This window comes from Papio anubis, chromosome 12 (genome assembly GCF_008728515.1).
Source record: "Papio anubis isolate 15944 chromosome 12, Panubis1.0, whole genome shotgun sequence".
In the NCBI taxonomy this organism is placed as follows: domain Eukaryota; kingdom Metazoa; phylum Chordata; class Mammalia; order Primates; family Cercopithecidae; genus Papio; species Papio anubis.
In genome coordinates this window covers 62,245,484-63,141,004 of record NC_044987.1, presented here as the reverse complement: position 1 = coordinate 63,141,004, position 895,521 = coordinate 62,245,484, and the positions used below count along the sequence as shown (strand labels likewise).

General features: G+C 44.7%; 22 protein-coding genes, 2 non-coding genes and 4 pseudogenes across 116 annotated transcripts; 16 read left to right on the top strand and 12 right to left on the bottom strand.

Moving 5' to 3' along the window:
• Positions 1–53,782: 53,782 nt before the first annotated feature.
• On the top strand, positions 53,783–54,923 carry LOC116269823 (annotated as a pseudogene).
• A 7,163-nt stretch (positions 54,924–62,086) lies between these two features.
• RRM1 (ribonucleotide reductase catalytic subunit M1) lies at positions 62,087–108,137 on the bottom strand. Of its 4 annotated transcripts, XM_021926209.2 has the most exons (19): positions 106,988–107,937; positions 99,831–99,919; positions 95,675–95,852; positions 93,475–93,575; positions 91,331–91,390; positions 89,371–89,410; positions 88,947–89,109; positions 81,611–81,752; positions 80,127–80,210; positions 78,321–78,482; positions 77,869–77,948; positions 76,685–76,886; positions 72,905–73,054; positions 72,482–72,703; positions 70,561–70,637; positions 67,267–67,402; positions 66,018–66,113; positions 64,407–64,595; positions 62,087–62,776 (listed from the first exon to the last, which is right to left on the bottom strand). In XM_021926209.2, exons 1-19 carry the CDS (start codon positions 107,004–107,006, stop codon positions 62,588–62,590), a joined length of 2,379 nt encoding a protein of 792 aa, XP_021781901.1. In that variant the 5' UTR covers positions 107,007–107,937; the 3' UTR covers positions 62,087–62,587. The 4 variants fall into 4 exon arrangements, 3 of the variants coding, with proteins under 3 accessions (XP_021781901.1, XP_021781903.1, XP_021781902.1); XM_021926211.2 differs by lacking the exon at positions 95,675–95,852 and having other exon boundaries at positions 106,988–107,933; XM_021926210.1 differs by lacking the exons at positions 99,831–99,919; positions 106,988–107,937 and adding an exon at positions 95,957–95,975.
• A 668-nt stretch (positions 108,138–108,805) lies between these two features.
• On the bottom strand, positions 108,806–325,932 carry STIM1 (stromal interaction molecule 1). Of its 5 annotated transcripts, none has more exons than XM_009186797.3 (13): positions 325,173–325,932; positions 217,983–218,113; positions 172,897–173,011; positions 143,624–143,735; positions 140,182–140,297; positions 132,273–132,450; positions 127,685–127,862; positions 119,676–119,843; positions 119,046–119,146; positions 118,528–118,763; positions 117,255–117,347; positions 115,484–115,550; positions 108,806–110,716 (listed from the first exon to the last, which is right to left on the bottom strand). In XM_009186797.3, the coding sequence occupies exons 1-13, from the start codon at positions 325,309–325,311 to the stop codon at positions 110,203–110,205; spliced, it is 2,148 nt and encodes a 715-aa protein (XP_009185061.1). In that variant the 5' UTR covers positions 325,312–325,932; the 3' UTR covers positions 108,806–110,202. The 5 variants fall into 5 exon arrangements, with proteins under 5 accessions (XP_009185061.1, XP_009185064.1, XP_003910388.1 ...); XM_009186800.3 differs by lacking the exon at positions 117,255–117,347 and adding an exon at positions 113,281–113,317 and having other exon boundaries at positions 325,173–325,416; XM_003910339.4 differs by lacking the exon at positions 117,255–117,347 and having other exon boundaries at positions 115,166–115,550; positions 325,173–325,874.
• On the top strand, positions 198,271–198,571 carry LOC108581977 (annotated as a pseudogene).
• LOC101026270 lies at positions 325,335–327,341 on the top strand. The gene is made up of 2 exons (XM_031653250.1): positions 325,335–326,229; positions 326,929–327,341. Exon 1 carries the CDS (start codon positions 325,341–325,343, stop codon positions 325,812–325,814), a length of 474 nt encoding a protein of 157 aa, XP_031509110.1. The 5' UTR covers positions 325,335–325,340; the 3' UTR covers positions 325,815–326,229; positions 326,929–327,341.
• Positions 327,342–341,911: 14,570 nt separating this feature from the next.
• On the top strand, positions 341,912–355,821 carry RHOG (ras homolog family member G). Its single transcript, XM_003910344.4, has 2 exons — positions 341,912–342,028; positions 354,594–355,821. Exon 2 carries the CDS (start codon positions 354,662–354,664, stop codon positions 355,235–355,237), a length of 576 nt encoding a protein of 191 aa, XP_003910393.1. The 5' UTR covers positions 341,912–342,028; positions 354,594–354,661; the 3' UTR covers positions 355,238–355,821.
• PGAP2 (post-GPI attachment to proteins 2) lies at positions 347,181–385,467 on the bottom strand. Of its 14 annotated transcripts, none has more exons than XR_004177456.1 (7): positions 365,575–367,423; positions 358,655–358,907; positions 358,336–358,520; positions 357,662–357,770; positions 356,815–357,462; positions 350,394–350,561; positions 347,181–347,301 (listed from the first exon to the last, which is right to left on the bottom strand). XR_004177456.1 is itself a non-coding variant. In XM_021926213.2 (7 exons), exons 3-7 carry the CDS (start codon positions 372,207–372,209, stop codon positions 357,332–357,334), a joined length of 753 nt encoding a protein of 250 aa, XP_021781905.1. In that variant the 5' UTR covers positions 372,210–372,219; positions 375,167–375,185; positions 385,338–385,467; the 3' UTR covers positions 356,441–357,331. The 14 variants fall into 14 exon arrangements, 11 of the variants coding, with proteins under 11 accessions (XP_021781905.1, XP_021781904.1, XP_031509100.1 ...); XM_021926213.2 differs by lacking the exons at positions 347,181–347,301; positions 350,394–350,561; positions 365,575–367,423 and adding exons at positions 372,045–372,219; positions 375,167–375,185; positions 385,338–385,467 and having other exon boundaries at positions 356,441–357,462; positions 358,426–358,520; XM_021926212.2 differs by lacking the exons at positions 347,181–347,301; positions 350,394–350,561; positions 365,575–367,423 and adding exons at positions 372,045–372,219; positions 375,167–375,185; positions 385,338–385,464 and having other exon boundaries at positions 356,441–357,462; positions 358,414–358,520.
• Positions 385,468–385,530: 63 nt separating this feature from the next.
• NUP98 (nucleoporin 98) lies at positions 385,531–516,508 on the top strand. 7 transcript variants are annotated; one of them, XM_031653235.1, is made up of 33 exons: positions 385,531–385,942; positions 403,386–403,489; positions 405,652–405,753; positions 405,860–406,036; positions 408,553–408,692; positions 410,838–410,945; positions 412,633–412,813; positions 415,813–415,976; positions 421,380–421,517; positions 423,697–423,760; positions 431,911–432,003; positions 440,981–441,121; positions 449,192–449,325; positions 453,203–453,390; positions 461,312–461,428; positions 463,701–463,999; positions 467,052–467,165; positions 468,327–468,465; positions 472,091–472,268; positions 473,367–473,531; positions 479,922–480,104; positions 481,179–481,335; positions 483,622–484,051; positions 486,903–487,132; positions 488,410–488,676; positions 491,792–491,949; positions 493,971–494,114; positions 496,287–496,429; positions 503,476–503,697; positions 506,825–507,066; positions 511,495–511,649; positions 514,896–515,007; positions 515,135–516,508. In XM_031653235.1, the coding sequence occupies exons 2-33, from the start codon at positions 403,414–403,416 to the stop codon at positions 515,350–515,352; spliced, it is 5,379 nt and encodes a 1,792-aa protein (XP_031509095.1). In that variant the 5' UTR covers positions 385,531–385,942; positions 403,386–403,413; the 3' UTR covers positions 515,353–516,508. The 7 variants fall into 7 exon arrangements, with proteins under 7 accessions (XP_031509095.1, XP_031509091.1, XP_031509094.1 ...); XM_031653231.1 differs by having other exon boundaries at positions 423,697–423,835; XM_031653234.1 differs by having other exon boundaries at positions 423,697–423,784; positions 515,135–516,499.
• Positions 397,893–398,612, top strand: LOC116269733 (60S ribosomal protein L29-like). Its single transcript, XM_031653247.1, has one exon. The coding sequence runs from the start codon at positions 397,941–397,943 to the stop codon at positions 398,463–398,465; it is 525 nt and encodes a 174-aa protein (XP_031509107.1). The 5' UTR covers positions 397,893–397,940; the 3' UTR covers positions 398,466–398,612.
• Positions 404,086–404,144, bottom strand: LOC116269870. The gene has a single exon (XR_004177683.1). It is a non-coding gene; the product is annotated as a U7 small nuclear RNA (small nuclear RNA).
• Positions 495,642–495,744, bottom strand: LOC116269927. Its single transcript, XR_004177735.1, has one exon. It is a non-coding gene; the product is annotated as a small nucleolar RNA U13 (small nucleolar RNA).
• Positions 516,509–525,084: 8,576 nt separating the features above from the next.
• CHRNA10 (cholinergic receptor nicotinic alpha 10 subunit) lies at positions 525,085–532,545 on the top strand. Of its 2 annotated transcripts, XM_017948715.3 has the most exons (5): positions 525,086–526,350; positions 527,619–527,764; positions 528,506–528,660; positions 530,074–530,606; positions 531,268–532,545. In XM_017948715.3, exons 1-5 carry the CDS (start codon positions 526,290–526,292, stop codon positions 531,723–531,725), a joined length of 1,353 nt encoding a protein of 450 aa, XP_017804204.1. In that variant the 5' UTR covers positions 525,086–526,289; the 3' UTR covers positions 531,726–532,545. The 2 variants fall into 2 exon arrangements, 1 of the variants encoding a protein (XP_017804204.1); XR_002517110.2 differs by lacking the exons at positions 530,074–530,606; positions 531,268–532,545 and having other exon boundaries at positions 525,085–526,350; positions 527,461–527,764; positions 528,506–529,263.
• Positions 530,852–545,839, bottom strand: ART1 (ADP-ribosyltransferase 1). 5 transcript variants are annotated; one of them, XM_017948713.3, is made up of 6 exons: positions 545,750–545,839; positions 542,000–542,151; positions 538,433–538,568; positions 537,354–538,134; positions 536,315–536,356; positions 530,852–533,754 (listed from the first exon to the last, which is right to left on the bottom strand). In XM_017948713.3, the coding sequence occupies exons 3-6, from the start codon at positions 538,493–538,495 to the stop codon at positions 533,657–533,659; spliced, it is 984 nt and encodes a 327-aa protein (XP_017804202.1). In that variant the 5' UTR covers positions 538,496–538,568; positions 542,000–542,151; positions 545,750–545,839; the 3' UTR covers positions 530,852–533,656. The 5 variants fall into 5 exon arrangements, with proteins under 5 accessions (XP_017804202.1, XP_017804201.1, XP_003910399.1 ...); XM_017948712.3 differs by having other exon boundaries at positions 538,433–538,547; XM_003910350.5 differs by lacking the exon at positions 542,000–542,151 and having other exon boundaries at positions 538,433–538,547; positions 545,750–545,837.
• A 1,739-nt stretch (positions 545,840–547,578) lies between these two features.
• ART5 (ADP-ribosyltransferase 5) lies at positions 547,579–551,994 on the top strand. 17 transcript variants are annotated; one of them, XM_021926224.2, is made up of 6 exons: positions 547,709–547,837; positions 548,239–548,314; positions 548,645–548,703; positions 550,137–550,866; positions 551,471–551,503; positions 551,711–551,994. In XM_021926224.2, the coding sequence occupies exons 1-6, from the start codon at positions 547,727–547,729 to the stop codon at positions 551,764–551,766; spliced, it is 1,065 nt and encodes a 354-aa protein (XP_021781916.1). In that variant the 5' UTR covers positions 547,709–547,726; the 3' UTR covers positions 551,767–551,994. The 17 variants fall into 17 exon arrangements, with proteins under 17 accessions (XP_021781918.1, XP_021781919.1, XP_021781917.1 ...); XM_021926226.2 differs by lacking the exon at positions 548,645–548,703 and having other exon boundaries at positions 547,579–547,837; positions 548,075–548,314; positions 550,137–550,662; positions 551,584–551,994; XM_021926227.2 differs by lacking the exon at positions 548,645–548,703 and having other exon boundaries at positions 547,580–547,837; positions 548,075–548,314; positions 550,137–550,662; positions 551,587–551,994.
• Positions 551,995–552,809: 815 nt separating this feature from the next.
• Positions 552,810–603,222, bottom strand: LOC103877722 (short transient receptor potential channel 2-like). Its single transcript, XM_031653962.1, has 24 exons — positions 602,938–603,222; positions 598,133–598,298; positions 593,957–594,098; positions 592,694–592,849; positions 590,833–591,011; positions 580,951–581,033; positions 580,537–580,709; positions 579,676–579,748; positions 576,554–576,681; positions 575,884–575,989; positions 574,931–574,976; positions 572,995–573,882; positions 572,341–572,381; positions 570,223–570,364; positions 569,124–569,288; positions 567,479–567,661; positions 563,556–563,619; positions 563,264–563,321; positions 560,884–561,004; positions 555,972–556,115; positions 555,307–555,662; positions 555,132–555,210; positions 554,237–554,366; positions 552,810–553,435 (listed from the first exon to the last, which is right to left on the bottom strand). The coding sequence occupies exons 2-24, from the start codon at positions 598,175–598,177 to the stop codon at positions 553,383–553,385; spliced, it is 3,555 nt and encodes a 1,184-aa protein (XP_031509822.1). The 5' UTR covers positions 598,178–598,298; positions 602,938–603,222; the 3' UTR covers positions 552,810–553,382.
• A 56-nt stretch (positions 603,223–603,278) lies between these two features.
• RNF121 (ring finger protein 121) lies at positions 603,279–671,679 on the top strand. Of its 2 annotated transcripts, XM_003910354.3 has the most exons (9): positions 603,279–603,697; positions 630,215–630,252; positions 633,711–633,852; positions 656,244–656,398; positions 660,737–660,844; positions 665,019–665,139; positions 668,865–668,998; positions 669,599–669,700; positions 670,250–671,679. In XM_003910354.3, exons 1-9 carry the CDS (start codon positions 603,635–603,637, stop codon positions 670,368–670,370), a joined length of 984 nt encoding a protein of 327 aa, XP_003910403.1. In that variant the 5' UTR covers positions 603,279–603,634; the 3' UTR covers positions 670,371–671,679. The 2 variants fall into 2 exon arrangements, with proteins under 2 accessions (XP_003910403.1, XP_031509085.1); XM_031653225.1 differs by lacking the exon at positions 630,215–630,252 and having other exon boundaries at positions 603,604–603,697.
• Positions 662,728–663,256, bottom strand: LOC103877721 (cytochrome c oxidase subunit 5B, mitochondrial). The gene has a single exon (XM_009186823.4). It carries the CDS (start codon positions 663,225–663,227, stop codon positions 662,838–662,840), a length of 390 nt encoding a protein of 129 aa, XP_009185087.2. The 5' UTR covers positions 663,228–663,256; the 3' UTR covers positions 662,728–662,837.
• A 348-nt stretch (positions 671,680–672,027) lies between the features above and the next one.
• On the top strand, positions 672,028–676,658 carry IL18BP (interleukin 18 binding protein). Of its 4 annotated transcripts, none has more exons than XM_009186821.2 (6): positions 672,028–673,100; positions 673,988–674,072; positions 674,457–674,660; positions 675,306–675,429; positions 675,512–675,659; positions 675,891–676,658. In XM_009186821.2, exons 2-6 carry the CDS (start codon positions 674,051–674,053, stop codon positions 676,014–676,016), a joined length of 624 nt encoding a protein of 207 aa, XP_009185085.1. In that variant the 5' UTR covers positions 672,028–673,100; positions 673,988–674,050; the 3' UTR covers positions 676,017–676,658. The 4 variants fall into 4 exon arrangements, with proteins under 4 accessions (XP_009185085.1, XP_031509086.1, XP_009185086.1 ...); XM_031653226.1 differs by having other exon boundaries at positions 672,028–673,450; XM_009186822.2 differs by having other exon boundaries at positions 672,028–673,739.
• A 667-nt stretch (positions 676,659–677,325) lies between these two features.
• Positions 677,326–758,054, bottom strand: NUMA1 (nuclear mitotic apparatus protein 1). Of its 12 annotated transcripts, none has more exons than XM_017948716.3 (27): positions 757,956–758,054; positions 747,086–747,149; positions 711,850–711,923; positions 703,917–704,002; positions 699,041–699,120; positions 697,833–697,915; positions 697,107–697,187; positions 695,650–695,737; positions 693,961–694,084; positions 693,294–693,451; positions 692,877–692,994; positions 692,660–692,777; positions 692,164–692,304; positions 690,707–690,829; positions 687,194–690,559; positions 686,701–686,742; positions 685,101–685,169; positions 683,754–683,873; positions 683,453–683,671; positions 683,174–683,331; positions 681,633–681,879; positions 680,496–680,724; positions 679,697–679,833; positions 679,115–679,291; positions 678,696–678,812; positions 678,349–678,570; positions 677,326–677,998 (listed from the first exon to the last, which is right to left on the bottom strand). In XM_017948716.3, exons 3-27 carry the CDS (start codon positions 711,889–711,891, stop codon positions 677,987–677,989), a joined length of 6,357 nt encoding a protein of 2,118 aa, XP_017804205.1. In that variant the 5' UTR covers positions 711,892–711,923; positions 747,086–747,149; positions 757,956–758,054; the 3' UTR covers positions 677,326–677,986. The 12 variants fall into 12 exon arrangements, with proteins under 12 accessions (XP_017804205.1, XP_009185105.1, XP_003910401.1 ...); XM_009186841.3 differs by lacking the exon at positions 757,956–758,054 and adding an exon at positions 757,840–757,942; XM_003910352.4 differs by lacking the exon at positions 757,956–758,054 and adding an exon at positions 757,805–757,894.
• Positions 724,121–724,220, bottom strand: LOC116269842 (annotated as a pseudogene).
• On the top strand, positions 757,679–772,980 carry LOC103877723 (leucine-rich repeat-containing protein 51). 7 transcript variants are annotated; one of them, XM_009186834.2, is made up of 6 exons: positions 758,007–758,246; positions 765,950–766,033; positions 766,664–766,801; positions 771,190–771,395; positions 772,316–772,464; positions 772,747–772,980. In XM_009186834.2, the coding sequence occupies exons 3-6, from the start codon at positions 766,720–766,722 to the stop codon at positions 772,886–772,888; spliced, it is 579 nt and encodes a 192-aa protein (XP_009185098.1). In that variant the 5' UTR covers positions 758,007–758,246; positions 765,950–766,033; positions 766,664–766,719; the 3' UTR covers positions 772,889–772,980. The 7 variants fall into 7 exon arrangements, with proteins under 7 accessions (XP_031509083.1, XP_009185098.1, XP_009185101.1 ...); XM_009186837.4 differs by having other exon boundaries at positions 758,013–758,123; XM_031653223.1 differs by lacking the exon at positions 772,747–772,980 and having other exon boundaries at positions 757,679–758,246; positions 772,316–772,468.
• Positions 766,696–787,088, top strand: LRTOMT (leucine rich transmembrane and O-methyltransferase domain containing). 3 transcript variants are annotated; one of them, NM_001136142.2, is given in 7 exon segments: positions 766,696–766,801; positions 772,316–772,464; positions 780,156–780,334; positions 782,368–782,433; positions 783,346–783,620; positions 785,373–785,569; positions 786,054–786,895. In NM_001136142.2, coding segments are annotated over 3 exon segments (777 nt in total). In that variant the 5' UTR covers positions 766,696–766,801; positions 772,316–772,464; positions 780,156–780,334; positions 782,368–782,433; positions 783,346–783,361; the 3' UTR covers positions 786,375–786,895.
• LAMTOR1 (late endosomal/lysosomal adaptor, MAPK and MTOR activator 1) lies at positions 774,393–780,798 on the bottom strand. Its single transcript, XM_009186833.3, has 5 exons — positions 780,594–780,798; positions 776,210–776,355; positions 775,880–775,957; positions 775,391–775,517; positions 774,393–775,016 (listed from the first exon to the last, which is right to left on the bottom strand). The coding sequence occupies exons 1-5, from the start codon at positions 780,633–780,635 to the stop codon at positions 774,924–774,926; spliced, it is 486 nt and encodes a 161-aa protein (XP_009185097.1). The 5' UTR covers positions 780,636–780,798; the 3' UTR covers positions 774,393–774,923.
• Positions 781,491–781,578, top strand: LOC116269934 (annotated as a pseudogene).
• On the bottom strand, positions 783,783–790,278 carry ANAPC15 (anaphase promoting complex subunit 15). 18 transcript variants are annotated; one of them, XM_021926235.2, is made up of 6 exons: positions 790,111–790,250; positions 788,877–788,961; positions 788,622–788,751; positions 788,009–788,068; positions 787,553–787,690; positions 787,042–787,405 (listed from the first exon to the last, which is right to left on the bottom strand). In XM_021926235.2, exons 3-6 carry the CDS (start codon positions 788,739–788,741, stop codon positions 787,346–787,348), a joined length of 378 nt encoding a protein of 125 aa, XP_021781927.1. In that variant the 5' UTR covers positions 788,742–788,751; positions 788,877–788,961; positions 790,111–790,250; the 3' UTR covers positions 787,042–787,345. The 18 variants fall into 18 exon arrangements, with proteins under 18 accessions (XP_031509080.1, XP_021781927.1, XP_021781930.1 ...); XM_021926238.2 differs by having other exon boundaries at positions 788,622–788,746; XM_009186826.4 differs by having other exon boundaries at positions 788,907–788,961; positions 790,111–790,249.
• Positions 790,279–821,780: 31,502 nt separating this feature from the next.
• FOLR3 (folate receptor gamma) lies at positions 821,781–846,283 on the top strand. Of its 6 annotated transcripts, XR_004177454.1 has the most exons (8): positions 821,781–821,911; positions 822,090–822,263; positions 825,393–825,581; positions 825,779–825,914; positions 826,020–826,120; positions 840,863–841,238; positions 841,390–841,526; positions 841,677–842,078. XR_004177454.1 is itself a non-coding variant. In XM_031653215.1 (7 exons), exons 2-7 carry the CDS (start codon positions 822,096–822,098, stop codon positions 829,345–829,347), a joined length of 726 nt encoding a protein of 241 aa, XP_031509075.1. In that variant the 5' UTR covers positions 821,781–821,911; positions 822,090–822,095; the 3' UTR covers positions 829,348–830,887. The 6 variants fall into 6 exon arrangements, 3 of the variants coding, with proteins under 3 accessions (XP_031509075.1, XP_003910408.1, XP_009185112.1); XR_004177455.1 differs by lacking the exon at positions 841,677–842,078 and adding an exon at positions 845,250–846,283 and having other exon boundaries at positions 840,863–841,526; XR_004177453.1 differs by having other exon boundaries at positions 840,863–841,526.
• Positions 846,284–869,165: 22,882 nt separating this feature from the next.
• Positions 869,166–870,419, top strand: LOC101000788 (folate receptor gamma-like). Its single transcript, XM_021926246.2, has 3 exons — positions 869,166–869,351; positions 869,879–870,014; positions 870,120–870,419. Exons 1-3 carry the CDS (start codon positions 869,193–869,195, stop codon positions 870,362–870,364), a joined length of 540 nt encoding a protein of 179 aa, XP_021781938.2. The 5' UTR covers positions 869,166–869,192; the 3' UTR covers positions 870,365–870,419.
• A 9,573-nt stretch (positions 870,420–879,992) lies between these two features.
• Positions 879,993–888,084, top strand: FOLR1 (folate receptor alpha). The gene is made up of 5 exons (XM_003910362.3): positions 879,993–881,518; positions 884,259–884,434; positions 887,054–887,242; positions 887,395–887,530; positions 887,680–888,084. Exons 2-5 carry the CDS (start codon positions 884,267–884,269, stop codon positions 887,958–887,960), a joined length of 774 nt encoding a protein of 257 aa, XP_003910411.1. The 5' UTR covers positions 879,993–881,518; positions 884,259–884,266; the 3' UTR covers positions 887,961–888,084.
• Positions 888,085–895,521: the final 7,437 nt, after the last annotated feature.

The window sequence follows — 895,521 nt, the reverse complement described above, 5'->3', positions numbered from 1 at the left end:
AAAAAAAAAAGAAAACATCATTAGGTTAATCACCTGATGTTCTCAATACTCAAATCAATGAACATTTTAAATTTAATACAGTTTGAATCGCTCAATATGAAAGATTGCTTATTTCAGTGTAATTTAAAAACCTTAAACAGAAATATGTGGCTTAGTGGTGTGAAATCCATCCCATCCCCCAAACATAAATAAGAATACACTTTTTATTAACATTTTTTATTTGATTTTATTTGGTGACCTATTATTTGAGTAGATAATTCCAAATTTTACAATAATCTGTGATTTATTATCCAACTTGGGTTTTACCTATTAAAGTGAGCATTAGTAAAATAGATATAATCTATGTTAAAACTTTGTCTCAAATATGTAATATCATATTCTCATTAAAGAAAAATATTTAAGTTAATATACTTCATTGATCTCAACATAATATTTTTAAATTTATATATAACTATATTTTTATATATATATATATATACCATTCAAAAAGAGAAAAGGGAATTTATTTAAAAGGCAATTTAAAATGGCTATACTTCCGCCATCATACAGATCAGTCAGTGTTTAAAATGATGGTAGTAGCACAGTGGACAGTCTTTGATCATTACGTAGTATATGCCTATGAATCAGGAAAGAGATTAGAATATTTAATAATGTATGTACAGCTGGTGGTTAGTTTTTTTAAATCCAAATTTAATTACCTTATTGGATATTTGATATTTGGTTATTTAATCACAGTCATCTTTAACAGCTACATTGATTGGTGTTTTATCTCCTGTAATCCTTTGATGGCTTTTTCTTGCCTACCATTTCACAGAGGTTCAGATAGCAGTAGTAGTTTCCTAAGAGAGTTTATTGATGAACCAGCTTTTGCAAGATTTTAAAAGTTTCATTCTTTTATAGACTGATTTTAAAAAACAAATGACTAATAAAAGAAAATATACATTTGTTGGTGACTGATTTTAATTATTTTTTAAAACCTGGACCTTTCTGGAAGGGCAACGTATAAAAACAGCAGTCTCGAGGAGGGGACAACAATACTACCTCACTACTACATCTGCAATGACTGTTTGTTCAAACACAGTGGAGTATGTAGCTATATGTTTTATAATTCATAATGATAGCCTCAATCATCAAGAAATACTTTTGATATTTTATTTTCCCTCAGAATATCTAGAGTGCTAAATTTTTAACTGCCTTTTTGTTGAGTCAAACTGTGGGATTCTGATTTGTATTAAAATTGTAAGCTCTTTCTATTGGTGGTGTATATTATCATCCTGGAGGGGTGTGCATGACTGGAGGAAGAGTGGAGAGAGAGAATCTAGAGAGGTGTGTGTGAGAGAGGCGCGTGAGCAAGAGTGAGAGAGAGTGAGAGAGGAGAGAACGAAAGATGCAAAGATCCGCATGATGATCCAGCGATGATATTTACGCGCGAACGACGCGCGCGCGCGATCAGCGCGCCGACGCGCGCCGATATTCTGCCGCCGATGACGATGATGCGCGCGATGATCGCCGCGATCGCCGATGATCGCGGAAAAAGCGCGGATGCGCGCGATTGATGATTTCGCCGATTATCCCAAGACGCGCGATGATATTGTCCGATATCCCGGCGATATCCAGCGATGCCGACGACGCGCGACGCGCGATCGCCGATGCGCGCCGATTATTTCGATCGCCGATGCGCGCGATGACGCGCGCGATATTTTCGCGCGATGACGCGCGGATGCTGCTGATTAACGCGATGATATCATTTTGCGCGCTATCAAAAAAGCGCCGATGATCACCGCGCCGATATTATCCGATGCGATATTATGATGATGCGCGATGATGCGCGCGCGATCACGCTGAAGCGATCCGAGCGATATCTCGCGATATTCTGATATCGCGCGATTACCCGCGCGACGCCGACGCGATATTCTGCGATATTCGCCGATTACCGCGGATGATACGCGCGAGATGCGCGCCGATCCCGATTATCGCCCTGATGACCGACGATGCCAATATCCGTTTATCGCGACATTAATTACGCCAGATATTTTCAGCGCGACACCGTGATGCTGTGCGCGCCGGATTGCGCGCGATCACCGCGCGCGATATCGCGCGATATCGCGCGCGATGACGCGCGCGCGATCCGATATCAGCGCGCGCGCCATGATGACGAGAGAGAGTGCAGCAGAGAGGAGTGTGTGTGGAGAGACAGAGTGTGTGTGTGTGAGGAGAGAGGTGAATGTAGGAGAGAGAGGAGTGTGTGTGGAGAGAGAGAGGTGTGGAGAGGAGTGAGAGAGAGGAGCAAGGAGAGAGAGCATGAGAGAGAGGAGAGAGATGCCAACCCTGTGGCATACAAGTGAAGAATGTCTGTACCCTGATATGATAGTTACATAATCAGTGTATTTGGTTTCTAGATCACTGTGCTTATTTTTTTTTTCAATCTTTAATTAAAGATGCTTAAATTTGGTTTGTTAATTCTATTTTAGAAATTATAACTTTAGATTATATTAATTTCATTTATATCTCACCGAAGAAATCTTTCCAGTTGGGAGGAGGTTCTAATATTCACATGTTCTAATACTTTGTTTATTGTAAAACAGCTAAATTTGGAGATACGTAAAGCCTTGTTTTCTCTGTGTGGTTCAGCTACTTTCCATTTGGTATTACACAGTCAAATTTACATTTTTCTATTAAAGTTGCCATTTGATTAAGCCTTTTTATGCACAGTAGATTCAACTTGTGTCTGAAAATATCTCTTGTGTTTTTTTTATTTTGCTGACTTTAAAAGGATTAATCTGGACAGACATTATGAAAAAGAAAGGTTGCGTTTAACATATTTTTTGAACATTATAGGACAAAACAGCTGATTAACCTTGAAGTGACTGTTGTACCATGTTTGTGCACATGCTTCAGGATCCTATAGAAGAGAATGTTCCTCCTACTTACAGTACATCAAAGGAATGGATGGTGGACGTACTATTCATGTTTTGAAACATAAATGTTCACTTTAAAGCAATTGCCATAACAGATAAAAACCTGAACTTTCATTGGATTTTTGTTAATTTTCCTCATTTTGAATTATGTGCACTACCATAGCTACATCAGTTTGATACAGTATTGAAAAATTATCAGTTATATTTTGCTGCTTATGATCTATTTGTAGATTAGGATTAAAATGGACTTAATCCATTTTTAAGGCTGTGTGAATTTTTCTAAACAAGAACCATTTGCAATATGGATTTTCATAGAGATCAAACCAGTTATAACTTATCATTAGGAGTCGCAAGCACATGTTCATATAGTCCAGGTAAAAATACACTAATGAGTATTTGGTAAATCCCAGTAGGCTTTTACCATTAGCATAATTTTGTGTTGTATAATTAAGTTACAATTATATCTCTAATTTTGGATAATATTCTAATATTCATTGGTTAACAATAAAGTGATGAAAGCTATAAAATAAAAAGTAAAAAAATAAAAAAATTTTTTAAAAACCTTATGTCCAGAACTTACAGGCTAGCTGGATTGTTTTTAACAAGATCAAAGTAATCAAAGCAAAAAATATGTAAGACTGATGAGCAAGGTCTGTTTTCTGGACAGTCTATTTTCTCTAACATACCTTTTTAGTAAGTGTAGTTTACTACTACAAATGTACATACAAGCTGTAAATCCTGAGATGAAGTGTTACATTTCACAACAATTATTTTTAAATTTAGTGAAATAGTTCAGAAAACTTCTTGCAGAAAAAATTAATCTTGGAATAAATTTTATGCTAACAAGAATGAGAATATGCATATATCTAATATAAATAGGGCCTTGCCTCATCTCAGGAATGTTGTAGTCATTGTTACAATTTTTTAATTAATCTGTAACTTCGTTATTGTCACAACAAAGGATAATGTTAGCCCAGAAGATTGCATTTCAAAGCTGCTTATATCAACTGCTCATTTTTAGGTTTTTCATTATCTTATTTTGTATGCTGTTTTCTTTTTTGTTTGTTTTTTGTTTTGAGACAGAGTCTCACTCTGTCGGCTAGGCTGGAGTGCAGTGTCACAATCTTGGCTCACTGAAACCTCTGCTTCCAGGGTTCAAGCGATTCTCCTGCCTCAGCCTCTCGAGTAGCTGAGATTACAGGTGCCCACCACCTTGCTGGGCTAATTTCTGTATTTTTAGTAGAGACAGGGTTTCGCCATGTTGCCCAGGCTGATCTTGAACTCCTGGCCTCAGATGATGCACCCACCTCGGCCTCCCAAAGTGCTGAGATTACAGGTGTGAGCCAGCCTGCCCGGCCGCATGCTGTGTTTTCAACTAAAATTCAAGGATGTATTAAAGTGTTTGGGGCTTATACATTTTGCAGCATCTGGTTGGTACCTTGATAGGGGGAAGCTCAAGAGGAATGAAAATGGGGGATGGTATGTGTCCGTCTCCCTCCGTGAGTGTAAGCCCCTCAAATGAGTGTGAGCCCCTCAGACATTGGGAAAGGCTGCACATGCAGCAGGTGCCTGTGCTTTGGTGAGGTGCTGACCGTCACAGCCATGGCCCTGGAACAAGAGAAGCCAGCAGTAGAGTCCTACCTGAGAGCCTGTTCTGAACAGTCCCTCTGCTCCTTCAAGGTGTTCTCATAAATATCCCTTTGAAGATAATGCTGTTACTGTCCCCCTTCTGGGACTGGAGGACTGCTTGAAGACAGGTCATCCCATGGATCGCCATGGGGGCTGCAGAAGTTACAGGGAGAGGCACAAGCAGGTGAACATGAGCACCCTATTTCTGCTCCACTTAGCTGGAAATGGTCTCTGTTTGTCTTTCTCTCTCTTTGCAACCTACAAAGCCCTTTCATCTCTAAATCTGATGATCTTCACAGTCAGTTTAGAGAAAGCACTGCAACATGGAAAGAGCCCTGAGCTGCAGTTTGTACTATCCGGGTGGCCTTACAAGGAATTAGGTCTGGCGGGGGGAACGGGGTGGTCCTTTGACCACATGATATGGACACCGTTTCTAAGAAATGGTGTTTATTGAGCCAAATAGGAACAGTGCCTTATATAGTTCTCATTTCACTCTCTCAACTTTGCAATGACATCTTAGTTCTATTATCACCATTTTGTAGAACTAGAGATTGAGGCTTACCAAGATGTGTTAAATTACCCCCAAATCATGGGGGCAAAGCCAGGACTTCATCCCCAGTCTGTGTTGAAAGCTCGTGTGCTTATCTCTGGTCAGATTGTACCTTTTGAACACTCCATTCTTTCCAGCAGGAAAAGGTTCAACATCACCAGGAGTAGGTTATCTCTTGTGGAGAGAAATGTGATTTTTTGTTATAATTCAAACATATCCTACTTCTGAAAGGTGTTTAAGGCAATAGCCAAAAGTAATAGAATGTATAGGACAAAAAAGTAAAATACAAATCTGGTACCACATATGGGAAGGCTGGAATCACAGAAATAATTGTTCTGTAACAGGAAATTGTCTTCTATGATTATATATAATATTGAACTCGGAGCTACCAGGTATCCATGACAACATTAGGAAAATAAAATAAATCTAAAAATGTTGCTTCTCAGGAGAAAGAGTTTTTTTTTTTTTCTTGGACGGAGTTTCGCTCGTTTTGCCCAGGCTAGAGTGCAATGGTGCGATCTCAGCTCACGGCAAGCTCTGCCTCCCAGGATCAAGCGGTTCTCCTGCCTCAGCCTCCCAAGTAGCTGAGATTACAGCGCCCGCCACCACACCCGGCTAATTTTGTATTTTTAGTAGAGACAGGGTTTCACTGTGTTGGCCAGGCTGGTCTCGAACACCTGACCTCAAGTGATCCGCCCACCTCGGCCTCCCAAAGTGCTGGGATTACAGGCATGAGCCACCACGCCTGGCCTGAGAGTGATCCTTAACAGATAATTCATTCTAACAGAAATAGGCCACATGGATCTATATGTAAAGTTAGAGAAGAAAACCCTCCACCGTTGCTTCTACAGTGCATCTGATTTTGAGGAGCTTGGACAGTGGTCAAGGCCCGAGCTTTGAGGCCTCATGGACAAATTTCTTACATTACACATTGTATCTGTTTAACAAACAATTTTATTTTTACCAGTAACTGTTCTAGTCCATTTATAAATATTGATTCATTATTCAACAAAAATTAATTCAGCCCACACTACAGTCGAAACACTGCTCTAGGCACTTACTTGGGAGGCATCGGTGCAAAGTGAACATTTTGAACAAAGATTCGGCCTTTGTGATGCTTATTAGTGGGGTGAAAGGACAGAGATAATAAACCATAAACACAATAAATAAGCACATGATGTCATATGTTAGAAGATGATAAGAGCTATGGAAATAGAAAAATGTAGAGGGTAAGGGGGTTGGTCATGACAGGTGCCTCAGTTTCTGTTTGTGGGAATTGGGGATAATAATATGAGGTTTTTATGAGGATTACATGAGTTCACAAATGTAAAATACTTAGAACAGCACTTGGTTTGAGTGTAATGCATAAGTGTTAGCTATTGTTGAGATCTGTCTTATTAGGGAACTCATTTTTATGGCCTCGTGTTTGGGGAATTATGTGTTATTTATGCTAATGGTCCAGGTCTTTGTTTCTCTTTCCTGTAGGCCAGTGTATGTTGAATTGGATGCTGATGCCTGAAAGGAGCTATTTTCTGTCCTCATGAAGCCAAACCTGATCAGCTTGACCTGTTTTACTATATGGACAGTTTCTCTATGAAAAAGTTTTATCAAGACTGCCCACCTAGGGCCGGGCATGGTGGCTCATGCCTGTAATCTCAGCACTTTGGGAAGCCGAGGTGGGAGGGTCATTCGAGGTCAGGAGTTCCAGACCAGCCTGGCCAACACGGTATCTCTACTAAAAAAATACAAAACTTAGCCCGGCATGGTGGCAGGCACCTGTAATCCCAGCTATTCAGGATGCTGAGGCAGGAGAATCACTTGAACCCAGGAGGCAGAGGCTGCAGTGAGCCAAGATTGCACCACTGCACTGCAGCCTGGGTGACAGAGAGAGACTCTGTCTCAAAAAAAAAAGACTGCCCACCTGGGAGTGAAATGTGAGTCTGAACTCATTCCTCGCCCTAACTGAAACTTTGTGTGGGATGAGAAAGACAAGTCAAATGATTGAGGGAAAAGTGGAGAGAAAGACAAAGAGAAAGACCAAAAATAAAGAGAGAGAAATAAAACAGCGGAAGAGTCTTAAAGGTTGAATTAAATAAACTAGAATTTAAAGCATCTTGTAAAGTCCAAATGATCAGTTGTTTTTAGTGTATTTGTAAAGGGATTCTCAGGTTATAATGTGCCTCCTTCTCCATGATCTGCTTTTACGACATCCCCATAAGATGCATTAGGAAATCCCCATTTTATAGTAAGTTAAAGGATATATTCAAATTTGAATCTTCTGGCCAATCACACAGTTAACAGTTGACAAAACTGTGACTAGAATGTAAGACTTCTGACTAAATTAAGGACTTCTGCCACTCCACCTCACCTGTTCAAGAAGCAGGGCCCTTCACTACTGCAATGGCAAGGAAGGAAGGAAAATGGGCTCTGAAGCATCTAAAGAAACTTGGGAACCTAGTGACGAAGGTGGTGTCTTAGCCTAGGCTCTCTAGAGAACAGAGTCTGAGGCAGAGGACTCATGTGCTCCTACTTTGTTAGGGAGCTAGACCCCGGGGAGCAGGCAAGCTGGACAAGAGGAATGAAGCAGGGAAGCAGAGAGCCAACAGGAGTCCACCTTACAGGCTGGCTCTCCCCAAGTGCACAATTCCACAGATGCAGCGTCTAATGAGCCATATAAATGGCATCCTCTGGACCACCCATGGAGGGAAATGGTAAAGAATGCACCCACTAGCCAGAGGCTTACCCAGTGGGATATGAATCCCTGCACTTACAGGCTGCTAACGTAAAAGCATCAAGGGCAGTTCAGCAACAGCCTCAACAGGGAACCCCAGGATGGGAGGCAAGAGGTTTGTAGGACAGGCTGGAGGAGAGGTGCTGAGATGGGTGAGACCAAGAGAATATGAATGGTGCATAAAAGTTATCTGATTCAGTCACCACAGATACTCATTTACAAGAAATTACATTTCTTGAACAACTCAGTGGCAGGCCTTCTAATTCTTTCATATTCCATGTTCTTTATTAACTGGTCATTACAAAGGTACCATGCAAATGCATGCTTTTTTTTTTTTTTTTTTTTTTTTTTTTGAGACAGAGTCTTGCTCTGTCTCCCAGGCTGGAGTGATCTCAGCTCACTGCAAGCTCCACCTCCCGGGTTCACGCCATTCTCCTGCCTCAGCCTCCTGAGTAGCTGGGACTACAGGCGCCCACCACCACGCCAAGCTAATTTTTTGTATTTTTAGTAGAGATGGGGTTTCACCGTGTTAGCCAGGATGGTCTGGATCTCCTGACCTCAGGTGATCTGCCCTCCTCGGCCTCCCAAAGTGCTGGGATTACAGGCGTGAGCCACCACACCAGGCCCCCATGCTTATTTTTTTAAGTCAGTGGTACAAGGGTATACAGAATAAAGCATGAAAGGCCCACTTCATCCTCCTCCATCACTCTCACTCCCCTTCGCAATGGAGTCCACTTCTACCTGCGTGGAGTGTGTCCTTCCAGAATCATTTGCAAACAGCACACACACACACACAGTTTTGTTTAGTTTTTATTTTAACTTAAATGTGAAGTTAGTTTCTGACTTCTACAAAGGCAGAGATGTCCAAAAATATTTTCCACTTCACGACTCTCTTACAGTTTGAAAAATGTTGAAGCCTGTTGTCAGAATCTTTCCTCTACTCTTAAGAACCTTTAGCTTCTGGAAGAGTTTAATCTAAGGTATCATCTCCTCAGAGAGGATGGAGTGAGGCATCTGTGTAAGGCCTTTGGACACCACTCCTGTAGCCTGATAAACTGAAGTAAGATTCTGTCATTATGTCATACCTTGAAATGTGGAACCTGAGGAATCAGCCTGAGAAATTGGACAGAAAGTGGAAACAGAGCATCTGAGTTGGTGTCAGGGGCCAGTCTCCTGCCCACATCCCTCCAGGACTGTGGGACAGGCTTTTGTGTTCCCTCTGTGTCATCCTGGATGCTGAGAGTGGGCTGCTCAGACGGATGCTGGTAGTCCCCCGCCTGCCCAGCGAGGCCTCCTTGCCCTCACTGGAGCCATTCACCAGTATTGACACATCTCTCCTACCTCACCCTCAGGGGGACAGATATTTCTGTAGTTGAGGCAGAGGCCATGGGACAGACAGGGCCATTTTATTTGGGAGGGAAGGAGAGTTTAGAGAAAATGTGGAAAGATTCTGCCTCCTTGAGGAGGTGGGGCTCTTTGCTCTGGCGTTCCCCTGCACTCAGGATGGTGCAGCTCAGAGTTCACTGTGTGGGAGACACTCACTCCATTCATCTCAGCCCTGCCGCCTCTGTGCCAGCCACTGCCTGTTCTCTGGGTTTCTCTCTCTGTCCTCTTGTTACTGTGTAAATTGAGTCCTTGTCCATTTCTCATAAGACACTTCCTCAGCCTCACTTTCTAGTTAACAGTTCTCTGATTCTCTGAAATTATTTCCCATTATTCACTGTGTCTGATGATAAGCTCCTCTTTTTCTCTTTCCACAGCCATGTTTGTATTGTGCCTTCTACAAGTGGCATAAACACAGGAACCCCCTTCCCTCTTCCTGGACTGTGGACCTTTCTGTGAGGCACGGGGTAGCAGGAGAGAACAACAATGACAACGCCCCTTCAGGCTCCCTCTTCTCATGAACAGCCCCCTCTACAGCACAGAGAACAGTCTCTCCAGGCCTCTCCAGAAAGCAGCATTTTAAATTGCCTCACTCCAGCTCCTGTCTAGAATCCAGCTGAATGACAGAAGGAAAGTTCACCTTTACCAGTAACCCAAGAATTTCTAACTAGGGAAAAAATGGCGCCATTTGTTCCCGCTGGATCACCTCCCGCTCCAGCGAAGATGAAAAGGCTAGCTAATTCCAGTGCAGGCATGGGCGTGAGCAAGATGACAATGGTAGGCTGTTGTTGGGATTATAGACCAACAAAACCTCACTGGATAATAGTTTAGCATTACAGATTTTTTTTAACCCTTTAACACATATGCTTACATTTCACCCATCAATCCAAATCTGTCAGCTTATTCTCAAGAAATAACCACACAAGTTGTAAAATGTGTATTAAAAGATAATGATCATACCTGTTTTAAAATGAATAAATTCAAAGAGCACATAAATAGAAAATTATATTTAAAACAGGCTAACTTCGTTTTAGTACATCTATCTAATGGGCTGCATGAATACATTAGCAGTGTATGAAAGGAATATTTATTGATGTGGAAACATCTACTTCCTATATTACAGCAGGCAGTGCAAGCCTGATGTCTGCTTTGGTAGCATCTTAGTGGGGCACAGATTGTATGCAAACAGAAAATTCATTTTAGCACAACAGCTCTGAGTCAGAATTTTTTGTGGGCTGTTCTTGAGTAGTGTTAAACAGTATTTGAGAAGTAAGCCAGAGTGTCTCTGAAGAGAACAGAGTGGTAGCTGTAGCAAGGATAGTCCCATATCAGTGCTCACTCATGACAGCCAGGTCGTGCTGAAAGGATTGTGATGACATTGGCAGAAGCATTCCATTGATGTGACATCAAGCTCCAGTTTTTACAGGACTGAAGGTTGGGATTTGTGGTGTAAGGCAAACTGAAGTACTAGAAAGGGCCTGTACTTCCTTCTGAAGTGTCTGAAGTGAAGTGATACCAGATTTTGTCAGTAATTAGTTAAATTCAGGGCAGTAGCTGTGGTTTGAAAAAGATGCACAAGGGAGTTTTGTTTTTTTCTTAAGTGGTAGAAGGAGACGACAGAGGTCAAAATTAATAAGACAAAGATCAAGTTGATCAGGTAAGCATTCTAGAGGGTGTTTTAATGTTTTAGAGGGTATCAAAGTGTGATAATGGAAAATAAAAAAGGTGCTGAAGAATACAAAAGTTAATCTTGTTCTGTCATCTTGAGTAGAAGCTACCAACTTCTGCAGTCAGCACTTTTGGAGGATTTCTAACATCTCTTGGTTTAGGAGCTCCTGGTGGGATGGATGCCCAGTGGTCAGGAAGGAGTGATGTGTGTCTCTGAAGTTGAAAAACATGAATCCAAGGATCAACACCTTGGAGTTCTACTGCTGTGTCAGTTAACAGGGGCTTAAGAGCAGTTTTTCTCTGGTGCCCTTTTCAGAAGACCAAATCCCCAAGTTACAGAGCATGCAGGGCCTGCACAGGTGGCTGTTGTAGAAATGCAGTGTTTACCTGTTGGTGATAAAGCTGGAGTGGCTGTGAGTACCCTTCAGCAATGAGTCATATCAGCTTGTACTCATAGTGTAGAATCTAGAATTGCAAGTAGTGAGGCAGCCTGTTATGAATTCCAAAGGTGGCCACCTGTCGGTCCTGAAAACTGGTCTTACTTCCATCAACACCAATAGCACTCCTCAAGTCTTAGGAGTTGGAGGGTTTTGAGAGCTTTGATAATTATACTTTTATAATTTTAGTCCTGTCTTTTCCCTGAAGTTTGTGGATGATAAAGATCAGTAGAGATTCTGAGTAACAGTACCAGTGATATGTGTGTTCCTCTTAACTACAAAATAAGTTAGGATTCTCCAGGTCAGAAATACAACAAAATTAAGCAAATTTGTTCCTACCACTACAGCCACTACTCTCCAGTAAGGTAAAACATCAATTAACCCTGAGAATAAACAACAATAACCAGAATGCACTCATAGCACATTTGGAGATGTTCACAGGGGCGGTGAGACTTCGGTTCCTGTCCATGACCTATCCTTAAAATCTTGCCAGGATTGTGTCATTGTCAGGTTGACATATTTTGGAAATGTCAATGAAACCTCCTAAAATTACCACTACCAATGTTGGTTCAATACCATGGCAAATAAAAAAGAACAAGGTCATGTCCTTTGCAGGAACATGGATGGAGCTGAAGGCCATTATCCTTAGCAAACTAACACAGGAACAGAAAACCAAATACCACATGTTCTCACTTGTAAATGGGAGCTAAATTATAAGAACACATGGACACAGAGAGGGGAACAATAGACACTGGAGCCTACCAGAAAGTGAAGGGTGGGAGGAGGGTGAGGATCAGAAAAAGTAACCAATGGATACTAGGCTTAATACCTGGGTGACAAAATAATCTGTACAACAACCCCCCGTGACATGAGTTCACCTACATAACAAACCTGCACATGTACCCCTGAACTTAAAATACAAGTTAAAAAATAAAAAATAAATAAAAATCATGGCAGACTTATCTCTTGTATTATGGGTAATATCATGAAGCACTTTTGCTAAATTCTACATTTATCATGGCCATTTCTTTAGGTAATGGAAAACTTCTCAGGATTCCTTAATTTGCTGTCCATTTTATAAGGATTCCTGTAACAGTCAGAAAATCTCCTTGTTTTTAAAGCATTTCAAAATCATGAGCCAACCCAAAATCATACCCACCATCAGGACAAGTATTTGTTTTTTACCTTTTGTTGGCTGGCACGTCTGGACGAAGGCAATTTAGCCTTCTGAACAGATTTTGTTTCTTTGAGAAGTTTAAAGGTAAATTCAAGTCTGTGATAGCATAACATAATTCGCAACTTTTAGTTTTTCTTTTTAGGTATGAACCATCTATAAACAATTAAATGAAGGGTATCCAAGAAATAAAATACTTCAGGAATATACCTAACCAAGGAGGTGAAAGATCTCTAAAAGGAAAACTACAAAACACTGCTGAAAGAAAATTATTGACAACACAAACAAACGGAAACACATCCCAAGATCATGGGTGGGTGGAATCAATATAGTGAAAATGACCATACTGCTGAAAGCAATCTACAGATTCAATGCAATTCCCATCAAAGTACCATCACCATTCTTCACAGAACTAGAAAAATAATCCTAAAATTCATATGGACCAAAAAAGATCCCGCATAGCGAAAGCAAGACTAAACAAAAAGAATAAATCTGCAGGCATATTACCAAACTTCAAACTCTACTATAAAGCTATAGTTACCAAGACAGCATGACACTGGAATAAAAATAGGCACGTAGACAATGCAACAGAATAGAAAACGCAGAAATAAACCCAATACTTAAAGCCAACTGATCCTTGACAAAGCAAACAAAAACATAAAGTGGGGAAAGAACACCATGTAGAAGAAAGAAACTGTATCCTCATCTCTCACCTTATACAAAAATCAACTCAAGATGGATCAAAGACTTAAATCTAAGACTTGAAACCATAAAAATTCTAAAAGAAAATATCAGTAAAATTATTCTAAACATTGGCTTAAGCAAAGAGTTCATGACCAAGAACCCAAAAGCAAATGCAATAAAGGCAAAAATAGATGGGACCTAATTAAACTAAAAAACTTCAGCACAGCAAAAGAAATGATCAGCAGAGTAAACAGACAACCCACAGGATGGGAGAAAATATTTGCAAACCATGCATGAGACAAAGGACTAATACCTGGAATCTACAAGGAATTCAAGCAAATCAGCGAGAAAAAAATAATAATCTTATCAAAAAGTGGGCAGAAGACATGAATAGACAATTCTCAAAAGAAGATATACAAATGGCCAACAAACATATGAAAAAATGCTCAACATCACTAATCATTAGGGAAATGGAAATTAAAACAACAATGAGATACCCCCTTACTCCTGCAAGAATGGCCATAATCAAAAAACAGTAGATGTTGGCGTGGATGCAGTGAACAGGGAACACTTCTACACTGCTGGTGGGAATGTAAACTAGTGCAACCACTATGGAAAATAGTGTGGAAATTCCTTAAAGAGCTAACAGTAGAACTACAATTTGATCCAGCAATCCCACTACTGAGTATCTACCCAAAGGAAAAGAAGTCATTTTATGAAAAAGACACTTGCACATACGTTTATAGCAACACAATTTGCAAAAACTGCAAAAATATGGGGCCAGCCTAAATGTCCATCAACCAAAAAACAAATAAAGAAAATGTGATACACACCATGAAATACTACTTAGCCATGAAAAGGAACAAAATAATAGCATTCGCAGCAACTTGGGTGGAGTTGAAGACCAAGTTCACTTCATTATTCTAAGTGAAGAAACTCGGGAATGGAAAAACCAAATATTGTAGTTCTCATTTATAAGTGAGAGCTAAGCTACAAGAACGTAAAAGTATAAGAATGATATAAGGGACTGTGAAGACGAGGGGGGATGTTGAGAAGGGGATGAGGGATAAAAGACTACACATTAGGTACAGTGTACACTGCTCAGGTAATGGGTATATCTCAGTAATTATCACTGAAGAACTTATCCACGTAACCAAAAATCACCTGTTCCCCAAAAAACTATCGAAATGTTAAAAAAGTTAAAACATAAAAATAAAAAAAAGATCTGAAGAGCATGGTAGTTCCTTAACAGAGGTAAAGCGATTATGGGGTTCTCCTCTTTTAAGTAAAAGAAGGAGGTGGCTGTGAGTAGAATATTGCCACACTGGACAGTGGTATGTGAAGGGGGAGTATGATATGTCACAGAGGGTAGACAACTAGCAAAAAGTGGTGAGGATATTCTGTGAATATAAGAGTCTGTAGAGCATAGGGAACCACTAAGTTTAGCGGACGCCTCAGAACTAAATCTATTAAGTTGAAGTTTTCCCATAGCTTGCTATCGTTATTGTAACTCTTAAGGAGGTGGATAACCAAGAAGTACTGACTGTTTTCTCTCAGTGAAATGGTGTACACTATGGCGAACCATTAAGTTTGGTGGAAACTCTAGAACTAAGTTGTTTGAGGCTTCCACAAACTTTGCTGCTGCTGTCATAGCTCTTGGACAGATATGTTTTGGCTACTGGCTCTAATGAAAGACTGAGATGGGCCATAGGCCTCTGCTCAGTGCTGCACTGACCCATACTGGAGACAGAGAGAAAAGGAAAAATGTGTGCCCCTGTGTACATGTATTCCTGTATTTGCTAGTGGCTATTTTTTCCAGAACATTAAAGAAATATTTAAAATACTGAAAAATTGAAAAGTAGGTTATTAAAACTCACATTAAGTTCACATATATAATTTCACTTTTCTGGATTTAATGGAAGTGAACTCATCGAAAACAATAAGAGACTGATAAATTTTATTATATAAAAATAAAATTATTTTATTCAAAAAAAAACAAGAAAAATCCCAGCCAGGCGTGGTGGCTCATGCCTGTAATCCCAGCACTTTGGGAGGTCGAGGCGAGTGGATCACTTGAGGTCAGGAGTTTGAGACCAGCCTGGCCAACATGGTGAAACCCCATCTCTACTAAAAACACAAAAATTAGCCGGGCGTGGTGGTGCATGCCTGTAATCCCAGCTACTCGGGAGGCTGAGGCAGGAGAATCGCTTGAACCTGGGAGAGGGAGGTTGCAGTGAGCCAAGACCGCACCACTGCCCTCCAGCCTAGATGACAGAATGAGACTCTGTCGGGAAAAAAAAAAATAAAAATCCCAAAATAAATTACACACTGAGAGAAAAGATCAGTAATATATAACACAGATATATGTGTAATATCTCTAATGTATAAATAACTTTTTTAACTTGCTGGAAGAAAGTGTCAAAAACCTGATAGAAAAATGGCCAAATGATCAAAGACATAAATAGACCATTGACTGAAAAAAAGAATTAAAATGTCCCTTAAACATGTGAAAAAACATTCAGCCTCAACTATAATAAGAGAAATGCAAATTAAAATAACACTGACATATTATCTCTCACCTAGCAGATTGGCAAAAATGTAGACATACACTAACACATTCTGTTAGCAAGACTTGAAGAAAATAGACACTGAAGCATTTCTGATGGGAATGGAAATTAGTATGACCCTAATGGGGGAGAATTTGACAATATCTAACAAAATGGCATAGGCTTTTCCTCCTTACTGTAATTTATCCTGGTAATACATATTCAAATATATACAAAAACACATATGTTTAAGGATTTTCATGGTAGCAGTATTTATAATTGAAAAATACTAGAAACAACCAAAATGACTTTACATAGGAAAATGGTTGAATGAACTATGGTACATCATTAAATGGGATAGTCTGCAGCTATAAAAATGAATGAGGATGACATCTATAAACTGATATAGAATGGCTTCCAAGATATGCTGTTAAATTTAAAAAGCAAAGTGTGAGTAAGTGTTTATGGTATGCCACATTTTGTGCAAGAAAGGAGGAATAAGAAAATATATATTTATCTGCACAACTATACAAAAAGAAACTTAGGAAAGGAAACCCAGAAATTAACGAATCTGGTTGCATACAGGTGTGGGTGGAAATGGAGTGACTAAAGTTGCAGATAGCAAGATAAAGTCACATTTGTCAGACCCAAGCAAACTGGAGCCAGGAACACACAAAGGAGCACAGTTTTGCTTGTTCATGCTTGCACGTCTGAGATAAGGACTATTTCAAGGACTTTCTAAAATAACTCCATGAGAAATTCCTTCATCTTCTATACATCTCATGCTTTTCATGATCTACATTTTACATGTATGCACATATTTCTATGACCAGGTTTATCACTACACATTCTTTAGGACTGTAGCAATTCTGATAAGATGCTCTCAAAAGAACACTTGCCTAGCAACGGCATCTCCACCAATGAACTCATGCTAATTCTAGCTTTGAGCCTCCAGAACAAATGAACTCTGTCTTCAAGCAGCTTACATAACTTCTCCTTGCCAGTAAAAATTTCCCTTTAACTTTTGGCTTGATGTACCTGTACCTATGGCTTGCTATAGCTGTGCTTCCCAGATTATAATCCTTTTTGTTTACTCCCAAATAAACTGAACATATTAGGATATATTTTTCTCTGATGTCTTTTTTTAGCCTAATGAGTGAAAAGAATAAGATGGTGGGAGCAGGGTAGAGATGATGGAGGGGAGTGACACTTCTCTGAGTTCATGTTTTTGTACAGATCTGTTCTGACTTTTAGAACCATGTTGATGTTTCATGTACTCAGTTTTTTTAGTAAATACAATCAACAAGGATAAAAAGAGGAAACTCTAGCATTGAATACATACGGAAGCAAATGAACCGAACTGTAGGTTAAGTGAATGACAAAACACGGTGTGGGTAGGGGTGATAATGGAAGTTTTGAACCAGTACTTTGCCTCTGTATTCTCAGGCTAGGGCAAAAAGACTGCAGCACATATCGAACTCTGTTTAACAGATTTGTTTGCCACACCAGCATGGGTTAACAATTCTGAAACTACATTCTGTATATTCTAGAATCAAGCAAATAAGTAAATATACTGTGGGTAACTGAAACCAGGTTTTTCACTGTTGGAGAAGGAAATTAGATATATGGAAAGGGAGAAGGTTAAAATGAACCCTAGAGCGTTGGATTGGAATTGGCAGTATCAGTATGAACTCATGGTTTTTAAGAAAGATAGGTAGGTAAGTAGGTAGTTAGACAGAAGAATGGATATGTGTGTGTGTCTGTGTGTGTGTTTATTTACATAATACATATACTACATCCACATGTGTATGTATGACAGGGCCTAGAAATAACAACACTCTGGCAATGAACAGACCTATTCCAGGTCTTGGTTTGTTTTTATACACAATTCTCTGCTAAAAGGAATCATGGTTTCTTAGAAAAATAACAGATACAGGGTTTGAGCTAGGAAAGTACAAGATGAGTCTAGAATATCTTGTAGTAACAGAAAGTAAGGAAACGCTCAAAGAGTGATAGCAGTGTGTCAAAAAGACACAGGAATCAACTTGGAGGAGCTCTCACAGGACTAATCTGGGACTAATTTTGATCATCAAAATCACTAATGCTAGTAACAAAGCATAACTCATTAAATAAAATAAATATCTATGAATCCAGACTGACTGAATGGAAGATGGGTGGGTGGGTAGATGGATAAATGGATGGATGGATGGATGGATGGATGAATGGATGGATGGATGGATGGATGGATGGATGGATGGATGGATGGATGAATGGATGGATGGATGGATGGATGAATGGATTGGGAGGGAGGGAGGAAAACTCTTCTTCCTTACAGTAGAGTAACAACTAATAAATGTAGGAGAAATAATGGAAGCCGAAAATTCACCATTTTACAACCATTATACCTCAAACACTAATCATCAAAGGATGCTAAAATTTAGTGGGTAAAGTCTGATGAGAAACAGAATATTTATATCATCTCAAAGTATTTCTGCAAGTTTAATTACCAAGTGAAAATATTAACTTTGCAATGGCAGACAAAGCCTGGCAGACACCACCTTATCCAAGTGACCAAAGTTATTACCTCCAGGAGTGAGACAAATCAACATCATGTGCCTCCTGATAACTATGCACTGAGGAGGACACAATATCACCTCTGTGGCATTTCTGCCAAAAATACATAACTGGAATCTAATCATGAGGAAACATCAGACAAACCCAAATAAGTTCATTCTACAAAATAATTGCCCTGTACCCCTCAAAAAAGAAAAGTGAAAGAAAGACCAAGAAAAACTGGCTTAAAGAAGACTAGAAATGACTAAATATAACATGTGATTCTAGATTAAATCCTGGGCAAGAAAAATATGTATTTTTTCCTTCTCTGGTTATAAAGACATAACTAAGACATTTGGTGAAATTTGAATAAGGTTTGTAAATTAGATTATAGCATTGTATCTTCTTAATTACCTGCTTTAGATTAATTGTGTGATAATTTTATAAGAGAATATTTTTATTTCTTAGGAAATACACAAGAATATATTTAGGGGTAACACAGCACATATATGTAGATCAGTCTCAAATAGTTCAGAAAAAAAATGATGCTGGTGGAGGGAAGGAATTATAAGGTATATGTAGTTAAATATTAATATATATGGAACTTCAGAGGGGATATATAGAAATACTGTATACCAACTCTTACAAATTTTCTATAACTCTGAAATTGTAAATAAAATTAAGTTTTTAGAAGAAAATCATGTAAGGCAGGAGGAAAGTAAAGTTAAAATAACCCAAGTTCCTTGAATGGTTCAGGAAAATGAGTAAAGATTTTACTTATTTAAGTCAAAGAAAAATGTGGGAAATTGTAGGATAACCACTAAAGGAGTGGAATAAGGCAGTAAATCTTCCAAAGAATGGAGAAGAGAACTAGCTAGAGAATCTCTGGAAACCTGGGCAGAAGGGCAGCTTTGGCACCAGCTTGAGGATGGCCGTCAGCTGCAGCCATGGTCTAGCCTGTGGCCAGACACACTCCAGTTGTTGCCAGCCCCTCCCTCACCCCACCCACTATTCCTTGTCCTCAGGACTGACCCAAGAGTTTGTCCCTTTGAGTCAGCCAAGGAAGACTGGCTCTGACGTAAGTCCTGCTCAAGGGGCCCAGAATAAAACAGAGGAGGGAGGCCTCCAAATACAGTGGGCAGCGCTGTTCCATTTTTCCCATGTTGTGCTGGGCCCTGAATCAGGGAGGAGCCAGCTTCCAGGAGGTGAGGTTTTCAGGACAGCAGAGGGGCTGGTATGCCGGAAGTGTCCTCAGGCTCAGGAGTAAATGCTGGGTAGGTCGTTGTGGGGGTCGGAGGGGAGGTTCCTGGCCAATCAAATGTGACATTTTTTTTAAATTGCCTGAGGCAAGAGGATCACTTGAGCCCAGGAGCTGTGATCACACCAATGCACTCCAGCATGGGTGTGGGTGACAGAGTAAGACCCTGTCTCAAATAAAATAAAAATAAAAGTAAATTGCCCACCCCATCTCATTTTTCCACTATTGGTAGTAATGCTTCTGCAAGCGAGTACCTATGCAACCATTTAGAGGGAGCACAAATGGGAGAGGAGCCTGCCTTCTCTGCCTCGAGGCTGGCAGTGGTGAGAAGCAGCCCCAGATTCAGACTAGGGGTGTGTGCATTGAAAGCAAAAATAATATTATAATCCTAAGAATCAAAACAATAAGCAGGAAGTCTTTGTAGTCAGAAAGTTCTGGTAAATCTAACGGACTCCCAGCTCTGGGGCAGCTGGACACAGTGATTTCCCTAACACCTGGCAGAAGCTCACAGCAAAGAAGCATCCCCGCACCTGCTGGCCCGCACCAGTCTGCCCATATGTCTTCCTGGATGCCGGTGTGGGGGTGAAGAGGTGGAACCAGAGTTTCTCCAAATGTCTGCATGAGCAGCAAACTGCCTCCTACACACATACCCCTAAGAGTCCTCTGAATCATGGACCTGGGAGAGGAACTTTCATTCCTTTGTTTGAGTATCATAGTAAGGGCAGTGCACAGACTTCAAGTCCTGGAAAGCACAGAGTTTTAATTATGCTCCTCCACAGCCACAATAGGGCCTGGCACAGACTTGGCTTGAGAAGAATCACCAGCCTCTACCCGGTCTGGATCTCACCTCCCTACAGAGGCGTTAGATCCAAAAACAGCCACGACTCCTTTGTACCCCATCCCCCAATTCAGGTCTCAAACCTCCCTGTCATCTCACTGACCTGCCAAACAAGTCTGACTTAAAGATCTAACCTTTTGCTAGAGGGTTTTAGGCTTTCAGTGTAAATAATTCTGTGGCACGACCAGACTGAATTCAACTGCCCATGGCCCCCGCAGTCGCAGACCAAGCCTACCTCAAACCTGCACACACAGAAGTGTGCACGCACACAGACGGGGAAGACGAGGGGAATGGGAGGATCTGTAGCTGAAGGATGTCCCACAGCTGCTGTGGGACAGCAGTGGCTGCAGCATGAGGACAGCTCTGGAAGAAGTGACTCAGGTCAGCCAAGCCAAAGGCCAATCAGACTTCCTTACCATGAAAAAGGACGCTAGGAGTCAGTGGGGTGAACCTTTAGGATAATCTCAATGGAAGGGAGGATTCTGCCCAGGGGGAGGAACCAAGGTCTCACTTGGACTCACCACCCCATGGAAGGGAAGTCTCTTCCAGCAAAGAACTGCGTCCTGACAATCCCGTCTTCCTCTCTGAGCTGTCACCCCCACTACAATCTGCTCCCAGTCACCTCATGAGAGTCCTCTGGGCATTGGAGTCTTCCTCGAACCCTGGACACCAGCACCTGCCAGAGCCACAGCCCTCAGCCTCTGGGCTACTAACTTCAGGCCACACCATGTTATTCCCCTCTCTCAAATTGAGAACATCAGTAGCTTCAGAAGAAATTATTCCCACGCCCCCTGCTTAAAGGAACACAGGGAGGCTGAGGGAGGAGCAGAGGTGACAGGAGGAAGAGAGGTTGTCTCCCGGAAGTATGCTCCAGACCCCCAAAGGACACACCAGCCCTCAGGTGAAGGACTCCCACACCACCAAGCCCTCCGCAGCCCTGAAGCTCCCCAGACCCACTGACAGCAACAGGCAGCCAAGCTGGGAGAGCCAAGGTGATCCCAAATTACCACTGAGTCTTGATGAAATGGCCTGCATGGAAAATGGCTTGCACCAAACCACCAAGAAGGCATGGCTTGTTCACTAGCTCTTACAAACTTCAATTTGCCTCCATTTTTTGAAAACAGTTTTTCTCCAAATTTAACAACACAACTTACGGACCAGGTAGCTGATTCCAGCCCCATCCCCTGTACCCAGATTCCTCCCTAGGGGCCTCCCCTTCATCACATAGCTTCCTGTGCCCACTCTAAGCCAAGATCGCATCCACGTGGCCCAGCTGTGCTGGGGCCCCAACCTCCCCAACCCTTTCTCACTGCCCCTACAGATTAACCCAAAAGCTGCTTCTCTTCTAAGAGACTTTTCCTACTGGTTTTTGATCAGGGGACCAGGGGCCACAAGAGGCTACATAGTCTCATGACCCCTCTCTGACAGCTTCCCCAGAAGAGGAGTCCCGAGGCCACCTCCTACTGAACTGCCACCTGCCCCACTGAGAACCTAAAGACTCACAAAGGCCTCTCCACTGGCCCAAAGGCAGAGTCAGAGCACATGGTTCAGGAAATCTGCCCACTCCAGGGCCCTGCAGGCTCAAGGGCACCACTTGCTGTTTGAGGGGCTGCTGGGCATCCAATGAGATAAAATATGAAAGTGCTTTGTGAGCTGAAAAGCACCCTGCAGACACCGGAGGAGTTCCGGGGAATCCGGGACCATGATCAGGTGCCGAACCAGCAAGGGAGGCACTCAGGAACCTCTCAGGAGAATTCTGCCCGGGATTGTGCCACCCAAAAAGGATTCTTGGGAAATGGGGTCCATGCCAGCGATGGAAGCAGGCCTGCCTGGCAGAGACATCCACGTGCAGCCACTGCCAGGAACAGGCCGCAGGGAGATTAGCTTTGGCAGGAACTGGCAGAGGGAAGCAGGGACTTCAGCCTGCCAAGTGCCCACAGAGGGGAGAGGAGGAACTGGATCCCAGCCTTGGCAGGAGCGAGCTCCCAGTAGGACTCGGCTCCCAGGAGTGAGGCGGGCAGCTGTGCCAGGTCTGGTGAAGGAAGGAGGGTAAGAAACTGTACTCATGGGCCTGCCCTCTGGCATAGGGGTCGCCAGAGTCTCCTCTGGGATCTCCTATGGGCTGGATTTGGCACTCACGACCCTCTTCACTATAGCTGAGGAAGACTGCAGGCCTGCCAGATTTTGCCCTCTGTCCCCACTGTGAAGAGGCGCCCAGAGCAGAAATCTTCACCCTACTGCCCCTTCCTTTACAGGGGTGATTGTCAACATGCATAACGACTAATATCATTCACAGTGCAGGCAGGGTTCCCACAAGCCACCACGGGACAGTGATGCTGGGAGGCACCGTCCAGCAGACACAGCCTTGGGCCAGAAGTGTATATGGGGATTCCAGCACTGTCCCTGGGAAAGTGAGTTCCCACCAAGGTCCAGGTGCACACCCTGGTCAAGAGGACACATAGGGACCAGGGTCAGAGCCCAGGGAATACACTGGGCAGACAGTGTATGGGCCAGTGAGCACCAGCAGGGTTCCAGGGCCAAGGTGGCTGGGGGCCTCAGGGAGCCTGGGGCCTCAGCCATTTCCAAATGACACCTAGTGTTTCAGTATTTTAGTAACTGGCCCTGCTCTACCTGACACATAGTCTATCAAGCCTGCCCTTCCCACCTGGAGCTCTTCCTGACATCTACCACCTGTCTCCCACATGAGGGGCTCCCAGGGCACAGGATTGTAGAATGAGCCATCCAACCATCCTGTGGCCGGCTTCCTCAACTGCCACACATTAACGACACTCCAGCCTTGGCCATGACCAAGTGCCTGTCCCTTCTTCGTATTTCTACCCTACTTACACTTTCATGGCCACAAGTTCATATGAGCCTTGCCACAAGAGCTGAGTTTGTAGCAACAAGTATTCCCTTTTGGCAGGGACACTGTAGCCAACCCACCCATGGCCCTGCTCCCACCTCTGTAAAGCCTTGAGAGAACCTGAGGTTCATCAGGTCATCTTCCCACCCAAACCTCACTCTGTTCTGTCCTACCCCCTGGTATATCACTCAGCCTTTCTTATCCAAGGCCTTCCTGCAGGCTGTAGTGTGAGGCATACTACACACTCTGTACCTAGACTTTCTTTTCTTCCTTCCTGCCTCACCTAGGCCTGGTTGCAGAAGGTGGTGGGGGTGTAGGGGCACTCAATACTTGAAAGATTCCCTAAGGATTATTCCACCCAAGATACTAATAAGGATGGAGAACAGATCCTCCCAAGGCCACGGTGAATTTGAGACTGAGCAAGAAGGTACAGCCCACATCTGACTCCTGTCTAGTTTGTTTTCTTCAGCAGGATAGACAAGAAGCCTACCTCTGCAAACCCAGGACACACCCTCCTCCCCTGAGCAAGAGAAAAGCCTCTCTTTTCAGCTCCTGCCAAGGTGTGGGCCCTTAGCATGCAATAGGCCAGCTGAAGGCCTTGGAAACAATGTAGGCTAAAGAGAGGGTCACCACGAGCAGACCTGCAAGTCTGTCTACGTGGAGAAGTGGTTTTGTTTGCTCTATTTGTCTTGATTTTTTTTGTGGGGGGCAGCGGGGGAGGTGGTGTTGGAAGGGCAGTTCCACCAAAGTGGCTGACATTTTCCAGACAGCAACCTGGCCCCAGTGCCACCTCTGTACCTTCAGGAACACAGCGGCCATGATTGGCGCTCAATGTGCCCAAGTTTACTGCATTGTAATGTATAAGAAGACACAATGATGGTTGCAATCTTAGAGGGTAGACTAGGTGCAGAGAGGGACAGGGGACTTGGGAACTGCCTCCCACTCCCCCTATAAAAATATCTGCCTGCTAACAATTTGGGCTGGGTGACTTATAAAGGAAAAAAGAAAGGACAATCTCTGCCTGACAGCCACAAAAGTGCTGCTGCTCATACGAATACACCTGATTCCCTAATTCCAAAATGGCTAGCAAGGTCCCAAAACCAGACTTTCCTAAGAACAGTCTCTTTCAGAGTTATCATCCTAGTACAGGGTTCAGAAGAGGTCCTCAAAAGCAGCCAATCTTGGCTTCAGATGATGTTAATGATACTTTAAACAAAAACATGAAAGAATTCAAGTTCCTTTGTAATGCAAGCAACCCACACCTTGAGGTTGGCCTGCACATCTGAAAGGGAAATTGAAAACACTTTATAAAATACAGCATTTTAAAGAGTCAGGGAGGTACCAGAAACTTGGGACCAGAAACTTCCCTTTTAGCTAAGTTTTCTTGCCTTTTTCTAAACAGTGGTGAAGTCTTCTCTATACCACTCCAGTCTAACGTGACCCTGACTATGAGCACTCAGGGGTTGATGCGGAGTGGTTACTATTGTCAGGAATCCATCTTTTGTGGATTAAAAGTTTCTGTGGCCGGGCGCGGTGGCTCAAGCCTGTAATCCCAGCACTTTGGGAGGCCGAGGCGGGTGGATCATGAGGTCAGGAGATCGAGACCATCCTGGCTAACATGGTGAAACCCCGTCTCTACTAAAAATACAAAAAACTAGCCGGGCGTGGTGGCGGGCGCCTGTAGTCCCAGCTACTCAGAGGCTGAGGCAGGAGAATGGCGTGAACCTGGGAGGCGGAGCTTGCAGTGAGCCGAGATCGCGCCACTGCACTCCAGCCTGGGTGACACAGCGAGACTCCGTCTCAAAAAAAAAAAAAAAAAAAAGTTTCTGTGCCCCCAAAATTCCTATGCTGAAGCCAGAATCCCCAATGTAGTATTACAAGGTGGGGCCTTTGGGAGGTAATTAGGTTTAGACTGGGTCAAGAGGGTGGGACCTTCATGATGGGATTAGTGCCCTTATAAGACAAGGAAGAGATCTCTTGCCAATGCAGTCTGACCACACAAGCATCAGGCATCACAGTCCAGAGGCAGCACAGTATAAAAGGGGTGAGGACTCGGGTATTGAGTAAAGATGAGCTATTTGCAGGCAGGTAGCATCATAGCTTTCTGGGCTAAGGCAATAACGATACAACAAAAAGGAAAAGCAGGCAGCAGATCCTGGACAGTTTAGGCCAAAGGGACCTCACAAGCACAGCCCCGCTCTATTAAGCAGTGAGCGCACGCTCCCACCAGGCCTGGTCCGCACAGCAGCTGAGGCTCCCTTTCTCAGGAAAGAGAGGCTATTCAGAGAGCTACTGCACTACCTGAGACCCTCAGCTACTTCCACAGACGCAGCTAACAAGTGAAAGTAGACTTTAGGATGGTGCTTTCATAGTCAAGGATTAACTGGGTTTAAGGCTAGAACTGGAATTGGTCATTGAGTTTTAAAGACTGTTGCCAGATAATAAAGTTGAAAAATACAAAGCATTCAAAAATCTGAAGGCCCAAGACCTTTTCCTACAGCTGTATCAGCCTCAGAGCACTCCTTCAAGATTTCGTTGCTATTAAAATAGCTGAGTGAGGAAGAATCAGGACTAGCGCGGCCCCGCGGTCCCTCCCTACTGACTCCCCGCCCACTAACTTGCAGATCAACTGTGCTTTCCTTGATGGCACCCACTCCAGCTCCAGCTCAGGCCCGGGCGGTGAGATCAGCCAGCGACGGTCAGAGTCGCGCTGCAGCGCTCGACTACTGCAGGCTGCCCCGCTGGGCTCATTCTGTGGACTCGGGCGCCCCCGCGAGGCCGCGGATGGGCGGCGCACCTGGCTGGGGCGCCCTCGGTCTCTGCGGCAAGTCCCCGCGGCCTGGCACTCCCTCTTGCGCCATCCGGTCTGCCCCCTCTTCCCCCGGGCCTCGTCAGCGCGCGGCGGCTGTTTGCTAGGTCGCCGGAGCCCCTGGGGCCAAGTCGGCGGTGGCTGACCGAACAGAGCTAACGAGACCCTAGGGAGGGCAGCTGCGGCAGCCGGGCCATGGCAACCTGTCGCGCTGCCGCCGCCGCCGCCGCCGCCGCCGCCGCAGCGCAGGCTCGGCCGTGCCCTCAGGCCCCACACCAGCCCGCTGCCTGCTCCGCCGCCGCCCTTCTCCCGGTCCCTGCCAGCCTGTCAGCGGAGGCCCCCACGAGCTGTACACGGGGTGCCTCCCCGCACTGCCCCGCGGCGAAGTCGCCATAGAGGACCGGGCTGGGCACAGAGGGGCGTCAGCCCAGCCCATTCCCAGTGCCCTCCCCAAACGCGCCCTTCCCCGCCCCTCCAAAAACCCGGGTGTGGCCGCCTCCTGCCTGGGGCCCTCAGTGAACGGAGGCCTCATCCATCTAAAAGGGAATGCGGAGGGGAGGGAAAGAGCCAGTCGCCCCCTGGCGCCCAGCCTGGGATGTGAGGGTGCTCCACTGACACACTAAAGTGAAGGGCCCCGGAGCTACCCACTGAGCTCCCCATCCGGATGGGAAGAATAATAGTGTTATTTCATAGGGGTGTCGCGGCGATAATAATCTAACGTTTACTGTCCATTTGCCAGGAATTAGGCTGTGTACATTACTCCAGTGACCTCATTTAGTTCTTATAACACTGTGATGGCCCCATCATGAGTGTACTTTTATTCCCATTTTACGTATGGGAAAACTGAGGCCTAGGTTCATATGACTTGACCTGAAGGCACACAGCCAGTGACAAAGCCAAAGCTCTTTACCCCAGTGTTTTCTCTTTTTAAATTATTTCTGGTACAGACAAGGTCTCTCTGTGTTGCCCAGGCTGGTCTCAAAGTCCTGGCCTCAAGTGATCCTCCCACCTTAGCCCCCCAAAGCACTAGGATTACAGGCATGAGCCACCACGCCCGGCCTACCCCTGTGTTTGAGGAAGTGTCTTCCAGGAGTCACAACTCCTCAGAACAAGGGATTCCATGGCCAAATAATTTGGGGAAACACTGCATGTTGTACTTCCCTCTGCTTTTGTGGGGTCTGACAACTGAGTTTAGTGAGTTTGAGTCTCTCCGAGAAGAAAACTATTTAACTTGGTTTGATTCAGTGTTTTCCAAACTTATTTGAACAGAGAACACTTTTTAAAAAGACATCCCACAGGATCTAATAAGAATGTCTTTATAAAAAGTGTTCTCTGTGTACACTTTTAGATACACTTGTCTCCTCAGTCTCAGATGAAACAATAGCTGTGGAAGTCTTTGTACCCTAAAAAGTGCTGTAAAACTATGAGGGTATGTTTATTGTTGCTAGTGTTATCATAATCGTCTTCATTATTTTTAGGAATTCTGTCCGTAGCCTCCTGGGACTCCACTCCGTGGTGCTGAATAAGAATAACTAACATTTACTGAGCATTGCCTATGTGCCAAACACTGTTCTAAGTGCCTTCCGTATATTAATTAATTTATTCCTTAAAACTACCCAGGTATTATGGCCACCTGAGGAAAAAAGACATAGAATCTGAGGATCCTATGAGTAATAGATGTAAAATCCTTGAAAGAAAGCCCTTACAAGTGCTACACAAGTACTTGCCATTATCTTTATCCCCATTGTACAGAGGAGGAAACTGAGGCACAGAGCAGTTAAGTGACTTGCTCTAGACCACACTGATAGTAAGCGAGTTGGAACCCAGGCAGCCAGAGGCAGGGCCTGTACTGGTACCCACTGTGGTATCCGGCCTCTGTACTAGCCATGGAAAGAAAACCCCAGGTTTGCACCCTCATCAGCAAAGCCAGAATTTCCTGTGAGTGCCTCCTGTCTGTGTAAGACCTCCTCCCCCATCTGTCCATCATAACCACCACCACAAACACCCCCATAGGAAAAGAAAAGGGACAAAATATGGGGTTAGACAACCCTGGATTGGATCCTGACCCAATAATTTACTGGCTGACTGACCTTAGACAAGTAACTTAACCATCGGTTTCCTCTTCAGTAAAAAGAGAGCCTCATCTACCTCACAGGTTTGTGTGAGGATAGACTAACATTGTGGATATAAAGCACTTAACACAGGGCCCAATGCCTACCTCCACTTCTGCCTCCTCTGAGAAGCCTTCCTTGACTGTGCCTCCCTCCCCCTAGACAGGATCAAGGCCCCTCCGCTGTATTCCCCTGCTTATCCCCCACCTGAGCCTACCAAATCCTTGGTCTTGAAATTATGGCTTGATGTGTCTGTCTCCCTCACCTTCACAAAACTGAGCTTCAAAGATCGGTCTTCTTCACTGCTATATCCCCAGGTTCTAGCACTACCAAGCTCAGCACACAGTAGGAGCTCAATAAATGTTTGCTGACTGAATGACTGAATGATAACCAGAAGGATAGCTGATATTAATTATTGAGAGCCTGCACTAGGCCCAGTTCAAAACATTTCACATGAATTCTAACTCATTTAATACAACAATCATATGATGTAATTACTAGTGTTTTCCCATTTGAGGAAACTGAGGCACAGAGATATGCCTAGTAAACAGTGGAGACAGAATGTCGGCCCAGTCAGTCTGGGTTTAGAATCTGCAAGCTTAGGCATAATAAGTGAGTGGACAGATGGGTGCCAGCCTACCGACACTCACAGGGCTGCCGAGAAGGCCAGACGACGCTAAAGTACTGCATACACATGAAGCCTTCTTGTGACTAAGCCCTGGGAAAGGAAGGAGTTGCAGCTCAGGCCCTGCTTCTCCCTGGGCTTTTGTTTCCCATCTATGCAGTAAGGACTGGACTTGATAATATCAGGGCTTTTAACACTGTCAGTGGTGCCCGTCTGTAGGCCTAGGGTGTTAACAGAGCAAGAGAAAAAAAAAAGGTAGTTGAGCCGAGAGAGACCTATAAACAGTGTGGTTGCTAGGCCATCCTAGCCTGGAGCAGAGGGCAGGCCAGTGGCCAGCAGAGCCAGGAGGGGCCATGCAGCTTCCTCTGAGCACCCGGGTCAGAGCTGGCTGTCATTCACCAGGAGTGAGGGTGAGAGTCAAGGTCCTGGCCAGGCTAATACGATGCAATAATTAAGGACAATAATGATCATTTGAAAGGAACCAGCACTTTACAGTTTGTGTTATTTTCATCTGGGCCTCACGCCAAGCCTGTGATTATTATCGCTGAGAACTAAGGCCAAGAGAGGCCTGGGACTCAGTCCAGGGTCGCACAGTGGGGCAGCGTCTAGACCCCACGTAACCTGTTGATTGGCTGATCACTTAAACTACAGCAAGTCATATTTTAGAAATTGCTGGTTCTTTAAGGAGTGAGCAGGCAGGACCCAGGTGGCATGCCTGGGCTACTAGCAAGTAAGAGAAGTAGCCATTTCTACTCATTAAAAGTTCAGCCATGCGAGCAAAGTGGGCACGTGGGGCAGGCCCATCTCCTTGGGGCTCAGGCTGCAGCTGGACCTGGCATCAGCCCAGGCTGCTGTAATTGGGCCCCAGGTGTCCTGCTGAGTCCAAGTACCTCTGGGAGGCTCTCAGGCTCCTGAGGTCCAGCTCATTATGGCCTAATTGTTGGCAAATCACTCAACTGACCTGAGGGACAGAGAGCCATGAGCTCACAGTGAGAAAAGTTTGAGGAGCTACAACTTTTTCCCATGTGGCCCACAACTTTCTCCACAGTGGCCCAAACTTTTCCAGCCCTTTGCGGGGCACAGAGCTTTCTCCAGGTTGCCCAGGCCCAGGTACACCATGGATACGCTGCTGTCACCTCTGGGACTGGCACAACCCTCAGCTGCAGCCTGGCGGTCTGAGGTACAACTGGGCTCCCCAGAGCCTCAATGATGCTCTCAACCTGGCAGGGGGTGCCCTAGCCCTGTCCTCTACTCCTCCCAGCCCATCCTGGGACACTAGGTGGGACTTAGTCACAGCCAGGGCTGAGCATTGCATGCCTGAAGGTGCAGAGATGTCTAGTTGTCAATAAGATGATGGGCCCCCAGCCCCACTAAAGTTCACAGAGGCAGTTCACCCACCTGAGCCCATCTTCAGGCATGCAGTGCTCGGCCCTGGCTGTGACTAAGTCCCACCTAGTGTCCCAGGATGGGCTGGGAGGAGTGGAGGATACGGCTAGGGCAGCCCCTGCCAGGTTGAGAGCATCATTGAGGCTCTGGGGAGCCCAGTTGTGCCTCAGCAGAAACAGAGAGCTTGCTATGGAAACTCAACTTCAAGATGCATCCCACAACTCCCTTCCAATCAGATGGGGGCCCACAATCTCTCTGAGAGAGAAATTCTCAAATGCTCTCCCCTCTCCCCCTCACAGACCCTTAGGAAAGGCCTGAGTTCAGTGGTCCCAGCTAAGTGTGATGGACATTCATGATGGGACCAGGGCCAGGTGGCTCTGGCCTCCATTTCCTGGTGGGTCTCAACCCCAGGTGGTAGCAGGAGGGAGCTGGGCCTGGGGCCTTCTTACGGCCCTGAGTCACTGGTGGCTTCCTGATGACCACTGACTTTCCCAGCCAGTCCCTGCCAGAACCAAACCTGCAGGAGTCGGGGACTCTGGAGGGCAGGAGGCTAAGCATTCAGATGGGGAAGGCCTGAGGAAGTGATCCAAGTTGATCCAAGGTCCCCTGGAGAATATTAAAGGAAGCTCAGAGGAGCCACACACAGCCCCAAATTAAATGTGGGAACCAGCAGAGTGGGGTTTAGAGTCAGGCAGTCCAGATTCAATCCCAGCTCTGCTACTTCCTGGCTGTGTGGCCGTGAGCAATACCTTTACCTGTTTCCTCTTCCCGAAAATGGGGATAATCATAGGACTAACCACAAAAATTAGACATAAGGTTTTAGCTAATATTTATAGAGAGTTCATAATGTATGTTAGTAAATGTGCTAAATAAATTATAGGTATCACCTCATTTAATCCTCTGAACACCCCTGCGAGGCTTCACTTGTTTGGAGCTGTGTGTTACACCCTAGCCTAGTAAGTGCTCAATAAACATGTGCTGAGTGACTGAATCAATGAATTAAGATGTCAGTGCTATTTTTATGCCCATTTTTCAGAAGAGCACTCTGAGGCTCAAAGACAGGAAGCAACTTGCCAGGACCACACAGGGCCAGAACCAGATCCCAGGTCTCTTGCCTTGGGCCCTGACACCAGCATGGCCCCACAGACAGTCCTATGGCCAGAGCAGAGGGGTGCACCAGTGATATCTGAGGATGAGGCACCTCAAACTGCCTACGGACAGGCACAGGCTGCACCTTCCTCAGGCACAGTCCCTCCAGCAAGACATGAGCCCCAGTGGCCTTGGACACATGTGGTGCTTGGGTGCCATCTGGTGGCTCTGAGCAGTGCAGGCGGAACCTGGCCAGACCAAGCAGCCTCAAGCTGCTGAGAAAGGCCAGTCCCATTGCCAGGAGAGGTCAGAGAGCCACCAGTCCACAGATCCTGTGCAGGGCCCCAGCCTAGTCATGGATGGAGAAGGACAGATTTCTCCAAAAGCTTCATTCAAAGACCGAAGAGGCCCCGGAAGCCAATAATTTGTGTATGGGTGGGAGAGGGGCTAGGGTTGTACAGCTGGGTTGCTTCAGTGTCCAACAGCGGCCTGAGGCCTCCCAGCTTTCTGGGGTGCTAAACCCTGAGGGCCTCTCATCTGCCCTTCCCATACAACACACACGCAGGAGCCGCATCATGCCTCTTGCGAGATTTCCCAGTGCCCGCAGCCTGAGGTCGTTGGGTCTGCAGCCTAGTTTCTTAGGGCCAGGATGCCCAGCCTGAAGGCCGATCTAGCGAATAGTTTCTACCTCTCCTTCCTGTACATTAGACCCATAAATAGGTAGGCCCTGACCAAGATCACACAGCAAGGCCCTGGAGGGTGGGCTCCACGCCAAGGCCTTCAGACTCTCAGGCCAGTGGATTCTCAGTAAGGCCTCTTCTTCTCTTAAAATTAAACAGCACAGCAAGTGCTGTAATTCAGTCATGCATTCATTCAACCTGATCCCTGCCCCCATGGACTCGGAATAGAGTGCCCCTTCCCATGTCACAGTCCTGCAGGGGTCTAGGGACTACCACCCACTTGTGCCCAGGCCAAGCATCTTACAGGAAAAAGAGTGTAGGGATCAGAACCACGCTTGATTTCAAGTCCCAAACCTGCCACTTACTAGTACTGAGCCTTGACTAAGGACAACCTCTCTGAGCCTCAGTTTCTTCTTCTTCACCTGGGCTTGATATTCACTACCTTGCACGGGGTTGTGAGGTTTAAGCAAGATATGGCATATAACACCCCAAATGAGGGAACTGGCCAGGGCAGGAGCTGGTGAAATGGGCTTTTCCTTCCCTGTAGCCCCTGGCCTGCCAGAGGTGGGGCCAACTGAAGGAGACTAGAGGAGGCTGAAGCCCTCCAGCCACAACTTATAACAGGGACCTGATGCCCAGACTTCCCAAAGTCAGATTCCAGGCTCAGGCAGATCAGGGCAGACTCCAGAATCAGGCAGTTGGTGGCCCTCTTCCTCAGGGCCCTGACTTTTCTTCTTTGGGGCGTAAAGAATGGATCCCCAGGTGAGTCTGCTAAGGAGGAGAAGGCGCCTGGTGCAGGGAGGCAACCTGACTACAGGCAGGGGTCAGGGGCCAGCCTGGCTCCACTCACCACCTCTCACTGAAAGACCTCTAATCAGACCCCTTCCCCCAGCTGAGGCAAGGCCAAGGCCCTGAAGCTTGTCTGGAAGAATTCACCCCCTAGCTGCATGGGAGATTTGAGAGCTGCCCCACTAAGAAAAGGAAGCCTCCTCATCTGGGCCAGAGGCCTACTTACCTGCCACCTCATGGAAGGTATTTAGTGTTTTGTGCAGCTAACAGAATACCTGAGACTGGGCAATGTATAAAGAAATGTATTTGGCTCACAGTTCTGGGGGCTGGGAAGTCCACAGGCATGGTGCCAGCATCTGCTCAGCATCTGGTGAGGGCCTTCCTGCTGTGTCATCCTGCAGTAGAAGTGGAGGGATAAGAGAGCATGAGAGAGGAAGGGAAAAGGGACCAAATTCATCATTGTATCAGGAATCCACTCCGTGATCATGGCATTAATCCATTCATGAGGGCAGAGTCTTCATTACGTAATCACCTCTTAAAGGTCCCACCTCCCAACATTGTTTCATTGGAGATAAAGTTGCCAGTACATGAACTTTGGGGGACACATGCAAACCAAACCAGAAAGTTTCTTTGGCCCCTTCCCTAGAAGAGCAGCTAAGGTTGGAGAGGCCAGAGGATCCCCCTGAGGGGACAGAGACCCATTTTTAAGACTAGATACAGCAGGATAGGAGGTATTAGCCTGAGTGAGTAAGGTGGGCAAGAGTAGAGGAGACCTGGTCCCATGCCTGCCTCATTTGGAGAAAACAGTCTGCCCCAATGTTCCCAGTACTGAAAGCTCCTCCAGCTCCCAGCAATCAGGGTGAGCTCGGGAGATAGGAGTCAGGGGGCCAGCTCCAGATCTGGTTCTGTTACCAATTGGCTATGAGATTGCTCACTCCAAACCTCAGTTCCCTTGTCTGTAAAGTGAGGTGGTACCACCTACCTCCCAAGTGTTGGAAAAATCAAGCCAATTGGGGAACATGAAAGACCTTTCTAAACTATAATCACAGAAAATTCACTAGAAACATCACAAGTTTGATGCAGGAAGGCAAAGGCCATGAGAGGCCACCAGTCCAACATCTACCTTCTTTGGAAGAGGAAATAAGAGTCCCTGGCCCAAGGGCACTTGCCAGAACCTATGTCAGATCTCAAGCTTCTTGACTCACTTCTCCTCTCTGCTTCATTTCGGTATGAGGCCTTGTGCACTCAGCTTCCCAAGCCTGGGTGGTTGGGGTAGAGGTAGAAACAGAGTTACAGGTTAGAAGATCTTAGGAGTCCTGCCCAGAGTCAGAGTGGATTATGCAGCCTGCAGACCAGTGGTTAGCAGAGGAAGGGGCTGACTGAGAGCATCAGCTCTCGACAGAGGGGTGACAGTACATTTTCATATGGCCTGAGGAAAGGCTACCCAACCTCCAGCCTCTGCAGCTGCTGGATGATCCCAGGGTCAAAACAGAAGCCATTGACAGGGATTCCAGTGCCCCTAGCAGCAGTTGTTGTGCATTTCACAAGCCCTGAGGACAGACTTCCCTGCCCCACAGCCACTGCCACTGCCAAAGCACAAGAAAAGTGCATGCTCCCCAGCTCCCTGCCTCCTGCTGCTGCCACTGAAAGCAACCCTGTGCTCCCCAGTAGCAGGGTGGCAGTGGCACCTCCACCCCAACATACCACCAGGAGCCTAGGGATCACCCTGCCTCTGCCTAACACAACCAGTGCCTACACACACTACTAAGGGGCCTGAGGAGCCAGGCCTGGCTCCACTCCTCCTTCCTAGTGCCTAAGCACTTTGGGTGTGGGAATCACCCAACCCAGTTCATCACCTTTGGCACCCAAACACTTTTCCAGGGGCCTGAGATCAGGCCCATCCAACCTGCCTCTACCACCACAGCTGGCACCCACACACATGTACCCACTATAGGCCTAGCGACTGGCCTACCAAGCCCAATGCAGCCACCAGAAATTATTTAATAAAATCATGTATCAATAATAACTTTGAATAAAAATAGACTAAACTTTGCAAATAAAAGACAAGGACTGGCTGAATGAATTAAAAAATGTGACCCAACTATACGCTTCCTAAAAGAAACTCATCTCGTGTATAAAGACACGTATAGACTTAAACTAAAGGGATGAAAAAAATCCATGCAAATGAAAAACAAAAGCAAGCAGGAATAGCTATACTTATAAGAGATAAAACAGACTTTAAGTCAAAAACAACAAAAAGAGATAAAGACAATCATTATATAATGATAAAGGGATCAATTTGGCAAAAGAATATAACAATTCTAAACACACATGCACCCAACATCAGAGCACTCAGATATATAAAGCAAATATTATTAGATGTAAAGAAAGAGGTAGACTACAGTACAATAAGAGTTGGGAACTTCAACACCCATCTCTCAACATTAAACAGATCATCTAGACCAAGCATTCAACCAATGGCCTGCAGGCCACATGCAGCCCAGGATAGCTTTGAATGCAGCTCAACACAAAATCATAAATTTTCTTAAAACATTATTAGCTTTTTGCAATTTATTTTAAACTCATCAGCTGTTCATTGGTGTTAGTATATTTTATGTGTGGCTCAAGACAAATCTTTCAATGTGCCTTAGGGAAGCCAAGAAATTGGACACCCCTGATCTAGACAGAAAATTAACAAAGAAACATTGAATTAAAACTGCACATTATACTAAATACACCTAACAAAAATTTACAGAACATTTCATCCAACAGCTACAGAACATATATTCTTCCCATCAGCTTATGGAGCATGCTCCAGGATAAACCATATGTTAGGACACAAAACAAGTCTCCACAAATTTTTAAATATCAAAATCATATGAAGTATCTTCTCAGACCACAATAAAATAAAACCAGAAGTGAATAACAAGAGGAATGTTGGAAACTGCACAACTGTATGGAAATTAAACAACATGTCTCTGAATGACCACTGGATCAAGAAAGAAATTTAAAAGGAAATCAAAAAATTTATTGAAACAAATGAAAATTAACATACCAAAATCTATTAGGATACAGCAAAAGCAGTGCTAAATGGTAGTATATAGCAATAAATGCCTACATCAAAAAAGTAGAAAGAATTCAAATAATCTAACAATGCACCTCAAGGAATGAGAAAAGCAAGAGAAAACCAAAACCAAAATTAGTGGAAGAAAAAGTCTACATTGTATGTATCAAACCATTACTATGGACTCCATAAATAGGTACTATTATTACATGCCAATTAAAAAAGAAAATAACCTTTTAAAAATAAAACACCTAGGAATAAATTTAATCATGAGGCAAAAGACAAGGAAAACTACAAAACGCTGATGAAACAAAGAGGACACAAACAAATGGAAAGACAGCCCATGCTCTTAAATCAAAAGAATTGATGTCATTAAGATGACCATACTGGCTGGGCACAGTGGCTCACACCTGTAATCCTAGCATTTTGGGAGGCTGAGGCAGGTGGATCACCTGAGATCAGGAGTTCAAGACCAGCCTGGCCAACATGGTAAAACCCCGTCTCTACTAAAAATACAAAATTAGCCAGGTGTGGTGGCACACACCTGTAATACCAGCTACTCAGGAGGCTGAGGAAGGAGAATCGCTTGAACCTGGGAAGTGGAGGTTGAAGTGAGCCGAGATCATGCCACTGCACTCCAGCCTGAGCAACGGGAGCGAGACTCCATCTCAAAAAAAAAAATGATCATACTGCCCAAAGAAATCTACAGATTCGATGCAATCACTATCAAAATAGCAATGTCAGTTTTGACAGAAAAAGAAAAAACAGCCCTAAAATTATACTGGAACCAAAAAAGAGCCTAAATAGCCAAAGTAATCCTGAGGAAAAACAACAAAGCTGAAAGTTTCACACTAGCTGACTTCAGAATATATCACAAAGCTATAGTAACCAAATCAGCATGCTACTAGAATAAAAACAGACACCGAACAATAAAACAGAATAGAGAATTCAGAAATACATGCATGTGTTTACAGCCAATAATTTCCAACAAAAGTGCCAAGAATATACCTTGAAGGACAGTCTTTTGAATAAATAGTGCTGGGAAAGTTGTATATCCATATGTGAAAGAATGAAACTAGACCCTATCTCTCACTATACACAAGAATCAACTCAGGACGGATTAAAGACTTAAATGTAACACCCAAAATTATAAAACCAATAGAAGAAAGCACAAAGCACAGGGAAACACTTTAGGACTTTGGTGTAGGCAAAGATATTATGGCTAAGACCTCAAAAGCATAGGCAACAAAAACAAAACTAGACAAATGGGACTATATTAAACTAAAAAGTTTCTGCGCAGCAAAGGAAACAATCAATAAAGTGAAGAGATGACCTCCTGATTGGGATAAAATATTTACAAACTATTCGTCCAACAAAGAACTAATATCCCCTGAATATCCAAGGAATTCAAACAACTCAGCAGTAAGAAAATACATAATCTCATTTAAAAGTGGGCAAAGAACATCAGTAAACATTAAAAAAAAAAAAAAAAAAAAGACCTACAAATGGCCCACAGACATGAAAAAATCCTCAACATTGCTAATCATCCAAGAAATGCAAATTAAAACACAAGAGATCATGTTACACCACTCAGAATGCTATCATAAAAAAGATTTTTAAAAAAACAGATGTTGGTGAGAATGTGGAGGAAAGGGAACTCATACACTGTTGGTGAGGATGTAAGTTAGTATAACCTCTATGGAAAACACTATGGAGATTTCTCAAAGAACTAAAAATAGGAACACCATTTAGTCTAGCTATCACACTACTGAGTATCTACCCAAAGGAAAAGAAATCAAATCAAAAAAATACCTGCCCTTGCATGTTTATTGCAGCACTATTCACAAAAGCAAAGCTACAGATTCAACTTAAGTGTCCATCAACGGATGATTGGATGAAGAAAATGTGGTGTGTATATATACACAGCGGAATAGTATTGGGCCATAAAAAATAATGAGATCATGTCTCTTGTGGCAACATGGATGGAACTGAAGGTCATTAAGTTAAGTAAAATAAGCCAGGCATAGAAAGGCAAATATCACATGTTCTCACTCATACATGAGAGCTAAAAAAGTTGATCTCATGAAAGTAAAGAGTAGAATGATGATTACCAGAGGCTGGTAAGTATAGGGCAGTGAGATAAAGAAAGGGTGGTTATTGGGTATAAACATACAGTTAGATAGAAGAAATTAGATCTAATATTCCATAGCAAACTAGAGTGGTTATAATTAGCACAATGTATCGTATATATCAAAATTACTAGAAGAAAGAACTTGAAATGTTTCCAACATGTGAAAATGATAAATTCTCAAGATAATGGATACCCCAAATACCCTGACTTGATCATTACACATCCTATGCATGTAACAAAATATCATGTGTACCTCATAAATATATACAAATATTATGTATCAATTTAAATATATATATATTTTTTGAGACAGAGACTCATTCTGTCACCCAGGCTGGAGTGCAGTGACACGATCTTGGCTCACTGCAACCTCTGCCTCCAAAGTTTAAGCAATTCTCCTGCCTCAGCCTCTTGAGTATCTGTAATTACAGATGTGCACCATTACATCCAGCTAATTTTTGTATTTTTAGTAGAGACAGTGTTTCACCATGTTGGCCAGGCAGATCTTGAACTCCTGACCTTAGATGATCTGCCCACCTCTGCCTCCCAAAGTTTTGGGATTACAGGCATGTGCCACCACACCCGGCCTTCAATTAAAAGTTTTTAATTAAAAAATAAAGAATAGATGATGCACCCAAGACAGATTTCAGGGACTTCAAGAAGACAAGAAGACTCCTGTGCCCAAAAAACCACCCCACCTACTCCATGTGCCAGAATAACCACCACTGTTCCTCCAAGAATCAACTATAGCCATTATCAGGCTTTTGTGCATAAGTGTGGGGAAGCTTCAGATCCCACTGGAGAGCAGGTTTTGACATAAAGGACAGAGAATATGAGGCCCCTGACCATCTTGATACAGAAAGAAAAATCTGAGGAGGAAAAGTTAGGGCAGGGATGCCTTGGGAGCCAGGAAGGAGAAGCGAAGGAGAGACAGTAGACAAGTGGGCTGCCCCATAGTGCTGGGGTGGGAGTGGGGACTGCTAAGGCGGTTGCAGGCCAGTTAGGCTGCCCAGAGTGTCCTCCACAGTGGGATGCAGTGTGAGTCCCAAACTCAAGATACTCCTCATGCTGCAGCTACTTGGAGTGGGCAAGAGCTATCAGGGAGGGCTTCCTGGAGTTGGTGGCAGCTGAGGTCCTAGAGCAAGCACAAGCAGTATCATGTGAAGCTAAGAGAGGAAAAATAGGTCAGACAGAAGGGTGGGCAGCAGAGTACAAGCAGTTTGGCCTTGCTGGAGAGTAGAGGCCCCTAGGAGGGGTGGCAGATGAGAGCCTCGAATGCCCAGTGAGAGAGCCTGGACTTTATCTGGTGGGCAGTGGGGAGCTTCTGCAGGGTCTTAATAGGGTGACAAGGTCAGATTTGCTTTCTTGAAAGATCCTTCTGGCAGCAGAGATAGACAGGGGCTGGAGGGAGTGGTGAGTCCTGGCCCAGCATGAGGCCTGGAGATGACCTGAGACAAAGGCCTTAGGAGTTAGACAAGAGAGGAACTTGGCAGTGGGATGGGCAAGGCTTGGTGTCCAACCAGATGAGGGCATGAGGGAGACGGGCAAGCACGGTGGTGTCCTGGAACCTGGCTTGGTACATGGGGTGGACTCACTTGACAGGAGATGGAGAAGAGGAGTTGACAAGCCATGGGACAGTGTGAGCAAGGCTAATGGTGGCCACATTGCCCTTGAGACGTGTGTGCTGCCTCACGTCTCCCCTCCCTGGCTGTCCCTGCTATGGGGTCCTGGTGAGGACCTTTGGTGCCTCCCCTCTGTGCTCTGCAGCCACAACCTTACCGTGGCCCTAGATGTTGCCTCTGTGAAAGGGTCTCCCCGGCTGAAGGGGGAGGCCCATCCTTGCCCTAAAAAGCCCCAGACCCGACAAGGGGCACAGCTGGGATCTCCCAGCATGAAAAAAGGCATGAATAGCGTATCTTCAGCCTATACGCACTCTCTGCAGCCCTCAGCTGGTCTTTCCTCAGGCAAGACTACCCCAGGGAGCCTTTCTGGCTTAGCCCAGCCCACAGGCAGAGCTGAGTTCCCACCCTTCTGAGCTGAACCGTTGGAGTCAAGGATGTTATGACCAGACCACACAGGTCTCCTGAGAACAGCATCCTTGCTTCCCCCATTGTGACTGTCACATACCCACCTCTATTACAGCCCTCTGCACACTGGCCTGCCAAGGCCAAGGCCGCCCTCACTGCCCCTTTCTCTCTCTCTCTCTCATTCCTTCACAATCCACATATGGAGGCTGTGGTAGGCAGAGGGATGGCCCCTACAAAGATAGTCCATGTCACATCCCTTGGAGACTGTGAACATGCCCTTACTTAGAAAAAGGTCTTTGCAGATGTAATTAAGGATCTTCAGATCAGATCACCCTCGGTTATGCAGATGACCCCCAAATTCAATGGCAAATGTCCCTATGAGAGATGGAAAAGAGGCCATGGGAAGATGCAGGCAGAGACTGGATGCAATCCAAGGAATGCCAGAGCCACCAGAAGCTGGGAGCAGCCAGGCGCGGATTCTCCCCTAGAGCCTCCGGAAGGAGTGTGACCCTGAAAACACCTTAATGTTGGACTTCCAGCCACCAGAACCATGGGAGAAGGCATTTCTGTTGTTTTAAGCACCCAGTTTGTGACAATTTGTGATGGCAGCCCTAAGTAACTAATACAGAGCCTTAAGAAGAGAAGGTAAACAATTCTTGGAGGTCTGAGTTGGCCTTGGTCTGAGGTGACCAAGTGCTGTGTCCAGTGAGAGCCACCACGATTCTGGGGCAGCAGTGGGGTCCAGGAGGTGAGAAGCCACCTTTGCATGGGTGTCTGTGCCCTGGTCAGGCCCCTGCTGACAGAAGGATCATGGGAGACCTGAAGGGGACCACAGAGCCCAGTGAGAAGGGCACAGGCCAGGCCCAGGGAAGAGGAGAGAGTAGAGTCACAGAGGGTCACCTGAGGCCTCACCCAGCATGAGGGGTCCCTCCTCTTGGCAAACTTCATAGCTGAGCCCAGGGGTGAGCAGTCCCTGGTGTGCTCTACATGCTTCTGGGGCCCTCCATCCCTGGTTGCCTGCTGGACCCTTCGGACCACCCTGCTGCCACCTCAGCCACAAAGCTGAAGCATACCCGTCCGGTGCCCTTGGGGGATCTCCAAGGATCCAGACTTCACAGTCTTATTTGGCTCCTGCCCTCCCCAACTTTCAAGACTTCAGAACCAACCTCACCAGCCCCACACCTGCCGGCATCACAGTCCCTACCCCACATGTTGAGCTCAGCCTCAGCCATTACAGGCCCTCCTCCTTTCTGCTTGGGTGTCTGCTTCCAGACCTTCCAGGCCTGGCCCAAATGTCCTCTCCTCCATGAAGCCATCATTGAATCCCATCTGTCCGTCCCCTGGGCGTAGAGCAGAGGTGAGTCAGAGGTGTGAGTAGACAGAGCCAGATTTGGAATTAGATGACCATCCCAGCATTGCCACAGATCTGCTAAGTGACCTTGAACAAGTCACCCAAATTCTCTAACCCTCAATGCCTACTTCTAAAATGGGATGATAACATCCTCACTTCAACAGGTTCTCTCAAGCCTCATCCTCCTTCTTCCAGCTCCTTGCCTTCTACCACAAACATCATAGAAGTACCACTGATCCTTCAAAAATCCCCACATAGTAAGTGCTCAAAGTTGCACTTCCTTGGAACTCTTGGCTCCTCATTTCTGATATTTAGAACCCACCTGCTGGATTAACTGAGATCCCACAGTCCACTCCCTGATCCTGCTTTGGGCAGAGCTGCCCCCTAGGTGGGCTGCAGGTTTGGGGTCTGAGGTGTGAATTCTCCGTCTTTGTTGAATCTTCAGCTCCAGAGCAGAGACTTAGGCAGCACAGACCAGTAGGAAGGGCCTGGCCTGGCTGTTGGGAGATCAAGCTCCAGGCTGGTCCTGTGGAGTTCCTAGGAGACTGAGTTAGGCGGCCAGCTCTTGTGCAACGGCATTGCCCATTGGCTGAGGTGGAGCCTGTGCTCCCCTGGGGAAAAGTAGGGGTGCACTTAACCACAGTTAGGGAGTCCCATTGGTTCTCTGTGTTCCTGCTTGATGTTGCTAGGGTGAGTATCAGCTCTGGAGGTCAGCCCAGGAGAGAAGTGAGGGCCCCTAGGGTGGAGGCTCTTACTAGGCAGGTGATGGCAGGAGTAGGGGATAAGCAGGGAAAGCCCAAAGAAAGAGGGTGACTCACACCCCGAGCTGGTCAGCCTCTTTCTCTGGACAGTCCCGCCACTATCCCCAGTCCACACCAGGGTCCCTTCCTCCCCAATTCCTGGTCTTCTCAGGAGAAAATCTTTTCCTAAGCCTAACCTCTAGCCCTCCTTTTTGAACCTGAGCCATCCACAGTGAAAAATGAGCAGGAATATGAGTTCATCCCCTCACTTCGACTCTCCTATCTTGTTTCTTTCTATAATTTGTTTATGGGACTTACCCAAGCCCAGGTACCTCCCTTGAGGTGAGGTGACAGTGAGAGGGGACTTGGCTTTGGAGTTCTAATCCCATCCCCACCGATTCTCAGCTTGATGTCATTGAGCTCTTTGTACTGCACTTGCCCTGGCTGACTTGAATATTGATTCTCAAATTAGAGATCCCCTCCTCTGAAGACTGCCTTGTCTCTGGAGACTGAATTAGAGACCTCCACTGGTCTCCCACTGCACTCTAGTTCTTCTCCACTGGACTCTAAGTAACTTGGGCACAGAAACCACATCTAGTGCACCCATTAAGCCCCAGTGCCTTAACAGACTGCCTGGTACATAGCAAATGTCAAAAACGATGGTGAATGAACAAATAAATGGAAGAATAAAAGATGACCTCATGTGCCTGATGCTCAGTTCTAATGCCTGCCTAATGATAGAGGGGTTGGGGCTGCTGAATGAGGGGGAAATTGTAGTGGTGAAAGTACTTCACAGGGCCCAGAAATGGTAGGCCCTCAAAAAAATGTTACTTCTCCTCTGCTCCTTCCTACCAAAACAACCCCAAGAAGCTCTTGGGGACAGACCTAGAACCAAGGAGATGACACCACACGAAGAGAGATTCAGCCCTCAGTGAGGAAAGACATCTGGTTAAAGTCACCCACCCACAGAACTGATGGCCTCAACACACAGTAGTGAGCAACTCATCTCTAGAGACATGCAAGCTGAGGGAGCTCATATCCAGGCAGGAGCTGAGCAAGGTGACCTTTACAGACCTCTGCTGTACGTGGCTGTGAATATGTTGCTGTTCTTGGTTCCTGTGAATTCATGATTCTGGATGTTCTACATTGTCCTAGAGGCCCCAAAAAGGATGGGAAGAGGAGCCCATCTGCCCTGGTGCTGAGTATGTAGGGATCGTGGCTACCACCACCTTCAGCTAGTAGCAGATTGGCAGTTCCTCTCTTTCTTAAATTCCTTGTGTGCAGACAAAAATAAAATCTTCTTCCCCTGATGGCCTATGTTTCTGAGATCCTAACCCTTCATCATCTGAGTTTTTAATAAGTCAGTGAGGCAAATGACAAGCAAGAGTCGGGTATGAGCAGTGAGGACAGAAACAATATTTTTGTTATGGGATTCAGTCTGTGGTAGAACCACTTCTCCAGAAGATGGTGTGTTTATGGAGTGTGTGTCTCCGAGTATTTTAGTGAGTGTGTATATGGTATTTTCATACATACTGTAAAGAAATACCTTTTACACACAGAGTGATTTGAGATGAGCTAGGTGGAGCATGACTCAAAATATTACCAGTATTATGGATTTATTCTTTGGGTTAAGGTATTTAATTGCCTGGTTGCAATGCAAATCACCCCATAGGAGTCTATGCTGATAAATTTGTAATTCTTTATGAAACAGACAAATCTCCAGAAGGATATAATTTTTCAAATTTACTTAAGAAAAGATTAAAAACCTGAGTAGATTAATTACCAAGAAAGAAATCAAAAAGCACTGATAAATAACTATTACCTGAAAAACACCCAGACCCAGGTTTTATAAGTTTTTCCCAAATTTTCAAAAGATGAAAAATTTCTGTGCTATAAAAAGCTATCCTAGAACATGATATTTTATTAGTAAATTGAGTGAATTTATTATGAAACTAGCATAACTGCTCTTCCAAAACTTTATAACAATAGTTCCAAAAGAGGCCAGGCACAGTGGCTCACACCTATAATACCAGCACTTTGGGAGGCCAAGGTGGGTGGACCACTTGAGCCCAGGAGTTTGAGACCAGCCTGGGCAACATGGCAAAACCTCCTCTCTACAAAAAATACAAAAGTTAGCAGGGGGTGTGGTGTGCACCTGTAGTCCCAGTTCCTCAGGAGGCTGAGGTGGGAGGCTCTATTGAGCCCAGGAGATTGAGGCTGCAATCTAGCCTGGGTGACAGACCAAGACCTTGTCTCAAAAAATAATTTAAAAAAAATTTTTTTTAAATAACAGATGCTGGCAAGCTTCTGCAGAAAAGGGAACACTTATATACTGCTGGTGGGAATGTAAATTAGTTCAGCCACTGTGGAAAGCAGTTTGGAGATTTTTCAAAGAACTTACAACTACCATTTAGTCCAGCAACCCCATTATTGGGTATATACCCAAATGAATAAAAATTTGTTCTACCATAAACACACATACACACATATGTTCATTGCTGCATGATTCACAATAGTAAAGACATGGAATCAACCTAGATGCCCATCAACATTATACTGGATAAAGAAAACGTGGTGAGGGTGGCACCAAGATGGCCGAATAGGAAAAGCTCCAGCCTTCAGCTCCCAGCGTGAGCAACACAGAAGACGGGTGATTTCTGCATTTCCAACTGAGGTACCAGGTTCATCTCACTGGGGCATATCGGACCGTGGGTGCAGGACAGTGGGTGTAGCCCAACAAGCGAGAGCCAAAGCAGGGCGAGGCATCACCTCACCCAGGAAGCACAAGGGGGAAGGGAATTCCCTTTCCTAGCCAAGGGAAACCATGACACACAACACCTGGAAAATCAGGTCACTCCCACCCTAATACTGCGCTTTACCAAGGGTCTTAACAAATGGCACACCAGGAGATTATATCCCACACCTGGCTTGGAGGGTACCACGCCCATTGAGCCTCCCTCATTGCTATCACAGCAGTCTGAGATCTAACTGCAAGGTGACAGAGAGGCTGGGGGAGGGGCGCCCGCCATTGCTGAGGCTTAAGTAGGTAAACAAAGTGGTGGGAAGCTTGAACTAGGTGGAGCCCACTGCAGCTCAAGGAGGCCTGCCTGCCTTGTAGACTCCACCTCTGGGGACAGGGCATAGCCAAACAAGAGGCAGCAGAAACCTCTGCAGATGTAAATGTCCCTGTCTGACAGCTTTGAAGAGAGTATATTTCTCCCAGCAGAGTTTGAGATCTGAGAACAGACAGACTGCCTGCTCAAGTGGGTCCCTGACCCCCGAGTAGCCTAACTAGGAGACATCCCACACTAGGGGCAGACTGACACCTCACACCTCACACGGCCAGGTACACCTCTGAGACGAAGCTTCCAGAGGAATGATCAGACAGAACATTTGCTATTCAGCAATATTCACTCTTCTGCAACCTCCACTGCTGATACGCAGGCAAACAGGTTCGGAGTGGACCTCCAGCAAACTCCAACAGACCTGCAGCTGATGGTTCTGACTGTTAGAAGGAAAACTAACAAACAGAAAGGACATCCACACCAAAACCCCATCTGTACGTCACCATCATCAAAGACCAAAGGTAGACAAAACCACAAAGATGGGGAAAAAGCAGTGCAGAAAAGCTGAAAATTCTAAAAATCAGAGTGCCTCTCCCCCTCCAAAGGAACATAGCTCCTCACCAGCAATGGAACAAAGCTGGACAGAGAATGACTTTGATGAGTTGAGAGAAGAAGGCTTCAGTGATCAAACTTCTCCAAGCTAAAGGGGGAAATACGAACCCAGCACAAAAAAACTAAAAACCTTGAAAAAAGATTTGACGAATGGCTAACTAGAATAACTAATGTAGAGAAGTCCTTAAATGATCTGATAGAGATGAAAACCATGACACAAGAAATACATGACAAATGCACAAGCTTCAGTAACCGACTCGATCAACTGGAAGAAAGGGTATCAGTGATTGAAGATCAAATGAATGAAATGAAGCGAGAAGAGAAGTTTAGAGAAAAAAGAGTACAAAGAAATGAACAAAACCTCCAAGAAACACGGGACTATGTGAAAAGACCAAATTTACATCTGATTGTTGTACCTGAAAGTGACGCGGAGAATGGAACCAAGTTGGAAAACACTCTGCAGGATATTATCCAGGAGAACTTCCCCAACCTAGCAAGGCAGGCCAACATTCAAATTCAGGAAATACAGAGAACCCCACAAAGATACTCCTCGAGAAGAGCAACTCCATGACACATAATTGTTAGATTCACCAAAGTTGAAATGAAGGAAAAAACGTTAAGGGCAGCCAGAGAGAAAGGTCGGGTTACCCACAAAGGGAAGCCCATCAGACTAACAGCAGATCTCTCGGCAGAAACTCTATAAGCCAGAAGAGAGTGGGGGCCAATATTCAACATTCTTAAAGAAAAGAATTTCAACTCAGAATTTCATATCCAGCCAAACCAAGTTTCATAAGTGAAGGAGAAAAAAAATCTTTTACAGACAAGTAAATGCTGAGAGATTTTGTCACCACCAGGCCTGCTCTACAAGAGCTCCTGAAGAAAGCACTAAACATGGAAAGGAACAACCAGTACCAGCCACTGCAAAAACATGCCAAAATGTAAAGACCATTGATGCTAGGAAGAAGCTGCATCAACTAATGAGCAAAATAACCAGCTAACATCATAATGACAGGATCAAGTTCACACATAACAATATTAACCTTAAATGTAAACGGGCTAAATGCTCCAATTAAAAGACACAGACTGGCAAATTGGATAAAGAGTCAAGACTCATCAGTTTGCTGTATTCAGGAGACCCATCTCATGTGCAGAGACACACATAGGCTCAAAATAAAGGGATGGAGGAAGATCTACCAAGAAAATGGATAACAAAAAAAGGCAGGGGTTGCAATCCTAGTCTCCGATAAAACAGACTTTAAACCAACAAATATCAAAAGAGACAAGAAGGCCATTACATTATGGTAAAAGGATCAATTAAACAAGAAGAGCTAACTATCCTAAATATATATGCACCCAATACAGGAGCACCCAGATTCATAAAGCAAGTCCTTAGAGACTTACAAAGAGACTTAGACTCCCACACAGTAATTATGGGAGACATTAACACCCCACTGTCAACAGTAGACAGATCAACAAGACAGAAAGTTAACAAGGATATCCAGGAATTGAACTCAACTCTGCACCAAGCAGACCTAATAGACATCTACAGAACTCTCCACCCCAAATCAACAGAATATACATTCTTCTCAGCACCACATTGCACTTATTCCAAAATTGACCACATAGTTGGAAGTAAAGCACTCCTCAGCAAATGTACAAGAACAGAAATTATAACAAACTGTCTCTCAGACCACAATGCAATCAAACTAGAACTCAGGATTAAGAAACTCAATCAAAACGCTCAACTACATGGAAACTGAACAACCTGCTCCTGAATGATTACTGGGTCCATAACAAAACGAAGGCAGAAATAAAGATGTTCTTTGAAACCAATGAGAACAAAGATACAATATACCAGAATCTCTGGGACACATTTAAAGCAATGTGTAGACGGAAATTTATAGCACTAAATGCCCACAAGAGAAAGCAGGAAAGATCCAAAATTGACACCCTAACATCACAATTAAAAGAACTAGAGAAGCAAGAGCAAACACATTCAAAAGCTAGCAGAAGGCAAGAAATAACTAAGATCAGAGCAGAACTGAAGGAGATAGAGACACAAAAAACCCTTCAAAAAATCAATGAATCCAGGAGCTGGTTTTTTTAAAAGATCAACAAAACTGATAAATCACTAGCAATACTAATAAAGAAGAGAAGAGAGAAGAATCAAATAGATGCAATAAAAATGATAAAGGGGATATCACCACTGATCCCACAGAAATACAAACTACCATCAGAGAATACTATAAACACCTCTATGCAAATAAACTAGAAAACCTAGAAGAAATGGATAAATTCCTGGACACATACACTCTCCTAAGACTAAACCAGGAAGAAGTTGAATCCCTGAATAGACCAATAGTAGGCTCTGAAATTGAGGCAATAATTAATAACCTACCAACCAAAAAAAAGTCCCAGACCAGACGAATTCACAGCCGAATTCTACAGGAGGTACAAGGAGGAGATGGTACCATTCCTTCCGAAATTATTCCAATCAATAGAAAAAGAGGGAATCCTCCCTAACTCATTTTATGAGGCCAACATCATCCTGATACCAAAGCCTGGCAGAGACACAACAAAAAGGGAATTTTAGACCAATATCCCTGATGAACATTGATGCAAAAATCCTCAATAAAATACTGGCAAATCGAATCCAGCAGCACATCAAAAAGCTTATCCACCATGATCAAGTGGGCTTCATCCCACTTGATCATGGTGGATAAGCTTTTTGATGTGCTGCTGGATCATCCTGGGATGCAAGGTTGGTTCAACATATGCAAATCAATAAACGTAATCCAACATATAAACAAAACCAAAGATAAAAACCACATAATTATCTCAATAGATGCAGAAAAGGCCTTTGACAAAATTCAACAGCCCTTCATGCCAAAAATTCTCAATAAATTTGGTATTGATGGAACATATCTCAAAATAATAAGAGCTATTTATGACAAACCCACAGCCAATATCATACTGAATGGGCAAAAACTGGAAGCGTTCCCCTTGAAAACTGGCACAAGACAGGGATGCCCTCTCTCACCACTCCTATTCAACATAGTGTTGGAAGTTCTGGCCAGGGAAATCAGGCAAGAGAAAGAAATAAAGGGTATTCAGTTAGGAAAAGAGGAAGTCAAATTCCCTGTTTGCAGATGACATGATTGTACATTTGGAAAACCCCATCATCTCAGCCCAAAATCTCCATAAGCTGATAAGCAACTTCAGCAAAGTCTCAGGATACAAAATCGATGTGCAAAAATCGCAATCATTCTTACATACCAATAACAGACAAACAGAGAGCCAAATCATGAGTGAACTCTCATTCACAATTGCTTCAAAGAGAAAAAAATACCTAGGAATCCAACTTACAAGGGATGTAAAGGACCTCTTCAAGGAGAACTACAAACCATTGCTCAACAAAATAAAAGAAGACACAAACAAATGGAAGAACATTCCATGCTCATGGATAGGAAGAATCAATATCTTGAAAATGACCATACCTCCCAAGGTAATTTATAGATTCAATGCCATCTCCATTAAGCTACCAATGACTTTCTTCACAGAATTGGGGAAAAAACTACTTTAAAGTTCATATGGAACCAAAAAAGAGCCCATATTGCCAAGACAATCCTAAGCCAAAAGAACAAAACTGGAGGCATCACTCTACCTGACTTCAAACTGTACTACAAGGCTACAGTAACCAAAACAGCAAGGTACTGGTACCGAAACAGACATATAGACCAACGGAACAGAACAGAGAACTCAGAAATAATACCACACATCTACAACCATCTGATCCTTGACAAACCTGACAAAAACAAGAAATGGGGAAAGGATTTCCTATTTAATAAATGGTGCCAAGAAAACTGGCTAGCCATAAGCAGAAAGCTGAAACTGGATCCCTTCCTTACACCTTACACAAAAATTAATTCAAGATGGATTAGAGACTTAAATGTTAGACCTAAAACCATAAAAACCCTAGAAGAAAACCTAGGCAATAACATTCAGGACACAGGCATGTGCAAGGACTTCATGACTGAAACACCAAAAGCAATGGCAACAGAAGCCAAAATTGACAAATGGGATCTAATTAAACTAAAGAGCTTCTGCACAGCAAAAGAAACTACTATCAGAGTGAACAGGCAACCTAAGGAATGGGAGAAAATTTTTGCAATCTAGTCATCTGACAAAGGGCTAATATCCAGAACCTACAAAGAACTCAAACAAATTTATAAGAAACAAACAAACAACCCCATCAAAAAGTGGGCAAAGGATATGAACAGACACTTCTCAAAAGAAGACATTTATGCAGCCAACAGACACATGAAAAACTGCTCACCATCACTAGCCATCAGAGAAATGCAAATCAAAACCACAATGAGATACCATCTCACACAAGTTAGAATGGCCATCATTAAAAAGTCAGGAAACAACAGGATGTGGAGAAATAGGAACACTTTTACACTGTTGGTAGGACTGTAAACTAGTTCAACCATTGTGGAAGACAGTGTGGCAATTCCTTAAGGATCTAGAACTAGAAATACCATTTGACCCAGCCATCCCATTACTGGGTATATACCCAAAGGATTATAAATCATGCTGCTATAAAGACACATGCACACGTATGTTTACTGCAGCACTATTCACAATAGTAAAGACTTGGAACCAACCCAAATGTCCATCAATGACAGACTGGATAAAGAAAATGTGGCACATATACACCATGGAATACTATGCAGCCATAAAAAAGGATGAGTTCATGTCCTTTGTAGGGACATGGATGCAGCTGGAAACCATCATTCTCAGCAAACTATGGCAAGAACAGAAAACCAAACACCACATGTTCTCACTCATAGGTGGGAATTGAACAATGAGAACACTTGGACACAGGAAGGGGAACATCATACACTGGGGCCTGTTGTGGGGTGGGGGGAGGAGGGAGGGATAGCATTAGGAGATATACCTAATGTAAATGACGAGTTAATGGGTGCAGCACACCAACATGGCACATGCATACATATGTAATAACAAACCTGCACATTGTGCACATGTACCCTAGAACATAAAGTATAATAAAGAAAAGTCAAAAAGAAATTTAAAAATCAAGAACAATACAATTTTAAAAATACAAAATTTAAAATACAGTATAACAACTATTTACATAGCATTTACATTGTACCAGGTGTTACAAGTAATCTGAAGACAATTTAAAATATATGGGAGGATGTGCATAGATTATATGTAAACTCCATGTAATTTGTAAACATTTTTAGTGACACAGATGATTGTACATATTTATGGGGTACATGGTGATGTTTTGATACATACAATGTACAGTGATTAGATCAGAGTAATTAGAAATATCCATCATCTCAAATACATCATTTCTTTGTCCTGAGAACATTTACTATCCTAGCTATTTGAAACTATATATTGTTAACTGTAGTCATCCTACAGTGTATAGAACACTAGAATTTATCCCTACTATCTAGCTATCATGTTGTATCCTTTAATAAATCCCTCCCTATCCTTCATTTTCCCCTACCTTCCCCAGCCTCAAGTCCTCAATGCTACTTTTTACTTCTACAAGACCAAGACCAACTATTTTTTAGCTTGTGCATATGAGTAAGAACATGCAGTATTTAACTTTCTGTTCCTGGCTTATTTCACTTAACATAATGTGCTCCACTTCCACTCATATTGCTGTCAATGACAAGATTGCATTCCTTTTTATAGCTGAATAACATTCCATTGTGTATATGTGCCATTCATCTGTTGTTAGACACCTAGGTTGATTCCATATTTTGGCTATTGTGAATAGTGCTGCAATAAACACGGTAAAATAGATGTCTCTTCAATATATTGATTTCCTTTCCTTTAGATAAATGCTCAGTAGTGGATTACTGGATCATATAGTAGTTCTAGTTGTAGTTTTTTGGGGTTGTTTTTTGCTTGTTTTTAGAGATAGGATCTCACTCCGTTACCCAAGCTAGAGAGCAGTGGCATGATCATAGCTCACTGAAGCCTCAACCTCCTGGGCTCAAGCAATCTTCCCGCCTCAGCCTCCTGAGTAGTCAAGGTGACAGGTGCACACCACCAGGTTCAGATTTTTTTTTTTACGTTTTGTAGAGATGGGGTCTTGCTATGTTGCCCAGGCTGGTCTCAAACTCCTGGATTCAAGTGATCCTCCCATCTCAGCCTCCCAAAGTGCCTGGGATTACAGGCATAAGGCACAGTACCTAGGTATATTTGTAGTTTTTGAGGAACTTCCATACTGTTCTCCAGAGTGGCTTATTAATAGTTTATAGTATTATTCATAGTTTACAGCTCCAACAACAGTGTATATGAGTTCCCTTTTCTTTGCATCCTCTCCAGCATTTTTTTTTTTTTTTTTGTCTTTTTGATAATAGCCATCCTAACTGGGGTGAGATCCTACCTCATTGTGGTTTTGATTTGTATTTCCTAATGATTAGGGATGTTGAGCATTTTTTCATATTTGCCCTTTTATGTCTTCTTTTGAGAAATTTCTGTTCAGATCATTTGCTCATTTTTAATCCATTGCTTTGTGGGGGGTTGCTATTGAAATATTTGAGTTCCTAATATATTCTGGATATTAATCCTCTGTCAGATAGCTAGCAAATATTTTCTCCCATTCTGTAGGTTGTCTTTTCAATCTGTTGATTATTTGCTTTGCTGTGCAGAAGCTTTTTAATTTGATATAATCCCATTTGCTTCTTTTTGTTTTCTTTGCCTGTGCTTTTGAGGTTATTCATAGTCTTTTCCCAGACCAATGTCTAAATCATTTCCCTGATCTATATTTTCTCTAGTAGTTTTATAGTTTTGGGTCCTACATTCAGGTTTTTAATCCATCTTGACTTGATTTTTGTATAGGATGAGAGGTAGGGCATCTAGTTTCATTCTTCTGCATATGTATATCCAGTTTTCCCAGCACCATTTTATATAAGGGACTTGAGCATCTGCAGATTTTGGTATCCACAGCAGGTCCTGGAATTAATCTACCACAGATACGAAGGGACAACTAAAGTTGTCTCTTAGGGTTTCTGTGAGTATTAAAGAGATACCACATGGAAAACACTTGGAACCATGTCTGGCATGTAGCAAGTACTCAATAAATGCTAACTCTTCATATTGCTGCTGAGATTAAGAATGCTTGAAGTGACCAGGCACGATGGCTCATGCCTGGGAGGCTGAGGCAAGAGGGTTACTTGAGCCCAGGAGTTTAAAAACAGCCTGGGCAAAAAGTGAGACCCTATCTCTTTAAAAAAAAAAAAAAAAAGCTTGCAGCCTGTTGAATGCTGCCTTGTTTGTGGAGTATCAGGTATGTAGAAGAAGAGTCCTGGCCAAAGCTTTGAAACGACTGCTGTAAGATCCCAATTAAATGTTCAGCCTCCTACTGTCTTCTTCCTTTCCTCATGCACCTACTCAACAAGCAATTCTCAAGCCTGTCCTGCGCCTCTATGGTGGCTCTGTGCTTGAAGCTCCAGTGAACCCACCAGAAGCTTGCTATTATCCCTGCCCTCCTGGAACTTACATTCTGAAAGGAAAGCAAACTCATCATCCATGACACTGAGGACAAGGCCAGGCAGGAGGCACCACAGCCAATCTGCAAGGACTTAGGAAGGAAGCAGTCTCTGCAGCCTGTTTCTTGTGATCCAGGAAGACCAGAATTCTTCCTCAGCAACTTCCATCTCTCCTTGCCACAGTGTGTCCCAAGCACACAAGTGATGCCATCATTCCCAGCTGGTTCTTCTCTCCCTGTTAAGCCCCACTTGGGCTTTCCCAGTCTCCTTGGGTCAAAGATTCTTCAAATACTTCCTCTGAATCAAGAATCTTTTCTCTTAACCTTTCTTGTTTTGTCTCTGGCTGTCACTTTTTCCCCTGTATATACTACACCTACTTCTCCTCTTAATCTTTTACTCAGTAAATATCTGGAACATCACAAGTAAACAAGTATCTTGTAAGTTTACATTTCACACACATAAGGCCAAGAGCTCCCTGGGGACAAGGATCGTCTTGTTCAACTGTGTAGTTCCCACAATACCTGGCTTAGTACTTCTCTGTGCCCCAAAGGAATACATACATGAAGAAGTGGGCTTTCATCACAAATTCCTCAGGGTCTACAACAGAAATAGGCTTTTTAAACTGACCATTTTGTTCTAACAGTCTCTGATCCCCACTCCAGCTAAAGGTACTTGTATTTCCATCCTCACCCATTAGCTGGCCAGCCCAGGGCCAAAGCTAATGGGTGAGGATGGAAATACAAGCACCTTCAACATCTGCTACACCAATTTCTTCCTGGTGGGTTTCTCTGGACTACGAGAGTGGTGGCCCCTCCTGGTCCTGCCTCTTGTCTTCCTCTATGTGACCATCATCTCTGTCAATGCCCTGGTCATCCACATGGTGGTTGCCCAGCAACATCTGCATCAGCCTATGTATATGCTCATCACTCTGCTCCTGGCTGTCAACATTTGTGCTGCCACAGCCATGATGCCTAAAATGCTGGAGGGCTTTGTGCATTATGCTAACCCCATATCGCTGCATGGCTGCCTGGCCCAGGTGTTCTTTATCTACTTCACCTTCCTCCTGGACTACAACCTCCTCTGGCCATGGCCCTGAACTGCTACGTGGCCATCTGCCACCCACTCTGCTATTCTGACCTGATGACCTCCCAGCTGCTGGGACTGCTGGCCATTCTTGCCTTGACATAGAGCCTGGGAGTGGCAGTACCCTTGGTGGTGCTAACTGCAAAAGACCAATTCTGCTGGACAGCAGTGATTCGACACTTCACCTGTGAGTACATTGCACTGCTAAGCATAGCTTGTGGAGACCTGACCTTCAACTGGCTGGGGCTGGCTATGTGGTTGGTCACTGTAACCTCTGATCTGGCCCTGCTGGGGACCTCCTACACCTACATCATCTATGCTGCCTTCCGGATCTCTTCTTGGGGAGCCCAAGCCAAGGCCTTACACATGTGTGGCTCCCACTTATTGGTCATCCTCACCATCTACCTCTCTGGTCTTTCCACTTCCATCATCTTCTGAGTAGCCAAGACTGTGTCCCAGGATGTCCAGAATCTACTCAGTGCCATATACTTGCTGCTTCCAGGGGCCTTGAATCCTGTCATTTACATCGTGAGTACTAGGGAGATCCAGCAACATGGAGGAAAGATGCTCTGTGGAAAGGAAACAGCTTAGAAGGCTGGGGAGAAGCCAAAGAGGCTGCAGAACATGAGAGTGGAAACTGCCAGGGTGAGAGGACTTTACTAACTTGGGAAGTTGAGGCTATGATCTCTGAGAAGAGATAAGCAGGCAGTACTCAGGGACAGGCTCAAATTTCCTCAGCAGATTATGGGCTCAACAATAGGTTCCCTCTTGGTCAACTGTTGCTTGTTAAATTCTTAGAATGTTCTTTGTTTTCACACCCAGTAATAAAATTGCATTTACCTATGTATCCTTCTTAGTTTATTTTCTCTGTCCTCTTTCTCCCAAATCCTGAGAAAGTCCCAACTAATATCTAGATGTATGGGACTTCACTAAGGGAGTCTTATAGAGCAAGTCATACACAGACCACAACCTGCCTGCCCTAAACATCTAGTCTGAAACAAATAAACAGACAGGCACTTCCCTAGGGCCCAGTCTCTCCCAAACATAGCCTAAGCTTGACATGAAGTTTATTCTGACCTAATACACAGGTCAGCCTGAGGCTTCCAGTCTAATTCAAGTAGCAGGCTGGGTTCTAGAGTCCAGTCAGTCCCAAACACAGGTTTCCTGAGATCCCACAGCTGTACAGGCACACAGGTCAGGTTTACCCTGTGATGTCCAGTCTAACCCACACAAATAGGTCAGGTCCTGCCCAAGGGTCCCCAGTCTGTTATACACCCAGAACACCTTCTTCAGGGTCCCAGTCTGACCCAAAGACCAGAGTAGACTCTACCCTGGGGAATCCAAACTCAGCCAAACACACAGATCAGATTTTGAGGCCTCCATGCTGACCTCAGGCACACAGATAGGGTCCTGCACTGGAGCCCAAGTCTGACCCAAAGACCAGACTAAGCCCTGATCTGGGATCCAGATCCAAGTTGGAACCAAAGCTATAGTTAGGCCATTCTTCCCTTGACAGCCAATGTGATCTACCTAAAAGCTAACTCCTGCTTAAAAGACTTCTACAGCTCTGGCTGGACACAGTGGCTCACACCTGTAATCCCAGCACTTTGGGAGGCCAAGGCAGGCAGATCACTTGAGGCCAGGAGTTTGAGATCAGCTTGGCCAACATGGCGAAAGCCCGTCTCTACCAAAAATACAAAAATTAACCCGGTGTGGTAGCGTGTGCCTGTAGTCCTGGCTACTTGGAAGGCTGAGGCAGGAGAATCACTTGAACCCAGGAGGCAGAGGCTGCAGTGAGCCAAGATCGAGCCACTGCACTCCAGCCTGGGCAACAGAGCGAGACTCTGTCTCAAAATTAAAAAACAACAATAACAAAAAAGCAACTCCCACAGCTCCTTATCATCTACGGAAGGGAAGTGTTCAGGTAATGTTCCAGAAAAGGGCTGTGGTGCCTGCACACTGCACAGAATCATCTACTAAACAAGCCTGAGTTTTCTCTTCCTCTGTCAGTTGATCATAGGGAACTCCCCATGAGGCCATAGGTGTAGGCTGAGGAAGAAAAGGCAGTGTAGCAGAATTGGAGACCTCAGGCTTTTGGGTCACTTCTTCATGGTCACTTGTGCCTTCAGGGTTTGCTTGATATTGATTTTGTATATATCACTTCCATTTGATGATGGACTGCTGCTGTGCATGCTCAGCTTTATGGCAAGTTGAATCAGACAACAGCCAGCTCAAGTCACATGGTAATGTTGTGGCTCATGGTTAAGTGTTCAGTCTCTACTGAGGCAAACCAAAAGCTGTTTCTCAAAAGGAGAGTAGTTATGCACAGGGGATGATGGCAGGGCTTTGATCCAAAATCCTAAGCACCTGTCCTGTGATTCACTTACAGGGGTCTGCCAAAGGCTCCAATAAGCATCTCTATCTGCCATGGCCACTTCAAGCACCATTGGATCTGAGGGATCAGATGGCCCAAGTAGCAGAGAAACTTCCCTGGCAGCCTGGACCTGTGGCAGTGCTATCTCTTGTTCTGGGCCCCAGAACTAGCAGCTTTTGGTAAACAGGATGGAGTAGCATGCCCCAGTGTGCTGCTCCAAATGAAACCTAAATTCAATGGGAGTAATTAGATTTCAGAGTGGCATATGGAGGCACTCAATTGCCATAACCAAGCTGGAAATGGTTACCATTTTTTACCTCCAAGACTCAAAGAGGTACACTAAGTATCATGCCTCTTTCTTGCTTGTAGGAGGGTCAGATGCAACAACTTATCCTTCACCTTAGAAAGGGTATCTCGAAATGCCTCACACTAGATGCCTAGAAATTGTCCTATGTAGAAGGTGGTCCTGAATTTTAGTGAGATTTCCCACCTTCTGACATGCAAGTATTCTACCAATGAGTCTAGAGTAGTCACTACTTCTTGCTCACAGGTCCAATTGATATAATGTCACCAATGTATTGGACCAGAGTGATCTCTTGTGGAACAGAAAGCTGATCAAAATCCTGTAAACTAAACTATGATGTAGGTTTGGAGAGTTTATATACCCATGAGGCAGGACAGTGAAGGTGTATTGCTGGCCTTGCTGGCTGAAAACAAACTTGTTTCAGGTGGTCTTTACTAAGGGGTATGAAGAAAAAAGCATTTGCCAGATCAATAGCTGCATACCAGGTACGAGGATATGTGTTAACTTGCTCAAGCAATAGAACTGCCTCTGGTTGGAGTCATCACCCAGTTAAGCTTATGATAATCTATTCTTTCTCCAAAATCCATATCTTCTGCAAAGGCCAGACAGGTGAGTTGAATGGGGATGGAGTGGAAATTATTTCTGCATACTTTAAGACCTTGATGGTGGCACTAATTTCTGGCATCCTTCCAGGAATGCAATATTGATTTTGGTTTATCATTTTCCTAGGTAGAGGCAGTTCTAGTGGCTTCCACTTGAACTTTCCCACTATTATAGCCCTCACTCAAGTCAGAGAACCAATATGGTTGGTTCTCTGTGTCCGTTGCTGAGTGTATCTATTTCAATTATGCATTCCCGAACTGCATAGTGAAATAACCACAGGATGGTTTCAGGGATCCCTGGAGCCACTGTGAGACAGACTGGAGCTAAAACTCCATTGATCACCTGATCTCCATAAGCTCCTACTCCAATTGGAAGACCACAGTGACATTTTAGTTACCTGGAACTAGTGTCAGCTTAGAGTCTGTGTCCAGTAATCTTCAAAAGGTTTGATTATCTTTTTCCCAATGTAGTTACTAGTAAAAGGCCATAGATCCTTCTGGGAAAGGCTGGGAGAAAGATTTAACAGTATATATCTTTGACAGTGCAGTGGGATCCTTCCTCAAGGGGACTTGGTCTCCCTTTCATTTGAGGGGTTCTGGGTCTGTAAACCAGTTCAAATCTGGGAATTGACAGAGGGGCCATAATTCTGGTTTTATTATTCAAATTAGATTTGTTCACTTAACCTAAAACTCTTCTGCTTATATAGATCAAGTTAGAATTTAATAGATTCCCCACGTATTTCACCTCGAGGAACTCCATGATCACCTAGCCAAACCATATCTCTGTGAGTCAGACTTGTTTTTTTGGTTTTGTTTGTTTGTTTGTTTGTTTTTGGAGACAGAGTCTTGCTCTGTCACCTAGGCTGGAGTGCAGTGGCACCATCTCAGCTCACTGAAGCCTCTGCCTCCTGGGTTCAAGCAATTCTCCTGCCTCAGCCTCCCAAGTAGCTGGGACTACAGATGCACACCACCACACCAGGTTAATTTTTGTATTTTTGGTAGAGACAGGCTTTCACCATGTTGGCCAGGCTGATTTCAAACTCTTGGCCTCAAGTGATCTGCCCACCTCGGCTTCCCAAAGTGCTGGGATTACAGGTGTGAGCCACTGCGTCTGGCCTAGTCAGACAATTCTGATTGCTGCTTTAACTCTGCTGTCCATTACAGTAACCATTTGAACTACTTCCTCTATAGTATACCAAGGCAGGACTGGCATTTCAATTTCATTTAGGGCAAATTTTGGTTCATGTTTCAACCAAGCAACCAACCAGCTAGAGCAGGATCTTTTTGATCCCCCATGCTGCAATATTAAATCCAAAATCTCTGCTTTGTGGGCCCCTATCAATAAACACTGCCTGATCCAACTTTATGTTCCTTCCACCATTATTACGTACCCTACTATCCATTTCCACACATATTCTCAAATGGGAAGAGTCATGTAGTTCTTTTTGAGTGTAGCACACCTCCTATATCTCACTTAGTACCTCACCTTTGGGGCCTGCTGGGACTTGGATCTAGTTACAGGTTTAGAAGGAAAGAGGGGTGGTCAGGGTGGGTCCTGAGGACAATCAGCAGAGTCCTGTAAGGCAATTATCTCAGAGGAAGACATTAGTTTCCTCAGGGAAAGCAGTTAATGTCAATTAGATATAATCAGATTGGGTAAATCAGTTATCTCTGCTTCTACTGGCAATGCAGACGCATCAGAATTTAGAGATTCAATATTACCAGCTTCATCAGGATCTTCCCATGAGTCATCATTCCAATTTTCATGATCCCATTCATTCCCAGTCAATATCCTCACTTTAGTAGCAAAGGTACCCTGCAAGGCTGGGAATTCAATTTGCATTGTAACTCAGGCACTTGCAAAATGAGATTCTGGGTTTGGTTTCAGAAATCTCAACTCTGCAGCTACAGAAGGTAAAGTTTCTTTCAAACCCGACAGACAAATGTTCAGGTCTAGTACTTAAGTTGAGAATTCAAATCCCTGAAGTCATCCTTTTCTTTCTCCAATTTATCCAGTGCAATTAAGAGCAAGCAGCCAATCTTATTAGTTTGACAAAAAGGTTTGAAGGTATACATATATCTCTGTCAAAACATTAACTGAACACGCACTAAAGGAACAAAGACTTTGGCGATCATACGTGATAAAGAATAGTCTCTGCAAAATTAGTTTGGGCTGGGCACTGTGGCTCACACTTGTAATGCCAGCTCTTTAGGGGGCTGAGGTGGGTGGATCAGTTGAGGCCAGGAGTTCGACACCAGCCTGGCCAACATAGCGAAACCCCATTTCTACTAAAAACACAACAAATAGCCAGACATGGTGGTGCACACCTGTAATCTCAGCTACTCAGGGGACTAAGGCATGAGAATTGCCTGAATCCAGAGGCAGAGGATGCGGTTAGCCGAGATCACACCACTGCATTCTGGCCTGGGTGACACAGCGAGACACTGTCTTAAAAAAAAAGTTTGGAAATGTCTCAAATGGAATACTACAGTCTTCAACATAGCAATGAAACAAAAAACAGTAAGCTCTGGAGTAGAAGAATCTGATTACTGGAGTTACCTCATTATAATAGTCAATTTCAACAACAAAAATCACAAGGCATACAAAATAAAAGAAAGAAAACATGGCCCATTCAAAGTAACAAGAAAAAATGACAGACACCATCCCTGAGAAAGCCAAGACATTGGATTTACTCAACAAAGACATTAAAACAACTGTATTAAATATACTCAAAGAGCTAAAGGAAAAGATGAACAAATAAATAAAGGAAATCAGAAAAACAATTATTAACAAAATCAGAATATCAACAGAGACAAAAATTACAAAGAAGAATAAAAATTCTGGAGTTGAAAATAACTGAAATGAAAAATTCACTAGAGGAGCACAATAGATTTGGGCAGGAAGAAGAGAGAATCAGAAAACTGGAAGATAGGACACTGAAATTATCAAGTCTGGGAATAGAAAAAATAAAGAAAAGTAAATAACGCCTAACAGACCTATGGAAGACCATGAAGTCGACCAATAGATGCACTATGGAAGTCCCTATAAGGAGAGAGAAAAGGGAAGAAAAATTATCTAAATAATGGCCAAAAACAACCCAAATTTAACAAAAGACGTGAATCTACAAATCCAGTAAGCCCAGTAAGTCCCAAGTAGGATAAAGATAAACTCAGAGACCCACACCAAGACACATTATAATGAAATTGTCAAGTCACTAAGATGGCTATTATAAAAAATATGAGCTGGGTGTGGTGACTCACACCTGTAACCCCAAGACTTTGAGAGGCTGAGATGGGAGGATTGTTTGAGCCCAGGAGATTGAGGCTGCAGTGAGCTATGATGGTACCACTGCACTCCAGCCTGGGCAACAGAGCAAGACCTTGTATCGAAAAACGAAACAAAACAAAAACAAAAATATAAAAAATAAGTGTTGGTGAAGATGTGGAGAAAATGGTACCCTATTGTATTGCTGGTGGAAATGTAAAATAATGTAGCTGCTATGGAAAAGTTTGGTAGTTCCTCAAAAAGTTAAAGATAGAATTACCATAATTTCCAGCAACTGTATACATAACCACACATACCCATGTATACCCCTGTACACATACCCAAACGAATTGAAAGCAGGAACTCAATACTTTTAAGCCAGTGTTCACAACAGCATTAGTCAAAATTCCTTAAAAGGAGGAAAGAACCCAAATGTCCATCAAAAGATAAGTGGATTAACAAAGTGTGGTAGCCTAGGTGTGGAGACTCATGCATGTAATTCCAGCACTTTGGGAGGCTAAGGCAAGTAGATCCTCTGAGACCAGCCTGGCCAACATGGTGAAACCCTGTCTCTACCAAAAATACAAAAATTATCCTGGCATGGTGGCATGCACCTATAGTCCCAGCTACTTGGGAAGCTGAGACACAAGAATCACTTATCACTTGAACCCAGGATGTAGACACTGTAGTGAGCCAAGCCAAGATCGTACAGCCTGGATGACAGAGCAAGACTCTGTCTCAAAAAAAAAAAAAAAAGTGTGGCATACATAAAGAATGAAATTTGGATACATGCTATAAACTGTGAAAACATTATGCTAAATGAAATAAGCCAGACATGTATTCCATTTATACGAGGTACCTAGAATAGGCATATTCATAGAGACAGAAAGTAGAATAGAAGTCACCAGGGACTTAGGGGCAGGGAAATGAGGAGTTAAGGTTCTTATTGATACAGAGTTTCTGTTTGGGATGATGAAGTTCGGGAAACAAATAGTGGTGATGGTAGTATAACACTGTGAATGTGCTTAAGTCACTGAATTGTATGTTTAAACATAGGTAAAATGGTAAATTGTATGTTATGTATATTTCACTACAAGAAAAAGATAAAGAAAAAGGCATAATTTCCTCCCCGAATTCTCAAAGAACAGAAAATTTTTTTTCAAATTTGACTTTTTTATGAAAGTAAACGACAAAATTAATCTCATACAATCACTTAGAAATGTTTAGCTTTATTTCAGAATAACCTATAGGACCATATCCAAATAAAGGTCCTATCAGTACTTCTCAAGAGTTATCACTCAGTTTTGCTTCTAGAGACCCACCAGTCAAAGCAGTAAAACTAAATCTCCTTAACAAAACTGAAGTCATCAGAAAATCAGTGCTAAAGGGGTGATGAAACTTTACTTAATCACTCCCTGTATGCAAGAAGACTTATTGCATTCCTAAAACTTCTACTTTGATTCCCAATATATCTGTGTTTTTTTTTTTTTTTTCTTTTTTTCAAAAGCATCATTTTGGTGAAAATTCCAATATATGAGTTTAAAAAAAAAAAATCATTATCATCGTAACAGTACTTTAAATCAATTATTCCTTTTGCCTGCAACAGGGTCCAGCAAAGCCTTACCACCTCAAGCAAAATCCACTACACCTATCTATGCTCAAGAAGTAGTTTGGCTACTGAAGACATGCTGGTCTCTTCCAAGCCTTTCCTCAGGATCCACACATCAGACATTCATCTCTATTCTCCAAAGAGCACACCATGGCTGCTGTGTTCCTCTCCTTCTCTTCTTCCTCCTTTGATACCTTTTCCTTATCTTTTAGCTTCTCCTTATTTAGAGTGAACTGGATTGGATTAGCCGCTGGTCTTGTCCTTAAATAATACATCCCAGTCTTCAAACCCTATAAGGAAAGTAAAGACAATGATTAGGAGAAACTCTGTGAGAATACTAGACATTCCTGGCTGGGCGCTGTGGCTCACACCTGTAATCCCAGCACTTTGGGAGGCCAATGTGGGTGGATCACTTGAGGTCAGGAGTTTGAGACCAGCCTGGCCAATATGGTGAAACCCCGTCTCTACTAAAAATAAAAAATTACCCAAGAGGGGTATTGCATGCCTGTAAATTTCAGCTACTTAGGAGGCTGAGGTTGCAGTGAGCCAAGATTGTACCACTGTACTCCAGCCTGGGCAACAGAGCAAGACTCTGTCTAAAAAAATATAAAATAAAATAAAATAATAACATTAAAATAAAATAAAATAAAATGCATTCCTGGCCAGGCACAGTGACTAACACCTGTAATCCTAGCACTTTGGGAGGCCGAGGCAGGTGAATTGCTTGAGACCACCCTGGCCAATATGGCAAAACCCCATCTCTATTAAAAATACAAAAATTAGCCGGGCGTGGTAGCACACGCTTGTGATCCCAGCTACTCAGGAGGCTAAGACACGAGAATCGCTTGAATCCAGGACAGAGGTTGCAGTGAGCCGAGATCACGCCACTGTACACCAGCCTGGGCAACAGAGTGAGTCTCTGTCTCAAAATACATACATACATACATACATACTTACAGACAGACAGACATAAAATAAAACACATTCCCATGAACCAGATCAAACTTTTTTTAAACTTGGAATTCTATCTCCTCTAGGAGTACTCTCAAAAATGCTTTGCGAGTCAGATAGAAATACCCTGTTCTTTTCACCCCCAAAAACAGGCTTATCTCTTTGGAAAGGTCAAACATTTTTATTCTTTTGTCTTTGTTTTTATGTATATGACTTCCAAGTTTGCCCAAGACAACATGTCTGCCTTAGGTTATAACTATTTAGAGAGCTAGACTGTGTCTCTGTATAACAACAGACTAAAAGACTTCAAAGATAAAGATCATCATCTTCTATTCAGTATCCTCAGTGCTGGCACCTACTGGATGTTCAATAAATGTTAAATTAAAAAACAAATTTATAATTCTACTTAAATACCCAATACATTATCAGGGAATAAGAACATAATCTAAAATTACCGACTTTACAGCTGGCAATGACTAGGCTAAGTAATCTGGCTTTCACTTTATAAAGTGAGAAAACAATGGATGTTTTCGAATAGTGGGTTGAGGTGCGCAAAGTTTTATTTGAGGAATGGTGGTAATGCACACAAAATGGCTGGGAGCAGAGATATTAGAAGGAATAAGGTCAGTTTAGAGTAACAGCAGCAGAAAAGGAAGGAAGATATTTAAGAAATAATACAAAGGAACAGTCAACATAACTTGGTAATTATACAGAGAGTAAAGGAAGGAAAGGATCACAGGTAACTCCAAGTTTTCAAACCTAAGAAGGAAATAAACCTAACAGAAACAAGAAAATCCAAGGCAAGACCTTGATCTGGTACAAAAACCATCGGTTGGTTTTAATATTCTGGATTTGAACTTAAAGAACTTCTAGGTGATAATATTTAATGGGTGGCTAGAACATAAAATCATTCCAATGCCAAAATATCTCAAGCTGGCAATTAAGTCCTCCTTGATATTCTCTACCAACCTGCTTCCAGCCGTAGAAGTGCATACTAGTGAGTTTGCCATAGTTAGGCTCAGCAATGTGGATATTCAAAGATTGGCTTTGATCAATGAAAGCACCTCTCTCAGCTGCCATCTTGAGAACGGTTTTCTGAGAGATTTCCCACACAGTTTTATAAAGTTGCTTCAGGTCATCAGGAATTTCTGGTATGCTCTAAAGAAGGAAAACCAAATGTTTACTTTACTCCAGTTAAAGAAAGCAGTGTGTAATTAATAGAATAGTGACACAAGGTTTGACCCTGGTTTTACTTCCTTCCAGATCTGACCTTACTATTCAGTATCATATGATATGATCCTTATCAAGTTTACCAAGACTATTTAGGAAGTTGAACAAAACCCCATCTAACCAACCAAATATCAATCTGGTGACAGTAATTTCAGCATCCCTTTTTTGTTGATTTTTGATTTCCAATATATCTGTTTTTGAGAATTAAAAATTGGTTTATGACCCAAACATTCATTCTTCTAGAGGCACTTAAAGAAAGGAAAAGTCAGAGCTAAGCAGCAATAAATGACCCTTGAGTTTTGCAGAAAACACAAAAACCAAGGGCTGTAATTCACAGGGATCAAGGTAAGCAATGAGATAAAACCCTTTAAATAAGCTAGGATTCCAAACTCCCTTTGGAATCCAAATAAATCAGGTTTTCTTAGGTCTAGGGTTAACTTTCATTAAAACACACAGACTAGCTACTGCTAATTTCTGTCATCAAATATGGAACTGTTATAGGACTCATCATCTGTGTTGCTAAGCAGACCAACATTTAGCCAGACACCCCTATCTGCAAATAAATGCCTCTTGACTCTTAGTTGCAAATATTTACACTATTTGTGACTCTGTCTTTTGGACTATCAGTCCTCAACCATGATTTTTAATTAAGCTTGACTCTCTTAATTTCAGTCTATCGATGATCCCCCAAATTTTGATGTACTTTGGAATCACCAAAAGAATCTTTAAAAAGTATTAATGTCTGAGACCAGGCACGGTGGCTCATGCATGTAATCCTAGCACTCTGGGAGGCCAAGGCAGGTGGATCACCTGAGGTCAGGAGCCTGGCCAACATGGTGAAACCCCGTCTCTACTAAAAATATAAAAATCAGCCGGACATGGTGGCAGGCACCTGTAATCCCAGCTACTTGGGAGGCTGAGGCAGGAGAATCGTTTGAACCCAGGAAGCAGAGGTTGTAGTGAGCCATGATCCCACCACTGCACTCCAGCCTGGGCAACAGAGACTTTGTCTCAAAAAAAAAAAAAAATTGATGTCTGGCTCCTGCTCCTAAACATTTAATTGGTAAAGAATGCAACCTAAGCTTCAGAATTTTAAAAGTTTCCCAATTGATTCTAAGATGCAGAAAAATTGAGTACTACTATTTTATATTATTGCATAAAAATAAGATGGTAAGGGCTATGTAAAGATGTGTACAATCCTAGCACAACAATGAAGAGGTGAACACAGCTACATAAGCAAAGCCTTGATGAACACAATGAAGTTATTTTCTCCATTGTCTGGCATGAGTGAGGAGGTACCACAATGTCCAACTCAGCCCCTGCAGAGCACATTTCATTTTCATTCTATACCTGAATAGAGCCATTGCATGCAATAATCTGGTTTTTCATCTCTTCATGCCATAGGCCCCGCTCAGTAAGATCTTTCAGTAAGTGAGGATTTACAATCTGAATGGAAAAGCAGAAAATATATGAAGAAATAAACAACAGTGACAGCTTAGAAAAGACTACAGCTTTGAAGCTTAAACTAAAATCACTTAAGAATTATTTAATGCTAGATTGCTTGGTAAATTCTATTTTTATAAAAATGAGACATCAATGCCACCACACAAAAGCTATATTCCTTTAAGATCTTGACATCTGTTATTCAAGAAACAATATAATTAGCCAGGCATGGTGGCGTAGCACACCTGTAATCCCAGCTACTTGGGAGGCTGAGGCATGGGAATTGCTTGAACCCAGGAGGCAGAGGTTGCAGTGAGCCAAGATCACACCACTGCACTCCAGCCTGGGTGACAAAGTGAGACACTTTCTCAAAAACAACATCAACAACAACAAAAACATTGTGGTGTGGTAATCATTATATAATATATATACATATCAAATCATTATACTGTATACCTTGGATTTATACACAATTTTTATTGTCAATTATACCTTAATAAAGCCGAAAAAATATTTTAGTTAAAAAAGAAACATACAGCATTTGCAAAAGTGAAAAGAATAGCGTCTAAGATGGGTAAATCTATAAATACTTAGGTTAAAAAAATTAGAAACGTATCCTTCTCAAACTTTACAGAACTTTATTTCAAGATATCTGGAAATTCACAAATAGTCTTTTAAATTGAGGTTCTCAAACCCTAGCTACACATAAGAATTACCTGGGAACCTTAAAAACAAAGAAACAAAAAACCACTGGTCTCACCCACCATAAATTCTAATTGGTAACCAAGTCTGAAAACCACTGCCTTAAATGATACTTCTTTACATATTTTGAGTATCCTAACTGAAGCATCTGGGGGAAGTTATAGAATACATCACTATGATTACATAATGATTAAACATTATGTTAACTCTACTATCAACAACTTACTTTCATACTTGACCCTCAGTAATTCATTTTTTCAACAGATTATTTATTAAATGCCTATTGTGCTGAAATATTAATAACAAATAATAATATTGGAGATGAAGATGACTCTCTTTATCAAAGCTTTGCACCCAAACTAAGAAAATGGGCAAATTAAACACGAGTGAGCATTTACTCCCAACATCAGGCTTTCAAAAAGTCTCCCTGTAGGGCTGGTTGTGAACTGCTCACCTGAAATTCTCCTGACAAGACTCTGCGAGTATAGATGTTGCTGGTGTAAGGTTCAATGGACTCATTATTCCCCAGGATCTGAGCAGTGGAAGCTGTAGGCATCGGGGCAATAAGTAAACTGTTTCTTATACCATACCTACAGAAAAGGAGATTATCAGGTACTAGTCCCAAAGCTACAATCTGCCAGGAAAGTAGTTACTTTAAGTCACTGTAGTAAATATAGATAAATGTAGTAAATGTAAATGTAACATCATACATGCATTGAACTCACATGTTGACTTTCAAATTAAACTACTACAGGCAGGCAATTCCACAGTATGGGTGCTATTATAGCTCCCTCTCCTCTTAAATGTCTGACTCCTAAACTGAATTAGTATAATTTTTATTGTTGGCAATCCTTATCATGCCATGATTTATGCCACTTGGACTGTGGCACTCAGGAATCATAACACTTGATACACTATCTTGCCTAGGGAAACATTCAAAGTGCTGTTGAAGCGCTCCCCACCTGTATTAGGGTATGCTCATCCAACCCTCATTCTTTTCTAAGTGCCTATAAAATCACTGTGCTAGGCCCCTTCTGGAAAAATAATAATGAGAAAGTGGTCAGAATCAGGCAAATATCACTGTAATTCTCCATTATCCTGTAAACAGGAAGAAATTATGCTCAAAGTATATTCTTCAATTATAAGTTCCTGGAAGAAGGTTAACATCTTTTGACAAATCAATGCCCAAGAGTACTTAAGAGAGAATATACTATCTGACACACTGAGAAATCTCCCAACTGCCCCTAGCTCACCTTCAAAGCTCAGCCTAACTGATACCAATTTTAAAACATCTTTCCTGATCAGGCAGGCACAAATACAAATGTCAAATACAAATATCTGCTCTGCAAACATTTTCTCTGACTTGTACCTTTCCATACACCTTAACTACTTGTCTTCTTAGTCTCAAGTTTTTAAAACACAAAGAGCCTGTATTTCCTACATTCTATACCTATGGATTCATAAGACGCTTAGCATACAGCCTCATATCCTGATGGAGTCTGTACAACTGGATATAGTTTGGCTGTGTCCCCACCCAAATCTCATCTTGAATTGTAGCTCCCATAATCCCCACGTGCTATGGGAGGGACCTGGTGGGAGGTAATTTAATCATGGAGGAGGTTACCCTCATGCTGTTCTCATGATAGTGAGTTCTCACAAGATCTGGTTTTATAGGGGGCTTTTCTCCCTTTATTCAGTACTTCACTTGCCGCCATATTAAAGAAGGACCTGTTTGCCTTCCCTTCTGCTATGATTGTAAGTTTCCTGAGGCCTCCCCAACCCTGCAGAACTGTGAGTCAATTAAACCTCTTTCCTTTATAAATTACCCAGTCTCAGGCAGTTCTTTATAACAGTGTGAGAACTGACTAATACAACTGGGTTCTCTACTTTTTAGTTTTTATTATCTTTTCATTTACTTTTTTTGGGGGGTGTTTCTCCACCTTACTCTGTCACTTTGTAGTGAGGTATCAAGCAAACCACCAACTATCTTCATGTCTTTACTGCCTCATCTGTAAAATAGCAACACCATCTGTCTATAGACAGGAAACTGTTGTGAAAAGTCATACATATATGATATATTCAAACTATGGAATTGTCTGTAATAATTAAAAACATTAGGTAGATCTACATGTACTAAAAGAGAAAGAGCTCCAAAATAAATCACTAAATAACAAGTCTCAAAATACATCAAGTCTTTTTTTTTGAGACAGAGTCTCAGTCACCTAGGCTGGACTACAGTGCACAATGTCGGCTCCCTGTAATCTCCACCTCCTAGGTTCAAGTGATTCTCATGCCTCAGCCTCCCGAGTAGCTGGGATTACAGGCACGCGCCACCATGCCCAGCTAATTTTTGTATTTTTAGTAGAGACGAAGTTTCGCCATGTTGCCCAAGCTGGTCTTGAACTTCTGATCTCAAGTGATCCGACCACCTCAGCCTCTCAAAGTGCTGGGATTACAGATGTGAGCCACGGTGCCCAGCCCAGAATACAAGTTTCATCACATTTATGTGACAAAACCGTGTGTGTGTACCTATCCGCAAATGTACTGAAGAAGATCTAGAAAAATACACTCCATTAACAAGGCTTATCTCTGGGAAAAAGAATAAGTTACCTTTTTGGTTTGTTTTCTGAGACAAATGGTTGGCAGAAGTATGAAGAAGGGCTTTTACTTTCTATTTTATTTCTGCATTTGAGCTTTATTAATAATAAATTTGTGTTCATATACTAATTTTGAAATTAGAAAAAAAAAGTCATGTATATAAAAAACTAGGCCATAGTATTTTGAGGGGGAAAATATATATAGAGAGAGAGTACAGGTCCATTTTCTTAAAAGTTGAATTTCCCATGTAAATACACTCTTGGAAGTGTGTGTGTACTCTTGGAAGAAAACCGAAAGGATGATAAGATACACACAGGGTTTCTGGGGGAGGCAGTATTAGTATAATTTTCATTTTCTCTTTCTAAATCTATGTTTTCCTAAATTTTCTAACATGTATTATTTGACTAGGAAAACAATTTTAATTTAACAATTTTAAGGCAAACAGTTATTTTTTTTAAAGAGCATTTTAAAGCTACTGCTTCATTCTCCAAATATTAATCACTTTGCATATGCATTAACCCATAAATGACAAAGTCATCACGATAGAAAACAAAAACAATTTGCTTTGTTATTCACTCTGCAAAACATTCTGCCTGCCTTCGAATCCATTATGCTTATTAATTTGAAAGGTCTACAAAAACTCAATTTTAAAACTTTTCTTTCCTATAGTTAAAACACATTACCCTCCAAAAACTCTTCCAAAATCCCTTATTCCTATGACAAAATCCCTTATTCCTATGACAATCAATTCAAACAAAAGCCATTTATATGGCCGATGTAACTAAATTGGGAAATAAATAAGAATCAAAAACATTTAAAAAAAAAAAAAAAAGCATAGTTGGAAAAAAGCCTTAATGAGAAAGAAAATTACCTAATCTAGGTGTGTTAAGTTCCTAAAATAAGATCAACTAATAATACCAATTCCTACCATGTACTGAAATGCTTTCATTGTGCCAAGCAACTTGCAGGTTGCTATATATAGATTATCTTACAAAGTTTTTTCCCAAATAGTTATGTGAGATAGGCCATTTTAGCCCCATTTGTAATAAATGAGTTTAAGAAGTTAAAATGACATATCTAACTTCTGAAGATCCAGAAGGTGAACCTAAACCCTTCTGCCTTCAAAGCTACTTTACATCTCTTCACTTACTTTGCAATGTTCTCCTTGAGAAGGTTCCAGTCCCATAGGTCTGTAGGAGTAACATTCCACATATCATACTGAAGAATCTAAGGAATACACAACTCAAATTTATTCTACAGCAAGTTAAAACTATGAAAAAAAAAAAAAGACTAGCTGCCATGTCACCACATCCCAACAAATGCTGTCTTCTAATCGACCTCTATGAGGAATACAAGCTCCAGAGATTTTCCTGTACCAAATTCCATGTAGTCATATTGATCAGAAGCAGGCTAAGAAAACTGATTATCCCACATCATATCTACAAACCAGAAAACCCTAAAATTCATAAAAGCATGTGGCTGATACATTCTGTTTTTTTACAGTAAAAATGTTACTTTAACCTTGTCTTTCTTCAGTGCCTTCATCTGTCCCTTGATCTGTTTACTTAGCTAAAAACACCTATTTTCCTCTAATACCAGCAGGAATGTCAGAAATAAAATTAACATTTTATATAGAAAAGAATCATAGTACTGATAATAAAGGCAGTGAAGGCAGAATTCTAACACAGCTCCTCAGATTCCCACACCTTGGTGCACAGGCTATTTATAATCTCCACTTGAGTATGGACATGACTTGAGAATAGGATGGATGTCACTCCAGTGATTATGGCAAAGGTGAAAGGTTTCTGCAGATGTAATTAAGGTTGCAAATCAGCTGATTCTGAGTTAAATAAAAGGAAGATTATGCCAGGAGCAGTGACTCATACCTGTAATCCCAGCATTCTGGGAGGCCAAGGCAGGTAGATCACTTGAGGTCAAGAGTTCAAGACCAGCCTGGCCAACATGGCAAAACCCCGTCTCTACTAAAAATACAAAAATTAGCCAGGCGTGGTGCCATACACCTGTAATCCCAGCTACTCGGGAGACTTGAGACAGCAGAATCGCTTCAACCTGGGAAGCAGAGGTTGCAGTGATCTGAGATCACAGCACGCACTCCATCCTGGGTAACAAAGTGAAACTCTGTCTCAAAAAAAAAAAAGTGGGGGGGTGGTGGAGGGGTGGCGGGGAGATTATCCTATGTGGACCTGATTTATTAGGCGAAACACTCAAAAGAGACTAGAGTATGCCCCTTTTGAAATGAGAGATGGTCTCTCCCACTGGCCTTAAAGAAGCAAGATGCCATGAATCCTTGAAATATATTTTGCCAACAACGAGGTGAGCTTGGAAGAGAACTCTGTGTCTCAGATGAGACCACAGCCCTTACCAACATCTTGAACACAGACCCAGAAAAGAAGGCCCAGCTAAGCTAAGTCTGGACTCCTGACGTCTGGAAACTGTGAAATAACGAATGCATGTTTTAATCCACAGAAAATAAACACTGGCAGCATCCCTCTTATATTATTTTAGCAATGACTAGTTCTAAATAAGAGATTAAAACAGAGTATCCTTTTTACTCCAGAGGACAAAGGTACTGAAGTTTCCTATGGCTGGTGCAACAAATTACTAAAAACTTGATAACTTAAAATAACAAAAATGTATTCTCTCATAGTTCTGAAGACCAGAAGCCCAAAATCAACATGTTGGGAGGGCCACACTCCCTCCAGAGGCACTAGAAGAGATTCTGTTCCTTGCCTCTTATAACTTCTAGTGGCTATCAGCATTCCAAGGCTTGTGGTTGTAACACTCCAATTTCTGCCTCCATAGTCATGTTGCTTCCCTTTCTGTGTCTCTTGCAGGACAACTGTCATTAGATTTAGGGCCCACCTGGATAATCCAGGTAAATCTCCTTATCTCAAGGTTCTTCATTACATCTGCAAAAACCCTTTTTTGAACCAAATAAAATGAAATTCACAGGTTCCAGGAATTAGGAGGTGGACATATCCTTTTGTGGGGTCACCATTCAGCCCACTACAGGTACTCACAGGCAAAAACAATTTCATCCATATACTTACTCCTTTGCTAACTGGAGAGCCCTCATAGGTTTCGTATGGGCCCTGCTCCTTGGCAAGGTCACAGCTGGCTTCCAGGGCGCCATAATAAATAGTTTCAAAGATCTGCTTATTTAGTAATTGGGCTTCTGCACTCTCAAAAGGGTATCTCATCAGGATAAAAGCATCTGCCAGACCTTGTACCCCAATTCCAATGGGGCGATGACGTTTATTTGATAGGCATGCCTTTGTGTCAACAGATTTTAAAGAAAAGGAGAAAATATTACTGAACAGGAAAATCATCATTCTGTACTAAATGAGACAGACTACCTCTTTTTCTCAAACCACTTTACTGACAACCATTTAAATAATGACTTGAAGATCATGATTGATTCCTTTCAATTTGGATTTCAATAATTACCAATAAGCAGAGAAATATATTCATACCTCTGGTACAGGATAGTAGTTTATATCAATAATTTTATTCAAGTTTCGGACAACGACTTTAGTGACTTCAGCCAACTTCTTAAAGTCATATGTGTGTTCTGATGTGACATACATATTCAGGGCCAGGGAAGCCAAATTACAAACAGCAACCTGGAATGCAAAAAACAGGTCAAGAATCACACAATTTTTATTTCTACTTCCTATGTCAACTACACCACCATGTGAGCCTCTAATACTCTCAAGACAATAAAATGTTAAATTTTTATATTTGACTTCTCCCTCTTCATCATTCATCAGTCCATTTCTAAATCCCACTGATTCTATTTCTTCAATACCTAGTCATATGTGTTAGTGATAACATGCATCAGCAAAATAAGATAGAGAATCCTGTGTTCCACAGTACACAGCTCTATTACCAGACATATATCACACTATGTTATAATTAGCTTTTTACATATACCTATCTCATTATTCAGTAGATAAGTGCCCCTACAATATGGTAGCCACTGGCTACATGTATCTATTTAAAATGAAATAAAATTTGAGTTTCTCAGTTGCACTAGTCATATTTCAAGTGCTTAATAGCCATCAGATACAGAACAATTCCATCACTGCAGAAAGTTCTTCAAAGCACACATGTCCACCTCACCTTCACTGATATTCTGATAAGCCCTTAGCAACAAAAGATTCCAATTTGTGATTTCTGAAAAAGCTCTTCCACTACACTAGTGTAGTGTTCCTCCACTACACTAGGCAGTGAGCTTCACACAAGGATCATTTTATTTATATCTTTAGCACTAGCAACACATCTGGCACACAGTAAGTCTTGATAATGCTGAATGAATACACTTTCTTTTCCATTTTGGTTATGACTATCCCAAGCCAAAGTCTTAACTTCTCTCACCTGGACTACTGAAAGTTTCCCAATTGAACTCTTGATGCCCTTCACATCTACTCCATTCTACACATGTTGCCAAATACCCATTTTTAAAATACAGCTTGAATCACAAAAGTCTAATAAATACCAGGAAGAAAAATAGGCAGGAAAAGAAGACAGAGAGTACTTGGGATAAAGATGAAGGGGGTGTAATTTTTAAACAGAGTTGTTAAGAAAGACCTCACTGAAAATGTTGCATATGAACAAAGAACTGAACAGGTTAGAAAGCAAACCATGTGGCTATGGGAAGAGGGGGTGCATTTTAACATTCAAGAGGGAAGAAAGAGCAAAAATTCTGAGGCAGGCGCACGCTTGACATGTTTGAGAAAAAGCAAGAAAATCAATAAGGTTGGAGCAGAGTGAACAAAGGAGAAAGTAACCGCAGATGAGGTGGGTTATCCAGTTGTGTAGGACCTTGTAGGGCATTCTAAGAACTCTGGATGGAAAGGAATGAAGTACTGATACATGCTACAACACGAATAAAAGAATATGTTTAGTGAAAGAAGCCTGACACAAAAGGCCACATATTATATGATTCCATTCCTATGGAATGTCCACAAATCTAGAGACAGAAAATATATTAGTGGTTGTCAAGGGCTGAGGGAAGAAGGGAACAGGGAGTGACTGCTAATGGGTAAAGTGTTTCATTATCTAGAGTGATAAAAATGTACTACAGGCTGGTCACGGTGGCTCATGCCTGTAATCCCAACACTTTGGGAGGCCGAGGGGGGTGGATCACGAAGTCAAGAGATTGAGACCATCCTGGCCAACACGGTGAAACCTCGTCCCTACTAAAAATACAAAAATTAGCTGGGCGTAGTGGCGCGCGCCTGTAGTCCCAGCTACTTGGGAGGCTGAGGCAGGAGAATTGCTTGAACCCAGGAGGTGGAAATTGCAGTGAGCCGAGATCGAGCCACTACACTCCAGCCTGGTGACAAAGACTGTCTCAAAAAAAAAACTACAATTAGATAGTGGTAATGGTTGCACAGACTTGCAGATACACCCAAAAAATAAACACACACACACACACACACAACAACATGAATTGTACATTTTAAAAAGAATGAATTATAGCTCAATTTACAAAAAGAAAGAACTCTGTTGACGTTGCAATGAGCCACACTCCAGCCTGGGCAACGGAGTGAAATCTTGACTCCCTCAAAAAAAGGAATTCTGCGTGGGTTAGCAAGCCAAAGAGTAGTTTTGTGCAGACAAATGATATTATCTGATTTTTATTTTTAAAATGTCAGTCTAGCCTCTATAATATAATTTATCTTGCATAATAGTTACTTCAATATATGTCGATTTCTTCCAACTAAATTAGAAGTTTCCAGAGGACAGCATATTTATTTATATTCTCAGAGTACTTAACACAGTGTTTTATATATAGCTGGTGCACAATAAATTTTGAATTAAAATGTACCTTAGCAGTATATTTAACTCAATTTCCATTTACTTCCTGACTTTTCATTTGTCTTTTTAAGGTCCTAGAATTGAGGATCTATTCCTTCCTCATTTCCATAGTTTACACCCAATATCAAAGCAGCCTGTCATCCTATTACTGCAACCATCTCCCTAGGCTAACCTCTAACCTCTTCTCACAGCAAGACACTCTGTAACCAGACACAAGAACCATCATTTTCTTTTTTTTTTTTTTTTTTTTTTTTGAGACGGAGTCTCGCTCTGTCACCCAGGCTGGAGTGCAGTGGCCGGATCTCTGCTCACTGCAAGCTCCGCCTCCCGGGTTTACGCCATTCTCCTGGCTCAGCCTCCCGAGTAGCTGGGACTACAGGCGCTCGCCACCTCGCCCAGCTAGTTTTTTGTACTTTTTAGTAGAGACGGGGTTTCACCGTGTTAGCCAGGATGGTCTCGATCTCCTGACCTTGTGATCCGCCCGTCTCGGCCTCCCAAAGTGCTAGGATTACAGGCTTGAGCCACCGCACCCGGCCAAGAACCATCATTTTCATCTTAACATTTTGATACTATTTTCCTGTCAGAAACCTACAAGGGCTTCTTATCTCTGGGACATGTCAGTTTCTACCTTCTATCTCCCTTCTCCCAGCCATAGCCATTTCTCCATATTCCAATAATTAATCTACTTGCACCATCAAAACAGACTTACTTGCCACACTGCACAAAACCCAGCCCTGTCTCTGGCATATCATACAGACCACTCTTTCCAAATGGAAAGCTCCTCTCTAAAACTTTTTTTTAAAACATCAAATCCATGTCCCATTTCTAGCCTTGATTCTTCTGTGAAGTCTCTTTACAGGCTTTGAGATTAGAATTGGATCTCACCATTCACTGAAAGGACTCTCTTTATAAGCTTACATACTTTTTTTGTTGCTGTTTTTGGTTTTTGTTTTTCTTTTTGTTTGTTTTGAGACAGGGTCTCACTTTGTCACCCAGGATGGAGTACAGTGGCACAATCTCAGCCCACTGCAGCCTCCACTTTCCAGGCTCAAGGCTTACGTACTTTAAACTGAATGTACATCCTAACACATTTTTGTGTGTGTCCTAAACCAACATAACTGTATATTTCTATTTTTCTTGAGTAAATGTTATTACAATGATGTGTGTATAAGAAAAAACTGTGTCTTTCCCACACGGCTTAGACTAAAAAACATTTATAGGCACAGATCATACCCTTTCCTTCCTTTGCTCTCTGCCTTTAACAGTATTCTTCTGCTTACCACTATGCAAACTCCCTTCACTTATCTCAAGTGAGGAATTCACAAATTCCTAATGTTCTTTTCTTAGTACTCTAGAAAAGTACTCTTAGTACTCTAGGAAATGCCTAAGGTTCTTTTCTTAGTACTCTAGGAAGAATTTTTTCTACCTACCTCATCTTTGCTGGTGTACTCCACTATTTCTGTGCACAGGTTGCTGCATTTGATGGTTCCCAGGTTCTGCTGGTTGCTCTTTCGATTACAAGAATCTTTGTAGAGCATATACGGGGTGCCTGTTTCTGTTTGAGACTCAATGATGGCATACCAAAGCTGCTGAGCTTTTACAACTTTGCGGACACGACCTTGTTTCTCATAACTGAAAGGCACAGATATTATTTAATATACATTCTCTATATTTATTGTATATTTATTTACAATGTCTACGATATATATTTATTATAGACAACTTGAAGACATTAAAATATAAAGTTATGAAAGCTCTTAAATTTTTTCTAAGTTTTGCTAAAGCAAAAAAGGAATATGATACTTATTTTACTCTGGCTAAAGCCAGAGGAAAATGAGGCTGTTTTAGGCTCCTTCAAATGATCCCAATCCCACTAAACCAATAATATCTTTCATAATAAAAAGGAGTAAAAACTAAGGAAACCAAATCTCTTAATATTGTGCTAATTTTTTTTTCTTTTTTGAGACAGAGTTTCGCTCTGTCGCCCAGGCTGGCTTGCAGTGGCACTATCTCAGCTCACTGCAACCTCCACCTCCGGGGTTCAAGCGATTCTCCTACCTCAGCCTCCCAAGTAGCTGGGACTACAGGTGTGCACCAGCACGCCCAGCTAATTTTTGTATTTTTACTAGAGATGGGGTTTCACCATGTTGGCCAGGCTGGTCTTGAACTCCTGACCTCAAATGATCCACCTGCCTCATCCTCCCAAAGTACTGAGATTACAGATATGAGCCACTGCACCTGGCCTATTTAATTTTAATAAACTATTGACATATGTATCCTAGTCACTCATGATTCCTTTATGCAATATAAAGCATAGCTTATCAAAAGTACTATATGACAGAGCAAAATAATAACCCTGCTAGTCATCTTAATTTTTATAAGGATCAATTAAAAATCCCAAGAACCTATTTATACATTCCAAAGTTTTAAGAAAGAAGAAGACGCAACTCAATTTTGGTGAAGAGTTAGGAAGCAAATATGACCAAAATTATTAGTCACTTTTTCTCTTAGATGCTTCAAAAGATTCTTGACAAGTACTTTTGATATTTGGACCCCCAAAATAAGAGAAACCATGATTAAAACATTATTGTTTTCTTTTATATTTTTCCCATACCTTTCATATAGTTTCTCAAATTCTTCTCCCCAAACCTCATCCAGACCAGGACACTCATTTGGACACATCAAAGACCAGTCCTATAAAGGAAAGGACAAAATCACTCATAAGAAACGTAAAATAGCCAAGCATAATCCATTAGAAACACTGCAAGCATAAGGTGACTTTTACAAGTTCTCTTGGAAATTTGCTGTAGAAATAATCATTTTCAGATTCAGGCCCAAACATCTAGGTCTGCCTGTTTATACATGACCTTTCAAGCATTTAGGTCACAAAGCATCTACTTTAGAGAACAGAAATATAAGACAAGCACAGCATCTCTTAACTTGTTCAGAATGCCTTCTGTGGCATCACACATAGATGGGCTCTTCCTAAGCATGACTTAAGATGACTAAAAAAGAGAAAGCTCACGTGAATCAAGTTGCCATTACCAACAAGTACCTATCTCTCACCTGATTAGTCTCTACTCGTTTCATGAAGAGATCCGGAATCCAAAGAGCAAAGAAAAGATCTCTGGCACGCTGCTCTTCCTTTCCTGTGTTCTTCTTTAAATCAAGGAATTCAAAGATGTCTAAATGCCAAGGCTCCAGGTAAATAGCAAATGCCCCAGGACGCTAGTGGTAAATAAATCATAATTCTCTTCAGAATAAAAATGAAACAAAGAAACATCATGTCTCCCAAAGCACTTTTATAGTATCTCCTTTGATCTTCACTACAATGAATTAAATAACATAAAAGTATTATAAAAGTGTACAATTTTACAATTGTAAAAGTAATATTTTACAATTCTATGAGTAAAAACGAATGAATGATATAAACAAAATGTGAAACAAGAAAGGTTAACTTTTCTAAAGTGACATGATGAACTACAAATGGAGCCTCCTCTTCAGCAATAGCCCAGTTGTCTTTACACAACATGACATGTACATAAAGCCCAAAGGAAGCTGCTTTTACAAAATAAGCCGTGCTCTTATTGAAGGTCAAAAAGTTGATCTGTCTTATCAAGGTCCCCAAAGTCCATCAGAGAGAAATTCATAAACTAACAGGTGATTAGTGTGCCTACAGTCACAAAAGGCAGACTCTAGTTGCAAACCATCCTGTTGATAAAACCAGGTAAACAACCCAATTCTTTCAACTTTACTGTTTCTTCTAGAATTAGGGAGAGTTTTTGTTTGTTTGTTCTGTTTTGTTTGAGACAAGGTCTAGCTCTATTGTCCAGGCTGGAGTACAGTGGTATAATCTCGGCTCACTGCAACCTCCTGCCTACCGGGCTCTAGCCATCCTCCCACGTCAGCCTCCCAAGTAGCTGAAACTACACCATACCTGGTTAATTTTTGTATTTTTTGTGGAGATGGGGTTGCATCAGGGTGGTCTTGAACTCATGAGCTTAAGCGATCAGCCCATCTCAGCCTCCCAAAGTGCTGGGATTACTGGCAGGAGCCACCACACCCAGCCAATTAGGGAGAGTTTTGTTATTCCAGTTTGTTTTTGTTTTAAGAACAACCAAGGCCAGGTGCAGTGGCTAACACCCGTAATCCCAACACTTTGGGAGGCCAAGGCAGGTAGATTGCTTGGGTCTAGGAGTTTGAGATCAGCCTAGGCAAGAAAGTGCGACCCCCGTCTCTACAAAAAATATAAAAATTAGCTGGGTGTGGTGGCACAGGCCTATGGTCTGAGCTACATGGGAGGGCTGAGGCAGAAGGATTGCTTAAGTCCAGGAGGTCAAGGCTACGGTGAGCCAAGGTTGTGCCATTGCACTCCAGCCTGGGTGATAAGAGAGAGACAAAAAACAAAAACAAAAAAAAAAAAAACAAAGAAAAACGTAGAGCACATGTTACAACCCCATTTCAAATGACATATTTATATGAGTTACAACTTGAGAAATTCTTTGCAAATAAACTATTATGTAAGAAAGCTGAATAGATCAGTGGTTGTCTAGAGCCAGGGATAAAGTATGTGTGGGTAGGGGTGACAGGGGTGACTGAATGTAAAGGTATATGAGGGAGAAAAGATTTTGGGGTAATGGAAATGTTCTACCTCTTTATCAATGTGGGGATTACACAAGTGTAACATTTGTCAAAACCCATCAAACTGTACATTTAAAGTATATGCATATTAAAATAATTATACCTCCTCAAATTGATTTTACAAGTAAAAAATAAGTAATTAGAAACCACACATAAATGAGCCATCTTAAGTGTATATGACTAAAGCACCTTTAGTTCTGATTTCTAGTACTTTCAAGTCATGGAGCATACCTTGTTCCCACCTTGATCCACATATCGAGCTGTGTTGTTATATACTCTCAGCATCGGTACAAGGCCATTGGAATTGCCGTTAGTCTAAAAGAGAGAACATGATAGAAAAGACAGAGGGCACTCAGCAAAGAAAAGAACAAAATGGCCCCATTCTTTTATCAAAAAAGATGACTAATTTCTAGGTAGCAATCTATGAAGTTTACCTGCTCTCCATCTCTGCTTCTGCTTTGGAAAAATAATGCCCAAATAAAATCAACAAAATGCTGAATAAATTACAATTATGTACTAAGTTACCTCATGGCATTTCTAATTTACAATGAGATGTAGCAATTACAAGTCAAAGGGATCGAAAATCAAGGTAGCTAAATTTAAACTCTACATCTTCTAAAGGTCATTATATAGAGATACACTTTGGGTAGAGTAAAAAAGAATATAAATACTACTACAATGCCTTTTTCCCAAAAGAAATCAAGGCAATTTATAATAAGAATTACATGCAGTAGCTATATCAGGGCAATAAATAAGGTAAAAGGAGATTCTCAGCAATAAGTGGACTCTAGAATGATGTTAAGAAAATAGAGACTCCTATGACTAGAAGACACTTCATCAAATTCTTTAAATAACCCTTCTGATCCCAACACAAGCCTTTAAACAGTCTAGAAAGATAAGTGAGCAATGGCTCACTCTACCATTGTGTAAAGTGCTGTATATATCACAGTACCTCCAAAACACAACATAATGGAATAATTTCCTTCTGGAACTTTATTCTACAGGGTTAGATATTTTCTTCATCTTACAGAAAAGGAAACAAACTCAGACATAAAATAACTAACTCCAGGCCACATTACTAGTTAAGTAGTGGAGCTAGGATTTAAATCCAGGTCTAAGTCAAAACCATTATCTTTACTCCCAATGAATAGTAAATTAACAAAGGGCTGAAGTTTACATCATAAAGTGTCAATGCATAAATCTTGTAACCTGGCTCTACCACATATTAAGTGATTGATCTCAGAAAGTAGCAACTTTCTAAGTCTCAATTTCCTCACTTGTAAAATTAGACAATGGCACCTTTATTCACAAGGTTATTTTAAGGAATAAAATTCCTGGCATGAGTCTATAATCACAGCTACCTCATAGGGTTGTAGTAAGGGTCAAATGAGTACTTCATGTAAAACATTTATAACAGACTTAACATACAGTAAGCAATCAATAAATGATAACTGCTCTTATTACTGCTAAAATAAGCCAGAATTCTAAAACCTGAGCTAAAAAGGATTCTAGAAATTATCTAATCAAATCTAAACGTCTAATAACATAGATAAAAATGAAGCCAGAAGTGAAATGACTCACTCCAAGTCACATAGGCATTTAGTAATTAACAGAGACCCAGGACTCCCAAAAAAATAGCATATGCCCTCTCAACCATAAATCTGGTTGCTTTTAGACTTGAATCCCCTTTTAAAAGCCAAATGGCAGAAACTTACCCCAGCAATGTAGCTGCCAGTAGCCCGAATACAACTCACAGCAACACCAATTCCTCCAGCAGACTTAGAAATCAATGCACACTGCTTTAGAGTATCATAAATGCCTTCAATGCTGTCATCTTTCATACTCAGAAGAAAACAGCTACGGGGAAAAAAAAGTCTCAACTTAGAGCAGGGAAATGAAGCAGAGTCACAAAAATGATTACTCAACACGAAGACACTAAGGCAAAAAAAAAAACGGTTGAAGTTTAGAAAGTTCCTAAGTGAAGGGGTGGCCTGCCCCTCCACACTTGTGGGTGTTTCTCGTTAGGTGGAACGAGAGACTTGAGAAAAGAAATAAGACACAGAGATAAAGTATAGAGAAAGAAAAGTGGGGGCCCAGGGGACCAGCGCTCAGCTTACAGAGGACCCACGCAGGCACCGGTCTCTGAGTTCCCTTAGTATTTATAGATAATTATCTTTACCATCTTAAAGATAAGGGAGTGGCAGGACAACAGGATCGTTTTTAGGGAGGAAATCAGCAGTAAGACATAAGAACAAGGATCAGCAGTAAGACATAAGAACAAGGATCTCTGCGACATGAATAAGTTTAAAGGAAAATCCTGTGCCTTGAGATAAACCTTTTAGCAGCATTGTTTCATCCTATCACATGGGGATAAACCTTGGACAATACCTAGCTTTTCTAGGAACAAAGACACACCCTGCACACCCAAAATCCATTAAACCTTGAGTTACCACAGCACATGTCTCTTGCAAGGACAAGGCTGGGGGTAGGGTCACAGATTAACAGCATCTCAAATACAGAACAAAATGGAGTCTCTTATGTCTACTTCTTTCTATATAGACACAGTAACAGGCTGATCTCTTTCTTTTCCCCACACCAAAGTATTTTTCCAAGAAGAAAACCCACTTTACTGTACATGACACAATAAAACATATCGAAATACCATTTTAAAATCATCTTGCTGCCTCCTCTAGATAGTAAGTAAATAAGCCTAGGAGGAAGTCTTATAGATAAGTCTATAATATTAGCTTACATTTTCACCAGACTGCAAACGTGCCATTTTCACATTTTCTCATGCATATTCATAAACATGCGTCACAGTCTTTTCAGGTTGTTAGTAAGCCAAAAAAAATTAACGTTTATGAAAATAATCTATCCAATGGTCAACCAATTCTTTGATATGTCTACCAAAATTATAGCTCCTTTACAGTCTTCTTAAAGACAACCCCTTTACCTTCACTTTGGATCTCATCCTACTCCTCACCTTAGGAACCTTACCCTATCAATAATCTCTTCACTTCCCTGAATATTCAATCATGCAAATGGATTCTATCTATTGACTAGGTGTTTAATATTCAGACATTCAGAAAAATATAGAGAATGATGTAACAAATACTCTGTACTTGCCATCTACCTCAAAAAATTAGACACCACAAATACAGCCTCACTGCAATCCTCTAACATTTTTAAGAATTTCTATTATGACATTTTTACATGTTCTACACTTAGAATTTTTCTGGTTGCATATCTATTTATCATTCCACAACTTGTTTTAATTCAACATTGTTTTACAGAAATTAATCCTTTTGATACATGTAAACAAACTTTATTTTCATTGCCATAAGGTATTCTATTGTATAAATATACCAATACATTTGTCCCATGCGCCTGTTGATGAACATCTGGATTATTTCCAATTCATCTGCAATTCCAAACAATGCTGCTATAAAAATTCTTGAACACATCCCCTTGTGTTTATCTCTAAGGATTTCTGTAGAATATAAACCTAGGAGACAAACTGCTGGGTCAAAAGATATATACATGTTTCACTTTACTAAAGATTCTCCAAAGTGGATGGACAAATCTATTTCTAGCAATGTATGAGATTTCCTTGTGCTCCACATTCTTGTCAATACTTGGAATTGTCAGCCTTTTCATTTTTATCAAAAAAAAAAAAATATATATATATATATACACACACACACACACACATAATTTTCATTTTCCTATTGCACAGTGTAACATCTCAGATGTTTATTAGCCAATCAAGTTTCTTCTTCCAGGCATTATTTGTTTATAGCCCTTGCCCATGTTTCTATTTGGCTTTCTGTTTTTCTTTTCTTTCTTCCTTTTTTTTTTTTTTTTTTTTCTGAGAAAGGGTCTAACTCTATTACCCAGGCTGGAGTGCAGTGGCATGATCACAGATCACAGCAACCTGGACCTCCTGGGCTGGAGCGATCCTCCCACCTCAGCCTTTCAAGTAGCTAGAACTATAGGTGTGCACCACCATGCCTGGCTAATTTTCTACTTTTGCAGAGAGAGGCTCTCACTATGTTGCCCAGGCTGGTTTCAAATTTCTGCCCTCAAGCCAGCCTTTGCTTTGGTCTCCCAGAGTGTTGTAATTATAGGCAGGAGCCACTGCACCTGGCCTTGTTTTTCTTATAATCTCTCAATAGTTAACACATTGCAAATATCTTCTCTCAGTCTGAAACTTGTTTTTGGGGGTTTTTGTTGTTGTTGTTGTTGTCGTTTTCAAGACGGAGTCTCACTCTTTTGCCCAGGCTGCAGGCATGATCTTGGCTCACTGCAAGCTCTGTCTCCCAGGTTCAAATGATTCTCATGCCTCAGCCTCCCGAGTAGCTGGGATTACGGGCATACACCACCACGCCGGGCTAATAGTTGTATTTTTAGTAAAGACGGGGTTTCACCACGTTGGCTAGGCTGGTCTCAAACTCCTAACCTCAGGTAATCCACTCACCTTGGCCTCCCAAAGTGTGAAACTTGTTATTTGACTTTGTTTTAGGTTCGCAGAAGTTTTTAATTTTAATGTAGTCAATTTTTCCAATGTTTTGCTCTATAGTGTTTTGCTCTGAGGTCATACTATATATTTTCCTATTGAGATGTAAGTGGAAGTAGGCCAGGCTCAGTGGCTCATGCCTGTAATCCCAGCACTTGGGAAGCCCAGGTGGGTGGATTACCTGAGGTCAGGAGTTCGAGACCAGCCTGACCAACATGGAGAAACCCCGTCTCTACTAAAATTACAAAAATTATCTGGTTAGGTAAGCATGCAATCCCAGCTACTCAGGGAGGCTGAGTGCAGGTTCTGCTGAACCTCGAGGCAGAGGCAGGTTGCAGTAAGTCAAATCATGCCATCACCCGAGCCAAAACAAGAGCAAAACTCCAACTCAAAAAAGGTTAAAAGTGGGCCGGGCTGTAGCTCAAGCCTGTAATCCAGCACTTTGGGAGGCCGAGACAGGCGGATCACCAGGTCGGTGACGGCAGGACTTCATCTTATGGCTAACACACGGTGAAAACCCGCCTCCCTATTGGGTAAAAATACAAAACTAGCCGGGCGAGGTGTCGGACGCCTCCGTAGTCCCAGCTACTCGGGAGGCTGAGGCAGGAGAATGGCGTAAACCCGGGAGGCAGAGCTTGCAGTAAGCTGAGATCCGGCCACTGCACTCCAGCCTGGGCGACGGAGCAAGGCTCCGTCTCAAAAAAAAAAAAAAAAAAAAGGTAAAAAGGTAAGTGGAGATATTAAGAGTCACAATGTCTACAACTCACTTTTTTTTTTTTTTTTTTTTGGAGGAATCCCTCCAGAGGTTTTGAGGGAGAATCTGTTCCTTGCTTTGTACAGCTTTTGGTGGCTAATTGCTCTCCTTTGTGGCCACATGACTCCAATTTCTCCCTCCATCTTTACATCACTTTCTCCTCTTCTGTACGTTGTTATCTCCCTCAGCCTCTCTCTTATAAGGATACTTTTGATTGGATTAAGGGCCCACCCACATAATTCAAGAAAATCTCCCCATGCATGTCAAAATCCTTATCATACCTGCAAAGACCACTTTCCTTATCAGGTAACGTTTACAGGTTCCAGGAATTTGGACCTGATATTTTTGGGCAGTCTTTTGCTCTTTCACATGAATTTTAGAATCAGTATGTTGAGATTTTGACTAGAATTACTTTGAATCTATATTTTAACTTGGGAAAAACTGACATTTTTATAAAATTGAATCTATTCCATTCATTTATTATTTAATATCCTTTAATCATGTCTTAGAGAAATTTCTAAAAAACTTAAAAAACCAGGAATAGTAGCTCACACCTGTAATCCCAGCACTTTGGGAGGCCAAAGAAGACAGATCACTTGAGGTCAGAAGTTTGAGATCAGTCTGGCCAACTTGGTGAAACCCCGTCTGTATTAAAAATACAAAAATTAGCTGGGTGCGATGGCACACGCCTGTAATCCCAGCTATTTGGAAGGCTGAGGCAGGAGAATCACTTGGACCTGGGAGGTGGAGGCTGCAGTGAGCCAAGATCACGCAGCTGCAGTCCAGCCTGGGCAACAGAGTGAGACTCTGTCTTAAAAACAAACAAAAGGCCAGGCGCGGTGGCTCACGCCTTTAATCTCAGCACTTTGGGAGGTCGAGGCGGGTGGATCACGAGGTCAGGAGATTGAGACCATCATGACTAACATGGTGAAACCTCGTCTCTACTAAAAAAATACAAAAAAATTAGCCGGGCGTGGTGGCAGGCGCCTGTAGTCCCAGCTACTGGGGAGGGTGAGGCAGGAGAATGGTGTGAACGCGGGAGGTGGAGCTTGCAGTGAGCTGAGATTGCGCCACTGCACTCCAGCCTGGGTGACAGAGCAAGACTCCGTCTCAAAAACAAAGAAAAACAAAACAAAAACAAAAACAAAAAGTCAATGATGGACCGCATATACGACAGTGATCATCCAATAATCTAAGGTTAATTTATTATTGAAGAAAATATTTTTAAAATAAATTTAGTGTGCACAATGTTTATACAGTCTACAGTCGTCAGCAATGTACTAGGTCTCATACTCTCTTTTTTTTTTTTTTTTTTGAGATAGCGTTTCACTCTTGTTGCCCAGGCTGGAGTGTAGTGGTGTGATGTTGGCTCACTGCAACCTCCACCCTCCAGGTTCAAGCAATTCTGCCTCAGCCTTCCAAGTAGCTGGGATTGCAAGCGCCCGTCACCATACCTAGCTAATTTCTGCATTTTTAGTAGAGACAGGGTTTCACCATGTTGGCCCTGTGGTCTTGAACTCCTGACCTTGTGATCTACCTGCCTCAGCCCCCTCAAAGTGCTGGGATTACATGCGTAAGTCACCGTGCTCAGCCAGGCCTTCATATTCATTCACCACTCACTCACTAACTCAACCAAAGCAATTTTCAGTCCTACAAGCTCTATTCATAACTGTCCTATACAGATGTATCTTTTTTTCATCTTTTTTTTTTGGAGATGGAGTCTCGCTCTGTTGCCCAGGCTGGAGTGCAGTGGCGCAATCCTGGCTCACTGCAACCTCTGCCTCCCAGGTTCAAGCAATTCTCCTGCCTCAGCCTCCCGAGTAGCTGGGACTATAGACACACACTGCCATGACTGGCTAATTTTTTAATATATATTTTTTAGTAGAGACAGGGTTTCACCGTGTTGGCCAGGCTGGTTTCGAACTCCTGACCTCAGGCAATTCGCCCGCCTTGGCCTCCCAAAGTGCTAGGATTACAGGCATGAGCCACCGTGCTCGGCCCATTTTTTATCTTTTATAGAGTACTTTAACTGTGATATGTTTGGATACACGAATACTTACCATTGTATTACAAAGGCCTACAGTATTCAGTACAGTAACATGCTACACAGGTTTATAGCCTACAAGCAGCAACAGGCTATGCCATATATCCTATGTGTGTAGTAGGCTATACCATCTAGGCTTATATAAGTACACTGTATAATGTCTGCACAAGAAAATCACCTTACAACACATTTCTCAGAATACATCCCCATCGTTAAGTAATGCATGACTGTAGGTTAAGACTTAATTTTCTAACAGCTAAAGTACAGAAACTTAACTGATTGATGTATATTGAACTTATATCCAGATATTTTGCTGAAATCTTTTATTTCTAATAATGTGTCTGCAGATACTCTTGAGTTTCCTATGTAAAAGTCATTTCTTTCAATCATTACAGTTTTGTTCCCTGATTTCCAATCTTTTCTTTTTCTTATTTTACTGTGCTGGCTCAGCCTCCACTAACATGCTGAAAAAAGGGATGATACATCTAGGTTTTTATTGGATATCTTTTGCCAAATTAAGGAAGTTATTTTCTGTATCAATTTTGTTAAAGTGTTTATTATGAAAGAGCATTAAACTGCATAAAATGTTAATGCAATGAATTACATTATTTTTGACATTACCATGTTCTTGAATTCCTGAAACAAACCAACTTGATAATGGGTATTTTTTTTTTTAATGTATTACCAGACTGTTAGTGTTCCCTTTCTCAACAAATGGCATCATGATTAATCCTGTTACTTACTGTATCCATAAATGCAAGAACCACTGTTGACCCATATTCTGTCAATTTGACACCCTAAATATCTTTTATATATATTTTTATCTTAATCAAGGTATCACTTTGTTGCCCAGGCTAGAGTGCAGTGGCATAATCATGGCTCATGGCAGCCTTGAACTCCTGACCTCAAGTGATCTTCCCACCTCAGCCTTCCAAAGTGTTGGAATTACAGATGTGAGCCACCATGCCTGGCCCTAAATATCTTTTGATCTATCTGCTTCTGTCAATTTCTACTTTCACCTCCCTAATCTAAACTACCACAGTTTCTTATATAAACTGCTATGAGAGTCCCCTAACTAGTTATTGGCACTTACTTTCTTTTTAAAACAACCTTATTGAAATGTAATTCACACCAGGCATGGTGGCTCATGCCTGTAATCCCAGCACTTTGGGAGGCCGAGGTGGGTGGATCACCTGAGGTCAGGAGTTCAAGACCAGCCTGACCAACATGGTGAAACCCCATCTCTACCAAAAATACAAAAATTAGCCGGGTGTGGTGGCAGGCACCTGTAATCCCAGCTACTCAAGAGGCTGAGGCAGGAGAATTGCTTGTACCCAGAGGGGGCCAAACCCCCCCACCCTGGGTGACAGAGTGAGACTCTGTCTCAAAAAAAAAAAAAAAAAAAAAAGAAATATAATTCACAAATAATATAATTCCCCATTTAAAGTGTACTACTCAATGGCTTTTAATAGACTCAGAGTTTTGTAACCATCACCACAATCCAATCAATTTTAGAACATTTTTGTTTTAAGCATTTGCCTTTTCTCCAAATCATTTACCACATTACAGTCAGAGATCTTTCCAGAATCTAAATCTCATTTAATCAGAGCAGGCAGCGATTAAAAGTTCATTAAATTATTTTTTATGTGATGAACTGCCCAGTTTCTTCAGGTCAAGGTTTATTTCCCTACTCAAAACACATAACTAGAAAGTTGTGGGTGTACTCAAAACACCTACCTAGAAAGTTGTGGGCGATTGGTACCAGCATTGAAGAGAGTGGGAGAAGCATGAGTAAACCACCTCTCAGAAAGAAGATTATATGTTTCAATTGCTGCATCAATGTCTTCTTTGTGGATCCCAACAGATACTCTCATCAACATATGTTGTGGTCTTTCAGCCACTATAGACAAAAGAGGAGTTTTCACATGATGAGACATGTCAGAAAAAGTAGGTTGAGATACATACTTGAATTTTAGAAAAGGATACCAAAAGGAAACTAGAAAAACTTTATACTAATAAGCAGGACAATTATCCACAAACTAAACCTAAAGTCAAAAATGTTATCTGGAGTCTAAGTAGGAATATTAAGACTTATAGCTCAAAGCTATATATTCAATATAATCAGTAGAAAATGTAACACACAAACACGTTCATTTCTCACCTTTTCCATTGATCTTCAACAAATAAGACCGCTCTAGCGTCTAGAAAGAAACAACAAAAAAATTTCAGAGCACCGTTTTTAAGACGCAGTGGATATATCATCCACTATAAGACAATCTCTTTAAATCTTGGCCGTTTCTATAAAATTTCAAATGAAAAGAATAGCACATTTACTCTTCCTAGCTTCATCTGGAACATTATCATTGGCACTTTTTTTTTTTTTTTTTTGAGACGGAGTCTTGTTCTGTTGCCCAGGCTGGAGTGCAGTGGCGCGATCTTGGCTCACTGCAAGCTCTGCCTCCTAGGTTCGTGCCATTCTCCTGCCTTGGCCTCCCGAGCAGCTGGGACTACAGGCGCCCGCCACCATGCCTGGCTAATTTTTTTTTTCTATTTTTAGTACAGACCATGTTAGCCAGGATTATCACTGGCACTTTTTTAAAAAAAAACTTTTTAAAACATTCTGTAGACACATGGTCTCCCTGTATTGCCCAGGCTGGTCTCGAACTCCTGAGCTCAAGGAATCCTCCCATCTCGGCCTCCTCACTGGCACTTTTGTTTCGGCAGAGACTGCATGAAAATTTCTGGAAAAAGTCAGCTCTGTACACATTAACAGCAGAAGTTGTAGTATTCATCGTCATCATCATCAACATCAAAACAGCTAACACTTAAAAAGTGCCTGTAACAGACTAGGCACTAATCTAAGCAACATCTACACTCGTTTAACCCCCTGAAGACTCCTCATGGGGATTAAATGAGCAACATATACATCAGGGATTCTTCAGGGGATTAAATGAGTATATATGTTGTTTAGAGCAGTGCCTAGTCTGTGACGGGCACCTTTTTTTTTTGAGACAGAGTCTCACTCTGTCACCCAGGCTGGAATGCAGTGGCGCGATCTTGGCTCACTGCAACCTCCGTCTCCTAAGTATAAGCAGTATCCTGCCTCAGCCTCCCAAGTAGCTGGACTTACAGGCATGCACCACCATGCCCAGCTAATTTTTGTATTTTTTAGTAGAGAGGGCACTTCACCCCGTGGTCCAGGCTGGTCTCCAACTCCTGACCTCGGGTGTTCAGCCCGCCTTGGCCTTCCAAAGTGCTGGGATTACAGGCGTAAGCCACCACGCCCAGCCTGTTATAGGCACTTTAAGTTGAAATTTAAACTAAATTGGCCGCAGTGGCTAATGCCTGTAATCCCAGCACTTTGGAAGGCCAAGGCAGGTGGATTACCTGAGGTCAGGAGTTCAAGACCAGCCTGGCCAATATGGCGAAACTCTGTCTCTACTAAAAATACAAAAATTAGCTGGGCGTGGTGGTGTGCGCCTGTAGTCCCAGCTACTCAGGAGGCTGAGGCAGGAGAACTGCTTATACTCGGCAGACAGAGGTTGCAGTCAGCCAAGATCGCGCCACTGCACTCCAGGCTAGGTGAAACAGTGAGACTCAGTCCCAAAAAAAAAATTTTTTTAATTAAATTTGTTGTTGAAATTTTATATTCTCCCCATTCTAAAAAGGAGGAAACAAGCACAGAGAGATTAAATAACTTGCTAATAAGAAATAGAGCAGACTGGAATTCAGGTGGACACTGACATTCATGTTCTCAGTCACTACACTATACTATATACTATACTATACTATACTATACTATACTATACTATACTATACTATACTGCCTATCAACGCAAAAATACTTAGAACGTTATGAAACACTTATGGTAATTTATCTGCATAACTCCTCAGGTAATCCAGAAGTAATATGTGGAAAATTCAAAAATTGCAAATAGAGTGTTTCACCACTTTAGAATTTCTAAACCAAGCACCACTGTTACCTTAACCCCACTAACTCCCCAGGTCCACCCCAACTCCAAACAACTTATGGCCTTGATAATTGTCATCAAAACATAAATAAAATCCTGTATTTCATGATTTAAGTACAAGTCCCCAAATACTTGAAACCCGTTATTTACCTTAAAGCCAAAGTAATTGTAAGAGAAATCTCGGTCATAGATAATGGCAGAATTCAGGCGCTGATACGGGTGAAAAAGAACGCACAATTAAATTAAAATAATTACTTATTTTCACAAAATCTGTTGTCTCTCAGCCCTGACTCCAGAACTAAAATCAACACAGATAACACTAAGCATTATTACTGTAGAAGTCCATCTAACATTCTAAAAAAAAGAAACAATATATATAAATTAAGTATCCTAATTAGGTTTAAAAATATGTATATTACAACACTAGAAGATAACACATAAATATATGTTGTGAGATTACATTTAATTTTCCAAACTTTCACTATTATGTTTATAGTATGTTTTGAAAGGGGGAAAAAACATGAGCATAAATGGGACTATATTGTCATCCTTAAACATGTTTTTAGATTACTATTAATCCAAAAGTATTGTTACTACATATTTACTAATATATATATATATTTACTTCAAAAACTAGCCTACCTCAAACTGCATATAACAGTATATGTAATAAACAATGACAAGAAGCAGGCTTACGTTAATTCTGAGGCTCTTCAAAATCTATGGTCCTTTAACAAGTCTCAGACAAACCACTATTGTAACAGTAAGATTTTATAGCGTAACTGGTCATTATTACAGAGTTTTAGTAGGCTATAAAGCCATTCAGAGGAAAACAAAAGCAATTAACGTACAAATAATCATTTTTGATAGAAAAAAACGGAGCCAGGTTTTCAAAATACTAACAGTGTTTCTACATAATGATCTATATCTAAGGACTAGAAAAACCTATACGAAAGCTTGCTTTCCTTCTCTCTTAAAATTTTAAGGCCATCTTTGTTGCCAAAGGCAGGTATGGGCTCAGTATGAATATTACAGAACTGAAACACTTGACTATCAATAGACATATTTTTAGACACATGTTTGATGCTGCTGCTGTATTTTTGTCTTCACCTTGTCTTCAAGATTACACAAATTAACAACACACAAACAACTCAGTTTTCTCCTAGTCTCTTTAACATCAGATACATGTTTAGAGAGACAGTCAATTAATCATTCTTTTTTTTTTTTTTTTTTGAGACTGAGTCTTGCTCTGTTGCCCAGGCTGGAGTGCAGTGGCATGATCTCGGCTCACTGCAAGCTCCGCCTCCCGGGTTCACACCATTCTCTTGCCTCAGCCTCCTGAGTACCTGGGACTATAGGCGCGTGCCACCACGCCTGGCTAATTTTTTGTATTTTTAGTAGAGACGGGGTTTCACCCAGTTAGCCAGGATGGTCTCGATCTCCTGACTTTGTGATCCACCCACCTTGGCCTCCCAAAGTGCTGGGTTTACAGGCGTGAGCCCCCTCACCCAGCCTAATCATTCTATTACCCAAAGTTAAAACTGGTCTCTAACCTGTCCAGATATACATGGTAAATAAATCCTGTGTGTAAAAGGGCTGGTTAGGCTACATCTTTTCCCTTCTGTCCTCTGGCATCTAGTTAAGAAAGCAGTTCAAACACAAGTGGATAATTTTTAAGCTGCTGAGCATGAGCTTGTAAAATTTTACCTGAGCAACCTTTTTGGGAGTCAGTTTGGCAATGCCTATCAAAATTTTGAATTCACATACACATTGGCTCAGCAATTCAACTGAAGGGATTTATCTTACAGATATATTCATCTATGGGCAAAACACCTACCATACAAGAATATTCACTGCAGTGAAAAGATGAAAACCAAATATTGATCACTAAAGGAATCTTACACATACATACAATGACAATATATCTATAAAATGGAACATTATACAACTATTATAAAAAAATGAGTAAATTCATAAAGGCTGATAGAGAACAAACAAGATATACTTACAAGTGAAAAAAGTATCAGTGAAAATAGTATGCACAGTACAGTACCACCGAAAATAAAAATATATATGTACACACATGTATGCACACACATGTACGTACAAAATAGCTCCGGAAAAATACATTTTAAAATGATAAAGTTGTTTCTAAAGAGGAAAATCAGGAATCAGGGCAGGAAAAAACAGAATTGTATTTACCTGTATCTTTTGTAGTGTTTAAATTTTCTAAAATGTGTGCAATATTAAAAAAGACTATCAAAAAATTTCCACCAGAAAAGTGTTATACATACATCTTTATTAGCCAAAACAATATCCAATGTTGACTTGGCCACCATAGGAGAGTGTTTGCCATTATGTGGATTTATGTAGTTATAGAGGTCTTCCATCACATCTAAAAAAATACAACAAAAAAAGAAAATATATCAAGACCACTTCACAGCTAATTCAATCTTTAGGTAACAGTTGAAAACAGTAGTTCTCAACCCTTTTTTTCATCTCAACCCACCTCAATATCTAGCATGTAAAGTGCTCAATAAACACATACATGTTGAAGAAATATGTAATGCCTCATTTAAGGAAACAATCTTCTAGAGTTAAAGTGATTATAAGCTCTTGTAATTTAAAATAAGATTCCTGGGCCGGGCACCATGGCTCACGCCTGTAATCCTAGCACTTTGGGAGGCTGAGGCAGGCGAGTCACGAGGTCAGGAGATAGAAACCATCCTGGCTAACACGGTGAAACCTCGTCTCTACTAAAAATACAAAAAATTAGCCGGGCATGGTGGCACGTGCCTGTAGTCCCAGCTACTCGGGAGGCTGAGGCAGGAGAATGGCATGAACCCGGGAGGTGGTGCTTGCAGTGAGCCGAGATTGCACCACTGCACTCCAGCCTGGGTGACAGAGTGAGACTCTGTCTCAAAAATATAAAAATAAAAATAAAAATAAAAATAAAATAAAATATAAATAAATAAATAAAACAGATTCCTAAGGCTGGACAGTGGCTCACATCTGTAATCCCAGCTCTTTGGGAAGCTAGCCACCCACCTCAGCCTCCTGAGTAGCTGGAATGACAGGCACACACTACTATACCTTGTTAACGTTTTTAATTTTGGAGAGAAAGGGTCTCACTATGTTACCCTGGCTAGTCTTGAACTCCTGGGCTCAAGTAATCCTCCTGCCTTGGCCTCCCAAAGTGCTGGGATTAGGCCCACCATGCCTGGCATAAAATTTTTAAAAACTTTTTTTTCCTTTTTGGCTCCCGATAGGAAACAATAAAGATTTTTTAATCTCAGTCTACCAGCTGGCTTCTTATATATTGAACAAATTATTTAACCTTCCCTTTCCCACATTCCCTGAGCTGTAAAATGGTAGTGATGAAATGAAGAGTTCGCATCTAGTGAGAAAGGAGCAACTATAACATTTTGTTTAACCCAAAACTTGTCAATAAATATTATTCATTTTTCCAACCATATCACCACCAAGTGCCTAACAATGGGCTTTAAAAAAAAGAGAGAGAGGCCAGGTGCGGTGACTCACGCCTGTAAACCCAGCACGTCGGGAGACCAAGGAGGGCAGATCACCTCAGGTCAGGAGTTTGAGACCAGCCTGGGCAACACGGTGAAACCCCATCTCTACTAAAAATACAAAAATTAGCTGGGCGTGGTGGCAACTGCCTGTAATCCCAAGCTACTCGGGAGGCTGAGGCAGGAGAATCGCTTGAACCCGGGAGGCGGAGGTTTCAGTGAGCCGAATCATACCATTGCACTCCAGCCTGGGTGATAAGAGCAAAACTTTATCTCAAAAAAAATAAAAAAATTTAAAAAGAGAGAGAATAAAAAACTTAAAGAACAAAGATACATCAACTCTTTTATACAGCAGATAGGCAGCATGGAGAAATAGGAAACTGTAGTCCACTCTTTCCCACTAATTTACATATTTGCCATTTATTTATTTATTTATTTATTTATTTATGAGACAGAGTCTCACTCTGTCGCCCAGGCCGGAGTGCAGTGACATAGGCTCGGCTCACTGCAATCTCCGCCTCCCAGGTTCAAGCAATTCTCCTGCCTCAGCCTCCCAAGTAGCCGAGATTATAGGCCCCCGCCACCATGCCCAGCTAATTTTTTGTATTTTTAGTAGAGATGGGGTTTCACCATGTTGGCCAGGCTGGTCTCAAACTCCTGACCTAAGCGATCAACCTGCTTGGCTTCCCAAAGCACTGGGATTACAGGTGTGAGCCACTGCACCCGGTCTATTTTATAATTTTAGATTTTTCTTAAAATGCAGAGATGGGGTTTCGCCACATTGCCCAAGCTGTTCTCAAACTCCTGGACTCAAGCAATTTGCCTGCCTTGACTTCCCAAATTGCTGGGATTTGAGGTGTAAGCCACCCCACCTAGCCATATTTGCTTCTTTAAACAGTCAAGATTTCTACTACCCTTATTACTTTTCTGAGAATACTGAATTTTTACTTTTTCACCCAAGACTTACCACTGAACACTTTCTTTGTTTCTTTGTGTAAGTTAGAGACAGCAATCCTGGCTGCCAGGATAGCATAGTCAGGGTGCTTAGTAGTCAAGGTTGCAGCTGTTTCAGCAGCCAAAGTATCTAGTTCCACTGTGGTGACCCCACTGTACAAGCCTTGGATTACTTTCATGGTGATCTGAGCCTACAAAAATAAAACCAAGAATTACTTGAGCTTTCCCAAGAAACAATAGCTTCCTTAAAAGAGTAATTAAGAAAACCATCATGGCCAGGTGTGGTAGTACATACCTATAGTCCTAGCTACTCAGCAGTTGAGGTGAGGGGATCACTTAACCTTAGCAGTTCATGACCCTATTTAAAAAAAAAAAAAAAAAAAAAAAAGCCAGGCGTTGTGGCTCACACCCATAATCACAGAGCACTTTGGGAAGCCAATGTGGGAGAATGGCTTAAGTACAGGAGTTCGAGACCAGCCTGGGCAAGCTAGGAAGACCCCCCCCCCCCCCGCCACCATCTCCACAAATAATAAAAAAATTAGCTGGGTGTGGTGGTACACACCTGTGATCCCAGCTACTCAGGAAGCTGAGGCTGCAAGGAGCTGTGATTATGCCACTGCACTCCAGCCTGGGCGACAGAGTGAGACCCTGTCTCAAAAAAAAAAAAAAAGGAAAGAAAAAAAGAAAACAATCAAATTCACATCACAATATAAACGACAGGTTGGGCACAGTGGCTCACACCTGTAATCCCAACACTTTGGAAGGCCGAGGTAGGAGGCTCACTTGAGCGCAGGAGTTTGGGACAAACCTGAGCAATATAATGAGACCATATCCCTACTAAAAATTAAAAAATTAGCCAGTCAAGGTGGTAAGTGCCTGTGGTTGCAGCTACAGGGTAAGCTGAGGTGGGAGGAATGCTTGTACTGGGGAAGTCAAGGCTGCACTGAGCTATCTATGATCATGGCACTGTACTCCAGCCTGGGCAACACAGTGAGACCCTGTCTGAAACAAAGAACAAGACAATTTACTTATCTGAAAAATTATCTTTCGGAATGGTGGGCAGTGGGAAACTTAGTAATGAGAATGCACAACCCAGCAGAACTACAGAAAATGTATACTACATATAAAATGAAGGTGTTATTAAAAAAAACCTAAATATAGCCTTTAAATCAATTAGTCTCACAGGGAAATAGCTGAAAACATACTAATGATTCTATATTTCCCTATTTTCATTCAAATTCTCCCAACAGACTAATGATTCTATATGAGTGTTTCCCCATTTTTCATTCAGATCCTCCCTAAGTGATCAGGGCTCCAGCTTCATACTTACTTTTCCCAAATTCCATATAAGGATAAGTACAGAAAAGCAAATGAATCAAACTTTAATCATGCCAATTAAAGGAGAAAGAAGTATAAATTAGGTTTGGGGCTGAGTCATGATAATTTAATGACTACTCTTTCTTTAGCACTTCACAAATTACAAAGTGCAACCTCCACCCCTGGGGTTCAAATGATTCTCAACCAAAGTTGATCAAAAATTATCAACTTTCATAATCTCTGACATTTCATAATCACTTTGTGAGATGATTATTACTATACCTATTTTACATTAAGAACCTGAGGCTCAGGTTATTGGGACTTGCCCAAGGTTATATCATTATACAAGTCTTCTGGCCCCAACCCCATTAAACTTCACTGTATTTCACTGTTTTCAAGGCCACATTGTAAGTTCATTTTTAAGACACGTAATGCACAAGGTATTAGCATACATTTTTAAGAAAAACAAATTCTAAGTTGTGAGTGTGTGTGTTTATTGAATCTTTAAGAAACCACTTAATCCAACAGAAAATAAATGTATTTCCCAGCTGAACAATGCATACCCCCCTCAAAAAAAAGACACATACATGTGTAACTATTTTTAACAGTCTGCAATCTATTCTAATTATAATATAGCTAAACCCAAGTTGCTCCCGATCACTTTCTTCCCAGATCCAGTAGATAAGGTGTGTTCAGTATAAGAGCAGTGAAGTCTTCTAAATAGTTTCTAGAGTAATATGGCAAACAATTAGAACTCAGAATAAAATACCATCTGTGTGCTAACTGTGCTGTGCCAGATCTAACAGCATACACAGTTTTTCTTTTTTTCTTTTTGAGACAGGGTCTCATTCTGTGGCCTATGCTAGAGTACAGTGGCACAGTCTCAGCTCACAGAAACCTCAACCTCCAGGACTCAAGCAATCCTCCCACCACCAAGTAGCTGGGACTACAGGCATGCGCCACCATGCCCAGCTAATTTTTGTTTTGTTTTTGTTTTTGTTTTGTTTTGTTTTGTTTTGTTTTTGTAGAAACAGGGTTGAGGGAAGGCACGGTGTGGCTCATACCTGTAATCCCAGCACTTTGGGAGGCCAAGCCGGGCAGATCACTTGAGGCCAGGAGTTCATGCTTGGCCAACATGGCAAAATCCTGTCTCTACTAAAAATACAAAAAAAATAGCCAGGCATGGTGGCACATGCCTGTAATCCCAGCGGAGGGAGGCTGAGGCACAAGAATCATTTGAACCCCAGGGGCGGAGGCTGCAGTGGGCCAAGATTGTGCCACTGCACCTGGGCAGTTTCACCACGTTGCCCAGGCTGGTCTCAAACTCCTGAGCCCAAGCAATCTGCCTACCTTGGTCTCCCAAAGTGCTCGGATTACAGACGTGCACCGACAGTTTTTCAACAGAATCTACCTTAGGAAGTTTGAGGATGCTGCAACACTCCTGCGCTCTAAAATGTACTACTGCATGAGGCAATAGAACATGTGGGAGTGAAGAGACCTAGGTGCTTCTCCCTATACTCCCACTAACTTAAGTCACCTCCCTCTCTCTTTGGAACTTTCTTACCTATAAAACAAAGATGAAATGGGATGGGCTCTCAAGGTTCATTCCAACTCTAACATTCTACTGTTCTAATTATTGTCTTAAGTCCTCAATGTAAAAGAGAATTTACAATAAACATATTTTCAAGATGCATAAAATCATTTTCTCTTGACCAAACTTACTTTGGTCAAGTGGCTAAATAGATATATGTCAAGCACTGAGAATATCACAACAATAAGATACACAGCCCATCCTCAATTCTAGGGTAGGATAAAGACCTATAATTAATTTCCATGTTATATGATTAAAGCTATGAGATGAGCACAGGTTTTACAGCAGTACAGATAAGATACCTAAATAAGGAGATGGAAATATGGGTGGATTTGAAGAAAAGAGTTCTTAGAGATTCTCATTTAAGGAAGATCATTTTAGAAGTCAGGTAGAAGACGAGTTTGAAGAGGGCAAGATTAGAGGAAGTCCAGGACACTGCAGAGACCACAGAAAACAGTCCAGATAACTGATGAGAGTCTAGAATATAGAAGTTATAAAGGATAAGGAAAAAAGCAGAGCAACTCGTTTATGAATAGTTTGTTCTTGACTTAAATATTGTCCATGAAATCTACTTTATATTACTTAAATCTTTTTACATAAACAACAAAAAGCAAATTTTAAACCAGTTCCTACCTAAATAACCACAATTCCAAAACAAACTTTAGGCTTCCCTTTTTTTTTTTTTTGAGAGGGAGTTTCGCTCTGTCGCCCAGGCTGGACTGCAGTGGCACGATCTCGGCTCACTGCAACTTCTGCCTCCCAGGTTCAAGTGATTCTCCTGCCTCAGCCTCCCAAGTAGCTGGGATTACAAGCACCCACCACCAGGCCCAGCTAATTTTTGTATTTTTAGTAGAGACAGGGTTTCATCATGTTGGCCAGGCTGTTCTTGAACTCCTGACCTCAGGTGATCCGCCCACCTCAGCCTCTCAAAGTGCTGGGATTACAGGCGTGAGCCACCGCGCCTGGCCTAGGCTTTTCCACTAATGAATAAAACAATTTACTCAAGGAAATATCTGATATTAAATGTTAATATCAAATTTTCCTCTTTACTCACATTCATAGTTCTCTGAAAAGTGAGAACTCACAGGACAGAACCAAAATTAAGGAAAAAAAATGTTTTAAGCAATGAATTCAAATTTTATATCAAAGGGCATAGCCAGAATACCAAAGTATATCAGGTGAGTGAAGGTCCAGGAATAAGAGACAAACGGAAAGAAACACATGAAACAAGGAACCCAAGATAAAAACCATATTTACTTACAGGATCAACAAAATCCATATTGAGTCCATAACAAAGCTTCTGGATTCGAGATGTAATTTTGTCAAACATGACTCGCTCTTGGCGGCCATCTAAAGAATCAAATCATGTTAGCAATTATTAAATTCTGTTAGCAATTATTAAGACTACAATGTCAAAGAATCAAATGTAATTAACATGTAAATTGACCAACATGAAATGCTATTTCACAGATAAGATTCAGGCCCCCTCAAAAGATTCATGACGAGATTGTCTTCTCTGATGTCACCTTCAAAGAGTATGAATTCTATACATACAGATATTTACAGATAACTTCCTAAATTCCCCCCCATCCCACACTGCAGCCAAAATTACCCTTTAAAAGTTAAACTCAGAATCATATCATTACCTCCCTCAAAACTCCTAATAGTGGCTTCTTATCTCCAGAATAAAAGTCAAAATTGTTAAAAAACAATCCACAGGCCAGGCGTGGTGGCTCACACCTGTAAGCCCAGCACTTTGGGAGGCCAAGGCGGGTGGATCACCTGAGGTCAGGAGGAGTTCTAGATCAGCCTGACCAATATGGTGAAACCCCATCTCTACTAAAAATACAAAAAATTAGCCAGGCGTGGTGGCAGGAGCCTGTAATCCCAACTACTCAGGAGGCTGAGGCATGAGAATTGCTTGAATCCGGGAGGCGGAGGTTGCAGTGAGCTGAGATCACGCCACTGCATTCCAGCCTGGACAAGAAGAGTGAAACTCCATCTCAAAAAAAAAAAACAAAAAACAAAAAATCGGCCGGGCGTGGTGGCTCAAGCCTGTAATCCCAGCACTTTGGGAGGCCGAGACGGGCGGATCACGAGGTCAGGAGATCGAGACCATCCTGGCTAACCCGGTGAAACCCCGTCTCTACAAAAAATACAAAAAAACTAGCCGGGCGAGGTGGCAGGCGCCTGTAGTCCCAGCTACTCGGGAGGCTGAGGCAGGAGAATGGCGTAAACCCGGGAGGCGGAGCTTGCAGTGAGCGGAGATCCGGCCACTGCACTCCAGCCCGGGCAACAGAGCAAGACTCCGTCTCAAAAAAAAAACAAAAAACAAAAAACAAAAAATCCACAGAATCCTATACAACCGGTCCTGTGCACCCACCTCCCAATTTCACCTCCAACTCTCCCACCTTCCTTCCTATTCTACCTTGACAACCTGGCCTTCTTGCTATAGATCTCCTTTAGGTCTTTTGCTCAATGTCATCACCTTCTCAATGAGGCTTTCCCTGATGATTCCATTTTAAATTGCAATGCCCCAAATAGGGCCCTTGCTCTTCTTATCTCCCTTCCCCTTCTGTGCTTTTTCTCCATAGCGCTTATCCCATCTGACATACTATATATTTTACCTAATATTTTTCATGATTTTGGACTTAGATTATATCTTTGTCCTTCTAGACAAAAGTCTTACTACTCTTAGTTTAACCTCAAATAGTAGCTCATCCGACCTTTATTTATTCTTACCAGGAATAGTGAATATATCAAACCACCAAACAGCCTTAACCCTAGGCAAGCCACAAAACATAATCAGTCATTTCACAGATCTTCATTTGTAGAAAGGGGTTAATTATTATATCTATTCTACTTGCCTCACCAGTTTACTGTGACGATAAAATGAGATAAGGTAAAAAGTGCTTTTGTTGTAACAACTTTGGCATAGTCACAACTATGATACCTCATTATAAAATAAAGCTGCTCCTATGGGGAAAAAAATCACAGTATGTGATACACAATAGGCACTCAATAAATATTAGTGTCTCACACTGATTTAGTTTTTGTCTCCTTTGTGCACCCACAATCCATTGTAACTATAGGCTGAGTATCCTTAATCCAAAATTCCAAAATCCAAAACACTCCAAAATCCAAAACTTTTTCAATGCCAACACAATGTTCAAAGAAAATGTTCCTTGGACCATTTCAGATTTTGGATTTTCTGATTAGGGATGCCCAACTGGTAAGTATAATGCAAATATTCCAAAATCTGAAACAAATCCAAAATCTGAAACACTTCTGGGCCCAAGCATTTTGGATAAGGGATACTCCAAAATGAGTATCCAATGGTTACTCAAAAATGAGTATTGGTAACCAATAAGAAACATGTTAAATATATTTACATTTGGCCCTCTCATTCACATCTGTATTCTCAAATTTAGTGCCTAGAACAAGGCAAGTTCTCAAACATTTGATGAAGAATAAATGAACAATAAGACATCACTATTAAACCATTATCACTAGAACAAGTTGCTTTTTCTTCTACACTGATATATTAGCCCTTCTCTTTCTGATCACCATTGTGATAATTTTCTGATTAGGCTCACATTTGCAGCATTTAACTCTGGAACAGGGTAAATTAACTGGCTGGCACTGGGACTGAAACCTCAGTGCTCTGGCAATTGGAAAACTAAGCAGGCAGGTAACCACAAAGCAACATTAGCGTTCTGCAATTATACATGGAGTGGCGGGGGAAAGCAACTTAGCAAAAAGAAAATTCTGCAACTGCCAGAAGTTCTGAAGTCAATCAGGAAACTGACACAAAAAAAAGTGCATTGGTAATTAATCTTAACTCACACGTGAGAATAGGAGGCAGACTAAAGATCTAAAGGTCCAATGACACGCGGTTCTCTATTCTGTCATTCCACTTGGTTAGTTTTTCAAGCCAGATGTCGATTTTATCACATCAGTAATCCCTGCTTCTCACTGCCTACATTATCCTCTTCTCTCAAGCAAAGTCTTTCTTAGTTTGGCCTCAGATCTCTTCTACTGTTCCCTGTGAAATGTAAGTCCCAAGAAGGCTTCCCATTCCCATATCCACATCATTGCTTATACCGTACTCTGCCTAAAAGTTCCTCTTCCACATTTCCATACATCTAACTCCTAAGGCAGGCGGATCACCTGAGGTCAGGAGTTCGAGACCAGTCTAGCCAACATGGTGAAACCCCATCTCTACTAAAAATACAAAAAAAAAACACAATGAGCTGGGTATGCTGGCAGGTGCCTGTAATCCCAGCTACTCGGGAGACTGAGGCAGGAAAATTGCCTGAACCCGGGAAGCAGAGGTGGCAGTAAGCTGAGATCACACCACTGCACTCCAGCCTGGGCGACAGAGCGAGACTCCATCTCAAAAAATAAAAAATAAAACAAAAAATCCTCTAGCATACTAGTGTGATTTCCTCTTGACTATAAACTGTCTTTCATTCTTCTCTCTTCAGGAAGATGTCCCTAATCCTGTAAGACCAAGGATGCGTGCCTTTTCCACAAGATACAAACTTTGTAATTTCCTCTGCCGAGAATGTTTAGGCCACAGATCTCACATTACTAGCTCTTAGTACTATTTAGGGTTCAGCTCAAATGTTGGCTTCTCAGAGAAGCCTTTCCTGGCTACCTAATACAAGGTTATTTTCTCATTCATCTTTATCACATGATCCTGTTTTACTATCATCTCATTAATCAGTATCTGAAATTAACTGATTATTATGTTTACTTATTTCTTATATACACTTACCACTCCCACCCACACCAAGTTGTAAACTCAATGAGAAATGTAATTTAGCTTTGTTCACTGCAGAATCTCTAATGCCTACAACAGCTCCTAGCACAAAGAGATGCTGAATAAATGCTTTATGAATAACTGAATGAATGGCCTCTACTGCCTATACTTTACCTCTCAGAGTATTTATCATATCTTATCATATTACTTCTTTATTTGTCTATCTTTCTCAATTGATTGTAGGATCTTTGGAAGCTGGAACCATGTCTGCCTACTCATCACAGGAATCCCAGTACACAGCACAGTATCCACACACAGAGTTGTAAAATAATATAGCAGGCTGTGAATGGAATAGGAAGGAAGGAAGGAAGGAAGGAAGGAAGGAAGGAAGGAAGGAAGGGGGGAGGAAGGGAGGGATAGGGAAATAATCTGGAATAAAAGAAAGATTAGAGTGCAAATGGATGCTTTCGAAGACATTATTTCGTAAACTTTTGTATCATTTTATGTGTATCCACATATATACACGTATGTCTGTAAAACGTTTTGTTTTTTACTGCGAGTTACAATCCAAAGTTTTGAAAATACTACACTAAATTCCAAAACAGTTTACAACTCAGTCAGCTACTTTGTCATTTACTGCAATGGTTCTCAGTGTTTATTTTTTTAACCATAATCTCCTTGAGGAATGATATTCTCCCATTAGGAAAAACAGCTCAAGATAGCAGATGAAAAAAACTCATCTACTATTCTCTTCTAACAATTTTCATATGGATTGTTCCTAAATCCCTAACAATTTTAAGTTCTTTAAAGACAGAGCTGCCTTCTCCATTACTGCCCTCACAGTGTTTAGCAAGACATTAGCACATTCAGTAGGTACTTGAAAGTCAACTTCCAGTTGCCCTTCTGAATAATTATATTAAAAATAACAAACCCTAGCTGGGCATGATGGTGCATATCTGTAGTCCCAGCTACTGAGGAGGCTGAGGCAGGAGAATCTCTTGAACCCAGGAGGCAGAGACTGCAGTTGAGTTGAGATCATGCCACTGCACTCCAGCCTGGGTGACAGAGCAAGACCCCATCTCAAAAAAAAAAAAAAGAAAAAATTAACAAAAACTATAGGAGTTAGTCTGATATTTCACTGACATGCCAAAAATAAGAGGGGACAAAAAAAGTCCAGAAAACCAAAAACCCTATGCATATTAAAAAAACATAAAAATAAAATATAGAAACATAGAAATATAAAAAAATAAAGAAAGAAATCTAAGTACATGTTGTACATTAACAAGTGTTGCTGAATGCTACAACGGCAGAATCTACAGCATGAACCATCTGGATCAAATTATGCTCTATGAAGGAATGAGAAACAAAATAAGCTCTGCTTTTTAGTTAGTTGTAGCTAGCACTTTTTTTTTTTTGAGACAGGGTGTCACTCTGTCGCCCAGACTGGAGTGCAATGGCACAATTTCAGCAACCTCTGCCTCCCAGGCTCAAGCAATTCTCCTGCCTCGGCCTCCTGAATAGCTGGGATTACAGGCGCAAACCACTACCCTCCAGCTAACTTTTGTATTTTTAGTAGAGACGGTTCCACCATGTTGGCCAGGCTGGTCTCAAACTCCATACCTCAAATGATCCACCGGCCTTGGCCTCCCGAAGTGCTGGGATTACAGGTGTGAGCCACCACTCCCGGCCAAAGTAGCACTTTTTAAACAGTATTTAGAAGTAGACTCAAAATGTTAAAAATTCAACACAAAGTTGAATTTTATCCATTCTGGTCATCTAAGTCCATACATTTTCAATTTATCTTTGTTACTAACTTATCATAAACCATCCTAAACATCTCTCCCATATCTAATGATTTAAAAAATAGATGCTCAAGCCAGGTGCGGTGGCTCCCAGCACTGTAATCCAAGCACTTTGGGAGGCTGAAGTGGGAGGATTGCTTGAGCCCAGGAGTTCAAGACCAGCCTGGGCAGCATAGCGAGACTTCGTCTCTAAAAAAAAACTAATAAATAATAATGTAAAAAAATAAAAATACAAAAATAGATGCTTAGCTCTCACTCTTAGGAATGGATCAATAAAAGATTTTGCTCTTTGGTCAGCTAAAATGGGAGCTAGGAAAATTCAGAGAATGATGTTCTCAAGATACCAAAAACAAGAAGGGCCACTACTGTCCACCCTTCCAACTCTTGTCTGTAGTTAAACCAATCTGGACATTGGCTGTAGTTAAACCAAATCAACTACCTGCTTATTCGCAGCACTCATCATGTCCTACATTTTGATACAATTATTTTCTTTCATTCTTTAAGAATCTATTCACGTCAGGTCCTGTGCTAAATGTGAGCAGAAAAGTCTCCATCTTGCTTGTATTCCCAGCACTTTGGGAAGCCAAGGAAGGGAGGATGGCTTGAGGCCAGCAGTTCAAAGCCAGCCTGGGAAACACAGCAAGACTCCTTCACTACCAGAAATTTTTAAAAATTAGCCACCCATGGTGGTGCATGCCTATAGTCCTAGCTACTTGAGAGGCTGAGGCAAGAGCATCACTTGAGCCCAGGACTTCAAGGTTACAGTGAGCTATGAATACACCACTGCACTCCATCCTGGGTGACAGAGCAAAACTCTGTCTCAAACAAATCTCCATCTTTGATATGTTCACAGCCTAGAGGACAAAACAGAAACAACCAGTCGATCAACCAGTATTTACCAAGTGCCTACAATTTCGAAATAACTGTATTGCTTTAACAAAGGCAAGTAGGTTCAACTCAAAACTTGTTCATACATATCTCATGTGGCTGTTAAAAGTATGTTGCTCTTGTTTTTCCAACCCGATTAAGCCTATTCCCAAGGCAGGGACTGTCTCCTCTTATAATCTCACAAAGCCAAGCAAAGGACTGGGCACAAAGCAGGGACTCGGCAAGTCTAATGAAAAGGAACTGTTGAGAAAGAATACAAGTTCCTGACTCTTCCCAGTCCCCATCTTGTCAGAAGATGTCTCAACCAACCTTCTCTGACTCAGTATCTCTTGCCATGAAGGGAAAGGAACTCCAGGATGCTGTCTGTCTGGGATCTGTTTTTTCCACCCCACACTCCTATCCTCACTCCACACTCCTATCCTCACCCCACAAAAGAGATCAGTAAACTGACAAGTGGCTATGTAGGGTAAAGAGTCCCCCTCCTTCTTTCCTAGCTGCCCCCCCACCCGGTGCCTAAGACAGCTCACCAACCCCACGGTTTTCCAAATCAAACTGTGTTGTCAGCTATGGGTGACTTTGGGTCAGTCGCCGAAACCTCGCTCTGAGCTTCAGTTTCCTCATCTGTAAAGTGGAGCTAATAATCTCTCTCTCGGAGGCTTGTAGAGAGGAATAAAATAGTGCCTGGAAAGTGCTCGGCAGTCACTACTCGATACAGGGCGTTATCCTTTTGAAAGGCGGCAGGATGACAAAGCCGAGGGGGCGCAGCCTGAAGGCCCGAAGGAGGTTCGGGGCAGGCTGACTGAAGACAGAAGGCCGAGCGAGCTGACAGGGCGGAAGGCCGCGGCGGGAAAGGCGGGAAAGGCGGGAAGCAGCGGAGGCGGGCGGGCGGGTTGGGCATCAGCTCCGGCGGCGGCAGCCCGCGTCCCCTCACCTCCCTTCTCGCCCACGTCGTTGCCCCCTCACCTCGCTTGATCACATGCATCGCAGCTAGTGGATGAGGCTCTGAAGGATCGGAGACTGGACTGCGGCTCTAAAGCGCCGGCGGGATCAAGAAGGTGACAGAGTAGGAAGGGTTAGGTTGCAGGCGCTGGTCAAGGACAGAAACTGGAGTTGGAGCCAGACAGCACTTTCTCCAGAGCAGAGGCGCAACAATCCAAATCCCCTTCCCGCGCCCGCCACCCGTGACGCACAAAGGGGTGCGACGCGGTTCGAATGACGTTAGTCGACGCTGCGGCCCACGCCTGGGGTAGGCTTCGCAGACTAGTTCAGGCGCCTTGTAGCCGCCATGTTGAGTCTGGGCAAGACACAGAAGACTACGCCTCTCCCATGGGCCCCGTTGGATGTGGACATGCCCGGCGGAAACGCTGCTCTCCTGCCGCCATGTTTTGTGTGGGCAAGCCGAATTTGGACGCCTTGGGGCCCTGGCGTAACACCTAGAGCCTGCTAGGTCAGGCGCCGCCCTTGTCGCCTGCGTGTCTCCGCCGGAGGAAAGGCGGTTCACTTATTTTGTTGCTTTTGAAATAACAAAACCTAACTGGCCGGAACGTTTTTCTTGCTTTGACATTTATTGTAATAATCCTAACACTGCCGTCCGCTGTGGGCTCAAGCCTAGACTCCACAGCCGTGGGCAGCTTGGAGCCCCAGGGCTTTCAGATCGGCCAGAAGACTGGCACTCAGGAACTGGAAGAAAACCGCGCAAGGCCAATGGCGTTTGGATTTTATCCTGACGCAAATCAGATCCCTGAGAGAATTTTAAGCAGGGCAGGGTCAGTACACATTTGCTTCTGGGGTTCTTCAGTGGATGGTAGCAGAGAAAGGGTATTTGCCTTGTGGAGGTAGGATGGACTTGGTGACTTAAAGTGGAGAATAAGAATAGATGAGAACCCTAATATGCAAGGCTGGTGTAGAAGCTTCTGATTTGGGCTACCCAAAGCGATCTTTATGAAATTTCATCTGTGGCATCTTTTCCCTAAAAAGATGGTTTCTCACTACCCTCCAGAAGCTGCCCAAGCTTCCTGTGAAGTAATTTGAAAAATCATGGAAAGTCATAAGTGAGCCTGTAATCGCAGCATCTTGGGAGGCTAAGGCGGGAGTATCATGTGAGACCAGGGGTTGAGATAAGCCTGGGCAACATAGCGAGACCCCCATCTCTACAAAAAATAGAAAAATTAGGACAGCGCAGTGCCTCACTTCTGTAATCCCAGCACTTTGGGAGGCTGAGGTAGGCAGATCACGAGGTCAGGAGTTCGAGACCAGCCTAACCAACATGGTGAAACCCTGTCTCTACTAAAAATACAAAAAGTAGCCAGGCATGGTGGCACGCACCTGTAATCCCAGCTACTCAGGAGGCTGAGGCAGGAGAATCGCTTGAACCCAGGAGGCAGAGGTTGCAGTGAGCCAAGATCACACCATTGCACTCTAGCCTGGGCAAGAGAGCAAGACTCCGTCTCAAAAAAAACGAAAAAGAAAAATTAAATAGATGTTTTTTAAAAGTCATAAATGAAGTTATAGGATAGATAGGGTCAAGTTTACCCAGACATAGGGTTTCCCAATTTAGCAAATAAAAATGTGTCCCAGACACTCCATGAGAGAAAATTATACTTTAAAAACTGTTTATCTGAAGTTCACATTTAACTGGTCGCCCTGCATGTATCTGGTAACCCTGCCCACAGAGCTTCTGGGTATGTGCATTCAAGTTTCATTTTCCCTGGGCAAAGGAAAGATAGTCTCTTCATCCCGTCATGCCACAGCACAGAGAACACAATGAGAGTCAAAGCCAGCAGGGGTTAAAATCTCCTACATGCTTTATTGGAGTCTTATGAAATAACACAGAAAACCCCATTTGAGGGTGTCCAGGGGGTACAAGGCAGTCTGCAACCTAGCACCCTCCTAAGACCAGCCCCAGGTGCACCCACCCTAGGCCCAAAATAGGATCCCAGGATAAAGGCATGGCAGGGAGTGGGGCAGAGGGAAAACACCTTTACAGCCATAGCAAAAACAGGTAAGGGAGAGAGTTGTATAGAGGGTGGGAAGGGTGGGGGGAAGTGGTCACACAGCCACCTTCACCTATACCATCTTCCTTAGCCACCCCTCCCCCAAACTGGTTGTGTCCTTTTTGAGCCTCTGGCCAAGGCTACAAAGTAACATGAAAATGGGATCTAACAAGGGGAATATGCAGCGTAGGCACTTGGGAAATTCAGGAGATTTTTTTCCTTTTAACTTGTCTTTTGGTTCAAAAATATGACAGCATCCTTGCCCAACAACTCCAGGGCTCCATAAGAGCCCTGTATCATGGCTGTGGCTCCCCGGGCCAGGGGAGCCACTTGTCCTGAGCCCCAGGAGTATTGATGCTTGGGGAGCTTTGGGGCAGCACCTCTTAGAGACAAACCCTCCTGCAGTGTGGGGGAGCAGGGGTAAGAGGGAGGCAGGTGTGGGTGGGAGAAGAGAGAAAAAGTGACTGCCTTATAACCTACAGTTCTGGCATCCACTCATGCTCCAATGAAGAGAGGCCTCTTCCAACCCATCCCCAAGCCTCTCTTTAAAAGTCTCTGGTGGGTTGTTCTCTGAGAATTGGTTTCACTCCCCCATGGACTCCTGGAAGCCTGAGTGAGATCTAGGATGAGGTTCCTTCTGACCCACAACAATACCAAAGAACAAATCCCAAAGATTAGGCCCTGGCCCCAGTCTGGAGCAAACAGAACCACTGTGAGTGGGGTGGAACGGATCTGAGGCAAACATGTCAGAAGTTACTCCTCCTATCTTCCCTGTAACTGCTAGGGGAAGCTGGGGAGTGGTGGGAGGGAGGAGCCTGAAAGCAAGAGACAGAAACAAGAAACCAAACCTCAAAACTGGGACAGCAGAGACAGAAGCTGAACCCCAGAGGTGGAGCTGGGAGCTGAGGGAACAGCAACTAAGACATGCACTGAAGTGGAGAGGGAGTGACAACAGCAGCCCATGGTTGGGAGGGAGGCAGGGCAGGCAGGCCATGGTGGTCAGTTAATAAATAATAATGAAGGACCCAAGGATGTACAGTGCAGGTATATACAGTGCCCAGACCCCTGGACCAGCCCTTCCCATGCCCCACTCTTGGGGCCAGTTATCTTGAAGGGAGGGAGGGAAGGAGAGGCAGAAGACCCAGGGAAGGACAAGCTGTCCCATTACTGCCACCCCCATCCTGCCTACTTCTTAAGAGGCTTCTTAAAGATTTTGAGGGGAAACTTCTTCCGGCCTGGGCTGGAGTCTGTCTCCTCGCCAATAGAGCCATTATCCTCCTCAGCCACAGCCTTCTTGCCAGCCAGGTGGGGAATGCGTGTGTTTCGGCTGGCTTGCAGGGCTCGGCTGTCCCCAACTGGAGATGGCGTGTCTGGGTCTGGGGAACTGGGGCTGTGAGAACGGGAAGAATCCAAATGTGGAGAGCCACCAGGTGGGGCTGAGGGGCTCAGCTCCATTAGGCTGTGGGCCTTGTCCAGCCCATGGTTCAGCGCCAGTAATGCCTTGGCCAGGGCAGGGCTGTCAGGCAGTTTCTCCATCAGAGACCCTGGGTGGACCCCCTCGATCAGCCGGTGGCTGCCATTGGAAGTCATGGCATTGAGAGCCTCGTCTGCGGCACGGCTCATCTGAGGAGGTTTGGGGGCCACACGCTGGCGGTCACTCATGTGGAGGGAGGACTCCGAATCGGAATGGGTCAAATCCCTGCAAGACATGGGGCAGAGAGGAAGAAAGGGACATATATTGGATGGGGTGATGGTGGAAAGGTGAAGAGGAGAAAGGGACAACACAAGAAGACAAGGACAGGGTAGGAAAATGGGGATAGAGCGGCAGGAGAGAGAAATAGGATGAACAGGCAGGTGGGAAGGAGAGAGGAAAGAGGAATAGACAGAAGTTGAGCAGCCGTAAGTATAGGATAAAAGAGGAGGCAGGAGGAGGGAATGAGGATAGATTGGAAAAGAGACAGGGAAAGGAGAGTAGAATTGTAGAGGAAGAAAAGCAAAAGGATAAGCAGGTAGAAAGAAGGGCCAAGAGAGAAAGACAAGAAAGGGAAAAGTGATGGGGAGAGAAGAGAGACAAGAAACAAAAACAAAAAATGCCATCATCTGTCTGGCAAATGGTTTTCCAATACCTGGGCTCCACAACTGGTGAATGCTCTGGCTCTGAACTGGTGCAACCATAGGCTTAAATTCCACAGGTATCCTCCTCAATAAAATCTCTGCCTTCTCATAGCTGGCTAGATTTCCTGGGACTCAATCTTAAGCTAACACAGAACCCACATACTGCTCCGGGTCACCATTTTCCATGCCTTCCTCCCCCACTTACTCCTGTCACACCTTAGGATATTATCCAGTCTGGGTCAGGCCCCAAGGAACAGGGCACATGCAGTCAGTGGACCTGACCCAGGCTGGAGATGAGAAGGTTAGAACAGCCTTGCAAAAAATCCTTCAGTCACCCCAAAAGGCCAGGATGCTGCCTCTTCTAACCATCTCACAGGATTCAAAGGAGGTCATAGATAGGTATTGCAGAGTTCAAACCAAAGTCTGTGGTGCGGCAGGAAGGGTGGGGTCTCTTACAGACCTCTGCTGACAGGGAGAACGTAGGGAGGCATAGAAAGACAGGATGTTGGCCTTTAAAGAGCAATGGTTCAGAAGAGTTCTGGACTCTTCTGTGCGATCTTGGACAAGTCATCTAAACTTGCTAGTTCTTAACTTTGGCCCAGTGAAGATAATACCAATTCAATTTATCTTACAAGACTGTTTGGAGGATCAAATATGCTGGCAAAGCACTTGGAAATGTAGAAATTATTGTGGGAATGAAGATGATGAGGCCTGCCAAGCTGAAAGGCCTATGTAAGGGCCGGTCACAAGAGGCTTCTTTGCAAGGCTGAGTTATGGAGACATGCCACCACACACTGGACATGCACACACACAGGCTAGTCTAGGAACTTGAGACCCTTTAAGGAGCTGGTGGTTCCTAAGCCATGAATCAATTCCAGATGCCACTCCTCCTGCTCTACAGACAAAAAGGTAGATATGGAGGTGCTCTCTCTGCCAATCCTGAATCCTCCTTCTGCCTTCCTAGAGGCCTGAGAACTTCAGCAAAAGCAGAGAAGAGAGCTAAGGGAAATGTTTAAACATCTGCTAGCCAAAAGGGAAGAGTCATGAGTGGGAAAGGAGACCACCATAGGACCTAGAAAGAAAGAGGCTGAGGGTCAGAAGTTAGGGAGGGTACCAGGCCCCTGAAACAGGCAAAAGCAGGGGGTTGACTCATAGCTATTGTAGACTTAATTCTCAGTAGGAAGCAAATAACTAAGTAGCCACCCCATGGGCCAGTACCTTCCTGGACTCAGCAGGCAGCAGAGAACAAGTCCAGCTCAGCTTCCATTCTACAAATATTGTTTTAGCCACATATTCTAGTATTTACAAATATTCAGTCTCATATTTGGTTTCATATATCTGACACCGTCCTTGCTTCTTGTTTGGTTTCATATATCTGACACTGTCCTTGTTTCCCGAAGCCCCAAGATGATCCTCTCCATATGTTGCCTTCTCCAAACACTATTATAAACCAAGGAGCAAGGTGCCAAGGAAGTTTTGGGGAGCAATCACACTGAGAAAAGGTGTCCTCTAAGCTGAGGAAGTGAAGATCCTGGGATCCTACCCTCTCTAACACCAAGGAGGAGAAATCAGGAGGTTAGGGCCTTCCCAGCCTCACTTCTCCTGGACCACACCCCTATTTGGTCTTGATTCCTATCCATCTTTTTATTTACTTATTGACAGGGTCTTGCTCTGTCACCCAGGCTGGAGTGCAACGGCGTGATCTTGGCTCACTGCAGCCTCGACCTCCCAGGCTCAAGTGATCCTTCTGCCTGAGCCTCCCGTGTAGCTGGGACCACAGGCATCTGCCACCATGCCCAACTAAATTTTTTATTTTGTAGAGACAGGGTCTCACTTTGTTTCCAAGGCTGGTCTGAAACTCCTGGGCTTAAACAGTCCTCCCCTCTTGGCCTTCCAAAGTGCTAGGATTACAGGCGTGAGCCACTGCACCCAGCCTGATTCCTGTCCTTCTATGCCTCCCTCATCAACTAAAAGTTTAGACTGCCAAAGCAAGATAAGAACCTGGGAGGAAGCCCAGGGAGATATAGGAGGGAAAAGGCCCAGCATGAGGCAGGCTCACCTTCCCTCCCTGAATCACTGAGAACAATCAGGCCAGGGGTCCCTCCCCAAAGGCTGGGCTGCCTCGGACTCCCATCCCAAGCTACTGACCTTACTAGAGAGCCTGTTTGCCTTTAGAGATGATCCTCTGGTGCATGGTGCAAAAGAAAATTAAGTAGTGAACAGGCCAGGTGGATACAGGTACCTCTCCGCCCTTCCTCCCCACTGCCCTCAGCTTAAACCTTAGAGCATGGAATTCACAGCATCCCCTAGTTTCCCCAACCCAATTTGATCCTCTCCATCTGTATTGGAAGGAGCAGTCTCCCTTCCTAGGCTTTTGGATGAAAATGAGAATGAGAATGGATATGAGTGGCTCTGCTGAGTAATAATCCTAGTAAGGGCAATCCCTTTGTGCAAGAGAAAGGAACAGCCCTCGAGCATAACTATCCAGAGGTTTAAGGGGCAGAGTTGAATAAATGGGTATCCAGAGTGAGATAGAACTAAAAAAAAGCAACAGAGTAAACAGACTGCCGCCCAGAGGCCAGGACTGGGCTGTGGTCACCACTTCAGAGATGAGAAGTACTTCCAGAGGGGAAGGACTTTCTGAGTGTCTCCTAAGCTTGTTCCAGGCAAGGTCAAGGCTACTACCTCTGATCCTAGTCTACCATCTTAGGTATTAGCAAGAAAAGTCCCTGCAGCTGCCAGACAAAGCTGTGGAAGAAAAAACTTTCACCAATTATTTTCCAGTATACTTTTTGAGACCTTGTAAAAAGACAAAAATACCCAACGGAGTATTCTGGAATGGAAAGCCAAGTTCTAATCTGTCTCTGCTCTCAACTAGCTGTGAGACCTGGAGGGAATTACCCTTTTAGAACCTGAACTTACTATTCTAAAAATGTATATTTTAATTCCTGCCCCACCTATAAACTCTTCTTGTCCAAAACCCCAAAACCTATGTCCCCTGTCTTGGTTCCCTAATTTCATGAAGGATGCTATGCCCATTCAGTCACTCAAGCTATAAACCTGAGTGTCATACTAGATCCTCCCTTTCCTTCACCACTGTAGCCAGTTACCAAATTCATCATGTCTTTTTATCCCAAGGTCTCATTACCTCCCCTAGTGGTCTACTGGAATGTGTTCCAAATTCCTGTAGTCTTCCGCTTCCTTCCTTCACACAGCCACTAAACTGTTATTTCTAAAATGCAAATGTGACTGATTCATATTCTCTTAGAAACCCTTTTGTAGTTTTCCATCTCCTAAAGCCTTTTCCATCTCCTAAAGGCCAAAACCCTTTCCTTTCAGAGCCTTCATCATTTTAGCCTCAGCTGTTTCTCCTTCCCACCAACACATATCCAGTGTTCTAACCACAAATATACCGTATTCTCTTGAATCTCCATGTCTCTGCACACAGTGTTTCCTCTGCCTAGAATACTCTTTCTCCTTTCCCTTCACACAGGATGTTAGCACAAATTCATCTCTTTGGTGAAGCATTCCACCCAGGTACACACTGTTAGTCACTCCTTCCTCAACACCCCCATAGCACTTAATAAATTTCCCCATAATTATTTATATATCTCTCTCAAACAAGATTGTAGTTCTTGATGGCGGGGATTGTGTCTTATCACCAGTGAACCCCTATGCCCGGCAGAGCCTGGCACAGAGTAGGCATTAGTAAATGCTTGTTGAAGGAGTGAAGGAAGTGAGGGCCCAAGTGAGAACTAATGTGAAAGTGCATAGTTTAGGCAAAAGTGCTATAGGGTCATGAGGGAAGAAAGTCGTTACTCATTTTTAGAGTCAGCAAACCCCAAACACAGAAGGGGAGAAAGTAGGCTGACCTTAAAAAGGAATCCCAGAGCTGGGAACAAACAGGATAAGAAGAAGATTCCCCACTGCACACACCCCCTGAGTTGATCAAGCAGCAGCTGGCAGGCAGAAACCAAGGTAAAAGCAGCAGAAAGGGAAGGAAGGGAAGAAAGAGAAGAGAGACAGCTGATACCCCAAGCTCTCTGAATGCCCAGGCATCACAGCGGTGCTGTCAGAAGGGGGTGTGTCAGGGTAGGGCTCCGTCTGGAGGAAATAGGAAGTGCTGTGGTGGTAATAAACAGGGTGGACATGGACGGTGGTGATGGTGGTGGTGGTGGTGGTGGTAGTGGTGATGGTGGTGGTAGAAGAGGAGCAAGAAGCAGCAGCAGAGGCAGATGGAGAGCTCGTCCCGTAGCCTTCAGAACTGAAAGACTGTCCAGATGAAAGGCTGCGCATTCGCCGCAGAGACACCCGGCTTGTCAAGAAGTGGCCAGCCTCGCCCTCTACCAACCTCTGAGATCCCAGGCCATGCTGTGGCTCCGTCAGGCGCTGCCGAACACTGCTCTGCAGGCTAGGGGCTGCAAGAAGAATGAAGAAAGTGTCAGGAGGGGCCAGCCCACTTTGGGCTGGCAGGTAAAGAGGTGCCCATGAATAAATGCTTGCTGGAGACCACCCTGGGCCTCTAATGCCAATTGGGAGGATGGGGCACCTCCTCCCAGAAACCTCCCACCAGGGGTCCTAAAAGGCTGGGAAATTGAAGATGAGGTGCCCGGGTCAGTTTTAGTGGCAATTCCAATAGAAGGAGACCTATGGCCAATGTCACTATAAAGGGAAGTGGCAAGGCAGTTAGTGAGTAGACACAGGCAAGGAAGGGTAGGATAGGGGCTTGGGACAAGGTCCGGGAGAGTACTAAGAACCAGCCTTTTCAGAAAGCCAACCTCAGGAAATAATTCACAGCATAGACAAGGACTTATACATAAACATGTTCACCATTAATAATTGAATGAGAAGTAAACATAATTGTTTACTTTTTATTAATAGCTGTATGAAAGTAAACATAAAGAATGAACAATGGGAAAATGATAATATATCCAGTTTCTGGGATACTATAGAGCTATTAAAAATGATGCTTATAAAAAGACTTTAAGAAAATAGGAAAAATGCCTATTAAAATGTTCAGGGGGAAAAAGGATACAGAATTATATGTACTAGCCTTGAGCTTTGGAATACCAAACACTAGAGTTTGAAACCAGGACTTTCACTTCTAGTTGTGACCTTGAGCAGCTGACTTCCCCATTTTAACTCCTAATTTCTAAAATCCTGCAGGGTTCTTCTGAGACTTCACAATAATGTCTTTAAGGCACCTGTTTCAGGTTATGGCACTCAATAAATGGTAGTGGCTATCATTATCTTAACCACATAAAAAGTTTCACAGACAAAAGAGTGACAGAGAAGGTGCTCAAATATGGTGGGACTATGGATGCTTTTTATGCTAATGTTCACTCTTTTTCACTTTCCAATAAGCACATAAACAACAAAGAACCAGCTCTTGGATCAGGCTGCAAATCAGGGTCCTGGAGATAATGGCCACCATGCCCAGTGAAGGGACACATGGGCACCAAGTAACTTAGGAATATGCTAGTGCATCCCCCCCTTGGGCTCACTCCCAGCTAAAAGAGAGTACAGACCTTTCTTCTTTCTCCCCTACCCTGATAGATAGGCTTCTCTGCTTTCTCCCTAAAGATGAGAGAAAGGGCCTCTTACAAGGGTGAGAGAAGCCTTGGAAGGGCCATCAGGGAGAGAGCATAGTTCCATAGTGATAGAGAGTTCAGGAGAGTTCTATGCTGGTAGCTTTCAAGGTATGAAAGAGAGGCTGAAGAGGATGACGAAGTCTGGAATAGGAGGGGAAGGGGGAGAAAGAAGGGGGAAACTGGGAAGAAAAGGGAGAAACAAGAAAAAGAGAAAAGAAAGGGATGATTTTTCCTTCCCTCTTTCCCTCCCAGCCCAGCTGGAAGAAGGGCTACCAGGTTATCTGCATAGCTGAGCTAAAGGGAGAAGCCTAAGGCTTCCATTACCAGGGGTGTTCTCTAACCAGCTCTTGCCAAGCAGGCTGATTCTTCTTACCCCCGAACTCCTCCCTGTAGTTAGTAGGGACAGTGCTGAGGGGATAGAGGGAACAGGCAGGGGCATGAAGCAGGCAGGAGAAGGGACCCATGGGGTAGGAGTGTTGATTTAGTCCCAAAAGTTGGAAAAACAAAATGCCCCAAAGGGGCTCCTCAAACCAGGGTATTTCCAGAGGGACTGATCATCTGAGCCGGCGGATGTAGAGCAGAGAGAGCGGTCACTGAACCTACGCCCCATCAGCCAGGCAGCATCTAGGGTCAATAGCCAGGCCAAAAAGGAGAATAGAATCTGATTTATGGAGGGCTTTGGCCTGCCATCAATGTAATAAAGGAAGGACTGGGGGCAGGGATTGGGTAGCTCAGAGCTAATTAAGGTCCCTCCCAGCCTGGAGAACACAGAAGACTTCAGATCAACAAGTCAGGATCAAGCTCTGCCTGTCAGTGATCCTGTCCTTGTTAAGCCTTTGATTAAAGGCCTAACAAGTTATCAGATCAGAAGAACCAAGAGGCTTGGCCAGGGGCAAAGTATTATTGACAAAATTACAAATAAATTCTGTCTGGAGTGGGAATCCAGCCTTATTGAAGAATGTGAAAGTAAGCCCCTAACCCTGCCCCAGACTTCTGCCCTCCCCCGTACTGGCAGAATATGGGCCTAGGGCAATAGCTTTACCATAAGGGCTATTCTACTTACTTAAAATAGCATCTGATCCAAAGAAAAATTCAGTTGTGGGCCAGTAAGGGAAAACTCCCTTCATTCACTGAAGAAGTCCAGTGTTATTCCATTTGGTTCTGCTCTACTCAACTCTCATCACTTGCAGGGGAGAAAAGGGAGAGGGAAGACCCAGGACAGAGGAAGAGAGGGTGGGATCCAAGAGTCCAGGTGGAAAGTCAGACATGCTTGTGCAGGAGATCCCTCCTGGGCAAGAATGCCTTTCCAACTTAGAGGATTTAGGACTATATCACTTTAAGGGACTACTGCTTTATAGGGCCTCTCACAAAAAGACAAAGAGAAACATCATTCCATTCATCTACTTTAGCAATTAAGAATAATGAACAAAAATCAAAATAAATAAGTTCAATAAATAGTCAAAATGAATGCCATTTTTACATTGAAATTCACTAAAGGGCATTATTTTTTATAAAGGTAGATAGAATGGTAGTTAGGAACAATAAAGTGAAAAAGACTGAAGGGACTCACACTTAGCATAATAGACCCAAAGGGGCATACAGAGCATACAACAAGGAAAGAACACCAAAAGGACAACTATAAAGAAATAACCTGAGCAAACTGTGCTTTATTGACCAAGGTCATGAGTTGAACTATCTTCCTGGGTATCTGCCCCATCTGCTGTTTAAGCACAACAGAGGCCACAGACTTCTCAACCTGTGCATCAAAAGCTCCTTCCTTCATCCCCCCAAAGAGGTCACCTACACTGCATGGACAAGGGAGACACAATCTCCTCATCCATGTCATCCACGTCGTCAGTCATGATGAAGTGGGCAGGGTTGGGGCGTGTACTGCCCATCCAGCTGGGGTCTATGTTGAGGGCAGCCACCAGTGAGTGGATGCCAGGGTTATTGACAATCTGGAAGCCACAGAGGATCTCGATCTGTTGCCAGCGGTGCAGGCGCTCCCGCAATGCTGCTGTCACCTCGCTCAGTGCTTGCCTGAAGACAGAGGAAAGAGAACGGCAGGCATGGACTTGGTGTGAACCCCAATAGGAATGAAGCCTCTTCTCAGAGGAACAAGTTTTGAGAATATGTGTGAATAAAACACACAATAAACTCATAAATTTAAGAGCAAGGCGAGAGATAAATAAAGGCTGAAGGAGGAGACCAGAGCTGTCCCTCCACCAATGAGGAAATGGAATTGGTGTTGGAGGCCCTGTATGCCCTCAAATTCTGAGGATGATATGGACATTGCCAAAGTAGATAACTGGTGTTACTTACTTAGCTGTTAGAATTTTATGATCTACATCATCCAGGGAAGAGCTGTGGGCCACATGGAAGGTGCCAAAGAGTGTGTTTCTCTTCTTTTTTATCTTCTCAGCCTGCAAAGATGAGGCCCCCAGTTCAAAAAGAGCAGGGATTCAAGGTTGGAAGAAATAAGACAGGCCTTCCCCTATGGCTGGGGCCCACTCCCCCTAGCCCAACTTAGACTGCACAAGGAAAAGGAAGAGAAAGAGGAAAAAGAGAAAGGCAGGCAAGGTAGAAGAAAAAGGAGGGGACAAAATAGAGAAAGCAAGGGGAGAAGCAAAGGGGTCCTTGATAGCCTTTTTGCCCCAGGAGGACCTCTGTCCCCATGGCAGCCTGAGGCTGGCAGAGATTTCCCTCTGCCTGCCTCCAGTTATTTCATCTTTTCCAGAAGACAGGCGGGAATGCCCCTACACCCTCATTCCCTCCTCCAGAAGCCTAAGGACACTGTCAGGAGCTGAACATTAGGAAAGAAACAGAACCCACCACCAGGATATCTCTTCACCCAATGGGAGGAACAGGGAGAGGGAGAGAAGAGGAAGATATGCAGGTAAAAGGGAGAAGGGCAAAAAGGAGAAAAGAGGGCAATAGAAGGGCAGTTCTCACCCCCTCCTTGGCCACCAGCAGCTGCTTCTCAGCATTTTGCTTCTTGATGTTGTAATATTGCACCTCCACCTCATGTGTCAGCTGCAGCCACTTCTGAAGGGCCTCTGGAGCATACCATGAGCTGTGTGATTCTAGCTCCTTCTCTGCTTTCCTCAAGGCCTCCCGAACCTGTGCAGCCAAAAGGATGTGAGTTCATTTACTGCTATTAATACTCTCCAACACCTCTGTATGATGCTTCAGAACTCAGACTTCTTATCTGCTTTACAACTCTCCCAGGAAGGAGAAAGGGTAAGGATTATTTTCCATATTTTATATAGAAGAAAGCAAGCTCAGAGAAGAAAATTAACCTATTCAAGGTCCACAGTGTCAACCAGAACCCAAATTGAGATGTTTTTGTTCCCAGATGAAGGCATTCTTTTCTATCACATCAGCTTACTTTCCTGGTCATGCAGCAAGTTCCAGCAATCTTCCCTGATCTCTTCAGGAACAGGTTAGCTAATGAATCATCTTCTTACCAAGAGTCAGGGTCTCTGCTTAGACTTCAAGACATCACAACGTGACAGAAAAAGCACTGGTCAGGAATCTGAAAATCTGGTTCTTGTCCCTGGTCTGTCACTTAACTGGCTGTGTGACCCTGTGCTTCCTAAACCAGTTCTTAATTCGGTGTGAGGCAGGACTTTCTCCCATGCAAATCCAAACTATCAGTGAAGGGGTGATCTCAGGAGAGAGTGAGTTCCCTGTTATGGGAGGCATGTGAAGAGCTCATGTCAGAGAGACCTGAAAAATGATTGGTACTTCAGAAGGGTATTGTCCTGAATGCTCTCCAGAGTCTCCTCTAGCCCTGGGACTGTGTCTATGATTCTCTCAGGGAGTAGAGCAAGTGGGCTTTGAAAAGAACTCTGTACAAGGTGGGAAGACAATGAGCATGCCCACACCTAACAGAGGCATTGCCAACAGAAGCCAAGACATGAGAGGACCAATGTATAAGTAGAAATAACCAACTTCTCTGCAGGGAGCACGCAATGAGGCAGTCCAAAGCACTAAAGTGTAAAAGACTTGAAAGTACATACAGACATTATGTACACAGGGTTTCTTGCTGTCTCATCCAAGCTACCAGCATAAGTGATCTCCAACTCTCCTACCTGAACAGAATCCCAGAGAAGATGCTTGAAAGCAGTCTTATTATCCCCAGCTTCAGCCAATGAGGTAAGCATCCCATAGCAAGCCTGAGGTCCTCTCCACAGCCTAAGATAGGCCAGGAGGGCCTCAGCTAGGGACAGAACACCTTTATTCCTTTGAGAGGCAATGAGAGTGCCAATCTTCACTTGGTTTCTGTTCCCTGAAAAAAAACTAAAAATAGCCCACTCCTGTTTATGTAGCTTCTAAATGAAGACTAAATACTTTAGAAACTAATATACCAAGTCTGAAAATTTATGATCAAGTACTAAATTAAAAGCAGTTTAAGGAATGGGATAAGCTAAGCAGGGAATAATGGATGAAGAAGAAAAAAAAAGAGAGCAAATAGAGGGAAGCATGACAGTCAGGGAGGCATACAAAGGGGCTGGCCTACAAGGCTCAAAACCTGTTGGGAGCCAGGCACAGTGGCTCACACCTATAATCCCAGTACTTTGGAAGGCCGAAGAGGAGGATCACTTGAGCCCAGGAATTCGAGAGCAGCCTGGGCAACACAGTGAGACCTCATCTTACAAAAAATTGTGAAACTAGGCCGGGCGCGGTGGCTCAAGCCTGTAATCCCAGCACTTTGGGAGGCCGAGACGGGTGGATCACAAGGTCAGGAGATCGAGACCATCCTGGCTAACACGGTGAAACCCCATCTCTACTGAAAAATACAAAAAACTAGCCGGGCGAGGTGGCGGGCGCCTGTGGTCCCAGCTACTCGGGAGGCTGAGGCAGGAGAATGGCGGGAACGTGGGAGGCGGAGCTTGCAGTGAGCTGAGATCCGGCCACTACACTCCAGCCTGGGCGACAGAGTGAGACTCCGTCTCAAAAAAAAAAAAAAAAAAAAAATTGTAAAACTAGCCAGGTGGGATGGTGTGCACCTGTGGTCCCAGCTACTCAGGAGGCTGAGATGGGAGGATCGCTTGAGTCCAGGAGGTCAAGACTGCAGTGAGCCAAGATCATTCTACCACACTCCAGCCTGGGCAACAGAGTGAGACACTGCCAAAAAAAAAAAAAAAAAAAAAAAGCTGTTTGGTTAATGAGAGAAGTAACTACAAAATAAGGAATGGGGGAGATGGAAGACAGACAGACAGAGACAGACATATCATGCCGTGCACAGTAACAAATGTCTGATGGGAAGACAACATATGGGCAAGTCAGAGTTCTTGTCCTTTTATTTTGTAGCTGTGGTTCTTAACCTTGTAACATACTGTAACCACATGGGGAACTTTTTTACTTTATTTTATTTTGAGACAGGGTCTTGTTGTGTCGGCCAGGCTGGAGTGCAGTGGTGAATCTCAGCTCACTGCAACCTCTGCCTCCCAGGCTCAAGTGATCCTCCCTCCTCAGCCTCCTGAATAGCTTTGGGACCACAGGCGTGCACCACCACACCCAGTAAATTTTTTTGTTGTTGTTGTTAGAGATGGGATTTTGCCATGTTGCCCAAGCTGGTTTCAAACTCCTGGGTTCAAGCGATCTGCCCGCCCTTTGCCTCCCAAAGTGTAAGGATTACAGGCGTGAGCTACCATGCCTGGCCAGGAACTTAAAAAATACAGATATCTGGGCCCCAACCTAGAGATACTGATTTCATTGATCTGGGGTGTTTGCCTGGGCATTAAAGTAGGCTCTCCAAGTCATTCTAATATGCAGCCAAAGTTAATAAACACTTATCTATATGTTTTAAATAAAGTGTTATCACCTGACTTCCACTTCCCAGTAAGATATAGTAGGTCATAGGAGAAAAACAATTCTGATCCAACACAACATCTGGAAAAAGCTGTATACATTTTATGAAAATTGTGTTTTCAAAATTGTTTTTATTTTGAAAAATTTAGAAAATATGTTATTTGTGTAAACATCTAAGGGGTTTGATGTAGTTATTATTATTTTTATTTTTATTTTTGAGATGGAGTCTTGCTCTGTCACCCAGGCTGGAGTGCAGTGATGTGATCTTGGCTCACTGCAACCTCAGCCTCTCGGGTTCAAGTGATTCTCCTGCCTCAGCCTCCTGAATAGCTGGGATTACAGGTGCCTACCACCATGCCTGGCTAATTCTTGTATTTTTAGTAGAGATGGGGTTTCGCTATGTTGGCCAGCCTGGTCTCGAACTCCTGACCTCAAGTGATCTGCACGCCCCGGCCTCCCAAAGTGCTGGGATTACAGGTGTGAGCCACTGTGCCCAGCCTGATATAGTTATTTTAAATGAATTAATAAATATTTTTTAATTTTCTGTTTTAATTTCTAATAGGTTAAATATTAACAGTATTATCACCTATCAAAATGTTCTTTGAGGTCTTAAATAGTTTTTAAGAGTAAAGGGTCCTGGCTGGGTGTTGTGGCTCATGCCTGTAATCCCAGCACTTTGGGACGCCAAGGCGGGTGGATCGCCTGAGGTCAGGAGTTTGAGACCAGCCTGACCAATATGGTGAAATCCCTTCTCTACTAAAAATACAAAATTAGCCATGTGTAGTGGCAGGCACCTATAATCCCAGCTACTCAGAAGGCTGAGGCAGGAGGAGAATTGCTTGAACCTGGGAGGTGGAGGTTGTAGTGAGCCGAGATTGTGCCATTGCACTCCAGCCTGGGTGACAAAAGCGAGACTCCATCTTAAAAAAAAAAAAAAAAGAGTAAAGAGTCCTAAGAACAAAAAGTGTGAGAACCACTAGACTAGATAAACTAAAAGTCAGAGAGAAAAAGCCTTTCTAAGATGAGTTGTCAATTGTCAGTCATTTTCTTCCTGGAAGACACTGATGATTTTAGGTGAGAGCTGAAAATTGCACTGGACCCATGTAGAAGATCTCCACTGGGGCACCAAGAAAACAGCCTATGATGTGGCAGAACTGCATCTCTCATAGTTTTTCAGGGTTGAAGAGAAAGAAACTAACAGCTTTCCATTTAAAAGTCAGGGAGGGACATATCTGAGAAACTGGGACAAATGAAAGCTACACCAAGTTTTACTAAAACTACAACCTAGTTCAAATGCAGCTCGATCTCTGATTGGCTTGAGGTGATCAGTTCCTTAATATACTCCACGAAAGAAAGGGGGAAAACTACCTGATGGAAGAGAAAATCATCTGGAGCCTCTATTTTTTTAAATACACACTGTCCAGCATGTCATAAAAATAAATTACTAGACATAAATGGCAAAAAAAATGACTAATAATCAAGAGGAAAAATAAGCAGTCCCATAAATGATCCAGATGTAAGAATTACCAGACAAGGACTTTAAAATAATTACGATTGCTATGTTAAGGGAAATACAGGAAAAGATGGATACAGTAGATAAAAGATAGAAATTCTGGACAGGGAACTGGAACCTATAAAAGAGTAAAGTGGATATTCTAGAATTGAAAAATACATTGTCTGAGAGTAGGAACCCACTGGATGGGTTAAACAGCAGAATGCTTACAGTAGAATGCAGAATTAAAGAACTTAAAAGATAGATCAATAGAAAATAACCAAATCAAAACACAGAGAGAAAAAAGAACAGAACTGAGCATAAGAGACATGTGGAATAGAGTTAAAAGATCTAACATAAATATTACATTCTCAGAAGGAGAGGAGAGAATGGAGCAGAAGTAATATTTTAAGAGATATATAAGTGCTAAAAAGAATGTATTTTCTAGAGTTAGGCAGAGTGTTCCATATGTGTCAAGGAATTCAAACTTATTAACCATGTTTTTAAATTTTTTATATCCTTATGGATGCTATTGGTGACTTATTATTGAGAGAAGTATATTAAAATCTCTAACTTTGATTATAAAATTTGTCTAGTATCATTTTAGTTTAGTCAATATTTGCTTTATATTATTTTAGACTATATCATTAGATGTATCCAAATTAAGGGCTATTATATATTAAATTGAATTCATCTACTTATCATTATGAAATATCTATTTTTGGGGTCTAGTAATACTTCTTGACCTAAAGTTTACTTTATATTAATGTAAATATTACATTTATATTAACATACAGCTACCTTTGCTTTATTTCACTTAGCAATTGCTTTAGGTCAATACTTCATGACCTAAATCGTATTTTATATTAATATAAATATTATATTTATATCAATATATAGCTACCCCTGCTTCATTTTGCTGCTTTATTTTGTAACATATCTTTTCTCATCCTTTTCCTTTAAGCTTTTTTTGTGTTCTTATATTTAAAGTGTGTCTCTTATAAACAGCATATAATTGAGTTTTGGCATTAATCCAATCTGACAATCTCTGACTTTTAACTGAATTGCTTAGTTTTTTTTCATATAAATCAAGTCTCAACAAGTTTCAAAGGACTACACCCACACAGCATATGTTCTCTGACCATAGTGAAATTAAACTAGAAACCAGTAAAAGAAAGATAAGTAAAAAAGTCCTCAAGTGTTTGAAAATCAAGCAATATACTAGATAACCATGTGCCAAAAAAGGAGCCACAATAAAAATTAGAAAACTTTTGACCTGAATGATAATAAAAATATAAAATAGAGATTCTTGAATGATCACCTTACTTGAGGGAAAAAAAAAGATCCTTGACAGCCTACTTCATATCACATACAAAAGTTAATTTGAAATAATATCCCTAAATGTGAAAAGACAAACAATAAAGATTCAGAAGAAAATTTAGGGAAATATCTTGGGGATAGGGAAGGATTTCTTAAACAAGAAACAAAAAGCAAAAAGTATCAATTTTTTTTTTTTTTTTGAGATGGAGTCTCGCTCTGCTGCCCAGGCTGGAGTGCAGTGGCACTATCTTGGCTCACTGCAACCTTCACCTCCCAGGCTCAAGCAATCCTCCTGCCTCAGCCTCCCAAGGAGCTGGGACTACAGGTGTGTGCCACCACACCCAGCTAATTTTTGTATTTTTAGTATGGATGGGCTTTTGCCATGTTGGCCAGGCTGGTCTCGAACTTCTGATCTCAAGTAATCTGCCCGCCTCAGCCTCCCAAAGTGCTGTGATTACTGGCATGAGCCACAACGCCTGGCCGCATCAGTCATTTAAAAAACTGATTAAATTAGAAGCCCTTAAAATCAAGGACTTCTGTTTATCAAAAGACAGTATTAAGAGAGCAAAAAAACAAGTCAAGGCTGAGAGAAAATATTTTCTGTACATGTGTGTATTTATACTGACAAAACACTAATATCCAAAATATATAAATAATGCTTACAAATCAATAAGAAAAAGACAATCCAATTTTTAAAATGAGAAGAGATTCCCAAATCAAATGGCCAATAAATTTATTAAAAGGTATTTAATAATATTAGGGAAATGAAAATTAAAATCACAAGATACTACTATACATTTACCAGAATGTTTAAAATTAAAATGCCTAAAAATACTGAGGTTATGGATCAACTAGAATTCTCTTACATTGTTGTGGCAGTATAGATTGGTACAATCATTTTGGAAAACTGTTTGACAGTTTCTAAAAAAGCTAAATACATGAATACTCTATTATATGTCCAACAGAAATGAGTGCTTATGCCCACACCAAGAGACATATGCAAGAAGATTCATAGCAATATTATTCATAAAAGTCAACAAAGCTACAGACAACCCAAATATTTATCAACGGAAGAGTGGATAAATTATAGTATACTCATACAATAGATGAGTAACTCAGCAATGGAAATAAACCAACTATCACTACATGCAACTTTGATGACTCTCATAGACATACTGTTGAGTGAAAGAAACAAAACACAAAAGAGTATATACTGTATAATGCCATTTATATGAAGTTCAAAATTAGACAAAACTAACTGGTTGGGGCTGGGTGTCGTGGCTCAAGCCTGTAATCCCAGCACTTTGGGAGGCCGAGACGGGTGGATCACGAGGTCAGGAGATTGAGACCATCCTGGCTAACACAGTGAAACCCCGTCTCTACTAAAAAATACGAAAAAAACTAGCCGGGCAAAGTGGCGGGCGCTTGTAGTCCCAGCTACGGGAGGCTGAGACAGGAGAACGGCGTGAACCCGGGAGGCGGAGCTTGCAGTGAGCTGAGATCCGGCCACTGCACTCCAGCCTGGGCCACAGAGCGAGACTCCGTCTCAAAAAAAAAAAAACAAACCAAAAAAAACTAACTGGTTTACAAGTTGTGACAGTAGTTAACTTTTGGATGAAATATTAACTGGGGGAGCAAAAGTGAGTTTTCTGGGGTGCTGAGAAGGTTCTGTATTTTGATCTGGGTGGTGGTAACACAGGTACATGCATATGCAAAAGCTTGCCAGCTGTATACTTATGACTTGTACACTTTATGTAAATCCCTCAAAAAAAGAAACAAAATAACTGTTATCACCGATTATCCACTGTTCTTTGAAAATCATAGTGACTATTTTTATAATTTTCTTTTTTTTGGTTTTTTTTTTTTTTTTTTTTTTTTTTGAGACAGAGATTTACTCTTGTTGCCCAGGCTGGAGTGCAATGGCACGATCTCGACTCACTGCAACCTCCGCCTCCAGGGTTCAAGCAATTCTCCTGCCTCAGCCTCCTAAGTAGCTGGGATTACAGGTGCCTGCCGCCACACCCAGCTAATTTTTTTGTATTTTTAATAGAGATGGGCTTTCACCATGTTGGCCAGGCTGATCTCGAACTCCTGAACTCAAGTGATGCACCTGCCTCGGCCTCTCGAAGTGCTGAATTACAGGCATGAGCCACTGTGCCCACAGTGACTATTTTTTACAACTTGAACTCTTATTGGTAAGAGTCCAGTGACTCTAGAGCATAGTCTTTGGATCACATTTCAAATTCCTCACACATGAAACTTCCAGCCAGACCCTGGGCCCCTGCCCTTTGCCCACCCGTCAAGGTGTCCAGGAATTTGTGGACTCTCCTACCTGCTCCAACTCCTCCTCAGCATATTTTTGGCGGCTCCGCTCATTCTCAGTACCCTCCCGCAGCTCCTTCAGCCGCTGGGCTTCCTGCTTAGCAAGGTTGATCTCATCGCGCAGCTTCTTCTCCAGATGGACCTTCTCCACCTCCACTGTGCGGTGCTCCTCCTGGGCCTTGTGCAGCCTGGGGGGCAATGCAGGGAGCTGGAGGAGGCCAGGCAAGGGGGTGCCAGCCAACATGCCATGAGTCATGGCACCAAAGAGGAAAATGACGGCTCCAACTCTCAGCATATATTCTCCCTGCTCTGCTGACTGTCTGGCTCTGAGCTAACTCAGGGCCAATAGAAACCACAGTTATTACCTAATTCACACCTTGACCATCATTTTGCTGCCAGTAATCAAGGCTGTGGAGCCAGGTTCTCAGGCATCTGAATCCCTCCTCTAAACTGTCTCATACAAAAATCATAACAAGTACCAGTTTACAAGGTATTTCCCATTTGTCCTCCCAGCAGATAATGATTATATTGGTACCATTATCAGCCTGGGACAGGCAGATATGGAGCCTTAGAGAGGGAAAGCAACTTGCAGGAAGAACTGAGGCTAGAATTCCAATCTGTGTAACTTCAAATGCCACAATTAATCCCCTTATGTAGTGGTATCTAGAAAGTTCAATAAATGTAGAATACCCTGCAAGCTAGACAAAAAGATCCAGGAAAAACCTAATGGCCGAGAAGTGACTGGGGTGGTAGCAGAGGGGTGGATTAAGGAAGATGAGGAAGGAACTATTGAGCTAGACCTCTTGGATTCCTGAGCTTCTGTTCCCATAAGCAAAAAACAAACTAAATTTATGCCAGAGGGGCTGGGCAGGGCTCAGGAGAGTCCCCTGCTGCCCCCAGGCCCTGAGTTCCTTTCCCAAGTATCTTCCTTAGTGGATAAGATCTCAAGGGCATGAGTTATAATGTAAGTCTACCCTTGCACCGTCACACACATTCCCTCAGTTCACTGACAAAACCTTCCATCCAGCTAAACAAGCCTTCTCCCTTCCTCACTTCTTTCCTCCACATGGCTATCTATGTTAATACACTCATTCATTCATCTATTCATTCACCAAGTTCTTTCAAGTGCCTACTAAGTGCCAAGCCCTGTGCTAAGCCCTAAACGTATGGCAATAAATCAGAAAGCTGTCCCTGCCACTGAGGAGCTCATGATTTACTCCAACAAAGACAAGTAAACAGGTAACTGTATACAGTGTGACAAATTCCATAATAAAATTATCATATATATGATAAGATATATATATATCTTTTCATTATAGAATTTATTTTATATACATATATATAAAAAAAAATATATATATATATATATATATATATATGATGTTGAGTGCACCCAAAAGATGGAGTAATCAGCTCTGCCTGACAGGAGTGAGGGAAGGAAAGGGAGACTTGGGCTACACCCAGAACAAAGACTGAGAATTTGCTAATCCCTTTGGAAGAGAGAACGGACTTTACTGTCTGGTCTTCCTTTCTAAGTAAAAACCACCAGATTACCAGGGGACCAGATTAGGAAGGGGAAAGGATGGTGAAGAAGAGATAAGATAAATAGTTTAGACTTGAGGTATGGAAAAGAAAGGATAGACTACAGAACAAGAAGGACCCTGAGAGAACACTGATCACTGAGATAATTAAGTAGATGAAACAGATGAAACAAACAGAACTCAATCTGTTAAAAACAAAACTCTAAGTCCAGAGCTATCAGTGGCGGAGACCTCAAAAGGTATAGTGGAACAAGCAAGGAGGTAAGAGGAGGAAATGTTAGGCTGCAAGCTCCCGCGAATTGTAATCTGCCTACTTGGTCCCTGAAGAGAAAGGGAGTTGAACCTCCTGAAAATGAACACCAGATGGCAATACATGCATAGGTAAAGACAAACCAGAGGCGCCATTTCCTGCCATCTCCTTCCCTTGCTGAATGTCCTTCTTTATTGTACTCTTCCATGACCCAACTGTATAAAGTTACACCACTAAGGATTCACTTCTTCACTGAAATACTGTCCTCTATGAAAGCAGCCTCTTGAGAAAAGCCAATACTACGATAAGTCTGTCCTTTATAATAGTGAGCTCCTTTATAGTAGAATCAAGACTGACCCCCTTTCATAGTGCCAATAAGGTCTGTTAGAGATGGAGATCAATAATTATTGTTGGGTGCAGAAATGAGCAAATAAATATACAATTAAGCACTGCCCCACTCCAAGGCAACAACCATTAGCATTGCAATTAGTCCTGCCTCTAAGCAGTTGTGTGACGATGAGCAAGTTTTGCCTGCTTTGGGAATCAAAATTCCTGCCTGCCTCAAATAATTATCTTGAAACTCAATGAAATCCTAACTGGAATGTACATGTAGAATTATATTTATTCACACAAATTATCAGGAACTCTGTAATAAAGCTCTGTAAAAGCTGGCATTGCAGGTCTGTTAATACAGGGAGGAACAAGGTGGCAGTGGGCTCTGGACACTCAGAGGAGGATATATGTGTGCATGTGTGCAAGCCTATCTCTAGAGGGGAAAGGGGAGGGGTGTCTTTGTCTCTTTCTAAGTGCCGCAGTGGTCACTTAGCTCTGGAGGTCTTAGGGAGCAGGGAGTGCTGGGAGCTTAGTTTTATCCCCAAACTTGGAATGTCTCCTGCCTAGATTCTTTTGCCTTTGGAATGGAAACAGTACACGTTTTTCAAACAAATGAGGTATGGGGACTGCTCAGACAGCAGCAGTTAGCCCCTAATTGGCAAAGGGCCCAAGAACAAGGGGTCCAGCAGAGTAGCCAGGATTTAGCTTAGAGATCAGACCCCTCTCACTCCCTAGAAGCCCAGCCCATGGAAATAAACACAGTAAGTCTGCTACCTCAGTAAAAGCAGCACCCTGGAGTGTCAAAATTCCTAGTTCACTACTTACTGATATATGACCCTGAGCAAAGCACTTACCCTCTCTCTGAGCCTTCATTTCCTCAACTCTAATAGTACCTACTTCAAAGGGCTATAATGATTAAAAGCAATAATGCATTTAATTATTTAACAATACCTGGCTCACTAGAAGTCTTTTCCCCACCCCTCCAAAGAAAATAGTGTTTACCATTTAAAAATAACACAATGGCTGGGCACAGTGGCTCAGGCCTGTAATCCCAGCACTTTGGGAGGCTGAGGTAGACCTCTTGAGTCCAGAGTTCAGGAAAAGCCTGGGCAACACAGCAAGACCCCTGTCTCTACAAAAAATCAAAACAATCAGCCTGGCATGGTGGCATGCACCCAGCTACACAGGAGGCTGAAGCAGGAGGATCTCTTGAGCCCAGGGGGTGGAGGCTGCAGTGAGCCATGTTCATGCAATTCAACTTCAGCCTGGGCAACAGACCAAGACCCAGAGTCAAAAAATAATAATAATAAATAGAAATAAATGAAAAGACAAGACTTCATTTCCTTTTACATGAATTCCTGCAAAGACTTCCCAACTAGAGTCCCTAGGCTTCCAGAATCATTTTCTAAAAGACAGTCCTGAATAGGCCTCTCCTCTTCTCGAAAATAAAACCACCAAAAAAACCTGATTTCACTCTCTATTGCCTTCTGCATCCTACTAACTTCCCCACATGCATCTTAAGGTCCCAGGGATCTGGCCCCACCCTATACACTCAACCTTAACACCCAGGACCTCTCTACCCATCTTTCAAGGCTGCCTCCTCAGAGTCCCGCATCCACTCATTCACTTCTTTGTCTTTCTAGTCATTAGCATTCTTATCCTATAAGCTGAGTCTGGAACTAAGTCTGCATTAAGTGTGCTCTCACTGCTGCTTCTTGTGGGTGTGTAAGTTTTGTTTCCTCAGGAACAGTGAATTTCTTACAACTGCCATCACAGAACTGGTTACTATATGTTAGGAAATACACAGGCTGACTGACCGACTGACTAACGGGCACTCTCTTTTCACAGCTAAATCTTCTGCCATAGTTTTGAAGTCATATTTTATTTTAACAGAATCCCACACCATATGAGTTGGAAGTGTTCTAGGAGAGTTTAGCATTCTCCTAGGTCAATCCCTTCATATTACCAATGAGGAAATAAGTCCTGGGAGGGAAAGAGATTTATCCAAAGTCATACAGCAAGTCAGCGTTTATGAGATTTAGATTCCTTATAAGAAAGAACTAAGGACAGTAAGAAGGAAGGTTTGTGAGGTTTCTTTGGGGAACAGTAAAGAACAGTTCATTATATCTATTTATATGCTAAGAGAAGCAGTCCAGAGACGGATGAAGGAAGAATGACCCCCTAACAAGCAATGGGAAGCTCAAGACCTCTGGCAGCTACACATTTCTCCCTCTGAAGCTAAGAGGCAAAAAAGATAGAAACAAGTTTCTCCCCAGGAGGAATAACTGCCCAGGGCACTTGGAATATCGGCAACCTAAACTTGCAGTGCAGTTTTGGAAGGATGATGCAGCCTGGGCTGCCATGTTAACAAGGTCTCAGGGGCCAAGTGGCTCACACTCAGGTGGAAATAGGAGGTTCCCAGGAGCCAAAGGTAATGGCAGGGCCTTACCTTTCCTGAAGGGGCAGGGCCTTACCTTTCCTGAAGGTCATGCAGACTCTGCTCAGCTCGGTGTAACCCCTCCAAGTCCTTCATCATCTTCTTCATGTGCTCCTTGGAGTAACGGTTCTGGATATAGGCAAACCAGCAGCCGCCCACACCAATAACGATAGACACCACCAGCATGAAGTCCTTGAGGTGATTATGGCGGGTCACTGCCAAAGAGGGGAGGGCATGGTGAGTTAGGGTGCCTACTGCACACTTAGCCTTGCAGACTCCACTGCACACTCTCCCACTCTCCCACTGAGAAGGAATTAGTTTCTCTTCTTAGATACACAATTCCCATACACTATTATAGTAAGCTCTATGTCTATCTCTCTGCTAGCCAAGGCTTTGTTTTGAAATGAGAGGCCTTACAGCAATACAGGAAGCTTATTAAATCACACTTCCTTAAGATGCAGTGAAGAGGAGAGAACTAGTGCCTTCTCAATATACCCTAGCCATCTTTGGGCTAGGATGAGCCCATATGCCCAGATGTAGTGGCTTCTGTCCTACAGGGTAAGCAATTCTAAAGTTCCACAGTAGGTAAATGGAGATGACTGGTATAAAAAGATATAAAGCAATGTCACCAGAAGCCTTAGTTCTGGCTGTAGGACTGAAGTCACTGTAGGAACTAGGTCTCCTGGACTACCAGGCCATTCTTGGCACAGATCAGGGAAAGGTCCAGAAGTCTCAATCTACGGTGAACATTTCTAGGCTACTGTGAAATCCAGAGACTCTAGAACAGGATAGCATCAAGAAATTGATATTGATGAGACATTACACCTACCAGAAACTGAGGGGCAGAGCTATTTCCAGAAAACACCTGGTAGCAATTCAGTGAAGCATGAGGGCCCCAACCACCAACTGGGGTTCAAAGAATGCCCACTGTCCAGAGCAAAATTTAAATGTTAAACAAGAAATGACACCAAAAGATAAAAAGCAAAAGCCACATCCTAAACACTTAGCTAATCAGGAGAGAGGCACTTCTGGAACTAACATTGTTCCTGGTATACCAGATCTGGGCTCTGTGCCACAGCACAAAAGACTTGAAAGGGGCACTATAAGGAGACGGCTGCTCCTGCATCCTCTGTCTAGGTTGTGCTGTGGGCTCAGAGGAGCCCTGGATGTGGGAGTCAGAGAAAGAGGGAAAAAAGGGAGTTATGCCAGGGCTAATGACCCTCTGTGCACAGCAAGTTGCCCTTAGACGGTGGAGGAGGAGGTAGGACTGGCATGATCCTTGGACACAGTAAGGACGTGAGGCTGGTGGAAATCCAAAAGGACCCGGGTCGAGCCACCAAGTTAAGGGAGGGTCAAGACACCAGAAAAAGAAACCATATGATACTGATGCCCATAGTTTGACAAAAGGAGTTACCATCATAGCTGCTCACAGAAAGGCTGAGCAGCAGGACATGGGGATGAGATGGGATCAAAGACAAATTAACACATCCTATTTCCACCCAAGGGAGGGGGGTTACTAGGTCAGGGTGGTGGCCATGTCCTTCATACGTTTATTCTAGGCTCTCTGAAAGAAAACCGAGGGTCCTCTCATGGCCATCCCCTAGCCTCCAGGCAGGCTACAAGTCTAGGCATACTTAAGCCCTCACTCTCCTACCTTTTGGGTTCCAAGAGGAGCTATTTCTGCAGCACAGTGAGTTGTCTTTCTTCCTGGAACACACCTGCCTCCTCCAGAGCCACTACCAGAGCCTGGGGTATTCTTTGTCTCCCCTGTTTGTTAAGGACTTTTAATCTTGGTTTCCTAGAGTTTCTCAACTTCAATATCCCCTTTATATTCTTACCAAAAATCAAAGGTACCCTTGTTCAGACAAGACTCCATGCAACGAGTGCTTCCAATACTTCAAATACTTAAGGTGGGTATGCAGATTGAGCCTAGTTATTTCATTTGGTTTCTTATTCTACGTTATGCAGTTCAATTTGCCAGAAAAGCAACCACTCCTGCTCACTGAGGACTTTCCCCTATTTTCTGAGCCAATGAAGAAGGAAGATAAGGCATAGTCTTTTCTTTTCCTATCTCCAACTGCCCCTGACCTGCAACAATTATTCTGTCAGCCTCCCTGCACTTTTCTCAATATTCCTGCTGAAAGCACAAAGGGCACACTAGCCCCTAGCCCAAAACTAAGCACACTGTAGGCACACGTTAAAAATTGAAAATAGTAGCTACCATTTATTTAGGGGAAATTGGGGCACAGAGAACCTTAGAAATGTGTCCAAGGTCACAAAGCTACTGAGTGATAGAGCTAGTCAGCTTGATTTCAAAGCTGGAACTCTTTATTGTATCTTGTTTCCTCTAACGGAAGTAGAAGATGGATAACATCTCCTAACATCTCCAAACACCCCTAACATCTGCAAACTGGTACTATTTGGAGAGCCCTAGATGGGCCTGTAAGCCCAGAGCCAACTCTGCAGAGTGAAAAAGACTGTAAAGGGTGGTGTGTAAAGGGCTGTGGTCACATGGGGAGGACTGAGCATGCCTTCTACTGTCAGAAAATGGACCTTGAGGTGGCCCTCTGCTGAGCCAATCTGATCCCTCTTCCCTTTTCCCAAGTTCTGAGGCTGCTGTGGACAGATGGCACCTGTTCCCTCGGCATGCCCTCTTGGCTACTGCATGACAAACCTTTTATGTGAGATATGTCAAGCCTCAGACCAATAGCAGAATTTTTATTATGGCTCGGTGAGGTGGCCATAGCTCACAGCTGTACCAAGTCTAGGCTCTCTGGGGTGTTTGTGTGCTAAATGACTGATGATGAGGTCTAAGTGTCTGCTCATTCAGCCTTAAGAACTCATCCTAACTTCAGAACACAGGTCAGACCCAGTACAGGCCTCTAGGTCCTAAATGGGTGTTAAAGAATAGCACTGAAATAGGGATTTTTAGTCCATGCTCAGAGGGAAAATAAAGTCTAGAGGGGCACAGATCAAGGGACTATTTGTAAACATCCAGCAGGCACGCCCCCACCCCTTTCAGAAGTTTCCTGGCAAAGAGCTCCTTAGTATTTTCCTCAGACTCCAGCTGGCAATTTTCAAAAGTTTCATTAGACAAGCATCAGTAGAAAAATATAAAAACAATATTTGCCATCAGGACAGCTGCTGATTTCTAAAATCTTAGCTTCCAGGAGTATACCCAGTTCTATCAGAATCCTTGAATGAGAGAGCCACTAAGAACCTTTAATGACCAAACCCATTTTACACAAAAGGAAACCCAAATCCAGGCAGAACTGAATTGCCAAAGGTCACTTAATAAGGCAAGGACCAAGCACAGAAGTCCTAAAAATACAGGAGGCAGACACCAGGAAGGAACAGACCTCCTGTCTTTTATACAGAACCCTTATTAAGCAAGGAGTTCCTCCCAAAAATCATAAAATGTCACAGCTGAAAGAAACCGTAGGGAGGAATCTCATAATACAAATCATAAAACACACCTGAGAAAAGTGACCTACCCAAGGTCACACAGTGAGTGGCAATTTTGAAAAGGGACCCAGGTCACCTGCCAATCCAGGGTTCTTTCCCAAACTTCAAAGAAGTCGTCTGAATAAAACTCCAGGAGCTACAAAAAAATCAAGCTGTACAGGCATACACTGCAAGTTCAGTTTGAGGCCACTGCAATAAAGCTAATAAAGCAATAAAGTGAGTCACACAAATTTTTTGGTTTCCCAGTGATAAAAGTTATGTTTACGCTATACTATAGTCTATTAAGTGTATAATAGCATTATGTCTAAAAATACAGTGTGTGTGCCTTAATTTAAAAATAACTTATTGCTTAAAAATTCCGACACAGACACTCAAAAGTGAGCACACGCTCTAGGAAATATGGTACCAACAGCTTGATCAACACAGGATTGCCACAAACCTTCAACTTGTAAAAAATGCAATTATCTGCAAAGTGCAATAAAGCAAAGCACAATAAAATAAGGTATGCATGTATATATTTATTAAGACATAATTCACAGAGCCTAAAATTCTAAGTCTCTCTCTTAAAATGTGCAATTCAATGGTTGCAGTATATTCACAAGGTTGTGCAACCACTGACAAAATTAATGTTAGAATACTATCATTATCCCAAAAAGAAATGCCATATCTATTAGCAGTCACTTCCTATTTCCCACTGCCCCCACTCCCAGCCCCAGAAACCACTAATCTATTTTCTGTCTCTATGGATTTGTGTATTCTGGGTATTTTATGTAAGTGAAATCACAAAATTATATAATATGTGGCCTGTTGTGACTGGCTTCTTTTACTTGGCATGTTTTCAAGGTTCATCCACACTGTAGCATATATCAGTACTTCATACCTTTTAGTGGCTGATTAATATTCTACTGTATGTATATACCATTTATTTTTCCATTCATCAACTGACAGACACTTGAGTTGTTTCCACTTTTTGGCTATTATTCTAATTTCAACACATCCTTACCAACACTTGTTACTGTCTTTTTTATTATATCCTAGTGAATAAAAAGTGTTACCTCATTGTGATTTTAATTTGCATTGCCCTGATAATGATGTCGAGCACTGTTTCACGTGTATATTGGCCATTGAACTGTGGACATATAAATATATGTTCAAATCCTTTGTCCATTTTTTGTTTGTTCGTTCGTTTTGAGAGAGGGTGTCACTCTGTCACCCAGGCTGGAGTGCAGTGGCATGATCTTGGCTTACTGTAACCTCTGCCTCCCAGGTTTCAGTAATTCTCATGCCTCAGCCTCCTGAGTAGCTGGGATTACAGGCATGTGCCACCACACCTGGCTAATTTTTGCATTTTTTTAGTAGAGACGGGGTTTTGCCATGTTGGTCAGACTGTTCTTGAACTCCTGTCCTCAGGTGATCCACCCACCTCAGCCTCCCAAAGTGCTGGGATTACTGGCATGAGCCACCGTCCCTAGCAAGAATTTTTTATGTATTCTGGATAGTAGAGCCTTGTCAGAAAAATGTTTGCCAATACTTTCTCCATTTTGTGGGTTGTCTTTTCACTTTCTTGGTACATTCTTTGAAGTATGAAACTTTTTTATTTTGGTGAAGTCCAGTTTATCTATTCTTTCTTTTGTTGCATACGCTCTTTAAAAAATAATTTGAGGTAAAATTCACATAATATAAAAGTAACCATTTTAAAGTAAGCAATTCAGTGGCATATAGTACATTCATGATGTTATGCAACCACCACCTCTATCTAGTTCCAAAACATTTCTATCACTCTACAGTAAAATTTTTTACCCAGTAAGTGGTTTCTCCCCATTCCCTCCTCCCACCAATCCCTGCCAACCATCAGTCTACATTCTGTCTCTGTGGATTTATCTATTCTAATCATTTCATATTAACAGAATCATACAATATGTGATCTTTTGTGTCTGGCTTCTTTCATTTAGCGTAATGCTTTCCAGGTTCATCCACATTGTAACATGTATCAGAACTTCATTCCATTTGTAGGTGAATAATATTCTATTGCACCACAATGTATTTATCTATTCATCTATTAATAGACATTTGGGTTGTTTTATTTTTTGGCTCTTGTGGCATGTGCTGCTATGAACATGCATGTACGTGTACTTGTTTGAGTACTTGTCTTCAATTCTTTGCATGTATACCTAAGTGTGGAATTGCTAGGTTCTATGGTAACTCTGTGTCTAATTTTTGAGAAACCACCAGACTATTTTACATAGTAGCGGAACCATTTTACCTTCTCATCAGCAATGTACGGGGGTTCCAATTTCTCTACACCCTTGCCAAAACTTGTTTTCCATTTTTAAAAACTATTTTTATTATAACTGTCCCAGTCAGTGTGAAGTATATTCTTAGCTTCAGTACCTGTGCTCTGCCTATCTCAGGAAGATAGTTTTCCTGCTGATCTCTGGCCTTCCTTAAGTTAGATCACATGCAGCATATGGGCTACATGCAATAAGCCTCAGAGAAAAATACCCCAGTCCTGGTATCAGTCCAACCTGCTCCACCAGGGCCCCTCTCGTTGGCTCTGATATCCTGGACCCTGTACCATGTCCCCAGCATTCTGGTTCCCATAGCTGATTTTTCCAGATAAAATCCTTGACTGCTTTAACCTGCAGTTTCTACTGTACCCTTTCAGACATGGTAAATCTGATTTTGATACAGATATAGCTTGATAATATATATTACAAGGCTAAGGAAGACTTTCAGGCTGCTGAAAACCTCCCCTTGCTGGGTGGTGACAGAGGAGAACCTTTGCAAAAGTAGTCTAGCTTTTATAGTTGGGCATGAGTGTTCTTGGTGTGTACAAAGAGATGTGTAAGTTGTTAACAGGGAGAGTTTAATAAGGCCACTTCCACTTCTCATCTTTCAAGACTCAGCTCAAGAATTACTTTCTCCATAAAGTTTCCTGGACTCCAATAGGAAACTCCTCCCTAGTATGTGCCCCCAGTTGAACTCTGGAAAGACTTACATAATAGCTATAACACTTACTATATTTGTTGACACTTTACTATATTTGCTGACATAGCTATCTCCATTTAGATAGAAGTACTTGAGAGCAGGTATCCTGCCATTTATGCTGGTACTTAGAATGTGCTCAATAAAGGTTAGTGAATGATGAAAGGCCACTGCTCAATACAGAGACTAGGCCTTACATAAAGAGTAGAACCAGTTACTGTGTCATTATTCAAAACCTACCAATGAAGGTGAGCAAAATGTGTCCTAGAACCCTCCACTCCCCCAAAAAAAGGTGGCAAAGGAAGTGGAAACAGTAGTCTTCGCCCAGGTTGCTCTGTTTCATACTTTCAAAAAGCATAGATCCACTTGTATTGAGACATCAGCTTGCATATTTGCCAAGCCATATTCACAGACAGGGAAATGTTATATTGCCTCTGACCTTGCCTGCCAGCTGCTTCTCTGGACTGGTTCCTGATTCAATACCTTTCTGCTGCTGGCACCCTAAATCGAGGCAAGCCATTCCCAAAGGGCAGGAAGCGGGCCCTAAGAGGCTGTTTAGTTGAAAATAGTTTTCCAAGAAATCTCACTACTTTTTGCTCCCCTTTGGTTCACTTAGAATTAGAAAAAGGATGGCAGGCTGGCTGTTCCCACAACATAGCTCTGTGGAGACTGAACAACCCAATTCTCTCAACTAGCCTCCTTGGCTGAAGAGACCACCCTTTCTTAGGCCCAAGTGTGTCTACTGCTTCAGTGAAAACCCACTTAGTCCTCCTTGGTCATTCAATGATACAAAGATATTCACTAATCAGTTCATACACTCTAAATGTCTACAATAACCCACTGTCATTATATATATATATATATATATATATACACACACACACACATATATATACACACACACACACATACACACACACACACACATATATATAGCTGCTGATGTGCTATTGAAATGAAATATGGAAGTAGGTAACAGCTAACAAGCTTTCAGTCCATAGGTGGTTACTTCTATCCCTGAGCATACTTTCCATATTTTAGCTTTTGTATTCTTGCTCAGGTTGTTTACTCTGCCTAGAATGTCCTATTCTGCCACCTCCATAGAATAAAGCTCTATTCACCCTTAAAGGCAGAGGTCACATGTCACCTTGTCTATAGGATACCTTCACTAGGCCTCCTCTGGGCCTCAGAAGCACTGTGTACCTCTATAGAACACTCATGTTATACCTTCAGGGCAGAATATGATTCATTCCAGGTCTTCCTACAGGGTCCAGCACAGCACTGGCACAATGCAGATATTTCCTTAAAGTATTTAATGAATGCATGTTGCTATATATCTGGACTAAAATGTAAGACTCTTTCAAACTTAATACCAGTGGAAAGAGTATAGGTGCTATCTTGCAGGTGTGCCTAGCAGACCCAGAGCCTTAGCCTATCCACTACAATAGCTTTGGTTTCCATGGCACAGCAGTAGCCCTTCTCAACACGAGACTCACAGAGAGGAGGCCCGAAGAGCACTGTATCCAGGGCCTTCAACTGCAGCTTCTGCCGATGACTCCGGTCTGTCATCTTCAGCACAGTCCCTGTCATTGTGGTGTTGGTGACAGCTAGCCTGTTGAGGCAAAGAGTAGCAGATCAGTTCGCTGCCAGTAAAGCCAGGAAGGATCCTGGTAGGATTACCCACCTCCTCCAGGAACACTTCTAGCTCTTGGTGATTGCTCCCCTCTGCACTCTAGAACAGAGTCTATACCAGTTGGGTCTCAACAGAGTGTATGGAGGGACACATAACATTTACCAAGAACTTGTTCAGCCCTCTCCCCATATCCACCAACTTCTAAGCACGCTATCCTCTAAGGATTACCTGTCTGTAACCATTCCCACACCCAACGAAATTTTCTGTTGTGCTTCTCCTTCCAGGGTTTATCTTCTATATATTGTCCCCACCTCCCACCACTTATAAATGCATTTCCTGTGCAGCCCAGGTCAAACTGTCATGTCATATGACCCAGTGATTCCAGGACTTATGAATTATCCTAAACTCACTGTCATTATATATAAACCTGCTGATGTGCTATTGAAATGAAATACAGAAAAGGAAAAAAAATTTTTTATTAATCACTGGTGACAAAAATGGAATTAGTCCTGTTAGCTTGTATTTGAGTCACTGCAATACAAGTTACCTCCAATAAAATTACTGTAACTTTTTATGACCTCCACCCATACTGTCAGTGATAACTATAATAAGAGAAAGCCTGTAAACAAGAAAATGACCTAGGAAAAATGGAACTTTGTTTCTCTTCTGCTGGAACACAGTGGATATAAAAGGAGAGGGGTAAAGGATATGAAAGGTTGAAAACCACTGGTCTAAGTCCCACAAGTAAGCACTTAATTCTATACTACTCTATAAGGTTTGTGCTCTTTTCTGATGCATATGTTTATTTCCCCAGCTAGAAAAGAAGCTTCTGACAGCACAGTGTGATTATACTCCTGTCGGAGCACGCAGGAACAGCTACTTCCTTCTCTGGCCTTGGAAAGCAATCAAGCCCACCAATAAGAGAGGCAGTGAGGCACTGTGATGGGGAGTGGGAGTGGTCAGGAGATCTGTCTTCTCATTTCAGCTCTACTAGTGACTCACTTGTCTGATCATAAGTTGCTTTGTTCCTCCCCCAGGACCTCAGTTTCCTACTGTGTAAACTTATATAAAATCAGATGCTTCCTACAAGCCTGGGAGTTCTTGGGGTTCCTCTTTAAAACACTTCTGCCAGATGTGCTGCAGTTTGTCTGACTAATGAGAATAAACATTGTCATCTTTTCTACAGTCTATTTCTCAAAGACACCTATGAACTGGAATGCTATCTATTTGTAAGCAATGAAAGAAATGAGAAAGGAGGTAACATTGACTAAGCAACTACTGTGTGTCTGATACTTTACATACAATACCTCATTCAGTCCTCACAACAACCTTAAGAACTCAGTTCCATTATTAGTGCCACTTTCTAGATAAGAAAACGGAGACTTAGAGTTGAGTAACTTGCCCAAAGTCACAAACAAGTAAGTGGCAAAGCCAGAGAATGAACTCAAATCTGCTAGATTATTCTCATTATACCATGTGAGCTAATGATGGGCCTAGAACCACCCTCACTCCACCCCAAGCACTGAAGGCCCCATGCTTCCTGCTATCACTAAGGTGCCACAGCTTGGCATCCCCTACATCTGTGCCCAGCCTGGCTGGACCTGGTCTTGGCTCTAATTCTAGCCACAAAAAAGCTACGTGAACCGATGACCTGAGAACTGACTTCTTATTCTATGTTTTGCAGTTTTAATCCAAGCCAAAGATACCCCCCATGAGGAAAATGGTACAGGGATCCACAAAGCAATATTGCTATTTCTATGGGTAGCAAGAAAGACACCTAAATCCTGGATCTTAGTGGCCAATCATCTACTTCTCCATTAAACATGGAGTTCCTCAAGTCAGGGGTCTGGTCTAATGCATCTCTTTGTCCTCTGGGCCCACCAAAGAGCATGGCACATGATAGGTGCTTAGTGAAGTTTTGTAAAATAGAACTAAACTGAATATTGAAAGGAAACCTATCTTTAACCACATGGCACAAGAGGAAGATGCAGTGGAAAAAAACAAGGCATTTAGAACAAGACAGACCTGGGTTCAAATCCCAGCTCTGCCACTTACCAGCTTGGATAAATTATAAAATATTTGAGATTCAGTTTGCTCACCCAAAAGTTGGGATACTCTTCCTCCCAGAGTTGTGACAATCAACTGAAATAATAGGTAGGAAAGCACTCTATAAAGGGAGGTACAAACATTAAGATTATTACTCTCTCCAGAGTAGGGAGAAGCTGTGAAGAAGAGGCTGCAGGCAGCAGAGGAGGGAACAGCCAGCTCAGCTAGGCCTGGACAGCAGTGCTCGGTAGCTCTGTGGCTGGAGACTGCAAAGTGTGGGCATTCCAAGAGCTTCACCTTCCCCTTTCCCCTTTGCTGAAGCTGAAAACCAGATGCACCTACATAATAAGATGACAGATTATACATAATCAGCACTTACCAGATAGTAAGCCCTTTGAGGGCAAGGGCAGGTTGTTGTCATCTTTATCCCCAGCACCCAGCACAAGTGCTTGGCACAGAGCAGGTACCCAGTAAATATTTGTTGGATGAATAAGTAAATGGATTAATGACTGAATGACATATGGCACTAGTTTGACATTACAAGAAGTCCAAGCAATACTCCATTCCTCCCCCCATTCCCAGCCCAAGCCTTACCATATTGAGTGTGTAAAGGAGGCAAAGAGTCATGAAACAACAGCTGTTGGAGTCATCCCAGAGATGAGGCTGGGGCCAATGGCAATCAACCTCTCCTCTGTACCATTTTTATTATAAATAAGCTGCATATGGATAACCCAGGGAAGGCTAAAAGAGCCCTGAGGCTCCCAGGTGATAAAAGAGGCAGCTGCTTGGAGCATGGGGGAAAAAAAAAAAAAAAAGAAACACCAACAGGGTTTGATGTATACCAAGATTCAAATCTCAGTTTTGCCCCTAACTAGTCATGTTTGTGACCTTAGAAAAGTTACTTAACCAGTTTCATCATCTATATACAATAATACCCACCTTACAGGACTGATGTAAGAATTAAATGAGATACTGTATATAGTGTTGAGTAGAATGTCTGGCATGTCCTAAGCACTCAGTAAATGGCAGCTATTAGTACTATTCCCAGGATTGACAGGACTATTAAAGAATAGAGTGGATGCAAAGTGCCCATCATACTTTATAGCAAGTGCACAACAGATGTGAGAAGAGGCAAGATCTATAGACGCTGCCCTGAAAAGGGTAGAACCTCACTTAACTGGCCAGAGCAATCTGAAGGCAGGCCCACTCCAGCCCATTCCTCATACCCTCAAGAGATAAAAACCCAGTCCCCTCCTGACCTTGGCATGGCATGGCCACTGAGCTGCAGCTTCCGGAAGGTCTCCTCATACTGAGGCAGCTCCACATATGTGATCAGCCACTGTACCACCTCATCCACAGTCCAATTGTATACTGTGAAAAGAGACAAGCAAAGTCATGACTCTAGAATGCCAAGCACTGCTTGCATTTATTGTCATATTGACCTTAATATTTACCACATTTGTGTGTGTTTAATATCTCTCTGTCCCATAAAATACTAAGTATGAAAGGAGTATACACTCTGAGTTTACTTATATGAAATCCTAGAAAAGACAAATCTATAGTGATAGAAAGCAGATAAACGGTTAGCTGGAGCCAGGAAGGGAGCTCCAGGGAAAAATCATAAATGCAATTTTATAAGGTGATGGATATATTCTATATTTTGAATGTGGTGGTGGTTACACAAATGATAACACCTGTCAAAATGCATCAAACTGTACATTTAAAATAGGTGTATCTTCTTTTATATAAATTATAACTCAATAAATTTGATTTTGGTATATTTTTAAACTGTTGTGACCAGGGTTGAGAATCAACTATCCATCCATTCATCTATCCAGCTATTCAACTGACCATTCATAAGTGGACTAGTTAGTGCCAAGCCTGGAGGAAGTTAGTTCCCAATCCAGTGGAAGAGATCAAAAGCTAAACAGCATAAGTGAAGCACAGATTCTGATAAAGAAAAATACATAGAGCACAGAGAAGAAAGGAAATAACTGCCTAGGGGATCAGGTACAGCCTCAGAGAAGATGATGTATTGCAACATAAAGGATTAGTAGAAGCTTATCTGAAATATTTCATGAGTGTGAGGGGAGGAAGGCACTCAATACAGAATGAAGACAGGTGCAAAAGAAAAGATGTGAAATTTGATGTGCGTGAAACAGCAGTCCCCAACCTTTTTGGCATGAGGGACTGGTTTCATGGAAGATGATTTTTCCACAGACCTGGGCAGGGAGATGGTTTCAGGATGAAACTGTTCCACCTAGATCATCAGACATTAGTTAGATTCTCATAAGAAGCATGTAACCTAGATCCCTCACACATGCAGTTCACAATAGGGTTCGCAGTCCTATGAGGATCTAATGCCACTGCTGATCTGACAAAAGGTGGAGTTCAGGCAGTAATGCTCCCTCACCCACCACTCATCTCCTGCTGTGCAGCCCAGTCCCTAACGGGCCATGGACTGATACGGATCCGTGGTCCAGGGGTTGGAGACCCCTGGTCTAGAATATAGAATATATGGCAGGTAGTAGCAGAAGAAAGTTGAAGCCATGTCACAAAGGGTCTTGACTACCATGCTAAGATAGCTACTAGTATTGTCCTGGGATAAGCCTAACTCAGGTTGCTCTGGCCAGTTAGGTGAGGCCCAACCCTTTTCAAGACAGAATCTATAGACTTCTCCTCCTCTCACATCTATTGTGTGCTTAGTATAGAGCACACTGGGCACTTTATACCATTCTCTTATTTGATGCTATTTAGAGTTGCACTGTCCAAGCAGTAGTAGCCAGCAGCCACAGTGGATATTTAAATTTAAATTTATTAAAATTAAATAAATTAAGAATTCAGTTCCTCAATGGCACTAGCCACACTTCAAGTGCCCAATAGCTAGATGTGGCTAATGGCTACCATATTGGACAGCATAAACTATAGAACATTTCCATCACTGTAGAAAGTTCTATTAGACAGCACTGGTAAAGATAATTTAATATAGGCTGGGAGCGGTAGCTTATGCCTGTAATCCCAGCACTTTGAGAGGCCAAGGTGGGAGATCGCTTGAACTCCAGAATTCAAGACCAGCCTGGGCAATACAGTGTGACCCTGTCTCTATTAAATTTTTTTTTTTAATTAGCCAGGTGTGGTGGTGCACACCTAGAGTCCCAGCTACTCAGGAGGCTGAGGTGGGAGGATCACTTGAGCCTGGGAGATTGAGGCTGCAGTGAGCCATGATCATGCCACTGCACTCTAGCCTGGGTGACAGAGTGAGACTGTTGCAAAACAAATTTAAAAAAGATAATTTATGGCCAGGCAGTGGTTCACAATTGTAATCCCAGCACTTTGGGAGGCCAAGGCAGGTGGATCATCTGAGCTCAACATGGCGAAACCTCATCTCTGTTAAAAATACAAAAATTAGCCAGGCATGGTGGCGCATGCCTGTAGTCCCAGCTACTCAGGAGGCTGAGGCAGGAAAATCGCTTGAACTTGGGAAGCAGAGGTTGCAGTGAGCCGAGATCGCATCACTGCACTTCAGCCTGAGTGACAGAGCAAGACTCCATCTCAAAAAAAAAAAAAAAAAGGTAATTTACTATTGAAGTGTTTTGATTCTATATTTATATTTTGGAAATAAGCTAAAAGTAAAGAACACAAGTATATTCTGGATCATCTAGATATATAAGAATACAGGCTCTCAACTTCAGTGCTCATGTTGCATTTGTGTTTATAAGTGTGTTGATGCAAAATAGTTATTACAATGACACAGTTCACCTTTAAACAATGCAGGTTTTAACTGCCTGGGTCCATTTATACATGAATTTTATACATGGATTTTTTTTCAATAAAAGGTATACTGAGTGTGTCTACTTCTCCTGCCTCCCTTCCTACCTTCTCTATCTTTTCTGCTTCTGCCACCCCTGAGACAGCAAAACTAACCTCTCTTCTTCGTCCTCCTCCTCAGCCCACTCAATATGAAGATGAGGATGAAAACCTTTATGATGATCCACTTCCACTTAATAAACTGTAAATATGTTTTCTCTTCCTTATGATTATCTTAATAACATTTCCTTTTCTGTTACTTTGTTGCAAGAATACAGTATATAATGCATATAACATATAAAATATGTGCTAATAGGCTGTTTATGTTATTGGTAAGGCTCTGGTCAACAGTAGGCTATTAATAGTTCAATTTTGAGGGAGTCAAAAGTTACAAGTGGATTTCTGACTATATGGGGGAAAAGGGACAGTCAGCACCCCTAAGCCCGGTGTTGTTAAGGCTCAACTGTATTTCCCTGGAATTTTAGGACATAATGTACTTCATAACAATAAAATATCTCAAATTTAAATTTTAATACAAAAGAACCCAGAGGTCAAACTGATGTTTTTACACAAAATATACATTCATAATTACAATTCAAATTTTTAAGACAAATATTACCCACTAAAAGATATAAACCACCAAGAACTGTCCCAATTGGTGCATCCCCAGAGAGACTAATGTAGTATCACAGGATCACCTATTATGATCTATCTGATAGCACTATAATGAACATGGGTCACTTTTGCCACCAAGCATCCACTTCCCTTTTTGGTGACAACAGTATTCTGAATTTGTATTAACAGAACCACTCCTCCCTTGCTCTCAGCTAATATGCTTCAAGTAAAGCTAAATCAACCTCTAAAAATAGAGTATGTAACCCAAGCTAAACCAATCAATATCTTCCATCTTTCTGCCCATACTGCTTAGTTCAGGGATGAGTACATAACTCAAGTCAAGGCTGAAGAAACTGAATTCTAAAATTTTTGTTTAGCCTATAAGGGATATGCTTGCTCTTCCACTATACTGGTGTCTGGGATAAAATGATCCTGCACTATAATGTTAATAACAACAATAATAATAATAATAGTAATACAAGCCATCTCTTATATAGCTTACTCTATGAGAGTATTGTTCTAAGTACCTCACATATATTAACTCACTAATCTTCATCATTTTCATATGAAGTAGATATCCCATTTTATCCCCATTTTAAGGATGAAGAAACTAAAGCACAGAAAGGTTATATAACTTTCCCAAAGTTACCCAGCTAGGAATTGGGAAAGCCAAGATTTGGTCTAAGGCAGTCTGGCTCCATCATTCATGTTCTAAGCATGTATGTGTGTGTGTGTGTTTGGGGGGAGGTTGTATGATGCTGCTGGAAGCCTTCATACAGAGGAAAAGCTGAGTCAAGATCCAGATGACAGGTCATGCACAGTGACTCACACCTGTCATCCCAGCACTTTGGGAGACTGAGGCGGGAGGATCACTTGAGCTCAGGGGTTTGAGATCAGCCTGGGCAACACAGAGAGACCACATATCTACAAAAATTAAAAAAAATAAATTAGCCAGGTGTGGTGATGCGAGTCTGTGGTCCCAGCTATTCAGGAGGCTGAGGTGGGAGGATGGCTTGAGCCTGGAAGGTCAAGGTTGCAATAAGCTGCGATCATGCCATTGCACTCCAGCTTGGGCAACAGAGTGAGACCCTGTCTCAAAAAAAAAAAAAAAGAAAAAAAAATCCAGCTGATATAATTTAAGCCCTGAGTCAGATCATGCCTGTAGAAATCCCTATTCATAGATATTTCAGTTTTGTGCAACAAGTACATTTTCCCTTTTGCTTGTATCAGATTGAAAGGATTTTCTGTCAAAACAGGAACCAACTCTAACTGAAACAACTGAGTGGTCATTTGCAACATGGCAAATTGCATCATCACCATACATGCAGCACTAGAACTACTGATTCCTCAATATTATAATGTGATGTTTTTAATGAATAGTCATAAAAAGTAGCCTTTTAAAACAATTTTTAGGCCGGGTATGGTGGCTCATGCCTGTAATCCCAGCACTTTGGAAGGCCGAGGTGGGTGGATCACCTGAGATCAGGAGTTCGAGACCAGCCTGACCAACATGGTGAAACCCCTTCTCTACTAAAAGTACAAAAATTAACTGAGCGTGGTGGCGGGCGCCTATAATCCCAGCTACTCAGGAGGCTGAGGTAGGAGAATTGCTTGAACTCAGGAGGTGGAGGTTGCAGTGAGCCAAGATCATGCCATTGCACTCCAGCATGGGCAACAGAACGAGACTCTGTCTCAAAAAAAATAATAATAATAACAATAATAATAATTTTTTATATCTGTATTGTGTTTAAACATACGGAAAGCAAATTTATGTCTATACTTTGTTAAAAGTCAATTATGAAGGAATAGAAGTGACTTAATACAAAATACACAAGGAATACATTCCAGCCCAGTGAAGGTCAAATGAGATCATGAATCAAAGTTTCATGTAGCTTAAATAAAGAAAAATGGTGGGAGAAATGAGTCATCACATGGTACCCAGCAATACAGACATGCTGAACTTAAAAGAGCCTGGAAACAACTGATTTTCAGCCAAAAAGCATAATTTTATTGGATCTGAGGTTTATTTTTACTTAAAGTATAAACCTGTTTTTGTTTACACTTATATACAAATTTTATACAGTGACTTAAACTTTCTTTTATGTTTGTATATACTTAAATAACATTATAATAAAAAGTAATTTAAGTCAGCACTGCTGGTCCAAGATGAATTATTTACCTTAAAAGGAATTTGTACATTCTTCAAGTTTGAAAACTACTGCTGTAAGCAGCAAGAAGCCAAAAAAGTTTTGAAGTTGAATGATATGCTGAGATTCATCACTGTCCTCTCGTAAGATCCGTATCTTTTTTCTTTGAAGAGACAGGTCTTGGTCAGGGGCAGTGGCTCAACACCTGTAATCCCAACACTTTGGGAGGCTGAGGTGGGCAGATGATGAGGTCAGGAGATAGAGACCATCCTGGCCAACATGGTGAAACCCCGTCTCTACTAAAAATACAAAAAAATTAGCTGGGCCTGGTGGTGCGCACCTGTAGTCCCAGCTACTTGGGAGGCTGAGGTAGGAGAATCGCTTGAACCCAGGAGGTGGAGGTTGCAGTGAGCTGAGATCACACCATCACACTCCAGCCTGGGTGACAGAGTAAGACTCCATCTCAAAAAAAAAAAAAAAAAAAAGACAGAGACAGGTCTTGCTCTGCCACCGAGGCTTGAGTGCAGTGGCATGGTCACAACTCACTGCAGCCTTGAACTCCTGGGCTCAAGAGATCCTCCTGCCTCAGCCCCCTGAGTAGCTAAGACTACAGGCATGTACTACTACCATGCCAGGCTAACTCTTTCTTTGTTTTTGTTTTTGTCTTTGTCTTTGTTTTGTTTTGTTTTTTTGAAAAAGAGTCTTGCTCTGTCACCTAGGCTGGAGTGCAGTGGTGTGATCTCAGCTCACTGCAGCCTCTGCCTCCCAGGTTCATGTGATTCTCCTGCCTCACTATCTGGAGTAGCTGGAATTACAGACACATGCCACCACACCCAGCTAATTTCTGTATTTTCAGTACAGATAGGGTTTCACCATGTTATCCAGGTTAGTCTCAGACTCCTGACCTCAAGCGATCCTCCCACCTCAGCCTCACAATTGTGAAGTGCTGGGATTACAGATGTGAGCCACTGTGCCTGGTCAAATTATTTTACTTGTTGTAGAGATAGGGTCTCCCTATGTTGCCAAGGCTGGTCTAGAACTCCTGGTCTCTGGCAATCCTCCAGCCTCAGCCTCCCAAAGTGATAAGATTATAGGCATGAGCCACCAGACCTGGTCTAATTTCCCTTTAATAGGCAGAAAACATTGAAGGCATGGAATATGTCCTATTCATTTTGCTCATCCATTGTTTCTGAACTAAGAGCTTCATATACAGTGGCATCAATAAGAACTACTCTAAATGAGGGGTTCCAAACATGATTTGATATGGGCCTCAAAACAACAACAAAACCTCCTTAGAAAAATATACAGCTCACATGGATAAGTAACTTCTGAAATGCTTGTCAAAAAACAGGCATTTGGTCAGACATGGTGGCTCACGCCTATAATCCCAGCACTTTGGGAGGCTGAGGCAGGAGGATCACGTGAGGCCAGGAATTTGAGATGAACCTAAGCAACACAGCAAGACCCCAACTCTACAAAAGAAAAATGAAAAAATTAGCCAGGCATAACGGCAAATGCCTGTGGTCCCAGCTACTTAGGAGGCTGAAGTGGGAGGATAACTTGAGCCCAGGAGTTCAAGGTTGCAGTGAGCCATGACTGCACCACTGCACTCCAGCCTGGGCAGCAGAACGAGACCCTGTCTCAAAAACAAACAAAACAAAACAAAACAAACAAAATCAGGCATTCCTCTCAGCCCAGCATGGGATGCAAAGCAGATAATCAGAAAGACAACCTGAATAAAATAAAGTTCAAGGCAAAAATGCTCCAATTTCTTAATGTCCTCAAGAAGATGCTGGAGTTCAGAAGGAAAGCTCTGAAGCTGAGTGCCTTTGGGGGAAGATTAGACTATTTGCAGAGGCATGGCAGGTGAGAAGGGAAAGGTGGCAGGGGAAGGAAATGAGGCAGACACAGTGTGTCCAGGAATGCATCCTAGAAGACAAGATACTAGAAGCTTAAGTGAAGGGTGCTTAGTCAGTGCTTGGTTAAATTTCTAATTCCCAGACTAGAATATGTTGGAAGAAAAAGATAAATTAATTTCCAAGACATACCGTTGAGAAAAGAAGGATGACAGAGCTGGGATTAAATTAGTGTTGAGGGGTGGCGCGTGACTGTGATCCCAACTACTTGGGAAGCTAAGGCATGAGAATCACTTGAACCCAGGAGGCAGAGTTTGCAGTGAGCTAAGACCGTGCCACTGCACTCCAGCCTGGCGACAGACTGAGGTTGTCTCAAAAAAAAAAAAAAAGGTAGCTCACACCTGTAATCCCAGTACTTTGGGAGGCCGAGGTGGATGGATCACTTTGAGGTCAGGAGAGTTTGAGACCACCCTGGCCAACATGGTGAAACCCTGTCTCTACTAAAAATACAAAAATTAGCCAGGCATGGTGTCACATGCCTGTAATCCCAGCTACTTGGGAGGCTGAGGTGGAAGGATCACTTGAACCTAGGAGGCGGAGGTTGCAGTGAGCCGAGATCTCACCACTGCACTCCAGCCTGGGCAACAGAGCAAAACTCCGCCTCAAAAAAAAAAAAAAGGTGTTGAGGGATGGACTTGGTGGCTCATGCCTATAATCCCAGCACACAGGGAGGCTGAGACAGGTAGATTGCTTGAGCCCAGGAATTCAAGGCCAACCTGGGAAACAAGACAAAACCCATCTCTAAAAAAAAATACCAAAAAATTAGGCAGGTGTGGTAGTACATGCTATAGTCCTAGCTACTCAGGAGGCTGAGGTGAGAGGATCACTTAAGCCTGGAAGACAGAGGTTGCAGTAAGCCGAGATTGCAACACTGTACTCCAGCCTGGGTGACAGAGCAAGACCTTGACACACACACACACACAAAAAAAAGAAAAAAAAAAAAAAATGCTGAGGGAAGTTAAACGGACTAGAATGTATTATTCCTAAAAATGAATATATATCCTAATGCATTGCAGATGTTATCATTTACTATGGTCTGGAGTGTCAGGTAATGAAGGCATAAGAGAGTGACACACAGATATGAGGCAGACAGACAAGTGCTAGCCTGTAAAGTGCAGAGAACAACATATTCCTGCCACTGCTGCCAAGAGAACTCGACCTCATCCAGCACAAAGGGGCCTTTCTGCCTGGAGTATAGTGGAAAGAAGGCTACTTTTTTATTGCTAGAAGGCCTGAGGCCAGCAGTGCATCAAGGGCCTTTTGTCTACTGGGAGGATGCCTTGATACAAGTCTGGGCATAGAATCTTGGCATGCAGAAACTCCCCTATCAGCACCCTACACCACAGTGGTGACAGGCAGAAGTCACTCTAGACGAGGGTTTCTGAGCCTCTGCACCAATGACATTTGAGATGAGATAATTCTTCATTGTGGAGGCTGTCCTATGCATTGCAGGATGTTTAACGACATAGATGCCAGTAACATGCTGCCAATCATGACAATTAAAAAATGTCTCCAGATATTGTTCAATGTCCCATGGAAGGGAAAAACTGCCCCTAGCTGAGAACCACTGCTCTAAGCACTGCATTAAGTGAGGCACACGGTCTCTAAGGGGGCCAATACACTCCACTGAAGATGGACTCTAGAATAATCAGCTCCTATATAGCTAAGTTGTAGGGGAAAAGGATAATAACTTCAGCATGTCAGACCAAACCTTAAGATGGTTTTGGTTTGTTTGTTGTTGTTGTTGTTTTTATCTGTATATATCATTCTGTTACCTAGGCAGATGCCCTATCTAGGTAGCGTTTGGCAGTATGGTGTCCACCTGGAGTCACTATAGTCTGAACAAAACGAGCCAGGATGAGCTGCATCCTCTATAACATCTGTATCTCAGATAGCAACCCTGAGTTCCAGCATGAAGATCTCATTCAAAAGACCAGCTGATATATCAGGGCTTCCTGTCCACAAGGTTCAAGCACCTAAAAGTTAAAAGTCTTGTTCTGTTTTCTCATTCCAAAAGAGAAAATGGGAAGAATCCCTGGGCCAGAGTGAGGAAGAAGGCAACAGCAAGTACAGAGAGCTGTGGCTATCAGTGACAGGCTGCAGAATTTGGCAAAGAGAGCTTACTACAGATACAGACTCCAAATGACTCATATGTCCAAATCCCAGTAGGACATGCAAGCGAGAGCCAATGTCCTAACGTCATAAGTCTCCCATTCCCTGAGCCTGTCCATGTGGCCCCTAGCCAGATCAAAGACTACATCTCTGGGCAAAATGACAAACAATGCTACACCCAATCAGAGAAGGCTAACCCCTGGAGTTCTACACAACAAACCATCCTTCATAAGAGAGACATACAGGGTCACTTAACTCTAATCTTTTTTTTTTTTTTTTTTTGAGATGTACTCTCACTATGTCGCCAGACTGGAGTGCAATGGTACAATCTCAGCTCACTGCAACCTCTGCCTCCCAGGTTCAAGCAATTCTCCTGCCTCAGCCTCCCGAGTAGCTGGGATTACAGGCAAGTGCCACCATGTCTAGCTAATTTTTGTATTTTTAGTAGAAACAACGTTTCACCATGTTGGCCAGGATGGTCTCGATCTCCCGACCTCGTGATCCGCCCACTTCGGCCTCCCAAAGTGCTGGGATTACAGGCATGAGCCACCAGGCCTGGCCATCTCCAATCTTTTTAATGACATAATCTACCTGTAAAAAAGCTTTGTACACACATTGCCAATATATGTATATGTGTTTATAAATTAGATTCATTTACTAACATTAGATAGACTGTAAAACATACATAAAAATTAAACAATGAGTTAAAAATAAGTACAATATAATTACAACCTCTAGTATCTTCTTCAAATGAACAAATGATGGCAATCTGTGGGTCCTGGATCACTTCTTGTCCATCTTATCAGTATTTATGTTTTCTCACTAAAAGTATCACTTACCCCCACAGACTTCTTATGGAGGTAAAGGGGGAAGGTATAAAAAAATTAAAAAGTACTTATGACACATATCCACAAAGAATCCCAGAAACTGATGTCCAGTTAGCATCTTGGGTAGCAAAGATATTCTCTGGTCTCCACCCTATGTTTTATAGATAGGAACGGACCTTTTATGTTTGAGAACAATTTTCATGTAAAAATCAATAAAACCTCCTGTTTTATTCTGAGGTAGCTACAAAAACTAAAGTTATTAAAGACTGCCAAACCACTGGCATTTTAGAACACTGATTTTTTATTTTAGGATATATTACAAAAAACACTAATTTGAACCTGGAAGACCTTGCCTATCCTATCTGCCATGAACTAGCTTGTGTAAATCACTTAACCATTATAAACCTCAATTTCCCCTTCTGTAAAGTATTCATTTTGCTATTCAACAAGCATTTATTTCATTCTATTCTGAGACCACGCACTGGGAATAGAGCAATGATCAAGAGGGAGATCCCTACTCCCATGTAGCTTACAATTTAGCAATATCTGTCTCCCAGAGTTGTTGAATTAAGTGAGTTAATGTGTTTGAAGATGCCTAGGATTTAATACAAACTCAGTAGTAATTTTTTCTTCATATGTACCTTCATTCAAAAAGGGGTAAATATTAAGGACTGGTCAGAATCTGGATGGACAGAGATGCAGATCTGCCAGAAGAAAGAATCATGAACAAAGACAAAGAGCTGTAAGATATGAAGCATGCTCAGAGAACACTGACTCTAGTTTGTCTGGAGTTCAAGAGTTATATATACGGTCAAGGAGAATGAGGTATTGCTGACACCAAATGACAAAGGTCCTTGAAAACAAGTGGTCTCAAACGCCAAAATAATATATTCATTAGGGGGAAAAAACGTTTATTGAGCAGCTACTACTTGCCAGGCACCACTCTAGAAGGTAAAGATACAACAACACACAAAACAGAGTCACAGATCCCACGGTGCTTATATTCTGGTGGAGAGAGACAATGTAAAACACTATAAACAAATAATTATATGTCAGGTGGTGAAAAGTATAATGAAAAACAATTAAGCCATAAGGGGTTAAGGGGATAAAAAATAGTCCTATATTGTATGAGGTCAGATCAGGGAAGGCCTCTCCGATGAAGTGATATTTGAGCAGAAAATGAAATAAAAGGTGCGACCCATGTGGACATTTAGGGGAAGGGCATACCAGGCAGAAGGAACAGTATTACTCCCTAGCACTTGAGCTATAGCAATACATCCAGGGATGTGCCAAGGCAAACACTTGGCCTTGGCCAATCTTTTCTCTTGCCAGGAAAGGAATAAGTAATAGTAAATTGATTCCTGAATCAGTATCTTTTCCCATAGTGGACCTGTGGTGCCTCCAGAGGAAGCCCTCATCTACTTTTGTGGTTTCAAATCCACATCTCAAGAGAATGAGGTCTGGCAGGAAGGTTGCCAGTACTTTCTTTGCCCCTGCTTCACACAGCTGTTAGTTGGTCACTTAGCCTTTAGTCAGCCAGTCAGATATAGCACAGTGGTTAAGAATGTGAGCTTTGGCCAAGCACGGTGGCTCACACCTATAATCCTAATACTTTGGGAGGCCAAGGCAGGAGGATCATTTGAGGCTAGGAGTTCAAGACCAGCCTGGGCAACAAAGTGAGACCTCGTCTTTACAAAAAAAAAAAACAAAATTAGCTGTGTGTGATGGCACGCACCTGTAGTCCCAGCTACTTGGGAGGTTGAGGTGGGAGGATCACCTGGAGTTGAGGCTAGAATGAGCCAAGATTGTGCCACTGTACTCCACCCTAAGTGATAGAGAAGATCCCATCTCAAAAAACAAAAAAAAAGAAAGTGAACTTTGAAACCAGGTGTCTTGATTTGAATTTGCAATTTGCCACTTACTAGATGTAAGACCATGGGCAAATTACTTAATCTTTTGTGCCTCATTTTTTTCACCACCAAAATGATGAAAATCAGAGTTTTCACATCACAAAAATGTAGTGAAGGGAAGCTCCTAGCATACTGTAATTGTAAAAAAAATTATCTATGATTATTATCACCATTCATTTATTCATTCATTCACTAAGCTTGTATTGGCTTCTACTCTAGCAGGTAAAGGATGAGTTAACCAGCACAGAGGTGAATCTGCATGAACTCCATCCTCAAGGGCTCTCTTCTAGAGAGGGGAATATACAAGGAAACAAATGAATATAATATAGTGTGATAAATGCTAGGTCACAGGGATATATAAGGTAATGTGGTAGCACATAGAAAGGAGTGACTGACAGAATCAGAAAAGGCATCACAAAACCCAGCTTCTTATTTGTCTACTCTGGATAACAGCACTCCAAGGCAGCTATGAAATCCTTCCAAAGTGGCCCTTCCTAAAGATAGTGTGTGACCTGGAACTGTGAATTGTCTCTTTAAGTAGCTTCCTTCGGGTTCCCACTAGCACTTATCTGGAACTACAGTGAGGTAGAGGTCTTCATTTTCTAATCTGATGTCATTATCAAACCCTGAGCCATTGCTGCAAAAATAATCTGGCCGAGGCTTCATGTGATACGCTCACTAGGCTACTAGGCAAAAACCAGGTCTCCCAGGGCCTAACAGGACATGCTATTAAAGACCACCTATAGAGCAGCTACAAGGTTAGTAGAGCCAGGTTAGAGAAGTCTGACAGCATGGCTGCAGAGTAGTAAGAGAACCTAGGAGCTCTGAAATGCTGGGTAGGCCAAACAACTTATCTAAGATCACACAATCAAACAGCCAAGGACACATTTTTGTGTGCTGCATTCCTACTCTGGGCCAGGCCCTGTGCTAAGTATTAAGAGATAAAATCATATAAAATGCTGCACTCCAGCAGTCTGATGGGAAAACAGACAGTGGAACAGATCTTTGCATTTAGTGTGCTAATGGCTGTGAAGAGATAGGGGCTGTGGGAACACAGAAGAAGATACCTAACTTAGCCTGCGGTTTTCAGGGAAGATGTCTTTTTGTTTGTTTGTTTGTTTGTTTTTTGTTTTATTTATTTATTATTATTATTATACTTTAAGTTCTAGGGAGGAAGATGTCTTAAAGAAATGATCAACTGAGTTTCAAACAGATCAACAAAGGAGAAAGATGAACAGAGAAAACAGCATATATGAAAGCACCATGGGATGAAAAAGAATAACATTTCCTAAGAGATGCCAATATAGCATTGCACTTCCAGAGGAGATGTGGTGTGGAATGATGGAAAACAAGTAGATCAGAGAAATAAGCATGGACCTTGTATGCTCAACTCATCTAGCACAATGCCTGGTATATAGAAGGTACTCAGTAAATTTTTAACACAGAAATGTTTACATAAATTATAGGAGAAAAACACTACCTTCTGGGGCCAATACCACAAAGGTAGATAAGGAATAACAGACAACTACAGCATTAAAATATAAATAAACTCTCAAGATATAAAATATAATCAGGGCCGGGCACAGTGGCTTACACCTGTAATCCCAGCACTTTGGGAGGTCGAGGCAGGCAGATCATATGAGGTCAGGAGTTCAAGACCAGCCTGGCCAACATGATGAAACCCTATCTCTACTAAAAATACAAAAAATTAGCTGGGCTTCATGGTGTGTACCTGTAGTCCCAGCTACTCGAGAGCCTGAGGCAGGAGAATCACTTGAACCTGGGAGGCAGAGGTTGCAGTGAGCCAAGATCATGCCACTGCACTCCAGTCTGGGCAAGAGAGTGAGACTCCATCGAAAAATACAATACAATAAAATAAAATATCATCAGATTTTTATTTATGTGTACATATTACTCTTTTCTCCCAGATAAGGTAATTCATTTTGAGATTACAGATGGACATTTAATTTCAATGCATCTGACTAACATCTCACAGATAAACATGAAAAAAAAAATCATTGAGATTTTCTTTCTTTTTTTTAGAGATAGGGTTTCGTTCTGTCACCCAGGCTGAAGTACAGTGGCATGATCATAGCTCACTGTAGCCTCAACCTCTGGGGCTTAAGTGATCCTCCCACCTCAGCCTCCCAAAGGGCTGGAATTGCAGGCATGAGTCACCACGCAGAGCCAACATTTTCTATAATATTTTTTTCACCAGAAATTACTAAGCTTTTGGTATCTTATTTTGTTGAATCTCAAATGAGACAGCAGTTGTGATGTAAGCTTATTGCTACTCCTACACAAACTGAAGGGTTATCTGACCAATAGGAAAGCCAGTATTTATTCTTTCAAATTAACATATGATTACAATTTATTGCTATACAGGTATTTACTTGTAACATTTTTAACAGTATCTTTATTTCTCCAGCTTCCATTTAAGAATATTTCTTACACCCAGAAATCTAATGTCCTAAACTTGTTTGTTTCATATATGGGGGAAAAATGGGAAACCACTGAAAAATATAAGCAGAGACCTCATCAGATCTGGAACTAAGTGAAAGATACATAGCAGCAGAGCTAGGCTGGGCCAAGAATAACAGTATATGAAGAACAACAGCCCAAGCAAAAGATGATTCAGCTGACACTTCTGTTTCAGGGTAAGCTGAAGTACCAGAGATGGAATTTACCCTCCCTCCTGAATTAAAATTACCCCTCCAAAAAACACAACATATATGAAATAATGGTCTCATCAGACACTGGACATCAGCCTACAGAGGACGATGTTTCTTTAGAGATGCAAAACAAATGAGGGAAATTCTACAATTGCCCCAGCTTATGGACTTGAATTTCCAAGCCACAGTGCAAGGAGTAAAATCTAAGATTGAGAGAGGGAAATGAAAATACACTACTGGAAGCTTCTTATACTACATGTGACATGGTATAAAATCTCTTGAAAGTAGGCCCAGTGCAGTGGCTCACATCTGTAACAACAGCACTTTGGGAAGCTGAGGTAGGTGGATCACCTGAGGTCAGGAGTTCGAGACAAGCCTGACCAACATGGCAAAACCCCGTCTCTATTAAAAATACAAAAATGAGCTGGGCCTAGTGGCATGCACCTGTAATTCCAGCTACCCAGGAGGCTGGGGCACGAGAATCTCTTGAACCCAAGACGCAGAGGTTGTAGTGAGCCAAGATCGCACCACTGCACACCAGCCTGGGTTACAGAGCAAGACTCTGTCTCAAAAAAAAAAAAAAGACTGTGATGAGTTAAAGATACATATTTTTATCTCCTAACGCAACCACTAAAATACCAGATATAGCTAATAAGCCAACAAAGAAGATATAATTGAATTATTAAAAATGCTCAATTAATCCAAAAGAAAGCAGAAAAGGTAGGAAAAGGAATTAAAGAACAGATGGGACAAACAGAAAACAAATAGCAAGATAATGGACTAACCTAAATTATCTTATATTAACAATCATATCAATCATATTTGATTAATCATATTAATAATCACACCAAACATAAATGGTCTAAATAATGCAATTAACAGATATTGTCACATTGCAAAATATACATATATAGATAGAACCCAACTATATGTGCCTATAGGAAATGCACTTTAAATATAAAAATACAAATAGATTAAATGTAGAGGGATGGAAAAAGACATTCCAAACTAACAACAGTCAAAAGACAGCTATATTTTTATCAAAATAGATTTCAGAGCAAAGACTACCACCAAGGATAAAGCAGGTCATTTCATAATGTTGAAGAGGTCAGTTAATCACTAAGAAATAATCATCCTAAATCTTTATGCACCTAGTAACAGAGCTTCAAAACACATGAAGCAGAAACTACAAGGAAAAATAGGTAAATCCACAGTTACAACTGGACACTTAAATACTCCTCTCTAACAATTGATAGAACAAGTGGGCAGGCCGGGTGCACTGGCTCATGCCTGTAATTCCAGCACTTTGTGAGGTTGAGGAGGGCAGATCACTTGAGGTCAGGAGTTCAAGACCAGTCAACATGGTGAAACCCTGTCTCTACTAAAAATCCAAAAACTAGCCAGGCATGGTGGCACACACCTGTAATCCCAGCTACTCAGGAGGCTGAGGCAGGAGAATTGCCTGAACCCAGGAGGAGGAGGTTGCAGTGAGCCGAGATCATGCCATTGCACTCCAGCCTAGGCAACAGAGCGAGACTCCATCTCAAAAAAAAGAAAAAAAGAAAAAGAAAAAAAAAGATAGAACAAGTAGGCAGAAAATCGACAAAGATATGTAGACTTGAACAATACCATCAACAACATGACCTGATTTTCTCCCATTCTGTAGGTTGCCTGTTCACTCTGATGATAGTTACTTTTGCTATACAGAGGCTCTTTAATTATACCCCATTTGTCAATTTTTGCTTTAGTTGCATTTGCTTTTGGCATTTTTATCATGAAACCTTTGCCTGTGCCTATGTCCTGAATGGTACAGAATGGGAGAAGATGTTTGCAATCTATCCGTCTGACAAAGGTCTAATATCCAGAGTCCTCAAGGAACTTAAACAAATTTACAAAGAAAAAATAAACAACCCCATTAAAAAGTGGGCAAAGGGCGTGAACAGATACTTCTCAAAAGAAGATATTCATGCAACCAACAAACATATGAAAAAAAGCTCAACATCACTGATCATTAGAGAAATGCAAATCAAAACCACAATGAGACACCATCTCATACCAGTCAGAATGGCAATTACTAAAAAGTCAAGAAACAACAGATGCTGGCAAGGTTGCAGAGAAAAAGGAACACTTTTACACTGCTGGTGGGAATATAAATTAGTTCACCATTGTGGAAAACACTGTGGCGATTCCTCAAAGATCAAGAAGCAGAAATACCATTTGACCCAGCAATCTCATTACTGGGTATATACCCAAAGGAATATAAACCATTCTATTATAAGATAAATGCACATGTATGTTCATTGCAGCACTATTCACAATAGCAAAGACATGGAATCAACCCAAATGCCCATCAATGAAAGACTGGATAAAGAAAATGTGGTACATATATACCATGGAATACTATGCAGCCATAAAAAGGAATGAGATCATGCCCTTTGCGGGGACATGAATAGAGCTGGAAGCTGTTATCCTCAGAAAACTCACACAAGAACGGAAAACCAAACAGTGCACGTTCTCACATGTAAGCGAGAGCTCAATGATGAGAACACATAGACACATCGGGGGGAACAACACACATTGTCAGGGGAGTGGGAGGAGGGAAAGCATCAGGAAGAACAGCTAATGGCTGCAGGGCTAAACACCTAGGTGACGGGATATCTGTGCAGAAAACCACCATGGCACACATTTACCTATATAACAAACCTGCACATCCTGCACATGTACCTCGGAACTTAAAAGTTGAAGAAAAAAAAAATGCAAAACAACAAAAACAGACCTGATTTACATTTATAGAAATCTCCACCCAACAGAACAGTTACAAGTGCACATGGAATATTTAACATGATAGACCATGTTGTAGGACACAAAAGAAAAAAATCTTAAAATTTTTTAAAGGATTCAAGTCACATAAGTATGATCTCAGATCACAAGGGAATTAAATTAGAGATCAATAACCAAAAAAGTCTAAAAAAATCTCCAAATATTTGGAAACTAAATAACTTGCTTCTAAATAACTTGTGGAACTAAAGATGTCAAAAAGGAAATATAAAATATTCTGAGCTAAGTGAAAATAGAAGCACAACATTTCATCCAATATAATGATAAACCAATACTGGATGGATCTAAGATCTAAAACAGATTTTAAAGGTATGCATTTCCAGGGCAAAAAGAATCTCTCAAATTAGAACATATTATTAAGGGATACTAAGTTATTGAAGATTGTATCAGGAAAAAAAGTAATAGAACATTTGCCATTAATTGTGTCTTCATTCTAGGTATTTTTATTCTGTCTGTGCTACTAATAAATCAGTTGGAAAAGAGAGAAAAAAAAAACACAATACACCAGAATTTGGGAAATGCCTCTAAAGCAGTAGTTAAGGGAGATTTACAGCACTAAATTCTGTATTAGAAAAGAAGAAAGGTCTCATATTGGTGACCTTAGTTTTCACCTTACCAAACTAAAAAATAAAAGAGCAAATTATACCCAAAGTAGCAGATGAAAGAAAATAATCAAATCAAAGTGGAAATCAATGAAATAGAAACCAGAGAAAAATCAATAAAACCAAACACTGGTTCTGTAAAATTAACAAAGATCTAACATGACCAATCAGTAAAAAAAAAAGAAGACACAAATTATTAAGATCAGTAATGAGACATTATTACGGATTTTACAGACATTAGAATAAGGGAATTTTATTGACATATACCAGTAAATTTGACAACACAGGTGAAATAGACAAATTTCTTGAAAGACACAAAGTACCCAAGCTCACTCAAGAAATAGATAGCCTGAACAGCCTTATACCTATTAAAGAAATTGACACTATAATTAAAAACCTTCCCACAAAGAAAACTCTAAGCTCAGTTAGCTTCACTGCTGAATTCTATCAAATATTTAAGAAAAAATAATACCAATTCTACATGAACTCTTCAAAAAAACTTCAGAGGAATATTTCATAATTCATCCTATGAGACAAACATTATCCTCATATCAAAAACAAAGACATTTTAAGAAAACTACAAACCAGTATCTTTCATGAACAAAGACATAAAAATTTAAAACAAAATTTTAGCAAATCTAATCCAACAATATAGTGAAAGAATAATACATTATGACCAAGGGGACTTATCCCAAGAAAGCAGGGTTAGCTTTACACTCAAAACTCAGTCACTGTAATTTATCAAATTAACAAACAAACAGAAAAACCATGCAATCATCTCAATAAACACAGAAAACGCATTTGAAAAAAACCAAGCATCTATGCCTGATAAAGACTCTCAGCAAACTAGGAGTAGAGAGGCACTACAAAAACCCCACAGCCAACATTTTATATATTTTTATATATATATAATTTTTAACATTTATTTTTATTTTATTTATTTATTTATTTTTCTGAGACAGTGTCTCACTCTATCGCCCAGACTGGAGTGCAATGGCACGATCTTGTCTCACTGCAACCTCCACCTCCCGGGTTCAAGCGATTCTCCTGCCTCAGCCTCCTGAGTAGCTGGGATTACAGGCGCCCACCACCACGCCCAGCTAATTTTTGTATTTTTAGTAGAGATCGGGTTTCACAACGCTGGCCAGGCTGATCTCGAACTCCTGACCTCATGATCCACCCGCCTTGGCCTCCCAAAGTGCTGGGATTACAGGCATGAGCCACCACACCTGGCCCACCATTATATTTAATGGTGAAAGACTGAATGTTTTCTAAGATCAGAAATGGCCGGGCGTGGTGGCTCACGCCTGTAATCCCAGCACTTTGGGAGGCCAAGGCGGGCGGATCACGAGGTCAGGAGATTGAGACCATCCTGGCTAACACAGTGAAACCCCGTCTCTATTAAAAATACAAAAAAAATTAGCCAGGCGTGGTGGTGGGCACCTGTAGTCCCAGCTAATTGGGAGGCTGAGGCAGGAGAATGGCATGAATCCAGGAGGCAGAGCTTGCAGTGAGCCAAGATCGTGCCACTGCACTCCAGCTGGGTGACAGGGCAAGACTCCGTATCAAAAAAAAAAAAAAAAAAAAGATTAGAAATGAAACATGGATAGCTGCTCACCTCATTTCTCTTCAACACTGTACTAGAAATACTATCCAAGGCAATCAGGCAAGAAAAAGGAAAAAAAAAGCATCAGATTCGAAAAGAAGTAAAACTGTCTTTATTGGCAGACAAACATTATTGTCTATGGAAAAGTGATGAAATCTACTAAGTGAGTTTAGCACTTCATAGAATATAGATTTTTAGTTTAGAATATAAAATCAATATATAAAAATCAATTACATTTCTGTATGTAAGCAACAATCAGAAATTATTTTAAAATACCACTTGCACAGTAAATTTTGTTATATGTATTTTACCATAATTTTTTTAAAAAATATCATATACAACAGCATAAAAAACTATGAACTACTTAGTGATAAATCTGACAAAAGATGGGAAAGTTCTATACACTGAAGACTAAAAAATAATACTCAGAGAAACTGTATCTCCTAAATAAATGGAGAGATGTACTTTGTTTATGGGTTGAAAGAACATCAGTATTTTGAAGATGTCAGCTCTCTCAAACTCATCTACAGATTCAATGCAATCCTATTCAAAGTCTCACCAGGCATTTTTGTAGAGATTGACAAGTTTATTCAAGGACCTGAAACAGCCAAAACAACTTGAAAAAGAAGAAATAAGTTGGAGGGCTAACACTACCTGACTGAAATAATTATTATAATTTTATGGTAATCAAAATAGCATGGTACTGGCATAAAGACAAATAGATCAGTGTATCATAATAGAGAGTCCAAAAGTAAACTCACACTTATACAAACAACTTGAGGCGTTTTTTGTTTGTTTGTTTTTTAGAAACAGGTTCTTGCTATGCTGCCCCGGCTGGACTCTAACTCCTGGGCTCAAGCAGTTTTCACCCACCCCCAACCTCAGCCACCTGAATAGCTGGGACTACAGTGTGTGCTACTGCACTCAGCTTTAACAACTGATTTTTGGCAAAAGATGAGAGGTGAGGCAATGCAATGGAGAAAAGAATAGCATTTCAACAAACAGTTCTAGAACAATTGGGACCATGTGTAAGCACAATAAAGAACTAAGTTCCATACTTCACACCACATATAAAAATTAATACAAAATGAATTATAGACATAAATGTAAAACATAAAACTACAAAACTTCTAGAAAGAAACAGAAAGAATCTTTGTGTGATCCTGGGTTAGGCAAAGATTTATTAGATACAATACCAAAAGCATGATCTATTAAAAAACAAATTGATAAACTGGACTTCATCAAAATTACAACTTTCTGCTCTTCAAAAGACACTGTGAAAAGAATGATAGAAAAAGCCACAGATTTGGAGAAAATCTTAGCAAAGTATATATTTGATAAAAGACTTAAACGGAGAATATATAAAGAATTCTCAAAACTCGATTTAAAAAAAACAGTAAAAAGCAGACAAAAGATTTAACAGATACTCTACCAAAAAGAGATATGAATGGAAACATGTACATAAAAAGATGCTCAACATTATTAGTCATTAGGCAAATACAAAATAAAACCATGATCATTATACTATCAAAATGGCTAAAATTAAGTAGACCGACCATACCAAGTGTTTGCAAAGATGTGGAAGAACTGAAAATGTCATATACTGCTGATGGGAACATAAAAAATACAACTATTTTAGAAAACAGTTTGACAGTTTCTTAAAAACATATACCTACCATATGATCTAGTCATTCCACTCCTAGATATTTACCTAAGAGAAAAGAAAATATATGTCCATACAGACTTGCATGTGAATGTTCATAGCAGCTTTATTTGTAATAGCCAAAAACTAAAAGCAGCTCAATGTCTCCCAATAGGCAAATAGGTAAATAAATTGTGGTATGTCTCTACAATGGACTACTACTAAGCAATAAAAAGGAGTTAACTATTTACACATGCAAAACATAAATGAACCTCAAAATAGTTACACTGAGTGAACGTGGCCAGATTATTTTTTAAAAGTACATATTATATAATTCCATTTACATAAAACTGTAGTAAATGCAAACTAATCTATGGCAGAAAGCAGATCAGTGGTTGCTGGGGGAGCAGAGACTACAAAGGGCTATGAGAAAACTTTTAGGGGTGATGAGTATATTCACTATCTTTAATGCAGTGATGGTTTCACAATTGTATACATGTATCAAAATCTTAAAAATAGTAAACTTTAGAGATTTACACCTTTTTGTATGTCAGTTGCAACTCAATAAATATCTTTTTAAAAAGGTAATGAAGTTGAGCTAAGGCAGTATCATAGGAGATGCACATAAGATATATTAAACAGGTAGAACCCTCAGGTGAGAGATACTCAGTTTTGTTATTTATTAAATGGGAATACAAGTAAAACCTTTTATCCTCAAGTGTCTGTTTAAAATAAATATAAAACAACTGTGATAAATGTCACTACATGGATGCTAGTTGTTTTTATTATCAGGGAAAAAAAATTATCTGAAAGAATGTAAGGGGAAAGAAAAAGCCAACTGTATGATTCTTCCAAAAAATACAGCAGCAAACAACTAATGTCTTAGGTTTTTGACTAAATGACTTGATGATTCACTTGGAAAAATAATTTTTAAATGACTAAAAGAAAATAATAAACATATCTCTCATTGGGTTTATGTAAAAGCAAAAACGGGCTGCCAACTCTTTCATATGGATCTGACTTTTGAAATGGTTTAGACAGAAGTCTGATGCCACCTGACCTCCCTGTGTTGTGTCAACAGAGAGGAGAGGTCAGCAGCTCTGCTGGGTGTTTTTTTTATTTTTTATTTTATTTTATTTTTTATTTTTTGAGATGGAGTTTTGCTCTTTTACCTAGGCGGGAGTGAAGTTGCGATCTCAGCTTACTGCAACCTCCGTCCCCTGGGTTCAAGCGATTCTCCTGCCTCAGCCTCCCGAGTACCTGGGATTATAGATGCCCACCACCACACCTGGCTAATTTTTGTATTTTTAGTAGAGACAGGGTTTCACCATGTTGGCCAGGTGGGTCTTGAACTCCTGACCTCAAGTGATCCACCCGCCTCAGCCTCTCAAAGTGCTAGGATTACAGGTGTGAGCCACCACACCCAGCCTGGATGTTCTTTCTAAAGGCTTCCTAGCTCTCCAGTACAGTAAGTCCTCAATGAATGTCATCAATGGGTTGTTGGAAACTGCAACTTTAAGCAAAACCATGTATAACAAAACCAATTTTACCAGAAGCTAACTGATATAATCAAGGGTGAAGTTCCTATGGCATATTTCTGGTCACAAAAACATCACCAAACTTACAAATAAAGACCAAAACATTTCTAATATTACACAATGAAATAAATGTCACCTGTACATACATTTAAGGAAGATTAAAACAAGTAAGATAATTATTTACCTTCTTATTTCAGTTCAAGGTTGAGAGTGGCTGGAGCCTATCCTGGGCAGCTCAGGGTGCCAGGTGGGAACCAACCCTGAATCAGATGCCATTCCATTGCAGGGCGCACACACACATACACCACATACACACACACATACTCATTCTCTCTCTCTCTCTCTCTCTCTATCTCTCTCTCTCTCCCCCTCCCTCTCTCTCTCCCTCCCTCTCTCTCTCTCCTCTCTCTCCCTCTCCCTCACTCAGACGGGACCATTTATACATGCCAATTCACCTAAAGTGCATATCTTCGAGATGTGGAAGGAAACTGATGTACCTGCAGAAAGCCCATGCAGACATGGAGAGAATGTGCAAACTCCACACAGAGACAGTGGCCCCAGTCAGGAAGCAATTTTTTATTTTCATCAGCATTATAATCAAACAAGGTTGAATGAAGTGACATTATTCAGGAACCTGCTGTACTACTCCACTGCTTCCTGCAGAGAAATTCTGTCATCCAAAGAATAGCACAGACAAAAAAGGAGATCTGTGAACTTATTTACTGTAATGTTTATTTTCTTTCTTTCTTTCTTTTTTGAGATGGAGTTTCGTTCTTGTTGCCCAGGCTGGGGTGCCGTGGCACGATCTCGGCTCACTGCAACCCCCGCTTTCCAGTTTCAAGCGATTCTCCTGCCTCAGCCTCCCGAGTAGCTGGGATTACAGGTGCTCACCACCATGCCCAGCTAATCTTTTTTGTATTTTTAGTAGAGATGGGGTTTCACCATGTTGGCCAGGCTGATCTTGAACTCCTGACCTCATGATCTGCCCACCTCAGCCTCCCAAAATCCCTCAGCTGGGATTACAGGCATGAGCCACCGTGCCTGGCCTGCAATGTTTATTTTCTACCAGGCTTTTGGAAACAAAAACTTGTAAACAACTACTGTGGCAAAGTCCACAGGCACACTAGACTACCAGGTTCTTTTGCTTTTAGCTGCAATCATATTTCATAGAATCAAAGATTGATAGTTAGGAACTCTTGATTCACAAAAATGAGGAAATAAATTATTACTTAAGAAGTATTGGTCAGGTGTGGTGGCTACCGCCTGTAACCCCAGAACTTTGGGAGACTGAGACGGGAGGATCACCTGAGGTCAGGAGTTCGAGACCAGCCTGGTCCAACATGGTGAAACCCCGTCTCCACTAAAAATACAAAAATTAGCCAAGCATGGTGGTTCACACCTGTAATCCCAGCTACTCTGGAGGCTGATGCAGGAGAATCTCTTGAACTTGAGAGGCAGAGGTTGCAGTGAACCGAGATCATTCCACTGCACTCCAACCTGGGCAACAGAGTGAGACTCCATCTCAAAAGAAAAAGAAAGAAAAAGCAAAAAAGAAATTTTCATCAGGCACAGTGGCTTATGCTTGTAATCCCAGCATTTTGGGAGGCTGAGGCAGGTGGATCACTTGAGATCAGGAGTTTGAGACCAGCCTAGCCAACATGGCAAAACCCCATCTCTATTAAAAATACAAAAATTAGCTGGATATGATGGTGCACGCTTGTAATCCCAGCTACTCGGGAGGCTGAGGCAAAAGAATCCTTGAACCCGGGAGTCAGAGGCTGCAGTGAGCCAAGATCATGACACTGCACTCCAGCCTGGGCTACAGAGTGAGACTCTGTCTCAAAAAAAGAAATATACTTTGTTTGGCAGATAGCATCATTTAAAATATAGTGTCCAGGAAAGGAAAAGAGAAGCAGTAATGATGCACTTTGGTTAGAAAAAATGAAAGCCATGCTCTAGAGGAGAATTCCCTTAGGTCAGTGCCTCCCATCATTCCTCTCTAAAAATGACACTGTTATTGTTTCCAATGGCTCAAATATGCAAACAGTAATTCTATTTCTCAAGGATTCTACAAAATCTACCCAGCCACCCTTCCTTTAAAGAACTGCCACTCCTCTAACCTCATATGATCCTGCAGGGGCTGGAAATCGCAGCTCTCTCCAAACCCTACACACACACTCCCACTATCACCACCCTATTTAAATCTGTAATCCACACTATGCCAATCTGATTCTTCTCTTGTCATATGTGACTCTTGAGCAAAGACACTTAGAAATAAAAAGTGAATAAAGCTGAGTCATATGCAAGTAGCTAATTAGAAAAGGCCAATCCCCCAGGCACGGTGGTTCACGCCTGTAACCCCAGCAGTTTGGGAGGCCGAGGTGGGTGGATAACAAGGTCAAGAGATTGAGACCATCCTGGCCAACCAACATGGTGACACCCCATCTCTACTAAAAATACAAAAATTAGTTGGGCATAGTGGCGCACGCCTCTAGTCCCAGCTGCTCAGGAGGCGAGGCAGGAGAATTGCTTGAACCTGGGAGGCGGAGGTTGCAGTGAGCTGAGATTGCGCCACCGCACTCCAGCCCAGGTGACAGAGTGAAACTCGGTCTCAAATGAAAAAAAAGAAAAGAAAGAAAAGGCCAATCCCCTAGTCTCTGCTGCTGGATTTCCTGGAGTGGCCCTCATTCTTGGTCCTTCTTCAACCCTGCTTTACCAGTTCTTCCATACTTAATTATTCAACGTTGTATAATAAAGAATTTGGCAGATCTTTGTCCTGTGTTACTAGGAGGTACCCAATGAACTTTTGGAATATTCCCAGTGATAGGAATGTCTTTATTTGGGTCCCTTGGATTACATATGAGTTCAGGCTAATAAGATGACTCAGGACGGGGGTTGGTCACTAAAAAAATCAACCACGTGACTAGAGCATTGCGGGCCCTGAGCCAGGTGATACCAATCCAACCTTTATGGAGAAAAAGGGAGCTGGAAATTAAGTTCAATCATGTGCCTAATAATTTAATCAAACTTGCCTATGTAATGAAACCCTAAGAAAAATACTGAACACCAAAGTTCAGTTGAGTTTCCTGACTGGCAAACACTCCAATGTGCTGGAAAAGGAGATGTGTCCTGATTCCACAAGGAGAGGACACAAAAGTGCCACATTCAGGCCTCTCCCAGATCTTGCCCTATAAATTTCTTCTTTTGGCTGGTTCTGATTTGTAACTTTTATAATAAAATTGTGATCATACGTATAGGGCTTTCCTGAATTCTCGGAGTAGTCCTAGTTAATTATCAAACCTGAGAAGGCCATGGTAATACATGAATTGTAGCCAGCTGGTCAGAAGTGCAGGTGACCTGGGAACAGCTTGAAATTGTGGCTGATGTCTGAAGTGAGAGTAATCTTATTGCGGGCTGTGAACTTGTGAAGTCTGTGCTAACTCTATATAATCATAATATCTATACTTCATATGGTTTCTGTGAGAAATAAATAAGTTAATATATGTAAAACATTCAGAAACAGTGCCTAGCACATGTTAAATACTATATAAATGTTAAAGTAGTTTTTCAGTTGTTGTTGTTGCTGCTGCTGTTTTTATTACTAAAGTCCAGAGTTGGCTAAGATAGAGATTAGAAAACTTTTCTGCTAAGATCTATATAACACAGAGAAAAGATTGGCTCCCAACATTAGTCAGAAAAATGTTAACAATGCTAATCACACAAATGGCACTGACACTAGCCAGCTAATGTTCTGAACACAAATGACCACTGCTGACATCTACATCATCTAGCTAAACTCAGAACAGCTAGTTTGAGCCAGTACCAGAATATTACATGCTTTTTGTAGCCCTGGAAATCATCACTCCAGAGAGATTAGGGGCCTTTCTCTGAATAATGAAGCAAATTATTGGGAGGAAGAGGACATATAAAAATTCTCACTTTTAGTCTGTCAAACCACCAAGTATAACACACACTGAGCAAATTCTTTATTTTTTTAATTATTTTTTTTTTTTTTAAGACGGAGTCTCGCTCTGTCGCCCAGGCTGGAGTGCAGTGGCACAATCTCGGCTCACTGCAAGCTCTGCCTCCCAGGTTCACGCCATTCTCCTGCCTCAGCCTCCCGAGCAGCTGGGACTACAGGTGCATGCCACCACGCCCAGCTTTTTTTGTATTTTTTCAGTAGAGACTGGGTTTCACCGTGTTAGCCAGAATGGTCTCAATCTCCTGACCTCGTGGTCCACCCACCTTGGCCTCCCAAAGTGCTGGGATTACAGGCGTGAGCCACAGCGCCCAGTCACACTGAGCAAATTCTGAAAGGGTACATATATATCATTTCTCATCTTAGCTGTGAACTACATCACTGTGCACTGAAATGCTTTTCTCCACTTGTGGTTAATGAGGACTCTCCCCTAAAAAACCTCACTCCATTGTCTTTCATTTTCCTGTAATTTAGAATACACTGGAAGTGTTCCAAATAGTTGCTAAGTCCAAAAATAAAGTCCTTACGAGAAAACTGCCTGGAGCTGTTTTCTAGCATTATGATTTAGTCCCTCTGTTTCTGCCCTCTCACTTTCCTTTCCTAGATACTTCTACGTGAGCTTTCAGAGAAGGCCAGAATGCTCTCCCTGCCATCTTTAATTCTAAGTTCCTACTTTTGAAACCCACTCTTAAAAACCAGCCACCCCGTCCTCACATTATTAGAGAAAAATAAGAAATCCAAAACTAAATGATGCTAATGGAAGATTTTTTTCCTGGTACTGCTGGTGAAGTTCTAAAGCTCATGTCACTGCTTGACCTTCATCAGTAGACAGCCTGCGTTGCTCAAGAGCTATTAAAGAAAAGCCCCCAGAAGGAACTCAGCTTCCAAAGATATCCAGGAAGCTCTCTCCCACAGCTGCTTAATTTTTCTTCTACACTGATAAAACATAGAGTTAACAGGAAGTATCAGCCTGTCCATCCCATAATCAGGATTAGAATCCAGGTCTTCCTGCTTCACATTTAATGCTCTCCCTCTACAATATAGATTACCCCTTTCAGATCTCAAACTCTATAAGCCTAAATTAAAATGTAAATAAAAATAGAAACTGCCTCATTCCTGCCAAAACTAGTCTTCTCTACCCTAGACTAATGCTTTCAACCAAGAGGGTATTGAAAAGCATCGGCTACAGAGCTGAAGTTCTAGGCCAAAGTTCTGGCTCCACTAAATGCATGATAATGACAAGTAACTTTATACAAATAGGCCTAAGGTTCCTCAAATAAAAACCAGGGATCCTGATAGTTACTTACATTTAACCCTGTTAGCATCAGAACCTGCCCTAAGAGATCCTGAGAAGAGAGATTGCTTCTAGTCTTATAATGTTATCTGTGCCCTAGCCATAATATAAATGGAGAGGAAGCTAAAGCCCTGGTTTCCCCTTCCCTGTCAAGTCTCGCACAATTAGACATGCTCTTTCACTAAGAACTCTGAAGGAAATGCTCCAGAAAAAAAAATGGTAATCATGGTTTAGCAGTTTTACACAAATCTGAAGTTTTCATTAAGCTCAACATGTGTCAGTAGAGTGGTATGACTAGTGAGGCACCAGTATCTAATCAGACTGCATTAACGGATGCACAGGATTCAGAAACAAGAAGGTGACAGTCCTGCTCAACTCTGTGATGATAAAATCACACTTGGAGGTCTGCAGCCAACTATAGGATCTAAGAAACACATTAACAAAAGTGCTTATAGGCAGGAAATCAAGATGAGAAGGAGACTGAGAAAATGTTTTCTTCAAGAAGTAGGGCTACTTAACCTGGGAAAAAAGACAGACTCTACACTAGTGCTTTCAACCAAAATGATATAGGAAAGCTTTCAATCAAGATAGTATACAAAAGGAGAGAGTCTGTCTGTACCCTCACCCAATCTTTGAATTGTCTAGGACGCAGCAGAGCTGGGACTAAGTGGGAAGCTAGAGAAGAAAGGGGCTGCCTCAAGAGACCAGCAAGCTCCCTATCTCTGGAGATGAAGCAGCAGAACCTGGAAGATTCCTATGCCAGGGTCAGGTGGGTGAGGAAGGGGGTAGGAATAGGATAGAATTCAAAAAGTATTCTAATAAAGAAAAACTCCAACTCTGGAGAACCTTCCCCCATGCCCAGCAGAGTGACTATATTCAGTCGTATTTAGTGACTGTATGTAGAATCATTTCAATAATTTGCCCTTTACTAAGCATTTTATATACATGTTCTTTTAAGGCCAAGTTGCTGCTTCTCTCTTCTCTAAACCTTCCCGCAACTAGGATTGATGACCAGGCTGCCTATTACCTTCTGATGACTTCCATGCCTTCCACAGGTCCTCCACGCTGATGAGCTTATCCTCACCATGGAAGGTGCTGTGTTTCACTGTTGGGTCATGGTAATTGAGGTCTTCCCTCAGGAACTGCAAGGGAAAAATACACAAATCACAAGAGATACCTAGTAGTCAGCCGGTCAAGATCTCCATACAGGTCACCTGCCTCTAGCTAGCCATAACACATTCCATCTACCCAACATACAAGTGTATCACATCACTCATGTATCCTTCCTTATGCACATGTCTTAGTTGCCAACTAAACTATCACTTCCTCTTTGTTACATGTCTCACTTGAAAAATATATATAAATTAGAAATTCCTTCCTCATATTTTTTAGTTATGAAAAGACAAAAATGACAGTTAACTGAAAATCAATAAGCTAAAAGGGGAAAGAAAAAGGAAGGAAGAATTTAAAATGTTTGAGTACTTGCTTATATATTAAGCAATATTCTAATTTCCACAATATTTTTTCATCAAATCTTCACAACCAATGAATTATCACTCTTAATTTATAAATGAGAACAGTAATACTCTTGAAGATAATGCCATTTGCCCCAAATTACATTAGGTTTAGACAGGTTAATTTACTGTGATGGTTGTTTGTTTGTTTGTTTGTCTTGACACAGAGTCTCGCTCGTCGCCCAGGCTGGAATGCAGTGGCGTGATTTCGGTTCAATGCAACCTCCACCTCCCAAGTTCAAGTGATTCTCTTGTCTCAGCCTCCTGAGTAGCTGGGATCACAGGCATGTGCCACCCAACCCAGCTAACTTTTTGTATTTTAGTAAAGATGGGGTTTCACCATTGCCCAGGCTGGTCTCAAACTCCTGAGCTCAGGCAATCCACCCGCCTCAGCCTCCCAAAGTGCTAGGATTACAGGCATGAGCCACTGCGCCCGGCCAACTGTGATGGTTTTAAAATATGTCCACAAATTGTTTGACAATCCTCCCATTAAAGGTGGATTTCCCTCCCCTTTAATATAGGCTGACATTAGTGACTCATCTTCTTACAAATAGAATGTAGCAGCAATGATGTTGCATGACACCAAAGTCTAGGTTAGAAAAAGCAATACAAATTTCACCTGGCTCTCTCTCTTTTGGGACACATGCCTGAGGGGCCCTGAGCCAACATGTAAGAAACCTGGCTACCCTGAAGTCACCCTGCTGGAGACATCATGTGGAAGTCTATGTAGAGATACACATGCGTGAGAAGCCCCAGCTGTTTTGAGTCTTCAAGTTCAGGAGTCAGGTATGTGAATGACTGAGACTTAGTTGATTCCAGTCCCCAGCTCTGCAATCAAATTGGATATAGAAGGAATATACCTCAACACAATAAAGGCCATATATGACAAATCCACATCTAATATATTGAACAGGGAAAAGTTGAAAGCTTTCCCTCTAAAATCTGGAACAAGACAAGGATGCCCTCATTCACCACTATTTTCAACATAGTAATGAAAGTTCTAGCCAGAGCAATTAGGCAAGAGGAAAGAAAGAAAGGAAAGGAAGGCAAGGAAAGGAAGGAAAGGAAGGAAGGGAAGGAAGGAAAGAAGGAAGGCATCCAAATTGGAAAGGAGGAAGTCAAACAGCCCCTGCAAGCAGACAACACGAGCTTATCCTTTTTTTTTTTTTTTTTAGACAGGCTCTTATTCTGTCACCCAGGCTGTAGCGCAGTGGCACAATCTCAGCTGACTGCAACCTCCGCCTCCTGGGCCTCAAGAGATCCTCCCATCTCTGCCTTTCAAGTAGCTGGGACTACAGGTGTGCATGCCACCCAACCTGGCTAATTTTTTGTATTTTTGGTAGAGATGGGATTTTACCACGTTACCTAGGCTGGTCTCAAACTCCTGATCTCAAGGGATCCACCTACGTCTGCTTCCCAAAGTGCTGGAATTACAGGTGTGAGCCACTGTGCCCAGCCAATAACATGATATTAAATCTAGAAAAACCTACAGACACCACCAAAAAACTGTTAGAACTAGTAAACAAATCTGAAAAAGAAATCAAAAAAGCAATCCCATTTACAATAGCTACAAAAAATAATAAAATACCTTCAAGAATAAATTTAACCAAGGAAGTAAAAGATCTCTACAATGAAAACTGTAAAATACTGATGAACTAAATTGAAGAAGACACAAATAAATGAAAAGATATCCCATGTACATGGGTTGGAAGAATTAATATTGTTAAAACATTCATACTACCCAAAGCAATCTACAGATTCAATGTAATCCCTATCTAAATTTCAATGACATTCTTCAGAGAAATAGAAAAAAAAAATCCTAAAATTCATATGGAACCATAAAGAACCCTGAATAGTCAAAGCCATCTTGAGCGAAAAGAATAAAGCTAGAGGAATCACACCATCTGAGTTTAAAATATTCTCCAAAACAATAGTAACCGAAACAGCATGATGTTGGCATAAAAACAGACATATAGACCAATGGAAAAGAATACAGAACACAGGAATAAAATCCACATATGTATAGCCAATTGATTTTAGACAAATGCATGAACGAACATTCAGGAAAGGACAATCTCTTCAATAAATGGTACTGGGGGCCGGGCGCGGACTCATGCCTGTAATCCCAGCACTTTGGGAGGCCAAGGCAGATGGATCGCCTGAAGTCGGGAGTTGGAGACCAGCCTGGCCAACATGGTGAAACCCCGTCTCTACTAAAAATATAAAAATTAGCCGGGCGTGGTGGCAGGCGCCTGTAATTCCAGCTACTCGGGAAGCTGAAGAAGAAGAATCACTTGAACCCAGGAGGCAAAGGTTGCAGTGAGTTGAGATCATGCCATTGACCGCAAGCCTGGGCAACACAGTGAGATTCCATCTCAAAAAAAAAAAAAGGGTACTGGGAAAACTGGCTATCTACATGCAGAAGAATAAAACTGGACCCTATCTCTTACTACTTGCAAAAGTCAACTCAAAATGGATTAAAGACTTAAATGTGGGCCAGGCATGGTGGCTCATGCCTGTAATCCCAGCACTTTGGGAGTCCAAGGCAGGTGGATTGCCTGAGCCCAGGAGTTACAGACCAGCCTGGGCAACATAGTGAGACCTTGTCTCTACAAAAAAAAAAAAAAAAAAAATATATATATATATATATATATATATATTAAAAACTATAAATGACTTAAACGTAAGACCTGAAACCATGAAACTACTAGAAGAAAACATAGGGGAAATACTTCATGATATTGGTCTGGGCAAGGATTTTTAAGACCTCCAAAGCATGGGCAACGGTCAGGCACGGTGGCTCATGCCTGTAATCCCAACACTTTGAGAGGCCAAGGTGGGAGGATCACCCGAAGTCAGGAGTTCGAGACCGGCCTGGCCAACATGGCAAAACCCCATCTCTACTAAAAATATAAAAATTAGCCGGGTGTGGTGGCGCATGCCTGTAATCCCAGTTACTTGGGAGGCTGAAGCAGGAGAATCACTTGAACCCAGGAAGCAGAGGCTGCAGTGAGCTAATATCATGCCACTGCACTCCAGCCTAGGCAACAGAGAGAGACACTGCCAAAAAAAAAAAAAAAAGCAACAACCCACAGGCAACAAAATACAAAAATAGATAAATGGGATTAAATCAAAATAAAATGGAAACAATGAAGTGAACAGACAACCTACAGAATGGGAGAAAACATCTGCAAATTATATATCTGACAAGTTAACATCTAGAATATATAAGGTACTTGAACAACTCAATAGAAAAAAAAATCAGATTAAAAAATGGGTGAAAGATCTAACTAGACATTTCTCAAAAGAAGACAAACAAGACTGAGCACAGTGGTTCATGCCTGTAATCACAGCACTTTGGGAAGCCAAAGTGGGAGGATCACTTGAGCTCAGGATTTTGAGACCAGCCTGGGCAGCATAGGAGACTCCATCTGTACAAAAAAAAAAAATTAGCCAGGTGCGGTGGTTTATGCCTGTGGTTCCAGTTATAGGCTGAAGCTGGAGTCTGAGGTCAGAGGATCCCTTGAGCCTTGGAGATCAAGGTTGTAGTGAGTTGTGATCATGCCACTGTACTGCAGCCTGGGTGACAGAGTGAGACTTTGTCTCAGAGAAAATAAAAACAAAGGCCAAAAGATATGTGAAATATACGCTCAATATCACCAAGGAGTGCAACAAGGCAAAAGATAAGAAGGTTACTTTAAAGCAAATATTTAAAGGAGGTGTGGGAGAAAGGCATGCAGAATAACTGGGAGAAGAGTATCCCAAGAATGGAGAAGGGCAGATGCAAAGTCCCTGAGGTGACAGAACATACTTAGTATGTTCAAGGAATAACAAGAAGGCCAGTATGGCTAGAGAGAAATAAGTAAGGTGGTGACTAGCAGGAGATGAACTCAAAGAAGCCACAGGGTTCCAGAATACACAGAGTCCCCTTTTTAGGCTTTTTTTTTTTTTTTTTAGACGGAGTTTCGTTCTTATTGCCCAGAGTGGAGTGCAGGGGCACAATCTTGGCTCACTGCAACCTCCACCTCCCAGATTCAAGCAATTCTCCTGCCTCAGCCTCCTGAGTAGCTGGGATTACAGGCATGCACTACCACGCCCGGCTAACTTTGTATTTTTTAATAGGGACGGGGTTTCTCCATGTTGATCAGGCTGGTCTTGAACTCCAGACCTCAGGTAATCCACCTGCCTTGGGCTCCCAAAGTGCTGGGATTACAGGCGTGAGCCACTGCACCCAGCTGCCTTTTTAGGCTATTATCAAGACTTTGATATTTCACTCTGAGATGGGAGCTGTTACAGGGATTTGAACAGAGGTATAACATGAACACATTTATATTTTTAAAACAATTTCTCTGGATACTGTGTTAAAAAGTAGACCACAAAAGGGAAAGGGCAGATACAGAGAAATTACTCAGGTGGCTGTTGCAACAATGAGAGCTAATGGTGGCTTGAAACAAGGTGGTAGCTGTGGAAGTGATGAGAATTTGTCAGAACTGGGATATATTTTACAGATCAAATCTGCTGTTCTCATGATTTTTTAGTTTTGATTAATCAAGTTCTTCAAGATATACCCTTCTTTGGTCCTCATAGGCTCCAACCTAGAACCTCTTAATCTAAGACTAGAGAGACAGTTATCACAAGCAGGCCTTGGGAGCAGAAATGCCAAAATCTCCAAGGAAGGGGATTTTTTGCCATTATCAGATAACTCATGGAAACCATCTGACATGAGATACCAGCTGCTTATAGGAAACCAACAAGAAATACACTCATTTTTATAGTCAAGTCTGATCACCGAGGTAAGTGGAGAGCAGAGAAACTCAGAAAAAAAGTACAAGGAAGATCTGCACAGGGACTCACATACAGACCCTACTGGTGCCACAAAGCACACAAAAAACAAGTAGGGTCAGAAAACAAGGTCAGAGAGAAGATGATGCCAAAAGAGGAACTGGCAAATAGAAGCTCTACCTGAAGGAAGGTACTTATGCTGAATGGGACCTCTTCAGAAAATAAAGAAATGAAGCTGCAACAATCAGGCCTTAAGAGTCAGAAAGGCAGAACTTGGTGCACTTTCAAGATGGCCAAATAGGAACAGCTCCAGTCTACAGCTCCCAGTGAGATCAACACAGAAGTCAGGTGATTTCTGCATTTCCAACTGAGGTACCTGGTTCATCTCATTGGGACTGGTTGGACAGTGGGTGCAGCCCATGGAGGGTGAGCCGAAGCAGGGCGGGGCCTCGCCTCACCCGGGAAGTGCAAGGGGTCAGGGGATTTCCCTTTCCTAGCCAAGGGAAGCCGTGAGTGACTGTACCTGGTAGAACGGTACACTCCTGCCCAAATACTGCACTTTTCCCATAGTCTTCGCAACCGGCAGACCCAGGAGATTCCCTCCTGTGCCTGCCTCAGCAGGTCCCATGCACACAGAGCCTTGCTTGCTGCTAGTGCAACAGTCTGAGATTGACCTGGGATGCTGGAGCTTGGTGGGGGGAGGGGCATCCGCCATTGCTGAGGCTTGAGTAGGCAGTTCTATGCCTACAGTGTAAATAAAGTGGCAAGGAGCTCAAACTGGGTGGAGCCCACCATAGCTCAGCAAGGCCTACTGCCTCTCTAGATTCCACCTCTGGGGGCAGGGCATATCTGAACAAAAGGCAGCAGACAGCTTCTGCAGACTTAAACGTCCCTGCCTGACAGCTCTGAAGAGAGCAGTAGTTCTACAGCACAGAGTTTGAGCTCCGATAATGGACAGACTGCCTCCTCAAGTAGGTCTCTGACCCCTGTGTAGTCTGACTGGAAGACACCTCCCAGTAGGGACCAACAGATACTTCATACAGGCGGGTGCCTCTCTGGGACAAAGATTCCAGAGGAAGGATCAGGCAGCAATATTTGCTGTTCTGCAGCCTCCACTGGTGATACCCAGGCAAACAGGGTCTGGAGTGGACCTCCAGCAACTCCAACAGATGTGCAGCTGAGGGGCCTGTTAGAAGGAAAACTAACAAACAGAAAGGAATAGCATCAACATCAACAAAAAGGACATCCACACCAAAACCCCATCGTAGGTCACCAACATCAAAGACCAAAGGTAGATAAAAACCACAAAGATGGGGAGAAACCAGAGCAGAAAGGCTGATAATTCCAAAAACCAGAATGCCCCTTCTCCTCCAAAGGAACACAACTTCTTGCCAGCAAGGGAAGAAAACTAGAAAGCAATAAAAAGCAGGGGTTGCAATCCTGGTCTCTGATAAAACAGACTTTAAACCAACAAAGATCAAAAGAGACAAAGAAGGCCATTACATAATGGTAAAGAGATCAATTCAACAAGAAGAGCTAACTATCCTAAATATATATGTACCCAATACAAGAGCACCCAGACTCATAAAGCAAGTTCTTAGAGACCTACAAAGAGACTTAGACTCCCACACAATAATAATGGGAGACTTTAACACCCCACTGTCAATATCAGACAGATAAACAAGACAGAAAATTAACAAGGATATCCAGGACATGAACTCAGCTCTGGACCAAGCAGACCTAATAGACATCTACAGAACTCTCCACCCTAAATCAACAGAATATACATTCTTCTCAGCATCACATCACACTTATTCTAAAATTGACCACATAGGTGGAAGTAAAACACTCGTCAGCAAATGTAAAAGAACAGAAATCACAACAAACTGTCTCTCAGACCACAGTGCAATCAAATTAGAACTCAGGATTAAGAGGTTCACTCAAAACCACACAACTACGTGGAAACTGAACAACCTGCTCCTGAATGACTACTGGGTAAATAACGAAATTAAGGCAGAAATAAAGATGTTCTTTGAAACCAATGAGAACAAAGACACAAAATACCAGAATCTCTGGGACACATGAAAAACAGTGTGTAGAGGGAAATTTACAGTACTAAATGCCCACAAGAGAAAGCAGGAAAGATCTAAAATCAACACCCTAACATCACAATTAAAAGAACTAGAGAAGCAAGAGCAAACAAATCGAAAAGCTAGCAGAAGACAACAAATAACTAAGATCAGAGCAGAACTGAAGCAGACAGAGACACAAAAAACCCTTCAAAAAAGATCAATGAATCCGCTAGGCGCGGTGGCTCATGCCTGTAATTCAGCACTTTGGGAGGCCAAGGCGGGTGGATCACGAGGTCAGGAGATCGAGACCATCCTGGCTAACACAGTGAAACCCCGTCTCTACTAAAAAAAATACAAAAAATTAGCCGGGCATGGTGGTGGGCACCTGTAGTCCCAGCTACTTGGGAGGCAGAGGTAGGAGAATGGCGTGAACCCGGGAGGCGGAGCTTGCAGTAAGCCAAGATCGTGCCACTGACTCCAGCCTGGGCAAAGGAGAGAGACTCTGTCTCAAAAAAAAAAAAAAAAAAATCAATGAATCCAGGGGCTGGTTTTTGAAAACATCAACAAAATAGATAGACCGCTAGCAAGACTAATAAAGAAGAAAAGAGAGAAGAATCAAACAGATGCAATAAAAAATGATAAAGGGAATATCACCACCGATCCCACAGAAATACAAACTACCATCAGAGAATACTATAGACACCTCTACACAAAGAGAATAAAATAATGTAAAATATAAAATAAATAAACTAGAAAATCTAGAAGAAACAGATACATTCCTGGACACATATCCCCTCCCAAGACTAAACCAGGAAAAAGTTGTATCTTTGAAAAGACCCATAACAGGTTCTGAAATTGAGGCAATAATTAATAGCCTACCAACGAAGAAAAGTCCAGGACCAGATGGATTCACAGCCAAATTATACCAGAGGTACAAAGAGGAGCTGGTAACATTCCTTCTGAAACTATTCCAAACAATAGAAAAAGAGGGAATCCTCCCCATCTCATTTTATGAGGCCAGCATCATCCTGATACCAAAGCCTGGCAGAGGCACAACAAGAAAAGAGTATTTTAGGCCAGTATCCCTGATGAACGTCAGTGTGAAAATCCTCAGTGAAATACTGGCAAACCAAATCCAGCCGCGCATCAAAAAGCTTACCCACCACGATCAAGCTGGCTTCATCCCTGGGATGCAAGGCTGGTTCAACATACACAGATCAATAAACGTAATCCATCACATAAACAGAACCAACGACAAAAGTCACACGATTATCTCAGTAGATGCAGAAAAAGCCTTTGACAAAATTCAACAGCCTTTCATGCTAAAAACTCTCAATAAACTAGGTATCAATGGAACATATCTCAAAATAGTAAGAGCTATTTATGACAAACCCACAGCCAATATCATACTGAATGGGCAAAAACTGGAAGCATTCCCTTTGAAAATCAGCACAAGACAAGGATGCCCTCTCTCACCACTCCTATTCAACATAGTATTGGAAGTTCTGGACAGGGCAATCAGGCAAAAGAAAGAAATAAAGGGTATTCAACTAGGAAAAGAGGAAGTCAAATTGTCTCTGTTTGCAGATGACATGGCTGTATATTTAGAAAACTCCAACGTCTCAGCCCAAAATCTCCTTAAACTGATAAGCAACTTCAGCAAAGTCTCAGGGTACACAATCAATGTGCAAAAATCACAAGCATTCCTATTCACCAAGAACAGACAAACAGAGAGCCAATCATGAGTGAACTCTCATTCACAATTACTACAAAGAGAATAAAATACCTAGGAATCCAACTTACAAGGGATGTGAAGGACGTCTTCAAGGAGAACTACAAATCACTGCTTAATGAAATAAAAGAGAACACAAACAAAGAGAAGAACATTCCATGCTCATGGATAGGAAGAATCAATATCATGAAAATGGCCACACTGCCCAAGGTAATTTATAGATTCAATGCTATCCCCATCAAACTACCACTGACTTTCTTCACAGAATTGGAAAAAAACTACTTTAAAGTTCATATGGAACCAAAAAAGAGCCCACATAGCCAAGACAATCCTAAGCCAAAAGAACAAAGCTGGAGGCATCACACTACCTGACTTCAAACAAAACTAGCATGGCTACTGGTAACCAAAACAGAGATATAGACCAATGGTACAGAACAGAGGCCTCAGAAATAACATCACACATCTACAACCATCTAATCTTTGACAAATCTGACAAAAACAAGCAATGGAGAAGGGATTCCCTATTTAATAAATGGAGCTGGGAAAACTGGCTAGCCATATGTAGAAAGCTGAAACTGGATCCCTTCCTTACTCCTTATAGAAAAATTAACTGAAGATGGATTAAAGACTTAAGTGTCAGACCTAAAACCATAAAAACCCTAGAAGAAAACCTAGGCAAACCATTCAGGACATAGGCATGGGCAAAGACTTCATGACTTACGCACCAAAAGCAATGGCAACGAAAGCCAAAATAGACAAATGGGATCTAATTAAACTAAAGAGCTTCTGCACAGCAAAAGAGACTATCAGCAGAATGAACAGGCAACCTATAGAATGGAAGAAAATTTTTGCAATCTATCCATCTGACAAAGGGCTAATATCCAGAATCTACAAAGAACTTAAACAAATTTACAACAAAAAAACAACTCCATCAAAAAGTAGGCAAAGGATATGAACAGACACTTCTCAAAAGAAGACATTTATGCAGCCAACAGACACATAAAAAAATGCTCATCATCACTCGCCATCAGAGAAATGCAAATCAAAACCACAATGAGATATCATCTCACGCCAGTTAGAATGGTGATCATTAAAAAGTCAGGAAACAACAGACGCTGGACAGGATGTGGAGAAATAGGAACGCTTTTACACTGTTGGTGGGAGTGTAAATTAGTTCAACCATTGTGGAAGACAGTGTGGCGATTCCTCAAGGATTTAGAACTAGAAATACCACTTGACCCAGCAATCCCATTACTGGGTATATACCCAAAGGATTATAAATCATGCTACTATAGACACATGCACACATATGTTTATTGTGGCACTATTCACAATAGCAAAGACTTGGAACCAACCCAAATGTCCATCAATGATAGACAGGATAAAGAAAATGTGGCACGTATACACCATGGAATACTATGCAGCCATAAAAAAGGATGAGTTCATATCCTTTGCAGGGACTTGGATGAAGTTGGAAACCATCATTCTCAGCAAAATATTGCAAGGACAGAAAACCAAACACCACATGTTCTCACTTATAAGTGAGAGTTGAACAATGAGAATATATGGACACAGAGAGGGGAGCATCATACACCGGGGCCTGCTGGAGGGTAGGGGGCTGGGGGAGGGATAGCATTAGAAGAAATACCTAATGTAAATGACAAGTTGATGGGTGCAGTAAACCAACATGGCACATGTATACCTATGTAACAAACCTGCACATTGTGCACATGTACCCTAGAACTTCAAGTATACAATAATAATTTTTTTTAAAAAAAAGAAAGAAAGGCAGAACCCATAGAAACTGGCTACTTACTTGCGGTGTGACTTTTGGGCAAGCTACTTTGCCTTTCTGAGCCTATTTTCCTCTCAAAATTAGGGTTAATAATGCCCCTCATTCGGGTATAGTAAGGATTAAATGAGACATGTTTGCAGAAGTCATAAATTGCCTTTGCATGTGTCTTTTACTGGCCTGCACTTTAAACAGCATTTTAACCAGCTGAACCTAAATTTAAAAATCAGAAAATTTTGGCCAGGAGCAGTGGCTCATGCCTGTAATCCCAGCACATTGGGAGGCTGAGGCAGGTGGATCACCTGAGGTCAGGAGTTTGAGACCAGCCAGGTCAACATGGTGAAACCCTGTCTCCACTAAAAATACAAAAATTAGCTGGGCGGGGTGGCGCATGCTTGCAATCCCAGCTACTTGGGAGGCTGAGGCAGGACAATTGCTTAAACCTGGAAGGCGGAGGTTGCAGTGAGGCAAGATCGTGCCATTGCACTCCAGCCTGGATGACAAGGCCAGACTCTGTCTCAAAAAAAAAAAAAAAAAAAAAATCAGAAAATTTCATTAAAAGTCCACCTTCTCAGGCTATCTTTTAAACAAATCAAAAGAGGTTGGGCTCCATGGCTCATGCCTTAAATCCTAGCACTTTGGGAGGCCGAGGTGGGAGAAAATTGCTTGAGCCCAGCAGTTCAAGACTAGTGTGGGCAACATAGTGAAACCCCATCTCTACAAAAAATTTTAAAATTAGCCACATGTGGTGGTGTGCGCTTGTGGTCCCAACTACTTGGGAGGCTGAGGTGGGAGGATTACTTGAACCCAAGAGGTTAAGGCTGCAGTGAGCCATGATCGTACCACTACACTCCAGCCTGGGAAACAGAGCAAGACCCTGTCTCAAAAAAATAAAAAATAAAAATGTCTAGCCACAGTAAGCTCCAATGACTTTAGAATTTTATACAGGAGTGGCTTAAGGACTAACAATTTAATTGGAAAAGGAGAGTGATAGCTAAGGGACTTGTCATGAGGTTGCATTTGCATAGCAAGCACACTATTTTTATGAAGATTGTTCATTACAAATTAATTTTATTTTTTATTATTATTATTTTGAGATGGAGTCTCACTCTGTCCACCCGAGCTGGAGTACAGTGGCATGATCTCAGCTCACTGTAACCTCTGACCCCCGGGTTCAAGCAATTCTTCTGCCTCAGCCTCCTGAGTAGCTGGGATTACAGGCACCCACCATCATGCTAATTTTTGTGTTTTTAGTGGAGGCAGGGTTTCACCATGTTGGCCAGGCAGGTCTCAAACCCCTGATCTCAAGTGATCTGCCTGCCTCGGCCTCCCAAAGTGCTGGGATTACAGGCATGATCCACCACACCCGGCCACAAATTAATATTAAAATGCAACTTTTTATGAAGATGTTTTTATTAACTTTTACTTAAACCTAAGGAAAAAATCAATTGTCCATATCAAAGAATAAATATATACAGCAGCTCCTCAAATAATACCATTTATTTCAAGTCATTTCTTTATAATGTTGATGAAAAAAATAAATCAATTCCCAGCTGGGGCTACTGTCTGTGTGAAGTTTCCATGCTCTCCCCATGTGTGCATGGGTTTTCTCTGTGTTCTCTGATTTCCTCCCACGTCCCAAACATGTGCATTTTAGGTGAACGGGCATGTCTCCATGGTCCTAGCCTGAGTGAGTGTGGGTGTGTGTGTGGGTATGCTCTGCAATGGAATGGTGTCCTGTCCAGAGTTGGTGCCCACCTTGCACCCTGAGCTGCTAGGATAAGCTCTGGACACTCTAACCCTGCACTGAAATAAGTAGGTAAATAATTATCTTACTTGTTTTTATTAATCTTTCTTAAATGTACATATAGCTCACATTTATTTCAGTGTTTCATATTGTAAGTGTTTTGGTCTATATTTGTAAGTTTGGTGATGTTTTTGTGACCAGAAATATGACATAGGAACTTAACTCTTGTTTATATCAATTAGCCTCTGGTAAAATTGTCATCTCACTTATGACATATGATGGGGATACATTCTAAGAAATGCATCACTGTGTCAACATCATAGAGTGTGCTAGATGTGTATAGCCTACTACATACCTAGGTTATATGAAATAGCCTATTGCTCCTAGGCTACAAACCCATACAACATGTTACTGTACTGAATATTGTAGGGAGTTGTAATACAGTAGTATTTGTGTATCTAAACATATCTAAACATAAAAAAGATATTGTAAAATATGATATTACAATCTTATGGAACCACATTGTATATGTGGCCCATTGTTGACTGAATGCCCTTATGTGGCATATGACTATATATAAAATATATTTATATATGTATAATTTATATTATATATATGTATGAATATATATATGTTATACAATTTGGGGTATCATAAAGGTCGGGAAGTTGGTGCTAAAGGAGCTAATGGAGGCCTCAATCCCCTATCTCTTAGAACTGCTCTTGGATTACATAACTACATGGCAACAATCAGCCAGAGCTATTCCTTCCGAAGAGGTGTGTGCTCTCCATTTTCCCACAGCTCTCACCATTCACAGACTTATGCATATGCATTTATACAGCCCACATTACTCAGTTACAATGCCCTCTGGTCCCTCAGGGGTATAGTTTGTAATTCCTATTGTACACTAAAGTACTATGAGTTTGAAAGCACAATTCAGATATTAATTGAGATTATTATTAGAAGGAGAGTGAGATAAGGAGAGGAAAGTAACAGAAAAAGATTATTGATCAAAGGTGGCCTCTTCTGTGCTCCCATAATGCCTGTGAATACCTTTATCAGTCTTATTAGATGTCTATCTCCCCTGCCAAACCATATACTCCCAACAGAAGTTCCCAGTTACCCAGCCATAAGCATAGCACCCAAGAATATAATACTGAGTATATTGACATCAAATATACTTTGATGTCCAGTATACTTGAAGTAGGCATTACCACATCTTACTCTGAACACTGTCCCACATCCAGCTAATAGCTAACGTCTGATTTAAGACAAAGTTTAAAAGTAACAAAAGGTAATAACAAAGCTAAAGAGGCAGCTTTTGGATCCCACTAAAGGGATTTACTATTTCACACTTAGATCAAGCAGCTCTTCTCTCAGGAAGACGTAAGGAGGCTCCCCAAGAGTCCTGCCTTACCATGGAGAATGTAGCATTGGCTAGAACTATACAGCTCAATAGCTCTCCAAAGAGCCAAGGCACCAGCTGTCAGTGAGTATATTTAGTTCCATGCGCCCAGAAAACTGATCTCCCAGGAGGTGGCACAAGGCATAAACCCATCCCAAGTGTTAAGCAGTAGTGAAGTAGTGAGAGTGGGAGCAGAGAAGAGGGGAGACATCTCTCTATAATACAAAACAGGCCCAGCCAGCTTGATTCACCAGAGAACAGAATTCACTGACATAAAGCCAGAAGAAGAGCAGCACACCTTTGGGTACAGCAATCTGGATGGCTTTCCTGGGATCTTCCTTAGAATCAATAACTCTTCTCTCCCCTTTCCAACCTCGTTCCCTAATACTTACCTTCCACATTTCCCAAACCAAATCGTACCACCTCCATTCCCACTTTCTCTGCTGCTCTCCAACCTCCCCCACTCACCAGCCCACAAGATTTGGAACCCTACATTAGTCCATTCTTACACTGCTATAAAGAAATACCTGTGGCCAGGCACAGTGGCTCACACCTGTAATCCCAGCACTTTGGGAGCCAGATGTGGGCAGATCACTTGAAGTCAGGAATTCAAGACCAGCTTGGCCAACATGGTGAAACCCCATCTCTACTAAAAACATAAAAAATAGCTGGCATCATGGCTTGTGCCTGTAGTCCCAGCTACCTGGGAGGCTGAGGCAAGAGAATCGCTTGAATACAGGAAACAGAGGTTGCAGTGAGCCGAGATTGTGCCACTGCACTCCAGCCTGGGTGACGGTGTGAGACTCCACCAAAAAAAAAATTTAAAAAGGAAGAAAAAAAGAAATACCTGAGACTGGGTAATTTATAAGGAAAAGAGGTTTAATTGGCTCACAGTTCTACAGGCTGTACAGGAAGCATAGCAGCTCCTGCTTCTGGAGAGGCCTTGGGAAACTTACAATCAAGGTAGAAGGTGAAAGCGAAACAGACACACTTTACACAGCCAGAGCAGGAGGAAGAGAGAGCGAGGGGGCAGGTGCTACCACACTTTTAAAGGACCAGATCTCATGAGAACTCACTCACTATACAACACTAAGAGGGGATGGTGCTAAATGATTCATGAGAACACCACCCCGATAATCCAATCACTCCTACCAGGCCCCATCTCCAGCACTGGGGATTACAATTCAACATGAGATTTGGTAGGTACAGAGAACCAAGCCATATCAAACCCATAAGTCACATGTTCCAGATCTCAAAAGTTTACCAACTCTTATTCACCTCTTGAACATCTAGCAAGGAATCATACCATATTTCAGGTACAATAGCTCTAAATGTCATTTACAGAGTTCTAGGACATGGATGTTTCATGGGTGAAATATCTGTCTCCGCTGAGATCAGAAGTTGTTGCTCATGGGCAGGGATAGGGCAGTCATTTCTCACTTATCTTTGTACATCTAGTCTCTTTTCTGTCAGTCTATCTACCATATTGGACACCAGAACGATCTTAAAGTAAATATCTATCCCAATTCCCCTACTTAACATCTCATGGCTCCCCATTACCTACAAGATAAAGCCTTAGCTTCTTGGCCTGACATTCAAGGCCTTTTACAATATTAACTTCCTAGGGACCTTCCTGGCCACTCTCCCTCCCTACCAGACACCTTACACACCAGATATTGGTCAGAAAACTATGTCCATAAGCCAAATCCAGTTTGCTGTTTGTTGGTTTTGAAACTGAGTCTCCCTCTATTGCCCATGCTGAAGTGCAGTGGCGTGAACATGGCTCACTGCAGCCTCCTGGGCTTAAACAATCCTCCTGCCTCAGCCTCCCGAGTAGCTTGGACTACAAGCACAGGGGCTAATTTTTTCTTTATTTTTTGTAGAGACAGAGTCTTACCATATTGTCCAGGCTGGTCTTAAACTCATAGACTCAAGCAATCCTCCTGCCTTAGCTTCCCAAAGTGATGGGATTACAGACATAAGCCACCATGCCCAGCCAGTTTTCATAAAGTTTTACTGAAACATAGCCAGGCTCATGCACTGATGTATATTTTCTGTGGCTGCTTTCATGCTACAAAGGCAGAGTTGAGTATTTGTAACAGAGACTCTATGGCTATCAAAGTCTAAAATAATTACTATCTAATCCTTTACAGAAAAAGTTGCCTGCTCTAGACACATCAAGCCATTTCCTGCTCCTTGACCAAACCATGATCTTTTATACCCCCAAGATTTTGCACAAGGTGCTCCATTTAAAATGCTTTCTCCCACTCTTTGTCTATTAAAGAAAAAGTCACTGCCTTCTGTGAAGTTTTCTAGATCTCTCCCATGTGAGTTCATTGCCCTATCCTATTTGTTCCCATAGTTCTCAGGGTATATATACATCAATGACAGTACTTATCCCAATATTCTACAATTACTATTTAATTATCCCCCTCTTACTCTCCCTAAGCAACTCAAAAATAGAGACTATATTTTATTTATCATTTATTCTTCACCCAGCATCTTGCAAATTTTCTGCAATACATAAATGAATAATTAATTTAGCTCCATAAACCCATCTCCAAGCCTAGGGTCTGGCACAGAGCAGGGTGTGTGGTTATTAAATAACTAAAGGAGTGTCTCTGGAGTTTGTCCTGTAACATGTAGCAGAGAGCTTAGCTTACAATAGCTAGTCAAGACATAATTGTCTATTGAATAGAAGAAAGAAAAAGGTCCCCAAATTGTCAGCCTATCTAAAACAAAGATATTTAGCCAGGAGCCAGAGAGTTACACTAGCTTGGATTCAATGTAGCATGATACTTTAGAGTTTGATTCTAGACCCCATGGCCTGGGTTTGAATCCTCGTTCCACCACTTAGTTTCAGTGTGTAACTTGAATCATTTGTAAAATGAAGATAGTAGCACAAAAACCTAACAACCCTCATGTTGAGGGAAGCATAAATGAGTAAATTCAACTAAATACCTTAGAATAGTGCCTGGCACAAAAATAAGCTCTCCTGTTTGTGTGTGTGTGTGTGTGTATGTAATATGTTTTAAGAAGGATTAAAGATACTAAGAATGTACAATCCTAGGGCCCACTATTACAGTGATACATGATCCCCCATATGTAAGGAAGACCTACAGAGGGGATAGAAAATGAATATTTTCTGAGTGCTTGCTATATAAAGTCCATGTGTCAAGAGGTCAGAAATGGAGACAGTAAAGACAAGACATTGTAGTCTACTAACCTCTAAGGTCCTTTCTGTTCTACTCTATGATTCTTTGAAAGCTTTTAAAGCTTTAACTCCATTTAAAATCAAAACTTTACAACTTTATGCAAGACCCTCCCTCTTCTATGGGCTGGCCTTCCTCAATGCATCAATTGCCACTTCCTCCCATTCCCAATGATAATGAATTCCCAATTCCCAATGATAATGAATTACTTAAAACTCTCTGAAAGTACCAGGCTTTTTACCAGTACAATATCTTTGTACATGCTATTCCCTCACTTAAAACATTCTCCTTATCACTCCTAGTCATCTGTTGAGATCCAGATTATGTGTCAGTGACTGTAACATGGGAAAAGCTGACTTAGGGCATCCTCTTCTGCAACTGTATCACAGTGTTCACTCTTAAAATTTGATTTATTTTTTTTTTACAGACAGGGTTTTGATATATTGCTAAGGCTGGTCTTGAATTCTGGGCTCAAGAAATTCTCCCACCTCAGCCTCCCAAGTAGCTGGTACTACAAGTGCAAGCCATTGTGCCTCACCGTATCCACTTAATAAATTATAGTGTCCTTATCTGTTTTATGGCTATCTCCACCACTAGGGGAACTTCTTCAAAGGCAGCAACATTACCTTTCCTTTTACTCCTTTATTGCCAGCACCTGGCACATACACAGATACAGAGAATCCCTCTGAGGTCAATGAGAAAGCTCAGTGCTTGTCATGGAATCATCATTGATGCCTCACTAAAACACTGGGCACATGACACAGGTCAAATCCTAGAGGCAGCATTAAAAGTTTCAGCTTGCCAGGTACCTGGTCAGAATGGCAAATACAGGGAAACTCTAACATCTCCAGTCTTACAAACTGTCAGAACCAAAGTATCCAAGTAGCCAAGGACTACTGTCTGGGGAACCTTTGTTTTATGAAAGGAGGACAGAAATAGATCACTAATTAGAAAATATTTCCCCAAAGGGAAGAGGTTATCTTCTTAATTGGGGTCAATACTGCCACATTTATATAGGATGAATGCACAGCACTGGAGAAAATGCATTATGAGAAAGGACAGTTACAAAATTGATGGGTTAGAAGGGACTTCTAGTTTGACAGCATGAGAAGCTCCACAGACCCACTCTCCAGTAAAACTAGTGAAACTTATTTTTCAAAAGCAACCATTTAAAGTTTCTGGAAATGGTCTTAAAGGCACACAGCCAATGAAGAAACATATGCTCAAGAAAATCTAAGAACAGCGAGAGTCCACAATATTTAACCTGTTCCCTGCCTTGCCTCTCCCAACTCAAGGACACAGAAACTCCACTCCACGCTGAGGCAGCTAAAAACACAGACCTTCTCTCTCAAGCTCCCTGTTGAAGGGTTAGCTGCCTGGAATGTTCTGAGCAGGATATTAGCATTTCTGATCCTTCCCCCAGCTACATGTTACTGAGGCTAAGTTGTAAGTGAGTGCAGCTAAAAGGTGGGCCTCTTTTGTCCCGTTTAACCCCTACTCATATGACGGGAGCTTTACCTTGGATGCAGTGCCACTGAGAATACTGGAGCCACAACTGGCATTGCCCTGGCTCATAAGATTGTTATTACACTCTGGGAGAGGCAAATCAAAAAGATCTGAGGCTACTGCCACCCCTCCACCAAGTCCTCAGCTCCTAAAGTGGTGGTGTCACTCAGAAGCATGTCATTGTCCCCAACCCCAGCTCCAGAACCATGACTCAAAGATTTTGCCTGGCAGAGGAAGCAGGCTATAAAACAAAGAGCTCTGAATCTCTTCCCAGGGAAAATGACCTCATCTGCAACAGAGTGTAGAGAAGTTCAAGACTAAGGGTAGGATACTCTCAAAAAAGTAGAAGTTGTGGTGAAAGGAAAAGATTAGTAGATTCATTGGAGATACAGGATAAACTGTAGACTAGAGAATTTGCTGGAGATAACTAGGGAAAAAGACAGCTGGGAGGAGTCTCTTGGGGTAAGAACAAATTTCATCAGCCTGGGCAACATAGGGAGACCCCATCTTTACAAAAAAATTTAAAAATTAGCCAGGCCACCTGCACATCCTGCACATATATACCAGAACTTAAAAAAAAAAAAAAAAAGCCAGGTGCAGTGGCACACACCTGTGGTCCCAATTACTCACGAGGCTGAGGTAGGAGGATCAATGGAGTCCAGGAGTTTGAGGCTGCAGTGAGCCATCATTATGCCACTGCACTTTAGCCCGGGTGAAAGACTGGGACTCTATCTCCAAAAACAAACCAACAAAGAACAAATTTCAAACAATGACCTCAGGAACTTTCCCTTCAAAGGAACCCTAATGTAATTGGATTAGTCTAGGAAGCAATTTATGCCTCAGGGCATTGTTGAAAAGAGCAGAGCAATCAGATGGCAATTAGTGAACCCAAAAAGCTGGGTGTGGCCAGGGAAAGAGACAAAGTTCTGCCCAAACCATTATCATCCAAATATGACTGTGGGCATACCAAAGTCCTCTGAGGAGCAACATCAGAGGATTTACACTGTGGGAGGAGGGGGATCAACCACTTAAACAATCTAGCCAGTCATTAAATAAATAAACAAGCAACTAATCATAAGCCCCAGAGGAATCAGACAAGTACCCAAAGTTGCTACAATATATTATCAAAAATGTTCAGCTTCAAATAAACAAACAAAAAACAAAACAAAAAAAAAACCAAAGAAACAGGAAAGTGTTACCCACATACCAGAAAAAAAGGAGGCAACAGAAACTCTCAGTAAGAGGGACCAGATGTCAGATTTAACAGAAAAAGACTACAAGTTAGCCATTATAAATATGTCCAAAGACAAAAAAAAAAAAAAGAAAATCATGATCTTTAAAGAGGTAAAGGAATGCATGATGTCAATGTTGCATTAAATAAAGAATGTCAATAAAGAGAAATTATTGTTTTAAAAAAGAACCAAATGGATGTTCTGGAGTTGAAAAGTACAGTAACTGAAGTGGATTAGGAGAGGGGCTAAATAGTAGATCTGAACTGGCAGAAGAAAGAATAAGCACACTTCCAGAGAGACTGATAAGAGATTATACAATCCTAAAAACATAGAGAAAAAGGAATGAAGAAAAATGAACTGAGCCTCAGAGAAATGTAGAACACCATTAATCACACCAATGTATGTATAATACGAATAGCAGAAAGGGAAGATAAAGAAAAAGGAGCAGGAAGACTCACACCTGTGAGAGGCCAAGGTGAGTGGACTGCTTGAGGCCAGGAGTTAAAGACCAGCCTGGACAACATGGCAAAACCACATCTCTACTAATGTAGGTGTGGTGGTATATGCCTGTGATCCCAGCTACTTGGGGGGGGCTGAGACACGAGAATCGCTTGAACCCAGGAGGAAGAGGTTGGAGTGAGCTTAGATTGTGCCACTGTACTCCAGCCTGGGTGACAGAGTGAGACTATGTCTCAAAAAAAAAAAAAAGAAAAGAAAGAAAGAAAGAAAAAGGAGAAGGAAAAATATTCAAAGAAATAATGGCTGAAAAACCTCCCAAAGTGTTTTTAAAAACATTAATCTACCCATAACGAAAATCTAATAAACTCCAAATATGATAAATGCAAAGAGATCCACAAATAGACACATTAAGTAAAATGCTAAAAGTCAAAAGCAGTGAGAAAACTCTGAAAGCAGCAAGAGAAAAATGACTCATCACACACATGTGAACCCCAGTAAGATTAACAGTTAACTTCTCACCAAAAATAATGGATGCCAGAAGACAAAGGGATAACATAGTCAAAGGGCTCACTGAAGTGAGGGGGATGTCAACCAAGAATTGTATATCCGGCAAAACTCTCGTGAAAAAATGAAGGTAAAAAATAAAGACAATTCCGGAATAAAAAAACACTGAGAAAATTCATTGCTAACTGACATACCTTACAAAAAAATACTAAAGGAAGCTCTTGAGGCTAGTAAGTGACCCCAGATAGTACTTTGAATCTGTACAAAAAAGTACCAACACTGAGCCAGGTACTGTTCTAGGTACTGGAGATATAGCAGTGAAAAAAGCAGATCCCTTTCCCTTATAAACTTTATATTACAGGCAATAAATAATAAAACAATAAGTGATTAAATAATAAAATCCAGATGATAAGTTCTTAAAAATTATTTTAAAAAGTGATTCATAATGAAGATCTAGGTGCCAGGAATGGCGTAGAGGTGCAGATTTCATTATTAAATAGGGTGGTCTGAGAAAGGTCTCTTTGATAAGGTGAAGTATGACAAATGACAAAGAATATTTGGGGGGAGTTTTGTTTTGTTTTTTTGTTTTTTTGAGACAGAGTGTCCCTCCATCGCCCAGGCTGGAGTTCAGTGGCACAATCTCTGCTTACCACAACCTCCACCTCCTTGGTTCAAGCATTTCTCCTGCCTCAGCCTGTCGAGTAGCTGGGACTACAGGCATATGCCACCACGCCCGGCTAATTTTGTATTTTTAGTAGAGACAGGGTTTTACCATGTTGGCCAGGCTGGTCTCAAACTCCTGACCTCAAGTGATCTGCCTGCCTCGGCCTCCCAAAGTGCTGGGATTACAGGCGTGAACCATCATGCCCAGCCACAAAGTACATTTCATATGGAAATATGAGGGCATAAACTAAATATCTAAGGAAACGATAGTCCAGGCAGGGGCAAGAGCTAGAACCAAGGCCCTAAAGCAGGGATACAAAAGAGTATGAAGGAACACCAAAGAGTGTGGCTACAGTGAGTCACAAGGGGAATATAAGTCAGAGAGGAGATCAGAGTAAGTGGGGACCAGATCACAGAGGGCCTTGCTAACTTTTGTGGAGACTGTGGCTTTCACATCAAACAAAAAATGAAGTTATCACAAGTTTTGAGCAGAGCAAAATGATCTGGTTTACGTTTTTTTGTTTTGTTTTGTTTTGTTTTTCGAAAAAGCTCTTTGGCTGCTACACTGAGAGTAAATGTAGATAAGGCTATCTGCTCGGAGACTACTGAGCCTTGGTGCCTGCAGTGGAATGATAGTGAGAAATGATTCTATTTTGGATATATTTTAAAGGGAGAACCCACAGGATTTACCAATAGATGTGGAGTTGACAAAATTATGAATTATTTAGAATATTTTTTGCCCAGGCAATTGAAACAATGGACTTGTCTTCAACTGAGATGAGGAAGGCAGTGTATACAGCAGGTTTTGGATGAGATAATATTTAGAATCCAGCTTGGTGCACATTAAGCTTCAGATGCCTTTAAAACTCTTAGAAGAAAACACAGGGGTAAGTCATCACAACCTTGGATTTGACAATGGTTTCTTAGACATGACCTCAAAAGCATGAGCAGCAACAACAGCAAAAAAATAAATAAACTGGACTTCATCAAAATTAAAAACTTCTGTGCTTCAAAGGACATGATCAAGAAAGTAAAAAAGCAACCCACAGAATGGGAGAAAATATTTTCAAATCACATATCTCATAAGGGATTTGTATCTAAAATATATAAAGAACTTTAACAACTCAATACCAAAAAGACAACCCAATTTAAAAATGAGCAAAGGTTTTTAATTTTATTTAAAAAATTTTTTGAGACAGAGTCTCACTCTGTCACCCAGGCTAAAGTGCAGTGGCCCAATCTCAGCTCACTGCAACCCCCGCATCCTGGGTTCAAGCCATTCTCATGTCTCAGCCTCCTGAGTAGCTGGGATTATAGGCACACACCACCATGCCTAGCTAATTTTTGTATTTTTTTGTAGAGACCAAGTTTTGCCACGTTGGCCCAGCTGGTCTCAAACTGCTGGCTTCAAGCAATCCGCCTGCCACCCAAAGCACTGGGATTACAGGTGTGAGCCACCGTACCAGGACACAAAGTTATTATTAAAAACTAAAAAAAAAAAAAAAAAAAAAAAAAAAGATGTTGGTAAGGCTGCAGAGAAAAGAGAACACTTATATACAGTTGATGGAAATGTAAATAGTCCAGCCACTGTGGAAAGCAGTTTGGAGATTTCTAAGAGTACTAAAAATAGAACTACCATTCGATCCAGCAATTCCATTACTGTATACATACCCAAAGGAAAATAAATTATTCTACTAAAAAGATATGTGCACTTATATGTTCACTGCAGCACTATTCACAATAGTAAAGACATGAAATCAACCTAGATGCCATTAATTAATGTGGTACAGGCCAGGCACTTTGGGAGGCCAAGGTGGGAAGAGAGCTTGAGCCCAGGAGTTCAAGACCAGCCTGGGCAACATGGCAAAACCCTGTATCCACAAAACAGTACAAAGAAATTAGCCAGGCAGTGGTGCATGCCTGTAGCTCCAGCTACTCAGAAGCTGAGGTGGGAGGATCACTTGAACCCAGGAGACTGAGGCTGCAATGAGCCAGAATCATGCCACTGCACTCCAGCCTGGGTTACAGAGCAAGACTCTGACTCAAAAAAAAAAAAAAAAAAAAAGAAAGAAAATGTGGTACATATTGACCATGAAAAGCAATGAAAATCCTTTGCAGCAACATGAATGCAGCCGGATGCCATTATCTTAAGTGAATTAGTGCAGACACAGAAAACCAGATATTGTATGTTCTCACTTACAAGTGGGAGCTAAATCTTGGGTACACATAAACACAAAGATGTGAACAATAGATACTGGGGCCTCCAAAAGGAGTGGGGATAGGGAGAAGGACTGAAAAAATTTCCATTGGATGCTACGGTCACTATCTGCATAAGAAAATCAATAGAAGCCCAAACCTCAGTATCACGCAATATACCCTTGTAACAAACCTGCACATGTACCCCATGAATATAAAATTAAGATGGAAATTTTAAAAAATAATATTAAAAAAATAAATTAGCAAAGGATCTGAGAAAATATTTCTCTAAAGAAGATATACAAATAACCATTAAGCACATGAAAAGATGTTCAATACCGTTAGTCATCAGAGAAATGTAAATCAAAATCATAATGAGATATTACTTTATACCAACTAGGATGACTATAATCAAAAAGTCAGACAATAACAAGTGTTGATGAGCATGTGCAGAGATCAGATCCCTCACACACTGCTGGCAGGAATGTAAAAATGGTTTAGCCACTTGAACCATTTTTATATGGAAAATACTCTGGCAGTTCCTAAAACAGGTAAACACAGTTACCATATGACCCAGCAATTCTATTCATATGTATGTACCCAAGAGAAATAAAAGTATACATCCAAACAAAACATAAAACACATGTCCACACAAAAACTTACACATGTCTATAGCAGCAGTATTCATAATAGCCAAAAGGTGAAACAAACCAGATGTCTATAAATTGATGAATGGCTAAACAAAACTGGTATGTGCATGCAATAGAATATTATTTGGCCATGAAAAGAAATAAAATACAGATATATATACATGAACATGTACAGGCAGTACTGATACAACATGAATGCACCTTGAAAACACGCTAAGTGAAAAAAGCCAGTTACAATGGACCACATATTATATGACTGTATTTACATGAAATGTCCATAATAGGCAAATTACAGAAAGAGAAAGTACATGCGTGGTTGCTTAGGGCTGGGGGAAATGAGGGGAGAGAACAATAGCTAATGTGTATGTGGTTTATTTTTGAGGTGACAAAAATGTTTTTAAATTGACTGAGGTGATAGTTGCACATATCTGTGAATATACTAAAACCCATTGAATTGTATACTATATGGGAGAACTGCACAGTATGTGAATTCTTCCTCCAAGAAGCTGTTTTTTTTTTTTTTTAAATTGATAGGTTACACTAGGCCAGATAAACTTTTTCTGTAAAGAGCCAGACAGTAAATATTTTATGCTTGGTGGTCGCAACTACTCAACTCTGCTGTTCTTGCGTAAAAGCAGCAACAGACAATATGTAAACAAATGAGAGTGGCTGTATGCCAATAAAACTTTACGGACTCTGAAATTTCAATTTCATATAAATTTCACATCTTGAAATTCTTCTTTAGTTTTCCCCCTAAACTATTTTAAAATGTAAAAATCAGGGTTCTCCCATCCCCTTGCTGTGGGTCTCAGCAGCCGGGCGGCGGGAGGAGCGGCAGTGACCAGGCAGCCCAGCTTCGCCAAGCCCAGCTTCGCTGAGGCTCTCCCTGCCCCACGGCTCGCAGACATCCCGCAGGCGCCCTCCACGCCGCCAGGATGACTAAGAGGAAGGTCAGCTCCGCCAAAGGGGCCGCCAAGGAAGAGCCCGAGAGAAGATAGGCGCGGTTGTCTGCTAAACCTGCTCCTGCAAAAGTGGAAGCGAAGCAGAAAAAGGTAGCAGCAAAGGATAAATCTTCAGACAAAAAAGTGCAAACAAAAGGGAAAACGGGAGCAAAGAGAAAACAGGCCAAAGTGGCTAACCAAGAAACTAAAGAACATTCGCCTGCAGAAAACAGGGAAAAGAAAACTGAGTCCAGCCTCTGATGAAGCAGGAGAGAAAGAAACGAAGTCTGATTAATACCACACATCATGTGTTATCAGTGGTCCCTGTCTCCCTTCTTTTACAATCCAGAGGAATATTTTTATCAACTATTTTGTAAATACAAGTTTTTTAGTAGTTCTAGAAACATTTTTTAGAAGGAGGGAATCCCACCTCATCCCAATTTTTAAGTGTAAATGCTTTAAGAGGTGCAATCATTCACTGGTTGTTTATTTTTTGGTACAACCAGAAAATAGTGTGGGATATTGAATTAAGGGAGGCTTTAACTATCTTTGGTGTCAGCTTAACACTCGATAGATGGGGGGTTAGTTTTTATATCCTATAATACAATGAATATTAAATGACAATATGGAGTCAGTCCTGCATTTAATGTCTTGAACATTTTAAATTACTTCTATGTTGTTTTTTGGTAGATTTGTTTCCTAAAGAAAACCACTCCTTGATCATGGCTCTCCCTGTCAGAACTGTGTGTACTTTGTAACATCTTTGGTTGTGGTAGTCCTGTTTTCCTAATAACTTGGTTACTGTGCTGTGAAAGATTAAAAATTTGAATATGTAGTGTACATGCTATTCAGTTGTGAATTGGTGGGACGTATGTAACAGCTTATCAACATGTGAGGATGCCGGTACTTGATAGCCTCTTAAGGACAATTTGCTTCCAAATTCTAAGCTGGAAAGTCACTGGAATAACTTTTAAAAAAGAATTACAATACATGGCTTTTTAGATTTTCGGTATGTATATTAATAATCGTGTACAAATTGAAATGTCTGTACTGATCCTCAACCAATAAAATCTCAATTATGAAAGAAAAAAATTTAAAAATCATTTTTAGTTTGCAGGCTATACAAAAAAACAGTTTGCTAATCCCTGGACTAGATATAATAAATCCACCCTCTGCTCTGGCTTCAGGTGCTAGGGAAATCTCTCTCCCTGACAATCCCCACGAACAAAAGGCAACTTCAATTCCACGCTCAGTTTTCCCTCATGCTACCATCCCTATACACGGCTTTCCAACACCCTGAAAGGATCACAAACCCAGCCAAACACTCAACAGCAGGAAAACCTCTAGGACTCCATTTCCAAAATAGAACACCCACTTCAACTGACTTGGCAAAAAGAGTTAGAGCTCACCATGTGTTTCTTATAAATGACACTCACCTTTGGGCAGTAGTATGGGAAGAAGCTTAGGACAAAGAATATAAGAATAAAACGAACTCATGCCTCTCCCAAGAAGCTTCTGGCATCTAATCAACTCTAAGAGGGAGGATTTAGGCTTATGCGTCAATGAGCAATACAAAATATATATACACACTGTGTGTGTGTGTGTGTGTGTGTGTGTGTCCTTAAGGACAAAATATCCTATTAGAGTACTGTACTACACAAGAGAAGGCAGAAGAATAGTGCAGGCATTAGGAGTTCCAGAAGACTTTGTTAAGCAGCATTTGTTCTTTCATTTGCCTAACCAATTATTTACTGAATAGTTACTATGTGACAGGTCTTGTGTTGAGATCCAAGGACACACAGATTAATCAGACATATTGAAAGCATCTGGGTGAGACAGATATATAGAAGAGAGTCTGTCCTTGAAGGAAAGAACCACTGTTCTATGTGGAGGAAAGTGTTATCACTCAATCCCAAAGACAGAGCCCAGCAACTTTCTCTCCAGCCCCATACTGCCTGAGACTGCACAAAGTTTTACACTCTCAACTGATCACACAGCTTGGTCAACATTCAGAGAAATCACAAAGCTTATGAAGTGTCATATAGGAAAAAGAATTTCACAGATAATGTCTTGAATCACATTTCTGACACTGACCACTATGTCACCTAGAACCTGTAAAATGCAAACTACCTCATAGTTACAATGTGGAGAAAAGGAGATAATTTAAGGCACAGTCCCCCATAGTGCCTATATGTAGAAGATGCTTCATATGTGTTTGACTATTCTGAACCTAGGTCCCCTTGACAAGGGGGCTCATACTATTTATACCAGTTTATCTGAAGAGAAACCTAGTGTCTGAGGATAAACAAGAATAAATAGTATGATCCCGCTTGTCAAGGGACCCAGCAAGTTCTGATCTTACCAGTGACTTCCCAGAGACTTCTAATCTTACCTCTGCCTCCTCAAGACACCAAGTGGCTAGATAAAAGAGGGCATGGCTCTCATCCAGCCAGTGCCAAAGTGCTGAGGTATATGCCTATGTGGATCTATACCTGAGAAGGCCTGATGCCTGTTGGGTACTGACAAAAAATTACAAGAAACTGGATAACACAACAACTGTAGAAATTTGCACACAGCTCTATGGTTTACAAAAAAAGGATCTTTTTCAAGCCTCACATCAGCCATTGAAGGTATATGTTACTGGTGTCCCTATCTTATAGATGAAGTAACTATTCTCTAAATACCTCCCTACTTGATGTCTCCCAGAGTTGCCATATTTTTTGTCTCCTGCCTTTACTCGTTAAGTTCCCCTCTCCTGGAATGTTCTTCTTCCTTTCTTCATCTAGTAAACTCCTGCTCATCTTTAAAAACCAAGTTCCAACTTCACCTCCTCTGCAAAACCTGCTCCTGACATACCTTCAGTCAGAATTAGGACCAGCTCTGTTTACTTCTAGCTTTTCAACTTTAAATCCAAGTTCCTCAGTATGGCACACAAATCTGGCTAGAGCCTGCCTTTCTAATCTTATTCCCAACCTCTCCCTCTCTGCCCCATTATTACATTTGCTCAAGTTAAAAGAACCACTGAACCACAGTTTCCCAAGGACATCATACTTGTTACTCCACATGATGTATCATGCTCAGCCCCCTCCCCATGTAAACCCCTATTCACTTCCAAAAATTCATCTCAGGCAATACCTTTTCTGGGAAGTGTTTTCTGTCTCCTCAGATGGGTTAACTCTTTTCTGTACTTCCAGAGCATGCAGGGCTCATCTCTTGTTACAATCTCTATGGGGATAGAATATGTATGTTTTTCTCTCTCAGTAAGTGAAGTGAGATCTTTGTAGGTAGGAAATTCATCTTAATAGTCTTTAAATGGGTATGCAAAGCATATCCAGCATCCATCACAAACCACACACTAAATATGTTTGAAGAAAAAAGAGAGAAAGAAGGCAAGCAGCACATCAAAAAGAAAGATTTCAAAGGAGGTATTTATAAGTGAGGAGAAGAATACAAGAATGAATGAAAGGAAACTCGCTGGACTTAAGTGAATCAGACAATTCTTCTTAATGCTATGAAGTACAAGTACACTGAATGTGAGGCATATGCAGACACAGACATGCACAGAAGGACTTGAAAAAATACATATATAGTCAGACAAACACAAACACCAGTTAGGTCTGAAGGGAAGCAGGGCCTTGGGAGCCAGCTGCCAATTCCTCCTTGGACAGGAAGAGTCAGAAGTTTTTAATTCCTGAAACATGGCTTTTCTCTCTCTGCTAGCTTGACTACTCCTGGCTGCTAGACGATACCTGCATTCTGCCTACCACTTTGTGGGACCCAGATTCTGTCTAGACTAACAGCATCTTTGGGCTGCTAATTACATTTCTGGCTCTGCTTTTTCTTCCAGGTCCTGTGTCCTATACCTCAGGCCAAACCCTTTGTCCCTAACCTCCTTGATCCTCAACCTCATTTATGGGCTTTCTTTCAGCCCCTACTTCCTTGGCTCAGTGTTCCTCTTCTCCTTCCACTTCTTGTCATACACAGACACATCTAAATGCAGAAAGACATATACCCACACAAGCACAAAATGATGTATACACACATACAAAAAAAACCGCACACAAAGGCACATATAGATATATACACATATATAGACATATACACAAACAAGTCTTACAAATATATCTCATCCCTGTCATCGACAGGATTATCATCCAGAATAGACAAAGCAGACTCAACAACAAAGAGAGGGGGAAGGAAAACAACAGTCTGCTTAGTGAGAAAGAATTTCCCTATCTGTCAAAGCAAGCCACCATCAGGTTTTCCTGGAAACATGAGGGGTACCATCTGGGGGAGCTGCTGCCTCATCTTGTGTCTGGCTAAGGTACTGGGACAGATTGCAAACTATGCCTACTCTCACTGATATGTAGCTCAGCTTGTCTGGAAACTGGTACCTTTGCCTGCATGCTGGCTGACAATGTGATTTCTGCTATACCAGTACATATAAGATCACTGCACCCTGATTCATCTCCCACAGGTCCTGTGCATACTACCATTACAGCCCTTAAAATGTGCTATTGTCACTGCCTGTTTATATATTTGTCTCTCTCACTAGCCTAGGGCTTGTTAATGGCAAAGAGTATCCTATTTTCATCTCTACTTTACACATGAGCAAAGTGAGTCTCCAAATCACTTAGCCATACACTTAGTACATTGCAAGGTTTGGATTTGAACCCAGGTTGGACTCCAAAGCTCATGCTTAGACTTTTAAAAAGTCAAAGTCCAAACAGTTTATTCTAAAGTTATTCTAAGAAACTCACAAAAGTTAGGACTGAATGTATGAGCTAGGCCAAAGAACTTGAACTCAGTGGAAGTTGTAGCCTATAAACTGATGAGCCACTCCTGGTAGGTGAATGCTACAGCCACCCTATAAGTACTTACAAGGAAGAATGGGAACAGGACATTTCTTTAGCCTAAGGAGCAGGTTTCACCTGAAAAATGATGTCATTCATGGTGTCAGCTGTCTCTGTTCTGTGCAAAGGCCCTGAGCTGACTTCAGTCTGTGCTTTGCCTGAATTAAGAACAGGGGGTCAGAATGTTCCATGAAGTAGGAGACAAGATGATGACTGCACCAGGATACAGGCAGAGAACTAGAAAGAAAAAAAGTAGAGAGGTGCCTCCAAACTTAAGTCAAAGAAGAATTACTATAGCAACAAAATGTATATATTGGAAACCAATGCTGAAGTTAATCTGCATATAGTAAATTTTTTTAAGAAAGGAGAAAGGCTGGACGCGGTTGCTCATGCCTGCAGTGCCAGCACTTTGGGAGACCAAGGCGGGCGGATCAGTTGAGGTCAGGAGTTTGAGACCAGCCTGACCAACATGCGAAACCCCGTATCTACTAAAAATACAAAAATTAGCCAGGCATGGTGGCATATGCCTGTAATCCCAGCTACTCAGGAGGCTGAGACAGGAGAATCGCTTGAATCCAGGAGGCGGAGGTTGCAGTGAGCCGAGACTGCGCCACTGTACTCCAGCCTGGGCTACAAGAGGAAACTCTGTCTAAAAAAAAAAAAAAAAGAAAAAGAAAGAAAGGAGAAAGAGGAGGAGGAGCAGGAAAAGAAAAAGCAGCAGTAGCAGTAGCTCCAGGCTGTCAAAGCTGTGTGCAGGGAAAGCAAAGAAAAGTTATGTTCAGAATTGGGTCCAGGGACCAAAAGGAAAGCACTGCTTCCCAGGTGCCAGTATGGCCTCTTGGAGTGATATAGCGGCCATGGGAATCAGAGAGAGGCCCTGAGCACAAGGTGAATCAAGGAAAAATAAAACTACAGTCACTTGGTTAGCTGTCTTTGACAACTCCTCACATGGAACGTCACATAGTAGGGGTCAAGAAATTGATTCAGGCGCCTAATATATAGGTAAGAGGGAATTGCCACCAGAGTTGCCCCACAGATTCTTTGACATCTTAACTTCCCCAGAAGCAGTACTAACTACAAAAAATAAAAAGGAAGGAATAAAAAGAGGGAGAGAGGGAGAAATTATCCAAAAAAGAATGCTCCAGGACTCTTCAGTCTGACGTTTTCAAAAGTCATCTATACCTGCCCAGGAACTGAGGCAACCTCGCTGTCAGTTAGCTAATCAGGGATCTGCTTCCAGCAACCATGGTACTTCAGACTTCAAAGCACCACTGTATCTCTATCAAAGTTGGAAGTAAGGGAAATGGAGATAGAGGCTGGGCACAGTGGCTCACACTTGTAATCCCAACACTTTGGGAGGCCAAGGCAGGCCAATTACTGGAGGCCAGGAGTTCAAGACCAGCCTGGCCAACATAACAAAACCCCTTCTCTACTAAAAACACAAAAACATTAGCCGGCCATGGCGGCGCATGCCTGTAGTCCTGGCTACCCTGGAGGCTGAGGCATGAGAATCACTTGACCCTAGAAGGTGGAGGTTGCAGTGAGCAGAGACCGCGCCACTGCACTCCAGCCTGGGCGACACAGCGAGACTCTGTCTCATAAAAAAGAAATGGAAATAGAAATCAACATGACTTTCAAAGTGCTTTCTTTTTTTTTTTTGAGACGGAGTCTTGCTCTGTCGCCCGGGCTGGAGTGCAGTGGCCGGATCTCAGCTCACTGCAAGCTCCGCCTCCTGGGTTTACGCCATTCTCCTGCCTCAGCGTCCCGAGTAGCTGGGACTACAGGCGCCCGCCAACCCATCCGGCTAGTTTTTTGTATTTTTTAGTAGAGACGGGATTTCACCGTGTTAGCCAGGATGGTCTCGATCTCCTGACCTCGTGATCCACCCGTCTCGGCCTCCCAAAGTGCTGGGATTACAGGCTTGATCAAAGTGCTTTCTACAGGGCCCTAAGGATGGTTACGGGCTGAGCTACAGAAAGGCAAGTGAAAGGTGACCACCACTCCAAACAATGCAGTGACACTTTAAAAAACATCTTTATTGAGATCCAATTCACATACGAATTGTAGTATAAAACCTAATAGTTTTTAGTATATTCACAGAAGTATACAACTATCACCACAATCTAATTTTAGAATATTATCATCAACCTGAGGTACATCTGAGTTACAATAACCTCAAAAATGGTTAACTATGAGCTAACTCAGTCTCTTTCCTTATTGGTTATATGGGAAAAAATTAATGTCTATCTCAGAGATTTCTTGTAAGGATTATATGAAAGAGTGTATGCAAGAGTACACAGCACAAGCCTAGCACATCATAGCAATGGTAGTAGGAGTAAAAGAAGTAGAAATACTGCTACTATAAACTAGACCACAGGCTGGGTACTTGATATACCTGATTTCATTTCATCTTTGCCATAATCTTTCAAGGTAGGAATTACTGACTAATTTGAGGGTAAGGAAATGAAAGTTCACAGAGTTTAAGAAAATTTTCCAGGCTGGGTGCAGTGGCTCATGTTTACAATCCCAGTACTTTGGAAGGCTGAGGTGGGCAGAGATTGCTTGAGCCCAGGAGTTTGAGACCAGCCTGGGTAACATGGTGACACCTCCGTCTCTACAAAAAATACAAAAATTATCTGGGCATGGTGGCGTGCACCTGTAGTCCCAGCTACTCAGGAGGCTGTAATGGGAAGATTGCTTGAACCCAGGAGTTTGAGGCTGCAGTAAGCTGTGAGCATGCCACTACACTCCAGGCTGGATGACAGAGCAAGACTCTATTTCAAAAAAAGAAAAGAAAAGAGAAATGAAAAGAAAAGAAAAAGAGAGAGAGAAAAAACTTTTCCCAAAGCCAAACAACTAATAATTGGCAAAAGTATACCTGAAACCATCATCTTTCTTGCTCTAAAAGTACATACTTCTGCTCTACTACATAACCTTTCGGCATTCTCAGTGTTTTCCTTTTCTTCTTCACTTGTGACCCTATAGTATGTGTTATTCTCAAAGTCTTTCCTATCATTTTAAGTACAGTAATCTTACCTCCATCCAGATTCTGCACATGATTCATAACATAGGACAGAAGGGTAGGGAAGAGGGTCACAGAGGAGATCAGACATATAGGTCATATACTAACATGTCTAGAGGCCAGACTCTAGCAACTCCAGAAAAACAACCCAACACTGACTTCAGCTGTTATCCTGACAGGGAACTCACAAGTCCAAAGCACTCTGTTCCCAGTACCAATGACCAGCTCACTCTGTACTCCTCCTTTGCACTAGAGAAACAATTTAAAGGGCATAAAATAATAAGATAGTATCTTTGTTTTCAAATTCAAAATTAAAAAAACCTCAACTCAGCACCCTTATGAGAAAGGCCCTGAACCAAACACAATGTTATGAGAAACAGCAATCAATAAAACCTAGTTCGTGACCCCTAAGGAACCCACAATCTGGTAGGATAGTTAAGCATGGACCCAATTACAATACAGAACAGAGCAACATGACAAACATAAGGTTCATTCCAAGTACTCTTGAACATGAGAAAGGATTACTTCCCACTGTAGGAGAACAAACAAGATTTCTTGGACTGGCCGGGCATGGTGGCTCACGCCTATAATCCCAGCACTTTGGGACCCCGAGGCGGGTGGATCACAAGGTCAGGAGTTCAAGACCAGCTTGGCCAACACGATGTAACCCCGCTTCTACTAAAAGTAAAAAAAATTAGCCAGTCGTGGTGGCGCGCACCTGTAATCCCAGCTACTCGGGAGCCTGAGGCAGGAGAATCGTTGGAACCCAGGAAGCAGAGGTTGCAGTGAGCCAAGATCACACCACTGCACTCCAGCCTGGGCAAAAGAACAAGACTCCATCTCAAAAAAAAAAAAAAATTTCTTGGATGAGGCAACATTTAATCTAGGCCAGTAGTTCTCAACAAGGGGCAGTTTGAAAATTGACAACTGACAATAGTAACTGGCAATATTTTTGGTTGTCAAACTGGAAGGGGGAAGGGGAAAGGTTTGCTACTGGCATCCAGTATATAGAGGCTAGGAATGCTACTAAACATCCTACAATGTACAAGACAGCTCCTCACAACAAAGAACTATCTGGCCCAAAATATCAATAATGCTGAGGTTCAGAAACCCTGATCTAGGCCTTGGAGGACAAATGAAATTTCTCTTTCCTTTTGTTTTTATTTGTTTTTTAGGTTTTGTGTGTGTGTGTGTTGTTGTTGTTGTTGTTGTTGTTTTATTCCAGGCATTGCACTGAAACGTGTGGGTTTTTTGTTTTTTGTTTTTTGTTTTTTTTAAGAGACGGGGTCTTGTTATGTTGCCCAGCCTGGTCTAGAACTCCTGGCCTCAAGCAATCCTCTTGTCTCAACCAAGTAGCTGAGATTATAGGCATGAACCACCAAACCTGGCCTGAGTGAAATTTTTACAGGCAAAGTGGGAAGCAGAGAAATGCCAGGATAAGGATTTATCTGGAACAGGGGCACAGTGATAAGATATGAAGAGCAGGTTTGGGGTGGCTATAGCATAGAGTAAAAAAATGCAGTATAACATGAACTAGTAGCATGAGTTAAATCCAAATGATGGGAGCGTTGAAGGACAGACAAGAGTTTAGATTAGTTAAAGAAGCAAAAGTAAGCCACTCATTTATAGTTTTATCATCTCTAAAATAAGGCTAACAACACCTAGTTCACAGAGTGGTTAAGGATTAAACAAAACTTTATATGTAATCAGCTCGGCTTGGCACATGGTAGAAGTAATCTGATGAGTTGTGCTTTAATAATGCCAGTATTAGTGCAGGAAGACAAATTTATAGACAAAATAATACAATCAAAATCATTAGGGCACAAAGCAAGGCAATTTCTAATTAAGTGCTAAATTGAGCTATAGAGACTATGTGCTATGGGAGTTAGTACTGAGATGAGGAAGATCACTGGGAATGGGAAAGTCAGGGAAGGTTCACATAAAATGAAGCTGGCACATTCCAGAAGACAACTAAGATTGATACAGACAGGGCCAGGGCTGCAGGGAGGGGCACAAGAGGTTAATTCCAGGTAAGGAGAACTACCTGAGCAAAGAAAGGGGACTGGAAGTAACATAAAATGTTTATAAGACAAAGAAGATTGGAGCCAGACCAAAGTGGTAGGAGGTATGTCTGGAGAATTAACAAAGGTAGCCAGGGTGCAGTGGCTCTCACTTGTAATCCCCAGCAAATCGGGAGGCTGAGGTGAGGGGACTGCTTGAGACCAGGAGTTCAAGACCAGATTTGGCAACATAGCAAGACCCTGTCTCCACAAAAATAGTTAGCCTAGTGTGGTGGTGCACACCTGTAGCCCTACCTAGTTGGGAGGCTGACGTAGGAGGATCATTTGAGCCTAGGAGCTGAAGGCTACAGTGAGCCACGATTGTGCCACTGCACTCCAGCCTAGATGACAGAGTGAGACCCCAACTCTTTAAAAAATATGTTTCAATGAGAAACAAAGAAAAGAAAGGTTGAAGTCAGATTTAAAGAGATGGAGTGGTAGGTACAGGAAGTTAAAGGAAACAGGAAAAGGAAATCATGCAGGAGACACGGAACCCAAATGTAGGTTAGGAAGATCACTCACAGCATGTGCGACATGGGCTTTCCAGGAGAGACTAGAGGCAGAACACTTAAGGGTTGTCTACAGCTATCTGAATATAAGAAAGTGAGGCCCAGAGCATGAAACGGAATACAATTATTAATAATTATGGTAATAACGTCTATAAATAACCCAGCTACTTATCTTCATCTAATTTGGCCCATATTAGCCACAGCACTGGGCTTCCTACTCTCTCCCTATATACTACTACCTATCAAGTCCAAGTTCCTACTGGCATTTTAGATATTGCAAGTGAACCTGCTGACTGCTCCCCTCAGAGTTTAGCTCCCTTAGCTCTGATTCCACCTGATGCCAGCTTCCTGAACTCCCACAGCCTCCCAGGACCTAGCATGCCTCTCGGTGGGACAATGAAAAACATAGAAAACAAGTCTATTTCTACCCCCACTAAACTCTAAACAGTTCTCATGACACTTCTACTCTGTCGCTCAGGCTGGAGTACAGTGGCATGATCTCGGCTCACTGCAACCTCCGCCTCTCTGGGGTTCAAGTGATTCTCATGCCTCAGCCTCCCGAGTAGCTGGGATTACAGGCACTTGCTACCAAGCCCAGCTAATTTTTGTATTTTTAGTAGAGACGGGGTTTCACCATGTTGGTCAGGCTGGTCTCGAACTCCCGACCTCAAGTGATCCACCCGCCTCGACCTCCCAAAGTGCTGGGATTACAGGCATGAGCCACTGTGCCTGGCCCAAAAGCCAGATCTTTTTAAAAGTACACAGGTGCAGGGCGTGGTAATCCCAGCACTTTGGGAGGCCAAGGCGGGCAGATCACCTGAGGTCAGAAGTTTGAGACCAGCCTGACCAACATGGAGAAACCCCGTCTCTACTAAAAATACAAAATTTTGCCGGGCGTGGTGGTGCATGCCTGTAATCTCAGCTACTCGGGAGGCTGAGGAAGGAGAATCGCTTGAACCTGGGAGGCGGAGGTTGCGGTGAGCTGAGATTGCACCATTGCACTCCATCCTGGGCAACAAGAGCGAAACTCCATCTCAAAAAAAAAAAAAAATGTAAGCATATGTAGGAGGCTGGGTGAGCTGCCAGAAAAGTTGTAGTCCCTGTAAATGTGTGATCCTGCTTTATCATGCCCTCCCTCTTAATATCAACCACTTAGGCAAAAACAGAACTACCTCAACCTCCTACAGTGTCCTGGCCCTAGTCAAGTCAGGCACACCGCTGGGAGTGGCTCCCATGGCTGAATGCTGTGGTGCCATGGGATGGTGATAGAGCTGATGTGGAATTTTGCTATACAGGCCAGCCCTCACTATTGTACCCTCATGTTGAGAGAGAAAAAATCATGGCTTTAGCACCTATGTTTTAGCACCTATATACCAGGCATTGTGCTAGGGGCTTTGCAAACATTAATTTCTCATAATATCCCTGCAACATCCCTCCTCAAATAGCTTAAAAAAAAAATTGAGGCTCAGAAAGGTAAGGTTATTTGCCTAAAGTTGTATAGCCAGTAAATGGCAAAGCCAAGTTTTGAATACAGGCTTGTTTGCATCAAAATATATGTTCTTTCTGATGATAATAATAATAAACATAAAAACTTTCATTGAGCCTCTATGTGCCAGGCATTGTATTAAGTGCTTTATATGCATTATTCATTTAATATTCGCAACAACTTCATGAAAGGCCTACCACTATTATTACTTCAATTTCTAATGGAGAAACTGAGGTGGAAAGGGATTATGTAACTTCCCCAAGTTTCCACAGCTGGAAGAGGCAGAATGGAGTCTGTATGATTCCAGAGCATAAGCTTATAACCCTGTGTTATACTTCTACATCAGACACCACAGGCACTAACAGAAGTCGTAAGTAGATCTTGTAGCTTCCTGGATTCAAACTGCTACCTACTCATCCTTATCCCCTAAAATGTGTGATCACACCCTTGCTAAGACTCCCATAGCAGAATGATAGCATTCTGCTATAGCAATATTGGTCAGTCATTCAACACAGTGATTAAGCACATATTCTATAACAGGCTTTGTTGGGCACTGGGGAGAACGGAGACAAACCAGATAAGAGCAGTGATCTGCCCACCTCGGCCTCCCAAAGTGTTGGGATTACAGGCATGAGTCATCGGCACCTGGCCTGGCTTATTTTCTGTCGTCGAGTTTTGAGAGTTCTTTATTTGTGTTGGGAGCATTAAATAGCACTTTTCTCACTGAATCCTGACAACAACCCTGAAACGGTAGGAATCATTAACTACCACTTCACCCTGAGAAAACCAAAGGAAAAGTCACTAGACTACTATAATCTGATCACCGTTCTGCCTAATTTCAAAGTTTTCTTATCACTTAATCACCTGTGACATATAGATCACTAGAATGCAAGTTCCATAAAAGCAGGGATCTTATCTGTTTTGTACACTGTGGAATCCCTAGCCTTCAAATAGTGTCTGCCTTTAATATGTATTAAATAAGAATTTGTTTAATGGCTGAATAAATACCCTGATTTGCCATGTAGGCTGCAGAAAAGAAAATAGCACTGCTCTCAAAAAGTCTGGTCCAGTCAAGGGGACAATGGTCTTAGGTAGGCCCTTGTCTGCCCACCTCATACTGTTAAGCACAACCTAACAGTACCATTCCACTGCAACAAACATTTTGCCCATGGAGCAAACTCCACCACAGGTTTGAATAGAACACAGGTCACGAATTCTCATACTGCCAGCCTGGTAGAACTCCCTGCCAGCTCTGCAAGAAGGGCACCATCACCAATAGAGCCATCTTGCACATCTGAAAGGCCCACAATACATAGCCTCTGCTATCCAGAAGAGAAGCAAGCAAAGAAGGCACCTAACCAAACTAGCTGCCCCTACACAAATGATTATATGTTTTTCTTTTATTTTAAGGACTCTTAAAAAGTCTTTTTTTTTTTTTTTTTGGTAGACATAGAGTCTCCCTATGTTGTCCAGGCTGGTCTTGAACTGCTGGGCTCAAGCAATCCTCCTGCCTCAGCCTCCCAAGGTGCTCAGATTACAGGAGTGAGCCACCACAACTGGCCTGATTATATATTTTTCTATGACATGCCTACTGAGTCTCAGTTTGCCCTAAGTCTAATTTCACAGCAGAGTATATTCAGCAATTAGAAACGAGAATGGCTTTTTCTGCCCATGGATGCCACTGAAAACATCATCAAAGTCTCTCTTCCCACTGCTATCAAGTCTAAGTCATAGTCTCTTAAGGAGTCCCAACAGGTGTAGAAGTTCGTCATCAGAGTTAAGCTTTGAAATGACCAATGAGGGTCCAATGAGCCATTCTGAGCAACAGGGAGCACTCACAGACTGTGGTAATGAGAGATTCAAATACCAAGTGCTCAAGGGGCTTTGTCACATATGCCACTGTGGAGGAGGTGGATGCAGCTGTGAATGCAAGGCTACACAAGGTGAACGGAAGAGCTGTATCAAGAGAAGATTCTCAAAGATCAGGTGCCCACTTAACTATGAAAAGGATATTTGTTGGGGGCTTAAAAAAAGATACATTTTAAATTTTTAAAAAAATTTTGAAAATTAGCTGGGTGTGGTGGCATGTGCCTGTAGTCCCAGCCACTCAAGAGGCTGAGACAGGAAGACTGTTTGAGCCTGGGAGGTAAAGGCTACAGTGAGCCATGCTCACACCACTGAACTCCGGCCTGGCCGACAGTGTGAGACTTTGTCTCAAAATAAATAAACAAATCTTTTTAAAAGGAATACTGGCTGGGTGCAGTGGCTCATGCCTGTGATTCTAGCACTTTGGGAGGCCGAGGCAGGGGATCACTTGCCCAGGAGTTCAAGACCAGCCTAGGCAGCATGGCAAGACCTCATCTCTACAAAAAAATATAAAAATTAGCCGAGTGCAGTGGTGCATGCCTGTAGTCCCAGCTACTCGGGAGGCTGAGACGGGAGGATCACTTGAGCCCAGGAGGTCCAGGCTGCAGTGAGCTGTGTTCACACCTGGGCAACAGAGCAAGACCTTGTCTCCAGAAAAAAAAAAAAAGAAATACCATACTGTGAATGGCCACAACTATGAAGTTAGGGATGCTCTGTCAAAGCAAGAGATGGCTAGTGTTTCATCTAGCCAAAGAGGTCAAAGTGGTTCTGGAAACTCTGGTGGTGGTCGTGGAGGTGGTTTTGGTGGGAATGACAACTTTGGTCATGGAGGAGAAACTTCAGTGGTTGTGGTGACTTTGGTAGCAGCCATGGTGGTGGTGGATCTGGTGGCAACGGGGATGGCTATAATGGATTTGGTAACAACAGTGCTTATAAAGGGGCAGCCCTGGGGTTACTCTGGAGGAAGCAGAGGCTATGGAAGTGGAGGCAGGATTATGGAAATCAGGGCAGTGGCTACAGCAGGAGTGTCAGCTCTCACAGCTATAACAACAGTGGACGCAGAAGCAGCTTTGTTGGTAGTAGCGAAAGCAATTTTGGAGGTGGTGGAAGCTACAATAATTTTGGCAATTATAACAATCAGTCCTCAAATTTTGGATGCATGAAGGGAGGAAACTTTGGAGGCAGAAGCTCTGGATTCTACACTGGTCAAAACACAAAACCAAGGGAGCTATGGTGGTTCCAGTAGCAGCAGTAGCTATGGCAGTGGCAAAAGATTTTAATTACTGCTAGAAAAATGCTTAGCAGGAGAAGAAAGCCAGAGAAGTGACAAGGAAGCTACAGGTTACAACAGATTTGTGAACTCAGCCAAGCACAGTAGTGGCAGGGCCTAGCTGCTACAAAGAAGACATGTTTTAGACAAATACTCATGTGTATAGGCAAAATAAAGTAGGACTGTATTTGTGACTAATTGTATAAAAGGTTATTTTAGTTTCTTTTCTGTGGAAAATATAAAGCATGCCAACAAAAAGTTTTAGTGTAGATAATTTTTTTTACTCATGCTGTTGATTGCTAAATGTAATAGTTTGATTGTGATGTTGAATAAACGTGTCTATAAAAAAGAAATGAGAATGAATCAAAGAAGAGATAAAACTATAAGAAGAAAACTATAATCGTACGAATTATGTAATCGTACGAATGTATGTAGGAATCTAGGTACTGGGGTAATAGTACAAGAGGCCTTGAAGATATGCTTTGATTCATACAAAGAAAAGTTAACACTCTAGTCACAATAACCTGAAGGAAGAAAGACTTACTTCAGAAATGGCTAAAATTTTAAAAGATCTAGCACTGGGGTTACAGTCCAGTTATGCAAAAAAGTTACTAGTAGGAGGCTGAATACATGAGGACTCAATAGAGCACCCCTTCAGACTTCTACTAAGGCTCTTGAGTAATCAGCAAGGCTTTTAGATGTCTTATAAAAACCTCAGGTCCTTCATCGGATACCCAAGGAAATGAAGCTGAAGCAGGATAATGAGGGGAAAATTAACCAGCCTTCTAACTTTGTCTGCCTCATTCTAAAATTTACACAGTAGACCATTGGTCATCCATGCTGTCCCACAAAGAGTTTTTTGTTTATGATTTATGACAGGTTTATGCTACTTCTATTTGAGTATCTATATTTCCCATGTAGTTTTTATGTTTAATATTAGGAGAGTAGAGCCAGTTAACATTCAGGGAGTTATCTGTTTCCATCTTGAGGTGGCCAAAATGGGAATGTAGAATTTTTATAAAGGTTATAAATGTTTGGCATAGTATTTGGTACACTGTGGCTTCACAAGGGCCAGTGTTAAAACTGCTTCATGTCTAAGCAAAGAAAACTGCCTACACATTGGTTTGTCCTGGTAGGGAGTGAAAGGGATCATTGGTTCCAGTCACAGGTGTAGTTACTGTAGGTACTTTAAGGTTTGGAGCACTTAACAGGCTGTGGCAGAAACAGACATCCCATGGATATCACATGTTACATCTTGTATATCTATGGAATATTCAATCTCACTGTGCACACCTTTGACTACGGCTGCAGAAGTGTTCCTTTAGACAAAGTTGTGACCCATTTTACTCTGAATAAGGGCAGAAACAGTTCACATTCCATCATTTATAAAGTTACCTGATGTTGGCTTTCATTATTTTTGCTACACTCATTTTATTTGTATTTAAATGTTTTAGGCAACCTGAAAACAAATGTAAAAGTAAAGATGCAGTAAAAATGAATTGCTTGATATTCATTACTTCATGTATATCAAGCACAGCAGTAAAACAAAAAAAGAAAAACCCATGTATTTAATTTCTTTTTTTTTTTTTTAGGTTTTTTGCTTTCGTGATTTTTTTTTGATACTTGCCTAGCATGCATGTGCTGTAAAAATAGTTAACAAGGAAATAACTTGAGATGATGGCTAGCTTTGATTAACATTTTATGAAATTCTCATGAACAATCCAAGCATAATTGTTAAGAACACGTGTACTAAATTCATGTAAGTGGAATAAAAGTTTTATTAATTAAAAAAAAAACAAACCTTCAGGTCCTTGATGGCCAAAAGAACCACGGTTTCTGGTACCCCACTATCCATTACACAATATTCTAAACCCTGAGATATCTACCCAACTTTCTAGTTAGATCCTGAACTCTAAGGCTATCTTATACATGTTTAAAGTGACTTAGGCACACACATTTTCGTACTTTCTCTCTCAGGAAGGTAGCTTGTGATTGATCATGCAAACCTAGACCAGCAGGCCTCTCTAACCACGTGAAGCCTGAGACTGCAGGGAGAGTAGTGGAAACCAAGGCAAGGCAAAAACTATACTGAAAAAGAACAGCTCACCACTGGCGCAGGGAAGAGCAGGGTAACAGCTTTTGTGTTATTTCGGAACAGTTTGTGCTGATGAGCTTTTTGTTGTGGTAACATTCCTCTAAAAAGAACATTTTATTCCTCCCCTCATTGACAAAGCAACTCAGCAGAATATGACCAAAAAAAAAAAAAAAAAGAACGAGGAGCAGATAACAAAGATTTCCAAGAATTTATAGATCTTGGGTTATATCACCTTCTTCGTCCATTCCCCAGTTTTGTGGCCAGGCCCTGGGACAGTGATCAGGATGTCACTAGTCCTCATTCACCCCCAGGAACATGGCTCTATTCTCAGGATAGACAAATAAAATTTTGATCCTTTACAGGTCAGTGACACTTCTGGATGTAACCAAATTTCAGACACTTACATCATAGTCATTGTCTTTGCTCAAGAACTTACAGTTGCCTGGTTCAACAGGTATACATATCTCAGCCTGGTCCCCACCTTCCTTTCCAACTTTTTGTTCTGTGGTTTTCTACCACAGTCCCTATCTAACCAAACCAACCCACTATATTTCTTACTACTTCTACAGCTTTGCTCACACTGACTCTCCACTACTGAGTAAGCCCAACCCTTTCCATTCTATTAAATTTTACTTTTTCTCCAGGAAGCCTATTTTTCTCTTCCTTTAAATTCCTTAAACATTATCTGGTTCATCCTTACAGACAAATCCCCTCTGTTGACCAATCAGTGAATTCTGTGTTTTGTTTTTGTTTTTGTTTTTTGTAGAGACAGGGTCTTGCTCTGTTGCCCAGGCTGGAGTGCAATGGCATGATTATAGCTCACCACAGCCTCAACCTCCTAGGTTCAAGCAATCCTCCAGCTTCAGCCTCCAGAGTAGCTGAGACTACAGGTGTATGACACCACGCCTAGCCAATTTTTTTTTTTTTTAGAGACAGGGTCTCGCTGTGTTGTCCAGGCTAGTCTCGAATTCTTGGCCTCAAGCTGTCCTTCTGCCTTGGCCTCCCGAAGTGCTGGGATTACAGGCATGAGCCACCACACCCAGATTCAGTGGAGTTCTGTATGCTACTTGCCCATCTTCAGTGATAGGGAGTTCACTGTCTACCAAGGAACCCTCTTCTATGGCAAGATAGCTCTCACTGTTAGTCAATTCTTTATTCTAAAAGAAAATGCCTACTTTTTACTTTCCCCACTTTACTTTGGACCTGGTTCTGCTCTTAGAATAGAAGAAACAATACAGCAGTACTTAAGAGCATGGGCTTTGAAATCAGATCTGCACTGATACCCACTGTGTCCCTGAACAAAATGCTTAACCTTCCTAAGGCTCCATACCCTGGTAATAATACCAACTTCATAAATCTGTTGAAGTTAAAAGAGTAACTATGCAAAAAGCTTAACACTGTCACTGGCATAAAGTAAGAGTTCAATCAATGATAGCTAGTATCATGGTTTTCACTTTACTATCATCATTACTTAAGTCTGATTTCTTTACTTCTTATGTATTTAAAGATAGAAATTATATTACCTGAGTCTCCTCTTCTCCAGGCTAAAGTCTCTTCACTAGACTTTAAGTTATATAAAGACAGACTGTATCTGTTTTATTTACAGTCCCATCTCCGTGCCTAGCACAGTGCATGGTACATACATGCTTAATAAACATAATTGTGTTGAATGCTCTTTGTTTTGTACTTTCCATACTCTTCATCACTCATGTCACTCCTCTCTGTATAGGCCCTCACTGTTTCAAATCCTTCTGACAATGTGGGATCCAAAATTGAACTCAAAACTCAAAGGTAGTTTGGCAGGAAAGAGAGAGTAGGGTTATCTCCCCCATCATGATATAACTACATCACTATTGAAGATTTGGCATAACTTGGTAGCTTCACCAAACTACTGGTATATGTTGAGCTTTAAATGAAGAAACTTTTAAATCTTTTCACAAATAATGACCTTACACTCTGGGATCTGCTGAGCTACAGGCACAACAATGCCAAAAGATGAAACAATAGAGCTTTTTTCCATTTAGAGACTCCTCTAACTCTTCCTATCTAGACCACGCAACTGGCTCCCAAAAACTTCAGCCTGGAATTCAGAATGATCTTTCTAAAACAATTTGTTTCTTCTTCCCAAATAGAGTATAAACTCTCAGAGGGCAGGATCTGGGTGTCTTATCTTCTATCCCACATGCCAACACAGGGCTGAGAACAGACTGATGCCCTCCATCTATAGCAGGATTGCAATAAGGATCCAAGGAAACCATAGAGACCAGCCTCAGGGATCCCTCTCCCTCCCAAACAACACAGTTTAGTCAGTGTTATGCAACTAGCCAGTAAGCAGGCGGTAGCCAGCCAGCATAAAGCCTACACTCTGACAGGCTGACTCCTGGAGGGCTGCTCTGCTGGGAGCCACCTTCCCCACTGGGGATGAGTTCCTAAAAAACAAGCCAGCAGAGAACATCTCTCCACAGGGAATAGCCTGTCTAAGCAGCTTTCAAAGACTAATTCACACAGGGAGAAAAGAGAGCCATAGCAGGATGAGAGAGCTCACCTCATCACTTTCTTCCACATCCACATCACCATTGGCATCATCGTCCATCAGCTTGTGGATGTTACGAACTGCCTCGAAGCTGAGTTTCTCATCCTCACTGTGACACAAGGGCTTGTCGATTCGGCAAAACTCTGTGTAAGAAAAGCAAGAGACAACATTACTCAGAGCTGTCACCCAGAACCTATCACCCACCTGTGTCAGCATCCTTAGCTTCTAGATCTGACTCCTCATGTAGGCACGTAACTGGCTACTTGTACAGTGACAGAGGTGTTTCATCTAGCCTTTAACTGTCTCCCCAAGAAAATGCTGAGCTCCCCCACAGGGACAATGCTTTATCACCCTAATAATTTCTTGGCAGGGAAGTCTCGCATAGGACTAGGAGTATACTGGGATCTAGACAAGAACGTGAATCAGTAACTCACAAATGAGAGAAAACATAAATAGCCAATGAACACAGGAAAAAGTTTGGCCTCATTAGTAATCAAAGAAATACATATTCAATTGAGTTATTATTTTTAATCAGCCAAATACACAAATGTAAATCAATATAATCTTTCTGGAAACAGAACAACAGCCAATTAGTCCCATTGCCCAAATAATGTGTAATTTTCCTTTTTGCTCATTTTGTCAGTGCTGATACATATAAGGTCAGCCATAGGCTGACTGGGGAAACCTCTCATATCTCATGCCTTCCCATAGACAGTTACATCAGGCAAATATTTTTTAGATATCTGAAGGTCCTGAGCTCATCTGATACAACACCTTAGGTGGTCTGGGATACGGTTTCTTCTGCCTACCATTATATGTCCACGCAGCAGTAAAACCAGTACAAGAGCCTAGGCCACCTTAACTTGTTCTGTGACACCTAGTCCTCTCTTACAAGCCTGGAAAACACCTAGTCTGAATGATGCACACAATAGAAAGAGCCTGAAATCTAGGCTTAGCTCTACCATGTGATCTAGGGAGGACATTTCTCTTCTCCAGGCCTCAAGGTCACTATTTGAAAAAGGTATTTTGACTGAAGTTTCTAGTATTTCTTCCAATTCCTAGACGCTAAAATTTCTCTTTCCTTTTGATCTGGATCTTGACAACTACTTCCTTGGCAAAATACTCTTCAGATGACCCTCAAAGAAGATAGATCTTGACTTCCTAAGCAATAGAAGAAGCTGTCACAGGACAGAAAGTAAGGACAGGATGAAGAGGCTGTGGTTGTGACGCCTTTTAGAAGGCACTAATCAAAGACCTAAAATACCCTAATCCATTTAATCAGCTACTTGTCTGCCAGCCAAAGACAGTGATAAGACCAGACAGGTCACCTCTCTACCTCTTGCTAGTTATTCAAATCCTTTTCAAAATAAGGGAGGAGTATAAATATTAAATTTTAAAGTGTTCCAGATGTGATTCAATAAAAGTATGTTGAACATTGAAGTTCACCAATGTTAAATGATGTGCCAAAGTCAAAGGCAGCTGAAGAGCCACAGTCAGAGCCCAAGTCTGCTGACTCCCAGGCCAGCACTTCAAAATCCCATCTTCACCACTGCCTTTTTGCTAGGGTGACCAGATAGCTGGCCTTGGGTTGCTTTCATCTTTTAGAAGCTACAGGTGATAATATGGGCAAGAAGAACACTGAAGCAATGGGGGCTTTTTTGGTTGTTTTTTTGTTTGTTTTTTGAGACAGAGTCTCAACCTGTTGCTAAGGTTGTAGCGCAGTGATGTGATCTCTGCTCACTGCAACCTCCACTCCCTGGGCTCATGCAATTCTCCTGCCTCAGCCTCCCAAGTAGCTGGGATTACAGGCATGCGCCACCACGCCCGGCTAACTTTTTCTATTTTTAGTAGAGATGGGGTTTCACCATGTTGGCCAGGCCAGTCTCGAACTCCTGACCTCAAGTGATCAGCCCACCTCGGCCTCCCAAATTGCTGGGATTACAAGCATGGGTCACCATGCCCAGTCTGCAATGGTTTGATAAAAGAAAAAAAGTATGATGAACAGTATGCATACAAAAAGAAATATCTCTGCATAAACTTATTTCTTTCTACATTTGTTCTGCTAAATTGGGGAATGGGATGAAGGGGTGGTGGGAACTTAGGGAGAGAGCAGAATACACTCAAAGATTAAGGCATTGTTTCTCAACTACCTCACCAACAAAAACATATATAATTAAATATTAGAGCTTTTTTATCAGCCCGTGATATGCCCATTTAAACATTTATTGAATGTTCTTCATATATTAGGCCCTATGATCAGCATGGGGCATAAAAATATGAATCATATCTCATTTTTCTCTCAGAAGGTTAATTACAAAAGTGGGAGAGCCAGGCAATTAAAACACTGTGTGCTAAGTGCCATGACAGAAAGAATCATAATTAAGTATCAGCAAATTTTTTCTGTAAAGGGCCAAATAGTAAACAACTTAGAAATTGTCGGCCATATAGTCTCTGTTGCACAACTTAACTGCCATTGTAGCACAAAAGCATCCATAGACAAAATATAAGTGAATGAACTTGAATGTGTTCTAATAAAACTTTATTTATAAAAGCAGGCAGTAAACTGGATTTGGCCCACAGGCCATAGTTTGCAGAACTCTGTTATAGAATATCATATGTAGCACACCTAAATCATATTGGATTGACCTAAAAGAAGAAATCCAAGGCTGGGTGTGGTGGCTCACACCTGTAATCCCAGCACTTCAGGAGGCTGAGGTGGGAGTTCCCTTGAGCCTAGGAGTTAAAGACTAGCCTGGGCAACATGGTGAAACCCTGTCTTTACAAAAATTCTTAAAATTAGCCAGGTATCATGGTGCACACCTGTAGTCCCAGCTACTCAGGAGGCTGAGGTAGGAGGATCGCTTGAGCCCACGAGGTTGAGGCTGCAGTGATCTATGTTTGTGCCACTGAACTCCAGCCTGGGCAACAGAGAGAGACCCTATCTCAAAAAAAAAAAAAAAGAATTAAAGAAAGATAGAAATCCAATCTTTTCATTAGCCTGTATCCACACACAGGCTTATCCTATGTAAAGCATAACTTCTAACAGGCATTTTAAAATAATGGAAATCGTTTACCAACTCTAGGGTTTGGGGCCTCCAGGCTGCACCACTGGCCTGAGGTCAATTAACCAGCACCTTTCCCAAAGACCTACAAGATCCAAGAAGTTTGGGCTTCAAATACCCAGTCTCTGGTTTGTAACCTGATCAGACAGACAGGTGACCTTTGCTGCTAGCATCAGCTGACACACAGAAGGATTAAAGGGATTGAGGGTTAGGGAGTACAAAAGCTTGATTCCCCTATGGCTGTTGAATCCTGTACAGAAAAACCATGTCAGCCAAAACTCACAAATAACTCCTTCAACCAAGCATGTCCTGAGCTGTCTCTCTGTTCTTCCTGAGAGAGACACAACCATCTGGAAATACCTTCAAAGAGCCATCCATTTAGCAACACATAACTACAGTGAAAAAGCCTGGACTTAAGAGTCACAACACTATCAAAATCCCATCTTCACCAGTTACAAACCATAAGATACTGGACAAGTTAATTTATCTGAGCCCCCAATTTCTCATTTGCAAAATAAGGATAATAATCTGCTGCACAAACTTTTTAAAAATGAAATCACGTTTGTTAAAACATCCAGCATACGGCCTGGCATAGGCTGATATTTAATACATTTGTAGTATCCTTCTTTACCCCCAGAGCAGCAAGTAAACAGTTCCCATCTTCTGTTAACTTTGGCCACTTTCCCTATGAAGAATCAAATATAGGAGGTATAATCCAATCAACCTGACCAGTCATATGTTCCAGGTGAGTGGGAAAGTGGTTCTTTGCGAGACTCTGACAGCAGCCTGTACTCCCACAACATTTATATGCTATCACTGGTAACATTCATCATACCGGGTTTAATGTGTCTTCCCCACCAGACTGTGATCTCCATGAGGGATTGGTACCATGTCCCCAACAGCAACAAAAACCCAGGTATTGACAAGATGCTCAGTAAATTTTTTTTTTTTAAAGAGTACCTAAATATTAACTCTACAATTATGTGTAGGATTTCTCTAGAGAAAAAAGAGAAGAGTTCTAGGCAAAGAAAATAGCATAGCCATATGTTTTTAAACTTTTTGGTCTCAGGACCCTTTTATATGCGTAACATCTTTTAATTCCAAAGAACTGTTTAATATTTACCATATTAGAAAGTAAAACAGATGCAGCCATAAAAAAGAACGAGATCATGTCCTTTGCAGGGGCATGAATGAAGACGGAGGCCATTATCCTCAGCAAACTAACACAGAAACAGAAAACCAAATACCACATGTTCTCACTTCTAAGTAGGAGCTAAATGATGAGAACACATGGACACACAGAGGGAAACAACACACATTGGGGCCTTTCAGAGGGTGGAGGGTGGGAGGAGGAAGAGGATGAGGAAAAATAACTAATGGGTACTAGGATTAATACCTGGGTGACAAAATAATCTGTACAACAAACCCCATGTCATAAGCTTACTTATGTAGCAAACCTATACTTGTACCCCTAAGCTCAAAATAAAAGCTAAAATTTAATTACCTACATTGCCTTAATGAATATTTAGCAACATAAAACTTTTGCAAACTGCCTCAGTAAGATTTTTTTGTAGATTGATAATATGTTTCATAAGGTATAAATCAGAGCATTTCAAATAAAATTTCCATAAAATTTTGAATTAAAAAAGGAAAGTAAAACACAAATGTTTATATTTCGTTATTAATTCATTCTATTTTTTCTTAATAATCAAAACAGATTAACACTAAATGAGTAACACTAAACTCATTGTAGAACAGATAAGCCAAAAGAACAAACAATTGTTAAAGTCTTTGTATACATACTCCCAGAGCAAGACTTTTCTAAAACGTAAAAAAACAACAGATGTTAGTGAGGATGCAGAGAAAAGGGAATACTCATACATTGTTGGGGGAATGCAAACCAGTACAACCTCTATGGAAAACAGTATGGCAATCTCCCAAAGAATCAAAATTAGGCAGCTAGCCAAAGGATAAAAAATCATTATATAAAGAGATAGCTACCACTCATGTCTGTTGTGGCACTATTCACAATAGCAAGACATAGAATCAACTTTAGTGTCCATCAATGGATGATTGTATAAAGAAAATATTTATTTACACACACACACACACACACACACACACACACACACAATACTACTCAGCCATAAAAGAAGAATGAAATCATGTCTTTTGCAGCAACGTGGATGGAACTGGAGGCCACTATCTCAAGTGAAACAACTGAGAAACAGAAAATCAAACACCACATATTCCCACCTACAAGTAGAAGCCAAACAATGTGTATCAGGGGACATGGAGAGTCCCTGGAGTCAGTGGAGACTTGGAAAAGTTGACGGGAGTGGGGGAGGACGGTAAGGGACAAGAAAATACCTTTTGGGTACAATGTACCCTATTTGGGTGATGGGTACACTAGGTACACTAAAAGTCCAGGCTTCACCAATATACAATATATCCATGTAACAAAACTGCATTTGTACCCCCTAAATCTATAAAAATAAAAAATAAGACACTTTTCTAAAAGAACTTTTACAGACACCTAGTTTAAGTAACCACAGTTTAGTTAACTAGGTAGTTTCAATACACTCCTAATTAAGTATTACAATTCATGCTAATAGGAAAAATGTAGATGATACATAGAGTTAAAAGTGCATTTCCACCTCTAAATGTTAGGTCATGATACCATTAAGAAGGCTTCCAAAGGACAATTTTCTCATATGCTTTATCCTAAATTCAATCTTTTTCTATCAGCTCCTTTGCTTAGAAATATAGGTACTTGGCCGGGTGCAGTGGCACACGCCTGTAATCTCAGCATTTTGGGAGGCCGAGGCGGGTGCATCACAAGGTCAGGGGTTCAAGACCAGCATGACCAACATGGAGAAACCCCGTCTCTACTAACAAATACAAAAATTAGCCAGGCATGGTGAGGCGCACCTGAAATCCCAGCTACTTGGGAGGCTGATGCAGGAGAATCGCTTGAACCCAGGAGGCAGAGCTTGCAGAGAGCAGAGATCACACCATTGCACTCCAGTCTGAGCGACAGAGCAAGACTCTGCCTCAAAAAAAAAAAAAATTTATATATATATATATATATGCGCACTCATCACATTGTCCTTTGATGTCCCATTTTGGAAATTCAATGCTTCCCATTTGGCCTTGCCTTTTAAATCTAGCATTCCTGGACACTCAATATTAATGTCCACAATTATAGCTTGTTTCTAAAGCCCATAGAGTTGTTTCAGTTCTTCCTCATCTGGTCTTGTTTTCACCTTCCTCACATCTTCTGCAACACTGTCAAAATCAGCCTGCAGGACCAGGCATAGTGGTTCACTACCTGTAATCCTAGCACTTGGGGAGGCCGAGGCATTGCTTGAGCCCAGGAGTTCAAAATCTGGGCAACATAGTGAGACCCCATCTCTATAAAAGCTGAGCATGGTAGTGCATACCTGTAGTCCCAGTTACTCAGGAGGCTGAAGTAGGAGGATCACTTGAGTGCAGTATGTTGAGGCTGCAGTAAGCTGTGATTGTACCACTGCACTACAGCCTGGGCAACAGTGAGATCCTGTCTCCAAAAACAAAAAATCACCTTTCAGAGACATGGTGATGACAGCCAGGCTGCTACTGCTCTCCATGTTCTCATTTATTCATTTTAGAACAATAATAAATCTCTTACATATTAATGTAAATAATATTTTTATGGAAAATAATTGTTTTCTGAAAAAAATCACAAGAAGGGTAGAATTGTTTTACATTTTTGCAAATCTTTTAAATGTCTACCTTAATAGAAGACAGATATAATCTTATAGCTACATTCAACCTATTGTGATGTGTTGTTTTGACTGAAGATCAAAACATAGATATGCAGATGGAAGAGAGAGGAGTATTTTACTAGTCAGACTATTGTGGATATTATATGAGACTATACCCAAACTCAACAAGTGGTAGGTTTCTTAAAGGTTAGTTGCAATGTGAAATCCCAAACTATACAAATAAACTTTTCGTACTCTCTAACATTAAAATCCATTGGTCTATCTTACACTTTGAATGGATCTTTTATACACGCATGACTTTGTAACATGACGCACTTGTCATTTGGAAACTATTGGTTAGGAGTTAGTGCAGAGCTTCCAAATGTTGACACTTCCATTTATACAATATCAAAATAGTCACAATTATTAATATAACCACTGATTTCATCAGAAAAGCTTTTAATCTAGGAAAACTGTCAATTTCACAGTGACAGATACAAGTTTTCTAAAATCCAGTTTTCACTTAAAAGCTGGAATTTTATCATTGGCAACAAATACTACCAGTTGTTTTCCTTAAGGCAGAAGACACATTTCATTTATTTTCAAGAAAATGTCCGCCAAATACTGAATAACCATAGTTATCTATCACCTATTACTTCCAGTAATGATAGTGCTGCCTGAAAAAAGAGAGGTATGTCAGCTTACACCTCAATTGCACAAGTGCTTTCCTTGAGATAACCATCAAACTTCTATGTGCAGCAGAAATGCTTTATGCATACTTATATTTCATCACACAGAATATTAAAAGGCATGAACTCATGGGATACAATTCAATAAAATTAATGATTTCTACTTCTTTGTTGAAAACTTTTATTTTTTTTAACTGACAGTGTGTGGAGGTGAGGAATACAGCCATTACTAGTAGTTTAGTGCCACTGCTTTGATTTGTGTTAAGGTGCCAGCAGTTTTAACTACCACTGTTTTTGCAACAACAGTACAAAGGTATACATCGTTTTTTTAAGGCAAATAATATATTATTATGAAATGGCTTTGATCTTCTGGATGTCCTGACAAGGCCTCGCTCACATCCGCCATGGTCTGAAGACTACACTTTGATAGCTATTGGCAGACAAAACCACAAAGTCCTTTCCCTCATGTCCAGATCTCCTCACCTTTCTCTAGGCAGAGCTAATCATTCACTGTTCACTGTTCTATGCTCCAAAGCACTTTGTGCATAGCTCTGTTATATTAATTCTCATGTTATGAGCTGTTCACATGCCACAGCCAAGTAGTAAGAACCAAGCTTGACTCATTCCATCCCCCAGGGCCCATTATAATACTACCACTAACATCTACCCTGTCAAGTATGAAATCAGTATGTGCTGGCTAAATGAATGAATGAATGAAGAATGTGTGAATTAATTAATTAAAAAACCATATCTCCCCAAAAGGCAAGGGAATTCTTGAATACAACCCACCAATTCCCACCACCAATATCCACTGTCCATCTGATGCCTCGACTTTCCCAACCACTTTCTATTTCTCGTCACTAAACAGTAACTCATCCCTGGAGGATGAATTGGAAATTGCCAAGTTTTACCAGCGGGGGCCCCATCAGTAAGAAAAATTTCTCCCACTTCACCTCTTACTCCTCAGCCAGGACTAGCAAATTCTGCAGCTACTCTTGATGGGATTAGAATACACCCTCACTCTTGGAAAGGGATCAAAAGACTAAGACTTGAGAGCACTGGCCCTGGGAAGATTTTCAAATTTGGCCAAGGACCATAAAGTTCAAGAGATAAAATAGCATGGGGCCTAGAATGGGGATGAGGTGAGGGAGGAGTGAGGGATGGACACTCTGGCCAGAAATGTAAAGTCTTCTTTTTTTAGACGGAGTTTTGCTCCTCTTGCCCAGGCCCAGGCTGGAGTGCAAGAGCTTGATCTTGACTCACTGCAACCTCCGCCTCCTGGGTTTAAGCAATTCTCCAGCTTAGCCTCTGCTGCCACGCCTGGCTAATTTTTGTATTTTTAGTAGAGACAGAGTTTCATCATGTTAGCCAGGCTGGTCTCAAACTCCTGACCTGAGGTGATCCACCCACCTCAGTCTCCCAAAGTGCTGGAATTACAGGTGTGAGCCACCGTGCCTGACTATGGAAATGTGAAGCCTTAAAAAAGGAACAGGTTTGAGACCTGGAGTTATCCAAGAAAGGTCCCCAGTGAAATATAACATCTCAGCTGAGGCACACAGCAGGCCTAGCCACAGGGAGAGGAGTCATATCCCTAGGCTGGGCAAAACTCAGCCTATCTGAGAGACATTCCTGTACCTGTTAGAACAGCTTGTCCTCATATCCAAGAAGAGGACCAGCTCTTCTCAGCAGGGGGCAGGAATTCAAAAGATCTTTTCTTCTGGACAAAACTGGCACTGGTTTCAGCTGCCTAGGCAACACTAACACAAATCACTACAGATTCTAAGCTCTGACTTCCTTTTTATTTTTGAGAGGGGGTCTTGTTATGTTGCCCAGGCTGGTTTGAAACTCCTGGCTCAAGCAATCCTCCGGTCTCAGCCTCCCAAATAGCTAGGATTACAGGCTTTTGCCACTGCACCCAGCTTCTGAGGTCTGAATTTTGACCAAGCTCACTTCTCTCCCTGAGGTCACTCATCAAAAATTAATCAGCTCAGAGCAGTGGCTCAAGCGTGTAATTTCAGCACCCTGGGAGGCCGAGATGGGCGGATCATGAGGTCAAGAGATCGAGAACATCCTGGCCAACATGGTGAAACCCCGTCTCTACTAAAAATACAAAAATTAGCTGGGCATAGTGGCACACGCCTGTAGTCCCAGCTACTTGGGAGGCTGAGGCAGAAGAATCGCTTGAACCCAGGAGGCAGAGGTTGCAGTGAGTCAAGACTGTGCCACTGCACTCCAGCCTGGTGACAGAGCAAGACTTCGTCTAAAAAAAAAAAAAAAAAAAAATTAATCCATTGGCCAGGCTTGGTGGCTCATGCCTGTAATTTCAGCACTTTGGGGGCCAAGGTAGGAAGATCACATGAGGCCAAGAGTTCAAAATCAGCCTGGTCCACATAGTGAGATCTCATCTCTACAAAGGAAGAAAACAATTTAAAAATTAGCCCAGTGTATTGGTGAGCACCTGTAGTCCCAGCCACTTGGGAGGCTGAAATGGAGGACTGCTCGAGTCCAGGAGTTTTAGGCTGTGTGAGCCATGCTCATGACACTGCACTCCAGCCTTGGTGACAAAGCAAGACCCTGTCTCAAAATTAATAACAGGCCAGGCGCAGTGGCTCACCCTTGTAATCCCAGCACTTTGGGAGGCTGAGGCGGGCAGATCATGACGTCAGGAGTTTGAGACCAGTCTGGCCAACATGGTGAAGCCCTATCTCTACTAAAAATACAAAAAAATTAGCTGGGTGTGGTGATGGGCATCTGTAATCCCAATTACTCAGGAGGCTGAGGCAGGAGAATCGCTTGAACCCGGGAGGCGGAGATTGCAGTGAGCCAAGACCGCACCACTGCACTCCAGCCTGGGCAACAGAGTGAGAATCCGTCTCAAAATAAATAAATAAATAAATAAATAATAATAATAATAATAATAATAATAATCCACAGCATCAACTATATATACAGCTCCATGTTGAGTACAATGAGATATACTTCTGAGTTCAACCAGCATTTCTGACTTTGCACCTCATATGGCCTTACCTCAGTCAGTTCATAACTATAGTTATTTGAAGATATCTGAGGACACAGCTTGTGATTCTCATTTTTCATAGCATTTGATTCCACCTGGCACATGATATATTTATTTCTTGGTTTGTTTGTCATCTATCTCCCTCCACTAAAAGTAAGGTTCACGAGAGCAGTTGCTTTTTCGTTCACTGCAGTATCCCAAGGGACTCGTACAGTGCCTGACACATACTAGGTATTCAATAGAGAATTTGCTGAATGAATGAATAAAATGAATAAATCTTCACTTTCCCTAATTTGCAAGGTAGGTTTCTCCTCTTTTTTTTTTTTTTTTTTTTTTTTTTTTTTGAGACAGGGTCTTGCTCTGTCACCTAGATTGAAGTGCAGTTGCATGATCATGGTTCACTACAGCCTCTACCTTTCGAGTTCAAGCAATCACTGCCAACCCCTCATTCTCCCTCCCCACACAACCACTGATCCAATTTCTATCACAATAAACTAGTTTTGCCTGTTCTAGAATTTCAAATTAAGGGAATCATCAGTATGTACTCTTTTGTGCCTAGCTTCCTTCCACCACCCCAGAATATTCCTACTTGGTCCTTCACTGCCAACCCTCATTCTCCCTCCCCACACAACCACTGATCCAATTTCTATCACTATAAACTAGTTTTGCCTGTTCTAGAATTTCAAATTAAATGGAATCATCAGTATGTACTCTTTGGTGCCTAGCTTCTTTTACTCAGCAAGATTTGAGATTCAGCCATGTTGTCACATGAATCAGTATTTGTTCCATTTTGTTGCTAAGTAGTATTCCATTGAATGGCTATACCACCACTTGTTTATCCATTCATCAGTTTTTGGCTATTTTACAAATAAAGCTACTATGAGTATTCATGTACAAGTCTTTGTGTGAACATATGTTTTCATTTTTCTTGAGCAAATAGCTAGGGTGGAACTGATATATTATACAATAAAAATATGTTTAACATTTCAAGTTAACTACCAAACTGTTTTCTAAAGTAGGCCTATCACTTTATACTCCCACCAGTCATGCATGATATGTCCAGGTGCTCCATATACTCCCTTATACATGGTGACGCTAGACTGAAGCCCAGGTCAAGAACCACTCAGAATTCTTTCTATATGGAAGGCTCTTACTTACTTCTTTCTTAACCTGCAAACTCTGACTCATGCTGTTGATCTCCATTTAAATATCTTTTCTTCAAAGATCCTGACTCATTCTCCCGCCCAAACTGGCTTAGGCCCACATTATACATTCTCAAAACAAACTACATTTTCATTTATAGCACTTTTCGCAACAGTAATTATTTCTGTGATAATGTGCTAAATGTCTGTCTTCTCCACTAAATTAAATTGTAAGCTCCATAATGGCAGGAACCATGGCTGTCTTGTTCATGGCTGAATCCTGGCTGCTAGCACCTAGCTTAGTCCCTAGCACAATAGTTAGACTTCAATGAACATGTGTTGAATGAACAAACAAATGCCCAGAAAAATTTGTTGAATGAACAAATTCTAAAAGAGATGAATAAACACCATCCTTTGCTCACAAAAAGTACTAGGAGAATGAGCACAGTATATGAATTACAAGGTAAAATATAGCAAGGGGCAAGAGACCACAGCAGCAGGAGATACCACTGAAAAACAGGTAGAAGAGAATAGGAGAAGAAGGAAGAGCAACCCAAACAAAGAAAGCCCAACGGCAAGGAGTACAGCATCTCACACAACTTGACTTATTAAAAGATCAGGAAGTCAGGCCAGGCATGGCAGCTTATGCCTGTAATCCCAGCACTTTGGGAGGCCAAGGATCACCTGAGCCTGGGAGCTCAAGACCAGCCTTGGCAACATAGGAAAACTCCATCTCTACAAAAAATACAAAAATTAGCTGGGAGTAGTGGCACACATCTATGGTGCCAGCTACTAGGGAGGCTTGGATGAGAGGATTTCTTGGGCCTGGGAGGTCAAGGCTGCAGTGAGCTGTGAGCATGTCACTGTACTCCAGCCTCGGCAACAGAGCAAGACCCTATCTCAAAAAAAAAAAAAAGGAAGAAGAAAGAAGAAGAAGAAAAGAGAAGAAGAAGAAGGAGGAAGAAAGGAAGAAGAAGAAGAAAGAAGAAGAAAGAAGAAGAAGAAAGGAAGAAGGAGGAGGAGGAGGAGGAGGAGGAGAGGGAGGAGAAGGAGGAGGAGGAGAAGGAGGATGGTTATACATGATGGCGAGGAAGGAGGAGGAGGAGGCTGAGAGGAGGAGAAGGAGGAGGAGGAGAAGGAGGAGGAGTGAGAAGGATGTGATGATGATGAGAAGGAGGAGAGTGAGAAGGAGGAGGAGTGAGCATGGAGGAGAGAGCATGAGGAGGAGGACATGAGGAGAGGAGAAGGAAGAGGATATATGAGGAGGATATGAGGAGGAGATAGTTAAGAAATAGCTGAGAAGAAGAAGAAATAAAGGAGAAGGAGTATTAGCTGAGCATGAGAAGGAGAAGGAGAAGGAGAATGAGAAGGAGAAGGAGAAGGAGAAGGAGAAGGAGAAGGAGAAGGAGAAGGAGAAGGAGAAGGAGAAGGAGAAGGAGAAGAAGAAGAAGACGACGACCAAGAAGTCAAAGCATTCTTCTTACTAATCTTGCAAAAACTCCTGGCATAGAATGGGAATAATGGATGTTGAGATCACATATTATACTCAGACTCGAAATGGCAGAATTGAAGGGGATTTGGAGGGCCTCAAGGGCCACTGCTCTTTTAACACCTGGAGAAGAAAATTGAGGTCATAAAATGGGTTGTTTTGCCCTAGGTCGGCCAGCGAAGAAGTGGCAGAACCAGATTAGAAACCACACTAACTTTCTATACCACGTCCTGTGGCAAGGCTATAGTTGGGTGATCTGAATGAGCCTATGCAACAGGGCTCCCTGGCATTACTAAGTCTTACTTTCCAAGGCAACAAAGCAAGGGCTGTGGGGTGAGGAAGCAGGGGTTCCATCAGGGATTTTTGGTCTATTAATGGCAAATACAAGAAACTCTATCTGGGCTTGTACCATTCCCCAAACAGGGTAAAAGAGAACAACCTTGCTTTGCCTTAAATTCTTTAGTGTTCAACCCTCTGAAACAAACTAGCCAAAGACCTCTTTCTCATTAGAACTTAAATATAAAGTTTAAGAATCACTAGAGAAGGAAAACTGAGTCTCTGGTACACCATGCTGGGAGGAGCAAAAAGAGCAAAAGAATATGCTTCTGTTAAACCTAATCGTCTGCTAGAATAGAAGTCTCTGGCTATCTTTCCTCCAGGGTACACTCAGCGACTCCTTCTTGTGTCCCATTTCTACCTTCCTCCTCCTGTAAGCATTCTTTTCTTCAAATTTTGATCTCACATGAAGCCTCCTTCCAGAAGAAAATGGCTAATCCCTACAGCTAGTCACCAACAAGCAGGACTTGACCTCAATAACATGGGCTTCTGGTGCAGGAGCCATCCCCAACTGTTATGACACCCTTTGCCTACTCCTTGGTTTCCCATAGGGCTTCAGACTCCTGGTAGACAGCCTATTTGGCCGCCCTTTTGTTTCTATGACCTCTCTGACTGAACTGAAAGTGTCTGACTGACTCCCAGTTCAGCGTTCACATGCTGGAATACCCATTTCAACACTTATTTAACACTTTCAAGCAGCTTTTGCTGATGACTGAACTAGCTGAACTAGGCAAAGACACTGGGAACTCAAACAGTAACACACACTTCTCTGGACTCCAGGATCCCCTTTTTCCCCAATCCCCAATTATTGAAATATATACTGAATTGCAGAGGTAGCAAATATGGGTCTTTGAATTCCAACTTTCCTATGCATTGACTAATCCTAAGGATTAATGTTCTTACCTGAAAAATCAGTCAAGTCTTTTGAAAAATAGTAAAGCTCTATACAAATGTTAGTTGTTCATCTGTCAGTTTCTAGTCTCCGCTTAACCCGGAAGACTTTATTTTATTACATATTTATTTATTTATGAGACAGGGTCTCACTCTGTCGCCCAGGCTGGACTGCAGTGGCAAGATCATGGCTCACTGCAGCTTCTACCTCCCAGGCTCAGCCTCCCAAATAGCTGAGACCACAGGCATGCACCACTGTGCTTGGCTAATTTTTGTATTTTTTGAAGAGATGAGGTTTCACTATGTTGCCCAGTCTGGTCTTGAACCCCTGGGCTCAAGCAATCCACCGCCTCAGCCTCCCAAAGTGCTGGGATTACAGGCATGAGCCACTGAGCCTGGCCCTGAAGTCTTATCTTTCCAACAATAGCAAAGAGAGTCTTTTATTCTTCTGGTGTTCCCCTGTGTCTAGCCCAGTGCTGGGTAGCACAGTATCTGGTCTAGAGACAATTGAAAGCTGTGTACTGATTTTGAAGGTTTGCTATCCCAGGTTTGGTATCCCACATACCATAGGTCTTTACATATACTAAAACTTCCAAGAAGCAAGACAGCCCCGGAAGAATTAAATCAACACACACTTGTTCAAAACCTACCCAAAATTATCTGACTGGTGCCTGACCCAAACGTTCTTGTGCCCTAGCCAGCACTCATCAGGGTCTGAGATAGCCAAAAAAATAATTACAGACAACTCAAATGGCTTTCTGCTGCAAAAAATTTTCTGAAAGTGTTGGAGTGGGCACCCAAGGACTTGCCCAGATAAAGGACAATCCCTAGGAGACATGTCCAACCTATCAGTGGACCCTCTAAGATTATACCCTTCTGGGTTCAATCAGTAAGGTTGGTTCCCAACAATCAGTCCCAATCACAGCAGCTATAAGAGCACGGTGATAAAAGCCTTGAAAATATAAACACTGAGGAACCAGGCACACCACTGCAGGGGGTAAAAACAATGTGGATTCCAGTTTCCATAGTAATAAGAGGACAGACTCAAACCTCCCAGGCCTCTTGCTGGCTGGTTAGAAAAGAACACATTCCTGGGCTCCAAAAGATACATGAACTAGGAGAGAGCTTCTCATTATCTTTCTGCCCCATATAAGCCTCCACTCAGACAATAAAAGAAAGATAACTGGCCCCTCTTTGTCTCTTCTTGGGAGAAGATAACCAATAGCATCTACTAAACAACGTTGCAGTCAAGATGATCATTCTAGGAACCAGGTTCTGACTCTCTTCCTGCTGCTGAAGAGCAGCCCTTCCTTACAGGATGCCTTTCTCAGCTGGGGTAGCAGAGTGTCCTCCCTGAAAGGAGACTATCCAGAATGAAGTCTGCCTGAGCCTTCTGGCAGCCCAGGCTCCATAGCCCTGCTCCCTCCTCTGCACAAGCCTGATCTGATTTCTGAGGACGATACATCTATGACAGTGCAGTTCAGGCTTCTACATCTCTTGCCTGGGTTACAACAGTTTCCTCACTATTCTCCCTGTCTCTGTTCTAGCTTCTTTCAGACTCGTCCTCTACCAAGCAGTGAGTACAATTTTCCTAAAATTCAAATCTGGGCCAGGCACAGTGGCTTATGCCTGTAATCCCAATACTTTGAGAGACTGAGGCGGGAGGATCACTTAAGCCAGGAGTTCAAGATCAGCCTGAGCAACAAAGCAAGACCCTGTCTCTACAAAATAAAAATTTAAAAATTATCTGGGTATGGTGTCATGCACTTGTAGTCCCAGCTGCTTGGGAGGCTAAGGCAGGAGGATCCCTTGAGCCCAGGAGTTTGAAGTTGCGGTAAACTATGATCACGCCACTGCACTCCAGCCCAGGTGACAGAGCAAGACGTTGTCTCAAAAAAATAAAATAAAATTCAGATCTGACTAGATAGCCCTCCTGAATAAAATCCTTCACAGACCCACAAAAAAACCTGTACATAAATGTTCACAGAAGCTTTATTTGTAATACCCAAAACTGGAAGCAGCCCATATATTCTTCAACAAGTGAATGGTTAAACTCCAGGACTTATGTACAATGGTACATGACTCAGCAATAAAAAGGAATGACCGGCTGGGCGTGGTGGCTCATGCCTGTAATCCCAGCACTTTGGGAGGCCGAGGTGGACAGATCTTGAGGTCAGGAGTTCGAGACCAGCCTGACCAACATGGTGAAACCCCATCTCTACTAAAAATACAAAACTTAGCCGGGTGTAGTGGTGCATGTCTATAATCCCAGCTACTCAGGAGGCTGAGGCAGGAAAATCGCTTGAACCCAGGAGGTGGAGGTTGCAGTGAGCCGAGATCGCACCACTCCACTCCAGCCTGGGCAACAGAGCAAGACTTCGTCTCAAAAAAAACAAAAAAACAAAAATGACCTATTGATACACACAACTTGGATGACTTTCCAAGGAATTGAACTGAGCAAAGAAAAAAAAGAAGCCAATTCCAAAAGGTTATATACTCTGTGATTCCATTTATGTAACATTTTTGAAAGGATAAAATTCTAGAAATGGAAGACAGAGAGAGGTTAGGAATGAGGAAGGGGCTTGAAAGGAGATGGGAGTGGTTATAAAAGAACAGGAAGGATCTTTGTGGTGGTGGAATAGAACTTTATACACATAGATGAGTACAAGTAAAACTGGGAAATCTGAACAAGATTGGTGGATTTTATCAATGTCAGTGTCAATATCCTGGCCATGATATACAAAAGCTTGTCCAAAATGTTACCATGGAGGAAACTGAAAAGTTTTCCAGTGATCTCTCCATATTATTTCTTAGAACTCCATGTAAATCTACAATCATGTCAATAAAAACTTTAATTTAAAAAATCCTTCACAGGGTCCCAAACTCCCTTAACAGTGATGCTTGACTTTTTTTCAGTAAGGAATTCCAAAGAGCTCCACGTAATGATAGTTGTGCTTTTACTAACCACTGGTTGAAAAATGACTGAGGAAATAATATGGATTCATGAGACACCCCTCAAAGACCCCTTTCAGGGATTCAAATCCCCAAGACTGGGAATGCTTGGCCTTTGTAATGAATATAAGTTAGAAAAGCATACAAGACTTTTTCAAGAGGCTATCTCTATAGCGTTTTCTAGCCTTATCTCCTGCCACTCACCAGCTCACATATACCCTACGCTCCCACCATACTAAATACTGTCAGTTCCATAAATATGCAAGGCTCACTTTGTGGCTTTGTACATGATGTTCCCTCTGCCCGCAATATCCTTGCCCCATTCTACACCTGACTAATTCATACTCAGGTTTCAAGATTCTACTCAGGCTTTTTCTAATTTCTCTGGAAGCCATCTCTATACTGACCCCTGGGGTTTGAGTAGGAGTCCCTCTTCTGTGCTCCTATAGTCCCTGTGCTTCTCTTTATCACAATTTGGACCAATTACTTAAATTTTCTATGCCTACATGTCTACCTGTAAAATAAGGAGAAAACAGTATCTACCTCATAGGGTTGTGAGAATTAAATGAGTTAATACATATAAAGTACTTCAAATAGTGCATGGCACATAGTAAGTGTTCAATTATTACCATGTTATTTTTGTTGTAATTGTCTAACTAGTACACTGAAATATCTAAGCAGAAATTGGTATTTGCATTCATGTCTAGTATAGCATATAGTAGATGCTTGGTAAATATTTGAGAAGAGAATTAAAGGATCTAAGGTTAGGGCAGGAAGGTAGAATCTAAATTAATGGTAGAACCAGAGATTTAGAGGACTTGGAATAACTGCTAAGAGCAGGAGGTGAGTACAGGTTGGAACTAGGAATAAGATAGACATATTTAGAAGATAAGTGTAAAAAGACCCAGACTATTATAGATTGAGAACTTGGATGAATAAGCACAACTGAGACCTGCTAAATCATACATATCTTCTAAACTGGCTCATGTAGGGCTCCTTTGGTTTGTCTTCATAATTTGTTCATGTAGAGCTAGAAAAGTTGACTAACATTTTGGAGGCACGATTTTTTCATCTGTAAAATATGGCACAATAATGTATTTTTCTAAATATATAAGATTATGCAAGCAAACTACATAGTCTACAGATTCAAGTAAAACTAGCTTGTTCTTAGTAAATATTAGGTTCTCCTCATCCCTTAATTATTTTTCTCTTATATATTAAAAAAAGAAAAGATAAGCCCCTTGGATAATAACCACCTAGAAGAAGAGAAAGGGAGATATGGGAAACTGACCTATACAAAACAAAGCACCAGAGCTTAAGAAAGGGTGGATAGGTACCTAGAATTATTCTCTCTCTAGCTTTTCATGTCTAATACTTTCTGACCCTTCAAGCCCAGGGAAGGTCCTGGGATGCCTTCTTTAACTACTCCGGGCCCTATAAGTCTCCCATTTTGAGGTCAGAGTACTGAGCCTACACTGGCCAACGGACCACCTCATAAGAGCTCTTCTAAACCTAACTGAATTCTGTTCTCATGTGGCCTGTTAGCTCCTCTAGAATGGAACTTGAGTGTCTTTTTGCTTTCTCCACAAGAACAGAATTAAGAATACTATAACTCTCTAAGGGAGAAAGGGAGGATGAACATGTCAGGAACTAAGTTGAGCACTTCTATATATGTTGTCTCTGAAACTTTGTAAAGTCAGTACTTTTATTATCCCCAATACAATATGAGGAAACTGAAGCCCAGATACAATAAGTAACTTTCCCAAGGTCACATATATGGTGAAAGTAGGGCTGGAAGTGGGATACAGTCTGTCTCCAGAGCCTTGATAAGAATAAATGCATACAGGTGCCTACCTGGTAACTAACCACACGGCTGATTTACTGGGCAATTCAGTGACATCAGCTCCCCACCTCAACTCCTCTCTGCTGCCAATCTGAGCCTGGGAGAGCTGTTTGGCTTCCTTTCTTCCTCTTATTTTGTCCAACATAGGAAATACGAAGGTAGCCCACCGTGTCCCTTGTAGGATGGAGTATGTGGAAAAAACATGTGAAACAGAAGGCCCCCATCAGGGGTAATAAACGAGAGCCAAATATTCAACATCAGAGCCAGAAAGCCCTCCCTAGTTAAAACTTTCTGGCTTCAGAAAGGAGGAAATTGAACCCTGAGAGGAAAGGTCATTTGCATAAGGTCATACAGCCGAGTAGAATCTAAAACTCTGTCTTCTGACACTCAAATTGGTGCCCACTTTGGTCTACCCTGTACCAGGCTATGGAGACAGAACTACAATATGACCTGTCAGGCCTGTCACTAAGTGCAAAACCCAAAAGCTGTAAACACAGGAAATGGGTTGGGATGAGGTTCAGAGGAGCAGCAACATTTGCCAAGTTAAAAGTGTTCGAGGGTTTCCTGTCCACAGCTGTTAACTGTCAAAGAAATGTTCCAGAAAGCAATACAAGGCAGAAAGAAAAAAAAAAAAAAAAAAAAAAAAAAAACCCCACTAAGAATGAGGAGAAAATATTCAGGCTTAGATATGCCTTTGTAAATTATTTAGTCCAACATAATTAGTTTTACAGATGAGGAAACTAAGACCCCCCTCCCTGCAAAAGAGAAGTGATTTGTCCCAACACAAAGACAGAACTTAAGGACTCTTACAAAGCACTGAGTTGGTTCAAATCATTCATTTTAATGATGAGAGCCTGAGACACAGAGGGAAAGGGCCATGCCCAATGTCACACAGTCATACAGTGGCAGAGCCAGCACTAGAACTCAAGGCTTCTACTTCACAGACCAGGGTGCTTCCCACTGGTTAGAGTGAGCCAAATAAAGTTATTTACCTGGAGTGATGTGGGTAGTGTTTTGGCCCTGGAAAAAGTATAGCAGGTCAGGAGACATAAAATAAGCAGGATATGGTAATGGCTAACAAAGAATGACAGGACCCAGGGCCAGCCTAAAGGAGCCAAAATAAAAATGCTTCTGATTGCTTAAGACACTTGGAAAACTAAGAGGCAGAAAAATATTCTGGCTATTTTAGGAACCTAGAATCCAACGAAGAACAAGCAGGGCAGGCAGAGAGAAAAGGCCAGAAATGCTAAGAACAATCCCAAAGTATGCTACTTTCTTTGTCCTAGGCCAAATATCCAGAAAACATCACCTCAGAAGCAGCTCTGGGTTCAGCTCACTATAGGGGTACTATAGTAACCAGCAGATTCTTGGGTTCCACACACACACAGCCAACAGGTATGGAGGGGAATGACATTTACACACTTCCTGGCATTTCATATTAACTTAATTCTCACATCAGGCCTACAGGACAAATATTTTGATTCCCATTTAACAGATATGAAAACTGGGGTGTAGAGAGGGCAAGTCTCTTGCTCATGATCATAAAATTAGTATTGTGTATAGCAAATTCAGTATTCAAATGTATACTATTATTCAATAAATTCCTACCCAGTGCCTGCTGTTCCAACCCCATTGATATAGTTTGGATATTCATCCCTACCCAAATTTCATGTTGAATTGTACTCTCCTATGTTGGAGGTGGAGCCTAGCGGGAGGTGTGTGGGTCATGGGGGCAGATCCCTCCTGGCTTGATGCTGTCTTTGTGACAGTTCTCACAAGATCTGGTTTAGAGTGTATGGCACCTCTGCCCACCCACTCTCTATCTTGCTCCTGCTTTTACCATGTTAAGTGTCTGCTCCGTCTTAGTCTTTCACCATGATTGTAAGCTTCCTGAGGCTTCCCTAGAAGCTAAGCAGTTGCCAGCCCCATGCTTCCTGTAAAGCCTGCAGAACTGTGAGCCAATTAAGCCTCTTTTCTTTATAAATTACCCAGCCTCAGGTATTTCTTTATAACAATGCAAGAATGGCTAATGTACCTATGCTAAGGACTATAGATATAATAATAAAATAGACATGGTCCCTGGCCTAACAGAGTCTCAATCAGGGAAGAAGCAGTTAAGCAATAATGATTAATATAATAATACACAACTTTTTTTTTTTGAGACAGAGTCTTTCTGTGTCACCCAGGCTGGAGTGCAGTGGTGCAATCTCAGCTCACTGCAACCACTGCCTCATGGGTTCAAGCAATTCTCCTGCCTCAGTCTCCCAAGTAGCTGGAATTACAGGCATGCACCACCACACCCAGCTAATTTTTTTTTGTCTTTTTTTTTGTATTTTTAGTAGAGACGGTGTTTCACCACATTGGCCAGGCTGATCTCAAACTCCTGACCACAGGTGATCCGCCCGCCCCAGCCTCCCAAAGTGCTGGGATTACAGGCATGAGCCAGCACACCCAGCCTACACAACATTTTTGAATGCTTACCATACATCAGGCACTAGTCTACATTCTCCAAATATCCTGCCTTATTTAAATTCTCACAATAACTGCCAGTGAGGCAGTTGCCATTATTCTCTTCATTTTACAGACAGGAAACTAAGGCACAGAGAGATAAGTAACTTGCTCAAGAGCACATAGCCAGTGAGTTGTAAAAGTAAGGATTCAAACCCAGGCAACTTGACTTCAAAGCCTATACTCCTAATAGCTACCTCCAAACAAGCAATGGTAAGACAGCCTAGTGAGTACTCCGATAGAGGGAAGTCAGAATATGGAGGGCCTTGCTGGGACAACTGGGTCACCCATATTATACAATGAGGAGTCATTAGATAAAGACTGGAAAGAACAGAAAGACGAAATTGAGCATCAAGGACTAGGTTATAGTAGCTGATTCCTCCAGAGATAGGAAAACCCTAGCAAGAAATGATGGGATGGTGACCAGAGTCACTACACTCCTGCTCTGATTAGGGTACCATCACCTCTACTGTGCAGAGCTCTCTCATCCAACATCTCACCGATGCTCACTACAATTCAATGAGTCAGGCAGAGCAGAAGTTCCTGATCCCACTTGACAAATGAGGCCCACACAGCGGTAGTGATTTGTCCTAGGTGGCACAGTGAGTTGGTGACAGAAGAAAGTCTCTTACTTAACTTGTGCTCTTTCTAGTAGACTACTCTGTCACAAAAGGAAAATCCAAAACATAGTATTGAGGAAGAGTTAAAAACTGTAGATTTCTCTGACCATTCTCTTTTCATCTTATCATCACTCCCATCCCACTCCCCCCTCCACTCCCACTACACAGGCACAGAGAGTTCTGGCTGCTTAAATATACTCATGCTCCCTCCCTTGGTGTCTCCAGAGGCCAGTGATTCAATCAGTGAGTTAATCAGGCACAAAAACTTGGCTGCCATGAGAAGCCATGTCCTCAGGGAAACATTCCCCTCCATCAGCTCATCCACAGCATGCAAATCTTTAAATGGCAGTTAAAGAATTGAGAAGAATGCTGAAAAGAAAAGCCAGAGGAAACACCCTGTAAAAGGAAAGCATTTCATATTATCTCAAGTCTGCACAGAAGACATAGAATTTGGCCCCAGCCTAAGGCCCCTTCCTCCAATCAACTCAGTTGGGATCTTAAGTTCCTAAAAAAGAGAGAAAATGTGCTAAAAATCCATCATTAACTCATTAATTAATTCATCCGTTCATTCATTATTGATGTCTATTCTGTACATAACCTATGTTAGGTGGTAGAGCCAAACAACTTTAAAAAAAAATCTCTGCCTTCAAAAAGTTTACTTTCTAGCTTATACTTCATTATAAATGAAGATATCTTTTGACTAATACATTTGCTTCTATCACTTATGTGAATCTGTGTATATAAGTGATAATTTGTTTTCTTTAAGTCATAGTGATATGACTGTGTAAGATACACAAAGGAAAAATGAAAGGAAAGTTGTCTTTGTTCCTTAGTATAATTTTCCATCTATTCTAGCATAACTTTTTGTTTGGTTGGTTTTTGTCTTTTGCAGAGACAGAGTCTCTCCTGTTGCCCAGGCTAGCCTCAAACTCCTGGGCTCAAATGATCCTCCCACCTCGGCCTCCCAACATGCTGGGGTTACAGGCATGAGCCACTGCACCCAGCCTAGAAGATGTTTTTTTTAACTGTGAATTGGCCTGTGGCTCTCTTGGGAAAACCTATATTGAGTAATAATCTTTTTTTTATTAAAGCACATATAGCTTTAGAAGAAAAAAAAAAAAAAACAAAAGGCTTACCAGCTTACAGTCTGTATTGTCTGGTGAAGAAGACAGGTAATCAAGAGGCGTTGCGTGGAGGTAAGAATGGGTATGGTGTGTGATCAAGTTACCAGCCAAACCAGGACTTCAACCCAGTTTCTCTATTGCAGTTAACGATGCAGAAAAGCACTCCTTAAATGGCCATGTAATGTTTAGACAGTATGTGGCAATCTCACCATGTGAGTAGTCCCCATTTTCTACTAGGAAATATCTACAATCACAGGATATACCAGGTTCTGTGGAAGCAAGTTGACTAATTCTTTCCTAGGAGTCAGGGAAAGGCTTCCCAAAGAAGATGCCCTCAGAGCTTGGCCTTAGGAAATACAAAACATCTAGATGACAGAAGGCTGAGCATGCACAGACACAGCTGGCAAGGTCTCAGAGAAGACTAGAGGGTCCCAGGCTCCCAGCAGAAGAGTTGCCTTGAGGTAAAAGAAATGATATAACCCTGGTTGCTTTAGCAATGATAACATCTTTCTGGGGTGTCTGTTCCAGGCAAAGTCCATCAGACTCTGTACAGGACCTAACTACTCTGCACTCAAAAAGCTCTAAGCATTAGCTTGAGACTCTATGAGAGGTTTCTCTATCTTGCTCTCAAACACTTCCTGCCTTGCACACTAGCCCCCAAAGCAGCCAGGAACACATTACCTCATAAAGAGCTCTGCTGGTACCACAAATGGTCTTATGACATGAGACTTAAAGCCAGCCAAAATGAGAAATGATCCAGTTCAAATGCAACCTTTGGAGGTTTTTAACCTTCAGCTGGCCAAAGATGAAGATAAAAGTCCTTTAATGCTGCATAAACAGGGAGCAAAGCAAACTGCCCATACCAAATCACAGTTCACTGAGAGGAAACCCAGAATCCAGTAGTCCCTGCCACCCTACTGATCCATCACCAAACCCATGTTCCAGCTAGGCCCACTCTAGGCCCACAGCACAGGCAACACTACAAAGAAGGATGGGGTAAGTTCTCAGGAACTCTCCTGAGGCACATCCAAATGGAAGAGGGCAACTGTCTATGGTTCTTTCCCACCATCAACACTACCCTGAATACCAGATCAGCCTGGCCCTTATGGGACTTAGAAGTCTACAAAGAAGCTGAAAATGTGTCATCCAGGCACCTCAGACCACTCTGCCCAGGAAATGGAGGCTACTTATGCCACTCGCATAGTGAGACTGCCTTCTATGCGTGGTCTAGATATTACATGGCCATTAGTGCTTGTCTGCACAGCTCACTGCAATAGACAGACCAGGTTGAAGTCCTGGTTTGGCTACTAACTTGATCACACACCATATCCATTCTTACCTCCATGCAGTGCCCACCGATGATCAAATTCTACCCTACCTTCAAACCCAATCCAAATACTGCCTCCTCTAATGAGATCTTCCTGCCTTTTACGTCATCAGTGACCACTCTATTTGTATTTGAACATTTTTTAATTGACATGTAATTAAAGCCTATTTTTTATCATTTTAAATACTCAAAAATATGTATAGACAGGGCTTTGTGGCTCCTGACTATAATCCTAGAACTTTGGGAGACAGAGGCAGGAGGGCTGCTTGACTCCAGGAGTTCGAGACCAGTCTGTACAACAACATAAGACCCTCTCTCTACAAAAATTAAAAATTAGCTGGGTGTGATGGTTCAAACCTGTAGTCCCAGGTACTCAGGAGGCTGAGGTGGGAAGATTGCTTTAGCCCAGGAGGTCAAGACTGCAGTGAGCCATGATCCTACCATTGCACTACAGCCTGGGCAACACAGTGACACTGAGACTCTCTCTCTTTCTCTCTCTCTCTCTCTCTCTCTATATATATATATATATATGTATACTGTTTGCTACAACATTGCTGCATTCCTTTCACCAGAACTCAAGTTATTTAACAAGGCTGCCCAAGTCCTACACATCTACTGCTTAACCCTACCAGAAATTACTTTCAAATATAACAAATGTTTTGTACTGCTAGATGATTTAACATGGACACACCCTATCTCAAGAACCCATTGCCAACTCTCCTCCCTCTAATTATTCATCCTGCACCTCCCAGTCAGATCTGTTTTGTTTAATATCACTTTATGCAGGCCTCACCTTGCTTACCACTTTCATGGATCTTCATTACCTACAGCAGAAGTCTTCGAACTGTAGATATCAATCCCTCAGTCAGTGGATCATTTTTGTTTTGCTTAATTATCAGAGTTCATCAGTAGAGGAATGTACTCTTTTGTAAAAGTTTTGTTTCATTTAAATAATAACAACATCTCTTTTATATAAAGTCCAAACTTCTCTGTCTCTTTAATTTTACTCCACTGCTCCTTCTATGTATCCTCCACTCCCCCAAGATTGACATTCTCTGTGGGACCTGTTCCTCCATTCATGGCTTGCCATCCCCTCTTTTCTCTTTCTCCAAATGCAAACCAGCCTCTCCGGTTTAGGTCCTCCAGGACAGCTCCTTGAAAGGGTCGTGGGGGAGGCAGTCAGTGCATGGGGGTATGCTGCTTCCCAATAGCCTACCATGATGCATCAGCCACTATGCTGGTGCTTTACACATATCACCTCATTATTCCTCACAACCCTGTGAGTCTGCTGTTATTATCCCCATTTTACAGAAAAGGAAAAAGTCGTTCAGGGAATTATGTTAACTTGCCAATGGCCTACAGTTCTAAAGCATACACTCTCTCCACTATACCTTCTCAGCCCCTTATGATCTATTCCCCACATTTAAATATTTACATGTATACAATTTGATTTTGCATTTTATTTAAACTGCCTCAAACTATTTTCCTATTTATGTATGTGTCTTATCTCCCCAACTGGACCCTCAGCCCCTCTCCTCCCCTCACACCAACGGCTTCCGCTATACCCCCTAACAGAGCTAGGCACACAGAGTTTTGGCCAAAACAAATTGATAAGTCTGGGCTCACTAGAAGACAGACTGTTGTGTTCTGGGTAAAGCTGCTAAATAGCTGGGCTTTAAGCATACAAAACTATTAATTAATTTCTTCTGGAGTTAAGAAAAAAGGTCTCTTAACCAAGAAAATCACACAGTGAAGTCTATGAGTCACTCTTGTCAGCAATGATATGAAGATCCCAGAAAACAAGTAACAAAAAAAGAGTTACAGTGGGTGGAGTGTTTTTTCTCTTCCCACTCCTTAGGGAACACAACTGGGATGATGATCTCTAACGAGTGCACACAGCTTCAGCTACAGAACAAGGGAATCCCAAAGAGAAGGTCGGCCAAAAACAGCCAACCCAAAAGGTGCCCGGAGAAAGCCTCCAGGTGGCTCAGAAGAATAGGGAAAGAAAAATACTGGCCAAGGAAACAAAGAATCTTCCTTGTTCCTAGTTCTATGTTCTGATTCATTCACTTATTTAACAAATATTTATTAAGAGCACTGAGGATACCAGTTGATCTAGTGTGTAATCTGGACAGGTAAATTATTTAACTTCTCTGAATCTCAATTTCTTCATATCTAAAATGACTTAATAAGCACTTTCTTGCCTATATCACAAGGTATTGAGAGGATCAAATGAGAAAGGATAGACTAACATTGTGGACAAATAATAAAGCTGTATTTTTTTAATTGTGGTAAAACATACATTTAAAAGGCTGTATTTTACATCTGTGTTTCTCTGGCCTAAGTGGAATGCAGTGGTTGGGAGAAATGCAGACAGGAGATCAGCGGTAACCTCAACTATGTCATAGTCACCTACTTTCCTGACCCCACTGTTGGGCCTGTAAGATTTGCAAGAATCACCGAACAAAGTCAGTTCTAGAATTTTCACTTTGGAAAAGCTTAGAAGAATCACAGAATCTCAGAGCCAGAAGGTTCTTTAGAAGTCAACTCAACCTAACTCATACCTCTCTCCTGTCTCTTCCATCATAACCAGATAATCATGATGGCACTGCCTAAGTGTACATCCTCTGATAGCCCAGAGATCAAGCAGCATTTTATAAGCTAGTCTATCTAGTCTCAATTCTATTGCGATCCCTTAGTTTTTAGAAAATTCTTGTCTAAATATTTTATGAAGGGCTCAGTTATATGTAATACAGGAAAATTCTTTGCCCAACTTGGGGCCAAACATAAAGGGAGAACAGTACCTTGCTAAGCTAGTATGGCAGTAGTGGAGAAAATTAGTAAGAGTCCCTCCTAGGAAAAGGGGTTTCAAGATACTGGTTCAGACTGCATAGCCACTTGCCCCTTCTCATGTCTTCTAATGTTAACCCTGCTCATTCTAGATGATGGTCTTAAACTGTCTTTTTTGAGTTTTTTTGGGACAGTCTTGCTCTGTCACCCAGACTGGAGCGTAGTGGTGCTATCTCGGCTCACTGCAACCTCTACCTCCCGGGTTCAAGCGATTCTCCTGCCTCAATCTCCTGAGTAGCTGGGATTACAGGTCTGTGCCACCACACCTGGCTCATTTTTATATTTTTAGTAGAGACAGGGTTTCTCCATGTTGGCCAGGCTGGTCTCAAACTCCTGACCTCAGGTGATGCACCCATCTCAGCCTCCCAAAGCGCTGGGATTACAGGCGTGAACCACGTGCCCAGCCTTAAGCTGTCATTTTAAAACTGTCAGTCCTTCCTGTCAGCCCCTTTCAATGTTTAGAAACATTAAATCATTCTGGGACAGATCCTCACTCTTAAGGGGCCCTGTGTTAATGATAAAACATAAAGCAAAAGAGCACACATTGCCCTTGGGGAAAAGGATACAATAGGATATTTTGTGACTTGGCAGACTGTTCTCAACACCCCGTGATATGCAAAGCTGAAGAAAATGAAAACAAATATGTATGGGGTCTAAAGCCCTCCTAGGGAGAGACTGAAACTTTGACCCCCCTTACTTCTGAAGTACAATGCTATTAGAATTTCTCTAACAGGCCGGGCGCGGTGGCTCATGCCTGTAATCTCAGAACTTTGGGAGGCCGAGGCAGGTGGATCACTTGAGGTCAGGAATTCGAGACCGGCCTGACCAACATGGCAAAACCCTGTCTCTACTAAAAATACAAAAACAAATTAGCTGGGTGTGGTGGTGGGCACCTGTAATTCCAGCTACTCGGGAGGCTGAAGCAAGAGAATCGCTTGAACCCAGGAGGCAGAGGTAGCAGTGAGCCGAGATCGCACCACTGCATTGTAGCCTGGGCAACAAAGCAACACTCCATCTCAAAAAAAAAAGGAATTTCTCTAACAAACTCAACATCCCAGGTGAAGTTAAAGGTAGGGAAGGACACTAATAGCCAACAGTAAGTGCTCATGCTGAAGGGATGTCCCAAGCTGGATATTTTAACCAAAATGATAATATGATCATGAGAGAAGGCTGGTTGGCTGGTTCTAGAGCTAGAATGTGGTGGAAGCTAGAAACACTTCTAGACTTAGCCAACTGGAAGATTGTGGGGGTTTCCTCCTCCAGTGGATGAGTTTATATACATATAAACTTGAGCATTCACCTTGAGAGCTCAAGCAGAGTGAACCCTAGGACCAAGAGTGACATTGAAGGACTGCCATCATCCTCCCTCAATGAACCACTGTGACTTATGCAGAATCAAGTTCTTGTGGCTACAGTAAATAAGGAAACCACATTCTGTGAAAGATCCATTTTAAAAAGCCATACTGTGCAGCACCAACAGAAGCTAAAAATGGGGCCCGCTAGCAGGCCAATAAGATTATTTAGTTCTCTGCTTGGAACTAAGCCTGACCCCTTTGGATTGAATAAGCCCTTAGAGTTTTTGAATACTTCATAAAGAGAAAGAGGGAAGAAGAATGGCCCTAAGGGAAACATATTAAATTTCCAGATAATTTCACACTCATTCTAGAGATTTTTTTATTATTATTATCGAGATGGAGTCTCGCTCTGTTGCCCAGGATAGAGTGCAGTGGTGTTATCTCGGCTCACTGCAACCTACCCCTCCTGGGCTCAGGTGGTCCTCCCACCTCAGCGCCCCAAGTAGCGAGGACTACAGATGCGTGCCACCACACCCAGCTAAATTTTGTATTTTTTGTAGAGATGGGGTTTTGCCATGTCACCCAGGCTGGTCTCGAACTCCTGGACTCAAGTGATCCACCTGCCTCGGCCTCCCGAAGTGATGGGATTACAGGCATGGTCCACAGCACCCAGCTGCAGAGATTAATTTTAATATTGAAAAAAGACCTGATCTTATTTGTACTTCAAGCTAATGAGATATGAGATATGTCATATTCACTGTACTTTAATTTTTCCAAAATACACCATCCCACCCATTGGATTCTAATTACCCCTTCTGAAGCCACAAAGAAAAACAAGTTGATTTTCTCTGCCAGTGAATAGCCTTTCAAGGATATGAAGCCAATGATTACATTTTCTCTTCAGGGCATCCAATCTTGGCTCCTTCAACCTCTCCTCAAAGGATTGGATTTCAACGCCACTCTCCATCTTCGGACTGTGTATGTTGCCTCTATAGTGCCAAGTCCAGAATGGGCAGCAGCCACTACTAAGATCACTCTCAGAACGTATGAGACTATCATCTCTTCTCATTTTCTATATTTCTACTCCAGTTATGTGAGCCTAGGAGCCAGTCCTTTTTTCAGATACTACATCAAACTGGTAACCTTATTATAAGACTCCCTAGTCTACCCTATTCTTTGAAGGCCTGGAGAAGCAAAGGCTGGGCAAAAGGCACATTGTTCTGCCTTCTTTGGGTCTTGGAACTGTAGGGGTACTGAGATAGCTATCTCATTCCTCCCTACTGCCTATCTCTGGGCCTCTTGCTCCCAACACCCCTCTTTAGTGCTTAGACTGCAAGCCTATGTCATCTTAGTCCTTAATGCGCTTGTCCACCAGGAGAAGAAGGGCAATGGCTTGACTACAAATTAAGAGATGAAAGGTAGTACAGCACAGAAGAATATGGACTCTGGAGTCACAAAGCATGGATTCAAATGCTGGTTCTATTACCATGAGGCCCTGCACAAGTCACTTAACTTCTCTGTACTTCAGTTTTCCTCTTTGTAGAATGAGGATAACAAAAGTACCTACTGATGAAAATGTTCTATATCTTGATTGTAGGGGAGAGGTTACACAGGCATATACTACATTTGTCAGAACTCAAACTGAGCACTTAAAATGAGTATATTACATGTAAATTATATCTCAATAAAGTCCATTTGAAAAGTTAAAAGAATTATAGTAACTACTCATGGATGATTGTGAAGATTAAAAGAATTGTAAATACCTAAAAAAACATAGTGAGCATTCAATAAATGTTAGCTATGTATAATGATGCACACAATCTCTCTGTCTTGTGATTGCTGCTAGGGAATAAGGGAGGCATCTGAAGACTCAAAGCCATCCTCAGTTAGCCCAGGTGTGGTATTTTCACAGACATTTAATTATAGACCTGGTTTTCACCAGATAAAATACCATGGTTACAATCTGTATTTCTTCCACGCTCCAGTCAAGGTTGCATTTAACACTGGGAAAACTGAACCACAGGAATCATCATCAAAACCAAAGACGTCCAGAGAAACTGGGAGGGATCTGCTTTCATCAGTCGTCTTCTGGTTTAGACCATGAGGTTTTCCTGGGCCAACTTTGTTTTTTATTTACTCCTTCACTAAGTCTTTCCAGAATGTCTCCTGTGCCCTGATGTCCAGAAACTAGGAAGGTGACAGAAGGAAAGGAAACCAGGTTTCCTGGTTACTTCAGCCTCACCAGCTTCACAATCTACAGGCATTACAAACATAAAAAAGAAACTGACATCAGAGACAGCAGGGTATAATGAAGAGAGCACCTTGCAGGGAGTTGGAAGACCAGTGTCTAGCCTCACCTGACACTAGTCAGCCAACCTTGAACTAGTCCTGTGCCCATGGTGGGCCTGTTTCCCCATGTATAAAATGAAGGGTTAAGGGTACACAATCTCACAGTCTGTGGCCTTACAATGGTAGAAAAACAAGGGTAAGATGACTTGTTTCAGGCTCTCAGCCCTAGGGGAAATCTCAGGACAAGCCAAGAGAGCCAATTTAAAAGATGAATTGATTTTGTCTTAGATGCAGAATGCAATGAGGGGAGTGTCTCATTGCTGCAGCTGCAGCTGCAGCTGTGAAAAGATGACAGTAATAATCTGAGGAGAATCCTTTCAGCTGCTGTTACAGGGAACAGGTTCTTTTCCATTTTCTCACCTTGCACTGCCCCACAGGGCCAAACCTGCAAACCAAGGAGTCAGGATGCCAAGGGTGGCTCATTTTTGGCATTTCCTCCCTACTCATTCCTTGGGTCAAGCCCAGGGGCTTAGAAGAGCACTGTGAGGTGAAGGGTAAAGCAGGCAAAGATAACATCTGTGCTCTGTTCTCTCTCAAAGTCAGCTACTGCAATGCATGTTTGAAGGGCTATGGGGCCTGGGAGATACACAAAACAGTGAATTATGGAAGAGAAACTTTTTTAGTTTATGGAGGCACACAAGACAGTTGTACACAATTATCTATTTTTGGTTTGGGCATCAGTGTCCCAAGGTACTGATGTAATGAATTGAATTGTTTACTTCTACGATTATTGAGACTCTAGTCTCCCTCATACCCTGTGCTTGCTAAAGAGACTCAGCCTCTTGCTCTTAAGAGGTTCAAGATGTGGAGAGTGAAGCAGACAGTTAAGTGAATAAGACTATATGAAAGGCCTATACAAAGTGCTATGGAAGCACAAAAGTGGGCATGACGACCTCCAGAGAGAAGAGATCAAATTGGGCCTTCAAGGATGAGTAGATACACACGGGGCAAAGAAGATGGGAAGGATATTCCTGACAGAGGGAACAGAAGGCACAAAGACTCAAGATATGAAAAAGCCTGTCAGCCATCAGGAAAAGGAAGCAGAGTTGGAACACAGTGAGAATAGCAGCCTTATTTTATTTAGGACCCTACTTCTCCAATGAGACTGCAAAGTCTCCAGAAGAAGACATGAAGAGGAAAAAAAAAAAAAAAAAGAGTGCTGAAAAGCTACTGAAGACACAAATACGTATTACACTTCCTCTCCCACCATTCCCCGGATTCTGCCTTACACACAGACCCCTCTCCCACCCCATACACAACCCTGACAACTCTGTGAAAGAAAAAAGTCTCTCCCACTCTAATGTCAGTACCTCCAGAATCTCCAGATGATGAGGCTTCTACGGGAAAGAGAGAAAAGAGAACCTTAGGTCCCTGGAAAAGGGACATTAAGTATTAACTTACAAAGACCCAACCAACTTCAGTAGCCATGCAATTTAGAAAGGCTGAGGGAAGCTCTTCCTACCACTCAAGTGAAGCCCCAATGCCTTTTTCATCCAAACTCATTTCTAGTGAGCCATCCCCATCTTCTGTCTTCCTGAGAATGCTGTGGGAACTGGATTAAGAAAAGCAGCCCAACAAATTTAGAGCTAACTTACTCTTTAAAAATGACTCCAATTATAGTTACAATGTTGCCTCACATTAGACACACAAATACAGTGTAGATGAAAAAAAAAAAAAAGAGAAACTCTAGGTTATCTGCCAAACAGGATTATTCTGAGCCTCAGCCATGTTGAGAATCCTTAGATTACTGACACAGGGAGGCAAGGCAAGTGAAGTCAAGGTAGACAACGCCAAAGAGGACATGGAAACAAGATGACATGCAAGATCTGAAGTCTGTAACTATGTTGGGAAGTTGGATGAGAGAGGGAAACATGGACTTTAGAGTTGAACCTAAACTTTAACCCCAAACCACTACTTACTAGTTTACTTAGTTCACTAAACTTCAGTCTCCTCATCTGTAAATTAGAATAATAGTACTTACTTCAGAGCACCATAGGGAGTATTAAATGAAGTAAAGAATACAAATCACACAGCGTGAGGCACACAGTCCATGTTTCAATAACTTAACTTCCCTTCCCTTTAACCAGGGCCACGATGTTGCACTGTTGTACAATTGGGGAAACGTGGTCCCATTCAAACCACAGCCTATGTGAACAACACACCCAGGACTTAGGCAATTTACAGTCCAAGATAGCCAGCCACTAAGACTTCTGTCTATAAGCAGTATCAGAACCCAGAAAAACAGAGTTAAAATACCACCTTAAGTGTACTCAAGACAATGGATGGGTCTGAGAACACACGATCAATTGTAATAAATATGAGACACCAAGGACACAAAGCTCTGAAAACAAAGGTAACTTCACCTCAGCCAAAAAGCTCCTTCTATGATTTCTACTGCGTCAAAAGCCAATCTCTGGACCCCATTAACCTCAACTCTGTAGAGGAGCCTGTCTTAGTCCATTCAAGCTGCTATAATAAAAATACCATAGACAGGGCAGCTTAAACAACAAACTCATTTTTCATCATTCTAGAGGCTAGGAAGTCCAAGACCAAGGCGCCAGCAGATTCAGTGTCTGGTGAGGGCCCGCTTACTGGTTCATAGATAGCCATCTCCTTTCTGTGTCCTCCCACTGCAGAAGGGGCAAGAGAGATCTCTGGAGTCTCTTTTCTTTTTTTATTATTATTATTATTATTATTATACTTTAAGTTCTAGGGTACATGTGCATAACGTGCAGGTTTGTTACATATGTATACTTGTGTCATGTTGCTGTGCTGTACCCATCAACTCGTCAGCACCCAATAACTCGTCATTTACATCAGGTATAACTCCGAATGCAATTCCTCCCCCCTCCCCCCTCCCCATGATAGGCCCCGGTGTGTGATGTCCCCCTTCCCGAGTCCAAGTGACCTCATTGTTCAGTTCCCACCTATGAGTGAGAACATGCGGTGTTTGGTTTTCTGTTCTTGTGATAGTTTGCTAAGAATGATGGTTTCCAGCTGCATCCATGTCCCTACAAAGGACACAAACTCATCCTTTTTTATGGCTGCATAGTATTCCATGGTGTATATGTGCCACATTTTCTTAATCCAGTCTGTCACTGATGGACATTTGGGTTGATTCCAAGTCTTTGCTATTGTGAATAGTGCCGCAATGAACATACGTGTGCATGGGTACTAATCCCATTCAAGAGGGCTCTGTCCTCATGACCTAATCATCCACCAAAGGCCCTACGTCTGTTGTACCAAACCCCTGTTAACTTCCATAGGGAAAGCAGCAGGTTTAAGTGGCCAAAGAAGAAACCTAGAGCCAGCAAACAAGACATGGGATTTTATTAGGGGCTTACATACAGGGGAGAGAGTCCAATGGTGGCAGGTTGGACACGAGAACTGCCTTATGTACAGATATAGTCCAGTAGTGGCAGGCTGAACAAGAGATCTGCCTTACATACAGTCCAGTCGCAGCAGGCTGGACAGGAAAACCACACAGCCCAGGAGCAGCAGGCTGGGTAGGAAAATCGCAGCCACTTGCAAATAGCATGCAATTTACATAGCATTTTCACTTAACACCTTCCTCTTAACGACCTCACCTGGCAGCCTTCATTCAACTCAAAACCCAGGACTTCAATCCCCTGTATGGCCCGTGTTCCATGGGATAGACTGGGGCTCAGATATTACTTATAGACAAGGAACGAAATCTCTGGATTGGCCACTCCCAGATTCCCTATCTTGGAACACACATTCAGGTGTGTCTGCCATACCGGGTCATTCTAAGGGAATGCTTGTTATTGCTCTCAGATCCATTTACCCCACAACCTCCTAATACCATCACATTAGGGGTTAGGATTTTAATGTATGAAATGTAGAGGGACACAAACATTCAATCTATAGCAGATCCCTTACTAATCATGGATCTGGTAAGTGTGAAGCCAAGGATAAGAACAAATGCTGCAAGTTTTCATCAGAGGTCCATGTCCTCTCGGCTTGACAGATGGACCAAACACTCAAGGGCAGGTAGTTTTCCTAAAGGTGTTAAGTCCTATCACATGGGACCCAAAAAACTGAGTCCAAGATCTAGGGTGACCTTAGCACCCTGGTTACCAAGGAGTGACATCACTACTCCTTACTGAGTTTATCCAGGGCAGATAGGGACCTTGTCTTATTGTTTTTTATATTCCTAGAACCTAGCACATTGCATGATATAACCCACCAGTTGTAAATGATTGCTGAATAAATGAACTGACATGGACATGGCTTTAACCTTATTACCTGGCCTTTAAGCCTTTACATACTCTTCTAGCTGCCTAGCATTACCTTTCTTAACCCTTACTTATTTTCTCTCGATTTTCAAGTCCAACTTAAATGTCACCTCCTCAGGTAATGTCAGGTCTTTCCTAACACCCTAAACAATATTAAGTTCCTCTGATACATGTACCCTCTCATCACATCCCTTATTTGCACTTCATGACATTCATCAGACTTCATTATGATTATTTTGTTCATTTTTGCCCTCCTTACTACACTGTAAGCTCTAGGAGAGCAGGAACCATGTCTATCTTGTTCATTATTCTGATTACCAGGGCCTAGTACAGTACCTGGCAGAAAGGCAGTGTCCTATACGTTAAAAGAATGATTGAATACACGAATGAATAACAAAGCTCCAGCCTAAAGTGATTCTGGAGTAAATGGAGATTCAAAACTGTCTGCTCGGCCCTAAGGTAGCCACAGTTACTCTTTTACTAGAACTTTAAGAGAGCCTACAAATGCCCATGCATGGAATATGACAGCAGACCTGGCAAACAATAGAATGAAGAATAGTTGGTATGATAGGAAGTAAGAAGAGATAAAGTGGGATGAAACAGGAACCCTAATTCTGAATGCCTTGTATGCCAAGCTAAGAAATACGGTTTATTAACTTGCAGGCCAGCCACTATCTGACTTGAGTTCACTAAGGTCACATGGACCTGTAGTAGGTACTATCCTGCTACACCCACTGAGTTCCCTTTGTTGCCCACAGCCTGATAGGCCTTATTCCCCTCCCTTCATGTTTGCCCCCATTTTCCTGAGCTATATGAGATAATTCAATAATACAAGTGTCCCCAAAGACAGCATGGCCAAATTATCCTAGCCGAATTTTACTACAGAAAGTTATAACCAGGGAAACTCATTTTTGAAGAACAAAGTCAGAAGGCCTGGATTTTAGTCTTGCCAGCAGTGTAACATTAGGTTACTAAGTCAATCTTTCTGAGTTTTAGACATCTCCTCTGTAAAACGAGAATATCTGTCTCACAAGGTTCAGGGAAGATTGTGGTAAACACATGCAAAGTGCCTAGTACAGTGCCTTACATATAGTGAAGGTCAAATACATGTTTGGGTTTTCATTCAATCCCATCCAGGGCAAAATGGAATTATTTCCTCCTTAATACTAAGCATTTCCACTTGACCTGATGCAGCACAAACACCCATGAGGCCAGAGGGTACTCATATACACCTGGGCCTGCATTACCTCCTAAAAGGGGATGGGCAGATTGCCCTGTTTCCATTCTCCGTCCAGTTGTCTGGGCACTGAAGAAATTACCAGCAAGTAGGCTGCTGGAAGTAGAAAGGTGGGGGAAAAGCTGAGGCTCTCCCAGAACTTTAGATCTATTAATAGACCAGTCACGTGTCCAGAGAGGCACAGAACTGTTGTCTGTAAACTTGGTAACCTGTGGCCCAAGACATGCAATTTAGGACTGGGTTGAATTTCAGACCAATGATTGCAGAACGGGGTCCACTCTGAACAAAAAATGCAGGAGTAAAGTAAAGTGATCAGAGGTAAGGTGTTGACCCTTCCTTTGCCCTCCTCAACCCTTCTAGCTTTGTGTTACAGTAAGCCTCAGATGGGGCTTAGCCTTTTTAGGGACTTCAATTTGGCTTGGGAAGTATCTTCAGAGACTCATGCTACTCATGACTGTGCCACCTTGAACAAGTTACTGTTCTCTAGGCTTGTTTGTACATGTGAAACTCAAGAAGACTAGGCCAGATGACCCCAATATCTTGATGAACTTGCTCACAAATCTTCATCTCAAAGTCCCAGCTCTGATTTATAAGTCAAGTCTAAAGCACTGTGTTCTAGAGTCAAAAAGACAGGGATCCCAGGTGTACTACCCTTGGCACTAGCTTCAGCCATTCCACCAGGAGAGAGGCAATAATAAACTGGCAACAAGCCATTCCAATCTCTCAAAATCCTGGCACCTCCAGCCTCAGAATGCCATTATCTCATAGCATACAGCAAGGGGCTCAGTAAATGCAAGCAAATGACTCCATGGAATCAGAATGTAGGGTGCTAACTGCCAGTTCCCACACAGTTCCTTAACACACAAATCTAGAGCAGAAGTTCACCTGCTTTAACATAAAAAAGAAAGAAGAAAAAAAGGACCTGTGTTTCCTGCCTTTCCCAATCTTAGCATACCATCATAGGAAAACCAAAGCAGGCTGTCTGTAGAAAATTTAACAAGAATCATCAGCCGGATGCATGCCTGTAATCCCAGCACTTTGGGAGGCTGAGGCGAGCAGATCACTTGAAGTCAAGAGTTCAAGATCAGCCTGGCCAACACGGTGAAACCTGGTCCTTACTAAAAATACAAAAATTAGCTGGGCATTGTGGCACGCACCTGTAATCCCAGCTACTTGGGAGGCTGAGGCAGGAGAATTGCTTGAACCCAGTAGGCGGAGGCTGCAGTGAGCCGAGATCGCGCCACTGCACTCCAGCCTGGGCTACAGAGTGAGTGAGAGTCTGTCTCAAGGAAAAATAAAAAAAACAAAAGAAAAGAAAAGAAAATTTAACAAGAATCATAAAGTTATTAGGTGGCAGATATGAGATTTAAATACAGTTCTGTATTTGTGTATGAATGTATGAAATTTTCTGTGGGTGTATGGTCTTTTCTTTACTCCATCAACAAGCCCCTTGAGAAAGACTCAAGAGACGCCTTCCAGAATCCCAGGAAAGATGTTAGACTGCCTTGTGACACCAGGAAGGGATTCCTGTCAGCACTCTGGGGCTCTATAAGATGCGCGCATGCACACACATACACACATACACACACATCCCCGGGCTAAACTACAAAATCCACAGAATAAAGATACGCCAAGTGAGTTTAAAAAACAGAATAGTGGCCGAGCATTGTGGCTCACATCTGTAATCCCAGCACTTTGGGAGGCCAAGGTGGGTGGATCACCTGAGGTCAGGAGTTCAAGACCAGCCTGGCCAACACGGTGAAACTTCGTCTCCACTAAAAATGCAAAAAAATTAACTGGGTATGGTGGCGCACACCTGTAGTCCCAGCTACCCGGGAGGCTGAGGCAGGAGAATCACGTGAACCTGGGTGGCAGAGGTTGCAGTGAGCCAAGATCGTACCACTGCACTCCAGTCTGGGTGACAAAGTGAGACTCCGTCTCAAAAAAAAAAAAAAAAATTGGACCGTTACGCAGGATTACATCTGTATTAACATATCTAAAGAAAAAATATGTGCTTCCTTAAGGAGATCAGTCAACCATGAAAGCTGAGAAAAAGCAGAGTAATGGATATATATTGGCAGTACCCATCATTCATCCATTCCACAAAGGTTTACTAAGCACTTACTATATGATAGGCACAAATCTAGGCCCTGGGAATAGGGTGATCTTAATACCCTTAAGGGGAGAAGAAGCCAACAAAGTTTAAATACTTCATTTGCTTTCCCATGACCTTTCTATCTGTATTGCAAGACAAATGCGTCAGGCTATTGTAGCTGCGGTATCAGCAGGGTTCTTAGTTGCAAGAACAACTTAGATTGCAAATTTAGCAACCCAAGTGATTCTGGCTAGTTTGAGGAGAAAAAGAACTTATCAAAAGAGTAACTCAGACTTACAAGGAGAAGTGAAAAACCAGGGATCGATGCCAAGAACAATGCCTAAAACCAGGTAGCAGAACTAGTCTGATCAGGACACTTCTGCTTCCACCGCCGACCTCCACTATCGCTAGCCACTGTAATATAACTGGCACTGCTGCCCCAGGAACTCAATTTGCTACCTGCACCACCATCACTGCACCCTGCTTTTTTGCATCACAAGCTCTTCAGAGTCAAAGTCCATGGTGAGTGGCTAAGACCAAAAGAGCCTAGGGCAAACTGCGAAAAAGGTTACAAGTAAATAGCTGGCATTTTAGGTAAATAAATTCCTTAAACACAGGAAAGGGTAATAAATATTCACTTTAGCCGCTTTGGCATTATACACAAAACACTGGATTCATCTAATAAATGTCCCAATTCAGACCCTTTGTTCAACATAACCTTCATGATTAGGATGTTTGTGTTCCATGGTGCCATCCAGAGGTAGAAAATGTACAGGTCATTAACAACACAGGACGTCCAGTATACTTGACAGTTCTACTTCCTGAGGTAGACTTAAAAATTGGCATTGTAGTTTTACCACATCCGCCTCAAGAACTTAACATGAGTCTGCTCAAAGATAAATAAAGGTTAATATGAGTCTGCTCAAAGATAAATGTTCTCAGTGAACTGTGAACTGACCAAATCTGAACTGCCAGAAAGTTAACTAAAAATAAACATTCACTGAGCTCTTCATATGTGCTAGATAGTATGCCAAGCACTTAATATGGATTAACTAATTTTTCATAACATCCTTAAAAGTTAGATGCCTTCTCCCTATTTAACATAAGAGGAAACTGAGACACAAAGTGTTTAAATGAACTTGCCTCGGAATGCACAGCTTATAACAAGAGGAGTGCAGAATTTGAGCCCAGACTGTATGACTCCATATTTAAGCATCTGTCAACTCCCTAAAGTAAATCCCTACCTATTGAGGCCTCTAAGGTGGTAGCCTTCCTCACTGGAGTGGTTCTGGTGGGTTACATATTGGCAGGAAGACACAGTCCTCTATCCTCCACCTAAGGTTAAATTCTTGATTTAATTAGCTGCAGATACAAAATTTTATTGGAAGAGAGATGACTGTCCACACAGGACAAAAACAGATAAAGCATCTGAGTAAGGCTTTGCTTAGCCCACAGATTCTCTAATTGCAGCTGCTGGCAGTACCATCCACATAAAGTATTTGCTGGACTTAAAGCTCAATTATTATGATACTACAAACTTTTATTTATATTCAGGGATTATGCCTACATTCAGAGTTTGGAAAGAATTTACACAAACAGTATGTATTAAGACAGTGGTCTCCAAAGTGGAATGCATAAGACTTTCCAATGAAGTACAGAAAGAAAAATTAAAACTCTTACTTTATAATTGTTTTTAATCTTAAAATATAAGAATTATCCTTTACCAATGTTAACTGTACAGACTAACAATGGTGTCCTCTCTGAGTCTGTATGTAATGTATTTCAGTATTGCTTACTACATATGAGTTATCCTGAGAACAGAGATGGGAGCTCCACAGTGTGCAAGGAAGAACATCAGTGTCTGCAGTCATTCATTTGCTTTCAGGGTACTTATAAACTATAGTTTATATTTTTTCTCAACTAAATCTTTTTTTTTCTTTCTTTCTTTTTTTTTTTTTTTGAGACGGAGTCTCGCTCTGTCGCCCAGGCTGGAGTGCAGTGGCCGGATCTCAGCTCACTGCAAGCTCCGCCTCCCGGGTTCCCGCCATTCTCCTGCCTCAGCCTCCCGAGTAGCTGGGACTACAGGCACCCGCCACCGCGCCCGGCTAGTTTTTTGTATTTTTTAGTAGAGACGGGGTTTCACCGTATTGGCCAGGATGGTCTCGATCTCCTGACCTCGTGATCCACCCGTCTCGGCCTCCCAAAGTGCTGGGATTACAGGCTTGAGCCACCGCGCCCGGCCTAACTAAATCTAACTTTACCACATAAACGATCTTAAAGGATGTTTGCGAATAAGTAAATGAATATGAAAAACAACCCCCACAGGTTAAAGATAATATTAAAATTACAAACAAAAATAAATACTAAATAACAAAGCTGACCCTTCTACATCTAATATGAGCTCTCTGTGAGCTATATTACAGGGTGAAAACAATCTAATTGGTTCAAACAATAAGTTGGCAGAAAAATTCAAAATTATCAAAAGATACTTAGAATACTGTATGGATTTAAATTTATTATTAACAATAAACTAAATCCATACTGGGCCTTGATATATTAAGTCAGATGTCAGCAAAACATTTTCTGTAAAGGGCCAGATAGTTAATATTTTACAGCCTCTATTATAACTAATTAACTCTACTACCGTAGTATAAAAGTAGCCACAGACAAATACATTACATTGTTATTGATTACATTAATCAAATGAATGTGGCTGTGTTCCAATAAAACTTTATTTATGCAAGCAGGCATAATTTGTTGACCATTACATTAAGTAATGATAAAATAAAGCTATCATGATTTTAAAAATCTAAAAATTATATCTGAAGCTAACTTTTATAATTTTTCTGTAGTGTTTAAAGTCCAAAGACACTCAATCCAGTGCTAAGAAGTCTCTTTATACATATCCTGCTTAATAATGAAAAACAAAACGCACATATTATTGGTAAAACATTTATTCTTTCTTATTGCAGTATTAAGTGGATTAAATAGTACAAAGAAAGCAATATTTTGTTTGTTTTGTTTGTTTGTTTGTTTGTTTTGAGATGGAGTCTCACTCTGTCGCCAGGCTGGAGTGCAGTGGTGCAATCTCATTGCAACCTCTGCCTCCCAGGTTTAAGCAATTCTCCTGCCTCAGCCTCCCGAGTAGCTGGGACTACAGGCACACGCCACCATGCCCAGCTAATTTTTATACTTTTAGTAGAGACAGGTTTTACCATGTTGGCCAGGATGGTTTCGATCTCTTGACCTCATGATCCACCTGTCTCGGCCTCCCAAAGTGCTGGGATTACAGGCATGAGCCACCGCACCCGGCTGGAATGCAATATTTTTGTGGGTTTTTCTGTTTGTTTGTGTTTTTTTTTGAGACGGAGTCTCGCTCTGTCGCCCGGGCTGGAGTGCAGTGGCCGGATCTCAGCTCACTGCAAGCTCCGCCTCCCGGGTTTACGCCATTCTCCTGCCTCAGCCTCCGGAGTAGCTGGGACTAGAGGCGCCCGCCACCACGCCCGGCTAGTTTTTTTGTATTATTTTTTTAGTAGAGACGGGGTTTCACCGTGTTAGCTAGGATGGTCTCGATCTCCTGACCTCGTGATCCGCCCGTCTCGGCCTCCCAAAGTGCTGGGATTACAGGCTTGAGCCACTGCTCCCGGCCGGAAAGCAATATTTTTTAAACTGCATTCCTTTGTCAGCAAAATACTGTTAGAAAACATATATTAAATATTGTTTAAGTTTTGAATAACAAATATTATTATAAATTATGGAGCATGAGATATTTTCTAAAAAGTAAGATACAAGTTTTCTTTCATGTGCCAGTTAAGGGTATCTGCTACATTCTGTTAAATACTGCAATAAAAAAGGAACTGTCTTTCAAGGGACACTAAAGGAAAAATGTACAAGAGAAGAAATATCCTCTATAGCATAAGACTTCCTTAGTTGAAATAAGATTTATTTTTTAAATAATAGAAAATAAAGTTTTATTTTAAAAATACTTAAGTGTAACCACGACAAAACAGCTGCTTCAACTAGAATTTTAAAAGGATTATGGGTAAGATTAAAGAAATAGAACTACACATGAAATTCTTTCCTGAATTATTCATAAGCAAGCTATTACAGCAAAGAAATTAAAGCTGGAAGTGCTGAGTACTATGAGGCTTCATTGAAATTGTTTATTTTATAAAAATAAGACCTTTAAAATATAGTAATACAATTGACTATTGCATCAAAAATATATCAAATACTTAGGAGGAAAAAAACTAATAAAAGATACATAAAGCCAGGTGCAATGGCTCACTCCTGTAATCCCAGCACTTTGGGAGGCTGAGGAGGGCAGATCACGAGGTCAGGAGATCGAGACCATCCTGGCTAACACGGTGAAACCCCGTCTCTACTAAAAATACAAAAAATTAGCCAGGCGTGGTGGCGGGCACCTGTAGTCCCAGTTACTCAGGAGGCTGAGGCAGGAGAATGGTGTGAACCCAGGAGGCAGAGCTTGCAGTGAGCCAAGATTGCGCCACTGTACTCCAGCCTGGGTGACAGAGCGAGACTCCATCCAAAAAACAAACAAACAAACAAAAATTGCAAAGATATATAAGACCACTACAAGAAAACCTACAGACTTACAGAAAAAAAATAATTTTAAAGATCTAAATAGGCCAGGCATGGTGGCTCAAGACTGTAATCCTAGCACTTTGGGAGAATGTGGCGGGAAAATCACTTGAGCCCAGAAGTTCAAGACCAGCCTGGGCAACATAGTGAGACCTTGACTCTAATTTTAAAAATAAATAAACTAAATAAATGAAAGAACATATCATGTTCATGAGGTGAAAGACTACATATAGTTTGTCAATTCTCCTAATCTATAGATTCAATGCAAAGCCAATCAAAATCCCAACAGGGGTTTTTCTTAGCAGAAGTTAACAAACCGATTCTAAAATTCATATAGAAATACAAAGGACCAAGGACAGCCAAGCAGTCCTGAAGAACAAGTTGATAAACTTAAACTTCTAAATATCAAGAATAATCACAATAAAAATTAGCACAGTGTGGTACTAGCACAGGATACAAAAATGACAAATAGAATAGAGAGTGTGGAAACAGACCCACAAATATCTGCCTTATGAGAAAGGTAACACTTATGGTACGGTAGGAAAGAATGACCTTTTTTTTGGGGGGGGGGATGGGGTCTCACTCTGTCACCCGGGCTGGAGTACAGTGGCGCAATCTCAGCCCACTGCAACCTCCGCCTCCCGGCTTCATTCTCATGCCTCAGCCTCCCAAGTAGCTGCGATTACAGGTGTGCACCACCATGCATGGCTGATTTTTGTATTTTCAGTAGAGACAGAGTTTCATCATGTTGCCCAGACTGGTCTCAAACTCCTGGCCTCAAGTGATCCACCTGCTTCAACCTCCCATAGTGCTGGGATTACAGGCATGAGCCACTGCGACCACCCCAAGAATGATCTTTTCAATAAATGGTGGTGGATCAATTGATTATTCACAGAAGGAAAAAAATGTAGCTAGAATCATTACTTCACACCATAAACAAAAACATCAATTTCAGATGGATTGCAGATCTAACGGGAAAGGTGAAACAATAAAGCTTTTAGATAAAAAATTATGGGGAAATCGTTATGAACTTGGAATAGGCAAGAGTTGTGTTTTTTTAATTACTCTTTCTTTTTTTCTTTAGGAAAGAAGCAGACTCAGTTAAAGAACAATCCTTAAAGGAGGGTTTTCCTGCCCAGGGACTGAACGCTGTCACAGAGTGTCTTCCAATCACCAGCCACTGAGCTGGGAATGGAAAAGGTGCCTCGCCAGGTTTACTTTCCCTCCTTTCACGAAGCTGATAGAATACTAAGCACTTTCCAGATGGGATCCCAGGAAGCCAGATTTCTTACAGGGCACAAAAAGGGCTAAGGACACTTGAAGGAAAAGGTTGATAAACCGAGAAAAGATATTCACAATACACATATAAGACAAAGGACTTATATCCAGCATACATAAAGAACCCCTAAAAATCAGTAAGAAAAAGATAACCCAAAGGAAAATTGGGCAAAAAAGCTTAAACAAATACTTCACAAAATAATAAATTCAGATATTAAACACACATATACATATCTATATGTCCATATAGATATTCACATGTATATCAAAAGATGCTCTATACATTAGTCACTGGAGAGAAACAAATTAATCCACAGTATGATAACAGCAGTATTAGCACTCACCAGAATGGCTGAAATAAAAAAGATAGGGAAATACTAGACATTGAAAAGGAGGTCAGACAACTAGAATTCTCATACTCTGCTTGTAGGAATGTATATTAGTATCTATCATTGCATAACAAATTACCCCCAAAATTTAGTTGCTTAAAACAATAAACATTATTTCATACAGTTTCTGAGGGTTAGGAATCAAGGAAGTGGCTTAACTGAGTGGCTGTGGCTCTGGTCTCAGGTTTTAAAAGGGCAATAGCCATTTGATGGCTTGACTGGGGCTGGAGAATTTGCTTTCATGGTGGCTCACTCACATTCCCAGCAAGTCCATACTGATTGTTGTAAGGAAACACCAGTTCTCCACATGGCCTTTTCCATAGGCTTCTTGAGTGTCCTCACAATATTTTCATGGACTTCCCCAGAGTGAATAATCCAAGAGACAGGGAGAAAGCAATAAGGAAACTGTAGTGCCTTTTATGACCTGATTTCTGAAGTTGTACCCTATCATTTTCACTTTTTTTTTTTTTTTTTTGAGACGGAGTTTCGCTCTATCGCCCAGGCTGGAGTGCAGTGGCCAGATCTCAGCTCACTACAAGCTCTGCCTCCCGGGTTCACGCCATTCTCCTGCCTCAGCCTCCCAAGTAGCTGGGACTACAGGCGCCCGCCACCTTGCCCGGCTAGTTTTTTTTTTTGTACTTTTTAGTAGAGACGGGGTTTCACCATATTAACCAGGATGGTCTCGATCTCCTGACCTCGTGATCCGCCCGTCTCGGCCTCCCAAAGTGCTGGGATTACAGGCTTGAGCCACCGCGCCCGGCCCATTTTCACTTTATTATATTTGTTAGAATAGAAAGTGAGGTCCAGCTCAAGGGGAGCACAATTAGACTCCACCCCTTGATGGAAGGAGTATCAAAGAATTTGTGGACATATTTTAAAACCAAGTATATCCAGTTTGGCAAAGAATGTAACAGTATCCACTGTGGAGCACACACATCTTACCAAGGCCTCCGGTGTGCTAATGCTGTCTGGTTAGCATGATGTTGTCAATGTAATATAGCATGGTGATGTTCTATGGCCGGATGGTCCAGGTATCTTATGACAAACAGTAGAAGAGTAGAAGTGTTTACATATCCCTGGGCAAAACTATAAAGGAATACTGATATGTTCCCTATGATTACAAATAGTTTTTAATCATTTTTTCTGACTGAAACAGAAAATAATGTGTTTGCTAAATCGATGCCCAAATATCATAGCATAGCCTGCTCTAGCAAAGATATCAAATCCATAATGGCAGCCACATTTGGGGATGCTAAGTTAAAATTAGTGAAGTCCAGTCATTCTCTGATCAATCCAGTTTTACAGGGGCAGACTAATTAATTAAATATAAGTAGGATAGAGACCACCACCCTGCATCTTAAGATACTTAAGGGTAGGTCAGGGGCAGTGGCTCATGCCTGTAATCCCAGCACTTTGGAAGGCCAAGGCGGGCAGATTACCTGAGGTCAGGAGTTCAAAACCAGCCTGGTTAACATGTTGAAACCTGTCTCTACTAAAAATACAAAAATTAGCCGGGCATGGTGGCGGGCACCTATAATCCCAGCTACTTGGGAGGCTGAGGCAGGAGAATCGCTTGAACCCAGAAGGCAGAGGTTGTAGTGAGCCAAGACTGCGCCATTTCACTCCACCTTGGAAAACAGAATGAGGCTCCATCTCAAAAAAAAAAAAAAGATACTTAAGGGTAGCACTACTCTCCACCATCTGTCCCAGAAGGTGTTATTGGGTTTGGTTCACTGTCTTGGCCAGGAGAGCAGGAGGTAGTTTCCAAGGCTTCCAGTTAGCCTTCCCCACTATGACACCTCTTATTCAACAGGTCAAGTATCCGATATGGGTGCTACTCTTTAACTGCTGAGTTTGTCAATCCGTTATACACTTGGGGATAGAGAAAATGACAAGTTGGTAGGTCTGTGGGATAATTCCACTTCAAAAAAAGTATCATAGAAAAGCAACAAGATAAATATATATATTAAAATCATACTAAGTGAAAGAAACCACACATGAATCCATTTATATGAAATGTCCAGAATAGGCAAACTCATAGAGACAGAAAGTAGACTAATGATTGCCAGAAGATAGAGAATAGGGAGTGTGACTGCTTAATGGGTGCAGCGTTTCTTTTTAGGGTGATGAAAATGTTCTAAAATTAGATAGTAGTGATGGTTACACAAAATCGTTGAAAACCACCAAATTAGGCGGGGCACAATGACTCATGTCTGTAATCACAGCACTTTGGGAGGCTGAGGCAGGAAGACTGCTTGAAGGCAGGACTTTGAGACCAGCCTGGGTAATATGGCAAGACCCCATCTCTACCAAAAAAAAAAAAAAGTGTACACTTCAAAATAATAAGTTTTATGCAATGTGAATTTTTTTTAAGAGACAGGGTTCTTGCTCTGTTACTCAGGCTGGAGTACACTGGCACAATCATAGCTTACTGCAGCCTGAAACTCCTGGGTTCAAGCAATCCTCTCACCTTAGCTTCCTGAGTAAAAAGGGCTAAAGGGGAGTGCCACCATGCCTGACTGATTTTTTAATTTTTTATGCAGACTGATTCTTGCTATGTTGTCCAGGTTGGTCTTGAACCCCTGGACTCAAGGGATCCTCCCACCTCAGCCTCCGAAGTAGCAGGAATTACAGGCCTGTGCCACCACCAAACTGTTATGTGATTTTCACTTCGATTTTTTAAAAAATCGAATGGTTGTTGGCTGCCTGGTAAACTGGACAGTATGTGAGGGCAGCTTTAATCCTCACTCAATTTACAATACAGAATCTATCCAGCTCACAGCTTTATACACTGTACCATATCGAGCCCTTGCCAAATGTTTAGGATACGAATATATTTCATCACTTACATTAACCAACACATTATAAAGCAACTTCTTCCTGTTCTCTATGAGTCCCTATTTAAATTTGAAAGACTCATGGTTTCTTAAAAAAAAAAAAAACCCACAATTTCAGGTTGGGCACGGTGGCTCACGCCTATAATCCCAGCACTTTGGGAGGCAGAGGCAGGCAGATCACCTGAGGTCAGGAGTTCAAGACTAGCCTGACCAATAAGGAGAAATCCTGTCTCTACTAAAAATACAAAATTAGCTAGGCATGGTGGCACATGCCTGTAATCCCAGCTACCCAGGAGGCTGAGGCAGGAGAATCACTTGAACCTGGGAGGCGAAGGTTGCGGTAAGCTGAGATTGCACCATTGCACTCCAGCCTGGGCAATAAGAGCAAAACTCCGTCTCAAAAAAACACAGTTTGGTGCTGGGGCTAAGAAAAGTCCTTGGCATCTTCAACCCCAGACAATGACTGGCTCTGCTACTTACCTCTCTCTCCCTGATTAGAAGGAAAATACAATCTCTATTATAAAATGTCAGAAAGATGGGAAGAAAGGATTCAAGCACTATCCCACCTCAAGCAAATATTTAGTGGATAAACTGTCTAGCAGTTTTCAAATTATGCTCTGTAGACTCCTTCTCTCCTTCCATCCCCTGTCCAAGTCTCCTGGCAATATCTACTTCAAGTAGAACTCTACATTTGATGAGTTTTAAATATTGGAAACACACTTCCTTTTTTTAATAAAAACGGCTTAATTATGAAGTAAACATCTATGAATTTTGTTGACTTAAAACTATTTCCTTACCTCCCAAACCTACCTTTCTGTAAATGTACCTTGATTTTCTTCCCTTAAGGAATCACCTCTTTCCTGCTCTCGATCCACATGGTTCCAGGGAAGCTGACCCTAACCCCTGGGTTCCATGAGTAGAATGAAACTCTGTTGGCCAATTAAAGGTCAGTATTCTCCTGGCCACAGTGATTAATTTAGGATGGGCATAGGACCCAAGCCAAAATCACACCCAGGACCACCAGCACCATCAGGGAAGAGGTATTATGTTGTATCTTTTTTGTTGTTGTTTTTGGGTTGTTTTGTTTTGTTTGAGACAGTGTCTAACTGTCTCCCAGGCTGGAGTGCAGTGGTGCAGTCTTGGCTCACTGCAGGCTTGACCTCCCAGGCTCAAGTAATCCTCCCACTTCAGTCTCCTGAGTAGCTAGGACTACAGATACAAGCCACCATGCCCGGCTAATTTTTGTATTTTTTGTAGAGATGTGATTTCCTCATGTTGCCCAGGCTGTTCTCAAACTCCTGGGCTCAAGTGATCCACCTACCCTGGACTCCCAAAATGCTAGGATTATAGGCTTGAACTAACATGCCAGGCCTGTTGTGTCTTTCAATAAGCTGGTAGGATGCATACCCAAATCTGATATCTTTCTTTGCCACTACATGGGAGAAAGTCTGCCTAAGAATGACACCAGTACAAAGAAAAGCAGAGCCAAAGAGGGAGAGAGTGAGTCCTAATGACATAATTTAACTCCCTGTATCTAGCTGTGTCTAAAAGTAGAACTACTTCTAGGCTTTTTAGCTACTCAGTCAATAAAGTCCCTCTCTTGGTTAAGTCAGTCTGAATTGTATTTGCATCACCTGCAAAAGAGTCACAACAAATGCAAAATTATTTGAATAAAAAATTGAAAATCAACCATTTAGTCAATAAGCCTCAAACCTTTTCTGAGAATCACAGTCATGAGAATAGTCTTTTTAAAAAACTCCCAGAAAACTTAGTCTTCTCCTTGATTCTCCATTATATTCCCAAATCTCATTTTATGGTTTCCAAATCGCTTTTCCACGGATAACCTCAGCTCATCTTCAAAAACAAAACAAGGCTGGGTACGGTAGCTCACACCTGCAGTCCCAACACTTTGAGAGGCCAAGGCAGGTGATTGTTTGAGTCCAGGAGTTCAACACCAACCTGGCAACATGACAAAATCCTGTCTCTACAAAAAATGCAAAAATTATCCAGACATGGTGGCATGCGCCTGTAGTCCCAGCTACTTGAGAGGCTGAGGTGGGAGGATCGTTTGAGCCCAGGAGGTAAAGGTTGCAGTGAACCAAGATCGTGTCACTGCACTCCAGCCTGGGTGACAGAGCCAGACCCTGTCTCAAAAAAAATAAAAATAAATAAAAAAAACAGAAACCCTGTGAAGTAAGGCCTCTGTCTCCAAATGATCTTCTCACTAATCATTACTGTTTTTGCACAATTCTCAGGAAGCCATACCCAGGGCTGGCAACCTGACTGGGCTCAGTACAGACTTGCTACCTGACTACATTGGTCCCCTCACCCCTGCCAGCTGTGCCTTGTTTCAATTAGGCCTCACCCTGCTCCTCACAGGCTGAGATACAGATAAGCCAATGGCAGAGCACGTATATAAGGGTGTGTCACTCAACTGACTGGCATCCCTGAAAGTCAGTGGCCTTACTCTCAAAGTTGCCCCTAACCTATCAAATGCACATTAGTGGATCAGATCCGAGGAGGAGGAAATGTCTTCTAAATGCCCCATTGAAAGAAACTTCAGCCAACAGCCACTAAAACATTGCCAAACTACCTTTCCATATCTATTGGGATTTAAAGATTTAAAAATCATTACTGGCCGGGCATGGTGGCTCATGCCTGTAATCCCAGCACTTTCAGGAGGCCGAGGTGGACGGATCACCTGAAGTCAGGAGTTCGAGAACAGCCTGGCCAACATGGCAAAACCGCATCTCTACTAAAACTACAAAAAAATGGCCAGGCTCAGTGGCTCACGCCTGTAATCCTAGCACTTTGGGAGGCCGAGGCAGGCAGATCACCTGAGGTCAGGAGTTCAAGACCAGCCTGACCAGCAGTGAAACCCCATCTCTACAAAAAATACAAAAATTAGCCAGGCGTGGTGGCAGGCGCCTGTAATCCCAGCTACTCGGGAGGCTGAGGCAGGAGAATCGCTGGAACCCCGGAGGCGGAGGTTGCAGTGAGCCGAGATCACGCCATTTGCACTCCAGCCTGGGGAACAGAGCGAGACCCTGTCTCAATTAAAAAAAAAAAAAATCATTACTGACTGGATTGGCATACACTCAAGGGTTTAAAGTTCAAGAAATTCATACTACACCCAAAAGTTAACTCAAAGTGGATCAATGACCTAAATATAAGTGCTAAACCATAAAACTCTTAGAGGTAAAACACAGGAGCAAACCCATAAAATAGAGGAGTAAATATTCATAACCTTGGCTTTGACAACAGATTTTTTTATTTTTTTAATCTTACTTATTTACTTATTTACTTTGAGATGTATCACTCTGTTGCCCAGGCTGGAGTGCAGTGGTGCAATCTTAGCTCACCGCAACCTCTGCTTCCTGGGTTCAAGTGCTCCTGCCTCAGCCTCCTGAGTAGCTGGGATTACAGGCGTGCAGCACAAAACTTGGCTAATTCTTTTTGTATTTTTAGTAGAGACAGGGTTTCACCATGTTAGCCAGGTCGGTCTCGAACTCCTGACCTCAGGTGATCTGCCCACCTCGGCCTCCCAAAGTGCTGAGATTACAGGTGTGAGACACCATGCCTGGCCAAATTTTTTTAGATACAACACAAAAGCACAAACAACAACAACAACAAAAGATAAATAAATTAAAATCCATAAAATCTAAAAACTAGACCAGGCACAGTGGCTCACACCTATTAATCCCAACACTTTGCAAGGCTGAAGCAGGTGGATCGCTCGAGACCAGGAATTCCAGGTGAGCCTGGGCAACATAGCAAAATCTCACCTCTAAAAAATATAAATAAATTTAAAGCTACGGTGTTTCAAAGGACATTATCAAAAAAGTGAAAAATCAACCTACAGAATGGGAGAGAATATTTGCAAATCATACATCTCATTAAGGGTCTAGTATCCAGAATACATAAGGAATTTTAATAACTCAACAACAAAAACAAATAACCTAATTTTAAATGGACAAAGGACTTGAAAAGGAATTTTAATAACTCAACAACAAAAACAAATAACCTAATTTTAAATGGACAAAGGACTTGAAAAGGAATTTTAATAACTCAACAACAAAAACAAATAACCTAATTTTAAATGGACAAAGGACTTGAATACACATTCTCCAGAGAAGACATACAAATGGCCAACAAGCACATGAAAAGATGATCAACATCATTAGTCATTAGGGAAACACGAATCAAACCACAATGAGATACCATGTCACACCCACTAGGATGGTTGTAATTAAAAACAAAACCAAAAAGAAAAAAAAAAGAAGTACTGGCAAAGATGTGGAGAAATTGGAACCCCTGGCCGGGCGCAGTGGCTCACGCCTGTAATCCCAGCACTTTGGGAGGCTGAGGCGGGTGGATCCCGAGGTCAGGAGATCGAGATCATCCTGGCTAACACAGTGAAACCCAGTCCCTACTAAAAAAATACAAAAAAATTAGCCGGGCGCAGTGGCAGGTGCCTGTAGTCCCAGCTACTCGGGAGGCTGAGACAGGAGAATGGCGTGAACCCGGGAGGCGGAGCTTGCAGTGAGCAGAGGTCGCGCCACTGCACTCCGGCCTGGGCGACAGAGCGAGACGCTGTCTCAAAAAAAAAAAAAAAAAAGAAACTGCAACCCCTTATACACTGCTGATGGGAATGTAAAATGGTATAGCTGTTGTGGAAAACAGTTTGGTGGTTCCTCAAAAACTTAAACATAAAGCTACCATACAATTCTACATTTCCACTCCTATGATACACCCCCAAAAATTGAAAACAGGCCAGGTGCAGTGGCTCACGCCTATAATCCCAGCACTTTGGGAGGCTGAGGTGGGTGGATCACGAGGTCAGGAGATCGAGACCATCCTGGCCAACATGGGAAATCCCATCTCCACTAAAAATACAAAAATCAGCGGGACGTGGTGGTGCACACCTGTAATCCCAACTACTCAGGAGGCTGAGGCAGGAGAATTGTTTGAACCCAGGAGGCAGAGATTGCAGTGAGCTGAGATTGTGCCACTGTACTCCAACCCAGGTGACAGAGTGAGACTCCGTCTCAAACAAACAAACAAAAAAATTAAAAACAGGTACTGGAACAAGTAAATGTAACTATCATGTCCATAGCATAGCAAACAGTCTAAATATTCATCAATAGATGAATAAACAAATTGTGGTATGTATATATACACCTAATTCCACCAGTAAAAAAAAAAAAAAAAAAAATGAAGTTTTCTGATGCATGTTGCAACATAGATGGAATTGAAAAAATTATGCTAAGTGAAATAAGCCAGACATAAAAAGACAAACATTATATGATTCCACTTAAATGAAATATCTAGAATAGGCAAATTCATGAAGACAAAAAGTAGACTGGAAGTTAACAAAGGCTAACAGGAGGGAGGAATGGGGAGTTATTGCTTAGTAAGTACAGAGTTTCTGTTTGGGATGATGAAAAAATTTTTTAAATAGTGGTAAAAGGTGCACAATACTGTGAGTGTAATTACTGCAATTAAATTGTATACTTATCAATGAATAAAATGACAAAATTTGCTTACATATATTTTACCACCAAAAAAAGATAATAAAAAAAGAAATAAAATACCAACACATTGCAATGTAGATTAAGCTCCAAAATATTATTCTAAGAAGCCAGATACAAAAGGTCACATATAGTATGATTTCATTTATACGAAATATCCAAAATAGGTAAATCCTATTGGTGGCTGCCAGCGGGAGCGGAAAATGAGAAGAAACTGCTTAATAGGTAAGGGGTTTTCCTTTGGAATGATAGAAATGTTTTGGTGCTAGATAGAAGTGGTAGCTGTACAACATTCTGAATGTACTAAATGCTACTCACTTGTTTAATTCGAAATAGTTAATGTTATATGAATTTCACCTCAATAAAATTTGTTTAAGTATATGAGAGAGTTCAGGGAATCATCCAGGCATCAAGAATTAAGGCTCAGAAGTAAGGCAAGGCAAGAAACAGTCAGGAACCCAGTGTATGGTGTGACTAAGAGATACCCATGAACAGCCCAAGAAGCAGCTTATACTGGGCACAGTGGTTGACTCCTGTAACCCCAGCACTTTGAAAGGCTGAAGCGGGAGGGTCACTTGAGCCCAAGAGTTCAAGACTGGCCTGGGTAACATCATGAGACCTCATTTCTAGAAAAAAAAAAATAGCCAGGCATGCTAATGCACATCTGTGGTCCCAGCTACTCAGGAGGCTGAGGTAGGAGGATCACTAGAGTCCCAGGGATCAAGGCTGCAGTGAGTGGTGATGACACCACTGCACTGCAGCCTGGGCGACAGCAAGATCCTGACTTAAGAGAAAAAAAAAGCAACTTGATACTGCAGCAATTTGATGCCTCATTGTACTGGTCAGGATACAGATAAAGCTGCTGTAACTAAGAGACCCTCAAATATAGTGGATTAAACAAAAAGTTTATTTCTCTCTCATAATAGTTAAGCAGTGAGCAGTCTCAAATGAGAGTGAACTCTGCCATTCTCACTCAAAATGAGGCTTCCATCTCTGGGATCAAAAAAGGTGCTGTAGATCTCACCATATTCCAGCTAGCAGGAAGGGAAAAAGGAAAAGAGAAGCACCACATATTGTTCTTAAGTACATAATATAGAAGTGGTACACATAACATTTCCACTTGGATCCCCACTGGATAGAACTAACACACGTGGCCACACTTAGTTGTAAAGGAAGCTGAGCAGCTATGCATCCTGCTAAAACGCAAGTGTTCTAGCATTAAGGAAAGAATGAGAGAGCCCACATTGGCAAAGACATCTAAGAATCTCTTTCATTTTACCTCAGTTTTTTTAATATTTTGTCTTATTAAACAATTTGGCCACACATGGTGGGGCTCATGCCTGTAATTCCAACAGTTTGGGAGGCCAAGGCGGGTGGATCCCTTGAGGTCAGGAGTTCAAGAACAGCCTGGCCAACATGGCGAAACCCCATCTCTACTAAAAATACAAAAAATTAGTTGGACGTCGTGGCGGGTACCTGAATCCCAACTACTCGGGAGGCTGAGGTAGGAGAATCGCTTGAACCTGGGAGGCAGAGGTTGCAGTGAGCCAAGATCGCACCATTGCACTACAGCCTGGGCAACAAGAGTGAAACTCTGTCTCTAAAAAAAAAATTTATTCCCAAGCCCAGCTAACACTGAAGCTTGCAGTTATTGTTCAGTGAAACCTGCTGGCTAGCTTGGAAAAAAAGAAAGGGAGAAGAGAGGGGAAGAGAGGAGAGGGGAGGGGAGGGGAAGGGAGGGGAGAAGGGAGAGGAGGAGAGGGGAAGGGAGGGGAGAGAAGGGAGGGGAGAAGTGTAGGGAGAAGGGAAGGGAGAAGGGAAGGGAAATGGGAAGGGAGAAAGGAAGGGAAGGACAGTTATAGATAGATACCCCCAGTTAGCCTCACTAGACTGAACAGTACCAACAAAGCCTACTTATTTAACTTTTGTGACCAGTATTTATGGTGGAAATAAAAGTTGCTCTAAAAAACAAATTAGTAAGTGCTATCTCTGTGCAATACTAGGCCAAGTAGTCTAGAAAAACAACAACAACAACAACAACAACAACAAAGCAGTGTTTCTGTCTTTAAAAAACTTCCAATCTTGTGTGGTAATCACATACAAAGCAACCACAATGCAGCAAGATAACTGAGGCATATAAAGTATGATAGGAGAATAACAGTAGAATAGACTGCCAACCTACAGGCAAAGAGGACAGAGAAAGCTTAAAAAGTGGTGACACTGGAGCTATGTACTAAAAGATGAGGAGTTTACTAGATAGAAAAGAGTAAGCAAGCCAGGGGTGGTGGCTCACACCCAACACTGTGGGAGGCCAAGACAGGAGGATCACTTGATCCCAGGAGTTTGAGACCAGCTTGAGCAACAGAAGGAGACCCCATCTCTACAAAAAAATTTTAAAGTTAGCCGGGCATGGTGGTACATGCCTGTAGTCACAGCTACTCAAGAGGGTTAGATAGGAGGATCACTCGAGCTCAGGAAGTTGAGCTCTGCAGCCTGGGCAACAGAGTGAGACCCTGACTCAAAAAAAAAAAAAAAAACAATTTTAAAAAGATAGTAAGGAAGCATTCCAAGCAAAATGGAAAACATGAATAAAAGCATAGAAAAATGTTTGCTGAAAAGACAATATGCAGAACCCAGATCATAGAATGCCAGGAACACCAGATTGAGAAGCTTGGATTTTAGAATCTCTGAGAAATAGGAAAGCAATAGACTTCTGAGCAGGGGTGGGCCACAGTTAGATTGACTTGTTAGAAAGATTCTGGCAGCCAAGTGGAAGGATGGACAAGGAGACATGCTTTGGAGTCTCATTCTTGCTACTATGTCTAGTCCTATCCTTATCTCCCCAATGCTACCACTAATAAGCCAAGTCCTTACAGAAGGAAGGCAAATCCAGGACAAATCCCACAGACTCAGGCAGGATCAGATTTGTAGATTTGTTAGTTTGTTTTCTGTTTTTTGTTTGTTTGTTTGTCTCGCTGTGTCACCCAGGTGGGAGTGCAATGGTGCAATCTCAACTCATTGCATTCTCCGCCTCCCGGGTTCAAGTGATTCTCCTGCTTCAACCTCCTCAGTAGCTGGGATTATAGGCAGGCGCCACCATGCTCACCTAATTTTTTTTCTTGTTTTTTTTTTTTTTTGTTGTTGTTGTTGTTGTTGTTTTGTATTTTTAGTAGAGATGGGGGTTTTACCATGTTGCTAGGCTGGTCTCAAACTCCTGACCTTGTGACCCACCGGCCTCAGCCTCCCAAAGTGCTGGGATTACAGGCATGAGCCACCGCGTCTGGCCTGTTTTTAGTTTTAATCTGTCTTTTATTGAGGTGAAATTCACATAACATTCACCATTTTTAAGTGAACAATTCAGTGGCATTTAGTACATTTACAGTGTTGTGCATCCACAGAGGTTTTCAGTTCTACTTTTTTTTTTTTTAAGAGACAGGGTGTCATATGTTGCCTAGGCTGGCCTTGAACTCCTGAACTCAAGCAATCTTCCCACCTCAGCCTCCTGAGTAGCTGGGACTGCAAGCATGTGCCACCATGCCCAGCTGGACCTTAGGTTTCGATGAGGTCCAGGAAAGCCTCTGCTGACTTCACTCAGATCAGGCTTCATACAGTCCTCTGGCATCTCTGCTCAGATGGATATGCCAGATACTTTTGGCTTTCAACAAACATCTGCCTAGAGTCCCTAGACTGCCATGCTATTTTCTAACCTTTCCTGACCTCAGCTCCCCTAGGAACACAGGTCATTATGACCAGGAGGAAATTTGACCATGTCTATCCCTTATTTTAAATTTTTCAGTGGTTCTGAATTGCCCAAAGAATAAAGTCTCAAATCCTTAACAGATAGACAAGGTTCTCTATAATCTGGCATCTGCTTGTTTCCCTAGCCTTATCTCCTAAACATGTTGCCCTAAAATTCTTCGCTCTCATTATGCTTCCCTTCCTACTCATGGCTGCTCAAACATATTTTTTTTCTTTAACCCTGGAAATGACTTTGTCACCTCATACACATTTCCCACAGACTTATCTCACCCTAGGGAAAGTTCTCATATCTTCATTATTTCCTGGGAACAGCTCTGATTCCAGTCTCATTTCACTGTGGGTGCTACTGTAATCCATGCCTCATTATTCATTCTTCTTTACATATGTTATTGACCATATAATACCACAAGATGACTTTTTTCCCACCTCCTACTATTCTACTTCTGTCATATTACTGAGAATAACCCTACCGAATACATCTGCTTCTGTTCCCTCTGCCTGAGTCTCTCATAAGCCCAGGACTTCACCAGGCCCCTCACTCCGAAGTTACTGGTACCTGGGACTTATGAGGGAGATATATTATACCCACACAGAGATATACTATACCCATACCCCCAGTCAGCCGGGGAGTTGGAGCCAGATCTTATTCTCTCTCACCTTCTTTCTGACAAAATTCTTGAAATGACAAAGCTCTATTAGGACAGCACTTGAACCCACCCTCATTTTACCATGGAGATATCACTGACCCCAGTTTCATCTTACTTTGAGATCAGCTCTGGCCTTGGCCTCCCCAATCACCATGCCAAAGAGAAAATCATACCCCAGTATACCTTGGGAATGAATGATTTGCACTCTGGCCTTGGCTGGCACTCAACTCAGGAAAGAAAAGTGACATGAAGCAACTGGCCCAAAGTAACACTAATACTATTCCAAACTAGGGAAAGAAGGTCTCTCTCTGGGGTGGTAGGGGAGAAAAACTTCCAAATCATCATAAAACCCCCCTCACTTTCTGTGTATGCAAGCCGAATATGTGTCAAATGGTGCACAGGAAGAACTCACACAAAGGCCTTTTTCCAGGTGTATTTTAGACTTCCAGGTATATCACAGTCACAAATAACAGTTTGCTCCCTTACAAACTCCATTCAGCAGCAAAGCAACAATATTTATAAGTCATTCTTTCTATAACATTTTATTTGAGCTTGACAATGTATTAAACAGAATAAACCTAGGCTTTAAACTTTCTAGCCACGCAATCTTGGCAAATAACTTTCTTTTCTTTTTCTTTCTTTTTTTTTTTTTTTTGAGAGAGCCTCGCTTTGTGGTCCAGGCTGGAGTGCATTGGCGCGATCTCTGCAAGCTCCGCCTCCCGGATTCACGCCATTCTCCTGCCTCCTGCCCAGTAGCTGGGACTACAAGCGCCCGCCACTAGGCCCAGCTAATTTTTTGTGTTTTTAGTAGAGACGGGGTTTCACCGTGTTAGCCAGGATGGTCTCGATTTCCTGACCTCGTGATCCGCCCACCTCGGCCTCCCAAAGTGCTGGGATTACAGGCGTGAGCCACCGCGCCCGGCCAGCAAATAACTTTCCCCATTCATAAAATGGGAATAATAGTAGTATCCTGTAAGACTGTTGTGCAGAAAAGTAAACAAATATATATAAAGCATCTAGAAATATACCAGGCCCAAAAAGGTTTTTCAATCATTCATTCAATCAACAAATATTTACTAAGTATATGCTACGTGCCAGTCAGTATTTTAGCATTGAGGATTTTGCCATTAACCAAAACCCCTGCTCTTGTGGAACTAACGGGGGCGGGGGGCGGATGGTGAAAGGCCTGACCAATAAATATGCCAGATGGTGATAAATGCTGTGATGAAAAATAGAGAAACGGGTTGTAGTGTGCGGTGGGGGAGGGATTGCTTTTTTTTCTGCTTTTTTTTTTTCTGAGACGGAGTCTGGCTCTGCCGCCCAGGCTTGAGATGCAGGGGCGCTATCTCAGCTCACTGCAAGCTCCGCCTCCCTGGTTCAAGCCATTCTCCTGCCTCAGCTGGGACTACAGGCGCCCGCCACCATGCCCGGCTAATTTTTGTATTTTTAGTAGAGACGGGGTTTCACCATGTTGGCCAGGATGGTCTCGATCTCCTGACCTTGTGATCTGCCCGCCTCGGCCTCCCAAAGTGCTGGGATTACAGGCGTGAGCCACTGCCCCCGGCCTAGATTGCTATTTTTAAATAGAATGATTGGATAAGGCCTCACTGAGTTGACATTTAACCAAAAGATCTGAAGGAAATAAGTCATGAGCCATGCAGAAAGTTAGGAAAAGAAGGAAGAACCAATGCAAAGGCCCTGAGGCAAGAGTATGTCTGTCTCTATTGTTCAAAGAATGGCAAGAAAGCCAATGGGGCAGGGTCAGCAGGTAGAGAGGAAATGAGGCTAAGACAGGTAACTGGGAGCCAAGTCACATGTGATCTTGTGGGCCACTCTAAGGACTTTGGCTTTTTCCCTGAGAGATATGTAAAGCCACTGAACAATTTTGAACAGAAGAGTTAAATGATTTGGATTTACGTTTTGAAAGGATCACTCTGGCTTCCTGTTTAGAATAAACTGTAGACAGGCAAGGGCAAAAGCAGGGCAACCAGTTAGGCTATTATTTCACCAGGCAAGAGACGATGGTAACTTGGATCAGGGTGGTAAGTGCAGAGGTAATGAAAAGTATCTGATTTTTGGATTTGAATTTTAAAGGTAGAACCAACAGGATATGCTGACAGATTCCATGTAAGTGAAATGTTGTTAAATTTTAAATGCCTATTAGATATCTAAAATGTTAATTAAGAGGTTAGATATACAAGTCTAAAATTCAGGGAGAAATCTAAGCTGGAAACACAAATTTGAGTTGTCAATAAATAGATGGTAGTTAAAATTATATAAATGGACTTTTAATGCCATGAGATATTCAATAAACAAAGTTCCCAGTGAATAGTAACTGCCATTATAACCCCTTTGTATTCTTTTTTTTCCCCCAGCTTCCCAAGCTTATAAACCTCTTTTTATTCTTAAGGTATTAGAGATACTTGCCAGGTATGAGAGATACTTGCCAACTTCTAAACTTCAGTGCCCAACCTCTAACCGTGTCCCCACCCCTCAAGAAAAATTTGATTTTCTGATCTTGTATCTTTCTTTACTGTCATCCTTCTTTTCAAATTTGCAATTAAAACATCAGATAAGTGAAGGCACGCTGGTGTTAAGTGGTAAAGGTACCAATTTTAGAGTTAGATTTGGTTTGAATCTTCTCTCTCTCAGCCATTTACTAGTTCTGTGACCTTTTAGCCTCAACTTTCTTACCTATACAATGGGACTAATAGTGCTTATCTTAAAGGGTTGTTATCTTATGGATGGTAAGACACCTACTTATTGCTTTGTTCAACAAAAACTTACTGAGCATCCATTACATGCCTAGCACTGTGTCCAGCATTAGAGCTACAGCAGTGAATAGGCACTGGTACTGTCCTCATGGAGCTTATAGCCTAAGGGACCATAGTATTTCTAAAGCACCTAGATAAAATTTAAATTTTTTTAAATCACCTAAATAAAATAAATATGTAAAGAACCTCACACAATGCCTAGCAAATAGTAGGTGCTAAGTGACAGTATATATTATTTTATAATTAAAACATAAGCCCTCACAGAACAACATGCTTTAGAATTGGCAAATTTTTGGAAATCAAAAGGTCCAATTATCTCATTTAATAGAAGAGCGGATTAACTAGCTTCATAATAAACTTATTCAGGACACCTATTCAGTCAGGGCATGTGCCAGTTGCTCAAGATACAAGGATGAGTAAAACACAGTCCCTACCTTACATCAAGTAAATATGCAAAGGGAGAATGACTCGCCTGAGGTAACCTAGTTCATCACTTAGACTGGAAATCGTGTCTTCTAATTCTCAGTGTTTTGCTCTTTGCACTGAATCAAAATTATTCAACTCAAATAAAAATACTTAGGAAGAAGCCTACCACTGTGCCAAAGAGAGTGCCATCCTACACCTCAGCAATTCCTCATGAGTAGCTTGTCAAAAAGGGTAAGCCCCTCTGGGTTTGGAGGCTGATTCCTTTTTTCCTCTATAACAGTCCATAGCACACAGCAGCTAGGGCCTCAGAGGCCCTGGTAAGAAGTTACAGAAAGATGCAGAAAAATAGAGTAAAAGCCTGAAACCACCAGAGCCACTGGCTAAGTAAAGAAAAAATAGAGCAAGGCCAGACCAAGACCCTCCTCCCTCATTAAGAGGGAGATTAGGTCATGTTCCCTCCGGGCTAGCACTAGCTCCAGAACTCTACCTTTGCCCCTTTGGGCCACCCACCCTGCCCACTGCAAGGGCCCTCTTTAGAGTTTCAACACTGAGCTCCATTTAATGGAAAAAAATAGCACTGGGAAGCGGAAAGAATACATCATGGAGTTCCAAAAACCTGGCTGAAACTGGCTCCACCACTAACTAGCTGAATGTTTCTTAACTCATCTGTTTCTGCATTTGGAAAACAGCAACAATACTCACTTCTGGGAACTGTGGTGAGCATCAGAGATGTGTCTAATGTATCTAGGAAAATGCCTGGCATGCAAAGGTTACTCAATAAATGGTGCTATGATTACTTATGAATGACAAGGTATCCCTTGTCTGTCCCATGCTCTAGTGACTGCAGGCTTCAGCAGAGCAGCACAGTTTAAGACTCCCACAATAATATGGAGTATTCAGGGAGATGTGGTACCTTCACTGGCTACATTTCTCAAGCTCTTCTCCCCTCAACCTATACCAGCTCAGGTCTCCACTCCACCCCTCCACCTTTTAAAAAAATAAAATCTTTGAACCTGTCTCCTCTGCTGCCTCTTCAAAATACCACCCTCTTTCCTTCCTTCCCTCGCAACTATATTTCTCAAAAAAGTCTTTTGTTCTACATGTTCACCTCATACTCACTCCCTAAGCCACAGCAGTCTAGCTTCCATCCCCACCCCTCCACTGAAACTGCTGTCACCATGGTCACCAATGACTCAGTAGCCTCATTTCAGGCTCACCCTACTTGTTCTCTGCTGCAATAGACACTATTGCTTTCTTTCAGAAACTCTTCTCATTCCTGGCTTCCCAGACAATATTTTCTCTTACCTCTCTGATTGCCCCTCCTCAGGCTCCCTCCCTAACTTTTCTGTGTACACATATCAGAGTTCCTCTGTGCTCTATTCTCAACCCCCTTTCTTTCCCCATTTTATAAATTTTACTCAGGTGATCTCATCTACTTCTACAGTCTCCACTATTTCTTAGAGGTCATGATTCCAAAGGCTATTCCTACCTCTCTCAAGAACTCCAAAACTCATGTCTTCTCCCCCAACTACCAGATATTTTCTCATGGATATCACCCATAATCATCTCAAAACCAACGTTAACTTCCCCAGCTCTCTCTCTTGTATTCCATGTGCTAACAGCATCACAGTAATGCCCGGTCACCTAACACTGCCTCCTTCATCCTTCCGTCACACAATTTAAATCAACCCCCATGACCACTACCCTTGTTTTAGCCTCATCATCTGCTACTGCAAATCTTCTGGCTGCCTTCTCTGCCTCTAGTTCTAATCTATCCATTCTAAGCACAGGCATATAAGAGGTCTTCCTGTAAAAACACTCTGGTCACGTCACAGCCATCTTAAATATCGACAGTAAATCTCAGCTCCAAAGGGATTTAAGCTCTTTACCATAAAATACAAAGTCATTCAGGATCTGGCCCTTCGCACACACCCAGCTTCATCTCGTGCCACTCCCTCCAAGTAGTCCAACACTCCAGTTCAGGGAACAACTCGTCATTCACTGAATATGCCATGCACTTTCACAGTCACACTGCCCAGAATACACTCCAGGGCACTCTGGCACAACCCTGGTCATCCTTAGAGGGTAGCATCTTTGATCTTGCTAAGTATTTAGACCCTCCTCCCTTTCTCTCCCACTACTTTTTTTTTTTTTTTGAGACGGAGTCTCACTCTGTCACCCAGGCTGGAGTACAGTGGAGTGATCTCGGCTCACTGCAACCTCTGCCTCCTGGGTTCAAGCAATTCTCCTGCCTCAGCCTCCTGAGTAGCTGAGATTACAGGCACGCACCACCACGCCCAGCTAATTTTTGTATTTGTAGTAGAAATGGGGTTTCACCATGTTGGTCAGGCTGGTCTCAAACTGCTGACCTCGTGATCCACCCGCCTCGGCCTCCCAAAGTGCTGGGATTACAGGCGTGAGCGACCACGCCCAGCTTTTCCCAGTATATTTTCTATGTACCTCTATTGTAGCACTTGTGACACCGTATAGAGTGCACTTGTTTATGGGTGTCTCAGTAACCTGCAGGTTGTTCATGGACACAGACTATGTCTTTCACATCTCTGCACCCCAGTCCACTTGCCCAGCCGCTCAAGATAAGCAACCAGACTATCAGTCCTAACAGGGGATACTCCCCCTATAGCAGGAGAGCAAATTCTAATGACAACAGGAAATCTCAATAGGTTCAACTTCCCTCTTGCAAATGCTTCCAGATGGACTGACCCCACAAGAGCTATTTCCTACCTGATTCCTGGGGCCCCTATGCCTGGCACAGCCTGTTCAATAGAAAGAGGAGAGCTTCCTTAAGATTAAAATTATTTGGAAAATGATTTCTAAAATGGGCTGAGCTGATAGATAGGACTGCCAACTGCCAGAGCCATCTCAGGAAGTAATTTGTGAAATAACTGCAAGACCTTTATACATTTTCCAAAGCAACTGGAATGGTTGCTACAACACCCTGTGGCAGGTCTTCCTGCCTTCAATCAAACCTTGGGAAATTGCCCTGCATCACAACACTTACAAACAATTGCTTCACTAGGCAGAAATCTATAAGGACTTCTCACTGCTTAAAACTGTATACCACAGTGATTAGGAACAAGGACACTAAAAACATAGTACCTGAGCCTGAATCCTACCTCTACCACTTATTAGCCATGTGAGTTTGGGCAAATCATTTAAGTTCTCTAGGCCTCAGTTTTCCCATCTTTAAAACAATAAAATAATAGTACCTACTCTCATAGGGTTGGTACAAAGATTAAATAAGCTAATCTAAATAAACTACTAATAAAAATTAAGCTTAGCATTAAAAATGCAAAGAATAGTACCTGGCACATGGTAAGAACTTAACAAATTATATATAAACATATTCAGATTCCAAGTCCCTCTGTCATTCATAGCCTGAGATGTGAAATGTTGCCCTGTCCCATTTCACATTCCATAATCCACCAGCTCCCAGTCCTTTTAACTTCTGACGATCATTTATGATCCTTTGCCTCTATCCACAACACCAACTGCAATCTGCCCAGCTCCTCCCTCTGGCAATGCTACCTTCAGCTGGCCAGAAATTAACGCCTTTAGCAGAGTCTCACAGGTGGTGTCATGCCTAAGAGCAGTACAGGATACCACCTTCTCCTGAGCATTCTATTCCCTATGCCAGGGGTCCCCAACCCCCAGGCTGCAGATCGTACCAGTCAGTGGCTTGTTAGGAACTAGGCCACACAGCAGGAGGTGAACGGCAGGCAAGCGAACATTACTGCCTGAGCTCCGCCTCCCGTCATATCAGTGGCAGCATTAGGTTCTCACAGGAGCGCAAAGCCTACTGTGAACTGCACATGTGAGGAATCTAGGTTGCGTGCTCCTTATGAGAATCTAATGCCTGATGATCTGAAGTGAAACAGTTTCAACCCAAAATCATCCCCACCCCCCACCCTGGTCTGTGGAAAAATTGTCTTGCATGAAACCGATCCCTGGTGCCAAAAAGGTTGGGGATCGCTGCTCTCTGCTCACTCCTATCTTCACTCAGGTCATTTTAACAATCTAAATGCCTCCCTGAGCTTCTGCAGTATATAAACTTAAACAGTTTTAGGAATTAGTTAAGTCACACCATCCCAGGAAGCCACAGTAACTCATAAAAATATCTGCCTTCCCTTAACCTCTAAAGTCCCAATTTGTAACTTACATTTCCACACTCATATCTAATCATCTCTATTAGATTAAGTTCCATGAGGCAGTGCCTGGTTTTCCATCACTACATCCCCATTACCCCAGAACAATAAATGTTTAAGAGTCGTTGGGGGTCAGCCACAGTGGCTCATGGCTGTAATCCCAGCACTTTGCAGGGCTGAGGCGGGAAGACTGCTTGAGCTCACAAGTTCGAGACCAGCCTGAGCAATATGGTGAAACCCCATCTCTACAAAAAAATACAAAAATTAGCTGGGCATCATGGCACGTGCCTGTAGTTCCAGTTTCTCAGGATGCTGGAGCCTGGGGCAGGAGGATCACCTGAGCCCAGGAAGTCAAGGGTGCAGTGAGCTGTGACTACACTGCTGGAGTGTACTCCAGCCTGGGCAACAGAGAGAGACGCTGTCTCAAAAGAAAAAATGAAGAAGGCTTAGGCAAACAATAAAAGCTCAGTTAGCTAAATCTCCTACCACTGAATCTGAGACATAACTAGAGACTGGTGGATTAACCAAGATCTCTAGCTTTCTACAACAACAACACGGAGAAAACTATATTAGCAATCTCATAGAGCTGTTGTGAACATAAAGATGTAATCTATGTCGAACACTTAGGAGATTTTCTGACACATAAGCTCTCATTAAGTATTTCATTTTCTCTTTGAAAAGGAGTCATGGAGGTACCTTATCAACTAAAGGACGGCTGGCTATACTACTTCTCCAAGTCACGCTAATAGAAAAGCAGGGGGCCACACTGTGTTCATTTACCTAATTGTGTTCTGTGGAACACTGGTATCTAACAAAATGTCAATAGGTGGTTTTTGAGGATAAAAAAAGATTAGATGTTCAGAAAAACGTAGGAAACCCTGCATACCTTTCCTTATCATATTAAAGTCCCCTAGCTTTTCCTAACTTGATCTCAAAGGTCTTTTACTGAGTAATAATAATAATGCCATTTCCTGTGATACTGACATTCTGAAGAACACTTATTTATTTTTTTGAGTCTCACTCTGTCACCCAGGCTGGAGTGCAGTGGTGTGACCACAGCCTCCGCCTCCTGGGTTCAAGCAATTCTCCTGCCTCAACCTCCCGAGTAGCTGGGATTACAGGTGCACACCACCATGTCCAGCTAATTTTTGTATTTTTAATAGAGACAGGGTTTCGCCATGTTGGCCAGGCTGGTCTTGAACTCCTGACCTCAAGTAATCCAACTGCCTCATCCTCCCAAAGTGCTGGGATTACAGGTGTGAGCCACCGTGCCTAGCCAGAACACTTATTATATTTTAAAACAATGCATTGGGCCAGCCACAGTGGCTCATGCTTGTAATCCCAACACTTTGGGAAGCCAAGGTGGGAAGACTGCTTGAGTCCAGGAGTTCAAGATCAGCTTAGGCAACATAGTGAGAACCCATCTCTACAAAAAATAAAAATATTAGCCAGGCATGGTGGGGTATGCCTATAGTCCCAGATACTTGGGAGGCTAAGGTGGGAGGATCATTTGAGCCCAGGAGGCTACAGTGATCACATCCCTGCACTCTAGCCTGGGCAACAGAGGGAAAGACCCTGTCTCCAAAAAACAAACAAACAAACAAACAGTACTGTACAAATATATAAAGGTACCGCTATTCCACAGTTACCCAGAATAGACAGGACCCTAAAGTAGTAGAGAATACCTGGACTACTAAAATTACATTATCTTCTCCATCACAATAAACCTGGAGGAAGAGAAGAGAAATAGACCAGTATTTCAAGAGGCCAGCTTTCAGTCAATCTAATGAAGAGTCAGCAAAGGAAAGAGAAGCTTTTATCAGGTAGTATTTTCAGCAACTCACCAGAGCGGCTTTAAAAGGGAACTCAAGCCAGATTTGGTTGCCATGAGATACAAAGTAACTTGACAGCTGCCCTCCTGGAAACAGTTAACTTAGTAACTTTTACTTTGACAGAATCTTGGGCGTGAAAGAAATATTTTGAAATCACTCTAGACAAAACCTCTACTTTATTGACAATAACAGGCCCTAAGAGAGCCTACCTAGCTTCATTTGTCCCCACTTGAGCAGGACATGGGAAAAAAACAGATTAGACAGTGATAATTATAATGGTTAACACTTAATGAGAGCTTACTACGTGTCAAGCAAGTTGCTAGATATTCAACATAGATTATCTCATCTTAATCTTCGCACAGTTCTATGAGATTGATTTTATAATAATTTACATGTTATAGATGAGGAAGCAGGCTCAGAGAGATTAAGTAACTTGCCCAAAGCACTACAGCTAGCATATAGTATTACAGTGATGAGACCCAGGCAAGCTGACCCCAAGGGCCCATGCTCATTATTGCTAGAGAAACTAAGGTACCAACTTTTCTGAGAAGCCTTCTCTGACAATTTCCCCCACCACCAATTATTAGGGTTGCCCCCTAAGCTCCCATTGCCCCATGTCTCTATCTATCCCTATACACTATTGTCTCTGTCATAGCAGTATCACCAAATTACGTACTCCATGAGGGAAGAAATTACTAAATCTTATGCTTCCTTGCATCCCTTGTGACACTACCTAGTGTTGCATCGGCAGCTCAATCAAGATGTTTCAGAATAAACAACTATCAAGGAATATAGTATAATGATGAAAACACATGGGTTCTGAAGTCAAATAGACTTAGATCTGAATCCAGGTTCAGCCACTTCTTAGCTCTGTGATCGTGAGTAAGTCAACCACTCTGAAGCTCAGCTTCCCTAACATTAAAATAGAGATTAAAAAATAAATTACCACAAAATGTGAGAAAACTAAACTAAGCACCTTACACATTGCCTAGTACATAAAATAATTGTATTTACCATTCTCCTCCTTTCCCCTTGTCCCACATATAACGATAGAGAGAGTACTATTTCAGCCGAGTGCCGTGGCTCACGGCTGTAATCCCAGCACTTTGGGAGGCCGAGACGGGCGGATCATGAGGTCAGGAGATCAAGACCATCCTGGCTAACATGGTGAAACCCCGTCTCTACTAAAAATACAAAAAATTAGCCGGGTGTGGTGGCGGGTGCCTGTAGTCCCAGCTACTCGGGAGGCTGAGGCAGGAGAATGGCGTGAACCTGGGAGGCGGAGCTTGCAGAGAGCCGAGATCCCGCCACTGCATTCCAGCCTGGGAGAAAAGGGAGTGAGACTCCATCTCGAAAGAAAGAGGCCAGGCGCGGTGGCTCAAGCCTGTAATCCCAGCACTTTGGGAGGCCGAGACGAGCGGATCACGAGTTCAGGAGATCGAGACCATCCTGGCTAACACGGTGAAACCCCGTCTCTACTAAAATACAAAAAAAATTAGCCGGGTGAGGTGGCGGGCGCCTGTACTCCCAGCTACTCGGGAGGCTGAGGCAGGAGAATGGCGTGAACCTGGGAGGCGGGGCTTGCAGGGAGCTGAGATCCGGCCACTGCACTCCAGCCTGGGCAACAGAGCCAGACTCCGTCTCAAAAAAAAAAAAAAAAAAAAAAAAAAAAAGAAAGAAAGAAAGAAGAGAAGGAAAAGAAAGAAAGAGCGCTGTTCCAGGAACCCAGAGTCGAATTAGCTATACAAACTTGGTTAAGTGCATCTCCTTTCTGAGCTTTAATTTCTTCATTTACAACTCGCAGGACGGTTGGTTTGAAACTAAAAAAAATGTGGATAAGTGACCAAAAAGTACTACACAGATGGAAGGAATTTTTGTCATTCCACCTATCCGGCTTTTAAAATCAGCCCTGAACCACACTGTATAGAAATATCTTGAAGCTCAAGGAAGAAGACCAATCTCTTGGAGGTTTAAAGGCTATAAAGGGAAGGAGTATTTGCACTGTCACTAGGAGAATGAGCCAGTCCCACCAAGAAGCTGAGACACTGCCAAGTGGCTTTGCTCCAGGAGTCCCTAACTAATTAAGGCCTTGCTCCCCTGCCCTGTTTGCCTGTGACCTCCACAAAGGCTAGAGAACACCAAGTGCTCCACAGCAGCTCTTCTCTTGGCCAGAGTGACATACGGTATTGCTGGCCAAGGATCAGCCAAAGCTATTGCTAAGAGCTTCCTGCCCTTGGCCTTCCTTAGAACAGGGTTGGCCAGGCACAGTGGCTCACGCCCATAATCCCAGCACTTTGGGAGGCCGAAGCGGGTGGATCACCTGAGGTCAGGAGTTTGAGACCAGCCTGGCCAACATGGCGAAACTCTGCTCCTACTTCAAAAAAAACAAACAAAAAAAAATGAGCCAGGCATGGTGGCACATGCCTGTAATCCCAGATACTTGGGAGGCTGAGGCAGAAGAATTGCTTGAACCCAGAAGGCGGAGGTGGCAATGAGCCGAGATCATGCCACTGCACTCCAGCCTGGGCAACAAATCGAGACCCTGTCTCAAAAAAAAAAAAAAAAAAAAAAAACACAGTCAAAAACAAGGTGCCCTTCATTCTTTGTCATGATTCCTAGGAATCAGCCCTAAACACAGCTACCAGGACCCTGGGCCTGGAACATGTCAGATGTGACTCAAGTAAAGCCTGACCAGCCAGGTCCTTTGGACAACTGAAAGAGACCCTGTAGGCTGTGGAATAAGGGGTAAGGAAAAGGGACCCATGCTCTGCTAAGAGCGTCTAGTCTTTGATGGTCCCAAGGTCACTTTTTGGGCTCTTTTTCAGGCTGCATAGGCCCCAGGGACTTAACCACTTCCTTTTCTCATTAAAGCAGAACCCCTACTCCAGCCCTTGGGACTCCCTCCCCCAAGCCTGAAGCCTGGCTCTAAGGTAAGACAGTCCACCCATCTCTCCCTTCAAAAGTTAAAACATATGGGCCGTTTTTGTTGTAAGAGTTTAACTGTTGAGTTGAGAAAGAACATAAGCCAAAAACAACAAATATGAGGAAGTTAAAAAAAGTTTAAAACATATTACAAGTTAGTCACAGTCACAACCACTTCATAGTTCCTGGTTCCTGTCATAATTGGTGCTGTCAGAGAACAACTACAATACAATAGTTTTCAAGACTTACTTTTAAACAATGGAACCCTCTTTTTCAAATATAGTTCAAATTGGCCTGGCGTAGTGGCTCACACCTGTAATCCCAGCACTTTGGGAGGTGGGCAGATCACCTGAGCTACAGAGTTTAAGACCTTCCTAGGCAACATGCAAAACCCCATCTCTATAAAAAATACAAAAGTTAGCTAGGCATGGTGGCACATGCCTGTAGTCCCAGAAAAGACTCAAGATTTAGATCAATCGACATGATGTAGACCTTACTTGGATATTGACCCCATCTCTACAAAAAATGAAAATATTAGCCAGGCGTGGTGGTACATGCCTGTAAACCCAGTTACTTGGGAAGCTGAGGCAGGAGAGTCACTTGAACCTGGGAGGCAGAGGTTGCAGTGAGCTGAGATTGCGCCACTGTACTCCAGCCTGGGCGACTGGGCTACAGAGTGAGACTTTGTCTCAAAAAAAAAAAAAAAATGTTGCCCCAGATTTTAACCAACCATATACCATTATCAACCATATACAAATAATATTGCTAATGAGCAAGAAAGTGGAAGTAAACATGTAGACATTCATGTATCAGGCTCTGCTACCAGTTGCTTATTTTGGCTGTGTACTTGTGTCCAAGGTCATTCACTCACTGGGTAGGTTTATGTCCTATGATGCCATCAACTGCCAGTCAAAGAACTAATCAGCATGAGCAAACTAGTGTTCACACAAAACTGGTACAATTGAAACCAAAATCAAAGACACTTTTATTGTAGATAAATGTACAATTTCCATTAGGCTTGTTAAAATACTGAAAGCAATTTAAATTCATTTATTCATTCAAAAACAAATATTTACTGAGCATCCCTGTCCATCCATGCTGGCTAGGCACCAAGGACAAAATAAATAACACCTAATAGCCTCAGGGGATTCAAACAAACATACCCCTATATTATTTTCATGGATCCCAAAGATTCTGAAGATGTTGCACCAATAAAATTGGGAGAGTGCTGGAAGGGATGACATTTTTATTCCCTTATGAACACAAACAACTTATCAAAAGGCAGCCTGTTCCACAAAGAACCTCTCAACATTACAGCCCTAGCATTTCGGGAGGACGAAGTGGGTGGATTGCGTGAGCTCAGGAGTTCAAGACCAGCCTGGGCAACATGGCAAAACCTCATCTCTATTAAAAATAAAACATAAAAGGCTTTGCAGATGCTGCCACCACCGGGAGCCCTGTACTCTCAGACATGGTTAACCCCACCATGACATCGCCTTCGACAATGAGCTCTTGGGCCATGTCTCCTTTGAGCTATTTGCAGACAAGTTTCCAAAGACAGCAGAAAACGTTCATGTTCTGAGCACTGGAGAGAAAGGATTTGGTTATAAGGGTTCCCGCTTTCACAGAATTATTATTCCAGGGTTTATGTGTCAGGGTGGTGACTTCACACACCATAATAGCACTGGCAGCAAGTCCATCTACGAGGAGAAATTTGATGATGAGAACTTCATCCTAAAGCATACAGGTCCTGGCATCTTGTCCATGGCAAATGCTGGACCCAACACAAACAGTTCCCAGTTTTTCATCTGCACTGCCAAGACTGAGTGGTTGGATGGCAAGCCTGTGGTCTTTGGCAAGGTGAAAGAAGGCATGAATATTGTGAAGGCCACAGAGCACTTTGAGTCCCGGAATGGCAAGATCAGCAAGAAGATCACCACTGCTAACTGTGGACAACTTGACTTGTGTTTTATCTTAACCACCAGATCATTCCTTCTGTAGCTCAGGAGAGCACCCCTGCACCCCATTTGCTCGCAGTATCCTAGAATCTTTACGCTCTCGCTGCAGTTCCCTTTGGGTTCCATGTTTTCTTTGTTCCCTTCCATGCCTAGCTGGATTGCAGAGTTAAGTTTATGATTATGAAATAAAAACTAAATAACAAAAATAAATAAATAAAACATAAAAAATAAAAACAAAGTACAGCCCTACTGTGGAGATACAAGCTGCCCCACTGCTAGAAAATCAAGAAGAGATTTCTGAAATCAAGGACTTTGTCCACAATTCAACAAACATTTACTGAATTTCTGTTTTGTCCTTAGACACTCTGCTAGATCAGCAAACTGAGGCTCTCAGGCCAAATCTAGCCCAAACACCTTGTTTTTGTAAACAAAGTTTTATTAGACACAGCTACACATGTCCATTTAAATATTATCTATGGCTGTTTTCCTGTTACAACTTACAGTATAGCCCATCAAGCCTAAAATATTTACTCTCTGGCCCTCCACAGAAAATGTTTGCTCATCTCTATGCTACACTCTAGAAAGATGCAGAAATGTATCTTGATCTAGGTGGTAGTTGCATAGATAAATACATTGGTAAAAATTCATCAAGCATTTAATTCATTTTATTGGATATATGCCATAACTCAATACTTCTTTTTTTAATGAAATAAAGAGTAATCAGTCCCTGCCTTCTAGCAATTTAAAATCTGGTAGGAGGATATCGAAGTAAATAATTAAAATACAATAGTGAGCCTGCACAGTGGCTAACACCTGTAATCCTAGCACTTTGGGTGGCCAAGGCGGGCAGATCACCTGAAGTCAGGAGTTTGAGAGCAGCCTGGCCAACATGGCAAAACCCTGTCTCCACTAAAAATACAAAAATTAGCCAGGTGTGGTGGCATGCGCCTGTAGTAGCCCCAGTTACTGGGGAGGCTGAGGCAGGAGAATCACTTGAACCCAGGAGGCAGAGGTTGCAGTGGGCCAAGATCGTGCCACTGCACTCCAGCCTGGGCAACAGAGCGAGACTCTGTCTCAAAAAAAAAAAAAAAAAAAAAAAAAAATGAAAAATAAAATTTTTTTTTTATTTTAAAAAATAAAAGAACATAGGGTTTGGAATTAGAACATGAAATTTCTAATTAGGCTTAAGTCCTACTTGCACCAATTACTAGACACGTGACTTTAGATTCTTCATCTACAAAATGAGAATAATAACAATATCTATATCATTGGCTGCTGTGAGAATTAAATAAATATGTAATTGTACCTGACATATAAGTATTCAACATACATTTTTTATCATAATAATTAGCATTATTAACTGTCTAATTAGTGGTGGACTTTGCTGTAGCTCAGAGTTCCTGTGATTTCCTGGTAGGTCCCATGGGACCCCAAGTCATATCAAAGTTGATTCTTTTACAAGTTTAGAGCTCAAGCTAGAATTGTACATAAACAGTATTTCATGGAGCTTTAGACTTCTGGCCCAATACCTGGAGAGGTGAAAGTCCTAAGGGTGGGGTCCTATCTCACTGCTCAAAGAACGCCTTCCAGAAGCAAAATCAGGAAAGCACTACCTCTAGTTGACCTAGCTGATGATGAAAGAAGCCATACTAGAAAATACACTTAAATACAATACGCTTTGTGTGTGCGTGTGTGTGTGTGTGTGTGATGGAGTCTTGCTCCGTCACCCAGGCTGGAGTGCACTGGTGTGATCTCGGCTCACTGCAACCTCCATCTCCCAGATTCTTGCCTCAGACTCCTGAGTAGCTGGGATTACAGGCGTGTGTCACCATGCCTGGCCATGATATCCTTTTGAGTTTAAAATTTCAGTCAAATCTTCCCTACCAGGCTGAGAAAACTGGTTCGGTCCAAGGGACTGGCCAGGAGAAGCCATGAGTCTCTGTCAGTGCTGCTGGGTATGTAGCTCTAACAGGGTGATACAGAAAAGTTCTTAAGACTTCTGGGGTACCAGAAAATACCTTCAACAATCTCTGTGACAAACTTAAAGCCTCCTGGATATCCAGCTCTATATAAGGACCAAAAGAGGATGATCACAGAAATCACAGATTTGACAAAAACTAGATGAACCTCCAGAGATCACCACCTGGACTGGCCCCGGCTCTCAGATTGCAAAACACCTATCATTAGCCTTGTTTTACAGATAATGCCACTAAGGTCCAGAGAAGGTAAGCGTGATGGCCTAGGTCAGATATCTAAGAGGCAGTAAGAAAAAAAAAGAATATCTAGTCTCAAGGAGTAAGCAATCTTGATGAAAAAGTAACACTCATGAAACTGTCAAAACACATGGTCAGGTAATAAGGGATATCCCAATGAGGAGCTACAGGTACAGAAAGGACAAGAGTTGAAGCCTCAGAGTAAAAGTCCCTGCCCAATGTACCTCTCACAAAGTAAAAAGGCCTGTCTTTGCTTAATATTTACTACCCTGTAATGCCTGTTTACCTGTCTCCCCACTCAATAGTAATTTTTCCAGGTTATGTACCTTATATTATCCTTATCTATATCATCAGCACCAAGCCTAGACAACTGCATCTCCTGTGACTTTGAAAAGACTCAGACTAGCCCTACTCACCCAACAATACTAAAAACAAGATTACCCTGTTAGGTATCTACCAAACCAAGAGGCCAGACCCTCAAAAAAGAGCCTAGATAAGGCTAATAGAAAGTGACTTTGACAAGTAATTTAACCTCTTATTTTGTCCATCTCAAAGATACTGATAACATTAACAATCTCAGAAGACTGTATTAAAAATTAAGTATCCATGGTGAAACCCCATCTCTACTAAAAAGAAAAAAATACAAAAAATTAGCCAGATGTGGTGGCGCACGCCTGTAATCCCAGCTACTCCGGAGGCTGAGGTGAGAGAACCGCTTGAACTCAGAAGGTAAAGGTTGCAGTGAGCCAAAATCGCACCATTGCACTCCAGCCTGGGCAACAGAGCGAGACTCTGTCTCAAAAAAATTAATAATTTAAAAAAAAATTAAATATCTGTGAAAGCACTTAACACAGTACTTGGCACATAGTAAGCATTCAATGACTGCTAGCTTCCTTCTCACACCCCCTGTATCTGGGTTCCTTTAAAAAATAGTTTATTCCTTGGACCAACATTTATTAAACAACAAATATTTATTTATTTGTTGGGCCTTAGGGATCAGATAACGATCTGCCTTAGGTATCTCTGATAAAACTTCAGCACCTAGTATGATGCCCACTGTTGCCACAACTGCCTGGCACATAGTAAGCACTCACTAGATAGGGAACTCCCAAGAACACTCTTGGATATGGACCACCAATGCATCACCTCTTAGTACAGCCCACTCCATCTGCTTTGTTAGCCCTAGAGGTGTGCAAGCACAAAAGAGATCAAGTCTCTGGCCAGCGGCAGATCTATACATTTATAGAGCTCCCCCCATAGTAAAGCCTGGCAGTCAAGATAACAAGAAAAACACAAGAACAATTCAGATGAGTCCCTCAAAACTGCATTAAAGACTATATGGCAGCCGGGCACGGTGGCTCACACCTATAATCCCAGCACTGTGGGAAGCCGATGCAGGTGGATCACTTGAGGTCACGAGTTCAAGACCAGCCTGGCCAACATGGTGAAACTCCATCTCTACTAAAAATGCAAAAATTCAGCTGGGCATGGTGGTGCACACCTGTAATCCCAGGTGTGGAGCACCTGTAATCTCCAAGCTTAGGCAGGAAAATCCCTTGAATCTGGGAGATGGAGGCTGCAGTGAGCAGAAAGCACACCACTGTACTCCAGCCTGGGCAACAGAGTGAGACTCTGTCTCAAAAATTTAAAAAAAAAAAAAAAAAAACTATATGGCAATGTTCCAAACTATACAGCATCTCTACTTAAAACCTGGGTTGTAATATTAAACTGACCACCCACTCTCACGTTTCCTATACTGCCCACTGAGAGAAAAGGGAAGTGCTTCTTCCTTTCAGTGCTGCTTGTTCAGAAAACCTGATGTCCTGGAAAACTGCTGGGCACCTATCCTGGCAAATAGGATCTAGCAAAAGCTTGAACCCCATAAAAGCATCTCAGTCATTCACCTTGCTGGCCTCTGAGGCTGAAAATAGCCCCAAATGAAAAACAAGCTACGTGAACTACTTATCCAGTTTCATAGCAAAGACCTTAATTAAGCTAGCTGAAGAGGACAAACCCCTCACTCCTTAACTCAAGCAGACCTAAAAGCCTCACCTGTTTCTGGCCCCATAGCAGCTGGCATAGCTCTGACACCTCTCAGGCTTCATCTTTCAAAAACAGAAATGGAACAGAAGTGCAGGATGGAAGAGGCAGCTAGCAGTCCCAGCTTCTTCACTTGAGGGGGTGGTGGGAGATAAATTCCTGGACTAGATCTGTCCCTTTCTTTTTTTCTTTTTTTTTTTTTTTGGCTGGGAGTCCCAGCTCTGTCACCCAGGCTGGAGTGCAGTGGCCGGGATCTCCAGCTCCTAAGTTTCTACCTCCAAGTTTCACATGCATTCTCCTACCTCAGCCCTCAGTAGCTTCCAGGAGTTCCCTGGCGCCGCCACCTGTGGCTACTTTTACATTTTAAGTAGGAGATAGAGTTTCTGGTATGAGCCAGGATGGTCTCGATCACCTGATCTCGTGATCCTTCCATTCTTTGGCCTCCCCAAAGTACAGGATTTGAGCGAGCCACGATGTGACCCAGATATCCTATTTTCTTTCTTTTTTTTTTTTTTTTTTTGAGACAGAATCTCACTCTGTCACCCAGGCTGGGTACAATAGGAATCTCTGACTCAGCCACGGCCTCCGCCTCCGGGTTCAGCGATTCCTCACCGCCTCAGCCTCCCCAGTAGCTGGGACTACAGGTGTGTGCCACCGCCCAGCTAATTTTGGGTACCCAAGTAAAGGCGGGGTTTCACCAGGTTAGCCAGGATGGTCTCAATCTCCTGAGCTCGTGATCTGCCCGCCTCATCCTCCCAAAGTGCTAGGATTACAGGCATGAGCCACCGCGCCTGGCCACAGATGCCCTATTATTTCATCAAATCTGAAAATGAAATGAAAGGCCCTAAAGCAGCCATACCCCAAAAGTAGCATTCTGTACCTCTGCTTCATCTTCTGGCAATAACCTTAACAGGTTTCTCTAACCAGGCCCTGTCTCAATGCCTTTTTAAAGGTAAATTTACCTAATCCCAAGTCAGAGTCAGTGGGTCAGCACTCTCACACATCAAATCCATCTCTGTCTATTACATACCTTGACCCATGCAATTATAGTCCATTGTTTCCAGGTTCACCTCTCGCAATATATTAAGTACTTCTAGATATATGGCCCAGGTTGCATAATGCCCATGTTTCCAGTTTTGCCCAGTGCAAGGCCAGGCTCAGAACAGATGCTTAAAGGCCTATTTGTTGTAGAGCAAAAGTTAGCAGGTACAAAAACAGGGAAGGAAGTATAAGGACGAGAATGTATCCTGCCTTACTCTCCCTAGAGGTCCTCACCCAGTGCATGCTGCCCTCTGGACCTACACTCAGGCTGGGTTTCCCAAGCCTCCTCTCTTATTACCAAGCTCACAGCCCTCTCTGCCTCCTCTGACTGTGTACAATACTAGTCCCTGGAACCTTTTCATCCGAGATGTTTGTTTCACCTCCTTGAAACTCTTTGAGTATATGGCCCGTCTCTCTTCTTTTTTTTTTTTTTTTTCTTTGAGATGTAGTCTTGCTCTGTCGCCAGGCTGGAGTGCAGTGGTGCAATCTCGGCTCATTGCTACCTCCGCCTCCCAAGTTCAAGCAATTCTCCTGCCTCAGCCTCCTGAGTAGCTGGGATTACAGGCACCCACCACCACGCCTGGCTAATTTTTTGTATTTTAGTAGAGACGGGGTTTCACCATGTTGTCCAGGACGATCTTGATCTCCTGACCTCGCGATCTGCCCGTCTCAGCTTCCCAAAGTGCTGGGATTACAGGAATGAGACGCCGTGCCTGGCCAAATAAGACTTTTTTTTTTTTTTTTTTTTTTTTGAGACGGAGTCTCGCTGTGTCGCCCAGGCTGGAGTGAGGTGGCGCAATCTCCGCTCACTGCAAGCCCCACCTCCCAGGTTCACACCATTCTCCTGCCTCAGCCTCCCAAGTAGCTGGGACTACAGGCGCCCACCACCACACCCAGCTAATTTCTTGTATTTTTAGTAGAGACGGGGTTTCACCAGGTTAGCCAGGATGGTCTCGATCTCCTGACCTCATGATCCGCCCACCTCGCCCTCCCAAAATGCTGGGATTACAGGCATAAGCCACCACGCCCAGCCAAGTCTCTCTTCTTATAGCACAAAATACAATAGCAGCCTAAAGGAAGTATACCAGTAGCTATTTACAGAGTTTAAAAAAAAAAAAAAAAATCAACTTCCCTTAAGTTTTTAATTGCTCATGTGTGAAAAGGTGAAAAGAATGTCTCTCACCAGATTGCTCCTCCCTCTTAGGTTATCCCTCTTTCTCTTTCTCTATTTTATCATGGGGTTCCCAGGGAATTTTCTATAAAGAATTCAAGCCAAATGGTTTAGCACCTATATTTGGCCTACAATGTGTGATATTCAAGATATCATCAGACATAACAATTCACTCTTTATATCCCACATCCCTCAGACTATGGGAAATGACTCACCCACACCAATCCTTAATCAAAGGCAGAAAAAGCCCCCTTGAGTCAAAGCAGGACGATGCTGTATCCTCAACACATTCATTAATGGGCCCTTGTCTAAGATCATGCTCAAACTCACATCTAAAACTGGAATGGGGCCATGAACAGCGGCTCACACCTGTAATCTCAGCACTTAGGGAGGCTGAGGTGGGAGAACTGCTTGAGCCCAGGAGTTGGAGACCAGCATGGGCAACACAGTGAGACTTTGTCTACACAAAAAAAATAGAAAAATTGGCCGGCCGCGGTGGCTCAAGCCTGTAATCCCAACTTGGGGAGGCGGGAGGCAGGCGGATGCCGAGGTCCAGGAGATCGAGACCATCCTGGCTAACACAGTGAAACCCGTCTCTACTAAAAATACAAAAAGCGAGGCCGAGGGTGCGCCTGTAGTCAGCTCGGGAGGCTGAGGCAGGAGAATGGCCATTAAACAGGGAGGCCCGGAGCTTTACAGTGAGCTGAGATCCAAGCCCTGCACTCCAGCCTGGGTGACAGAGAGACTCAGATCTCAAAAAAAAAAAAAAAAAAAAAAAAAGAAAAATTAACCAGGTGTGGTTCCTCATGCCTGCAGTCCCAGCTACTCAGCAGGCTGCGGTGGGAGAATCACTTGAGCCCAGGAGGTAGAGGCTACAGTGAGCCATGATTGTGCCACCATATTTCAGCCTCCTGTACAACAGAGCGAGTCCTTGTTTCAAAAATCAAATGATAAAATAAATAAAATAAAACTGGAATGTGTCTACCTTTGTGAGCTGAAGTACTGGGATAAGACTTCCAATCAGAAAAGAAAATTATAATTATCTACAACTGTGTTAAACCAATAGTTCTCAGCAAACTCAAATTATGTATGTGTGGCAGAGCACTGTGACTCATGCCTGTAATCCCAAACATTGGGAGGCCAAGGCAGGAAGATCACGTGAGCCCAGGGGTTCAAGACCAGCCTAGGCAACACGGCAAAACCCTGTCTCTACAAAAATAATAATAATACAAAAATTGGCCAGGCTAGCATGTGTCTATAGCCCCAGCTACTTGGGAGGCTGAAGTAGAAGGATTGCTTGAGCCCGGGAGGTCAAGGCTGCAGTGAGCCATGATTGCACCATTGCACTCCAGCCCGGATGATAGAGTGAGATACTGTCTCAAAAAAAGAAAATTATCTATGTTTATATTGAAATATATTCACGTCATACAATTATTCCTTTTAGATTTTATAATTCAGTGATTTTTTAATATAAGGTTGTACCACCGTCACCACAATCTAATTTTTCAGAATATTTTCATTACCTCAAAAAGAAACCCCATATCCATTAGCAGTAACTTCTCATTACCCTCTCCCCCCACACTCTGGCAAACACTAATCTACTTTCTCTATAGATTTCCCTATTCTGGACATTTCACGTAAATGGAATCATACAATATGTAGCCTTTTCACTTAGCATGTTTTCAAGGTTTATCCATGTTGTGGCATCTATCAATACCTAACTCCATTTAATGGCTAAATAAGATTCCATTATACGAACATATCACCTTTTTTTTTTTTTTTTTTTTTTTTTTTTTTGAGGGGGGTCTGGCTCTGTCGCCCAGGGTGGAGTGCAGTGATGCAATCTCAGCTCACTGCAACCTCCACCTCCCAGGTTTCTTGGGGACTGCTGATTATTACTGCCTTGGGTTAGGTTCAGATGTAGCAAGAAATAAGGCTGAACGGAGAGAAACAGTCCTCTCCACATTCTACCTCCTGGGAGGCTAAGCAGAATAGGCCCCAAGTTCCCAAGGCTATTCCCTTTTGCCAATTTACATGGAGAACCACCTGGGGCATGGGTTTTACTCTCAGCCCCTGGATCAGCACTGCATAAGTCAGTGTTCCAGGCAAGCTGGCATGACAGCTCCCAGCAGAAACCAGTTCCTTTTGTCTTCAAAGTGCTGAAAACATCTGGCTGGCTCCCACACTGCTCACGCATCCTCTCAACTTGGGAAAGAGAAAGCCAAACATCATGTGATTCACCATATAACAAAGCACTTTCAATGTCCATTAACTCACTGAATCCTTACAACACTCCCACAATACCAGGGCAGGTATTCTTGCACCCATTTTATAGACAAAGAAACTCCAACCTTGAAATGTTAAGTAATTTTGCTAAGTAACAAAGCACAGAGACATAAGAAGAACCCAAGTCTTCTGATTCCTGGTCCAGACCCTTGTGAGTTGATTTTAAGGGCCATCCAGTGAGAGGCCTTCCCCACCACTCTACCTAAAATAGCACCCCCATCACTCTCTAATCCTTTGCCCTGCTTTACTTTGTTTTTTAGCACTTATGATTACCAGGCATTATATTACTTATCTCCTTGTTTATGGCCTATCTTCCTACCTGAATATAAAACAATAGGGACTATTATTCTTTTTTTTTTTTTTTTTTTTTTTTTGAAACAGAGTCTTACTCTGTCACCCAGGCTGGTATGCAGTAGCGTGATCTTGGTTCGCTGCAACCTCTGCCTCCCTGGTTCAAGCGATTCTCCTGCCTCAGCCTCCTGAATAGCTGGGATTACAGGCGTGCGCCACCATGCCCAGCTAATTTTTGTATTTTTAGTAGAGATGGGGTTTCATCATGTTGGTCAGGCTGGTCTTGAACTCCTGACCTCGTGATCCGCCCGCCTCGGCCTTCCAAAGTGCTGGGATTACAGGTGTGAGCCACCGTGCCCGGCGGGACTATTATTCTTTATTGCATACCAAGCAGAGTTTCTGGCACACAGTAGGGTCTTAAATATTTATTATATGAATACATCTAGTACAGCCCACAACTGATCCCTCCTACAGTGATGGTGTCATTACTGTCAAGTAAGTCTTCAGTCTATACTCAAGTTTCATTCAGCATTTATTAGCATCCACTCATCCACTAAATGCCAGTTCCTATGCTAAATGCTAAAGACAGAAATGAATCAAATACAATCACTGACTCTAGAAAATACAACTTAGTGGTTTGAAGCAGACAATAAAAAAGTGTCCCATTGGCTGGGTGTGGTGCCTCATAGATCATATGATTCCATTTATATGAAATATCCAGAATAGGTAAATATATACAGACAAAACACAGATAGACAGATTGATGGCTGCCAGGGGAAAGGGAGAGGGGGGAATTAGGAACAACTGCTTAACAGGTATGGATTTCCTCAGGGTTGATGAAATAGTTTTGAACTAGATTTGTGACAGTACTAAATCCCACTGAATTGTAAAAATGATTAATCTTATGTGATTTTCCTTTTTTTTTTTTTTTTTAAATAAACAGCCTACGTCACCATACTCTAAAAGGAAAACCTCAAAAGTCACCGTTTTCTCATTCAGCTGCCCCTTCCTGCCTCTTCAGGGAGCCTACTCTGCCATCCTGCAGCCGTCCAAACCTGCCATTTTAGCAATGAGTTATGCTCCACTGGTCAGATTTTCTAGTCATTTCCTGTGTGTCAGGCAGTCTAAAGTCCCTAGTGAGAAAGCAAGCTCCCTTTTAAATAGGATGTATTGGTCCATGTATCTCATCCTCTTTCCAGACAGACCAGGTCATGGGTGGGGAGTAAGGGAAAGGGGCTGACTGACCTCTCTTGAAGTGGCAATTTGGAGCGGTGCTAGCAGAGAGCTAGAGCCTGGGTGACCAGGGAGGCCAAAGATATAACCATCACACAATGGTCTGAATATGATTTATTTTTCTTTTGGGGAGGGGCAGGGGTTTAGGAAGAGTAGGGAAGTATTTAACAAACAGCTTTGGAGCAATATCTGGTTTCAGAAATAACTAAAATCTCTCAGTAACAACTGTGTTCTTGACTTTCCAGAACCAACAATTCTAATGCCAAAGTTCTTCAGAAAAAACAAGAAAGATTTTACTTCCAAAGTTTGACACTGAAACCATCCCCTAGCTGTCCACAAACTATTTTCATTGCCCTGAGAAGGCACTGGAAACCTGGAGACTGGAGACTTGGGGAACAGCATTCAAGTTCATCCCCTATCAGCCAATAGTCTCCAAGGTAGTCATCACTAATGCTTAGAAATCAAGACACAAGAAGTAACCTGCAAGGGTCACAGGTGCTAGCGGGCTTCTAATGCCCTTCGGGCACCTTAAACTTAAAGTAGTATTGGCAATAAAAACCAACAACAAATACTGTTTTTACAGGCCATTATGTGGCCCTTAAATACATTCTCTCAGTAGCCCTAAGGCTCAGAGAGATTAATGATTTACTAAGGGTCATGAGGCCAACAAACAACAGCAAAGCCAGATTTCACACTCTGGTCTGACTGCTTGCAAAGCTCATGCCATTGCCACAACACAAAAGTGCCGGGCACCACACATCCTGTCCTGCTTCCTGGATCTCCATGAGAGTGTGTTCTGACCATCCATAATAATCTAATGCTTCTTAGTTCCACATTAATCCTGGCAGCCACAGAAAGAGAACTCTCACAGGCAATAGCAACCCAGAACACTGATGCCACTGAGAAGTACCTAAGACTGCTATCTGGGCTACTCTACCATTCACTGGGTCACCAACCAAACCTCCTAAAAACCCACAAGGTAGATGTTCTACCTTGAGTGACCCTTGAAGGTAAGAGGGGAAATGGTAGGGAAAAAAACAAATGTAGAAGAGACTGCAGATAAAATTCTAAGCTAGAAATCAGTAAACCTGAGATGCAGTCTTTGTTCTGCCCCTAAATACATATATGACATTGGGAAGTCACCTGCCCTCTTTGCATTTGTTTACTATAATATAGAGATGACAATCCCCTCCTGTCACACCTCATAGCGCAGCTGTGGGCATGGTAAGCAAAAAGACAGGTCTTAAATAGGGGAGTGATTTGTAAACTGCAGAGCACAAACCAATCTGGGGAGTTATTATAATATGACTACCATCAGCTGGCTGGGGAGAAGATTAATGTCCACGAAACCAACAGAAAGTGAAACAGTAGATAATTAGCTGACAAATTATATGGTACGGACTAAGAAGATTATAGCCTAGAAAGGGAAGTCCCTGGAATAAGTCAGAAAAACTACAGAGAAAAGAATGAAGAGGATTGGAGGGTTTTGGAAAGCCACAGCCGGAGGGAAATGTATAGCTAGGGAAAAGAGGTATGAAGGGCCGGGCGCGGTGGCTCACGCCTGTAATCCCAGCACTTTGGGAGGCTGAGGCATGTGGATCACCTGAGGTCAGGAGTTCGAGACCAGCCTGGCCAACATGGTGAAACCCCGTCTCTACTAAAAATACAAAAATTAGCTGGGTGTGGCAGTGCGCATCTGTAGTCCCAGCTACTCAGGAGGCTGAGACAGGAGAATCGCTTGAACCCGGGAGGTAGAGGTTGCAGTGAGCCAAGATCACACACCACTGCACTCTAGCCTGGGTGACAGGGCGAGACTCCATCTCAAAAAAAAAAAAAAAAAAAAAAAAGGTATGAAGAAGAGGAAAGCAACAGTGCTAGAGGAGATGCTGTGTGTGTTGGGAAGTCAGGGAGGCCACAATGGGTAGGCAGGATAAAGCCAAACTGTCAGGGGAAGATAGGCAGCCGAGCAGCTGGGGCAGGATGCAGCTAGAAATTGGAACCCGATGCAGCTAGAAATTGGAACCCACTGCAGCTAACATGAGCTATGGAGAGGGCAGAGCTAGATTTTACAGCAAGCATTTATTGGGCACTAATAACATGGTAAGCACTGTCACAGGGAATGGTGACACAAAGATAGGTAACACATAAGCCCTGCTCTCATGACTCTGCATTTGAATCCCAGCTCTTCCATTTGCAGAGCAACATGGACATCAAGGGAACACATTCTGTAATGAGACAGACCTGGTTTCAAATCCCTGCACTGACACTGCCAGATGAGTGACCTTCCACAAGTAACCAAAGCTCTTTAATCCCTAGTTTCCTCATTTGTATTGAAGAAGTAATAATTATCGTTCACAGGATTAAAAAAAAAAGAAACTTCATATGTGCTTTTCAGGCACATGATAAATAATAACTTATTATCATTAACTAGCTTTGTGACCTTGGGTAAGTTGCTTAACCTCTCTGGGCCTCAGTTTCATCATATGTAAAACAAGACTAATTACAGCTACCTCACAAAGTAGTTGTGAAGATTAAAGAAAATTATTGGTGTAAAGCACCTAGCCTAGAGAAACAGCTCAGCAAAAGTTCCCTTTTCTTCCCTTTGTCTCTTGTTTCCTCAACCCTCCTCCTTTCCCTTCTCCCCAGCCCATATGTGAGATCTCCCCTGTGGCAATGCCCAGCTCCTGGAGGGCAATGAAGACATAACCAGGATCCGTACTGATTCCACTCCTCGAGAGCACCAGGCCCATTTAACCCCCAAACCACCTCTAACTTATCAACGCTTGACCACTCCTATTCAGGAACATGTTCTTTACCCACTTCTCGCCTAGTGACTTCAATTCACAAGCAAGAAGTCTTTTCTACCTGAAAACCAAACAATTCCTCCCTGCTTACACATTCTCCCAAGAAACAAACCAGAGGAGAAAGCATCAGAGTCTAAAATGCTGATCAGAGAAAGGAGACTGGTATTCCCAGTGCTTTAGAATGATCCAGTGCTTTAGAATGATAGGATAAAAGGAGAGGTCCTGGGCACCCTTGCTGGGAGACAGATGAATCCTACTGGCCCTCGTGCATATATGACAAGAGCAGGCAAACCTGCTGCAACTCCCAACAGTTCTGGGAATGCCTGAGAACAAGGCCCTCAGCCTGCTAGAGTTACTCAGACATGAGGGAAAAATTAAGTTTTCACCAGTAAAGGTCAACTTATAAATACCTGATTAACCCAAGCAATCACACTCTGCTCTACCTTCTATGAGAATTTACAACTGACCCGGAACAGGAGTCAAGCTGAGTACACGTTTTCAAAGGTATAACTAACAATTATTGAGGTATTTGGCAGGGTGGGGATAGGGGATTGACGGCCGGCTACAAAAAGCCCATGCAAATCAGCTAAGTCCAGAGTCTCCACTGGAAGCTGCTTCTGGAACAACCACCTCTGCACAAACCTGCAGTGTAAATGTGACCTTGCTAGAAAAACAAGAGCCAGTTCTCCAATGAAGACCATGGGAAATGCAGAGAAGCAAGGCATACCAAGTCCAAGATGCTTGCTTAATCCCAGGGAGTTCCTTTTGTAAGAAAATAATAATAATAATAATAATAATCTTGTTCTGTAGGAAGACACTATCAGATCAAGCCTGTGAAGCCACCGTCTAGACTCCCCCAGGTAGCTCTAACTGCTTCTTCCTCTGCACTCCCATCACACTTTGCAAACCAGAAACGGGAAATAAAAGAAACTATCTTTCATTAAGCATTTACTGTAAGTCTTATAGAAAAGGTTTTAATCTTTTTTTTTAAAAAAACCCTCCCAATAACCAGCTAATCCTAGTCCCATTTTATTTATAAATGAAGAAACTGAGCAACTCACTCAGGAAAGGGGCTGGGCAGAACCCAAATATGAACCTGCTCTGTCTGATTCCAAATCGTAACCTTTCTTTCAACATATATTTATTGAGAGCCTACTACATGTCAGGTACTACTCCTGGTGAATATATAGCAGTGCATGAGACAGACAAGAACCTCATCTTTATGAGGTTTTCATTCTAAACAAAACTGCCTCCATATTTTAGCACATCACATGTTTAGTAGGTAGATATCAGTATTTCTTTATCTTCAAGCAGGCAGGACTCAATAAATACGTATGGAAGGCCAGACCCAGTGGCCCATAATTCCATCACTTTGGGAGATGGAGGTGGGAGGATCACTTGAGCCCAGGAGTTCGAGACCAGCCTGGGCAACACAGTGAAACCCTGCCTCTACAAAAAATAAAAATAAAATCAGTCAGGTGTAGTGGGATGTGCCTGTAGTCCCAACTAATCAGGAGGCTGAAGCAGGAGGATTGCTTGAGCCCAAGAGTTCAAGGTTGCAGTGAACCACGATCACACCACAGCACTCTAGCTGAGGTAACAGAGTGAGACCCAAAAACAAAGGAAATGAACGCAGTCCTTTCCCTCAACTCACAGGAATTCCTCTCAGCTGCTACCCAAACAGCATTCAACTGTTTATCCATCAATTTTGCATCCTTCTTCCTACCTAGGATGCCATATCTTAAACCAAAAGCTTCCTTACAGTGCTAGCAATTTGGCTCCAGTCACCCACTAAGTATGACATAACAGTATTTCATAGTTTACAAAAGACTTTCACATACATTATCTTACTTAACCCTCATAAAATTAAACAAGATAGGTATTATTCCCTTTAACACATAGGGGAACAGACAACCAGAAAGCTTAGTTTCACCACTGTGTAGAGGAACTGAGCCACAGCACAGTTCTTCCTAGTCCCCGAATGCATTCTTTGCCCCTTCTCCTAAGAACATTTCATATCTATTCTCCATAGCAGAGAAACCACAAGGAATGTTGTGTCCTTATTTAGTTCAATCCATTTGACTAAGCTATTTCAGATTGCCTATGTTATCAAAACAATACAAAGCAAAAATTCATGTTTCGTCCTATTGCAGTATTTATTTTGATTATTAATTTTTTTTGTTACTTAGTTTTTATTTCATAATCATAAACTTAACTCTGCAATCCAGCTAGGCATGGGAGAGAACAAGGAAAACATGGAACCCAAAGGGAACTGCAGTGAGAGCACAAAGATTCTAGGATACTGCGAGCAAATGGGGTGGAGGGGTGCTCTCCTGAGCTACAGAAGGAATGGTCTGGTGGTTAAGATAAAACACAAGTCAAACTTATTCGAGTTGTCCACAGGAGGCAATGGTGATCTTCTTGCTGGTCTTGCCATTCCTGGACCCAAAGCGCTCCATGGCCTCCACAATATTCATGCCTTCTTTCACTTTGCCAAAGACCACGTGCTTGCCATCCAACCACTCAGTCTTGGCAGTGCAGATGAAAAACTGGGAACCATTTGTGTTGGGTCCAGCATTTGCCATGGACAAGATGCCAGGACCTGTATGCTTTAGGATGAAGTTCTCATCTTCAAATTTCTCCCCATAGATGGACTTGCCACCAGTGCCATTATGGCGCGTGAAGTCACCACCCTGACACATAAACCCTGGAATAATTCTGTGAAAGCAGGAACCCTTATAACCAAATCCTTTCTCTCCAGTGCTCAGAGCACGAAAATTTTCTGCTGTCTTTGGAACCTTGTCTGCAAACAGCTCGAAGGAGACGCGGCCCAAGGGCTCGCTGTCAACGGCAATGTCGAAGAACACGGTAGGGTTGACCATGGCTAGTAGTACAGGACTTTCCTCGGCGGCAGCGTCTGCAAAGCCGATTATTAATATTTTATCACTTCTCCCACTAAAGGTGTTTTAGCTATATTTTGTTTTTGGGTTTGATGTTTTTGTTGTTGTTTTTAGGGTTTGTTTTTTTTTTTTTTTTTTTTTTTTGAGACAGGGTCTCACTTTATCACCCAGGCTGGAGTGCAGTGGCATGACCTTGGCTCACTTTAGCCTCAGCCTCCTAGGCTCAAGCAATCCTCCTGCCTCTGCTCCCTCAAGTAGGTGGGATTACAAGCACACACTACCACTCCTGGCTAATTTTTTGTATTTTTTGTAGAGACAGGGTTTCGCCATGTGGCCCAGGCTGGTCTCAAGCTCCTGAGCTCAAGCGATCTGCCTGCCTCGGCCTCCCAAAGTGCTGGGATTACAGGCGTGAGTCACCGTGCCTGGCCTATATTTCGTTATGTTCCAATTTGCCATTTATTCCCAAAGGAACTTTTTATGTTAAACACCAAGTATATACTATATGCATAGAAAAAGGTCTGAGATAGTTTTATAATTGTTTTCAAGTCAGTGAGAAAAATAATTCAACTTATAGGGATGCTTTTACATATGTTTGTCTTTGCCAGGAAAGAAAGCCTTTATCCTGTGAAGTGACATACACCGGTAGGCAGAGGTTGCAGAAAGTATAAGCCCCAAATGCAAGGTTAATATCTTGGCATGCTATTTGCAAAAAACCAACCAAACAAACAAAATCCAAGCACCATGGTCAACAGGCATATTCCAGCAACCAAGGCCAAGTTGAGGGTTTGTCCTATCACTCCACTCCAGGGAGCATTAAGCCTAGCTCTATAGGTTGCAAGCCTATAGAAAATACAAACAAACAAACAATAAAAGAAGAGGTAGGGGAGGAGAAAATAAAAATTAAAAAAAAAAAAAAAGATACAAACTCTAAAGCCAGATGTCAAGGAAAATAACAGCACATTCTGGGCAAATCAGAAAGACACAGAGGGGCCTTATTTGAAAAACTAGCCAAGGCTTTGCCCAAAACCCTTACCCTTGCCAGTCTGTCCTAACACCTGAAATTTCAGCACTATAACTTCATTCTGTTCTTTAACAAATACACTCTGAGTACCAAATCTTGCAGGAGCAGGAATAGTCAGAATAGGGAGGTAGATTCATGCCTCACTGACTTAAATAGACAGATTAGCGAGAGGCAGAGTAGTCCGAAAAAGCAGGACAAGAAGTCATTCTGGCTGAAGGAACTGAAGAAGACTCTCTGGATATGAGAACTTAGGTAGGCTTAAAAGGATAAGAGGACATGAAATCATTTGTGCTACCTTAGGAAAGTAACCTGAAGCTAGGGAAAGACCTGGATTTGAATTCTGATTCAGTTGCCTACAGCCTGTAATGACAATCAAGCAAGTTATTTTCCTTTGCTGAATCTATTTCTTCATCTGCAAAATGGGTATTATAAAGCATACCTCAAAGATAGGTGTGTAAATACTAGCCCTGATCTGGCAAATGGTAGGACTTAAATATCTTTTCCTTATCCCTTTTTCTGGTTGGAAGAGGAACACATACCAGGGAAGGATACTCCAGGACAATAGAAATGACTTGCCAGCTCACAGAGCAAGGCCATTTGAGGGCTACTAGAACAGACAATCAACCTGAAAAGGCACCTGAAGAAGTGCAGCAAATCCAGGCCACATCTAGGTCCCAGCCTAAATTTCTCCCCACCATAAGATGTTTCGCAGTCCATTCTGGACAAACATTACATCACTGTAGATTTAGCAGATCAGGAAATGGAAACCCACTCCTCAGCTCCCCAGGAAAAATAGCTCTGTGCCAACTTCTGGTACTCTAGGAGGCTGGAGCAGGACCTAGTGCAAGGAAAGTAGTGAGTCCAACTGCCAACACATTTTAATTAGTCCAACCTTAAAAGACTGTAACCACATGAGATTAAAAGGAGCCCCCAGGGAAAGCCTCTGCCCTTCACACAGTTCAGCCAATTAGATATGCTCAAGTGGCCTAATTTTCATCACTGAATTCTTTGGGGAATCAAGCCTCACCAAGCTCTGACTTCTGTCTAAGAGTACAAGCATATGCTCAGCTCAGGAGGAGCAGTTAGGTGTCAGCTATAACAGAAGCAGCATAAGTATGCCTGGAGGTCCTAACACCCTTCCTGCATAGGTAAACTGAGCTAATAGAACTGCCCTCTTGCCAGGCTCCACCCCTCACCCCAGAATGCAATCCATTCCCCAGTGGCTATACCTAACCTAATCCATACTAAAAAGCTAGTTTTGGTCCTCAGTTCAGACATAATGTAAACACCTGGCCAGACACAGTAGCTCACACCTGTAATCCCAGCACTTTGGGAGGCCAAGGTGCGAGGATCACTTCAGGCCAGGAGTTCAAGACCAGCCTGGGCAACTCCATCTCCACATAAAAAAAAAGGTTTTAATTTTTTTTTTTTTTTTTTTTTTTTTTTTGAGACAGAGCTTCGCTCTTGTTGCCCAGGCTGGAGTGCAATGGTACAATCTCGGCTCACTGCAACCTCCGCCTCCTGGGTTCAAGCGATTCTCTTGCCTCAGCCTCCCAAGTAGCTGGGATTACAAGCTACCACGCCCAGCTAATTTTTTTGTATTTTTAGTAGAGAGGGGGTTTCTCCATGTTGGTCAGGCTGCTCTCGAACTCCCTACCTCAAGTGACCCACCCGCCTCGGCCTCCCAAAGTGCTGGGATTACAGATGTGAGCCACCGTGCCCGGCCAAGTTTTTGAATTTTCAAAAATTAGTGGAGTGTGGTGGCACCCGCATATAGTCCCAGTTTGGGAGGCTGAGGTAGGAGGATCACTTAAGCCCAGGAGTTGGAGGTTACAGTGAACTATGATCACGCCACTGCACTCCTGCCTGGGCAACACAGTGAGAATCTGTCTCAAAAAAAAAAAAAAAAAAAAAAAAAGTGGGAGTAACATAAACACAGTAATACTTGTGCATTAAAGGGGGGTTTTCAGAAATGGAAGTGACTTCGATATTCAAAAGAATTGAGCTATAATGGTAAACCAGATGGCAGATATGAAAATGGAGGTAAAGAGCCAGGTGCAGTGGCTCACGCCTATAATCCTAGCACTTTGGGAGGCTGAGGTGGGAGAATCACGAGGTCAGGAGATGGAGATCATCCTGGCTGACACGGTGAAACCCCGTCTCTACTAAAAATACAAAAAATTAGCCCGGTGTGGTGGCAGGCACCTGTAGCCCCAGCTACTCGGGAGGCTGAGGCAGGAGAATGGCATGAACCTGGGAGGCGGAGCTTGCAGTAAGCCAAGATCGTGCCACTGCACTCCAGCCTGGGCGACAGAGCAAGACTCCGTCTCAAAAAAAAAAAAAAAGAAAAAAAGAAAAGGGAGATAAAGAAACTTTACTCAAAAGCCAATGAACTTTACTCAAAAGCCAATGAACTTTACATTTCCCCAAGAGCTCAGTGCCACTCCCTTGCAACTGGACCAGGTGTAATGCCAGTGTAGCCACACTTTTCCTGTTGTCATTAAGAGTTAGAAAACAAGGCCGGGTGCAGTGGCTCACGTCTGTAATCCCAGCACTTTGGGAGGCCGAGGCAGGCAGATCACCTGAGGTCAGGAGTTGAAGATCAGCCTGGCCAACATGGTGAAACCGTCTCTACTAAAAATACAAAACTTAGCCGGGCGTGGTGGCACACACCTATAGTCCCAGCTACTCAGGAGGCTGAGGTACGGCAATCGCTTGAACCCAGGAGGTGGAGGTTGCAGTGAGCCAAAATCGTACCAAGGCGCTTCAGCCTAGGCGACAGAGGTAGACTCTGTTTCAAAAAAAAAGAGAGTTAGTAAACAAGATTATAGGGAAGAGTGAGAACCTAGGAGCACAGAGTACTAAAGAGAGAGGATAAACCAAAGAATTGCAAAGAATAGATCATCAGACAATTCGGAGGAGAAAAACTAATACAGTAATGATAAATCACTCAAATTTGTGTAAGAATAAATGCCTATTACATTATTTCATAAGATCTGCACACATCAACCTTGTAAGATAGATTCTGTTATCCCCACAATAGCCGGGATGAAGAAATTTAAGCCCAGAAAAGTCAAGAGTATCAGATCCCAGGCTAAATTAAGCCTACCCAATTCTTAGTCTTGTGGTCTTTTTATTAAACTAGATTTTCCATAAAGAAAGCTGTGAACACTCAAGAGAACCAACCTAGGAAGAGGGAAGAAAATGAAAAAAGTTTCAAGAAAACAATGGAAAGAAAAGGCATTAAGACAGAAGCTACAAAATAGTACACAGTTGTTTTTTAAAACTAGAAAACCTTGTATTCCTCCTCTACTCACTCAGAGTATGTGACTAGATATTGGACAAAACAGCTAGTTTCAGGCCTGCCCTAGTGACACAGAGCTGACACAACCACAGCCCTACTACCTAACAATACCCCTATTAGAGCAGCTTACTCCCCCTCTGAGGAGAACTTAGTACTAAACCAAAGAGATGACCAGATAAGGACTCCAAGCACTCTAACCAGCAAGTCCACCCTAGTTCCTCTGTCCCAAGCCAGGACTTACCTTAGTCTAGAAGAAGTTCCCCCCAAGCATAGCCTAAATTCAGCTACCACTTTGCTTCCACCTTGAGCCCACATGAAGGTTGGCAGAAGACGCTGGGGGAAAGGGATATTAATCATCTTCTCTCTGGTTAAAGTAGCTGATAGGAGGCCAGGCATGGTGGCTCATGCCTGTAATCCCAGCACTTTGGGAGGCCAAAGCGAGCAGATCACGAAGTCAAGAGATACCATCCTAGCCAACATGGTGAAACCCCGTCTCTACTAAAAATACAAAAATTAGTCAGGCGTGGTGGCAGGCGCCTGTAATCCCAGCTACTTGGGAGGCTGAGGCAGGAGAATCATTTGAACCCAGGAGGCAGAGGTTGCAGTGAGCCGAGATCGCACCACTGCACTCCAGCCTGGCAACAGAGCAAGACTCCATCTCAAAAAAAAAAAAAAAAAAAGAGTACCTGATAGGATATGGTCACTCAGTGTTCTGTCAGCCACTCCATAACCCACTAGAAAACCAGAGATGTAGCCAGGCGCGGTGGCTCATGCCTATAATCCCAGCACTTTGGGAGGCTGAGGTGGGTGGAATGCTTGAGCTCAGGAGTTCCAGATCAGCCTGGGCAACATGGTGAGACCACCCCATCTCTACAAAAAATGTAAAAACTGGCCAGGTATGGTGGTACACACCTGTAGTACCAGCTACTTGTTGGGCCTAGATGGGAGGATCACCTGAGCCCGGGAGGTGGAGGCTGCAGTGGGCTGTGATGGTGCCACTGCACTCCAGTGTGGGTGACACAATGAGACCCTATCTCAGAACAAAACCAAAAAAAAGGAAAAAGAGTATTACAGAAAGCATCTTTACTTCCAATGCCTCCATGAGGTAAAAATTAATATTCCCTTTTTTGCAAATGTGGACAAAAGGGAATATGAGGCTCAGAGAGGAAAAGCAATCTTGTTGAGATCTCACAAACAGAAAAATGGCAAGATCTGGAATTGAAGTCAGGTTTGTCTGTCTCCAAGACTCTGTCTGATTTTCCTAGAGTCAAGGCTCAGCTTTGTTAGGAAGTTTAATAGCTAAAAAGCAAAGAGATGTGGGTTCTCAGACTTAGATTCCACCATGGAGTTACTGTATGACTTTAGGCAAATCATTTCATTTCTTTGGACCCCAGAAAACTCATCTATAAAATGTAGCAATGTGAAATAAGCATAGGAAGAATTATTTGGTTCCTGAAGTCCTGTGGGTGTAGCCCCTTGCCCAGCACTTCAAATAAGGTCAGCTACTCCATCACTCATCATCCCTTAGCACTGACCCTCCTTCTGACTGCAATATATTTTCTGTTAATGGCACCACCAGTCTCTTCATGACCCACACTCAAAACACTGGTGTATCTTTGACTCTTTTCTTTCTTTCCTTCCCTTCCTACATTTAAACTCTGAGTCCTACTGATTTTACCTCCACAATGCAGACCCTGATCTCTTCTGCTCATGAACAGTTGCAAAGTCTCCTATCTAGGCTGATTGCCTCCAATCTCACCTTTACCAATGTACTGTGCATATTCTGTGAGATTAACCTTGCTAAAGCAGAACTCAGGTCATGTCTCTCCCCTTGTCAAAACCTGCAAGGACTATTTATTCCCTAAAGAATCAAGTAGCCTGACAATTTAGGCCCTCCTTGGTCTTTCCTTGATCTTTTTATGGTACTCTCCTGAAGAGCTACCACTCTCCAGCCAATCTAAACTACTGCCCCACAAAGACTCTTTACTTTTTCCCACTCCAGACCTTTACTCATAACATTTCCTATGACTAGAATACTTTCCTCAAATTCCCTTATATTTCTACATGAAGTATCTGAAGACCCACTACGCTGCTACCTCCTCTACAAAGCTTCTCTGATCTCCCCCAGCACAGAAGATCACAACTGCCAACAAGACTATCAGTATCAATCACAGGGCACTGAACCAAGATTGCCTTGTACAATAAGCTAGTGAGAGACCTGATGTGAGGATTAACTAAAATAATGCATGTGAAAGTACCTAGCCCAGTCCTGATAAAGAATAGGTACTCAGGCCGGGCGCAGTGGCTCACGCCTGTAATCCTAACACTTCAGGAGGTGGAGGCGGGCAGATCATGAGGTCAAGAGATCGAGACCATCCTAGCTAACATGGTGAAACCCCACCTCTACTAAAAATACAAAAAAATTAGCCGGGCGCAGTGGCTGGCGCCTGTAGTCCCACCTACTCGGGAGGCTGAGGCAGGAGAATGGCGTGAACCCGGGAGGCAGAGCTTACAGTGAGCCGAGATCACGCCACTGCACTCTAGCCTGGGCAACAGAGCAAGACTCTGTCTAAAAAAAAAAAAAAAAAAGAAGAATAGGTACCCAATAAATAGAAGCTCTTATTATAATATAAAATGTGAGCATACATCTTAATTCTCCTACTATATTGAGTCCTTCTATTGGGCAGAGATTGTCTTATAACGTATAATAAACATGCTAAATGTTGACTAAAGAGATAAGAACACTAACTACAAAGACACAGCCCCTACCCCAAGGCTTAAATTCAGAATAGTTCAACCAGGGTGATAGTTTTGGAAAATATAAACTGAATATACACCACCCTGTAGCTAACTACTATCTATTCAGAATTTATAAGTAAAATGCAGTCTCTCTTTCCATCTCCCACCCCACCTCTAATCCTAGTTTCCCAGCCACTTGGGTGATAGAATAAACTAACACCACCTAACAGTCCTATAAATTGTAGAATTTTTAAACAAAATGCCTATCTCTACCTAAATTCTAAACTCAAATAGCTGTTTCTTCCCCCCGCCGGCCACCCCACACCAAGTTATTAAACAAAAATAAAAACAATTTTGGTCTCGGGATCAGATAAAGCTAATTTCAAATCCTGGCTCTGCCACCTTCAGAAAATGACCTTAAGTTCTCAGAGTTACAGTTTCTTCATTGGTAAAATGAAAGCAATATCCACCTTTAAGGGTTGTTTTGCAGATGTAAAGCACCTACAAAGGTGCTAAATAAATAGCAGCTATCATCCAGGCTGGAGTGCAGTGGCATGATCTTGGCTCACTGCAAGCTCCACCTCCCTGGTTCACGCCATTCTCCCGCCTCAGCCTCCTGAATAGCTGGGACTACAGGTGCCCGCTACTATACCCGGCTAACTTTTTTTTTGTATTTTTAGTAGAGATGGGGTTACACCGTGTTAGCCAAGATGGTCTCGATCTCTTGACCTCATGATCGACCTGACTAAGTCTCCAAAGTGCTGGGATTACAGGCATGAGTCACCATGCCCGGCCACTGTCATCATCATTCTTACCATTGAAGTGATTTCAGTTGTCTTAATTACATATTTATCTCTTCCTAGACATGAAGTGTGAGTTCCAGTGACCTTTGCTCTTGTCAGCAAAAGTTTCTCGAAACAAGACCTCCACAAATTTGACCACCCAGCAACAAATACACACACAGACACACACTGCTTTCTAACCTGTGTGTGTATTACATCTGAAGTCCACCCATCTCCCCTGGCTGCTATATTTCAGAAGCCAGCTCTGGGAACTTGGCAAGCACAGACACATTTGTTCGAACATACACTGTAGTGACGAGAGTTCTGAGAGCTTCCTGAGAGGCCTGAGATAACCCAGAGAGGCCCAACAGGAGCAGAGCTACTGAATCACAATGAGAAAATTAGAGGCACATGAGATTTGAAAGGCTGCCTGCTTGCCTGCCTGCCTGCCTGCCTGCCAGTGAGATTTCTGGTCATTACCCAGGCCAGAGATCAACATAAGGCAGCCAGGAGCTCTGTGTATATGGCCAAGAGAGGAAAGGGTCAGATAAGCCCTCACTGGGCCGTGCTGGCAGCACAGTTGCTCTTATTCTTTTGTCTTCTCCATCACGTCTCCCAAGAGGCCCCTCCCCAATGTCTTGAAGGAAAGCTGATGCGATGCCTGCTCAGGCTGGAGTTCTCAGCATCAGAGATAACATTTAAAAAGCCAACAATCTTCACAGGACTATCCTATCTCTCTGCTGCACAACAAGCCTAGGAGTGGGAACCATGAAAGGTTTCCTCCTCCGTTCCACAAGCTAGTCTCAGCAAAGTACTGAAAGTTCATTCTGTTCATTCAGCTGCCTCAAATTGGACCTGAGGTAAACCCATGTGGGCCATGGAACCAAAGACAGGGAGCAGGAAGACCCAAAGAGGCCTTGCCTACCAGTCTCATGTCCTCTTCAAGCACAGTTCTTCTCCACTCCTACTGCAGCCACCTGCTCAGGGTAGTCATTGCTGTGGCAAACAAAAACTGCCAACTAAAGTCAATAGCCAAACCATCCCTCAGTATGATGGATAACTGTCACTGAGCACAGCTTCAGTAGGTGCTTAGTAAATAGGGATGAAGTACTAGGTCAGGCAGAAAAATAATCCCTACAGAACTCCTCAGAAAACCCACCATGTGAATTCTATCCCAATCCCAGGGCATGCTTGTCTAAGTGTTTTACAGGAACTGATGTCAAGTACTTGGTACTCTCCCCCCCTACCTACTAAATCCAAAGATCAATTCATTGTTATTCATTCATTTATTCAACAAATTTCTATTAGGCACATACTCTCTGACCAGCACTCTCATAGGTACTGAGGATATGTACTACAGCCAATAAACCAGACATGGCTCTTGCCCTTAAGAGACAAGGAAATATGCAAAAAAAAAATAATAAATAAAACACAGTTTTAATTTATTTTTACTTTTCTTTCTTTCTTTACCCTCTCTTATGGTGCTGATAACTCCATTTTTCAAGTGAGGAAACTGTCGTTTGAGAGCTTGGGTCATACTGTCAGCAAGAACTCAAACTAATGCCCAGTGCTCTTGGGTACTAGCTTACTATAAAAGACATATCTTGAGAGGCTGAGGCGGGTGGATTACGAGGTCAGGAGTTCAAGACCAGACTGATCAACATGGTGAAACCCTGTCTCTACTAAAAATACAAAAATTAGCTGGGTGTGGTGGCACGCGCCTGTAATCCCAGCTACTCAGGAGGCTGATACAGGAGAATCACTTGAACCCGGGAGGCGAAGGTTGCAGTGAGCCAAGATTGCGCCACTGCACTCCAGCCAGGGGACTGAGCGAGAACCTGTCTCAAAAAAAATAAAAATAAAAAAAAGACATATCAAGTTGCCTCTTGTTGTAAGTGGCATAAGCAGGGTATGAAGTGTACAGAGAGCACTGTAGATAGTAAGTGCTACCAGAGTTTGTTCAGAGGTCAGCAGTATCTCACAGCTAGTATTAGTGTCAGAAAAGACTTAATAGAGGACTGGAAGTAGGAATAAAGAAGGACAGGTAAAGACATTCTGAAGGAAAGTTAAATGACATAAGTGAAAACAAAAGTGAAGCAGTATAAATAAAAGTTTGTTCTGCAGATCAGAACAAAGAAAAAAGCCTGGCTTGGCCAAGAATGCAGCAAGGGGAGCAGAGGGAGATGGAGTGAGCAAAGTGGTCTGGGGCTGGAACTCTTGAGTCAGGAAAGCAACCACCACCCATAGAGAAATTTTAGAACCTGCACCTTCTCTATTCCATGCTCCCCAGCAGAAAACAGAAGTGTAAGTGCTATTGGCTCATTTCCGGATTTTTCTTGCATGACTTCTCACACAAAAGAAATCTACTCCATTCTGATAAACATGACAGGACCACAGCCATCCCTCTTCAAGTCTCGCCTGCCCTAGCAAGTTGTGTGAACATAGGTAAACTTGTCAAATTCTCAGTGCCCAGAGAGCTTCCCATTGGCACCTTCCAGGTGGCCAACAGTAACCCCACAAAGTTTTTAATACATTTACCCTGCCTGTGGAGGCCCAAATCCATAATGGAGCCAGCTGAATGGCTCAATGGTGAGACATACACCATAAGGCTCTGACCCATCTCCTTCAGATGCCTATTCTATACATCCCAGCAAACAGATTCCTCATTGCTCTGAACAGATATTCTCAAAAGAGTGGTACAGGGTGCATATATTAAGCACCATATAAAACAGATATTTCTGGGCTTCTTTTTCTGTGCCTAATATAAAAACCTCTCTAGCTGGATAGGTGCAAAGAAGCAGCACTTGACATTTGACTTTGTATATCCCTAATTCTGCCCAGACCAATTTCTATGAACATAATATAAAACTGTGAACTGCTTCCTGGTTCTCCTCTGTATAGGTCCCAGACCTCCTAACAATCCAAACAGGCTCCATTAGGGTAGACAGCTCCACAGCAGAGTAAGAACAACATATGAATGAGAATCAGAGAAAATTATATTCTAGCCCTGGCTTACCAAAACCTTGGGGAAGTTTGTTCTTCTGATATGTAAATAAGAAGTTTGGGAGAGATGGTCTCTAAAACCCCTTCCAGCTTTCACATACTAGGATTTAAGTCCTAGCACCTAACACCAATGGCCTAAAAAGTCAGAATAAAGTTTTTCGTCTGTCATTGTGAGTCCCAATGCAATGCCATCTACAAATCTAACTCTCAGAAGCCAAGTTGGAGTAGTAAAGGCTCCAAAGTCAGTGGCTGTAAAATGGGCTCCAAAATAAAAGGTATCAAACAAAAAAGGTTGGGAGGCAGGACTACAGTCTAGGATAAAAAGCTAGTTTCACATTGGAGCCCAGGAGTCCAGGGAGAAGGAAAAAAGGATACGTCATATCAAAGCAATGAAGTAATGCATGAACCAAGAGACACAATATAAAAGGGAGTATAAAAAGACTCAACGAGACTCTAGGTCATAAGCAAAGGAAGTCAAAGAAAAACTAAAAGGCCGCAGCACCTAGAAGTGATTGTTCCCCAGAGCATGGCCCTGGGGCAATGTCAGAGGCATCCTTTAAGATGACCCCTAGTGGTCCTTGCCCTCCTAGTATTCATGCCCTTATGTAATTCCCTCACCTTGAGGATGGGCTGGACTTACTAATGAACAGAATATAGAAGAAGTGATGGCCTATCAATTCCAAGATTAGATGATAAAAAGATGGAGGTGTCCATCTTAGGCACTCTCTCTTTCACTCTCTTGGACCACTTGTTCTAGGGGAAACCAATCATCATGTCCAGTATAGCCCACTGTAGAGACCCATATGGCAAGGGACCAAGGCCTGCCAACAACCATGTAAATTAGCTTAAAAGCAAATACTCTCCCCCAAACAGAGTCTTCAGCCCCAGCCAACAGCTTGACTGCAATCTCACGAGAGACTCTGAGCCAGAGGCACCCAGTTAAGCAATATACAGACTCTCGATGCACAGAATCTATGAGATAATAAATGTTTATTATTTTAACCCTCTCTGTTTTGCATAATTTGTTATACCCCAATAAGTAACCAATGCAGTGGACCAGGCCCTTTTGCTCAGCCATTTCAAGACTGCAGGTGAAGTTAGGGAGGGTGGATATACTCAATAAGAGAGTACAGCTGGAGCTAAGGTCAAATATTAGCACCCAGACTTTATTAACAGTCTCCCCACTTGGCCTACAGTAAGCCTTGAATAAAAGCCTGGTTTGCCGCACCAGAGTTATGCATGTTGTCTGGGTATAGCTAAAGTAAGACAGTGAAACTACAGTAGTCCTCCTTTATTCTCAGGGGATACATGCTAAGACCCCCAGTGGATAGCACCAAACCTATACCTACTATGTTTTCCTACACATACATACCTATGATAAAGTTTAACTTATAAATCAGTAAGATATGAACAACAATAACTAATAATAAAGTAGAATAATTATAACAATATGTCAGCAATCACTCTTGCACTTTGGGGCCATGATTAAGTAAAATAAGGATTACTTGAACATAAGCACTGCGACACCAAGACAGTTGATCTGATCCCTAAGATGGCTACTAAGTGACTAAAGCACAGGTAGCTTATGGTACATGAATATGCTGGACAAAGGGTTGATTCACGTCCTGGGCAGGATGGAGCAGGACAGCATGAGATTTCATCATGCTACTCAGAATGGTGTGCAATTTAAAACTTATGAATTATTTCTGGAATTTTCCACTTAATATTTTCAGATTTGGCTGGGCACAGTGGCTAATACCTGTAATCCCAGCACTTTGGGAATCCAAGCTGGGAAGATCCCTTAAGTCCAACAGTTCAAGACCAACCTGGGCAACATGGAGAAACCTCATCTTTTCAAAAAATAGAAAAATTAGCTGGGCAGGGTGGCACATGCCTGCAGTCCCAGCTACTTGGGAGGCTGAGGTGGGAGGATCACCTGAGCCCAGGAAGGTCGAGACAACAGCATGTATCTTATACATGTATATATACTTTTTTTACCCCCAGACCTCAGTTGACCTCAAGTAACTGAAACCACAGATAAAAGGGGACTACTTGGCTGGGCACAGTGGCTAACATCTGTAATCCTAACACTTTGGGAGGCCAAGGCACACAAATTAGGAGGTCAGGAGATCGAGACCATCCTGGCTAACACAGTGAAACCCTGTCTCTACTAAAAATACAAAAAATTAGCTGGGTGTGGTGGCCAATATGCAGTACTTAAAGGAACCTGCTCAGTCATTCGGATGCATATGCAACTCCGGAGTACAGAAGAGGTAGCACCTCCTGGGATAACCCTTGGCCAGTGAAGGTGAGGTGGTGGATAAATACTCCCCCCCTCTATCACCTGTAGAATGCAATGTTTCTATCTCTTAACCTTTGAATTAGGCAGCAGCTTTCTATAAGGCTTCTCAGAGGGTCTCTAAGTGGCACTGAGCCTCAGATGCTCACAGTGGTGTTAGCTCCATAGTGCACCTGTCCATTCCCTGTTTCATTCTTCACAATTCCCATCCCTCATTTCTTGAAGTCACTTCTCCAAAATAAACTCTCTGCAAGGCCCTATCCCAGGTCTTACTTTTTAGGGGGAATTTAGGATAAGACAAGGTCTTGGGATGATTTCCTGCTTTTAGACCACAATTTTTTTCAAAGTCATTTGAAAGTATTCAATGTATTATTATTTATACTTTGTTGTATATCTTAGTATTTCATGATTTTTTTAATCAACTGTAACAACAACAGCAACAACAAAGCTCTGGAGGCCCAGTTTGGTCTCTTTGTTTCTCCCTAAAAGCCTGACAGCAACCAGACCTGCTGAGTTTCCTAAAGAATCATTTCCCACAAAGGGAAGTGTACCACAGCATGCCCACGAAGCCACTCAGCAATGTATATCAAAGGCTACCCAGCAGGAAACCAGAGGGGCCCCTCGGGGCTGAAACCCAAGTCCTGTAGAGACCTAGGAAACTACTCCCCTCAACAAGATCTCATCACTTCCTTGCCAAAGAGCTGTTCTTAACACGAAGGTCCCATATCCCTAAGGGGCCCGTAGATAGAATTCAGGAGGCCTGTGAATTTGGATGGGAAAGAAATTACATCTTTGTTTTCAATATTCTCTTACTGAAAGTTAGCATTTCCTTCAATTGCATATGGAGCAACCAACCACAATAATATTAGCAATACCTGTGATTTTGTCATCAATAGAAATCAACAGATGTTTTCATATCACATTACATTGCTACAGATATCTCAAAGTATTATTTACACTCATCATTACTTCTAAATTACAGTAAAAAAATAGAGGCCAGGCGCGGTGGCTCATGCCTATAATCCCAGCACTTTGGGAGGCCGAGATGGGAGATCACGAGTTCAGGAGATCAAGACCATCCTGGCTAACAAGGTGAAACCCCATCTCTACTAAAAATACAAAATAATTAGCCGGGCATGGTGGCGGGCGCCTGTAGTCCCAGCTACTCGGGAGGCTGAGGCAGGAGAATGGCATGAACCCGGGAGGCAGAGCTTGCAGTGAGCAGAGATCGCGCCACTGCACTCCAGCCTGGGCAACAGAGCGAGATTCTGTCTCAAAAAAAAAAAATAGAACCACTACTAGATCAAACATGACTGCAATCTTCCTACCTATGGGCGCTCATGTGAGGTGGCTGGGCAACAATGAAGCAACTCTGCCTAATTATCATCCAGCTACCAAACAGTGAAACCAGATATTTACAATGCCCCCTTTCCTCCAACCTCCCCAAGTCAGACTACTCTCTCCTGTTCTCTTCTGCCTCCACCCAACCCCTCCTTTCCAGGAAGCCCTCTGCAGCCACCTTAGTCTAGCCCAGCCCACACAGATCTCTTTTAACCCTTAGCCTACAATGTCTATACTGCCTGATTTTGCACATCATTAAGCCTGTACATTATGTTGTATTTAATATTCCCTAAATATATGTGGCCTTACAAAACGTTGACTTCTTCAGTAGCCCTAAGTTCCTTCCATAGTGAAAAGCAAGCAGTGAGCACCCATTATTTTGACTTATAAATTGAAAAACTGATTAAGTTAAGGTCCCTGACTCAAATTTCCTAGTCTAGTTCTACTAATAACCCACCATGAAACCTCTAATGCCTATCTGGATGCCAGTTTCCTCATATGTAAAAATAGGTGGGGTGAACTAACTGATGTTTCTATCTCTTAACCTTTGAATTAGGCAGCTGCTTTTCATCTCAAGATCTGAGAAAAATTACAAAGAAACTGTAAAGCCTCCCCCAGCTCTCCCAGGCAGGGTTAGTCACTTACTCCTCTGGGCTTCCCACAGCTTTCTGCATGTATATACAAAACCTCTATTGCAGTATTTATCAGAAAGTTTTGAGAGTGGCTAAAGTAGAGGTAGAGAGAAGAATCAGACTGCCTGGATTCAAATTCTGGCTTCCTTATTATTTGTGTAAACATGGGCAAGTTATTTAACCTCTCTATGATTTAATTTTCTCACCTATAAAATGGGGATAACATAACATAGGATGGTAATAAGAATTTAATAAAACAAAATGTTTAAATAGTGCCTGACATGTAGCAAGCTCTAAAAAAGTTAGGTGCTATTATTATCATTGATGTTATTGTATTAATCTGTCCTACAATTAGGTTCAGGCTTTAACTAAATCTCTGTTCCCCTCTCATTCTCCATGATAGCATCCTGTTTTATGTTTTCTTCCATGCCACTTTCCACAAGATAATATATTTATTTATGTGTTTATTATCTGTCTCATCAACAAGACTGTAACTTCCATGAAGGAAGGAACATGTCTGTTTTGTTCATCCTTAAATCCCCACAGGAACATATTACCTGGCCCAGAGAAGGCACTCAAATATTAATACTTGTTTAATAAATACCATATTAGCTGGCATTGTTCAATGTTTGCTGAATCAATTAACCTAGCTAAGGGTGATTGTCAAAACTGAGGCCTGGGAGCAGATTATATCCTGGCTACCCCAGGCTTAGTGTGTCCCTCTCCCCAGGCCCCAGTATTAGCTTCAGCCAAGCCCCACCTACCTGCTCTTGGCCCTAGCCCAGTTCCGGGAGCCAACCTCAGCTAAAATTAGCATAGCTACCAAGATGGCCAGGCCATTTATAGCCTTGGAGGCAGCAGCAACTAGCTGGGGATAGGAGGCAGGGTTCTGGCCTGCCACTCCATCAGAGGTTGATTGAGAAGCCAGCCTGCACTCTGCACACTGCCTAAATGCCTATCCTCCAAGGTCCTGTCCTAGCTACACTGAACCAAACCACAGTTCCTGATTAGAGGCCCTCGATACCTCCAACACTGGCAGCCACAACTCCAGACTCCACCTGAGGTCCCTCATGCACATTCTACAGAAACCATTATCGTTTTCTAGAGTCTAAGGGTGGTTCCAAGCATCTGTATTAGGCCAGCTTCAGAAACGCAAGCCCCAGAGTTGCACAGGCAGGCAGAGATCTTTACTGAGAGAGTGACTTAGCATGGCTGGGTGTACAGGTATTAAGGAGCGAGAAGGTGACAGGAATGGCCTCTCCACGGCCCAGTGAGAGATCCTCCTTGCAGAGCACCTGCCTTCACTCCAGGATCAGGCTTTCGTAGTGTTTATTGTATGCATGCTAAAGCCATAAGCATTTTAACTAAATCATTCTTAGAATCAAATATTTTAACTAACTAAAAAGAGACAGATGGGTATATACATCCAAAAGATAAAAAATCAAATTATCTGGGCCCCTGCAAAACACTCTCCAGAGCAGAAAAAAGTGCAGCTCTTTTCTTGGCTCTCAGCTACAGAGTCACTAGGGCCTGCCTAATTGTCAGAAGGAAAGCAACATTCTCTGGCCCTGCCTACCACTCCTTTAACAGGGCAGGACCTGAGAAGATGGAAGAAATCCAAGACGTAAGCATCAGAAGATCTGCCTATAAGAAAGACCAAGCACAGGACCAGGTTTCTTCACTCATAAAAGTGGGAACAATACCACCTGCCCTGCATTGTAACAGGGCTATTGTGAGACTGTTGGAAAAACAGCTGTGTAATTGTAAAATACAAACTGTAGAAAACACACAAATTGACTGGGTATGCTGAATCTGATTTTTAATAGTAGTAGTTTTAAGAGCAAGTAAACCTCCTCCTGTGTTCTGGGGATACAGAGAGGCTGGAAAGGATGCAAGAGTTCCTAGTTGCATAGAAAGTTTCTCTCCAAACTCTTTTGAAGATCCCAGCCTATATGAACCACCTCTTTGCAAAAATAAGTCCCTTTCTGAGTCAGAGACAAAACCCCAGGCAGACCCAAGGGGAAAAGCTACCATAACAATAGTGTTGGAACCTCCAGGTTTCCACAAACCTTAGACATTCACAGCACCTAAGGTCTCTCTGAGACTTTCCTCCCTGGAATTCACTATTATTGTGACAACATAAACCAGTTTCTAAACTGCGCAAGAATAGGTCTAAGTGGTATAATCAGCATAGCCAGGCCTCTGAAATATATGCTGTGTGAAGAATTGTCTCCAAAAACTCAAGTCATAGGGTGGTCCTGAGGAAGGCTAGAATGCCTTTTACTTCAAGCAAAACAAACAAACAACAACAAAAACAACAACAACAAAAACAACCTTCCTAATAGCCAATGTCTAAAATTCAAAATTTCATCCCTTTAGTTTATGTCTAAAATATAGAACAGCCACTCCCCAAAAAATATTCATTTTATGTCAGGCACTCACATTTTGGAGTGAAAAAAGACATATTATCAGTTATAAATAGGAATGTCACAGGGATAGCAAGAGATGATAATTAGGTCTACTTCACAGTTCAGTCTACATTTGCCCACTAGTCTTTCCCTTCATAGCCCAAAGAGAACCAAGCTTTGAGTCAGGTGTCAAGGGTCAAGGAGACTCTCTATGGAGAGACAGGATTAATAGGCGAGAAGAACCTATCTAGAAAGCAACAGCCAGGTATCCTACTTACAATATGGGCAACCCTGGCCTCATTTGGAAACTAGCCCCCTTGGAACATCTGGAACTTAAAAAGGTATTGCCCAATAAAGGGTCTACCACCAAAGCCAGCTTCTGGATCCATCCATGAAACTCCCCAGCCACCATGACCTATTATTTCCTTTTCTTACTTGTATCAGCAGGTGCCCACTGAGACATCCCCTCATTTGAACTTGCTTATGCTCAGAAACAACTCATCTATAAACTCTCCCCAACTCTGCAGGTCACAGCTTTGGGCAGATCACAGCCAAACGGTGAGAGAAATGAGAAAAGAGAACTGATCTTCTAAGCCTTATGTAAAATGACTGGATTTTAACAGAGTTCCTTGATGGGTACAGTGGCTCACATCTGTAATCCCAGCACTTTGGGAGGGATCCCTGCACAACACAGACAGACCCTGTCTGTACAAAAAATTAAAAATAGAAAGAAAAAAAAAGTTAGCCAGGCCCAGTGGCTCTTGTGTTTAGTCCCAGCTACTGGGAGGCTGACACAGGAGGATGACCTGAACCCAGGAGTTTGAGACTGTAGTGAGCTGTGATCACACTACTGCATTCCAGCTTGAACGACAGATCAAGACCCTGTCTCAAAAAAAAACAAAACAAAACATAAAAGTGTTCCTTTCTACTGCAAAAGTATACCAGGGTTCCTGCTGCCTGATATGCCTTCACAACTGCATAGGAAAAACCACGACAGATCAAAAGTAGCATGGTTTCCCTAGCAAGCAGACTTGGGGGGGGGGGCGCGGTGAAGGCGAGGGGAACTGTAGCTGGAATTCCCACCCTCATCAGTCAGAAGAAACAGAATAAGCAACAAGTGGTCCCAGGAATTATATCATGTCTATGTCAAGAAAAGGCCATTTAACACCCTAGTGGTAAATAGGATTCCATCTAAGGAACTGTCTGGATATTTCAAATGCACACAGCAAAGAGACAAGACTACCTAAGGGAAGGGTGGGACTAGGGTTCCCACAGTTGTTGGAATAGGTACACCTGAACACCAGGCTATCAGGCAACAGAGTTGGCGCAGCCTTAACTTTCCCTTTCCAACATAAGTGGCCCCAACTTCCCCCATGCTGCTCAGTACTAAAACTGACTAGGAGCAATGAACTTATCATCTCACCAGGCCATTCTTCCAGACAAGTAGGCCTAAGATGGGGTCTTTCCTTGCTGATCTAAAAGGTCAAGTTGCCCCAAAGGCTTCTTATTACTGTCAAGAAAAAAAAAAAATCCTGAGGGGGTGATGAGGAAAGTTGTTCAGGAAAGATAGAGACATTTGCCATGACTACTGACCAGAAAGAACTTCTTGGACTACCTGGAACAGGCAGTGCCATGTGTGGATCCTCCATGAACCTCACATGTACAAACCTGATTTCAACTTGCCCACTTCGGGCCACTCAGTTCTGAGCCAAAGCCTACAGCCCAGTCCAGCCCACAGCAAGGCCTTACCTGCTGCAGTGGACTCCTCAGAGTTGGCCCCCGAGCTGGTTCCTGTCGCCTTCTCACTGTGAATATGGCTGAGGCTCTGACCCTGGTGCAGGAGGAGTCCCCAGAGGAGCCACAGGGCAAGACGGACGCATACATCCATGACTCTAGGTCTCAGTCAACATGCGTCTGATGTGGACACCTCGGGATCCCAAAGGCAAAGCCAGGAGCCCGCGAGTGCAGCCGACGGTCTCCAGGCAAGACGCCCTCGCGGCTCCGCAGCTGTCCAGCCACCCGCAGGCCTGCCCCCTCCAACAGCCAAAGGTCAAATGCTCCAAGTTTGAGTGCGGGAGGAGGGCTGGCTCCTCAGGTCCAATAGTGGGTCCGCCGGGGCTGCGGCGGCCTGAGCTCGTGCGGCTTCCGGAGACTTTGGGCAGAGTGGCTGCGGGGCTGCTGTCAGCTCCGCAGCTTACTACACCCCTGCGGGAGGGGGCGGCAGGAGTCCCCGCGGGCACAGGAGGGGGGGAGGAAGAGCAGAGAAAAGAGGCAAGAAGGGGGCACCTGACCTCGCCCTGCCGAAGAGCGGCTAGCAGCAGAAGCTGGGGAGGGCGTGCGACCCGCAGGGTCCTGAGGGCGCGGGCGTCTCCAGGATCCTGGGCCTCCTAGGCCGAGGTCAGCGCCCCCGTCCAGTCCCGTGCCCAGGCGGCTGGCGGTGCCCAGGTCCAGCAGGCGGACGCACACCGGCCAGGCCCAGGACAGCTGCTCCCAGGCGGGCGGGCGGCGCGGGGCGGGCCCGGGGCGAGCGGGGGCGTGCTCTCCCGCCTGCCCGCCCCGCGCCGCCCGGCCCCCAGCGAAGCCCGGGCCCGCCCCAGCGCCCGGCTGGATCCCGGAATAACCGGTGAAGACGGCTCCCCGGAGCCCCCAGCCCCCAGCGGGCTCTCCCGGACCCCCAGCCCGTGCTAGTCTTTGCCAGGACGCCCCTCCCGCGCAAAGGATCAAGTCCCAGCTTCCCTTTCCCCCTCCAGAGTCTCCAGCGCCAACTGCCGGCCCGCAGGCGAGTCCCTGACCCGCAGTTACTCAGGTAACTCAGGCCTGCGGCGGCGGCGACAACACCTGCCCTGCCCCGATCTCCGGGCCGTGGTGCTGCTCCACTCGCCTCAGTTGTAGAGGCGGTCTAAACAGAGGCCCAGGACACAACGTTAGCCTCCCAGGAGCCGCCTGAGGCGACAACAGCCCAGCCCGGCTCGGCCAGGGGGCGAGCTCCCAGCCCCCAACTCCCTGCCAGTTCCCAGGCTCCGCCCTCCCGCCTCGCCTGACAACCAATCGACTTCCGCCTCTCTGCGGCTCAGGAACCCGCGCGCTTCGTCGCCCGTGCGCAGCGGCCCCTGGTGGAAACATCGGCGAACTGCAGACAGGACTTGCGATCCTGGGAGGGCCTGCTCTTTTGCAGAGGGTTGGGGAGTAAAGCTAAGACCCGCCCCGGGGGAGGCCCACTAGGGCCACTGGGGCCTGCGAGTGTTTTCAGAGGAAATGATGATGCCAGAAAGCAAAATGAAATGTCCAAACCACTCTAGCTAAAATTCCCCTACACATTCCTTGAGTCTGGGCTAAAGGGTGCCATCTGCCTTCCTGACCCCACCTCCCCTCCCCTCCAAGCTAAGTGTGATGCCCTCCCTTAGCTCTCACAGCCCGTTTTCCTACCTGCCCCTCAAGCTCCCAGCCCTTTAAGGTTTTTCGGTGGGGCCCGTAAATGATTCCTCCCTGCATCTCATTTTCCCAGCTACCTCTCTGGTGGAGGAGGTGTCAGCGACTTGAGAGTGAGTGCGCCAAAGAAGAAAGAGCCACGCCTGAGCCTCCTTCAACAAAGCCTGCACTTCCTGTTCTTTTCTCAAGCGTGCTGTCAGCAGATCTTGACTGAAACCTCTGTGCCCTACCCTGTCCTTGGCACCAGAAGCAGGGGAAGGGATTAGGCCCAGTCCCTCCTCTAACTGACAGTGCTAAACCAGCTACCTGTTCTGAGCAAGCCCTTTGAAGACTGGGAACATGGATTTGCCCAACAGCTGCCTGGCTTAAGGGTTAGGCCGTTGATATAAAAATACGTAGCTAACGTCACCTACTACCACTCCCCCGGCTCTATTAAGCTCCTGTCACACTAGCCTTCATTAAGTTCCTAAACACGTCAAACTCAGCCACCTCACGGCCTTTGTATCTGCTGTTGCTTCTGCCTGAAACACTCTCCCCTGCTCCAAAGTTCCTCATGTAGCTGTTCTCTCATTCTTACAGATACAGCTCAATGTGTCTCCTTAGAAACTTTTACTCTGCCCACCCCTTCAAAATCAGTCTGTGGCCAAAATTGGACCATACACCTGTCTGCCCCTCCCCCAATAGGTAGTGATTGCCACTCTTCAGGTCAGAGGCTGTGCCTCATTCATCTCTGCTACACTAGGACCCAGCCATAGACCCTGAACAAAGTAAGTGCTCTGTAAAAGCTGGATGACATGAGTTAATTCACTTGAACACTCAGATACTAAAAACTAACACTCAATACTGGAATATTGGAAAATTGACCAGAACAGTTGAACCCTGACCTAGGTTCTCCTAGACCTATTCCCTGAGCCAGGGGTCTTAAATTCAAATGGCAAAGTGGGCAGGTAGGTAATACAATTAAGAAAAGTAGGTAGGAGGCCGGGTGTGGTGGCTCACACCTGTAATCCCAGCACTTTGGGAGGCTGAGGCGGGTGGATCACGAGGTCAGGAGATCAAAACCATCCTGGCTAACACGGTGAAACCCCGTCTCTACTAAAAATACAAAAAAATTAGCTGGGCGTGGTGGCGGTCGCCTGTAGTCCCAGCCATACGGGAGGCTGAGGCAGGAGAATGGCATGAACCCGGGAGGCAGAGCTTGCAGTGAGTCGAGATCGCGCCACTGCACTCCAGTCTGAGGGACAGTATAGACTCCATCTCAAAAAAAAAAAAAAAAAAGAAAAGAAGAGAAAAGAAAAGAAAAGAAACGTTGATAGGAGTAATAGGGAATGGTGGGGATTATGGAGAGCAGGCAGAAAGGTGAGCCTAGTATTGCTAGAATGTCATTAAGAGAAGATGGGCTGGATGCAGTGACTGATACCTCTAATTCCAGCACTCTGGGAGGCCAAAGTGGGAGGATTACTTGAGCCCATGAGTTCACGACCAGCCTGGGAAACATAGTGGGACCCCCATCTCTACAAAAAAAAAGTTTTTTAATTAGCCATGAGTGGTATCTGGCATCTGTGGTCCCAGCTACTGAGGAAGCTGAGGTGGGATGATCGCTTAAATCCAGGATCTCAAGGCTGGAGTGAGCCATGATCACACCACTGCACTCCAGCCTGGGCAACGAGCAAGACCCTGTCTCAATTTAGAAAAAAAAGAGAGAGAGAGAGAAGATGGAAATCTGGACTTTCATATGACATATCCTTTTTAAAAAAATATCAGCAATGCATGTAAAAGAATAAAACCTTATATAGGCCACAGAAAACATGTCTGTAGCCCACATTAATCACTCAGACTGACAGTTCATCATTTCTACCTAAGCCAGCTCTCCTGCCTATGCACTCATTTGCCTAAGAGAACATGAAAGAAATGAGCAAAGTAAAGCATGTTTAACACAATTTCCTTCAAACTCGACTACAGCATTTCTTTTCACCACCACATGATTTCTTCGGGGTTATGGGTGCTTATCTATTTGGTACAACAAACAGGTCTTGCAGGCAGGAAGCCATGGTCTGTTACCAATTTACACCAAGATCTTAAACCTCGTGGAGCCTGTCGAATTTCCTGTGATGCTAAAATGGTGTCTAAGAACTAAAAATAGTTACTGTGATGCACCAATTTCAATTCTGGGTGTACACCCAAAAAATTAAAGCAGGGTCTTAAAGAAAATTATACACCCATGTTCATAACAGCATTAGTCACAACAGCCACAAGGTGAAAGCAACCCAGGTGTTCATGGATGGATGAATGGATAAACAAAATATGGTGCATAGGTACAATGAAATACTACACCGCCTTAAGAAAGAAGGAAATCCTGACAATGCTCCAACATGGATGAACCTTGAGGATAGCCAGCTAAGTGAAATAAGCCAGTCACAAAGGATAAATACTGTTATTTCATTTATATGAATGTACCTAAAACAGCCAAATTCATAGAGACAGAAAGTAGAGTAGTGGTTGCCAGAGACTGGGGAGAGGGGAGAGCTGGAAATAGTTTCAGTTTTACAAGTTAAAAAAGTTTTGGAGATTGGCTGCACAATAATGTAAATGTACTTAACATGACTAAATTGTACACTTAAAAATGATTAAGATGAGGCTGGGCGCAGTGGCTCACGCCTGTAATCCCAGCACTTTGGGAGGCCAATGTGGGCGGATCACAAGGTCAGGAGATCGAGACCATCCTGGCTAACACGGTGAAACCCCGTCTCTACTAAAAACACAAAAAATTAGCCAGGCGTGGTGGTGGGCGCCTGTCGTCCCAGCTACTCGGGAGGCTGAGGCAGGAGAATGGTGTGAACCCAGCAGGTGGAGCTTGCAGTGAGCTAAGATCACACCACTGCCCTCCTGCCTGGGCAACAGAGCAAGACTCTGTCTCAAAAAAAAAAAAAAAAAAAAATTAAGATGGTAAAATGTATGTTATATATTTTTTAACCACAATTAAAAATAAAAATAAATAACTGGGCACCATAGCTCACACCTGTAATCCAAGCACTTTGGGAGGCCAAGGCCAGCAGATCACTTGAAGTCAGTGATTTGAAAACAGCCTGGCCAACATGATGAAATCCCATCTCTACTAAAAATACAAAAATTAGCTGGGCATGGTGGCGGGCGCCTGTAACCCCAGTTACTCAGCAGGCTGAGGCAGGAGAATCACCTGAACCTGGGAGGCAGACAGCCGAGATCACGCCACTGGACTCCAGCGTTGGTGACAGAGTGAGACTCCATCTCAAAACTAAAACAAAATAACAAATAAATGGTACCTGGGAGCCAAAGCCACAGCCTAGGCAACAGGAAGAACATTCTGGTGTCTTCTCTGCCTCCAAGATCACAATGTGACACTAGAAAAGTCAGTTCCCCTCTGAATTTCAGTCTCTCCAACTATAAATTGGTCAGCTACCAGATTATTGACCCTGTACAGCCTTAATATTCTACAAAATAAAAAGATTCTGAAACCTGATGGATCTTCCTGGATCAGAAACTGTGACCCTCATCTCTATAGCCCCTATGCTTCATCCTTCTAAAAATGTGACCCTTGCAAGAACCCAGGTATGTACTAGGGCTTGCACCTAAAATCCTAACACTTTGGGAGGCTGAGATGGGAGGATCACTATAGCCCAGGAGTTTGAGACCAGCCTAGGCAACATAGTGAGACTCTGTCTCTACAAAAAAAATACAAACATTAACTTGGCATGGTGGTGTGTCCCTGTAGTCCCTGCTACTCAGGAGGCTGAGCCAGGAGGATGGCTTGAGCCCAGGAGGTCAAGGCTGCAGTGAGCTATGATTGCCACTGCACTCCAGTCTGGGTAATAGAGCAAGAATCTGTAGAAAAAAAGAAAGAAAGAAAGAAAGAAAAAAAAAAGGACCCCTCACCATATTGTAAGCCTTAGGAGGAAACAGAGAGCTTTCTCCCATCTCTCTTTTTATACCTATGCAGTATATCTCCCTTGCATTAATCTTAGGGCCTTGCTTAGATGTTCTGAAGTTGTTGGCTAAATCAAATTGGATTAACTAATTCTTATGCCTCTATTCCACTATTTGCAAGAGTTTTCACATGTATTATCTCATCTCTTCCTCAAAGAAGCTCTGCTAGATAAAACAGGGGCTACACGGTGGTCCCCAGGTTGACCTGAGGTCAACTTCTGTCCAAAAGTAAGTGAGTATGGGGTCGGGTGCAGTGGCTGAAGCCTGTAATCCCAGCACTTTAGGAGACCAAGGTGGGTGGATCACCTGAGGTCAGGAGTTCAAGACCAGCCTGGCCAACATGGTGAAACCCGGTCTCTACTAAAAATATAAAAATCCGCAGGGTGTGGTGGCACGCGCCTGTAATTGCAGCTACTCAGGAGGCTGAGGCAGGAGAATCGCTTGAGCCCAGGAGGCAGAGGTTGCAGAGAGCCAAGATTGCACCACTGCATTCCAGCCTGGGTGACAGAGCGAGACTCCACCTCAAAAAAAAAAAAAAAAAAAAAGTGAGTATAGTACAATAAGATATTTTGACAGAGAGAGGCAGGAAAGAGAGAGACCACAATTGATCTATTTTATTATTAACTATTTTTGTTCATCTCTTACTGTGTGCAATTTATAAATTAAGCTTTATCATAGGTATGTGTATAGGAAAACAATATATATAGAGTTTGATACTATCTGCAGTTTCACGCATCCACTGGAGGTCTTGGAATATATTCTCCATGGATAAGAGGGGACTACTTTACTCATTTTATAGATTAAGAAACTGGGCCGGGCGCGGTGGCTCAAGCCTGTAATCCCAGCACTTTGGGAGGCCGAGACGGTGGATCACGAGGTCAGGAGATCGAGACCATCCTGGCTAACACGGTGAAACCCCGTCTCTACTAAAAAATACAAAAAAATCTAGCCGGGCGAGGTGGCGGGCGCCTGTAGTCCCAGCTACTCCGGAGGCTGAGGCAGGAGAATGGCGTGAACCCGGGAGGCGGAGCTTGCAGTGAGCTGAGATCTGGCCACTGCACTCCAGCCTGGGGGACAGAGTGAGACTCCGTCTCAAAAAAAAATAAATAAAAATAAAAAATAAAATAAAGAAACTGAGGCTGAGGAGATAAAGTGGCAGGTGAGAGCCAAGCTTGCTTTCTTCTTTGGGATTCCTTCCCCATCCTTCAAGTCTCAGCTCAAGTTAAATAAAAGCATCCATGCCCTGACCAATGATGATACCTTATCATAAATCAAAGGTTATGATTTTTAGAAAAACTCAAAAGCTCCACCCCGCTTTAGCACCTTGCCTGACTTGCCCTGTCTCTTCAGTCTTCCTCTATACCTTAGAGTAAACTTATGTAACTGGGTTATGATTTTTTTTTTTTTTTTTTTTTTTTGAGATAGGGTCTTTGTTACCCAGGCTGGAGTGCAGTGGTACGATCATGGCTTACTGCAGCCTTAACCTCCTGGGCTCAAGTGAGTTTTATTTTTTGAATAGGAATATTATTTTTTTTAATTTATTTATTTTTAGAGACAGGTTCTCACTCTGTTGCCCAGGCTAAAGTGCAGTGGTGCAACTATAGTTCACTGCAACTTTGAACTCCCGGGCTCAAGCGATCCTCCCACCTCAGTCTCCCGAGTAGCTGCGACTACAGGCACATGCCACCATGCGCAGCTGAATTATGATTATTTAATAAGTATGTATCTTCTACATTAGCCTCTGAGCTCATCAAGGGTTGCATTTTATTCATCTTTGTATTTTCACAGTCTAGGTTGCCCATTACATAGCTGGTACTCAATAAACGTTTTGCTAAGTGAATATATTAATGATGTGTGTTCTGTACAGCAGCCTAACTATCCTTTCTTCACACCACAGGGTTTCTGGTTACCAACAGCTTTCATTCGGAGAATGAGGGAGACTTTGCTAGAAATAATAATTGAGAGTCCAAAATCTGCTCAGAAAAGTTTAGGAATCCCCTAGTTTGCGTTGCGTTATTAGTAGCGCTCCCTGGTGTCCAAAAATGGAAAGTATCGCTATCGCTGAGAAATTGCCCAAGGTCTGGCTGGGTAGAAAATAAGAGACCTTAGCTTCTAGCAACAACTCTTCCTAAGCTAGTTTCACACAGAGAATCATCTCCTTATCCACAGTCAGTTCTGGAATCTTGCTTGCAATGTTCATTCATTCATTTAACACCTACTGAGCACCTATTTGTAACAACTTAGTTGCTACTCTCAAAAAGCTCCATTTTTATGGGGAAAAAAATGGGGTGAGTGTGTGTGTGTGTGTAGATAATTAGCACATGTCAATATGTTTTGAGAGGGATTGGTACAGGAATAGGTGAGGGAGCACAGAGGAAGGACAAGTAACAGTCTAAAGCAGTCAGGAAGGCTGTGCAGACTCACAGATTGGGGAGTGTGGGTGAGAAGTGGGGTTCTGGGATCAGACTGCCTAGATTCACATCCAAGCAATGCTGTGTGACTCTGGGCCAGTTACTCAATCTCTCTGCCCTCCGATTCCTCCATCTGAAAAAAAATAGGATTTTGTAAGGCTTAGATGAGTTAATAAGTAAAACAATTAGCACAGTCCTTCTCGTAATGTGCTCAAAAACTGCTGGCTCTTATTCTGCAAGGAATTTCAGAGCCATTAAAGCATTATGCCAAGATCAGGTAACTGTGATTTGCAGAAATTATTCTGGCAATAGTGTTGAGAAAGGATTGGAGAAGGTAGAAGCTAGAAACAAGTGACATGGTCTGACAGACCTGTGCTGATAACCCAGCTCACCTTCATGTTAGCTGTGTGACCTTGGGCAAGACCTGAATTCTAATTTGGACAATAATGATGGGAATAGAAAAGGGTTCAGATTTGAGAAATATGTGGTGATTAATTAGATGGCCAGGTGAGGAGGCAAGAGAGATCAAGGTTAAACAATAGCTGTGGTTTTAGAAGGTACTATTGTGTGCCAGGTATTATGCTAAACATGCTACATTCAATCATTCATTCAACCAATATTTACTAAGCAAAGTATTTCCATACCAGGCACTGTTCTAAGCACTAGGAATATAGCACTAAATAAAATAAACAACCCTTGTTGCCCTCATGGAGCTTACATGTTATCTCCTATAATGAATATCCACAGCAATCCTGAGGTGTAACACAATTTAGATTCATCTTACAAAGGAAATTAAATCTGACACGTTCAATTTTCCTATCTGTGAGAATTCTTTTTTTTTTTTTTTTTTTTTTTTAGACAGAGTCTTGCTCTGTCACCCGGGCTGGAGTGAAGTGGTGTGATCTCGGCTCATTGCAACCTCCACCTCCGTGGTTTAAGTGGATTCTCCTGCCTCAGCCTCCAAGTCACTGGAATTACAGGTGCACACCACCATGCCTGGCTAATTTTTGTATTTTTTTTTTTTTTTTTTTTTTAGTAGAGACAAGATGTCACCATATTGGTCAGGCTGGTCTCGAACTCCTGACCTCAGGTGATCTGCCTGTCTCGGCCTCCCAAAGTGCTGGGATTACAGGCGTGAGCCACCTCACCCAGGCTATCTGTGAGTATTCTTATCTGTAAAATGGAAATAATATTACCTGCCTTATAGACTTGTTATATTTATTGAGTTAATACATGTAAAGCATATGTAAAACATATCTAAGTTGTTTTCTTAACATTATTTCTTATTATTCAGCAACTTCCCTAGGATCACACAGCAAGTAAATGGCAAAAATGAGAATTGGGGAGAAAGAAGGGAGGCAACAGGGAATCCCGAATCAACTGGGCATGTATAGTTGGGTTGCTCTTAGAATACCAGGACTGAGGATGGAGAACTTTCCCGGGGTGGGGGGGAATTATCTCAGATGATTGGGTACCACCACCTGGCTTGGAAAACCTCAAAGATGCAAAGCTGTCCTGAAGGCAAACAGGACAACTATTGTCCTGCCTGCCTGGGAGAAGGGACCCTCTTGGAAGATAGGGCATGGCCATTGTCCCCACTCCTTTCATCCATTTAGTTCCTTGAGGGAGTCAAGAACAAAGGTTCGGCCAGGCGTGGTGGCTCATGCCTGTAATCCCAGCACTTTTGGAGACTGAGGCAGGCAGATCACTTGAGGTCAGGAGTTCGAGACCAGCCTGGCGAACATGGTGAAACCCCCGTCTCTACTAAAAATACAAAAATTAGCCGGGCGTGGTGGTGCTTGCCTGTAGTCCCAGCTACTTGGGAGACTGAGGCAGGAGAATGGCTTGAACCTGGGGGGTGGAGGTTTCAGTGAGCCGAGATTGTGCCACTGCACTCCAGCCTGGGAGACAGAGCATGACTCCATTTCCAAAAAAAAAGAAGAAAGAAAAAAAGATCGGAGATTGTGACTCTAGAACTTTGTTTAATTTGTAACCTCATTTTAGTTCTTTCTGCTGTCTCCTTTCTGGCCCATCAAAGCCCACGAAATGGGATATTGGACTTGTTTTGGGGGGCAGCAATAAAGAGGAGTAATGAAAAGGAGGCCAGTTGCAGGGGCTCACCCCTGTAATCCCAGCACTTTGGGAGGCCGAAGCAGGTGGATCACTTGAGGTTAGGAGTTCAAGACCAGCCTTGCCAACATGGTGAAACCCCATCTCTACTAAAATACAAAAAATTAGCCAGGCGCAGTGGCAGGCAAGTGTAATCTCAGCTTCTCAGGAGGTTGAGGTAGGAGGATCATTGGAACCCCAGGAGGCGGAGCCTGCAGTGAGCTGAGATCGTGCCATTGCACTCACTCCAACCTGGGCTACAGGCCAAAACTCCATCTCAAAAAATAAAAAATAAAATAAAGGCCACGCACCATGGCTCACGCCTGTAATCCCAGCACTTTGGGAGGCCGAGGTGGGCAGATCACCTGAGGTCAGGAGTTCGAAACTGGCCTGGCCAACATGGTGAAACCCCATCTCTACTAAAAATAGAAAAAGTTAGCTGGCCATGGTGGTGTATGCCTGTAATTCCAGCTACTCAGGAGGCTGAGGCAGGGGAATTGCTTCAACCCAGGAGGCGGAGGTTGCAGTGAGCAGAGATCGTGCCACTGCACTCCAGCCTGGTGACTCTGTCTCAAAAAAAAAAAAAAAGGAGTAATGAAGAGGAAACTGTGTTCTACTCCTGAGGCCAGCTGAGAGAGGGAAGACCAAAGGATCAAGAGGAGCCCCAAGAAGCCTGAGTGCCTTGGAGCCACAGCAGAGACAAAAGAGAATTCAGATTTAAGGGTAACCTAAAGGGGCTGGGACTGGAGCTAAGCCAAGACCCCTGTGGATCACTGGTGAACTCCAGGAGCTGGAGTTCAGTGAGGAATAGGCTGGGAAGACCCCTTTGGAATCCTCAGGGCACTGGTGAGATTAGTTCAGGTCCTTTCTCCTCTCACTCTCTGTCCCCTCCTCTCTCTTTCAGGGAAACTAGTCAGCTTCAGCACTTTGACATTGAGAGGGAAGAATTAACCAAGGTGGGGGATACCTGAAAACATCAAGGGAGTGTAGAGAAATTAACTAATGTTTATTTGCTCTACCCTCGGGCAATTTACGAGGGCTCCACATGCATTATGTCATTTAATCCTCACAATCTCATGCAGCACTTGCCAGTCCCATTTTATTGTTTTTTATTTGTTGGTTTTTAGAGGCAGGATCTCACTCTGTCACCCAGACTGGAGTACAGTGGCACGATCATAGCTCTCTGCAACCTCAAACACCTAGGCTCAAGTGATCCGCCCACCTCAGCCTAGCAAGTAACTGGGACTACAGGCATGTGCCACTATGCCCAGCTAATTTGTGTGTGTGTGTGGAGATGAGGTTTGCTATGATTGCCTAGGCTGGTTACAAATTCCTGGGATCAAGTGATCGTCCCACCTTGGCCTCTCAAAGTGTTAGGAATACAGGCATGAGCAACCACGCCCAACCATTCTCATTTTAAAATGAAACTAAGACTGAGAAGTTGTCTCTGTTATATGCTCTTACAGCACTCTGTACTTTTTTTTCTGGAGAAAGGATCTTGCTATGTTGCCCAGGCCGGTCTGAAATTCTTGGGCTCAAGCAATCTTCTGGCCTTATCCCCCTGAGTAACTAGAACTGGAGACAAACACCACCATGCCCAGCAGCAAGCTGTACTTTTGTATGATTACCTGTTTAAGGTCTATCTCCCTTGCCAGTTATATCAGGGCAGTTTTCTCTACTTCATCATTGGCATGTAACACTATGTCTGGCACCAAGAAGATTTTCAATAAAAATGCATTGAATATTTATGCATATGGGAGATCTCATGTGACTAATCAAAGGCCATACTGTGTTACAACCATCCTAATCTGTCTCCAAAACCTGTCTGTGATCTCTATTCTACCCCACCAAGTGCTTTCATGTTATCTCACTTCTAAATGTCCAGGTTCAATGTCCTTGTCCCTCAGTTGCTTGTAAGCATACATGCACCCCACCGACCAAGAACTCACTTATTCAGGGAAAGCTAGTGAGACAGTAGAAAAAAGAAACAGCCCATTTGGGATTGTGCCCTCTTCCTACCCTCTTCAAGTCAGCATTTCTCCTCCTTCAAGAAGCCTTTACAGACAGCTCCACCTGTCCATCTGCTTCCCTTTCCTCTGGCCCTTCCTATACCTGTGCCACAAAAGTGTTTCCAAGTTACCTGGAGTCTGATCGTTCTACACATATTAGTACTTTATTAAAGCAATTTAACTCTATGGATGTTTAGTGAAGGCAAATGTGTGCTCAGGCCTGCCTCTGTCAGGCCTAGTGGGTCGACACAGAAATGAATCAGACGAAACCTCAAAGGACTTATAGTCAGTGGGGAAGACAGATATTAGGCACAGATGCAATTTACTAGAGCACAAAGCATGATGACCTAAATGGTATTAAAGAAGTAGGAACAACATGCTATATGCATAAACCTTAATTATTATTGTGAAGAGTGTATCATAGAAGATCAGACCTCAAAGGTGTCATCTAGTTCAACCTCTGTTTTCCAGTGGAAGAGTTTGAGACACAGAGAAGGGTGGGGCCTAGCCTAAAATCTCAGCCTGTCTGTCTGAGCCAAGACAGACTTCAAGTTGTTTTTTGTTGTTGTTTTTGTTGTTGTTGTTTCTGTTTTGTTTTTTTTTTTTTAAACGGAGTCTCGCTCTGTCGCCCAGGCTGGACTGCAGTGGCCAGATCTCAGCTCACTGCAACCTCCGCCTCCCGGGTTCACGCCATTCTCCTGCCTCAGCCTCCCGAGTAGCTGGGACTACAGGCGCCCGCCACCTCGCCCGGCTAGTTTTTTGTATTTTTTAGTAGAGATGGGGTTTCACCGTGTTAGCCAGGATGGTCTCGATCTCCTGACCTCGTGATCCGCCCGTCTCGGCCTCCCAAAGTGCTAGGATTACAGGCTTGAGCCACCGCGCCCGGCCTTGTTTTTTTTTTGTTTTTTTGTTTTTTTTGAGACAGAGTCTCGCTTTGTTGCCAGGCTGAAGTGCAGTGGCATGATTTTGGCTCACTGCAACCTCTGCCTCCTAGTTCAAGTGATTCTCCTGCCTCAGCCTCCCAAGTAGCTGGGGTTACAGCCATGCACCATCACACCCAGCTAATTTTTGTATTTTTAGTGGAGACGGGGTTTCACCGTGTTGGCCAGGATAGTCTCGATCTCCTGACCCCGTGATCTGCCTGCATCAGCCTCCCAAAGTGCTGGGATTACAGGCGTGAGCCACTGCACCAGGACAGACTTAAAGTTTTCTAAAGCCCAGCCTTGGGCTCTTTCCTCCTCCTCTGATAGCTTCATATGCAAAGTCCTGTACTTCATCAGACCATGAGATCTTTGAGGCTGGGTCAGGTTCTCCTTCCTAAACCAGGACTAGACAAGCCCAAGACACTTACAGGCTCAGGAAATGCAGTCTGATCCCAGGCTGCCAATCCAGTCTTTCAATCTGCTGCACCTAATGTGCTCCCTACTCTTACCATATGTCCTTAAATTGATTTTCAAATATTTTTTGCAGGAAACTTAAAAACAAAATTAAACTCTTTATGCAGAATACCAGCAAATAAATCAGATAAAAGTGAACCTTTTCTGGTTGAAGGGGAGAGAGTCCATAGCTCCATTATTTTTCCTGCTCTTAAGTCCTGGGAAGGGAATTCTAGGAACACATGTCAAAAACATTTGCTCTGGAGCTGGATGTGGTGGTGTGTGCCTGTAGTCCTAGCTACTTGAAAGGCTGAGGTGGGAGGATGACTCGAGTCCAGGAGTTCCAGGACAGCCTAGGCAACATAGTGAGATTCCCATCTAAAAAAAAAAAGAACAATAAACAACAACAAAAAAAACTTTTGTTCTGGGACATAATTTTTAATGGTGTCATAGAGGCTGCTTTAGCGTATGGTCTTCCTCTGAATCCTGTCATATATGGGGCTCACAATCCTTTCTTTATTCATGAAATGCCAAGCACCCCAATGCCAAGTGGTCCCAATGGAGTATGGATGGGAATGAGATTTTCCCATTGTCCCTCCTGCTCTCACGTCCTCCACAGAGAGAAATTTGTCTGAAGGGCTACAGGGACCGGACCAAAGAGGAGGAGAGACCCAAACACTGCCTGGCAGGTCAGGGGAGGCTTCTAGAGAAGGATCTTTGAGAAAGACTTCATCCACATACTCATTCACCAGCCTGAATCTGATAAAGCCTCTGTTTTCGAAGGTGATACAGTAGCCACCAGCTACACATGCTATTGACCACTTGAAATGTGTCCAGTCAAATTGAGATATATTGTAAGTATAAAATACACACCACATTTCAAAGACTTGGTACAAGAAAAGAATGTAAAATATCCAGTCAATTTTTATAACCAATAATTTTTTATGTTGATTACCATGCTAAAAGATAATATTTTGAGGCCAGGCGCGGAGGCTCATGCCTGTAATCCCGGCACTTTGGGCGGCCGAGGCGGCCAGACCACGAGGTCAGGAGTTCAAGACTAGCCTGGCCAACATGGTGAAACCCATCTCCACTAAAAATACAAAAATTAGCCGGGCATGGTGGCGCGTGCCTGTAATCCCGCTTACTTGGGAGGCTGAGGCAGGAGAATCACTTGAACCCAGGAGGTGGAGGTTGCAGTGAGCCCAGACTGTGCCACTGCACTCCAGCCTGGTGACAGAGCGAGACTCCATCTCCAAAAAAAAGATAATATTTTGGCTATGTTGAGCCAAGCCAAATATTGTTAAAATTCATTTCATTTGTTTCTTTTCACTTTTTTTGAAATGTCATTACTAGACAGTTTTAAATTACTTATGTGGTTCCTATTAAATTTCTTTTTTAAAAAATATAAGTAGGCTGGGCATGGTGGCTCACACCTGTAATCCCAGCACTTTGGGAGGCCGAGGCGGGCGGAACAACTGAGATCAGTAGTTCGAGACCAGCCTGGCCAACAAGGTGAAACCCCGTGGCTACTAAAAATACGAAAATTAGCCGGGTGTGGTGGCATGCACCTGTAACCCCAGCTACTCGAGAGACTGAAGCAGGAGAATTGTATGAAACTGGGAAGCGGAGGTTACAGTGAGCCAAAATGGCACCACTGCACTCCAGTCTGGGCGACAGAGCAAGACTCCATGTCAAAAAAAAAAAATAATATGTATACACACACACACACACACACACACACACACACACATATATATATATGCAGCTGGCCAGGTACAGTGGCTCACGCCTATAATCCTAGCACTTCGGGAGGCCAAGGTGGGAGGATCACTTGAGGTCAGGAGTTTGAGACCAGCCTGGCCAACATGGTGAAACCCCATCTCTACTAAAAATACAAAAATTAGCCTGGTGTGGTGATGCACGCCTGTAATTCCAGCTACTCGGAAGGCTGAGGCAGGAGAATCGCTTGAACCTGGGAGGCAGCATTTGCAGTGAGCCGAGATCATGCCACTGCACCCCAGCCTGGGTGACATCGTGAGACTCTGTCAAAAAATATGTTTGTGTTTATAGAGACAGGGTTTCACCATCTCTGTGATTACAGGCAGATGCCACGTGCCAGGTTCTCAGAGTATATTTTTAAAAGATACTTGTTTAGTGTTTGAGATGTGCATTGACAACAGGTCTTTTACACCCATTCTCATGTTATCTTCAAAATTATGGGGTGAAATATAATTATTCTATTTTACCAAAGACAGATTTGAGGCTCAGGTTAAGCTATTTATTCCTGGAATCAATCCTCTTATTTGAAAAGCTTCTGGAAGACAGGGATCCTGTCTTAAACGTGTTTCTTCACAGCACCTAGCACGGAGCTCTGTCCATGTGGTAGGCGTTCAGACAGTTTGCGCTGAACGAAGGATATGGATTCTCAAGTCAAAGCTCCGGGCGTTGACTCTCAAGTCAAAACTCCAGGGAATTGAAGCACCAGAGGGCGCCCATGAGCCCGCCCACCCGCGGGTCCCCAGGGCCCAAGCCGGACCTCAGGCCTGGGTGCGCCCCAGCAGAACAGGGGGCGCGGGGGCGAGGGAAGCCCCAAGTCCTCCGTTCGCCCCGCCCCCTCTACAGAGCCACGCCGCGCAGAGCTGCACGGTGCTGAACGACGACTCGACATCCTGTTTTTGGGCCCCGCGGCTCCGCCTGCGCCTCTGCTGATCTTGTCTTTCCCTTGGGTGCTGACGCCAGCGCCTCTTCCCCTACGAGTCTCCCCACCTTCCCCAGGGGTCTGGGGCCTTCCCACTGCTGAATCACCACCACCTCGCACTCCCCCAGCGCTCAGGGCAGGGGTGGGGACTGCCCCAGCCTCGGCCACCACTCTATCCCTGGGGCTGGCTGAAGGCACCAGGCCCAGGGGCGCCTTTCTCAGCATCTTCCCGCGGAGGCTGGTGAGGTCAGGATGGGGGGAAGAGGAGGAACGCCTACCGCCTAGAGTAGGGCCTCCAGGGGTGGGGTGGCCAGGAGGAGGCAGAGAGACCTAGACCTTCGGAGGCCTGACTTACTGGCCGCAGGGGCAGCGAGTTGGGAGGGGGAAAGTGGCGAGCCCGGGACTAGGTCGGGGGCGAGGCTGGGGGCGGGCCGGGGCTGAAGAGGGGGAGACCTGCCCTCAGACTTCCTGGTCGGGCCCCGCCCCACCCCGCCCCGCCCCGCCGGTCCGCCCCCCCCACTTCCTCCGGCCTCCCGCTCTCACTTCCTTCTCGAGCCCGGAGCCGCTGCCGCCGCCCCCAGCTCCCCCGCCTTGGGGAGGGCACCAGGTGAGGCCCGGCCGGGGCTGGTGGGTAGGGGTCCGGGGAACGGGAGCCCGGCCGGCCCAGGACTCGGCGCGGGCGCGGGCGCGGGCGCCGGCCCATGAGTTTGCTGGCGGGGGCCGCGGGCGGGAGCTTCTAGGCTCAGTCCAAGTAGGGCGGGCGCGGCCGGCCGGGCGGGGCGCGGACGGGGCCACTGCGAGCCGGTGGAGGCTCGGCGAGGGTGGCTTCCCGGCGGCTGTACCGCCTCTCGGGAGCCGAGAGGGACCCCTGAGGTCAGAGGGCCCCGGGCTCCAAGAGAAGTGTCTCTAAAGTGGAAAAGCTCAGAGCTGGGAGATAGGACTCAGGTGGGGTGTCCTCAGAAGTTGCGGGGGGTGTTGAGAAGTGCATGAGGGGAGAGGGCTTCTGAGCTGGAAAAGGCACTCCCTCTGCTCTGGCAGTTGTGACACTTGTCGGGGTTAGAGGGGCGGTGTCTGGGGCCTCCGAAAGCTCTCTCCCTGGAAGATCCATGCTAATCCAGACTCACACTCGGGCTGCAGCCCGAAGGCCCTCTGCACTCAGGAGGACCGGGGTTAGGGTTGGGGGAGCCCCGCCGATCCCAGTTGTTCTCTATATGCCTGTTTTCCTGAGTCCCAACCTTACCTGGAGCCAAGCAGTAGGTATTTAGTGAGCGAACGCTGTTCCTACCTGACCAGAGCCTGGCCTTGCTCTTTTGGGAGTAACTTGGTCTTGCCCTGTGACTGGAGGTGGAAGGACTCTCATTCAGAGGTACTGATAGTCCCTGACAAGTTTTTGTTGTGTCTTTTGGGGCCGATTGAGAACCATCTCCTAGTGTTCCTCTTCATTCTTAGTCCCTGAATTATACACATGCTCCTATCGTCTCCCTCCACGCCTTTAGTTTCTACCCAGAAATCCGCCATCACTCTCTTCTCATCCCTTTCAGTCTCTTTTCCTCCAAATATGCAGTCATACCTAGGCCTTGACCTCTCTTCACCTACCCGGCCCCATGTTCATCTCAGTCCTCTGCAACCTGCCCCATCCCTTCCCTTCCCAGCTCTGGCACCCACACACTTACACCTCCTTGCGTTTTCCATCACCCCTCATTCCTCTTGAACCTTCAGCCTGTCACCCTCTCTGTATCCTTCTCTCTCACCCACTTATCTCCAGCTTTGGAATCAGGATCTGTTGTTGAAGACTTAGTGAGTTCCAGAGTCTTTTCAAACCTCCCTAGCTTGGAGAGGCAGACTGCAGCCTCCCGGTGATAGAGATGGATTAAAGAGCTGGAAAGCGTGTGTGTGTGTGTGCGCGCGCGCGCGCGAGAGAGAGAAAGAGTGTCTGTGTGTCTACATCTTTATCTCTTACAGACAAAATAACTGCCCTCAGCCTTGAGAGGGCCCAAGGGGAAACCAGCAAAATGAAGGGAACCTGCAGTGAGTGAGGTTGTGGTTAGGCAGGAGGAAGCAGTCTCTAGCAGTCAGGGTAGGGTAACACAGGAATAAGACTGGTAAGAGAGGCCCTGGGAAATCAAAATCACCCCAACCTGTGGTGCTTGACCAAGGGGCCAGGCCTGGAAGCCGGGAGACAGCCTGAAGGTCCCTGACTCCATTACCTACTAGTTCCAGCATCACCTGGTGGAAAGAATGGGACCAACTTGGGTGTGATGGAAATAAAGGGAGGAGGCAAAGGCAGGATTCTGGAGGAAAGACTGCAGCTGGTCTAACTTCGAACTTAACTGTTTTAGTTTTGAATTAAGAAGCGGTTGAGGCAAAGGTGTCTGCTCCTTTCCTGCTGCCTTCCGGGGCCTGCCTAGGCCGGGTACCCAGATGCCCTGGTCTGCATCAGGGCCTTAGTGACCAGGAAGCCCTCTGGAGTTGTACTGACCCCTCTGCCTTCAGGCATCCTTAATATTCCCCATCTCACCTAGGACCCTATTCCTTCTCCGGAATTCTTCCCAAATTTAACTTCAGTCCATCCTGGCTATGGAAGCTCTTGTTGTTTCCACTCTAGAGCTCCTTCCTCAAGCTTTTGGGGTGCATGCTGAGGATCTTGCTTCTATCTACCTCCTCCAGTCATCTGTATTCATTTCTCTCCACTAGAAAAAAAAGAGAAGTAGAGGGGAGTTAAGTGCTACAGCTAAATTTAAGGGCTCTCCCTGTTCCCCATTCTGTCATCTTCCCATGGCACAGTCGTCCCTCTCCCATGAATTGTTCTTCTTCCCGTCCTTCCCTTCCACCCACCTGTCTTTCTTTGCATTTCTTGGAGGTACAGAAGTGTGGCTGCGGGAAGAAATCCCAGGGACCTACATAAAAGCCCAGTTTAGAGAAGGATGTGCATACAAGGCACTTTCCCAGCATCACAGCTTGATAAAAACCCCAGGAGTCCCAATTTCTAGGCTGGCAAACCAGTAGTCACTTTAGTATTCTGCGTAACTGAGCAAACCCACAGGGCTCTGATGGTAAAGACAAGATGGGTGAGACAGGGATTCTCCGAGGTGAGATCTGGTCCCATTGGAAGTTTGAGCTAATTGCAAAAAAGGCATTGTTGGAAAAAATGTGACCAGGGCGGGAGAGATTTTAATGGGAAAATATTGGGGGGTGAAGGGAGGTGGTGGCTACAACCTAGGAGGCTGCCACTAAAGTCTTGGCTAAACATGTCAAGGTTGTGACGTGAAGAAGGGGGCTCAGGCCCACACTGAAGACTCCTTCTATATATTGTAGACCCATTAGCAGTGAGGTCAGTAGGGGTCCGTGAGAAGAGCTGAGGAGGGAAACCAAAGACAAAGCCTGGGCCACCTCCCCAGATCAGACTGGTTTTCCTGTCCAGGGTCCAGCTTCCTCTTTTGTCCTCATTTCATATGGGGGGAGGGCATCTCTCCAGGAGCTAGAGGCCAGAGGAGGAGCTTCTCAGTTAGGGCAGGGCCAGAGTGGCTGACTGTTGAGTAATGTCAGTTCTAAATCATAAATGCACCAGGATGGGCTAGGCATGAGGGCCTGGGAACTTAGAAGCAAAAAGGGCTCAGATGTAAGTCAACCCACCCTTTGGTCCATTTTCTGAAGGAATAAACTATGGTGGGGTTGTCCTGAATGAGGTTAAAGAGATGGTTGGTCCATTCTCAGGCTGGAGTTAGAATCCTCACCTTCTCTCCTTTGTAGAAGTAGCATAAGGATGGAGGTTAGAAGACCCGATCCTTGTCCTAGATTTGCTACCAACTGTATATAATCCTTGTCAACTTGGTTTCTCTTGGCTCCATTTCATCATTAAGGAGTTGCATATCAGTACCTCCAAAGGGGACAGTGAACATCATGGCTCTGACTCTTCCTCCCCCAAGAGACTCATAGCAGTGCCCCTCACTCTGGGCCCTCATGTCTTATCAGCCTCAATTTGACAGGTCTGAGTAGTCTCTACATATATATCTGTCCAGGGATAGAACTGTGGCCCTTTCTCCAAGCACAAGGATTGTTAGAGCTTGAGAGATAAGAAGGCAAAGAATGTTGGGGATTTTGCCAGGGGGTAGTAAGATGGAGTACCCTGTCTCCTGCTCCGGCTCTGCCTCACTGACGGTGGAAAATAGATGCCGGAGTTTCCTCCCTGATGTTATTTTCCCTTGTGGAAACCCCCTCAAACCTTGGGCGGGGCTAAAGGGACTGGGTAGCCCTGGGTCTCTCTGTGGGTATTTTCAGGTGGGGGTGCCAGGATTGGGAGGATGGCACTTCTGTACAGCCTCATGTGAAATTAGCAAAGGCAAAGGAAGTGCCACTTCACAGGCCTTTGGTGGGGCCCAGGGACTGCTGAGCTGCTGCTAGGCGGGGAGGAGGAAGCCAGTGTGCACCCTTCCTCTGTGCTGTGTGGGGGAGGGGGCAGCTTCCTTGGCTCCCCCAGCCAGAGCCGTCCTGGTCCTGAGGCTCACCTTTTTTTTTTTTTTTTTTGAGATGGAGTCTTGCCCTGTCACCCAGGCTGGAGTGCAATGGCACGATCTCGGCTCACTGCAACCTCCACCTCCTAGGTTCAAGTCGTTCTCCTGCATCAGCCTCCCAGGTAGCTGGAACTGCAGGCATGTGCCACTAGGCCCGGCAAATTTTTTTTGTATTTTTAGTAGAGATGGGGTTTCACCATGCTGGCCAGGCTGGTCTCAAATTCCTGACCTCAAGTGATCCGCCAGCCTCAGCCTCCCAAAGTGCTGGGATTACAGACGTGAGCCACATGCCCAGCTGAGGCTCACCTTTTATGGAACACTTGGGGTGCTGGGACAATGAAGGAAGAAAGTTGGGAACTAGGACTTAGTGAAAGGGTCCTGGACTGCCCCTCAGACTTCCCAGCTACCACTGTCTCATTTCCTAGTGGGTGGCATCAACTCTTCTTTCCTTCCCTGCTGCAGTGTAGGATCCCCTCCAGGGGCTGAAGGATGAATGGCAAGAGGTGGAGAGTCCTCCAGCATGGATTTTTTTTTTCTTTTTTTTTTTTTTTTGAGACAGAGTCTTGCTCTGTTGCCCAGGCTGGAATGCAGTGGCATGATCTCTGCTCACTGCAACCTCTGCCTCCTGGGTTCAAGTGATTCTCCCTCAGCCTTCCGAGTAGCTGGGATTACAGTCACCCACCACCACACCCGGCTAATTTTTGTATTTTTAGTAGAGATGGGGTTCCACCATGTTGGGCAGGCTGGTTTCGAACTCCTGATCTCAAGTGATCTGCCTGCCTTGACTCCCAAAGTACTGGGATTACAGGCGTGAGCCACAGCACCCAGGGGAATTTTTTTTTTTTTTTTTTTAAGGCTAGGAACTGGGCTCTCTTGGGTTCTTCCCTGCTGATGGGGAGAAAGGGAAGAAAGAGACTCAGCCCTTGGCCTGGTCCCAGCCCCACACTGACCTCATGTCCCCCCAGCTTCCTCCTCCCAGCCCAGCTGCAGCCAGCTGCAGCCCCTTTGAGCCTCTTTATATCACCTCTCCTCTATTCCTCCCTTCAAAACAAACAAACTAACTAACTTGTAGAGCTTCAGAAGTCTTTCCAACAGTGCCCCTGCCCCTTGCCTTGTCTTTGACCAAGGGTCCTCAGATATTCCCAGTCTGTAGCCTGTCAGGACCACTCTTCCTTCCCATCTTTCTCATCATCTCTGAGCTAGATCTGCCAGCTTCACCTCTCACCCTTCCAGTTGAAGACAAGACAGTATAGCTTATGTGTTTATTATCCCAACTTGGAGCTCTTCAGGGTGAGTGAGAAAGAAGTTGGTTACTTTTGTCTTGTGTCTTCTGGTCATAGAGGTTCTTCCTTGTTCCCAGCATCAGAGTCTGTGGATTGATGGGGGAGAAGGGGTATGTCATTCTACAGCTTTTGCTCAGCCCTTCCCTGGGTTTCTGGAAATAAACAGAAGGTCAGACTACCCTCCCCCTGAAGCATCCAGTTAGTTCAGCACGATGAAGAGTACAGTCAGTGCTGGGAAAGGTAAGGCAGGAGAGGGGGTTGCTGTGATGTCCTGGAGAAGCTGGGGAACAGTACTGGGCCTGAAGGACAGGAAGGATCTGAAGGGGGGTGAGTTGCATTCCAGGAAGAGGAACTCCCACATGCAAAGACATGATTGCATCGAGTTCATTCAGTTATTTACTGACAGCTACTACATGCTGTGCTCAGCTTAGGGTGCTCAGCAAGGTCCAGTCAACCAGGACCTTGCCCTCTAGACACTCCCAGTCTAATAACAAGAGATAAGATTCACATCAGCCTCTCCATGCCTGTGAGAGAGACAGCCAGACTTTGGATAGGATAAGTCACTTCTGACTTGGATAATTTACGCTTTCCTCGAAGAGGCGGCAATGGTGCATGGTTCCATATTACTACTTGATGTATTTTAGGGAAGAGAATATGGAGGCCCCTTTGTAGAGGATCAGGATTGGAATGGCCAGAGATGGATTGTAGTTATAATGAGGTTCAGGGAGGGCTGCAGAAAGGGAGCCCCATGTTAGGGAGGCAGGTTATAGAAGGCTGAGGTAAGTTCCCATCACCTCCATACTCGCCTATCTCTTAAGAGCCCGTTCCTCCCCTCCCCCACTCCCAGTTGGGACACTTCCCCTGCTGTAACAGCCACAGAGATCTGGCAATCAAGCTACTTCCTTTCCCTCCCCCATTCTGGGCCTGCCTGGGCCACACCCCAAGCCGGGCTCCAGGGACCACACTCAGACAGGGTTAGACCCCCATGGGCTATACTTCCTGCCAGAGCCAGGTCAAGCTGGTACTGGGAAGAGAGGTTTTTGCCTATTTCAGGCATAGCTTTTGCCTGTCATTGCTGTCCGATAAGATTCAGCATTGCAGTCTTGTCTGTTGTGGGGTGGGCAGGGAATGTCCGATACTGGGCTTCAGAGAGGTGTCTCCATATCTCAGTAATGAGTGCTGGCACAAGCAGATCAAAAGGCAATGGTTGTACAGTCCTGTGTGCCTAGCCCTATACTTAGAGGGTTTTTTTTGTCATTTAGTCCAGAGAAGCCAAGACTTCAGACTGAAGGGCATCCACAGCTGGGAAACTTACGTATGACTGTTGGAAAAGGAGAATCACACAGAGCCAAAGCAGGATTAAAAGGGAGGCCATGGGTGTGGTGGCTCACTCCTGTAATCCCAGCACTTTCAGAGGCCAAGGCAGGTGGATCACTTGAGGCCAGGTGTTCAAGACCAGCCTGGCCAACATGATGAAACCCTGTCTCTACTAAAAATACAAAAATTAGCTGGGCATGATGGCACGTGCATGTAATCCCAGTTACTCAGGAGGCTGAGGCAGGAGAATCGCTTGAACCTGGGAGGTGGAGGTTGCAGTGAGCTGAGATCGCGACACTGCACTCCAGCCTGGGTGACAGGTGGCCATGCAACGGATAGCCAAAGAAGAATTCAGTAACCTTATGGAACTATGAAACTTAAGTTAGGCTTTAAGGAATAAGGAAGATTAGAGAAGGGAGAGGGAATAGTAGCGGAGGGAAAAACAAGAGTAAAAGTTCAGAGGCAAGAATGATCCTGACTTGTTTGCAGAGGACATTGAAAATCCCTCTGGAACAGGGAACTGGGAACTCACACTTGCAAAGTACCTAGATTGTGTACATATTATACATTAATGCACTTAGTCCTTGTAACACTGCTATGTGGTAGGTACCATACGTTGCTGCTGCATTTGAAAGATAAGGAGATTGAAGCTTAGAGAGGCAAATCATCATAAGCTCAGGGTCACAGAACTGGTAAGAGGCAGAACTAGGATTCAAACCCAAGTCTATATAACTCTAATACCCCTTACCAAATTGTGAAGAACTCTAAATGACAATATGAGGGACCAGGCATGATCTGAATTGGGACTAAAAAGCCAGAATAAGTCATTGTAATTTGTCTAATAACATACAGATCTGGCCAGGCGTGGTGACCCACACCTGTAATCCCAGCACTTTGGGAGGCCTAGTCAGGAGGATCACTTGAGATCAGGAGTTCAAGACCAGCCTGGGCAACATAGCAAGACCCTGTCTCTACAAACAAACAAAAAATAAATAAAAAATACAAAAATTAGCCAGGTGTGGTGGTGCCTGCCTGTAGTCCCAGCTACTCAGGAGGCTGAGGTAGGATGCCTTGAGCCTGGGAGGTTGAGACTAAAGTGAACTGTGATGGCACCACTGTATTCCAGCCTGGGCAACAGGCTTTTGTCTCCAAAAGAAAAAACAAATCAAAACAGATCGGCAACCACTGATTTACTAAATAACTTTTTTTTTTTTTTGAGACATGGGGTCTTGCTGCGTTGCTCAGGCTGGAGTGCAGTGGCTACTCACAAGGACAATAACCTTGACTAGTGTAGCACACTACAACCCTTCACTCCTGGGCTCAGCCTCCCTAGTAGCTGGGACTGCAGGTGCACCACTGAGCTAGGCTTAATGATTTTTTTTGAAAAAGCCACTTAGTGAATAAGTCATCGTTGAACCCCGCTCCAGGTAGGTCACACTCCTGGTTTGGCCACCTGCAGCGCTGACATCCCTTCTTCCTATTTGGCGCAGTTTAGACTCTACCTTTTAGCATATGCCCTCCTGAAATGGGCTATGGGAACTTAATTCAACCCAGTTCAGGCCAAAGGATTTCAGAAAGTAGAGTTGTTTTGGGAGAGAGGATAAAGGTCTGAACTAGACCTGAGTAGGGAGGACTGGGCTGATCCCCCACCACAGACACAGGCATACTCAGTGCTTCCTCCCTTCTGGGATGAAATGCTTTGCTCCTGTCACCTCCTGTGTGCACAACACTTCAGTTTACAAAGCGTATTCATTCCCATGGTCAGGTTCCTTGATGCTGCCCGTGAGGCTGGGAGGGCTACTATTATTACTTCTACTGTATAGATGAAGAAACGGAGGCTCCAAGAAGGGCAGTAACTTACCTGATCAAGGTCACACAGTTAGCTGGTAAGGGGTAACTTGAAGACTGTAAGATGCACCGTGGAAAACACAGGGCTTTGGGTCACAAAACTGGGTTTGTGTTCTGGCTGCCATACTAACTAGCTGTGTGATGTAGAGTTACTTTTACTGCTCTGAATTTGTTTCCTCATCTGTAAAATAGGAATAGTACTGACAGGTTGTTATAAAGGTCAAATGACATAATAACATGCAATCTATAAAGGCTTATACCATATGGGGTTTTTTTTTTTTTAAATCAAGGGTCAAGGTCAGCAGATAAACTCAAGACATCAGAGTCAGGTATCCAGTACTCTTGGCCCTATTCCACACTGCCTTTGCTCTGCTTGTTTCTGGACAGTACCATACTCATCCTCCTTTTCCAGTGTCAGTCCCTGTTCCCTTCCCAGCCCAGAAGCTACCCTGTCCTTTCCCCTCTCCTTTGAGAGCTAATTTACTGATTGCTAGTTGATAACCACCTCCTTAGAGAGCTGTACTTCGAGTTTCTTGGGCCTTGTGACAGCCAGCCAGAGTTCCCTCCTTGTCTTCCTGCCTGGGCCAGCCCAGCGCTGGGCTTTTCAGTCAGACTGTCAACACCCACTCCCCTGCTCTGTGTGGAACTGAAGATTGCAGGCCCAGGAGTTCTGCTTTGAATGTGAGGGCTTCCCACATAATCCATTGGGCACATGTAATGCCACCTGCCTCCAAGGAGCTTTAAAGTCTTAGTTCATCTACCTAGTGCTCTTGTAACAACCATTGTAATCTCCAATTCCTGGATAGGAAAACTGAGGCCCAGCAAGCGTAAATGCCTCAAGCTTGGTTGTAGTGAGTCAGCACAACTGGGGTTAGAACTTAGGTCTCTCAACTTCCAGTCTGAAGTCTCTATTCGACTCTCCACTGACCTAGAGGGTCCTTATGCCCTTCCCTGACCCACACTCTGAGAGTCTCTAGCTGAATGTCCTGAGGTTACATGCACATACATGTGCACACGCACACACACACACTCACTCATTCATGCAAATAGGATGGAAATATTTTTTAATATGAACCAGAGACACAACTTCATAAAGTGAAATCATTTCTTTCCCAGCTGATTCCAAGGGAAACTGTACCCTGGGAGGGAGCTGGGACCAAGCCCTGGGTCCTTTGCATCCCCCATACCACGAAAGTTTCTTTTCCACTTCCCAGTGGGGATTTTCTTCTCCACTTGTCATTGATTTTTGAAGCTTCTGAACCAGTGGTGAGAGCTCAGGCTGCAGGGGTAAGGGGTTCCCAGACCAGGGTGCAGCCTTGCAGTATAGCAAGTGAAATGGAGAAAATGGGCTAGTGGTGATGGTGCTTGGGTGGAGCCAGGGATAAGGAATACTCAGGGATTTGGTTGTGTTTAAAACAGGGCTGCCCCCTCTCAGGGAGCAGGCCCTGGTTGTGGGAGACAGTCAGGGAAAGGAAGTCACATATTGACGACCAAGAGTCCCCCATGGCCAAAAAGTAGCTGATGAGAGAAGGACCCTTGCCATAGCAGTGTAAATAATCGCAGGGTTTCTGGAAGCTTTGCTTCAGAACTCAGAAAAGCAGTTCCTCACCCCAAGGCCCTATGACCTGCAGAGGTGACCAGATGTTGGCTGGAGCCGGGACTCCTCATACTTACCCATTTATTGGGCACTTGCTATGTGCCATACCTCATGCTGGACACCTTCTATACGTTATTAACTCTTACTTTTTTTTTTTTTCTTTTTGAGACAGGGTCTTGCTCTGTCGCACAGGCTGGAGTGCAGTGGTATGAACATAGCCCACTGCAGGCTTGACCACCCTGCAATCAAGTGATGCTCCCACCTCAGCCTCCCAAGTAGCTGGGACAACAGGCGTGTACCACCACACCCTGATAATTTTTTCATTTTTTGTAGAGTCACGGTTTTGCGATGTTGCCCAGGCTAGTCTCAAACTCCTGGGCTCAATTGATCTACCTGCCTCGTTCTCCCAAAGTGCTAGGATTACACTGTGCCTGGCCTCATTTCATATTCTGAGCAATTGTAGTGCAATAGGCAAGATTATCCCCATTTTACAGATGAGAAAATTGAGGCTTGGGGAACAAATATATTGCCAAGATCACATATAACTAGTTGGTGGAACTGTGATTAGAATCCCTGCCAGTCTTAATCTAGCATCTATGTTCTTAATGATGGTATTTTCTACCCAAGAGTCTGGAAGGCTCTAAAATCTTTCAGAGGCACATGCCAGGGTCTCAGGAAATGGACAGAAGATTGAGGGGAAAGTCAAGTTTTTGTCTTACTCTTGACTTCATCCTTCCTAGTTGGGCTTGAAAGATTTGCTCCAGGCCGGGCATGGTAGCTCATGCCTGTAATCCCAGCACTTTAGGAGGCCAAGGCGGGCGGATCACAAGGTCAGGAGTTCAAGACCAACCTGACCAACATGGTGAAACCCCATCTCTGCTAAAAATACAAAAATTAGCCAGGCGTGGTGGCAGGTGCCTATAATCCCAGCTACTCAGGAAGGTGAGGCAGGAGAATCACTTGAACCCCGGAGGCAGAGGTTGCAGTGAGCCAAGATTGTGCCACTGCACTCCAGCCTAGGCAACAGAGCGAGACTCCATCTCCAAAAAAAAAAAAGATTTGCTCCACCCCACCAAGGACCTTGAGAGAAGATACTAACGTCTGGGAGCCCCAGCCTCTACCTCATTCATCATAACATACCCAGACCCTAGTCCAAATCCCAGGTTCAACTGAATCTCCAGTAATCCCTTGCATTGAATTTGCTGTACTGAATTGGCAACCAGAGTGTGCACGGCCAGATAGGGTTTTCAGTACTTATAAGAATGATGGGGTGGCCAGGTGTGGTGGCTCACGCCTGTAATCCCACCATTTTGGGATCCCGAGGCAGGTGGATCACCTGAAGTCAGGAGCTTGAGACCAGCATGGCTAACATGGCGAAACTCCATTTCTACTAAAAATATAAAAATTAGCCGGATGCAGTGGCGTGTGCCTGTAGTCCCGGCCACTCGGGAGGCTGAGGCAGGAGACACTTGAACCTGGGAGGTGAAGGTTGCAGTGAGCTGAGATCGCGCCACTGCACTCCAGCCTGGGTGACAGAGTGAAACTCCATCTCAAAAAAAAAAAAAAAAAAAAAAAAAAACAGATTTCCCCCTTGCCACAATACCCTGGATTGGGATAGGGCAGCTCTCTGAAGAATTGAGCCCCTTACTCAGCAGGTTTCTTACTGTGCCTTTTGGTTTGTACTCAGTAGCCAAGATACTAGGTTTGGAGAGGGCAGGGTGGGCCCTGAGTTGAGAGAGGTTCTACCTATGGCTGCATCACAGAGTGACCTGGAACAGCTGTCCTGTGCCAGGACCCTTTCCAGTCTCCTGGTGGAAAGTGTCCATATTTAGTAGAGGATCTAGTGGATCCCTAAATTTGTGCACTCTCCTTTTGTGTCTGTATAGCCTGGAAAATAGCTAATACTGGCCAGGCGTGGTGGCTCACACCTGTAATCCCAGCACTTTGGGAGACCAAGGCGGGCGGATCATAAGGTCAGGAGATCAAGACCATCCTGGCTAACTCGGTAAAACCCCGTCTCTACTAAAAATACAAAAAATTAGCTGGGTGTGGTGGTGGGCGCCTGTAGTCCCAGCTACTCGAGAGGCTGAGGCAGAATGGCGTGAACCCAGGTGGCGGAGGTTGCAGTGAGCAGACATCGCACCACTGTACTCCAGCCTGGGTGACAGAGCGAGACTCCGTCTAAAAAAAAAAAAAAAGAAAAGCTAATACTTATGGATGAGGCACTGTTTTAAATGCTTTACATGTATTATATAATCCTTATAATGACTCAATGAGGTAGATATTATTTTATCCTCATTTTACTGGTAAGAAAACTTAGGCATAGAGAGGTTAAGCAGTTTGTTCAGGGTTACACAGCTAGGAAATGCAAAACCAAGATTTGACCTTAGTTTATCTGGCGCCAGAGCTTATGTGCTTTCTACCACATTATACTGCATCTTTGCTCGGTCTCAGGGCCTTTCGTTGTGTATCTTTCTGATGACTGTCTTGATGGGACTTTGGGATATTGTCAGGTTAAGGGAACAGGAGCTGGTTTCCCTTTGTGTGCCCTTATCTTTTCTTCCCAGTAGGCAGAGGCCTCCCTAACCAAGAATGTCCCCTTTCATCCGTCCACAGGTCACTGCAGCCAGAGAGGTCCAGAAGAGAGAGGAGGCACTGCCTCCACTACAGCAACTGCACCCACGATGCAGAGCATCAAGTGCGTGGTGGTGGGTGATGGGGCTGTGGGCAAGACGTGCCTGCTCATCTGCTACACAACTAACGCTTTCCCCAAAGAGTACATCCCCACCGTGTTCGACAATTACAGCGCGCAGAGCGCAGTTGACGGGCGCACAGTGAACCTGAACCTGTGGGACACTGCGGGCCAGGAGGAGTATGACCGCCTCCGTACACTCTCCTACCCTCAGACCAACGTCTTTGTCATCTGTTTCTCCATTGCCAGTCCGCCTTCCTATGAGAACGTGCGACACAAGTGGCATCCAGAGGTGTGCCACCACTGCCCTGATGTGCCCATCCTGCTGGTGGGCACCAAGAAGGACCTGAGAGCCCAGCCTGACACTCTACGGCGCCTCAAGGAGCAGGGCCAGGCGCCCATCACACCGCAGCAGGGCCAGGCACTGGCCAAGCAGATCCACGCTGTGCGCTACCTCGAATGCTCAGCCCTGCAACAGGATGGTGTCAAGGAAGTGTTCGCCGAGGCTGTCCGGGCTGTGCTCAACCCCACTCCGATCAAGCGGGGACGGTCCTGCGTCCTCTTGTGACCCTGGCACTCGGCTTGGAGGCTGCCCCTGCCCTCCCCCACCAGTTGTGCCTTGGTGCCTTGTCCGCCCCAGCTGTGCCTTAAGGACTAATTCTGGCACCCCTTTCCAGGGGGCTCCCTGGATGCCTTTTTCTCTGAGTGCCTTTTTCTCCTTAAGGAGGCCTGCAGAGAAAGGGGCTTTGGGCTCTGCCCCGCTCTGCTTGGGAACACCGGGTATTCTCATGAGCTCATCCAAGCCAAGGTTGGACCCCTCCCCAAGAGGCCAACCCAGTGCCCCCTCCCATTTTCCGCTACTGACCAGTTCATCTAGCTTTCCACACAGTTTTTGCTGCCTATTGTGGTGCCTCCTCAGGTTAGGGGCTCTCAGCCATCTCTAACCTCTGCCCTCGCTGTTCTTGGAATTGCACACCCAAGATGCTCTCTCCCTTCTCCAGTGAGGGAGCCACAGAATCCTGAGAAGGTGAATGTGCCCTAACCTGCTCCTCTGTGCCCAGGCCTTACGCATTTGCTGACTGACTCAGCCCCCATGCTTCTGGGGGCCTTTCCTACCCCCATCAGCATCAATAAAACCTCCTGTCTCCAGTAGCCCCGGCTCCTCCCTGTGTGCTGGGCATTAGCGGGTGGGCATGGGCTAGGACTCCCCAGAGACTGGGAGCCTTTTGTTTCTTCTAGTAGACAATAGGCTTCATTGTGGTCCCCTCACCCCCCAATTTCTCTAACAAAGCTCTAGGCTCCCTTGGAGGGGGCAGTCTTGCTCTGGGGCCCAGTCACAGATGCTATAGTGGACTCAGACACAAAACTTGAGGAAAGACTTCCTGATCTTAGGACTCAGAAAGGGAGAGGTTGAGAGCCATTAGCCTAAAGGCAGATGCTCTCACAGTCATGCATCTGAGAGCTGTACCTCACATCACCAAGAGGACAGTGCTTTAACAGGAGTTGGAGTTTGAACCCAGGTCTCTGCCTCAACTGAAGACTTCCAGGTATCCTAGCTTGCAGTCCTAGAATCATTACAGATAGCTCAGTCACTCCTGCTCACCAAAACAGAGGCTTAGACCAGCCTTAGGAGACTCCAGACCTAAGGGGGATTGGGGGGATGCTGCTAGGAGTCATACCCTGCCATGGACTTACTCCCTCCCCACTCGAGCCTGTTTCTCTCCCAGTTCCTATCAAACAAGATGAGCCCCAAGACTGGCAAGCCTAAGCGACTGTTGGCCCCCCAAAAAAATTTATTTTCCTTTAAAACAAAACGTACAACCAAAATTTAGGGTTTGGAGCAGTAGGGAAGACAGGAGATACCAGAGAGCCCATTTTACAGTAGAAATCTGCATCTGACCCCTCTATCCCATACCTTTGCAAAGGAGGGGAGGGGTCTATAAGCCAGAACTTTCAGAAGAGAGAAGAAAATACATGGTGTGCTGGTGCTGTTTCTGGAGCAGGTCATCCTTTAGGTACAAAACACCACCTCCACCCAATGACATCAGAACCACTGACTGGTAGAGCCCTTGGAAATCATACAGCCCACCCATCCCCCATCAGACACATGGACACACTGAGGCTCAGATAGGGAAGGGTACATACCATAGGGCGCACACCACATCAAAAAGGTGAAGTCAGGACTAGAACACCTGAGCAGCTTTAGCAGGGGACAGTGGCCACAGGCCTGGATGTGCACAGTAGATCATGAAATACATTAATCCTGTGAATGACCCCGTGGAGAGAAATGGCTGTGGTTGTCAGGGAGCAGCAACTGCTCAGGGGCTCCTGACCTCAGTGAAAGATGACTATGTAAAGGCCAGAAAGTGGGTGGTGGTCATGAACCTCAGGATGTTTTTTTAGCACCAAATGGTGGAGCTCTCTGCCAGCTCAGCTTCTTGGGGCCTCTCAGGTAAAGGTGATGTTGCTTGAAGACCCCATGCCCATATGAGGGGTGGAGAGGAGAAGCCAGCAGCACTGGGGTGAGCCTTGGCCTATGCCCTTCCTTCTTACCCTTCCCCCATCTTCAGTAAGGCCAAGAGAGGATGTAGGGTGGGGAAGGCCAGAATGGTATCTTGTTTCTGGGCAGTGGGCTTCCTCCTCCCAAGCAGGACTGAAGGGTTCAGAATCGCTTTTCCTCAGGCTGAGAGGTTATGAGCAGCTCCTTGTTCCCGAAGTCCCACCAGGCCGTCATGTGGAACGCCATGTTGGTTAGGACAACAGTGTACTCCAGGATGGCAAAGATGGTGTACACTGTTGTGAGGACACAAGGAACAGGGCATGATGAACTTCCTGCTACCCCCTCAGGGGCCTCTTGATAAATCACACCACCATTAGTCTGCCACAGAGAACACAATGGCAGTCAGTCCCCAAGACCATTGCCCATTATCAAAAACATCACTGCTGCCCCGTAGCCACTCATGACTGCCTGTGGATCCTATCCTGACCTCACCTCCAGCCTCACAATACATGTTGTGCCGAAAGTAGACAGCCAGCGCCGAGAAGAAGGAGACGAAGTTGATGACGAAGAGCCGCTGTTTCCAGCTGTAGGACTTCCGATCCTAGAGAATGGGCTGTCTGATCACTCTGCAGCTTGCTGGGATGAGAGCTAGGGCTCCCCTCTCAGCCCTAGCTCCTAAGGGCTGGGCCTTATCTCCCTTGGCTCCCACTAGTGGTCATGGAAGGGAGCACAGGCAGGGGCAGCAAGAATGAGGAACATGTTGACGTCCCTGCCTCTGGGGGAGTGATGGGCCAAGGAGCAGTGTGGTATTCCTGCCCCTCCCACTTCAGGGGGATGGAGTATGAAAGTTACATGGAGTCACCCACCAACCCCACCTCCAAATACTGTGCGGGGAAAGAAACCCATATACACATGTGGGGCGCTGAAATTATGACAGACCACAGTCCCCTGACACTGTTCCTAACTCACTGCCGCCTAGATGCGACTCCTCATTCTATCCCCATTTGCAGCCTCCATCTCTTCTATTCTCCAGTCTCCCACACTACCCAAACACAGTGCTATAGTCCTAGATTCTGACCAACCACCCTCAGTTTGTCACCAAGCCCCAGCCCCAACCCCAGCACCCCTCTGCCAGGGTTCCCATTAGAACTTAGTTCCCACCTCACCATTACCCAAATCCTGAGGACAGATGTCCTTGATTTTCTTCTGGGTTGCTTGGAGCCCCCGCTAGGGATAGACCGTACCTCCTGACTTACTGTGTGCTTCTTGGTCAACCGCCAGAGAATACAGGTGAGGAGCATATGCCCGAGGGATGAGGCGATGAACACAATGAAAGCATTTTCGTGGATGGCTAGAGGGAAAGAGGATTGGGAGCCACATTGCAGGGAGTGCCCACACCACTAAGTAGGAGGGTCCGAATGTGGTAGGGGCAGGCCCCTCCCCTCAGGGAACCCTTCCCCACTCCTCCCTCATCCGGGCACCCACTGAAGTCCTCGGAGGAGGAGACGTAAGTGAGCACTAGCAATGCAAGGTTCTCCACGACATTGAGGCCGAAGTTGAGGCGGCAGAGCGGGCGATAGCAGGAACACGGGGAGGCGCAGCTGAGGTAGTGGTTCCAGTAGGCGAAGGCCACCAAGAAGCGAGGCGCCGAGTGCAGGCCGATGCAGAAACGCCACACGTAGCGCTGGGGCACCTCCCCGCCGATGGCCGAGCTCACCGAGGGCAGGTAATTGGGCACCTAGAGAGTTGTGACCTGTCTGGGCATCTGCCTCTGCCAGCCCCGCCCATGTGGAGAACCTTCTCTCCATCTAACAAAATCATTCTGGCCTCTGCTCCAGTCCCTCCCCTTCCAGGAAGTCCTCCTTCAGATGTCCCCACACCTCTCCCAAGGGACCTCTCCTTCTAGGTCCTAGGCCCAAAGTGCTGGATTCTCATTCCCCAGCTATCCTGGGATTTGTGCAGGAGCATGGTGGGACCTTCTCCATCTCCCCTGCAGACTGGAACCTGCCTGTGTTTGGTCAGTGTGAAGATGGGTTCAGATGCCCTACACCCATAGCTCAGAGCTGTGCCTCCACTAAGACCCTGGGTGAGTTCCAAGACCTCAGATTCATTCTAGAGGACAGGGATGAGTCGCAGACTATCTGAGCTTCCTTAGAAAAGTGCTGGATTCACTGGTCAGCTAAGATGTTGCTCAGTCTGCTCCCAGCGCCATTGATTCCTCTAGGCAGGTGTGCCAAGGTGGTAGAATGGCAGCCCTGCTCTGATCATGATTAAGAAAGTGGGTGGGCTGGGCATGATGGCTCACACCTGTAATCCCAGCACTTTGGGAGGCCAAGATGGGTGGATCACCTGAGGTCAGGAGTTAAAGACCAGCCTGGCCAACACGGCGACACCCTATCCCTACTAAAAAAAAAAAAAAAAAAAGGCCGGGCGCGGTGGCTCACGCCGTAATCCCAACACTTTGGGAGGCCGAGGCGGGCGGATCACGAGGTCAGGAGATCGAGACCATCTTGGCTAACACGGTGAAACCCCGTCTCTACTAAAAATACAAAAAATTAGCCGGGCGTGGTGGTGGGCACCTGTAGTCCCAGCTACTCGGAGACAGAGGCAGGAGAATGGCGTGAACCCGGGAGCTGGAGCTTGCAGTGAACCGAGATCACGCCACTGTACTCCAGCCTGGGTGAGAAAGCGAGACTCTGTCTCGAAAGGAAAGAAAGGAAAGAGAGAAAGGAAAGAGAGAAAGGAAAGAGAGAAAGGAAGAGAGAAAGAAAAGACAGGAAAGAAAGGAAGGAAAAAAAGGAAAGAAAGGAAAGAAAAGAAAAGAAAGAAAGGAAAGAAAAGAAAGGAATGAAAGAAAAGAAAGGAAAGAAAGGAAAGGAAAGAAGGAAAGGAAAGAAAAGAAAAAAAGAAAAGAAAGAAAGAAAGAGAGAGAAAGAAAGAAGAAAGAAAGAAAAAAGAAAATGGGTGCTCCTAACCTGGAGTAGTCTAAGGAAATGACCATGTTCTCGTGCATCTCCACCATCCATCTTTCTCAATGCCTGGAACTCCTATTGAAGCCTCAGTCCTTAAAGCTGAGGAAAAAGGAGGAGATAATACACAGCTGCAGGGACTGGCGTCTTCCTTGTTTGAGAGGTGAAAGGATGGAGGATGACTGAACAATGGTTTAGACAGGGACAGGAAAGCCAAAGATGGGAAGAGGCTTTCTTAGACTTCAGGGCCTAAAGCAGTGCTTCACAAACTTTAATTACCCATACACCTCACTGGGGGAATTGTTTGAAATTGCAGAAGGCTTGGAACCTGAGGATCAGCATTTTTAAATTTTTTCACTTTGTTTTCCCCCTTTTTGAGTCAGGGTCTCACTCTGTCACCCAGGCTGGAGTGCAGTAGCATGATCATGACTCACTGCAGCCTTGACCTCCTGGGCTCAGGTGATCCTCTCACTTCAGCCTCCTGAGTAGCAGGCTAATTTTTGTAGAGACAGGGTTTCGTCATGTGTCCCATGATGGTCTCAAACTCCTGGGTTTAAGCTATCCATCTGCCTTGGCCTCCCAAAGTGCTGGGACTACAGGCATGAGGCACCTCACCTGGCCAGAATCTGTTTTTTGTTTTGTTTTGTTTTGAGACGGAGTCTCGCACTGTCACCCAGACTGCAGTGCAGTGGCGTGATCTCAGCTCACTGCAACCTCCGCCTCCCGGGTTCACGCCATTCTCCTGCCTCAGCCTCCGGAGTAGCTGGGACTACAGGCGCCCGCCACCACGCCCGGCTAATTTTTTGTATTTTTAGTAGAGATGAGGTTTCACCGTGTTAGCCAGGATGGTCTCGATCTCCTGACCTCGTGATCTGCCCTCCTCAGCCTCCCTAAGTGCTGGGATTACAGGCGTTTTGTTTTTGTTTTTGTTTTGGACACAGGGTCTCACTTCGGTTGCCCAGGCTGGAGTGCCATAGCATGATCTCAGCTCACTATAGCCTCTACTTCCTGGGCTCAGGTAATTCTCCCACCTTAGCCTCCCAAGTAGCCACCACCATGCCTGGCTAATTTTTTGAGTTTTTTTGTTTTGTTTTGTTTTGTTTTGTTTTTTAGTAGCAACAGGGTTTTGCCATGTTGCCCAGGCTGGTCTAGAACTCCTGGACTCAAACAATCCACCGCTCTCGGCCTCTCAAAGTGTTGGGATTACAGGCATGAGCTAACACGCCAGGCCAGAATATACTTTTTTTTTTTTTGAGATGGAGTCTCGCTCTCTTGCTCAGGTTGGAGTGCAGTGGCATGATCTTGGCTCACTGCAACCTCTGCCTCCTGCGGTTAAGCAATTATCCTGCCTCAGCCTCCTGAGTAGCTGGGATTACAGGCAGCTGCTGCCACGCCCAGGTAATGTTGTGTTTTTAGTAGAGATGGGGTTTCACCATGTTGGGCAGCCTGGTCTCGAACTCCTGACCGGTGATCCGCCTGCCTCGGCCTCCCAAAGTGCTGGGATTACAGGCGTGAGCTACCATGCCCAGCAAGAATATGCATTTTTAAAAGATTCCCAAACTGTGGAAATGTCTAGTCCATTGCCCACACTTTCTGTGCACTTTTGCAGACCTCCAAAGAGGGCCAGCACAGTGCCAGAGCCCAGTAACACAGCAAGGGAATGAACTTGCTCTAACTATGGAGGGACAGTCTTTGGAAGTGGAGTTCTGAAGGACCATCATTCCTTTCTTTCAACGAGATGCTAGACTGCTGAGAAGGTGAGCAATGCTGCAGGCAGCTCACAGGGCAACCCACAGGTAGGCCTGGGGCAAGACTAGACAGGGGGCTTCACAGCCTCCACAGAAAAGGAGATGGATTCCCCTCTGCAGTGTCAGAGGAAGCTAAATGCAGAGCTCTGGGAGAGAAGATGCTGGCCTGAAAGCCATAGCTTAAGATATCATAGCTTGAGACCAGGCTCAGACATGCACTCTGAGTAATGTGAGGGGGCAGCGTAGAGGCTCAGGAACTGCACAAAGCTGAGTCTGCACCCCAGCTCTGCCTTTATTAGCTGGGTGACCTTGAGCAAGTCACTTCACCTCTCTGAGCTCCAATTTCCTCATTGGTAAAATGGATATAACACCACCTACCTTGCAGGGTGTTTATGAATTCTCTTTATTTATTTATTTTTTTGAGACAGGGTCTCGCTCTGTTGCCCAGGCTGGAGTACATTGGCGTAATCTCGGCTCATTGCAACCTCCACCTCCCAGGTTCAAGCGATTCTCGTGCCTCAGCCTGCCAAGTAGCTGGGACTAGAGGTGCCACCACTCCCAGCTAACTTTTTTTTTTTTGACATGGAGTTTCACTCTTGTTGCCCAGGCTGGAGTGCAGTGGTGTGGCCTCAACTCACTGCAAACTCCACCTCCCAGGTTCAAGCAATTCTCCTGCCTCAGCCTCCCGAGTAGCTGGGATTACAGGCACTCGGCCTCTAATTTTTGTATTTTTAGTAGAGATGGGGTTTCACCATGTTGGCTAGGCTGGTCTTGATCTCCTGACTTTAAGTGATTCGCCTGCCAAGGTGCTGGGATTACAGGTGTGAGCCAACATGCCCAGCCATATGAATTCTAAATATAACATGTATAAAACATCTGCAGTATCTGGCATGCAGTAAGTACAATAAGTGATGGTTTTCAGAAGACAAAATTTCCTGTAAAGAATGTAAAAACACTGTGACCTACATGGCCACAGAGCATGGGAAGGTCTGCTTATGGGTGAGAGGCAGGAACCTCCAAGTTTCCTTACCAGATTTTTCTGTGTTGAGTTACTCTGAGTTGGGTTAGTCAGAGTGTTGCCTCTGCTTCCTGGAATATTCATTCTGAAAACTACTCCCCAATCTCAACTATAAGGAAAACAGGACCACCATTTAAAGCTTGACTGGGAGAGCCTAAAGGATTCAAGGGCCCTGAACCCTGACCACTGTTGGGAATGGGTACTGGGGAGAAACAATACAGGGTTTGGGGAAGGCCTCAGAAGGAAATGAGAGTTAGGGCATTGTGGCTGCTGGTCCTGTCTTAATGAGCTTCTCTCAGATTAGGGATGGGGGTGGGATTCTAAGAGCCAGGACTGTCTCTTCCATCACATACACACACACGCACACATACACACAGACACATACATATAATCAGGTACATGTACTCCTACCCCCAGCCCCATTCCCAGCACACAAGTTCCCCACTCACCGATTGCACCAGCAACAAGCAACATCAGGAGCTATGAAAAACCAGGTACACAGCTCACCCCAAACTTCCCCATGTGCCCAGAGCTAAGAGTACTGAGAGACAGGAGGATAAGCCCTTTCTGATAGGACAGTAGATCAGAAACTCATATGGTATAAAGACAGGGTTCCCCAAAATCCCCTTTCACAGCACCTCACATTTCACCATGAGATTCATTCCTTTGGCCTCAGGTAAAAGTCCCCCCACATTATAGATGCCTTCTCTAGCTACCCTACTGTCCCCCGCCCCATGCCAACTGCACAAAAACTCCAATTGCTGTCAATTCCACTTTCTACACCTCTCTGGACTCCATCCCTCCTCTCTATCCTCACAGTATGCATCTTAGCTCTGGTTCCCCCAGTAGCATGAGCTACTGCACTAGCCTCCTTATACCCTAGTCTTGCCCCTGCCCTTAAAGCTGTTCTCCACTCAGAAGCTAGAATGGTCTTCTAAAGCACAAACCTCCAGCCTACATAACATGGCAAAACCGCATCTCTACAAAAAATATAAAAATTAGCCAGGCATGGTGGCATGCACCTGTAGTCCCAGCTACCCAAGGCTGAGGCTGAGGTGAGGAATCACCTGAGCCCAGGAGGTCAAGGCTGCAATAAGTCAAGATCAGGTCACTATAATCCAGCCTGGGAGACAGAGTGAGATCCTGTCTCTAAATAATTAAATACATAAAGCACAAATCTGATCATGTCCCTTTCCTGCCTAAGATCCTTCCAAAGCTCTTGATAAAAATTGCCCTCTGGATAATATCAAAAGTTGTCAGCCTGGCATTCACAAAAAGCCTTCTTTACCACAGAGCAACAATGTCCCCTCCTCCAAGAAGAAAGTGATCCCCAGTTTCCAAGCTGGGTGAAGTGCCTCCTCTGAGCCCCACAGTCATTGTACTCTTTTTTATCATAATAGGAACCCCAGGTCACTGTGTTGTGACAGTCTGTGTCTAAGGACTGACTCTCGTAACAATGAGATGTTAAGGGCAAGTCCATATCTAATTCCATGCCCCTAGCACAGAACCTTTATCCCTGGGCCCCCAGGAAAGGCCTAGTGGACTGATTCTGGGAGAGAGAAGTCCATCCAGGTTTCTGGCTGGCAGATCCTGTGTGGACACAGGTTGTGGGGCCCGGGGCTGCCAGTCGGAAAAACAAAGCTTAAGGATCCAGATCAGAGCTGAGGATGGATCCTCCAAGGTCAGTCCCTGAGTCTGGGCCAAAGCCACTTGTTACATCTCCCATCTTCTGGTCTCACTTTACCTCCTCAGTCCTGGCTTCCTTTCCAATCTGTCTCCTTCCTCTCATGATCTCTCCTGCCCACTCCAAACCCTTCCCTTCCCCCATCACCTCCCTCTAACCCCCCACTCCCTTGCACTGTTATTGTTTTTTGTTTTTTTGGCACAATCTCGGCTCACTGCAACCTCCGCCTCCAGGGTTCAAGCAATTCTCTTGCCTCAAGCCTCCTGAGTAGCTGGGATTACAGGCACACATCACCATGCCCAGCTAATTTTTTTGTATTTTTTTAGTAGAGACAGGGTTTCACCATGTTGGCCACACTGGTCTCAAACTCCTGACCTCAGGTGATCCTCCTGCCTTGGCCTCCCCAAAGTGCTGGGATTATAGGCATGAGCCACGGTGTAGAGCCTGCTGGGTTTTTTTATTTTGTTTTGTTTTTGAGACAGGGTTTTACTGCTGTCACCCAGGCTGGACTGTAATGGCGTGATCTCAGCTCACTGAAACATCCACTTCCCAGCCTCAAGCAATTCTCCTGCCTTAGCCTCCCAAGTAGCTGGGACTACAGGGGCATGCCAGGGCACCCAGCTAATTTTTTTGCATTTTTTTATACAGATGGGGTTTCACCATGTTGCCCAGGCTGGTCTCGAACTGAACTCAAGCGATCCACTGGCTTCGCCCTCCCAAGGTGCTGAGATTACAGGTGTGAGCCACTGCGCCCGGCATCTCCCTTGTATTTCTATCATCATCTTCCAACTCAGGGAGGACTGTGATTCTATTCTGTCTGAGTCTCCCCCCATGAATTCTCTCTGACTCTGACTTACCTACCCTTCCCCATCCCCTTGTCCTTTTCCCTCTCTCTGACCCTCCACTTGCTCTCCACTATCTAATTCTACCCTAACTGCCACCTCCTGACCTGGTCCTGACCCAGGGGCTGGGGAGCTGGCACTCACCCCACAGTCAGTGGCCACTGTGTACTCAAAGTGGAACACCAGGGACCAGATGATGCAGAAGAAGAAGCCGAACACAGGAAAAGTGATGACCCACCAGACCATGGCCGTGAAGCGAAGCCGGAACAAGGTCCCATCGGGGTCCAAAGGCTGGGAGGCCGCAGAGAACATCCTGTAGGGCGTGGCCTAAGCAGCACGAGGGATACAACTTGGGGCCTGGTGGGATACCTGGGCCTAGGAAAGTGGGGCCTTTTCCAGAGATGGCTCCTTAGAGTATAAGGAAAAGCCAGAGCAGAAAGGGTAGAAAAGGCCTAAGGGAAAAAGGAAGACAGTGCAGAGGAGAAGAAACAGAGGGAGATGGGACAGGAGCAGCAGAGACAGGCAGGGTCAGAGCTTAGGAATCCCCTTGGCACACTGATACTCTAGGTCCACCTCTTGAAGAGCCTACAGAAGAGAGGCTCCCGGTGGCTTGGACAGGGCGCTCTGGTGGCCCACTTCACTCTCACAACCCTCATAGCCACTCAGGAGAAGGGTCAGAGGTAGAAAGGTTATTATTCCCATTCCACAGAAGGGGAGACTGAGGCCCAGAACTATGCCAGGATCAAACACCAGGACTAAGGCCTCTTGCCACCTGACAGCTTCAGGTTCTAAGTCAAGACTTCTTTCAGGCCAGCTAACAAAGGGCCGTTGGCTCAGAAAAGCCAAAGCCCTCCTACTGACCCTGTCTGACCACATTCCTGCTCCTTGCCCAAGTTCAACTAGGAACAGAGGGAGTGCCCCAGAACCTATTTCAATGGGGACACAGGCTGCCAGCCATCCCACCCCCAGGCTCTGAATGATCCAAGCCTCAGGCCAGTGGTACCCTGAACCTAAAATACCAGGTCCCTGTGGAGGCCCAGACCTACATCTCCTCCCTATCTGAGGAGACACAATGTCACCCAATCCAAGATTTGGGGGAATCTGAGGGTCATGGAAACCTTCTCTGCTGAGCTTCAGCCTGAAGTCCTGGGCCAGACCCAGGAGGCCTCTGTCCAGATCAGACCCAGACCCAGGGAACTGAGCTTCTTCCAATCCCTTCCCCCTCCTGGCAGACAACTCCCCCTCACAACCCCACTACCCAACCACTTTGACCCCTCAAGCTGGGCTTCCCTCTGGATCAAGCTGGGGCAGACGGAGATGGCTTAATTTTAAAAGGCCTAGGACCCTATCTCCCCTTGGGACTCATACTTCCCTCCACTAAAGAGACCCAGGAATGGGGTCGGGGTGGGGGCCTCACGAAGCAACACTCACACTCGGTGCTGAAGAATCTGGGTCTTGGATTGAAGGTTGTAGCCAGACTGGGACTATTCTAAGACTGGAGGGTCCCACCCCCTGCTCCTCAGGGCCTGCCCTCCTGCCCACAGTACTCAATTCTCCACGCCTGCCCAGGCACACATCCTTCCCAGGATCAACAAGCATATGTCATAAATCCTAGAACACTGTGCAAAGGTAAGATGTGATAGTGGCTGAGGTCAGCTGGCAGTAGCTTCTTTGCCAGTGATGGGGGCAGGGACCTTTCCGAGAGTTGTGTCCAGGGACGCAGGCAGGTTTCCAATAAGGTAAAGAGAGAAAGCAAAGAGGGATCTGGCCCTTTTCTGTTAGAGCAGGACTGAGAAGGCTTGTTGGGCCTCACTGGAGAAATGGCTAAATCCTATGATGATAGAAGCAGGATACAAAAGAGATCTCGACAAGCCTAAATATGAGATAGAAATGTTCAGCCTGCACCTGTGCAGAAACAGCTAATGGCAGCTCAGACTGCATCAACAGAGATCTAACAGAAAGGAATAAGAATGAATAGTCCTGAGGCCGGGCGAGTGGCCTGCCCAAGGTAATCCCTGACCTCGGGAGGCCGAGACGGAAGGATCAAGGGGTCAGAGGATCGAGACTGGTCCGCATAACCGGTGAAACCCCGGCTCTAAAAATACAAAAAACTAGGCCGGGCGAAAAAGCGGGTCTCAACTACTCGGGAGGCTGAGGCAGGAGAATGATGTAAACCCGGGAGTAATGGAGCCAGGTGAGCTTGAGATCCGCCACTGCACTCCAGCCTCGGCTTACAGAGAGCAAGACTCCGGCCCCAAAAAAAAAGAGCCACAGCGTGGCTCAAGCCTGTAATCCCAGCACTTTGGGAGGCCGAGACGGGTGGATCACGAGGCCAGAAGATCGAGACCATCCCATGCATCACGGTGAAACCTCTGCCCCTACTAAAAAAAATACAAAAAAACCAGCCGGGCGAGATGCATGGCCTGTAGTCCCAGTTACTTGGGAGGCTGAGGCAGGAGAATGGCGTGAACCCGAGTGCTGCTTAGAGCTTGCAGAGCTGAGATCCGCCACTGCACTCCAGCCCGGCTTGTCAGAGCCAGACCCGGCCTCCAAAAAAAAAAAAAGAATTAATAGTCCTGCTTTGCCTCATGTACTCTGCCCAGGCTACCTAGAGTCCTACACCCAAATCAAGGCCCGGCAGAGAATAGTGACGAACTGGGTCAAGCTCAAGGGTACATTCAGGATAGGGAAGAGCCTAGAAACCATGTCCTGGGAAGGTTGCCTGAAGGAACTGGATTGCCTGAGCTCAGGAGTCGCCACAGACCACTGGCACAGGAAAGGAGTCCTGCCCCTACTAAAATACAAAAAGTTAGCTATATGTGGTGGCATGCACCTGTAATCCCAGCTACTCGGGAGCCTGAAACAGGAGAATCTCTTGAACCTGGGAGGAGAAGGTTGCAGTGAGCCGAGATCACGCATTGCCTAGCCTGGAAGTGACAGAGCAAGAGACTCTGTCTGGAGGAAAAAAAAAAAAAAAAAAAAGAAGATAGACTCGAGGCCCCTCATTACTGTCTTCTTGTCTCTGCAGGGCTGACCTAAAGCCATGAGGAGAGAATAGTTCTACAGCTATCAGCAGTCATGCAGAGACTCATCACGGTGCTAGGCATAATTAATTATAAAGTAAAAGCCCAGCTCACAAGAGGTGAAACCCCGCCTCTTTACTAAAAAATACAAAAAATGAGCCGGGTGTGGTGGTGACACCTGTAATCCTGCTTTACCTGGGAGGCTGGATGGCTGTCTGTATTTTGAACCCAGGAGGCAGAGGTTGCAGTGAGCTGGAGATCTGCACACTGTGACCCAGCCTGGGCAACAGAGCAAGACTCCTGCCTCCCAAAAAAAAAAAAAAAAAAAAAAGAAAGAAAGAAAGAAAGAAAAGCCAGGCTAGGCAGTACCCAAGCCTGTAACTCTAGCACCTGAAGGCTGAGGCAGGAGGATCACTTGAGCCAGGAGTTCAAGACCAGCCTGGGCAACATAGTGAGACCCTATCTCTATTTAAAAAAAGAAAGAAAGAAAAGAAAAGAAAAAATAAAAAAAAGAGGCTGATGAATGGTGGTCACTTTAATCCCAGCACTTGAGGCTACAGCAGGTGGACCTGAGGTCAGGAGTTTGAGACCAGCCTGGCCAACACAGGAAACCCCATCATCACCAAAATACAAAAAATAGCTAGGTGTGTGGTGGCGCAGCCTGTAATCCCAGCTACCCGGGAGGCTGAGACAGGAGAATCACTGGAACCCAAGAGGCGGAGGCTGCAGTGAGCCGAAATCATGCCACTGCACTCAAGCCTGGGCAACAGAGTGAGACTCTGTCTCAGTTAAAAAAAAAAAGAAAAGAAAAAGGCTAATTATTAGTTATTCAGCTTCCTTAGAACAGGCTACCTGGGGAGGAAGGAAGCTCCCCATCACTGGGGATCTGTGAGCAGAGGCAAAGTAATCAATTATAGATATGATGGCCTGGCTTGCTTCTTTTATTCCTAGGGCTGGCCATTTCTGAGATACTCTGAGTAGGAAATGCAGAGCAAATATAAAAATTCCAAGGTGGAACCAACACCCTAGTCTCAGGGAGTGGGGACAACATACCCTCAGGGTCACAGACCTAGTACTGCTCCAGAGGGACCAAGTACTCCAGCAACTATCTATGTCTTAATTCCCTAACTGGTATACCAAGAACAGGTAATAGGCATGCAAGGTATGCAGTAACCTAGCTAATAAACCAAGGCTATTGATGCCATTAGCCCTTGGAGTCAGCCACAAGGGGCAGAGCAAATAGCCTAGACTGTTTAACTCCATATGCCATACAAATACTATAATTTTGCTTGGACCATGATTGACTTATACCATGCCTTCCTTTCCCCAGGGCACTGGGCTAGAGAGTCCTAATCATTTATTCAACTAACACTTTCTGGCCAGGCACAGTGGCTCATGCCTATAATCTCAGTGCTTTGGGAGGATTGCTTGAGGTCAGGAGTTCAAGACCAGCCTGGGCAACAGTGTGAGACCCCATCTCCACACACATACACAAAAATTAGCTGAGCATGGTTGTGCATACCTATTGTCCTACTCAGGAGGCTGAGGCAGGAGGATTACTTGTGCCCTGGTGGTTGAGGCTGCAGTGAGCTATGATCATGCCACTGCACTCCAGCCTAGGCAACATGGCGAGACCCCATCTCCACAATTTTTTTTTTTTTTTATTAAGCTGGGTGTGGTGGCTCACACCTGTAGTCCTAGCTACTCAGGAGGCTGAGGTTAGGAAGACTGCTTGATCCCAGGAGTTTGAGGCTGCAGTGAGCTATGATATGCCACTGCACTCTGGCCTGGGCGACAGAATGAGACCCTGCCTCTAAAACAAACCAAAAAAAACCCCAAATACTTTCTCACTCAAATGCAGTGCCCACCCTCAAGGAGATTCCCATCTGGTGGGGAAGACAGATACAAATATTATGTGATAGATAACACAGGGAACTGTGGGTACCCAGAGGAGACAGTGATTAAGTTAGCCACAAGTAGGATAGGGAAGACATTTTAGAGCTAGCTGGGCAGGGTTTTGCAGGATGATCAGGAGTGGCTAGCGTAACAGGAACATCTGATGCATTATCTGAGATAAGCACTAGGTCAGGAAAGGGTAATCCTTCCCTTCAGATTACCTGTTCGCCCTTTTCTTTCAGTTCTTTCTAATAGCTCCCAGCCCCGGGTCTCATCAGATTGGGTGTCCATACCTCAACACCCATGTCTACCCACTGACAAATCAGGAGGAGCAGAAACTCCAGTCACATAAAGAAAAGAAGTGAGGCTCCACCCCATACTCGCAGCTAGACCACACTGCTAATCCTAGTCATTTCTCTGAAGCAGATGCTCTTTACATGAAGGGGAGATCCAGCTGGCTGGGGCCTTCAGAACTCTGAGGGACCCCAAAGATGCATATGCAGAACCTGCCTCTTCTCCACCTACTGCCCCTAGGCTAAGTTCATTTCCTGCCCTGCCTTCCAACCTGACAGTCTCTTCTGCCTCCTCCTTCTTCTGCTCCTCACACTTCATCATCCTCCCTAAACTACCTTCCCATCCTTCTTTACCTAGAGCTCTACACTAGACCTGGGAAGGAGCAGGACAGGAATTATCAACCCTATTTTATTTTTTGGAGATGGGAGTCTCACTGTCACCAGGCTGAAGTACAGTCAGACAACCATAGCTCGCTGCAGCCTCAGACTTCTAGGCTCAAGCAATCCTCCCACCTCAGGCTCCCAAGGAGCTAGGACTACAGGTGCACACCCCCATGCCCAGCTAATCCATTATATTTCAGACATGAGGAAACTGAGGCTGGGTCTCTGTCTCAGGTAATAAAGAGTCAGTAAATGAATTACAAGTATAACAGAGTTTGACACATGTCCCACCCCATTTACTTTGATATCCTAGAGAAAGTAGTCTTACATCTTTCTTCCTGGCCCCACGCCCCATATCCCTGTCCAGAGGGTACACAGACATCTATGGAACCTTAGAGGCCATGGGACTCACCCCAAGACACATACACATTTACATAATCAGATCTCCATACAGACAGGCACAGATATAGTCTCTCTCACATACAACCCACTCAAACAGTCATGACCCTCACAATCACACACACGTATACTGAATTACATTCCTACAGACAGGCAGAAGCCCATAGTGGTACATTAAGAGGCCCAAAATACTCGCTAGCCCAATCCTGTTCTCTCTCCACTTCTCAGAAAACCCTGGGGTTCCAGAATCTGCTCTTCTATGAAGTAAGGATTTGATTCTAGGTCTGCCCTCTGGACAGGGATATGGGGCGTGGGGCAGGAAGAAAGATGTGAGACTACTTTCTCTAGGATATCAAAGTAAATGGGGTGGCACATGTGTCAAACTCTGTTATAATTCATTTACTGACTCTATATTACACTTCAGTGACTCCAGCCTCCAGAATCTCACAGAAGGCAGAGGGAGACTAACCCTTGAGATTTCAATTTGCAGGCAGCCCCCCAGCAGCCCCATATGTTTGATGGGCCCCAATGGAGAGCTGGCTAATCTTGTTAAAAGATATTCAAGATCTAAAGAAGATCCAGATCGGCCTGAATATGAGGTATCAGTGTCCCCATGCCCTACCCCACAGTGTGTGGCCGTTGTCTCCTTGAAGTGGAAGAGCAGGGACCAGAGGATGCAGAAGAGGAAGGCGACAAGTGGACAGCAGACTGTGACCAGGGCCACCACGGTGAAGCGGAGCCGTACCAAGGTCCCATCCCGATCCAGTGGCAGTGGGACCTGGTACATCTTGTCAGACCTGGGGATGGAGTGGCATGCTGTCAGGGCCCCAGGCAGCAAGGCTGGGACTCAGTGATGAAGTCAGCCCTTGTGCTCAGTCCTAAAATTAGCTGTGTGCCATGGGGTGGGGAGTATGAGGAGGAAGTTGCCTAAACTTGGATAGCTCCTGCCCTGGATGAGGAAGACTGACTCAGAATTGAAAGACAACATTCCACCTCAATTTCAGCGGGAAGACAATGAACCAAATCTGTGCTAGGATAAAGCTTGAATGGATTGGGAGAGCTTCTCCTCACTCCTCTCTGCCTAGCTTGACAGGCCTAGGACTAGAGAAGTTGCTTTAAGTATCTCTACTTATTTCAAGAACCAACCCTAAAACCTACCAGTGGATGGAATGGCCCATCTCCTCCCCCAGGCCTTTGAGCCTCAGGCCCAGCCTCCAGGCTTCAAGGCCTCTCATCAGCTCTCATTGCTTCCCCACTGGCCCAGGGCCCTCCCACACCTTCAGTCCCTTCCCAGGCTCTGTGTGCTCTGTGTGCCTGCACCGCAGTCCACAGCAGCAGGGATTCCATGGAAGCTGACAGAACCCCGAGCCCTCTGCTTGTCCCAACCTGCTCTCTCACGTGCCCCTAGAATGAAAGGCTTTGCAGAATCAGGTCTGGTGCTAGCCTGGGCTTGCTGTTTGCTGGAGAGAGCTGCTTGGTCAGCTTCTGGAGGCTCCCCAGTGCCCAGGAGGCTGTCCACACCACCCTCCTGTGAACAGATGAGGGTTCCTGGGGACTGTGATTTCCCCCTTAGATAAGGGTAGCTAAGGTCAGGAACTATAACAAATAAGTGTATACCAACAATCCTAGCTCAGCTCCCCACAGTGTACAGAAGGGAAAGTTAGGGCAGGAATCTTCTCAGGATCACATAACAAAGAGATACATGTGGGACCCACAAAAAGTTACACACTGCAACTCTGGCCGTCCTTGACCCCTTCCTCTCTGGGTCTGAGCTTGAGACAGAAAGGTCAGGTTAGGACTGGAGTGAGAGAGGCAGAAGAGGCGCCTGTTCACAGGAGGAAAAAAAGGAAAAACCAAATTCTACATAGATGAGGCAGTTAGCCCTATTCCCATTGTAAAGGTAGAGAAACCAAGACACTCAGAGAGAGAGAAAGGTTCTTCTTCAAAGCCCTATGCTGAGTTGGAGAGAAAGCCATCCCTGGAACGCTGGCTGCTTGTTGCCAAGCTAGGGCTGGCTCCAGACACATAAAGAATATACCCTTCTGGGCTCAAAGGCCTTGTCAAATCAAGTCCCAACTCTTCCTGGCCCCACCCACAAGACTCTCCCTTTAGTCCCACCCTCAAAAAGAACCTTGATCTCAGTTAGGTTGGCATCCTGGCATTCCAGAACGAGCCAGGTGGCTACGCCTCCACATTCTCACCCATTTTCCCCCAGCTGCCAGGCCTGATCAGGCAGCCTGCTCCAATTGCTCAAGTTCCTCTCTCCCTTTTAGGAGCATCAGGGATCTCCCCAGGGAGCTGGAAGTGGCTCTGGTGACCCTCCCAGGAAAAAAAAAAAAACATTCCCTGGATCATCCCTAAATGGACTCTGAGTCCCTTAAGGCCCTAGATAGGGAACATCTTGCTCACTCAGCCCAAAACTAGACTCTGAAGTTGCAGTAGCACTAGTCTTCCCTCCCAACATCCATCCCTGAAGCTTGCAGCTCTAGATCTCTGAGGAACCACTAGGATTCCCAAATTGAAAACTAGATCTTCAGGGAATGAAGAGGCACTGCCCAAATCAGGAGTTGATGAGGAGGTTCAAGGGACAGTCCATTCCAATTCTTGGAGGTATGCCTGGCCTCCCATTTAGCTGTGTGACCTTTGGCAAGCCACTTAACCACTCTAGATCTGTTTCCACAGTTCGGCAACATGGGAATCACAGGGTTTAGATTACCTCTAAGGTCCTTCCAACTTGGTCATTCTACTCCACACCTCACGGTGGAGCTGAAGGGCAATTGTTCAGTCTGCAGACAGCTCTACATTCCTCACAGGTACTACTTAGCTGAAAATCGCTTTCTTTGGAGCTACCTCAGCTCCAAAGTCCCTAGAGATGTTCTCAGCCTGGAGTCTGAACCCACATTTACTGAGTGCCTATGGAATACTACGCTCCCTGCTCTGTACTTGATACACATTGTCTCTTTTAATCCTCACCATAATTCTATGAGGTAGGTGCTACAGCCTGTATATTTCCATTTTACAGATGAGGAAACTGAGGCTCAGGGAGGTTCAAAACACTCAAGGCCAAGGCTAATAAATGGCAGAGCTGCCATTCAAAACTAGTCTATGGGGTTCCAACCCTGGGGCCCCATCCTCCCCACCTAGGGCTCCTGACCAGGAGGCCCCATGGAATAAAGAAGGGAAAGCTCAACCCCTGCACACCCGGCCCCATGCTGGGGAGGGAGAAGAAGGGGGCCAGCTCGGCAAGTCCAGACAGCAGCAGTTCCTGGGAAACAGAGTGTGTGCGATAGCAGGGCAGGCACCAGGACTCCCAGAGCGTGGGGCCCGGCCCTGCAGAGGCCGGACCGCGCGGCCAAGCTCCCCTGAGTGGGGCTGCCCGGCAGCCCAGCACACCCATGCGCATACTCACCCACGAGGTGGTGGCCAGATTGCCGGCGGAACCCTGGGGCCCGGGCGGCCCGGGGTCGGGGGCTGACTCTGCGGGCTGGTCAGAGCGCGAACGGCGGGGGCGGGGCCGGCGCTCTCGGGGCGGAACTTAGAGAGGAAACTGCGCCCAGATCCTCCGGTGGCTCCTCCCCGCTTCTGGAGACCCCGACCCGTGGCTCTGCCCCTCAATCTGGTGTATCCTCAAACTATGCTTTACAGCCCGGGACTGCCCCCACTAATTTCGGCTGCGTGCGGGCAGCCGTAAGAGCTCTGGATACCTGAGTTTAGCATGTTAGATAAGCCACCTTGTCGCCTTACCTCAGCTGCGTTCCATCACCTGTTGAAAGAACACAAAATTAATTCAACAGGGGCCAGATTTCTTTCTCATCCGCCCGTCTCTCCTGCCCCGCACCTCCATTCTAACCGAATAATCCAGCCTCGCCCTTCTGAAACATTAAGCCAGTTTCCTCCCAGCCTTAGCGCCCCTCCCCCAAACTTTGCTCGCCAGGATGGTTGGGGACATTTCAGCAATGGTCATAGCACCTTTGCAGGCAATGAGAGCCGGTAAGGCACATCCCAGAAAGTCTGGCCTAGTGCTGTTCCCGCCTTTGTTCAGGAGAGGGCGCCCTGTCCTGTGTACAGCGCAGAAAGAGGATCTCCGGCCACCAGCCTTAGGTCTCTCCACAATGAGAGGACTGATCCCCAAAAACCAACTGCCAGAGTTCCCTCCCTACCCTGACCATGACTGACCCATAAAAGAACTTGAGGGGGACCCCTGGCTCCCTTTGCAAAGACCATCTACCCCAACGGGAAAGGAGGGTGAAGAGACCAAGCATCTCTCCTGCAAGGGCACGGGGGTAGTCAGGGCATCTGCAGCGGGTGGAGGACCTCTAAGCTAGTCACAGCTAACATCGCACTTTTCCACTTAAATCCTTAGCAATAACACATTCTGAGCACGCAGTATGTCCCAGGCACTCTTACTTTTTATGTTATCTCATTTATTTAATCCTCATAAAACCCCTGTGAGGGCCGGGTGGCTCACGCCTGTAATCCCAGCACTTTAGGAGGCCGAGGAGGGTGGATCACCTAGGGTCAGGGGTTTGACACCAGCCTGGCCAACATGGCGAAACCCCGTCTCTACTGAAAATACAAAAATTAGCCGGGCGCGGTGGCGGGCGCCTGTAATCCCAGCTACTTGGGAGGGTGAGGCAGGAGAATCGCTTGAACCTGAACCCGGGAGGCGGAGGTTGCAGGAAGCCGAGATCGCGCCACTGCACTCAAGCCTGGGCGACAAGAGCGAAACTCCGTCTAAAAAAAAAAACACCGCCGGGCGCGGTGGCTCAAGCCTGTAATCCCAGCACTTTGGGAGGCTGAGACGGGCGGATCACAAGGTCAGGAGATCGAGACCATCCTGGCTAACACGGTGAAACCCCGTCTCTACTAAAAAATACAAAAAACGAGCCGGGCGAGGTGGCGGGCGCCTGTAGTCCCAGCTACTCCGGAGGCTGAGGCAGAAGAATGGCGTAAACCCGGGAGGCGGAGCTTGCAGTGAGCTGAGATCCGGCCACTGCACTCCAGCCTGGGCGACAGAGCCAGACTCAGTCTCAAAAAAAAAAAAAAAACAAACAAAAAAAAAAAAAAACACCACCACCACTAAAAAACAAACCTGTGAAAATAGATACGATCTCGGCTCACCGCATCCTCCGCCTCCAGGGTTCAAGCGATTCTCCTGCCTCAGCCTCCCGAGTAGCTGGGATTACAGGCGCCTGCTACCGCGCCCGGCTAATTTTTGTAGTTTTTAGTAGAGACGGGGTTTTGCCTTCTTGGCCAGGCTGGTGACCTGACCTCGTGATCTGCCCCCACCTCGGCTTCCGAGTGTTGGAATTACAGGCGTTAGCCACCGTGCCTGGTCTTGTCTTTTTCTTTTTTTTTTTTTTTTTGAGACAGAGCCTCACTCTGTCACCCAGGCTGGAGTGCAGTGCCACAATCTCGGCTCACTGCAACCTCCACCTCCCGGGTTCAAGCGATTCTCCTATCTCAGCCTCCCAGGTAGCTGGGACTACAGGCGGCACCACCATGCCCAGCTAATTTTTGTACTTTTAGTAGACATGGGGTTTCACCACATTGGTCAGGCTGGTCACAAATTCCTGACCTCAGGTGATCCACCCGCTTTGGCCTCCCAAAGTGCTGGGATTACAGGCGAGGGCCCCCGCCGGTAGATACTATTTAATATCCTCATTTTACCAATGGAAAACAGGGAAACCAAGTTACCTACTTACACAGCTAATAAATGCTAGAACCAGGACTCAAGTCTGGTACCTGAGATAATTCCCATAATCCACTATATGCTGTTAATGCCACTTAGCATTTGGTGGTTAATTTGCCAGAGCTCTTTTTCGTGCGTTCACTTTGGTTCATTCACCCAGCCTAGGCCCTCTCTTTGACAGGCCTCATGTGGAGCAATGCTGGAGGACCCAGAGATACCTCAGACACACTCTGAGGGACTCTGAAGTCTGGAGAGAGTGCACACTCAGAGTGTCTTATTCTAAAAACTACTTTTCTTGATTTTGAATTCTCCCCTATCCTGTTCTTTAAGGTGCCAGGACAAATGGACTAGTAAAACTTTACAAAAAGAACCACCTCCCTCCAATTTTGGCAACTAGATTCAGGTTTTCTGCCTTGGGGCTTCACGTCATCTTCTTCCTCTAGCTCCAACCAGGGGTGTCTGCTCCCGGCCATTGTTCCCTTTCTTGACACCTTGTCTGTTCTCTTGGCCCTAAGTACCATTCCCTGAGCTGGGTCCCCTTTTCCTGCCTCTAGACTACCCCCAATGCCCAAACCTTGAGGTGGTCTAATTTAGATTAATTCTTTAATTTTCTGGTGATTTGGGAAATATGGGCAATTCACCATACAGCCCTGAGCCTCTGTTTCCTTGTCTTTAAAATGATTTTATTTATTTAAAACAAGCTCTCGCCGGGCACGGTGGCTCAGGCCTGTAATCCCAGCATTTTGGGAGGCCAAAGTGGGTGGATCACAAGGTCAAGAGATTGAGTCCATCCTGGCCAACATGATGAAACCCTGTCTCTACTAAAAATATAAAAATTAGCTGGACGTTTTGGTGTGTGCCTGTAGTACCAGCTACTCGGGAGGCTGAGGCAGGAGAATCACCTGAACCCAGGAGGCAGAGGTTACAGTGAGCCGAGATCGCGCCGCTGCGACAGAGCAAGACTGTGTCTCAAAAAAAAAAAAAGGTTTCACTGTCTTCACTGTCTTGTCTAGGCTGTTCTTGAACTCATAGGCTCAAGCGATCCTCCTTCCTTGGCCTCCCAAAGTGCTGGTATTACAGGCGTAAGCCACTGTGCCCAGCCTGTAAAACTGATTTAGGAATATCCACACTGGGTGTGGTGGTTTACAGCAATTTAGGAGACCAAGGCAGGAGGATCACTTGAGCCCAGGAGTTCAAGATCAGCCTAGGCAACATGGTGAATCCGTCTCTACCAAAAGATACAAAAAATTAGCCGCGTGTGGTGGCACATACTTGTACTCCCAGCTACTCAGGAAACTGAGGTGGGAGGATTGCTTGAACTCTGGAGGCAGAGGTTGCAGTCAACTGAGATCATAACACTCCACAATAGCCTGAGTGACAGAGCAAGACCCTGTCTCAAAAAAAAAAAAAAAAAAGGAATATCTACATCATAGGGTTGTTGTATTAAAGGTAATTTAGCAGTGTGCCAGGCATGTAGAAGGTACTCAATACATGATGGTCATTATGATTAGACAGGTCAGCTACAGTCTGAACTTGTCCTGAGCTTTTTCTGTATTGTCTGACCTTGGCTGTCATGGACCATCTCTGAATCTCTTTATTTCACTGTCAATTTGAAAGACCTTGTCTACCTTGATTTACATGAGGGAAGATAAAAGAAATAAAAGGAGTTCTTGGGCCAGATGCCGTGGCTCACGCCTGTAATCCCAGCACTTTGGGAGGCTGAGGTGAGCAGATCACCTGAGGTCAGGAGTTCGAGACCAGCCTGGTCAACATGGCAAAACCACATCTCTACTAAAAATACAAAATTTAGCCAGGCCTGGTGGCGGGTGCCTGTAATCCCAGCTACTTGGGAGGCTAAGGCAGGAGAATCGCTTGAACCCAGGAGGCAGAGGTTGCAGTAAGCCAAGATTGTGCCACTGCACTCCAGCCTGGGCGATAGAGTGAGACTCCACCTCAAAAAAATAAATAAATACAAATTAAAAATAAAAATACAAAAAGAAAAAGAAAAAATATTCGTTGGATTGATTTAATAGAACTGGGTTCTGAAGAATGGGCAGTATTTAGACAGGTAAGCAGAGATTGAGGAAGAGAAAGGAGACAAAGTAAGCATGGCTGGGGTAGGTATAGAGGCAGGGACACAGACTGCTAAAGACATCCAGCTTTAGACCAAGCTCTGCCACTGCTTTCTGGGAAGCCTCAGGAAAATTAGTGTTCTTCGTGGTTTAAGGAGGAGTTATTCTTGTTCTTCTCAAAGATCTTTTTCATGACCAAGACATCCTTCCTGGATGGCTTTACACCACCCACCCCCAGCTCACTCATCTTGCTCTAGCCTCACTCTGACTCAAAAAAGAATTAAATCTTCCCCTGTTCATCTGCTTGCTTCCCTGTTCATTTAGCTTGCAATGTTTTCTCTTCCTGCCTCCATCTCAGGAAACTCTATCCTTCCTGTAAAGGTATTTATTAGCATGACACTTTGGTAAGTTAAGAATGCATGTGGTAATTTCTAGGGAGATCACTAAAATAATACTAATAGGAAAAGAGAATTTAACTTTCAAACTGGTATAGTGGGAAAAATGGGCCGGGCATAGTGGCTCACGCCTGTAATCCCAGCACTTTGGGAGGCTGAGGCAGGTGGGTCACCTGAGGTCTGGAGTTTGAGACCAGCCTGGCCAACATGATAAAACCTTATTTCTACTAAAAATGCAAAAATTAGCCAGGTGTGGTGGCACACACCTATAATCCCAGCTACTAGGAAGGCTGAGACACGAGAATCACTTGAATCTGGGAGGCGGAGGCTGCAGTGAGTCATGATCACGCCACTGTACTCCAGCCTGGGCGACAAAGTGAGACTTAAAAAAAAAAAAGATGAATATAGCAGTAAATTCATTAAATGCATTAGACTAAATGCTATGGTTAAAAGCCAAAGTATTGGCTGGACACAGTGGCTCGGGCCCGTAATCCCAACACTTTGGGAGGCCAAGGCAGGTGGAATATTGAACGTCAGGAGCTTGAGACCAGCCTGGCCAACATGGTGAAACTCCATCTCTACTAAAAATACAAAAATTAGCCGGGTGTGGTGGCAGAAGCCTGTAATCCTAGCTACTTGGGAGGCTGAGGAATGAGAATTGCTTGAACCCGGGAGGCGGAGGTTGCAGTGAGCCGAGATTGCGCCACTGCACTCCAGTCTGGGTGACAGAGTGAGACTCCACCTCAAAAAAAAAAAAAAAAAAAAAATACAAAGTATTGCTCCCATGTCATAGACAAGGAATTGGGGCAGAGAAGAGTTAAATAACTTAGGCAAGACATAAAAAGTAGCAGATCTACAACTTAAGCTTAGCTCTGACTCCAACTTTGCTGCTTCTCTGGAAGGAAGTCTCATCCTTCCACAATTCTGCATTCCTTACAGGTCTGTCTCCTCCCTAACCACCAATCCTTCACAGCTGCATACAGTGAGTTCTCAAGTCATGTGTATGAGATTGGGGCTCCTAGGACAAAGCTGGACTTTCCTTGGCCAGAATAGTGTTGAGCTGTGGACATCTTTGGGCTCATGATGTCCAGACAGGGCTTGGCTCCAAAAGGGTTTGTAAGCATGCATCAAACTCCTTGTCTTCAGAATGGAAGAAGGAAGATAATGATACCTAAAAGAGGTGTTATCAGAATTTAGACAGAGTAGGAGCGTGGGAAGGAACCCCTGGCTTCACAAAGATGTTCTTCCCCAGCCAGGAATCCTGGGAATGATGAGCCATGGGCCACTTGCCTACCAAAGCACCCAACAATGTATCTTTAGAAATCACCAAAGTCACAGGAAATTCTTCCCTGCAGTATTCCTCATCCAGTATGTATTCCTCCAGTCTTTCCACAAGTATGCACTATTTTCCTGCACACCTATTTGTACTTTGGACTGAATGTACTCATTTGCTCACTCATTCAAGACATTTCTTTCAGAACCATTTTATAGCAAAAAAAAAAAAAAAAGAAAAGAAAAGAAAGAAGACATTTCTGAGTCCTCTTTCTTTTTTTTTTTTTTTTTTGAGACGGAGTCTCGCTCTGTAGCCCAGGCTGGAGTGCAGTGGCCGCATCTCAGCTCACTGCAAGCTCCGCCTCCCGGGTTCACGCCATTCTCCAGCCTCAGCCTCCCGAGTAGCTGGGACTACAGGCGCCTGCCACCTCGCCCGGCTAGTTTTTTGTATTTCTTAGTAGAGACGGGGTTTCACCGTGTTAGCCAGGATGGTCTCGATCTCCTGACCTCGTGATCCACCCATCTCGGCCTCCCAAAGTGCTGGGATTACAGGCTTGAGCCACCGCGCCCGGCCCTGAGTCCTCTTTCAGTATCAGAATCCATATCTTAGAATATTTAGAATGGGAACTCAACATTTTTATTTATTAATTTAGAGACAGAGTCTCCCTCTGTCACACAGGCTGAGGCTGGGAGTGTGGTGGCGCAATCTTGACTCACTGCAACCTCCACCTCCCAGGTTCAAGTGATTCTCCTGCCTCACTCTCCCTAGTAGCTGGGATTACAGGCGTGTGCTACTATGCCTGCTAATTTTTTTTTTTTTTTTTTTAGTAGAGATGGGGTTTCACTATGTTGGCCAGGCTGGTCTCGAACTCCTGATCTCAGGTGATCTGCCCGCCTCAGCCTCCCAAAGTGCTGGGATTACAGGAGTGAGCCACCGTGCCCGGCAACATTTTTTTTTTTTTTTTTTGAGATGGAGTCTCACTCTGTCGCCCGGGGTGGAGTGCAGTGGTGCAACCTCGGCTCACTGCAAGCTCCACCTCCCGGGTTCACACCATTCTCCTGCCTCAGCCTCCCGAGTAGCTGGGACTATAGGCGCCCACCACCATGCCCAGCTAATTTTTTTGTATTTTATTAGTAAAGACAGGGTTTCACCGTGTTAGCCAGGATGGTCTCAATCTCCTGACCTCGTGATCCACCCACCTCGGCTTCCCAAAGTGCTGGGATTACAGGCCTGAGCCACCGTGCCCAGCCGGCAACATTTTTAAACAATGCAAACAATACCATTTATTGAGGCCGTATGTGTGCCAGGTAGTATGCTAAGTGCTTTAAATGTATTCTCTCGTTTAATTCTCACTATGACCCTGTAAGGCAAATATGGTTGTTATCCCCATTTTATACAAAAGAAAATTGAGGTTCAGAGGGATTAGGAAATCTGCCCACGTTTTTTGCTTTTCTTTCCTCTCTTTTCTTTTCTTTTTTTTTTTTTTTTTGGAGATAGACTTTCACTCTTGTTGCCCAGGCTGGAGTGCAATGGCTTGATCTTAGTTCACTGCAACCTCCGCCTCCCAGGTTCAAGCAATTCTCCTGCCTCAACCTCCCGAGTAGCTGGGACTACAGGTGTCCACCACCACACCTGGCTAATTTTTTCTATTTTTAGTAGAGACGGGTTTTACCACGTTAGCCAGGCTGGTCTTGATCTCCTGACCTCGTGATCCGCCTGCCTTGGCCTCCCAAAATGCTGGGATTACAGGCATGAGCCATCCTGCCTGGCCCAAATTTCTTAATTAAATTAAATTAATTAAACAGAATTAAATTAAATCTGCATCCAGATTTAAACCAGGTTCTCTGACTCAAAGTCCAACACTTCTACTACTAATCCCCAACTGAAGAAAATAATTCACTCATTCGTGCATCAACTATCTAATGTGTAACTACTATGTGCCTTGCCTTAGGGAATACCAAAATAAGTCGGTAGAGGAGAGGCTTAAAAATAATTGGGCTTAGAGATTAAAGGGCAAGAAATTCAAGGTTCTAGAGGGCAGTTATGAAGCCACTGTAACTATCTAGGGAGAGTTAGTGACTTTCTAAAGTCCAGCAAAGGCAAGGGAGTGTGGTTGTAAAGGAGGGGTGTTTTGGATGGAGGAGATGGGGGAAGATGGCTGCAGTCAGATGTTTAAAGTAACTTTACTATTTGGCCAACCGTATATTGATTTTCTTCCTTCAAGTATCTACTGAGCACCTACAATCTACCATGTTTCTTTCATCCACTATCTTATTCCATCTTTACAACCCAGCACTTTTTTTTTCTTTTTCCCAGACGGAGTCTCCCTCTGTTGCGCAGGCGGGAGTGGCGTGGCTATAATCACAGCTCACTGCAGCTTTAACCTCTCAGGCTCAAATGATCCTCCTACTTCAGCCTCCCAAGTAGCTGGGACTACAGGCACGTGCCACCACACCTGGCCTTGGCTAATGTTTTGTATAGGTGGGGACTCACTATGTTGTCCGAGCTGGTCTCGAACTCCTGGGTTCAAGTGATCCTCCTGCCTTGAACTCCCAAGTGCTGGGATTACAGGCGTGAGCCACCATTCCCAGCCTCCCATTTTTTAAACAAATAAATCAATTACCTCTAACCCCTTGCCATCACCAAAAACCCAGATGTATTTAAACACGTTTACATTTGAGGTAAAGCCCATTTCAATTTTGCATTGATGTCCCACAAAGAGGTGGTGGTGGAGGTTTTTTTGTTTTGTTTTTTTCTTTTTTTTGGAGATCACTCTGGAGTGCCTGGCAGGATCCTTGCTCACTGCAATCTCCGCCTCCCAGGTTCAAGCGATTCTCATGCGTCAGGAATCCGAGAAGCAGCTGGGATTATAGGTGCCCACCATCATGCCTAGCTAATTTTTCTTTCTTTTTTTTTTTTTGAGACGGAGTCTCGCTGTGTCGCCCAGGCTGGGGTGCAGTGGTGCGATCTCGGCTCACTGCAAGCTCCGCCTCCTGGGTTCACGCCATTCTCCTGCCTCAGCCTCCGAGTAGCTGGGATTACAGGCTTGAGCCACCGCGCCCGGCCTAATTTTTCTATTTTTAGTAGAAACAGGGTTTCATCATGTTGGCCAGGCTGGTCTCGAACTCCTGGCCTCAAGTGATCTGCCCACCTCAGCCTCCCAAAGTGCTGGGATTACAGGCGTGAGCCACCACTCTGGCCAGTATATGCTTTGCTTTCTGAGCACAGCTCCTGCTGTGAGACTCAGTCACTAAAGAGGTCTAGTTTCTAGAAAATGCCCACCTTTCACTCTTGTAGTATCAGTCTTCTGCTCTGGGCTAGGCCCCAGGAGGACTTTCAAGAGCCCAAGGCACAGAAAACCGAGGGTAAATAATAGGATACAAAGTGACAACACTTCAACAGAGGCCTGCCTAAGCATTAGCTCAACTCGCTGGGAAAGCCTGGCAAATGTATCACTGAGAAGATGGGAACATTTGAAATACCCGTCCTTTTTTAAGAATAAGTAGGGGTTCGGCTGGGAGCAGTGACTCACGCCTGTAAGGCCAGCACTGTGGGAGGCCGAGGCGGGCGGATCACCTGAGTTCTGGAGTCCGAGACCAGCCTGGCCAACCTGGCCAAACCCAGTCTCTACTAAAAATACAAAAATTAGCCGCGCGCCACGGCGAGTGCCTGTTATCCCAGCTACTCGGGAGGGTAAGGCAGGAGAATCTCTTGTACCCGGGAGGTGGAGATTGCAGTGAGCCGAGGTCGCGCCACTGCACTCCAGCCTGGAAGACAGAGGGGGCAGGGCAAGACTCCATCTAAAAAAAAAAAAAAAAAAAAGTAGGAGTTCACGGGGGAGGTGGCTCACGCCTGTAATCCCAGCACTTTGGGAGGCCGAGGCGGGTGGATCACTTGAGGTCAGGAGTTCGGGAGACCAGCCTGACCAAAACGGTGAAACCCCCGTCTCTACTATAAATACAAAAATTAGCTGGGCCTGGTGGCGGGCGCCTGTTATCCCAGCTACTTGGGAGGCTAAGGCAGGAGAACCGCTTGAACCCGGGAGGCGGAGGTTGCAGTGAGCCAAGATTGCGCCAACGGACTCCAGCCTAGGCGACAACGGGAGACTCCATCTTAAAATTTAAAAAAAAAAAAAAAAAAGGTAGGGGTTCTCCAAGTGCAACCAGGAAAGACGTTCCAACAAACCTCATTTGTACCAGGCCTTTTGGTGGGCCAGGCCCTTAGGGCATCTCTAATGCTCCTAATGTCTATCCTAGAAATTCAGGGAGGGAAAGAATGTGCTGGGGCAAGCATGAGTCAGGAGAGAATAGGGTCAGCATCTAGGGCCCTGAAGCAGCCTCAGGCAAACTCTTTGGACAGACAGACCTCCCAAGAGGGCCCTCAGGCTCCGCACGTGGTCTGGGCAGGAAGTGCGGGCAGACAGATTAGGAAGCCTTCCCAGCAGCGCCCGCGGATCGGGGCAAGGAAGGGGTCGAATAGTTACCATGCCATTCTGGGGCCGTCCCTCTGATTGGCCCGAGCTCCCTCAGCCCAAGTCGCTGCACTCCAAGAAGGGGGCGGAGTCTCTATGTTGCGTCACCACTCTTCCCGATACCCCGCCCGTGCTTCCCAATCTAGCCATTCACAAGCCCACATCGAGAGGCCTGTGTGACGTCACGACTCGCTCCCGCCAACCGCGGCGGCGAGGGGCGGGACTCCACGGCCCTCTCACCGCCCCACCCCTGTGCCTCCCCGAACTCCTTGTGCCCCTCCTCTTCCCTCTCGCCCCTTCCCCCCCGAAGACCGCCCCCACGTTCGGATTCAAAAGACGCGTTGCCCAATGAATAACAGGGTCGACCCAGAGTGGCGGCAGCAACCACCAATGTGCGGACGGCGAGGGCGGAGCGCCCGCAACGAGCCTCTGACGCCGGGCGGCGTGTGACGCAGTCGGGCCTTCTGCGCGCTGCGCCCAAAGCGGCGGTCGGTAGTAGTGGTGGTAGCGGCGGCGGCGACGGTTTCGTGGGGGGCCGCGCGCTGCTCTGTGAGCGGCGGGTGGCAGACGGGCCTGGGCCGGGACTCCTGACACTTCCCCTTCCCCACCGACCCGCGGTAAGTCGGGAGCCCGAGCTGCAGCGGCCGAGACCGCCAGGCTTCTACTCTCTTCCGGGCGGGCGGACGCGCGGGGCGTCCCAGGGCCTCTCCGCGCCGAAGTCTCGCGCTGCGGCGCGCACCTTCTGGCCTGAGAGAGGGGCGGGGCCCAGGACCCGGAGCCCGGGAGGTCCGGCTTTGGAGGCCCTGGGAGAGAATGAACATCAGTGGGGTCTAGGCTTGGAGGTCTCCGGTTGCTGCCCCCGAGAGTCTGGTTGTACTCATTCATTCGGTGGTGTAAGGACCCCACGGTGGGCTGGCCTTTCCGGAGTCAGCGCCTTGAGACCCTGAATACTGTCTGCCCGCACTTCCTTGACTGTCGTGTGGGACTGGGCTTTATTTTGCCTTGGCTTCTCCATAAGGAAAATGGGCACCCCGAGGATTAGGGTGAGTCTGAAGTTTGTGAGATTTTTAAGATAATATCTGAGAATAGGAGTCGGTTCGGTGGAGCAAAAGGTTCTTTTATTTTCCCACGTGTTCAGTGTAAAGCCAGATGAGAAAGATTGAGTTTCTGGATTACTGTAGCCATAAGGACTTTAGAAATTGAGTCAATCCCCCTACCTTACCTCAGTTTTGTAGATAGGGGAAATCGAGGCCCGGAGTAACAGGTAGGAGTAGTCAATGCCGGATCTTTGACAGTCTAAAAATTTTTCTTTTTTTTTTTTTTTTTTTTTTTTTTTTTTGAGACGGAGTCTCGCTCTGTCACCCAGGCTGGAGTGCAGTGGCCGGATCTCAGCTCACTGCAAGCTCCGCCTCCCGGGTTCACGCCATTCTCCTGCCTCAGCCTCCCAAGTAGCTGGGACTACAGGCGCCCGCCGCCACGCCCGGCTAAGTTTTTGTATTTTTAGTAGAGACGGGGTTTCACCGTGTTAGCCAGGATGGTCTCGATCTCCTGACCTCGTGATCCGCCCGTCTCGGCCTCCCAAAGTGCTGGGATTACAGGCTTGAGCCACCGCGCCCGGCCGACAGTCTAAAAATTTTTCTACTACCTCACCCTCCCTGGATGTTTCAGTCTCCCATTATTAAGAATTCCCTATGGGAGGTCGGTGCGGCACGGACGTTAGGTAGCTAGACGTAGATGTAGTCTTCATAGCGTTTTCCATTTAGTTGCTACCAGCTGTGTTCACGGGTAAGGTGGAAGCTTTGTTAGTGGTACCCTAACCTGGACCTCGAGAACTAAACTTAGAAGATGGTTAAAGAATGTCATCGTTGTTATGTATTGGAAACAAATCGATAAAACTACAAGCCATTATTTCCCTTTCTAAATCTGAATTTTTTGACGTGTCAGCTGATGAGGACTCGGAGTCAGTTAGGGATTTATAACTACTGGAGTAGAAAGCAGGAAATTTTCATTGACAAGACTTAGAAAGCCAGGCAGGAGTCCGTTTGTAGTAGTTGTACCTTGGAATTCATGGCTCCTTTCAGGTACAGAATTCAAAGTGAAGTATTATAGTAGAATAAGGTGAGGAAATAAAACTCCGTTTTGGAGGAAGAAGCTAACTGGAATAAAGAAAGAAAAGAGCCGTGATCATTCCCTGTGACGGTCTTATAAATTCAAGAAGAAACAAAATTCAAGAAGAAACTCGAGTTAACTGGGTTACAGTATGTTTACCTGGTGAAGGAAGTTAGGGTATTTAAAAACCAAAACTAGAGGTTGGACAGGATAAAGGTACTGGGAAATACTTGGGTAAAATTATTATTTTTGACTTCAGATTTGATGAAATTGAATTAGTTGACACTTGGTTCTGTTCGTATCAGTAAGATTGTTATTTTGCTCTTGTTTAGATGACAAAGCATAAACTCAAAACTAGTAGTGCAGAAGAGAACCGTAGTCTAAATAGTAAAGTGTGAACAGGGTATGTTTTCCGTGACATTTTCTCAGTTCAAGCATCACCCTTTTCTGGGAAGCTGTTCTTGGCATTCTCTCCTCTGCAAGCTTCCATAACACTTATTTGATACTTGTATTTATAGAACATATTTTTATATTAGCTGTTCTTTTATTAGGCTGATAAATATTTTCATCTTATCTTTGTTGTCCAGTTGCTTGCCATGTAGTAGGCCCTCAGTAAGTGTGTTTACTTGAATGAATAGACAAATATGGAGGAGTTATACCTAGCAGTAGTCAATAGAGAGAGGCTCCTGAAATATGGGGCCCAGATAAGATGGTTTCTGCTGTTTATGTGTTATAGGATACTTTGGTACCTGACATTTATTTGTTTATTTAATGAGATAGGGTCTCACTCTATCACCCAGGCTGGAGTGCAGTGGTGCAGTCTCGGTTCACAGCAGCCTCAACCTCCTGGGCTCAAGCAGTCCTCCCACCTCAGCCTCCCAAGTAGCTGGGACCTCAGGTGTGCACCACCATACCCAGCTAATTTTTTTTGTATTTTTTTGGTTGAGATGGGGTTTTGCTATGTTGCCCAGGCTGGTATTGAATCCTGGGCTCAAGCCACCCCCCACCTCAGCCTCCCAAAGTGCTGAGATTACAGGCGTGAGCCACTGCGTCTAGCTGGTACCTGACTTTGTTTATGTCTACTAGGTTCTAGATAGAGCAAGCAGAATTTTTAAGGAACTAAATTTACAGCTTTGAAAAAATTAGTTATTATTTTCTTGTAATATGATTTATGTGGTGGTAGTTAACCTGGAAAGTAAAGAATGATGGTACTAATGTTTAATTTCCAATAATGAGACTATATGCAGTTATGCAATTTGTTGAAAGGTTAGGGGAATAAGAAATTCAGAGATTTGACGATAAGTATTGGCCGAGCATGGTGACTCACCCTTGTAATCCCAGCACCTTGAAGGTCGAGGCAGGTGGATTGCTTGAGCCCAGAAGTTGAAGACTAGCCTGGGCAACATGGGGAAACCCTGTCTCTATGAAAAATACAAAAATTATCCAGGTGTGGTGGCTTGCACCTGTACTCGAACTACTCGGTAGGCTGAAATCAGAGAATCGCCAGAGCCCAGGAGATTGAGGCTGCAGTGCTGTGATTGCAGTTCCAACCTGGGAAACCGTGTGAGGCCCTGTCTCAAAACAAAACAAAGGCCCGGTGCGGTGGCTCACACCTGTAATCCTAGCACTTTGGGAGGCCGAGTCGGGTGGATTGCCTGAGCTCAGGAGTTCGAGACCCGCCTGGGCAACATGGTGAAACCCCGTCTCTACTTAAAAAAAAAAACAAAAAAAAATTCGCTGGGCTTGGCGTCATGCGTCTGTAGTCCCAGCTACTCGGTAGGCTGAGGGAGGAGAATTGCTTGAACTCGGGAGGCGGAGGTTGCAGTGAGCATCTGTTGCAGTGAGCTGAGATGTGCCACTGCACTCCAGCCTAGGTGACAGCGAGACTCTGACTCAAGAAAAAAGAAAACGAAACAAAAAACAGTACATATTAGAGGCAAGGTAGGTAAACATTTCCTGAGAACTTGGTGCATTCTTTTTGTTTGAAATTGACCCTAAGTATTTGGCACAGTATGGCTCTAGAGAAAGGTTTCTCAGCTTTGGAACTTTTGAGACTTTGGGCCAGATAATTATCGTGGGGCCTCTGTTGTATATTGTAGGATATTTAGCGACATTCCTACCTCTACCCATTAGATACCCATAACACATCCTCTGCAGGTTTTAACAATCGGGAATGTCTGAAGAAATTGTCACAATTGCCCTTTATTGAGACTACTACTCTAGTGAAAACTTTTCAAATGTATTATTAAAGTAACACTTTGGCTTGGCATTTGTTTGCATTACATTTTGTTAAAATATCGTGAAGAACTTTTTTTTTTTTTTTTTTGAGACAGAGTCTCGCTCTGTCGCCCAGGATGGAGTGCAGTGGCGCAATCTCAGCTCACTGCAAGCTCTGCCTTCCGGGTTCACGGCAGTCTCCTGCCTCAGCCTCCCACCTAGCTGGGACTACAGGCGCCCGCCACCACGCCTGGCTAATTTTTTGTATTTTTAGTAGAGACGGGTTTTCACTGTGTTACCCAGGATGGTCTTGATTTCCTGACCTCGTGGTCAGCCCGCCTCGACCTCCCAAAGTGCTGGGATTACAGGCATGAGCCACCACAGCTGACTCCATGAAAAACTCTTTAACTTTCTTTCTTTTTTTTTTTTTTTTCTTGAGATGGAGTTTCGCTCTTGTCATCCATGCTGGAGTGCAATGGTACAATTTCGTGATCTTGGCACACTGCAACCTCTGCCTTCTGGGTTCAAGCAATTCTCTTGCCTCAGCCTCCCAAGTAGCTGGATTACAGGTGCGTGCCACCACGCCCAGCTAATTTTGTATTTTTAGTAGAGACAGGGTTTCACCATGTTGGCCAGGCTGATCTGAAACTCCCGACCTCAAGCAATCCACCCGCTTCAGCCTCCCAAAGTGCTGGGATTACAGACGTAAGCCACCATGCCCAGCCATAATTACCACATTGGAGAATTTGTACTTAATTCAGTGTAATGGGAAATACTTGCAGTTTTTTTTTTAGTAAGGAAAGAAAAATTCTTAAAAATACAGTGATAGCTGGCCGGGCGTGGTGGCTCACCACCTGTAGTCCCAGCACTTTGGGAGGCTGAAGCGGGTGGATCACAAGGTTAGGAGTTTGAAACCAGCCTCACCAACACGGTGAAACCCCATCTCTACTGAAAATACAAAAATTAGTTGGGCACAGTGATACGCACCTGTAGTCCCAGCTACTTGGGAGGCTGAGGCAGAGAATCGCTTGAACCCGGGAGGCAGAGGTTGCAGTGAGCCCAGATTACACCACTGTGCTCCATCCTAGGCAACAGAGCAGGACTCCATTTCATTAAAAAAAAAAAAAAAAAAAAACACTAGATGTAACAATCTTTGCATTCTGACACATGATATGTTGTTTTGGTTGAAGTATATGAAGAAAATCTAGCCTCATACAGATGCATAATTGGAAAAGGGAGGAGTATTTTGATAGCCTTTTCAAATAATTCTAACTGTTCTTTGACACTGCACTCAAACCTTTTTATTTGTTTTTTTGGGACGGAGTCTTGCTCTGTTGCCCAAGCTGGAGTGCGGTAGCACTATCTCAGCCTACTCCAACCTCCGCCTCCCAGGTTTAAGCGATTCTCCTGCCTCAGCCTCCTGAGTAGCTGGGACTACAGGCACACATCACCACGCCAGGCTAGTTTTTTGTATTTTTAGTAGAGACGAGGTTTTGCCATGTTGGGTTTGAACTCCTGGCCTCAAGTGATCCGCCCACCTTGGCCTCCCAAAGTGCTAGGATTTCAGACGTGAGCCACAGCGCCTGGCCTCATACCTTTTTGAAGGGTCATTGTAGTATGGAATCTGAAACTGTGTCGTTGAACTTTTGTACTCTGTTGTATTAAAAACCATTGGTCTGTATTGTACTTTGAATGGATCTTTACACTTCTATGATTTTATAACATGATGCATTGGTCATTTGGAAATACTGATTTACTGAGTTACGCAGATCTTCCTTTTTTTATTATTTTTTATTTTTTTGTTTTTCAGACAGAGTCTCACTTTGTCACCTGGGCTGGAGTGTCGTGGCACAATCTTAACTCACTGTAACCTCTGCATTCCAGGTTCAAGCAGTTCTCATGCCTCAGCCTCCTGAGTAGCTGGGACTACAGGTGTGCACCACCACCCCCAGCTAATTTTTGTATTTTTTGTAGAGACGGGGTTTCAACATGTTGGCCATGGCTGGTCTGGAACTCCTGACCTCAAGTGATCTTCCCGTCTCAGCCTCCTAAAGAGCTGGGATTACAGGCGTGAGCCTCATTGGCCCAGCCCAGATCTTCCAAATGTTGACAAATTGTTTCTGTTTCCACCCATCTCATCAAATAAGTCGTTTTAAGAATTGAGAAGCTTACAACCTGATAGTGGTGAATACCTGTTTTTAGAAATCTAATTTTTGTATCAACTCTTTTTTTATTTTTTTAGATGGAGTCTCACTCTGTCACCTAGGCTGGAGTGCAGTGGCATGATCTCGGCTCACTGCAACCTCGCCTCCTGGGTTCAAGCAGTTCTCCTGCCTCAGCCTCCTGAGTAGTTGGGATTACAGGCGGGTGCCGCCACACATGGCTAATTTTTGTATTTTTAGTAGAGGCAGGGTTTCATCATGTTGGTCAAGCTGGTCTTGAACTCCTGACCTCGTGATCTGCCCGCCTCGGCCTCCCAAAGTGCTGGGATTATAGGCTTGAGCCACCGTGCCCGGCCTGTCTTTTTCTTTTTTTTTTTTTTTTTTTGAGACGAAGTCTTGCTCTTTCCCCCAGCCTGGAGTACAATGGTGGGATCTCAGCTCACTGCAACCTCCGCCTCCTGGGTTCCAGTGATTCTCCTGTCTCCGCCTCCCAAGTAGCTGGGATTACAGGCATTCACCACCATGCCTGGCTAATTCTTTGTATTTTTAGTAGAGACGAGGTTTCATCATGTTGGCCAGGCTGGTTGTGAACTCCTAACCTCAAGTGATCCACCCCCGCCTTGGCCTCCCAAAGTGCTAGGATTACAGGTGTTAGCCACCATGCCCGGCCAGTACCAAATCTTAATAGCCATAGTTTGTCAATCATTCTTTGAAGTTAAAATGGTGGGCTGGGCGCGGTGGCTCACACCTGTAATCCCAGCGCTTGGGAGGCTGAGGCGGGCGGATCACAAGGTCAGGAGATCAAGACCATCCTGGCTAACACGGTGAAAACCCGTCTTTACTAAAAATACAGAAAGTTAGCCGGGCGTGGTGGCGGGTGCCTGTAATCCCAGCTACTCGGGAGGTCAAGGCAGGAGAATGGCGTGAACCCGGGAGGCAGATGTTGCAGTGAGCCAAGATCGCGCCACTACACTCCAGCCTGGGTGACAGAGCGAGACTGTGTCTCAGAAAGAAAGAAAGAAAGTGGGGGGGGATTAAAATGGTGTTCCATGAGAAAAACAACTTCATTTAGCTTTCAGAAGTAATTACAGGTGGTTTGCCCCTTGATATCCTTTGTATTTGAGTATGCAGAAGTTTTTGAGTATTTTCCAGTACCGAATTAAAAGAAGTGTGCTGTAGTGTTGAGAAATAATACAACTAATAATTTTTACTGCTTCATTAAGGACCCTCTTAAGTGAAAGTGGAATTTTTTGTATTGTAAATTGTAGGGTCCAGCCCCACAGGGTCGGTGGGTTTTTCTCCCTGTGTGTGGAGATGAGAGACTGTAGGAATAAAGACACAAGACAAGGAGATGAAAAACAGCTGGGCCTGGGGGACCACTACCACCAAGACGTGGAGACTGGTAGTGGCTCCGAATGCCAGACTGCACTGATATTTATTGGATACAAGACAAAGGGGCAGGGTAAGGAGTGAGAGCCACCTCCAATGATAGGTAGGGTCACATGGGTCACGTGTCCACTGGACGGTGAGGGGGGTTCCTTCCCTGCCTGGCAGCCGAGGCAGAGAGGAGAGAGAGAGAGAGACACAGCTTACGCCATTATTTCTGCATGTCAGAGACTTTCAGTACTTTCACTAATTCGCTACTGTTATCTAAAAGGCAGAGCCGGGTGTACAGGATGGAACATGAAGGCGAACTAGGAGCCTGACCACTGAAGCACAGCATCACAGGGAGATGGGTAGGCCTCCGGGTAACTGCGGACGGGCCTGACTGATGTCAGGCCCGCCACAAGAGGTGGAGGAGTAAAGTCTTCTCTGAACTCCTGGCCAAAGGGAGACTCCCTTTCCTGGTCTGCTAAGTAGCGGATGTTTTTCCTTGACACTGACGCTACCGCTGGACCACGGGCCGCCTGGCAGCAGGCATCTTCCCAGACGCTGGCGTTACCGCTAGACCCAAGGAGCCCTCTGGTGGCCCTGTCCGGGCTTGACAGAAGGCTCTCTTGTCTTCTGGTCACTTCTCACTATGTCCCATCAGCTCTTATGGCCTGGTTTTTCTTCAGTTATAATTGTAGAGCAAGGACTAGTATAATATTGGAGTAAAGAATAATTGCTATAAGCTAATGATTAATGATATTCATACATAATCATATCTATTACCTGTATCTAACTATTCTTATTTTATATATTTTATTATACTGGAACAGCTCATGCCCTCAGTCTCTTGCCTCGGCACCTAGGTGGCTTGCGGCCCACAGTAAATAGGTAACAGTGAAGAATTCCGTGTTAGTTCAGCACCATTTGGGTTGCTGCTTTGATTCATGCTGAGTTTCCAGCATTTTTACACACCATTGATATTGCACCTCAGCACAGAGGTCAGAACAGTAAAGAAGAAAGGCAAAGTGTCTTAGTTTTATTGCGAAAATGTTTTGATTTCATGGAACCCCTGGAAGAAGTGTTGGAGACTTTTAGGCGTCTTTGGATCACACTTTGAGAGCCACTAATCTCGAACAATATTTCACATTGGTTCATAGAGGCCTAAGCTGCTTCATGGGGCAGAGCTGATGGTGTTCTACTGTACCTACTCCCTCTTCACTTCAGCCAGAGCAGTTTCTGCTTATGTCTGTTTTATATGTCGGGTTTCATAGCTAAAACATATTTAAAAATCATTGGTCAAGGGGAGAAGAATTGAGCACCTGAATTAGGGCTGGTCTGTTCACGAAGGGACCAGTTCATCCTCCATAAATGTTATAGTCACTCATCACTTCACATCTTTGTTTAATTTTACTTCCTTTGACACAGAGCTTACTAGTATTTGCACGCTTAACCTTCTTGATAGGTAAATGGGGCCAGGTGCGATGGCTCACGCCTGTAATCCCAGCACTTTGGGAGGCTGAGGCAGGCAGATCACGAGATCAGGAGATAGAGACCATCCTGGCCAATGTGGTGAAACCCCATCTCTACTAAAATACAAAAAATTAACCAGGTGTGGTGGTGGGTGCCTGTAGTCCCATCTTTTCGGGAGGCTGAGGCAGGGAAATCACTTGAACCCAGGAGGCAGAGGTTGCAGTGAGCCGAGATCACGCCACTGCACTCCAGCCTGTCAACAGAGCAAGACTGTGTCTCAAAAAAAAAAAAAGAAAGAAAAAGAGGTAAATGGGCCTGGCACAGGGCTCACCTATAATCCCTGCTCTTTAGGAGGCCAAAGCAGGAAGATGGCTTGAGTCCAGCAGTTAGAGACAAGCCTGGGCAACAGTGGCACATACCTGTGGTCTCAGCTACTTGGGAGACTAAAGTGGGAGGATCACTTAAACCCAGGAGGTCCAGGCTGCAGTGAGCCATGATCATGCCACTGCATTCCAGCCTGGGCAACAGAGTGAGACCTCGTCTCAAAACAAAAACCAAAAAGAAAACAGAAATAGGTAAATGAATTTGTAAATTAAAAAGATGGATGGTTGAGAATAAAGATGTGAGATCGATGGAAGAGATTGAGTGATCATAGTAATCTCAATATATTGTGTTTATACAGGGATGGGATTTGTTTTTGTTTGCAGTGGTGCTTTATACTTGTGCTAAGTGATCAGTGGATGACACTTAAGCATGGAGAAATAAGAAATTATGGCATTCTAGCTAGCCATTGATGAACCAAAGTTTAAAGTGAGGGGACATTTATTACACTTTTTAAATTATAAATACCTGTAAAATATCAGTTGAAAAACTAAACCAAATGCTGCTTTTGAGGAGCTCTAGTATGAGGCAACTTTGTGCTCCTACCAGTCTTTTGGTGTAGGCTGTACAATCCCTATTGTTCAGATGTAGAAATTGAGGTCCGAGAGATTGAATATTATGACTTACACAGTAGCAAGTGGCAGAGGAATTTTTTATTTTTTTAACTTTTTAATTTGAATTAACTTTAGATTTTAAGAGTCACAAAAATGGTAACTGACAGGATTTTTCACTCTTGTTACCTCACTGCAATCTCTGTCTCCTGGGTTCAAGCGATTCTCCTGCCTCAGCCTCCTGAATAGCTGGGATGAAGGCATGCGCCACCACAACCGGCTAATTATGTATTTCTAGTAGAGATGGGGGTTTCTCCATGTTCCTCAGGCTGGTCTTGAACTCCCGACCTCAGGTAATCCGCCCACTTTGGGCCTCCCAAAGTGGTGGGATTACATGCGTGAGCCACTGTGCCCAGCCTTATACAGTGATTCTTAATAGTTAGGTATATATTCTTTTATTTTATACATTTATTTATTTGTTTTTGGAAACAGTTTCACTCTTGTCACCCAGGTTGGAGTGCAGTTGCATCATCTGGGCTCAACAGCAACCTCCGCCTCCCAGGTTCAAGTAATTCTCCTGCCTCAGCCTCTTGAGTAGTGTGCAGGCTAATTTTTGTATTATTAGTAGAGACGGGGTTTCACCATGTTGGCCAGGCTGGTCTCGAACTCCTGAACTCAGGTGATCCACCAGCCTTGGCCTCCCAAAGTGCTGCGATTACAGGCATGAGCCACCGCACCTAGCCGAGTGACAGAGATTTAAACACAGATGTCTCACACCAAAGCTAATACACTCTTCACTCTAAAATGATTAGGGTTATGTTAAGGGAATGGAAAAAATGCTGCTCAGTGCTGTTAGGAAGGAGCTATGTAAGATACTATGGACTATTTAAAATTAATTTACACCCAGTGAGCAAAGTCAAGACGTTTTTTTTAACCCAGAGCAGCAAACAGGTAAAACACTCAGGTGGCAGGTATAATAACAAATATATTGCATAACTAAAAGCAGCTGAGTGATACTAATTTACGTAATCAGTGTTGGAAAGGAGGAGGGGAAGTAAAGTAGTTTTATTTTTTTTGAGATGGAGTCTGACTCTGTCGCCAAGCTGAAGTGCAGTGGCCCGATCTCAGCTCACTGCAACCTCTGCCTCCTGGATTCAAGTGATTCTCCTGCCTCAGCCTCCCAAGTAGCTGGGACTAGAGGCACACACCGCCATGCCCAGCTAATTTTTGTATTTTCAGTAGAGATGGGGTTTGGCTAGGATGGTCTCAATCTCTTGACCTCGTGATCTGCCCGCCTGAGCCTCCCAGAGTGCTAGGATCACAGACATGAGCCACTGCGCCTGGCCTTTGAAGTGTTTTTATAGTAATAAAGAGTTTAAGGGTGTGCGACAGTCTTGTGAAAGCAGGTGAGGCTTGAGCAACAATTTTTAGGAAGAAAAGGAGATGATTTTTAGAGAGGGTATGATGTTCTTTTTTTGTTTGAGACAGAGTGTTGCTCTGTTATCCAGGCTGGAATGCAGTGGCGTGATCTTGACTCACTGCAACCTCCGCCTCCCGGGTTCAAGCGACTCTTGCCTCAGTCTCCCGAGTTGCTGGGATTACAGGCATGCACCACCGCTTCTGGCTAATTTTTGTATTTTTAGTAGAGACAGAGTTTCTCCATGTTGGCCAGGCTGGTCTCGAACCCCTGACCTCAGGTGATCCACCCACCTCGGCCTCCCAAAGTGCTGGGATTACAGACGTGAGCCACCGTGCCCAGCCTTATAGAGGATATGATGTTCTAACCAAGGGAATGGCTTGATCAAAGATCTATCCTAGGGAGGATACCGTAAAACAGAAGGTTCCAGATAGTTTTGTTAGGATATGTTATTAGGTTACATTAGGCTAATTAATCTCTTCTTCCTGGAATTCCACCCAGCCTCCTTTCCCAGCCCTCTTGTCTAGGGCAAAAATTTTCATTCAGTTTGACTGTGTGTGATAATCCCTGCCTCTTGGTATTTTCGTGAAGATTAGATAAGAGGACGTATGAAAAAATGCTTTGTCAAGTGGGAAGTACTATACTAATCCATTCATCTAACACATATTTATTGTTTTTGCTCTTTGCTGGCTTTGATACAAAGGAGCTTAATGAAGTGGAGAGGAAAAACTACTTATCATTTGTGTCTGGAGTTAGCAGCAAATTGGAAATGTCTTGGAAAGCGTGCATATATGCGTCTTTCAGATAGTCTTAAAGTTGACAGTTGCCTGGAGTTGTTTGTTTTGTTTTGACCACATTTCAGGATATCCACCACTTTTCTGGGTAGAAAACTGAATTTTGTTATTGTACCCAGAGTTACAGAGATCATAAAAGTTAGATGTGGCTTCCGGTTCTAGGCGCTTCGGGAGCCGCGGCTAAAGGTGCAGACATGGCCAAGTCCAAGAACCACACCACACACAACCAGTCCCGAAAATGGCACAGAAATGGTATCAAGAAACCCCGATCACAAAGATACGAATCTCTTAAGGGGGTGGACCCCAAGTTCCTGAGGAACATGCGCTTTGCCAAGAAGCACAACAAGAAGGGCCTAAAGAAGATGCAGGCCAACAATGCCAAGGCCATGAGTGCACGTGCCGAGGCTGTCAAGGCTCTCGTAAAGCCCAAGGAGGTTAAGCCCAAGATCCCAAAGGGTGTCAGCCGCAAGCTTGATCGACTTGCCTACATTGCCCACCCCAAGCTTGGGAAGCGTGCTCGTGCTCGCATTGCCAAGGGGCTCCGGCTGTGCCGGCCAAAGGCCAAGGCCAAGGCCAAGGATCAAACCAAGGCCCAGGCTGCAGCTCCAGCTTCAATTCCAGCTCAGGTTCCCAAAGGTGCCCAGGCCACTACAAAGGCTACAGAGTAGGTATCTCTGTCTGCCAACGTGAGGACAGAAGGACTGGTGCGACCCCCCACCCCCACCTCTGGGCTGCCATCTGCATGGGGCTGGGGTCCTCCTGTGCTTTTTGTACAAATAAACCTGAGGCAGGATTTGTTAGCCTCTATGATCCTGGGGAAAAAAAAAAAAAGTTAGATGTGTAAAGCAGTATATCAGTTTATAGAACTTCACTTTGGAATGTCAGAATATTTGTGTCAGAATATTTGTCCATTGATTGGACTACTGATGTGTATTATAAGGCATACTTCTTGTATCTGAGAATCTGAATTAGGAGATTTTTGAGCATAGAGAACAGAGTAAAATTAAGGGTAAAGTTAAAGTTCTCTTTTCTATGTAACACAATTTCATTTTTCTTTTTTCTTTTTAAATATACCAAAAAGAAAAAACTGCAACGGGTATAAGTCCGTTCATAAAGAAAAAAAGGAGAAAAGTTAATCTTTGTTGTAAATTTCATCTTTGCCATGGGTATGCCTTATACATTATCCTTACTCCATGAAAGAGATTATTTCTGGTGACTAGAACTCACATATTTGCCAGAGAAGTGTCTTTTCCTGATAGTGCTGGATCTGTGGTGCCAAATGTTGGTTTTGTAGGTTCCTCGTTTATAGTGAATGCAAGGTCATTTCCCTTTAATTAGCAGTGTTCTTTAGGAGCTGTAGGCTCTAGATTCTAGAAGCATCGGCCACGCTGGGGTCAACAATAGCTTTGTCTTGGGCAAATAGATTCTTGTGCCTTAATTTCATCCTTGTAAAATAGAGATAAAAATACCTACATCATTGGATTCTTGGGAAGTTTACATGAGATAATTCATAAACAGCATTTAGAACAGTGCCTGGGACATTGTAAGAACTCAAATGTTATCTTGTATTTCTTCCTGGGGGAGGTTTCAGCTTGGGCCAGTTTAACATATTTGAAAGGATAAAGGCTTAAATGTGATATGCCTTTAAACTTTAATGGGTTTATTTCTGTCTCTAGGATTACTTTTTTTTTTAATGGATTTTACTACATTTTTGGAGTAAAATCTAAATGGAGTGGAAAATAGTTAATGCAAATATCTGTATTATCCAGTTCTTCTGTTATTTGTTTGTTGAGACAGAGTCTCACTGTGTTGCCTAGACTGTACTGCAGTGGCGTGATCTCAACTAACTGCAACCTCCACTTCCTGAGTTCAAGCGATTCTCCTGCCTCAGCCACCCGAGTAGCTGGGATTACAGGTGTGCACCACTGCTATCAGCTGAGTTGTGTATTTTTAGTAGAGATGGGGTTTTGCCATGTTGGCCAAGCTGGTCTCAAACTCTTGGCCTCAAGTGATCTGCCCACCTTGGCCTCCCAAAGCGCTGGAATTACAGGCGTGAGCCACTGTATCCAGCCTTATTGTTAATAGAGGAAGTAAAATGCTACATGTTCTTCCTCTGATTGTGTCAGTAGTCACAAACTGAAAACCCACGGGAACCAGGCAGTTGATGTAAATGAGTGATATTGGGTGGGTATTGTGGCACTTTGGAGAGTGCATGCTCTCACAGAAGAGAGGTAAATAGAGGGAATTGCTACTAAGCTCCAGCCTGTCATTGACATGAAGTGATTTTAGTCATAGTTTGGTTAATTATCAGGTTTTTCATGAGAAGCCAAAAATCCATCGTTTTTTGCCATAACCTTATTTTATTTTTTTATTTTGTTCATTTGTATTTTTTGAGATGGAGGCTCACTCTGTTGCCCAGGCTGGAGTGCGGTGGCACGGTCTCAGCTCATTGCAAGCTCTACCTCCAGGGTTCAAGCAATTCTCCTGTCTCAGCCTCCTGAGTAGCTGGGACTACAGGTGCCACCACCACGCCCGACTAGTTTTTGTATTTTCAGTAGAGACAGAGTTTCACCATGTTGGCCAGGCTGGTCTCAAACTCCTGGCCTCAGGTGACCCACCTGCCTCTGCCTCCCAGAGTGTTGGAATTACAGGCATGAGCCACTGCACCCGGCCAAGGGTGTGCTTTAGAGTAACTTGAACTTTTTCTGAATGCAAATGTCTATACCCCAGCCCTAGACATTTTGGTTCAGTATTTCTAGAATGGAGCCTGGCAATTTGTATTTTTGTTTGTTTGCTTGCTTGCTGGAGTGCAGTGGCACCATTCGTAGCTTGCTGCAGGCCTGAACTCCTGGGCTAAAGTGATTTTCTAGCTTCAACCTCACTAGTAGCTGGTGCTGCATACAGGTATGCACCACCATGCCTCGTTTGCATTTTATTTTATTTTTTTAATAGAGACGTGTTGTCCAAGCTGGTCTGTTGTCCAAGCTGGTCTGGCTTTAAACAGACCTTCCTGCCTCAATTTCCCAAAGCATTGGGATCTACAGATGTGAGCCACTGTAACCGGCCAGAGTTTGTATTTTGAAAAGCTTGCCACCTAATTCTGATGTGGCCCTCTGGAACCACTGGTTTTAGTGAGCTTTGTTTAATCAAAGGAGTTACTCAATTTTTGGATATTGAGATAAATAACTATTTAATTTTTTTTCCTAGGGAATTTTAGGAGAGAGAATATTTCTGTAAAGCATCATTTATTTAAGGAACAGCCTTATCTTTTTCAATGTTGCACAAAATGTTTGGGTATTAGAGCGACTAGAAGTGTTAGTGGGACACTAGAATTTGGGGAAGACCTCAAAATGTAATATTTAATTCTATTATGTGAACACGGCGTGAGTTTCCTAGAAGAAAAGATTACTCTACATACATTGTGTGGCTATAATAGAAAAATCATCATACCTGTCACAAAATCCAGATAAGCATGATTGGCTGTTTTCAGAGTTTTTATACTGAAAGTAGTTTACTTATTAACCTATTGTCTACTGGCAGATAAGAGGTAGCAGGCATCTAAATTTAAGGAAAATTTATGGAGGGGGGAAGCTCTTTTGAGTAAACTATACAGTTATTTTTATTCAGATGGGGGGTAACCAAACTTTTCTTTGTAGTCGTTCTTGGAACAGTTTGGTCCAGTTCATTAAATAACCAGGTGCATAGTTTGGATACAGGAGTGAAATAATTTATATGAGGTGAGGATTTTTGTTTGTTTTTGAGACAGAGTTTCGCTCTTGTCACCCATGCTGGAGTACAGTGGTGCAATCTCAGCTAACTGCAACATCTGCCTTCCAGGTTCAAGCAGTTCTCCTGCCTCAGCCTCCCAAGTAGCTGGGATTACAGGCATGCACCACCACATCTGGCTAATTTTTGTACTATTAGTAGAGACCGGCTTTCACTGTGTTGACCAGGCTGGTCTCGAACTCCTGAGCTCAGGTGATCCACCCGCCTTGGCCTCCCAAAGTGCTGGGATTACAGGTGTGAGCCACTGCGCCTGGCCAAGGTAAGGGTTTTTTTGTTTGTTTTTGAGACAGGGTCTCACCCTATCACCTTTGCTGGAGGGAAGTGGCAGGATCATGGCTCACGGCAACCTCCATCTCCTGGGCTCAAGCAATCCTCCCACCTCAGCCAACCAAGTAATTGGGACTGCAGTCCTCTGTCACCACACCAGTCCAACTTTGATTTTTTGTAGACAGGGCTCCACCATGTTGCCCAGGCTAGTCTCGAATTCCTGAACTCAAGCAATCAGCCAGCTTCAGCCCCCCGAGCTGCCGGGATTAGAGGTTGAGCCACTGTGCCTGGCCAGAGGTGAGGGATTTTCATCAAAGGTTTTCTGTAATCTTAGAAGTAGAAGATAGATAAGTAGGGGACCATAGAGAATAGTCTTAAAACGTAATCTCAAAGAGAATATCAGGGCACCAGAATCTCTGGGATTTAGAGATGGAAGGCAGGGCATGCATAATTTGAAAAACATTTACTATTATCATGTTTTATATCCCTCGAAGATAGGGGAAAAATAAACTTTGTAATGCAAACTGTGGAAAATAAAGTCTTGTCCAGGTGCGGTGGCTCATGCCTGTAATCCCAGCACTTTGGGAGGCCCAGGTTGGTGGACCACTTGAGATGAGGAGTTTAAGACCAGCCTGGCCAACATGGTGAAACCCTGTCTCTACTAAAAATACAAATAATTAGACACATGCCTGTAATCCCAGTTACTCTGAGACTGAGGCTGGAGAATAACTTGAACCCAGGAGGAGGAGGTTGTAGTGAGCCACTGCATACCATTCCATTTCAAAAAAAGAAAAAAGAAAACCTGACAAAAATGTTAGCTTTTTAGGTGGTTGGGGTAACAGACTGTGGTTATAATTTTTTTTTTTTTTTTTTTTTTGAGACAGAGTCTCGCTCTGTCGCCCAGGCTGGAGTGCAGTGGCGCGATCTCGGCTCACTGCAAGCTCCGCCTCCCGGGTTCACGCCATTCTCCTGCCTCAGCCTCCCGAGTAGCTGGGACTACAGGCGCCCGCCACCGCGCCCGGCTATTTTTTTGTATTTTTTAGTAGAGACGGGGTTTCACCGTGTTAGCCAGAATGGTCTCGATCTCCTGACCTCGTGATCCGCCCGTCTCGGCCTCCCAAAGTGCTGGGATTACAGGCTTGATGTGGTTATAATTTTTGATGGGTATGATTCATAACCTCCTAGGTGGATCATATAAACACCTTGCCTTGTACATCTAAAATACTTACTGATTAAAAAGGGGACTTAGGTAAAAAAAAAAAAAAAAGATTGAAAACATTATTTTAAATGGATGGTTAATGTTGGGATCTAAAGTTTTACCTCAAATTATGAAGTTTAACCTTACTGTTCGGCTCGAACATTGTAGATTAAGGATCATTTTACAAGGTTTATTTTATCATACAGTTTGAGGATATTGAATGAAAGTATATACGATAGTTTGAATAGGCCTAAGTTTGTGGAATGATAGATTTTCTAAAACAATTACATTCCATTTTGTGGTCTTTAAGAGAGTGATAATGTTTTCTTTTTCCCAGCTTTCTGAAACAAAGACTCATTTTGAAGATGTTTAACAAATCATTTGGAATACCCTTTGGGGGTGGCACAGGTGGCTTTGGCACAACTTCAACATTTGGACAGAGTAAGTTTTTAAAAAGGATAAAAGGGGGAAACCTTAATTACTCTCTTACTAAGAACAACTCCACTCTGATAAGCTTTAGGTGGGAATTTTATTTATACTTTCATATTTATAGCAAAGTCATCTTGAAAAAATAACTAGGATAAGATCTCTTTAACAGTGTTTAAGAAAGTAGAAATAAATTCTAAGTTTTCATGGCCTTCTTCTGATCATCAGTAGAAGATACTTAAAATATTTGCATTATTTTGTTTAACAGAAAGTTATAATTTGTTACTGATTTTCAGACCAGAAAATAATTCTTTTAATGTTGAAGTCTAAAATGCAATTATGAAATAACTGCCCTGGAATTTACCCTGTGAACATGATGTGACATTCAAATGTCACAGAAATGTTAAAATGTGGAAGTGTCTAATCCCCATCAACCCTCCTGAGATCTAACTCCCTCCCTATCCAGTATTGTATATGACTAATGTCTTATACAATATCGTATATGACTCATTGCCTGTAGCAATCCTTATTTACATTTAAACTTTTTTTTGGAGATTTTGTTTGTTTGTTTGTTTTTTTACCAGAAAGCCCCCCCCCAAAAAAATTTTTTTTTTTTTCCAGTAAAAACTGGGAACCCTGCTAGACAAATTCTAAAAGAACTGTGACACTTTGTTAAAAATGTTTATACTCATCCAAGGCTGGAAAGAATGGTATAATGAACTCTTGTGTACTTATATCCCAACTTTAACAATGAGCATTTTCCCAGTCTTGTTTTTATCTCTTTCTTTCCAGGGGGAGGAGAGCATCTTAACAGAATATTTTAAATCCCAGAAACTTTCTCTAATTGATGAAATTTATTTATTTATTTTTTGAGATAGGATCCTGCACTTTCACTGAGGCTGGAGTACATTGGCAGTATCATGGTTCACTACAGCCTCAACCTCCCAGACCCAAGCAATCCTCATACCTCAGCCTCCTAAGTAGCTGGGACCACAGTTGCACACCACCATGCCTGGCTCATTTTTCTCAGCTCGCTGTAACCTCCACCTCCTGGGTTCAAGCAGTTCTCCTGCTTAAGCCTGCTAAAGCGAGGGGATTACAAGCATAAGCCATGGCACTGGGCTAAGGATTCTTTAAGAAGCATAACTAACAAGCCTCTATCATACCTAATAAAATTAATAATAGAGGAAGTTTGTTTTTTTTTTTTTGAGGTGGAGTCTCACTCGGTCACCCAGGATGGAGTGCAGTGGCGCGATCTCGGCTCACTGCAACTTCTGCCTCCTGGGTTCAAGCAGTTCTCCTGCCTCAGCCTCCCGAGTAGCTGGGACTATAGGCGCCCACCACCAGGCCCGGCTAATTTTTTTTTTTTTTTGTATTTTAAGTAGAGATGGGGTTTCACCGTGTTAACCAGCATGGTCTCGATCTCCTGACCTCGTGATCCGCTCACCTCGGCCTCCCAAAGTACTAGGATTACAGGCGTGAGCCACCGCGCCTGGCAAGGAAGTTTTCTTAAGTGGTCCTGACCTCGTTTTTAGAGAACTCTGGATCCATGTCTGTGGTTTTTAACTAAAAGTGCCCGTCACAGTCACCTTTGGAAGTTTTATTCAAAATACATATCTCATCAAAAATTATAGAATTAGAATTTCTGGAGTTGAAACCTGGACGTGCGTATTTTGAAAAAGCTTCCCAGGTTGTTCTGATGTGTTCCCCTGATGAAAGACCATTTATCTCAGTGACTATGGAGTGTCACTAATTTTTTTGAATTTTTAGTAGAGGCAGAATTTCACCATGTTGGTCAGGCTGGTCTTGAACTCCTGACCTCAAATGATTCGTCCGCTTTGGCCTCCCAGAATGCTGGGATTACAGATGTGAGCCACTGCGCCCGGCCAGCACTTTTCTTTTTATTTTTTTAATCTATGAACATCTGTAACTTTTATTGAAAAGTCACTCATTTTGACTTCAAATTTTCATACTTACCCTGGGGACAATGAATAAAATGTCTGTGTCTTGGTTTTTACTCTGTAATTCATACTCTGATGGGAGTTTGAAAAAATGTTTTCAATTAGACTAGTAGTTCAAATTCAGAAGTTTAAGAAATATTAAAACGCCTTTTCATTTGGTCATCTTATGCAGATTTTATTCTAAATTCTAATTTAATCTGGATTTTGCTTTTGCAGATACTGGCTTTGGCACTACCAGTGGAGGGGCATTTGGAACATCTGCATTTGGTTCTAGCAACAATACTGGAGGCCTGTTTGGAAATTCACAGACTAAACCAGGTAGGGTCTTCATTTGTGATATAACTGGTTTGTTTGTAGCTGGTATAGGCATTGACTTAGCGGCTCTGATCTACTTAACTTTTTCCCTCCTTCTCCATCTCCTCAGGAGGATTATTTGGAACCAGTTCATTTAGCCAGCCAGCTACCTCCACAAGCACTGGCTTTGGGTTTGGTACATCAACAGGAACAGCAAATACCTTGTTTGGAACTGCAAGCACAGGGACCAGTCTTTTCTCATCCCAAAACAATGCCTTTGCACAAAATAAACCAACTGGCTTTGGGAGTAAGTAGGATATTGCTAGAGCTCTGCATCTAATAATTTGGTTTGCTTATTGAATGTGTTGTCTTTTCTCCTTTTTTCTATGTTCATCTACCCTCTTTTCCCGCTAATTGGCAAAAATATGGGAAGAGGAAAACTTCAATATGTACTGAAAAGGTTAATAGGCTGAAAAGGAAGACAGCATGTACATCTCTATAAGGATGGAAATTTGAAGTACTGTTACTTAAGGGATATGCAGAGGAAGAGCTTTCTGATGTAGAATGGCCAGAGAAAGGGTGAAAAGCCAGGTCAGAGTAGTGTAGTTCATGTTAAGATGGGAGAATTTCAAGGAGGAATATGTTATAGTCAGCCATATTGTGCTGCAGAGGCACCTTCTTGTCTCTGTTTTATATTTGGCATGAAGAGACTAGAGCAGGAATGACATATTGGACATGACATGGTTACTCCTCCATTCTTTGTCCATGCAGATGTTTTTATTTGATGGCTTTTTTCACTTTAAGTCCAAACATGTCTTGGGGATACTTCTCCACACAGCGCTATACTTTGAGGCAACCACTGCTAGTTCATCAGGTATGCCTTATCAAATGATGCCATTCCTGGCACAAGAGTATAGAAGAATGAATAGTTAGCCAGCCGTCAGTATTTTCCAGAGGGAAAGTTGTTTGTATAACATTGAAATATTTAACCATAACAATATATAATACAGTCTAAAGTAGTAATTCAAAAGAAATGTGCCTATTTGCTTTAAACTATATATTAAGACATGTTTTAGAAAGAAGAAGTAACAGTTTGCCAGTGAGAAATCGTAGGACTCTTTAACGTGGTAACTAGGATGTTACTAATTCTAAATATTGGCAATACATTTCTATTGCTTAGTAAATTGGCACCATATATATAACCTCTTTTTTTTTGAGATGGAGTCTCGATCTTTTACCCAGACTGGAGTGCAGTGGCGTGATCTCTGCTCACCACTGCAACCTCTGCCTCCCCCGTTCAAGCGAGTCTCCTGCCTCAGCTTCCCGAGTAGTTGGGACTTACAGGCACCCGCTGTCATGCCTAGCTAATTTTTATATTTTTAGTAGAGATGGGGTTTCACCATATTGACCAGGGTGGTCTCAAACTCCTGACCCTCGTGTTCCATCTGCCTTGGCCTCCCAAAGTGCTGGGATTACAGGCGTGAGCCACCGCACCTGGCATAACTTCTTTAGAAGTAGTGTCTCTGATACTTTCAGCAATATATTCCTTAGCAACAATTAAATTCATTTATGTGTAATTTTTTTTAAGTCAGCTTTTTGGAAACGTAAAGTAATCCAAGGATTTTCTATTTCTTTATTAGTTTCTGTAAAGTAATTGACAGTGACTGCTAATTTTTCTGAAATTTTAGGGTGTGAAATTTTCCATTAACCTATATTTGATTTCTCTAATAGGATCACTTGTATATTCTAAAGTTTTCGGTTGTGTGTAGGTATATGTCATAATGTATGTAAATAAAATGTACTGTGACCACTCTTGAAGTCTGTGCCAAGATGTTTTCAGAAAGACAAGTTCATTCAGCATCTAGTTAAACGAGAAAAGGAGAAATGAGATAAAATTTATGATGAAACAAGGTATTTCTTTTAAGTTGTCTTCCAAGTGTGACCTTAGGTCTTTATGGACACTTACCTGACCAAAGGATTCAGACTTTGTTTCACTTGAAAGTTGTGAGCTTGGAAGTATGTATTTTTCTGTATGAAATTTCTGTTTGGGCCAGGCGCGGTGGCTCATGCGTGTAATCCCAGCACTTTGGGAGGCAAAGGTGGGTGGATCACGAGGTCAGGAAATCAAGACCATCCTGGCTAACAACAGTGAAACCTTGTCTCTACTGAAAAAAAAAAAAAATACAAAAAATTAGCCGGGTGTGGTGGCGGGCTAACCAGTAGTAGTCCCAGCTACTCAGGTGGCTGAGGCAGGAGAATGGCGTCAACCCGGGAGGCGGAGGTTGCAGTGAGCTGAGATCGCGCCACTGCACTCCAGCCTGGGCTACACAGCGAGACTCGGTCTCGGAAAAAAAAAAATTTCTATTTGAATATATTTGCTTGGGAGACTTGAAAGGTAAAAAATTTCAGGATGTGACACCAGGTGCAGTGACTCACACCTGTAATCCCAGCACTTTAGGAGGCCGAAGTGGGAGGATTGTTTGAGCCCAGCAATTTGAGACTAGCCTGAGCAGCATGGCAAGAGGCACTCTCTACAAAAATTAAAAAAAAAAAATTAGCTGAGTGTGGCGGCACATGCCTGTGGTCCCGGCTACTTGGGAGACTGAGGCAGGAGTATTGCTTGAGCCTGTGAGGTCAAGGCTGCAGTGAGCTGTGATTGTACCACTGCACTCCATCCTAGGAGACAGAGCAAGACCCTGTCTTAAAAAAAAAAAATTGAGAATGTGAAAAAGTACTGTGGCGCTAGTGCCATAGCCCAATTCCAAGGCATCTTATAGATTCTTAAATTTCTTACTGTTATCATCTCATTTTTCTTATTTTTAGATTTTGGAACCAGTACTAGCAGTGGAGGACTCTTTGGAACCACAAATACCACCTCTAATCCTTTTGGCAGCACATCTGGCTCCCTCTTTGGGCCAAGTAGTTTTACAGCTGCTCCTACTGGGACTACTATTAAATTTAACGTATGTATTTTCTTCCAATCTTTGTGGAATGTTTTTTCCCGCATGTATATTTCTTTGCAGGATGAATAGTAAAATTGCTTCTCATCCAGCTTAGCTTGACACTTCCTGAACAATGTGTTAAAAACAAGTTGTATAGTAGACAGGGAAACTTGTGAAATGCAAATCTAGATTATGATGTATATTTGAATTAGGCTCATCCCAATCAAATGTGTATTCATAAAATTTTATAATAAGCTGGTATAAGGTAGAATTTGAATTTACTGTGTTAAAAATTTGCTTCTGAATGGTCAGCTGTTGGTTTGGTTTGGTTTAGTTTGGTTTGTTTTGTTTTAAGACGGAGTTTCACTCTTGTTGCCCAGGCTGGAGGGCGGTGGTGTGATCTCAGCTCACTGCAGCCTCCACCTCTTGGGTTCAAGTGATTCTCCTGCCTCTGCCTCCCGAGTAGCTGGGATTACAGGAGTCCACCTCCACACCTAGCTAATTTTTTTGTAGTTTTAGTAGAGATGGTGTTTCACCGTGGTGGCCAGGCTGGTCTTGAACTCCTGACCTCGGGTGATCTGCCCACCTCTGCCTCCCAAAGTGTTGGGATTACAGGCGTGAGCCACCATGCCCGGCCTGGTCAACTATTCTTTATGGAAATAAAGAATAGGGGGCAAATAAGAGTAACTCATCAACATTCTGTACCAGATTAAAAATACAGGTTTTGTTGATGAAATGGCTAAATGGGGCCATAAAGTTTTTTTGTGTGTGTGTGTGTGTGTGTGTGTGTTTTTGAGAGGGGTTGAGTGGCGGGCTAGAGTGGAGGATTTTGTTTACAGAAACATACGGAATACCACTTGATGTAAATATTTGGGGGATTCTTAGGGTACGCTGGAAGTGCAGTTAGCCTAATGGAAATCTTTGGCAGAAATAAAACTTGTTAAAATATACTCCAGAAAATGAAGAATTTCTCAGGTAAATTGGTTAATTCATAGTACTAAATTTACAACCCCGAATTTAAAGTTAAAATATAAACGATAGTGAAAAATACTGTGTGATGCCTTTTGTAAAGCACAATAGTTGAGAAAACTGGCAGTACAAGCAGGAATCATTAGTTTTACTTATTGTGCCTTTTTCCTTTTAAGGTTATCGGGGAAAAACAGGTTTCCATATTTCTTTTTTTTTTTTCTCTGAAGATAGACTGGAGTGCAGCGGTGCAATCTTGGCTCACTGCAACCTCCGCCTCTTCGGTTCAAGTGATTCTTCTGCCTCAGCCTCCCAAGTAGCTGGGATTACAGGCACCCACCCAAGCTAATTTTTGTATTTTTAGTACAGATAGGGTTTCACCATGTTGGCCAGGCTGGTCTTGAACTCCTGACCTCAAGCGATCCACCCACCTCGGCCTCCCAAAGTGCTGGGACTACAGGCGTGAGCCACTGTGCCTGGTCGGTTTCCATATTTTTGTTGTTGTTGTTGTTGTTGTTGTTGCTGTTTTTTGAGATGGAGTCTCACTCTGTTGCCCAGGCCAGAGTGCAGTGGCGCAATCTTGACCCACTGCAACCTCCACTTCCCGAATTCAAGCGATTCTCCTGCCTCAGCCTCCTGAGTAGCTGGGACTACAGGTGCGTGCCACCATGCCTGGCTAATTTATTGTTGTTTTTTTTTTATTTTTTAGTAGAGACAGGGTTTCACCATATTGGCCAGGCTGGTCGCAAACTCCTGACCCTGTGATCCACCCGCCTCGGCCTCCCTGAGTGCTAGGATTACAGGCGTGAGCCACCGTGCCCGGCCCTCTGTATTTTTTTAATGCAACATTACAGGGCAGAATAGAAAGGAGAACTTAGATATAGAGGTTTAAATGTATATATTGGGTAAAACTTTCCTTGTGCATAGTATTACATGTATTTTAGCATGTAATTGGATGGCTTGGGTTATGGGATTAATCCTTGGGTTTGTGATTACTTTGTTACTAAGATTGATTTATTCAGATAATCTTGATGTGGGGAGAGATCAGAAATGCAGTATATTTAATCAAACACCCTTGAAACCATCTCAGTATAAAAGACCTGGGAGGACTAGTTTTAGAGTTCAGTGGTTGAGAAATTGTGTCTGAGAGAGCAGCAATATAAAACTCGGACCTACAAATTTGCCTTTATTTCTTTGTAGCCTCCAACTGGTACAGATACTATGGTCAAGGCTGGAGTTAGCACTAACATAAGTACCAAGCACCAGTGTATTACTGCTATGAAAGAATATGAAAGCAAGTCACTAGAGGTCAGTAAAATACAATACAGAATGTCAGTCTAACCTTTTTGATTCTATTGGAATGTAGCTTTTAAAAATGGTTTTGATTATCTTTAGGATAGAGGGGTTCAGTTTGGGTTTATGTAAAAAATTAACCGAATTATTTTTAAAAATCAAGTATTATTTCTAGATATCTACTTGTTTAGGCAGGGATAATATTCAGGGATATGTGAAGGTATAGCACCCCAATGGTCTTTTTTTTTTTTTTTTTTTTTTTTTTTTTAGCTTTTTTGCCCAGGTTGGAATGCAGTGACACAATCACAGCTCATTGCAGTCTCAGCTTCCCAGGCTTCATGTCCTTAGCCTCTCAAATAGCTGGGACTGCTGGCATGTGCCCCATGCCCAGCTAATGTTTAAAAATTTTTTTGTAGAGATGAGGTCTTACTACGTTGCTCAGGCCGGTCTCAAACTCCTGAGCTCAAGTGATCTTTCTTCCTCGGCCTCCCAGTGTGCTGGGATAACAGGCATGAGCCCCTGAGCCCAGTCTAATCGTCTGTTCTGATTGGATGTTGCTTCTGTTACGCTGGGCAGTGTGTATGCATGCATATGAAGGTGTTTTTAGTAAAACTATGCAAAGTCATACAGCTTAATAAAAGTTTTTCTTTTTTTTTTTTTGAGCCAGTGTCTCTGTCACCCAGGCTGGAGTGCAGTGGCGCATCTTGGCTCACTATGACCTCTGCGTCCCAGGTTCAAGCAATTCTTGCACCTCAGCCTCCCTGGTAGCTTGGATTACAGGTGTGGGCCACCACACCCAGCTAAATTTTTTTTTTTTTGAGATGGAGTCTTGCTCTGTTGCCTAGGCTGGAGTGCAGTGGCGTGATCTCAGCTCACTATAAACGCTGCCTCCTGGATTTAAGCAGTCTCCTGCCTCAGTCTCCGGAGTAGCTGGGATTGCAGCTGCACGCCCCTATGCCCAGCTAATTTTTGATTTTTTGTAGAGACAGGATTTTGCTGTGTTCGCCAGGCTGTTCTTGAACTCTGGCTTTGTGATCCATCCGCCTTGGCCTCCCAAAGTGCCGGGGTTACAGGCATGAGCTGCAGCGCCCAGCCACATTATGTACTTCTTAATGGCTGTCTTTCAACATTGAGATACTCATCCATGTTGTTGAATGAAGTTAGTTTCTTCATTCTTATTGCTTATGTAGTAGGTTGTTGTACATTGTGATAGTCGTTCCCAATTGTAGTGATTGCTTCTTTCTGCATACCAAACTATGCTTGCTTTATTGAGCTGTGCCAGGAACATACTGACTTGAGACAAAATTGGTAAACTTTATTCTTTTTGTAAATTTTTTGCCCCACAGAATCTGCATCTTTTAATTCACTATAATTTTTATTTTATTTTTATATTTTAGGGCTAGGGAGAGTTAGGATTATTTTATGACATTTTACCAGAAGAGTGTATTGTTTGTAAAAGAAAACTGAGATTAAGATATGATTGACTCTTTGGCTTGTAGTTTTACAATAATTGTGGTATGAATTTTAGTGTTTGTTGGAAATGTTTTTCTTTAATGATATAATGTCATTCCTTAGTTTTCTCTCTTTTAGTCATGGTTCCTATGTGAAAGTAGAACTTGAATACTAAATTCAAGTATTTGCCTCCTAAATAATTATTTTTAGCTACATGTTAAGATTAGAAATATGTTTTCCCCCCCTTCAGGAACTTCGTTTAGAGGATTATCAGGCTAACAGGAAAGGCCCACAGAACCAGGTGGGAGCAGGTACCACAACTGGCTTGTTTGGGTCTTCTCCAGCCACTTCCAGTGCAACAGGACTCTTCAGTTCCTCCACCACTAATTCAGGCTTTGCATATGGTCAGAACAAAACTGCCTTTGGAACTAGTAAGCACTTGATATCATATTAGATTATATTAAGGAGAGACAGATAACTAAAACTAAAACATAATTGCCATTTTGGATTAAGTGCTATGGAGAAAAATAATAATTCAGGGATACCATAGGAATAGGAAGGAATGCCTGGATATATGTGGGGAAAGGGAGAAAGACAGTTTAAGATGAAGATGACTAAGGAATGCTTCACATGAGAAGGTGATGTTTGAGCAGTGACGTATCTGAAGAAGATGAAAGAGCAAGTTGTACAGATTGCTGGGAGAAGAACATTCCAGCTAGTGGAAACTGAGTCTAAAAACTCTTGAGTTTTGGCCATTTGAAGAGAGGGCAAGGGAAAATACTGGGGGATGTGGGGGCCATATTTTATACAACTTTGTAGACTAATATCAAGACTTGAATTTTTACTTGATTTAGGAAATCCTGAGAGTTGTTTAGACAGAGAAGTCATGTGATTGTGAGTGAAGGGTGATTCTGAAGTCTCCTATATTGAGAGTAGGTGGTAAGAAAGAGGAGAAACAAATTACTTAGAAAGCTATTACCAGCATGAGAGGTGTTAGTGGCTTGGGCAAGGATGGAAAAGAGGCCAAGTGTGGTGGCTTATGCCTGCAATCCTAGCACTTTGGAAGGCCAAGGCAGGTGGGTTGCTTGAGGTCAGGAGTTCAAGACTAGCCTGGCCAACATGGTAAAACCCTGCCTCTACTAAAAATATGAAAATTAGTTGGACATGGTGGCAAGTGCCTGTAATCCCAGCTACTTGGGAGGCTGAGGCAGGAGAATCCCTTGAACCTGGGGGGCAGAGGTTGCAGTGATCTGAGATCACACCATTGCACTCTAGCCTGGGTGACAGAGCAAGACTCTGTCTCAAAATAATAAGGATGGAAAAGAAAAAAGATGAGGTTCTGGACCCAGTTTGATTATAGAACTGATGGGATTTGCTGATGGATTGGTTTAATGTGGGATGTGAAAGAGGAGTTAAAGATGATGACTAATTTACTTTACAAAAATACTACTTTTGCAAAAGTAATGCACATATATGATACAAAGTTCACAAAATATAGAAAACTAACCAGAGGTTATATACTTTGCTTCTACACTTTCTCCATCCACCAGTTTGCCTCTGTATAGAAAAGCAAAAATTAGAGCTTTTCATAGCCTTCTGAAGAGATGTATATACACATACACACACAAAAATACATACTTAAGTGATATTTAACCTACTTTTTCTTTTCTCTTTTTGAGACAGGGTCTTAGGTTCTTACTCCTATTGCCCATGCTGGAGTGCAGTGGTGTGATCACAGCTCACTGCAGCCCCGACTTCCTGGGCTTAGGTGATTCTCCTACCTCAGCCACTCTATAGGCATGTGCCACCACACCCAGCTAATTTTATTTTATTTATTTATTTATTTTTTGAGTTGGAGTCTCACTGTTGCTCAAGCTGCAGTGCAGTGCAACCTCCAACTCCCAGGTTCAAGTGATTCTCCTGCCTCAGCCTCCTGAGGAGCTGGGGTTACAGGCGCCCACCACCATGCCTGGCTAGTTTTTTATATTTTTAATAGAGTTGGGGTTTCACTACGTTGGCTAGGCTGGTCTCAAACCCCTGACATCAGGCGATTAACCAGCCTCGGCCTCCCAGAGTGCTGGGATTATAGGTGTGAGCTATGGTGCCAAGCCCTAATTGTTTTGTTTTTTCAGACGGAGTTTCGCTCTGTCGCCCAGGCTGGAGTGCAGTGGTGTGATCTCAGCTCACTGCATCCTCCACCTCCCAGGTTCAAGCAATTCTCTGCCTCAGCCTCTGAAGTAGCTGGGATTACAGACGCCCACCACCATGCCTGGCTGATTTTTTTGTATTTTTAGTACAGATGGGGTTTTATCATCTTGGCCAGGCTGATCGGAACTCCTGACCTCAGGTGATCGCCCATCTCAGCCTCCCAGCTTGCTGGAATTATAGGCATGAGCCACCGTGCCTGCCAGCATTGGCTAATTTTTGTATTTTTAGTAGAGACGGGGTTTTGCCATGTTGACCAGGCTGATCTCGAACTCCTGGCCTCAAGCAATCTGTCTGCTTCAGCCTCCCAAAGTACTGAGATTACCAGTGTGAACCACCATGTCCATCCTAATGTACTTTTCAATCTTGATATTCCATGATTTAGTTAGTATGCGTTTTGTTTGTTTGTTTGTTTTTGAGACACAGTCCCACCTTGTTGACCGGGCTAGAGTGCAGTGGAGCAATCATAGCTCACTGCAGCCTTGAACTCTTGGGCCCAAGTAATATTCCCACCGTTCTGCCTGGCTAATGTTTCTTAATTTTTTCTGTTTTTTGGTGGGAGTTGGAGGACACTGTCTAGCTCTGTCACCCAGGCTGTCGTGCAGTGGCTCCATCACAGCTCCCCACAGCCTCAAACTCCCAGGCTCAAGCCATACTCCCACCTCAGTCTCCCTAGTAGCTAAAACCACAGGCACAAGTCATTATGCCTGACTAATTTTTACAATTTTTTTGTAGAGATGGGGTCCCATTGTGTTGCCTATGCTGTTCAGGAACTCCTGTCCTCAAGTGATCCTCCTGCCTTGGCCTCCCAAAGTGTTGTTATTACAGATGTGAGCCACTGTGCCTGGCCCATATTCATTATTGAATATTACATATCAGACTCTGGGCTGGATATATTCATGTAAAGAAGAGGCCTTTGTTCTCAGTAACTTAGACTAGCAAGTTTAAAATACACATGCTGACTTCTAGTGTATTATCTTGTAAAATAGAAGGAAGCTGTGGACTTACAAGGGAAGATCATTTAGCCTAGTTAGACTTCTTGGGGTCAGGGTGTTATTACGAAGTTAAAGTTTAAATCTAGAGTTAGGTGAAGGATGGAAAATGAAAAGGTTATCAAGTAGTGAATGAAGGGTAGTAGATAACATAAGGACTTGAAATAACTGGATAATGGAAGGTTTTGTATTTTTGGGTGTTTACATTTTTTTTCTTTTCTTTTTCCTAAAAGGTACAACTGGATTTGGAACAAATCCAGGTGGTCTCTTTGGCCAACAGAATCAGCAGACTACCAGCCTCTTCAGCAAACCATTTGGCCAGGCCACAACCACCCAGAACACTGGCTTTTCCTTTGGTAATACCAGCACTCTAGGACAGCCAAGCACCAACACCATGGTAAGGAAACAGACCGTTATTTACCTCCAAGTCTTACTTGTAGAGTTAAATAATCATGTCTAACTAGCAAATTCTACCTCTACTGCAGATCTTAAGAGTTGAGGGTATTTAATGAAGGGAAGAGAACAAAGTCTTAGAATAATTAAGACCTAGATTCTAGCCTGGGCTCTACTCTTTACTTGTTGAGATGCTGTTGAGGTGGTCACTTATCTTTTCTGAAAGTATTTTTCTCATCACTAAGTAGGAACTACTTAGTGGGCTGGACTTGGCCCTCTTGAAGCTATGCCTTGGAAGATTGACTATAGCCATTCTATAGGGGATAGGAGAAAATACTTACTACTGACTATATTTTGGAATATAGCCAACAACAGGAACTAAGGGAGCTTTCATCTAGTTCCCTTAGGGGGAATCGTACAAAGAAATTTTTTGTTTTTTTTGTTTTTTTTAAAGGGAGACCTACAACTTAGAGCCATACTGTGTCCAAAGAGAAGGTCCTTATGGTCATTACTAGTTTATTTCTAGGGACCTTTTTTAGGGAAGTATGAAATTAAAGAATGAAGTGATATGTGAGTAATTGATCCGAACTTGGAATTTGCCTTGTCTTAAAATTAGAGATACTTTTACTGATTAAAAAACAAGTATGGGCTGGGCACAGTAGTTTATGCCTGTAATCCCATCACTGCCGAGGTGGGCAGATCACTTGAATCAGGAGTTCGAGACCAGCCTGGCCAACATGGTAAAACCCCGTTTCTGCTAAAAGTACAAAACTTAGCCAGGCACAGTGGTTGGTGCCTGTAATCCTGACTACTTGGGAGGCTGAGGCACAAGAATAGCTTGAACCCAGGGGGAGGCAGAGGTTGCAGTGAGCTAGGATCGCTCCGTGGCACTCCAACCTGGGCAACAAAGCGAGACTTAATCTCAAGGAAAAAAAAGTATGCTTGTACCCCCAGGTCTTCAAAATACTAGATGACTGCTTTCAGTACATATGAAAAAGATCAGCCGGGCATGCTGGCTCATGCCTGTCATCCTAGCACTTTGGGAGGCTGAGGTGGGGTGGATCATGAGGTCAGGAGTTCAAGACCAGCCTGGCCAACATGGTGAAACCCTATCTCTACCAAAAATACAAAAATTAGCTGGGCATGGTGGCAGGTGCCTGTAATCGAAGCTACGCAGGAGGCTGAGGCAGGAGAATTGCTTAAACCCAGGAGGCAGAAGTTGCAGTTGAGCCGAGATTGTGCCACTGCACTCCAGCCTGGGCGACAGAGCGGGACTCCATCTCAAAACAAACACACAAACAAACAAACAAAAAAGGATCGTAATCCATGACTAAATGGGATTTATCCAAGGAAGATTGGTTCAACATATCATCATTAATCATTGTAATACACTGTGGTAATATAATTTAAAAAACAACCACATGATCACCTCAGTAGATATAGATAAAACATTTGACACTTTTACATGATAAAAACACTGAAGGAAGAACAAGAAGGAACCCAGAATAGCCAAAACAATTTTGAAAAACAACAAGTTGGAGGACCCTCAGGCTTCTCTCTCTCTTTTTTTTTTTTTTTTTTTGAGACGGATTTTTCGCTCTTGTTGCCCAGGCTGGAGTGCAATGGCACGATCTCAGCTCACTGCAGCCTCTGCCTCCCAGGTTCAAGAGATTCTCCTTTCTCAGCCTCCCACATAGCTGGGATTGCAGGCGTGCGCCACCATACCCAGCTAATTTTGTATTTTTAGTAGAGCCGGGGCTTCACCATGTTGGTCAGGCTGGTCTCGAACTCCTGACCTCAAGTGATTCACCTGCCTCGGCCTCCCAAAGTGCTGGGATTACAGGCATGAGCCACCGTGCCCGGCCTTCATGTTTCTCAATTTTATTTATTTTTCTAAGACAGGCTTCGCTGCAGTTACCCATGCTGGAGTGCAGTGGCGTGAACTCAGCTCACTTCATCCTCCGCCTCCTGGGCTAAGCGATCCTCCCACCTCACCTCCCAAGTAGCTGGGACTACAGGCAGGCACCACCATGTCCAGCTAATTTTTGTAGTTTTTGTAGAGATGGGTTTTCATTGAGTTATCCAGGCTGGTCTCGAGCTTCTGGGCTCAAACAATCTGCTCTCCTTGCACTCCCAAAGTGCTGAGATTACCTTTTAGCCAGGCCTTTTAGCACATGATTGTCGTCCCAGCTACTCAGGAGGCTGAGGTCGGGGAATCACTGAGGTCAGGTGTGAGCAGCTATATCTGGCTTTACTTCTCAATTTTAAAACTTACTATAAAGCAATAGTAATTGTGTTACTGGCATAAGGAGAGACATAGACCAATTGAATAGAAGTGAGAGTCCAGAAATAAACCCTCACATTTGTAGACAATTGATTTTCAACAAGGATACCAAAACAATTCAGTGAAGAAGAATGGTCTTTTCAACATGTGGTGCTGAGACAACTGATTATTCACATGCAAAATAATGAGGTTGGATTCTTTCTTCACAGCACTGAGTTAACTACAAAAGTTAAAATTGATCAGTTTTTTGTTGTTTGTTTTTTGTTTGAGATAGTCTTGCTCTGTTGCCCAGACTGGAGTGCAGTAGCACGATCTTGGCTCACTGCAACCTCTGCCTCCTGGGTTCAAGCGGTTCTCTTGCCTTGGTCTCCCAAGTAACTGGAATTACATGTGCGCACCACCGTGCCTGGCTAATTTTTTTGTATTAAGTGGAGACAGGGTTTCACCTGTTGGCCAGGCTGGTCTCGAACACCTGACCTCAAGTGATCCGACTGCCTTGGCCTCCCAAAGTGCTGGGATTACAGGTGTGAGCCACTATGCCTGGCCAAAAATTGACCAAATTTCTTTTTTTTTTTTTTTGAGACGGAGTCTCGCTCTGTCGCCCAGGCTGGACTGCAGTGGCCGGATCTCAGCTCACTGCAAGCTCTGCCTCCCGGGTTTACGCCATTCTCCTGCCTCAGCCTCTGGAGTAGCTGGGACTACAGTCGCCTGCCGCCTCGCCCGGCTAATTTTTTGTATTTTTAGTAGAGACGGGGTTTCACTGGGTTAGCCAGGATGGTCTCGATCTCCTGACCTCGTGATCCACCCGTCTCGGCCTCCCAAAGTGCTGGGATTACAGGCTTGAGCCACTGCGCCCGGCCCAAATTGATCAAATTTCTAAATGCAAGGCTAAAATTATAAAATTGTTAGAAGAAACCTAGTTAGACAATAATATCTTAGATACAACACCAAAAGCAAAAGCAGAAAAAGAAAAAATAGATAAATTGGGCTTTTTCAAAATTAAAACCTTTTAGCCAGGCCTTTTAGCACATATTTGTCGTCCCAGCTACTCAGGAGGCTGAGGTTGGGGAATCACTGAGATCAGGAGTTAGAAGCTGCAGTGCACTATCATCGTGCTATGAATAGGCCACTGCACTCTAGCCTGAGTAAGGTAATGATACCCTATCTCTAAAAAAAAAAAAAGATGGCAGAAAAACATTTATGTATCAAGGGGATATCATCAAAATGAAAAGAAGACCTGTAAATGGAAGAAAATATTTGAAAATCGTATATGTGATATAGGACTTGTATCCAGGGTATATAAATAACTCTTATAATTCAGTAGTAAGACAATAACTTATTTAAAAAGGGCCCAGGATTTGAATTGACATTTCTCCAAAGAAGATACGTAAGTGGTGTGATAATATGCTTAACGTCCTAAGTCATCAGGGAAAGGCAAATGAAAACCAAAATGAAATACCACTTTGCACCTACTTGAAAGATATAATAAAGACAGTAATAGGCCAGGCATGGTGGCTCACGCCTTTAATCCCAGCACTTTGGGAGGCCAAGGTGGGCAGATCACAAGGTCAGGAGTTCGAGACTAGCCTGGACAACATGGTGAAACCCCGTCTCTACTAAAAATAACAAAAAATTATCCAGGCATAGTGGTGCCCGCCTGTTGTCCCAGCTACTCGGGGGGCTGAGGCAGGAGAATCTCTTGAACCTGGGAGGCGGAGGTTGTGGTGAGCCGAGATCGCGCTACTACACTCCAGCCTCGGTGACAGTGTGAGACCCAACAAAAACAAAAAAAAGCCAGTAGTAAGTATTGAACCTGGAGAAGTTGGAACCGTTATACATTGATGGTAGGAATGTAAAATGGTGCCACCCCGTTAAGAAAACAGTTTGGTGGTTCCTCAAAATGTTAAACAGAGTTATGATATGAACCAGCAGTTGCACATCTTGGGATTTACCAAAGAAAAATAAGACACAGACTTGTACACAAATGAACATGACAGCATTATTCATAATGACTAAAATGTAGAAATTACCTAAAGATCTATTAACAATGAATGGGTAACCAATTGTGGTATATGCATATAATGGAATATTGTTTAACCATAAATTGGAATGAAGTACTGATACATACTACAACACAGGTGAACCTTGAAAACGTGCTAATGAAACAAGTCTGTCACAAAAGACCACATTTTTAATGACTCCATTCATATTAAATGTTCAGAATTTTTAAAAAATCCACAGAAAAAGATTAATGGTTCCCTAGGGATGGGGAGTAATTGCTGATGGGTCTGGGATTTCTTTTGGGGGTAGTGAGAATTTAGATAGTAGGGATGGTTGCACAACTGTGAACACGCAAAACATCACTGAATAGTCCACTATAAATGAGTGAATTTTGTGGTGTGTGAATTGTGTCTCAATAAAACTTTAAAAAACAGCACAGTGAATTCCCTCTTCAGCAAGTCTATTAGCACAATATTTTTCCTTTATTAATGCATAAGTAAAATACATTGTTAAACATAGGATGATGCAGATTGCTCATTGGAAATGAGTATAGGAGTATAGTGTCTCATTTAGAATTAAGGCTTTTGGCTGGGTGCAGTGGCTCACGCCAGCGTTTTGGGAGGCCAAGGCAGATGGATCACCTGAGGTCAGGAGTTTGAGACCAGCCTGGGCACATTGTGAAACCCCATCTCTACTAAAAATGCAAAAATTAGCTGGATGTGGTGGTGTGCCCTTGTAGTCCCAGCTACTTGGGAGGCTGAGGCAACAGAATCACTTGAACCTAGGAGGCGGAGGCTGCAGTGAGCTGAGATTGTGCCACTGCACTTCAGCCTGGGCAACAGAACGAAACTCCATTATCAGAAAAAGGAATAAGGCTCTTTAACATAACACTACTACCTCAGTCCGTGTTGATTTATTTTCGCTGATTATTTTTGGTTACTTGATTTTAAGTCCACTCCCCAGCTTGATAGTGATTAGTTCTTTTCACCTAAATCTAAGTTATTTAGCCTAGTATTTGTCATTATAAGTTTGAAAAAATGGTAACTTTTTTTTTTGTTAATCTGAGACTCGATGCGGAAACTATTGTAGGGTATCTTTTAATCTATATAAACTTCTTTGCAGGGTTTATTTGGAGTAACCCAAGCCTCACAGCCTGGAGGTCTTTTTGGGACAGCTACAAACACCAGCACTGGGACAGCATTTGGAACAGGAACAGGTCTCTTTGGGCAGACCAATACTGGATTTGGTGCTGTTGGTTCGGTAGGTTTCTACAGTTGACTGTAATTTGAAGATGTCTGTAGATTTGTTAAAGGAATTTTCTTCTAAGGATTTGACTTTCTTGCAAGTATTTTTTTATTGGGTATATTATTGTACCAGCCTAATATGATTTGATTTTGAGAACAAAAGGCAATTTGATATAAGATGTAATTTCAGGTTAACTTCAGGTTTGTTTTCCATTAGTAAATTCTTTCCTTTTTAAAATTTCTTTGCCTCAGTGCTTATGTGCATAATGCTTCTGATAGCATTGGTTAAACTGTTGAGTCTAAATTCAAGTTCTTTTGCTTTGTTTGAATCAGATGATTTTTAACTCCTAGTTCTTCCCTCCTTTGTAGGTGATAAATTGGTATGATATTTGGGAATGAAATGTTTTTGGGGTTGATCAGGTTGTTGAAATTGTTGAGATACTCATGGAAGAAGCTTTGAACTTGCTGTTGTGAGTTGGTTAAAAAAAGAAAAAAGGGCCAGGTGCGGTGGCTCACGCCTGTAATCCTAGCATTCTGGGAGGCCGAGGCGGGTGGATCACCTGAGGTCTGAGTTCGAGACCAACCTGGCCAACATGGTGAAACCCCGTCTCTCCTGAAAATACAAAAAAACACTAGCCGGGTGTGGTGGTGGGTGCCTATAATCCCAGCTACTTGAGATGCTGAGGCAGGAGAATCACTTGAACCCAGGAAATGGAGGTTGCAGTGACCCAAGATCTCCCCATTACACTCTAGCCTGGGCAACAAGAGCAAAACTCCATCTTATAAAAAAGGAGCACAAAGTTCCTAAAACATATGGTCCTGTTTTCATGGAGATTGAAATTTCTCTTTTCTTTTTTTAAACTTTGGACAGATAATTGAGGTGAGAAATTGAGAAAATTAGATAATGCTTCAAGACATTCTAATACTTTTGTTGTGGTGGTGGTGGTGGTTGTTTTTGAAACTGAGTCTCGTTCTGTTGTCCAGGCTGTACTGCAGTGGCATGATCTTGGCTCACTGCAACCTCTCCCTCCCAGGCTCAAGTGATTCTCGTGCCTCAGCCTCCCAAGTAGCTGGGATTACAGGCATGTGACACCATACCAGGCTAATTTTTTTTTTTTCTTTTTTTTGGGACGGAGTCTCGCTGTGTTGACCAGGCTGTAGTACAGTGGCACACGATCTCGGCTCACTGCAGTCTCTGCCTCAGCCTCCTGAGTAGCTGGGATTACAAGGTGTCCGCCACCATGCCCAGCTAATTTTTGTATTTTTAGTAGAGATGGGGTTTCACCATGGTGGCCAGGACCTCATGACCCACCTGCCTTGGCCTCCCAAAGTGCTAGGAATACAGGCGTGAGCCACCACGCCTGGCCTTAATTTCTGTATTTTTTAGTAGAGGTGGGATTTTGCCATGTTGGCCAGGCTGGTAACTCATGGCCTCAAGTGATCCTCCCACGTTGGCCTTTCAAAGTGCTGGCATTACAGGCGTGAGCTACTGTGCCTGGCTTCCAGTACTTTCTAGTGACAGATTTATTGATGTATAGTCCACATGCCTTACAATTTGTCTCTTTAAAGTGTACAGCTAGGTGGTTTTTAGTATATCGACAAAATGTGCAACTATCGGTAGTTTCAGAACATACTCATTGTGCCAAAAAGAAATGCCATAGTCATTGGCAGTCACTCCCGATTTTCCTCTGATCATCTTAAGCCTGCTTTCTCTCTATGGATTTGACTATTTTGAACACTTCATGTAAATGGAATCATAATATATGGTCTTTTGTGATTGGTGTCTTTCACTTAGCGTAGCGTTTTCAAGGTTCGTCCATGTTGTAGCATGTTCAAAGTTTTTCTTGTAATGATTTCTTCTGGCAAAGTAAATATTTGCTACATGTCTCTTAACAGGTAAAAAGATATTTGATGGCCTTGTTATTTTTTTCTTTGCCTCACTGAAATCCGGTTTCATTGGATTCCTTGTGTTTCAGTGGTAATCCTTAGGGGTCACCATTAACTTTTCAGGCCAGAAGCATTCTGTGTTTATATTTTTTGATAGCCTTTATTCATCTTTCTTCTACCTTTTTTATAAATGTTGGGACATCTTTCCCCCACCCCGTACCCAATCCAATATACCTGAGGTAACCTGTATTTAGTTTGGTGTGTGTCTTAATATTATTTTAAATTTTCCTGTATTCTATTCTTTTTAGACCCTGTTTGGCAATAACAAGCTTACTACATTTGGAAGCAGCACAACCAGTGCACCTTCATTTGGTACAACCAGTGGCGGGCTCTTTGGTAACAAACCAACCCTGACTTTAGGAACCAATACAAACACTTCTAATTTTGGTACATATAAAAAGCAGGTTTGGCTCTCTTAAAGTTACACTGACTATACCACACATTATTCTCCTGATTCGTATGATTGGAAATATTTAAAAGTTCTCAGGTAAGCCATAGCTTGATGTGAAGTACCAGAGGGAAAGGTTTAAAGTCCTGGATATGGCTTGAGATAATTAGTAGGCATGTAAATTGCTTTTCATTTACTTTGGATTACCTCAGCAATAGCTGAGAAACCATAAAGGAAACACATTTGGTTAAGTGACACATTGTATGAGGCCAGGTTTCAAACCTGTGGTGGTATACAGGAGATACTTGGTTGTTCTTATTTTTGTTGTTGGTTTGTTGTGTTGTCTTGTTTTTGCTTTTTGTTTTTTGTTCTTTTTTTTTTTTGGTGGAGAACAGGGTCTTTATATCGCTTCAGCCTCCCAAAGTGCTGAGATTAGGTGTGAGCCACTGCAACTGGCCTGGTTATTCTTTTTTTTTTCTTTTTTTTTTGAGACGGAGTCTCGCTCTGTTGCCCAGGCTGGAGTGCAGTGGCCGGATCTCAGCTCACTGCAAGCTCCGCCTCCTGGGTTTACGCCGTTCTCCTGCCTCAGCCTCCGAGTAGCTGGGATTACAGGCGCCCGCCACCTCGCCCGGCTAGTTTTTTTTTTGTATTTTTTAGTAGAGATGGGGTTTTACCGGGTTAGCCAGGATGGTCTCGATCTCCTGACCTTGTGATCCACCCGTCTTGGCCTCCCAAAGTGCTGGGATTACAGGCTTGAGCCACCGCGCCCAGCCGGCCTGGTTATTCTTAGTGAAAGTCGAAATGTGCCAGGTATTGTGGTAAGCACCTGTAATCCCAGCCATTATGGAGGCTGAGTCAGGAGTATCACTTAGGAGTTCAAGGCTGCGGTGTGCTGTGATCACACTTGTGAATTGCCACTGCATTCCAGCCTAGGCAACATAGTGGACGCAGGTCTCTAAAAAACTAAAATAAAATAAGAAAAATAATATAAGAAAGTTGAAACCTTTCTGATTTGGGGGATTATTCAGTAGTTTATTTTTTACCGTTTCAAAAATTTGGAATGCATGTTCATTGTATACATATTCGTTGTTAAAAATCTGGAAAATACAGAGAAGATTGAACAATAATTTTAAAAACCTTAACCTACTGTCTTGGAGATATGCTGTAAAAATTTAAACCAGTTTTATGGAACATGATATTCTTACTATTATTTTATTTTTTACTTTTTATTTTATTTTGAGGTGTAGTCTAACTGTGGAGTGCAGTGGCATGATCTCGATCTCGGCTCACTGCAACCTCCGCCCTCCCGGTTTCAAGTGATTCTCCTGCTTCAGCCTCCCGAGTCACTGGGATTACAGGCACGCACCACTGTGCCTGGCTAATTTTTGTATTTTTAGTAGAGACAAGGTTTCACCATGTTGGCCAGGCTGGTCTGAACTCCTGAGTTCAAGTGATCTACCTGCCTTGGCTTCCCAAAGTGCTGGGATTATAGGTGTGAGCCACCATGTCCAGTCAGTATTTTCAATATGTCTTATAACTACCTAATTATGTTTTCAAAATTCAGTATGTCTTATAACTACCTAATTATGTTTTCAAAAGTCAGATCAGATATAGGAAGTTTATTTTGTTTGTCGAGGGAAATAGTGGTTCAAATATTTTTTGAGGATTTTGTGTGCCAGAGACATCACTAGGCACTGATAGGTTCTATTTGGGAGATGAGTACAAAGACATGGTTATTTGGTATAGGTCAGCAGTTAACTCAGTTTTTTAATGAGCCTTTGAACGATCTTGTAATGTACTGGAGAAAGAGATCATATTGAACATCCGTTGGAAGATTAATATGTTTTATCTGACTGTCAACTACATGAGGAAGGTAGATAGGTCATTGATAGGTACCAGTTCCTAAATTGATGTATGTTTCATTTTTATAATCCCTTTTAGTCATTTTGCTCATTCACTGCCAGAAATGATTATAGTTCCTATAATTCCTTTTGGTCATACTCTGTTTGAAACAACCGTTTTGAGACAGTGGACTTGGTTACCATGGATGAGATACTTGGCATCTGTCTCCCTGTCTCTGTCTCTGTCTCTGTCTCTGTCTCTCTCTCTCTCTCCACCTCTCTCTCCCTCCCTCCCTCTCCCTCCCTCTCCCTCCCTCTCTCTCCCTCTCTCTCCCCCTCTCTCCCCCCTCCCCTCCCCTCCTCTTCCTCCCTCCCTCCGTCTCTCCCCCTCTCTCTCCCTCTGCTCCTCCCCCCCTCCCTTCCCTCCCCTCCTCCTCTCCCTCCTCTCCCCTCTCTCCCCACTCCCATCTCCCTCTCTCCCCTCTCACCTCCCTCCCTTCCTCCCTCCCTCCCAGGCTGTAGTGCAATGGCACAATCTTGGCTCACTGCAACCTCCACCACCTGTGTTTGAGTGATTTTCCTGCCTCAGCCTCCCGAGTAGCTGGGATTACAGGTGCCTGCCACCACAATCAGCTAATTTTTGTATTTAAAGTAGAGATGGGGTTTCCTGCGTTAGCGAGGCTGGTCTGGAACTCCTAACCTCAGGCGATCCGCTTTCCTCGGCCTCCCAAAGTGCTGGGATTACAGGTGTGAGCCACCGCACCCATCCCTACTTATTTCTTACCTATAAAATTAAAATGGAAAGATGGTTAAGGGTCAGTTAGCGTTTCTCAACCTTTTCTGTTATCTGATACACCCTTCCCCATGGTTGCTTGCCTTATTATTAGACTATTTTTGTTTTTAAGTTTTACCTGCTGTAATGGGACTGTTTTTTCTTTCATTTATTTATTTATTTATATTTTTGAGACAGAGTCTGGCTCACCATTTGCCAGGCTGGAGTGCAGTGGCCTGAAGTCTGGGCTCCTGACAGCTCCACCTCCTGGCCCGTGCCATTCTGCTTCAACCTCGAGTAACTGGGGCGACGGAGTTACGCCCGCCATGCCCTGACTAATTTTTTGCATTTTAGTGAGGCGAGTTTCACGTGTTAGGCAGGATGGTCTCGATCTCCTGATCTCATGATCCACCCTCCTTGGCCTCCCAAAGTGCTGGGATTACAGGTGTGAGCCACTGCGCTCGGCCTGTATTTTCTTAATCATCTTCTCCCTGAAGTTTCATACCCACACATATACTGTGTGTGTCTGTTTTATGTTGTGTGACTCTTTGGAGGGCCATAAACTATCATAATCTGTGGTATTGTGACCTCAGAACCAATTCCAGGCAGGCTTGTGATGGCTCCGCCTGTAATCCCTGCTGGGGAGGCGGCGGATCGAGGTCAGAAGCCAGAGACCATCCTGGCTAGCTACGGTGAAACCCCGTCTCTACTAAAATACAAAAAAATTAGCCAGTGGCGGAGTGCCTGCAGTCCCAGCTACTGGGAGGCTGAGGCAGGAGAATGGCGAACCGGAGGCCGGAGCTTACAGTGAACGAGGTCAGCCACTGCACTCCAGCCTGGGCGACAGAGTGAAGACTCACCAAAAAAAAAAAAAAAAAAAAGAACCAATTTCCACTCCCTTTGAAAATGTGTGTGTTGGCCGGGCGCGGTGGCTCAAGCCTGTAATCCCAGCACTTTGGGAGGCGGCCCGAGGTGGATCACAAAGTCAGGAGATCCGAGACTATCCTGGCTAACATGGTGAAACCCGGTCTCTACTAAAATACAAAACTAGCCGGTGTGTGGGCCTGTAGTCCAGCTACTTGGGAGGCTGGCGGAGAATGGCCACGTGAACCAGGCCCGGGCTGCAGTGAGCGAGATGGGCATGCACTCCAGCCTGGGAGACACAGTGAGACTCAGTCTCCAAAAAAAAAAAAGAAATGTGTGTGTTTAATAAAAGCTCTTTTTTTTTTGTGACATGCTTCATGTTCAAAATTAAATGCTATTTTTCTTTTTCTTTTTCTTTTCTTTCTTCCAAGAAACTTTTTTTTTGAGGCCAGTCTCCCATCACCAGGCTGGAGTCTGGCCGGATCAGCTCACTGCAAGCTCCACCTCCAGTTCACGCTCGATCTCACCTCCCAGCTCCAACCAACAGGACCAAGCACTCCACTCCCTCTCCCAGCTAAATTTTATGTTTGATAGAAACGATTTCTGTTCCTTTCAAGGATAATCTCCCGTCTCCATTCCATCCGTCCACCCGTCTCCGGCTCCCAAACTTATTCCCATTCTCAGCTGAGGCGGGTGTCTTGTTGCCCAGGCTGGAGTGCAGTGTGTCAACACCGCACAACCTCTGCCTCCCTGGGTTCAGCGTTCTTCTGCCACCTCCCAGCCTCCCAAGTAGCTGGGATTACAGGCATGCACCTGCGCCCAGCTAATTTTGTATTTTTTAGTGAGAGAACAGGGGTTTACGCCATGTTGGCCAGTCTAGTCTTGAACTCCTGACCTCAGGTGATCTGCCCGCCTCAGTCTCCCAAAGTGCTGGGATTACCGGTGTGAACCACCACCACACTCGGCCCTTCCTTCCTTCCTTCCCTCCCTCCCTCCCTTCCTTCCTTCCCTCCCTCCCTCCCTCCCTCCCTTCCTTCCTTCCTTCCTTCGTCTTTCTTTCTTTTTTCCTTCCTTCCTTCCTTCCTTCCTTCCTTCCTTCTTTCCTTCCTTCCCTTTCTTTCCTTTCTTTCCTTCCATTTTTTTCTTTTCTTTCCTTCTCTTCTCTCTTCTCTCTTCTCTCCTCTCTCTTCTCTTCTCTCTTCTCTCACTCTGTCTCCTAGGCTAGAGTGTACTGGTGTGATCTCAGCTCACTGCAACCTCCGCCTCCTGGGCTCAAGTGATCCTCCCACCTCAGCCTCCTGAGTAGCTGGGACTACAGGCATGTGCTACTATATCTGGCTAATATTTGTATTTTTATAGAGACAGGATTTACCATGTCACCCAGGCTGGCCTCAAACTCCTGAGCTCAGGTGATCCGCCTGCCTTGACCTTACAAAGTGCTGGGATTACAGGCGTGAGCCACTGTGCCTGGCCGATAAAATTTTTTTTTAAGATATATATGATGTTAATCTATGGTTGCAGATTTCTGATTTGCTTAGAGTTCTTTTTTTTTTTTGGTGTGTGAATATATTTACCGTCATGTTCAGTGATAGGAAAATGAAAGGTGTCATCTTTATCTGAGTTGCCTTACTAACTTGTGTGCTGAATTTGAATTGTCTTTTTAATTGTTATTTTTAAAATTGAATTTTACAAGTCAATAAACTTGTCCGTGAGAATCGGAGGAAATGTGTGGTATAAACAGTGTAAGTTGGGATTTATTTCCCTCCTGTGGGTTTGAGGTAGTTCACGAGTATCTTGTTTTCTGCTACTTATGGGGCTGTAAGATCCCTTTTGATTAAATTTTTATTCAAAAGAAAAGTCTCCAAGTACATTTTCTATTTTTTCATCAGGGAAAATTGATGATGCTTGAGTAGGCAGCACTCCATTTTTGTGGCATAGCTATTAGAACAATTCAAAAAGAGATTCAATGAATGTCTGAGTCAAATATATAGCAATTAAGTCAATTTACTTGTTTGGATTTTATTTTATGTATTTATTTTTTTTTGAGATGGATTCTCGCTCTGTCACCCAGGCTGGAGTGCAGTGGCATGATTTTGGCTCACTGCAACCATCACCTCCCGGGTTCAAGCAGTTCTCTGCCTTAGTCTCCCGAGTAGCTGGGATTATAGGCACCCGCCACCACGCCCTGCTAATTTTTGTATTTTTGGTAGATATGGGATTTCACCATCTTGGCCAGGCTGGTCTTGAACTCCTGACCTTGTGATCCACCCGCCTAGGCCTCCCAAAGTGATGGGATTACAGGTGTGAGTCACTGTGCCCGGCCTATTTGCTTGGATTTTAAAATGACATGAAATACTATTGTTTTTGAACTTTTACATTCTTCAGCTTTTTTCTTGATTTTTTTTTCGTTGAGATAATAATCCAAGTACTGACACGACAAACTATGATATTAGTGATACTTTTTCGTCTGTTCCAAAATAGTCTCTTTACTGTGTTTGTTATCTTTTTGGACTGGTTTCCCTCCATGATTTTTTTTTTCTTTTGGAGACAGAGTCTTGCTCCATTGCCCAGGCTGGAGTGCAGTGGTGTGATCTCAGCTCACTGCAACCCTCTGTCTCCTTGGTTCAAGCGATCTTCCTGCTTCAGCCTCCCAAGTCGCTGGAATTACAAGCGTGCACCACCACAGCCAGCTTTTTTTTTTTTTTTTTTTTTTTTTTTGTGGTAGTAAAGAAGAGGTTTCACATGTTGGCCAGGCTAGTCTTAAACTCCTGACCTCAAGTAATCTACCTGCCTCTGCCTCCCAACGTGTTGGGATTACAGGTGTGAGCCATCGTGCCCAGTACTTTATGACTTTTAAATGACTTCATATGTTTTACAAACAGGGTTTTCTGACTAGTTATTTTTTTCTCTTACTAGAAATTAATGACATATTCATTAATTGTTTCATTGATATTTAGTTCCAAAAGGAATAATGAAACTTTATGAACATAGGTGAACAAAGGAAAAGTAATGGCAGCAGTACAGAATAGGATCTTTGTTTGATACCTATGGTTTTTTGTTTTTGTTTTTGTTTTTGTTTTTGTTTTTTTTTGAGCTAGTGTCTCGCTATGTCACCTAGGCTGGAGTGCAATGGCGTGATCTCGACTTACTGCAGCCTCTGCCTCCTGGATTCAAGTGATTCTCCTGCTTCAGCCTCCCAAGTAGTTAGGATTCTGGGTGTGCACCACCATGCCAGCTAATTTGTGTATTTTTAGTAGAGATGGCGTTTCTCCATGTTGGCCAGACTGGTCTTGAACTTGTAACCTCCAGTGACCTGCCCACCTTGGCCTCCCAAAGTGCTGGGATTACAGTTGCCAGCCACCGTGCCCGGCTGATACCTGTGGATTTTAAAGGGGAATTATAGGATTTTGTCTAAATGGTGGCTCATAGTGAAGGAGACTTCTCATGTGTAATCAGTTACACCTTACTATCCAGGCCTGGTTCGTCTGTTCAAAATAAAAGCTACTATAGAGAGTTTTGTAGGTAATTTTTTTGTTAGCAAGGACCTTTAGGTTCAGTTAAAGTGTCTTTGTTGATTGTTTTATTTTTATTTTATCGTATTGCATTTTTTTTTGAAACAGAGTCTCACTCTATCCAAGCTGGAGTGCAGTGGCGCGATCTTGGCTCACTGCAACTGCCGTCTCCCGGGTTCAAGTGATTCTCCTGCCTCAGCCTCCCAAGTAGCTGGGATTATAGGCATGCACCACCATGCCTGGCTAATTTTGTATTTTTTGTAGAGACGGGTTTTCACCATGTTCCCCAGGCTGTTCTCGAACTCCTGACCTCATGATCCGCCCACCTTGGCCTCCCAAAGTGTTGGGGTTACAGGTGTGAGCCAGCACGCCTGGCCAATTGTTTTATTTTTTTAGTACAACTTAGGAGGAGTGAATTTTTCTTCTAAATAAACCTGAATCATGCATTGAAAGCTTTGGGCCTCACAAAGGCAATGTTCCCAAAGCTCAAACACATTCACTTTGCTTGAATATTGATATTATCCTGTATTGAATTGATACTTCTTTTTTTTATTTACTTATTTTTATTTGTTTTTGAGACAGAGTCCTGCTCTGTCGCCCAGGCTGGAGTGCAGTGGCGCGATCTAGGCTCACTGCAACCTCTCTCTCCTGGGTTCAAACGATTTTCCCACGTCAGCCTCCTGAGTAGCTGGGATTACAGGCACCCACCATCATGCCTGGCCAATTTTTTTTGTATTTTTGTAGCGACGGGGTTTCACCATGTTGGCCAGGCTCCTCTTGAACTCCTGACTTCAGGTGATCCTTCTGCCTCGGCCTCCCAAAGTAGTGGGGGATTGCAGGCGTGAGCCACCACGCCTGGCCTCTGAATTGATATTTCAAGGCTGAAATGTAATTAAGTAAATATGAAGACTTGTTAGCATATGTGAAAATGTTTTTTTTTTAAAGTTACCCTACAAGTTAGGAGTCCTAAATATTAACTGAAAGGTTCACAACTTAGAGTCAGACTGCTTTGTGTTAAACACCCTTATAGAGGAAATTGAGAGTTACATTAAAAGTACAGTCCACTCATTCTTTTGTTTTCCTAGGTTTTGGCACAAATACCAGTGGGAATAGTATTTTTGGAAGTAAACCAGCACCTGGGACTCTTGGAACTGGGCTTGGTGCAGGATTTGGAACAGGTAAGAAACTGCTACCATGAGATCTAGGAAGTGACACAACTTGACTTTCTAGTTTCTGGAACATGAGAGATCTATTTGATTATATTACTGGAATTAAGAAGTCTACCTTTTCATTTTTCTAGTTGGGTTTATAAAACATTCCCAGCAGTTATGCTTTACCAGGCTTTAAAATATTGGCACATTTGTCTTAGAAGCTGTATGCTCCCTTTTCTACAAAGTATCCTCTGATAGTCCTGGTCTATTTGAGATTGTTAGTGTTTAATATGAGAATTGTCATGAGGACATTAACTTTCAGTTTCCCCATGTTACTTTTGTAACAGGGATTTAAGGCCTTAAACTGTTTATCAAAGTAAGCCCTAATAGAAAGGCAGAGCAATAAGAGCACATGCTGATGTAATTCTCCTTTGCAAGGAGAATTTCATTTAGTTCGATTGTCATATAGACCAGTGTCACCCCTTTTCCCTGATTCCTACTGTTAACAACTATATTTCAGTGCCTTTGAAGATACCAGCCCTTCTACCTGCCTAGTTGTTTTTAAACAGTTGGAGGGCAATGATGGTCATAAGATATAAAATGTTTTCGCATGTACAGTAAAACGAGGTTGTTTAAACAGAGTTTAGCCTACTTTTTCAGTTCATTTGCCTGCAGGTGTGGTCAGTTAGTGTTAAACCATTTCCATAGTCTCTGCTTCCACTGTCCAGTTAATCTGTTTTTTTCCCTTCTATCATCTGAGCATTCATCTGTCATTTCCTTCTTTTTTTTTTGTTTGTTTTTTGTTTTTTGTTTTGGAGACGGAGTCTTGCTCTGTAGTTTAGGCTGGAGTGCAGTGGTGCAGTCGCAGCTCACTGCAATCTCCACCTCCCAGGTTGAAGCAATTCTCCTCCCTCAGCCTTCCTAGTAGCTGGGATTACAGGTGTACACCACCATGCTTCGCTAATCATTGTATTTTTAGTAGAGACGGGGTTTCACTATGTTGGTCAGGCTGCTCTTGAACTCCTGACCTCAGGTGGTCCTCCCTCTTCGGCCTCCAAAGTGCTGGGATTACAGGTGCAAGCCACTGTGCCTGGCTGTCATTTCCTTCTTAATGGAACCTCATTTTATACTATGAGCTGCTTTTGTGGTTTTTATTTTTATTTTTTTCAATTTTCCTTTTTTTTTTTTTCCAGATGGAGTCTTGCTCTGTCCCCCAGGCTGGAGTGCAGTGGCGTAATCCCGGCTCACTGCAACCTCCACCTCCCAAATAGCTGGGACTACTGTTGCACGCCACCACGCCCAGCTAATTTTTGTGTTTTTAGTAGGGACAGGGTTTCACTGTGTTGGCCAGGCTGGTCTTGAACTCCTGAGTTCGTGATCCTCTTGCTTCAGCCTCCTTCAGTGCTGGGATTACAGGCATGAGCCACTGCGCCCAGCCTTCAGTTTTCTTTTTAAGATAAAAGGTGTTTTGCTTTGAGACAGGTTCTTGCTCTGTTGCCCAGGCTGGAGTGCATTGGCATGATCACAGCTCACTGCAGCCTCTACCTCCCGGGCTCAAACCATCCTGCCACCTCAGCCTCCCTAGTAATTGGGACAACAGATGCAAGCCACCATGCTCGGCTAATTTTTTAATATTTTGGAGAGATGAGGTTGGCCTGTTTTGCCCAGTCTGGTCTCGAACCCCTGGGCTGAAGCCATCCTCCTGCCTTGAGCTCTTAAAGTGCTGGAAATACAGGCATGAGTCAATGCTCCCTGCTTAAGATAAAAGATGTAAGTGCTGGTAAAAAGTTTTTAACAATTCAGAAGTTTCATGAAAAGCCCCGTCTTTTTCCACTGTGAAGTGATGAGGTTTGTTGGGCATGTATCTTGTCAGACCCCTTTCTGTGCATTTTTCGGACATGTTTACACACACACACACGTCTATACATACATGTCTTATATTTAGGGGTTAGGATTATATTCTTGTTTGTTTTTTGAGATGGAGTTTCGCTCTTGTTCCCCAGGCTGGAGTGCAGTGGTGCGATCTTGGCTCACCACAACCTCCGCCTCCCGGGTTCAAGTGATTCTCCTGCCTCAGCCTCCCGAGTAGCTGGGATTACAGGCATGCGCCCCCATGCCCAGCTAATTTTGTATTTTTAGTAGAGACGGGGTTTCTCCATGTTGGTCAGGCTGGTCTCAAACTCCTGACCTCAGGTGACCTCCCCCTGCCTTGGCCTCCCAAAGTGTTAGGATTACGGGTGTGAGCCACCATGCCCAGCCTAGGATTATATTTTTAAATGGAAACTATACCCTGTATGAGTGACTTTTAAGCCAAAGGCTGAGATGCATGAGTTGGTTATAATTAATATAGTTGCCTGCAATCAGCATTTTAAGAAAATGAAGTAGAATTAAAAATCAGTAGGCTGGGCCTAATGGGTTATGCTTGTAATCCCAGCACTTTGGGAGGCCTAGGCAGGATTGCTTGAGGTCAGGAGTTTAACATCATCTTGAGCAACATAGTAAGATACTATAAAAATAAATAAATAAAATAGATATGCATGGTGACATGTGCCTGTAGTCCTAGCTACTCAAGCAGCTGAATGAGATATGCTGTGGGAGGATCACTTGAGCCTGGGAGGTAGATGCTGCAGTGGGTTATAATCGTACCACTGTACCCCAGCCTGAGTAACAGAATGAGACTCTGTCTTTAAAAAAAAAAAAAATCATTTGAAATATTAAGGTTAATATTCTTTTATGAAACTTTCAGTTGTGTTTGTGTTTATGTGTTTTGGATCTCAGTGTTTTTCATAGCATGTGCTGTAGTCGAAAATGTTTGAAAGCACTGTCTTACATAGTGTTCTGTGACTTGTATTTTCATTTCACATAATACCAGTTTTTCTTTTGGTCAGTACATACAGATCAATCTCATTTTTAAAAACTCTATTTAGAGCTGGATGAGGTGGCTCATGCTTGTAATCCCAGGTCTTTAGGAGACTGAGGTGGGCGGATTGCTTGGGTAACATAGGGAGACCCTGTCTGTACTAAAAATGCAAAAAGTTAGCTGGGCTTGGTGGCTTGTCCCTGTAGTCCGAGCTATTCGGGAGGCTGAGGTGGGAGAATCACCTGAGCTTTGGAAGTCGAGACTGCAGTGAGCAGTGATCATTCCACTGCTCTCCACACAGGTTGATGGGAATGAGACTTTTTTCTCATTCCCCCCAAAATTTTTTAGTATTCCATTAAATACACACAATTTATACATATCATACATATACCTTTACTTATTTAACATTTCATCTATTGATGGACATTTGAGTTACTTAATAATGTTGGCAAAGCCCTCAGTGAAGATTTTTTGTTACATAATTTTCCATGTGTTAGTTTATTGTAGGATTGCTACATCAACTTGGAATTGCAGTGTTGGAAGATACGCATATTTCAGATTTTTTGGTTGGATTTACTAATTTGCCTTTCAAAAATAATACCAGTTTGTGTTGCTCACATTATATAAAATGTCCATGTTTCTGTATTTTCCATATTGTTGGGCTTTTTTGTCTTTGCATACGTGATAGTAGAAATTGGTGAATTCCAATTTGTACTTCACTGATTACTGGCAAAGGTGAATATCTTTGTTTTTTTATTTACCATTTGAGTCAGTTCTCTGTTCAAAGTGTTGGATTACTGTTTCTTTTTTTCTGCACCTACTACTAACTTGAGATTCTTGTTAATTTACATTTATTTATTTGTTTGTTTGTTTATTTATTTATTTATTTATTTATTTTGAGACTGAGTTTCTCTCGTTGCCCAGGCTGGAGTACAGTGGTGTGATCTCAGCTCACAGCAACCTCCACCTCGCAGGTTCAAGTGATTCTCCTGCCTCAGCCTCCTAAGTAGCTGGGATTATAGGCATGCGCCACTGCACCCGGCTCATTTTGCATTTTTTTAGTTAGAGATGAGGTTTCACCATGTTGGTCAGGCTGGTCTCGAACTCCTGGCCTCAAGTGATCCACCAGCCTCGGCCTCCCAAAGTGCTGGGATTACAGGCGTGAGCCACTGTGCCTGGCCTCTTAATTTATTTTTAAGGATGCTTTGCGTATCGTGGATATTAACTCTTTTTGGTTATATAATAGGTGTTTTTTTTTTTAATGAAAATTCCCCATTATACCCCAGAAAGAATTTCATTTGAGCTTTTCAACTTATCCAACTTCTGCCACATAAATTTTGCAAGAATTTTAAAACTTAAAAGCTCTCGGCCGGGCGCGGTGGCTCAAGCCTGTAATCCCAGCACTTTGGGAGGCCGAGACGGGCGGATCACGAGTTCAGGAGATCGAGACCATCCTGGCTAACACGGTGAAACCCCGTCTCTACTAAAATACAAAAAAAATTAGCCGGGCGAGGTGGCGGGCGCCTGTAGTCCCAGCTACTCGGGAGGCTGAGGCAGGAGAATGGCGTGAACCCGGGAGGCGGAGCTTGCAGTGAGCCGAGATCCGGCCACTGCACTCCAGCCTGGGCAACAGAGCCAGACTCCGTCTCAAAAAAAAAAAAAAAAAAAAACTTAAAAGCTCTCATTTCGTTGTACCGTGTGATCCCTAAACATATGCAGAATGTATCATTTGAAATCACATGTTTTCTTCCAACCCTGTAGGAAAAAGTAGCTTTGGTACGGGCAAATTAAGGAAGGCTTTTCTTTTCTTTTTTGCTCAAATTCAAATTAACGAAGGCTTTTCTTTTTTTTAAATATTTTTTGTAATTTTAGTAGAGACGGAATTTCACCATGTTGGCCAGGCTAGTCTTGAACTACTGACCTCAGGTGATCCACCTGCCTCAGCCTCCCAGAGTGCTGGGTTTAGAGGTTTGAGCCACTGCACTGGGCTACAAGTTGTTTTGTGATTTTTGTTTTGTTTTAATTATTATACTTTATGTTCTAGGTTACATGTGCACAATGTGCAGGTTTGTTATATATGTATACATGTGCCATGTTGGTGTGCTGCACCCATTAACTCGTCATTTACATTAGGTGTATCTCCTAATGCTATCCCTCCCCCCCTGCCTACCGCAAGTTTTATTTTATTTTTTTCCAAGATGGACTCTTGCTCTTGCCTAGGCTGGAGTGCGGTGACGTGATCTCGGCTCACTGCAACCTCTGCCTCCCGGGTTCAAGCAATTCTTCTACCTCAGCCTAATTTTTGTATTTTTAGTAGAAATGGAGTTTCACCATTTTGGCCAGGCTAGTCTGGAACTCTTGACCTCGTGATACCCCTGCTTCAGCCTCCCAAAGTACTGGGATTACAGTCATGAGCCACTGCACCCAGCCACAAGTTTTATTTTTATGTGATCAGAATTACTTTCTCTTTGGCTCCTGAATCTTGTAGGTTTTGATTAGCAATGTCTTCCCCCATATTCCAAGACTTTGTAACTCCTTTTCTGATGCTTTTGTCTCTTATTCCACAATAATGTAATATCCTAACATTTTATTTTAATATACTCTGTTTTCCTCCGACAGTTCTCTCTCACAACAAACAAACTGCATTTGTGTCGCTGTTGTATATTCCTTATACATGCCTCTCCTATAAACTAAAAGATGGATACAATCAATTAAGAATTTTACACCCACAACCTTAGCAGCAGTGTATCATGTAGGGAAATGAGAATTGTGAGTCACCAGGCACACACACTGTTGCAATTCCCTAATTATCACATCTGCTGAAGCAGGCCCTTGGCTTTGAGAGGAACATTTCCTGAGACTTGCATATAAACACCCACATTCCTGAACTCTGCATTTCATGGTTTAACAAACACCCACATTCCTGAACTCTGCATTTCATTGTTTAACAGGTAGACTAGCGCTGTAGCTTTCAGCTGTATTTTTGGGAGGCATTAGCTAAATGGGTGTTTCTCTGCAACTTCTTATTTTCAGTGATGGAGATTCAAACTCAAGCCTCCTGTAACATGGGCATTTGGGTACTTAATGATTAGTTGTAATATACAAATGTTAAATGTACAGATACATAAGATTTTTTTGTATGCTTAGATTTAAGAAACCAATCTTAGTATAAAAGGTTTTATACTGTCCCTTGGCATGTGATTTTCTCCTGCACTATGTGTTCAGACTAAGAAACATCCATTAATTCATGGACATAATCATTTCTTGTTTTATAGTGATACTAACTATCATTAGCACTATCAATTGCACACCATTGCCTTGGTTACTTATTAATAATAGTAAACCTTCGTTCTACAGATTTTCCTTGAAGTAATGGCTACATATAGTAAGGTTGATTGTAATACTAAGAGACACATAGAAAAATCTTTCTGGTGCTAATAGATGCCTCAGATCAATTTAATAAATTCTAACAATTTTGGAATGTCTCAAAAGGAAAATAACCATTTTCAATTTTTTCTTGATTTTCTGTGGAGTTTCTAAGGCCGCTATTACCATTTTGCCCCCCATATAGCTTCTTTATAACTGCTACAGCTAATCATAAATATAGCACATTTTTCCTATCTTGACAAATTACCAAAACTTTATTATATCACACAACATCGCACTCAGAATGTCTCTCATATTCTGGACCATTAGTTCTTTCATTAAACAAAAAGCCGTTTGTGCATAAAACAAGGCAAATCTGGATAAAAATACCTATTTTTCCATTGATAAATTGCAATAGTCAGTAGTCATTTTATGATAATTCCTTTACAGACAACCCAAACCTCACAGTGCCTTGTTTTTTTTTGTTGTTGTTGTTGTTTTTTGAGATGGAGTTTTGCTCTTGTTGCCCAGGCTGGAGTGCAATGGCGTGATCTCGGCTCACTGCAACCTCCACCTCCTGGGTTCAAGCGATTCTCCTGCTTCAGCCTTCCCGAGTAGATGGGATTATAGGCATGTGCCGCCACGCCCAGCTAATTTTGTATTTTTAGTAGAGACAGGGTTTCTCCATGTTTGTCAAGCTGGTCTCGAACTCCTGACCTTAGGTGATCTGCCCTCCTTGGCTTCCCAAAGTGCTAGGATTACAGGCGTGAGCCACCGCGCCTGGCCCACAGTGCCTTTTTTTATTCTTCTGTGGATTATTGAAATATAGTACAGTGATTTTAGACTGATTCGTCGGTCATCATCCAGGGATGCTGTAAAGGTGAGGGCAATACACATTTAGAGTAGAATTTTTCATCTATTTTATATATTTGAGTTTTACCTAAGTTTTTGTTTGGAGGCAAGGAGGTATTAGACTACCAGAAAATAAAAAATTCTGTAATTGGTGCTGTAAACTATTTCCTTTGATGAAGAAATATAATTTTAGTATTTCTTGGAGCTTACGTTAATTACTAATGGTTTAGAACTTTAATATTGTTATTGCTACAATGTTGTCCTTTTTTTTTTTTTTTTTTTTTTTTTTTTGAGACTAAGTTTCACTCTTGTTGCCCAGGCTGGAGGGCAATGGTGTGATCTCAGCTCACCACAACCTCCGCCTGCTGGGTTCAAGTGATTCTCCTGCCTCAGCCTCCCAAGTAGTTGGGATTACAGGCATGCGCTGCCACACCCAGCTAATTTTTGTATTTTTAGTAGAGACGGGGTTTCTCCATGTTGGTCAGGCTGGTCTTGAACTCTTGACTTCAGGTGATCCACCTTTCTCGGCCTCCCAAAGTGTGGGATTACAGGTGTGAGGCACTGCGCCCGGCCCTGTTGTCTTAGTTTTAATGAGGTTGGACAGTCAGAGTAATTTGTTCAGTAGTCATCCTTACTGATTTATATTGTGTGCATTGTCTTGGTATAAACTTCCTGTTCTTTTTTGATTGTGATCTCAAAGCAGTTCCCATACAATATTTTTGACCTGCAAGTATTATAACTTTAAAGTGATTTTCCTGGTAAGTGATACTTGTTTCAAGGTGCAGTTGATATGTTAAAAAGAACTTCAGAAGCCATGCCTAGTGATGCATGCCTGTAGTCCCAGCTACTCTGGAGGCTGAGGTGGGAGGATTACTTGCGCCCAGGGCTCAGCCTGGGTGACATAATGAGATCCGGTCTCTTTCTCTCTCTTTTTTTTAAAGGAACCTTAAATCTTATAAATTGCCAATAATTTTGGGGAAACATGTTGGGAAATTGAATGGATTTTTTTTTTTCGATAATGCCAGTAACTTGTATTCACCATATTCTCCCCTATTTTACACTTCTAAAATCACCGCTGACAACAAGGATTCCCTAAGCAAAATTCAGCAATACAAGTTTCTGCAATGGGTTCCCTCTGACGAAAATGAGTTCTTAGTCCAGCCACTCTGGTTCGTGCTGAAATTTGAGTCTGTTTAGTAATCTCACCAGGAGATATTGAGCTTTTTGTAAAACAAGTTTGTCTAGATAAAGCAGTTTTCATGAGATGGTAAAATTGAAAGTGTTACATTGTATTAGTGAAAGACAATATGTTGGATTTAGTTTTTCTATAGTTCAGTCTCTAAGAAAGATGACATGATTGTGTTGAGTATTTTGATTTGCAAGTATTGAATTTTAAGAATAATTTTAAAAAATTCTTTGGAAATCTGTTCTGCTGTAGAGAGGCAGTTAAGAGGCCTGGTTGTCAAGTACACCTAGGTTTGAACCCCATTTCTATCATTTATAACATTGTGGCATCATGCTAATTACTAAACCCTAAGTTTTCTCCTCTGTTAAATGGGAATAATAGTTTCTACATCAGACATACCAGCTAATTTTGATGAGCATATAGTATGTACCTGATCTCTTCTAAATGCTTTATGAATGTTTATTCATTTTAATTTTAAGATAAATGTCTAAGCTATATGTTGCTTCATGTTATAGTTGAGGAAACTGAAGCACAGAGAGATTTTAGTATTTTACCTGTGATGTGTATAACGTACTGACCCAGTGCTTGACCTGAAGTAGCACTTACCATATTCACCCCTTTGTTGAAATGAGTGGTCATTATGAAGTTTCCAAATGTATTGTATTTTTAAGTAACTGACCTCTGGCACAACACTGAAAGGATCTTCTGTGGTGCTTTTTTCTTTCCTCTTGTCTCCGTAGCTCTTGGTGCTGGACAGGCATCTTTGTTTGGGAACAACCAACCTAAGATTGGAGGGCCTCTTGGTACAGGAGCCTTTGGGGCCCCTGGATTTAATACTACGACAGCCACTTTGGGCTTTGGAGCCCCCCAGGCCCCAGTAGGTAAGTGTCAGTCACTTTAGAAGGCTTTTCTTAATTTTTTGCTAATACTTGCTGACCTGATTTTCCATCCTACCCCGTCCCATTCCTAGCAAGGCATTACATACATGCATGTCATTAAACAATTGTGTAATAAAGAAGGGCTTATTAATAGATCCTGGCCTACTCTGCTTTCCCTGCTCCTAGGCCTCCTCTCTCAAAGAAACCACTTTGTTAGCTCTTTTTAATTCATCTGATATATAATTTAATTAATATCTCTAAATGTGCTTATATTGCTGTGTTTTGGTTTATTAAATCTAAGTAAATTTAACCTGTTATGGTAAATGAGAATTTAGCTCATGTATCACCTCTGCTTTATTTACTTCTTCCAATATAATTATGTTTACTAAATTTACTATATTTCCTAAATTTAGTTTTATCTATTGAAGTGTTTTTCTTTCATTTTTTTGAAAAGGAATCTTGCACTGTTGCCCAAGCTAGAGTGCAATGGCGTGATCTCAGCTCACTGCAACCTCCACCTCCTGGGTTCAAGCGATTCTTCTGCCTCAGCTTCCCAAGTAGCTGGGATTACAGGTGCACACCACCACGCCCAGCTAATTTTTTTTTTTTGTATCTTGAGCAGATACGAGGTTTCACCATGTTGGCCAGGCTGGCCTCGAATTCCTGACCTCGTGATTCACCCACCTTGGCCTCCCAGTGTGCTAGGATTACAGGTGTAAGCCACCGCGCCCAGCCTGAGGTGTTTTTCATACTTCATTCATTTGAATACTCCTTCCGAACTTTGGAAGTGTCCACTTACCACTTTAGTATTTATTTTGAACTTAAGGAAATTAACTTACTTTTTTTTTTTTGAGATGGAGTTTTGCTCTGTCGCCCAGGCTGGAATGCAGTGGCTCGATCTTGGCTCACTGCAAGCTCCACCTCCTGGATTCACGCCATTCTCCTGCCTCAGCCTCTTGAGTAGCTGGGACTACAGGCGCCCGCCACCATGCCCGGCTAATTTTTTTGTATTTTTAATAGAGACAGGATTTCACCATGTTAGCCAGGATGGTCTTGATCTCCTGACCTCGTGATCTGCCCACCTCGGCCTCCCAAAGTGCTGGGATTACAGGCATGAGTCACTGCGCTTGGCTGAAATTAACTTACTTTTTTTTTTTTTTTTTGAGACGGAGTCTCGCTCTGTCGCCCAGGCTGGAGTGCAGTGGCCGGATCTCAGCTCACTGCAAGCTCCGCCTCCCGGGTTTATGCCATTCTCCTGCTTCAGCCTCCCGAGTAGCTGGGACCACAGGCGCCTGCCACCTCGCCCAGCTAGTTTTTTTTTTCGTATTTTTTAGTAGAGACGGGGTTTCACCATGTTAGCCAGGATGGTCTCGATCTCCTGACCTCGTGATCCGCCCGTCTCGGCCTCCTAAAGTGCTGGGATTACAGGCTTGAGCCACCGCGCCCGGCCTAACTTACTTTTTAATTCAAATAGCTTTTTAAGGAAAATTATGGGTCAGATACGGTGGCTCACGCCTGTAATCCCAACACTTCGGGAGGCCGAGGCGGGTGGATCACGAGGTCAGGAGTTTGAGACCAGCCTGGCCAACATGGTGAAATCTCGTATCTACTAAAAATTCAAAAATCAACCGGGCATGGTGGTGCCTGCCTGTAATCCCAGATACTCAGGAGGCTGAGACAGGAGAATCGCTTGAACCCGGGAGGTGGAGGTTGCAGTGAGCCGAGATCGTGCCACTACATTCCAGCCTGCGTGATAGAGTGGGAGTCCGTCTCAACAAAAAGAAAAAGGGAAAGAAAATTATGTTCTACAGGAAGTGAAAAACTGGTTGTCACCTGGCATAAATAGAGTAACTGAGATAAATAGAATAGATAGCTGTTTCTGTACCACTAAATTATCTCCCATACTGTCGTGATACATGTGTCACGTTTTGAGACCTTTGCAAATTTAAGCTACATACTTACATATTTTTCTTATTCTGTCAACAAGGTGCTAGTGTTTTTTGAGTCTTCTTTGTCAAATGAGGATATTAGTACCCTTCCCTTTGCTTTTATTACCCTTATTTGTTTTCTTATCTTTTTTTTTTTTTTTTGGAGACAGAGTCTCTGTCCCCTAGGCTGGAGTGCAGTTGTATAATCTCGGTTCACTGCAACCTCTGCCTCCCAGATTCAAGCAATTCTCCTGCCTCAGCTTCCTGAGTAGCTGGGATTACAGGTGCCTGCCACCAATCTTTAATGCTTGGTAGTCCTTTTCATTCCTATTTAAGATTAAAAATAGGCTGGACACGGTGGCTCATGACTGTAATCCCAGCACTTTGGGAGGCTGAGGTGGGCAGATTGCTTGAGGTCAAGCGTTTGAGACCAGCCGGCCAACATGGTAAAACCCCATGTCAACCACAAATAGAAAAACTGACTGGGCATGGTGGCACATGCATGTAATCTCAGCTGCTCTGGAGGCTGAGGCGGGAGAATCACTTGAACCTGGGAGGCAGAAGTTGCACTAAGCTGACATCATGCCACTACACTCCAGCCTGGGCGACAGTGTGAAACTCTGTCTACAAAAAAATATATATATATATATTTTTTATATATATATATGTATTTATATTTAAAAGCTCACTGGCAACTTTTTGTATGTGAGTAGGGCTCGTTTACCAGTAGGTTTTACTTTAGAGTGAGTAATCTAGAAACCAACTATGATCAGACACAGGGTCCTCTAAATGTTAGAATGTCAAATTCTTAGCTCTGGGATGGTATCAGTAACCACAGTAGTTGCCCTTCTCCTTTTTGTGTGTTTACTTAGAGAGAGGCATACTTTGACCTGTGTATTGAGCACCAGTGATTAGGAGGATGGCAATATGTAGTTTTCTATATAAACTTCATTTATCTTTTTTTTTTTAGACAGAGTCTTGCTCTCTGTCCCAGACTGGAGTGTAGTGGTGTGATCTCGATCTTGGCTCACTGTAACCTTCGCCTCCCAGGTTCAATTGATTCTGTTTCCTCAGCCTCCTGAGTAGCTGGGATTGCAGGCCCATGTCACCACACCTGGCTATTTTTTGTATTTTCAGTAGAGATTGGGTTTCACCATATTGGCTACGCTGGTCTTGAACTCCTGACCTCCAGCAATCCTCTCGCCTCAGCCTCCCAATTTGCTGGGATTACAGGTGTGAGCCACCACGTCTGGCTTAGACTTTCCATTAATTCTTTCCTCTTCCTGGTTTCAATTTTACTTCATCAAACCTGGTATTCCCAAGTCCCTAGACATCTGGGATTCTCCAAGGTAGATATGCATCATTTGATCATACTGGTAGACCCTTGGACAATATGAGGGTTAGGGGTGCTGACCCCCACACAGTTGAAAATTTGCAAATAATCTTTGATTCCCAGGCTTTACTGACAGCATAAACAGTTAATACACATTATGTATATTATGTATATTATATGTAGTACGTACTATATTCTTACTATAAAGTAAGCTAAAGAAAGAATATATTATTAAAGAAAATCATGAGGGGGAGGAACGGGTTGGTCTTGCTCTCTCAGGGATGGCAGAGGAGGAAATCCACACGTAAGTGGATCAACACAGTTCAAACTTGTGTTGTTCAAGGGTCAGCTGTAATTGCTGTTGAGTGTACTCTAAACTATAGGTTTCTGTATCCTGCTTGATCAGTCCTCTGTCCACATCTTTCCCCTAGAAATTTGTCAGATTTTCTCATGTGTTCATTTGCCACCTTCCCATTTTCTGTCATTATGGGTTTATATATATACATTTTAATATTTTTTAGCCATAGATTTTAATAAGGTCTTTGGAGAGAGAGGAGGTGACTTCGAGTTTTCATTGATCTCTGTGCAAACTTTATACTTAGCTTTATCATTAAAAATAGGCTGGGCGCGGTGCCTCACGCCTGTAATCCCAGCACTTTGGGAGGCCAAGGCGGGTGGATCACCTGAGGTCAGGAGTTCGACCAGACTGGCCAACATGGTGAAACCCCATCTCTACTAAAAATACAAAAATCAGCCTGACGTGGCGGCAGGCACCTATAATCCCAGCTACTTGCAAGGCCGAGGCAGGAGAATTGCCTTATCCGGGAGATGGAGGTTGCAGTGAGCCAAGATTGCGCCACTGCACTCCAGCCTGGGTGACACAGCGAGACTCCGTCTCAAAAAAATAATTACGTTTTAATTTTATTTTTTTCTCATTTTTCATTGGTTTTAGTAGAAGGAAGTAGTATAAATTATTGTTAATAGTGCCATTTTTACTTATATAGCTTTCTGACTAGTTTTTAATGATCCATCTCTTTTTCCAAAGTTCCTGACACAATAATTTAGTTAGTATTAAAGTTGTGTGTCTTAACATTACTGCCCATTTAAAGGTAATTGTATTTACTTTTAGAATGTACATCTTTGTACCACGGAATCTTAGTTGAAAGTACTTTAGAACTATGTGAGTCTAGCTTGTCTTAAAAAAACCTCAGGTATGGTGGCTTCCTTATAGGCGGTACAGTCTGTTGTTCTGTTCTGGTTGTTTAGAAACCAAATCCTGCCTCCATAGGGTTTCCACCCAGTGGTTCTACTGTTATTTCTTAAAGCTAAGCAAAACCAGTCTAGTATAATGTCTTTTCTTTCTTTCTTTCTTTTTTTTTTTTTTTTTGAGAGGAGTCTCACTCTGTCACCCAGGCTGGAGTGCAGTGGCGCGATCTTGGCTCACTGCAGCCTCCACCTCCGGGTTCAGGCAATTCTCCTATCTCAGCCTCCTGAGTAGCTGAGACTACAGGTACGCATCACCATGCCCGGCTAATTCTTGTATTTTTAGTAGAGATCCCATTTGGCGAGGCTATTCATGAACTCCTGACCTGAAGTAATCTGCTCACCTCAACTTCCCAAAGTGCTGGGATTATAGGTGTGAGCCACCATGCCTTGCCCTAGTATAATTTATTTGTGGTAACCCACTGGCATTTTTCTGGATAAAGTATCATCAGATTCTTGTGTTTCATCAGAAGACTTGGTTTGTATACTTTTCCCAATCCCTTTAATTATTTGGTTATGATTTAGTTTTTTGTAATCTTTTCTTTCGAAATTTTTCAGAATTTGTTCTTTGGAAAATTTTCAAATTATTTTGACCAAGCTTGAATGCAATACCAGTAGTTGCTTAAGTAGTGCTTGTTTGTTTTCTTGTTTTAGCTAATCTATCAAGATACTCTCTTACCTGTGTCTTTAAATACTACAGTTAACACAAAATTTGTATTTATTCATACAAATACACACTCATATACTTTCTTGTGTTTGGATTTGTTAAAGGAAGTTTTTGGTTTTTGTTTTTTTTTTTTTTTTTGAGCACACCCAGGTAGAGTGATTTGTATTTGTTAAATGATGAGATCAACTAAGACAGGTCAGTTTCCTATATGAGTAATTGCCTGTCCAGTAACAAAATGACCAGTGAGGTTTGCAGTTCTATAAAATGTTTCTTGAGTCTGTTTGCATAGTCCCCAAAATAACAGTATGCTGTTAATCTGTAGTACTGTGTACCCCTAAAAAAAATGCTTTTCTTTATTTTTTGGTCTTAAATTGGATTTAGGAACTTTCTCAATATAGATGATTTACTTTGTGCTCTTAAAATTGACATCTCTTGGTTTGAAATCCTGAGCAAACTTGTCCTGTCTGATTAGATATCAACATGAACTTATGATATTTTAGTATTTATTGAATACATCAATTTTAAGAAACCTTTGACTAATGTGGATATACTTCGTTTTCATTAATTTAGCTATAGCAGCCCATTCTGGGTTTTTTTGTTTTGTTTTTTTGTTTTGTTTTGTTTTTTAACTGCTTTTGTTCTCCATACTGCCTCTCCCCACTCCCTACAACCTTGTGAGACTTTTCAGAATGTTTTATGTCACTCCTTTACTGTGGATTATTGTATTATATTTTGGCAGTAACTTTATTTGTAAATGTTTATAAGGGAAAAAGGTAGCATTTTTGCCTGTAAAATGACTTTAGTATGATTTGAGTTTTGAGCAGTATTTTTGGAAAGAGATTTTTATCTTGCAAAAAGATTTCTCCTTCAGTCGGGGTATACTGTAGTGGTTTTGCTTTTTTTCTTATTGTTTTACTTGTTACAATGGTAGATCGTGAATAGTCTTCTTTGTTACTTATGTCTGTTCCCTACATTCTCTGCAATTGATAACAGAAGTTCTTATACTTTGAGAGAAAATTAGACTTAGTGATTTCTTTTTTCTTTCAGTTTATATTATTTGAATGTTAAATAAATGTAAATAATAAACTTAGAAGGATAACCTAACCGTTTTCTTCAGGAAGACACCTAGATTGGGGGGCGGGGGAAACCACATTTTTTTTTGTATGCTGCCTTCCTCTGTAGCCTTAATGTACATAATATTTTTATTCTGGAAATTTTACTTAATGAATCAAAGGTAATTATTATTTTTAATAACTACATAACCTATGATGATGTGTCCTGATCTTTACAACTTTTTTTGTTTGTTTGAGACAAAGTCTCACTCTTTCACCCAGGCTGGAGTGCAGTGGCGCAATCTCGGCTCACTGCAACCTCCACTTCCTGGGTTCCAGCTGGGATTATAGGTGTGCACCCCCATGCCCAGCTAATTTTTTGTGTTTTTAGTAGAGGTGGGGTTTCCCTGTATTGGCCAGGTTGGTCTCGAACTCCTGACCTCAGGTGATCTGCTCGCCACGGCCTCCCAAAGTGCTGGGATTACAAACGTGAGCTACCGCACCCAGCCTACAACTATTAATGTTGGATACATAGGTTGTTTCCATATCTTGACTGTTATATGTAATATGCACTGAATGCTTAGGAATTTTTTTTAATTTTCTTTCTAGTTTAATTAAGTCCTTGAGTTAAATTTTCATGATTAAAAGTATGAGGTTAAAAAATAGAGGCCAGGTGTGGTGGCTGACGCCTGTAATCCCAGCACTTTGGGAGGCTGAGACGGGCGGATCACAAGGTCAGGAGATCGAGACCATCCTGGCTAACACGGTGAAACCCCGTCTCTACTAAAAAATACAAAAAACTAGCCGGGCGAGGTGGCGGGCGCCTGTGGTCCCAGCTACTCCGGAGGCTGAGGCAGGAGAATGGCGTAAACCCGGGAGGCGGAGCTTGCAGTGAGCTGATATCCGGCCACTGCACTCCAGCCTGGGCGACAGACCCAGACTCCATATTCAAGAAAAAAAAAAAGAAAAAAAAAAATAGAGGCCAGGTGTGGTGGCTGACGCCTGTAATCCCAGCATTTTGGGAGGCCAAGGTGGGCAGATAGCTCAAGTTCAGGAGTTCAAGACTAGCCAAGGCAACACAGCAAAACCTCATCTCTTAAAAAAAAACCCACTCCCGCCCCCCCCCCCCCCCCCCCACACACACAGAAAATTCGCTGTTGTTGGCATGGTGACTCACCCCTGTAGTCCCAGCTACTCGGGAGTCTGAGGTTAGAGGATCACTGGAGCCCAGAGGCAGAGGTTGCAGCAAGCCAAGATCATGCCACTACACTCCAGCCTGGGTGTGTGTGTGTGTGTGCGCGCGCGCACACACACACACACACACACAGTACTTGCCCTGTTGTATATTGTCATATTATTTCCTTTAGACAATTACATACACATACACATGCATGCACACACACGCGCACACACACACACAGTACTTGCCCTGTATACTGTCATATTATTGCCTTTAGACAAACCCGTCTATATGTCTCTAGAAGTCAAAGACTATGGCTTTTTATGCAGCTATTTCAGTGATAGGTATGCATAAAATATTTCATCAGGGTTTAAATTTTCCTTTCTTTGATTAGTAGTGACAGTGAACACTGTGTAAGTGAATTTATGTGAGTACTGTATCTTATGAAATACCTCTTCCTAAATTTTACCTATTAGCTTATTTGATTCTTGATTTTCTTTACAGTTTGCTCTACACACATTCTGCCCCAATGATACCATTGATCTGAACATTTTGAAGACCATTTCTTCAAAAAGAATACTGAACTCTGTGTTACAAGTGCATCGTATCCTTGCATTTATATATAATTTTGTTTTCTTTTTTTAAAAAAGCTTTGACAGATCCAAATGCTTCTGCTGCCCAGCAGGCTGTTCTCCAGCAGCACATCAATAGTCTAACATACTCACCTTTTGGAGACTCTCCTCTCTTCCGGAATCCCATGTCAGACCCTAAGAAGAAGGAAGAGGTAAATTTAAGGATACTTCTGCAAAATATCGTATCAAAGAAAGAGAAACTGAATGTGCAGAATGTAATTTTTTGCATGTATATATTAAGGGATTAAGCAAAGCTAGGCATAATTAATTTTTTAAGACATTATTTCACTCAGCCGGTGGTAAATTATTTTTGCTGTATCTGGACGGTGTTGTAACAGTGAAATGACCACTACACTGAAGATCAGGCCCTGAAATAAGGCAGATATTAATACTCTCATTTTTAATTAAAACAATTTTAAGTTTTTTTCTTTCTGAGATGATGTCTTGCTGGTGTCGAACTCCTAGAAGCAAACCTCCTGCCTCAGTCTCCCAACATGCTGGGATTACAGGTATAAGACACCATGCCCAGCCCTATTGTCATTTTATAAATAAGCAAACTAAGGCTTAGAGAGGCTGACTTTCCTCAAATCATAATGCTCTTAAGTGGCATAACCAAAATCTTAACCTCTTGATTTTTACATAGTTTTGTGTTTAATCTCTTAAAACTCTAGTGTAAAAACATGATCTTTTACTCACATGGTGTTAAAAGTGTAGTCTTTGGTCTGTTTGGTCCTTGTTTTACCACTAATCATCTGTGAGACATTGGAAAATGAGAAAGTCATTTTGCCTCCGTAAATTTGTTTCTTCTGTAAAATGGGGACAGTAATAGTGTTCAATGTTGAGAGCCAAATGAGATAATGCACACCAGGATCATAGTAAATTGCTCAATATACAGAAACTATTTTTCAATCACTTATATCATTACATGTATCCCTCAGCTTTTTATTTTCTGTTTTTTTGTTTTGTTTGGTTTGGTTTGGTTTTTGGTTTGTTTTTTTTTTTAAGAAATGGGATCTACCCAGCGCCGTGGCTCATGCCTGTAATCCCAGCTCTTTGGGAGTCTGAGGCGGGTGGATCCCCTGAGTTCAGAAGTTCTAGACCAGCCTGGTCAACACGGTGAAACCCCGTCTCCACTAAATATGCAAAAATTATCTGGGCATGGTGGTGGGCACCTGTAATCGCAGCTACTTGGGAGGCGGGATAATTGCTTGAACCTGGGAGGCAGAGGTTGCAGTGAGCCAAGATTGTGCCATTGCACTCCAGCCTGGGCAACAAGAGCAAAACTTGGTTTCAAAAAAAAGAAATGGGATCTTACTATGTTCTTAAATTTTATCCTGTAAACTAGATATGAGAAGCAAGATAAGAATATGAAAGTACCTTTTAAAGTGACATGTAAATGATTAGACGAAAATTATTTATGCAGCCTAATTTTAGGTGGCTGAATATGTGTAAGGCATTGTGTTATTAAGTGCTGAGGATACAAAATGAAAATAAACAAGAATTTATTAAGGTTGCTAACCAGTGACAAAGATCAGACAGACAAGCACTTAAATTTACACTGGTTCAGTAGAGTATATGTGATAATAGAAGAGTGTCTGTGGGCCGGGCGCGGTGGCTCAAGCCTGTAATCCCAGCACTTTGGGAGGCCGAGACGGGCGGATCACGAGGTCAGGAGATCGAGACCATCCTGGCTAACACGGTGAAACCCCGTCTCTACTAAAAAATACAAAAAACTAGCCGGGCGAGGTGGTGGGCGCCTGTAGTCCCAGCTACTCGGGAGGCTGAGGCAGGAGAATGGCGGGAACCCGGGAGGCGGAGCTTGCAGTGAGCTGAGATCTGGCCACAGTACTCCAGCCTGGGCGACAGAGCGAGATTCCGTCTCAAAAAAAAAAAAAAAAAGAGTGTCTGTCAATGACGAATGGATAAACAAAATGTTTTATATCTATATGATGGAATATTCAGCCATAAATAGGAGTAAAGTACTGATACATGTTATAACATAAATGAACCTTGAAAACGTAAGTGAAGGCCGGGCACGATGGGCATGGTAGCTCATGTCTTTAATCCCAGCACTTTGGAAGGCTGAGGTGGGCAGATCACCTGAGGTCAGGAGTTCGAGACCAGCCTGACCAACATGGTGAAGCCCCATCTCTACTAAAAAGAAAAATACAAAATTAGCCAGGCATGGTGGCACACGCCCATAATCCCAGCTACTTGTGTGGCTGAGGCAGGAGAATCACTTGAACCTGGGAGGTGGAGATTGCAGTGAGCCGAGATTGCACCATTGCACTCCAGCCGGGACAACAAGAGGGAAACTCCATCTCAAAACAAAAAGAAAGAAAATGTTAAGTGAAAGGAGCCAAGCACAAAAAGTCATATGATTTGATTTATATGCTATACCCAGAATAGGCAAATCCATAGAGAAAGAAAGCAGATTCATAGTTGCAAAGGAAAAGGGAAGAAATTGAGAGGAACTGAGTTTCTTTTTGAAGTCATCAAAGTTTTCAGGAATCAAATAGTGGTGATGGTTGTACAACCTTGTAAATATATTAAAAACTATTGAAGTAGATGCGTTAAAATGCTGAATTCTGTGTCACATGAGTTTTAAGATAAAATTTAAAATATAATAGTGAAAAGATCATAGATGCTTGGATGAATTTGATAAGGCTTTGTTTTCAGAAGAGGAACATTTAACTTTTTTGTGTGGGTATGTAGGACTTGGCAAGTCTAGGTCAAGCATTCCAAACAAAGACAGAATTGTGAAAGATCACAACAATCTGGGAATAACAAAGATTCATTGTTAAGTGTAAACAGGTTGCACTGGGAAGAGAAGAATAAATTGTGACAGGCGAGATATGCTAGACGTTGTTATTTGAAGTGGTTATGTAATCTCATTTATACTGTTAGGAAAACAAATGTAGAACATCCTCAGGATGCTGTATGATATTGTAGAGATGCCATTTGAAGCACCCTGAAATTTAGTTGTGTGTCCTCCACTAACTTGTAGTTTCCTCAGTAATCAGAGGAAGTAACTTTATTTTTATTTCTGGTACCCAGAGTTTGACTTAATGTTTAATTATTAATCTTTACTAAAAGATGAATAAATACAAGCTAGTATCTGTCCTTTTTTTCCCAGAGCGATTTGGATTTCACAGAAGTTGAATATTAATTCATGACAGAGTCTCAGTTTTTCTTGAAGCATAAGATTTTTGGTTTAATTGAAAAGTAATGACTGTGGCTTAGGATTTTTTTGATACCGTGTTTTCATCAAATGAACATACTGTTTTTCAAAGCAGAATAATTGCAAGATGAACTATAGAACGAAGAGAATATTAATATGTTGTATTAGTACATTTTAATTTACAAAACTTTTTTTCAGATTCGTTATCTTTGGTTTTTTTTGGAGAAAGAATCTCGCTCTGTCACCCAGGCTGGAGTGCAGTGGTGTGATCTCAGCTTACTGCAACCTCCACCTCCTGGGTTCAAGCGATTCCCAAGCCTCAGCCTCCCCAGTAGCTGGGATTACAGGTGCACACCACCACTGTCTGGCTAACAGATTCATTATCTTGATTAGATTTTTTAAAATGTCAGACGAATCATTTTAATTAGGGGCTGGAAAGATGAGTACAAATCAGTTCTAGAACGATAAAGACAGTTCTGTTAGCATTCACACATACATACAGATAGTGCATCCCAAATCCAAAATGCTCCAAAATCCAAAACTTTGAGCACTGACGTGACATTCAAAGGAAATGCTCATTGGGACATTTTGGATTTTCACATTTGGGATACTCAACTGGTAAGTGTAATGCAAATATTTCAAAATACAAAAAAATCCAAAATACTTCTAGTCCCAAGCATTTTGGATGAGGGATACTCAACATGTACAAAGTTAGGTGTTAACATCCTTGTTTTATGGGAGCAAGTGAATGGCAAAGATGAGGGTTGAAATCTGGTCTTGTGATTTTTAAGGCCAGTGCAATACATTTAAAGTAAAGTAAAAATTTCCTTGATGCTTTTGTTTTTCAGAGATTGAAACCAACAAATCCAGCAGCCCAGAAGGCTCTTACTACACCTACTCATTATAAATTGACGCCCCGCCCTGCCACTAGAGTCCGGCCAAAGGCTTTACAAACAACAGGCACAGCAAAGTCACATCTTTTTGATGGGCTGGATGACGATGAACCATCCCTAGCCAATGGAGCATTCATGCCCAAGTGAGTTTATTTTTGTTAACAGAAATTAAGTATGAAATACTGATATAAACTAAGTATGAAACAATATACAATTATTTATTTAAATATATTACAGATGTAATACAGTCCACTTTGTTTGTTTTTGTTTTTGAGACAGAGTCTTACTCTCTCGCCCAGGCTGGAGTGCAATGGCATGATCTTTGCTTATTGCAACCTTTGGCTCCTAGGTTCAAATGATTTTCCTGCCTCAGCCTCCTGAGTAACTGGGATTACAGGCGTGTGCCATTACGCCTGGCTAATTTTGTATTTTTAGTAGAAGCGGGGTTTCACCATGTTGGCCAGGCTGGTCTTGAAACCCTGACCTCATGTGATCTGCCAGCTGGCCTCCCAAAGTGCTGGGATTATAGTGCCGAGCCACTGTGCCCAGCCAGTCCACTTTTTTATAATTTGAAAAATACAGAACATCACAGAGAAGAATAAGAGTCCCCCGATCATTCCCAGGGATAACTCATAGTTAGCATAAAAATATTTTGATAAATATGCCTCTTATTTTACATATTCATGATTTTGTTTTGGTTTTGAATAACTAGGGTTTTTTTGGTTGTTGTTTTTAAAAGTTCAGGTCTCCCAGGCTGGAATGCAGTGACTGCAGCCTCAGTCTCCACAGCTCAAGTGATCCTTCCACCTCAGCCTCCCACGTAACTGGAACTATAGGCTTGTGCCACCATGGCTAGCTAATTTTTTTATTTTTGTAGAGATAGGATCTTCCTATGTTGTTCAGTCTGGTGTTGAACTTGGGGGCTCAAGTGATCCAGCCGTCTCAGCCTCCCAAAAGTGTTGGGAATTAGAGGTGTGAGCCACCACATCTGGCCATGTTTTTTGTTTTTTGTTTTTTAAGAGACAGGGTCTCTCTTTTTTGCCCAGGCTAGAATAAAGTGGCATGATCATGGCTTACTGGGCTCAAGCAGTCCTCCCACATGAGCCTCCCAAGTAGCTAGGACTGCAGGTATGCACCACCAGGCCTGGCTATTTGAAAAAAAATTCTTTTGTAGAGATGGTGTCTTGCGTATGTTGCCTAGGCTGGTCTCAAACTGGTGTCAAGCAGTCCTCCCACCTTGGCCTCCCAAATTGCTGGGATTACAGGTGTGAGCCACTGTGCTAAGACTACTTTTTCTTTTTTCTTACAACTCACAATGGTCAAATAGATTAAGAAGAATTTGGCTTTTATTGTTTGTTTGTTTTTTGAGATGGAGTTTTGTTGTTATTGCCCATGTTTGAGTACAATGGCACGATCTTGGCTCACCACAACCTCTCCTTTCCGGGTGCAAGTGATTCTCCTGTATCAGCCTCTCGAGTAGCTGAGATTACAGGCATGCGCCACCATGCCTGGCTAATTTTTTTTTTGTATTTTTAGTAGAGAGGGTTTCTCCATGTTTGTCAGGCTGGTCTCGAACTCCTGACTTTAGGTGATTCCCCTGCCTCGGCCTCCCAAAGTGCTAGGTGTGAGCCACCGTGCCCAGTGTATTTTTTTAAAATACATTATAATTTTATACAAATATAGAACCAAAAATAATTACACAGAAAAAATACAGAAGAGTATGTAGAAAAGTCATTGGTAAACACAGAAAACTACACTTAAATGATGCTTTAGAGCAAATATACCTCAAAGTGTTGATACATGCATGGAACAAAAACCTGAGGAAAATTAAAAATCAGACTATTAACATTTAACATCAGGAGAGAGAATGTCATGGCATGTCATTTCTTGGTTATTTTTCTAGATACACACACACACACACACACACACACACACACAGGCTTTTTTACCAAGTACTTTTCTAGTCAGAAAAAAAGAGGTGGGTTTTTTTGGGTGGAACATTTTGTAAGCTTTGGAGAACAAACAATTTTTTTCACTCCCAATTCTTTGTCTATGAAGGTTAATAAGTTAAAAACATTACATGCAACTTTTTTTTTTTTTTTTTTGAGACGGAGTCTCGCTCTGTCGCCCAGGCTGGAGTGCAGTGGCCGGATCTCAGCTCACTGCAAGCTCCACCTCCCGGGTTTGCGCCATTCTCCTGCCTCAGCCTCCTGAGTAGCTGGGACTACAGGCGCCCGCCACTTCGCCCGGCTAAGTTTTTGTATTTTTTAGTAGAGACGGGGTTTCACCGTGTGAGCCAGGATGGTCTTGATCTCCTGACCTCGTGATCCGCCCGTCTCGGCCTCCCAAAGTGCTGGGATTACAGGCTTGAGCCACCGCGCCCGGCCTGCAACTTTCTTTCCCTAAAAACGTGGTAATCCAGCCGGGCGTGGTGTCTCACGCCTGTAATCCCAGCACTTTGGATGGCCGAGGTGGGCAGATCACCAGAGGTCAGGAGTTCAAGATCAGCCTGGCTAACATGGTGAAACCCCATCTCTACTGAATATACAAAATTAGCTGGGCATAGTTGCGTGCGCCTGTAATCCGAGCTGCTTGGGAGGCTGAGGCAGGAGAACCGCTTGAACTAGGGAGGCAAGGTTGCAGTGAGCTGGGATTGCACCCCCGGACTCTAGCCTGGGTGACAGGGTGAGACTCGGCCTCCAAACAAAAAAGAAAATACGGTAATCTGCTTCACAAAAGGTGGAAAGTCGAATTTTATGTGTTCCTTAGAATATCAGTAAATTATTTTGAAGGCAGGGACTGTGTATTATTTATGTCTGTCCTAGCATTTTATTTATTTATTTTTGAGACAGTCTTGCTCTGTCACGCAGGCTGGAGTGCAGTGGCACGATCTTGGCTCACTGGGTTCAAGTGATTCTCCTGCCTCAACCTCCCAAGTAGCTGGGACTACAGGCGCGTGCCACCACACCCAGCTAATTTTTGTATAGAGACGGGGTTTCGCCATGTTGGCCAGGCTGATCTTGAACTCCTCACCTCAGATAATTCACCCACCTCAGACCCCCAAAGTGCTGGGATTTCAGGTGTGAGCTACCGTGCCCGGTCTTGTCCTAGCATTTTATACACTGTTTTTGCGCAGAGTAGGTAAAAAGGTTTATAGTAGTCTTATCATCAGGTCAGTAGCTCGAGATCAGTTTCACCAGGCCTTAGGATTTTCAGACACACAAGTAGAAAGAAAGGATTAGAGTGGGAGGACATGTATTTTGCTGGTAGTACCATCTGACCTCCTTGGCTTCACTTCTGTGGTGTTGCTGTCAAACGTCATCTTTTTTCTTTCTTTTTTGAGACAAGAGTCTCATGCCGTTGCCCAGCCTGGAGTGCAGTGGTGCAATCACACGTCATTGCACCTTTAACCCTGGGCTCAAGAGATCCTCCCACCTCAGCTCCCAAATAGCTGAGACCACAGGCCCACACCACCATCCCCAGTTAATTTTTTTCTTTTTTCTTTTTTTCTTTTTTTTTTGTAGATATGGGGTCTGCCTTTGTTGCCCAGGGTGGTCTCCAACTCCTGGGCTCAAGCCTCAGCCTCCCGAAGTGTTAGGATTACAGGCATGAGCTACCGTACCCAGCTACCTATCAACGGTCTTAATGTAACAGAAGCATTTTACACAGTTGATCTTGTCCCTCCTCCTTGATTCACTTTCATAATTGTCTTCCAGGACCCCACAATTTCCTAGTTTTCTTCCTGCCTCACTAGTTGCTGCTTCTCAGTCCCCTTTACTGGTTCCTGTTCATTCCACCATCTGTAAATTAGAATACCCTTGGCTCAGTTGTTGATCACATTTTATCTATGCTTATTTCCAAAGTGCTTCAATTTATTCTCGTGGCTTTAAATATCATCTGTAGTCTGATGATTCCCAAATTCTTATCTCCAGCCCAGACCTCTTTCCCAAACTCAAGATTCTTATATCTTACCCTACTCTACATCTTCACTTTGATGTCTAAAAGACATTTATTTAAAATTAACATGTTCATGTCTTCTTTCTCAAACCTGTTCTACCCAAAACCTGTCTCAGATGATTGCATTTCTGTCATTCTAGTTGCTCAGGTCAGAAATTTTGGAATCTTCCTTGACTTTGTCACACATTCCTCATCTAAGTTATCAGCAAATCCTCTTGGTTCTACCCTGTAGATTACTTAGAATCTGTATAGTTCTCACTGCATTCATTGCTATTACCCTAGTGCAAGCCACCACTGTCTCTTGCCTGAATTACCACGATACACTCTTCTGTTTTTATTGTTTTTATTTTTATTTATGTATTTATTTATTTATTTATTTTTGAGACGGAGTCTCTTTCTCGCCCAGGCTGGAGCGCAGCGCAGTGGCCCAATCTCAGCTCACTGCAAGCTCCGCCTCCTGGGTTCACGCCATTCTCCTCCTGCCTCAGCCTCCCGAGTAGCTGGGATTTCAAGCGCCCACCACCACGCCCAGCTTATTTTTTTTTTTTCAGTAGGGACAGGGTTTCACTGTGTTACCCAGGATAGTCTTGATCTCCTGACCTCAAGATCTGCCCACCTCGGCCTCCCAAAGTGCTGGAATTACAGGCGTGAGCCACCGCACCCAGCCCCACTCTTCTGTTTTTACTCTTTTTTGCATCTGATTCTAAACATTGCTACGACAGTGGTCATTTTGAAGCATAAGTCAGATCATTTCCCTTTTCTGCTCAAAACCCTGAAGTGGTTCACATTTTTTTACTCAAATAGCGACCAAAGTGCTTACTTTGGCATATAAAAGTCCTCGAAGGTAGGATTTCCCATTACTGCTCTGAACACATCTACCATTCTCTTCATTGCCTACTCCACTCTAAACTTACTGCTTCCTTGCTCTTATTAGGACAGGATGGGCATGCTATTTATTTGGGCCTTTGCCCCAATTGTTCCCTTTGAAACACTTCTCCTCATATATCCATTTAGCTAACCCTGTCACTCTTTTTTATTTTATTTATTTATTTTTTTTGAGATGGAGTCTTGCTCTGTTGCCCAGGCTGGAGTGCAGTGGTGCAGTCTTGGCTCACTGCAAGCTCTGCCTCCGAGGTTCACGCCATTCTCCTGCCTCAGCCTCCTGAGTAGCTGGAACTACAGACACCCACCACCACGCCTGGCTAATTTTTGTGTTTTTAGTAGAGACGGGGTTTCACCACGTTAGCCAGGATGGTCTCGATCTCCTGACCTGGTGAACCACCCGTCTCAGCTTCCCAAAGTGCTGGGATTACAAGCATGAGCCCCCGTGCCTGGCCAGAATCTCGTCACTCTTTACTCACATGTCACATCAATGAAGACTACTCTGACGACCCTATTTTTGGTTTATTTTTTTGTTTTTGAGACACGGTCTTACTGTGTCACCCTGGCTGGAGTGCAGTGGCGCTGTCATAGCTCACTGCACCCTTGAATTCCTGGGCTCAAGGAATTCTTCTGACTTGGCCTCCTGAGTAGCTGGGACTACAGGTGCGTGCCACCACACCTGGCTAATTTTTGTTATTTTGTAGAGACAGGGTCTTGCTGTGTTGCCCAGGCTGGTCTCAAACTCCTAGCTTCAAGTGATCCTCCCACCTCAGTTTCCTGAGTAGCTGGGACTGTAAGTGCATGCCATTGTCCCTGGCTGATTTTTAAAAAATTTTTTTGTAGAGTAATGTTCCTACTTTTTAGTAGAGATGGTGTTTCACTATGTTACCCAGGCTTGTCTTGAACTCCTGGGCTCACACAATCCTCCCACCTCGGCCTCCTGAAATGCTGAAATTACAGCGCAATCCACCATGCTACCTTTATTTGAAATGTTTATTTACTCTCTCTTCCTACCCCCAACCCCAGTTGCTATGTTTCAGAGCATTGCAGTTATTGTTTTCTGTGATGTTCAAATTTTCTCTCATTTGGCCATTAAGGAGCCCTTTCAGATTGGCTCCTAAGTCCTTTCCACATGCCTCAGTAGTGTTTGGCAACTTTCTTGCTTGTAGGATTAACTGTGTAAAATTTTGTTCAAGAGTTTTGCCCTCTGTGTTCATTAAATTCCACATACTGCCCGCTCCCGCCACCCCCCCCCCCCCCCCACTAGGGCTTTTTTTTTGAGATGATGTCTTCCTGTGTTGGTATAAAGATTATGCTGACCTCATGAACAAACTGGAGAGTATTTCCTCTTTCTATTTTCTAGAGATGTTTGTATAAGGTAATAATTTCTAGCTGGGTACAATGGCTCACATCTGTAATCTCAGCACTTTGAGAGACCAAAGCAGGAGGATCACTAGAGGCCAGTGAGACCAACCTTGGCAACAAAATGAGACCCTGTCTCTGAAAGCAAATTTTTTAAAAAATTAGCCAGACATGATGGCACACGCCGATAGTCCCAGCTATTTGGGAGGCTGAGGTGGGAGCATCACAGGAGCCCAGAAGTTCAAGGTTGCGGTGAGCTATGATACCACCACTGCACTCCAGCCTGTCTCAAAAAGAAAAGTTGGTAATAAAATCTGATGGTAACATCAGATGTTTGGTACTGGTAATGATACATGGGTCTGAAGTAGTATTTATAAGACTATTTGGGAAAAAAGTATTTAAGAGTTAGAGTAGTAGTCAGCTTTTTCTTTTATATTTTGAGTCACTTTTGATAAGTTATAGTTTTATAATATATATTCATTTCAATAACTAAAATTTCAAATTTATTGGCATAAAGTTGTTTAAAGATACCCTTGTCTTTTTTTTTTTTTTTTTTTAATCTCAGTGGCATCTATAGGGACACTCACTTTTTCATTCCTAACATTGATTTTTATTGTGCCGTCTCTTTTTCTGTTTGACCAGGGATCTCCCAATATTACTGGTAATTTCAAATAACTCACTTGTGACGTTACTGATGTTCTCACGCCTGTGATTGTTTCCTGTTTCATCAGTTTTTAATTTATTATATTTTATTAATATTTAATCTTTATCTTGTTCCTTTCTCCTTTCCGCTTTGATTTTCAGCTTTCCTTCTTTCAAATATATGCATTTAAATATGTAATTTTTCCTTTTAGTTCAACTCTGGTTTTTTACGTTTTTGTTATTAATTTCTAGATGAAAAGTAAAAAAGGATGATAGCAGTAGCAATTCTTAGAAATTTGAGAGTTCCTTTAATGGCCCAGTATATTGTTAGTTTGTAAATGTTCCATGTGTACTTGAAAAGAGTGTGTACTCTGTAGTGCACGAATACAGTGCTCTTACATTAGGCTAAGTTAGACCAGCCTGGGCAACCTGGCGAAACCTTGTTTCAACAAAATATTGGCCAGGCATGGTGGTGGGCGCCTATAGTCACCAGCTACTCTGGAAGTTGAGGTGGGAAAATCACCTGAGTCTGGGAAATAAGTCAAGGCTGTAGTGAGCCATAATCAGTGATTGTACCACTACACACCAGCCTGGGTGACATAGCAAGACTCTGTCTAAAAGAAAAAAGAAAGAAACCTGAACTTTTTAGGTGTTTGTGATCGATCATTTACATCATTTGATATCCAGGATTTTTTTGCATCAATACTTTCTTGTCATGTTTTTAAAAAATCTCTCTTTGGGCAAACTGAGGAAAGTAAAAAAAAAACTTTTTAGTCAGCAAATATCCATTTACCTTTTTCATTCAAGACAGCATAATGAGTTCTGTGGTGAGACCGCCATACATTTGCACTGCCAAAAGAGAGAGAGCATTTAGAGAGTATACAGATGATTGAAATACAAACATAGTGTGATGAGTGAGCGAAGTGTCTGGATAAGGTGCTCGGGGCTGGGAGGAGGACAGTTTTCAAGGGGATTTTCCACTGTGACTTGAAGGTGTTTAGCTTTATTCTTCTAAAGACGATAGTGCAGTGTATTTGATGCCTTGTGTTTTGGCTATACAATCCTAGGAAGCGTTTATAAATGAAACTTGTTAGGTTATTCTTAGGTGTACAAGAGTTGAGCAAAAGTACACCATTGGACTCCAGTTTTTAAGATAATGTCTGGGACACATCTGTATGCCTGAGTAATTTTTTTCTTTTTCCTTTGGTTTCTTGTTTATAGGAAGAGCATTAAGAAGTTGGTTTTGAAGAACCTTAATAATAGCAATCTCTTTTCTCCCGTTAATCGTGATTCAGAAAATCTAGCTTCACCATCTGAATATCCAGAAAATGGAGAGAGGTACACTGAATTCTGTTTTGAGTTGTTCTTAGTAGAGAGTCAATCTCATTTTTAAGACATTCTTAGGAGTGTATGAAAATTTTTGAAGTTTGGTGAATATTGCAGAGAAGTATTACAGCTTATGAGCACATAGAAATCAAATCATATTTTTGTGTTTTGAATTCATTAAACCTTAAAATTATTGGAGTTCTGATTCAGTGCTTCAGAACTATTTTGGTATTTGTGTATCTTGTTTTGGACAGGGTTAGCATGTATTTGACACCCTTCAGCCCTTTAAAATAAGGAATATTTTGTCTGATGATTTTCTTTCTTTCTTTTTTTTTTTTTTTTGAGACGGAGTCTCACTCTGTCGCCTAGGCTGGAGTGCAGTGGCATGAGCCAAGATAGCCTCCCATGCTCAGGCGATTCTCCTGCCTCAGCCTCCCATGTAGCTGGAAATACAGGCACCTGCCACCATGCCTGATTAATTTTTGTATTTTCAGTAGAGACAGGGTTTCTTTTTTTTTTTTTTTTAGACGGAGTCTCGCGCTGTGTCACCCAGGCTGGAGTGCAGTGGCGCGATCTCGGCTCACTGCAAGCTCCGCCTCCCAGGTTCACGCCATTCTCCTGCCTCAGCCTCCGAGTAGCTGGGACTACAGGCGCCCGCCACCTCGCCCGGCTAGTTTTTTGTATTTTTAGTAGAGACGGGGTTTCACCATGTTAGCCAGGATGGTCTCGATCTCCTGATCTCGTGATCCACCCGCCTCGGCCTCCCAAAGTGCTGGGATTACAGGCTTGAGCCACCGCGCCCGGCCTAAGACAGGGTTTCACAATGTTAGCCAAGGATGGTCTCGAACTCCTGACCTCAAGTGATCTGTCTGCTTTGGCCTCCTAAAATGTTAGTATTACATGTGTGAGCCACCGTGCCCAGTCTTATACAGTGATTCTTAATAGTTAGGTATATGTTCTTTCATTTTAGAAATTTATTTATTTATTTATTTTGAGGCGGAGTTTTGCTCTTGTTACTCAGGCTGGAGTGCAATGGCACGATCTCGGCTCACTGCATCCTCTGCCTCCCAGGTTTAAGCAATTCTCCTCCCTCAGTCTGCTGAGTAGCTGGGATTACAGGCATGCACCTCCACTTCCGGCTAATTTTTTTTTTTTTTTTGTATTTTTAGTAGAAATGGGGTTTCATCATGTTGGTCAGGCTGTTCTTGAACTCCTGACTCAGGTGATCCACCCACCTCGGCCTCACAAAGTGCTGGGATTACAAATGTGATCTACCACACCCAGCCGAAATTTATTTTTTTTTATAAATACATTTTATAATATAAAGATTATGCATGGGCCGGGCGCGGTGGCTCACACCTGTAATCCCAGCACTTTGGGAGGCCGAGGCAGGCTGCTCACCTGAGGTCGGGAGTTTGAGACCAGCCTGACCAACACGGAGAAACCCCATCTCTACTAAAAATACAAAATTAGCCAGGCATGGTGGCGCTTGCCTGTAATCCCAGCTATTCGGGAGGCTGAGGCAGGAGAATCGCTTGAACCTGGGAGTTGGAGGTTGCAGTGAGCCGAAATCACGCCATTGCACCCAGCCTGGGTGACAAGAGTGAAAACTCTGTCTCACAAAAAAAAAAAAAAAAAAGATTATGCATGAAAGATGTATTCTGTAAACTGCTTATTTCCATTTATTTTGTTAGAAATGCCTTTCCATTATCTGTATGAATATATGTGTCTTTTCTTTTTTAAATGATTGCATAAGTCATTATTGTGAATGTAAGATAACTTGACCAATTCCTTATTAGTGGTCGTTTAGATTATCTGGTATCCCTCTACTCAAAACAGTGCTTCAGTAAAAATCCTCATATGCTGGCACATGTTCTCAGGGCCTCCCGAGGGCTGTATCACGAAAAAGAAAAATAAAGAAACTCGTTGTATAGACACCTTTGCACTCCTATTTTTTTTCTTTTGGATAAAATTCTAGTGTGTTTTTTTAAATTATTATTTACAAAGCATTTTCTAACATTTTGTTGATTGTAATTTTAAAAATCTAACTTTTTTTTGTTAATCTTAAAATTAACCAGTTATTTGATTCCACAAAGGAGAGTATACAATAGAGACAGTAATTATCTGTTTCACAGTACTGCTATAGTAAGTATTAAGTGAATTTTTAATACATGGAACTATCCAGAACAGTGCCAGGCACTTAGTAAAGGCTCAGTATTAGTTAGCTGTTATCATTGTTATTACTACTACAAGAGGTTAAAGTATTATTTCTTTTCCTTTTCAGATTTAGTTTCCTAAGCAAACCTGTTGATGAGAATCACCAGCAGGACGGAGATGAAGATTCCCTAGTGTCACGTTTTTATACTAATCCTATTGCCAAACCTATTCCTCAAACCCCAGAAAGTGCTGGAAATAAACACAACAACAGCAACAGTGTGGATGATACCATTGTTGCATTAAACATGCGTGCTGCTTTGCGAAATGGGCTGGAAGGAAGCAGTGAAGAAACCTCTTTTCATGATGAGTCACTTCAAGATGAACGAGAAGAAATAGAAAATAATTCTTACCATATGCATCCGGCAGGTCAGGTTCAGATTGGTGTTTAATCTCTTACCAGTCATTTGAGATGACTTGCTTGTTGCAGATACTCAACATATGGAAGTCAGCTGTTTGTCATTTTAAGTATTATTTTATGTGATCCCACATAGGAGAGCTTAAATATTTAAACAGTTTTATGCTTCAGTTGATTCCGAGTTCGCATACTCTTTGGACCTTAGAGTATTAAAACTGATACATCTTCAATTATCCTGGTGTAGCCAAAGAACCCAAATTTTATAGCCAAAGAGACTATCCTGATATTTTCCCTAGCCTTGTAAACTCAGGTAGATTGCTTATTGTGATACATCTTCAATTATCCTGGTGTAGCCTAAAGAACCCAAATGTTATAGCCAAAGAGACTATCCTGATATTTCCCATAGCTTTGTAAACTCAGGTAGATTGCTTATTGTTTTTTGTTTGTTTTTTCTTGAGACAGAGTATCACTCTGTCACCCAGGCTGGAGTGCAGTGTCGCAGTCTTGGCTCACTGCAACCTCAACCTCCAGGGATCAGGACCTCTCATCTCAGCCACCCGAGCACCTGGGACTACAAGCACATGATACCACACCCTGTTAATTTTTGCATCTTTTGTTTTGCCATGTTGCCCAGGCTGGTCTCAAACTCCTAGGCTCAAGCGATCCTCCTATCTTGGCCTCCCAAAGTGCTAGAATTACAGGCACGATCCACCATGCCCAGTCCATTTTGGGTGTTTTGTGGTATTCTTGAAGTGTCTGCAAAATTTATATTTAGTTTTCTTATTGCCATTATATATATATTTGGTCACTTAGTATCATAAGGAAAGAACTTTGTACTTTGACATTAAGAATCCCAGGTATCTGGGTGTGGTGGCTCAGCACTTTGGCAGGCTTAGGTGGGAGGATTGTTTGAACCCAGAAGTTTGAAATCAGTCTGGGCAACATAGCAAGACCTGATCTCTACAAATAATTTAAAAGTAATTAGCCAGGTGTGGTGGCACGTACCTGTAGTCACAGCTACTACAGAAGCTGAGGTGGGAGGATTGCTTGAACCCAGGATTCAAGGTTGCAGTGAGCTATGATTATGCCACTGCACTCCAGCCTGGCTGACAGAACAAGATCCTGAAAAAAGAAAAAAAAAAAAAAATCCAGGTGCTTAATCTGTATTTGTGTATGTATATCTACATGAATTTATTATGCTACTATATATCTTTTTAACATGAAGTTTTATATTAGTTCTAGTTTTCTTATTGCTGCCACCCAATTTAGAGTTCCCTTCCAAGAAGCAAGCATACAAGTGGGTGTTGCTGGAGACTGGAATTTGATCTGATGTTGGCCTGAAATACTTTTCTCTCAGAGAGCAAGTTAGCCTTATATCTAACTGCAAGTAGGACAAGGAGTGAATAGAACAAGCAAGCATACCAGTGTTCCACTACTTTCTTTGAGTTTTTCAGTGCTCTGCTTTTTTTTATTTCGTTCTTTTTTTTTTCTATTTTAATTTTTCCTTTCTTCCTTCCTCCCTCCCCTCCTCCCTCCCTCCCGAGTTTCGCTCTTTGTTGCCCAGGCTGGAGTGCAGTGGTGCGACCTCAGCTCACTGCATTCTTCGCCTCCCAGGTTCAAGCGATTCTTCTTCCTCAACCTCCCGAGTAGCTGGGGTTACAACCACCCACCACCACACCCAGCTAATTTTTGTATTTTTAGTAGAGACGGGGTTTCACCATGTTGGCCAGGCAGGTCTCGAACTCCTGACCTCAGGTGATCCGCCTGCCTCGGCCTCCCAAAGTGTTGGGATTACAGGCGTGAACCACAGCGCCTGGCGTAATAGTTCTTTTCCTTTGGCCATCAAATATCACTTACTTTTTTTTGTTTGTTTGTTTTTTTCAGCCAGAGTTTCGCTCTTGTTTCCCAGGCTGGAGTGCAATGGCACAATCTTGGCTCACTGCATCCTCCGCCTCCCGGATTCAAGTGATTCTCCTGCCTCAGCCTCCCAAGTAGCAGGGATTACAGGCCACTGCCACCACACCCGGCTAATTTTTTGTATTTTTAGTAGAGACAGGGTTTCATTATGTTGGCCAGGCTGGTCTCGAGCGCCTGACCTCAGGAAATCCACCTACCTCCGGCTTTCAAACTGCTGGGATTACAGGCATATGAGCCACTGCGCCCAGCCATCACTTACTTTTTTGAGACAGTCTTGCTCTGTTACCTAGTCTGTAGTACAGTGGCACTATCTCGGTTCACTGCAACCTCTGCCTCCTGGGTTTAAGCAATTCTTTTGTGCTTCAGTCTCTTGAGTAGCTGGGACTACAAGCATGTGCCACCACACCCAGCTAATTTTTGTATTTTTGGTAAATAATAGATTTTTGCCATGTTGGCCAGGCTTGTCTTGGACTCCTGACCTCAAGTCATCTACTCACCCCAGCCTCCCAAAGTCCTTGGATTACAGGCGTGAGCCACCTTGCCTGGCTGGATTTTTCATTTTTCTTTTAGCTTTCTATTTGGGAGTGTAAATTTGAAAGATACAAGAGGTTTATGGGAAACAGGCAATGAAACAAGAAGTACTGGGTTTGGAGTTTTATATCTTCTTCTACTGTTAAATTACATTTTAAGCCAACGCAAGTTATTTCCACTGTAGGTTTTGGTATCCTTGTGTGTCAAATAAAAGAAAAAGCAGATTAAGCCTTTCTCAGAGTGTTTTATGGGATACCTTTTACAGTCTGGGATGTTAATGGATATTCTTTGAAAAGAATGTTCTGTGGTTAAGTCTGGAAAAACACGAGGCTAAGCAGAGTTTAATAGGCTATTTACTGTAAGATTTAGACTCTTTGTTGTATCATATGTATGTTCTTCAAACCTATTTGACCATGAAGCTTTTTACACACACACACACACACACACACACACACACACACACACACCCCTTCTCCTAGGAATCATGTTTGGTAGAAAATTAGTTTGGAAAAATTGTGCATTCTGATATATTTTATCTTTATACGATGATTTAGTTGCTGATTATTTCAGGTTATTTATTTATTTTTTCTGTTATTATTATTTTTTTTGTCACAGGTATTGTTCTCACTAAGGTTGGTTACTATACTATTCCATCTATGGATGACCTTGCTAAAATTACCAATGAAAAAGGAGAGTGCATTGTCTCTGACTTCACTATTGGTCGGAAAGGTAAGTGTGAGTTTAGCATTTAGTGATTAAGCCAGAGAGTAGCACCTTATTTTTGTAATTAGGGGAAGCTTTTGGTAGCTGAATCTGTGTTTTCCTACATTTGGGCCCACCTTGGCCTGAATCTTAGATACTTTGATTGATAAGTAATAAAACAACAAAGACTGGAACCATGTAAAATTTTTTTTTTTTTTTTTTTTTTTTTTTTTTTCTGTTGAGATGGGTTCTTGCTACATTACCTGGCAGATCTCAACTGCTGGGCTCAAGCATTTCTCCTGCCTCAGCCTCCTGAGAAGCGCAGAGCCATATGATATTCTTTGGGCTTAGATATACCTGTTTGGTGCTAGTAACTATTTGGGTCATTTTAATCTTCTGTAATTAAAGAAAATACTGGAAATACCAAGAACTACTGAGAAAATTGAATAGTAGGCAAGAGATGTGTAACACTTAGCATCAACTTCATGTTATTAAGTTATTACTGATAATTTTCTTATAGGGAATGTCACTGTGCTATATTGTATTAAAAAGAGCTCAGGCATTTTAAGCCATATGCCAGGCCAAGTACAAAGGTTTGTTTATGTAACAGCATTGTAGATAGATGGGAAGAGATTTAAGAAGGTTGTTTTGAGGTTAATGGAAGTTTTATAAAAATGCAGATGTTAGGCCTGTCGCAGTGACTCACGCCTGTAATCCTAGCGCTTTGGGAGGCCGAGGTAAGAGGATCACTTGAGCTCAGGAGTTCCAGACCAGCCTGGGCAACATAGTGAGACCTCACCTTTACCAAAAAGTAAAGAAAATTAGCCAGGCATGGTGATAAGTGCTTGTAGTCTCAGCTACTTGGGAGGCTGAGGTGGGAGGATTGCTTTAGTTTAGGAGGTTCAGGCTGCAGTGAGCCAGGACCACTGCACTCCAGTCTGGTCAACAGAACAAGACCTCACCAAAAAAAGAAAAAAGAAAAGAGAAATACAGATGTTAAATCAGGTAACAACATAATTGAAGTTACTCCCTAAGTCCCCATTCTTACCAGTCTAGGAATTGCTGGATGATTTAAAATACTAATATTTAAAACTGTCTTCTCCTTGTGATTGTTTAATCACTATAGTTGTAAAGTAGGTATTTGCCTTTATACAGAATGAATTTTTAACTATTTGCTCTGATTTATAGGTTATGGTTCAATCTATTTTGAAGGAGATGTGAATTTGACAAATCTAAATTTGGATGATATTGTGCATATCCGAAGGAAAGAAGTAATTGTCTACTTAGATGATAACCAAAAACCGCCTGTGGGTGAAGGGCTAAATAGGTAAGAGTTTATGTATATCAGAAAATTATCAGCTAAATCATAGTTTTTTTTTCTGTCAACATAAATGTGTTTAGATGTATGCTTCTGTAGCTTGCTTTCCTTACTAGAGTACATATATTGTCTCTGACTTAAAAGTATAAATGGCAAAGAAATGCTATGTTATGATTTTGAACTCCTTTTCCCTGATTTTATTTTTCTAATTTTTTTTTTTTTAACATCCCTTGGATTCTATTTTATTTTATTTTATTTCATTTCTTTTTTTTTTTGAGACGGAGTTTCGCTCTTGTTGCCCAGACTGTAGTATAGCAGAATAACATCAGTTTACTGCAATCTCCAACTCCCAGGTTCAAGCGATTCTCCTACCTCAGCCTCCCAAGTAGCTGGGATTGTAGGCGCCCACCACCGTGCCTGGCTAATTTTTGTATTTTCAGTAGAGACAGGGTTTTACCATGTTGGCCAGGCTGGTCTTGAGCTCCTGACCTCAAGTGATCCTCCCACCTCAGCCTCCCAAAGTGCTGGGATTACAGGTGTGAGCCACTGTGCCCAGCCTCCCTGATTTTATTGGGTCCAACTGCTAATTTCAAAAACTCTTTTTAATAGTGTTTTGCTTTATTCCTGTTTCTGCTGTGGCTATACTTAACTCTCTATTTTAGTGTGAGAGCCTAGCTTCTAATATAATATCTCTTTAGTCAAGTGAAAGGTCTGTAGTTAAAAATCATTTATCTTTATAACCTACCAACCCTGAATCAGGAAGAGATAGAAAATCTGAGCAGATCGATCGATCCTTTGCTTTGCTTTACTTTGCTCTACTGTGCTGTGCTCTGCTTTCCCTTCCTTTTTTGTTTTCCTTTTCCTTTCCTTTCCCCTCCTTTCCCTTTCCTCTTCCCCTTCCCCTTCTTTTCTTTTCCCTTTCTCCTCTTTCTTTCTTTTCTTTCTTTCTTCTTTCGTGACAGGGTTTCACTCTTTTGCCCAAGCTGGAGTTCAGTCTTAGCTCACTGCAACCTCTGCCTCCTGGGTTCAAGTGATTTCCTGCCTCAGCCTCCAGAGTGGCTAGGATTATAGGTGCCCGCCACCATGTGCAGCTAATATTTGTATTTTTAGTAGAAACAGGGTTTCGCCATGTTGCCCAGGCTGGTCTCAAACTCCTGACCTCAGGTGATCCACCCACTTCGCCTCCTGAATAGCTGTGACCACAGGGATGCACCACCATGCCCGGCTAGTTTTTGTATTTTTTGTAGAGATGAGGTTTTGCCATGTTGCCTGCCCAGGCCGGTCTCAGACTCCTGAGCTGAAGTTTTTGGCCTGCCTTGGCCTCCCAAATTGTTGGGATCATAGGTGTAAGCCACCTTGCCCACCCTTAAATGATTTTCAGTAAGGTATAAAAATTACTTGGGGGTAGAGTGGTGTGGGGCACACATAAAAAAACTAAAAAAAAGAAAAATATTTGATCGGGAGAAGACAATCTCTGCAACAAAGGATGCTGGCAAACTGGATATCCACATACAAAAGAGTGAAGTTACATCATATACAAAGATTAACCCAAAATGGATAAAATACCTAAGTGTAGGATCCAAAAATGTACAACTCTCAAAAGAAAACACAGAGGAAAAGCTTCATAACATTGGTTTTGGCAATGATTTCTCAGATACAACATCAAAAAGTGCAAGCAACAAAAGCAAAAATAGACAAATGATACTCTATCAAACTGGAAACCTTCTGCACAGCAAAAGACAAGTGAAAAGGCAACCTATAAGAATAGGAGAAAATATGTGCCAGTCATATTTGATAAGAAGTTAATAGCCAGAATGTAAAGAATCCTGCGATTCAACAGCAACAACAAAATAATAACCCATTTAAAAAAAGAGCAAAGAAAATGGGTGCAGTGGCTTATGCCTGTAATCCCGGCACTTTGGGAGGCGGAGAAGTGAGGATTGCTTGAGGCCAGGCTGGTCTCGAACAGAGGTTACAGCGAACTGTGATCATGCCACTTCATTCCTCCCTGGGCGAGAGAGGGAGACCATGTCTCTGAAAACAAAAAACAAGAAAATATTGGCAAAGGACTTGAATTGACATTTCTCCAAAGATACACAAATGACCAAGAAGTACATGAAAAGATGCCCAACATCACTAATCATTAGAGAAATGCAAATCAAACCACAATGAGGTACCATACCCATTAGGACGGTTACCAGAAAAAAAGATGGCCAGACGCGGTGGCTCATGCCTATAATCCCAATACTTTGGGAGGCCGAGGCAGGTGGATCACTTGAGCCCAGTCTGGCCAACATGGCAAAACCCTGTCTCTATGAAAAGTACAAAAATTAGCCAGGTGTGGTGGTGGGCGCCTGTAGTCTCAGCTACTTGGGAGGCTGAGGTACGAGACTCACTTGAACTTGGGAGGCAGAGGTTGCAGTGAGCTAAGAATGTGCCACTGCACTCCAACCTGGGTGACAGAGCGAGACTCAGTCTAACAAGAAATTAACATGTGTCTGCCAATGTGGAGAAATTGGAACCTTTGTGCGCCATTGGCTGGAATGTATAACAGTGCAGCCACTGTAGAAGACAGTATGGTGGTTCCCGTAAGAGTTAAAAAGAGAGTTACTGTCTGTCCAGCAGCTCCACTTCTGGGTATATATGCAAAATTGAAAGCAGGATTTCAAGCATTTGTATGCCCGTGTTCATAGCAACACTATTCACAACAGCCAGTAGGTAAAAGTCGCCCAAATGTTCACTAATAAGTGAATGGGTAAACAATGTGATATATACATGCAATAAAACACTATTCAGTCTCCAGAGAAGATTAACATGGCCCCACAGAAGGATAACACACAAATTCGTGAAGTGTTCTGTATTTTTTATTTTAAAAATTTAAAAATATATGTTATTCAGCCTCAGGAAGCAAATTGTGATATATGCTACAACATGGATGAACCTTGAGGACACACTAAGTGAAGTAAGCCAGTCACAAAAAGTCAAATAGTATATTGTAATGTATCTGGGATAAGTCAACTTCATAGAAACAAAGTAGAGTGGTATTTGCCAGGGGATCCAGGAAGCAGGAAATGGAGAGCAGCATCTGCCTATTACATCCTAGTCACTGTGTTTAGGTGTAAGGCATACAAAATGAATAGGATACAGCACTTGAACTCTGGTGTTAATATTAGAAGTGGTACACTACCACTCTTGTAGTCATCTTCACACCAATATTCCTCATACTTCATTTTTGAAGCATTTGTTTTTAGTAAATAGGTAGTAGCTGTTTTTTATTATTACATAGTACAGTAACCCTTTAAGACCTACATAAGACTTGGTTCGTACCACTGGACTTTAACTTAAGTTAGTGATTCCTAGCTGAAGTGTGAAAATTAGATTGGAAATAATTGATGTACTGTGGTAATTTAAATAAATGTGATCTGACTCTAGAACCAGATACTGAGTTAGTCAGTGTAGGAGTGACTCCTTGCTCTTAGGCTTATGGGGCAAAATTCACTTTATGACGCATGCAGAATAATTCCAAGGCAACATAGTTACCATTATTCACTATTTATGTGTTAGGTGGCTTTCTGGTCTTATATATGAAGCGTTTTTACTTTAACTGGTTACTTTAATTGGTTATGTTTTACAGGAAGGCTGAAGTTACATTGGATGGAGTTTGGCCAACAGATAAAACATCTCGTTGTTTAATAAAGAGCCCAGATCGCCTTGCTGATATCAACTATGAAGGAAGATTGGAAGCAGTTTCAAGGAAACAGGGAGCTCAATTCAAAGAATACCGGCCTGAAACTGGTTCTTGGGTGTTTAAGGTATAGTCATTTAACCCAGTTCAGACTTTATAATTATAAACTATATTTGGGGTCATAAAACATTTATGTTGGAAGAGATCCTTTCCTAAATTCTATTGATTGATTGATGGGGGTCTTGCTTTGTTGCTCAGGCTGGAGTACAATGGTAGGATCATAGCTCCCTGCAGCCTCAAACTCCTGGGCTAAAGCAATCCTTCTGCCTCAGCCTCCCAAGTAGCTGGGACTGCAGGCATGAACTACCATGCCTGGCTACTTTTTAAAAATTTTTGTAAAGATGGGATTTCTCAGTGTTGACAAGGCTGGTCTCCAACTCCTGGGATCAAGCAATCTTCCCTCCTTGGCCTCCCAGAAGTACTGTGATTACAGGTGTAAGCCACTGCACCCAGCCAAATTCTCTAAATTTATTTTTTTTAATTTGGAAAGAGATGTACAGATACATTATGATTCGCTCCAAGCTACAAACCTAGTTAAAATTCAGCGGTAATGAGCTCTTGTAAACTCTGTGGGCTCATGATTGAAGTCCTCTACCCACCTCCTATGAGGATTTATAAATACATTTCTAAGGTATAGTTTTTCTAATGTTTGTTATCATTAGGGACTTCAGTAATTCATCAGGCAGTTTTCTGTTGGATCAACTCTTCCTATGTAATTGTCATTCTTACTTTTAAAGATTTTTGGAGATGAAGAGGTTGACTGTCCTTAGTAGTTTAACCCAATGATTTCCTCCCATTCTGGGCTGGTTGAATTTAACTTGTTAAAGGCCCTTGTGTAGATAGAGGATAACAGACAATATTTGTCTGTGAAAATCATAAGTCTTTGGATTAAGTTTCCTATATTAATGATTACAGTTTTAAGTGACATTTTAATGTATATTATGTAATATTTATTAATTTACTAGTGTGAGCAACTAGTACATACATCAGACGTCTTCTAAATCTTACACAGAAGTGTGATAGGTGACATATTTTGCTTCAAATACTTTGATATTTCTCCCTTTTTCTTTCTTTTTTCTTAAGGTAATGCTGCAAGATTGCAAATGGCAGGTATTGTGAAAGCATAATGTTTAAGTTGATTTTGTGGGGTTCCTCTCTTCCTTAGGTCTCCCATTTTTCTAAATATGGCCTTCAGGATTCTGATGAAGAGGAGGAGGAGCATCCATCTAAAACTAGTACAAAGAAGTTGAAGACTGCTCCTTTGCCTCCTGCAGGCCAGACTACCCCCTTGCAGATGGCTCTTAATGGCAAACCTGCACCTCCACCTCAGGTAGAGAAAGGACAGTGAATTTGAATGGAATCCATGATACCGAAGTTGAAAGCAAGTCATTCAGCTAATACAAAGCTGTTTTATGACCCTTGGAACTTTGAAGAGTACAAACATTGGCAGTCACGTTGAAACAAGTACAAGGGAGGGCGTGAGGTCGTGCAGGCGTCTGTCTTTTTCCTTGAGAGATTTAAATAATTATCTTGCTGTTTGGATTATTCCTCTACACATTGTCATTTTTAAACCCTTCATTCTCTCATTTGGATTTGCTGAATTCTCTGCTCAGTGATTAACTTAAGATTTGCTCATGTGGGTTCATGCACAGTAAATTCTGCTTTTATGGAATACCTGATGTGCAGTTTAATCTTTTTCTTTACCTCCATGTTTTTTAAAAGTTAAATTAGCTTTCTGAAAGGGTTTTTGATCTCCATTTTTTTCAAATTGTTTACGTATACTTGGGTAACCTTGTTATTTGTATTTTAATAGTACATAATCTTTATGAAAAATAGTTTTGGAATGTAAATGAATTATTTGGCTTGGGGAGATTAGGGCCTACATTATTTATCACAATTACTTGTATCATTGATACGGGATTTCTTTGTAAAGCATCCTCTACCTCTCAGCTGCTGAAAGCTAGACCTTTGGGATTTTCCATGCTATAATTCTTATGGCTGCTGAAATGTGTGTTTTTTATGATTTATTAAATAATCTCTTGGGAGGCATTTCTGGAGAATGTGTGTATATACATGTTTGCGCGTACAGGGTGAGGGGAGGGTATGATAAATATGGGAAACTGAAAATATATTGACTTTTATGTTTATAATCTTTGTAGCATTTAGAATGCCCCTAAGAAATCTCCATTGACAAATGAAATGCTATAAGTAGACTTGGTTTTCCAGTTATCCATATTCATTTTGTCTCATATGCTTTGTATCATCTCCTTCTTTCCTAATTTTTTATAATCTTACATATATATATATTTCTTATAAATATATATATTTCTGAGGGAAAGAGTCAGATGGCCTTATTTTCTGTAATAAAAGTAATATGTAGGATCTTAAAGATACCTCTTTACAGTTGGCCCAACTGAAAAAGAAAAGCTTCATTTATGGACAGACAGGAAAATGTTTGTAATGTTGACAATGAGTAGTTTCCAGGTTCTTTAATTGCCAGAATAGAAATAGTAGAAAAATAACTATAAACTCCTATATTGACACTTGTGTATGTAAGAGCTCTTTGAAAAATTGAGCACCCAAAAATATCAGATCAAGGTTCTAGCAAAAAGAGGTAGTAAGGATTTAAAATGGGCAAGTAGCTTTTTTTTTTTTTTTTTCACTTTTTTTTTCCTTCAGAAAGAGTCTCACTCTGTTGCCCAGGCTGGAGTGCACTGGAGCAGTCTCGGCTCACTGTGGCCTCTGCCTCCCAGGTTCAAGCAGTCTCATTCCTCAGCTTCCCAAGCATCTGGGACTACAGGGCCGCACCACCATGCTCATTTAATTTTTTGTTTTTAGTAGAGATTGGATTTTGCCATGTTGGCCTCAACTCATGTTGTCTTGAGCTCCTGGCCTCAAGTGATCCTCCCACCTTGGCCTCCCAAAGTGCTGGGATTACAGGCGTGAATTACCACACCTAGCCTGAAATGGGCAAGTAGCTTTGACTGAGGAAGTGGAAATGGGCTTTGACCTTTTGGTTGGGAAGAGCAGAAATGAGAGAAATGGATAGAGGTATTTAGATATCCAGACTTTAGGTTTTGTTTACTTGTATTATTTTCGAAGGCCTTGAGCTTGGTATGTTGGAGCAGAAATGTAGGACTCTAGAGAATTCTTTCATATTTATTGCTCTCTGACCCAAGTGAGGCAGATGGGAAATGCCAGTGGGTTTGTTATTAGCACCAAAGACCCTACATTTTACTTGGCATGGGGAAACTACTTGTGCCATTTGAGTAAACTAGAAACAGCAGTCTTCTCTGTGTCAAAATGACTGCATACTGTCACCCCTTAAAGAGGTTGATTGCACAACTTCATCTTATTTTTTTCCATGGGGCAGAAAGGCCTGTTTCTTTAGGTATTTAGGAAGATGTGTATTTTTCTTTAATAGTCACATTTATTCCATTACCTTTTATATAATACCGTCAGTCCCTGTTTCCAGTTGGTTCTTAAGCCTCACTTTTGCTCTTAAAAAAAGCAAGTAAGTCTAAGCAACCAGAAAACATAAAGGTAACTAAATTTTCATGTGATCTTCTCTCCTGTACCTTTTAGGTTAGAGAAAATGTTGGTTGGCAGATAAACCTTAGTCACACAGATGAATTAAGGTAGTTGCAGAGTGTTTTGTTCTGTGGTTAGAACATTAGTTTCAAAATCCTGGTCTGGGATCCAATTTCCACCTGGCTGCATCAATGCCCTGGTAAGCTTAACTTAGATTCCACAGATTTGGCATGGGGCTCAGGCATATTTATATTTTAATGCTTCTCCCCAGGTGGTTGAAATGTGCAATCAGGTTTCAAAACTGTGTTGAAAGACCTCAGGCCTTTGGCACTCAGATACTACGTGTAGGTTTTTACCTCAGCCTTCTAACTGAAGAGTGACTTGTGTTCAGTAACATCAAGGCAGGCTAATTGGCTTGCTCAGGAGCAGTATTGTTAACTAAGTGAATCCATTCAAATAAGTTAATAACTTTTTTTTTTCCCTGAGGCAAAGTTTTCCTGTGTTAGGCTGGTTGAACTCTTGGGGATCAAGCAATCCTTCCCACCTCAGCCTCCCAACTAGCTGGGACTGCAGGTGCATGCCATCATGCCAGCTAATTTATTTATTTATTTTTTTAGAGACAGGATCTTGCTATGTTGCCAAGGCTGATCTCGGATTCTTGGCCAAATGAGTATCCTGCCTTGGCCTCCCAATATGATGGGATTATAGATCCGGGAGCCACAGTGCCCTGCCTAAATAAGTTTTAAACTTTTTTAAAGGAAAAAGTGATTATTTTTTGTGGAGATGGGGTCTCAGTATGTTGCCTGTGCTGGTCTTGAACTTCTAGGCTCAAGTGATCTGCCTCAGCCTTGCAAAGTGCTGGGATTACAAGTATAGGCCACCACGTCCAGCCAAAAACATTCTTTACAGTTAGAAAACTAGTTCTTTTTGAGACAGGCAACAATAGTAGTTATATTGGATCAAACTGTTTACCTGAGAGGACAGTATGAATTATTTAAATGCCTGTTTGACCTGGGACTTGTCATTCACTCTGTTGAATGAGGGTGTCTTGATATATCTTACTTTTCCTACTGAATTAAGCAATGCTGTATCTTTAGGTATTGGCAGCCTTGTTTGAATGAGGAACAGTCTTTGAGATATCTCAAGTCATTAAAGGTTTCAGTTTTGAAACCTTACCCTCCATATATTTAGAGAATCATTTTACATATATAATCTGTGCAGTTAGTATTTGTAATGGGCCATGGCATTATTTGGTAATAAATGTGATGCTGTCTTCAAGAGATTAACTGTAGGAAAGGGAGAGTTAAAATGGTGTCCTAGTTGACTGCTTCTTCCTGTACATGCCTTCCTTTTCCATAGACCTCCCAGTAGGCTTTCTCTTCCCTTTCCTCAGTTACTTCTGAGCCATCTTTTTTTTTTTTTTTTTAAGTACACTTTTCTTTTCAGGACTGGCCTAAAAAGGGTACCTGATCTGCCAAGATATCCAGGAAAATAAGTACATAGACAACTTTGGGGGATTTTGTTGCAATTACTTAGATATACTTTAACAAAATTTACCTAGAAGGTATTCTAGGCACTTAACCATAGTTTCATAGTAATTCGCTTCCCCCTTGCCCACTTACTAGATATCTTGTAGCTTTGAAGTCTGTTTGTGTGAATAGAGTAAATAAAAACTTGATCTTTAGCATTCTTCATAAACATACGATAAGTCCCTTAGGTCTCTAATCTAGTTATTTAATGAAATCCTCTCATTTTATCTGAAACAGTGTTCACGGTGAGCATCTCTTGATATTACCAGTATTTGGTGAATAGTGTAGTAAATTGGAACCACTCTCCCCCTCCCCATTTTTTCTTTCCTCCCACTCACTCTTCTTCTTATCTTTTTATAGTTTACTGCTTTCTCTACCATGTGCCAAGCACTGCATTAGGTAGTAGAAATAAGTAAATAAGTGTTGAACTTAGTGATGTGCTAGACACAGAAAACAGTAAGCCATAGCCGGGCGCGGTGGCTCACGCCTGTAATCCCAGCACTTTGGGAGGCCGAGGCGGGCGGATCACAAGGTCAGGAGATCGAGACCACGGTGAAACCTCGTCTCTACTAAAAATACAAAAAATTAGCCGGGCGCGGTTGTGGGCGCCTGTAGTCCCAGCTACTCGGGAGGCTGAGGCAGGAGAATGGCGGGAACCCGGGAGGCGGAGCTTGCAGTGAGCTGAGATCCGGCCACTGCACTCCAGCCTGGGCGACAGAGCAAGACTCCGTCTCAAAAAAAAAAAAACAAAAAAACAAAAAAAAAAAACAGTAAGCCATAAACCATTTTATCAAGCCTTCACAATCTGTTGAGCCAAATATATATATACTTACGAAGTAGGAGTTTTCCCAGAGTTCTTAAAATTTATTTATTTTTTATATATATGTTTTGAGACAGAGTCTCACCTTGTTGCCCAGGCTGGAGTGCAGTGGCATGATCTTGGCTCACTGCAACCTCCACCTACTGGCTTCAAGCAGTTTTCCTGCCTCAGCCTCCCGAGTAGCGGGGATTACAGGCATGCGCCACCATGCCCAGCTAATTTTTGTATTTTGAGTAGAGACGAGGTTTCACCATGTTGGCCAGGCTTGTCTCAAACTCCTGACCTCAGTTGATCCACCTGCTCTGGCCTCCCAAAGTGCTAGGACTACAGACGTGCGCCACCGCACCCAGCCTTTTTTTTTTTTTTTTTTGAGATGAGGTTTCACTCTCATCCAGGCTGAAGTGCAATGGCACAATCTCGGCTCACTGCAGCCTCCACCTCTCAGGTTCAAGCAATTCTCCTGCCTCAGCCTCCTAAGTAAATGGGAGTACAAGCACCCGCCACCACACCTGGCTAATTTTTGTATTTTTAGTAGAGACAGGGTTTCTTCATGTTGGCCAGGCTGGTCTCAAACTCCTGACCTCAGGCGATCCACTTGCCTCAGCCTCCCAAGGTGCTGGGATTACAGGCGTGAGCCACTGTGCCCAGCCACCGTTCTTAAAATTTAAATGGGAGCCCTGGGTTTTATCATCAGGGCTTTTCCTCCTTCGGGATTTTTTTTTTTTTTTTTTTTTTTTGAGACAGAGTCTCATTCTGTTGTCCAGGCTGGAGTGCAGTGGCACAATCTTTGCTCATTACAACCTCCGCTGCCTCCCGAGTAGCTGGAATTACAGGCATGTACCACTACATCGGCTAATTTTTGTATTTTTAGTAGTGACAGTTTCACCACCATGTTGGCCAGACTGGTCTTGAACTCCTGACCTCAAGTGATCTGCCCATCTTGGCCTCCCAAAGTGCTGGGATTACAAGCCTGAGCTATCACACCCGGTCTAGAATTTTTTTTGGTTTGAAAATATTTCAAATATTGGCTTAGTCATTTGCTAACATTTAGGATATAAGTAGTTGAATTTGTATTGTACCAATTAATTTACAGTGTGTTTCAGCTTTGAGTGTTTACCCTTTTAAATCATAGACTGTCATAGTTGTCTTTGAAACTGCTTACTAAATGTAAATATAACTCTTGACATTTTTAAACATAAAGGGATTCTTCCCAGATTAAAATTGTTCCTAATATTATTACTTTGTTTTTTGGAAGAGTAGATAGTGCTCGTGTCTTACGTGGTACTGCACAAGTAGAGCCCAGCTAACCTTAGGATTCAGTAACCCAAAAGTTAAGTTCCAGACCCAAGATTGTGTTGACTAGAAATTTATTTCTAAATGTTTTTAAGAAAAACCAAAGTTACTGGCGACTTTGATATTTGTACCTTTTGTTCTCTTTTTCTAGTGGCTTCTGGCTACAAGGCAGTGTTAGGAAAAGGTGACCCTGTGTAAATCAGAAAATTGTAGTTGCTAGCTAGATCAAGTAAAGCATAATCTTTGTCTCTGAAGACCACCATTTGTTTCACTGTGGGTGCTGGTTTAGGTCCCAGACACCAGGTCATAATATTAGAATGGGATGATTACATGAATCCTTATTTGGATCAAAGTACTTTTATAAGGGTTATTTTGGGGCAATTGATTTTAAATCACTCTAGGAAATCTGCTACTTTACCTCACTATAGAATGGGCTGAATCTAATAATTGCTATATCATATTCTGAATAAAGTAAATCTGATTTAGAATCTCTTTGTCTGTTTGGTGTAATTTAATGCTGCTTTCCTGATCTTTCTGCTGTCTACAGAGCCAGAGCCCAGAGGTGGAGCAGTTAGGGAGGGTTGTGGAACTGGACAGTGACATGGTAGATATCACCCAGGAGCCAGTTTTGGATACCATGTTAGAAGAGAGCATGCCTGAGGATCAGGAACCTGTGTCTGCCTCGACACATATTGCATCTTCACTGGGAATTAATCCACATGTCTTACAGGTGACGTCCTAACCCACCTTTTTTACGACAGAAAGCCAAACTAATATTTTATCTCCATTGCATAGGATCAGGTATCTTCCTTGGTTATTAAGACCATTAAGTGCTCACTGTAATGGGAAAAAAAAAATACAAGAATATGGCCAATATCTGGGCCTCATTCTCTTATTCAAGGAGAGAAGGCTATACTGAGAACTAGTAGATAGGGCTTCTGGTTTTAACTGCATTAGAATCCAGAGTCCTAGTTCCAATCCCAATTTTGTTGTGTTTTGTTTTTGAGACAGTTTCTTCACTCTGTCACCCAGGCTGGAGTGGAGTGGTGCAATATTGGTTTACTGCAGCCTGCACCTCCTGGGTTCAAGTGATTCCCCTCTCCCAGCCTCCCGAGTAGCTGAGATTACAGGCATGTACCACCACCACACCTGGCTAATTTTGTGTGTGTGTGTGTGTATTTTTAGTAGAGACGGGGTTTCACCATGTTGGTCAGTGTGGTCTCAAACTCCTGACCTCAGGTGATCTGACCACGTTGGCCTTCCAGAGTGCTAGGATTACAGGCATGAGCCACTGAACCCCGCCCCAATCTCAATTTTGTAACAATTACTTTGTGACTTTAGGCAAGTCATTTAACATCTGTGAGTACTGATTTTTCTCTGTAAAATATTTGTCTACATCACAGGGTACTTTTAAGACTCTGTATGTGCTCCACAAAATTTAAAAATTTTAATACCTGGCAGCACAGGTTTTTTAAACTATGTCTTTACTTCCCTTTATCCCAATGTCTTTTGGCATGTTATGTGTTTAACCTTTGGCTTATGTTTGACTTTAAAATTATTTTATCAGCAAACATAGCAGCTGTTGTGTGCCAGGCTCTGGTGAGACGCTATAGATAGAAGTATTGTATGAATTCTGCCTTTCAAGCACATACAGTGTAATGGGGTCCATCCATCACACAAATACACTAGCTCTGTACACAGCCTTGAGGAGGAGCAATATTTTTGGTTGTTGTAAACTGCATTTTTTTGGTACTGCCTTTCGATTCTGGGAAGCACATTCATTCTATAGATATTGCCTTTTTAGATCATGAAAGCATCATTGCTTACTGATGAAGAAGATGTAGATATGGCACTGGATCAACGCTTCAGTCGCCTTCCTTCCAAAGCAGATACTTCTCAAGAAATCTGTTCTCCGAGACTTCCCATTTCAGCATCCCACTCATCGAAAACTCGTTCATTAGGTACAGTATAAAAGATGCTATTTTACAAGAAAGCTATACAGTCATCAAATTCTGCTTTTCACTTTTCTTCTTCTCACCCAAGTGGACTTCTCTAGCAAATACCTGCCAGACAGCTATACCTGTGACATAAGGATGCTAAGAGAAATTGTACTCATAAGTATTAAGAGTAGCCAGGTTTTTTGTTTTTAGAGACAGGGTCTCTCTCTCTGTTGCACAGACTGAGAGTGCAGTTATGCAGTCGCGCTCACTACAGCCTTGAGCTCTTGGGCTCAAGCAGTCTTCCTGTCTCCGGCTCCTGAGTAGCTAGGACTACAGGCATATACCACCACTGAACTAATTGTTTTTTTAAATGTTTGTAGAGATGGATCTTGCTATCTTGCCCAGGCTGGTCTTGAACTTCCGGCCTCAAGTGATCATCCTGCCTCAGCCTCCCAAAGTGCTGAGATTACAGGTATGCGTCATTGCACCTGGCAGGAGTGGCTGGTTTTTAAGAACTGTAATTACCTCTGTTTGTGCAGATGCAGAAGTGTATGGAGAAAAAAAGCATTTGTGCTTTGTTTAGGTTCAAGTTTTTGTTTGCTTATGATTGTGAATTAGATAGTAAGTTCTGACTTCCCAATTTTTATAACATTACTTAGAGAGTTCAGCAAGTTGTCCTGCACTGTACTCTTGTTGTGCAGTCCCAACAGCACTGTCCTACTGTCTTCTAGGACAAGTATTGCTTCTCATAATGCACAGAGCACATCAGATTTTTACGTTTTGCTAAACCTTTTTAAATTCCCAGGGAAGTGGTTACGTATTTGATTTTAAAGTTTTTTCTTTTCTAGTGGCCTTGTAACTATGTGGGATTGGAAATAAAGTTTTAATATCAGCAAAAAACTGAAGCAGATGTAGTTTCAACATATTTTGAAAGCCAGAGGAACTGGCAGAAAAACATTTGTTTATATTACCATAAAAACTAAATATTTTTCAATTCTTTTGAGTTCCCTTATTATCAACTTTGCTTTTTAAACGTATTTTTAACTTCCCTTTGGTATAGAGGAAAGAAAGAAAATATTTTAACCAATAAAGTATCAAACATTGTTAATAACCTTTTCCATAATGGATACTAAATCTGATACTTTAGTAACTGTTAACTCCATGCTTTAGACAAAAGCCATGTAAAATTGGGAAACAGGCACTGGTAATAAGAACTGTCCTTCAGCAAGGCACAGTGACTCATGCCTATAATCCTAGCGCTTTAGGAGGCTGAGGAAGGAGTATGACTTGTGGCTAGGATTTGGAGAGCAGCCTGGGCAACACAGCAAGACTCCATCCCTATAATAGCTAGCTAGCTAGATAAAAATTTAAATGTTAAAAAAAATTTTTTTCAAGAACTGTCCTTCAGAAGGTCACATGTGCAATTGTAAGATACCTAGTGTGTTCTTATTTCATTGACTGTAGCTAAGAGTAGAATAGGAATTTGAGTTTTGATCATACTTTTATATGTCCTAAGAAATCGTTACCTTTAGGATTCTGATAAGGGCATGAGCAGTGGTACGAGATTTAACCTTGGCTTATCTCCTAGTCCTGTCACTTTGTGAATTTGGACAAGTTACTTCTCTGAGCTCAGTTTTCTCATATATACAATAGGAATGATAGTAATGCTAATCATTTAAAAGTTTTTGAGGCCAAGCGCAGTGACTCATGCCTGTAATCCCAGCACTCTGGGAGGCTGAGGCAGGTGGATCACGAGGTCAGGAGTTCAAGACCAGCCTGGCCTAGACGGTGAAACTCAGTCTCTACTAAAAATACTGAAAAATTAGCCAGGTGTGGTGGTGGGTGCCTGTAATCCCAGCTGCTCAGGAGGCTGAGGCAGAGAATTGCTTGAACCCAGGAGGCAGAGGTTGCAATGAGCCGAGATCATGCCACTGCACTCCAGCCAGGGCTACAGGGTGAGATTCTGTCTCCTAAAAAAAAGTTTTTGAAGAGTGTAATGAAATAACCTACACAAATGGCTTATACAGAGTCTGCTGCATATTTTTAAACAGTATTAATAGTGTTGTTGCTTTTATTATTGTTGTAGATGTCATTATCATCATCATTAGAATCTTGTCCTGATTTCCTAGTTCAAAGAGTAATTTTTGCAAAATCTGACTTAGCCTGCTTCTGGTCATCCACATCTGATATAAGTAATTTGATAAAACGTTGAATGATTTCAGCCTTACTGATTTTTGTTATTGTTCAGGAAACAATAGCTTGTGTTTTGTAATAGTCTTTCTCCCCTTCATTCCCTCTTCATTTCAGTTGGTGGGTTACTACAATCAAAATTTACAAGTGGAGCTTTTCTTTCACCAAGTGCCTCTGTGCAAGAATGTCGTACTCCCAGAACAGCATCTTTAATGAATATCACATCCACATCCTGTTGGTCTGTTCCTCCACCCCTGACTTCTGTGTTCACAATACCCAGCCCAGCCCCTGAGGTTCCGTTGAAAACAGTGGGTACACGCAGGCAACTAGGCCTAGTCCCTCGTGAAAAGTCTGTCACCTATGGCAAGGGAAAACTCTTGATGGACATGGCCCTGTTCATGGGACGCTCATTTCGTGTTGGTTGGGGTCCCAACTGGACTCTTGCTAATAGTGGAGAACAGCTGAATGGCTCTCATGAACTAGAAAATCATCAGATTGCTGATTCTATGGAGTTTGGATTCCTGCCCAATCCAGTAGCTCTTAAATCGTGAGTCACATTTCATGATGCTTTTTGAGAAAGACAACATGATAGGTGAAAAAAACTATTCATTATCAGGAGGTTAGGGCCCTGCTTTGTCATCTTTCTAGATACAGTCTTAGAGAGTGTGTGTATTTTTTTTGGTTTTTTTTTTGAGACGGAGTTTCGCTCTATTGCCCAGGCTGGAGCGCAGTGGTACAATCTCAGCTCGCTGCAACCTCTGCCTCCCAATCTCAAGCTCTTCTCCTGCCTCAGCCTCCTGATAAGCTGGGATTACAGGTACATGCCACCACACCCAGCTAATTTTTGTATTTTTAGTAGAGACGCAGTTTCACCATATTGGCCAGGCTGGCCTGTTGAACTCCTGACCTCAGGTAATCCAACCACCTTAGCCTCCCAAAGTGCTGGGATTACAGGCGAGAGCCACTGCACCTGGCCCAGTTTTAAATAGTAGAAGATAATTGTGTAATTATAAATAAATGATTAATAAGATGACTGTTTTGCACCATCAGATTATGAAGAGTATATAATACTTACCTAATGGCTAAACTTTAGTTGGAAAAGTAACAGACCCAAAGCTAATACTGCAGCATTCCTTTGGTTTTCAGCCTTTTTATTGAATTAGCTGTTTTTTCCCTGATTTTTTGCTTAAAAATTAGTGATTTCTTCATATACAAATGATATTCTCGGCCGGGCGCGGTGGCTCAAGCCTGTAATCCCAGCACTTTGGGAGGCCGAGATGGGCGGATCACGAGTTCAGGAGATCGAGACCATCCTGGCTAACACGGTGAAACCCCGTCTCTACTAAAATACAAAAAAAAAATTAGCCAGGCGAGGTGGCGGGCGCCTGTACTCCCAGCTACTCGGGAGGCTGAGGCAGGAGAATGGCGTGAACCCGGGAGGCGGGGCTTGCAGTGAGCTGAGATCCGGCCACTGCACTCCAGCCTGGGCAACAGAGCCAGACTCCGTCTCAAAAAAAAAAAAAAAAAAAAAAAACAAATGATATTCTCAACTAAGCACATTTCCTGTGTCTTTCATAAAGTAGGTGTATGAACCGTGGAGAATCCAGGTATAAGTATTTGGACATTCTGTATATATATATATGTATGTTATAGTCTATTCATATATAGTTATATGTTTCTCTGCCTTCCTGATTAACAAATGCATATATGTGGGTATAGTTCTGCCTATACTTTATATATATATAATAAATATATATGCCTTACAGATAATATATAAATTTTTCTGGTAGCTGTCAGGCAGTATGTATGCAGTGTCCTATGTAAAATATGTGACATTTTCATATTTACTTTTTATAATTATAACAAATTATGTCATCTTTGCAACAGATTAAATTAAGGTGATCACCTTTTTTTTTTTTTTTTTTTTTTTTTGAGACGGAGTCTCGCTCTGTCGCCCAGGCTGGAGTGCAGTGGCTGGATCTCAGCTCACTGCAAGCTCCGCCTCCCGGGTTTACTCCATTCTCCTGCCTCAGCCTCCCTAGTAGCTGGGACTACAGGCGCCCGCCACCTCGCCCGGCTAGTTTTTTGTATTTTTTAGTAGAGACGGGGTTTCACCGTGTTAGCCAGGATGGACTCGATCTCCTGACCTCGTGATCCGCCCGTCTCAGCCTCCCAAAGTGCTGGGATTACAGGCTTGAGCCACCGCGCCCAGCCGGTGATCACCTATTATCCTTCATATTTATGTATTTTTGAGACAGTGTCTCACTTGTCACCTAGGCTGGAGTGCAGGTGCGTAAGTCTCCACTTCCTGGGCTTAAGTGATCTTCCCACCTCAGCTCCCCAAGTAACTGGGACTACAGGTGCACACCACCATGCTTGACTAATTTTTTGTATTTTTTGTAGGGATGGGGTTTCACCATGTTTCCTGAGCTCAAGTGTTGCTCTACCTTGGCCTCCCAAAGTGCTGAGATTACAGGCGTGAGCCACCCTGCCCAGACTATCCTTCATTTTTAAAGTTGACTTTGAAAAAATAAAAAACAACAATGTCTCTTGAACCTCACAATTAAGAATGTTGATCCTAAATTTAGTTGTTCTAGGTTAAGCATTATCTTGTAAATTTTGAAGGTTATTAATATCAGTCTTGAAAATTGGATCAAGGGACCAGGTACAGTGGCTCACACCTGTCATCCCAGCACTTTGGGAGACCAAGGTTAGGGCAGGGTAGACCAAGGTAGGTCACTTGAGGTCAGGAGTTCAAGACCAGCCTGGCCAACATGGTGAAACTCCGTCTCTACTAAAATTACAAAAAGTAGCCGGGCATGATGGTGCACATTTGTAATCCCAGCTACTAGGGAGGCTGAGGCAGAAGAATCGCTTGAAGCCAGGAGGCGGAGGTTGCAGTAGCCAAGATCATGCCACTGCATTCTAGCCTCGGTGACAGTGTGAGACTCCATCTCAAAAAAAAAAAAAAAAAAAATTGGAACAAGCCCAGCTTAGCTATATATATGCCCATTGTAATTTAGAATCAGTTCTTTAGTATCTATAAGCTTAGCCTCATGACTTTTGATACCCAAGTATAATTTGAGAAACAGGTATCCCACAATAACTTTTGACCCTTGAGTTTTACCCAGTTGAAAATCTAACTGTTAGGATTCGCATGCTTGTTATAACCTGGCCTAAGAAGCCTTTGTATTCTGAATGCGTTAATCAGATTTTTTTTTCCCCAATATATAGCAGATAAGTTCAGTATAGTTTAAGGAACAAAATTTCTTTAAAACCACAGTGAAATGTTTGCCTTCTGTTTGTAACCACAAAAAGAAACAGTGGTTTGGTTGAAGTGAAATCTTAGCTTCTGTCTTAGGTTCATTTTCTATTCTATTCTTCATTTGCTCTTGTAGCCTAACTGAGTCCCCATTCAAAGTTCACTTAGAAAAACTCAGTTTGAGACAAAGGAAGCCAGATGAAGACATGAAATTATATCAGACACCTCTGGAGCTCAAATTAAAACACAGCACTGTCCATGTGGATGAACTGTGCCCTCTTATTGTCCCCAATCCGGGAGTTGCTGTCATTCATGACTATGCAGATTGGGTTAAAGAAACATCAGGAGACTTACCAGAAGCACAAAGTGAGTATACATTATGTTTTTAATCTTTGATGTCCCGGTAATAGGGGTGGTAGTGTACACAGGAGTTCTTGATACCAGTCTAGTAGGTAAATGCCTGTGCTTGTCATTTTCTGAGGATGAGTTTAAGCAGATTCCCAAGCAAGAAGAAATTGTCACTATATTCTTGTCACTTTGTTCTTTTACCCATTAATGTGCAAATTCTTCCACAAAGAATTGTAGCCAGTCAAATCCTTGGATTTATAAAATTGCGTTTCTTACCCAATCCAGAGAACATAGGGAGAGAGATACAGTCCTTCTTGTTTTTCTTTTCTTTTTTTTTTTTTTTTTTGTTTGAGACAGAGTCTCACTCTGTCACTGTAGCTGGGACAACAGGCACGCGCCACCACGCCCAGCTGATTTTTGTTTTCTCAGTAGAGATGAGGTTTCACCATGTTGGCCAGGATTGTCTCCATCTCTTGACCTCATGATCTGCCCGCCTCGGCCTCCCAAAGTGCTGGGATTACAGGCGTGAGCACCCGGCCCCTTCTTGCTTTTCTAAATCCTGTCCATTGTTCCATGTCCAGCTCCAGTACTATTGGTCTTCCCAGCAACTTTGTTGTATTTCCTCTTCTTGGCTTCTCTCATGATTACCGTTCTCCCCTATCATGACCATGTTTTTCTGAATCAATACTTTGATAAAGGGGTTCTCTAATTTGTTAATATTTCAAACAATAGAAAAATCATTCTGTTAATATTTCAAACAGTAGAAAAATCATTTTGTTTTGCACATCACCTTTATTGAAAATGGGCTGTTTTAGAATGTCCTGTGCCACACATTTTGGGATTTGTTTATGTTCCTTCAGTTCTTTGTATTTACTTAATTGTCTCATTGTCTTTTCAAATGTGTAAGTTATTTTACCAGTGCATACTTGTAAGTGGCTTAAATGATAAACAGTGCTTTTGTAGATTGATTTTTGTAGATAGAATTTGATCAAAGTAGACATCATCTGAGATGACATTAGCCATAATTAGGCTTGGGGAACCTATTTAACGGTTACATTTGTTACTTAAGTACCACAGAAACATGATGTGAGCAAGCATTTATTTATACCATATACTTCTGGAAATTATAAGATGAAGCTGAGTGAGGTAGAGACAGATTCAGGGTAATCAACTTGAGTGGTTGTTCGAGATGTTTATTAATTTATGTATTTTTAACATCACAGTTAGAAGGATGCCCTCTGCGAAGTTGTTGTAAGGCTTTGTCTCATAACATTGTTTTTCTCTTCCTGCCTTAGTTGTGAAGCACTGGAGCCTGACATGGACACTATGTGAAGCCCTATGGGGCCACCTGAAGGAGCTTGACAGCCAGCTAAATGAACCCTGTGAATACATTCAAATTCTAGAGCGAAGAAGAGCTTTCTCCCGCTGGCTATCCTGTACTGCCACACCTCAGATTGAAGAGGAAGTCTCCTTAACCCATAAAAGCAGCCCTGTGGAAGCTGTATTCAGCTACCTTACAGGCAAAAGGATCAGTGAGGCCTGCTCTCTGGCCCAGCAGTCAGGTGGGAAAGGATTATGGTCCTTCTCTGCGCCCCTGTCGCCTTCCTACTCATTGCCTCCTTCCTGTCCCCCCGACTGTGCATTTCCCTTTGACTTCTAGTCTGTGAGTGTTAATTGTGGACTTCCCAGGAAGATTGCTGGTTCCTGTGGAATATGTAATGTAACATAAAATTTAAATGTTAATCAAGTAAACAATGTTTAAGGTCCTAAACAGAGAATTAGAAGACATACTTCAGGTGCGCGCAGTGGCTCATGCCTGTAATTCCAGCACTGTGGTAGGCCAAGTGGGGTGGATCACACCCACCTATTCCTGTAGAATAGGAACCATGACGGGTTTGGTTTTTTTGTTTTGTTTTGTTTTGAGAGAGTTTCTTGTTGCCCACGCTAGAGTACAATGGTGCCATCTCGGCTCACTGCAACCTCCTCCTCCCGGGTTCAAGTGATTCTCCTGCCTCAGCCTCCCAAGTAACTGAGATTACAGGTGCCTGCTATCACGCCTGGCTAATTTTTGTATTTTAGTAGAGACAGGGTTTCACCATGTTGGTCAGGCTGGTCTCGAACTCCTGACCTCAGGTGATCCACCCACGTTTGCCTTCCAAAGGGCTGGAATTACAGGTGTGAGGCACTGTGCCCAGCCGAACTGTGTCTTCTAATTCTTTTTTTTAGGACCTTAAACATTGTTTACTTGATTAAAATTTAAATTTTATGTTACATTACATTTGTAATAAAACTGGAAAGCATAGATAAGCTATAAATCAAAATCAACTATAAGCAGTACTCTGAATTGCTATAAAATATGTTCTGTATCAATTCACTTCATTCAAATAAATACATAGAAGTTGAATTTCTGGATTGAGGTACTCACTGGCTTTTTAAAAGGAATTTGTATGCATATATTTACTTTTTAAAGTTCCGTTTCACTAATGAGGCAATTCAGCAGGTGCTTAATGACTGCCTAGATATAAATCTTTTTTTTTTTTTTTTCTTTTTTCTTTTTTTTAAGACAGAATCTGTCTCTGTGTTGGAGTGTAGTGGAGTGCAGTGGAATGATCTCAGCTCACTGCAACCTCCATCTCCTGGGTTCAAGCAATTCTTCTGCCTCAGCCTCCTGAGTAGCTGGGATTACAGGTGCCTGCCATCGTGCCCAGCTAGTTTTTTGTTTTTTGTTTTTTTTGGTAGAGACACGGTTTCACCATGTTGGCCAGGCTGGTCTCAAACTCCTGACTTCCAGTGATCTACCCACTTTGGCCTCCCTACTGCTGGGATTACAGGTGTGAGCCACTGTGTCTGGCCATAAGTCTTGATAAGAATACAGGATGGCATAGCTCAGCTTAATCTAATATGATTAGATCGTTATTCAAACCTTGATTGTTGGAACCTCATTTATCCAAAGCCAACTCATTGGAGCCATTGACTGGATTTATTTTGAAGGGTTTGGCTAGTTTTGGGATTATAAAGAACAAATCACAGGAAAAGCCAGAATCAGTAAGCTATATAAAGGGCTTGTTGCATTCCACTATCACTACACATTTAACCTTGTAGCTTTCTTTTTTTTCTTTTATTTTTTAAATAGAGATGGGGTCTATTTGTTGACCAGGCTGGTCTCAAACTCCTGGCCTCCTTCCTCAGCCTCCCAAAGTGCTGGGATTAGAGGCATGAGCCACCACATCCAGCTTCAGTCTGGTACTTTTATGGTCTTTCTGCATTTCTACAGTGAGAATTTATCTTTGGGATTGATCTTCTATGAACTTAGAATGATTATGAATCATTTAAAAAAGGTTATGCTCACCAGGACACCAACATGTAATAGGAAGGAAAATGCCAAAAGTCAGATTCTTAGGTCTATTCATTCATAAACTCCACTTTCTTCCTTTTTATTTTGACTCAAAGGCTAAACCTCTGGTAAAGGTACTGCCTTTTAGGTTACTAAAGCTTTTGCTTTACTACTCCCCCCTCCGTTTTTTGGGGGGTGTTTTTTTGTTGTTGTTTTGCAAGACAGAGTCTTGCTGTGTCCCCCAGGATGGAGTGTGGTGGCATAATCTCAGCTCACTACAACCTTCGCCTCCTGGGTTCAAGCGGTTCTCCTGCCTCAGCCTCCTGAGTAGCTGGGATTAACAGGTATGTGCCACCACACCCGGCTAATTTTTATATTTTTAGTAGAGATGCCATTTCGTCATGTTGGCCAGGCTGGTCTCGAACTCCTGACCTCAGGTGATCTGCCTGCCTCAGCCTCCCAAAGTGCTGGGATTACAGGCGTGAACCACTGCTTCCAGCCTTTTTTTTTTTCCTTTCCCCCCCACCCCACCCCCAGACAGAGTCTTGGTATCACCCAGGCTGGAGTGCAGTGGTGCAGTCTCTGCTTACTGCACTTTCTGCCTTCTGGGTTCAAGTGATTCTCATGTCTCAGCCTCTTGAGTAGCAGGAACTCCAGTCAGGTGCCACCACACCAGGCTGATTTTTGTATTTTTAGTAGAGACAAGGTTTCACTATGTTGGCCAGGTTGGTCTCGAACTCCTGACCCCAAGTAATCTGCCCGCCTTGGCTTCCCAGAGCTCTGGGATTACAGGTGTGAGCCACCGTGCCCAGTGTTTTCCTCCATTTTTCCTTTTTATGTTTAAGATGGAGTCTCGCTCTTGTTGCCCAGGTTGGAGTGCAGTGGTGCAATTTTGGCTCACTGCAACCTCCACCTCATGGGTTCAAGCAATTCTCTCACCATGTTGGTCAGGCTGGTCTCAGACTCCTGACCTCAAGCGATCCACCTACCTTGGCCTTCCAAAGTGCTGGGATTACAAGCATGAGCCACCATGTCGGGCTCTTTTCTTCCATTTTGTAGCTGAGGTGTCTTGCCTAGTATCACAGAAGTAGTGGTAGATCTGTTGTTGATTTCTATATGTTACTCAGTCTATATGTAATTTAGGTTAAACTACTTTGCAAATTTTCTATCCAAGCAGAAAATGGTAAGTTTTTGATCAATATTTTGGCACTACTGTAGAAAGCAGTTACCGATTTTAAGTCCTCCCTTCTGAAGCCTGGAAGAAATAAAGATGATGCCCCCAAGTGTTTGACCAAGTCCGTAAACCCTTAGTAATAACCAAAAAACTTCCATTTCTCTTATAGGTGATCATCGTCTGGCTCTTCTTTTATCTCAGTTTGTGGGTAGCCAGTCAGTCCGGGAGCTGCTCACCATGCAGTTGGTGGATTGGCATCAGCTCCAGGCCGACTGCTTCATCCAGGATGAAAGACTGCGCATCTTTGCTCTGTTGGCTGGAAAACCGGTATCTTCTACTTTTACCATAATATCTCACATCAGCTTTTTCATAAATCGAAGCTGGTTTGAGGTTGAGGCAAGGAGTGATCTTTGTAAATTGTGCACAGTTACACAAAATGTGTTACACATTGGCCAATTTGTTTTCAAATTATAAAGACAGGCATGCACACTATTTTAAAATTCTAGTTGTATAGAAATTAAAATGTTAAAATATATCATATCCCATATCATATAGCAGTAAACAATATAAATAATTTATCTTCCCAGAAATATTCTATTTTTGTTAATTAATTTTTTTGAGACAGGGTCTGGCTCTGTTGCCTAGGCAGGAGTACAGTGGGGTGATCTTGGCTCACTGCATCCTCCATCTCCTAAGTCCAAGTGATCCTCTCACCTGAGCTTCCCAAGTAGCTGGGACTACAGGCATATGCCACCATACATAGCTAATTTTTAAGTCTACATCCGCATATATGTTGTTCCTATTTACATGTTTGTAATATACAGATGAAATATACAAAGCATTCTGTGATTATTTTTATTTTTTTCATTTAAAAAAGAATTTATAGCGATAGGGTCTCAATATGTTGCCTAGGCTCGTCTTGAACTCCTGGCCTAAAGGGATCCTGCCACCTAGGTCTCCCAAAGTGTTGAGATTACAGGGATGAGCCACCACACCAGCCCTGCAGCTTTTTTTTGAGACAGAGTCTCGCTCTGTTGCCCAGGTTGGAGTGCAGTGGTGCTATCTGAGCTCACTGCAAGCTCCACCTCCCAGGTTCACATCATTCTCCTGCCTCAACCTCCTGAGTAGCTAGGACTACAGGCACCTGCCACCATGCCTGGCTAATTTTTTATATTTTAAGTAGAGATGGGGTTTCGTCGTCTTAGCCAGGATGGTCTCGATCTCCTGATCTCCTGATCTCCTCATCAGCCTCCTGAAGTGCTGGGATTACAAGCATGAGCCACCACGCCTGGCCCCATGTCATGAATCATTATTCTTTTTTTTTTTCTTTTGAGATGGAGTTTCACTTTTGTTGGCTAGGCCGGAGTGCAGTGGCACAATCGTGGCTCACTGCAACCTTTGTGTCCTGGGATCAGGCGATTCTCCTGCCTCCCCAGTAGTTGGGATTACAGGCGCCTGCCACCAAGCCTGGCTAATTTTTGTATTTTTAGTAGAGACAGGATTTCACCATGTTGGCCAGGCCAGTCCCAAATTCCCGACCTCAGGTGATCTACCCACCTCTGCCTCCCAAAGTGCTGGGATTACAGGCGTGATCCACTGCACCCGGCATTTTTTTTTTTTTTTTTTGTATTTTTAATAGAAATGGGGTTTCACTGTGTTGACCAGGCTGGTCTGGAACTCCTGACCTCAGGTAATCCAACCACCTCGGCCTCCCAAAGTGCTGGGATTACAGGCATGAGCCACAGCGCCTGGCTGGCATTATTCTTTTTTATAGCCACTTATGTTCCATTTTATGACTGTTGGGTTGTAATTATTTTAAGTCATTTCTCTTATCACTGCCTACCTCTTACATTATTATCTTAAAGTATTATAAATTAAATTTTCAGAAATAAAAATGTAACTGGTCAGAATTTATGCTCATTTTAAAGCTTTATACATTGACAACCTTAGACAGTGAGAAGATCTCCTCTCTGCTCTCAGTGGCTCTCATCTCATTTGAGTATTGATTGATTATTTGTTTAAATTCTGGGGCCAGGCACGGTGGCTGATTCCTGTAATCACAGTGCTTTGGGAGGCTGAGGAGGGAGGATTGCTCGAAACCAGGAATTCAAGGCCAGCCTGGGCCACATAGTGCAACTGTGTATCAATCGATCGATCAGTTGGCCAATAAAAATAAGTAAATAATCAATATTCCCTCTCACTTCCTGAGATTTTATTATATTTGTATATTTTATATCTGAATCATTTAAAATGTTCCTTGAATAAGTGAATATTCACTTCAGTGTTATTGCACACACAGGTAATGACAAGGTAGAATATAGCCGTGGTGATGATTTTGTTTCCCACAGGTGTGGCAGCTCTCAGAAAAGAAGCAAATAAACGTGTGCTCCCAATTGGATTGGAAACGCTCCCTGGCTATCCATCTTTGGTATTTGCTTCCACCAACAGCCTCCATTTCTAGGGCGCTCAGCATGTATGAAGAAGCATTTCAGGTATATGTGGCCAGTAGAGCCAAGCAAAAATCTTGCTGGGTGTTATGTTTTTGCCAGGGAAATCCTGCAGAGAAAAAAAACCCTATCAAATTACATTTCATAATACTTTTAAGTAACTGCCTTTTTTTAAAGTATTGTAAAATTGAAGTGGAGCCAGGAAATCTGATGAGAAACTATCCTTTACTCCTTCCTCTGGACAAGGCTACTTCCCCAAGTGTCTGTTTTTATTTTATTTAATATCATGAGATTCCACAGTTGACTCTCTGACTGCTGGTTTCCTGCCTCTAAATCAGAGGGTTCTTCTTCATTTCTGATGCTGTCTTATTTCTTTGGGAATTCCCTGTTATACAGCCTGACCTCAGATTTGGTTTATCTTCAAACTTAGTTCTGAAATTTGCCTCTAATTATAATATTTTATATTCCTTGTGAGTTTTGAGGTTAAAAGTATTGTTACTTTTAACATCAGTTCTTGAATTATCTTACTGTTCATATTTCATGCTTGTCTTTCATATTGTTCTCTCAGAATTACTTGTCAGGAGTAAGAGAACACTAAAGAAACTTGAGTATCTTAAGAATTGTGGCAAGATAAGTATGGGGGGTTAGTGATAACTACTTGAAATCTTTACCAGTCCATCGAAGACAAATGAAATCCATCATTGACCAAAAAATGTTTAAACTCCCTGATAGATCCTTTGGGTTGTCTATTCACTTTTCTTTTTTTTTTTTTTTTTTGAAACGGAGTCTCGCTCTGTCGCCCGGCCTGGAGTGCAGTGGCCGGATCTCAGCTCACTGCAAGCTCCGCCTCCCGGGTTCCTGCCATTCTCCTGGCTCAGCCTCCTGAGTAGCTGGGACTACAGGCGCCCGCCACCGCGCCCGGCTAGTTTTTTGTATTTTTTAGTAGAGACGGGGTTTCACCGTGTTAGCCAGGATGGTCTCGATCTCCTGACCTCGTGATCCGCCCGTCTCGGCCTCCCAAAGTGCTGGGATTACAGGCTTGAGCCACCGCGCCCGGCCTATTCACTTTTCTTTTGAGATGTAGTCTCGCTGTGTAGCCCAGGCTGGAGTGCAATGGCATGATCTCGGCTTACTGTAACCTCTGCCTCCCGGGTTCAAGTGATTCTCCTGCCTCAGCCTCCTGAGGAACTGCAGGCACGTGCCACTATGCCTGGCTAATTTTTTGTATTTCTAGTAGAGGTGGGGTTTCACCATGTTAGCCAGGATGGTCTCGATCTCCTGACCTTGTGATCTGCCCGCCTCGGCCTCCTAAAGTGCTAGGATTACAGGTGTGAGCCACTGTGCCTAGCTTTTTTTTTTTTTTTTTTTTTTTAATCGAGATCAGATCTCATTCTGTCACCCAAAACTTGAGTGAAGTGCGGTGGGGCAATTACAGCTTACTGCAGCCTTGACCTCCTGGACTCTAGTCTCAGGTGACCCTCCTGCCTCAGCCTCCTGAGTAGCTGGGACTACAGGTGCATGCCACCATACCTGGCTAATTCAAACAAACAAAAAAAAAATGTTATCTTTTTATGTCAGATGGGTAATATGCCAGTGTTATCACAAGGTTCGAGGGTGGCACATCTCACACATGCATGCATGAACACCCAATCATGCTTATGAACTACAAAAAAATACAATTTTATTTTTTTATTTGTAGAGATGGGGTCTTGCTATGTTGCCCTGGCAGGTCTTGAACTACTTGGCTCAAGCAGTCCTCCCACTTTCAAAGTGCTGGGATTATAGGCTCAAGCCACTGCATATGGCTGTCTATGCATGCTTAATACAGGTGTCTTAAGTATTTGAAACATAATGGCATCTAGGGCGGGTGCGGTCATTCACACCTCTAATCCTAGCACTTTGGGAGGCCAAGGCAGGTGTATTAGCTGAGGTCAGGAGTTCCAGACCAGCCTGGCCGACTTGGCAAAACACTGTCACTACTAAAAATACAAAACAGCCAAGTGTGGTGGTGTGCAGCTGTAATCCCAGCTACTCGGGAGGCAGAGGCAGAAGAATTGCTTGAACCTGGGAAGCGGAGGTTGCAGTGAGTCGAGATTGCCCCAGTGCACTCCAGCCTCGGTGACAAAGTAAGACTCCATCTCAAAAAAAAGAAACATGATGGCATCTAGTAAAACTGATTAGGAGCTAATGTATTGTTTTATCAAATTATTCCTTCAGAATACCTCTGACAGCGACAGATACGCCTGCTCCCCACTTCCTTCATATCTGGAGGGTTCTGGCTGTGTGATAGCGGAGGAGCAAAACTCACAGGCACAACTTCAAGATGTCTGCTTTCACCTTCTAAAACTCTACAGTGACAGGTAAACCAGAGCCAGGCTTTATTGTCACTTGCGTGCTCCATGAGCCCCAGAGGAGTCCTTTGCTGTGTCCTTTCCCTTTTATATGCCCCCAAATTACTGTAAGTCCATATAAACTTCCAAATATGACTTATAGTAGTTGAATGGAAACAGCATTACAACTAGAATTAGAAGTCTAAAAATTATTTTAATCAACTTTAATGAGTATAGTTTACATATAGTAAAGTATGCAGTGTGATAAGTTTTATAGTGATTATTGCATTGTAAGTAGCATCACAGCTAAGCTGATATTTCCACTGCCATTGAAAAACAACTGTGTGCCCCTTTGCATTCAGTCAGATACTTATTGACTAGTTTTTTGTTACTATAAATTAGTTTTGCTGGTCTAGAATTTTATGTGGAGATCATACTGTATGTTTCTTGCGCCTAGCTTTTTTGATTCTGCATAATAATTTTGAGATTTTTTTTCATGTTTATATGTATCAAAAGTTAGTTTGGGTTTTTTTTTGGGGGGGAATACATGATTTATATATCTATTCATTTGTTGATGGACAGTTAGGTTTTCTTATTTTTGGCCATTATTGATAAATCTGCTGTGAACATACCCAGAAGTTATTGTATCATTTTATATTCCCACGAATAATGTGTAATATCTCTAGTTGTTCCAAATACTCTTTAAAATTTGGTATTATTAGTTGTTTAAATTTTACCATTTTATTGGACATGTAGTATCTTGGTTTGTGTGTGTATATGTGTATCTGTGTGTACATGTTTATTAAAAAATGCAGGTGGCAGGATGCAGAGGCTCATGCCTGTAATCCTAGCACTTTTGGAGGCCGAGGTGGGTGGATCACGAGGTCAGGAGATTGAGACCATCCTGGCTGACACAGTGAAACCCTGTCTTTACTAAAAATGCAAAATTATCTGGGTGTGGTGGCGGGCACCTGTAGTCCCAGCTACTCTGGAGGTTGAGGCAGGAGAATGGCGTGAACCTGGGAGGCAGAGCTTGCAGTGAGTGGAGATCACGCCACTGCACTCCAGCCTGGGCGACACAGTGAGACTCCGTCTCAAAAAAAAAAAAAAAAAAATGCAGGCAGCCGGGCCCGGTGGCTCACGCCTATAATCCCAGCACTTTGGGAGGCTGAGGCGGGTGGATCACTTGATGTCAGGGAGTCTGAGACCAACCTGGCCAACATGGTGAAACCCTGTCTCTACTAAAAATATGAAAATTAGCCGGGTGTTGTGGTAGGCACCTGTAATCTCAGCTACGTAGGAGGCTGAGGCAGGAGAATCACTTGAACCTGGGAGTTGGAGGTTGCAGTGAGCCAAGATCGCGCCACTACAGTCCAGCCTGGGTGATGAAACAAGACTCTGTCTCAAAAAAAAAAAAAAAAATATTGCAGGCCAGGCATGGTGGCTCATGCTTGTAATCCCAACACTTTGGAAGGCCAAGGCCAGCAGATCATTTGAGCCCAGGAGTTCTAGGCCAGCCTGGGCAATATGGCAAATCCCTGTTTCTACTTAAAAAAAAAAAAAAAAAAAAATTAACAGCATGTGGTGGTGTGTAGTCCCAGCTACTCAGGAGGCTGAGGTGGGAGGATCACCTGAGCATGGGAAGTCAAACCTGCAGTGAGACATGATTGCATCACTGTACTCCAGCCTGGGCAATAGGAGTAAGACCCTGTCTCCAAAAAAGAAAGAAATGCAAGGTGGTTTATGTGTCCAACAATAATATATTAACACATGCTATTATTATTTCTAACCATGTAATTAGAACTATCTCAGAGTTGGTGTTTGGTTTTTTGTTTTTTGGGGGTTTTTTTTGAATCGGATTCTTGCTCAGTTGCCCAGGCTGGAATGCAGTGGTGCGATCTCAGCTCACTACAAGCTCCGCCTCCCGGGTTCACGCCATTCTCCTTCCTTAGCCTCCCGAGTAGCTGGGACTAGAGGCACCCGCCCCCACGCCTAGCTAATTTTTTTGTATTTTTAGTAGAGACAGGGTTTCACCGTGTTAGCCAAGATGGTCTCGATCTCCTGACCTCGTGATCTGCCTGCCTCAACCTCCCAAAGTGCTGGGATTACAGGCATGAGCCACTGCACCCAGCCTTGTTTTGTTTTTAAGACAGGGTTTTGCTCTGTCACCCAGGCTGGTGTGCAGTGGAATGATCATGGCTCACTGCAGTCTCAACCGCCCGGGTTCAGGTGATCCTCTCATCTCAGCCTCACGAGTAGCTGGGGGCTGCAGGAGTGCACTACCATACTCAGCTAATTCTTGTATTTTTTGTAGAGACAAGATTTTGCCACATCGCCCAGGCTGGTCTCAAGCGCCTGGGCTCAAGCGATCCACCTGCCCTGGCCTCCTAAAGTACTGGGATTACAGGTGTCAGCCACTGCATGCAGCAGAGATGTCTTCTTACATTACCTTAGAAATACTTAAAGTTTTTGGGGTTGTTTTTCTCTAGTCACACAAATAGCTCATCTCATTTCAAATCTTTAATGTGATTTATTTTAAATACACGATATTTAAATATATATATAATTCTTTTTTTTTTTTTTTTTTTTGAGACAGAGTCTCTCTCTGTCGCCCAGTCTAGAGTGCAGTGGCGCAATCTTGCCTCACTGCAACCTCTGCCTTCCAGGTTCAAGCGATTCTCCTGCCTCAGCCTCCTGAGTAGCTGGGGTTACAGGCATGCGCCACAAAGCCCAGCTAATTTTTGTATTTTTAGTAGAAACGGGATTTTGCCATGTTGGCCAGGCTGGTCTTGAACTCCTGACCTCAAGTGATCCTCCCGCCTCAGCCTCCCAAAGTGCTGGGATTACAGGTGTGAGCCATTGCACCTGACCAGTATTTAACTGTATTAATCATCTAGTAGTAAAATGTAACTAAAATTTACTATTTTAACCATTTTAAGCATACCGTTCAGTGGTATTAAGTACATTCACGTTGTTATACAATCATCACCACTCTCTCCAGAACTTTTTTCATCTTCCCATACTGGAAATTCTCATTGTTTCAGTTGCATTTCCCTAATGTCTAATGATGTTGAGCACTTTGTCATGTGCTTATTTACCGTCTGTACATCTTTGCTAAAATGTCTATTACAGGCATGAGCCACTGCACCCAGCCTTGTTTTGTTAGCCAAGGTGGTCTCGATCTCCTGACCTCGTGATCCACCCGCCTTGGCCTCCCAAAGCGCTTGAGATTACAGGCGTGAGCCACCGCACCTGGCCTAAAGTCACAAAATTTATTAGCATCAAGTTATTAATAACATTTCCTTGTTAACCATTTTAAATATCTGTAGGATCTTTAACAACATCTCTTTCCTTTTGATACTGGTAATTTGTATTCAATAATTGTGTCCTCTTTCTTTCTTGGTTGGTCTACCTAGAGTTTAGCAATCATATTGACCTTTTCAAAGAACCACCTTCTGGCTTCATTGGTTATCTCTATTGTTTATCCAGCTCGTAATGGATTACAAACCTAAATTTCAACTTAACTATAAACCTTCTAGAAGAAAACAAAGCAGAAAATTTTTGCAACTGTAGGTTAGGCAGAAGATTTCTTAAGTGGACACTAAATACACAATTCATAAGAGAAAAAGATTGGTAAATTGGACTTCAACAAAATTTCAGAACTGCTTCTTATAGAAAGACTATTAAGAGAATGAAAAGGTAAACCATTGATTGGGAGAAAATACTTACAATTTGTAGATCTGACAGAAAACTTGTATCCAAGAATACATCAAGAACTCTGAAAATTCAGTAATAAGAAAGGCCAGGTATGGTGTGTCATGCCTGTATTATCCCAGCAGTTTGTGAGGCTGAAGTGGGATGATCACTTGAGCCCAGGAGTTCAAGACCAGCCTGGGCAATATAATGAGATCCCATGTCTATGAAAAAAAATTTCTTATGTCGGGTGGGCATGGTGGCATGCACTTGTAGTCCTAGCTACTTAGGAGGCTGAAGTGAGAGGATCGCTTGAGCCCAGGAGGTTGAGGTTACAATTGAGTCATTATTATTATTATTATTATTATTATTATTATTATTATTATTATTTTGAGATGGAGTCTCACTCTGTCAGAGTGCAGTGGTGTGATCTCACCTCACCACAACCTCTGCTTCCTGGGTTCAAGCAATTCTTGTGCCTCAGCCTCCTGAGTAGCCAGGAATACAGGCATACACTACCAATTTTTGTAGTTTTAGTAGAGACAAGAGTTTCACCATCTTGGCCAGGCTGGTCTCGAACTCCTGACCTCAAGTGATCCGCCCACCTCAGCCTTCCAGTGTGTTGGGATTACAGGCGTGAGCCACTGCACCCTGCTGTGTTTATTTTCTTGATCGTGATGGTGCCTTTACAGGTGTCTACGTTTTTTTTTTTTTTTTTTGAGACGGAGTCTTGCTCTGTCGCCCAGGCTGGAGTGCAGTGGCCGGATCTCAGCTCACTGCAAGCTCCGCCTCCCGGGTTTACGCCATTCTCCTGCCTCAGCCTCCCGAGTAGCTGGGACTACAGGCGCCTGCCACCTCGCCCGGCTAAGTTTTTGTATTTTTAGTAGAGACGGGGTTTCACTGTGTTAGCCAGGATGGTCTCAATCTCCTGACCTCGTGATCCGCCCGTCTCGGCCTCCCAAAGTGCTGGGATTACAGGCTTGAGCCACCGTGCCCGGCCTACATATGTTAAAGCTCATCAAAATTGTGTACTCTAGATATGTGCAGTTTTAAATATGTCAAAGAGAGAAAGAAAAGGATACTTCAAAATATCAGAAATGGATAGAGAAACCAAAGCCAGAATGGGATAGTAAATGTATTCTTGGTCTCTTGAAATGTATAATTAGTATGACTAAAACCTTTAGATAAAATTTGCACCTTCTCTTTCAAAAATTTTCCAGAATTCTGGATTTGGTTGAAAAGGTCGTGCTGTTGGTGATATTCCTGGAGTCTGCTTTAAGGTTGTCAAAGTGGCCAGTGCCTCTCTTTTGGCCCTGTACAAAGGCAAGAAGGAAAGACCAAGATCATAAATTTTAATGGTGAAAACACTGTAGTAACAGTGCTGGGATTACAGACGTGAGCCACCGCGCCCAGCCCAGCCAATTAATTTAAATAAAATTTAAAATTTATTTACTCATTGACTGTAGCTACATCTTGGTAAAGATGGAGTTTCACCATGTTGGCCAGGCTGGTCTCAAACTCCTGCCCTCAGGTGAGCCACTGGGCCAGGCCTTAGTTTTCTTTTTTAGACAGAGTTTTCCTCTAGTCACCTAGACTGGAGTGCAGTGGCATGATCTTGGCTCACTGCAACCTCTGCCTCCTGGGTTCAAGCGATTCTCCTGCCTCAGCCTCCCTAGTAGCTGGGATTGTAGGTGCCTGTCACCATGCCCAGCTAATTTTTGTATTTTTAGTAGAGATGGTGTTTCACCATATAGGCCATGCTGGTCTCAAGCTCCTGACCTTAGGTGATCCACCTGCCTCGGGTTCCTGAAGTGCTGGGTTTACAGGTGTGAGCCACCACGCCCGGTCCTGTTGCTACATTTTAAATATTTACTAGCCACAGGTAGCTAGTGGCTTTCAAATTGGTCAAGGCACAATGTTTTGTTCAATAGCACTGATGTAGGAAACCTTTACTCATTACATAGGGAGGTGTAAGGCAGTTGTAAGATGTCTGAGATCTTGGGTGATCTCAGTTAGTTTACTGCTTTGTAATCCAATCCTCAGATCTATAAAACTTTCAGGTGTGGGATCTAACTAAGTTTATACTTGGTAGTATAAACTACATATGTGAATTGCAAGCTAGTATGTGAATTAATAGTAGTATAAACTACATATGTGAATTGCAAGCTAATAACTTTTTATATCAACTGGTTTGGGACCATTGAAATCCCTGGGCTCTGGCGGGCGTGATGGCTCAAGCCTGTAATCCCAACACTTTGGGAGGCGAGGCGGGCGGATCAGTCAGGAGGTCCCGAGACCATCCTGGCTGACAGGTGAAACCCGTCTCTACTAAAATACAAAAAACTAGCGAGGCGAGGTGGCCGAGGCCCTGTAGTCCCAGCTCCGGAGGCTGAGGCAGGAGGGCCAGGGAACCGGGGAGGAGCTTGCAGTGAAGCCAAGATCCTGCTGCACTCCAGCCTGGGCGGCAGGCGAGACTCTGTCTCAAAAAAAAAAATCCCTGGGCTCCCAGCAGAAGAAAAATACAAAATTATCTGCAGGACACTTTGAAAACCATGAGACACCTGAAAGGACCTGCTATATAAAAAATAATAGGTATCTACTGGAAGCCAAAAGGTAAAATATGCAGCTCTAGAGGCTAATTGTTAATGAAGACTAATTAGCTGTTCAAACAGGAAAATTAGCATCCAGTAACTGCAGATTATACAGCAATCTGAAAGATAATAAGTAGTTGTATTTTTTACATGGTTAAGAAAAGTAGAGGCCGAGCGTGGCTTCTGCTTGTAATCAAGCACTTTGGGAGGCTAGGGCGGTGAATCCACGAGGTCAGGAGATAGAAACCATCCTGGCTAACACGGTGAAACCCAGTCTCTATTAAAATATAAAAAAATTAGCCAGGCATGGTGGCAGGTGCCTGTAGTCCCAGCTACTCGGGAGGCTGAGGCAGGAGAATGGCATGAACCCAGGAGGCAGAGCTTGCAGTGAGCAGAGATCTTGCCCCTGCACTCCAACCTGGGCAACAGAGCAAGACTCCATCTCAAAAAAAAAAAAAAAAAAGGTAATGACATTATAATGAAGGAATGGAAGGGTGAGAACTGTGAAGACTCCCTATATCAGGATGGTAAAATGCATACGCCAAACCATTACCAGCAAACCTGTTAGATCACACAGCCTTAGAAGAGAAGGTGCCTTGTTTCTTTGTAGGATCTAAAGTCTGGCTGAACCCAGAGATAGATTGATAAAACATAGGCTTGGAGGGAGAGAAGGCCTATAATGCCTTTTACCCTCAGATTCTTTTATTGTCTTAGACATAAGCAGAACAGTTGACATATCAATACAGGCCGTCTCCTGGCTGTGTATTTTGACTCTCAACACATTCTTTGCAGACATTATGATCTCAACCAGCTGCTGGAGCCTCGAAGCATAACAGCAGATCCTTTGGACTACCGCCTAAGCTGGCACTTGTGGGAAGTGCTGAGGGCTCTTAACTACACCCATCTCTCAGCGCAGTGTGAAGGTGTGCTACAGGCCAGTTATGCTGGCCAGCTGGAAAGTGAGGGACTCTGGGAGTGGGCCATCTTTGTCCTCCTGCACATTGACAACTCATGGTGAGTGAGAAGCCATTGAACCCACTGGGTACATCTAGCACTACAGGGCAATTCCAAAGGAATGACAGTCTTTTACGGTTCAGTTTAGCAAGTAATTGTGTAGAATGTGTGTTAGATCCAGCATTGTGATAAACCTCAAGATAGTTAAACCCTTAGCCCAGACTGTTTCTGTATTCATGTAAACCAGTTAAAACTGAGACTTCCTTTGATTAAGTGCCAAATTGTAATATTTATCACAAAGTCTCTCAGCAGACTGAGAAAAAAAGATCTCTGTGAACTGCATTGATCAGAGAAATTCTTTCTAGAGGTGTAAGAGTCAAAGAACCTGTAAAATTGGAATAGGAAATAATGAAGTGGAAATGAGAGGATATGCCCAGATGGAACAATAGCATTATGCCTGGGCCAAAGAACTAGTCATTTAATTTCAGATCAGAACTATTCTCCTCATTGTGGACTCTTTTCTGAATCCCAGATTCAGGTGAATGTGGCATTTTTAGGAATTACACAGAAATAGTGTTGGCTGAGCTGCCTCAGTGACTCCATGGCAGTGATGTAATGGGTTAGCAAAAAGGTCCCTGCTTTTTCTCCATCCACTGGCTTGCTTTTTCTCTGGTCATCCCTTGTCACCAACCTACCCCTTAAGCTTGATAGTATTGTGTTTATTCACACAGCCTTGTGCTGAGGTATATATGTTTTAGTTCTCTGTCCTTAAAAAAAGTGGAGAAGTGCCTCTTCACTACAGTTTGAACAAGATAAGTGGAGATTTTTGTTAATGACAGCAGTATGGTATTATAGTAATTACAAAAAATGAACATTTATGTAGTACTTGAAGTGCTTTTACACGTTTATATTCTACACCATATATATTAACTGTTTTATGTTCATTGTGACTTATAAGATAGACACTCTTATTATCTCTGTTTTACAGATCAGTAACCCAAGACACAGAGCTTAACTTTTGTCCAAGGTCACACAGCTAGTAAATGACAGAGTGAGGTTTCCAACTTTCATCCAGAGTCTGTACTCTTATCACTATGCTACACTATTGTGTTACGTGGTGTGGAGGGAAATTGGGTCTAAATTCTAGATCTACCACGTACTTACTTTGACATAGGGTAAAGCTGACTTTTGACTTGGGATAAAGATACTCTCTAACTCTCTAAGCCTTTTTTTTTTTTTTTGGCCTGTAGAAGCATAACATTAGTTTCTATTTAAAGGTGATTGTGAAATTAAAAGAGTAAAAGTATAAAGCATCTGGGATTGTCTTCTCATTAAGCAATTTCTCTTTCTTCTTCCCCCTTAACAGGCAATGAAATGACCCCAGGCTATTTTTTTAAGTTTATTTAAACACAGTCATAAAGGATTTCACATGGTAAAAGACTGGCTGATAGGATGACTAATGTTTCAGAGTTGACTGTGAAGAAGCAGATTTTGTTTCCTGAAAAAGAATATAAAAAAGGAGGCAGTTGTGATGACAGTGGAAGTCATTGAAAAGCCTAGGAATTCAGAAGAGAGTTCACAATGAGGAGAATAGTTTTGATCTGAAATTAAATGACTAGTTATTTGGCCCAGATATAAAAGGACTCTCCTTAAAGGGGCTTTGATGTAGAGGTAGAGAAAGAATGAATTAGGAAGGCTGACGGCTTGAGAGAAGAAACAAAGACCTAGGAGAGACATTACCTTTTTTTTTGTTTTGTTTTGTTTTTTTTTTTGAGACGGAGTCTCGCTCTGTCGCCCAGGCTGGATTGCAGTGGCCGGATCTCGGCTCACTGCAAGCTCCGCCTCCCGGGTTCACGCCATTCTCCTGCCTCAGCCTCCGGAGTAGCTGGGACTACAGGCGCCCGCCACCACGCCCGGCTAGTTTTTTGTATCTTTTAGTAGAGACGGGGTTTCATCGTGTTAGCCAGGATGGTCTCGATCTCCTGACCTCGTGATCCGCCCGTCTCGGCCTCCCAAAGTGCTGGGATTACAGGCTTGAGCCACCGCGCCCGACCCGACATTACCTTTTAAAGCTACTTTTGTATGCTTGTACTGACCATGTGGGAGAAAGGGAGGGGAGAAGTTTGGGAACTAACTTAAGAGGATTGCTCTATGGAACATAATTCTCCCATTCTAGTCCTAGTCTAGATCTTCTAGGTGGTGGCAAGGAAATGTTGTTACTAGATGGGAAATAAGAAATCCCAGTTGGGGGAAGCATTTTCTGGGGAGTGGGAAGCCACCCCTAGATTTGGATTTTTTTATTTTTTATTTATTTATTTTTCTCACCCAGGCATGAGCCACTGCACCCGGCCGAGCCCCAACTTTTTGAACATGAAAATACTTTAGTTTATTTTTTAAAATTAATGCTATGTTTTTTGTTTGTTTGTTTTTGAGACGAAGTTTCGCTCTTGTCATCCAGGCTGCAGTGCAATGGCGAGATCTCAGCTCACTGCAACCTCTGCCTCCCTGGTTCAAGCGATTCTCCTGCCTCAGCTTCCCGAGTAGCTGGGATTACAGACGCCCACCATCATGCCTAGCTAATTTTTTTTTTTTTTTTTTTTTAAATCAGAGACAGGATTTCACCATGTTGGCCAGGCTGGTCTTGAACTCCTGACCTCATGTGATCCACCTACCTCGACCTCCCAAAGTGTGGGGATTACAGACGTGAGGTACCGTGCCTGGCCAATGCTGTTATTTTTAAAAATTAATACTTGTGTGATCACTTTTGATTTTTTTAGTGAAGCTTAAAGCGACCAACACCCATAGTTTAGGCCAGGTGTGGTGGCTTATGCCTGTAATCCTAGCACTTTGGGATCACCTGAGGTTGGGAGTTCCAGATCAGCCTGACCAACATGGAGAAACCCTGCCTCTACTGAAAATACAAAATTAGCCGAGTGTGGTGGCACATGCCTGTAGTCCCAGCTACTTTGGAGGCTGAGGCAGGAGAATCACTTGAACCTGGGAGGCGGAATTTGCGGTGAGCCAAGATCAGCCGTTGCACTCCAGCCTAGGCAACAAGAGTGAAACTCCATCAAAAAAAAAACGACCTGCAGTTGAAGAGACTGCCCCAAGGGCCACTCTAAGCTGCCTGGGGCAGCCTTCTCCATGAATGAGGATGGGATTTATTCTAGCTTATCTCTCCCTATAGCGTACGTGAGAAGGCTGTTCGAGAGCTGCTTACCCGGCACTGCCAGCTTTTGGAGACCCCTGAATCTTGGGCTAAAGAGACTTTCCTTACCCAGAAGCTCTGTGTACCTGCCGAATGGATTCATGAGGCCAAAGCTGTACGAGCACACATGGAATCTGACAAGCACTTAGAGGCCCTCTGTTTATTTAAGGCTGGGCACTGGAACCGCTGCCACAAGCTCATCATCCGACACTTAGCTTCTGGTGAGTGCTGGGTCCCTCCCACATCTCCTGGAATCACCTCAAATTCTACCAGCCTCTGAACCTCCATAATGGGGTAAGACTGGAAATAAGACTCAACATAGGACATGGCCATCTTGAATCAAATCACACTTTGCAAGAGCTCTCTGCAGAAGAGGCTTAGCCAGGATAAGGCGCTAGAGGAGCAGGAGTAGATAGCAATACTGTTATCATTTCCCAGAAATACCCTTGATGTGTGCTAATATTATTAAGCTCTTTGTTTACTTATGAGAATTTTCTCCAACAACACCAGAAATAATCTTCTTAAGGACCTGAAACTAGAAATTCTTCACATTTTCCATTGGAGAATTTCAGAATACAGGCATACCTCATTTTGTTGTACTTTGCGGATACTACATTTTTTACAAATTAAAGGTTTGGAAAACTCTGCACAGAGCAAGTATATTAGCACCATTTTTCCAACATATGCTTGCTTCATGTCTATCTCTGTTTCACGTTTTGGTGGTTCTCACATTATTTCAGACTTTTTCTTTGTTTTTTTTTTCTTTTTTTTTTTTTTGAGACAGAGTCTTGCTCTGTCGCCCAGGCTGGAGTGCAGTGGCACGATCTCAGCTCATTGCAACCTCTGCTTCCCAGATTCAAGCAATTCTCCTGCCTCAGCCTCCCAAGTAGCTGGGATTACAGGTGCCCGCCACCACATCCGGCTAATTTTTTTGTATTTTTAGTAGAGACAGCGTTTCACCATGTTAGCAAGGGTGGTCTCGATCTCCTGACCTCGTGATCTGCCCACCTCAGCCTCCCAAAGTGCTGGGATTACAGGCGTGAACCACCACGCCCAGCCCCTTTTTCATTGTTATATCTGTTACGGTGATCTGTGATTAGCAGTCTTTGATGTTGCTGTTTTGTTTTCGTTGCCACCAACTGCTTCCATTTAAGATGGTCAGCTGATGAATATGCATTTTCTGGCTGCTCCATCAACTGGCCATCCCCATCTCTTTCCCTCTGTTCGGGCCTTCCTATTTCCTAAGACCCAACAATAGTGAAATTAGGCCAGTTAATAACCCTACAATGGCCTCTAAATGTTCAAATGAAAGGAAGAGTGGCACAACTCTAACTTTAAACAAAAGCTTGAAGTGAGAAGCATGTTGAAAGCCAAGATAGGCCAAAAGATAAGCCTCTTTGCCAAACAGCCAAGTTGTGTTAAAGGAAAGTTCTTAAACGAAATTCAAAGTGTACTCCAGTGAACACACAAATGATATGAAAGTGAAACAGCTTTCTGGCTGATGTGGAGAAAGTTTCTGTGGTCTGGATAGATGCAACCAGCCCCAACATTCCCTTAAGCAAAAGCCTAATCTCCCTTCAGTTCCGTGAAGGCTGAGAGAGATGAGGAAGCTGCAGAAGAAAAGTTTGAAGCTAGCAGAAGTTGCTTCATGGAATTTAAGGAAAGAAGCTGTCTTTCCATCGTATTAAAGTGCAAGGTGAAGCAGCAAGTGCTGATGGAGAGCAAATTATCCAGAAGATCTAGCTAAGATCATTGATGAAGATGGCTACACTAAACAACGGATTTTCAGTGTAGATGAAACTGCCATCTGTTGAAAGAAGATGCCACCAAGGATTTTCATAGCTAGAGAAGAGAAGTCAATGCCTGGCTTCAAAGCTTCAAAGGACAAGTTAACTCTCTCTTTAGGGCTAATTCAGCTGGTGATGTTAAGTAGAAGCCAATGCTCATTTACCATTCTAAAAATCCTAGGGCTTTTAAGAATTATGCTGAATCTACTCTGCCTGTGCTCTATAAATGGAAAAACAAAGCCTGGATGACAGCACATCTGTTTTTTTTGTGTGTGTGTGTGTTTTGTTTTGTTTTTTTTCTTGAGACAGAGTCTTGCTCAGTCGCCCAGGCTGGAGTGCAGTGGTACAATCTCGGCTCACTGCAAGCTCCGCCTCCTGGGTTCACGCCATTCTCCTGCCTCAGCCTCCCTAGTAACTGGGACCACAGGCACCCACCACCACGCCCGGCTAATTTTTTTTGTATTTTTAGTAGAGACGGGGTTTCACCATGCTAGCCAGGATGGTCTCGATCTCCTGACCTCGTGATCCACCCGCCTTGGCCTCCCAAAGTGCTGGGATTACAGGTGTGAGCCACCACGCCTGGCCAGCAAATCTATTTCTAGCTCAGTTTACTGAATACTTTAAGCCCATTGTTGAAACCTGCTCAGAAAGAGAAAAATATTTCTTTCAAAATATTACTGCTCATTGATGATGTACCTAGTCAGCCAAGAGCTCTGATGGAGATGTAAAAGGAGGATTAATGTTGTTTTCATGCCTGCTAACACATCTACTGTGCAACTCATGGGCCAAGGAGTAATTCAACTTTCAAGCCTTATATTTAAGAAATACATTTCATAAGACTATAGCTGCCATGTAGATAGTGATTCCTCTGATGGATCTGGGAAAGTAAATGAAAACCTTCTGGAAAGGATTCACCATTGTAGATGTATTTGTGGGTCAGGTATGGTGGCTCATACCTGTAATCCCTGCACTTTGGGAGGCAAAGGCAGGCAGATTGCTTGAGCTCCAGGAGTTCGAGACCAGCCTGGGCAACGTAGTGAAACCCAATCTCTACAAAAAATACAAAAATTAGCTGAGCATGGTGGCGTGTGCCTATATTCCCAGCTGTTTGGGAGGCTGAGATTGGAGGATCACCTGAGCCTAGGGAGGTTGAATCTGCAGTGAGCCATGACCATGCCAGTGTACTCCTGCCTGGACAACACCGTGAGACCCTGTCTGGGGTGGATGGTGGGAGAGGAACATTTGTGATTGGCCAGGCATGGTGTTATATGCCTGTAATTTCAGCTACTGAGGCAGGAGTACTGCTTGAGCCCAGGAGGTTGAGGCTGCAGTGAGCCATGATCACACCACTGTACTCCAGCCTGGGTGACAGGGAGATCCTGTCTTAAAAGAAAAATAAAAAAAAAAAGAACATTTGGGGCCAGGTATGGTGGCTCACACCTGTAATTCCAGCACTTTGTGGGGTCAAGATGAGCAGATCTCTTGAGATCAGTAGTTCGAGATCAGGTTGGGCAACATGGTGAAACCCCATCTACACCAAAAATAGAAAAAATCGTCCGGGCCTGGTGGCACATACCTGTGGTCCCAGCTATTCAGGAGGCTGAGGTGGGAGGGAGGATCACTTGAGCCTGTGAGGCAGAGGTTGCAGTGAGCCAAGATCGCACCACAGTACTCCAGCCTGAGTGAGAGAGCGAGACTGCAACTAAAAAACACAAAAAACAGGCCGGGCGCGGTGGCTCAAGCCTGTAATCCCAGCACTTTGGGAGGCCGAGACGGGCGGATCACGAGGTCAGGAGATCGAGACCATCCTGGCTAACACGGTGAAACCCCGTCTCTATTAAGAAATACAAAAAACTAGCCGGGCGAGGTGGCGGGCGCCTGTAGTCCCAGCTACTCGGGAGGCTGAGGCCGGAGAATGGCGTGAACCCGGGAGGCGGAGCTTGCAGGGACGGGGGGACCCAGCAACTAGCACACCAAAATGGGTGAAAGAGAGAGGCCCCGAAAAAAAAAAAAAAAAAAAAAAAAAAAAAAACACAAAAAACATTTGTGATTCGTGGAAGGAGATCACAATATCAACATTAAATAACAGGAGTATGGAAGACATTGAATCCAGCGCTCATGGATGAGTTTGAAGGGTTCAAGACTTTAGTGGGGGAAGTACCTGCAGATGTGATGGAAACAGCAGGATAACTAGAATTAGAAATAGAGCATTAAGATGTGACTGAACTGGTGTCACTCATGAGGAGTTTGCTTTGTAGACAAAGTGGTTTCTTGAGATGGAATCTACTCCTAGTGAAGATACTGTGAACATTGTTGAAATGCCAGCAAAGGATTTGGAATATTACTTAAGCTTAGTTGATGAAGCAGCAGCTGGGTTTGAGAGAAGTGACTTCAGTTATCTTATTTTAAGAAATTAGCATAGCCATCCCAACCTTCAGCAGCCAACACCCTGATCATTCAGCAGCCATCAGCATCAAGGAAACACCCTCCGCCAGCAGAAAGATGACTTGCTGAAGGCTCAAGTGATTAACATTTTTAGCAATAAAAGATTTTTAAATTAAGGTATGTATATTGGTTTTTTAGACATAATGCTGTTGCACAGTTAATAAGTGACAATAGTATAGTGTAAACATAACTTTTATATGCACTGGAAAACCAAAAAATTTGTGATTTTATTGTGATACTTGCTTTATTGTGGTGGTCTGAAATGGAACCCACAGTATCTCTGAGGTATGCCTGCTTTTAATTCTGAAGTCCAGCCAACATTATTTCTCCTTCCTTTATGTCTTCCTGCCATGTCTTCTGTACTTTTGGAAACTATGCACTTGTGCAGACGTTGTGCTTAATATTTTGTTTCTTCAGATGCCATCATTAATGAGAACTATGACTACCTGAAGGGGTTCTTGGAAGACCTCGCACCTCCAGAGCGCAGCAGCCTAATTCAGGATTGGGAAACATCTGGGCTTGTTTACCTGGACTATATTAGAGTAATTGAAATGCTCCACCATATACAGCAGGTACCTGAGATCCTCAAACTGCTGTCTGATTTTCCTTTTCTCAGGCCCTTAAATCTTTAGAGACCTCACAAGGCTTTAGTATACATTTGAGAACACATTGACAGAGATAGCACTGTCAAAGCAGGCATCTTGCTGAGGCTCATTTGATATAACCGTTTGAGAGCTGTTTCGAAACTTAAAAACACTTCTTTATGTTGATTACCAACTAGTATGTTCAATAGACATTCCTGAGACTTGTCTATAGACAGTCCCTTCCCCTTGTTCAGCTCTAGTTTGAGTGAGAAGCCCAAAGATGAAAGATAAAGTAAGAATGGAGATTTGGTGAGGATTGCTGTTTCACACATCATTTGGCATGTTTTAAAATTGCAAATACGGACCGGGCACGGTGGCTCAAGCCTGTAATCCCAGCACTTTGGGAGGCCAAGACGGGCGGATCACGAGGTCAGGAGATCGAGACCATCCTGGCTAACACAGTGAAACCCTGTCTCTACTAAAAAATACAAAAAAACTAGCCGGGCGAGGTGGCGGGCACCTGTAGTCCCAGCTACTCAGGAGGCTGAAGCAGGAGAATGGCGTAAACCCGGGAGGCGGAGCTTGCAGTGAGCCAAGAGCCGGCCACTGCACTCCAGCCTGGAGGACAGAGTGAGACTCTGTCTCAAAAAAAAAAAAAAAATTGCAAATATGGTTTTTAAAGTCTTCATTAAAATGTCTTGGGGTCAATCTTTTTTTTTTTTTTTTTTTTTTTTTTTTTTTTTTAAAGGAGTCTTGCTGTGTCATCCAGGCTGGAGTGCAGTGGTGTGATCGTGGCTCACTGCAATGTCTGCCTCCCGGTCTCAAGTGATGTTCATGCCTCAGCCTCCCAAATAGCTGGGACTATAGGGTGTGTGTCACCACACCCAGATAATTTTTATATTTTTAGTAGAGATGGTGTTTCACCACACTGGCCAGGCTGGTCTTAAATTCCTGGCCTCAAGTGATTGGCCCACCTTGGCCTCCCAAGGTGCTGGGATTACAGGCATGAGCTACTGCACCCAGTCTTAAGGTCAGTCTTTGTAGTTGTAAAATGAGTCTCCACTGCTTGCTTATGGTGCAGAAACCAAACTCATTATAATAAATACAGGATTCAAGTCCTTTTAGAGGCTTTTACGTTTCTTGCCTTACTCCTACCAATCTTATTCCACATTCCAGCCTTGCTGGCCTGCTGTGCTCACACTAAATTACTTCTGGTGTTTCTGACAAACCATATTATGTTCCACACTTTACCTAGCACACTGAAACTCATCCTTTAAGATCTAGATTGCTGTTACCCCTACTTCTCCCTGCTTTTCCCCCAGAGATATAATTGCACTTTCTTACTACCAGGATACTTAGTACATTATTCTACTAGTGCACCTGTCAGACCATGTTGTATTTACTTATTCGTATTTCAAGGTTGCTATAAGCCCCTTTTGGGAAGGTCTTTTAAGGTTACAGGCAATAGAGTATAGAGGTTAACAGCTCAAGTTCTGGAATCAGACTCATAGATTCGATTTGTGGCTTCCAAATTCAATGGCTATGTAATCTTGAACAAGTTAACTACCTCCTTTGTCTCCATCTGAAAGAGAAAGGTGAGTGGGGTAGACAGTAGTACAAATTACAGCTCATATCTGACAGATTTTCACAAAGATTAAACCAAATCTACATAAAGTGTTTAACGTAGTACCTTTCATGTACTCAATGCTTTTTTTTTTTTTTTCTTTTTTTTGAGGCAGAGTTTTGCTCTGTCACCCAGGCTGGAGGGCAGTGGCACAATCTCAGCTCACTGCATCGTCCATCTCCCAGCTTCAAACAATTCTGCCTCAGCCTCCCCAGTAGCTGGGATTACAGGCTACAGGCGTGTGCCACCATGCCCAGCCTTTTTTTTTTTTTTTAGTAGAGACAGGGTTTCACCATGTTGGCCAGTCTGGTCTCAAACTCCTGACCTTAGCCTCCACTAAATGCTTAATAATTGTTACCTGTTATTATCCTCATCAAAGTTCCAACTCCTAGTACAGCACCTGACACATAATAGGCGTAATTCAATGTTTGCTGTACTTTTCATATGAATCAAGAGCATCATTTCTAAATAATCACTTGAAGAAACCACTTTCTCATTGAATATTCAGTAATTCACACAACTATTATGGAGAACTCACTGTGTGCCAAGCACTGTAGTGGGTTTGGGGAATATAAAAGTAAACAGTATGTGTTCTGCCCTTACCAAAATAATGATTTTGTGGGGGGGATATATACAAGTAAAGCAGCAGTTACTGTAGCTTCATAAGTATAGGGGTTAAGCAAAGAGAACTATCAATGTGCCAGCACATAGCTGGATGTGGTGGTGCGTGACTGTAATCCTAGCATTTTGGGAGGCTGAGGCAGGAGGGTTGCTTGAGACCAGCCTGAGCAACATAGCGAGACCCCCCTTTAAAAAAAAAAAAAGCCTGTGTTACATAAAACCTCTCTAGTATTGGCTTGTTCTGCTTTTCCCCCTTACCCCACATGTCACCATGTAAATCTCCTTTGAATTCTCACCTTTGGGAGTTTTAGCTGTCTTCTCTTTGCCTGGAAAGCTAAGCTCTCTCCTTGTAATTCAGGTCTCGACTTAAATATGACCTCCTTGAAGAAGCCTCTCTTGGTCCTCCAGTCTCAAGTAGCTATCCAGTTTCTCTCTGCAACATCCACCTGTTTAAATTATCTACATGGCTTGTGATTTTTCAGGATGTATTACTGTTTCATGTTTTCTTATTTAGTTTCTGTCAGTTTCATGAGAGCAAATAATTTGTCTTGCTCTTGATCCTCCTGCCGCCTGCACCCAGCTTTTTTGGTGTTTTAGAAAAGGCTATAAACTTGGAGTCAGGGGACCTAAATTAAATGTTGGTTCAGGCTGCATTTTTTACTTCCTGTGTGCTCTTAAGAAGTCATACCAACTCTCTGAACCCAGTTTATCTTGATTTTTGGTGCTGTATTATTAAAGCTTGCTGTATCGTTCGGGATCTCAAGACTTTCCTAGTCCAAGGCTGTGTACACTATGTTACCTTCCTCTTGTCTATTACTGCATAATTAGTGCCTTGTCCTCCACTAGATGGTGGTGGCTTGACCCTGTGTCATCTTGGATTTTCCCCTCCCTCACCTCACTGTTGTTTCGAGGTTTTGTATAGAGTCTTTAGGTGGTATTGAGTGATAGGAACTCCCCTTGGATTAATTGACTTCTCTGCTTCTTTGTAGGTGGATTGCTCAGGTTATGACCTGGAGCAGTTACACATCAAAGTGACTTCACTGTGCAGTCGCATAGAGCAGATTCAGTGTTACAATGCTAAAGATCGCCTAGCTCAGTCAGGTAAGCCTCTAATCTCCTCACTTTTTCTGCCTTCTTGCTTCCTGTTTTTATCTTACACCCCACCCTCAGTGCCTGCCACCGTTCTCTAGACCCATGCTCAGTGCTTAACTCTAGTTTTTCTCTCTAGACATGGCCAAACGTGTAGCCAACCTGCTGCGGGTGGTGCTGAGTCTGCATCATGCTCCTGATAGAACCTCCGACTCAACACCAGACCCTCAGCGAGTCCCTTTGCGCCTCTTGGCTCCCCACATTGGCCGGCTCCCCATGCCTGAGGACTATGCCATGGACGAACTGCGCAGCCTTACCCAGTCCTATCTGCGAGAACTCGCTGTTGGGAGCCTGTGAGCCCCAGACTCTTTGCATCACACTCACATGCCCGTTCACACTCACCACACAGAGGTTCCCTGCCTTGTTTGGATTGGCACTGTTTGCCATTCTCTGGGTTGGCTATGGCATCTACCCTCCTTCCCTGCTGCCACAAGCAGCATCCTCCAGTTGTTCAGGGCTTTTCTTAATACTAAACATAGCATAAGGGCTTCTGGAACCCAGAAGAGGAGACAATTCTCTTTTTACCATCCTCAAGACCAGTGTTTTTCCTTTTAATAAATGGTCAATAAAGCTCCTTTGGCAGAATCCCCCAAAGAACCAGGGAATCCTTTTTCACCCCTAGCCATTCTGGATCTTGTGACCCTCCATGCCAACCAGCTACCCTACTCCTACCCTGGCCCTTTTATACTAGGACTCCTTAGGAGGAGTGAGACAGGTGGTAATGGATCCTTAACAGGTGAACTATCCACAGAAGGAAGAGGGATCCGTCTCTTAAGTAATTGGTTAGTTAACACTGAATTTTGGAGGCAGAGGAGGGTTGGCCTGAGTTAGGAAACAGAATGGGATCTTTCTGACACACTTAGGGCAGAAGTGAATGCCTGCCATGGAGGGATTGATCTTCAGAGCTTCTTTTGTTCCTGCCTTTAGTGTTCCATGAACACCATACCTTTGCTACTACTATGTGCAGGAGCCCTTGGTCATATGTGACATGTCTATGGGAAGCTCCCAGAATTTGTTTTGGTCCCTGGTTTTCAGTCATCTTGCTGAGAGTCTGTCTGGATTTGCCTGAAGAGTTTGGATAAAAAATGGCAGGTTGGGTAACCCTCCCTGTTCATCCCATGTTAGCTCTAAAGCATTTTCCACCCTCCATCATCCCTTCCAGAAGCAAACCATGACTGAGGCAGGCATGGAGTTGGGCGTTAGGGGCAGGCAGAGGGCCTTTGCTACACTGCTGACAGCTATAGGGAGCCCCAGGTAATGGCATGAGATAGCTGGTGTTAGGGCTGTCTCAGGCAATATGGCCACACCTGGGTCTTTATGCATGAAGATTATGTAAAGGTTTTTATTAAAAATATATATATATGTATAAATAAATGATCTAGATATTTTCCTCTTTTTCTGAAGTTACTTTCTTAAAAAATAAATAAATAAAATGTTTATAGCATTCCTGGTATTGGTTTTCCCTTTGTATTTTTGAGCCTTCTTGCCCTGAGGATCTTTATGATGGCCTTGTTTGATTTAGCCTGTTTTTGAATTTGCCTTCTAAATGGAGACAGGCCTTGGGTTAAAGAGAGAACAATTTGGTGCTAAACTGAGAGATAGATTAGCCCAAAGGCTAGATTTATAAGGGGAGATTTAGGGGCAAGGGAGTTGATTATTGATTAATACTGATTGCTATACATATATTTATACACATAGATTTCCAGGTCTCAAATTGCCCAATAGAATATACCATTCAAAGCCTCCTCACTCTTCTACTGTAGTGGTGTTGTTTTTAAACCTTGAGTGACGCTTCACCTTTCTAAGTCGGATTCCCTTTTGTAAAGGGGATAATGATCCCTGATGTTTCTTCACATAGGGCTGTTTTCAAGAGGAATCAATTGAGTAGCATGAGTACTATTCCAGATCTTATTTTGATTTGTCAAGCTGAAGATATGAGCAAATTCCCATTAAGATTAGAACAAAGACTTCTGAGACTTTGAGGAATTCAGGGATGAGAAAGCATAGTGGGTCAGCTCTGTGGCTGAAACTTCCATTTAACTTAGACACCTCAGAAGAAGGGTTACTCAGCTGGAATCCCCTCCACTACTGACTCAATATGTGATCCTGAGTGAGTCACAGAACTTAGTTGGACTTTCCGACCTGGTTTCCTTACCAGAGGAATGTTTCAAAAAGTGAGTATGCTGTAGAAATGGTTAGCTCTTAGCAGTGTTAGGAATTGTGGGCCAAGAGTGTTCGCTGACACCTGTAATCCACTTTGGGAGACCAAGGTGGGAGGATTGCTTGAGGCCAGGAGTTCAAGACCACACCAGGTAACATGAAAAGACTCTCTCTAAAATAGTTGAGTATGGTGGTGTGTGTGCATAGTCCCAGCTACTCAAGAGGCTATGGCAAGAGGATCGCATGAGCCCAGGAGTTGAAGGCTGCAGCGAGCCATGATTGTGCCACTGCACTCCAGCCTGGGCAACAGAGCAAGAAAAAAAGGTTCTAAATCAAAGGTTTATCATAGAAGCCATGTTGCATAAAAGAGAATATCAACTTCCAGTTCAAGATAAGGGTGATGAACAATGAACAATCTCCTTTTTTTTTTTTTTGAGATGGAGTCTCGATCTGTCCTCCAGGCTGGAGTGCAGTGGCGCAATCTTGGCTCTCTGCAAGCTCCACCTCCCGGGTTCACGCCATTCTCCTGCCTCAGCCTCCCGAGTAGCGAGGACCACAGGTGCCCGCCACCACGCCCGGCTAATTTTTTTTTTTTTTTTTTTTGTATTTTTAGTAGAGACGGGGTTTCACTATGTTAGCCAGGATGATCTCGATCTCCTGACCTCGTGATCCGTCCACCTCAGCCTCCCAAAGTGCTGGGATTACAGATGTGAGCCACTGCACCCGGCCTGAACAATCTTAATCTTTTTTTTTTTTTTTTTTGAGACGGAGTCTCGCTGTGTCGCCCAGGCTGGAGTGCAGTGGCTGGATCTCAGCTCACTGCAAGCTCCGCCTCCTGGGTTCACGCCATTCTCCTGCCTCAGCCTCCCGAGTAACTGGGACTACAGGTGCCCGCCACCTCGCCCGGCTAGTTTTTTGTATTTTTTAGTAGAGACGGGGTTTCACCGGGTTAGCCAGGATGGTCTCGATCTCCTGACCTCGTGATCCGCCCATCTCGGCCTCCCAAAGTGCTGGGATTACAGGCTTGAGCCACCGTGCCCGGCCTAACAATCTTAATCTTCTACATCCCAAAATCCTGTTGAAATAGTAAAAAAAAGTTTTAATTTCAAAAAAAGTTCTCAAAAACATAAAACAGGAACCAGTTACCTCAACATTCGATAGATCTGTGGAGTCTACAACATTCAAATAACTTATTTTCTCAACAGAACCCTGAAATAATTCCAAAATCAAAGTTAACAGAGGTCTGGAGAATTAAATTTTGGAATAGTTGAGCAAAGGCCTGCAGAGTATCTGCTCTTTTTAGATGTTTCATCTTTAGCTCAGTTTTGTTAATTTGTAATTCCAGAAAATTGTTCCAGATTTTTTTGTTATTCAAATAACCAGTCCTTAGACTTATTAATCAATTTTACTGGAGTTCTGTATGGTAATCTATTAATTTCTGCTTTAAATGTTCATTTCTTAGACTTCTTAAGGATTTGTTTAAACCTTGGTTGGGCACGATGGCTCACGCCTGTAATCCCAGCACCTTGGGAGGGTGAGGAGGGAGAATCCCTTGAGCCCAGGAGTTTAAGACCAGCCTGGGCAACATAGGGAGACCTCGTCTCTTAAAAAATGAACAAAAATTACCTGGGTGGTGTGCACCTTTAGTTCCAGCTACTCAGGAGGCTGAGGTGGGAGGATGGCTTGAGCTCTGGAGGCAGAGGTTGCAGTGAACTGTGATTGCATCACTGCACTCCAACCTGGGCAACAGAGCCAGACCTTGTCTTTTTTTAACCTCTCTATGCCTAGTGTTTCATTTCATTATTAAGCTAGTGGGAGTAACCTATATCCTACTACTCAAGATCATTGCCAAGGTCTGATTTTTCACACACAAAAAATTTGCAACCTCTGGCACAAATGGGTTTAAACAATGGTTTATTATAGTTGAGTTTTGTGAGGATTCTTTATAGATTCTGTATTTGAGTCCTTTGTTGAATATGATTTTGAAATATTTTCTCCCAATCTCTAGCTTGTCTTTTCATTCTGTTACAGTGCCTTTGCAATCTGGGTCTCGCTCTGTCACCTAAGATGGGCTGTAATAGCACGATGATCATAGCTCACTGAAGCCTCAAACTCTTGGGCTCAAGGGATCCTCCTGCCTCAGCCTACCAAATAGCTACAGATGTACACCACCATGCCTGGCTCACTTTTTATGTTTTTGTAGAGACAGGGTGTCCCTATGTTCTGTGTTGCCCTGCCCAGGCTGGTCTCCAACTCCTAGGCTCAAGCAATTCTCCCTCCTTGGCCTCCCAAAGTACTGGAATTACAGATCTGAGCCACTGCGCCTGGCCTGTTTCCTAATCTCTTTATTTTTGTCTCCTTGGTTTGTATTCTAGGTAATTTTTTCAGATCTATCTTGGAATTCATTGGTTATCTCTCTTCAGCTATGTCTAATCTGCTGTTTTAATTTTTATATTATTAATTTTAGTAAGGTAGTATTAAATCACATTACACATACACTTTGTTGTTTTTTGTTTTTTTTTTTTTTTTTTGAGACAAGGTCTCACTCTGTCACCCAGGCTGCAGTGCAGTCTCACGATCACTATTTTGTTTTTAAAAGAGGCAGTGTAGTTTAGAAAGGAATGGTCTCCTTAACCCAGCTATATGTTCAAATGCCAGGTCCACTGTTCTATGCTATGGGATCTTAGGTAAATTATTCCTGTGTCTCAGTTACCTCATTTGTAAAATAGAAACAATAATATCTTCCTTGGCCAGGTGCGGTGGCTCAACACCTGTAATCCTAGCACTTTGGGAGGCCGGGGCGGCCTTATCATGAGGTCAGGAGATCAAGATGATCCTGGCTAACACGGTGAAACCCCATCTCTACTAAAAATACAAAAACAAAATTAGCCAGGCATGGTGGCAGTCACCTGTAGTCCCAGCTCCTCGGGAGGCTGAGTCAGGAGAATGGCGTGAACCCGGGAAGTGGAGCTTGCAGTGAGCTGAGATCATGCCACTGCACTCCAGCCTGGGTGACAGAGCGAGACTCCGTCTCAAAATAATAATAATAATAATAATATCTTCCTTAAAGGGTGTTGTGAAAATCATGAATTAACTATTCAAATTATCATTATCTAACATTCCAGTGCCTGTGATCTCTCTCTTATTTCTTTTTTTTTTTTTTTTTTTTTTTTGAGACTGAGTCTGGCTCTGTCGCCCAGGCTGGAGTGCGGTGGCCGGGTCTCAGCTCACTGCAAGCTCCGCCTCCCGGGTTCCCGCCATTCTCCTGCCTCAGCCTCCCGAGTAGCTGGGACCACAGGCGCCCGCCACTTCGCCCGGCTAGTTTTTTGTATTTTTTAGTAGAGACGGGGTTTCACCGTGTTAGCCAGGATGGTCTCGATCTCCTGACCTCGTGATCCGCCCGTCTCGGCCTCCCAAAGTGCTGGGATTACAGGCTTGAGCCACCGCGCCCGGCCCTCTTTCTTATTTCTGCAGTTGTTTTCTTTTTTCCGCTAACTCTAACTCATGATGGATTATGAACTTTTGTTAACAGGTTTATTGAGATATAATTCACATATCATACATTTACCCATTTAATGTATGCAATTATTTTTGCTATATTCTCAGAGTTGTGCAATAATCACAGTTGGTTTTAGAACATTTTCGTCATTGTCCCAGAAAAACCCTGAAGGCTTTAGCCGTCATCTGTCAATCTTCCTAGCCCTAGATAACCACTAATCTACTTCCTGTTTCTATAGATTTGCCAATTCTGGACATTTCATATAAAGGGAATCATACAATATGTGGTCTTGTGACTGACTGACTTTAACTTAGCATAATATTTCAAGGTTCTTCCATGTTGTAGCATGTGTCAGTACTGTGTTACTTTAAATGGCCATAAATTCCATTTTATGGATATATGACGTATGACTTTTTTTTTTCTTTTAGAAATGGGATATTTCCATGTTGCCCAGGATGGAGTACAGTGGCTATTTCTCAGGCATGATCATAGTGCAGTATAGCCTGAAACTCTTGGGCTCAAGCAGTCCTCCTCTCTCAGCCTCCTGAGTAGCTGGGACTACAGGTATACACCACTGCACCTGGCTTAACATGTTTTTTTATACATTCATCAGTTGAATGACATTTTTATTGTTTCCATTTCGTGTCCACTATGAATAATGCTGGTATGAACATTCATATACAAGTTTTTGTGTAGACACATGTTTTTATTTGTCTGGGGTATACACCTAGAAGTGAAACTGCTGGAACATATGGTAACTCTAAGCAAAACTTTTCCAAAGTGGTTGCACAATATTACATTCTCACCATCAATGTATGAGGATTCTGATTTCTCCAAATCTTCACCAACACTCATTATGTACTATTTTGATTGCAGCCATCCTAGTGGATCTGAAGAAGTATCTAATTGTTTTAATTTGCATTTCTCTGATGCTATGGTCTGAATGTTTGTACCCCACACCATGCCTCCAAATTCATATATTGAAACCAAATCACAAATGTGATGGTGTTAGGAGGTGGGACCTTTGGGAGATGATTAGTCATGAGGGTGGACTTCATGAATGAAATTTTTTCCTTATGAAAGAGACTCCAGAGAGCTGCCTTGCCCCTCCCACCACGAGAGGACACAGCAAGAAGGTGCCATCTATGAATTGAGAAACCAGCTGTCACTGGAAACTGATCTTGGACTTTTCAGCCTTCAAAAAAATGGTATTTTGTTATAGCCGACAGAATGGACTAAGACACCTGATGACGAATGATGTTAAACATCTCTTTTTATTCTCATTGGCTACTTATGTATCTTCTTTTGAGGAACACGTATTCAAATTATTTACCAATTTAAAACATTTGTAGCATTTTAAAAATGGAGATATAGGCTGGGTGTGGTGACTCATGCCTGTAATCCCAGCACTTTTGGGAGGCCAAAGTGGGCAGATCACTTGAGGCCAGGAGTTCGAGACCAGCCTGGCCAACAAGGTAAATCCCTGTCTCTACTAAAAATACAAAAACTAGCCGGATGTGGTGGCACATGCCTGTAATCCCAGCTACTCAGGAAGCTGAGGCAGGAGAATCACTTGAACCTGGGAGGCAGAGGTTGCAGTAAGCCGAGACCGTGCCTTTGTACTCCAGCCTGGGAGACACAGTGAGGCTCTGTATCAAAAAAAAAAAAAAAAAAAAAAAAAAAGATATTTCACATAACATAAAGTTCACCATTTTACAATGTACTTACACTACCATGGTTTTTCGTATATTCATTATTGTGCAACCAACACCAGTAATTTCAAGAGATTTTTGGCCAGGTGTGGTGGCTCACACCTGTAATCCCAACACTTTGGGAGGCTGAGGCAGGTGGATCTCTTGAGCCCAGCAGTTCGAGAGCTGCCTAGGTGAAACCCCGTCCCTACAAAAAATAAAATAATTTTAAAAAAATTAGCTGGGCATGGCAGTGTGTGCCTGTAGTCCCAGCTACTCGGGAGGCTGAGGAGGAGGAGGATTGCTTGAGCTTGGGAGGCGGAGGTTACAGTGAGCTGAGATTGCACCACTGCACTCCAGCCTGGGTGACAGAGTGAGATCCTGTCTCAAAAAAAAAGACATTTTCATTCCCACCCAAACTCCGTATCGGCAATTATTCCCAATTCCCCTCCACCCCCATTCCCTGGGAACCAATAACCTATGTGCTTTCTCTATGAGTTTGCCTATTCTGGACATTTCATATAAGTGAAATCACAGTATGTGGACTTCTGTATCTGGCTTATTCACTTAGTATGTTTTCAAGATTCATCCATGTTGTATCATGTCAAAGTACTTCAATAGATTTTTTATGGCTGAAGAATACTCCATTGTAGCAGTAATCTACATTTTGTTTATCCATTAATCAGCTGATGCTATCTTCTTTGCTGTGTATCTTTTGTCCATATTTTTAGTCGGATTATTTCTTATTGTTGAGGTTTGCTTTGCTTTTTTAGAGACAGGGTCTCACTATGTTGCCCAAGCTGGACTCAAACTCCTGGGCTCAAGCGATCCTCCTGCCTCACCCTCTTCAGTAGCTGGGACTAAAGGGGACACCACTGCATCTGGCTTATTGTTGAATTTTAAGGGTTCTTTAATATTTTGGATACAAGATGTTTTATTGCATATGTGTTGTATAAATATTTTATTACAATATGTGGCTTGTCTTTTCATCATCTTAACAGTGTCTTTTGCAGAGCAGAAGTTTTAAATTTTAATAAAGTCCAACTTACCAATTTTTTCTTTCATGGATTGTGCTTTTACTGTTGTATCTAAAACGTCATTGCCAAAGCCAAGGTCACCTAGATTTTCTCCTATATCATCTTCTAGAAGTTTTGTAGTTTTGCATTTTATGTTTATATCTATGATTCATTTTGAGTCAATTTTTGTGAAAATGTAAAATCTATGTCTAGTTCCAATTTCTTTTCTTTTTTTTTTTTTTTTTGGCTTATGGATATCTAGTTGTTCCAACACCACTTGTTGAAAAGACCATCCTTTCTCCATTGAATTGCCTTTGGTCCTTCGTCAAAGATCAGTTGAGATCTGTTTCCAAGCTCTCTATTCTGTTCCATTGATCCGTGTGTTAATTCTTTTGCCAATACCACACTGTCTTGATTACCGTAGCTTTATAGTAATTTTTGAAGTTGGGTAGTGTAGTGTCAGTTCTCCAATTTTCCTCCTCTTCAGTGTTACTATTCCAGGTCTTTTCATTTTCCTTGTAAACTTTAGAATTAGTTTGTTGATAACCACAAAATAATTTGCTGTGATTTTGATTAAGATTGCATTGAGACTGGGTGCAGTGGCTCATGCCTGTAATCCCAGCACTTTGGGAGGCCAAGGCAGGAAGATCATGAGGTCAGGAGTTTGAGACCAGCCTGGCCAACATAGTGAAAAAGATAGTTTTATTTCTTCCTTCCCAACCTTTTATTTCCTTGTCTTGTCTTATTGGACTAGCTAGGGCTTCAATATGATGTTGAATAGGAGTGGCGAGAGGGGGACATCTTTACCTTATTCTAATCTTAGGGAGAAAACTTCTAGTTTCTCACCATTAAGTATACCCTAGCTGTAGGGTTTTTTTGGTAGTTGTTCTTTAACAAGTTAAGGACAGTTCCCCTCTACTAGCTTGAGTAAGTGAAGGCTGGATTTCTGAAGCTTCAATGTGAAATGATGTGAAATGCTGTGTGACATCCAGAGGGGGATGTTGGAGTTAAGCAGAGTACCTAGGAGAGGGGACTGGGATGGAGAAAGAGCAGGGAATCACTGGCATATCCATGATGCCCAAAGTCATGGCTATGGATGTGATTGCCAGGGAAGTATGTGCTGCTGTTGGTCAGGCAACTGGTCACCTTGAACAAAAATAATCACAACTCTGTGCATGATAAATACCTGTGACTCTAAATGTGTGTTCCTGAGGATAGCCTGGCTACCTCACTAGGACCACAGTGTAAATATTGTTGATGGCCTGCTGTACCTTAGGCACCGTGCTAGACAGTGCCTTGCATTATCAGGTTATCTCATTTAATCCTTGCAATTTTCAAGATGAGTACTGTTAATCCAATTACCAGATTGAGAAAACAGAAACCCAGAGGGTTTCAATATCTTACCCAGGTGAGAGCGCTCATAAGACAGGGCCGAAGCCGGGCGCGGTGGCTCAAGCCTGTAATCCCAGCACTTTGGGAGGCCGAGACGGGCGGATCACGAGGTCAGGAGATCGAGACCATCCTGGCTAACACAGTGAAACCCCGTCTCTACTAAAAAATACAAAAAACTAGCTGGGCGAGGTGGCGGGCGCCTGTAGTCCCAGCTACTTGGGAGGCTGAGGCAGGAGAATGGCGTGAACCCAGGAGGCGGAGCTTGCAGTGAGCTGAGATCCGGCCACTGCACTCCAGCCTGGGCAAGAGAGCCAGACTCTGCCTCAAAAAAAAAAAAAAAGACAGAGCCGAAAGTGACTCTGAAGCCTATGCTTGCCCTGCTCTCCCACACTACCCACAGAGTTTGGGCAAGGAGAAAAAACAGGCTCAGATGGGAATGACTGCAGGGAGTCTGAGGAGAGGACCCACGTCCATTGGGTCATCTGGAGTGGCCTGAGGCTCAGCACCACTCTCACCAGGAGGGAAGGGCTTGCTTGACCCAAAGTGCCTAGCCTGGAGTGTCTAGTCCCACACTGCAAGGAGAGCTGCAAGTCTAAGGGGAACCTCCACCTCCAGAATTCAGGCAATGGTGGCTAAGATGAGAGGACAGTTATCCATCCACTGACCCTGGCACCTCACACTCTTAAACCCTGGTCTTCCACATACACTGACCCAGCATACCTGTACTCTCCAACCCCCGAGGATGGGCCTGCGCTGAGTCTGTGTGCTGCTTTACAGAGTTTGAATAATTCAAGCCCCAGAGGCCTGAGGTATCAGTTTCCTTTGCTCTGTTGTCATGGGGACAGGTGTCTTAACACCTGTGTAATGCACAGGAATAATTAAGCTAATGAAAGGGCAAAGAGGGAAGGGCTGCTGTCCTGTGCCTCAGATGACTCTGGGCTGATCAAGGGAGTCCCTGGTCCCTGTTCTGCTGAGAGAGCAGCAGGCCCATCTAGAGTCCAGGTGTGGGGAATAGAAGAAGGAAGAAAGGAATGAGGGATGAAACAGAAGTAGGAGAAAGGGAGAGAGAGTGGAAAGAGGCAGGCAGGGGGCGATCAGAGTCAGGGAGGCAGAGAGACCAAGAAAGTTATTACAGAGGGAAAGAGAAGGAAACAGAGACAGAGTGAAAGGCAAAGCGGGTGGGGAGCATAGGAAAGGGCAGAGGCAGAGGGAGAGGCCAGAAGAGGCAAGGACCAGCAGAGAAGAAGAAAGACCAAGTACTAAACTCCAGGGGCAGGCACAAATTGGAGGGTCAGAAGACTGGAGGGGCTGCAGGGCCCGCTGGAGGGTGGTTGGACCCGCCAGAGATCTCAGTCTTACTTCTGACTTCTAGGTACTGTCCATACCATCCTTGCCAGCTGGGCCTAATTTTGCCCTAGGTCTGGCCAGGAGGCGTCACACCCAGAGACCTGCCCCACCTCTTGCAGTGCCAGGACCATGGGGCTCCGGAGCCACCACCTCAGCCTGGGCCTTCTGCTTCTGTTTCTACTCCCTGCAGGTATGAAGCTCGTGGTGCTGCTATTCCTGTTCTCCCAAAATCCCTTTCCATGTAGTCTCTCTTGTGTTTCTCCTCAGTACCTGTTTTGAGAACAAGCTCTGTATTCGGGGAGTGTGGAGAAGAGGGGTGCTGAAGTGGGTGAGAGGAGACTTGCCTGGCTAAGGTGGGAACAATGAGTGGGGAGCTTCCAGAGACAGGGTTGGGAAAATCAGAGGGGCCAGATGCTGAAGGGCCTGCCGGCCAGGCCAGGTCTTTCTCCTGCAGACGATGGGGGCAGCACTGAAAGGTTTCAGCAGCATACTAGCCTGGTCAGATGTACATGCTTAAAAGCATGGTCTATGGGCATGGGAGGGGTAGGAGGTGAGCCTCAGGGGAGGGGGTGACAGTGAAGGGAAGGGCCTGGCCTGGAGGGGAGAGGGCAGACTCAAGATCATGTTTAACGAAATCTGGAGGATTTGAATGATCTGACAGGATCTGGAGATTAACTGGATTCCAAGAGGAGGAGGCAGGAGAGGGAGAAGGGAGGGATAATTCCCAGATTTCCAGCTGAGGTCACTATTGCAGCTGAGGGCATGCTATTTGCTGAGATAGGAAACATGGGATAGGAAGTAGGTTTCAGAGCATGGAGGGAGGAAGCGAGTTCAGTTGAAAGTGCCTGTGGGAAACTCAGCAGTGGACTGTACTCTATTTGGGTCTGGAGCTCAGGAGAAAAATCTGGGATGAAGAAAAAGAAGGGAGCCAAGGACAGTATTCATGGGAACAATATTTAGGTCAGGGATTGAGGAAAATGTGTGTCAGGAAAGCCTGGGGAAGAGTGTGTTTTCAGAAGGAAGGAATGTTCCATCGCATCAGAAGTTTTGAAGAAACCAGCTTGAGATGGAGAAGTGGAAACAGGTTTGAGAGAGACAGGAGGGGGCAGAGCAGTGGGGTTCAGAATCCCTAGGTGAAAGTCTGGACTCTTGTGGCTTGTTTGGATCCCTCTAGCATTTGTGGAGAGGCAGGCAGACTCCAGGTCCTTGAAAAGGGAGGGGTGGAGGAGAAATTTGTCAGCCTAGTGCCAAAAGATAGTAACAATTCACTCCATGGCCTTTATCTTGTGTGTCCCTGCAGGCAAGCCAGGGAGAAACTAGAGCCACAGCTAGAGCAAGAAAGGGCAGACACAGGAGGACACTCATAAGAACAGGGCCTCAGCCCTGGGAGTGGAGGGTGTGAGCAAAGGCCCTGAGACTAGGGCCTAGGATGGACAACCCTCCTTACTGACCCTCCAGAGTGCCTGGGAGCTGAGGGCCGGCTGGCTCTCAAGCTGTTCCGTGACCTCTTCGCCAACTACACAAGTGCCCTGAGACCTGTGGCAGACACAGACCAGACTCTGAATGTGACCCTGGAGGTGACACTGTCCCAGATCATCGACATGGTGCGTTGTGGTAGTGGTACAGCTGTGGAGTCTTACCTGTCACAGTGTCAAGAAATGAAGGGGTGAGAGACTGGGATTTCTCTCCACAGAAATTCCTTTTCTGTAAATGTTTTTTTTTTTTTTTTTTTTTTGGGGGGGGGTCCCCCTTTGCCCCCGGGGGGGGGGCGGTGGGGCGGTCTCGGGGCCCTCCAAGCTCCGCCTCCCGGGTTTACGCCATTCTCCTGCCTCAGCCTCCCGAGTAGCTGGGACTACAGGCGCCGCCACCACGCCCGGCTAATTTTTTGTATTTTTAGTAGAGACGGGGTTTCACTGTGTTAGCCAGGATGGTCTCGATCTCCTGACCTCGTGATCCGCCCGTCTCAGCCTCCCAAAGTGCTGGGATTACAGGCTTGAGCCACCGCGCCCGGCTCTGTAAATGTTAATATTAACAAAGATAGCAGTTACCAACTGTTGGATACTGACTGTTGGGTGCCTACCTTGTGCCCAACATTTTGCACTCCTGAACTTATTGAATCCCTGCTAAGCGGGGATTCTCACCTCATATAACTGCTGAGGAAATGGGCCCAGAAAAGAGAAGAGCCCACTAAGGTCACATGGCAAGGTCAGGTCTGGGTGGGAACTGGACAGTATGGACAAGTCAGGTTTGTGGGTGCTGACCAGAGCCCTGCAGGGGAGTGTGCACAGACGGGGCAGGATATGCATATACATGTCCACATCTCTGCCATCCCCTGCCCCCACTAGGATGAACGGAACCAGGTGCTGACCCTGTATCTGTGGATACGGCAGGAGTGGACAGATGCCTACCTACAATGGGACCCCAATGCCTATGGCGGCCTGGATGCCATCCGCATCCCCAGCAGTCTTGTGTGGCGGCCAGACATCGTACTCTATAACAAGTACTGCCTATCTGGGCTCTTCCCCTCTCCTACCCCTCTCTAGACTTGCCCTTAGCCATGGGTGTGCACTGATCCCCTCTCCCTACCACACAACCCGGTTGCCATGCTGCCCTGGAAACTTTTCCCCAGGACCCTTCTAAGCTGCCAGGCATTCACAGCCCCTCCATGGCACCCCCACTTTAGGCTATCCCAGGCCAGCCCAGGCTGAACGTCTCCTGGGAACCTACTGTGTGGTCCAGGGCAGATGCCTGGATCACAAGGGCCTCTCTAGGGCACATTTTTAGCCCTAAGTCTCTCAGAGCTCCCCCAAGAGCCTGTCTAAGGTTCTCTTTCCTCCAGGACATCTGGAACACTGCTTTATTTTCTCTGGGGCCCCTCTGCATATTTTCTCTGGGGCCCCTCTATAAGTTTTGCAGATGTCCCCCAAGGGAAGTCATTGTGTGTCCCGGAGTTGCCTCTGGGTTCTGCAGAGGCCTGTTTATACGTCCTCTGGCTACCTCTGTGTCCCTTCTGGGCCCTTCAGGCGCCACCCCTTCCAAGCAGCAGGTCTCTCTAGGTGCACTCCACCCTCTGTGTTGCTTTGTTCTGAAAACGAGAGTCAAATTAATGAAAGAAAAACAAGCAGAAGTTTATTTATTTATTTATTTATTTATTTATTTATTTATTTGAGACGCAGTCTCCCAGGCTGGAGTGCAGTGGTGCCATCTCCGCTCACTATAAGCTCCGCCTTCCGGGTTCACGCCATTCTCCTGCCTTAGCCCCCCAAGTAACTGGGACTACAGGCGCCCACCACCACGCCTGGCTAATTTTTTTGTATTTTCAGTAGAGACGGGGTTTCACCGTGTTAGCCAGGTTGGTCTCGATCTCCTGACCTCGTGATCCACCCGCCTCGGCCTCCCAAAGTGCTGGGATTACAGGCGTAAGCCACCGTGCCCGGCCACAAGCAGAAGTTTATTAACCTGCTGTACCCATCACGGGAGAGGCCTTAGTTCAAAAGTATTTCTCTCTGAAGGCAGTGGCTTAGAGGCCTTGCTTAAATAGAAATTGAAGAAAGATCCAGTAAGTTGTAAATAGTGGCAAGACAAAGGAGAGCAGTTCCAGCCTTTAAAAGGCGGGAAAACGTGGGAAGAGGGTAAATTCTGTTCCCAGATTCCTGTGGCACCTACTGGTGCCCTTTGGAAAAGCAAGTGCTGTCTCCAGCAAGGAAGGGCTGGTGTCTTGCCATCAGGCCAGCAGCTGCTGGGGCCAGGTGCTCCCCTGCGTCGTGTCTCGAACTTAATGAGCCTCAATATTCTGGGGAGAAGTTTTGGTTTCTTTCAGACCCTGGGGGTCTGCCCTGGGCTCCTGGCCTCCAGGGCTGCTTCTCGGGCTGGACAGCCTGGGTGAGCTAAGCCCCGCCCCGCCTGCCCGCAGAGCGGACGCGCAGCGGCCAGGCTCGGCCAGCACCAACGTGGTCCTACGCCACGATGGCACCGTGCGCTGGGACGCACCGGCCATCACGCGCAGCTCGTGCCCCGTGGACGTGGCGGCCTTCCCGTTCGACGCCCAGCGCTGCGGCCTGACGTTTGGCTCCTGGACTCACGGCGGGCACCAACTGGATGTGCGGCCGCGCGGCGCTGCCGCCAGCCTGGCGGACTTCGTGGAGAACGTGGAGTGGCGCGTGCTGGGTATGCCGGCGCAGCGGCGCGTGCTCACCTACGGCTGCTGCTCAGAGCCCTACCCCGACGTCACCTTCACGCTGCTGCTGCACCGCCGCGCCGCCGCCTACGTGTGCAACCTGCTGCTGCCCTGCGTGCTCATCTCGCTGCTTGCGCCGCTCGCCTTCCACCTGCCCGCCGACTCGGGCGAGAAGGTGTCGTTGGGCGTCACGGTGCTGCTGGCGCTCACCGTCTTCCAGCTGCTGCTGGCCGAGAGCATGCCGCCGGCCGAGAGCGTGCCGCTCATCGGTGAGCAGCGGAGGTGCGGGGGAACCTGACGATGCGCCGGGGCCCCCCAGGGCGGGGCCGCGACAGGGCCTGGGTCTGCCGAACGGCCCGCTTCAGAGAATGAGGCGGGGGCGTCCTGGGAACGTCCCCTAATTTTGAGGGGAAAGGATTAGCTCCTTCCAGGGAGAACACCCCTCACGACTGGGTCTTGATGGTGGAACATCAGTATCCCCAGATCCTAGTAATAGGCAAAATCCATCGACTGCTCACTGTGTGCCAGGCACTCCCCTAAGCACTTGACCTTTATTAACTCAGGTAAACATCACCACAAACCTAGGAAGTAGGTCCTCTGGTTATCCCATTTGTACAAAAAAGATTCGTATCTTGCCCCAGCTCATGCCCATCGTTATTTGAGAGTGGGACTGTCCTGGATTGTGTATGAGTGCAGCTTCCAGCAGTGAGGGGAGCAATTAGGGAGCAGTAGCTTCTGATGACCCACGTGTAGGAATGAAGGATGGGGAGAACTTGGCCCTTACCTCCTTCCTGCTTCCATCCATGGGGCTTGGAGGGTCTGGAGAGCCTCATGGTGGGCTTATTTCCATTTGTGTAGAGGTGACTGGGAAGCTCAGGATCCACAGGCTTTTTGTTTTGAGTCCCAATTGGCTTTCTCTCTCTCTTGCAGGGAAGTACTACATGGCCACTATGACCATGGTCACATTCTCAACAGCACTCACTATCCTTATCATGAACCTGCATTACTGTGGTCCCAGTGCCCGCCCAGTGCCAGCCTGGGCTAGGGCCCTCCTGCTGGGACACCTGGCACAGAGCCTGTGCGTGCAGGAAAGAGGGGAGCCCTGTGGGCAGTCCAGGTCACCTGAGTTATCCCCTAGCCCCCAGTCTCCCGAAGGAGGGGCTGGCCCCCCAGCGGGCCCTTGCCACGAGCCACGATGTCTGTGCCACCAGGAAGCCCTACTGCACCATGTAGCCACCATTGCCAATACCTTCCGCAGCCACCGAGCTGCACAGCGCTGCCATGAGGACTGGAAGCGCCTGGCCCGTGTGATGGACCGCTTCTTCCTGGGCATCTTCTTCTCCATGGCCCTGGTCATGAGCCTCCTGGTGCTGGTGCAGGCCCTGTGAAGGGTAGGACTAAGTCACAGGGATCTGCTGCAGCCACAGCTCCTCCAGAAAAGGACAGCCATGGCCAAGTGGTTGCTGGTCTTTAAGCCAGCCAGTCTCTCCCCACTGCTCCTAAGACCCTGGGACACTTGACTTCACAATCCACAAGGGAGCACTCATTGTCTACACACCCTAACTAACGGAAATCCAGAGCCTGCCACTCCCTTAATTCCAAAAAAAAAGAAGAACTCTACAAAGGCCAAGGTCACAGAGTACAGTCTTGGAGGGACAGAATTGTTTGTGCTGGGTACTAGAGCTCTCAGTGGAGAGCGTGCGGGTTATTATGAGAAACTGAACTGAACTGCTCCGTTTCCTGTCTTCCTTCCTAGGTGGCTTCTTTGCAGGGCCTTGGCTCTTACCTTTCCCTGCCGAGGGGCTCAGGGAAAAGGATTGGGGATTCTCAGTTGAGTTTCCAGAGCAGGAGGCCCTACAGACATTTGGCCCCAAATCCCCGACTCAATAAAGTAAGCATGTACCTAGCACCTCCTCGATGCCCTGTATTACCCTTGAGGTCTGTGGTAGTGGAAGCTGGGGGTCCAGGTCTGTCTGTACTTCAGGTCTGTCTCATGGCCACTGGTGCAAGTCCAAGTCCAAGTTCAAAGCCTGAGAACCTGAAGTTCTAATGTCCAATGGTAAGAGAAGGATGTCCCAGCTCCAGGAAAGAGCATGAATTTGCCTTTCTCCTACTTTTTTGTCTTCTCCATGCCCTCCCACATTGAGAGTGGAACTTGCCACTTAGTCCATCAACTCACACGCCAGTCTCCTGCTGAAAACCCTCACAGACACATCCAGAAATAACGCTTTCCCAGCTGTCCATGTATCGCTGGTGTCCATGGTGGTGGATTATCAGAACTTATTAATGTCACTGTCACTAAAGTTGGTATATAACCCCCCACTGCTAAATATGATGAGCTTAAAAAAAAAAAAAAAGAACTTAGGCAACCTAGGGAGACCCTATCGCTACAAAAAACACAAAAGTTAGTCAGGTGTGGTGGCACGTATCTGTAGTCCCAGCTACTTGGGAGGCTGAGGTGGGAGGATCTCTTGAGCCCAGGAGTTTGAGGCTACAGTGAGCCATGATGAGAGGAGCCTCAGGACTCATGGATTAGAGCAGAAGTTACATCTGTGCTGACAAAAGAATGGGATTTGGCTGAGGTGCTGATGGAGGACTAGAGCTCTCTCTTCCATCTCTCCTTCTCTCTGTGTACTGGAGTTAGGCACCGTCCACCCCATTCTCACACTCGGACACTGAGAGCTTGACAGTGTCCAAGGCAGGGGCAGTGCAGGGACCAGCCATTCACAGGTATTTGTTCCTTTCTGAGTTTCACACATTTCCTGGCACTACCTCTGTGCCTCTGACCCAGTCCCTTCCCTCAGGAAGCTCACAGTTTGACATGGCAGACAGACATGGACATGTGGTATACAGAAGCATTCAGGGCTCTGTGGAAGCACAGAGGCAGGGTCACTACCCCAGCTGGGTGGGAGAGGTCACAGAAGGCTTCCTGGAGGAGTGAACAAGAGCTTTCCAGATGGACATGTGAGGCATCTGAGTAACACCAACAGGTATCACTGCAAAGTGCTTTCCTCTCCAGTCACCCCCCAAATCAACTGAAGTCTTTCTATCTCCAAGTGAGTTGCTGCCTGTCTTGAAGTACTCCCCACACCGCCGGCCCAACCCTTTATTCAGAGTCTCACTCCTAGAGCCCTGGGTAAGGTTCAGTCCCCAAATTGTCTCCTGTTTCTCCACCAGCAGGTCTGGCAGCTACCAGAGAAGGTCCCAGAGTTCCCTGCAGATGGAGTTGCCAGGAATCTTGGTTACACTGAAAGCACACATTGCCAACATCCTCAGGATGGGCAGAGGCAGCAGGTGAGGCTGTCCCGTGTCTCATGCATCAAAGGAGGCCTGGACTGTCTGGAAAGGCCCTCACTGCGAGGAACCAGAGCAGCAGCAGCAGAGACGAAACTGCAGAGAGGGGGCTCTGACCCATGGCTGCAGAGAAAACAGGCAGAGAGGTTTTGGGAGAGAGAGAGAGAAAAAGAGGTATTTAGGAGCACAGGAGCAAAGTGGGGACACACAGATTCAAGGTGGAGAGATTGGCAGGGTGAGCTGGACAGACTGATATACAAAATTGCCACAGGCAACAGAGATAAAGATCAAGTTTAGGGAGGCGCTGGTCCAATGGTAATGTGTTATCAGAACTTACACTAGTGTCACTAAAGTTGATGTACAATGCCCCCACTGCTAAATTTGACTGCTTTAAACAATTTTAGGCAACCCGGGCAACATAGGGAGACCCCTTCTCTACAAAAAATACAAAAAGTAGCCAGGCATGGTGGCATATATCTGTAGTCCAAGCTACTTGGGAGACTGAGGTGGGGGGATCACTTGAGCCCAAGAGTTTGAGGCTACAGTGAGCCGTAGTGGTGCCACTGCACTCCAACCTGGGTGACAGAGTGAAAAAAAATTTTTTTTAAATAAAGAATTTAGGAAGGTAGACAGAGACGAGGAGACCAATTAGAGTCCCAGTTTCTCTTCCAGAGGTCATTGTGTCTAACTTAACTGCTTTCTATTGCCACAAATAAGGTGCTTCAGAGTGGGATGTAACGTGGATTTAAGATCAGAGTGGGATCTACTGTGGCTGAACTTGGCTCCTTTGCCCAAACCCTGGTAGGAGAGGTGTGGGGTGGACTAGGAGGAGAAATCCTAAACTTTTCCAGTTACTGGAATTATATCATCCAAACTCAAAGATGCCTGGGAGGCTGGAAACTTGGCTTCTGATCCTGGCTCTGCCATGAACTCACTGTCACCTTGAGCAAATAATTTGTCTCTGGGTCTCACTTGACCATATGAAATGGGTAATGCCTCCTGTTCCGCCTCCTTCCCATAGATTACTGTGCAATAAAGATGGGATGGGACGGGACGGGACGGGATGGGATGGGATGGGATGGGATGATGTCTGGGGAGGGATGGAAACCATCCTGGTGTGGTGGTTCAGAGTTTGGCTCTAGAGCCAGGCTCTCTGGACTCCACTTCTTAGTAGCTGGGTGGCACAGGGCTGCTTGCTTCTCCTCTTTGCACCTTTGATGTTTTTGTTTTGTTTTGTTTTGGGACAGAGGTTCACTCTTGTTGCCCAGGCTGGAGTGCAATGGCACAATCTTGGCTCACAGCAACCTCCGCCTCCTAGGTTCAAGAGATTCTCCTGCCTCAGCCTCCCAAGTAGCTAGGATTACAGGCATGCACCCCCACGCCCAGCTAATTTTGTATTTTTAGTAGAGACGGGGTTTCTCCATGTTGGTCAGGCTGGTCTCGAACTCCTGACCGCAGGTGATCCGCCCATCTTGGCCTCCCAAAGTGCTGGGATTACAGGCGTGAGCCACCGCGCCTGGCTTCTCTTTGCGCCTTTGTACCTTGGTACTGTCATCTGCAGAACAGAGGTGATGACAGTACCATTGGGGCGTGGTGAGAATGAATGGCATGATGTGCCTGGAGTGGATCAGAGGAAGCTGGGGGGTCCTTCCTGCCCACTTACAGAGTTCTGAAGGACAGAGGAGTTCTAAAGGCTTGGGGAGGAGCTGCTGTTTCTTCCCTGGAAATGGCCCATTCCCACCTAGAGACATGGTGACCTGGGTAGGCCTTGGCACACCAAGTGTCTGAGGGAAGAGAAGAGTCACAGCTGGAGATCATCTGGTCCAATTTGCTTATTATACACACCGAGAAACTGAGGCACAGAGAAAGAATGGGTTGGTCATAGAGAAAGAGCAGAGCCTGGACTAGAGCCCAGGCCTCCAGCACCCAAAGCTGGCCTTCAAAGGTGGGTTTGAGGGAGCCCTGAGGGCAGTAACAGAGACAGTGGGTTCTGCACTGGGAGGCAGAGAAGGACCAAAGGAGGACGTTGCGGGGAGCAGCCCTTCCATCCCTCACTTCACTGCAGCCTGAATCTCTCAGGGGCCTGATCAGTGGCCTTTTCCTGCAAAGGACAGGCAGACCCAGGCTGGAGAGCAGGTGTCTCTGCTCCCCCAACCATCTGCTCTCCCACACACTCATCTCCTGGCTAAGGCTGGCAACCCCCAAGGTGCCACTTCAGTGAGTGCACTTTTTAAATTATTATTATTAATGAGGTTGTTTCCTTATAAAAGATCCAGGTGGGCCGGGCACGGTGGTTCACGTCTGTAATCCCAGCACTTTGGGAGGCCAAGGTGGATGGATCCCCTGAGGTCAGGAGTTCGAGGCCAGCCTGGCCAACATGGTGGGCAGGGAGACAGCAGTTGGGTGCTGTGCCCCTAAGGTCCAGCTCAGGCTGTGGTCTCTACTAAAAATACAAAAAATTAGCCAGGCGTGGTGGCATGCGCCTGTAATCCCAGCTGTAATCAAGAGGCTGAGGCAGGAGAATGGCTTGAACCTGGGAAGCGGAGGTTGCAGTGAGCTGAGATCGTGCCATTGCACTCCAGCCTGGGCAACAAGAGTGAAAACTCCGTCTTAAAAAAAAAAAAAAGATCCAGGTGATGGGGTCAGGGATGAACTGAGTCCCATAGGTGCCTGCAGCCCTTACCTGAATTGTCCAGATGGCAAGGCCCAGACTTGCACTTCTTGTCTATAGAAAAGAAACAGTAAAGAATGAAAGGCTCAGGAGCTCTCAGGATGGAAAGGGACCTCAGAGCCCTGGTGGTCCATTCCTGACTTGTTCTAGGAGAAGTTGGTACATTTCCCCCTATTCTGCTCTTTCATGGTGGAACTTCCTTGACTAGGTTTGCCTCAACCCATGAGAAGCAGGGCCAGAAGGGAGTGGGCCATCAAAGCCAGGGTCGACTCTGGGGCACTCCTGCTCCCTGGGCCTGTAACTTTGCCTCCCTGCCACACTCACCTCTCCCTCTTCCATGCCTCGCCCCAGCCTGGTTTGTGTTCTTTGCATGCCCTCCTCACCTTATGTCAACTCATGCATGCTCCTGTTGTTGTCCAAGATAGGAAGTGAAGTCCTTAGCCCTTCAGAAATTAAGAACCTGGGCCCATTCCCGTGGTTCTTCTTCTGGCCTGTGCTGGGGACATGGACAGGAGGAGCGTCCACCACTTCCCGACCACAGCCTGAGTGTGACCTTAGGGGCACAGCACCCAGCTGCTGTCTCCCTGCACCCACCACCCCACCCAGCACAGAATTCTTCTTCCAGCTCATAAATGCACTCTTCTCAGAAACTGAGGTTGGGGCTCCTACTCATTTCTGGCAACAGCTATTTAGGTATCAATAATCTGGCTGGAAAATAATTCCCTTCCAGCCTCTGACCAGGAGAAAAGCCCGACCAGGCCTGCTTGCCCGCCCAAATGGTCAGAGACCCCTCCCTTGGCCAGGAAACCTTTCCAGCCACCCAGCAGGCAAGTGGCCAACTATGGCTTAGATCCCTTCAAGGGCAGTAAGTGCACCCCTCAAAAGGTTATGTCTCCCCTTAGATGGAAGGGGTTGGGAGCTGGTGGATATGACTGGTTGTATTTATGTATCCCTGGGACACAGGAGATAGGGGCTTGGGTTTGCCGAAGTCCCTGGTGGATGTGGAAGGCCCACCTTCTGCACAGGTGCTGACTGGCGCTTGCCCTCCTACCTTTGATGTACTCGCAGTTGTAGGTGCTGCGCTTGCCCAGGGCCTGGAGGTAGATGCGGGCGGGGCCCTGGGCCGGTCTGCTGGCATTGATCACTTGGAAGGTCTCAAAGGGGGGGATCAGCACCTCTTCCTCTCCAGGGAAGAAGGAGTAGCCCTTGATAGGGGCCCCGAGGCAGGTCCAGATGCCAAAGAAGGTGTCCTCACCAAACTGCTGGGCCGCAACATTCTTCAGGGAGGCGGAAGCAAAGCCCCCCAGCCTCACAGTGGCCCCGGGCCCTGCTGGCCGGAAGTGCAGGCCATGCACACCTCGGAACACCTGGTGGCACCGGGGTGGACGCTGGCCCCTGCCCAGGAGCTGCAGGGCCTCGGTCAGCAGGAAATGGAGTGTCTTGAAGGAGAAGTGATGGAGGTAGTGGGCCCGGGAGCGACCTGCCTCACGCACGGCTGCATTGAACTCCTTGTGCAGGGGGCTGTTGGCTGTGTAGGCCAGGAGGGCCACCCCATGCTCATCGCGGAAGCCCAGGGGTGGCGGGGGTGGACGGGTAGGGCTGAGACTCCACTCTGGCCCCCAGGCCTGGCGCTCCTGCCATTGGCTGCTTGCCAGTGTCCAGCCGTCTGCATACACCTTGTTGGCCTGGAACTCCGTGTGGTTGAGATCTGGAAGAGCAGCTGTCATAGCAGCAGCACAGCCAGCGTACTGGTCATCAAAGGAAGCCAGGGCCATGTCCAGCGGCATCTCTTGAGAGAAGAGGTCTCGTCGTGTGATGGGGTGGCTCTGGGCCTGAGAGGGCAGGAGCAGCAGGGACTGAGAGGATAGGCCCCTGAGAGAATGAGTCCCCTGCCATCCAGCTCTCCCCTCCACTGAGAAAGGCAGGAAGGGCCCCAAACACACCTGGTGGGGAAGGGGATTGGGAACCTCTGGCTGTAATTTCCCCAAGACTAGCATCTGGGGCTGTCCCCTTGGGCTGAGTGATCCCCAAGGGAAGCGTCAGGCATTCTTTCCTCTCTCCTTCCAGGGTTCAGAAGAAGCTGATGGCTCAGTTCCCTGCTGGGGTGGGAACAGTGGGGGATGCCCGTACCTGAAGTGCTTCCATGAGGCCCACAGACACAAGAAGCAGAGACATCATAGCAGGCATCTGCATGCTGGTGACCCTGGGCCAGTTGCTGTCTCTCTTTGAGTCTCAGTTTCCTCATCTGGAAAATTGCAGTGTTAATCTGTATAGTTTAATAAACATGAATCGACACTTAGTCTGTGCCATTCCTAGTGCTTGGCACTGAGAGTCACAAGACAGACATGGAGGCTCAGAAGAGAGAGGACCTTTCTTGCTGGAAGGAACATGCATGACTTCCTGGAGGAGTGACGTGAACAGGGTCTTGCAGGATGAACAAGAGACTAAAATGTCAGCAAGTGGAGACTGGGAGATATTGTGCAGCAGGAATGGAAAAAGCAAATGTATTGGAGGTGGGAACTGAGGATGTAAAGAGGGAAAGACATGTCTTCTAGGCTGGCAGAGCTCGCAGGGTAGGAACGTTGGGAAGATGGGCCAGTCATGAAGGGACTTGACAGCCACGGTGAGAGAGCTGGGCTTCACCTCACAGGGGTTATAGGGTTGGGATGGGGGCAGATCCAGGAGTGTGCAGCTGGTGGGGCCTTAGCAGGACTCCAGGAACAGACTTAGAGCAGGGCTTGGTCCACCAGTTGCCCCCACTCCCTGCAGTCCTCTTGTGGAATGAGCCTTCCATGCTTCCAGGGAGGGACAGATATAAACCCCAGGTGCTGGGGAAAGAGGGGATCAGAAAAGCAGGAGAAGACAGAGGATAATGGTTTCCCCAAAGCAAGCAGCATGAACCACAAGCATTCCACACCCTCCCTGTTGGGGGACAGGTGGAGTGCCTGAAGTGTCTCCAAGAAGAGGGTGTCCAGGCATTGGGTCTGGATTGAAACTGGCAGTTTCCTTTTTTTTTCTTTTCTTTTCTTTTTTCTTTTCTTTTTTTTTTTTTTTCTGAGACCAAGTCTCACTCTGTTGCCCGGGCTGGAGTGCAGTGGCGTGATCTTGGCTCACTGCAACCTCCACCTCCTGAGTCCAAGTGATTCTTTTGCCTCAGCCTCTGGAGTAGCTGGGACTGCAGGTGCCTGCCTCCACGCCCAGCTAATTTTGGTATTCTTAGTAGAGACAGGGTTTCACCATGCTGGCCAGGATGGTCTCGAACTCCTGACCTCAGGTGATCCGCCCACCTCGGCCTCCCAAAGTGTTGGGATCACAGGCATAAGCCACCGCGCCGACCCTATTGTCATTTTTTTAAGAACTAAAAGGAAACATGCTTACACATACACACTTTATTACCTTTTTTCCTCAGGAAAAAAATATCATGAACTTCCTTCCATGTCAGTACATACATACCTCCCTTGCTCACATAATGGCAGCTTGGTTTATCTCACGGTATAAACCATAATTAACCATTTCATACTTATGAACACTTAGATTTTTTTCCTAATTTTAAAATATTATACATAATACTACAGTGAATATTTAGGTATATAAATCCTTGTCTACTTGTGTGCATGTTTTTATAGGAAAGATTTTGAGAAGTAAAATGAGATCTAAAGAATATGAATACTTTTTATTTTGATAGAAACTACCACCCCACCAACAATGGATGAGAGTGCCCTTTATTCCACATCTTTGCCATTGCTGAATATGATCTCTTTTTAATTTCCATTTAACTGGTAGGCAAAATGGTATCTACTTTTTTTGTTTGTTTGAGGCAGGGTCTTGCTCTGTTGCCCAGGCTGGAGTACAGTGGCATGATCATAGCTCACTTCAGCCTTGACCTTCTGAGCTCAATCGATCCTCCTGCCTCAGCCTCCCGAGTAGCTGGGACTACAGGCACACAACACGATGCCTGGCTTATTTTTATATTTTTTGTAGAGATGGGTTTTGCCATGTTGCCCAGGCTGATCTCGAATTCCTGGGCTCAAGCAATCCACCCACCTTGGCCTCCCAGCATGCTGGGATTACAGGTATGAGTCAAAGCTTCCAGCCTCTGTTTTCTTTCTGTACACAAATGGTAATATAGTCAATGGGCCTTTATCTTTTGGAATCTGATAAAAGCTGAAACCTCCCTTTAGAAAATGAATATATGCGCCTTCAAACAAATGTTACATAAATATCAGGGTGGTTATGCTTCTGCCCCCAATCTCATTTAGGTTAAGCGTCGCTGCTTTATCATCTCTGGCTCTGGGGAGACCTAAGTTTGGATAGTTCAGTGACTCTAAGACACTGGGATTCTATGTGTCTATAATTAATCTTCAAATCTAAGACCTGTAATTGCCAATACACAATTTAAATGTGAAGTATGAGCTTCTCTGGGCAATGGAGTTAGCAGTAGTTTTTACCAAATTCCACATGTCCAAAATGGAGCTCATTATCTTCTCCCCCTCAAAAGCTGCTTACTCATTTATCCAACAATTTTTTTTTTTTTTTTTTTTTTGTCTAGCATCTGTAGCATGTCAGGTACTAAGGATAAAATTATGAACAATAGCCAGGCATGGTGGCTCCAGCCTGTAATCCCAGCACTTTGGGAGACTGAGGTGGGAGGATTACTTGAGCCCAGGAGTTTGAAACCAGCCTGGGCAACATAGTGAGACACCATCGCTACTAAAAATAAAAAAATATGTCCGGTCAACTTTGGGAGGCCGAGGCGGGTGGATCACCTGAGGTCAGGAGTTCAAGACCAGCCTGGCCAACGTGGTGAAACCCCATCTCTACAAAAATACAAAAATTAACTGGGCATAATGGCAGGTGCCCGTAATCCCAGCTACTCGGGAGGCTGAGGCAGGAGAATAGCTTGAATCCAGGAGGCGAAGGTTGCAGTGAGCCAAGATCGCGCCATTGCACTCTAGCCTGGGCGACAGAGTGAGACTCCGTCTCAAAAATTAAAATACATACATACGTACATACATACATACGCCAGGCTACAGGGTGTGGTGGTGCATATCTGTAGTCCCAACAACTCGGCAGGCTGAAGGTAGGAGGATTGCTTGAGTCCAGGAGGTTAAGGCTGCAGTTGAGCTATGAAAACCCACTTCCCTGGGCGGGTGCGGTGGCTCACCCCTCTAATCCCAGCACTTTGGGAGGCCAAGGCGGGTGGATCACCTGAGGTCAGGAGTTTGAAACCAGACTGGCCAACATAGTGAAACCCCGTCTCTACTAAAAAGGCAAAAAATTAGTTGGGCATGGTGTTGTGCGGAAGCTGAGGCCGGAGAATCTCTTGAACTTGGGAGGCGGAGATCGCAGTGAGCCGAGATGGCACCATTGCTCTCCAGCCTGGGCGACAAGAGTGATACTCCGTCTCAAAAAAAAAAAAAAGACTTGAGTTCTTGTCTGTGGTCTCTTGAAGTTCACCAAGGAGGCTAGAGCTGCTGTTACTAGTTGCTCACTTTCCTGTGTGTAGAATCCAGTCATGGGCTCAGGTGAGGCTTTTTCTCACTCTATGCACCCCAAGAGAGGAACACATGCCCCAGGACTGGTGCCCTAAGGCCTTGACCATTGTGATTGGCTCATGGATGGACACATGACCCAAGAAGGCCAATCAGAGGCCTTCCTGCCAGTTGATCTAAGGATTCAGGGTAAAAGAGAGTGTACCTGACTGTGTGGTTTCCTCAGCCCATATTCCCGGACACCGTCTTCGAGTCCACATGCAGGTGCAGTGGATAGTTCTCACGCAGGCTGTCAGCCTCCCACTTCTAGGGCTCACATTTTTCTGTGTCTGAGGCGTTCTTCATCACCCTGGGAGCCTGTTTTTTTGCAAGCACAGGGCAGGCCAAAAGTGTAGGGGATTTAATGTTCCCAAGGACAGCCTTCAACCTATGAGGTCTGGAAGTCAGACTTCCTGTCCCATAGAGGGTCCCCAGTGGGACTAGTTGATCACAGTGGTAATAGGCTTTTAATTGGCTGCTTTTCTCTTCTCTATCTGACTTTGCCACTCCCTGACTTGTATTTCTTGGGATCACTTTATAAAGAAGTTCACTGCACCCATGTACTTGTCTATGGGTCTGCTTTTGGGGGAAGGAAACTGAGAGTCTTTTCTTCGGAAGATTCTTCTTTAGTCTGGACCCCCAGAATGAACACATGAGAAACAGGCCTGAGCCCAGCCCAGAGCGAGGAAGACCCCAGCTGAGCCAGACCAGTGGCCTGAGCAGAGCTGCCCAACCAAGTCCAGTTTAGATAAGCCACTTGCTGTCAACCCGAAGACCATGAGCCTGGGAGTAAATGTTTGTTTGCCACTGAGATTTTGTGGCACACGGCAAAATGGTTATGCAGCAAAAGCCCACTGGGCCAGCTGTATCTCTCATTGTGTCTCTGCAACTCAGTTTCTGTCTGCATCTGCTCTACAGTAAACAAGATAGATCAGAGGCTTGGGGGGAGGAGAGGCTTGAAGGCAGACTGAGGACATGGAATCAGAGGACCTAAGAGAATGGCAGTGAGGACAGACAGAGTTAGGAGATAGAATTTACAAGACTTGATGTCTGATGGGCTATAGGGGACGTGAGAGAGGGAAAAATCAAGGATGACACCCAGGTTTCCATTCTTTAAACTAGAAACACAGAGGAGAAGTGGAGTAGACTTTAAAAAAAAAAATGAAGCCCCTCTTTTATTGCACATCTTCTTCCACCATTCTTACATGACTGCAGAGTGTCCTGCTCCAACACAGCCCTGTGAAACTTTACTTTTTTTGTTTCAGCCTCATTGAAGTATAATTGGTATACAAAAAACTGCACATAATTAATATATACAATTTGGTGATTTTGGAACTAAGTATACACTCATGTTACCATTACCACAATCAAGGGAATAAACATGTTCGTCACCTCCAAGTTTCTGTGTATCCCTTTATTTTCATTTTATTTTTATTTTTATTTATATATATATATTTATTTATTTTGAGACAGAGTCTCACTCTGTTGCCCAGGCTGGAGTGCAGTGGCACGATCTCATCTCACTTCAACCTCTGCCTCCTGAGAATCAAGCGATTCTCCCACCTCAGCTTGCCGAGTAGCTGGTACTACAGGTGCCCACAACCACGCCCAGCTGATTTTTGTATTTAGTTGAGAAGGGATTTCGCCATATTGACCAGGCCAGGCTGGTCTCGAACTCCTGACCTCAGGTGATCCATCCGCCTAGGCCTTTCAAAGTGCTGGGATTACAGGCGTGAGCCACCGCACCCAGCCTTGTGTTTTTTGTTTTGTTTTGTTTTTTGAGACAGTTTTGCTCTCGTTGCCTGGGCTGGAGTGCAATGGCGCGATCTCGGCTCACTGCAAACTTTGCCTTCCGGGTTCAAGCGATTCTCCTGTCTCAGTCTCCCAAGTAGTTGCAATTACGGGCGCGCGCCATCACGCCTGGCTAATTTTACATTTTTAGTAGAAATGGGGTTTCTCCATGTTGGTCAGGCTGGTATTGAACGCCCAACCTCAGGTGATCCACCCACCTCAGCCTCCCAAAGTGCTGGGATTACAGGCATGAGCCACCGCGCCTGGCCTGTTTTTAGTTTTATTTACTTTTGTTTTGGTTTTGGCTTTCATGTAGCAAGAACATTTAATGTGAGATGTACCCTCTTCACACATGTTTAAGTTCACAATGCCTTATTATTACTGTAGGCACAATGTTATACCAGAGGAGACTTGAAAAGCTCATTTTGCTCATTATTGTAGTCCCATTACAAAGCAGATGCTCAATAAAAATGTATTGAATTAATGATCAGGTTTGGAGGGGAAATGGTGAGTTCACTTTGGGAAATGTGAACTCCCCGAAGCAGATGTCCAAGAGGTAGCAGAATGGACAATGAACGAGACATGAGAGTCACAGGCAATTGAAATCAGGGAAGAGATGAGATCCCCAGAGCAAGGAAAAGAGAAGGCTGAAAGGCAGAGGGCGAGCTGCTTGATGGTTGAAGCCAGAGGTCAGGTGGAGCCGCACTCCTCCTTGGCTTTCTAGAGTCTCTTTGCATCTGGTCCTTGGGTTCCATGAGATACCATGGTATCCTTGTGATAAAATCCTCTTTAGGCTTAATCTAGCTCAGGGTGGCTCCTGTTAATTTGCCATGGCAAGTCTCACGTGATAAACCATCCCCATTATTCACCCAGTCATCCGTGATGGTCCCCTGGGTGTCCATTCAGTCAATCATTCGTCAAACATTCACATAGTTGCCAACTAACGCTGGGTGAGATAGGGGTCCATCCTAGATTCTCCTTCCCTTCAACATCCGCACTCCCTGCCCCGGCTCAGGCTTGCCCGTGCCTCCTCACTGATCTCCCCCTCCACAGTCAGCCCCACTAACCTGCCTGCCCAGGGAGGGCGATGTTTCTAAACTGGTCATGTTCCTTATGTGCTTAAAAGCCCTCTGTGCCAAAACTGACTGGAAGAAATATCTCAAAGTATAGAGGAAAAATGCAGAGACGAAAATTATGAGGGAAGAGATAAGAACACATCTCGGAAAAAAAAAGCAAACAAACAGACAAACAAACAAAACATCCCTCCATACCCTCAAAACAGAGGCCAACATCCTTATCCTGGCCCTCTACGCCCTCTGCAGCTCGCACCTGCCACTCCTGCTTGGCTTCTGTAGTGCAGAACAAAGTCACAGGTGGGACTCCATGGTTACCCTCCCTGTGGTTCTGCACACATTGTCCCCTCTCCTTGGGACACCCTTCTCCTGGCTACCCACTCTTCAAGGCTTAACCCGGGGGGGTCACCTCCTCCAGGAAGCCCTCTGACTCCTCTGGGCTCCCATATCACCCTGTGCTGTCCTCTGTCACTGTCCTTATCACACTGTGCTGCCCTTATATGTGCCTGGCTCCTCTCCTGGCCGGTGAATTCCTTGAGGGCAGGGAGCATGTATGCCAAGACCAGGCACTGGGTAGGCCTCAGCATGTTTGCTGAGAGTCTGAGGAACTTTCTCAGCTCAGCTAACAGCGGAGACCACTGCAGAGCAGGTGGGTGGCTGGCCTTGGTGACCAGTGTCAGGGGAGATGTAGTGGGAGCCGGAGGGATGGGGTGGGCATGGGCCAAATTGCTGGGGATGCTGAGTAACTCCTTTTCTAGCCCAAGGGAGTTGCCGTTCTGTCCTCCCTCTCATCCCGCTTGGGGCCATTCTTTCATCAGTTCCTCATCCAGGCCCTTGCTGAACATACCCTCCTGGGAATGTGAACCCAGATCTCCCCACAGGAATCTCAAACTTCCCATGGACCCCAACCTTCCTAAGTATCCCAAACTTCATCAAAGTTTCCTGGAAACTTGTTCTCATGACTCCTAAAATTCCACCATTCATCTCCCAAACTTCACCTCAACACCACTTTTCCTGCTCAACACCCCGGAGGAGAGTGGTGCGCTCCTTACCTAGGCCTTGTCCTGCGTGGGGAAGCTGCTGCTGGTCTCCACCATGGCCACCAGGAGAGGGGAGGACAAGTTTCTTTTTGATATTGTCAATCCCCACCCCTTGCACCTCCCCCACACAGCTGCTCAGAAACACGACACTCCCCCATCTATTTCTGGATGTCTCCTCAGGGCTCAGGAACACCAGCCTCTGCTCAGTCTGACCTGCCCAGTGTTCGTCCTACAAAAAAAAGAATCCCTGAAGCCAGATAGGAGGTGGACTGAAGCACTAGGGATCCAGGTTGGGACAACTGCCTCCTCACTGGCTATGGTCCTGTACTCTGGTCAGTCAAGGAGGAGGAAGAGAGGAGGAAGCTTCAGCACCTCAGCTTCAGAGAGCATCTCCTTAGATTTTGTACCTTTCACGTGAACACTGAGACTTAGCAAGGTGCCAGGAGAGATTCAAACTAAGGAGGCTGGATTCTGGGTCCCAGTTCCAGCTCTGACTCGCCAGGTGATCTTGGAGGACTTCTTTCTGCTACACTTAGGATCCCTGCCAATGACTAGATTTTTGTTGTTATTGTTGTTTTGTTTTTTGTTTTTTATTTTTTGAGATGGAGTCTTGCTCTGTCGCCAGGCTGGAGTGCAGTGGTGCAATCTCGGCTCACTGCAACCTCTGCCTTCCGGGTTCAAGCGATTCTCCTGCCTCAGCCTCCCGAGTAGCTGGCACTACAAGCGCCCGCCACCATGCCAGGCTAATTTTTGTATTTTTAATAGAGATGGGGTTTCACCATGTTGGCCAGGATGGTCTCAATCTCTTGACCTCGGGATCTGCCCGCCTCAGCCTCCAAAGTGCTGGGATTACAGGTGTGAGCCACCGTGCCTGGCCCCCAATGACTAGATTTGAGTCCATCTCTTGGGGCCTTATTTTGGGTTCCAGGTCCTGGGATGGGAGAAGCAATCCCCCAAAGCCAGAGAGTGGAGAGGGACAAAGCAGTGATCCCAGTAGATCTGGTCTCAGGGGCTGTCCCAGCAGGCCAAGCTGTCCCCAGGTGGTATCTTCTCTTCAAGCAACTGCAAACACTCAGCTTCCTCCAGAGAGCGGGGCAGGCAGGATATGTAGGCAACTTCTCTTTCTTTCTCTTTCTCTCTCTCTCTCTCTTTCTCATTTTGCCTTTAGCCCAGGCAACTTCTTTCTCTTTCTTTTTCTCTCTCTCTGTCTTTCTTTCTGGCATTTCGCCCAGGCTGGAGTGCAGTGGCTCCATCTCAGCTCATTGCCATCTCCACCTTCTGGTTTTATGCAATTCTCCTGACTCAGCCTTCTGAGTAGCTGGGATTACAGGTACCCGCCACCATGCCCGGCTAATTTTTGTATTTTTAGTAGAGACGGGGTTTCAACATGTTGGCCAGGCTGGTCTCGAACTCCTAACCTCGTGATCCTCCCGCCTCAGCCTTCCAAAGTGCTAGGATTACAGGACTGAGCAACCGCGCCCTGCCCTGGAGCTGTTTTTCTAACAAGCACTCAGAAGCACCTCCCTCCCCACCCTCCTCCAAGACTGGACCCACAGTATGTCTTCCCGTTTGGTCTACAGAAAGGATTCTGGGAGACAGCAGGATTCTAGGTGGAGGAAACTTTTTATTTGACAGTCTGAGGGGATGAGGGGACAGGGATGGGGGAAATTAATGAGCCAGACCAGGCTGGAGTCCTTTGGGTAGCTCTAATCTTTCGTGCCTACCTCAGCTCCAGCAGGCAGCATTTCCAAATCCTAGCTTTCGGAACCCTCAGAAATCCTAGCTTTCAGCGACCCTCCGGCCGCTGGGGGAAGGAAGGGTGACATCCCCCCTCCTCCTGGCTCAGGCTGCTGGGAAGCTCTTCTCTGAGCTACGAATTCCTCCGCTGGTCCCTTCCCCCATGGCCTCTGACGCGGCATCCAAAACTCAGAGCCAGGTTATTTATAGATAAGCCCAGAGGAGGTGGGGGAAAGGCCAGTGTTTACAAACATGGGTCACCTGAGTCTGAGCGGTACCGAAAGCGGTCTGGGGGAGGGGCGAGCCTGGATCCTGTGGATTTGCGACCAAGGGCTCTGTCTCTGGCCCAACCCCACTGAAGGGGTATGGGGAGAGGGCCCAGAGAAGGGAGGGAGTGGGCGCTGCTCAGATGCTGGAGCACGTGGCCCAAGGTGTGGGCCAAATGCAAACTCTGCAATTCAGAGTGCTCCAGGGGCGACCTTTTGGCTGGCGGGACCTCCGCAGGGCCCCCTGGCCTGGTCGTCTGGGGGCCAGGGGCCGACCGGGTCAGGGACCGCCTGAGGGAGAGACCAAGTCTCACAAGTTCCTTCCCCCTCACAGCCAAGGAGGGTCCCGCAGAAAGACCCCGCAGTCCTGGAGAAGGGGAGTTGCCCCTCAGCCCCTGCCCTGCCGCGGCCGCTCCCGGCCCCGCGTGCGGCGCTGGGAAAGGGGTGTCGGGTTACCAGCGCGGGGGCTCTAGTTAGCCTCGGGAACCTTGCTTTCAGCCGGACTCCGGGGACAGCGCAGCGCCCGCCAGAGCCCTCGGCGCTACCTCCCGCTCGCGGCCTCCGCAACCTTCAGGTGGGTCCCCTGCCCCCGGCCCTCTCCTCTCTGGCGGAGCCAAACTGCGGCCCCGCCTTTACCGTCTCAGAAAAGTCCCCGGACTGGAGACTCTGAGGAAGGGGCGTCGGGAGTCTGGAGCGGAGACTTGGAGCGGGGGGCGGACAATAAACTCCAGGCCCCGCCCACGCCCCCGGCCCCGCCCACGCCCCGCCAGGGCCCTAATCCTGGACCCCGGATCCCGCGCGCCTGGAGACAGGGTCCAGATCTCCCTCGAGCCCCTCGAAACCAGGACTCCAGCGCCACTGGTCCCGCCCTCACCCGGACTCCTGGCCCTCACGTCTCCTCCAGGGATGGCACTGGCGTCATTGATGATGGCCCTCGGCTGCCTTGGCCTCCACACCTGGAAGGTAACTCCAGGAACCATCTCCAGTCCCCAAGGGGGACATTGGGGGGCAGACCCTGAGGAAGTGGACTGGGGGCTGACTCCTCACAGCCCTCTCCCAGGGACTCTTCCCTAGGATTCCACTCTTAACTCTCTTCCTCTCAGGAACCTCCATCTCTGCAGGGAGCCCTAGGTTCCCATTCTGTCTCCTAGAACCCCCACCTCCATTCCTCTCTGGATGCCTCCAACATTCTCCTCCCCACCTCTCATCTCCCAGCGCAGGCACAGTCCCGCAAAGCCTCCTTGAGTTACCTGTGTGCTGCAGTCCTGGCAGCCTCTCCCAGCCAAGGCTTGTCCTCCCCACCACCCCTACCCCAAATGTGGGTACAGAGCAGGGGAGGACGCAGGCGTCTCAGAGCTGACAGTGATTTGGTGTGGTGGCTGAGCACCTACCTGCAAGGGCTTCCTGCTGGATGAGAGGGAAAGAGAGCCTGAGGAGACTGGGGCTGGGGGTCAGGTAGCTGGACACTTGCTGTGTGTAGTATTTGCACATCACCTGCCTGCTAGATCTTACAGCCAGAAAAGTGCTTGGTAGTCATCTAGTCCCACCTCCCACCGACCGCAGGAACCTTTCTAATGACAGGATGATCCCTTTTAGGTTGTACAGAAGTAATGCTCTTTATGCTGTCTTCATAATAACTGTGAGGTTGGAAGTATCCTCAAGTCCAGAAAAGTTATGACACTTGCCCAAGATCTCACAGCTAATAGGTGGTAAAGTCAAGATTTCAGGCTGGGCGTGGTGGCTTATGCCTGTAATCCCAGCACTTTGGGAGGCTGAGGCTGGTGGATCACTTGAGGTCAGGAGTTCGAGACCAGCCTGACCTACTTGGTGAAACCCTGTCTCTACTAAAAATACGAAAAATTAGCTGGGTGTGGTATTGCACACCTGTAATCCCAGCTACTCAGGAGGCTGAGACAGGAGAATTGCTTGAACCCAGGAGGCAGGGTTGCAGTGAGCCAAGATCGTGCCATTGTACTCCAGCCTAGGCAACAGAGTGAGACTTCGTCTCAAAAAAACAAAAAGAAAAGAACAAATTAGCCAACCATGGTGGCATGCACAGGTAATCCCAGTTACTTGGGAGGCTGAGGTGGGAGAATCACTCCAACCTGGGAGGCGGAGCTTGCAGTGAGCAGAGATCTCACCACTGAACTCCAGCCTGGGCAACAGAGCAAGACTCTGTCTCAAAAAAAAAAAAAAGATTTCAGCCCATGTCTGTCTGACTCCAGTGCCTGTGCTATTTAAGCCTCTTATTGGGTCCTTGCCAAATTGCATATACCTGATATTTGGGGATAGAAATGAGATTCTGTGTTTCCGGATGGGTTTGCCCCCAGGACCCGTGTCCAGTGCTCTGAACTTACGCTCTTTTCGGTGTGGCACCTCTCTTCCTTCCTCCACAGGCCCAGGCTGTTCCCATCCTGCCCCTGGGACTGGCTCCAGACACCTTTGACGATGCCTATGTGGGTTGTGCAGAGGAGATGGAGGAGAAGGCAGCCCCCCTGCTAAAGGCGGAAATGGCCCACCATGCCCTGCTGCGGGAATCCTGGGAGGCAGCCCAGGAGGCCTGGGAGGACAGGCATCGAGGGCTCACCTTACCCCCCGGCTTCAAAGCCCAGAATGGAATAGCCATTATGGTCTACACCAACTCATCTAACACCTTGTACTGGAAGTTGAATCAGGCCGTGCGGACAGGCGGAGGCTCCCGGGAGCTCTACATGAGGCACTTTCCCTTCAAGGCCCTGCATTTCTACCTGATCCGGGCCCTGCAGCTGCTGCGAGGCGGTGGGGGCTGCAGCACAGGGCCTGGGGAGGTGGTGTTCCGAGGTGTGGGCAGCCTTCGCTTTGAACCCAAAAGGCTGGGAGACTCTGTCCGCTTAGGCCAGTTTGCCTCCAGCTCCCTGGATAAGGCAGTGGCCTGCAGATTTGGTAATGCCACCCTGTTTTCTCTAACGACTTGCTTTGGGGCCCCTATCCAGGCCTTCTCTGTCTTTCCCAAGGAGCACGAGGTGCTGATTCCCCCCCATGAAGTCTTCTTGGTCACCAGATTCTCTCAGGATGGAGCCCAGAGCCTGGTGACTCTCTGGAGCTATAATCAGACCTGCAGCCACTTTAACTGCGCCTATCTGGGTGGTGAGCTGTGCATGGAGGAAGCAGGACTGGCAGTGTGGGTGAAATAAGCCAGAATGTTCCTACACAATAATCCCTAGGGCCTTCGGGAGACCCACTTGGTTAAAGGGGAATTGAGGGCTGGAAGTCAGCTGGAGTTAATGTCATCTGTGACTCGGGTTTTTTTGGGTCCTATAAGTGTTTTCCAGATTTGTGAACATTCTCAGATGATTCTATATGTCCTCAAAAGGGTCCATCTGCTACACAGTCTAATAGACCAAAAGAACCTGGTTAAGGAGATTAGTAAGCAGCAGAAAGAGCCAGGGGGACTGCTTCAGGTCTCAGGGGGCCCTGGGCTTGATGAGGCTGATAGAGCAGGTATGTGCCACTCCCAAGTGCTAAGGCAGGGACAGATGGAAGAGTGACTGGGTCTTGGGTGGGAAGAGGGACGGAAACGCAATCTGGAAAAACTTCCTGGAGGACCGAGGAGGAAAGGAAGTCAGAAGTTTCCCTTTAGGTGAAGGGAAAATAGATTGAGAGGGGAAATGGCCCTGCCAAGGCCTGATGGGCCGGGCAGTTTGGGTGTGAGTCTGTCCACATGGAGGCCTCACTCTGCTGTCTGTTGCAGGGGAGAAGAGGCGGGGCTGTGTGTCTGCACCAGGTGAGTCGCTCTTCCATCCTCCCTTAGCTGCTTTGACTCCCCCTCACCCTGCTGACCCCTTCCTTTTCTTCTCCCTCCAGCAGGGGTGCAGCCAGTCACAATCTAAGGGGGCCTCCTCTCTGCCCCCCTGGAAGACCCTGCTCTTGGCCCCTGGGGAGTTCCAGCTCTCAGGGATTGGGCCCTGAAACTCCAACATCTGCCACTTAGGAGCCCTGGGAACGGGTGACCTTCATATGAAGAAGAGGCGCCTCCAACAGCCTTGAGAAGCAAGAACGTGGTTCCAGACCCAGCCCTAGCAGCCTTCTCCCCAACCAGGATGTGGGGCTGGGGAGGCCACAGCAGGGCTAAGGGAACTCTGCTATGTGGTGGGGACTTCCCGGGACAAGCAAGGGACGTACTGAGGCAGCCACTTGATTGAACGGTGTTGCAGTGTGGAGACATGGAATTTTATTGAGGCAGCCACTTGATTAAAAGGTATTGCAGTGTGGAGACATGGAATTTTATGATTGGTTTATTCCATGAGACTAGACCATCTGCCCCACTCTGGCCTTGCTAGGCTGAGGGACTGAAAAAATAACTTCCTGGGGCCGGGCGTGGTGGCTCACACTTGTAATCCCAGCACTTTGGGAGGCTGAGGCAGGCGGATCACGAGGTCAGGAGATTGAGACCAGTCTGGCTAACACGGTGAAACCCTGTCTCTACTAAAAATACAAAAAAATTAGCTGGGCGTGGTGGCGGGCACCTGTAGTCCCAGCTACTCCGGAGGCTGAGGCAGGAGAATGGAGTGAACCCATGAGACGGAGCTTGCAGTGAGCGGAAATCTCGCCACTGCACTCCAGCCTGGGTGACAGAGCAAGACTCCGTCTCAAAAATAATAATAGTAACTTCTTGGTCACTCCTAGACACAATCTCCTGTGCAGACCCGTGTCACACTCTAACTTGCAAATCCAGAAGCTAGAACAGCTAGGGGGTCCTCACGACAACCATGAAGGCAGGAAAGCAGGCAGGTGATTCCTCAGCCCCACTTGTGAGGTGAGGAGTGCAAAGACAAGGAAGGAAGCAACTGGTCAGAGGGTTCCCATGGAACCCCGACCTCCCATCTCTCTGGCCTCCTGCCTCCTGGTCGGGAACTGTCCATGAAAGATCTGAGGAAACTCAAAGTAGGATCCTAAGCCCAAGACACTTGGGACCACAGAGCAAGTCATTTCTCTCTGTCCTACTCCCACAAGGGTCCATTTCAGGGGAAAGAAGGGCGAGGACCTCAAAACATCAGGAGACAGAGATTCTCACACAGCCCGGAGGCCTCTCACATCCAGAACAGAAACTTTATTGAAGCAAGAAAAGCAGCACAGGCTCCTCCCAAGGGGCCCCCCACCCTTACCCTCCTAGGCTACCACCCTCAGCAGCAGAAGAAGGGAGCCTTCCACTGTATCAGGACCTCCCCTCAGTCCCCGAATCCTCCCCCTGGGGCAGGTCCGCAGCCCCCTCTGCTTCCTGCTCCCTATGTACTAGCACATGAGCTGGGGAGCGCAGGCCGGAATCTCCAGAAGCCAGAGTCCTCGCCCCTCCACTGTCCGGAAGCCCGGTTCCTGATGATTCCTGGGTCCCCACAATCCCAGGCCCTGTCAGCTCTGGGGTCTCAGGGATGGGAGGCCCCAGGTTCTGGAAGCTGTTGTGCACTCAGGTGATGCAGTGACAGGATGCTGGCACTGTCAGGAGGCCGGGGTGTACCTCCCTCCGCCAGAGTTCACTGCACACAGGCTACCTCGCTTTGCAGTCGAGATACGGTCTTGGTCAGCTCTGTGAGTCTGTTGCCCAGGTCTGGAGGAGATGGAGTGCTGAGGGGCCTTTCAGAGGATGAGCCTGCCCTGTACCCCTTTTACCCTTTACAGAATCCCAGGGGTTGCCGTATCCAGAGTTCCTGAGGGAGAACTGGAAGAAGTGAGGAACGGGTGTGTGGGCTAGGGGTCAGGTGGGTGGGTGAAACTGGGACAGGTGAATCCGATCGGGTGGGGAGGGAGGAGCTGAGGAGCTGGAAAGAAGGGAAGTCTGGGGGCCAGAGAAGGATGACAAGCCATGGGGAAAGCTGTTACTGGGTAGACGTTCATGCGTCCCGCCCCCCGCCCTCTCCCCAGTCTATGGCCAGCCAGCTCACCGCATCCTTCAGGGCCCAGTTCACATCCCTCCCCGCTTTGTCCTTTCTGCTACTCTATCCTTCTGCCTTCTTATGAGCCTCTGAAAATGACGGGCTCCTTCTCCCTTCAGGCACTGATAGCAATTTGCGTCTGTCTTAGCTGCACTTAATGCCCAGTGTGATGGTTTCTCTTCCTCACCAGACTGAAAGCTTCCCATGTGTCCCTGCCCCGTCCCTCCCTCCAAGACAGGGCCTGGAACGAAAGAGGCCATAGTGATGAATGTTGGTGGAATGAGTCAGTAAGTGAGTGAATGAAAGAGGTGAATGAGTGACTGGGTAAGGGAGTAAATGGGAGAATAACTGAACACACCTAAAGGCAGGAATGAGCAGTTACATGAAATGAGTGGGATAAATGCCCGGATGGGTCAGAGGGTGATGGAGTGCAAGGGGCCATGCTGTGCAGGTTGCCCTTCCAAGGGCAGGGCAGGATGGGGCCCCATATTATGCAGGCTGAATGAGGATGTGACTCTGGGAATGGGGCCTTTATCCCAGCTGAGCAAGGAACAGGAATGGGGAGGGCTTGGAGGTGGGCGACGAACCTTTCTGCTGGGTCTCCTCGAATTTACACCGGGCGGTCTCTATGTAGCGCTGCACCAGGGCGTTGATGATGTGAAGGCAGTAGGATCCATGCTGTTCCTTCCCAGGCACAGCCCCTGCCCCAAGATTGGCCTGGAATGGGAAGACAAGAGGGTGGGGGAGATTCTCTACCTCCAACCTTCCTCTGATCACTGCCCATGCCCCCCGACCCCCAGGCAAAAAAGGCCCAAGCAAAGTCTGTGTAGACTTTTCTGTCCCTGACCCACCTAGCCCCTGGCCTCCACCCCACAGTGTGGACCTGGAAGGTAGAAGGACAGGGGCCAGAAGCTGGGCAAGGGCTGACGGTGAGAGGACCAGGAAGGGGTGGGTGAGGGCTGGGAGGCTGATGGTGAGGAGGGGAGAGCCCCCTACAGACCTGGCAGTACCTGAATTAGGAAGGCACCTTCATGCCAGGCCAGACTGGGCTGGGGAGCTCCTTGGATGTCTGGCCTCTTGGCCTCCTCTCTCAGGCCACTGTCAGCCATCTAACTGCCCTGTTTGTGGGACATTTCTTTGACTTCTTAACATGTTTTTTTAAAAAAATGTTCAAGTATGTCTCGGACCAGTTTAAGAGAAAAAGTTCTGTCTGGAGCTTAGTGAGTATTTCTAGCTTGGGAGGAGGGTGGCAAGGACTTCTGTTTAGGCTGCATGACACAGGGTTGGAAATTCAGGAAATGGCCAGAGCCAGGAAGAGGGAAAGGGAAGCCACGTGAGAGAGTAGAAATTGAGACAGGCTTTCTGGGGAACATACCTGGAAAGATAGATAAGCCCGGGGTATGCAGACAGGTGGATGGTATAGACAATACAGGTGAAGGCCTGACACCAGGGCGACCAGCAACAAGCTGAGGAGGTACTCACAAAAGTAGGGATGAGGGGATAGTCTGGCTTCTTGGTTTTGCAGCAGGAACAGCAACAGCAAATGAACTGGCAAATTCTCCTGAGAGATTTCAATGGTGGGAAGAAGTTGGTTAGAGGACAGGGAAATGGGGGCAGGGGCTGGGGATTTGGGGAGTGGGAGCTCTGAGGTCATCACCTGAGAAGGTAGAAGACAGCCTTTGGGGAGGGCAGGATGTTGAAGGGCACAGGCAGTGTCAGGCCCTCTCGGAAGTAGGACAGACAGATCTTGGAGCGAGCAAACTTCCACTCCACGTCAGCATCATCCCGGGAGCCAGGCAGCAGGGGGTGGTGCAAGGACCTCGTTAGCACATGGCCCCCCTGCCCACTCAGACTTTCTTTTCCCCACTCCTCACATCTTTGATTCTCCAGTGTGTCTATAATCCTAGCCAGCCTCTTTCTTCTCCCCATACTTATCTCCGACCTCCACTGTCCCCCATTTCCTCTCTCCCCACTATTGTCTTTCATCTTTCTGACATCCAGTTCCTGCCCAGCCTATTCTCCAGCCTGCAGACCCTAACCCATCCGTTTCCTTCCCTCTCCCTCTCATGTTCCCGTTTTCTTCTCTACAACACACTCCTCTGCCCAACCCTAAAGGGGAATCAGCACTAGACTTTGGTGTCTGGAGATACTAATAGCATCACTAAGACCCTCATTTTACAGAGGAAAACTTGTCCAAAGCCACAAGCAAGACAACAGTGGAGGCAGAGCACAATGCCACATGTCTTGCCCCTTTGCACCCTATTCCTCTCCATTCCTTTTTCCCTTCTGCTCCCTGGCCTAAACTGGCCTCTGTTTACACACCTCAATCTTCTGGAAGGAGTTGGTGATCATAGCAATGAGCATATTGAGCAGCACAATGACCATGACGATGGTAAAGATGCCATAGAGGGCCCGGCCCACAAACTCAGGCACCAGAAACTGTCCACCATGCTGTGCTCTTCCATGCTGAACATGGTCCAGAACAGAAACTGGAACGTCTCATTGAAACTGGCATGCCAGGCCAAGTAAGGAACAAAAAATGAGGGGTGGGAGAAGAGCCTGAGCTCACCCACACATACTCCTTCCCACCCCCAGGATGCGGCCAAGAGTGCCCACTTCTGTGCAGCCCTTTGGACCACCTTGGCCAGTACAGACACTTGCTGTTTCTGAGCTCCAAATCTTATTCTTTCAGTCAACCAGTATTTACTGAGCACACGGTAGTGTCACAGGTGCTAAGTTTTTTTTTTTTTTTTTTTTGAGACGGAGTCTCACTCTGTCGCCCAGGCGGGAGTGCAGTGGCCGGATCTCAGCTCACTGCAAGCTCCGCCTCCCGGGTTTACGCTATTCTCCTGCCTCAGCCTCTCAAGTAGCTGGGACTACAGGCGCCCGCCGCCTCGCCCGGCTAGTTTTTTGTATTTTTTTAGTAGAGACGGGGTTTCACTGGGTTAGCCAGGATGGTCTCGATCTCCTGACCTCGTGATCCGCCCGTCTCGGCCTCCCAAAGTGCTGGGATTACAGGCTTGAGCCACTGCGCCCGGCCGCACGCTCCTGTCTTCATGGCCTTATGTTCTGGGGTGCGGGGGGTGAGATGGATATTACTTATACCAACAATTTAAATTTGTGGCTGGGTGTGGTGGCTCACGCCTATAATCCTAGCACTTTGGGAGGCCGAGGTGGAAGGAGAGCATGAGCCCAGGAGTTCAAGGCTGCAGTGAGTTGTGACTGTGCCACTGCACTCTGGCCTGAGTGGCACAGTGTGACCCTGTCTCAAAAAACAACAGCAAAAAACTTTTGACTTACTTAGCAGTCACTCATGAATGAATAGCCCAGGAGGGCTTGGCCTTCCCTTGCCACTGTGAAGTGATGTCACCAGGAGCCACAAAGCAGGCTGGTATGAGTAGTTCCTGTGCCTGGCACTAAGAGTCACAGTAAGCTCATTTCCTTTAAGCTAACAGCCTGAAGGCAGGCTATGGACAAGAATTCTTTGTAAGAGCATAGGTCTGAATACAGCTTCCATATACACTGGAACCATGAGAGAGCCTTGACCAAGTGTGGGTCCTTTAGCATCATCGATAAAACTATCAGGCAGTTGCACTCACAAAGAATTTATGATTGGGCAGCTGCTCAGGAGGCCACCTAGAGCTCCCTGGCCTCCTGGAGAAAGCCCAAGCCTCTCACCAAGACCTCCCTGAGCTTCTGATGTGGGCCCAGCTACCCTCTGTCACTTCCTTTCACAAAATTCTCTCCATGTGCCAACCATGGGAGGCATCTTGCTATTCTCCAAACATACCTCCCTGCTTTGGCCCACGCCCCCTCTCTGCTCCGAATGCCCTATGTCTTCTCTGAAGTCTGTAACCTTTCTAGGTGAAGTCCAGATTCTCTCTTCCTGCCTTCCCTGGTCATCTAAGACAGAGGAAGGTGCTTCCTCCCCTGGGCACCCTCAGTATACACTCTCCTTTCTCACAGCATTTGTTGTCACAAATCGAGCTCATTTGTGCACATGGCTATCTTCTCTATGACAAAGGGTCTGGTTTATTTCTCCTGCCTGTGCTTCCAGTACCAGGAAACAGAACCTTACTGACACAGAAAGTGTCAGTAAATAGGTATGAACTCAGCAACAGCAAAAAACCTACCACAACTGAATGACTAGGAAAGTGAATGAATTTTAAAAGTGAGTGAGACTGGGTGTGGTGGCTCACGATGACATCGTGAAATGCTGTCATCTCAGCATTTTGGGAGGTTGAGGCCAGAGGATCGCTTAAGGTCAGGAGTTCGAGAACAGCCTGGGCAACATGGCAAGACCCTATCTCAACAAAAAGATAAAAAATTAGCTGAGTGTGGTGGTGCATGCCTGTAGTCCTAGCTAATAGGAAGGCTGAGGTGGGAGGATGGCTTGAGGCTAGGAAGTCGAGGCTTCAATGAGCCATGATCATACCATTGCACCCTAGCCTGGGTGACAGAGCAAGACCTTGTCTCTAAAAAAAAGAAAAAAATTTTTTTAAAAGTGAATGAGTGGGCTGGGCACGGTGGCTCACGCCTATAATCCCAGCACTTTGAGAAGCCGAAGAGGGTGGATGACCTGAGGTCAAGAGTTCAGGACCAGCCCAGCCAACATGGTGAAACCCCGTCTCTGCTAAAAATACAAAAATTAGCCAGGTGTGGTGGTGTGCCTGTAATCCCAGCTACTCAGGAGGCTGAGGTGGGAGAATTGCTTGAACCTGGGAGGCAGAGACTACAATGAACCGAGATCGCGCCGCTGCACTCTAGCCTAGGCAACAGAGCAAGACCCCATCTTAAATAAATAAATAAATAAATAAATAAATAAAGGGAGTGAATGAACAATACATGAGTGAATACACAAATATACCAATTAATTATTAGCCACATTTAGAAAGAATCGAACACCCAAAAGAATAATGACTGTAATGGATTATCATATTGAGTCCATAGTGATATTCAAAAAAAGAGGAAAGGCTGGATGCAGTGGCTCATGCCTGTAATCCCAGCACTTTGGGAGGCCAAGGTGGGCGGATCATCTGAGGGCAGTAGTTCAAGACCATCCTGGCTAACATGGTGAAACCCCGTCTCCACTAAAAATACAAAAATTAGCCAGGTATGGCGGCACAGGCCTGTAATCCCAGCTACTCAAGAGGTTGAGGCAGGAGAATTGCTTGAACCTGGCAGGACGTGGAGGTTGCAGTGAACCAAGATCACACCACTGCATTCCAGCCAGGGTGACAGAGTGAGACTCTGACTCAAAAAAAAAAAAAAAAAAGAAAGTAGGTGAAAGCACTTCTTTACAGAAGAATGCCAGTGAATAAATGTAGAAGAAATGACAGAGGCAGAAAATCACGATCTTGAAACCACTGTTATAATAGCCAGTTCAGGTAAAAATCATCTATGGATGCTAAATCCACTGGGTGAAAGCTTTTGAGGGAGCAGTGTTGTCACACCGTCTCAACATAGCTTCCTGTTACTAAAAGGGCTTCCCTGGTACCATTACAATGAAGACTTCGCTAGAGCAATGGGCCTCACCAATGGGCCACACTGACATCATGCACCTTCTGCTGTGATGCAGTGGAAAGTACACACAATCAGCTAGGTCATGTTCTTGCCAAAACTGCTTAACTTGAATCTAATTATGATCAATAATTTTTTTTTTTTTTGAGACGGGAGTCTTGCTCTGTTGCCCAAGCTGGAGTGCAGTGGCACAATCTCGGCTCACTGCAAGCTCCGCCTCCCAGGTTCATGCCATTCTCCTGCCTCAACCTCCCGAGTAGCTACACCTGCAGGCCTCACCACAGCTGGTCAATTTTTGTATTTTTTTTTTTTTTTTTTTTTTTGAGACGGAGTCTTGCTCTGTCGCCCAGGCTGGAGTGCAGTGCCGGGATCTCAGCTCACTGCAAGCTCCGCCTCCGGCTTACTTTATTCTCCTGCCCTCAGCCTCCCAGTTGGGACCACAGGCTCGCCACTGGCCTCGGGCTAGTTTCGTATTTTAGTAGAGACGGGTTTCACTGTGTTAGCCAGGATGGTCTGATTCTCCTGACCTCGCGATCCACCTCGCCTCGCCTCCCAAAGTGCTGGGATTACAGGTTTGAGCCAACGCTACCGCCATTTTTTGTATTTTTAGTAGAGACGGGTTTCACCATGTTAGCCAGGGATGGTCTCATCTCCTGACCTCATGATCCGCCTTCTGCCTCGCCTCCCAAAGTGCTGGGATTACAGGCGCAGCCACCGGCGCCTGGCCATGATCAATAATAATAGATAAATCCAATTTGGTCTACACTCTTCATGCGAGACAAAGAGAAGGTTGGGGTGTGTTCGAGATTAAAGGAGGCCAAAGGGATATCACAACAAAATGTAACATATGATCCTAGATTGGATATCTGATTTTTAAAACTAGAGAGTCTTTTTTCCAGGCAACTGGGGAAATATCAATAAGGACTGTATAGTAAATAATATAAGGGCATGAAGCCGGGCGCGGTGGCTCATGCCTATAATCCTAGCACTTTGGGAGGCCGAGGCGTGCGGATCATAAGGTCAGGAGTTCAAGACTAGCCTGGCCAACATGGTGAAACTCCGTCTCTACTAAAAATACAAAAATTAGCCAGGCATGGTGGTGTGCCTGTAATCCCAGCTACTCAGGAAGGTGAGGCAGGAGAATCACTTGAACCCGGGAGGCAGAGGTTGCAGTGAGCTGAGATTGAGCCACTGCACTCCAGCTGGGCAACAGAGTGAGACTCTGTCTCAAAAAATATACATATTTATATATTTAATATATATAAATATAAATATATACATATATATAATGGTATGATGTTAAATTTTTTGAGTATGATAATGCTTTTGTGGTTATGTTCTTAAAACACATCCTGAACTGTTTAGGGATGAAGTGTCATTGTATTTACAATTTCCTTTTAAGTGTTTCAGGAAAAAAAAAAGAATAAAGGGAGCAACATATCAAGCAGGTGTGGTAAAACATTAACAATTGGTGAAGCTGGGTGAAAGGTTTAGGGGTATCCACTGTAGTTTTCATAGGATTGACATTTTTCAAAATAAAAAGTTTGAGGAGAAAATTAGTAAATTAATGAATGTATAAACGAACAAAAGAAAGAGTGACAGAATCAAAGAGGGAGTGAGCAAACAAGAGAATTAGTTGAGTGAATAAATGAGGGAGGGAGGGAAAAAGGAGAGATCACTAGGGCTCCAAGCTGCAAGGTCCCAGGCTCTCCACCTCCCATCCTGCCTCTGCCCCTGCATACTTGCCCAGCTGCTCCGTCTCCTGGTAGGACATATAGATGTTGTTGAGGCCACAGAGGAAGGTGGTCAGGATGATCATGAGAATGAACATAAACCTGCAGGGGGTAGGACAGGGGAGGGTCAGAGCAGGTCTCTGCCTTGAGAGAAGTCAGGCTCCGGGAAGAGGGATGAAGTCCTCCCTGGCTCTTTGCTCAACAAATATTCAATTCGGTTATTTATTTATTTATTGAGACAGAGTCTTGCTCTGTCGTGTCAGGCTGGAGTGCAGTGGCACCATCTCGCTCACTGCAACCTCCGGACTCGGCCTGCTAATTCTCCTCTAGCCTTTTAGCCTCCCCTGAGTATCTGGGATTACAGGTGTGTGCCACCATGTCTGGCTAATTTTTTTTTTTTTTTTTTTGAGACGAGTCTCGCTGTGTCACCCAGGCTGGAGTGCAGTGGCGCTTATCTCGCCTGCCACTGCAAGCTCCGCCTCCCAGGAAATCAGGCCATTCTCCTGCCTCAGCCTCCGGTAGCTGGGACTACAGGCTCGGGCCACCACGCCTGCTGGGTTTTTGTATTTTAGTAGAGACGGGTTTCACCATGTTAGCCAGGATGGTCTCGATCTCCTGACTGCGGGATCCGCCCCGCCTCCCAAAGTGCTGGATTACAGGCTTGGAGCCATCACACCGGCCGTGCTAATTTTTATATTTTTAGTAGAGACAAGGTCTCACCTCATGTTGGCCAGGCTGGTCTTGAACTACTGACCTCAGGTGATCCGGGCTCAGCTGGCCTCAAAGTTGGGATTTGCATGAGGCACCGCTGGGCCCAGCAGGTTATTTATTTATTTATTTATTTTGAGATGGAGTCTCGGCCTGTCACCAGGCTGTAGTGCAGTGGGTGCCATCTGGCTCACCTTCAATCTCGGGTTCAAGCGAGCCTCCTGCCTCGCCTTCCTGGGTGGTGCAGCTGGTACTACAGGCATGTGCCACACTCCAGCTACTTGTACTCCTTTAGTAAAGACTGGGTTTCACTCACTGCCGGGCTTACCAGAGCCCTAACCTCATGATTCGCCCACCTCAGCCCTCCCAAAAGTGCCAGGATTACAGGTGTGAGCCACTGTGCCTGGCTACCCTGGTTATTATTAACACAGGCTGTGCCTAGTGGCTCAATGCCTTAATCCCAGCACTTTGAGAGTCGAGGCTGGCTGGATCAAGGAGTTATTAGGAGATCGAGACCATCCTGGCTATCATGGTGAAACCCCATCTCTACTAAAAATACAAAAAAATTAGCCGGGCATGGTGGCTGGCCTGTGTTCCAGCTACTCAGGAGGTTGAGGCAGGAGAACATGTGAACCCGGGAGTAGCGGAGCTGCAGGCCGAGATTGCTCACTGCACGCCAGCCTGGGCGATGACTAAGACTCCGCCTCAGGAAAAAAAAAAAAAAAAAAAAGAAGGGTACTAAGTCCAAGCAGTCAAAGCTGGGAGGGGATGGAGGACTTCAGGGAGGGAATGAGATGCTGAGATTCTAAAGGAATGACATTAGGACAGCTGGGAGTCGGAATCCCACTGAACAGGAGAGTTATCATCAGAAGAGTCAGAGCTAATGCAGGAGAATGAGTTGGCCTGCCACGGGAGGCCAGAAGAATCCTGGGTGGGGTGGGAGGTTCTACCCCAAGCCAAGCTGAGCTAAAGTTGTTAATATTAATAGATGCAGCTAAGGGTTTTTCCCACCAAGGACATTCACTGTAGTCCTGCTTCAGGCTGGGGACCCCAGGAGGCAGGCATTAACTACAGGCCCTGATTAGGTGAGAGGCCATGCTGGACATGATTAGGTGATAAGGACCAAGAAGGCCATGTGATAAGGTCAGGGGTTCAAAAGAGCTGCCCAGTGGAAAGGACCCAAAGGGACCCCTAAGCCGCGCCATCGCTTCCTTAATGATGGGAAAAACTGAGCGCCCCACAGAGGGGGTCATGGAACTGACAGAACTGGGACTGGAACTCCCAACCAAGGGCTCTTTCTCACATTCATGGTTCAGAATCTTTCTGGGGGTCAGTGGGGCCTGTTTGAGAATTAGATGTAAGTTGTAGACCCTCTCTGCAGAAAAATATACATTTACCCTCCAAATTCTGCCTGTAATTTTCAGGGGTCTTTGGAGTGCATGCCTCTGGAGGAACGCAGGTCAAGGATTCCCTGTGTTACCCAAGAGCTGGGGAGTTTTGAAGGAAGTCAAATGGAGTCTTCAGAGCAGAGCTCAGAGCAGAGCCGGTATGCACGGATCATGTCATCGATCATCTTGCCGATGGAATCTGCAGAGTGCCCAGCGACTCATGGGCCGGTGAATGCAGGGGCCAGGTGGGTGAAGCTGAGCATACCAGACAGCGAAGAGCACCTCAGCCAAGAACTGGGGACTGGTGTGCCACTTGCTTCGTTCTGTGCGGGTGGAATGGGGGCTGTGGCTGGGAAGCCAAGAGCCAAGAAAGAAGAACTGAGGATTCAGGGCTGAGTTGAAGGGACACTCACCAGCCGTGGTGAAATAGTGGCAGGCAGTTGCTGGGGAGGTGGTCCTGGCAGTGCATGTGGGCAAGCCCAGCCAGGGAAAAGAGGCGCAGTGTGAAGGCAGCCAGGTACAGTGGACAGGATGACATCATATCCAGGAAGTTTCACCAGTCCAGGAGGTAACTGCAGGCTCCTCAATCCACACTTCCTTGCACTCAAACCACAGGAAAGCCTGAAGTGGGGTGGCAGGGAGCCCAGGACAGGATCGGACTGAACTTCTCCTTCTATGTCAGAGCCAGATTACGAGGCAGGGGAACCTATGAATGGCAGTGGGGTGCTAAACATTATGGGTGGTCAATGACATGTAAACATGTAATCTATTCCTGAACAAGTGATCTTATGTGAACATAAAAAAGACTTCCTTGCTGATGCAGACACTGCTGGCGGACTGCACCAATGATCTCAGTCAGCAGACACTCAGAAAGTGAGTATCACCTGGGACAGCCTGTTTCATTAGGACAGAATGACTGAAATTTGTTTCTCCGTGCCCTCCACCAAGTACTGGACAACACTGAAGAATATTGATTTGAGCTGGGTGCGGTGGCTCACTCGTAACCCCAGCACTTGAAGGCCGAGGCAGGAGGATTGCTTGAGCCCAGGAGTTTGAGACCAGCCTGGGCAACATGGTGAAACCCCATCTCTACAAACTTTTTTTTTTTTTTGAGACGGAGTCTGCTCTGTCGCCCAGACTGGAGTGCAGTGGCCAGATCTCAGCTCACTGCAGCCCATCTCCGGGTTTACGCTATATTCTCCCTGCCTCAGCCTCCGAAAGTAGCTGGGACTACAGGCCAGCCACCTCACCGGCTAGTTTTTGTATTTTTGTGAGACGGGTTTCACCGCGGTTAGCCAGGATGGTCTCGATCTCCTGACCCCGACCCATCTCGGCCTCCCAAAGTGCTAGGATTACAGGCTTGAGCCACCGCCCAGCCTCTGTTAAACTATTTTTAAAAAGTTAAAAAAAATACAGAGTATCGACTCTATACAGGCTCTTAAATTCTCAGGTTGTTCTGTGCTACTCACAGGTTCCAGTGAGGCCCTAGTACTGTCTTGGGTTGGGGTCTTGGGAGCTGGACCCCATTAGCTAGGCGGCCCTGCCCAAGTTGCACCCTTCTCATTCCCTGGGTACAATCATGTGCTTTTCCACTCACTGTTTGTTTCCTCTGCCTAGAATGTCCTTCCACATCCTCTGGAAGCCCAGCTCACCTTCGTGGCCTAGGTCACATGTTTTCTCCTCCAAGTAGCCTTCCCTAAGCAGGTGGAGTGAATTTCTCGGGGTTTTGTGTTCTCACAGCTCATATCTCTGTGATCCCATCATTACGGGGCACTGCAGGATATCGCTCCACAGGTCTGTCTCTACCCTGCCTCCCCCTGAACTTGGAGCCCCTCAAGGGCAGGGACTATGTCCACTCATCTCTGTCCCTGGTGTCCAGAACAAATTAAACAAATACGTCAAAAAAAAAAAAAAATATATATATATATAGAGAGAGAGAGAGAGAGAGAGACAGAGTCTTGCTCTCCGTCCCCCAGGCTGGAGTGCAGTGGCGCTATCTTGGCTCACTGCAACCTCCACCTCCTGGGTTCAAGCAATTCTCCTGCCTTAGTCTCCCGAGTAGCTGGGATTACAGGCACATGCCACCATACTTGACTAATTTTTGTATTTTTTAGTAGAGACAGGGTTTCACCATGTTGGCCAGGTTGGTCTCGAACTCCTGACCTCAGGAGATACACCCGCCTCGGCCTCCCCAAGTCTTGGGATTACAGGCGTGAGCCACTGCGCCCGGCCTAAACAAACATTTAGTAAGCTCCTACCATGTGCCAGTGGGAACCTCTGGTGAATAAGACAGTCCCTGCCCTCCCAGGGCTTACAGTCAGTGAGGAACACAGTGGGTAACCCAAGTGGGTCTCATACAGTGTGGTAAATGCTAAGACTAAGGAGCAGGGGGACAGAGGGACTGTTATGGGTGTTTAGGAATGGACCCTAACCCTGATTTAGGGGCCAGGGAAACCTTCTCCAAAAGTGGCATTTAAGCTGAGACCTGAAGGAGGAGTGGGAGCCAGCCAGGTGAAGGGGCAGTGCAGGAAGGGGCGAGTGCTCTAGAAAAAGTGAATGAGCAAAGGCCTAGACAGATGTGAATATCATGTGGTCGGGAACTGAAATCAGTTCTGTAGAGCAGGAATGCCTCGTGAGGGTGGGGTGCACGCTCAGTGAATATGTGTTGGATGGATGGGGCCATGTTGAACTTTTCCATGTACTCTTAGGGTTTCACTCATGATAGGGCATCAAGAAACATTTATTACATGAATAAATAGGTTTGTTTCATATGTTTCTAAGACTTTTCTTCTCCCATGGGTAGGAATTCTATTGGTTTCCTCTCCACTCAGCATAGGTCAATCCACGTTTAGTAAATAGGATGAGAAACTTTCCCTCTTGGGCTGCTCTTAGTTTCTTTCCCTAAAGTTTCTGCACCAGATTTCCTTTCTGGCATCACTGACTGGCCTGGTACAGGGTGGAGCAGTGGACTTGGTATACTGGTGGCTCTGGAGTTCACTAACCAAGCCAGAGCTAAATGAGAGGAGGACAGCCGAGGAAGGCGCCACCAATTTGGCCTGCTGAGCTGACGGGCCAGAGGCTGGCTGAAGCTCTGGGGATTCTTATAAACTGCATTTGCTAAATTGTTTGTGAATACTCAGTTCTGCTATAGAAGAAAAGAAAACAAATGGAATGGATGAGACTTATGTGTTAAGTATAGGCTAGTTACTTTGGTGACATGTTGAACAAATAAAGTTAGTAGAGTATGTGTGTGTGAACATACATAGAAAGAGATGGACAGACTCTAAATATTCATGATACACTGAATATGCTTGAAGCATATGAGGCCCTCAGTATTCATGAGATCTTAAATCAGCTACCCACTGGCACCAGCCGTTCTCTTTCCACATGTCCTCTGCCCAAATAATGCATATAAAAGTAATAGCAGCTCATCAGGATAACTGGCAAGCTACAGCTGTGGCCAAACATAACTGTCACTGTGTTTCTCCCATAGATCAAGTCTTGGGCCAAGGTATCTTCTTTTATTACTATTATCTTATTTTATTTTATTTTATTTAGTTTGGAGACAGAGTCTTGCTCTGTCTCCAGGTTGGAGCAATCTCGGCTCACTGCAATCTCCGCTTCCTGGGTTCAAGCAGTTCTCCTGCCTCAACCTCCTGAGTAGCTGGGATTACAGACGCATGCTGCCATGCCTGGCTAATTTTTTGTATTTTAGTACAGACGGGGTTTCACCATGTTCCCTGGGCTGGTCTCGAACTCCTGAGGTCAGGCAATTCGAGTGCCTCGGCCTCCCAAACTGCTAGGATTACAGGCGTGAGCCACTGCACCCGGCCAATCTTCTTTTATTTTTAAGGGATAGAGTCTCTCTATGTTGCCCAGGCTGGTCTTGAATTTCTGGCCTCAAGCAATCCTCCCACCTCAACCTCTTGAGTAGCTGAGATTACAGGCATGAGCCACCATGCCTGGCTCCAGGTACCTTCTGTCCATTGCACCACCCCCCTAACCCCAGCCACTCAAACCTCAACTCTGATCCTCATTACAACACCATCATAATTACACCACTTACGGATTTAACTCGCTGTATGATTTGAGTCTTTTCATTTGGTCTGTGAGACTTTCTGCTCCATGACCTCCAGGAGAGCCTGTCTTGCAGTACCTGGGGGCTGCCATGACACCAAGGTATGTTCCCACCTCGCACTGTGGACCAGGGTCTTATTTGTGAGAGGACAGAAACCTCCAGGCTAGGTAGTGACTGATGCCAGGGAGGGGGAAGAAGGGGTCCTTGCTCAGGGAGTCTACCACAGGGCTAGGTCCCCGACTAGGCATGAGGGAAAGGGTCCTGTACTGTGTTACAGCCCAGAGGGGTCTGGTTATATGTTCAGGGGTCATCTACAAAGCAGGATCCCCCTGTTGGGGTGCTTATTGTGAAGGACAGGAAGGGGGGCCCCTAAGGGACACTGCCACAAATAAAGGGTCCTACACTTATACCTGTGACCCAAATCATGTGTAGTGAAGTCTCCCAGACACTCTGGCTGCGGCCACGGAAGGTGCTCAGCTGTGTCTCCACGACCAGGGACTCTCCCAGCAGGAAGATGAGGAACCACAGACAGGAGGCGGAGTGCAGCAGGAACTTCAGTACTGGGATCTTTAGCAGGCGGCCCAGCTTCCAAGGGAAGGAATGGGAGTAGGGCTCTCAGTCCTGGGTGTCTCTCGCTCCTGCAAGCCCTTCTAGACTGCTCCACCCACGTGACTCCCCTTTCTCAGATTCAGTCACGCACTATTCAGACATACATTGAGAATGTGTTACATATCAGGCCGTAGACTCATATCTGTCATCTCCTTTCCAACCATATGAGGTAGACATTATTCCCGGCTTTTTTTTTTTTTCTCCCAAGAACTGAAGATCACAGAGGTAAAGTAACTTTCCCTTGGAGGCCCCACAGGCTCTTCAAACTCAACCATGTTAAAAAATAAATTCATGGGCCGGGCGCGGTGGCTTATGCCTGTAATCCCAGCACTTTGGGAGGCCGAGGTGGGCGGATCACGAGGTCAGGAGTTCAAGACCAGCCTGACCAACATAGTGAAACCCTATCTCTACCAAAAATACAAAAAATTAGCTGGGCATAGTGGTGGGCACCTGTAATCTCAGCTACTCGAGAGGCTGAGGCAGAATTGCTTGAACCTGGGAGGCAGAGGTTGCAGTGAGCCGAGATCCTGCCACTGCACTTCAGCCTGGGCGACAATGCAAGACTCCATCTCAAAAATAAATAGATAAATAAATAAAAAATAAAGAAATTCATCATCTTCTATCCTATCTTGCTCTTCCATCTTCTTCTGTGTCCCCACCTCATAAAATGACCCGGTCACCCAGGCCGGGAATATGAGACATCTCTATGTGCTTGTCCTCTCACACCAGTCTCTCTAACTCCTGCCCTGCATCCCCAGCCCACCTTTCACACCCCTAGTAGAAGGCACTTTCTGAAACACAAGACTGATGGGGGACTCGCCTCATTAATCCTACAATGGCTGCTATCCTCTGTGGCTTATAAGGCTCTGTGAGATCTGGCCCCTGAGTGCTTCTCCACCACTCCTGATCTAACTCCTTTCAGTTTCTCTAACACTTTGGGTTCTCCCTCTCCCAGGCCTTCACACATACTGCTCCTGCTTCCTGGAACATCCCTCTCCCTATTCCTCACCTGCTCAGCAGGAACAGGGCTTTTCTTCATAACCCCAGTGCCAGGCACCATGCTTGGCTCACAGTTGGGTCTCAAGGACATATTGGTTGGATGAAGGGCTCCCATGGAATTTGTAGTCGGGGTGGGCCTGTCTTTAGGGGAATATAGGGCTGTTAATAGGATTAAGGTTTTGGAGGCAGAGACACTTCAGTTTAAATCCTGACTCCACTATTTCCTGTGTACTTTTGACAAAAAGAGCATTGCCCTTCCCTGTGCCTCAGGTTGCTACCCTATACCCCTGAAGCAGAACGTCTGCCTTCCTCAGGGCTGCACTTCCAGCTACTTAATGGAAACATTCACACAAAGTTATATTCACCAAGTGTCTAGCCCAGGGCCTCATAAAACAAGTGCTCAATAAGTGACAGTTGTCATTAATCTTATTCTTAGTACCCGGGACTTTGGTGCCAGCCAGTAGCCAAGGCAGAGGAAGGGCATGGTGAGGAAGATGAGGAAGGCAACAAAGAGCTTCCAGATGGTGGTGTTTCCACGCCAGCCAGCCAGGTTCCCACACCAGATGGAGGACAGGACTTGCTGGCAGATGGGGTGTGCTACAAACTAAGCAGAGATGGGGCATAAGCAGAGGGGGAGGCCACCAGGCAAGGAGGAGGATGGGGGAGCCAGTTGGGTACACAGCACTTCCTTCCTTGCCACAGAGATCGAACAATCCTTCTTTTCTCCCCACATCAGTCAACTTGCTTGTCATGTGACCATGGGCAGACCCATCACTCTCTAGGCTTTGGTTGATGGAGGGGAAACTGAACTCAAAGATTTTCCTGAACTCTCTGGACCCTACATTCTTGAGTCTAAGTTAGACAGTGGTGGGTAGAACTGGGGACCCAAGACCCAGAACCCCCAGGGTCCCTGGCCTTCTTAGAGATATGGGACATTAGCCTAGATGGTCTTGAGGAAGGCAAAAGAGGGAAACCAGGGTTTGCTGTATTGGGAGACAGGGCCAGGGGAGCCATTATGAAAGAAGGTTTTTGGTTAAGTTCCTGGTGGATGTTGAGGGTGGATGAGATGAGAAGCAAGGGGTTGGGGGAGGCTAAACAAGGAGTCTGTCTTTAGCTTAGAGGGGAAGATGTCTGAGGAGACAGGCAATAATGGAATCTTTTGGGGGATATTTAAGGCCTGAGAGACCTAGTCTTATCTTGCTTTATAGAGTGATGTACTGGAATTGAACAGAAAGACTGGATTCAAGTAACTCAGGTCAAAGATAAAGCTGTCTAAGACCAGATGTCCTGGTCTGAGGTGAGGTCTTGGTGGGTAATGGGTCTTTCAAGGGCTGGGGAGAGGTTACAGGCTTATATTGAAGGTAAGAAGGGAGGGGACCCACAGGGCCAAGGGTCTAGACAGAAGGGTGCTCAGGACCAAGGCCTGAGAGGGTCTTGAGGGCAGGAAAAGGAGTTGCTTAGGGCTGGGTCAGGGAGACCTAGAGGTGGCAGGGCAAGAGAAAAGGACAGGGAGGGGATATAGCTATGGCCCAGCTGACCCGCTTCTGGTTGTAGTTGACGGCCAGTTGCAGCCTCGCCAGGTTGGGGATGCCTTCCTCAAAGGCTAGGCCCAGGCCCTCAGCCTTGGGCTCCGTCTCGCTGTCCTCGGCCGGGTGGTTGAGCCGGGTCAGTGACCTCGTTCTGGTTCCGGCACATGCCCAGCAGCTCAAAGCCATAGTCCTGGCTCGGTGACTCCAGGGCAATGTACTCAGGCTTAGGGAAGCAGGTCCGTGTGTGCCTACCACCCTGTGGACCCAACCCCATTAAATCAGCCTACTCCTCCCTACCCCCCACGCCCACCAATAGTGGGCCTAGGCCACCTCTGTCCTGCCCTTGCACCATCATTTCCTACATCTGGTGTCACTAGGGCATTGATTTCTTTCTTCTTTGCCACCTCGCCCATCCTTCTTGCTCTAATGAGGTACCTCCAGGGTCACTTTGCTTATCTAGCGCTATTGCTACCTCATCACTAAGTCACTTCAACCCAAACCCCTCTGTCATTTTTTCTGTCTCTTTTCCTTCCTCTTCTAATCTGTTTCTTGTCCCATTTTTACACCTACTCCTTACACCCTTCATGTGCTCATTTAATTTATTGGAACACCTACCTTATAAGAGAACTCGCGTTGGCAATTTTAGGAGATGCAGAAATGAATAAGGCAGTTCTTATTTATTAATTATTATTATTATTATTTTTGAGACAGAGTTTCACTCTTGTCACCCAGGCTGGAGTGCAATGGCACGATCTCAAGTGCAATGGCATGATCTCGGCTCACTGCAACCTCTGCCTCCCAGGTTCAAGTGATTCTCCTGCCTCAGCCTCCCGAGTAGTTGAGACTACAGGCATGTGCCACCACGCTAGCTGATTTTTTTTTCCCCCTTTGAGACGGAGTCTCGCTCTATTGCCCAGGCTGGAGTGCAGTGGTGCGATCTCGGCTCACTGCAAGCTCTGCCTCCTGGGTTCACGCCATTCTCCTGCCTCAGCCTCCCGAGTAGCTGGGACTACAGGCGCCCACCACCACGCCCAGCTAATTTTTTGTATTTTTAGTAGAGACGGGGTTTCACCGTGTTAGCCAGGATGGTCTCCATCTTCTGACCTCATGATCCGCCCCCCTCAGCCTCCCAAAGTGCTGGGATTACAGGAGTGAGCCACCGTGCCCGGCCTACTCAGCTGATTTTTTTGTGTTATTAGTAGAGATGGGGTTTCACCATGTTGGCCAGGCTAGTCTCGAACTCCTGACCTCAGGTGATCCACCTGCCTTGGCCTCCCAAAGTGCTGGGATTATATAGGCATGAGCCACCATGCCTGGCTAGTTATTATTTTTAAAAAATAGGTGGGCGTGGTGGCTCACACCCGTAATCCCAGCACTTTGGGAGGCTGAAGCGGGCAGATCACCTGAGGTCAGGAGTTCAAGACCAGCCTGGCCAACATGGTGAAACCTCATCTCTACTAATAACACAAAAATTAGCTGGGCGTGGTGGCAGGCACATAATCCCAGCTACTCGGGAGGCTGAGACAGGAGAATCGTTTGAACCCCGGAGGTGGAGGTTGCAGTGAGCTGAGATTGCGCCACTGCACTCCAGCCTGGGTGACAAGAGTGAAACTGTCTCCAAAAAAATTAAAAAAAAAAAAAAATAGGGATGAGATCTTGCTATGTTGCCCAGGCTGGTCTTGAACTCCTGGCCTCCTCATCCTCCTGTCTCAGCCTCCCAAAGCGCTGGGGTTAGAGGCATGAGTCACCGTGCCTGGCCTAAGGCAGTCCTTGGCTCCAATTTATCCATTATCTCCTGGGTTTTACTTGAGGCTCTTACCCTAGAGAGCATCCGGGGATGGCTTTCAGGAGGTGAGGTCTGAATCCCAGCACTGTCCTCAGGTGGTATCACATTGGGCAAGGTACTTCCCCTTCCCAGGCCTCAGCTTCTCTGCTATAAAGTGGGGATGATACTTCCTGCTATGACTGTCTCTTAGGCTGCTATGAGAATGGAGGGAAAGTCCTTTGGAAAGGACTGCCCTTTCCTGCTAGCTGTGCAGTGGGGGCTTTTCATTCTCCTATCCTTCCACCACCCCGGGTCACAACCTCCTTAGCCCTGTATTTTAACATTCGTGTTGGTTTCCCCACCTAATGGTCATCTTGGGGATGGGGATGGGGATCGAGTCTAGCTTGACACACAGGATCCGTCAGGGGATGAGGGATGGACATACTGGACTGGCGGCATTCCAGGACCCTTACTAGTCCCTGCCTCCAGGCTCCTCTTCATGCATTCTCAGTCCTTCCTGCAGTGTCTCCCCTTCACTCATCACCATGTATACTTTCACTACCTGAGAGCCGTTGCGTGGACTGTAGCCCTATCTCAAATACCCTCCCTGCTCCTCTTCACTTGTATGTAACCACCCACTTCCGTAGCTCAGCTTAATGCTACTTATTCCAAGGAGTCCTCCCTGAACACAACAGCTGTGGCTTTCCTGACCTGTTTTCTGGGCTTTGGAAGCCCTGTTAGCACCATTCACAGCGGCACTGAATGAAGACAAGCATACTGGGAGCACCTTGTCCCCTCTCTCTGACTTTTCCCTGCTGTGATCATACGCTTGAGAGCCGCAACACACCATGCTCCGGGTGGGAACACCTAGCAGGTATTCAGACGTGATGTATTCTACTGAACATCATCTCCAAGTCTGTCCAGCTGTTTTTCTAGTTGTTTCTGTTCTCTCTTCTCCCTCAGACAGACCCAGGGCTCCCCTGGAGTAGGGTTGTGCCTCCCCCATAAGACTAGGCCCCTCTGGAGTGGCTGTTCTCTGCCATTAGAATGAAATTCTCTTGGGGGGATTCTTGACTCCCCATCAAACTAGAGGTTTCCTGAGAACAGAGGCCAGGCCTCGTCCTCTTTTTGTGACTTCCAAACTTCCCAGAACACCCACCACAGGCCCAACCATGCTCCTTGCGTGCAAGGTGCCTGAGCTCACGGCTAAGCCTGAAGGTAGCCAGTGTGGCATCCTCACTGGCCAGTGAGAGGTGGGCCTTGTTGGCAATGCCACGGTAGGTGTTGATGCAGGACAGAGAGAATTTAAACAGGTCATAGCGGCGGGCGTTGCTGCACTTGAGGCAGGCACAGGAGACCAGGTGGGGCCAGGCAATGGTGTGGCCCTGGTCCATGAGCAGCTGTGCTATCTCGTACAGGTCCTTCTGGCAGGCCAGGGTGAGAGGAGTCACACCAGGTGCAAAGCGGGAGCCATCAATTAATGAGTCAAAGAAAGCCAGTGAGAAAGACCTGGTGTCTACTTTGCGACCCTTCTCCCGTTCCAGGTGGGCCAGCAGGCGATGCACCACTGCTGGTTGCTTTGTGTCCACTACCACTAGCAGGGCCTCATGGGTCTGGCGGAAGTCAATCTTGACACTGGCCAACAGCACATCAGTGATGGCCTCATGGCCCAGGTGGATGGCCAAGTTGAGTGCTTCCCTCCAGGAGTGCTCCTTGGCCTCTTCCACATTGTGCAGGGGCCCACCTGGCCCACTGCTTGTGGCCTTAACCTCTGACTCCAGCAGCTGCTGCACAAGGCCCAGTTGGCCCTCCTGGATGGCAGCCAGGAGTGGAGGTGGGAACCTGAGCTTCCTGTTCATGATCTCAGTCCAGTTAGGCTGTTGGTGGATGAAGGAGTGGAGAGGCTAGGACCCTGAGTTTCAACCCCCTTTGTGATGGGGCCTCTTTCACCCTTCCATGTTCTAGCACTTAACCCTCTATATCCAGCCACCATTATATTCTTCCTTGTCCCAAATACACACTGGCAAATATTGTCTTATTCATCATTTTATTGTGTAGATTCTCAGGTTAGGAAAATCAAGACTGTACAGTGGGGGCTTTCTTTTCTTCCCCCACTGGGGAGAGAATGGGGGCCCCTTCCTCAGCTGAGTTTGACTGGGGGCCCCTTCCCCAGCTTGACTTCCACCCTCACAGGAGCCCCCCAACAGCAGGGCTACCTGTGGGTACCTTGAGCAGGGGTAGGTTAAAGCAGGGGTGGGCTGCCCTGGCAGCCTAACCCCACATACAGGTGCACAGGATCTGTTCAGACCCAGCTCCCCTCTTGCTGACTTCATCTCCCAGATGCTCCTTCCTCTCAAAGTCCCAGAGCCTCTCCCAAGGGCAGGCCCGGACATGTCCACACAGGAGGGTTTTGTGTGAGTTTTGAACTGGGTTTTTGTCAAGCCCCTCAGTTCTGACCAGGACCCCAGCAGAATCCCAATATCCTCTTTCTTCACCAATCCTCCCGCTTTGCCCTCCCCTGCTTTGGGGGACCTTTCTCCCCCTTGGCACTGCCTCGTCCCTGTCTTCTACTAGGCCTGGCCCCATCCTCACTGCTCTTCTCTTCTGGGTCCAAGATCAGGGTTCCAGGGGCTCTTCTCCCACCTACATAGTGATGTCTGCCACCTGCTTGGCAGCTAGGATGCCCCTGCAGTGCCTCTGGGCCAATCTTTTGTTTTATTCATGGGTAGAAACGGGAGCAGAATAGGAGAAGGTAGGGGAGCAGGCTTCTTACGGTGATGGGGTCTGTGGTTGTGCCTACTTATGCAGGCACCTGTGCTGGCAGGGACCGAAGGACTGAACTCCTGCTCAGTCTTTTCCTTGACTGTGCCTAGCATCCTCTTTCCTATCTATTCAAAACCCTGCCCTGGGCCCTCTCTTTGCAGGACCAGCTGCTCCCCCTCTGCTCTATACCCTGGGGACCAGGGGAACGGGTGTTAGTACCACAGAGTGAAATCTTCTGGGAAAGGGGAGAGAAGACATATTTGCTCAAGGAGGTGGGAACAGAATTTGGAATATCACAGCTTGAGGGAACCTTTGACATCCTCTGGTCCAACCACCTCCTTGTGTAGATGAGGAATGGGATCTGCCCAAGGTTCTACAGCCAAGCCTAGAACTACTCCTTACTCATTAACCAATCTGGTCCCTATCACAGTTCTGTGAGCGGGAGGTTGGGAGATTTTTTTCTCTGTTAATTCTGGATGCTAAAATAAATAACTTGCTTAGTGTCACATAGCATCACCATTACCTGATTATACCCAGGACAGGAGCCCACAAAGGAGACTGAGAGCTCAATTCATGAGATGCTGGATGTCAGCCTCGTGCTCAAAACCCATATGCACATTCCCAGCACACCACAGGATTTTATCTGTCCGGCAGCATTTGCTCTTCACTAGGCCTCGGTTTTCCTTTCAGGAAAATGGGCATGAGAATGTGCACCACTCACAGAGGGAAAGACATTCTGGATGGTGTCCCAAGGCCCAAAAGTTCCAAGGAGACTTCCAAGGGGGAAAAGAACAGAGCTGGCCTTAGGAGAATCAGATGCCATGGTCACAGAAGCCTTGACAACTGGGAATGAGGATCAGGCTAGGCACAGAGGTGCCCTCAGGCAGAGTCCTGAGGGAATGAGTGGAGGGGAGGAGAGAGGGAGCTTCGGCCTCATCAGCCTTTCTTAGCTCTCAAGCTATTCAGTCCCCATCTCAGTCTTAGAGGGTGGGGTAAAACCACAGGACCTCATGGCTCATGCCTGAGAGAAGTCCCCACATATACTGGCATGCTCTTCTATTTCTCTTGCTGAGAACTGCAACTGGCAGATAGGGCACTGAACCCAGGAGACAGGGGGTGAACTTTCTGGGGAGGACACCCACAGTACAGACTGGGACGAAGATGATGAGGAGGGAGAAGCTGGGTGAGGTGGGGAGGTCTCTCCACAAGTGGCAGCATGCTGGGGAAGAATCTCAATCCTGAAGGAGCCTATTTGGGGAGAGAAGGAGGTAAACAAAATGGCCTGCTCCCAGGCAGGATGTCACCCCAAGAAGTCTGGATAAGCTATGAAGACAAATAACATTGATACACAGCAGACAGTGAGAAGTGCTAAGTCCAAGGGAATCAGAGAATCCTGCAGAAGCTTAGTTGGGAAAGATGATCTGGGCAGATAAGAGAACACTTGGCCAAGAAGAACCATTTGAACAGAGACTGAAACAGCAACCAGCATTTGGACATATAGGAAAAAGTTACGAAGGAAGTTCTAGGCCCTCTCCGATTGTGTTTTACATTGTTTGGTTTCATGCTTCGCCAGAGGGCAGGGCCCATGTCCCTTCCTCAGCTTAGCCGGCACAGTGTGAACAGGTGCTCAGTACACACTTGTCTTGAATTACACTTGACTAAAAATACAGTTCCACACCTGAGAGCTGCAGAGATGACAGAAGCCAGCACTCCAAATTCAAATGTTTCTTGGCAGTACTCTCAGATCTCCCATTCCTCCCTCAAGGAATGCCTAGTTGTCATACAACAACTCCCTGTGCACAAGCATCTTACCTGCACAAATCGGGCACAGTCCACTATCCTGGTCACCACTGCTTTGGGCCTGGGGTCGGTGCTGTTTTTTTTGCCTTGCTCTTGCTGTCTCCCTCCTGTTTGGCCGAGAATTAGAGTTGGATACAGGCCTGTGAGAAAGAACAGTTAAAGACCAGCTATTAGTAAGAGGCCATAAGGGCTGAAGGAGCCTGGAATCAGAGCAAAAATAATGCAGAAGAGTTAATGTAGACCTAGAAACCCTGGGCTGGGGTCCTGGTTTTCCCACCTGATGTACCAGACTTGAGGGAAGACATTTAACCTTTGAACATCTGAGAACAGAGATTCCATTATCGCCCTTGCGTTATTATTTTTTAATTGAAATATAGTACACATACCGTAAAACTCACTCTTTAAAAATATAAATTCAAGGCCAGGTGTGGTGGCTCACACCTGTAATCCCAGCACTCTGGGAGGCCAAGGCAGGCGGATAACCTGAGGTCAGGAGTTTGAGACCAGCCTGGCCAACATTTGCCTGTCTCTACTAAAAATACAAAAATTAGGCCGGACGCAGTGGCTTACGCCTGTAATCCCACCACTCTGGGAGGCCGAGGTGGGGGGATCACCTGAGGTTGGGAGTTTGAGACCAGTCTGACCAAGACGGAGAAACCCTGTCTCTAATAAAAATACAAAAATTAGCTGGGAGTGGTGGCGGGCGCCTGTAATCCCAGCTACCCAAGAGGCTGAGGCAGGAGAATCGCTTGAACCCGGGAGACAGAGGTTGTGGTGAGCTGAGATTGCCTCGTTGCACTCCAGTCTGGGCAACAAGAGCAAAACTCCATCTCAAACAAACAAACAAAAAACAAAAATTAGCTGGGTGTGGTGACGTGCACCTGTAGACCCAGCTTGGGAGGCTGCGGCAGGAGAACAGCTTGAACCTGGGAGGCTGAGGTTGCAGTGAGCTGAGATCACGCCACTGCACTCCAGACTGAGTGAGAAAGCACAACTCCGTCAATTTTCAATTGTTTATATATATATAAATTCAATTCAAAACCCTGTATTGACAGAGTTCTGTAACCACAACCATGTAATTCCAGAACATTTTCACTACTCCCAAAAGAAACCCAGAACCCAGGCTGGGCGCAGTGGCTCATGCCTGTAATCCCAGAATTTTGGGAGGCCGAGGCAGATGGATCACCTGAGGTCAGGAGTTCAAGACCACCCTGGCCAACATGGCAAAACCCCATCTCTACTGAAAACACAAAAATTACCTGGGTGTGGTGGTGTACACCTGTAGTCCCTGCTACTTGGGTGGCTGAGGCAGGAGAATGGCTTGAACTAGAAGGTGGAGGTTGCAGTGAGCCGAGATTGTGCCACTGCACTCCAGCCTGGGTGCTAGAACAACACTTTGTCTCAAAAAAAAAAAGAAAGAAAAGAAAAGAAAGCCTGAACCAGACTCTGGTAACTGCTAATCTACTTTAGTGGTTTGAATTGCCTATTCTGGACATGAAATCATATACTATATGGTTTTTTGTGACTGACTTCTTACACTTAGTATGGTTTCAAGGTTCATCCATGTTGGAGCAGGTATCAGTACTATATTCCTTTTTTATGGCAGAGTAATACTCCACAGCATAGATATACCACATTTTATTTATCAGCTGATAGACACTTGGGTTGTTTCGATTTCTGGGCTATTATTAATAATGTTGCTCTGAACATTTGCCTGTAAGTTTCTGTGTGAACACCTGTTATCAATTCTTTGGAAGTATACACCTAGGAGCTGAACTGCTAGGTCATATGGTAACTCCATATAAACATTTTGAAAAACTGCTAAACTGTTTTCCAATCAGCTGCACTAATTTACATTCCCACTGGCAATATGTATGAGAGTTTCAATTTCTCCATATCTTTGCCAACACTTGTTATTGTCCATCTTTTTTATTACATCATCCTAGCAGGTGTGAAATAATCATTGTGGGGTTTTGATTGGCATTTCTCTGATGGCTAATGATGTTGAGCATCTTCTATGTGCTTAATAGCCATTTATATATCTTCTTTGGAGAAAATTCTATTCAGATTATTTGTCCATTCTAAAAATTAGGGTATCTTTCTACTGTTGACTTGTAAAGGTTCTTTATATATTTTAGATAAAAGAGCCTTACTGGGCCAGGCGCGGTGGCTCAAGCCTGTAATCCCAGCACTTTGGGAGGCCGAGACGGGCGGATCACAAGGTCAGGAGATCGAGACCATCCTGGCTAACCCGGTGAAACCCCATCTCTACTAAAAAAAAAAAAAAATACAAAAAACTAGCCGGGCGAGGTGGCGTTCGCTTGTAGTCCCAGCTACTCGGGAGGCTGAGGCAGGAGAATGGCGTAAACCCGGGAGGCGGAGCTTGCAGTGAGCTGAGATCTGACCACTGCACTCCAGCCTGGGCAACAGAGCGAGACTCTGTCTCAAAAAAAAAAAAAAAGAGCCTTACTGAATATATGATATGCAAATACTTTCCTCCATATTCTATGGGTTGTCTTTTACTTTCTTGACAGTGTCCTTTGAAGCAGAAAAGATTCAGATTTTTTTTTTTTTTTTTTGAGACAGTTTCACTCTTGTTGCCCAGGCTGGAGTGCAATGGTGTGATCTCAGCTCACTGCAACCTCCGCCTCCTGGGTTCAAGCGATTCTCCTGCCTCAGCCTCCTGAGTAGCTGGGATTATAGGAACGTACCACCACACTCGACTAATTTTTGTATTTTTAGTAGAAACAGGGTTTCGCCGTGTTGGCCAGGCTGGTCTTGAACTCCTGACCTCAGGTGATCCACCCACCTTGGCCTCCCAAAGTATTGGGATTACAGGCGTGAGCCACTGTGCCCAGCCAAAGATTTAGATTTTGATGAAGCCCATGAAATACAGCATACTCATCTTCAGATTCTGGTTCACTACAGGACTGCCTCTTTGCCTAGTTCCAAACCTGACAACATGTGGACAAGGATATCTTTTCTTCAATGCCCTTAGGTCTAGACCCACAGGTTAAACCCAGACACAAGGATACTCTCTGACCTTAATGAAACAAGACTGGGGGTAAGGACAGCTGCAAAAGGGCAATAAGGTTTGGGGAGGTGATTTGGGTCTTTCATGTTGATCTACTTACCTTTGGTGCTGCACTTTCCTTCTTTTCATTCTGCCCACATCATTCTCAGAGTTTTGCTCCTCTGCTCTGGGCTCTGTATTAGAAATGCTCATTAAATATAGCTCTTAAACAAAACAGTCTTCACATGTGATGTTACTTCTTCTAAGAATATTCTTTCTACCCTCTTTGCCTGGAGGCAAAGAGTGTGCCTTTCTCACTCTTCCAAGTCTTAGATGAAATGCTAATTCCTATGCGGCACTTTCCCTGGATTCTCTAATCTACATCCAGTCATCCAATTATGCTTTTCCTTGACAGTACTCATCACAGTTTGAAGATTTAAATTTATTTGTGTGACACTGACATGTGTTTCTCCACTAGGGAAGGAGCATTGCTATTTTATTTACTGCGGTATCCCTGATGTCTAGCACAGAGCCTGGCACAAACGATGCTTAATAAATATCTGTCAAATGAGTGACAATAAAAACTATCAACTTCCATTCGTCTGGTTATCCTGAATTTATGAAACACTTTGTATAGCATTTAATATATTTTAAAGTGCTTTCATAGCTCCAGGGCCCAGCCTATAGTAGGTGCCCAAAAATTATGAGTTCCCTTCTAGTCTCTTTCTCTTAAAATAATAAACTACATCTTTCCTTCTGTGGTAGACAGCTGAGGCCCAAAGAGATAAGGATTGCTGATTCCTAGGCCAGTGCTCTTTCAATTACCATACAATATTTGATTTGTCTTTTGGTAACAAGACACCAACAATTATCTTTTCTATCACATGAAGTTCCACTAGTGAGCCATCCCTGTATAGCAATGGTAGATTCAGGGAGGAAGGGCATTGCTAGGGACAGGAAGGAACAGGTCATGTGGACTCACCTGCCCTGTCTGGAGGACTGGAACCTGATTCTGCATGGTTGTTCTTTGGACTTGCCACACTGACTGGAGGCACCCTGCGGGCAGCAGAAAGCACCATGTGGGCTGAACGCCCCAGAGTCCCTGGCTGCATCTGTGTTAGGATATTCCTGAGCTCTGAAATTTCCTTGGTATCCCTGCAGGGAAAGAGAGTACTTGGTTCCACTTGAAATATAGGTCTTATTCTGTTCACTCATGTCAATGGCATTTAAGCAAGAAAGCTAGTTTAATATACAGATAGGGTTAGGCCTAGAGTATGTGATTAATTTGGTGAACCCAGGCTGGTCTTGTGTGCTTGTCAGTGACTTGATAGCATTTCTTTTCCAGGAGAAAGACCTGAGAGGTGGCTGGGAGACTTCCACTCTGTCAAGTACATACGTATGGGGATGTGGGAAGAATGTCCTCCGGATGGAAGGATTAGCTAGCCAGGGGCTAGGACCAGACTCCTGAGCATCAGAACCCTGAGGAAAAAAAATTGAGAGATATGAAATACCAAGATTCACCACCAGGGGACACTGCTACCTAGTGCCAGGGCCTACTCAAACTGTCAAACTACTCAAATGACTGAACTTTTTGGGGACGTTTATTTCATTATTTCCTTCTAAATATTATCAAATAATATTGTTTAGTTTTTAGTATGATTTATTTTGTGAACAATTTTGTTAACTTGCAACTAAAAACCTACCAATTTTAAGCCACAATTTCTAGCCATCTATAAAGAGATGTGTGTGTATGTATGCATATAGATGTGTCTCTAGCATTAGCCACCATACCTATCACAGGCATTTTATAACCTCCTTGCTCCAGAAATGTCTATGTGCAATAATCTCCCAAATAATTTCTGCATAGAGATTTTATTTATATCGTAGTATGCTGGTTTCTTAATTCTTTGCCAAAATTCAATTTATCTGTGATTATACCCCTACTTTTTAAAAAAGAGACGGGATCTCAGCCTCGGTACAGTGATTCGTGGCTGTAATCTCAGCACTTTAGGAGGCCAAGGTGGGAGGACTGCTAGAGCCCAGGAGTTTCAGACCAGCCTGAGCAACATAGTAAGACCCTGTCTATAAAAAAATAAAAAAATTAGCCAGGCATGGTGGTACATGTCTGTGGTCCTAGCTACTTGGGAGGCTGAGGTGCTGAGGTGGGAGGACTTCTTGGGCTTCAGAAGCCAAGGCTGCAGTGAGCTGTGACTGCACCACTGCACTCCAGCAAGGTGACAAGAGTGAGACCCTGTCTCAAATAAAAAGAAGAAAAAAAAAAATTGGGTCTTGCTCTACCCAGGCTGGGATGCAGTGGCAGGATCATGGCTCACTGTAGCCTTGAACTCTGGAGCTCAAGCAATTCTCTCACCTCAGCCTCTCGAGCAGCTGGGACCACAGGCTCACACCACCATGCCCAGCTAATTAAAAAAATTTTTTTGTAGAGACAAGGTCTCACTATGTTGCACAGGCTGGTCTCAAACTCTTGGGCTCAAGCGATCGTCCCTCCTCGGCCTCCCAAACCACTGAGATTACAGGCATGTGCCATTGCACCTGGCCCCTAATTATTTTTTCTTTTTTGAGACACAGTCATACTCTGCCATCTAGGATGGCGTGCAGTGGCGTGATCTCAGCTCACTACAACCTCCGCCTCTCAGGTTCAAGTGATTCTTGTGCCTCAGCCTCCTGAGTAGCTAGGATTACAGGCGTGCACCACCACAGCCAGCTAATTTTTGTATTTTTAGTAGAAACAGGGTTTTGCCATGTTGACCAGGATGGTCTTGAACTCCTGGCCTCAAGTCATCTGCCTGCCTCGGCCTCCAAAAGTGCTGGGATTACAGGTGTGAGCCACTGCTCCCGGCCTCCTAATTCCTTTTTCCTTTTTTATTTATAGAAATTTCCTTTTTCCCTTACCGTAAAAAAATTTTTGTCTTTAATTTTCAACTCTGATTCTTCTATCACAGGTTATTTTAAAGGTAAATGTCTTTCTTGTAAAGCATGGCTTTGGCTTCATTCTACAAGCTTGAGTAGTATTTTCATTCTCATTAACTCTTTAATATTTTCTAATTACCATTACAATCTTTTCTTGGACCTAGCAATAATCCTGAAATTTTTTCTTTAATTTTCCGGGGTTTTCATTTTTTCTTTACCTTGTCTCATGAATGTTACAGTGAATGCTACTAGAAAGGGTAACTAGATAGGTGTGTAGAAATAGTTTATTTTAACCTTAACTCTAAGTGAGATTATCAGGAAATTAATTATTATAAAATGATTAATTATTAGCTTCTGAGCAAAGATTAGTTGGAATCAAGTGGCCCGGGTTCAAATCCACTTCAAGACTTATTTGGCAGTGTGACCTGGGTCACCCCACTAAATTTCTCTGTGCTTTTCTTACGAGAAAACTGGTGATCATAATAACCCCGTTTCACAGAGTTAAAAGCCCTATGTTTTGCTTTCACTATAACATACCAATTAAAATGATTCATTAGGAAAAAAGTCTATGACGTTTTAGGCATCCTAAATTATAAAACTGAGTGCCATCAATCTGTAATCCCAGCTTACATGTAGCATCTGTCTCTTGCTGAAATGTTTCAGGTCATTCCTTCGCTACAGTTTCACGAAGTACCTGCATGTATGTTTCACCCTGCTGCTGATGTTCAATACCCTTCTGACAAGGCTCTGCAGTTGCTGACTCCCTTTGACCTCCATCCCACCATGGTCCTAGAAGTGCAGGGTAATGTAGATGGCCAAAATGGAAAAGAACCCTGAGAAACTTTTGTTTATCCTAAAACTGGGGTGAACATAGGTACTGGTTTGCCTGGAATAGTCCTACCTTGTATCTGTTGTCTCCGTATAAAAATAATAATGATAATTATTATTATTATGTTTTGAGACAGGGCCTCACTCTGTCACTCAGGCTGGAATGTAGTGGTATGATTATGGCTCACTGCAACCTTGACCTCCTGGGCTCAAGTGATCCTCCTACGTCAGCCTCCTAAGTATCTAGGACGACAGGCATGGGCCACCATGCCTGGCTAATTTTTATTTATTTTTTTCTTCAGACAGGGTCTAGCTCTGTTGCCTAGGCTGGAGTGCAATGGAACAATCACAGCTCACTGAAGCCTTGAACTCCCAGGCTCAAGTGATCCTACCACTTCAGCCTCCTGAGTAGCTGGGACTACAGGCGTACACCACCATGCCTTATTTGTTATTTTTTGTAGAGATGGGGTTTTGCTATGTTGCACAGTCTGGTCTCAAACTCCAGGGCTCAAGCGATCCATTCGCCTTGGCCTCCCAAAGTGTTGGGATTACAGGCATGAGTCACTGCACCTAATTTTTAAATTTTTTGTAGAGGCTGGGTGTGGTGGTACACGCCTGTAATCCCAGCACAGTGGGAGGCTGAGACAAGAGGACTGCTTGAGCTCAGGAGTTTGAGACCAGCCTGGGCAACATAGTGAGACCTTGGTCTCTATAAAAAATAGAGGTGGAAGGTTGCAGTGAGCTGAGATCATGCCACTGTGCTCCAGCCCGGGCGACAGAGCGAGACTTTGTCTTTTTTTTTTTTTTGAGACGGAGTCTCGCTCTGTCGCTCAGGCTGGAGTGCAGTGGCGCAATCTCCGCTCACTGCAAGCTCCGCCTCCCGGGTTCACGCCATTCTCTTGCCTCAGCCTCCTGTGTAGCTGGGACTACAGGTGCCCGCCACCGCACCCGGCTAATTTTTTGTATTTTTAGTAGAGACGCGGTTTCACCAAGTTAGCCAGGATGGTCTCGATCTCCTGACCTCGTGATCCGCCTGTCTTGGCCTCCCAAAGTGCTGGGATTACAGGCTTGAGCCACTGTGCCCTCCCCGACTTTGTCTTTAAAAAAAAAAAAATTATTTGGGCCTGGTAGTATGCACTTGTAGTTCCAGCTACTGGGAGGTTGAGGCGGGAGGATTGTTTGAACCCAGGAGGTGGAGGTCGTAGTGAGTGATCACGCCACTGCACTCCTGTAATCCCACCTGTAATCCCAGTACTTTGGGAGACTGAAGTGGGCAGATCACACGGTCAGGGGATGGAGACCATCTTGGCTGACATGGTGAAACCCCGTCTCTACTAAAAGTACAAAAAATTATCTGGGCGTAGTGGCATGTGCCTATAGTCCCAGCTGCTGGGGAGGGTGAGGCAGGAGAATGGCATGAACCTGGGAGAAGGAGCTTGCAGTGAGCCAAGATCGCACCACTGCACTCCAGCCTGGGTGACAGAGTGAGACTCCATCTCAAAAACATAAAAAAATAAAAATAAAAAAATAAATAAATACTTTTTTTGTGGAGACAGCATCTCGCTATGTTGCCCAGGCTGGTCCTGAATTTCTGGGCTCAAATGATCCTCCCACTTTGGTCTCTGCAAGTGCTAGAATTAAAGGCATGAGCCACTGTGCCTGGACTTAGTGTAATTATTAATAGCATTCTCTTTTGCCCTTAAAGTGTCCTGGTTTGGATGATAAGTTTTATGGTGACTCTATCTACAACTCCCCTTTAAAAGGTCACTTATATAATGAACATTTACACTAAAAGGCTACTTTGCTCTGGGCAATGTTCTAGGTGCCAGGAATGCATTACAGAACGAGACAGACAGGTTCCTAATCTCATGGAGCTTCATTTTATTGACTAGGCAGGATCACAGAGATCGAGCTCCACTCATGTCAGCTGTGGAACCTGGTAGGGCACACCGAACTGCCACTGTCGGTGCTTTTACATTTTTTAGCCCTTTCCACAATGGAAGAGTAGTCTCAGACCAAATTTGACTTTGTCTTAGCTCTCTGGATCTCTCCTAAAACTGCACGACAAAAGGATCTACTCTTGTTCTTTCTGCTCTAACTTCATTTTCTCTTCCCAGTGCTGCCTCTTCTTCTTCTCAGGAACCTCAAAAGGATTGACTCTTGTGAAGTTTGCTCATGTGAACTGGGATTCTTTTGGTTGTGAAAGGTTTGAAACTTCTAAGAAAGTTTCTTGTGTGCACAAGAGGCAGAGTGTGTAGTGTAGGCAGAGTGTAGGGACAGGAGACCTAGTCCTTATGCTGTTCTGACTCACTGTAGGACTCTGAACATATAGAAGTTTTCCTATCTGAGATGGAAAATGAGATGGTGGGGGTTGGATGATCTCTAAAATTCCATGACTCTAGCTTTGTATGATAAAACACTCATTTTTTATGAATGAAATATGATGGAGGGTACTGGCTTAGAAAGATAAACAAGTGTAACAACAAAGCAAGAGGAGTCAGAATAGGCTTAAGAAAAAAACTAGAAGCCTGGTTGAGCAAATCGAAGTAAATTGATATAACCTCAGGGCTAGAAATCCATATATCTTATCTTAGGAGTACAGGCGTACTTCATTTTATTGTGCTTCATAGATACTGTGTGCTTAAAAAAAAAGGCAGGTTTGTGACAACGCTGCAAGTCTATCGGCACCGTTTTGCTAACAGTATGTGCTCACTTCCTGTGGCTGCGTCACATTTTGGTAATTCTCACATTTCGGTATTTCTCACATTTCAAATCTTCTCATTATCACTACATTTGTTACAGTGATCTGTGATCAGTGATCTTTTTTTTTTTTTTTTTTTTTGAGACGGAGTCTGGCTCTGTCGCCCAGGCTAGAGTGCTGTGGCCGGATCTCAGCTCACTGCAAGCTCCGCCTCCCGGGTTTAGGCCATTCTCCTGCCTCAGCCTCCGGAGTAGCTGGGACTACAGGCGCCCGTCACCTCGCCCGGCTAATTTTTTGTATTTTTTTAGTAGAGACGGGGTTTCACCGTGTTAGCCAGGATAGTCTCGATCTCCTGACCTCGTGATCCGCCCGTCTCGGCCTCCCAAAGTGCTGGGATTACAAGCTTGAGCCACCGTGCCCGGCCGATCAGTGATCTTTAATGTTACTATTGTAACTGTTTTGGGGGTGCCACGAATTGTGCTCACGTAAGATGGTAAACTTTTTTTTGGTTTTGAGACAGGGTATCGCTCTGTCACCCAGGCAGGAATGCAGCTGCACTAATCATAGCTCACTGCAGCCTCAAACTCCTGGTCTCAGGTGATCTTCCTGCCTCAGTCTCAAGTAGCTGGGACTACAGATGTGTGCCACCATGCCTGTTTCTTTCTTTTTTTTTTTTAAGAGACAAGGTCTTTTTTTTTCAGAGACACCTGACCTCAAATGATTCTCCCATCTCAGCCTTACAGGTATGAGATACTGTGCCTAGCCTAAGATGGCAAACTTAATTGATAAACATTGTATGTGTGCTCCACTGACTGGTCATTCCCCTGTCTCTCTCCCTCTTCAGGCTTCCCAACTCCCTGAGATACAACAGCATCAAAATTAGACCATTTAATAATCCTAAAATGGCCTCTAACTATTCAAATGAAGTGAAGAGTGGCATGTCTCTCACTTTGTGGTTGCAGGGAGCAGGGTGATGAAAGGTCTGTCCAGGGGCCAGGAAGAACGGCCCACATCAATCTGCAGGAAAGCACAGCCACGAGAGAAAGATAAGAGGGATGAGATGACTGCTTTAGTAAGAAAGGAATAGCAAAGGCTAAAGAAGGCTAAGGTAGGCTGAAAGCTAGGCCTCCTGTGGCAAACAGTTAGCCAAGTGGTAAATGCAAAGAAAAAATTCTTTTTTTTGAGACAGGGTCTCACTGTCACCCAGGCTGGAGTACAGTGGTGCAATCTCACCTCACTGCAACCTCTGCCTCCCAGGCTCAAGTGATCCTCCCACCTTGGCTTCCCAAGTAGCTGGGACTACAGGCATGTGCCACCATGCCCAGATAATTTTTTTTTTTTTTTTTAGACGGAGTCTCGCTCTGTTGCACAAGCTGGAGTGCAGCGGCACGATCTTGGCTCACTGCAACCTCTGCCTCCCGGGTTCAAGCAATTCTCCTGCCTCAGCCTCCCAAGTAGCCGGGACAACAGGTGCACGCCGCCACACTCGGCTAATTTTTTGTATTTTAGTAGAGACGTGATTTCACCGTATTGCCCAAACTGGTCTTGAACTCCAGAGCTCAGGCAATCCACCTGCCTCGGCCTCCCAAAGTGCTAGGATTATAGGCATGAGCCACTGGGCCCGGTCAATTTTTGTATTTTATGTAGAGACAGGGTTTTGCCATGTTGCCCAGGCTGGTCTTGAACTCCTGAGCTCAAGGGATCTGCCTGCTTTGGTCTTACACAGTGCTAGGATTACAGGCGTGAGCCACCACATCCAGCTGAAAAAATTCTTGAAGAAAATTAAAAGTGCTACTCTAGTGAAAACATGTATGATAAGAAAGCAAAACAGCCTTATTGCTGACATGGATAAAGTTTTAACAGCATGGATAGATCAAATCAGCCACGATACACACTGATCCCAAGCCTAATCCAGAGCAAGGCCCTAACCCTCTTCAATTCTATGAAGGCTGAGAGAGGTGAAGAAGCTGCAGAAGAGAAGACTGAAGCTAGCAGAGATTGGTTCATGAAGTTTAAGGAAGAAAAATCCATCTCCTTAACATTAAAATGCAAGACGAAGCAGCAAGTGCTGATGGACAAGCTATAGCAAGTTACCCAGAAGATCTAGCTAAGATCACTGATGAAGGTGGCTACACTAAACAACAGATTTTCAATGTAGATGAAACTGCCTTCTATTGAAAGAAGATGCCGGGCAGGGGTGGTGGCTCATGCCTGTAATCCCAGCACTTTGGAAGTCTGAGGCGGGTGGATTACAAGGTCAGGAGTTCGAGACCAGCCTGGCCAATATGGTGAAACTCCATCTCTACTACTAATACAAAAATTAGCCGGGTGTGGTGGTGTGCGCCTATAGTCCCAGCTACTCGGGAGGCTGAGGCAGGAGAATTGCTTGAACCTGGGAGGTGGAGGTTGTGGTGAGCCAAGATTGCGCCACTGCACTCCAGCCTGGGCCACAGAGCAAGACTCAGTCTCAAAAGAAAAAAAAAAAAAAAAAAAAAGATGCCGCCTAGGACTTTCATAGCCAGAGAAGAGAAGTCAATGCCTGGCTTCAAAGGACAAGCTAACTCTCTCTTTAGGGCTAATGCAGCTGGTGACTTTAAGTTGAAGCCAATGCTCATTTACCATTCTAAAAATCCTAGGGCCCTTAAGAATTATGCTGAATCTACTCTGCCTGTGCTCTATAAATGGAACAACAAAGCCTAGATGACAGTACATCGGTTTACAGCATGGTTTCCTGAATATTTTAAACCCACTGTTGAAATCTAGTACTCAGAATGAAAGATTCCTTTTCAAAACATTTCTGCTCACTGGTAATGCATCTAAGCCAAGAGCTCTGATGGAGATGAACAAGGAGCTTAATGTTGTTTTCATGCCTACTAACATAACATCCATTTTGCAGCCCACAGATCAAGAAGTAATTCAACTTTCAAGCATTGCTATTTAAGAAATATATTCTGTAAGGCTATAGCTGTCATATAGATAGTGATTCCTCTAATGGATCTAGGAAAGCAAATGAAAACCTCCTGGAAATAATTTACCATCTTGGATGCCATTAAGAATACTGGTGATTCATGGGAGGAGGTCAAAATATCAACATTAACATGAGTTTGGAAGAAGTTGATTCCCCTCTTGTGGGCTTTCAAGACTTCAAGGGAGGAAGTAACTGCAAATGCGACACAAAATAGTATGAGAAGCAGGCCGGGCGCGGTGGCTCACGCCTGTAATCCCAGAACTTTGGGTGGCTGAGGCGGGTGGATCACTTGAGGCCAGGAGTTTGAGACTAGCCTGGTCAACATGGTGAAACCCATCTTTACTAAAATACAAAAAATTAGCCAGGCGTGGTGCTGTGTGACTGTAATCCCAGCTACTCTGGAGGCCGAGGTGGGAGAATTGCTTGAATCCGGGAGGCAGAGGTTGCAGTGAGCCGAGATCATGCCATTGCACTCCAGCCCTGGGTAACAGAGCGAGACTTTGTCTCAGAAAAAAAAAAAAAAAAGAAATAGTAAGAGAACTAGAAATAGAAATGGAACATGAGGATGCGACAGAATTACTGCAATCTCAAGATAAAACCTGAACAGATGAGGAGTTGCTTCTTATAGATGAGCAAAGTGGTTTCTTGAGATGAAATCTACTCCTGGTGAAGATGCTGTGAACATTATTGAAATGATAAAAAAAGATTTAGACTATGACATAAACTTAGTTGATAAAGCAGTGGCTGGATTCGGGAGAATTGACTCAAATTTTGAAAGAAGTTGTACTGTGGTTAAAATGCTATCAAACAGCATCACATGTTACAGAGAACTCTTTCATGAAAGGAAGAGTAGATTGATGTGGCAAACTTAACGGTCTTATTTTACAAAATTGCCATGGCCAGCCCAACCTTCAGCAATAACCACCCTGATCTGTCAGCAGCTATCAACACTGAGGCAAGATTCTCCACTAGCAAAAAGATTACGACTCGCTGGCCGGGCGCGGTGGCTCAAGTGTATAATCCCAGCACTTTGGGAGGCCGAGGCAGGCGGATCACGAGGTCAGGAGATCGAAACCATCCTGGTTAACATGGTGAAACCTTGTCTCTACTAAAAATACAAAAAATTAGCCGGGCATGGTGGCAGGCACCTGTAGTCCCAGCCATTCGGGAGGCTGAGGTAGGAGAGTAGCATGAACCCAGGAGGCGGAGCTTGCAGTGAGCCAAGATCGCACCACTGCACTCCAGCCTGGGCAACAGTGTGAGACTCGCTGAAGGTTCAGATAATTGTTGGCTTATATACACTGAAAAACCAAAAAATGTGTGTGACTTGCTTTATTGTCATGATCTGGAACCAAATCTGGAACATCTTCAAGGTATGCCTATATTGTGTTGTACAGGGAGAAAAGCAGGGGAACAAATGAAACTGCAGAACACACATGTAAAGATATAACTTTGTTTAAGGGAATAATGACAGAGAAACTACACGGGAGCTTTGGGGCTTACAGTGCTCAAAGGAAAAGTCTGATAAAAGCTACAGTCACCCAATAACTTAGAAATAAAGTACGAAGTTAAGTTTGGATCCAAGAATAATTTATTTATGGCTAAAGAGCAAATGGTCCAAAAGTTTTGTGTATACTGTATCCAAGGCTCACTCATTTCCTTATTCCTTGTGTGAGAGAGAGGAGTTCACTCTTACCTGTAAGAAAGGGTATCAAGCCCACTGATACTTGTATTTGTGTGTGTGTGTGTATGTGTGGGTGTGTCTATGCCTCAAACAAGCACCAGCTTCTTAACCAGAAACCTGCAAAGGAAGGGCAAACATTAAATCCTCACTCCACCATCATACATACCTTGTTCAGCACAGAGCTCACAAGGGCTGAGGGACCCAACACAGAGTCATCTAAGGAGTCCAGAGAAGAACGCACCCGTAGAAAGGCCAGGCCAAAGGACTGATGACGCGTGAAGGGTTGGGAGCAGGTCAGGCGAAGTCGATCCCATAACTCTCCTGAGGCTGGAGCCAGGAAATCAACTCAAGGGAAAAAGAGAAAGAAAATAAGTGGGGAATGGAAATGCATAAATGGGAGAAAAAGAGGACGAAAAGGTCAATACTAAGGAAAGGAGCTATAGAGAGTAACCTCCAACAAAAGGAAGAAGGAGGTCATCAGTAAATGTCCCCTTAGGCTCAGGTGCTCAGGGTATGGTAATGCCAAGCAGGCCAGTCAGGGCATTCTCATATCCAGTCCCTCGCCTTCTCGTCATCATTCCTCTGTCACAGTTCCACACCATTCTCAGCATGAATTCTATTCCTTCTCCAGGGACCTCATCAATATCTCATTTTAAGAAGTTACCTGCAGAGTAAGGGCCCAGTGGATTACCTGAGATATATATCAACCCTTCCTGGATCATAAGACTTCAACCTCCCTCACACCACCACCACGTGCTCTACATGCTCACAGTATCACATTCCGATATCACAAACCCTCCACATCTTTAGTTCCTAACACTGTCCAGTCAGTACTTCACTTCCTCCAAATCATATGCCCCTCCAATGTCACTCTTCCTTTACAACATTACAAATACTTCCAACTTAAAAACAGACAAATCCTTATGAGACCGTACATTCCTAGAGGATAGGAATCAGATCTTATGTTTTTTCTGTAGTGCCTAGTGAACAGAGATTTGTATAAACAGAATTCAGTAAACATTATATACTATATAACTATAACCACTATGTAGCCTTCCATCACTTACATAAACATCTATCCGCCGGGCGTGGTGGCTCACACCTGTAATCCCAGCACTCTGGGAGGCCGAGGCGGGCGGATCACAAGGTCAGGAGATCGAGACCATCCTGGCTAACAGGGTGAAACCCCGTCTCTACTAAAAATACAAAAAAAAAGCCAGGCGTGGTGGTGGGCGCCTGTAGTCCCAGCTACTTGGGAGGCTGAGGCAGGAGAATGGTGTGAACCCGGAAGGCGGAGCTTGCAGTGAGCCGAGATCACGCCACTGCACTCCAGCCTGGGTGACACAGCAAGACTCCGTCTCAAAAAAACAAAACAAAACAAAAAACATCTATACTACATCCACACTTATACCCACAAAAACTTATTATTGTTATTATTTTTTGAGACAGAGTTTCATTCTTTTCGCCCAGGCTGGAGTGCAATGGCACAATCTTGGCTCACTGCAACCTTTGCCTCCCAGGTTCGAGCAATTCTTCTGCCTCAGCCTCCTCAATAGCTGGGATTACAGGCGCTTACCACCATGCCCGGCTAATTTTTGTATTTTTAGTAGAGATGGGATTTCACCATGTTGGCCAGGCTGGTCTCGAACTCCTGACCTCAGATGATCCACCCGCCCCGATCTCCCAAAGTGCTGGGATTACAGGCGTGAGCCACCGCGTCCGGCCACAAAAATAATCAACAAGTGTGTGTGTGCTATATATTGGGCCCTACTGAACCACAAGTTATGTATAAATATAAATAGTTCATAAATCTCCATCTCTCCAGCTAGCATGCATCCTCAGCACACAGATCTCACACACAAGCACACCATTCCTTAACCACCCTTTGCCCCCAACAGATATAACTAAGCCCCTGCACAGGCTCCCTCTCACAGTCTACACCTAATAGCACTCACAGCCCTCTTTAGTACTGCATCTCTGTTTCTCATAAAGACCACCCCCATCTTTTCTGCTTTTGCCCTCTTTACCATCTTTAAACATGCGGACCCCAGAGCGGTTCTTCCCCTGCTTTGAATCAGTTAGAGACATTAGCATGGTTGCAGGGAGCAGGGTGACGAAAGGTCTGTCTAGGGGCCAGGAAGAACGGCCCACATCAATTTGCAGGAATGCACAGCCACAGTTACCTGGGGACAAAAGGTTGAGAGAAGGTTAAGAGGGATGAGACATCTGAAGACAAAGGAATAGGGTGGAAGGAGGTCACTTCTCTACTTCACAGCTAGTTGAAAGCCAGAAAGGTTTATCGATATGTGGAGTCCCACAGGGAGCCAGTAACTGGAGTGGAATGAGACTCCAGTCCACTAAATACCAATGTCACACATTCACCATGTTCCTTCCAGCCAGAACCCTTCCCCTGATTAAAGAGACTTGTTGCTTCTCTGTCCTCTGGCCCTGGTAGAGAGCGCTAAATTCTGTCTCTTTTAATTCCTTGCTAGGGAGCCTGACATCTCTCTGTCCTGACGAAACAGACCAGTGGACTTGACAGTTCCAGATTCCAGAGAATTCTAAGGTCAATCTTCTCAATCCCTAAACTCCTATTCAGCCTTCTTGGATTATCCTTGCACAGTTCATCTCTCCAGCATCCTCCTGACACTGACATTTACAGGTGTATGCAGGTTCTATTTGTTGTGATTTATTTTTATTTTTTGTGAGACAGGGTCTCACTGTTGCCCAGGCTGGAGTGCAGTGGCATTATCCCAGCTCACTGCAGCCTCAAACTCCTGGGCTCAGATGATCCTTCTACCTCAGCTTCTCATGTAACTGGGACTACAGGTGTGCACGATCACACCTGGCTAATTTTTGAACTTTTAGTAGAGACGGCATTTTGCCATGTTGCCCAGGCTGATCTCAAACTCCTGGGTTCAAGGGATCCTCCCGCCTTGGCCTCCCAAAGTGTTGGGATTACAGGCATGAGCCATTGTGCCTGGCCGGGATTTATAATTACCTCAGTGTCCTAAGGTTTTACCCAAACCACTAAGATCAAAGCATGGTAGTTATGTTGCATAATTTGAGGAGCACCATTCACATTGTATTCTACGTGAATAGAGCCCTTGGAGTTCTCCACACAGATCTGCTCCAAGGGCAAGGGCCACATTTCCGTTTGACACCCAGGTAAAACTTATTCCATAAAGGCTGCTCAGCCAGAATGAACTGAGACACGCTAGTGGAGTAGTTAGAGGGGACTATCATTCCTGTATTCTTCCTCAGAGGTTCCTAGGCCACAGAGAACTCACCCACATCAATGTAGCCAATGGGCACTGCCCTCTCCAGCTGTAGTTCTACTTTCAGTTGCCCACTCTTGTCCTGAGGGCAGCTGAGCCAAGGTCTCCTTGGATTATCTGGGTTTAGCAAGTTCTCTACAGGATACCTGGGATCCTAAGTAAGAGAGGAGGAGAAAATCAGGAATCTCACTGAGCCCAAGGGAAAAAGGATGCCCACAAATGAGGGGTCCCTAAAACTCCAAACCGTCCCAGTCATCCTAACATGATAGACAAGGCACTAGATGGGAGGCCATAGGAATTCTGTTATCATGTGCCAAGTGGTTTACAGGTATCATTCTTCTCTATCTCATTTACCAAATGACCTCCTTTAATCTTCACAACAATTCTTAGGTGGTTACTATTATTACTTCCAAGTTAACAGATCAGTACTGAAGCTGAGAGGTTCAGAAACTTACTGAAGGCCATAGGCTCAATAACCAAGCAAAGCAGAATTCCCAGGTTTCTGAAAGCAGGGCTCTTTTTTTTTTTTTTTTTTTTCCGAGACAAGAGTCTCACTCTGTCACCCAGGCTGGAGTGCAGTGACACAATCTCAGCTCAATGCAACCTCTGCCTCCCGAATTTAAGCAATTCTCTGCCTCAGCCACCTGAGTAGCTGGGATTACAGGTGCTCACCACCATGACTGGCTAATTTTTTGTGTTTTTAGTAGAGACGGGGTTTCACCATTTTGGCCAGGCTGTTCTTGAACTCCTGACCTCGTGATCCACCCACCACGGCCTCCCAAAGTGCTGGGATTATAGGTGTGAGCCACCGCGCCCAGCCAAAAGCAGAGCTTTTTTTTTTTTTTTTTGAGACAGTCTCACTCTGTTGCCCAGGCTGGAGTGCAGCAGCGTGATCTCAGCTCACTGCAAGCTCCACCTCCCGGGTTCATGCCATTCTCCTGCCTCAGTCTCCCCAGTAGCTGGGACTACAGGCGCCCGCCACCACACCTGGCTAATTTTTTTTGGTACTTTTAGTAGAGATGAGGTTTCACATGTTAGCCAGGATGATCTCAATCTCCTGACCTTGTGATCTGCCCGCCTAGGCCTCCGAAAGTGCTGGGATTACGGGTGTGAGACACTGCGCCCGGCCTAAAAGCAGAGCTCTTAACCACCATGATACGCTATTTCATTTATAAGATTTTTTTTTTTTTGAGATGGAATTTTGCTCTTGTTGCCTAGGCTGGAGTGCAATGGCGTGATCTCCGCTCACTGCAACCTCTGCCTCCCGGGTTCAAGCAATTCTCCCGCTTCAGCCTCCCGAGTAGCTGCGATTACAGGCATGTACCACCACCCCTGGCTAATTTTGTATTTTTAGTAGAGATGGGGTTTCTCCATGTTGGTCAGGCTGGTCTCGAACTCCCGACCTCAGGTGATCTGCCCACCTCGGACTCCCAAAGTGCTGGGATTACAGGCGTGAGCCACCGAGCCCAGCCAAGATGTTTTCAAGGACATTTATTTATCTTTATAGTTATTCTGTGGGATAAGAAAGTCAAATATTTTTATTCTAAGTTTATAACTGATGCTTAGATATAAAGTGATTAATCAAAATCAATAATAATGATATTGAGATATAAATTATGAGTTCTAACCTAAAGTCAGATATTTTTTGGTTGACAGATCTTGAGTAAACTACTTTCTCTCTCTGGGTCTAAGTTTCTTTCCTTCTGTAATCCCAGCTACTTGGGGGCCAAGGCAGGAGAATCGCTTGAGACTGGGAGGCGGAAGTTGCAGTCAGCCGAGACTGGGCCACTGTATTCCAGCCTGGGCGACAGAGTGAGACCCTATATCAAACAAACAAACAAACAAACAAACAAATTTCTTCTTTTTTTTTTTTTTTTTAAGAGACAGGGTCTTGCCCAGGGTGGAGTATAGTGATACAATCATGGCTCGCTGCAGCCTCAAATCCCTGCAAAGATCACTTGAGTGATCCCCCTGCCTCTGCCTCCTAAGTGAGTAGCTGGGACTACAGGTGTATGCCACTGCACCTAGTTAATTTGTATTTTTAATTGAGACAGGGTCTTGCTCATTGCCCAGGGTACAGTGCAGTGGCACAATCGCAGCTCACTGTAGCCTTAACTTCCCAGGCTCAGGAACCTCCCACCTCAGTCTCCTGAGGAGGTGGGCTACAGGTGCATGCCACCACACCCGACTAACTTTTGTATTTTTTGTAGAGATGGGGCTTCACCATGTTTCCCAGGCTGGTCTTGAACTCCTGGGCTCAAGCAATCTGCTCACCTCAGCCTCCCAAAGTGCTGGGATTACAGCTGTGAGCCACCGCACCTGGCTATTTAAAATTTTTTTGTAGAGATGGGATCTTGTTACATTGCTCAGGTTGGTCTCCAACCCCGACCTCAAGCTATCCTTCCACCTCAACCTCCCAAAGTGTTGGGATTACAGGTATGAGCCCTCTAATCTAAATGTGTTCATCCATAAGTGAAAGAGAGAGACCAGACTCATGGTTTTCAACCTTTTCTGTTTTAGCAATAAAACCCTTTTAACTGAAATCTTACACTGGTGTGTGTGTGTGTGTGCACACGCACATGTGCATATTTTTTTGATAAATAAAAGGAGAGCTCTGGTTAGAGCACAGGTAGGGAGGACTAAGGACATACTTGTCCCCTTCTCCCTTTCAACTTCCAGAAGTGGGTCTCTCTACAGAGTACAGCTGAAAACACAAAGTTTGAAACTAGCTAATGTTCTCTAGCATTTTATAAGGCTAAGAGTCTATGAAGCAGTCGGGCGTGGTGGCTCACGCCTGTAATCTCAGCACTCTGGGAGGCCAAGGCAGGAAGATCATGAGGTCAGGAGTTTGAGACCAGCCTGGCCAACATAGTGAAACCCTATCTCTACTAAAAACACAAAAATTAGCTGGGCATGGTGGCATGTGCCTATAGTCCCAGCTACTCAGGAGACTGAGGCAGGAGAATCACTTGAACTCAGGAGGCAGAGGTTGTGAAGAGCCAAGATCACACCACTGCAGTCCAGCCTGGGCAACAGAGCGAGATTCTGTCTAAAAAAAATAAAAAGTCTATGAAGCAAATTGTTTAGCCTGACCATGCAGGTAAGGAGGGTAAGTGTAATACTATTTTTCTTAGAATAGGGGTTAATATATTAGTTCCTAAAGATCCTCTAAGGGTCTTTTCTTTTTCTTTTTTTTTGATACAAGGTCTTGCTCTGTCACCCAGGCAGGAGTGCAGTGGCACAATCATGGCTCACTGTTAGCCTCAACCTCCTGGGCTCAAGTAATTCTCCCACCATAGCTTCCTGAGTAGCCGGGTCCACAAGCACATGCTCTCACACAGGGCTAATTTTTAATTTTTTGTGGAAATGGGATCTCCCTGTGTTGCTCAGGCTGGTCTTGAAGTCTTGGGCTCAAGAGATCCTCCTGCCTTACGCTCCCAAAGTGCTGGAATTACAGGCATGAGTCCCATGCCTGGTCTAAGGATCTCCCTGAAACGTGTGGGGATGTTTTTGACTGTCACAATGACTAAGACACCTGGGGGCCAGGGATGCTAAATATCTCATCATGGAAAAGATATTGCTACAAAATACAGACTTATGGCCCCAAATGCCAATGGCACCCCTTGAGAAAGACCAGGATAACAGAAGAGGAAGAGGGCGAGTAGGAGTAAATAGAGCAGTGACAGGAGAGGAAAGGGTGGGAAGTCCCTAAGAATCACCACATCAGATCAGGCCTGGTCTCAGGGCCTAGAATCTAGCCCTAATTGGGATATTGTAGAACTTTCAGGAAGGAGGCTGAGATCACACTTGATGGTGGTGGTGATATCCTCACAAGTCTGGGATTACCTCAAGTGCCCTGCCCTGTTCTCAATGATAGAATGATCGAACTCCCCTTCTAAGGATCCTGGTGCAGTTTCTGGTCTTACAGCTTTGCCAGAGCCCTACAAACTGGCTGGAATCCTGAGGGTGCTGCTTTGTGTACTTTCAACTTCTGAGAATACTTCTTTTGCGCTTCCTGCACTTCTGTGGGAACAACCTGAGGGCAAGAGCTGTTTCTTCTCTTAGACTCTGAACTCACAATGTCTCTTCTGTTAGATTGGGAGTTTCCTGAAAGTGGAGCCAAGACTCCTGTTTTTTCACTCCTTTCAGTTTATCAAGAAAACAAATCATGCCTGCTGATTAATATACCTGAGAAGAAAATGATACCACATGGCTGATCTTCACAGGAGCCATGGTGGCCCAGCAGCTGTTTCAAGTACAAGGCAAAAATGCTTCCTCCCAAGATTTCTTCTGTCACTACTTTGGCACTGACTATGTGTTAGCTTCCAGAAAAGCAAGAATCCTCATATCACTCCTGAAAAAGAGAACAGAAGAAAAACAAACTAGCCGTGCCTGTGATAACAGGAGTTATTTGCAGCAGTCAGTTCATTTCTTTCTTTATTTTTTTTTTTGGGGACAGAGTCTCACTCTGTCACCCAGGCTGGAGTGCAGTGGTGCGATCTTGGCTCACTGCAAGTGTTGCCTCCCAGGTTTATGCCATTCTCCTGCCTCAGCCTCTCAAGTAGCCAGGATTACAGGCACATGCCACCACGCCCGGCTAATTTTTTATACTTTAAGTAGAGACGGAGTTTCACTGTGTTAGCCAGGATGGTCTCGATTTCCTGACCTCGTGATCCACCAGCCTCGGCCTCCCGAAGTGTTGGGATTACAGGTGTGAGCCACTGCACCCGGCCAAGTTAGTCCATGACCAACATGGGCCTGGTGGGAGTGGTGGCAGGGAGTAGGTTTGGATCAGCTGATGAGGCTCCAAAAAACACAAAATAACTCGAATGCAACCAGAAGGCAACACAGCAGCAAGTGCAAAATAATATATTAAGATGTTAATGTTGGATTTGTATATACGTGAGCTCTCAAGGGCATGAATTGTGCCTTAAATTATACACCTTTATATCACTAGAGCCTAGTACATGGTAAGGATAGGCAACAAATGTTCAACAAAATATATGACACAACTTTTTTTCTTCTTCTCCTAAAATGAATCTTCCTACATTTAGCTTTTCATGAAGTTATTCCTCTACTAGACATCTTCAAAGACTTGCTGATTTATGCAAAACCCTTGGTAAGCTGGGTGTGGTGACATGTGCCTGTATTCCTAACTACTCAGGAGACTGAGGCAGGAAGATCACTTGAGCCCAGGAGTTGGAGGCTGCAGTGAGCCATGATGGTGCCACTGTATTCCAGCCTGGGTGACAGAGTGAGACCCTAACTCTAAAAAAAAAAGTTCACATGGGTATTTGTACTTCGTGTTTTGCTAAACATTTTAGGTAAACTTTTAAATATATGCAAAAACACACATATTAGTATAATGAACTCATGCATCCATCACCTTGCTTCAACAATTCCTTGCTGAGAGGAGTTTTAAAGTTGTCTGAATGTCTTTAGGTGGAATATCTTCAAATATTTAACCCTGTCTATTTTATTCATGTTTATTACCCATCTGGCTCCTGAAAATATGAGTCCATGACTCTTGATATACTCCTGGCCATAATGGTCTTTTTGCTTACCCTCCCCACCAAAAGTTTTTTTCCCTTTTCTCCAAGATTTTGCTCATGCCATTGCCTATGATTGGAATGTTCTTTCTCTTTCCCATTTACCAAATCTAATGCATCTTTGGTGCTCAAATGTCACCTCTCCTCTGCTGAAACACCTTAAGGTGACAGCTCCATCCTGTCAATCCTCACTTAGCCTTTAACAGAGTGCCTCATATTACAATTATATGGGATATGTCTTCTTTGTCCCTTGACAAATTGTAAGCTCTTGGGGGACAGGTTTCATGTCTGATTCATTTCTGTGTACCCAATGTAAAAGGGAGAATATAGTTCCTGATTTGCAAATGTCTGTTGAATGAATGACCATAAAAATTGTGCTCCAAAGGGCTCACAGTCATAAAGGATTCAAAGTGGGGTAGATTGTAGCAATAGCAGTAACAAACTCTTAGTGAATGCCATTCAAACATCAAGCACTCCTCACAGGCCACAGCCAATATGGGGCTAAGGCTTCAAAGACAGAAGAATGAAAAATGAGTCCTGAGTCTCCTCTCTAGGGCTCAGATTAATTAAAGCTCACTATTCCCACTACGGGAACTCACTGGGCACACAAATATCTTTCCTTCTTTCTGCTAGATTTTGGAGATATAAAAATAATAAAAATAAGTAAGATATAGCCTCTGTTTTGAAGAAACTCACAGTATATTTTTGTGATTTGATGCAAAAAACTCCACCATCTCTCATCGTCAATGAACACTCAGGCCAGGCATGGTGGCTCACGCCTGTAATCCCCGCACATTGAGAAGCTGAGGACGGTGGATATCTTAAGCCCAGGAGTTCAAGATCAGCCTGGACAACATGGCGAAATCCCATCTCTACAAAAAAAAAAAAAAAAAAAAAATTAGCCAGATATGGTGGCGTGTGCCTGGAGCCCAAGCTACTAAGGAGACCGAGGCAGGAGGATTGCTTGAGCTTGGGAGGCAGAGGTTACAGTGAGCTGAGATCGCACCATCATACTCCAGCCTAGGAGACAGTGAAACCCTATCTCAAAAATAAATAAATACATAAATAGGCCGGGCGCGGTGGCTCAAGCCTGTAATCCCAGCACTTTGGGAGGCCGAGATGGGCGGATCACGAGGTCAGGAGATCGAGACCATCCTGGCGAACACAGTGAAACCCCGTCTCTACTAAGAAATACAAAGAATAGCCGGGCGAGATGGCGGGCGCCTGTAGTCCCAGCTACTCGGGAGGCTGAGGCCGGAGAATGGCGTGAACCCGGGAGGCGGAGCTTGCAGTGAGCTGAGATCTGGCCACTGCACTCCAGCCTGGGCTACAGAGCGAGACTCCGTCTCAAAAAAAAAAAACATAAATAAATAAACACTCTTGGTTTGGCAATTCCGACAATCAAACTGCTTGTAGTTCTCACAAGATTAAGTTCTTTGAGAACTCCTTCCCTTACAAAAACTGTTGCTGCCATTTTTGGTAATTACTTGTTTACCCTGTGTGCCTCCTTACTAAGTAGTAAGCTCTTTGAGGATGTGGATTTTTGTCATGTTCATGATCTCCCACACTTCAGAGCAGCATCATGATTCTGTCAGAAGCAATAAAGTAATGAATGATGCTCAGGAAATTGGTTGACAATGAGAAGAAAAACAAAAGTAGATCCCTACCTCACAACATATTTAAAAAATTATACCTAGGCTGGGCATGGTGGCTCACACCTGTAATCCCAGCATTTTGGGAGGTCGAGGTGGGTGGATCACTTGAGGTCAGGAGTTTGACACCAGCCTGGCCAACACGGTGAAACCCTATTTCTACTCAAAATACAAAAATTAGCTGGGTGTGATGGCACATGCCTGTAATCCCAGCTACTAGGGAGGCTGAAGCAGGAGAATTGCTTGAACCTGGGAGGCAAAGGTTGTAGTGAGCCAAGATCACCCCTCTGCATTCCAGCGTGGGTGACAAAGTGAGATTCTGTCTCAAAAAATGAAATAAAATAAAACAAAATAAAATAAAGACAAATAATTATACCTAAAAGGCTGGGTACAGTGGCTCACACCTGTAATCTCATCACTTTGGGAGGCAGAGGCTCAGGAGGATTGCTTGAACCCAGGAGTTCAAGACCAGCAACATAGTGGGACCCGATCTCTACAAAATATTTAAAATATTAGCCAGGTGTGGTGGCACATGCCTATAGTCCCAGGTACTCAGAAGGCTGAGGTGGGAGAATTGCTTGAGCCTGGGAGATGGAGGCTACAGTGAGCAGTTATCACGCCACTGCAGTCCACCTGGGTGACAGAGCCAGACCCTGTATCACTCAGGTTGGGCACAGTGGTTCACACCTGTAATCCCAGCACTTTGGGAGGCCGAGGCAGGTGGATCACTTGAGGTCAGGAGTTCGAGACCATGGCCAATATGGCGAAACCCCGTGTCTACTAAAAATACAAAAATTATCCGGGCGTGGTGGCGTGTCCGTAGTCCCAGTTACTCGGGAGACTGAGACACGAGAATCATCTGAACCCAGGAGGCGGAGGCTGCAGGGAGCCCAGATTGAACCACTGCATTCCAGCCTTGGTAACAGAGCAAGACACCGTCTCAAAGAAAAAAAAAGCACTTGGATTAAAAAACAAAATGAAACACAATACAATACTGTATAATCATGGCTACGTATAATTTTTAAAAATGGATTGGGAGAACACAAGCTAATTCTAATCCATAATAGTTGCTTCTGGAGAAGATGAGAGGGTAATGGGCTTGAGAGTAGAAAAAACAGGTAAGTTTAACTTTTATTGTATTACCTAGCTTTTAAAAAATGAGTAAGCAAATAAATCATAAGGCCAATAGTCAATTTAGGGTGATGGGTGTACGGTGTTTATAACATTCTCCGTATTAAGTTTCACAAAATGAAAATAATTATTTTTATTTTAAGTACATGAGATGCCTGTAGATGATGTAAATAATTCCCTGTAATTTTCTGTTGGTCCCAATATAAAGCTGACTTTTCTAGACGTTCTGTGGACTCACAAGCCATCCTAGTTCCATTCACCAGACAGATCCAGGCGGACGCCCAGAGGCGTGTGCACTGGGGCTACAGGCTTGCAAGGTATCGAGTTCACATGCTGCTGAAAAATCAGTTACGAAGGCATACGTAGGGGTGGGGCAGTATGGTGTACAAAAACGAGGGTACGGCAGAAGCGGGGGCCACAGGATGTGGGTTAGAAAAGTGTGCAGGAATGTATGAATTGGCATGACAGCCTAACTAAGACGCGGAATGTAGGGGCCGTGGAGGTCCCGCAAGGCTCTTCAGCTCTCAGTTTCTGGAGCTTAAGCCGTACCTCTGCTTTTACTGTTCATCGGGAACAGGCTGCTCTGTTCATTTCCTTGATGGCCACCCCTCCTCCCTCTCGGCCACTCCCCTCCCCATCAACAAATCCCAAAGCCCCTCACCCGGGACCGTGGACCTCGCGGAGCCACCGTTGCCTCAGATCGTGGACCACCAACCTATTCTCCCGCCAATTCGGCCCTCTAACCTTCGCCTTCTGACCCCGAGAGCTACTCTTCCGCTTTCCGTAGCACAGGAATGCGTTCTGGGCCTCAAGAAGCTGCTGTTTTTGAAAATGACTCCTACCGAGGCAAGACGGCAGGTGCTGCAGCCAGGAAAATACATTTGCGTGTGTTTTAATGTTTATTTTCACTCCCTACAACTCTTTCTCGTGGAGGGAGCGGAATTTAAACTTCCGGGTCAGCCTCAGTGCAGTTTGGGAAACGTAGTTCCTAGTCCCCACGTCTCGCTCCTTGGAGGCCACACTGAGGGAGCGTCGCGAAAGTTGCCCGTTTAGGAACTCTCCCATTTGGCTCTGCAAAGGGAAGAATTGGTTAAATAGTTCCACTGAAAATAATGCGATTCAAATTTCTCATTTTCCAAGAACGCTCCCTTCCTGAAGCTTGGAAGGGCACGGGACTCCTCTCTCCTTGATCCTGAAACGTGCATCAGGTAGATAACCTCCTGATGCCTGACAGTCTCCGCCTGTTTTGATGCCCCGCCCCCTCTGCTGGAGTCCGAGCCGCCGATTGGCTAGGAGCACTTGAACGGCGGAAGCAGCTGGCTCGCGCGGGGACTGCGGTGAGGGGGCGAGCCGTGAAGATGGCGGCGGTGGTGGAGGTGGAGGTTGGAGGTGGTGCTGCTGGGGAACGGGAGCTGGATGAGGTAAGCGGAGTTGAGAGACGAGGAGAGACTCAGCCTGAGACTGAGAGGAGGGGCAGTGAGGTATCGGGAGGTGGGGGTCTTAGGAGAGACGGGAAAGATCCTGAGAGGGAAGGAGCTGACTAGGGGGCGGGTGCGTGGAGAGGGAAGTCAGAGGCACTCCTGACTTGGGGACTCCGAGGCGGCCTTGGGAGTAGAAGACTTGCATTAGCTTCAAGGTTGGAGATAGAGGACAGAGAGAGAGGTCGGAGGAGTGGGGGTGTTAAGATTTTGTGATTACTAGCTGGGGGTCTTAGGGTAGGACCGAAGGGCTAAGAGGTAGTTTGAGTTGGAGAGGCGTGAATTTCTTCAAGGGCTTCCTCTGTGGGAGAGGACTCTGTCTAAGCCTAGGATGGGGGTTGGGGACACAGACCTGGAAAGAGTGCTAATCCACTAGTAGTATAGCTTTGAGTTATCTTAAAGTTGGATATGTTTTGTTTATCCTTACATTCTAAGACTTTGTATCTAATGTACGCTCAGTAAAGTTTTCGTCAACGAATGAAGGAACAAGTGGATGAATAAATGATTGTATGCCGGAGTTCATACATTTATTCACTTAATAAACATTATGACTTTTGCTCCGGATCCTGGGCCAGGTGCTAGGGAGACAAGGGGCTCCTCTGTTGAAGAGCCCACAATCTAGTGGTGGGAGACAGACAAGAATAGTCATTGCATTAAAGATATAATGGTGGCACTGAGAAGTGTGTAACAGTTCAGCTTGGGATAGGGAAGGCTTCCCGGAGTTGCTGAGTTTTAAACGATAAATAAGTGTCCCTCTCTCTCCCTCTAGACTTACGAGTTCCTTGAAGGTGAGCTCCTTGAGATTGTATGTTCCCTTTACCTATCTAATAGGCATTTAAAGACTGGGATATTAAATTACCAGTGGTCCTTGAAGGAATCACTAGGAGAAAGGAGATGTTGAGTGTGAAAGGAGTGAAGGGACAGGGCAGAGAAGCAGAGAGAGAGGTGAAAAAGGAAAATGAAAAGATTTTGAAGCCAGAGGCATTGAGATCTAGTGGTGTTTGTGATCCTGCACATGCCAGCATACGGACAGAGACATCACAGGAGTAGGAGGAAGGGGATTGGTTGTCAGAGATAGAACCAGGGAGATCTCTGAGGGATCAGAATCTTAGCGGCCCCTTGCTGTGTGTTGGGTGTGGGAAGAGTGGGGAGGATTGGGGATGATTGAAGATGAGGTTCAGAGAAAGGGAGAAGTGGACTTGGGAAGCACTGAGACTTGTCTGGTAGTGGGATGAGTTGGAGGAGTTGGGTTACCTGATTGAGATCATTAAGATGGGAGGAAGGGACTGAGAAATTGGCAGGTGATCACAGCAGGGGAATTTTTAAAGAAGTGTTGTAGTCTTCTGCCTCCCAATCACTAGAGACTATAGGTGTTTGGATATCGGTTGGTTGGTTAGGTGAAGTGGTTGTGGAAATGACCTCTAAGACCCCTTCTGGCTTTTACGTTTCTATGATTACAGTTGGCTGTGGTTCAATGAGATATATTTGAAGACACTTTGGAAAGGGTAGATACTGCATTGAAGTTCTTATTTATGGTTTGTTAGTCATGGGCTCTCCCTTGAGACAATTATGTATATCTCAAAGCTTTAGTTGTGTATGTCAGGGTTCATTGAGATAAAGAGCAGTTTTGGCAGGGGAGAAAATAACATTTTCTTTCTTTTCTTTTCTTTTCATTTGAGATGGAGTTTTGCTCTTGTTGCCCAGGCTGGAGTGCAGTGGTGCAATCTTGGCTCACCACAACCTCTGCCTTCTGGGTTCAAACGATTCTCCTGCCTCAGCCTCCTCAGTAGCTGGAATTACAGGCATGCACCACCATGCCCGGCTAATTTTTTGTATTTTTAGTAGAGACAGGGTTTTTCCATGTTGGTCAGGCTGGCCTTGAACTCCCAACCTCAGGTGATCCGCCCACCTCGGCCTCCCAGATGTGCTCAGATTACGGGTGTGAGCCACTGTGTCAGTCTACTCCTGGAGCTAGTGATTTCCTCCTCAAAGGGGAGGCTAACCAACCTCTGAAAGGAATTAGATGCACCCTTTGGGCACAGAAAGCTAACTTGGGAATTAAGGTAGAAAAGCACTTCAATACCCAATAGGGCCAGCCAGGGCATTGCCTGGCTAGTGACTGTGAATCTGGATGTGTCCACTCCCAAGTCCTATTTATTTACCAAAATGATATGAAATCATGCAGATTCAGTGAGGAGTTTCTAGCTCAAGCCAGAGTTCAAAGCAGGTATCCCAGCCTGCAGCTAACTTGAGGTATTAATATTATTGCCTCAGGTGAATAATTTCTCTCTCTTTGGCCCTGTTTTACTCTTGTTAAAAGAGGAGATTGGACTAGGTTGGGGTTTTTTTTTTTTTTTTTGAGACGGAGTCTTGCTCTGTCGCCCAGGCTGGAGTGCAGTGGCCGGATCTCAGCTCACTGCAAGCTCCGCCTCCCGGGTTTACACCATTCTCCTGCCTCAGCCTCCCGAGTAGCTGGGACTACAGGCGCCCGCTACCTCGCCTGGCTAGTTTTTTTGTATTTTTTAGTAGGGACGGGGTTTCACCGTATTAGCCAGGATGGTCTCTATCTCCTGACCTCGTGATCCACCCGTCTCGGCCTCCCAAAGTGCTGGGATTACAGGCGTGAGCCCCCGCACCCGGCCTAGATTGGTGGTTTTTAAACCTTTATTTAGTCATGAATCCTTTTATTCAAACAAAATCTCACTCTGAAGCCTTGTGAACCTTGAATGGATTCAACAGAACCCCTAAGGTGCTTGAAGCCACCCTTTGAAAACCAAGGATTTTTCTGTTATAGTCCACTGATTGGGTAACCCCACTTTTTAAATTTTTAAAAAAATTTTTTTATTTTTTTGAGATGGAGTCTTGCTCTGTTGCCCAGGTTGGAGTGCGGTGGCGCGATCTCGGCTCACTGCAAGCTCCGCCTCCCGGGTTTACGCCATTCTCCTGCCTCAGCCTTCCTAGCAGCTGGGACTACAGGTGCCCGCCACCACGCCCAGCTAATTTTTTGTATTTTTAGTAGAGACGGGGTTTCACCATGTTAGCCAGGATGGTCTCGATCTCCTGACCTCGTGATTCACCCACCTCGGCCTCCCAAAGTGCTGAGATTACAGGTGTGAGCCCCCGTGCCCAGCCTGGGTGACCCCACTTTATGTTCCTTCAGCCTACTTGTACTTTGCCTAGGCCAGCCCCACCAAGCATTATAAAATTGTCTGCCTTCCCCACTAGACTGTAAGCTTCGTGAGAGAGCAGAGTCCAAGTGTATCTTGCTCACCATTGTATTCTCTTCACTCAGTATGTTCCTGGCATAGAGTAGGCACCCAATAAGTATTTGATAATCATTATTTTTGATTAGTAGTATGATAGCTACCATTTAGTGGATGTTTGTGATATGCCAGCTCTTCTGCCTAATGGTATATGCTTTTTTATTAAATGTTTATGACATCCCCATGAGAATTGAATTATTGGATGAAATCGTCTCTAGCTCTTTCTGGCTATAGCACTCTATGTACTGTTTCTAATTACTGCCAGGCTTTGTTGGTGCTGTCCAGTCTGCCTGGAATGCCTTTCTTTTCCCTTATTGCCTTTTGAAATTCCACCTGCCCCTTAAAGTTCTAGCTCCCTTGGCTTCTTGGACTATTCTGATCTACACTAATACCTTTTCCCCTTGCCTTTTATTGTTTTCTCTGTTTAAGTTTGTTCCCTCATTTCTCAACTTAGTCCTCAAACTTCTGAAACATTTGTGTGCCAGGCACTTTGGTGTGCCTGATAATACCAAGATGGATAAAGTGTGATAATTGCCCTCAGAGAGTTCACAGACTGGTATGAGTAGAGAAAGAGTGATAAGTACATGCAAAATATGTCACAGATACTGTGATAGTGAGGGGGGTGCGGTAGGTACATCAAGGAGGAAGTGGCAGTCAGTGTTACATCTCCTTTTCCCAGATAAGTTGGTAAACCCCCAGCGGGCAGACTGTGGAAGTTCCCATCCCTTGCTTCTTCAAGCAGTAATCACTGGGTTTTTGTTTGTTCTTTCACCTGTGGTTCTCTCCCTATAGACATTTAGTAAATATACCTTGTTGCCAGGGATTTTCTTCTCTAGAGATTTTTGGTCCAAGCCAATATCTTACTGAGGGATCAAGGAATATGTGATTGAAGTTTAGTCTGGATATCTGACTACCTCTGGATTTTTTTAGGCATGTAAAGTGAGTGGTGGCAAGTGTAGTGGGGAAAAAGCCATAAAGTAGTAAACAGTGGACTCATATTCTAGACTAGGAATAGCAGATTTGTTTTATCTCAGTGACAGCACCTGATCATAGATACTTAGAAGCCTGTGTTGAGAAGGGTTCTGAAGCCAGGGCTTAGCAGAAAAGAGTGCTGAGGGTGAAATAATACAGATTACTTATTCTGTGCCTAGTCCTGTGCCAAGTGTTTTAAATGCATTCTTTTTTTTTTTTTAGACAGTCTCACTCTGTCACTCAGGCTGGAGTGCAGTAGAGTGATCTTTGCTCACTGCAACCTCGGCCTCCCAGGCTCAAGTGATTCTCCCACCTCAGCCTGCCAAGTAGCTAGGACCACAGGTGTGCACCACCATGCCTGGCTAACTTTTTGTAGCGACAGGGCTTCACCATGTTGCTCAGACTGGTCTCAAACTCCCATACTCAAGCAATTTGCCCGCCTCGGCCTCCCAAAGTGTTGGGATTACAGGCATGAGCCACTGCACCCAGCCCTTAGATTCATGATCTAATTTAATACCATAACCTTATAAGATATGTACTATTATTACTATCTCATTCTATAGATGTGGAAGCTGAGGCATAGAGAATTTAAGTAACTTGCCCAATGTTATACAGCCAGGTAGGTGACAGAACTGGGGTTCAAATCCAAGACTACTTCAGTGCTTGTGCTGTTAACCACGACGGGCAATATGAGTACTCTATACTGCCCATCCTGTTCTACGCTAGACATTTCCATTTTGTACATTTGGGTCTTCCTTTCCGGAGGTGATTTAACTGGAGTCATGGTATTTGTCTTTCCCACCAGACTGTGTTCTCCTCGAAAGGAAGGCCTTTTCATTCCTTTATCCTTTGTGCCTGGCATAGAGTATGACTCAATAAATATATAAATATGTGAACTCAGGAAAGATTCCAGTCTCTCTGTACCTCAGTTTTTTGTCTGTGAAATGGTGGGTTTGGACTAGGTGACCTTTGAGATCTTTTGCAGCTTTGAAAGACTTGGATCCCAGAGTTTTATTTTGGCCATGTTTCTTATAACTCTCATCAGGTACTCAGTAAATACTAGTGAATGACTGAATGAATGAATGAATGAAGATATAATTCTTCTTCTCCTTTTTTTTTTTTTTCTGAGACGGAGTCTCTCTGTTGTCCAGGCTGGAGTGCGGTGGCGCGACCTTGGCTCACTGCAACCTCTGCCTCCTGGGTTCAAGTGATTCTCCTTCCTCAGCCTCCTGAGTAGCTGGGACTACAGGTGCGTGCCACCACGCCTGGCTATTTTTTTGTATTTTTAGTACAGACAGGGTTTCACCGTGTTAGCCAGGATAGTCTCCATCTCCTGACCTCGTGATCCGCCCGCCTTGGCCTCCCAAAGTGCTGGGATTATAGGTGTGAGATTATAGGCGTAAGCCACCACGCCTGGCCTATAATTATTCTTAATAATCTGTGCTCATAATTAACATTGGGATGACAGAATTAAAAATGGTGATGGGGAAGGAGTAGACAAAAGGGCTTATATATAACCTCTTATTCCATCACCTTTGACTTTGGAATTCAGTCAAAACCTCATGCTGTGGCAGATACCCTGGCAGATTCCCATTTAAATTCCCATTCCAATACCTGCCACCCCCAGCTCACCCTTGCTTTTTTTTCAGGTCACTTTTTTTTTTTTTTTTTTTTAAAGAGACGGAGTCTTGTTCTGTTGCCCAGGCTGGAATGCAGTCGTGCGATCTTGGCTCACTGCAAGCTCCGCCACCTGGGTTCACACCATTCTCTTGCCTCAGCCTCCCGAGTAGCTGGGACTACAGGTGCCCGCCACCACGCCCGGCTAATTTTTTTTTTGTATTTTTAGTAGAAACGGGGTTTCACTGTGTTAGCCAGGATGGTCTCGATCTCCTGACCTCGTGATCCACTGCCTCGGCCTCCCAAAGTGCTGGGATTACAGGCGTGAGCCACTGGGCCTGGCCTTTTTCAGGTCACTTTTTTATTATGGCTTAATAACACATCTACTTCCAGAAGGAATTTAATATGTCAGTCGATCAGTAAGGGGGTTAGGAGAAGAGGGGAAGGAAAGATGAAGATGAAGAGGAATGTTTTAATTCTTTGAGTGCAAGGACTATTTTTCTCATCTTTGTACGTTCCTCAGTGCCTTGCGCAGTGCTTGGCGCATAGTCCATATCAATATATTTATTGAGTAAATAAGAATGCTTGTAGGTGTGGATTCTGTCAAGGATAAAGGGAATGTTGACTAAATCGCAAAGTGTGACTGGCATGCGTACTATTTGACCATATCAGTATTTGTGTTTAAACTGCCTATGAAATATTTTCATTGAATTCATTTAGATTAATGCCAAATTGGTCCTTACCAATGAGTCATCGGCACTGCTTTCTGCTCCCATAGCTCCCTGTACAGATTTCCGTCAGCACTTACCATATCGTATTGTCTCTTCCATTAGGCAGGGAACTCCTTGAGGGGACTGCACCTTATCATTTTTTTCATCATTGTATTTTCAGCACCTAATCTTGCACAGTGGCTAGCATGGAGTAGTTATTCAAATATTTTTGGAACTTGAATTTTTATTTTTTATTTTTTCGAGACAGAGTCTCGCTCTGTTTGCCCAGGCTGGAGTGCTATCTTGGCTCACTGCAACCTCCGCCTCCTGGGTTCAAGTGATTCCTGCCTCAGCTTCTAGAGTAGCTGGGATTACAGACACTGCCACCACGCCCAGCTAATTTTTGTGTTGGAAAATGAATCTTAAATCTAGTCCATCCACCCATGTTGAACATCCCCAGAAAATGGACACCAGTGTGTATGTGAACCCGTCTAATGATAGCGAGCTAATCATTCCATGGTCAGACTATTGCTTCTTTGAATGCCTCTGTCGGAGTGTCCCTCAGATTGGATTAGATTCTTATTTCTGTATTGCTTCAACTTTTTAGTCCTCGTCATACTTTGTCCCAGATTCTGCTTCTTTGCATCTCTGACTTGCCATGGCACAAACACTGCCAGAGAATGCCTCTGGGGGATGTAGGCCCCAGTACTCCTGGCTTTATTTGGTCTGAAATCTTACTCAGTGGAAGGCAATCCAATATAATCCATCTTGTGTCATTTCTCATCTCTGTGTTATTTGTGTTTTCCCTTGAAGTCATTTGTTACCTTTATTCCTCAGAGAAAAATTTGTAGGTGAACATAAACTCATTAGTTCCCTCTAAAGTGCAACTTTCCCAAGAGGATGCTGGATCATGGCCATGGGGTTTTTGGCCCCGGGCAGCTAGCGAGAGACTGGAGAAAGGGGAGGCAGAGAGCATAACCCCTGCCAAGGTTTCTGTTCATTTTGTCCTCCTTTTTCACAGGGTGTTATCAGTAACTCAATGCATTCTGTTACTTAGAAGCCTCATGTGACATTTTACTCCCTGTTGCCCATAGGATTGAGCCTAATTACCTCTGAGCTTGTCATTTAGTGCCCTGCAAAAAGTCTTTTCTCCTATTTTAATGATAACAGGAATAGCTAACTTTTTTAGTGCATACTATGTGCCAGGCAGTAAAGTAAGCATTTCACAAGTGTAATCTCTTAATTCTTTTTTTTTTTCTTTTGAGACAGAGTTTTGCTCTTGTTGCCCAGGCTGGAGTGCAGTGGTGGATCTCTGCTCACCACAACCTCCGCCTCCTGGGTTCAAGCGATTCTTCTGCCTCAGCCTCCTGAGTGGCTGGGATTACAGACATGCGTCCCCATGCCTGGCTGATTTTGTGTTTTTAGTAGAGATGGAGTTTCTCCATGTTGGTCAGACTGGTCTCGAACTCCCGACCTCAGGTGATCCGCCCGCTTCGGCCTCCCAAAGTGCTGGGATTACAGGCATGAGCTACTGCTCCTGGCCTTAATTCTTTTAAAAAACCTTTTATTTGAATTTATTTTATCCTGAATTTATTCTCCTACCGTACGTTTTTGTTTGATCCATTTCTTCTGGGATCTTTTTTTTCTGTGCAACCACCTCTTTTGGTTAAGTAATGATTTTCTCCTTTTTGGTAGGATCATCTCAGTGTGGCAGGGGAGCTCATGTATAGATTAATTTGGTCTTGAGCTCTGTAAATATGGCAGTGCATCTTGGGTGCTTCATGCACCTGGATATGTTCGATGACCAGATAATCTATTAATACATCTTAACTCTTTATTTTAACCTTTGAGATGGAGTCTCGCTCTTTCGCCCAGGCTAGAGTGCAATGGTGCGATCTCGGCTCACTGCAACCTTTGCCTCCCGAGTTCAAGCGATTTTCCCACCTCAGCCTCCCCAGTAGCTGGGATTACAGGCACCCGCCACCATGCCTGGCTAATGTTTGTATTTTTGTAGGATGGAGTTTCACCATGTTGGCCAGGCTGATCTTGAACTCCTGACCTCAGGCGGTCTGCCCACCTTGGCCTCCCAAAGTGCTGGGATTACAGGTGTGAGCCACTGCACCTAGCTCATCTAAACTGTTAAGTTCAGCATTACTCTGCATTTTTCAGTGTGTGCAGCAAAAACTCACTCTTTTTGGGCCATGAACCCTGTGCCCAGCCTCACTGACTTAGGCACACTTACTGATGCCACATTGCTTCTATAAAGTGACATCTTTCAGATACTTTGTGGCTTTTTGGATTTGCATCGCCCCCCCAACTTCCCTCCACCCCCATGGCCTGGGCAGTTTCTTGCGTCTCCTTATATGAAGATTTTCATGTCTTGATTTGCATGATTTTGTGGGATGTTCTGGGTCAAATTAATAGGCAACCATTTTCACAGCTCATCTTAGGCTGCTTACTGGAAGAGGAAGAGCTGATTCTGTTTTAATACTGTTATGATCTTAATTTTCCAGATGAGAAAAACTGAGACACAGAAAAGTAATTTATTCAGGGTCACATAGCTTATAAGTGGAGGTGGTATTTGAACCTGGTGATATAACCTCATGTCTTCATGTTATAATGTACACTATTGCTGGTATACACTATGACATGGATTCACTATTTTCAAAAGTCACTATATATTTATTGTGCACTTAATTATGCCAGGTACTCTTTTTAGTCTTGGGAATTAATAAATGGATAAAGAGACTATCTCTGCTCTAAAGAGGTTATGGTCTAGTTGGGAGAGGAACCCATCAAGTGATAATGACAATATAGTATGATGAGTAGAGTTTTAAATTATGTACAAGATACCACAGGTGTGCAGAAGAAGGAGTACTTAAGTCTATTTGGGAGCATTAAAGAAGACTTCCGATAGGGTATGGCATTTAGGCTGATTCTTAAAAGTTTACCGTGTGGATAGGAGGCCTCTTTAGGCCAAGGTAAAAGCACATGTATAAAGGAATAAAGGCATGAAATCTCTAATCCTTAAGTATATGATTCCTCACTAATGACATATTTACTGATAACTGCATGCTTTGTGCAAGTCACTGTGTTAGGAATTTGGATTGAGAGAAAGCCATGTTTCTTGTATTTAGAGAATTTACAGTCTAGTTAGAAAAGTAAGACTTGTAGTCCAGTTGGAAAGATAGTGGCCATAATTTTAAAATAGGAAGTACTAAATGTTTTTTTCTAGTAGAAAGAAACAAAGTATTATAGGTGAAGTAAGTCCCTCTCATTGGTATGGCTAGGGAAGACTTCGTGGAGTTCGGCCTTCCTGGATGATTTGAATTTCATTAGAGCATTAGGAATGAACGCTCGAGGTAAATGTTGAGAAATGAGGATGTATTTGTGATTAGCAAGTAAGAGAAGAGTAAGAGCTAAATTAGAAAAGGTAGGTTGGGGCCAACATGAGGTTGATTTTTGAATGCCAGACTGAGGAGTTTGGATACATTTATTCATTCCTTCAGTCACCAATTATTGAGTGCTGATATATGCTAGATACTGTGCTGGGGACACAAAGATGAAAACTCTCTCAGGAGATTAATAGTCTCATGAGGTAAACCAGACATGGGAACAGATGATTGTAGTATAGTGTCAGCATGTGTTAAGTACTGTGCTGACACAAAAGAGGGAGTGATTAACTCTGCTTCAGGAATCCTTGAAGACTTAATGGAGAAGATGTTTGAGTTTGTTCTTGAGGATTAAGTTTGAGTTCAATAGATAGTCAAAATCAGTGAGGTAAGGAAGAGTGAGTGGTCCAGCAAAATGAAAAGATATGCAAGGCTTGGAGACATTAAACAGCGTGGAATATTCTAGAAACTATACGAAGTTCTGTATGACTGGAATTTAGGTTAAACATAAGGGGATAGCAGTGAGTGACTGTGCTAAAAAGCCTGGGCTGTAGAGAGCCACTGAAGAGTCTTGAGCAGAGGAGTAACATGTTAGATCTGTGTCTCAATGACCAAGTCTAGTTGAAGTTTGGAAGTTACTTTTGGAGGGATCAGGTTGGAAAAAGGAGAATAAATCAGTTAGGAGATATTGCAGTACTTGAGGAGCGAGATGATGGGGACCTGAGCTTGAGCAAAGACAATAGGGTGGAGAAAAGTGAGCAGCTATAAAAGTGTTAAATAGCAGTGCTTTCACTTATTTGCGTTTTGCCCTTTATTTATCTCCCTAATTCATTCACTCATGTATTCAGTAAACATTTATTAAGTTTGTGGTCTGTATTAATTATTCATTATTTCCTTCTTCAAATACTTGTGACTTCAGTGTCAAACATTTTTCTAGGTCCCGGTAATTCAGCAGTGAACAAGACAACCGAGGTCCTTGCTCATATTAGGTTTAGTTTCTAACGTGGTAAAGCAGATAACAAATAAACAGGATAACTCCAGATGGTGACAAGTGCTTTGAGAAAAGTAACATAATGTGATAAAGATGACTGGAAGAGAAGGGCTACTTTAAATAGGGTGGTTATGGGAAAGCCTCGGAGGAAATGCTATTTGAACCAAGACCTGAATGGTGAAGACCTAGCAATTTCCAGATGTGGAAGCACATATGTTTCAGGTGAAGGTTCTAAGTACAAATTAATGGGAATGAGCAAGGTATGTCCTGGGACCAAAAAGAATGCCAGTGCGAGGCCGGGCGCGGTGGCTCAAGCCTGTAATCCCAGCACTTTGGGAGGCCGAGACGGGCGGATCACGAGGTCAGGAGATCGAGACCATCCTGGCTAATACGGTGAAACCCCGTCTCTACTAAAAAATACAAAAATCTAGCCGGGCGAGGTGGCAGGCGCCTGTAATCCCAGCTACTCGGAGGCTGAGGCAGGAGAAAGGCGTAAACCCGGGAGGCGGAGCTTGCAGTGAGCTGAGATCCGGCCACTGCACTCCAGCCTGGGCGACAGAGCGAGACTGTGTCTTAAAAAAAAACAAAAAAACACAAAAAACTAGCCGGGCAACGAGGCGGGCGCCTGTAGTCCCAGCTACTTGGGAGGCTGAGGCAGGAGAATGGCGTAAACCCGGGAGGCGGAGCTTGCAGTGAGCTGAGATCCTGCCACTGCATTCCAGCCTGGGCGACAGAGCCAGATTCCATCTCAAAAAAAAAAAAAAAAGAATGCCAGTGCGACAGATCATAGTTAGCAAAGGAAAAATGGTGTTGTATGAGGTCAGGGAGTCTGGCAAGGTCAGATTTATAAGGCCTTGTAGCTGCTGCAGTACATGTTGAATTTTGTTGAGAGTATAATGAGAAGACTTTGATTGGGTTTCAAAATGGGAGTGATGTGAGCTGATTTACATTTTTAAAAAGATCTTTCTGGCTGCTTTGAGAAGAATGGATTGTAGGAGGTGACTCAGTGAGAGGGTTAGGAGGTTATTGTAATAGTCCAGATGGGAGATGATAGTGTTTCAGAGTTGAGGGTGTGTGTTAGTCCTTTTGGGCTGCTATAGTAAAATACCTTAGACTGGGTAATTTATAAACAGCAGAAATTTGGCCGGGCACAGTGGCAAGGCTGTAATCCCAGCACTTTGGGAGGCTGAGGCAGGCGGATTACTTGAAACCAGAAGTTTGAGACTAGCCTGGCCAACATGTTGGAACCCTGTTTCTATTAAAAATACAAAAAAATTAGCTGGGCATGGTAGCAGGCACTGGTAATCCCTGCTACTCAGGAGGCTGAGGCAGGAGAATCACTTGAACCTGGGAGGCGGAGGTTGCAGTGAGCCAAGATCATGCCACTGCACTCCAGCAAGACTCTGTCTGAAAAAAAAGAAAAAAAAAAAAATATATATATATATATATATATATATATGTACACATACACAGAAAAATATATTACAGTTCTGGAGGCTGGGAAGTCTAAAGTCAAAGTTCTAGCAGATTTGATGTCTGGCAAGGGCTCTGTGCTTCAAAGGGGGCTCCTTGTTGCTATGTCCTCACATGGCAGAAGGGACACATAGCCTCCCTAAAGCCACTTTTGTAAGGGCACTAATCCCATTCATGAGGTCTCCACCTTCACGACCTAATCACCTCCTAAAGGTTCCCTCCACCTCTGAATACTATTGCATTGGAGATTAGATTTCAACATATGAATTTTGGGGAACACAAACATTCAAACCATAGCAGGGATAGCAGAGATGATGGAGAAAAGTGGATAAATTTAGAATATGTTTTGAAATAGAGCCTACAGGACTTGCTGGTGGATTGGATATGTAATGTAAGGGAAAGAAAATAATCAAGCTTGACTTTTATATTTTTTGGAATTTTTTGCTTTGACTTAAATAAATGGCATCACCATGGTACCATTTAATGTTAATTAGGTACCATTTAGTGTTAATTAGGACGTTTGGACATTGTTCTGGTACTCTGAAGATCTGGCTTTTTATCTTAGCTCTGCTATGCAGCTGTTATCTGTGACATGTCAATAGATAATGCTGTCAGCTTTAAAATAATAATGAAGTCATTTGTTCTGCCAGCCTCATGTGTGTGTTGGGAGAATCCTGTTCACTTGTTTATTGATTGGTCACACACTGCGAATTTACCAGGGTACTGCATTAGATGTGAAAGATAACAAAGACACAGGCCTTGCTCTCAGGCTCTCATGATGTAGTACAAAAGTTAGTAAACAGATGTAATAATTGCTATAATACGAAGAAGCAGAGATTTCAGGGAGCACCAGAAATGGCAGGCAAGGGATCAGAAAAGGTATCCCTAGAAGTGATACCATAGCTGAGTGTGAAAGTGACTAGAAATTAACCAGCTAAAGAAAGACTAGAAGAGCCCTCTAGGCAGGAGGAGCAGCATGTGCAAGGTGGGAGGTGAGAAAGGGAATGGCACCTTCAGGGAACTGTATGCAGTTTAGTATTACTGGAACCTCAGAGTAGAAGGTGGGGAGTAATGATAAAGTAGGGAGACTGGAAAGGGAGGCAGATCTGATGACACATAAGGCCTTATATGCTGTGCTGAGGAGTTTGGATTTTTTATCTGTAGCTGATGATTAGCTATAGAAGAGCTTTAAGAATTTAGGTTGGCCAGGCGCAGTAGCTCATGTCTGTAATCCTAGCACTTTGGGAGGCTGAGGTGGCAGGATCACTTGAGGTCAGGAGTTCCAGACCAGCTTGGGCAACATGATGAAACCCCGTCTCTACTAAAAATACAAAAAATTAGCCAGGCATAGTGCTGTGCACCTGTAATCCCAGCCACCTGGGAGACTGAGGCAGGAGAATGACTTGAAGCTGGGAGGTGGAGGTTGCAGTGAGCCGAGATTGTGCCAGTGCACTCCTGCCTGGGCAAAAGAGCGAGACTCCGTCTCAAAAAAAAGGAACTTAGGTGAATGACATGGATCAGATGTGCATTATAGAAAGATCATTCTTGGGGCAGAAATGGAGGAGGGATTAAGGGACAGGAAAAATTTGCCTTAATCTCGGCAAGTAGGGCTTCCAGATTTATCTAATTCTAAAATGCACATGATTTCTGATGTATTATATATACTGCAGAAGAGCATATGTTAAGTCCCAAAGGAGCTGGGAGCAGAGGAAGGTAAAACTGGAAAGACAGCTAGGGGTCAGGTCATGGCCTTGTGTGGTCCTGAGAGCTCACTCTCAGTGCTCCCGTGGAGGGCATTGTGTAGTCTACTAAGGAGTTCTTACTTTCACAGACAGCATTAGGACACCAGAAGATTTGAACTTGGGTGACACAGTGACTCATGAAGTACATGAGGTTGAAGAACCTGGATTAAGTTTGTAGATTGAGTAATAGGAAGGAAGGAAAAGATAGTAGATATATTTCTTATCCCACTGACCTAGGCCTTCTGATACTACCAGCCGTGAACTTTGGTTTTCCCTTCTCCCTAAAGCTTCCTTCAGTCCTAGCTGTATGCTATGTTAAGTTTGGAAAGTATTTACTGCTGGCTATTAAAGATCAAATAGGATTATGTTAGTATTTCCCTTATTAGGAAGAGTCACTTTTTTTTTTTTTTTTTTGACAGGGTCTCGTTCTGTCACCCAGGCTGGAGTTCAGTGGTGTGATCATGGCTCACTGTAGTCTGAACCTCCTGGGCTCAAGTGATCCTCCTGCCTCAGCCTCCTGAGTAGCTGGGACTACAGGTGTGTGCCACTACACCTGGCTAATTTTTAAATTTTTTGTAGAGATGGAGTCTTGCTATGTTACCCAGGCAGATCTCCCAACTCCTGGCCTCAAGTGATCCTCCTGCCTCGGCCTCCCAAAGTGTTGAGATTACAGGCATGAGCCACCATGCCTGGCCAAGATTCACTTTTATTTATTTATTTTTAAGATTTTTAATTTTTTTCACATGGCCACTGTGTCAAAAGGAGTCACTTTTAAACTTAGCAGCCATTGGCTGTTTCAGATGGCTTTCCCAGTTCCTCTGGATTCTTCTGCAATATCATCCCTACTGTTTGTTCAAGAGAGAGTTACTCAGTGTCTGAGTATTTTCCAAGCATTTGCTTTGTGTCTAGTACTAAGTGTGAAGGGGATGCTGAACAAGTAAGCCATTTACCCTTGCTTCCAAAGCAGTTAATATTATTTAACATGTCTGTCATTTATTGAACACATACCGTATACCAGATTACGAGCTAGTTCTCTGAAATACAAAGAATGAGACTCAAAAGATCCTTGAACGATTTCAGATCCACTAGGATGGCTAAATGGGAAAAACTGTTTGCAAATCATATATTAATAAGATATTTGTCTATAGAACATATAAAGAGCTTTTACAACTCATCAATAAAAAAAAAAAACCTAGTAAAAAATGGGCAAAAGGCCAGGTCCAGTGACTTAAACCTGTAATTCCAGCACTTTGGGAGGCTGTGGAGGGTGGATCGCTTGAACCCGGGAGTTCAAGACCAGCTTGGGCAACACAGGGAGACCCCGTCTCCCTTGAAAATAAAATATAGCCAGACATGGTGGCTCGTTTCTGTAGTCCTTGCTACTTGGGAGGCTGAGGTGGCAGTATCACTTGAGCCCAGAAGGTCGAGGCTGCAGTGAGCTATGTTTGTGCCACTGCACTCCAGCCTGGGAGTAAGACTCTGTCTTTAAAAAAAAAAGAAAGAAAGAAAAATTCACACAGAAACTTATACACAAGAGTTGATAGGAACGTTACTCACAATAGCCCCAAAGTAGAAACAACCTAAATGTCCATCAGCTGATGAAAGGATAAATAAAATTGTCTGGCTATACAATGGAATAGTATTTAGTAAGAAAAGGAGTGAACTCCTGATAACTGCTATAACATGGGTGATGGGTGATCCTTGAAAACTTTTTTTTTTTTTTTTGAGACGGAGTCTTCCTCTGTTGCCCAGGTTGGAGTGCAGTGGCGCGATCTCGGCTCACTGCAAGTTCTGCCTCCCAGGTTCATGCCATTCTCCTGCCTCAGCCTCCCGAGTAGCTGGGACTACAGGCGCCTGTCACCAGGCCTGGCTAATTATTTGTATTTTTAGTAGAGACGGGGTTTCACCGTGTTAGCCAGGATGGTCCCGATCTCCTGACCTCATGATCTGCCCGCCTTGGCCTCCCAAAGTGTTGGGATTACAAGCGTGAGCCACCGTGCCTGGCCGAAAACATTTTGATAAGTGAAGGAAGACAGTCACAAAAGATCACACGCTCAATAAATGAATTTATTTATTTTTGAGATAAGGTCTTGCTGTGTTGTCCAGGCTGGTCTGTAACTCCTGACTCACACGATTTTCCCCCTCACCCTCCACAGAGTAGCTGGGTTTACAGGCATATGCTATCACACTCAGCTGCTGCATGAATTCATTTGTATGAAAGGTCCAAAAAAGGCAAATATATAGCAGTATAAAAGAAATTAATGGTTACCAGGGTTTGGGGGTGGGAATGAGGAGTTAGTAAATGAGCATGAGGTTTTTTTTTGTTGCTCTGTGTTTTTTTGTTTGTTTGTTTTATGATGGAAATGATTTAAAATAAGATGGTTGCATCTTATTTTATTTTATCTATCATCATGTTTTTGGAGAGAGTCTCCCTCTGTTACCCAGGCTAGAGTGCAGTGGTGCCGTCTCAGCTCACTGCAGCCTCTGCCTCCTGGGTACAAGTGGTTCTCCTGCTTCAGCCTCCTGAGTAGCTCGGATTACAGGTGCTCGCCACCACGTCTGGCTCTTTTTTTTTTTTTTTTTTGAGACAGTCTCGCTCTGTCACCTAGGCTGGAGTGCAATTGTGTGATCTCGGCTTGCTGCAACTTCCACTTCCCGGGTTCAAGCGATTCTCCTGCCTCAGCCTCCCTAATAGCAGGGATTACAGGCATGCGCCACCACACCTGGCTAACTTTTGTATTTTTAGTAGAGACAGGGTTTCACCATGTTGCCCAGAGTGGTCTCAACCTCCTGACCTCAGGTGACCTGCCTGTCTGGCCTCCCAAAGTGTTAGGATTACAGATGTGAGCCACCGTGCCTGGCTGGTTGCATCTTATTTTAAATATACTAACAGTAATTGAATTTCTCACTTAAAATGGATGATATGGCTAAGCATGGTGGCTCACACCTGTAATCCAATCACTTTGGGAGTCTGGTGCCGGAGGATCACTTGAACCCAGAAGTTTTAGACCAGCCTGGGCAAACATATTGAGACCCCATCTCTACAGAAAATGGAAAAATTACCTTGGCATGGTGGCATGTGCCTATAGTCCTAGCTACTCAGGAGGCTGAGGCAGGAGGATCCCTTGAGCCCAGGAGGTTGAGACTGCAGTGAGGTATGATCAAGCCACTGTACTACAACCTGAGTGACAAAGTAAAAGTAAGACCTGTCTCAAAAAAAAAAAAAAAAAAAAAAAATATGGCAGTGAAAGAGTGAAGGTGAAGGGAGAATTCTAGAGAGAAAAGACGGCAGCAGCCAAAGAAAGCACTGAGGGATGAAAGAGATAGATGGTTTAGTGTGGCTGGAATATAAGCCATTTGGTGGAGAGTGGTGAAATAAGATAGCTGGGTGGGCCATATTATGAAGTCCCTTGTGTGTCCTACTAAGGAGTTGAACTTTAACCCCAAGGCAATAGAAAGTCATTAAAGTTTCTCAAAGTAGTAGGATGATGCAGTCAGGTGTGTGTCTAATAAAGATCACTGTGTCTGCTCCTGTGTCATGAATCTGGGCTGGCAAGGTTAGAGTCGAGGAGATCATTTTGGAGGCCACTGCAATTGTTAGAGAAAGAGCAAGGGATAAAGTCTGAACTAAGGCACTATGGCAATGAAAAACTCAAGGGAGATTTTATAGATGTTTAGATATGATCAGCACATGAACCGTCCAGGCTGTAAAGGCCTGAGGAGTTTATAGGATAGTTCTGTTCTGAAGGATTCTGGAGGAAATGACACCTGGATTGGATCTTTAGAGATGGGTAAAATGTTTGGGTATATGGAAAACTGCAGTGCATATAGGAAAGAGAGAGAGAGGAGGACCAGGTAAGGAGGAAGCCAGACTGAAAAATAGGAATTTGATGGGATAGCAATTGAAGAACCAAAGAAGCAAACTTAGGTGCTCCCAAATTTGAAAAGTTTAATTTAAAAAGCCTTTTGGCCAGGTGCAGTGGCTCACGCCTGTAATGCCAGCACTTTGAGAGGCTGAGGCGGTTGGATCACTTGAGGTCAGAAGTTTGAGACCAGTCTTGTCAACATGGTGAAACCCTATCTTTACTAAAAATACAAAAATTAGCCTGGTGTGGTGGTGTGCACTTGTAGCCCCAGCTACTTGGGAGGCTGAGGCACGAGAACCGCTTGAACCTGGAAGGTGGAGGTTGGAGTGACCCGAGATTGCGCCACTGTACCCCAGCCTGGGCAACAGAGTGAAACTGTCTCAAAAAACAAAAACAAAAACTTACCAACTCAACTGCCCTGGAGGATGTGCTTTCTGATGATGGTAGGAGGGGTGGGAGTGAAGGGCAGGCAGCAGCTGCAGCAGCCACATCTGCTGTTACAGCCAACATCTACTTTCACTCTACTGCCCAAAGTGTGCCACCCTTGTCAGGCTAAGCATATCCAGTGTCTGCATGATCTCCAGCTGATTTATGACTTTGGTGGCCTGAAAGATGAGGTTTCCACTTCAACTTACTAGCCTTGAATTCTTGGCAAAGCTAAGGAGTTGGGGAAGAATGTGAATGAGAGGAGAATGGGGAGCTACAAATGTGGTAGCCTGTGAACCTTTGGACTTCACTTGTTATCTTAATCACACAGAAGACCACAGTATCTGAACCCCACCAGATAGAGACAGTCAGCCTGGTTGTGCTGAACCTACCAGGTTCATGAGCTAGCTAATCTTTTTCTCTGGGGCTTACACAGCATTTTGTGTATATGTCAAAAGTTATCCTTATCATATTATATTATGTTTAATAGTCTGTCTCTCCCTACTTCTTGGACTGTGAATACATCAAGGGCAAAGGTTGGGCTTATTCCTCTCTAATGTTTTGTGAAAGAATGAAGTCTCAGCTGGGCATGGTGGTTCACGCCTGTAATCCTAGCACTTTGGGAGGCTGGGGTGAGCGGGTCACTTGAGCCCAGGAGTTCAAGAGCAGCCTGGACAACATGTGGAGACCCCGTATCTGCAAAAAATTTAAGAATTAGTTAAGAATTAGCTGGGTGTCGTGGTGCATGCCTATAGTCCCAGCTACTCAGGAAACTGAGGCGGGAGGATTGCTTGTGCCTGGAAAGTCGACACTGCAGTGATCTATGATCGCACTACTGCACTCCAGCTTGGGCGACAGAGTGAGATCCTGTCTCAAAAAAACAAAAACAGGCCAGGCATGGTGGCTAATGCTTGTAATCCCAACACTTTGGGAGGCCCAGGCAGGCAGATCACTTGAAGTCAGGAGTTCAAGACCAGCCTGGCCAACATGGTGAAAACCCCATCTCTACTAAAACTACAAAAATTAGCTGAGTGTGGTGGTGCGTGTCTATAATCCCAGCTACTTGGGAGGCTAAGGGAGGAGAATCGCTTGAACCCAGGAGGCCAAGATCGTGCCACTGCACTCTAGCCTGGGCGACAGAGTAAGACTTCATCTTAAAACACACATACACGGCTGGGCGCGGTGGCTCACATCTGTAATCCCAGCACTTTGGGAGGCCGAGGTGGGTGGATCACGAGGTCAGGAGTTCAAGACCAGCCTGGCCAAGATGGTGAAACCCCATCTCTACTGAAAAAAAATACAAAAAATTATCCAGGCGTGGTGGCACGCACCTGTAATCCCAACTATTCTGAAGGATGAGGCAGAGAATTGCTTAAACCTGGGAGGCAGAGGTTGCAGTGAGCCAAGATTGCATCAGTGCACTCCATCCTGGGTGCAGAGCAAGACTCCGTCTCAAAAACAAAACACAGCAACACATACGCACACACAAAACACAGACAAAAAAACCCAAAAACCACAAAAAAAGAATTCTCTTTTGTGTAGTTGATCAGTCTTCAATATAGAAGGATCAGCTGAGTTGTGTGAAATGCTAGGTTGCTTAGCCAGAGAGGTAGAGGATTGGGTTTCAGAGTTTAGGGTCCTTTACAGTTAGCAGATGCTTGAAGCCAGGGTGGGAGGTCATCCTCTGAGTGATGGACATTTTTGGTGTATGCATATGGTAGTCGCTTGGTAGATTTTTATTGATATAGCTGGGCATGGTGGCTCACGCCTGTAATCCCAGCACTTTGGGAGGCCGAGGTTGGTGGATCACTTATGTCAGGAGTTTGAGACTGGCCTGGCCAACAGGTTGAAACCCTGTCTCTACTAAAAATACAAAAATTAGCCAGTCGTGATAGCTTGCACCTGTAATCCCAGCTACTGGGGAGGCTGAGGCAGGAGAATCACTTGAACCCGGGAGGTGGAGGTTGCAGTGAGCAGAGATTGTGCCATTGCACAAGAGCAAAACTCCGTCTCAAAAAAAAAAAAAAATGCAGTAATGAAAGTCATCTAAGCCAACTCTCTCATTTTATAAATGAGGAAACTGAGGTGTAGAGAGGGGTACCCTATCCATTGACATACAGCAAGTAAAGACCTGTGCCAAATTAGGATGTACATTGTTTTTTTCTTCACTGAGAAGGGTAGTTTGTTGCCCTGAACCAATTTTTTGGGGTGAAAAGTGGGAGTGAGATACAACCCAGGCCCCTGCAGACGGTAGTCCTCTGTAGTCCCAGCTGCATCGGAGGCTGGGGTGGGAGAATTGCTTGAGCCCAGGGATCTGAGGCTCTAATGTACAATGATCATGCCTGTGAATAGCCACTTTACTCCAGGCTGGGCACCATAGTAAGACCCTGTCTCTTTAAAAAAAAAACAACAAAAAAAAACATGGATAAAGGCTATGAATAGACTTTTTCTCCAAAGAAGATACACAAATGGCCAAAGAGCACATGAAAATAAGTTCAACATTATTTAGCTATCAGGGAAATGGAAAATCAAAACCACATTGAGATACCATTTCATACTCCCTGGATGCTTTAATCAGAAAGAGATTATAAGTACTGGGAAGGATATGGAGAAATTGGAACCCTCACACACTGCTGGTAGGACTATAAAATGGTACAGCTGCTGTGGAAAACAGTTTGCTAGTTGCTTAAAAGGTTAAGCAGAGACTTACCATATAATCCAGCAATTCTACTTCTAGGTATACACTCAAGAGAAATGCAAACATATATTCACACAAAAATTTAAAGATGGATGTTCATAGTAGCATTATTTATAATAGCAAAAAAGTAGAAACAATGCCAACATTCATCAGCTGATGAATGGATAAATAATGTGATGTTTATACAATGGAATATTCTGTGGCAATACAAAGGAATGAACTACAGTACATGCTACAAAGTGGATGAACCTTGAAAGAATTATGCAAAGTGAAAAGAAGCCAGTCACAAAACACCATATATTTATGATCCCATTTATATGAATTGTCTAGAATAGGCAAATCTATAGATAGAGACAGAAAGTAAATTAGTGGTTGCCTTGGGCTGCAGAGAGAAGGGAGTGACTGCTAACTGGCTCATGATTTTATTTTGAGGTGACAAAAATGTTCTCAACTTAGATAGTGGTGATAGTGGCACAACTTTGTGAATATACTAAAAATCTCTGAATAGTACACTTAATTTTAAAAAATTTTAAATTGACAATTTATATATTTGTGTAAGTTTGTGGAATACAGAGTGATGTTATAATTTATAAATACATGGCCAGGCTCGGTGGCTCACATCTGTAATCCCAGCACTTTGGGAGGCTGAGGCGGGCAGATCACTTGAGGTCAGAAGTTTAAGACCAGCCTGGCCAACATGGTGAAACCCTGTCTCTACTAAAAATACAAAAATTAGCTGGGTGTGGTGGCATATACCTGTAATCCCAGCTACTCAGGAGGCTGAGGCGAGAGAATCACTTGAGCCTGGAAGGCAGAGGTTGCAGTGAGCTGAGATTGCGCCGCTGCACTCTAGCTGGGTCAATAGAGCGAGACTCTTGTCTCGGGAAAAAAAAAAAAATATATATATATATAAATACAATGTGGAATAATTAAATCAAGCTAGTAACATATCGATCATCTCAAATACTTAACATTTTTTGTGGTGACTACACTTAAAAATTCACTCTCAGCAATTTTGAAATATACAATATTCTGTTATGAACAGTATTACCCATGCTGTACAATAGAACTCAAAGAAAAAAAAAATTCCTCTTGTCTGAGATTTTGTACAGAATAGTACATTTTATTTATTTTTTTAGAGATAGGGTCTTGTGCTGTCACCCAGACTGTAGTGCATTGCTGTGATCAGGGCTCACTGCAGCCTCAAACTCCTGGGCTTAAGCAATCCTCCTTACTTAGCCTCCCAAGTAGCTGGGACTACAGGCACATGCCACCACGCCTGGCTAATTTATTTATTTATTTTTTGTGGAGTTGGGTTCTCGCTGTGTTGCCCGGGCTGGTCTCAAATTCCTGGCCTCAAGAGATCCTCTGCCTCAGACTCCCAAAGTGCTGGGATTACAGGCATGAGCCACCATGCCCAACCTCAGAGTAGCACACTTTAAATGGATGAATTTTATGGTATGTGAGTTAGATCTCTGTAAAGTTGTTAAATAAAGAGTCAAGTGTACAGATGCATATGGCTGTAGATGCAATTTTTGAATGTGAGTGCTGGGATGTAGTAGCAGTGCTTCTCAAACTTTAATGTACATATGAATTACTTCAGTATTTTATTAAAATTCAGATTCTGACTCAGGAGGTCTGAGATGGAGTCTGCGATTTTCTGTTTCTTAACAAGCTCTCAGGGTACTCTTGGTGCTAGGCTGTAGACCACACTTAGCAAGGCAGTAGAAGATGTTTCTTCAGTAAATGTGGTCTGTCTAAAGAGCCTTCTAGAGACCAGAAGGATTTGGCCAGAGTTTTGTGGTAAGGCAGAATGTGGTTTGGTTAAAGAAAGGGCCTTAAGGAACAAAATGAGCAGCCTGCCTACAGATGCAGAGATCATAGAGTTTATGATATTTTGGGGGGACAGGAGACCTGTTTGTGGGCATACATTAGTGAATCGCTGAGTCTTTTGCACCTAAAAAAAATGTAGCAGTCAACTTCTCATCATTTTCCATCTTTGCAAAATTTTCTCTTGCTCTCTGCCTAGCATTTATTTTTGGTTTAACGTCTTTCAAATCTGGGCATGACTGGGGACCTTGTGAGATCCTAGTTGGGAGCGATTGGCTAGCATTAAGAAGCTGTAGGTCTTAGGAGTTAGATAAGGGCTCATGGATCAGTAAGTACCCTTACCTTGAGAGCCTTACCTAATTAGCCACCTGAGCTTTGGACAAGGTGCCTTCAGACTGGGTTAGTGCTTGGCCCCAAATGAATAAACTCCTTAATGAGAGAGCAAGTAAAGATGTCTTTCCAGATGGTACAGGTTAATTATAGCCATAGTTTATACCTTCCCTTATTTTTTTTACTTGAGCCAGAAGACTGGTTTGGATGTAACTTAAATAACCTTTTTTGGTCAGGAGGCAAATATTAAAGCCAGATCATGTCTTACTCTTAACATTTATAGTACTCCATGAAGTGCTAATGATCCTCTAAGCCTCAAGTCTAGTCTCAGCCTTAGTGCTTGCCCTTCTGAGCTGCTTTCCCTGAGGCTCTGACAGCATTGCTGTCCTCTGCTTCACCAACATTCAATTATCTCTATCCTCTTCTAGTAGTTTTAAAATATGTCCACTTTCCCAGGAGGAAAGGCAGTGAAATCACTTGATCACCTTAAATATACTTTATTCACAGCTCTATAATGAAGTCAGAAGTCTTATTTCTCTATTTTCTAGATGGAGAAACTAAGCCATAGATAGTAGCATGCTTGGTCCATTATGTCAAAGAGAGGCACCTTCATGCCTGGCCCAGTATTCCAGATTTTCCTAGTTTCCCCCTCATTGGATTTGCTTCCTTGAACAGGTAGTTGCTTTGTTTTGTTACATAGTTTTTAACATGATTTCCCTAGTGTCAGATGAATACTCCTTTCCCAGATGCTTGTTATTTTTCAAGTGTTTGTTTACTCTATACAATTTAAGCATCTGCAGGTGAAGTGCTGGTTTGTCAGCATACTTGCTTCCCTTAATAAAGAGAATTTTCTTCAATTCCACAAGTACTCATTGAGTACTTAATATGTGCTCAGCTCTGTGCTATTCTCCTTGAAAGACATAAATCAGTATAAAGTGTGTTTTGGCTCTGAGGGAACTAATAGGTTCATGGGATGGAAGCAAATAAACATATACAGGGCCAGGACGAGGGTGAGGGAAACAAGGTGCTGGGGTATAAACTTTAGAGAGCCATTCACTCTTAAGGTCATGCAAGTGCAGGATGGGTACCTGAGAGTGTGTACTTCCTTAAATTTTGAGCCCCAGGTCTCTTGCTTGCCCTATCCTGGTGCTAGAGACAAGCAGTTAGACCACTTAGAAAGGATGTCTAAGACAACATGAGACTGAATGACTAACATAGAACAGTACTTCTCAAATTTAATGTACATATTGATCACCTGGAGTTCTTATTAAAAGGCAGATTGTGATTCAGTGGGTCTGGAGTGGTACCTGAGATGTTATGTTTCTATCAAGCACCCAGATGATACTGGTACTGCCAGTCCATGGGCCACACTTTGAGTAAAAAAGAGAAATATCCATGCTGGAGAAAGGCGGAGGACCAAATTCCCTAGGCTAGGGAATCAGGAAAGTTGCAGTTGGAGCTGGGTTCTTAAAGGATAACTAGGATGTGGATAACCAACAACAACAACAACAATGAAAAATAGGGAAGGGCATTATAAGCAGTGGGAAGGGTATGCAAAGGCCCAGAGACAGAAATGGGTCCCACATGTCTTGGGACAATGAATAGACAGGCTTGGTAAGATGCAGGTCCAAATTGGAGAAGAAGAAGAAAAGAGTTTTGACATGTAGCTTGAAACCTGTGCGTGGATTGTTATCTAGAAGTGTGATTCATAATTGCCTGCTCAGGTACCTCCTATGTGTCCTCTCATAGTATCTGACCTCTATTCTTCTGGGAGATGAAGACCTGAGTCAGGGCACCTGAATAAATTCTGTGAGGCAGTGTGGATAGGAAAAGGAAGGAGGGATGTTGACTTCATTACCCAGATTGGTTAGGCAAAGTCCTGGTAAATTTATTTTTTGACTTAGCTGGGAGATGTAGAAGCTGGAAAGCCTGCCTTCAATAGTGATAGGCATTTCCAGTACACATACATAAAGGATGCCTGGTAAATACGTGCTTATTTGACTCAGTAGTAGAATGGAGTTCTACCTGTGTTATTATTTCAAATGTTCAACTTACGGTACTTTCCTGAAGTTATCAGAACAGTGAGTAAGAGGACCTTGAACATCTTAAGTACTAAAGGAATGGTTGTTGATTGATTTGAGTATTTCTAAGGCCTTGTCTCTCTTCTGTAGACCAGATCAAAGAACATTTTCAGCTCAATTCAGTATAAGAAGGCATTGAGTGACTTATGTACTGAGTACTTGGGTATGCTTGTGTATGACTGCAAGGAGGTAGAAGACTTGAGCCCTAAACTCAAAGAATATAGTATTACTCTAGAGCAGTGGTTTTCAATTAGGGGGATGCTATGGTGATGTACAGGACACCTTCCTCAACAGAGAATGAACCACCCCAAAATATCAGTAGTGCCACGGTTGAAAAACAAACTCTGAAAAGATAAGACTACCAAATAGAACCAGAACTTTGAGGTTGGATGGCTAGTGATATTATTAGTTGATAGCAGCAGGGCAAGAACTAAGTTCAGTTTGCCCGGGTCCAGTGTAGCCTAGTGGCTACCATAGGGCCATTTAGAGTCATAGGGTGTTATATTTAACTCTGTCTCCCACTAATCCTGATTGATACTTTTTGCTGTAGCTGCACTCAATTGCTTGTGTACTATGCAATTTTATTCCTTCCTGTCTATGTTAGTCCTTTTGCCTAGAACGTATTTCTCTTATTTCTTCTGGATAATCCACATCTCCTCCATAAAGCCTTCCCTAGTCTAAAACACCCCAGTTTGGGTTAAAAGATTAAAAGGCAAGGCACCTCTTTATTCTATAGCTAGTCTTTATTATGTAATAGATAAGTTTTCTGTTTATGTCTCTCTTTCTCACTAGGCTGTGAGCATCTTTGGAGTTAAGGATTCTTGTCTTCTTCTGCCCTTATTGCCTAGCACAGACGTGCAACACATTCAGTAATAGACATGAGCCAAACTAGGTGGTTAAAGAAGGGAGAGATCAGTGTGAAATAGAATGGTTGGTAAGGCTTCATAGAGATACTAAGACTTGAAGCTTCTCTAATTCCTTGAAGATACTGATAAATGTGTGAGCACCTTATATTGGCAGGCACAGTTTTAAGACAGTAACGGATTTTTCTGGTGGTGTCTTTCTACAGGTTGATATGTCAGATCTCTCTCCAGAGGAGCAATGGAGGTAAGTGTGGCGGTTCGGGCCTTGCAGTCTAGGAAGTGCAGGTTAACCCAGCTAATTGAGTGATACGTCTACCCATTTTGCTTTTCTGTCAGTAGGAGGCAGTGGCTCATGACCTGTAGGACTGGACTTTTGGGATCTCTCTAAGTACCTGGGTTGTTCTCTTAGTCTTGAATGTGTAAGTAGATGATTGGACCAAATCATCTATCTGGGTTTCAATACCATTTCTACAATTTACTAGCTATGTGATTTTTGAGCAAGTTACTTTACTTCTCACAACCTTACTTTGCCCCATTTGTAAAATGAGGATCATAACAATATCTATACCTCATAGAGTTGTGAGGATTAATATATGTGAAATTCTTAGAAGAGTGCCTGGCATGTGGTAAGCTTCCAGTAAGTGTTAACTGCTTCGAAGATGATTATCATTAACATCATCATCATTATCCATGATACAGGATGGGGAGCTCTGGTTAAGAAAATGGGAGATGTATCTTCTGTTCTCAACTCTGCAACTAACTTGTTTTGTAAATAGAATGAGTCAACATATATCTTATAATGATTTCTCATCAGTAAAAGGGTTTCAGAGTGCCTGCCCCGTGAACTTCACAAGGTGACTAACCAGTGAGGTGATATCAACCGTAGAATGTAGTAGAAAAAACCTATTGATTTTATTTAGATTTAACATAGAATGGCAAAAATACCTGTTCACATGACAAACCCAGTGTGATTTTAGGTGATTTTAAGCTCAGTATGCACCAGTTGTGTACCTCAGCTACCAAAATATTCTGAATAATTTAGAAGATGTTTGTAGAAATATACTATCTGCTGTAAGAGAGGTGGCAGTGCCACTGTGGTCTGCTCTGCTGAGGTCAAAAATATTTTGTTCTAAGCATGGCATATTATTAAAAAGATCTTTAACTGGATCATGTGTAGAAGACAACCCGGATTAATAGTCTTCATATCATGTGATAGGAATAGTGATTAAAAGATCTAGAACTGTTAGCCTCAAAGGGCACAGGAAAATAGTGGTAGGATAAGGATAGTTTTGTTTTGTTTAAATAACATCATGATAAATCTTTGAAGGGGTAGCATTGGGAAAGAAGAGCCCATATGCCTTTTGTTGTTATGGAGTGTGGGATTAGGTCTAATGGACTGAAGCTATAAGAAGATAGATTTTTTTTGTCTCATTGTCAGAAATGTCTTTAATACTCAAGGTATATTGAGAGGTAATGAGCTTTCTGTCCCTAAAGCATTGGCATTTTATTCATTTATAAGCAAATATTAGTACCTGCCCAGGTGTGGTAGCTCCCACCTGTAATCCCAGCACTTTGGGAGGCCAAGGTAGAAGGATCCCTTGAACCCAGCAGTTCGAGGCTGCAGTTCGTCCAGCCTGGATGACAGAGCGAGACTCTCTCAAAAAAAAAAAAAAGAATATATATATATGTACCTACAATGTGCCAGACACTGCTGGTTCTAAAATAGATTACCTTAAAAGGCATGTGTTCCCAGCCAGTGGAAGTATTCAAGCAAAGATTGCAAAAATGATTTTTGCATTGGGTGGGGACTTGAACTGGATGACTTCTCTGGTCTTTTCTAGATCTTTCTTTGACTTCATTTTGTGCATATCCTTTCACGTATATGTTGTCTGAGAACAAGAAACTTATCTCTTGCTATCTTTATAACTCCTCATAGCCCTTAGGTGTTTTTAAGTGTACTCTAACCTCTTAGCCTACTCTCACAGCAACTCTTGAGGCAGGCAGAAAAAATATGGACTCCTTTTGACAGATGAAGAAATTGTGATGTACAGATATGAGGTTAATTGGCCATGGCCATATAGGTGGGTGTGAATCTAAGTTTCCAACTCCGAATCCTATTATCTTTCTGTCAGATTCTCCCACCCAGGGTAAAGTTTTATATCAGATGAACCCTTAGGTGCTGAGGCTTACCGACTGGCCTTTTTTTTCCCACTCTGCCCACCAAGTTTTCCCCCCTTACATTTTGTTACGAAAAACTTTAAATACGTAGAAGAGTTGAAAGACTTGTACAGTGAACACCTTTATACTTAACTACCTGGGTTCTACACTTAACTTTTTGTTATATTTGCTTTATTGTTTATCTATAATTCATCCTTCCAGGTTATTTTTGCTGTTAATGTTTCACTGCCCATGGAACTTCCATGAAGATACCATTTATGTTGTCGTTTTCCTCCCTCCTAAATATCCTGGTGTAATGGGAATTGTATAAAAGCTTATGACTCAAGTTACATTTGTATTTGATTTTATTATTTATTTAAAATTTCCCACACTATCTGATGTATTTGATTTTCTCTCTAATTCTTCTCTTCTATTTCTTTTTTTTTTTTTTGAGACGGAGTCTCATTCTGTCGCCTAGGGTGGAGTGCAGTGTTGCAATCTCGGCTGACTGCAACCTCCACCTCCCAGGTTCAAGCGATTCTCTTGCCTCAGCCTCCTGAGTAGCTGGGATCACAGGCATGCACCACCACACCCGGCTAATTTTTGTATTTTTGGTAGAGACGGGGTTTTGCCATGTTGGCCAGGATCATCGCGACCTCCTGACCTCAAGTGATCCTCCGGCCTCAGCCTCTCAAAGTGCTGGGATTACAGGTGTGAGCCACCGCACCCGGCCTCTAATTCCTTCCTCATCCCTCTCCTTTGGATGACTGTGACCCAGAGTGGTAGTAGTGACTGTTCTTAGAGCAAGTTTTCAGCCAGTGTTGGCCGAGGGAATCACTTGCTGCCAGTCTTTAAGACCAGAGAATGCCAGCTTTAGATTAATAACATGTTTCTAGCTGTACTCTCCAATTACTAAACTTCCTTGAACCTTTGAGGAGGCTGTTTACCTGTGGATACTGATGGTAAAGTCACTGTTGGATTAGTATAAAGGTGAAGCAGTCCAGATTTTTTAGGCTTTAACTAGTCTTAAGGATTTCTGACCCTGGCAGAGAGGATAGAATGAATAAAGCAAGACTTTAATCCTGGAATCAGCATACCTTTGCAGTGTTACTCCTTTACTGCTGTCATAAATATCAGTGACTGAGAGTATGAGACTTTATGGCTATAACCTCTTTGGGTTACTTTCTCGTTCCAGCGTCAGGTTGAAATAGGCTTGAAATAGGCAATGATGCGGGTTTCTCCTGGGACCTCCTTCATGTTACGGGAACGATGTCAGCTGTTTCTGCCATGGGGGCAGGCAGCAGACCACTTAGCTCTAATTCCAATATCTAGGCTTGGTTGCTGGGGTCCGTAGAGCCTGTATTTTATCTCCACATGCCTGTCTGTTAGGGTGTGTGTCCTAGCCCCTAATTTGTGTGGTACCCTGTGGTTATGAAGCAGGGAATGTGTTCTGAGCTTTGTACTAGTGGGATATCCCTGGAAAGCACTGTCCCTTTATCACTACAGCATCCCTGACTTGATTCATCCCATGTGTTTGGCTTTCAGGGTCGAGCATGCACGCATGCATGCCAAGCACCGTGGCCACGAAGCTATGCATGCTGAAATGGTCCTCATCCTCATCGCTACCTTGGTGGTGGCCCAGCTGCTCCTGGTGCAGTGGAAACAGAGGCACCCACGCTCCTACAATGTAAGCCACTTTCCTTCTTCTTTGTCAGTCATCAAGAGACCCTTCCTAAGTATTCTAGGGCCCAGCCTAACCCAGGCCACATGGAGGCAGAGAAAGACAATAACAATGAACTTTATGTATGAATGATGAATAGTGTATTGGAGAGTGTGTGTGTCTAAGGGTCAGGTGATTCAGAGGGTGAAAAGGATAGAACATAAGACTACGTTCATAGGCAGAAAAGACAGGTCTTCCCTTCGAAACATTGTGGGACAGATTCATGAAGGAGATAATCATCAGAAACTATTCAATTGGAGAGAGCAAAGATCACTTGACTGGGAAAACTAAGCCTCTCATGAATCTTACAGGATCTAGATTACACTAATCTAAATTATTTTTAAAAAGGGCCCGGTGTGATGGCTCATGTTTGTAATCCTAGTACTTTGGGAGACTGAGGTGAGCAGATGGCTTCAGCTCAGTAGTTCAAGACTAGCCTGGGCAACATGCCAAAACCCTGTATCTACAAAAAATACAGAAATTAGCCGAGCGTGGTAGCCTGCGCCTGTAGTCTCAGCTACTGGGGAAGCTGAGAGGTGGGAAGATTCCTTGAGCCTGGGAGGTCAAGGCTGCAGTGAGTTGTGATCGTGCCATTACACTTCAGCCTGGGAGACAGAGCAAGACCTTGTCTCAAAAAAAAAAAAGAGAAAAAGAAAAAACAGTAATGGATGAAATGGGGGTGGGGGGGAATGACATACAGAAAACAAAATAGCAAAATGACAGAAGTTAATTCTTCCTTATCAGTAATCACTTTAAATATAAATGGATTAAATTCTTCCATTAGAAGACAGAGATTGGCAGATTGGTTTTAAAAATCCCCTCATTTATCGATATGCTGTCTATAGTAAATTCACTTTAGGTGGAAAGACACAAGCCAGGAGTGGTGGCACACACCTGTAATCTCACCTATTGGGGAGGCTGAGGTGGGAGAATTGCTTGAGCCAGGCGGTGCAGTAAACTCATAAATGAGTGAAAGCCCCCTTGGCATTTCTGGGCTTATATGTAGAAATATTTTAAATTGTATAATTTTGGCTAATCTGCAAATATTTTTACAACCTATTCTGAAGAAAGTGAGTATGCATATATGCACTGCAGTAATTTTCAATAAGAACTTTTTCCTTAAGTGTGGGATCCTTTCTTTAAACATTATCTTAAGGAAAAACTCAATCTGGAAAACAGTTAAGAGGCTGCTCTGCTTGATATGAGGTTTGGGTAACCCTAACACCCTTGCTTCCCCCTCTGAAATCTCTAGGACTCATCATAGCACTGTTAGAAAACCACTGATGTGTTATTCACTAGTTAATTCTTAACAGGAAACGTGTCTGTGACTTAATGAGGCCTGTTGTACTGGGAATGTGCAGTTTTCTCATTACTGCCACATCCTGTAAACATAATGCTAAATTTTATTGGTGAGAGGATATGCTAACATGATAGCACATCTTACACTGAGAAACTTAAACTCATATCTTTAGAAAATAAGAAATCTACCTAGGAGTGGAATTGCTAAGTCATGTGATAGCTCTGTGTTTAATGTTTTGAGGAACTGCCGAACTGTTTTCCACAGAAGCTGTATAATTTTCCATTCTAACCTAAAGTGGATTGGATTTTTCATTCCTCCACATTCTCATCAAGACTTCTGGCTGGGCGCGGTGGCTCACGCCTGTAATCCCAGCACTTTGGGAGGCCGAGGCGGGCGGATCACAAGGTCAGGAGATCGAGACCACAGTGAAACCCCGTCTCTATTAAAAATACAAAAAATTAGCCGGGCACGGTGGCGGGTGCCTGTAGTCCCAGCTACTCAGGAGGCTGAGGCAGGAGAATGGCGTGAACCCGGGAAGCGGAGCTTGCAGCGAGCCGAGATCGTGCCGCTGCACTCCAGCCTGGGCGACAGAGCGAGACTCCGTCTCAAAAAAAAAAAAAAAAAAGACTTCTTTCACTCCATTTTTTTAAAAAAATGTTATTTATTATAGCTACTTTAGTGGATGTGGATGTCATTGTGGTGTTGATTTGTATTTCCCTAATGACTAATGATGTTGGGCATCTTTTCATGTGCTTATTGGTCATTTGTATATTTTCCTTAGAGAAATGTTCGTTTAAGTCTTTGCCCAATTTTTGGTTGAATTTTTTGTCTTTTTGTTGGGTTGTTAGAGTATTTTATATAATCTGGATAATAGACCATTATCAGATATATGATTTTCAAATATTTCCTTACATTTTATCGGTTGTCTTGTCACTTTACTGGTAGTGTCCTTTGATGCATAAACAGTTTTAAATTTTGATGAAGTCCAGTATATCTATTTTTTTCTTTTATTACTTGTGCTTTTAGTGTCATATCTGAGAATCCATTGCCAAATCCAAGGTCGTAGAGATTTACCCCTATGTTTTCTTTGAAGAGTTTTATAGTCTTGGCCAGGTGCGGTGGCTCACGCCTGTAATTCCAGCACTTTGGGATGCCGAGGTGGGTGGATCACAAGGTCAGGAGTTTGAGACCAGCCTGGCCAACATGGTGAAACCCCGTCTCTAATAAAAATACAAAAATAGCTGGGCATGGTGGCACATGCCTCTAATCCCAGCTACTCGGAAGGCTGAGGCTTGAACCAGGGAGTCAGAGGTTGCAGTGAGCCAAGATCACACTACTGCACTCCAGCCTGATGACAGAGCAAGACTCTTTCACCTCCCGGACTGCAAAAAAAAAAAAAAAAAAAGAGTTTTATAGTCTTAGCTCTTACGTTTGGATTTTTGGTCCATTTTGAGTTTTTGTAAATGGTGTGAGATAAGGATCTAAGTTCGTTCTTTTGCATATGGATAGCCAGTTGTCCCAGCATCATTTATTGAAGAGATTTCTTTTTCCATTGGATGGTCATGGCACTCTTGTCAAAAATCAACTGATCAAAGATTACGTTGGTTTATTTTTGTACTCTCAATTTTATTCCGTTGATCTATATGTCTGTTCTTTTGCAGGTACCACATTGTTATGATTACTGTAGCATTGTAGTAAGTTCTGAAATTGGAAAGTATGTTCCTCAACTTTGTTCTTCTTTTTCAAGATTATTTCAGCTATTCTGAGTCCCTTGCAATTCCTTATTAATTTTAATATCAACGTTTCCATTTTACAAACAAAAGCAGTTGGAATTTTGATAAGGATTGGATTGATTTCTCTAGATTGTTTGGGGAAATGTTTCCATCTTAACAATATTAATCTTCCAGTACATGAACACAGGGTATCTTTTCATTTATTTGGGTCTTTAATCTCTTTCATCAATGTTTTGTAATTTTCAGTGTACAAGTCTTGCACCTCCTTTGTTAAACTTAGATTCCTAAGTATTTTATTCTTTTTGATGCCATTGTTAATGGAATTTTAAAAAATTTCCTTTTCGAATTATTCATTGCTAATATATAGAACTTCAACTGATCGTTTTCTGTTAATCTTCCAACTTTGCTGAATTTATTAGCTCTAATAGTTTTTAAAGTATTTTTTAAGGATTTTTTATATGTAAAATTGGTCATCTGAAAGTAGAGAGAGTTTCACTTCTTCCTTTCCAGTTGGATACTTTGTTTTTTCCTGAGACAAGGTCTTATTCTGATTGCCCATCCTGGAATGCAGTAGTGCAGTTTGGCGATTTTGGCTCACTGCAGCCTCGACTTCCTCAGGCTCAGGTGATCCTCCCACCTCAGCTTTCCAAGTAACTGGGGCTACAGGTGCGTGCCACACCACCAGGCTAATTTTTTGTATTTTTGGTGGAGAGAGGGTTTCGCCAGGTTGCCCAGGCTGGTCTCGCTCTCCTGAACTCAAGCAATCCATCTGCCTTGGCCTCCCAAAGTGTTGGGATTACAGGCGTGAGCCACCGTGCCTGGTCTTCCTATTATAAGCTGCGTTTTAGTAGGAGTTAGCAACCTCCTGTCAGGAATGTTGTGGAGGGGATGTTTGTGATTTTTTATGGAATGGTTGACTGGACGTCTTGAAGTCCTCCCAGTTAGCTCTGAAATCTGTATCAAATTGAATTACCCATAAGAGGTGAAGGCCTGTCTTCTTGTTAGAGGATGAAGCAGACCTGCCTAGAGACAGGATGAGGTTTTCATTCTGCAAAAGTTATGTATATTTGTTATAAAAAATTTGAATAATATAACAGTATGTGACATAGAAATCAAAAGTGTCCAGAGGGAACCACTGTTAATCAATTTGTTATAGATAGAAAAAATCTGCAAGTGTATGTTTATAAATTTTTAGATGTTTATGACATCCATTAGGTTCTGCAGCATTTTCCACCTAATACTCTCGCAAATATCTATCCATATTGGTGTGTATATCATCCTCTTAAACTAATGACTGCATAGTAATTTTGGTTTTTTTTTTTGAGACAGGGTCTCTGTTGCCCAGGCTGGAGTACAGTGGTGTGATCTTGGCTCACTGCAATGTCTGCCTCCTGGGCTCAAGGGATCCTCCTACTTCAGCCTTTTAAGTAGTTGGAACTACAGGTGTGAGCCACCACACCCAGCTCATTTTTTTTTTTTTTTTTTTTTTTTTTTTTTTTTTTTTTTTTTTGTTGCCTACTCCCACTGTTGCCCAGGTTGGAGTGTAGTGGCGCGATCTCGGCTCACTGCAAGCTCCGCCTCCTGGGTTCACGCCATTCTCCTGCCTCAGCCTCCTGAGTAGCTGGGACTACAGGCGCCCGCCACCGCGCCCGGCTAATTTTTTGTATTTTTAGTAGAGACGGGGTTTCACTGTGGTCTCGATCTCCTGACCTTGTGATCCGCCCGCCTCAGCCTCCCTAAGTGCTGGGATTACAGGCGTGAGCCACCGTGCCCGGCACCCAGCTCATTTTTGTATTTTTTGTAGAGACGGGTTTTACTATGTTGCCCAGGCTGGTCAGGAGCTCCTGGGCTCAAGTGATCCATCCCCTCGGCCTCCCAAAGTGCTGGGATTACAGGAGTGAGCCACCATGCCCGGCCTGCATAGTATTTTGGAAAATAGATCTAAAATAAAATTTAACTTACCTTTATCGATTGACTTGGTAATTAAAAGTTTATCACAGTTACAAGCAACAATTTAGTAAGCTTCTCATACATAAATTACCAGCATACCTGTGCAAGCAATTTTATAGAATACACTCCTAGAAATGAAATTGCCTGGTCAAAAAATGTATGTGTTTTAATTATTAATGGAACTTGCCAAATTGCCCTCCAAAAAAGTTATAGCTGTTATAGTTTACAGTCCATCAACACAGATTTACCAGAGCTGTTACCCAATGTTAAAGAAGGTGTAGAGAGTAGTATTTTTAATCTTTGTCAGTGTGATAAAGTGAAAATATCTGATTTATTAAGTATTTCTCTAAGAATTAGTGAGGTTGAGCATGTTTTCATGCTTAGTGGTTATTTGGTTTCTTTCAATTATTTGTTCATATCATTGACTATATTTGATACTTCCTTTTTTTTTTTTTCTTTTTTTTCTTTTTTTTTTTTTGAGACGGAGTCTCGCTCTGTCGCCCAGGCTGGAGTGCAGTGGCCGGATCTCAGCTCACTGCAAGCTCCGCCTCCCGGGTTTACGCCATTCTCCTGCCTCAGCCTCCCGAGTAGCTGGGACTACAGGCGCCCGCCACCTCGCCCGGCTAGTTTTTTGTATTTTTTAGTAGAGACGGGGTTTCACCGTGTTAGCCAGGATGGTCTCAATCTCCTGACCTCGTGATCCGCCCGTCTCGGCCTCCCAAAGTGCTGGGATTACAGGCTTGAGCCACCGCGCCCGGCCTTTTTTTCTTTTTTTGAGATAGAGTTTCCCTCTTGTTGCCCAGGCTGGAGTGCAATGGTGCAATCTCAGCTCACTGCAACCTCCGCCTCCCAGGTTCAAGCAATTCTCCTGCCTCAGCATCCCGAGTAGCTGGGATTACAGGCATGGGCCACCATGCCCAGCTAATTTTGTATTTTTAGTAGATACGGGGTTTCTCCATGTTGGTCAGGCTGGTCTCAAACTCCTGACCTCAGGTGATCCGCCCACTTTGGCCTCCCAAAGTGCTGGGATTACAAGCATGAGCCACTGTGCCTGGCCTGATATTTCCATTTTTATCAAAGTAATACATACCATAGTTCTAAAAGTCAGATAGTTCTACAAGACTTCAGAAGCAAAACACATCGGTCCCCTGTCCAACTCTGTCAGTGTCTGATTCTTCTGTGACAACTACTTTTATTAATAACTTTTTTAGTTCATTTCTGATACTTTTTTTGTTTGTTTTTAAGATACAGGATCTCAGCCTTTCACCTAGGCTGGAGGGCAGTGGCTCCATCATAACTCAATGCGGCCTCAAACACCTGGGCTCAGGCAGTCCTCCTGCCTCAGCCTCCCAAGTAGCTAGGACTACAGGTACACATCACCATGCTTGACTAATATATGTATGTTTACATTTTTTGTAGAGTTAGGTCCTGCTGTATTGCCCAGGCAGGTCTTGAATTCCTGGCCTCAAGTGATCCTCTTGCCTTAGCTTCCCAAAGTGTGGGGATTATAGCATGAGCCACCACAGCTGGCCTTGTGTTTTTTAAATAGCATGTTTTTACTGATGTATAAATTTCTACTTTATTATATTTAAATATAATATTTGTGTTTTTTAAATAACATGTTTATACTGATGTATAATTTTCTACTTTTAAATATTATATATTGACTTCCTACTTTGGAAGGTAATAATTATATGTTTTTTGTTGTTGTTGTTTTTTTTTTTTTTTTTTTGGAGACAAAGTCTCGCTGTGTCACCCAGGTTGGAGTGCAATGGCATGGTCTCGGCTCCCTGCAGTCTTTGCCTTCTGGGTTCAAGCGATTCTTCTGCCTCAGCCTCCTGAGTAGCTGGGACTACAGGCTCGTGCCACCACACCCAGCTACTTTCTGCATTTTTAGTAAAGACAGGATTTCACCATGTTGGGCAGGATGGTCTTGATCTCCTGACCTTGTGATCTGCCCACCTCGGCCTCGCAAAGTGCTGGGATTACAGGCATGAGCCACCGCGCCTGGCGGTAATAATTATCTTATACTGCTATACCTATACCCCTCACATACTACAAACATTTCCTCCTCCCAATTTTTAAATAAATATTAATTGTTTACATTATTAAGTACTATATGTAAGCATTATTCATAAGCTGTATTAGTCACAGCTTGAGCCATGTGGTATATTTGGTACATTTTCTTTCCGTTGCTCAGGTTTCTTTTGGAATGTTTCTTACTGATTTGTAAGAGCTCTTTATATGTCAGGAATAAGCCTTTTGACATATTTGCTACGGATATCTTTCCTCAGTTGGTCATTTGATTTTATTTGTAGAATTGGTAGAGAAATTTTTATAGACTAGATTTATGAATGATCTTTTTTTTTTTTTTTTTTTTTTTTTTTTAAAGACGAAGTCCTTTTCTGTTACCCAGGCTGGTGTGCAGTGGCGTGCTGTCCACTCACTGCAGTCTCCGCCTCTCGGGTTCGAGCAATTCTCCTGCCTCAGCCTCCCAAGTAGCTGGGATTACAGGCTCCTGTCACCATGCCCAGCTAACTCTTTTTATTTTAGTAGAGAAAGGGTTTCACCATGTTGGCCAGGCTGATCTCGAACTCTGGACTTCAAGTGATCCACCCAAGTGATCCACCTGCCTCGGCCTTGCAAAGTGCTGGGATTACAGGTGTGAGCCACTGCCCCTGGCCCAATTTATGAATGATCTTGTTGGCTAAGTACTCTATCTTTTGCTATTCTGTTTGGATGGCCCATCTTGCTATTCCTGATTTTCGATCTTGGTTCTTACAAAGTTCTTCTGCCTGCCTAGGCATATTTTAGGTAATAGCCATAGCCACCAATTTTACAATTCTTGTGGACCTCTCATTCTCAAATCTGCAGTAGGTTAAAGGTCAGTTCTAGGGAGGAGAAGCAGAGCATAAGTATAGTTGGGACATTACCACCTATGTAATTATGTAGACATAATTAATAACACTAGCTAGTATTTATTGTGTACTGTCTATTTATTTGTTCAGTCAGTAGATATTCGTTGATCCTTTCTATTCCCATGCTGGGGCTGTGCTCAGTTAAATTGTTTCTTTTGTGGAGAAACCACTTTGAAAAACAGTTTCAAACTGTTTTTAAATTAAACTCCCTATGATCTGGGAGTTTAATTCCTAGATATATGCCAGGAGATTTTGGTACACCCTCCTAGGATTTTTCTTTTTTCTTTCTTTTTTTTTTTTGAGTCAGACTCTTGCTCTGTTGCCCAGGCTGGAGTGCAGTGGCACGATCTCAGCTCACTGCAACCTTTACCTACTGGGTTCAAGCGATTCTCCTCCCTCAGTCTCCCGAGTAGCTGGGATTACAGGCGCCCGCCACCATGCCCAGCTACTTTTTGTATTTTTTAGTAGAAACAGGGTTTCACCGTGTTGGTCAGGCTGGTCTCGAACTCCTGACCTCAGGTGATCCACCTGCCTCGGCCTCCCAAAGTGCTGGGATTACAGATGTGAGCCGCCGTGCCCGGCCCCTCTTACGATTTTTCATAGCAACACTATTTGCAGTAGCAAAAACTTGAAAATGACAATACGTAAAGGTGAATGGGTAAGTTGTGATATATTCACATAATGAAATGTAACATAAAATAATACTTATGACATACTTATAAAAACAAAATATAAATAACTATAGCTACAAATAATGGTAAGGATGAAGCTTAGTGGTATAATATTGAGTACAAAAGATAAGCCTTAGAAGACCACTTATAAGTTGACACTTTTTATAGAAAGGTAAAAATAATGGAAACTTAAGTGGTATGTTTTCTTTTTTTTGGCTAAGTTTGTGTTATGCATAAACGGTATGTTTTAAAATTATGTATATGTGTGATAAAACCATATTTTACTTTATTTTGAGACAGGGTCTTTCTCTGTCACCCAGTCTGGAGTGTGGCGGCATGATCACAGCTCACTGCAGCCTCAACCTCCTGGGCTCTGTTGATCCTCCCACCTTAGCCTCCCAAGTAATTGGGACCACAGTTGTGCACCACCCATGCCTGGCTAATTAAAAAAATTTTTTTTCTAGAGATGGGGGTCTTCCTGTGTTGACAAGACTGGTCTCCAACTCCTGGCCTCAAGCAATCCTCCCACCTTGACCTCTCAAAGTATTGGGATTACTGGCATGAGCCACCGTGCCAAGACAAAACTGTATTTTACAAAAGCAAGGGAATACAATCAAGATTCCAGATAATGGTAACCTTGTATAGAAGAGAGATTGCAGGATAGGATAGAGAAGAGCACATAGCTAGATATAAGTAATTTTAGATGTTTTACATCTTAGGTTCATTTGTGGGTTCAGTATTTATCATGTTATTAAATAATTCATGTAAAAAGTAAAGAAATTATGTCATGTGGTACAGGATGGATGAACCTTGAAGACATACTAAGTGAAATAAGCCAGTCACAAAGAGACCAATATGATTCCACTTATATGAGATATCTAAAGTAGTCAAATTCATAGAAACAAAGTAGAATGATGGCTAGGGGGTGGGGGGAATTAGGGGCTATAGAGTTTCCATTTTGCAAGACAAAAAAGTTCTGGAGATCTGTTACAGAATAGTAACAGACAGTAATACATACCACTATTGAACTGTATACTCAAAGATGGATAAAATGGAAAATTTTTTGGTTTTTGAAACCACAAAAGTAGTTTTGGTTGACACAGTGGCTTACACCTCTAATCCCAGCACTTTGGGAGACTAAGGTAGAAGGATCACTTGATCTTAGGAGTTCCAGACCAGCCTGGGCAATGCAGGGAGACCCTGTTTCTTCTAAAAATTAAAAAATTAGCTGAGTGTGGTGGTGTGCACCTGTAATGCCAACTATTTGGGAGGCTGAGGCGGGAAGATTGCTTGAGCCCAGGAGTTTAAGGCTTTAGTAAACTATGATCACGTCACTGTACTCCAGTGTGGGTGACAGAGTGAGACTCTGTCATTTAAAAAAAGACAAAATAATAATAACTTTAAAAAATTAAAGTGGTCCATGCATGGTCTAATGATGAGAATGTTTATTAACCAAATAATTTGAATAATTTATTTTTTTCTCTACCTAAAGTTCAAAAATAAAGCAAGAAAGAAAGCAACTACCAAGACAGGGACTTACCTTACCTTAAGATACGCTATAAGAATAGACAAACAGACCAGTGGGACAAAATGCAGATCTCAGAGAGATAGATGGGAATTTAATTTACAATAAAGATGTAGCCACCAATCAGTAAGAAGGTATTCATTGTTAAGTAGATTAGTTGAGAAAACTGGCTCACCACAAGGAGAAAAATTAAAACTAGGTTTGTGCATAATACTGAATACAAAGGGGACTCAACATGAAGACCTAATTATGAAAGGTAAAGTTATGAAACTAATTTTTAAATGTAAGCAGACTGGGTGTGGTAACTCATGCCTGTAATCCCAGCACTTTGTGAGGCTGAGGTGGGCAGATCACTTGAGCCCAGAGGTTCAAGACCAGCTTGGGCAACATGGCCAAACCCTATCTCTACAAAAAATACAAAACGTAGCCAGGTGTGGTGGTGCATGCCTGTAGTCCCAGCTACTCAGGAGGCTGAGGTGGAAGGATCACTTGAGCCCAAGAGTTTGAGGTTGCAGTGAACTGAGATCATGGCAGTTCACTACAGTGTGGGTAACAGATGAAACCCTGTCTCAAAATAAATAAATAAACAAATTTTTCAAAATAAAAATGTAAGCAAGTAAGAAAGATTTGATAAATTTGATTTTATAAATTAAGGATTTCTGTTCTGTTAAAGATATGATAGGCAGAGTTAACTGATAACTGAATGGAGAAGAGATGAATAATGATTAAAACTGACAGTAGATTAATATCTATCCAGAGAAACTCCTACAAATCAACAAAAGACAGCAACTCCAACAGAAAAACAGGCCAGGGATATGAACATATTTACAGGAGAGGAAACCCAAAAGGCCATCAAGCATGAAAAGAGATGCTCAGAGTCATTAGTAATTAGAGAAATGCACATAAAAATATGAGATACCGCTTTTCATCTATTTTTAGGTTGGCAAAAACTAGAAAGCTGAATAGTGCCAAGTGTTGGCAAGGATCAGAGGCTATAGGAGCTTTTTTGTACTTTTTTGTGGGTATGAAGACTGGTACAGGCATTGTGGATAGCAGCATGGCATTGCTGAGTCAGAGTGAATATACACACCCTGTGACACATCCTAAGGGGACATGGAAGAGGGTGTTCACTGAAGTGTTAATTATGGCTGAACATTGGGGAGTTGGAGGCAATCTGGATATCTGTCTCTGAGGGAGTAAATAGGTAAAATGTGACGGATGCATATCATGAAATTGTTTTACAGTTAAAAGCAATACATTAAGTACCTGTAGGAACTTGGGAGGACCTTAAAAGCATAGTACTGAGAGGAAAAAGTAAGAAACAGGAAGATGTATAACACAATGCCAATTAATAAAAATATAAGCAGAGAAAGCAATAAACAGTTTGTATGAACAGGTACAAATAAAAATATACATGTGAAGCACATTAGAATGTCTGTGGGGTGAGGAATAGTAATGAAAGAATCAGGAAGACTCCCCAGAGAATGTTGTGTAAAGGAGAGGCACTGGGATTGTTGTTGAGCAGTAGAAACATGAACTGTTTGAAATTAGCCATTAGAGCTTTCAAAAAAAATGCCTCTTATGGCATGCCAAGAAATGATGGAATTAATTGATAAGGCTCTGTTTCTTTCAAACTGAATGAAACTTTTTGTTCTTCACTAGTGCAGGTTGGTGGTGCGTCCTTTTAGTGGGCATCCATGACCACTGAATGGAAAAACACTAGCTCTGTTCTCCTAGACCAAGGTTTCTCAACAGAGGAACTATTGGCATTTTGGGCCAGATAACTTCTTTGTTTTCTCGGGGGCTGTCCTGTATATTATAGAATGTTTAATAGCATCCCTACCCTCTATTCACTAGATGCTACTGACACCCTTGTCCACTTGTAACAACCAGATGTCTCCAGACATTGCCAAATGTCCCCTGGGAAACAAAATCACCCCTGATGAGAAACACTGTCATAGGCTCTAGAACCTAGAGCAACATGGATATTGCCAGCTATGAGACTGATGATGAGCAGGTATTCCAGTCCACTGAGAAGTATTAAGTTCTGTCCATAACTTAGAAGCTCAAGTCCAACCTTCACATTAAGAGAAATGTAGGCTGGGCGGCTGGGTGCGGTGGCTCATGCCTATAATCCCAGCACTTTGGGAGGCCGAGTGGGCGGATCAAGTGAGGTCGGGAGTTGGAGACCAGCCTGACCAACATGGAGAAACCTTGTCTCTACTAAAAATACAATATTAGCCAGGTGTGGTGGTGCATGCCTGTAATCCCAGCTACTCAGGAGGCTGAGGCAGGAGAATCACTTGAACCCAGAAGGCGGAAGTTGCGGTGAGCCGAGACCGCGCCTTTGCATGCCAGCCTGGGCAACAAGAGCGAAACTGGGTCTCAAAAAAAAAAAAAAAAGAAATGTAGGCTGGGCATAGTAGCTCATGCCTGTAATTCCAGCATTTTGGGAGACTGGAGTGGAAGGATAGGTTGATCCCAGGAGTTTGAGACCAGCTTGGGCAACGTAGTAAGACCCAATCTTTAAAAAAAGAATTAGCTGGGTGTGGTAGTGTAGGCCTGTAGTCCTAGCTACTTTGGAGGCTGAGATGGGAGGATCACTTGAGCCTGGGAGGTTGAGGCTGTGATTGTCACAGTGGACTGTGATTGTGCCACTGCACTCCGTCCTGGGCAACAGAGTGAGACCCTGTCTCAAAAACAAAAAACAGTCTGGGCGCAGTGGCTTACGCCTGTAATCCTAGCACTTTGGGAGGCTGAGGCGGGCAGATCACCTCAGGTCAGGAGTTTGAGACCAGCCTGGCCAACATGGTAAAACCCTGTCTCTAGTAATAATACAAAAATTAGCCAGGCGTGGTGGCAGGTGCCTGTAATCCCAGCTACTGGGGAGGTTGAGGCAGGAGAATTGCCTGAACCCGGGTGGCAGAGGTTGCAGTGAGCCAAGTTCATGTCACTGCACTCCACCCTGGGCGACAAGAGTGAAACTCCGTCTCAGAAAACAAAAAGCAAACCAAAAAAAAAAAAAAAAAAAAAAACCCAAAAAACAAAAGCCCTACTTACAAAGAAGAGGCCAAATAAATAAGGTTAAAAGAAGAACAAATGTAAAATTTAAAACAAAAAATTTGTAAAAATACAAAAAAAAAAAGCCCTGTTGTTTGGAGTAAGAGATCATACTGTATCTAAATTTTAGATACTGTTCTTTTCAATTCTAGCAATACTAATACTTTAGATTGCTTATAGTTCAGATTTGTTGATGATTTAAAAAATACTCCACCTACTCTGTTATAGCACTTATACTGAATTGTGGTTGGTTCTTTCTCCGCAGCAGACTTGCATTCTTCTCATTTACTCTCTCTTGGAACCTCATAACAGCTCTGCAAGGTAGTCAGGGTAGGTATTTATCTCCAGTTTTCAGATTAATAAACCAAGGTACAGAATCCTGAAGTGATTGCTGGGAACACATGACCATTAAATTGGAGAGTTGGACCTAAAACCAAAATCCCATTCTTGGTTAAGTGCTCTTTCTGTAGGTTCCTCTTAAAGGCTTCAGGAAATTTTTATCAATTGCTGCCATAGTCAGAAGTTTTTAACCCTCTTGAGTTTCCTTATTTAACGCCTGTTGCCTAAGTCCTTTCCTTGGATCTCAGGTACTTTCTCAACCTCCTCTTAAGTCTCTTCATCATCTTGCCTACCTAGCCTCTCCAGATTTCCCCACAAACTCAGTGAATGATGATTGGTAGGCAGCTTAAGAGACAGAAGATCTGGATTGGAAACCTAGCCCAAACCAGACTTGCCTTTTGGCTTCTGCATAGCTCAGTTTTCATCATCTAGTCAGAGTCTAACATTACTCTTTAGCTCCCTCAGGGATGTTAGGGGAAGGGATAAGTTTATGCCTGGAAAAGTATCCATCCTATTTTTGAAGTTCTCTAGGAAGAAGCTTTCATCATCTCTGTCTGCTACCAAATACAGTATATCTTTAGATCTCTACCTCCTGAACTGCTTTCCCTCCTGGAACCGGTGAGTGGCAAAATCTCCTACCTGGAAATCTTTAAAGTACTGTAGATTTTTCTTAGACCAAGATATTAAGAGGATTACTAGAATGTGGAATTAGAGAATTCTGACTAAGATGGTAAGGGGCTGTAATTCACTTTCTATGAGAAATAAAAACTACTATCTTCAGAATATAATGAAAACTTGTAGCTGTGGTATCTTTATCGGCCTCCTTTGAGTCTCATCTACCTCTTTAGGCTCATTTCTCACCCCTTCCTCAAATACTAGCTGTCTTTTCTCAAGTATACCATGCCCCCTCATCCTGGAACACTCATCATGATGCCTTTTTCTATCTGGACCTGTTTGGCCATCAGGACGGAAATCAAAGGATTCTTCTTTCAGGCAGCCTTCCTTGGGAGGTTTCTCCACTTTGAGTGGAGTGCCTCTCTATACTTTCTTGGTCACCAGCCCTTACTCCGTTAAAGCACTTAATTGTGGTTATATGTTTCTCCTCAGTAGACTTGTATTCTTCAGGAGATTTTGGTTTTCATCTCTGAATTCCCCAGTCATTAGCATGGCGTCCAGTAAGTGCTCAGTAAATGTTTATTAAGTGACTGCTTGACTGACTCATTTGCTTGAAGTGGAAGAGATGGGAAAGAAGACATAGTTCTAGGTATTAGAATGAGTTCTCAAAAGAAACATGGAGTAAATTTACTTTGTGCTCCTCTGAAAGATGAGTTGGACCCAGAGACAGAAATGACACAAAGGCAGATTTTTCAGGTCAGCATCAGGAAAGAGCTGTCTAGCAAATATATTCGTATTGGAATGGTAAGGATGACTATGTGTAGGTGCGATAGGAGGGAAACAACTCCAACCGTGTTCTGCCTTGTAGAGTGTCCAGTAACGTGTAGTGTCTCACCAGGTCATAGAAACTACACTGAATATGTCTGTTTATTGGGCCTCTGGATGACTCTTCAGCTATCATTCATCTGAAGCCTTCCTGTAGTCTTCTCCAGGCTTAATATCCTGGTGTCTTCAGCTGTTCCTTATGTGATTTGGTTTCCAGACCCTTTATTACAATCCTAGCTGCTCTCTTACGGCCTGCTGTCTTACGACCATGCTTATTTGTTAGTGTTCTTTGTATGGTGTGGCCCCAAGCCCTGATCCCAGGGTCCCAGGGATACTTTAACAGAGCAGAGAACAGTAGACCTGCTGCCTCCTCCATTCTGGGTATATTCTTTTTTTTTTTTTTTTTTTTTTTTGAGATGAAGTCTCACTCTGTTGCCCAGGCTGGAGTGCAGTGGCACGATCTCGGCTCACCGCAACCTCTGCCTCCCGAGTTCAAACGATTCTCCTGCCTGAGCCCCCCGAGTAGCTAGAACTACAGGCGTGTACCACCACGCCCAGCTAATTTTTGTATTTTTAGTAGAGACAGGGTTTCATCATGTTGATTGGCCAGGATGATCTCGATCTCTTGACCTCGTGATCTGCCCACCTTGGCCTCCCAAAGTACTGGAATTACAGGCATGAGCCACGGCGCCTGGCCCATTCTGAGTATTTTCTTAGTTAAGCAGGGTTGTCTTGGCTATGTTGGCAGCAGCCCTGTTGGCATATATTCCCTGGCAATTTGTGGTTAACTGAAACCCCTAAGCCTGTTTCATGTGAGCTACTATTAAGCCATTCCTTCCCCGTCCTATACTTTGGTAGTTAGGTTTCATCTTGTGGTTTTGATTCTTCATTTCAGCTTATTAGCTCATGGAATGTTAGGGCTAAAAGAACCCTAAATATAAACTTTATTCATTTTGATCTTATTTCTTCTATTTTCCATGTTCTCTGCCTCCCTTTCTCTCCCCACAAGCTTTGTGCTGTCCACAGTTTGGAGGTTGTGTTTTCTTCCAAAGCATTTATGAAAATATTGAGCAGAGCCATGGAGCATGTCCCAGAATCCTACCTCCAGTTGACTGCAGTCTATTTGTCAGCATATTTTCAAGCTGATTGTTCTATTAGCTGTGGGTCTCTACCTTTATTCTACTACTTGGGCTTATAGTTTCATTTCATCCACAATATTGCTTTTCAGCCAGATAGGGTGGGAGAGTGATCTCTAGCTTACAACATGAGGAGACGTAGAGGTGGTAAGATGAGAATCCTGAAAGTCAAAAGTGCCAAGCATCTGCGGACTGGAAAGGCACCTGATGCACAGGGAAAGATATGATCTGTTTTCATGAATTCTGATTTCTCTGAGATGAAAGGGATCTGCAGGTTTTCTTATTAGAAATAATTGTCAGGTAGTGTTGATTCCATCTCTACCAACACACCTTCTACTCATGGTTCCAGATCTCAGTTAAGAGGCAATCCATTTAAATGTGAAATAGCTCTTACTGTTAGCATCTGACATCGTCATCTCAACTATTTTAGCCTTGTGGAGGAATAAGCAGGATATTGCTATTCTTGTCCCTCAGTAAATCAATGAGTTAGTTTCAGGCTAGTCTTCAGCTTTGTATTTGCACATTCAGGGAAAGAAGGATGAATGACTTTTGTGTTACTCCTTCCACCTGGCCAGACCCAAGCCTCCTTTAGAATCATTCAGAACTCTGCCTCTTCCAGGATGTTTTCCTGACAGCTCCTGCCTCATCTTTCCTCTGAATTCGCATGTCAGTACTTGATGCTTTGTACTGGCCGCCTAATTCATGTGTTTATATCCCATCAGCCAAGTCCTGGAGGGCCAAGGCTTTCATGCTTTCCATAGCATCAGGCACAAGTGTTTGAGCAAATTAGTGAACCAAGTGTGTCTCCATAAGTGTTGCCATGAGATGGCACCAGAGGCCCTGCAATTGTTCTGCATAACTTTTAGCTGTTTATCGCCATTTATATGCCTTCCTTAATGAAGTTTAAACTTATTTACCAAGCAAAATGCCGATAAATACTGAAGTAGAAACTGAAAAAAAAAATTTATTTTTATTTATTTATTTATTTTTATTTTTTTTAAGAGGCAGGGTGCGCCATGTTGCCCAGGCTGGTCTCAAGCTCCTGGGCTCAAGCGATCCGTCTGCCTCAGCCCCACAAAGTGCTGGAATTACAGGAGTGAGCCACCATGCCCAGCTTACAGTAGAAATTTTAAACCAAACAAAGAAACCAGGTAACTTCCCCTTTTATCGCATGGTAGAATGTTCTGTTCACTCAGCTCCTCTGCCTTGCCCCTCCCCAGGAACTTGCCCTTCCACCAGCAGCTGCTTTCTAGGCCCCAAGCATAAGCTGGCTTTCACTCCCTAATGGAGACAGCCTGGGGACCTGAAAATGGCCTCAAATTCTTGGTTTGTGTTTTCTGATAATTTATTTTTCCTAGAAAGGACAATTAAACATTAATAAGAAATTGCTTATAACCTCATCACTTTTCATATGTCAGTTATTTCAGTTTCCTCATTCTGGTCTTTGCTCCTTTGTATGTGTGACTTTATGCATTTTTAATCATGCAAAGCCGTAATAAGAGCTCTCATTTACTGAGCGCTTATTATGAATTACGCACCACACTTGTTTTATATATATTACTTCCATTTAAATATAAAAACTATTATATCAAATGCTTATATTTACTACACTACTCATAATGAATGCTGACATTATTAGGAACTGTTCTAAGTGTTTCCATGCCTTAACTCATTTAACCCATACAACCTTATGAGTAGATACCGTTAACCCCATTTTACCATAGTTTAGAGAACCAAAGCTTATCAGAGTTAAGCGATCTGCCTACGTTAACACAGTAATTAGCTGTATTGGGATTCATATTTAGATAGTTTTAATTCTAAAATTTCTGATCATTTCAGTGTATCATTTCATTTTGTTCATTCTTTAATCATTTCTATTTGGACTTCTGGAAATGGTCTGAAGGCTAACAGAATCATTAAAATTAGAGTTTGATTTAGATCTTTTTCCTGCAGCTAACCTGGTAGCCCCTAGAGGACTAGAGGTCATGTTTATTTCTGTACTCCTTTTCCCATTAAATGCAAAATTAATACTTAATGGGTTGAATGAGTAAGTGGGTGAACACTGTCTCTACTCTCCTAGGAAGTCTGGGATACAGAACTAGTTGATAGAAACTTAGCCTGTTAGAACTTGAAGGGGTTTGAAAAATCAAGCCAATCCCTTCCTCCAAGGAAGAAGGACCTCCTTAGGGTGACCCAGTGAGTTGGAGGCAGAACAGTACTAGAACCCCGGTCTCCTGGGCTTTTACTCCACCATCTGGTTTCAAAAAGCCTAATCCTATGTCTAAATTCCTTTCTCTCTCCCCTTTTTTCCCTTTCTCTCTTGCCTCTTCTTCTCTGTCTCTTCTCTCTCACACACAGTCTCTCTCTCTCTTTCTCTTGGTGTGACTTGATGTAGCTTTACATACTTGATGTATATCTCTTTTTTTTTTTTTTTTTGAGACAGAGTCTCGCTCTGTCGCCCAGGCTGGAGTGCAGTGGCCTGATATCAGCTCACTGCAAGCTCCGCCTCCCGGGTTCACGCCATTCTCCTGCCTCAGCCTCCCGAGTAGCTGGGACTACAGGCACCTGCCACCTCGCCCGGCTAGTTTTTTTTTGTATTTCTTAGTAGAGACGGGGTTTCGCCGTGTTAGCCAGGATGGTCTCGATCTCCTGACCTCGTGATCCACCCATCTCGACCTCCCAAAGTGCTGGGATTACAGGCTTGAGCCACCGCGCCCGGCCACTTGATGTATATTTCTAGATGTAGTTTTTTCATCCTAAAATTTCAAGCCCGAAAACTACAAAACAAACAAGATTTTTCTTTCCTGATGCCCAGACTTAATCCTAATTGTGTCTTTGTCCAACTCAGAATAGAATCCAGGATCTCTGCTTCTGTCCTCACCCAAAATGTGCAGAGCTGCATGTAGAGAAACTTACCTTGATTCACATTCCTCTTCAGAACATACTATTGGTGATTGGTGGGGAGTGGAAAAGAGCATCTTAGAGCAGGCTGGTTGTTTTAATGCAACAGCCAAGTTTTTGAAAAACTGGCAGGAGAACAGGAATTTCTGTTTTTTTCTCAGAGAGAGCAAATGTGACCAGACTATGTGATTTAATTCTTCTCTGGGCCTACTGTTTTGTAAACAGTCCCATGAGCCTGTTAAAGCAAATAGCGTGAAGACCAAAAACCCTCCACCCCTTCTTGCCATATGCCACCCTTTTAGTTTCATAAGTTGGGTTGCCTTTTCCCCTAGTTTAAATAATCTGCAGTTGTTTGTTGTGATGTCTTTTCTTGGTGCTCCTAGTGTCTCGCAGAAAATGGCACCTGGGGCATTATTTGGGTAGCCATTTGTTAGTACATCCTGGTGCTTCCACACTTTTTATGTAAGGTCAGACTGTTTTAGAATGCTTCATTCAGAGAGTCAGTTGTGGGTTCCTGTGCAGTGAATTGTTATTGAGGCTTCATGGCTCATGGACCAGCAGCCAGTACCCTCAGGTACACAGAATGGGAACCTCTAAAGCAAAGTGGTTCTGCTTACCATTTTCTCTGTCCTGTTCTGTTTCTTTTTTCCTATAAAATGACGCTTTTGTGTGTGTGCGTGTGTTTTGTTTTTTAAGATGGAGTCTCACACTCTGTCACCTGGGCTGGAGTGTGATGGCGCAATCTCAGCTCGCTGCAATCTCCACCTCCCAGTTTCAAGCGATTCTCCTGCCTCAGCCTCCCAAGTAGCTGGAATTACAGGTGCCTGCCACCAGGCCTGGCTAATTTTTGTATTTTTAATAGAGACGGGGTTTCACCATGTTGGCCAGGCTGGTCTTAAACTGCTGACCTAAGGTGATCCACCTGCCTTGGCCTCCCAAAGTGTTGGGATTACAGGCGTGAGCCACCATGCCTGACCATCTGAGGCTTTTTTTTTGTCACAGAGAAGTCTGTAAGAGAATGGTAGCTACAGACAAACACTAAAACGAAGCTCTAAGCTGCACTACCTATTATGGCAGCCATCAGTCCCATGTGCCTGCTGACCACTTGAAATGTAGCTAGTCTGTTGTAAATGTAAAATACATATTTGATTTCAAAGCCTTAGTACCAAAAAAAGTAAGCCATTTCATAAATAATTTTAATCTTGAATACATATTGAGATATTTTGTATATATTGGGATAAATAGAATATATTATTGAAATGAAAACCTGTTTCTTCTTACCTTTTAAAAAATGTAACTAGAAGATTTTAAACTGTGTTTGTGACTTGCATGATATTTCGTTTGGATAGCACTGGTCTAGAAATCCCTAATCTTTTTTTTTTTTTGAGACAGAGTCTTGCTCTGTCACCTTGGCTGCAGTGCAGTGGCGCGATCTCGGCTCACTGCAAGCTCCGCCTCCTGGGTTCACACCATTCTCTTGCCTCAGCCTCCCGAGTGAGTAGCTGGGACTACAGGCGCCTGCCACCTCGCCCAGCTAATTTTTTTTTTTTTTTGTATTTTTATTAGAGACGAGGTTTCACCGTGTTAGCCAGGATGGTCTCAATCTCCTGACCTCGTGATCCGCCCACCTCAGCCTTCCAAAGTGCTGGGATTACAAGTGTGAGCCACTATGCCTGGCCAAGTAAATACTTTCTTTTTTTTTTTTTTTTTTTTTGAGACGGAGTCTGGCTCTGTCACCCAGGCTGGAGTGCAGTGGCCGGATCTCAGCTCACTGCAAGCTCCGCCTCCCGGGTTCACGCCATTCTCCTGCCTCAGCCTCCCGAGTAGCTGGGACTACAGGCGCCTGCCACCTCGCCCGGCTAAGTTTTTGTATTTTTAGTAGAGACGGGGTTTCACTGTGTTAGCCAGGATGGTCTCAATCTCCTGACCTCGTGATCCGCCCGTCTCGGCCTCCCAAAGTGCTGGGATTACAGGCTTGAGCCACCGCGCCCGGCAATACTTTCTTAGTTTACTATAGAACGCCAGGAAACTAGCCACTCTTTTCCTCTCTGTATCTCTCTTTTTTGTTGTTGTTTTTTAAAAAATATTCTTTCATTTCGTTGATGGCATCAGGAAGAAAACCTCCATTACGTATTATGTGGTATCTTTTTTTATACCTGCTACTCACTGGAGAAGGGTGACATCTAGTGACAGAAGGGTGGTTGGGAAGGGAGTTAGGAGGCATTGGAGAGAAGACTGGCGATGACTTCAAACTTCTGTCTTAGAGTTAGAATTATTTTATGCCTTTAAAAAACTTCAGCTAACAAGTCTGAGGGAAGGCTCTGAAGGAGGGAGAGTAAAACAGGCACTCTTTAAAATAGAAATGTACCTCTCTCCGAGGGAATCCTACTCTTGTTTTACTTTCCTTTTATTTATTGGAATTTATTAAGGACATACCGTGGGCCAGCAGTTTTCTAGTGTAGAGGAAATGGGAATACGGCCTAGTCACTGCCCACAAGGAGCTTACATACAGGTAGAGAATGAATTCAAGCCCAGCCTCATACTCTAGATAAGCACTATAATGATGTTAGAAAAAAAATGCTTTTGGAGCACTGGAAAGCACTCTCTGCCTGGAAAGGAGACTGAAGGCCTTGTGTGTCTTGGATGTGATATTGTCAGGCAGAAAGGCAGGTGGGAAGGACAACCTGATGGGGACAACCTGGCTTAAAGGCCTGGGGAGTGGCAGATGGCCCTTGAAATCGTAGGTTGGGGCCATATTATGGGGGATTTGACAGCCTGGCTAAGAATGTTGGATCCTCTCTACAAAAAATACAAAAATTAGCCAGGCATAGTGGCATGTGCCTGTAATCCCAGCTACTCGGGAGGCTGAGGCAGGAGAATCGCTTAAACCTGAGAGGCAGAGGCTACAGTGAGCCGAGGTCAAGCCATTACGCTCCAACCTGGGCAACCTGAGCAAGACTCCATCTCAAAATAAATAAAAGGAATGTTGGATCCTATCCTTTATGCAGGGGGACTGTTCAAGCAGAGAAATGACATGGTCAAGATTTTGTGTTCGGGGTACCATTCTTCACTCCTCAAAAGGATAGACACTGAATGCAGGGAGATTAACAAAGAGCTCATTGCAGTCAGCCAGCCAAGTGGTAGCAAGAGCTCAAATGGAAAGGAAAGAATATATCCAAGAGATAGTTGAGTGAGGGATGAAAGGGAGGAGGAGTCAAATATGGTCCTAAGTTTGTGACTTGTATCACTAGTGGAGTTACCTTTATCCAAAGCTGGAAGTACAGGAGAGGATCAAGCTAAAATAGAAAACAAGCTGCATTTGGGACTGTGGACAGAGCTGCAGAGGGATCTGGCTAGAGCTGAAGCGCTTGTGTTTGTGTTTCAGATGGTGACCCTCTTTCAGATGTGGGTTGTTCCCCTCTATTTCACAGTGAAGCTGCACTGGTGGAGGTTCCTAGTGATCTGGATCTTGTTCTCTGCTGTCACAGCCTTTGTCACCTTCCGAGCCACCCGAAAACCTCTAGTACAGACAACCCCAAGGTGAGAGTTTAAATAGTGGGAAGAGCCCATGTTTTCCGAAGCTGATGGGTTGGAATGCATGGGAGGAACATAGGTTTAGACTGAAAAAATTCCTGGTTTTGTCTGCCAAAACTACTTGGCATGGGGCCCCTCTAAAACGAGCTGATTGGGAGACCCCCTCCCCTATTCATCGATTAAAAACCCCAGATATTTCTGTATAGCTTACTTTATGGTTTCAAGGTCTTTTTATATTAAAGGCAAACAAAAATAAGCAAATCATGGTGATCATTGTGGTCTCATTTTAAATGTTTTCTTCTGTGAACCCTTCTCTGATCTCTGAATTAGATTTTCCAGTATATTCTCTCATATTGCACGGTAGTGTTCCTTCATATAACTTACCACAATTTATAACTAAATACTGTTTTGAGTATCTATCTCCCTCACTAAACTCTTACCTCTGAGATCAGGAACCACATCCATTGTTTGTCACTGTATATTCAAGCCCTGCCATGGGGCCTGGCACATAGTAGCCTACTCTGTGAATTTTTGTTGAACGAATGAATCTTAGCAAATTTATAATTTTCCAATAAACGATACCTCCTTCTTGAGTCACAAAGCAGCCACTGCCTGTATAATTCTTTTTATTTTATTCAAATTCGTTTCTCATTTGATCCTCCCAACCAGCTTGTGAGGTAATTTAATATCTGTACTCAACAGAAAAAGAGATTTTCTCATTCATTCAAATAAGCACCTACTATGTGCCAGGCCCTGTGCTGAGCGCTGGGGATACAGAGCTGGATAAGACATGGTCCCTATCTCAAGGAGTACTCTGTTTAATGGAGGAGATGGACGAGAAAGCCCCTGTTGCAGTGAAGTTGGTAAGTGCTATGACAGAGGTTTGTGTAGGTCCAAGAGAGCTTTACTGGCCAGCCTCAAAGTTGTGACCACCTGATCCAAAGTCTTTCAATGGTAGACTGCTCTTCTTCCTATTATGTTCTACTTTCCTGCAAGCCTTTCTCTGGCCTTCTGGAGTTTCATTGTATTAGGTGAAATAGGTGATCCAGAAGTTTATCTTTGGCTTTGGTAATTTAAGGGCCATTGTGGAAGATACAGGATGTGGAGCCGGATGAATGTGAATTGGGACCTCTAGCCCTGCCACTTGTTCAACTGTATGACCTTACCTTTCTGAGCCTTGAATTCTTCATCCCTAAAAATGGGACAGTAATTGCTACCTCACATAGGAAGATAAGGTGATATGAAGAAAAAATGCAGTAGAACAATGTAAGAGTCACCATGAACACCACAAACAGTGCCAACTTTTGGCTAAAATGATTGAAAATATGTCTCTAATATGGAGGATTTTTATAATAGTAACTACTAGCTTTTTTTTTTTTTCTTTTTTTGAGACGGAGTCTCGCTCTGTCGCCCAGGCTGGAGTGCAGTGGTGCGATCTCAGCTCACTGCAAGCTCTGCCTCCCGGGTTCACACCATTCTTCTGCCTCAGCCTCCCGAGTTGCTGGGACTACAGGCGCCCACCACCATGCCTGGCTAATTTTTTGTAGTTTTTTAGTAGAGACGGGGTTTCGTCATGTTAGCCAGGATGTCTTGATCTCCTGACCTCATGATCTGCCCGCCTCGATCTCCCAAAGTGCTGGGATTACAGTTGTGAGCCACTGTGCCCAGCCAGTAACTCCTTGCTATTTATTTATTTATTTATTTATTTAGAGACAGTGTCTCACTCTGTCGCCCAGGCTGGAGTGCAGTTCACTGCAATCTCTGCCTCCCGGGCTCAGGCAATTCTCCTGGCTCAGCCTCCCAAGTAGCTGGGATTACAGTTTGTGTGCCACCACACCCAGCTAATTTTTTTTTTTTTTTTTTGAGACGGAGTCTGGCTCTGTCGTCCAGGCTGGAGTGCAGTGGCCAGATCTCAGCTCACTGCAAGCTCCGCCTCCTGGGTTCACGCCATTCTCCGGCCTCAGCCTCCCGAGTAGCTGGGACTACAGGCGCCCGCCACCTCGCCCGGCTGGTTTTTTGTATTTTTTAGTAGAGACGGGGTTTCACCATGTTAGCCAGGATGGTCTCGATCTCCTGACCTCGTGATCCACCCGTCTCGGCCTTCCAAAGTGCTGGGATTACAGGCTTGAGCCACCGCGCCCAGCCTAATTTTGTTTTTTTTTTGTATTTTTGGTAGAGACCACGTTGGCCAGGCTGGTCTTAAACTCCTGACCTCAAGTGATCTGCCTGCCTCGGGCTCCCAAAGTGCTGGGATTACAGGTGTGAGCCACCACGCCCGGCCCTGTAACTAACATTTGATAGTGCTTTACAATTTCAAAGCACTTTTTAAAAACAGAGATGAGGTCGCACTCTGTCGCCCAGGCTAGAGTGCAGTGCCATGATCACAACTCACTGCAGCCTCATTCTCCTCGGCTCAACCAGTTTTCCCATCTCAGTCTCTGGAGTAGCTGGGACTACAGGCATGCTCCACCTTGCCTGGCTATTTTTTTTTTTTTTATTTTTAGTAGAGACAAGGTCTCACTGAGTTTCCTAGGCTGGTCTCTGAACTCAAACAATCCTCCCACCTCAGCCTCCCAAAGTGTTGGGATTCCAGGTGTGAGCCATTGTGCCTGCCCTCATAGCACTTTCATAAACATCCTTATTTGTACTATACATGCAGCATTTCATGAACATGTATTATATACCAGGAAATGGGCTCCATACACCTCTCTTGTCTCAAAGAGGTGATTTGACTTATCTGAGGTTACCCAGCTACTAAAACATCACTTAATCCATATTGAGTTTTTTGACCTAAAATTTCATGTCCCTTTCACTATGTCTCTCTCCTTTATGATCAGTGCAAACCCTGGAGAATGGAACTGTGTGTATTCTTTAAGACAGCACTAGAAGGAAGATGTTTGGATCCTTTCCCTAGCCTGAGAAACCATCACCGCTTGCCTGGCCACAGCAAGGAGGCACGGGCAGAGAAGGACCTTGACTTTCCTCCCTAGGGCTCAGCAGGGTTGGTAGTAACCTAGTCAGCTCTCAGGAACCACATAGACTTGTGCTGGTTATTCAGGCAGATTGCTAACTTGTTCATTAGCTCCCATCAGAGATAGAGTAGTGGCTCCTGATGACGGGAACCCACTCTTGTAGCATTTAAAAGGCTCTGGTTTGGCCAAGCAAGCAGCGGTTTATGCTTGTAATCCCAGGGAGGCTGAGGTGGGAGGATCCCTTGAGCCTAGGAGTTGGAGGCCAGCCTGGGCAACATTGCAAGAAGACCCTGTCTCTAGCCAGAAAAAAAAAAAAAAAAAGGCCCTGGTTCATTCAGGAAACCGTCTTTCTTGCTGAGTCTAGTAGCTGAGATCCATCAATTAGATTGTACGCTGTTCTTCGTTGGCTCCTGGGGGCACACTACTCTTCCTTCAGGAGCATGAACAACCCCATTCTACTTCACTACCACCACACACTTGTATCCAACTCAAAAGGTACTTCTTAAGTGCCTCTCTCCTTTCTCTTCTCCCTCAGAAGAAAATTCATTTCAGAAGCAAATTCATTATACATCATTTCATTTTTGGCCTGTGGATAGGAGCAAAGCTGTATTCAGACTAACCAGGCCCAGGTACAAAAAACCTGTAGCTCATTCTACCTCGGATTCGTCTCTTGATTTCTGTTTCTGAACAACTAGCCTTCCTGCCTGTTAATCTTCTGAGCGTAGTTGTGTTTAATACTTTTTACTTCCTCATTTGAGGTGACATAGCTGTCTAAGGTCAGCTGTGCTCCTTCTGTGAGGCAGAAACTGCCTTTTTAGGAATCTTTTCCTTGGTCTGAGACCATGAAAATACAAAGCACAGCCGGGCGTGGTGGCTCACGCCTGTAATCCCAGCACTTTGGGAGGCTGAGGCAGGCAGATCATGAGGTCAGGAATTCGAGACCAGCCTGGCCAATGTGGTGAAACCCTGTCTCTACTAAAAAAATATAAAAATTAGCCAGTGTGGTGGTGGGCACCTGTAGTCCCAGTACTCAGGAGGCTGAGGCAGAAGAATTGCTCGAACTCGGAAGGCAGAGGTTGCAGTGACCCGAGGTCGCGCCACTGCACTCCAGCTTAGGTGACAGAGCAAGACTCTCATCTCCAAAAAAAAAAAAAAAGGAAAATACAAAGAAGTACTACTTCTCGAATATATGGAGGCATTTCTGCAGTTAAGGGAGTGAGCAGCTTTGAATAGTAACTGAAGTTGCTCAGTAAGTCCTGAGCAAAGACCGTGGTGTCCCCATTGATGTGACAATAAAGGATTCTGGTGATCCAGTGACCACTGAGGCCAGAATCTCTGTGTCAGCTGCACTAACTTTCTCTCCTTTCCCCAGGTTGGTTTATAAGTGGTTCCTGCTAATCTATAAAATCAGCTATGCCACTGGCATCGTTGGCTACATGGCTGTCATGTTTACCCTCTTTGGTCTTAACTTATTATTCAAGTGAGTACCCTTTGTTTTTGTTTTTGCTGGAGTTTGGGGAAGAGTGGCTGTTGAGATGTACCTCTTGCTGCAAGTCGTGGTTATTAACAGGAGGGACATAATATCCAGGATAGGAGACTTGGGTGCTGTGGAGGAATGGGCGAAGACAGGCTCTCCATGATTTGTGCTGGCAGAAAGCAAGGAATGTCTGAATATATACAGTGTCAAAGTCCTAAATCATTTTATATTTTCCAAGGCTTTATATTTTAGTGGAAAAGTCTAGTAACCAAAGTAAGCATAATAGTTATTATAACCTGCTATCCATAATTCTGTCACTTTAACAGAGCTGTTTTTCTCATCGGTGTGTACTGTTCATTTGCAACATCCACTCTGCATGAATGGCCTTATGTGTAACCCGGCCAGGGGTTGGCAAACTGTGCCCTCTGTGCCAAATAGCCCACAACCTGTTATTATGAAATAAAGTTTTACTGGAACATAGTCATGCTCATTCATTTATATATTGCCTGTGGCTGTTTTTCCACTAAAACAGCAGAGTTGAATAGTCATGATAAAGATCATATGGGCTACAAAACCTAAAATATTTACCATCTGGCCCTTTATAGGAAAAGTTTGCTGACTCTTGGGCTAGACCATCAACCTACATGACCATGGTTGGCTACAGCTAGCAACAGATTTGACTTAGAAGGATACAAAACAAAAAGATAGAGCAGGGCAGTGTCTGCAATCTTCACAGTAGACTCAGAGCTTAGGTGTGAGGGAATGAGATGACACAGACTGGTGTGGAAGCCACCCTGGCCTAGGAGCCCCATTCCCGCAGGAACACATCCAGTTTCAAGAATGTCCCAGTCCAGATGCGTTGTACTAATCACAGGTCATAATTAGTGTTTCCTGTCCTATAGCTGACATTCGACAAGATTTCTCAGGAAACAGTTGTAGAAAGTTAAGCCATGGATGTTAAGTCCTGCTTCATTTTTGGGCACTTAGGTTGTTTCAATTTAGTACCGTCATAGATAACGCTGCTCTGTTGCTTCCTAAGGGTGCATTCCTAGGAATGGAATTTTGGCTGTTGCCTCAGTTGTCATAAGCCTTCCAGAAGATCTCTATTAGCTTACAGGTCTTCCTACCCCGAATTGAGTCAGGTGCCAAGAAATCCTGAGCTCAAAGACTGGAGCGTACAGTGAGTCAGTGAGGCAGATGAGGGTGGAAATATGATTTCTTGGATGAAATACTGGTGGCTGTGGACAGTGGATCACGAGGAGCCCTAAGCCTAGGACAGTGCACTAAAGCTAGAGATTTAGGATTCAAATTTAAGATAATGAATGGAATGATTACTGGCCTCTTCCCTGAGCCTAGTTATATTGTAGGCAGGAGTCTCTGAAAGGAGTTTATTTTAGGACAAGTAAAAATAAATCCTGGCCAGGTGTGGTGGCTCTCACTTGTAATCCCAGCTATTTGGGATTCTGAGGCAGGAGGACTGCTTGAGGCCAGGAGTTCAAGACCAAGCTGGGCAACATATTGAGACCCTCAACTCCAAAAAAAAAGAAAAGAAAATTAGCTGGGTGTAGTGGCGTGCACCTGTATCCCCAGCTACTCAGGAGGCTGAGGCGGGAGGATTGCTTGAGCCCAGAAGTTCAAGGCTGCAGTGAGCTATGATTGTGCCACTGCACTCCAGCCCAGGTGACAAAGGGAGACCCCCATCTCGAAAAAAAATATAAATAAAATAAATCCTATTTTATATAGTGAGAGCACACTCATGAAATTCTTTCTTCCAGGGGTAGTACAGGCTGAAAGAATAAACAGGCTCCTGAAGGGTTTAGATGAATTCATCACTGTAGAGTCAAACACATCTTGTCGAAGAAAACAGATATCTCCTGGAAACTTTCTTTTTTTTTTTTTTTTTTTTTTTTTATGGGAGAAGGAGCCAATGCAACAGCTAGTTTTTACTGGAAAGAAGAAACTTTACAGCACATTTTGAGTAACTTAGTACAGGCGCTCAGTGTGCCAGCCGGTGGGGCACCAGCCTGTAATGGGCTCCACAGCGGGGGCATCGCTGGGCCTCGCCTTCATGCAGCCAAAACCAGATGACGCTGGTATTGTCCTCTTCACAGATGCAGCCCACTATTCTCTTGTTGGTGATGGAGGGAACTAAATTAGGGTCTTCCTTGGTGCCTGAAGTTCCCTTTGGGGGCAGTATATTGTATGGGTCCAGTCCCTTCCTTGCAGCCAGCATGACCTCCCTCTCCAACCCAGTCGCCTGCTCGTCATTGGTGGGAATACCACCTCCAGTTGCCATGGAGCGCACCGCAGCCACGCCACTGGGGCCGCGAACCCTCAGGGCCTGCGCGGCCAGCGCTCCAGCTCCGCGAAGTAACCTTGAAGGCATCGCGTCCTCGACTAGCAGCAGCAGTTCCGGGCTCCTGGAAACTTTCTAACCTGTATGGTTAAACAAAAAAATCAAGATTCTGTATTACGGGTTTTTTTTTTCTATTTTTTTTTTTGAGATGGAGTCATGCTTTATTGCCCAGGCTAGAGTGCAGTGGCTCTCTGCAACCTCCACCTCCCGAGTAGCGGGTTCAAATGATTCTCCTGCCTCAGCTTCCTGAATAGCTGGGACTACAGGCGTGTGCCACCACACCCGGTTAATTTTTGTATTTTTAGTAAGGATGGGGTTTCACCATGTTGGCCAGGCTGGTTTTGAACTGACTTCAGGTGATCCATTTGCCTTGGCCTCCCACAAGTGTTGGGATTACAGGCGTGAGCCACCACGCCTGGCCTCTGCATTATGTTTTAAATATAATTCTTCTGTAATTACAGTTTCTTTTTACTTGCCTAAACTCTACAATGAGGAAAACAGAATTGAGAATCTTGATCATTTTTGTGCTACTGATCAAATTAATTGGCGTAAGATCAATGATTTCTAGTGAGTTAAATATTCAAGGTTCATAAGCAAATGCAACTTTGTATATAAATATAATTTGTAACTAAGCAAATACATACGGTTATTTGTACAAATATTTTAACAAAGATAATTTTCTATAACAAAGATTTATAGACTCAAGGTTGCAAATTATTGGTCCTTGGAATTATTAAACCTTCTAATGTTATAGGCAAGATCTTTATCCTTCTTGTTAAATAGACTTGGACCAAAATTTAACTTTGATGACATGATACAGATTATTTATATATGTAGTTTATAATTTTATAGTAACTACTGTGTATTAATAAATATTTACTAATTTTATCTTTTTTTTTTTTTTTTTCTAAACCTGTGTTTGACAAGCCGTTTCTGTAAAGGTCCAAATAGTAAATATTTCAGGTCTTATGGGACAATAGGACTATAGGCCAAGGCAGGTGGATCACCTGAGGTCAGTTCAAAACCAGCCTGGCCAACATGGTGAAACCTCATTCTTACTAAAAGTACAAAAATTAACCGGGTGTGGTGGCACACGCCTGTAGTCCCAGCTGTTCAGGAGGCTGAGGCAAGAGAATCATTTGAACCCACTACTCGGGAGGTGGAAGTTGCAGTGAGCCACTGCACTCTAGCCTGGTACAAGAGGGAAAGCTCCTACCCTGTTCCACCCTGTTTGCCTGGGGAGGGGGCCAGGTCTCAGGTAGTGAGCATGCTTTGTGCTCAGTTGTCATAAGCCGAGACAATCTCAGAAGGAGGGGCATGTGGCCACTGGGATAATTTTCACTCTCTGCTCCAGTGACACCCAGATTTCTGGCATGCCCTTTCCTCCTTATGGATAGCTCAGCTGTTTCAACTTGGGTGGCTAGCTGGAGGAGAGACAGCTCAGCAAGGCAGCTCACTTAATGTCCGGCACTTACCAACAGTGGAGTTCCCAACATGTAGGTCCCAAGGAGCCCAGGTCCTGGGCAGCTGCAAGTCATTGCCACCAGTTAGGGGAGGCAAGGACTAAGAGCAGAGTGAGAAAAAGGGGTAGGAGGGGATACTGTAGCTTGGTCTTTGCAGCCTACAATGCTAGCCTCCTCAAGAGGTGTTCATGGGCCATATAAAAATAGGCAGCAGACTGGATTTGGTCATAGTTTGCCCACACTTGCTTTAGCCTTTGGGCCTTCTCGCTTTGGGCCCTGCTTTGTGTGTCCCAGAGTAGTAATCCAAAGAAGGTATGTCTCAGGGTGGGTCTTTCTAGCTCTAATACTTCCCTTGCAGGATCAAACCAGAAGATGCCATGGACTTTGGCATCTCCCTTCTCTTCTATGGCCTCTACTATGGAGTTCTTGAACGGGACTTTGCAGAAATGTGTGCAGACTACATGGCATCTACCATAGGGGTGAGTTCATCCGGGTTCTTAAATACTTAATAGACTCTTGAGACCTCCAAATTGTTCAAGTTGATGTCACTTGTTTAATGGACGAGAAAGGCACTAAGAGGTGAGATAAGCCAAATAAAATCCTTCAAGATGTGCGTATGCATGGACATTCCTTCCTTAAAGTTTGGAAAGCAGCACAGCCATAAAAAAGGATAAAACCATGTCCGTTGCAGCAACATGCTAGCTGGAGGCCTTTAGTGTAAACCAGTTAATGTAGGAACAGAAAACCAAATACTGCATGTTCTTTCTTATAAGTGGGAACTAAACGTTGGGTATTCATGGACATAAAGATGGCAGCAATAGACACTGGGGGCTACTAGAGGAGGAGGGAGTGGGGACAACGGTTGAAAAACTATCTGTTGGGTACTATGCTCACTACATGGGCAACAGGATCATTCGTACCCCAGACCTCAGTATCACGCAGTATACCCATGAAACAAACCTGCACATGTACCCTCTGAATCTAAAATAAAAGTTGAAATTGTTTTAAAAAAAAATTAGCCAAATCTCAGATGTAACTGTAATTTTTCTCTTTAGGGCCATTATAGGAAGGAGCCACTTTATCCAGCAGGAAGTTAACATTCATTCAGTAAATACTTTGTAATGCCTGCTATGTGTCTAGACACATAGCTATGTGTCCGAATTACAAAAGTGTACAAAAATAAACATTGTTTTTGCCCAGATAAACTGGGTGGGAGAGATGGCTATTATAGTAACAAACACAGATAAAAATAAAATTACAACTTTAATAAGCATTATGTAGGAAAGGTTCATGATGCTGTGAACACATGTAGTAATGTCATTTGACCTAGTCTCGGGGCTCAAAGATGGCTTCCTTGAAAAAGTGACTATGAAGCTGACTTGAACAATGAGTAGGAGTTAAGTGGATGAAGTGAGAACCAGGCAGAGGAAAAGAGCATTCGTAAGAGTCCTATCATGGGAGATAGTGTGGGTGTTTTTGAGGAACTAAGACCAGTGCGGTTGTATGGCCAAGAAGTGTCTGGAGAAGTAGTGACTAGACTAGAAAAAAGCCTGTAGGCCAAATTAAGGATTTTGATTTTTATACTAAAAATCCTGGGAGGGGCTGGGCACAATGGCTCCCTTTGGAGGCCGAGGCAGGCAGATTGCTTGAGCCCAGGAGTTCAAGACCAGCCTAAGCAACATAGTGAGACCCCATCTTTACAAAAAAATGAGAAAAAAAAAAATTAGCCGGGCGTGGTGGCACATGCCTGTAGTCCCAGTTACTTCGGAGACCAAGGTGGGAGGTCGCTTGAGCCTAGGAGTTTCAAGGCTGCCTTGAGCTTGTTTGTGCCACCAAACTCCAGCCTGGGCAACAGAGCAAGATGTTGTCTCTAAATAAGTAAAAATTCACAAAGTGTACAATAATCATGCAAAGGCACAACAATAAATGATGGGGCACAAAAGTGCCTAGTCCATATTTGGTTATTGTTTTTGAACTGCACAGTGGTAGGAGTTGCTCCTTACAATTTTTACTTTGTGAACTTTTATTCCTTGACTTAACCCACAACCGCTACAACAACAGCCACTGTCACTCACTGCTTTACCAAAAATTGGGGAAGTTTTCATACTTGCTTTATTAATCTTTATGTGTAAAGCTACACATTTCATTTCAACATTTAATATTAAAAGTGTTTTGAGTCTTTATTTAAGAGACAATTTGGTGTCTCTTAAATAGAGGTTTGGTGATGTCTTTGTGACAGAAATATGACACAGGAACTGAACTCATCAATTAGCCAGTGGTATAATTGGTTTTGTTATATGTCGTTTCACGTAAAGTCACAGTTTCCAAGAAACTATCAATGAAGTTAAGAGAGGACATACTGTATTGGAGAAGTATTTTGGAGGTAAGTTAACAGGACTTAGATATAGTTTGGTTCTGAAGACTGAAGGGAAAAATATGAAAGAAATGTAGGTCTCTAAGCTGAGATTTCTGATTCGGCAACTGCTTGGATGGTAGTACCTTTCACTGAGATAGGAAATGCTGCAAGAGGAGCAGGTGGACATCACGAAGAGATGCTGAAATATGGGTAAATTAACAACCAATCTGAGAAACGCAAGTAAATATTTCTATTTTTTTTTCAGAATGGAAATATATCTTTGTTGTTTTGCTGTTTATAAAAGTAATATGTTCTCTTTGTAATTATTTAAGCAATACAGAGGTGCTCTCTGTCTCAGTGTCATCCCCCAAGACCCCACCCCAAGAAGGAGTATTTCCATCACCTTGGGTAACTTTAATCTAGTACCGTTTAAGGCCAGGGACTTTGTCTCTCGGTATCATGGGAATATTCTAATTTTTTTCTCTACTGGATCAAATTGAAAACAGTACATTGGATCACTTTATAAACAGTTTATTAGGTTCCTTTTTGAACAACTGTCTTGTGTTTTACCTTCATTTCCCTCTTACCTATTTATGTAGACATTGGATCTTCCTTTAACCAGTTTACTCCCCAGAAGAGATTTCTAGACCATGTCACCATTTTCACCATTTTGTAGTATACAGTTCCGTGCCTTAATTACATTTGCAGAATTCTGCAACATTGTCACTGTCTAATTCCAAAATTTTTCATCATCCCAAACAAACTCTGCCCATTAAGCAGTTAACTCCTCATTACCCCTCCCCGCAGCCCCTGGTTTACCTCTAATATACTTTCCATCTCTATGAACATGCCTGTTGTAGATATTTCTTGTAAATGGAATCATACAAGATTTGTGCCTTTGTCTCTGGCTTCTTTCACTTAGCGTAGTGTTTTCAGAGTTCATCTGTGTATAGAATGTATCATTCCTTTTTATGGCTGAATAGTATTCCATTGTGTGTGACACCGCATTCGGTTTATTCATTTATCTGTCGATAGGCACTTGGGTTGTTTCCACTTTTTGGCTACTCTGAGTAATGCTGTGAGCACTGGCGTTTAAGTGTGTTTAGTCCCTAGTTCATATCTTTTGGGTTTTTACCGAGAATGGAATTGCTCAGTCATTTGGTAATTCTATGTTTAACTTTTTGAGGACATGCCAAACTCTACTTTCTTAGTTATGATAATGCTTAAGTGAATACCTGTATTCGTGAAACTTTTTTGACACTTCCTCTTATTTCTTTAAATTCCTTGAAGTGAGATTAATGGGTCAAAAGGTGCAACAGTTTGAGACACCATGCTAAATGCTATCCAAAAGGCTTGAACCCCTTTTGCTGCTGCCACAGATGTCTGAGAATGCCCTTGTCACCAAACCAACATGGCACTTAATATTTCACTGTTTTAAATGTTGGAGAATGTTGCTCTCCATTTCTGATGGAACCATAGTCTAGCGACAGAATGGCTTGCCTGACACAGCTCCTGATCACCAGCCCCGAGTCCTTCTCCCTCCTCTTTCCCTTATCCTTTGGTGCTGATCTAGCCCAGTCTACAGGTCCTGTTACATCTAACTTCCCAACCGTCTCTAGTCCGGTCACTTCTCCCCATCTGCCCAGCAAAGATGATGTCATTTTGACTTGTAAAAGATGACCTTTTCTAAACAGTTAAAAAAAAAAAAAAAAAAAGATGTCCTCTAACTGTGGGCCTCCCCCTGCCACTGTGCCTCCTCTCTAGAAGTCCTGAGGCTTCTGTGGAGCTTCCTACTTTGGCTGCTTCTCACAGCTTTTCCTATCTTTCCTTCCTGCTATTCTCCTTCAGTTCTACAGCGAGTCGGGCATGCCTACCAAACATCTTTCAGACAGCGTGTGTGCTGTGTGTGGGCAGCAGATCTTTGTGGACGTCAGTGAAGAGGGGATCATTGAGAACACGTATAGGCTGTCCTGCAATCATGTGTATCCTGCCTCGAGCTCCTGGGCCACATCTCTCCTGCAACCTGCACACTCCAGTGAGGGAGAGAAAGGGGGTGGTCATGACCCTAGGTGTGCTGTCCAGACCCTTGAGTGTAGGAGAGCCACGAGAGGGCTGCCTTCCCTGCGCTTTCCCACAGATCAGAGCCACTCTTAGGTAAACAGTGGTTACAGCCTGGCTGAGTCTGAGAGGAACCTGAGGCTGTAGCTAGTGAGGCTATGCTAGCTGACCTGAGATCTGACCAGTCACAGGGGAAGAGGACCCTCTAATGGGATCCCTCAGTTTAGCATCAAATCCCCTATTCTGAATAACACTTCTAATATTTATCATGTGTTTACCCAGCTCCCATTCTGTGCCTATGTTGAGAGAGCCATGTGTCGTCTCCATTTTGCCCCATAACAATCTTGTGAGACAGGGATCATTATCCTTACTTTACGTGTGAGGAAACAGGTTCAGACAGAGGGACTTGCCCAACATTACAGAGCTGATAAAGCGTGAAGGCAGGATTTGAATCTTTTAAAGACTGGCCTGGGGCTGGAGTGCCGCCCTGGCTCTCACCATTTCCCTTGACCAGCGGTGCTCAGCTTCCACGAGTTCTGCATCCGCGGCTGGTGCATCGTGGGAAAGAAGCAGACGTGTCCCTACTGCAAAGAGAAGGTAGACCTCAAGAGGATGTTCAGCAATCCGTATCCTTTATTGGGGTCCTTGTTGGGAGTGGGCTGTGGGAAGAAAGTACTGGACAGTGTGACCTGCATTTGGGTCCTCCTGGGGCCCTCACTTCTGCCCTCAACCTATTCTCAGCCTCCTTGCAGCCATTGTCACGGACAGATAGATTTGTGTCAGCCTTAGGCTGTGTTTTCTTACACTGGCAGTTCCTTCTTAGAGAATGTGTTACTGGAGGCCATCCCTGCATGTTAGTCGTGGGGAACTAGGATTTCTCTCTCTACCTCTCTCGGGGCTGCCCTGCCTCCCGTACCAGTCCCCTCTGTTTGCCTCCTGCATTCTCTGCGTTCAGCTCTACTCCAACGGACAGGCTGTGAGGAGGAAGAGGAGGGGGAGGGCAAAGTTGGGAGTAGGCTGAGTAGGAAGTGAGGCTGGGCCCTTCCAGAAAGCCTCCATTCCTCTAGGCTGTGGAGCAGCTGGAAGGTGGGGCAGACCCAGGGAGCCCCACCACCCATGCTAGATCACTCCTGGCAGCTCTTGCACAGAGCCTCTTTTCTTTAACACACTGACAGCTGGGAGAGGCCTCACGTCATGTATGGGCAACTGCTGGACTGGCTTCGATACTTGGTAGCCTGGCAGCCTGTCATCATTGGCCTAGTCCAAGGCATCAACTACATTCTGGGCCTGGAATAGTGATGAAGAGCATCAGTGGAGAACCCACCCCACACGCCGTGGAGCTCAGGGCACTCTCCTCCCTGCCCACAAAGACCTCCTGGGTGGGAAAGACTCAAAGGGGCGCTTGGGCCACTCAGGACCCCTCCGGTTGTGTCGGACTGGGGAGGGTTATGATGGAGACCCAGCCAGTGGGGCTATCAGCAGTGGGGGGCTTTTTAAAAGAAAACTATTTTGATGAATATATTTTAAAAACTTTTTTTTTTTTTTAATTGTGGAGCATAGGAATTGCCCCCCTCCAGGCTTCAACCTCCCTGCCTAAGCAGGGTGGGGGCACAGCCTTGACATTTTTGGTTTAAAGGAGCCTTCTCATCTCTGGCCGAGAACACTGCTGGGCTCCCAGGTAGCTGAAGACCTCAGCCCACCCATTCCCTTCTTCCCTGTGTGGGGCTCAAGCCTGGTGCACTTAGTATAGAAGAGCTAATGTACTCAGGCTGGTGCCACGGGTGAGCACTGAGGCCCCAAGTGTCCTCCCTCCCCCACTGTCTGGGACAACAGGACAGGTGTTGTGTCTGACTCTGTCTCCCCCTGTCCAGGAGCTATAGGCCGGTTGAGGCATGGAACCTTATCAGTGACTTGTCCAACAAGGGAAGCCTTGGGGCCTCAGAATTCATTGAAGATTTGTTTTGGGACAACTGGAAGAATCAGCACCATGGATACTTGCCCGTGGGCAGGGCTGTGGTCAGCCAAGAATAGAGGTCATATAGTTGGGCTGTGGGGCAATTGTTGGCAGCCATGACTGACGGCCCCTTGTGCAAGCTCATTCTTCAGTGGATCCTTCAGTGGAGTGGTGACACGTGCCAGCGGTCACTCTGCCACATCACTTCTTTCTTGAAAGCCTAAGAGTGCGTATGCATGTGTGTGTGTCTGTGTGTGTGTGCACGTGATGCAGAAGAATATGACAGATGTCAACTTCTCCCTGTGTCAGATGATATGCCCTTGAAGCTGGCAGGGGATTCCCAGTCCAGGGAATATCCCTACATGATTTTTGTCATTCATGGGTCCTCCCTGGGCCTGCCAACAAGAGTGGTGGGTGGGTAGAGGGATAAGGCCCAAGTGAGTACAGGTTCTGAGAGGGGGCTTCTAGGAAGGCCCCAGCCCTAGTACTAGGCGACTTGAATAAAGTGGGAGGTCAAACATGAGCCTTTGGCATTGGGTTTCTAGGGAATATGACCCAGTAGGGCCTGCTCCTTCAAGGGCAGCAAGAACCAAGCAGGATGTTGTCACTCCCGTCTGAATAAAGCTCCATGAGCTGGGTTGGAAAGCTGAACATTTATCTTGCTTTCTTCTTCCCACCTCTTTCCTTGGGGTCTCCAGGGGTGTCTTGCCTTTGCTAACCCCCATCTGAGACCTGAGGGTCTGGGGATGGTTGGGCCTGCCTTTCTGCTGTTCCTGGCTGTTCCCCTGCCGACATCCCTAGGAGTGGTGGAATGCCAGGCTCCTGTCCTGTGGCCTAAGGGGGCCTGGGGCATCACTGGGCCTGCTTTCAGACTGAGGTTGCTCTATGTTCTCACTGCCTGAGGCCAGTGTCCTGCCACCACTTGCCTTCCTTAGGGCCATACTCAACCTCGGCTTCTCTTCCCCAGCTGTGGCTTCCCGTGGTACCCTGCTGCTTATGCCACCTGTGGGGCTGCTCCCCTCCTCAGAGAGGGGAATGGGGCTGGTCAAAGGACCCAGGGATCACCCTTTCACTTTTTTCCCCCACCCCCATGTCAGGCTCAGGTGAGAAGCCGAGGCCAGGCTGTCCAAAGCTCTTTTCATGTGTAACAGTCCTGAGTCCCTTGACCTCCCCTTGGCCCAACTCTGGCCTTGGTTCCACTAAAGGCAGAGTCCTCTTGTCTCTTCCTACCATCCCCCACTGGACTGTGTCTCTCAGAAACCCCAGGCAGCCTTGCCTCCTGACCTAATTCCTGGAGATGCTGGTGTTCCTGGGAGGAATTTCCCCTGCATCTTACGTGCTAGAAGCCCCTGGGGCAAGAGGTAGGGGGGGGAATTGAGAGGAGGAAAAACGTGAACTGGATACCTAGAGAAGAAGGATGTGACTTGTAGTCTCCTATGTCTAAATTAGGAATATGAATCTGGTTTTTCTACAAGAAACTTGAGATCACAGCTGACTGTGTTCCTGATGCATCCACCAAACCCAGTTCCATCTGTGGGCCTCCCTGGCTCTGTCACCAGCCCTTGCACCCTCCTGATCACAGGAGTCACAAACCTCAGACGTGCAGCTCCTGTCCACACTTAATGTATGCATGCACATTGGATCACCCAGCCCTGGTCTTTCTGCTTCCATGGATAACTGCATGACCCTGAGAGGAAACCTCCTTAGATTTAGCATCCTAGGTTCCTCACACGCCTCACCCTGAAACCTGGCCCTCCCGCAGCCCCAGCACCATTTGTCCCATCAGTGACCAGATTCATATTCTGGTGTAGCCTCTGTTGCCGGAGCCAGTGCTGAACCAGTCCGCCTTTTCCCTGGGAAGTGCCCGCCCTTCCCTCCTGTTAGGGTTGGCTCTCGAGCTTGTGTACCAGTTCCTGGGTTGGCCGTGAGAGTTCTACAGACAAGGGGGAAGTGCGCTCGGTGTATTTCCTGTGGTGGGTGTACATGCAGCTAGACACAGCTAACTTGAGTCTTGGAGCTCCTAGAGGGGAGCTTCTGGAAAGGAAGCTTCTTCAGGACCTCTCGGAAGCCAGGTAGGAGTCTGGAACTACTAGTGAACCTAGACCTGTAGCTCTGGCCAGAGGGGCTAGGATGAGAGACGGAGGGTGTGATGGTGGGTGCTGGGAGTTGCAGCCGACCTTGGGGCTGGTGGCTGGGGGAGTGGGGAGCCTGGGAAAGGCCAGGATGTGGATGGGCTGGTATGGCATTGAGCCTGAAATGGTCCAACTTGGGGTCCCCAGTGCCTAGGAAAGTTGTCCCCTTGAATATTAGTGTGAAGGTGAAGGAGGAAGCAGATGCCTGTTCATATGGAAACAAAGACCTGGCTGTGAAGAGGGGAGGTGAACACCAAAGTCCTGACACTTGGATGGGGCAGAATTGATCTGTGAGAGACTCTTACCTAGTTCACACCTAGTGACCCTGGGGGTGGCGTGGGGGTAGGTTAGAGATCCCAGTCTGGTATCTGGAGAGTAGGGGTCCCAAGAACTGAAGGTTTCTGGCCACTGAACTTTGGCTAAAGCAGAGGTGTAACAGCTGCTCAGGATTCTCTGGTTAAAAAGTGAAAGTGAAATAGAGGATGGGGGCAGTGCTTTCCCAGAAGGCTTGCTCGGCATCCTGCCCTTCCCAGAAGCAGCTCTGGTGCTGGAGAGAGCACTGCCTCCCTGTGTGACTGGGTGAGTCCATATTCTCTCTTTGGGTCTCAATTTTGCTTTCCCTAATGAAGGGGTAAGATTGGACTAGGTAAGCATCTTATAACCATTTGTGGTCCTGAGAGCTGGCGTGGGGAAAGATTGTCACTTGATGACCCCCCAGCTCTGTTTCTGAGTGCTGAAAGAGCTCCAGGCTATGCTACGGGAGGAAAAGCCAGCTACTGAGAAAAAGCGGGAGTGGTTTACCATTCTCCTCCCCCACCTTTCACCAGAGAAGAGGCCATTGTCACAGATAAAGAGCCAGCTCACCAGCTCCTGACACATGCATCGTGACCATGAGACACAACTGGACACCAGGTAGGCCTTGGGGCTACGCATGGGCAGGAGGGGTAGGGTGAGGTCTATGAACAGAATGGAGCAATGGGCTAACCAGGAGCCTTCACAACCCAAGGCAAACACCACCCAACAAACCTGGTGCTGCTGCTTTAAGAACCTGGGCGAATGCTGTGGCTCTGGCTCCATTCTAAAGCTCCTCTGTACTCTATTCAATAAGGGGCTGAAGGGGTGGGTGCTGAGGGACTCCTCTTCCCACTCTGATTCCCTGGCTAGAGCCCAGACATCTCTGGGCTGGAGTTACATCCTTACCCGGGCAGCCCACTCTGTCTCCAGTCCAGATATGAGCCAGGATGCTGAGCGCTCCCAGGCAGCCCAGCCGCTGACCTGTGACTGTCCTTTCCTCAGACCTCAGCTTCTTGTGGGTCCTGCTGTGTGCCCACATCATCACTCTTCTGGTCAGAGCCACACCTGTCTCGCAGACCACCACAGCTGCCACTGTCTCATCTAGAAGCACAAAGGACCCCTGCCCCTGCCAGCCCCCAGTGTTCCCAGCAGCTAAGCAGTGTCCAGCATTGGAAGTGACCTGGCCAGAGGTGGAAGTGCCACTGAGTAAGAAGCACAGTGGTCAAGGGTGGGCTATGGGCACAGAGGTTCCCAGGGTCGGGTTGACTCCTGAGTGCCAGCCCCCTTCTGCCATGCACCACCAGCTGGGCCAGCTGGACTGAGCATGCACCATTCTCCCTCCCCAACCCACTGTCATGGGTGCAGGCTTAGCACAGCTCCCAAGATGCTCCCTATGAAGTAGGACAGAGAACTCAAGACATAAGTAATGGTCACAGACCTCCCAGAGCCTTGGTTGCAGTGAACTCCAAGGCCAGCCCCGCCACCCAGAGCCTGCGGGCCTCTGGCCATCTCAGAGGAGCAGTAGCCATCCAGCACTGCCTCTGTCACCTGGGTTCCCAAGTCACCGAGGCTGGGCACTAGAAAAGGTCATCCTGAGGAGACAGGTTCAGAAGAGGAGTCATCACGTGAACCAAGGACCCTTCCTCACATTCCCCCATGTTTAGGGCTAGGGCCTCTCAGAGACAACTGCACTTCCCCTTTAACAGACGTTCCCACCTGGGTGGTGTGCAGAGCAGTTCTCTAGGTTCCAGATTCATGGGGACTGAGGGGAGCTAGCAGGGAGGGCACAGCAGGGCAGGGCAGGGGAATGGCCTGCTCTTTGGAAGGGCTAACTACTGCCTGTGTCCCTAGATGGAACGCTGACCTTATCCTGTACGGCCTGCAGCCGCTTCCCCAACTTCAGCATGCTCTACTGGCTGGGCAATGGTTCCTTCATTGAGCACCTCCCAGGCCAGCTGTGGGAGGGGAGCACCAGGTGAGGGTCGCAGCAGCCAGGTGGGTGGGAAGGCGGCCTTTTCGGCGGCCCTCTCATGACCTTTCCTTCCCCTTTGCTCCAGCCGGGAACATGGGAGCACAGGTACGCGGCTGTACAAGGCCTTGGTGCTGGAGCAGCTGACCCCTGCGCTGCACAGCACCAACTTCTCCTGTGTGCTCATGGACCCCGAACAGGTTGTCCAGCGTCACGTCATCCTGGCCCAGCTCTGGGTGAGGAGCCCAAGGAGAGGCCTCCAGCAATAGGAGGAGCTCTTCTTCCATATGTGGGGAGGAAAGGGTGGGCTCTGCCAGAGCAGCCTCTAAACTAATGCCCAGCATTCCTCAAGGTCAGCCAGACAAAAAGGAACTTGGGTCTTGGGCAGGGGAGGCGTGGCCTGGGGCAAAGTGATGAGATGTCCCTTGTTTCCTTGGCCTGATCCTTGTCTGCCTTCACTTCCCTAGGCTGGGCTGAGGACAACCTTGCCCCCCACCCAAGAAGCCCTGCCCTCCAGCCACAGCACAGGGCCACAGCAGCCCACAGCAGCAGGGTTAAGACTCAGCACAGGGCCAGCAGCAGCACGACCTTGACCAGAGCCTGGGTCCTACCCGTCTACCTGAAGTGAACAGTCCCTGACTGCCTGCAGGCTGTGTGGGCGAGCAACGCACCCCCTCCTCCTCTGCTTTGGGTCCCTTCTCTCACCAAATTCCAACTCCATTCCCACCTACCTGGAAAATCGCAGCCTCCTTATAATAATGCCTCCTCCTCCTCCTGCCATTTTCTCTCTACCTACCCATTAGCTTTCCTAATGTCCTACTCCTCACACTGCTCTACTGCTCAGAAACCACCAAGACTGTTGATGCCTTAGCCTTGCACTCCAGGGCCCTACCTACATTTCCCACATGACTTTCCGGACGCCTCCAACTATTCTTGCTTTCCCCAGACAGCTCCCACTCCCATGTCTCTGCTCATTTAGTCCCGTCTTCCTCACCATCCCAGCAGGGGAACTCTGAAGCCTGGTTGAAACGCCACCTCTTCAATGAAGTTACCCTTGTTCAGCTCTGGCCACATTCTGCAGGCTTCATGTCTTCTTGCTGTATGTTTTTTTGTTGTTTTCCTTCACTCTAATGGACTGATCCAGGGAAGGGATGGGGGCAGTGGCTGCTTCGGCTCCACACTGTATCTGTGTCATCCCCACATGGGTCCTCATAAAGGATTATTCAATAGAGGCATCCTGACATCTGTTCATTTAGGCTTCAGTTCCACTCGCAGGAACTTTGCGTGTCCCAGGAGGGAGTATGGGAGAGAGGGACTGCCACACAGAAGCTAAAGACAAAACCTGCTTCAGGCCGGGCGCGGTGGCTCAAGCCTGTAATCCCAGCACTTTGGGAGGCCGAGACGGGCGGATCACGAGGTCAGGAGATCGAGACCATCCTGGCTAACACGGTGAAACCCCGTCTCTACTAAAAAATACAAAAAACTAGCCGGGCGAGGTGGCGGGTGCCTGTAGTCCCAGCTACTCGGGAGGCTGAGCCAGGAGAATGGCGTAAACCCGGGAGGCGGAGCTTGCAGTGAGCAGAGATCCGGCCACTGCACTCCAGAGATCCGGCCACTGCACTCCAGCCTGGGTGACAGAGCGAGACTCCGTCTCAAAAACAAAACAAAAAAAAAACCTGCTTCAGGGGAACACAGGCTCTTGAAAAAGAAGAGAGAACAGCCCATAATGCTCCCCAGGAGCAGAGGCCAGTAATGGAGACTGGGAAGAGCCTGGAAAGATGCGCCTCCAGGAAAAGGGATGAGAGAAAGGAGGTGGTCTGAAAGACTCAGTGGGGACAAGGTAGGCTCCAAAGAGCCTAGATTTCCCCTCCTTTTCCCACATAGATCAAAGCAATTCAGTACTCACGGGAGAAAAATAGACTTTATTTACAAGTAATAACATTTAGAAAAGATCCATCCCCGGCCCTTAAAAACCTTCCCATCACTCCAAATCCCACCCCAGTGCAAGTCTGGGGAAGGTAGGGTGTGAGCTGCCGCTGAAGGCTGTCCCCCAACCCCACTCCTGAGACACAGGCCCATCGTCCTGGGAAAGAGCATCCTCTGGCAGGTGCTCCCACCAGGTCAGACCCAGTCCTGGACTTCAAGAGTGAGGGCCCCTGCTAGGCCCAGCCTCCAGGAGAGCAGGAACCAGGGCCTACTCCTCTTATGGTCCCTTCTAGATCCAGAGGCTAAGAGGAAGACTGGCCAGGCCCAAGGACCCAGCCATCAAAACCAGCCTCAAATCTGGTTGTGATGGAGAAGTGACTTTGCTTTAAGAAAAAAGGAGGCAAGGTAGGGAGAGCGCCCACACTGTCCATGCTCCAGGCCTCCTGGGCCAGCTCTGAGAAGTTGCCAGTGAAGGTCCAGGGACCAGGTCAGGGTGCGGGCAGGCATCACTGTCTCTAGGGGTTTGGCTACTGTTGGCCTGGGAGCTGAGAGAAGGCACTGAGAGGGACAGTAGAAGGAGGACCAGGTGAGGTCAGCATCAGCGACACAGGTGGGGCCACTCACTGGTACTGGCCCTTTAGTGCTTTGCCTGAAAGAGACAGTCACAAGGCCAGATGAGAACTTGGAATGCCAGCCTGCACCCACAGGTTCGGAAGACCTCTTCCTGCTCTCACGCCCCCATCTGGATCCCCTCCCTTGTGAGCCCCGGGGTTATCAGGTGCTGGCTGTGCCTGAGCAGCTCTGGGTGCTCTCCATAAGAATGGGGCCATCTGTCTTCTCTCCTTGGTAACGAGTAGCTACCACGACAGCGACACCTCTTACCCTGCACCCTCCTGCAGCCTGGCGTGGGCCTGTCTTGGATGCTACTCCGTGGGGCGGTCTAGGGGGTGCCCATGCTCTCATCAGGTTCCCCTCCCCCATCCTGCCAGTGGCCTCTACCTTGCCCTTGGCTCGAGGGGTGGCAGTGGTGGCAGCAATGGCAGCAGCAGTGGCGGCGCTGGCTGTAGTGGTGGCGATGCGTGGAGAACGGCGGGTTCCACTGCGAGTGTTGGGGGAAGCCTTGGACAGGGCCTTCTTTGAGGCTCCCCGCCGCAGCAGGCTGTTCCCTAGCTTCTTGGGTGTGTTGAGGATGCTGAAGGCCATCGACTGGCGCCGGTCAGCCTGCAAGGAAGGGCTGTCAGACCGGGAGACCCAATGCTGCCCTCCCAGGCCAGCCTGCTGTGTGACACTCTGCCAGCAAGGTCCTGCCAGGGCGTCGCTTCATCCCCCTTCAGCCCCAGCCTCACCTGTTTAGTTGAAGCTGGAGCCGCTTTCTTCTGGGCCTCAGTAGCGCTCTGTTTGCGCCCTTCATGTCGGTCTCGGGGAGTCATGGGGCGTGGGAAACAGCTGGTGGCCTTCTTAGACTATGGGGAACAGGACAGTTAGGCAGACAGTAGCAAGAGTCGTCACATCTGAAGCCAAGTGTCTTGTCCTCTTAGAGCTGAGTGGACCTTGTAAGTCAACTTGTGCAACCTGCTCCCCTACCCAACTCTGGGCCAGAGGCTTCCCTTCCCAACAGTCCCCATCCATGGGTTAGACCCTTGGAGACAGGGAAGGAGAAGGGGAAGTGAGGGAAGGAGAAGGGGAGAGAGGGAAGGCTCCCTTTAGTCCTTGGTGAGCTGGGCCTGACCTGGGCACAATGCTGGAGCAACACCCAGAAGCCTACCTCAGGAGTTCCAGGGCCCTGGTGGGGCTCTAAGGAGACCCGTTTGCGCTGCTGCCGGGTGGTGATGCCAGTGCCCTCGGCTATCTGGATTGGCTGCATGCTGGCTCGGCGCAGGGTCTCCTGGGGATCTCCAGTTTTCATCTCCTCATCTGTGATGGTGCCCAGGCTCAGGGAAGGCTGCATGGGTGGAAGAGGCAGTCAGTGGACCGTAGCTGTGTGGAGATGGAGCAGGACCTGGGGCTGTCCCAGAACTCTGCACTTGCCCGCCATTTAGGGTAGGCGGACCCTTCCTACCTCTCACGAGGCCTCCCTTCCTGTTCTGCTTTCTACCTATACCCCGGGCAAATGGCCACAAGCAGTGCAGTCCCGACCAGATTCCTCTCCGAGCTCCTGCTCATCCCCAGGGACTTCACTCCTAAGCACCTTCCCTGCTGTCTGTTCTGCCTGGAAGCATGAGAAGGTCACCCTCTCCGTCCTTGGCCAGTCAGCGATCCAGGGCTCTAGTGCTCAGGCTAGATCAGCAGGTGGGATTCTAAGGGAGGACAGGGATGGGAGGCCCTGCACAGTGACCCCAGGGCTCACCCTGGACTCCAGGGGATAGCAGGTCTTCAGGTGTGGGGGGCACACTCGATTGCGCTGCTGCAGCTCTGCAATGCGGTTCCAGTCATCCAGCTGCTCAGGCTCATCCTGGCAAGTGCCCATGTAGAAGCTGTTCCTTCCTGTGGATGGCAGGGAGGTGGGAACAAATGAGCCCGGAGTCAGCAGGTTGCCTGCTGGCCCTGGCATCTTGCCAGCCTTTGCTGCCACCTACCCCATAAACTTGAAGCCCAGCACACCAATCTGATTCAGTGCCGCAGATGCAGGAGTATGGCACACAGACTATTTCTATCCTAGGGGCTTGCTCACCGCCTTCTCCTTGGAGAGGGCAGAAGAGGTCACACGCAGAGGCTGCTACTACATCTTATTCACCAGCCAAGGCTTGGTGCCCAACACCCAGAGGAACAAATTAAGGACCAGGAATTGATTCCCAGGGGCTCTCTGGTGCCCAAAGGACAAGAGCTTCCAAGAAGAGTCTGGCCAGTCTGGCCTTTCCAGCAGCCCATCACCACCTAAGGGCATGGAGGACTCCCCACAGCTAAGTGTCACAATTGTGCTGGGAATCCCAGGCCCTTAACTCTGGCTAAGAGTGCCCCTAACACAGCCAGCCCCTAGATGGGCAGGTAAGGAAGGCCCTGAGGCTGCAGGAAGGAGGGGCAGGTGGAGGTGGACGGTAGCAAGGAGGCCAGCCTTGGATTTTTAAAAAGCTTTCCTCTTTTCCCTGTGCCACGATCCACCTTCCATTCTAATTTTGGGGTATAGTAAGTCCCTGTAGTCCCCTCACCTGGAGGGGCCCCACTGGACACCCCGGCCTGGGAGCGACGAGCAGAACTGCGAGTGGTGGGGCGGTAGCCAGGCAAGCTGAGCAGGGCTGAGTTGCCATAATCGGGAGAACTCAGGCGAGCTAGAGACTGAGTAGAGGAGGTGGCTCGCAGGCTAGCCTGGGAAGCCGGAGCAGACCGCGTGCTATAGAAGGATGAGTTGGCGCTGTCTGGCTCTTCCACATCTAGCTTCTGGAAGAGAGAGTGAATCTGTTGCAATGGGGTGGGCCCTGGCACTATACAGAAGGCCCCCATTCCCTCCCAAAGCCCTCAGATCCCACGGCACATCCATGCATTCCCAACAGCTTTGCAAAGGCCCTTAACGTGTGTCTGCAAGAAATGGGCCTTGTTGACAGAAGCCCTCACAAGGTGGTGCTGATGTTGTCAAGACTCTTTTCTATGCATTTTTTTCATGGAGTCTATTCATAATGCTTTGAGGGAGGGAATGCAGAGTGTTTATCGGCCCATTTTAGAGGTGAAGTGCAAAGAAATGAAGTGACTAGCCCCAAATCACACTGCTAGGAAGTATCAGAGCTGTCTCCTGACTAGTCAGGCTTATCCCACAGCCTCTGCTGTCCCTCAGTCCAAGCTTCCAGGGCCCTTACCATTTTCTACAACTTCCCCAACTTCTTGGTAGCAGGGGAAACCCTGCACACACAGGTCCTCCCTGCTGTACCGGGGCCCCTCTCCCCTCCTCCCAAACCTCTCCTTCAAGATGTGGAAACAAAGGCAAGGGCCCACAGCCTGGCAGGCAGTCCACTGGGCAGCAACAATGCCTCTCAGCTGCATGGGGCATGCTGGGAGGCACTGGATGGGCTGCAGCTTCACCATGTTCTCTCCCTTCACCCTGCACAGGCTCAGTGCTACACATGGAGAGAACACTAGCCTTAGTCAGGAGGCAGGGATCTAATCCCAGCCCTGCCCTTTTCTTCAGAAGTGCCCCTAACCAAGTCACTGCCCTTTTTAAGACCTCAGCTTTCCCACTGTAACATGGACTGGCTGCTCATCCCTGCCTGCTCCTGACTGAGTGTCCAATGCAAAGACGCCCTTGAGAGGAAGTGGGAATTGCTGCCCTGCAGCCCCTGTCCCGACAGCCTGACCTTGGTCATGGTGATGTTGATGATCTGTGTGGTGCGCCGACGAGCAGAGCGGGTCTTACGACCTGAGTCCAGGAAGACATCTCCCAGGGAGTCCAGGCTGCTCTCCAGGGGGGCCTGACTCCGAGCAGGGATGGGAGTGAAGTAGAGACTCTCCAGGGATTCTACCTTGGGGGGCAGGCGCTGGGAGATAGGTGAGGCTGGTTCTCCAGGGACGCTGGTGCCGTCTGGCTGGGTACGAGGCAGCTTGCTATGGAAAGGAAACCTGCTGAGGTACAGTCCTTTGGGCTAGAAGGCATTTTGTCCAGCCCTTTTCCAAAGTGACCATTTCCCATACTATAAGCAGATGAGGTCAAGCAGCCCATCTCTCGGAATTTTCAGAGGTACCAAGGAAAGCCCTTGACCTGGGCCTTCCCTTCAGTCCACTCCCCTGGCTTCTCCTAATACCTCCTCATAGTGGCAATGCCCAGACCCAGATGTCCCATCCTCACCAGATGCCCATGGCTGCTCCACAGCAAACACGTCCCAATCTAAGCCCACTTCTCTGTTCTTCCTCCTTCATCTCCCATTTCAGTGAATACGAGCACCTGCCACTCAGGCCCCCAAACCATGAACATGGGCATAATTCTATGTTGTCCTGCTTGGGAAGCCCAATCACCAAGCTTCCTGAACAGCTCTCCTAACCATACCCTCTCCATGCTTATGTCCTTTTCCTGGTTTGTCTCATCTCCTCTCACCTAGACTCATCATGGCACTGACAGAGGCAGATGAGTGGTGACAAGCAAGGACTCAGGCCAGGCTGCACAGGGTCAAACCCCAGCTCTACCACTGGGGGACCTTGGGCAAGTGACTGCCCCTCTATGCCCCAGATTCATCTGTTAAAGGAGACAGAATAAACCTGCCTCAGAGGGTTGTTGGGGGATAAATCAGGTATAATTGTTAGGAGTGCTTTATGTCTAGCACAAAATAAGTACAATGTAAGTGTTTAATAAAAACAGTATGTATTTCCAGTCTTAACTTCTATACTGGCTATTAGAATCATCTTTTTAAGATGGAAATTAACCATGTACTCTTCAGTTTCAAATTCTTCCAAGGTTCCTTTTTTTTTTTTTTTTCCCTTAAACCTTTCAATTATAGCCACCAAGGTTTCCTCAATGCCTTTAGGATCAAGTCTTAATAGCCGGTCTCCAACGGGGAGTCCAGATGGCCCTCTAGGATCTTGGGCCTTCCTGGCCTTCCATCTCAGCCTAGTCAGGCTCTTTCACAGCCTCTGTTCACACTGCTCTTCTCTGTCAACCTGGCACACACACCTATGGATGCTTTCAAGACTCAGCAGGAGCGATAGCTTCCATGAAGCCTTTCTTGACCGCTTGCTTTTTATTCCAACTGTGCCCTAAACAGACATCTGGTATAATACCTGTTTTTCTTTATTCTTCTCTAAGAATAAATTTGGATCACATCTTATTTATCTCACCAGGATACAGCCTGATAAACAGCGGGTACTCCATAAACAACAGACACAGGGAGGGAGAGTGCCTCCTGACCTAGTGATACTGAGTGGGGTCCCCTCCTCGCAGCTCAGATCCAGGCTGTCAATACTCAAGTCCAGCTGGGGCTTAGCCTGGGGCTCACGGCTCTTTAAAGCATCAGTTGCCACCTGGAATTTGCCCAGGTCTCGAAGCTGCTGGTCTGCGTGGGCAACCTGAGAAGGAGAGGGCCAGGGGGAGAGTGAAGAAAAACCTAAGGCATCAGTGGCCTAGGAGGAGAGGGCACAGGGGTCCAGTGGGATAGGGGTGAGGTGAGTCTGCCAGCCAAATTCTTACCTGTGCCTCCAGGCTGCGCACCTGGGCAGTAAGGTGGCGGCATGTCTGTTCAGCCTCCTTGGTCTTCAGCCCAGCCTGCTGTAGCTCATGGCCCAGCCGTTCGGCTTCAGCTCGCAGCTCTTTGTTTTCCTTCTGCAGGTGCTCCAGGCTCTGCAGCTGCTCCTGCAGCTCTTGGTTCTGCTGCTTCTTGGCATCATAATGAGTTTTGGCTTTCTCCATCTGTGGGCAGAGAGGATGGGTGGGTGGGGCAGAGGCTGGAGGGCAGGAGGAAGGTAGCATGGGCTGGGGCTGGGCTCCTTACCTGCAGCTTATAGTGCTCAGCTGCCTGCTCCTTCTGGCTCAACTGGGCTTGCAGTTCATTCAGCCGGGCCTGGAGGCGCTGGGCCTCCTGCTGGCTCTCACCTCCCTGAGCCTGGACAGCCTGAGAAGAAAGTCCACTCAGGAAAGCTGCTCTGGCCCCTCTACCCAAGTCCACTCATCTGCATCAGCCTCTGGGGCTCCAGAGGTGCTTCAGACTCCTGAACTTAGGAAGAGGAAGAAAACCACACCACCCCAGATACACTCCACCCGACTACAGCCTACTGAACACCCAGGTGCGGAGCCTGGAGTGAGGCACTTGGCATGTGAGCTCTCTGAGGACAGGGGAACTTGTTTCTCCTCAAAGCCACTCTGAGAAGTCACTTCATCCCCTTTTCAGAGGAGGAAACTGAGTTCAAAGATTTAAGCAAATTGACCATAGCAACAATGACTAAATGGCAGAGTAAGACTTGGTCCACTAAACTCCAAAAGCCCGTGGGGGCTTATTTATGATGCCCACACTGCCTCCTGTCCAGACTATAACTCCTTAAGAACAGGGCCTAATTCTCTGTCCATCTGCAAGGCCAGCAAGTACTCTGCGGTAGATACTGTATAGAAGCATCCCACCTTTGCCTCTCCTAACACAGGACAGGCCCCACAAGGAGCAGAATAAACATTTGTTTATTGCAATCAAGACATGCTGTGGCACCATGGTATGAAATGAAGCTCTGAGCTCCCACCAACTCCTAGGACCCACCAGGGCTTTAGTGAGTCCCAATACCACTGATGCCCAATTCCTTTGCCCCTGACTAAAGGCTGTGAAGCCTAGAACTGCAGAAAGCAAGTATTAAACCAAAGAAGGTGACACAGTTGGAATCATTAAGAATGTTATTAAACTGCATTGTAATATTCAACACTGGTGACACTCGTTCTTTCCCTGCCCAGACTATCTGGACTTACATGGTTCAACAGAACTTTATGCAACGGTGGAAAGTTCTGTATCTGTGCTGTCCAATGCAGCAGCCACTAACCACATGTAGCTACTGAGCAGGGACACAATGTAGCTAGTGTGATTGAAGAACTGGATTTACTTTAATAAATTTCAATAACCACACATGACTAGTAGCTGCTGTAGTGGACAGTGACAGTTGAGAGATGGGAACCACCCTGGTTGTCTCTTGAGAGCTCCCAGAAGACACATGCAGGGGCTTCTAAGCCACAGGCTTCCTAGGAGGGCTGCCTGGAACACAGGGTGCCCCTCCTCTGCCCACACACCCCCACGGCCCGAGAGCTTAGAGAACAGCTTTCCTCCCCTGTCCAGAGGCCAGACCCGTTCCCCCAGCTGCCCCACCTTCAGCTTCTGCTGCTGCACTTTGCTGGCTTGGTCAGAGTCAGCCAGTTTCTTCCTCAGTTCTTCCACCTGGGGAGGGAAGAGGAGGACAGAAGACTCAGGAGGACTTCCCCTGGATGTTCATCCCAGATGTCCACCCATCATGGGGTGGCCCAGACCAGGATCGCCAGCGTTCCTAGAATAAACTCAGGCCCTTTCTCTGGCCTCCAATTAGGGAACAGCCTGCTGCCCAGGCTGCTTGGCAGGGCCTGAGTGAGGCAATCTAACACATAGATGTTGCCAGGGCCACCTGTCCATACTTGCCTCTACCCTGAGCCTGCAGAGAAAGAGGCCTGCCCAACCCCTGTCACCTCCAGAATCGGAATTGACTCTGGAGAGCTGACACCTCACCACCACCCTGCTGCTGCCACCACTCTGCAGCCGCAACCTTCCCAGGACCTAGTCTGTAATTCTAGCCGACATACTCAATGAATTGCCATGCCTCCCTCCCAGAAACTGCCAAAGCCCAAGCCCACAGATGCTCAGACCTCTTCCCAACATCCACAGGCTGTTAGGGCTGGTGCTAGCAGCATGGCTGCTGTGGTTAGCATTGGGGGAACAGATTGCTGGAAGACAAGAGCAGGTGTAGCACATGTACTCCAAAGCCCACCCAACTCCCACAAAGAGGAGCACAGGGAGTAGGGGAAAAGAAAGAACATAACAGCCCCATGCACCCCTGGCTGCTTCAAGTATTCTGGGAGTTCAAGCATGACCAGGCAGCACAGGGGAGAGGCAACGGCTCCATTGCTAACTGTTTGCTATTCACTTTGATTCTCCCCCATTATCACAGGCTCCTTAGAGGAAGAGGAGGGCCCAATTTTTCGGCAGTCCTGGGGTGGCTGGGTAGGAGAGTGACGGGGAAAGGGTGCTCTAACACTAGCTCTATAGCCTCGATGTCTCAGGCAACACAGAGATTCCCGTGAGAAAGAGGCAGCCAGACCATGTGACCCCCCACTCCCCTGCCCCCATCTGGTATAGACCCCTCCTGCTACTTCACCCTCAGCCTTCCTGCTACAGACATCTCTATGCTGTGCTCGGGGTTAGAGCCCCAGAAAGTGATGGGCAAGTGTCCTGAGCCCACAATTCTCCCTAACCTGTAGGGGCTGCCTCGCATATCACCTTCAAGGCTTCCATAAAGCTGTACTCTGGTAAAAAGGGACACAATGTTAAACGAGGCCCACAGGTAATTCTGCTGTTCCTCTTGGTTGGGTATCCTTAACTAGACACAGTACTTGGGAAGTTTTAGAATCCCAAAGATTGTGTCTGTCGTTGGTTCAGGTGTGGGAAAGATGAAGCCAGTGCTACCCCTTGTCCCTGACAGGCAGATGAGAGAAGGTGCAGAAGGGTGGAGAGGCCGACCTGGGACGGGTGGGATGAAGCCCGAGAGAGCCCAGCACACCGCACTCCTGGGAAGCCTGGGCCTGGATTCCATGGCTTGACCCTGCCCCCTTCACAAACAGTTCACAACAGGAGCTGGCGGAGGCAAGCTGCAGCCGGGCTCATGCACCGAAACTGGTCACCGTTTAAGCAGCCAGCATTTAGCGAGGACCCCAGGCATTACCTGTTTAGTTTGCTCTCTCTGAAATACCTCTAGCTGCTCCACCTGTACATGGGGGAGGAGCAATGGAGACAGAGTGAGATGAGGCCAAAGAGGCACCAGCCCTGCTGCCAGGCTGACCTCACTGAGGCTCTGATACTTTCCCCTAAGGCACTAGATTGACACTAAGTTTAAAAATGCCAGTTAGACTGATTCTAGTCCCCAGTGGCTCCTGAGGCATCCAGTGCAGGTGCACCTCTGAATGGGCTGGTGGTCATCACAGCTTGACTCTCCAGTGACAGAGCCTTCAGGAGAGGGGAGGCCACTGACATTTTCTTTAGGATGACAGGGGCAACAGACTTGAACTCCATCAGCCACCTCTCCTTTTCTGCCACCCAGTGAATGAGGAAAGGCAAGACACTCCAGTGTAGGAGCCAGAGGCCCTGGAACACAGGATCGATGTCCCCATGCTCTCAGCTCCTGATCTTTGGGAGGGTGGTTGGGCTGAGTACCTTACCTGGGCAGTGAGTTTCTGCTTCTCTTCCTGGAACCGCTGCCTCTCCTCCAGGACCTTGACCTTGGCACCCTCATACTTGGCAGTCATCACCTCCAGCTCCCGGGCAGTGCTCTGTGCTTCCCGCTGCACCTCAGCCAGACGAGTCTCAGCATCAGCACGTACAGCTGCCAACTCTTGGACATACTTCTCCCGGGCCTGGTCCAACTCCACTTCCAGAAACTGCCGGCCAAGGTTAGCCCGCTCACCCAGCCCCCGGTTCTCCTCTGCCAGCAGGCCATGCGCCTTCTTCAGCATGCTCAGCTGCTCTGCATAGCTGGCCTTCTCTGCCCGCAGCTGCTGAGCTGTTCGCTCCTGCTCTGCCACCTTCTGCCGCAGAGGAATCAGCTCCCCAAGCTCCCGCTGGGCCCTCAGCAGCTCTGCCCGCAGCCCCCCAGCTGCCTGCTTGCTCTGCTCCAGCTCCTCACGGTGGCGTTTCTCGGCAGCGGCCTGCTCAGCCTGCAGCTGCTGGCAGAGGTGCTTAGCTGGCAGCAGCTCACTCACCAGGGCCTGTGTGCTGGTGTGCTCGAGCTGCAGGGTGGAGAGGGCCTGCTCTTTCTGGAAGAACTTCTCCTGCCACGCCTTCAATTCTTGGCCCAGCTCCTCCGCACGCTCAGCCTGTGAGGTCAGCTCCTGCCGCAGGTTCTCTGAAGCCACCCGCTGTTTCTCGGCCTCCTCCCGGAGGCTCTGCACCTCCTCCCGCAAAGCAGAGCTGCGCTCTGCAGCTCTGGCACTGTTGCTGGCTGTCTCTGCCTGGAGCAGGCGCAGCCTGTCTTCCAGCTTCTGGCTCTTCTCTGACTCAGCCATCACCAGCCGCTTCAACTCCTTGCTCTCCCCCTCCTTCTCCAGGACCTGGCGATTTAGGATGGACACCTCCTCCTCCAAGCTGCTGATGAGGCTGTTTTTCCTCTCAGCCTCTTGCCGGCCCCGGGCCACCTGGGCCTTCCACTCATCTTCAGCCTTGCTGTGGTCTTGTACCTTGGTGCGGAGGGCAGCCAACTCCCTTTGGGCCGAGGCTAAGGCACTCTGACTGTGCCCTAGCTCCCGGGCCTTCTCCTCTAACTGGCCCTGCAGAGTCTCCAGAGCACTGTCCCGCTCAGCCCGGGAGGCCCGTTCAGCCTCGAGGCTGCGTTCCAGACTGTCGGCCTGCTCCTGCTGCTGCTGGCATTGCTGCTCCAGCTTGCTCACCTCTGCCCGCAGCGCCTCCAGCTTGGGGCCTGTTGGCTCTGTCCTGCCAGCAGCCTCAGATTGGGCTCCTGAGCCAGATGCGTGCTCCTTTTCTTTCTTAGCCAGCTGTTCCTTCAGTTGCTTCATGGTTTGCCTAAGTTCCTCCAGCTCTTTTATCTGGGCTGCCTCCAGGCCACGAAGCTTGACCAACTCCTGGTCCTTGCCTTCCTTTTCTGTCAAGGCATGAGCCAGTGCCTCTTGCAGGGTAGCAAACTCCACACGCTGCTCATTGAGGGCATTCTGCAGCCGCATCTCAAGCTCTGCTTTGGCCGCCTTCTCCAGGGCAAGATCAGCTTGGGCCCGGCCCCGCTCCTGGGTCAGTCGTGCCACCTCTCTTTCCTGCTGCCCACGCTCCTCCTGCTGCTGCCCCTGGCTCTCCATCAGTGCGGCCCGCAGCCGCTCCAGCTCATTGCCCATCTGCTCTGCCTCCCGTTCCATAGCCTGCAGCGCTGCCTGTGTGCTGCAGAACTGGCGTCCCTGTTGCTCTTCCAGCCACTCGGGCTCTCTGTCCCCTGCCCTCGCAGGCTCCTTGACTAACTCCCGGGAGGCTGTTTCCTGCTGCTCACCTGCCTTGCGCACCAAAGTCTCCAAGCGGGCCACCTCTTTGCTAGTGGCAGCCATCTTTTCCTGCAGAGCGGAGAGGTCGTCTGCAAGCTTCTGGGCCCTGACTTCCTTCTCTTGGACCTGCTGGAGTGCTCTGGCCAGGTTGGCGTGGAGCTCAACTAGCTCATTCTGCTGCCGGCTTATCTGGAGCTCGCTGTGGGATTCTATGCCTGCCACCTTCTCCTTTGCCTCCTGCAGCTCCTGGCGGGCCTTCTCACATTCTTCCTTCAAAGTCATCAGCTGTTCCTGGAACATGGCTCCATACTGCGCCTCCTCTTGCTGGCTCTCCTCATACCGTTCACGCCAGGCAGCTACTTCTTTGACAAGCTGCTCACACTCACTCTCAGCTGTGCGCTGAGCAGCTATGGCCTCTGCCAGCTCCTGCCGCAGGACTTCAGTCTCGGCCTGATGGGCCTCTCCAAGCTGCTGTAATCGAGCCTCCAGCCCCTTGCGCCCAGCCTTCTCTTCTTCCAGCTCCTTTTGTTCCTGCTTATGCTGCTCCACCAAGCTTCGGGTCTCTGCCTTCAGCTCAGAGATACAACGCTGCTGCTCTTCCAGGGCATCTGCAGCCCTGCGCTTCTCCTCTTCAAGGCTGCCCTTGGTGACCTTCAAGGACTCTTTGAGGGCCTGGAGCTGCTCCTGGAGCTGGTCCTTCTCCTGGGCCACCCTTTCTTTCTCAGTTGCTTTTTGCTGCTCAGACTGCAGCTGGAACTCTAGCTCTGCTACCTGGGCCTGGGCCTCATGTTGTTCCCGGCAGGCTGTCTCAACACGGGCGCGGAGTTCCTCCACCTTCTGGCTCAGCTCTGCCTTCTCCCGCTGGGCCTGTGTCACTGAGGTCTGAGCACTGTCCCGGGTTTCATTAGCCACCTGAAGTTGCTGCTGCAGAATCTCCAGCTTCGCAGCCTTCTCCTTCTCCAGTGCCTCCAGCCGCTGGAGAGCCGCATCCCGCTCTCTTAAGGAGGCCTCTCGCTCCTCTGCAGCAGTGGCCAGTTGCTGGGCGTGGTCCCGCCTAGTTACCTCCTGCTTCTCTGCTACCTCCTTCAACTGCTGCTCCTTCTGCTTCAGGCTACTGCTCAGCTGCTCCACCTGGTGGCGGAGGCCCTGGGAGGCCTGTTCTTGCTGTTGGAGGGTCTGTGCTAGCTGGGCCTGCTCCTCTTTGGCCTGCTGCTTCAGGTCAGCCAGTTCTTGATCCTGTTGCTGGATGGTGGCATTGAGTGTGGTGAGCTCAGAGGTCAGAGAGGCCACCTGGGCAGTCAACCGGGCCCCATGAGCCTGGGAGGCCTGCTCCAGCTCTTCCTTGGCCTGGCTGAGGTTGGAGATGGAGCTCTGCAGGTTGGCGATCAGGCTAGATAGCTGCTGCTTTTCTTCTTCAAAGTGGTCCCGCTCAGCAAGCAGCTTGGCTTCCTGCTGGCCTTGCTCAGTCTCCAGCGTCTCCACCCTGGCTTGGAGCTGTGTGTTGTTTGCAGCAAGAGTGGCTGCCTCTTGTTTCAGGGTTTCCAGCTGGTGGTATAAAGAGATAAACTGGGATCAGCATGACTCCTCAGTCACCAAGCCTCCTCTGGAAATGGCAGAACACCAGGAACCCAAAGGTACTGAATGTGAGTCCACACCAACTCCCAGCACACAGGTTGTCCTGTGCATTCCTACCTGCAAGACATCACCTAGCACCTCGCCCTTCTCCTGGGGTGGGTTCTCCCGCAGCAGGGCCAAGTGTTCTTCCAACTGTGAAAGTTTTCCCTGAAGGATTTCGTTCTTCTCTTCAAGGCATTTCTGGGAGTAAATGAGACCCATGTGAACAGAGAGGTGGAACAGGCACCAGATTACCACACAAGCCCTCATAAACATCAACAAACATGGGGCCTATCATCTTGTTACCAAGATATTCCTTTGCCATGACCTAGAAAAAAGCAGAAATCATGGAACTGGGAGCATGAGGGACCTGACTCTCTAGACCTAGTTCTAAGGCAGAATAAAAGCATAATGTGACCTTCTTACTACTTCCCCAAGGCTGCTGAGTTTACTTCAAATTTCCTTACTGTATACCCTTCCTCAGATAAGTCTTGAGTCCTAGATTATCCAAATCACCACCAGCTGCCCACCATCCTCTGGGAAGCACTGGCAGCAGCTGCAACATCCCCCAGTCCCAAACCCACTTCTTCACCACTGTTCACTAAGTACCTGTAAGAGGCTGTGCTGGGTGCATCCCTATTTTTTTTTTTTTTTTTTTTTGAGACGTAGTCTTGCTCTGTCGCCTACACTGGAGTGCAGTGGTGAGATCTTGGCTTACTGCAACCTTCGCCTCCCAGGTTCAAGAGCTTCTTCTGTCTCAGCTTCCCGAGTAGCTGGGACTACAGGCATGCATCACTACACCCAGCTAATTTTTCTTTTTGTATTTTTAGTAGAGACAGGGTTTCACCATGCTGGCCAGGCTGGTCTCGAACTCCTGACATCAGGTGATCCACCCGCCTTGGCCTCCCAAAGTAGCGGGATTACAGGCGTGAGCCACCGTGCCCGGCCTGGGTGCATTCCTGAATTTCTAATTCACTTACAAATGTGAGAGGCAGCTATTACTATTTCTCTTACAGAGCAAGAACCTGAAGCAGATGCTAAGTGCCAAGATCAAGGGCTACATGGTTATTACTAAGTGGCCAAGTTGGGTTCTTACCAATAGCAACCATAACAACTGGTTCACCGAGAGCTTACTTTACACTACGTGATGTGTGAAGTGCTTTACATACATTTTCTCATAATAGGTGGTAAGGCTGCTACTCGTTATTACTCCCATTTTAGGGAAAGAATGCTTAGAAAAACAGACTGATTAACTTGTCCAGGATCCACATCTTATAAACACCAGAGATAGGATTGAAAGGTATACTATAAAGTGAGGGCACTGACTGGGGAAAAAAATAAAAATAAATTAAAAAAAAAAGAAAGGTGTACTAGACTGAAGCCCACAATCTTTCAACCTTTCAATTACAGCACACTATCAAACCTTAAAGAGAAAGCAGCTTAATACCCAAAGGCCCAGAAGAGCACAGTGGTAAACTGGATTCAGCTTTGCATATGTGGTCAAGACTGTGGCTGTGACCCCAGCAGAGGGTTACCTTATCCTGCAGGGCTGTGCTGAGCTCCTTCTCCAGCTGGGCCTGCTTCTCCAGCCACTCCTGAGTGGCCCTGCTGTGCTCCTCTGTCAGCTCATTGAGGGCATCCTGTAGCTGCTGCAGGTGACTGGCAAACTCCCGCAGCTGAGATGGGCAAGTGAGAATCCCCATCACCCAGGGTCAACGCTGACCCTACCACTGCTGTCTGCTCCCTGAACCCCAGGGGCTGGATGCCTCCAATTATCCTGCCAACCCTCCACAAACCAATCACAGCCATCACACCTCTAATTCAGGACCACAAATCAAACTTTAGGGTCACAACCCAGTACCCGGGAAGCAGCCAATTATGGGACAAGGAAAGGGGCAAAATATGCAGGTCTCTGGAGAGACTGTAGCGTAAGACAGGTGCTGGGACATTCTTCTCAACCCTCTCTTGGGGAGCCTTCCAGACTGCCTCAGCCCTGAGGGGCCTCCATGCACACACCACCTTAACACCCACCTTAAAGGAAAGGTCTCCATTCTCCTCCAAAAGCTGGCTGATCTTGCGATCCATCTGGCTCTTCTCTGTCTTCAGGTCCTGGCACTGCTTCAGGGTTTCATGCAGCCGCATGGTAAGGCTGCGAGGGAGGGAAGCAGCGAGAAGAGAGTATGGATGGGCCCCTGGCTGGGTGCACGAAGGGGCGGGAGCCTGGGAAGGAATGCAGGGAGAGTTGTACCTCTCATTCTTGTCACGTAGCTCCTCAAGCTCCCTGGGCTCCAGTGGGCTGGCTGCCTGCTTCTCATTCAGCAGGGCTAGGCGGTCAATGCGCTGCTGCATCATGGCTATCTGTGCATCTGCCCAGAGTGGAGGGAGGAGGAGAGGAGAATCAGCACAGAACTATGTGCAGGAGGGGAAGGGAGGAGGTGGCATAGGGAGGAGGAGGCATACAGAGGAGGAGGAATATGGTATCCAATCTAAGGGAAAGAGAAGATGGGGACAAAGACAGAACCCAACTTCCAGGAGGTCAGCCTGACCACAGGCCCAGGGCTGAGCTCTAAGCTCCAGGCTCCAGCAGAGGGGACAACATGCGAGGCCAAGGGGACATCCTTCTGGCAAGTCTATTCACACATCTGCCAGCGTGCCAGCCACCTACCCTTCTCGGTGAGGAGCTTGCGGTTCTCAGCCAGCTCCAGCTCCAGCTCATCCCTATTACTTCTCTCATCGGCAAGCTGCTTCTTCAGCCGTCTCATCTGGAACTGTGGGGTCTGCAGGATATCGCCCATGGGAGAAGCTGGAGAACCTGAGAGAAAGCTGAGGAGGGAAAAGGCCCAGTTGCATTGGTAAGAGCCTAAGATCTGAAGCAATCAGCAACAGGCAGCAGGAAGGGAGTCGGGTCTGTGGAAGTGTCCACTAGCAGCTGGGAGGCCTGTGCACCTGGGTTCTATTTGCAGTGCTACCTCAAGCCTCATGGCATGATCTTGAGAAAATTTTTCTTCTCACTGCCTTAATTTGTCAGAAAAAAAAAAGTGATATATTATCCTTGGCTCTGCAGACATGTGCTAAGAGAAGGGACTTCATTGTAGTCTTTGAGGAAGAAGGGTATTCCATAAACAGGGAACAGCTTTTGAGGGAGACCTTCTGCGCATGACAAATCCCAACCAATTCCCCCCATTAATACTGGGGAGGTGAGGAGATCCCAGATCTACAGGATTCTCCAAGCACTCCTAGAGGCTGGTCAACAGCTTAACTCTAGAAGGTAGGAATGTGAGGAATAGATGGATGCTGAGGCCCTATCCCAGGAGGAAAGGCCCAGAACATACTTGTTCCCACTGGAAGAGGAGGCAACCTTCTGTAGCTCTAGGAAGCGAATCTCCCTCTTGGCCTGGTGGCTAGGTGGGGAGAGCTCTTCAGGGAATGTGCTAGAACAGGTAGAAGGGACAGGAGCTGGGGGTAAGAAATAGACAAAATAAATCATCAAAGATTAGTAAGAAGGTGAAAAGATTTGCATCTTTATGCAATCTGAGAACTTGGCCTTAGTGGGAGTGAATCTGTGGATACTTATATGTAAACTACCAAGGAAGGCACTGGGCAGAACCTGGTGTCTGGGTTATCCACAGTTCCGTGTCTCTAACCAAAATAAAGTGCAGGGCTTCCATTTCTACAGAGCATCACTACTCAGAGCACAGTGGAGTGAGGGTGTTCTCTGGCTCAGAAACTGCACCAAGTGCTCAGCTTTTTCCTCAAGTCCATACTGCAGAGACGGCTTGGGGAGCCCTGAGCAGGATCTCCTCGCAGCCCCCAACAACCTTTCCTATCAGAGCCACTGACTGCCATTTGGAATTCTTCCCCCCAAAGTCTTGTACCTCCAAAATGCCCTCCTCCTCAAAACCCTTCTCTTTCCTTGGTTTCTGTGACCACTTTTGTAGGACTTTCCTACCTCTAATTACCCATTCTTAGTCTCCTCATCTGCTCCTCCCTCCTCTACCCACCCTCTAAGCTCCCAGAGATCTGATGGGGCCTCCTGGCTCTGCCCATAGTGCCCACGGATTCAGTGGCCATCCAATGCTGACTTGCAAACCTATCTTCTGGTCCAGAGCCAGCTCCTGAATTCTGGACTCACATTTCCAACATCTCCACCTGAAGGTCTCATGAGGAACCTGAATACAAGGAACATCAAACTCAATGGCTAGAACTCGCCTAGACCTCCTTCTTACATTCCTATCATCCACCAGCTGACCTCTTCATCAGAAGACCAGCAGAACGATCACTCTTTCTACTGTAGCACCAGCCGAGACCACTGATATATTCCATACTTAGATTCCTTATCATATTTCCTGGTTTATGTATCTGCCTTTCCACCTAGAACATGTGCTACATGATGGGAAAAACATTTTTTAAAAGACTGTGGGCTGGGCGCAGTGGCTCATGCCTATAATCCTAACACTTTGGGAGGCTGAGGCAGGTAGATCACCTGATGTCAGGAGTTTGAGACCAGCCTAATCAACATGGTTTAACGCCATCTCTACAAAGAATACAAAAATTAGCCAGGTGTGGTGGCATGCACCTGTAATTCCAGCTACTTAGGAGGCTGAAGCAGGAGAACTGCTTGAACTTGGGAAGCAGAGGTTGCAGTGAGCTGAGATCACACCACTGCACTCCAGCCTGGGTGACAGAGAGAGACTCCATCTCAAAAAAAAAAAAAAAAAAGACTGCACATTATCAGCTTCTAAGCCTAATGATTGTTTAAAAAATAAAAAACAAAAGTAGGTATGATCACTTGTAAATATCCTACATCACTGCTGCCAGGCAGCAAGGAGGAGCTCCATAGGAACTGAGATGATACATGACCCAGAAATCGACCTACTCCATTACACACACTTTTCCTGACCACCAACTCTGTCTTGTGTTGCGGACAGAAACAAACCCCCACCGCACTTCTTGACAACTCAGGATCCTAGTATTCCCCATTTCAGAGATGAGGGGATTCTCAGGAGTATGTACCTACTCACCTTTCCGTAGGAAGTTCTCTAGGTCCTCATTAAGGTTTAGCCCATCCTCATGGTCCAGCACAAATTTAAGAATGACAGCCAACTCAGCCTGGGCCACAGAGAGAAAAAGAACATCACTGAGGTGTTAGGCCTCTGAAAGGATGGCTGCCAGGAGCTCCACCCTGGCAGTGCCAGTCCCTGGCTCCCTCGTGCCCTAGAAGCCTGCTGGATTCCATTCTCCCTCTCAGAGCTGAGGTCCTATGACCCAGCCAACAACATTCAACTAGAGATATGTTCACCCCACTTGCTCCCTTCCCTCCCACCTCCCCTCAAGATGTACCCAACTCAGAGTTCCTGACTGACTTCACTCCTGACCACAAGCGAAGTGACTGTTAAGGAAAGTAACACAATCAGAAAGTTGCTTTTATTGTTATTGTTGTTAAGGAACAAGGTCTTGCTATGTCACCCAGGCTGGAACACAGCAGCACAATCATAGCTCACTATAACCTCCAACTCCCGGAGTCAACTCCTCCTCCTCAGCTTCCCAAGTAGCTAGAACTACAGACACACACTGCCACACACAATTCTTTTTTTTTTTTTTTTTTTTTGAGACGGAGTCTTGTTCTGTCGTCCAGGCTGGAGTGCAGTGGCCGGATCTCAGCTCACTGCAAGCTCCGCCTCCCGGGTTTACGCCATTCTCCTGCCTCAGCCTCCTGAGTAGCTGGGACTACAGGTGCCCGCCACCTCGCCCGGCTAGTTTTACGTATTTTTAGTAGAGATGGGGTTTCACCGTGTTAGCCACCAGGATGGTCTCGATCTCCTGACCTCGTGATCCGCCCACCTCGGCCTCCCAAAGTGCTGGGATTACAGGCTTGAGCCACCATGCCTGGCCAGTTCATTTTTTTAAAAATATCTTTTTTGTTGAGACAGGGTCTCGCTATGTTACCCAGGCTGATCTTGAACTCCTGGCCTCAAGCAATCCTCCTGTCTCAGCCTCCCAAAGTGCTGGGATTATAGGTGTGAGCCACCACACCCGGCCAGGAAGCTTTTATATATAACTATGTTGGCCTCTTCCAGATGACCCTACCAGAGGAAAGGATGAGATAAATGAAGTGCAAATTCTGTGGAAACACACACACACACACACACACACACACACGCAGAAACACATATAGGAACAGAGAATAATTTCTATGTATTATCCTAAAACATATATTACAGTTAAATATATGCACATAAAAAAGGACTTGAAAGTACATCCTTTAAAATGTTAGCAACCTCTGGGAATGAGTTTATCGGCAACTGTTATTTCCTTCTGCATGCTTTTCAACATTTCCCAGATTTTCTATGATGAATGGCAGTAACTGTTATAACTGTATTTTTAAAAAGACCAGTATCTGCTGTTCAAAGAAAAACAAGTCAGGTGAGGTGAAGCAGGGGCTAGGCCCACTAGGTGGCATGGAGGCACAAGGGCTTACCTGAATTTTATATTCAAACTGTTCCCAGTCCCTGGGACTTTTGGAGCTCATGGTAGAGTGGTATAAGAGCAGCATGGTCATCTAGAAGCCAAACAGGAGGCAGTCACTGAGTGGGGCTGTCTCTTGTCTCAGTGGCCCCATTCTGGGCAGTTCTGGGGACTCTGAGCTATTCTGGCGATTCTTCTGAAAGTCCTAGAATTCAGCAACCCCAGGCCACCATCCTTAATAGCTCCAGGAAACATTTTGGGTTTTTTTTTTCAATTGAGGACACAGTGTACACTATACAAAAAGCTGAGCACCAAGATTCCTGCATGGCTCAATTCCTGGACTCATGGAACCCTGGGTGTGAAGCTTTAGGTACCCTCTATAGGTCAGCACCCAGAAAGAACAGAGGGAATGATGCAGACTGAGCTATAATAAAAATATGGTGATAGTCGAGTGAGACCTGATTTCTGCCAGGTCTCCACCAAGGCCGGCAGTAATGGTCTAGTAAACTATTGTTTATTTCATAATCTCTGTCATAAGATCATGGGCTCCTAGAATCCTTGGGCTAAATCAGCCTCTGACTCAGACAGGTGGCTGCCTGGTTCTACCTCCAATGTACTAGAGCCCCAGAAATAAAGCACCCATCATCTCCCCTTGGGTTAAGAGAAGGCCCTGCAGGGTCCCTCGGATACCATTACTCCAACCCTGCTCCGCCTCCCCAGTCGGGTATTCCATAAGTACCTTGGCCAGTTCCAGCTCTGATCCCTCTAGCACCTTCTGTGCAGACACCAGGCATTCTGGAGAAGAGGGATGTTTTTGATTTTCTGCAATGACAACAATGTAGAAAACAGGGTGAACTTCCTGGGAACCATACCTGAAATCCCAGAACACTTAAATCTGGGGAGCAGAATGGCTATCTCTGGTGGAGCTATGAGATGTAGGGCTCCTTACTCCTATGCCCTCTTTCCCCTGCCTTACAATTTTCCATCTGAAGTCAGTTCTATCCTGGGTCAATCCAAGGGCTACAAGGATAATGGAAGAAGAAAGCAGCCTGGGAATTCACAGCAACTCTGGGTCATGACATTGCACTCTCCCACCCACTCACCAACTCTCTCTCAGCACCACAGAGGAAGAGCCCAGAGATGCCAGGTCACTTAGAATCCTGTTCCAACTGAGATCACAGAGGAAACCTGCAGCTGGGTCAGAGGAGGACACCTGGGGATACCTGACTCTCATGCTGCCCAAGGGTCTGGGCTCAATTATTAACACCTTGCTTTATCTAAATATAGCCTCTCTTTTCCTATAATTCTCTAGGAGTGGAGATGGCAGCTAGCTCCCCATGTCAAAGACGAGGACTGTGTGGTCTAAGGCTGGACAAGGGGAGGGGAGCTGACAAGCACTGTACTAGAAGCTTTGCATATGTTCTTATTTAATCCACCCATCCACTTGAAGAGCAGTTATCATCTCCATATTATACATAGGGAACCTACGTCCAGAAAGGTCACACAAGCAGTGAGGGAGGTCAAGATCAACCTTAATCTGCCTCTGCCCCTACACCTATCGCCTAAGCAACGAATTCAAAGTTATCTGGGAAAAATAGTTTTTCTTGCAAGGGAAAGACTCTCGCTTCTATCTCCTTGAAGTTGGGGGGAACAGAAACTTAAGGTGCTCAAAGAGTTCAAGGTGATAGGTCCCAAAAAGTAACCTTCTGGCTACACCTAGATCTCTGAGAAGGGCTCTGGGACTGAAGGGACACTCTTCTTACACCAACTGATGGAGGCATCACAAGACCCAGGGGATCTGAACCAGCTGTTTTCATCTTTGTGTTAAAGAGTGGGGAGTCTTGAAATTTTTCTCCTCTAGACACTCATGAACTAGTTCCTCTGGACTCTCCAATCCCACGAGCTGAGGAAGCAGCTTCTTCATAGCTGGATAAGAAAGGTGCTTACTCTGCAAAAAACTGCAAACAAAGTCCAGTCTCTCTGGCACCGGCTGCTGCAAGATTTGCTGTCCCTCTTCAGTGCCATGGCTAGAAAAAGAGCAAGTATTAGGACCAGAGTATTCAGCAATCTTTGCCTCTTTGCTGCTGCATTTCATACTACCTCCCCATTCCTTCCAGTCTTGATCTCTGCTGGATCTAGAAGAGATCCAGATCAGATTGGGAGACAGGTGACAGATACCAGGACACCATTTATCCAGAAGGAACTGTCTGGTGGGTGGGAAGTGAGGACTTGAGGCATGGGGTTCTTCTGGAAAAGATGGCATTCTATCATCCTCTTTGCAAATATAAAAAAGCTCTGTGGAAAGGGGCCGAGAGGAGATGGAGGCAGCCCAGATGAATGGGAAGCTAGATTACACCATCTGGAATGTCTCAACTCTAAGCTGTCAGGAAGCCTGGAGAACACACCTAGGATAAGAGTGAGAGAAGACCATGGGGAAGGAAAAACACATCCAAGAACTGAAAGAACAGGAGGAAACAAGGCTCCGAAGTGACAGGGTGAAGTTCCCCCACTAGGCTGAAGGCTGAGATGGCAAAAAGCCTCCCAGAGGAGGATCCCATGGACTAGTTTTTTGTTTGTTTTTTTGAGACAGAATCTCACTCTGTCGCCCATGCTGGAATGCAGTGGCACGATCTCGGCTCACTGTAACCTCTGTCTCCTGGGTTTAAGCAATCCTCCTGCCTCAGCCTCCCAAGTAGCTGGGATTACAGGCATGGACCACCACACCTGGCTAATTTTTTTATTTTTTAGTAGAGATGGGGTTTCGCCATGTTGGCCAGGCTGGTCTCAAACTCCTGAGCTCCACCCACCTCAGCCTCTCAAACTGCTGGGATTACAGGCTGGAGCCACCGTGCCCAGCCAGGACTAGTATTCTCGATTAGTGGTTCTTGTCTCTACTTGCTTTACTGGAAGAGCAGGCAGTGTGAAGAGAGCCATGAGGAGAGGGAGACAGCAGGGGGAGCTCTCACACAGCCCAGGAGGCTGAGGCAGAATTGCTTCAACCCGAGACAGAGATTAGTCAGCAGAGATGGTGCCACTGCACTCCAGCCTGGGAGACAGAGGGAGATTCTGTCTCAAAAAAAAAAAAAAAAAAAAAAAGAATACTAATCCCTGGGATCCTCCTCTGGGAGGCTTTTGCCATCTCAGCCTTCAGCCTAGTCGAGGAACTTTGCTGGATCCCCTAGTTAACTGTGGTTCCATTTTCAGAAGCAGCAGGTAAAATACCACTTCAGTTAGAAAGCTGAATTCTCTAGGCTACAGTGGGAGATGCTGATTAGTGGGCCCCTTGTTTCTCAGAATCTAAACCCCTAGTTCTCAGCCAACTTTCTGGAGGGCAGGGCAGGTCCAGAAACTTCCAATGCCAGAGACATCATGAAAGCACAAGCGTCATCCAAGCCAAGACTATGAGTGTACCTCCCCCCATACCCCATGTGATTACAAAGGCTTCTTCCAAGTGAATCCCCCACTAGAGGCACTCTGTCTGGATAGTTGGTCTGAGATCAGAGACTCCTACAAAGTCTTAAGGAGATGCTAATCTCTTACAGACTCCCAAATGAGCCATTTCCCCTACCCACCCACAATCTGGAATGTTGTGACTCCTTGGCTCAGTGTGGAGCAATATTTACCTCAGAGTATTCCATTAACTAAAAATAAAAAGAGGTTCTCAGGTGAAATGTTTGAGAAATGCTGGGTTAAACTAAACTGAACATTTTTATAGAAGATACAACATGCATTATTTCCTAAACCTATTTGATCACAAAACCCTTCCCCCTACCCCTCACAAAGCCTGGTGTAAGTAAAGCTGCATGGAGCATGCTTTGGACAACAGTAGTCCTAGAGAAATCCAGCCCATCCTTTAAGACAGTGCTGAAGTCTCATCTCTGTCAGGAAGCCATCCACAACTCCTGCCAGTCATGCCTCCGCTGTCCTCCAGGTCTTCCTGCAGCACTCATGAATGCAACTGCACCATTTACAACTGCCCACTCCAACTGCACTAGCTGAAAGCGAGGAATAAAGTAGGTGCTCAATACATATGGGCTGACTGACAACTGAGGGATGCTTTTTACTGAGAAGAGCAGAAATAAATGTCAGCAAGATAAACATCAGAACTGTAAGTTTTCTGGCAAAATGCCTCCACTATACTTTGTTGTTCAAGCCTCACAGCTATCAAAGAGATGGGACAGCCTTTTTTGCTTTAGGCTATTCACGCACAGAAGAACAGAAAGGGAAACTTGTCAGAGGGGTTGATCCCAGTTAATTTTCCCATAGAGAAGGCCAAGTGGCCAAGCAATTAAACCCTCCTCAAGTCCCACAGCTTCTTTTTTTTTTTTAAAGAATTATTTTTCTCAGGGCGCCCCTTGTCCAGTGTGCAGACAGGAGTCATCCAACTCTCACAGCTTCTATCTACCCTCCAACCTTGCCATCCTCTGCTGCCTTCTGCTGAGAACTAGGCTGCTGATTTAGGTTGGCACTAGTAGCAGTACCAGAAATGTAAGAGCCAGAACATATTAACCAAGAACCTCCATTTCCCAAAAGGAAGCTGGTCTGCAATGTGCTGGATCTGAGATGGAGATGAGCGTTAACCTGGGATTTTAATATCGCCTACCTCCAACTCCCCCTTCTACTGCAGCCTAGGTTCAGGCAACACCCTAGAAGACAACTTGAAAATGAGCATCTTGATTTTTTGATGCTTCCTATGAAAATTTCCTACCAGGTTATAAACCTACAGTGGCTAACCCAAGGACAACACACATCCTTACTCTTGGGCACATCTACTGCTCTTGTCACCAGGCCAAGGAAATTTCTCTCTTCAAAAGCAAAAGTTCCTTGATCTATTCTGAGGTCATAAAAGCATGCTGCCCCATATTTTGTGTTACAATACAAGGCATATTATACCTGGCTGCTTCACTTTTAGTGAGGTTAAAATTAAACACAGAGTTAGGTATTGCCAGCCTAATGGTTTTACCAGCCATTAATGGTAGGTGCCTGGATCTATCACTTCCTTAGGGTTTGCAAAATAATTATTTTCAATAGAAGTTCCAAAATGCTGACTTACAGGTGGTACACAACCCCAACTATGAAGTGTCTTTGCGAAAAAAAAAAAAAAAGTGAATCAAGCTTAGATCTAATTTTCAGTACATAGGCAGCAAGGGGAACAGTGGAACAAGTTAAGCCGCACCATAATAATGCAATTAACAGAATCCAGGATTTAAGAATTTCTATAAGATTAAAAAAAAAATGAGGTCGTGTTGAGTGGGGAGAAAAAAAAGCAGGACACAAAACTGGTGAGAGGAAATGACCCCCTGATGAAAGATCTTAAACACCAGGCTGAAAATTTTAGATTTCTACCTATTAAAAATGAATACTCACTGAGGTTTGATGAAGAGTCACTGAAGTGTCACAAAGAAAACAAGATTTGAGAAAGATTATTGAGAACTCATGTATAGGAATGAACTACAATAAGGGCAGATTAGAGAAGAACTAGGCTAGAAGAACTAGAATGAGGCAGAGGGAGGGACATTGGTTGTGAGCAGAGAGGACGATGACCAATTAGAGATCAGCGCCAAGGAGAGAGAGAAGTCAAGATGATGTTGAAATGTCCTGCCTGGGTAACTGGAAGAGAAAATGGTAGTGTCTGGACCCAAATAAGAACAGTGACTTCTTTTAGAGGTACTAAGGCAGGTCCTGGTTAGAGTATATGGAATTTTAAAAAATCCTATAAGACAACCCACGACCAACACACATTTCAAATAAAAAACCACTTTAGCAGACCCATCTGTCCTGGGCTAGTCAGCCCCACTAGACCTTGCTGATGGAGAATACCAACTCATCTCTTTACTCAACAAACATTAACTAAAACCTAATCAATGTAGTGTAGGGAAGACCCCAAGATGAATCAGACACAGTTCTGGCCTTTGTTTAGCTTAACTCTACCTTCTTTCCCTATCAATGAGCTGTTACCTATGAATGGGTAAAGTGCTTGCTTCACAGAGATGTGAGTCCCTAATACCAGTTCCTAACTGCCACGTATGGCACATAAACACCTTCAACACTTCAGTTTATCCTTGGCCTGGGGTAAACAATCTAATGTGCTTTCTTAAAAAAAAAAAAAAAAAGACAACGACTGATCTATGCTCGGTCCCAAAAAGGTAGGATACTGGAAGGAAGCCCCACTCTATTCATTTCCCAGATAACTGTGATGTTCAAAGGAAATGTGCTAAAGACACAGACCAAAAGGCCAAACTACAATCCTTGCTGCATGGTAACAACAAGCTTTTTAAATGCTCTTGGACCTCAGAAAACAAGTTAATTGAGGCAGTAAAAACCCCAGAAGTGTATTTATTTTATAATGGCTTAGAAGTGCTAACAAGTTACAGATGAGATTTCTAGGTGTTTCTTCTTTCCTTCAGATGTGAGAGCTTTCCCTTTCTTCCCTTAGAAGGTTGCAAAGAGGGCTTGTGGCATAGGGTAGGGATGAGTCAAGAAAAGAGGGTTGTAGAAGGCTTCTGGTGGGACAAGAGAATGGGGAGCCCAAGAGTGAGCACTTGTAAGAATGTGAGAGCATGGAGCCTTGGAGGCTCTCCTGTGCAAGAGTGCAGAAGCCTCAGGATGGGACAAGCGTGAAACCTCTCCCATGGAGTGGCACAGCGACTGGAAGATGAAGTCAATGTATTCTTGCCTTTAGGCCCCACCCTGGCTTATGATGTCCCAATCCTGCCCCTGATTTCTGGTCATAGCCATCACCAAGTAAAGAGAACAAATACAGCCCCCACCCCAGCAATCAGCTTTGCCTTAGAGGCTAGAGAGATGTATAGTGTGTACTCACAGTCTGTCAATGATCTTGATGAAGATGCTGCAGTCCTGGAGCTGCAGCACAGCCTCCACAGGGTCAGCCACATGTAGACTGTTCACCTGTGAATCAAGGGGAACAGCCTAGTGAGACGTTACAAATGCCAGAAGCAATGTGGTTTGCTCCTTTTCCCAGAGGCTCAATGTGAGTGCTTACAGTTCTAGGCTATAGGAATAAAAGAACTGATGATTCTCAGGTTTTTAATTTCAGGAAGGAGTGCTGCTGCACTCACTCATCCAGTTACAGCCACCTGAAATGCAACCATCAGAGAGTCCTTCCTTTGGCTTCAACTAAATAAAAGCTTAAACTCTCCTAAGATGTTCCAGCACTGGGAGTATACTTTTAGGCATAAAATGCTTTTGGAAGGATACACCAATAAATTGGTACTAACATTGCTTCTAAAGAGAGGAATTTGACAGCAGGGAGTCTGAGGTGGGAAAAGAAAGGCTCTTAACATTATAACTCTCTGTAGCTCTTGAATGTACTATAGCCCTTTGTATTTCTTGAATGTTTACATTATAAGTTTCTATATCTCTTGGATTTTTATATTATAGCCCTTTGTAGCTCTTGAGTTTTCAAATATCTATTCAAAACATAAATATTACATATATGCTATACACTCCCACAAAGATATAAAATCTTATTAACGCATTTTTATTCTTTCCACACATAAAACTCTGGCTGAGGGGAGAAGGGAAAAACAATAGGGGAACAAGATGATTTTTTTAGCGGTGGCAGTGGCTCAAGCCACAATCCCAGCACTTTGGGAGGCCAAGGCAGATTGGATCACAAGGTCAGGAGATGAGGTGCATCCTGAGTGAACACAGGTGAAACCCGTCTCTACTAAAACACAAAAACAGCGAGGCGGTGGCCCGGGGTGCCTGTAGTCCCAGCTACTCGGGAGGCTGAAGGCAGGAGAATGGCATGAACCAGGGCCCGGGCTTGCAGTGAGCTGAGATCCAGCCACTGCACTCCAGCCTGGGCGACAGAGCAAGACTCCGTCTCAAAAAAAAAAAAAAAAAAAAAAAAAAGATGATTTTTTAAAAAGTGGGTGGAGGGATCCAGGCGTGGTGGCTCACACCTGCAATCCTAGCACTTTGGGAGGCTGAGGCAGGAAGATCACTTGAGCTCAGGAGTTCAAGACGGGCCTGGGCAACATGGTGAAACCCTGTCCTACAAAAAATACAAAAATTAGCCAGGTGTGGTGGCACACACCTGCAGTCCCAGCTACTTAAAAGGCTGAGGTGGGAGGATCACCTTAGCCCAGGGAGGTCGAGGCTGCAGTGAGCTGAGATTGCATCACTGTACTCTAGCCTGGGTGACAGAGCAAGACCCTGTCTCCAAAGGAAAAAAGAAAGAAAAGGAAAGGAAAAAAAACGGGGTGGGAATGAAAGAAGATGACGAGCTGGGCTGGGAATCTCAAAGAAAAACTTCTTATTCTGATTTAGTTGCCTGTTCCCATTCTTTGGCTTCAGATAGGCATACATCTAAATCAGTTTTTACCACTAGAAAATTCACCAGGGGTCACATGCATCAGGTACACAGGTTATTCAATAAGTATACACGTCGACTTCTACAGGAAAACCTCATGAATTCCATAGGCAGTAAAGTTCAGAAGTAATCTGGGCTGAAGTTTACTTTTTTATTACTATAAGAAGAAATGGTTTGCTAAGTTAATTATTCACATATTCAGCACTAAGAGGGGAGAGAGACTGAGCCTGCTTTAAGAAACAAGGTATTTTAAAGAACTTCAGCATAGTGGTTATGTGCAGACAACTAGATTCTATTGCTTATAAATGTATTCTCTATATTTGGGCTGGGAGCCAGTACATATACATTTTGGGCCCAGCTCCTCCAGAAACTTGCCAGCAACCTTTGTTATAAACTTTATTTCTCTCTGCACTAGTTTTCTCTCGTGCCAAATGGATGGAACCCCTACCTTATCTACTTCAAAGGACCAGTGTGAGCTCAAATGGATTATGGATGCAAGAACACATTTAAAAAAAAAAAAGTAGGACAGGCGCAGTGGCTCACACCTGTAATCCCAGCACTTTGGGAGGCTGAGGTAGGGGGACTGCTTGAGGCTGGGAGTTTAGGATCACCTTGGGCAACATAACAGTACCTTGTCTCTACCAAATAAATAAATAAGCAAGCAAGCAAGCAAGCTGGGCATGGTGCCTATAAGTCCTAGCTACATAAGAGGCTGAGGTGGGTGGATCATTTGAGCCCAGGAGCTGGAGAAGTTACAATGAGCTATGATAGTGTCCCTGCACTGTGGCCTGGGAAACAGAGTGAGACATCTCAAAAAAAAAAAAAAAAAAAAAAGAAATAAAGAAAGAGTAATAAACATAAGGCACTATTATGGCTAATAAAATTAAAATAATGAAGTAGATATAACATTTGTATTTCTTAACAGTTAAGTTAGCTGCATGCACTATAGAATTAAGAGGATTTTAAAAAATCAATGATTCCTCTACAGACATGATAGTATTTATTTCAGTTAAATACTTTCACATTTAGAAACAACTTTAAGGTCAGGTGCAGTGGCCCATGCTTGTAATCCCAGCACTTGGGGAGGCTGAGGCAGAAGGACTGCTTGAGGCCAGGAGTTCAAGACCAGCCTGGGCAACATAAGGAGACCCTGTCTCTACAAAATAATAATTTAAAAAAAATTATTAGCTGGGTGAGGTGGCTTGCGCCTGTATGCTACTGTAGTCCCTGCTACTTGGGAGGCTGATGTGGGAAGATCGCTTGAGCCCAGGAGGTCAAGGCTACAGTGAGCTATTATCACACCACTGCACTCTAGCCTGGGCAACTAGAGTGATTGAGACCCTGTCTCAAAAAAAAATAAAAAATAAAAATAAATAAATAAATAAATAGATAGAACTTTTAGGCCAGGTGTGGTGGCTCATGCCTGTAATCCCAGTGCTTTGGGACGATGAGGAGGGAGGATCGATTGAGGCCAGAAGTTTGAGATCAGCCTAGGCCACACAGCAAGACCCTGTCACCAAAAAATTAAAACAACAACAACAAAAAACAACAACAACAAAAAACAGCCCAGCATGGTGGTGCATGTCTGTGATGTCTATGGTCCTAGCTGCTCAGGAGGCTAAGGTGGGAGGCAGAGGATTGAGGGCAGGAGTTCCAGGCTGCCATGAATGCAACTGCATTCCAGCCTGGGTCACAGAGCAAGACCCTATCTCAAAAAGGGGAATCTTTTAGATGAATCCAAATTAAAACAGATTAAAAGTTTTTTAATGTGAAATAAAATGTGACTTATTGACATCTTAAAGAGTTTGCTAATATATTTACAAAATATTTATGCTGTCTTTTGAAAAAAGCTCAATCTAATTGGTCAGGACAGGTCATTGTAAGTTTTCCAAGAAGATTCTGAAAACTTCAGGCCAAGATTCCATTTTACCTGCAGAAAATGGAGAGACTGCCAAGGCAAAACCATCTCCTATCAATACCTGCAATCTAGGTAAAACATTCAAGGGCTATGGATGCTTGTTCACTAACAAGACTAAAAAATCATACCAATTAGCTGATGTAAAGTCTCCTAAGGAATCTGGATTCATCACATATACCAATTGGGTAATAATCCAGCCACAGTTCCTTTCATGGATATAAAAAGACTTTTCTTCCTGTGAATTATTTTGCTCTCAAGTGAGAAATCATTTAAAAGTTAAGGAAGTAGAGAAGTTCCTTCATCTCTAGTCAGGACATAAAACATGAGAGTGAGGACCAGGCTCACCATGTAACTTAAGAGTTGCGCTTTAGGATTGCAGGGTTGCTTAAGGTTGTCAAATCTTAAAATATCCTGTAACAGTTTATTCATTATTAACTGCTGTTTACAGAATAGTTTCAAGCTATAATTTAAGTATTAATAAAATAAACCACTAATTTATTTTTATGTTATAAATTACTGAAAATTAAGAAGACAAAAAACAGAACTCCCAATAATTCTAGTATTTTAATACAGGTACTTTTTTTCCATTTTGACGTATTTATTTTGTTTTTTCCTAGGTAATTTTATTTATTTATTTATTTATTTTTTTGAGACAGAGTGTCGCTCTGTCACCCAGGCTGGAGTGCAGTGGCCAGATCTCAGCTCACTGCAAGCTCCGCCTCCTGGGTTTACGCTATTCTCCTGCCTCAGCCTCCCGAGTAGCTGGGACTACAAGCACCCGCCACCTTGCCCGGCTAGTTTTTTGTATTTTTTTAGTAGAGATGGGGTTTCACTGTGTTAGCCAGGATGGTCTCGATCTCCTGACCTCGTGATCCACCCGTCTCGGCCTCCCAAAGTGCTGGGATTACAGGCTTGAGCCACCGCGCCTGGCCAGTAATTTTTTTTAAACTGTAGTTGGAATTACCATGTGTGTGTATGTGTATGTTCTATGCCACTCTTCTCACTAACATAACAGATGCATTATTTCATGCTACTACAGTTTCATAAAATTTGCTTTAGCTCCACAACTTTTGTTTAAATTGAAAAAATTCTCTATAACTATATTCATATATATTTTTAAGAGACAGGCTCTTGCTATGTTATAGGTTGGAGTGCAGCAGCTATTTACAGATGCAATCATGGCTAACTGCAACCTCAAACTCCTGGGCTCAAGCAATTCTCCCATCTCAGCTTCCCAAGTAGCTGGGACTACAGGTGTGCACTACTGAACCCGGCACATATAACAATACTTTAACAATTTCATGCATGTTCTTTGTTTTTCTTTTTAGACAGGCTCTCACTCTATTGTCCAGGTTGGAGTGTAGTGGCACGATCACAGCTCACTGCAGCTTCAACCTCCACAGCCTCAGGTGATCCTCCCACCTCAGCCTCCTGAGTAGCTAGAAGCACAGGAGCACACCACCACGCCCAGCTAATTTTTGTATTTTTTGAAGAGACAGGGTTTCGCCATGTTGCCCAGGGTGGTTGCAAACTTCTGAGCTCAAGTGATCCTCCACCTCAGCCTCCCAAAGTGCTGGGATTACAGGTGTGAGCTGGCCTCATGCATATTTACTGTGACTTTTGAGAAAAGGATATAAGTAGCTGCTATAAATAAAACTAGTCTTACGCCAGGGGCAGCGGCTCATGCCTAACACTTTGGGAGGTCAAGGCGGGTGGATCGCTTGAGCTCAGGAAATCAAGACCAGCCTGGGAAAAAATGGCAAAACCAAGTCTTTACCAAAAATACAAAAAATTAGCCGGGCATGGTGGTGCATGACTGTGGTCCCAGCTACTAGAGAGGCTGAGGTGGGAGGACTGCTTGAGCCCAGGAGGTGGAGGCTGCAGTTAGCCGTGATCACACCACTGCATTCAAGCCTGGGTGACAGAGCAACACTGTCTCTAAATAAATAAATAAATAAATAAAATTAGTCTTGTGTTTATTCTCTGTAACAGTAGTAGTCACTGTAAAAACAAGCCTAGAACCTAAATAAATAAACCAATCAACATAAAATGATGTGGCTAAAGAAGCCCCCAACATTCAGTTACTTGCATTGAATTAGAGATGTTGCTCAGGTTCCCCTAAAACCCAACCAGCCTTTTTGGGGGGAAATGCGAGGAGAGTAGGAGAAGGAAGAGACAATGTTCCTAATAGAGAATAAAACGGCATGCAATATAATTATAAAATATATAAATATAAAAATACCCATTTTAAGCTACACAAAAGAAAATTACATCCATTTCAGAAACTGAAGACTAAGAATGAATATTTTGTTCATTAAACATGTATTTCCTCACTCAAGATTTGATCATGACTAAAACAACCTGTCTTATTAACTCAACCCTAACTGGAAATTAAAAATTCATTTCCTTTTAAATATTCTCTAATTTAAAAAAAAGTTGGCAGCCAGGTGCAGTGGCTTACGTCTGCCATCCCAACACTTTGGGAGACCAGGGTGGGAAGTTTGCTTGAGGTCAGAAGTTTGAGACCAGCCTGGGCAACTTAGAAAGACCCCATCTCTACAAAAAGTTTTTAAAAATTAGCATGGCATGTACCCCTGTGGTCCTAGCTACTTGGGAGGCTGAGGTGGAAGGACTGCTTGAGCCCCGAAGTTTGAGGTTACAGTGAACTATGATTACATCACTGTACTCCATCTAGGCAACAGAATGAGACTCTATGTCTGTTTTTTAAAAAAAGAAAAATGGTTGGCTCTCCAATTGGCCCTGATTAATCAGTACTCAGGGTGAATACTAAAATATCCTACTTCAACAAGCATGCCCAGGAAATATTTTAAATACGAAGAACTATGATTTATTGAGATATTATGCTAAATGACTGCAAGTGTGTGGGTACTTGTGCACACTAAATGTATCTCATTATCCTTGTAATAACCCCATGAGGTATTTTATTTTTTTCACGGTGCCAAGAAAAAGTAGAACTCTATGAGGTATTTTAATTTAAAATCATCCCCATTAAAAAAAAGATACTGGCCAGGCACGGTGGCTCACACCTGTAATCTCAGCACTCTGGGAGGCCAAGGAGGGCAGACCACGAAGTCAGGAGATCAAGACCATCCTACCCAACATGGTGAAACCCGTCTCTACTAAAAATACAAAAAAATTAGCTGGACGTGATGGTGTGCGCCTGTAGTCCCAGCGAGTCGGGAGGCTGAGGCAGGAGAACTGCTTAAACCCAGGAGGCAGAGGTTGCAGTGAGCCGAGATTACGCCACTGCACCCCAGCCTGGCGACAGAGCAAGACTCCATCTCAAAAAAAAAAAAAAAAAAAAGATACTGAGAGGCCAACTTGCTCTGGGTCAGAGGGACCAACGCTGTGATTCCATGCTGGGCATCTGACTCTGAGGCCCATATTTATCACCACGCCCCATGGTCTCCTCTGTTTCTTTAGCTTTATTTATTTTTTATTTTTATATATATTTTTGAAACGGTCTCACTCTGTCGTCCAGGCTGGAGTGCAGTGGTGCAATCATGACTCAGTGCAGCCTCAACCTTCATGGCTCAAGGGATCCTCCCACCTTAGCCTCCCAAGTAGCTGAGACTACAGGTGCACGACACCATGCCCAGCTGATTTTTTAATTTTCTGTAGAGATAGGGTTTTGCCATGTTGCCCAGGCTGGTCTTGAACTCTAGGGCTCAAGTGATCCTCCTGCCTCAGCCTCCCAAAGTGCTGGGATTACAGGTGTGAGCCACCACATCCAGCCTCTCTAGCTTTAAATATCCAATGCATTCTATTATTTTTTCATTTGCCATTGTCTGTGGCAGAAAATATATGAATGATCTAGCAAAAGAATTTTGATGGAGTAATCAGCAAGGCAACACTTGCTGATGGACAATGGCAACAGACAGAAAGGGGGGAAGAGAGTGACAAGAACCTTGTCCTAAGATTAAAGACCTTTGAAGACCAAAGTCCCTGCATATGTTGGTCACTAAGGTCAGCGTTTACCCTTTTTTTTTTTTTTTTAATTTTTCAGACAGAGTCTCACTCTGTTGCCCAGGCTGGAGTACAATGGTGTGATCTTGGCTCACTGCAACCTCCGCCTCACGGGTTCAAGTGATTCTCCTGCCTCAGCCTCCCGAGTAGCTGGGAATACAGGTGCCCGCCACCACACCCAGTTAATTTTTGTATTTTTAGTAGAGACGGGGGCTTTCACCAGCTTGGCCAGGCTGGTCTCGAACTCCTGACCTCAGGTGATCCACCTGCCTTGGACTCCCAAAGTGCTGGGATTACAGGCATAAACTACCATGCCCAGCCCACATTTAACCTTTTATTCAGAAAAATATACACAGAGCAGATGAAAATGCATTTCCATGCGGTCTAAAGGAAAACTATTTAGTCTAGAAATGAGAAGACTTTACATAGCCCTGGCTCCTACAAAACTCCTCTCCTAACCCTCTCAAGCTTCCTGGAGAAGTATAGCCAACAAAAGAGAGGAAGACTACTTACCCAAGAGAGGAGTGCGGCCCCCCGGGTGGCATGAAGCGTCATCTTGGTGATACCAGACAGTCACTCCAATGTGCCTGGAACCCAAGAGAGGAAGAAAAGCAGTTAATCATATCAGATATCCATGATCAAGAAATAAAGGCGAAATGGTTCCATTTGCCAACTCTCAACACTGAAATCGCTCGTCACTGAATCCACCAAGACACCATGGGAATTTTTAGAAAGCTGAGTACACATGAAAATTACTATAGAGCTTATATCAGAGACGACAGGAAAGAATTGTGCATTTAACTCAATGTCTACCCCATGTAATTTTTCAGTTCCACAGAAAATACAACATTCAAAGTTGGTCTTCAACCCTACTCTTTGGGACATGATGCCCTTAAATATGGAACAAACATGGTTTTCAGGCAGACCTGGGTCTGGATGCTGATTTAATGTGACCAGGGTCACAGGACCTTAGACAAGCAACATCACCTCTTTTAGTCTTTTTCTTTATCTGCAAAATGGGATCCACATACACCTCTCTGGGTTATTGTGATGCTTAAAGATAAAGCAAATAGGACGGTGCTTGGCACATGGTAGGTTGTCAATAAATAATTACTGTTCTTAAGCAAAAATGTTGATTTCCAGCTCTTTCTACAGATACCCAAATTCTACCTAACAATACCCAAGTCCTTGGGGAAACTGTTCTAGTTTCTGGATTTTTATATCTTCCACAGAAATGTTTCACAAACATGGTTCAAATGGGGGATTGAGTATATCCAAACGTAGGTCTCTGGATGAGGTCAAGTCCAATTCTGGAGGCGATCCCATGGAATATTTAATGAAAATTAGGTACCTGTCCTGGTGTTCTCATCCCCAATTGCCTTTCCCATTGAGATTCTGCCACCTGCCTGCCAACCTACCCAAGAGACCACAGGCCAGATAACTAAATATTCACCAACACCTCCTAGCAGCCCTTACAATTTTCACTAATCTCCAGGGGCACAGTGAGCCCTGTCCCACATCTCCTGCCACACGTGCTCAGTCTGTAACTACTCTAGAAGGAGGAACAAGAGTGGTAAGAGCCACATCGCCTATAAGTCTCCCCACACATTAGCATCTCCAGAGTGTGGGCTCTGCAGAACCAGACTACTGTATGCAAGTTGGGGATCAAGAAAGACACCATTCTTGCCCACAAGGTGCTCACTGTCTAGTAAGGGAAAGAGATACAAAAATCTGAAAATTCATTCCCCATTATCTCTTGGTCCTTCCTATCCAAGTATACTCTGTTTATCAGCCAACCGAAAGGTATTTTCTTAGTCCCTAAATATGATCATCCTCGCTGGGAGTGGTGGCTTACGCCTGTAATCCCAGCACTTTGAGAGGCCAAGGCAGGTGGATCACAAGGTCAGCAGATTGAGACCATCCTGGCTAAAACGGTGAAACCCCGTCTCTACTAAAAATACAAAAAAATTAGTCAGGCGTGGTGGCGGGCGCCTGTAGTCCCAGCTACTCAGGAGGCTGAGGCAGGAGAATGGCGTGAACCCGGGAGGCGGAGCTTACAGTGAACTGAGATTGTGCCGCTGCACTCCAGCCTGGGTGACAGAGCGAGACTCCATCTCAAAACAACAACAACAACAAAATATATATATATATATACACACACACACACACACACACACATACATACACATATATATATATGTGTGATCATCCTGTGCTAGAAGCTACACAGAAAATGAGACAATGACATGGTCCTTGCCTTTGAGGGGCTTATAGCAGGGGAGGGAGTAAAATTAAACATACATGAAGCACTAATAGAAGAAAATAATTAAATGCTAAATATAACTAAATGCTAATTACAATTAAGTGCTTCCTGACCCTGCATAATCCAACATGATTCCACATGTCATGCCAGCATCAGTCTTGGAAATGAGCCAATTCACCTGGGCTTTGGCAAGGGCAAATGAAATGGTTAAGAGAGCTCTCAGGAGGGCAAAGAAGCTAAGGGGCTTATGTTCCTCAGTCTTGGATGATTATCATCAAGTATGCTCTATCCATGGGCAAGATTGTATAGCCCTTGAGGACAGGCATGGATGGATGCAGATAGCCCCAAGTACTGCACTGCAATAAGGCTTTTCTGTGGTTGACAAAACTAAAGCTTGAGGGACCACACTTGGCTCTGTGGTGGGGCGGCAACAGCCAGACACTCAACTGGGGCTTCTTTAAAAAAAGGCCTCTGAGCTATTAAATCACAAGGAATGAGGCTGAGATCACCTCTTCCCCATCCTCACTGCTGCTTATAGACTTGCAGTCTTTTTGATGAGGCCCAACACTTCAGTCAGAAATTTTATTTGCAACTGTAGGCAGATCTTGCCGCCTTTGAAAGATTCACAGCTGTGCTACTAAAAATGTCCTGAGGTTTAACCAACCTCTTCATCTCAGAGGCAAAACATACAACCCTGAGGTCCTCCCAGGAGAGCCTGTCTAAAACTAGTTCCACTGCTCAAGAAAATGAGTGTCAAGGCTAATATTCTTTTCTGTGTTCCCCAGGCACAGAAATACGAGGAACCCAATATTCACCACTAGGAACTCCTGAAGGACCTTGTCTGCTCTTCAGGTCTAAGCCTGTAAAGAGGTACTTTCTTAGAGCTAGAATATCAGGGTGAGAGGCTTCAGGAGAGCCCCAGCCATTCCCTTTTCTCTGGGTAAGGAATGACTGAAGCCAGGAGCACAGCTAAGTCTTCTACATTGGGACTATAGCTTTAAGCAGACTTTGGCTGGGAACCCAAGGGCTCCCAGTCAGAGTACCATCCTCCCCACCCTCCCTCTGAAATCTGAGGCAGGCCCCACCCAGTACACTGGGTGATGCTGATGGAAAAACAGATCCTTGCAATGGTAGCCTGGAACCATTTCACAGAAGGATCTGCTGAGATCCACCCCAGCTGGATCAGGCACCCCCGCAACCCTCACTCAATAAACAAAGAAACAAAAGGCCAGGCCCTCTGAGGGCACCTTTGGAGTTCCCATCTACCTGATTCTCTGAGAAAGAAATTCCCCCAGAATCTAAAACAGAGGCCTCACTGAGCTGGTAAGGCACCCTCTCTTTTCCCTGGTCTCAAGAAGTAACCAAGGACACAGAAGCAGTTACGTTATAAACTTAAGGCCCTGCATCCTTTTTACATTTCCCAAACTGAGACAAGGCAGCTCCCCGGCATCGGGACCAATTCCCACCTTTATAGTAACTCCTCTGTTTCCAGAAAATAAGTATCAAGATAAGGAAAGTGACACTAAAGAGACAGGCAGCCACTTTGCTTGTACCCTCTCTGGACCTTAAAGAGTTAAAGTCTAGCCATTATTTCCTACCAGGGCTGAAGCTAATATAAACCACCTGCTCAGACGCAAGAAGCGGGACCAGAGGGTCAAGTTGCTGAGCTCTGGAGTCTGTTCTGAAAAAGCTTCAGTTTTAAGTACAGAACAAGTGATAGGCCAAAGGCCAGAGGGTCTGAGCTGCAGCAGTACTGCTCTCCTTACCCCGGCCCTGGCCTGGGTGCCAGCTTCTTTGAGACTGCCTCTTAGCCACTTATTGCCCATCAAGGGAACACCAGCCCTACCTCAAGATAACACCAAAGTGACCTTTGGTCCCAGAGAGCTGTTAAACTACACGTATCTGTCAGCTCATGGGCCCTTGCTTCTGCTGAACCCTCATTCTCTTAGTGCTAACTCCCACTCCCAGAATTTCAGGGCCCAAAGCCCACACAAGCTCCCACCTCAAAGGGTCCTTCCCAGAACCCCACCCCCTTCTCCACCTGATAGTTCCAAAGGACTACAGCCTCACAGCTCACAAAGGAAATGGCTGCCCCATCTGTGCGCCAGTGCTCACTTGCAAAATTTACTACCACTTACCCTGAGACCCTGCCTGCCTGTAGCCTAATAATTCCATGCTCTGTACCCCTTTCTTAGAAAGATACCCATCTGAGAGACACTCACATCCAAAGAGTGAAAATCCTGATCTTGGGGCTCCTCCTCCTCCTCCAACTCTGGGACGGATAGGTCAGGAGGCACATGCAAGCAAACACTCAGACTTCACCTGGCAGGTTACCCCAGAGGGGCCAAGCCACCTTGCCCTAGGCTAACAAGCTATAAAAACAGCATAGGAAATACGCTAGTACATCCCCTGCCTCTGAGAAGATAAAAGGCAAAAGGACCAGTGGCTCCAGGAGACGCCATACAGAGAAAAACAATCTTTTTCAATTCCTGGGGAGTACTGGGTAGACCGTCTGGTCCAAGTCCAAAGAGTTTCCTGAGGTCAGGGGCAAACCAGTTTGGTCCTTCTAAAGGGACTAGCTTGGGCTCAGGCCTCCTCCTCGTAACAGACCACCCCATCTTTGTAGCCTAGAGTTTGGCACAGAACCCCAAGGCCCTGGAGAGGAACAACAGAGGGATTGCAGGGGAAACCAAGATTCTCTGATTTCTTCAAAAGTGGCTTACTGATGTCTGCCCCTTCTCCCCACGCTCTGGAGGGTCCAGATCAGGATGATGGCAAAAGAGCTGCAATCAGGAACTAGACCCGCAACCAGGCTCGCAGCCATGTATTGTACAGAGGCGCGTACATACACACTTACACACACACACTCACCTGGGCCCCCACCACTATATACACACACCCTGGTCCCTACTAGCTGACAAAATGAACCCTTTTTTTACTGCCCACCACCGCGCACACACCCAGGGCCTCACACACCCAGGGCCTCATGCAGAAATGGTGAAGCCCTCTCATGAGCTGCCTCTACAGCTCAACGGGCAGGCGCACACGCTTTCCTTCTCTGAACAAAAACATGCTGACATCTACGCAAGGGGGGAAAGAAAGCAACCCTTTGCTCTGAAAGGCGCCAGCTCCCGGATGTTGGCAAGCTCTACTCCACAGCGCCTGTTTCTGAGTATGTTTACTTGCTCTCCCTCTTCTCTCCCTCCCCTTTAAGGATGGCGCAGGAAAGGGAGGTGAGGGGGGAGAATCCACCCCACTCCCTCTTCCATGTTTGAACAAAAACCCAGAGAAAGAGTGAGAAAGAAAAAGTCTCGGTGCAGGGGGGCCTTACCAGACTCCTAAAGCCAAACGCATCTACAGGTTTTAATCCGCCATTAGCATTTAAATCTTGAAAGGAGAGGAGGAAGGGGGGGCCAGTGGAAAGTAACCCCACACACAAAAGAAAAGTTGTTGGTTTTCTTCTCAGTCTGCCTGGCAGGAGCGATCTTCCTGGCTGACAGCCAGAAGTGCGTCACAGCCAGGAGTCTGCTTTCTTTAAAGGCACAGCAAGCTTCCCTGATCTGGGAGCGACAGCAAGCAGGGGACTCTCAGTGGGGGTGGGGCCCAGAGGGAGGGGGTGCACTGGAGAGGAGGGGCTGCAAAGGGGAAGGCTGGAGGCTTGGTCCACGAACAAGAAAAGCAGGACGAATGGGGGTGGCGGATTGCGGGTGAAGGCACAAGCAGGCAGGCAAAATTACAGAACTCCAACAGCAGCAAGAGTCAAGGCAAACTGTGGCATAAACACACAACACACATCTCACAGTGGCCTGCCTGACAAACCTGGGATCAACCGGACACTCCCCCTTCGCTCTGTTTTCCACCCAGAGTTTAAGGCAGCAGTAATAATCTGTCCATCTCTCTGGACAGCAATGGAAGGGTAGGACAAGGGCTGTCCTGATAATTAGATCAGCCCCTGCCTGGCGGACCGCAGGGCAGGGAGGAAGACCCGGGAACAGAGGCTTTGAAGAACAAGCAACATGCAGGCCCTTTGATCGGGGGCAGCTTCCTACCGGCCCCAGGGCAGGCTGTGTCTTTAAGCACAACCACGCCGCTCACACACAAAGCACCCTGCCACCTTCCATGGGCACCGCCTGCCCTGCTCTGGGACACGGCCACCCCCTAAGTCCATTCCCCGAGGGAATCTCTCCAGCCCATACCTTCTGCGTGGCAAGGCCAGGATGCCGCGCTGTGCCCGCTCCTCCCCCTCCGCCACCCAAACAAGAAGCCCAGGCAGATTCTGGCCCTGGAGTACAGGCCTGCGCTGTCCTGTGCTGCGTGCTATTGTCGGCTGTGGAATGGCCGCCAAAATCCCAGCTGTGCTGCCAGAACCTAATCCCCTGTTCCGCTGAGCATTTGTGGGGAGGGGCTGAGGGGCCAAGGCACGAGACCGAGTACTCTAGGCACTGGCTGCAGCCCTTAACAGACGCAGGCACCGGGACTTGTAGGCTCTGCTTCTCCTACATGGCTGAAAACAAAAGATGTCTGACTCTTAGAAGACAAAACCACAGCATTTCCCCCCACTACATAGCGACCATCACCAAGGTTGAAAGGGAAGCCCACCAGATGGTCAACAGACACCGCCTAATCTTATGCCACAAACATTTATTGAGCACCTACTATGTGTAAGGCACTCCTATAGGAAACTGTAGGAAGTATACAAAGATGAATTAATTAAGCCCCAGCATCTGCACTGAGGTAGGTTGTAATTCCACAGGAGATATGAAATGTGACTTGAAGATTAATTTCAAACTGGTGTACTACTTTCCATAAAAGCTGTAAAGAAAAATTCTAACCAGTTTAGAGTAGGGAAGGATTACGAAAATGAAGTGCCATTTTAATTTGGACCTTGAAACACACAGGTAGCATTTCCCCAGATGGAAACAGAGAGGTGTGGGGAGGAAGAAGAAGTGTGGGGAGGAATGGAAGCAGTAGGAGAAAAGGCTTGAAGAGTGAGGTGGGGTCAGAGAGCTAGGAGGATCTTGAACCTCAAACCAAGGAATCAAATATTTGTAAGTTTATTTGTTTGTTATTAACACAGAGCTGTGGTATGACAAAAACGGTGCCCCAAGTTTATTATGATATATACCTGAATGAGACTAGCAGCAATGAGGTGAGTCAGGAGGCTGCAGTCAGGAGACAGGTAATGAGGGCACACAAGAGGGTAAGAAAGAATGGAAAGGGGGCATGGCACGACGGCTCACACCTGTAATCCCAGACTTTGGGTGGATCACTGGAGTCCGAGAGTTTGAGACCAGCGCGGGCAACATAGGGAGATCCCATCTCTACAAAAAATTTCATGAATAAAAAATTAGCCGGGTGTGGTGGCCCGCACCTATAGTTCCAGCTACTCGGGAGGCTGAGGTGGGAGGATCACTTGAACCCAGGTGGAAGCTACAGTGAGAGACATTGTGGAGACAGGGTAAAGAACGGACAGGAGGCAGAGAGAGGAACTGTACAGGGGAGAAAAGTATGAGGGATGATATGAAGAATTAAACTGAGGAGATGACAGGATGTCAGAAGAAGAGTGAAAATAGAGTACAATAAGTAGTAGCTGGTGGGTCACAGTGGCTCATGCCTGTAATCCCAGCACTTTGAGAGGCCAGCCTGGGCAACATGGCGAAACCCTGTTTCTACCAAAAAATACAAACCACCACACAAAAACACAAAAACAAAAAATTAGCCAAGTGGAGTTCTTTTTTTTCTTTTTTTTTTTTTTTTTTAAGAGGCAGGGTCTCACTCTGTCACCCAGGCTGAAATGCAGTGGCAAGATCATAGCTCACTGTAACCTCAAACTTCTGGGATCAAGTGATCCACCTGCCTCAGCGCCCCAAGTAGTGGGAGTACAGGTGTGTGCCACCATGCCTGGCTAATTTTTTTTTTTTTTTCTGTAGAGACAGGGTCTCACTATGTTGCCTAGGCACAGCATTATTATAAATTCTTCTCTAAAAATTCTATGCTTCTCCCAAAGCCCTGGGATTATAGGCATGAACCACCACACCTGGCCCAGAGTTGTCTTTGTCTTTTTCTACTAGGAGGTATACTATAGAGGTCACAATCATTGGCTACAGTTTATAACATATAGGCTAAAATGTTTTACACATAAGACAACCAGTAAAACGTCATGATTTACAAACAAATTAGTGTCTTTTTTAGTGTCAGAGCCCCAGCTACTCAGGAGGCTAAGATGGGAGAATTGCTTGAACGCGGAATGAGCAGAGATCATGCCACTGCACTCCAGCCTGGGTGCCAGAGTAAGACTCTGTCTCAATAAATACATAAATGGACAGATAGATAGACAGAAAGACATATAGTAGCTAATGCTTACTGAGTGCATACTGTGTACCTGACACTATTCTACTGACCTAACATGTACGAACTCATTAATCTTAAAAACTCCCTTATGAAGTAGGTACCTTTATCACCCAACCTTAGAGAGGAGGAAATTGAGCTACGAGACTAAATAATTTGCCAAGATCACACAGCAAGTAAATGGTAGAAGTCTCTACCACATGCTGCTAACTATTTGATGTTGGCAAGAAACTTCTGAGCTTTAGTACCTCTATTTGTAAAATAAGAATAAAGACACCCGTTATAAAAAAGTGATGAAAATTAATGAAAATTAATTCAATAACACCTATAAGGTGTCCAACACACTGGCTAGCATGTAAGGCATGGATGGGTGCTTCCTCCAGACTAATTCCTGTTTGGCATTTTGGTCCCTTGTCACCAAGGTGTCCAAACAGAAGTTGGCTCACCAATTGTCTGGGAAGCCAGAGAGGGTATTCTGCCTGGAGCAGGAGGCTGGATCCTCTGTCTGTCTGCCTTCTTCCCATCAATCTGCCTCTCTAGGTTTTACTTTAGGGTCCAGCTCAAGTATTTAATATATTTGATTTAATATTCCTAACTCCTCAAATATTTAACAGTTAACAGGGGTTACCTTGGGGGAGGAGTTAGATTGTAGGGAACATTCACTTGGGGACTTTCTATGCTGTATGTTGTTTTTTTTTTTTTTGAGATGGAGTCTTGCCCTGTCACCCAGGCTGGAGTACAATGGCATGATCTTGGCTCAATGCAACCTCCATCTCCTGGGTTCAAACAATTCTCCTGCCACAGCCTACCAAGTAGCTGGGATTTATAGGCACCTGCCCCCATGCCCAGCTGACTTTTGTATTTTCAGTAGAGACAGGGTTTGACCATGTTGGCCAGGCTGGTCTCGAACTCCTGACCTTGTGATCTGCCCACCTCAGGCTCCCAAAGTGCTGGATTACAGGTGTGAGCCACCATGCCCGGCCTTGCATTTATTTTTAATAATCTTATATTACACTGGTGGTAAGAAAAATGTAACTACCTCTTACTCTTGGCACTTATGTGTATATGCATGAAAGTCTTGTCTTCACATCTAGAATGGAAATTCCTCAAGGGCATAACCAGTTCTACCACTCTCTCTCTGTGATCCCCCATAACACCTAGCACACTAGCACTCCTTAAATCTGCTTCTCCAAACTACATCTGGATGTCAGGTTTACAAATTCAACTTTCTGGCCACCAGAGAATGACTGTGGTGGGCGGTTGGGATGAGATGGGGGTGGGGGTCAGACCAAGGATCATTGCTGTAGGCTCCCCATCACCCTGCTGCTTCTTCCAGGCCCTGTAGGCTATTCCCACTGTATGATTTGTAGTCTGTAGTTAGCAGTCACTATTAGCAGGAAGAGAAGTTCTTATTCAAAGGAGCACCGTGAAAGCAAAAGCAAAGCAGATACCAAAACTTTTATAGAAAAACAAAGTGGCAAACATAATTGTTTGGGGTTTTGTTTTTTGTTTTCTTGAGACAGAGTCTCACTCTGTCACCCTGGCTTGAGTGCAAGTGGCACATTCATGGCTCACTGCAGCCTCAGCCTCCTGGGCTCAAACAATCCTCCCACCTCGGCCTCTATAGTAGTTGGGACTACAGGTGCGTGCCACCACGCCTGAATAATTTTTGTATTTTTTTTGTAGAGACAAAGTTTCATCATGTTGCCCAGGCTGGTCTCAAACTCCTGGGCTCAAGTGATCTGCCTGCTTCAGCCTCCCAAAGTGCTAGGATTACAGGCATGAGGCATCCCAGGCCTGGCCAAACTTAAAGACTGGCATTATCAATGCTCCAGAAAATGTATAAGGCGAAAATAGGAGGGAGGCCTGCTAAAACTGTCCTGGCCACATATGGCAATGGGTCAGCCCTGAAGTTTCCTAGCCCAGATAGAACTGGCACTGTCTCAAAAAGTCTCCCCAGCCTGGCCCCTTCCTCTAAACTCAAGGCAACAGCTTCCAGCTGTGCAGCTTCTGAGAGGCTGAACCTTCCCCTGGAACCCCTCTGCAAAGCTGCCAAGTTTCTGGGCCAGCTCTTCAGGGCAGCCCAAGGAGCCTGGCCAGTTTCTCCAGCGTTTCCCTCCTCTTCCTCCCGCCTGTGGCAGCAGCAGAATTTCCACAGCTCCTCTCACAGCCTAGACAGGCAGCAGGCAGCCACATGGCTCCTGCCTGATTCTTACTGTCCCCAAAAGAGTGGGAAAGGAGTGGTAAAACCTTTCTAGAAAAAGAGAAGAAGGGTCAGGCATGGTGGCTTACGCCTGTAATCCCAGCACTTTGGGAGGCTGAGGCAGGCAGATCACCTGAGGTTGGGAATTTGAGACCAGCCCGACCAACATGGAGAAACCCCATCTCTACTAAAATTACAAAATTAGCTGGGTGTGGTGGTGCAGGCCTGTAATTCCAGCTACTCGGGAGGCTGAGGCAGGAGAATCGCTTGAACCCGGGAGGCGGAGGTTGTGGTGAGCCAAGATCGTGCCATTGCACTCTACCCTGGGCAACAAGGGTGAAACTCCATCTCAAAAAAAGAAAGAAAAAGAGAAGAAAAGAAAGGCGTTGGGGGTAGGGGAGGGAGAGGGAGAGGGAAAGAGAGAGACAGAGAGAGAAAGGAACGAAGGAAGGAAAAGAGAAGGGAAGGAAGGAAGGAAAGAAATTACTTTAAATTTGGTAGGGAGGGCTGGGCACAGTGGCTCACGCCTTAATCCCAGAACTTTGGGAGGTTGAAGTGGGCAGATTGCTTGAGCTCAAGAGTTCAAGACCAGACTTTCCAACGTGGCAAAATCCCATGTCTACTAAAAATACAAAAATTAGCTGAGTGTGGTGGCAGGAGCCTGTAATCTCAGCTACTTGGGAGGCTGAGGCAAGAATCACTTGAATCCAGGAGGAGGAGGTTGCAGTGAGCTGAGACTGTGCCACAGCACTTCAGTCTGGGTGACAGAGTGGGACTCCGTCACAAAAAAAGAAAAATAAATAATTTTAAATTAAAATAAATAAATTTCAGTAGAGTTCAGATAGAGGTTGAAGGAGGGTGGTGACTGGTTAGGAGCACAAAGGTTATTTCAAAGGGTCAGGTGATGCTCCTGCCTCAGTTTCCTGAGTAGCTGGGACTACAGGCATATGTCATTGCACCAGGATTTATATTATCATTTTTGAAAGTTTAAACAAAAAAAGACTGGAGCTGGGTGTGGTGGCTCGTGCCTGTAATCCCAGAACTTTGGGAGGCCAAGGTGGGAGGATAATTTGAGCTCAGGAGTTCAAATTCCTCAGGAGTTCAAGACCAGCCTGGGTAACATAGCGAGATCTCCATCTCTACAAAAAATAAAAGAATTAGCCGGACATGCTGGTGTGCGCCTGTAGTCCTAGCTACTCAGGAGGCTGAGGTGGGAGGATTGCTTGAGTCCAGGAGTTTGAGGTTATAGTGAGCTATGATCATGCCACTGCACTCTAGCCTGGGCAATAGAGCAAGACATGTCTCAAAAAACAAAAACAAATAAATACTAGGAGAGTTCAAGTCCCCAATCATCCCCATGGGATGATTGTAACACAAATAATCAGCCTGGCACTCAAGGCCCTCCATGACCTGTAACTTCTAGAGTTCTAGCTTCTAGAGTTGTTATTGCCTTACCCAAACCCTCCACTCTGCCAGGCAGGTCTATAAAGTTACAGATTGTCAGCCAGGCACGGCGGCTCACGCCTGTAATCCCAGCACTTTGGGAGGCTGAGGCGGACGGATCACTTGAGGTCAGGAGATGGAGATCATCCTGGCTAACACGGTGAAAACCCGTCTCTACTAAAAATAGGCGTGATGGCAGACACCTGTAGTCCCAGTTACTCAGGAGGCTGAGGCAGGAAATGCGTGAACCCAGGAGGCAGAGAGGTTGCAGTGAGCGAGATTGAACCACTGCACTCCAGCCTGGGCGGCAGAGCAAGACTCCGTCTCAAAAAAAAGTTACAGATTGTCCAGAGGATTAGACAAGATGACCGCAGGGGACACGCTCTGGATTAGCTACGAATTACAACAGTAACAGCAACGACAATGATAGACTTTATGATGCCAGGACATAAGTGACAGAGAAAAGACTAGAAGGCATTGTATTGGGCAGTTTTATTTTACTTTATTTTTTAAATAGAATTTTAAAAAAACATATGGAACTCTTCACAAATTTGCATGTCATCCTTGCACAGGGGCCATGCTCATCTCTGTATGGTTCCTATTTTATTTTGTTCCACTTTTAGTACACATGCTGCCGAAGCAAGCACTGGGTAGTTTTAAAAATGAGGAAATCTGAGGCTCTGAGGCTCAGGAATTAGGTGACTTACATGATTTAGTCATGTAAATAGTAAGTTGTCTACCTTGTCCCTATATTATCCTTTTTTTTTTTTTTTTTTTTTTTTTTTTTTTTTTTTTTGAGATAGAGTCTCGCTCTGTCACCCAGGTTGGGGTGCAGTGGTGCGATCTCAGCTCACCGCAACCTCTGCCTCCCAGATTCATGTGATTTTTGTACCTCAGCCTCCCGAGTAGTTGGGATAATAGGCATGAACCACTGTACCCAGTTAGCCTATATTATTCTCTACAGCTGTTAAACAGACAATCATTGAGTGAATGAATAAAAGCTAGCACATTCTCAGCGAATCGAAGAAGCCGTGTGCTTTTCCTCATGAAAATCAACTTTTTTTATTTCTTGAGACAGAGTTTTGCTCTTGTCCCCGCGCTAGAGTGCAATGGCACGATCTCAGCTCACTGCAACCTCCACCTCCCGGGTTCAAGTGATTCTTCTGCCTCAGCCTCCCAAATAGCTGGGATTACAGGCGCCCGCCAACACGCTGGGCTAATTTTTTGTATTTTTAGTAGAGATGGGGTTTCACCATGCTGGGCTTGAACTCCTAACCTCAGGTGATCCACCTGCCTGGGCCTCCCAAAGTGCTGGAATTACAGGAGTAAGGCACCGCACCAGGCCGAAAATCAACTTCTTAAAAAATAATCAAACACCTCCACTTTCAAAACTAATCACTAAAGAATTTTTTTCTGAGAATCCGAGAGCTTTACAAACATTAAAGAACCAAAACTCCTCTGAAAACAGCAAACACCAAGAAAAGCCTTCTACTAGAAGGGATGTTGGCAATATCTCAAGGGTGAGAGGGGGAGGCTGTAAGGAAACGCTGGTGCTAAAGGGAAGGACTGCTGTTTCAGGAGCCTGACCTTGAGCTTATTTACCATGGCCTCATTCTCCCTCTCCAGAGGATAGTGGCTGATTAATGAGGCAGTGTTGGTAAGCCTGAGGCTTCCTGGGGAGAAAAGCAGACGGCAAATCAAAACCCAGAGAGGATTCATTATAACATCCAACAGGCCCACTCAATTTTTCTCTTCCAAGAAGGCCTTTCTACAAAACAGTTAAGAACCTCTCCACCCTGTTTCACTGTCACAGAGGAGTAAAACGGCTCTGTCCCTACAGGCAACATATGAACGTATCTAGCACGTTTGCTCACAAACACAGAATTAATTATAAGAAATGCGAAAGAACCTGAAACGGAGGGGGAATACTCTTACTGCAGACAGCCTCCATGATGGTAGAAAACACACCAGATCTGGTGTTGAAAGCCCCTGGAGGGGGGATGGGTCACTTACTAGCGATGTGGCTTAATGCAAGTCACAGAGGCAAATTACTGAGACCCAAGCTAGGGTCAGATCAGCTCTAAAGTACCTTTTCAGGGCCAGGCACAGTTGCTCATGCTTGTAATCCCAGCATTTTTGGAGGCCAAGATGGGAGGATCACTTGAGCCAAGGAATTTGAGACCAGTGTGGGCAACATAGTGAGACCCTGTCTCAAAAAAATATATATATATATATATTTGTGTGTGTGTAAATATATATGTGTGTGTGTGCGTGTATATATACATATATTTGCCTATCCATCTATCTATCTATAGATACATAGATAAGTAAATATATATCAAAAAATGAAAATCGGCTGGGCATGGTGGTGCATGTCTGTAGTACTGGCAACTTGGGAGGTTAAGGTGGGAGGATCACTTGAGCCTAGGAGTTTGAGGTTACAGTGGGCTATGATCATGCCACTGCACTCTAGCCTGGGCAACAGAGTGAGACCCTGTCTCTAAAATAAATAAATAAATAAAGTACCTTTCCACTTCCAAAAATTCCCATGATTCTTTCCACAGGATACCACTCTCAACAACAAATCTTGTAGTAGAACTCATCTCCTCAGAATCTGGTCAAAACATCACTAGTTAGGGTGTTCTTTCCAAAAAATAGCAAATCTCCTAGAAACAGGCACATTGTGTGTTACCCTATTAGGACCCATCCCCAAAGCAAGGCACATATGGGTGCTTCATTAATACTCTGTTGAAAGGAGGTCCTTGGAAACTGGTAGTACCAACTTAGCATGGCATACAATGAAAGGTGACTGGAGCCACACTTGAGGAACTACAAGGTAGCTTTTCATAAATAAAAGCCACAAAATGCAATTTATAACTACATCTGTCTAAACAGCCTAAAGAAAAGTAGCTTTCTATACCTAGGTCTTCACCCCTTCTCCTCCCCACTGCTCTACTTTATCATCCCTGTCCTACACAGCACTGAGACCCCTGTCTTTCTGTCCAGGTCCACTTTTCCTTTTTCCATACCAGAATGCCTTTAATCACTGATAGAAATGAACAAACACGAATATGAGTTCTAAACAGGAAGATAGATTGCCTCAAGAACCAAACTTGTCAATATGTTACTAATAAGTGAAATAAGAGGGAATGGTGCCTAACATGGGCAGATAAAATAAAACCCTAAAATACCTATTGTGCTAGGGATTTGAACACACTTCAGGATTTTTAAGGAAGGTTGTGTCTCACATCTCAATTAATCTTCCCAAAAGAACCCTAAGAGGCAAGGTTTATTCCAATTTTATAAATTAGGATCCTAAGGCTCAGTAAGAAGAAAATACCTGCCTCAAGGTCGACTGGTAAGGCTGCAGAGCAAGAACTCAAAGAGACGTCTTCTAAATCCAGTGTTCTCTCCAGCACATCTCCGCTACATCCTCTATCTTTCTCATCAGTATAGGTCTTTATGTATACAAAGCATTTCTGCATTCATTGTTCATACTGCTTCTGCCACGGCTCATGAAAAGGGCAATACAGGTATCTAAATGGCACCAGATCTATATCCACCTTTTTTTTTTTTTTTTTTTGAGACAGGGTCTTGCTCCGTCACCAGGCTGGAGTGCAGTGGCACAATCATAGCTCGCTGCAACCTCAAACTTCTGGGCTCAAGTGATCCTCCCACCTCAGCCTTATAAGTAGCTGCTGCTACAACAGGCATGCGCCACCATGCCTGGCTATTTTTAATTTTTAGTAGCAATGAAGTCTCACTGTTGCCTCGGCTGGTCTCGAACACCTGGGCTCAAGGGATCCACCTGCATTGACCTCCCAAAGTGTTAGAATTAAAAGGTGTGAGCCACCGTGCAGGCCTATCCACACTTTTAAAGGTGCTAATAAATAACCTGATCACCATTACAGAAAATAAATCCTATGTATCTGGAATCACTGAGAAGTACAAAATTTCACACAAGCAATTTTCCTACTAACTGAAATTTATCCCTTTTAAGGCGAAGTTCTTTCTTTATATCAAAACATATTCTCCAAAATATGTAAGATATATTACTCTTAGAATTAATGAAATTTAATCAGGAATATTCGACTATAAACATGATATAAACATCCTTCATACTGTGCTAGGAATTCAAAGATTTTTTTTTTTTTTGAGACAGGGTCTCACTCTGTTGCCCAGGCTGGTGTAGAGTGGTACAATCTTAGCTCACTGCAACCTCCGCCTCTCAGGCTCAAGTGATCCTCCCGACCTCAGCCTCCCAAGTAGCTGGGGCTACAGGCATGCGGGACCATGCCTGGCTACTTTTGTACTTTTTGTAGAGATGGGGTTTTGCCATGTTGCCCAAGCTGGTCTCAATCTCTAGAGCTCAAGCGATCAGCCCACCTTAGCCTCCCAAAGTGCTGGAATTACAGGTGTGAGCCACTGTGCCTGGCCCAAGGGCAAATCTTTAAACTTGAGTTTATAATCTTGTAGAGGAAGAGACACATCTGTAACCAAAATATGAGGCCAAAGAACATGGGCTTGGGGTGTGCTGAAAGGAAGGTAAGATAACACAAGCAAGGCTAGTGGGGGCCAACAACCCAGGGTGACTTACTGAAGAGAAGTGGGAGACGCTGAAGAGTCCTGGGCAGGAGAATGGTATACTACTTGTGCTTTTTGAAAAGATGACTCTAGCGCAACAGTGAGGCCAGAGGCAGAAAATGGACGTAGGTGGCAGCTGTAGAGGCAGACAGAAAACTGCACTGCCAGGGCAGGGGCAGTAGGAACTAAAACAGGTGGATCTGAAAGGCATTACAGAGGTAGAGACAATGCTCTTAGCATATAGGGGTGTGGGAAAGGCGGGGAGCTAAAGAAAACACTAAGATTCTTGCTTTCATGGAAAGACTTTAGAATGGGAAAATAAGAGAAGGTACTGATTTAAAGGAGCTGTGAGGGACTAACTCAGGATGGGATGGAATGATGGGGAATGCTTTACATAGGAAGTGACATTTAAGCTAAATACTTAAAATATGAGCAGGATAAGTAGAGCTTCACCAAAAAGTAAAAAAGGAATATTCTAGGCAGAGAAAACAGCATGTGCAAAGACAGAGCATATTGCAGTTGAGCAATGGCATGCAGTTTTAGGGAGATGCATCAGATGATAAGAAGGGTAATAAGTAAGGCCAGGTGCAGTGGCTCACGCCTGTAATCCCAGCACTTTGGGAGGCCAAGGCGGGTGGATCATGAGGTCAGGAGATTGAGACCAACCTGGCCAACATGGTGAAACCCTGTCTCTACTAAAAATACAAAAACTAGCTGGGTGTGGTTGCGCGCCTGTAATTCCAGCTACTCAGGAGGCTGAGGCAGGAGAATCATTTGAACCTAGGAGGTGGAGACTGCAGTGAGCCGAGATCATGCCACTGCACTCCAGCCTGGTGACACAGCAAGACTCTGTCCCAAAAAAAAAAAAAAAAAAAAAGAACGGTAAGTAATACTAAATTGTGAGGCACTTGCCTCATGCTAAGAAATTGTAGGTGATGAGAAGACAATCAAGGTTTCTAAAGGAAGAACGTAAAGAGGAACAGCATGATCAGGGCTATGTTTCAGAAGGGAAACTGTATGAAGTACAGACTGGAATGGTAAGACACAAGAGGAAAGCAATAGAGCATAATGGCTAAGATTATGAGATCTGAACCTAAAGACAACCTAATACAAATTCTGGGTTTATAGCTTAATAGCTCTGCAACCTTGGGCAAGTTATTTACTCTCTCTGTGCCCTCATTTTCCCCAGCTGTAAAATGGGAATAATAATAGTACTTTATCAGGCACATGCCACCACGCCTGGCTATTTTTCTTTTATTTTTGTAGAGACAGGATCTTGCTATGTTGTCCAAGCTGATCTCGAACTCCTGAACTAAAGTGAAGCTACCACCTTGGCCTCCCAGAGCACTGGGATAACAGGTATGAGCCACTGTGCCCAGCCCATAGTTTCTAATTACACCTTTTTGTATTTTATTAGTTTATCTTTCTCTCACTGCCTTAAGTTCCATGAAATCACAAACTGTGTGCTCACCACTGAATTCTTAGAAATCAGTACAATGGCTGGCACAGCATGAGTGTCTTGATAAGTACTTCTCGAATAAATGAAAGATTCCAAACCATATATTTTAAATTAACTCTATTTAAAATGTAACCTTTATATAGAACCCCAGGACACACAGAAGAAGACAGTTTGAAGTAAGGGATATTTGGAGACTTGTTCCCTCTGCTTCTCCCTGGTTCTTGAGTCAGTTCTATCGTTCCGTAAAGCTTTACAGAATGCAGTGCAAAAACCATTGTTTCTTACAAACAAGTAATGTATGTCTGAAGTAAGGCAATGACCATAAAGACGCAACAGTAGCTTTGAAAACTATTTATGATAGGCCCTGACAACCAATTACAGTAGGCCCTCTGTATCCATGGGTTCCGCATCTGTGGATTTAACCAACCTGAGACCAAAAACATTTTGGAGAAAAAAAAAGCATCTGTACTGAAGATGTATAAACTTTATTTTCTTGTCATTATTTTAAACAATACAATGTAACAACTATTTACATATTATTTACATTGCATTATATAAGTAACCCAGAGATGATTTAAACTATACGAAGGATGTGTGTAGGTTACATGCAAATATTATACCATTTTATGTAAGAGACCTGAGCATCCAAGGATTTTGGCATCTGTGGGAAGTCCTGGAACCAATACTCCACAGATACTGAGGGACAACTGTATAAATGAAGAATGAGAAAAGGAAAATTCTTGAAGCACCTCTAAATTTCATAGCTTGAGTGAAAAATAAATGAACACGTGTGCCAAAAAGCAAGATAAGAATGTAAGAGTGGCTGGGCATGGTGGCTCACGTTTGAAATCCCAGCACTTTGGGAGGTCGAGGCAGGTGGATCACTTGAGGCCAGGAATTCGAGACCAGCCTGGCCAACATGGTGAAACCCCATCTCCACTAAAAATACAAAAAAATTAGCCGGGCATGGTGGCAGGCACCTGCAATCCCAGCTACTTGAGAGGCTGAGGCAGAAGAATCGCTCAAACCCAGGAGACAAAGGTTGCAGTTAACTGAGATCACACGATTGCAATCCAGCCTGGGAAACAAGAGCAAAACTCCATCTCAACAAAAAAAAAAAAAAAAAAGAAAAAAAGTAAGAGTAACAATAACAATCTCCATTCATCTGAGCATAGTATCACCCCTATCAAGCAAATACTAATACCCTCGACTTATAGAATAAATCTTTCACAATGTTAAGCAACCTGTCATGATCTTTATTAAAAAAGATCATGAGGCTAATAAGTAGCAGAATTAAGATTCAAACCCAAGTCTGTCCCACTCCAAGTCCAAAATCTAAACAGTCTTGCTATATTGGCAAGCAGTTTGAGGGTTAGGTCTTAGATGTGAGATATCTAATGGATGAACAGTTAGAAATAACCAGTAACTAATGAAAAATATGATTTGGGGTTAGAGATATGGATTTAGGTTCCATTTGGAACAGTGAATAAATTCAGAAGAGTGTCTATCAGAGGATCATACTTGCTTATAAGGCCTGTAAATGGGTGATGTACTCATTTGCGATTGAAGTTTGTTGATTTACCAAGGTCTCTGCCTTGAACAGATCTAGTGTGCCTCAGCATTAAGAGAGGAAGTAAAAAAAACTTCAGGAGAAATTTCAGATCTCTGGGGATTTCTGTTAGGACCTTTATATTATTTTTGTTTTGGGAGAATTTAACAGAAAGCCAGTGACACCAACGTCAACAAAAAAAATGAGACAGCAAAGGTGATAAAAAGAATACATTTGGGGATCATCATTTTCTCTCCTGCTTGAGATTCCACCGCTCTCAACAAAAATGACTATTATTTGTGTATGGCTCTTTACAACTAACAAAGTGTTTCCCGTTTACAAGATATTTCCTGTTTACCAATAATGTCACATGAACCTCACAACAGCTCTTTAAGGTGAGGGCATTATTATTTTCACTTTACCAAAGAGGAATGAAGTCCAGAAAAGTTAAGTTTACCTTGCCTAAGGTCATACAGCTAAAAAGCAACCGGGCCACGATGTAACCATGGTCTTCTGGCTCCTAATCTGGGGCTCTTTCCAGAAGACTCACCTGAGATAACATGAGCCACTCACTTATGAACCAAGAGTCATCATCCCTATGTATACTTTCACTGCATTTAAAAATAAAACAGTAGGGGGATAGTGACTGGGAAGGGGCGAATGATATGCTGGTAATGTTCTGTTTCTTGATGTAGGTGCTAGTAACACAGGTGTGTTCACCTTGTGGAAAGTCCTTGAGCTGTAAACTTTATGTACTTTTCTGTATATATGTCATACTGTAATTATTACATAACAGGCAAGCCAGGTACAGAGGCTTGCACTTGTAATCATGACGACTCAGGAGGCTGAGATGGGAGGATCACTTGAGCCAGGAGTTCAAGACCAGCTTGCGTGACAAAGCGAGACCCCATCTCTCAAAAAAAAAAAAAAAGAAAAGGAAAGGAAAAAAAAAGAAAAAAATTGGTTGGGCACGGTGGCTTACACCTGTAATCTTAGCACTTTGAGAGGCCGAGGCAGACAGATCACCTGAGGCCAGGAGTTCAAGACCAGCCTGGTCAACACAGTAAAACCTCATCACTACTAAAAATACACACACACACACACACACACACAATTAGCCAGGTGTGGCGGTACACGCCTATAATCCCAGCAACTCAATCGCTTGACACAAGCACAAGAATCGCTTGAACCTGGAAGGTGGAGGCTGCAGTGAGCTGAGATCATACCACTTCACTCCAGCCTGGGTGACACAGCGAGACTCTGTCTCAAGAAAAACAACAACAAATTAAAAAAAAATTAGCCAGGTATGGTGGCATGCCTGAAGTCTCAGCTACTCAGGAGGCTAACGCAGGAGGATCACTTGAGCTCAGGAGTTTGAGGCTTCAGTGAGCTACGATTGTGCCACTGTACCCCAGCCTGGGTGACACAACAAGATCCCATCTCTTTTTTTTTTTTTTCTTTTGAGATGGAGTTTTACTCTTGTTGCCCAGGCTAGAGTGCAGTGGCGCGATCTTGGCTCATTGCAACCTCTGCCTTCCAGTTTCAAGTGATTCTCCTGCCTCAGCCTGCCGAGTAGCTGGGATTCCAGGTGTCCACCACCACACCCAGCTAATTTTGCATTTTTAGTAGAGACAGGGTTTCACCATGTTGGCCAGGCTGGTCTTGAACTCCTGACCTTGTGATCCACCTGCCTCGGCCTCCCAAAGTGCTGGGATTACTGGCATGAGCCATCGCGCCTAGGCAATATCCCATGTCTTTAAAAAAAAAAAAAAAAAAAAAAAAGGCAAGCAAAACAAAATCAAAACTGAGGAACACTAAGTTGAATGTGTCACATTTGTTACTCGATTTCTCAAATAGTAGCTACATATAGGACATCTACCAGTTATAAAAAGATGCACAAAATTCCTGCACACTCAAACAATATATCCACCCAATTGTCCCAATCCAGAATGTCTTAGTGATGTGAATGAATCTGACAGGACTGGAAGTAACAGAAGCCCAGGAAAGGACAAAGATTTTTGTTATGAAAACAAAAATGGCATTGAAAATGGAACTATCCTACATCATCAATGCTGAGATATCTCAATTTCAGAGATAACAAAAATGTGGGAAAAAAAATGGCCAGTGACAATTGAAAGACACTACCAATTGTAAAATACATCCCAATTTCAGTGTTAAAATATTAAAAAAGCAAAAAAACAAAAAAAGCATTTTAAAACAAAGGAAATATAATATTCTAATCTCAAAAGGTAGCTCAATTGTGGGATAACAGATTTGTGAAGCACATCTCCTTGTACAAGCTCTTTGTTTTAGAGATAAGGACACTAAAGCCTTCAAGTTATTAAATAACCTTACTAAATTAAAGCTCACACATCAGAAAGTTGGTAACTACAACTAGAAAGCTGGTTCGCCAGGATGGTCTCGATCTCCCGACCTCGTGATCCGCCCGTCTCGGCCTCCCAAAGTGCTGGGATTACAGGCTTGAGCCACCGCGCCCGGCCCGACTTTTATATTTCTTTACTTCATTAACTCACTAAAAAATAATAAAAGTTAACCTTTAAAAATCATTTAATTGATTTTTGGGTGCGGTGGCTCATATCTATAATCCCACCACTTTGGGAGGCTGAGGCAGGTGGATCCCTTGAGGTCAGGAGTTCCAGACCAGCCTGGCCAACATGGTGAAACCCCATCTCTACTAAAAATACAAAAATCAGTCGGGCACGGTGGCAGGTGCCTGTATTCCCAGCTACTTGGGAGGCTGAGGCATGAGAATTGCTTGAACCCAGGAGGTGGAGGTTGCAGTGAGCCAAGATCGCAACACTGCACTCCAGCCTGGGGAATAGAGCGAGACTCAGTTTCAAAAAAAAAAAAAAAAAAAATTGCGCTGGGCGTGGTGGCTCATGCCTGTAATCCCCGCACTTTGGGAGGCTTAGGCAGGTGGATCGCCTGAGGTCAGCAGTTCAAGACCAGCCTGGCCAACACAGTGAAATCCCGTCTCTATTAAAAATACAAAAAAATAAAAAATAAAAAAAAGCTAGGCGTGGTGGCAGGTGCCTGTAATCCCAGCTACTAGGGAGGCTAAGGCAGAAGAATCGCTTGAACCTGGGAGGCGGAGGTTGCAGTGAGCCAAGATTGCGCCACTGCATTCCAGCCTGGGCAACAAGAACAAAACTCCGTCTCAAAAAAAATAATTAATTAATTAATTAAGATGAAACGATGTTTAGAAAACTTCGTTTCTTGCTTACACAAGTTTGCTCTCCTTGTTCTTCAAAACCAGTGAAGCAATACAAAGTTAGATAAAAGATAAAATTAGTAATCTCCCAGCCCCTTTCCATTCCTCTCCAAGGCCTCCTACAAGATGAGAAATGGTTACATATTTTTGTGCCCCCAAAAAACATAAATACAAATATATTGGAAAGGGTTTTGTTGCTCTGTTTTTAGAAAACTAGGTTTAAACTTCACACATTGCTCTGCAACGTATCTCATCTAACAATTTATCAACATCTCCCCCCAAGCGTCAATAACTAAAATCCTAACTCATACTTTTAAAAAGCTACATAGAAGTCCATATAAGGAATAACGTGTTCACATATTTTTCTATTGAGGGAATGGCTATTTTCAATGTTACCATTTCAAACAATGCTGTAATGAGTATCCTTGATATATTTCAAGTGAAAGAAAAAAACTATTTCTACACACATACTTTCCTTGTTGTCCCAATGTTTTGATTACTCCTGGTCTTATCATCATCCCTACCTCCCTTGCTCAGAGAATCATCCTCAGGGTTCAGTGTGATGACAGAGAGCGAAGTAATTTGGAGAATGTTAAGATAAGACACGTGATAGTGATTGTTGGTAAACTGAAAATGGCCTGTCTTGGCTGCCTCTCCCAGTCACTTGCACATGCTATCCCCCTCCTCTCCTTACATGTGCTCCCTGTTCTGGTCCCAGCAGCTGCTTCCAACTCAATTGATGTGAAAAGAGTTGCCTACTTTGTCATACTCCTAACCCTGGCAAGTGCAGACAGGCCCAGGAGCTCTCCAAACAATTGGGAAGGAGAAAAAATACATTATCACTGTGAAATAATATAATACAGAGGTATCTAGAGTAAAATGTAAAACTCTCTCTTCATTAAGCCTCAATCCACATTTGCCAGTGGCACTCCCCAGCTCACAAGTGACCACTGTTAGAAGTCTGTTGTACAGGCCGGGCGCGGTGGCTCAAGCCTGTAATCCCAGCACTTTGGGAGGCCGAGACGGGTGGATCACGAGGTCAGGAGATCGAGACCATCCTGGCTAACACGGTGAAACCCTGTCTCTACTAAGAAATACAAAAAACTAGCCGGGCGAGGTGGCGGGCGCCTGTAGCCCCAGCTACTCGGGAGGCTGAGGCCGGAGAATGGCGTGAACCCGGGAAGCGGAGCTTGCAGTGAGCTGAGATCCGGCCACTGCACTCTAGCCTGGGCTACAGAGCCAGACTCCGTCTCAAAAAAATAAATAAATAAATAAATAAATAAAAAAAGAAGTCTGTTGTACAATCTTTCGGATTTTTCCTAAGCATGTACACCTACAGGTATATAGTCACATACAGGTATGTATGTTTGGTCCACATACCTGTAATCATACCATATGTTCTGCAACTTGCCCTTTTCACGTAAAAATTTCTTTGATATGTTTCCATACCAGCACATAATAGATTCCTCACATTTTTAAATAATTTTTTTTGAGACACAGTCTCACTCTGTCACCCAGGCTGGAGTGCAGTGGTGCCATCATGGCTCACTGCAACCTCGACCACCTGGGCTCAGGTGATCCTCCCACCTCAGCCTCCCGGTAGCTGGGATTACAGGTGTGCACCACCATACCCAGCTAATTTTTTTGTAGAGATGGGGTTTCACCATGTTGCCCAAACTGCTCTCAAACTCCTAGGCTCAAACAATCCACCCACCTTGCCCTCCCAAAGTGCTGGGATTACAGGTGTGAGCCATCGTGGCTGGCAATTCCTTACACTTTTAAAAGCTTAAAAAAATCCTATGGTAAGAATGTGCCACAACTTTTTTTTCCCATTTTGCTACATCTGGACATTTAAGTTGTTCACAGTGTTTTGCCATGTCAAAGAATGCTGCATTGATAACACTGGCAGCACATCTCTAATTTTACATACAAGCTAATATTTCTCTAGAATATATACCAATAATTAGAACTGATGGGTTGAAAAGCTTGTGTATTTTAAATGTTAACAGACATTCCCAAATTACCATCTAAAACTGTGTACTAGTTTATAGTATCACCAACAGAGGATAAAAATTCCCATCTACACCCTTCTACCAACATATTTTATCAATATATAAGATAGAACATATTATTGTTTTAATTTATATCTTATTTCCAGAAAAGTTAAACATCTCCTCACATGTGCAACTGTTCATTCTTATTTCTTACGAAAGGTATTACCATTTTGATTTTAAACATGAGGGTTCAGAGATGCTAGAGTGACACAACCAGTAAGTAGCAGACATCAAAGCTTTTTTTTTTTTTTTTAACAATTTCCCATCAAAACCAGGCCTCTTTTTGTCAAGTGTACTTCCCCCTACCAGCAGCCAGCAAACTATAGCCTGTAAGTTAGTAGCCCATATTTTGTAAATCAGGTTTTACTAAAACATAGCCACGCCCATTCATTTAAGTATTGTCTACGGCTGCTTTTGTTCTCCAATGGCAGAGGTGAGTAGTTACAACCATATGGTCTGCAAAGCCTAAAATATTTCTACTGGGGTCTAAACAGAAACAATAACTTGGCCGGGCACAGCGACTCACACCTGTAATCCCAGTACCTTGGGAGGCTGAAGTGGGTGGACTGCTTGAGCCAAGGAGTTCGAGACCAGCCTGGGCAACATGGCAAGATTCCATCTCTACAAAAATTACAAAAACAGCCAGCTGGGGTGGCACACACCTATAGTCCCAGATACTCGGGAGGCTGAGGTGGGAGGACTGCTTGAGTCTGGGAGGCCAAGGCTGTGGTGAACCGTCATTGCACCACCACATTCCAGCCTGGGAGACAGAGTGAGACTTCATGTCAAAAAAACAAAACACACACACACAAAAAACAAGAAAACTAAAGAAAAGTTCAAGTCTGGGCACAGTGGCGAAGGCCTGCAATCCCAGTACTTTGGGAGGCCAAGCGAGTCCCCATCTCTACAAAAAATAAAAAAAATTAGGCCAGGCACGGTAGCCCACACCTGTAATCCCAGCATTTTGGGAGGCCGAGGTGGGCGGATCACAAGGTTAGGAGAATCGAGACCATCCTGGCCAACATGGTGAAACCCCATCTCTACTAAAATTACAAAAACTAGCTGGCTGTGGTGGCATGTACCTGTAAACCCAGCTACTCAGGAGGCTGAGGCAGGAGAATCACTGGAACCAGGGAGTTGGAGGCTGCAGTGAGCCGAGATCGTGCCACTGCACTCCAGCCTGGCAACACTGCAAGACTCTGTCTAAAAAAATTTAAAAATTAAAAATTAGCCAGGCACAGGGGTGTGTGCCTGTAGTTCCAGCTACCTGGGAGGCTGAGGCAGGAGAACCAAGCAGTTCCAGGTTGCAGTGAGCTATGATTGCACCACTGCACTCCAGAATCTGGGTGAGAGAGCAAGACCCTGTCCCAAAACAAAAAAAGAAAAGCTTCTCAGTGGGGATTAGTGATGGTCTAATTGGCCACAGCCAGAGCATGGCTATGTTACAGTGTGTGGTTCATTTTCTAATAAATTTATATGCAGTATAGGTCTGGTATATAATCCCAAAGGAAAGAGCCCAAAACACTCAAATGAAGTCAAAAGACTTATCTTTACTTCGGGGTTGCAACACCAAAAGATTTCCTATGCAGCACTACTCTTCATCTTCCTTGTTTCTTTCTTTTTTTTTTTTTTTTGGAGACAGAGCCTCATTCTGTTGCCCACGCTGGAGTGCAGTGGTACAATCACAGCTTATCACAGCCTCAACCTCCCAGGCTCAAGCAATCCTCCTTCCTCAGACTCCTGAGTAGCCGGGACCACAGGTGGGAGCCACCACACCTGGCAAATTTTTGTATTTTTTGTAGAGATAGGGCCTTGCCATGTTGCCTAGGCTCATCTCGAACTCCTGGGCTCAAGCAATCCTTCTGCCTCTGCCTCCCAAAGTGCTGGGATTATAGGCACAAGCCACCATGCCTGACCCCTTATTTAATTTTGTCTAATGGGAAACAAACAAATCTGGTTCTTACTGTCCTTCAGTGATTTTGACAATGTAGTTCCTACCCACACACCACAATAATACAAAACCAAAGCAAGCTCCACTATGTCTACTGCTAAACACCCCCAACAAACACACATACACACCACACCACCCCACACCCCACCCCCACCCCACACCACACCACACAACCCAACACAGGTGTCTCCTTCCCTTTTGCTAGCAGATTCGCTAGGAAGCAGCTGAACATTTCCAGCATGTCAAGGGCCCCTGACCATTGTGGGAAAGGAAGGCCAATTCTCCCCTCTAGATTGTACCCTTCTGAAGATCCTGGCCATGAAAGAAGTCATTTCTACAGAGAATTTAAAGCCATTCAATTCCTGTACGGCAGGCAGGGAAGGTGTCATCCTCACCATTTCATCAGTGGAGGAACTCAGTGTAACTCGTTTCATTTCCTCTTACTTCAAAAGGTCACTTTAAGTAATAGGGTCATTTAGGTAATATCAGTGATCTTTTCAATTTCTCCTCGCATTCTCTCCCAAATTTTGGTTTTACAAAATAATGGTTTAAAAAAAAAAAAAAAAGCTATCATACTCTCCAGGAAATTTAACTTAATATAGAATTTTGAATGAGAAATTAATAATCAAAGAACAGTGCATTTTAGGCGGGGTGCGGTGGCTCATGCCTGTAATCCTAGCACTTTGGAAGGCCAAGGCGGGTGGATCACCTGAGGTCAGGAGCTCGAGACCAGCCTGGCCAACATGGTGAAACCCTGTCTCTACTTAAAATACAGAAAATTAGCTGGGTGTGGTGGTACGCACCTGTAATCCCAGCTACTTGGGAGGCTGAGGCAGGAGAATGGCTTGACCCGGGAGGCGGAGGTTGCAGTGAGCTGAGATCGCGCCATTGCACTCCAGACTGAGGGACAAGGGCGAGACTTCGTCTCAAAAAACAAACAAACAAAGAACAGTGCATTTTCTTACACAAATAAACAGGTATTAAGTGGTTCTCTGGATAGAAACTTGGCAATACATATCAACCTTAATGCCTGTAATCCTAGCACTTTGGGAGGCTGAGGCAGGTGGATCACCTGAGGTAAGGAGTTCGAGACCAGCCTGACCAACACGGAGAACACCATCTTAAAAAAATACAAAATTAGCCAGGCGTGGCAGCACATGCATGTAATTCCAACCACTCGGGAGGCTGAGGCAGGAGAACTGCTTGAACCTGGAAGGTGGAGGTTGCAGTGAGCTGAGATCGTGCCACTGTACTCCAGCCTAGGCAACAAGAGCGAAACTCCATCTCAAAAAAAAACAAAAAACAAAAAACAAAACCTTGATATTTGGGCCAGGTGTGGTGGTGGCACATGCCCAAAATCCCAGCACTTTGGGAGACTGAGGTGGAAGGACTGCTTGAATCCAGGAGTTCAAGACCAGCCTAGGCAACATAGTGAGACCTCATCTCTACAAAAAAATAAAAAATTAGCCAGGTATGGTGGTGCACACCTGTGGTCCCAGTTACTCGGGAGGCTGATGTGAGAGGATCACTTGAACCCCAGAAGGTTGAGACTGCAGCGAGCTGTGATCACACCACTGCACTCCAGCCTGGGTGACAGAGTGAGACCCTGTCTCAAAACAAACAAAGAAACAAAGAAACAGAAATGTTCATATTTGGCGAGGTATGGTGGCTCACACCTGCACCAGGAGGATCTCTTGAGGCCAGGAGCTCGAGACCAGCAATCTTCTCGCCTCAGCCTCCCAAAGTGCTGGTGCTAGGATGACAGGCATGAGCCACTGCACCCAGCCTAAACTAGTAAATTTTGTTACGTACATTTTACCAAAACTAAAAAAAAAAAAAAAAAAAAAAAAAGCTGGCTGGGTACAGTGGTTGAAGCCTATTACCCCAGCACTTTGGAAGGCCAAGTTAGGATTGCTTGAGCCCAGGAGTTCAAGACCAGCCTGGGCAACACAGTGAAACCATGTCTCTACAAAAAATTTAAAAATTAGTCAGGTGTGGTGCTGCACACCTGTAGTCCCAGCTACTCAGGAGGCTAAGGTGGGAGGATCACTTGAGTCTGAGCTTGGGAGGCTGACACTGTAATAAGCTGTGATCATACTACTGCACTCTAGCCTGGGTAATAGAGTGAGATCTTGTGGTAAAAAAAAAAGAAGCTCATGTTCTTTCATCAAACAATTCCAATCACAGAAATAAAAGTTTAGGAAACAATCTGAAATACAAAGATATATGGACATTAACAGAATTATTTATCATTCTGAAAAACTGAAGAAAAACTAAATATCTAACAATAACTTAAATTATGACATGAATATACATATGATGAAATTTTTTTTTTTTTTTTTTGGAGACGGAGTCTCGCTCTGTCGCCCAGGCTGGAGTGCAGTGGCCGGATCTCAGCTCACTGCAAGCTCCACCTCCCAGGTTCACGCCATTCTCCTGCCTCAGCCTCCTGAGTAGCTGGGACTACAGGCGCCCGCCACCTCGCCCGGCTAGTTTTTTTGTATTTTTTAGTAGAGACGGGGTTTCACTGTGTTAGCCAGGATGGTCTCGATCTCCTGACCTCGTGATCCGCCCGTCTCGGCCTCCCAAAGTGCTGGGATTACAGGCTTGAGCCACCGCACCCGGCCTATATGATGAAATCTTAAGCAGTCACTTAAAATGTTTTAAATAAGTTTGGCTGGGTACAGTGGCTCACGCCTATAATCCCAGCACTTTGGAAGGCTGAGGTGGGAGGATTGCTTAAGCCCAGGAGTTCAAGACCAGTCTGGGCAACATAGTGGACTCCACTTCTACAAAAAATAAAAACAAAAAAAATTAGCTGGGCATGATGGCATGCGCCTGTAATCCCAGCTACTTGGGAAGCTAAAGCAGGAAGATCACTTGAGCCCAGGAGCTCAAGGCTACAGTGAGCTAGGACTGCAACGGTACCACTGCACTCTAGCCTGAGTGACAAAGCAAGGCCCCATCTCTGGAAAAAAAAAAAAAAAAAAGTTTTAAATAATTTTAATGACATAGGGAAATACTCAAGAAATGTTGAATTTTAAAAGCAGGATATAGGCTGGGTGCAGTGGCACATGCCTGTAATCCCAGCCCTTTGGGAGGCCAAGGCAGGTGAATTGCTTGGGCTCAGGAGTTCAAGACCAGCCTGGGGAACATGGTGAAACCCTATCTCTACAAAAAATACAAAAATTAGCCGGGCACAGTGGCATGCACCTGTAGTCCCAGCTATTTGGGAGGCTGAGGTAGGAGGATCACTTGAGCCCAGGAGGTTGAGGCTGCAGCGAGCTGTGATCGTACCACTGCACTCAAGCTTGGGTGAGAGAGTGAGACCCTGTCTCAAAAAAAAAAAAAAAAAGAAGGCAAGATAAAACTATTATGGTATGGCCCCATTTTTAAAACTATATATACAAATATTTATAGACAGATAGATATATCATATACATATCTATCCCTCTCCCCACATACTTGTGAGTTTGTATATGTGTATGTATACTTGTAAGGAAGTATACCAAATAGTGTTCATTTCTGAGTTGTAGAATTATGGGTGCCTTTTACTTTCTCCCTTAACACATTATTTTTCATGTTTTCTAAATAGCGCCATCATATACAATTAGGAAAAAGTTAGTTTCATATTGTTTAATCTAGTAATCTATTTGTAGATATGTATCATAAAAAAAAACCAAAAACATAGACAAAAACTTATGTATAATAATGTTCATGTAAAGATACACAAAAAACTATTAATATATAATGGTTACTTCTGCAGGGCAGAACTAGGGCAAAGACTTTTTGGGGACTTGTTATATCTATTACAAAAATGATTTGAAAAAAATTCCATTATTATTTTAAAAAACCTGAAAGCATATAAAAATCCTGTATGATAGACTATTATGCAGCCATTACAAATATTTATGAAGAGTATATATAAATTTATATAATGAAAAAATGGTAAATGGGGAAAAAAGCAGAATATAAAATTTTAGGTAATATACGATCTGGAAATTGCAAAACCAGAAATACGCAAGCACAAAATACTAAAAGAAAATATGCTAAAATAAGAACAGTAGTTTTCTCCAGATAGTGGGATTATGGGTGGTTTCAGTTTTCTTCCTTATACTTCTCTGTGTTTTTCACATGTCCTAGAATGAGTATATACTATTTTCCAATCAGGCTCAAAAAATGTTTTTGGTTTCTGCCCTATAATGAAAAGCCCGCTCCTTGTGAGAAATTTTATCCACAAAGAATTATCAGTAGTAAGCAATCCACTAGCAATAAGACTGTTCATAATGTATATGCCTAAGAAAATCATCTTTGGTGGGTAGTGAGCTCAGTTTAAAGGGACACAGCTCTGACCACTTCCTGCCTTCTTGCTTTTGGAGTTGTTTTAGTAAATATAACTGAGGAATCAAGATCCCAAACAGGAGATGCCTGACAAACTTTATACTGTATTATAAGAACCAGGACCACCACCTTCTCTCAACCTAACCTCTAAGACTTTACACTGAAGAACAGACAAGACTTAAATAACATAGACTGGGTCATGTTAGTCTGTAAATCAAAAACACTTAATAGCTAATTCCATGAAGAATAAAATCCAAATCTCTTAGCATGACACTTAAGGTTCTCTAAGATCCAACCCTCAAAATTTCCTCCCCAGCCTCATCTTCAGTTCATTCCCTAAAATATCCTCTATCTCAGGCACATTTTCCGCATATACGCCAGGCATTTTCCAAGCTCTGTGCCTTTGCCCATGGTGTGACCTCCATCAAATGCCCTGTCTCCTAAACCTACTGAACTCCTGCTATTCCTTTACAACCTAGCTAAAATGCCTTCTCCCTTCAGAAACTCTCCTTATCGCTCCCACAATCAGGAACAATTGTTCTTTCCTCTACATGCTCCCATATTGCTTGTTCCTCTGCAAACTTAATTACAATCCTCCCTGGGTGGATGCTAGCTGTAATACTTGTTTCATTTTACTAAACTCCTGGAGGGCAGAAACCATTTTAAAATCATTTCTAAGGCCGGGCGCGGTGGCTCCAGCCTGTAATCCCAGCACTTTGGGAGGCCGAGACGGGCGGATCACGAGGTCAGGAGATCGAGACCATCCTGGCTAACACGGTGAAACCCCGTCTCTACTAAAAAATACAAAAAAAGAAAAAAAACTAGCCGGGCGAGGTGGCGGGCGCCTGTAGTCCCAGCTACTTGGGAGGCTGAGGCAGGAGAATGGCGTGAACTCGGGAGGCGGAGCTTGCAGTGAGCCGAGATCGCGCCACTGCACTCCAGCCTGGGCGACAGAGCGAGACTCCGTCTCAAAAAATAAATAAATAAATAAAATAAAATAAAATAAAATCATTTCTACTCCTGCACATTGCTTGCACACAGTAGGTACTAAATATGCTGCCTGAGTAAATGACAGCCAATTGACCCTAATCTGAATTCTTTCAGTGGTACAGCCATGGATGGCAAATTGTCAAAGAAGCTAGTCCCTCTAATTGCAAGTTATATATGTAGCATGAGTGACCAGCAGAAAATGTCAAGGGCTTGCCACTTTATGAGGACTGGCAAGATGACTACGTTTACACAATCCTAATTAAAACTAAAGGGCACTGAGGGAAAAGAAGAGAAATAGGGAGATTAAGAGGTTAAGAGGTGTGGATTCTACAGGTCACCTCCTCTCCTTAGTGAGCTTGCTAGGCACTAGGCTGGAAGATCTGGGCTACAAAGTAGCCTATTGTATCTTTGGGGTCACCTGTAGGATCTAAGTATTGAAAAGCAACTGATTAGGCCACTTTGTCCTCCAGCAATTGGCCCTGCTCTTGGGCATTAACTTCTAATTCTGGTACACAAGGCTCTTTCTCTAAATGAATCCCACTGTACCAATCATGAGGAGAATCCCTTTAAAGAAAGGCTTGAGGCCGGGCGCGGTGGCTCAAGCCTGTAATCCCAGCACTTTGGGAGGCCGAGATGGGCGGATCACGAGGTCAGGAGATCGAGACCATCCTGGCTAACACGGTGAAACCCCGTCTCTACTAAGAAATACAAAAAATAGCCGGGCGAGGTGGCAGTGCCTGTAGTCCCAGCTACTCGGGAGGCTGAGGCCGGAGAATGGCGTGAACCCGGGAGGCGGAGCTTGCAGTGAGCTGAGATCTGGCCACTGCACTCCAGCCTGGGCGACAGAGCGAGACTCCGTCTCAAAAAAAAAAAAAAAAAAAAAAAGGCTTGAAATTAGTAACAGCAGGAAACAAAGTCTCACAATTGTCTGAATCACAATATTTACACTGTCCATTTTGATGAAATTCACCCCCACCTCCTTCAAACAATAAGTCCTACCAAGGAATGACTTCTCTCAGGACTAACATGTCCTGTGATTGTTTTTCAGGAGCAAGCTTCCAGTGCCTGCTTCTCATTAAATAGCTACTTAATGTTTGATCATCCAGCTGTGACTCTAAGTAGAGAGTAAAGTAACTATAATTTAGGAAGTAAAAAGGAAATTCCACTCCTACCCCAAGTCCAGTAGTCAAACAGCTTAGAATAGACATTTCCCTACCTCAGACCTCCTTAGGCTTATCCAATTTTCAGATCTAGAACTTTTAGTATCTCTTAACTTTTCCAACATAAAAATGAGGAAAACAATGTTTAAAGAAAGAAAGAGAACTGCAAATGATTATACAGTAACTTAGTGACAGAATCTTTTGAACAGGCTGTCTAATACCTCATTTTACTGATCAGTTTTCAAGACCACCATTTCCAGGAACAGATTACAGGGCACTATAATATAATCAGCTTAATTTGCATATATTCAAGATAACAGCCCCTATGCTTGACCCCTTCACCATCTTCCTGCCTACCTTTTTTCAAACCCACAACGGCTAACAACAAAAAACAAATCAATGTAGTGATTTAATACATCATTTCTCCCTAAAACAGACTGGAGCTACCAAACCATCTGCTTCAGCCTCACCACCTGGGACTCATCTTGATTGATTTGGGTGTGCTGGTGGGCAGTGGCTGCCATAGCCTGAAGAACTCTTCCAACTCTTTCTGTGGGTCTTCTGGAGATGGGACTGCAATGGCTCCTCAGCTGCAGTTTCCTATAGAGCAACATGTTTCAACTCTTTTCAGCCCTCAACACACTTGTGATTTGGGAAAAGTACCAGGAGAAAGACCAGTTTTTCGCAGGGCGCAGTGGCTCACGCCTGTAATCCTAGCACTTTGGGAGGCCAAGGCGGGTGGATCACTTGAGGTCAGGAGTTTAAGACCAGCCTGGCCAACATGGTGAAACCCTGTCTCTACTAAAAATACAAAAAATTAGCTGGGCATGGTGGCACATGCCTGTAATCACAGCTACTAGGGAGGCTGAGGCAGGAGAACCGCTTGAACCCGAGAGGTAGAGGTTGCAGTGAGCTGAGATCCCGCCATTGCACTCCAGCCTGGGTGACAGAGACCCTGTCTACAAAAAAAAAAAGAAAGGCCAGTTTTCTCCACTATCTAGTCACCCCAATGTATAAGCAAGCATAGGCACAGTCACTATAAAGGAAAGTGACTTGTTTTCCAGCAGACATTTCTAATCTTATTAAATCAAATGAAAACTGCAATCAAAATACTCTCCTTAGGAAGTTATTTACTTATTCTAACAAAACACTTCTTTGGGAGCTGCTTTTAAAGTCTACTCCATGTGAGACAAACAGAAAAATTCGGTGTTACTGTTTTATAGTTACACCTCATTCTTCACCAAAAAAGGTATGGCCTTGCATGATTTTTTGGCTCACGGCATCTTCTGGCTGTTTCTAAAAACTGAATCCACCAAGCTAACAGTAAAGATTTGCTACCTCTGAGCATACTCAAAGATTGGCTCAGAGGTAATCTGAGGCAATGACACCATCACCAAAGGAAATCTAAAGGCTGAGAACACAATTACTTTGAAGGGGTCAAACTTATAAACATTGTAATTGCCCCATAATTACAATCAAGGGGGCAAGACATGTACAATATCTGTCACATTTGTTCAGTTATTACATTACTTTATAATTACACATTATATAATGATAAATTTCGGCCCTGGAAGAAATCTTCAAGATCATATAATCCAAACTGTCCCTTTATACATATGAGAAAAGTTCAGTCCATTGACGTTATGCAACTTGTCCCTGGTCACACATCTGGTTAGCAACAGTCAGGACGAGAAACCCAGACACTCGAACTCCCAGCATAATGCACCCACACATACTTATGCATACAGCTCCTCCTCCCCTGCTTCTCACTTCCTTCATTCCCCTGATCAAAAGGGACATAAATAACTTGGGACACTAAAGCACACCAAGAATGGTTCTGAAACCCAGTAGTGGAGAAATAATGGCTTAAAGAACAGGACTTCTCTGCAGTGGCCTCAATGGCCAATGTTTAGTGTCTGGCTCACAAGAGTTCTGGGCAATCTACCTCAGAGCAAGGTCCAAAGAAAACCTCTGGACACCACCCTACCACAGTTAGAAAAATATCTTTATTAAACCTCTCTGCTCTCCTCCTACAGTAACCTATTTGCTTCAAATAATTCAAAGACAGTCATTTTGAAGAACCTGAGTCAGGGAAAAAGTAAATAGTAGAGCTCCTGCTCAGGACAAATCTGACCTATGAAAAAGTAGAGGGCAGGAACCATTTTGACTTACCTCCTGGTGGAAGCCTCCACACACTAGAACAGGGTGATCCCCGGCAGTCTGGCTTTGTTTCCACCTAGGGAAGGGGCAAAGGGACAGGAATGATTATTCATTCCCCTAACCCACCTACTCTTGGTCAGCTCAGCCTCACGGTATCCTGGGCAACCCCAGTATTCTGTGGATCGGACAGCAAGCAGAAGGGAAGCCATGCAGGCCAGGTCAATGGGGTGAGTCAGTGGCAGAGCAGGAAGAGTCACTGGGGCAGAAATTCTGGCCTTCCGTGGCAAGACTGCCAAGCCACACCCACACTTGGTCAGCACTGTGAAGGCCCTGCCCTCTTAGGATTTCAGTCTCTAAGTCAGAAAGCTGCTTCCTCAGGAGGCCCCACACCACTCTCATTTTCAAGTGTCTCTCCTCCTGCTCAAAAATCTTCCACAGTTTTCTTCTCCCTAAAGCATCTTATCTAAATTCTTTGGCTTAACTTTCCAAATCCTCCATTATATGGCCTCAAGTCATTTATTCAACCTTATTTCCCACTATTCTACAGAATACACTCTGAATTGATCAAGCCAATCTTCCCACTTCTCTCTGCGTGAGCCAAGCCTTTTATTATTTCCCTGCCTTCAATTATCCAGGAGTGGTAAATTCAAACGTCATCAGGGGTCAGGCAACTAACAGAAACAAATGATCCAGGCAAGGTACAGTGGCTGACAGCGGTAATCCCAGCACTTTGGGAGGCTAAGGCGGGCGGCTCACTTGAGCTCAGGAGTTCGGGACCAGCCTGGGCGACATAGAAAAACTCTGTCTCTACAAAAACACAAAAATTTAGCCGGGTGTGGTGGATTGTGCCTGGGTTCTACCTACTTGGGAGGTTGCAGTGAGCTGAGACCGCACCACTGGACTCCAGCCTGGGCAAAGGAGCGAAACCCTGTATCCAAACAAAACAAAACAAAACAAAACAAAACAAAATGATCCAGCGGGGCACACGGCAGATCTAGGAAACGTTGCACTCCCGTAAAGGCATTCAAATATTTTAATTCAAATATTTATGTGGTATCTCATTGTGAGCATCACAGTAACCTTTTTTTTGAGACAGTGTCTCGCTCTGTTGCCCAGGCTGCAGTGCAGTGGCCAGATCTCAGCTCACTGCAAGCTCCGCCTCCCAGGTTTACGCCATTCTCCGGCCTCAGCCTCCCGAGTAGCTGGGACTACAGGCGCTGCCACCTCGCCCGGCTATTTTTTGTATTTCTTAGTAGAGACGGGGTTTCACCGTGTTAGCCAGGATGGTCTCGATCTCCTGACCTTGTGATCCGCCCGTCTCAGCCTCCCAAAGTGCTGGGATTACAGGCTTGAGCCACCGCGCCTGGCCACAGTAACCTTTTAAATAGTTATTAATACTTTATCTTGCAAATGAGGAAACTTCTCCAAGGTTAGGTAACTGGCAAAATGCTGGGCACAGTCTCTAGACCTGTCTGATGCCAAAGCAAGAGCTCTATACTATTAGGCTTCTAGCAGTACAAACACCATGGAAGATACAGAACCCTCAAAGTCACTTTTCATGATACACAACCTTAATAGTAGGATGGAAAGCCCAAATCACAGCTTATCTAACCATATCCCAATTGCCTCCAATTCTGTCCATCCTCCAAACCCCATCTTTCTGCCAAAGTATTTCATTCCTAGTTATTCCAAGTCCTACTGAATTCCTTCTTCTGTAAATTCCTACAGGGTTTATAGATTAGATAGCACAAATAAGTGCTAAATTATATACTGTCTTACAAAATCAGATACTGCTTCTATGTATTTTAGTGTCAGCCTCATCAAACTATTGTATTAAACTATATAGTTCTTCTACCAAAAACGCCTAACCTGAATCTAATCCAGAAGAAACAATCAGACAAATGCTATGAAAGATAAAAAGGCATTCAGATTAAAAAAGAACTATTCAAAGTTAAAGCAGACTAAAGACATGACAGTCATTACAACTAAGTGCATAAATACATGCGTGATCCTTCAGTGAATCCTGAATTTTAAAAAACTCAATAAAAAACATCATTGGGAAAATACAAGAAATCTGACCAAGTACTATACATTGGATGCACTGAATCAATGTTAAGTTTCCTGAGTGTTAACAGTACTGTAGTTATACAGGAAGATACCTTTTTCTTATGAAATACTTTTTTTTCTTATGAAATACTTTTTTTCTTATGAAATGTTGAAATAAGGATTAAATAATATGATATTTACATCTAACAGTCAAAAAGATTCAGAAAAGGATAAATAGAGAGCAAATTTGGCAAAATGTTAATAGGGAAGCTAAATGAAAAGTATATAAGTATTTGTTATATTATTTTGCAAAATATCTATAGGTTTGAAAATTTTCAAACTAAAAAAATTTAGTAAGGAGGGAAATCCTGTATTATATACTTTTTTATATACTCAGATCTGTGACAGATATAATAGGCACTCATTACATTAGGTATCTGCTCACTACCTAAGAAAACTGGGCATTTGGAGGTCAGCAATCAGACAGAGTCCACTTTGCTGCAGCTCATGAGGGGTATAGCAGGAAATTCTTAGGGAATAAGAGGTTTCTCCAAAACTCACATTGTCTCACCACAGGAAATCTAGAAAAGCAGGCAATTACCTCACTTCTCATTGAGGCCATCACAGAAGTACAGGCACTGAACAAATGCCCACTTACAGGGCTGAATGCAGTTGCTGCCCACATGTTGGTACCCAGTGGTAAGGTGGATACAATGTGACCTCAGAGGACCAAGTGTTGAGGTCACATTGCATCCACCTTGCCACCGGGTACCAAAAATTTGACAACATGCAAAACAAGTGTCTCTGGCCAGTCACAGGAAGGCACTCAAGTATCAAATAAACATGCCTGAAATACATGCAGTCTTTCCTTCTCACCAGATAAACCAGTTCTCAGCTGCAATAAAGCAGAAGAAATCTGCAAGGCTGAATCACTGGCATTTCCTGTGCAGACTTCAAAGAAACTGGCCCTTCAATAGGACAGAAAGAGCAGGCGACACAGCTGCCAAAAGAGGCCTCAACCCAGGATCATGCTATGCAATAATGCCTTCTCTCCCTTCTACAGCCATCAGATACATCATTTTTACTTTTGCCAAATGGCCCCTTATTAGGGCAACTGATTATCTAATGGTCAACCCTTTACCTTGGTTCTCTCCTCCCCTCAATGAGACCCAAGATACTGGCCTTCCAGACAGCTTCTCCCCCAATTTTCCAGAGGAATAGTCAAAACCATTCCCCTAAAACCTCTGTTAACTGGAGTAAAATGTATAGTGCTGTGACATGGAATTTGCTTCTCAAACCCATCAGGTTTAGCCTTTTTACCAAAGACTTAGAATGAAAACCTAGAAGGCCTGCTTGTCAAGCTTTGGAATTAAACTGTGAATCATAGACAATACAATGTTTTTAGATTTAACCAGGCAAGAAGATCTCAACAGGTCTAATGTTACCAAAAAATAAGAAATAATGTAACAGAATTAAGTATAAAGTCCTGTATTTAGAATAAGAAAACCAAATCAACAATCATAGAATAGTAGAGACTGGTACAGAAGTTCAAACTGCTATAAAAAGGCTGCCTTTGGCCAGACGCAGTGGCTCACACCTGTAACCCCAGCACTTTGGGAGGCTGAGGCGGGTGCATCACTTGAGGTCAGGAGTTCAAGACCAGACTGGCCAACATGGTGAAACCCTGTCTCTACTAAAAATACAAAAATTGGGCCAGACGCAGTGGCTCATGCCTGTAATCCCAGCACTTTGGGAGGCCAAGGCGGGCGGATCACCTGAGGTTGGGAGTTCGAGACCAGCCTGACCAACATGAAGAACCACCATCTCTACTAAAAATACAAAAAAAAAAAAAAAATAGCTGGGCTTGGTGGCACATGCCTGTAATCACAGCTACTCAGGAGGATGAGGCAGAAGAATCACTTGAACCTGGGAGACAGAGGTTGCGGTGAGCCGAGATTGCGCCATTGCACTCCAGCCTGGGCACCAGGAGTGAAACTCCGTCTCAAAACACAAAAAAATCCCCAAAAATTAACCAGGCAGTAGTGGTGTGCGCCTGTAATCCCAGCTACTCAGGAGGCTGAGGCAGGAGAATCACTCGAACCTGGGAGGCAGAAGTTGCAGTGAGCAGAGATTGCACCACTGTACTCCAGTCTGGGCAACAGAGCAAGGGTCCATCTCAAAAAAAATAAAAAGAAGTAGTTTCTGTAAAGTACTTAGAACAGCGCCTAGTTCACAGCATATACTGGAAAAAAAAAAAGTCACCTATTGCTATTACTAACTGTTGATAGAACAGATCAGGCTGGGTGTGGTGGTTCATGCTTGTAATCCCAGCACTTTGAGAGAATTGCTTGAGCTCAAGAGTTTGAGACCAGCCTGGGCAACATAGCGAGACCTCGTCTCTACTAAAAATAAAGATTGCCAGGCACAGTGGCGTGCACCTGTAGTTCCAGCTACTCAGGAGGCTGAGGTGGGAGGATAGCTTGAGTCCAGGAGATTGAGGCTGCAGTGAGCTATGATGACGCCACTGCACTCCAGCCAGTGACAGAGCAAGACCCTGTCTCAAAATAACAAGCAGGCTGGGTGCGGTGGCTCACGCCGGTAATCCCAGCACTTTGGGAGGCCGAGGTGGGTGGATCACCTGAGGTCAGGAGTTCAAGACCAGCGTGGGCAACATGGTCAAACCCTGTCTCAACTAAAAACACAAAAATTAGCCAGTTGTGGTGGCACGTGCCTTTAATCCCAGCTACTCGGGAGGCTGAGGCAGGAGAATCGCTTAAGCCCGGGAGGCAGAGGTTGTAATGAGCCAAGACTGTACCACTGCACTCCAGCCTGGGTGACAAGAGTGAGACTCCATCTCAAAATAAATAAACAAATAAATAAAATAAAAATAATAAACAATACAAAAAACAGACCAGATAACCTGAACACCTTCCTATTAAATATGCCTGGAAATGTTCAGAAAAATATAATAAACATCCTTTTAGACTGTGCCAGCTATTAAGGTATTGTCTCTCAGCTCCAAATCTACCGTTATGCTCCGCTTTGTGATGCTGGGGCCTGGACTCCACTAAACCCCATTTCGCATTTGCCAGCGGGCTCCCTGTCAACAGGGAGTGATAAAGGGAAAACAGGAGACAAGAGAAGGCTACAAGAGACTTCCTCCTTCCTGTAGCCTGATGTTTCTTGACAACAGAAGTTGGTTCTTCCCAGTTGCTTTCTAACCTCTCAAAACCAGCCTCCTGCCCCTCAAAGGCACCAGCATCAGCTAAGTAAGGCTCAACAGAAGCCAGCTCCTCCAGGTTCCTCCTATGAGGGCCTGAGAAACCAGCAGCACCAGGCAACACCCTCTCTCCAGAGAATCTGGGTGCAGCTCCTCCAGATCCCTCTAGACTTCTAGGTTCTGGTAACCCCAGCCTTCCTCCCTGTTTTTCAGTCCTGGATGAGAAAACTTTATGCAGTTATTATATCGAAGTTACTTTAATATTCCCTTTTTGCTTTTTCAGCCCTCCACCAAGGCTTTAAACCAATCTCCTTTATGGATTTCACTCTATTGTGTGGTTTCTGTTTTGCTGATTGGATCTGAACTGACATATAGATAAACTGAGCTCTCAAGAAAGTAAGAAAAATCCCCAGGAACCAAAAACAAAGAATTAGTGAGGAGGATTGAGTGAGCTGATGACATAGCTGTCCTAGCAGTGTATGGAATTTATAACACCCTCATAGGTTCAGAAGACAGATCTTGAGTCCACAAAAGGCACTGAGATCCCTGTGCAGAGGCAAGACTCTTAAATTTATACTAAGATAATAAACTAGGAAAAAAAAATCTGTCCAGAGAGAAATAAAAAAGCTTGCCTTGCTCACTTAGTGAGATAGGAGGGAAAAACCTTCTAGGAATTCAAAACAGGCTGGGTGAAGTAGTTCATGCCAGTAATCCCAGCACACTGGGAGGCTGAGGTGGGTTGATTGCTCGAGCCCAGGAGTTTGAGACCAGCCTGGGCAACATGGCAAAACCCTGTCTCTACAAAAAACATAAAAATTTGCTGGGTATGGTGGTGTGCACCTGTAGTCCCAGCTACTTGGTAGGCTGAGGTGGGCGGATTGCTTGAGCCCAGGAGGCAGAGGTTGCAGTAAGCCAAGATCCTGCAACTGCACTCCAGCCTGAGCAACAAAGCCAGACAGATCCTATCTCAAAAAATAAAATAAAATAAAATTCTAGAAAGCAGAAATTAATCTGTAGTGAAAAACAAACAAACAAACAATCAATCAGTGGTTCCTGGTATCAGAGTGAAAGGAAAAATGGACTGTAAAGTATGAGAGACAGGCGCAGTGGCTCATGCCTGTAATCCCAGCACTTTGGGAGGCCGAGGAGGGCGGATTACCTGAGGTTGGGAGTTCAAGACCAGCATGACCAACATGGTGAAACCCCGTAGCTACTAAAAATACAGAATTAGGTGGGCATGATGGCACATGCCTGTAATCCCAGCTACTCAGGAGACTGAGGCAGCAGAATCGCTTGAACCTGGGAAGCAGAGGTTGCAGGGAGCTGAGATTGCACCACTGCACTCCAGCCTGGGGAACAAGAACAAAACTCCATCTTTTAAAAAAAAAAAAAAAAAGCACAAGAAATTTTTTGGGGGTGAGAGAAATCCTCTGTATCTCAATTATGGCTTCTGTTTACAGGTGTAGACATCTGCCAAAACTCAACTTTCTTTAAAATTATTACAGACACAAAATTGAAAACAGGAGACAAAAACAAGATCATGAAAAACAAGCAGATTTGAAAATGAATCAAAGAGCACTTCCAATAAATGAAAAAGTTAGCTAATAAAAATAAGAATTCAAAAAACAAATCAAACCTAGCTGAAGAGTTAACTAGTAAACTAGAAGATAGATATAAGGAAATTATCCACAAGTTAACACAGAAAAATAGAAATGGAAATTATGAAAGAAGGAATAAGATGTGGACGACAGAATGAGGAAGTTCAACATAAGTTAAGCATGAGATCTGAGAGAGGTAAAGAGGTAATGATTGGGAATTTTTACACAATTAGTGAAAATATATGAAATTTCAGATTAAGGAATTACTATATGCCCCCAGTATATAGTGATTTAAGAAAATTAAATTCACGCCATGTAATGGAAGTACAGAACACAAATGATAGCAAAGAGGATCTTAAAAACAACCAGAAAGAAAGACAGTTACCTACAATTAAATAAGTTAACCTGTTAAGCATAGTTCTCAGGAGTAACAACAAAAAGCCAGAATTTCAATGAAAAAACAGTTTCGGTTTTTTATTTATTTATTTTTTTTTGAGGTGGATTCTCGCTCTGTCGCCCAGGCTGGAGTGCAGTGGCGTGATCTCAGCTCACTGCAAGCTCCACCTCCCAGGTTCACGTCATTCTCCTGCCTCAGCCTCCCAAGTAGCTGGGACTACAGGCGATCGCCACCACGCCCGGCTAATTTTTTTGTATTTTTAGTAGAGACGGGGTTTCACCATGTTAGCCAGGATGGTCTCGATCTCCTGACCTTGTGATCCACCCCCCTGGCCTCCCAAAATGCTGGGATTACCAGCGTGAGCCACCGCGCCCAGTTGAAAAAACACTTTCAAAGTGCTAAGAGGCAATAACTGGAAGCCTAGTACCCAGCTAAACTACCAATCCAGACTGAAAGTGAGCTGGGCAGGAGAATGGGGTGAACCCGGGAGGCAGAGCTTGCAGTGAGCTGAGATCGCGCCACTGCACTCCAGCCTGGGCGACAGAGCGAGACTCCGTCTCAAAAAAAGACTGAAAGTGAAATAAAGATTTTTTAAATGAAGACAGTGTTTACCACTAACAGATTCCCACTGAAGCAAACATCTGGGGGATGTATATATCTATGCAATAAAAAAGGAAGGAATAAAATGCAGGGAAGAACGGTGAAAAAGTCAACAGCAGACATACATGGGTAAAACAAAATAATCACTAACAATACAAAATAATATACATATTTTAATTGAGTTGGGGTCTCACTATGTTGCCCAGGCTAGCTAAGAACTCCTAGGCTCAAGCAATCCTCCTGCCTCAGCCTCCAGAGTAGTTGGGATGACAGGGCAAGCCACCATGCCCAGCTACAAAATAATAATTATTAATTAAAACTGTTCAACAAAGAGATGGATTGACTTTGGGAATGATCTCATTCTAGAAAGTACTCACTTTGAGTCTGGACAACACCTTTTGTATGTTTAGTGTACACTGGGTAAGAGGCTGAATTAAATGACCACACCATATATTAGGTTAATGCACAAGTAACTGCGGTTTTTGCCATTACTTTCAACAGCAACAACTGCAATTACTTTTGCACCAACCTAATATCTTCTGATCATAGTTTTATCAATTAAACACAGCTGTCCAAACAGCCGCTGATCAGCTCTGTTCAGCTACCCGAGCAGCGCTATGCCCTCATCCTAACAGTTCTAGAATTCAGTCTTATTTCAAGGCATTCTTCCCACTTCCATGTTCCACATGTGAAAAAATAATTCTATGTTTCTTAATTAGCTTTCAGGTAAGATCTTTAAGCTTTTGGAATGTACAGCTTTTCGCTTTGAACTAAAAGCTTAGACATTACAATTAGTCATGCCTTGCTTGAACTTAGGCTAAGAAAATAGTACTTTGGAAGCTTTTACAAAGAAGTATGTGGTTCTTCCTCTAAAGAAGAAAATATCACACAGAAAGAGGGAGAGAAGAAACATACACCCATCTGTGCTGACAGAAAGCACCTTACATGATCCTCACGTTCGCCCCAGATTCTCATATATTCACAGCAGTAAAGAGAGGCCCAACTCCCTCGCCATTAAAGCTTTAACGACCAGACAACCCAGAAGTTTGGAAACATAGAACCAGGCAACAGATACTAGAGAGAGGGAACTATGTATTAAAGCAAGAAAATATCATCACGTTTTCAAGAGGGAGTGCCATTCCAGAAAAGAGGACAGCTTAATACTGAGGTTCAAATGCCACTAAATGAAAACGGGAAAGCGAAGTTCCTGTGCCCTTTCAGCCCAAGAAATTATTCCAAAGCATACATTTATTCCCATTACATGTCGCAAATCCTGCCTGGCCATTAGAATGCAGTGACGAAAAAGTCTCTCATTATCTAGAAGGGCAGACAAACTCGCATAGACTCTTAAAATACGAGATGACAGGCCGGGCGTGGTGGCTCACGCCTGTAATTCAAGCACTTTGGGAGGCCGAGGCGGGCGGACCACGACGTCAGGAGTTCAAGACCAGCCTGGCCAAGACGGTGGAATCCCGTCTCTATTAACAATACAAAAATTGGGCCGGGCGCAGTGGCTCACGCCTGTAATCCCAGCACTTTGGGAGGCCGAGGCGGGCGGATCACAAGGTCAGGAGATCGAGACCACGGTGAAACCCCGTCTCTACTAAAAAAAATACAAAAAATTAGCCGGGCGTGGTGGCGGGCGCCTGTAGTCCCAGCTACTCAGGAGGCTGAGGCAGGAGAATGGTGTGAACCCGGGAGGCGGAGCTTGCAGTGAGCCGAGATCGCGCCACTGCACTCCAGCCTGGGGGATAGAGCGAGACTGTCTCAAAAAAAAACAAACAATACAAAAATTGGTCGGGCGTGGTGGCGGGCGCCTGTAATCCCAGCTACTTGGGAGGTTAAGGCAGGGAACTGCTTGAACCCGGGAGGCACATCTTGCAGTGAGCCGAGATCGTGCCACTGCACTCCAGCCTGGGCGACAGGGTGAGACTCCGTCTCAAAAAACAAAACAAAACAAAACAAAACAAAAAAAACTAACAGAGGACAAGCGCTAACTCAGAGGTAAGCAAAAGAGAGTACCCATAGGCGGCAGCATTAACCCAGTGGGCTCCCGCCCACCCACAATCTTCACACAGTCACCCCACTTATAGTCATAAATTTGTACTCTCCGAGGTGCGTGTATGAAACATGTTATCTGTGAGAGTCCGTGGATGAAAAAAACAAACAAAAACAAACAAAAAAATTATTAAAAAAAAAAAAGAAAAAGACATACCTGTTTTGACCAGGGCAACCACCCCCAGGAAGTAGGTAAGGCAGGTAAGGTCACTGTTTACATATCTGAAAAGTGAGGCTCAAAATACACTGACCAGTCCAAGACAACGCGCGCCCCCACACAGCACCTTCCCCGTCCCCATTTATGCCCAACCCGCAAAACCCCAAGTAGAGCCAACCTCGCACTGGCTACGTAAACCAGGCCAAGCTAAACATTACAAACCTCAGGCTCCCCATCTTTAAAGTATAACAAGTGGTTAGGAGATTAAAAAGATAAACATTTGGCAGGTCATTGTGGACGGTGTAGCTCAGAAAATGCTGACTACTGCTATTGTTACCGATAAAAGACGAAGATTTTCCAAGACCCGACCCTTCGCTTACAAGCTTTTAAGGAATTTGCCCTACCCCCGACCCCCGTCACCTTCAGACTTAATTCCACAGACACGCCCCCAAACAGACCCTCCCCTTCAAGGCACCCCCGGCTCCTCCCCCTCAGGCGCCTCTCCTCGGAAACCTTACCCCGCTAGATTCTGCCCTTTCGGACTCGGTTACAGAGGAGGCCTTCCGCTCGCAGCGGCCTCTCCAGCACCCCTTTTAGGCCTGGCACCCCTGCAGGTGCCCAGGCCGCACGCCAAACGCGGGCCCACGCCGGTTACCTGGCTGCGCGCTCGCGCTCTGCCTCGCTACTCACCCGAATCGCACTTAGTCCTGGGCTCGCGCCAGCGTTGTGAACGCACAATTAGTTTAAACTATGGCCCCGCCCCCTCGCGCGGCCCTCTGATTGGCCTCTGTCGGCCGTTGACTTACGCGGGGCACGCTTAAGGACCCGGGAAAAGGAAGTTTGAGGGCCACTGGGAAAGAGAAGGGGTATTCACCGCTTCCGGACCCCGGCCTGGACTTGAAGGCAAAGACAACCACAAATCCCAGCGTCACCCGCGGCCTTAGAGCCCCGCCCATGACAAACTACAGGTCCCGGTAAGCACCGCGTCAGTTCTTATGGCGCCTGCCGGGTCGTGGTGACGAAAGCAGTTGCCATGGAGTTGCCCTGAGTAACCGTGAGGCAGTGGCACGCCAAGACTGGAGAGGAAGCGACTGCGGGTGAGTCGGGCGGGAAAACAGGAAACCTGTTCTAGGGGACAAGAGATCTATGGAGAAGGGAGGGGCACTCACAGAATGACTAAGAACCTCCCTGCTCGTATATCTGAGATTTCCCCAACCGACCCTCATCACCTTTCACAGTGAACAAGACACAACACTCACACGGGACAAACTGGGCAAGGGGAACAGAGGGAGGGAAAGGCGTTGAGATATATATCCATACAGATTTGGGGATGCTTAAGAACCTCCCCTAGGGCCAGGAGCGGTGGCTTACGCTTGTAATCCCAACACTTTGGGAGACAAAGGCAGGCGGATCGCTTAAGGCCAGGAGTTCGAGACCAGCCTGAGAAACATGGCGAACCCTGTCTCTACCAAAAATACAAAAAAATTAGCCGGGCTTGGTGGCGCGCTCCAGTGGCCCCACCTGCTAGGGAGGCTGAGGTGGGAGGATCGCTTGAGCCCAGAGATTGAAGCTGCAGTGAGTTGCAGTGATCACGCAACTACACTCCAGCGTGGGCTACAGAGCAATATCCCCATCTCAAAACAAAAGGAAACAAAACAAAACAACGAACCCCGCTCCCAACGCAAACATAAGGCTCCCAAAATCGGATGCTTCAAGTTCCAGGCATAACCTGGGAGATCAGAAACGCCCTCAGAAATGGAGTTTTCCTCTGAGGAACTGAGACCTCCTTCCAAGACATGTGGTTAGCATTAGATAGAGTAAATCGCAGTCCCTACCCTAATTCTGGAGATGTAGGAAACTTCCTGGGGCGTGAAGTGCCTCTTTCCTTCCTCTTCCAAGGAGTAAAACCCTTTCTCAACCTGTCCTCAGATTCCCTTTTCTCCCCACACCTTCTCCATGGTCCGCTATTCAAAGCTCTACAGTTAGAGATTCATTCTTTTTAGTCCTCACGACAGATCTATTACATTTAGTAACCTACCCAATGCTTTCACAGTCTGTCTTTTGATACTCTTAACAGCTCTGTGAATCAAAGATATTTATCTTCATTTCACAGATTGGAAAACTGAAACCTAGAGAAAAGGGACTTGCCCAAGGCCACGCACCAAATCAGTGACAGAGCTAGAACTAGACTCCAGTTCTCCAACTTCCAGCTAAGTCTCTTTAGCTTCAGCCTACTGCCTCTATAGCTGAAGGACTTGTTCCAAGGAACAAGTTAAACTACCCCAGGGAAAAGGAACCTGTATGGCCTACTTTGGATTATTTACACTTCCTCTGGAATGAATTTCAGATCCTCCCCTGAAAGTTTTAATGGGGAAAAGGAACTAGAGAGACTAAGACAATGAAACTTCAACATTTTTAACTAAACAGGAAACAGAAGTGCTAACACAGCACCCATGTCTGAAGTGACCACCATGATTAGCTGGTTTCTAGCTGGTGGCTAGCTGGCCCTGATTGGTCCACTTACTACCTTAAAGTTCTCCCAGGTTTGGTCCTACGCCTCTTGCTACTGCACTCTATATTCTCTTCTTGGGTACCCCTCTACACCCACAACTTCATTTTCCACCTGTATGCAAATGTACACAAGTGTGTATCTCTAGCCCAGTCCTCATCTCTAAGCTCCAGATCTATATAGCCAATTGCCTCCTCAACATCTCCTTTAGGATACCTCAAAGGCAACCCAAACTCTACATTTCTGAAATTGAAACCAATCTCTGTGTATCCCAACCCTTTCCTCCAAGTCTGGATCTCTTCCAGTGCTCCTACCTTTATCCACAATATACACAAGCCCAAAACCCAAGAGTTAATACCTCTTCCATTTACTTAATACCTCTTCCATTTCCCATCTATCATTAAGTCTTATCAGCTTTACTTCCTGAATATCTTCTATATAGGTCCTGCCATATTTGCATACTGCAACCAGAGTAATCTTTCAAAATGCAAAGCTGATAATTGTTCACTCTCCACCCCACCCCCAATTTTCTTTTTTGTTTTTTCAAGGCAGAGTTTCACTCTTGTTGCCCAGGCTGGAGTGCAATGGCACAATCTCGGCTCACAGCAACCTCCTCCCAGTTTCAAGCAATTCTCTTGTCTCAGCCTCCCAAGTAGCTGGGATTACAGGCATGCGCCACCACACCCAGCTAATTTTGTGTTTTTAGTAGAGATGGGGTTTCTTCATGTTGGTCAGGCTGGTCTCAAACTCCCAACCTCAGGTCATCTGCCCACCTTGGCCTCCCAAAGTGATGAGATTACAGGCGTGAGCCACCACGCCTAGCCAACCCCCATTTAATATTAATACTTTGTGGTTTCCTATTGCTCCCATCTCTCCAGCCTCCAGTCTAACCATACATATTCCTCCTTCTCTCCCCTTCAGTTATATAACCTTTAAGGTCTTCAAAATTTCCAAGTGTCCTTCCACCATAGAACCTTTGCATATAGCAGTCACATCTGCCTGGAATGCTCATTCCACAGCACCCCCTACCCCATAAGTTAATTTGTACTTATCCTTTGGATGTCTCTCAGTCACTTCTTCAGGAATGTCTTCCTGTAGACTGTTCAGACCAGGTCAGATCCCTCAATTACAGCAACCTCATGTCCCTCTCCTTTGTAGTGTTATTTAGTTGCAATTTTTAATGTGTTTGTTAAGCACCTACTACTTGCCAGCACTATGAGATACAACTGTAAGAAAAATATGGTTTCTGCCCTGGTGGTGTTTATGGACATACAGATAGTAAGCAGATAATTATAGTGTTATGAGTGCTACCATGGAAATCATAGCACTATAATTACAGATTTTAGGATAAAGGTAGACTTGTCAGAAAAGTTGAAACCTGATCTGAGCCCTGAAGTAAGAATTAGCAAAGCAAAAGGAGGAGAGAAAAACTATATTCCAAGCAGACAGAGCTGGAAGGAGACACTGTTCCACTTAGAGGCCCAGCAGCAGGTCCGAGGAACTTATGGTGAGTAGTTACATTTGGCTGGACTGCAGAATTGGAGTTGAGATGGTAGTAGAGGCGAGTAAACAGAAGCCAGGTTGAATCTTGGGCCTCCTTTTGGCACCTGGGAATATAACCTCCCAGAATGATTAGATTATGTAGCAGATTTTTCTTTTTTCTTTTCTTTTTTCTTTTGACAGAGTCTTGCTCTGTTGCCCAGACTGGAGTGCAGTGGCACAGTCATAGCTCACTGCAGCCTCGAACTCCTGGGCTTGAGCCATACTCCTACCTCAGCCTCCCAAGTAGCTGGGACTGCAGGTGTGAGCTGCCATGCCTGGCTAAATACGTGGCAGATTTTTCATAGCAGTCTTTGATTTTTTTTCTACCGTCAGTCCATCATCAGAAACTCTCAGGCCAGGCTGTTGAATCTCCTATCAGATTTATGTGATTATTCCTCAAAGCTTCCTGTGTTATCATGTTGCAACTTGCCTGAGAGAGGTCAGGAATAGGCTAGCAACAATCAAATTACAAACTTTAGTAATTTCCCAAAACTGAAAACAGTTTTCTGTCAACTTGGGATTGGTTAAATAAAGTTAAATTAAGTGTATAACATTAAAGTAAGATACATAGGATAAAATACTTTGCAACTATTAAAAAGGGTAATAATCTACAACAATTCGAAAATTTAAAAATAGGTTTATAAAGGAATATTGTTTATTTAAAAATATACATAATCTAGGCCGGGCACAGTGGCTCACACCTGTAATCCCAGCACTTTGGGAGGCCAAGGTAAGTGAATAGCTTGAGCCCAGGAGTTTGAGACCAGCCTAAGCAACATGGCAAAACTGTGTCTCTACAAAAAAAATACAAAAATTAGCAGGGTGTAGTGACGTGTGCCTGTAGTCCCAGCTACTCGGGAGGCTGAGGTAGTGGGATTGCCTAAGCCCAGGAGGCAGAGGTTGCAGTGAGCTGAAGTGGCACCACTGCACTCCAGCCTGCGCAACAGAGTGAGACCTTGTCTCCAAAAAAAAAAAAAAAAAAAAAAAGAAAGAAAAAAGAAAACCACGCATGTGCATGTGTGTATGTATAAAACCTTATTAGCTATACATTCTAGGAGGTTATATTCCCAAACTGTTAATGGAGATTCAAACTTTGAGTTCCTATTTGATGTACTTCTCCATGTCATTTCACTTTATTCATCTATCATCTATCATATTAGCTTTTACAATTAAAAAACAAAACAGTTAAAGATACTGTCAATTTGGAAATGAGAAATTCCAGTTCCGAAACAAGGCAGGTATTCCCCTAACCTTGTTATTCATCAAGTCAGTCAGTCTGGACAGATGAAGGTGCTGGCATCTGATTATCTCCTGGTCATAAGCCAGAATAGCAGATGGGAAAGACTGACTCCAAAAACACAGCCACAGCATTAAGCATGGCAGCATCAAGGCTTTGTCAGTTCTCTCCAGCAGTCAAGCTCTCTATGTGATACCCTGAAGACTCCATTAATTCCTTCATTTCTTCTTTCATTTTTCCATTGTCCATCCATTTTCATTTGTCCATCAAACCTTTAGTGAATATGCATTTTTTTTTTTTGCCAGGTTCAATGTAGGGTAATGATGAGAAGGGAGAAAGAAGTCTGAGTCTTGTCCCTGTCCTCAAGCTTACAGGGAGTAAACAAAGTTGGTTATAATGAAATTAACAAAGAATACAATTGCTTCCATTTATTGAGCACCTGATGCCAGATGTACAATAGTTCTCAAAGTAGGGTTTGTCTCCATTTCACAGATGAGTAAACAGGCTGAAATAAAATTTTGTTCAATAAAATTTTGTTCAAAGTACAGTGGGGGCATGCCGAAGTTAGCTATTGCTGTGTAACAAACCATCCCAAAACACAGTGGCTTAAGATAATAAACATTTATTATTGCTTCTAAGTCTTAGAGTCAGCTGGATGGTTCTTCTGGTTTGGCTGGGCTTACTCATGTGTCGGCAGTCATCCGTGGGTTGGGTGACTCTCCTGATCTTGACTGGGGGTAGGCTGACTGTGGGTTAGTCTAGGATGGCTTCAGCTGGAATCAATGGCTCCTTCGCATGTCTCTCACCTACACATCTCATAACCCTTCAGCAGATCAGCCATGTTCTCATGGCACTGGCAGAGAGCAAGGCAGGCCTCCTTTAACGCTTCTGTTTGTTTCATGTTTATCAACATCCCACTGGCTAAAACAAGTCACATGTCTGGGCCCAGCATCAGAGTGAGATGGAACTATAATGTTATAGGCAAAAAGGGATGGATACAGGGGAGACCATGAATAGGGATCATCAAAACAATCAGCCTAACACAGGATACATTAACCAATTTTATCTGGAAAAGAAAGGCTTTATAGAAGAGGGTACACTAGAACTGAGTGTTGAAACATGAGAGAGTATTCACTAAGTGGGCAGCTGTTACTTGGAACTGGATGCAGGCTGGTTTGCCACAATCAACAGAAACTCAGCAGGTCTTTCTGTGCTCATGACAGAGTTCTATTATTTGTATCTTGGCTTCATTTCTTCTGGTCAGGCACAGAGCAGCAAGCACTCAACAAATGTTTGCTGAATTGAACTGAATATCTTACTGTGAACAAGGTGTGGACTGAAACAGCTGAACCTGGGAGCCAATTGTTAGAACAGCTTAGCATCAACTCTTCTGAAACAGAAATCCTCAGAATTGGCAGTTTCTCATTCATTCATCCCACAAACATTTTCTGAGTGCCTGTTGTAAACCTGGTTCTATGTTGGATAATGAATAAGACGCGATACTAGCTCACAGCCTGGGCTACAGCTTAAATGCAGAAGGCTAAAAATTTAACCAGCTTCTTGGGGCTCCATTTGTAGTACTAATTCAGAAAATGCAACAGGAGCTGGTGCTACACAAAATCAGAAGTCTTTAGGAACTGCACTGGGGTTCTCTGATAGTCAAGAAAACTAACAGTAAAAATCTGCCCTTAAGTATTTCAAGTTAAAATCCATGTTCAGTGGTGCATAACTCTGGGGTACCAACCCAGTATTTACTTCGAGAAAAGTATCCAATCTTGTTCAAAGGTATCAAATCTGTTGTAGGTGCTAAAGTGGGATGGGCTTCTGTATAAGCTAGGTTCCTCTAGTTCTATAGTACACAGCAGGTTCCTCTATTTTTACAAAAGAATAAAGTGTTCTTGGCCGGGCGCGGTGGCTCAAGCCTGTAATCCCAGCACTTTGGGAGGCCGAGACGGGCGGATCACGAGGTCAGGAGATCGAGACCATCCTGGCTAACACGGTGAAACCCCGTCTCTACTAAAAATACAAGAAAATTAGCCGGGCGAGGTGGCGGGTGCCTGTAGTCCCAGCTACTCGGGAGGCTGAGGCAGGAGAATGGCGTGAACCCAGGGGGTGCGGAGCTTGCAGTGAGTCGAGATCGCGCTACTGCACTCCAGCCTGGGGCACAGAGGAAGACTCCGTCTCAAAAAAAAAAAAAAAAAGAATAAAGTGTTCTTTGTTGTCTGCCTGTAGATTTAATATCTAAAAGATTCAAGTCTCCCTAATTGACAATCCATGCCCATGGGACCAGTTCATAACAGAAGCTGTGAAGTGACTCAAGCTGGCACTTCCCCAAAGCTCAGTTGGGACTGCTATTTTTTTCAGAACAAGACATTCATTTTCCTCTAAACCTACTGAACTCTATCCATGTATATGTTAAATTGCCAAAAAAAAAAAAAAAAAAAAAAGAATTTACTTGAACTGTATTAAGCTTCAACTGAATTATAAGATATCAGGTCCTTGGTTTTCAACAGAAATTCTTTCTTTTTTCTCTTTTTTTTTTTTTTTCTGAGACAGAGTCTTGCTCTGTCGCCTAGGCTGGAGTGCAGTGGCACAATTATAGCTCACTCCAACTCCTAGGCTCAAGCAATCCAACTGCCTCAGCCTCCCGAGTAAGAAATTCCACTTTAAGGTTGTTTGCTAATTTCATTGTCTCTGCAAACTAATTTATCCTTTGAATCCAATGATGAGAACTGCAATCCCAAGGTTTCTCTTTTTGCTTTGGCTGCCAGGAATTTCACAGCTAAATGTAGGCTTAGATTCTTAAAGTGCCTGGCACATCTCTCTCTTCCTGTAATCTAGTTTCTGATCTTTCTCTTCCATTTTTAACTTTCTAATCTGCACTGTCCAGTATGGTAGCCACTAGTCATGTACATTTGACAGGTAGGCTGGTCCAAATTGGGATGTGCTGTAAGTGTAAAATATCTCAGAAGGTTTTAATATTGATTACATATTGAATGATTTTTTGATATACTGGGTAAAATAAAGTTAATAAAATTAACTTTACCACTTCATTTTACTTATTTTGGCTACTAGAAAATTTTAAATTATATATGTGGCCTGCATTTGTGACATTATATTTCTAGTGGACAGCACTATTCTGCAAATCATCTGTTTCATGACTGTGTTATTATTGTAAACCTGAAATCCTTTTGGAAAGCAGGTGAAGTAATACAAACAATAATACAAAGGTGGCAGCAGTGGATGGAATGAGAAAGGGGAGGTCGACTGGGACAAGTTCTTGTCCTATATCCTTATCAATTTGTCTTTTGCTTGTGTGATTCACACACAAACCCCTTGTTAAAGTGTGTTGTCAGCTCTCTTTATCCCAGGTGAGTAGTATTCTCATGGTTCTCCCTTGTCTCCAGAAAAACCTCAGCTTTACTTTAGCTAACAAATTGGAAACCATCTGATAAGACAATTCACACCACATTGCAAGTGACTGATAACAACATTGTGTTCATCCCTCTCAGGGAGTATTTCCATTTTAACCGGAAACAATCCCTGAACCCACAGGAATGAATCCCTAATGGTGGAGTTTCAGGCATCAGTGACAGGTGAGAGGTAGACTCTGGTTTTGTGTGTGTGTATGTTTATATGTGTATGGCTACATTCAGGATAGGGCTGAAAGTAGGGTCTTTGGATGGAAAGGTAATGGAGCTGACACAGAAGCCAAGTGGAGAAGGTGGCAAATCCCCAGCTGGGCCAGACTGAGAGGGGCAGTCAGACACCAATCAGATGTGGTGCAGGCCCTCAGGGATTTGTTAAGCAATAGAATAGCCCAGTTGATGTCACCAGAGGGTGGATATCAAGACAGTCTCCATGGTAGCTACTGTAGAGTAACAGAAAGGGTCTCAGAGTCAGGAGATTATGACTGCAGTCTACAACTGACTCATTGGCTTAACTCTGGGCAAGTCCTTTTACCCCTTGGGTTTCAGTTTCTTCATCTGGCATTTTCCAGACAAAGAAATGGGTGTTACAACTCTCAAATGAGTTCTAAGAGATGTGAAGGTGCTCTGAGAAGTAGAAAATGCGCTATACATGCAAGGAATCGTGATTCGTATCTTAAAATGGAAATACAGCCAGGCAGACCTAGAGTAGTAGAGGATAGAAAGCAGGGATGGAAGACTATGGGGAAACCTGAAGGCCGCTGTACTTGAAACACCTGTCTTTCTCTGTCCTCCCAGGCTGAACCCGGACTCCCAGGGCACCTGCTTTCACCTGATGAATGATGGCCTGAACTATGAACAAACGGGACTATATGAACACTTCGGTACAGGAGCCCCCTCTTGACTACTCCTTCAGAAGCATCCACATCATTCAAGGTCAGCCCCCAGAGCACAGCACTCCACTCACTAAGGCAGCAGGCCCAGTGTGGTCCCCAGGGAGAAACCATAATCTTCTACTTAAAAACCTAAAGAGATTCTTCCTATATGCTTGCAGATGTGTTGTTACTGTCTTTTGGAGGGTAGGGGAGAGTGAGAGGTTTTTTCTTTTTTTGTCTGTTTGTTTTGTTTTTGCCCCTGACACAGCCCCAGGAGATCCTAAGAACATGTGCCCCTGTTTGTTTTTTTTAAGGAGCAAATCTGAAAGGAAACAGGGGGCTATCACAGTAGTTGATCATCTTTAAAAGAAGCCAGGCTACAGCAGGAAAGTCAAGTGGAAGAAAACTGGGAAGCCAGTCTACCAGCCAATAGTTTTATTCTCCTGTTTTTACCTGAAGAGAGGAGGAAAACACAGGCTCCTATGGAGTCCCAGCAAGTAGGCAAAACCCTTCTCCTCTGTCTGCAGACACAAGCCTATTCTGACTGGCCAAACATGAGGGGTCTTATCAACAAACTGGCATAGTTCTAGTTTAAATACTTACTGACAAATTTCTTACACTCATTCCAGCCATATCCAAGTTTATTCCATCATCATCTACACTTATTGCAGATTCCAACACTGCCCACACTCGCTACCATTTTGCCATTCAATGTCTTTGTAAATGGGTAGCTAGTCCCTTCAGGAGGGAACATAGGGAGGCTCTCAGCCATGTCATATTCCCAATGAGTCATTCATTCTTCCTAGGGAAGTTCCGCCATCCCTGGCTTTTGTTATCTGCTCTTTCATTAAAGCATCAGTCCATCTGTCCTCACAGAATACACGTTAACATCCACTGTTTTAGAACTATTATTTGGCTTTAATCTTCTCTCAGGCAATTGGTAGCCACCACCTTTAAGCTCGGGAAGCTGGCAAATAGCACCAGTCTTAGCTTGGGTTTAGGGTCTACTTGCGTTATCATCAGCCACAGTGGTAACTCATATTTGTTCTCTCACGAGCACACAGCCACCTACTGTGATCTTTATTGTGCACTGCATCACTTCTGATGTAGTCCATGTTTCACAAGGGGTTTTAGCTGCAATAGTAACTATCTCTAAGACAGGTGAAATAACAGAGGTGGAAGTATACCTCCTACCTATCATGGGAGTTTCTAACTCTGATGGAGGAGGTGTAGCTCTGCCCTCTATGGAGTCCCCAGAATTGGGAGAGAGACAAGCAGTACCAAGGGTAACTCTACATCACAAAACGTAATTGGTACAGATGCCCCATCCTTCTTTCGACCGTTCAGTATTTACTGAGCACTTACTATTAAGCATTTATATATGTGTGTGTGTTTGTGTGTGTGTGTGTCATATGTATATGCCAGGTATTGTGCTCCTTGCTAGATGTGTGAGAGGCACATCAAAGGCCCAAAAGGTCAGAGTCCCTTCAGATTCCCCAGAGCTTCTGAAAAACTTATTTACAGCTGGGGTTAAGGGATACAATAGAGTTTGGGGGTACTTGGCACACTATTTGCTGAATGAATACATATTACAGAATATGAAATGGCAGTGCCTTTGGAAGCCATCTAATCTGTGCTCCCACCAACCCAGATCCTCTAACTTTTCACAAACCTAGAGTGTTAAGGAAGTCTCCCACCATATTCACCTACCAACCCCTTCCAGTTTGTGGTTGAGGGATGACACAGGGAAGTTCTATCAAACTAACTTGTATTCTGACAGATGGAAACAGCTACATGGCAGCCTTTCAGAGAAAGGAAAACAGGAACATAGTTTCCCAGATCTTCCTGGAGCTAAACGCTCCCCAGTTCTCAAAGCACCGATATTTGTGGTCCAGCTTCCAGACCTGCTTTGGCCTACTCTGAACAAGGAACTTTACAGATTCTTAGGCAGTATAGTGCGTTGGTGGAATCTGAGAGGAGCAGCAACCTGTGGCAGCCTGGATATACCACTCCATCCCTGATAAGAGCAGCTCCAGCCAGCATCAAGTTTTAGGCAACTCCGTCCCACCAGTGATTCCCTCTGAGCTTGGCCTCCAGCCCATGCTCAGTGGCATTCCCCAAGCTGCTACCTTATCACATGGGGCACTAGTTCATGTGGGGTTATTTTGACCTTAATTTTGATTCATCTGTGTCATTCTATTTCAGGGTTTTCAGGAGGTGTAGGGAGGGAGGCAGGATTAGGAATTCATGAGCTGGGGGACGCCGTTCTAGTACCCTCCTGCAACCTCAGGCCCCAACTGTGGGTCCTGCTCACTCTAGGACTAAGGCAGAGAGCCATCTGGTGGATGCTGCCTGACCTGCAGCTGAGGAGGAGGCGAGGTGGGCGTGGAAGGGCAAAGGGTGTCCCTCCAGTAGAGAGCAGAAAAGAGAATGAAGAAAGCTGGCTAGCTTCGGCAAATACTACATACTTCCTTCCCTAGAGGTGAACTAGGAAACCAAAAGCTTAGCAGCAATGGGAAAAATACAGTTACCTCAGGCAGACCTGGCATCTGGTTCTGACTCTACGACTTTGAACTTGGGCAAGGCCCATCCTCTTTCTGGACCTCATTTTGAAAAAGTAGGAGTGAGGGTTTGGGGTGTTCCATACACCTGGGTTTTAACATAATCCTATTCCCTATTCTCTCTCCTCCTCAGCCAAACTTTCTGAGGATGTTGTTTATGCTAACTGCTCATATCCATTCACTCTTTTTTTGGTAGAGACGGGGTTTCATAATGTTGCCCAGGCTGGTCTCAAACGCCTAGGCTCAAGCAAACCTCCTCCCTTGGCCTCCCAAAGTGCTGGGATTACAGGCATGAACCCAGCCTCCATTCACTCTTGAACTCACTCACTTCAATCTGGCTTCTACCCCCAGACCCTTGCCATTCCACTGAAGCAGCCCTTACCAAGGTTACTAGGGACTTCTAAGTTGCCAGAATTACTTTTTAGTCCTTACCTCCCTGGAACTTACTACTATAAACTATTTACTCCCTGAACATCTTTAAACTGTCCTCTCCTGATTTTCCCTGATTATTTAACTTCTCTAATGGATTCTTCTTCCTCTCTGACCTTCCTCCCTACCCTCACTCTCCATGAGGAATCTCATCTCTTTCCCTAACTTGTATGCCTTCTTTGCTAACGATTCTCAAGTCTGTGTCTCCTGAGCTTCCGACCTTCATCTCCAACTACCTACTTGGCTTCTCCACCTTTTTGTACAGGAACCTCGAACACACCAAAGCTAAGCCTGAACTCATCACCTTCCCAATGCTGTTTCTTCTTCCCGTAATTCCTTACTAGTTAATACAACTGGCCACCTCCCTTTAATATTCTTCTACCTTTACATCCAGTCAACCAAATTATGTTGATTGTAGGTCCATCCCTCTCATGTCTTGCTTGGATGACTCAAACAGCCAAATTGGTCATTCGGTCCAACTCACTCCCTAAAATCCATATTCCACACTGACACTTCACAGTGATCTTTCTGAAATAAAAGATTTGAATCATTTGCTTTAAAAACTCTGGTGCCTTCCCATTACCTACAGGGTAAAGCCCAAGATCCTTAGCCTGGCATTCGAGACTTTTGACTAGATTCCTGCCTCTTCTTTTCCTCTTTGTCCCCCTTGTGCAGTGCGTGCAAGCACTTGTGCAGGCACACAAACCTGCCCCAGACTCCCCGGCTGTCCTGTACCTCTACCTTTCTTCATGCTGTTCCCTGCCTTTTTACCCTTCTTTGCCTGAAAAACATCTCCTAATCCACTGAGATTCAGTTCAGGCTTCACCTGCCCTGGGAAACCTCCCTGAGCTCCCATACTGGGTCAATAGCCTCTCTTCTGTGCTGCTACGAAACGACTATTATATAGCACTTATCACATCATATTGCCAGTTTGCTCCCATCTTGCCCTCTAAGGCACAAATGTCTGCTCTCTGCCCTATTACTCATACAAAGTCTGCAACAGACTGTCTCTCATTTTGTTTATCACTGTGTATCCAGTACCCGGCATACTGCAGGTACTCAACATTAATGGAAAGAGAGGGAGGATGTCAGAGTGTATTCCACTGAAGTGAATTCTATAGGCTTTACCAGTGGTTAATTCAGGATTTTGTTTTATCATCTACTCGGCTTAAGCCCAACAATTCTCGTTCTTAGTTTTTCTCAACCTGACACTGATTTGGTATACAAAAGACCCAGTGGTACAGTGGACATGAGAAGTCCATGTAACCTGAAAAGCCAAGAGTTTGAGATAGAAGTCCCTGGCCCTTAATCTAAACTTACTGATTGCTGGAAGCTATGGGACAGGGTTGCACTAGACTCAGCTACAGCTTGGATGGCTAATCTTCCCAGCTCTGTCCCTTCCCACCCCCTCAAGCCAGAAAAGCAAAGATGATACCCAAGTCTCACTTTGTCCCCACAGACCTGGTAAATGAGGAGCCAAGGACAGGACTACGACCACTGAAGCGTTCAAAGTCAGGGAAATCACTGACCCAGTCCCTGTGGCTGAATAACAATGTTCTCAATGATCTGAGAGACTTCAACCAGGTGGCTTCACAGCTGTTGGAGCACCCAGAGAACCTGGCCTGGATCGACTTGTCGTTTAATGACCTGACTTCCATTGACCCTGTGAGTTCCTAACACTAGGAATCCAGTCGGGGGAGCCTGAAGCCACTTTGTTCAGCCCCCAACCTCTCCACTCCTACATGTTATCAAGGAAGTAGTGAGGCAGCATGGTGCAGTCAAGGCTAGGGGTCCAGACAGATGTAGGTTCAAATCCTGGGTTTGCCTCTTACTGACTTTGAGCAAGCTACCTAACTTCTCAAAACTGCAGCCTCCTTGTCTGAAAAATGAGGATAATATGCCAGTATCATAAAGGTTTTGTGAGGATTGAACAAAAGTACATGAAAACCAACAAACAACTGGTACATCAGAGGCTGAAGTAAAATTGTAACTGTCACTGGGCACCCACTGTGTCCTGTGCTGGGTTCTCCTGTGGAAGAGGTAGTCAATAAAAGTACAGCACTTACTTTCTGTGAACTCAGATTCAAGTTTTAAGAAATAAAGTTTGGCCTTTTCTGGTCCAAGATCCCTAAGAGGGGAAAGGAGCTGGAGCATGACTTGGAAACTATTCCCCTGGTGTGGTGATCTCAATTTAATCAGTATTTTAAAAGCTTCTTATGTGCCTAGCATGATACTCTCTTCCCGTTGCTCGCTGTGATAGAATCGTAGATCACCAAAGCTGGAAAGGTCTTCAGTGAAGGGGCAACTAAGGCTGAGAGAGAGGCAGGAGAGGCAAGTCAGTGGCAGTGCTGGTACCCAGGCCCATCCTCCTGACCCTCAGATCACAGCTCCTTTTCAGTGTGATGCCCTGTATGTCTTAAAAGGTAAATAACAGTAGATTAGAGTCATACAGTATGGCTGTGGAGGGTTGGAGTGGAGGGCAGATTGTTGCCCACATTCTTTCTTCTCTGCCCACAAATCAGCCCTGAGCAGAGATTAAGGGTCCTGTCCTGTCTAGCCTGGCTTTTGGTTTCCTTCCCCAACAGGTCCTAACAACTTTCTTCAACCTGAGTGTCCTCTATCTTCACGGCAACAGCATCCAGCACCTGGGGGAGGTGAATAAGCTGGCTGTCCTTCCTCGGCTCCGGAGTCTGACACTCCATGGGAACCCCATGGAGGAAGAGAAAGGGTATAGGTAAGTGCCCTGCCCCTGGAGGTAGGGTCTAGCTGGGCTCCCCTAAGGGAAAGGAGGAGGAGAAACAAGAAATCTAAGACCATTCTTCTGCCATGCTTAGACCTGGGAAGTGGGTAGCCGACCTCTAAGCATTCCTTGCTCTCAGTCAGGATAAACTTAATCTTCCCCAAACTATACTCAAGTCCCTCCATTCCTTGCAGTCCAGGAAGACAACAGCACCTGGTGGAGGGGGAAGGGGATTTTGGTGGGGGGTCTGGCCCCTAGCCTGAGTCTTCCCCACAGGCAATATGTGCTGTGCACCCTGCCCCATATCACCACGTTCGACTTCAGTGGGGTCACCAAAGCAGACCGCACCACAGCTGAAGTCTGGAAACGCATGAACATCAAGCCCAAGAAGGCCCGGATCAAGCAGAATACACTTTGAGGCTCCCATGACCCTAGTAGTCCTAAAGGCCTGAGAATAGACAGCATGGTTTGACAATAAATGATTTGAGCTGTTGAGCAGATGAGAAGTCACTTACACCTTGTAGAGATGTTCTCTAACTCAGGCAACTGCAAGTAGCTCTAGCCTTTTCTTTTTTTTTTTTTTTTTTTTGAGACAGAGTCTCACTCTGTTGCACAGGCTGGAGTACAGTGGCACGATCTTGGCTCACAGGAACCTCTGCCTCCCAGGTTCAAGAGATTCTCCTGTCTCAGCCTCTCCAGTAGCTGTGATTATAGGCGCACACCACCATGACTGGCTTTTTTTTTTTTTTTTTTGAGACAGTTTCGCTCTTGTCGCCCAGGCTGGAGTGCAGTGGTACGATCTCAGCTTGCTGCAACCTCCACCTCCCAGGTTCAAGCAATTCTCCTGCCTCAGCCTCCTGAGTAGCTGGGATTACAGGCGCCTGCTACCACACCCAGCTAATTTTTTACATTTTAGTAGAGACAAGATTTCGCCATGTTGGCCAGGCTTGTCTCGAACTCCTGACCTCAGGTGATCCACCCACTTCAGCCTCTCAAAGTGCTGGGATTACAAGTGTAAGCCACCACCCCTGGCCTTTTTTTGTATTTTTAGTAGAGATGGGGTTTTGCCATATTGGCCAGGCTGGTCTCGAACTCCTGACCTCAGGTGATCCGCCCACCTCAGCTTCCCAAAGTGCTAGATTACGGGTATAAGCCACTATACCTGGCCAGCTCTAGTCTTATTTTGCTGAAAAAGGGAGGCAATTGAGGGACAGGCCTGCTGGTCTGGGACTGGAGACCTGGGTTTACCACATAGCCTTGGGAAATTTATCTAACTTTCTGGGCCCCTTTGTACTTCTCAGCTTAGAGATTTGGGGGTTAAAGTAGATCAGTAATTTCCAAACTCTTCAGAGTACCAGGGTCTGTAGAGATGCCTCACAGGCCTCCATGACAAGCCAAGAAGATGGGCTATGATCTCTGAAACCAGCCCCCACTTCAATCAGATCAAAGTTAATTCCATTCTATGTTTTATATGCTGGGATTCGGCTTAGGATTTCATTTGATAAAAAGAATCTTCTGCTTAAAAACATTTGCTTGCTGACTCCATATTACGTATTCCCAGAAGAGTCTGGCCTGCTTTCACTCTCCACCCGTCGACCTGCGGTGTCTCCCTTCACCCCCAGGGGCTGCTGGTAATTCCACTGAGTCTGAGGCAGGGCCCCCAAGAATCAAAGCTGCCTCAGATTCAGGTCTGTTCAGCTTTGACAGTGTTCCCATCATCACTGGACAAGGGACAAGAACAGTCTCATCCAATCTGAGGTTAGCCCAAGCCAGGTCTCAGCTAGGAGCTGACACCCTAAACCCTTATCTCCTGGATTCATCTTCAGTGCCTCTGCAAGATGCCCCCTACCCCCCATCTTACTCTCATAGACCTGAGTAGTCAAAAGTAGAATGGATAGGACAGAGGGGCCAGAACCAGCACATGGATGAATATACTTCCTTTATCGAGGGTGACAAACCAAAACAAAAAAAAGACCAAACATGTAAAAACCCAGGGTTCTAGAAATACAAACTCAATTCATTCAAATTCAAGCTCATCCAGACCCTGGTCACAAACCCTCGTGAGGTGCATGTGAGCACCAAGTCAGGGAGAGGGGGCAGGAGTGACTTTGAGGCCAAGAGAGAGGGTGGGAAGGGGATCTCCCTAGGTCCCCTGGTGATCACCCCCCACCCAAACTGGTATCTCCACATTCTCAATGACTATGACGACATACCAGGCTCTGTCCTTTTGGCCCCCACCCCATCCCTGGCCAGAGCTTCAAAGGCCAGTCCCAAAAGGTTCTACCCTCACTTGCTCAGGCTTCCAGCCTTCCTCTTCTCCTCCTTCTTCACATTTTTCTCTGTGATTAGTAGCAGGTTAGGGTACTATATAAGCCGCAGTGAGGCTGGGGGCCAAGGGGGTGGGGTAGAGATGGGATGAAGAGAGGAGAAGAGCTGTCCAAGGACCCCTCTCTTCATGGGATCCCAAACTGTACAACCAGCTCCTCTTTTGCGTCCACACGGATCTGAGAAAGTGCACTGTAGGCATATGCAGCTATCCTGGAGACCTAAGACAGAGAGGGACCGGGGAGGAGAGGAACAGAGACAGGTGAGGAGGCCGATCAGGAAAAAGAGGGAGGGGAGATTAGATGGTGATGAAGGAGAAGGAGGGAATGATGGGGAACAGGAAGGCAGAGAGAAAGACAGGGATGGGAGAGACAGAAGGAAAAGAACAAAGGGGAGTGAAACAATAAAGGTTGCGGGAAGGAGATAGGAAAGACATACGTTAAGAGAACGAGGTGAGAGGGAACTGGGGCCCACAAGGCTACCAGGCTCCCTAACTCCATCTTCCCTACCTCCTCTGAGGCAGAGTGGGTGAACCCTCTGCCATACCCTGGGCAGTGTGGGAAGGGTGGGCAGGGGCAGGCAAGGGGTGTCTCACCTGCTGCAAATCAGAGAACGGGATGGGCTCACTGGCCAGCACTTGGTGGGGCTGGCTGGTAAGAGACGGCAGCGGTGGCAGCTTCTTCCAATGGGTCAGGCTGCTGCTCAGCACAGCCAAGCGGGTGCTGACCGAGAGAGGGGGTGGGGGTACGCAGTTAAGCCACAGTCTGCCCTGCCCAGCCCAAGTAAGCCTCATCCCCTCAGGCCAGAGAAGCAGGGTGCTGAGGGGGGTATCTGGGAGGGAAGGTCTCAGCTCATCACAGACTCACTCTAGGCCCACCTCCCTTGGCCTCAATGCCCTCGAGAGTGTCACAGGGTAAACAGGGCTGACATGAATATTTACTGAAGCACTCAAGTGATCTGTGGTCAGTCTCCAGGGCTGCACCAAATGAGAAGCTTGGACTAGGGGCCAGGCTCCGAAGCTGGAACAGTGATGGAGGGTAGGAGCCCAAGTAGCCTGAGGGACCCACGCTGGCCAGGTGCTCACCTGTACTGCCTGGCACGGTCCATGTACTCATGCTGCTCCATGCCCTGTGAGTCTGCAGCAGATACATCAATGATGTTGCTTTGGGGAGAAGAGACAGAGATGACATGACAGGTGCTTTTGAGAAGGACAAACAGGATTCAGTGCCAGGTACCAACTCCAGGGTTATCTGACTCCAGTTTCCCTCCTGCCTACTGGAGCAGGGCTGGACATGGAGGCACCTCTCTCCAGTGACCTTATCCCATCCCCCATGTCCTGAGCCTCGCTCCTTCTATCCTGGCCTTTAATATGGATAGAGGAGCTCTGACCCAGGCCTGGTCCTCTGACATTTACCTGGCTGTCTTGGCAAGGATGGAAGAGAGTAGGGCCTGCTCATCAGTGCGAGCGGAAGGCAGGCTGTGGTAGTTGGGCTCGGCTCCATTGAGAGCTTTGGTAGGGGGGCTGCTAGGGTCCAGCAGCAGCTTCCGTTCCTCTCGGTCCTAGAAGTGGTCATGGGAGAGAAGTCAGCCCCAGGACCCTTAGATCCTGCCTTTCATGGGTGCTACCCTCAGCCCAGCTCTGACCTTAAACACCAAAAATATTTCTATAAGGAATATCCAAAGTGCCCAGCTTTATGGAATGCCAGATAAGACTCAGTTCCTGCCTATCCTTGGGAGCTCAGCTGACTTGGTGTTCTAGGATAAACGAGAGTGGAGCCAGGCAGTCCTAGAGGCCCTGAAAAAAGGGACAGAGGCACAAAGCAGATAGTCAGCAACAGCCCTGGAGCTTAAAAAACATTCTAGGACCTGGCAGAGAAAGGATACTAGAGGCTGGAAGACAGAGGAGCTGAGACATGGCAAAGCAATGGGAGCTAAAGGGGAAACCAGTGCAAGTCAGGAGCCCAAGAACAGCCCTCCTCATCCCCCAGGACCAGGCCCTCCCCAGCAAAGCTGTTTCCTTCCAAGATGGAAGCCCTGGTGAGTCCAGACAAGGCCCTAGGCCCCAAGGGAAAGCAAGCCCAACCTCTCCATGGCCATTTCTCAAATTATGTCAGGGCAGGAATCCCAGCCCAGCTCTGGGTCACACAGTACAAGTGTGTTCCCTTCTTGAAGGCAGGTCCCTAGGAAGGTGTTCACCCTCTTGTGCTCTGGTGCTCTTTTTCAGAATCAAACTGAGTGTACGAGGTGTATCCTGATCTGAGCAGTAGAGCTGTACCCGTGTGTGGTGATTCATACTGGGAATCCCAACACTTTGGGAGCCCAAAGCAGGAGGATTGCTTGAGTCCAGGAGTTTGAGACCAGCCCGGGCAACAAAGCAAGAGCTTGTCTCTACCAAAAAAAAAAAAAATTAGCTGGACTTGGTAGTGTGAGCCCTGCAGTCCCAGCTACTTGGGAGGCTGAAGTGCGAGGACTGTATGAACCCAGGGTTTGAGGCTGCAGTGAGCTAGGATTGTGCCACTGTACTCCAGCCTGGGCAAGAGAGCAAGACCCCATCTCAAAACAAACAACAATGGAGCTATTCCCGCCCTTGCTAAACCACCTGAGTAGCCCATGTAAATTTTCAGCAGCCCTGTTACTGCTGGCCTATGCTGATAATCACAACCCCTGAACTAACGTAAGACCAAACCAAGCTTCCTCACTGGTTTGGTCTTACTACTTGTCCTGTTTCAGTCCCCTGTTCTATCTACTGTAATATTTCTGGATTTGACCCTGCCTTGAGTCCATCAGCTGCAAATCCTTGATTGCTGTTATCAGTGGTAAATTGGAAAAACAGACCTGCTGGGTATCTATCCAACCCATAAAGAGCAAGAGTGCCCTGGACAAAGCCAAGGATGGGCCCAGGGGGACATCCTGGCTAATGCTGACTCACCAACCTTCAGTGTCAGACTCCTCAATGCTCCCCTCCAGGCCTGTCTCAGTTCCTCAGTCTTTCCTGCTGCAGGCTCCAGCTCCCCTGCCCACAACTCCACAACTCTCCTTGTAGAGGGCTACTTCCTCCTGCCCTGCTTAGGGAGGCCCAGCCTTTTCACCTTACTCTTCTTTCTCAAGCCTAGGTTGCCCAAGTGTCCTCAGGCAATTTGATCCAGTTCCCAGCAGCAAAAGACAGAAGCTGTGGGCTTTGCCCCATTACCTCTATAAACTCCCAGACACCCTTCTTCCCTAAAACACAGGCTCAGTATTAAAGAGCTAAAAAGACAAAATGTTTGCCAAAGATAAAACTATGTATTTCTAAGGAAAGCTGGCTCCATAATGAGGCCCAAGTTAGCTTCCTATGTGTCTGTCCTTCTCCCAGCTCCACTTCAGACAGATCTTCCTGCAGGACAGGGTAGTCTCTTCCCTATCAGGGGTTCTTCAAGAAGAAGGTTGGCTGATCACTTCTCAGCCTTCAGCTAAGATCAAGGGAGGAACAAGGTTGTTTTCTTGAAACCTAGACTTAAAGAAGAGGCCATGCTACCCCCTTCAGAGTAGACAAGTATCACCCCACTCCCGAAGTGCGAGTGGAGCATGGGTTAGGTTTGTCACATCAAGGTTTGTCTCTGCGTCAGTGTAACCCAAGAGGCAGGGTTTCACTGTCTACCTTAGCACAGACATAGCACCCTGCCCATGACTGGCCACCTGGTCTAGGGGCATAGATGAGACTGCTTGGTCCCATGGATAAAGTACATGGCTTGGCATCAGAACACCCGGGCATTAGCACTTCTCAGCTTGGCCAAATCACTTAGCTTCTCTGAACTTTTTCCTCACCTTTAAATAGACATAACCCACACTAATATGACAGATGTCTGGCGAGAGTCAAATTAGATAACTATCAAGGCCCTTTGTAAACTGTAATGTGTTGTACATTTTTTATTGTGATAAAGAGACAGAGATGAGAGTGGGAGAAGAGCCTGCCCAAGAACTGAAAGAGGGACTCTGGGAGGTGGATGGTTACGGCTCTTGCTACGTGAGGCCTCAAATCACCCAGCAGTGATTAAACACCTTCTCTGGGTGTTAGGAACAGAAAGGAGAGCCCACCAAGGAGAAGGTAGAGATTCAGGAGAGCAGCAGGCCCAGCTCTCCCTTCCAAGTAGAAGCTGGTATCCTTTCTCATAAGGCATTAATCCTTCTTGACTCATTCCCTGCAAGAGTCCACACTATGCTTTAAGGGACAATTTTCCACTAGGCCACAGCTCTCCCAGTAGGCAGGGTTATTGTTGTCTCTTTCTCAAAAAGGTGGAGGTGAAGTGAGAGGTATTAGGCATGACACATGCCTAACACAGAGCAAAGGAAATATGTGTTCACTGGGTGTATGAAGAATTGAGAACCAGAAGCGACCCTTGCTTCCCATACAAATGACATTTTCTTTTTTTTTTTTTTTTTTTTTTTTTTTTGAGGCAGTCTCCTCTATCTCAGGCTGGAGTGCAGTGGCGGATCTCAGCTCACTGCAAGCTCGCCTCCCGAGTCCACGCCATTCTCCTGCCTCAGCCTCCCAGGAGATAGCTGGGACTACAGAGCCGCCACCTCACCCGGCTAGTTTTTTTTGTATTTTTAGTAGGGCAGGGGTTTCACAGTGTTAGCCAGGATGGTCTCGATCTCCTGACCTCATGATCCACCCGTCTCGGCCTCCCAAAGTGCTGGGATTACAGGCTTCAGCCACCGCGCCCGGCCACAAATGACATTTTCCTAAGCTTAAGCCCTTAATCCAAAATACGTTCACTGAAGAAATAACTACTTCCCAAGTACCAGTGATATAATCTATTTTTGTGACCATCTCCCCTATTAGACTGTGAGCTACTTGAAACCTTTCTACTTTCTCAGGTCTACTATATGTTCAAATGTAGAATCCAGGGTTAGAGACGATCAAAAAAGGAGAGTGGACAGCAACTTGTAACTTCATCCTTGAATGTCAGGCCAGGCGGGGCAGGGATTAGAATGTGGAGAGAAGTGAGAATGCACTAAGAGGAAGAGGGAGAATTTAAAACTGTACAGGTCTCCCCAGCCTAAGCCTTTCGTCAGAGGGATCAGATCTACAGCCAAATTCTCAGAACAGGCATGTCTCCAGCTAAAGGAACCCTCAGGCCCCAGGCAGACTGCACTGAGGCAAGCCAAACTCAGAACCAAATGAACTTCCCGCTCCATTTCTCTTTTACCACAATCTAGTCAAAGCTAAACCCTCTTTGTTGCTTCCCAGACAATTTCCCCCATGTCCCGATGTCCTCACTGTATCCATTAAATCCTTCATTGGCCAACTCAAAGGCCACCAACTTCCAGAATCGTCCTCTGGCCCTAAACTAGCAGCGACCTTCCTTCTGCAACCCCAGGGACTAAGACGATACATGAATTCCTGATTCATCGCAGGACAGCCTAACTCAGGGCCTCAGCTTACCCACCCCTGCAATGGATTCGCAAAGCCCACTAATACAGAGAAGACAGGAAGCTGGGAAGGGAGTATTTCCCGGGGACCTAGACTGAGGATCCTTGAATCTGGAAAGTTTTGAAGGTAGGAGCAAACGGAAGTGGTGGGAGCGAGCCGGACAGGCGGCTGCCTGTACACCCCGAGGCGGGGACCGCGTAGAAAGCTGGGGCTTTAACTGGGGTAGGAGTCCGGCTTGGCGTCTCCTGTGTAATCTGTCCCCTCCAGGCCTCCGTATTCAGTGAGCCCTGCAGTCCGGCTGCCCGTTCTCCGCAGATTTCTTTCTGGGGCCCCAAGCCCCAGGGTCTTAGCCCTCATTCCCGAGCCCCGCCTGCCGCGGCCGCACCTGGTCCGAGTCCTCGTTCTCGCTGCTGTAGCAGCACCCCATGGCCGGGGTCAGGCCGGGCGCTCAGGCCGCGCCGAGGAGGGACGGCGTCCGTCAGGAGCCCTTCCGGTCACATGACCCGCAACTGCCTCCCGCAGGCAACCACCCGCCGCCACCCCCCGTATCCCTTCTCCCGGAGCCGCTGGGCCGCCTCAGGCAATACCCCGGCTTCCGGTCCCGCCCGCTAGCGCGTGATCGTTGTCAACCAATGGGAAGGCGTAACCGGACACGCAGGCAAGTGAAGCGAGGAAAGGGAGGGGCGGATCACATGACTTCATCTTTCCAGTGTCTAAACTGGCAGTAGTGGCCGTCGTGAATTGTGTTATGCGTTCTCGTGGCCACTAGGCCACTTCTCTGGGCCATTGAGCGAACTCATACCAAATGCCCTTGTATGCCCTCGTGATATACTCTTCTAAATGCCATGCGAGGGGCGAGTGGGATCCAGGCCTGACGCTCCTAGATCGTACAGCCTGGGTGCACACACAGAGGATCCAGATGACCGGTACCCAGTAGGGGAACAGAGGGTGTATCGCCCAGCTGGGCTGGGGGTGAATACACGGAGGGTGTATTCTGCACCTGGGCTGGGGATCTGCGACTTACAGGAAGAAGGGACCTTATACTACCTTCACATGCTGACGCGGAGCGGAGATAAATCCTGGTGGAGGAGATAGAAGTCACCTCACTGACCTCTCTGCCTTCAGGCTTTTATCTTTAATTCTGCCTTTTTTTTTACAGGACCCATAGTAAATCTAACGCACAAAGCTGACCATCAGTTCTCTTTTCCTAAACGCCCCTCCTCCCCCATGTCTTCCCTTGGGCCCTGAACACAGGTCCAAGTCCGTCCAAAATTGTATAGTGATCCATTTGTTGTTCATGCGCGTGTGATTCCGCGTGTGTGAAATGCGCCCACCCTCAAATCTTGTTTTGGCACATTACCCATCTGACATATCAAAGTCACGCAGAGCCTGACACCTCTCTCTCACTGCATGTTCTGAGGTGAGGGGTGAGGGGGTGGAGGGGTGAGCAATCTGTTTCACTGGACGTAGAGAAATGATGTTTCCTGATTGATCTACTGGACTTTGCGCATGCAGCCTGGTCTGCCTACTGTATTCGAGACTCAGTACAATGTCCTCCTGATTACCTTCTCTGACCCCATTCTCTGGACATGTCCAGCTCTCTATGCTTAATCCTCATCCAGTGTTAATTCATGCATTTATTAACAAATATTTGCTGAGCGTCTACTATGTGCCACACACTGTTATATCTGGATATGCATCAGTTCACAAAACAGCCAAAGTCCCTGTAGTCGTGGAACATCCAATAGTGATCACACTATATTCTATGTTCCTGGGTCAGTCTCACCTACCAAACTTGGGAGTTCCTAGAGCACAATGACAGGTTCTGACTCTTACCTGTGGCCCAAGGCATGGCCTTGCTTACAAAAAACTTGCGTATCAATGAGTACATTACAGTCACCCCATCACCTTGGCTCACCCCATGCCCCATCTCCTGATCCAAGGGATCGCAGAAGTCGCCAGATCTCGTACCTCTTATAACCCCTCAAATCAAGACCCTGAGGTTCTGTAAATCTTTTGAGGTTCCTGAAGGGTAGGAGGCAGCTTAAGCTCATCCCTGGGGCTGGTAACTTGAACTGCAGGTCTCAGGTGACAGCAGCCACCTCAGCATGAATAATTGAAAGCCAGTCCAGCCTCCTGCTCAGAGTTATCCCCCACAGCAGGCCCTGGACTCCCTCAACCTGTCCTGTGCTCTGGTCTTGCCTAAGCAGGAGCCTCCAGCCCAGGTAAGCAGGGCCCTGGATTGTGGGTTCCCAAGCACACCAGTTCAAGCCCACCGCATCACTCATCTATTCACACCCATCCATACACTCTTTCATTTTTACTCCCCGCCACCACCAGGGGCCTTGCAAGAAGGCCTGCAAGGAGGTCAGATCTGGATGAGGAAGAGAATGGCCCAGGACATGGGAGGAGGGGCCCATTCCCCATAGGCCTCTGGAGAGAAGAGCTGAGTAGAGGGAATATGTGTGCTGTGTGTTATGTGTATGTACACATTTGTGAAGGGAATTCTAAGACAGCACAGGAGAAGAAGGGAATACAGCGGAGAGGAGATAGGGCTGGAGAATTATTACAGAATCAAAGACTCCTCCTATCCGCAGGGAAGAGCAGGCAGAGGGAGGGTCCTGGGATGGGAAAGAGGACATCTCACCCTAACACCCTATGGAGTATTTTGATTGCCTTTTACTGAGGCAGGGCACAGTGATGGTGAAGGTGTTTTTGACTGCAAACCTATGCTCTTTTGCTACACAGCAGTGGTCAGAGGAGTCCAAGCAGGCAGAGGGTAGGGGTGGGGGAAGATATCCCAGAGGGGAACTAGTGAAAGGGGTCCTGAAGAAGGGGTGACTTCAGGGATAAAGAGAAACAAGTCAGGGGAACAATGTGAAGATGGAACCAGGGGTTGGGACTGGGAAGAGGTGATTTGGGGCTGGGTGCTGAAAGTAGACAGTATGGAGTCCTTGAAAGTACACAGGCTTGGAATCATACTAACCTGGATTCAAATCCCAGTTCTGCTGTGTGACTCTGGACAAAAGCCTTAGCCTTTCTGAGCCATGGTTTGTAAAACATAAGGATAATTGCTACTGGCAAAGGCTACACAAATAGTTAAATTGTGGGTGTGGGTTTCCCTCCCTCCACCCCAGGACCCAGGTAGGGACCATGTCCCCTGCCATTGCACTGGCCTTCCTGCCACTGGTGGTAACATTGCTGGTGCGGTACCGGCACTACTTCCGATTGCTGGTGGGCACGGTCTTGCTGCGAAGCCTCCGAGACTGCCTGTCAGGGCTGCGGATCGAGGAGCGGGCCTTCAGCTACGTGCTCACCCATGCCCTGCCCGGTGACCCCGGTCACATCCTCACCACCCTGGACCACTGGAGCAGCCACTGCGAGTACTTGAGCCATATGGGGCCTGTCAAAGGTCAGTGTTCCCTAGCCTTCTGCTCCAAGAAGTACCCCCAAGGCAGTGAAGGAATATTTGGGATCTGTTGCTGCTTTACTGGGTGAATAGGGCAGGTTCTTGATCCTCTTTTAGGGCCTCTTTTTTTTTCTCATCTGGAAAAGGGGAGCTTGGACTAAGTCATTTATTCAGCAAACATTTATTGCCACCTCTTTTGTATTAGGAATGTGCTAGGTGCCAGGGAGAGGGGGTAGAGGCCACAGAGATGAACTAGCCATAAATGCTGGCCTCAAAGGAAGCATAATACACAGTGGAATAACCATCTCAGCAGATAACCCATAGCTTTGTAATTATCTGTCTCCACATCTTTCTTCTCCACCATGGAGGCTTCCACATACCATTTAGGGTAGCTGTCTGCCTGGATTTATCTCAATCCCAACATAAATGCTTTTAGGGTCTTATTTAAGAAATTCGGCTGTGTGGTGGTTCGCGCCTGTAATCCCAGCACTTTGAGAGGCCAAAGTGGGCAGACTGCCTGAGCTCAGGAGTTTGAGACCGGCTTGGGCAACATGGCAAAAACCCATCTCTACAAAAAATGCAAAAATTACCTGGGCATGGTGGCACACACCTGTGGTCCCAGCTACTTTGGAGGCTGAGGTGGGAGGACTGCTTGAGCCCAGGAGGCTGAGACTGCAGTGAGCCGTGATTGTGCCACTGCACTCTCCAGCATGGGTGACAGAGCAAGACCCTGTCTCAAAAAAAAAAAAAAAAAAAAAAAGGAAAGAAATTCAGAAATTCACTGGCTGAATTTCTGGTGGCTCACTGGCTGAGGCACTGGTGGCTCGTGCCTGTAATCCCAGCACTTTGGGAGACCGAGGCAGGAGGATCACTTGAGCCCAGGAGTTCGAGACTAGCCTGGGCAACAAAGCGAGACCCCTGTTTGTACAAAAAATTTAAAAATTAGCCGGGTGTGGTGGTGAGTAACTGTGGTCCCAGCTACTAGGCAGGCTGAGGTGGGAGGATTGCCTGAGCCTGGGTGGTCAAGGCTGCAGTGAGCCATGATCACGCTACTGCACTCCAGCCTGGGCAACACAGCAAGACCTGGTCTCATAAATAAATAAATAAATAAATAGAAGTTCGTCCAATTCCAAGATCAGAAATATATTCAATGAGCAATAAAAGGGGAATGAAACTACAAATTCTAACAGAGACCTTTCATAAATCTCAAAGATAGGGTGGTTGTTTCTGCCTGGGACCTCATGGAGAAAGAGCAACATTTGAACTGAATCTGGAAGTTTTGAGTTGGCCAGGCAGATGGAGATGGGGGTGGGAATGGCAAAGCCAGCCACATATACACATGTGGCATGAAGGAATGAGACAGCATGATGGATTCTGGGTACAGTTGTTTGGGATGGCTGTGATACAGGCCATAGGTGGGAAGTACTGAGAGATGAACCTGGGAGGTAGAATAGGATCAGGTCCAAGGTCCTGAATGCCAGGCTGAGGATCCCAAGTTCAATCCCAAAGGCCTTCAGCTCACAGGAGCCAAGGAGTAATAAGGTCAGATTGGTTGGAAAGATTCCAGGGCTGGTGTGAAGACTACACTGTAGGAGACGGGGACCAGGAGGGCAGTTGGGGCTATGGTACAGGAGACAGATGAGACCCCAACTGGTTGGGAGCTGCAGTGAGGCAGGTGAGCATTTGAGATATCTTTCTATCAGGGGCCCTGCATTCGTCTCCCATGTCTTCTGCAACAGCCATCTCCCCACATAGGTCAGATCCTGATGCGGCTGGTGGAGGAGAAGGCCCCTGCCTGTGTGCTGGAATTGGGAACGTACTGTGGATACTCTACCCTGCTTATTGCCCAAGCCCTGCCCCCTGGGGGTCGCCTTCTTACTGTGGAGCGGGACCCACGCACAGCAGCAGTGGCTGAAAAACTCATCCGCCTGGCCGGCTTTGATGAGCACATGGTCAGTCTCCCATCTCCCCAACCCAGATTTCTGTCACCCCAGGCCTTGCCCTAGCCAGACATCCCTTGTGAGGGACTCCCATCTAAGGAGAAGGAAGCACCTCCACTCTGGGGACTGTGATGCTGGATGATGTGTCCTCGTGTCCCAAGTCATCTGCACATTATTTTCTGCCGGATGACAAAAGAAACAGCTAAGAGGAAGGCCTCTGGAACCCAGCAAATTTGGGTCCAGCTCTTACTCTGCCTCTTGTTAGCTATGTGACCTTTAGCAAAGCATGCATCCTCTGAACCTCAGCTTCTTCACAGGCAGAATGGAAATCACAATACTGATCCTGACTTCTTAGGTTCTGAGGTCAGAGGAAATGTGAGAACACTCATGGGGAGCTAAGCCAGGACCTGGCATGAAGTAAGCCAGATCCTGGTGGGGTCTTCACTGGGAGAACAATTCCCCCCACCCTCACCTCCAGCTCCCCCTATCCTCACAGGTGGAGCTCATCGTGGGCAGCTCAGAGGAGGTGATCCCGTGCCTACGCACCCAGTATCAGCTGAGTCAGGCAGACCTGGTGCTCCTGATACACCGGCCACGATATTACCTGAGGGACCTGCAGCTGCTGGAGGCCCATGCCCTACTGCCAGCAGGTGGCACTGTGCTGGCTGACCATGTGCTCTTCCCTGGTGCACCCCGCTTCTTGCAGTATGCTAAGAGCTGTGGCCGCTACCGTTGCCGCCTCTACCACACTGGCCTTCCAGACTTCCCTGCTATCAAGGATGGCATAGCTCAGCTCACCTATGCTGGACCAGGCTGAGGTCCAGGCCCAGCGGTACTTACTGATGCCCACACCCACCCCCACCCCCACCCAAGCAGGGACCTCAGAATCTGCTCCCTTTCCTGTTTGGGGCCTTGACACATGCTGGGCTCAGGGCTAGGGAGTCTCTCTTCCCACCTCTGACCCCTTTCAGCCTCTACACTGACCTCAAGTGTCAAGTTCTATCAGGCTGCTTGGTCTCACTAGGCCCCCTCTTTCCAGGGAGAACCATGGACTGACAGCATTCTTGCTGAGCTCCTGACCCATCTCTGTCACTGATTTGCTGAGTGACTCCAAGGGAATCCCTGCCTTGCTCTGAGATTTAATCTTCTCTCTTAACATGAAGGAAGCTGGATGGGAGAGCTCCAGGGACCTCCCAGTTCTCGGCCTCAGAAAGCCTCCCATCCTCAGCCCATGCCATTCAGGGTGGGATCAGAGGAAGTGGCAGACAGTGAGTTAGAGGCCCTGCAGGAATAGCTGGATGCAAGCTGGGCCAGAGAAAATGGCACAGAACCCTGGACCCAGGGCCAGGCATGCCCTGGCCTTCCCTAACCCTGGCCCACTTAGCCAATTAGGTGTGGCTGATGTCCCTTGAGTGCCCTCTCCCCAAAGCCCAAAAGAAGATGCTAGACTCCTCTGGGCCCCACCAACAAAGAGGGAATAGACATGGGGGGAAAATCACTCCTTTGTCTTTATTAAAGAAACTTAGAAAGAGACCAGACCTGCCAATCAAGGGGTGAGGTACTGGCCAGGAAGGTGGAGTGGGGCTCAGGCCCTGGGGATTTCAAGTGCAGATCGATGGCCTGGGAGGGGCCAAGGAGACCAGATCCTGGCAGCAGCTGAGGAGGTGCCCAAGGGCACTTTCAGGCACTGGGGCCATCAGCTGGTTCTGTGGGCAGGGGTTGGGGGTTGGGATGCAGGGTAGTTTGGGCTGGCCTGGAATCTCTCTGAGGCCACCCTGCCTTGTCTACCTAGATCATCCACTGGTCCTGATCCTGTTCGTTGCCTTCCATGTCCACCTGGAGAGGAGGCTGGGTGTGGGTGGGGAGGGGCCTCAGCCAGCCTCAGCCCCAGATCCTGTCCCTGGCTGGATCCAGGGTTTCTGTACCCTTTGGCCATCAACTGGGTCAGAAGCAGGGGCCCAGGAAGAGAGGCCCTCCCCCATACCCCCTGCCTACCTCATTGACCTCTCCGTCATCAGGCGACTCATTGTAGTCATTCATCTCGTCCATGTCCTGCATGTCCTCATCATCCTCTGAGTCCTCTTCACTATCCTCATCGTCTTCATCATCCTCTTCTTCCTCGTCATCATAGTGCTGGTGGGCAGGACAGAGCCTGTAAGCCCTACAGGCCTGCGTGGATCAGTTCAAGAACTGACCCACTCGAACCTCTCTCTAGGGCCAATGAATGACCCCCCACCCCAACCCTCCCTCCTTGAGTCTAGCAGGCTGGTGCATGTTCTGCAGGACCTTAATGCTAGGCCCAATGCCCAACCCTTCTATCTCTCGTTTTTGCCCTTCACCCAGATCTGAGAACCACAACTGCTCTGGGTGAGAGGCAGGACATTCAGAATTAGAGCAGAGCCTCGGTCCACTGTGGCCCCCCCACAGGCCCCACCTGCTAGAGCCACTCACCTCTGAGGCTGGCTTGCCAATAGGAACCAGGTTGTTGTCTTTCTCTGCGATGCTTTGGAGCTGTGGGCAAAGGCACAGACGAAAAAGGCCAGAGCCCAAGTAGGGCAGGTCAGGGGCATGGGACTGGCCCATTCTGCCCAGAAGACGAGCCACACGTGTGGGGGAGAAGCCTCCTCCCAGTTCTCAGGGAGATTCAATCCCTTTCTTGTCATCTGCCATTTATGAACTTGATCTAAATACTTAAACTCTCTGAGCCTTGGTTTTTTCATATAATTATGGTGAGGATGAAGTGAGAGACTTACCAGCCTAGAAAGCGTCATCTGCTAGATCCTCAATAGTCAAAATTATTTCCTGTGCTTTAGGGAAAAGAGCTTGGGCTGAGTGTCAGCAGCCTGGGCTCTAATCTGGCCCAGAAGTCACATGGTACCCCTGTAAATTAGGGTATGAAAAAATGAGAACCTTGGCTCCCTGGCTCCCAGCCTGATTATTCCCAGCTGAGGGCAAAAAGCTCTTCCTGGGCAGATTTCCAGAATAAAGCTGGGTCATGGCCCACTGAAGGGGGTCTCTGTCTGTGCTGGGGTCTCTGTCTGTGCTGTGCTAGCTGCTCACTCACCCAGGCCTGATGCTGCTGTTCCTGCTGCTGCAGCTCTGTCTCTTCCACACAGGGTCGATCCAGATTAAACCACAGTGTCTCAGTCACACGAGGGAAGAGTGAGGGGAACAAAGTGGACATGGCTCCTAGACTGAGGGAAAGGGTCAAGTGAATGTGTTTTGCTTAGTTTTCGTTTTTAATTTGGTTGTAATTTGATTTAGGTATAGGGTGGAAGACAGCAGGAAAGCAGCCCCTCCCACTAGGAATCAGATAGACCTGGCTTTGAGTCCTGGCTCCAACACTTACTAGCTGTTTGACCTTGGCTGAGTCACTTAACCTCTCTGGGCCTCAATGTCTTCATCTGTAAAATGGGGATAATAACAATTATATCACCGTCAAAGTTATTCTGATAATTAAGTAAATAATGGATAAATAAAGCTGTTTGCAGGTTGTTCAAGGAGGGAAGGGAATGGGAGTCAAGTGTAGGAATAGGAATCCAGAATGCAGACTGGCATTATGAAATTATACAAAATTAGAGGTAGCAGGGTTCTACTGAAATTATCCCTACCTCCTCCATACACTAAAACCTGCTTTTTGCACCTTTATGATGGCCCATGCCACACCCACCCCGTGTCAGAAATTTAGGACACTAACGACCGCTCATGAATCACAGCCAAATGTTGGGGTGGGGGGATTGTAGCATATGCAAGCAGGGCTTAGTAAGACATTCTAGGAGGCATGAATAAGTGGATAAATAAGTAGATGTAAGATTGAATGGATGAACTAACATTATAAGGGTACAATCAGCTTTGAGCGGCTGAGGGAGCCGACCAGGAGTGCTAGATAATCTTTATTAAACTGAGGACAGGCAAACTGAGGCCCAGCGACAGGCAGAGACTGGCTTTAGGTCATACAGTGAGTCGGGGCTTAGAACTCCTCCGTGAAAGGGATGAGCAGGAGAAAAGAATTGATGCTGGTCCTGCTTCTGTCCTAATTTATCTGACCGACCCAGGGCCAGCCGCTGCCCTTCCCTGTATCTCAGATTCCCAACCTGCGTAATTAGGTACGAGAGAAAACACCCTCATGTCCAAGAAGTACTGACAGGCCAGAGATCACAGCTCGGAAAGCCCAACCCACCGTCGCAAAGCCACCGCCCATTCTTTACTCATTACGGTAATGACCATGCAGTTGACCAACAGAAAGAAAGTAGGGCGGGACTCAAGACAGAAATTTGGCCTTATAGGGTTGCTAAACGCGAAAAAAGCGGGGCCTGGGTAGGGCCAATTAACTGAAAGAAATGCTGGGTGACAGGAAGTGACACCAATGAATGACGGACCTTGTGTGAGGGGTGGGGCTTAGTCTCGAGGAAGCGGCCAATGAACTGGAGCTCTTTAAGGGTTAAGGACTCTCAATATGGAGCTCCTGGGCAGTCGGGTCAAAGGAAATGGGTTTCTGTGGGAGAAGGAATGAAGGGGCAACGAGACGACGGCAGCCTTGTCTCTGTACTTACCGCGCCGGGAAGCTGCAGCCGGCGGCGACCCGGAAGCGCTTCACTCAGCCTGAGCGGAAGAACCCACCAGAATCCGGGACTCACCAAACGCATGCGTCCTTCGTCTCCTTTTGTTCCCTGCTCCCGCCCACTAAACCGGATGTGACGTTGCATACCTTAGTCACAGTGTTAGGGAAGGAAGTGTGACCCGCCTCGAGGCTCAGCCAATCGGCCTCTCCATCCTGGCCCCACTACTACGGCTACATTTAACCCTTGCCGCTTTGTTCCCAGGCACCATTTGCTTGTTAACCCCTTCTGAAGAATAGTTGACAGCAACCTCTTAGTGCGAGGGCCGTTTGTCCTGCTGCATCCCAGAAAACTAATCTGTTACTACTCCAGAATTGCTGGTTAATGTTATGTCCCTCCTGTCTGTGCTCTCTCAGCTTCAGTTTCCCGTTTGAGCACATTCATTCTTTTTTATTTTTGCTCTGAACAAAAATATTTGAGTTCCTATATTACTATATTCCAGGCCTTACTAGAAACTGGGGATACATCTATGAAAATGGTGGCTTCCCTGGAAGACCTCACAGTCCAGGGAAGCCAAACCCTACAGACATGCAGTAGACTCAGTGATCTCTCTTAAGGTTGTCTGTTGAATTCTGACATTGGAGATTATGTACAGACTTGAATGACTAGTCAGCCTCAGGCACAGCATTCTGTTGCTTGGGGAATCTGCTGCCCTCCTCAGACCTGGGCCAAGTCCCCTTAGAGGTCAACCTTGTAACCTCTCCCATTCCTTCGCTGATGCCTCAGTTCCAGTAACCTCTGACTCAGCTTCCCCTTTAGAGATACTCATGCTTTCTGGAAACAGAGGTCCTTCAAACCCAATTCCTATTAAGCTCCATCACTTACCAGGCTCTTCCAGGGACAGCAGTCGTCCACATTTCCAGTACTGTCCTGGACAGATGTGTGAGTTTTGACGAGTCCTTTTGCTCTCTGAACTCAGCTTCTTTGTCAACCAGCATCATAATCTCTGCCCAGCCTTCCTTCTATCCTGGGCTGATGTGAAGATTGGATAAGAATTGTTCAAGAGGTCATGTACTGTGCATATTGAATGTGATTATATTGCCAAATAGCACTGTTTGTTATAGTTTTTCATTAAAGAGTACACTTTGCCTCTTGGAAATGACTACCTTTTTCATTTATTCAACAAATACCTATTGAGTGCCTTAGTATATGTCCGTCACTATTCTTAGTAGTGGGTATACAGTAGTAAACAAAACAGACCAAAAAAGTCCCTCTTTTCGTACAGCCTTCATTATGAGAGAGGTAAACAATGAAGAAGATAGATAAATAAAATATGTAGTTTTAAGATTGCAGTAAATACTGAGGAGAAAAATCTGAGAAGTGGGAATAAAATATTTGCAGGGGAGGTGTTTTGTTTTTGATTGGGGGGCCAAAGTCACTGGGAAGGTGACTTTTGAGTAAAGGTCTGAAGAAGCAGAGAGCCTTCTGATATTTGTGGAAGAGCATTTCAGTGAGAGAGAATGGAAGTGCAGAGGGCCTAGAATGGCTTGGGCATAGTGTTCTCTAGGGCGAGTAATAGGTAGGACATGAGGAGTTAGGGAGTCAGTGGAGGGTTGTGAGCACAGGGTCCACACAATCTGATTTACATTTTAACTGAGTTACTCTGGCTGTTCTATAAAGAATAGACTGGGCATAGGGGAAACAATGGCAGAAGCAGGGAGACCAGTTGGGAGCCTATTATGATAATCTAGAGGTAGTGGATGAGAAGTGGTTGAATTCTAAATTTATTTAAATGGTAGAGACTACAAGGTTTGCTAACAGATGTAGAATGCCAGAATAAGAAAGGAGCCACGATTTTTGGGCTGAACAACTAGAAGATTGGCGTTGCAACTGTTTTGAGATGGGAAAGACTAGGGAGGTGATGAGGGAGGGATTTCTTTTTTTTTTTTTGATGGGGAGCTCAGGTTTGAGTGTGTTGAGTCTGAGATGCCCATTAGAGTAGAGATGTTGAGGTGGCAGGGAGGCATACAAATCTGTAGGTCAGGGCAGAGATCTGGGCTGGATTTGGGAGTCATTGGCACATAGATGGTGTTTAAAGTTATGAGACTGGATGAGATCACCAAGGGAGTGAGTGTAGATGGAAAATAGTGTCCTCCAATATTCCGAATTTGAGGAAACTAGGAAAAGCAACAAACCAGATGGAGAAGGAAGACCAAAAAGATAAGTAGAAAGCTGGGTGAGTTGATGGTATCTTGGAAGCCATGCAAAGAAAGGGTATTAGGAGGAGAAAATGGTCTACTACAGCCTCATTCCATATAAAATTGTGCTTCTGTTTATTTCCCCAGCAGACCATGAGCTCCTTGAGGGCAGGGACTGAATGGTTACTATGTCCCCAGGGCCCAGCATGACCTTCTCCTGGATTCCTCATCTTCCTCCTGTGACCTGTGTCTCCATCAGTTTCTCCTCCGGCATCTTTTTCTTACAGGATTCCTACGTCAGGTACCATTTGCCCTGTCCTTCCCGATAACTCCACCTGCTGGAAATTACCTAGTAACAGAGTTTATTTTGAAGGTCATCAGCCAGGCTCAGTAAGTCATGATGACGGGTTAGCTGGTGACATTTACTGAGTACCAACTGAGTGCCAGACACCTTTCTAGGCCCTGGGGACAGAGGAGAAGCAGAAATAATTCCTGCCCTAGAGAAAAATATAGTGAGTACTAAGACAATTATAGACAATTATAGAGGAGGGTAATAATTGTTAAAATCAATGTATATAGAGAATACATGAGAACACAGAGGAGGGGAGATGAATGGGTTCTGGACAAATTAAATTTAGGCTTTTGTTCCAGAAAAGAAAACATTTGAGTGGGCCTTGAGGGATGAGTAGGAGTTAAGCCCACTGGTAGATAAGTGGGAAAAGAGGGTGCACAAAGAGGCATCTTTCATTCAAGGGCATGTTTGGAGAACATTGAGAATCTGGGCAGAACTGGATGTGTGGGGTGGAGAGAGATGAGAAAGAATGATAGGGGACCCAGATAGGGAAGGTCTTTGGTGGCCCTATATGGAGTGGATGGGATGGGATCCGGGCATCTTGGGTCTCACCTTTCTCTTATTGCTGACTTGCTGGGGACCCCATGTAAATGTCTCCCCATTCACAAGCTCCCATGTTCTCTAACATAATAGCCTAACCACGTCGCCAGCTCTGATGTGAGTCCCTGGAAGGGATTCCCCTAGCCTAACCCTTCCCATTCTTAGATTTTTACATTTGCCTTATTTGTGATTTATACAAACCAGGGCCTAGGAATGGAAAGCAGGGGTAGGATGGAGATTTCTCAACAGAAATCAATAAATCCAGAGCCCAGAGGCTGAAGATGGAAACCATGACTCTATGCAGAGAATTCTCTAGGATCCAGGAAGGGCCAGATTTGAGTGGTATGAATTCAGTGCTAGTGAGAGCTGCTTACTCATTCCTTCCATAAGCCTTGAGGAGCATGGCTGACCCTGGTAGGGGACAGAGGAGAATGTCACAGTCACAGTCACTACCTTTCATACATATGGAGGGATGATTGGTCTCCAGAGGGTTTTCCCACTCATAGTCTCCACTTATCCTTAGCCCACCCCTGGGAATTCTGCCTTCATTTAGCAGATGAGGAACCTGAGGCTCAGGAAAGTAAAGCAGCTTGTCTGAGGTGAAGCTACAACTCAAGAATGTCAAAATCTTGCATTGTTCCACAAATCTTCCTTATGGGCTGGTATGTGCTTGCCGATGGGGACTCACAGAGGAATCCGATTTGTGTCCTAGTCCTCTTCAACTACCCAGTATGGTGTGGGTACCAGACTAACACAAGTCATTAGGCCCTTTAGGCCAGATCTCTGTGTGATTCATGTCTATTTCCCTGGCACCTTGCACAGTGTCTAGAAGAGTAGTCACTCGTAACAAATGTTTATATAAGATGGATTTGTTTCCTTGGGTCTAATGGAATTATAGTTCACATGAAGAATGGTATAACAGGGATAGGTTCTAAAAAGAGAAAAGTGGTAATGTTAAAAAGAGAAGAGCAGTGTGGGAGGGGAGGTGGAGAAGGCTCCTCAGGAGATGAGACCTTGCAAGAGGAGTTAGGAAAGAATATTCTAGTCAAGAGCAGACAGCATGTGCAGAAGTGCAGAGGCCTGAAAGGGTGTAGTGTGCCCAGGACATGACATTGACCGAGGGCCTGTTGTGTGGCCATCTTGGTGATGGGCACTACGAAAGAAACAGGACCAGGAGACAGTACCCTGTGCTCAAAGGACAAGGTACACCCTTGGAGGAGGACAGGGACATGCTGAGAAAGTCTTCCTTGAGGCCGGGCGCGGTGGCTCACGCCTGTAATCCCAGCACTTTGGGAGGCCGAGACAGGCGGATCACAAGGTCAGGAGATCGAGACCATCCTGGCTGACACGGTGAAACCCCGTCTCTACTAAAAGTACAAAAAACCAGCCGGGCGAGGTGGTGGGCGCCTGTAGTCCCAGCTAATTGGGAGGCTGAGGCAGGAGAATGGCGTAAACCCAGGAGGCGGAGCTTGTAGTGAGCTGAGTGGGCGCCACTGCACTCCAGCCTGGGCGACAGAGCAAAGACTCCGTCTCAAAAAAAAAAAAAAGAAAGTCTTCCTTGAGCAGGGGAGACTTCAGCTGGGTCTTGAAGGATGCTTCAGAGTTCGAGTCAGAGAGGAGGAAAGGGGAAGCCTCCCAGGTGGGAGGGGCCTCCTTAGGCAGGGGCTGTGGTGGGAGGGAATGAGGAGAATGCCCAGGCAGGAGAGCATGGTGTGTGGTTGGGTGGGAGGGGCTGGAGAGCTCCACTGGGTGGGCTAGCTGAGGGAGTGCACCTTAGCCCTTAGCGTGGGGTATAAGGCTTGTTCTGCCTCGTGGTCACTCAACACCTCATTTATTTCCCATCATTGTGGCCTCTCTGGACCTGATTCTGAGTTTGGGATGGATAGATGCGTTGGAAGGGATCTCTGTCAATTATCTTCCAGTTCCCTAGAAAGCCAGCCCCAGGAGAGGGGCTCCAGCCAGGTCCCTATTTGCATGGTGGTTTTGCATGTATTTGCTTACCACAAATATATGGTAAGATTTCCTCACTAAGGTTTAATGGGCTAAGGTTTCCACATTCTGACTATAGCAAAATAGACACAAAGTTTGAAGAGGGGCCCTCTGCATTGGAGGCAAAGGCTGAGGAGACACAGACCTACACACACACACCCCCTCACTTTTATGCAGAGGTGGTAGACACAGACCTGCATACATACACACACACCCTCACTTTTATGCAGAATGAAGGCTCCCCAGAGAGACCCATGTCCTATTCCTATGGTGTCTATCTTACCTGGCAAAAGGGACTTTGCAGATGTGATTAAGGTTAAGGACTTTCACATGGGGTGATTATCCAGGTGGGTCCAATCTATTTACACGAATCCTTAAAATCAGATCGACTAGACAAGGAAGAAGCGTCAGAGAGATGCTACACTGCTGACTTTGAAGATGGAGGAAGGGGCCATGAGCCAAGGAACACTGGCAGCCTCTAGAAGCTGAAAAGGGCAAGGAAATGGATTCTTCCCTAGAGCCTCCAGAAAGGAACAAAGACCTGCTGACATCTTAATTTTTAAAATTTTTTTTAAATTTTTTTGAGACAGAGTCTTGCTCTGTCCCCCAGGCTGGAGTGCAATGGTGGGATCTCGGCTCACTGCAACCTCTGCCTCCCAGGTTCAAGTGATTCTCTTGCCTCAGCCTCCTGAGTAATTGGGATTACAGGCGCCCACCACCACACCTGGCTAATTTTTGTATTTTTAGTAGAGATGGGGTTTCGCCGTGTTGGTCAGGCTGGTCTCAGGTGATCTGCCTGCCTCTGCCTCCCAAAGTGCTGGGATTACAGGCGTGAGCCACTACACCCGGCCCCTGATACCCTAAATTGAGACCCATGTTATACTTGTAACCTACAGAACTGTAAGTTAATAAGCTTGTGTTTTTTGCTGGGCACAGTGGCACATTCTTGTAGTCCCAGCTACTTGGAAGGCTGTGGTAGGCGTGTTACTGGATAGTGCCCGGTAGTTTTAGGCTCTTGGTGTCCTGAACAAAGAACTGGACTAGACACACACAGATAGCAAAGCAAAGCGGCAAAAGCTTATTAAGCACGGTATTACAGTTTCGGAGGGAGAGTGGACTGACCTCTGGCAGATGAGATCAACATTAGTTTGGTGTACTCTGGGTGTTTTTGTGTGTGTGTGTATGTGTGTGTGTGTTTCTTCTCTTCCCAAAGCTTCCTAATCTCTAGCCAGTGTCTGCCTTTTTTATTGATAGATATGTTGCTTAGTTACTTTGGCCCTTGTGTGTCACCTGCATCCCATAATTTTAAGTACATGCATGATTTGCAGTCCATATGCACGAGCTTCAATGAGCTAATTACCATACAGGGTCATTTTAAGGATACTTTTTCTCTTTAATGTGCATGCCCATCTCTAAGGAGCTGCCCCTGACAGGGTTGGTCCAGATTTAGGCCACATGGGGGCTTCTTTCTCACTTTTGTTTTGGCTGTTCTGCTTCTTATCTCGCTTCTTGCTCACCTGCCCCTTCAGCTTGCTTCCGTTCCCTGCTTTTACTCATTCTGCCCTTGATCCAACTTTTAATTCCCTTTACTATTCTCCTACTATATTTTTCCTCTTCCCCTGCTTCAGGAGGATCGCTTGAGCTGAGGAGTTTGGGACCAGCCTGGGCAACAGAGCGAGACCTTGTCTCAAAAATCAATCAATCAATTAATTAATTAATTAGTGTTGTTTTAAGCCACTTAGTTTGTGGTAGTTTGTTATGGCACCAACAGAAAACAAATGCACAGGCACACACATATATCCTCCCACCCCGATGGACAATGAACCACAGTCATACACGCTCAGGCAGACACAGGCAGGGAGACCCAGGAACATCAGCTGGCCCTAAGTGGGGGCTGGGGAGAAATGAAGCTTCAGGTGTGTGCTGCGGGGTGGGGTGGTAAGGCCCGCTTCTTGGCTGGTGTGGAGAAACTTTGACCACATTTATCAGGCTTAACTTTGCTCTGCTTCCTCTCAGTCTTTACATCATACTTTTAGCAACCTTTACAACATTTTATCCTAAACACTGTTGCGAATACATGTATGAACCTCAAAGACTATACTAAATGAAATAAGCCAGTCACGAAAGGACAAATACTGTAGGATTTCACTTTTCTGAGGTTCCTGGAGAAGTCAAATTCAGAGACAGAAAGTAGGATGGTGGTTACCAGGAGCTTGGGGAGTAGGGAGTTATTACTGTTTTGGGTTTTTTTGTTTGTTTGTTTTTATGGGTATCCTGTTTCTGCTTAAAGAGTTATTACTGTTGACCCATGAACAACACAGGTTTGAACTGCATGGGTCCGCTAATATGTGGATTTTTTTCAATCAATCACAGATAAAAAATACAGTCTTCAGAGGATGCAAAACCCACATATATGAAGGGTGGGACGTCAGTATGTGTGGATTTGGGTATGGGGGGCTCCTGGAACCAATCCCCTATATCTGTTGAGGGAGGATTGTATTTAATGGATACATTTTCAGCTGGGGAAGATGAAAAGCATTCTGGATGAGCCTGGTCGTGGTGGCTCACGCCTGTAATCCCACCATTTTGGGAGGCCGAGGTGGGAGGATTACTCGAGCGCAGGAGTTTGAGACTAGCCTGGGCAACATGGTGAAACCCCATCTCTACCAAAAATACAAAAATTAGCCAAGTATAGTGGTGTGTGTCTGTGGTCCCAGCTACTTGGGAGGCTGAGGTGAGAGGATTGTTTGAGCCCAGGAGGTAGAGGTTGCAGTGAGACAAAATGGTGCCATTGCACTCCAGCCTGGGTGATAGAGCAAGAACCTGTCTTTAAAAAAAAAAAAAAAAAAAAGAGTTCTGGATGGATTCACAACAATGTGAATGTACTTAATGTGAGTGTACCGAACTGGACATGTAAAAATTGTTAAAATGATTTTTATTGTATGTATGTTGCCACAATTAAAAAAAAAAAACTTGTAGATTAGGCACCATTTTGGAGAATGGGTTCAGGGGAGCCTCCAGTCAACCTCCCCATACTGCAGTGCAGCTGGAAACTTGGTAACTGGTTCTCTGACACCTCCCCATCACTCCCAGCCCAGTGCCACATATCCCCATCTCCACGCCCCACTCCAGTCCAGAGCCATCTATTGCCTGGGCTACTGCAATAACTGGCTAACTTCCCACCACACTACACTTCAAACCATACATGGCTGCCTAAAACCTTTCCCTGGTTTCCCATTGCTTTTAGCCTGTGAGTTGAAGTCCTTGCCAGGCAAGATCTGTCCCTGCCTGCCTGTCCACCCTCATCTACAGCCAACCTCCTTCTTGCTTTCTGCACCCCAACCACACCCCAACAGTTTTGCAGATCTTCAGACCCACTAAAACATGTTCTGCCTCAGGGCCTTTGCACAATGCTTCCGTTGCCTGGGACGCTGTCCTCCTTCTTTACTGGGTCAGCTCCCTCCCTTTTGGTCTCAGAGAGGTCCCCCCTGCAGCCCCAAACCAGATTAGCTCTGGTGCAAGGAGCACTCTTCCACAGCATCTTCTCTTTTTTTCATAGCACCTCACCTAATACATACACAATACATATATTTTATATATGTATGTATTTTATATATGTATGTATATATAAAATACATGTATTTTATATATATGTGTGTGTGTATATATATAATGTGCGGTAAAATACATATAACAAAAAATTTACAATTTTCGCCTTTTTTTTTCTTTGGACACTGAGTTTTGCTCTTGTTGCCCAGGCTGGAGTGCAATGGCGCGATCTTGGCTCACCACAACCTCTGCCTCCTGGGTTCAAGTGATTCTCCCACCTCAGCTTCCCAAGTAGCTGGGATTACTACAGGCATGTGCCACCATGGCCTGGCTAATTTTGTATTTTTAGTAGAGATGGGGTTTCTCCATGTTGGTTGGGCTTGTCTCAAATTCCTGACCTCTGGTGATCTGCCCACCTCAGCCTCCCAAAGCGCCGGGACTACAGGTGTGAGCCACCGCGCCTGGCCAATTTTAGCCATTTTAAAATGTACAATTCAGTGGCATTAAGTACATTCACATTGTGTGTAACCATCACTACATCTATTCCCCAGAACTCTCATCTTTTCCAGCTGAAACTCTGTAATTAAACAGTAGCTCCCCACCCAGCCTCCCCAAGCCCCTGGCACCCACCATTCTACTTAGTCTCTCTGAATTTTGACTACTCCAGGTACCTTATGTAAACAGAATCATACAGTATTTTTCTTTCTGTAATTGGCTTATTTCACTTAGCATAATGTCTTCAAGGTTCATCTATGAAGCTGTTGTTGCATGTGTCAGAATTTTCTTCCTTTTTTTTTTTTTTTTTTTTCAAGATGGAGTCTCGCTCTGTGGCCCAGGCTGGAGTGCAGTGGCTGGATCTCAGCTCACTGCAAGCTCTGCCTCCCGGGTTTATGCCATTCTCCTGCCTCAGCCTCCCAAGTAGCTGGGACTACAGGTGCCCGCCACCTCGCCTGGCTAGTTTTTTGTATTTTTTAGTAGAGACGGGGTTTCACCATGTTAGCCAGGATGGTCTCGATCTCCTGACCTCGTAATCCACCCGTCTCAGCCTCCCAAAGTGCTGGGATTACAGGCTTGAGCCACCGCGCCCAGCCAGAATTTTCTTCCTTTTTAAGGCTGAGTAATAGTCATTTGTACATATCACATGTTGCATATGCATTCATATTTTGATAGACATTTGGATTGTTTCCACTTTTTGATTATTGCAAATAGTACTGCTATAAAAATGGTTGAACAAATACCACCTGTTTTAACTATACATCTAATTGTGTGCTTATTTGTTTAAGTTGTGCCTGTCTTCCTCACCTCTGGGTGTCACAAGTGTTCACCAGCATATCCTCAGCACCCAGCACAGTACCTGGGCATCAGTAGATATTCATCAAGTATCTGTTGAATGAATGAATGAGACACCAAAATGTATCTACTGTACATATGTGGTGTCTGTAGTGTGCAGGGAAGAGCAGAAGACTTGAATCTGGGGCCCAGCTCATTGATTCCTCATTGCATGCTCTGACCTTGATCAAGGCCCTTCACCTTTGTAAACCAAAGAGTATCTGAGACAAGTCTCAATCAATTTAGGAAGTTTGTTTTGCCAGGGCTAAGCATGCACCCATGACACAGCCTCAGGGGGTCCCGATAACATATGCCTAAGGTGGTTGAGGCACAGCTTGGTTTTATATATTTTAAGGAGACATGAGACATCAATCAATATATGTAAGATGTACATTGGTTCAGTCTGGAAAAGTGGAACAACTTGAAGTGGGGTGGGGGTCTTCCTAGTCATACGTAGTTAAGAGACAACCATTTGCATTCTGTTGAGTTTCTGATTAGCCTTTCCAAAGGAAACAATCAGATATGATATGCTTTTATCTCAGTGAGCATAGGGATGACTTTGAGTTCTGTCTGTTCTGTGTCCACAAATTATGAGGAAGGTGTGTAGTTTTTCTTCTTTTTAATCTTAGTAGCTATCTTTTCTTGGAATAGAATGTGAGGCAGGTTTGCCCTAAGCAGTTCCCAGCTTGACTATTCCCTTAGAAATTGACTTGGTCTTAGTAATTGACTTTTCCCATAGTAATTGACTTGCCCTTAGTAATTTTGGGGCCCTAAGATTTATTTTCCTTTTACATCTTCAAACCTCAGTTTCCCCATGTGTAATGTAGGGGCACTGTCAGCCCCACAGGGTTCTTGTCAGGGTCAAATGAAACAATACATGTAATGGGGTTCAGCTTCTGACCCAAGGAACTGCTCAGTGACCTAAGCTAGAGGCCTTGATCTAAGTACCGAGGGAGAGAGGAGGCTCCAACTAGGGGAGCTGACTGACTGGATTTGAATCCAGCCCAAGGTCTATTACCCATTCTCTGAGGACCTTGGCTGTGTATTCATTTCCTATAGCTGCTGTAACAAATTACTACAAACTTGTTGGGTTAAACCACACAGATTTGTTCTCTTTCAATTCTGGAGGTCAGAAGCCATAAATCAAAGTGTCAGCAGGACTACATTCCTTGTGGAAGCTTCCAAGAACAATCAATTTCCTTGCCTTTTCCAGCTTCCAGAAGCTTCCTGCATGCCTGGTGGCCCCCCTTCCTTGCATCCCTCTAACCTCTTGCTTCCACCTTTATGTGTCCTACTACTCTCTCTGAGCTGCTGCCTCCCTTGCATAAGGATTACATCAAGCCCATTCAGAAAATCCAGGATCATCTCCCCATCTCAAGACCCATTTCTTTTTTTTTTTTTTTTTTTTTTTTTTTGAGACGGAGTCTCGCTGTGTCGCCCAGGCTGGAGTGCAGTGGCGCGATCTCGGCTCACTGCAAGCTCCGCCTCCTGGGTTCACACCATTCTCCCGCCTCAGCCTCCGAGTAGCTGGGACTACAGGCGCCCGCCACCTCGCCCGGCTATTTTTTTGTATTTTTAGTAGAGACGGGGTTTCACCATGTTAGCCAGGATGGTCTCGATCTCCTGACCTCGTGATCCACCCGCCTCGGCCTCCCAAAGTGCTGGGATTACAGGCTTGAGCCACCGCGCCCGGCCGCTCAAGACCCATTTCTTAATCACGTTTGTAAAGTCCCTTTTGCCATATAAAGTAACATTTGGACGTTCCACATATTAGGACATGGACACAGGTACCATCTCTCTCCCATGTGGGCCTCAGTTTGCACTTTAGGAAAGTAAAGAGCATTGGTCATGCCTTGTCCTCCCTGTCATCCTTGTTCTGTGGAGTTCTCCCCGAGGCAGGAATATTGGGTGGAGGCCAGAGGGTTGGGTCCTACCTGCCTGACTACCCTAGCACCCAAATTCTCACAATCTTGTCACCAGCAGTTGTAGCCCCAGGGCCTGGCTGTCCCCCAACCTGTGTTCCAGTGCTCCACCGTTCCCTTCCATTTCCTGGGTGCTTCTGATGCAGTACTTTTTCTGGGATGCTTCACTGGACTCACAAGAGGGGTGCCCTGTTTATTCGGTCTGCCATGCTCAATCCCTTGCAGGAGGGAGCACATGAGTGAGTGAGTGCAGGATCTGGTTGGCTGTTCCAGGTGCTGACAGCAGCAAGCTCCATGCAGGGCTCTCAGCCAGTCCAGGTGCGAGCGAGCAAGGGCAGGATCCAGCTGGCTGCTCTGGGCACTGGCAGGAGAAATATCCATGTGGGGCCTGTGGCAGTGCCCAGGTGGGGGTGCCCACGACCCTGAAGCCCCAGAGAGGGTATTACAGTGCTCTCCTAGTTCTGCTGTCCATGGACGGTGGTGTGTTCGCAGCTCAGTTGGCCCCTTGCCTCGTCGCATGGGGTGGTTGCCCTCTGCCAGCAAGGGCAAAGAGCCAGTGTGACAGCCTTTCTGGGTACCTGCACTTGGTGGGTCCAGAGCCCTTGGCCAGTGTCCAAGAAGAATGAGGTTGTGCAGACAATTGAAGGATGATGAAGGCGGAGAATTTTATTAAGTGATCAAAATATCTCTTAGTGGAAAGGGGAGCTGGAGAGGAAACAAGAAGGGCCAGTTATCTTTTATCTTCCCCTGAAGTCAGGCCGTCTCTTCTGTAGTCCAGCCATCTCTTCCATGAAGTCCAGTTGTCTCCTCGAAGTCTTCTTGAAGTCCGGCCATCTTCCCCTCTGCTGACTGAGTCTGGGGCCTTTATATGCACAGGATGGGGAGTGCATGCTGATTGGTTTGTGGGTATGCAAAACAGGTTAAAGTGAAGACACCACTCAAAGATGGGCACGACAGTGTAGAAAACCAATTAGGAAAAGGTAAGTATATGTAAAATAGCTGAAGGGAGGGGATCAATCAGAGGAAAGGACAACAAATGGGAAGACAAGTTTTCAATCTGGTCTGAGGATTTAGCTTGTAGCTTGGCTTTCAGGCTTTAAACTGGCTTTGGCTTGGAGGTGGGATTTCACCAGGGACCAGTCCCTATTTGCCTAGGCATTTGGCTGCTTCCTGTCCCTCTCATTTCCCCCTCTGAAGAGGTATAACTACCTGTCATTAGAATAGAGACAAAGACAATCAACTGCTTCCTGCTGACAGAGGGTGCTGTTTTGGGCAAACAGCAATCAGAGCTCCCTCAGGGGCCTATCTAAGGGTCCCTGGTTAAAGGGAGCCATCATTCAAGGCTCTGGTTACTTGACTGTTCAGAGTTTGATGGCCTCTAAGTGAGAAGAAACAATTCGGGTTATTAGATGACATGTATCAAAATGGAACAACAAGGGAGAAAGGACAGCTCAAAAATCCCAAGGCTGCTGACATGCCCAGATAACTGGTGGCTATAGTTATACCTGCTAAGATTTGGGTGCATGGGGCTTGGCTTTGGTTTGCTCCCTTGGTTTCATTTTCCCAAAAAAACCTCCAGATTATGGGCACCACATCCTATTTACTCCTATCACCTGGCAGGATTTGCAGGATAATTGCCCAGAACTAGAATATTGATTCATATTTTTACATTACCCATCCCTTCTCTTTCTTCTGAGCCACAACCAGAGATCACTAGTTGGTTCACAGGAATAAGGAGGATTAGTCTAAAAAGTAGGCAAAAGCTTAAAAACAACTGACACTAGAATTTAATGACAAGTGTATGATAAATTTTGAAACATAATATTTTTTCTCTCTCCAGTCATCATTTCTATTAAAAATAAATCATGATAGGACTGAGTTGTTTGCAAAATAAACTTTGGTCTTATACTTGGCCTGGTCATTTGCATAAAGTGCAGCAAGAATAATTATTTTCACATAGGCTTTTAAAATTGGCTTTGATGGAACTCTGTTTCACAAGGAATCTCAAGTAGGACCTTTTAAAGCTGAGCTCAGCCATGGGTTTGTACCCTCAATACCTATGAGTTGGGTAAATTCTTCTTTTCTTGAGGTCCCCAGATAACATAGGACTCCTGGCCCTGTTAGAAAATGACATTCTTTACTCACCACAGGTTAGGAACCCTGTCCAGGGACTGTGTAGACAAGGTATGAAGCCAGTTTTCCCAAGGGGATTTTATTGGCTCTGCAAGTCAAGCTTGATTCCCTAAAGGAAAGCACACCATTCCAGTCAAATCCTTGGTAAAATAACCAGTTTCTCCAGTTGCATCCTGCTGCAAAAGAAAATGGATTCTTATTGCACTGATGCAAATAACTATATTCTGTAAGTTAAGAATATTCACGGCCGGGCGCGGTGGCTCAAGCCTGTAATCCCAGCACTTTGGGAGGCCGAGGCGGGTGGATCACGAGGTCAGGAGATCGAGACCATCCTGGCTAACATGGTGAAACCCCGTCTCTACTAAAAATACAAAAAACTAGCCGGGCGTGGTGGCGGGCGACTGTAGTCCCAGCTACTCGGAGGCTGAGGCAGGAGAATGGCGTGAACCTGGGAGGCGGAGCTTGCAGTGAGCCGAGATCGCGCCACTGCACTCCAGCCTGGGTGACACAGCGCGAGACTCCGTCTCAAAAAAAAAAAAAAAAAAAAGAATATTCACAAATAGTTTCCAAATTCTAGATAAACCAGGCAGAGAGAAATATGCTCCAAATTTTGTTCGCAGGAGTATACCTTACTCAATTGTTAAACGCTGTAGATAGCTCAAAAGAAGTTTCCTTGATTCTGGAAAAAACAAAACAAGGATCAGCAATGTTTTAAGCAAAAAGTTAAAAAGGATTACTTCAGTTTTCTATTAGTTCAGTTTATTCAGGTAACTCTTGTTCTGCTTGATATTCATGGGCACTTCAGCTCTTTATGACTCCTGTATGCTTTTCCTCTGTTCCAATGTCACAATCTCCAAAGTCATTAGAAACCTGCATTTGAGGGCACCTTTCAAAGTCCAATAGCTGACCACAAATCATCTTTTGAAAAGGGTCAAAACAAGACAACAATTGTCTGTGAATAACAAAATATCCTTGGGTAGTCGCACTCAAAAACATGATTGACAAAGAAATTTGGTTTTTCTCTGTGGTTTATAATAACTTAACACAATAACCTTAATTATGACTGATAGCATATACTCAGACGTTTGTGTTTTAGAAGTCCCAAACAATTAGGCCGGGCACCATGGCTCATGCCTGTAATTCCAGCAGTGTGGGAGGCCAAGGCAGGTGGATCATGAGGTCAAGAGATCTAGACCATACTGGCCAACATGGTGAAACCCTGTTTCTACTAAAAATACAAAAATTAGCTGGGCATGGTAGCACATGCCTGTAGTCCTAGCTACTCAGGAGGCTGAGGGAGGAGAATCACTTGAACACTGGAGGTGGAGATTGCAGTGAGCCAAGATCATGCCACTGCACTCTAACCTGGTGACAGACTGAGACTCCATCTCAAATAAATAAATAAATAAATCCCATACAATTTTGGAACATATATTAATATTATTCACTAAAATATACACTGAAGAAGGTCATACATTATTTTTATTTTGGCAATCCCATGTAACTAAATGTGTTAAATAATCCTGTTTACCTCTCTTTTGGATGCTCCGGGGCCTTCAGTAGTATCCAAAAGTTAGGGGTTAGAAAAGACAACCTTGAACCTGAAGTTTGATTTTGGGAAGTCTGTCAAACATATTAAAGATTTAAAACACTTACTATTTTGAAATAGAACTCCAGATTACCATGTTATTTATTTTAGCCAAAATGATGACTCAAAAATTTTAAAGCAAAGCAAAAACCTTTCATTATCTTTTACCATTACATGAAAATCTTCAAGAGAGAAAGTCAAATTTCACCCTCGCATATAAATCTGTTTTCAGTAGTCTCAATTACATGTTCCAATGGTAACTCTTAGCAATTTTTAATTTTAATGTAAAACCTGGTAAGTTATTTTAATTATGTACTAGGCACAGATAAAGTGTGACTCTTTCCAGCATAGTTAAGGGTGTGGTTAATTCCATATGTCCCCAGACCTTACCAAATTGTAAAGCAGGCAAGTCAAACAGTTCTCAAAAGCCAAAGAAGCAGTTTATAACCTTATAACATTTAGCAAACCTAGTATCTGACCCCCATACATTAGACCGCATATTTTCATTTTGATGACATTTGTAGTTTACCAATTATCTTCAAAATTGTTTTTCTTTCTCAAAGATTAAAGTCACATGAACTAAAAGGCAATACAGCTTTTGTTTTTCCTTCAAAAAATGTTTGATCTAAGCACTTATTTTCTTTAAGCGAATTAGAGCTCTTTTTTTATATAAACATCACACATAAATAACACATATATGATTACACAGACAGACAGAACATTCAGTAGTTGTAAGATTTTTAATTTGCCAATCTCCTAATTGGATTATTGGCCTCAGGATGGAGCACTTCAAGAAGCAGGACTAGGAAAGCATGCAGTTTCCAGGGCCTAATAAACAAGCATAGCTGGAAGACAAAAACAGAGTTTGAAAAGGATCTATCTGCTTTTAATTCCTGGGGTTCTATAAGAAAAACAGAGTTTTTTGTTTGTTTGTTTGTTTGTTTTTCCAAAATGGGATCTGTGGCGACCTCTCTGTTTTTCCCAAGGAGTCTTATGCTCTCAGAAGTTATCTTTTTTTTTTTTTTTTTTTTTTGAGACGGAGTCTCGCGCTGTGTCACCCAGGCTGGAGTGCAGTGGCGCGATCTCGGCTCACTGCAAGCTCCGCCTCCCAGGTTCACGCCATTCTCCTGCCTCAGCCTCCGAGTAGCTGGGACTACAGGCGCCCGCCACCACGCCCGGCTAGTTTTTTGTATTTTTAGTAGAGACGGGGTTTCACCATGTTAGCCAGGATGGTCTCGATCTCCTGACCTCGTGATCCACCCGCCTCGGCCTCCCAAAGTGCTGGGATTACAGGCTTGAGCCACCGCGCCCGGCCTCAGAAGTTATCTTAAGGCCTCTCACGCATGCATTAAGAGTGACAAGACAAATTGGAGAAAAATAATTCAGTTGACTGAGAAAAAATTGTTTTTCAGAAAAACAAGACCCAAGAAGAGAAAAACACAAAGGCCTTTTAGATATACCTATAGCTTGGATATCCACTTTTAATTAAGCTGAACACTCTTTAAGATAATCCTTTTAAATCCCTTAGTACCCAACTTTAGCCATGCCAAGCCACCAATATTTCTGGCTTTTGAACTTTACCATTTCTTTTAACATTTTGCACAGGGAGAGAGAGGCCAGAGGTCCGACTGGCAGAAAACTTTTACTCTTCTGTCCGCATGTCAGGCCTCTGGGTTCCCTTCCCCCAAGCTCAGTTTTTTTGTTTGTTTGTTTGTTTTTGAGACGGAGTTTCACTCTTGCCACCCAGGCTAGAGTGCAATGGCGCGATCTCAGCTTACTGCAACCTCGCCTCCCGGGTTCAAGCAATTCTCCTGCCTCAGCTTCTCGAGTAGCTGGGATTACAGGCACATGCCACCATGCCTGACAAATTTTTTTTTTTTTTTTTTTTTGAGACAGAGTTTCGCTCTTGTTGCCCAGGCTGGAGCGCAATGGTACAATCTTAGCTCACCACCACCTCCACCTCCCAGGTTCAAGTGGTTCTCCTGCCTCAGTCTCCTAAGTAGCTGGGATTACAGGCATGCACCATCACGTGCAGCTAAGTTTGTATTTTTAGTAGAGATGGGGTTTATCCATGTTGGTCAGGCTGGTCTCAAACTCCCGACCTCAGGTGATCCACCTGCCTCAGCCTCCCAAAGTGCTGGGATTACAGGTGTCTGAGCCACCGCACCTGGCCTAATTTTTGTATTTTTAGTAGAGACGGGGTTTCACCACATTGGCCGGGCTGGTGGTCTCAAACTTCTAACCTTAGGTAATGTGCCCTTATTGGCCTCCCAAAGTGCTGGGATTACAGGCGTGAGCCACAGCGCTCAGCGCGCCCTACCCCAAGCTCAGTTTTCAGTCAAGCAGTTTAAGGTTTGAGAAATTAACTTTTCCCAGTCTGGGGGATGCATCTGAGGGGAGTGTCCTGTGTCATGGGGACACGATTACCTGTCTGCAAAGAGAGGACAGAGGAGAAAAAAGGAAAACGAAGGCATTTTTTTTTTTTCAAAGGAGACCCAGTGATTCAGGAGGCGTTTGAGAGAAGTACAGACTGAAGATGATTGGTTACCCATCTGGAAAGAGGGGAACAAGGCATCTCTTAGTTCCTTTCTCTTCCCAGCAAATACCGGGGGTACATTAGGAAGACAAAGAAGAGGTGTCCCTCTTGTTAGTTTTTTTTTTGGGGGGGGGGCAGTCTCACTCTGTTGCCCAGGCTGGAGCACAATGTCATGATCTTGGCTCACTGCAACCTCCACCTCCTGAGTTTGAGTGATTCCCCACCCTCAGCCTTCCTGTTAGCTGAGATTACAGGTACATGCCACCATACCTGGCTAATTTTTGTATTTTTAATAGAGACAGGATTTAGCCATGTTGGCGAGGCTGGTCTTGAACTCCTCACCTCAAGTGATCCACTTGCCTCAGCCTCCCAAAGTGCTGGGATTACAGGTGTAAGCCACCACGCCTGGCAACCCCTTCTTTCTTCCATTCTTACATCCCCGAGTCCAGGTGACCTTGGCAGGGTGCCACCCATGGGTGTGAATGTGGCTTTTACCCATGTTGACAGGTGGCCTAGGGGGTGGGAATTATCCACACTCACCCATGTGCTGCTTGTCCCCCTGCTGTCATAACCTTTGAATTCCCCAGACCTCATTTATGCCATGGGTACTAGCATGACCTCTATCCATGAAGTAGGGGCTTGGCTTACTCAGCAGGAATTAGTCATGCTCACCTGCACTGTACCCTTTAACTTCCATTGTTGTCTGCCTCTGGATCCCTCAGATCCAGTTTTTCTTTCTAAGGCTTCATACTGAAGCTTGGAATTGAGTTTGGGACAAAAAAGTGTCTCTTGGCCGGGCGCGGTGGCTCAAGCCTGTAATCCCAGCACTTTGGGAGGCCGAGACGGGCGGATCACAAGGTCAGGAGATCGAGACCATCCTGGCTAACACGGCGAAACCCCGTCTCTACTAAAAACACAAAAAATTAGCCGGGCGAGGTGGCGGCGCCTGTGGTCCCAGCTACTCGGGAGGCTGAGGCAGGAGAATAGCGGGAACCCGGGAGGCGGAGCTTGCAGTGAGCTGAGATCTGGCCACTGCACTCCAGCCTGGGCGACAGAGCAAGACTCCGTCTCAAAAAAAAAAAAAAAAAAAAAAAAAAGTGTCTCGAGGGTGCATGGATTCATGTAAGTTAAGTCCCAGATGACCCTCGCCAAATTTGCAGCCAGAAGCTGGTGGGTCACTCCCCCATTACTTCCCTATCATAAGCAGACTACTAAGGTAGGGGAAAAAAACTTCTCACATAGAAAAGCTTCCTATACTTGCAGGGCTATGTGAACTCCTGACATGGTGGATAAAAGAGTGGGGGGTGGAAACAGCCTAAGTATCATGGTGTGGGGAGGTGCCTGGGGGTAAAAAAGCCTCCTGCTTTGTGCACATGGGTCCCTTCAACTGGGAAAAGACTGTTAATCACTGTACCTTCCTTGCTTCTAAGAACAGACAGAAATCGCATTTTTCCAAATTGCATATCTGATGGCTGGGCCAGATGCTCGTTCTACCTAGTAATACCTCTGCAGTTTGCAGCAACACCCTTAACATTATAAAAGAAGAGATAGATGCCATTTCAAAACGTGAAAGAGGAAGGAAGAGTTACATAGAAAAGTCTATGGGTCTTGGCCGATGCTCTAACAGGCGGTTGGGGACCAAGCCAACTCTAGGGGCCTTATGGCAACGCCAGGGAGTGGCCTCGGCCAGATGACTTCAGTTGCCCCAGGATCTTATTCCAGTCCTACGTGACAGCTAGTCCTCTGTGAAGGGAAACAGGCCAACATTCCTTTCACCTAAAAGAGAGAGAAGGATGGCAGAGTCACATTCGGCCCTCTGTAGCTGTACCATGCATTCTCAACTGACCACCCCGAGGTTGGGTGCTTCATCTGCCTTCAGAGGAGAGTCTGAGGACATTAAGTCTTGGAAAAGAAGTGATGAGTCAGATCTGCTTCTACTCACCCTTTTGACAAATTCCAGATGAGCCCCAGATGATGAAGGATTTTTTTCTTTGCCCCTTCGCCAGACTCGTGACAGGGGTGCCCTGTTTATTTGCTCTGCCGCACTGAACCCCTTTGTGGGAAGGAGCATGTGAGTGAGAAAGTGCGGGATCTGGCTGGCAGCTACAGGTGCCAGCAGGAGCAAGCTCTGTGCAGGGCCCACAGCAGTGCCCAGGTGGGAGACACAAAAGTGGGTGTTACAGTGCTCTCCTAGTGATGGCAGTGGTGGGCCGTCCAAAGCGGCAGTTGCCATGGCACCGGCTGTGGTGGGGTGTGGGTGTGGGCCGTGGGTCTTTGGGTGTGGATGCCAAGGCAAATGGTCCCCAGGGCCTGCTGCCCTGGGATCCTGCCTCAGGGAGCCACTGCGGCAGATTGAACCACCCGCTGGTGGGGGAATGGCACAGTTGGGTACAGAGGGGCCCTGAGGCAGAGCTGAGCCCAGAGTGGTGGTGTGCTCGCGCACCGAGCACAGGAGCTGAGCCCCAAATGCAGCATGGTAGTCGGGCTTCAGAGGCCTGGGGCAGGAAGTGGGAATGTCGCCTGCCTCCCAGACCCAGACAGTGATGTGGCCATCGTGCCCACCCTGCAAACGGCGCTAGATTCCTGTGCCAGGTTCCCATGCCTCGGTGGGAGACTCAGCGTGAGGCGGCCCAAGGCTGCATCCCCAGGATCCACCCAGTGTCAAGGTGACTGCCAAGCCTGTGGCTCCCGGTGACCAGGTCCAGGGCCTGCAATCTGCTCCCAGAGGTGCACCCCTGGCAGGGTCTCAAGCCAGGTGAGGGGGAGTCCTGGGCTGCCCCAGAGCACCAGAGAACTTGGACCAATGTCACCCCTGCCCTGGATGCTGGCCTGGGCTGGCATGCCCCAGGCTGCAAGGAGGCAGCAGGAGTGGCTATGGGAGCAGCAGTAGTGGCGGTGGGTCCCCTGTGTCCCATGTCCCTATGGCAGCCGACTGTGCTGCCCCCCCTACCCAGCCAGGCCAGACCCGTGCCCAGGCCCGGAGCCTCTGCTGCAGCCTCAACCTTGCTCCCTGCTGTGTCCTGGGAGCCAATGAACACCCGGCCAAAGGTGCAGCTGGGACTCACAGGACCAGTCCTAGGAGCATCGGGTTCATTTGTGTGGAGTTGGCTGTGGCCACCATGCCACCTGCTCCTTGCCTGCCACCACTGTGAGGGGACACAGAGAAGGGGCATGACCAGGGATGTGCATTCTGCAGAGCTGGGGACAGGTGGAAGCTGTGCCTCTCCTGAGCTGGCAGGACAGGAACAGTTGCAGCCACCCACGTCTTGGCTGTGGGCCCAGACCTCCTGTTAACTCTTGGGGGTCCAGGAGGGTCCCCAGACCCAGTCATGGCAGGCTCAGGGGTGTCTGCCTCCACTGCCTGGCCTCTCCCCACTCCCGATGCCCACTCTGATCTCAGGGTAGGGTTGGGGCTGAGCCTATTGCAGTCTGGCTAGGTGCGCACAGGCTCAGGGCATCACTGATGTACCAGCCCCCTGCTGCCTCAGCCCTCCCCCTCCGGATTTTGGGTGCCAACAAGTGTGGGAAGGAGGCTGAAATGAGGCTGGGGACAGCTCGCTGCTGGCCTGTGGTCACCCTTGGCATGAGCGGCCTGGGTGCCATGAGTGGTGGTAAGAGGCAGACAGGCTCCTGGGCAGGAAAGGACTGGTGCCCATTGAAGCTCTACCTTCAGGCCAGGGAGGACCTGAAGCCTGGGGGCTGGGCTGCCAGTCCCAAGGACTGGAGTCAGCGGGAACTTGTGGTGCCTTTTCCAGGCCTGCCCATGGACAAATCAGCACTCACTTCCTCTCCTCTGAGGCCCATAAAAGCTCTGATATTAGCCAAAGCAGAGCAGAGGTTGGAGAGATCATGGGATGACCAGCTGCAGAGAGGAGCTACCCTCTCTGCTGAGAGCTGGGAAGATGATGGGATGAGCAGCAGCAGAGAGGAACTATCCTCTCTACTAAGAGCTAAACACTGGATGGAATGATTGGCCTAGAGAGGAGCTACCCATTGGGGTCTCCTCTGAGCTGTTCTTTTTTTTTTTTTTTTTTTTTTTTTTGAGACGGAGTCTTGCTTTCTCTGTTGCTGAGGCTGGAGTGCAGTGGCATGATCTCGGCTCATTGCAAGCTCTGCCTCCTGGGATCACGCCATTCTCCTGCCTCAGCCTCCCAAATAGCTGGGACCACAGGCGCCCACCACCATGCCTGGCTAATGTTTTTGTATTTTTTAGTAGAGACGGGGTTTCACTGTGTTAGCCAGAATGGATTCGATCTCCTCTCCTCGTGATCCACCCGCCTCGGCCTCCCAAAGTGCTGGGATTACAGGCGTGAGCCACGGCACCCGACACCTCTGAGCTGTTCTAACACTCAATAAAGCTCCTTTTTATTTTGCTTACCCTTCACTTGTCTGCATACCTCATTCCTCGTGGATGCAGGACAAGAACTTGAGTAAAGGCACCACTGGCCACAGAGGTTTCTGGCCAGAAAAGCAATACCCCAAAGATCCCATGACACTAGTGCCATCATCCAAGGACAGTGGTATATTAGCAGCTCAGTTGGCCCCTGGCGGCAGCACCCAGGTGAGGGTGCCTGTGACCCCAAAGCCCCAGAGTGAGTTTTACAGTGGTTTCTTAATTCCAATGTCCATAAATGGTGGTGCGTTAGCAGCTCAGTTGGACCCTTGCCTCATTGCATGGAGTGGCTGCCCTCTGCCAGCAAGGGCAAAGGGCCAGTGTAACAGCTTTTCTGGGGACCCACACTCGGTGGATCCAGAGCCCTTGCCTGGCATCCAAAAACAATGAGGTCACATGGACAATTGAAGGATGGTGAAGGCAGGGAATTTTATTAAGGGATGAAAATGGCTCTCAGAGGAGAGGGGAGCTGGAGAGGGGATGGGAAGGGCCAGTCATCTTCCCCCAAAGTCAGGCCATCTCTTCCACAGTATGACAGTCTCTTCCCCAAAGTCTACTCATCTCCTCAAAGTACAGCTGTCTTCCCCTTTACTGACTGAGTCTGGGGTCTTTACAGGCACAGGATGGGGAGTGTGTGCTCATTGGTTTGTGAATATGCAAAATAGGTTAAAGCAAAGATATCGCTCAAAGGTGGGCACAACAGTGTACAAAACCAATTAGGGAAGGGTAGGTATATGAAAAATAGACGAAGGGTGGGGATCAATCAGAGGAAAGCACACCAAATGGGAAGACAACTTTTCCATCTGGTCTGAGGATTTAACTTGTAGCTTGGCTTTCGGGCTTTAAACTGGCTTTGTCTTGGACTTATGGTTTCACCAGGTACCCACCTAGGCATCTGGCTGCCTCCTGTCGCTATCACTACCAGGCAGTCTGGCCTCCTCTCCTCCTTTCTTGACTACCAGCTTTTCACAGAAAAACACCCTTTATTACTAAACTGCAAACATTTACTGTCTTACCCTATCTCTACTTCCATCACTCCTACCTTGTACTCTAGAAACATTGATTCCTCTTCCTCCCACCCTCCACATCCAATCCATCACTTGCAGCCTTTTAGGGAAGTCATACGTCATTTTACACTTCAGGTGAGGAAATGGAGTCTCCTATGTTTCTTCTTCATTCCAGTTCCCTGTTCCCCTCTGCCATTGTCCCATCTGCTTTCAGCTTCTAGGGCCAAGTCAGTTTCACCAAGATTCACTGAGTCCAGACTGGAGCAGCCTCAAAGAAATAAAAATCAGGGGTGGCCTCCAGAGATCATCCTAGCCCCTACCACCACCTCACCCTTCACTTGGCATTTTCCTACTCAGACAACAAATATTTACTGACTGCTGCTATGTGCCAGGGCACTGTTCTAAGTGCTTAGGATAAAGCCATGAACAAAATGGACACAAATCCCTGCTCTCATGACATTGACAATGTAGTTGGGGGAGACAGGGAGACAGTCACATAAATAGGTAGTAATATCGGTTGTTCATAAATGAGGTGAGAAAAATAAAACCAGGGAAGAGAAGGGAGCAAGCAGGGGTGAGGTAGACCCAATATTCAAGAGAAGGTGGTCAGAAAAAGCCTTGGTAATAAAAAGACCTCTGAAGAAATCCCTAAAGAAGTGAGGGAGGGAGCCAAGTGGAAAAGGGAATGAAGATTTGGGGCTACAATCTCAGCATCTGCCACCCAGATTTCTGATGTCCCAGACTCCTGCAGCAGCACTAGCTCCACGGCTTCTCCATCTCAGAAAATGGCACCAACATCTCCCCAGTTCACAAGCCAGAAACCCACTTATTTTTGTTCCCTACCTCTCCCACCACATCCAAGAAGTCTCTAAGCCCTGGAGATGTGATTTACCAAGTGTCTCATGAATCCACTCTTTCCCTTAATTCCACAATTCTTTCCCCTTCTCACTCCATCCCTATTCCACTCTCAGCCTTCCTCATCTCAGTAAATAGCCAAGCACTCCCCTCTAATTGCTCAGACCAACACACTCTGGAGTCATCCTAATTCCTCCCTTTCTCTCATGTCCCCCATCCAGTACATCAGCAAATCCCATTAAAGCATGCTTCAAAAGACATGAGATTATTCCTCCCTTTTTACCACGTCCACTGCTGCCTCTTAGCCCTGGTTCAAGTCATGGTTGCCTTGAGGCTGGGCCATTCACATAGACATCTGTGTCAATTGTCTACTTTCCCTTGTCCCTAGAGTCAGATCAGATGCTGAACTGGAAAAAGTAAATGAAGTTTCCATTTCATTCAGAGTAAAATCCCCAGTCTTTGCTGAGTCTGAACCTTGGGGCCCTGCAGATCTGGCCTGGACCCCACACCTGCCTCTCCCAGCTCACTGCTGGCCACACTGGCCTCCTCCTTGCTGTTTGCTCCTGAAATGCACTGAGTACATTTTTGCCTCAGGGCCTTTGGACCTACTGGTCCCTCTGTCTGGAGCACTCCTTCCTCCAGGTTCACATGACTCCCTTCTTACCTCATTGTGGTATCAGCCCAAGCATCACTTCCTAGATCTTTCCTGTGGAAGATAGCCCCTCCTTCCTCACTCTATGTCCACTTAGCCTGCTTCAGTTTTCTTCAGAGCACACCCTCTTTATACATTTGTTTTCTATTGTCTCTCCCTAACAATCTCCCACCCCCAAACTAGAATGTCAGCTCCATGACAGTAGGGACTTTTCCTTGGTCACTTCTGTAGCTCTAGAACCCAGAACAGCCTAGCACGTGGTAGGTGCCCAATAACTAATTCTGAACTTATTTTTTGAATGAATCCCCACTTCTACCCTCCTGGTCGAAGGCACCATCATCTCAGGCCTGGACTTGTGAAACAGCTTTCTAGCTAGTCTACCTTGCCCAATTCCAGCCTATACATAATCCCATCTGAACACACCAAGACTGCCAATTGAACTGTGACATTCCCCTGCTTAAAACTCTTTCACTGTGTCCAGTTGTAGAAACAACATTTTGTTTATCCATTTATCCATCGGTGGACACTTGGGTTGCTTTCAACTTTTGGCTATCATAAATAATGCTGCTGTGAATATGACTGCACAGATAGCTGTTTGCATCCCTGCTTTCAATTCTTTTGGGTGTATGCCCACAAGAGGAATTGCTGGATCATATGGTAATTCTATATTTAATTTTTTTTCACAGCATCTGGACTATTTTACATTCCCCCTCCACTAGATATGTTCTTATATACAAAGGTGGACGATTATACAAGGACATTCCCTGCAGCATTGACTATAACAGTGAAATACAAGAAGCCACTTAAATTCAATAGAATAATGAAATAGAATCATATAGATCTATGTACACAGATAAGGGACCATCTATATAGTACATTCTGTTAAGTAAAGCAAGCAAAGTGAGCTGGGCACAGTGGCTCATGCCTGTAATTCTAGCACTTTGGGAAGCTGAGGTGGGAGGATCACTTGAGCCCAAGACGTCAAGGCTGCTATGACCTATGATTATGCCACTGCACTCCAGCCTGGGTGACAGAGAGAGACCCTGTCAAAAAGAAAAAGAAAAAAGAAAAGAAATCAAAGTGCAAGGGAATTAGGGGGTATTCTTCTTCCTGAGGATTGGTGCCATGGCATCCAGAGAAAGAACATTGGTGGGGATACTGATGAAAAAGAATAAAGTTTGTAGATTAGTTAAAAATATTCCCTCAATGTTAGTTTCCTGATTTTTTAAGTAATTGGGCTTTGGTTATGTCAGATGCCAACATTTGGGGAAACTGGATAAAAACATATGGGAAACCTCTTTACTACTTTTGCAATTTTTCTGTTAAGTCTGAAATTATTTCCAAACACTAAGTTAAAAAAATCAAATAAACTTGGTGGCTTAAAACAATACCAATTAGGCTGGATGCAGTGGCTCATGCCTGTAATCCTAGCAATTTGGGAGGCCGAAGCGGGCAGATAACCTGAGGTTGGGAGTTCGAGACCAGCCTGGCCAACATGGTGAATCCCAGTCTCTACTAAAAATACAGAAATTAGCCGGGCGTGGTGACACGTGCCTGTAATCCCAGCTACCTGGGAGGCTGAGGCAAGAGAATCACTGGAACCCGGAAAGCGGAGGCTGCAGTGAGCTGAGATCGTGCCACTGCACTCCAACCTGGGGGACAGAGCAAGACTCTGTCTCAAAACCAAACCAAACCAAACCAAACAAAATAAAACAAAACAAAAACACAATACTTATTTAATTATACTTCAAGATTTTGTGAGTCAGGAATTTGGGCAAGACTCAAGATTGGCCCATCTTGGCCAGGCATGGTGGCTCACTCCTGTAGTCCCAGTATTTTGGGAGGCCTAGGTTGGAGGATTGTTTGCGCCCAAGAGTTGCAGACCAGCCCGGGCAACACAGCGAAACCTCCTCTCTACAAAAATACAAAAACTAGCTGGGTGTCATGGTGCATGCCTGTAGTCCCAGATACTCAGGGAGGTTGAGGCTGCAGTGAGCCATGATAGTGCCACTGCACTCCAGCTGGGGTGACAAGAGTGACTTGTCTCCAAAAAATAAAAAATAAGGTAAAATAAAGATTGGCCCATCTACCCTCAACAGTTGCCTGGACTCCCTGGGGGCTCCGTGCACCTAGATGCTGGACTCGGATAACCATCTGATCTTTGATATAGTGAACAGGCACTTTGTTCTTGCTATCATCGTTGGTACCTGAGATAGAAAGCCTTAAAGAGAGGCCATGCCCATGATTAAGTTTCAGGTCAAAACAAGCAAAAAGCCAACAGCTATAGTTGTAGGTATAGCAAATCAGTGTGCCTTTTATGTAGAGGCTACTGAAAACCAGTCATTCATTAAAGGTATTCTGGTCACTTGGATGAAGGCTGGCCTTGGCATTCACCAGAATCTTTAGTAGAGTCTTTAGCACCATTGGCAAGTCAACCAGATCTGGCCTTGGCCATGATAATGGAGTCTGGGATTGGAAGGCATGAATTTTATGAAGTCTATAGTATCGGAAATTCATTGGTTGAGGACATACCTCTTTCTTTTTGGACCCTGCGGGCATAGTGGTTTAGGTCCTAGTGCTATTGATACGTGTGCAGAGTGGGGATTAATATGACTGTGGTTGACAGAATAATTATGAAGTGCAAAGACCTCAGATCTGTGATCATCTTCCATAGAAGTATTTGCTCAGAAGCTTCTCAGAAACATTCTCATGATTGAAGAAGCCTTGAAGAGCGAGTATTTCTGTCTATGAAATCTTCTGTTTACTGTATTAAAAGGACCCATCAGAAAGTAACTGAGGTAGTGCTGATTTCCTGAGCAGTTATTCAGTCCACTGTCTCAAGTCCATCATGCAGAATGTTCACAGAGGGTAAAGTAGGTTTAACTATTATAACTACTCACTTTTATAATTGATTTCATTTAAAGATTAATGTGATTAGTACTCTGTTTTTCCTGGCAGTTTTGTTGTAGTAAGAGTAACTGCTGTGTGGCTAAACTAAGGTTATAAGCCAAATTGTTTCCTCAGAGTTTAAGAAACACACTACTAACTCTCATGGGTTTACTAGTTGTCTGTTGCTGCATAACAAATCATTCCATAATTTTGTGATGTATTGCTGCAGGCAACGTTAAACTAAGTGGATGAAAATATGAAAAGGATATTCACATAGTCTCGGAGTGTCTCCCTACAAGGTAGGATTACTAACAAAGGGAAACTAACAATTATATGGTAAGGAAATCTCTTTAACCCAATAATTACCAGCAATAAGATGTAGCAACCCTCATCATGTACCCCTTGATATGACGCACTGACAAAAGCACCTCTCCTCTCTAATTTTCTTGCCAAAATGCATAATCTCAAGCTAATTACAAGAAAATGCAGACAAACCCAAATTGAGGGACATTCTGCAAAATAACTGACCAGTAATTCTCCGAAAGTGTCAAGGTCATAAAAGACAAAGACAGACATTGAGGAACTGTCACAAATTGGAGGAGACTGAGGGGACATGACAACTAAATGCAACCTGGAATCATGGACTGAATCCTGGGTCAGAGAAAGGACATTGGTGGGGAAACTGGTGTAAAGGGGATAAAGCTTGTAGATTAGTTAACAGTATTGCCTCAATATTAATTTCCTGATTTTTTAAGTAACTGGGCTTTGGTTACATAAGATGTCAACATTTGGGGAAGTTGCATGAAAACATATGGGAAATCTTTTGATGATTTTTTGCAGTTTTTCTGCAAGTCTAAAATTATTTCAAAACAAAAAGTTTAAAAAATCAAATACACATAGTTGCTTGAAACGATAACTATTTTATTATATTCCAAGATGTTGTGAGTCAGGAATCTGGGCAAAACTCAGTCGGGCAATTCTTCTGCAAAGACCCCCGCAACACATTCAAAGTCACTGGCAGAGGTTGTTGGGGGAAGGTATTGAAAAGAAGAGAAAAGTCACAGGTGGGTGCAATGGAGGGAGGGCAGAGGGCTGCTGATTATGGTGCAGGACTCATCCATGATGGAGCCCTGGGGAGGCAGGGGCTTCATAACTAGACACTGGTCTCGTCACCTCAGACTCACCTGTAGCAGGAATAGATACTGAGGCCAGACTGAAAACACAGGCTCTGCCTCAGGAGAAGCTTTCTACTAGCCGAGTAAATGATAACAGTACTGGAGATGTTCCCAACATCATAATGGGAAAACATCACTTCACACTACATAAGCAAAACATAGAGCAGTGCCAGTCATCTTTCCAGGTTAGTAGCAATTCTACTGCCTGCAAGAGTGTTGGAGAAATACAAACCAAGCATTAGGCACTTTTATCTTGAAAACATGAAGCTCTCTTTTCTTTCTTTCCTTCCTTCCTCACTCCCTCCCTCCCTCCCTCCCTCCCTCCCTCCCTTCCTTCCTTCCTTCTCTCTCTCTCTCTTTCTTTCTCTCTCTCTTCTTTTGTTTTGTTTTGTTTGTTTGTTTGAGACAGTTTCTCACTCTGACACCCAGACTGGAGTGCAGTGGTGCCATCATAGCTCACTGCAGCCTCGACCTCCAGGGCTCAAGCAATCCTCCCAGCTCACCCTCCCAAATGGCTAAAACTACAGGCTTGTATCACCACACCTGGCTAATTTTTGTATTTTTGTGTGCAGATGAGGTCTCCCTCTGTTGCCCAGGTGGTCTTGAACTCCTGGGATCAAGCGATCCATCCACCTTGGCTTCCCAAAACGCTGGGATTACAGGCATAAGGCACCACACCCAGCCAGCTAACTTTTTTTATATTGGCTAATGAAAGAGTTTTAAGTTGGGACCCTATGAAGCATAAAGAAATAACTTTAGTTATTGAGTATTACTGTGTATCTAATATCAGATGTACAGTAATACTCAAGTGTGCAATTGTGGATAACTTGAGTTCATGAAGTTTTTGTTTTTTTGTCAAAAGAATAAATTTATAGTGAAACTACCCAAAAAAGCAAAGTACAGAACAGTATGCTACCATTTGTGCACAGAAATGGGATACATGTGGTGTAAGTGCATCGAATTTACTGGACGTATGTCCAGGGACCAGAACCCTTGGTGGCTTCATGTTCATACTTTTGCAAGCACATGAATAGCATCCTTAACTTAAATGTACCGTTGTACACATTCTAGTGTTATCAAAATTTACATAAATATTATCAAGTCAGAGAAGTCATTCTGTGTCTTAGTATTTTCACTTCATACTTGGTATATTTATGTATGTATGCACACATACCTATATATATTTAAATAAGATTTATATTCACAGGGTCCAAAAATCAAAACAATGTGGAAAGGTTTACAGACAAAAGTCTCATGCCTAATCCTGTTCTCTTCTGCCAGGTGACCAAGTTATTAATTTCTTTTCACACCTTGCCACAGAATTTTCACCTGCAAACACAGATATTCTTTTTTTTTTCTAATGACAGAGTCATGTTCTGTTATCCAGGCTGGAGTGCAGTGGTGTGATCTTGGCTCACTGCAAACTCCTCCCAGGTTCAAGTGATTCTCCCATCTCAGCCTCCTGAGTAGCTGGGATTAGAGGCGTGTGACACCACACTCAGCTAATTTTTGTATTTTTAGTAGAGATGGGGTTTTACCATATTGACCAGGCTGATGTCGAACTCCTGACCTCAAATGATCCACCTGCTGCTTGCAGTGAGCGGAGATCACACCACTGCACTCCAGCCTGGGCAACAGATCGAGACTCTGTCTCAAAAAAAAAAAAAAAAAAAAAAAGATCCGCCTGCCTCGGTCTCCCAAAGTGCTGGGATTACAGGCGTGAGCCACCACACCCAGTCAACACAGACATTCTTACTGCTTTTTTACACAGAATTTTTTTTTTTTTTGCATAGCATTTTTCTGCACCTTTCTTTTTCCACTTAACAATGCGCTTGGAGGTTTTTCCATATTTGTACATCAGGAGCTTTCTCTTTCTTTGTTACCACATTAAATTCCACGGGGTAGATGTACCATAATTTAACTGGGTCCTTATTGAAAGACAATTGAGTTGTCTCCTAGACAAAGCCTTGTGCACCTTCCCTAACAGAGGGTCTAACCAAGCAGGCAGGATGGGGTTATAAAGTAGGTGGGGAGGTGGGAGAGACTCCACCTTCCCAGGTGGGCTGAGAACAGAGGTAAGGCCCTGCAACAGGACAGAGGGAAAAGTGGGGATGAGAGATGGGAGGCAAGATAGCACCTCCCCATCTCCTGAGAGGCTGGGCTCTCTGCTGTCTTTGCCTCCACTGACCAACCACCATCTGTTCTTGCTCAGCCCCCTCCTCCACTTGCCACTGACCTGTTGGCCTTCCCCAACCTCTGAGCCTGCTTCTGCCTGGGTAATTTCCCAAGACCCAGGAGGGGTGAGTGGTGAGGTGTGATTGCCCCCATCCCTTTGCCTCCCACAGCATCTGCTCTGGGACCAGGAACAATAGCTGACAGCTCCATGGCCTTTGCTGTCCCCATCTCAGCTTCCCTGGGCATCTAAACCTCAGCTGCCCTGGGGTAAGAGGACGGGCTGAGGAAGCAGAAGCCTGAGGCTGTCTAGAGTCTCACTCTTGCATCAGCAGGCCACCACCTGTGTTTCCTCCTTGTGCAAATTTGAAAAGAATTGCATAAAACACTGGAGAAATCCAAGAGGGGAAGTCCATAAGGGCGGTGGTTCCCTAAGTGATCACAGAGCAAGCTGGTGCCAGAGCCTGAACCTAGAGTGCTGTTGGTGGGAAGCAGGAGGAGGGGTCCTGCCTCCAGGTCAGGGAAGGGCTCCCTCTCACCTCTACAGGCAGCGCGTGTCTTGGCTCAGCTGCCCTGTGGTGGATGCGGGGTGGGGACGGCAGAGATCTGGGCCTGGGAAGGGGACAGTACACACTCTCGTGGCTGCTACCCCTCCCTCAGGCCTTGTCCACCTCTGACTGTGGCTCTCTGGCAGGAATAGATGGACATGGCCTGGCAGATGATGCAGCTGCTGCTTCTGGCTTTGGTGACCGCTTCGGGGAGTGCCCAGCCCAGGAGTGCGCGGGCCAGGACGGACCTGCTCAATGTCTGCATGAACGCCAAGCACCACAAGGCACAGCCCAGTCCCGAGGACGAACTGTATGGCCAGGTGAGGGCAGCCTGGTGGAGGACAGCATGCACACAGGTCAGAGGGTGACGGCATGAGCAATGGCAGGTCCAGTGTCCTCAGAACCCAGGGTGCCGCTGCCACAGGTGAGGCCACTGAGGCAGCTTGGGGAATATGAGCTCCAATTTGAACTTCAGGCTCAGGAGAGTGCCTATATTTTATTATTCTGGTCTCCTGGCCTGCTCCCTACAAGGGTTCACATTCCCAGAGCGCAGGGAGAGACTGTGGCAGAGACACAATCTGTGGGTTAAAGCGAAGAGAGGACAGTCTGAAAGCCCCATGACATCTGAGTCATTCCCAACATTCCATTTGCTTATTTTTAAATCGGGATTAAAAAAAAAAACACCCAAATACATAACATACATTTTCCATTTGAGCCATTTTTAACTGTATGGTTCAGTGGTATTAAGTATGCTTATGTGGTTGTGCAACCATCACCACCATCCATCTCCTGACCTCTTTCATCCACCAAAACTGAAACGGAAACTCTGTGCCCACCACTTCATTTGCTTTTCAGAACATTCTAGAGCACATCCTCCTTGCCAGGAAATGGTGTGGATGTAGACCTTTGAGAGAGACAGATGACTATCATGCTCAAGGCCATGAGCTATATGAGAGTGATGATATTTGTTGAGCCCCTACTATAGCAATGGAGTTCTTCTCATTGTACTCAGTAACTCTTTTGGAGGCAGCAACCCTTGACCCTGACAGGCAAGACCCATGTCTGCCAAACCCCAAGACCCATGATGTGCAAGGGTCTTGCAGGAAGACCAGGATTTGGGACATCCAAGGAAAAGCAAGTGTGAAGTCAGGCCGGCAGGAAAGCATGTTCTGTGTCAGCCCGCACTGGGCGTGGGCCAGGGTGTGGGAGATGGGTAGATCTGGCTCGACTCCCATGGATTTCTTTACTGTTTCTCCTGGGTGCTCAGACCTGTCACGCCTCTGCCATCACTTGACCTTAGGTGCGAGGGTTCATCCCAGAAAATTTAAGCAATTGATTCATGGTTTCTCAGGTTTTCTGAGTCCTGACCTAGAGTGATTTCCAAAGAGAAACCTCCACCATTTCTGCTTATCTTACCTGCCTTGTATTTACCTTTCTAGGATGGCCTTTTCCACATTTAGTCAAATCTAGGTTCAGACCCACATGCAGGCTACAGCTCCTCCATTCTGCACCACTCTCAGGATCTATCTAGAGTCTCCCCACCTGGACCTCCAGACCCTGGGAGAGCCAGACCAGCCCCTTGATCTCCACCCACCACACAACCTGGGCCAGGTTCTTCTCCTCCCTGCCCTCAGTTAAAAAAAAAATTTTTTTTTTTTTTTTGAGATGGAGTTTCACTGTTGTTGCCCAGGCTGGAGTGCAATGGCATGATCTTGGCTCACTGCAACCTCTGCCTCCTGGGTTCAAGTGATTCTCCTGCCTCTGCCTCCTGAGTAGCTGAGATTACAGGCGACTGCTACTGTGCCCAGCTAATTTTTTGGGTATTTTTAGTAGAGACAGGGCTTCTCTATGTTGGTCAGGCTGGTCTCGAACTCCTAACCTCAGGTGATCTGCCCGCCTCCTTAAATCTTAACTTCACTATTTACCCTGGGTATAGCTTACTTAAACTCTGTAAAAATGGGGCCGGGCGCGGTGGCTCAAGCCTGTAATCCCAGCACTTTGGGAGGCCGAGGCGGGCGGATCACAAGGTCAGGAGATCGAGACCATCCTGGCTAACACGGTGAAACCCCGTCTCTACTAAAAAAATACAAAAAAACTAGCCGGGTGTGGTGGCAGGCGCCTGTAGTCCCAGCTACTCGGGAGGCTGAGGCAGGAGAATGGCATGAACCCCGGGGGGCAGAGCTTGCAGTGAGCTGAGATCACGCCACTGCACTCCAGCCTGGGGCACAGAGCAAGACTCTGTCTCAAAAACAAAACAAAACAAAAAAAAAAAAAATGGGGGTAAGGATTCATACTGGGTCGTTGAGAGAATAAAGCGCAAAAGCCTTGGGGACTTTGCACCTACGGTGTTCTATGCCTGAGTGTTCTTTGTCTCCCTTCTATATACAGCCCACCCACCCACTAAAACCATACCCTCCCTGAGGGTAGAGATGTTACTTGCTTTGTTCACTGGGGTGTTCCTAGGACCTAGCACAGTGCCTGATGTATAATAAGCACTCAGTTAATATTGGCTGGATGCAAAATGAATAATATAAATAAGCTGAATAACATGAAATAGACCAGACGTGGTGGCTCATGCCTGTAATCCCAGCACTTTGGGAGGCCAAGGCGGGTGGATCACCTGAGGTCATGAGTTCGAGACCAACCTGGCAAACATGGTGAAACCCCGTCTCTACTAAAAATACAATATTAGCTGGGCATGGTGATGCGTGCCTGTAATCCCAGCTACTTGGGAGGCTGAGGCAGGAGAATTGCTTGAACCTGGGAAGTGGAAGTTGCAGTGAGCCAAGATCATGCCACTGCACTCCAGCCTGGGCAACAAGAGCGAAACTCTGTCTCAAAAATAAGTTAGTTTAATAACATGAAATAACTTTTTAAACCGTTAAGAGCTGTACTACTAGTAATTACTCTTCCAGACAGTGGCTCCACCTCATCTCCTATATCCCCTGTATTACCCTCTCTTAAAAGCCAAAATTAAGTCAGCATGGTGGCTCACGCCTATAATCTTAGTATTTTTGGAAGCTGACATGAGCCAAGGAGTTTGACACCAGCCTAGGCAACATAGTGACACCCCACCTCTACAAAAATATTTTATATTAGCCAGGCATAGTGGCATGTGCCTGAATCCCAGCTCCTTGGGAGGCTGAGGTGGGAGGATTATTTGAGCCCAGGATGTTGAGGCTGCAGTGAGCTATGGTCACACCACTGCACTCCAGCCTGGTCAACAGAGCAAGATCCTGTCTCGAATAAATAAATAAATGAATAAATCGAAGGAAAAGCACCAATACTGTAACTGCCTCTGTCCCCAGGTGGGGGCTCCTCAAGGACCCTCTTCAAGGGCCCTCCCCAGGAAGTGTTCCTCTGGATGACCTACCTGGGGCAGAGGAGCCAGAATATGGAGAAGATGGCTGTGGTGGGGAGAGATTTAGTCCTGTGTCTTCCCCACCCAGTGCAGTCCCTGGAAGAAGAATGCCTGCTGCACGGCCAACACCAGCCAGGAGCTGCACAAGGACACCTCCCGCCTGTACAACTTTAACTGGGACCACTGTGGTAAGATGGAGCCCGCCTGCAAGCGCCACTTTATCCAGGACGCCTGTCTCTATGAGTGCTCACCCAACCTGGGGCCCTGGATCTGGCAGGTATGCGTGCCATTCCCATAAACATGAGCCTCAGCAGAGGGCAGAGCCTGCCAGCCACTTGCAGGGAGGGCTTGGTCCAGGAATTCGGGTCTGAGGGTGGTGGATGCCCTGCCCCCTCCCACAGCTCTGGTCCCCTTCGAGGATAAAGCTGCTGAGATATGTGGCTGACAGGAGCGTTCCGTCTCCTCCCCACTCAGGTCAACCAGAGCTGGCGCAAAGAGCGCATCCTGAATGTGCCCCTGTGCAAAGAGGACTGTGAGCGATGGTGGGAGGACTGTCGCACCTCCTACACCTGCAAAAGCAACTGGCACAAAGGCTGGAATTGGACCTCAGGTGAGGGCCGGGAGGAGACGAGATGAGGAGTGGGAGTGGGGCTTTAGGGTTGGGAGGGGTGCAGTCTGGCCCAGAAGCTCAGGGTCTTATGTTCTCCTCCCTCAGGGATTAATGAGTGTCCGGCCCGGGCCCTCTGCCGCACCTTTGAGTCCTACTTCCCCACTCCAGCCGCCCTTTGTGAAGGCCTCTGGAGCCACTCCTTCAAGGTCAGTAACTACAGTGGAGGGAGCGGCCGCTGCATCCAGATGTGGTTTGACTCAGCCCAGGGCAACGCCAATGAGGAGGTGGCCAAGTTCTATGCTGCGACCATGAATGCTGGGGCCCCGTCCCATGGGATTATTGGTTCCTGATCCAAGAAGGGTCCTCTGGGGTTCTTCCGACAACCTATTCTACTAGACAAATCCACATGTGTCTTGTGTCTTGTAATCTGGGGACGAGTGGGTTGGAGGGACACATTGCTTCATCTTTTCCATTGACAGGCCCCAAATCGGGCTGGAACTAGCCTGATGTTCACTGGGAAGCAGGGTGTGGAGGTTGAGCTAGAATCCAGGTATCTGATCCCTTAGTTTGGGTCTCTTATCCCTGCACTGGCTTCCCCCTCATGCCAAGCTCATCCCACCAGCACTACACATGGAGAAAGACACAGATAGAGGGAAGAAGGTCAGAGTTAGCTGATGAGTTATTGGGATTCAAGTTGGGAAGAGAGTTTCTTTTCCCTTCTCTCACTAGATACGGGCTGGATGGAGATATTGGTGGGGAGGAGGATCTCAGTGATGAACCTTTACCTTGTTTCTATCTATTTATTTCTTTACTTATTTGAGACAGGAATCTTGCTGTGTTGCCTAGGCTGGTCTTGAACTCCTGGGCCCAGACAATACTCCCTCCTTGGCATTCCAGAGTGCTGGGATTATAGGCATGAGTCACTGTGCCTGACCTGCTTTTTTAAAAAACAATGACACTAATGTTGCAATTAACAATCTTTTACCTAGTGGAATGTTACATTTAAATTCCAGAAAAGATTATTGGGTCAAGAGTACATATAATTTTGAGAGTTACAACTTTATGGAGGTTGTATCAATGTGGCTCCCCCACCAGCAAAGTATGAGAGTGCCTCTTTCTCCATTGGGTGTGATGGCTCATGCCTGTGATCTCAGCACTTTGAGATGCTGAGGCAGGAGAATCTCTTGAACCCAGGAGTTCAAGATCAGCCTGGGCAACATGGTGAAACCGCATCTCCACAAAAAACTAAAAAAATCAGCTGGGCATGGTGGTGTGCACCTGTAGTCCCAACTACTAGGGAGGCTGAGGTGAGAGAATAGTTTGAGCCCCAGCAGGTTGAGGTTACAGTAAGCTATGATCATGCCACTGCACTCCAGCCCAGGTGACAGGGCAAGAACCTGTTTCAAAAAAAAAAAAGAGAGAGAGAGACTGCCTGTTTCTCCACAACCCTGTCAACCCACTATGCCATCAAACTTTGACTTTCTACTCATCTTACAGGTGGGGAAAGGGCAGCTCAGTGCAGTTTTCATCTGCCATTGTTCTGAGATCTTTCCATGTTGACCTACTGAGATGTTAAATTACTGGGTAATAATCCATTCTGTGTATACATCACACTGAATTCAGTCTCCTACTGACGGGCATTGGAAGGAATGGGGTTCTTTTATGATCTTGACATTGCTGAAAGCCACAAGCCAGTTATTTGGTAGAATACTCCTCCATTTGGGTTTGTCTGTTTCCTCATGATTCATTGAGGTTATGCATTTTGGGCACGAATACCCTACATGGTTGTCCCGTGCATCATAACGGGAGGCACGTGGTGAAGGGTTTGCCTATTCCTGGTGACGTTAACTTTGATCTTTTGGTTGAGATCGTGTCTGCCACATTTCTCCACTACACTTTCCCCTTTGTAACTAGCAAACATGTTGTAGGGAGAGACTGGAGAACTAGAGATACTCTATTCATCAGCACACTTCCACCGACATGTTCTAGTACCTGATGGACCTTTTTTTAAAGAGGGAAAACAAAAGCTAAACATGTCTTACTATGTTACAGCTCTTTCACCAACCCTTCAGTACTTTTCAGTGGTATCAACTGTAAAAACCCAACTTCTTCAAAATAGCACAGAAGACTGTGCCCCTCCTCTGAGCCCTCAAGCCAAATCTCTCCCACACCACCCCCACAAATGAGCTTCAGTCACACTTCTCATGTTGGGGGTCTTTGCTCCAGCAACTCTTTCTCTGCATGCCTGAAACGTTCTTTAATCCTCTGCAGTCTAGCACTTTGTGGCCACTTAGATCACAACCTACAATTCCCCCCAAAAATGACTTCTTACCACTCAACCTAACAAAGCCACTCAGCTGATTTCTCATCACATTATTCTGTGTCCTTGTGCAGATTTTTGTCTACTGTGTTTGTTGTCTGCCTTTTCCCTAACAAAACATACTCTCCTGAAAGCAGGGTTTTGTCTATGTCATTTTAAGCTACATCCCCAGGGTCTGGGTCAGTGCCTGGCACCGAGAATGTGCTCAGTAAGTTAAGGAATCGCTGCATCCATTCTGTCAGTCAACAAGTCCTTCTGAGCATCCTGTCCACTGGCCCATGCTGGTCTCAGCTGACAGGAAGGGAATTGAGTTCCTTGCAAGGTCTGGCGGGGACAGACAGTTCTGAGAACCAGTGACTCTTAGAACAAGGAGATGAGGCTTTCACAGAGGGAAGCACAGAGTGTGGTGTTGTTCTGCTGAAGCCCAAAGAGGTCAGGGAAGGCTTCCAAAGGAATAATGTTTGCCAAGCACAAAACAGCACGGGGAATGGCATTCCATGGACAGGTCTCAGCAAGTGCAAAGGCTTAGAGGTAATAGAAGTGCAAGCAGAATTCCAGGGTGGCTGAGATAGGAGTTATGAGGGGAGTGGGCAGCAGTTAAGGCCAAAGAAGAAACACTGGATCTGCATTCCTTAGGACGGTGCCCTGTGGGCCCCTCACAAAGCTTCTCTCCTGCAACTGCTAGGTGCAAGAAGTCAGGCTTAGAATCAGACTGAGATCAGTAGTTCCTGCAGCTGGGAAGATGAGTGATGTGAGATTGCATGTGTGATAGGCTGGCACTCAGGGAAGAACTCAGGGTTCTCTCCTCCCCAGTCTGAGGCCCCTCTCCTGCTTCCTGAAGCCCAGAGTCTCCACCTCGGTGAGTCAAACACCTTCCTGTTATCTGCCTGGTCCTAGGGCAATCTTTGGGTTGGGGTTAGAAGGAATGCCAATGGTTAACCTTGTGGTATTAAGCGTCCAGCTCAGGCAGATACTGTCTGGACTGGTCCAAGCTGACTGCCTGACTGCCCCTCCCTGCTGGTCCTAGCACCCAGACTCCAGATAGGAACACCACCTCCTTCAGAGCAGGGCTCTGAGACTCCACAAATGGTGAGGACTTACCAGAGGAACTGAACTTAACCTCCAACCCAACCTTCTACTTGCTGGTATTATTCTGAAGCCCTCATGGCCCGCGGGCCTGGCTCAGGGGGCAGGTCTCACTTCTGCAGTGGAGGGGGCATAAAGTTCAGTTCACGATCAGCCCCCAGGCCAGGGGCAGAGGATGAGAGGGCAGGAGCTCCATGTAGAGGAGCTCCCATGTTCAGGTGTTCCTAGACACCTGCCTGCCCTTCTCCAATCAGCACTGGGGTACAAAGAAGGAAAGAGGCCTGAGGGTTCCAGAGGCCTCTACCTGCTGGGGTCTTCAGAGGACTCAACCCTCTGGGAAATACAAATACAATCCTCAGCCCTCCAAACAACTGAATGGACACCTCTTGGCCAAAGAGACCTCAGAAAAACTTTAAAATCTAAGTTTCCTGGCCATGATGATAAGTCACTCGTACCTCAGTACACTTGCTTCCTCATGAACCGTTACCAGGCTTCTTTCCCAAGACCTAAATAGAAACCAGCCCTGGAAAACCAAGAACAGGAGACTCCTTCACTGATTTCAACTTCAACCAACTGCCAGACTCCTTTCCCTTTCCCGATTTTAACATGACAGCTGATCAACTTACAAAACATTCCTGGCTGATCAATGACTCTCCACCATGGACCAGTTCTGGCTGGTTTGCAGAGGCAGCACACAAAGTTCTTTGGGTCCTGTGTTTCACCTTTTGACATATAGAGCCTAATTCGACCACATTTTAATGTCTCCACCACGAAGAGAATATGGGACATATTTAACATGTTTTTTGGTACACATGTGTGCAACTCTCATGAATATTCAGAAATCATCTTAAAACTTATTAAATATGTATGTTTAGCCAACTCATTTAGTGTAAAACCCCTGTCCTACCCTCACTTCAATTCCTAGCTTGTAGGTTGCAACCCGACAAAAGAAATAAAGCTCTCCCTTCCAAATGTACAGATCTTGTGATTGTAAGCCAACATAACTGAAGACAAGAGTAGGATCCATGGAGCAGCTCAGGTTCCCCCCAGCGTGAGTGAATGCACTGGTGCCAGGCAGAGCCATTGACAGCTCAGTTGTTTCCCTGTCAGCTTTTGGAGGAAGGTTCGTAAGCTCTCCCCGATCTAAGATCTCCCACTTTTGAATTGAGATCTCGAGGACTTCATTTTTTCACCCTGATTCCCTCCATCCAGACCCTGCAAAGGCCATCTTTTTTGGCCCCAGGTTTCTAGTTGGGGAGGTTGGGGGCAGTTCAGCCTGACTCATCTGGCCTATCAGGTTTGGTGAGGATGCTTGCCCTCTAGTGGCACACGAAGGAATGTCTTATGCTCTTCTGGGGAACCTAGATTCTAAGGAGACAGTCCCAGACCAGCTGCCATCAGGAACCTACATGTTTCAGAATTATAAGAAAAAGTCTTGTGGATATTTTGGATCCTGGAAAAAAGCTAATTTGGAACAATATAAAGATTTATAGGCCAAAATGGAGAACTTTTGACAGAACATTTGACATGCCTAAATTAGTTTATTTGCATGCACAGTAGGGTTCAGGACCTCTCAGACGCAATGGGAGGCCTTTTTTTTTTTTTTTTTTTTTTTTTTTTTTTTTTGAGACAGAGTCTCACTCTGTCATGGGGAGTGGAGTGGAGTGGCACGATCACGGCTCACTGCAGCCTCGACCTCCCGGGCTCAACCATCCTCCCATCTCTGCCTCTCAAGTAACTGGGACTACAGGCATGTACCACCACACCCTGCTAATTTCTTTATTTTCATTTTTAAATTTTTTATAGAGATGGGGTTCACCATGTTCCCCAAGCTGGTCTCAAATTCCTGGAGTCAAGGAATCCTCCCATGGGAGACCATTTTTAAGTGGTATTATGAGAGCTCTAAACACAGTCAGGCGTCTCAGATAACCTCCTTAAATGAGACTAATTCAAAACTGAAGGAGTCTAATTCAAAACCTGACCAGCATATTCAAACCTACCTGCCACTATTGGACATGTAGCTGGAGACACTGCACAAAGAATTACAGCCCAACAAATTGAATTACCTGGCTCAAGTATTTAATTGCTTCAGATTTTCTTTTAGTCAAACAAAGAAAAGTCTGTGCAGTGGCTCATAACACCTATTGCACTTACATTGACACTTCAGGTGAAGTAGAAACTCATATAGGGCTGGGCACAGTGGCTCATACCTGTAATCCCAGCACTTTGGGAGGCTGGGGCCAGAGGATCACTTGAGCTCAGGCCCACCTGAGCAACAAGGTGAGACCCTGTCTCTACAAAAACTACAAAAATTAACGAGGCATGGTGGCACATGCCTGTAATCCCAGCTGTTTGGGAGGCGAAGGCAAGAGGATCACTTGGGCCTGGGAGGCATAAGTTGTAGTTAGCCTAGATTACGCAATTGCATTCCAAACTGATAGAGCAAGACTCTGTCTCAAAAACAAAACAAAACAAAGCAAAACAAAAACAAAAAGAACAGAAACTCATATAGAAAGAATTTCCAAACAAGCTAAATGATTACAAGAAATAAAACTACTGATCCTATCAATGATCTGTTTAGTTGGCTTTCTACCAAACAGAAATTCCTTTCAAGATGCTGTTGAAAGCTGGGCGTGGCAGCTCACGCCTGTAATCTCAACACTCTGGGAGGCCGAAGCGGGTGGGTCACCTGAGGTCAGAAGTTTGTGACCAGCCTGGCCAACATGGTGAAACCCCATCTCTACTGAAAAATACAAAAAATTAGCTGGGTGTGGTGGCGGGCGCCTGTAATCCCAGCTACCTGGGAGGCTGAGGCAGGAGAACCCACTAGGCAGAGATTGCAGTGAACCGAGATCATGCCACTGCACTCCAGCCTGGATGACAGAGTGAGACTCCATCTCACAAAAAAAAAAAAAAAAAAAAAAAAAAAGATGCTATTGAAGTCTTTGTTATAATTATAGTCTCCATCAAACTTTTCTTCATAACATTTAAATTACTCGTAATATAGGACAGGCGTGGGGGCTCAAGCCTGTAATCCCAGCACTTTCGGAGGCCCATGGGGGTAGATCACTTGAGATCAGGAGTTCAAGACCAGCCTGGCCAACATGGCAAAGCCCTGTCTCTACTAAAAATACAAAAATTAGCCAGGAGGCGGAGGTTGCAGTGAGCCGAGATCATGCCACTGCACTCCAGCCTGGGCAACAGAGGGATACTCTGTCTAAAAAATAAATATAAATAAATAAATAACTTTATAATATGTATAACCAACTGCTGTAAGTCTGCTGCTAAACCAGAATTATGCTGGCTTAATCCATATAACTTACAGACAAGTTAAACTAATAGCCCTACCTTTTGGCCCTTATGTTGCTTGATAGACCTTAGGGGTTGATGAGTACCTGCCCACCTCTATTCCTGTCTGGCCAAGATGTTCAATTGGCTATAAGTCTCTTGGCCACAAGGGTCCCACGAAGGGACTGGATGGACCTGGAGCAGGTAGCCCCACCGTCCTGGCAATGACATGGTACAAACAATTTGGCCATTGATGCTGACTATGGCAGATCTTGGCTAAAAGGAAGAAATGTGGAATAAAAAGAAAATCCAAAGACCCCTGAACTGACTGAACAAACCCCTCCTGGCCAAGGAGAACCCAGAAAAACTTTAAAATCTAAGTTTCCTGGCTATGATAAGACAGGAGGCTGGTCACACCTCAGTATACCCTCTTCCTTACTGTTACCAGGCTTTTTTCCTAAGAGTTAAGCGGAATCCTGTCCTGGAAAACAGAGTATGGAAGACTCCTCTGCTGATTTCAGCTTCAACTGCCTGATGCCATGGCCAGACTTCACTCTCTTTTCATGATTTGACATGACAGCTGACCAGCTCACAAAGTTATCCTTCCTGGTCAGTTCCTGTTAACCATGGGCTGGTTCTGGCCGATTTACAGAGGCTGCACACAAAGTGCTTTTGTGTCCTGTATTTCACCTTTTGATGTGTACAGCCTAAGTCTGCATTTTAATGTTAAGTCTCAGCTGGGTAGGGTGGCTCAATGCCTGCAATTCTAGCACTTTGGGGGGCCAAGGCAAGAGGATTGCTTGAGCCTAGGAGTTCAAGACCAGCCTGGGCAACATAGTGAGACCTTGTCTCTATTTTTTTAATTTGCCATTTTCTCTTTTTTTTTTTTCTGAGACAGAGTATTGCTCTGTCGCCCTGGCTGGAGTGAGATGGCGTGATCTCGGCTCACTGCAAGCTCCGCCTCCCGGGTTCACGTCATTCTCTTGCCTCAGCCTGCCGGGTAGCTGGGACTACAGGCTCCTGCCACCACGTCTGGCTAATTTTTTGCATTTTTAGTGGAGACGGGGTTTCACCGTGTTAGCCAGGATGGTCTCGATCTCCTGACCTCGTGATCCGCCTGCCTTGGCCTCCCAAAGTGCTGGGATTACAGGCGCGAGCCACCACAACAGGCCATCGTTTGCAAGTTTCTTAACTGCATTACTGACTTTAGGGTGGAGTCCTTGGGGTAACAAGGTCAGGAAAGCATGCAGTTTCTACAGCCTAACAAGCAGGCAAACTGGAAGGCAAGACAGATCCCCCAAAATAAGGGTCCCATTTTATACCAGATCCTGGATCAACTCCCCCCGCCCCGCCAAAAAGGGGAAATCAGCCCATCTTTCCTGGAAGTCTTATCTCTCAGTGGGAGATAAGAGGGTATTTCCATACCTTTGAAGTGGCCAAGAGCATGCTTCTCTAATCTAAATGTGCAAAGAGCTAAGTATTCACCCATAATTTCCATTGGCCATTCCTTAAAGTATATTTCCTACCTAGTTATTACACACCAAAGCTCTCTCATAATACGATGTAGTTTCTGATACCACCAAAAGTCAAAAACATCGGATACTGCAATGCAAAACAGAACAGAGCCTTACATTGTGAGAGGAATTCGTCAACTTTCAATTCCTGGGGTTCCAAGAGGAAAACAGGGTGTTGTTTTTTTTTTTCCAAAATGATGTCTCTGGCACCTCCTGTTTTTCCTGTGGAGTCCCACGCTGTTAGAGTTTGAATATCCTATTTTAATTAAGCTGACTCTTTTAACCATAGCGCTCTTAAAAATAAAAATCCTTTAATATCTCTTATTACCCGACTTCAGCCATGCCAAACTACCAATATTTCTGGCTTCTGAACTTTACCAAAGACAAACTCCCAGGTACTCAGAGAAAAAAAATTCACGACAGTTTGTGGAGGGAAAGAAAATCAACAGATATTTGACAGATATCAAACTAGAAAGGACTCATTCCCTAAGTTGGGAATTGAACCCTGAGCCTGGGCTGCCATTGTGAAAAGACAAAGTCTTTGCTACTGAACTACAGCTCTGGGCAGTCTCCATTGCTCTTCCCAGAAGGAGACAGAGTCACCAACTTTGAGCTTGCAAAGGCTTTTATCTAATCAAGATAATTTTTAGGACTAACAATGGCATGGACTCCAAACTCCTGTCTGCTGGATGGTAGAAACAAAGAGAAAGTATCGCCACATGGTTACAAGGTGAAGCTCCCAAGGACATAAAACAAGACGAAAGACAAATTTCAGGCCGGGCGCGGTGGCTCAAGCCTGTAATCCCAGCACTTTGGGAGGCCGAGACGGGCGGATCACGAGGTCAGGAGATCCAGACCATCCTGGCTAACAGGATGAAACCCCGTCTCTGCGGTGGCGGGCGCCTGTAGTCCCAGCTACTCGGAGGCTGAGGCAGGAGAATGGCGTGGACCCGGGAGGCGGAGCTTGCAGTGGGCCGAGATCTGGCCACTGCACTCCAGCCTGGGCGACAGAGCTAGACTCCGTCTCAAAAAAAAAAAAAAAAAAAAAAAAAAAGAAAGACAAATTTCATCAAGCTTTTCAGGGACCTTCAGCAAAGTTTATAACTGATCAGTTTACTCGGCCATTTTGAACAGCGGGCTTACAGGTGTTGTAGTGAGAGACAGGACTAGCTCGATTTCCTAGGCCTACTAAGAATCCCTAAGCCTAGCTGGGAAGGTGACTGCATCCACCTTTAAACATGGGGCTTGCAATTTAGCTTACACCCAACCAATCAGGTAGTAAAGAGAGCTCACTAAAATGTTAATTAGGCAAAAACAGGAGAGAGCACAGTGGGAGGGACAATAATCAGGATATAAAACCAGGTATTTGAGCTGGCAACGGCTACCCTCTTTGGGTCCCCTCCCTTTGTATGGGAGCTCTGTTTTCACTCTATTAAATCTTGCAACTGCACACTCTTCTGGTACATGTTTGTTACGGCTTGAGCTGAGCTTTCACTTGCCGTCCATCACTGCTGTTTGCCGCCGTCGCAGACCCCTCGCTGACTTCCACCCCTCCAGATCTGGCAGGGTGTGCACTGTGCTCCTGATCCAGTGAGGCACCCATTGCCACTCTGGATTGGGCTAAAGGCTTGCCATTGTTCCTACATAGTTAAGTGCCTGGGTTCGTCCTGATCGAGCTGAACGCTAGTTGCTGGGTTCCACGGTTCTCTTCTGCGACCCACGGCCAATAATAGAGTTATAACACTCACTGCATGGCCCAAGATTCCATTCCTTGGAATCAGTGAGGCCAAGAACCCCAGGTGAGAGAACAAGAGGCTTGCTGCCATCTTGGGAGCTCTAGGAGCAAGGACCCCCGGTAACAGTAGGCCTGCATTCTATCCTAAGGTACCCCTCTTTATGGCAGAACAATATAGAAAGACACACAAAGCACACCCAGATTCGTTACAGCTTAAGGCTAGCTTCAGAAGTCTTTTTTCTCATTAACCAAAACTTTCCTGTGGTAGGGTGGGGAAAGTGAAGAGCTCAGGAAGGCCAGAGAAAGACCCACCTATCCCAGCGACACTGAATCAAAAGTTCAGGCAACCGCTCGTTGGTTAAGAAGGGATCTTTTCCAGGAGTTGCCTCAGCTCTTAAGTGTCCCCGTTTGGGGATCAAAAAGCTCTCATGTCCCAAGATCCTGTACATGCACAATTCTGTCACCCATAGGCATCAGCAAAGAGTGAAAGGTAGATTAATCCAAAGAGAATAGTAATTAATATCCCATGGTGCTAAATCCATTCTTAGCCAAGAGGAAATTTACTCTGAGAGGGGCTTTTAACCCCCTAAATCTTAGAAGGGACGCTAATACTCCTGAGTTGGGCCTCAAACCCAAGTTCAGTCAAGTGTCTTTGCCTTCTATTAAGAGGGGCCTTTAACCCACTCTGTCTTAGGAGAGACTTTAACTCCCCTAAGTTGAGCCTCTAACCCAATACCATCCTTTACCTGGGTACCCCGCCACTTACCCAAAGATAGACCATTGGTGCTGTAGTCTATTTCCTTCGGGTTGGGTGTCTCCTTAGGGTTCGACAGGAAGATGTTACCAGAAAGCGATCCAGATCCAGACCCCAAGAGAAGGTTCTTGGATCTCACACAAGAAAGAATTCGGGGTGAGTCCATAGAGTAAAGTGAAAGCAAGCTTATTAAGAAGGTAAAGGAATACAGAATGGCTACTCTATAGGCAGGGCAGTGACTTGAGCTGCTCCACTAAGGATGCTTGTTGTTACTTCTTGATTATATGCTAAACAAGGGGTGGATGATTAATGAGCTTTCAAAGGAAGCAGTGGCCAAGTCCCGTAACTGAGGGTTCCTCTCCTTTTTAGACCATTTAGGTAACTTCCTGATGTTGCTGTGGCTTCTGTAATCACAGCACTGGTGGAGTGTCTTTTAGCATGCTAATACATGCTACACTTTGGTCACCATCTTGGTTTTGGTGGGTTTGGGCTGGCTTCTTTACCACATGCTGTTTTATGAGCAAGGTCTTTGTGACCTGTTATCTTGTGCTCACCTCCTAGCTCATCCTGTCACTTGGAATGCCACACCTCCTAGGAATGCAGCCCAGTAGGTCTCAGCCTCATTTTACCCAGACCCTATTCAAGATGGAATTGCTTTGGTTGAAACACCTCTGACAGACCCACCAGAGGAGCCCTTCAGTTTGCATTAATATGTGTGGCTACTTATTTCACAGATACTATGTGTCAAATGTCGGTACAATGTCAACAGCTCACCCTCTTGGTTGTTGAGTTTCCGCATTACACAAATAAGGAAGCAGGCCCAGAGGAGAGCCTGGGAAATGAAGTTGGAGAGACCCATCCTGGGGTTGCTTGATTTAGGGATTTAGACTGGGAATGACTCCTCCAAAGATCTAAAAGAAGAAACTGCATACTGTGCATAGTGGCTTCTTTTCTGCCAGCCCTAAACAGCTCAAGAAGGGAGAGTCTCTCAGTTATGAGGCTGGGTGTGAAGCATTTTTTTTTTTTCTTTGAGAGAGGTCTTGCTATGTTGCCCAGGCTGGTCTCCAACTCCTGGGCTCAAGGGATCCTCCCACCTTGGCCTCCCAAAGTGCTGGGATTACAAATGTGAGCCACCACACCTCACCTGAAGCATCTTGGTTCATGCATCTAGCAAACCTTTGGGCTGTGTCTCTCAACCCCATTGGACATGAGGTGTCCCTAAAACAATTATTTGGCTACAACCCCTTTAATATCCTGAACTTAGCTAAACAGTTATTTTAAAAATCAATATTCATATATAACTAAAGAAGAAACAGAGGAAAAGTAATTTGTAATATGTATTTCAATATATAAATATTCATTTTGACTCCATTAGCAGATAGCAGTCACCGCCCTGCTTGCACTTGTTTTGAATCAGTGAGCCTGCAGCTGCCAAGTGCAGACTAACAAGAGGTAAATAACCCATATACCTCAAGCAGCTCTGACTTTAACTTATTCTTTTATTTTTTATTTTTTTAATTTTTATCTCTTTTTAGACATGAGGTCTCACTATGTTGTCCCAGTTGACCTCAAACTCCTGCACTCAAGTGATCCTCCTGCCTTGGCCTCCAAAGTACTGGGATTATAGGTGTGAACCACTGTGCCTGGGCTTTTATATTTTTTTTAAGTGCACATTTTAATATTTAGCTTGTCAGCCTTAAGTAATGAGGTCCAGAAAGCTTGAGGATAGCCACAAAGGAGCATAGATTCAAATTGTCCTGAATATACACTTCGATTCACAGCAGTTACAAGTGAGTTTTTAAGGAAATGGAATAGTTCCTAAGTTGTTTATCAATAATTTAAAATAAGATAACATAAGCAATTGATTGGCTATACATTGTTCTTATATCACAAATTCCAGGAACAGATAATGGATGAGGCAGGTAGTCAGGGACAAAACACCTTGAAACAATTGTCTCTGGGCATGGGTGGGGAGGATGTGACTGAAGTTCCGTACTCATGCCTTTCTGGGCCTGATAAATTGGGCATGTCTCACATCATGAGACTGCTCTGAGCTATTTTTCTTTTCTCAAACTTTATACCAAATTCTAGGCTGTGGGATTTCATTTGTTCAGTAAGTATGTATTGAGTATTTATGTAATTTAGAACTCTTCTGGGGTTACAATTTAACTTACTTTCTCACTTCCAAATCATTATCACCTCAGTGAGGACTAAACCCAATGATTTTTTTTAACTTGCCAAAAACCCTATCTATGGGGTCTGGGGAGTCATGCCCTACAAATCATAAATTCTCATCAGATGGGTTTTATTTAACCCTATATATCGTGACTTACTTTCCAACCTGACTCTGGAATAACATGATGAGACAAGGAAGAAAAGCAAAATATTTTAATATTTTTACCTCAAAACATGTTTCTTTGCCATGTCTTGAAATGGCCCTGCAACTGTCCTTTGTGGGGGAAAATTTTCATGTGTAAAGAATCTCTGTTAGGCCGGGCGCGGTGGCTCACACCTGTAATCCCAGCACTTTGGGAGGCCGAGGCGGGCGGATCACGAGGTCAGGAGATCGAGACCATCCTGGCTAACACAGTGAAACCCCGTCTCTAAAAATGCAAAAAATTAGCCGGGCGAGGCGGCGGGCGCCTGTAGTCCCAGCTACTCGGGAGGCTGAGGCAGGAGAATGACGTGAACCCGGGAGGCGGAGCTTGCAGTGAGCCGAGATCTGGCCACTGCACTCCAGCCTGGGCGACTAAGCGAGACTCTGTCTCAAAAAAAAAAAAAAAAAAAAAAAAAAAGGAATCTCTGTTAACATAACTACATCTTTTTCTTCCAGGCCCTTCCAATTGTAAAGAGATTAATTAAAAGTGTAGCACCTTTTACAGATGTGAATAGGAAACACTTGTCATCTATTGTCTCTAACGGCAACTACTGTAAGACTTCAAAAGAACCTTGGTCTCCACAATCTTTTTTTCTCAACCTGAACGTTTCTTTTCTATCAATCCCAGGTCTTTCGACAAACTCAACCAACTGTCAACCATAAAATGTTTAAATTTACCTAGAGCCTGAAAACTCTGCCACCCCACTTTGAATTGTCCCGCCTTCCTGGACCAAACCAATGATTGATTGATTGATTGATTGATTTTGATTTTTATTTATTTATTTATTTTTAGTAGAGATGGGGTTTCACCGTGTTAGCTAGGATGGTCTCGATCTCCTGACCTCGTGACCCGCCCGTCTCGGCCTCCCAAGTGCTGGGATTACAGGCTTGAGCCACCGCGCCCAGCCTATTTATTTATTTTTACGTGGAGTCTCCCTCTGCTGCCCGTGCTGGAGTGTGGTGGTATGATCTCGGCTCGCAGCAACCTCTGCCTCCTGGGTTCAAGCGATTCTCCTACCTCAGCCTCCCGAGTAGCTAGGATTACAGGCGCCTGCCACCACGCCCAGCTAATTTTTTGTATTTTTAGTAGAGACAGGGTTTCACTATGTTGGCCAGGCTGGTCTCGAACTCCTGACCTCAATATCAGCCTGCCTTGGCCTCCCAAAGTGCTGGGCGTGAGCCACTGCGCCCAGCCGATGTATTTCTTAAATGCATTTGATTGATGTCTCATGCCTCCCTAAAATGTATGAAACCAAGCTGCACCCCAGACCACCTTGGGCACATGTTCTCAAGACCTCCTGAGGGCTGTGTCATGGGCCATGGTTACTCATATTTGGCTCAGAATAAATCTCTTCAAACATTTTACAGAGCTTGACTCTTTTCATTGACATCAATGAGGCCTAATCTGATCACGCTATAACACTGCAAGTCCCCATCCTTCTCCCCTAATTGTTTTCAAAAGCAGTGATCCGTTGAGGTGCTTATTTTTGTAACCCCAGTTTCTAGAAAAGTGCCTGGGTGAGAGTATGTAGGATCTCCATAAAAGTTGAATTATGGCTCAAGCCTGTAATCCCAGCACTTTGGGAGGCCGAGACGGGCGGATCATGAGGTCAGGAGATCGAGACCATACTGGCTAACACAGTGAAACCCCGTCTCTACTAAAAATTCAAAAAACTTAGCCGGGCGAGGTGGCAGGCGCCTGTAGTCCCAGCTACTCGGGAGGCTGAGGCAGGAGAATGGCGTAAACCCGGGAGGCGGAGCTTGCAGTGAGTTGAGATCCGGCCACTGCACTCCAGCCTGGGCGACAGAGCGAGACTCCGTCTCAAAAAAAAAAAAAGTTGAATTAATGAATTTTGTAATGACTGCACCTCCAGACAGGAGCTGTCTTCTGGGCTCCCTGAGTCTCTGACAAACCTCTCCCACAACGAGTTTACCAACAGCAAGGACCTTCCTGGATGACTTCCACTGGGTTGGGGATTGAGGATTGAAAGGGGAGAGGCTGCGTGTGGAATATTCTGGCTGTGCTGACTGTGGACTTAGTCCTGTGTCTTCCCGCATCCAGTGTAGTATCTGGAGGAAGAATGCCTAGGCTTCACTAGCACCACCGAGGAAGCCCATAAGAATATTTCCCATCTATGTGGATTCAACTGGAACCACTGTGGAGAGGTGGTACCTGCCTGCAAATGGCACTTCATCCAGGACACCTGCCTTTATGAGTGCCCCCCAAACTTGGGGCCCTGGATCCAGCAGGTACTCATGGCTTCCTGGCACCCAAGAGCTAGCAGAGGAGCTGAATTTTCCAAGCATCTCTGCAGGCTGCGATCCCAGCTCCAGTTCTATTCAGGGCTGGGTTGCTGGGATTCTTGAGCCTGAGACCTTCTTTTCTACCAAAATCTCCCAGGTGGATCAGAGCTGGCTCAAAGAGCAGGTACTGAATGTGCCCCTGTGCAAAGAGAACTGTGAGCAATGGTGGGAAGACTGTCACACCTCCTACACCTGCAAGAGCAACTGGCACAAAGGCTGGAACTGGGGACTCAGGTAAGGGCTGGGGTGCGGCAGGAAAGGAGGGATTTGGAAGTGAAGGTGCGTGGGTGTGGAACAGGTTTGTGACATTTTGGGTTCGTAGGGCTGACAGAATCAGAGACGCTTTTGGGCCCAGTGGCTAAAGGTCTTTCCTCTTCCCTCCAGGGTCTAACAAGTGCCAGGTGGCAGCTGCCTGACTACCTTTCCATTTCTATTTCCTCACACCCACTGCTCTGTGCAGTGAAATCTGGAGTCACTCCTACACGGTCAGCAACTACAACCAAGGGAGCAGCCGCTGCATCTGGATATGGTTTGACCCGGCCCAGGGCAACCTCACTGAGGAGGTGGTGAGGTTCTATGCTGCAGCCATGAGTGGGGCTGGGCCCTGGGCAGCCTGACCTCTCCTGCTCAGCCTGGCCCTAACGCTGCTCTGGCGGCTCAGCTGACTCCTTTTACCTTCTGACACTTGGTCATCCCTGCCCTGTTTAGCCCCACAGCTCCCAACTATTTGGTTCCTGCTCTATGGTCTTGTCTCTGACAGCCACTTTGAATAAACCAGACACCGCACATGTGTCTTGAGAATTATTCAGGTATGAATGGGAATGTGGCTGTTTTGTTTCCCAATTCTCATTGATTGAAGCTAGTTAGACTGGGTTAGTTCTCAGCTCTGATGCTTGCTATGAACTAGCCTGATACTTAAGTATTCTTCTAAGGCAGGAAACATTCATAGCTCTCAATTTTATTTTTCCCTATAGCTCCAATCTAGAGCCAAGCTCAGGCGTTTTTCTTTTTTTGAGACAGGGTCTCACTCGCTCACCCAGGTTGGAATGCAGCGGCATGATCTCAGCTCACTGCAACATCTGCCTCCTGGGCTCAAGTGATCCTCCCACCTCGGCCTCCCAAATACTTGGAACTACAAGCATGTGCCACCACACCTGGCTAATTTTTCAATTTTTTGTAGAGAGGATGTCTTGCAGTGTTGTCCAGGCTGGTCTCAAACTACTGGACTCAAACAATCCTCCTACCTCAGCCTTCTGAGTAGCTGACAATATAGGTGTGAGCCTCCACACTCAACTAATAAATATAAGACATGTATTTTATATATATAATAGTAGAGACAGGGTCTCACTATTTTACCTAGGTTTGTCTCAAACTCCTGGGCTGGAGTGATCCTCCCAAAATTCTGGGATTACAGGCATGAGTCACTGTGTCTGGCCACAAGTCATGTTCATTTCTTGCTCAAGCTACAATGTTGAATGTGGGTTGTCAGGGGGGATTCTGTTCATTTCTCATTCCTGGACTACATTAGCAGCCAGTGGGTTCTGCTTCTCACTCAAGTACCCATGCTGATGGAGGCTCCATCTTCCATGAAGCAGGAAGAGAGAACTTGGCAAATTCCATAAGGCTCTTCAAATTTCCACCCATCACTTGTTTCTGTGGCCAAATCAAGTCATGAGCATGCCTAAATTCAAGAAAGCCAGGAAAACATAATCCTATCACATACTTGGAAGGAGAGGAGAATCACAAGGTTTGCAACAGACCTAATGATGACTAAAAAGGCTTTGTTATTTTCTCGTTAGTTTCTGTTTCTGGCATGGTCATAGTTACAAATTTAATTTTTTGGTTAGATCCTAGTAAGAAGGAGGACCAACTCTCTATACATATACAAGTAACTACATCAATATGAAAAGTGGAGCAATCCACCAATGACCGCCCTGGCTAGTCTTGTAAACAAGGCCAATTGATGCCCTTTTTGCCCTTCATTTGTTTCAATTTATTATTATTTATTATTTTTATTTTTTGAGACAGGGTCTCCTTCTGTTGCTCAGGCTGGAGTGCAGTGGCACAATCATGGCTCACTGCAGTCTTGACCTCCTGGGATCAAATGATCCCCCAACCTTAGCCTCCCAAGTAGCTGGGACTACAAGCACATGCCACCATGCTGGGCAAATTTTTTGTATTTTTTTGTAGAGATGGGTTTTGCCATGTTGCCCAGGTTCAAGATGGGTCTTGAACTGCTGCACTCAAGTGATTCATTCACCTACCTTGACCTCCTAAAGTGCTGGGATTACAGGCGTGAAACACCTCTGCCAGACCACTGATTTCTTTTTTTTGAACCAAAAGCATAGTTGATCAATGCAAAAGCTAATAATCGGACATTAACACAAAATTCAAAACTCTTGCACTTTAAAAGACACCCTTAAGAAAATTAAAAGACAAGCAACAGACTGGAGGGAAATATTTGCAAAACATATCTGATAAAGGATCCCTATCCATAAAACACAAAGAACACTTACAACTCAGTAATAAGAAGGCAGACAACCCAATCAAATAATGGGCAAAAGAAATGAACAAATATTTCATTAAAGACGATACACAAATTATGAATAGTTACACGAAAAGATGCTCAACATTATTAATCATTAGAAAAATGGAAACTAAAACCACAGTGATATACCATTTTATACCTACTAGAATGGCAATAATAATAAGACAGGCAATAACAAGTGTCGGCAAGGATGTGGAGAAATGGGAACCCTCACACGGTGCTGGTGGGGACGTAAAATGGCAGAGCCCTTTGGAAAACAGTGTGGCAGTTTCTCTAAAAGTTAAATGTAAAACTGCCATACAACCCAAAATTCCACTCCCAGGTGTCTGCTCAGGAGAAATGAAAACAAGCATAACAAAACTTAAATATGAATATGTATGTAAATATGATGCATCATTTATGCATGTAAGTATGATGTATCATATTATGTATCACTATACATAATAGCCCCAAGCTGGCAATAACCTAAATTTTTAGCAACTGGTGAATGAATAGACAAAATGTGGTGAATCCATACAGTAGAAGACTGTGCAGCAATGAATCATGATGACACTTGCTATGTCGTGGATGAGCCTCAAAAACATTATGCTAAGTGAAAGAAGCCAGACCTAAGAGGCTTCATGTGGTTGATTTCACTTACATGAAATGTGCAGGAAAGACAAATTTATAAAGGCAGAAAGTAGGGTAGTAGCTGCCTGGGGCTAGAAGTGAGAACAGGGATTAATTGTAAATGGGCATGAGGGGGGATGAAAATTGAGGGTATGATTCTGAGTTTCTGTGGGGTGTGTTTGTGAGGGAAAGTATTCTAAGGAATTTGGCATGTGGCTCCATAAAAATCTATTATCTGAGACAAACTCCATTCCCATCATGAACTTTAAAATATTGGTTGGAAGCCAAGCATGGTGGCTTATACCTGTAATTTCAGCACTTTGGGAGGCTATGGCAGGTGGATCACTTGAGCCCAGGATTCTAGAACAGTCTGGGCAACATGGTGAAACCCTGTCTCTACAAAAAAAAATACAAAAAATTAGTCAGGTGTGGTGGTCCGTGCCTGTAGTCCCAGCTATGCAGGAGGCTGAGACAGGAGGATCTCTTCAGCTCAGGAGGTAGAGGCTGCAGTGGGCTATGACTGTACCACTGCAGTCCAGCCTGGGTTGACAGAGTGAGACTCTGTCTCAAAAAAAAAAAAAAAAAAAAAGAGAGAAATTGCTGGATAGTAATGTTGTAGGAGTTTCTCCTGGGTTCAGCTAAAGACGGGGTCCTTGTCACCCGGCCATGAAACATTAGGCTTGCAGACACTTTGAAGGGTGAGAAAAATGGAATTTATTGGGCAAAAAAAAAAAAGGGGGGGGAAATAGGGACCCTCAGCAGAGTGAGAGTCTTGCTAATACACACTTCCCACCTCGCAGATTGAATCCCAGATTCCACCCTGGAAGAGGAGGGGCCAGGCTCCTCTGCAGGAACTTCCTGAGGCTCCACCCCAGTGCACATTCCTCCCAGCGTGTGAGTTTGTCAGAGGTTCTATGGGGACACCTTTACACTTGGCTGTCTCATTCCCAGCTCTCAAGAAGTACATCTAACTGCTGTTAGAAAAAGGATAAGGGTAAGAATGAAGACTGATCTAAATTGCCTCCTGCTGAGAAGGGCCGGTGTTCTGGGAAATGGCAGTCGGAGCTCCCTCAGAAGCCTATCTAAGGGTTCCTGGCCGAAGGGGCCATCGTCTGAGGCTCCGGTTGCATGACCATTTGGAGTTTGATGGCCTGAAGGCAAGAAGAGAAAAAGCAGGTTATTAGAAAACACGTATTAAAACGAAACAAGGGAGGGTAAGGACAGCTTAAAATCCCAAGGCCTTTTACCAGTTTGCACAGGGAGAGGGAAGCCAAAAGCCCGACTGGTAAAAAAAAAAAAACTTTATGCTTTTGCCAGCATGTCAGGCTTTTGGGTTCCCTTGCCTGAGCCTAATCCTAAGCCAACCAGCTGAAGGTTTGGGAAATTAACTCCTTCCAGTTAGAAGGATGCATCTGAGGGGAGTGTCCTATAGTACGGAGACACAATTACCTATTAGTGAAGAGAGGACAGTGAAGAAAGGGGAAAAAAAAGGTGCTTTTTAAAGGAGTCCCAGGGGCTCAGGATGCATTCAAAAGGGGTACACAGTGAAGATGAATGGCTACCCATCTAGAAAGAGGGGAGAAGGCATCCCTGACTCCTATCTCTTTCTAGCAGATACCAGGGGTATCTGCTAGAAAGAGGGAGAGAAGGAAGAGCGTCCTCTTTCCCTCTTCTGTCCTTGCATCCCTGAGTCCTGGTGACTTTGGCAGGTGCCGCCATGGGTGCCACATCGGCTTGCACCCATGAAGCAGGGAGTGCCTGGAGAATAGGAATTATCAGCCAGGTACAGTGGCTCACACCTGTAATTCCAGCACATTGGGAGGCTGAGGTGGACAGATCACAAGGTCAGGGGTTTGAGACCAGCCTGGCCAACATGGTGAAACCCCATCTTTACTGAAAATACAAAAATTAGCTGGGTGTAGTGGCGCAGGCCGGTAGTCCCAGCTACTCGGGAGGCTGAGGCAAGAGAATCACTTGGACCCGGGAGGTGGAGGTTGCAGTGAACCAAGATCACACCACTGCACTCCAGTATGGGCAACAGAGTAAGACTCCGTCTTGGGGGAAAAAAAAAAAAGAGAGAGATAATAGGAATTATCCATTCTTACCTATGTCTCTATCCCCACTACAGTCAGTAGTCTTGGAGTTCCCTAGACCTCATTTATGCCGCAGATACTAGCATGACTTTCGTCCATGAAATGGGAGGCTTGGCTTGATCAGCAGGAATTAGCCATGCTCACCTGCACGCACTGTGCCTTTTTTGTTTTTTTGGGTTTTTTTGAGACAGAGTCTTGCTCTGTTGCCAGGCTGGAGTGCAGTGGCACAATCTCAGCTCACTGCAACCTCCAACTCCCTGGTTCAAGTGATTCTCCTGCCTCAGTCTCCTTAGTAGCTGGGATTACAGGCAAGCACCACTATGCCCAGCTGATTTTTGTATTTTTTTTTTTTTTTTTGCGATGGAGTCTTACTGTGTCCCCCAGGCTGGAGTGCAGTGGCACGATCTTGGCTCATTGCAACCTCTGCCTCCCGGTTCAAGTGATTCTCCTGCCTCAACCTCCCAAGTAGCTGGGATTACAGGTGTGTGCCACCATGCCTGGCTAATTTTTGTATTTTTAGTAGAGATAGGGTTTCACCGTGTTTGTCAGGATGGTCCTGATCTCCTGTCCTCGTGATCCACCCACCTCGGCCTCCCAAAGTGCTGGGATTACAGGCATGAGCCACCATGCCCGGCCGCACTGTGCCTTTTAACCTCTGTTATTATCTGCCTCTGAATCCCTTAGATCCAGTTTTCTTTCCTGGGCCTTTGACCCGAAGCTTCGAATTGAATTTAGAACAAACACGTATCTAGGGAGGGCTGCATGGACTCCTTATCAGAAGCCAAATGCTAAGGAAGATGAAGCCGCAGAATTGAGTCCTCCTTCAACAAGGGAGAGAAAAAGATGTCTTGTGACATACCCAGATAATTGGTGGCTATAGTTATGTAAGCTGGGATTTGGGTGCATGGTGCTTGGCTTTTGTTAGCTCTTACTTTCCAAAAAAGGAAACCTCCGATTGATGGGCATCCTATTTATTCCCATCACCTGGCAGGATTTGCAGGATAATTGCTCAGAACTAGAATATTGATCCAGATTTTTATATTACCCATCCCCTTCTTCTTTCTGAGCTGCAGCTGGAGATTGCTGGTTGGCTCACAGGAACAAGCAGGGTTGGCCTAAAAATATAGGCAAAAACTTAAACACTAATGACTTTAGAATTTATTGACAAATGCATGGTGTTTTGAAACATAATTTCTCACTCTCCAGTCCTCATTTTTGTTAAAAAAGCAAATTATGATAGGATTTAATTGTTTGCAAAATAGACTTTAGTCATATACTTGGCCTGATTATTTGCATAAAGTACAGGAAGCATAACTATTTCTACATAAGTCTTTTAGATTGGCTTTGATGGAACTCTGTTCCTCAAGGAATTTCAGATAAGACATTTTATTTATTTATTTATTTATTTATTTATTTATTTTATTATTATTATTTTTTGAGACGGAGTCTCGCTCTGTCGCCCAGGCTGGAGTGCAGTGGCCGGATCTCAGCTCACTGCAAGCTCCGCCTCCTGGGTTCACGCCATTCTCCTGCCTCAGCCTCCCGAGTAGCTGGGACTACAGGCGCCCGCCATCTCGCCCGGCTAGTTTGTTGTGTTTTTTTAGTAGAGACGGGGTTTCACCGGGTTAGCCAGGATGGTCTCGATCTCCTGACCTCGTGATCCGCCCGTCTTGGCCTCCCAAAGTGCTGGGATTACAGGCTTGAGCCACCGCGCCCGGCCAGATAAGACATTTTAAAACTGAGCCCAGCCATGGATTTGTATCCTCAAATACCTGTAAATTGGATGACCTTCTCCTCTTAAGGTCCCATGATAAATTTGGAGCTCCTAGACCTGTTAGAAAGTGACATTCTTGTTTGGGCGTGATAACTCACGCCTATAATCCTAGCACTTTGGGAGGCTGAGGTGGGCGGATCACCTGAGGTCAGGAGTTCGAGATCAGCCTGGCCAACAGGGTGAAAACCCATCTCTACTTAAAATACAAAAAGTTAACTGGGCGTGGTGGTGAGCGCCTGTAGTCCCAGCTACTCAGGAGGCTGAGGCAGGAGAATCACTTGAATTTGGGAGGCAGGGCTTGCATTGAGCAGAGATTGTGCCACTACACTCCAGCCTGGCAACAGAGCGAGACTGTCTCAAAAAAAAAAAAAAAAGAATACTGACAGATAGTTTCCAAATTCTGGAGAAGTCAGGCAGAGAGAGAGAAAAATATGCTTCAAATTTTGTTCACAGGAGTGTAGCTTACTCAATTATTAAAGGCCCTAAATAGTTCAAAATAGGTTTCTTTGACTCTGAGAAACAAAACAAGGATCAGCAATATTCCAAGCAAAAGTCAAAAAGGTTGCTTCAGCTTTCTGAGCTCAGTCCATTCAGTTCTTGTTATGCTTGATATTTCTGAAGATTTTAGCTCTTCATTAGTCCTGTACATTTTCCTTTATTCCAATATCACAATCTCCAAAGTTATCAGAAACCTGTATTTGAGAGCACCTGTCAGAGTCCTATAGCTTATTACAAACCGACTTTTTTTTTTTTTTGAGACAGGGTCTCATTCTGTCACCCATGCTGGGGTGCAGTGATGCCATCACGGCTCACTGCAGTTTCAACCTCCTGGGCTCAAGCAATCCTCCCAGCTCATCCTCCCAAATGGCTGGGACTATAGGCTTAGACCACCATGCCCAGCTAATTTTTGTATTTTTGTGTGAAGATGGAGTCTCCCTATGTTTCCTATGCTGGTCTTGATCTCCTGGGCTCAACCAATCCATCAGCCTTGGCCTCCCAAAGCACTGGGATTATAGACGTGAGCCACCAAGCCCGGCCCCCTAACATTTTTTATATCAGCTAATGAGTTTTAAGTTTAGACCCTGCAAGGCATAAAGAAATAACTTTAAAGTTATGTTATTAGATGTATAGTGATATGATTTAGCTCTCTGTCCCCACACAGATCTCATCTTGTAGCTCCCATAATTCCCACATGTTGTGAAAGGGACCTGGTGGGAGATGATTGAATCATGGGGGTGGGTCTTTCCCGTGCTGTTTTCATGATAATGAATGGGTCTCATGAGATCTGGTGGTGTTAAAAATGGGAGTTTCTCTGCATAAGCTCTCTCTTTGCCTGCTGCCATCCACATAAGATGTGACTTGCTTCTCCTTGCCTTCTGCCATGATTGTAAGGTCTCCCCAGCCATGTGGAACTGTAAATCCAATAAACCTCTTTCTTTTGTAAATTGCCCAGTCTTGCATGTCTTTATCAGCAGCGTGAAAAAAGACAAATACAGTAAATTTGTACTGGTAGTGGGGCATTGCTGAAAAGACACCCCAAAACGTGGGAGCGACTTTGGAACTGGGGAACAGGCAGAGGTTGGAACAGTTTGGAGGGCTCAGATGAAGACAGGAAAATGTGGGAAAGTTTGGAACTTCCAAGAGACTTGTTGAATGGCCTTGACCAAAAGCCTGATAGCGATACAGACAATAAAGTCCAGGCTGAGGTGGTCTCAGATGAAGATGAAGAACTTGTTGGGTGTCAAGCCTCTGAGCCCATGCTAAGCCATCATATCCCCTGTGACCTGCACGTATACATCCAGATGGCCTGAAGCAACTGAAGATCCACAAAAGAAGTGAAAATTGTCTTAACTGATGACATTCCACCATTGTGATTTGTTTCTGCCCCACCCTAAATGATCAATGTACTTTGTAATCTCCCCCAGCCTTAAGAAGATTCTTTGTAATTCTCCCCACCCTTGAGAATGTACTTTGTGAGATCCAGTCCCTGCCTGCAAAACATTGCTCCTAACCCCACTGCCTATCCCAAAACCTATAAGAACTAATGATAATCCACCACCCTTTGCTGACTCTCTTTTTGGACTCAGCCCACCTGCACCAGGTGAAATAAACAGCCTTATTGCTCACACAAAGCCTGTTGGTGATCTCTTCACATGGACATGTGTGAGACATTGGGAACTGGAGCAAAGGTAACTCTTGTTATGTTTTAGCAAAGAGACTGGCAGCATTTTGTCCCTGCCCTAGAGATTTGCAGAACTTTGAACTCAAGAGAGATAATTTAGGGTATCTGGTGGAAGAAATTTCTTTTTTCTTTCTTTCTTTTTTTTTTTATTTTGAGGTAAGAGTCTCACTCTGTCACCCGGGCTGGAGGGCAGTAGTGTGACCTTGGCTCACTGCAACCTTCAGCTCCTGAGTTCAAGTTTTTCTCATGTTTCAGCCTCCCAAGTAGTTGAGATTACAGGCATGTGCCACTGTAGCAGGACGAGTCAAAACCTCTCAGACACCAAGTTGTAGAAGGAAGGGCTTTATCAGCTGGGAGCATCAGCAAGCTACTGCCTTAAAATCCGAGCTCCCAGAGTGCATAATTTCTGTCCCTTTTAAGGGCTCACAACACTAAAAATTTCACATGAAAGGGTCATGATTGATTTGAGCAAGCAGGGGGTACATGACAGGGGCTGCATGCACTGGTGGTCAGAGAGAAACAGAATAGGGCCGGGAGTTTCACAGTGTTCTTCTGTACAATGTCAGGAACATTGGTTTCTAAGTCATGAGTTGATTTTTAACTACTGGGTTTAGGCCAGGCAGACCTGGGCCTGGTGCCAGGCTGCCTGTCTTTGGTTTTACTTCATTGTTTTTTTCTTAAAACAGGTCCTGAATATAAAACAATATGAGAGGGTCTCACTCTTTCCTCATTTCCCCCCTTTTGAGACTCTCACTTTTTATTAGTGGCAGTTCTCACTCTTATTTTTGCTACTTATGTCTTTTTGTGCAATAGATTGATAGTGATTCACATAGTACACTTGTGCTGAAGCATTTTGGTGAACTAAGGTAGCGATGAAGCTTTTTTATCATTTGAAGAAGTACAGGTAGCAAACAAGGGAGCAGTAAGCAGGTTCTTATTACTATTATAACTTTTATTATCAGAGTTTTAAATCCTCCTAGTGCTAGCAACTAATTTTTAAACATGGCTTCAGGGTCGAATTTGTGCTACACTTGTATGGGCACATATGACTATGTCTTTAACTACTTGCCTTTGATTATTTATGTGTAGACAGTAATTAGTAAGGTTAAATTTCTTATAGACGTCTTTTTCAGCTGCTAGCAAGTAGTCGAGAGCCAGTCTATTTTGATAGATAGCATTTCTTACCTGAGTTTCTTGCTGGGCCAGAATAGTCAAGGCTTGACCGGTTTTATTAGTGATGATTTTTAAAACAGCTTGCAACCGTATGATTCAGTTGAGCCTGTAATTGGGGGTCCAGTATTCCCATGAGCCATCTTGTGTCTAAGTGGCAGGTCTATAGTATTGTATAATTTTTTAGGAGGTCATTTATCATGTTTTTAATTACCTATGGCTTTGCTTCGTTTTCCGTGGGAAGCATAGACAGGGAAGCCCAGAAGTTCACCTGTTTTTATGGGCGGTAAGAAGAAAGATGGTTTAATAGTGCCAATAACACAACCACCTGTCTACTGGTCAGGCAGCTTAGCATATGCTCTATGTCTACATATCCAGTATAACCCAGTGGGGGCAGTCTCATCCTGGTGGAATTCTGGGTGGGAATGTTTTTGCAGTACTATTACACAGCTTTTGCCTAAGACAACTAAGCCACCCCACAGGATGAGTGAATCCTTTTCCTTCTCTAGCTATGCAATACTGTCTAATAATTGAGACTTTTGGAACCCAAAAATTGTCAGGGTGGTTCTTTTGGGCCAGGAATTTATTAGGAATTGGGTCTGTAGGATCTAATTATTGGGCTTCCCATGGCCATTGACCTCCTGTTAAAGTTCCTCCACAAACATAACATGAAGTGACTTTTAGACTGGGCTACATGTTCGGCTAATTGCAAAAACAAATCTTTAGTTTTTCCCTGGAATCTCAGGTACTGGCATATTTAGTTCATCATAGAAAGTCTGAAATATTGGTTCTTGAGAGTGTCTTTGAACCTCGCCTTTTACTAGGATGCTTATGCTAGGATCTAGTCCTTTTTCATCAATGTCTAATGTTACCTACTTTTTGTATTCCATTTTGGGTCTGAGGGGTTTGTCATTACTAATTCTAAAGGGTTGTAGCTCCCACTCGTGAAGGAGGCTGACATTTTTTTTTTTTTGGAGCCAAATAGGATTTTTAAAATTTATTTATTCATTTATTTATTTATTTATTTATTTTTAAGTAGCCCAAATGATACAAGATCAGTATTGACACATCTCACATAAATATGATTCTTGACAGATATCCTTATTTTCTGCTGTGTAACTTTTTTCCAAATCTAGAGAACCGCATCCCATCCCATGCTGCTTATTATTCATAGTGGCACAGACATCAAATTTTAAGGTTACATTTTTGGGGACCCCTCTTTTTTCTGTTCTAGCTATTACTTTACTTGTGTCACTTAGAAAAGGACGAGTCCTTAATTTTATTTTGAAAACTGTGATCATGGGAAGTTCAGAGGGGTCATAGCACATATTAGGCTGGTCACTTCCTGGATTACATACTTTGTACTAGGTGTCATTATACAAACAAGTTTCTTTTAGATTCCTGGTACACTTATAATAACCATAAAATAATAGGACTGTAGCAATCTTTTGTCCTACCTCAGTGACTTGATGTATATACTGGGAACAGCCCTCAGTTTGAGGAAGGTCAGTTGAAGTCCTTACTGTACAGGTCCACATTTTAAGGAAAATGAGTCCCGTGATGAGTTTCCTCATGCTTCGGCCATGTGTGGACCAGTCAGCTTCCGGGTGTGACTGGAACGGGGCTTGTCGTCTTTTTCAGAGTCACTTTGCAGGGGTTAAGGAAGCTGCTCCCATCCACGTACAGCTCCCAGTCTACTGATGTTTAAGGATGGTCTCGGAGGTTAGGCCTACTAGAATAAACTGAGTCCAGTACTTTTACATAGTTGTGTTTAACTGGGCTCTTTGATACCAGCAGCAAGGTGGCAGGTTTAGGGTGTTGCAAACTTCAATGGTTATGTGGGGATTTTTATAGAGCAAGCTTTGGTATCTAGTTAGTCTAACATTTATTAGCTAATGGTGTCCTTTGGTATTTATTAAAATCACCACAGCATGGGGGGACTTTATGTTTAGGTTTTGCCTAAGAGTTAGCTTATCTGCTTCTTGTGCTAACAGGGCGTTGCTGCCAGAGCCCTTGGACATGGGGGCCAGACTTTGGAAATCTCATCTAGTTGTTTTGAGAGATAGGCCACTGGCCTTGGCCAGGGCTCTACAGTCTGGGTTAAAACTCCAACTGCCATTTTTCTTTTTTTTTTTTTTTTGAGACGGAGTCTCGCTCTGTCGCCCAGGCTGGAGTGCAGTGGCGCGATCTTGGCTCACTGCAAGCTCCGTCTCCCAGGTTCACGCCATTCTCCTACCTCAGCCTCCTGAGTAGCTGGGACTACGGGTGCCCGCTACCGCGCCCGGCTAATTTTTTGTATTTTTAGTAGAGACGGGGTTTCACCGTGGTCTCGATCTCCTGACCTTGTGATCTGCCCGCCTCGGCCTCCCAAAGTGCTGGGATTACAGGCGTGAGCCACCACGCCTGGCCTGCCATTTTTCTTTTCTTTTTTTTTTTTTTTTGACACATAGAGTGTAAAGAGTTTTGACAGGTCAGGTAGCCTCAGAGCTGGGGCCGACATGAGTTTTTCTTTTTAACTCGTGAGAAACTCATTGCTGTTGGTTGTAATAGATGTAGTTTATTTAATCTACATTTTTATTGACTGTCATCTACCAAAATATTGACTTAAATCCTGTAACTATTTGATTTCAAGCTTTAAATTGATCTGGTATTCCTTGCAGGGCACTAATTGTATCTAAATAGATGTGAGAGTTGAAAGACCCATAAGGGGCTTCTCTCATTTTACAATGTCTTTTTTTTTTTTTTTTCTTCCTCTGGTTGGTGAAATGCCAAGGCGAAAGGGATAGCCAAATGGACTAAAGCACAAGTGCCACTCTAGTTATTTGGCAGAGTGCCCAGTAAAGGCCCACTACAATACCACCACATATCCTCTTGGGGATGAACAAGGGCTGACTGATTGATAAGCTCTTGAAAATTCTTAAGCTCACTGCATCCCTTCAGGTCTCCAAGGAATGCTAAGTCTCCTCCTTGCTGTGAGAGACATGAAGTGAACTTAGTGTTGGGAGACAGAAGCTGGATGGCTCTTGGGACTGACCTGCAGGGACCTTGGGATATAGCAGAGAGAGCCTGGCATGATTTAATACTCCAGACTGCAGAATCCTGGAAAAGAGCTACCATGCAGCCCACGCCTGGTTGACTGGAGGACCACCTTAGTGGAAGGGGGACAATCAGGGCCTCTGGCCTGATATGTGCACAAGCATAACAATTGCTTTTGTTCAACATGCAGATGGAATATTTGATCCATTTCAACCAGGCATTTGCATCTTGGTATGCTGTCTTAATTGCCAAAGTTTGTTTTAAGTCTTTAACTTCTATGATCTTCTAGTAAAATGAATGTTTTTTTGGCACCTATTTTTATTAGTTTTTAGACCAAAAAAAGCTAAATACCATTTTATATTAAATAATGCTTTTTGTATGGTTTTTATACCAGATAAGTTAAATTTTACCTTTATATTAGTGTGTTATTAACGTTAATCTTAATTTTAATAAAACCTTGTAGACATATTTATCCAACTTTTTAGTTTGACCATAAGGTAAGATTTTATAGACTCTTTTCAAACTTTTATAATTTTTGTTAAAGAGCAAGTTGATATTTTAAGAAAAACCCATTGCATTTTTATTTTAACATCCAGTTCACAGAAAAACTGGATGATACCTTTTTAACTTTAGCTAATATATTTACACACAGAATTTTCTTTTCAATTAACATCTTAAAACTTGCCTAAACTTTCAAAACAATAATTTTTTGACTTTTTAATGTAGGTAAAAATCCACAGTCTTATGCCTCTTTATAATTTTTTTACTAAAGGTATATTTTACTTTTTTTTACACCTTGCACATAAACTGTTTTTACAAGAGTTCTCAGGAGGCCTTATTGCTTTTAAATTATATAACATTGTTTTGCATAAACATTTTTTATAATATTTTTTCTTTTACGACTATCGCAGACAATTTTTTTGACATGTCTCAACTTTCTGACTTATTACAAACATTTTTCTAAAAAATAACCAGTTAATTTATTTTGGGACAAGAATTTACCATATAACATTCTTTTTATATAAATTCTGCCTCCCCCCCCTTTTTTTTCTTTCTTAAAATTTTTCAACATAGTTCCTAGTGGGGTGGGCTTATTTTGCGCCTGACCCATGTTTTCTCAAGACAAAATACCACACTCATACCACACACACTCACCACAAAAAAAGAACGGGTAAAGAGGGCACACACACATTGTTATCGTTTATACCAAACCAAAATCAGAGTATCACGAAATTCAAAATCCAAGTATCAAGAAATTTAAGCCAAGTCAAAACCAAAACCAAAGTATCCAGCAATTCAAGTCAAGCCAAAACCAGAACAAAAGTGCAGATACAAGGACACCATGGGTGATCAGGCAACACTTCCACTCAAATGGAGTGGGGCAACTTCCAAAGACTAGTCTTACCAAGTCGAGTCAAGTCAAAACCAGAACAAAAGTGCCGACACAGGCACACCACTGGTGATCAGGCCACACTTCCACTCGAATGGAGTGGGGCAAATTCCAAAGACTAGTCTTATCAAGTTTCAGATGTCCGGACTCCAAGTGCCAGTTCCTTCCCGACGTTCAGCCACTGTTAAACCTCCACGGGGGCATGCTATGTGCTGCTCTGGTGTGGTGTCCAACCGGGACAATTGCCTACCTGGGAGCGCTCTTTGGATCACGTCACTCAGGCTGGCCAGAGTCCCCCGCAGGGATGCTCCACAGGGCAGGCCTAAGCCACCTAAGGGGCTGCCTCAGCCGTCTGTCAGTTACCTCACTTCCCAGTCAAGGAACCAAGAAATGTAGCAGGACGAGCCGCAGACAAAACCTCTCAGACACCAAGTTGTAGAAGGAAGGGCTTTATCAGCTGGGAGCATCAGCAAGCTACTGCCTTAAAATCTGAGCTCCCGGAGTGCACAATTTCTGTCCCTTTTAAGGGCTCACAACACTAAAGATTTCACATGAAAGGGTCATGATTGATTTGAGCAAGCTGGGGGTATGTGACAGGGGTTGCATGCACTGGTGGTCAGAGAGAAACAGAATAGGGCCGGGAGTTTCACAGTGTTCTTCCGTACAATGTCAGGAACATTGGTTTCTTTTTTTTTTTTTTTTTTTTTTTTTTTTTTTTTTTTGAGACTGTGTCTGGCTCTGTCGCCCAGGCTGGAGTGCGGTGGCCGGATCTCAGCTCACTGCAAGCTCCGCCTCCCGGGTTCACGCCATTCTCCTGCCTCAGCCTCCCGAGTAGCTGGGACCACAGGCGCCCGCCACTTCGCCCGGCTAGTTTTTTGTATTTTTTAGTAGAGACGGGGTTTCACCGTGTTAGCCAGGATGGTCTCGATCTCCTGACCTCGTGATCCGCCCGTCTCGGCCTCCCAAAGTGCTGGGATTACAGGCTTGAGCCACCGCGCCCGGCCAGGAACATTGGTTTCTAAGTCATGAGTTGATTTTTAACTACTGGGTTTAGGCCAGGCAGACCCGGGCCTGGTTCTGGGCCTGGCACCAGGCTGCCTGTCTTTGGTTTTACTTCATTGTTTTTTTTCTTAAAACAGGTCCTGAATATAAAACAATATGAGAGGGTCTCTCTCTTTCCTCACCAACATGCCTGGCTAATTTTTGTATTTTAGAAGAGACAGGGTTTCACCACGTTGGCCAGGCTCGTCTCAAACTCCTGACCTCAGATGATCCACCCAACTCAGCCTCCCAAAGTGTTGGAATTACAGGCATGAACCACCACGCCTGGCTACAGAAGAATTTTCTTTCTTTTTTTTTTTTTTTTTTTTTTGCAGAAGAAATTTCTAAGCAGCAAAGCATTCAAGAGGTGACTTGGGTGTGGTTAAAGGCATTCAGTTTGATAAGGGAAACAGAGAATAAAGGTTCAGAAAATTTGCAGCCTGACAATGCAATAGGAAAGAAAAGCCCATTTTCTGAGGAGAAATTCAAGCCAGCTACAGAAATGTGCATAAGTAACAAGAGGAACATTGACCCACAACACAATGGGGAAAATGTCTCCAGGGCATGTCAAAGGTCTTCCTGGCAGCCCCTCCCATCACAGGCCCAGAGGTCAAGGAGAAATGGTTTCATGGGCCAGTCCCAGGGCCCTGTGCTGTGTGTAGCCTAGGGACTTGGTGCCTTGTGTCCCAGTTGCTCCAGCCATGGCTGAAAGGGGCCAACGTAGAGCTTAGGCCATGGCTGCAGAGGGTGGAAGCCCCAATCCTTGGCAGCTTCCACGTGGTGTTGAGCTTGCAAGTGCACAGAAGTCAAGAATTAGGGTTTCGGAACCTCCACCTAGATTTCAGAAGATGTATGAAAATGCCTGGATGCCCAGGCAGAAGTTTGTTGCAGGGGTGGGGTGCTCACAGAGAACCTCTGCTAGGGCAGGGCCGAAGGGAAATGTGGGATTGGAGCCCCCACACAGAGTCCCTACTGGGTTGCTGCCTAGGGTAGCTGTGAGAAGAGGGCCATTGTCCTCTAGCCCCCAGAATGGTAGATCCACTGACAGCTTGCACTGTTTGCCTGGAAAAGCTGCAGACTCTCAATGCCAGCCTGTGAAAGCAACCGGGAGGGAGGCTGTCCCCTGAAAAGCCACAGAGGCAGAGCTGCCCAAGACCATGGGAACCCACCTCTTACATTAGTGTGACCTGGATATGAGAGATAGAGTCAAAGGAGATCATTTTGGAGCTTTAAGATTTGACTGCCCTGCTGGATTTTGGACTTGCAGGGGCCTGTAGCCCCTCTGTTTTGACTAATTTCTCCCATTTGGAGTGGTTGTATTTACCCAATGCCTGTACACCCAGGTACTTGCTTTTGATTTTACAGGCTCATAGGCAGAAGGGTCTTGCCTTGTCTCGGCTGAGACTTTGGACTGTGGACTTTTGAGTTAATTCTGAAATGAGTTGAGACTTTGGGGGACTGTTGGGAAGGCATGATTGGTTTTGAAATGTGAAGATATGAGATTTGGGAGGGGACAGGGGTGGAATGATATGGTTTAGCTCTGTGTCCCCACCCAAATCTCTTCTTGTAACTCCCATAATTCACTCATGCTGTGGGAGGGACCCAGTGGGAGATGACTGAATCATGGGAGTGGGTCTTTCCCATGTTCTTGTGAGAGTGAATGGATCTCGCAAGATCTGATGTTTTGTAAAACAGGAGTTTCTCTGCATGAGCTCTCTCTTTGCCTGCTGCCATCCACATAAGATGTGACTTGCTCCTCCTTGCCTTCTGCCATGATTGTGAGGTCTCCCCAGCCATGTGGAATTGTAAGTCCAATGAAGCTCTTTCTTTTGTAAATTGCTCAGTCTCGGGTATGTCTTTTTCAGCAGCCTGAAAATGGACATACAACAATACTCAAGAGAGCAAGTGTGGACAGCTTTGGTTCATGAGGTTTTTGGTTTTTGTCAAAAGCATAAATGTATACTGAAACTACCCAGAAAAAGCAAAGTATAGAACAGTATGCTACCATTTGTGCACAGAAATGGGATATATGTGGTGTAAATGCATAGAATTTGACCAGATGTATACCCAGAGACGAGAACACTCAGTGACCTCATGTTCATACTTTGGCAAACACATGTGTAGTATCCTTAACTTAAATGTACCATTGTTGTGTGCCTTCTAGTGTTACTGGAATTTACATAACTATTATTAAGTCAGATAAATCATTCTGTGTCTTTGTATTTTCACTTCCTACTTTGTATATTTATGTATACATACACACATACCTATACATATTTCAATAAGGTATAACTTTGCCTGGTCCAAAAATCAAAACAACAAAGGCTTACAGTGAAAGTTCGCATCCCTGATGCTGTCCTCTTCCCCCAGGTGATCACCTTATTGGTTTCTTTTCATACCTTTTCAGCATTTTCTCCTGCAAACACAGATATTCTAACTCCTCCTTTTTTACACAGAATTTTTTTTTTTTACGTAGCATTCTTCTGCACCTTCTGTTTGGGTGAGGGATAAAGGACAAGATGGAGGAAGGTGAACAAGAAGGCACAATCCATGTTGCTTCCGGGTTCTTCCTCACCAACTTTCCCGCGCACGGGAAAATGCAGCCCGCCCCTGGAAGATGCAGATCAATCGAGCATGTGCCAGGTGATGTCAATCTGAAGAGATCGAAACTTACCCGGCCACGCCTATGGAGACGCCCCTATCATGCCCTTATCCCGCCCACTGCCCTCCCCCTTCGAGCACCAATGCATAAAAGTCTGCTGCTGGTAAGCGCCGGTGTGACTTCTTCGGCCCCTGCATTTGTGGACCGGAGAACATCACCCGAGAGCACCGGCGTGACTTCCCTGGCCCCCCACACCTGAGGACCAGAGAACCTCGCCCGAGAGTGTGTGCATATTTGCAATAAAAGACTGCCACTGTCTTACGTACTTTGGCCTCATGTTTAATTACTTAGCTCTCCTAAATTAAGTTACATTAAATTAAATTAAAACAGTTGGTGCCGAAACCCGACCCAGGAGGAGACCCTTCCTCAACATCCCCTAAGGGTCTGACGAACCTCCTCCACAGTGAACCGGCTCCCAACCCAACCAGCCACGAACACCGAACAAGTGTTCCAGCTTTCCACTGGTGCCGCTCTGAGAATTTCTTCTTTGCTGAGTACTCCCCTTTGTTAACCATCTCCGTCCATTTCCGTGTCCTTGGCCTAGAGTCATACATACGCCCAAGGATGTAGCCACCCTGTGGCGCAGTGAGGTCTTCAACTTGGAGACGTCCATCTTGAAGTTCCTCAATTCTCCGTTAGTGGCTCCAGGAGCCCCCGGTCTCCAGCAGTGGCAAAGGACGCTTTGCCACTGCATGAGGTTGGTTTCCATTTCTGGTGGTTAAACAATGGGAACCTCACAGTCGAAAATCCCTACGAACACCCCTTTATGGTGTCTCCTCCAAAACTTGGAAGCCTTACATTTAGCTCAAGATTTAAAACAAAAGTGGCTAATTTTCCTCTCCACTGTGGCATGCCAAAAACCCAGGAAGAGACCCCTCCTCAGGGCCCCCTAAGGTCCGAGGAGCCTCCTCCTTCCATGCCACGGACAGACCAGGACCTAGATATCGCTTTCCACACCTCCAAGTCTCCTAGAGGTGAGTATCTCTTGCCTCCCTCTCATACTCCTTGGCCAGAAGTCCTGCGCAGGCCCAAGGTTTTTAGGTCACCAGGTGACCCACAGGAGAGTTCCCAAAGGTAGAGACGTCTGCCCAAAGGAACTCCATTCCAGTCCATGTGGGACCCGTCCAGGACGGAGACGTCTGCCTGGAGGTAATCTCCATTCTGGCTCCAGGAGCCTCCTGGTCTCTAGTGGCTCCAAAGGACGCTTTGTAGCCAGGTAGAGTTCGGTTTCCGCCTATAGGCGAGAGAAAAGCAATAGGAAATCCCCAATCCAAAACACCTAGAGACACCCCTTTAGGGTGTCTTCTAACTAATCTCAAAACTTTACAATTAGAGCAAGATCTTAAATGAAAGTGACTGATTTTACTCTCCACTGTGGCGTAGCCACAATATAAATTAGACAACCAGTCTCAACGGCTGCCTGAAGGCACCTTAGACCGTAACATTTTAATTAGATCTCTCTAATTTCTGCCAGAGGCTCGGAAAGTGGTCAGAAATTATCTATGTTCAAGGCTTTTAGGACTTGCGCTCTTGCCCAGACCTGTGTGCCCGATGTTAAATGGCCCAGGTCTTGTTAGCCTAAACCCCTAAACCCGGCCCTTGGCCCCCACCTCAGCAACTGAGGAGGACTCTACCTCCATTTCAGATGGGGCCGACAGCAGGCGACCTCCCTCCCGGCTTTCCAACCCCCCTCCCTATGGACTTCCTACCGCCCCTCGTGACACTCCTCCTTCAGCCACTCCTCTCACCCCTCCCTATGGAGCTCCCACCTCCCTGCCCGACACTCCTCCCTCAGCCACTCCTCTTACCTCTCCCATTTCCGCCCACACTTGCTCCGAGACCGCGGTAGCGGCCCCCATTAGTCAGCCCTCTACCAGTCAGCCTGCCCCAACCCCCTCTACCAGTCAGCCTGTCTTAACCTACCCTATTGGTCAGTCTGTTCCAACCTCCCCTGCTAGTTTGTTGGCCCCTGCCGAGAAGTTGCCGGAGCTGAAGGCGTGGTTGGAGTCCACGTCCCCTTTTCCCTGCCTGACCTTTCCAAAATTGAAGAACGACTTGGCGACTTCTCAGCCAACCCCACCTAATATTCCAAAGAGTTTCGATACCTAGGCCAGAGCATATAACCTTACCTGGCATGACTTACATGTCATTCTTACTTCCACTCTTAACCCAGAGGAAAGAGAGTGCATTCTCGCAGCCGCCAGGCAACATGCAGATCAATGGCATTTAACCGACGCCACCGTCCTGTTAGGAGAGATGGCTGTCCTGTCCATAGAACCAAATTGAGATTACCAACCGCAGCAGCCTGGCCGCCGTAAGAAGGACATTATGATTCAATGTCTCTTAGCCGGTATGCAGGCAACCTCTAACAAAGTGGTCAATTTTGATAAATTAAAGGAAATTATCCAACACCCAGATGAGAACCCGGCTTCCTTCCTAAATCGCCTTACAGAGGCACTGGCCCAATTTACCCAGCTAGCCCACTTCCCCAGCCGGGGCAGCTGTCCTAGCCTCCTATTTTATTTCCCAGTCAGCCTCAGATATTCGAAAAAAGCAAAAAAAGGTTGAAGATGGGCCTCAGACCCCCATACAGGAAAATTGGCCTTTAAAGTTTTTAACTCCAGAGAAGAAGCAGCTGAGGCCGCAGAGCTAGACAAGGAGAAAAGAAGGGCTGTGCTTCAGGCGCAAGCTCTAGTGGCTGCCCTCCAACCAGCGTTGCCCACTCTGCCGGCAGGGAAGGCACAGGGCAAGTCTCCCAAGGGCTCCTGCTATAAATGCGGAGACCCAGGACACTAGGCAAACCAGTGTCCCCAGGCCAAGCCGGGCACTCCATCTCGTCCATGCCTTAAGTGTGGCACAACTGGGCATTAGGCAAAACAGTGTCCAAATCCTCGCCTGCCTACCACGCCATGCCCAACCTGCCAACAGGAAGGACATTGGAAGTCTGATTGCCCCGCCAGCAGGGCAGGCATTGCGCCTCAACGTGGTGCCTCTCCTCAAAGGCCGGAAGGCTCCTTCCAGCTCCTACACCTGGACGACGACTGACGGTGCCCACACTCGGAGACCCTGGTCACCCTCACCGAGCCTAGGGTAACTCTACAGATAGCGGGTAAGCCAATTTCTTTTCTCATCAATACGGAGGCTACCTATTCTGTTTTGTCAACCTATGGAGGTCCTAGCCAGCCATCCACTATCTCAGTAGTTAGGGTAGACGGTAAACCGTCTAACCCTCGCCAGACCCCAATGTTAAATTACTGCCTGGACTATGCATGCTTTGCCCACTCTTTCCTCATCATGCCCTCTTGTCCCACCCCCTCTTGGGATGAGACATGTTAACCTAACTCAAAACATCTATTCCCCTTCCCTTTCTCCAGGTGACCAGGTTCTACTCAAGGATCAACACCCTCCTCAAATTTTCCCACTTCCTCACCATTCTTCATCTTAACTGACTTTTCCTTCATAAACCCCATAGACACCCTCCTTCCCGACCCATCCCCCAACCAGTAGGTTTCCCAACTTTTTACTCTCATAGAAGACCTAGCTTGGCAAGGTGCCCTTTGTGATTTCCTAATTCCCATACTAATCCTCTGCCTTGCCTTATATTTTGCTCCCATTTTAATAAAATTTCTCCGAGCCAGGGTCCAAGAGATCACCCAAGTACCTTCAACCAAATGCTCCTGCATCCCTACACCCAACTGCCAACCTCAGACCCTAACTATGCCCCCTAACATCAGGAAGCAGCCAGACAGACAACGGCGCCCCAAATTCTTATAATCAATAAGAGGTTGGACTGTTTGGGTGAGGGAGAAAGGACAAGATGGAGGAAGGTGAACAAGAAGGCACAATCCATGTTGCTTCCGGGTTCTTCCTCACCAACTTTCCCACGCACGGGAAAATGCAGCCTGCCCCGGGAAGATGCAGATCAATCGAGCACGCACCAGGTGATGTCAATCCGAAGAGATCGAAACTTACCCGGCCACGCCTATGGAGACGCCCCTATCATGCCCTTATCCCGCCCACTGCCCTCCCCCTTCGAGCACCAATGCATAAAAGTCTGCTGCTGGTAAGCGCCGGTGTGACTTCTTCGGCCCCTGCATTTGTGGACCGGAGAACATCACCGGAGAGCACCGGTGCGACTTCCCTGGCCCCCCACACCTGAGGACCAGAGAACCTCGCCCGAGAGTGTGTGCATATTTGCAATAAAAGACTGCCACTGTCTTACGTACTTTGGCCTCATGTTTAATTACTTAGCTCTCCTAAATTAAGTTACATTAAATTAAATTAAAACACCTTCCTTCTTCCACATGGAGGTTTTTCCATATTTATACATCAGGAGCTTTCTCTTTCTTTGTTACCACATTAAATTCCACGGGGTAGATGTACCATAATTTAACTGGGTCCTTATTGAAAGACAATTGAGCTGTCTCCTAGACAAAGCCTTGTGCACCTTCCCTAACAGAGGGTCTAACCAAGCAGGCAGGATGGGATTATAAAGTAGGTGGGGAGGTGGGAGAGACTCCACCTTCCCAGGTGGGCTGAGAACAGAGGTAAGGCCCTGCAACAGGACAGAGGGAAAAGTGGGGATGAGAGATGGGAGGCGAGATAGCACCTCCCCATCTCCTGGGAGGCTGGGCTCTCTGCTGTCTTTGCCTCCACTGACCAACCACCATCTGTTCTTGCTCAGCCCCCTCCTCCATTTGCCACTGACCTGTTGGCCTCCCCCAACCTCTGAGCCTGCTTCTGCCTGGGTAATTTCCCAAGACCCAGGAGGGGTGAGTGGTGAGGTGTGATTGCCCCCATCCCTTTGCCTCCCACAGCATCTGCTCTGGGACCAGGAATAATAGCTGACAGCTCCATGGCCTTTGCTGTCCCCATCTCAGCTTCCCTGGGCATCTAAACCTCAGCTGCCCTGGGGTAAGAGGACGGGCTGAGGAAGCAGAAGCCTGAGGCTGTCTAGAGTCTCACTCCTGCATCAGCAGGCCACCACCTGTGTTTCTTCCTTGTGCAAATTTGAGAGGAATTGCATAAAACACTGGAGAAATGCAAGAGGGGAAGTCCGCAAGGGCGATGGTTCCCTCTATGATCATAGAGCAAGCTGGTGTCAGAGCTTGGACCTAGAGCACTGTTGCGTGGGAAGCAGGAGGAGGGTCCTGCCTCCAGGCCGGGGAAGGGCTCCCTCTCACCTCTACACACCCTGCATTTCTTGGCTCAGCTGCCCTGTGGTGGATGCAGGGTGGGGAGGGCAGAGATCTGGGCTTGGGAGGGAGACAGTACACACTCTCGTGGCTGCTGCCCCTCCCTCAGGCCTTGTCCACTTCTGACTGTGGCTCTCTGGCAGGAATAGATGGCCTGGAAGATGATGCAGCTGCTGCTTCTGGCTTTGGTGACCACTGTGGGGAGTGCCCAGCCCAGGAGTGTGCAGGCCAGGATGGACCTGCTCAACGTCTGCATGAACGCCAAGCAGCACAAGGCACAGCCCAGTCCTGAGGACGAGCTGTATGGCCAGATGAGGATAAAGTGGGGTCTGCGGCAGGGGAGACAGCTGCCTTTGACAGAGAAAAGTTAATGGGGTGGAGAAGTCAGCTGTGGAAGGTGATGAAGGCAGGAAGATGGCTGCTGTGATCCTGGAGGGCCTCCCCTGGGAGGTCACCAAATCTACAGTAATGAAGGAATCACACACCTAACACTCACTCTGAGCCTATGAGCCATGTGCTTTCACTCAGGCCATGTCAGTGAATATGCCCAAAGGGCAGGGTGGGTGCACTGTGGTCTGTACTTATGCAAATGAGGAAATAGGCCTACAGAGGGTACAGGTGCAAGTGGAAACTGAGGAGAGGGATTGGCCATACCTTTCCCAGCCTTAATTATGTGCCAGCCCACAGAGCTCAGCAGCACAGTAGAAGAGGAGCTGGGCCATCATGGTCATGGTGCAGCCTACACGTACAAACGGGCCAGGTTTCCACCCCCATTAGGTACTGAAGAGACAGCAACCAATCCGATATGCTGGGGAGACTTCCCAGTCAAGAGGCCCTTGGCCTTGGCCTGGGAAGATGAGTAAGAGTTTTCCAGAAGGAAAAAGCAGGGAAGGGGAGTCTGGCAGAGGACAGCATGCACACAGGTCAGAGGGTGATGGCACGAGCAATGGCGGGTCCAGTGTGGCCAGAGCCAGCAGTGCCACTGCCCACAAGGAAGGGGAGGGGAGGCCAGGACCCCCATGCCACAGGTGAGGCCACTGAGGCAGCTCCGGGAGTATGAGCTCCAATTTGAATTCCAAGCTCAGGAGAGTGCCTGTATTTCATTCCTCTGATCTCCTGATCTGCTCTCTAGAAGGGGTCACATTCCCAGAGGGCTGGGGTATGTGCCCAGGGAGACACTGTGGTATGGACAGGCTCTGAGGGCTAAAGCAAAGAGAGGACAGCCTGGAAGCCCTATGACATCTGAGTCATTCCCAACATTCCATTTGCTTATTTTTAAATCGGAGTAAAATTTAAAATAAATAAATAAAAGTTCTCCATTTGAGCCATTTTTAACTGTATGGTTCAGTGGTATTAAGTATGCTCATGTGGTTGTGCAACTGTCACCACCATCCATCTCCTGACCTCCTTCATCCACTAAAACTGAAACGGAAACTCTGTGCCCACCACTTCATTTGCTTTTCAGAACCTTCTAGAGCATCTACTCTTTGCCAAGAAATGTTGCAGATGTAGACTTTGAGAGATACAGATGATTATCATGTTCAGGGCCATGAACTATATGAGAGTGATATTTGTTGAGCCACTTCTATAACCAGGAAGTACTTTTCATTATATTCAGTAACTCTTTTCAGAGGCAGAAACCCCTGACCCTGACTGGCAAAACCCATCTCTGCCAATCCCCAAGACCCATGATGTGCAAGGGTCTTGCGGGAAGACCAAGAGTTGGGACATCCAAGGAAAAGCAAGTGTGAAGTCAGGCCGGCAGGAAAGCATGTTCTGTGTCAGCCCGCACTGGGCGTGGGCCAGGGTGTGGGAGATGGGTAGATCTGGCTCGACTCCCATGGATTTCCCTGTTGTTTCTCCTGGGTGCTCAGACCTGTCATGCCTCTGCCATCACTTGACCCTAAGTGCGAGGGTTCATCCCAGAAATTTTATGCAACTGATTCATGATTTCTCAGGTTTTCTGAGTCCAGGCCTAGAGTGATTTCCAAAGAGAAACCTCCACCATTTCTGCTTGTCTTGCCTGCCTTGTATTTACCTTCCTAGGATGGCCTTTCCCACATTTAGTCAAGTCCGGGTTCAGGCCCACGTGCAGGCTACAGCTCCTCTGTTCCCCCACGACTCTCAGGATCTATTTGGAGTCTCCTTGCCCGGACTTCCAGACCCTGGGAAAACCAGACCAGCCCCTTGACCTCCATCCTCCCGCACAACCTGGGCCAGGTTCCTCTCCTCCCTGTCCTGAGTTAAATCTTAACCCTACTATATACCACAGGTGTAGCTTACTGAAACGTTGTAAAAATGGGGGTAAGGATTCATACTGGGTTGTTAAAAGGATAAAGTGCAAAAGCCTTGGGGACTTTGCACCTACCGTGTTCTATGCCTGAGTGTTCTTTGTCTTCCCTGTACACACAGCCCACCCACCCACTAAAACCATACCCTCCGTGAGGGTAGAGATGTTACTTGCTTTGTTCACTGGGGTGTTCCTAGGACCTAGCACAGTGCCTGATGTCTAATAAGCACTCAGTTAATATTGGCTGGATGCAAAATGGATAATATAAATAAGCTGAATAACATGAAATAACTTTTTCAACCATTAAGAACTGTACAAACAATAATTACTCTCCCAGAGAGTGGCTCCCCTCCATTATGCTCCGTTAAAAGCCAATATTGGCCAGGCATGATGGCTTACATCTGTAATTGTAGCACTTTGGGAAGCTGAGATGAGAGGATTGCTTGAGCCCAGGAGTTTGAGACTAGCCTGGGAACCATAGTGAGACCCCATCTCTCTTTTTTTTTTTTAATTATTATACTTTAAGTTCTGGGGTACATGTGCACAACGTGCAGGTTTGTTACATATGTGTACATGTGCCATATTGGTGTGCTGCACCCATTAACTTGTCATTTACATTAGGTATATGTCCTAATGCTGTCCCTCCCACAGCCCCGCACCCCACCACAGGCCTCAGTGTGTGATATTCCCTTCCTGTGTCCTAGTGTTCTCATTGCTCAGTTCCCACCTATGACTGAGAACATGCGGTGTTTGGTTTTCTGTCCTTGCGATAGTTTGCTCAGAATGATGTTTTTCAGCTTCATCCACGTCCCTACAAAGGACAAGAACTCATCCTTTTTTATGGCTGCATATGATTCCATGGAGTATATGTGCCACATTTTCCTAGTCTATCAATGATGGACATTTGGGTTGGTTCAAAATCTTTGCTATTGTGAATAGTGCCGCAAAACATACGTGTGCACATGTCTTTATAGCAGCGTGATTTGTAATCCTTTGGGTATATACCCAGAAATGGGATGGCTGGGTCAAATGATATTTCTAGTTCTAGATCCTTGAGGAATCACCACACTGTCTTCCACAATGGCTGAACTAGTTTACAGTCTCACCAACAGTGTAAAAGTGTTCCTATTTCTCCACATCCTCTCCAGCACCTGTTGTTTCCTGACTTTTTAATGATCACTATTCTAACTGGTGTGAAATGGTATCTCATTGTGGTTTTGATTTGCATTTATCTGATGGCCAGTGATGATGAGCATTTTTTCATGTGTCTGTTTGCTGCATAATTGTCTTCTTTTGAGAAGTGTCTGTTCATATCCTTTGCCCACTTTTTGAAGGGGTGGTTTGATTTTTTTCTCGTAAATTTGTTTAAGTTCTTTGCAGAGTCTTGATATGAGCCCTTTTTCAGATGAGTAGATTGCACAAATTTTCTCCCATTCTCTAGGTTGCCTTTTCACTCTGATGGTAGTTTCTTTTGCTGTGCAGAAGCTCTTTAGTTTAGTTAGATCCTATTTGTCTCTACAAAAATATTTTTAAAACAGTCAGGTGTGGTGGCATGGGCCTGAATCCCAGCTACTCAGAAGGCTGCGGTGGGAGGCTTGCTTGAGCACAGGATGTTGAGGCTACAGTGAGCTATAATCGCACCACAGCACTCCAGCATGTGCAACAGAGAGAGACCTGTCTTAAATAAATAAATAAATAAATAAATAAATAAATAGGGGAAAAATGCACTGATACTGTAATTGCCTCTGTCCCCAGGTGGGGGCTCCTCAAGGGCCCTCCCCAGGAAGTATTTCTCTGGATGACCTACCTGGGGCAGAGGAGCCAGAATATGGAGGAGATGGCTGTGGTAGGGAGGGACTTAGTTCTGTGTCTTCCCCAACCAGTGCAGTCCCTAGAAGAATGCCTGCTGCATGGCCAACACCAGCCAGGAGCTGCACAAGGACACCTCCCGCCTGTACAACTTTAACTGGGACCACTGTGGTAAGATGGAGCCCGCCTGCAAGCGTCACTTTATCCAGGACACCTGTCTCTATGAGTGCTCACCCAACCTGGGGCCCTGGATCTGGCAGGTATGAGTGCCATTCCCATAAACATAAACTTCATAGCTGGGTGCAGTGGCTTATGCCTGTAATCCCAGCACTTTGGGAGGCCGAGACAGGTGGATTACCTGAGGTCAGGAGTTTGAGACCAGCCTAGCCAACATGACAAAACCCTGTCTCTACTAGAATACAAAAATTAGCCGGGTGTGGTGGTGGGTGCCTGTAATCCTAGCTACTTGGAAGGCTGAGGCAGGAGAATTGCTTGAACCTGGGAGGTGGAGGTTGTAGTGAACTGAGATCGTGCCACTGCACTCCAGCCTGGGCAGCACAGCGAGACTCTGTCTCAGAAATAAAACAAACAAACAAACAAACAAAAACAAAACATTAACCTCAGCAGAGGGCAGAGCCTGCCAGCCACTTGCAGGGAGGGCTTGGTCCAGGAATTCAGGTCTGAGGGTGGTGGATGCTCTGCCCCCTCCCACAGCTCTGGTCCCCTTTGAGGATAAAGCTACTGAGATATGTGGCTGACAGGAGCGTTCCGTCTCCTCCCCACTCAGGTCAACCAGAGCTGGCGCAAAGAGCGCATCCTGAATGTGCCCCTGTGCAAAGAGGACTGTGAGCGATGGTGGGAGGACTGTCGCACCTCCTACACCTGCAAAAGCAACTGGCACAAAGGCTGGAATTGGACCTCAGGTGAGGGCCGGGAGGAGACGAGATGAGGAGTGGGAGTGGGGCTTTAGGGTTGGGAGGGGTGCAGTCTGGCCCAGAAGCTCAGGGTCTTATGTTCTCCTCCCTCAGGGATTAATGAGTGTCCGGCCCGGGCCCTCTGCCGCACCTTTGAGTCCTACTTCCCCACTCCAGCCGCCCTTTGTGAAGGCCTCTGGAGCCACTCCTTCAAGGTCAGTAACTACAGTGGAGGGAGCGGCCGCTGCATCCAGATGTGGTTTGACTCAGCCCAGGGCAACGCCAATGAGGAGGTGGCCAAGTTCTATGCTGCGACCATGAATGCTGGGGCCCCGTCCCATGGGATTATTGGTTCCTGATCCAAGAAGGGTCCTCTGGGGTTCTTCCGACAACCTATTCTACTAGACAAATCCACATGTGTCTTGTGTCTTGTAATCTGGGGACGAGTGGGTTGGAGGGACACATTGCTTCATCTTTCCTACTGATAGGCCCCGAATCAGGCTGGAACTGGCTTGATGTTCACTGGGAAGCAGGGTGTGGAGGTTGAGCCAGAATCTAGGTATCCATCCCTTAGTCTGGTTCTCCTGAGACCCTTCCCCTCACACCAAGCTCATTACTCCCACACTACACATGGACAAGGGCACAGGTGGAGTGGAGATGGGCAGAAACAGGAGATGAGTTATTGGGCTTCAGGTGAGGAAGACAGTTTATTTCCCCTTCCCTGACTAGATGTGGGCTGGGAGGAGATACTGGTTGGAGAGGAGGGTCTAATTGATAAACACCTGCCTTGTTTTTATTTGTTTGAGACTGAAGTCTTGCTATGTTGCCCAGGTTGCTCTTGAACTTCTGGGTCCAAGTGATCTTCATTCCTTGGCCTCCCAATGTGCTGGGATTATTGGGATAGGTCACTGTGCCTGACCTACTTTTTTTTTTTTTTTTTGAGACTGAGTCTTGCTCTGTCGCTCAGGCTGGAGTACAGTGGCATGATCTTGGCTCACTGCAGCCTCTGCCTCCCGTGTTCCAGCGATTCTCCTGCCTCAGCCTCCTGTGTAGCTGGGACTACAGGCGTATGCCACCAGGCCTGGCTAATTTTTGTATTTTTAGTAGAGACGGGGTTTCACCATGTTGGCCAGGCTGGTCTCGAACTCCTGATCTCAGGTGATCCACCTGCCTTGGCTTCCAAAAGTGCTGGGATTACAGGCATGAGCCACTGAGCCTGGACCTACTTTTTAATAAATGACAAGTAATGCTGCAATTAACAATCTTGTACCAGCTGTTACAAGATTGTAACACCGGGCACTGTGAGCTCAGTGGCTCACGACTGTAATCCCAGCACTTTGGGAGATCGAATCAGGTGAATCACCTGAGGTCAGGGATTCAAGACTAGCCTAGCCAACATGGTGAAACCCCATCTCTACTAAAAATACAAAAATTAGCCGGGTGTGATGGCACATGCCTGTAATCCCAGCTACTCAGGAAGCTGAGGCAGAAGAATCACTTGAACACGGGAGGCAGAGGTTGCAGTCAGCTGGGATCACATCACTGCACTCTGGCCTGGGCTACAAGAGTGAAACTCCATCTCAAAACAAGCAAACAAAAATCTTGGACCTAGTGGAATGCTATACTTGAATTCCAGAAAGGGCTATTGGGTCAAGAATATGTATAATTTTGATAGTTACAACTTTATGGAGATTTTATCAATGTGACTCTGCCACCAGCAAAGCATGAGAGTGCCTGTTTCTCCGCTGGGTGTGATGGCTCACACCTGTGATCCAGCACTTTGAGATGCTGCAGCAGGAGAATCTCTTGACCCCAGGAGTTCAAGATCTGCCTGGGCAACACGGTGAAACCCCATCTCTATAAAAAACTAAAAAAATCAGCTGGGCATGGTGGAGTGTGCCTGTAGTCCCAACTACCAGAGAAGCTGAGGTGAGAGAATCACTTGACCCCTGAGAGGTTGAGGCTACAATGAGCCGTGATTGTGCCACTGCACTCCAGCTTGCGCAACAGAGTGAGACCTTGTCTCAAAAAACAAAAAACAAAACAAAACAAAACAAAAAACAGAGAGAGAAAGAGAGTGCTTGTTTCTCCACAACCTTGTCAACACAGTATGCCATCAAACTTTGGTTTTCTGCTTATCTTACAGGTGGGGAAAAGAGCATCTCAGTCAGTTTTCATCTGCCATTGTTCTGAGATCTTTCCATGTTGACCTATTGAGATCTTAAATTACTGGGTAATAATCCATTCTATGTGTACATCACATTGACTTCAGTCTACTGCTGATGGGCATCGGAAGGAATGGGGTTCTTTTATGATCTTGACATTGCTGAAAGCCACAGGCCAGTCATTTGGTAGAATACTCCTCCATTTGGGTTTGCCTGTTTCCTCATGATTCATTGAGGTTATGCATTTTGGGCACAAATACATTACACAGTTATTCCGTGCATCATAACAGGAGGCACGTGGTGTGGGGTTTGCCCATTCCTGGTGAGGTTAACTTTGATCTTTTGGTTGAGATTGTGTCTGCCAGGTTTCTCCACTACACTTTCCCCTTTTTAAGTAATAAATATGTTGTAGGAAGAGACTAGGGACGGTAGATACTCTATTCATCACCACGCTTCCACCTACATGTTCCACTGTCTGATGGACCTTTTTTTAAAAAAGTAAAAACAAAACCGAACCATGTCTTACTACATTACAGCTCTTTCATCAACCCTTCAATGCTTTCCAGTGGTATCAACTGTAAAAACTAAACTTCTTCAAATTAGCACAGACCATGCCCCTCCTCTGAGCCCTCAAGCCAAATCTTCCCCACACCACCCCATAAATGAGCTCCAGTCACACTTCTCATGTTGTGGGTCTTTGCTCCAGCAACTCCTTTGCGTTCCTGAAATGTTTTCATTAATCCTCTGCAGGCTGACCTGTTGTGGCCACTTAGATGGTAACCTACAATTCCCCCCTAAAATGAGTTCTGAGCACTCAAACTCAAGAAGCCACCCAGCTGATTTCTCATCACACTATTCTGTGCCATTGTGTGGACTTTTGTCTACTGTGTTTGTTGTCTGCCTTTTCCCTAACAAAACATACTCTCCCCAAAGCAGGGCTGTGTCTGTGTCATTTTAAGCTACATCCCCAGGGTCTGGGTCAGTACCTGGCACCGAGAATGTGCTCAGTAAGTTAAGGAATCGCTGCATCCATTCTGTCAGTCAACAAGTCCTTCTGAGCATCCTGTCCACTGGCCCATGCTGGTCTCAGCTGACAGGAAGGGAACTGAGTTCCTTGCAAGGTCTGGCGGGGACAGACAGTTCTGAGAACCAGTGACTCTTAGAACAAGGAGACGAGGCTTTCACAGAGGGAAGCACAGAGTGTGGTGTTGTTCTGCTGAAGCCCAAAGAGGTCAGGGAAGGCTTCCAAAGGAATAATGTTTGCCAAGCACAAAACAGCACGGGGAATGGCATTCCATGGACAGGTCTCAGCAAGTGCAAAGGCTTAGAGGTAATAGAAGTGCAAGCAGAATTCCCGGGTGGCTGAGATAGGAGTTATGAGGGGAGTGGGCAGCAGTTAAGGCCAAAGAAGAAACACTGGATCTGCATTCCTTAGGACGGTGCCCTGTGGGCCCCTCACAAAGCTTCTCTCCTGCAACTGCTAGGTGCAAGAAGTCAGGCTTAGAATCAGACTGAGATCAGTAGTTCCTGCAGCTGGGAAGATGAGTGATGTGAGATTGCATGTGTGATAGGCTGGCACTCAGGGAAGAACTCAGGGTTCTCTCCTCCCCACTCCGAAGCTCTGAGACTCCACAAGTGGTGAGGACTTACCAGAGGAACTGAACTTAACCTCCAACCCAACCTTCCACTTGCTGGTATTATTCTGAAGCCCTCATGGCCTGGGGGCCTGGCTCAGGGGGCAGGTCTCACTCCTGCAGTGGAGGGGGCATAAAGTTCAGTTCATGATCAGCCCCCCAGGCCAAGGGCAGCAGATGAGAGGGCAGGAGCTCCATCTAGAGGAGCTCCCATGTTCAGGTGTTCCTAGACACCTGCCTGCCCTTCTCCAATCAGCACTGGGGTATAAAGAAGGAAAGAGGCCTGAGGGTTCCAGAGGCCTGAGGGTTCCAGAGGCCTCTACCTGCTGGGGTCTTCAGAGGACTCAACCCTCTGGGAAATACAAATACAATCCTCAGCCCTCCAAACAACTGAATGGACACCTCTTGGCTAAAGAGACCCCGGAGAAACTTTAAAATCTAAGTTTCCTGGCCATGATGATAAGCCACTCATACCTCAGTACACTTGCTTCCTCATGAACCATTACCAGGCTTCTTTCCCAAGACCTAAATAGAAACCAGCCCTGGAAAACCAAGAACAGGAGACTCCTTCACTGATTTCAACTTCAACCAACTGCCAGACTCCTTTCCCTTTCCTGATTTTGACATGACAGCTGATCAGCTTACAAAACATTCCTTGCTGATTAATGACTCTCGACCATGGACGAATTCTGGCTGGTTTACAGAGGCAGCACACAAAGTTCTTTGGGTCCTATGTTTCCCTTTTGACATATAGAGGCGAATTTGACTGCATTTTTGGGGGGAGAGGATGGAGTCTCACTCTGTTTCCCAGGCTGGAGTACAGTGGCATGATCTCCACTCTCTGCAACCTCCACCTCTTGGGTCCAAGCTATTCTCCTGCCTCAGCCTCCCAAGTAGCTGGGACTACAAGTGCCTATGCCTGGCTAATTTTTCTATTTTTAGTAGAGACGGGGTTTCACCATGTTGGCCAGGCTGATCTCGAACTCCTGACCTCAGATAATCCACCCACCTCAGCCTCCCGACGTGCTGGGATTACAAGCATGAGCCACCGCGCCCGGTATCAACTGCATTTTAATGTCTCCACCCCAAAGGGAATATGGGACGTATGTAACATGTATGTTTGCTTAGTACATATGCGTGCAACTCTCATGAATATTCATAGCTTCTCCTAAAACCTATTAAATGTGTTTGTTTAGCCAACTCTTTTAGCATAAAACCCTGTTCTACCCTCACCCACTTCCCAGCCTGCACATCATAAGAAATAAAGCTCTCCTAGGATCACACCTGTAATCCCAGCACTTTGGGAGGCCAAGGCGGGTGGATCGCTTAAGTCCAGAATTTGAGACCAGCCTGGCCAACATGGTGAAACTCTGTCTCTACTAAATATACAAAAATTAGCAAGGCATAGTGGCAGGCACCTGTAATTCCTGCTACTCAGGAGTCTGAGGCATGAGAATCACTTGAACCCAGGAGGCAGAGGTTGCAGTTAGATCGTGCCACTGCACTCCAGCCTGGGCGATAGAGTGAAACTGTGTCTGAAAAGAAAAAAAAGAAAAGAAAGGAAGAAAGCTCTCCTTTCCAAATGTAAAGATCTTGTGATTTTAAGCCAATATAATTGAAGACAAGGGTAGGATCCATGGAGCAGCCCAGGCTCCCCCAAGCGTGCGTGAATGCACTGGTGCCTGGTGGAGCCACTGACAGCACAGTTGTCTCCGTGACAGCTTTGGGGGAAGGTGGGTAAGCTTTCCCTGATCTAAGATCTCCTGGTTTTAGGTTGAGATTTCGGAGACTTCATTTTTTTCTCTGATCCCCTCCATCAGGACCTTGCAAGGGCTGTTTTTGTTGTCCCAGGTTTCTAGTGGGGGAGGTTGGGGGCAGTTCAGCCTGACTCATCTGGCCCATCAGGTTTGGTGGGGATGCTTGCCCTCTAGTGGCACTCGCAGGGACGTCTTTAAGTAAATGATGTTATGGGGAACATAGGTTCTAAGGGGACAGACAGTCCAGCTGCCATCAGGAACTAACATGTTTCTGAATTATGAGAAAAAGTCTTGTGAATATTCGGGATCCTAGAAAAGCTAACCTGGAACAACGTAAAGCTTTATATGCCAAAATGGAGATCTTTTGACAGAACGTTTGACATGCCTAAATTAGTTTATTAGCATGCGCAATGAGAACAGAGAGTTCTAGACCTCTGAGAAGCAATGGAGGCCCTTTTGTGTGTGTGTGTCAGGGTCTCACTCTGTCACGGGGACTGGAGTGGAGTGCACAATCACGGCTCACTGCAGCCTTGGCCTCCTGGGCTCAAGCCATCCTCCCACCTTTGCCTCCCAAGTAGCTGGGACTACAGGCATGCACCGCCACACTCCGTTAATTTATTTTCAATTTTTAATTTTTTTGTAGAAACAGGGTTTTACCGTGTTGCTCAGACTGGTCTCAAATTCCTGGACTCAAGGAATCCTCTCATGGGAATCCATTTTTAAGTGGTATTATGAGAGCTCTAAACACAGTCAGGAATCTCAGATAACCTCCTTAAATGAGACGAATTCAAAACCTGACCGGCATATTCAAACCTATCTGCCACTATTGAACAGGTAGCTGGAGACACTGCACAAAGCCTTACAGCCCAACAAAGTCTCTCAATTCCCTGGTTCAAGTAGTATTAGATAATTTAATTGCTTTAGATTTTCTCTTAGCCAAACAAGGAAGAGTCTGTGTGGTGGTCTCTAAGATCTGTGGCACTTACATCAACATTTCAGGTGAAGTAGAAACTATATAGGGCTGGGCCCAGTGGCTCATGCCTGTAGTCCCAGCACTTTTGGAGGCTGGGGCCGGAGGATCGCTTGAGCTCAGGAGTTTGAGACCAGCCTGAGCAACATGGGGAAACTCCGTCTCTATAAAAAGTACAAAAATTAACAGGACATGGTAGCACATGCCTGTAGTCTCAGCTACTTGGGAGGCTGAGGCAGGAGGATTGCTTGAGCCTGGGAGGCAGAGGTTGCAGTGATCAGAGATCATGCCATTTCACTTCAGCCTGGGAAACAGAGCAAGACTCTGTCTCAAAAAAGAAAAAGAAAAAGAAAAAGAAAAAAGAAAGCTGGGCCTGGTGGCACACCCTGTAATCCCAGCTGTTCAGGAGGCTGAGGCACGATAATTGCTTGAGCCTAGGAGGGGGAGGTTGCAGAGAGTTGAGATCACGCCACTGTATTCCATGCTGGGTGCCAGAGTAAGACTGTCTCGAAATAAAGAAAATAAATTCATACAGAAAGAATTTTCAGCTGGGCATGAGGCTCAAGCCTGTAACCCCAGCACTTTGGGAGGCCAAGGGGGGCAGACCACCAGTCAGGAGTTAAAGACAAGCCTGGCCAACATGGTGAAACTTTGTTTCCACTAAAAATACAAAAATTAGCCAGGTGTGGTGGTGCATGCCTGTAATCCCAGCTACTCAGGAGGCTGAGGCAGGAGAATCGCTTGAACCCGGAGGCGGAGGTTGCAATGAGCTGAGATTGTGCCACTGCACTCCAGCCTGGGTGACAGAGCGAGACTCCATCTCAAAAAGAAAAAAGAAATAAAGAAAGAAAAAATTTCCACACGAGCTAAATGGTTACAAGAGGTATGAACTACTGATCCTATCAACTACGTATTTAGTTGGCTTTCTACCAAACTGGGAAGTTCCTTTCAAGATGCCATTCAAGTCCTTGTTATAGTCATAGTCTCCATCAACCTTTTCTTCTTTACATTTAAATTACCTATAATATGTATAACCAACTGCTGTAAGTCTGCTGCTAAAACCAGAATTATGCTGGCTCAGTGCATAGAACTTATAGACAAGTTAAATTGGTAGCCCTACCTTTTGGCCCTTATGTTGCTTGATAGACCTTAGGGGTTGATGAGTGCCTGCCCACCTCTATTCCTGTCTGGTCAAGATGTTCAATTGGCTATAAGTCTCTTGGCCACAACCGTTCCACCAAGGGACTGGGTGGTCCTGGAGCAGGTAGCCCCACCATCCTGGCAACGACATGGTACAAATTTGGCTATTGATGCTGCCTGTGGCAGATCTCAGCTAAAAGCAGGAAATGTGGAATAAAAAGAAAATCCGCCAGGTGTGGTGGCTCACACCTGTAGTCCCAACACTGGGAGGCCAAGGCAGGTGGATCACCTGAGGTCAGGAGTTCAAGACCAGGTTTGTTAACATGGTGAAACCCTGTCTTTTCTAAATTTACAAAAATTAGCCAGGCGTGGTGTGGGCACCTGTAATCCCAGCTATTCAGGAGGCTGAGCCAGGAGAATCGCTTGAACCCAGGAGGCAGAGGTTGAAGTGAGCCGAGATTGCGCCACTGCACTCCAGCCTGGGTGAGACAGCGAGATTCCATCTCAAAAAAAAAAAAAAGAAAGAAAAGAAAAGAAAATCCAAAGCCCCCTCAACTGACTGAACAAACCCCTCTTGGCCAAGGATACCCCGCAAAAACTTCAAAATCTAAGTTTCTTGGTTATGATAAGACAGGAGGCTGGTCACACCCCAGTACACACTCTTCCTTACTGTTACTAGCCTTTTTTCCTAAGAGTGAAGCAGAAACCAGTCCTGGAAAACAGATGGAAGAATCCTGCTGATTTCAACTTCAACCACCTGATGCTGTGGGCAGATGTCCCTCTTTTTTTCGTGGTTTTTTTTTTTTTTTTTTTTTTTTTGAGACATGGTCTCTTTTTTTGAGACAGGCTCTGTCACCCAGGCTAGAGTGCAATGGCATGATCTCGGCTCACTACAGCCTCTGCCTCCTGGGTTCAAGTGATCTTCCCGCCTCAGTCTCCCGAGTTGCTGGGACTACAGGCACACATACCACCATGCCTAGCTAACTTCTGTATTTTTTTTGTAGAGATGGAGTTTTGCTGTGTTGCCCAGCCTGGTCGCAAACTCCTGGGCTCAAAGGATCCACCTGCCTTGGCCTCCCAAAGTGCTGGGATTACAGGCATGAGCCACTGAGCTTGGCCTCTTTTTGTGATTTTGATATGACAGCAGACCAGCTCACAAAGCATTCCTTCCTGATCAATTCCTGTTAACCATGGGCTGGCTCTGGCCAATTTACAGAGGCTGCACACAAAGTGCCTTTGTGTCCTATGTTTCGCCTTTTGATGTGTACAGCCTAAGTTTGCATTTTAATGTTAAGTCTTGGCTGGGCATGATGGCTCACACCTATAATCTTAGCACTTTGGGAGGCCAAGGTGGGAGGATTGCTCGAGCCTAGGAGTTCAAGACCAGCCTGGGCAATATAGTGAGACCCTGTCTCTCTTTTTCTTTTCTTTCTTTTTTTGGGTGGGGGGAATGGAGTCTTGCTCTATTGCCCAGGCTGGAGTGCAGTGGTGTGATCTTGGCTCACTGCAACCTCTGCCTCCCAGGTTCAAGCAATTCTCCTGCCTCAGCTCCCAGTAGTAGCTGGGATTACATGTGTGCACCACCATACCCAGCTAATTTTTGTATTTTTAGTAGAGATGGGGTTTCACCATATTGGCCAGGCTGGTTTCGAACTCCTGACCTCAGGTGATCCGCCCATCTCAGCCTTCCAAAGTGTTGGGATTACAGGCATAAGCCACTGCACCTGGCCTTCTGTCTCTATTTTTAAATAAAAATATAAATAGATCGGGTGCCGTGGTTCACACCTATAATCCTAGCACTTTGGGAGGCCAAGGTGGGCAGATAACTTGAGGCCAGGATTTTGAGACAAGCCTGGCCAACACAGTGAAACCTCATCTCTACTAAGAAATAATATAAAAAAATAGCTAGGTGTAGTAGTGCACACCTATAATCCCAGCCACTCTGGAGGCTGTGGCAGGAGAATCACTTGAACCCATGAGGTGGAGGTTGCGGTGAGCCAAGATCATGACACTGCACTCCAGCCTAGGTGATAGAGCGAGACTCTGTCCAAAAAAAAAAAACAGCTGGGCGCCATGGCTCACGCTTGTCATCCCAGCACTTTGGGAGGCTGAGGCAGGCAGATCACTTGAGGTCAGGAGTTTGAGACCAGCCTAGCCAACATGGTGAAACCCCGTCTCTACTAAAAATACAAAAATTAGCCGGGCGTGGTGTCAGGCGCCTGTAATTCCAGCTACTCGGGAGGCTGAGGCAGGAGAATCTCTTGAACCTGGCAGGTGGAGGTTGCAGCGAGCTGAGATCGTGCCATTGCACTCCAGCTTGGGCAACAGAGCAAGTCTTCGTCTCAAAAATAAATAAATAAATGAAAATAAAAATGAAAAAATAAAAAATTAATGTTAAGTCTCAACCCCAAAGTGAACACAGGATGTATGTAACATGTATGTTTGCTTAGTACACACGCATGTGACTCCCTTTCATGGACATTCATAGCTTCTCCTGTAACCCATTAATATGTATGCTAGCCAACCTATTTTACATAAAACTCCTGTCCCACCCTTCCTCCCTCAAATTGCCTGCTTTTGGTCTCAGCCAAAGGTTCCACTTACCAGCCTGCATATTGCAACCCAACATAAGAAATAATATTGTTTCCAAATATATAGATCTGGTGATTTTAAGTTGACACTTCCCAGATTGTCACAAGATTCAGGTATGGCTCACACCCTGTGGTTGCAGGGCACAAGCTAGGATCTCCTGGGAACTGATCTCTTTGAAGGCCCTAGAAGGCCTCCCTTCTTGGTTGATTTTCCTCCAGAGATCCAATTGCCTTCTCAGGCTCCCCTGCCTGCCTCCTCCTCGTTCCTGACCTGTGGCATTGCCCAGGTTACTGGGCCCCCATCTTCCCTGCACTTACTGCCACTCATAGGCTGATGGTTCCCACACCTGCATCCAACCTGGACTCCTCCCCTGAGCTTCCCCTCTGCAACCACTTCCCCCTGGGCCAAGGGCACACAGGCACCTTGACAAAACAGTGTTCTGTGTTTCTTTCTGCCCAAACCTGCCCCTCCCTCTCCTTTTTCCCATCTGTGGTACCACCATGGGCTCAGAGAATAAAAAAATGAAGGCTTTTTGTCATTGACTGGGGTGGGGATGGAGGGAAGAGTTATCCCAGAATCATAGGTGCTGTAGAAAGGATACCTGAGTTGCTGGGAGAGGGGGTCTGTGAGTTGGTGATAGAAGGAGAGCTTGACCCTTCAAACAGCTGAAGATCTGATCAAAAGATTCAGAACATCTGTGATTTTGTGACTGGCAATGAGTGACACTTGGGCTCATGGGGTTGGGGAAGTTGGGAGATTTGGTGGCTCTACAATTTATGGCCTTTTGAGATCCTTGCTCTCTATAGCTGTCTGGGAGGTTGGAAACCTGGGCTCTAGTCCTTGCCCTCATCCTCCGGATCTCATTTTCCTCATCTATGTAACAGGACAGAGGGGTTGGAAACTGATGAGATTAGCTCAAAGGATCCTGGCAGCTCAGGTTGCAAGATTTTTTTCAGACCTGAGCATTTGGGAAAAAATGGGGTAGGTGGAGCTTAGGGACTAGTCTTAGGCCTGTACTGTTAATTCACCCCCTCCCACTTCCCCATGGAGGCTTGGTTGGTGCTCACAAGCAATAATTAACTGCTGAGTGGCCTTCGCCCAATCCCAGGCTCCACTCCTGGGCTCCATTCCCACTCCCTGCCCCACTGCCCGTCTCCTAGGCCACTAAACCACAGCTGTCCCCTGGAATAAGGCAAGGGGGAGTGCAGAGCAGAGCAGAAGCCTGAGCCAGACCAAGAGCCACCTCCTCTCCCAGGTATGACACTCCCCATCCCCCTTCAGAGGCCACACACCCTATGGTACTCCCAGCATGTGTTAAGGATTTGCTGAACTGGAAGGGCCCTCTGTTTGCCTGAAGCCCAGAGAATCTTGAAGTGGAGACTGAGGCCCAGACCAGAGTGTGGCCTGCTCAAGCTTAAATGACAAGTTAGTGTTCATCTCCCTGAACTAGTACCTGGGCTCTAGCCCTTCAGTCCAGCACTGAGTTCTCAGCTCTTCTAGTCTGGGGCCCCAAGGTTGGGGGTGGGGGTCATGATTGTTGGTGGGGAGGGGTCACAGCTGGACCAAGACCTGAAGGTGAAACTAGGAAGGTGGGAAGGGGGCTTGCGGAGTGATGCTGGTTAAAAGGACAGGAAGAGAGCCTGGCTTCAGAAGCAGCCACGGCAAGAGAGACTACTGACTGAACAGGTGGGCTCCACTGAGGGCTGGGGAAAGGATTTTCTCAGCCCCCATCCCCAGCACTGCATATTGGCTGCACCCATGAGAGCCTCAGCACTGTGAAGGTGCAGGGAGCAAAGGCCAAAAGAGCTCTGGCTTGAACTTGGGTGGTCCCTGCTGTGTGACTTGGGGCATGGCCCTTATCTGTGCTCAAATGCTTCTGCAAAGATTAACTGGAGTGAAATACGCTGTAGAGCCTAAGTTTGATCCCAGCATTCTTTGGGAGGCCGAGACGGGTGGACACGAGGCCGAGATCGAGACTCATCTGAAGCATCGATGGGTGAAACCCCATCTCTACTAAAAATACAAAACTAGCCGGGCGAGGGAGGGAGTGCCAGGTAGTCCCAGTTATTCTCGGTGCTGGAGGCAGGAGAATGGCGCGAACTCAGAGGAGGAGCTTGCAGTGAGCTGGAGATCCGCCACCGCACTCCAGCCTGGGTGACAGAGCAAGACTCCGCTCAAAAAAAAAAAAAAAAAAAAAAAAAAAAAAAAAGATTAAACTGGCTATCCTTTGTTGATTTCCCCTTCTTACATTTAATCCTTGCAGGAGAAAGCTAAGCCTCAAGATAGTTTGCTTCTCTTTCCCCCAAGGCCAAGGAGAAGGTGGAGCGAGGGCTGGGGTCAGGACAGGCTGAACGGGAACCCTGTGCTCTAAACAGTTAGGGTTTGTTTCCCAGGAGCTAAACCCAAAGGATCACCTGGTACTCCCTGAGAGTACAGATTTCTCTGGCGTGTCCCTCAAGGTTAGTGAGTGGGTCCACAGAGGCATGACTGGATCCTGGAATGAATGAATCAACCATGAGAGAATGAATGAACACTGGAATCAATAGAGTAGCAGAATAATGGATTGTGGAGCAGGAAGGAGAGCTGCTGGGTGGGAATTCAATTCCAGGCCTATCTGAACCCTGCTGTGCCATCAGCCTGGAGACAGCCCAGCTCAGGCCCTGCCTAGACCCCTGTCAAGGAGGCCCTGTCAAGAGGAGAGGAGGGGCAGCACGGGGGCAAGGCAAGCTTGTGAGCCGGAAAGCATGTCCACTTTAGCGACTGGTATGTGGAAGATGAGTTAGAGGAGACAGATGGAGAGAAGTCATAGGAAATAAATTCCGAGCATTTTAGGGGGACCCAGACACCTGGTGACCAGTGGAGTGAAGGAAACAGTCACCTCCCAAAATTCAGTGTCTGAGGTCAAAGGATTGAAGTTCCGTGATGACCAAGGAGAGGCCAGCTCTGTGGTAGGGGGCACAGGAGCTCCCCAAGGCCCCAGGGCTGTCTAGCTGGCTGCCCCCTGCCAGCCCCTGTGCCCTGTGACCCCCGTCCTGCCCCACCCCGCCCCAAGATCCCATGGTTTCCAGGAGGGGCCTACTCAACTAGCTTGAGTGATGAGGCTAGAAAGGGCTGGGACCAAGGTTTAAAAAGCAACTATGAAAAACCACACTGCAGCCCCCCAGCTAAAACATTTTTATAAGCTTTTTGTTTTGTTTTGTTTTGTTTTTTGAGATAGAGTCTCGCTCTGTCACCCAAGCTGGAGTGCAATGGCACAATCTTGGCTCACTGTAACCTCCGCTTCTTGGATTCAAGTGATTCTCCTCCCTCAGCCTCCTGAGTAGCTGGGACTACAGGCACATGACACCGCACCCAGCTCATTTTGTATTTTTAGTAGAGATGGGGTTTCACTATGTTGGCCAGGCTGGTCTCAAACTCCTGACCTCAGGTGATCCACCCACCTCAGCCTTCCAAAGTGCTGGGATTACAGGCGTGAGCCACCACGCCCAGCCCATTTTTGTGAACTTTTACAACGAAGCAATTTGGTGTCAAAATCTGGCCTGAAAATTAATGTGAGCTTATGTATAGTTTTAATTTATCCCACCAGTGTAACTGTTTCACCCCAGAACACACACTTGACTATTGGGTATATGAAAATTATATTATATTTGAATCACCTTTGATGAAATCCTAAAAAATTTTAACTCTGAAACATTTGAATGAGGCATTGTGGACCTATGACAAACTCCTGGCTATTTCTGCATTTTGCCCAAATCCATCCTTGAATTATATCACTTGAACCTGGTGATCACCTGGAGAAGGCAATGAGGCTCAAGCCAGGGAGGGGTGGTGTCTAATCCCACCTCTCACTGGATCTGGGAAAACTGAGGGAGATGGGGGCAGGGCTCTATCTGCCCCAGGCTTCAGTCCAGGCCCCACCCTCCTGGAGCCCTGGGAACAACTTAAGGCCTCACCTCCGCATTCCTTGGTGCCACTGACCACAGCTCTTCCTTCAGGGACAGACATGGCTCAGCGGATGACAACACAGCTGCTGCTCCTTCTAGTGTGGGTGGCTGTAGTAGGGGAGGCTCAGACAAGGACTGCACGGGCCAGGACTGAGCTTCTCAATGTCTGCATGAACGCCAAGCACCACAAGGAAAAGCCAGGCCCGGAGGACAAGTTGCATGAGCAGGTGGGCCGGGGGTGATCTGGGGTGGTGAGGGACTGGCTCAGGAAGAGGAAACCAGGACATGGAAATGTCAAACTCCATTCACTGGTGAAGTGAAGGCAGACAGACCCACAGGAGGAGCCCTTCAGTTTGCATTAATATGGGTGACTATTTCACAGACACTGTGTGCCAAATGTCGGTACAATGCCAACAGTTCACCTTCTTGATTGTTGAGTTTCCGCATGACATAGATAAGGAAGCAGGCCCAGAGGAGAGCCTGGGAAATGAAGTTGGAGTGACTCATCCTGGGGTTGCTTGATTTAGGCATTTAGACTTTGAATGACTCCTCCAAAGATCCGAGGGAAGAAACTGCATACTGTGCATAGTGGCCTCTTTTCTGCCAGCCCTAAACAGCTCAAGAAGGGAGAGTCTCTCACATTATGAGGCTGGGTGCGAAGCATTCTTTTTTTTTTCCCTGAGACGAGGTCTCCCTATGTTGCCCAGGCTGGTCTCAAACTCCTGGACTCAAGTGATCCTCCCACCTCGGCCTCCCAAAGTATGGGATTACAGAAATGAGCCATACCCCTCCTGAAGCATCTTGGTTCATGCATCTAGCAAAACTTTGGGCTGTGTCTCTCAACCACATTGGACCTGAGTTCTCCCTATAACATTTATTTTGCTACCACCCGTTTAATATCCTGAACATGATGATATAACTAAAGAAAAAGCAGAGGAAAAGTAATTTGTAGTCCGGTGTTATGGCTCACGCCTGTAATCCCAACACTGTGGGAGGCCGAGGTGGGCAGATCACTTGAGATCAGGAGTTCTAGACTAGCCTGGGCAAGATGGCAAAACCCCATCTCTACTAAAAAAACACAAAAAATTAGTCAGGTGTGGTGGCACATGTAGTCCCAGCTACTCAGGAGGCTGAGGTGAGAGGGTCAACTGAGCCCAGGAGGCAGAGATTGCAGATCGTGCCACTGCACTCCAGCCTGGGCAACAGAGTGAGACCCTGTCAAAAGAAAGAAAGAATGAAAAAAAAAAAAAGAAAAAGAAAGGAAAGGAAGGAAAGGAAAGAAAGAAAGAAAGAAAGAAGAAAGAAAGACGAAAGGGAGGGAGGAAAGAGAGAGAAACTTGTAGTATGCATTTCTTTTTTTTTTGTTTTTTCTTGAGATGGAGTTTTGCCCTTGTTGCCTAGGGTGGAGTGCAGTGATGCAATCTCAGCTCACTGCAACCTCCACCTCCCAGGTTCAAGTGATTCTCCTGCCTCAGTCTCCTGAGTAGGCACACACCACCACATCCAGCTAATTTTCTGTTTGTTTGTATTTTTAGTAGAGATGGGGTTTTTACTATGTTGGCCAGGCTGGTCTCGAACTCCTCACCTCATGATCCGCCCTTCTTGGCCTCCCAAAGTGCTGGGATTATAGGTGCGAGCCACCGCACCCGGCCTTAAGTGCACATTTTATTTATTTATTTATTTATTTATTGACATGGCGTCTTGCTCTGTCGCCCAAGCTGGAGTGCAGTGGCACAATCTCAGTTCATTGCAACATCCGCCTCCCGGGTTCAAGCAATTCTCCTGCCTCAGCCTCCAGAGTACCTGGGACTACAGGTGCCTGCCACCACGCCCAGCTAATTTTTGTATTTTTAGTAGAAATGGGGTTTTGCCATGTTGGCTAGGCTGTGGTCTCCATTCTTGACCTCAAGTGATCTGCCCACCTCCACCTCCCAAAGTGTTGGGATTACGGGCGTGAGCCACTGTACCCAGCCCACATTTTAATATTTAGCTCATCAGCCTCAAGTAACGAGATTCAGAAAGCTTGAGGATAGCCACACAGGAGCATAGATTCCACTCATTCTGAATTTCACAGCCATCACAAGTTAGTTTTTAAGGAAAAATAGTAGTTCCTAAGTTGTTTCTTAATAATTTATAATAAAAATAACATCCGCAATTGATTGGCTATACATTGTTTTTTGTATCACAAATTCCGGGAACAGATAATGGGTGAGGCAGCTAGTCAGGGACAAAACACCTCCTGAGTAGCTGGGATTACAGGTGTCCGCCACCACACTTGGCGAATTTTTGTATTTTTAGTAGAGACGGGGTTTCACCATGTTGGCCAGGCTGGTTTCAAACTCCTGATCTCAGGTGATCCACCTGCCTTGGCCTCCCAAAATGCTGGGATTACACGAGTGAGCCACTGCACCAAGCCTGGGGTTACAATTTAAATTGCTTTTTTACCTTCAAATCTTTGTCACCTCAGTGAGGCTTAATCTGACCGCACTATTACACTGCAAGTCCCCATCCTTCTCCCTTGCTTAATTGTTGTCCAAAGCAATAATCAGGTGATGTGTTCATTGTTGTAACTCTAGTTTCTACAAAAGTACCTGGGTGAGAGTAAGTAGGATCTCAATAAAGGTTGAATTAACAAATTTTGTAATGACTGCAACTCCAACAGGAGCTCCCTTCTGGGCTCCCACAGTCTCTGACGGCCCTCTCCCCTAAAGAGGTCCCAACAGCAAGTATTTTCCTGGGTGACTTCCAGTGGGCTGGGGAATGAAGGACTAAGAGGGGAGACACTGCATGTGGAATATTCTGGCTGTTCTGGCTGTGGACCAAGTCCTGTGTCTTCCCCCATCCAGTGTCGTCCCTGGAAGAAGAATGCCTGCTGTTCTACCAACACCAGCCAGGAAGCCCATAAAGATGTTTCCTACCTATATAGATTCAACTGGAACCACTGTGGAGAGATGGCACCTGCCTGCAAACGGCATTTCATCCAGGACACCTGCCTCTACGAGTGCTCCCCCAACTTGGGGCCCTGGATCCAGCAGGTATGCATGGCTTCCTGTAGGTACAAGACCTAGCAGAAGAGCTGAACTTTCCAGGCATCTCTGCAGGCTGCGATCCCAGCTCCAGTTCTATTCAGGTCTGGGTTGCTGGGATTCTTGAACCTGAGCCCTTCTTTTGTAACAAAATCTCCCAGGTGGATCAGAGCTGGCGCAAAGAGCGGGTGCTGAACGTGCCCCTGTGCAAAGAGGACTGTGAGCAATGGTGGGATGATTGTCGCACCTCCTACACCTGCAAGAGCAACTGGCACAAAGGCTGGAACTGGACCTCAGGTGAGGGCTGGGGTGGGCAGGAACGGAGGGATTTGGAAATGGAGGTATGTGGGTGTGGAACAGGGATGTGACAATTTGGGGTTGTAGGGCTGGCAGACCCCAAGATAGTTCTGGGCCCTGTGGATAAAGGTCTTCCTTCTTCTCTACAGGGTTTAACAAGTGCCCAGTGGGAGCTGCCTGCCAACCTTTCCATTTCTACTTCCCCACACCCATAGTTCTGTGCAATGAAATCTGGACTTACTCCTACAAGGTCAGCAACTACAGCCGAGGGAGTGGCCGCTGCATCCAGATGTGGTTCGACCCAGCCCAGGGCAACCCCAATGAGGAGGTGGCGAGGTTCTATGCTGCAGCCATGAGTGGGGCTGGGCCCTGGGCGGCCTGGCCTCTCCTACTTAGCCTGGCCCTAACACTGCTCTGGCTGCTAAGCTGACCTCCTTTTACCTTCTGATACCTGGAAATCTCTGCCCTCTTTAGCCCCATAGCTCCCAGCTATTTGGTTCCTGCTCCATGGTTGAGCCTCTGACAGCCACTTTGAATAAACCGGACACCGCACATGTGTCTTGAGAATTATTTGGGTATGAATGGGAACGTGACTGTTTTGTTTTCCAATTCCCGTTGATTGAAACCAGTGAGACTGGGCCAATTCCTAGCTCTGACAGTTGCTATGAACTAACCTGATACTTAACTATTCTTCTAACTTAGGAGACATTCGTAGCTCTCAATTTCATTTTTCACTACAGCTCCAATCTAGAGCCAAGTCCAGGAATTTTTTGTTTGTTTTGAGACAGGGTCTCACTCTGTCACCAGGCTGGAGTGCAGTGGCATGATCTTGATTCACTGCAACATCTGCCTCCTGGGCGTAAGCAATCCTGCCACCTCAGCCTCTCAACTTGAGACCACAAATATGTGCCACCACACCTGGGTGTTTTTTGTTTTTTGTTTTTTTTTTTTTGAGATGGAGTTTCGCTCTTGTTGCCCAGGCTGGAGTGCAATGGCATGATCTCAGCCCATGGCAACCTCTGCCTCCCAAGTTCAAGTGATTCTCCTGCCTCAGCCTCCCAAGTAGCTGGGATTATAGGCATGCGCCACCACGCCCGGCTAATTTTGTACTGTTACTAGAGACAGGTTTTCTCCATGTTGGTCAGGCTAGTCTTGAACTCCCGACCTTAGGTGATCTGCCTGCCTCGGCCTCCCAAAGTGCTGGGATTACAGGCGTGAGCCACTGCGCCTGGCCCCACCTGGCTAATTTTTACATTTTTTTTTGTAAAGAGGAGATCTTGTTACGTTGTCCAGGCTGGTCTCAAACTCCTGGCCTGAAGCAAACCTTTCATCTCAGACTTCAAAAGTACTGGGATTACAAACATGAGCCACCATGCCCAGCACAATCTCAGCTCACTGCAACCTCTGCCTCCCACATTCAAGCAATTCTACCTCAGCCTCCTGAGTACCTGGGACTATAGGTGTGGGCCACCATGCCTGGCTAATTTTTCTATTTTTATTAGAGATGGGGTTTCGCCATGTTGGCCAGGCTGGTCTGGAACTCCTAACCTCAGGTGAACCACCCACCTTGGCCTCCCAAAGTGCTGGGATTACAAGTGTGAGACACCATGCCCAGCCTAGCTCAGGATTTTATCATTTAAACTGAACGTAAGTCTCCCAGGGTTGATTCCTGTGCTGTGCTCAGCTCTCCAAAAGAAGAGATGGGAAGGCTGTAGCCAGCATGTTTTGGATGGGTTGCTGGGAAGAAGGTAAGGGTGGCAGCAAGAGCCATACAGCACTAACAGCTAATACCCACAAAGCATTATCTGCTAGGCACTATCCTACCTAAATTGTTTATATCGATGATATGTAGATACTACTGTCTGCATTTTCTATATGTAGAAACAGACACATAAAATAAAGAACATTGCCTGACCAGGCGCGGTGGCTCACACCTATAATCCCAGCTCTTTGGGAGGCCGAGTCGGGCGGATCACCTGAGGTCAGGAGTTCGAGGTTAGCCTAGCCAACATGGCAAAACCCTGTCTCTACTAAAAATACAAAATGTAGGCCGGGCGTGGTGGCTCACACCTGTAATCCCAGCACTTTGGGAGTTTGAGGCGGGTGGATCATGAGGTCAGGAGATCGAGACTATCCTGGCTAACATGGCAAAATCTATCTCTACTAAAAATACAAAAAAAGTAGATGTGGTGGTGGGCGCCTGTAGTCCCAGCTACTTGGGAGGCTGAGGCAGGAGAATGGCGTGAACCCGGGAGTGAGTCAAGATCGCACCACTGAACTCCAGCCTGGGTAACAGAGCAAGACTCCATCTCAAAAAAAAAAAAAAAAAAAATTACGAAACAGCCCGACGTGGTGGCATGCGCCTGTAATCCCAGCTACTCAGGAGACTGAGGTGGTAGAATCTCTCGAACCCGGGAGGCAGAAGTTGCAGTGAGCTGAGATCGCACCATTGCACTCCTGCCTGGGCAACAGAGCGAAACTCCATCTCAAAAAAAAAAAAAAAAAAGAACATGCTCTTTCCCCTCATGGAGCGAATAAATATGTGTGTGTGTGTGTCTTGAAGGGATAATGTTTCCGTGGCTGACCAGAGGAGCTGAGCCTAACCTGCTCTGCCAGAGCTAGGACTGGAACCCAAACTTCGACTCCTAAGCAGGTTCCAAACTAATAATCTGAAGGGTTTTAAGGCAGTGTTCTCCATTAAATATAGTTTGTAAGCTTTGTATTAAGCCAGGTTATGTTACAGTAACATTCCTAATATTTCTGTGGCTTCATACAACTCACCTTTTTGGGTTCTTTGTTTGTTTGTTTGTTTTCTTTTGTTTAAAGACAGAGAGTCTCTCTCTGTCATGCAAGCTGGAGTAGTGGCGTGATCATAGCTCACAGCAGCTTCAAATTCCTGGGCTCAAGTGATCTTCCTGCCTCAGCCTCCTGAGTAGCTGGGACTACAGGTGTGAGCCACAACATTCAGCTAATATATACGCATATAAAATATGTATTGTATATATGATAATAAAGACAGGATCTCACTATCTTACCCAGGTTGGTCTTGAACTTGTGCTGAAGTGATCCTCTCAAAATGCTGGGATTACAGGTGTCAGCCACTGCGCCTGGCCACAAATCATGTTTGTTTCTTGCTCAAGCTACAATGTTTAATGTGGGTTATCAGAGGGATTCTGTTCATTTCTCTTTCCTGGACTACATTAGCAGCCAGGAACTTCTGCTTCTCACTGGAGGCCCAGGCTGATTGGAGGCTCCATCTTCTATGAGACAGGAAGAGGGAACTTGGCGAATTCCATAAGGCTCTTCAGATTTCCACCTGTCACTTATATCATTGGCCAAATCAAGTCATGAGCATGCCTAAATTCAAGAAGACCAGGAAAACATGATCTTATCATGTACTTGGAAGGACAGGAGAATCACAAGGTTTGCAACAGACCTACTGATGACTACAAAGACCTCATTATTTTCTGGTCAGTTTCTATTTCTGACATGGTCATAGTTACAAATTTAATTTTTCAGCTAGATCCTAGTAAGAAGGAAGACCAACTCTTTAAACCTATGCAAATAACTACATCAACCCAGGCTGGGCATGGTGGCTTATGCCTATAACCCCAGCACTTTGGGAGGTTGAGGCAAGTGGATCACTTGAGGGCGGGAGTTCAAGACCAGCCTGGCCAACATGGTGAAACTCCATCTCTACTAAAAATACAAAAAAATAAGCTGGATATGATGGCACATGCCTGTAAACTCCAGCTTGTTGGGAAGCTGAGGCATGAGAATTGCTTGAATCCAGGAGGTGGATGTTGCAGTGAGCCGAGATCGTGCCACTGCACTCCAGCCTGGGCAATGGGCAATGGAGTAAGACTCCGTCTCAAAAACAAAACAACAACAACAACAACAAACCAAAAACAACAACAACAAAGAAAACTACACACACACACAGAAAAAACCAGAAAAACTACATCAACCTGAAAAGTGGAGCAATCCACTGCTGACCGCCCAGGGTAGTCTTGTAAACAAGGTCAATTGATGCATCATGTTCTCTACAGGATCAGTGACACCATTTACAAATATGATTTGTTGGCCGGGCATGGTGGCTCAAGCCTGTAATCCCAGCACTTTGGGAGGCCGAGATGGGCGGATCACGAGGTCAGGAGATCGAGACCATCTCTACTAAAACCCCATCTCTACTAAAAAATACAAAAAACTAGCCGGGCGAGGTGGCGGGCGTCTGTAGTCCCAGCTACTCTGGAGGCTGAGGCAGGAGAATGACGTAAACCCGGGGGGCAGAGCTTGCAGTGAGCTGAGATCCAGTCACTGCACTCCAGCCTGGGCGACAGAGCGAGACTCCGTCTCAAAAAAAACAACAACAAAACAAAAAACAACAACAAAAAAAACAAATATGATTTGTTTACAGATATATTTGGATTAGTGGAATTTAAGATAAGTACCATCTAAAACCAAATTTTTTTCTTTTTTTGAGACGGAGTCTCACTCTGTCACTAAGGCTGGAGTGCAGTGGCACAATCTCGTCTCACTGAAACCTCTGCTTCCCGGGTTCAAGCAATTTTCATGCCTCAGCCTCCCAAAAAGCTGGGATTTTAGGCATGTGCCACCACACCCAGCTAATTTTTGTATTTTTATTAGAGACGGGGTTTCACCATGTTGGTCAGGCTGGTCTCAAACTCCTGGCCTCAAGCAATCCACCTGACTTGGCCTCCCAAGGTGCTGGGATGACAGGCATGAGCCACTATGCCCGACCTATTTCTTTTACTTATTTATTTTGTGTGTGTGTGTGTGTGTGTGTGTGTGTGTGTGTGTGTGTGTGTTGGTTTTTGTTTTGAGACGGAGTCTCTCTCTTGTCCAGGCTGGAATGCAGTGGCGTGTTCTCGGCTCACTGCAATGTCTGCTTCCCAGCTTCTCCTGCCTTAGCCTCCTAAGTACCTGGGACTACAAGCATTGCGCCACCATGCCCAGCTAATTTTTGTATTTTTAATAGAGACAGGATTTCTCCATGTTGGCCAGGCTGGTCTGGAACTTCTGGGCTCAAGCGATTCACCCACTTCGGTCTCCCAAAGTGCTGGGGTTGCAGCCATGAACCACCAAGCCTGGCCCACTTACTTCTTTTTTGGACCAAAAGTATAAGTGATGAATGCAAAAATTGATAAATTGGACTTAAAATTCAAAACTCTTGCTCTTTAAAAGACAGTCTTAAGAAAATTAAAAGGCAAACAACAGACTGGAGGAAATATTTACAAAACACATCTGATAAAGGATCTGTATTCATAATATACAAAGAACACTTACAACTCAGTAATTATAAGGCAGTTGACCCAATCAAATAATGGGCAAAAGAAATGAACAAACTTCATTAAAGAAGATACACAGGTCGAGTGCGGTAGTTCATGTCTGTAATCCCAGCACGTTGGGAGGCTGAGGCGGCCGGATCACTTAAGGCCAGGAGTTCAAGACCAGCCTGGCTAACATGGCAAAACCTGTCTCTACTAAAAATACAAAAATTAGCCAGGTGCAGTGACGCATGCCTGTAATCTCAGCAGCTCGGGAGGCTGAGACAAAAGAACTGCTTGAAACTGGGAGGTGGAGATTGCAGTGAACTGAGATCGTGCCGCTGTACTCCAGCCTGGGTAACAGAGCGAGACTGTCTCCGAAAAAAAAAAAGAAGATACACAAATTATGAGTAGTTACACGAAAAGATGCTCAACATTATTAACCATTAGAAAAATGCAAATTAAACCCCCAATGATATACCATTTTATACCTATTAGAATGGCAATAATAATAAGATAGGCAATAACAAATGTTGGCAAGGATGTGAACCCTCACACAGTGCTGGTGGGGGTGTAAAATGGCACAGCCCTTTGGAAAACAGTGTGGCAGTTTCTCAAAAAGTTAAATGTAAAACTACCATACAACCCAAAATTCCACTTCCAAGTATCTGCTCAGGAGAAATGAAAATGAACATAACAAAACTTAATTATGAATATTCATAATATTAGGTACCATTATGCATAATAGCCCCAAGTTGGCAATAACATATATATATATATGATTTTTATTTTTTTGAGACAGAATTTTGGTCTTGTTGCCCAGGCTGGAGTGCAATGGCGTGATCTTGGCTCATTGCAACCTCCGCTTCCTGGATTCAAGCAATTCTCCTGCCTCAGCCTCCGAAGTAGCTGGGATTACAGGCACACACCACCACGCTTGGCTAATTTTTGTATTTTTAGTAGAGACAGGGTTTCACCATGTTGACCAGGCTGGTCTCAAACTCCTGACCTCAGGTGATCCACCTGCCTCGCCTCCCAAAGTGCTGGGATTACAGACATGCACCACTGCACCTGGCAATAACCTAAATTTTTAGCAGCTGGTGAGTGGATAGACAAAATGTGGTGAATCCATACAATAAAAGACTGTGCAGCAATGAAACGTGATGACACTTGCTATGTTGTGGATGAGACTCAAAAACATTATGCTAAGAGAAAGAAACCAGACCTAAGAGGCTTCATGTGGTTGATTTCACTTACATGAAATGTGCAGGAAAGACAAATTTATAGAGACAGAAAGTAGAGTAGTAGCTGCCTGGGGCTGGAAGTGAGAACAGGGATTAATTGTAAATGGGCATGAGGGGGGATGAAAATTACTGAGGGGATGATTCTGAGTTTCTGTGGGGTGTGCACATGAGGGAAAGTATTCTAACAAATTTGGCATGTGGCTCCATAAAAATCTATCATCTGAGACAAACTCCATTCCCAATCTTTAAAAGATTGGTTGGAGGCTGAGTGTGGTAGCTCACGCCTGTAACTTCAGCACTTTGGGAGGCCAAAGAGGGTGGATGGCTTGAGCTTAGGAGTTTGAGACCAGCCTGGGCAACATGGTGAAACTCAGTCTCTAGAAAAAAATACAAAAATTAGCTGGGAGGGATGGCGCGAGCCTGTAGTCCCAGCTACTTGGGAGGTTGAGGTGGGAGGACCTCCTGAGCCCGGGGAGGTTGAGCCTGCAGTGAGTGGTGATTGTACCACTGCACTCCAGCCTGGATTGACAGAGTGGGACCCTGTCCCCCCCACCAAAAAAAAAAAAAAAAAAATTGATGGGATTTGGCAGTTAAGGAGCGAGTCTATTCTTGGTGTAGATGTAGATAACACCATTAGAGATGTTTAGTAGGTGGCCCATTGACCAAGGACCTTTTTTTAAAAAGAGTGTTTATTCCAGCTGGCAAAGGTAAGGTTTGCTAAATTGAGTGTTACAGACCAGAGCCAGGGGAAAGAAAAAGGCTATATCATATGACTAGTCCCCCAAAAAATTAAAGAAAAGGGAATATGAAGTACATTACCAAAAATACCAAGACAATAACCACAATCATATCTCTTTCATTAACTTCACTCCTTCATTTTCTATTTACATGTTCTTGGGCTAGCATCTTTCCCCAGAGAAGTCTTCTGCCTGAGGGCTGAAATTTTGCTAGAAATCCCTAGTCTCAGTACTCTGATAGGTTGACTCAACCAAGTGTTAGTTTACAGTGATGATATCAGATACACGGGTTTATTTCCTGTCAGCAAAGTATAGCAGGTATGTTTAAACAAACAAGAGGGGAGAATAGAAACCAGTTGTTGAGCTGGGTGTGGTGGCATGTGCCTGTAGTCTCAGCTACTTGAGAGGTTGAGGTGGGAGGATAGCTTGAACCCAGGGAGGATGAGGCTGCAGTGAGCAGTGATCATACCACTGCACTCCAGCCAAGGACCAAGGACATCAGAGTGAGACCCTGTCTCAAAAAAAAAAAAGAGAGAGAGAGAGAGAGAGAGAAAGAAGGAAGGAAGGAAGGAAGGAAAGAAAGAAAGAAAGAATGAATGAAAGAAAGAAAGAAAGAAAGAGAGGGAGGGAGGGAGAGAGAAAAAGAAAGAAAGAAAGAGAAAGAAAGAGAAAGAAAGAGAGAAAGAAAGAAAGAAAGAAAAAAAAGAAAGAAAGAAAGAAAG

What these genes read in the sequence shown, in the direction of transcription:
- RRM1 (XM_021926209.2), bottom strand. An exon ending in AATCGCCCACAACTTTCTAG is followed by an intron (nt 81,753 to 88,946) that starts GTAGGTGTTTTG and finishes TTTTCCCCGTAG; the next exon opens with CTGTTTTCTTCTGAGTATGA. An exon ending in AACGAGTAGAGACTAATCAG is followed by an intron (nt 77,949 to 78,320) that starts GTGAGAGATAGG and finishes TTTCCTTTATAG; the next exon opens with GACTGGTCTTTGATGTGTCC.
- STIM1 (XM_003910339.4), bottom strand. Translation starts at nt 325,311, where the DNA reads ATGGATGTATGCGTCCGTCTTGCCCTGTGGCTCCTCTGGGGACTCCTC. An exon ending in GGCATGGAAGTCATCAGAAG is followed by an intron (nt 143,736 to 172,896) that starts GTAATAGGCAGC and finishes CTCTTTTCACAG; the next exon opens with TATACAATTGGACTGTGGAT. An exon ending in CTGCATGACCTTCAGGAAAG is followed by an intron (nt 127,863 to 132,272) that starts GTAAGGCCCTGC and finishes ATTGCCCCCCAG; the next exon opens with GCTGCACAAGGCCCAGGAGG.
- LOC101026270 (XM_031653250.1), top strand. Translation starts at nt 325,341, where the DNA reads ATGTGGACACCTCGGGATCCCAAAGGCAAAGCCAGGAGCCCGCGAGTG.
- RHOG (XM_003910344.4), top strand. Translation starts at nt 354,662, where the DNA reads ATGCAGAGCATCAAGTGCGTGGTGGTGGGTGATGGGGCTGTGGGCAAG.
- PGAP2 (XM_031653239.1), bottom strand. Translation starts at nt 365,742, where the DNA reads ATGTTCTCTGCGGCCTCCCAGCCTTTGGACCCCGATGGGACCTTGTTC. An exon ending in CTCCTCCTCCGAGGACTTCA is followed by an intron (nt 358,521 to 358,654) that starts GTGGGTGCCCGG and finishes CTTTCCCTCTAG; the next exon opens with CCATCCACGAAAATGCTTTC. An exon ending in CATGTATTGTGAGGCTGGAG is followed by an intron (nt 357,463 to 357,661) that starts GTGAGGTCAGGA and finishes TCCTCACAACAG; the next exon opens with TGTACACCATCTTTGCCATC.
- LOC116269733 (XM_031653247.1), top strand. Translation starts at nt 397,941, where the DNA reads ATGTGGCTTCCGGTTCTAGGCGCTTCGGGAGCCGCGGCTAAAGGTGCA.
- NUP98 (XM_031653231.1), top strand. Translation starts at nt 403,414, where the DNA reads ATGTTTAACAAATCATTTGGAATACCCTTTGGGGGTGGCACAGGTGGC. An exon ending in TATCCAGAAAATGGAGAGAG is followed by an intron (nt 461,429 to 463,700) that starts GTACACTGAATT and finishes TTTCCTTTTCAG; the next exon opens with ATTTAGTTTCCTAAGCAAAC. An exon ending in CTGCACATTGACAACTCATG is followed by an intron (nt 503,698 to 506,824) that starts GTGAGTGAGAAG and finishes CTCTCCCTATAG; the next exon opens with CGTACGTGAGAAGGCTGTTC.
- CHRNA10 (XM_017948715.3), top strand. Translation starts at nt 526,290, where the DNA reads ATGGGGCTCCGGAGCCACCACCTCAGCCTGGGCCTTCTGCTTCTGTTT. An exon ending in TCTGTTTCTACTCCCTGCAG is followed by an intron (nt 526,351 to 527,618) that starts GTATGAAGCTCG and finishes CTGACCCTCCAG; the next exon opens with AGTGCCTGGGAGCTGAGGGC. An exon ending in CGAGAGCGTGCCGCTCATCG is followed by an intron (nt 530,607 to 531,267) that starts GTGAGCAGCGGA and finishes TCTCTCTTGCAG; the next exon opens with GGAAGTACTACATGGCCACT.
- ART1 (XM_017948713.3), bottom strand. Translation starts at nt 538,495, where the DNA reads ATGCAGATGCCTGCTATGATGTCTCTGCTTCTTGTGTCTGTGGGCCTC. An exon ending in GCCTCATGGAAGCACTTCAG is followed by an intron (nt 538,135 to 538,432) that starts GTACGGGCATCC and finishes CTGCCCTCTCAG; the next exon opens with GCCCAGAGCCACCCCATCAC. An exon ending in TTGCCATCTGGACAATTCAG is followed by an intron (nt 533,755 to 536,314) that starts GTAAGGGCTGCA and finishes TTTTCTCTGCAG; the next exon opens with CCATGGGTCAGAGCCCCCTC.
- ART5 (XM_009186810.3), top strand. Translation starts at nt 547,727, where the DNA reads ATGGGTCACCTGAGTCTGAGCGGTACCGAAAGCGGTCTGGGGGAGGGG. An exon ending in GGCCCAACCCCACTGAAGGG is followed by an intron (nt 547,838 to 548,074) that starts GTATGGGGAGAG and finishes TCCCCCTCACAG; the next exon opens with CCAAGGAGGGTCCCGCAGAA. An exon ending in TAACTGCGCCTATCTGGGTG is followed by an intron (nt 550,867 to 551,470) that starts GTGAGCTGTGCA and finishes TGTCTGTTGCAG; the next exon opens with GGGAGAAGAGGCGGGGCTGT.
- LOC103877722 (XM_031653962.1), bottom strand. Translation starts at nt 598,177, where the DNA reads ATGGCTCCTGTGAAGATCAGCCATGTGGTATCATTTTCTTCTCAG. An exon ending in AGGAAAGTGCAGCACCAAAG is followed by an intron (nt 576,682 to 579,675) that starts GTAAGTAGATCA and finishes TCTTTCTCACAG; the next exon opens with GCCTGTATCCAACTCTAATT. An exon ending in GCTGTCTTCTACCTTCTCAG is followed by an intron (nt 555,211 to 555,306) that starts GTGATGACCTCA and finishes GAAATCTCTCAG; the next exon opens with GAGAATTTGCCAGTTCATTT.
- RNF121 (XM_003910354.3), top strand. Translation starts at nt 603,635, where the DNA reads ATGGCGGCGGTGGTGGAGGTGGAGGTTGGAGGTGGTGCTGCTGGGGAA. An exon ending in GGCACCCACGCTCCTACAAT is followed by an intron (nt 633,853 to 656,243) that starts GTAAGCCACTTT and finishes TTTGTGTTTCAG; the next exon opens with ATGGTGACCCTCTTTCAGAT. An exon ending in AGGCTGTCCTGCAATCATGT is followed by an intron (nt 668,999 to 669,598) that starts GTATCCTGCCTC and finishes AGCGGTGCTCAG; the next exon opens with CTTCCACGAGTTCTGCATCC.
- LOC103877721 (XM_009186823.4), bottom strand. Translation starts at nt 663,227, where the DNA reads ATGCCTTCAAGGTTACTTCGCGGAGCTGGAGCGCTGGCCGCGCAGGCC.
- IL18BP (XM_009186821.2), top strand. Translation starts at nt 674,051, where the DNA reads ATGAGACACAACTGGACACCAG. An exon ending in GAGACACAACTGGACACCAG is followed by an intron (nt 674,073 to 674,456) that starts GTAGGCCTTGGG and finishes TCCTTTCCTCAG; the next exon opens with ACCTCAGCTTCTTGTGGGTC. An exon ending in AGAGGTGGAAGTGCCACTGA is followed by an intron (nt 674,661 to 675,305) that starts GTAAGAAGCACA and finishes CTGTGTCCCTAG; the next exon opens with ATGGAACGCTGACCTTATCC.
- NUMA1 (XM_017948716.3), bottom strand. Translation starts at nt 711,891, where the DNA reads ATGACGCTTCATGCCACCCGGGGGGCCGCACTCCTCTCTTGG. An exon ending in GGGCCGCACTCCTCTCTTGG is followed by an intron (nt 704,003 to 711,849) that starts GTAAGTAGTCTT and finishes CTTGATTCACAG; the next exon opens with GTGAACAGTCTACATGTGGC. An exon ending in GCACAGCCCTGCAGGATAAG is followed by an intron (nt 690,830 to 692,163) that starts GTAACCCTCTGC and finishes ATTTACTCCCAG; the next exon opens with AAATGCCTTGAAGAGAAGAA.
- LOC103877723 (XM_009186834.2), top strand. Translation starts at nt 766,720, where the DNA reads ATGAACAAACGGGACTATATGAACACTTCGGTACAGGAGCCCCCTCTT. An exon ending in AAGCATCCACATCATTCAAG is followed by an intron (nt 766,802 to 771,189) that starts GTCAGCCCCCAG and finishes TTGTCCCCACAG; the next exon opens with ACCTGGTAAATGAGGAGCCA. An exon ending in GAGGAAGAGAAAGGGTATAG is followed by an intron (nt 772,465 to 772,746) that starts GTAAGTGCCCTG and finishes TCTTCCCCACAG; the next exon opens with GCAATATGTGCTGTGCACCC.
- LAMTOR1 (XM_009186833.3), bottom strand. Translation starts at nt 780,635, where the DNA reads ATGGGGTGCTGCTACAGCAGCGAGAACGAGGACTCGGACCAG. An exon ending in AGAACGAGGACTCGGACCAG is followed by an intron (nt 776,356 to 780,593) that starts GTGCGGCCGCGG and finishes GACCACTTCTAG; the next exon opens with GACCGAGAGGAACGGAAGCT. An exon ending in GACCGTGCCAGGCAGTACAG is followed by an intron (nt 775,518 to 775,879) that starts GTGAGCACCTGG and finishes TCTCTCGGTCAG; the next exon opens with CACCCGCTTGGCTGTGCTGA.
- LRTOMT (XM_009186809.4), top strand. Translation starts at nt 783,362, where the DNA reads ATGTCCCCTGCCATTGCACTGGCCTTCCTGCCACTGGTGGTAACATTG. An exon ending in CCATATGGGGCCTGTCAAAG is followed by an intron (nt 783,621 to 785,372) that starts GTCAGTGTTCCC and finishes CTCCCCACATAG; the next exon opens with GTCAGATCCTGATGCGGCTG. An exon ending in CCGGCTTTGATGAGCACATG is followed by an intron (nt 785,570 to 786,053) that starts GTCAGTCTCCCA and finishes CTATCCTCACAG; the next exon opens with GTGGAGCTCATCGTGGGCAG.
- ANAPC15 (XM_031653220.1), bottom strand. Translation starts at nt 790,263, where the DNA reads ATGCAACGTCACATCCGGTTTAGTGGGCGGGAGCAGGGAACAAAAGGA. An exon ending in GGCTGCAGCTTCCCGGCGCG is followed by an intron (nt 788,069 to 790,110) that starts GTAAGTACAGAG and finishes CTTTGCCCACAG; the next exon opens with CTCCAAAGCATCGCAGAGAA. An exon ending in TTGGCAAGCCAGCCTCAGAG is followed by an intron (nt 787,691 to 788,008) that starts GTGAGTGGCTCT and finishes CCTGCCCACCAG; the next exon opens with CACTATGATGACGAGGAAGA.
- FOLR3 (XM_003910359.4), top strand. Translation starts at nt 822,096, where the DNA reads ATGGACATGGCCTGGCAGATGATGCAGCTGCTGCTTCTGGCTTTGGTG. An exon ending in AGGACGAACTGTATGGCCAG is followed by an intron (nt 822,264 to 825,392) that starts GTGAGGGCAGCC and finishes TTCCCCACCCAG; the next exon opens with TGCAGTCCCTGGAAGAAGAA. An exon ending in AGGCTGGAATTGGACCTCAG is followed by an intron (nt 825,915 to 826,019) that starts GTGAGGGCCGGG and finishes CTCCTCCCTCAG; the next exon opens with GGATTAATGAGTGTCCGGCC.
- LOC101000788 (XM_021926246.2), top strand. Translation starts at nt 869,193, where the DNA reads ATGGCCAACACCAGCCAGGAGCTGCACAAGGACACCTCCCGCCTGTAC. An exon ending in TGGGGCCCTGGATCTGGCAG is followed by an intron (nt 869,352 to 869,878) that starts GTATGAGTGCCA and finishes CTCCCCACTCAG; the next exon opens with GTCAACCAGAGCTGGCGCAA. An exon ending in AGGCTGGAATTGGACCTCAG is followed by an intron (nt 870,015 to 870,119) that starts GTGAGGGCCGGG and finishes CTCCTCCCTCAG; the next exon opens with GGATTAATGAGTGTCCGGCC.
- FOLR1 (XM_003910362.3), top strand. Translation starts at nt 884,267, where the DNA reads ATGGCTCAGCGGATGACAACACAGCTGCTGCTCCTTCTAGTGTGGGTG. An exon ending in AGGACAAGTTGCATGAGCAG is followed by an intron (nt 884,435 to 887,053) that starts GTGGGCCGGGGG and finishes TCCCCCATCCAG; the next exon opens with TGTCGTCCCTGGAAGAAGAA. An exon ending in TGGGGCCCTGGATCCAGCAG is followed by an intron (nt 887,243 to 887,394) that starts GTATGCATGGCT and finishes AAAATCTCCCAG; the next exon opens with GTGGATCAGAGCTGGCGCAA.